At 44.4% G+C, this 1,153,433-nt stretch overlaps 10 protein-coding genes across 21 annotated transcripts; 6 read left to right on the top strand and 4 right to left on the bottom strand.

Annotated features, from left to right (window-relative positions):
* The first annotated feature begins 12,305 nt into the window (after positions 1-12,305).
* On the top strand, positions 12,306-32,333 carry LOC143806621 (RNA-binding protein 14-like). 4 transcript variants are annotated; one of them, XM_077287365.1, is made up of 4 exons: positions 12,308-12,767; positions 26,949-27,903; positions 29,863-29,926; positions 31,331-32,333. In XM_077287365.1, exons 1-3 carry the CDS (start codon positions 12,425-12,427, stop codon positions 29,924-29,926), a joined length of 1,362 nt encoding a protein of 453 aa, XP_077143480.1. In that variant the 5' UTR covers positions 12,308-12,424; the 3' UTR covers positions 31,331-32,333. The 4 variants fall into 4 exon arrangements, with proteins under 4 accessions (XP_077143482.1, XP_077143481.1, XP_077143480.1 ...); XM_077287367.1 differs by lacking the exon at positions 26,949-27,903 and having other exon boundaries at positions 12,306-12,767; positions 31,331-31,465; XM_077287364.1 differs by lacking the exon at positions 29,863-29,926.
* A 9,583-nt stretch (positions 32,334-41,916) lies between these two features.
* On the top strand, positions 41,917-54,984 carry LOC143806622 (RNA-binding protein 14-like). 6 transcript variants are annotated; one of them, XR_013221521.1, is made up of 5 exons: positions 41,929-42,445; positions 47,307-48,240; positions 52,132-52,195; positions 53,650-54,158; positions 54,197-54,984. XR_013221521.1 is itself a non-coding variant. In XM_077287368.1 (4 exons), the coding sequence occupies exons 1-3, from the start codon at positions 42,103-42,105 to the stop codon at positions 52,193-52,195; spliced, it is 1,341 nt and encodes a 446-aa protein (XP_077143483.1). In that variant the 5' UTR covers positions 41,917-42,102; the 3' UTR covers positions 53,650-54,984. The 6 variants fall into 6 exon arrangements, 4 of the variants coding, with proteins under 4 accessions (XP_077143483.1, XP_077143486.1, XP_077143484.1 ...); XM_077287368.1 differs by having other exon boundaries at positions 41,917-42,445; positions 53,650-54,984; XR_013221522.1 differs by lacking the exon at positions 52,132-52,195.
* A 66,338-nt stretch (positions 54,985-121,322) lies between these two features.
* On the bottom strand, positions 121,323-136,377 carry LOC143809584 (interferon-induced protein with tetratricopeptide repeats 5-like). The gene is made up of 2 exons (XM_077292627.1): positions 136,145-136,377; positions 121,323-124,550 (listed from the first exon to the last, which is right to left on the bottom strand). Exon 2 carries the CDS (start codon positions 124,535-124,537, stop codon positions 123,254-123,256), a length of 1,284 nt encoding a protein of 427 aa, XP_077148742.1. The 5' UTR covers positions 124,538-124,550; positions 136,145-136,377; the 3' UTR covers positions 121,323-123,253.
* Positions 136,378-205,545: 69,168 nt separating this feature from the next.
* LOC143809583 (uncharacterized) lies at positions 205,546-206,939 on the top strand. Its single transcript, XM_077292626.1, has 2 exons — positions 205,546-205,814; positions 205,906-206,939. The coding sequence occupies exons 1-2, from the start codon at positions 205,801-205,803 to the stop codon at positions 206,855-206,857; spliced, it is 966 nt and encodes a 321-aa protein (XP_077148741.1). The 5' UTR covers positions 205,546-205,800; the 3' UTR covers positions 206,858-206,939.
* A 72,111-nt stretch (positions 206,940-279,050) lies between these two features.
* ACTN3 (actinin alpha 3) lies at positions 279,051-368,601 on the top strand. The gene is made up of 21 exons (XM_077287363.1): positions 279,051-279,372; positions 331,501-331,615; positions 339,840-339,959; positions 342,048-342,134; positions 343,165-343,252; positions 349,080-349,158; positions 349,917-349,998; positions 350,070-350,155; positions 350,258-350,350; positions 351,721-351,951; positions 352,072-352,219; positions 358,124-358,274; positions 359,290-359,398; positions 359,483-359,623; positions 362,564-362,746; positions 362,830-362,964; positions 363,859-364,038; positions 364,757-364,903; positions 365,034-365,099; positions 365,231-365,389; positions 367,485-368,601. Exons 1-21 carry the CDS (start codon positions 279,241-279,243, stop codon positions 367,641-367,643), a joined length of 2,691 nt encoding a protein of 896 aa, XP_077143478.1. The 5' UTR covers positions 279,051-279,240; the 3' UTR covers positions 367,644-368,601.
* A 7,780-nt stretch (positions 368,602-376,381) lies between these two features.
* CTSF (cathepsin F) lies at positions 376,382-391,513 on the top strand. 2 transcript variants are annotated; one of them, XM_077287359.1, is made up of 14 exons: positions 376,382-376,641; positions 377,734-377,847; positions 379,720-379,801; positions 379,904-379,965; positions 380,057-380,132; positions 381,367-381,480; positions 382,161-382,306; positions 382,546-382,642; positions 385,334-385,414; positions 386,703-386,822; positions 387,880-387,944; positions 388,589-388,679; positions 388,922-388,980; positions 391,028-391,513. In XM_077287359.1, exons 1-14 carry the CDS (start codon positions 376,435-376,437, stop codon positions 391,100-391,102), a joined length of 1,389 nt encoding a protein of 462 aa, XP_077143474.1. In that variant the 5' UTR covers positions 376,382-376,434; the 3' UTR covers positions 391,103-391,513. The 2 variants fall into 2 exon arrangements, with proteins under 2 accessions (XP_077143474.1, XP_077143476.1); XM_077287361.1 differs by lacking the exon at positions 377,734-377,847.
* A 3,324-nt stretch (positions 391,514-394,837) lies between these two features.
* On the bottom strand, positions 394,838-396,505 carry LOC143806619 (uncharacterized). The gene is made up of 3 exons (XM_077287362.1): positions 396,254-396,505; positions 396,016-396,172; positions 394,838-395,894 (listed from the first exon to the last, which is right to left on the bottom strand). Exons 1-3 carry the CDS (start codon positions 396,366-396,368, stop codon positions 394,961-394,963), a joined length of 1,206 nt encoding a protein of 401 aa, XP_077143477.1. The 5' UTR covers positions 396,369-396,505; the 3' UTR covers positions 394,838-394,960.
* An 11,330-nt stretch (positions 396,506-407,835) lies between these two features.
* Positions 407,836-414,288, bottom strand: LOC143806617 (uncharacterized). The gene is made up of 2 exons (XM_077287358.1): positions 413,342-414,288; positions 407,836-409,457 (listed from the first exon to the last, which is right to left on the bottom strand). Exons 1-2 carry the CDS (start codon positions 413,801-413,803, stop codon positions 409,347-409,349), a joined length of 573 nt encoding a protein of 190 aa, XP_077143473.1. The 5' UTR covers positions 413,804-414,288; the 3' UTR covers positions 407,836-409,346.
* Positions 414,289-494,389: 80,101 nt separating this feature from the next.
* On the top strand, positions 494,390-967,674 carry PC (pyruvate carboxylase). Of its 3 annotated transcripts, none has more exons than XM_077287356.1 (21): positions 494,390-494,423; positions 573,471-573,606; positions 575,913-576,097; positions 582,737-582,902; positions 606,658-606,803; positions 614,183-614,300; positions 615,882-616,033; positions 682,491-682,609; positions 771,188-771,350; positions 882,119-882,301; positions 946,472-946,616; positions 946,747-946,836; positions 947,295-947,516; positions 950,778-950,934; positions 951,650-951,890; positions 952,989-953,238; positions 955,647-955,891; positions 958,649-958,828; positions 959,014-959,259; positions 960,502-960,642; positions 962,054-967,674. In XM_077287356.1, exons 2-21 carry the CDS (start codon positions 573,471-573,473, stop codon positions 962,300-962,302), a joined length of 3,534 nt encoding a protein of 1,177 aa, XP_077143471.1. In that variant the 5' UTR covers positions 494,390-494,423; the 3' UTR covers positions 962,303-967,674. The 3 variants fall into 3 exon arrangements, with proteins under 3 accessions (XP_077143471.1, XP_077143470.1, XP_077143469.1); XM_077287355.1 differs by lacking the exon at positions 494,390-494,423 and adding an exon at positions 545,047-545,191; XM_077287354.1 differs by lacking the exon at positions 494,390-494,423 and adding an exon at positions 548,384-548,504.
* Positions 909,962-937,103, bottom strand: LRFN4 (leucine rich repeat and fibronectin type III domain containing 4). The gene is made up of 3 exons (XM_077287357.1): positions 935,872-937,103; positions 928,385-929,786; positions 909,962-911,625 (listed from the first exon to the last, which is right to left on the bottom strand). Exons 2-3 carry the CDS (start codon positions 929,764-929,766, stop codon positions 910,842-910,844), a joined length of 2,166 nt encoding a protein of 721 aa, XP_077143472.1. The 5' UTR covers positions 929,767-929,786; positions 935,872-937,103; the 3' UTR covers positions 909,962-910,841.
* Positions 967,675-1,153,433: the final 185,759 nt, after the last annotated feature.

Below are 1,153,433 nucleotides of genomic sequence, written 5' to 3'. Positions count from 1 at the left end.
TCATGTTGTCTGACAGAATCCTTGTATGTGTTCCGTGTAGCTGCGGAAGGAATTCACAAAGAGCGTGATGGATAGCTTTCAGCTCTCTTATATTAGACGAGTCGTCTGACTCCGTAACCGACCATAGACCTTGGGCTACCTGATCTCTCATATGTGCTCCCCAACCACTAGGACTGGCATCCGTGAATATTGTGTTTGAAGGTTTAACTACCCAGGGGACCCCACTAACCAAGTGATCTGGTTCTAGCCACCAGGATAGAGATTTAATTACGTCTTCAGAAAGGGAAATTTTACCGTCTAGATGACCTTGTAATTTTATTTCCTCATGTAAAATTGCATATTGTAAACACCTTGAATGAAATTGGGCCCATGGTACTGCTGGGATACATGACGTGAAGGAGCCAAGGAGGGACATGCCTTGTCTTAAAGATATTAGAGGTTTATCTATTACCGACTGTACCTTATTTCTTATTGTCAATTGCTTGGATTGTGGTAAAAAACATTTTTGGCTTATGGAGTCTATTATAATCCCCAAGAATGTTTGTCGAGTAGTTGGAAGAAGTCTAGACTTTTCCCAATTCACCAACCACCCTAGCCTCTGCAGGGACGAGACCATATTACACAATCGTTGGTGACATTGTGACGGGGAGCTTCCTACCACTAAAAGATCATCAAGGTACGGAATTATGAGGGTATCTTTTACTCTTAGGTATGACATTACTTCCGACATTAACTTAGTGAATACCCTTGGAGCTATTGATAGTCCAAAGGGCATTGCTGTATACTGAAAGTGTCGTATACGTCCATTCAACACAATCGCCACGCGGAGATATTGTTGATGTTCTATAAAAATTGGCAGATGGTAATACGCATCTTTTAGGTCGAGTACCGTCATAAAACAATGGGGAGACAACAGTTTTATGGTGGATCGGATAGACTCCATTTTAAAGGTTTGATTCTGCAAAAAGGTGTTCAATTTTTTAAGGTTCAATATGGTTCTGAAAGATCCATCTGGCTTTGGGATTAAAAATAGAGGGGAATAGAACCCCTTTTTTTGCTGAAGAAATGGGACTTCCACCAAAACCCCTTTGGCTAGAAGGTTCAATACCTCCTGCTCCAAAGCCTCCTGCTGTAACTGGGTTTTTAAAGAAGTCAATAGAAATGAGTCCGGCGGGACTCGGGAAAATTTTAATTTTAGGCCGAAGGTGATGATACTATTTGCCCAAATGTTCGAAGTTATTTTCTGCCATTGATCTGAGAAGGAAGACAATCTACCTCCGACAGGCAGATCTGTTCTAACGGGGTTTTTCCTCAGTTTTGTAAGGGCGCTTCCCAAAAAGTGCTCCTCTCTGTCTGGTGTCTCTAGTGGCCCAGCGATCTTGGCTCTTGAAATCCTTCCTCTTGTTAAACATGGGCTTTCGGAACGCCCTCCTATAAGATGGAAGGTAATTATTATTAGGGAAGCCCTTTTTCCTCTCCCCTGCTTTAGTCAGGATCTCGTCCAGCTTAGTACCAAATAGGTACTCACCCTGACATGGAAGACCACACAATTTGGATTTTGTCTGGGGATCGCCTTTCCAGCCCTTAAGCCACAGGGCTCTACGTGCTGCATTAGTCAGCCCCGCCGACTTGGCCGCTAATCGTATTGAGTCAGCAGATGAGTCTGCCAGGAAGGCTGTAGCACCCCTAATTAAAGGTATAGAGGCTCTCAACTTGTCTCTAGAGAGACCGTTTTTAAGTCCTTCTTCCAAGTCATTTAGCCAGACTAGCATGGACCTAGCGGTGCATGTAGCTGACACAGCCGGTTTTAGGGCTCCCGCACAAGATTCCCACGCTCTTTTAAGGAGAGAGTCGGCTTTGCGGTCCAAAGGATCTTGTAGTGAACCTGAATCCTCCACAGGTAGCAGGGATTTTTTAGATGTGGAAGCCACTGCTGCGTCTACTTTTGGGGCTTTTGACCAGGTCGAGAATTCCTCATCATTAAAGGGATAACGTCTCTTTGAAGATGGTGGTAGTCCCCTCTGCCCCTGGCTTTCCCACTCTTTTTTAATTAAATTTTTAACTGCTGCTATCACCGGAAAGGAGGGTCTTTTCCTTTCGGACAGCCCAGCGAACATTATGTCCTGCTGTGTTTTAGGGGTCTTAGAATCCTCAATGCCCATAGTGTTACGGACGGACTTCACCAGGTTATCTATACTGTCGGTGGGGAAGCACGTATCTTGATCCTCATCCGAGGAAACATAATCCCTAGAAACATCCGAATCTGCATTCTCTAATTCGGAAGATTGGTCAGATATGGGTGAAACATACTCTCTTGTCCCCTTAGGACGCGTTTCTTTTCCCGAACTATGCAGGGCTTGTAGTTCTTCTCTAATCAACACCCTAATGTCCTCAGATTTAACCGAGGCCTCTTCCCGTAAGGTGGAATCAATGCATGGTTTACAAAGTTTCTTTGTGTAACTATCCGGAAGGGGCTGAAGACATATCGCACACTGTTTGTGTTTCGTTTTTTCAGTACATTTTGCCTAGAGTGTTAGAGAAGAGGGGACAGCAATCAGCTTAATAGGGTAGATGTACACTCACCCCAGTGAAGCGTCTGTGAAGGTACCGGCTGACGGGGAGGAGACTGCAGAGGCTTGCTCTTTTTAGAAGATCCACTCCGCTTGGAGCGGCTGCTGCTGCTGGCATGGCTGCGAGGAGTAGTTGCGGTGGCCTCAATAGAAGACATCGCAGGGTCCTGTGCCGAATCCATATTGGACGCCGGAGCGTTACCGCCGGCGTCCTTTTCACATGGGGGCCGCCATCTTCTTCCTGTTGAACCCGGAAGTGCTAATCACTTCCGGGTCGCGGCCATATTCCATATGCCCGCGCTGTCACCGGCACCAGCGCCGTCTCCTCCCTCTCCTCGGAAGCTTTCCAGCTTATACTTCCGGGGGGCATACTGGGGCTCCACGCCGTATAAGCGCTCGCCGAGGACGGCGCAGCGTTCCCCATTACAGCGCTAACTCCCCGCAGACGTTCCGGATGACTTTCTGTGAGCCAGCACTCTCCAGCCCTGGCCTCACAGCGTCTGCCAGCAGAGGGGGGAAGCTGACACCAGGACCCCCGACGCTGCTTCCAGCTCTGGAGCCCTTGCCGTCCTCACAGGTAAACCGCGCAAGCGGCATCCAGGCTAGGCATCCTCTTCTCCGTGGATTTCCCATAGGAACAGGAAACCAAACTGTGGGAGCGAGGGGGACCGCCCCTTTTATCTCTCCGTAGGGTTTCCTGTTCCTAGGGGCGGATCCCCTCTCTCAGTGGGTGCTGTCGTGGCGAAGAGAAAAAGGGACCCTTATAATGACATCACGCTTCTTAAGGTCACATGAGGGTTCGAGTAAGCTTTTGAGACAAGATTTAATATCTTTTGTTTTTTCTGGTCTGGAAGACGACATTCCTGTGTTATTGAGTCCAAGGTTAGGCCCAAAAACTCTTGAACCCTGGTTGGTTCTAGTTTTGATTTCTGAAGATTTAGAAGCCAGCCTAACTTTGTTAGGGTTTTTATCACTGTCGCATTGTTGGCGACAGTGTTGCTCACAATCAGAAAGTCATTCAAGTATGGATCTATTAAAATGTCTTTTTCTCTTAAGGTACCTTCACACTAAGCAACGCTGCAGCGATACAGACAACGATGCCGATCGCTGCAGCGTCGCTGTTTCGTCGTTGTGTGGTCGCTGGAGAGATGTCACACAGACGGCTCTCCAGCGACCAACGATGCCGAAGTCCCCTGGTAACCAGGGTAAACATCGGGTTACTAAGCGCAGGGCCACGCTTAGTAACCCGATGTTTACCCTGGTTACCATTGTAAAAGTAAAAAAAAAAACACATACTCACATTCCGGTGCCAGGCGTCCGCTTCCCTGCACTCCTCCTGCATCCTGTGTCAGCGCCGAACATCTCCGGCATCTCCCACAGAGCAGAGCGGTGACGTCACCGCTCTGCTTTACGGCCGGCACTTACACAGGATGCAGGAGGAGTGCAGGGAAGCGGACGCCGGGCACCGGAATGTGAGTATGTGGTTTTTTTTTTAACTTTTACAATGGTAACTAGGGTAAACATCGGGTTACTAAGCGCGGCCCTGCGCTTAGTAACCCGATGTTTACCCTGGTTACCAGTGAAGACATCGCTGGATCGATGTCACACACACCGATCCAGCGATGTCAGTGGGAGATCCAGCGACGAAATAAAGTTCTGGACTTTCAGCAACGACCAGCGATCTCACAGTGGGATCCTGATCGCTGCTGCGTGTCAAACACAACGATATCGCTAGCCAGGACGCTGCAACGTCACGGATCGCTAGCGATATCGTTTAGTGTGAAGGTACCTTTAGATGGGCCATCATTTCTGCTATCAGTTTGGTAAATATGCGGGGTGCCACTGATATGCCAAAGGGAAGGGCTTTATATTGGTATTCCCTTACCTCCCCTCCCATGACTACTGCTAATCTGAGGTATTTCTGGGAGTTCTTGTGGATGGGGACGTGATAATACGTGTCGCTGAGATCCAACACTATCATGAAACAGTCCGGAAACAGGTTTTTGATTGTTGATTTTATTGACTCCATTTTGAAACTTTGGTTCTTTACATAACTGTTTAGCTTCCTCAAGTTTATTATCGTGCGGAAGGATCCATCCGGTTTTGGAACTAGGAATAACGGGTAATAAAAACCTGTTCCTTTTTCCCGTGTGGGAACTTCCTGGATGACTGCTTTGTTTATGAGCTTCATAATTATTATTATTATTATTATTATTCTTTTTTATAGCGCCATTTATTCCATGGCACTTTACATGTGAAATATGGGGCAAATATAGACAAATACATTAAACATGAGCAAAAACAAGGCACACGGGTACATAAGGAGGGAGGACCCTGCCCGCGAGGGCTCACAGTCTGCAGGGGATGGGTGATGATACACTAGGAGAGGGCAGAGCTGGTTGTGCGGCGGTTCAGTAGGTTCAGGATCACTGCAGGCTGTAGGCTTGTCGGAAGAGGTGAGTCTTCAGGTTCTTTTTGAAAGTTTCTATGGTAGGCGAGAGTCTGATGTGCTGGGGTAGAGAGTTCCAGAGTATGGGGGAAGCACGGGAGAAGTCTTGGATGCGGTTGTGGGAAGAAGAGATGAGAGGGGAGTAGAGAAGGAGGTCTTGAGAGGATCGGAGGTTGCGTGTTGGTAGGTACCGGGAGATCATGTCACAGATGTATGGAGGAGATAGGTTGTGGATGGCTTTGTAGGTCATTGTGAGGGTTTTGAACTGGAATCTCTGGGCGATAGGAAGCCAGTGAAGGGCTTGGCATAGGGGAGAGGCTGGGGAATAGCGGGGAGACAGGTAGATTAGTCGAGCAGCAGAGTGTAGGATGGATTGGAGTGGTGCCAGAGTGCTAGAGGGGAGTCCAGAGAGTAGGAGGTTGCAGTAGTCATAATCTCCTGTTCTAACGCATGTTGTTGTTGTTGAGGTGAGGTTTTTAGCGGAGTGACCACATCATTTTGGGGAGGAAGGGAAGTAAAGTCTATTTGAGGTCCCGATTTTATCAAATTCAATATCCAGACACTGGTTGAGATTTTTTCCCAGGCCAGGAGGAATTGAGATACTCTCCCTCCCACCCTGGGGGAGGTGTCACTAAAGGTACCTTCACACGAAACGACTTTACAACGAGAATGACAACGATCCGATCGCTGCAGCGTCGCTGTTTACATCGCTGTAGAGATGTCAAACACAGCAGCTCCAGAACGACGCATGAGCGATCCTGTGACGTAGCGATGACGCACTTATCGTTCTCACAGGTCGTTAGCTCCATGTTTAACATTGCTGGCATCGTTGCTTTTGCTTTCAAACACGACGATACATGCCGATATGACGACCAAATAAAGTTCTGAACTTTAATCAATGACCAGCGATATCACAGCAGGATCCAGATCGCTGCGGCGTGTCAAACACAACGATATCGCTATCCAGGACACTGCAACGTCACGGATCGTTGTCGTTCTCGTTGTAAAGTAGTTTCGTGTGAAGGTACCTTTAGAGGTCTTTTTATCTCTTGAGGAATTACCGAAAAGGAACCCCCTATCTCTCCTTTTCTCATCATCCCATCTGTTCTGCTCCCTTGGGGGCGTCTCCGGAAAAACTTCCTATTCCAAAAGGGCCATTTATCAGATGGTGTGGCCAGGATAGGGAACCCTTTTTTCTTGTCTCCTTTTTGCAAAATATCATCCAGGGTTTCCCCAAACAAAAATTTCTCTTCACATGGGATTGAGCAAAGTTTCCGTTTAGTTTGTAGGTCGCCTGGCCAGCTTTTTAACCATAAAGTCCTACGAGCTGCATTTGATAGGGCTGCTGATTTTGGAAGTGAGTTTAACTGAGTCAGCTGATGAGTCTGTCAGAAAGGCTGCCTCCCCTCTAATCATGGGAATAGATTTTATTACTTTATTTCTGGATACGCCATCCCTTAGTTGTTTTTCTAAATTATCAATCCAAATCATTAGGGATCTAGAAATGCATGCGGCTGCTATTGTTGGCCTTAAACATCCACCTGCCAATTCCCAGGCCCCTTTAAGGAAGGTATCCGCTCTTTTGTCAAGGGGATCCTTCAGGGTTCCCATGTCCTCAAAGGGCAAAGCAAATTTTTTTGAGGCCTTGGCTAATGCTACGTTAAGTTTAGGGGCCTTATCCCATGAAGTAGAAGCCTCTTCCTCGAAGGGATATTTCTTTTTAAGGGAGGGTACTGACGAGTTTTTTCTCTCTGGCTTTTCCCACTCCCTTTTAATTAAGGCTAGGTTCACATTGCGTTAGGGCAATCCGTTTAGCGCATACCAGGGGTGTCAAACTGCATTCCTCAAGGGCTGCAAACAGGTCATGTTTTCAGGATTTCCTTGTATTGCACAGGTGATCATTTAATCACCTGCACAGAATGATTCCAGCACCTTGTGCAATGAGAAGGAAATCTTGAAAACACGCATGGTTTGAGGCCCTCGAGGAATGCAGTTTAACACCCCTGGCGCATACGCTAGCGGATTGCGCTAATGCAATGTCCCAAAAGGGATCGCGTTTGGCGATCCCGCTAGCGCAGATGCCCGATCTGCGCTAGCGAGGAACGGACCTCGGACGCTGCAAGCAGCGTTGAGGTCCGTTCAAAAATAACGGGACATCGCTAGCGCATGCCAAAAATGGAATGCGTCAGCGATGCGTTAGCGACCTGTTAGCACATTGCGGTCAATGGGTGCGCTAACGGACCCGTTACATAGCGTTAATTACGATAATTGCGCCATGTAACGGAGTCCGCTAGCGGACACCCATTAACATAATGTGAACCTAGCCTAAGGCTTGGATGTTTTTTTCGTTAAGAGGAAAGACTCTGCGCTTTTTTTTTTACCTAATCCTCTGAACATTATGTCCTGTTCTGTCTTGTCAGCACGGGGATCTAGGACCCCCATGGCCGATCTCACTGCCTTCACAAGTGCGTCGACTTCATCTAGAGGAAAGCAGTGGCGACTTCCGCTCTCGTTATCCAAGGAAGAGGAGGAATCCCGTCTATCTGAGTCTCTGTCAGAACTAGAGGAATCGGAGTGGGTATAGGTGTTTTCTCCTTAACTCTTTCCCCTTTAAGGGATTTAAACACTGTCTCTACCTCTGATTTTATTACGGATTGTAATTCAGAGGCGAAGTTTGGGGTTTTCTCACAGAGGACTTGTCCTATACAGGAATCACTTCTTATCCCAGGACTGCGGTAAGGGTTTCTCGCACAGTGGGCAGGTTCTGTGTTTAGTTTTCCCCTTCTTTTCCTTGCCTAAAATAAACGGAGAAGAGGGGGACCCCATTATACTAGTGAACTTTCGCCCATCTTGCGCAGCCACAGGTACCGGTTCTGGAGGAGGTGTAGGATCCTCTATAAGATCCGTAGGTGGTGGTGTCGGCTGGTTCACAAAACTGGAGCCTTTGCTATGCTGTGTGGAATGGCTGCTGGACCGAGTATTGCGAGTGTCGGCAGAGGACCTCTTCCTTTGCACATCCGGCTTACGCTGGTGATGTCGCGGCTGCAATGGCTGCGGCGGCTGGAGCTGATAGTCGCTGTCCTCCATGGCTTGGACAGCATGCAGTAATGAGTTGAGCTTCCCACCTCGTTTAAAACCTGGCGCCAATACCAGCCCCCTCCTCCATGGCTGCGTCACCGGGAAAGCGCTGATTCTTTTTTTTTTTCCTTTTCTTCTGCGCATGCGCGCACTGCCCGGGACCCGGAAATGAATAGGCACTAGATCCGGGGCGGCGGCCATCTTGGTGCACCCTAAGCACACTGCGCGCATGCACCCGCCCCGAACCTGGAAGTGCCCATTCTGGTGTGGAGTTCCTGGCGTCCGGGTCCCCCCCGCGCACTCTGCAGACTCATCGGTCCCAGCAGTGGCGGCATCGGACACCGCACCAGCCGTGACAGGGGCCTCCCCGCTGCCATAACCCGACTGGCCGGCTCCGGGTTCTTCATATCTTCAGGTACCGATCCTAGAAGGTTCCCCGTCAGGGACAGGAAATCAAACTGATGCAGGAGAGAGGTACCGCCCTTTTATCCTATAGGTTTCCTGTCCCTGAAGGGTGGATCCCCTCTCTCTGGTGGTGCTGTCATGGGAGACTGAGAAAAGGATGTTGCAGTAGTCGAGGTGGGAAATGATGAGGGCATGCACAAGCATTTTTAGTAGATTGAGGACAGATTCTGGAGATATTTTTGAGGCTGGAGGCGACAGGAGGTGGAAAGAGCATGGATGTGCAGTTTGAAGGACAGGGCAGAGTCAAGGGTTACTCCGAGGCAGCGGACTTCCGGTATGGGGGAAAGCATGATATTGTTATTTGCGATAGATCAGGTAAGGAAGATCTGTGAGATGGAGGAAAGATGATGAGTTCAGATTTGTCCACATTGAGTTTGAGGAATCGAGAGGAGAAGGAGCATATGGCTGATAAACACTCCGGAATTCTGGACGGCAGAGAGGTGACATCTGGGCTAGAGAGGTAGATCTGAATGTCATCAGCATACAGGTGGTACTGGAATCCATGGGACTTTGAGTTGTCCCAGGCCAAATGTATAGATTGAGAAGAGTAAGGGTCCTAGAACAGAGCCTTGGGGGACTTCAACAGAGAGAGAGTGGGATGAGGAGGTAGTTGTGGGAGACGCTGAATGTGCTGTTGGAAAGGTATGAGGAGATCCAGGATAGGGCGAGGTCTTTGAATCCAAAGGAGAGGATCTGTAGTAGGAGGCAGTGGTCAACTGTGTCGAAAACAGAAGACAGGTCTAGAAAGAGGAGTATAGAGTATTGTCCGTTAGCTTTGGCTGTAAGTAGGTCGTTAGTAATTTTGGTCAGGGCAGTCTCAGTGGAATGATGGGGATGGAAACCAGATTGTAGATTGTCAAAGGGCAAGTTAGATGAGAGTTAGGAGGAAAGTTCAGCGTGGACGTGCTGCTCCAGGAGTTTGGAAGCGAAAGGGAGCAGCGATATTGGGCGATAGCTGGAAATAGCGGTTGGGTCTAGGGTTGGCTTTTTAAGGATATGTGTGATTGTGGCATGTTTGAAAGCAGAAAGGAAGGTACCAGAAGTTAGTGGTAGGTTGAAGAGATGGGATAAGTGTGGTGGTGAGGTTGGGGAGGAGATGGGATGGGGTCTAGTGCACAAGTGGTGAGGTGTGATTTGGAGAGGAGGCAATTAAGCTCCCCTTCAGTAATGTTGGACAGGGAGGTTATGTTATTTGGGCATTGGTCTGGTATACAAAGGGGTTGTGGTGGTTGAACAATAAAGACTTGCCTTGTTTGGTCGATTTTATTTTTGAAGTGTGTGGCAAAGTCCTCAGCAGGGATGTGGGAGGTCGGAGGGGACAGTGGTGGGCGGAGGAGTGAGTTAAAGGTTTTGAATAACTGTTTGTGGTTGGAGGATAGGGACGATACAAGGGTTGTGAAGTAGGCCTATTTAGCAGAGGTGAGGGCAGATTTGAAAGCGAGCGTTGCCTGTTTGAATGCAGTGAATTCATCTTGCAAATTTTTCTTCCAACACCGCTCTGCAACCCTGTACACTTGCCAAAGATGCAGACTCTGTTCTGTACCACTGCTGGAATAAAGAGTCTTCTAAAAACTAGCAGTAGGTTTTAACTGGGGAGGTTCCACACTCTCATTGGCGTACCCGTGACTTGATCGCAGGGCTCTGATGAGTTTTCATGACAGCCTGGGATCTGCAGATGATTCCTTGGCGTGTCATTGTGATCTTCTTGTGAATGCAACTCATGGCTGGCGTTCTTGGGGGATTGTGAGTTTTCCCTATCGCAGCTTCAAGTCCCCTAGGGGGGATTATTAAATACAGTAAAAAGTTTTAAAAGATGAAAAAAAAAATAAAACCACAAGTTAATTACCCCATTCTGCCCCATTAAAAAAAATAAAAACACTTGGCATCACTGCATTTGTAAAAGTCAGATCTATCAAAATACAACGTAATCCAATTGGTAAACAAAAAATAAAATCAAAGTGTCAAAATTATGGTTTTTTGGCCACTGCAACATTGCAATAAAAAAGCGATAAAAACATTGTATCTACCCCAAAATGGTATCACTATAAACATCGACTCAGGGTGCAATAAATAAGCCCTCACACAGACCCATAACCTCAAAAGTGAAAATGTTACAGGTCTTGGAAAATGGTGACAAAAGAAAAAAAAAAAGTTTTTCTTAAAAAATTTTTTTCCACCACTTAAATAAAAAAAACAAACAAAAAACAAACAACCTATACATGTTTGTTATGTGTACTCGTACTGACCTGGAGAATCACATTGCCAGGTCAGGTTTACAGTATAGCGAAAAAGGTAAATTTAAAAAAAAAAAATCTATTAATGGTTTCAAAAGCTGTAAATCAGCCAGAAATGACCTGACCGTTCTTCAGGCTGCTTCTGCTTTCGAGCTGCCATTATTTTATACATAACTTGTAGTTTTTATTTTAGAAAAAGACACCGCTTCAGGAAAAACACGGTTGGAATTTTCATGAAGCGTCTTCAAATCGCAAAAGCTCAGCGGGTCCACTGGCACCCAAATTTATCTGTAAGGCTATGTGCACACGTAGGGAGGGTCCTCTGCGGGTTCTCCCGCAGCGGATTTGATAAATCTGAAGGGCAAAACCGCTGCGGTTATCCCTGCAGATTTATCGCGGTTTGTCTTGCGGTTTCCGCTGCGGGTTTACTCCTACTATTGATGCTGCATATGCAGCATCAATAGTAATGTTAAAAATAATTTAAAAAATGGTTATATACTCACCCTCTGACGTTCCGATCTCCTCGGCGCTGGACGCGGCGGTCCTGTTCCAAAGATGCTGTGCGAGAAGGACCTTTGTGACGTCATGGTCATGTGATCGCGACGTCATCGCAGGCCCTGCTCGCACAGCAACCCTGAGACCGGACGGCCGCGTGCAGCGCTGAGAGGTGAGTATATCATTATTTTAATTCTTTTTTTTTTTTACACAAATATGGTTCCCAGGGCCTGGAGGAGAGTCTCCTCTCCTCCACCCCGGGTACCATCTGCACATGATCCGCTTACTTCCAGCATCGTGGGCATAGCCCCATGCGGGAAGTAAGCGGAGCAATGCTTTCCTATGTGTGCAGAATCGCCGCGATTCTGCACAACAGAAGTGACATGCTGCGGATTGTAAACCGCTGCGTTTCTGCGCGGTTTTTCCCGCAGAATGTGAACAGCGGATTGCTGTTTCCATAGGTTTACATGTAACTGTGAACGCAATGGAAACTGCTGCGGACCCGCAGTGTCAAAATCACTGCGGTTCCGCGGTAAAAACCGCAACATGTGCACATAGCCTAAGGGTTCGTGCAGACACCCGTACATATCTGACAAGTGACAGCCGTGGTTTTGACGGATAGCACTGGTATCCATGTTATTCTATGAGGCCGTGCATGTCCATTTTTTTTCCTTGAAGTGGTCTGAGGGAAAAAAAAAAATGCGAGATTTACCTCAGAAAATTGGATGGCGCTTGCCATTCTCTGGTTCTGTAAAAAAAAATAAAAATTCACGGACTTAATGCAGAAACTATCACTACTTACACCTGTTGTGTGAAAAAATTACAGAAAACTATTTTTTTTAGCCTATTTTACCTCAAAAATGAAGTGAATAAAGTCTCCCTGAGCTTCCACGCAGCACCAACAACTGAGAGAGGAAAACTGAGCTCAGGAGCCAACTTTGTTCACGGATGTTTTTTTTCCCCCACCCCGAGTGTGAGGTAATAAAGTGCCGTCACGGGGCCGAGACGAGCGCGTATCGCGATAACACACAGCCAGCACTATTCCTCCTCCCGTTTGCGCGTGCGTGGACGTCGTCCTGCGCTGAGTACATCGGACCCTCTGCCGCCATCTTTTCCTCAAGTCAGCTACGAAAATGAGGGACGCCATTAAGATTTTCGTCGGTAATGTGGACGACAGGACCACGCAGGAGGAGCTGACTGAGCTCTTCCAGAAGTACGGCTTAGTGGTGAGCTGCGCCGTCATGAAGCAATACGCCTTCATTCACATGCGGGCGTCGGACAGCGCCACGAAGGCGATTGAAGAGCTGAATGGTCGCGAGCTCCACGGCAAGAAATTGGTGGTCGAGCTATCGAAGCCCCGACCCCAGAACACCTGGAAGATATTCATAGGCAATGTCGGCAGCGACTGCGAAGCCTCCGAACTCCGAGCATTGTTCGAAACGTATGGGAAAGTGGTAGAGTGCGATGTGGTGAAAGGTAATAACGGCCGGAGGAGGAGGAAGGAGTGTGTGTGAGGAAAGTAAAATGGCCGCCCGCGCGCTGGGTGACATAAGATGGTGGCCGCTTGTTTGACTGAATCGTTCGTCGTGTTTGTAGTCGCCTTCTCCCGGCGTTTCTGTGATGCTGCGTCGTTTCTGTGATGCTGCGTCTAGGTTCACATTGCGTTAGGGCAATCCGTGTAGCGCTAGCGGATTGCGCTAACGCAATGTATTTGTAGGGGCCGCGTTTAGGGGTCGCGCTAACGTCCCCGCTCTCGCAGATCCCTGATCTGCGAGAGCGGGGAACGGACCTCGGGCGCGCCGCGGACGCTGCAAGCCGAAAAAGGCACGCGCTAGCGATGCGCTTCAGGCTGAAACAACATTGCTGTCAATGGATGCGCTAACGGACCCGTTGCACGGCGTTAATTGTGACATTTTCGCCGTGCAACGCTGTCCGTTAGCGACCACCCACTAACGCAATGTGAACCTATAACCCCTTCTAGTGTGGCCCGTGCCCAGAAGATGGCTGAGGGACACACAAGCTCTGTTGTTTACCAGATTCCTCGATCAACAGACGTTTAGTCGTCGACACGAGCGTAACGTCATCCTGTGAGGAATTTATGTTCCGACGTTGTGTAGTGCGTCCGAATCAAATTATCGCTATCTGGAGATGCGTGTAACGTCATCCTGTGCATAAGGATACATTTCGACGTCATGTAATGCGTCGTTATCGCCGTTAATCCACTTTGTGCTTTATGTGGGGACATCGCGGGGTGTCGTCGCAGTCACCTCTGCTTTTCATTCCTGAGATGTGGGGAGCTGCACCGTTAATTTCCCCATTCACTTCGATCAGTGCCGTTTATGCGTTACTTTTGCTCCCTGTGAAGTGCGGTGGATCTGGAGGTTTCTCAGAAATAATGTTCCAGACTAGTGCGGGGCAAGTAGTAGTCCGATGGTGTAGTGTTAGGCTACGTTCACATTTGCGGTCCTCGCCGCAGCGTCGGGCGCCGCAGCGGCGCCGCATGCGTCATGCGCCCCTATATTTAACATGGGGGCGCATGGACATGCGGCGCACTTGCGTTTTGCGCCGCATGCGTCGCTTGCGGCGCCCGCGTCCGGGCGCAGAGGACGCAGCAAGTTGCATTTTTGCTGCGTCCAAATTCAATGAAAAAAACGACGCATGCGGCGCAAAACGCAGCGTTGTGCATGCGTTTTGCTGCGTTTTTATTTGCGTTGTGCGTTGCGGCGCCGACGCTGCGGCGCACAACGCAAATGTGAACGTAGCCTTAGTGTGGTCCGAAGGCCGGCTTAAACACATCAGGCAATGTTCATATAGAGTTTTTTATTTTTCGAGTAATAAAAAGTTTTCTTTCAGGGAAAGTTCATAATAGGCGTTTTTTCAGTGAACTTACCCTTAGAAGCTTGCTATTCTTGAAGTTTTTTTTTTTTTAAATATTATTATTGGACAAATTTCATAGTGATCCATTTAAAGGGTATCTGTCACCCCCAGGACATACATGACCTATTAATATGGGCATACAGGTAATAGAAATGTTACAGTAGTCCTACCTGTATGCCTCATATTAATGGTCTTGTGCAGAAATGTTATATTCAGTCTTTATGCTACTTATTTCTTCCAGGCTCTAGGGCCTCCTTTCCTTATTGTAATACTACCCTCCCTCCCATGCATATCAGTTATGGCCCCGGAATCCTGCAATTCCTCAGAAATGGCTACCTCATCCTCCCTTCTATGGGTGCTACATTCAGGGATCTTCTGTGTAGGTGTGGGCAAGTTTGTGACCTCCGCTCCAGTGAGCATGCCAATAAGATGCTCTCCCCACTTCCTTCCTACATAGTCATCAATAGGAACCATGTGTACATAGCGATGACTATGCAGGGAGCAAGTGGATAGGAGAGCATCCTATCAATATGCACACCGGAGGTCACTGGAGCGGAGGTAAGACTAGACTTAACATTTCTACTACCTGCCCATAGTAATAGCTGAAAAGTGTCCCAGGGGGTAACAGATTCCCTTTAATGCAAGTATATTGGTAATTAGTTTTAGATTATGGCACTAAATATATAGGGATGTAGAATAAAATTTACTTTGACTTTAGACTGCCTCTTTAATAATAATAATAGTCACCTGAACAGTAGGATTTTGGAACAGAACATCTCCAGAAACTTGAGTGAAAATGGCCTTAGGCTGTTTTTTTTTTTTGTGTGTGTGTGTGAACACTTCAAAAATGCTTGGAAAACTTTTTCCTATTGTCTATGGTAAATCTTTTTTCCATTAATTACTTAATTTTTTTCCTAAAAAAAAATGTACGTATCACTGAGGCAGATTAATCTTGAAATCTGTTTAAAAAAACCTACTAGGAAAAATGCAAAGTTTTGTCCACCTTTAAAAACAAAAAAAAAAACAACCCCCCCATTTAAACACAGCCCAAAGGTACCTTCACACTACACGACTTTGCAACGATAGCGATCCGTGACGTTGCAGCGTCCTGGATAGCGATATCGTTGTGTTTGACACGCAGCAGCAATCAGGATCCTGCTGTGATATCGCTGGTCGTTGCTGAAAGTTCAGAACTTTATTTGGTCGTCAGATCGGCGTGTATCGTCGTGTTTGACACCAAAAGCAACGATGCCAGCGATGTTTTACAATGGTAACCAGGGTAAATATCGGGTTACTAAGCGCAGGGCCGCGCTTAGTAACCCGATATTTACCCTGGTTACCATTGTAAAAGTAAAAAAAAAACAAACAGTACATACTCACCTTCTGCTGTCTGTCACACGTCCCCCGCCGTCTGCTTCCCGCACTGACTGAGCGCCGGCCGTAAAGTAAAAGCAGAGCACAGCAGTGACGTCACCGCTGTGCTGTGCCTTACGGCCGGCAATCACAGTCAGTGCAGGAAGCAGACGCCGGGGGACGTTACGGACACCGAAATGTAAGTATGTAGTGTTTGTTTTTTTTTACATGTACACTGGTAACCAGGGTAAACATCGGGTTACTAAGTGCGGCCCTGCGCTTAGTAACCCGATGTTTACCCTGGTTACCAGGGGACTTCGGCATAGTTGGTCGCTGGAGAGCTGTCTGTGTGACAGCTCTCCAGCGACCACACAGTGACGCTGCAGCGATCGGCATCGTTGTCGATATCGCTGCAGCGTCGCTTAGTGTGAAGGTACCTTAAAAGGATGAGTAAAGAAAAGAACTGATTAGATCAATTCGCATAACCCTGCTTCGGTGCCTGGTTCAGTAGTCAATGGCTTTTGGGTGGGAGCCCTGAGAACCTCATCTTACTGCTGGCATTCAAGGCTCCTCCTTTGATTAGCCGGCCTGGCACTTTGTCTTCTGTGTGTGTATTGCTGTAGTTATGACTTTGTGCCATTCCTACTAACCAGAAATGGAGCTGGGGATGCTGGCAGATTGGAGCCCTGCGACCCAGGTCCTGTCCAGTTGCCAAAGACTACTCACATTGCCACTGAACCAGGGTCCAGCGAATCGATTTGCTTATCTTTAGTAAATACTTTTACGATACCTGCATTTTGCATTACATACTCTGCAAACGTATTTGTATGGTTGGAGTGTCATCTCTATTATGAGCGCCACTGTCCTTTGCAGGCTCTTGTTCAATATTGCATCTTGTGCGGAGAGATGTGGTTTGCATGTCAGGGAGGTTACAGTTTTCTAGTTAACCATTCAGTGCCCAAATATTTATTAGAACGCATGCATGCAACATCTTGGGCCTGTACAATAGCCTCGATAATCGCCTTCCCGATGTGCGATCAGCTGCATATCCCCACGCCAGATGTTGGCGTCTTAGCTATTCATGGCATGTCTACAGGATATGCTATAAATGACTCATAGGTGAACGTCACAGACGTTTGAGCTGCAGCGACATTATCTCGAGCCATTGGAAATGGATAGTTGGCTTCACATGCGCAGCTTTCTATTCATTCTGTGGGAGTTCTGAACATTGCAACATAATGCGAGGTCGCTTAAAGCAGTGTTTCTCAACTCCAGTCCTCAAGACCCCACAACAGGTCATGTTTTCAGGATTTCCTTTTTTTTCCCCTGACTGACAGCTGGGACGCGGTTGAATCATCCCCTCAGTGCATCAGGCGCTGCCTCCTCTGTGTTTCCTCACGTCACCGGCGCCTGCGCTGTGCTCTCATTTTTCAGGTATGCTGCCCTAGAACTCATATCAGCTGATGTACTGATATCCCGCCCCGCAGTGTTATGATTTATTCACACTTGCGCTGCAGACGAGTCGTATAACGCTGGAGGAAAGAGGCGGAGGGAGATGGGGACAGCCGTAGAGACTAACTGCGCATGTGTCAGATTCCGAGCCCCGCAGTGTGAATAAATGACAACACACTGCGGGGCGGGATCTTGGGCCTCCACTACACGCAGGCGCGATATCAGTACATCAGCTGATGTGAGTTCCAGGGCAGCACATGCCCGAAAAATGAGAGTACGGTGCAGTGAGGGGATGATTGATGGCTGGAAGGTGGTTGAGTCAGAGGGAAAAAACGTACCCCCCTCCCGACTGAATAGAGGTATGGCTCGCAATTTATAAAAGTGAATATTTCAGCACTATTAGGGAGCAAAAACATAAGAGCCACCTTCACAGAATGCAGCCTTAATAGGCCCTGAGGGTCAGGGGGTGACACGTTCCTTTTAAGTTTCCATATCCTGTGGATACATTGTAAATATCTGTGAAGGGATATTCCTATGAAGATAACCTGTCTACAACTTATAATGATAGCTCCAAAACTGTTTATACAACAATGTAGCACTTTAAACGGAAAGAAAATTATGAGATATCACAATTAGTAGGCATATGTAAATGAGGCTGGAAGTCCACTGGGATGTGATGATGCACTTCTATGTCTCGTCTGGTTTCTGTATTCCCCACCTAGTGACGCCCTCTTGATGACAGGTTTTTGGATCTATTACATCATTTCTATGTGCAGGAAATGCTCAGTTTGGTCTTCTCATTGCGCTTGTGAAGTATCTGTTGTAATCTGTGCCTGCCACACCAATGACCTCTCCATCAACCAGAGGAGGATGGCACCAGGTGATGAATACTGAGGAGAACTGACACTCTGGAAATTCATGGACACGCCTCAGTGCTCTTGCAGCCACATTTACATATACCTTAAAAAGGGGTCTCCCTGCTGAAAGAACACTTTGGGGTCATCTATATATATAATTGTCTAAGGGGTACTTCTGTCTTTCTGTCCTCAACGTCCGTCACAGAAATCCTGCGTCGCTGATTGGTCTTGGCAGCTGCCTGTCATGGCTGCCGCGACCCAATCAGCAACGGGCACAGTCCGATTAGTCCCTCCCCTACTCCCCTGCAGTCAGTGCCCGGCGCCCGCTCCACAATCCCCTCCAGTCACCGCTCACACAGGGTTAATGGCAGCGGTAACGGGCTGCGGTGTAACGCACTCCGTTACCACTGCTATTAACCCTGTGTGTCCCCAACTATTTACTATTGATGCTGCCTATGCAGCATAAATAGTAAAAATATGTTATGTTAAAAATAATTAAAAAAAACCCAAAACCTGCTATACTCACCATCTGCCGCCTTTCCCGCTCCGGTGACCGCTCCATGCAAGCGGCAGGTTCCGGTGGCAAGGATGGTATGCGAGAAGGACCTGCCATGACATCACGGTCATGTGACCGCGACGTCATCACAGGTCCTGCGCTTATACCAACCCTGGGACCGGAAGCTGCCGCGTGCACCGCACACAGGCGACAGGACTACAAGGGGCCCTCGGAAAGTGAGTATATTTTTATTTTTTAACCTGTGACAAACATGGCTGGGCAATATACTACGTAGCTGGGCAATATACTACGTGACTGTCCAATATACTACGTAGCTGGGCAATATACTATGTGGCTCTACGTCGCTGTGCAATATATTACGTGGCTCTGTGCTGTATACTACGTGGCTGGGCAATATACTACGTGGCTCTGCTGTATACTACGTCGCTGTGCAATATACTACGTGGCTCTGTGCTGTATACTACGTCACTGGGCAATATACTACGTGGCTGGGCAATATACTATGTGGCTCTGTGCTGTTTACTACGTCGCTGTGCAATATACTACGTGGCTGGGCTATATAGTACGTCACTGGGCAATATACTATGTGGCTGGGCAATATACTACATGGCTCTGTGCTATATACTACGTGGCTGGGCAATATACTACGTGGGCTGTGCAATATACTACGTGGACATGCATATTCTAGAATACCCGATGCGTTAGAATCGGGCCACCATCTAGTAAAGGTATAATTGCCTTATAGTTGTTAGTTATGTACATTGTTGACAGATTCGTTTTAGGAATAATATTTTTATGGCCTCTTCTTTGTGGCGAAGGTGGAACAATTCCTGGGTAACAAGTTAGTCAACATGTCATACAGTTCTGTAAGCTTCATTATTAGTTGTTTTTGTTATTCAGCTTGTTCACTTCCAAAATGAAAGTTACTCTAAAGATGCATTCAACAAACAGGAAGAGATATGAGGCAAAGGGAATAATGTGAAGATGGCCAATATAGCTCATACACCTATCTGCAGTGACCATATCTCTCATAACGGTTGCTCACATAGTTCTCAGACACCAAGATGCATGACAGCCGTTCTGTGGCCTATAGTCACATGACTATGAAAGCAATGTCCAGGAATCGCCATATAAGCGGACACAAAAACAGTTAGTAGCATTTTTTATATTCCCTTATTGGCATATAGCCAATATCTGCCTACAGTATTAATTAGCGAAGGTCTGTCCACATTAGTTTCTTTTATTTGCTTTTTGATGGTCAGAAAAGCACAGTGCGTTTGTTCGCTTAGCACTATACAATGGCTCAATGTGTGCATCCATCCACTATGCCATTTTTGTCAGGCGTTATCTTCATAATCATTCTCTGCAGCACATGGCCCTACGTAAACAGGGACATGTTCTACTGAGTACATTGAAAGCCTACGCGCACTGAATGATCTATTGTTGATTGTTCTGGGAACATATTTAATGTGATCTGCCTGTCCAAACTGGCTATTGCGTAGTGCAAACCCGGCCTTGGGGTACCGTCACACTAAGCGACGCTGCAGCGATAGCGACAGCGATGCCGATCGCTGCAGCGTCGCTGTGTGGTCGCTGGAGAGCTGTCACACAGACCGCTCTCCAGCGACCAGCGATGCCGAGGTCCCCGGGTAACCAGGGTAAACATCGGGTTGCTAAGCGCAGGGCCGCGCTTAGTAACCCGATGTTTACCCTGGTTACCAGCGTAAAAGTAAAAAAAACAAACAGTACATGCTCACCTGCGCGTCCCCCAGCCTCTGCATCCTGACGCAGACTGAGCTCCGGCCCTAACAGCAGAGCGGTGACGTCACCGCTGTTGCTTTCACTTTCAGTTTAGGGCCGGCGCTTTAGTGTCAGGAAGCAGAGGCTGGGGGACGCGCAGGTGAGTATGTACTGTTTGTTTTTTTAACTTTTACGCTGGTAACCAGGGTAAACATCGGGTTACTAAGCGCGGCCCTGCGCTTAGTAACCCGATGTTTACCCTGGTTACCAGTGTAAAATATCGCTGGTATCGTCGCTTTTGCTGTCAAACACGGCGATACACGGCGACCTAGCGACCAAATAATGTGCAGACCTTCTAGCAGCGACCAGCAATTTCACAGCGGGATCCAGATCGCTGCTGCGTGTCAAATACAGCGATATCGCCATCCAGGTCGCTGCAACGTCACGGATTGCTGGCGATATCGCCTAGTGTGACTGTACCTTTGGTCTCTGCAAATGTGCATTGCTGGCTCAGTTGGATGCCCGCCAACACAGCTTATACAGCAGTAGAACACAATAACCCCTATTTTAACCCTAGAACGCACACCCATAGAAATCTACACATTCACTCACCTGGGGCCTTTTAGGCCTGTTTACAATTATCATGGAATAACTCAAATAAAAATACTTTTCAAAGTTTATTGCAAAGTAAGGATGCATTCCCACTAGCGCAGGGGTCCGCCAGGACGGGGATTCTGTAATGTATCTGACCTCCTGGTGACCCCAGCTAAGGCTGGCGGACGCATACCTGGGGCCTCGCAGGCCTGCCAGGTTACTTGTTTTCTATTTTCTGTAAAATTACTTTAGTTAGAATTTTGAAACTCTAGGTATTCCTCAGGTATATAGTTAGTAATTTCCAGTTGTTCATATATTTTTATGTTACAGACATTTCGGTATAAACCTTTTTTTGGGACTACCCCATATTCACGCACCTGGGGCCTTTTAGGCCTGTGTGCAAATAACACGGAATAACTCAAATAAAAATACTTTTCAAAATTTATTTTACAATTGCAAGGTAAGGATGCATTCCAACTAGCGCTGGGGTCTGCCAGGAGGGGATCCGTAATGGATCTGACCTCCTGGTGACCCCAACTAAGGCTGGCGGAATCCCGCCATTCCGGCAGCCTTAGCTGGAGTTACCAGGAGGTCAGATCCATTATGGATCCCCTTCTGGCGAACCCCAGCGCTACTGGGAACACAGCCTAAGTGTATATTTCAAAACATAATTATGTGCATAAAACAACAAAAAAGTAAGTAAACGGGCACACCAAATATAGGCATTCTATATGCAATTGTTTTATGAAAACATTTTTTGGTTGTAGCAAACTTGGTGCAGGAATATTTATTTGTAACTTTACATATTCCCCCGACAATTCTCGCATATTTTTTCGGCTGAATGTTCCTTGCATACATTTTGTCCGCAAGTAGAACAGAAACGCTCAGATTTTCTTTCCTTCTTTGCTGGACAAATATAGCAGCGCTTTCTTTTTTTTTTCTCTTTGCTCTGGATGTTCCAGAAAGCGTATTTCACATCGGATCATTGCCTCTGTAATTTTCCTTGATAAGCATATCATGCTGCTTCTCTCCATCATAGTAGGCATCAAAAGTTCATAACAAAGTTCTGTCAAAAATAGACGTCTCTTGTCTTTCCTGTTGGCATGGAATTCTGGATTAGTTTGACAATAAACAATGTAGCTAATTGAGGGCTGACACATCAAAGATATTGGAAAAAAGGGCAACAGGCCAACGTTTAGTCTGCCTTTTGCACGAATACTCTCCAATCATTTCGTCCATCTTGTCGACACCTCCTTTTGTCTTATTATAATGCAGTATGATTTCAGGTTTTTTTTTCACACACACACACACACACACACACACCCCTGATGAAGCCACCGTAGTGGCGACACGCGTAGGGTATTCGCTCTTGCCTTGTGCCTGTTACTAATACTGGGTTATTATACCCTTCTGCCGTTGTCTTTGGGGAAATGATGGGTGTGCATACTTTGCATCTAGATGGCTGGCTCACTTGGAGCGCAGCACTTTGAGTGTGTATTGGCTTGTTTTAAGCATTGAAATATCCAGGATTATCTTTCCTGCTATATATATCTTTCCTGCTATATATTTGAGTACCACCATTCTATGTGCATGTATTGCTTGCCACACTCTGTGGCCTGATTTCAGGCCTTTTTTGTGACCTATTTAAAGTTGTTATATTGCATGCACTTCTCTTCTGTGCACTTCTCTTCTGTGTACTTCAGACACATATAGGTTCTATGTGTTCATTTATATGGTATATACATTGTTAAATATACTGTCCATATGGGACTTGGAGCACAGCACTTTGAGTGTGTATTGGCTTGCTTTAAGCATAGAAATATTCAGGTTTATTTTTCCTGCTATATTTTTTGAGTACCACCTATCTATGTGCATTTATTGCTTGCCACACTCTGTGGCCTGATTTCAGGCCTTTTTTGTGACCTACCGTATATACTCGAGTATAAGCCGACCCCCCCCCCCCTAATTTTGCCACAAAAAACTGGGAAAACTTATTGACTCGAGTATAAGCCTAGGGTGGAAAATGCAGCAGCTACCGGTGAATTTCAAAAATAAAAATAGATGCTCCATACCGTTCATTATGGCCCCATAGCTGTGCCATATAGTGTTCTGCACCGTTCATTATTGCCCCATAGCTGTGCCATATAGTGCTCTGCACCGTTCATTATTGCCCCATAGCTGTGCCATATAGTGCTCTGCACCGTTCATTATTGCCCCATAGCTGTGCCATATAGTGCTCTGCACCGTTCATTATTGCCCCATAGCTGTACCATAGAAAGCTGTGCCATATAGTGCTCTGCACCGTTCATTATTGCCCCATAGATGTACCATAGAAAGCTGTGCCATTGCTGCTGCAATAAAAAAAAAAAAGACATACTCACCTCTCTTGCTTGCAGCTCCTCAGCGTCCCGGCGTCTCTCCGCACTGACTGATCAGGCAGAGGGTGGCGCGCACACTATATGCGTCATCGCGCCCTCTGACCTGCACAGTCAGTGCGGAGAGACGCCGGGAAGATGGAGCGGCGCCCGGCGTGTGGAACGCGGACAGGTGAATATGTAATACTTACCTGCTCCCGGCGTCCCGCTCCTTCCCTCGGACAGCTGGTTTTCGGTGCCACAGCCTCTTCCTCTATCAGCGGTCACCGTTACCGCTCATTAGAGAAATGAATATGCGGCTCTACCCCTATGGGAGTGGAGTCCATATTCATTTCTCTAATGAGCGGTCCCACGTGACCGCTGAACAGGGGAAGAGCTGCGGCACCCGGAGACCGTGGGACTGCAGGGACAGCGCCAGGAGCCCCGGAAGCAGGTAAGTATGCCTCAGCGCCCTCTCCCCCTCACCCGCCGACCTTGCCGCCGACCGTGACTCGAGTATAAGCCGAGAGGGGCACTTTCAGCCCAAAAATTTTGGCTGAAAATCTCGGCTTATACTCTAGTATATACGGTATTTAAAGTTGTTATATCATATGCACTCCTCATCTGTGTACTTCAGACTCATATAGGTTCTATGTGTCCATTTATATGGTATATACATTGTTAAATATGCTGTCCATATTGGAGTCTGAGGATTATCTGTACACTTTTATACTTCATCCATTTCCCCTCTTATTTGTATACAGGCAATTAATTGTTTTTAGATGTTTTTAATGTTTATGTCCTGTGTTACACCGTAATAAAGTTGTGTTTGTTGCACCAATCCATGCTGTCTGGTGATCCCCATTTTATATGGCCTTTGCTGTTTCTTTTTGTTTTTGTTATGTCTATCTTCTAAGGTCAAGGTTGGATCCCAGTTCTGTATATTCTGTGGTGCCCCCATATCATATTATTCTATGTTTTTTTTCCTGTCATTGGTGTCAATACTTCCATCATGATGCATTGTACTCAGTAATATCACGGATTTTTCTTTCTTGGCTTTATAAGACACCATTGTTGCTTGATTGCAGAAACCGAATACACTCTCGTAGATTGTTCGCTGTGCATTGTGCTTCATGATTGGAGGAATTTTGCGGCGGTTTGGCCTCATAGTACCAACAAGTGTAAGGCTGGTTTCACACTTGCGTTTTGATCTGCAGCGTTTGTACAGAAAAAAACGCATGCGTTTTTTCCCCTATGTTTAACATTAAAAACGCATGCGTTTTTTTTGTACGCGTTGCCGCGTTTAACGACGCATGCGTTTTTTTGCTGCATGCGTTCTGTCGCAGAAATGCAACATGTAGTAATTTCTAGAGGCTTTTTTTGCCGCAAAAAAACGCATGCGTCTTTTTGCGGCAAAAAAACGTATTGTTGTCTATGTAAACGCATGCGTTTTTAAGCACATGCGTTTGCTTGCGTTAAAAACGCATGCGTTTTTATAGAAAAAAACAAGAATACACCCTGATAAGCCACCCCCCACCATCAAGGTGATAAAGGGATCCTACCCCTAACCCTACCCCTAACCCTAACAATATGACAGTGAATACTCTACGAGTTAATATTTTTAGTACTCTATAGCAATACCGTATATCTTGGGGTGTCCACATTGAACAAAGCTTTTTATTAGAAGAATGTCCTGGTCACCAGGTCAACATAATAGCCAATCCCTATGGATCCCTAGGATCCCGATCCCTAGGGTTAGGGTTTGGATCCCTTTATCACCTTGATGGTGGGGGGTGGCTTATCAGTGACCTGGTGACCAGGACATTCTTCTAATAAAAAGCTACCCCTAACCCTAACCCTAGGGATCCAAACCCTAACCCTAACCCTAGCTATTTCTATTTATAGTGAGTTTTCTAGTTGATTTTGATGATTGGCAGCTGTCACACACTTCTCAGCATGCGTTTCAAAAACGCAAACGCATGAAAAACCGCATGTAAACGCGTCAAAACGCAGCGTTTTTTTACCGCATGCAAAAACGCATGCGTCTAAAAAACGCAGCGTTTGTACGCGTTTACATGCGTTTTTTCACCACCTGCGTTTTTTTTTTAAACGCTGCGTTTATAAACACAAATGTGAAACCAGCCTAAGTTGCTTTTGAAGCAAAAAGTTGGCCGTTTCAAAATTGGTAAAGTAATTATCCATTGTAATATTTTTTCCTGAATTGAAAATTGGTAGAGCAAGTGTTTTTACTATGTCGGAACATAGGTCTTTCTGGACTGGAGCAGAGTCATAAAAGTTCTTCCCCAGCAACAATACAGACAAAAAGACTGAGTATCACATGTAAACCTAGTACAGGCCTAAAAGGCCCCAGGTGCGTGAATATGGGGTAGTCCCAAAAAAAGGTTGTTATACCGAAATGTCTGTAACATAAAAATATATGAATAACTGGAAATTACTAACAACTATATACCTGAGGATTACCTAGATTTTCAAAATTCTAACTAAAGTACTTTTACAGAAAATAGAAAACAAGTAACCTGGCAGGCCTGCGAGGCCCCAGGTATGCGTTCTAGGGTTAAGTCAGTGGGGTCTGTGAGTTTCCACCAATGTCTGATGTGACAGATCTGGCTATGCAGATATAAGAGCAACTGGATTTAACACTGATTATTATACAATATACTTAACATTAAAGGGCCACTGTCACCCCCCCCAGCCGTTATAAACTAAAAGAGCCACCTTGTGCAGCAGTAATGCTGCAGTCTAACAAGGTGGCTCTTTTAGTTTTTGATTCATTTATTAGCTCAATAAAGCGTTTTATAAATTGGCCACACATAGCAGATATTATACCTGGAGGCGGTCCGAAGCGTCCTGTATGAATCCCCCAACTGCCGTCACTCTTCTCTTCAGGGCCGATGGTACCCGCCCCCTTCGCGTTGTTGCTTCTTAAATCCGGCGCCTGCGCTGTGCGTGCCTGCCTGGGGCCTGCGCAGTCTTCATTATCAGTAGCAGCTCAGATGCAGGGTGCCTGACTGCGCAGGTGCGGGCAGTGCAGCCGCCCTGTTACTGAATCCCCGCCCCGCACTGTGTTATTCATTATGCACAGTGCGGGGCTGGCATTCCTGGGCATGCGCACTGCGCTTGTCAGACGCTCCCCCGGTCCCCCGCCTTCCAGCATTGCCCGAATATACAGGTTTCATTGCCGACGTTTGGAACAGCCACAAAGAACAACGCTGGAAGGCGGGGGACCGTCTGACAAGCGCAGTGCGCATGCCCAGGAATGCCAGCCCCGCACTGTGCATAATGAATAACAGGGCGGCCGCACTGCCCGCACCTGCGCAGTCAGGCACCCTGCATCTGAGCTGCTACTGATAATGAAGACTGCGCAGGCCCCAGGCAGGCACGCACAGCGCAGGCGCCGGATTTCAGAAGATAACAACACGAAGGGGGCGGGTACCATCGGCCCTGAAGAGAAGAGTGACGGCAGTTGGGGGATTCATACAGGACGCTTCGGACCGCCTCCAGGTATAATATCTGGTATGTGTGGCCAATTTATAAAACGCTTTATTGAGCTAATAAATGAATCAAAAACTAAAAGAGCCACCTTGTTAGACTGCAGCATTACTGCTGCACAAGGTGGCTCTTTTAGTTTATAACGGCTGGGGGGGGGGGTGACAGTGGCCCTTTAAGTAGGAGGATATTATACAGTGCAACTCCTTTGGTTAATTTGAGGCTTTGAGATTGTTCACTATGGGTCATTTCTCCAGTATTGTGCATTTTATTTCATTCTCTGAATGGCATTTGATCTAAGGATCTATAGCATTCATTTTAAAATATTACGATGTAGGCATTTAATAAGTTCTAAAAGATGTATAACATATTTTTTTTCTCCTCTCCTTGTATGCTACTTCATCAGACTTTGCGTTCGTTCACATGGAAAAAGAAAGCGACGCTAGGGAAGCTATCGACAAACTGAATGGCAGAGATTTAAGAGGCAAACGGATTAATGTGGAGATGTCCAGTAAGGCTAATAGGCCTATGAGTGGTAATGGTAGCTCTCATAGCGGTCGCTCACGTAGATCTCATGAATACCGAGATGCACCACAGAGCCGCGCTGAGGCATATAACCGCAGGAGAGCAACCGAAGCGACTTACGCGTCCTATGCCTTGAAATCGCCATATGAGCGTTATGGTGGAGATTCTGAGCGATATGATGCTTACGACAGCAGAGTGCGTCCACCTTCCCCGATGTACTACTCGCGAGACAGGAGTCCCATGCGGAGGTCGCCCACAAGAGCATACTATGAGGGAGCAATGACTTCCACTGCACTTGCACAGAAGTATCGTACTCCAGCAACAGACTATGCTTCATATTCATCTGCCTATGGAGTCCAGACAACTCCGTCATTGTCGTCTGCCTATAGTAGTCAGACTTCGGCGTTGGCTTCTGCCTATGCTGCTCGTGCCGCTACCGCTGTGAATCAGACTGGGTATGAGAGTCAGACCGCTGCATATGGTGCAGACGCAGCTACATATAATGCACAGGCAGCAGCTGCAGCTTATCGACAACAAGCTCTAGCCACAGGATACGCTGCACAGATTCCTGCAATGGCGTCGTCCTACACCACCCAGACTGCAGCCAACCCTTATGGATCCGTTTCCACCACTACTCCCTATGCGCCGGCTACTGCATATCGTCAGCAGCAAGGTACCGCCTATGACCCCTCCCAAATCTCGGGCCTCGGGACACAGGCTGCTTATTCATCCCTTCAGGCTACAAATGATGCACTCATGTATGAGCGCACCAGTCTTTCACCGCCACGAAGCGCTACCTCAGATAGCTTCAAGAAAACGGCAGATGCTTATAAAAGGTAAGTAAAATCAAACAAGCTAGTCTGGGTTGAAATTTTCATTACATAAGACCCAAAGAGGTGAATAAGGAGTGTGTCAATTTTGCCCTTAGCAGGGAATGGACATTTTGTTTACTTTTATTAAGCTAGCCAAAGATAAATTATTGCTAGGTTTAGAAGCCAGTTAGGAGCCTGCAATGACATTCTATAGGCTGGATTCATACTAAAACTGGGAAAGGCTTTACACATCACTTGCAATGTAGTCGGGCTAGAACTCCCCTTGGTATTATGAGCAGTAGCCTTTTTTCTCACTGTTCTACACTACTTCCATCATTTCTCCAGTGACCACAGAAAGGCCCCTTTATTTCCCTGTAGTCAATCACCTCATAAAGCAAACTGGGTGCGCTACTTCTAACTTTTTAGTTGTTAGACTCTTGCTTAAACCATTCCCATATTTTTTTTCTCACCTGCTGTCCCACTTCAGTGCGTTCTCTGGACATCTGCCTACTGGGTATTTGTATTCTGCAGTATATTCTGTAAAAGTGAGGAAAGTTATAATTTCCTTAGTTTAATTTCCTTGGCCCCAATAAAATAAAGCTTATACCCACTTCCCATGCCAGAGCTGTTACCACGGCTTCGGCACTCTCTCGCCAAGGTTATTGTGTGGTTGTTGTCAAATGACCCCTGCGCTCAGTCAGCGTCGGCGTCACTGTCCCCGCCTTCGAACGATTTGAACATGAGAGGAAGTCTGGACTGCAGCTGATCTGACTTCCTTGTTCAATTCGACAAGGCGGTGATAGTGATGCCAGCACTCAGTGGGCGGCGGGGTCACTTGTCTCAAAAAGCACATGGAAGCCCTGGGGAGATTAAGTGCTAACACCGTTGGAACGGCACGTGATGCGAAAATTAGCTTTTTTTTTCTTTAAGTGGCCCAAGCATGGGGTATGACAAGGGGTTGTCGTAGTAATATAAAAACTAATTATTAGAGGATGGATTAAGTAATTGTGGCAGATGATGACGTCACCGAAGAGGGCCAAAATAGTCTAAAAAGGTGTTCCGCTGTGTGTCCGTTCTGTACTGTTCAGTCACAGCTAGGAAGTTTAATGCTGACCACCTTTGTTACCTAATCATTAAGGAAACAAAGAGCTGTGTCCCAAAGCCAGAAGTGGTTCATCCCACTGCGCTTAATAGATAATGTAAAAGCAAGAATAAGGTGCTTTAAACAGGGAAACTCAATAAAACATATACAGTTTATTTAGGTCTCATTAAAAAGTATAGGTGAAAGAATAAAATAAGCAATAAAAAAGTCAAAGTACACAGACCCAAAATAAATGGTGGGTGAGAAAAGAAAAACCAGCATGTATACATGTAAATATCTAAAAACACAATTTGCAATATACAATGTGGAGCTAAGGAGTCGCTGGTGAAAATGCATATATTGTTCATGCAAAGAATATTGATAAAAAAATTTTCTTTAATACAGGGGAACCAAGATTAGCAATAGTAATGGTCACTGTGAGTCATAAAATTGCCCTGAAAACCAGCGAATTCAACGAATGTAAGAAGTGCACCAGCAGTGCAGTGGCTCACCCACCAAGTGCCTGACGCGCGTTTCACAGATGCTTCGTCAGGGGCTTACCAACTATTTCTTTCATGTGTCTGTGTACTTTTGGCATTTATTGCTTATTTTATTCTTTCATGTATGCTTTTTAATGAGACCTAAATAAAATGTTTGTTTTATTGTTTCCCTGCTTGACACACTTCTTTTCTTGGTTTTCTAGCGTCTAATCAGTGTAGCGTTGTTATAAGGCTGCACAAGTTTTCAGATTTTAATTATTGAGCTTTAGCTGCAGTCTAGTGGATAACTTTGCATTGTTCACAACTAGGTGCAGATATTGACTGATGATCACTACTGTAAAACCCTGCTACTGTTTGGTAGTAGTACTGTTTAACTGCATAATATAACTTTCTCGTTAATAGCTTTGGAGGACAGAGGGGCTCCATGTTTCTGATACAGTGCTCCAAATCCCCATCACATATATAGGTAAATAATTGACTTATCCAACTTACTAATACTATTTAACCAGTAATTAAAGGGTCATTCACAAATAATACATTGATCTCTGAGATGGGAATATCTGCCTCTATGGGGACACTGGAAACAGACAGTCTGTGCTATGCTTTTTCTATAATTCACTTATGTGAGATTTAGAAATAGCGTAACGCTGCCTGGCCATGTTGTTTCCAAAGTCTCCACCTCCTGTGAACTGCACATAGTGATTAGATATTCCTGTTTTAGGAAGATGGAATACCCTTTTAACTTTTATACAAAGATTTTTTTCTGGTATTATTCCTTAAATTCTGAATTGGGGGTGGATGGGATGGTGCTAGGGTGATATTTTTATGTATCTTACATTTTGTGAAGAGATGAAAGGCTTAATACACACAGTGAAAAATGAGAGGTTCTGGCTGGCTGCAGCCACCGATATGAAATGTTTAAACGCTTCCTTCATGCTTTCATTTTTATTAAAGACCTACACACATCAAAAGTTATGGATGAGGAGCATTTAAATAAATTGGTTACTGGACTTTTCAGTTGTTTTTTTTATGTGCAGCAAAGGATGTGAGAACCTGGCGTTATACGTCACTGTGACAACATCAAGCTGGTGAAGGCACCATTATTTTAATAACAGTATGCAGTAAAGCTCCTTCTAGTGGTAACTGCAGGCTGACAGAATTATATCACGCATGTTGTCTTTGTATATGCTGGGAGTTTGGAGCTCTGTAGTAGAAAAAATGATCTCTGCCGCCTTACAAAAAAAATATATAGGAACTAATCCACACCTAGTTTTGAACCCATTTTATTTCAACACTAGACAAGGAGAAGCTGATATTTACATAAAAAATCATAATGTCAGTTTGTCAACTGCTGTGCCTGACTAGAAGCTAAACACTCCTCTGGCACAGGAGGGCTCTTAATGATATTTGGCAGCAGTGTAAGCACATAACCTCTGCACTCGGAATCTTCATGAAAACACCAGTCTGCAGGAAAAACTTGACAAAATGAGATCTCCAGTTTCCTGTGCCACACAGTTTTAGAGGCATTGATGCAGATATTTTTGTAGACCACCTAATCGTTTCAGTCTTCCGGATGCTGTACTTCGTCCTAGTGACAATGCCACATGTAGTAACATCAAGAACTGAAGCAATGCTGAAAACACATTTAGGCCCAACGTTCACACATTCAGTATTTGTAAGCCAAAACCATGAGTGGAACAATCACAGGAAAAGTGTAATAGAAACATGTTACCACTTCTGCACTTTTCACCCAATCCTGGTTTTGCTTTACAAATACTTATGTAAAATAATGAACGTTTGAACGTAGCCTCTGGGTGTACTTTTTTCTTTTTTTTTTTTTAAAAAAACTCCTTTTGTGTTTCGACCGCAGGATCGACCCTGACCGCCGTTACTCTGAACTATCTGATTATCGCCGTTTAGCACAGAAGCCACAGGATTCCTTCCGCCGATCGCCGCCCAAAGCTCAAATGGATTTTCGCCACACTGCCGAAACACAATCTGACTATACTCAATATGCGGCTTATAATGATTATCTAAGCGCAGCACAAGCACCCAACTATTCGCGACGTGTGTAACAGCATTCCTGGAGTGATGTCTGAGAAGTGTTCTTAGAATATAGGGTGATTGTTAAAATGATGTTCCTCAAGTGTACGACATATTGTAACAGAAAAGTCACTATTGGCTTTTGTTCAAGTGATCTAATTTGTTGGTATAGGCACTGACACGTTTCGTTACAGCCCTTTCACGTTTTCTTTCTTTGTGTACGTATCTACTGCAATCCAAAAGTCCTTTTGTTTCATAACAAACTAGGTATAGATGTCATTAAGGCTTCCTTGATGTTCTATCTTTTACATAAGGAGAAACATTCTCACTTTATTTTCACATGTCAGATATATACGAGCTTGAGTGTTTTTGTTACTCACAATTATATATTCTAAGCTTGTGCCTGATACTTGACATGGTATAAAGGTATGCTATGAAACCGGTAAAAATTGCTTACAACTATGCACTGCTCCTCAGTAATATGAAATGTTTTGATCAAAAGAGAATGTTTGAGCCATGTGTTTGATTTCTTTAACTCGTCTTCTTGTGGCGCAAGACAAAGCCAATTTCTATGTACCAAGAAGTTGTTGACACCTTGAGACCAAACGGCTGTTTGCTGCAATAGAAGCCAAATTTCTATTATCTGTGTTGGCTACGCACTTAGCATATTTTTTTTATGTAAATGCTATGTATTGGGATCCGTATATAGCTTTAGTGCTAACTGTATTTTCCATGCAGGACTTACTTTATCGATATATATTTTAGTTTGAAGCTCTCCTGTTGTATTTTTCCTAAACAAATGCAATTAAACTTTCCATGTTTGATTTTGATTTTTCTAGAATTATTTATTAACATTCAGTCTTCCCTCTTCAGATTACAGCCATATTGCCTAAAGGTTAAGCTGGTGATATGTAGACTACTAATGAAGCAGTCTAGAATATACATATTTTATGGTCTCTGAACCCCTTCACTTGATTACCTTTGGTGTTTTGCATGTTCTGTAAAGTGTACTCTCCTTGTCTGCCTCTTTACTTTTTATATTGCTCATGATCTGCTACCTATTGGGATGATGGCTTATTTGGAAGTATATAATAAACTAAGAGACCATAAATAAACAGTCATGGAGGGTGTATAATCATCATCACCAGTAACACTGATTCAAATGTATTTGCCCCTTCTCCACCCACTAAAAGAAAAGTGTGTAGAACAGTGTGCAGTTTATAACAGGAACTTCTGGTAACTGAGATGGTGAATAGTGATGAGCGAACATGTTCAGATAAAGTATTATCAGAGTGTCTTTGGCATGATCAAATAATCTGTTTGTGTTTGTTCAATAGGCAGCCCATGCATGGGTTGTGGCTAACTGCCATGAGACCTGCAGCCTCGGGGACTCAAACATATTATTTGAGCACGCCGAAGACACTCTGAAAGCACCCGAACATGTTAGAATAACACCTTATCAAAGAGCACATTTGTTCACTTATTGTGAATCCTGGGGAAAAAACATAGGCATTATATATAGGGAGTCACTACAAAATCACATGACACAAGTGAACAGAAGGAATTCAGCTGGAAAACAACATGTACGCATGTGAACAGAAGTATAAATTCACATACATTAAAATAGAGAATTATTAAATAGTTTTATTTTTATTACCATTTTTGGATTGAGATCAATGTTAATTATATTACTTCCAACAGGTGGCGCTATAGAGTTCAAGTCCTCTTTTTCTCTGAGGAGGCAATTTGCATATTAAATTTCCCAGAGGAGCATTGCACGGCGAATAAGCCTCCTTACCTTGAAAAGCCAGAGCTGGTATGTCACACTCCACAAGGAGAAACCTTACCCCTTAGACCTCAGTCCAGAGCCTCTCACCTAGCCAAATCTGTTATCGTGCTTCACACTGACGAGGGCCAAGAGCCCGAAACACCGTGTCTGCGGATTGAGATACTGATTTGGCTTTTATCCTAAGTCATATTGCAAGACTCAAAGGGTTGATTGTGACTTGTAGGATCGCTACTTCCAACAGGTGGCGCTATAGAATTCAAGTCCCCTTTTTCTCTGAAGAGGCAATTTGCATAATATATTAGTAAAATTATAATAAGAAAATCAGCTTCAGTAATACTATAATGAAAGTATTGGCGCATATGGGATAGATATATATAATCAAAACCAAGTACTGATCGGAAGGCTTTTGGAAACGTTAAGAAAGTCACTGCATCTCCAGCTTGGTGTGACTCAGGTCCTAGGTATGTACGGGCCACAATATGATCCTGGGTGCGGAGGGAGGTAACTCCCATTTGTTATATGCCGGACATGGAAAAGGTGCCCTATGCAGATTAAGCATATGGCTACCCCCACCGATGAACGCTCAGTCCCCAATAAAGGAATGGATCGCAGACCAAAGTAAAAGGAGACCTAACGCAACCCCCTCCCACTCTGATGGGTTAGATAACAAATTCTGAAAACCACTATCACTGGAATTGTTACTTTAACCAAATAATGCCATCAAAAGAAATTTAAAAAGTGATGTACTTTAGGGCTGAGGCTCAACAGAGCATGCGTTTCAAAGTAAGATGTAGAATAATTCACTGGGAACCATCTATACAATACAAGGGACAAATAACGATATTCATTCCTGACGTCCTTTATTTTGTATGTCATACCTGACATCCTATATTTTGTATGTAGTTATGGAAACTAATATAATTTTACTATAATGAGGGCCAATTGGTTTCATTTAAGGTGTCCAACATTTGGTGTATACCCTAATGGAAACTATACAAACTCATTATAGATAAACGGATACATATGATGATTTTTAGATCTGTCATTAGACAAATACAGCTTACAACAAAACTGATAGTGGTTCTGGATCCGTATTCCTGTATGGACATTGGTTCTGGTGCCATATTGTATTAATGGTGGTTGTGGAGCCGTATTGATGGTGGTTCTTGTGTCGTATTCCTGTCCTGTTCTGGTGATGTATTAATGTAGTGATTGTTGTTCTGGTGCTATATTCCTTTACTATTGATGATGGTTCTGTATACATCACCAGAACCATCATCGGTACATAAATACGAAACCAAAATCATCAGTACATAAAAAGAACCCCAGAGCCCTCAAATCCTACATAACTACAGCACCAGAACTATAATCCGTAAATAAATAGGTCACTAGAACCACTATCATTACATGAATACGGCACCTCAACCAACATCAGTACATGAAAACATCACTAGACCCTCAATCAGTACATGAATACATCACGAGAATCATCTTCTGTAAATAAATACAACACCAAAACATGTATTTGTCACGAGAACCACCATTAGTACATGAATACCTCACCAGATCTATCAACGGTACATTAGTGCATCACCAGAACCTCAATCAGTACATGAATACATCACGAGAACCACTGTCCGTATATACAACACCAATACCATCATCAGTGCATGTATACCTCTCCAGAACCACCATCACTACATAACATATCCAAGCTTAGTACACTTTTAATCAATTTTAATGTCCACTCAGGCCCATATACCGTATATACTCGAGTATAAGCCGAGATTTTCAGCCCAAATTTTGGGGCTGAAAGTGCCCTTCTCGGCTTATACTCAAGTCATGTTCGTCGGCGGGAGAGAGGACTGTCGCATACTCACCTGCTCCCGGCGCTCCTAACGCTGTCCCAGCCTGTCCCATGGTCTCCCGCGGCTGCAGCTCTTCCTCTATTCAGCGGTCACGTGGTACCGCTCATTAAAGTAATGAATATGGACTCCACTCCCATAGGGGCGGAGCTGCATATTCATTACTGTAATGAGCGGTAACGGTGACCGCTCATTACAGGGAGAAGCTGCGGTACCATGGGACAGGCAGGGACCGCGTCAGGAGCGCCGGGACCAGGTGAGTATTTCATATTCACCTGTCCGCGTTCCATTCGCCGGGCGCCGCTCCGTCTCCCCGTCCTCTTGCAGTGACTGCAAGTCAGAGGGCGCGATGACGTATGAGTGTGCGCGCCGCCCTCTGCCTGAACATTCAGTGCGGAGAGACGGGACGCTGAGGAGCAGCGGGCAGCGACGAGAGGTGAGTATGTGATTTTTTTTTAATTATTATTGCAGCAGCAGCATTACATGTGGCACAATGCTGTATGGAGCGTCTATGGGGCCATAAAGAACTGCATGGAGCATTATATGGGGCTATAACTGTATGGAGCATTATATAGGGCATTATATGGAGCATCTATGGGGCCATAACTGTATGGGGCCATAACTACATGGAGCATTATATGGGGCCATAACTGCATGGAGCATTATATGGGGCATCTATGGGGCCATAACTACATGGACCATCTATGGGGCCATAACTGCATGGAGCATTATATGGGGCCATAACTGCATGGAGCATTATATGGGGCCATAAAGAACTGCATGGAGCATTATATGGGGCTCCTGATTCAATATGGATATTCAAAAACACTTAACCTACTGATGTCTCAATTAATTTTACTTTTATTGGTATCTATTTTTATTTTTGACATATACCGGTAGCTGTTGCATTTTCCACCCTAGGCTTATACTCGAGTTAATAAGTTTTCCCAGTTTTGTTGCAACATTAGGGGGGTTGGCTTATACTCGAGTATATACGGTACATTTGTATCATAAACCTACAATATCAAGTATGTCCTTAACAAATGGTAAGGAAATGCTGGGAGTTACAGACCGCAGACCATACAGGAACCACAGTACTGATGAGACCTAGTTGGTATAAAAAAAAAAAAACATGTACATCCAAGTACCTTATAGGTGACATCTTTTCTGATTGAGTTGTTTCTTTTAGTCTCCATCTTATCCTTTCACAACCACAGCTCTTCTCTGCAGACTTCACTCTTTTGCAGCACATCCTAACACGGTGTCCGTAAAAAAACTAAGAGTGTCGTTATAATGTCCACTGCATAAAAATCTGTCCATACTAAGCCCTAAATAAGCTTCCAATGATATAAGGTCTCCACAATGTCCGACTTCATGATCTATAACCACCCCAAAGTGTACCATTAACAGATATAACTGTCACACCGTCCGCCCTTATGAACTACGGCCTATACCATGATTGTTCCCGCTCCACCGTTTTCCCTTACCCTCTAGATCTCCATATCTCCCCGCCTTGCTAACTTCTCTCCATACTGTTCACCCATTTCATACTGCTCCATATCCATTCTGCGCTCCCTTTTAACACTATGCCCTCATACTGCCCACCACGTTGTCCACTACAGACATCGAACACTATCCTACATTGTATGATGGTCAACGCAGCAGTCCAGACAGTATGATATAAACAACAGCCCCCAATATACACTGATGTCTACCACAGCCCCCCAATATGCAGTATGCTGTCCACCACAGCCCCCTATACAATATGGTCACCACAACCTCCTGTACAGGATAATGTCCAACAGTCCCCATAGAGTATGGTTGCCACAGCTCCCTTTACAGTATGATGTACCCTACAATCTCCTATACATTGATGCCCCCCACATATAGTATAATGCCCCTCCTGTTATTTCCCTACAGCCAGCCCCTCATGTCCCCACTGCCAGCCACGATAAATATTTTAAACTAGATGGTAGCCCAATTCTAACGCATCGGGTATACTAGAATATGTATGTAGTTTATTTATGAAGATTTTAGAATAATACATTGAATACACAGGATTCGGCTGTCCGGGCGCGACCAATTAGCGAAGCGTGGTTCAAATCCCACGCCAATTCGCGGCTGGACTGCGCCTGCGCTGATTGTTCGCGGATGGCCACGTAGTATATAGCACAGCCACGTAGTACATAGCACAGCCACGTAGTATATAGCACAGCCCACGGAGTATATAGCACAGCCCACGGAGTGTATAACAGCCCACATAGCATATAACACAGCCACGTAGTTTATAACAGCCCACGTAGCATATAACAGTTCACGTATATAAGTCTACATTCACATTTGCGGTCTGCGCCGCAGCGTCGGGCGCCACAGCGTCGCTGCATGCGTCATGCACCCCTATATTTAACATGGGGGCGCATGGACATGCGTTGCACTTGCGTTTTGCGACGCATGCGTCACTGCGGCGCACGCGTCCGGGCGCAGAGGACGCAGCAAGTTGCATTTTTGCTGCGTCCAAAATCAACCAAAAAAAGGACGCATGCGGCGCAAAACGCAGCGTTGTGCATGCGTTTTTGTGTGCGTTGCGTCGCCGACGCTGTGGCGCACAACGCAAATGTGAACGTAGCCTAACAGCCCACGCACGCAGTATATAGCACAGCCCACGTAGTGTATAACACAGCCCACGTAGCGTATAACAGCCCACATAGTATATAGCACAGCCACGTAGTATATAACAGCCCACGTAGTGTATAGCACAGCCACGTAGTATATTGCACAGCCCACGTAGTATATAGCAATGTGGGCATCATCCCTGTTAAAAAAAAAAAAGATTAAAATAAAAAATAGTGATAATACTCACCCTCCGTTGGCCCACGGATCCAGGCGAAGCGTTTACCGATGCTCCTCGCGCGCTCCGGTCCCAAGAGTGCATTGCGGTCTCGTGAGATGATGATGTAGCGGTCTCGCGAGACTGCTACGTCATCATCTCGCGAGATCACAATGCATGGAGCGGTCACCGGAGCGTCGCGAGGAGCGGGAAAGGCCTGGTCTGGATCCGAGGGGCCGACGAACGGTGAGTATATAACTATTTTTTTTTTTTTTTAAATTATTTTTAACATTAGATCTTTTTACTATTGATGCTGCATAGGCAGCATCAATAGTAAAAAGTTGGTCACACAGGGTTAATAGCAGCGTTAACGGAGTGCGTTACACCGCGGCATAACGCGGTCCGTTAACGCTGCCATTAACCCTGTGTGAGCGCTGACTGGAGGGGGGAGTATGGAGCGGGCACTAACTGCGGGGAGTAAGGAGCGGCCATTTTGCCGCCGGACTGTGCCCGTCGCTGATTGTTCGTGGCTGTTTTGCCGCGACCAATCAGCGACTTGGGATTTCCGTGACAGACAGAAGGACAGACAGAAAGACGGAAGTGACCCTTAGACAATTATATAGTAGAAAATTATGCTCACTTCATCCAGGCACCCATCCAGCTAAACTCCAACTCCTATCCTGTACAGCCGTGGGCGCTGAATGACGCAATGGCATCACTGCATTGCGCCATCCAACATCCCTTGCATGTGCCATCTCTAAAAGAACGCAGGCTGAAAGTAGCCTGTGTTCTGCTCGAGTTCCCGGCGGAGCAGTGAGCTAATTACAGCTCCTCTGTTCCAGGCTCCCAAGCTCACTACAATTGTAACTGCATCTGACAGATGTGAATACAGTTGAGAGCAGGTAGGGGTGACGCTCCGGCCGTCACTGCTGATTACCTGTGGCAAAACAGAAGGTGAAGGCATTCAGTTGTTTTAAAATCCCCAAAGTACGCCCCCCTCAGGGAGGTAGGAGATAGCACCTAGGCAGCTATCTACCCTTTATGCTGACCCTGGATATATGCTCGCTAGGACGATGAGGAATGAAGCGCGCTCCAAATACTGCATCAAAAATATCCTGTTAGGCTACTTTCACACTTCCGTCGGTACCGGGCCGTTGCAAACCGTCGGCCCGACGTACCAACGGACGTTGTGCTAAATTTAGCACAACGTGGGCAGCGGATGCAGTTTTACAACGCATCTGCTACCCATTGTGATGAGTGGGGAGGAGGGGGCGGAGTTCCGGCCGGGCATGCGCGGTCGGAAATGGCGGATCTGACGGACAAAAAAAGTTGAACTTTTTTTGTCACGACGGACCGCTCAAACACAACGCATCCGTCGCACGATGGATGCTACGTGTGGCCATCCGTCGCAATCCGTCCATTAAAGTGTCCATTAAAAACGGATCCTGCGGGCACATTTGCAGGATCCGTTTTTTTGCAATAACGACAGATTGCGACGGAGGCAAAAAGACGGAAGTGTGAAAGAGGCCTTAATCCGTCAGTGTTGAAAAGACGGATCCTGTGCAGATTGTAAAAAACGGATCCGTTGATGCAGCAGCTGCAGGAAAAATGGGTTAGGCTACTTTCACACTAGCGTCGGGCACTGTACGTCGCAATGCGTCGTTGTGGAGAAAAAACGCATCCTGCAAAGTTGCCCGCAGGATGCGCTTTTTCTCCATAGACTTTTATTAGAGATGCATTGCCACACGTCGCAACCATCGTGCGACGGTTGCGTCGTGTTATGGTGGACCGTCGGCACAAAAAAATGTTACATGTAACGTTTTTTTGCACGTTGTGTCCGCCCCCTCCTCCCCGGACCTTACAATGGGGCAGCGGAGGCGTCGTAAGACTGCTTCCGCTGCCCACGTCGGGCATAATTTTCACAGTATGTGTCGGTACGTCGGGCCGACGCTAGTGTGAAAGCAGCCTTAAATTAAAGGAATAGAAATCCTTCCAGGCATGCTCAGTGTAAAAAAAACGGAATCTGTTGCTGGATTCCGTCATTTGACGGACAGCAATGGATCCTGCGCCCATAGGCTTCCATTCTAGCCAACGACGGACGCCGCAGGATCCGTCGCTGTATGTTTTTTCGACGCAGACAAAAAAACATTACATTAAACGTTTTTTCCAGACAACGGTCCGCCAAAACACGACGGATCCGTCGCACGATGGATGCGACATGTGGCCATCCGTCGCTAATACAAGTCTATGGGGGAAAAATGCCTAAGAGTGGCATCACTATGATGGAAAAATAAGTGGACCAAGCCCATATTGTGGATACCTAAGGGTACCGTTACACTAAACGACCTGGCCGTGATCGTTGGTAAGTAGTTGTGTGGTCGCTGGGGAGCTGTCACACAGACAGCTCTCCAGCGACCAACGATGCCGAAGTCCCCGGGTAACCAGGGTAAACATCGGGTTACTAAGCGCAGGGCCGCGCTTAGTAACCCGATGTTTACCCTGGTTACCATCGTAAATGTAAAAAAAAAAAAAAACAGTACATACTCACATTCCGGTGTCCGTCAGGTCCCTCGCCGTCAGCTTCCCGCACTGACTGTGAGTGCCGGCCGTAAAGTAAAAGCAGAGCACAGCGGTGACGTCACCGCTGTGCCCAGCTTTCCAGCCGGCACTGACAGTCAGTGCGGGAAGCAGACGGCGAGGGACCTGACGGACACCGGAATGTGAGTATGTACTGTTTGGTTTTTTTTTTACATTTACGATGGTAACCAGGGTAAACATCGGGTTACTAAGCGCGGCCCTGCGCTTAGTAACCCGATGTTTACCCTGGTTACAAGCGATCGCATCGCTGAATCGGTGTCACACACACCGATCCAGCGATGACAGCGGGAGATCCAGCGACGAAATAAAGTTCCAAACGATCTGCTACAACGTACGATTCTCAGCGGGGTCCCTGATCGCTGCTGCGTGTCAGACACAGCGATATCGTATGGATATCGCTGGAACGTCACGGATCGTACCGTCGTAGCGACCAAAGTGCCACTGTGAGACGGTACCCTAAGACCTGAGCTGACTGTAAAAAATAAAAAAAAAGTTTACACATAAATCATACCACTGATTTTCCCAGTGGAGGATTGAAAGTAAAATGATGAATGACGGTTGGTATCAAATGTATAAATACTTTCAGAAGCAGAAACTAGGTACAAAACAAACGTCCGAATACATGATAGATGTTGACATCCTGATAGTTTTCGGGTTGTGTTCCTCAGTGTGTCTCCAATGCAATTTTTCTCCCAAAACTCTTTGGGAGGATGATCTGGAAGCAGAGACGGAAGGTGTTATCTGAGCATGCTTGTGTGCTGAATGTCTTCAGCATGCTCTTAATATATTCGAGTCCCTGCGGCTGCATGTCTCGCGTATGTTCGATAACCATAACACGTAAAAATTGTTAGGCAATCCCTCCATCTGTTGCGAGTGTCGGACAGTCGTGAGCCATGCAGCCGCAGAGACTCGAACATATTATTCGAGGACACCGAAGTCACTCAGCACACGAGCATGTTCGCTCATCACTGTTAATTAATCCCCATAATCGATTATTGGAGCCATGAAAATCATGGAATATATTAGCTGAAAAATTGGGAGAACAAGATTAGAGAACATCCATGCTGATAACGCTACATTTCCTATACAATTAAAAGTTCGTCTACTGGGATGAATTGGAACAGAGGAGCCTGCAGTCGGTGGGTGTAATGTGGAAACAGCGTATTTCTATACAGTACAGCCGTACATGTACGCACTAATGGGATCCGATTACATGAGGCGATAGATAGTCGCCATCTTTCAGTTACAGACTTGTGCCCACACCAATGTCTCCGTCTACCTCCCGTGTGCTGACTGAGGTAAGAAAACTGAAGAGACAAATTTGATCCGACGTGTTTTTTTTCCCCACCCCATGTGTGAGGTAATGTGTCGTCACGGGGCCGGAAGCGTCGAGCACATATCGCGATAACACAGCCAGCAGCACTGTTCCCCCTCCCATCTGCGTGGACGTCGTCCTGTAGTGAGCACATCGGAGCTGCTGCCGCCGCCGCCATCATTCTCTCTTTCCCTCAGCTGCAAAAATGAGGGACACCGTTAAGATTTTCGTCGGTAATGTGGAATACCGGACCACGCAGGAGGAGCTGACTGAAATCTTCCAGAAGTACGGCACAGTGGTGAGCTGCGCCGTCATGAGTCGGTACGCTTTCATTCACATGCGGGCGTCGGACAGCGCCACGAAGGCGATCGAAGAGCTGAACGGTCGCGAGCTCCACGGCAAGAAATTGGTGGTCGAGCTATCGAAGCCCCGACCCCAGAACACCTGGAAGATATTCATAGGCAATGTCGGCACCGAATGCGAAGCCTCCGAACTCCGAGCATTGTTCGAAACGTATGGGAAAGTGGTAGAGTGCGATGTGGTGAAAGGTAATAACGGCCGGAGGAGGAGGAAGGAGTGTGTGTGAGGAAAGTAAAATGGCCGCCCGCGCGCTGGGTGACATAAGATGGCGGCCGCTTGTCTGACTGAATCGTTTGTAGTTGCCGCCTCCCCGCGTTTCTTTGATGCTGCGTCTCTTTAACCCCTTCTAGTGTGGCCCGTGCCCAGAAGAAGATGGCTGAGGGACACACAAGCTCTGTTGTTTACCGTATTCCTCGATCGACAGCTCAGTTAGTTGTCGAAAATTGCGTAACGTCATCCTGTGAGGAATTGATGTTTCGACGTTGTGTAGTGCGTCCGAATCAAATTATTGCCATTGATAGTTTCTGGAGATGCGTGTAACGTCATCCTGTGCATAGGATATATTTCGACGTCATATAATGCGTCCTTATCGCCGTTAATCCACTCTTCGCTTTATGTGCGCACATCGCGGGGTGTCGTCGCAGTCACCTCTTTTCATTCCTGCAATGTGTGTGTTAATTTCCCCATTCGTGTCGATCAGCGCAGTTTCTGCGTTATTCCTCGATCAGCGCAGTTTCTGTGTTATTCCTGATCCTGTGAGGTGCGGTTTGATCCAGAGATTTCCCGAAAGAAAGTTCCCCGGCTAGTGCGGGGCGAGTAGTAGTCCGATGGTGTACGTTTAGCGTCGTCTGAAGGCCGGCTATATACACATCAGATAATGTTCACGCAGTTTTATTTTTTTTCAAGGAGGAAACTCTTCTCTTTAGAGATTTTTTTTTTTTTTAATTCCTGTTCATATGGAATAATCTGAGATGTTAAAAAATGAAAGCACCTTCCTCAAGCGGAAATAACTTGGGAAATCTTTATTTTTAGGGAATTTTTCTTTCCTGTAAAGATTTATCGTTTACTCCAAACCCTTCAAATTTTTGTTTTGTGGTCTTTTGATTGGACAGTTTGATGCAGATTCCTTTAGGATCCATGTTGGGCATCACGCACCCCACCAGGTTTTTATCAGGACCTCTTAAGGGAAAAAAACCTCATGAGCATTAAAGTGGATTTTCTACAGAAATGAATAAATGTACCTTCACACTAAGCGACTTTGCAGCGAGAACGACGACGATCCGTGACGTTGCAGCGTCCTGGATAGCGATCTCGTTGTTTGACACGCAGCAGCGATCAGGATCCTGCTGTGATATCGCTGGTCGGAGCTAGAAGTCCAGAACTTTATTTCGTCGCTGTCATCGCTGGAGCGGCGTGTGACGTCGATCCAGCGATGTGTTCACTTGTAACTGTTTTTTTTTTTTACTTTTACAATGGTAACCAGGGTAAATATCAGGTTACTAAGCGCGGCCCTGCACTTAGTAACCCGATGTTTACCCGGGTGCTGCAGGGGGAGTTCGGCATCGTTGAAGACAGTTTCAACGATGCCGAAGTCGTTCCCCTGATCGTCGGTCGCTGGAGAGAGCTGTCTGTGTGACAGCTCCCCAGCGACCACACCACGACTTACCAACGATCACGGCCAGGTCGTATCGTTGGTAAGTCGTTTAGTGTAACTGTACCTTTTAGGAGAGCATTTTTCATTTGTCTATGGGAAATCCACTTTGGTGAGCTGATGAGGATTTATGTTTTTAAGCACTTTCTTGGCGGAAAGTGGCACTTTTAACTGGTTTTCACATCTCATATTTACAGCATGTCTACAGGATATACTATAAATGAATCCTAGGTGAAGGTCACAGGAGTGGGAGCTGCAGCTGTCTTATCTTGAGCAATTGAGAATGAATAGTTGGCCGCACATGCGCTGCTTTCTATTCACTTCTGCGTGAATTTTGAAAATTGCATCTTGATGTGAGATCGCTGTGGATACACTGTAAATGTCTGAGAAGGAATAACCCTTATGAAGGCAACCTGTTTACAGCTTTTACTGATTGCTCCAAAAATACAGCAGTGTAGCGCTTTATAAGGAAAGACAATTATGAGAAATCACAATTAGTAGGCATATGTAAATGGGGCTGGAAGTGCAGTGGGGAGTGATAATGCACTTCTGTCTCGTCTCTGTATTCCCCACTTAGTGCCGCGCTCTGGATGAAAGGTTGTTGGATCTATTACATCATGTCTATGCATAGGAGATGCACAGTTTGGTCTTTTCAATGCATCTGTGAAGTATCTGCTGCACGGGTGCCTGCAACACCAGTGACCTCTCCCATCAACCAGAGGAGGATGGCACCAAGCAATGAATAGAGGTGCTGGAAATGCATGGACAGGCCCCAGTGCACTTGCAGCCTCATTTACATATGTCTTCAAAAGGCTGTCTCCCTGCTGGAAGAACACTTTGGGGTCATAAAGGTATCAATTGTCTTATATTAAGACATTTGCAAATTGTTGCTGACAGGTTCGATTTAAAGGGATCCTGTCAGGTCCCCCGAGAACCACAAGCAGTTGCGTCTGCATATGTAGACACACTGCCTAACAGTCTCTGTGTTATATTACATACTTTTTCTAAAGATCTGTTTGTGTATTTCTAAAGTTTGTTTTTGATATGAAAATAAGAGCTTCGACTAGTCGAGAGGGCGTTGGTGTCCCCAGACTAGTCTGCCCACTAAGCATGTTACCACTACCGTATGGTCGTGACAACATAACTTACAAGAGCCCGCGAAATTGCAAGCACCATACTTAACTTGTGCATGCGTGCAGCTTTCTCCCCGCTCACCTTTGATCCTCTGAAGCCGAGTGTGTGTGTTCCAGCTTCAGAGAGGCACACTGCACATGATTGGAAGTACAGAGACTTTCGATCATGCGCAGTGCACCTCTCTGAAGCTGGGACACATATACCCGGCTTCAGAGGATCAATGGTGAGCGGGGAAGAAGCCGCGGTAATTATGGTGCTTGCAATGTCGCTGGCACTTGTAAGTCATGTTATCACGTCCACAGGGGCGTAATAACATGCTATGGTGGCCAACTTGTCTGAGGACAGGAATGCCCTCTCAATTAGTCAAATCCCTCATTTACATATCATAAACGTACTTTACAAATACTCTTTCTAAAGATCTGTTTATGCATGTAATATAGCTCAGGGACTGTTAAGGTACCGTCACATTTAGCGATGCTGCAGCGATCTAGACAACGATGCCAATCGCTGCAGCGTCGCTGTGTGGTCGCTGGAGAGCTGTCACACAGACAGCTCTCCAGCGACCAACGATGCCGAAGTCCCCAGGTAACCAGGGTAAACATCGGGGCACTAAGCGCAGGGCCGCGCTTAGTAACCCGATGTTTACCCTGGTTACCAGTGTAAATGTAAAAAAAAAACAAACACTACATACTTACATTCCGGTGTCTGTCGCGTCCGCTTCCCTGCACTGTGTCAGCGCCGGCCCTAAAGCAGAGCAGTGACGTCACTGCTGTGCTCTGCTTTACGGCCGGCGCTGACACAGTGCAGGGAAGCGGGGGGACGCGACAGATCCCAGAATGTAAGTATGTAGTGTTTGGGTTTTTTTACACTTACAATGGTAACCAGGGTAAATATCGGGTTACTAAGCGCGGCCCTGCGCTTAGTAACCCGATGTTTACCCTGGTTGCCAGTGAACACATCGCTGAATCCGCGTCACACACATCGCTGAATCTGCGTCACACACACCGATCCAGCGATGTCAGCGGGTGATCCAGCGACGAAATAAGGTGCTGGCCTTCTAGCTCCGACCAACGATGTCACAGCAGGATCCTGATCGCTGCTGCGTGTCAAACACAACGATATCGCTATCCAGGACGCTGCAACGTCACGGATCGCTATAGTTATCGTTGTTAAGTTGTTCAGTGTGAAGGTACCTTAAGGATGCGATCAATTGACTTATAGCCAGCCAACATCTGCCTGTAGTATTAAATGGTGAATCTCTGTCCACATCAGTTTAATTAATTTGATTATTAATGGTTAGAAAAGCATTCTGCGTTCGTGCACTTGGCAAAAGCTCATGAAGTATAGTTAACATTTTCGTGGGCTGTTATTTTGCAAACCAAGACTGAAAGTATTATCCTGTCCCTTTTCCGCCTATGATGCTTTTCTATAGTGTCCCTACAAAAAGTGTACCTTGTTTTATAGGTTTTTTTTGTAATATACAATGGATTTCTATGCTCGATATGCATCCTTCCTGACTGCAGTGTCAGACGTATGCGTCACCGTCCCACCCCCGACGATTGTGCAGTGTAAACATCCGCTGATTTCCCCCCCAAACAAGCGAGCAAAACGCTCATTTGTCTGGGGATTTACCGTAATCTTTTGGTTCGCTGTAAAGGTAATTGTTCTCGGCAGCACATGGCCCTACGTAAACAGGACGTGCTACCGAGAATATAGACAGCCTTTGCACACTGAACGATCTACTGCTTATTGTTTTGGGAACATATTTAATGCGATCTACCTGTCCAAGCTGGCTATTGCGTAGTGTAAACCCAGCTTTGGTCTCTGCAAATGTACATTGCTGTCTCTGTTGAATGGTTCTGAAGGAAAGAATAGCACTGTATCTGGCGCTGATATTTCCACCATCACAGCTTATACCGCAGTAGAACCCAATAGCCCCTATTTTAAGTCAGTGGGGTCTGTGAGTTTCCACCAGTGACAGATCTGGCTATGCAGATAAGAGCAACTAGATTTAACGCTGTTTATCATTATTCGATTACACTTCACATTAAGTAGAAGGATATTATAGAGTCCGACTCCTTGGTTAATTTGGGGCTTGGAGATTGTTCACTATGGTTCGTTTCTCCAGTATTGTGCATTTTATTTCATTCTCTGAATGACATTTGATCTATGACATACTTTTAAAAATATTACAATGTAGGTATTAAGTTCTGAAAGATGTATAACATATTTTTTCTTCCTCTCCTTGTATGCTACTTCATCAGACTTTGCGTTCGTTCACATGGAAAAAGAAAGCGACGCTAGGGAAGCTATCGACAAACTGAATGGCAGAGATTTAAGAGGCAGACGGATTAATGTGGAGATGTCCAGTAAGGCTACGAGCGGTAACGATAGCGGTCGCTCACGTAGGTCTTATGAATACCGAGATGCACCACAGAGCCGCGCTGAGGCATATAACCGCAGGAGAGCAACCGAAGCGACTTACGCGTCCTATGCCCTGAAATCGCCATATGAGCATTATATTGGAGATTCTGAGCGATATGATGCTTACGACAGAGCGCGTCCACCTTCCCCGATGTACTACTCGCGAGACAGGAGTCCCTTACGGAGGTCGCCCACAAGAGCATACTATGAGGGAGCAATGACTTCCACTGCACTTGCACAGAAGTATCGTACTCCAGCAACAGACTATGCTTCATATTCATCCGCCTATGGGGTCCAGACAACTCCGTCATTGTCGTCTGCCTATAGTAGTCAGACTTCGGCGTTGGCTTCTGCCTATGCTGCTCGTGCCCTTACTGCTGTGAATCAGACGGGATATGAGAGTCAGACTGCTGCATATGGTGCAGACGCCGCTACATATAATGCACAGGCAGCAGCTGCAGCTTATCGACAACAAGCTCTAGCCACAGGATACGCTGCACAGATTCCTGCAATGGCGTCGTCCTACACCACCCAGACTGCAGCCAACCCTTATGGATCCATTTCCACCACTACTCCCTATGCGCCGGCTACTGCATATCGTCAGCAGCAAGGTACCGCCTATGACCCCTCCCAAATCTCAGGTCTTGGGACACAGGCTGCTTATTCATCCCTCCAGGCTACAAATGATGCGCTCATGTATGAGCGCACCGCTCTTTCACCGCCACGAAGCGCTACCTCAGATAGCTTCAAGAAAACGGCAGATGCTTATAAAAGGTAAGTAAAGCAAGCTAGTCTGGGTTGAAATTACCATTACATAAGATCCAAAGAGGTGAATCGGGAATGTGTCCTTTTTGCCCTTAGCAGGAAATGGGCATTTTGTTTTTCTTTTATTAAGCTAGTCCAAGGCAAATTATTGCTAGGTTTAGAAGCCAGTTACCCAAGTTAGAAGCCTGTGGTGACATGCTATAGGCTGTAGTCACTATAAAACTGGGAAAGACTCTACAGGGAACCTGTCGGCAGGATTGTGCACAGTAACCTATAGACAGTGTCAGGTCGGTGCATTTATACTGATTAAAATGATACCTTGGTTGATGAAATCCATCTTGTGGTTGTTTTTTAATCTTTATTTTCAGTTTTGAGTTGATCTGCTCAGGGGCGGCCTGTGGGGGTCGTCATGTGGTGCTCTGATTAGGTATTCATAATGCAGACTGCTGACAGGTCACTAATCCCTCACTGACCTGCCCTCTAGTTTTCATAATGAATATCTGTACATACTGAAGGAAAAAAAACAAACGCTTCTGCAGGCAGGTGCTAACCGTAGCACCTGTGCTGCAGCATGATCACGTTTAGTGTCCAGTTAATAAGTATTCTTGATGTTATTGATCAACTGTAAAAAAAAAAAAATAATCTATTTGAAAATGGCACCTGCGCAGTAGCAGCTGTCGGTGTGCAGAGAGATCCGATAGATATTATTGCACAGGCGCCGGGACGCCATCTTGCTCGAAGAGAAGCAAAAATCCTCCTCCAAGATGATGATCGCCGAGAGCTGCTACTGCACTGGCGGCTCCTTCTTGGAGGAAAATGTCGTTTTTTTTTGTTTGTTTTTTTCCAGCAAGATTTTTAATTTTTTTTTTTTCCTTTATACTTCCTCAATAACATCAAGAATACTTACTAACTGAACACTAAACGTGATTATGCTGCAGCGCAGGTTCCACATCTGGCACCTGCATGCAGAAGCATTGGGTTTATTTTTTCTACAGTATGTACAGGTATTCATTATGCAAACTAGGAGGCAGGTAACTAAGGGTCCAGTGACCTGTCTGCATTATGTATACCTAATCAGAGCACCACCTAAAGACCCCCCTCCAGGTCCACCCTGCAGAACAGGCATATCATTAAAGGTCACCGTCACACTCAGCGACGTTGCAGCGATATAGACGAGCCGATCGCTGCAGCGTCGCTGTTTAGGTCGCTGTAGAGATGTCAAACACAGCAGCTCCAGAACGATGCAGGAGCGATCCTGTGACGTAGTGGTGACTCGCTTATCGTTCTCACAGGTCGTTAGCTCCATGTAAAACATTGCTGACATTGTTGATTTTGCTGTCAAACACGACGATACACGACGACCTGACGACCAAATAAAGTTCTGGACTTCTAGCTCCGACCAGCGATATCACAGCGGGATCCAGATCGCTGCTGCGTGTCAAACACAACGAGATCGCTATTCAGGACGCTGCAACGTCACGGATCGTTGTCGTTCTCGTTGTAAAGTTGCTGAGTGTGAAGGTACCTTTACACAAAACTGAAAATAAAGATTAAACCCACATGATAGATTTCATCAACCAAGGTTACATTTTAATCAGTTTAACGGTGCCGTCCTGACACTGTAGGTTGCTGTGCACAATCCTGCTGACGGGTTCCCTTTAAACATCACTTGCAATGTAGCTAGGCTAGAACTCCCCTTGGTAATATGAGCAGTACCCTTCTTTCCCTCTGTCCTGCACTACCACTGTCATTTCTCTCCCCCCCACCTTTCTAGTCTGTCCCTTCATAAAGCAAACTGGGTGCCCTACTTCTAAAAAGTTACAAGTTAGACTCTTGTTTAATCATCTCCCAGGTTTTTTTTCACACTTCCTGATATCCCACTGCAGTGCGTTCTGTATGGACAGCTGACTATTGGATATTTTATATTCTGCAGTATATTGTGGTAAAGTGAGGAAAGTTATCATTTCTTTAGTGCATTGTTACTCTACAGAAAGTAGTATAAATCCTTTGGGTCTGTAAGATTAGCGCTTTCAGTATCAAAACAGGATGACTTTTTTTTTTTTTTTTTGCCTTGTATGTTTTAGGGTCTATTGTTAATAAAGAGGGGAGTAAGTCATTGTCACCGATGGTGACTGAAGAGTGCCAATATAGGAGTATCAAAAGTTGTTCCACCGTCTGGCTGTACAGTTCAGTTAGGCTACTTTCACACATCCGTTTTTCGCCATCAGGCGCAATCCAGCGAATTGTGAAAAAAAAAAAAAAAAAACGGATCCGGCGAATGATGCCGCCGGATCTGTTTTTTTCCCCCCATAGACTTGTATAAGGCTACGTTCACATTTGTGGTGTTGGGCGCGGCGACGCAACCAACAACGCATGTACACAACGCAGCGTTTTGCGACGCATGCGTTGTCATAAGATCCTACAGATCGGGACTTTCGGCACAGGGAAAACGCTACAAGTAGCGCCCCCTGCGCCCTGTCTTGTGCGTCTATATGACGCATGCGTCGTAAAGCGCAGTACAACGCATACCGGCGCATGTCCGTGCGCCCCCCATGTTAAAGATAGGGGCGCATGATGCATGTGTCGGTATGCGTCGACGACGCTGCGCCCAACAACGCAAATGTGAACTTAGCCTTAGCCCCGGATTGCGCCTGATGGCCTTCCGTTTCGTCCGTTTTTCGACGGGTCCTGCAAAAATTTGTTATGGCGAAAAAACTGACAGCACCGGAATCGTCGTCGTCCGGCTTTTCTTACAATGGACACCGGATGCGCCACATGACGCCTCCAAAATATCTCTCTCTCGCGCTCGCTCTCTCTCTCGTGCGCTCCCCTTCCTCTTCCCCTTCCTCTTCTCTTCCCCCAGGCAGCCTTCCCGCTCCTCGCGATGCCCCCGTTCCCAGTGATGCCTAGCGACAACCCCAGATGACGTAGCAGTCTCGCGAGACTGCTACGTCATCACAGGTCATTGCTGCAAGGCATTTCTGGGAACGGGAGCATCGCGAGGAGCGGGAAGGCTGCCTGGGGGAAGAGAAGAGGAAGGGGAAGAAGGTGAGAATTTCACAATTTTTTTTTTACATTATATCTTTATCCCGGATTCGGAAGAAAAGCTGATCCAGCAATCTGTCCCGCCGCCGGATTATGCCTGACAGGGCGGGGCGGATGTGTGAAAGTACCCTTACAGATAGGAAGTTGTATGTTGGCAACCTTTACTTAGCATCTAATCAAGTGTAGCGTTGTTATAAGGATGTAGGAGTTTTCAGATTTTAAAGGGAACCTGTCACCCCGTTTTTTCAATATGAGGTAAAAATAGTGTTCAATAGGGCCGAGATGCGAACTCTGCTTCAGGAAAATGACCGCCGCGATCTCCATCTGCCCACGCGCGGCCTCCCGCGGCCATTTTCATGAAGCCCCAGGAAGCAGAGCACTCCATCTGCGCACGCGCGGCCTCGAGAAGATGGCCGCCGCCACCGATAAACCGTTGAATAGCGCAGATCACGCTCTTTTTCTGCCGCTGCGCAGTGCATTCGGCTGTTGCGCATGCGCGAACCACTACGCCAACGCCGGGAAGAAAAGCTAGAGGTGGGGGACCTGCGTGATTGACAGCCGAAAACGGCGACTTTACTAAGGTATTTTGGCAGCAAAGGTGGGGAATCAGGGGATAATAAAGGCACTATTGTACAGCACAGCTCAGGCTGTGAATAGAACACTATTTTTACCTCATATTGAAAAAACGGGGTGACAGGTTCCCTTTAACAAATGAGCTTTTGCTGCCATCAAGTGGATTACTTTGCATTATTCACAACTAGGTGCAGATATCACCTGATCATCACTACTGTAAAATCCTGCTACTGTTTGGTAGTAGTACTGTTTAACTGCATAATTTAACTTTCTCGTTAATAGCTTTGGAGGACAGAGGGGCTCGATGTTTCTGATACAGTGCTCCAAATCCCCTTCACATATATAGGTAAATAATTGACTTATCCAACTTACTAATACTATGTAACCAGTAGTTAAAGGGTTAAGTAATCCATTAAGCTCTGAGATGGGAATATATCTGCTTCTATGGGACACTGGAAACGGTCATTCAGGAGATTCCGAAATAGCGTAGAGCTGCCTGCCATGTTTCAGGAGTCGCCACCTCCTGTGATCCGCACATAGTGATTAGATATTCCTGTGTTTGGAAGTTTGAATACCCATTTAATGTTACCAGAAAAAAATCTGTATATTATTCCTTAAGTTCTGAATTGGGGGTGAATAGGATGGTGGTGGGGTGAACTTTTTCTTACATTCTGTGAAGAGATGAAAGATTCAATACACACCATGTGGGGGGAAAAGAGTTTCTGGCTTCCTGTAGCCACCGATAAGAAATGTTTAAATGCTTTCTGCATGCATTTATTTTTTAGTTTAATTCAGACCGACACACATCTTTTCCAGTGCTAAAGCTATTGTCTAAAGTTTTATAGAAGAGGAGGATTGAAATAAATTGATTACTGGACTTTCCGTTGCTTTTTATTTGCAGCGAGGGTTGTGAGAACCTGGCTTTACACGTCACTGTGACAACATCAAGCTGGTGAAGGCACCATTAATTTAACCGTATGCAGTAAGCTCCTAGTGCGATCTGCAGGCCGACAGAATTAGATCACTGATTTTGTCTTTATATATGCTGGGTGTTTGGAGCTCTGTAGTAGAAAAAATAAACTCCGCCACCTCTCAAAATATGTAGTAACTAATCATCACCTAATTTTGACCCCTTTTTATTAGAAAATAAGGAATGAGATGTTGTTGTTAAAATAAAAATAAAAAAATCCAGTTGTCTGTCAACTGCTGTGCCCAATGATCCTGAATCACTCCTCTGTTAGAGGATAACTCTTTGATATTTATCAGCAATGTAAGCACATGATCTCTGCACTCTGAATCATGAAAATACCAAGTCTCCAGGAAAAAGTTGATCTATGAAGACCTCGAGTTTACTGTGCCACACAACTTTATTAGAGGCATTCTTGCAGAGATCTTTGTAGACCTTCTATTCGTTTCAGTCGTCCGTATGCTGTACTTAATTTGTCACAATGCCACATGTAGTAACGTCAGGACTTGAAGCAATGCTGAAAATGGATTTAGGCCACGTTCACACATTCAGTATTTGTAAGCCAAAGTTGGGAGTAGAACAATCTGAGGAAAAGTATAATGGATACCCGTGCACCACTTTTTTGTATTTTTCACCCTGGTTTTGGCTTACAAATGCTGATGTCAAATACTCGCCAAACACAGAATGTCTGAACATGGCCTTAAAGTGCAAACAGTTTTTTTAAAATGTATAAGTGAGGGAGACATATTTTCTAGTTACTACTTATGTGGTTTATGGTGCGCAATTTTTTATTTTTTTGTAGTATTAAACCTCCTTTTGTGTTTCGACCGCAGGATCGCCCCCTGACCGCCGTTACTCTGAACTATCTGATTATCGCCGTTTAGCACAGAAGCTACAGGATTCTTTTCGCCGATTGCCGCCCAAGGCTCAAATGGATTTTCTTCACACAGCTGAAACACAATCTGACTATACTCAATATGCGGCTTATAATGATTATCTAAGAGCAGCACAAGCACCCAGTTTTCCATGACACATGTAACAGCATCTCTGGGGTCGTGTCTGACAAGTGTTTTTAGAACATAGGGTGACTGTTATAACAATGTCCCTCAAGTGTATGGAATATTGTAACAAAAAAGTCACTGTTGCCTTTTGCAACCTAGTCAGGTTTCTAGTAATCTAATTAGTTTTGATGGGCACTGACATGTTTTGTTACAGCTAGTGATGAGCGAATATACTCGTTACTCGAGATTTCCTGAGCACGCTCGGGGGTCCTCCGAGTATTTTTTTTTAGTGCTCGGAGATTTAGTTTTTCTTGCCGCAGCTGAATGATTTACATCTCTTAGCCAGCATAAGTACATGTGGGGATTGCCTGGTTGCTAGGGAATCCCCACATGTACTTATGCTGGCTAACAGATGTAAATCATTCAGCTGCTGCAAGAAAAACTAAATTTCCGAGCACTAAAAAATACTCGGAGGACCCCTGAGCGTGCTTGAGAAATCTCGAGTAACGAGTATATTCGCTCATCACTAGTTACAGCCCTTTCACTACTTTTTTCTTTCTGTGTGTACGTATGTGTACAAACTAAGTATAGATATGGCATTAAGGCTTTCTTGATCAGTTCTCAATGTTTTTTTCTTTTATATGAGGGGAACCATTATCTCACTTTATTTTCACACATTAGGGATAAGGGGGCTTGGGTGTTTTTCACACCGTTATATATTCTAAGCTTTTGCCTGTAACTGAACATGGTGTAAAGGAGGGAAAAGTTTGCCACGAAACAGGTAGAAATTGCATACGACTATACAGTGCTCCCCACTAATATAAAATATTTATCACAAAAAGTGTTTGAGCCATGATTTTATTTTTTTGGGTTTTTTTTTTTTTTTTTGTGACTAAACCTTGTGGCGCAAGATGAACCCAATTTGTATGAAACCAAGAAGTTAACACCTTCCTTGAGACCAAACAGCTGCCTGCTGCAATAGGAGCCAAATTTTTATTATCTGCGTTGGGCGCAAAATTATATATTTTTATGTAAATGCTAATAGTATTTCGATCCATATATAATTTTAGTGCTAACTTTCTGGTCATTTATGAATTTATATTTTATTTTCAAGCTCTCCTGTTGTATTTTTCCTAAACGAATGTAATTAAACTTTCCATGGTTGAATTTTGATTTTTGTAGAATTATTTATTAACATTCATTCTTTCCTCTTCAGATCACAGCCACTTAAACTTTAGGTAAAGCTGGTAATGTGTAGATTAGGCCAGTTTCACCCTAGCGTTTTTGTACGCAGCGTACTCCTGCTTACAGCTTTCCTTAAGATCCGCATGCGTCTTGCGTACCTATATTGAATATTGTGTACGCAGGGACATGCGTTGTATACGGATACGACCCCGTGGTTCGTTTTGACGTGCCTACCGAACACATGTTGTGTTTGTAATACGAGGAGAAAAAGGAGTAAATTGGGTTAAAGAGATATTTTATTTAAGTACACAAAACATTAGTACATAATATAATAAGTACAAAAGTTCAAGAGATATAAGGTGCAAAAAGGATGATTAAAAGACAGGGCTGTTTGCACACCTGGGGATACCTATCTATAAGCAAGTCAGAGATAAGGCTGCTAGTGCACAGTAGTTAACAATGGCAGCTGCTGCAACAACCAACAATCCTAAGTAGGATGTTAGAAAGTATATATTATGCAGTGCTTACCAATTAAAAGACGGGCAGAAACACACACTGGGCTGGAACCGTGGCAATAAGAAACCCCCGACGCGCGTTTCGCTTCCAAAGTATGTGCTTTCTCAAGGGGAAGTGCAGGTAAAGTGCCGAAAAGGACCTTCATATACGACTGGTGGAAATACATGTGACCGGTCACATAGTGTGTGCGGACCATTGGAAACCCGGCAAGAAACGGCACATGCGCCGATCGATCCGCAGGTCCTGCATCGGAGACCAGCGTCACCCATCCATACACGCAAGCGGGGAGGGAAAACCCCCACTCACGTTAGGGAGGCAAAGGAGATGCCGCACCGATACAGGAAAGTACGGACCGAACAGGTGCACGCGCACAGCCATGGGTGAGTATAGATGTAACGCACACCATACTGCAACATGATACAAGGTGACCAGATAAAGGGACAAGAAGGGAGAAACAATAGATAAATTCAAAGACCGTACTATGCTGGAAAATACAAATAACCATAAAAGACACACATCAGTCCAAATGCCCGAGACAAACCCACCCCAGATTGAACCATAAAGGGATTCGTAATGGGGCCCCATAGCGGAGCTCCCGTAATCAATGCTATATGTATATATCATTCCGGGTGGTAGTGAGTCTTCAGTCTTCTGGGTCCATAATATCAACTCCAATATAGCGGTACATAAACCCATTTGTCCATGGATGAAAAAGAAGTACGTCTGAAGCGGCACTTCAAAAAATAAACTAGAGAATAAGAAAAAAGGGTAATAGTGAAAAAAAAATGAGAAGTTGTGAAGCATAAAAAAATAAAAACGGAAACCAGGATGAAAACCCGCTTTCATAGAGGGGAACTAGATGTGACAAGGGAGTGAAGAAGTCAACATCTGACACAACAAACCCACAAATGTAGTTTAACAAAAATATATATAAATATAAATGAATAAATCAATAAATGACTCAAATTGTTACAAAAATGAGAAACTAAGAGCTTCGTTCAAACCATTAGGCGCAACAGTGTTGAGCCGTACAATCCAGGAAGCCTCACGTTGTGCCAGTATTTTTTTTATAGTTACCCCCTCGTATGCCTAAATGCGCGCAATCGATGCCCCTGACCCGAAATGAACCAGCGTCACAGTTGTGAAATAGTTTAAAGTGACGGGGGATCGTCTTCAGGCCAGAGGCATCGACGGCCGTCCTCGCTGCCTGAATATCACGCACATGCTCTCTAGTGCGGATACGGAGCTCACTTGATGTTAAACCGATGTAAATTAACGAACACCCACACGTGGCGTAGTAGATGACGTTTGTCGTGGCACACGAAATATGGTGTCTGATAGAAAATGTCCTGGACCCATCAGATGATGAAAAAGACAAAGTCCATAAAATGTTAGCGCAGGCCACACAGTGGCCGCATTGAAAACATCCCTAAAGGGGACCCCTAGTACCAAAGGGATTAGTCACGGGTGATGTAATGACTCCGAACAAGTATATTATTCAGGTTTGGAGACCACCTGGCCGTCATGGAGGGGAAAGGCACCCAGGGCAGGACCGAAGGATGGCTCAGTAGAAAGGACCGACCAATGTTTGGTAAGAATTTCTCTAATATTGGCCCATTCGTGATTGTATGTTCTAAATCTAATTTTCTCGTCCCTCAGCCCACTCCTAGTTTTATCCACTGTAGAATACAGATCCCTACGTTGTGTCCTCCTGGCCCTGTCATAGCCATGCCGGACACTCCTGCGACTATAGCCACGTGCTTCAAAGCGTGCTTTAAGAGCCACGGATTGCGCTTGAAATTTATCCTCAGTGGAGCAGATCTGCCTCACCCTCAGAAATAGTCCGACCGGGATGGCCCTCACGGTTGCTGGATTGTGCGCCGAGTCAGCGTGAAGCAATGCATTCACCGCAGTTTGTTTTCTGAAGACATCAGTCTGGATGCGGCATGTGCCATCAATCTCCAGAGTGATGTCCAGGAAATCAATATGACCAATGTCATATTTGTATGTCAAACGAATGTTGAACGGGCTATCGTTCAGCTGACTCATAAATATCTCGAGCTGCCGCGCTGCCCCCCCCCCCCCAAAAAAAAAATATCTATATACCTGAGCCAGCACAGCACATGGTGGCGGCCCGTGCCCCCTCGTCGCCAAAAAGGAATCTCTCCCAATAACCTAGGAAGAGATTAGCATACGAGGGCGCACAGGCCGCGCCCATGGCCGTGCCACGCCTCTGCAGGTAGTAGACATCTTAAAAACAAAAAAGTTATGGGTTAGGGCAAAGCGCAGCAGCTCGAGAATAAAGTCACAAAGGGGGCCACCGAGGTCGGAGGAGCTGAGGAAGAGGCGGACAACCTCCAATCCGTGCTCATGATCTATACAAGTGTACAGAGTCTGGATATCTGCAGTGACCAGGAGGACACCGGGGTCCACAAGGACGCCGTCCATCCGTGTAAGGACGTCCGTCGTGTCCCTGACATACGAAGGTAAAACTTCGACCAATGGTTTAAGATAAAAATCTATAAATTTACATACAGGGTCACAAAGGCCGTCGATGCTTGACACGATCGGACGTCCCGGAGGACTGTCGGCGTCCTTGTGGACCTTGGGTAAGAGATAAAACGTAGGCACTCCAGGGTACTGTAAAGCGCTGCGTAATATGTTAGCGCTATATAAAAATAAAGATTATTATTACCTGATTGTCAAACCCTCAATAACCTTGTTGTTGATTACATTATTCTCCACAGCTCTGATAAGTATAGCTTGTAACTGAGACGAGAAAGAAGACCATGGGTTATACGTTAATTTGGTATATGTCGCCGTATCTTTGAGTTGGCGAAATGCCTCTTTTTCATATTTATTACATGGCCAGATCACGATATTTCCCCCCTTGTCAGCTGGCTTATACACCACATCTTTATAGGATTGTAATTCCTTTATAGCTGACCGTTGATTATGTGTCAGATTGTCATAATGTCGTTTAGATGAAAGTATTTTGAGATCTTCAGATACTAATTTGGTGAAGATCTCCACTGCTGGGCACAGTGACAAGGGGGGAAAGCTCGTTGATCTGGGCATGATGGCAGGTGGAAACCTACCTTGGGGTGTTGGAGATTGTTCCTCCAACAACTCCTCCAGAATACGTAATGTTTCTCTTTCCGTCTCGGTTAGAAATTCTGAAGATTCGTGTTGTGTTTGGCGGGCATCTCAAAACGACGCACGGGGACGCATCCGCATACAACGCATGTACCTGCTTACACAATGTTAAATATAGGTAGGTAAGACATTCGGATCTGTACGCTGCGTACAGAAACGCTAGTGTGAAACTGGCCTTACTAATGAAGTAGTCTAGAAAAGACATATGGTGCCTGAACCCCTTCACTTGTTTATCATTGGTACTTGCCTTTTCTGCCTCGCTTTAGATTTTATATTGCTCATATTTCACCCTGCATTTTCTTTGTCTACATCAGAACAGCATCACCTGATCTACTAGCTCCTGGAATGATGGCTTATTTGGAAGTATATAACAAAACTAAGATACCATGGAAGCTGACCTGGGATCTTCATTATATCTGTGTGACAGGAGCTGTGTAATCATCATCCTCATCAGTAACACTGATATGAAATTCTGTGCCCCTTTTCCGCTCAGTAAGCAATAAGTGTGTGGAACAGTGTGCAGTTTACAACAGGAACTTCTGTTAAGGCTGCTATCACACTATCAGTATTTGGTCAGTATTTTACATCAGTATTTGTAAGCCAAAACCAGGAGTGGAACAATTAGAGGAAAAGTATAACAGAAACATATGCACCACTTCTGCATTTATCACCCACTCCTGGTTTCGGCTTACAAATACTGATGTAAAATACTGACCAAATACTGCTAGTGTGACGGCAGCCTAACTGAGATTGTGAATCCTGGGGGGAAAACATAGGATTCTACAAAATCACATGACCCAAATGAAGCAAGCCAAGGAGTTTTCACATACAAAAGAACAAAGTCCTTTAATATTTACTGAGCTGTATGTATGTATGTATGTATGGTGTCCAGTTGGGTAATAAAAAGTGAGGGATATTGTATGCATGTGAATAGAAGTGTAAGTTAATGTGTGAATAAAAGATTTGGTTAAATATTACCATTTTTGGATTATGCAAATTTTTTATATTAACCCTTTCGCGACATGCGCCGTACATGTACTGCGCATGTCGGGTCCCCTGCTTTGATGTGCGCTCCGGCAGTGAGCGCACATCAAAGTCGCGACATGTCAGCTGTTTTGTACAGCTGACATGTGCGCGCAATAGCAGCGGGTGAAATCGCTATTCACCCGCCGCTATTAACCTGTTAAATGCCACTGTCAAATGCAGACAGCGGCATTTAACTACCGCATCCGGCCGGAAATGACGTCATCGCCGACCCCCGTCACATGATCGGGGGTCGGCGATGCATCAGGAAGGTAACCATAGAGGTCCTTGAGACCTCTATGGTTACTGATCGCCGGTAGCTGTGAGCGCCACCCTGTGGTTGGCGCTCACAGCACACCTGCATTTCTGCTGCATAGCAGCGATCTGATGATCGCTGTTATGTAGCAGAGCCGATCGGGCTGTGCCTGCTTCTAGCCTCCCTTGGAGGCTATTGAAGCATGGCAAAAGTGAAAAAAAAAAGTTTAAAAATGTGAAAAAAATATTAAAAATATAAAAGTTTAAATCACCCCCCTTTCGCCCCATCCTAAATAAAACAATAAAAAAAAAAAAAAACTACACATATTTGGTATCGCCGCGTTCAGAATCGCCCGATCTATCAATTAAAAGCATTAACCTGATTGCTAAACAGCGTAGCGAGAAAAAAATCCGAAACGCCAGAATTACGTTTTTTTGGTCGCCGCGGCATTGCGTTAAAATGCAATAACGGGCGATCAAAAGAACGCATCTGCGCCGAAATTGTATCATTAAAAACATCAGCTCGGCATTCAAAAAATAAGCCCTCACCCGACCCCAGATCACGAAAATTGGAGACGCTACGGGTATCGGAAAATGGCCCTTTTTTTTTTTTTTTTTTTTTTTTTAAGCAAAGTTTGGAATTTTTTTTCACCACTTGGATAAAAAATGACCTAGACATGTTAGGTGTCTATGAACTCGTAATGACCTAGAGAATCATAATTGCAGGTCAGTTTTAGCATTTAGTGAACCTAGCAAAGAAGCCAAACAAAAAACAAGTGTGGGATTGCACTTTTTTTGCAATTTCACCGCACTTGGAATTTTTTTCCTGTTTTCTAGTACACCACATGGTAAAACCAATGATGTCGTTCAAAAGTACAACTCGTCCCGCAAAAAATAAGCCCTCACATGGCCATATTGACGGAAAAATAAAAAAGTTATGGCTCTGGGAACGAGGGGAGCGAAAAACGAAAACACAAAAACGAAAAAGGGCCGCGGCATGAAGGGGTTAATATTTAATACAATAATATGAGAACCAACTTCAGTAATACCATAAAGAATAAATAACTATTAGCACATATGGTATAGATATAAAACCAAGGTATAAATCTAGGGAAGATTTTTATGCCTGGAAAGATTAAGGGTATGTGTCCACGTTCAGGATGGCCGACGGGTTTGACGGAGCAGCAAACTCGCTCCGCCCCCTTCTGGAGACGCAATGATGCCGGATGTGTTCATTGCACACATCTGGAATCATCACTTCCCATGCATAGGGCCCTGTGTTATACCTTGCAGCGGTGCCGCAAGGTAAACGGACATGCTGCGATCTAAAATGACGCCCCGCTTGTCCGGAATCGCAGGGCTGCCGGATGCGTGTTACCACGCATAGTGGAGACGGGATTTAATTAAATCCCCTCCACTATGCTGTAACATCTGGACGCTGCGTGTTTAATGCTGCTTCTCTATGCAGCGATTCCTGAACGTGGAAACATACCCTTAGAAAGTCACTGGATCTCTGCCATGGTGTGAATCAGGTACTAGGTAGCGTATCTACAAGGATGGAAGGAAAATAAAATGAATCCAGCTTAGTAAATCAATCCCAAAAAAATGTGTATAAAACTTAAACTTTATTCCATTATATAAAGGCCCAAAAACAGAGAAGGTAAGACGAAGAGGGCATCAAAAATAGAAAAAGATCTCTTCCATCTCTACTACCCTTATTTTTGGTTCCAGTGTGGTGAGCTGACTATACATTTAAATCAAGGGATGTACAGCCCACAATATCCTGGGTGTGGATGGAGGTAGCTCCCACTTAAGATTAGTTATATGCTTGTTGGGATGCTGAGGAATGTGGGGCGCTCCAACTACTGTGTCAATCTTGAATCCTCTTACAAGTGACGTCACTGCGACAGACAAAATGTTACCTCCCTCCTCACCCAGGAACATACTGTGGGCTATGGATACCAAGTACCTGATTTACACCAAGCTGGAGATCCAGAGACTTTATTTCCACATAGAAAAAAAACCTTCAGTAGATTGGAGCTTAGTTTTGGTTATATATGTCCCATATCTGCCAATATTTATTCTTTATGGTTTTATACTCTTATGCTCATTTTTGTAGATTAATCTGATATTGAACTGCAAATTGACATTGAAATAAGTGTGCCTAGTCATTATTTTATTTGTTTTATTCACTTTTGGTAATAAAATGAAGCAAGAACAGATATATAACACAGTGAGCTTTTGAGATAAAGTAATGCTTGCTGGGTGTCACCAGTAAATACCTCTGACTAAAAAAAAAAAACACATAAAGCGTGTAAGCCGCCACTTGGAAATTCAATGACAAGTAAAAGAATGAATAACTTAAATCAAATTTATAAATACTTTCAGAAGATGGAGAACAGCAAGTATTACAGAGTCTGTGAGGACTGTTGAGCAAAGCGGGGGATGTATTTTAAGTGTGTGGCTGCAGATTGGTGCATAGTTAAAATATAATATCATAGTTTGTTGGTTTCCTTTCTAGTTTTCCATTGCCTGCTGCTTTTGGCCAGTCTCACACGTCCAGATAATTCCGGTACCGGAGTTATCCGTGTCCGTGAGCTCACGTGGCACACGTGCGGCAGCTGTGTGCCGACTTGAGAACCACACGGACCGTGCAGGAGACAGCGCTACAGTAAGCGCTGTCCCCCCTGCGTGTGGTGCTGAAGCCGCCATTCATTCCTTCTCCCCAGCAGCGTTCGCTGGAGAGAAGGAATGAAAATCATGTTTTTTTAATTTTTTTTTTAAAAATAAAGTTCCCGGTCACCGCCCGCCTCCCACCCCCTGTGCGCCCGCCCGCTCTCTGGCATTAAAATACTCACCCAGCTCCCGCGATGCTTCCTCTCAGCCACCCATAGGGTTGGAGCCGCATATTCATCAGTATAATGAGCAGTACCACATGACCACTCATACAGGACAAGCTGCGGCGCTGAGAGGAAGCATCGCTGGAGCTGGGTGAGTATTTTAATGCCAGCGGGCGGGCGGTGACCAGGAACTGTTTTTAATTTTTTTTTTTTTTTTTTAAATAAACATGATTTTTCATTCCTTCTCTCCAGCGAACGCTGCTGGGGAGAAGGAATGAATGGCGGCTTCAGCACCACATGCAGGGTGGACAGCGCTTAACTCTAGCGCTGTCTCCTGCACGGTACGTGTGGTCCTCAGTCGGCACACGGACGGCATCCGTGTGCGGTACATGTTGACACGCACCCATTGACTTTAATGGGTCCGTGTGATCCGTGCGCTCCCACGAACACTGACATGTCTCCGTGTTTTTCAAACGGACACACGGTCCGTGAAAACACGCTGACATGTGCAGAGACACATTTATTTTAATGTGTCTACGTGAGTCAGTGTCTCCGGTACATGAGAAAACTTACCACACGTACCGGAGCCACTGACATGTGAAACAGGCCTTTATCTGTACCGTTTATCTCCATTTACTATGTGCTTCATGAACAATGCTTGTAGGTGTGCATCTTGTGAAATGTATGCATGCCATGAACATCCGTTTGAGGGTAAATATATTTGCGCTCAGTGAATCTAAACATGCAGCTTGCAACTCTCGGGAGCATTGCAAACCTGGTGAGAAGTTTAGAGCTCACTGACGGAGCGTCGCCGCAAGGTAAACAGACATGCTGCAATCTAAAACAACGCACCGCATGTCCGGAAACGCAGGGCTGCCCATTGCGTGTTCGCACGCATAAAGGAGACGGGATTTCATAAAATCCCCTCCACTATGCTGTAACATCTGGACACTGCGGTTGTACACAGCATTAAATGCACAGCTAATCCGGCCGGTGGACACATACCCTAAGGGTATGTTTCCACGGTAAGTAAACGCTGCTTGTTTGACGCTGCAGCGTCAAACAAGCAGCGTCCAGATGTTCCAGCATAGTGGAGGGGATTTTATGAAACCCGTCTCCACTATGCGTGGAAACCCGCACGCGGCGGCCCTGCGACTCCGGACATGCTGCGCGTCTTTTCAGATCGCAGCATGTCCGTACACCTTGCGGGGACGCAGCGTCCCCGCAAGGCATATCACAGGGCCCTATGGCGAGGGGTGCGATGATCCCGGATGTGTACTGTACACATCCGGCACCATCGTGTCCCAGAAAGGGGGCGGGGCTTAGCGCCGAGCGGCGATACCGCCGCCCCTCCGGACTGTGGAGCCATACCCTCAGGGCTCATATTCACTTGCGTGAGACTTGGATGAGTCTCGCACGGCAATACCCTGCACTGCACCCTGCACAGAGGAGCGGAGCATGCGGCTGCATGTATTGCTATGCGGCCACACGCTCCGATCTAAGTGCCGGCAGCAGCGCCGGGTATTGCCATGTGAGACTTATCTGAGTCTAGCGCAAGTGAGTATGAGCTCTTAGGCCGGAGACACACTGGTGCGAGATACGGCCGAGTCTCGCTGGTTAAAAGCAAGCTGTGGCACCGGCACTCCGGAGCGGAGCGTGCGGCTCCATGTATTGCTATGCAGCTGCACGCTCCGCTCCAGAGTGCAGGCGCCACAGCTTGCTTTTAACCAGCGAGACTCGGCCGTATCTGGCACCAGTGTGTCTCCGGCCTTATAGTCAAAAATGTGTGCTGGCAAAATTAATGAACTGGAGACTCCTATATCAGCCACAGATTATGTTGTGGTGGGCATTACAGATACTTGGCTGGAAGAAAGCCATGACTGGGTGACAAGCATAGAGGGTTACACTACATTCAGAAAGGACAAGAAAGATCTGCGCCCATTAACTAGTTAAATACCGCCGTCAAGCGCTGGTAGCGGCATTTAACTAGCGCTCCCGGCCGCACGGCCGGAGGTGCTCACACCGCTGACCCCCGTCACATGATCGGGGGTCAGCGGTGCATTGCCATAACAACCAGAGGTCTCCTTGAGACCTCTATGGTTGTTGATGGCCGATTGCTTTGAGCGCCACCCTGTGGTCGGCGCTCAAAGTACACCTGGATTTCTGCTACATAGAGGTGATCTGTACTTCACCTGTATATAGCAGAGCCGATTGAGTTGTGCATGCTTCTAGCCTCCTATGGAGGCTATTGAAGCATGCCAAAATTTTTAAAAAAAAGTGTTATAAAAAAATATAAATATAATATAGGAATATAAAAAAAATATAAAAAAAAAATAAAATATATATAAAAGTTTAAATCACCCCCCTTTCGCCCCAATCAAAATAAAACAATTAAAAAAAAATCAAACCTACACATATTTGGTATCGCCACGTTCAGAATCGCCCGATCTATCAAAAACAAAGGATTAAGCTGATCACTAAATGGCGTAGCGAGAAAAAAAAATCAAAACGCCAAAATTACGTTTTTTTGGTCGCCGCGACATTGCATTAAAATGCAATAACGGGCGATCAAAAGAACGTATCTACACCAAAATGGTATCATTAAAAACGCCAGCTTGGCACGCAAAAGATAAGCCCTCACCTGACCCCAGATCTCGAAAATTAGAGACGCTACGGGTATCGGAAAATCGCACAATTTTTTTTTTCTTTTTTTTGCAAATTTTTGAATTTTTTTCCACCACTTAGATAAAAAATAACCTAGACGTGTTAGGTGTCTATGAACTCGTAATGACCTGGAGAATCATAATGGCAGGTTAGTTTTAGCATTTGGTGAACCTAGCAAAAAAAGCCAAACAAAAAACAAGTGTGAGATTGCACTTTTTTTGCAATTTCATCACACTTGGAATTTTTTTCCCGTTTTCTGTTACACGGCATGGTAAAACCAATGGTATCGTTCAAAAGTACATCTCGTCCCGCAAAAAATAAGCCCTCACATGGCCATATTGATGGAAAAATAAAAAAGTTATGGTTCTGGGAAGGAGGGGAGCGAAAAACGGAAAAAGCTCCGGGGTGAAGGGGTTAAAATTTTATTTTTTTATTTTTTTTTTATTCCGGGGTCGCCCCGCCTACCCACCTTAGTCCCGGCTGCTGCGGGGGGAGGGGGTCTCGGGCGCAGTGCTGCCATCAGGGCATTACTGCCCTGACTACTGTATGGGGCAGAAATGAGTGCTGTACCTTTAAGCAGCAGCAGGCCCAAGTGCATCATGGTCCTGACGCCGGTCATGTCACATGCTGCGCGCTCTTCTTAATGTAGGAGCACTGGAGCAGCAGACTGTAGAGAAGCAGGTCATGTTTGTGGGAGAAGATACTGAAGTCGGGCGGTGAGCACTGGAGGTGGGCAATGTGTGAGGACTCAGGAAGCTGCAGAGGTGAGAGAGGAGAGAGTCTGCTGATGTGAGTTAGGAGAGGGGAGGCTGCTAAGGGAAGGAGATGAGAGGCTGGAGAGGAGAGGCTGGTTTCATGCTGTATATGGGGAGGCTGTGTGGGGCTCATGATGTATGTGGGGAGGCTGTGGGGCTCATCCTGTATAGGGAGGCTGTGTGGGGCTTATGCTGCATATGGAGAAGCTGTGTGGGGCTCATGCTGTATATAGGGAGGCTGTGTGGGGCTCATGCAGTATATAGGGAGGCTGTGGGGCTCATGCTGTATATAGGGAGGCTGTGTGGGGCTCATGCTGTATATAGGGAGGCTGTGTGGGGCTCATGCTGTATATAGGGAGGCTGTGTGGGGCTCATGCTGTATATAGGGAAGCTGTGTGGGGCTCATGCTGTATATAGGGAGGCTGTGTGGGGCTCATGCTGTATATAGGGAGGCTGTGTGGGGCTCATGCTGTATATAGGGAGGCTGTGTGGGGCTCATGCTGTATATAGGGAGGCTGTGTGGGGCTCATGCTGTATATAGGGAGGCTGTGTGGGGCTCATGCTGTATATAGGGAGGCTGTGTGGGGCTCATGCTGTATATAGGGAGGCTGTGTGGGGCTCATGCTGTATATAGGGAGGCTGTGTGGGGCTCATGCTGTATATAGGGAGGCTGTGTGGGGCTCATGCTGTATATAGGGAGGCTGTGTGGGGCTCATGCTGTATATAGGGAGGCTGTGTGGGGCTCATGCTGTATATAGGGAGGCTGTGTGGGGCTCATGCTGTATATAGGGAAGCTGTGTGGGGCTCATGCTGTATATAGGGAGGCTGTGTGGGGCTCATGCTGTATATAGGGAGGCTGTGTGGGGCTCATGCTGTATATGGGGAGGCTGTGTGGGGCTCATGCTGTATATGGGGAGGCTGTGTGGGGCTCATGCTGTATATGGGGAGGCTGTGTGGGGCTCATGCTGTATATGGGGAGGCTGTGTGGGGCTCATGCTGTATATGGGGAGGCTGTGTGGGGCTCATGCTGTATATGGGGAGGCTGTGTGGGGCTCATGCTGTATATGGGGAGGCTGTGTGGGGCTCATGCTGTATATGGGGAGGCAGTGTGGGGCTCATGCAGTATATGGGGAGGCAGTGTGGGGCTCATGCTGTATATGGGGAGGCAGTGTGGGGCTCATGCTGTATATGGGGAGGCAGTGTGGGGCTCATGCTGTATATAGGGAGGCTGTGTGGGGCTCATGCAGTATATGGGGAGGCTGTGTGGGGCTCATGCAGTATATGGGGAGGCTGTGTGGGGCTCATGCTGTATGTAAGGGGCTGTGGGGGGTTAAAGATATATAGGGGGGTGTCAGCATACTTAATTCTGCTCAATAGTAAGTGATACAATTAATATTAATTAATATTGAGTAGAATTATTTTCATGCTATTGGTTCGGCCTCCACAACAGTCATGGTCTTTCATCTGGCCCCTCGGGAAAATAAATTGCCCACGCCTGATCTAGAGACATGGAGTGAGAAGCCCACAGACGATAGCAACAGATTAGTCAGTTCTCTCACTAAATTACCCATCCAGCTCTTCAAACTATTCTCTCTGAAACGTCCGAGCATTGCAGAGATAAACGTCCCTGTTTGCAGTCTGACTGATGCTGCCCGTGGTTTTGGTAGTATGAATCGACTGACAGGTTCCCCTTAAAAATCTGTCAGCCAAACCTTGCAACCGTGGCAGAATCAACTGACCATGTACGGTATATGAGATTCACCAGATTCTCACATGACAACTAATGGAAAGGTTTGCTAAGGCTACTTTCACATCAGCGATTTTCTCCGTTCGCGGCAGATACTGCAGTTTTTCCTCATCTGTCGCGTAACATATCACTTACGGGCCGGCAACACTGCGTTCGGCCTCATTCATTCCCTATGGGACTTGCGGACATGTGCGGCACTTGAGGTGAGACAAAAAAAACACTGCTAACAGCATTTTTTTTTCCTGTTGCTGCAAGTACCGCATTTGCCGGATCGCAGCAAAACCGCAAGTCCCATAGGGAATGAATGAGGCCAAACACAGTGTTGCCATAAGTGATCCGTTACGTTGCGGAAAAACTGCCGGATCTGCCTCAAATGTCAAAAATCGCTGATGTGAAAGTAGCCTAAGTCACTGCCGATAGTGTCATACTCACCAATGGGGGAGGCAGCATGAAAAGTGCCTAGGGCAGCAGAAACTCTAAATACAGCCCTGGGTGCCAGGATTCTTCCGCTGCGCAGGCTGAATCCCAAGCCTTATCTGCCTCTGCAGTCTCCCATTCAGGCCCGGCCACTTGGATTGTTGCTTAGCACAGACATCGGTACCAGCATCTTGCACTACTTTGTAGTGTCCATGTGGTTACTGCTGGCTCTCCAGCTGAAGTCTATGGTAACCAGTGGTATACACTGTGTTCCAAATTATTATGCACAAAGAGTTTAGGAGTGATAAGGTTAGAATTTTTTTGTTTGTCATTTAAACTCATTGATGGTGATGTGTGTCAGGGCTCTTTATATCACTGAAAGCAATTGCAGATACCTGTGCAAATTAGTTTGGCAGGTGTGTCCAAATAAAGGCAAGACTACTTAAAAAGGCTGTTCCACATTATTAAGCAGCCTACATTTTTTGCCAAATTGGGAAAGAAAAACGATGTGTCGGCTGCTGAAAAGCAACAGATTGTGGAGTATTTAGGTCAAGGCATGACTACAATCAACATTGCCAAGACACTTCATCGTGATCATCGCACAATCAAGAAGTATGTAGCTGATTCCCAGCACACACGTGTGTGTGTGCTGATAAGGAACAATTGAGGACTCTGTCCAACATGCAATTGCGTAAGGTTAAAAGAGCAGCTGCAAAAATGCCAGGTCATAGCAGCAGACAAGTTATTGAAGCTGCTGGTGCCTCCAACGTCCCCAGAACAACAAGATGCAGGGTCCTTCAGAGGTTTGCAGCTGTGCGTAAGCCATCCTGTGGACCACCTCTATCCACTGCACACAAGCAGAAGCGGCTCCAGTGGGCCAAACGATACATGAAGACTGACTTCCAAACTGTTTTGTTCACTGATGAGTGCCGTGCAACGCTCGATGGTCCAGATGGATGGAGTGGAGGATGGCTGGTTGATGGACACCCCATGAAAACACAGCTAAGGCGCCAAGAAGGAGGAGGTGGAGTAATGTTTTGGGCTGGAATCATGGGGAGAGAGATTGTCGGCCCCTTTATGATCCCTGAAGGGGTAAAGATGAACTCCATAATCTATGTGGAGTTTCTAAAACAACACTTCCTGCCATGGTTCAAGAGGAAGAACCGTGCTTTCCGCAGCAAGATCATTTTCATGCACCGTCTCATGCTGCAAAAAACACATCTGCATCTCTGGCTGCTATGGGCATAAAAGAGGACAAACTTATGGTCTGGCCACCATCTTCCCCTGACCTCAACCCCATTGAGAACCTGTGGAGCATCATCAAAAGGAGTGTCTATGATGGCGGGAGGCAGTTCACATCTAAGCAACAGCTCTGGGAGGGTATTCTGTCCACATGCAAAACAATTGAAGCAGAAACCATCCAAAAGCTGACAAATTCAATGGACGAGAGAGTTCAGAAGCTTCTTTCGAACAAGGGGTCCTATGTGCAAATGTAACATCCCCTAGAATAAAGTTTTCACTTGAAAACTGTTTGATTTCATTTTTTAATAGGCTAATAATGCTTATAACTTCACAATTGACCATTTTTTTGTTCAAAATAAAAAAAAAGGTTGAAAACTCTGCTGTGCATAATAATTTGGAACATGCATTTTGAGTGTTTATTTTTTAAAAAAAGATACTGTTTTCATAGGCAGTTTGTTCCAAAACATTGCAATTACACTAGAATAGTAGATGACTGGAAAATAACAAAGACTGCAATTCAGATAGGTAATTTAGAGAAAATATGAGGAAATATTATTTGCATAATAATTTGGAACACAGTGTACAGAGGCAGCCCTACCCTCTGGAGTCATAAAGGGAACCTGTCACCTGAATTTGGCGGGACCAGTTTTGGGTCATATGGGCGGGGTTTTCGGGTGTTTCATTCACCCTTTCCTTACCCGCTGGCTGCATGCTGGCCGCAATATTGGATTGAAGTTCATTCTCTGTCCTCCAGAGTACACGCCAGCGCAAGGCAATATTGCAGCCAGCGGGTAAGGAAAGGGTGAATCAAACACCCGAAAACCCCGCCCATATGACCCAAAACTGGTCCCGCCAAATTCAGGTGACAGGTTCCCTTTAAGTCCAGAAATCATCTTGCTGAGCAAGATGTGGCGCCGTTTCATTGGTGCTTGGACGCTGACTGCTGTGATAATGTGGCAGCTCTGGATTGGCCCACGGGCGACGCCCCGCCCAACTGGGCGTGAGTGTTTGGGTTGGGGTGGCGCCTAGCGCATAAAAGGCTTCCAGCGGCGCACATGGCCGGGGTAGCATCAATTGTGTTTTGGTGGATACGCTACCACTCTGCTCATGTGTGTGAGTCGCTCTTGTACCAGTGTCTAGGCAGGTAGGGTGGGAAACCCTGCTTGGCTTAGCATCTGTTTCCATTGTATATGCAGTTAGCACAACCTGAGTTACACAAGTCCCACCTTAGCCTAGACTTCCCTGGGAGAGCGATGGGGTACCACACCTAGCGTCATATTTGCTTCTTATCTGCTTCTTATCCTGTGACGTTTTACAGTTTTGTACTTCGCTTACTATTTGCATATTCGCTCTGTATGCTTTTGTGTGTGTTCATCATGGGTCAGTTGCAGGGCAAGCTCAACCCACGTGCTTTTCCCTGCGGGTTTAACAGGGTATTGCACACTTCTCATGTTTCAGTGCCGCTCGGTGGTTAGCTGAGCTTGGTACTTAGATTTTCTGAGCTTGTTACTCTGCGTCCCGTTCTCTCTATGTATTCGCTAGTTTTTTTATCCGTCATTATTTACACTAGCAGCAGTTTTACATCCCTGCACGGTGGATCCCGGGTTGTGATTGCACTTTATTATTTAATTTTATTTAGTGCAATCTGCCAACCCTAACAGCATGTTTAAGGATATACTACTAAAGTCCTATATAAAACTTATACCCTCAGGTAATAAAATATCAAGGAATAAAAAGAAACCATTATGGATAAATAAGACCGTACAAAGTTTAATAAGACAAAAACAAGGGGCATTCAAAATCTTTATGGCCGAGAATACAGAAATAGCATTGTAGGAGTAAGAAGATTTCAATAAGAAATATGAAAAATAAATCAAGCTAGCAAAATTAGCTACTGAAACACAAATCGCCAGCAACATTAAAAGAAATGAATGTCAAAAAGAAAAAAAAATGGTATTGGCCCCTTAAAAGATGATAAGATAATTATAGAGGACAAAGAAAAGGCTGAAATATTAAATGGGCACTTTTCATCTGTGTTCACCAATGAACTGACTGTTCCAAGGATTATTGAACAAGGCAAAAGTCCAAGTTCCCTACCTAATATAATTAGTTTAACCCAAGAAGAAGTAAGCCTGCGTCTGAGCAAATTAAATGGTGACAAATACCGTGGGCCAGATAGCATTCATCGATGGATATTGAGGGAATTGAGCTCAGTATTTCACAGTTATAGGATGTTTCGCCCCAGGTACATTTTGCCCGCGCACATTTCATCCCCAGCATTTGTCTCCCAGGATGATAATTACCTGTCGCAGCTGCAGCTCCTTGGGTCACGGAGTGAAGTCTAGCGGTTCCCTGTGACGTCAGATGGAAACAGTTGATTTAACGTGACAAAAGTGAAGCACTCTGTACAGTACTTTTGTGACATGTGGATTGATGACGGACGGGAATTCATGAACCACAAGGATAAACTGGCGAAACAACCAAACACAAAATTCTGGGGGCAAAACGGTACAAAGAGGGCGAAATGTACCCGGGGCGAACTGCTGGGGGCGAAACATCCAAATTCCGTATTTCACAGACAAAATGTATCTCATCTTCTTAAACTCTCTTGCAACATTGCTCGTGCCACAGAATTGGAGGTAACGGTATTTAAGAATGATAAGGTGCATCCAGGTAGCTAGCATCCAGTAAGTCTCACATCAGTAGTGTGCAAAGATTTTGAGGGCATTATAAAACATGACCTGCAGAAATGTATTGCAGAGCATAATATAAATTTCAACCAGTATAGATTCATAAAAGATAAGTTGTGTCTAACCAACATTTTGGGTTTCTATGAGGAGGTAAGAGCAGATCTGGATGTTGATCATGTGGCTGACGTGATTTATCTGGATTTTGCAAAGGCATTTGCTACTGTACCACTTGAGAGCCTTATACTGAAGCTCCAGAAGCAAGGACTGGTAGAAACTATATGCAGATGGTAAGGAACTGGCTAAAAGATAGCAAGCAAAGTAGTTGTAAATGGTACATTATCTATATGGGATATATTCAGTAGTGTGGACCACAGAGATCTGTGCTAGGACCAATTATTTTTAATGTCTTTTTTAACAACCTTGTGGATGTGATTAAGAGTAAAGTGTCAGTCTTTGCTGACGACACCAAAGTATGTAGGATATTAAAATCTGACCTTCACATTACAATATTACAAAATGATCTGTATAAGATGTCTGAATGGGCGAACACTTGGCAAATGAGGTTTGATGTTGATAAATGTAGAGTAATATAACCAGGATTGAGTAATCCTATTGTTGCATATACACTGCTCCAAAAAATAAAGGGAACACTTAACACAATGTAACTCCAAGTCAATCACAATTCTGTGAAATCAACCAAGTTTTGAGGCAACATTGATTGTGAATCAGTTTCTCCTGCTGTTGTGCAAATGAAACGGACAACAGGTAGAAATGATAGGCAATTAGCAAGACAGCTCTTAATAAATGAGTGGTTCTGCATGTGGTGACCACAGATCATTTCTCTGTTCTCATCCTTTTTTGCTGTTTTGGTCACTTTTGTATTTTGTCATTGCTCTCACCCATAGAGATACCGTAGCAAGAGGCAGTGTCTACAACTCACAGAAGTTCTCAGGTAGTGCAGCTCATCCAGGATGGCACATCAATGTGAGCTGTGGCAAAAAGGGAAGCTATGTTTGTCAGCACAGTGTCCAGGGCATAAAACAGATACCAGGAGACAGGGCCAGTACACCAGGAAGCATGGGGAAGCCGTGGGAGGGCAACAACCCAGCTGAAGGACAATTACCTTCTTTGTGCAAGGAGGAGTTGAGCCAGAGTCCTACAAAATGACCTCCAGCAGGCCACTAATATCCATGTGTCTGCTCAAGCTGAACAGACTATGAGGGCCCGATGTCCACAAGTGGGTGTTGTTCTTAGAGCCTAAGATTGGACATTGGCACCCTGTGCTGTTCACGGATGAGAGCAGGTTCACACTAAGCATGTGTGACAAAGTCTGGAGACGCAGTGGAGAACATTCTGCCTGCAACATCTTTTAGCATAACAGGTTTGGCAGTGAGTCAGTAATGGTGTGGGGAGGCATTTCTTTGGAAGGACGCAGCCCTATGCGCTAGCTAGAGGTACTCTCATTGCCATTAGGTACTGGGATGAGATCCTCAGACCCATTGTGAGACCATATGCAGGTGCAGTGGGCCCTGGGTTCCTACTGATGCATGAAAATGCTAGGCCTCGTGGCTGAAGTTTGTCAGCAGTTCCTGCATAATAAAGGCATTGATGCTATGGATTGGCCTGCCCGCCCAACAGTCCTGAATCCAATTGAGTGCATCTGGGAAATCATGTCTCGCTCAATCCACCAATGTTGATCACGCTGCACCACAGACTGTCCAGGAGTTGACTGATTCTTTAATCCATGTCTGGGAGGAGATCCCTCAGGAGGACATCCGCCGCCTCGCTGGGACCATGCCCAGATGTTGTAGAGAGGTCATACAGGCACGTGGAGGCCACACACACTAGTGAGCATCATTTCCTTGTCTTGAGGCATTTCCACTGAAGTTGGATCGGCCTGCAATTTGATTTTCCATTGATTTTGAGTATCATTCCAAATCCAGACCTCAATGGAATATTAATTTTGATTTATATTGATCATTTTTATGTTTTATTGATCTCGATGCATTCCACTATGAAATGAATGAAGATTTGGAACTGGAATATTAAATTCAGTGATATCTAGGATGTGGCATTTTAGTGTTCCCTTTTTTTTTTTTTAGCAGTGTACATTAAATGGGAGTATGCTCGGGAGTATATAACAGGAGAAGGACTTGGATATTCTGGTTACAAGTAAACTGAGCCGCAGTACTCAATGTTAGGCAGCAACTTCAAAAGCAAACAAGATTTTAGGGTTTATAAAAAAGAGAAATTTAATCCAGTGATCCTAACATATTGTTACCCCTCTATAAATCACTGCTGATTCCAAATCTAGAATATGGGATCCAGTTCGGTCTCCACATTTTAAAAAGGATATTCAGGAGTTAGTCAGTTCAAAGGCAGGCAACTAGATTATTACAATAGATGGAAGGCCTCTCATACGATGACAGGTTGGAAAAGAGGGGCTTGTTTACTTAGAAAAAAATAAATCTCACAGGAGTGTTTATGTGTTTAAATATGTGTGATCGATACCAAGGACTGTCACATGACGTATTCCTTACAAAGACCATACTAAGGACCAGGGGGCTCTCATTACAGGCAGAAGAAAGGCGAATCTGGCAGATAAATAGGAAGGGTTTCTTTTTATAGTTAGTGCAGTCAGACTGTAGAATGTCTGACCACAAGACGTAGTAATGGCAGACACTATGACAGCTTTTAAAAAAACAGCCAGATGATTTCCTCAGTACACATAACATTGTGGGTTACAGATAATTTTGTGACAAAAATGTATAATTAGTGGAGAAAGGTTGAACTTTATGGACCTAGGTCTTTTTTTAACCTATGCAACTATATGTAACTAGATGGTGGCCCAATTCAAACACATCGGGTATTCTAGAATATGTATAGTAGTATATAGCACAGCCCACGTAGTATATAACAGCCACGTAGTATATAGCACAGAGATGTAGTATATAACACAGGCCACGCAGTATATAACAAAGCCCACGTAGTATATAGCAATGTGGGCACCATATCCCTGTTTAAAAAAAAGAATTAAAATAAAAAATAGTTATATACTCACCTTCCGGCGGCCCCTGGATCCTGCCCAGGGCTTTACCGATGCTCGTCGCGACGCTCCGTTCCCAGTAATGCCTTGCAGCAATAACACGTGATGATGTAGCGGTCTCGTGAGACCGCTACATCATCTCCGGTCATTGCCGAAATGCATTCTTGGGACCGGAGCGTCGCAAGGAGCCAGAAAGGCGCCGGAAGGTGAGAATATAATGATTTTTTTAAATTATTTTTAACATAAGTTTTTACTATTGATGCTGCAGCATCAATAGTAAAAGGTTGGTCACACAGGGTTAATAGCAGCGTTAACGGACTGTGTTATGCCGCGGTGTAACGCGGTCCGTTTAACGGACTGCTAAAACCCTATGTGGCCGCTGACTGGAGGGGAGTATGGAGGGGCCAATATGCGGCCGGACTGTGCCTGTCGCTGATTGGTCGCAGCCAGCCGGCCACGACCAATCAGCGACCCGGAATTTCCACGACAGACAGACGGAAGTACCCCTTAGGCAATTATATATATATATATATATATATATATATATATATATATATATACTAGATGGTGGCCCGATTCTAACGCATCGGGTATTCTAGAATATGTATGCGTAGTGTATAGCACAGCCCACGTAGTATATTGCGCAGCCCACGTAGTATATTGCGCAGCCCACTTTGTATATTGCGCAGCCCACTTTGTATATTGCGCAGCCCATGTTGTATATTGCGCAGCCCACGTATATAGCAATGTGGGCATGATGCCCCTGTTAAAAAAAAAAAAAAAAAAAAGAATTAAAATAAAAAATAGTTATATACTCACCTTCCGTTGGCGCCTGGATCCAGGAAGCGGTTACCGACTCTTGGGATCCACCGAAGCTCCGCCGAGCCGCTCGCGCCAGCCGCCATCTTCCGTTCCCAGGATGCATTGCGAAATTACCCAGATGACTTAGCGGTCTCGCGAGACCGCTAAGTCTTCTGGGTAATTTCGCAATGCATCGCCGGGAACGGAAGATGGTGGCTGGCGATAGCGGCTCGGCGGACAACGGAGGGTGAGTATAGCAGGTTTTTTTGTTCTTTTTTTTAATTATTTTTAACATTACATTTTTTTTACTATTGATGCCGCATAGGCAGCATCAATAGTAAAAAATTTGGGACACACAGGGTTAATAGCAGCGGTTACGGAGTGCGTTACCTGCGGCATAACGCGGTCCGTTACCGCCGGCATTAACCCTGTGTGAGCGGTGACCGGAGGGGAGTATGCGGACGCCGGGCACTGAGTGCGGGGAGTAAGGAGCGGCCATTTTCTTCCAGACTGTGCGTCGCTGATTGGTCGTGGCAATGGTTGTGGGCGTTTTGCCACGACCAATCAGCGACTTGGATTCCATGACAGACAGAGGCCGCGACCAATGAATATCCGTGACAGACAGATGGACAGACAGACGGAAGTGACCCTTAGACAATTATATAGTAGATAAGCAGAAACGAGGTACGAAACAAAGCATCCAAATATACAATAGATGCTAACTACAGTTAGGCTATGTTCACAAGCTGCATTTTTGCTGCTTTTTTTTAATGCAAATTAAAAGCTGCTTTTTACCAGCAAAGGTTTAGAGATCTCAGAAATCTCATGCACACACTTGTTTTTTTTTCCTGACTGAATTAGAAAACTTCTGCTTGTTAATTGGAATTAACTACAGCACGTTAAGGCCGGCCTCACACTAGCGAGTTTTACGGACGTATGAGCGCATAAACTACGTCCGTAAAACTCGCAAAATAAACGGCACAATTATTCTCAATGGGGCTGCTCCTATTAGCCGTATATTACGGTTCAGTATTATACGGCTTTCTACGGCCGTACAAAATCGCAGCATGCTGCGTTTGTCACCGTATTGCGCAAAAAAAATCGCCAATGAAAGTCTATGGGGGCGAGAAAAATACGGATTCCACACTGACCAGCAGTGTGACTTGCGAGAAATACGCAGCGGTGTTAGTGAAAAGTCGGTAATTCAATTGCCGGCTTCTCATTTCTCCTGCACAAACCCGACAGGATATGAGACATGGTTTACATACAGTAAACCATCTCATATCCCCTTTTTTTTTTGCATATTCCACACTACTAATGTTAGTAGTGTGTATGTGCAAAATTTCAGCGCTGTAGCTGCTGAAATAAAGGGTTAAATGGCGGAAAAAATTGGCGTGGGCTCCCGCGCAATTTTCTCCGCCAGAATGGTAAAGCCAGTGACTGACGGCAGATATTAATAGCCAGGAGAGGGTCCATGGTTATTGGCCCCCCCCCGTGGCTAAAAACATCTGCCCCCAGCCACCCCAGAAAAGGCACATCTGGAAGATGCGCCTATTCTGGCACTTGGCCACTCTCTTCCCACTCCCTGTAGCGGTGGGATATGGGGTAATGAAGGGTTAATGCCACCTTGCTATTGGAAGGTGACATTAAGCCAGATTAATAATGGAGAGGCGTCAATTATGTCACCTATCCATTATTAATCCAATAGTACGAAAGGGTTAAAAAACACACACACACATGATTTAAAAGTATTTTAATGAAATAAACACAGCGGTTGTTGTAATAATTTATTGTTCTCTCAATCCATCAGGAACACCCTCGCTTGGAAAAATAATAAACGCACAAGATACATACCTTCTGGTGAACCGTCTCGTCCCACGAAGTAATCCATCTGAAGGGGTTAACTAATATTACAGGCACGAGCCCTGCTAAATGCAGCTGTGCTCCGTGCTTGTAATTCCCCAGCGAATGAATGAAATGTAGGTCATTGACCTACATTTCCTTCAGTTGCGGTGATGCGCCCCCTGGTGGATGTCCTCATATGACCTGGAGCGTGGGAAAAAGTTCCCAGGCTGCAGTTCATGAGAACATCCACCAGAGGGCGCCTCACCGCGACTGAAGGAAATGTAGGTCAATGACCTACATTTCATTCATTCGCTGGGGAATTACAAGCACGGAGCATAGCTGCATTTAGCAGGGCTCCTGCCTGTAATATTAGTTAACCCCTTCAGATGGATTACTTCGTGGGACGAGACGGTTCACCAGAAGGTATGTATCTTGTGCGTTTATTATTTTTCCAAGCGAGGGTGTTCCTGATGGATTGAGAGAACAATAAATTATTACAACAATCGCTGTGTTTATTTCATTAAAATACTTTTAAATCATGTGTGTGTGTGTTTTTTAACCCTTTCGTACTATTGGATTAATAATGGATAGGTGACATAATTGACGCCTCTCCATTATTAATCTGGCTTAATGTCACCTTCCAATAGCAAGGTGGCATTAACCCTTCATTACCCCATATCCCACCGCTACAGGGAGTAGGAAGAGAGTGGCCAAGTGCCAGAATAGGCGCATCTTCCAGATGTGCCTTTTCTGGGGTGGCTGGGGGCAGATGTTTTTAGCCACGGGGGGGGCCAATAACCATGGACCCTCTCCTGGCTATTAATATCTGCCGTCAGTCACTGGCTTTACCATTCTGGCGGAGAAAATTGCGCGGGAGCCCACGCCAATTTTTTCCGCCATTTAACCCTTTATTTCAGCAGCTACAGCGCTGAAATTTTGCACATACACACTACTAACATTAGTAGTGTGGAATATGCAAAAAAAAAGGGGATATGAGATGGTTTACTGTATGTAAACCATGTCTCATATCCTGTCGGGTTTGTGCAGGAGAAATGAGAAGCCGGCAATTGAATTACCGGCTTTTAACACATATCGCGCTGAATGAAATCTAAATACAGAATATATATATATGTGTCTCAATGACATATATATATATATATATATATATATATATATATATATATATATATATATATATATATATATATATATATATATATATATACTGTGTATATATATATATATATATACTGTATATATGTTTTCCCGAACATTTGAGCACATAAATCCATTAGATGTCGGTTTTGCAAGCCTGCGCGAAAATCTCGCAGTACGGATGCCATACGGATTACATACGGAGGATGCCATGCGCAAAATACGCTGACACACCCTGACTACGGATCAATATTTTGGGAACATTTCTCCGTATTACGGCCGTAGTACGGACGTATAATACGTGGCGTATTGTCTTACGCCCAGTGTGAGGCCGGCCTAATTCTTTCAACTTTTTTTGCAGCGTTTTTTCACCCATAGAAAGCAATGAGTAAATGTAAACAAGCAGCATAAACGCAGCAAAAAACCTTGGAATCAGTTTTTGCATCATTTTTAGTGATAAAAATGCAAGTATAGCAGGTTGTAAAACCCATTCATTTTTGTGATTTTTCCCAAGTTTAAACAAAAATGTCTAGGTGTCTTCACATGAGCATGGATGTTAGTATTAGTACACTTTAATTAAGATAGTGATATATGTAAAGTAAACTAAGGGTATGTTTCCACGTTCAGGAAACGCTGCGTTTTTGACGCTGCGTTTTTCCGCAGCATCAAAAACGCAGCGTCCAGATGTTACAGCATAGTGGAGGGGATTTCATGAAATCCCGACTCCACTATGCGTTAAACGCATGCGTTTTTGCCGCGAAAACGCACATTCGGTGCGTTTTTTCAGAACGCAGCATGTTGCTACAATGAGCAAAACACGCAGGAACACCGCAGGTGACCTGCCAGTGACCTCAGGTGCAGTTTTGGTCAGGATTTTACCTGCATAAAATCCTGACCAAAGCCTGAAGCAAACCTGAACGTGGACACATACCCTAAGCCTGATCAACTCAGTCCAACCAATGTGTCAAAGTAAAGAATGCCTGACCAATGTGTGAAATTGAACAATACCTGACCAATTTAATGGCCCTACTAATCTGTGAAAGTAAACAGTGTGCAACCAACTCTGTGCACTGCCAATAACATACAAAAACTTTTTCCACTAAATAATTTGTTCAAATTACTCTTTTTTTTCTCTCACAGATTGTAAGCTTGCGAGCAGGGCCCTCACTCCTTCTGGTATCTGTTGAGTTATGTGATTATTATTATTCTGTAATGTATTTATTGTCTGTACAAGTCCCCTCTAAAATACAAAGTGCTGTGGAATATGTTGGCGCTATAGAAATAAAATTATTATTTTTCAAAAGATGTTTTATGATTTTACATATGTCTTGCATTGGTGGCTTAACACCTTACATTTTTCATGCTTGCATTGCTGAACTTTTGGGGTCATAAAAACGCAGTAAAAATGCAGAAAAGCAAGCCAGCAAAACCGTGCTATTTGGCAACAGCTTTTTACTGTCACAGGAACAGCTTTTAGCTGCAAAAAAGCAGAAAAAGGGCAATGTGTGAACATAGTAAGGCCATGTTCACACAGTGCGTTTTTTACTGCGGAACCGCAGCGGTTCTGCCGCTGCGGTTCCGCAGCTGTTTTCCATGCAGGGTACATTACAATGTACTCCTATGGAAAACAGGAACCACTGTGCACACGGTCCTGAATTTCCCTTAAAAAGCCGCGCTGAATCGGTGCGGGAAAAAAGAAGGAGCATGTCACTTCTTTTTCCTAAACCGCAGCGGTTCTGCACCCATAGACCTCCATTGTGAGGTCAAAACCGCAGTAAAACCCGCAGATCAAAAATATATCTGCGGGTTTTACTGCGGTTTGATGTGCAGAACCGCAGCTGCAGGAAGTGCGGGGAAGCGGGCGGAAGTTGTTCCTCGGAAGTGCGTGGGCGGAGTGTCGTTCCTGAAGAGACTGTCATCATGGAGGCATACCGTCGCATGGGGATCGATGTCGGGCGTCTGATTGATCTGGTATGTCTGTGTGTCCGTCCCCATGCGACGATAGTGCCTCCATTGTGCTAAGTCGCCGTATGGGACTACTACTCCCATCCGGTATTAGGATGGGAGAGTTGTCCCTTTGTCCGGCGACTTAGCACAATAGTAAAGTTTACACCAAACACCTACACACAATACACATACATGACACACAGTACAGTACATACAACACATAACACAGAGTATATACTCACCAACAGCACACTTGTAGGCGAAGCCCTCGATCCTCCATGAAAAAATCCAAAAATAATAAACCAAATTCATACTCCCTGTCCGCAGAATCCATAAAACGAGTGTCCCACGCCGATCGGCTGCTCTCCAGCGATACACTGCCAGGAGCGAAGCTCCTAGCAGTGTATCGCGTACTGTCCCGGAGTTCAATGGCGCCGGCGTCTCGGTTAACGGCAGTACAGCTGCGTTGAACTTTCCCACGCAGCACTGCCGTTAAGCGAGAGTGCCGGGGTCAATGACCGCCGGTAAACTCGCTCGCGCATGCGCAGTGACATACCGACAGGAACTATGGCTCCTGTCAGTGTGTTGCTGCAGCCGTGGAGAGCAGACATATCTCTGGATGTGTCTGTTCTCCATGGAAGATCTTAATGCCACCTTACAATAGTAAAAATACGTGGCACTTAAATACGTGATACGTGGCACTTAACGTATTTCAGTGCCACGTATCACGTATTTCAGTGCCACGTATTTCAGTGCCACGTATCACGTATTTCAGTGCCACGTATTTCACGTGGCACTGAAATACGTGGCACTGAAATACGTGGCACTGAAATACGTGGCACTGAAATACGTGGCACTGAAATACGTGGCACTGAAATACGTGGCATATTCATAGCCTGGGAACAGCCATGGGTATTTTAACCCCTTCCCGGGCCTCAAATATTGGCCCACGGCTGTCTGCCTAGCCTAGAAAAGGGTTGGACTATGAAATGACATCATTTTTTTTTTCCCCCCCCCAACTGCAGTAAGCTTTATTTGTGTCAAACACAGACAATCTGCAGACAAAACTGCATCAAAAAACGGACTAAAAACCGCATCAAAAAACGCACCAAAACCGCACCTGCGTTTTCTGCAAAGACCTGCGGTTTCAGTCCTGAAAAAAAAGGATGGAAATCAGGAACGTGTGAACATACCCTAATAAGAGTTTTTCTGGTTGTGTTCCTCAGTGTGCCCCCAATGCACCTTTTACCTTAAACCTTTTCTGGAATGCGATCGGGAGGTTAATCCCAATAAAGGATTTTTGAACCAATAAAATTATATTCAAGTCCTTGACAATAGGACTCATCTTAACACCTGGATTTAGGACTCGCTATATGAACACAGTTCACAGCTCCACCAGACAGACTCCAGATCACAAGCTATCACACCCACCACCTCTCCATTTGTAACAAAAACATTCATTTGATTACCTTGACTAAATCTTTAAGAGGCATCACTCATAAAAAATGCCCTGTTGTAACATCTCAACTGTACTCTGGTCTCAGTAATTCATTTCTAAACCCACCTATCTGGAGAAGGAGCCTCTGAAAGCTACAAATATAATTTTTCTGGTTAGCCAATAAAGGTATCACTCCTAGATTAATTTTGTCATTTTTATACAGGTGTGCCAAAAAGTTTACATACCCCGTCAGAATTTTTGCTTTCTTCGGCTTTTTTCAGAGTATATGAATGATAGCACCAAAACGTTTTCTCCACTCATGGCTAGTGGTTGAGCGAAGCCACTTATTATCAAACTACTGTGTTTTCCCTTTTTAAATCATAATGACAATCAAAAACATCAAAATTACCCTGATCAAAAGTTCACATGTCCTGGTGATTTTGGCCTGATAAGATGCACAGAAGTTGACACAAATGTGTTTGAATGGCTGCTAAAGGTAACATCCTCATCTGTGACCCGTTTGCTTGTAATCAGTGTGTGTGAATAAAAGCTGAGTTTCTGGGATCCAGACAGACTCTTGCATCTTTCAACCAGCCACTGATCTTTCTGGATTGTGAGTCATGGGGAAAGCAAAAGAATTGGCAACGGATCTATGGGAAAAGGTAGTTGAACTGTATATAACAGCACAGGGATACAAAAAGATATCCAAGGAATTGATAATGCCAGTCAGCAGCGTTCAAACTGTGATTAACAAATGGAAAATCAGGGGCTCTGTAAAAAAAAAAACCACGGTCAGGTAGACCAGCAAAAATGTCGTCCACAACTGCCAGGAAAATTGTTCGATATGCAAAGAAAAACCTACAAATAACATCAGCTGAAATACAGGACTCTCTGAAAATCAGCGGTGTGGCTGTTTCAAGATGCACAATAAGGAGGCATTTCAAGGAAAATGAGCATGGTTCGAGTCGCCAGAAGAAAGCCATCACTGCGCAAATGCTACAAATTAGGTCATGTACAACACGCAGAACAGCACAGAGACAAGCCTCAAAACTTCTGGATCAAGGTAATTTGGAGTGATGAGACCAAAACTGAACTTTTTGACGACAACCATAAACATTACATTTGGAGAGAGGTCAACAAGGCCTATGATGAAAGGAACACCATTCCTACTGTAAAGCACGGAGGTGGATCGCTGATGTTTTGGGGATGTGAGCTAAAAAGGCACAGGAAACTTGGTCAAAGTTGAAGGAAAGATGAATGCAGCACGTTATCAGCAACTACTGGAGGCAAATTTGCACTCATCAGCCTGGAAGCTGCGCATGGGACGTACTTGGAAGTTCCAACATGACAATGATCCAAAACACAATGCCAAGTCGACCTGTCATTGGCTACAGCAGAACAAAGTGAAAGTTCTGGAGTGGCCATCTCAGTCTCCTGACCTCAATATCATTGAGCCACTCAAGCATGCAGTTCATGCTAGACAGCCCTGGATTTTACAGGAACTGGAGGTTTTTTGCCAAGAAGAGTGGGCAGCTTTACCATCTGAGAAAATAAAGAACCTCCTCCACAACTAACACAAGTAAAGTAGAATGTAATTTAAAGCACCCCTATAAAAAAAGACTAAACAGGCTGCTAATTCCCTGATGAATGAGCAATACACTCACTTGTTGGGTAAAATTATCTTTTGTGCTGCTATGTTTTCTTTATTCTGCTATTACAGATCTTTCAGTGCACATCGATAAGCATTATCTGAATGTGTAAACAGGCTGTTAAATGACCGATGATTGGTAAATATTTACTGATTCGCAGTTATTTAAGGGGAACCTGTCACCCCCAAAATCGAAGGTGAGCTAAGCCCACCGGCATCAGGGGCTTATCTACAGCATTCTGTAATGCTGTAGATAAGCCCCTGATGTATCCTGAAAGATGAGAAAAAGAGGTTAGATTAAACTCACCCAGGGGCGTTTCCGCTGCGGTCCGGTCCGATGGGTGTCGCGGTCTGGTCCAGCGCCTCCCATCTTCTTACGATGACATCCTCTTCTTGTCTTCATGCTGTGGCTCAGTGAAGGTCAAAGAGGCCCGGCGCCTGCGCACTGCAATATTTTGCTCTGCCCTCAACAGGGCAGGCAAAGTACGCCGGAGCCGCAGCTTGAAGACAAGAAGAGGACATCATCGTAAGTAGATGGGAGGCCCGGGACCGGACCACGACGCCCACTGGATCGGACCGCCCGCCCAGGTGAGTATATTCTAATCTCTTTTTCTCATCTTTCAGGTTACATTGGGGGTTTATCTACAGCATTCCAGAATGCTGTAGATAAGCCCCTGATGGCGGTGGGCTTAGCTCACCTTCGATTTTGGGGGTGACAGGTTCCCTTTAATACAGACCTACACACATCTTTCCCAGCTACAGCTATTGCCAAAAGTTATGGATGAGGAGCATTTAAATAAATTGGTTACTGGACTTTTCAGTTGTTTTTTTATGTGCAGCAAAGGATGTGAGAACCTGGCTTTACACGTCACTGTGACAACATCAAGCTGGTGAAGGCACCATTATTTTATTAACAGTATGCAGTAAGCTCCTTCTAGTGGTAGCTGCAGGCTGACAGAATTATATCACGGATGTTGTCTTTGTATATGCTGGGAGTTTGGAGCTCTGTAGTGAAAAAAATGAACTCTGCCACCTTACAAAAAATATATAGGAACTAATCCACACCTAGTTTTGAACCCATTTTATTTGAACACTAGACAAGGAGAAGGTGATCTTTACATAAATAAACATAATGTCAGTTTGTCAACTGCTGTGCCTGACTAGAAGCTAAACACGGAGCCACAGCGTGAAGACAAGAAGAGGACGTCATCGTAAGAAGATGGGAGGCCCCGGACCGCGACGCCCATCGGATTGGACCACCTGCCCAGGTGAATGTAATCTAACCTCTTTTTCCTCATCTTTCAGGTTACATCGGGGGCTTATCTATAGCATTCCAGAATGCTGTAGATAAGCCCCTGATGCCGGTGGGCTTAGCTCACCTTTGATTTTGGGGGTGACAGATTCCCGTTAATGCTGAAAATTGGGTGGTGGAAGCCCACTTTAAAGGAAATTGTCAATAGGACTTCACCCCCAAACTATTTATATGCAAATGTAGTTCTTTCAAAGACATATCTAGCAATACCTTTACATGGCCAGTCCATTCTGTTACTGAAAACAAATCAGTGTTTGAATAGATATAGATATGTAAATGGATATGGTCTGAAGCCTCTGGCACTCCAGCTCTATTCCTCTCCTACTCAACTCACAGCCCCTCTTCTGTGTGATTACAGGCAATGAAGTCATCAGTTGAGGATGCTGCGCTGGGCAGGGAATAGAACTGGAGTGGCAGATACTTCAGATCTACAATTTCACTGAGTGGACAAATATTAGGTAAGTGAATTTGTTGACAATATAATTCATATGCAGATTTCTCAACTCCAAGCTGTAGACACTTGACTGCTTATTAGATGAGGCAGACCAGGTGATGTGTATTTATGTAATGAGGGTGTGAAGCTTGTTTCTACTCATGTACAAGCCATGAGGTAGGAAATTCAAGAGGTCGAAAGTCTGGAGGGTACATCATAAACGGGCAAGGCAAAGGCGTAGCCAGGTCAAAGTCCTGGGCCAGAATTCCAAGAAGGCAGGGGATCAAGACAAGACAAATGGGCTTGGCAAATGGGTGGTCAAAGGTAAATCCAACATCGAGCAACAAAATACTAGAACTTAAAGCATAGAGCAGACACGCATACTACTTGAGCAGAGCTACAACTGGCAGAGATTAGAGGCAGACTGCCAGCTAAATAGCCTGGGAAATATTTTGAACTTGAGGCACCTAAAGGAAACCCAGCAGGCCTGGCCCTTATTGGGTGACTGGACAGTCAATCAGCACACCCCTGCCTCAGATTGGATGGCTGCGCTACCACTCACCACATGATAGCGGGGGAGCATGGCCTAAGGACAGTGTCAGACTGGGGTGCCAAGGGCCCAGCAGTAACATTAACTTTGGGGGCCCACATTTCATCTGCATACAAATACACTACCCTTGTCACAAATTTACCTATATCTCTACATAATAAACTGGGTAGTTTGATTAACCCCTTCACCCCCGGAGCTTTTTTCGTTTTCAGTTTTTGCTCCCCTCCTTCCCAGAGCCATAACTTTTTTACTTTTCCGTCAATATGGCCATGTGAGGGCTTATTTTTTGCGGGACGAGATGTACTTTTGAATGATACCATTGGTTTTACCATACCGTGTAACAGAAAATGGGAAAAAAATTCCAAGTGTGATGAAATTGCAAAAAAAGTGAAATCTCACACTTGTTTTTTGTTTGGCTTTTTTGCTAGGTTCACCAAATGCTAAAACTAACCTGCCATTATGATTGTCCAGGTCATTACGAGTTCATAGACACCTAACATGTCTAGGTTATTTTTTATCTAAGTGGTGAAAAAAAATTCCAAACTTTGCTAAAAAAAAAATAAAAAATTGCGCGATTTTCCGATACCCATAGCGTCTCCAATTTTCGTGATCTGAGGTCGGGTGAGGGCTTATTTTTTGCGTGCCAAGCTGGCGTTTTTATTGATACCATTTTGGTGCAGATACATTTTTTGATCGCCCGTTATTACATTTTAATGCAATGTCGCGGCGACCCAAAAAACGTAATTTTGGTGTTTTGATTTTTTTTTCTCGCTACGCCATTTAGCGATCAGGTTAATCCTTTGTTTTTATTGATAGATCGGGCGATTCTGAACGCAGCAATACCAAATATGTGTAAGTTTTGATTTTTTTTTTATTGTTTTATTTTGATTGGGGCGAAAGGGGGGTGATTTGAACTTTTATATATATATTTTTTTATATATATATTTTTAAACACTTTTTTTAATTTTGGCATGCTTCAATAGCCTCCATAGGAGGCTAGAAGCATGCACTACACGATCGCCTCTGCTACATAGAGGTGAAGTACAGATCAGGCGGTGTACTTTGAGCGCCGACCACAGGGTGGCGCTCAAAGCAATCAGCCATCAACAACCATAGAGGTCTCAAGGAGACCTCTGGTTGTTATGGCAATGCACCGCTGACCCCCGATCATGTGACGGGGGTCAGCGGTGCGAGCACCTCCGGCCACGCGGCCGGGAGCGCTTGTTAAATGCCGCTGTCAGCGCCTGACGGCGGCATTTAACTAGTTAATGGGCGCGGGCGGATAGCAATTCCACTCGTGCTCATTGCGCGCACATGTCAGCTGTACAAAACAGCTGACATGTCACGGCTTTGAGGTGGGTTCATCGCCGGAGCCCACCTCAAAGCGGGGGATCTGCCAGCTGACATACTATTCCGTCAGCTGGCAGAAAGGGGTTAATGAATGTATGCTGCTCTTTTCTGTACAGAGTGAATCAAGTGAATTTTGCCAAGTACTGCTCACACAATGGGGTTGGTGGCTCAGATCTGCGCAGGGGCCCATCAGGGGATTGTCCTGTTCCCCTATGGGCCAGTTTGAGCCTGTCTAAGGATACAACGCCCTTTATCAAATTATTAGCCAGAATGTTTTCCTTATTCAAAAAGGCAAAAAAAGAGATTGAACTGTCTGAAAAGTAAAAAATTGTGAAAAGTCTGACAAAGGGATTCAGCACTCTTTAGATTTACAAAATATTGGAGCAGTATCTTGGAACCATCAAAAATTTTGTTGCAAAAAACATGTTGAGAAAAAAAGAAACACATTATCTTATTTGAGAAGAACCAAACGGGAACCAATTATCCTTCAGTGCTGTCATATTCCAGAACTGCAGATGCAGCGCCCCAGAGTTCTGGTCGTTGCAGTAATGTCATTCTTCCACCAGGGGGAGTGATATTACGTCTGAAGGCAATAAAGGAGATCTATTTACCAGGTATCACAAACCACACAACACACTTTACACTCCAGGCCGCCAGGGGGAGCTATGCTCCTATCTATTAGGGCACTCACAATTAGGTAAAACTGGTAGTCTGGACAGGAAGTTAGGCAGAAGTGAGCTGGGCTTCACTCAGTGAGCTGCTATCTGAGCTCTGCTCAGGTAGTGGGTCCCTGACGGGTGGGATCCTGTCAGAGGCTTAGACAGAAGGCCACGGAGCTGCGCCTGCCCGACGTGCGGCAGCATCCTAGGAAAGAGACATTGGAAGGGAATTGTATTGTAGCGAGTGAGAAACGAGGTCATAGCAAAAGGAGAGGAGACCAGAAGGAGTTCTGCCCTGTAAAAGGCTGCCTCCTTTCTGAGGCGCAGGATCTGGTAGCCGGAACACCGAGGGAGTCATCGTCTCCAAGCCTGGCTCCAGAGACCGGCAGGACAGCTAGTTCCATATTAGTTGCCCGACCTTATACCCAGGAGGCACGGTGGCAGCTGTGGAGGCCGGGGCGTGATAAAGTCCCTGTAAAAAGCCTCAGGCCATCAGTTGTACGGGTTTGTCCTATCCTATCCATCAGGGGGACAGAGAGAAAGAGACATAACATCTAGAACACCAACATCAGTTTTGAGGACCTTACCGAGAAGCTCAGCAGGAAGGGACTACAACACAGGCGCTAGAAGAAGGCTATTGATTTCCAACTGGATAAGGGGGACTGTGGATTTGCCTTCAGACCGGCCGGACTATGCCTACCCTGTGGTCTGGTGCTCTGGACTGTGGACGCTGAAGCCTTCAGTAAAGGTAAAGAGACTGCAACCTTATGTCCTCGTTCTTCATTGTGCCTCACACCATCCACCACCTACACTCTGGGAAGCCCTGGGGATACACTTCACATGTGGGAAGGTATACCATCTAGCTGCCATAACATCACCCCAGCGGACCCCTAAGCAGCGTCGGTCACCCTGACCGAATAGCACAGGTGGCGTCACGAACACTATCCCTTTAAAGACCTTTCCCCCAATTTACAATGGACGACCCCTAGGGCCACAGACCGGGTCATCCACCGTGACATCCCCACTGAGAACCGAAGGACCCGGTACCGATTACCCCACAGCCCTACTGGGGGCACTCCATTTATTTTCGCATCACGAACAGGATCTACTTAAGCCTGAAAATCGGGTCATGTGCGCCTAAGAACTGTGCCAGAATTGTATTTGAACTGTGATTCGCTTAATGACTGTGTATTGCCATTTACCGCCAAAATTCCCACCAAAACCGCCGCCATTAGAGCACCATGTGGCGTGCAGGAGGAGTGGGGCATGTCGTCGTGGGCGTATTCTGGAAGAATGGCGCGAAAGTGGAGCCAGCCCCTCACAGATACTACTATGTCCAAGAGATATGCCCATCAACAAGGAAGGTCCGCCTCCTGGTCTGGGATGGTGGAAGAAGGAACCGCCCTCCGGAAGAGGAGGAGCAGGACGCCATTAGGCAGAATCTGGTTGGTAACATGGCGAGTGGAAGTCGCCCGGAAGAGGGGGAGAAAACCCACAGCTGTCCCAGCCAATGGGAACAGAGCAAAACCCTACCAGGCTGTATGAACCAGGAGGTTCTTGGAGGGGAGGTGGACGAGCTGTGTCGGCAGCTCCGGAACTTGTGGCATCGCGCAACCACCGGCAACGAAGAGCAGCGGCGCAGCCAGTCGCCGGAACCCCAGCCTGCAGAGGAGGAGACCGGCACCGGAGACGCCGCAGAGGCAGGTAATGACACCGACCCTGCCCCGGTAGCCGAGGAACCCCTGCTAGTGGCCGTAGACTCACCTCCACCACCACCACCCGGCCGGGTGTGTAGCCGCCTAGAGTGGGAAAGACCCTGAGAACCTCCGACGTCCTGCTGCAGCCCACTAAACAAACTGTGAACGTCCAGGGAGAGTGGGTGACGTTTAAATGGACCCACGCCACCACCAACTTGATCGGGTTCCCTGGGGAGGCCCAGCCAGAGGGGGAGAAGATTGAGGTGGTCGGGCTAGCGGAATACCAACGCCAGGAAGCCCTCCGGCAAGAGCAGAAGGAGAGGAAGGCAGAGCGCCGGCACCAGGCTGATCGTGAAAAAGACAAGCTAAAGCACGGGCCAGGCAGATGAGTCAGGATGTCTGGGGACCGCAGCGTTATGGAACGTTTGTAACATTCCGCCTGCAAGGAGGCTGGGGCTTTATTAAAGAACCAGGCCTCTATCCTGAGGTATTTGTGAACCGGCGTGATGTGGAGGCACACCTCATGGAGGGACACCCAGGCCGGGATCTGTACCCTGATGACCGTGTCACATACACGCGACATTGGGGGGACAAAGGATGGTATACCCTCCATGTTTACAAGTACAAACTTGAAACCAGCGCATCGCCACCTCACAGCCCTGACCTAGCACCAAAAGGAACACTACAATCTCCACCCGAACAGGTGACCCCTGCACCGGTCACCATGTGTTCTAAGTGCACCCAAACTACGGTGGCACGGAGGACTGTCAGCACACAGACTCCAATCAGGAGTGCGGATGCACTCTATGTAGTACCAGGTAGTCGCCCGTATCTAGCAGGACTACCCTCGCCGGTACTACCTCCAGAACTGTTTAAGTAAAGGAAAACTGATCGAATGTAAATAGTTCAAAAACATTTCCTTTTCTACCTTTAAACCCGACCAGGGTTATGCCTTAAAGGGGTCCTCAGTTATAGGAGGATTCCAAGTTCTGCACCTGTTTTGCACAAGTTCGTCATTACCTTAAAGACTGCAGGATCATGGACGGTGAATGATTCCTGAACTGCTTGTAAATAGTTGGCACCTTCTTAAAGGTGCTTCCTACTAGTTTTACAAAGGAGGCTTTTACAGAGACTGCCTCTTAACAGAAACTGCTGTTAATCTAAGTAAAAATAACTTTGCCTTTCAGACCTGAAGAAAAACACATTGGTGTGGCAGAATTCCGGGTCAGGATTACACATCTTGTAGCCCACCCAAGACCAACGTTGGGGGTTCGCACGGGTCCCTCGCATCACGTCACCTTTAAATTGACTTGAATGCAGATGATGTGATTGTTATGTTGCACTACCTCAGAAAAAGACTTGAGTTTCCTCTTAAAGGGAATGTTGAAGTATTGCACTTTGCTGAAGAGTTAGTATATTATAGGGTAATATAGCAAGTAGAGATAGTAATAATGTTTACATAGCCGATAGTATGTAGCCAAGAATAGGAAGTGTTAAATGACGTACTTTGAATAAAATTGAGGTTTTACGTGAATAAATTGAAGGAAAATGCAGTGAGCCCGTGGGGGTTGGTAGATAGTCCTGCATGTGTAGAAGAATAAAGAAAATGTTGATTTGCATTTTGAGGTTTTACGATAGTATACCCTTAGAGGGTACTTGCACTTAGCAGATAGTATACCTGTATGGGTAATTGTAGTTTATAGTTAGTTAATGACTGATATTTACTTAATTTAAAGTTGTACTCACTATATAAATATGTTCTTGTTTGTAACGTTCCAGTGTCCTCACCTCCCATAAAGGGAAGCACAGTTATATTAATTTGTTTTATAGCATTCAAAAATTTGCATGTCTTTTTGCTAATGTATTGTTGTTCTCTTTTCCCAGTCCGGGAGTATTGAATTTGACAGGGGGGGGGGGTGCAGCGCCCCAGAGTCCTGGTCGTTGCAGTAATGTCATTCTTCCACCAGGGGGAGTGATATTACGTCTGAAGGCAATAAAGGAGATCCCTTTACCAAGTATCACAAACCACACAACACACTTCAGACTCCAGGCCGCCAGGGGGAGCTATGCTCCTATCTATTATGGCACTCCTCACAATTAGGTAAAACTGGTCTAAAAAATTTTTTAGAAACTTTATTTTGTGTCACCATATTGTGAGATCCTTAACTTATTTTTATTTTTCCATCGATGGAGCTGTGTGAGGTCTTGTGAATTGTGGGACCACTTGTAGTTTTCAGGGTTATCTTTTGGCATACATAACACTTTTTTTCAATTTTTTTTTTCCAATTTATTTAAAGAGGCAAGGTGGTCAGAAAACAACAACGTTAGCATTTTACTTTATTTTTTTATTTACAGCTTTAACCATGTTGAATAAAAATCATGATATTTTTATAGCCTGATCAGTGATGAAGCTCGTGCAAATCATAGTGCAGCGCCCCCATGTTAAGGGCAATGGGGTACTCGGTACCGGGTCCCTCTCGATTCTGGGGATGTCACGGTGTCCCGACCCGGTCCGTGGCCCTTTGAGGGGCGCCCAATTAAAGGTGTAGTTTGTCTGGTGTTCGTGACGCCACCTGTGGTACTCGGTCAGGGTGACCGACGCTGCTTAGGGATCCGCTGGGGTGATGGAATGGCAGCTAGATGATATACCTTCCCACAGGTGAAGTATGTCCCCAGGGCTTCCCGGATGTGTAGGTGGTGATGGTGGACGATGTAAGGCACAGTGAATAACGAGGACACAAAGGTTGCAGTCTCTTTACCTTTTACTGAAGACCAGCGTCCACAGTCCAGAGTACCGTTCACAGGGCAGGCAGAATCCGGCCGGTCCGAAGGCACATCCAGAGTTCCCTTACCCAGGTGGAAATCAGTAGCCTTCCTACTAGCGCCTGTGTGTTGTAGTACCTCCCTGCTGAGCACCACGGGATAGTCCTCACAACTTTCGTGGATGTTTCTGATCTTCTCTCTCTCTGTCCCCCAGATGGTATGTATAGGACAACCCGTATGACGGGGTAGGCCTGGAGCTTATTTATAGGGACCCTAGTGACGCCCCTCTCCCACAATTTGCCTCCGTGTCTTCTTAGGTATTAAGGTCGGGCAACCAACTTGGAATTGACTGTCCTGCCGGTCTCTGAAGTAATACGTAGAGTCAATTACTCCCTCGGTGTTCCGGCCACCTGCTACGCGCCTCAGGAGGAGGCTGCCGATCTTGGGGCAGAACTCCTCCCGGTATTATCTCCTTGTGCTGTGACTTCGTTTCTCACTCTCCACAATACAATTCCTTTCCTGTCTTTTCTTAGGATGCTGCCGCAATGGGTGCAGGTGCAGCTCCGTAATGTCCTATCTCGTGCTTGGCCTCTGTCAGGATCCCACCCCTGACAGGGACCCTCTGTCTGCAGCTCAGATGTTCCTCCTTCTCCCCCTGTCTGCCTGACAGGTCCTTTCTGGGTCAAACTGACTGACTTCCTATCCAACCCACCAGTTTTACCCGTGTGTGAGGAGTGCCCTAATAGATAGAAGCAAGGCTCCCCCTGGTGGACTGGAGTGTGAAGTGTAGTGTGTGACTTGTGATACCTGGTCAGGTGAACTCCTTTAGTACCATCAGATGCAGTATAACTCCCCCTGGTGGAAGAGCGACATTACTGCAATGACCGGGACTCTGGGGCGCTGCACTCCCCCCCCCCCCCCCCGTTAAATCCAGTACTCCGGGACTGGGAAAGGAAGAACAACAATACATGTTAGCAAAAGACATACAACATTTTTGGAAATGCTTTGAACAAATTAATTTAACAATGCTTCCCTTTATGGGGGGTGAGGACACTTGAACGTTACAAACAAGAACATATTTACATTATGCAAAAGCAAATTGAAAACAGTTATTATCTATCTATGGAACCAATTACCCGTACAGGTATTCTACCTACTAAGTGCTATAACAATAATTTAACATTTTTCTTTCTCTAAGTACAAAGTCTATCAACCATCTATCTATGGCTCTCTAGAGGACTCGCTAACCCCTACGGGTTTTAGCAGCAGAAAACAGGAAAAACAAACAGTTAACTATTTACATGGTCGTGGCTCCGAGGTTTATTCTCATAATAGGTTGCAAGACATCAGTCGATAATGAACACTTCTTGACCGGGGAAGCTCTGGTCCCGTGCTCTCGTCTGATGTGGTGTCAATGTCGCTGGTTCGTCTTTCAAATGTGGTCAAGTCACTAGGAGTCTTGGTTCGAATGTGAGTTTTAGTGGCAGGTTCAGTAGTAGAGATGATGCACACCGTGGTGGTAGTGTTAGGATTTGTCAGTTCAGAGTTAGTCTTAGTCAGGGCAGCAGGTGGTGCTACAGAGTGTCCACCGCTTAATGTTCCGAGCGCACCAACCTCGTCCACTCCGATTGCGGAACAGCACTGTAGTTAATACGGTATACTGCTTGAGAAAGGTCCACATCCTGGACTGAAACGTCGCACGTGGGCCAATAAACCACATTTATTTTTTCTATTGGAGTGCTGCCTTCATTTTTCTGGATAATAGCATGAGGTTTGGTACATACCTGGAAGGATATTTTGCAACCTTTGTTTTCTTTTGGTGCTGCTTTTTGTTTTCTTTTTCTAATACGATATACAGTTAGGTCCCGAAATATTTGGAAAGTGACACAAGTTTTAGCATTTTAGCCGTTTACCAAAACATATTCAAGATACAGTTATATAATTAATATGGGCTTAAAGTGAAAACTCCGATCTTTAATTTCATGGTATTCACATCCTAATTGGAGAGAACATTTAGGATTATAGCTATTTTTAATGTCTAAAGTTGATCAGCACATCCACATGCCGATGATAGAAAAAAACACTCTGATGCGTTTCTGGCTCTCTGTGTGCCCTTAGTCAAAGAGAATGTTCGTAATCTCTATGACTAAGGGTGCATACACCACCAGAAATGCGTTAGAGTGTTTTTTTCTATTACCAATATGTGGATTTTAATTGTTTGATATTCATGGAATAAAATTTGAAGATTTTATTTATTTTTTGGATGTGCAGTATTTGAAACGGCAGTCATTGCATGCAAAGGACAGGTTTGGTCATTCATTGCACTGTGAGTTGGGTATGGTATCTGAGTGTGGTGATGCTCATGTGCGCGGCATTCAACAAGCATTGGCTGGTGCTCTGATATGAAGCTTGTATCCCGCTCCACATGTTTGATGCCTGTTACACTGCCGATAAACATGCAGGGATTGCCTGCCAGTCACTGTAATGCTGTAGCCTTACTGTGGTTGGCTGGCTGAATTAACTCATCAGAGGTTATAAAAGGACTGGCGCCGTTACGCTCAAATCACTAATGTCATTGCATAGCACCAGGACAGTTCTGATTGGAGGGAAAGAGCAGTTATCCAGGCCTGTGTGTGCACAGTTTAACTAAGCCGAGTCCTCTAGTGTTGATACTGGAGCAGATTCTAGACCATCATACTAAGGGTACTGTCACACTCAGCAACTTTCCAACGATCACGACCAGCGATACGACCTGGCCGTGATCGTTGGAAAGTCCTTGTGTGGTCGCTGGAGAGCTGTCACACAGACCGCTCTCCAGCGACCAACGATGCCGAAGTCCCCGGGTAACCAGGGTAAACATCGGGTTACTAAGCGCAGGGCCGCGCTTAGTAACCCGATGTTTACCCTGGTTACCATTGTAAATGTAAAAAAAAACAAACACATACTCACATTCCGGTGCCTGTCACGTCACCGGGCGCCCGCTTCCTTGCACTCCTCCTGCATCCTGTGTAAGCGCGGCCGTAAAGCAGAGCGGTGACGTCACCGCTGTGCTCTGATGTACGGCCGGCCGGCGCTGACACAGGATGCAGGAGGAGTGCAGGGAAGCGGACGCCCGGGGACGTGACAGGCACCGGAATGTGAGTATGTGTTTGTTTTTTTTCACATTTACAATGGTAACCAGGGTAAACATCGGGTTACTAAGCACGGCCCTGCGCTTAGTAACCCGATATTTACCCTGGTTACCAGTGAAGACATCGCTGCATCGGCGTCACACACGCCGATGCAGTGATGTCAGCGGGTGATCCAGCGACAAAATAAAGTTTCAAACGATCTGCTACGACGTACGATTCTCAGCGGGGTCCCTGATCGCAGTAGCGTGTCAGACACAGCGATATCGTAACTATATCGCTGGAACATCACGAATCGTGCCGTCGTAGCGACCAAAGTGCCACTGTGAGACGGTACCCTAACAGTCCTTCTAAGGGCTAATCCTGTACTTTATCGCTTGTATCAGATACAGTTTTCATTTAGCCTAGGGACAGTTGAAGGAGCAGGGAGAGTGGCAGAATACAGCCTCTATTCAGGGCTTAGGGGTTTGCACTCTGTTGTTGCTGCATGTGACCATATTCATTTTTGGGGTGAAAAAGTAGACTATATTGTCATCCACAGAGTATTAAGTGCTTTGTGTTTCATTACGGTGTTATATAACACTCCAAAAAAATTGTTCACAATTTTTCTGGATTCAAGTTAGACATCCATAGTGTATTACATGGTTTGTGTTACATTTCAGTGGTGTATAACACTCCAAAAAAAAGCGTTGACATTTTTTTCTTGATTCAGTTACTCATGCATAGCGTATTACGTGGTTTCGTTACATTTTGGTGGTGTATATAACAAAAAGTATTCAAATTTTTTTCTGGATTAAATTTGTCATACATGCTTCATATTACATTTCGATGGTATGTAACACTCCAAAAAAGCGTTGAAAACATTCTCTGCATTGAATTTGCCATCCATAGAGTATTACGTGGTTTGTGTTACATTTCAGTGGTGTATATAACACTCCAAAAAAGCGTTGAAGAAGTTTTCTGGATTGAATTTGTCATCCATAGAGTATTATGTGCTTTGTGTATACTACTCCAAAAAGTCTTCAATTTTTTTTCGGGATTCAAACAGTCATCCATAGAGTTTAACATGGTTAGTGTGACATCCCAGTGGTATATAGACTTCCAAAAATAGTTTATTTTATTTTTATGAATTGAATTAATAATCCATACAGTGTAACATGCTTAGTGGGCGACAAGGCGACAAAGATGACAGAATCCCCCAAGACTCCCGAGAGAGCAACCGGAGGAATATCGGAGCTAGATCAAGCTGGCACGACAGCAGTGGTGGTAGGAGTCTGTGGTCTGGAACCGGCTGCTTTCTTGAAACCACCAAGGACCGAACCCAGGCCGCAGCCTTCACCGCTGGGGTTCTTGCGGACTGCAGACGGGAGAGCCAGGATCCAGCAACTGGTGAACGCACTGCAGGGCCTAGGCTAGTTGGAAGAGAAAAGGAGGTGAGCCAGAACCAGTGCTGGAGACATGCTAGTGGGCCCACTAGCCACAAGGTACCAAGAGTTGGCATCCTGGTGGGAGGTCTTTACGTACGACCATGTCTTACAAAAAAACTAATACCATAAAAAAATTATTTTATTTAAATTGATTAAAATGTAACAATGTCCTAAAACTTTAACACCAGGCAAAAATACACTCACGTAAGATGGTAGGGGGAGGGAGGGGTATGGGTGTCCCTATTGTGTCCTACCCGTCCCTTCCTAATCCCTGCCTACCTGCGGAGGTTGGCACCCTCTTGAGCGCAATATGGCGCCCCCGCTCCTCGGCAGCTTGCCCTTTTATCCCTAAAAGACCCTAGTGTACACACCAATGGGGGATTCCTAAGTAGTACCCCTACCCTTAAATCCCGTACACATACAGGTATCCAACCTTACACCAAACTATAGGGATAAATAATTGCAGAACACCATAACCACATTGAATCTAGTGCAGAAATGAAAAAATGATCTTGTACATCAGGCCCTTATATGACCATACATATACATCTAACAAATCCCTAGGGTGATCCCTGCCTGTCAGCAGAGGTTGGCACCCTCTTGGTCGCTGAACGGTGGCTCACCCTCAGTATCCCTAACAGTTTCTATAGGTAACCTGGAATATTGATCATCTTTTAACAGGAGCTATCCCAATCCAAGATCTAAACTAGTCCAGAACCAAAAATTGCTATCAGGGAATCCCAGATCATATAATATCTATGGGCACACAAAATACAACAGAAATGGGGCTGCCCAGTGTTTTCACTCAAAATAATATCACTCCAACCTCATTTAACAAGATCCTGCAGTATCTCCTCACTGAGGTTTATTAATTTGCAACCCCTTAAAAACCAATTCAATAATATATACTTTTTGCAGTGTTATCTCAGCATGCTCTTAGATACCCCTTAGAAATTTTTCTGAGATATCTTTGTGCATTACCCTCAATGTGTTACTGCAGTGTCTCTCAACTTGCCAGAGTCATTTCCAACTCTACTGAGGCCTTTTTCGTATGCTGTACAATTTTACAATGTCCTCTCAGCATACTTGCAAGTACCCCACATCTTAGTTGAGTGTTGCACTGTACCCCACAAAAAATTGGCACCAATTAGTTTGTACCCCACTCGGGGAATCAACCACCAGCAGACTGAAAACACCAATAAAGAATGGTCTAGTTTGTCTGTATATTGCGGATGTATAAATGCCCAATTGAAAAATGTCAGAGACCAACAAGGTGATAGCACAAATCCTTATTGCTCCCACTTATCTGTAATCATGTATCACCTCGACGCATTTCCCTCCCCTGATATAGTTCCTCAGGAGGCATATGGGGCTATCCGTGTCTTCTGACATCAGATTCAAATAGCGCCTGGTTGCAGGGGTCATTACCTTGTGGCCCTTAGGTCTTTAAATAAACACATAGCTGAACTAGGGTAACATCACATAGGAGAAAACACTGAGGCTCCTGTCTGTAAGCTTGCCTCCATTTTCCGGTGCACATTGTCCTGTGGTGGATCACAGGGGTATTACCTGTACTGTACTGAGAGCGCTTCCAATTGTGGACCCTGCGTTATATTAAACCCAGAGCGCCTTCCAGGTGCTAGAGGTACACCCAGTCCACCAGCTATTGCGCATGCGCCGGCGTTCCCCCATCCCTCGTGCTGTACAGAGCTTAACCGAGAACTCCCCCATGTCACTGGGCGGAGACTGCGCCGGCGTTTCTGCGCACGCGTGGTAGGATACACAGCACCGCCGTAGCTTCTTCATATTCCTGACCAGAGCCGGCGGTGGTGCTTTTGCGCATGCGCCGTGTTACCCACCTATAGCTTACTGTGCACACCGGACTTTATCCTGGCTGATGTTGGGCAAACCCTTTGGCATTTCATCTTTCCTCATGGGGCTAGATGTTAAATACCCTCCAGCTATGCTACATGTCCCTTAAAAAAGAGACTAATGCCGCATTCATTTATCCTCAAAAAAATACCATAGCATTACTGCCTTACTAAATATGCGGCATCCGAATTATAATAACGGTGCTCTTAATAGCAAAAAAATGGCCACAGTTGTATGTCCCCTATTATCACTATTGGGATCATATACGTCTGTATATATTATTTGATGTATATTTATAATCTCATATTCAACAGACAGCAATAACCAAGCACAGAATTTAGGTAAACTTGTTATATTGTACAATAAAAGAGAAACCCTTTCATTTCCACCTCTTACTGGGTTCTCAACACATTTCTAGAACATGCACCATCTCTTAGGTCCAGAGGGGAAATACGGGAAGATATCAAGAGGGCAGGGGCCAAAAAAGTGGATACACAAATCAGACTACCAGTCTGCCTACACAGGTGGCTATAGCTGGAGCTCCACACCCCTTGCCTTCCTCAGCATCCTCCTCCTCTTCCTCTTTTTTAGATCAGAGGGCCCCTATGGGGTACGATCTGAGAAAACGGTTCTAAAAAGTTGGAATGATGAGAATCAGATCATCAATCTGAGCAAGCATGTGCTGTCATCTGGGGAAGTAGATGTATTAAAGAAGGGTCTATCCTTTGTACCAACCACACAGTTTAATGTCTTTTCATGGGTTAAAGATATAAATCTGTTCTGTCGTAAACTTAGGTGGAAGAAATTCTTTGCTCACAATAATAAAGAAAAATGTCGTGAATTGGGAATTTCGGAGGAGGATTTTGAAGGAGTAAATGCTCTAGCAGATTTGTTAGAAGAAAATGAGAGAGACAGGGGCCTAGGCTCACACACAAATCTTAGACTAAGGAGCAACAAAATGCCCCCTCCGGGAGACTATTCTAATGTAGACATTTTCTTGAAGGTGGTCGAGGATGACCTTAAAAAGATTAGACCCAACAATCACAATGTTTTGTCCAATCTGGATGATGAGGAGCGGTTAGGTCTGGAGAGGTTGGAGAATGATGAGCTGATAATAAAACCATCAGACAAAGGGGGCAATCTGGTCATCCTCGACCATCAGAGATATATGGACATGTGTAAATTGATTCTGGAAGACAGGGACACATATGGAAGGTTGGACAAGGATCCAACTGAAGAATATACCAACATACTTTCGATAATCTTGGATAGGGGCCTGAATGAGAGATTGATCTCTGCCAGTGAACATAAGTTTATATCACCACGTGTTCCTATGATTCCTACATTTTATGCTCTCCCCAAAGTGCATAAGGGGCTTACCCCTTTAAGGGGACGCCCCATAGTATCAGGGGTAAACTCTTTAAGCCAAAATGTAGGCATATACATCGATAATATATTGCGCCCTTTTGTCATGTCATTGCCTTCGTATGTGCGCGATACATCGGACTTGCTCTCCAAGATTGATGGGATAATGGTGGAGGAGGGTACTATTCTTGGTTCAATCGACGTAGAGGCCCTGTATAGCAGTATTCCGCATGAAATGGGCATCAAAGCATTGGAATACTATCTGAAAATGAGGGCTGTCTACTTCGATTAGCACAACAAATTGGTGGTTGAACTTATGAAGTTTATTTTGACTCATAACTATTTCCTTTTTGACAGCAAGTACTTCCACCAGCTCAGGGGGACTGCGATGGGCTGTTCTTGTGCGCCATCGTATGCTAATCTCCTCCTGGGCTGGTGGGAGGAAACGGTCGTCTTTTCGGGAACAGATGATTGGTGGGTTCAGAAGGTAACAGCATGGTACCGCTATATCGACGACATTTTCGTCATATGGAATGGGACAGAAGTGGAATTCCGTAATTTTGTACAGGCATTGAATGTTAACACCATAGGTTTAAGATTTACACCTGAAAGCAGTGTAAGGGAATTAGCATTTCTGGATGTTAAAATAACCATCAATTCCAACGGTATGCTGGATACCAGGCTGTTTCGAAAACCTACAGCCACCAATTCCCTCCTCCGCTGGGAGAGCCACCACCCCGTCCCCTTAAAAAAGGGAATACCACGGGGGCAATATTTGAGAGTAAAAAGAAACTGCTCAGATCTAGGAACCTTTAGGACACAGGCCTACGAGTTGAGGGAGAGGTTCAGAGATCGGGGTTACCCGGATGAGGTGTTGGCTCCAGCATTCAGAGATGCTCTGGGGAGAGATAGACACACGCTCCTTCAACCAAGGAGAAAGGAAGGAGAGACAGACATCTTAAGGGTCATAGGGACATATGATAACCAGACAGAGCAAATACACAGGATCCTTAAAAAACATTGGAGCATTCTTCAAACCGATGAAACATTGGCTGATATTCTCCTGAACAAACCCCAGATTACGTATCGTAGAGGATGCTCTCTGAAGGATAGACTCGTACATAGTCACTATAAAAGAGCTAAACAGGCGGGCACGTGGCTTGAGAGGAGAGTCTGTGGCACATTCAAGTGTGGAAACTGTTCCTTTTGTAAATATATTTTGACACGAAAGACGTTTATAAGTGCCTCTAACAAAAAGACATTTGACTGTAGGGACTTCGCCAACTGTAAGACTATAGGGGCGGTCTACATGGCCACCTGTCCGTGCCCTAGAAATTATATTGGAAAAACAAAAAGGGAACTGAGAAGGAGAATTAGTGAACATTTGGGGGATGTCAGAAATGATAGAGACACACCCGTAGCACATCATGTAAGAGAATTCCATCAGGGAAATGGCGAGGTGCTATCTTTCTGTGTACTGGAGGTTGTGAAACAGAACGGGAGGCGGGGAGATTGGAATAAACTGATATTACAAAAAGAAACCCAATGGATCTTCAGAATGGAATCAGTGGCTCCGTTGGGATTAAATGAACGATTGACGTATAGCTGCTTTGTCTAAGAGAGGGTGTTTCATGCTTGCTTCTTTTAACCGTGCGGTCAAGTGAGACACGGCTTAATTTTTTGAAACATGGACCTAAGAGATGGTGCATGTTCTAGAAATGTGTTGAGAACCCAGTAAGAGGTGGAAATGAAGGGGTTTCTCTTTTATTGTACAATATAACAAGTTTACCTAAATTCTGTGCTTGGTTATTGCTGTCTGTTGAATATGAGATTATAAATATACATCAAATAATATATACAGACGTATATGATCCCAATAGTGATAATAGGGGACATACAACTGTGGCCATTTTTTTGCTATTAAGAGCACCGTTATTATAATTCGGATGCCGCATATTTAGTAAGGCAGTAATGCTATGGTATTTTTTTGAGGATAAATGAATGCGGCATTAGTCTCTTTTTTAAGGGACATGTAGCATAGCTGGAGGGTATTTAACATCTAGCCCCATGAGGAAAGATGAAATGCCAAAGGGTTTGCCCAACATCAGCCAGGATAAAGTCTGGTGTGCACAGTAAGCTATAGGTGGGTAACACGGCGCATGCGCAAAAGCACTACCGCCGGCTCTGGTCAGGAATATGAAGAAGCTACGGCAGTGCTGTGTATCCTACCACGCGTGCGCAGAAACGCCAGCGCAGTCTCCGCCCAGTGACATGGGGGAGTTCTCGGTAAAGCTCTGTACAACACGAGGGATGGGGGAACGCCGGCGCATGCGCAATAGCTGGTGGACTGGGTGTACCTCTAGCGCCTGGAAGGCGCTCTGGGTTTAATATAACGCAGGGTCCACAATTGGAAACGCTCTCAGTACAGTACAGGTAATACCCCTGTGATCCACCACAGGACAATGTGCACTGGAAAATGGAGGCAAGCTTACAGGCAGGAGCCTCAGTGTTTTCTCCTATGTGATGTTACCCTAGTTCAGCTATGTGTTTATTTAAAGACCTAAGGGCCACAAGGTAATGACCCCTGCAACCAGGCGTTATTTGAATCTGATGTCAGAAGACACGGATAGCCCCATATGCCTCCTGAGGAACTATATCAGGGGAGGGAAACGCGTCGAGGCGATACATGATTACAGATAAGTGGGAGCAATAAGGATTTGTGCTATCACCTTGTTGGTCTCTGACTTTTTTCAATTGGGCATTTATACATCCGCAATATACAGACAAACTAGACCATTCTTTATTGGTGTTTTCAGTCTGCTGGTGGTTGATTCCCCGAGTGGGGTACAAACTAATTGGTGCCAATTTTTTGTGGGGTACAGTGCAACACTCAACTAAGATGTGGGGTACTTACAAGTATGCTGAGAGGACATTGTAAAATTGTACAGCATACGAAAAAGGTCTCAGTAGAGTTGGAAATGACTCTGGAAAGTTGAGAGACACTGCAGTAACACATTAAGGGTAATGCACAAAGATATCTCAGAAAAATTTCTAACTAAGTGGTATCTAAGAGCATGCTGAGATAACACTGCAAAAAGTATATATTATTGAATTGGTTTTTAAGGGGTTGCAAATCAATAAACCTCAGTGAGGAGATACTGCAGGATCTTGTTAAATGAGGTTGGAGTGATATTATTTTGAGTGAAAACACTGGGCAGCCCCATTTCTGTTGTATTTTGTGTGCCCATAGATATTATATGATCTGGGATTCCCTGATAGCAATTTTTGGTTCTGGACTAGTTTAGATCTTGGATTGGGATAGCTCCTGTTAAAAGATGATCAATATTCCAGGTTACCTATAGAAACTGTTAGGGATACTGAGGTTGAGCCGCCGTTGAGTGGGGGCGCCATATTGCGACCAAGAGGGTGCCAACCTCCGCTGACAGGCAGGGATCACCCTAGGGATTTGTTAGATGCATATGTATGGTCATATAAGGGCCTGATGTACAAGATCATTTTTTCATTTCTGCACTAGATTCAATGTGGTTATGGTGTTCTGCAATTATTTATCCCTATAGTTTGGTGTAAGGTTGGATACCTGTATGTGTACGGGATTTAAGGGTAGAGGTACTAATTAGGTATCCCCCATTGGTGTGTACACTAGGGTCTTTTAGGGATAAAAGGACAAGCCGCCGAGGAGCAGGGGCGCCATATTGCGCTCAAGAGGGTGCCAACCTCCGCAGGTAGGCAGGGATTAGGAAGGGACGGGTAGGACACAATAGGGACACCCATACTCCTCCCTCCCCCTACCATCTTACGTGAGTGTATTTAGTGCAGTGTTATTTTTGCCTGGTGTTAAAGTTTTAGGACATTGTTACATTTTAATCAATTTAAATAAAATAATTTTTTATGGTATTAGTTTTTTTGTAAGACGTGGTTTATACTAATCCAGACATATAGCAAGAATACTTTTTCTCTTTACGTACGACCAGCAGCGGAGATGTGGTTCCATTTGAAGAGTTTGTGACTCGTCATCAAATCTTGTTCAACCAGCGGGCAGTAGATATGGAACATTTGCCTCAAAGGCTGCAAGAGCTAACAGCTGGAATTAGGGTCACATTCCTCAAAAAGGAGGGGCAACATTGCTGTATGCGGTGGGTGTGATCTGTGAAGGACAGGAGCAGGATAAACCCTTCTTGCAAAATGAACAGGCCTGCGAGAGGCTCCTCGAGGCAGTTTGAGATGGGGCTACCACCCCTGAGAGATTGGACAGTCCTTAGGGCTCCCCACCTCCTATGCGGGAGCAGGTGACAGTGCAGGTGACACAGTGGGCTGTCGCCAATTTCTACATGTCGGGGGCTCCACCCTTACACTTACACTTACAGCCCAGGCACCTGGGAATTGGGCTGTAGGAAGCAGATGGAGGCAGTCCTCCCCCCCAGCATCCTGAGGAAGTAGAAGAAGAAGCGGACACCTGAAAAGGATTACTGTATTACCCTCTTTATCATTTTCTCCTGGCTTTGCACTTTGTGAAAAGCCTTTATGAGTGTAGGAGTACATCAGCTACACTTTCAAAATATTTGATTGAAGCCCGCCACTTGTTGCCGTCAAAGGTCTATGAATGACTGGATGACCCTCCTTATAATTTTTTCCTAGATTTGCCTTTGTGCAAAGCCTTTATGAGTGTAGGAGTACATTAACTACACTTTCAAAATATTTGAATGAGGCCCGCAAGTTGTTGCCTTCAAGGGTCTATAGATTACTGTATTACTCTCTGATTATCTGAGGTTGTGGGTTGTAATAATCACCTAGGCATGTTAATGATGCAACAATTTTTTATTACTTAAGTCCATGGTTTTACAATAACTCTGGGTATATGGCCAAAATACAATGTCCTCAGTCCACAAGATCCCCTCCCTGGGATAGTTGCACTGCCTCCGTACCAGGTGATACTCACTGTCTCCAAACTTTTGGATGGCCTACAGATTTCATATCTCCCGCCAGTATAGTCTGTGACAGGTAACACAGCCAAAGCCCATGTATCCAGCAGCAACAGTTCCAGTTAAGAAAGTTACTGAAATTCAGACGACAGATCCCTCAACAGTGGCACGTGTGTCCAGGTCAGCAGGCAACCGATCTCTAAACTGCATAAGCCATCCATGTGCTCCAGAACGTCATCCTCAATCCTCTCCGTTCAACGTCATTCTCCCAACTCCTTGACTAAACATGTGGCTTCTTCCCCTTCCCTGGCATCAGCCCCTTGAATGGGCAGAAGTGTACACACCCTCGCCATTAAACATTTGCTTTTATCTCATAGAATGAAGACTATTCCAGCATCCCATCACCTGGGATTGTGTCATGTCGGACGCTGTTCATACTAGGGCGTTCGACAGACAGCGGTAATTCCGCTTTTGTCCACTATGCGCTCAGTGGCGTCGGCTAGATTTTGTCTAGCTGGTCCGGGGTTCATTTAGCTGGTGCTCGGATTGGAAGCTGGGCCAAGCCCACTGCCTTTAAATAGTTCTTCTGAACATTGGGCGTCGCCGATTATAGCTTCTGTCTAGTGCTTGGTTATCTCGGTCTGGAGTGGTGAGCTAGGAGTTGGAGTATCGTATCTGGTGGTGTATTTCCCTTTGTCTTATTTACTCCTTCCTATATTTATATTTGTTTTGCCCTGTGCATTTATAGTGTATTCCTGAGTGACTGCAGCTTGGTTCATATTTTCAGTTATCCTTGTCTGTGCCAACTGTGGGTATTGGTGTAGGATCTCTTCACTGGGTGGTGGTTTCAGCCTAGGGTTGAAACAGGAGATAGGGTGAGGGTGGAGGCCTAGACATGCACACCATCAGTGTAAACTCTAGGAGAGGGTCAGTCAGGATTTCCCTAGTCTGAGGGAAATTGCAGGGGCCCGGGTTATTAGCTCTTGCCCACCTAGGCTTCCCGTGACATTATAATCGGCCTTGAGAGAAAAAAAAAGGGTTTCCTTTTTTTTTTTGTCATGGATCTCATGACTTCCATAACCCAGCAGTTGGAGGCGCTGTCCCTACAGGTCACTGAGTTGAAGGGGGCAGTGCAGCAACAGGGACTAGCAGTATCTAATGTGCAAGCTGGAGTGACAGGTAGAGTTGCTGAGCCTAAGTTTCCTTTGCCTGAAAAGTTTGCTGGCGAACGCAGTAAATTTGTTTCTTTTCGTGAAGCTTGCAAACTATATTTCCGTATGCGCCCGATCTCCTCGGGTAATGAGGCTCAGCGTGTGGGCCTGGTGTTGTCATTATTAAACGGCGATCCCCAAGCATGGGCGTTTTCTTTGCCATCTGATTCTGCTGCATTTGACTCTGTGGAGAGTTTTTTTTCTTCTCATGGAAACATTTACGATGAGCCTGACAGAATGGCTCTAGCAGAATCTAAGATACGCACTATTCGCCAGGGGGAGCGAGTTGCAGAGGATTACTGTTCTGAATTTTGCCGCTGGGCGGTCGACACACAGTGGAATGATCCAGCGCTGCGGAGTCAGTTTATTCATGGGGTTTCTGGTAGGGTTAAAAAAGCCATTCTGATGTACGAGACTCCTGCTTCTCTAGATTCCGCTATGAGTCTGGTTGTCCACATTAATCGCCGTTTGCGTCAGGGGGAGCATGAGACGCCGCCTATGGGAGAGGGTTTAGGTTCACGTGAGGTTGCTGCAGGTGAGCCCACGGAGCCTATGCAAATCGCAGGGGTGTCACATGTTAAGCGTCGAGCCCCTGTGCTCAGGAAGCAGGGAGCCTGTTTTTACTGCGGTAAAACTGGTCATTTTGTTAACATTTGTCCTCTTCTGTCTAAGAAAAACGCAACGGCGGAAAACTTCTAAGCTCAGAGGGCGTGGAGGAGGCCAATCTGAGCTTATGTATATCCTCCATGGTGGTTTCTCAATGCATGCTCCCTGCTAAGGTTATTATTGCTGGCAGTGAGCTGCCAATTACTGTTTTTGTGGATAGTGGTTCTGCCACAAATCTCATTGATGAGGAGTTTGCGCGCACTGCTGGTTTTAAGATCGAAAAACTGCCTCATCCTATCCGTGTGGTCACCATCAATGCTGCTCCTCTCTCACAGGGGGAGATTACTGAGTTTGTGGCTGAGGTGAAACTCCACATTGGGGTTCTACATTTCGAGCAGGTTACATGTAAGGTACTCAAGAATCTTCCTGCACAGGTGGTTTTGGGTTTTCCTTGGTTGTCTATGCACAACCCGGTTATTGACTGGAAAACTCAGGACATAATTCAGTGGAGCGAGTTCTGCCAGGAGAATTGCCTGGCCACATGTGTGTCTGCTGTGACTTCAAGCGTTCCGGAGTCACTTCTGGATTTTGTGGATGTGTTCTCTGAGAAGGGTTGTCCAGAGTTGCCACCACATCGCCCCTATGACTGTACTATCAGGTTTAAACCAGGGGCCAAATTGCCTAAAGCACGGATGTTTAACATCTCCGGTCCGGAGAGACAAGCATTAAAGGATTACATTGCTGAAAGTTTGAGCAAAGGGCACATCAGGCCTTCATCCTCGCCTGTGGCAGCAGGGTTCTTCTTCGTTAAGAAGAAAGATGGCGGACTACACCCGTGTCTGGATTTCAGGGAGTTGAACCAGATTATGGTTCATGATCCATACCCTATGCCATTGATACCGGATTTGTTCAATCAGGTGGCAGGTGCTAAATGGTTTACCAAGCTTGACCTCAGGGGGGCGTACAATCTCATAAGAGTCCGTCAAGGTGATGAGTGAAAGACGGCTTTTAATACCCCTGAGGGTCATTTTGAAAATTTGGTGATGCCATTTGGGTTGACTAACGCACCTGCAGTGTTCCAACATTTCATCAATGATGTGTTCTCGCATGTTTTGGGGAAATTCGTTATCGTGTACCTAGATGACATTTTCATATATTCTTGCGACCGTGATACTCATTTAGATCATGTCAGGCAGGTGTTACAGCTTCTCAGAGAGAATAAGCTGTATGCTAAACTTGAGAAATGTGTATTTTCTGTTCAAGAGTTGCCTTTCTTGGGTTATATTGTGTCTGCTTCTGGTTTTAAAATGGACGCCGCTAAGGTGCAAGCGGTGCTGCATTGGGAACGGCCTGATAACCTGAAAGCACTTCAGCGGTTCCTTGGGTTTTCTAACTGGTATAGGAAGTTTATCAAAGATTTTTCCATCATTGCTAAACCGCTAACTGACATGACTAAAAAGGGTACCAATTTCTCCGTTTGGCCTGAGGCTGCTGTGTGTACATTTGAATTTCTTAAGAACAGTTTTGTTTCAGCCCCCATTCTTGTGCAGCCAGACGTATCAAAACCTTTTGTTGTGGAAGTCGATGCGTCTGAGGTTGGTGTGGGGGCGGTACTATCACAAGGCTCATCTGGAGCGCCCCCACCGTCGCAGGGCCGAGGGGTACCCGGTACCGGGCCTCTCTGTCTCGGTTCTGGGATTGTCACGGTGGCTAGACCTGGTCCGTGACCCTGCTAAGGGGCATCCAGTAAAAGTTGAGAGTGATGATGTGTGGTGCAGGGTGCGATGAATAACGAGGACACAGGGTTGCAGTCTCTTTACCTCTTTACTGAAGGTTTCGAGATACTCAATCCAGAGCACTGTTAACAGGGCTGGCTGAGACCGGCCGGTCCAAAGGCACATCCGGAGTTCCCTTAGCAGGTGGGAATCACTGTCTACCTTCTAGCGCCTGTGTGTTGTAGTCCTTCCCTGCTGAGCACCCCGGGATAGTCCTCTCAACTGTTGTGTCTGTCTCTGATGTTCGTTCTCTCTGTCCCCCAGATGATATGGTTAGGACGCACCCGTATGACGGGGTAGGCCTGGAGTTCTTCCGGGACCCTAGAGTTGCCCCTCTCCCACAGCTGCCTCCGTTGTCTGCTTAGGTGATTTAGGTGAGACAGCCAACCTATAATTGGCTGTCCTGCCGTGGTTTGAAGTAATGCTTAGAGTCTCTTACTTTCTCGGCGTTCCGGCCACCGACTTTGCGCCTCAGAAGGATGTTGCCTTGATCTTACAGCACGACTCCTTCAGGTCCTATCACCTCTGCGCTGTATTCCCGTTTCTCACTCCTTCACAATACCCCTCGCTTCTTGTCCTTTCTTAGGAGACTGCCGCTGTAAGCACAGGCACGGCTCCGTAGCGTTCTTTCCTGTTCACTAGGGCTCTGCCAGGATCCCACCTCTGACAGGTCCTCTCTCGAGCTCTTCCCAGCTCCTTTCTCCCTGACTTCCTGTCCAACCCCCAGTTTTACCCAAGTGTGAGGAGTGGTCTAATAGATAGAACCACCCCCCCTGGTGGCCGGAGTGTGAGGTGTAGTGTGTGTCTGCGATACCTGGTCAGGTGAACTCCTTTAGTGCAATCAGACGTACCATCACTCCCCTTAGTGGCGGAGCAACAGTACTGCAACGACCAGGACTCTGGAGCGCTGCACTCCCCCCCGGTTAAATCCAGTACTCCCGGACTGGGAAAAGAAAAACAATATTACACGTTAGTAGGAAACACACAAAACTTTGAAACACTATAAACAAGTAAATGCTAGGAACCAGTAACTATATAACAGTGCTTCCCTTTATGGGAGGTGAGGACACTTGAATGTTACGCAAGTTTTGGGTCATGCACAGTTTATGACTCCCAGTCCAGTGGTTGAAACAGCGGGGACCCCGGGTAAACAAAGGGGTCCCTTTTGGAGGTTTTTGGAGCAATTCACTGTCCATTACTCCGTTGTCCATTTTTAAACCTGTAACAAAAGATATGCACACAAACATTTTCAACTAAATAGCAGCCCTCATTAATACCTCCAAGTTTTGTAGCGGAGTGGAGTTTGATTCTTGGTGCTGCGTGTCGATCTCCGCAGTGCAGAGGTTGCTATTTGCCTAACAGGGCCCGCTATGCTTGCTACCGCTGGTGTAGTGCACTGTCTTCTAGCTACGCTTCTAGTGAGTCTGGGTAGCACTGGCATGCTGGAGCTCTCAGGGCTGCTGCTACCAACAGTGGGTACAGCAGATTCGCCGATAGCAGAGGGAGGACTTGCCGGTTCAACGGTTAGCATGGCATCTTCAGGTAGGGTCTGCTGAGATTGCGGGCCTGGATGATCTGGCACCACAATTAGTTCTGGTGGGTTCGGCTGGCGGAACGTTAGGACAGGTAGCATGATGGCCTGATTTATCTGAGTCCAGGACAGGGGAAAATCACCAAGAACAGTGTGTATCATCTTCTCCTCTTCTACAGGTGGGGAGGTTCCTGGATCCGTTTCCCTCTCTCTCAACTTATCAGGGCAGACTTTAAGGTGGTCCCTGGATATCGCCGTCGAGGTCTCCCCTCCATCCTTGCTGATGAGACAAACCTTTGTGTTGTCGAAATCGGATGGCAGGATGGTATACGGTTCCGCTTCCCATTGGTCGTCGAGTTTGTGTAGCCTCCTCTTTCGTTTGAGTACTTGCTCACCGGGTGACAAGGGAATCGCAGGAGCGTGCTGATTGTAGTCTCTTTCTTGTTTTTGTCTAGCCTGGGCGAGACTTCTTTCCACACATTCCTGTACTTTGCGGTACCTTCGCTGCCTTTCTGCATCCCAATCTGCATCCGGCGAGGTATCTTCGGGGATTAGGACCCCCATGTCCAGATCAACGGGTAACTTGCTAGATCTTCCTCGCATCAGGTACGCTGGAGTGCAGTTGGTGGAATTTACTGGGATGTGATTGTATATGTCCACCAAGTCAGGCAACTTTGTTGGCCACAGGTTCCGTTCCTCTACGGGCAAGGTCTTCAGTAAGTCGATCACCACTTGGTTCATCTTTTCACACATCCCGTTGGTTTGGGGATGGTACGGTGTGGTTCTGATCTTCTTACACCCGTACAGATGGCAGAACTCTTGGAACACCTCTGCTTCGAATGCTGGTCCCTGATCGGTCAGTACCTTCTCCGGGTACCCATGGGGCCTACAAAAGTACTGCTGGAAGGCCTTGGCAGCCGTCCTGGCCGTTAGATCCTTGACAGGTACAACCACCAAGAATCTGGAGTAGTGATCTACGATGGTAAGAGCGTAGATATAGCCTGACCGGCTAGGTGTCAGCTTCACATGATCCAGCGCGACCAGTTCGAGCGGCCGTTTGGTGATGATGGGCTGCAAGGTAGCCCGTTGGCTGTCACGGTCCTTCCTGCGTAGGCTACATGGACCGCACTCCCGACACCACTTCTCAATGGCTCTCTTCATGCCAATCCAATAGAACCTCCCTCGGAGTAGCCTCTCCAGCTTCCTCCATCCGAAGTGTCCGGCTCCATCGTGGTAGGCTCCCAGAACCATGGGCGCATCTCGCCTTGGCACCACTATCTGCCATACCAATTAATGAGTACGTGGGTCGATGCTCCTCCGGCACAGCTTACCATCGTGAATAAACAGTTTGCTTCTCCCCTTCCACAGCTGTCGTGTCTCCTGTGGATCATCTGGGCCGGGATGCAACCCTGCCTGCGTCGAGAGCTTTCACCCGACGGACGCGGGGTCACCATCCTGGGTCTCCGCCCATCCGTGATGGGGCAGGCGATTCAGCGTGGCATCCTGTTTGTTCTTGTGCCTGTTCTTCATATGATGGGAGTACTGAGCGGCTTTGGGGCGATGGAATGCGGGCAGCTCTACCTCTTCAAGTGCCTCCGGGTCCTCCCCCGTTTCTGGCAAATTGGGTATCCGGGACAAGGCATCAGCATTCGCATTCTTGCGTCCTGCCCGGTACTTGATGGTGAAGTCGTAGTTGGACAGCCGGGCCATCCACCGCTGTTCCAAGGCCCCGAGTTTGGCTGTATCCAAGTGTGTCAGCGGATTGTTATCCGTGAAGACGGTGAATTTTGCCGAGGCCAGGTGGTGTTTGAACCTCTCTGTCACGGCCCAGACGATGGCAAGGAATTCCAGCTTAAAGGAACTGTAGTTATCAGGGTTCCTTTCCGTGGGATGAAGCTTCCTGCTGGCGTAAGCGATTACCCTCTCCTTGCCTTTCTGGACCTGGGACAACATGGCCCCCAATCCTACATTGCTGGCATCCGTATACAGCACAAACGGTTGGTCATATTCAGGGTAGGCCAGTACCTCTTCTCCCGTCAGTGCCGACTTCAAGCAAGTGAAGGATCCTTCCAGCCCCTCGTTCCAATCAAATGGGGCATTCTTCCCCTTGGTCTTCTTTGATTGGCCCACCAACAGGTCTTGCAAGGTCGCGGCCTTCTTGGTGAAGTCCTTAATGAACCTCCGGTAATAGCCTACCAGCCCGAGGAACTGCCGGACTTCGTGGAGGTTGCTGGGCTTCGGCCAGTCCTGGGCCACTCCCTCAGCACTCACCACATGGCCCAGGTACTGCACTTTGCGTTTCAGCAGATGGCATTTGGACGGTTTCACCTTTAAGCCAAAGTTGGACAGGGCTTCAAACACCTCAGCCAGGTGCTTCAGATGGTCTTCGTAGGTCTTAGAGAAGACAATGACATCATCCAAATACAGCAGTACGGTTTCAAAGTTCTTGTGCCCCAGACAGCACTCCATCATCCTCTGGAACGTCCCCGGGGCATTGCACAATCCGAAGGGCATGTAGTTGAATTCGCAGAGACCCATCGGTGTCGTGAAGGCCGTCTTCTATTTGTCCGCCTCCGCCATGGGAACCTGCCAGTACCCACTGGTGATATCTAAGGTAGAGAAGTAGTTAGCAGATTTTAAGGCAGCCAGACACTCCTCTATCCTGGGCAGTGGGTATGCATCCTTATGTGTAATGCGATTCAACTGCCTGTAATCAACACACATCCTCATTGTGCCATCTTTCTTTTTAACAAGGACTAATAGAGCTGCCCAGGGGCTACAACTGTCTCTCACCACCCCAGCCTCCTTCATTTCTCGCAACATGTCCTTGGCACACTGGTAATGAGCTGGGGGTACAAGGCGGTATCTCTCTTTTATGGGCAGATGATCTCCTGTGGGGATATGGTGTTGGATCCCTTTCACCTGTCCAAAATCTAAGGGGTGTTTGCTAAATACCCGCTCGTACTCGTGAACCACCCTGTAGGCTCCCTGTTTCTGGTGGGATGGGGTAGAGTCAGTGCCCACATGCAATTCCTGACACCAGTCTTTCGAGTGCCCTGCAGAACCGTTGTCCTCCGCCAGGTTAGACGGGACCAAGGGTCCAGGTGTCTGTATCACACTATTATTGACAGCGAACAGTTTGATGAGCGTGGCATACTTGGTGAGATGGACCTCTTCCTCCCCACAATTAAGGACACGTACTGGCACCCTCCCCTGGCGGACGTCGACCACCCCCCTGGCTGTTAGGAGAGTAGGCCTACTGTCTGAATATACGGGTTCTACCAGGGCCTGGTAGTCCTTACCCCTGAGGCCTATGGCTGCCCGACACCATATTAATATCTCACTCCTGGGGGGTATCGCGATAGGGTTTGAATCACTCACAGTGACACAACCAATTTCACCACCAGTCAGCTCCACCTGCTGTCTCTGCATCAGAGCTCTGATTTCTTTTTGCAGGGCGTGTTGTTCACTGTAGCCAGCGGTTTCTGCTACCTGCTGTAACAAGACAATAACTTCTGCAAGACAATTTTCTATAACATTAGTACCGATAGTCATCATGGGGTTACATTCACGGCGGTCAATATCAACAATTACAATCCCTTGGGCCTTCAATTCCACCCGCCCCACCTTGATGGTGACCTCTTTATACCCCACTTGTGGCAATGGCTGACCATTACTGGCTATTATGGTGAAATCGTCATCGGGGCCACGAGTAATATCGGTGTCCTCCCAATACCGTTTATAAAGCACGTAAGGCATAGTCGTCACCTGAGAACCGGTATCCAGCAGAGCGTTCATGGGGATACCGTCGATCACAACAGGAAGAACTGGTCACCCTCAAACGTATTTGGCTCTCCAATGCCGCGGGCCTGATCGTCCTACTCCTGGGGGTTGGCCCTTTGCCCCAGGGGTTGCTCGTTTAAAGGAAAGTACCTTGCAAGGTGGCCCACCTGGTGACAGCGGCGGCAGATAGGTCGTCCGTCCCGATGGAAGCGATCGTCGTCCCGGCCTCTGGTCGGCGGAGTCCTCCTCTGTCACATCCAGGGGACATCCTCTGGTCTGGAGGCCAGCTGGATCTTCTCCTTGGGGGCCTTCTGTAGGGACTGCACAGTCCAGGCTAGGGCAGCAACGCTCTTGGTCAGCTCCTGCATCTGGAGGCGGAGTCCTGTGGGGGAGTTGTCCTCTAAGCTCTGGGCATCGGCCTCGGCGGCGACTGGAGCATCTGACGCCACCTCCTGGTGGTACGTGAGGGCTTGATGCCTGGGGGGTACCGCACGGCTGGACTGTCGCTCCTGCAGCGCCTGGATGGCTTTATCCTTGAATTGCGCAAAAGTCAGGTCTGGATTTTGCATGGCCAGGAAGTGCAATTGGCCCCTTTGGTGACTGCACAGGAGCCCCTCAATGAACCGCTCTTTCAGGAGTTTATCCTCATCTTGCATGCTGCCGGGGTCACTCTGCTTAATGGCCCGCAGCGCCTCCTGGAGATTAAGGGCATAGTCCCGTAAGCTATCCTGCGGTCTCTGTTTGCATCCATAAAAAGTCAATTTAATTTCTGTAGCAGTAAGGGTATCAAAGGTGGCTTTAAGCTTTGCAAAAACCTGCTGTGCAGTTCCCTTATCCGCGGCGGGCCAGGACTTCACTTCTCTCAAAGCCGCTCCAAAGAGTTGGTTTGTTATCATATGAACCTTCTGAGGCTCTGTCAAGGGGTAGAACTCGAGCAGGCTGCAGATCCCTTCTTTAAAGTCAGTTAATGTATGCGACTCCCCGGAGTATCGCGGGAGCCAGGCCGCTCCGGGCAGGTACGGCATAGAGAAGGGCATTATGGCCGTTGTGGTGGCGGCAGTCTCCGACTGGCTGATGGGGGCAGCGGGCTCTGCGGCAACCGGTGGTGGTATTAGGGCCGTGGCTATGTCCGCTGCGGGGACCGGAGCTGCCTCTGTGTCCACGGCTGCGACCGCCGCCTCCGCTCCTCCCGACTCAGACATGGCCGTCCCCTCCTCCTACTAACCTGCTGGAGGTCGGAGTTCCTCTTCCGGGGTTGGCACTTTACCGCGCTTTCTTGTTCCGCGCTCCTTTTGACCGGTTCCGCCCACGAAGCTAAGGCTCCTCCCTCCGTGCGCGGCGATGGCGAATTGTGGCGGGAACTCTTGGCGGCAATAGCAATGCACAGTCTTTGCAATAAGTCACAGTCCAAGCACAATAAATCACAGTTCCAAGGCACACATGACCTGATTATTCAGGCTTAAGTAGATCCTGTTCGTGACGCCAAATTGGAGCGCCCCCACCGTCGCAGGGCCGAGGGGTACCCGGTACCGGGCCTCTCTGTCTCGGTTCTGGGATTGTCACGGTGGCTAGACCCGGTCCGTGACCCTGCTAAGGGGCGTCCAGTAAAAGTTGAGAGTGATGATGTGTGGTGCAGGGTGCGATGAATAACGAGGACACGGGTTTGCAGTCTCTTTACCTCTTTACTGAAGGTTTCGAGATACTCAATCCAGAGCACTGTTAACAGGGCTGGCTGAGACCGGCCGGTCCAAAGGCACATCCGGAGTTCCCTTAGCAGGTGGGAATCAGTGTCTACCTTCTAGCGCCTGTGTGTTGTAGTCCTTCCCTGCTGAGCACCCCGGGATAGTCCTCACAACTGTTGTGTCTGTCTCTGATGTTCGTTCTATCCGTCCCCCAGATGATATGGTTAGGACGCACCCGTATGACGGGGTAGGCCTGGAGTTCTTCCGGGACCCTAGAGTCGCCCCTCTCCCACAGCTGCCTCCGTTGTCTGCTTAGGTGATTTAGGTGAGACAGCCAACCTATAATTGGCTGTCCTGCCGTGGTTTGAAGTAATGCTTAGAGTCTCTTACTTTCTCGGCGTTCCGGCCACCGACTTTGCGCCTCAGAAGGATGTTGCCTCGATCTTACAGCACGACTCCTTCAGGTCCTATCAACTCTGCGCTGTATTCCCGTTTCTCACTCCTTCACAATACCCCTCGCTTCTTGTCCTTTCTTAGGAGACTGCCGCTGTAAGCACAGGCATGGCTCCGTAGCATTCTTTCCTGTTCACTAGGGCTCTGCCAGGATCCCACCTCTGACAGGTCCTCTCTCGAGCTCTTCCCAGCTCCTTTCTCCCTGACTTCCTGTCCAACCCCCAGTTTTACCCAAGTGTGAGGAGTGGTCTAATAATAGATAGAACCACCCCCCCCTGGTGGCCAGAGTGTGAGGTGTAGTGTGTGTCTGCGATACCTGGTCAGGTGAACTCCTTTAGTGCAATCAGACGTACCATCACTCCCCTTAGTGGCGGAGCAACAGTACTGCAACGACCAGGACTCTGGGGCGCTGCACATCTTTGAGTGATTTGCGTCCATGCGCCTATTTTTCCAAGAAACTGTCGCCCACCGAACGTAACTACGATATCGGCAACAGGGAGTTGTTGGCAATCAAGTTGGCCTTTGAGGAATGGCGACACTTCTTGGAGGGGTCGGTTCATCATGTTACTGTTATTACCGACCATAAGAATTTGCTTTATTTGGAGTCTGCCAAGCGTCTGTCTCCCAGGCAGGCTCGCTGGGCATTGTTTTTCATGCGGTTCAACTTTGTTGTCACTTACAGACCGGGGTCTAAATACACTAAGGCGGATGCTCTGTCCAGGTGTTTTCCGGGGGGAGAACCTCGGGAGCATCCAGTACCCATCCTCCAAAAGGGTGTTGTGGTTTCGGCTCTCACTACCTAGGTTGAGGCTGAGATTGCCGAGGCTCAGGAGGAGGTACCATCTGAGCTTCCCATCAACAAATCTTTTGTACCGCTTCATCTCCGCTTAAAGGTTTTGGCGGAGCATCATGATGCTGTCCTGGCTGGCCACCCAGGGGTTAGAGGTACCTTGGAGTTGGTGTCACATCGGTTTTGGTGGCCCAAGATCTGACAGGACGTGGTCTCATACGTGTCAGCTTGCACCACGTGCGCTAGGGCTAAGACGCCCCGCTCCCGTCCTGTTGGCACACTACTTCCTCTTGAGGTACCTAGTAAGCCATGGACGGAAATCTCCATGGATTTCATCACTGATTTGCCCTCCTCAGCTGGGAACACGGTCATCTTGGTGATTGTTGATCGGTTTTCAAAAATGTCGCACTTTGTGTCTTTGCCTTCGTTGCCTAACGCTAAGACTCTGGCTCAGGTATTTGTGCAGGAGGTGGTCAGACTTCATGGGGTTCCGTCTGACATCGTGTCTGATAGGGGTACTCAGTTTGTGGCAAAATTTTGGAAAGCATTTTGCTCACGGCTGGGGATCAAGTTGTCTCATTCTTCGGCGTTTCATCCTCAGTCAAATGGTCAGACCGAGCGTATGAACCAAAATTTGGAACAGTACTTGCGCTGCTTTGTCTCTGATAACCAGGAGGAGTGGTCGACGTTCCTTCCTTTGGCTGAGTTTGCCATCAATAATCACCGCCAGGAGTCGTCTGGGGAGTCTCCGTTTTTTTGTCCCTTAAATTGGGTCCACGGTTTATTGGTCCATTTAGGGTCGCCGCCGTCATTAACCCAGTAGCATACCGATTGGAGCTTCCTATGGTGTATAAGATACACAACGTGTTCCACAGATCGTTGCTAAAAAAGACGGTGGGTCTTGTGGACGCGACACCAATGCCTTCTCCAGTCTTGGTGGATGGTAATTTGGAATTTGAAGTCTCCAAGGTGGTTGACTCTTGTGTAGTGCGTCGCACTTTACAGTACTTGGTACACTGGCGTGGTTATGGGCCTGAGGAGAGGTCCTGGGTACCAGCCTCGGAAGTTCATGCGGATCGGCTGGTCAGTATGTTTCACCGCCGCCATCCGGACAAGCCGGGTCCTATAACTCGTGAGGGCCCTGGGGTCCCTCGTAGAAGGCGGGGTAATGTCATGTCGGACGCTGTTCATACTAGGGCGTTTGACAGACAGCGGTAATTCCGCTTTTGTCCACTATGCGCTCAGTGGCGTCGGCTAGATTTTGTCTAGCTGGTCCGGGGTTAATTTAGCTGGTGCTCGGATTAGAAGCTGGGCCAAGCCCACTGCCTTTAAATAGTTCTTCTGAACATTGGGCGTCGCCGATTATAGCTTCTGTCTAGTGCTTGGTTATCTCGGTCTGGAGTGGTGAGCTAGGAGTTGGAGTATCGTATCTGGTGGTGTATTTCCCTTTGTCTTATTTACTCCTTCCTATATTTATATTTGTTTTGCCCTGTGCATTTATAGTGTATTCCTGAGTGACTGCGGCTTGGTTCATATTTTCAGTTATCCTTGTCTGTGCCAACTGTGGGTATTGGTGTAGGATCTCTTCACTGGGTGGTGGGTGGTGGTTTCAGCCTAGGGTTGAAACAGGAGATAGGGTGAGGGTGGAGGCCTAGACATGCACACCATCAGTGTAAACTCTAGGAGAGGGTCAGTCAGGATTTCCCTAGTCTGAGGGAAATTGCAGGGGCCCGGGTTATTAGCTCTTGCCCACCTAGGCTTCCCGTGACAGATTGCATGTGAGACCCCCTGTGGTGATGGCTCCCCTGGGTCTACTATTCCTATCCACACAATGGACCTAATTGCTGGGCGCACAATGGCTTCAGACCCTGAGATACTGATGAAATTAATAGAATGATTGCTTTACCGTTACCTTTAGAAATCTCTTGTCTGGCTTTATGTATAAATAGGATCCATCCAGCACGTATTCCTCTGCTTGCTGTTACTGAATGGAAATATTGATTCCTGAGGATGAACTGACGAGCAAGCTAATCTCTAATAACACATAGCAAGCTAATCTTCAATAAAACGCAACAATAATATAGATGTAACCAGTGCTTCATGCTTGAAAAAGTGTGCAACCCATAGAGCTGTGAACTCCGCCTTACGTGCATTGGTCCACTAGTCTTTAGTCCGTGGCCAACTCCTCACATGCTCTTAACATTTTTTCCTGGCTTTGCAACTTTGTGTAGAAGCGCCACAACTACACTTTGTTAATGTAATTTTCTGAGGCACTCCATTTGGTGTCTTAAATGGTGTATGGATGATCCTCCTTATAATTTTTTTCTGGTTTTGCACTGTGTGCAGAGCCTTCATGAATGTAGGAAAAACACAACTACACTTTGTTCACAATATTTGAATGACATACTAAAGTTGGTGCCTTCAAGGGTGTATGGCTGATCCTGCTTGAACTTTTTGGCAGGCTTTACACTTAGTGTCTTTATGAGTCTAGGAGTACCACTGCATGACAATTTGAGCATAATGTGTAAGAGTCCCTTCTTTATGTCTAATACAGGGTGTATCTGAGTCCCTCTTCCATCTAATTTTTGGCAGTTCTTGTTTCCTTCATAAATTCCACTGAAATTTCCAATTAATAAAAATAATAAATAAACATTTTATACAAATTAGTACAAAAATAAATTTTGGTTTACTTAAATTATTATGTTTTTAAATAATTTTAAAATGTTGACTTATATACAAGTCATTATACAGGAAAGAATGTTTCTTAACATTTTTTTTCTGTAAACTCCAATTTCTCATTGGTTTGGATGTTTTATTGTCAGTCCTTAAAGTCGAGTAAAAGTGTGACATCATTGTTCTCAGCAGTGATCTGGTTAGAGATGCTTCCAGGTGTCTTCCCCATGCTGTTACTTTCGATTCCTCACTTTTCCCATCCATTTCAACATTTTCACTGCCCCTTCACACCTCCTTGTAGGGTCTGCTGGAAAAATGCTCAGATTTCCTATTGACTACCATTATACTCGTTACTCAAAATGAGCATTAGGAATTGCTTGGTTCGAGTACAACCTGTACTAGAATGATGGGAAGAAGAAAGTATGGAGAAGGCTTCGAACGGCTCAGGATCCAAAGCACAGCACATCCTCTGTAACATATGATGGAGGCAGTGTTATGGGCATAGTATATAGTGTACTCACTTATGTATAGCACAGTCCTTTAATGTATAGTGTACGCACTTATTATATATAACCCCATCCTTAGTTACATAGTTTCCTCTTTTGTTATGTATAAGACCGTCCCTTATTACATACCATCCTCTGTAGTTATATATGATGCCCACCCTTATAATATAGCTTCCTCTGCTGTTATGTACAGTGCTGTCTCTTACATAATGTATTCTTACTATTTTTGTTATTCACAGCGCCCTCTTTTATTACATAGTCCCCTCTCTTTTTAGATAGAAAATGACTACTGATGGAGGAAGCGGTGACTAGACTACCAGTCCATCAGCTCCTCCTTTAGAATAAAAGCTTTCCCATGCTCCATCAGCCATCATTGCATTATACAGCTAACAAGACAGGATGGTATGTAATAAAAAACATGTCTCTGTAAAATCCAATATGTAAGGGACGGTGCTGTACATAACAAGAGAGGGCACTGTATAATAAGGGACGGCAATATACATAATAAAGGAGACTATGTAATATATACCTGCATGAGTGTGTGGCTATATATATATATATATATATATATATATATATATATATTTATTTATATACATATATATGTAGCTTTGTCGCCTTAAAAGGATGGGGGCCCAGACACATTCCTGCACAGGGGCCCCAAGCTGTCTTTGTCCACCCCTGGGCAGTGTGAAGGCATGGGTAGGCATGACTTCCAATGGCACAGGGTCACTAGTGTTTGTTGAAGAAGGGACTGAAGACAGAAGCAACCGGATGAATTTTGAATTGTACGGGATGATACTTTCTGTTCAGATTCAACCAAATGCGTCTAAGCCAATTGGATGGCGCCTCACAGTACAGATGGACAATGACTCAAAACATACTGCAAAAGCAACACAGGAATTTTTTAAGTCAAAGAATATCCTGCAATGGCCAAAATGATCACCAAATTTCACCTCCAATGAGCAGCATTTCACTTGCTTAAAGGGAACCTGCCAGCAGGATTGTGCACAGTAACCTACAGACACTGTCAGGTCAGCGCCATTATACTCATTAAAATGATAGTTTGGTTGATGAAATCTGTCTTGTGGTTGTTCAGTTTTGAGTTAATGATATGCTTGTGCAATGGGGCAGCCTGTGTGGGTCTCCATGTGGTGCTCTGATTAGCTATTCATAATGCAGCCTGCTGACAGGTCACTGATCCCTCAGTGACCTGCCCCTAGTTTGCATAATGAATACCTGTACATACTGAGGTCAAAAGCCAGGAGGGTACGTCATAAACAGAAGAAAAGACAAAGACGTAGTCAGGTAGCAGTCCAAAGGTCAAAATAACAGGAGGGTAGCAGATCAGCAAAGGGGTTAAACAGATGGATGGTCAGAATGAGGTCCAAGGTTAGGCAACAAAAGATCAACAAACAGAACACAAGGCACAGAGAGACAAACCACACAAAAGCTGAATGTATGTCTGGCAGAGGTCTGGGACTAAGCCCAGTTAAGAAGCTATGCAATCACCTGGGGAAATGAACACCTGGAAACAGCCAGCACCTCCCAGTCTCAGACTTAATGGCCAAGCTGTCTATCAAAACACCTGACTGAGCCGTCAGTAACTGCATCCCAGGCACACTGAGGAGTGGAATCGTGAGATTAATAATATTAACAAATATATTTATTGATTCATTAATTTTATAAAACCACTGAAAAACCCACACACAGAGAGGAAAAAACATGATGGGCACGTGATGCATCAGGTAAAGAGTAAGGCTACTTTCACACTAGTGTCGTACGACGCACGTCGCAATGCGACGTTGCGACGTACCGACGCAAACTGAATTAAAAACACAACGGGGGCAGCGGATGCAGTTTTACAATGCATCCGCTGCCCCATTGTGATGTCCGGGGAGGTGGGGGCGGAGTTCCGGCCGCGCATGCGCGGTCGGAAATGTTGGACACGACGCACCAAAAAACATTACATGTAACTTTTTTTGTGCCGATGGTCCGACGCAACACGACGGTTGCGACGTGTGGCAATGCGTCGCTAATGCAAATCTATGGAGAAAAAACGCATCCTGCAAGCAATTTTGCAGGATGCGTTTTTTTTCCAAAGCGACGCATTGCGACGTGCGTCGTACGACGCTAGTGTGAAAGTAGCCTAACACAGGTAACTATATACATACGACAGCCTGAACCAGGGAAAGTGGTCCTTACAATCTAAGCACTAAATGAAGTAATAGATTCACCAGCGTGGAAAGAAACTGCAATACAGACCTTTATTTCCAAGTGAAAACAGTAGCGGTAAGAGTACTTAGCAGCTAAACTAAAGTTTTAAAATGCATTATAATCCTTATAACAAATTATTATGTAACGATAACTCAAGCTTTGACTCATCATTTAAAATTACAGCTGTTAAAAGCAAAGTGTGATTAAAATGGCATTTATGATGTTCATATACAACAAATCAACAATATTTGAATATTAGCTCATGTCACAAGTTAAATGTCTGGTTTGATGTTTCCAAAATCTACTGCAAATTGGTCCCATATATGTACTGCAGATCAATTCCTTAGTTGTCATTTAAGAAACTGGAGATCTCCTTTGCTCTTTGTATATCTCCTTGTCTGGTATACCTTCTAATTTGCCATTCCAAATTCTTTTTGCATCTTAAACCAGCGAATGACAGGGGGCTACACGCATAACCCCTTTTATACAACTCGATTGCCTCCCCATACTGTTTGGATTTATATTTAAAGTCTCCATATCGGTACCAAAGGTATGCTTTGCTTTTTTCAGACATGTTGGGAACCTGATTCGCTAATCTTTTATAAATGAATTCCTCGAATTCTGTTTGCCCTCTTTCTCCATACAGATGAGCCAGTCTAAGCCTAGAAGACACAGATGATGGTTGGAGCTGAATTGCACTTGCATAATAATTCATTGCCGTGGATAGTATATTTTCTCTTTCCTGTCCTCTAAATGTGTTGGTTTTTAGCATATTAAAATAAATGTCTCCAAAATCTGACAGTAGAAGATGGTAGTCTGAAGTCAACATATTTGCCCGGTTTAGAATACGTATAGCCCTTTCTGGGTCTGTTGATTTAAAAGTGATAGCTAGTTTTCTCAGGATTGATGGGTTCAAACAATTTGGAAGATCATTTTCAACCAGAGTAAGACACCTACTAATTTCACCTGTACCTTTAAGGGCAATATATAACTCCACTACAGCCTCCCAGTTTTCAGGGTCTTTCTGCACTATTTGTTCCAAAAGTTCAATTGCATCATGCCCTACGTCAAGATCCCTGGTGTGCCAAAAATTTGCACATAAGGAAAATGCCAACCCAATGTGAAGGCTCTCATCATTCGGGGACATCTCCAAAGCTCTTTCAAAGCACCTTCTGGCATGGACTCCATTTCGTTGGCCTGATGCCCAATAGGACCATCCTTGTTCAGCGTGCATCTCTGCAGTCTCCACAGAATATTCACTGCCTTGTAGTTTGGCACAAATGTCTCTTATTTTGCAAAGATAAGCATTCATTTTGCAAAAGTCATCCAAATGGTAATAAATCCAGGCATAGTTACCATAGGTGGCCAGTATGTGTTGGTCAACAGTTGAAGGAAAGTCTTCCGTTATTACATCTTCTGCCTTTTTAAGACTTTCAAGAGCATCTTTGCTTCTATCTTGTTTTTGCAAAATAAAAGCTTTAAAGTTATAAAGAATAGAATGATTCCGGTAGTTTGTATAATTAATTTTCATCTCTACATTTGTAAGGATGTGAAGACAATTAAGTTTATCCTCAATTTCGAAATCCCAGGTAAATTGGCACTGAAGCTGGTTCAATATTTCCTCCATTTAATTAGGAAGACTGAAAAAAATGAGAAAAAAAACCATCATAATAAGTCCTATGTATTTTATATATAAAGGAAATGTTCTACAAACATTAATACAATCAGTGAAACAGTTTGCAAAGTGCTTGTCTTGAACTGGCGGAGGCTTTTAACATGATCCGAACGTGGAATATGTTACAATTTTTATGTGGACGCCTAAAAAGTTCTGTGTACATCTAGTATGAAAAATAGAAAAAAAATGTAGAATTATTTAGGAAAATATTTTTTTTCAAATATAAATGGTATACATCTGATATTAGTAATTGTTACATGGGTACAGAGTGCCCCCCCCCCCAATAAAAATAATTGGAGTCCTATCAAAATCCAAATGTGCTACATAAGATCCTATACATAAGGCTATCTTTCTAAAACATACACATAAAATTTGCCTATTGCCCCAGAGCAAAAACACTATGTAGATAACATACAGTGCATAATAATCAATAACAGAACTGGCAAAGTGGTGTCAGACCCTGCCGCTGTCCTGACACTTTTTAATAATTTTTTCATCCCACCCCACTAGGGAACATAAAGTGAACCTGTCACCAGGTTCTCTTCCTATAAAGTACAGTCACCACCATTAGGGCCATTTTCACAGCATACTGGAATGGTGCAAAAAGTATCCAATCTAGTGTGCCAATCAAAGATGTCCCATACCTGCATGCCAGTCCCAGATGCCCCATACCTGTGGGTACTAAAGATGCCCCATACCTGTGTGCCAGTCTCAGATGCCCCATACCTGTGTCTCTGTTTCAGATACCCCAGTCCCAGATGCTCCATTCCTGTGTGTGCCAGTCCCAGATGCCCCATTCCTGTGTGTGCCAGTCCCAGATGCCCCATACCCATGTCCCAAAGTCCTAGATACCCAACACCTGTGTGTGCCAGTCTTAAATGCCCCATAACCATTAAAAGAATTAAGAATGTTTTCCAGGGCTTTCATACTGATGACTTAGATCATCAATATTGATGAAGATGCCAGAAGTCATCACTACCACTGATCAAGTGAACAGGGGCAAGTTGCAGTACCATTCTGTGCCACATCACTGTGTGGATCTGTGCTGCCTTCCGTGCACCATGGCCCTTCAGTCAGCTGATAAGTAAAGATGTTGGGAGTCAGGCCCCCACCGATCTAATATTTATGACTTCTCCTAATGATAAGTCTGCAGCATCAGAGTCCTAGTAAACCCCTTTCAATACAAGGAAAAAAAAAAAAAAATCCCAAAACCATCCATGGCCCTCCATCAGAGTGAAAGCATGAGATCTCATGCCTTGATCTAAATCAGCACCACTGGCTACATCCTTTACTAAGCAATTACCCATCAGAAACCACTCTAATTACATAACTGTTTGAACATCCTTTACTAAGCAGTTACCAAAGTGCAATATCTCACATACTTTCACTGTTAATGGGGCCATATATGGATGTGAGATGCCACGTTGTATGCTGGGGTCCCTCAACCCAGAAGTTCAGGGCTGACTTTTGCTAGAAAGTCGGGTCCTTTCTGACAGCATTTTTTATTTTATACGTGTTATTTATTAAAATCATTAAGGCTGTCCATTGTTTTCTTAAATAAAAAAGGCAGCTATAGTTCCTTAGCACGTCTTCTCAACACTTTGGAAAGTACCTAAATAATGAAATAGAGATAGTTGCATCTATGCACGGTCACACCTCCATTTATTCTCCATCTTGATACACTTACACTATACACTATATACAGAGCTCCTGTGTATAATTTCACTGGTAATCTCGGTATTCCCTGTATACTATACACTATATACAGAGCTCCTGTGTATAATGTCACCAGTGATCACTGTATTACCTCTACATTATACACTACATACAGAGATCCTGTGTATAATGTTATTGGCGATCACTGTATTACCTTTACACTATATATTATATTCAGAGCTCCTGTATATAATGACATTGGTGATCACTGTATTACCTGTACACTATATACTATATACAGAGCTCCTGTAAATGACATTGGTGATCACTGTATTATCTGTACACTGACACTTTATACAGAGCTCCTAAGTATAATATCATGGTGATCACTGTATTACCTGTACATTATACACTACATACAGGGCTCCTGTGCATAATGTCATCAGTGATCCATTTATTAGCGCTACTCTACACACTTTATACAGAGCTCCTGTGTATTATGTCACCGGTTATCACTATTACATGTACACTTACACTATGCACTATATAGAGAGCTCCTGTGTATAATATCATTGATGTTCCCTGTTTAACCTGTACATTATGCACTATATGCAGAACTCCTTTGTATAATGTATCTGATTATCACTGTTTTAACTGTACACTTGCAATATACAGAGCTCCTGTGTATAATGTCACTGGTGGTAATATTAATGTTATTAGTATTGGAATTTTTAATAATGATCATTATTGTACTATTTGGTCACTGTATGGTGGTAGTATGATCTATATGTGGTCTGGTCATGGTGTGGTGGTATTTTTCCCTTGTATGTGGTACTATTCGGTCACTATGTGGGGGTAATATGTAGTCTGGTTATGGTGTGGCGGTATTTCTCCCTTTTATGTGATAGTATTCGATCACTATGTGGTGGTAATATGTGGTCTGGTCATGATGTGGCTGTATTTGTTCCTTGTATGTGGTATTATTCAGTCACTATGTGGTGATAATATCTGGTCTAGTTACAGTGAGTCAGTATTTGTCCCTTTTCTGTGGTATTATTCGGTCACTATGTGGTAGTAATATATGAATTGGTCATGGTGTGGCGGTATTTATCCCCTGTATATGGTACTACTTGGTCACTATGTGGTGGTAATATGTGGTCTTGTCAGGGTGTGATGTTATTTTGCACATATTTGGGCTGTGGCTGCTGAGGCCAAAGATTAGGTGCTGCAGACAGTTGAAGTGACTCATTGGCAGGTGATCATCCTTTTCAATTTAAGCAGAGCTCCTTTAGTACTAATTTTCAAAACTTATAGAAAAACCCTTTAATATTATACACCACACTAAGAAGTGACTGACAGTGACTGGAACAACATTTACATGACAGGAGGCAATGAGACTATAAGTGAAGCTACACATGGGGTAAGAATGGTTAGGTGCATTTATTTTTAGCTACTGTTACTTGCATTTTGTTGTTGAAGAAAGTTTGTGTGGAAATGGGTGTGCCTATAAAAATGGGTGTGATCTTCAAATAGGCATGGCTTTTGCATTTGCGTGGTTTGCTAACACAAACAGGGAACCTGTTGTTAAAAATTTGAATCCCATCCCTGGCTACAAGGACCGCTCACTGGACTCCTATGTATACAAACACCAGAATGAAATACAAGTTACCCACTTAGTGACTGACCCAAATTTCAACTTCATGACGATGCCAAATTTTTACAATTCTGACAAGTGTCACTTTATGTAGTAATAACTCTCGAACTCTTCAACGGATCCCAGTGATTCTGAGATTGTTTTGACATATTGTACTTCATGATAGTGCTAAAAATTTGTTTGATATATTTTGTGTTTATTTGTAAAAATATCAGAAATTTTGCGTAAATTTAGCAATTTTCAATTTTTTTATTCCTATGCCCTTAAACCAGAGAGTTATGTCACACAAACTAGTTAATAAATAACATTTACTACATGTCTACTTTACATCTGCATTGATTTTGAAACATATTTTTTTTTTGTTAGGAAGTTAGAATGGTTAAAATTTGATCAGCAATTTCTAATTTTTCCAACAAAAGTTTACAAAACCATCTTTTTAAGGACCACATCACATTTAAAGTGATGTTAACCCCTTTCTGCCAGCTGACGGAATAGTACGTCAGCTGGCAGAACCCCCGCTTTAAGGTGGGCTCCGGCGGCGAGCCCACCTTAAAGCCGCGACATGTCAGCTGTTTTGTACAGCTGACATGTGCGCGCAATGAGCGCGAGCGGAATCGCGATCCGCCCGCGCCCATTAACTAGTTAAATGCCGCTGTCAAACGCAGACAGCGGCATTTAACTACCGCATCCGGCCGGGCAGACGGAAATGACGTCATCGCCGACCCCCGTCACATGATCGGGGGTCAGCGATGTGTCAGGAAGGTAACCATAGAGGTCCTTGAGACCTCTATGGTTACTGATCCTCGGTAGCTGTGAGCGCCACCCTGTGGTCGGCGCTCACAGCACACCTGCGGTACCTCACGCTACCTGCGTACATACAGTTGCAGCTGGAGGATTGGTCTATCAGGCGGCACAGACACTTAATGTGTTGACACTATAGCGGAGACAGATCGCTGCTACATAGCAGAGCCGATCGGGTTGTGCCTGCTTCTAGCCTCCCATGGAGGCTATAGAAGCATGGCAAAAGTGAAAAAAAAAAGTAAAAAAAAATGTGAAAAAAATAAAAAAAATATAAAAGTTTAAATCACCCCCCTTTCGCCCCAATCAAAATAAATCAATAAAAAAAAAATCAAACCTACACATATTTGGTATCGCCGCGTTCAGAATCGCCCGATCTATCAATAAAAAAAAAGCGTTAACCTGATCGCTAAATGGCGTAATGATAAAAAAAATCAAAACGCCAGAATTACGTTTTTTTGGTCGCTGCGATATTGCATTAACATGCAATAACGGGCGATCAAAAGAACGTATCTGCACCAAAATGCTATCATTAAAAACGCCAGCTCGGCATACAAAAAATAAGCCCTCACCTGACCCCAGATCACGAAAAATGGAGACGCTACGAGTATCGGAAAATGGCGCAATTTTTTTTTTTTTTTGCAAAGTTTGGAATTTTTTTTCACCACTTAGGTGAAAAATAACCTAGTCATGTTAGGTGTCTATGAACTCGTAATGACCTGGAGAATCAAAATGGTAGGTCAGTTTTAGCATTTAGTGAACCTAGCAAAATAGCCAAGCAAAAAACAAGTGTGGGATTGCACTTTTTTTTGCAATTTCACTGCACTTGGAATTTTTTTCCCGTTTTCTAGTACACGACATGGTAAAACCAATGATGTCGTTCAAAAGTACAACTCGTCCCGCAAAAAATAAGCCCTCACATGGCCAAATTGACAGAAAAATAAAAAAGTTATGGCTCTGGGAAGGAGGGGAGCGAAAAACGAAAATGAAAAAACGGAAAAAGCTCCGGGGGTGAAGGGGTTAACCAAGAAGTTAATTAACCCTTCAGGTGCTTCACAGGAACTATAGCAATGTGGAGCAATGTGTGAACATTTAACTTTTTTTCACAAAAATTTTACTTTAGCCCCAAATTTTTTATTTTCACAAGGCTAACATTAGAAATTGGACCCCAAAATTTGTTGTGCAATTTCTCCTGAGAACGCGGTACCCCATTTGTGGGGGAAAACTACTGTTTGAGTGCACGACAGGGCTCGGAAAAGAAGTACTACCGCTTGATTTTTTTGAACGCAGAAATGGCTGGAATCTACAACGGACTGCACGTACAGTGTGACAGCTTCCCGTTTAAAAGCCGGTGTCCCGGCAAAACGCGAGTTAGGGACATATGTCCCGGTTAGAAAATAGATTTAGTTTGAGTCCAAGATATAATGAGCTATGAAGACAGTGAAGTCTTATACACTAACATGTGCTTCAATAACGGCATGGTCTGATAAGCAGTATATACTCTGATAGCCCACATATACCTTTGTGCTTATTACCACAAGTACTTGTGTGGTCTCCTGTCAACAGATACCACGCCGAGCAACCGCAACACTTACATGCGGTACCTCACGCTAGCCGCGTACATACAGTTGCAGCTGGAGGATTGGTCTATCAGGTGGCACAGACACTTAATGTATTGACACTATAGCGGAGACAGATTGTCTCTTTATAGCAGTGTATTTGTATCAGCCATATGAAGCTTTGGAATGGCCAATTGCATATAGGTTAGATGCGGCTGGCGTGTCAGACCTCTTTGGCGGCGCACTGAGAGCTGGATATTGTTTGTATCTATATTACAACAGAGATACAATATGTTATTGCACATACTATAAAAGCCATATGTGGATTTATATAACTGGTTTAAGATTCTACACAGTTAATAATTATATAATTTAATATAACATTTACACCTGCCTGTGAACTAGTTATGCCACTGAATAACTGAACCCCTACAAGAGGAATCCAGTGGTTATTACATAGCTTAATCTGATAATGGCAAGAAGTCATTTTGTATGATAAATCCTCTGTGATTATTCTCGTGACCTAACATATGAAATTTAATATTATATTATCTGACCTTTAATTAATTTATTAGGGTCAACTATCAGGGATTAATACAAAAAATATAGATATCTTATAATTGAGTGATCCAATGGGGAATTAGTGTGTCACAGCTTTAATAAAGACACAATACATCATCAAGCAGTGACTCAATATACACCCGAAACACCGTGTCTGCAAATTGAGATAATGATTTGGCTTTTATCCTAAGTCATGTTGCATGACTCGTTAAAGGGTTGATTGTGACTTGTAGGATCGCTACTTCCAACAGGTGGCGCTATAGAGTTTAAGTCCTCTTTTTCTCAGAAGAGGCAATTTGCATATTACATTTCCCAGAGGAGCATTGCACGGTCAATAAGCCTCCTTACCTAAACAAGCCAGAGCTGGTATGTCACTCTCCATAAGGAGAAACCTTACCCCTTAGACCCCAGTCCAGATCCTCTCACCTAGCCAAATTAGTTCTCATGCTTCGCACTGACGAGGGCCAACAGCCCGAAACACCATGTCTGCGAATTGAGATACTGATTTGGCTTTTATCCTAAGTCATATTGCACGACTCGTTAAAGGGTTGATTGTGACTTGTAGGATCGCTACTTCCAACAGGTGGCGCTATAGAGTTTAAGTTCTCTTTTTCTCTGATGAGGCAATTTGCATATCAATATACTGTACACCCTTAATTGAGTGCATTGAAAAAAATTCTAATATTTTTACTATTTTATAAAATAATTAATAAAAGCCAATTTTTATTCACTTTTCCTTCCCCCTCTTTTCCTTTCCCTAATTATCTCCCTTTAAACTCATCTGGGTCATGAACCTACTGCTAGGTGGGAATGATTAGTAGGCTTCCCATTGGTCAAACAGACTCTAAATTGCCATTGATCACTCACCCATTGTTTTACTTTACCCTGCAGGTATTTTTCTTAGGCCTCTTTCACACGTCAGTGTCTCCGATACGTGTACTGACAGTTTTCTCACGTCCTGGAGACACTGACACACGTAGACCCATTCAAATGAATGGGGCTATGCACATGTCTCCGTGTTTTCACGGACCGTGTGTCTGGAGCGGCCCCCAAACGCAGGGCAGCGGGGTACTCGGTACCAGGTCCCTCGGTCTCGGTTCTAGGGGTGTCGCGGTGGCCCGACCCGGTCCGAGGCCCTGCTAAGGGGCACCCAAATAAAGGTGTAGGTGAGAGTTTGTCAAGTGTTCGTGACGCCACCTGTGGTATTCGGTCAGGGTGACCGATGCTGCTAGGGGTCCGCTGGGGTGATGGAATGGCAGCTAGATGGTGTAACTTCCCACAGGTGAAGTATGTCCCCAGGGCTTCCCTTGATGAGTAGATGGTAATGGTGTAGGTCGCAGTAAATGACGAGGACACAGGGTTGCAGTCTCTTTACCTTTTTACTGAAGGCTTCAGCATCCACAATCCAGAGCACTGCTAACAGGGCTGGCTGAGACCGGCCGGTCCGAAGGCACATCCAGAGTTCCCTTTGCAGGTGGAAATCAGTAGCCTTCCTACTAGCGCCTGTGTGTTGTAGTACTTCCCTGCTGAGCACCACGGGATAGTCCTCGCAACTGTCGTGTATGTTTCTGTTCTCTCTCTCCGTCCCCCAGATGGTATGGATAGGACGCACCCGTATGACGGGGTAGGCCTGGAGTTATTTTATAGGGACCCTAGAGACGCCCCTCTCCCACAATTGCCTCCGTTGTCTTCATTAGGTGTAAAGGTGAGACAGCCAACCTGGAGTTAACTGCCCTGCCGTAGTTCAAAGTAATGCGTAGAGCCTATTGCTTCCTCGGTGTTCCGGCCACCGGCTACGCGCCTCAGAAGGATGTTACCGATCTTATGGAAGGACTCCTTCTGGTGTTGTCTTGCGCCGTGACTTCAATTCTCACTCTCCACAATCTACTTCGCTTCTTGTCCTTCCTTAGGAGACTGCCGCTATGCAGTGCAGGCGCAGCTCCGTAACGATCTGTCTCCTGATAGGCCACTGTCAGGATCCCACACCTGACAGGTCCTCCCTGGAACTCTCCCAGGCTGCTTTCTGACTAACTTCCTATCCAACCCCCAGTTTTACCAGAGTGTGAGGAGTGGCCTAATACATAGAACCTTTTGCTCCCCCTGGTGGCCGGAGTGTGAAGTGTAGTGTGTGACTGTGATACCTGGTCAGGTGAACTCCTTTAGTGCCATCAGATGTACCATCACTCCCCCTGGTGGAGGAGCGACGTTACTGCAACGACCAGACTCTGGGGTGCTGCATGTCCGTGTGCAAAACACGGAGACATGTCCGTGTTTCTCCCGCAGCACGTACAGCAGTACGTCCTGCACACGTGCACATGGAGAACAGTGTGCACTCTCCTCCGTGTGCACGTACCGCCCACAGGAGAGACAGCGCTACAGTAAGCGCTGTCCCCCCCGCTGTGGTGCTGAAGGCGGCATTCATCTCTTCTCCCCGCAGGAGAGAAGAGATGAATGATCAAGTTTTTTTTTTCTTTTTTGTTAAAAATAAAGAAGAAATACTCACCCGGCTCCCGCGATGTCTCCTCTCTCCTCTCAGCGCCGGCCCCTTCTCCTGTGTGAGCGGTCACGTGGGACCGCTCATTACAGTGAGGAATATGCGCATTTTCCTCACTGTAATGAGCGGTCCCACGTGACCGCTCACACAGGAGAAGGAGCCAGCGCTGAGAAGAGAGAGGAGACATCGCGGGAGCCGGGTGAGTATTTCTTCTGCAAGGGGCCGGGCGGCGCACTGGGGATGGCAGGCGGGAGGTCCCAGCAACTTTATTTTTAACGAAAAAGAAAAAAAAACGTGATCATTCATCTCTTCTCTCCTGCAGGGAGAAGAGATGAATGCCGCCTTCAGCACCACAGCGGGGGGACAGCGCTTAGTGTAGCGCTGTCTCTCCTGCACAGTCCGTGTGGTCCTCAGGCGGCACACGGATGCCGCACGTGTGCCACACTGATGTGCCACGTGAGCACGTGTGAAAGAGGCCTTAAAGCGGTTCTCCGTTCTCTTTTCAAACTTCATAAAGGGAAGCCAGTGTGTAGAAAGCAAAAAAAAATATATACTTACCACCACAATCTGCTTCCCGCTACAGCACTGCCGCGCAGACAGTCTCAGTCGCACTGGAAGCAATAACGTCACAACAATCAGTGACCTGACTACGGAGACCACTGATTGGCTGCAAGGTCAGGTTACCGGTGATCGGGACCTTCATAGTTTTTAATGGAGACTGTTGGAGCGGCAGTGCTGTAGTGGGATTCAGATTTTAGTGATAGAGGTGTCTTCTTTTTCCCTTTCTTAAAAATCTAACAAAGACCCCTTTAATTAAGAGTTGGGATAAGTTTGCACTAAAAAAAACCTCAAGTATTTGTGAGAAATACACTACTGTCATGAACTGCATAAAAAGTATTACAGCTGTATATAATGTTACAGTGTTTTGTACATTATTCAACGTATCCAGTTCAACATGCTTATACTGACCTACAAAGTAGTTCGTAATCTGTCTCCTCCATATATCTCCAAACTAATCCCCTGATATCTTCCAATATGCAACCTCCGATCCTACCAAGACCTCCGTCTCTCCTCCACACTCATACGTTCCTCACCCAATTGCCTCCAAGATTTCTCCCGAGTGTCCACCATCCTCTGGAATTCTGTGCCCCAAAACGTCTAATTATCTGCCACACTCGGAACCTTCAGACGGAACTTGAAAACCCATCTCTTCAAGAAAGCCTACAGCCTGCAATGACTCCCTGACGCCTTACCACCACAAAAGCTCCCGAAACCCCCAACCTACTGTGTCCGCATGGTAATGTGGTGGGGGGCGGTATTATGTGTGGTAGTGTGGTGGGGGGGCGGGATTATGTGTGGTAATGTGGTGAGGGGTGGGATTATGGGTGGTAATGTGGTTGGAGGGCGGTATTATGTGTGGTAGTGTGGTGGGGGGCGGGATTATGTGTGGTAATGTGGTGAGGGCGGGATTATGTGTGGTAATATGGTAGGGGGGAGTATGTGTAGTAATGTGGTGGGGGGCGGGATTATGTGTGGTTATGTGTTGGGGGGCGGGATTATGTATGATAATGTGGTGGGGGCGGGATTATGTGTGGTAATGTAGTGAGGGGGCGGGATTATGTGTGGTAATGTGGTGGTGGGCGGGATTATGCGTGGTAATGTGGTGGTGGGCGGGATTATGCGTGGTAATGTGGTGGGGAGGCGGGATTATGTGTGGTAATGTGGTGGGGGGCGGGATTATGTGTGGTAATGTGGTGGGGCGGGATTATGTGTGGTAATGTGGTGGGAGGGCGGGATTATGTGTGGTAATGTGGTGGGGCGGGATTATGTGTGGTAATGTGGTGGGGGGGATTATGTGTGGTAATGTGGTGGGGGGATTATGTGTGGTAATGTGGTGGGGGGGCGAGATTATGTGTGGTAATGTGGTGGGGGGGGCGGGATTGTGTGGTAATGTGGGGGCGGGATTATGTGTGGTAATGTGGTGGGGGGATTATGTGTGGTAATGTGGTGGGGGGGCGAGATTATGTGTGGTAATGTGGTGGGGGGGGCGGGATTATGTGTGGTAATGTGGGGGCGGGATTATGTGTGGTAATGTGGTGGGGGCGGGATTATGTGTGGTAATGTGGTGGGGGGCGGGATTATGTGTGGTAATGTGGTGGGGGGGCGGGATTATGTGTGGTAATGTGGGGGGAGGGATTATGTGTGGTAATGTGGTGGGGGGGCGGGATTATGTGTGGTAATGTGGGGGGAGGGATTATGTGTGGTAATGTGGTGGGGGACAGTATTATGTGTGGTAATGTGGGGGGGGCGGGATTATGTGTGGTAATGTGGTGGGGGGGCGGGATTATGTGTAGTAATGTGGTGGGGGGAGGGATTATGTGTGGTAATGTGGTGGGGGGCAGTATTATGTGTGGTAATGTGGTGGGGACGGGATTATGTGTGGTAATGTGGTGGGGGGCGGGATTATGTGTGGTAATGTGGTGGGGGGGCGAGATTGTGTGTGGTAATGAGGTGGGGGGGCGGGATTGTGTGTGGTAATGTGGTGGGGGGGTGGTATTGTGTGTGGTAATGTGGTGGGGGGCGGGATGTGTGTGGTAATGAGGTGGGGGGGCGGGATTGTGTGTGGTAATGTGGTGGGGGGCGGGATTGTGTGTGGTGGTGTGTGGGGGCGGAGCTACTGTGTAGGGGGCGGGATTAGCAAGTAATCAAGATGCCTCTTATATATATAGATTTGTATTCAGTATGTTAACTCCTCTCACGTACACCGCCATGGAATCAATGGTGCTATAAAAAATAAACAATACTAATAATAATATATTTACAGCTCATATACATACATGCATTCGTCGATCTGTAAGAAATGTTGTAGGTTCCTCAGATCCTTGGAACAAATGACCATGAATGATGAGACGAAAATGGATATCCCTGGTCCTGATGTGCAAATTTTAGATAAAGTTGTATTTATATCTATATGTAGTTTCTCCTCCTTATAATATCAGTTGTCTTTTCCAGGAGCTAGCTATCATTGATTCCACCCTGAAACAAAAGGAATGAAAAGAGCAAAATGCAAACTGATGCCTTTCCTTATGTACCGTATTTCCCTCTTGTGACGAAGATGAAACTCTCACTGTATTTTGGTTTCTATTTCCCAGTGTGTTACTCATGTTATTCCTGAAGTGAAAACTAACGATGTGATTACGGTATATAGGTATCGCCCATCGTTATCACTGAGTAATGTCCAAGTTCATGGACACCTTCAACTGTGATCACTTATTGATCTAAATTATCTAAAAATACCTGCACCTGTGACGTAGCTTGGAAACTGATAGAGGGGGTGCAGGCGTGCAATTAGAATGTTCAAACTTGTGTCAAAAAGTGCAAAATAATAGTCTAAAAGTGAATCAACAAAGAGATGCTGTAAAGTTAGATAAAAGTGTATAAAAATGTACCAAATGTATCTCTGATTATGAGCCACTATGATTTTGCTGCATCTTCAGGCTGTCTGGAGATTAGTTGATCTGCCCATCTATCTTAATCTTAGTTCATTTTTACTCCTAAAACCGGTTTCCCACATACCTTATTTTTCACATATGTGAAAAACAGTCTTTGTTTTTTTTAAGTGTGGTGAATCCATTTAATGTCTGTGTGTTACTTTTTACTATTCTCATTGCATCCATTTTTTTTACATATGAAAATAAAAAAAACTTAGCTTCTCCTACCCATTAACCCCTTCACCCAGAGCCCAATTGAATTAATACTCTGCAACGCTCCAACGGATCCCACTGATTCTGAGATTGTTTTTTTCATGACATATTGTACTTCATGATAGTGGTAAAGTGTGTATGATATGACTTGCGTTTATTTGTGAAAAAAGCGGAAATTTGGCCAAAATTTTGAAAATTTTACAAACTTTTTGTTTTTATGCCCTTAAATCGGAAAGTTATGTCACACAAAATAGTTAACAAATAACATTTCCCACATGACTACTTTATATCACCACAATTTTTTAAACATTTTTTTTTTGTTAGGAAGCTAGAAGGGTTAAAAGTTGACCAGTGATTTCCCATTTTTTCAACAAAATTTACAAAACAATTTTTTTTACTGACTACATCACATTTGAAATGACTTTTAGGTCTTTATATGACAGAAAATATCCAAAAGTGATACCATTCTAAATACTGCACCCCTCAAGGTGCACAAAACCACATTCAAGAAGTTTATTAACCCTTCAGGTGCTTCACAGGATTTAATGGAATGTGGAAGGAAGAAATGAATAGCTAACTTTTTTCACAAAAATTTTGATTTATTTGTTGTACAATTTCTTCTGAGCATGCAAATACCACAAATGTGGGGGGAAACTACTGTTTGGGTGCATGACAGGGCTTGGAAGGGAAGGAGTGCCATTTGATATTTTGAATGTAAAATTGGATGAAATAATTAGCAGACGCCATGTCGCATTTGGAGAGCCCCTGACGTGTTTAAACAGTGGAACCTCCCACCGCAAGTGACACCATTTTGGAAAGTAGACCCCGCAGGAAACTGATCTAGATGTGTGGTGAGCACTTTGATCCTCCAGGTGCTTCGTAGACGGTTATAAATTTGAGCCATGAAAATAAAAAAATTCACATTTTCCACAAAAAAATGTTTTTAACCCCAAATTTAGCATTTTTACAAGGGTAACAGGAGAAAAAGCACCATAAAATTTGTTGTTCAGTTTCTCCTGAGTACACCAATACCCAATATGTGTAGGAAAACTACTGTTTGGGCCCATGGCAGAGTTCAGAAGGGAAGGAGCGCCATTTGACTTTCTGAATGTTAAATTTGCTGGATTAATTAGCGGACGACATATCACATTTGAGAGCCCCTAATGTGCCTAAACAGTGGAAACCCCCCACAAGTGACACCATTTTGGAAAATAGACCCCTCAAGGGATGTATTTCGATGTGTGGTGAGCACTTTGAACCCCTAGGTGCTTCACAGACGTTTATAACATTGAGCCGTGAAAAGAAAAAAAAAATAACATTTCTTCCAGAAAAATATTTGTAGCCACATATTTGATGTACAATAACAAATTGTATTGTGGTACCGTGTTAGCCAGAAAAATCGATGTGAATACTTTTCTGCCCAATGATGACAGAAGTATTCTAGGAGTGATACCTTTATTGGCTAACCAGAAAATAATATGTTTGCAAGCTTTCAGAGCACAGTGGCTCCTTCTTCAGGCAAGATTACAAATAGATTAATAAGAAAAGCACAACATGTAAAGAATACTTAAGCAGGACATTTGTTAGGGCTGTCCCACACGTCCAGATAATTCCGGTACCGGAATAAATCGGTACCGGAGTTATCCGTGTCCGTGTGCCTGGGAACTCACGTAGGCCATACGTGTGGCACACGTGTGCCCCCCGTATGGCGAGTGGGTACCACACGGAGCGTGTGGTACCCACGCGTGTGGTACCCTGCATCGTGCTGAAGCCGCGATTCATATGTTCCCTGCAGCAGCGTTTGCTGCAGAGAAAATATGAATAACAGTGTTTAAAATAAAGATCTATGTGTCCGCCGCCCTCCCAACCCCTGTGCGCCCCCCCGCTTTTCAGAAAATACTTACCCGCCTCCCTCGCTGCTTCCTGGTCTGGCCGCGGCTTCTAGTGTATGCGGTCACGTGGGGCCGATCATTTACAGTCATGAATATGTGGCTCCACCTCCCATAGGGGCGGAGCCGACTATTCATGATTGCAAATGAGCGGCCCCACATGACCGCATACAGTGGGAGGCGCGGGGCAGAGAGGAAGGAGTGACAGCCAACGTGGGAGCGGGTGAGTATTTTCAGGACAGCGGGGGGGGCGCACAGGGGGTGGGAGGGCAGCGGACACATAGATCTTTATTTTAAACACTATTATTCATATTTTCTCTGCAGCAAACGCTGCTGCAGGGAACATATGAATCGCGGCTTCAGCACCATGTGGGGGGGACAGCGCTTACTGTAGCGCTGTCTCCTGCACGCACACGGACCCCAGACGGAGAACGTCCGTGTGAGGTCCGTGTTTTACACGGACCCATTGACTCTATTGGGTCCGTGTAATACGTGCGCTCCCACGAACACTGACATGTCTCCGTGTTTGGCACACGGAGACACGGTCCGCAAAAAATCAATGACATCTGAACAGATGCATTGATTTTTATGGGTCTACGTGTGTGTTATGACCCCAATGGCGAGGGTCTCAGAGGAACAAGTAAGTCTGCGAAGTACAAAAATCCAGCTCATAGGGCAGTGGTAACTGGGTTGACCATATATCTACTCCTAACGCCAACACTAGAAGTAGCCGGGGAACATGCCTACGTTGGTCGCTAGATGTCTCGCGCCAGCCGGAGGACTAACTACCCCTAGAAGAGGAAAACAAAGACCTCTCTTGCCTCCAGAGAATAGACCCCAAAAGTTGGATACAAGCCCCCCACAAATAATAACGGTGAGGTAAGAGGAAATGACAAACACAGAGATGAACTAGGTTTAGCAAAGACAGGCCCACTTACTAATAGCAGAATGTAGTAAGATAACTTATATGGTCAACAAAAACCCTATCAAAAATCCACACTGGAAATTCAAGAACCCCCGAACCGTCTAACGGCCCGGGGGGAGAACTCCAGCCTCCCTAGAGCTTCCAGCAAGGTAAGGATACAGATTATGTACAAACTGGACAAAAATGCAAACAAAAACAAATAGCAAAAAGCAAGAAAGCAGACTTAGCTTAATCTAGCAGGAACCAGGATCAGTAGACAAGAGTAGGGTTGAGCGACTTTCATTTTTTTAAGATCGAGTAGGGTTTTGGGAAACCCGATTTTGTCCAGAGTCGAGTCGAGTGCAGTCGGCCGATTATCGCTAAAAGTCGGGGATCGACCGAAACACGAAACCCAATGCAAGTCAATGGGGAAGCATAGTCGGCAGTGAGTGGAGGCCAGGAAAACACCTACAGTGCCCATTTTAATGCCAAAAACATCCATTCTTGTTTCTGAAGCTTGCCAATCTTAATTAACTGTATAATAATAGTTGGGCATAGGGAATTGGGGGAAAGTTGTGGGGGGAGTAGGGCTGGCTCAAGTTTTTCGTGGGCCCAGGAAATGCGGACTACGTCACGGCGGTGTTGCAGGGAAAGGTAAGTATTTAAACGTTGCAAGTGCTGTGATCCTGAGCAAGCAGGGGGGGGCCCACTCGTTCGCATTGGCACTGGCACAGGGCCCCTCAAAGTACGGCGGTGTGTTTGCATGGCGGGGGCGCCTCCCACCAGCAGCGACACTTTTGCGTACTCTGAGGGGCCCTGTGCCAGTGACGTCGCCAACGAGTATGCCCCCCCACCTGATGAAGGAACCTGCACTTTCATCTGCACCTTCCTCTTTGTCCCTGTGTAAGGTGGTATAACATGCGGGAAGGGGAACCTTACTTTCAGCAGGGTCAGATTCTGGCTGTGTAGAGTACAAGGGGAATGTAGTGGTCTAGGTCAATGTACCAGCAGACTCATTTAGCAGTGGCTGGGCAATGGGCAGGATGAGGAGGAAACAGATATAGGGCCAAAGAATAAAGTAGGCTAAATGCAGTTCAAAATTGGTAACAGGACTAAACAGGCGGCATTGCTTTGTTCAGTGGAGTAGCAAACCCAAGAGCAGCAGACACTGTTTCAAGGGCCTAACCACACTAGTAGGCCAAATGCAGTTTAATATCTGATAGTATAGGGCGAAAGCCAGAATGTGGAAGCTCAGCTTTATTCAGTTGAGGACAACACCAGGGAGGGGCAGACACCTTTAATAGGCCGGAAAAGCCTATTGCATTTTTTAAAATGGTAATTTGGAGCAGAAGGTTGAAGCTCAGCTTTATTTAGTTGAGGACAACACCAGGCAGGGGCACACAGACAGACACCTTTAGTAGGCCGGAAAAGCCTATTGCATTTTTTAAAATGGTAATTTGGAGCAGAAGGTTGAAGCTCAGCTTTATTTAGTTGAGGGCAACACCAGGCAGGGGCACACAGACAGACACCTTTAGTAGGCCGGAAAAGCCTATTGCATTTTTTAAAATGGTAATTTGGAGCAGAAGGTTGAAGCTCAGCTTTATTTAGTTGAGGACAACACCAGGCAGGGGCACACAGACAGACACCTTTAGTAGGCCGGAAAAGCCTATTGCATTTTTTAAAATGGTAATTTGGAGCAGAAGGTTGAAGCTCAGCTTTATTTAGTTGAGGGCAACACCAGGGAGGGGCAGAAGCCGTTAGTAGGCCCTAACCACCATTTTTTTTTTTAAAAACCACTTAATGAGAGCCGGAAGGTTGAAGCTCAGCTTTATTTAGTTGAGGGCAACACCAGGCAGGGGCACACAGACAGACACCTTTAGTAGGCCGGAAAAGCCTATTGCATTTTTTAAAATGGTAATTTGGAGCAGAAGGTTGAAGCTCAGCTTTATTTAGTTGAGGGCAACACCAGGGAGGGGCAGAAGCCGTTAGTAGGCCCTAACCACCATTTTTTTTTTAAAAAACCACTTAATGAGAGCCGGAAGGTTGAAGCTCAGCTTTATTTAGTTGAGGGCAACACCAGGCAGGGGCACACAGACAGACACCTTTAGTAGGCCGGAAAAGCCTATTGCATTTTTTAAAATGGTAATTTGGAGCAGAAGGTTGAAGCTCAGCTTTATTTAGTTGAGGACAACACCAGGCAGGGGCACACAGACAGACACCTTTAGTAGGCCGGAAAAGCCTATTGCATTTTTTAAAATGGTAATTTGGAGCAGAAGGTTGAAGCTCAGCTTTATTTAGTTGAGGGCAACACCAGGGAGGGGCAGAAGCCGTTAGTAGGCCCTAACCACCATTTTTTTTTTTAAAAACCACTTAATGAGAGCCGGAAGGTTGAAGCTCAGCTTTATTTAGTTGAGGGCAACACCAGGCAGGGGCACACAGACAGACACCTTTAGTAGGCCGGAAAAGCCTATTGCATTTTTTAAAATGGTAATTTGGAGCAGAAGGTTGAAGCTCAGCTTTATTTAGTTGAGGGCAACACCAGGGAGGGGCAGAAGCCGTTAGTAGGCCCTAACCACCATTTTTTTTTTAAAAAACCACTTAATGAGAGCCGGAAGGTTGAAGCTCAGCTTTATTTAGTTGAGGGCAACACCAGGCAGGGGCACACAGACAGACACCTTTAGTAGGCCGGAAAAGCCTATTGCATTTTTTAAAATGGTAATTTGGAGCAGAAGGTTGAAGCTCAGCTTTATTTAGTTGAGGACAACACCAGGCAGGGGCACACAGACAGACACCTTTAGTAGGCCGGAAAAGCCTATTGCATTTTTTAAAATGGTAATTTGGAGCAGAAGGTTGAAGCTCAGCTTTATTTAGTTGAGGGCAACACCAGGGAGGGGCAGAAGCCGTTAGTAGGCCCTAACCACCATTTTTTTTTTTAAAAACCACTTAATGAGAGCCGGAAGGTTGAAGCTCAGCTTTATTTAGTTGAGGGCAACACCAGGCAGGGGCACACAGACAGACACCTTTAGTAGGCCGGAAAAGCCTATTGCATTTTTTAAAATGGTAATTTGGAGCAGAAGGTTGAAGCTCAGCTTTATTTAGTTGAGGACAACACCAGGCAGGGGCACACAGACAGACACCTTTAGTAGGCCGGAAAAGCCTATTGCATTTTTTAAAATGGTAATTTGGAGCAGAAGGTTGAAGCTCAGCTTTATTTAGTTGAGGGCAACACCAGGGAGGGGCAGAAGCCGTTAGTAGGCCCTAACCACCATTTTTTTTTTTTAAAACCACTTAATGAGAGCCGGAAGGTTGAAGCTCAGCTTTATTTAGTTGAGGGCAACACCAGGGAGGGGCAGAAGCCGTTAGTAGGCCCTAACCAAAGTTGAAGGCCAAATGCAGTTTAATTTCTTATACTATAGGCCGAAAGCCAGAAGGTGGAAGCTCCAATTTAGACAGTGGAGGACAATTTGAATTAGGGACTGCAGACAGACTTAGTAGGCTGTCCCCTGTGGACCATGCATCCACCACATTAACCCATTGCGCCGTAATGGACACGTAATCTTCCGTGGCCATGCCTACAGGTCCATGCGTCTGTTGTCAGGTGCACCTTTGTACTCACAGATTGCCAGAGTGCATGGACAATGCGGTCTTCTACATGCTGGTGGAGGGTTGGGATGGCTTTTCTCGCAAAAGAAGTGTCGACTGGTTAGCTTGTAGCGTGGTACAGCGTAGTCCATCATGGCCTTATTAATAGTAAATAAAATATATAACTAGGCTCTATGAACTTTTAAATAGGTTCCAGGGGTACACGGGCAGCATTGGTGTGGTCAGTGGAGGAGTATTGCAAGTAGGGGCTGCAGACAGGCTATCAAAGGCCTAAAATACCAAACAGTAGGCACTCATGGCAGTTTTACATCGGTTACATGGATACACAGGCAGGCACTCCAGGCAGCATTGTGGTCAGTGGAGGAGTATTGCAAGTAGGGGCCGCAGACAGGCTATCAAAGGCCTAAAATAACAAACAGTAGGCAGTCATGGCAGTTTTACATCGGTTACATGGATACACAGGCAGGCACTCCAGGCAGCATTGTGGTCAGTGGAGGAGTATTGCAAGTAGGGGCCGCAGACAGGCTATCAAAGGCCTAAAATAACAAACAGTAGGCAGTCATGGCAGTTTTACATCGGTTACATGGATACACAGGCAGGCACTCCAGGCAGCATTGTGGTCAGTGGAGGAGTATTGCAAGTAGGGGCCGCAGACAGGCTATCAAAGGCCTAAAATAACAAACAGTAGGCAGTCATGGCAGTTTTACATCGGTTACATGGATACACAGGCAGCTAGGTGGTGAGTGGAGGAGTATTTAAAGTAAGGACCGCAGACAGGCTTCAAAGGCCTAACATAAAAAAATGGGCTGGCTGTAGGCACTTTATAATTGGTTCCAGGGGTACACGGGCAGCAGTGGTCTGGTCAGTGGAGGACTAGTGGAAGGAGGGACCGCAGACAGGCTTCAAAGGCCTAAAATAAAAAAATGGGCTGGCTGTAGGCACTTTATAATTGGTTCCAGGGGTACACGGGCAGCAGTGGTCTGGCCAGTGGAGGACTAGTGGAAGGAGGGACCGCAGACAGGCTTCAAAGGCCTAACATAAAAAAATGGGCTGGCTGTAGGCACTTTATAATTGGTTCCAGGGGTACACGGGCAGCAGTGGTCTGGTCAGTGGAGGACTAGTGGAAGGAGGGACCGCAGACAGGCTTCAAAGGCCTAACATAAAAAAATGGGCTGGCTGTAGGCACTTTATAATTGGTTCCAGGGGTACACGGGCAGCAGTGGTCTGGTCAGTGGAGGACTAGTGGAAGGAGGGACCGCAGACAGGCTTCAAAGGCCTAAAATAACAAACAATAGGCTCATGGCAGTTTTACAGCGGTTACATGGATACACGGGCAGCTTGGTGGTGAGTGGAGGAGTAGTGCAAGGAGTGTCTGTCCCAGTACTCCCAAAATATAAATAGATGTTAATGTCTCGCAAAACAACCAAAACAAAAAAAAAGGTGGCATACTTAGGTACAGGGGTGGGCTCATCTGCTGAGTTTCTGACATAGTAATTTGGCAGTAACTATTTAATGGTGCCAATATAGGACACAGACACAGACTACTTTAAGTTGCATCATAGATGTCTACAAATTTGTATTGTCAGTGCCAGACATTGAATGATGTCAGCGAATAGACTAAAGATTGGTGGAGCTGTGCGACATAATTTTGCACGTGGTAGAGCACATTTTGAGCTGGGGTAGGGGGGAACTCTCTTGAGGCCGGCGGGACCGCCCCAGGGCCCCTCATGTTACAACGGTGTGTCTGACGTTGGGTGCGCACCACCACCGCCAGAGACACTACATTGTACTATGAGGGACCCAGTAGCAATGCCGTCAACCAAAAGCGAGCACACCCACCTCTTCAGACAAACAGCAGTCTCACGGGTGCTTGCGCCAAGTCGCGATACCACGGCCCCGTGTGGGGAGTTTGGCCATTTACGGAGGTGTAAACATGTCGTATGCTGTACAATCAGCTGCAGCAAATTAGACATTAGAAAAGTAATTCACAGGCAAGAGCCTTTCATAGGAAAGCTAGGTGTCGGCCGGGCAAGGTGGGGCAAAAGATTTCGAAATCCAGTTGTGGTTCATTTTAATGAATGTTAGATCGTCAACATTTTGGGTAGCCAGACGAGTCCTTTTTTCGGTTAATATTGAACCTGCAGCACTGAATACTCTTTCTGATAGGACACTTGCTGCCGGGCAAGCAAGCTCCTGCAATGCATATTCTGCCAATTCTGGCCAGGTGTCTAATTTGGAGGCCCAGTAATCAAATGGGAATGACGGTTGAGGGAGAACATCGATAAGGGATGAAAAATAGTTAGTAACCATACTGGACAAATGTTGTCTCCTGTCACTTTCAATTGATGCAGCAGTACCTGTCCTGTCTGCGGTCATAGCAAAATCACTCCACAACCTGGTCAGAAAACCCCTCTGTCCAACGCCACTTCTGATGTGTGCACCCCTAACACTCCTAGTCTGCTGCCCCCTGGAGCTCGTGTGAGAACGATCACGTGCGCTGTGTGCTGGGAATGCCTGAAGCAAACGGTCAACAAGAGTTGATTGTTTGGTTGCTAATATTAGTTCCAAGTTCTCATGTGGCATAATATTTTGCAATTTGCCTTTATAGCGTGGATCAAGGAGGCAGGCCAACCAGTAATCGTCATCGTTCATCATTTTTGTAATGCGTGTGTCCCTTTTTAGGATACGTAAGGCATAATCCGCCATGTGGGCCAAAGTTCCAGTTGTCAAATCTCCGGTTGTGATTGGTTGAGGGGCAGTTGCAGGCAAATCTACGTCACTTGTGTCCCTCAAAAAACCAGAACCCGGCCGTGACACGCAACCAATTTCCTGTGCCCCCGGGAAAGGTTCGGCATTAAAAATATACTCATCCCCATCATCCTCCTCGTCCTCCACCTCCTCTTCGCCCGCTACCTCGTCCTGTACACTGCCCTGACCAGACAATGGCTGACTGTCATCAAGGCTTTCCTCTTCCTCTGGTGCAGACGCCTGCTCCTTTATGTGCGTCAAACTTTGCATCAGCAGACGCATTAGGGGGATGCTCATGCTTATTACGGCGTTGTCTGCACTAACCAGCCGTGTGCATTCCTCAAAACACTGAAGGACTTGACACATGTCTTGTATCTTAGACCACTGCACACCTGACAACTCCATGTCTGCCATCCTACTGCCTGCCCGTGTATCCTCCCACAAATAAATAACAGCACGCCTCTGTTCGCACAGTCTCTGAAGCATGTGCAGTGTTGAGTTCCACCTTGTTGTAACGTCTATGATTAGGCGATGCTGGGGAAGGTTCAAAGACCGCTGATAGGTCTGCATACGGCTGGCGTGTACAGGCGAACGTCGGATATGTGAGCAAAGTGCACGCACTTTGAGGAGCAGGTCGGAGAACCCAGGATAAGTTTTCAATAAGCACTGCACCACCAGGTTTAAGGTGTGAGCCAGGCAAGGAATGTGTTTCAGTTGGGAAAGGGAGATGGCAGCCATGAAATTCCTTCCGTTATCACTCACTACCTTGCCTGCCTCAAGATCTACTGTGCCCAGCCACGACTGCGTTTCTTGTTGCAAGAACTCGGACAGAACTTCCGCGGTGTGTCTGTTGTCGCCCAAGCACTTCATAGCCAATACAGCCTGCTGACGCTTGGCAGTAGCTGGCCCATAATGGGACAACTGGTGTGCAACAGTGTCATCTGCCGATGGAGTGGTTGGCAGACTGCGTTCTGTGGAAGAGCTGTAGCTTCTGCAGGAGGACGAGGAGGAGGGGGTGCGAACGCCTACAGCCAACTGTTTCCTAGACCGTGGGCTAGGCACAACTGTCCCTAAATTGATGTCGCCTGTGGACCCTGCATCCACCACATTCACCCAGTGTGCCGTGATGGACACATAACGTCCCTGGCCATGCCTACTGGTCCATGCATCTGTAGTCAGGTGCACCTTTGTACTCACAGATTGCCTGAGTGCATGGACGATGCGCTGTTTAACATGCTGGTGCAGGGCTGGGATGGCTTTTCTGGAAAAAAAGTGTCGACTGGGTAGCTCGTATCGTGGTTCAGCGTACTCCATCAGGGCTTTGAAAGCTTCGCTTTCAACTAACCGGTAGGGCATCATCTCTAACGAGATTAGTCTAGCTATGTGGGCGTTAAAACACTGTGTACGCGGATGCGAGGATAAGTACTTCCTTTTTCTAACCAGAGTCTCATGTAGGGTGAGCTGGACTGGAGAGCTGGAGATCGTGGAACTTTCGGGTGTGCCGGTGTACATGGCAGACTGAGAGACGGTTGGAGACGGTATTGTTTCCGCCGGTGCCCTAGATGCAATATTTCCTCCTACAAAACTGGTGATTCCCTGACCCTGACTGCTTTTGGCTGGCAAAGAAACCTGCACAGATACTGCCGGTGGTGCGGAAAATGGTGGCCTTACAGTGACGGAAGGGATGTTGCGTTGCTGACTAGCTTCATTGGCCGAGGGTGCTACAACCTTGAGGGACGTTTGGTAGTTAGTCCAGGCTTGAAAATGCATGGTGGTTAAGTGTCTATGCATGCAACTAGTATTTAGACTTTTCAGATTCTGACCTCTGCTTAAGCTAGTTGAACATTTTTGACAGATGACTTTGCGCTGATCAGTTGGATGTTGTTTAAAAAAATGCCAGACTGCACTCTTCCTAGACTCGGATCCCTTTTCAGGGATTGCAGACTGAGCTTTAACCGGATGGCAACGCTGTGCTCCAACAGGTTTTGGCTTTGACACGCGTTTTGGGCCAGATACGGGCCCGGCAGATGGAACCTGTTGCGATGTTGATGCCTGCTGCGGCCCCTCCTCCACCTCCGCTTCTGAACTACTGCCGCCTGCACCCTGTTCCCCCAATGGCTGCCAATCGGGGTCAATAACTGGGTCATCTATTACCTCCTCTTCGAGCTCGTGTGCAACTTCGTCTGTGTCACTGTGTCGGTCGGTGGTATAGCGTTCGTGGCGGGGCAACATAGTCTCATCAGGGTCTGATTGTGGATCTGTACCCTGAGAGGGCAATGTGGTGGTCTGAGTCAAAGGAGCAGCATAGTACTCTGGCTGTGGCTGTGCATCAGTGCACTCCATGTCAGAATATACTTGTAATGGGCATGGCCTGTTAAATGTTTCACTTTCTAAGCCAGGGACGGTATGTGTAAAGAGCTCCATGGAGTGACCCGTTGTGTCGCCTGCTGCATCCTTCTCTCTTGTTGTAGTTTTTGCTGAGGAGGACAAGGAAGCGACTTGTCCCTGACCGTGAACATCCACAAGCGACGCGCTGCTTTTACATTTACCAGTTTCGGAAGAGGAGGCAAAAGAGCTAGAGGCTGAGTCTGCAATGTAAGCCAAAACTTGCTGTTGCTGCTCCGCCTTTAAAAGCGGTTTTCCTACTCCCAGAAAAGAGAGCGTTCGAGGCCTTGTGTAGCCTGACGACGAAACTGGCTCCACAGCTCCAGACTTAGGTGGAATATTTTTATCCCCACGACCACCTGATGCTCCACTACCACTACCATCATTACCAGCTGACAATGAACGCCCACGACGACCTCTTGCACCAGACTTCCTCATTGTTTTAAAATCTTAACCAAAGTAACTTTATTTGTTGCTGTCAAACAACTTACACGGTGAGCTATAACTTCAGTATGATTTCAATATCCCTTAACAGGTTGGTGAGACCACAAGGAAAATCAGGCACAATGTTACACACTCTGTTTTCTGTGGCACAAAATCACAGAGATGACACACACGCAGGACTGTCACTCAAGCACTAATGTCAATATTAATCTCCCACCTAATTTATTTTTTTTTTTTTCTCAGGGAGACTTTAGAAACCAAATAATATTAAAAAAAAAAAAAAAAAAAAAGGCTTTCTATGGCCCACAATTAGAGAGAGAGAGGTGGCACACCCAGGAGTCAAGACTGGCGCACAAGCTGAAAGGGCAATATTACTCTCCCACTGTTTTTTTAAGTTTTTTTTTTATTTCAGGGAGACTTTAGAAACCAAATAATATTAAAAAAACAAAAAAAAAAAATAGCCTTTCTATGGCCCACTGAATGAGAGACAGAGGTGGCACACCCAGGAGTCAAGACTGGCACACAAGCTGAAAGGGCAATATTACTCTCCCACTGTTTTTTTTATGTATTTTTTGTTTTTTAAGGGAGACTTTAGAAACCCAATAATATTTTTAAAAAAAAATAAATAGGCTTTCTATGGCCCACTGAATGAGAGGGAGAGAGGTGGCACACCCAGGAGTCAAGACTGGCACACAAGCTGAAAGGGCAATATTACTCTCCCACTGTTTTTTTATGTTTTTTTTTTTTTTTTCAGGGAGACTTTAGAAACCAAATAATATTAAAAAAACCAAAAAAAAAAATAGCCTTTCTATGGCCCACTGAATGAGAGAGAGAGGTGGCACACCCAGGAGTCAAGACTGGCACACAAGCTGAAAGGGCAATATTACTCTCCCACGGTTTTTTTATGTTTTTTTTTTTTTTTTCAGGGAGACTTTAGAAACCAAATAATAAGAAAAAAAATAAATAAATAAATAGGCTTTCTATAGCCCACTGAATGAGAGATAGCACACACAGCAGTGGCACACAAGCCCTGACTGAGGCCAATATTTTTCTCCCACTGATTGATGTAGTGTTTTTGTGTTGAGGTAGATTTTAGAACACAAATCAAGGAAAAAAAAAAAATGCTTTCTATGGCCCACTGAATGAGAGAGAGGTGGCACACCCAGGAGTCAAGACTGGCACACAAGCTGAAAGGGCAATATTACTCTCCCACTGTTTTTTTATGTATTTTTTGTTTTTTAAGGGAGACTTTAGAAACCCAATAATATTTAAAAAAAATAAATAAATAGGCTTTCTATGGCCCACTGAATGAGAGGGAGAGAGGTGGCACACCCAGGAGTCAAGACTGGCACACAAGCTGAAAGGGCAATATTACTCTCCCACTGTTTTTTTATGTTTTTTTTTTTTTTTTTCAGGGAGACTTTAGAAACCCAATAATATTTAAAAAAATAAATAAATAGGCTTTCTATGGCCCACTGAATGAGAGGGAGAGAGGTGGCACACCCAGGAGTCAAGACTGGCACACAAGCTGAAAGGGCAATATTACTCTCCCACTGTTTTTTTATGTTTTTTTTTTTTTTTCAGGGAGACTTTAGAAACCAAATAATAAGAAAAAAAATAAATAAATAAATAGGCTTTCTATAGCCCACTGAATGAGAGATAGCACACACAGCAGTGGCACACAAGCCCTGACTGAGGCCAATATTTTTCTCCCACTGATTGATGTAGTGTTTTTGTGTTGAGGTAGATTTTAGAACACAAATCAAGGAAAAAAAAAAAAATGCTTTCTATGGCCCACTGAATGAGAGAGAGGTGGCACACCCAGGAGTCAAGACTGGCACACAAGCTGAAAGGGCAATATTACTCTCCCACTGTTTTTTTATGTATTTTTTGTTTTTTAAGGGAGACTTTAGAAACCCAATAATATTTAAAAAAAATAAATAAATAGGCTTTCTATGGCCCACTGAATGAGAGGGAGAGAGGTGGCACACCCAGGAGTCAAGACTGGCACACAAGCTGAAAGGGCAATATTACTCTCCCACTGTTTTTTTATGTTTTTTTTTTTTTTTTCAGGGAGACTTTAGAAACCAAATAATATTAAAAAAACAAAAAAAAAAAATAGCCTTTCTATGGCCCACTGAATGAGAGAGAGAGGTGGCACACCCAGGAGTCAAGACTGGCACACAAGCTGAAAGGGCAATATTACTCTCCCACTGTTTTTTTAGGTTTTTTTTTTTTTTTCAGGGAGACTTTAGAAACCAAATAATATTAAAAAAAAAATAAAAATAAATAGGCTTTCTATAGCCCACTGAATGAGAGATAGCACACACAGCAGTGGCACACAAGCCCTGACTGAGGCCAATATTTTTCTCCCACTGATTGATGTAGTGTTTTTGTGTTGAGGTAGAATTTAGAACACAAATCACGGAAAAAATAAATAGGCTTTCTATGGCCCACTGAATGAGAGAGAGGTGGCACACCCAGGAGTCAAGACTGGCACACAAGCTGAAAGGGCAATATTACTCTCCCACTGTTTTTTTAGTTTTTTTTTTTTTTTCAGGGAGACTTTAGAAACCAAATAATATTAAAAAAAATAAAAAAAATAAATAGGCTTTCTATAGCCCACTGAATGAGAGATAGCACACACAGCAGTGGCACACAAGCCCTGACTGAGGCCAATATTTTTCTCCCACTGATTGATGTAGTGTTTTTGTGTTGAGGTAGAATTTAGAACACAAATCACGGAAAAAATAAATAGGCTTTCTATGGCCCACTCAGTGAGAGATGGCACACACAGGGATGGCACTGTAGCAGAAATGCCAATCTTAATCTCCCACAAAAAAAACAAAAAAAAAACAGGGACTGTCCTACAATTACTATCTCCTTGCAGTAATCTAAGCCAGGTATGGCAGGCAGCAATAGGAGTGGACTGATGCACAAATTAAATAAAAAGTGTGGACAAACAAAAAAGATAGCTGTGCAGAAAGGAAGGAACAAGAGGATATGTGCTTTGAAAAAAGCAGTTGGTTTCCACAGTGGCGTACACACAGCAATACAGCTATCACGGAGCCTTCTAGGGCAGCCCAATGAGCTACAGCGCTGAGGGGAAAAAAAAAAAATAATAGCTTCCACAGTCCCTGCACACCGAAGGTGGTGTTGGACAGTGGAAATCGCTGCAGCACAAGCGGTTTGGTGGTTAGTGGACCCTGCCTAACGCTCTCCCTGCTTCTGACGAAGCGGCAGCAACCTGTCCCTAAGCTCAGATCAGCAGCAGTAAGATGGCGGTCGGTGGGAACGCCCCTTTATAGCCCCTGTGACGCCGCAGACAGCAAGCCAATCACTGCAATGCCCTTCTCTAAGATGGTGGGGACCAGGATCTATGTCATCACGCTGCCCACACTCTGCGTTCACCTTCATTGGCTGAGAAATGGCGCTTTTCGCGTCATTGAAACGCGACTTTGGCGCGAAAGTCGCGTACCGCATGGCCGACAAGCACAGGGGTCGGATCGGGTTTCATGAGACGCCGACTTAGCCAAAAGTCGGCGACTTTTGAAAATGATCGACCCATTTCGCTCAACCCTAGACAAGAGCACAACAGATTAGCTCTGATTACAACGTTGCCAGGCATTGAACTGAAGGTCCAGGGAGCTTATATAGCAACACCCCTGACCTAACGACCCAGGTGAGCATACAAGGGATGGCAGACATTCCCAGAGTCAAATCACTAGTAACCACTAGAGGGAGCCAAAAAGGTAAATTCACAACAGTGTGTCAGTGTCTCCGGTACGTGAGGAAACTGTCACCTCACGTACCGGAGCCACTGACGTGTGAAACCGGCCTTAGGGGGTGGGAAGTGTGATGAGTCCATAGATAAGCCAAGGCATTTTCACAAGGTTAACAGGAGAAATTGCACCAAACAAGTTGTGCAATTTCTCCTGAGTAAGCCGATACTCAATATGTGGAGAAAAACTACTGTTTGGGCGCTCAGCAGGATTCGGAAGGGTAGGAACACCATTTGACTTTTTGAATGCAAAATTTTCTGGAATAAGTAGCGGAAGCCATGCTGCGTTTGGAGAGCCTCTGATATGCCTACACAGTGGCAACCCCCACAAATGACACCATTTTAGAAACTAGACCCCTCAAGGAACTTATCTAGATGTGTGTTGAGCACCTTGAAACCCCAGGTGCTTCACAGAAGGTTATAACGTTGAACAGTGAAAATAAAAGAGTATATTTTCCCACAAAAATTTTCTTTTAGTCTCAAATTTTGCATTTTCACAAGGGTAACAGGGAAAAATGGACCCCAAAATTTGTTGTTCTCCTGAGTAAGCTGATACCCCATTTGTGTGGTTTTAACTACTGTTTTCTCACTTGGCAGGGCTCAAAAATGAAGGAGTGACATTTTGGAACACAGACTTTGATGGAATGGTCTGTGAGTGTCATATCGTGTTTGGAGAACCCCTGACGTGCTTAAACAGTAGAAACCCCCCCACAGGTGACCCCATTTTGGAAACTAGACTCCTCAAGAAATTTATCTAGACGGTGGTGAGCACCTTGAACTTACAGATGCTAACAGAATTTTACAATGTTGAACCGTGAAAATGAAAAGAATATTTTTTCCACAAAAATGTTGTTTTAGCTCCAATTGTTTTCCCTTTTCACAAGGATAGCAGGAGAAAATGGACCCCAAACTTTGTTGTGCAATTTCTCCTGAGTACACAGATACCCAATATGTGGTTGAAAATTACTTTTGAGGCACAGTACAAAGCTCAGAAATGAAGATGCACCATATTGGAGTTCAGATTTTGCTGGACTGGTTTGAGGGTGCCATGTCACATTGGCAGAGCCCCTGAGGTGCTAGAACAGCAGAACTCCCCTCAAGTGACCTCATTTTACAAACTACACCTCTCAGTGAATTCATCTAGGGATGCAGGGATTATATTGACACCACAGGTGTGTCACAGAATTTTATACTATTGGGCAGTGAAAACAAAATAATTACATTTTTACCACAAAAATGTTGTTTTAACCCCAGATTTTACATTTTCACACTGTGAAGTGGGCAAAAATGGCACTAAAATTTGTCCCATAATTTATGCTGAATGTAAAAATATCCCACATGTAGCTATACAGTACTGCTTTGCCACACGGCAAGACTCGGGAGGGACAGAGCACTGTTTGCCATCTGGAGCGCAGATTTCCTAGAATAGTTTGCGGACTCTATATACAGACCCAATTTAGGAAATTATACCCCTTTGGGAATTTATCTACCAGTGTAGTGATGATTTTGACTGTTTTCCAGAAACAAGCAGCAGTGGATGTAGCTGAGTGAAAACTGTTGTAGTGACCAGGGCATGGTAGTGCCCAGCTCATGCTTCTGGAGACATACACCAGTAAATTAGGCGGGCTGTCATCACTATAGAAATGCCAAACATGTGGACGCTGAATATGGTTTAAGTGCGGCGCCCCAGGGTCCTGGTCGTCGCAGTGGTATTGCTTTCCTCTCGGGGAGAGTGATGCTACATTTGGAGGCAAAGAAGGATAACTGCATCCAGGTATCACAAACATGCAACACATTTCACACTCCAGGCCACCAGGGGGAGCTCCTGCTCTTATTTACTAGGACACTCCCCATGTATATATAACTGGTAGTTTGTAGGGAAAGTGAGTCAGTTCCAGACAGAAGTTAGTTGCTAGCTGAGCTCAGCTCAGTTAGTTCCAGACCAGTGCACAAAACTGTGGCGGACTGCGCTTTTGTGCATGCCTAAAAAGACAAACACCGTCAAATCATAGGCAGGACAGAGTCCACAGTGCCTCCACCCACAGGGGGGGGGCAGTCTGAATCACGTATCTCAGAGATTTACAGGACCCCGGTGTAAGCACCACAAAGTGCAGGGTAAATGTGAGCCGACCCTTACTACAATTGTTGGGAGGCAGAATTAACAAATCAACAGCGGGTGAAGAATTGGTTTTATTTTTTACACTGTTCCTCGTACAGTATAAGTGATTAGACGACATTATTCTTCAGATCGGTGTGCTTACAGCGATATCAGATTTATATCAGGTTTTTATGTTTGGCTGCTGTCACACACTAAAAGACGCTTTTTATTGCAAAAACAAGGCATCGCTATATCTTGGTAGCTATAATTTTTCCATATTTCGGTCAACAGAGCCTTGTGAGGTCTTGTTTTTTGCTGGACAAGTTGACGTTTTTATTGGTACCATTTTACAGACATGACATTTTTGTATTTTTGTATTGATTTATTCGGAGAGCTATAACTTTTTTAGTTTTCTGCTGATAGAGCTGTTTTGTGACTTGTTTTTTTTGCGGAACCAGATGACATTTTCAGCGATACCATATTTAGTTACATTCGTCCTTTTGATCTACTTTTTGTTTGGCGGTATGATCATAAAGCAATTATCATTTTTTGCCTAGTTTTTATATTTTTTTATGGTGTTCTTTAATACATGTCCAATGTTAGACAAAGAAGTACATCTAAGGTTGCCTCCCCCTGTTTGCTGCGGGCTTCAGCAATAAGCTCGTAGCTTTTTTGGCACATGTCAGCTGATTTCATTAGCTGACATGTGCCTCTTGACATTTTAAGTGCCACTGTCAATCTCCGACAGCGGCATTTAACATGCTCACACCAGAAGCACGTTACTAATCCCATTTATCGGCACCATGTCACATGACCATGGGTTGCCGATGGGTTGGCATGACAACCTGGGGTCTGCGAGAGACCCCTGTGGTTATCATTGCCTTTTCCCACATATCATGCTTCAAACATAAAGATACCAAATGTAAATTTTTGGTGAAGAATCAACAACAAGTGGAACACAATTGTGAAGTTGAACAAAATTTATTGGTTATTTTAAATTTTTGTGGAACTTCAATAACTGAAAAGTGGGGAGTGCAATATTATTCGGCCCTTTTACTTTCAGTGCAGCAAACTCAATCCAGAAGTTCATTGTGGATCTCTGAATGATCCAATGTTGTCCTAAATGCCTAATGATGATAAATATAATCAACCTGTGTGTAATCAAGTCTCCATATAAATGCACCTGCTCTGTGATAGTCTCAGGGTTCTGATTGAAGCACAGAGAGCATCATGAAGACCAAGGAACACAACAGGCAGGTGTGATACTGTTGTGGAGAAGTTTAAAGTCGGATTTGGATACAAAATGATTTCCAAAACTTTAACCTTCCCAAAGAGCACTGTGCAAGCGATCATATTGAAATGGAAGGAGTATCATACCTCTGCAAATCTACCAAGACCCGGTCTTCCCGCTAAACTTTCATCTCAAACAAGGAGAAGACTGATCAGAGATGCAGCCAAGAGGCCCATGATCACTGTGGATGAACTGCAGAGATCTTCAGCTGAGGTGGGACAGTCTGTCCATAGAACAACAATCAGTCCTACACTGCACAAATCTGGCCTGTATGGAAGAGTGGCAAGAAGAAAGCCATTTCTCAAAGATATAAAAAAAAAGTGTCATTTAAAGTTTGCAACAAGCCACCTGGGAGATGTCGTAGCTGTTTTCATTCTGACCCAGTGTCAGCTGACAGATCACCAGTGAGTCCTAATTGTGGATTTACGCCCTTAGTTGACAAGCGCTTGGAGACAAAAGACACCTCACACGTATCCCGTGAGCAAGTCACTTTTATCTGATATATAAAAAGCCAAAGCAATGTTTTATACCATTTACATCCAATGCATTTCAATGTAACTCATGTAGCCCCCACCAGCACCCAGGGTCATATTCTATTTACCATAGCTCAGAACATATTGTAACTGACTATTGAGAACATACATGATAAGAAGTGTAGTCTCCTTGGAGAGGAGACCATCAGACTACTGAGTCAACAGATTCTAGTAATTCTAACACTTAAAGGTAAAAGGCACTTAAAGGCAAGGCAGTTAAAGGCAAACTATTAACCCTTCTATAACAATTTCCCCCTTTTGTAAATGGTATAACCTTTGCTACGGGGTCAGCTGATGTCCACAAAGGAGCTACTGTCTCATGGGTCTAGTACCCACAAGGGGACTTGCTACCTGCTTCGCCCATCCACCCTCAGTGTGGACACTCAACTTCCCATCAGCAGTGGCCATACGGGGCCTATGATATACTACAGAAGGTTCAGCCTTAGGTAATACATATATTAGCGCTTTTACGGCTACATAAAACAATAAGCAAAGCAACAAGATTTGCATACAAGTCTGAAAAATACCAAAAATAATCCATCCTGCTAGGCCGCTAAGCCAATCGGCTGGATTTAAAAAGGAGTCTCTATATTGTATTAGTCTCATTAAGAGCCTTAAGGAACCTAGAAAACCTGAGTCCAAGTCTCATTGGGTATGCTGTGTGGTGTTAATACCTTCCTTGGCTCCAGGGGTAAAGGCTAAGTACAGCATAGCCCTTACAAATACTGGGCTGTGTATACAGATCCAACAGTCCAGCAGTTTTTGTCCTTCCGCGTCGCTTGTAAGAAAAGCAAGATGCTGAATAAGTTTGTTGTCCTTGTCAACACTTAAAAGTGTATCCAGTGTCTCTGTAAGGTGCAGACATCCTACCACTGCCAGCAAGGTGATTAGGACAACAGTCTTTCTGCTAGTGAAAAGATCTTTTTGCAGTGACTGGCATGGATCCAGGTGGGCGTTCCCTCAAGTGAATGTGGTCAGCTGGACTTTACAACGGGCCGTCAAACCGTGGATATAGGCTCCTTCTCGCGTGTCTGTGTATGACCACCCAATCACCTGGATTCAGCAGATGTGCGTCCGCACTGGCATTAAGATCTGGAATGGATGAAAACACATGTTTATGCACCACAATAAGTATTTTCTGTAAGACCTGGACATGGGCTGTTATAGCACCGTGTTGCATTTGTAGCACCTGTGGGAAGTACAGACCAGTCTCTGGCAAACTACTAAACAGGACTTCAAAAGGGGACAAGCTTGTCTTTCTATTTGGAGTGTGTCTGACTAGAAAGAGTGCAAGAGACAAGCACTCTACCCCGCTCTTTCCTGTGTCTGCCATGGCTTCTGAATTTTCAGTTTAAGTGTCCCATTTAGTGTTTCCATTTTCCCACTACTTTGTTGTCTATATGGTGCACGGTATGCTTGCTGTAGTCCCAGGGCCTGCATGACTTCCCTCATTATTTCTCCCGTGAAATGTGTGCCCCTATCGCTCTCTGTGGTTTCTGGGCACCATACCTGCAGATCAGTTCTTTCATCAGTTTGTCTGCAGTCACTTTAGCATTTGCACATTTTACCAGATAGGCTTCCCGCCAACCAGAGAAGAGATCTACACATACTCGGACATTTTTCACACACTCCTACCTTGGGTAGCTGTATGTCGCCCGTCTGCAGTCTCTGAAACGGGTAGAGAGGCCTGGGTGTCGCTTTCTTAGGGATTTTTACTGTTTTACCAGGGTTGTGCTGTGCACAGATGAGGCATGACCGTACGAGCTTTGCTGCTGCGTAACTTAAACCAGGAGTGATACAGAAGGCATCTACCATGGACACATGTGACATTTTGAGGTGTGAGTGGGGCCAAGTGTTGCTTGTGCCATAATTAGGAACAGGGACCTTGGTATATACAATTTATCCTTATTCTCCCAAAACTCTTCTTGAGTTCAGCTCAGCTCCCATTTTCCCCCGTGGTCCTTCTCTGTTTGGGCAGCTGGAGGGATTTCAGGACATCTAGGCTCAGTGTGGCTGGAATACGCTGACTCTCTGCCACCGTCCACTGCTCCCTAGGCCGCTGTGCTGCTACTTTAGCAGCATCGTCCGCCCTTCTGTTGCCCTCTACCTCCACAGAGTCACCGTCCGTGTGTGCTGTTACCTTGACGATGCCAACCTGGACTGGTAACGTCAATGCCTCCACTAATTGTTTCATCAGCTATGCATTTTTAATGGGCTTACCGGATGATGTAAGAAACTTTCTGCTTCTCCAGACAGGGCAATAATCATGGGATATTCCCCATGCACAATTCGAATCTGTGTAAATATTAGCGACTTTACCTGCAGCAGCTCTACACGCCTCAGTGAGCGCCTTCAACTCAGCCTCCTGCACCAACATGTGTGGAGGGAGTGGTTCAACTCGGATTACCTCATGTGAGGATACTACTGCATGTCCAGTGTAGAATCGCCCATCCTGGTGGTATCTGGAGCCATCTACAAAAATAAAACTTCAAAATATGCATTAGGAACAGGTTTTTGTTTTTGTTTTTTGTTTTTTTCATGAACATATGTAAAACATACTGTCTCCTGACTCATCAGTTCCTATGCAGTCATGTTTGTGCGTCATGTCAACGTACCAGTGTACTTTTTTTTTTTCTAATGCTGTCACCAATTCCCCCTTTTCTGAATCCACAGGCAGATGAGTGGCTGGATTCAGAACACTATGTCTTTTGAGGGTGACGTATTCAGGAATTAGTATTAGAACACATTCGAGTCTGATCTGTCTATCCATAGACAGGTGTTCTGGTTGTATTTGTATGAGTATGGCATTAATGTCATGTGGGGAACAAATTGTCAAACGAAAAAGTCAGTGTGAGCTCACATGCCTAGCAGTAATACAGCAGCTCTACAACACGGACACACGTAGGAGACCCTCTAATCACTGGGTGTAATTGTGCTGAGTAGTAAGCTATTGGTCTCTGTTCCTCTCCACATTGCTGTGTCAGTACTGCGGTAGCATGTCCTCCCTGCTCTGTTCAAAATAAGAAAAAATGGCTGATCATAGTTTGGAATGCCTAAGGCCGGGGCTGGCACAATGAGCAGCTTCAGAGAATCAATTGCTTCTTGAGTGAGATTGTAGGGGTTTGATGACAACCTGTCATAGAGTGGTTGCATCATTCGTGAAGCAGACCTTATCCAAGGCCTACAGTAGGTCACCAAACCTAGGAAAATACGTAGATGCTGGTGTGACCTGGGTAAAGGGAGATTTTGTATTGCCTGTTTTCTGTCTTCAGTCAGGTGTCTTGTACATTCAGCAATACAATGTCCCTAAAAATGTCACCTTTTGTTTGTAATACTGTAATTTGTCACGTGAGACCTTGCAACCCTTCTCTGCCAAAAACACAGCAAGGAACCTATAGCTGTAGCAGGACGTCTGGTCCGGGCAGCAGAGCAAGAGGTCATCCACGTACTGCAATAGTACAGTCTGTGGATGAGGTGGTTGCCACTGCTCAAGAATCCCTGCCATCGCTGTTGAATAGATGGTTGGGGAGTTCTTTCCCCCTTTTGGGAGGACCGTCCAACAGTATTGTTTACCTTCGCAAGTAAAAGAGAAAAGATGCCGTCAGTCAGGGTGCAGGGGTATAGAAAAGAATGCATTTTGCCAAATTAATGACTGTGAAACATTTTGTGACCGTACGGTGTGTGTATTAGGGACAATTGAGATGACACTCACTGCAACATCATTAATGGCCTGTAAGTCATGAACTATTCTGTGTCAGGGAAACCTTGGGTCCATTTTCTTTTTAAATGGGATACAAAGGGGTGTTGCTTTAACCAAAGAGGAGTGGTTCCTTCTTTTAATTTAATCAAAACAAGGGGAATGGGCAGCCGACCCACATCAGATTTTCCCCTTGCCCAAATGGTGTCTGGCACCTGACTCTTTTTCCTGTCCTCAGACATTCTGGTGTCAGGCATTACCTTCACCACTCTTGCCATATACACCATTTGTGAAATATTACACAAGTGTTTATATAAATCACACATTAATGACCAAATACTATTTATACCCTTATTTGATTGGGTAGAGTACCTCTTAAGAAAACTAAATTTGATTCACAAAATATGTTACCAAAAGAAAATTATATATATGAAAATATATATATTTATGAAAGATACTGAGTCGTAAAATGGGAGAGCACAATGCCATAGGCCACAGCAAAGCACAAGCTTATTTTAAGAAGGTAGTAGCCCTATGTAAATCCATAACTAACAGTTCCAAATATAAAAAGAAGGGATTTGAAAAATGCCAAATATTAATACCAGTTGCTTGCGATAAGGTATAAGAAGTGGAAAGGACAAATAAACAGTGATTATGGTTTGAGCCAATATAATGAATGGCTAAAAAAACTATATATCATATGAAGACAACCTAGAAATACACGGTAACTATACCATCTTGTGTAAGGAAACTACTAAACTGGCAAATGAATGGAATTAAGTGTAACTATAATTGGGCATGATTTACCTGTGGTATAATGTGCACGTGGAAGACCCTGACGTCCCTCTGCACCAAGTGTTTATATGAAAGGGGACTTGTGACTGTAATACCCTCAGGAGAGTACTGTATGATGGCCTAGCCAGCACTCAACTCTGCTCCCAGCAAATCCATAGGGGTATTGTCACTGACAATAAGTTTGTAAGCAGCTCTTCTAAGCACGGTCTCGTAATTCTAGTCTTATTTGTTTAGTCATAGGGGCTTCAGTCGCTTGTCCCTCTACACTCACGTATTCCACAGTCTCGTCAGTAATCATGTCTGGCATTATCAAGTCTTTGTGTACCACAGTTCCGGCTGCCTCAGTGTCAATCAAGAATTCTGTCTTTTTCCCTCCCGGCATTGGTATGGTGGCCATCAAGGACGGACCAGGTCCGGAGGGGACAAGAACAGGGCACACGTTTGTCACTGGGTTGTCAGTTTCCTAGTCTGGAGGTGAAGAAGGTGGAAGATTGGTCTGAGTGTCCATTTTCTCCACAATTCCAGCACTTTACGGTTTCTAAGTCTTTAGGTCTCTCATTATGTCTCTACTGTTTTCCTTGTACTCCAGCATACATGACACGTCGTCTTATTGTCGTAGTTTGTTCAACTCCTTTAGCAACTTTCAGGAGATCTTTTGGATCTACATTCCTCCATTCAGGTCTAGCTGTCTGTACTGCGTCTCGTAAGTCTTTGGTCATACCGTCAATGAATGTATTTACCAATACTTTAACATCAAGTGGGTTTACTGGACTGTACCCCATGTCTTCCCATTTAAGCTGTAACCGTCTAAAGTACATCTCTACACTCTCTTCTTTTGTCACATCTGTATGTGTCTTAATTATGTGTCCTAGCAAGTCACCTGCTTTTGTGCTCACTAACTACCTAGGCCTGCCCAGGTGCACTTATACGTCCATCATATTGTCTTTATCTGAAAAATGGGAAAGGTTGGTTCTTAGGGTCAGCCAATTGTTTTTGCGTAGCTAACTAGTCAGAGAGCCTCCAGGGATAATACTCCTATATCTGTCCTACCCTACCTGATGTGGTTGGTTCTCTGGTGGTGGGGGTGACTAGATGACCGGTTGGGGGTGACATGACATGCTGGTCTACAGCTCCTTCCCAAAAGGATTACTGTCAGCCTACTCCCAAAAGTTAATGTCCCCACTATCCACCAACCACAATCCTGTGTCAGCTTCTTATGTCACTACATGTGATCTTGTCTGGACAGGATTCAGTGTAATTCTCTTAGGTCGGGTTGCAGCACAAATCATACGAGTATTTCTCCAGTCTGGGTTTGTCTGACCACAGTCCATCTGTCTTGTCTGGGTCTCTGGTTATACAAAGGTATAACGGTAGCAGTAATGTGTCAGTCATAGTCGGACTTTTAAGCATCAAAACATTCATAATACACCTTACTTTCGTCCTTTGTCTGTGCCTTTTTGAACAACAAAACATCCACTCACTGGCATTTTTGCCTTTTTCAATATTGGTTTCACATCTTTCACTGCTTCCTTTTTCCAATCTATACAGCGGTTTTTGGATCCCATTGGGGGCCCTGACTGCACACAGAATAAGTTGCCCATGGCTTCAACTTATCCGCTCAACAACACCGAGCAGGTTACACCACCTACCACTCGGTGGACTTAAAGGATTTTACCAAGCAGGTTACACCACCTACCACTCGGTAAATCAGCTGGCTAGCACAGCTCCATGGACGGCAAGGTTACACCACCTAATGCCGTAGACTGACTGTAGCAGGTTACACCACCTATACTACATCAGCCGTGCAGTTGGTTACCTCCTCTGCTGATCCTCAATTTACTATATCAATCACTCAAACTTGAAGCAGGTGAATCTTTTACCAATCTTTTCAATCACTTACAAGTTTTCCTCTAAAATAGGCACAGTTCTTTTTCACTTTCAATTCCATACAGTACTTATTGCTTTAAACACAAATCTCTCAGCGTGTACTAAACCAAGGACAGAGAAACTTTAGAATACAGCTATGTGGCCCCCCTTCCTCCGGCCCACATCACGCAAAGGGGAGAGAACTCAAGCAAGTAGCGCAGGGGTGCACTTCCCTCCTCCCATCTGGTATTTCGCGCTGATCAGAGCTTCGTGCCTCACACACACAGAAGCAGTTTTAAAAACATTCATCCTCTCGGAATTAAAAACAATTTCTCTATACAGGCAAATTACTGCATAACTTGAAAAAGCTGATTCTGACCGCGTCCGGCCAAACCACATATAGACATACATAGAAACCTATCCAGTATCAAACCATATATAACACAGGTTTCTCTGAATCTCAGATGTAAATTAAATGTACATTAAAAATATCCACAACTCATTCATCCTGGACCCTCAGCAACACTTAGATAAGTAATGATACTTATGTGATCATTCATTCATACGTGCTCAGGGATTGTTTTGTTTTTGTTTTGTTTTTCCTTTCACTTTTTAGTTGAGTTTCACAAGAAGAAAATCCCTTATCTCAATCACTCCACCTCTTATCTCATTCAGAGGTTTTCATAGACATACACACATACAAGGCTCACACAGCCTGTCTATTCTGCACTTTGGAATTAACACAACTCTATATAAATAAAACTGCAGCAGTGTCCACTGACACTCTGAAAACACTTTAAGGCCAAACATCAAAAACCATGGCCTTATACAAAATACTTATTGTGGTGCATAAACATGTGTTTTCATCCATCTATAACAGAGACACACCAAACGTGGAAGAAGGTGCTCTGGTCAGATGAAACCAAAATCGAACTTTTTGGCAACAATGCCAAACGATGTGTTTGGCGTAAAGGCAACACAGCTCAACAAACTGAACACACCATCCACACTGCCAAACATGGTGGTGGAAGTGTCATGAGTTGGGCCTGCTTTTCTTCAGCAGGGACAGGGAAGATGGTTAAAATTGATGGGAAGATGGATGGAGCCAAGTACAGGACCATTCTTGAAGAAAACCTGTTTGAGTCTGCAAAATACCTGAGACTGGGAAGGAGATGTGTCTTCGATCATCAAACCTCACTGAGCTCTAGCTGTTTGCCAAGGAAGAATTGCCACGAATTTCATTCTCTCGATGTACAAAACTAATAGAGACATACCCAAAGCGACTTGCAGCTGTAATCGCAGCAAAAGGTGGCGCAGCAAAGTATTACGTTAAAGGGGCCAAATAATATTGCACGCCCCACTTTTCAGTTTTTGAATTTCCACAAAAATTTAAAATAACCAATAAATTTCATTCAACTTCACAATTGTGTTCCACTTGTTGTTGATTCTTCACCAAAAATTTACATTTGGTATCTTTATGTTTTGAAGCATGATATGTGGGAAAAGGTTGAAAAGTTCCAGGGACCCGAATACTTTCGCAAGGCACTGTATGAGTGCCACCCAGCGGTCGGTGCTCATAGCAAGTGAGCCCTGCTCTGTGTAGTAAATGCAATCATATGATTGCAGCTTCTAGTCTCCCATGGAGACTACTGAAATAAGTGTAAAGTGAAAAAAAAAGGTTTTAAAAATATTACAAAAATAAAAAAAAAATAAAAGTTTAAATCACCCCTCAATCGCTCCATTGAAAATAAAACAATTTAAAAAATACACATACTTGGTATTGCCATGTTCAGAAACGCCCGATCTATCAATATATAAAAATAATTAATCCGATCGGTAAACGGTGTAATGAGAAAAAAATCAAATCTCCAGAATTACGTTTTTGGTTGAAGCAATGTTGCAGTAAAATGCAATAATGGCTGAGCATGGTGTAACAGGTTTGCTAGTTCTGGTGACCCGGATGTTGGACGACATTGGGTCAACATGGCAACGATCAGGCCCTCATGATGACGTCGGGGGGGGTTGCTGATTGGAGGTCAGAGGGATCTCCCTTCTTCTGCCTGCCTTCTAAATACTATGATCGATATCGATTGCAGTATTCAGCAGGTTAAAATGCCAGGAGTGGTGCTGGCACTTCTCCTGTCAGAGAGTGACAGGTGTGAGCTGTCAGAATCAGCTGACACCCAATGGCGACTGCACGCGCACAACCTCCTGTGTGCTGGCAATCACCATGACATATATACCGCAATTGTCCCATGATGTATATATACTGCATCAGTCGGGAGGTACTTCCATGATGTATATATATTGCAAATGTCAAGAAGGAGTTAAAATATAGAAAGTACATGGATTAATAAATCCTGCCCACCGAACAATCATCATTATTATCCTAGTTTTGGCTGACAGTCGTTTCAGTATGCGAAATTTTCTGTGTTTCTCACCTTCCCCTTTCTATTTCTCTCATTTAGATTTGACTTGACTCAGTGTGCGATAATCATCTTTGCTGGCACTGCCAGTGCCTCTACCAACACGAGTGAAAGGGCCATCAACACAGCTAGGCAATTGAATCATGTTTTCCATCTCTTTTGCCCCAATTTCATTTGAGTAACACTGACTGAAACTGATGGTGTCACTGTCAGAGGTATCATCTGTTACGGCTAGCAGAACGCACCAAATAAATAGAGATGTTTTTATTGATATTGGTGAGTTCGCAGCCCGGGGTCCACCGTGCAGGAGTACCTGCTGCTAGCAACGGCGGCACGATATGGCGGTATGGACTAACTCAGTTACTTCACCATGTAGTCGTGAAAGAAAAGCACTGTGCCCTGTTAGGCTTCACAGAGGCACAGGCTAACTGCCCACACAGAGAGCAGTCAGTGGTCACGCATGCACACAAAACTCCTCGCCGGAGGTGCCAGCATTCTAGGGGCTTATTTCAGCCTGGTCCCTGAACACATTCAAACACAAACTCCTCGCCAGAGGTGCCAGCATTCTAGGGGCTTATTTCAGCCGGGTCCCTGAACACATACTCTCGTGACCACACTGGCGCAAAGCACTTAACAAAGAACAATATTAGCACATGGCCGTGCGGTCATGCGAACCTTAAATAGCTGCAGCACGTACAGGACCTTCCTAGAAGGACCAATGAGAAGCTACACCAGAGCGTGAGCACCTACAGGACCTTCCTGAAGGAGCCAATGATCTTAGTTGCAGTATCAGATCATGTGACCCTCGATCTCCACTGAGAGATCTTACTCTGGGCATGCTCAGAACGAGCAAAGCAGGACTTAGACCCAGAATCGTCTGCTCGCCGCTGCCCAGCACCGACTTCAATGGCAGAAGCAGGAAAGGCAGCAGTAACTCTTAGCACAGAGTCAGACTGAGCGAGACGCTGGGACCGACGTCTCGGCTGAGCAGGCTCCACTGCGGCAGGAGAAGAATGGGAGACCGCAGCGGAGATGGACCGAGATTCCCCCTGTGCAGAGGAGGGAACTCGACCCCTAACATTACCCCCCCTCCTAGGGCTCCCCCTCCTTGGGCCTCGCTACGTTCGAAGGCAGCAATGAGCTGCGGAGCCCGAATGCGCTCAGCAGGCTCTCAGGACCGTAACCCTTCCAGTCCACCAAATAAATTTTTTTGCCACGAACCACCTTGTACCCCAAAATAGCGTTCACCTCGTAATCGTCCGTAGACGAACCCGATGTCCCGGCAGATGACTCAGAAAACCGGGACATGTATACGGGTTTAAGGAGGGACACTTGAAAGGTGTCGGTGATACCTAGGCGTGGAGGAAGAGCTAGACGGTAGACCACAGGATTAACCTGTTCGAGGACCTTGAAGAGACCCAAGTAGCGAGGAGCAAACTTAGTGGACTCAACACGCAGCCTGATGTTACGGGCGGAGAGCCACACTAAATCGCCGGGAGCAAAGGTGAGAGCGGGGCGCCGATGTGCATCGGCGGAAGACCTCATTCTCTCCTTGGAGGCCCGAATGGCATCCTGAGTGCGGTCCCAAATGTCCCGTGCCTCCACAGCCCAGTCTGCCACCCTGGAGTCGGCGGAAGACACGGGCATGGGCACAGGTACCCGCGGATGCTGACCATAATTAAGGAGGAATGGCGTCTGTCCAGTGGAGTCGGCTACAGCGTTGTTCAGTGCAAACTCTGCCCACGATAGCAAGGATGCCCAGTCATCCTGCCTGGCTGAGACAAAATGTCGCAGATATGTGACCAAGGTCTGGTTGGCCCTCTCTACCAACCCATTTGTCTCGGGATGATAAGCAGAAGAGAGATTTAACTCAATACTAAGAAGATGACAAAGCTCTCTCCAGATCCGAGACGCAAACTGGGGACCCCGGTCACTGACAATTTTGTCTGGCATACCGTATAGGCAGAAGATGTGTTTAATAAACAACGCTGCCAAGGCCCGTGCAGAAGGTAGCCGTGGAAGCGGCACCAAGTGCACCATTTTAGAAAAATGATCGGTGATAACCCAAATGACGGTACAGCCATGAGACTTAGGCAAACCCACCATAAAGTCCATCCCGACCATCTCCCAGGGCTTATCTGCCACCGGCAGAGTTTATAATAACCCAGCTGGCCGTTGTCGAGGAGACTTATTTTTGGCACAGGAGACACACGCCCGAACATAGTCTGCGACATCACGAGCCATATGCGGCCACCAGTATGTCCTCGCCAGTAACTCAGATGTCCTTTTGGAACCAAAATGTCCACCCACCCTGGACGAGTGTGCCCAAGAGAGCCTCCGGTTGCAAACCGGTTGGTACAAAAGTCTTGCCCGGAGGCACAGACTCTAGCGAAACCGGGGCCACAGTTCTCAGGCTCTTGGGGACGATAAGCCGAGGCTCCTCTTCCTCCTCCACAGATGACACAATGGAGCGAGAGAGAGAGCGTCGGCATGAATGTTCTTCTCCCCAGAAAGGAAATGGAGGGTGAAATGAAAGCGGGAGAAGAACAAGGACCATCTGGCCTGGCGAGAATTTAACCGCTGGGCTGTCTGCAGGTACACCAAATTTTTGTGATCTGTGTAGACTTGGAAGGGAAAACGAGCTCCCTCCAAGAGATGTCTACACTCCGAGAACGGCAACTTCATGGCTAGCAACTCCCTGTCCCCGATAGAATAATTCCTCTCTGCTGGTGAGAAGGTCTTAGAAAAGAAGAAGCAAGGATGCTTCCGACCTTGAGCATCCTTTTGGAAGAGGACTGCTCCAGCACCAACAGATGAGGCATCCACCTCCATGATAAATGGCCTATCTACATCGGGGCGATGTAGGATGGGAGTGCTAGCGAAGTGAGACTTTATGGAGTTAAAGGCCTTGGAGACCTCCACAGACCACAATTTGGGATTTGCTCCCTTCTTGGTGAGGGCAACCAAGGGAGCTACCAAAGTCGAGAAATGCGGAATAAACTGACGATAATAATTTATGAACTCCATAAAGTGCTGCACCGCTTTAAGAGAATGGGGTTCCTGCCAGTCCATCACAGCCTGTAGTTTGGCAGGATCCATCGCCAATCCCTGGGCGGAGATGATATAGCCCAGGAAAGGTAAGGACTCCTGCTCAAACACACACTTCACCAACTTGGCATAGAGGAAGTTTGCCCGTAGGAGGTCGAAGACTTTGCAAACATCTCTCCGGTGGGAGTCAATATCTGGAGAGTAGATGAGAATATCATCCAGATAGACTACGACCGAGGTGGTGAGCATATCCCGGAAGATGTCGTTCACAAAGTCTTGGAAAATGGCTGGGGCATTACAGAGCCCGAAGGGCATCACCAGATATTCATAGTGCCCATCCCTGGTGTTAAAAGCCGTCTTCCATTCGTCCCCCTCACGGATGCGAATCAGGTTGTAAGCACCCCGCAAATCTAGTTTAGTAAACACCCTTGCTCCCCGAAGCCTATCGAAGAGCTCAGATATCAAGGGCAAAGGGTACTTATTCTTAACGGTGATGGCGTTAAGACCCCTGTAGTCTATGCATGGACGCAGTTCCCTGTTGTGAACTCCGTTTTCAGGCTCCCTCTTGTGGTCACAGATGGTATTGTGTGACTTTGGTTTTTTGGCTCCCCCTGGTGGTTTGGTTTATTATCCTGCGGGTCTGGCTGGATCAGCTGCCTCGTTATTCACCAGGGAGGTTCCTATTTAGCTCTGCTTCACTTCCACTTGTTGCCGGCTGTCAATGTATTCAGTGCTATTCTGATTACTCCTGATTATCTCGTTTTCTGCCTCTTCAGGATAAGCTAAGTTCTGTTTGAATATTTTTTGCTCATCTGCCTGCAATATGATTTCTGTGTAAGATGAGTCTAGTCCAGCTTGCTAATATGTGATTTCTTGTTGCTGGTAAGCTCTGGGGTACGGAGTTGCTTCCCCCGCACCGTTAGTTGGTGCGGGGGCTCGAGCAATCTCTGCGTGGATATTTTGAATAGGGTTTTTTTATTGACCGCACAGTTTCCTTCCTATTTTCTGCTATCTAGTATTAGCGGGCCTCATTTGCTAAATCTGATTTCATCTCTGTGTTTGTGCTTTCCCCTTAACTCACCGTTAATATTTCTGGGGGGCTATTCTATATCTTTGGGGTCATTCCACTGAGGCAAGAGAGGACTTTCTTTCCCTCCAGGAATAGTCAGTTTCTCAGGCCGTGAAGAGACGTCTAGGATTTTCAGGTAACGTTCCACGGCTACTTATAGTTGTTTGCGGATAGGATAAGGTTGCGGTCAATCTAGTTACCACCTCCCCAGAGCTAGTCATCCGTTCAGTTACTTAGCTAGTCCGTCCTGCGATCCTTGCCACTAGGATCATAACAGTACAGCCGGCCAGTAAAGTGTTAATTGCATGGCAGAAGCAGGAGAAAAGAAGCTTGGAGAAATTTTTTTTTTGCTGCCGTGTGTCTAGCTGCTGTGTGTCTGGCTTCTCTCCTCCTCTTAATCTTGGTGTGGCTCTGAGTTCAGCTGCTGATATGGATATCCAGAGTTTAGCCTCCAGTGTAGATCATCTTGCTGCAAGGGTACAAAGTATTCAGGATTTTGTTGTGCACAGTCCTATGTCAGAGCCTAGAATACCTATTCCGGAGTTGTTTTCTGGAGATAGATCTAGGTTCCTGAATTTTAAGAACAATTGCAAATTGTTTCTTTCTTTGAAACCTCGTTCCTCTGGGGATTCTGTTCAGCAAGTTAAGATTATTATTTCTTTCTTGCTTGGCGATCCTCAAGATTGGGCTTTCGCATTGGCTCCAGGGGATCCTGCATTGCTCAGTGTGGATGCGTTTTTTCTGGCCCTTGGATTGCTCTATGAGGAACCTAATCTTGAGAACCAGGCTGAAAAAGCGTTGTTGGCCCTCTCTCAGGGGCAAGATGATGCAGAGGTGTACTGCCAGAAATTTCGGAAATGGTCGGTGCTTACTCAATGGAATGAGTGTGCCCTGGCTGCAAATTTCAGAAAAGGTCTTTCTGAAGCCATTAAGAATGTCATGGTGGGGTTCCCTACGCCTGCAGGTCTGAATGAGTCAATGACTCTGGCCATTCAGATTGATCGGCGTTTGCGGGAGCGCAAACCTGCGCATCATTTGGCGGTGTCTGCTGAACAGACACCTGAGTCTATGCAATGTGATAGAATTCTGACCAGAAGTGAACGGCAAAATTATAGACGGCAAAATGGGTTGTGCTTTTACTGTGGTGACTCAGCTCATGTTATCTCAGCATGCTCTAACGCACAAGAAAGATTGATAAATCTGTCACCATCGCTACTTTACAGCCTAAGTTTATTTTGTCTGTTACCCTGATTTGTTCCCTGTCATCTTACCCGGTTATGGCTTTTGTGGATTCAGGTGCTGCCCTGAGTCTGATGGATTTGTCATTTGCCAGGCGCTGTGGTTTTGTTTTGGAGCCTTTAAAATTCCCTATTCCACTAAGGGGAATTGATGCTACACCATTGGCTACGAATAAACCTCAGTACTGGACACAAGTGACCATGTGCATGACTCCTGTTCATCAGGAAGTGATTCGCTTTCTTGTATTGCATAATTTGCATGATGTTGTCGTGTTGGGCCTGCCATGGTTGCAGACTCATAATCCAGTCCTGGATTGGAAAGCAATGTCTGTGTCAAGTTGGGGTTGTCAGGGAATTCATGGCGACGCTCCTGTGGTGTCAATTGCTTCATCCACTCCTTCTGAGGTCCCTGCGTTTTTGTCGGATTACCAGGATGTATTTGATGAGCCCAAACTCAGTTCTCTACCTCCTCATAGGGATTGTGATTGTGCTATAAATTTGATTCCTGGTAGTAAGTTTCCTAAGGGACGACTTTTGAATTTGTCAGTGCCGGAGCATGCTGCTATGCGGAGTTATATAAAGGAGTCTTTGGAGAAAGGACTTATTCGCCCCTCCTCCTCCCCTCTTGGTGCGGGGTTCTTTTTTGTGGCTAAGAAGGATGGTTCCCTGAGACCTTGTATTGATTATCGCCTTCTAAACAAAATCACGGTCAAATTTCAGTATCCTTTGCCATTGTTATCTGATCTGTTTGCTCGCATTAGGGGGTCTAGTTGGTTCACCAAGATAGATCTTCGTGGTGCGTATAACCTTGTGCGTATTAAGCAGGGTGATGAATGGAAAACTGCATTTAATACACCCGATAGCCATTTTGAGTACTTGGTGATGCCTTTTGGACTTTCTAACGCTCCTTCTGTCTTTCAGTCCTTTATGCACGACATCTTCCGTGAATATCTGGATAAATTTATGATTGTGTATCTGGATGATATTCTGTTTTTTTCGGATGATTGGGAGTCCCATGTTAAGCAGGTCAGGATGGTCTTTCAGGTCCTGCGTGCCAATGCTTTATTTGTGAAGGGCTCAAAATGTCTTTTTGGAGTCCAGAAGGTTTCTTTTTTGGGTTTCATTTTTTCTCCTTCTGCTATTGAGATGGACCCAGTCAAGGTTCAGGCTATTCATGACTGGACTCAGCCTACATCTATTAAGAGTCTTCAGAAGTTCTTGGGTTTTGCTAATTTTTACCGTCGCTTCATCGCTAATTTTTCTGGTGTTGTTAAGCCATTGACGGATTTGACCAAGAAGGGTTCTGATGTTACTAATTGGTCTCCTGCGGCTGTGGAGGCCTTTCGGGAGCTGAAGCGCTGGTTTTCTTCGGCTCCGGTCTTATGTCAGCCAGACGTCTCCCTTCCTTTCCAGGTCGAGGTTGATGCTTCTGAGATTGGAGCGGGAGCTGTTTTGTCGCAGAGAAGCTCTGATGGCTCTATGATGAAGCCATGTGCTTTCTTTTCAAGAAAGTTTTCGCCTGCCGAGCGGAATTATGATGTTGGTAATCGGGAGTTGTTGGCTATGAAGTGGGCATTTGAGGAGTGGCGACATTGGCTCGAGGGAGCTAAACATCGTGTGGTGGTCTTGACTGATCACAAGAATTTGATTTATCTCGAGTCGGCCAAGTGGCTGAATCCTAGACAGGCTCGTTGGTCGTTGTTTTTCTCTCGTTTTGATTTCGTGGTCTCATACCTGCCTGGTTCGAAGAATGTGAAGGCTGATGCTCTTTCTAGGAGTTTTGTGCCTGACTCTCCTGGTGATTCAGAGCCAGCTGGTATCCTCAGAGAAGGGGTGATTTTGTCTGCCATCTCCCCAGATTTGCGACGAGTGCTGTAGGAGTATCAGGCGGATAGACCTGACCGTTGTCCACCGGAGAGACTGTTTGTCCCGGATAGATGGACCAGCAGAGTTATTTCCGAGGTTCATTCTTCGGTGTTGGCAGGCCATCCTGGGATTTTTGGTACCATAGATTTGGTGGCTAGGTCCTTCTGGTGGCCTTCCTTGTCGCGGGATGTGCGTTCCTTTGTGCAGTCTTGTGGAATTTGTGCTCGGGCTAAGCCTTGCTGTTCTCGTGCCAGTGGCTTGTTGTTACCTTTGCCTGTCCCGAAGAGGCCTTGGACGCACATTTCCATGGATTTTATTTCAGATCTACCTGTCTCTCAGAGAATGTCTGTCATTTGGGTGGTGTGTGATCGTTTTTCTAAGATGGTCCATTTGGTGCCCTTGCCTAAGTTGCCTTCCTCCTCCGAGTTGGTTCCTCTGTTTTTTCAAAATGTGGTTCGTTTGCACGGGATCCCTGAAAATATTGTTTCCGACAGAGGATCCCAGTTTGTGTCTAGACTTTGGCGGACCTTTTGTGCTAAGATGGGCATTAATTTGTCTTTTTTGTCGGCCTTCCATCCTCAGACGAATGGCCAAACCGAGCGCACTAATCAGACTTTGGAAACCTATTTAAGATGTTTTGTTTCTGCTGATCAGGACGACTGGGTGACTTTTTTGCCATTGGCCGAGTTTGCCCTTAATAATCGGGCTAGTTCTGCTACTTTGGTTTCGCCTTTTTTTTGTAATTCAGGGTTTCATCCTCGTTTTTCCTCGGGTCAGGTGGAGCCTTCTGACTGTCCTGGAGTGGATGTTGTGGTGGATAGGTTGCATCAGATTTGGAATCATGTGGTGGACAATTTGAAGCTGTCACAAGAGAAGGCTCAGCGCTTTGCCAACCGCCGTCGCTGTGTGGGTCCCCGACTTCGCGTTGGGGACTTGGTGTGGTTGTCTTCTCGCTTTGTTCCTATGAAGGTCTCCTCTCCTAAGTTTAAGCCTCGGTTTATCGGTCCTTATAAGATTTTGGAAGTCCTTAACCCTGTGTCATTTCGTTTGGACCTCCCGGCATCGTTTGCTATTCATAATGTGTTCCATCGGTCGTTGTTGCGGAGGTATGTGGTGCCTGTGGTTCCTTCGGTTGAGCCTCCTGCCCCTGTGCTGGTTGAGGGAGAATTGGAATATGTGGTGGAGAAGATCTTGGATTCTCGTATTTCAAGACGGAGGCTTCAGTATTTGCTTAAGTGGAAAGGCTATGGTCAGGAGGATAATTCCTGGGTTGTCGCCTCTGATGTTCATGCGGCCGATTTGGTTCGTGCCTTCCATGTGGCTCACCCTGATCGCCCTGGGGGTTTTGATGAGGATTCGGTGACCCCTCCTCAAGGGGGGGGTACTGTTGTGAACTCCGTTTTCAGGCTCCCTCTTGTGGTCACAGATGGTATTGTGTGACTTTGGTTTTTTGGCTCCCCCTGGTGGTTTGGTTTATTATCCTGCGGGTCTGGCTGGATCAGCTGCCTCGTTATTCACCAGGGAGGTTCCTATTTAGCTCTGCTTCACTTCCACTTGTTGCCGGCTGTCAATGTATTCAGTGCTATTCTGATTACTCCTGATTATCTCGTTTTCTGCCTCTTCAGGATAAGCTACGTTCTGTTTGAATATTTTTTGCTCATCTGCCTGCAATATGATTTCTGTGTAAGATGAGTCTAGTCCAGCTTGCTAATATGTGATTTCTTGTTGCTGGTAAGCTCTGGGGAACGGAGTTGCTTCCCCCGCACCGTTAGTTGGTGCGGGGGCTCGAGCAATCTCTGCGTGGATATTTTGAATAGGGTTTTTTTATTGACCGCACAGTTTCCTTCCTATTTTCTGCTATCTAGTATTAGCGGGCCTCATTTGCTAAATCTGATTTCATCTCTGTGTTTGTGCTTTCCCCTTAACTCACCGTTAATATTTCTGGGGGGCTATTCTATATCTTTGGGGTCATTCCACTGAGGCAAGAGAGGACTTTCTTTCCCTCCAGGAATAGTCAGTTTCTCAGGCCGTGAAGAGACGTCTAGGATTTTCAGGTAACGTTCCACGGCTACTTATAGTTGTTTGCGGATAGGATCAGGTTGCGGTCAATCTAGTTACCACCTCCCCAGAGCTAGTCGTCTGTTCAGTTACTTAGCTAGTCCGTCCTGCCATCCTTGCCACTAGGATCATAACAGTACCCCATTCTTCTTCTGCACAAAGAAAAACCCAGTGTCACGGGGAGACTAGGTGAGTGAGAGCTAATAACCCGGGCCCCTGCAATTTCCCTCAGACTAGGGAAATCCTGACTGACCCTCTACCTGGAGTTTACACTGATGGTGTACATGTCCAGGCCTCGAACCTCACCCTGTCTCCTGTTTCAACCCTAGGCTGAAACTTCCGCCCACCACCCAGTGAAGAGGTAATACACCAATGCCCACAGTTAGCACAGACAAGGATAAAGGAAAATATACACCACGCCGCAGTCACTCAGGAATACACTATAAATGTGCAGGGCAAAATAAATACAAATATAGGAAGGAGTAAATAAGACTAAGGAAAATACACCACCAGCAACGAATCTCCAACAACCAGCTCTCCACTCCAGACCAAGATAACAACGCACAAGACAGAAGCTATAATCGGCGACGCCCAATGATCAGGAGAACTATTTAAAGGCAATGGGCATGGCCCAGCTTCCAATCCGAGGATCAGGTAAATTAACCACGGAACAGCTAGATAAAATCTAGTCGAAGCCAATGAGCAAATAGTGGTCAAAAGCGGAATTACCGCTGTCTGTCGAACGACCTCGTCTGAACAGCGTCCGACATGACAGTACCCCGCTTTCTACGATGGACCCCAGGGCCCTCACGGCTTATAGGACCCGGCTTGTCTGGATGGCGACGATGAAAAAACCTGACCAGCCGATCCGCATGAATATCCGAGGCTGGTACCCAGGACCTCTCCTCAGGCCCATAACCACGCCAGTGTACCAAGTACTGTAAAGTGTGACGCACTACACGAGAGTCAACCACCTTGGAGACTTCAAACTCCAAATTACCATCCACCAAGACTGGAGGTGGCATAGGCGCCGCGTCCACAGAACCCACCACCTTCTTTACAAGAGACCTGTGGAACACGTTGTGTATCTTATACACCGTAGGGAGCTCCAATCGGTACCCTACTGAGGTAATGACGGCGGTGACCCTAAATGGACCAATAAACCGTGGACCCAATTTAAGGGATGGTATTTTGAGTCTTATGTTTTTTGTGGATAACCAAACCCAGTCATCCACACTCAGGTCCGGACCTGGCACACGCCTACTGTCAGCCACACGTTTGTACCTAGCACCCACACTCAACAGGCGCTGTTTAACTCTCCTCCAGACTGTTGACAATTGTGCTCCTAACTGATCCTCCTCCGGAATGCCGGAAGAGCCCCTCTGACTCAAGGTACAAAATTGAGGATGTAGCTCGTAAACACAAAAAAACGGAGACTCCCCAGACGACTCCTGGCGGTGATTATTGATGGCAAACTCAGCCAAAGGAAGAAAGGTAGACCACTCCTCCTGGTTATCAGAGACAAAGCAGCGTAGGTACTGTTCCAAATTTTGGTTCATACGCTCAGTCTGACCATTTGACTGAGGATGGAACGCCGAAGAATGAGACAACTTGATCCCCAGCCGTGAGCAAAATGCTTTCCAAAATTTTGCCACAAACTGAGACCCCCTATCAGACACGATGTCAGACGGAACCCCATGAAGTCTGACCACCTCCTGTACAAATACCTGAGCCAGAGTCTTAGCGTTAGGCAACGAAGGCAAAGACACAAAGTGCGACATTTTAGAAAACCGATCAACAATCACCAAGATGACCGTGTTCCCAGCTGATGAGCGCAAATCAGTGATGAAATCCATGGAGATTTCCGTCCATGGCTTACTAGGTACTTCAAGAGGAAGTAGTGTGCCAAGAGGACGGGAGCGGGGCGTCTTAGCCCTAGCGCACGTGGTACAAGCTGACACGTATGAGACCACGTCCTGTCGGATCTTGGGCCACCAAAACCGACGTGACACCAACTCCAAGGTACCTCTAACCCCTGGGTGGCCAGCCAGGACAGCATCATGATGCTCCGCCAAAACCTTTAAGCGGAGATGAAGCGGTACAAAAGATTTGTTGATGGGAAGCTCAGATGGTACCTCCTCCTGAGCCTCGGCAATCTCAGCCTCAACCTCGGTAGTGAGAGCCAAAACCACAACACCCTTTTGGAGGATGGGTACTGGATCTTCCCGAGGTTCACCCCCCGGAAAACACCTGGACAGAGCATCCGCCTTAGTGTTTTTAGACCCCGGTCTGTAAATGACAACAAAATTGAACCGCATGAAAAACAATGCCCAGCGAGCCTGCCTGGGGGACAGACGCTTCGCTGACTCCAAATACAGCAGGTTCTTATGATCGATAATAACAGTAACCTGATGTACCGACCCCTCCAAGAAGTGTTGCCATTCCTCAAAGGCCAACTTGATTGCCAACAACTCCCTGTTGCCGATATCGTAGTTACGTTCGGCGGACGACAGTTTGTTGGAGAAATAGGCGCACGGACGCAAACCACTCAAAGATGAGCCTTGAGATAGTACCGCCCCCACACCAATCTCAGGCGCATCGACTTCCACAACAAAGGGTTTTGATACGTCTGGCTGCACAAGAATGGGGGCTGAAACAAAACTGTTCTTAAGAAATTCAAATGCGCGCACAGCAGCCTCAGGCCAAACGGAGAAATTGGTACCCTTTTTAGTCATGTCAGTTAGCGGTTTAGCAATGATTGAAAAATCCTTGATAAATTTCCTATAGTAGTTAGAAAACCCAAGGAACCGCTGAAGTGCTTTCAGGTTATCAGGACGTTCCAAATGCAGCACCGCTTGCACCTTAGCGGCGTCCATTTTAAAACCAGAAGCAGACACACTATAACCCAAGAAAGGCAACTCTTGAACAGAAAATACACATTTCTCAAGTTTAGCATACAGCTTATTCTCTCTGAGAAGCTGTAACACCTGCCTGACATGATTTAAATGAGTATCACGGTCGCAAGAATATATGAAGATGTCATCTAGGTACACGATAACGAATTTCCCCAAAACATGCGAGGACACATCATTGATGAAATGTTGGAACACTGCAGGTGCGTTAGTCAACCCAAAAGGCATCACCAAATTTTCAAAATGACCCTCAGGGGTATTAAAAGCCGTCTTCCACTCATCACCTTGACGGACTCTTATGAGGTTGTACGCCCCCCTGAGGTCAAGCTTGGTAAACCACTTAGCACCCGCCACCTGGTTGAACAAATCTGGTATCAGTGGCATCGGGTATGGATCACAAACCGTAATCTGGTTCAACTCCCTGAAATCCAAACACGGGCGTAATCCGCCATCTTTCTTCTTCACGAAGAAGAACCCTGCTGCCACCGGCGAGGATGACGGCCTGATGAGCCCTTTGCTCAAGCTTTCAGCAATATAATCTTTTAACGCTTGTCTCTCTGGACCGGAGATGTTAAACATCCTTGCTTTAGGCAACTTGGCCCCTGGTTTAAACCTGATAGAACAGTCATAGGGATGATGTGGCGGCAACTCTGAACAACCCTTTTCAGAGAACACATCCACAAAATCCAGAAGTGACTCCGGAACGCTTGAAGTCACCGCAGCCACACATGTGGCCAGGCAATTCTCCTGGCAGAACTCGCTCCACTGAATTATGTCCTGAGTTTTCCAGTCAATTACCGGGTTGTGCATGGACAACCAAGGAAAACCCAAAACCACCTGAGCAGGAAGATTCCTGAGCACCTTACATGTAACTTGCTCGGAATGTAGAACCCCAATGTGGAGTTTCACCTCAGCCACAAATTCAGTAATCTCCCCCTGAGAGAGAGGAGCAGCATTGATGGTGACCACACGGATAGGATGAGACAGTTTTTCAATTCTAAAACCTGCTGTGCGCGCAAACTCCTCATCAATGAGATTTGTGGCTGAACCACTATCCACAAAAACAGTAATTGGCAGCTCACTGCCAGCGATAAAAACCTTAGCAGGGAGCATGCATTGAGAAACCACCATGGAGGATATACATAAGCTCAGATTGGTCTCCCCCACACCCTCTGAGCTTAGAAGTTTTCCGCCGTTGCGTTTTTCTTAGACAGCAGAGGACAGATGTTAATAAAATGACCAGTTTTACCACAGTAAAAACAGGCTCCCTGCTTCCTGAGCTCAGGGGCTCGACGCTTCACGTGACACCCCTGCGATTTGCATAGGCTCCGTGGGCTCACCTGCAGCAACCACACGTGAACCTAAACCCTCTCCCATAGGTGGTGTCTCATGCTCCCCCTGACGCAAACAGCGATCAATGCGGACAACCAGACTCATAGCGGAATCTAGAGAAGCAGGAGTCTCGTACATCAGAAGGGCTTTTTTAACCCTTCCAGAAACCCCATGAATAAACTGACTCCGCAATGCTGGATCATTCCATTGTGTATCGATCGCCCAGTGACGAAATTCAAAACAGTAATCCTCTGCAACTCGCTCCCCCTGGCAAATAGTGCGTATCTTAGATTCTGCTAGAGCCATTCTGTCAGGTTCATCGTAGATTTTTCCAAGAGAGGAAAAAAAACTCTCCACAGAGTCAAATGCAGCAGAATCAGATGGCAAAGAAAACGCCCATGCTTGGGGATCCCCGCTTAACAATGACAACACCAGGCCCACACGCTGAGCCTCATTACCCGAGGAGATCGGGCGCATACGGAAATATAGTTTGCAAGCTTCACGAAAAGAAACAAATTTACTGCGTTCCCCAGCAAATTTTTTAGGCAAAGGGAATTTAGGCTCAGCAACTCTTCCTGTCGCTCCAGCTTGCACATTAGATACTGCTAGTCCCTGTTGCTGAACTGCCCCCCTCAACTCAGTGACCTGTAGGGACAGCGCCTCCAACTGGCGGGTTATGGAAGACATGGAATCCATGACAAAAGAAAAAAAAGAAACCCCTTTTTTTTTCTTTTTTTTTTTGTTGTTGGGCCGATTATAATGTCACGGGGAGACTAGGTGAGCGAGAGCTAATAACCCGGGCCCCTGCAATTTTCCTCAGACTAGGGAAATCCTGACTGACCCTCTACCTGGAGTTTACACTGATGGTGTGCATGTCCAGGCCTCGAACCTCACCCTGTCTCCTGTTTCAACCCTAGGCTGAAACCTCCGCCCACAACCCAGTGAAGAGGTAATACACCAATAGCCACAGTTAGCACAGACAAGGATAAAGGAAAATATACACCACGCCGCAGTCACTCAGGAATACACTATAAATGTGCAGGGCAAAATAAATACAAATATAGGAAGGAGTAAATAAGACTAAGGAAAATACACCACCAGCAACGAATCTCCAACAACCAGCTCTCCACTCCAGACCGAGATAACAACGCACAAGACAGAAGCTATAATCGGCGACGCCCAATGATCAGGAGAACTATTTAAAGGTAATGGGCATGGCCCAGCTTCCAATCCGAGGATCAGGTAAATTAACCCCGGAACAGCTAGATAAAATCTAGCCGACGCCAATGAGCAAATAGTGGACAAAAGCGGAATTACCGCTGTCTGTCGAACGACCTGGTCTGAACAGCGTCCGACATGACACCCAGCCCCAGCAGGTGACACTGACTTCCTGATGAACCCTCTTGCCAGATTCTCTTGAATGTACTGAGACATTGCCTCCGTTTCCGGGAGAGATAATGGATAAACTCGACCTTGAAGAGGCTCAGCACCAGGCAAGAGATCAATAGGACAGTCATAGGGGCGATGGGGCGAAAGGGTCTCCGCCGCCTTTTTTGGAGAACACGTCCGCATAAGACCAATACTGCTTGGGGAGAGAGGATAGATTTGCGGGTACCTCTGTAGTAGCAACCTGAACCCCCACAAGATTCACCCCATCCCAAAATTCTGCCTGAGGACCACTCGATATGAGGAGAGTGGTACCGTAACCAAGGTATCCCCAACAGGACCTCATCAATTCCCTCAGGAATGACGAGCAGAGATATAATCTCCTGATGGGATGGCGACATGGACAGAGTAAAAGGGATGGTCTGGTGTGTTATCTGTGAGGGCAGTGTCGACCCATTCACCACTCGTACCATCACTGGTTGAGCAAGCATAACCAGGGGTATTGCATGACGTTGGGCGAAGGCAGAAGACATAAAATTGCCCTCCGCCCCAGAATCCACGCAGAGCTCTACCGAGTGGGAGGATGAGCCAATAATAATTGTCCCCTTAAAGGACAATTTGGAGGCAAACGTCACCGTGTCTAGTGTACCTCCACCTACTACCACTAGACGCTGACGTCCGGGTCCCTGAACACATTCAAACACAAACTCCTCGCCGAAGGTGCCAGCATTCTAGGGGCTTATTTCAGCCGGGTCCCTGAACACATACTCTCGTGACCACACTGGCTCAAAGCACTTAACAAAGAACAATACTAGCGCATGGCCGTGCGGTCATGCGAACCTTAAATAGCTTCAGCACGTACAGGACCTTCCTAGAAGGACCAATGAGAAGCGACACCAGAGCGTGAGCACCTACAGGACCTTCCTGAAGGAGCCAATGATCTTAGTTGCAGTATCAGATCATGTGACCCTCGGTCTCCACTGAGAGATCTTACTCTGGTCATGCTCAGAATGAGCAAAGCAGGACTTAGACCCAGAAGCGTCTGCTCGCCGCTGCCCAGCACCGACTTCAATGGCAGAAGCAGGAAAGGCAGCAGTAACTCTTAGCACAGAGTTAGACTGAGTGAGACGCTGGGACCGACGTCTCCGCTGAGCAGGCTCCACTGCGGCAGGAGAAGAATGGGAGACCACAGCGGAGATGGACCGAGATTCCCCCTGTGCAGAGGAGGGAACTCGACCCCTAACAATCACTCTGCTGTGACTGAGAAAAGCGATGGGCAATATATTCCATAAGACCCTTCACTTCCTATGCACTTGCTGGAGGCAAAGTAGATCAATTGTGATCTACTTTCAGTAGTACTGTGGCCTGAACAGCTGGCGATAGCAGTGGTGATGCTGCTTCCTACATCTCCCACATATAGTTATTGCCAGATGTCGTGGTATTTTTTTTACAGCACCTTGTGCATTGCCACTTATTCTTCTTCCATGCATTTTTACTACACTATAATCAATTTTCAACACCAATTATTTTCCCATTCACAAAAATGCCTGAAAAGAAATGTTAGATAGTTACACATCCAAAAAGCCAGCAGTATTGGTTTGGCATGTACAGATGTCAAAGTTGGCTAGCAAAACCGGTATACAAAAAAGGCAAAGGTAAAAGTCCAGATTTGTTTTATTTTTAAAAAGTTTGACACATTCGATTTGTAGTGAGTGTAGTGAGTCTCTTATCTCCAGTAACCACAGTACCTGCCAACATTGGTTCTCAGGACTATGGTCTAGCTGCCAGGACTATTGACATGCTAATCCAGCTGCTGGGTTGGGGTCCTACAGATCTCAACTCAAGTATTAGCCATTAGTAGATGTTTACGCTATTTTTTTAGACAATAAGGGAAATAAGTTTTGTGTGTTGTAACTCATAACTCATAATCATAAATTCTGATATGTCAGATCATAAATTGGATAACTATGACCTGCTCTTCATAGATTTACTGAATGACTTAAAGGAAATTGAAACTGAGAAGTCACAGCCATATAATACAGTATCATAGGAGCATAAGGAAAAAGGAGTCCAAAGGTTGAATGTTTGGAACTTGTTTGACCTCATTTTGTTGTTGTGAATGGTTAGGTATCGTCAGGGAGGCGTTTCTGATTGTCATTAATTGAGAATAAATATTTTACCCTCAATAGAGCTCTGAGAAGACCATATTGTTCTAATGTCAATGTGGCATATTTGGTGGTCAAGGCAAGTAATTTTTGCAAATTAAACATTTGTGGCCTTTGTGATCTTCTGCACAATGCAAAACCCCAACCCTTTATTGACTATAGGGGCATTCCCAAGTTTTAGAGTTAAACCTTATCCATTAAAATCCATAAAACAAAAACAACTTAGTATAAGGCCTCATTCATATGTCAATTTTTCTCACTCCTATAATAGTGACTGGGGTCGTTCACAGTTCCTTGTTTTTTTTAGGGAACGAATGTTATGTTCAAAATCACGTAGACATGTCCAGCAATGCAAGTGTATGGGTCCATGAACAAAATCGGATAGCACTCTGATGAGATCTGAGTGGGGTCTCATTTTCACGGACTGTTATATAGGAAAAGATCGAGAAGCATTTTTTCATATATGCAAAAAAAATTATAGAAATTGGACCAAACTCTCATGAAACGCTGATAAATCTGATGAAACGCAGTCCATTTTTTTCTAAGTGAAAAAAACAGACATGTGAATGATGTCCGATTCTAGATTTAGGGGCTTCACTAGAAAATCACATGCAGTCCTAGGGCCACAAGTTGCTCATTTCTGTTACAATCCCCAAATCGTCTCATATTATCTATTGCATTTTTGGAGGAGCTGCGGCTGCTCGGCTTATGACTTCTTAGGTCGGCTTCCAGTTGATTTAAATGACAAAATTACAGAAGAAACCTGTATTTTTACAGGCATTGTAGTTGATAAATATTTTCCTTTTACGGTTCTCGCACTAAATATGACACAAATTCTATAATAACTGATCATTCATATCATTACGTTTAGGTCACTGTACTTGTGTGCAGACAGACTGGTGAACTATAAAAACAGCTGCTAGACCAGGACTGGATCTATATTTAAGCCTCCGAGCACAGGAGAGGTTGGTGCGACACATGCATATGTGATGAGTTAGGGAAAGGATTGTGTGACAGGTCGGAATCGTTTTTAAAGGGCAACAGGCTGAAGTAAGGTGAAAGAAGAAGCTCCGACTGGTCATTAGAAGAAAGTAATTGCAATCGGCAGTAAGAGAGCGAGAGTTCAGAGTGGATCCAGTGCTGGTAATCTGCAAAGCATATGAAGGTGCCATATGCATCAATATCAATAAACCGTTAGGGTTAGGGTTAAATGTAGCCCCGTCCAATCTAGTAGCACTGCTCTATCCTGTAAATATCCAGCATTTTTTTTTTTAAACTTGAGGATTCCTTTAACTACCATATACTAATGAGTGAAGCAAATATTAGATACGATAGAGGCATATTTTTTGGGCTACTTATTACAATGTGATGCAAAGAGGAAATAATGACTTTGAAAACTCCTGCCCTTAATCATCTGCTAAATGGAGCAGTTCAGTGGTTTCCTTCCATAGTGGTCTGTAAGGAAAATCAAGAGTGAATGGAGCAGCAGGAACATAATACAATGTTTACTAACTAGACTTGTGGCTGGGAGACCAGCTAAGACCTACCACTGACCTATCCTTAGGGTAGGTCATCAATGTCATATCAATGGGGGTCTGACACCTGGCACCACTACGATCAGCTATTTTAAACTCTAGCCGGGGTATGTAAACTTTTGAGCACAACTGTATCTTGATCACTTTGTATTGCATTTTTTTAAGTCATAATGGTGACGGAAAATCTGCAATTTTGTCTTTTCGTTATTTTTTCTTAATGTCATTTACAGTAGGGGTTTAATTTATTTTATATTGTGATAGACTGGACTATAACCCCTTTAAATCATACCCCTTTTTCCCAAAAGTAAAGCTAAAAATAACTAATAAAAATCTTTATAATTTTGGTATCATCATATCAATCCGTAGAACAAAGCTATCAGGTAATTTCTACCACAGTGTGAATATCGTAATAACAAAATTAAAAAAACTATGCCAGAATTGCTGTTTGTTTTTCAGTTCCTCCCTACTTGGAATTTGTTTACTGTGTTTCAGTACATTACATGGTAAAACGAATGGTGTTAGTAAAAGCTACAACTTGTCCCGCAAAACAAAAGCCTTTACATGGCTATGTCAGTGGAAAAATACAAAAGTTATGGCTCTTGGAAGAAGAGGAGGAGATAAAAAATGGCGGCATATTCACTGCTCCTCCCATAAAACTTTTTATCCTCTTAATATATTACAATCATCATATTACAAAGCACTGTGTACTTACAATTGCTCATTTTGCCTTTCTACCCAGTTATTTCTTCTTTTTTCTCTGTTATATTTAATAGCAGGATGTCTATTGTCCATGCAGAAATCATTCCCTTCTTCAACTCCTGACCCAGCTGCTTCCACATACAGTCAGCTTTTATTCATGTGATATCATAGACATAATGAAAAACAGAAGAATTAGCTGGGTAGAAAGGCAAAATGAGCAATTGTGAAAACACAGTGCTGTATAATACGATGACTGCAATATATGAAGAGGATAAACTTTAATGAGAGGAGTGCTTCTTTAACCCCGCATGCCTGTTTGCTCCTTCACGAAATGGCAACATTTTATAATTCTGACCAGTACTTATTGTACTTCATGATAGTGTGATAGTGGTAACATTTCTTCGATATGACTTGCGTTTATTTGTGAAAAAAATGAAAATTTTGTGAAAAGTTTTGCAATTTTCAAACTTTTAATTTGTTTGCCCTTAAGTCACAGAGATATGTCACACAAAATAGTTAAAGAATAACATTTCCTACATGTCTACTTTACATCAGCACAATTTTTTAAACATTTTTGTCAGAAAGTTAAAAGGGTTAAACGTTGACCAGCGATTTCTCATTTTTTCAACAAGATTTACAAAACCATTTTTTTAAGGGACAATTTTACATGTGAAGTGAGTTTGAGGGATTTATATGACAGAAAATACCCAAAAGTGACACCATTCTAAAAACTGCACCCCTCACATTTCTGAAAACCACTTTCAAGAAGTTGATTAACCCTTCAGGTGCTTCACAGGAATTTTTGAAATGTGGAAGGAAAAAATGAACGTTTATATTTTTTCATAAAAATGTCACTTTAGACCTCAATTTTTCCCCAGCAAAACATTTGATTTAGCCCCCATTTTTTTAATTTCCACAAGGATAGCAGGAGAAAATGGACCCCAAAATTTATTGTTAAATTTCTCCTGAGTACAGTGATACCTCATATGCTGTCAAAAACTACTTTTGAGGCACAATGCGAAGCTCAGAAGGGAAGATGCATCATATTGGAGTTCAGATTTTATTGGAATGGTTTGAAGCTACCATGTCCCATTGGCAGAGCCCCTGAGGTGCAAGAAGAGAAAAAGCCCCCCATATAACCTCTTTTTACAAACTTCATTACCCAATGAATTCATCTAGGGGTGCAGTGATCATATTGACACCACATGTGTTGCACAGATTTTTATACTATTGTGCGGAGAAGAAAGAATTATTATATTTTTACCACTATAATGTTGTTTTAGCCCAAAGTTTTTAATTTTTATAAGGGCTAATAGGAAAATATGGACCTTAGTGTCACAACAGAGAGGAGCCAGAAGACCCCAGCATCTGATTTCTCCTACTCCTGCACTAATTAAAGGGACTCTGTCACCTGAATTTGACGGGCTATGTAAATGCCCTGTGTCCGGTCCAATGGGCGGTGTTTCCTCTTCTTTCATTCACCCCTTCCTTTCCCGCATGCGCCGGTGCACTATGTCCCGGAAGTATTTTGCTGTGTTCTGGGACATAGTGCGGCGGCGCATGCACACTAATGCTTTTCGGCTTTGCCCGCAGTTGGGCAAAGCATACTGCACGTGCGCAAGGCAAGATTGCATTGCGCACGCATGAACTACGGAGGAAACCTACTGAAATTACCGGAAAATATTGCGGCCAGCGGGAAAGGAAGGGGTGAATGAAAGAAGAGGAAACACCGCCCATCGGACCGGACACAGGGCATTTACATAGCCCGCCAAATTCAGGTGACAGAGTCCCTTTAAAAGCACTTCACCTTCATGTTAAACTGTGCAGGTTTCTTTTAGCAGTGCAGGGGTTCATCTGTTCAGTTGAGAGGATGCTTTCCTGTATTAAGGCTCTCAGCTTTTCATTTTTAGCCACTCTCATCTCCTATATAATCTGGGCCCTGGCAAGCACTCAATGCCAGAGCTAGCTTCATGCTGCATGGTTAGAAAATGGTTTGTTGTAGTTGTTTGAAAAGGCATTTGGTGGATTTATCTAATAATAATAATAATAATCTTTATTTTTATATAGCGCTAACATATTTCGCAGCGCTTTACAGTTTGCACACGTTATCATCACTGTCCTCATCGGGGCTCACAATCTACATTCCCTATCAGTATGTCTTTGGAATGTGGGAGGAAATTGGAGTACCCGGGGTAAACCCACGCAAACACAGGGAGAACATACAAACTCCTTGCAGATGTTGTCCTTGGTGGGATTTGAACCCAGGACTCCAGCGCAGCAAGGCTAACCACTGAGCCACTGTGATGCCCAATCTAAGACTGTTGCAAGGTTTTCGGTGTGTGCTAATACCCTTCTCCTACTTTGGTTTTCACCATCCTCCACTCCCTGGTGTTCGCTCTGTTGTTTGTGTGAGTATATTTGCATGATTGGTATTTTCATTTATCCCTATTCGTACTACCTTGTTAGTCTGGTTGGTGTATTATAGTACACTACTATTCATTCTCCTCTTCCCTGGGTGGGGGAAGGGTACAGACTGAGGGCAGACTCAGGAGCTAAGGCAAGGTACACTTAGTGACACTTAGTTTGTTGCAAAAATTTCTCCTGAGTGTGCCAATACCCTACATGTAAATGGGAAATACTTTTCAGGCACAGTGCAAAGCTCAGAAGGGAATGAGCGCCATGTTATAGTACAGCATTTACTGTTATGGTTTGCAGGTGCTATCAACCACTGGGAGAGCCCCTGAGATTATAAAACAGCAGGACTTCGCATACATGACTCCATTTTATATCATGGGCAGTGAAGAATGGGGTATGTATGCAGCTGCATTCCTAAGCAGTAGGGTTGAGCGACTTTTGCTTTTTTAGGGTCGAGTTGGGTTTTGTGAAACCCGACCTTCTCGAAAGTCGGTTCGCGTGAAATCGGCCGATTCTACTGTAAAGTCGGGTTCCGGACCGGAACACGAAACCCAATGCAAGTCAATGTGGATTATTCTCTCTCTCTCTCTCTCTCTCTCCCCCGTGCAAAGCATGTGTTGTGTTTGACTGCAGAAATCACTGCAGCCCAAACGGTAATATGGCTCTATGACGCCGCAGAAACCAGGCCGGAACCTATGTCATCACGCTGCCCACACTCCTTAATTGGCTGAAAAAATGGCGGGGAAGGCGTCATACAAAACGCGACTTTGGCGCCAAGATCGCCGACCACGTGGCCGATCCCACGCTGGAGTCGGGTCGGGTTTCACGAAACCCGACTTTGCCAAAAGTCGGCAACTTTTGAAAATGAACGATCCATTTCGCTCAACCCTACTAAGCAGTGTAATTTTAGTAGGTGGCTGTCAATTGAAATATGTTGGTATTATTTCCCAAAGTATACAGTATCTCCAACACACACTGTCAGAGTGTATGGAAAAAAAAGATATGTATTGGGACTACTTGGTTGTATATTCTATATATGTTCATTGGATTGTCACCTTCTGGGATAGATGGTTGGCACAAGAAGAAGCTTTCACTCCAACATTGTGGATTAGTGTCAAAACTGGCCACAAACAGCTTTATTATCCTCATGGTCAGCAAAGCAAATGACATTCTAAGCTAGCAAAAATCAACACTTAGCCATCTGGTCAGTGCAAGGTTCGACGTACATAAAGAAAGAAGAAAAAATACAAACACGCCCATGTTTTTATGCTGAAAGTCCCTTTAAATTGTGTTTAAATCCGTTAGGCCAAATGCACACATTGTCTTTTTGCCGAGCAGATTTATCAAGAAAACCTGAAGGGATTCCTGATGCCAGGAAAGTGAATGAGAATCCTGAAGACTCATGCACACTTGCAGATTTGGTGCAGAAAATAATCTGCAGCGCGTCAATTATTTCAGCATTTTTGCAGCATTTTTTCCACTCATTGACTTCAATTAAGAAAGTAAAAAATGCTACAAAATCGCAGGTTGAAAAATTACCGTGGATTTGGTGCTTTTTCTGTAGCGAAATTTTGCGTGCGTTTTTAGACAATAAATGCTATAGAAATGGAAAATACCCTATATTGCCTGTGTGTCAATATGAGAGTCAAATGCCCCCTTGGCGTCCCTGGGGTACAGTCATATGGTAATAACTAGAATTGAGCGACTTTTACTTTTTTAGGATCGAGTCGGGTTTCTCGAAACCCGACTTTGTCAAAAGTCGGGTCGGGTGAAATCGGCCGATTATTGCGAAAAGTCGGGGATCCGACTGAAACACGAAACCCAATGCAAGTCAATGGGGAAGCAAAGTCGGCAGTGAGTGGAGGACAGGAAAACACCTACAGTGCCCATTTTAATGCCAAAAACACCCATTCTTGTTACTTAAGCTTGTCAATCGTTGTGGGGGGGGGTAGGGCTGGCTCAAGTTTTTCGTGGGCCCAGGAAACGCGGACTACGTCACGGCGGTGGAGCAGGGAGAGGTAAGTATTTCAACTTTGCAAGTGCTGTGATCCTGGGCAAGCAGGGGGGGCACTGTTGTGAACTCTATTTCTGGGCTCCCTCTTGTGGTCACAAGTGGTACTGTGTGAGTGCTGTCTTTCTGCAGGTTTGTGACTGGCATCAGCTGTCTCGTTATCTGTGGGCTGGTTTTCTATTTAAGCTCACTTGGACTCTCAGTCTATGCCTGCTGTCGTTGTATTCAGTGCTATTCTGATTGCTCCTGTCTACATCCGTTATCAGTCTCTCCATGAGAAGCTAAGTTCTGTTTGCTTATTCTTGCTCATCTATGTTCAATATGTTTCCTAGAATATTATGAGTTTTGTCCAGCTTGCTAATATGTGATTTCTCTGCTTGCTGGTAGCTCTGGGGTGCTGAGTTGCTCCCCCCACATCGTTAGTTGGTGTGGGGGTTCTCGCATTCTCTGCGTGGATAGTTTTGTATAGGGTTTTTTACTGACCGCACAGATCCCTTGCTATTTTCTGCTATCTAGTGTTAGCGGGCCTCATTTGCTTAACCTGTTTCATCTCTGCGTTTGTCTTTTCCTCTTAACTCACCGTTATTATTTGTGGGGGGCTGTTCTATATCTTTGGGGTTATTTCTCTGAGGCAAGTGAGGTCTTACTTTATCTCTAGGGGTAGTCAGTTTCTCAGGCCGTGAAGAGACGTCTAGGATTTCAGGAAACGTTCCACGGCTGCCTTTAGTGTGTTTGGTTAGGATCAGGTTTGCGGTCAGACCAGTTACCACATTCCCAGAGCTCGTCCTATTGTCTCTTACTTAGCTGGTTAGATTTGTGATCCTAAGCCACTGGGATCATAACAGGGCACACTCGTTCGCATTGGCACTGGCACAGGGCCCCTCAAAGTACGGCGGTGTGTTTGACGGCGGGGGCGCCTCCCACCGGCAGAGACACTTTTGCGTACTATAAGGGGCCCTGTGCCAGTCACATCGCCAACGAGTATGCCCCCCCACCTGATGAAGGAACCTGCACTTTCATCTGCACCTTCCTCTTTGTCCTCGTGTAAGGTGGTATAGTATGCGGGAAGAGGAACCTGACTTTCAGCAGGGTCAGATTCTGGCTGTGTAGAGTGCAAGGGGAATGTAGTGGTCTGGGTCAATGTACCAGCAGACTCATCTAGCACTGGCTGGGCAATGGGCAGGATGAGGAGGAAACACAGATATAGGCCCAAATAATAAAGTGGGCTAAATGCAGTTCAAAATTGGTAACAGGACTAACCAGGCGGCATTGCTTTGTTCAGTGTAGGACAACTGTAATGAGAGGCTGACACAGTGAGTAGGCCCAAATAAGTAACTAGGCTAAATGCAGTTCAAAATTGGTAACAGGACTAACCAGGCGGCATTGCTTTGTTCAGTGGAGGACAACTGTAATGAGTGGCAGACACAGTTAGTAGGCCCAAATAATAAAGTGGGCCAAATGAAGTTCAAAATTGGTAACGGGAGGAAACAGGCGGCACTGCTTTGTTCAGTGGAGGAGAAAAGCAAGGAGCGGCAGACACCGTTAGTAGGCCCAACCAAACTAGTAGGCCAAATGCATTTTCATATTCAAAATATAGGCCGAAAGCCTGAAGATTGAAGCTCAGCTTTGTTCAGTGGAGGAGAAAAGCAAGGAGCGGCAGGCACCGTTATAAGGCCCAAAGTAGGCTCAATGCAGTTTAAAATGGGTTACAGGGGTACACAGGCAGCATTGGTTTGGTCAGCGGAGGACGATTGCAAGGAGTGGCGCAGACAGACTTACTAGGCCTAAAATAAAAAAGTAGGCTCAATGCAGTTTAAAATGGGTTACAGGGGTTCACAGGCAGCATTGGTTTGGTCAGCAGAGGACGATTGCAAGGAGTGGCGCAGACAGACTTACTAGGCCTAAAATAAAAAAGTAGGCTCAATGCAGTTTAACCCCTTAATCCCGTATGACATACTATCCCGTCAAGGTGACCTGGGACTTAATTCCCGGTGACGGGATAGTACGTCATACGCGATCGGCCGCGCTCACGGGGGGAGCGCGGCCGATCGCGGCCGGGTGTCAGCTGCCTATCGCAGCTGACATCCGGCACTATGTGCCAGGAGCGGTCACGGACCGCCCCCGGCACATTAACCCCCGGCACACCGCGACCAAACATGATCGCGATGTGCCGGCGGTATAGGGAAGCATCGCGCAGGGAGGGGGCTCCCTGCGGGCTTCCCTGAGACCCCCGGAGCAACGCGATGTGATCACGTTGCTCCGAGGGTCTCCTACCTCCTTCCTCCCTGCAGGTCCCGGATCCAAGATGGCCGCGGCATCCGGGTCCTGCAGGGAGAAAGGTGGCTTACCGAGCGCCTGCTCAGAGCAGACGCTGGTAAGCCTGCACCGATGTAAGTGAGATCGGTGATCTGACAGAGTGCTGTGCACACTATCAGATCATCGATCTGTGATGTCCCCCCCTGGGACAAAGTAAAAAAGTTAAAAAAAATGTTTTCCACATGTGTAAAAAAAATTAAAAAAAAATTCCTAAATAAATAATAATAAAAAAATATATATTATTCCCATAAATACATTTCTTTATCTAAATAAAAAAAAAAAAAACAATAAAAGTACACATATTTAGAATTGCCGCGTCCGTAACGACCCAACCTATAAAACTGCCCCACTAGTTAACCCCTTCAGTAAACACCGTAAGAAAAAAAAAAAAAAACGAGGCAAAAAACAACGCTTTATTACCATACCTCCGAACAAAAAGTGGAATAACACGCGATTAAAAAGACTGATATAAATAATCATGGTACCGCTGAAAACGTCATCTTGTCCCGCAAAAAACAAGCTGCCATACAGCATCATCTGCAAAAAAATAAAAGTTATAGTCCTGAGAATAAAGCGATACCAAAATAATTATTTTTTCTATAAAATAGTTTTTATCGTATAAAAGCGCCAAAACATAAAAAAATGATATAAATGAGGTATCACTGTAATCGTACTGACCCGAAGAATAAAACTGCTTTATCAATTTTACCAAACGTGGAACGGTATAACCGCCTCTCCCAAAAGAAATTCATGAATAGCAGGTTTTTGGTCATTCTGCCTCACAAAAATCGGAATAAAAAGTGATCAAAAAGGGTCACGTGTCCGAAAATGTTACCAATAAAAACATCAACTCGTCCCGCAAAAAACAAGACCTCACATGACTCTGGAGCAAAATGTGGAAAAATTATAGGTCTCAAAATGTGGAGACGCAAAAACTTTTTTGCTATAAAAAGCGTCTTTTAGTGTGTGACAGCTGCCAATCATAAAAATCCGATATAAAAAACGCTATAAAAGTAAATCAAACCCTCCTTCATCACCCCCTTAGTTAGGGAAAAATAATAAAATTAAAAAAATGTATTTATTTCCATTTTCCCATTAGGGCTAGGGTTAGGGTTAGGGCTAGGGTTCGGGTTGGGGCTAAAGTTAGGGTTAGGGCTAGGGTTAGGGTTAGGGCTAGGGTTGGAGGTAAAGTTAGGGTTAGGGTTGGGGCTAAAGTTAGGGTTAGGGTTGGGGCTAAAGTTAGGGTAAGGGTTGGGGCTAAAGTTAGAGTTAGGGTTTGAATTACATTTACGGTTTGGATTAGGGTTGGGATTAGAATTATGGGTGTGTCAGGGCTAGGGGGGTGGTTAGGGTTACCGTTGGGATTAGGGTTAGGGGTGTGTTTGGGTTAGGGTTTCAGGTAGAATTGGGGAGTTTCCACTGTCCAGGCACATCAGGGGCTCTCCAAACGCGACATGGCGTCCAATCTCAATTCCAGCCAATTCTGCGTTGAAAAAGTAAAACAGTGCTCCTTCCCTTCCGAGCTCTCCCGTGCGCCCAAAAAGGGGTTTACCCCAACATATGGGTTATCAGCGTACTCGGGACAAATTGAACAACAACTTCTGGGGTCCAAGTTCTCTTGTTATCCTTGGGAAAATTAAAAATTTGGGGGACTAAAAATCATTTTTGTGAGAAAAAAAAAGATGTTTTATTTTCACGGCTCTGCGTTATAAACTGTAGTGAAACACTTGGGGATTCAAAGTTCTCACAACACATCTAGATAAGTTCCTTGGGAGGTCTAGTTTCCAATATGGGGTCACTTGTGGGGGGTTTGTACTGTTTGGGTACATCAGGGGCTCTGCAAATGCAATGTGACACCTGCAGACCAATCCATTTAAGTCTGCATTCCAAATGGCGCTCCTTCCCTTCCGAGCTCTGTCATGCACCCAAACAGTGGTTCCCCCCCACATATGGGGTATCAGCGTACTCAGGACAAATTGGACAACAACGTTTGGGGTCTAATTTATCCTGTTACCCTTGTGAAAATACAAAACTGGGGGCTAAAAAATCATTTTTGTGAAAAAAAAAAGAATTTTTATTTTCACGGCTTTGCGCTATAAACTTTTGTGAAACACTTGGGGGTTCAAAGTTCTCACAACACATCTAGATAAGTTCCTTTGGAGGTCTAGTTTCCAATATGGGGTCACTTGTGGGGAGTTTGTACTGTTTGGGTACATCAGGGGCTCTGCAAATGCAACGTGATGGCTGCTGACCAATCCATTTAAGTCTGCATTCCAAATGGCGCTCCTTCCCTTCTGAGCTCTGTCATGCGCCCAAACAGTGGTTCCCCCCCACATATGGGGTATCAGCGTACTCAGGACAAATTGGACAACAAATTTTGGGGTCTAATTTATCCTGCTACCCTTGTGAAAATACAAAACTGGGGGCTAAAAAATCATTTTTGTGAAAAGAAAAAGAATTTTTATTTTCACGGCTTTGTGTTATAAACTGTAGTGAAACACTTGGGGGTTCAAAGTTCTCACAACACATCTAGATAAGTTCCTTGGGAGGTCTAGTTTCCAATATGGGGTCACCTGTGGGGGGTTTGTACTGTTTGGGTACATCAGGGGCTCTGCAAATGCAACATGACGCCTGCAGACCAATCCATTTAAGTCTGCATTCCAAATGGCGCTCCTTCCCTTCCGAGCCCTGTCATGCGACCAAACAGTGGTTCCCCCCCACATATGGGGTATCAGCGTACTCAGGACAAATTGGACAACAAATTTTGGGGTCCAATTTATTCTGTTACCCTTGTAAAAATACAAAGCTGGGGGCTAAAAAATCATTTTTGTGAAAAAAATATATATATATATTTTCACGGCTCTGCGTTATAATCTGTAGTGAAACACTTGGGGGTTCAAAGCTCTCAAAACACATCTAGATAAGTTCCTTAGGGGGTCTACTTTCCAAAATGGTGTCACTTGTGGGGGATTTCAATGTTTAGGCACATCAGGGGCTCTCCAAACGCAACATGGCGTCCCATCTCAATTCCAGTCAATTTTGCATTGAAAAGTCAAATGGCGCTCCTTCCCTTCCAAGCTCTGCTATGCGCCCAAACAATGGTTTACACCCACATATGGGGTATCAGCGTAATCAGGACAAATTGCACAACATTTTTTGGGGTCCAATTTCTTCTCTTACCCTTGGGAAAATAAAAAATTGGGGGCGAAAATATAATTTTTGTGAAAAAATATGATTTTTTATTTTTACGGCTCTGCATTATAAACTTCTGTGAAGCACTTGGTGGGTCAAAGTGCTCACCACACATCTAGATAAGTTCCTTAGGGGGTCTACTTTCCAAAATGGTGTCACTTGTAGGGGGTTTCAGTGTTTAGGCACATCAGGGGCTCTCCAAACGCAACATGGCGTCTCATCTCAATTCCAGTCAATTTTGCATTGAAAAGTCAAATGGCGCTCCTTCCCTTCCAAGCTCTGCTATGCGCCCAAACAATGGTTTACACCCACATATGGGGTATCAGCGTACTCAGGACAAATTGCACAACATTTTTTGGGGTCCAATTTCTTCTCTTACCCTTGGGAAAATAAAAAATTGGGGGAGAAAAGATAATTTTTGTGAAAAAATATGATTTTTTATTTTTACGGCTCTGCATTATAAACTTCTGTGAAGCACTTGGTGGGTCAAAGTGCTCACCACATATCTAGATAAGTTCCTTAGGGGGTCTACTTTCCAAAATGGTGTCACTTGTAGGGGGTTTCAATGTTTAGGCACATCAGGGGCTCTCCAAACGCAACATGGCGTCCCATCTCAATTCCAGTCAATTTTGCATTGAAAAGTCAAATGGCGCTCCTTTCCTTCCGAGCTCTGCCATGCGCCCAAACAGTGGTTTACCCCCACATATGGGGTATCAGCGTACTCAGGACAAATTGTACAACAACTTTGGGGGTCCATTTTCTCCTGTTACCCTTGGTAAAATAAAACAAATTGGAGCTGAAATAAATTGTGTGTGAAAAAAAGTTAAATGTTCATTTTTATTTAAACATTCCAAAAATTCCTGTGAAACACCTGAAGGGTTAATAAACTTCTTGAATGTGGTTTTGAGCACCTTGAGAGGTGCAGTTTTTAGAATGGTGTCACACTTGGGTATTTTCTATCATATAGACCCCTCAAAATGACTTCAAATGAGATGTGGTCCCTAAAAAAAAAATGGTGTTGTAAAAATGAGAAATTGCTGGTCAACTTTTAACCCTTATAACTCCGTCACAAAAAAAAAAATTTTGGTTCCAAAATTGTGCTGATGTAAAGTAGACATGTGGGAAATGTTACTTATTAAGTATTTTGCGTGACATATGTCTGTGATTTAAGGGCATAAAAATTAAAAGTTGGAAAATTGCGAAATTTTCAAAATTTTCGCCAAATTTCCATTTTTTTCACAAATAATCGCAAGTTATATCAAATAAATTTTACCACTAACATAAAGTACAATATGTCACGAGAAAACAATGTCAGAATCGCCAAGATCCGTCAAAGCGTTCCAGAGTTATAGCCTCATAAAGGGACAGTGGTCAGAATTGTAAAAATTGGCCCGGTCATTAACGTGCAAACCACCCTCGGGGCTTAAGGGGTTAAAATGGGTTACAGGGGTACACAGGCAGCATTAGTTTGGTCAGCAGAGGACGATGGCAAGGAGTGGCGCAGACAGACTTACTAGGCCTAAAATAAAAAAGTAGGCTCACTGCAGTTTAAAATGGGTTACAGGGGTACACAGGAAGCATTGGTTTGGTCAGCGGAGGACGATTGCAAGGAGTGGCGCAGACAGACTTACTAGGCCTAAAATAAAAAAGTAAGCTCAATGCAGTTTAAAATGGGTTACAGGGGTACACAGGCAGCATTGGTTTGGTCAGCGGAGGACGACTGCAAGGAGTGGCGCAGACTTACTAGGCCTAAAATAAAAAAGTAGGCTCAATGCAATTTAAAATGGGTTACAGGGGTACACAGGCAGCAATGGTTTGGTCAGCGGAGGACGATTGCAAGGAGTGGCGCAGACTTACTAGGCCTAAAATAAAAAAGTAGGCTCTATGCAGTTTAAAATGGATTACAGGGGTACACAGGCAGCATTGGTTTGGTCAGCGGAGGACGATTGCAAGGAGTGGCGCAGACAGACTTACTAGGCCTAAAATAAAAAAGTAGGCTCAATGCAGTTTAAAATGGGTTACAGAGGTACACAGGCAGCATTGGTTTGGTCAGCGGAGGACGATTGCAAGGAGTGGCGCAGACAGACTTACTAGGCCTAAAATAAAAAAGTAGGCTCTATGCAGTTTAAAATGGGTTACAGGGGTACACAGGCAGCATTGGTTTGGTCAGTGGAGGACGATTGCAAGGAGTGGCGCAGACTTACTAGGCCTAAAATAAAAAAGTAGGCTCAATGCAGTTTAAAATGGGTTACAGGGGTACACAGGCAGCATTGGTTTGGTCAGCGGAGGACGATTGCAAGGAGTGGCGCAGACAGACTTACTAGGCCTAAAATAAAAAAGTAGGCTCAATGCAGTTTAAAATGGGTTACAGGGGTACACAGGCAGCATTGGTTTGGTCAGCGGAGGACGATTGCAAGGAGTGGCGCAGACTTACTAGGCCTAAAATTAAAAAGTAGGCTCTATGCAGTTTAAAATGGGTTACAGGGGTACACAGGCAGCATTGGTTTGGTCAGCGGAGGACGATTGCAAGGAGTGGCGCAGACTTACTAGGCCTAAAATAAAAAAGTAGGCTCTATGCTGTTCTAAACTGGTAACAGGAGTAAACTGGCGGCACTGCTTTGTTTGGTGGAGGACAACTGGAAGAAGTCGCTGACACAGTAAGTTGGCCAAAATAGTAAAGTGGGCTAAATGTCTGCAAAAAAAAGTTCCTAAATAAACAGGTGGCAAAGCTAGGTACAGGGGTGGGTTCCTCTGCTGAGTAGCAGACAGTGGTAGTTCGCGCACAGTATTCACAGGTCTAAATGGAGGGCAGGGCACCTGTATATTTTTACTATCATCTATCATTTCAACAAATTTGTATTGGCAGTGCCATTGAAGGATTTAACAGCACAGACTAAACAGTGGTGGAGCAGTGAGAGGTACGTTTTGCAAGTGGTAGAGCACTATTTGAGCTGGGGGGAACACTCTCTCGTGGGCGACGGTACTGGCCCAGGGCCCCTCATATTACGACGGTGTGTCTGACGTTGGGTGTGCAGCACCAACGCCAGAGACACTTCATTGTACTATGAGGGACCCTGTGCCAGTGCTGTCGGCCAAAATTGGGCACACCCACCTGTCCAGGCAAACGGCACTCGCAAGGGTGCTTGCGCCAAGTGGTGACCACGGCCCCGTGGGGGGAGTCAGCCCATTTAGGGAGGTGTAAAAATGGCCTATGGTGGACATTCAGCAGCTGCAAATGGAGGAATTGGAGCAGTCAGTAAGAGGAGTCCAAAAGCAAGACCTTTTTACAGGAAAGCTACGTGTCAGCAGGGGAAGGTGGGGCAAAATAATTAGAAATCCATGATTGGTTCATTTTAATGAAGGTTAAATCATCAACATTTTGGGTAGCCAGACGAGTCCTTTTTTCGGTCAGTATTGAACCAGCAGCACTGAATACTCTTTCTGATAGCACACTAGCAGCTGGGCAAGCGAGCTCCTGTAATGCATAGTCTGCCAATTCAGGCCAGGTGTCTATTTTAGATGCCCAGTAATCAAAGGGGAATGACGTGTGAGGGAGAACATCGATAAGGGAGGAAAAGTAGTTCGTCACCATACTGGACAAATGTTGTCTCCTGTCACTTTGAATTGATGCAGCAGTACCTGTCGTGTCTGCGGTCATTGCGAAATCACTCCACAACCTGGTCATAAAACCCCTCTGTCCAATGCCACTTCTGATTTGTGCACCTCTAACACCTCTGCCATGTTGCCCCCTGCAACTCGTGTGAGAACCGACACACTGCCGCTGTGTGCTGGGAATGCCTGAACCAAACGGTCTACAAGAGTTGCTTGTTTGGTAGCCAATATTTGCTCAAGGTTCACATCTGGCATGATATTTAGCAATTTCCCTTTATAGCGTGGATCCAGGAGGCAGGCCAACCAGTAATCGTCATCGGTCATCATTTTGATAATGCGGGGGTCCCTTTTTAGGATACGCAAGGCATAATCAGCCATGTGGGCCAATGTTCCAGGTGTCAAATCACTGCTTGTGCTGGGTTGAGGAGCACTTTCTGGCAAATCAACATCACTTGTCTCCCGCAAAAATCCTGTACCTGACCTTGCAACGCCACCAGTTTCTGATGCCCCCCGAGAAGCTTCCTCCTCCCATAAATATTCATCCCCATCATCCTCCTCCTCCTCCTCTTCGTCCGCCACCTCGTCCAGGAGAGTTCCCTGAGCAGACAATGGCTGACTGTCATCAAGGCTTCCCTCCTCCTCAGCTGCAGACGCCTGCTCCTTAATGTGCGTCAAACTTTGCATCAGCAGACGTATTAGTGGGATGCTCATGCTTAGGATGGCGTCATCTGCACTTACCAGCCGTGTGCATTCCTCAAAACACTGAAGGACTTGACAGAGGTCTTGTAGCTTCGACCACTGCACACCTGACAACTCCATGTCTGCCATCCAACTGCCTGCCCATGTATGTGTATCCTCCCACAAATACATTACAGCACGCCTCTGTTCGCACAGCCCCTGAAGCATGTGCAGTGTGGAGTTCCACCTTGTTGCAACGTCGATTATTAGGCGGTGCTGGGGAAGCTTCAACGATCGCTGCTGGTTCTGCATACGGCTGGAGTGTACGGGCGGCCGGCGGATGTGCGAGCAAAGTCTTCGCACCTTCAGGAGCAGGGCTGGTAACCCCGGATAACTTTTCAGGAAGCACTGCACCACCAGGTTCAAGGTGTGAGCCAGGCAAGGTATGTGTTTCAGTTCTGAAAGGGCTATGGCAGCCATAAAATTCCTCCCGTTATCACTGACTACCTTGCCTGCCTCAAGATGTACACTGCTCAGCCATGAATGAGTTTCTTGCTGCAAGAACTCGGCCAGAACTTCCGCGGTGTGTCTGTTGTTGCCCAAACACTTCATTTCCAACACAGCCTGCTGACGCTTACCACTAGCTGTTCCATAATGGGACACCTCGTGTGCAACACTGGCAGCTGCGGAAGGAGTGGTAGGGCGACTGCGCTCTGTGGATGAGCTTTCGCCTCTGGAGGAGGAGGAGGAGGGGTGTCGAACGCCTACTGCCAACTGTTTCCTAGACCGTGGGCTAGGCAGAACTGTCCCACTATGGCTGTCCCCTGTGGACCCTGCATCCACCACATGAACCCAATGCGCGTGATGGACACATAACGTCCCTGGCCATGCATACTGGTCCATGCATCTGTTGTGAGGTGCACCTTTCTACTGACTGATTGCCTGAGTGCATGGACAATGCGGTCTTTGACATGCTGGTGGAGGGCTGGGATGGGTTTTCTCGCAAACAAGTGTCGACTGGGTAGGTCATAGCGTGGTACTGCGTAGGCCATCAGGCCTTTGAAAGCTTCGCTTTCAACCAACCGGTAGGGCATCATCTCTAACGAGATTAGTCTAGCAATGTGGGCGTTCAAACCCTGTGTACGCGGATGTGAGGATGAGTACTTCCTTTTCCTAACGAGAGTCTCTTGTAGGGTGAGCTGGACTGGAGAGCTGCATATGGTGGAACAAGCAGCGGTGGTGGTGGTGGGGGTGGACATGGCGGATTGAGAGAGGGTTGGTGATGGTATTCTTGATGTTGACCTACATGCAGTGTTTCCTACCAAAAACCTTGTGATTCCCTGACTGCTTTGGCCTTGCAACGATACCTCCGCATTTGCTGCATGTGGTGTCGTAAACGGTGGGCTTACAGTGAGGGAAGCAATGTAGCGTTGCTGACTATCTTCATTCTAAGCGGGTGCACCAACGTAACGGGACGTTTGGTAGTTAGTCCAGGCTTGCAAGTGCATGCTGGTTAAATGTCTACGCATGCACGTTGTATTTAAATTTTTGACATTCTGCCCTCTGCTAAAGGTCTTGAGCATTTCTTACAGATAACTTTGCACTGATCATTCGTATCTTGGTTAAAAAATTGCCACATTGCACTCTTCCTACTATCGAATACCTTTTCAGGCATTGCACGCTGTGCTACTTTCACCGGATGGCCACGCTGTCCTAAAACTGGTTTTGTTTTTGACACACGTTTTTGGCCTGATACGGGCCTGCCAGATGAAAGCTGTTGCGATATTGATGCCTGCTGCGGCTCATACTCCTCCGCTTCTGAGCTACTGCCAGCGGCATCCTGTTCCCCCAATGGCTGCCAATCTGGGTCAACAACTGGGTCATCTATCACCTCCTCTTCAATGTCCTGTGCTATAGCGTTCGGGACGGGGCACCATAGTCTCATCAGGGTCAGATTCTGGCTTAGTACACTGCGAGGGCAATGTAGTGATCTGAGTCAATGGAACAGCATAATAATCTAGCTGTGGCTGTGCATCTGTGCACTCCATGTTCAATTCATCTTGTAATGGGCTGTTAACAATTTCCCTTTCTAACCCAGGCACGGTATGTGTAAAGAGCTCCATGGAGTAAACCGTAGTGTTGCCTGCTGCATCCTTCACTTTTGGTTTGGGTGAAGGACCCAAGGAAGCGACTTGTTCCTGCCCGGGAGCACCCACTGACGACTCGCTGCTTTAAAAATTTGGAACTTTCGGAAGAGGAGGCGAAAGAGCTAGAGGCTGAGTCAGCTAGAGGCTGCTTCTTGCTGCTCCGGCTTTAAAAGCGGTTTTCCTACTCCAAGATAAGGGAGCCTTCGAGGCCTTGTGTAGCCAGACGATGACGCTGGCTCAACAACTCGAGCCTTAGGTGCTATTTTGCTTTTCCCACTACCACTAGATGCTCCACCACCATCATTACCAGCTGGCAATGACCGCCCACGGCCTCTTCCACCAGACTTCCTAATTTTTGGGAAAATGTAACCAAAGTAACAACCGTTCTATGGTACTGTAAAACAAGGTAGAAGGTGTATATAAACTTGTTGAGAATTTAAATCTCCCTTTTTTGTGTGGGTGTCACGGGAGACCTAGGTAGGAAAGAGCTGATAACCCGGGCCCCTGCGATTTCCCTCAGACTAGGGAAACCCTGATTGACCCTCTCCCAGAGTTTACACTGATGGTGTGCATGTCTGGGCCTCCACCCTCGCCCTATCTCCTGTTTCAACCCTAGGCTGAAACCACCACCCCCCCACCAGTGAAGAGACCACACTCCAATACCCACAGTTAGCTGTTGTGATCCGCTTTTTGGCTCCCCTGGTGGTGGCTGGTGGTACTGGAGACTTGTGTGTGCTTTTCTGCCTCAGCTCACCTGCTTCCATCAGTTTTGGGAGTTCCCTATTTAGCCTTGCTCTCCAGTCACTTCCTTGCCGGTCATCATTGTAACCTGAGTCATTCAGTTGCATGTTCCTGCTACTAGTCTGCTGATCAGCTAAGTGGACTCTTGTCCTTATTGTTTTGTTTTTCTTGTCCAGTTTACAGTTTTGTCCCTTCCTGTTACTGGAAGCTCTTGTGGACTGAAATTGCCACTCCTGTGTCATGAGTTGACACAGGAGTCTTAAAGTAATTTCAGGATGGGTTTTTTGAAAGGGTTTTTCAGCTGACCGTGAAGTCCTCTTTTGTATCCTTCCTCTATCTAGTAAGTGGACCTCGCTTTGCTAAATCTACCTTCATACTGTGTATGTCTTTTCCTCTGAACTCACCGTTAATATACGTGGGGGCTACTATCATCTTTGGGGAATTTCTCTAGAGGTAAGCCAGGTCTGTTCCTTCCTCTTCCAGGCGTAGTTAGTTCTCCGGCTGGCGCATGGCATCTAGGCAGCCGTAGGAATGCTTCCTGGCTACTGTTAGTTGTGTGGTAGATTTAGGTCACGGTCAGCTTTAGTTTCCATCACCCGAGAGCTAGTCTGTTATTTTTGTGTTTCTGATGTTCCCATGCCATTGGGGAATCATGACAGTTAGCACAGACAAGGATAATGGAAAAATAAGCACCACGCCGCAGTCACTCAGGAATACACTATAAATGCAAAGGGCAAAACAAATACAAATATGGGAAGGAGAAAATAAGACAAAGGGAAATACACCACCAGCAACGATACTCCAACTACTTAGCTCACAACTCCAGACCGAGATAACCACGCACAAGACAGAAGTTATAATCGGCGACGCCCAATGTTCAGGAGAACTATTTAAAGGCAGTGGGCATGGCCCAGCTTCCAATCCGAGCACCAGGTAAATTAACCCCGGACCAGCTAGATAAAATCTAGCCGACGCCAATGAGCGCATAGTGCACAAAAGCGGAATTACCGCTGTCTGTCGGACGACCTGGTCTGAACAGCGTCCGACATGACAGTACCCCGCCTTCTACGAGGGACCCCAGGGCCCTCACGGCTTATAGAACCCGGCTTGTCCGGATGGCGGCAGTGAAACCACCTGACTAGCCGATCCACATGAACGTCTGAGGCTGGTACCCAGGACCTCTCCTCAGGCCCATAACCACGCCAGTGTACCAAGTACTGTAAAGTACTACACGAGAGTCAACCACCTTGGAGACTTCAAATTCCAAATTACCATCCACCAAGACTGGAGAAGGCATTGGTGTCACGTCCACAAGACCCACAACCTTCTTTAACAACGATCTGTGGAACACGTTGTGTATTTTTACACCGTAGGAAGCTCCAACCGGTACGCTACTGGGTTAATGACAGCGGCAACCCTAAATGGACCAATAAACCGTGGACCCAATTTAAGGGATGGTATTTTGAGTCTTATGTTTTTTGTGGATAACCACACCCAGTCATCCACACTCAGGTCCGGACCTGGCACACGCCTACTGTCAGCCACACGTTTGTACCTAGCACCCACACTCAACAGGCGCTGTTTAACTCTCCTCCAGACTGATGATAATTGTGCTCCTAACTGGTCTTCCTCCGGGACGCCGGAAGAGCCCACCTGACTCAAAGTACAAAATTGAGGATGTAGCCCGTAAACACAAAAAAACGGAGACTCCCCAGACGACTCCTGATGGTGATTATTGATGGCAAACTCAGCCAAAGGAAGGAACTTCGACCACTCCTCCTGGTTATCCGAAACAAAGCAGCGTAAGTACTGTTCCAAATTTTGGTTCATACGCTCGGTCTGACCATTTGACTGAGGATGAAACGCCGAAGAATGAGACAACTTGATCCCCAGCCGTGAACAAAATGCTTTCCAAAATTTTGCCACAAACTGAGACCCCCTATCAGAAACGATGTCAGACGGAACCCCATGAAGTCTGACCACCTCCTGCACAAATACCTGAGCCAGAGTCTTAGCGTTAGGCAACGAAGGCAAAGACACAAAGTGCAACATTTTTGAGAACCGATCAACAATCACCAAGATGACCATGTTCCCAGCTGAGGAGGGCAAGTCAGTGATAAAATCCATGGAGATTTCTGTCCATGTCTTACTAGGTACCTCGAGAGGAAGTAGAGTGCCAACAGGACGGGAGCGGGGCGTCTTAGCCCTAGCGCACGTGGTGCAAGCTGACACGTATGAGACCACGTCCAGACGGATCTTGGGCCACCAAAACCGACGTGACACCAACTCCAAGGTACCCCTAACCCCTGGATGGCCAGCCAGGACAGCATCATGATGCTCCGCCAAAACCTTTAAGCGGAGATGAAGCGGTACAAACGTTTTGTTAATGGGAAGCTTGTGGTGGTACCTCCTCCTGGGCCTCGGCAATCTCAGCCTCAACCTTGGTAGTGAGAGCCGAAACCACAACACCCTTTTGGAGGATGGGTACTACTGGATCTTCCCGAGGCTCTCCCCCCGGAAAACACCTGGACAAAGCATCCGCCTTAGTGTTTTTAGAACCAGGTCTGTAAGTGACAACAAAGTTGAACCGCGTGAAAAACAATGCCCAGTGAGCCTGCCTGGGAGACAGACGCTTGGCAGACTCCAAATAAGGCCGGGGTCACACTAGACCGTAATACGGACGAGTGCTATGCGATAAAAAAATCGCATGGCACTCGGCCCAATGTTAATCTATGGTGCAGCTCCCATCATCCGATATTTTCTCCACCGTATTTCGGATACGAGGGAACTCGCATCAGGCTGCGATTGTCAGCGTATCTCGGCCGAGACTCGCCAATGCAAGTCTATGGGTGCGAGAAAAAATCGGATTACACACGGACCATGCGTGTGCATTGCGAGAAATACGGAAGACTTCTCCAGGTGACAGGAAATTGAATCATCCATCATCAGGAAGCTTTGGCATGCTAATTTATGGCCCACGCTGGATTGCAAAGCAGGAAGCACGCCTCCACGGAGTGTACTGTGTAGCAGCATGGCCAGGCATATAAATGTTGAGATGCTGATTGCTCTGGTCCATGATAGACCAGAGTTATGGGACCAACGCGACGCACATTATGCTGACCGCGCACGAAAAGACGCAGCATGGAGGGCAATCTGTCGCCACATGTTCCCCGATTTTGATGAGCGACCTCAAAAGGTTCAGCAAGAAATTTGTAAGTACCATCCTTTACCCAAAAATGTGCTGTAACATTTTTGTCTTGAGAAAAATAGGCATGAACACATCATATGTGGTGTGTTTAGGAGTGATGTAAATGTTCCAAGCTCTTGGTTGAGGATACCAAAACATTAACAAGACACACCAATATGGTTCCAATATATTAGCTAGAGTCCTTTCAGATCTTACCAAGGGAGTTTTATGTCCCCTTAGGCTCCAGGGCCTGTGTGTGCTTGCAAACCCTGGACCTGTTGTAGTTATGTGCTTGGCCAGCATGGTGGCTCAGTGGATATGAGTCCTGGGTTCAAATTCCACCAAGGACAAAATATGCAAAGAGTTTGGATGTTCTCTCCGTGTTTGCGTGGGTTTCCTCTGGGCACTCCGCTTTCCTCACACAATCCAAAGACATACTCATCGGGAATTTATATTGGGAGCGACATTGGTGACAGCAATGATAATGTTTTTTACAAAATGCCGAATATGTTATCGTTATGTAAAACTAAAGATTCTTTATTATTATTTGGTATTCAACAAACAACTTTTGCTTCTTTGCAGTGAATGATGTCACTAGACGCTGGCGGAGTTGCCGGGATCAATACCGGCGGGAACGTCAAGTTTCTGGGCGGAGTGGTGATGCAGCACCGAAAAAAAGACAATATCTGTATTTTGATAGGCTGAATTTTCTTGCCCCGGTGATGGAGCTCAGACCGTAAGTGGATGCATGTCCCAAAAACTTAGACACATCTTCTAACGTGAATATGTTTATAATTTTTTCCTCTCTAATCATTTGTGAAATACAGAACAGAGTCCAATCTGACAGAAAGAGAGACTGCATCTGACTCGGAGGTGGTGATTGACCCCATTGGTGAAGATTCCGAAATGGCTGGACCATCAGGGCAAGCACCAAGCAGCAACCAACCACAACCAGCAGCAGCGTCTTCTGCCACACAGGAGGCCAATCCAGAGGTTGAGGAAGGAGGCCAGAGCAGCAGTCCAACCTTGGCTCTGGATACATCACCACAGCCTACTACCAGACCAAACCGTGGGCGGCGCAGAAGGGTGGCTTCTAACACTGGCACCAGGAGGCAAGTGGATACAGGGGTGTTGGACTATTTGTCAAGGGCTGCACATGACGATGGGGAGGAAGCATACTTCCGCAGTCTTGCCCGCTATTTACGGCCCATTCCACGCTCGCTCAGGCTGCGGACCAGAGGTTGTATCCAAATTGTTATTGATGCGGCCACACCCCCAAACAACCCCATTCGTTTGTTCAACTACCTAGAACAGTGGCAAATGTCACCTACAAATGTTCTGGCGGTGCAAGACCTTCCAGAGGAACCCAACCCAACAGTTGCAGCACCCCCCTTGCCACGTATAGCTCCACAACAACAGCCTGCCCAAAACACCCAACAACAACCAAACAGGCCAATTAATGAATATCCAGCCACTGCCCAATCTGACCACTTGAACAGACACATGTTTGGAGGCTGGTCCCAACATGTGTCTGCTCGACATGGCCATATTGGGGGGTATGACCAAATGGGTCAATACAGTACACAGGACTTTATGCCGTTCTACCCTCAACATCCAGTTGGACCGCACACTCAGGATCGAAACTTGCAACAACACCCTTCATATATATCTGCCATACCACAGGTTGACAGTCTGGTTGGTCCACCACCTAGGCCAAGTTCAGCACATGCTGGACACCCGCCATCACCATCGCCACCCCCAACCTACCAGAACCTGTAAGTTCGTTTCCAAAAGTTTAGGGAGGTCATTTATGTTTTTTATTTTTGTTTTTGGCGCCATTGGCCTGTTCTTTGTTCTGGTTGACTCTGGTTATTAGGCCGAAAATTACATATGATGTTAATATGTTTTGGGCAAAGATATATATGCTTTGATCAGTAAAAATGTTGGTCAAAATATAAGTGTTGTGTCCAGGGCCGGACTGGGACTAAAATTCAGCCCTGGCATTTGAAGTCACACAGGCCCACTTGTCGCATGGTGACTGTATAATATCTTTGTACACTTGTAGGCTACAAGAAGTGAGGGGAGTGTAACACGACTATATAACATATAATTACAGCTGTATCCAGCATTACAGCTCAGTCCCCATAGAATGTAATACAGCACAGCCCCCATAGACTATAATACAGCACAGCCCCCATAGAATGTAATACAGCACAGCCCCCATAGAATGTAATACAGCACAGCCCCCATAGAATGTAATACAGCACAGCCCCCATAGAATGTAATACAGCACAGCCCCCATAGAATGTAATGCAGCCAGCCCCATAGAATGTAATACAGAACAGCCCCATAGAATTTAATGCAGCACAGTCCCCATAGAATGTAATGCAGCACAGCCCCCATAGAATGTAATGCATCCAGCCCCATAGAATGTAATGCAGCACAGCCCCCATAGAATGTAATGCAGCCAGCCCCATAGAATGTAATGCAGCACAGCCCCATAGAATGTAATACAGCACAGCCCCATAGAATATAATGCAGCACAGCCCCATAGAATATAATGCAGCACAGCCCCATACAATATAATGCAGCACAGCCCCATACAATATAATGCAGCACAGCCACCATACAATGTAATGCAGCCAGCCCCATAGAATATAATGCAGCACAGGCCCATAGAATGGAATGCAGCCAGCCCCATAGAATATAATGCAGCACAGGCCCATGGAATGGAATGCAGCCAGCCCCCATAGAATGTAATGCAGGCAGACACCATACAATGTAATGCAGGCAGGCAGCCCCCATAGAATGTAATGCAGGCAGGCAGCCCCCATAGAATGTAATGCAGGCAGGCAGCCCCCATAGAATGTAATGCAGGCAGGCAGCCCCCATAGAAAGTAATGCAGGCAGGCAGCCCCCATAGAAAGTAATGCAGGCAGGCAGCCCCCATAGAAAGTAATGCAGGCAGGCAGCCCCCATAGAAAGTAATGCAGACAGGCAGCCCCCATAGAAAGTAATGCAGGCAGGCAGCCCCCATAGAAAGTAATGCAGGCAGGCAGCCCCCATAGAAAGTAATGCAGGCAGCCCCCATAGAAAGTAATGCAGGCAGGCAGCCCCCATAGAAAGTAATGCAGGCAGGCAGCCCCCATAGAAAGTAATGCAGGCAGGCAGCCCCCATAGAAAGTAATGCAGGCAGGCAGCCCCCATAGAATGTAATGCAGGCAGGCAGCCCCCATAGAATGTAATGCAGGCAGGCAGCCCCCATAGAATGTAATGCAGGCAGGCAGCCCCCATAGAATGTAATGCAGGCAGGCAGCCCCCATAGAAAGTAATGCAGGCAGGCAGCCCCCATAGAAAGTAATGCAGGCAGGCAGCCCCCATAGAATGTAATGCAGGCAGGCAGCCCCCATAGAAAGTAATGCAGGCAGGCAGCCCCCATAGAAAGTAATGCAGGCAGGCAGCCCCCATAGAAAGTAATGCAGGCAGGCAGCCCCCATAGAAAGTAATGCAGGCAGGCAGCCCCCATAGAATGTAATGCAGGCAGGCAGCCCCCATAGAAAGTAATGCAGGCAGGCAGCCCCCATAGAAAGTAATGCAGGCAGGCAGCCCCCATAGAAAGTAATGCAGGCAGGCAGCCCCCATAGAAAGTAATGCAGGCAGGCAGCCCCCATAGAATGTAATGCAGGCAGGCAGCCCCCATAGAAAGTAATGCAGGCAGGCAGCCCCCATAGAAAGTAATGCAGGCAGGCAGCCCCCCCCCCCCCCAATAGCTCCACAATCCAGTCATCACTCATTGATAAAAAAACAAACAAACACTCTACTCACCTCTCTCCTCGTGTCCCGCGCTGCTCCTGGCTCCGGCCTCAGCAGATGCAGTCTGCCCACCCGGTCACACAGCAGGTGCGCGATGATATGACGTCATCGCGCACCCGCAGTGTCAGCGGCAGGCAGAGCGGGGAATGATGGGAGAGGGGGCGTCAGCAGACGCTCTCTCCTCCATCATTGCATTCAACTGTACCGGCGTCTATGACGCCGGTATAGTTGAATGCGGGGCCGGGAGTGCGCCGACAGCGGGGGGAGTGTGCCGACAGCGGCACATTCGAGCGGCCCACTACTGCCATCGGCCCTTCTGGCATTTGCCAGAACTGCCCTATGGCCAGTCCGGCCCTGGTTGTGTCTTCTTCGGACTACAAAGATGATGTGGCAACTTCAAAACTTTTTGGGAAAGGAAAAGTAGAAACATAATATACAATTCACACATGAACATTAAGCTATTTATTAAATAACAATATAAAGAAAATTTAAAACACAACAGCATTGTCTTGCCAATCAGTCGCTCCCTCTGGTGACACAAAATAATTTGTTAACACATCACGAACTTTGAGGGCTGACGACGAGAAGGAAGAACATGTGGAGTAGGCAATACAGTATTAGCATAATCAATTTCAACAGCAGCAGATGATGGGCAATCATGGTATCTAGTAAAGTTGTGAAGAACAACACATGCTTTTATTACACCATTGACATTGCCTTCACTCAGCTGTATTGCGGACTGAAGTACCCGCCATTTAGCAGTGAGAATGCCAAATGAACACTCTACCAGACGGCGGGCACGTGAAAGGCGCAAATTAAAAATTCGACGCCGGTAGTCCAGGCCTCTCCGTGGATATGGCCTCATGACGTTCCTGGATAATTGAAACGCCTCATCTGCTACCATCATGTAAGGCACCGCATCTAAATTCGCCCCTGGTAGGTTACTTGGGGGTGGGAGATCCAAATCATTGGTGCGCAGCCGCCGACCCATTAAGGAAGAACTGAAGACTCTGGAGTCTCCAGTTCTCCCATAGGCCCCAATATCTACAATTATAAACATGTAGTTGCTGTCGACCAGGGCAAACAGCACTACAGAGAAAAACTGTTTATAATTATAGAATTGGGTCCCTGAGCCCGGCGGCTTACGCACACGGATGTGCTTTCCGTCCAGAGCCCCAATACAGTGCGGAAACTGGCAGGTGTCATGAAATCCTTGGGAAATCCGTAACCAATCGGACATTTTCGGCTCAGGCATCACCTCTTGATGGAGTCTTCTCCATATTTCCGTACATGTATCCCGCACAATTCCAGAAATTGTAGATTTCCCGAGTAAAAACTCTAAATGCAGGGCCGCATATGATAGTCCAGTTGCAAGGAAGCTAAAAGAAACCAGATAATTTGTTTACAATACAAATTTAAAACATTACAGTGTTCTCTGGGCCAAAACTACAATTAGCTAAATAATATGGCAGGATTCCTCAAACATTAAGGACATGCGATGGCTTTGATGTTAGATTTGCTTAAATAGTCCAACTTTATCAAAAATTACTGTCTTTTCAGGCGTATCAGACTAATTTTGAACCCCTGAAAATCTTATAAAAAAATCGGGGGTCGTCTTATACGCCGGCTGCCGTCTTGTACGCCGAGTGCAGACACCAATGTGTATATGGTGGGGGGGGGGGAGTGGTCCCGATGCCTTTGAGGGGGCGTCTCACAGGAAAGTGTGAGTGGAGTATCCCCATTAATGGGGTCTCTGTGCTGGGGAAAGGCGGCAGCTGCTGCTCCTCTTTGTGCCGCATGGGTGCTGTGCTGTGGGGTGGTGGCCGCCGCCGCTCCCCAGCACCCTACACTGCAGCTACAATGAGGTAATAGGGGATACTCCACTCACACTTTCCTGTGAGATGAGCCCTCTTCCTCATCATGACCATTCCCACCCAAAATGCACATTAGGCCCCGGCCCTATAAGACGACATACGGTGTATAAGAAGACCTCCGACTTTGCCTTATATTTTATATTTGAACTAGAAAAGTTGGGTGGTCGTGTTATATGCACAGTCGTCTTATATGCCGGAAAATACGGGTATGTTGAAGTTTAGGAACCATTTAAATAGCTACTTTTCACAATGGGTAATAGCATTACACACAAATGTTTTTGTAGAAACAGAGGAATGATACATACCGTAAAGTAAGGATAAGGCGCTCCTCTGCCGAAATGGCTTGTCGCATCCTGGTGTCCTTTGTAATCCCTGGTCGCAAAATCTCCAACAAAATATCACACGTTTGTATCCGCATCCGACAATAGTTGAAGAACTTGTCTGGATTGGTCCTCAGAGCAGCATACAGACGTTTGAAATGTCCTTTCTTGATCCGTTGCTACATAAGTGGATGTACCCACATCCGTCTCCGCCTCCTCGGATCAACAATTATTGGGTATGGCTCTCCAAAACGTTGGGAAAGTACCCAGTTGTAAAGCACACGCTCTGTGGTGTTAAAAGTCAGTAGATCCGACATGTTGCTCATCAAGCAGAAGTGCACCAACACAAGCAGGGACTCTGCTGCCTTGATTGGTGGCTGCCACCTGTTTTATGGCCCTTAAATAATGTTCTGGGTGCTGATTTAAATTTTTACAGGTGGCAAAACCGTTATATGTCCATTTTGCAAGCTTGCGAGAAAATCTCGGCATACGGATGCCATACGGATGACACACGGATGTCACATGGATCATTTGATGCGAGGAAATCGCATCCTCGCACTGCACACGGATCACTGTTTTTGAAACATTTGTGCGATTCTCGGCCGTGAAAAACGGACCGTTTTTTTATACGTTAAGTGTGTCCCCGGCCTAAAGCAAATTCTTATGGTCGGTAATAACAGTAACCTGATGAACCGACCCCTCCAAGAAGTGTCGCCATTCCTCAAAGGCCAATTTGATTGCCAACAACTGTCTGTTGCCGATATCGTAGTTACGTTCGGCGGGCGACAGTTTCTTGGAAAAATAGGCGCATGGACGCAAACCGCTCAAGGATGAGCCCTGTGACAGCACCGCCCCCACACCAACCTCAGAAGCATCGACTTCTACAACAAAAGGTTTCGATACATCTGGCTGCACAAGAATGGGAGCTGAAACAAACTTGTTCTTAAGAGATTCAAATGCGCACACAGCAGCCTCATGCCAAACGGAGAAATTGGTACCCTTTTTAGTCATGTCAGTTAGCGGGTTAGCAATGACAGAAAAATCCTTGATAAACTTCCTATAGTAGTTAGAAAACCCAAGGAACCGCTGAAGTGCTTTTAGGTTATCAGGCCATTCCCAATGCAACACCGCTTGCACCTTAGCGGCGTCCATTTTAAACCCAGAAGCAGACACAATATAGCCCAAGAAAGGCAACTCCTGTACCGAAAATACACATTTCTCCAGTGTTGCATATAGCTTATTCTCTCTGAGAAGCTGTAACACCTGCCTGACATGATCTAAATGAGTTGACAGAAAAAAGACTCGCACATCCTAACTAGTGTGAATAGGTGCATACCAGGAGCAGCTACCTCCATACATAAATATACAAAAAAGGTTGCACTCTATCGTGCCAAAGCATGTCTAATATGGAATACATGAAATTTGAATAGCAAAATGGCTTTTGAACATTAGAAAATTATTTAAGAGACGCTTAGCACAGAATTTGATATAATCAAATAGTGTGTGCCCATCAACCGACGTCAAGGTGGTCTCATAAACTGATGGGTCCCTGACCTCCCTGTCCAAATGTGAACACTTACCAAAGGCCAATGTCTGTATGCCTGGGTGAATGTGAAAACCTCTGTTCAGCACAGCCTACATATGAGTTGGCCGGGACCAAGTGTGATGCGATGCAATTAAAAACCACATGGTGATGGGAGGAGTGCTCAGTCAATAAGCTAGCATTGAAATGACAGAAAAAAGACTCGCACATCCTAACTAGTGTGAATAGGTGCATACCAGGAGCAGCTACCTCCATACATAAATATACAAAAAAGGTTGCACTCTATCGTGCTAAAGCATGTCTAATATGGAATACATGAAATTTGAATAGCAAAATGGCTTTTGAACATTAGAAAATTATTTAAGAGACGCTTAGCACAGAATTTGATATAATCAAATAGTGTGTGCCCATCAACCGACGTCAAGGTGGTCTCATAAACTGATGGGTCCCTGACCTCCCTGTCCAAATGTGAACACTTACCAAAGGCCAATGTCTGTATGCCTGGGTGAATGTGAAAACCTCTGTTCAGCACAGCCTACATATGAGTTGGCCGGGACCAAGTGTGATGCGATGCAATTAAAAACCCTCCCATCACCATGTGGTGATTGGCAGCTCTCTGCCAGCGACAACTACTTTGGCAGGGAGCATGCACTGAGAAACCATCATGGAGGATATACATAAGCTCAGATTGGACTCCTCCACACCCTCTGAGCTTAGAAGTTTTCTGCCGTTGCGTTTTTCTTTGACAACAGAGGACAGATATTAATAAAATGACCAGTTTTACCGCAGTAAAAACAGGCTCCCTGCTTTCTGAGTACAGGGGCTCGATGCTTAAAATGTGATACCCCTGCGATTTGCATAGGTTCCGTGGGCTCACCTGCAGCAACCTCACGTGAACCTAAACCTTCTCCCACAGGCGGCGTCTCATGATCCCCCTGATGCAAACGGCGATCAATGTGGACAACAAGACTCATAGCGGAATCTAGTGAAGCAGGAGTCTCGTACATCAGGAGGGCTTTTTTAACCCTATCAGAAACTCCATGAATAAAGTGACTCCGCAGCGCGAGATCATTCCACTGAGTGTCGACCGCCCAGCGGCGAAATTCAGAACAGTAATCCTCTGCAACACGCTCCCCCTGGCGAATAGTGCGTATCTTAGATTCTGCTAGAGCCATTCTGTCAGGATCATCGTAAATGTTTCCAAGAACAGAAAAAAAACTCTCCACAGAGTTAAATGCAGCAGAATCAGATGGCAAAGAAAACGCCCATGCTTGGGGATCCCCGCTTAATAATGACAACACCAGGCCCACAAGCTGAGCCTCATTACCGGAGGAGATCGGGCGCATACGGAAATACAGTTTGCAAGCTTCACGAAAAGAAACAAATTTACTGCGTTCCCCAGCAAACTTTTCAGGCAAAGGAAACTTAGGCTCAGCAATTTTACCTGTAACTCCGGCTTGCACATAGATACTGCTAGTCCCTGTTGCTGCACTGCCCCCTCAACTCAGTGACCTGTAGGGACAGCGCCTCCAACTGGCGGGTTATGGAAATAATGGGATCTGTAGCGCCCCCACTGCCGCAGGGCCGAGGGGTACCCGGTACCGGGCCTCTGAGTCTCTGCTCTGGGGTCGTCACGGTGGCTAGGCCCGGTCCGTGACCCTGCTGAGGGGCGTACAGTAAGTGATGGTGGTGGTGGTGCGGTGCAGTAAATAACGAGGACACCAGGTTGCAGTCTCTTTACCTCTTTACTGAAGGTCTCTGGGTCCTCAGTCCGAAATACGGTTCACCGGGCTGCGCAAGTCCGGCCGGTCCAATGGCACCTCCAGAGTTCTCTTTGCAGGTGGAAATCTGTGCCTACCTGCTAGCGCTATGTGTTGTGGTCCTTCCCTGCTGTGCTTACGGAAAGTCCCCACAACTGTTGTGTCTGTTTCTTAAGTTCCCTCACAACTCGATTAGATGATGTTCTGCTAATCTTCCATCCCTCCCTGATGTTACGGTTAGGACGGCACCCGTATGACGGGTAGGCTCGGAGCTCTTCCGGGACCCTAGAGTCGCCCCTCTCCACAAGTTGCCCCCCAAGACTGCATAGGTGATTTAGGTGAGACAGCCCGCCTATGACTGACTGTCCTGCCGTTGGTTTGAAGTATTGCCTGAAGCTGAATATAGTAATACTTCCTCGGCGTTCCGGCCGCCGGTTGTGCGCCTCAGTAGGATGTTGCCTCGGTCTTACAGCACGACTCCTACTGGTATTTCTCCTTCTTGCTTTGATCTCGTTTCTCACTCAGCACAATATATCTCGCTTCTGTTCCTTTCTTAGGGCACCGCCGCTATGCTGAGCAGGCACGGTCCCGTGACGTTCCTTCTTGTAGCCAGGCCTCTGTCAGGGTCCCAAACCTGACAGGGACCCTACCGAATCTTCCCCCACAACACCCTCTGCCACCAGGTGTTGTCTGGTCCAACCCAGTCAGCTTTCTGTCTAACTTCCTGCCTGACCCCCAGTTTACCCACACGGTGAGGAGTGGCCTAATAAATAGCACCCTTAGCTCCCCCTGGAGGCCCGACTGTGAAATGTATTGGTGTATGTGATACCTGGTCAGATGAACTCCTTCAGTGCCATCAGACGTACCATAGCCCCCCTTAGCGGCGGAGCCACAGTACTGCAACGACCAGGACTCTGGGGCGCTGCACTCCCCCCCCGGTTAAATCCAGTACTCCTGGACTGGGAAGAAAACAACAATACATGTCAGCAAAAAGACATACAATTTTTGTGAGTGCAATAACAATAAGCATATTTGAACAGAGCTTCCCTTTATGGGAGGTGAGGACACTTAAACGTTACAAACATGGTTAAATACTTTTAAAGAACTTTTCTATAAATAACTCTTCTTACCCAACCGGGTATTCTACTAAGTGCAAAATTTTTAAACATTAATTCAACATTGCCTTTAAGGATGTACACTCTAAATCCACTAAAGACCTTCTTATAACACATTATAAGGCTTTGAGCAACTGTGCTACATTCTCCTACTTTACATCTGCAGGACCGCCTGTCCTAACGGCTCCAGACCTACTGCCTCTCCTTTCTATCACAGGACCGCTCCTTTCTGCCGGAGCCTTCTGTCCTTCCACTACTATACACAGTATAGAACATGTTTTTCTTTCAGTTTGAGATCACTGAGCCATCTCTATATGGCTCCTAAGAGGACTCGCCACTAACCCCTACGGGTTCACTTCCTGTCCTCATCCTTCCATTAACATTATTGAACATTTCTTACAATCAACTAGTTGGATACATATAACTTTTACACGTGAGCATCATCATCATTTTCTTTTTGTCAAGACATTATTGCCATCTATCTGTCTTAAAGCAATACCATTCTTTAAGTGCAACAAGTGAACATCCCCTTTAAGAGGGGATCCAGTCTGTATGAGGTAGCACATCTTCTCAAGCTACCAGTCCGTACTCAGCAAAGGCTCCGGTGCGGTATCTTCGCAAAGAGTCCTTCTTTAAGTAAAACCAGTAGGGAGCACCTTTAAGAAGGTGCAAACTATTTACAAGCAGTTTGTATCATGCACTGTTCATGATTGCGGCAGTTCTTGGTAACGGAACAAAAGGTAGGAAAAACAAACCAAACAGCAGAAACAATAGGGATCCCGGGTCAACAAAGGGATCCCTTTAAGAGTTAACCCTGGACGGGTTTAGCAGCAACATAACGGGAAAACAATGAACTATGTACATTGTTATGATTTTCCCAATGGCAGGGAAATCAAAATAACAACGGACTAGCTCTCGGGTGATGGGAACTAAAGTGACCGTGACCTGAACCTGACACGACACTGGAAGTAGCCGGGGAGTGTTTCCTACGATGCCCTAGACACCACGCGCCAGCCGGAGATCTAACTACCCCTATCAGAGGAATATACAGGCCTGCCTTACCTCCAGAGATGAACCCCAGAAGGAGATAGCAGCCCCCCACAGATATTGACGGTGAGTCAAGAGGAAAAGACATACGTAGGATGAACAGCAGATTTAGCACAGTGAGGTCCGCTTACTAGATAGCAGAAGTACAGGAAAGAGTCACTTCACGGTCAACTTCAAAACACTACTCAAAAACACCATCCTGAAATTACTTTAAAACTCCAGTGACAACTCATGCCACTGGAGTGGCAATTTCAGTCCACGAGAGCTTCCAGCTACAGAGAGTCACATTGCAAATAGCTGGACAAAAATAGCATTAACTAGAAACAAAATTCAACTTAGCTGAACAGGATCTTGAGGCAGGAGAATGCAACAGAATGCTACTGATACATTGTTGGCCGGCATCGGACCAGCAGCCAAGCAGCCTTAAATAGGAAACTCCCCTAATGGGTGTCAACAGGTGATCAAGGATAGAAGAAGGCAAATAAGTGGCACTACCATAAAACACCACCGGGGGAGCCCACAAACAGAATTCACAACAGTACCCCCCCCTTAAGGAGGGGGCACCGAACCCTCACCAGAACCACCAGGGCGATCTGGATGAGCACTATGAAATGCACGAACCAAATCAGGAGCATGAACATCAGATGCTGTCACCCAAGAATTATCCTCCTGACCATAGCCTTTCCACTTAACCAGATACTGAAGTTTCCGTCTGGAAACACGGGAGTCCAAGATCTTTTCCACCACATACTCCAACTCACCCTCAACCAGCACAGGAGCAGGAGGATCAGCAGACGGAACAACCGGCACCTCATACCTCCGCAACAATGACCGATGAAAAACATTATGAATAGTAAAAGATGCTGGGAGGTCCAAACGAAAGGACACAGGATTGAGAACCTCCAGAATCCTATAAGGGCCGATAAACCGAGGCTTAAACTTAGGAGACGAGACCTTCATAGGAACAAATCGAGAAGACAACCAAACCAGGTCCCCAACACAAAGACGAGGACCGACACGCCGATGACGATTAGTGAACTGTTGAGTCTTCTCCTGGGACAACTTCAAATTGTCCACAACCTGTCCCCAAATCTGATGCATTCTATCAACCACAGCATCTACTCCAGGACAATCCGAAGACTCCAATTGACCGGACGAAAAGCGAGGGTGAAACCCTGAATTACAAAAAAATGGAGAAACCAAAGTGGCAGAACTGGCCCGATTGTTAAGGGCAAACTCTGCCAATGGCAAAAAATCAAGCCAATCGTCCTGATCAGCGGACACAAAACACCTCAAGTAAGTCTCCAAGGTCTGATTAGTACGCTCAGTCTGGCCATTAGTCTGAGGATGGAATGCAGACGAAAAAGACAAGTCGATGCCCATCCTGGCACAGAACGCCCGCCAAAATCTAGACACAAACTGAGTACCCCTGTCAGACACTATATTCTCAGGAATACCATGCAAACGCACAACATTCTGAAAAAACAGAGGGACCAGCTCAGAGGAGGAGGGCAATTTGGGCAAAGGTACCAAGTGAACCATCTTGGAAAAACGGTCACACACCACCCAGATGACGGACATCCTACGAGAAACAGGAAGGTCAGAAATAAAGTCCATAGAGATGTGCGTCCAAGGCCTCTTAGGAATAGACAAGGGCAACAACAACCCGCTGGCCCGGGAACAGCAGGGCTTAGCCCGAGCACAAACATCACAAGACTGCACAAAAATACGTACATCTCGAGACAAGGAAGGCCACCAGAAGGACCTAGACACCAGATCCCTGGTGCCAAAAATTCCAGGATGACCTGCCAACGCGGAAGAGTGAACCTCCGAAATAACTCTACTGGTCCAGTCATCAGGGACAAACAGTCTACCAGGCGGACAGCGATCAGGCCTATCCACCTGAAACTCCTGCAAAGAGCGCCGCAGGTCTGGGGAGACAGCTGACAATATCACCCCATCCTTCAGGATGCCAGTAGGTTCGGAATCACCAGGCGAGTCAGGCTCAAAACTCCTAGAGAGGGCATCCGCCCTCACATTCTTAGACCCAGGCAGATATGAAACCACAAAGTTAAATCGAGAGAAAAACAACGACCAGCGCGCCTGTCTAGGATTCAGACGCCTGGCTGACTCAAGATAAATTAGATTTTTGTGGTCAGTCAAGACCACCACCTGGTGTCTAGCACCCTCAAGCCAATGACGCCACTCCTCAAATGCCCACTTCATGGCCAAGAGCTCCCGATTTCCAACATCATAATTTCGCTCAGCGGGCGAAAACTTTCGAGAGAAAAACGCACATGGTCTCATTACTGAGCAGTCAGGACCTTTCTGCGACAAAACTGCACCTGCTCCGATCTCGGAAGCATCTACTTCAACCTGGAACGGGAGTGAAACATCAGGCTGGCGCAACACAGGAGCAGAAGAAAAGCGGCGCTTAAGCTCCCGAAAGGCCTCCACAGCCGCAGAGGACCAATTAGCAACATCAGCACCCTTCTTGGTCAAATCAGTCAAAGGTTTAGCAATGGCAGAAAAACCCGCTATGAATCGGCGATAGAAATTAGCAAATCCCAAGAATTTCTGAAGACTCTTCAGAGAAGTAGGTTGTATCCAATCACAAATAGCCTGAACCTTAACAGGGTCCATCTCCATAGATGAAGGGAAAAAAATATATCCCAAAAAGGAAATTCTCTGAACCCCAAAAATACACTTTGAGCCCTTCACAAATAGAGAATTAGCTCGTAAAACCTGAAAAACTCTCCTGACCTGTTGAACATGAGATTCCCAGTCCTCCGAAAAAATCAAAATATCATCCAAATACACAATCATAAATTTATCCAGATATTCACGGAAAATATCGTGCATAAAGGACTGAAAAACGGAAGGGGCATTCGCGAGACCGAAAGGCATTACCAAATACTCAAAATGGCCTTCAGGCGTATTAAATGCGGTCTTCCACTCATCCCCCTGCTTAATCCGCACCAAATTATACGCACCACGTAGATCGATCTTAGTGAACCACTTCGCCCCCTTTATGCGAGCAAAAAGATCAGTCAGTAAAGGTAACGGGTACTGGTATTTAACTGTAATCTTATTCAGAAGTCGATAGTCGATACAAGGTCTCAATGAACCATCCTTTTTACCCACAAAGAAAAACCCTGCCCCCAGTGGAGACAAAGAGGGGCGAATATGACCCTTTTCCAAAGATTCTCTGATATACTCCCGCATAGCAGTATGTTCAGGTACAGACAAATTAAACAAGCGACCCTTAGGAAATTTACTACCGGGAATCAACTCAATAGCGCAGTCACACTCTCTGTGAGGGGGGAGAGAATCAGTTTTAGGCTCCTGAAAGACATCATAAAAATCTGACAGAAATGCTGGGATCTCAGAGGGAGTAGATGAAGAAATGGGAACCAAAGGTGCATCCCCATGAATCCCCCGACATCCCCAGCTCAGCACAGACATTGATCTCCAGTCCAAGACTGGATTATGAATTTGTAACCATGGTAATCCAAGTACTAATACGTCATGTAGATTATATAACACAAGGAAACGAATAATCTCCTGATGGTCTGGGGAAAGATGCATAGTCACTTGTGTCCAATATTGTGGTTTATTGCTAGCCAAAGGTGTAGAATCAATACCCTTTAAGGGAATAGAAACCTCCAGAGGCTCTAAATCAAACCCACAACGCTTGGCAAAGGACCAATCCATGAGACTCAGAGCGGCGCCAGAATCCACATAAGCATCCACAGTAACAGATGATAAAGTACAAATCAATGTCACGGACAAAAGAAATTTAGACTGCAAGGTACCCATAGAAAAAGATTTATCAACCTTTTTATCAACCTTCTTTATGCGTTTAGAGCATGCTGATATAACATGAGCTGGATCTCCACAATAGAAGCACAACCCATTTTTGCGCCTGTAATTCTGTCGTTCGCCTCTAGACAATACACTATCGCATTGCATATGCTCTGGTGCCTTTTCAGAGGTCACCGCCAAATGATGCACAGGTTTTTGCTCAGAAGATACCGCCATATGGTGCACAGGTTTTTGCTCAAAAGATACCGCCATATGGTGCACAGATTTTTGCTCAGAAGATACCGCCATATGGTGCACAGATTTGCGCTCCCGTAAACGCCGATCAATCTGGATAGCCAATTTCATGGCATCATTCAGACCTGTAGGCACAGGGAACCCCACCATGACATCCTTCACGGCATCAGAGAGACCTTCTCTGAAATTAGCTGCTAGAGCGCACTCATTCCATTTAGTAAGCACCGACCATTTACGAAATTTTTGGCAGTATATCTCAGCTTCATCTTGCCCTTGGGAAAGAGCTATCAAGGCTTTCTCAGCCAAAATCTCTAAATTAGGTTCTTCATAAAGCAACCCCAAAGCCAGAAAAAACGCATCTACATTTAATAACGCAGGATCCCCTGGCGACAATGCAAATGCCCAACTTTGTGGGTCACCCCGCAATAGAGAAATAACAATTTTAACCTGTTGCGCAGGATCACCAGCAGAGTGAGATTTCAGAGACAAAAACAATTTACAATTCTCTCTGAAATTCAAAAAACGGGATCTGTCTCCGGTAAAAAATTCAGGCATAGGAATCTTAGGTTCAGACATTGGAGCACGTATAACAAAATCTTGTAAGTTCTGGACCTTTGTAGCCAGGTTATTCAGACCTGCAACCAAACTCTGTGGATCCATGATTCAAACAGGTGTAACCAAAGCCATTCAGAGATTAAGAGGAGAGGAAAAAAAAAAAAAGCTGAAGACTGCAGTTTAAGCAAGGAGTACAAATAAGCACTAAGGTGCACTTTCCAAACACAGAAGGAAAAAAAAACCTTTTCATATCCTTTCCTGCTTTAGTGCATAGTTTTAACACATGTGGCCGGCCAAACTGTTATGATTTTCCCAATGGCAGGGAAATCAAAATAACAACGGACTAGCTCTCGGGTGATGGGAACTAAAGTGACCGTGACCTGAACCTGACACGACACTGGAAGTAGCCGGGGAGTGTTTCCTACGATGCCCTAGACACCACGCGCCAGCCGGAGATCTAACTACCCCTATCAGAGGAATATACAGGCCTGCCTTACCTCCAGAGATGAACCCCAGAAGGAGATAGCAGCCCCCCACAGATATTGACGGTGAGTCAAGAGGAAAAGACATACGTAGGATGAACAGCAGATTTAGCACAGTGAGGTCCGCTTACTAGATAGCAGAAGTACAGGAAAGAGTCACTTCACGGTCAACTTCAAAACACTACTCAAAAACACCATCCTGAAATTACTTTAAAACTCCAGTGACAACTCATGCCACTGGAGTGGCAATTTCAGTCCACGAGAGCTTCCAGCTACAGAGAGTCACATTGCAAATAGCTGGACAAAAATAGCATTAACTAGAAACAAAATTCAACTTAGCTGAACAGGATCTTGAGGCAGGAGAATGCAACAGAATGCTACTGATACATTGTTGGCCGGCATCGGACCAGCAGCCAAGCAGCCTTAAATAGGAAACTCCCCTAATGGGTGTCAACAGGTGATCAAGGATAGAAGAAGGCAAATAAGTGGCACTACCATAAAACACCACCGGGGGAGCCCACAAACAGAATTCACAACAGTACATATTCAGAGTTTTAAGATCTTACTTAAACCAATCAGGGGGCAGCACCGGCGGAGGCAAGCCCTTTGGATATTGCCCACCGCCTGGTACTGCATACAGGGGAGTACTGTCCCATCTGGGGGTCTGTGTACTCACAGTCTTCGATTCTGGGGCAGCAGGAACACCGGTCACCTGAGGGGGTGCTTCCTTGGCCACGACAGCGGTGGAGGTCATAATGCTACAAGTCGTGGTCTTTACAATGGTGCATGTTGGGGTGACCACGGTGGTCTCAGTGGTGATCGTAGGCTGTCCACAAGGGGGCACCTTGGCCACGGGGGCCAGCTTCTCTGGCACCTTAGTCGGGGGTTCCATTGACTTCCGCTTGCAGACATTTAAAGCGAACCACCCCTTCTCTCCAAAGTGCCGGGTGTAGGTCACTTCATCCCCTGGGTAGAGGTCCCGGTCCGGGTGACCCTCCCTCAAGTGAGACTCGACATCCCTCCGGTTAACAAACACTTCTGCATACAGGCCCGGCTCTTTAATGAAGCCCCAGCCTCCGCGGAGCTTGAAGGTGGTGATAACGCCCTGCCTGCGCGGGGCCTGGTGAGCGGTGGGGTCCTTGCGGGCCCGATCCTTGACCGCCAAATCTTTCTGGTGGTAGGCCTCTAGCCCGGCCTGGTATTCTTTCCGTTGCTTCCCCCACTGCTGCTCGAGCTGAACCCGGTATTCCTCCCAGCTTAGGGCCTGTACCATCTCCCCCTCTTGGGTCTTCACCCCGGGGAACCCCATAAGGTCAGATCCTGGGTTCACCCAGCGGCACACTGTGCGCTCGGACGGACTTCACACAGCAGAGCAGTGGGTCGAAGCGGGGCCTCTAAGCGGTGTTCCATGCCCGTGGGATCCTCCCATGGCAACAGGCGCTGAAGTCTATGGGTTCCAGGGAGAGGGGGTGCTGCAACGGGGCCTACTAGCAGGCCCTCGGCCGGCGGGACGGGGTCGGCGGACTCACCAGCCGATGCAGGCTCTCCCTCCGCGGCGGGTCCCTCTGGCGGCGTCGGCGAGGTCCTCGGCAACAGTATAAGATCCGATGCTGGAAAACTGTTATCTGGCACTGCCTGGTGCGGAGCCTGGGCCTCTACGTTCAGCTGAAGGAGCTGGTCGAGCAAGCTCTCCATCTCGACCTGCAGGAATTCGGTGCTGCCCGTGGGGAACTGGCTGCTGTGCTCATCCGGGTAGTTGGGGGAGACTTCTGCTTCAACCCCACTTTCGGGTTCAGAGCTGCTGGCCATGGCGTCCTCCACGTGGGTCACTTCCTGGTCCTTTTCCCGCTCTCTCCTTCGTGGGCGGTGTCGTCTCCTCAGTCTCCGCCCTCCGTTGAGGATCAGGAGGCGGATCTCCGCTGCTGACGGACACGTCCTCACAGTACAGAAATATTTAGACTGGGCGGCCATTGTCCTTTGCGCCCTTCAGCTTGTCCACGCCTACTCCACGCCCCTCTTCTTCTCCTGCGCTCTCCTCAGCGCTGCAATGGCGGCGGATTTTGGCGGTAAATGGCACAGCACAGTCCTTGCAATAAAGTACAGTCCAAGCACAGTAAATCACAGTTCCAAGGCACACATGACCTGATTCTTCAGGCTTAAGTAGATCCTGTTCGTGACGCCAAGTTGTAGCGCCCCCACTGCCGCAGGGCCGAGGGGTACCCGGTACCGGGCCTCTGAGTCTCTGCTCTGGGGTTGTCACGGTGGCTAGGCCCGGTCCGTGACCCTGATGAGGGGCGTACAGTAAGTGATGGTGGTGGTGGAGCGGTGCAGTAAATAACGAGGACACCAGGTTGCAGTCTCTTTACCTCTTTACTGAAGGTCTCTGGGTCCTCAGTCCGAAATACGGTTCACCGGGCTGCGCAAGTCCGGACGGTCCAATGGCACCTCCAGAGTTCTCTTTGCAGGTGGAAATCTGTGCCTACCTGCTAGCGCTATGTGTTGTGGTCCTTCCCTGCTGTGCTTACGGAAAGTCCCCACAACTGTTGTGTCTGTTTCTTAAGTTCCCTCACAACTCGATTAGATGATGTTCTGCTAATCTTCCGTCCCTCCCTGATGTTACGGTTAGGACGGCACCCGTATGACGGGTAGGCTCGGAGCTCTTCCGGGACCCTAGAGTCGCCCCTCTCCACAAGTTGCCCCCCAAGACTGCATAGGTGATTTAGGTAAGACAGCCCGCCTATGACTGACTATCCTGCCGTTGGTTTGAGGTATTGCCTGAAGCTGAATATAGTAATACTTCCTCGGCGTTCTGGCCGCCGGTTGTGCGCCTCAGTAGGATGTTGCCTCGGTCTTACAGCACGACTCCTACTGGTATTTCTCCTTCTTGCTTTGATCTCGTTTCTCACTCAGCACAATATATCTCGCTTCTGTTCCTTTCTTAGGGCACCGCCGCTATGCTGAGCAGGCACGGTCCCGTGACGTTCCTTCTTGTGGCCAGGCCTCTGTCAGGGTCCCAAACCTGACAGGGACCCTACCGAATCTTCCCCCACAACACCCTCTGCCACCAGGTGTTGTCTGGTCCAACCCAGTCAGCTTTCTGTCTAACTTCCTGCCTGACCCCCAGTTTACCCACACGGTGAGGAGTGGCCTAATAAATAGCACCCTTAGCTCCCCCTGGAGGCCCGACTGTGAAATGTATTGGTGTATGTGATACCTGGTCAAATGAACTCCTTCAGTGCCATCAGACGTACCATAGCCCCCCTTAGCGGCGGAGCCACAGTACTGCAACGACCAGGACTCTGGGGCGCTGCAGATCCATGGAAATAATGTTGGCTGATTATAATGTCACGGGAGACCTAGGTAGGAAAGAGCTGATAACCCGGGCCCCTGCGATTTCCCTCAGACTAGGGAAACCCTGACTGACCCTCTCCCAGAGTTTACACTGATGGTGTGCATGTCTGGGCCTCCACCCTCGCCCTATCTCCTGTTTCAACCCTAGGCTGTAACCACCACCCCCCCACCAGTGAAGAGAACACACTCCAATACCCACAGTTAGCACAGACAAGGATAACGGAAAAATAAGCACCACGCCGCAGTCACTCAGGAATACACTATAAATGCAAAGGGCAAAACAAATACAAATATGGGAAGGAGAAAATAAGACAAAGGGAAATACACCACCAGCAACGATACTCCAACTACTTAGCTCACAACTCCAGACCAAGATAACCACGCACAAGACAGAAGCTATAATCGGCGATGCCCAATGTTCAGGAGAACTATTTAAAGGCAGTGGGCATGGCCCAGCTTCCAATCCGAGCACCAGGTAAATTAACCCCGGACCAGCTAGATAAAATCTAGCCGACGCCAATGAGCGCATAGTGGACAAAAGCGGAATTACCGCTGTCTGTCGGACGACCTGGTCTGAACAGAGTCCGACATGACAGTGGGAGACTGCTGCAAAAAAAACCCAGGCCCACTGTATTACACTACACAGTATAAGTGGCTGAAAGTGGCTGGCAGATATACGCCAAACAGAACGGATGCAGATGCACTTAGTGGCAATATAAATCTCCCTTTTCATGTGTGGGAGACTGCTGCAACAAACAGGCCCACTGTATTACACTACACAGTATAAGTGGCAGAAAGTGGCTGGCAGATATACCACAAACAGGACTGATGCAGATGCACTTAGTGGCAATATAAATCTCCCTTTTTATGTGTGGGAGACTGCTGGAAAAATCAGGCCCACTGTATTACACTACACAGTTTCAGTGGCAGAAAGTGGCTGGAAGATATATAAAAAAAGAGAACTGCCGCAGATGCACTTAGTGGCAATATAAATCTCCCTTTTTATGTGTGGGAGACTGCTGCAAAAAACAGGCCCACTGTATTACACTACACAGTTTTAGTGGCAGAAAGTGGCTGGCAGATATGCCACAAACAGGACTGACGCAGATGCACTTAGTGGCAATATAAATCTCCCTTTTTATGTGTGGGAGACTGCTGGAAAAATCAGGCCCACTGTATTACACTACACAGTTTTAGTGGCAGAAAGTGGCTGGCAGATATACCACAAACATGACTGCCGCAGATGCACTTAGTGTCAATATAAATCTCCCTTTTTATGTGCGGGAGACTGCTGCAAAAAACAGGCCCACTGTATTACACTACACAGTATAAGTGGCAGAAAGTGGCTGGCAGATATACGCCAAACACAACGGACACAGATGCACTTAGTGGCAATATAAATCTCCCTTTTTATGTGTGGGAGACTGCTGGATAAATCAGGCCCACTGTATTACACTACACAGTTTCAGTGGCAGAAAGTGGCTGGCAGATATACCACAAACATGACTGCCGCAGATGCACTTAGTGTCAATATAAATCTCCCTTTTTATGTGTGGGAGACTGCTGCAAAAAACAGGCCCACTGTATTACACTACACAGTATAAGTGGCAGAAAGTGGCTGGCAGATATACGCCAAACACAACGGATGCAGATGCACTTAGTGGCAATATAAATCTCCCTTTTTGTGTGTGGGAGACTGCTGGAAAAATCAGGCCCACTGTATTACACTACACAGTTTCAGTGGCAGAAAGTGGCTGGCAGATATACCACAAACAGGACTGCCGCAGATGCACTTAGTGGCAATATAAATCTCCCTTTTTATGTGTGGGAGACTGCTGCAAAAAACAGGCCCACTGTATTACACTACACAGTATAAGTGGCAGAAAGTGGCTGGCAGATATACCAAAAACAGGACTGCCGCAGATGCACTTAGTGGCAATATAAATCTCCCTTTTTATGTGTGGGAGACTGCTGCAAAAAACAGGCCCACTGTATTACACTACACAGTATAAGTGGCAGAATGTGGCTGGCAGATATACGACAAACAGAACTGACGCAGATCCACTTAGTGGCAATATAAATCTCCCTTTTTATGTGTGGGAGACTGCTGGAAAATTCAGGGCCACTGTATTACACTACACAGTTTCAGTGGCAGAAAGTGGGTGGAAGATATATAAAAAAAAGAGAACTGCCGCAGATGCACTTAGTGGCAATGTAAATCTCCCTTTTTATGTGTGGGAGACTGCTGGAAAAATCAGGGGCACTGTATTACACTACACAGTTTCAGTGGCAGAAAGTGGGTGGAAGATATATAAAAAAAAGAGAACTGCCGCAGATGCACTTAGTGGCAATATAAATCTCCCTCTTTATGTGTTGGAGACTGCTGGAAAAATCAGGCCCACTGTATTACACTACACAGTTTTAGTGGCAGAAAATGGCTGGAAGATACCGTATATACTCGAGTATAAGCCGACCCGAGTATAAGCTGACCCCCTTAATTTTGCCACAAAAAACTGGGAAAACTTATTGACTCGAGTATAAGCCTAGGGTGGAAAATGCAGCAGCTACCGGTGAATTTCAAAAATAAAAATAGATGCTCCATACCGTTCATTATGGCCCCATAGATGCTCCATATAAAGCTGTGCCACATATAATGCTCTGCACCGTTCATTATGGCCCCATAGATGCTCCACATAAAGCTGTGCCATATATAATGACCTGCACCGTTCATTATGGCCCCATAGATGCTCCATATAAAGCTGTGCCACATATAATGCTCTGCACCGTTCATTATGGCCCCATAGATGCTCCATAGAAAGCTGTGCCATATACAATGCTCTGCACCCTTCATTATGGCCCCATAGATGTGCCATAGAAAGCTGTGCCCCATATACAATGCTCTGCACCGTTCATTGTTGCCCCATAGATGTGCCATAGAAAGCTGTGCCCCATATACAATGCTCTGCACCGTTCATTGTTGCCCCATAGATGTGCCATAGAAAGCTGTGCCCCATATACAATGCTCTGCACCGTTCATTGTTGCCCCATAGATGTGCCATAGAAAGCTGTGCCCCATATACAATGCTCTGCACCGTTCATTATTGCCCCATAGATGTGCCATAGAAAGCTGTGCCCCATATACAATGCTCTGCACCGTTCATTATTGCCCCATAGATGTGCCATAGAAAGCTGTGCCCCATCTATAATGCTGCTGCTGCAATAAAAAAAAATGACATACTCACCTCTCTTGCTGCCCGCAGCTCCTCAGCGTCCCGTCTCGGCGTCTCTCTGCACTGACTGTTCAGGCAGAGGGCGGCGCGCAGATTAGTGCGTCATCGCGCCCTCTGACCTGAACAGTCAGAGCAAGAGGACGGGAAGACGGAGCCGCGCCCGGCGTGTGGAACGGGGACAGGTAACTATGACATACTTACCTGCTCCTGGCGTCCCTGGCTCCTTATCCCGGACAGCTGGTCTTCGGGTGCCGCAGCCTCTTCCTCTGTCAGCGGTCACCGTTACCGCTGATTAGAGGAATGAATATGCGGCTCCACCCCTATGGGAGTGGAGTCCATATTCATAACTTTAATGAGCGGTCCCACGTGACCGCTGAACAGGGGACGAGCTGCGGCACCGAAGACCGTGGGACGGGCAGGAGGAGCGCCAGGAGTGCCGGGACTAGGTGAGTATGCGACAGTCCTCTCTCCCCCTCACCCGCCGACCCCACCGCCGATCATGACTTGAGTATAAGCCGAGAGGGGCACTTTCAGCCCAAAAATTTGGGCTGAAAATCTCGGCTTATACTCGAGTATATACGGTATATATAAAAAAAAGGGACTGTACTACAATAACAATCTCCCTACAATTATCTCAGGAAAAGTATGGCAGCCAGCAATAAAAAGGACTGCTGCACACAAAAGTGTGGACAAATAAACAATAGAACTGTGCAGAAAGGAGCAACAAGATTTTTGCTTTTAAAAAAGCAGTTGGTTTGCACAGCGGCGTACAAACAGCAATGCAGCTATCAGGGAGCCTTATGAGCTACAGAGCTGATGCACAAAAATCTAGCCTCCACTGTCCCTGCAAAGAAAAGGTGGTGTTGGACAGTGGAAATCGCTACAGCACAAGCGGTTTGGGGGTTAATATTTCCTCCCTAACAATATCCCTGCTTCTGACGAAGCTGCAGCAACCTCTCCCTATGCTCAGATAGTTAGAAGATGGCGGTCGGCGTGCACGCCCCTTTATAGCCCCTGTGACGCCGCAGAAAGCAAGCCAATCACTGTCATGATCTTCTCTAAGATGATGGGGACCGAGACCTATGTCATCACGCTGCCCGCACCCTGCGTCCACCTTCATTGGCTGAGAAATGGCACTGAAAGCATCATACAAAACGCGACTTTGGTGCGAAGATCGCCGACAGCATGGCCGATCCCACGCTGGGATCGGATCGGGTTTCACGAAACCCAACTTTGCCGAAAATCGGCGATTTTTGAAAATGTCCGATCCGTTTCGCTCAACCCTAGTAATAACTATTCTCTCCTGCATTGTTTCGTATTAAACATATTATGGTTATGTGTGGTTGTTATTTGATTTCACACCTTGGTCAGCTCCTTTGTTAGCACTGGTTTAGTTCTCCCTTCTTGAGACTCACATACTGTCACACCTTGGAGCATTATTTGCACACAAGCATCCCACTACTGTCCATTATTTAAATATGTTCTGTGTGTGTGGATCGCCCCCAGGTGCAGGGCAGTGGGGTACTCGGTACCGGGTCCCTCTGTCTCGGTTCTGGGGATGTCACGGTGGCCCGACCCGGTCCGTGGCCCTGCTAAGGGGCGCCCAATTAAAGGATGTAGTTTGTCAAGTGTTCGTGACGCCACCTGTGGTGTTCGGTCAGGATGACCGACGCTGCTGAGAGGTCCGCTGGGGTGATGTTATGGCAGCTAGATGGTATACCTTCCCACAGGTGAAGTATGTCCCCAGGGCTTCCCAGTAAGGTAGATGATGATGGTGTAAGTCGCAGTAAATAATGAGGACACAAGGTTGCAGTCTCTTTACCTTTTACTGTAGACTTCAGCGTCCACAATCCAGAGCACTGCTAACAGGGCTGGCTGAATCCGGCCGGTCCGAAGGCACATCCAGAGTTCCCTTTGCAGGTGGAAATCAGTAGCCTTCCTACTAGCGCCTGTGTGTTGTAGTACTTCCCTGCTGAGCACCACGGGATAGTCCTCACAACTGTCGTGTATGTTTCTGATATTCTCTCTCTCCGTCCCCCAGATGGTATGGATAGGATGACCCGTATGACGGGGTAGGCCTGGAGCTATTTTATAGGGACCCTAGAGACGCCCCTCTCCCACAATTTGCCTCCGTTGTCTTCATTAGGTTAAAGGTTGGGCAGCCTACTTGGAATTAACTGTCCTGCCGTAGTTTGAAGTAATGCGTAGAGCCTATTACTCCCTCAGTGTTCCGGCCACCGGCTACGCGCCTCAGAAGGATGTTGCCGATCTTAAGGCAGGACTCCTCCTGGTATTATCTCCTTGTGCTGTGATCTCGTTTCTCACTTCTCCACAATATACTTCGCTTCTTGTCCTTTCTTAGGATGCTGCCGCAATGAGGTGCAGGCGCAGCTCCGTAACGTTCTATCTCTTGCTATGTCTCTGTCAGGATCCCACCCCTGACAGGGACCTCTGTCTGCAGCTCAGATGTTCCTCCTTCTCCCCCTGTCTGCCTGACAGGTCTTCTCTGGGTCGAACCCAGGTAGCTTTCTGATTAACTTCCTATCCAGCCCCCAGTTTTACCCGAGTGTGAGGAGTGGCCTAATAGATAGAACCTTTTGCTCCCCCTGGTGGCCGGAGTGTGAAGTGTAGTGTGTGACTGTGATACCTGGTCAGGTGAACTCCTTTAGTACCATCAGACGTACCATCACTCCCCCTGGTGGAAGAGCGACAATACTGCAATGACCAGGACTCTGGGGTGCTGCACTCCCTCCCCCGTTAAAATCAGTACTCCCGGACTGGGAAAAGAAGAACAACAATACATGTTAGCAAAAGACATACAAAATTTTTGGAATGCTGTAAACAAGTAAATATAACAATGCTTCCCTTTATGGGAGGTGAGAACACTTGGACGTTGCAAATAACTATTATTACCCATACAGGTATACTATCTACTAAATGCAAATACAAAACAGTACTTTTCCTTTGAGGGCGTATACCCACTAAAGGTATGCTACAAAACTCTAAAGTATAAATCAACATTTTCTTCATTTCTCTAAGTGCAAGGTCTATCAACCATCTATCTATAGCTCTCTGGAAGACTCACTAACCCCTACGTGTTCACTTTATTGAAATCCGGCTTTCAACTTTCTCTTGTCCTCAATTTCTAAAGTACGCCATTAAACATTTCTTATTAATAGCTGGTTAACTACATGCTACTACTATGTAAAACATTATCACTATCTAACTATTTAAGGCAACATTATCATGCTTTAGGCTAAGTGCAACAAATGAACATTCCCTTTAAGGGGAACCGAGTCTCTTCTGAGGTAGTGCAAACTCTCAAGTTGCAAGTCTGTTTAAAGCAAGAACTTCTGCGCTGTAATCAGGAACAGTCTCTTCAAAAAGCTCTTCTTTTTGTAAAACCAGTAGGGAGCACCTTTAAGAAGGTGCAAACTATATACAGGCAGTTTGTAATCATGCGCAGTTCATGATTCAAATGTTCTTTGGCAAAACAGTGATGAACTTTTGTGCAAAACTAGAAGCAATAGGGGTCCCGGGTCAACAAAGGGATCCCTTTAAGAATTAACCCTAGACGGGTTTAGCAGCAAAACAGGAAAACAAACAGTTAACTATTTACATGGTTCGGGGTTCCGAGGTTTACTTTATAAATCTGGAGGCCTCCACCAGGGTTTTACCTGACAGGTAGCCCTCTGTGGTTTAGGGAGACTTGATTCCAAGTCTACTCCTGACTCCAGGTGTACTCCATGCGTCTGTTCCTTCTGCACGACCAGGTCGTGCGCGGCAATAAATGTCTGGGTGGTCCGGTGAATGATGCAGGTGTTAGCAGAGGCCGCTGCAGCAGCGTCAGCGGCGAGTTCCTCCCCCAAGTTCTTGGAGACTGCCAATAGAGTTGTGCATCTTTGTATATCCCGGGCCCATCATCCGTGCCCCTTTTGGTACCGGCGGTAGGTGACGGTGTCGCCGGGCTTCAGGACGGGATCCACACCGTCTCCACTAAGGCAGGACTCCACTTCCTCCCGGGTGACGTGGACTCTCACCGACGACCCGATCTCCTGCACGAACCCTTTTCCTCTCTGGGGTTGGTACACAATTACGACACCCCACTTCAGCAAGGAGCCTCCCAGCATCTGACCACGAGCCTCCCGCTCCACCTCCCGCTGGTGCTCGGCGATCAGGTGGGTCCAGTACTCTCCCCAGGGGAAGGATCCGAGGTCAGGTCCCCTCACCTGTCCGGGGTCGGGTGGCGAAGACGCTGGAGCCCCAGCAGTCGCAGCGGTGAACGAGGTGAGTGAAGAAGGGGGGCAGACTCTCGGAGCGCCACCGCACCGGGTACCTGCGCTCGTGGCGACTCTCTCGACGCTCCTCCGCTCCGCTGAGGAAAGCGCCAGGGCAGGTGGTCACGCAGGCAGCGGGTTCTCCATGGGCAACTCCGAGGGGTCCAGGCTCTCCAGCGGTGGCATGTCGGAGTAATCCTCTGGTGACGGGGGTCTGTGCGGGGCCATTCTTTTTCAGAGGTCCCCTCTGGTCGCCAGCTCCATACCCTCTGAGTCATAGTTTCGTTTCTTTGGTCTCCGCCCGCCATAGAGAATTAGGAGATGGATCTCAGCTGCTGACGGACACGTCCTCAGGATACAGAAATATTTAGACTGGGCGGCCATTGTTCTTCACGCTTCTCAGTTTGCTCACACCCACTACTCCACGCCCTTCTTCTTCTCCTGTGCTCCTCGTGGCGCTGTAATGGCGGTGGTTTTGGCGGGAATTTTTGGCGGCAAGTGGCAACACAAAGTCTTTGCAATAAATCACAGTTCCAATACAGTTCTGACACAGTTCTTAGGCACACATGACCTGATTCTTCAGGCTTAAGTAGATCCTGTTCATGACGCCAAAGTTGGATCGCCCCCAGGCACAGGGCAGTGGGGTACTCGGTACCGGGTCCCTCTTTCTCGGTTCTGGGGATGTCATGGTGGCCCGACCCGGTCCGTGGCCCTGCTAAGGGGCGCCCAATTAAAGGATGTAGTTTGTCAAGTGTTCGTGACGCCACCTGTGGTGTTCGGTCAGGATGACCGACGCTGCTGAGGGGTCCGCTGGGGTGATGTTATGGCAGCTAGATGGTATACCTTCCCACAGGTGAAGTATGTCCCCAGGGCTTCCCAGTAAGGTAGATGATGATGGTGTAAGTCTCAGTAAATAATGAGGACACAAGGTTGCAGTCTCTTTACCTTTTACTGTAGACTTCAGCGTCCACAATCCAGAGCACTGCTAACAGGGCTGGCTGATTCCGGCCGGTCCGAAGGCACATCCAGAGTTCCCTTTGCAGTTGGAAATCAGTAGCCTTCCTACTAGCGCCTGTGTGTTGTAGTACTTCCTTGCTGAGCACCACGGGATAGTCCTCACAACTGTCGTGTATGTTTCTGATATTCTCTCTCTCCGTCCCCCAGATGGTATGGATAGGATGACCCGTATGACGGGGTAGACCTGGAGCTATTTTATAGGGACCCTAGAGACGTCCCTCTCCCACAATTTGCCTCCGTTGTCTTCATTAGGTTAAAGGTTGGGCAGCCAACTTGGAATTAACTGTCCTGCCGTAGTTTGAAGTAATGCGTAGAGCCTATTACTCCCTCAGTGTTCCGGCCACCGGCTACGCGCCTCAGAAGGATGTTGCCGATCTTAAGGCAGGACTCCTCCTGGTATTATCTCCTTGTGCTGTGATCTCGTTTCTCACTTCTCCACAATATACTTCGCTTCTTGTCCTTTCTTAGGATGCTGCCGCAATGAGGTGCAGGTGCAGCTCCGTAACGTTCTATCTCTTGCTATGTCTCTGTCAGGATCCCACCCCTGACAGGGACCTCTGTCTGCAGCTCAGATGTTCCTCCTTCTCCCCCTGTCTGCCTGACAGGTCTTCTCTGGGTTGAACCCAGGTAGCTTTCTGATTAACTTCCTATCCAGCCCCCAGTTTTACCCGAGTGTGAGGAGTGGCCTAATAGATAGAACCTTTTGCTCCCCCTGGTGGCCGGAGTGTGAAGTGTAGTGTGTGACTGTGATACCTGGTCAGGTGAACTCCTTTAGTACCAACAGACGTACCGTCACTCCCCCTGGTGGAAGAGCGACAATACTGCAACGACCAGGACTCTGGAGTGCTGCACTCCCCCCCCCCCCCGTTAAATCCAGTACTCCCGGACTGGGAAAAGAAGAACAACAATACATGTTAGCAAAAGACATACAAAATTTTTGGAATGCTGTAAACAAGTAAATATAACAATGCTTCCCTTTATGGGAGGTGACAACACTTGAACGTTGCAAACAAAAACATATTTACATTGTGCTTAAGATTTTAAATAACACTTATTAATTAACTAACTATAAATAACTATTATTACCCATACAGGTATACTATCTACTAAATGCAAATACAAAACAGTACTTTTCCTTTGAGGGCGTATACCCACTAAAGGTATGCTACAAAACTCTAAAGTATAAATCAACATTTTCTTCATTTCTCTAAGTGCAAGGTCTATCAACCATCTATCTATAGCTCTCTGGAAGACTCACTAACCCCTACGTGTTCACTTTATTGAAATCCGGCTTTCAACTTTCTCTTGTCCTCAATTTCTAAAGTACGCCATTAAACATTTCTTATTAATAGCTGGTTAACTACATGCTACTACTATGTAAAACATTATCACTATCTAACTATTTAAGGCAACATTATCATGCTTTAGGCTAAGTGCAACAAATGAACATTCCCTTTAAGGGGAACCGAGTCTCTTCTGAGGTAGTGCAAACTCTCAAGTTCCAAGTCTGTTTAAAGCAAGAACTTCTGCGCTGTAATCAGGAACAGTCTCTTAAAAAAGGTCTTCTTTTTGTAAAACCAGTAGGGAGCACCTTTAAGAAGGTGCAAACTATATACAGGCAGTTTGTAATCATGCGCAGTTCATGATTCAAATGTTCTTTTGCAAAACAGTGATGAACTTTTGTGCAAAACTAGAAGCAATAGGGATCCCGGGTCAACAAAGGGATCCGTTTAAGAATTAACCCTAGACGGGTTTAGCAGCAAAACAGGAAAACAAACAGTTAACTATTTACATGGTTCGGGGTTCCGAGAATTACTTTATAAATCTGGAGGCCTCCACCAGGGTTTTACCTGACAGGTAGCCCTCTGTGGTTTAGGGAGACTTGATTCCAAGTCTACTCCCAACGCCAGGTGTACTCCATGTGTCTGTTCCTTCTGCACGACCAGGTCGTGCGCGGCAATAAATGTCTGGGTGGTCCGGTGAATGATGCCGGTGTTAGCAGAGGCCGCTGCAGCGTCAGCGGCGAGTTCCTTCCCCAAGGTCTTGGAGACTGCCAAGAGAGTTGTGCATCTTTGTATATCCCGGGCCCACCATCCGTGCCCCTTTTGGTACCGGCGGTAGGTGACGGCGTCGCTGGGCTTCAGGACGGGATCCACAACGTCTCCACTCAGGCAGGACTCCACTTCCTCCTGGGTGACGTGGACTCTCACCGACGACCCGATCTCCTGCACAAACCCTTTTCCTCTCTGGGGTTGGTACACAATTACGACACCCCACTTCGGCAAGGAGCCTCCCAGCATCTGACCACGAGCCTCCCGCTCCACCTCCCCCTGGTGCTCGGTGATCAGGTGGGTCCAGTACTCTCCCCAGGGGAAAGATCCGAGGTCAGGTCCCCTCACCTGTCCGGGGTCGGGTGGAGAAGACGCTAGAGCCCCAGCAGTCGCAGCGGTGAGTGAGGTGAGTGAAGAAGGGGGGCAGACTCTCGGAGCGCCACCGCACCGGGTACCTGCATTCGTGGCGACTCTCTCGACACTCCTCCGCTCTGCTGAGGAAAGTGCCAGGGCCGGTGGTCACGCAGGTAGCGGGTTCTCCATGGGCAACTCCGAGGGGTCCAGGCTCTCCAGTGGTGGCATGTCGGAGTAATCCTCTGGTGACGGCAGTCTGTGCAGGGCCATTCTTTTTTGGAGGTCCCCTCTGGTCGCCAGCTCCATACCCTCTGAGTCATAGTTTCGTTTCTTCGGTCTCCGCCCGCCATAGAGAATTAGGAGGCGGATCTCAGCTGCTGACGAACACGTCTTCAGGATACAGAAATATTTAGACTGGGCAGCCATTGTTCTTCGCGCTTCTCAGTTCGCTCACGCCCACTACTCCACGCCCTTCTTCTTCTCCTGCACTCCTCGTGGCGCTGTAATGGTGGTGGGTTTGGCGGGAATTTTTGGCGGCAAGTGGCAACACACAGTCTTTGCAATAAATCACAGTTCCAATACAGTTCTGACACAGTTCTTTGGCACACATGACCTGATTCTTCAGGCTTAAGTAAATCCTGTTCGTGACGCCAAAGTTGGATCACCCCCAGGCGCAAGGCAGTGGGGTACTCGGTACCGGGTCCCTCTGTCTCGGTTCTGGGGATGTCACGGTGGCCCAACCCGGTCCGTGGCCCTGCTAAGGGGCACCCAATTAAAGGATGTAGTTTGTCAGGATGACCGACGCTGCTGAGGGATCCGCTGAGGTGATGTTATGGCAGCTAGATGGTATACCTTCCCACAGGTGAAGTATGTCCCCAGGGCTTCCCAGTAAGGTAGATGATGATGGTGTAAGTCGCAGTAAATAATGAGGACACAAGGTTGCAGTCTCTTTACCTTTTACTGTAGACTTCAGCATCCACAAACCAGAGCACTGCTAACAGGGCTGGCTGATTCCGGCCTGTCCGAAGGCACATCCAGAGTTCCCTTTGCAGGTGGAAATCAGTAGCCTTCCTACTAGCGCCTGTGTGTTGTAGTACTTCCCTGCTGAGCACCACGGGATAGCCCTCACAACTGTCGTGTATGTTTCTGATATTCTCTCTCTCTGTCCCCCAGATGGTATGGATAGGATGACCCGTATGACGGGGTAGGCCTGGAGCTATTTTATAGGGACCCTAGAGACGCCCCTCTCCCACAATTTGCCTCCGTTGTCTTCATTAGGTTAAAGGTTGGGCAGCCAACTTGGAATTAACTGTCCTGCCATAGTTTGAAGTAATGCGTAGAGCCTATTACTCCCTCGGTGTTCCGGCCACCATCCTTCAAAAACATCCTTCTGAGGCGCGTATCCGATCTTAAGGCAGGACTCCTCCTGGTATTATCTCCTTGTGCTGTGATCTCGTTTCTCACTTCTCCACAATATACTTCGCTTCTTGTCCTTTCTTAGGATGCTGCCGCAATGAGGTGCAGGCGCAGCTCCGTAATGTTCTATCTCTTGCTATGTCTCTGTCAGGATCCCACCCCTGACAGGGACCTCTGTCTGCAGCTCAGATGTTCCTCCTTCTCCACCTGTCTGCCTGACAGGTCTTCTCTGGGTCGAACCCAGGTAGCTTTCTGACTAACTTCCTATCCAGCCCCCAGTTTTACCCGAGTGTGAGGAGTGGCCTAATAGATAGAAACTTTTGCTCCCCCTGGTGGCCGGAGTGTGAAGTGTAGTGTGTGACTGTGATACCTGGTCAGGTGAACTCCTTTAGTACCATCAGACGTACCATCACTCCCCCTGGTGGAAGAGTGACAATACTGCAACGACCAGGACTCTGGGGCGCTGCATGTGCATACCTATCCATTTTATATTTACAGCCAATGTGGTGCTTTATATTGTGCCTGGGTCTGTTTTTTGCATCCTACATATCCCTATATTTTCTCTTTTTAAATGGTTTTAATATGTATATCCCTTGTAATCAATGTATCGATAAAGGATTTTTACATTAAAGGGGTTGTCCAGTCCAAAATCGATAAGTCTGCAGTCACTTTGTGTGACTACAGACTTATGAGTCCCTCCAGCGCATGCACTCGTTTATGGTTGAGAGTTTTGTCCTGATTGAGTTAACAGTTGAAATGAGTGGATTCTGTGTCATCTGCTGGACACAAGTGGTACTGCATTTTCCTTATTTTTTTTTGGGATACATTTTTTTGCACCATTGAAGCAATATTTCTGGAGAAGGGAATCGGTAGCGCTCAAAATATGCAAATAATAACCCACAAACTCCAATGCATGTGATAGCAAAATCACTATTTTTTTTTTTTTTTAGGGGGGACAACTACATACATGATAAAACTCAGTGAATTAGAGATATTACCCTTCGTTGTACTGACCTTGTAGGATCAGGGACAGCAAAACATCCTATTAATATCAGCATCGGGATTTCTTTGGTTTAGAAAGCTTAATGTGATGCCTCCTGTTGGTATATCGTATTTACACGCTTTGACATAAGCCTATGCATATGCATATCTGTTCTTTGTTAGCAGCAAAGTTAAAAATTAAAAATGGAAAAATAAAGCTTAAAATATATAAATAAATAGGTAATTTGCCTTCTTGTACCAACCTAAGTTGCACATGGCCATATTCCTATGTGCAAAAATGCAGTTTTTTTTTAATGCAGATGTCTGAATCAAAATCTAAAATAACAATCTGCTCTAATTTTTGCTCCACATCTTCAATGCATTTTCCCCTCTTTTTGTGTTTTTGATGCATATTTAAAGCAACGCAAATAGGATCACTGGCAGGGCCGCATTTAGAGTTTCTGCTGCCCCATTTTTAGTGCTGCCTCCCCCTTTGGTAAGTATCACACTATCAGCAGTGACTTTGCCAAAAATCGCTGATGTGAAAGTAGCCTTTTGCAGCAGATCAGGCAGTTTTTCCGCATCTGCCGCATAACGGATCACTTATGGCAACACTGCGTTCGGCCTCATTCATTTCCTATGGGATTTGTGGACATTTGCGGCACTTGCCGCGATCCAGCAAATGCAGTATCATACCTCCCAACTTTTGCTATGCGCGCGGCGGCAAATTTTAGGCTACGCCTCTGACCACACCCATTTCACAACTAGTCACACCCATATCCACGCCCCAACCACACCCATTTAGTACTGGTGATCACACAGTTTCATAAACAATAATTATAAACAAAAAAATATGGCCACACAGTGCTCCATACTGTATAACGAACCCACATGATGCTCAATACTGTATAATGGCCACACAGTGCTCCATACTGTATAATGGCCACACAGTGCTCTATACTGTATAATGACCCCACATGATGCTCCATACTGTATAATGGCCACACATGATGCTCCATACTGTATAATGGCCACACAGTGCTCTATACTGTATAATGACCCCACATGATGCTCCATACTGTATAATGGCCACACATGATGCTCCATACTGCATAATGGCCCCCTCCCTCCCATCTTGTATGCATGGCTCATCTCCCCCCCTCCCATCTTGTATGCATGGCTCATCTCCGCCCCCCCATCCTGTATGCATGGCTCATCTCACCCCCCTTCCCGTATACATGGCTCATCTCACCCCCCCTCCTGTTTGTGCAGCGCCCCAGAGTCCTGGTCGTTGCAGTAATGTCGCTCTGCCACTAAGGGGAGTGATGTTACGTCTGATTGCACTAAAAGAGTTCACCTGACCAGGTATCACAGACACACACTACACTCCACACTCCGGCCACCAGGGGGGGTGGCTCTACCTATTAGGCCACTCCTCACACTTTGGTAAAACTGGGGGTTGGACAGAAAGTCAGGAAGAAAGCAGCTAGGGAGAGCTGGAGAGAGGACCTGTCAGGGGTGGGATCCTGACAGCGGCCTAGGACAGACAGAACGTTACGGAGCCGTGCTTGAGTGTTACAGTGGCAGACTCCTAAGAAAGGACACGAAAACGGAGTATATTGCGGAGAAGTGAGAAGCGAGATCACAGCGCAGAGGAGATAGAACCAGAAGGAGTCGTGCCCTTAAGACCGTGGCAACATCCTTCTGAGGCGCGTAGCTGGTGGCCGGAGCACCGAGGAAGTAAGGGACTCTACGTATTACTTCAAACAGCGGCAGGACAGTTAACTATAGGTTGGCTGTCTCACCTAAATCACCTACGAAGACAAAGGAGGCAATTGTGGGAGAGGGGCGTCTCTAGGGTCCCAGAATAACTCCAGGCCTACCCCGTCATATGGGTGCGTCCTAGCCATATCATCTGGGGGACGGAGAGAGAGAGAGAACTGTTGTGAATTTGGTTTCTGGGCTCCCCCGGTGGTCACTGGTGGTACTGTACTTGTGTGCTTCATCGCCTCTGTTCACCTGTTTCCATCAGGATGTGGGAGTTGTCTATTTAGCCTTGCTCCTCAGTCATTTCTATGCCGGCCAACAATGTTACCAGAAGTCTTTCTGTTGCATGTTCCTGCTCCTAGACTACTATCAGCTAAGTTGGACTTGTAGTCCTAAGTTTGTTTTGCATTTTTGTTCCAGTTCTCTGTGATTGTTTATTTCTGAGGCTGGAAGCTCTTGTGAGCTGGAATTGCCACTCTGGTGTCATGAGTTGATATTAGAGTCTTAAAGTAATTCCAGGATGGTGTTTTGAAAGGAGTTTTCAGCTGACTGTGAAGTTCCCTTTTCTGTCTTCCTACTATCTAGTAAGCGGACCTCAATTTGCTAAACCTATCTTCATACTTCGTATGTCAATTTCCTCTGAAATCACCGACAATATATGTGGGGGCTACTGTCTGCCTTTTGGGGAAAATTTCTCTAGAGGTAAGCCAGGTCTGTATTTTCCTCTGCTAGGGTCAGTCAGTTCTCCGGCTGGCGCTGGGCGTCTAGGGATAAAACGTAGGCACGCTACCCGGCCACTGTTATTTGTGCGGTAGGTTTAGCTCACAGTCAGCTCGAGTTCCCATCTTCCAAGAGCTAGTCCTTTTTGTATGCTTTACTACGTTCTCTTGCCATTGAGAACCATGACAGTTTGGCCGGCCAAGGGTTAAAATTATTGGCAGAAGAAAGGAGAGAAAAGAAGTCTGCAGAGAATTTTTTTTTTTTTCTGAGTTTGCTCATTAGTTTATTCACTAGCTTCTCTGCTTACTGCAGCCTTCGTCTCTCTCTCCTTCTAATCCTTGAATGGTTCTGACTTCACCTGATGAAAATGGATCCTCAGGGTTTAGCTACAGGTCTGAACAATCTCGCTATGAAGGTTCAAAGTTTACAGGATTTTGTAATTCATGCTCCTATATCTGAACCTAGAGTACCTTTGCCTGAATTTTTCTCCGGGGATAGATCTCGCTTCCAGAATTTCAAACATAATTGTAAATTATTTTTGTCTCTGAGATCTCGCTCCGCTGGAGATCCTGCACAGCAGGTCAGGATTGTAATATCCTTGCTCCGGGGCGACCCTCAGGATTGGGCATTTGCTTTGGCACCAGGGGATCCTGCGTTGCTCAATGTGGATGCGTTTTTTCTGGCTTTGGGGTTGCTTTATGAGGAACCTCATTTAGAGATTCAGGCTGAAAAAGCCTTGATGGCCCTGTCTCAAGGGCAAGATGAGGCTGAAATATACTGCCAAAAATTTCGTAAGTGGTCTGTGCTTACTCAGTGGAATGAGTGCGCCCTGGCGGCGAATTTCAGAGAGGGTCTCTCTGATGCCATTAAAGATGTTATGGTGGGGTTCCCTGTGCCTGCAGGTCTGAATGAGTCCATGACAATGGCTATTCAGATTGATCGGCGTTTGCGGGAGCGCAAACCTGTGCACCATTTGGCGGTGTCTACTGAGAAGGCGCCAGAGATTTTGCAATGTGATAGAATTCTGTCCAGAAGCGAACGACAGAATTTTAGGCAAAAAAATGGGTTATGCTTCTATTGTGGCGATTCAACTCATGTTATATCAGCATGCTCTAAACGTACTAAGAAGGTTGATAAGTCTGTTTCAATTGGTACTTTACAGTCCAAGTTTATTCTATCTGTGACCCTGATTTGCTCTTTATCGTCTATTACCGCGGACGCCTATGTCGACTCTGGAGCCGCTTTGAGTCTTATGGATTGGTCCTTTGCCAAACGCTGTGGGTTTAATTTAGAGCCTCTGGAAGTTCCTATACCTCTGAAGGGTATTGACTCCACGCCATTGGCTAGTAATAAACCACAATACTGGACACAAGTAACTATGCGTATTAATCCGGATCACCAGGAGATTATTCGCTTCCTTGTGTTGTATAATCTACATGATGTGTTGGTGCTTGGATTGCCATGGCTGCAATCTCATAACCCAGTCCTCGACTGGAAAGCTATGTCTGTGTTAAGCTGGGGATGTCAGGGGACTCATGGGGACGTACCTTTGGTTTCCATTTCGTCATCTATTCCCTCTGAGATTCCGGAATATTTATCTGATTATCGTGACGTTTTTGAGGAGCCTAAACTTGGTTCACTACCTCCGCACAGAGATTGCGATTGTACAATAGATCTGATTCCGGGCAGTAAGTTTCCAAAGGGTCGTTTATTTAATCTATCTGTGCCTGAACACGCTGCTATGCGGGAATATATTAAGGAGTCCTTGGAAAAGGGACATATTCGTCCTTCGTCATCTCCCTTAGGAGCCGGTTTTTTCTTTGTATCTAAAAAAGATGGCTCTTTGAGGCCGTGTATTGATTATCGGCTTTTGAATAAAATCACGGTTAAATATCAGTATCCTTTGCCACTGCTTACTGATTTGTTTGCTCGAATAAAGGGGGCCAAGTGGTTCTCTAAGATTGATCTTCGTGGGGCGTATAATTTAGTGCGAATTAAGCAGGGGGATGAGTGGAAAACCGCATTTAATACGCCTGAGGGCCATTTTGAGTATTTAGTAATGCCTTTTGGTCTTTCAAATGCCCCTTCAGTCTTTCAGTCTTTTATGCATGACATTTTCCGTGAATATTTGGATAAATTTATGATTGTGTATCTGGATGATATTTTGATTTTTTCGGACGACTGGGACTCTCATGTCCAACAGGTCAGGAGGGTTTTTCAGGTTTTGCGCTCTAATTCCTTGTGTGTAAAGGGTTCTAAGTGCGTTTTTGGGGTTCAAAAGATTTCGTTTTTGGGGTACATTTTTTCCCCCTCTTCCATTGAGATGGACCCTGTCAAGGTTCAGGCTATTTGTGATTGGACGCAACCCTCTTCTCTTAAGAGCCTTCAGAAGTTTTTGGGCTTTGCTAATTTTTATCGTCGATTTATAACTGGTTTTTCTGATGTTGCTAAACCGTTGACTGATTTGACTAAGAAGGGTGCTGATGTTGCTGATTGGTCCCCTGCTGCTGTGGAGGCCTTTCGGGAGCTTAAGCGCCGCTTTTCTTCCGCCCCTGTATTGCGTCAGCCTGATGTTACTCTTCCTTTTCAGGTTGAGGTCGACGCTTCAGAAATCGGAGCTGGGGCGGTTTTGTCGCAGAAAAGTTCCGACTGCTCCGTGATGAGACCTTGCGCGTTCTTTTCTCGTAAATTTTCGCCCGCTGAGCGAAATTATGATATTGGTAATCGGGAGCTCTTGGCTATGAAGTGGGCTTTTGAGGAGTGGCGTCATTGGCTTGAGGGGGCTAGACATCAGGTGGTGGTATTGACTGACCACAAGAATTTGATTTATCTTGAGTCTGCCAGGCGCCTGAATCCTAGACAGGCGCGCTGGTCGTTATTTTTCTCTCGGTTTAATTTTGTGGTTTCTTACCTACCGGGTTCTAAAAATGTGAAGGCGGATGCCCTTTCTAGGAGTTTTGAGCCTGATTCCCCTGGTAATTCTGAACCTACAGGTATCCTTAAGGATGGAGTGATATTATCTGCTGTTTCCCCAGACTTGCGTCGGGTCTTGCAGGAGTTTCAGGCGGATAGACCTGATCGTTGCCCGCCTGGTAGAATGTTTGTTCCTGATGATTGGACCAGTAGAGACATATCGGAGGTCCATTCTTCTGCGTTAGCTGGTCATCCTGGAATCTTTGGTACCAGGGATTTGGTGGCTAGGTCCTTCTGGTGGCCTTCCCTGTCGCGAGATGTGCGAGGTTTTGTGCAGTCTTGTGATGTTTGTGCTCGGGCCAAGCCTTGTTGTTCTCGGGCTAGTGGATTGTTGTTATCTTTGCCTATTCCGAAGAGGCCTTGGACTCACATCTCCATGGATTTTATTTCTGATCTCCCTGTTTCTCAGAAGATGTCTGTCATCTGGGTGGTGTGTGACCGCTTCTCTAAGATGGTCCATTTGGTCCCCTTGCCTAAATTGCCTTCCTCATCCGAGTTGGTTCCTCTGTTTTTTCAAAATGTGGTTCGCTTGCATGGTATTCCGGAGAATATCGTGTCTGACAGGGGAACCCAATTCGTGTCTAGATTTTGGCGAGCGTTCTGTGCTAGGATGGGCATTGATTTGTCTTTTTCGTCTGCTTTCCATCCTCAGACTAATGGCCAGACCGAGCGAACTAATCAGACCTTGGAGACTTATTTGAGGTGTTTTGTGTCTGCGGATCAGGATGATTGGGTTGCCTTTTTGCCCTTGGCGGAGTTTGCCCTCAATAATCGGGCTAGTTCTGCCACCTTGGTTTCTCCTTTCTTCTGTAATTCGGGGTTTCATCCTCGTTTCTCTTCCGGTCAGGTGGAGTCTTCGGATTGTCCTGGAGTGGATGCTGTGGTGGAGAGGTTGCATCAGATTTGGGGGCATGTGGTGGACAATTTGAAGTTGTCCCCGGAGAAGACTCAGCATTTTGCCAACCGCCGTCGTTGTGTTGGTCCTCGTCTTTGTGTTGGGGACTTGGTGTGGTTGTCTTCTCGTTTTGTCCCTATGAAGGTTTCTTCTCCTAAGTTTAAGCCTCGGTTCATCGGCCCGTACAAGATATTGGAGATTCTTAACCCTGTGTCCTTTCGTTTGGACCTCCCTGCATCTTTTTCTATTCATAATGTCTTCCATCGGTCATTGTTGCGCAGGTATGAGGTACCGGTTGTGCCTTCCGTTGAGCCTCCTGCTCCGGTGTTGGTTGAGGGTGAGTTGGAGTACGTTGTCGAGAAGATCTTGGACTCCCGTGTTTCCAGACGGAGACTTCAGTATCTGGTCAAGTGGAAGGGCTACGGTCAGGAGGATAATTCTTGGGTGACAGCCTCTGATGTTCATGCCTCCGATTTGGTCCGTGCCTTTCATAGGGCTCATCCTGATCGCCCTGGTGGTTCTGGTGAGGGTTCGGTGCCCCCTCCTTGAGGGGGGGTACTGTTGTGAATTTGGTTTCTGGGCTCCCCCGGTGGTCACTGGTGGTACTGTACTTGTGTGCTTCATCGCCTCTGTTCACCTGTTTCCATCAGGATGTGGGAGTTGTCTATTTAGCCTTGCTCCTCAGTCATTTCTATGCCGGCCAACAATGTTACCAGAAGTCTTTCTGTTGCATGTTCCTGCTCCTAGACTACTATCAGCTAAGTTGGACTTGTAGTCCTAAGTTTGTTTTGCATTTTTGTTCCAGTTCTCTGTGATTGTTTATTTCTGAGGCTGGAAGCTCTTGTGAGCTGGAATTGCCACTCTGGTGTCATGAGTTGATATTAGAGTCTTAAAGTAATTCCAGGATGGTGTTTTGAAAGGAGTTTTCAGCTGACTGTGAAGTTCCCTTTTCTGTCTTCCTACTATCTAGTAAGCGGGCCTCAATTTGCTAAACCTATCTTCATACTTCGTATGTCAATTTCCTCTGAAATCACCAACAATATATGTGGGGGCTACTGTCTGCCTTTTGGGGAAAATTTCTCTAGAGGTAAGCCAGGTCTGTATTTTCCTCTGCTAGGGTCAGTCAGTTCTCCGGCTGGCGCTGGGCGTCTAGGGATAAAACGTAGGCACGCTACCCGGCCACTGTTATTTGTGCGGTAGGTTTAGCTCACAGTCAGCTCGAGTTCCCATCTTCCAAGAGCTAGTCCTTTTTGTATGCTTTACTACGTTCTCTTGCCATTGAGAACCATGACAGAGAACATCAGAAACAGACACAGCAGTTGTGAGGACTATTCCGTGGTGCTCAGCAGGAAAGAACTACAACACACAGGCGCTAGAAGGTAGGCACTGATTTCCACCTGCAAAGGGAACTCTGGATGTGCCTTCGTACCGGCCGGTCTCAGCCAGCCCTGTTAGCAGTGCTCTGGATTGAGGATCCTGAAGCCTTCAGTAAAGAGGTAAAGAGACTGCAACCCTGTGTCCTCGTTATTCATTGCGACCTGCACCACGCACCACCATCACACCTTTTCATTGGACGCCCCTTAGCAGGGTCACGGACCGGGTCTAGCCACCGTGACAACCCCAGGACCGAGACAGAGAGGCCCGGTACCGAGTACCTCGCGGCCCTGCGTCTGGGGGCGCTCCAAACTTGGCATCACGAACAGGATCTACTTAAGCCTGACGAATCAGGTCATGTGTGCCTTAGAACTGTGATTGAACTGTGCTTGGACCGTGATTTATTGCAAAGACTGTGTGTTGCTATTTGCCGCCAAAATCCGCCATCGCTGTGCACGAAGGGAGGAGCCATAGCTTCGTGGGCGGAGCCGGTCAAAAAGAGCGCGGAACCAGAAGACGCGGTAAAGTGACGATCCCGGAAGAGTAACACCAACTGCCAGCAGGTTAGCAGGGGGACGGAGCGGCCATGTCTGAGTCGGGGGGAGCAGAGCCGGCGGTCGCAGCCGTAGACCCAGAGGCACCTTCGGGCCCCGCAGTAGACGCAGCCGCGGGCCTTGTACCACAGCCGGTTGCCGCAGAGCTCGCCGTCCCTATCCGCCAGCCGGAGGCTGCTGCGGCTACAACAGCCATAATGCCCTTCTCCATGCCGTACCTACCTGGAGCAGCCTGGCTCCCGCGATACTCTGGAGAGTCACATACACTAACTGACTTTAAAGAAGGGATCTGCAGCCTGCTCGAGTTCTATCCCTTGACAGAGCCTCAGAAAGTTCATATGATAACAGGCCAACTCTTTGGGGGGCCCTGAGAGAAGTGAAGTCCTGGCCCGCTGCGGATAAGGGAACTGCACAGCAGGTCTTTGCTTAGCTTAAAGCCACCTTTGACACCCGCACCGCTACAGAAATTAAGTTGACTTTCTATGGGTGCAAACAGAGGCCGCAGGATAGCTTACGGGACTATGTCCTTAACCTCCAGGAGGAGCTGCGGGCCATCAAGCAGAGTGACCCCGGCAGCATGCAAGATGAAGATAAACTCCTGAAAGAGCGGTTCATTGAGGGGCTCCTGTGCAGCCACCAAAGGGGTCAACTGCACTTCCTGGCCATGCAGAATCCAGACCTGACTTTTGCGCAATTCAAGGATAAAGCCATCCAAGCGCTACAAGAGTGACAACCCAGCCGTGCAGTGCCTCCCAGGCGTCAAGCTCTCACATACCACCAGGAGGTGGCGTTGGATGCCCCAGTCGCCGCCGAGGCCGATTCCCAGATCCTAGAGGACGATTCCCCCGCAGGACTCCGCCTCCAGATGCAGGAGCTGACCAAGAGCGTTGCTGCCCTAGCCCGGACCGTGCAGTCCCTACAGGAGGCCCCCAAGGAGAAGATCCAGCTGGCCTCTAGACCAGAGGATGTCCCCTGGATGCGACAGAGGAGGACTCCGCCGACCAGAGGCAGGGACGACGATCGCTTGCATCGGGACGGACGACCTATCTGCCGCCGCTGTCATCAGGTGGGCCACCTTGCAAGGTACTGTCATTTAATCGAGCAACCCCTGGGGCAGAGGGCCAACCCCCAGGAGTAGGACGATCAGGCCCGCAGCATTGGAGAGCCAAATACATTGGAGGGCGACCAGTTCTTCCTATTGTGATCGACGGTATCCCCATGAACGCTTTGCTGGACACCGGTTCTCAGGTGACGACTATGCCTTACGTGCTTTATAAACGGTACTGGGAGGACACCGATATTACTCGTGGCCCCGATGATGATTTCACCATAATAGCCAGTAATGGTCAGCCATTGCCACAAGTGGGGTATAAAGAGGTCACCATCAAAGTGGGGCGGGTGGAATTGAAGGCCCAAGGGATAGTAATTGTTGATATTGACCGCCGTGAATGTAATCCCATGATGACCATTGGTACTAATGTTATAGAAAATTGTCTTGCAGAAGTTATTGTCCTATTACAACAGGTAGCAGAAACAGCTGGCTACAGCGAACAACGTGCCCTGCAAAAAGAAATCAGGGCCCTGATGCAAAGACAGCAGGTGGAGCTGACTGGTGGTGAAATTGGTCGTGTCACAGTGAGTGATTCAAACCCCATTGCGATACCCCCCAGGAGTGAAATGCTAATATGGTGTCGGGCAGCCATAGGCCTCAGGGGTAAAGACTATCAGGCCCTGGTAGAACCCGTATATTCGGATAATAGGCCTACCCTCCTGACAGCCAGAGGGGTGGTTGATGTCCGCAAGGGGAGGGTGCCAGTACGTGTTCTCAATTGCGGGGAGGAAGAAGTCCAGCTAGCCAAATATGCCACACTTGCCAAACTGTTTACTGTTAATAGTAGTGTGATACAGGCACCTGGGCCCTTGGTCCCGTCCAATCCGGCGGAGAACAACGGTTCTACAGGGCAACCGAAAGATTGGTGTCGGGAATTACACGTGGGCACTGACTCTACCCCACCTCACCAGAAACAGGGGGCCTACAGGGTGGTTCATGAGTACGAGCGGGTCTTTAGCAAACACCCCCTAGATTTTGGGCAGGTAAAAGGGATCCAACATCATATTCCCACAGGGGATCACCGACCCATAAAAGAGAGATACCGTCCCGTACCCCCAGCTCATTATTAGTGTGCCAAGGACATGTTGCGAGAGATGAAGGAGGCTGGGGTAGTGAGGGACAGTTGTAGCCCCTGGGCAGCTCCATTAGTCCTCGTTAAGAAGAAAGATGGCACAATGAGAATGTGTGTGGATTATAGGCAGCTAAATCGCATTACACATAAAGATGCATACCCACTGCCCAGGATAGAGGAGTCCCTGGCTGCTTTGAAATCTGCTAACTACTTCTCTACCTTGGATCTCACCAGTGGGTACTGGCAGGTTCCCGTGGCGGAGGCGGACAAGGAGAAGACGGCCTTCACGACGCCGATGGGTCTCTGTGAATTTAACTACATGCCCTTCGGATTATGCAATGCCCCGGGGACGTTTCAGAGGATGATGGAGTGCTGTCTGGGGCACAAGAACTTTGAAACCGTACTGCTGTATTTGGATGATGTCATTGTCTTCTCTAAGACCTATGAAGACCATCTGAAGCACCTGGTCGAGGTGTTTGAAGCCCTGTCCAACTTTGGCTTGAAGGTGAAACCGTCCAAATGCCACCTGCTGAAACCCAAAGTGCAGTATCTAGGCCATGTGGTGAGTGCTGAAGGAGTGGCCCCAGACCCCAACAAGGTTACGGTGATTAAGGACTGGCCGAAACCCATCAACCTCCATGAAGTCCGACAGTTCCTCGGGTTGGTAGGCTATTACAGGAGGTTCATCAAGGACTTCACCAAGAAGGCAGCGCCATTGCAAGATCTGTTGGTGGGCCAATCCAAGAAGACCAAGGGGAAGAATACCCCATTTGATTGGAACGAAGGACTGGAAGGATCATTCACTTGCTTGAAGATGGCGCTGACGGGAGAAGAGGTACTGGCCTACCCTGAATATGATCAACCGTTTGTACTGTATACGGATGCCAGCAACGTAGGACTGGGAGCTGTGTTGTCCCAGGTCCAGAAAGGCAAGGAAAGGGTAATCGCTTACGCCAGTAGGAAACTTCTTCCTACAGAAAGGAACCCTGACAACTACATTTCCTTCAAGCTGGAATTCCTCGCCATCGTTTGGGCAGTGACGGAGAGGTTCAAGCACTACCTGGCTTCAGCAAAATTCACCGTCTTCACAGATAACAATCCACTAACACACTTGGACACAGCAAAACTCGGGGCCTTGGAACAGCGGTGGATGGCCCGGCTGTCCAATTACGACTTCACCATCAAGTACCGGGCAGGACGCAAGAATGCGAATGCCGATGCCTTGTCCTGGATGCCCAATTTGCCAGAAACGGGGGAGGACCCGGAGGCACTTGAAGAAGTAGAGCTGCCCGCTTTCCATCGCCCAAAAAGCCACTCAGTGCTCCCATCATGTGAAGAACAGGCACGGAAACAACCAGGATGCCACGCTGAATCCCCTGCCCCACCACGGGTGGGCAGAGACCCAGGATGGTGACCCTGCGATCCGTCGGGTGAAAGAGCTCCTGACGCAGGCAGGTTTGCATCCCGGCCCGGATGATCCACAAGAAACCCAACAGCTGTGGAAGGGGAGAAGCAAACTGTTTATTCACGATGGTAAGCTGTGCCGAAGAAGTATCGACCCCCGCACTCATGAATTGGTGTGGCAGATAGTGGTTCCCAGGCAAGATGCGCCAATGGTTCTGGGAGTGTACCACGATGGGGCTGGACACTTCGGGTGGAGGAAGTTGGAGAGACTACTCTGAGGGAGATTCTATTGGATTGGCATGAAAAGAGCCATTGAGAAGTGGTGTCGAGAGTGTGGCCCGTGCAGCCTACTCAGGAAGGACCGTGACAGCCAACGGGCTCCTTTGCAGCCCATCATCACCAAACGGCCGTTAGAACTGGTCGCGCTAGACCACGTGAAGCTGACGCCTAGCCAGTCGGGCTATATTTATGCTCTCACCATTGTGGATCACTACTCCAGGTTTCTGGTGGTTGTACCTGTCAAGGATCTAACGGCCAGGACGGCCGCCAAGACCTTCCAGCAGTACTTCTGTAGGCCCCATGGGTACCCGGAGAAGGTACTGACCGATCAGGGACCAGCGTTTGAAGCGGAGGTGTTCCAGGAGTTCTGCAATCTGTATGGATGTAAGAAGATCAGAACCACACCGTACCACCCACAAACCAACGGGATGTGTGAAAAGATGAACCAAGTGGTGATCAACTTATTGAAGACCTTGCCTGTAGAAGAACGGAATTTGTGGCCAACAAAGTTGCCCGACCTGCTAGACATGTACAACCACATCCCAGTGAATTCTACCAACTGCACTCCGGCGTACCTGATGCGAGGAAGGTCTAGCAAGTTGCCCGTTGATCTGGACATGGGGGTTCTAACCCCCGAAGATACCTCGCCAGATGCCGATTGGGATACGGAGAGGCAGCAAATGTACCGCAAAGTACAGGAATGCGTGGAAAGAAGTCTCGCTCAGGCCAGGCAAAAACAGGAAAGGGACTACAACCAGCATGCTCCTGCGATTCCCTTGCCACCCGGTGAGCAGGTACTCAAGCGGAAGAGAAGGCTACACAAGCTTGACGACCAATGGGAAGCGGAACCGTATACCATCCTGCCGTCCGATTTCGACAATATTAAAGTCTGTCTCATCAGCAAAGATGGAGGGGAAACCTCAATGGCAATATCCAGAGACCACCTTAAGGTATGCCCTGATAAGTTGAGGGAGAAAGAAACAGATCCAAGAGCCTCTCCATCTGTAGAAGAGGAGAAGATGATACACACTGTTCTTGGCGATTTTCCCCAGTCTTGGACTCAAATAAATCCGGCCATCGTGGTACCTGTCTTAATGTTTTGTCAACCGAACCCGCCTGAACTAGACGTGGTGCCAGATCCTCCGGACCCGCAATCACCACAGACCCCACCGGACGATGCCATGCCCACTGTCGGACCGGCGGAGCCTCCCTCGGCTATCGGCGAATCTGCCGTACCCACTGTTGGTAGCAGCAGCTCTGAGAGATCCAGCATGCCAGTGCTACCCAGACTCACTACAAGCGTAGCTAGAAGGCAGTGCACTACACCAGTGGTAGCGAGCATAGCGAGCCCTGCTAGGCCAATAGCAACCCCTGCACTACAGAGGTCTACACGTAGCACCATGAATCAAACTCCCCTTCGCTACAAAACTTGGAGGTATTAACTAAAGTTGCTAATTGTATTTGTGTAAATATCTTTGTCACAAGTTTAAAAATGGACAACGGAGCAATGGACAATGAATTGCTCCAAAACTCTCAAAAGGGACCCCTTTGTTTACCCGGGGTCCCTGCTGTTTTAAAGTTACAACCACTGAACTGAGAGTCATGAACTGTGCATGACCAAACTTTTGCAACGTTCAAGCGTCCTCACCTCCCATAAAGGGAAGCACTGTTATATATTCACTTGTTCATAGCATTTACTTGTTTATAGTGTTTCAAACATTTTGTGTGTTTTCTAATAACATGTAATGTTGTTTTTCTTTTCCCAGTCCGGGAGTACTGGATTTAACCGGGGGGGAGTGCAGCGCCCCAGAGTCCTGGTTGTTGCAGTAATGTCGCTCTGCCACTAAGGGGAGTGATGTTACGTCTGTTTGCACTAAAAGAGTTCACCTGACCAGGTATCACAGACACACACTACACTCCACACTCCGGCCACCAGGGGGGGAGGCTATATCTATTAGGCCACTCCTCACACTTTGGTAAAACTGGGGGTTGGACAGAAAGTCAGGAAGAAAGCAGCTAGGGAGAGCTGGAGAGAGGACCTGTCAGGGGTGGGATCCTGACAGCGGCCTAGGACAGACAGAACGTTACGGAGCCGTGCTTGAGTGTTACAGCGGCAGACTCCTAAGAAAGGACACGAAAGCGGAGTATATTGCGGAGAAGTGAGAAGTGAGATCACAGCGCAGAGGAGATAGAACCAGAAGGAGTCGTGCCCTTAAGACCATGGCAACATCCTTCTGAGGCGCGTAGCCGGTGGCCGGAGCACCGAGGAAATAAGGGACTCTACGTATTACTTCAAACAGCGGCAGGACAGTTAACTATAGGTTGGCTGTCTCACCTAAATCACCTACGAAGACAAAGGAGTCAATTGTGGGAGAGGGGCGTCTCTAGGGTCCCAGAATAACTCCAGGCCTACCCTGTCATACGGGTGCGTCCTAGCCATATCATCTGGGGGACGGAGAGAGAGAGAACATCAGAAACGGACACAGCAGTTGTGAGGACTATCCCGTGGTGCTCAGCAGGGAAGAACTACAACACACAGGCGCTAGAAGGTAGGCACTGATTTCCACGTACAAAGGGAACTCTGGATGTGCCTTCGGACCGGCCGGTCTCAGCCAGCCCTGTTAGCAGTGCTCTGGATTGAGGATCCTGAAGCCTTCAGTAAAGAGGTAAAGAGACTGCAACCCTGTGTCCTCGTTATTCATCACGACCTGCACCACGCACCACCATCACACCTTTTCATTGGACGCCCCTTAGCAGGGTCACGGACCGGGTCTAGCCACCGTGACAACCCCAGGACCGAGACAGAGAGGCCCGGTACCGAGTACCCCGTGGCCCTGCATCTGGGGGCGCTTCATATGCATGGCTCATCTCACCCCCCTCCCATCCTGTATGCATGGCTCATCTCACCCCCCCTCCCTTCCTGTATGCATGGCTCATCGCACCTCCCCCTCCCATCCTGTATGCATGGCTCGGCTACCCACTCCCATCTTGCATGGCTCGGCTCCCTGTCCTCCTTCATCCTCCCCCCCATCCTCCTTCATCCTCCCCCCCGTCCTCCCTGGCTGTCATACTCACCTTTCCCACACCGCGCTGAACATCCCTCCATCTCTGTCCCGGCGCAGCACCTTCCTGCGTGAGCGGTCATGTGGTACCGCTCATTAAGGTCATGAATATGTGTCCATATTCATCACCTTAATAAGCGGTACCACGTGAGCGCTCACACAGTATGAGCTGCCGGCGCTGAGACCAGGCATCGCTGGAGTAGGGTGAGTATAACGTCTTCAAGGAGGCAGGCGGGCCGGCGGGGGGCGGTCGGTCGGGAGGTTGACCCCGGACTTTAATTAAAAAAGAACAGCAGAAAAAAACTTGCTCAGGTTCCACCCCCCGCATTGTCCCGCCCTAGGCACGTGCCTTCAAGTGCCTAGTGGCAAATACAGCCCTGATCACTGGAATTCTGCATTTAAAGCCGTAACTATTTTTTACATATAATTTTTCAGGCTTCCTATAAAAGCCTATAAGGAAAAAAAAAACATAAAAAAACGCATAGATTAACAGCATCTTTAAATGCACAGTGGGCATGAGGTTTATGAAATCACATCCACTTTGCTTGAACTATTAAATGTAACAGACCTTCTGCATAAAATATACACTGGAATACTGGCCCAGAAATGAAAACAAAATAGCTGCAAAGCAGGGAATGAATACAATAAAATAGACTATTATTCACTAAGGCTGGTAATGTTAGAGGGGCACTGTGGTTGTCACTGCTTGGCTGAAGGCATTAGGCTGTGGGTGTGTAGGGACATGCCATCATTGGGGTGACTACCCAGTTGCAGGATCTGTCAGTCACAATGTCCACCCTGCCTTCCGCCTCTACCACGTCTGGCCAACCCTTCTTTGGATAGTCAACCTCTCTGAGGGAACGAAATAATACTTCAGTTTCTGGTGCAGCTTTAACTTCTGTCCCGCTATGATGGAGGTCCCAAGGAGTGTCACAGCTTCATAAATCAGTGTCAGATCCACTTTACACTCCACGTTCAGCGCTTTCCTTTGGACCAGACCAAGATAGCATTTATAGTATCTATGCTGTCTGGTCAAGCCCTGGCCTGAGCAAACCTCATTTGGGAGTGTGAAAGTCCGGAGACCTGCGATGTTGGGCGGTTCCTGGAAATGTTCTGTGTGGCTTTCGAGGTTCAGGCCTTACCTCCTCTGCTGCTTCAACCCTCTTGTCCCGAAGACAGAGCACAGATATTGTAGCCCTGTATGCGTTATGCTTCCCTACTTTGGCGGTGGAGCTGGCTAGGAATGAACAAGCCCTAGTGGTGACCTTCTGGCTTGGTCTGTCTGGTCAAGTCAAGGATGAGTTGGCTGACAGAGATCTACCATCCTCGCTGGACTTCCTTATACACCTGGCCACTAAAATAGATCTCTGCATCCATGAGCTTGCTCAGAACAAGCTTCAGTGTCTCCTCGTGCCAGAAGACCACCCAGACTGGCTCCAAACTTACAGTTGCCTTTGTTACCTCAAGTCGCACCACCAGCAACTGAACTGATGCAGGTTGAGCAGGCCAAACTTTCTGTATAGGAACGACAGCGAAGGTACAGCGTGAACGTTTGTATGTACTGGTGGTGAGGTGTAAGGAGATGGACAAATTGCCCTGTTCCCCCTTGAAGACAGTGCTGTGTACAATGTAAAGTGTAGTGTCATGTATTATGTTTTGCATTGAACTGTTTGGAAGCTGAGTTCTGCCTAACAATAGACAGTGAGTAGGGTAAGACATAGTTACATATTGGGACTAGCCCAGAGAAGGAGGGACTATGTAGCAGTATCAGAGAGGACTTCCTGGTAGTGACTCAGACAGGGCCTAGCTTGCAGCTAGAGCAGAAGTTTGGTCTCAGTGTTCAGCAGACCTTCATGCAGTGGGTGTTCTGTGGCAAGAAAGAAAGGAGATCGGGACAGAGAGAACGTGAACCTGAGGAATGACCGAGACAGAAAGAGTTACAGAAATGGAGAGAGGAGGACAGTGCCAGCTGAGAAGACTGCCCCAAGAGCAAAATGATTAAGTGAGAAGGGTCCGAAGAAAGTACGCCTAGCAGCATGGCCCCGAATAGCTTACAGCTCTTAAAGATAATGAGCCAGGAAGGAATAGAAAATTAGATGAAGTGAGTGTCCCGGGCAGGAATTCTCTAAGAGTCAGAGAGCTTGAAGCTCGTATCCAACAATATTGGCAAACCTTCTCCTCTTCGAGGAGATTTAGATGAGGAACCACGGGAAGAGGAAATTACTTTCACGAACTGTACTGTGGTGGTAAGCTGGGTGATGGGGAAACAAATGAGACCAGTGGAGACAGGAATATGTGAGGCAGAGGAAGTGAGACTGTGTATTGAGATGCTCTGTATTAATGAAGAAACATGCGAGAAGTTGTCTGCTGTTTACATAGGTGCCACGCAATGGCTGTTTAGTAAAGCTTTGTTTGCTAAGAACTGGTTAACATCTGGTCCTAGCAAACCAACATTTGGTTACATGGGGCCTGCACGGTTGTAACGCCCTCACAGCACAAGCTCACACACCCAGCCAAGACCTCCACTTTCATGTAACGTGCCAGTTGCCAGGGCACAAGAGATGATTACCTTGCCCACGGCTTCCACACCACACCACATTACAGAGGCAAGAGACATTTTGTTCACACTTGCCCTGTTAGACTGGGAAAGGCTATAAGAACATAGCAAAGCGTTTTCAAGTTGCCCTTTCCTCAGTTGAAAATGTAATTAAGAAATGGCAGTTAACAGGATCAGTGGTGGCAAAGATAAGGTCTGGAAGACCAAGCAAAATTTCAGTGAGAGCTGCTCATAGGATTGCTAAAGAGGCAAATCAGAACCCCCACTTGACTGCAAAAAGACCTTCACAATGATTTAGCAGACTCTGGAGTTGTGGTACATTGTTCTACTGTTCAGCGACACCTGAACAAATATGGTTTTCATGGAAGAGTCATAAGAAGAAAACCTCTCCTGCATACTCACCATAACATTCAGCATCAGAAGTATGCAAAAGAACATCTAAACAAGCCTAGTGCATTCTAGAAACAAGTCCTGTGAACAAATTAGGTTAAAATAGAACTCAATGATCAAAAGTATGTGTGGAGAAAAAAGGGCACAGTATTTCAGGAAAAGAACATCTTGACAATCACTAAGCATCGGGGTTGATCAATCTCACTTTGGGGTTGTGTTGCAGCCAATGGTACTGGGAACATTTCACAGAGAGAGGGAAGAATGGATTCTATGAAATTTCAACAAAATGTTGATGGAAACATAACACCACCTGTAAAAAATCTGAAGATGAAAAGAGGATGGCTTCTACAAATGGATAATAATGACCCCTAAACACATGTCAAACTCCACAACAGACAACCTCAAAAAAGGTGCAAGCTGAAGGTTTTACAATGGTCCTCACAGTCCCCTGATCTGTGGCTACACCCCAAAATAGCAGAGGATGCAAGACGACCCAATGATCTCACAGAACTGGAAGAATTTTCCAAGGAAGAATGGATGAAAATCCCTCAAAAAATAATTGAAAAACTCTTGGCTGGATACCAAAAACCTTTGCAAGCGGTGTTACTTGCAAGAGGGGGTGCTACTAGGTATTAACCATGTGATAAGCATACAACCCAAGCCCATTATCCTACTTCAAAGGGGGGCGAACACTTCACTAAATCTTAAACATACTGACCAAATAGTCATTAAAAAATATAAAGTCAACAAAGTGTCATTGTTTCTTTTAATAAAAATCCAATTTTATTTAAACATAAAACACATAAATGAATTAAAAAAGTGCCTCTAACCAGATACAAATATAATATATAGGCCAGCTATAGCATATGGATATGCATCACTGCATTTTCAGATGAAACTGTGTAGCCTTCCCCTCTATTTCTGAGCGACACACAATTAATACTGCTCCAGATATTTAAGAAATGTACATCTAATGTGCATTACCAAGCATGAAGATCTCAAATTTTAAAGATTTAAGCTATTTGAACAGCAATATAACATTACGTTGGCAACTTAATCATATATAACAATCCATTATGTTGCAGTGAATATCTGTGGGAAAATCGGACCCTATAGTGACTCACTCATGCTACCAATTCCTGCATGTTAACAATTCACTGTGCTGCAATGAACACCTGTTGGGGAACCAGTCCCTATAATGACTCACTTATGCTCACAGTTCCTGCAAGTGGAACCCATCCATAGACAAAGAACCGCACCGATTATCCCCAGCATGCATGTCACACAATTAAGCCAAAAAGGGGAAGGCAAAGAAACCCTAATAAACACATATTACCTGCTTCCAAATGCTTGTTAAATTGTGTGCCCAGTGGCGCGCTGTGCCTCCAAACAAACTCCGACGCGCGTTTCACGTTTGCTTCTTCCTGGGGGCGCCAATGGAGCCATTTTTCTGGGGATGTTTTGATCAGGTCCGAAGGAACGGGGTATTGTATGGATGTTCACAAAAGCCTCCCCCGGGATTCACGGATTTTCTGAACCCTATGAATACTTCTTGAAAACAGCAACGCTGGGTGAGATCGTTCTGCTACTTATTAGAGATAACTAAATCTATGAAACAAGGTGTTTATGTAGCCTTTGGGCTATAAGGTGTGGATTTGGCCTTCGGGCTTATGTGGTGGTGCACAATTTTGAAGCTATTGTGACATACATCTACCTTTTGTCCTCCTATTCCAAAAGGAGGGTGTTTGTTTGGAATTTTAAATGGTGTCATTTGCTTTTGGTGTATTATTGTTTCTCATTTTTTCTTTTCTCAGACCGGCTGGGTATATATACCCTACGGTATTTTAGTGGGATCTATTAAAGGTTAATTTTTAAATATTTGATACCTATATGTTTACCTTGCTGCTATACGCTGCCAACCCTTCGGTAATAATATACAAGGACCATAAAAATCTGACCTTCCTGCAGTCCACCCAGCTGTTGAAACTTCATCAAGCCAGGTGGGTGCTCTTTGTTTGCTGTAACTTCAAATTACACTTCCGTCCTGTAGAGAAGAATGTCAAAAGAGATGCTTTGTCTGGATCCTTTCATGTGGCCAATTTTGAAGGAGGAGCCTCAGCACATCATTAAAGGGAACCTGTCACCACGTTTTTGGAAGATGGGATAAAAATAGCGTTAAATAGGGGCAGAGGTGGGCGTTACATTAGTGTGTGTGTTATGCGTTTATTACCCACCTAAGTTGCCGAAATAACTTTGCAAAGTCTCCGTTTTCGCCTGTCAATCAGGCTGGTCAGGTCACATGGGCGTGGTGTCTTCACCCAGATTTGGCGTAGTTTTCCGTTGGTGGCGTAGTGGTGTGCGCATGCCCAAAGTCCGGAATCCTCTTCCAGGGGATTTAAAATAGCGCGCTGTTCGTTATTGCATTGGTGATCGGTGGGCGCGGCCATCTTCCTTTGGCCGCGCGTGCGCAGAAGCGGCGCTCTGCTGGCCGCGGCTTCAGGAAAATGGCCGCGGGATGCCGCGCGTGCGCAGATGGATATCGCGGCGGCCATTTTCCTGAAGCCGCGGCCAGCAGAGCGCCGCTTCTGCGCACGCGCGGCCAAAGGAAGATGGCCGCGCCCACCGATCACCAATGCAATAACGAACACCACGCTATTTTAAATCCCCTGGAAGAGGATTCCGGACTTTGGGCATGCGCACACCACTACGCCACCAACGGAAAACTACGCCAAATCTGGGGGAAGACAACGCCCATGCGACCTGACCAGCCTGATTGACAGGCGAAAACGGAGACTTTGCAAAGTTATTTCGGCAACTTAGGTGGGTAATAAACGCATAACACACACACTAATGTAACGCCCACCTCTGCCCCTATTTAACGCTATTTTTATCCCATCTTCCAAAAACGTGGTGACAGGTTCCCTTTAACCTGGCCAGGATTACTGAAGCAGCCCCTGTCTTTTTTAAAGACATTCTTCTGGACAAAACCTTTGTCCCCACTGTTAGAAGGAGGAGATTTCTGTCCTGGGGACATGAATCCACTTTTGCTTGTCATTTGGGTATATGCACGTCCACTGAGCTGATTGCTCACCACTTCTGGTGGCCCTGTTCACAGTCCACTAGACAGAAGTCTTCCAGGGATAAACCTTCTGGTCTTCTTCAGCCTCTGCTGGTTCCATCTGCTCCCTGGCAACATATTGCTATGGACTCTCTAAGGGTTATAGCACCATCTGGGTTATTGTGGATTGGTTCTCAAAGATGGCTCACTTATTACACCTGGACGGTCTTCCCTCCGCTCCCCAGCTCGCCACACAGTTCTTCCGGCATGTATTTTGTCTCCACGGTCTTCCTCTCCACATAGTCTCTGATCTTGAAGTACAGTTCACTTTGAAGATTTGGATACCTCTGTGCAAGCTGCTAGATGTCCAGGTGAACTTCTCCGCATACATTCCGCAAATCAATAGTGTAATGTAATGGGTAAATCAGATTCTCAAGAGCTACCTTCGCCACTTTATCTCTGCCCATCAGGATGACTGGGTGCAACTAAACTGAGTTTTCCTACAACAACCATGTTGGGAGATCTTCCGGAGCATCTCCATTCTTCGTGGTATACTCCCAGCAGCCTCAAATGTTCTCTCCTATGTCTTCTTCCTCCAAAGTTTCAGCAGCTGATGACTCATATGGCGATTTCCCCCAGATTTGGCAGCAGACACAGTCTTCCCTCCTGGCTGTGTCCCAGATGAAGACTGAGGCCATGTGCACACGTTCAGTATTTTTCGCGGGTTTTTTTGCGTTTTTTCGCTATAAAAACGTGATAAAAACGCGAAAAAAACGCTTAAATATGCCTCCTATTATTTACAGTGTATTCCGCATTTCTTGTGCAAATGTTGCATTTTTTTCCGCGAAAAAATCGCATCGCGGAAAAAAAAGCAACATGTTCATTAAATTTGCGGAATTGCGGGGATTCTGCACAACTAGGAATTAGGAACTAGGATTTGCTTACTTTCAGCATGTGGCTGTGCCCACCATGCGGGAAGTAAGCAGATCATGTGCGGTTGGTACCCAGGGTGGAGGAGAGGAGACTCTCCTCCACGGACTGGGCACCATATAATTGGTAAAAAAAAAAAAGAATTAAAATAAAAAATAGTCATATACTCACCCTCTGATGGCCCCGGAGTCTTCCCGCCTCTCATCGGTGCACGCTGCTGCTTCCGTTCCTATAGATGGTGTGTGTGTGAAGGACCTGCGATGACGTCGCGGTCTTGTGATTGGTCGCGTGACCGCTCATGTGACCGCTCACGTGACCGCGATGTCATCGAAGGTCCTGCACACACACACCATCTATAGGAACGGACGCCGCTGAGGAGATCGGCTGTCTGCAGGTGAGTATAACCATTTTTTTTATTTTTTTATTATTTTTAAACATTCTATCTTTTACTATTGATGCTGCATAGGCAGCATCTATAGTAAAAAGTTGGTCACACTTGTCAAACACTATGTTTGACAAGTGTGACCAACCTGTCAGTTAGTTTTCCAAGCGATGCTACAGATCGCTTGGAAAACTTTAGCATTCTGCAAGCTAATTTCGCTTGCAAAATGCTAAAAAAAACGCGAAAAAAACGGGAAAAAAACGCAAAAAAAAAACCTGCGGATTTCTTGCAGAAAATTTCCGGTTTCTTTTCTGCAAGAAATCCTGACGTGTGCACATACCCTGATGCAGACAAAGAGAGGTTTGCCACCTAAGGATCATCCTGGAGATAAAGTCTGGCTGTTGTCCCTGAATATTTTCTTGAAGTTACATTCATACAATGCTGCTCCCCTGAAACCTCAGTCCGTACAAAATCCTCGGGCAACTTAATCTGGTGACCTACCGTCTTCAACTCCCTGTTAACTTACGGATCCCAAACGCCTTTCATGTTTTGCTATTGAAGCCAATGGTCTTGAATCACTTCTAGAAGCCCCGAGGTACATCCGCTACTGCTGTTCCTGAGGGTCACTCGAACGTCTTAGAGGTTAAGGATATCCTGGATGCTAAAAATATTCAGGGGAGGAATTTCTATCTGGTGGAATGGAAGGGCTTTGGATCTGAGGAGAAATTCTGGTACCTTGTGTAGAATATTTGATCCCCTGTCATTTTGAAGAGGTTTCTCTGTCGGTCTGGACAAAAAAGGGGGCTGTAATGTGGGAGTACTGTCATGACGGTAACTTGTATGCTTCCTCAGCTCCATGCTACTCACCATGGTCAACGTGCGGCTTCTCCCTGTATCAGGCCGTCTCGCTGAGTTTTCCTCTTTCAGCACTTCTCAGCACTACTACATCTGCATGTTCTTTCCATTTGGCTTTAGGGGGTGTGACCGGTCCCTGCAGAGATCAGGTTCCCTGGCCTATGCCATGTCAGCAACATATTAGGCAGCTCCGCCCTTCAGCCCTTACCCAAATGATGGTACCTAGCCTGCTAGCAAATGTTTGTGCACATTTCCATATTCTGTCTCCCGTTATCGACCGCACCAGTTTACCAGCTCAGTTTAACTTCTCCTTTTTTGTCTCCAGCTTTGTCTAATGAACCCACGCTGCCTGGTCTGACCTCAGACTGTCTGACTATGCTTCTGTCTCTCTGTCCTGTACCTCTGGTCAACTTCTGCAGTCCCAGGGACTACCATGGTGTGGTACCTGGTGTCTATCAACAGCCAAGCCTATGCTCACCATTAGAGGTCCTAGTGAAGACCTGGTAGACACTTAGTGACACCCCTCCAGGGTAAACCCGGCCTGTGGCACAGTGGGTCCACATCCACCAGCGTTACATAGGGACAGGCACTGTTATGGGGGCACTGTGGCTAGCACTGTTATGGGGGCACTGGGGCTAGCAATGTTGTGTTTAGGGCATTAGATTGTGGGTGTTTAGAGACATGCACAGTTTCAAGGGCACTGTGATTAGCACTGTTATATTGGCCCAATGGTTGTCACTGATGTTTTCACTGCATTTGGTTGTGATTAGGAGCATATACTGTTAGAGGGGCACTGTAGTTAGCACTGTTGTTGCTGTAATATCCCCTACTCTGCATGGATCTTCAGCAAGACACAGGCCACTTCCAGCTATGCCTTGTTGGAGAAGGCGCACCCAGGGGATGTTGGATGGCGTGATAGAGTGACGTCATCTTGCCATCCAACATCCACTGCTGCACTTCACAGAAGAGGAGACTGTGGACGGGAGCCGGGATTAGGTGAGTATAAGCTTTTTTTAAAATTCTTAAATTTTTTTTACATTGCTGTGCAGGGGGGACATAATATGAGGGGATGTGCAGAGGGATGGGGTATAATGAGGGGAGAGGCTGAGCTGATGGGAGAACAATAAAATGAGGTGAGGGGCTGGGCTGATGGGGGAATAAAATGAGGGGCTATGCAAATGGAAGAATAAACTGAGGTGCTGCTCAGATTGGGGAATAAACTGAAGGGCTGTGCAGATGGGGTAATAAAATGAGAGGCTGTGCAGATGGGGCAATAAAATGAGAGGTGCAGATGGGGGAATGAAATAAGGGGCTGTGCAGGGGGCATGGTGAAAATTTGTTTGGGATGCTGTTTGTGGGTTATAATGCTGTATGAGGTGTTGTGGGGCCATCATAGTATACATGGGGGTCTATGGTGGACATCATACTATATTTGGGGGCTGTAGTGGTGACCATACTATATATTGTACAAGAATGAGAGTATTAAAAAGCAACATAACTAAATTAGAGTCTATATTGCTCAGTTGCTTCTATAGGGAATTGCTTTTAAACCAAGCCGTACAGCAGCATATGAAAAAAGATGTGGAAACCACATAAAACGACCAAATACTGGAAACTCAATTCTATAAATAATTTTATTAAACATATAAAATGTTACACATAAAGGAAAACAGGACATGAATAGTACAAAATGGAATTATGGTGTAAGACACCGCACAGCGATATAATTGTGTCAGCGGACAGCAAACCACAGACTCCTAATAATCAGAGATGACCGTATAGAGGAGAGGACACCAGAGTATAGATACCAATCCTGCGGGTATGGGGCATATATTCATATTACACCCTAATCCCAGGGTATGGGCACTAAAATATGCTACTAATTATAATGTACCACACAGGGTATTCATGCACTGAGTATCTATAGCCCATCCATGCTTACACGCCCCTGGGAAAAGTCGCATAAAGATAAAGAGTATAATATAATTAAAGATGCACCATACACCTTACCTCCCTAAGCCCCCACCAATCAAATTGGCAACACTAATTGAGAGTCTCCATATAACTCCATGATTAACCGGCCGCCTGACGAAGGAGCTTGCGAGCTCCGAAACGCGCGTCGGGTGACCAGCGGACCGGACCCAGGGACACCGGAGCACTCCTTTTCCCCCCCTTCTTTGAGAGGTAATATACTATATAGGCTTAGCGGCCGGTTAATCATGGAGTTATATGGAGACTCTCAATTAGTGTTGCCAATTTGATTGGTGGGGGCTTAGGGAGGTAAGGTGTATGGTGCATCTTTAATTATATTATACTCTTTATGCGACTTTTCCCAGGGGCGTGTAAGCATGGATGGGCTATAGATACTTAGTGCATGAATACCCTGTGTGGTACATTATAATTAGTAGCATATTTTAGTGCCCATACCCTGGGATTAGGGTGTAATATGAATATATGCCCCATACCCGCAGGATTGGTATCTATACTCTGGTGTCCTCTCCTCTATACGGTCATCTCTGATTATTAGGAGTCTGTGGTTTGCTGTCCGCTGACACAATTATATCGCTGTGCGGTGTCTTACACCATAATTCCATTTTGTACTATTCATGTCCTGTTTTCCTTTATGTGTAACATTTTATATGTTTAATAAAATTATTTATAGAATTGAGTTTCCAGTTTTTGGTCGTTTTATGTGGTTTCCACATCTTTTTTCACATACTATATATTGGCAGCTTGTTGTGGATATTATACAGTATAGGCAGCTGTGGTGACATCATACTGTATAGGGGAACAATGTGAGGAGTGGTTACAGTTTGAAGAGGGCAGTGTGGTGGGCGGTGTGAAGACATAGTGAGAAAAGGGGCGCATGATGGATATGGAGAGGGGGCAGCGTGAAATGGAGGCACAATATGGAGATGGGTTAGCATGATGGGGGGACAGTGTGGAGATATAGAATGTTTAGTGGAAAATTATACAGAGGACAGCCATGGTAAAGGCCGTGATTCATAAGGGCGGATGGCGTGGGGGTTATAGCTGATAATGGTAGACAGTGTGGAGGCCATATACAACAGGAGGCTTATTTAAGTCATAATATGGACAGATATTTTTATGCAGAGGGCATTTTAATAACAATTATTTTTAAGGGCACCGTGTAGTGATATGCTGTAAAAGACCGGAGAATAGGGAGGTCTGCAGAGAAGAGCTGTGGATGTGAAAAGTCATCATGGTGTCTGGACAAGATGGAGATGAAAAGAAAGAGATTACTCCAGAGAAGATGTAATCTATAAGGTGGATGTAAATGTTTATTTGTGATACTGACTAATTCACATCAGTATTGTGGTTCCTGTATATTGTCTGCAGTCTGATGATGGCTATTAATTACAACTTCCAGTATCCCCTTACGATTGTTAAGCGCATACTGGGAGGTGTAGGGTTGTAGGTTCATGCGATACAATAGTTTTTGGGGCTGACTTGATATTACAATTGATCATTGTACTAAGCTTGTTTCTAGTATTCAAGTACTCTTGGTTCTTGTCATGTATTTATGCACTTATGATGGGTCTGGTGATATATTCATGCACTGATGGAGGCTCTGGTGACGTATTAATTTACTGATGGTGGTTCTCGTGACAAAGTCAAGTGCTGATGGTGGGTCTGTTGGTATGCTCATGTACTGATGGTGGATCTAGTGATGCATTCATGTACTAATGGTGGTTTGGTGACATATTCATGTACTGATGGTGGTTCTGGTGACGTACTTATTTACTGATGAGGCTTCTGGTGCCATATCAGTGTACTATTGATGGCTCTGGAGCTCTAATTATGTACTGATGATGATTTTGGCTTCGTATTCATGTACTGATGATGGTTATGGTGATGATCATATCAGTAGAATCATCATCATCACGTCGGGGATGAATATTGCTATTTTTCCCCTGTATTGTGTAAATAGTCCTCAAAAAATAATTGATTCTGTATCTAACTTTGAAATTGCACTTTCTGTTAAGTCACATCCTTAAAGTACACCACTTTTTTTTACTTTTCATGACATTGTTTTGTGAAAAAGGTAACAATTCTAGTGGAAGTGGTCATCAGAGTTTGCTACATAACCCATCGGAGGTAGAGGGGAAGGTGCATTAGGGGTCCTGTTACCTTATTCTCTGAGACTATTCCTTTGCTTTATGGTGAGGGGAGCACCATTGGTTTCGTCTGCCTAGGGCACCAAAATACTTTGTCCTGGCCCTAGCTGTAACTGATGTGTTCAGGTCATTTCGTTGTGTTTACATGCATACAGGGGCTGGGGTTAGCACTGTTATGGGGGCACTATGGCTGTCACTAGTGTGTTCTGGGCATGTGGTTATGTTTAAGTGCATACACTGTTAGAGGGGCACTGGCGATCACTGATGTACACAAGACAGGGGTGGAAATATCATTAATGCATCCTGTGCAGCCACACAGGGGCCCGAGACGTAAGGGGCCACTTCCAATTATGAAACAATGGTGCATTATGATGGGCCCTTTTCTGTCTGTGTCCACCAGTGGCGCATGACATTAAGGCTTCTTTCACACTTCCGTTTTTACAATCTGCACAGGATCCGTCAAAATGTTGAAATGACGGATCCTGTGCAGATTGTAAAAAACAGGTGCATTGGGCCCGTTTTTCTGACGGACCCATCGAGGCTATGTGCACCTGTTGTGTATGCGTCTTCGCAGCGGTTTTCCGCTGCGAAAACGGATACACAACACAACCCAGGTTAAAAATAATTTAAAAAATAAAAAATCGCAATATTCTTACCTTCCGGCGTCTCGCGCAGCTTTACCGATGCTCGCGATGCTCCCTGAAGCTGGCATTCCCAGTTATGCCTTGCGTGCAATGACCTCTGATGACGTAGCGGACTCGCATTACTGGGAACGCTAGCTGCCGGGAGCATCGGTAACGCTGTGCGGGACGCCGAAAGGTAAGAATATTGCGATTTTTTTTTTTTTTTTAACATTATATCTTGTTACTATTGATGCTGCATAGGCAGCATCAATAGTAAAAAGAGAGAGCGAGCGAGAGAGAATTTCCCTGACAGGAAATTCTTCCATGCATGCTCAGTTTCAAAAGACGGAACCCGTCGCTGGATTCCTGCTTTTGACGGTCAGCGACGGAACCTGCGTCCATAGGCTTCCATTATAGCCAACGACGGGCAGCGCAGGATCCGTCACTGAGCGATTTTCCGACGTGCAGAAAAAAGTTCCTCTGTACGTTTTCTCCGCCCGACGGACAGCGTTTTTCCGACGGATCAAGTGCACAAAGGATGAAACGGAAGGCCATCCGTCACAATCCGTCGCTAAGGCTACTTTCACACTAGCGTTGTTTGGCGGACGTCTCAATGCGTCGTTTTGTGAAAAAAACGCATCCTGCAAATTCTTGTATTGGCGACGCATCGCGACGGATTGACACGCGTTGTGTGCGTCGTGCGATGGATGCGTCGGAATTTGGCGACACGTCGTCTGAAAAAAACGTTGATTGTAAGGCTACTTTCACACTAGCGTCGGGACGAGGTTCCCGACGCTAGCGTTGTCTCCGCCGCACAACGGGGGCAGTGGATGCATTTTTCCAGCGCATCCGCTGCCCCATTGTGAGGTGCGGGGAAGTGCGGGGAGGTGGGGGCGGAGTTCCGGCCGCGCATGCGCGGTCGGAAAAAGCGGACCGTCGTGAGCAAAAAACGTTACATGTAGCGTTTTTTGGTCCCGACGGTCCGCCACAACACGGCGCAACCGTCGCACGACGGTTGCGACGTGTGTCAATCCGTCGCAATACGTCGCTTAATGTAAGTCTATGGGGAAAAAACGCATCCTGCAAGCACTTTTGCAGGATGCGTTTTTTCGGCAAAACGACGCATTATGGCGGATTGCAGTTAACGCTAGTGTGAAAGTAGCCTAACGTTTTTTGTCTCCGCCTAAAAAACGTGTCGCGACGCATCCTGCGGCATGCGTCGTTCGCTACAATGGAAGCCTATGGACGCAGGATCCGTCGAGACACGTCGTATGACGCAATGCAGCGCTGCAATGAGTTTTTTTACACTGAGCATGCTCAGAAGCAGGATTTTGTTGCCAATTTACCAGACACCCCCAAATCTATATAAACCAGGCCTGGGCCTTCAACTCCAAATGTGCCAGCTACTTTTGAAGAAGCAAGAAGCCTGCCATAAAGACTCCAAGACTCCAGCCTGAAGACAGCCTGCCAGCATCTGCCCAGCCTGCCAGCACAGCCTGAAGACAGTCTGCCAGCATCTGCCCAGCCTGCCAGCATCTGCCCAGCCTGCTAGCATCTGCCCAGCCTGCCAGGTACAGAACCTCAAGCTGCAGCCTTCCAGCCATTGTGAGTACTAAAACTGCCTTTTTTGTGTGCGTCTGTGTGTGTGTCTGTGTGTGTGTGTGTAGCGCCCCCACTGCCGCAGGGCCGAGGGGTACCCGGTACCGGGCCTCTGAGTCTCTGCTCTGGGGTTGTCACGGTGGCTAGGCCCGGTCCGTGACCCTGCTGAGGGGCGTACAATGAAGGTGGTGGTATGGGATGTCGTTATGGTGTGGTGAAGTGCCGGTCGCGATAAATAACGAGGACACCAGGTTGCAGTCTCTTTACCTCTTTACTGAAGGCTTCAGGATCCTCAATCCGGAATACGGTTAACCGGACTGCGCAAGGCTGGCCGGTCCGATGGCACATCCAGAGCTCCCTTTGCAGGTGGAAATCTGTGCCTACCTTCTAGCGCTTGTGTGTTGTAGTCCTTCCCTGCTAAGCACCACGGGATAGTCCTCACAACTGTTGTGTCTGTTTCTCGTGTTCCCTCACAACTCGATTCTGAAGTTCTTCCAGGTCCCCCAGATCTTATGGTTAGGACGCACCCGTATGACGGGGAGGCTCGGAGCTCTTCCGGGACTCTAGCGTTGCCCCACTCCTGTTGTTACCCCCCCTGTGTCTTCTTAGGTCAATGGGGTGAGACAGCCCGCCTATAACTGACTGTCCTGCCGTAGGTTTGAAGTTTGGCTTGGAGCTCTATACTTCCTCGGCGTTCCGGCCACCGGTTATGCGCCTCAGTAGGATGTTGCCTCGTCTTACAGCACGACTCCTACTGGTATTCTCCTTGTTGCGTTGATCTCGTTTCTCACTCAGCACAATAAACCTCGCTTCTTGTCCTTTCTTGGGGTACCGCCGCTATATCGTGCAGGCGCGGTCCCGTAACGTTCTCTCTGGTTGCTAGGCCTCTGTCAGGATCCCACCCCTGACAGGGACCCCTCTGAGTCTCTCCCCGCAACACCCCCTGCCACTTCCTGCCTAACCCCCAGTTTTACCAGATTGTGAGGAGTGGCCTAATAAATAGAACCCTTAGCTCCCCCTGGAGGCCAGACTGTGAAATGTATTGGTGTCTGTGATACCTGGTCAGATGAACTCCTTCAGTGCCATTAGACGTACCATAGGCGGAGCAACAGTACTGCAACGACCAGGACTCTGGGGCGCTGCATGTGCATGTGTTTGTGTCTGTATGGCGTACTACTGAATGCAGCCAGAGCTAAACCTGAATACAGCAGAGGCCTGCCATCGTCCTTCAACAGCCAGCGTCCTACGAGATTCCAGCTCCAGCACGAGGCCTTCCACTGTGAAGACAGCCAGCGTCCAACTCCATTTAACAATAGAAAAAATGGAGTTCCATACATATAATGTTTCTTTAAAAGTTGGTAAATTTTATTGAAAATATCAAAAATCACATACAATTAACACAAAAATTAACTAAAAAGTAACAGAAAAACCCTAGTCTGGAGACTGCTACACCCCTGGCACAGTGAGTATATCTAAATGTACCCAAAGCATGGTAAAAAATCCACCACACCATAAATGATCCAAACTATACGTACTAATAGCCTAACATAAGTATGAGGCAACATCCAATATCTATAGAGTAGTACATGCCCCAGACATTGTCATAATGACAAAAAAATCCATATGGGGAAATAGAAATGCAAGGTGGCGGTGTTAAAGATAAAGTTCCTTACCCATGCTGAAAAACAGTCAGGTGCCGGGGTGTCAGTGTAGAACCCCCTAAGCGTCCAACTCCAGCCTGAGTCCTGCCATTTAGGCGTATGTGTGTTGGTGCATGCGGGTGTGTGCGTGTCTGTGTTCGTGTTTGTGTTTTTGTCCGGCTGTGTGCTTTTGTGTGTGTGCATCTGTGTGTGTTTGTGTACGGCTGTGTGCTTTTGTGTGTTCGCGTCCGTTATGCCTGCACCTGTGTTCTTTCGTGCATGTGTCTGGGTTTTTTATTGCGGGTGCATGCGTCCGTTCACTCACGTGCGGTGATTTCACATGCATTTTTTTTTACTGTCATGTATTTACAAAGTAGTGTGGTGTGTGCAGCATGTGGTTTCAGGCTATGTTCACACGTTCAGGATTTCCATCCTTTTTTTTTCCTGACTGAATCTGCAGGTCTCTGCAGAAAACGCAGGTGCGTTTTTTGGTGCGTTTTTGGTGCGTTTTGGTGCGTTTTTTGGTGCGTTTTTAGTGCGGTTTTTTGTGCGTTTTTTTATGCAGTTTTCTCTGCAAATTGTCTGTGTTTGACACAAATAAAGCTTTAACTGCAGTGGGGGAAAAAAAAAAAAGAAATGATGTCATTTCCTTGTCCAACCCTTTTCTTCTTCCATCCTCCATTTTGGGACTAAACACCAAAATGAGTGGACGTGTTTTGAATGACAGTGCTCCGCGTTTTGCGCCGCATGCGTCACTGCAGCGCACGCATCCGGGCGCAGAGGACGCAGCAAGTTGCATTTTTGCTGCGTCCAAAATCAATCCAAAAAAGGACGCATGCGGCGCAAAACGCAGCGTTGTGCATGCGTTTTGCTGCGTTTTACTTTGCGTTGTGTGTTGGGGCGCCGACGCTGCGGCGCACAACGCAAATGTGAACATAGCCTAAGTGCCACGTGCCACGTATTTCAGTGCCACGTGCCACGTATTTAAGTGCCACGTGCCACATATTTCAGTGCCACGTGCCACGTATTTCAGTGCCACGTGCCACGTATTTAAGTGCCACGTGCCACGTATCTCAGTGCCACGTGCCACGTATTTAAGTGCCACGTGCCACGTATTTAAGTGCCACGTGCCACATATTTCAGTGCCACGTGCCACGTATTTCAGTGCCACGTGCCACGTATTTAAGTGCCACGTGCCACGTATTTCAGTGCCACGTGCCACGTATTTAAGTGCCACGTGCCACGTATTTCAGTGCCACGTGCCACGTATTTAAGTGCCACGTGCCACGTATTTAAGTGCCACGTGCCACGTATCTCAGTGCCACGTGCCACGTATTTAAGTGCCACGTGCCACGTATTTAAGTGCCACGTGCCACATATTTCAGTGCCACGTGCCACGTATTTCAGTGCCACGTGCCATGTATTTAAGTGCCACGTGCCACGTATTTAAGTGCCACGTGCCACGTATTTAAGTGCCACGTGCCACGTATTTAAGTGCCACGTGCCACGTATTTCAGTGCCACGTGCCACGTATTTAAGTGACACGTATCATGTATTTAAGTGACACGTATCACGTATAAGTGACACGTGTCACGTATTTAAGTGACACGTATCACGTATAAGTGACACGTGTCACGTATTTAAGTGCCACGTATTTAAGTGCCACGTATCCCACGAAGATTTTCCATGGAGAACAGACACATCCAGAGATATGTCTGCTCTCCACGGATGCAGCAACACACTGACAGGAGCCATAGTTCCTGTCGGTGTGTCACTGCGCATGCGCGAGCGAGTTTACCGGCGGTCATTGACCCCGGCACTCTCGCTTAACGGCAGTGCTGCGTGGGAAAGTTCAACGCAGCTGTACTGCTGTTAACCGAGACGCCGGAGTCATTGAGCTCCGGAACAGTACGCGATACACTGCTAGGAGCTTCGCTCCTGGCAGTGTATTGCCGGAGAGCAGCCGATTGGCGTGGGACACTCGTTTTATGGATTCTGCGGACAGGGAGTATGGATTTGGTTTATTATTTTGTGATTTTTTTCCTGGAGGATCGAGGGCTTCGCCTACAAGTGTGCTGTTGGTGAGTATATACTCTGTGTTATGTGTTGTATGTACTGTACTGTGTGTCATGTATGTGTATTGTGTGTAGGTGTTTGGTGTAACTTTACCATTGTGCTAAGTCGCCGGACACAGGGACAACTCTCCCATCCTAATACCGGATGGGAGTAGTAGTCCATACGGCGACTTAGCACAATGGAGGCACTAGCGTCGCATGGGGACACACACGCACGCACACACACAGACACACACACATACACACATGCACACACACACACACACACACACACACACACACACACACACACACACACACACACACACACACAGACACACACACACACACACACAGACACACACACACAGACACACATACCAAATCAATCAAACGGCCGACACGATCCCCATGCGACGGTATGCCTCCATGTCTCTCCGCCCACGCACTTCCGGCCCCGCACTTCCGCCGGCTTCCCCGCACTTCCGGCTGCAGCGGTTCTGCACAACAAACCGCAGTAAAACCCGCAGATATATTTTTGATCTGCGGGTTTTACTGCGATTTTGACCTCACAATGGAGGTCTATGGGTGCAGAACCGCTGCGGTTCAGGACGAAGAATTGACATGCTCCTTCTTTTTTCCGGGAGCTATTCCGCACGGCTTTTTTTTTTTAATTTCCGGACCATGTGCACAGTGTGTCCTGTTTTCCATAGGGTACAGTGTACTGTACCCTGCATGGAAAACAGCTGCGGAACCGCAGCGGCAAAACCGCCGCGGTTCCGCGGTAAAAAACGCACTGTGTGAACATGGCCTCAGTGTTTTTTTTGTTTTATTGTTGAAAACATTTCTAGTTGATGTACTTGTATTTAAAATAAAGAGCATTTTAGCTCCTATTGTGATGGTAAAAAAAAAATAAATAAATAAAAAGGAATTAATAAAAAATTTCTAAAAAATGTCCATAGTATCATTTCATAAAGGTAAACTTTAAACTGGTGTATGTACAAATGGCCACACATGCAATACTGTGTTGGTTCAGGGTTTATTTTTTAAGATAAAAGGTAATCTAAACTTTTTAAAAGGGAAATTTATTTTTTTAACATTATTTTGAAAGGGATCTTTTTAAATCACATATGTGATCAATACATTTTGAACTGGTGTGTAAGCATTTCAATTGTACTAGAGGGTTTTTTTTTTTTGGGGGGGGTAGGGGAAATGGTTTTACAGCTTGCACATACTATTGAAGTAGGGAATCCAGCTCTAACTGGTGTGCCTTGGATCTATTAGTTCTTGGGTTTGTTTCTCAAAAATGTTGATGTTGGTCTGCATGAACATTGCTCACATACTTTGAGCAGGGTGGTTATTAAATCTTTTAGATGAGTTTGGGGGTGGGTATAACTATACATTTTTATACTTGCAGACCCACCTGGGACCCCAACCACCTTGCCAGCCAACAGCCACCAGGAACCAAGGGACACCTTTGCCAGGGACCAACGGCCACGTGCACCCAGCAAGGCAATTTCCAGCTGTAAGTTTTGAAGACCCTAAATCTGCCAATTCAATGTGTGTAGCAGATTACAAGTGTCTTTTTACTTACAGAGACACCTGGGACCCCAACCACCTTTCCAGCCAACAGCCACCAGGAACCAAGGGACACCATTGCCAGGGACCAACGGCCACGTGCACCCAGCAAGGCAATTTCCAGCTGTAAGTTTTGAAGACCCTAAATCTGCCAATTCTATGTGTGTAGCAGATTACAAGTGTCTTTTTACTTACAGAGACACCTGGGACCCCAACCACCTTTCCAGCCAACAGCCACCAAGAACCAAGGGACACCATTGCCAGGGACCAACGGCCACGTGCACCCAGCAAGGCAATTTCCAGCTGTAAGTTTTGAAGACCCTAAATCTGCCAATTCAATGTGTATAGCAGATTACAAGTGTCTTTTTACTTACAGAGACACCAGGGACCACAGCAAGAATGTCCTCTTCTGATAGCCCTCCTCCAGAGAGACAGCGTGTAGCGGTCAGTTAAAAATGTTTTAAATTTTTTTGGGTGTTAGTTAAATTTTCTGGTGATCACTATATGCATTAATTATGTTTTCACAGGATGCTGAAGCTGCCGAGGAGCTCTCAGAAGGGGACGAGATGGGTGGAGAAATGCCAGGAGCGGGCGCACAGAGTGTAAGTTGTGTCGAAACAGTTGCTTCACACATCACAGTGCACCCAACACAAAACAGATCATCATACATCACTGTACACATACAACATATGCCTATATAAAAGATATCTATTTTTCTTTTGTTTTAGTCTGCTGCACATTCAGGCCAACGCCAGGAGGATCCTCCCAGCCGCTCCCGGAGTCGACGTGGTGGTCGCCGCCGCGGTCAGCCAGCAGTGAGTATTTTTTTTTTCGCTGTAGTTTTTGGTTTCAGTGTATTAATTTTTTTTTTATTTGTTTTCTTTTCAGTCTTCACAGCGTGCTCCCGACTCGGATGTTGAGGACATCACCGGCATAGATGTAGAGCAACTCATCGAGGATGTGTGCGAGTGGGAGCCGCTGTGGAATATGGGTCACCGCTGGCATTCAGACACACATGTCACCCGTCAGCTCTGGGAGGAAGTAAGCCGGAATGTATTGCGGAGTTGGGAGGACCTTGATCCAAGGCAGCAGAGTCAAGAATGTAAGTATTCACTTATCAGTTAGGTTTTGAACTGAATGGAATGTGTTTTAATAACACTTGCTTTTATTATTGTCTTTACAGGTGAAAGGGTTAGGAAGCGGTGGCGGTCACTCAGAGATCGCTTCAAGAGGGAGTTTGACCAGGAGATGCAGGCCCCGAGTGGCTCATCAGGACGGCGAAAGCACCGTTATAAATATAGCAGTGCCCTGTCGTTCCTCAGACAAAGTATGCTGAATAGAATGTAAGTATTCAACAGCCCATTCAATTACCAATTTTACCTTTATAACTTGTTTTGGTTTCAGTCAGGGCTTTTCCCCTATCAATATATTAATTGTATTTTTTTCTCTTTTTCACAGCACCTTCTCTAGTCATCGGGCGCCTGCATCTACCTTGGACCCCTCTGGAGCGATCTCTCAGGAGTCCGCCACCGAGGGCCACGTCGGTAGATCCCACCCCTCTGACCCCTTGTCTGGCCCTTCCGGTACCTCTGCCCCATCCACCTCCACAAGCAGTGGAGCAGCATTGCAGCCCTCGTTACTTGAATCTGCTGGTCAAGACATAGCGTTCCCTTCACCACACCCCTCTGATCCTGCCACCTCTAGACCACCATTAGGTTCGTGGCGGCAGCGACAGAGGGTTCCGGAAAGGAGCTATGCTCCTGAGTTCTTGCATCTGAATGCATCCTTCCAAAGCTCTTTCAAAATTTTGGGAGAGCAAGTGACTGCTGGTTTCAACATGGTGCAAGCACGCATCAGTGAAAACAGCAGTCGCTTGGATAGGATGCATTCAGATGCAAGTCAAGCTCCAAGCAACCTTTTCTTTTAATATATGCTCAGGAGCATGGAAAAGCTTAGTCTTGACGAGCAGATGCAGGTAATGCATGACTGCCATGCTGCTCTACTGCGGGCCATGTCAAAATCAAAAACTCCCACACCTCCCCACACAGCCACTACTACTTTCCCTGCCCAGTCCCAATTCCCACCCCAGTCCCAATTCCCACCTCAGGCCCAATACCCAACACAGTCCCAATTCCCACCCCAGGCCCAATACCCAACACAGTCCCAATTCCCACCCCAGGCCCAATACCCAACACAGTCCCAATACCCAACCCAGGCCCAATACCCAACACAGTCCCAATAAATACCCACCCCAGGCCCAATACCCAACACAGTCCCAATACCCAACCTAGTCCCAATTCCCATCCAGGCCCCAAATCCAAGTGTCTTCCCCAATGTTTTCTTCCTTACCTTCCCCATTTAGTATTCCACCTACCCCAACAACACCCACCCCTGCTCAGCCTCCTGTTTTTTCCACCCCTTCCACTACACCCCAACCCAGTAGGCTTTCCCCACCTATCGACGTGGTCCAACCTTCCAGCCCCTCCGCTAGTATCTCCACCCCACAGTTTACCAATTTGTAATGTTGTATGCTGTTATAAATGTATGCTGTTATATTTTTCCAAAAAAAGTTTACAAAAAAAAAATGGTTTACAAAAAAAAGGTTACAAAAAAAGTTTACAAAAAAGTTTACTTAAAATAAAAAGTTTACCAAAAATAAAAGGGTAAGCAATAAAAAGGTTGACAAAAACAAAATAAAAATATTTACCCAAAAATTTCTTTTTATAAAAAAAATGATCACAAATTTTGTATTGTAATATGTTAAATAAAATTTGGTTTGGTTTAAAAAGAATTTCTTTGTGAAGTGCCTTCATTTAAGTATGCTAACTAAATGTACAAAAACATTACACAACACACGTTAGAAGGTATAACATTTGGTTTATTACCCAAAATATACCAAAGTTTTGGACAGTAATTTTTAAAAGTTGGTGTAAAAAAAAATAATTTTTTACACAAACATTAATCAACAATACATGAGAAAAGTTGTCACACAATGTTGTCTTGCCATGGCACCCTGCCCACAGGTGAAACAAAATACTCAGCAAAGTGGTCCCTCATTCTGGAAACAGAACCGGCAGAGCGGACAGAGCTGCTGTGGTAATCCCACAGGGTGGTCTCCAAGTCCTCATCTTCCCCGGAAACAGGCTCCTTGGAAATTACATAGTTATATTGGACCACGCAGGCCTTCACAACCTCATCCACTGTTTGAGTGTTCAGTCTTATAGCGGTGAGCAGCACGCGCCACTTGGCAGTGAGAATGCCAAATGCACATTCAACAACTCTTCTTGCTCTTGTTAATCGGTAATTGAACCCTCTTTTTGTTCTGGTTAAGTCTCTGCTAGAATACGGTTTGAGGAGATGTGGGGATAACTGGAAGGCCTCATCACCCACACAAACATACGGCATAGGCGGTCCGCTTGTTCCCGGTAGTGCTCTGGCTGGTGGAAAGTCATAATTGTCTGCATACAAACAACGGCCCATTGGTGAATTTTTGAAAATTTGGGAGTCGTTGGACCGGCCATAGGCTCCAATGTCCACAGCGAGAAATTTACAGTTGGCATCTGCAATGGCCATTAGTATGATAGAAAAGTACTTCTTGTAATTAACAAACTCTGAGCCTGATCCTGCCGGTTTTGGATATACGTATGTGTTTCCCATCTACTGCACCCATGCAGTTTGGGAAATGGCAGAGTTTCTCAAACAGTTCTGCACTCTGCAGCCAGATGTCCCTTGTCGGTTGGGGCATGCACTCCGTGTGCAAGTTATCCCAAATAGCGCAGCAGGTGCCTTTTACAATTCCGGAAATAGTTGAAACACCTAGGCGGAACTGGAAGTGTAGTGACATAAGAGATTCACCTGTAGCCAAGAAGCTGTGAAAAAAAAAAAAAGTTATTAAAAATTGCAAAGACCCGCATAACATTTTTAAACAATTTACACAAACGTTACTTCTTTTTTTTTTTAAGTTTCAAAAAATGGCACTGCAAATTTTTTTTGTCTGTTGTAGTGCACATTAAAAACAGGATTTTTACATCTGTGCATTCTTATGCAGCAATAAAAAAATTAACATGCTCCTGAAAATGCAATGCAGTGTTTCAGCGCAGTATTTTGTGGAGCATGTTCACTGCTGATGTGAAGTTTTAAATATGAACAATGATTAAAAAAAAAAGAAAAAAAAGAGCTTACAGCAGGGTAACCATCAGCCGCTCCGCCGGTGAAATGGAAAACCTCATGCGTGTGTCCTGCCTTTGGATTACATCCCCAACTTGTTCCAGTAACAAATGAAAATGCTCCTGCCTCATCCGAAGATAATTAAAAAATTTCTCCGGGTTCTGCCGCAACTCCATGTACAAAGTGGAATATACACCCCGGGTCATCCACAGTGCGTTAATGGGATGAATCCATATTCTGCACCGTCGAGGTTGAAGCATCCTCCGTCTTTCTGCTGCCGCCTCCTTCTCCCGAACCATAGTATCCAGGCGATTTGTCTCGAAAATCACATTGGTGACAACATTTGCAATCCTCACAAGTACTTGCTCCATCGCTGCCACTTTCTCTAAACCCTTTCAAAGATGGGCTGTAAAAACAGTCAATATATAGTTTTCCCTATTTTCCAGTAGCCAATCACATAAGGAGACTCCCATTTTTAGGCAGGGAAAACAGATCCTTCATATAAACGGATGAAACGGATAGTAAAAACGGACACAACGGATGAAACGGATCCAGTTTTTCGACGGAACCGTCTAGCGGATCTACGACGGATCTGTCGAAATACTGTATGCGTTGCGTGCGTTTTTCACTATTTGTGACGCATCCGTCGATGCGTCGCGCCGACGCTTTGAGACGTCCGCACAAAAACGCTAGTGTGAAAGTAGCCTTATACAAGTCTATGAGAAAAAAACAGGATCCAGCAGAAAAATTTGCTGGATCCTGTTTTTTCAAAAATCGACGGATTTCGACGGGAGCTCAAAAACGGAAGTGTGAAAGAGGCCTTGGTTGTCAGTGGTTGGGGACATGAACTATATAACAATGGTCCACGCACAGCTCACAATAGAAGTTCTGGCCTTTCCAGTAGAGTTGCAATTCAGTTGTAAATGCAAACAGAAAAGAAAAAAAATAAATAATAATTCCTACTTTTTTTGCACTCATGCAACACAACATTGTCATGAGAACACTGAAATATCTTTTGCTATTATTTGCTCCCAGATATGTTGCCTTTTGGTGCCCTCTATATTTTCTTTAGCTTCTTAGTTTTGAAGAATTTTTAGAGATAACCCGTCTCCAATGCAGTATGAAAGTCACATACTTGCTATTTACAGGGAGTATTTGTTTTACTGCTGGACTATTCTTGGACGCTGAAAGTACTAGCAGTTTAAGTGTAGACAGCAAGGAGGGAGAAGGCTATTTCTGTAGATGTGACATCATGACAGATGTCACATACAGTAGCCTTGAGAGATCTTAAGAACTTGGAGTTACAAAGTGAAGCAGGTGACAGACCTTTAAAAATTGATATTACTAATGTGACCGGCCGCAAAATAAGTGTAATAACCCTATAAAAAACTTTTCTCCAAACTTTCATGAGGTCTGAACTCATAGGGCAGCTGATCAAGGAGGGGTTTTGTTAGACCACCCACTCACCATTTATGGGTGCCTATGTGACCACATGGTACCCAGCTAATGGTACTTATGGGCAATAGGTCACGTGTATTTTTTTTGACCAGGGACGGCAGGCTGGTAAGGAGGAAGCAAGCAATTTGAAGAGGGGATTCCTGGGTTAGATCTCCCAACTACCTACTACTGCAATACATTTCTTAAGCCACTACCTGCTGGCCAGGGGCTGCAGGAGCCTTGAAATTCAAAGCCAAGAATAATTAAAGAGTGAGCAAGGAAAGGGCGAGCGCAAAGATGACAGCCATTGATCCACATCTACAATATGCCAATTCATACAATATTACAGAAGAAGACTACATGCACCAGGAAGAAGACTGGGATAGGGATCTACTCCTAGACCCTGCATGGGAAAAGCAGCAGAGAAAGGTAATATCATGTGGATTTTTATGCACCAATCATATTTTTTCTTAAACTTTCTAATATTTTGAAACAGTTTGTTGCTTTTAAGAAACAAAAATCTGCACGTTTACCATTATCGGGTAAGGAAACAATGGGGGGAATAGTAGTTAGCATTGTGGCAAGGAAGCCATCCGACTGGCTTCCTTGTGTGTCTAGCAAGTCTACCCAGCTGGCCCCTGAACAGGTGCCCCTCCACTAGAGCTCTCCCACCCTACACACGCAGCTCCCCTCCCTGGCTCAAGATGTTCCACTGATGCTTTTTTTGGAAGGAGTGGGCTCAGCAAGAGTGATGGATTGTTTTTCAGTCTCTAACCAGCTCCTTCATTTTAGTTTGGCGAGCTGCAAGGTGATCCTTGTAAGGGAGGGGACATAGGGGGTTGGGAAAGGAAGCCCGCATCTGTGGTTTTGGGAGCAGCTGGTCCCTTGTAATAACCCTGGTATGGTTGATGCCTTATAGGTTGGTGACATTTTCAGTAGAAGGTGTCATCATCATGTGGAATGTTTGAGGAGAGCGATCAGGTGGCACGGTGGAGACTTTATGGTTGGGATATGACTTCAATGTACAGATATAGAGGCGAGCACGGTTATCGAATCTCTAATGACATCAGTCTAGTCACTTTATCTGCCCGTGTCATAAATGTTTGGAATGGCATGAAACAGTGTTTGCTTTATATCAAATGGAGGGTGACCTTTAGTTTTCCATAGCCATAATCAATATTGTGTCTGTTGGCAACCAAAGACAGCCAACGACTGGGGGGACTACAAACATCTCTAACTCCGAACCATTGTCAGGATGTCCGGATCTCCAATAAATCACAAATTAGTGATGTGAAATACATTGCTACAGACAAGAATCGCTGCTCTAGAATCTGTATACATCACATATTATCAGAATTAGCAAATTAAAACATCAGTTTACCCAAATAATAATATTATTAACAATGTTAAATATTGTAATTTATACTTTATTATTATAGATTAATTTCCACAAAAATATCTGCAATTTGCCTAAATGAGGAACGTATGAGATACATAATGTAATACTAAAATAATGATGACCAGGGGAAATGATCATTTCTAATGAAGAAAACAATAACAGAAAGCAATATGTCATGTATAATTTATGTTGCCTAAAAAAAATAGAGATATCTAAATGTTCATTTTTAACAATGACTAAAATTACACTTTAAAATTCTTTTACATTTTAACTAAAATAAAAAAAACTATCTATCTAAAAACATAAAAAGGTAAAAGCAGCATGAATTAAAAATGGTTGCATTTGAAAGCATTTAGGATCCCTGACCCCCCCCCAAAAAAAAAAAAATCACCAAATGTAAACCTCCAAAAGAAAGCAGCACCCTTATCTAATTTAAATGAAAAAGCATTTTATTTTTCCAAATTGCCCAAGTACACAGCGTTTCAGTAGGGTGTGTAACGGTCTTTTTTATGCAATATACAGTAGTGGTGCCACAATTATATAGTGCATATATACACGTATCCATAATTAAGCTCTATGGCACTTTTTTTAGCACTATTTCATATATATATATATATATATATATATATATATATATATATATATATATATATAGCATATATGTTTTATATAAAATCTATACATGCTGAATAAAAAAAAAAAATATATATATATATATATGTATACATACACACATAGTAATGTATCTATTTATTTATTCAGCATACATACATGTACGGTAATTAATATGGACAACGTTATTTTTACACCACCGTATTGCTCGAAAAAAGGCATATATATACACTGGACTGAAACATTGTGTACTGGTAAAATACCGATATTAATTTTCAGCTTCTGAATGTGAACAATTGTGTACGAGCAAACGTAATTAGATTGTAAAATTAAGCTTCACTGACAAAAATCTTTGTTTTTTGCTTTTTTAAATAAAATGCAAATTGAGGCAACTTTGCAATTAGACTTGCTTGAATATGCTGATAGATCATAGGTGCAACCTTTGCAGCCACACAGGTGCCCCAGAAGAAAGGGGGACCACTTTAATTTACAAAGCAGTGAACAGACACATACGGGGGTACCTAAAGAGAAGCAAAGGGCCCATGTACTGTTCTCGCACAGGGGCCCTCTTCTGTCTGTGTCTGCCCTCATTTACACCTTTACATAGAGCTTTTTGTAAGTTCCCTCTGTCCCCTAATTTGTGCATACAAATATTAAAGAAGTAGTAGAGAATAGATAAAAACTTCCGACTGTAAAATCAGACTACACTGGGAATATTTGTAGTCTGTAACCATGGCGACACAAATGCGTAATATCCATGGTATAAAATATTACAGTAGCTATTCCTCTCTCGTAAGAGGCTGTCATAGAGCTTTCATCCTGCTGTTGGTTGTCTACCCCTCTGTAGGCTGACATGCCACCCATACAGATGGCATGCCACAGAACAATAGCAATTCATTATGGGCCATTGCGGTAATATTTCATCCTCAGCGTGAACCACTGCAGTCAGGTGACATGTCATCCGTATGGACACGGGTATAATTTGGTTCATTTTCCTTTCAGATACATTTAGGACAAAATAAAAGTTTTAAATTAAATACTTTTGTAAAAGATATTATCTTGTTTTTGGAAGAAAATATAATGGAACATATTCTACAAGTGTCATCCTTTCAATGAGCCCTATAAGGGTTTCCCTTGGTAGATGCATATGGATCAGAAGAACACAATGATAAGTAAAGTGCACCATAACATTGTCATCATTAAGGTGGTCCTACACATGAGATAAGAAAAGTTTGATAGCTGAACAACGATTGAAAGAATGATTGTCTAGTGAACGATTACACCGATGCAACCACACATTTTGGTGTTTGTTGGCTGTTACAGTCGTTCCTTCTCGGAATATTCTTTCAACAAAAAGATCTTTCATCCAGTTAGCAGATGAAAAAATTAATCTTGACCACCTTCTTTTCAGGCTATGGCAGTGTATGATCGGTTGGCTAAAACAGCAGCTCACTCTTAATAGGGTTTTCTCATCGTCGTAAAGAAGTAAAATGCAAAGAGCTTGTAAGAACAAGCAACTTTGCAATTTACCACTTATTAAAACTCCTCTCCATTCTCAGGAAAGGAGGAATTTTTAATTCCATTATGTAGTGCTCTTTGCATAGATTACCGGTTTCTCTGCAGTCGACCAGCAGTGACCGATCTCTTAGGCAAGGAGTGTGCGCTTACAAGCCATTTGCTGTAGAGCTTACAAGCGCTTTTCTGAAGTTGGTCAGATCACTGGATCTTGCTAGCTTCTTCCCTGTGCTTCTCGCATGCTGCAGAAGTAAAGCTGTCTCTACTTACATTAGGTGAGAACACATCAATTGAGCTAGAGGTGCTGCTGGTCCAAACCGTCAATCATCAGAAGCACATTGCCCCCCAGCAGGCACTAAACCGGGAGGCAGGGGAGCACTGTGCTCCTGAAGATCAATCGTGAGAATGACACTAAGTTTTTCCCAACTTTTTGTTTGAAGCTGTTCATTTTCATACACCACAGTCTAATGTCTATGGGCACTTGAGTCTCACAAAAGAGAAAGCTAGAAGAAATGTACTTAAAAGTATATTCCACAATTATGGCATTTCCACATAATATGCAATTTGAGTGTCTTGACCCATGGACAACCTTTTGGAGGAGATATTGACTGGTGACTGCTGCTAATAAATGAATGTACTGGAGGGGTGCCCCACGCATTCTCTTCTATGTAAGTTACAGAAATAGCTAAGCACAGAGGTCAGAGGAGGTGAGAACCTTGTCTAGCAGAAATCTCTATCATATCCCTTGGACATGCAATGAATGTCTTTTGGTTTCCTAATTTGCAACTTTTTTAAACGTCACAGATCATAAATATGCCTAAATCAGTATCAAACAGTAAGCCGCCATTTCACTCCACTTTTACAAATGGATGTGCAAGATGAAATGGTGTAAATTCTTGGCAAAATCTTGAGATCAGAGAGGAACTTTTCTGTTTTTTGTTTTTTTTTAACCTTCACTTGGTTCAATAATGGGAAACAAAATTCTAATACAGCCGCTCCCCATTTCTTTCATCTATATCGTCTCCCCTCCCCTTGTTCAACAAATCTGGCATATATGGCAGTGTTATTAGCACCCTGCAATTTTAACGTAGAACACATAAATTTGTTTTGATTTTTAACAGTTTTTAACAGCTATATGAACATTGTAGGCAGAATATTATGCTTTGGACAACCAGACCTATTCTTCATCAGTCCCATAGACAATGAATGGAGCAGAGGTTGTCCATGTGTACCATCACTCCATTCAAAGAGGGCTGCAAAGCCTGGTTCCTGTCTTCGAGAACCCCACTCTTGAGATTGCTGAGGGTCCCTGAGGCCGGATTCCCAGCAATTATGAATTAGACAAGTATGCAAAATTTGAGTTCATGAAAATTGTTTCAAATCAAATGATTGATTCTTATATTTTCTTATGCCCTAATTTAAAAAAAAAAACACTTACATTTTTAAGCATCACATATTGATTAAATTACGTACAAGCGAGATGAACAAGAAAAAAGTTTATGGTAGCCAAAAATGTACACAATATATATAAATATGTAGTGAACATTCATGCTGTAACTTTATGAGAAATTCTTGCGCCTTTTCCTTTTCTCTTCAATGCTTCTCTTGATATCTTTTCTCTTATAGAAGGCCTGCGGATCTTCTATGTGAAGTATCTAGCAGTTGTCCCCCATCATGTTTACTTTCCATCTACCTTGATATCCTGATTAAATCTTTCCCCAGCATCAAGGTTTTCAGGAAAGTAGTCCAAATGGGAATGTAAAAAAAGTTACTTCAAATTCATCAGACAACTCAAGGCTTTGAAATATTTCAGCATGTTCTCCACAATGGACTTAAATTTTGGATCTTTGTTGTTGCCTAGACATTTCTTCACAACTTCTTTAAAAGAATCTCAAGCTTTTTTCTCAACAGCTTTATTTTTTCTTCCAAACATGTCGTCCTTCATGAGTTTCAGAATATCAGGATCACAAAAATGCCTTTCCTCAGCTTTGCTTTGGAGAGTCCCTCAAACTTGGTACACAGGTACTTAAAAGTCTCACCTTCTTTCAGTAGAGCTTTCACAAACTGCTTCATCGGTCCAAGCTTAATGTGGAGTGGTGGCAGGAGAACTTTGGTGGGATCAACTAAACTTTCCGCAACTATGCTCCTGAGTTCAGGTTGCGAAAATGTTCTCATTGTCCAACTTTTTTGGCACCAGTGATGAGTCCTATCCCAGCTGTCCCATTCATACAAAAAGCATGGATACTTCGTGTATACTCCTTGATGCCCATGGAGCAAAGAGAGAACTTTCTGATCACCACATACTGACCATCCCTGATACTCATAGTTAAGTTTCTTGAGAATAAAATCTAAATTCTCAAAGCTTTCCATCAATCACACAGAATTCCCTAAAGGCACTGAAGAATACTTGCTGCTATTGTGCAGCAGCACAGCTTTCAGACTTTTTTTGGATTAATTCATAACATCACTGCAGTACATTAGAGCACCGTCTTGAGAAAAGTATGGAAGGAATTCCTTTTCTCTGCTTCTGTGCCATGAAAAACCATTTGTAACAAATCTAATGACACAAAGACCATCCACTAAAGGTCACACAAAGGGGTCAAAGTATGGTGCAGGAAAAAGCCTATTAAGTCAGTGTTTGTGAAAAAACTGTATGTGATGGAATTTTTTTTATATTTTTACTGAGTTCTGAGTATCAAAAGTATATAAAAATCACCTCTTACTTTTCGAACACTTTTACCCTTGCAGAACTGTGATACGGATAGGAGATAAATATGAATGGGAAGGGGATAACTTGCTATCTTAGTAATAAAGATAGATGACAATTTGTTCAGTAGTAGGGGTCTGGTCACTGGGACCCACACAGAATGTCAGAAAAGGGAACTTTATCTCCCTTAGGCAGGGGCGGCAATGCACCTGTTCGACCACTGCTCCATTAGTTTCCTAAGGGGATGCCAAGTGCTGCACTCACCTTTTACCATCTACCCCATAGGGAATGAATTAAGTGGTGGTCGGGCATCCTACCTGCTGCATCTTCTTGCAATGGGGATGAAGGCTTGTTATCACCTGTAGATAGATGATAACTTATTTTAATAGGAAAACCCTTTTAAGGTGGCCATGTTGTAAGCTAATCAGTTTACTGCTCCATGCAACCTCTAAATGATACACAGATGTAATACAAAACTCATGGCCTCCTATGGGTCTCAATTATATCTGTATGCTGTCCATTTTATACAAATGTGTTTTCACATGAATTATAATAGACATCATAATGAGCCTCAATTATCAAAACTTTCTAAAAAAAATCAACAAACTTATTACTGCCCATATCAGCCAATCATAGAGCAAATTTAATTTTTTTAACAGCTCTGGTAAAATGAAGGTTGCGCTTTGATTAGTTGATATGGGCAGCTAAGACCTTTTTTCTATTTTAACCAGTTTCATAAATATGCCCCATTTCTACCACCTTCTATGACATATTGTATTAAGGAGCTATTCTTCTAGAATTGCTTTAAGGGAAAAGTGTGGCAGATTTACGAAAACTGTCTTTTGTTGCCCGTAGCAACCAATCACATCTCAGCTTTCAATTTATCAGAGCAGTTTATAAAATGAAAGCTGAGCTATGATTGGTTGCTATGGGTGACTTAGACAGTTTGCGTTGGACAGCTTAGTGATGTGCAAAACACCAGGATCCCAATTAATCAAGTCCAGCCATCTTCACGATGGTCTTGATGAGTGACGAAGTAGGATGTGCCTTGCCACAAATCTTATTCCAGTCTCAGCTGGAATAAGATTTGAGGTGTAGCGAACCACTTCCTTCGTCAAATTCATGAGAGCCCCATATTTATACCAGTAATCCGTATTACAAGTTTCTAGATATCTCACTTTAACATAGTCTCACATTAAATTTAGGCTTTATGTTTTTGGTCAAACACAATCGTGTATCCCTAGCCTAAGTGTATGTTCTCCATCTGAGAAAAATGGTCTGATTACACAGGTCTGCAAAATGTGGGTTTCTGAAAATTGTTTTAAATCCAATGACTGATTCTTATGTTTTCTTATGCCTTGATTTATAAAAAAATGCACAAAATGAGCGTGAAATTACGTACAAGCAAGATGAACAAGAAAAATCTTTATTGTAGCCAAAAAAGTACTCAATATACAGTATATAAAAATTATTCAACATTCATTCTCCAACGTCATGGGAAATGAATTCTTGCACATTTTTCCTTCCTCTTCAAAGCTTCTCTTGATACCCTTTCTCTTATTGAAGGCCTGCGGTTCTTCTCTGTGAAGCATCCAGCAATAGTCCCTCATCATGTTCTCCTTCCACCTACTTTGATATCATCGTTCCATCTCATTCATATCAAGATGAAATCTTTCTCCTTGCTTTTCGCTAACATCACCAAGGTTTTCAGGAAAGTAGTCCAAATGGGAATGTAAAAAATGTAACTTTCAAAACCTTGGGCTGTTAGAAGAATTTAAACGTTCCAGCATGTTCTCCACAGTGGACTTACATTTTGGATCTTTGTTGTTACCTACAAACTTCTTCACAACTTCTTTGAAAGAATTCCAAGCCCCTTTTACACTGACCAGAGTTTGATCATAGTGGGATCTGTTTTTCTCCAATATGGAGAACAAATATTCTTTTTCCCATCTTCTTCATTCAGACTGTCCATAAAAATCGGTTTTGGATGTCATCTGAGTGCGGTCCGATTTTGCCATGGACTCATTGACTTGAATGGCCGAGTTCGATCAGATTATTATCAAAAGCAAATCATCCATGCTGCCACTTTTTTCCAAAGATGACTCGGTCTGAGGAAATAATTGGACATGCACTCAGCCTCATAGGAAAGTGTGATCTCTCAATCAATATTTTGATGGGTCACACTCGGATCGACACTAAGGTCGTCTAGCCGAGCCCTTAAAGAAATGGTAGAATCTGGAAGGCTGGAGTAACAACTCAAAAACATGGGCTGCCTAAATGTTTGCAACTTAAATACAACAAAGAATAAAAAAAACTATAAGGCCTCATACCCTCATACACATTTGCATATCTGTTTAGTAATTTAACTACATTTACATATTTAAGGGGTAGCTATTTTGCTAATGTAAACCAATGTATGATATACGTGATTTTAGTCTAGGCAATAAAACATGCTTTTTTTTGTTGTGTCCCATTTTCTATATTTCTGAAGTCACTCCACGATGCGCCTATCCCATCTATAAGAGGGCTGCGGATGGAGGGTCATGTCACCGGATATGTCATATGGCCTCCTTAATTCACACTGTGAACAGGAAACTAGAGCAGGCGTAGTGGAGGAAGTTGAACGTTACTCAACTTCTCATGTGCTCCTCAAGAATATAGAAAATGGGATACTACGTGAAAAAAATATCAATAAAGTAACATATAAACGGTGACATAACATCGGTACAAAATTTCAATAGTAATGGTCTTTTCATATGGGCCAAAGCGGAATTTTGGGCCCTCTAGGCTCCAGGTCCCGGGTGCGAATGCAACCCCTGTAGCTAATATAGTTACTTCCCGGTTAATGGGGTAACTTATACATAATAGTACTGAATGCACCAAATTATTTTTTTTTTAAGCCATGAATTGATTAAAAATATTAAATGGAGGCATACTCACCTACCATTGCCTCCGTGGACAGGTTGCACCGCCGGCTCCAAAAGCAGTGTCTGCTTCTTTCAGAAATCCCAGCACCGCTGCAGCGGTCATGTACTAGAAGAGCACGCCATTGGATGTCTCCCTTCTGGTCACCAGACCTCTATAGCCAATTATAAGGTGCAGCAGTGCAGGACTTTCGAACGGGGTTGACACCACTTCTGGAACTGGCGAAGACCTCCGGAACTGGTTATGCTGAATCTGTGTGAGCAGATGTAGCGCCCCCACTGCCGCAGGGCCGAGGGGTACCCGGTACCGGGCCTCTGAGTCTCTGCTCTGGGGTTGTCACGGTGGCTAGACCCGGTCCGTGACCCTGCTGAGGGGCGTACAATGAAGGTGTTGGTGGGGGTGAGGTAATGGTGCGGTGCAGGTCGCAATAAATAACGAGGACACCAGGTTGCAGTCTCTTTACCTCTTTACTGAAGGCTTCAGGATCCTCAGTCTGGAATACGGTTAACCGGGCTGCGCAAGTCCGGACGGTCCGATGGCACCTCCAGAGTTCCCTTTGCAGGTGGAAATCTGTGCCTACCTTCTAGCGCTTGTGTGTTGTGGTCCTCCCCTGCTGTGCTTACGGGATAGTCCCCACAACTGTTGTGTCTGTTTCTCGTGTTCCCTCACAACTCGATTCTGATGTTCTTCTTCGTCCCCCAGATGATATGGCTAGGACGCACCCGTATGACGGGTAGGCTCGGAGCTCTTCCTGGACCCTAGTGTCGCCCTTCTCCTGTTGTTGCCCCCTGTGTCTTCGTAGGTGATTTGTGTGAGACAGCCCGCCTAAAGCTGACTGTCCTGCCGTAGGTTTGAAGTATTGCTTGGAGCCTAATACTTCCTCGGCGTTCCGGCCACCGGCTACGCGCCTCAGTAGGATGTTGCCTCGTCTTACAGCACGACTCCTACTGGTATTTCTCCTTGTTGCGTTGATCTCGTTTCTCACTCAGCACAATAGACCTCGCTTCTTGTCCTTTCTTAGGGCACCACCGCTATCAGGTGCAGGCACGGTCCCGTAACGTTCTCTCTGTTCGCTAGGCCTCTGTCAGGATCCCACCCCTGACAGGGACCCCCCCAAGTCTCTCTCCGCAACACCCTCTGCCACAGGGTGTTGCCTGTTCGATTCCCAGTCAGCTTCTCTCTAACTTCCTATCCAACCCCCAGTTTTACCAGATTGTGAGGAGTGGCCTAATACATAGTACCCTTAGCTCCTCCTGGAGGCCAGACTGTGAAGTGTATTGGTGTCTGTGATACCTGGTCAGGTGAACCTCTTCAGTGCCATCAGACGTACCATAGCCCCCCTTAGCGGCGGAGCATCAGTACTGCAACGACCAGGACTTAGGGGCGCTGCACAGTAGAAGAGGAAAAATGGAGTATGCATCCATTTGTTAATTTAATCAATCCATGGCTAAAGAAAAATTACTGTTAGACAAACCCTTAAGGCAGTGTTCCCAACACCGGTCCTCAAGAGCCACCAACAGGTCATGTTTTCAGGATTTCCTTCGTCTTGCCCAAGTGATGGAATTCTTGCCTGTCCAGGTGATGCAATTATCACCTGGGCAATACTAAGGAAATCTTGAAAACATGACCTATTGGTGGCTCTTGAGAACCAGAGTTGGGGAACACTGCCTTAACGGATCTTGTGAGGTCTTTTTGGCCCACAAAAACGCCATCAGTACCTGCTGGTTCTGTCTCCAAATGTTCCTTAGTAGCCCAATTTGAAATAATATTTTGCAGAAAAAAAATGTAAAGAATTTATTCAGATGATAACTTGCTAATTGCTGAGAGACAGACTGTTGAAGACCCTTCAAAAGCAAAAGAAAGAGTCTTTTCCTCTTCTACTGCTCACACAGATCCAGCATAAACAGTTCTGGAGGTCTTCGCCAGCTCCAGAAGTGGTGTTAACCCCGTTCGGAAGTCCCTGCCCTGTTGCAGCTTATAATAGGCTATAGAGGTCTGGTGACCAGACAGGAGACATCAATTAGGATGGAGCAGCCACCTTCATTCCAATCACTGTCTACTGGGCTTCCAGAGAGCTTCCAATCCTATAGATAATGAATAGAGACAATGAATAGACAATGAATGGAGAGTGGCCTTGCACATGTTGAGTCATTACTCCATTCTAGTGGAGCACTTCAGAGTCACATTCTCGGGATCAGTGGGGGTTCCTTCAGTCTGCAAGCAGTGATGGATAGGTGCTTCTGGTGAGTTGAGAAAAAACATTTAGACCTTAAATTTTCTGCAAAATGACATTTTAAATTGGACTATTTATGACACATGGTATGATCCACCGACAATCACGGGAGGAGTTGGTGGTATCAATGATTAGGCATCGTGGATTTCAGCATGGTCATGTTTTTGTCTCCTGAAGTCGTGGAGATAGCTGATGGCTTTTTGTCTGCTCCTTCCTGTTTTACATGCTTGGCTGACAGCTATCTAATACTAAGTATGCGGCGAAACAAAGAACTGTGAGAATATAGAGCCCCAACTCTTATATATCACTGTTATAACTGTCATTACCATGAGTTATTCCTATATGGTATTAATCCTTTAATTGGCACAGGCATGTGATACATAGCATGTCATGCTGTCCTATTAGGCTCACTGGATGAGGTGTGAATGGTCACATAGCTGAGGTGTGAAGACTTCTGACAGATGTATCTATGACATTGATATTGTATTCCAAATATGTACCAGATATCTATATATAACCTTGCTAGTTACATCAAGTACATTCATCTATACGGTTGACTGCATGTGCATTGACTCTGCAGGACTAATTAACAAAAGTTAAAGAAAAGGGGCTTAACTAAACATTCATTAATATCAGGTTACAAGAAACCTTTATCAGGTTACAACAGCCCTGAAGGTCTATATTTCAGATGTGAATTAACAGGTTATGGAAATTTCCTATAATGTAAGTCGCAAGTCCTCAAACATTAGCTACTTGTGCTACATCAAGGTAAAATAAGATAATATTGAAAAATATGATTAGGGAGAGATTATTAAAGTGTGTCTCCAATTATATAGAAAAACGATTATAATGCAGGAGTGGGCACTAGAATGTGAGCAACTCACAGCACGGAGTGCAGCAGATTGGTGATGCTAGCTTTTAGAAAAAAAATTTTTTTGTACATGCTTCTATGTTACTGAAGACACACGTTATACATTTTTCTACGGATTACCACATAATCTTCCATTAAAGGAAACCTATCGGTTTGGGAAGACTGTGCAATCTAATGGCGTAATGTTATAGAGTATCTAGAGCTGAACAGATTGATATATAATTTTCTGAGAAAAGAGTTATGATAACCGGTAATTTAGCCATTGAAATCCCTGCTTGGGCTTAGGAGTCCAGTAGGCGGTCCTAATCAGTGATTGCCCAAAATGAGTAGGGATTTCAATGAACAACATATGTTATTCTGAATATTTTCCTACAAACCTATATATCAATCTGTTCAGCTTCTCCTGCTCTGTAGGATGTTGTCCATAGCATTACCAACCCAAGAGATTGCTACAGTTGTACTCAAAAGTTTACATACCCCGGAGGAATTTTTTGGTTTCTTGGCCTTTTTTCAGAGAATATGAATGATAACACCAAAGCTTTTTCTCCACTCATGGTTAGTGGTTGGGTGAAGCCATTTATCGTCAAACTACCGTTTTTTCTCTTTGTTTTGCAAGACGTCAGCCCCCGATTCAACTATTTTCTTTTTGTTGCTGTCTTGCTATTAGGTGTGTCACATATTGCACAGCCAAGTGGGACTATAGATTTGTAGGACTTATATAGTCTTCCTCCCAATTCATCATTTGCATTTTTTTAAGTCACCTTTAATTTTAGACATGTGGATGTTTTTTCGCACCAAATTCACCCAAATGTTGCACATGATTTATGAGGGTTTTTTTTTTGCAAAGCCCGAAATTGCTTTCTTTTCTGTCTTAACTGGTTTTGTAATTTTTTTTTTAACTGAAAAAGTCTCATAAAATAATGAGCAAATATAACTGGCGTACATAAAATCACTTGGGGTGGAGGGAAGAATTGGAGTTGAGTTGCACCAAATTTTGCAACTTTTTGAAAAAGTTTATGGCATCTCCTAAATCTGGCCAAAACATCTGGAAAAGCCACATTGAGGTAGAAATCAGAAAACAAACTAAACCCCAAAAGACAACTTGAAAATCGTTTGATGAACTTGTTGAAATAAAAAAGCCATTAATTGAGAAGTATTTACACCAAAAAACTGGCAAGAATGCAATGTTGAATCTGACTCATTATCTTGTATGTTTTATAGGAACTTTCCTGGAAAAAAAAAACATTTTAGACAAAAAGCACCGATAGGCCATTTTGTTTCATTGGCGAAGGTCTGACTTTCGGGAACATATCAGATCAGCAGAATGAAGGGCTGTAAACCCAGTGCCAAGCCATAACGATTAGCCATTTATGGTCTATCCCAAGGAATCCCGGGGACTGCAATATACTTTTTCTTCTTTAGAAAGGTTGACCTTGATGGACCTAGGTCTTTTTTCAACCTATAATAATAATCTTTATTTATATAGCGCCAACATATTCCGCAGCGCTTTACAGTTTAACAATTTCAAACATAACAGTCATAAGTAACAATATTAACAATACAATAATTAAAGCAAAATAAGACGACCCTGCTCATGAGAGCTTACAATCTACAATGAAGTTGATGTGATCCAGTCTATATTCTTCCTACAGTCAGGGAGCAGAAGCAGACTACCAGTTAGCTATTTCTGTAAGTTTTCTCCTGTTTATTTTATACTGTTTTGCATAGTTGTATGTCTTTTTATTACCATATTTTGTATCTTTTTCTTTACTGTAAGCACTGAACCTTTTTGTATTAAAGCATAAAACTTTAACAGTTTAAAGAATCCATGGCCTAAGGTGTGTGAGCCTTATGAGTGGTGGGCAGTATTAGTAATTTCCAGGACTCATCGCCCATGCATTCAGTGAGTGGTGGCAGCATGTATGAGCGGGTGTGTGGCCTGGGTCGGTGTGTGATTTATGCTCCCATTGCAGCATAGGATAGAGGTTGAATGCTGGACTGAGAAAGGGGAGATACATTAACCCTTGCAGGCACAACCCCAAGTCACGTGCTGAGAGCGGATACGTGACAAATTAGTGGCAGTATGGATGGGGATCTGTGACAATTGGTGGCAGCAGAGGGATATAACTATGTATAGTTTGGGTTTGTTTTTCCTGGTGATAACAAGTGATGATGTGGTATGGTATGAGGCCGTACATTCTTTACACTCAATCACTAAACTTTTAGGTTGATTACCACTTTTCCCATTTGTTAATGATAAACATGATTGTAATTATTCATGGGAAATGACATAAATCGCAGTGTTGGAAAAATAATTTCCAATGATTGTAGGTATTTTTGGGCAGCAAATTTTCCCTTGTATGGTTAGCTGAACATTGGTCAGGACAAGTCTCAATAATGCTTCTACTTTTTGGCCTACACATTCATGAATATTTTTCCACTGGCTTCAACCATGTGAGGACATATAGTAACATAGTTAGTAACTAGTAACATAGTTAGTAAGGCCGAAAAAAGACATTTGTCCATCCAGTTCAGCCTATATTCCATCATAATAAATCCCCAGATCTACGTCCTTCTACAGAACCTAATAAGTGTATGATACAATATTGTTGTGCTCCAGGAAGACATCCAGGCCTCTCTTGAACCCCTCAACTGAGTTCGCCATCACCACCTCCTCAGGCAAGCAATTCCAGATTCTCACTGCCCTAACAGTAAAGAATCCTCTTCTATGTTGGTGGAAAAACCTTCTCTCCTCCAGACGCAAAGAATGCCCCCTTGTGCCCGTCACCTTCCTTGGTATAAACAGATCCTCAGCGAGATATTTGTATTCTTAATGGGATCATCTCGCTCTTGACCACCTTGCTCATTCTCCTGTTGGACTGGAAGTGGCAGGGACACCGATACCTGTGACCATGAAATCACAGATTTTTACAATCATCCACAACAGAGATCATAGTTAAGACTCATTCAAACGTCCATGCCAATCGGTCCGAGCATGGATTGCTAAAGTACGGACTGGCCGCGGTTCTCCCAACTCATAGAAATATATGAAGCTATTATGCTAGTGTTGGGAGAGCCACAGCTGGGCCATGCTTTAGCAATCCATGCTCGGACCAATTGGCAAAGATGTCTGAATGAGCCCTAACTGATTGTGGGGTTAACACAATGTCAAGAAGGGTACTGTCCTATTATACTGTCTATTAGGATATAGATATATGCTAGTGCATTATAAAATAAAACAACCTAAAAACCATTAAAAATAAAAGTAAGTTATCCCCTATCCATAGAATAGTGGAAAACTTACTGATTGGTGGTGGTTAGACTGTAGGCACCACCAGCAATCTTAAGAGCAGGAATATCAAACCCGAGCTCTGTAGAGCATCGTAAATAGAGCAGAAGCGTATATGTTTGGTCTCTGTTCCATTCATTCACTATGGGACTGACGGTGAAAGCCAAACATAGCGCTCAGCTAGATCCAGAAGTCTCATAGAGAATGAATGGTACAGAATGGATCGTAATATTCACATGCGCCCCTCCGCTACATTCAAGATGTGGTTTTGCAGAGCCCCATTCCAGATTCTCAATATAGTTGGAGGGTCCCTGCAGAGATACCCCCAGCATTGAGTAAGTTCATGGGTTGGAGAGCCCCATTCTTGCTATTGCTGGGAGTTCCAGTGGTTGGACCTCCAGTGATCAGTAAGTTATCCTCTATCCTGTCCAAAGGCGGACATACTATTGGTACAACCTGTGGGTCCAAGACGTATGAGGACCTGCTTCTTCCTCCAAAGCAGGTGGAATGGTGCATTATGATGAGCTATTGGACTGTAAAGAACTCATATAGTGTTGTTGTCTATGGGCCCTTTTCTATCTGCCTCTCTTCCTGATCCTGGATTGGGGATAACTTACAATTTTTGGAATAACCTTTTAAATCAAGTAAAATGTGCCAATAGGAATTAACACTTGAATTAACACATGCAATAGACAGATAGATAGATAGCAGGGATTTTGGCCCACTCCTCTATACAGATCTTCTCGGTTTCGGGGCTGTCGCTGGGCAACATTGAACTTCAGCTCCCTCCAAAGATTTTCTATTGGGTTCAGGTCTAGATACTGGCTAGGCCACTCCAGGACCTTGAAATTTATCTTTCAGAGCCTCTCCTTAGTTGCTCTGGCTGTGTGTTTTGGGTCATTGTCATACTGGAAGACCCAGTCACGACCCATGTTCAATGCTATTATTGAGGGATGGAGGTTGTTGGCCAAAATCTCACGATACATGACCCCATCCTTCCTTCAATATGGTGGAATCATTCTGTCCCCTTTGCAAAAAAGCACCCCCAAAGTATGATGTTTCCCCCTCCATGCTTCACAGTTTGGACAGTGTTGTCATGGTGGGTGGAGTTGATACCAAAAAGCTCTATTTTGGTTTCATCTGACCATATGCCCTACTCCCATTAACCTTCAAATGTGCCTGTAAATGTTCTGGTGTGAGCAGGGGAACCTTGCATTGCCAGGAGGATTTTAATCCATGACTGCGTAGTATTTTACTAATGGTAATGTTTGAGACTGCGGCCCTATCTCTCTTCAAGTCATTGACCAGGTCCTCCCATGTAGTTCTGTGCTGATTCATGACCTTTCTCAGAATCATTCTTACCTCACAAGGTGTGATCTTGCATGGAGCTCCAGAATGAGTTAAATTGACAATCACCTTGTGTTTCTTCTATTTTCTAATAATTATGCCAACAGATGTTGTCTTCTCACGAAGCTGTTTGCCTGTTGTCCTGTAGCTCATCCCAGCCTTCTGCAGGTCTACAATTTTGTCCCTGGTGTTTTTAGACAGCTCTCTGGTCTTGGCCATGGTAGAGGGGTTGGAGTGTGATTGATTGAGTCTGTGTACAGGTGCAAGTAATACAGGTAATAACTGCAGAGTAGGAGGGCTTTTTAAAGAAAATCCAGAATTCTTGCTGGTAGGTGATAAAATATGTATTTCATGCAATAAAATGCAATTAAATAATGTAAAAGTCAACAATGTGATTTTCTGTTTTGTTTTTTTTATGTTTAGTTTCTGTCTCTCACAGTTGAAGTGTACCTACGATAAAAATTACAGAACTCTGATCAGTCTGATCAGCTGTGGCCTGACGGCTGGGAGCCAAAACAAAGCCTGAAAGGAAGGAGTTATGTCCTAAAAATTTCTTATTTGATTTTTGTGGAAATGCAAAATAGTCCCTATTCCAGCAATAACACAGCACTAAGAAAAGTGATGAGACCTTTATTAGATACAGAATTCATATTAAAAGTGAGAAGACATATAAATGATTCCCTGTGTAGCAAAAAAAGTAAGCAAAAAAAGAATAGCAGTCAAATATCAATAGCCTACATGGTAACGTACTGATGGGTACACCTTGTCGCAGTAGGATGGCTTTTATGGTAAGGTTTAATACTAGAGACAGAGTAGGACTGTCCCGGTGGGTACACCTTGTCATGGTAAGATGGCTTTTATGGTAAGGTTTTAATACTAGAGACAGATTAGGACTGTCCCGATGGGTACACCTTGTCGTGGTAAGATGGCTTTTATGGTAAGGTTTTAATACTAGAGACAGATGAGTACTGTCCCGATGGGTACACCTTGTCGCGGTAAGATGGCTTTTATGGTAAGGTTTTAATACTAGAGACAGATTAGGACTGTCCCGGTGGGTACACCTTGTCGCGGTAGGATGGCTTTTATGCTTTTTTAATCAAAATAGTGTTAACTAAGTCCCCTATGTTTTTTTACACATACTATTACCATTTACTGATTTATTTGCTGTAGGGTATTTGCTCATTTTTTTTTTTTTTCTTGGGTTTTGTATATGGTACTGTATTTGTAGCTTGATTTTATTATGTCACTTGTGGCAGAGGACCATAGTGATATGCTTTACTAGTCTCACACAGGACGGTGGCTACAGATAACGTACATGCTGAAAGATAGCGGACAGTTGGTAAAGTTATTATTATCCATGGAGCAGGGCAGGACTGTATTCTATGTTCTACATGTAGAAATATGTGCTGCTCCTGTACTGCAGACAGTCTGCATTGTGTGAACAGGCCTTACACTCATCGTAAATTATTTAAAAAAAAACCAAAAACATAAAAACAACATTAAATGTAAATTGGCATTCATCATAAACCAGTAAGGACCATTGTTGGAGATTTAGGTGCTCCCTTTACAAGTTGGAGGAATTCATTATTAACTGATGAAAGAGTTGGGAGAAATTCCTAACCTCCAGTCGATACTACAGTATATAGTCCTTAATGCTATATACTACAAAACAATAATATTTTTAAAAGTTAATTTAAAAAGGGCAACACCATCTCCATCCAGAATCGTATGTTTATACTGTAATTTGTGTCCAGGTGGAAGACCACTAATAAATACAGATATAGACAACGGAGAACTCATTTTGCACATACATTTTAGATAAAATATAAGAAATATAATGTAATATAAAATATAACAAATTACAGAGTAACACATATATCAACAGTTAAACAGGAAAAGTGAGTTAATGATGAGAGAAAATTGGTTGTGTCACCGTACGCTAAGTGGAAATGTTCTTTTGAACTTTCACGGATTTGTGACTTAATGAAAATTCTTTACATTGCAGACTTGTACCCAGATGATGGCAGGCATTTTTTGGGAAAAATTATTGATGACATTTCACCAGATGAACGATCATTTTGATAAAAATTGTCTGTGCTGATGGCGATAGATGTTTAATGGTAACAGGTGAAGGACAAATAAGCTTTTCAAGAACGTTCTGGGAATGTTCTGTTGTGAAAAGATCTTTTGTGGACTTGTGACTACTGACGAAAACTTTAAACTTAATCGACTCCTTTCTAGACAATGACAGTCATCGGTAGGCAAAAACAATGTTGACGATTGTGTTGGTTACAGTAAAATCTTTTGAATGGATAATCTTTAATCTAACACGTAAGGCCACATTAAAGTGATATTCTAATGTTTGAAAGTTATCCCCTATCTATGGAATAGGAGATAACTTTCTGGTCACAGGGGGTCCGACTGCCGTGGCTCATTCATTCCGGTGAACTGGGGCTCTGAAGAGCCTCAGTTGCATGGAGTGGCCTTCGATCATGTACACTGCCGCTCCATCCAGTCTTAAGGTACCTTCACACTAAGCGACGCTGCAGCGATACAGACAACGATGCCGATCGCTGCAGCGTCGCTGTTTGGTCGCTGGAGAGCTGTCACACAGACAGCTCTCCAGCGACCAACGATGCCGAGGTCCCCGGGTAACCAGGGTAAACATCGGGTTGCTAAGCGCAGGGCCGCGCTTAGTAACCCGATGTTTACCCTGGTTACCAGTGTAAAATGTAAAAAAACAAACAGTACATACTCACCTTAGCGTCCCCCGGCGTCCGCTTCCTGCACTGACTGTGAGTGCCGGCCCTAACAGCAGAGCGGTGACGTCACCGCTGTGCTTTCACTTTACGGCCGGCGCTCAGTCAGTGCAGGAAGCAGACGCCGGGGGACGCGAAGGTGAGTATGTACTGTTTGTTTTTTTACATTTTACACTGGTAACCAGGGTAAACATCGGGTTACTAAGTGCGGCCCTGCGCTTAGTAACCCGATATTTACCCTGGTTACCATTGTAAAACATCGCTGGTATCGTTGCTTTTGCTGTCAAACACAACGATACACGGCGATCTGACGACCAAATAAAGTTCTGAACTTTAACCAACGACCAGCGATATCACAGCAGGATCCAGATCGCTGCTGCCTGTCAAACTCAACGATATCGCTAGCCAGGACGCTGCAACGTCACGGATCGCTAGCGATATCGTTTAGTGTGAAGGTACCTTTAATAAGAGCATTGGAGATTGCCGAGTGCTACGCAAGGCTGATCTTCAGTATTCCCATTAGGTTGAGTGAAGCAGTATTAGGTATGATCAACCTCCGGAATAACTTCAGTCTTGAGAATAACCCTTTTAAGAGTTCCAAAACCAACAATTAGTGGCATTTACTTTTGCTATGTTATGTGTCATTCTGAATACACATACATCTTATGTCCAACTTTCCAAATTTCGGCACTCCCGTCAGCTGTAGAAGGGACCGTATATCTCATTCAGTCTCTTCAACATTTCCTTTGGTTTCAGATTGGTTTGTCCTCACTTTTCACCGTGGTGGAGGGTGATTGCATCATTGCCTCATTCACTTGAAGAGTGAAACAAAACCATATTCCAACCCTATAAAAAGTATGGTGTGAACAAGTACAAACCAGCCTAAAATTGACATAACAAAAACCCATGAAAAGGCTACTCCAACTAGCACAAGGCCATGGCTGCTTCAAACAGCTGATCTGAGGGAGTGTTGAGAGTCCGACTCCCACCAGTCTAATATTAACGTCCCACTTTAAGGATAGGTCATTAATTTTAAGAAGCTGAATATCTATTAAAGACAGCACAATAGATACTTTATTTTTTATATGCTTTTTTCCATCTGGATGTTATAGCCTTCATCACGTTTATTCAGTTTTGCAGGTACTTTCTTATGGATATGTAACTACAGTAGGTGCAGGGAAGGCAGTCACAACCGGGCAATGGAGTCTCAGTGGCCCACATGGTCCCTTTGGCCCATGATAGTTAGTGGCCCTGTTGGAGATTTTCCATCGGGGCCCATGAGCTTCACATTACACCACTGGTAATCGTTAGTGATGAGCGAATATACTCGTTACTCGAGATTTCCCGAGAACGCACGGGTGTCCACTGAGTTTATGTATTTGCTCGGAGATTTAGTTTTCATCGCCGCAGCTGAATGATTTACAGCAACTAGCCAGCATAAGTACATGGGGGTTGCCTGGTTGCTCGGGAATCCCCACATGTAATCAAGCTGGCTAACAGATGTAAATCATTCAGCTGCTGCAAGGAAAACTAAATCTCCGAGCACTTACAAATACTCGGAGGACACCCGAGCGTGCTTGGGAAATCTCAAGTAACGAGTACATTCGCTCATCACTCATCATTTTTAGTTTTTTGGGAATAACTCATAAATACACCTTTGCATTATTGTACAGCATAAGTACTTCATTTTAGACCCTTAAAACACATCTGACCATACGTATAAAATATGTCATTTATTCTCGTGTGTGAATGAACAGTATAAAAGGTTTGCTTTGACTAAAAAAAAAAAGAATATTATAGAGAGTGAATGACAATGAGAATTAAAAAATGAAACTGCTAAATAAAATTACACTGTGTTCCAAATTATTATGCAAATTGGATTTAAGTGTCATAAAGATTTAATTGTTTTGTTTTTCAAACAAACTCGTGGATGGTATTGTGTCTCAGGGCTCAATGGATCACTGAAATCAATCTTAAACACATGTGATAATTGGTTTTCCAGGTGATTCTAATTAAAGGAAAACTACTTAAAAATGATGTTCCACATTATTGAGCAGGTCACAGTTTTCAAGTAACATGGGAAAGAAAAAGGATCTCTCTGCTGCTGAAAAGCATCAAATAGTGCAATGCCTTGGTGAAGGGATGAAAACATTAGAAATTTTCCAAAAATATAAGTGTGATCATCGTACTGGTAAGAGATTTGTGGCTGTATCTGAACACAAATGTGTTTGTGCTGATAAAGGCATAATGAGGAAGATTTCTGCCAGGCAAGATCATCGGATTAAGAGAGCAGCTGCTAAAAAGCCATTACAAAGCAGCAAACATATATTTGAAGCTGCTGGTGCCTCTGGAGTCCCTCGAACCTCAAGGTGTAGGCTCCTTCAAAGGCTTGCTGTGGTGCATAAACCTACTATTCGGCCACCCTTAAACAGTGTTCACAAGCAGAAATGGTTGTATTGGGCCCACACATACATGAAGACTAATTTCCAAACAGTCTTGTTTACTGATAAGTGTTGAGCAACCCTGGATGGTCCAGATGGATGGAGTAGTGAATGGTTGGTGGATGGCCACCATGTCCCAACAAGGCTGCAACGTCAGCAAGGAGGTGGAGGAGTCATGTTTAGGGCCAGAATCATGGGAAACAGCTGGTAAGGCCCTTTAAGGTTCCTGAAGGTGTGAAAATGACCTCTGCAAAGTAAATAGAGTTTCTGACTGACAACTTTCTTCTATGGTCTAAAAAGCAGAAATGTGCCTTCAGGAGCAAAATCATCTTCATGCTGACAATGCCCCATCTCATGCTGCAAAGAATACCTCTGAGTCATTGGCTGCTATGGGCATAAAAGGAGATAAACTCATGGTGTGGCCACCATCTTCCCCTGACATCAACCCTATAGAGAACCTTTATAGGATCATCAAGCAAAAGATCTATGAGGGTGGGAGGCAGTTCACATCCAAACAGCAGCTCTGGGAGGCTATTCCTACTTCATGCAAAGAAATACAAGCAGAAACTCTCCAAAATCTCACAAGTTCAATGGATGCAAGAATTGTGAAGCTGACATCAAAGAAGGGTCCTATGTTAACATGTAACTTGGCCTGTTGGGATGTTTTGGCATTAAATAGCTTTTTTGTTCAGTGAATGTGACCTCCTAATGCTGCAAATTCCACAAATGAGCATTTTCAGTTCTTTTAAACACATCAAATGTTTAGAAATTCTACTGTGCCTAATAATTTGGAACAGTGCATTTTGAGTTTTTATTCATTTTGGAGATTATACTGTTATCATTGGGAGGGTTCTTCAATAAAATTTGATGTATAATCTAACGGGTGATGACTTTTATTTGACTGACTGTCATTTGAACCGACCATTTAGGAAAATCTGCTAAAAATGTAATTTGCATAATAATTTGGAACATAGTGTAAAGTAGAATGGGTTATTCAGAATTAAATAGAGAAGAGTCGATTTTTAGGACCCTAATCATGCGGCCAGGTCAATATTCCATGACCGCTTTACGGGAGCCTCACAAACTGTCTTTTACTTGCCAACATTCGCGACTCCTCTTTTGATTAAGCAGCCTGGCACAAGATCATCATTGTGGCATAATACACAAAATCACATGACAGGCTGACTAATCAAAGGAGTAGACATGGATGCCAGGAGGTAGGAGGTGGTTTACAGGGTTTCCGGCCAGCGGCCATGGACTATTGGTAAATTTTATCATCTCTAGAATTAAAAAAAAAATGTAGATACTCTTTTTTTTTCCTAGAAACAGCACCACACTAGGTTGTGTCTGGTATTGCAGCTCAGTTCTAATCAAGATGCAATATTACACACAACCAGATGTGGGGCTTTATAAGAATGTAGACATGTTTTTCTAATAGTGTACAACTCCGATTAGGATATGGACTGGGATATAAGTTCACATATTTTAAAATCAAGGTTATTTACTCCTAAACAAAAAGACTTTGCTTTTTAAGCCAGCCGGATACATGCTGTGTTATGAGGCATGGGCTCATGGGACAGGGACATAATCTTACTGCTTTGCAAAGCCTTAGTGCAGCCTTATCTGGAATATGGAGTTTAGTTCTGGGCACCAGTTCATAGAAAGGATACTGGGAAAAATAACCCTTAAACAATATAGGGACACGTATTCTGTCTCAATAGAAAAAAAGGTTCAGTCCCAAGAGACAACAAGGATTATTCTTCATCAACTGGGAATCAATGCAATAGTCGACCTCAGGGGCTGGGTTTAAAAAAAAAGATTTTGAGGATTTGTTAGAAAACAAAATGTACAATTTTGTATCAGTGTTTATAAATGTTTATACCTTAATGTACTTTTCAACACTGGATTCGTCAGGAGAAGCAAACGACTAAGGCTACTTTCACACTAGCATTAACTGCATTCCGTCACAATGCGTCGTTTTGCCGAAAAAACGCATCCTGCAAAAGTGTTTGCAGGATGCGTTTTTTCGCCATTGATTAACATGAAGCGACGCATTGTGACGGATTGCCACACGTCGCACCCGTCGTGCGACGAATGCGTCGTGCAGTGGCGGACCGTCGGGAGCAAAAAACGCTACATGTAACGTTTTTTGCTCACGACGGTCCGCTTTTTCCGACCGCGCATGCGCGGCCAGAACTCCACCGGAACTCCGTCCCCACCTCCCCGCACTTCCCCGCACCTCACAATGGGGCAGCGGATGCGTTGGAAAAATGCATCCGCTGCCCCCGTTGTGCGGCGGAGACCACGCTAGCGTCGGGAACGTCGGCCCGACGCACAGCGACGGGTTGTTCCCGACGCTAGTGTGAAAGTAGCCTAAGACTTACTCATAACCGTGCTTCCATGCCATCTCTACATCCCTTAACGGTGTCAAAAATTATGAAATTTCTAAAGAAGTAAAGTCCTAATAACGACTTTGAATGTCTCTATTATGGAGAAATCAAGCATGAAAGTCATATTTCTGATATTAACACTTTTTTTTTTAGATATACCGGTAGAATTTGAAGAAAGTATCATTATGATCAGCAAAAAGTCATGTTACGGGATAAATCAAAATTCTTGAACTTAAAAGAGCTTAAACTTAGGACTTTTAGAGTAAAAAAGACTCAATATTTAGAAGTTTTAAAGTCCGAGATAAAAAAAAAAAATTCTTGGCTTCAGAATTCTTATGTAGAAAAATATTAAGATTTGAGAGTCCTTAGTGGTCGATACCTTTTAATGGCTAACTGAAAGGATGGTAACAAATTGCAAGCTTTCGAGACGTAGCCATTAAAAGGTATCGCCTACTGAGGACTCTCATATCTTAATATTTTTCTATTTACCGGCTAATACAGTACAAAGATATATATCTTTTTTGATCTCTTATGTAGAAACTTCACCTTGTGTAAAAGTTAATTAATAGCTTCCCTTTCAACATTAGTATTTGTACGTTACGACTAATTAAACACCGGTATCAATTTTTTCATCTCTCCTTTCGACATTTTCGCGTAACCTCAGATTTGATTGTTACGTTGTTATTTTTGCAATTAATATTATTATAATTACACAAAACATATTTGTTATCATTTAGATATACGCCTGGAATTTATTTTCTGTTATTGTTCCTTAAGTCATCTATTATGACTAAGTCATGGAATAATCCATCGTTTTTGATCCTACAGTTATGGAGGATCCATCATGTAAAGACCCTGTCTGAGCTATAATGGTTTGCGTGTGTAAGGGGAGTAGCAGGAGGAATCCAGCATCGTGTAACAGCTGCTATTCCAGACTGGGGATCCTTTCATGGTAATGTCTAAATTAGCTCAAGATTCCTACACTGTAGAGGAGGGGTGGACATGAAGGAAATGCAGGGCATGAGGTCACTTATGTATTTCTAAAGGAAGGCCTGTCTTAATTAGGGTATTTAAGGGACTTGGAGATACATTTTAAGGTTACAGCAGGAGGGTAAGTTGAGGAGATCTTGGAAGGTCTTGATATCATCAGGGAAAGACTTCACGGTTACCATTGGTGCCCATTCTCCTAGAAGACATAACGTTTGGGGGGCACTATGGGAGATCTATAAAACAGTAATAAGGAAATACACTAACAATAGCCTCAACATTGTGGAAATTATCTAAAAACTAATAATAATAAAACAAATACCTATATAAAGCCCATACTAATCAGTGGTAGTTCATACAAGGTCATCAGGCATCAACACCCTTCGTTTGCCTCCTGCTCCCTTCTGCGTTGAGACAGGCATATGATCCTATTGCATTCAAGATGGCCACCCCAATGGCATATGGAACACAGTGTTAAGTCTGAACCATGTCTCCTCTCCTTTTCTTTACCGCGGAGGTGTGTGGTTCAGACTTACCACTGCACCCTATGCCACTACAGGGGCTATCTTGGATGCAGGAGGGCCAGAATGCCGGTATCAGAGGAAGAGACAGCGAGAGGCAAAGGATGACATCATGTAGGGTGACTATACATGACAAATGTAAATGCAGTGCAAGATGTCGGGTCGCTCTAAGGATCCAAAAAGTTGAAATGCTTTTCTCACTTCTACTCCATTCAAAACAGGGTTGCAGAGTCTCTTTTTTGGGTTCCGATCTCAAGATCAATAGGGGTTCCCACTGGTTGGACCTTCAGCGATCAGCAAGTAGGGGAAAGCCCTCATTAATAAAGAGAAGGTAGGACAGCCACATGTTATTATTAATGCTGCCTCCATCTGCAGTTATATATTGTGACAGCAGACTGCCTCCTACAGTGTCAGCAAATTGCCTCCCCAACAATGCCAGCAATGTGCCCGCCATTAATATTGCCAGCAAAGTGTCTTCCTCACCAACCGCTTGGTACCACACAGTACATTTATAGCTCTGAATGCCTGCTATTAAGGACAAGCAAAGTAAATGTACGTCATGACAGTAATGAAGCTGACAAAATAACTTGACTGCCAGATGACTCCTAATTGCAATGACAGACATCAGAGATAACTTGGCCCTTTCACCTTTTAGATCACACTTTCCATAGTGACCACAGCATGCAAGGGATTAATCCAACCATCGTCATCCCCCATCTGTACATGGCGTAAAAAAAATGCAAAAGAATAAAGGTAAACAAAAAGCACAATTAGTTTTTTTTCAATATTTTTTTTTTCAATACTTCCCTTAACAAAATTAGAACAGAGTAACTAACTTTTTGGACAAAGTTTTATATTCAGCAGCCTTTAAGCTTGTGCATATTGGGGTTTGGGTCCGGAATTACCTAGAGATTGCTCAAAAGGGTCTTTCAGAAGTTTCTTTCCATGCAAACAGTAAGTTATGCAATAAATATAATTTTTTATACTGTCCACTCACAAAGTGATGTACAGATTCAATAAAAATGTGTACTTCGCTCAGTGCAAACGGTCAGGCAGGAACTGTGCTCTCCATCCTCCCGAGCGGCTTGCGTCTCAAATTTTCTGCTCAGGTAGGGGTTATGTGTTCTTCCCTCCAGAGCTGTTCGCTCCTGTGAATTTTCCATTGAATCTGTGTGCGTTCTCATGCTGGAGTTGTGCGTCGTTGCGCCGTTCTTAGAGGTCTTTTGAGCAATTATTATTATTATTATTATTATTATTTATTGTTATAGCGCCATTTATTCCATGGCGCTTTACATGTGAGGAGGGGTATGCATAATAAAAACAAGTACAATATTCTTAGACAATACAAGTCACAACTGGTACAGGAGGAGTGAGGACCCTGCTCGCGAAGGCTCACAATCTACAAGGGATGGGTGAGAATACAGTAGGTGAGGATAGAGCTCGTCATGCAGCGGTTTGGTCGATCGGTGGTTACTGCAGGTTGTAGGCTTGTCGGAAGAGGTGGGTCTTCAGGCTCTTTTTGAAGGTTTCGATGGTAGGCGAGAGTCTGATGTGTTGTGGTAGAGGGTTCCAGAGTAGGGGTGATACGCGAGAGAAATCTTGTATACGATTGTGGGAAGAGGAGATAAGAGGGGAGTAGAGAAGGAGATCTTGTGAGGATCAGAGGTTGCGTGCAGGAAAGTACCGGGAGACAAGGTCACAGATGTATGGAGGAGACAGGTTGTGGATGGCTTTGTATGTCATGGTTAGGGTTTTGTACTGGAGTCTTTGGGCAGTGGGGAGCCAGTGAAGGGATTGACAGAGGGGAGAGGCCGGGGAATAGCGGGGGGAAAGGTGGATTAGTCGGGCAGCAGAGTTTAGAATAGATTGGAGGGGTGCGAGAGTGTTAGAGGGGAGGCCACAGAGCAGGAGGTTGCAGTAGTCAAGGCGAGAGATGATGAGGGCATGGACTAGGGTTTTTGCAGATTCTTGGTTGAGGAATGTACGGATTCGTGAAATATTTTTGAGTTGAAGTCGGCAGGAAGTGGAAAGGGCTTGGATATGCGGTTTGAAGGAGAGATCAGTGTCAAGGATTACCCCGAGGCAGCGAGCTTGTGGGACTGGGGAGAGTGGGCAGCCATGCACTGTAATGGATAGGTTCGTTGGGGGGGTCGCGTAAGATGGGGGAAAGATGATGAATTCTGTTTTGTCCATGTTAAGTTTCAGAAATCTAGTGGAGAAGAAGGATGAAATAGTGGACAGACATTGAGGGATTCTGGTTAGCAGGGAGGTGATATCTGGTCCAGAGATGTAGATCTGTGTGTCATCAGCATAGAGATGATACTGAAAGCTGTGAGATTCTATGAGCTGTCCCAGGCCAAAGGTGTAAATGGAGAAGAGCAGGGGCCCAAGGACTGAACCTTGTGGGACTCCGACAGATAGGGGAAGAGGTGAGGAGGTGGTGCGTGAGTTGGAGATGCTGAATGTCCGGTCTGTTAGGTATGATGAGATCCAGGATAGGGCCAAGTCTGTGATGCCAAGGGATGAGAGGGTCTGTAATAATAAGGAATGGTCCACTGTGTCAAAGGCAGCCGAAAGGTCGAGGAGGAGGAGGACAGAGTAGTGTCGCTTGCTCTTGGTGGTTAAGAGGTCATTGGTGACCTTAGTTAGGGCAGTTTCAGTGGAGTGGTGTGACCGGAAGCCAGATTGTAAGCGGTCAAAGAGGGAGCAAGAAGAGAGATGGGAGGACAGTTCAAGGTAGACGTGTTGTTCCAGTAGTTTGGAGGCATAAGGGAGAAGTGATATAGGGTGATAGCTAGATACAGAGGATGGGTCAAGAGAAGGCTTTTTGAGGATAGGTGTGATTGAGGCATGTTTAAAGCTTGAGGGGAAAACACCAGTTGTTAGTGATAGGTTGAAGAGATGGGTTAGGGTTGGGATGAAGACTTTGGTGAGGTTTGGGATGAAGTGGGATGGGAGCGGGTCAAGTGCACAGGTGCAAGATGCGATCTTGAGAGTAGAGTGGAGAGTTGATCTTCTGTAATGGTGGAGAAGTTGGTTTTGGAGGTGGAGGGCTGGGAAGTCGGGAGGAAGGGCTCTGGGGGTTGGTGACCAAAACTGTCTCTGATGTTATCAATCTTCTGCGTGAAAAATGAGGCAAAGTCTTCAGCTGAGATAAGTGGGGAGGGAGAAGGTGCTGGGGGACAGAGGAGAGAATTGAAAGTGTTGAATAACTGTTTAGGGTTGTGAGACAGGGAGGATATGAGAGATGAGAAGTAGGTTTGTTTAGCTGTGGCGAGTGTGGTCTTGAAAGTAGTGAGGGACTGTTTGAATGCGATGAAGTGCTCGTTGGAGTGGGATCTTTTCCATCTGCGCTCAGCAGCCCTGGTGGCTCGCCTCAGTTCTTTGGTCAGGCTGGTGTGCCAGGGTTGTCAGTTGGTGCACAAAATTAAAGGGCTTAGAAAATATAAAAATTTGTCCAAAATTGACTCTATAAATGCTAATATATGTAGATCATAAAATATTAAGACTGCACTATTAGAGGTTTAGGAAGATTATATTTTCTTCTGGCCCTTTGAAGAAACACAATATGTTGTGATTTAGATAAAGGAGGAGCAGGACATTGGGCTGCTGTAATCTGATATACTGGATATATAAAGTAATTGATAACCAACTTTTTACATGACATGCAACCAGGCTTGGACTGGCCCACTGGAGAACAGGAGACTTCTCTGGTAGGCCTGTCTACAAGAGTAAGCCACTTAACCCCAACATGAGCAGTAGTTGGCCAGTAAACTAACTCACTATATGCAGACAAGGGAAGGTTCTCATAATTCATTCAATAATCTACCTAGTTTATTCTTATATAGAAACAGAACTACATTTGTGAAAGAGGGCATGAAGCTGAACATTGGGTCCCCCAAGCCAGTATTACTGGTGGGCCCTTTCCAACCCAGTCCGACACTGCATGCAACTCATCGATGAGTTATGACCATTGGCATGTTGTAGAAATCTATTAGCACTGTTTTACAGCTCACTATAACTTGGCGGTTGCAAATCAAGACTAACTCACATGTAAATCACCATGGAATAAATAAATATGGGGGCTAGCTATTAGTCGGATCATCTGGGGTAGTGCATTCCGTAAAACTGGTGCAGCACAAGAGAAGTCTTGGAGACAGGAAATGCTAGGCTCGGATTGTAGAGGTTGTTAGTCTTATATCAGTTGCAGAATGGAGGGAACGGGTAGGGTGGTAGACAAAGGTGAGGGAGGAGAAGTAGGGTGGTGCTGAACATTGGAGCTTATTGTCAGTAGCAGGGAGAATGTCAGCATGGTGATTATGAAAAATGCAGCTTTAATATTTCTGGATTTACTAATTGTACTGTATATGTGTGTAGTGTTTGTGGAGATATACTACAATACTTATCATATACACTATACATGCCTATGGCATTACTAAAAAGTATGCAGCACCCATGTGGAATCAACTCATGCAGCTTGTAGTTTGTTTTCATCACTTTGTGTTTGAGAGAAGACTGGCAGCCGATAAGAAGCTTGTAAGAGGGTGTTTGAGTGGTCCTCTCGCTGCACTCCATGATAGTCTCCAGGCTCTGCTTAGCGATATTGGGGGGATAACTCTCAACTAATGGGTCTCCCAAACAACACTAGGCAGTAGGTGACCCACTTTATAGGGTCTTCACAGGCTTCCGAGCACACTCTTCAGCCCACAGCCACCTCTGCTATATATATAAGCCACTTGGTTTCCAACTTACCAGTGGAATCGGCCCAAGCCTAAGGGCCTCCGTACACATTAGATGTGCTGTGGGCTGAATGATTATTCAACCCTCAGCTATCTCTTCTTCCTCACTCTCCATACGCATGGAGCCAAATACTCATATATTCTCAAAGAGGAAGGTGGCAGGAAGCTCGGGCAGTGGCCTACCTCCAATAGAAATGTAGTCTAGTTCTTTTGATTCGCTATGTTGCTTACCCTATAAGCAAGGCGTTGCAGTAGCTTAGGTATCCATGGTTACAACCACTCATATCGTGACAATTAGTTGTTAGTGGTCATAACCGTGGAAACCTAAGCTACTGCAATGCCCTGCACATGTGGTAAGAGACATAGCGAATCAGGAGAACTATACTACATTTCTAATTGGAGGTATTTGCTTATATTATTATTATTATTACATCTACTACATATTGGGATAGGATCTTGGAGACGGCAATACTCTTTTAAGTCTCTATAAAGGCATATTTTGTCTCCTTCGAGTCCAGCTACCTTTCTTTATCAACTCTTCTCTGCCCTTACTATCAGCATTGCATTGCATCACAATTCCCACATAAGTAGCCTATTTCCCTTAAAAGTTTGGGATATTTGTTTGCACCGCTTAAAATGATAAATGGATAAAAATGGATAAAATGGAGCTCATCAAGAAAGGACTGATCAAATCAGAGTCCAGACTGTAATAGCAAGTTCACACTGCACTTTTTGACGAGTTTTTCTTAAGCGAATCTGATAAAAAAAAAAAAAAAAAACACTTCAAAAGGGCTTAGAAAATCCTTCCTATTCTATTTATGGGAAATCCACTCTGCTCACAATTTGCTTTGTTCATGAGAGGGTTTCTGTCCACTGGCCACAGAATATCGACCTGGCTTTGGATCCTATGGATCCATTCACTCACGTCTCATATTTACTTATCTTCAAAAATGACTCTGAACTGTCATCGTGGATTTACTCTACTATACACAATATAAGCATCAAATATATTTTGTCGAAACCACATGAAAGTTGATACATTGGCCCATATTTATCAGTTTACCCCAGTTTTTGGAGTAAGGTGAAATGTGAACATTTGTGCACTAGATTAAAAAAGTTGGCATGGTATACAGAGAAGGGTCATGGACTCTCAGGCAATATGTGTTGTAGTTGTCAAAAACAGTCAAAAACGAGTGTTCTGGTTGATAAGTTTTCAGGAGATGCTCCTTGTTTGGGGAGGCTTTAGAAGAGTTTGTCAATTCCTGAAGAATTTATTGAAGCAGTTTTGAAGAGTTTTTGAAGCATTTTGGAAGAGTTTTTGCTTCTGGAGATTTTTTTTGCAGCCTTTTTGATTGAACATATGGCATCCAATTTTTTTTCCTCGCACTCATAGATCTGAATGGCTGAGTATCATCCGATTCCTGGAGGAAAATAGTGCATGATGCAAATTTTGACACATGCAATTTGGCTGGTGAAAAAAACAAACGGTCATCTGCACTGTCCCATTGAATAACATTGGTCTGAGTATGATCCTTAGAGGCATTTGAGTCGCCCTGCCAGAGCCGTGGAGTACCCAGTACCGGGACCGGTGCTCACAGGGGGATGTCACGGTGGCGACCCGGTCCGTGGCCCTGGGCGCCCATGTAAAAGGGGAAAGTCTTTAGAAGGGATGTGGTGAATAGAGTTCATGTTCGTGACGCCACCTGTGGTATTCAGTCAGTGGGGTCCAACACTGCTTTAAGGGGTCCTCTGGGGTGATGTTATGGCAGCTAGATGGTATAACTTCCCACAGGTGAAGTGTATCCCCAGGGCTCCCGGTGTGTAGATGGAAGATGGTGAATGGCGCAGTAAAGAACGAGGACACAGGTTTGCAGTCTCTTTACATTTTTTACTGAAGACTTCAGGCAGCCACAGTCCAGGGCACCAGATCACAGGGTAGGCAGGGTCTGGCCAGCTTGGAAGCGAATCCAGAGTCCCCTTTAACAGGTGGAGTTAAAAGCCTTCCTCTAACGCGGTGGTGTTGTAGTCCCTTACTGCCTATGGCTTCAGATAAGGTCCTCACAGTTTTTCTCTCTGTCCCCATATAGGATAGGACATAAACCCGTATGACTGGTGACTTGAACCTTTTTAAAGGGACTCTAGCACGCCCTGGGCTCTATATGTGTCACCATGCCTCCTGGGTATTAAGGCGGACAGGTAACTTGCAGTTCAGCTGTCCTGCCGGTCTCTGATGTAAGTCGTAGAGTTCCTTACAACCTCGGTGGTCCGGCTACCGGTTATCTGTGCCTCAGAAGCAGGCAGCCTGATCCTAGCTGGTCTCCCCTGATGTTACTGTCCTGTGCTTTGCTCTCCTTCATGCTCACTGAACAATGTTCGGCTTTCTGTATGTCTCTTTCCAGGAGCTGTAGTGCTTCAGACTACACGGCCCCTTTCAGACCTTCTGACACTCTATGCCAGTCTGCTCTCTTCTCTGTCTCTCACAGTCTAATCTCACTTTCCCTCCTAACTAGTGTTGAGCGATACCGTCCAATACTTGAAAGTATCGGTATCGGAAAGTATCGGCCGATACCGGCAAAGTATCGGATCCAATCCGATACCGATACCCGATACCAATACAAGTCAATGGGACTCAAGTATCGGACGGTATTCCTGATGGTTCTCAGGGTCTGAAGGAGAGGAAACTCTCCTTCAGGCCCTGGGATCCATATTAATGTGTAAAAGAGAGAATTAAAATAAAAAATATTGCTATACTCACCTCTCCGACGCAGCCTGCACCTTACCGAGGGAAGCGGCAGCGTTCTTTGTTTAAAATTCGCGCTTTTCTTTCCTTACGTGAAGTCCCGGCTTTGTGATTGGTTGCGTCGCAGTCACATGGGCGACGCAACCAATCACAGCAAGCCGTGACATAATTTCAGGTCCTTAAGGATTTTAAAATTACGTCCCGGCTTTGTGATTGGTTGCGTCGCAGTCACATGGGCGACGCAACCAATCACAAGCCGTGACGTCACGGGAGGCTGGACACGCGCGCATTTTAAAATGCGCGCTTGTCCAACCTCCTGTGACGTCCCGGCTTGTGATTGGTTGCTTCGCGGTCAACCAATCACAAGCCGGGAGGCTGGACACGCGCGCATTTTAAAATGTCCAGCCTCCCGGCTTGTGATTGGTTGATCGCGAAGCAACCAATCACAAGCCGGGACGTCACGGGAGGTTGGACAAGCGCGCATTTTAAAATGCGCGCGTGTCCAGCCTCCCGGCTTGTGATTGGTTGATCGCGAAGCAACCAATCACAAGCCGGGACGTCACGGGAGGTTGGACAAGCGCGCATTTTAAAATGCGCGCGTGTCCAGCCTCCCGGCTTGTGATTGGTTGATCGCGACGCAACCAATCACAAGCCGGGACGTCACGGGAGGCTGGACAAGCGCGCATTTTAAAATGCGCGCGTGTCCAGCCTCCCGTGACGTCACGGCTTGTGATTGGTTGCGTCGCCCATGTGACTGCGACGCAACCAATCACAAAGCCGGGACGTAATTTTAAAATCCTTAAGGACCTGAAATTACGTCACGGCTTGCTGTGATTGGTTGCGTCGCCCATGTGACTGCGACGCAACCAATCACAAAGCCGGGACTTCACGTAAGGAAAGAAAAGCGCGAATTTTAAACAAAGAACGCTGCCGCTTCCCTCGGTAAGGTGCAGGCTGCGTCGGAGAGGTGAGTATAGCAATATTTTTTATTTTAATTCTCTCTTTTACACATTTTTACATTAATGTTGTTTCGATACCGATACCCGATACCACAAAAGTATCGGATCTCGGTATCGGAATTCCGATACAGCAAATATCGGCCGATACCCGATACTTGCGGTATCGGAATGCTCAACACTACTCCTAACCACAATATATATATATATAGGGGAGCCACCTAGTAACTAGGATCAAACGCTCCCCCTTGTGGCCTGGAGTGTGAACATGTGTGTATGTGAAGCGCCCCCACGTTAAGGGCAATGGGGTACTCGGGACCGGGTCTATCTCTCTCTCTCGGTTCTGGGGATGTCACGGTGGCCCGACCCGGTCCATGGCCCTTCTGAGGGGCGTCCAATTAAAGGTGTAGTTTGTACGGTGTTCGTGACGCCACCTGTGGTATTTGGTCAGGGTGACCAACGCTGCTTAGGGGTCCGCTGGGGTGATGGTGTGGCAGCTAGATGGTATACCTTCCCACAGGTGAAGTATGTCCCCAGGGCTTCCCAGATGTACGTGGTGATGATGGATGATGTAAGACGCGATGAATAACGAAGACACAAAGGTTGCAGTCTCTTTACCTTTTACTGAAGACCTCAGCGTCCACAGTCCAGAGTACCAAAATTTTAAAATGCGCGCGTGTCCAGCCTCCCGGCTTGTGATTGGTTGACCGCGCCGCAACCAATCACAAGCCGGGACGTCACGGGAGGCTGGACACGCGCCCATTTTAAAATGCGCGCGTGTCCAGCCTCCCGTGACGTCACGGCTTGTGATTGGTTGCGTCTCCCATGTGACTGCGACGCAACCAATCACAAAGCCGGGACGTAATTTTAAAATCCTTAAGGACCTGAAATTACGTCACGGCTTGCTGTGATTGGTTGCGTTGCCCATGTGACTGCGACGCAACCAATCACAACGCCGGAACGTAATTTTAAAATCCTGAAGGACCTGAAATTACGTCACGGCTTGCTGTGATTGGTTGCGTCCCGGCCACATGGTCGGCACGCGACCAATCACAAGCCGGGACTTCAGTAAAGGAAAGAAAAGCGCGAATTTTAAACAAAGAACGCTGCCGCTTCCCTCGGTAAGGTGCAGGCTGCGTCGGAGAGGTGAGTATAGCAATATTTTTTATTTTAATTCTTTCTTTTACACATTTTTACATTAATGTTGTTTCGATACCGATACCCGATACCACAAAAATATCGGATCTCGGTATCGGAATTCCGATACAGCAAGTATCGGCCGATACCCGATACTTGCAGTATCGGAATGCTCAACACTAGTTATAACTGTTTAACTATATTAACTTCAGAACAGTCCAAAATGTGTCCAATTTCTAAAGAGGTATGGGCCTTTAAAAATAATTTTGGGACAATTTACTCCAACCGTGTTTTTTTATATGGGTGTATGAAACTTTATTTTTAATAAAAATATACCACATTGTTTATATGCAGAGAAAAAATTACCAAGTTTTGTCATGTGCATGAATTACAATTTGTCACTGATCTCAAAAAGTAATCCTAACCTAATTTTTATTTTATAAATGAATAGTACGAAAAGAAGTAATTTTGCAATATTTGTTATAAAAGAAGTTTGTTTCTTTCCTCTTGGATTAATTCACTCTCAATTTATGGATACAATCTGTATTCAGTGAAGACAGATTTTCCCATTACAGTGACGGGAGATGACAGTTGGTGCTTGAAAAGTTCTATGCAAAGGGGAGGAGCTAGAGGCGGACATATTCTACTGCACATTCCATAGAATGTTAGGAGCACTAACTGTCATCTCCTATCTCAGTAATGGGAAAATCTTGTCACTTAATATCGATTTTACCCATGAACTGAGAATTTTGAAAATGACTGGTTAGTGCACAAGTAGAAACAGATTTCACTGATAAGATATATCGCAAAGTTTATTATTTCCACGTGTACTCTTTAAGGACGCAGCCATAGTTTGTTTTTGCGCTTTAATTTATTTCTATCCTTTTTCACATAGCCTGAACTTTTTTCTTTTTCTGCTGACATAGACATTTGAAGGCTTGCTTTTATGGGTCGAGTTGTAGGTTTGAATGAAACCATTCATTTTATCATATGGATTAAGAATAAATGGCAAAAAAAAATTCAAGTGAGATGAAATGGTGAAAAAAACGCAACTCCGCCGTAGTTTTTTTGGGTTTAATTTATTTTAATTGTGCAGTAAAATTAGCTGAAAATATGATTTTCCAGGTTAGTTTAATTATGGGGATACCAAATGTATAGGTTTTTTCCCCAGAATATTACTGATTTAAACAATTCTGAACTTTGTAAAAAAAAATAATTTGGTTTGTGTCACCATTTCTGAGACTCATATATACCGTATATATATATATATATATATCTAATATATAATTGCCTAGAATACTACTTCCTGCAATTTGTGCCAACTTCCGTGGCTTTGTCCGGAGCTAATGTCCGGAGCTAATGTCCGGAGCTAATGTCCGGAGCTAATGTCCGGAGATAAGTGACGTCACCAGTGTCCTACATCCAGGCAGAGCACAGGGGCCCCAGGCAGCATATGGGGCCCCAGGCAGAGCACAGGGGCCCCAGGCAGCATATGGGGCCCCAGGCAGAGCACAGTGGCCCCAGGCAGAGCACAGGGGCCCCAGGCAGCCTATGGGGCCCCAGGCAGAGCACAGTGGTCCCAGGCAGAGCACAGGGGCCCCAGGCAGCATATGGGGCCCCAGGCAGAGCACAGGGGCCCCAGGCAGCATATGGGGCCCCAGGCAGAGCACAGTGGCCCCAGGCAGAGCACAGGGGCCCCAGGCAGAACATGGGGCCCCAGGCAGAGCACAGGGGCCCCAGGCAGAGCACAGGGGCCCCAGGCAGCATATGGGGCCCCAGGCAGAGCACAGGGGCCCCAGGCAGCATATGGGGCCCCAGGCAGAGCACAGTGGCCCCAGGCAGAGCACAGGGGCCCCAGGCAGAACATGGGGCCCCAGGCAGAGCACAGGGGCCCCAGGCAGAGCACAGGGGCCCCAGGCAGCATATGGGGCCCCAGGCAGAGCACAGGGGCCCCAGGCAGAGCACAGGGGCCCCAGGCAGCATATGGGGCCCCAGGCAGAGCACAGTTGCCCCAGGCAGCATATGGGGCCCCAGGCAGAGCACAGTGGCCCCAGGCAGAGCACAGGGGCCCCAGGCAGAGCACAGGGGGCCCAGGCAGCATATGGGGCCCCAGGCAGAGCACAGGGGCCCCAGGCAGCATATGGGGCCCCAGGCAGAGCACAGGGGCCCCAGGCAGCATATGGGGCCCCAGGCAGAGCACAGTGGCCCCAGGCAGAGCACAGGGGCCCCAGGCAGCATATGGGGCCCCAGGCAGAGCACAGTGGTCCCAGGCAGAGCACAGGGGCCCCAGGCAGCTTATGGGGCCCCAGGCAGAGCACAGTGGCCCCAGGCAGAACATGGGGCCCCAGGCAGAGCACAGTGGCCCCAGGCAGAGCACAGGGGCCCCAGGCAGAACATGGGGCCCCAGGCAGAGCACAGGGGCCCCAGGCAGCATATGGGGCCCAGGCAGAGCACAGTGGCCCCAGGCAGAGCACACACCAAATCGGAGGCCGAGGGGCCCCGCCAACCAAATCGGAGGCCGAGGGGCCCCGCCAACCAAATCGAAGGCCGAGCGGCCCCACCCACCAAAGCGGAGGCCGAGGGGCCCGGCCCGCCCACCAAAGCGGAGGCCGAGGGGCCCCGACCACCACATCGGAGGCCGAGGGGCCCCGCCCACCAAATCGGAGGCCGAGGGGCCCCGCCCACCAAATCGGAGGCCGAGGGTCCCCGCCCACCAAATCGGAGGCCGAGGGTCCCCGCCCACCAAATCGGAGGCCGAGGGTCCCCGCCCACCAAATCGGAGGCCGAGGGTCCCCACCAACCAAATCGGAGGCCGAGGGTCCCCGCCCACCAAATCGGAGGCCGAGGGTCCCCGCCCACCAAATCGGAGGCCGAGGGGCCCCGCCTACCAAATCGGAGGCCGAGGGTCCCCGCCCACCAAATCGGAGGCCGAGGGTCCCCGCCCACCAAATCGGAGGCCGAGGGGCCCCGCCTACCAAATCGGAGGCCGAGGGTCCCCGCCCACCAAATCGGAGGACGAGGGTCCCCGCCCACCAAATCGGAGGCCGAGGGGCCCCGCCCACCAAATCGGAGGCCGGGGGTCCCCGCCCTCCAAATCGGAGGCTGAGGGTCCCCGCCCACCAAATCGGAGGCCGAGAGTCCCCACCCACCAAATTGGAGGCCGAGGGGCCCCGCCAACCAAATCGGAGGCCGAGGGGCTTCGCCAACCAAATCGGAGGCCGAGGAGCCCCGCCCACCAAATCGAAGGCCGAGCGGCCCCGCCCACCAAAGCGGAGGCCAAGGGGACTGGCCCCGCCCACCAAAGCGGAGGCCGAGGGGCCCCGCCCACCACATCGGAGGCCGAGGGGCCCCGCCCACTACATCGGAGGCCGAGGGTCCCCGCCCACCAAATCAAAGGCCGAGGGTCCCCGCCCACCAAATCGGAGGCCGAGGGTCCCCGCCCACCAAATCGGAGGCCGAGGGTCCCCGCCCACCAAATCGGAGGCCGAGGGGCCCCACCAACCAAATCGGAGGCCAAGGGGCCCCGCCCACCAAATCGGAGGCCGAGGGTCCCCGCCCACCAAATCGGAGGCCGAGGGGCCCCGCCAACCAAATCGGAGGCCGAGGGGCCCCGCCCACCAAATCGGAGGCCGAGGGTCCCCGCCCACCAAATCGGAGGCCGAGGGTCCCCGCCCACCAAATCGGAGGATAAGGGGCCCCGCCAACCAAATCGGAGGCCGAGGGGCCCCGCCAACCAAATCGGAGGCCGAGGAGCCCCGCCCAACAAATCGAAGGCCGAGCGGCCCCGCCCACCAAAGCGGAGGCCAAGGGGCCCGGCCCCGCCCACCAAAGCGGAGGCCGAGGGGCCCCGCTCACCACATCGGAGGCCGAGGGGCCCCGCCCACCAAATCGGAGGCCGAGGGGCCCCGCCCACCAAATCGGAGGCCGAGGGTCCCCGCCCACCAAATCGGAGGCCGAGGGTCCCCGCCCACCAAATCGGAGGCCGAGGGTCCCCGCCCACCAAATTGGAGGCCGAGGGTCCCCGCCCACCAAATCGGAGGCCGAGGGGCCCCGCCTACCAAATCGGAGGCCGAGGGTCCCCGCCCACCAAATCGGAGGCCGAGGGTCCCCACCCACCAAATCGGAGGCCGAGGGTCCCCGCCCACCAAATCGGAGGCCGAGGGTCCCCGCCCACCAAATCGGAGGCCGAGGGTCCACACCAACCAAATCGGAGGCCGAGGGTCCACACCAACCAAATCGGAGGCCGAGGGGCCCCACCAACCAAATCGGAGGCCGAGGGGCCCGGCCCACCAAATCGGAGGCTGAGGGTCCCCGCCCACCAAATCGGAGGCCGAGGTGCCCCGCCAACCAAATCGGAGGCCGAGGGGCCCCGCCAACCAAATCGGAGGCCGAGGAGCCCCGCCCAACAAATCGAAGGCCGAGCGGCCCCGCCCACCAAAGCGGAGGCCGAGGGGCCCGGCCCCGCCCACCAAAGCAGAGGCCGAGGGGCCCCGACCACCACATCGGAGGCCGAGGGGCCCCGCCCACCAAATCGGAGGCCGAGGGGCCCCGCCCACCAAATCGGAGGCCGAGGGTCCCCGCCCACCAAATCGGAGGCCGAGGGTCCCCGCCCACCAAATTGGAGGCCGAGGGTCCCCACCCACCAAATCGGAGGCCGAGGGGCCCCGCCTACCAAATCGGAGGCCGAGGGTCCCCGCCTACCAAATCGTAGGCCGAGGGTCCCCGCCCACCAAATCGGAGGCCGAGGGTCCCCGCCCACCAAATCGGAGACCGAGGGTCCCCGCCCACCAAATCGGAGGCCGAGGGTCCACACCAACCAAATCGGAGGCCGAGGGTCCACACCAACCAAATCGGAGGCCGAGGGGCCCCGCCCAACAAATCGGAGACCAACGGGCCCCACCCACCAAAGCGGAGGCCGAGGGTCCCCGCCCACCAAATCGGAGGCCGAGGGTCCCCGCCCACCAAATCGGAGGCCGAGGGTCCCCGCCCACCAAATTGGAGGCCGAGGGGCCCCACCAACCAAATCGGAGGCCGATTAGCCCCGCCCACCAAATCGAAGGTCGAGGGGCCCCGCCCACGAAAGCGGAGGCCGAGGGTCCCCGCACACCAAATCGGAGGCAGAGGGACCCCGCCCACCAAATCGGAGGCCGAGGGGCCTCGCCCACCAAAGCGGAGGCCGAGGGTCCCCGACCACCAAATCGGAGGCCGAGGGTCCCTGCCCACCAAATCGGAGGCCAAGGGTCCCCGCCCACCAAATCGGAGGCTGAGGGTCCCCGCCCACCAAATCGGAGGCCGAGAGTCCCCGCCCACCAAATCGGAGGCCGAGGGGCCCCGCCAACCAAATCGGAGGCCGAGGGGCTTCGCCAACCAAATCGGAGGCCGAGGAGCCCCGCCCACCAAATCGAAGGCCGAGCGGCCCCGCCCACCAAAGCGGAGGCCGAGGGGCCTGGCCCCACCCACCAAAGCGGAGGCCGAGGGGCCCGCCCACCACATCGGAGGCCGAGGGGCCCCACTTACCAAATCGGAGGCCGAGGGGCCCCGCCCACCAAATCGGAGGCCGAGGGTCCCCGCCCACCAAATCAGAGGCCGAGGGTCCCCGCCCACCAAATCGGAGGCCGAGGGTCCCCGCCCACCAAATCGGAGGCCGAGGGTCCCCGCCCACCAAATCGGAGGCCGAGGGTCCCCGTCCACCAAATCAGAGGCCGAGGGTCCCCGCCCACCAAATCGGAGGCCGAGGGTCCCCACCCACCAAATCGGAGGCCGAGGGGCCCCGCCCACCAAATCGGAGGCCGAGGGTCCCCGCCCACCAAATCGGAGGCCGAGGGTTCCCGCCCACCAAATCGGAGAATAAGGGGCCCCGCCCACCAAATCGGAGGCCGAGGGGCCCCGCCAACCAAATCGGAGAATAAGGGGCCCCGCCAACCAAATCGGAGGCCGAGGGGCCCCGCCAACCAAATCGGAGGCCGAGGAGCCCCGCCCAACAAATCGAAGGCCGAGGGGCCCCGCCCACCAAAGTGGAGGCCGAGGGGCCCGGCCCCGCCCACCAAAGCGGAGGCCGAGGGTCCCCGCCCACCAAATCGGAGGCCAAGGGGCCCCGCCCACCAAATCGGAGGCCGAGGGTCCCCGCCCACCAAATCGGAGGCCAAGGGGCCCCGCCTACCAAATCGGAGGCCGAGGGTCCCCGCCCACCAAATCGGAGGCCGAGGGTCCCCGCCCACCAAATCGGAGGCCGAGGGTCCCCGCCCACCAAATCGGAGGCCGAGGGTCCCCGCAAACCAAATCGGAGGCCGAGGGTCCACACCAACCAAATCGGAGGCCGAGGGGCCCCGCCCACCAAATCGAAGGCCGAGGGGCCCCACCAACCAAATCGGAGGACGAGGGGCCCCACCAACCAAATCGGAGGCCGAGGAGCCCCGTCCAGCAAAAGTAAGTGCGGCCCCAAAAGTAAGTGCGCCCCCGGGTGCAAAAGTAAGTGGGCCCCCGGGTGCAAAAGTAAGTGCGGGCCCCACCAACCAAATCGGAGGACGAGGGGCCCCACCAACCAAATCGGAGGCCGAGGGGCCCCACCAACCAAATCGGAGGACGAGGGGCCCCACCAACCAAATCGGAGGCCGAGGAGCCCCGTCCAGCAAAAGTAAGTGCGGCCCCAAAAGTAAGTGCGCCCCCGGGTGCAAAAGTAAGTGGGCCCCCGGGTGCAAAAGTAAGTGCGCCCCCGGGTGCAAAAGTAAGTGCGCCCCCGGGTGCAAAAGTAAGTGCGCCCCCGGGTGCAAAAGTAAGCGCGCCCCCGGGTGCAAAAGTAAGTGCGCCCCCCAGTCCCGTGTGTGAAAAGTGCTGCTGTAAAGCTGGTAGCACTGTTCAAGCACCATGTATTTCCTTCAGGAAATGCCCATCTAATATATAATTGCCTAGAATACAACTTCCTGCAATTTGTGCCAAGAAAGAACATACCAATATACATAGTTATTGATACATATTATTTATTATTTACATTATTGTTCTTAAGCAAAGAACCGTTGTTGTGGCATTTGCCACAACACGCAAAGTTGTTGTCTGATGTCTTTCATCACTCCCCTCATAAGCATGTTCATGGATCCTGTGTAACTGTACCTTAAATAACAAGAATTGTCAAGAGCTGGTGAGTGCAGCCATTTTTTGTTCTTTCTTACTATTATTTATTAATTGTATTATTCTTACATTTGAATAAATAAAGTATATATGGATTCTAGACTCCCGATTCTTTAGAATCGGGCTGCCATCTAGTATATATATATATATATATATATATATATATATATATATATATATATATATATATATATATACATGTTTATACTGTATATATTTTTCCTTCAATGGAGATTTCTGATGGCTTGTTTTTTTTGCAAGATGAGCTGGTGCTTTTTTGTATAAAATTTTGAAGTACATATTGTGTTTTGATAGTTTCTTATTGCATTTTTTGATGTATTGCAACAACTGAAAAACTGCAATTCTGGTGTTTCGCTCTCCTCTCTTCTTTACAGCATTTATTCATCGGATTAGATAAATTTACATTTCGATAAATCGGACTTTTATGGATGCTGTGATACCAAATATAGTATATGTTCAGATTTCTTTCATTTTAACTGTCAAAAAAAGATTGGCTCACAGGGGAACAAGGGAATCCTCTAGTGGGCCCTGTCCTCCTGCAGGCCTCCCACCTCCTATATGAGCAGTACTTGGCACATCTACATATATAATTGTCTAAGGGTTTTTCCGTCTGTCTGTCTGTCTTTCTGTCTGTCTGTCTGTCCTGGAAATCCCGCGTCTCTGATTGGTCGAGGCCGCCAGGCCTCGACCAATCAGCGACGGGCACAGCATGGCGACGATGATGTCATAATGGAAATCCCGCGTCTCTGATTGGTCGAGGCCGCCAGGCCTCGACCAATCAGCGACGGGCACAGTATCGACGTAGATGTCATAATGGTTGCCATGGCGACGATGATGTCATAAAGGTTGCCTCGACCAATCAGCGATGGGCACAGTCGGAATCATCATTGTCCATATACTACGGGGACATGCATATTCTAGAATACCCAATGCGTTAGAATCGGGCCACAATCTAGCGACGGGCACAGCATGGCGACGATGATGTCATAAAGGTTGCCTCGACCAATCAGCGACGGGCACAGTCTGCCGCGAATTCTGGAATCATCATTGTCCACATACTACGGGGACATGCATATTCTAGAATACCCGATGCGTTAGAATCGGGCCACAATCTAGTATACTATATTCACTGTTTACAGAGACACAGCATCTCAACATTCATTTAACCCCTTTCCGACATCGAGCATAATAGTATACTGATGTCGGATGCCCGCCGATGTCAGCATCGGAGCGTGCACCTTTCCAGGCACATGTCAGATAATATGTACAGCTCACATGTGCCCACAACAGCCGCGGATGGAATCACGATCCACATAGCTGTTAACGAATTAAATGCCGCTGTCAATTTACCGGAAGCGTGTGGTAAATCCCGCCCATCGGTGACCCCGTCACATGATTGCGGGTCACTGATGGGTCAGCATGACAACCAGAGTTCTCCAGCAGGCCTCTATGGTTGTTATTGCCGAATTGCTGTGAACGCCGCCCGGCGCTCATAGCAAGTGAGCATTTCTGCTACACACAGGCGATCCGATCATCACCTGTGTGTAGCAGAGGCAATCAAAGTACTGCAGCTTCTATTCTCCAATGGAGACTATTGAAGCATTGCAAAAAGTAATAAAAAAGTTTTTAAAAATATTGAAAAAATATAAAAGTTCAAATCCCCCCCCTTTCACCTCATTCAAACTAAAACAATAAAACAATACAAATATTTGGTATCGCTGAGTTCAGAATCACCCGATCTATCAAAATAAAAAAATAATTAATATGATCGCTAAACGGCTTAACAAGAAAAAAATTCAAAACGTCAGAATTACTTTATTTGGTCGCCGCTACATTGCAATAAAATGCAATAACTGGCGACCAAAAGATCGTATTTAGACCAAAATGGCATCAATAAAAACGTCAGCTCAGCATGCAAAAAATAAGCCCACACCCAACCCCAGATCACGAAAAATGGAGACACTACCAAACCTTGGATTTTCTTTTCACTACTTAAATAAAAAAAAACTTGTCATGTTTGGTGTCTATGAACTCGTAATGACACAGAGAACCATAATGGCAGGTCAGTTTAAGCATTTAGTGAACCTAGTAAAAAAAAAAACAAGTGTAGAATTGCACTTTCTTTTGCAGTTTCACTGCACTTATTATTGTTTTCCCGTTTTCCAGTACATGATATCTTAAAACCAATGATGTCGTTCAAAAGTACAACTTGTCTTACAAAAAACAAGCCCTCACATGGTCATATTGACAGAAAAATAAAAAAGTTATGGCTCTGGGAAGGGGAGCAAAAACAAAAAGTTAAAATCGAAAATACCGTACCTGTGGTCATGAAGGGTTTAAAAAACTATCCAGTTAATTATTATCTAGAAGTAGAGGTAAATTTATGCATGAGGCTGATGTAATATTTGCGTGTGACTGAGCGGTGGACTCAGAGTCATTGGTAGGGATCAGCCCTTGGCACTCCAGTCCAACACTGGCTTCTAAAATATACAACAATGGTATTGCTGTATAGAGAAAAAACATCAGTGTCCTCTATGACGCCTAGAAGAAATCATGACAGGCATAGGGGCCTTCAGCTGTCCCCCGGCTGACATAGAAATCCGTCAGCTTCCAACTATGTTGGCCAAGTCCACCAATATGAACAGGTTCAGACAGTGGTCTAATGTATATTGGGGCACTGGCCAACTGATGGTCTGGGGAGATATCGATAAGGCACGTCTTATTTTGTACTGCCAATCACGTTGTTCTCCTGGATATGGAGAAAACAGGAGTGCTCGGTCAAACGAGTGGACCTGTGTATCAGAGAGATGACCATTATGTTCGAAGCATCGTTCGGGCAACAACCATCTAATGTCTATGGGTCTATGGGACCTTTGTGCTGTGCTAACATACATTAGGTATGTTAGAGTGCTTTCACACTGCGTTTTGGCACCCATTCGTTGGTTCTGTCAGGGCTTATGTCCGAACCTCCCGCAAAACCGGATTCGGGCGTATGCGCCAACAGACCCATAGTCTATAATGGTGTCAACAGAGCGATCATGTGCTCCGTCGTGCATCGCTTTTGGGCGTGTATGTCTACTGGAAATGGACACTCAGACATAGTAGACTGCATCTGGGTGTCCATCTACAGTAGGTATATATATGCCCGACAATTGTGCAAGTCAGAGCACACGTCCCACATCACTGCTTAACTCTGCAGGTTTTCTTTCAGGATTCTAAAAACTGGGCAATTACTCCTATCAGACCTGAAACGATGGCCAACAGGCAAAATTGACTGTTCACTACATTTACGCTGATGACCTATCCAGCAGTGGTAATGAAAGCCTATCGGGTGGGTGAGATGGGTGTCAGACTCACATCAATGTGATATCAACGGCCTATCAAAAAGATGGGTCATCAATATCAATGTAGTGGACAAGGCCTTTAAAGAAAAGGGACTTTATTAACATGCTCTTTGAATGGCTGTTGTACTGTCCCTTTTTGCTATTTTATCGTACTCTGTGCATACTATTCTGAATGTTGATCCAGTTGATCGACACTTGGATTCAGGAGGGAAAGACCTACTTTTATGGCAGACAGGATCATGCATTATGGATGTACCTATACCTCATTCCCACCCCTTGGGTGGACATGATGGACAGGTGTCTTTTTTTCCAACTGTACTAATTTTATTACCATTGAACATATATCTTTACAGATGATTGGTATCAAACCAATTTAAACCAAAAATTTTCGAGTAAGAAAAAGACTTCTGCCATCAAAACATTTGTTATTCCAAAATTTCCCATCACTCTCAAGCCTAGGGGAATCTAATGCAATGGATTTGGGTTTGCGATCCCAGCCATTCTATGGTTATGGTAAATCTGGTTCTACGATCAGAGTAAATGATCCTGGTGGTGACCATCCCATGATTGTGAGCAAGGACGAATGGTGACAATCTCCCACCCCTGTCCAGGAGCAATCCAGTCTATGCAGTGATAATCTAGAAGGTATGGAGATCATCTAGACTGGCATGCACAGCGAGCTCCGGCAATAGTGGCCATACACTGCTGTGGTGGTCAATTGAAATGTGCAAGGAATGACAGATTTTGTTGGGGTTTTTTTTATAAACCATAGAAACATTACGGTTATTTAAAACTATACAATGTCTAAAACATAAAGCATTGGCTGAAGTGGACGTGTCGTACTGTATGCAGTGTCCTAAATAGACCATGACTGCCATAAAATCTGCAGGACGATGTACCCAGCAAATTGCAGACAGTAACAGGATCTCCCACCTGTCCTTCTATTTGGTATGGGATAGCCAAGCTCCGTCATTCCAAGATGATGTACAGCGCACATCCCATAAACCCTCTTTGGGACTCTCCAGGATATCGTTACCCTAAAAATAGATTTCTAAGAAGCTGACAGATTTGTCGGTTTGGCCAGAGGCCTAAAAATAAAATATGTTTTTTTTTTTAAGAAGTCTTAGTAAGATAGACGTATTAATTGACCAGGACAAAACATTAATTCACTACTTTTTTTTCTAAATAGAATAAAAAAAAGATAAATCTGGGCAAATGCATTTTCATTACAAAAAATAGAGGTTTCCACTAGTCCACTTGTCTGCTATAGCAGTGGTCTTATAGAGCAGTCCTGGGCAAAAAGCGGCCAATGGACCACATCCGGCCCTCTGTCTGTTTCAGTCTGGCCCACGAACAGAGACAGACAAAGGGCTGAAAACACTTGTCCTTGGGCAGCACCATGCGGCCGCCCTTCCCTGCTCGATGTCACTGAGGACGCAGATATTGATGAATAAAATGGTGGAGGACGGAGCAGAAAGCTCCTTCTTCCACCATTCAGCGAGTGCGACTGACACAGCAGACACGAATACGTCACTACATCATGCCGAGGGGACAGGCACGAGATATGTGTTTGTTTTTTTAAGGTGTGGGATGTGTGCCTGTAGATAGGAGGGCTATGTGGGGGCTCATGCTGTATGTAGGGGCTATGTATTGGCTCATACTGTTTATACGAGCTATGTGAGGTCTTATACTGTATATAGGTGGGCTATATGGGGTCTCATTCTGTATACAGGGGGCTATGTGGGGGCTCATACTGTATATAGGGGCTATTTATTGGCTCATACTGTTTATACGAGCTACGTGAGGTCTTATACTGTATATAGGTGGGCTATATGGAGTCTCATTCTGCATACAGGGGGCTATATAATGGCTCATGCTGTATAGGAGCTATGTTGGGTCTTATTCTGTAAAAAGGGGCTATGTTGGGTCTCATACTGTATATAGGAGGCTATGTGAGGGTACATGTTATACAGTGGGTACGGAAAGTATTCAGACCCCTTTAAATTTTTCACTCTTTGCTGCATTGCAGCCATTTGGTAAATTCAAAAAAGTTCTTTTTTTTTCTCATTAATGTACACTCTGGACCCAGTCTTGACTGAAAAATACAGAAATGTAGAAATTTTTGCAAATTTAAAAAAAAAGAATTAAAATATCACATGGTCATAAGTATGTCACATCACTTCCTGCTGTCCCATTCTCCTACACATGCTTAACCCCTTCATGACCGAAGCTTTTTCGGTTTTGCGTTTTCGTTTTTTCGCTCCCCTCCTTCCCAGAGCCAAACTTTTTAATTTTTTCTGTCAATATGGTCATGTGAGGGCTTAGTTTTTGTGGGACGAGTTGTACTTTTAGTTTCAATAATTTTTATTTTCAATAACATAGCAATTGAACAACAGTTTCCCTTACAAGGGAGTTCAATAAGCTTAAAGCTGAACAAGGTGGCAAAACCATACATATATTAACTCAAATTCAAAAATACAAATATGACAAGACAAGAACATGGGGAGACATAAAAGAGGGAAAGTGGGGAGGGAAATGAGATACTGCACTTTATTTCATGGTGAGCTATAGTATATTTACCAGACAAGGTTGTACTATGTTCCGTTTTATGAGATCCGCCTCCCACCTCCCCGCACCCCACCCCACGCCGGCTCAACCCCAGTGTTACAGAATATCTCACGGGACAATAGAGTCTCAAATAGATAAAGTCAAGGTTTGTTCAAGATTTAAGTTCGTGTTAAGATCCATCCACGGTTTCCAAATTTGGTAGAAGGCCTCCCATAGATCTTCCCTAGTCGCATGTATACGTTCATATAAAAGGATTGAATTCATTTTATCTCTAACTGCCTGGACAGAGAGAAACGGCGACCTCCAGCTGGTAGCTATATGTAGCTTAGCGGCCATAAGCAGCTGGCCTATCAGTCTGTGAAATTTATTAGTAAACCCCGGGTATTTGGCTCCCAAGAGGAAAATGGCCGGGTCAGGTTGTATTGTCCCGCCATACATTTTTCCAATTATTAATCCTACTTCTTGCCACATAGCCGAGGCTATCGGGCATTCCCACCAAATATGCTTCATATCTCCTACTGCGCCACATCCTCTAAAGCATTTGTCTGAAATGTTGGGGTATATAGCGTGAAGTCTACTTGGAACTTGGTATGTTCTGTGTAGGACCTTAATGGATGTCTCTGCCAGGGAGGCTTGATGACTGCCCCTGGAAACTGTGTCACAGCATCGTCTCCAATTTTCCAAAGACAATTGGATACCCAGATCTTCCTCCCACTGTGTCATGTAATGTAATTTGTCAACTCCATGTGCCGCATTAAGGGATCCGTATAGCAGAGAAATAGTTCCCCTTCCCAGTGGGTCATCCATGCATCTCTGTTCAAAGCCAGTCGCGCGAAAAGGGATTTTCCGTTGCAGGAACTGTTCCGCAAAATGGAAAACTTGATAGATACGAAAGGTTTCGCTAGTGGGTGGATTGTATTTATGGAGGAATTCTTGTCTGGATAAAATTATATTAAAGGGTGAGCATAGGTGCTTTAGAGTAGTAATTCCGTTAACTTTCCACCATGTAAAAGAACGTGGGTCAAGTCCTGGTGGGAACATGGGGTTACAGAAGAGGGGGGTCAGTGGGGCGGACTCAGATTGGAGTTCAGACGAGTTGTACTTTTGAACGACACCATTGGTTTTACCATGTCGTGTACTGGAAAACAGGAAAAAAAATTCCAAGTGTGGTGAAATTGCAGTAAGAGTGCAATCCTACACTTGTTTTTCGTTCGGCTTTTTTGCTATATTCACTAACTTCTAAAACTGACCTGCCATCATGATTTTCCAGGTCATTATGAGTTCATCAACACCAAACATGTATAGGTTCTCTTTTATCTAAGTGGTGAAAAAAAATCCAAACTTTGCTAAAAAAAAAAAATGGTGCCATTTTCCGATACCCATAACGTCTCCATTTTTCCTGATCTCAGGTTGTGTGAGGGCTTATTTTTGCATGCCGAGCTGACATTTTTAATGATACCATTTTGGTGCAAATACGATCTTTTGATCGCCCGTTACTGCATTTTAATGCAATGTCGTGGCGACCAAAAAAACGTAATTTTGGCGTTTTGACTTTTTTCTCGCTACGCCGTTTAGTGATCAGGTTAATCCTTTTTTCTTTTTGATAGATCGGGTGATTCTGAATGCGGCGATACCAAATATGTGTATTTTTTATTGTTTTATTTTGAATGGGGTGAGAGGGGGTTGATTTGAATTTTTATATATTTTTTTATATTTTTAAAACATTTTTCATTAACTTTTGGCATGCTTCCATAGTCTCCAGGGGAGGCTAGAAGCTGGCACAACTCAATCGGCTCAGCGACATAGAGGCGATGATCTGTTCGCCTCTATGTAGCTGAATTACTGACTTGCTATGAGTGCCAACCACTGGGTGGCGCTCATAGCAATCTGGCACTGACAACTATAGAGGTCTCCAGAAGACCTCATGTTGTCATGCCGACATACCGATGACCCCCCATCACGATCGCACCGGTGTGCTTATTTCCGTCACGATTGCCGGAAGCCCCATTTAAATGCCACTGTTAGAGATTGACAGTGGCATTTAACAAGTTAATAGGCACGGGTGGATCGCGATTCCACCCTCGCCTATCGCGGGCACATGTCAGCTGTTCATAACAGCTGACATGTCCCGGGAAAGATGTGGGCTCACCGCCGGAGCCCACATCAAAGGGAGGGTATCCGACATCGGCGTACTATTATGCCCGATGTCGGTAAGGGGTTAAAAGGGTTTTCTCATGTTCAATTTTCAGGAGCCCACCCCTCACCTGCCTCCCTGCTTCCTGCCTGTCTGGGGGCGATGCATTCTTGATTGACTGACTGTTCGGACCAGCATACTGGTTGTTCTCCTGGTCCAAATTGTGCAGTATCTTTTGCTACTACAGTATATGAGTTGGAGAAGCACAGGGGCACTTCAGAGCAGCGCTTACAAGCTCTTAAAAAAGAGTTTGAGTAATGCGCTCCTTTGCCTAGGAGACCGGCCACCACTGATAGACTGCAGAAGTGGCTGAAAACCTAAGCAAAATTTTAAACACAATAAAATTAAAAATCTAGAGCCTGGAGAGGATTTTTCATTAGACTCAAAGTTACTAGTTTTACAAGCACTTTGCAAACCCTAATCTTACAGACTGGGGGATTATGATTTCTCATAAATAGACATAAAAATTGGAGCTGTAATCATCAAATATAATGATTGTACTCTTCTAATATTTTTTCTTAGAAAGTTTGAATTTTTTTTTCTTTGGGGGGGGGCAGTTAAATATAATAGACTAGTCTGAAAGTGGGAAAAAATATTAAATGGGTTGTCCGGTCACAGTATATTGATGCCTCATCCATGGGATCCATATGGCAGGACATCAATATCAGATAGGGTCTGACTCCAGGGATGCCCACCAAACAGTTGTTATCTGCTCATGCGGTGGCCAGATCTAAAGACTTTGACCAGAACTAGCTCCATTCAATGTGTAGCAACCACTACAGGGTACTGCAGAACAGCTCAAATTAATGAGAATAAGAACTGCTCTGCTGTACACGGAAATGGCTACTACATAATAAATGGATCCAGCTCTGTTCCCAATGCCAAAATCCGGATGTGATGCAGATTTCGGGTAATTGTTGGGGGTGCCAGGTGTCTGTCCCCCACTGATCTGATACTGATGACCAATCCAAAATCAAAATATTGTGACTAGACAATGAAATGTTCATTTATTTATAAGGAATTATGCCATATTCTGTGCCAAATAGAAAATTCCCTAATTGCTACCTATCACAGTCTACCTGCATGAAGGCTCGTCATACTATTTCTATGGAGCTCTTTAAGGAGACCTGTCATTTGCCGTAAATACCTGGTGTGAAGGACTGGTGGAAATGCTTCTTCTTCCCTTAATCCAGGGTTGCTTATTTTTTGTTGTTGCACCTCTCCATTCCTGAGATATAACCGCCTTGTCTTGCATATAAATCAAGTCTTATTAGTATGGTCCTAATGTAGACTCCCGAAGAGAGGAGTTGAGGAGCACTTACCTTGGCCAGCAAGATTAGGTTTACCTACATGGAAGAAGGGGCCATATCTCTGGAATGCACAGGAGCAAGAACAAAAGAAAAACAACGCTGGATTCAGGAGAACAGTGGCGTTTACACCAAATATGTAAAAAAGCCTACATATTTATGGCAAGTGACAGGTCCTTTGTAAAGATTGATGGTTTGGCATTAGGCTTCAGATCATGGCATTGGGATTTAGACATTTTATCCATGAAGATACATTTGTCCCTGAGATGGCCATCTTCTTTGTTGGAAAAGTTTTACCACCCAAGAAAAAAAATACTAGTTTTCCCTTAGGTAGTTTTTGGGGACACCCTTATCGCACCAATAAATTATATGGTTGTTACGCTCTACTAGAAATATGAATAACCGTCCACCATTCATTTTGTCCTCACAGACCTTCACAGCCTGGTGTAACTCTCACCTCAGGAAAGCCGGAACACAAATTGAGAACATAGAAGAAGATTTCAGAAATGGCCTGAAACTGATGTTACTGCTTGAGGTTATCTCCGGTAAGTGGAAGACAATGAGGCACTTTACTGATTTATGCTCTGAACCAGTCATAATTCATTACTATTGTGCCTGTGGAAGCTCAGATTATTACGCCGGTGTTATGAGTAGAGTTGAGCGAATATGTTCAGAATTGGTCGCCGAATCTGAATTTGCCATATTCGTGTCATATTGGTATGCTATTCGTGCTAAATTTATGTTTGATAATCGGTTCCGAACATATTTGGTAATTTCAACTCCCATTGACTCTAATGACATTCAGCGAATATTGCAAAAACAATATTCACCGCCGATCGTAACCGGAACCGAATTTTGAAAAATTCGCTCAACTCTACTCATGAGCAGTTAGGCAGGAACCCTGCTGATCAGGACCCCATCAGAGTGGAGCGGTTGTCTCCCATGTGACCCCTATTTCATCATTTCTCTATAGGACTCCTGAGGATAGTGAGTACATTCGACTAGACTCCGCAGTCCTACGGAACAGGAATGGTGCACACATGTGGTCACCATTCCATTCTGATGGAGTACTTCGGAGGCTCATTCTCAGGATCTCTCTCAGCCTCATAGAGAATGAATGAAGCGGTAGCGCATACGCAAGGTCACCACTCAGTTCTGATGGGACATTTCAATGTTGCGTTCTCGGGATGACAGGGACTCCCAATGATTCCCATGTTTTCACAAATTCTATAGATATGTCATAACTTTAAATCTTGAGCATAATATTTTGACATATTTAAAAATCTGTGTCTCACAATATGGTTCCAAAAATGGTTTGATAGGACAACAGTGTAGGAGGAAAAGTTGTGCGCATCTGAGTTACTTCTCAGTCCTTCACTATAGGATATATCCATATTTTACCTGGATTACACGTTGTTCCAATCAATGAGGTAACTTGAAGCTCAAGGGCACAAATACAAAATCTCCAACAGGGCCCCCAGCTTTCATAGGTCTGTATTAGTATTGGTCTTCTAATATGGGCCAAAGTGACCATTTGGGTAGGCTAGTAGGCTCCAAGGCCTGGCGCAACTGCAACTCCTGCACCAAGTACAGTATAGTTACACCCCTAGTTCCAATATATACAAAAAGTATGACAAAACTGGTTACATATGGGATACCTATACCCAAATCCTCATTTGACCACCCGCTTTATCTTCTGATACTACATGCTAACTACCATGGAGCATCAGCTTATGGGCGTTGTAGATAGTGCTGTAAAAATAGTGCTGTACATAGGTGAGCAAAAAAATTGGTCAGTTAAACATTGGAATAATAACTTTTACAACGTGTGGCAAATTTGTGTATAATTTAATTTGGAATTCTTAGTTTTTTATGAAGCTCCTGCACTACTTCGTGGACCTTCAAGACCATGAAAACTCATTTAAGGACACATTCAGTCCTTTGTTTTTGTGCATACAAGAAAAATAAACTACTAATCAGAGTGATGAATCCTATTTTCATCCATATTTGATTTGTATGTCCCTTTTACCATCAGTGTTTTATGTGTTTCCCCTTGTATGCAAAAATAAAAATTTCCAAGTTTCTCCTACCCATTATAAACTTGAATAACACACAAGAAGCGTCTGAATGCTTGTCTGGCTAGTTAAAGAGAACTTGTCAGAAGGATTTTGCTAAGTAAACTGCAGGCAATGTCAGCTTGCTGCTGTTACACTGATTAAAATGATATCTGGGGTGAGGAAATCCGTCTAGTGGTTCTTGTGTAATCAGTGTTAGAAGTTTTCAGTTAATGATATGCTCATGCTCCGGGGCGGGACTGTAGGCAGAGTCTTATCTTCCTGCTCTAAGCCAGAGAAAACAAGGAAAGACCTTCCCACAGGCCGCCCCGAAGCATAAATAATCTGTCTCTATTTTGACAAACATGTTTGTGCTTTGGGGCGGCCTGTGCGCAGGTCTTTCCTTGGTTTGTCTGGCTTAGAGCAGGAAGATAAGACTCTGCCTACAGTCCCGCACTGGAGCATGAGCATCTCTTTAACTGAAATCTTCTAACACTGATTACACAAGAACCACTAGACGGATTTCCTCACCCCAGATATCATTTTAATCAGAGTAACAGCGGCAAGCTGACTGTTGTGAATTTGCTTTTTGCTCCCTCTAGTGGTTACTAGTTTTTTGACTCTGGTTTTTCTGTCATTCCTTTTATCCGCACCTGGGTCGTTAGTTAGGGGTGTTGCTATATAAGCTCCCTGGACCTTCAGTTCAATGCCTGGCAACGTAGTTATCAGAGCTAGTCTGCTGTGCTCTTGTCTACTGATCCTGGTTCCAGTTATATCAGCTAAGTCTGCCTTTTGCTTTTTGCTATTTGTTTTGGTTTTGTATTTTTGTCCAGCTTGTTCCAAATCTATATCCTGACCTTTGCTGGAAGCTCTAGGGAGCTGGTGTTCTCCCCCCGGACCGTTAGACGGTTCGGGGGTTCTTGAATTTCCAGTGTGGATTTTGATAGGGTTTTTGTTGACCATATAAGTTACCTTTCTTTATTCTGCTATCAGTAAGCGGGCCTCTCTGTGCTAAACCTGATTCATTTCTGTGTTTGTCATCTCCTCTTACCTCACCGTCATTATTTGTGGGGGGCTTCTATCCAGCTTTGGGGTCCCCTTCTCTGGAGGCAAGAAAGGTCTTTGTTTTCCTCTACTAGGGGTAGCTAGATTCTCCGGCTGGCGCGTGTCATCTAGAATCAACGTAGGAATGATCCCCGGCTACTTCTAGTGTTGGCGTTAGGAGTAGATATATGGTCAACCCAGTTACCACTGCCCTATGAGCTGGATTTTTGTATTCTGCAGACTTCCACGTTCCTCTGAGACCCTCGCCATTGGGGTCAAAACAGTTTGCCAGGCCAGTATTAAATGTTTAATGCATTGCAGAAGAGGGATTATAAGAAAGAAGATTCTGAGTTTTTTTTTTTTTTTTCTTCTTCCCCTTTACCTCAGAGTGGCTATGCTTGCTGCAGACATGAATGTCCAGACCTTGATTACAAGTGTGGACCAGCTGGCTACTCATGTGCAGGGCATACAAGACTATGTTATCAGAAATCCTAGGTCAGAACCTAAAATACCGATTCCTGAACTATTTTCCGGAGACAGGTTTAAGTTTAGGAATTTCGTGAATAATTGTAAATTGTTTTTGTCCCTGAGACCCTGTTCATCTGGAGATTCTGCTCAGCAAGTAAAAATTGTTATTTCGTTCTTACGGGGCGACCCTCAGGATTGGGCTTTTTCGCTGGCGCCAGGAGATCCGGCATTGGCTGATCTTGATGCGTTTTTTCTGGCGCTCGGTTTACTTTATGAGGAACCCAATCTTGAGATTCAGGCAGAAAAGGCCTTGCTGGCTATGTCTCAGGGGCAGGACGAGGCTGAAGTGTATTGCCAAAAATTTCGGAAATGGTCCGTGCTGACACATTGGAACGAGTGTGCACTGGCCGCTAATTTTAGAAATGGCCTTTCTGAAGCCATTAAGAATGTTATGGTGGGTTTTCCCATTCCCACAGGTCTGAATGATACTATGGCACTGGCTATTCAAATTGACCGGCGGTTGCGGGAGCGCAAAACCGCAAATTCCCTCATGGTGTTGTCTGAACAGACACCTAATTCGGTGCAATGTGATAGAAAAACCGCAAATTCCCTCATGGTGTTGTCTGAACAGACACCTGATTTAATGCAATGTGATAGAATCCTGACTAGAAATGAGCGGAAAATTCATAGACGCCGGAATGGCTTGTGCTACTACTGTGGTGATTCTACACATGTTATCTCAGCATGCTCTAAACGTATAGCTAAGGTTGTTAGTCCTGTCACCGTTGGTAATTTGCAACCTAAATTTATTCTGTCTGTAACTTTGATTTGCTCACTGTCATCTTATCCTGTCATGGCGTTTGTAGATTCAGGTGCTGCCCTGAGTCTCATGGATCTCTCATTTGCTAAGCGCTGTGGTTTTACTCTTGAACCATTAGAAAATCCTATTCCTCTTAGGGGTATTGATGCTACACCATTGGCAGCAAATAAACCGCAGTATTGGACACAGGTTACCATGTGCATGACTCCTGAACACCGCGAGGTGATACGTTTCCTGGTTTTACATAAAATGCATGATTTGGTCGTTTTAGGGCTGCCATGGTTACAGACCCATAATCCAGTCCTGGACTGGAAGGCTATGTCAGTCTCAAGTTGGGGCTGTCGTGGTATTCATGGGGATTCCCTGCCTGTGTCTATTGCTTCTTCTACGCCTTCGGAAGTTCCGGAGTATTTGTCTGATTATCAGGATGTCTTCAGTGAGTCTGAGTCCAGTGCACTGCCTCCTCATAGGGACTGTGACTGTGCTATAGATTTGATCCCAGGCAGTAAGTTTCCTAAGGGAAGACTGTTTAATCTGTCGGTACCTGAACATACCGCTATGCGTTCATATATCAAGGAGTCTCTGGAGAAAGGACATATTCGTCCATCTTCTTCCCCTCTTGGTGCGGGATTCTTTTTTGTGGCAAAAAAGGACGGATCTTTGAGACCTTGTATTGATTATCGGCTTTTAAATAAGATCACTGTCAAATTTCAGTATCCTTTACCGCTGTTGTCTGACTTGTTTGCCCGGATTAAGAGTGCCAAGTGGTTCACCAAGATAGACCTTCGTGGTGCGTACAACCTTGTGCGCATTAAGCAAGGTGATGAATGGAAAACCGCATTCAATACGCCCGAAGGTCATTTTGAGTACTTGGTGATGCCTTTTGGGCTCTCCAATGCGCCTTCAGTTTTTCAGTCCTTTATGCATGACATTTTCCGGAAGTATCTGGATAAATTTTTGATTGTTTATCTGGATGATATTTTGTTTTTTTCTGATAATTGGGATTCGCATGTGGAGCAGGTCAGGTTGGTCTTTAAAATTTTGCGTGAAAATTCTTTGTTTGTCAAGGGCTCAAAGTGTCTCTTTGGTGTACAGAAGGTTCCCTTTTTGGGGTTCATTTTTTCTCCTTCTGCTGTGGAGATGGACCCAGTCAAGGTCCGAGCTATTCTTGATTGGACTCAGCCCTCGTCAGTTAAGAGTCTTCAGAAGTTCTTGGGCTTCGCTAACTTCTACCGTCGTTTTATTGCTAATTTTTCTAGCATTGTGAAACCTTTGACGGATATGACCAAGAAGGGCTCCGATGTAGCTAACTGGGCTCCTGCTGCCGTGGAGGCTTTCCAGGAGTTGAAACGCCGGTTTACTTCGGCGCCTGTTTTGTGCCAGCCTGACGTCTCACTTCCCTTTCAGGTTGAGGTGGATGCTTCGGAGATTGGGGCAGGGGCCGTTTTGTCGCAGAGAGGCCCTGGTTGCTCTGTTATGAAACCTTGTGCTTTTTCTCTAGGAAGTTTTCGCCTGCCGAGCGAAATTATGATGTGGGCAATCGGGAGTTGTTGGCCATGAAATGGGCATTTGAGGAGTGGCGTCATTGGCTCGAGGGTGCTAAGCATCGTGTGGTGGTCTTGACTGATCATAAAAATCTGATGTATCTCGAGTCTGCTAAACGCCTTAATCCGAGACAGGCCCGCTGGTCATTGTTTTTCTCCCGCTTTGATTTTGTGGTCTCGTATTTACCAGGTTCAAAGAATGTGAAGGCCGATGCTCTTTCTAGGAGCTTTGTGCCTGATGCTCCTGGAGTCGCTGATCCTGTTGGTATTCTTAAAGATGGAGTTATCTTGTCAGCTATTTCTCCGGATCTGCGACGTGTGTTGCAGAGATTTCAGGCTGATAGGCCTGAGTCTTGTCCACCTGACAGACTGTTTGTCCCGGATAAGTGGACCAGCAGAGTCATTTCCGAGGTTCATTCCTCGGTGTTGGCAGGTCACCCGGGAATTTTTGGCACCAGAGACCTGGTGGCCAGGTCCTTTTGGTGGCCTTCCTTGTCAAGAGATGTGCGGTCATTTGTGCAGTCCTGTGGGACTTGTGCTCGAGCTAAGCCTTGCTGTTCTCGTGCCAGCGGTTTGCTCTTGCCCTTGCCTGTCCCGAAGAGACCTTGGACACATATCTCCATGGATTTCATTTCTGATCTTCCGCTATCTCAGGGCATGTCCGTTATCTGGGTGATATGTGATCGCTTCTCCAAGATGGTCCATTTGGTTCCTTTGCCTAAGCTGCCTTCCTCTTCCGATCTGGTTCCTGTGTTTTTCCAGAACGTGGTTCGTTTGCACGGCATCCCTGAGAATATTGTGTCAGACAGAGGATCCCAGTTCGTTTCCAGGTTCTGGCGATCCTTTTGTAGTAGGATGGGCATTGATTTGTCGTTTTCGTCTGCTTTCCATCCTCAGACTAATGGACAGACGGAGCGAACCAATCAGACTTTGGAGGCTTATTTGAGGTGTTTTGTCTCTGCTGATCAGGACGATTGGGTGACATTCTTGCCGTTGGCTGAGTTTGCCCTTAATAATCGGGCTAGTTCCGCCACCTTGGTTTCGCCTTTTTTCTGCAACTCTGGTTTCCATCCTCGCTTTTCTTCGGGTCATGTGGAGCCTTCTGACTGTCCTGGGGTGGATTCTGTGGTGGATAGGTTGCAGCAGATCTGGAATCATGTGGTGGACAACTTGAAGTTGTCACAGGAGAAGGCTCAGCGCTTTGCCAACCGCCGCCGCGGTGTGGGTCCCCGACTACGCGTTGGGGATTTGGTATGGCTTTCTTCCCGCTTTGTTCCTATGAAGGTCTCCTCTCCCAAATTTAAACCTCGTTTTATTGGGCCTTACAAGATATTGGAAATCCTTAATCCTGTATCTTTTCGTCTGGATCTTCCTGTGTCGTTTGCTATTCACAATGTATTTCATATGTCCTTGTTGCGGCGGTACATTGTGCCTGTAGTTCCTTCTGCTGAACCTCCTGCTCCGGTGTTGGTTGAGGGCGAGTTGGAGTACGTGGTGGAGAAGATCTTGGATTCTCGCCTCTCCAGGCGGAGGCTTCAGTACCTGGTCAAGTGGAAGGGCTATGGTCAGGAGGATAATTCCTGGGTGGTCGCCTCTGATGTTCATGCGGCCGATTTAGTTCGTGCCTTTCATGCCGCTCATCCTGATCGCCCTGGTGGTCGTGGTGAGGGTTCGGTGACCCCTCACTAAGGGGGGGGTACTGTTGTGAATTTGCTTTTTGCTCCCTCTAGTGGTTACTAGTTTTTTGACTCTGGTTTTTCTGTCATTCCTTTTATCCGCACCTGGGTCGTTAGTTAGGGGTGTTGCTATATAAGCTCCCTGGACCTTCAGTTCAATGCCTGGCAACGTAGTTATCAGAGCTAGTCTGCTGTGCTCTTGTCTACTGATCCTGGTTCCAGTTATATCAGCTAAGTCTGCCTTTTGCTTTTTGCTATTTGTTTTGGTTTTGTATTTTTGTCCAGCTTGTTCCAAATCTATATCCTGACCTTTGCTGGAAGCTCTAGGGAGCTGGTGTTCTCCCCCCGGACCGTTAGACGGTTCGGGGGTTCTTGAATTTCCAGTGTGGATTTTGATAGGGTTTTTGTTGACCATATAAGTTACCTTTCTTTATTCTGCTATCAGTAAGCGGGCCTCTCTGTGCTAAACCTGATTCATTTCTGTGTTTGTCATTTCCTCTTACCTCACCGTCATTATTTGTGGGGGGCTTCTATCCAGCTTTGGGGTCCCCTTCTCTGGAGGCAAGAAAGGTCTTTGTTTTCCTCTACTAGGGGTAGCTAGATTCTCCGGCTGGCGCGTGTCATCTAGAATCAACGTAGGAATGATCCCCGGCTACTTCTAGTGTTGGCGTTAGGAGTAGATATATGGTCAACCCAGTTACCACTGCCCTATGAGCTGGATTTTTGTATTCTGCAGACTTCCACGTTCCTCTGAGACCCTCGCCATTGGGGTCATAACAGCTGACATTGCCTGTAGTTTACTTAGCAAAATCCTTCTGACAAGTTCTCTTTAACTAGCCAGACAAGCAGTTCAGTATGTTGTTCATTGAGTCCTGATAGTTTACTGCTAATAGTTCATCTAATAGATTTGGCGGCAGATTTTCTTTACAACTTGGATTCACCTATGACACAGAGTTACCCATGATTCGCAACTTCAGTGTCTCCCGCTAAAAATAACTGTGAATTAAAAAAAAAAAACACACAACTTTTTAGCCTACAGACAAACATTGAAGTCATAAATCTATTACAGTAATTTGCGGACTAAAAGGGAGAAAATAATTACTTGAAGTTTGTCTTTTTCCAAACTTCTCATTTTATAACACTTTCTTATTGCTCTGTTACAGGGGAAAGACTGCCTAAACCAGACAAAGGAAAAATGCGCTTCCATAAAATCGCCAATGTGAACAAGGCTCTTGACTTTATTGCCAGTAAAGGAGTGAAATTGGTTTCTATCGGTGCAGAGGGTGAGTTGCGGCTATAATTCTTTGTCCTAATCTTCTACTAAGCCAAGTGAGAAAAATACAGTATATGGTATGTCCACCCCTGGATGCAACTATATGGACACCAGAACAACGTTTTTTGCCTATTTCTAGGCATGAATGGTTGCAAAATAATAAACAGAGGCATAGACACCTTTCGATATCCCCGCGGGTCCAGCACATGTGGCTCCGGAGGTCAGTGCCAGCTGCGGAAACCATGTCTGCTGCAATCAAAGATTACCAGGACCAATGGAGTCTGCAATGAACAAAATTAGGGTTGATTAGATGAAATCAGAAATATTAGATGACCCGCTCCTCTAGTCACCTTACCCATCACAGGCTGCAGCAGTCCTGGTATTTTCGGGACATATTAGGCTTTGTTTCCGGATCTACAGCTGAAAGGCGACTATATCAAAACTATTCATACCTAGAAAAAATATTTACTCACGTGTAGTCTACTATGTTAGTTTTGTTCTTACTATCAGATGGGTTGTCTAGCAACTCCGTAAGTACACCCTACAATTACCGAAACCTTATTTTACCCCACCATCATTAAATGATGGACATGATAGAGAAGGGCAGGAGGTAACAAGAAAGTGTTTTTATTTAAGTGGGTGACTGAGTGGCTGGAAAATTTGTGACTATTGGAGTAAAATATGCAAGACTGACAGACAAGGAGAGAAGTGGAAGTGTAAAGCATTTACAAGTTATATCCAAAGAGAGATTCCCATGAACATGGATATGCCATAAATGTGGGTCCCACCGATGGGACCTGCATCGATCTCTGATCGTGCACAAATTAATTGGAATTCCGACCACCTTTCCACTGGCAATGAGCCCCCTTCTCGAGACACATCCAGGTCTCATTGTTGGTGCTTGCATTTTTTATACCTTTATGGCATATGCCATAAGTTTACTAGATAGGAGGAATACACCTTTACATTTAATTCAATAACTCTAATAAAAAAGTATTTACGCCTATCAGTAGGAACAGCAGTTTTTACTTCTGATAACAGGTCCACTTGAAACTGTAATTTTTTTGTGCAGTGAGGCATAAAATTATAAGAGCTCCTTCCACTTCTTCTTAGATGTTAAACTGACCACTTCATGATAAAAGGGACGGAAGAGCTGAATAAAACATAGTTTTCTTTTTTGAATTTCTCCTTTCCACTGCAGAGATATTGGCTCCTAAGATTTAAGTGACCTAATATTCTAATTTTCCCTTCAACAAAGAGGGTGGTAACAGAGATTAGCCTATGGGTGTGTTTATTTTTTTCCCCTGTATGAGGCTACCTAATCATAAGGAGGCAGCATCATACAGGGGGAAAAGTAAACACTCACAGAGAAAATCTGATCCGGCCTTTTCTGTGTGATCTGGTGAAACTGATGTATCTAACCTTATCACACTGAGATCTCAATTCTGAAGCTGTTCTCATGCTCTGTAGCTTGTAATCCACTCCTATTTGCTGGACAGTTTATCTCTTTCGCCACTCTGCCAGCACTATAAGCATTGGTACTTCCCTTCTCTTGCTTTCCAGCATGCATTGTGCCTGCCATCGTCTAATGGCGTTACTGGAACTGGAATCCCACTGCTTTGTTTTCCTTTATTCAGATTTACAGAAGAGTGGGAACAGAGGAGCATAGAGACATAAACACACACCCACTTCCTGTAGAGACGCAAAGCCCCACCCCCACTTCCTGTCCTGAGACAAAGTCCCGCCCACACTTCCTGTACATAGATAAAAACCCGCCCCATTTCCTGTACAGTTGCAAAGCCCTGCCCCCACTTTCTGTATTCTTTTTTGGCATCTCTGCTGCTAGAGACAAATTACACTTGACAATTAACAGCAAGTTAGAATGGCGATACCTAGTGACTGGTAATGTAGAGTAACTTTTTTGGGGGAAATAATATGACTTTCAAATAGAGTGATTTGCAGATTGTCACTTTATCACAATATCCATTAAATTAGATCAAGTTGTCTGAAAATAAAGTGGCCATTTAATGAAACACATACTATTATACAGGACAAAACATTTTGAATTATTTGCTGATTTTGTTCTTTCTTTATACAGAAATTGTTGATGGAAATTTGAAGATGACCTTGGGTATGATATGGACTATTATCCTGCGTTTTGCTATTCAGGACATTTCTGTTGAAGGTAAAATGAATACATTTCATTGCTTACGTTACATCAGTTTGGTTGATTCTATTTTGTTTTGTATTTTTAGTTTTTTAATTTTCTATGTACTATTATAGGCTATGAAGCTGAAGGTTAAAATCACTTTTACCATTGATCACTACAATACAAGTCTATGTTGGTCACGAAAGGCATGCTGCCTGAAAAACATTACACACATTTTAATTTGTGTTAGTCGTTCAAGCCAACTTAAAGGGACTTCCGGCCTTAGGCTACAAGTCTGCAGTCACTCTATGTGACTGCAGACTTGTGAATCCTCAAATTGTGCATACTGCTTGCTGTGAGGATTCGCTGGAGCCGGGAATGGGCAAAATGCATGCTTCCAGCCACATTCCGACTAGACGTGTCCAGCATCACTCAATACACTTGCACTGAATGAGGCTGCGCATGTCTAGTTGGTATGTGACGCATGAATGCAAATAACATACTTATGGTAACTTGCTGCCAGTACTGGATAACGCTCTCAGTGTGCTCTGAACACTGTGAGGATTCACAAGTCTACAGTCACATAGAGGCTATGACTGGACAACCTCTTTAAGTTTTTCCTAACCTTAAAGGGGATGTCCAGTTAAAACACATTATTAACTATCCACGTGATAGGTGAAGACTTACTGATCCTTGAAAGTCTGACTGCCGGGATCCACATCGCTCGGCAGAACAGGCAATTTTTATCTCCGATGGAGCACTTTTACCCCATAACAAAATACTTTGGCAGGTCCGATGCCCGATTGCCAATCCATTCTTTCTGTATGGGGCTGCCAGAAAAAAAGCCGAGCACAGTTCTCCACAGCTCCTTATGGAATAAACGGAGTGGCCATCAATCATACAAACTGCTGCTCCATTTTAATGGAGATAAAAGTGCCAATCGGTGCTGGTCCCTTCACGATCAGTAAGTTATCACCTATCGATCACTTTTTTTTTCACCAAACAATTAATAATTCTTTAGTTGCTCCTGGTTTTAATACATTATTATATCATTGTCCTTGTCCAGAAACATCTGCTAAAGAAGGATTGCTGCTCTGGTGCCAAAGGAAGACTGCTCCTTATAGGAATGTCAACGTGCAGAACTTCCACATCAGGTAACGTAAGACGAAAGAACAGCAAATCTCAAATATTTAGCAGCAATATAAATGTTTGGAAAGGAAGCGAGTATCATATTGGCCACAGCAGGAGATTACACCAACAACGGGGGCTTCTGTGCAATAATAGTGTATAAGCCTCCTGTGTAACATGATGACAGCTGGGAACTAGCCATAGAAAATCCCTCGCTGGTGTGCGCCAACTCACCAGTAATTGTGAAAGCAATATATTCCTTTACATGTCATTCAGTAAATGCTCAGAAGAATTATTCTTTTTTTTATTATAAGTTATTATTTTAACTTTTTTTTTCTGTTCATTGCAAAATCTACTTTTTCTTATCAAAACTCTGGATGTGATGATCTCGTAAGATGGTCTTACTGGATAAAAGTACTTGTTTTGGTAAAAAAAAAAGTAGTACTTTTTGGCCAATTACAGAAGACTATTAAAGAGCCACATATTAGGGGGTCCCAAATAAAGGTCTGTATGCTAATTCCAAACACTGCACTTTCTAGAGTCAAAAAAGATCCTAAATATAAATGCTTAACCCTTCAATTTCTAGTAATACAGATTCAGATAGTACAATTCACAAGTTTATGGTTGCCAGAGACTCAGGATCGAAAGCCATATATGACTAACGATGGGGTTAATCCGTGTGTAGATCTGGATTATCCAATGCCGCTCACTTCCACATCGGAGGTGATTGGTGCCAATGATGTGCCGACCACACACCTGCTAAGACACGTGTTCCTTACAGAAGGACATTACAAAAGGTGTCGACAGGTTGCGGGGGTTGTAGCGTCATTGGCACCACTCATCTACGATGTACAAGTGAGAAGAGCCAGATAAATCCTTTAAGCTTCAGATTTCTTCTGTAAGTCTTCTGAAAAAATCCATGGAACTTTTCTGTTCTCAAAGTCCATAACACAGCACGTTTTTACATCCACTGTTCGCTCTCCCTGAGCTATTCCTTTCCTCACTGGCATCTCCAGCCCATGGGATACTTCATCCGGCTCTGCAGCCTCTGTGAGTCCCGTCCCAACTCCCGTATGCAATTCCCCTTTCGGCTTCCTCTCATAGGAAGATAATGAGGCACGCTTCTCAGTGCCTTGGTTTGGCCATCAGGCCCGGATGTTCCAGGAATATCTGCTGAAGTTTGTGGCTGACATTCTCATGCTGCTAAACAGCCCTTGCTCTTCGTGCCCTCCAGCCCTATGGCCTCGAACTACTGCTATCTCTCCTCTCAATCTAATCACTAACTCTAACTGCCACTAATCAGGAAGTGCTCCTCTTATTAACTAACCATTCTCCCTCCCATGTTGGGGTTGTTCCCAAACATCTGTTTCTATCTTGCGCATCTTATTTCCTACTTCTAATGTGTCCACAATGGCACCTTTCCCTTCCTTTCCTAACCTATACCTGATGCTCTAGCTATACCTATGTCCTATATATAACCTAGATTTTCCCTATATGTTACACATAAGGAACGTTATACATTCATCACATTACAACACATTAACTGCCACCTTAGTGCCTATAAGGTTCTATGCACAATAAAACCACGTTACTCATACAATACAATTCACGAACGTTATTTTCAGGGGGAAGAAGCGTATGACTGTCCCTGTCACACCCTTACATTCTGCTCAGTTTCTGCTCTAAAAACTTTGCAAAAAGACTCCATGTGCACATACCCTTATTGTATCTTTACATAAATTTAAGAGGAAATCTTTTTTAACTCTACCACAAGTTGTGGGTTAGATCTTATGCACACAGAGATTTTTGAGGAATTTTTTGATCGGAAACTCTCTAAATCCTCCTAGAAAACTGTGAGTTTCTGCGCATTTTTTGCTCCAAAAACCCAACAAAAAGACCCCTGGTGCATATAGACCAACCTTTACCTAGCTATACAGAGCGACAGATTTACTAGGTGCCAAGGATCTAAAATCTTTACAGATTCTTTTTTACCAATACCCTGGGATCAAAGGCAGCTCTCCATTCCTGTCCTTACGTTATGTGACTTTGGCTGCTGTAATAAGCTCTGCCTCATTCTGACAACCCTCCCTGGAATCTGCTTAGGAGAGAAAACGGCAGGGTGCATCTGCTGACATCAGTCAGGACAACTATTTTTACTCCACGGTGTGGCTAACGTTATTCTCAGGGATGGCAGAAGACAAGTAAAATTGCACTAATAAAATTCACAGCCTAAAAGAGTCTAATGGGAACACAGGATGTTAAAAGTGCTGGCGCTCTTATATTCTTAACTTAAAAGTTAGTGAAAAGAGAGAATTTGAGAGGAACATCATAAATATTGAGAATAAAATGGTTTTCTGTGGCTTTAAAGTGTAAGGTTTCTCCTTGTGTAGAGTGACAAGCCAGGCCTGGCATGTCAGAGTAAGGAGACTTATAGGCCATGCATGCTCCTCTGGGAAATATGAAAATTGCCTCTTCAGAGAGGGCGAGGACTTGAACTCTAAAGCCATCTATTTATCCTAAGTCATATGGCAAGGCTCATTAAAGGGTCTATATTGACTTTTAGGATTGACACTTCTGAAAGGTGACGCTAGACTTCAAGTTCTGTTTCTCTCTGAAGAAGCAATTTGCATATTTAAAGGGGTTTGCTTATCAAATTGGTAAAATTGCAAAATACTTGTAGACGTATTGCAATTTATCCCTCATTAAAAATCCTCTCGCGAGAAAGAAAGGACATTTAATATGATAGCGAGCTGTTCATTTCCTTGGTCACCCGGCCGTTCCTACAGTTTATCAGAGGCAGACAGTTTCATAGGGAAGGAGTGCAGCACTTTTAAGCTCTTTGTTATAAAGCTTGCAAGCGCTGCTTTGACACTGGCTAATTCAGCTTTATTACCTCTGCGATACTCCGGTGCTGCAGAGGTAAGGCTGCATCAGAGAGCGTATGGTTCGGTTGCCTAACAAACAGCCAATCCTTGCATGTGTTGGGGCTGTCGAACAGCCGTGAGACATGCAGCCGCGGGGACTCAAACATATTTTTCAAACACATAGAAGACATTCGGTTAGCACAAGAGCATGCTGAGATAACACCTTATCCCAGCACGTTCCCTCCACCAGTCAGCAAATGGAAAGTTCTGTGGCTAACCAGAAGTGGCACAGCGCCATTCATTGTGTAGTGGCCATGGGTGGTACTGCAAGCTCCCTCCCATACAAGTGAGGAGAGAGCTGGCCGGACCATTCATAGGACGGCGCTGTGCCAAGTGCGGTGAGCCGTGACACCTTTAGTCAGGTGGTCAGACTCTTCACCAATCTTATATTGATTATGTATAACAAGGACAGATCGTCAAAATTAAAGTCCCTGAAAATCCCTTGAATTAATCTGTGCCTAAATTAAAGGCTCTATGTCTTCATCTTATGATATTAGGTTAGATCATTTTAGCAAATGAATCAAGTATTTTTCATTAATATTGTAAAATCAGGGCTTATCATAGATCAATTGCTGTAATATATTGATATCATTTTATATTTTGATGATCTATTATTATCTATATATATAATTGTCTAAGGGTTTTCCGTCTGTCTGTCTGTCTGTCTTTCTGTCTGTCTGTCTTTCTGTCTGTCTGTCTGTCCTGGAAATCCCGCCTGGCGGCCTCGACCAATCAGAGACGGGCACAGCATGGCGACGATGATGTCATAATGGAAATCCCGCGTCTCTGATTGGTCGAGGCCGCCAGGCCTCGACCAATCAGCGACGGGCACAGTATCGACGTAGATGTCATAATGGTTGCCATGGCGACGATGATGTCATAAAGGTTGCCTCGACCAATCAGCGACGGGCACAGTCTGCCGCAAATTCTGGAATCATCATTGTCCATATACTACGGGGACATGCATATTCTAGAATACCCGATGCGTTAGAATCGGGCCACAATCTAGTTATTAATAATAATAATAATAATAATAATAATAAATGAAATGTATTCATGCCTATGAATTTGTACTTGGATAGGTGATCCAGCTGACTTTAATCTAACATTTATTGGGGCCTTAGGTTGTTTGCTTTTAGTAGATAAAACTTACTTTTAGGTAAAAAAGCAAAAAAATAAAAACTTTTATTTAATATTTAACTTATTTTTTTTTAAAGAAGCAAAATCATAATCCCAACATAAAAGTTGCATTTTTTTCCCACCACTTTGTAAATGTTATTAGTCGAACTTTTTTTTTTTTAATAATAATAATAATAATAATAATAATAATTGAAAGGCACTTATTTACCTATATTTTTTAGTAATATTTGTTATTATGATGATTTAAAAAAAAGAAAACCCATTGACAGGTACAACAGCCCTGACAAGTGGTAACGCTCACTCACCATCATGGTTTTACTGGGTATAGATAGATCTGGCAGTGTGGTCATGTGATATGTCATCTGTCAATCATTTGCTTGCTGGACCCAATGGAAAAATGCCTTTATTGAAAATACAATACTGAAAAGTGCACTATAAGTAGGGTGATGGCAAACACTGTAAAATACCTTTCTGCCTTCTCTTCTATGCAAATATAATCTTCAACGAGAAAGGACACAGGGTCTTTAATGGCACCTAGAGGAGGTAGAAGTCTTAGATGTCAATCAATCAACACTATAAAGAGCCTTGCCACATAACTTATGATATAAAGCCAAACTAGAATCTTCTCGAAAAGGAAAAAACTTCCATTTATAGACAGATGTACTAGAGGTCATGCCACTCATCGGAGCTCTTTGAAGGCTCTTTGAGGATTGCTACCTCCAATACATGATCAATACAACACCTCCCCTTGAGAAAGCAGAGCTGTAAAGCGGCGAAACGCGCGTCGGGGTGCATCCAGTGGTGTACTTCAGCACCGGCAAGGGTAACCTCCATTCATTTTGCCACATATTTATGTTGTGACTATATGTATTTGGGTGGCAGCACGACAAAAGGATCTTTGGATCTAGGAATATCATTATGTATTAACCACTAGGTCATAATGAGTGGCGTCCTCCCTCCAAAGACTTTGGGAGTATATGGATGGACCTGATATTGGATGGGGTTATATATAACATATTTATAGTCCTTTTTTGGATGGGTACTTGACAGGGTGTTGAATTTTACCTGGGTTGGTGTCCTTGTTATCACATCTTTTAACATTTTGTCTATTTATGTGTGATTTTGCTAATAAAGATTTGTTACAATTTTTACCATAAACTTCTATGTTTCTCCTTTGTTGGTACCTCCAATACATGGTATAAGAGACCTTGCTCTCTTTCTCTGTGAAGAATTTATTTGCATACCTTTTTTACCTTTCCAAAGGGAGTCTTGCTTGGCCTATAAGTCTTCTTACATCAGCTATTTCCCCTTAGACCACCAGTCAGTCAAGGCTTGTTAAAGGGGTTGTCCACTACTAGGATAACGTCTTCTCAATCTCAGTGTTTGCCCCACGTTAAAATAAAAACACTTATACTCACGTCTGATGATGGCGCCATTCCAGCGATGCTGGAACTCACGTTCGTCGGGATCACATGCCTTTGGACAAATCGAACATCAAGAGGATGTGAGAGAGCAGCCGCAGCCCAGACTTCCTGCTGGTCTTCAATTTTTCAGAAGGGCGGGACAGTGACGCTAAGGCTGATTGGGCTCAGATCACATAACGACCTCATGTGGGTCTTGGGAGCACAAGTGCTGACACTGCTGGAACGGCACCAGCGCAGGAGGTGAGTATAAGTGTTTTTTATTTTAACGGGTGCAAACTTTCAGATTGAGAAGATTAAATTCTTGTTTTGCATGAAATTCATATTCACTTTCATCTCTTTCCCTTGTCCTTCTCACTTTTGTCCAGCTGGAAGGATGGCCTCGCACTGTGCGCTCTCATCCATAGACACAGGCCTGACCTCATTGACTACTCCAAACTGAGAAAGGTACAGACAGCTCCGACCGCACTCATCATTATTAGGGGGAAGATTCAGCATCAATTTGCAATGTAATAAAACCCTTCTCTACACTTAGAGAAGTGTCAATATTTTTGAGAAAATCTTCTACAACTCTCTTTTTACCTTGTGTTGCGAAAACTTTTTCCTAGTTTTACACCTACATGGCTTTTTTTTTACACTTGTAATAAGAAAAAAATTGCACCATGATGCATTAGTATGTGGACCTATTTCCTTAAAGGGCCTGTTTTTTTACATATGGAAGTATGGATATGGCTGGATAAGAGCTTGTCAGCCCATTTTTTTTCTTTCACATCCGATGTACCAATCACAAATGGTCTAGTGTAAAAGCCATATGCAAATCATGCAGGAAATGCAATGTGTCAATGCATTTGTTAGACACAGCTAAAGTGCACTGACACCCCCCAGTGCACTTCCAGCCTGATTTGCATATGGCTTCTACATTTGATTTCTCGTGACTGGCAGATTGAATCACTACAAGAAAAGTTATTATTTTACTTGAGCGACAAGCACCTTCAAAGTCATACCACTACAATATATTGATAAATGTGATGACTGGTTCCCTTTAAAAGCACTGCAGCTCACAGATCTGTCGGGACTCCCTGTGTTTAGAGGATTTGTTTATATAGCAATGTCACATACATGGATCTATTTTCTTAATACTGATACATTCTTCTGTACATTTATTGTCCCATGTAATAATATGTCTTCATCGACAATCCCTATAGGATGACCCCATTGGTAACCTGAACACTGCCTTTGATGTAGCGGAAAAGTTCCTGGATATTCCCAAGATGTTGGATGCAGAGGGTGTGTATTTTATATTAAAAAAAGTAGAGGATAAAATGGATGCATATTACATGATATATTATTTCGCCCAGATATTGTGAATACACCCAAGCCAGATGAGAAGGCAATCATGACCTACGTGTCCTGCTTCTACCATGCATTTGCTGGAGCCGAGCAGGTAATAACAGTCATAATGATTAATCCTCTTTCTATAACTTGTAGTTTGATTGACAATATTTTTTTGTGTACAATTTACCTAAATATTCCTTTCTTCTCGCAGGCTGAGACTGCAGCAAACAGGATCTGTAAGGTTCTTGCAGTGAACCAGGAGAATGAAAAGTTGATGGAAGAATATGAAAAGTTAGCAAGTGAGGTTAGCAACTTCTATTCTTGATTTCATTGTCTGAGTAAAAAAAAAAATTATCACGGAAGTTAACAAAAAAAAATCTACCGTAGTTCCATTACATCGATGATCTCCCCCTGCCATATCTACATCAACATGAAATTCAGCCTTTCTCAGACCCATGATACATAATGGAATAATCAATTATTTAGAATCCTCAGCTTTTATCATTATATAAGCATCCAGTCTTTGTTTGAATGCTGTCACATTGTCATACTACCTCTTGGGGTTGCGAATTCCATAGTTCGACTGCTCTAACTGTAAAGAACCCTTTCCTAGATTAATGTCTCAATTGCCTTCTCTCTGTATGTAAAGAAAAAGAACTTTCTTTGTTCTTAAAATTAATAAATCGTATGCCAACTCTTTATATTGAGCATACATTTATACATGTGGATAAGATCTCCTCTAAGCAGGTCTTTTTTTTTTCAATCCAAATTAGATCAATTTTTCTAACCTCTCATTGTAAGGCTGGTTTCGCACATCCATGATTGATGGCCCGATTACAGATATTGATGTCCGGATCAGTTGAGGGTCTCCTGACTTGACCTCAACAGCCTCATGTATGAATGTGAAGCTATTGAGTTTGGTCAGGAAACCCATGGTCGGGCCAGATATGTAAGAGGTGTGGAAATGGCCTGAGATTTAATAGTATTGTCCCCCATTTTTGAACTTCATCTGAGTCATCTATATCCTTTTTTGACAATTCTGACCCACATGTTAATTCCATATTTTGAGAAACATGTTATTATGAGGGATAATTATGTGAAGAATTTTTTTTATACACCCTAAAATCTTATTTGCTTTTGCAGCTGCTACTCGGCATTGAGTAGTGCTGCTTAGCTTACATTGAAGGAAACAAGGGCAATCTTACCAAAAGGCAACCTTTGTGACTGATATGGGGTCTGTCAGGAGGGGTGCCCAGCTTAGTTTGGGAATCTCACAACCTATGCAACAGTATGAGAAGCAGGGCAAAATGAGAAGGGGACACTTCCACCGATACTCTCTCCTACAAAAAAATGAGAAGTAGGGTGGTAGAAAAAGTAGCACTATCGCCTAGACTGCAAATAAGCTGAAACATGGAAGGGACTCTATTGCAAATGTTGCTTTAGAGTCACATTTTTTTCTATTTGCGCCCCTGGAAAGAAATGTCATTAATTCATAGCTGATACATTTTGTGACTTGGAAAAATCTTTAGAATGGGAATAACACAGACTTCCAGATAAAATGTAGAAAATGTGCCAAAATTGCAAATAACAGAGAACATAAAGTCTTGCAAATAGCTTTTCATCTGTATTATTACTATTCTGATCACTACTAACACTTTTCATGACGTTCTTTAGCTCCTGGAATGGATCCGCCGTACTATCCCATGGTTGGAAAACAAAACCCCTGAACAATCAATGGGTGCCATGCAAAAGAAACTGGAGGACTTTAGGGATTACAGAAGAGTTCACAAGCCACCACGTGTCCAGGAGAAGTGTCAACTGGAAATTAACTTTAACACCCTGCAAACCAAGCTGAGGCTCAGCAACCGTCCAGCTTTCATGCCATCCGAGGGCAAGATGGTTTCTGTAAGTATAGTAGAACAGGGAATAAATGGAGTTATGCTGTGTTGCATAATTAATTACAAAAAAAAAATCTTAATTTCTTAATTGGCTATTCTGTGAAAACAAATCATATATTTATATCAGGATATTGCCAATGCTTGGAAAGGTCTTGAGCAAGTAGAAAAAGGTTACGAAGAGTGGCTTCTTCTAGAAATCAGGAGATTGGAGAGACTGGAGCATCTGGCCGAAAAGTTTAAACAGAAGGCCTCTCTTCATGAGTCCTGGACCAGAGGTAGGTGGACAACCATGCAATCCAAAGACATTGGGAAGTTTACTGGACACTCTGGTTTCAATAGAGAAATGCTAATAATAAAATGAAAAAAACAAAATAGGCATTACTTACCCGTTGAAGCCCCTGCACTGTTGTCACTCTGCTGCTCCACTCAGTCAACATGTGACCACTGCAGCCAACCAAAGCCAAGGTGGACAGCACAAGACTCATGAGACTAGTAATGTTTAAAAGGAATCTGTCAGCAGGCTCAACCATCTTAAGCCATCTATATGGGCATGCAGGTCACAGAAAATGGAATAAAATGACACCTGAATATCTGTGATCCGATTTCTTATTCAAGAGAAATCCACGTTTTTCTTAACATGTAAATGAGCTGTTAAGATCTAGGGGCCAGACATAGATCTTACTGAGAATCTGCCTCCAGAGCTTATTTTAAATGAAAGTTGGCATTACCAGTGTGAGACATGTAATGACTGACAGTCTGCTCTCCTGATCTACATGTCTCACACTGGTAACTCTCCCTTTCATTTAATATAAGCCCTGGAGGCAGATTCTCAGGGAGATCTATGTCCGGCCCATAGATCTTATCAGCTCATTTACATGTTTTAAAAAATGTGGACTTCTCTGGAATAAGGCATCGGATTGCAGATATTAACCCCTTAATCCCATATGACGTACCATACCGTCGAGGTGACCTGGGACTTAATTCCCAGTGACGGGATAGTAAGTTATATGCGATCGGCCGCACTCACGGGGGGAGCGCAGCCGATCGCGGCCGGCACATTAACCCCCGGCACACTGCGATCAAACATGATCGCAGTGTTCCGGCGGCATAGGGAAGCATCGCACAGGGAGGGGCTCCCTGCGTGCTTCCCTGAGACCCTTGGAGCAACGCGATGTGATCGCGTTGCTCCGAGGGTCTCCTAACTCCTCCTCCCTGCAGGCCCCAGATCCAATATGGCCGCGGGGTTGCTTCCGGGTCCTGCAGGGAGGTGGCTTGCAAGCGCATGCGCAGAGCAGGCGCCGGGAAGCCTCCCTGCAGTGCATGTCAGATCGCTGATCTAACACAGTGCTCTGCAAAGTGTCAGATCAGCCATCTGACCATATAACATTACGCCCCCTTGGGGCACTGTTACAAAGTAAAAAAAAAAATAATCACATGTAAAAAAAATTAAAAAAAATCCTAAATAAAGAAAAAAAGATATTGTTCCCATAAATACATTTCTTTATCTAAAAAAACAAACAAAAAAAACAATAAAAGTACACATATTTAGTATCGCTGCGTCCGTAACGACCCGACCTATAAAACTGTCTCACTAGTTAACCCCTTCAGTGATCACCATAAAAGAAAAAACGAGGCAAAAAATAATGCTTTATTATCATACCGCCGAACAAAAAGTGGAATAATACGCGATCAAAAATACAGATATAAATAACCATGGTACCGCTGAAAACGTCATCTTATCCTGCAAAAAACGACCCGCCATACAGCATCATCAGCGAAAAAATAAAAAAGTTATAGTCCTCAGAATAAAGCCATGCAAAAATAAATATTTTTTCTATAAAATAGTTTTTATCGTATAAAAGCGCCAAAACATAAAAAAATGATATAAATGAGGTATCGCTGTAACCGTACTATCCCAGAGAATAAAACTGCTTTATCAATTTTATCAAACGTGGAACGGTATAAATGCCCCCCCAAAAGAAATTCATGAATAGCTGGTTTTTGGTCATTCTGCCTCACAAAAATCAGAATAAAAAGCGATCAAAAAATGTCACATGCCCGAAAATGGTACCCAAAAAAATGTCAACTTGTCCCACAAAAAACAAGACCTCACATGACTCTGTGGACTAAAATATGGAAAAATTATAGCTCTCAAAATGCTAAACTATTTTTTACAATAAAAAGCGTCTTTTAGTGTTTGACGGCTGCCAATCACAAAAATCCACTAAAATACCCACTATAAAAGTAAATCAAACCCCATTCATAAACCCCTTAGTTAGGGAAAAAAAATAAAATAAAAAAAATGTATTTATTTCCATTTTCCCATTAGGGTTAGGGTTGGGGCTAGGGTTAGGGTTGGGGCTAGGGTTAAGGCTAGGGTTGGGGCTATGGTTAGGGTTGGGGCTAGAGTTAGGGTTGGGGCTAGGGTTAGGGCTAGGGTTGGGGCTAGGGTTAGGGCTACAGTTAGGGTTGGGGCAAAAGTTAGGGTTGGGGCTAAAGTTAGGGTTAGGGTTGGGGCTAAAGTTTGGGTTAGGATTACATTTACGGTTGGGATTGGGGTTAGGGTGTGTCAGGGTTAGGGGTGTGGTTAGGATTATGGTTGGGATTAGGGTTAGGGGTCTGTTGGGGTTAGGGGTGTGTTGGGGTTAGGGGTGTGGTTGGGGTTAGGGGCATGTTCGGGTTAGGGATGTGGTTAGGGTTATGGGTAGAGTTGGTATTAGGGTTAGGGGTGTGTTTGGGTTAGGGTTTCAGTTAGAATTGGGGGCTTCCACTGTTTAGGCACATCAAGGGCTCTCCAAACGCGACATGGCGTCCGATCTCAATTCCAGCCAATTCTGCGTTGAAAAAGTAAAACGGTGCTCCTTCCATTCCGAGCTCTCCCGTGCGCCCAAACAGGGGTTTACCCTAACATATGGGGTATCAGCGTACTCAGGACAAATTGGACAACAACTTTTGGGGTCCAATTTCTCTTGTTACTCTTGGGAAAATAAAAATTTGGGGGGCTAAAAAACCATTTTTGTGGGAAAAAAAATATTTTTTATTTTCACAGCTCTGCGTTATAAACTGCAGTGAAACACTTGGGGGTTCAAAGTTCTTACAACACATCTAGATAAGTTCCTTGGATGGTCTAGTTTCCAATATGGGGTCACTTGTGGGGGGTTTCTACTGTTTTGCAAATGCAACGTGACGCCTGCAGACCAATCCATCTAAGTCTGCATTCCAAAAGGTGCTCCTTCCCTTCTGAGCTCTGCCATGCCCCCAAACCGTGGTTCCCCCCACACATGGGGTATCAGCGTACTCACGACAAATTGGACAACAACTTTGGGGGCCAATTTCTTTTGTTACCCTTAGGAAAATAAAAATTTGTGGGGCTAAAAAAACATTTTTGTGATAAAAATATTTTTTTATTTTCACGGCTCTGCGTTATAAACTGTAGTGAAACATTTGGGGTTCAAAGCTCTCACAACACATCTAGATAAGTTCCTTAGGGGGTCTACTTTCCAAAATGGTGTCACTTGTAGCCATGTAGGGTGCCATGCGCCCTGTTATGGTCTGGTGATTAAGGAGCGACATGCGACTAGCTCTGAGCAGGTGGTAACTATACTGACCGCAGTTCCTAATCTTAACACAGACACTAGCAGTAGCCGTGGGATGTTCCTGTCACTCCCTAGACACCTCGTCACAGCCGGAGATCTAGCTACCCCTAAAGGTAGAAACAGGAAAGCTATCTTGCCTCAGAGAAAATCCCCAAAGGATAGGACAGCCCCCCACAAATAATGACTGTGAGAGGAGAAGGAAATGACATACGTAGTATGAAACAAGATTTAGCAAAGGAGGCCACTACTAGCTAGACAGAATTAGTACAGAACAGAAAACTGTGCGGTCAGTAATAAAAACTAGAAAAAGTCTACCGCAGAGAAATGCAAAAATCTCCACACCTGACTAAAGGTGTGGAGGGCAAACTCTGCTGCCCAGAGCTTCCACCTTAGCTGAATAGGTTCATACTGATAAGCTGGACAAATGAGCAAAACATAGAAAATGCCAAACAACAAAGTCCACAACAAGTGAACTGCAAAAAGACAAGTAAGGACTTAGCTTTGCTGAAATGGTCAGAGTGGCAGGGAAATCCTCAGAGAGCCATGACTCCAAGCTCAAAAATTGACAACTGGCATTGAATTAGGGATAAGGCCAGACTAATATAGCCGAGCCAGAAAGACGATCAGTGAGAACAGTTGCTGATGCTAAATCCAAGAAGCAGCCATACCACTCAAAACCACAGGAGGGAGCCCAAGAGCAGAATTCACAAAAATGCTACTTATAACCACCGGAGGGAGCCCAAGAGCGGAATTCACAACAGCGCCCAAACAATGGTTTACCCCCACATATGGGGTATCAGCGTACTCAGGACAAATTGCACAACAACTTTTAAGGTCCAATTTCTTCTTTTACTCTTGGGAAAATAAAAATTGGGGGCGAAAAGATCATTTTTGTGAAAAAATATGATTTTTTATTTTTACGGCTCTACATTATAAACTTCTGTGAAGCACTTGGTGGGTCAAAGTGTGCACCACACATCTAGATAAGTTCCTTAGGGGGTCTACTTTTCAATATGGTGGTGGGGGGTTCAATGTTAAGCACATCAGGGGCTCCTTCCCTTCCGAGCTCTGCCATGCACCCAAACAGTGGTTTACCCCCACATATGGGGAATCAGCGTACTCAGGACAAATTGTACAACAACTTTTGGGGTCCTTTTTCTCCTGTTACCCTTGGTAAAATAAAACAAATTGCAGCTGAATTAAATTTTTTGTGAAAAAAAGTTAAATGTTCTTTTTTTTTACACATTCCAAAAATTCTTCTGAAACACCTGAAGGGTTAATAAACTTCTTGAATGTGGTTTTGAGCACCTTGAGGGGTGCAGTTTTTAGAATGGTGTCACACTTGGGTATTTTCTATCACATAGACCCCTCAAAATGACTTCAAATGTGATGTGGTCTCTAAAAAAAAAAATGTTGTTGTAAAAATGAGAAATTGCTGGTCAACTTTTAACCCTTATAACTCCGTAAAAAAAATGTTGGTTCCAAAATTGTGCTGATGTAAAGTAGACATGTGGGAAATGTTACTTATTAAGTATTTTGTGTGACATATCTCTGTGATTTAAGGGCATAAAAATTCAAAGTTGGAAAATTGCAAAATTTTCAAAATTTTTGCCAAATCTCCTTTTTTTTCACAAATAAATGCAAGTAATATCAAAGAAATTTTACCTCTATCATGAAGTACAAAATGTCATGAGAAAACGTTGTCAGAATCATCAGGTTGAAGCGTTCCAGAGTTATAACCTCATAAAGGGACAGTGGTCAGAATTGTAAATATTGGCCCGGTGATGTAGCGTGCAAACTACCCTTGGGGATTAAGGGGTTAAGTTATCATTTTATTCAGCTTCCTGTGACCTACGTGTACATGCACATATAGACGGCTTAGAAGGGTAGATCCTACTGATTGATTCCCTTTAAAGATAGTGAATTATACTTATAGCTAGATGTCTGGCTGCTGGAACCCCTAGAATGGAGCTTTGGAACTAGGGAACTCTTGAGAACAACAGTCTAGAGTGGAATGGCTCCATTTCCTGTCAATGGGACTACTGAAGATAGTGAAGTACAGCACATGAAAAAAGCCAAATGCCGCATGGTAAACAGTTGGCTTCCAGTTGCCCACCGCTGATATATTGAGACGGGATATTTTATAAACCACTCTACTCTAATTTACATTCTCTATGAATAGATGTTAACTTGTATTTTTGGTACAAACCTTTTAATTCCATCCAAGGGCTTCACATTATATTCAACGTCACGTATCTTCATCTCATATTTTTTCTTTAAACTTTAGACTTTGGGCTCATGTTCTCAATAATGGTGGGGGGTATAGGGTCCCATGTATATTCCTTTAGTACGAATGGCAGAATAGTCTATTCAATAGTGATAATATTGTATAAACAGGTGAAAGAAGACAAAAGTCGCAGGGGAAGCAGTTGGCTGCCGGTTGACCACCACTGATAGAAAGGGGATGGGATGTATCGTAACCCTAATCCACACTAATTCATATTCGCAACTATTTGTAGTAGGAAGAAGAGGTTGAGCGCTTTGATGTTTTTCTTCTAATAATTACCCATCTGCTCTGTGCAGGAAAGGAAGAACTGCTGATTCAGAAAGACTATGAATCTGCTTCCCTCATGGAGATTCGAGCTCTTGTACGCAAACATGAAGCCTTCGAGAGCGATCTAGCTGCCCACCAGGACCGTGTGGAACAAATCGCAGCCATCGCTCAGGAGCTGAAGTGAGTTTAGCTAATTCAATTACAATTTATGAATAGTTTATGAAACATAACTTACAATCATTAATATTAAAATCCAATTACTTTGAGGCCAATGTCATACAATAAACTGAAAAGTTGGCATCCAAACACCCAAAATCCATCAAATGAGATGAAATTTTGTCTCTAATTGAAAAAGTCACAGAGCTGGATAATAATAAAAATAGAGTGTTCTTACCACTTTCTGACCAAAGACCTGAGGACCAGAGGATAGTCGAAGGGGATCGTCATTGACCCTATTGTACCTTGATCAAGTTTGACTTACTTAGGTATTATAATTAGAGGAGTGGTCACAGGTAGTCTTCATTATAGGGATTGTCCAGGTTTGGCATGAAAGTCTGTAGTTAATCTATGTGACTGCAGACTTGTGAATCCTCACATTGTGCACAGTGCACACTGTCATGGCTCTCCAGTGCCAGCGGCAGGAGTGGGTGTTCATGTGACTACAAGTATTGAATATGCATACTTCCGACCATATTCTGGCTAGACATGCCCAGCCTCAGTGAATTGAGCAAGGTCGCACACGTCTAGTCGAAATGTGGCCGGAAGTTTGCATATCACATACTTGCCATCATATGACTACCTGGTCTTGTTCTATCTGTGAAAACATGGACAGAACTCATACATTTTATTTTTTTCAAAATGAGCCCTGTACAATTTCCTAAAGAAGTGATCTATGTTCCAACATGTATTTTTTAGAGTTCTACTCTGAATTCTTTAGGGGAACAAACATATTTAATTTGGTAAAATAAGAGTAATTTAACTGGATAATTAGGGAGAGCTAGTATGACAAGATGGTATGTGTATGCTATTTATATTTTAAAAAAATGAAAATTGGGCGAGTTTCATTCCTGCAGTCCTACTACTGATTTATCAGTTTCATGTATTAATTTTTTTTACTAATATCCCTCTGATTTCTCATGCCGCTCCAGGAACTACTGTTCTATAAAAAGCGTATAACATTTTGTGCTGCCCACAGTGAACTTGACTATCATGATGCCGCTGCCGTCAATAGCCGCTGTCAGGCTATCTGTGACCAGTGGGACTCTCTTGGCACCCTCACACAAAAGAGGAGAGATGCTCTCGAGGTAACATTGCCTGACAAATTATATTACAAGGTGATTTCTTTGTGAGAACTGAACTTAGAATAAAGATCTGATGTTTCTCTCCAGCGTGTCGAGAAACTCTTGGAAACCATTGATCAGCTGTATCTGGAGTTCGCCAAGAGAGCTGCTCCATTTAATAACTGGATGGATGGAGCTTCGGAGGATCTGCAGGATATGTTCATTGTGCACAGTATTGAAGAGATCCAGGTGAGCAGAAGTTCTGTAAGACTCTTTCACCAGTCTCAGTATAGTAATCTAATCGGACACGTCCTAGAATAAATTCAATTGCAATAGCAAACTTGGCAACATTCACCATCAGGTCCGATGAGTAATTCATTGTAGAAGGGGTTTCTCAAGGAGCAAAGTGCTGCTAATTTGGCTTTTAGAGAAGAATCAGAGGTCCGTATAACTCGGACGAGGATCACAACACAATGCTCGGACTGGTCGTCGGCTTGTGATGGCATGTATTTCTATGTAGCTGTCACACTCGGGTGTGGCGAGCTGATGGCCAGTCAAAGCATTGCGTTGCGATCCTCATCCGAGTTACACGGCCATCTGACTCTTCCATTAAAGTGATTGCCCAACTTTATTTTGTAAAAATGGTAAGAATGACAGATAAAAAGGAAGCTATAACCACCTCACTGATCTCCCGCTACTCTTGTTCCGTTAATGCCTGCTCCCCTGCTGGTTTCTGCTTCCTGTTGCAATGATTAAATGGAGTTAGCCAGGATTTTTATTATTTTGTGCATAAGGCTAAGAACTAACAGGCAGGTAGTTGCTAACTGCCTGCCTTTTGTGCACGGAACGAACTTTGCTGGCTCACCTAGTGATTCTGCTGCTTCAATTCACCACTTATCAACAGAGCAGCATTTCCTTTTGCTCTGGTCTGCTATGTCTATGGAACATCACAACCGGCTCTCCGCAGTTAGGCTGCGGGGAGCCAGCTGTCAACCAGTATGATATCGACAGAGATGCCCCAAATACAGAGCAGAAGAGAAGATGGTGTTCTGTTGATGTGATATCAGCAGAAGCCGCAGGATTGCTGCTCTGTTCCGTGACAACTCTAAGCTGGCAAAGATCGGCGCCAGGCAGAACAGGTGAGTAGTTAGCCAATGAATCACTGAGGATGATCACCACGGTGACCTCTGAGTGGTCATTTGGCTGAGCAGTAGTGGACCTAAGAAGTGTTGTAATGCGGGCAGCAGATAATTGGTGGCATGAGTATCACTTCTTTTTTTTTTGCCGTTATGACAAAATTTTGGTAAATTTAAAGCACACAATTTAGTTTTGTATGATTTTTGTGTAACATTTTATGTTTATGCTCCAATATATCAGGGTTTTTTATCAGTAGACCATTTGTTGTGGTGCACTTGTCTCTGTGTACCAGGCAACATACTCAGATTCTGCTGATTAGCATGTTTATTAGAGATGAGCGGATAAATTCAAAGAACGCTGGTCCAGCAACCAACTCAGTATTCCATGGGCATTGGATGAGAGCCCTCTTTATCACCTCTTATCTGCTAGTGCCTCTGACTCCCCATTAGATTAGTTAGCTTGGCTTCATGTTACAGCACACTGGAACCAGGACGTCACACCAGGACTAGAAATCTAAAGTGGAGACGGACAAATCGGCAGGTAAGAGGCGGTTTGCAGGGCTCCCATCCAACAGCCATTGACTACTGAAATGGCCGCTGGACCAGGGTCCTGCAAATTGATTCGCTCACCTCTAATGCTGATGTCTTAATTATATTGCATTATCAGTGCTTAGACAACTCTAAAGCTTCACCCACGTTTCCTGACACATTGTTATGTGCATTGAAAAGTGGCACTGGGGTCTCATGAATACAGTGATCAAATGCCATATTCTTCAATGATGTACATAAAAAAAAAACTGGCATAAAACATTGACACATTTTCCCTCTGAAACCAAAATCAGACAGCCATACTGTATGTAATTTTCACATTTAGAATTAGGCTGGTCAAACACATGAAGATGTTACTACAATCTGAGGACATTACAAGCTTTTTATACTCTGAAAGTTGGTCAAGAAGGGGAGGATATTTCATGTAATACATTGGTGTGGAAAATATTTATTACCTCCAATTAATCTTCCCCGGGCAATGGTGAAGTAAACACCATAAATGATGACAAGATGGCCACAGGGAAAGGTATAGCCCCATTGGTCTCAGGAAACAGTTCAGGTACCACCAATACGGTTTCAGGGTTAACAGCCCAGGGTTGCAGACAAAGACTAACTATACAGGACTAATGGGACACGGGATATGGGAAAGTTAAACAGACTAAGGATGGGGGACCTGGCAACATACAAACTGCACACACAAACCACCTAATACTAAACTATAGCAGTTGCTCAGGCACCTCCCAATAGGGGAGGGTGCCTATTATACAAGATGTCTCCCAGCTATTGGCTGGAAGACACCTAGCAGGTGAACCTATAATCAAAATTCCTCCCATATGTCAACTGTGGACATTTTGCCATGTGCGCATGCTGCCCCTTGAAGAGCGGAGGAGCACGCCGACAAAATACAGTGCAGTGTGCACAGCAGGGGACCAGGAAGCACGCCAGAGAAAAGGAAGCAGGGAACACGCCGGGGCAGTGAGTAAGGTGGCATCTCTGCATAGAGGGAGAGGAGGACACCATGCTGTGGTGCCAGGCATAGCGCTACAGAATGAAAAGCAGGAACGGTAAAAATGCAGATTTCAGGTTAAATAGTGGCCAAAAATAGTTCTACATACAAACAAATATATATATAATGACAGCTTATCCTGAAAAGTTACTTGAAAGTACAGCTGCCTTTTAAAATTGCTGTTCTAACATTTTTGTCTCCATTCACAGGCATAGGAGAGAGGCTCCTGCTGCAGCCAGTAGTCTTATAGCCAATCACAGAATTGTAATAAGAAAGAGCAACAAAATACTGTAGAAGCACATTGAGAAAATGTCTTTATGAATTTTTCAGTTTTTATTTCACGACTGGGACAAAATAAGTTAGAAGGAAATGAGAGTAGAGTAGGAAATTTCAAGAGATTTTTTTTAATTTTCTTGTATTTTCTATGTTCAATGTTCATTTGAAAGCATTTTAACAAAGCCAGACTTGATATTATTAACTTGATTTATTTTATCGCAGAGCCTCATTACGGCACATGAACAATTCAAGGCAACTCTCCCTGAGGCTGACAAGGAGAAAATGTCAATTTTGGGCATCCAGGGTGAAATTCAGAAAATTGCTCAGACTTATGGAATCAAGTTATCTGGAATTAACCCATACACCATCCTCACCCATGTCGATATTGCCAATAAATGGGAGGCGGTGAGCGAACAGAGAGTGAAAGAAGTATAAATTATAGAACGTTTCCTGAGCTAAAACGTTTAAGACCTTTTCACTTTCAACAGGTGAAACAACTGGTTCCCCACAGAGACCAAACCCTGCAGGAGGAGCTGGCCCGTCAACAGGCTAATGAGCGCTTGCGTCGCCAGTTTGCCGCACAAGCCAATGTCATTGGGCCTTGGATCCAGTCCAAGATGGAGGTTGGTTAAACAACATCTAATGTTGGCTAACAATACATAAGGACTATTATACTGCTCTTTCCTCACTCCCTAAATATCCTCTGCCCCAAGACAAAAAACATGTCAATTACCAGTTCTAGGTGTAGTTGAGCAAAAGATTTGGACAGTCCTTGTCTGGCATCTAGTCCAGTCCTCGATGATAGTAAGACCAAGACAGTCTTCCCTTTTGAAGCCAGCTTCCTCAAGCTGGCACCTTTGGTGCCTCTTGAATTTACGTCATGACCTTCTTAGTGCATGAGGTGCCCAGGATGCTGGGTTGAGGGTGCTGGCTGCAGAAGTCAACACTGCTCTTGTCCGGCTGCTACGGAGGACCAGATTTGGTGCAAATGGAGTGCAGTGTGAATCCTTTTGCTCAAATCTAGTACTAGATGTTTAGAGTTCCCACTATATAGCTACAAAAAGATTCTTTGGGGGACCATAAATTGCATCTGGCATCTAACTGAAAACTATATTGCATATAGGAAGGGTACTATGAGGCATAATGCTCCATCAAAATGTAATTTTCAATTAAATGCTAGTAGAAGATCTTACCAATTACTAGTTTAAAGGAGTTTATCCAAAATAAAATGTTTATTGCATATCAAGACAGCCCTAAAAATGGGATTGGAGTCAAATGCAAGATCTAAGATAATGGAAAATAACAGAAACAACCAAGTGTGCTTAGATGTTTTGGTATTAGGTAGAGCCTAAAATGGAGACTGACCACACCGCATGTTTACTTCTCCATCAGAAACGGGGACAACCTCACACACAGTACAAATTCTGACTGTAGGTGAAAATATGGAATTTTTGTAAAATGTATTTGGTCCTAATGATTTTTGCATGAGGCATTTCTGTTTACATGCCTGTATCTAGGAGATCGGTCGCATATCTGTGGACATCAGCAGTTCTTTGGAAGACCAGATGAACCACCTTAAGCAATATGAACAGAACATCATCTCCTACAAGACCAACATTGATAAACTTGAAGGAGATCATCAACTCATCCAAGAGTCACTGATCTTTGACAACAAACACACCAGCTACAGCATGGAGGTAAGCGATGTCAAGAAAGTTGGAAAAATCTTTGAAGCCGATATTTCATTTCTATGTGCCCGATTCAGTATTGCACTTTTTTTTCTATCTTTTCGTGTGTTTTTGCCTGTTTTTACTCATTTAATTTGCGCTTTTTTAAAGTCTATTTTGTGTTTGCATATTTTTTTATGTTCGCCATTGTGGACAGAGTTCAGAGATTCCAAATATTTTCACCGCCTCATCAAAGCTTTCACTCCAGAATTCTAGTGTAAAAGCTTTGAAAACTACATTTTGCAACTCTTGGCGTTTTCACATTTCTCCTAGTTCCGACAAAATGGTCATAGCTAATTGGAAAAATGGGCAAATTTATTTCATAATGAGCTGCAATGTTCGATACGCCAGAAATCTCACTCCATTCCCTGACTGGAGTGAGATTTCTGGCCTAGCGCACGGAGGTGCACACCACTCGTCAGAAGCTCCAGATTCATGAAGAAGCATGCACCTCTTCATGAGTCAGGAGCATCTGACTCAAGTATTCACCCTCATCAAGTCCCAAATCTTGGCCTAAATGTACTTTAGTTCCCTGACCCAAAGTGGTTTTGTGTACGTCCATCAAGTTTTTTGGAGACACTACAGGAATTGAACCCTTGTGGCCAAGTTAATCGCCAGATAGCAATAGTCGGTCAACTTATATATTTTCATCTCATTACTTTGTATATTACTTCAAATTTGTCCTCAGCACATTCGTGTGGGATGGGAGCAGCTCCTCACTACAATTGCTAGGACCATCAATGAAGTTGAAAACCAGATCCTGACCCGTGATGCTAAGGGCATCAGCCAAGAACAGATGAATGAGTTCCGCGCATCCTTCAACCACTTTGACAGGGTGAGCGTTCCCTACATAAAAATATGTTTATTTCCATTCATAGTTTAACACAGTAAATAAACTACTTCAAAATTCATCAGAAATAGTATCCACAAATATCCAAATTCTTTTTATCTTATTTTATCCACAGAAGAGGAACGGCATGATGGATCCTGATGACTTCCGTGCTTGCCTGATTTCCATGGGTTATGATTTGGTAAGACAAACAACAGCTTAATAGTAAATACATTTTGAAAATTCAGTTTTAGACATTTCTAATCAATTTCTAGGACTGCTGATTTTTCTGTTTTATCCGTGTATATTCAATATGGTTTCTTCTTTTCCTAGGGTGAGGTTGAGTTTGCTCGCATCATGACTTTGGTTGATCCCAACAACACAGGAGTTGTGACCTTCCAGGCCTTCATTGACTTTATGACTCGGGAGACAGCAGAAACAGACACTGCTGAACAAGTTATGGCTTCCTTCAAGATCCTGGCATCAGACAAGGTAAGTAGAAAACTAAAAAAGTCTTGATTGTGTGTTTAGGGGTCTTTTTACATGTGTAAATAATCTGCTTCGAACAAGCACTGATCAAAGATTCAGTAGGTGGATCACCTCTCCTTAAATTTCCATGTGCATGGGCAAAATCGTAAGTGGACGATGGTTACTATGAGGGTTCATCCCCAAGCAATTTGGATATTCTTATCAACACATCCCGTTTACAAGAGGGGATGTACTGGTAAGTCCGGCCTCACATATCCAAGCTTCATGGCCTGTACACCGACCATAATTTTTGGACTGGCCACAGGTCTCCTGACCCAAACTCAATAGATTCTTAGGCATAGATGAGATGGAAGAGTTTGGGACAAGAGACAGGTTTGGAAATTGCAGTCCATATACAGACTGAAACTTGGATGCGTGAAGCTAGCCATATATGAAGCTCTTGACTTGGGTTAGGAGACCTTTGACTGGTCTTGAAATTGCTGTCCATACACGGTCCATGAAACTCAGATGCATGAAGATAGCCTGTGAATGATTTTTAGGCTGAAGAAAAAACTAGTATAACCCAGGGACTGAGTAAAAGTGGCTTAACTGGCTACAACATAAACTCAACACTCAAATACAGGATGATTCACTCACTACTTTACCTGAAAATATATCATCGTACTAAAATTTGGACTGTACATACTTTGGTTCATGAGAAGTGAGAGTGCAATGAACCTCAGTGACAGCGATGAGAAACATACTCGTGCTGAGTGGTCTCGCCGACCTGTCGCCACACCGGTCATCTCCACTACGAGGTAGACTTGCTGCACACCTTTCTGTTGGTTGGCAGATTACCTATGGTGCTTGCACTTCACTCCTGCAAAATTCCTTCTCAATTTGTTAACAATGTACCGATACGGTTTAGAGGAGCGTGTTTTCCTTGAGGAAACTTATAAGAGTCCTTAAAGAGGTGCCAAAGGGGGTTTCTAAAGAAGTTAGGCGAAGGTCGAAATCTACCGTCCAAACCATGCATTTTGTCATTGGTGAACAAGCTGGAATATACAGGAACATTACTGGATAGGCAAGATGGAGGACGTCCGAAATTGTCTGAGGGAGCATCTCCAAGTAAATCATTGCATAGTCTTTCCCAGGAGATAGGCATGTCGTCTTCCACATGTCAACGTATGGCCAAGAAAGGTTGTGTTTGCCCGTACAGAGTCACTGTCGTTCAGGAATTGAAGAGAAAGAAAAGAGTTTGTTATTGCCGTAATTTTTCTTTTGGAGCCACTTGAAGGTTCGGGTGTACAGTAACAAGCCACGAACATTACAGGCACTCTGAGAACATACAGCAAGAAATTCAGGCTATGACCCCAAACCCTCTGCGGATTACATTCAACAATATGGAGCGGTACGTGCAAAAGTACTTAGATGCGAACAGCGTACATTTTCAACACCTGCTTTAAAGCATCAGTTTCTCATGAACCAAGGTTTGTACAGTCCAAATTTCTGTACGATATATCGTATTTTTTACAAGTTACAGCATTTTTTCTCGGTAAAGTAGCGAATGAAGCACTTTGTATTAATACTTCATACTCTATGGCCAACAAATAAAAAACAAAACCCATTGGCATATATGAGATGGTTGAGTTTGGGTCAAGAGACACGCGATCGGTCTGAAAATTGCAGTTTATACACAAACAGTGAAACGTAGATGCATGAAACTAGGTATATATGAAGATCTGTGGGAAACGTAGATGCGTGAAGCTAGCTATATATGAAGATCTTGAGTTGGGTCAAGAGACCTATGTCTGGTCTGGAAATCACGGTCCATGCAGAGACCATGAAACTTGGATATGTGAAACTGGACTATGTATGACTTTTAGGCCTGCAGATGAAAAATAGAATAATCTAGGGACTGATTAAAGATGACATAAAGGGCTACAACCCAAACTCAAGACTCAAATATCAATTCTTCATGCGTTATGACTAACAAATAAAAACAAAACTTAAAAAAAATCTTCTGGTTCTTCAAATTAAAATTGTTTGTACTCTGAAGGCGTACATTTAAAAACATGTTTTTATCACTCTGACTTATTTTATGTTTTTTTATTTTCAGTCCTACATCACCATCGAAGAACTGCGCAGAGAGCTGCCTCCCGAACAAGCTGAATATTGCATCAGCCGCATGACAAAATACACGGGCACAGATACTGTTTCCGGAGCTCTAGATTATATGTCCTTCTCCAGTGCTCTTTATGGAGAGAGTGATCTGTAATAACACCACCTTTTCCCTCCCCAACCCAATTCCCTTGACTCTTCCCAAGCTCTTCTCCCCTTCCCTTGTACCTGAATCATATATCTAAAGAGAAAATGACCTTCGTAAAGTGTAGGACAGCGTCAAATAAAATGTATATATACACTTTATTGAATGCAAATAGCCCAAGAGCGGTTAACAAAGTGACTCAATATGTCGTCATCATGTTTTATCACTTATCAAAATGAAAAGTCCATCATACAGGGTATTTATTTTATTATTTTTCCTGCTTAATGGAAATCGTCATTATGTGACGTTATTAATTTTAATGATATCTGAAATTCATATGATTATTTTAGCGTTGTATGTTCCAGACGCACCAAACCTGGATGCACTTTGCGGTACCAATGTCACAGGAGGAAAGAACACGTATTACAATAATTCGTAATTATTTATTACGCCGCTGGAATAAGCATTTGTTGTGCAGATGGAGCAATTTATCCAGAAGCCTTTGTTGGTACTTCACTCATCCAAATAGCCACCCAAACCAACGTTGCCATTCATAGCTCTCCAACACATCATGTCTACAGAATTAATTATGTGAACCCCCATAAGTGTATATATACATTTTTTTTTTGGGAATGAAGGATTACTGCATGTTCATGAGGGTAGAATTTGTAGTTTAGCTTTCCAGGCAAGTAGCATAAAAATAATACTTTTGTAATGTGCACAAAATCCTTGAAGCAACGATAAAGGTCATTGAAAGTGGTAAAAAAGAGCAGGAGTCATTATCAAGGTTGATGAACTGTCACTGAGCCAATACAAGTCAGTTATGCGCCTGTTTACCCGGTGTGGGGTGGCTACGGTTCAGGAACTATATATTTTTTTTAACACATAACATTGTCAACCATGTCACTGTCCTACTCTCAGAAAAACTCCTCTAAATATCAGAGGAAATAAATGTGAATATTTAATGGTTGTCGCTTGTTTTGTTCTACTTATCGGTTCACAGAACAATGAGACACACAACATAACCTGCAGAACACGTCACTAGGAATTGCGGTTGTATGACGTGAAACACTTTACAGTAGGAAGATAAAAAGTCACATTTATAAAAAAGAAACTTACGAATCACAGATTGGTCTCGTTACTAGTAAAGCAAGACAACCAGGATGTGTTTGGTCAGGATGGTAAGGATCTAATTACGCGGTGCAATCCAACTGTGCCTTAAATTGCAGTAAAAATTCATCACTGTCCCCATTGGGGCTCACAATCTAAATTTCTTATGGAGTGTAGGAGAAAATCGGAAAACCCAGAGGAAACCCACGCAAACACAAGGAGAACATAAAAAGTCCTTGAAGATGTTGTCCTTTGTGGGACTTGATCCCAGAACCCCAGCGCTTCAAGGATACAATGCTAATCGCTGAGCCACCGTGCTGCAATTTCACTGCACCGTTTAAATACATCCTAATAGAGAAGGCTAATTGTTAAAGGGATTGTCCTGTTCTAACCTTTCTTACACTGCATTCTCAGAGACATATAAAATTCAGTTTTTGTCACCCTCACTGGGGCCAGCGCTGCTGCTCTGTCGCTGCACCAGTCTTATTGATTGGCTGCAGTGATGGCGTCACATCTACAGTGCTACAGTCAATTATTGGGCCCAGCGGCTCATGCCCTACACATTGACAGAGCTGCTGAGTTCAGTGATTGGCTGCAACAGTTAAAAGCACTGTAGAGATGACATTGCGGCTGCAGCTGATCAACAAAGACTGGAGCCACCAAGGAAGTTGAGTAAAAGCTCAGTTTGTTATTTTATGTTTCTGAGCCTACAGAGTAATGCAAGGATAGAAAGAAGCAAGATAACTCCTTAAAGCTGTCCAGTTTTATTAATCCTTAGATAGGGCTCATGCCCCTTCCAATGGATTGCTAGATCTCATGCCCCTTCCAATAGATTGCTAGATCTCATGCCCCTTCCAACAGATTGGGCACCAACAGAGAAACATGAAGAGACTGGATTAAATATTAAAAGTACATATATTTATTGTAAACAACATTATAAAACCAACATTAAACACACAATAAAAGGTGAGATAGAGTGCAAATCCGAAATCTAAGCAGAGCCGAAGACTGAAATGTCTCCCCACTGACTGACACTGCATAGGGTACAAAATATGTAACTACCTGCTCCTAATATTACCATAGCATGTGCCAACAAGTCAGGCTATTATACAGACTATAGTACACATGTCTGATAAAGAGACAGCCGTGCCATATAGATAAGGCAGTCTAGCTACTATTTAGCATAAGGCCGGCACGGACATCATAACCAGTGATGGTACAAGCTGCTTATAAATTTACCTGTGGTCATGTTGTCAGAGTCAGGAAAGGGGGGATCATTCAGCCAGAGCGCACCTCGACGCGCGTTTCGCTATAACAATAGCTTCGTCAGGAGGTGAGATACTGCTGTTGCCATGATCGTTATATAGCTGTCCATGAATGTTCAATTGCCGGCATGTGTGAAATCGCGCACCGCCGCCATGATGTGACGTCACTGAGGGGGCCGCGCTCAGTACGCGCGTCATCCGGTCACATGCGCCGGTCATGTGACCAGGCCGGTAACCAGGACGATGCATCGCAACTGCAGAGCACTCCCCCACAGCAGCGCCACAGCGCATGCGCGTCGTGCGCCGACCCAGCCGACCAGAACGTAAGTATCTGTTCTTAAGAAATATTACTATCGCTAACTCTAATTCTCTGTGACAAGGCATCGCCAGTGCGGCCTATCCACCGCCTCTCTGGCGGAATACAGCCTACTACACAAAGATATTACCCACACCCATTAACCCTTAAAGTACCCGTATCCCTACCCACACCTCACATATACATGCTCGAATAATAGCAAAGGAATGACATCTCCTCAAATGAAATAGACGGGATCTTCAAAGGCTGCATAGTCAGGTAATATGTACTTCAGGTGAAATTTCATCCATAAATGTCCATCACAAGATAGTAACGCCTTCCTTGTTCTTCAAGAGATTGCACAAGCTTTTAAAATGCGGAGATCCTCTTCCAGATGAGCAAGGTAGCTCTCAATATACAATATCCAGTTCATCATAGTTTATCGAGATGACCAATACCTATTATCCTGCTATTATAAAAGTAGATAAAAACAGCATAATTAATAAATAATAGAACCGTGACAAAATCCACCAACTATTCCATAGTAATAAGATAATCACCAGTTACTCCCAAACAGAGAAGGGGAAAAGATATGTGGACTATTGGGAACGAAAAAAAGGTAAGGATAAAGAAAAAGGGGAGGGAGACACGAAATAAAAAAGGAAGAAGGGGGGGGGGGAGGGAAAAGAACACATTATAGCAAACATAAAAGGGTGAGTATTAAACAACAACAGCAACTAAACTAAAATTCGCGCTACCCTAGAAAGGGTTTGAAGCTAATAAACTCATTGAGGCCTTTGGGGGCAACTGTGTCCAGATCTACCATCCATCTGGTCTCTCTTTTAAGTAACTCTTTTTTATAGTTTCCTCCTCTAATCCCCAGCTGAACACGATCAATCCCCCTCACTTTTAAGTATTTTGGATTGCTACTATGGTACAATCTGAAATGTTTTGGTATTGTTTTTAGAGAACCTATATCTTCTACCAGAGCACCATTTTTGATGTCCCGTACATGTTCAAGGACACGCACGCGTAATTCGCGTGTGGTCATTCCGATATAGATAAGATTACATGCCTTCCAACAGATTGCTAGATCTCATGCCCCTTCCAACAGATTGCTACATCTCATGCCCCTTCCAATAGATTGCTAGATCTCATGCCCCTTCCAACAGATTGCTACATCTCATGCCCCTTCCAATAGATTGCTAGATCTCATGCCCCTTCCAACAGATTGCTAGATCTCATGCCCCTTCTAATAGATTGCTAGATCTCATGCCCCTTCCAACAGATTGCTACATCTCATGCCCCTTCCAATAGATTGCTAGATCTCATGCCCCTTCCAACAGATTGCTAGATCTCATGCCCCTTCTAATAGATTGCTAGATCTCATGCCCCTTCCAACAGATTGCTAGATCTCATGCCCCTTCCAACAGATTGCTACATCTCATGCCCCTTCCAACAGATTGCTACATCTCATGCCCCTTCCAATAGATTGCTAGATCTCATGCCCCTTCCAACAGATTGCTACATCTCATGCCCCTTCCAATAGATTGCTAGATCTCATGCCCCTTCCAACAGATTGTTGTCCATCTACTCCGTTCAGTCATATAAAAGAATAGTGACCCTCTGATTCTTCCTCCAGTTTTTGGGGCTGTTGGGAGTCACCTCTTGGGTGTGCAAAGCTGACATACGCTTCGCCACAGGAGGCGAAACCTGCCCTCCTAGCACTCCAGCTCCTCCTTCCTTCACGCCTCTATACTGACTTATCGATATCCTTACGCTTTGGATGACACTGCTGGCGGGACTGGTCCCACTTTGAACACATCTCCGGAGGTGTGGTGAGGAGTGGGAGACTAGTGATTGTAGTCTGTGGCGGCTGGGTGACGGAGCATTACAATGCTACCAGAATCACATGATGGCACTAGAGGGAAGGGAAGAAGATGTGGCCAAAATGTACACAGAGGTAAAATATATAAGAAGGCTGCTTTAAATTGGCAAATAACGGATAGGGGGAAAAAACCAAAAAAAACCTGGACTACTTAAACTGAGCACTACAGATAATGTTTGCCTTAGACCAGTTTCATCCGAGCATATTACAGGTGCATTTGTTGGCAAGTATTATTGATACAAGTCTCGTCCCAATTGCAGATCTGAACTAACAGATTAATCAGGGATCGATGAAGCTACGAGTTTAGGTCCTTGGATCTGCCAGTAAGAAAAAAAAAAGTGCACAAATGTGCCTGTAATACATTTGTAAGTCTGAAACTGGGGTAAAGATTATATTCAATTTCTGTTACTTTTCATCTATAATTATTTCTTTAAATACAAAGATGGAACCAACAAATGAGAACTCACATGTACGGTAATTTACAAAGCCGTGAAAGTAATCTTTTTCTAAATAAAATGCTTAAATATCTGTCAATTCATACTGCTGCGATAAATGTTGGCGCAAAGAAAGAGAAAAATACAAGGTAAACTTAGTCCTGCCAAAAACAGACTTATTGGCAGACACATATTAATAAAAGGTTCTAAAGAAATAAAATGTCTTCATAAAGTTATTTTGCTCCTGTTAACAATATATTTCCATTATCTTTCGTGTCTAGAAACTACTTCTCCATAAAATACTACTGATATTAAATGGTCACCGTCGCTTCAATGAACTCGGGCCCATCTGACTGTCAATGTAGGGACTAACTGAATTTAGAAACTGATGCTGACCACTGCCTGTTCTCAAGTGCTATCCAGTTGAGATGTAAGGGTAGCTGGATATTTATATCTGTAGAGGAAGTGGACCTTTGTCCCGCTTTAAGTAGGGGTGGGACTTTGTCTCTTTAAAGGAAGTGGGGTGTGGCTTTGTCTCTGTAAGGTAAATGGGTGTGGGACTTTGTCTCTTTACAGGAAGTGGGGGTGTGGCTTTGTCTCTCAACTGTAAGTGGGGGTGGGACTTTGTCTCTCTACAGTAAGTGGGGGTGGGACTTTGTGTCTTTACTGGAAGTGGGGATGGGACTTTGTCTCTTTACAGGAAGTGGGGGTGTGGCTTTGTCTCTCAACAGTAAGTGGGGGTGGGACTTTGTCACTGCAGTAAGTGGGGGTGGGACTTTGTCTCTCTACAGTAAGTGGGGGTGGGACTTTGTCTCTTTACTTGAAGTGGGGGTGGGACTTTGTCTCCCTATAGTAAGTAGGGGTGGGACTTTGTGTCTTTACAGGAAGTGTGGGTGTGGATGTGTCTTGCTACAGTAACTGGGGGTGTGGCTTTGTCTCTCTACAGAAAGTTGGGGTGTGGCTTTGTCTCTTTTAGTGGAGGGTGGCTTTGTTTTGCTACAGTAAGTGGGGGTGTGACTTTGTCTCTGTAAGTAAGTGGGGGGTGGTCCTTTGTCTCTCTATAGTAAGTGGGGGTGTGGCTTTGTCTATGTAAGTGGGAGTGGGCCTTTGTCTTTTTACAGAAAGTGGGGGTGTGGCTTTGTCTCTCTACAGTAAGTGGGGGTGTGGCTTTGTCTCTCTACAGTGAGAGTGTGGCTTTGTCTCTCTACAGTAAGTGGGGGTGTGGCTTTGTCTTGCTACAGTAAGTGAGGGTGTGACTTTGTCTCTCTACAGTAAGTGGGGGTGTGGCTTTGTCTCGGTAAGTAAGTGGGGGTGGACCTTTGTCTTTCTATGGGAAGTAGGTTGGATTTTTGTTGTTTCAATAAGTGGAGTAGGTCTTTTTCTCTGCGCAGGATGTAGAGGTGGATCTGTGTCTCTACAGGAAGCGGTGGTGATGTTTTGGCTCTCTATAGTAGGAGCGGAGCTTTGTTTATATAGAGGAATTTGGGGGTGGACTTTGTCTCTGTACAGGAAGTGGAGATTTGCCTCTGTATAAGTGGGGGCAGAACTTTGTCGCTCTACAGGAAGTGGGAGTGAGGCTTTGCCTCTTTATGGGAAGTAGTGGTGGGTATTTTTCTCTCTACAAAAAGTGGGGATGGACGTTGTATTTTTGTTGGGAGTATGGGTGGGTCTTTGTTGCTGCAGAAAGTGGAGGTGGGTCTTTGTTTCTCTTCTCCTGCTTTTCTGACTGTTGGATGGCATACAATAACAACACTCAGTTGCTGGAAAATGTTGAAAGCAAAGTATAGTGGGAAGTGAGGGGAAATGAAGTTCCAGCACCTAAAGTGGTTGCAGAATGTTGATGAAAAGGAACTGCCCACTCAAAAAAAGTGGATGGGAGAAGACAAACTGTTTATGTCCCCCATAACCTGCACAGCACACAGAGAGATTCCTGCTCTTCATTTGTTAGAATACAGACAGAAGAAGCATAGAGAACACTGTACAGCGGTACTGAACAGTGTATATGTGAATCCAGCTTTGAGCTAAGTAACAGATTTGTTAGAAATAGTTTTATTTGAATACTTCTAACAAGGGGGGGGTCTTATCATTTTAGGGACATTGTGAGTCACGTAGGTAATCTATCCCTGTTAAGGCCTACAACTTACCCTACCTTGCTGTGGAGGTTGGCACCCTAAGATTGCGAGATGGTGCCCTTGCTCGCCGTCGGCTTTCCCTCAATGACCCTAATGCGCCATAAATCATTACTAACGTAGACATTTCAGTCTGCTATGTGGACTTGATACATCTGGGTTATCAATGCATGATTTTCTTCTGTCGATTAAATGAATCAGTGATTCGATATTCTAATTGGCGCCCATTTTTAAATTAATGGCCCATGATATGTGACGCTTGGACTTATTGAATATTGTCTTCTTGATTTCACAATATTATTAGCTTCTTCACGTTTGTATTTTGGTGTGTTATATTTAAGGCGCATTAGGGTCATTAAGAGAAAGCTGACCGTGAGCGAGGGCGCCATATCGCAATCTTAGGGCGCCAACCTCTGCGGCAAGATAGGGAAAGCTATAGGCCTTAACAGGGATAGATTACCTACGTGACTCGCTATGTCTCTAAAATGATAATCCACCCCTTTTTGTAAGTATTCAAATAAAACTGTTGTAAATAGTAGGAGGGTCGTTTGTTAGATGTTTTTCATAAATTAGGACCTTTGGTAAAACTGTTATATGAGTTTTTCTTATCACCAAGCCACCGCCATGCCTCACAGTAGGCATCACCGACATGCTCCACTGTAGGCATGTCTAAGTCACTGCCATGCATCAATGTTGGCATCACTGAGCCACCGCCATGCTCCACTGTATCATCGAGCCATTGGCATGCTTCATTATAGGCAGTAACAAGCCACCACCATGCATCAATGTTGGCATCACTGAGCCACCACCATGCTCCACTGTAAGTATCATCGAGCCATTGCCATGCTTCACTATAGGCAGTAACAAGCCACCATGCATCAATGTTGGCATCACAGCCACCGCCATGCTCCACTGTAGGCATCACCAAGCCACAGATATGCATCACTATAGATTTCACTGAGCTCCCGCCATGCTTCACTATGGGCAGTGTTCTTTTCAGCATATGCGTCATTCTACCTTTTTTTAGACATATCATCACCATTTACATTGTTGTTGTTTCATTGGTTTATTGCAAAAAGCAGAAAGTTTATAAAATTTGGTAATAACTATAATGGCGTGAAGGAATCATTTTGTTATATCGTTTACCACACTGTAAGGTGCAGGTGGAAGAAAGTATGGCGACTGCAGGATTGGGTTACAGCGTTTGGTGCCTGTTTTACAGCTAAAACAACACTTTGAATGAAGGATTTGTGCAGTTGTTCCATGCGGGGCCTAAATGTGACGGGATAATCCACAATACTGAAGTATTGCAGTATCAAACCATTGAAGGGTCGGATTAAAAAAACAACTTAAAGGGGTTGTCCACTGCTTATACTACCTCTAGTGCCCCATATAAAAAAAAACTCATATAAAAGAGGCTGTCCAGTGGTGAACAATCCCTTTAAAACAGTACGAAAAAGGAAAATGGCTCAGACAGGACGGCAAGATGTGTATGTACCACACAAGGAAGGTGCTGCCACCTAGCGACCGGAGATAAGAAACAGAGGTAGATACTAAGTAAGTGCCCACAACAAACATGTCTGCCGCGCTGCCAGGAGTGATCACATGACCCAGTCACATGACCCCTGTTTACATCCCCCTGCCACAGACAGCAGCCGGCAGCAGAGCAGACCTGTACGGCGATGGCTGCGGGTGGCTGCTGCGCCTCTGTGCTGCTCCTCGCTGCGGCGGGGCTGGTGTGCGGCCTCCCTCCTGGACGGTGGCTGCAGGTGTCACCGGAGGAGCCCGAGGTGCAGACCCTGGTGAGGCTGGCGGAGCGGGAGTACAACGGTGCGAGCGGCCGGGAGGACGTGTACCGGGCGGTGCGCACCAGCGACCTCCGCAGGCAGGTGAGTGCTGCAGTGCTGGCTGTGGTGAGGGGCGGTGCCGGTGCAGTGTGTTGCCCCTTGCACCATCTGTTGCCAGCTAGTAATCCCATAAGCTTCTATCCTCTTATTCATGGCCGTCTTAAAGGGGAGCTCCAGGAAGAATAACGTACCATACTTTACTGTCTGTTTTTCCCCTTTAATAGTGACAGATCGCCGTGCCTGCAGCCTTACATCACCAAGCGCAATGCCAGCGGCGGATGAAGTAGTGTAATGCACGCGTAATGTCAGTGCAAGGGGTCACAACGAATCGAAATAACTTAGGATTTGTGCAACTTGTCGTGGTAACTTTGAGGTTGCACCGTCCCTAGCCCGAGACCGCGATATAGCGCCATCGTTGCCCGTGCAGTGTTTGCAGCCCCTGGTAGACGTCTGTCAGAGGAGAGACAGGATCGTTCTTCTCTTCAAGCAGCATAACAAGGACGGCAGGCGATTAAAGTAAATTGCCACTCTCGAGTTGTCATGACGGTAAAGCAAATATCACCAGAAATCCAAACTTGCTGGACGTCTTGCCCGCTGCAGCTATGTACTAGTCACAGGTCTCAATGTCTAAGAAGTCCGGCTTGTTTGGATTCCTGGTGACTCGTATTTTCATGACGGTGCGATGTAGATACCATCTTTCAGTTCGCCCCCCCCCCCCCCCCCAGATGAAGCTGGTGGCGAAACGCATGTCGGTGATTGAATCCCTTGGGATTTTATTGTTGTCATTTTATGTATTTTTCAGCAATATACCTATATTTTTTGTAATCTTTGTGTCCTGTACGTTATTTATTGCTTGGATACTATCTGTGCTGGGATCAGTAGTGCCCTTCGTCTGGTTCCTCTGCTCCATACTGCGTCGTACCGCCGGGTATCTCATACCGTTCCGATCCTGTGCTTCTGACCTGTGTGTAGGGTGGAGCGTTCTTCTATCGTTTACTGTTTGTGTCATGGTATTTGACATTAGTTTTGTATTTACATCGTTGTGTCAATATTTGTGTTACTTTTTGTTGTTTCCTTGATCAGACCAGATACTTTTGTCTTTTTTTTTTTTTAACTATTTTCTCTGTTGTGTAGCTGGTATCGGGCATCAGATATGACTTCACCGTCTTCTTGGGGCGCACCTTGTGTAAGAAGGGAGACGGGGAGGTGCTGGCTAATTGCCGTCTTCACAGCTTAGCGTCGCTTATGGTAAGTGCCCAAAACCCCCCCGCCCCCCACCGTCGAGCTGTTTACAGAAAATAAATGCTGGGATTGAAAATGATTCACGACCACAAACTGGTCACACGAGATTCTGGGATATTGTCGGCGTCAGCTGATGGTCTGGTGACTTGTGGAGTCTGGACTCATTTCCATCTCTGATCTGCTGACATCAGGCGGTGGCGGCACGGGATCTGCGCTGACTTCAAACATGCTGACACTGATTATAGAGGCTTAATTATCAGTACAGGGCTTTAGTAATTACCCGGCAGACACTGCATGTAAATGAATAACAACTTGCTGCAAGAATGGATGATCTGTTTAAGGACTAGCATCAGGTTCTCTGGACGTCAGGAGTCTTCACCCCATTTTTTACATGTACATCAGTGACCTGGCTGATCTTGCTCCTTGCCTCAAACAGCAGCAACTGGAGCTTGCTCCTATTGCTGCTGATCCACCATTTAGCTGCAGCTATCTGCGATGTGTAAACGGTTCTGTTGCCGGTATACACGGACTTTGGTGACCTACGCCTCCTGGGATGTTGACAGGTTTCCACATCTGTGTAGGGTTTACTGGAGAGGCCCCTGTTGCTTCCATTTGTGGCTTTGAAGCCCCTCCTATGGGCTGGGATTGTGAGCCCCATCGGGGACAGCGATGATAATGTGTGCAAACTGTAAAGCGCTGCGGAATATGTTAGCGCTATATAAAAATAAAAGATTATTATTATTAATAATGTCCCTCTATACTGCAGTACTTTAATATCACAGTGTATAGTACAAGCGATGGCAGGTTCAAAGGGGACTAAAAAAATAATAAAGTGAAAATCAATTAAAAAATTAAAAAAAAAAATTAACGACAAAGTTTAAATAGACCTCCCTTATCTAATTAAAATAAAGAATATTTATTTATTATGCATTTTTTTTAATATAGCGCCTTTAATTCCGCAGCGCTTTACAGACATTATCATCCCTGTCCCCATTGGGGCTCACAATCTACATTCCCTATCAGTATGTCTTTGGAGTGTGGGAGGAAACCGGAAATACGGGGAGAACATACAAACTCCTTGGAGATGTTTAATTAAAAAAAAAAAGAAAGTTGTACATATTTTGTATCGCCAAACGTCTTAAGAACAGCCGCGGGGGCTAGAACATATTATTCGAGCACACCGAAGACTCTTGGTTAGCACTCGAGCATGCTCAGATAACACCTTATCACAGCACGTTCGCTCATCATTAGTAATTAACCCAAAGGGTCAACCATGTAAAGAAAAATAGAAAATTGAAGTGCCAGAATTGTAGCTTTTCAATTGCTGCAAATAAAAAAAAAAATGCAATTAAAAGCGATCAAAACCTTATATTTACCCCAAAATGAGATCTATTAAAACTAAATCTTGGCACACAAAAAAACACAGAAAAATAAAACAAAAAGTTGCGAGACTCAAAAATGGCCCCCCAAAATTTTTTTTACAACGTTCAAATAATTTTTTTTTACATTTTTGTGGTAAAAAAAATATTTGTTTTATATGAATACTGTAAAACCCATAAAAACAATGGGGAAATTTAGAATTTTCAACATTTCACCACTGTTGGATTTTTTTTTTTCTTTCTGTATATGGTCGTGTGGACACCTCATCCCGCAATATGAGCAAGCTATGTGGAAGCAAGGACATAAAAAGTTATCACCCTTGGTAGACAGGGGATGAAAGGAGAAGGCAAAGATGTAAAAATGGCCAATTCCTTAATGGATCAATGGGGACATTGTAGGAGGTCCAGGCGTTATCTTCTGGGTACTGGGTTTTCATGGAGGAATGCGGTTTCTTTAGACTGGCGGTTGCTTATTTTCCTGCCCGGTTGTCTCCTGCAGGAAATCCAGTGCCGATACTCCATGCTGGTGTTCCCGTGGGTGAACGAGACCAAAGTTTTGGAGCAGAAATGTTCTCCAGAAGGTTCGTGCTTCTCCATGAGTTTATGGTCCGTTCTTCATGTCTGATGAGTTTGGATAATTTTTCCTGCTCTATAATCTCTTTTTCTCTTTTTTTTTCCTCCAGGTCTCAGTAAAGAGATGAATGAAGCTTCCTCTGAGCAGGATGTCCTTTCCATGAAGTCGGAGGTAGAGGGTCTTCTTGCCTTGCTGCTCCCATATCTTTTTCGTGTTTGCACAGATTATACCGGTGATTCTATTTTTTTTTTTTTTTTTTCAGGACGAGCTGCTGGAAACATTATCATTATTCAAGGACTTTGTGACCACCTACGATAAAAAATACCGGGATGATGAAGGTGAGCGATTAAGGGAAAATTGGCACCAGTGTGACCTAACCACCTTCCCGTCAGGAGAGACAGCACGTCTTAGTATGTCCTATGGGGATCTTGGTGACGGAAAGTCTTTCTTATCCGGTAGAGCCGGGGAAAAGAATGGCTTGAGGAGGGAAATTAGGTTGCAATTACTTTTCTGATTGTTGAAGGGGTTGTGCACCTTTTGTTTTTTCTTAAATGCGTGTATTTTTGGCTAAAAGTGTAGTTTTGTAATTGTGTTACCCTAAAAAATTTGCACCGCTTGCCTTCTATATCCTCTGTGTTGCACTGTCTATTGCTGGCTGGCAACTGAGTTAACTGAGAAACTGTCAGTGAGCTCAATGGGAGGGTTTTCTACCCCTTTTATCTGCCTTTTTCAGCTGATTTATGACCACATCAAAGTTTAACGTGCAGAGAAACAAAGAGCCTGTAAAATCTGTGTGTTGCACTGTCTATTGCTGGCGAATGAGTTAACTGAGATACTGTCAGTGAGCACGATGGTACAATGGGAGGGTTTTCTACCCCTCTCATCTGTCTTTTTCGGCTGATTTATGACCACATGAGAGTTTAATGTGCAGAGAAACAGCCAAACAGTTGAAAATTTTCAATGAATCCCAATAGTAAAAATGATTCTAACAACCATATAAATGCATTTAAGTAACACCAATAAGTGTTTTTTCTGAACATGTGATGTATGTAGATGCAGACCAAGTGCCAGCTGTGTTTTTCAGCATTACGCAGCAAACACACTGATTTAAATGGGCAGCGTGTAATGCCAAATTTCCCCTGCAGAGGGCGTAGAAAGCTAGCACTCGACTAATGTGGTTCACGGTGCCAGTGAAAGGGGCCTTAGGTCCCATAAATCATAAAGTAGAATAATCACTGCACTCATATGGTTTTTTGTTTGCTCCAAGTGAAAAAGTTTATTTAGACAATAGTGGTGGTGAAGCGATAGGCACAAACCGCTTCACCACCACTATTGTCTAAATAAACTTTTTCACTTGGAGCAAACAAAAAACCATATGAGTGCAGTGATTATTCTACTTTAAAATTTCCCCTGCAGAGGCGCTGTTGGGAATGCTTCCTGCTAAGTTCCCCATAGATTACAGCAGATTGTCCAAACCGGAGTTCCCCTTCCACTTGCATTTATCGTGCAGATCCGTTTCTCAGGTCCACTGCATCCGTCTGATTCCACGAACCCCCCAATCCTGTTTTTCAGAGGCTTTGATGAGGCTTCAGATATTTTCTCAAAATCTCAAGAAAGCGAAGGAGATTCAGGAAAAAGACCAGGGGACTGCAGAGTACGGAGTCACCAAGTTCAGCGATCTCACAGGTGAGAATCTGAATACTGACCAATGGAGCAAACAATAGAGGAAATATGGCAATATCCTCACTAGGAGGCTGTAACCTAATGTCCAGGCTGGGGAGGGTTGGCACATGATTGCTCGGCTCTCTTGTTGGTGCCTTTTTAAAGGGGTTATTCCCATTGGATATTTTTGGATAGTGCTGGTAAAAACAATTACTTTTGCAATTTACTGCTTATAACAATTTACAGCCGTTCTTGAGATATTAACACTTTTGTTTTCCGTACAGCTCGTTGCCTAGGAGACCGGCCACCGCTTCTGTCTAAGCTTGAAAGCACTGGGATGAAACTGGCCGGTGATTAGGAGGTAACGGTGCTCTCCAGTATTTCTTGCCAGCTTCAAAACCGTGCTTACAAGCATAGAAAATTAAGCTTGTAAGCACCGCGTACGTTCCGTTGTCTATCAGCGGTGGTTGGTCTCCAAGGGAACAAGCTGTAAACAAACGAAAAAGAGTTAGTATCTCGAAAACAGTTGAAGATTTTAAAAAGCAATAAATTGAAAAAATGCTTGGTTTGACAAGCCCTATCCAACAATACCCAAATTATGAAGATGTGAATTAACCCTTTAAGCGTAAGTTTTAGATGTGCCTGTAAGCGATTTTTGACATAAACACCGTTGTAAACTCTACACGACTGTCTGTAATTTGTAGAGGAAGAGTTCAGGACTCTGTTTCTGAATCCGCTACTCTCCAGCCAGCCTTCTCGTCCTATGAAGATGGCTCCGGTGCCATCCGATCCTCCTCCGGCACAGTGGGACTGGAGAGATCACGGAGCGGTAACTGACGTTAAGAACCAGGTGATTACATTTCTGACACTTTATATTGGGGTTATGTCCCGTGTTTCTCTTTTTATTTTTTTTTACTTCCTCTTAGTCTTTCACAAGGGTTATTTACGCTTAGTTATTTTTCGCTATTTAGGGTTTTGCGCTTAGTTATTTTGCAAGCCTGTTACCGGTATTACCGCTGGTCTCTCGTTGCTACATCCATGCAACTCGTAAGAAATGCAGAAAAAATTGTCTCTCTTCTTCCCATACAGGGCATGTGTGGCTCCTGTTGGGCATTTTCAGTAACTGGAAATATCGAGGGGCAGTGGTTTTTGAAGAAAAGGTCCCTCATCTCCCTCTCGGAGCAAGGTAAGAGGGAATCTCACAACCCAAATCTTCCTATGGCTTTTAACCCCTTAGTGATGATCACGGCTGACGTACATGTGCTATTGCTGTATGTAACATGCACAGGAGCGGACTCGCTCCATGCAGCGCCGGTGGCAGATGCGTTACATCGTCATCACCTGACAGCAACTGGTACGATCACGGCTAGGGAGCGCTTGTTCAGGTCCACATAGGAGCCAATTAAAGGGGTAGTCCACTAGGTCATCAGTGTCTGATCAGTGGGGGTGCCCAAACGATCAGCTGTTCCCGATGCCATTGGCAGCCGACACTGCTCAGTTACAGAGTAGCCCCTTCAATGGATAGTGGCCGCGGCTGAGTGCTGCACATCCACCCCTCTATTGATTGTAATAGGGGTCAGATGTGTGGGACAATGGATGCCATAAAAATAAAAGTCACAATGATGCCAGAATGTGAGGGTTTTTTTTCATCATTTTACAACACTTAGATTTTTTTTTTTATCATTCTCCAGTACTACCGTTATACGGTAAAATAAACTATGCAAAACTACAATTTGTCCTGCAAAGCACAAGTCCTCATACTGCCATCGACAGAAAAATAAAAAAATTATCACTTGGGAGAAGGGAAGGTAACAAAACAGAAATTGGGGGTTGAAGTGTACCTGCCATAAAAATAAAAGTTCTGGTATGTTATACAGATATGTTGGAAGTTTTAATCAGTGGGGTCCCGGCCCTGAGGCCCCCCACTGATGGCTGGAATTAGGGGGTGGAAGTACTTGATGCTCTGCTATTTAGCTGTTTTACACTTTGAGTTTGTCATGTATGGCTGTACATTTTCTATAGCTCATCCATCACGTCCCGGCCTGTAAAGCTTCTGATATCCAAGGTTCAGAGGTTCCATTATATGGCACTAGTCACACTTTCAGCTTATGAGCTTCACCTTCATGAGTTTCTCCCCAGATTACAGTTTACTCTCTACAGTCAGGATCAGGTGACACCTAGTTCTCATCTCTACATTCTCTCATTACCTGTTAGAATCGATTCCTTGGACCCAGTCCAACGTCCGGGTCAATATTCCGACAGGAGCCCTAAGAAATACATCCAACCTGTCTGCATCCTTGGCTCTTCTTTTGAGTAGCTAACCTGGTGCAACAATGTGTGCGCGTCATGGTGCAACAATGTGGTAACAATGTGGTAACAATGTGTGCGCGTCACGGTGCAACAACGTGGTAACAAGGTGTGCGCGATATGGTGCAACAATGTCGCAACGATGTGTGCGTGTCACGGTGCAACTATGGTAACGGTGTGCCCGTCATGGTGCAATAATTTGGCAACGATGTGTGCACATCACAGTGCAATAATATGGCAACGATGTGTGCGCGTCACGGTGCAATAATATGGCTATGATGTGTGCCCGTCACGGTGCAATAATGTGGCTATGATGTGTGCCCGTCACGGTGCAATAATGTGGCTATGATGTGTGCCCGTCACGGTGCAATAATGTGGCTATGATGTGTGCCCGTCACGGTGCAATAATGTGGCTATGATGTGTGCCCGTCACGGTGCAATAATGTGGCTATGATGTGTGCGCGTCACGGTGCAATAATGTGGCTATGATGTGTGCGCGTCACGGTGCAATAATGTGGCTATGATGTGTGCCCGTCACGGTGCAATAATGTGGCTATGATGTGTGCGCGTCACGGTGCAATAATGTGGCTATGATGTGTGCGCGTCACGGTGCAATAATGTGGCTATGATGTGTGCGCGTCACGGTGCAATAATGTGGCTATGATGTGTGCCCGTCACGGTGCAATAATGTGGCTATGATGTGTGCCCGTCACGGTGCAATAATATGGCTATGATGTGTGCCCGTCACGGTGCAATAATGTGGATATGATGTTTGCCCGTCACGGTGCAATAATGTGGCTATGATGTGTGCGTCACAGTGCAATAATGTGGCTATGATGTGTGCGCGTCACGGTGCAATAATGTGGCTATGATGTGTGCCCGTCACGGTGCAATAATGTGGCTATGATGTGCGCGTCACGGTGCAATAATGTGGCTATGATGTGTGCCCGTCACGGTGCAATAATGTGGCTATGATGTGTGCGCGTCACGGTGCAATAATGTGGCTATGATGTGTGCCTGTCACGGTGCAATAATGTGGCTATGATGTGTGCCTGTCACGGTGCAATAATGTGGCTATGATGTGTGCGCGTCACGGTGCAATAATGTGGCTATGATGTGTGCGCGTCACGGTGCAATAATGTGGCTATGATGTGTGCCTGTCACGGTGCAATAATGTGGCTATGATGTGTGCCTGTCACGGTGCAATAATGTGGCTATGATGTGTGCCCGTCACGGTGCAATAATGTGGCTATGATGTGTGTGTCACGGTGCAATAATGTGGCTATGATGTGTGTGTCATGGGCAATAATGTGGCTATGATTGGTGCACGTCCGGTGCAACAATTTAGAAACTGTGTGTGCGCGTGTCACGATGTAACGATGACATCATGCCAGGCTGGCTTATCAAAAAAGGAGCCACAGATGACAACAGGCAGGAGGCTGTCCTCACCGCTCCCATCCAGCAGACAAGGAAGGCTGCCCCGGCCTTTGCACAAATGTATTGCAAATGTATTCACTCATCTCTACTGTAAAGACAATAATTTCTAAATCCCTCAAATTCTTTCTTCCAGAGTTAGTGGATTGTGACAGCGTGGATAAGGCTTGTGGAGGAGGTCTCCCATCAAACGCATATGAAGCTATTGAGAAGCTGGGTAGGTGTCTATAACGGGGGTCTATAAATGGGGAAACTGCAAGTGTCATCCGAAAGGAAGATTACAGCCCAAGGCTGGATTCACACATCTGTATATCCAAGAAAAAAGAAGCTACTTGAAAAAATTATTTCTCAAATTGTATATTAAAATTCAATAAATCTTTTATTTAAACACCAAACAAAGACAGTACACAAAAAAAGAAGTTACAAACAAGAGGGGCAGGTCAATATATATAAAATTGGTACAACAAGTCTCAATAGTAGAGTTTCAATTCCACAACACTGATCACTGGGAAAATGTAAGATTCAATGGATGAATGAATGGGGAGGAGGAAAACACATAACGCTATGTTGTTAGTAGTTGCATAAACGGCATATATCCTCAAAGCTCCTCCGCAGACACAATTCCAAAAGGTGCATAGTGCATACTAACCAGTGCTCATGTTAGGTATGGTGATCCCGCCGCCTCACACTCCAATGCGCGTTTCACACGTTGCTTCGTCAGGGAGTGAGGGAGTCGGGGAGACTGCGGACGGTCCTTAATCAGATTGCAAAATACGGATGTGTGAATTCAACTCAAAGCCTTTTACTGTAAGTCTCTAGAAGCTTCAGGTGGGATCCAGGAGCTTTCCTTCGTGTGATGACCCTTTTTACCTGTCATCGAGGATATGTTGCCTCTACTTGTCACGTTTTGTTATGATATAAGCAGTTGCAGACAATATGTTCTCTCCGTGACTCCAGTGTTTACTGTCATGTGGATCGTGGAGGTTTTGTTTTTTTTGCTCTTTAGTTCTAGTAAGTATGTAATATGTCTCGGAGATCACAGAGTGACCTTTTCGCTGTCGCTTGCTCGTTCTGGTTCTGCTCTCTTGTAAAGGTCGCTCTTGTTTTGTGTTGCAGCAGTTTTGGATCCTATGCTTCTTGGGCTGAGGTCACACTTGTTTGTCTCTACTTTTTTTTTTCTGTTACATAATATTTTCTGAAAAAACTGTAGATAAATGTTTCCGGTAATGTCCCTGCGAGTGTATTTTTGGTGATGGTTACACCAACCAGCGTTTTTGCTCGTTTGTCGACCTGTGTACACAACGCTCGTTCTCAATTATCGGCTCTTCTAAATGGGCCTCAATGACTTCCGTTCTCCTGCATCGTACTTGTCCAGGTCATCTACTTCTCTTCGTTCTCAATAACTGTTTGACAGCCACAACACATGCAGGGATTGTCTAACAAACAGTTCTTACAAACTGGTGGGTTGCATGACTATTTCTTTTTTTTTTTTTGTTATCTTGTAGGAGGACTTGAGTCAGAACAAGACTACAGCTACCTTGGCCACAAGGAACGATGCAGCTTCTCCACCACCAAAGTCTCCGCTTATATCAACACCTCCATGGAGATCACAAATGATGAGACACGTAAGTCCAGAGCGCCCCTTACTTCTGGGTAGGAGTAGGATGTCTTACAAGCTTAGTCCTTTAGTCCCCAAAATATGCACAACCCCTTCAACTGTACACGAACATGAGTATTATTTCTTTTGGCAAGATGTGGCGCCTTGCCGTACATTGCATAAGTCCTTCTGGTGAGTCCACGTGAGTCCAACATGCAAAGGGTTGTGGCCACCAAACCTAAGGGGGTATGACTTTTACTGGTGAGGTTCGGTACCATTACGACATTGCCAAACTTGTCCAGTTTTTTTTTTTTTTTTTAATAATTTTGCTTTTGAAAAAAAAGTTCTGAAATTTTCTAAAAAAAAATGTTTTGAGATCCGTAATTTTCTTTTAATTTTTCTAGCTATGAAGCTGGGTGAGGGCTTGTTTTCTGAGCCCTGTTTCAAATTCAGTTTCCTGACTGTATTTGAAAACTGCAGCATGTCACTTCTTTCTGCGCATTTGCAACGTTTTTTCACCCATAGGAAACAATATGTAAGTGCAAAAAATGCAGGAGTCGGGTTTTGCTGCGTTTTAAATGAAAAAACAGCAGGATGTGAAACACATTTATTTTTGAGATTTTTTTTTCCCTAAGTTTAAACCATAATGTCCACAGTGGCCAACCAAGGTGAAATTGAACAATGCCTATGGCTGACCAAAGTGTGAAAGTAAACAGTGTTCTACAAACTCAATGCTCTTCCAATGTCTTAGGTAAACTATTCAGGACAAATACACCTCCCACTACTGTTACATTTGTAATTGTATTATTTCATGAACTCGTATGACCTTTTTTCTTCAGAATAGTCACTATTTTTTGAGACATTAAAATATTTTTCCACTAAATAATTTGACCAAATTGCCCTTTTTCCAAAAATAGTTTAATTTTTTTCATGTCTTGCATTAGAGACCTGTTTTTGTGCTTCTGTGGTGGAAGCAAAGCGGAACTTTGAATTTTTGCTGCATTGTTCAGTATCCCAATGTGTGAACATAGCCTAACCGTGTATTCTGGTTGTATGTCCGGTTTCATCATGTTATTTCTTTTTAGAGATCGCAGCCTGGTTGGCACAGAATGGACCAATATCCATAGCCCTTAATGCTTTTGCAATGCAGGTAAGATCCTCCAACTTTTGGGAGCCTCAGTATTTTTTTCCCTGTAGTTTGTGAATCGTCACTTTCAGCTGCCAACTTGATGCCTCTCCAGATCTCCCAAGCTGATGGTGTCCCTCAGGACAGTGAGAATATCACATTCAGTCACCTGACCCCTGCAGTCAGTCAGTGGCTGCTGCGGTCAGATGATGGAACGGATGGGACATCATCACTTTGTAAATTACCATTTCATCAAATCTGGTGATGCCATAATTGGTTGTTCCTTTATTCTTTGTTTTGCCATTTCCACCGGATGTTGATGCCATCAGTGTGCAATCCGTGGGCTGTCCGTTGGTATCATTGTAAGGGCAGGTGCAGACGTCCGATCTGATCGAATCGGGTGAATTATGGTAATCGTATTCTGATCAGAGTGAGATCTGATTTTCTCGAATGTGGAGAAGAAGAAGAACAATGTCTCCATCTTCTCCAGTGTGTCACTGTATGAAAATCCGAGTGATGTCCATTGGTTTCTTTGAACTCCTTGACTTTCTTGTAGTATTGGATCAAACTTGGGCATGCTGTGACTTTCTCCTCCGACCAGCTCCACTACTGAATTACTGGAATCATTGACTCATTTCTTTTTTTTTTTTTTGTTTGGTTTCTTTCAGTTTTACCGTAAAGGAATATCTCATCCATTCCGCATTCTTTGTAACCCCTGGATGATCGACCATGCTGTCCTGTTAGTGGGTTATGGAGATCGTGAGTTGTAATTTGTACCTCTTAAGGCGCAGCCCAGAAGGGACCGAGATCAGGATGCAGTGCCTGGATTGGCCGTCGGAGCTTGCCTTATTCCTATGCAGCTGTCAGGCTCCAGTCGGGAGAGCCGCCAGCCAGTCCTTGCGCTGTGTTCCGATGTTGCTCCAATTTATTTGTCCGCTCTTATTCTGATATTGATAAATGGCGCTTATCATTACAATTCACTTTTATTTCTTTTGCCATAGGTGATGGGAAGCCTTTCTGGGCCATCAAGAACAGCTGGGGCAAAGACTGGGGAGAGGAGGTAAAGAAGGAATTACCTCTCTGATATGTACGTCTCACATCAGGAGCGGGCTCAGGCGCTGTGCCTGCTCCATGCAGATGCTTGGCTCAAGTCGCTGCTGCTTGACCGTATAAATGCTGCGAGGGCGGTATTTAACCCCTTCACCCCCGGAGCTTTTTTCGTTTTCGGTTTTTGCTCCCCTCCTTCCCAGAGCCATAACTTTTTTATTTTTCCATTAATATGGCCATGTGAGGGCTTATTTTTTGCAGGACGAGATGTACTTTTGAACGATACCATTGGTTTTACCATGCCTTGTAACAGAAAACGGGAAGAAAATTCCAAGTGTGATGAAATTGCAAAAAAAGTGCAATCTCACACTGGTTTTTTGTTTGGCTTTTTTGCTAGGTTCACCAAATGCTAAAACTGACCTGCTGTTATGATTCTCCAGGTCATTATGAGTTCATAGACACCTAACATGTCTAGGTTATTTTTTATCTAAGTGGTGGAAAAAAATTCCAAAGTTTGCTAAAAAAAAAAAAATTGCGCGATTTTCCGATACCCGTAGCGTCTCCAATTTTCGTGATCTGAGGTCAGATGAGGGCTTATTTTTTGCGTGCCAAGCTGGCGTTTTTAATGATACCATTTTGGTGTAGATAAGTTTTTTTGATCGCCCGTTATTACATTTTAATGCAATGTCGCGGCGACCAAAAAAGCGTAATTTTGGCGTTTTGATTTTTTTTCTCTCTACGCCATTTAGCGGTCAGGTTGATCCTTTGTTTTTATTGATAGATCGGGCGATTCTGAAAGCGGCAATACCAAATATGTGTAGGTTTGATTTTTTTTTTTTATTGTTTTATTTTGATTGGGGGGAAAGGGGGGTGATTTGAACTTTTATATTTTTTTTATATTTTTAAACACTTTTTTTTTTTAAATTTTGGCATGCTTCAATAGCCTCCATAGGAGGTTAGAAGCATGCACAACTCGATCGGCTCTGCTACATAGAGGTGAAGCACAGATCATCTCTATGTAGCAGAAATCCAGGTGTACTTTGAGCGCCGACCACAGGGTGGCGCTCAAAGCAATCGGCCATCAACAACCATAGAGGTCTCAAGGAGACCTCTGGTTGTTATGGCAATGCACCGCTGACCCCCGATCATGTGACGGGGGTCAGCGGTGCGAGCACTTCCGGCCGCGCGGCCTGGAGCGCTAGTTAAATGCCGCTGTCAGCGCTTGACGGCGGCATTTAACTAGTTAATGGGCGCAGGCGGATCGCGATTCCGCTCGCACTCATTGCGCGCACATGTCAGCTGTACAAAACAGCTGACATGTCGCGGCTTTGAGGTGGGTTCACCGCCGGAGCCCACCTCAAAGCGGGGGATCTGCCAGCTGACGTACTATTCCGTCAGCTGGCAGAAAGGGATTAAATGTCACGATTAGTGATGAGCGAATATACTCGTTATTTGAGATTTCTCGAGCATGCTCGGGGATCCTCCGAGTATTTTTTTGTGCTCGGAGTTTTAGTTTTTCTTGCCGCAGCTGAATGATTTACATCTGTTAGCCAGCACAAGTCCATGTGGGGGTTGCCTGGTTGCTAGGGAATCCCCACATGTAATCACGCTGGCTATCAGATGTAAATCATTCAGCTGCGGCAAGAAAAACTAAAACTCAGAGCACTAAAAAATACTCGGAGGACCCCCGAGCGTGCTCGAGAAATCTCGAATAACGAGTATATTCGCTCATCACTAGTCACGATCCCGGAAGGGCATCTGCTTCGGTGCCATTATTAGGAATTGTTGGGGTTCCTAACAGTCGGACCTCTGCTGATCACATATTTATCACCAATCCGGTGGCTAAATGATAAATACGATCTGTGGTACGACCCTATTGTACGGTTGGTACGACCATATGTCGGAGATAGTTTAGTGACTCCTCCATTGAGCAGGGGGTTGGACATGATGGCCCTTGAGGTCCCTTCCAACTCGTAACATTCTATGAATCTCTCAAACCCCAAAATTGTTTGACCTCGAAGGTTTTCCCCAGAATAATTTTGATCATTTCTGTTTTGTAGGGATATTATTATTTGTATCGAGGAACCGGAGCTTGCGGGATGAACACTATGTGCAGCTCTGCAGTAATAGATTAGAGTCGTCTTCGGAGGAAATCTTGCAGTCCATGCACTGATCTTTAAGTATTAAGTGACATCTCTCCTTACATGAGTCCAGTCGTAGATGCGTACTAACATCCAGTTTTTAATGAACGATATTTATTCCTGGATGCCGCTAAATGACATGATCTACTAGATTACTGTAGTTTGTCTTCTGCTGACTGAGCATCCTGTAGGTGTATTTCACTTTTAATTTATGTTTTTAGGGGAACTTAAGTGTCATATATTGATTGTGAGATTTGTTTGTACATGTACAACTCATCCGTACGATCCGTTTTTATTTATGATCATCACTATGGAGCGCTGCACATTGCTGTCATGGAATTACTTGAGAAAATCCGTTTTTGCATGTCAGATTTTATAAAAAAAAATATATATATATATTTTAGAGCCGTTTGGTTTGGAAATAGAAATGTGTAGCGTGAAGAAATGTAGACGAGTGCAGCCCTATGCACCAACTATTGTGGAGTCACTGATTTTTCTCATTTTTAGGGAGCGTTCCCACTGAGATTTTTTTTTTTTTTTTGGGGGGGGGGGGGGGGGGCAGAGAAGCTTGATAGGTTATAAAATTTCATGTGAATTTTGCAGGCAATGCAACTCAAAAGAAGTGAAGTGTCACTTTCTATTTTCTGCTGCAAAGGTCTCAAAATCCTGCCAAGAAAGAACGTTAAAAAAATTAATAGATAAACAATGACATGGATTTTCCAGTGAAATTCATAGGAAGAGCAGTCAGAGTGTTCGAAGGGGTTTATGGTGTGGATTTTGGACAGGATCTGCTTGGTGTTAGCACAACCTAAAGCCCCCATTTAAATTAGATAACCGCCTGCCTAACGATTATTAGGCAGACAGCCATCTCGTCCATCTCCCCATACACAGGAATTCTCGTCTTGGCCAAACACTCTTGTGTTCTGTACGGAAGAGCTGCTGCCAGGCTCTTCTGGTAGTGGCTTTATCTTCAGGAATAACAAAAGGATCAGCCGCTGAAATTTCAATAGGCTGAATCCTTCTCTCCACTGACATCATCTACCTGCAGAGAGCACGGAAGTCCTGATGATACACATTAAATTGTTGGGTCAGTATTACCTATATTAGAAGATTCGACTGACTTTCGTCAAATCGGTATGTGAGGCCTTTACACTTTTGCTTCATGCTATGCAATTGGAAGAGATGCTGGGGTCGGATATTTAATTAATGAGTAGCGGTTTCCAACCAGTGCCACTAAAGGAACAGTTTTCCCTTTCCTAGAGATGAGCTAATTTGCATAGTTTTCCCAAACTGCATTGTATGACCTGTAAAATTTCCTATGATAGCTGCTGGTCTCCACATGGGGAAAGAGTACACCATAGGCACACATCCATTACTCTTCAGTGCACCAAGGAGGGGCAAAAATCTTTCTCTTTCCTTTGGAGGGGTCTCTGGTTTGGGTTTATGTCCTTAAAGAGGACCTGTCACTTGCTAAAAAAATAAAATAATTAAATATATTGTAAAAATACCTGATTTCTCATGATTTTGACACTCTTTTCCATTTTTCACTTCGCTGCATTGCAGAGATATTCACATTTGTTGCTGCTGGAGCGCAGCATGTGAAATCTCCACTTATAGTCTAATTGGGCTTTCACTCCTCCCTCCTATTTGCTACTAATCACAGCTCAGCAGCTGTTTTAGCAGTCTCGAGCCGTGATTGGCAGCGTCTGGAAGTGAAGACTCTGAAGAAACGCCCATTTTTACTGAAAGGAGAGATTCCACATGCCGCGCTCCAGAGGAAACAAATGTGGATATCTGTGCAATGGAGTGACACAGCTGAAAATGGAAAAGAGCGTCAGACTCGGAGAAGCTCAGGGAATTTTACAAAGTAACTCAATTTTTTTTTAACAAGGCCACTATCCACCTGCCGAATCCAATTTGGATGAGTCGGTCGGGGGGAGGGAAAAGGCGGTTGGAATTTCAGCCCCTTCTGTGTAAGGCTTCTTTCACACTTCAGTTGTGTGGCGTCAGTTGGGTCCGACATCGTGGCGGATCGACGGATCCGTCAAATTTCATGCAAAAACGGTTCTAACGGATCCGTTTTTTTAACGGATCAGCTGCCCTAATCCGTTAAAAAAACGGATCCGTTAGAACCGTTGCGAACGTTTTTACATCCGTTGCAACCGTTTTTTGACGGATCCGTTTTTTAAAAGGGGAGGATTTCAATGTGATTGGCTACTGGAAACTTCTGGAAAACTATATATAGCGTGTATTTACACCACATCTTTGAAAGGTTGTAGAGAAAGTGGCAGAAATGGAAGGAGTCCTGGCGAACATTGCAAAGATCTATGCAGATTTTACTTTTGAGGCAAATCAGTTGGCAGTCAGCGTTCGAGAGAGGGAGGAACGAAGACTGCGAATCCTACGGCAGCGGCGTAAGAGAAGGCTGTGGATCCATCCCATCACAGCACAACGTATGACCCGTGGTGTTTATTCCACGCTTTACATGGAACTAAGGGAAAACCCTCAAAAGTTCTTCAATTATGTGAGGATGAGAGCTGAAAATTTTGCATTTTTATTGGGCTATGTGGAAGACTGTATACGGAGACGAGACACCCAGATGCGATTCTCAATATCACCAGCAGAGCGTCTCATGGTGACTATTCGGTAAGTCATTTTTTTATTAAATGATTCTCATTCATCAGACTTATAACTGTGTTGGTTTTTTTTGTATTTTTTTTATAAAGTATTGTCTTTTCTTTTTGTTAACAGATTCCTTGCAACTGGAGAGTCCTTCTCATCCCTCCATTTTCAATTTCGACTTGGGATATCCACCATCTCGGGGATCATCAGAGATACCTGCCGGGCATTGTGGGAGTGCCTACAAGTGGAATACATCCCAGAGCCATCACAGGAGAGGTGGCTGGAGATCGCCCAAATTTTTCATCAGATTTGCCAGTTTCCAAATTGTGTTGGAGCAGTTGATGGAAAGCACATAAGGATCGTCAAACCTTCAGGCTCTGGGTCACAGTTTTATAACTATAAGAAGTATTTCTCTATTGTGTTGATGGCCATAGCTGACGCACAATGCAAGTTCATCGCTGTGGATATAGGTGCGTATGGACGTGCAAATGATTCACAAATCTTTAAAAATTCACCAATGGGGCGCCGTTTATATGGAGAGACATTTGATTTTCCGCCCCCTAGACCTCTCCCTGGAACCACCGGTCCACCGTTACCATTTGTTTGTGTTGGAGATGATGCCTTCCAGCTTTCCCCACATTTGCTTAAACCCTTTGGAAGTAGTGGACTGACCCAGAGGAAGAAAATTTTCAATTACCGTTTAACCAGAGCACGCAGAGTAGTGGAATGTGCCTTTGGCATCCTAACTGCCAAATGGAGAGTGCTACTAACTGCCATTAAACTGCAGACTGAAACTGTCGATGATGTGGTCAAAGCGTGCGTTGTCCTGCATAATTTTGTTCTATCAAAAGAACAAGTTTCCCTGGAGGATAATGTTTCAGAAAGCACCTTACGGGATTACCAAAACCCCACTTTTCGCAGTCCAGTTGCAGTCTGCAGAATGCGGGACAGTTTTGCAGACTACTTCATGTCTCCTGCAGGATCAGTTGACTGGCAGTATGAAATGGTGTAAAAAATTTATTTATTTTTATACTTGTAAAAATACCAATTTTTGTTTGCATACAAAATCTTTTTACTTTAATGCAGCATTGTATGTTTTGCAACGGTACCCTTTAAACACTGTTAATGTTACTATTGCCATAACCTTGGTGACTTAAAAAATTAAAAGAAAAAAAAAAAGAAAGACAATAAAATTTTTTTTAAACCAAACAACTGTTTATTTATTGACTTTTACAGATTCTCATAGTTTTGGGTGGAGATAGTAGCGGAGGGGCTGACAGGCGGGCGGACCACGTCGAGAGTGGGGGACAGGACATCACGGGGAGGAACAGAAGTGGAATGGGTGGTGAAAACATGAGGTTGTGTAGAGACTTGAGGTGCAGATGTGGTGTGTGTGAGGTATGAAGGTGTTGCTGGGATTGATAACGGAGAAGTTAAAGGGGAAGAATGGAAGGGGGACGTTAAAAACTGGGAAAGACTAAGGGGGGAAGGAACAAATGACGAAGGAGTAGAATGGACGGGAGGAGGACGTACAGGAGGAGGACGGATGGGAGGATAGACGGTGGATTGAGAGGGGAAAGGTGTTGACACATGAAGGGTAGGTGGAGGGGCATGGGATATCGCCTGCGCTAGAGCAGTGTGGCAGCCTTGCATCACATGCATCTGCAGGTCAGGAGTTAGATTTTCCATGTGCCTGAGGACCGCCTGAAAAAAACAGTGCCTTGGTGACTGGTTTGCATCTGATTGCATCCTATCAAGACGACTGCTGAGTTCAAGTATGCTTTTGTTAAGCATATTGTACCCAGCAGACGTTTGCTCACTCAAAAGCTTGATGGCACTGTGAAAGGATGCATTCAGATGCAAAAAGTCAGGCGCATAGCTCCTTTCCTGACCTCTCTGGCGCTGCCGTCCTGACCACAAAGTTGGTCTAGAAGTTGCGGCAGTGGCAGAGGGGTGGGGTAAAGGGAACTCTAACTCATCACCTGCAGCTTCAAGTGACGAAGTCCGCCCTGCTGCTCCAGCGCTGGTGGATGAGGCTGAGGGATCAAACAAAAGGGTAGGTGCAGAAACAGAGGGGTCGACGTGGTCCCCGGTGGCGGACTCTCGAGGGATCGCTCCAGAGGGCTGCAACTCTGATGCAGGCTCCCGAGTGCTGCAGAAAGTGCTGTTAAAGAAGAAGAAAAAAAATATTAGTATCTTTATATTACAATTGCCCTTACTGCAAAAAAATTGAAGGTTACACATTTTTTCAGTTTGACTGAAAATATGTGGTGTTGAATATTTACCTTCTGCTCAGCAGCGTCGACCGTAGGAACGACAGGGCTCTGGCATGTTTGTATCTGCTCCTGCGTCCTCTAGATCCACTCGGGGCCTGCATCTCCTTATTAAACTCCCTCTTGAAGCGATCCCTGATTGACCGCCACCGCACGATAATCCTGTTACCTGGAAAGAGATAGCAAAAATTGGTTACTATACACCACATTAAATCATGCTAAAATAAGGTTATGAAGTGTGAATACTTACGCGCTAGATCCTGGGCCCCAGCATCGAGTTCCTCCCAGTTATCCATAACAGCACTGCACACTTCCTCCCATAGCCGTCGGGTGATTAACTGGTCAGCATGGCGGCGGTCCGACATGTTCCACAGCGGCTCCCTACTTTGTACTGCTTCGATGAGGGTGTTCACATCGATGCCCTCCTCTTCATCATCTTGTTCGGGAGCACGCTGTGAAGCCTACGAAAAATATAACAATAAAAAGGGAAAGATTACAACACATGAATTTTACATTTTACTACACAACAAAACAAAAAGGAACTTACTCTTCGGCGACCGCCGCGATTATCATTCCGACGACTATGGGAGGTGCTTTGAGGAACTCTATGTCGAGCCCCGGATTGTGAGGACTAATAAAAAAAATTAAAAAAAAAAAAATTAATAATGTTCTTAGATTGAGGCATATGTATTGTGTGTGCTGTCATGAATGTTTGTGTTGGGTGTAGTGCATTGTATGTGAGGATCGGTCTGTTCAAAACTTACACTATGCGCTCCCGCTCCTTGTCTTTCTCCACCCTGTCCGTCTCCTTCTGTAAGCCCCTCTGCTTCATATTCCTGTGAATACAGAACACATAAAGGGTTAAAAAACAATGACCATAGTTGTATCACCAAAAAATTTTACAGAACAAAAAAAAAAAAATACAATACCTCAGTTTGCTGCTGATGTGCTGGGGGGCTCTCAGAAGAAGACATTATGGTCTTTGCGTACCTCTTGGTCCCAAGTATCTGTAAGTATACAGACAGTTCTAAGCTACTATACACAAGGATAGATGCAGCTGTAGGATTTAACAGTTACATCTTTTTTAAAAACTTTTACATTTCATCCCACACAAAATGAAATTTTTTTTCTAACCGTCATACTTTATATGGTAGATATGCTTGATGCACAAGCTGCCAAACCCTCTAGCCCTGTTTCCCCACCAAAAAAACCCCCCAAGAACCCTTTAAAGCAACACCAAAACTGAAATTGATATGCGCAATGCGCATGTTGGTAAAAGCCACCTATCAAACCTTATCAAAAATGTTCCTCATTCGAACTTAAAATACCAATTCCAAAAATTGGTAATTATGATTACCCTACAGTTTGTATTTTCTAAAACCGGATAACATATTCTATACACAAGATTTGCATTACACATTTATATATATAACCTTTACTGCATGTTTACCCAATATTACATTTATCTTGAAATGAGACTACTGACAGTTTTGTGTAATTTTTATTACTATTTTTTAAAAAAAATTTTTTTTTTTTAATGGTACAGTAGGAGCTACACTGCTCTTTATTTGAAATACTATAACATTTGGGATAACAACAAAAATGCAGAACACATCACACATCATTTATACACACACACAAAACTCATTTTACACCACAGCTATAAAAAATAACAGCTAATAGTATGAAAAACATATAAACAGGGCAGGCAGGCGCACGCACACAAGCACGCACACAAGCATGCACGCACACAAGCACGCACACAAGCACGCACGCACACAAGCATGCAAGCACGCACGCACGCACACAAGCATGCACGCACACAAGCACACAAGCATGCACGCACGCAAGCACGCACACAAGCACGCACGCACACAAGCATGCACGCACACAAGCACGCACACAAACACGCACGCACACAAGCACGCACGCACGCATGCATGCATGCTGGATGGCAGTACTCACATGGCTGTCTCAGGCAGGGTCTGGCTTGCAGGGCCTCTCTGGCTGGATGGCAGTGCCTGGCTGGCAAAGTCTTGCTGGCAGAGTGTCTCTGGCTTGCAAGGCCTCTCTGGCTGGATGGCAGTGCCTGGCTGGCAAAGTCTTGCTGGCAGAGTGTCTCTGGCTTGCAGGGCCTCTCTGGCTGGATGGCAGTGCCTGGCTGGCAAAGTCTTGCTGGCAGAGGTCTTGCTGGCTGGGTCTGGCTGGGTCTCTCGGGCATGGAAGGGTCTCTCTTGCTGGCTGGTACATTTGGGAATGACCTGTCCTCTTTATATAGTTTTTGGGTTGTCTGGGCAAAGTTGCAACTTTTTGGAGCATGCTCAATCAAAAAAAGCGGATTGAGGCGACGGATCCGCCAAAAAACGGATCGCGACGGATCCGTCGCCCATAGGCACCCATTAAAAAAAAAGGCGGACGCGACGGATCCGCCGCGTTCCGCCTTTTTGCCGGCGACAAAAAACGTTACAAAGTCCGTCAATGTCTAGACAACGTCCGCCAAATATCGACGGATCCGTCGCAAGGCGGATGGAACGGACGACCATCCGCCACAATCCGTCTCTAATGCAAGTCAATGGAAAAATAGCGGATCCGCCCAAAAAAAAAACGGATCCGCCATTTTACGAAAATGGCGGTTTTTGACTGACGCCGAAAGACTGAAGTGTGAAAGAGGCCTTAAGGGGGAAAAAAACCTGAGGTGTCTAACAGCCACTTTCTCCTTATTGAAATCTGAGGAACGCTTGCCTATACGCTCGTATATGGGGAAGTCAGAGGAGAGAACTTTTCGATGAACGTTCATTCTGCAGACAGTTTTCTCTTTTGTGGGTCTGCTTTTGTCTTTTTTTTTTTTTTTTCAAGGATCGGTCATTGAATCATAGGGTGAATACTAGTGATGAGTGAGCGTGTTCAGATAAGGTGTTATCCGAGCATGTGCCCTCCTCACTAGTGGTTACCCTACTGAAGGTGGCACTAGGGACGTGGCTTTTATTTGCCGGAAAAAGAGCCGACGTGCATACAGACTATCAAAGCACTAGTCCCATATTGTGCGTGACTCCGCAGTACAGATACGTGACCCAGATCTGTCCGGCTCGTTCACATTGCCGTTCCACTACACAGCAGCTTCTGATGTAACCACAGCCAGAAGCTCCTTGTAATTATACACAAAGGAGACTCGTCCATTTTTCATCCTTCGATGTAACATGTGTTGCCCATTTTCCACCGCAATGAATCACAAGAAAGGTTCGGCCGCTCTGAACGGTTCAGCTCCAGTCATTAAAGCATTTTGCTGGTGCCAGCATTAATTCATTACAATGCTTATTATTCATTAACACATATCAGCGACACGCAGCCATTCCCCACCGGTCCAATTATAAATTACATCCATGATCAGCGAGGCATTGAGGAGACGACGAAGCATCTTTTCTGAACAAATAACCATTAAACAGAACACATTTCGGGAGGGGAGAGCACCCACCCTGGGATCAACGGACCTGATTACTCACATAAAGCCATTTTTCAGGGTATTATTGCTGCCTCAAATATTTATGTGATAAGTGGACTATAAGTCATAATGAGGAAATTTGTGCTGAAATCATCTATCTGATAGGTGGTCTTCCTGATACAAATGATTTTTATAGTTAAAATAAAATCTTTATCAGGGATGCCTAGCTGAAAAAAATGTTCTTCCAGTTTGTTTGACCCAGGAACAAACCTGTGTATGAAGGGGGCCTCCCTGACTGCACATTTTAATAGCTAAGCCAGCCCCCTTTCTCTATCACAGCCTATGTATAAACAGAGAAGGGGGCTGGCTTAGATGTTGAAATGAGACAGCCAGCCCCCTTCATACACCGCTATGGTCACATACCAACACAGAAAAACCCTGCTCTATGTTGGACTCAAATCAGAAAAAGATCTGCCGGGATCGGGTTTAACAAGATGTAAACTATATTAGTAAGTTGCTTAACCTACTAACTTAATTAATTTAACAACTATAGAATTTTTTTTGTAACTGGAAACCCCTTTAACACTTTTAGAAGCAGTTCTCTTGTCTTTTTTTTATTTCTAAAGTCAGCTGTAGGAAGGAATGCTGATTAAAAGAAGCAGCACCCCCCAAAAAAATCTGCCCTCTCCTCCATTGCTGCTTTGACTGTCTACACCAGGCTGGAGGAGATGGCGTCATGACCACTCATTAGCTGCATGGTCGAGTGAATGGTGGTCCCGATTGAAACACTTCCTGTCCGGTGGAGAATGTGGAAGCAGAACTGGTGGATCAGGTGGCAGATTCCCATGGCAGTGGAGCGAAGAGAAAGTATCTAAAGTCTTATGGAAAGCAGAAAAACCAGACTATTTACAAAGAGAAAATGTAGAGGAAATAAGTGCAGGATAGAAGCTGTGATGATACACAACAGCAAGTGAAAACACTCGACCTCATATCCAGCCTGTATTACTGGGAGAGATACTCCTGTAAGATGAAAAAGAAGGGTAAAAACTGCTGATCGACTCTATTTAAAATCTGACGTGTATTTCTGAGTTTAACCCTACTGTGTGCACATCAGATCCACGAGGGCAATAGCTCCATTGCCATTCAATGGGGTAATCCTCTACTTTGGGTACCCTGCTTCTGATTTCCAGGGCAGACTTTTTTCTTTCCTTATATGTGAACAGTTTTGTGGGAACCCCATTGGCATGCATGGAGAGCAGATCGTTGATGGGATTTGACTTGATTTTGGTGCCGAATCCACAGCAAAATCCTTGTCAGACCTCCCTCTCATGAGCGTTGGCTAGCATGGTGGGTTTGGCTCTTGCATGGTCTTCCCCTCTCAATTGTATACTGTCACAAATGTTACACAGAGGATTTATCCATGATCCAACTCTAATAAAGCTATATTTTATGCCAATGAACTAAAACCTTGAACTGTACAAAACGGGTTTGACAATTGTACGATATAAGCTAAAGTCCGCGGTTTACCACGAGATTGTACCGATTAGATGCAAATACTAGTTCTCTTACTTTTGCGAGTGCAGTTATTGTAGTAAATTGTCTGTATTCCTCCTTCCTTTACATTACAATAAATACGTTTGCCTCTTGGTTTTGGTTATTTCGCTTTTCAGGAAGGGGGGTAACACCATACCTTTTTTTCAAGGAGTTCTATAAAATTTTGGTGTAATGGTATCTTCACATGTGGCAACAGAAAGCCATTACAAAAATGTTGGTGTTGTGGGTGAAAATTTGAGAGAGAGCCCTTTTCCCTCTGTCAAACACCTTTTAGATGCTACCGTTGCCTTTGATCACTAAGGGGTTGGCCAAGGTTGTTGGCAGACGTCGGGATATCGGGTTTGTACGGGGCAATGCATAGGAATCATTCTCTTGATGAGCCGCCAAGTTCCGAGACGTGTCATTTGACAACTTGGCGTTGACTTTTCGAGAAGCACAATGCATAGGAATGATTTTCTTGATGAGCCGCCAAGTTCCGAGAAGGGCAATTTGACAACTTGGCGTTGATCTTTCGAGAGGTCAAGGTGATGACAGCACTGTTCAGAAGTAAGTAATAATAATTTTTATTTATATAGCGCCAACATATTCCGCAGCACTTTACAATTAAAAAAATGGATCACATCAAAAATCTTTTAGGATCTTGGAGGCTTTCTTTGCCTATTTTTTGGGGAAAAGAAATCATTAGGCTAAGTTCCCATGATGAGTACCGATACCTGTTGGGTGGTGAGCGTGTTTGGCAGATATCGGGTACCTGTCATATTCTAATTAAAAGGTCATGTTTTTGATACCTGCTGATCGTGCACGTGACCCAGCAGGTAGCAGTAGATGTGACATCACTTGCCACTTTCACCTCCGATGTGGATGTGCCGGAATACCCCTTTAACTGTTTAACAACCTACGATGTACATTTTCATCAATGGTGGCTAAATAAAGTAAGAAGCTGAGACTGCTTCATACCAAGCAGATGTAGGCTGTGCTACACAGCCGGTATCTGCAGGGCCCAGACGCTGTAGCTTAACCATTTAAATGCTGCTGTTGGTCTCTCGCAGTAGCATTTAAATTACATAATTTTACAATGGGATTGGGAACCGATGACTTGCCGTGATAGCTGAGGCCCCACTGAAGGCTCCTGTAACTCACATATTACTCCTGTGGACCTCAGCCAAACTGTATGATAATTGGCGAAAAGAATAAATAATGGAGCTCTGGAATTGCTATTTTTGGGGGGCGTCACTGCAGTTCCACCCCAAAAAAATGCAATAAAAAAAAATCAAAACATCATGTGTATCACAAAAACACCAGCTTACTTCTCAAAAAACAAGCCCTCAGACTGATCTGAAGAATCATGAAGCCTGGTCATCTTTCAACAATAAAAGCTGTAAAAAAAAAAAAAAACACAGCTCATGAAACAATGTCGGCATTTCATTATTTTTTTGTAATTTCACCTCATTTGGAATTTTTTTCTACCAGTTTCTAGTACATTACATGGTAAAATGAATGGAGTCACTCAAAACTAGAATTCGTCTAGCAAAAAACAAGCCCTCATATGGCTACATCAACAGATTAAAAAAAAGGTTATGACTCTTGGAAAAAGGGGAGGAAAAATGCTGAAAAGGAACTACGTCTATAATTGTTTTAAATCATAAATCAACAGTGCAGGCGTACTTAAAAAAATTTGTAGTGTACCTAATTGCAGAAAAATGTCTCTTTGCCCACTTATCAGACACTACTTCTGTCCCACACAGATTACTCACTCAAAAATGACCAGATCTGTTTACAGCTCTGTCTTCAGAGAGGGATCAAATTATACCTGCTGCCTATAAATGTCTATGGAGGTGGCTGGGTGGGGTGAGGGATCAAAATAAACCAGCAGCCTATAAAAGTCTATGGAGGCGGTGAGAGGTCATATTACCGTATACCTGCTGCCTATAAATGTCTATGGAGGTGGTGGAGGCCGGTGAGGGAGCAGATTGTACCTGCTGCTTATAAACGTATATGGAGGTGGGGATGGCCGGGAGAAAGAAGCAGACCACAAAACAAAGATGCCACAGCTTCTAGTGCTAAATAATGTAGGGTACATGTCATATAATTGCCAGAAATAGTTATTCCATTTGTACACGCATAACATTTTATACTGAAAGTCTCCTGAAACAATTGGGCTCGGACATAACTCCAATCGCGGCTGTTGTAGGAATTATTCACTCCCCCCACTATAAAATGATGTCTCAGTACCAGAACAGAATAAATCCCCTTTTTTAGACCAAGATTCTCTCCTAAATTCCTCTTACACATCTTTTTAGCTGGTTATCGCTCGGTGACCCCGTCGGTGGTTCTCACGATGGCTTCTTCTGGTGAAACGGGCAGGTTTGCTGTCCGTGACTCTTCAAGTTCCTTCCCATTAAATTTCAGCATTTGTTATTCTCACAACACCTAATTATGTAAGATGTTATAAAGGTATTGTCCTCCAGAATTGGCTCATCCTATACTTGTCCATTTCTAGCTAATTGCTGTTTTCATTTCCTGCCTTGTTGTTACTCGGCGTCTTGTTACAATTATAGTCCTGTGTTTTATGCTAATAGGAACATAAGAATTGTGCCGTCATCTTACACAATGTTCTCTGACATCTGCTGCCTCCTACAGTATTGTAACCCACCCAGCCGTAACAGAACACCGTGGGCTCGGTGCACCAAGGGCATTGCATCCTGGACGCTTTACCAGTACGTTCTGGGAACATTATGTCCATTGTGCTTTGTTTAAGAACACTACTGAAATAAAACTATTGGGCTACACATCTTAGTCATTGAATTCAGATTTTGCCTTCAGTCCTATTGCCCCGGTGTATAACATTTAGACCATCCCCCTGGTGTATAACATATGTCCCCTCACCCCCCCCCCCCCCACCGATGTATAACATTCAGCCCCCCCCCCAAGTGTATAACATTTGGCCCTCCGTCCCCAGTGCATAACTTCCAGACCCCTGATGTATAACATCCATGCCACTCGTCCCCTAGTGTATAACCTCCGCCCCCCCACCCCGGTGTATAACATCAGTCCTCATTGCCCCCAGTATATAATATTCACATACAGACCCTCACCTTTTAGTAAATAACATCCCGCCCCTCGTCCTCAAGTGTATAACATCCATAACCCCCACACACCACCATACCGGCTGCCTTTATTACCATGTGACAGAATGGCCGGTGGTGCAGAGCTCACATACCAGTGCGGTCCTGTAATAAGAGCCACAGGGGTAACACGTCCATCCATGACATTTCTTCCTCGTAAGTCTTCCCTCATCACCTGTGAGTGATATTATTGAGAAGTGGAAGGAACTGCAGCAACTTGGCCACAAAGTGTAGACCAAGTACCGTTACAGACCGGGAAGCAGAGAGCAGAAAAGTCACCAACGCCCTGCTGACTCCATTCCATAACTGCAGAGTCCAGATCTCCTCTGGTATTAACATCAGCACAAACACTGCGCCCCTGCCGGGAGCTTCTTGGCTGAGCAGCTGCATGCAGCCTTACATCACCAATCACAATGTCGAGCATTGGCTGGAGTGGTGTAAAGCCACCACCACTGGACTCTGGAGGAAACGTGTTCTGTGCAGTGACAATCACACTTTTCTACCTGGTGCCTGTTGGACGACTCTGGGTTTGGTTAAAGCCAGGAGAACGTCACCCCCTGACCGCATTGTGCCTTGGTGGGAAGGGATAAAACTATGGCTTGTTTTTCAGGAGTTGACCTCCATCCTTCACTTCCAGGGAAGGGAAATCTTGATACTTCAGCATACCAGAAATTTGGACAATTGTAGCTTCTACCTTTGTGAGAACAGTTTGGTGAAGGCCCTTTTTTGTTCCCCATGACTGCACCCAGTGCTCGATGTCCATAAAGGCCATGGTTGGGAGAGTTTGGGGGAAGAACATGACCGGACGGACAGAATCCTGACGCCAACTCCATTCAACACCTTTGGGATGAATAGAACGAGGATTGTGAATCCAACCTCTCCTCCAACATCAGGGTCTGACCTCACAAATGGTCTTCTAGATGAAAGGGCAAGACTTCCCACATCTTGTAGAAAACTTTCCCAGGAGAGTCTGACTGGAGAGAGGGAACAACTCCATATTAATGTCTGTGGATGCAGAGTGGGAGATCATAAAACCTCCTTGATATGTAATTTGTAGCTGTCCCAATACTTCTGTCCATATAGTACATATTTCTATGTGTACATGGGTCTTTAGAGACATGGCACATCTCAACAATGAGGACAATCCCTGTATCTATGGTCTGATCTCACCCAAAAAACTCCTGTAAGTTTAATTGAAAGTATAAAACAGTACAATCCTCAATTATGTGATTTGCAATATGGGATAGACTCAATGTACTGTAGATTAATTAAGATTGTCCTGGTAAGCCTGGTCCATGTAACCACTATGGTGGAGCTTGGCAGTGGGCTGTTGTCATCTGTCTCGAGTTGTCACATAATTACTCCGACTCTCTCGTTTTGTACCAGCAGATGGCAACAATTCTCTCTGGAAGATCACATTTTTTCCTGCAAGATGAAATCACATCTGAAATTGATGAGCCAGGAGGAAACTACTGAAGTATAAATGAGTTTACGAGACATCCTGGACAAAGGTTGACTAAAGACCTGGGTTCACTAAAAATTCTGACGTTCTCTTGTAATAAAGTTCAGTAAAATTAGTTTTTATTACATTTATGGGGTATAAGATACAAGAGACCCTCAGGTTACTTAAATTTCAAGCCACACTACGTCCAACTTACCAAGGCCACCATGAAGCGAAACCATGTTCCTTCTAGAATGGACAATACCACAGACATCGAGTTTACATAGATGACCGTAATATCAATATTGCAACTCTATAAATTGAGTGCTTCTGGGAATAAGAAAATAAGAGTCGTACCGAAGCCTACTAATTAGAAGGAAGCAAGAAAAGCTCAATGTCAGGCAGCAGCTTCTAAAACAAATATGATTTTATGATATGTAACAGAGTGAAAAAACGGTGATCCACCTGTACAGTGCTTTTCTTTGAAAGACCACATATTGAAGATGGCGTCCAGTTTTATGAAATGTATATAGAATAGCAGGAAATGGTTTGAAGGTGAGAGACTAGATTAATAATTTGGATGGAGTCTCAAAATAAGACCTTGCAAAAATAAACCTTGTTCACCGTGGAAAAAAATGGTCTTCTGGTGATCACAGGGGTTCAGTGCCAAAACTATCATCTCGAATGAATAGTGAGTCAAGCTGGCCTTAATTACATAAGACTAAATATGAGTGAGGCAATTGCAAGCTAATCGAATTTTCAGAAATTTGCCGATTCTAGCTAATTTGAATCTTGGCAATTTGTGAAATTCACCCATCTACCCAACCAGGCCACCGTAGCTCCCTGCCAGTCCTTTGCTGGCTTCCAAAGCCCCTCTCCGGCATTGATCTCCTCCTTACCAGTGTCAGCCAGGCCTCAACGCACATTCTTATGTTATGAAGTCATGACATGCACCCACCCCCTTCAAGTGACCGAATGGGGCAACACAAACAACACATTGTGACGACAAAATGTGAATCGAGGCTAGGTGGTGCCGGAAACAGAGCTGCCGTTCTCTTACTTCCTCCAGATGTATGTGATTTGTTTGAGGGGGGGAGAGTGAAGCTAGCGCAAATTGGCAGCTGGGATTGCATGACATAATGTTATGCCATCCCTGGGAGAACCAGCGCTAATACTGAACCAAAGGAGGTATGTGTTATTATTAAACTCAGGGATTGAGAAGATGGACAACCTCTTTCATAGGGACCAGTTTGTGAATTCTATTATTATAGATGGAGGTCACAATTGATTTTTTTGTTACCCAATGCCCTATGATTGTCAATGGCACTTTCTCTGATGATTGCTCTGACGCATACATTGGCATGCTTGGCTAATTATACCCTTGGAGATTTAATAGGGTTGCTTAACGGAAAGCTGGGGAGCCATTATCATAGCCATTATTAGGCTGCCAGCCACCGAGTTAGGCTGGGTCTCAGCATCTTTGATTAGGGTATCCCTAGGATAGGGGCATTAGTAAACTATACATCAAGGCTATTGTATCATGCCATGGACCCTACTGGGCCATCAATTATAATACCTGCTGTTGGATTTCACCTAGTGCCTAATATTTTGATATTTTGCCTAATTTTCCAGTTCTGGATGCATATTCAGCTGTGCGGGACTGTCCTCACTTTATTTGCATACTGTAATACTTTGGTGTTGTTGGTAATATTTTAAAGGAGTTGTCTAGTCCAGGGAAAAGAAATGATCACCAATCCTCAGGTTAGGTGGTAACTTGCTGATTGGTGAGAGTCCCAGGAAACTTTTATTCTCAGCGGGGAACTTACAAATTGGCGCCACAGGGCAAATTCCTGACCGCCCTCTCCATTAATTCTCTATTGGGCAACCTGAAAAAGCTGAGTTCAGCGACATAGGGAATAAATGGAGCAACGGCCGAGCAACGTACACTAAGCCGAAAAATGTTCCCCGTTCTGCCGATCTTTGCGGGTCCCAACTCCACCGATCAATAAGTTGATGTCCATCCTGTGGATAGATGATGACTTGTTTTCTCTGGAGAACCCCTTTAAAGTTTTTTTCGATAAAGTATTGATTTTAATGAAATGTTTGATCTAATGGTATTTAGCAAACTTTTGCTGCTATTTCTGATAGAGCGGGGTTTTTTGACCCCCATATATATTTGCACAATATTCCCAAGCAAACATATTCCCTTTAAACTAAGCAACTACATTTCAATCCCACCCCCCCCAAAAAAAAAATAAAATAAAAAACAAAGGTGGTTTTAAATGATAATCTTTATTTTGCACATTCAGCACGTTCTCATATTACATCGAAAGTAATTTTCATACAATGCTGAAAAAAACCCAAAACTTTTCAGTAACAATCCAGATACTATAATGAGACTGAATGTTACAGAGGTCGATTCTTCAAAGCTAATTTCAGTGCTGATGTGTCCTTCACTGCCCATGTGGGGTGACTAGACCTGTTTTTAGCTCAGAATGATCCCTCACAATACCTGATATCGGCGTACTCCATTCTTTTTCTTATTCACCCATGCTACCAGTCAAGGACATCAGTAAAGTTGCAGTAGTGCAAATATCACTAGAATAATACTAAGGCGGCATGCTCTTATGTGGGAACATTGCTAATTTACATTTCTGCCTATGCACAGTGTATACAGCTTTCTGTCTATGCACAGCTCACACAGAAAACTGCCGATTAGTGGTGTTATACAGGATGATGATGCCGTCCTATGTACTGTATTGTGGAGCATCTTTCAAGTGTCCGATGGACTGCGATATTCAGAGCCATTGTGGATATGCTGACCCGAACTCAACAGCCTGATATGCTCAGGTCCGAACATTTCGGAAGCATAAACGTTGCCTTACACTCTACTATCGGGACTTTTACCACGTCCCAGACTATAGTCCTACCACAACCTAAACTTCATTTTCAGTCCTCACAAAGACATACTTCTTTTTTTTTTTTCTTCATAAAATTACATATTCAATGGTGTACCCTTAAAATAATATACCACTGTATACTATATTAATTCTAAAAAAAATAATAATAGACCACTGTATACTACATTAATTCTAAAAAAATTCAAAAAAATAATAATAATATACCACTGCATACTATATTAATTCTAAAAAAAAAAGAAAAAAGTTCTCATTTAAATTAAATTACATGAATTCCATATCTATGATACAGTTTATAGCAGAATAAAATTACACATTTAATCATTTACAACTTTATATTAAATTAAATTACAAAGTTAAGACGGCACATTTTAATAAATCAATGACAATACAATAATTGAAGAAATAAATTACTCTGTAGAATTGCAAATTCGTTATGAACGATTCCAGCTTTGGAAATCTAATAACTGCAAGAGAATAGTTTTCATAGGTTTAGCAATGTACATGGTCGGGGGGGTCTTCGCATCGGTGTCGGGAGACTTGCGTACTTCGGTCCAGACTCATGTACGTTGCACGTGCCACCATGGATCCCCGTTTTGATTTTTGAACCCGTAACTCACTGATTATCTTAGATTGGTGGCTGATTGTTATCGTTAAGGGGTCTTTCCTTATGATCGTACATGGGACCATGGGAAAAGTTAGTGCCAGAATTTTTGGTGTCTTCTTCATGTGGTTCATTGTCCTTTGGGGCGTTTCCTGGTCAGAAGTCTCTTTTTGGACACAACCTGTAGATTTGTACGACTGTATAGGTTTCAGTCCTTCCGTGCCCATGGCGTTTTGATGTTGATCGATATTGGTGGCTGCCTTTAGCAAGCCTTAATCAGATGGGGGGCGTCCTGGGACGTTCTTGTGAGCGACATAGTGTAGATGTTAGAGATGAATGAGACCCATCCTCGGCGGAACGCCCGGTCAATTGTCTGCAAAAGTAATAAAAATATATACAGAACTTAGGAATGTGCTGATTGTATCATCTCGTCATTGGATACATAGGTCAAAGCTTCTGTTATGATAAAGGTGACAACTATGTAGCATGAAATATTTTGTTAGATTGATATATGTGTCTAGGGATTTATAAGATAAATAAAATTATTAGGAAAAATGCATAAAAATCGATCTCAAGATACGGTATATGGTATGAATGCGCTGTGTGGCGTTCTTGAAAAAATATATAGTTCTGCGACGGGGATGGTTACTGTATTATACAAACTCCTCTTTCTTTTTTCAAAGAGAAGGGGGTTAGTGATTAATTGGAAGATTAGCTAATTAACAAGTTAAAGGGGATTTGGCATCAAGTCAAAAGTGGCCAGTTTTTGCTCTTAGCTTATTTCTACTGTTCCACTGAGTTTTTCGTTTTTTGTTTTTTTTTAAATCCTCCATATGGTTCCAGAGATATGAGCCTTTTCATTTAGTGCCAATTTTTGTGGCGTTTTGCAAAGGGGTGTGTCTTACAAATTAAAAATGCAGAGCAGTCTAAAGACACGCCCCCATATGATCCTGTGAGCCACGACCCCAAGGTGAATAACACAAAAATAGGAACTAAATAAAAAGGCCCATAGCTCTTGAACCGTATGGAGAATTTAATAAAAACAAAAAATATAATACTCAGGGGAGCAGTGAGAATGAAATAGGAGGACAATCAGAACACTTTTGATATGGTGACAGGTCCTCTTTAAAGTGTTATTCCCATCTTCATAGATGGATATTATTCGATAGATGTTGTGAAAAGGAGGTGAGCTGTGACATCAGCTATTGTGAATGGTGGATTCTGTGTTATCTACTGTATATAGAGATGTTATCAGTCATTATACAGGAGGAGGAGGTGAGCTGTGATATCACCTATTGTGAATGGTGGATCCTGTGTTATCTACTGTATATAGAGGTGTTATCAGTCATTGTACAGGAGGAGGAGGTGAGCTGTGACATCACCTATTGTGAATAGTGGATTCTATGTTATCCCCTATATAGAGGTGTTATCGGTCATTGTACAGGGGGAGGAGGTGAGCTGTGACATCACCTATTGTGAATGGTGGATCCTGTGTTATCTGCTGTATATAGAGATGTTATCAGTCATTGTACAGGAGGAGGAGGTGAGCTGTGACATCACCTATTGTGAATGGTGGATCCTGTGTTATCTACTGTATATAGAGGTGTTATCAGTCATTGTACAGGAGGAGGAGGAGGTGAGCTGTGATATCATCTATTGTGAATGGCGGATCCTTTGCTATATGCTGCATATAGAAATTCACTGTAATCCTGTCTGTGATAATTAAATGTCTTCTCTGCAGAACAGGAGATGTGAGACATTGTGGCTGGTGTGACAATTGTAACATTTCTGATAATTTTTAAATATTCATATTGATGCGAACAATTGAAATACATTCCACATGAAAACCTGAATAAAACAAGAGGCCATTTTCTGATGACACATTCTATGTAAAAACAGCCTTGGACATATGAGGAGGACCGCAATCATGAGGATAGCATAGTGTTAGGGGTGGGGTGCTTTCAGCTCTGATATTCCTCCATTGTGACAGATGGGGGAGAACCCCAAGGCCGTGTTCACACTACAATAATGAAGGGGGTTCGGGGGGCTACCGACAATAACTTGTAGAGTAATGAATTGATGACATCTATTTGATCACAAGCCTGAAATGTTTGAGCTAAATACATGTGGGCGAAATGAGACATTTCCTTGTTAATGTTTCATTAGTTAATAGGACAAAGTGCAAATTGTTTTAATAAAAATCAATTTTATTTGAGCTCAAGGGTCATCGAGCTTCTTCCAGATTAGTAGCAACGAGCTCAGAGGTCAAAGATGAAAACGCATCAAGTGATATCAATTCGACCAATTAACTTAGGAAATAGATTCAATGGAAGAGGACATAATAAAAAAAGCAGAAGTGAAATAGTCATAAACCGCAATTACTGCGCCACATATACATGGCAACATAACATAATATTAGTTTAGATTTAGAAATGTATCTTTTAATTGACAGCCTTCTGTAGGGGAGAAATAAATGTGCTGTTGTGTCCTAGATGTCTGGAAACTTTGCCATTTTGAATAGAAACTTACTTTCGAAGCTAGCGCTATGTGCACTGCATGTATTGAACGGGCTCAGGAGCCGAGCCTGCTTCATACATTGCAGGTACACGCTGTGTTGTGCAGCCGGTACCTGAGTCTAACGGCTGCAACAAGAACTAGCTCCAAGTATAACAGTATAACCCCCTAGATGCCGTTGTAATGTGTGACAGCAGCATTTAGGAGGTTGGAAATGGGGGGAGTCTCTTCCAACATCCATCCCTTCCCCCAATGTGATTGTGAGTTGCTGATGGGATTGTTACAGCAGCCAGATGCCTTCTAATGGCATCCGTGTCTGCCATGTTTGTACACCTATTCATAAGAGATTAATAATTTTACAGTACACTGAAATTGCAGTGTATTATACCAGTAATCACAAATGGAAGACCCCTAGGGGGACTACAAAATAAAAAAAAAGAAAAATATATATAAAAAAACGCAGAAATATATATAAAAGTTCAAATAAACCTCCTTTTGCTTTGAACTTTTATTTATGTTCCTGTATTTTTTATATATGTTTCTGTAGATAAAATCTAAAAAAAATATTAGTATTATCATGTGTGTAAGTAGGCAAACTAATAAAATATTATAACATTTGTCCCATATAGTGAACACCAACAAGAAAAAAAATCTAAATGGCAGAATTGCTGTTTTTTAGTCACTTCGCCTCCTAAAAAAAGGAATAAAAAGAGATTGGAAAGTAATATTTATTTATTATGCTTTGCTTATATAACGCTATCTTATCATCACTGTCTCCATTGGGGCTCACAATCTAGATTCCCTATCAGTATGTCTTTGGAGTGTGGGAGGAAACCGGGGAACCCGGAGGAAACCCATGCAAACACAGGGAGAACCTGCAAACTCCTTGCATACAGTATGTTGATCTCGGTGGGATTTGAACCCAGGGCTAGTGATGAGCGAGTATACTCGTTACTCGGGTTTCCCTGAACATGCTCGGGTGGTCTCCGAGTATTTTGGCGTGCTCGGAGATTTAGTTTTCGTTGCTGCAGCTGCATGATTTGCGACTGCTAGACAGCCTGAATACATGTGGGGGTTGGGTTGCCTGTTTGTTAGGGAATCCCCACATGTACTCAGCCTGTCTAGCAGTCGCAAATCATGCAGCTGCAGCGACGAAAACTAAATCTCCGAGCATGCCAAAATACTCGGAGACCACCTGAGCATGCTTGGGGAAAACCGAGTAACGAGTACACTCACTCATCACTACCCAGGACCCTAGTGCTGCAAGGCTGCAGTGCTAACCACTGAGCCAAGACTACAGCTCAACTGAAAAAATAAAAAGCTATAACTTCGATAGCAAGAAGGAAAAATGGAAAGCTAAGCGGAGCCCATTGGGACTCTGTTGCCCTACAGCCTTGCTGAACCCAGAGCCGGAATTACTTAAGTTGTACCTATACTGTTTGTCTGCAGCTGAAGTTGAGTGTCCATTGAGTGTCCATATTTCTATATGCAACCTCCAGTAGTCAAGCACAAAAAATAAGGGAAAAGTGCAAAACATGAGATTAGGGTGCAGTTAAATGGCCGTATAAATCAGAGATCGGACTGTAATTCCTGGACTGGCCGGCAGCACTCCTGACTTGAGCGTCACAGCTGCATATAGTCCAAGCATTGCAGTCCGATCTTGGTCCGATTTATACGGTTAACTGCACCCCTTAGTCTGATTAATATTTTTTCCCATGTATCAGAGTGGTGACAACCTCTTACCTTTTTGTACTGTTTCATCTTTTTGCTCTTCTGTCTCTGTCCTTCATTTTCTGTTTCCTTATGGCTCTCATCGTCATCTGACAACCTCCTCCCTTCAGATGAACTAGGTCTTTCAGGTTCTTGGATCGAATCACAAGTATCCTCTTCCACTTGCGTTGCCTCTTCTGTTGGACATGTTGGGGGTTCTACTTCTGCCGGTCGTGACTTGGGTAACCGTAGACTCTTAGAACTCCACTTCTTCCTGCAGTAATGAAGTTTTGGTGCATCGGTGATCAGAGGAATTTCCCAAGAGAAGCTGTTATTGTCCTTATTTCCTAAGACTTCATTTTGGCCTTGATGGTCATCTTGAAATTCTGTGTCATCAAGTCGGTCATAAAATCCAGAAGGGTCCAGAAATGTTGCGGGTTTCGGAGATTTTGGGATTCGGAGAGAATAGGCTCTTCTGAATTTATTCGAGGACATTGTTTCTTCTGGAAATGTTTTCAATTATTTCTTTTTAAAGACAAAAATCACAAGTTCTGATTCTATTAAATGTTAAATTAAAAGCCAAGAGTGTGCATTTCTTTTGACTGGTTGGTTGTTTTCACAGTCAGTCCTTCTGTTAATTTCTTGATGCGTAGTCTTTGTTACCTTCACCTTTCCGTAGATTCTATCTGGCTTCCTTGTGTGTTCTGTTCATGAAGCGTCCAAAGATATAATAAAATGATCCTCCTACCTTTTAAGGTACATTTCCATCAGAAAGTTTCTCTTTGTTGAAGACAAGTGGCTTTTCTTCCTAGACCCTTCAGAGTGTCTTACATGTCCTTTTAACCAGGCTATTTTCCAATACATAAAGAGTTAGTCGGAAGTGACTGCTTCCTCTAAATACTTTTCTGTCCAGCCTTCTGATTATTCGCCTCGCAGGAATGTTTTATGAGTCACAACTTTGCATGCTGGAGCCTGTGTGTGAAGTGATCATTGCCACATCTCACTGTTCCCTGGACTACGGTTATCAAATGCTGATATTGCCGGTCAAAGGTTGCCAGTGCTTGGAACAGCAGGCAGTAAGGGACCAGAAGAAAGGTCAGCACATACTCCATCTTGAACCTCACAAATCCCAAAAAACTACAAAGCGTAGCTTGTCTCTTCCAGATTTTCCAGGTCCAGTTTCAATTTGTAGAAAGTATCTTCTCAGACAACAAAGATCATGAAGATGCCACCATACATTCCTACAAATCACTCATTTGCCTTTTTAGATTGACGTTGGCCCTGCAGGTATAACAACTCATTGCTGTGCGTCAGAAACACCTGAGAAAAGCTACGGCCTACCATACATTTCCTTTATGTGAATGTGGACTTGGTCCACGTTGGAGCCATTTTTAGGCTTGGAACCATTTCTATTTAGTTGCTTTTCAATAGGCTAGGTTCATACAGGTGTGTGAGTGTTACCATCCAAGAGTAATGGATCAAATATTTTTCTTAGGTGTCACCTTAGTAGTATCCGTTTTTTTATCCATTGACTCTTAACTATGGATCAGCTAAAAATGGACAAAGCTCAGATGGAACTCTGAAGTTCAAAGTCTGTCTTTCTAGTTCCATCTGTATAGACTTTAATGGTCAAGTCTGCTCTGCAAAATGGATGATAATGGGCCATGATCAGAGTCTCAAGAACCAGGGACATGCATCTTTTCTTACAACTGATGTGTGTATGGAGTGATGAAACTCTATGGGTCAGTGTGCTGTCCAAGAAAAAAAGGGATAGCACTACACGGATGTCTGAATGTAGCCTAATGATTAGTTCCGAGTGGCAGGCACTTCTCTATGACTCCTAAATGTGCTAATTGAGAATAAAAAAGGGATGTTTTGATTAAATAATCCCTTTAAATGTTAACAAAACAAGTGCAGGAATAGAACGTTCTGTACAATAGACATGATTTTCATTAATTACATGCCTAAGCATCCATATTTGTTGCCATTCTTTCTTCAAAACTTCTGATAAAGCAGTAGATCTGTTTGATCAGTCATCAATATGAGGTCAGTGGTGGTCTGCCAACCGGAACCCCTACCGATCAGCTGTTATTATTATTCTATGATTCTGTGTGGAACAGGCTGCCCCGAGAGGTGGTGAGTTCTGCTTCAATGGAAGTCTTCAAACAGAGGCTGGACAGACATCTGTCTGAGATGGTTTAGTGGATCCTGCATTGAGCAGGGGGTTTGGACATGTTGACCCTGGAGGTCCCTTCCAACTTAACATTCTAGGATTCTAAAATTCTATGATTAGCTCTGGTGGATGCTCATTGTGAACACTTTAAACTGAGCTGAAGAGCATAGTTCTATTCAAAGTGTAGCAGCCACTGCCGGGTGCTGAAGAACACTCCCACCGATCAGTGATATTTGTTGTTCTTCAGCATCCAGGAGTAGCTGCTACACGTTGAATGGAGCTGTTCTTTGCAGCGTTCAAACGCTTTATATCAGACCACCACCGAAGCTTGTAATAGCTGATCTCACATGGATCTCCCCGACATCTCACCACAGGTTCACACAATTTTCCATTTTTGCATTGAGTCTTCCTTTCTGATCAAATTATAATCTGCAATGTGTGCAATATACAATATATTCTCCCTGCTACAATCATAAAGACAATTAGTGTCCGTATATACTAACAAATGTAGAAAGGTCTTTTATGTGGGACTTTTGCGCTCTGCCTTCATTTTTATTATAAGAAAGGATTTGATTCCGGGGATTTTTTTGCATTACTCAGCACATGATACTTTAAGAAGTCTTTTTTCGCCTGAGACACGTCACAAGTATTTCGAGCTGCAATTAACGTAAATTATTCAGACGTGTATGAGAGTGTGATGACAAGTCTGACGCTTTACATTCCAGGTGGATGAGAAATATCAACCTCACCCAGTCTTTTAGGATCTTCCATAAGGGTTGCACCAAGTTGCACATCAAGTGATACGGTTATACGAAACTATCTAAGCTGCGTTTCTATGTTGGAGAGACAAATAATTATAGGTATTCATAACTTGTGCCTTATTACACTTAAAGGGGTTGACTTTAACATTGATGACCTGTTCTTAGGATAGGTCATCAATGTCTGATCGGTGGGGGTGTGAATCCTGGTACCCCCACCGGTCAGCTGTTCCTGGTGTTTGTGGTGGCCAGAGGTTCTCAGTTGCGGAGCTGCACAGCAGAACTCCATCAACGAAATAGTGGCCACGGCCGGGTACTACACATCCACACCCTATTGATTTGAGTAGGGGGAGTATCTGTAGTACCCGGCTGCGGGCACTACACAGTTGATTGAGCTGTGTAGCTCCACAACTGAGCAGTTCTGGCCGTAGTGTTCACCAGGAACAGCTGATCATCGGTGGTGCCAGGTGTTGCACCACCACCGGTCAAACATTGATGACCTATACCAAGCATAAGCTGTCAATGTTAAAGTTCTGGACAATCCCTTTAAGAAAGGCATCTCAGCTCTTCTGGTAGAAAGTACCATACTTTCATTGCTCATATAGTGTACTTGTCGTAACTCTTGAAATGCATGACTTAGTAAAGATTAAATTCCTTCAACAAAGCACTCATTGGACAGTATGAGAGCGTTTAGGGACACATCCCCAGCTGGTAACACCCATTTGTGAATCAATTCATAAATGTCTTGGAGGAGTAAAAACAGAACATCACAATATCCACAGCCAACAATTTAGGGGCCTGATGTGTTCCTCTCCAAACATCACTCACTTCCAGCCACTGCATTAGGAGTTATCAGCAGGTTGATTGGTGTTCCGGGTTTCAGATAGGCCCGAAATTGTTGCGGGGTTTGTCCACTTTCAAGAAAATAAACCCCAAATGCTCTAAAATACCAAATAGAGCAGTTAATCACCTTCTCAAGGTTCAGCGCCCTGTATCTGTTCTAGTTTTGAGGCTTTGGCTGCTGATGTGGCGTCCCATCATCAACGTGCATCATTCCGGTAGCTAATTATGGAGCTTAGCAACTTGTGTTGACTACCTGAGCTCAGCGATTGGCAAAATAGGTGATGTGACGTCACGGCTGCAGCCAAAACACCAAGACCAGAGCAGCGTCGGAGAGCCAGCGCTGGACCCAAGGAGGCTGAGCACTTGTTATGTTTGTTATTTGTTATTGTAGGCATTTTAGAGCTTTTGGGGTCTACTTTCCTGAAATTGGTAAACCCATTTAATTAATGATCAACCCCTTTTGTCATTTTTAAGTTACAATCCTATACTAGAGCCTTCAGAGCTCATGGCATTACAGAAGCAGTTATGCATGAGTATACTGTGGAGAAATTTACATCCCTAGTAAAATGGAAGCTATTACCGCAAGCATACAGTACGTCCTTTTACTACAGCACATAGGATCCTTTATCAAAGAACATATTAAAATAATGATACGACTTATTCATCAAGACAGTCACTGACGTGTGCCAAGACTGCGCTGGTGTGATGGCCATGAGGGAGTAACTTTCACTGCTGCTATTGGGATTTGGAAAGTAGTGTCCGGTTGTAATTAGCCAACTAATTACCTTCTTTATCAATATTTTAAATGTATTTCTTATTAATAGGACAAGTTAAATACTAGCAGAATCTTAAAGGGGCAAATTGATGGTGTATCACTACCATCGCTAGAACAGTGGTAGTCTTGGAAAATAAAGTGTTGTGCCATCTTGTTTCCTGTCGGCACAGTTCCTTTCTCGTTCTAGAGGCCTCATTGTAGTCAAAGGGCAGATTGCACAATTTCTGGAGAAAGTTGGGCCAAAATGAGTGAGGGAAGTGGCATGATGCTTTCCTAGTACAATATGCCATAAATGTTTTTCCTGGGACCACTCGTGTTCTAGCATTCGGCAGGAGAACGTAGTGAAAGGTCATCAACGTATCTTCTGAGACAACCACTAAAATATAATGGTGTACTGCCAATGGTGGCAGACTACGCCGCTGCTATATTGTCCATTAGTCAAGGGGGACTGGAACCAAATGGTTGCGCACTTTGCCTGGTTTCCACTCAAATTTTCCAACATCTGGCGTATATGTACGGCAGAAGTTGGCAGGAGTTGTATGAAGCCGACTCACATTCCCCAGCAACTGCCTCGATTGGAGTTAGCTCTGATCTCCCATCTTAGATGGGGTGGTGCGCAGTGACCATGGAGTCTAAGTGGTTAGACTGTATCTCGGTCTCCACCACAATGTGATTTAGTCAACCTGATTTTTTTTGTCCTTATGGCGGCCCATTTTGGACCTTTGCTATTGGACCTTCCACGTACATCTATGCAGTTGACAATGGAATTGTTCTTATATCCAGTAGAGGAGGACGATATCACGTTGAATGGGCTACTCTGCCATAAATGAGAAGTCTTTCGTGTTCCAAAATCGTTCCAAGGCGTTTTGGTGCCTTTCTCAAGATAAAAAAAAAATATATTCTTATTTCTAAATATTCTTATATTCTTATTAACTTGGGAAATCTGCCATTCAGAGATCCAAGAGGGATGGAGAACAATCACTGTGGGAATTGTATGCTGTGCTTATGAGTTGCCATTCAGATTTGCCTAAAAGAGCTGTCACTAAAAAAAAATAGTCTGGATTGATTTTTTTTTAATGACTTAACAGAAGAGGAAACCACAAGCACAAGCAATGATACAACAGCGTGACAGAACATCATTACCAAGAATCACAAGTGTGAAGCCTCACGGTCAGCTGATTATTACACTCACGCTATCATATGATGACTGTGAAAAAATGTGCCATTTATTCCATACAGGTCCTTCTCAAAAAATTAGCATATAGTGTTAAATTTCATTATTTACCATAATGTAATGATTACAATTAAACTTTCATATATTATAGATTCATTATCCACCAACTGAAATTTGTCAGGTCTTTTATTGTTTTAATACTGATGATTTTGGCATACAACTCCTGAAAACCCAAAAAAACCTGTCTCAATAAATTAGCATATTTCACCCGTCCAATCAAATAAAAGTGTTTTTTAATAACAAACAAACAAACCATCAAATAATAATGTTCAGTTATGCACTCAATACTTGGTCGGGAATCCTTTGGCAGAAATAACTGCTTCAATGCGGCGTGGCATGGAGGCAATCAGCCTGTGACACTGCTGAGATGTTATGGAGGCCCAGGATGCTTCAATAGCGGCCTTAAGCTCATCCAGAGTGTTGGGTCTTGCGTCTCTCAACTTTCTCTTCACAATATCCCACAGATTCTCTATGGGGTTCAGGTCAGGAGAGTTGGCAGGCCAATTGAGCACAGTAATACCATGGTCAGTAAACCATTTACCAGTGGTTTTGGCGCTGTGAGCAGGTGCCAGGTCGTGCTGGAAAATGAAATCTTCATCTCCATAAAGCATTTCAGCCGATGGAAGCATGAAGTGCTCCAAAATCTCCTGATAGCTAGCTGCATTGACCCTGCCCTTGATGAAACACAGTGGACCAACACCAGCAGCTGACATGGCACCCCACACCATCACTGACTGTGGGTACTTGACACTGGACTTCAGGCATTTTGGCATTTCCTTCTCCCCAGTCTTCCTCCAGACTCTGGCACCTTGATTTCCGAATGACATGCAAAATTTGCTTTCATCAGAAAAAAGAACTTGGGACCACTTAGCAACAGTCCAGTGCTGCTTCTCTGTAGCCCAGGTCAGGCGCTTCTGCCGCTGTTTATGGTTCAAAAGTGGCTTTACCTGGGGAATGCGGCACCTGTAGCCCATTTCCTGCACACGCCTGTGCACGGTGGCTCTGGATGTTTCCACACCAGACTCAGTCCACAATCTTCCTCAGGGTCCGGTCACCTCTTCTCGTTGTACAGCGTTTTCTGCCACATTGTTTCCTTCCAACAGACTTACCATTGAGGTGCCTTGATACAGCACTCTGGGAACAGCCTATTTGTTGAGAAATTTCTTTCTGGGTCTTACCCTCTTGCTTGAGGGTGTCAATGATGGCCTTCTTGACATCTGTCAGGTCGCTAGTCTTACCCATGATGGGGGTTTTGAGTAATGAACCAGGCAGGGAGTTTTTAAAAGCCTCAGGTATCTTTTGCATGTGTTTAGAGTTAATTAGTTGATTCAGAAGATTAGGGTAATAGGTCGATTAGAGAACCTTTTCTTGATATGCTAATTTATTGAGACAGGTTTTTTGGGTTTTCAGGAGTTGTATGCCAAAATCATCAGTATTAAAACAATAAAAGACCTGACAAATTTCAGTTGGTGGATAATGAATCTATAATATATGAAAGTTTAATTGTAATCATTACATTATGGTAAATAATGAAATTTAACACTATATGCTAATTTTTTGAGAAGGACCTGTATTTAGATAAAATCTAACATTTTCCTACCAAGGAACTTATTAATTCATTAAGGCCGGGTTCACATTAGCGTATGTGTGCACAGCGTATACCTGCGTACCGATTCGCATGCGTCTTGTGTACATATATTTAACATTGTGTATGCAGGGACATGCGTTTGCATCAGTTCGCATGCAGATGCATTTGCATGCGTCGTTTCGATGTGTGCGGCAAACGCAACATGTTGCATTTTTTGAGGCTTCAAATATGCGCAGGCGTGCACATGCAAATGAGTGCGTATAAACAACGCATTACTGTCTATGAGAACGCATTGGTATGCAAGGACATGCGTACACATGCGTTCGATGCGCTTGCGTACTTCGGACCGCGCATGTCCAGGAACCGATTGAGACACGCCCTCCTGGAAATATCGAACGCATGTGCATAAACAACGCAAACACAGGCAAAAAAACGCATAGAAACGCATAAACACGCAGCGTTATTTTGCGTCATGCGTAAGCTGATGCGGATAAAAATGCAGCGTAACCATGCGTTTGCATGCGTTTTGGCATGCGTTTACGCATGTAGATAGTATGCTGCGCACAGATACACTAATGTGAACATAGCCTAAAATAGTTCTTTCTGTATCACCTTCATTTAGATATGATCAGCGGCATGTCCTCCCATCTATCTTCCTGCTCCCTCTTTGACCGCTTACAATCTGGCTTCCGGTCACACCACTCCACTGAAACTGCCCTAACTAAGGTCACCAATGACCTCTTAACCACCAAGAGCAAGCGACACTACTCTGTCCTCCTCCTCCTCGACCTTTCGGCTGCCTTTGACACAGTGGACCATTCCCTATTACTACAGACCCTCTCATCCCTTGGCATCACAGACTTGGCTCTATCCTGGATCTTGTCATACCAAACAGACCAAACATTCAGCGTCTCCCACTCACACACCACCTCGTCACCTTGCCCCCTATCTGTCGGAGTCCCGCAACGTTCAGTCCTAGGGCCCCTGCTCTTCTTCATCTACACCTTTGGCCTGGGACAGCTCATAGAATCTCACGGTTTTCAGTATCATCTCTATGCTGACGACACACAGATTTACATCTCTGGACCAGATATCACCACCCTACTAACCAGATTCCCTCAATGTCTGTCCGCTATTTCATCCTTCTTCTCCGCTAGATTTCTAAAACTTAACATGGACAAAACAGAATTCATCGTCTTTCCCCCATCTCACGCAACCCCCCCCAATGAACCTATCAATTACAGTAAACGGCTGCCCACTCTCCCCAGTCCCACAAGCTCGCTGTCTTGGGGTAATCCTTGACACTGATCTCTCCTTCAAACCACATATCCAAGCCCTTTCCACTTCCTGCCGCCTTCAACTCAAAAATATTTCACGGATCCGTACATTTCTAAACCAAGAATCTGCAAAAACCCTAGTCCATGCCCTCATCATCTCCCGCCCCTACTACTGTAACCACCTGCTCTGTGGCCTCCCCTCTAACACTCTCGCACCCCTCCAATCTATTCTAAACTCTGCTGCCCGACTAATCCACCTGTCCCCCCGCTATTCCCCGGCCTCTCCCCTCTGTCAATCCCTTCACTGGCTCCCCATTACCCAGAGACTCCAGTACAAAAGCCTAACCATGACATACAAAGCAATCCACAACCTGGCTCCTCCATACATCTGTGACCTTGTCTCCCAGTACTTTCCTGCACGCAACCTCCGATCCTCACAAGATCTCCTTCTCTACTCCCCTCATCTCCTCTTCCCACAATCACATACAAGATTTCTCTCGCGCATCACCCCTTCTCTGGAACTCTCTACCACAACATATCAGACTCTCACCTACCATCGAAACCTTCAAAAGGAACCTGAAGACCCACCTCTTCCGACAAGCCAACAACCTGCAATAACCACCGATCCACCGAACCGCTGCACGACCAGCTCTACCTTCGCCTACTGTATTCTCACCCATCCCTTGTAGATTGTGAGCCCTCGCGGGCAGGGTCCTCTCTCCTCCTGTACCAGTTGTGACTTGTATTGATGAAGATTATTGTACTTGTTTTTATTATGTATACCCCTCCTCACATGTAAAGCGCCATGGAATAAATGGCGCTATAATCATAAATAATAATAATAGCTAAAAGTCACAACCAGGCTCCAACTTCAGTGACCAACTATGAAAGCGAGAATGGCTACGTGGAGAACTATGGCAATAAAAACAGCGGACACAAGAAATCCTGATGATAGGGGTGCATTTCGCGTCACAACATACACGTAGAAAGAATGTGAACATACAGTCATGGCCAAAAGTGTTGAAATTGTTCCACAAAATTATTACAATTGGACATGTTTATTTCCTTTGGTGTTTTATGTGAAATACTGTCCAATTTGCCTTTTTTTATCTGTTATTATTGTGTTGTTCTAATACACACAAAGAAAATAAACATGTGTACAACAAAATGTGTAATTGCAATAATTTTCTGGGAGAAATACTTCATTCTCTGGAAAAAATTCAAGAGTTCCAACACTTTCAGCCATGACTGTATCTTATCACAGAAATGTGATTCTTTCTCCACTTATGAGCCACTTCTTACTCTTACCTCCTAAATGTATCATTCACGCTGAAAAAAACCCAGCACAATTTGTCTAGGTCAAAGAAAGACAACTGCCAGTACAGTGAGGTGTCAGGTTACACCTCCTATTATATTCTATAGGGAGGGGAGAGGAGGAGTGATGAGCACTCAGTACAGTGAGGTGTCAGGTTACATCTATTATATTTTATAGAAGGTGAAGAGGAGCAGTGATGAATACTCAGCAAAGGGAGGTGTCAGGTTACACCTCCTATTATATTTTGTCCAGTGGGGAGTGGTGAGGAGGAGTGATGAGAACTCAGCATAGCAAGGTGTCAGTTTATACCTGCTATTATTTTCTATAGAAAGGAGAGGGGGAAGGAGAAGTGAAGGGGGTTCATCAGGTTATAACTCCTATTATATTTTATAGAGATAGGAGGAGAGAGGAGAAGTGATGAGCACTCAGCATAGTGAGAAGTCAGGTTACACCTCCTATTATATTTTATGAAGAGGGAAGGGGAGAGAAAGAGTGATGAGCACTCAGCACAGTGAGATGTCAGCTTTCCCCTACTATTATATTCTATAGAAAGTAGAGAAGGAAGGAGGAGTGATGATCACTCAGCATGGTGAGGTTTCAGATTATACTTCCTATTGTATTTTATAGAGAGGTGAGGAGGGAGGAGTGACAGCACTCAGTGGGAGACCAGGCAGACATAGGCAGAATGAGCTGCAGCTTCTAGCAAATTTATCTCACCCCAGAACTGGATTCACAGCCGCACAGGTCAATATTGCTGTATAAGGTCCTCTGTTGTGAATTAGACTTTTTGGCTCCCTCTTGTGGTTACTAGTGATATGACTCTGGGATTGTCTTTCCTCAGTTTGGCACCCACCTGGGTCGTTAGTTTAGGGGTGTTGCTATATAAACTTCCTGGATCCTTAGTCCAGTGCCTGGCATCGTTGTAATCAGATCCTTTCTGTTTGCTCCTGTCTGCTGGTCCGGGTTCGTGCAAAATTAAGCTAAGTCCTGCTTCTTTGTTTTTTGGTTATTTGCTTTGCTCTTATTTTTGTCCAGCTTGTACTAAATGTGATTCCTGACTTTGCTGGAAGCTCTAGGGGGCTGGTGTTCTCCCCCCGGGCCGTTAGACGGTTCGAGGGTTCTTGAATATCCAGCGTGGATATTTTGATAGGGTTTTTGCTGACCATATAAGTCATCTTACTATATTCTGCTATTAGCTAGTGGGCCTCTCTTTGCTAAATACCTAGCTCATTCTTACGTTTGTCTTTTCCTCTTACCTCACCGTTATTATTTGTTGGGGGCTTGTATCCAACTTTTGGGGTCTTTTCTCTGGAGGCAAGAAAGGTCTTTCTTTTCCCTTCTAGGGTTAGTTAGTTCTCCGGCTGGCGCGAGACGTCTAGAACCAACGTAGGCACGTTCCCCGGCTGCTGCTATTTGTGGTGCTAGGATTAGATATATGGTCAGCTCAGTTACCACTGCCCTATGAGCTGGTTTTTTGTGTTTGCAGACTTAGTAATTATTTCTGAGACCCTCTGCCATTGGGGTCATAACAGTATGCCAGGCCAACATTGAATGTTTTATGCATTGCAGAAGTGGGATAATAAGAAAGGAAATTCTGAGGTTTTTTTTTTTTTTTTTTCCTCTCTTCCTCCCCTGTACCTCTGAGTGGCTTGTGCTTGCTGCAGACATGAATGTCCAGACCTTGATTACAAGTGTAGACCAGCTTGCTGCTCGTGTGCAGGGCATACAAGATTTTGTTACCAGTAGTCCAATGTCTGAACCTAAAATACCTATTCCTGAACTGTTTTCTGGAGACCGATTTAAGTTTAGGAATTTCAGGAATAATTGTAAATTGTTTCTATCTCTGAGACCCCGTTCATCTGGAGATTCAGCTCAGCAAGTTAAAATTGTTATCTCTTTTTTACGGGGCGACCCTCAGGATTGGGCCTTCTCGCTAGCGCCAGGAGATCCGGCATTGGCAAATATTGATGCGTTTTTTCTGGCGCTCGGATTGCTTTACGAAGAACCCAATCTTGAAGTTCAGGCAGAAAAAGCCTTGCTGGCTATTTCTCAGGGCCAGGATGAAGCTGAAGTGTATTGCCAAAAATTTCGGAAATGGTCCGTGCTTACTCAGTGGAATGAGTGTGCTCTGGCCGCAAATTTCAGAAATGGCCTTTCTGAAGCCATTAAGAATGTGATGGTGGGTTTCCCCATTCCTACAAGTCTGAATGATTCCATGGCGCTGGCTATTCAAATTGACCGGCGTTTGCGGGAGCGCAAAACCGCTAATCCTCTGGTGGTGTTGTCTGAACAAACATCTGATTTAATGCAATGTGATAGAATTCAGACTAGAAATGAGCGGAAAAATCATAGACGTCAGAATGGGTTGTGTTTTTACTGTGGTGATTCTACACATGTTATATCAGCATGCTCTAAACGCCTAACAAGGGTTGTTAGTCCTGTCGCCATTGGTAATTTGCAACCTAAATTTATTTTGTCTGTGACTTTAATTTGCTCATTGTCTTCTTACCCTGTTATGGCGTTTGTGGATTCAGGTGCTGCCCTGAGTCTTATGGATCTGTCATTTGCCAAGCGCTGTGGTTTTGTTCTTGAACCGTTGGTAAATCCTATTCCTCTTAGAGGTATTGATGCTATGCCATTGGCGGAAAATAAACCGCAGTTTTGGATGCAGGTGACCATGTGCATGACTCCTGAACATCGGGAGGTGATTCGTTTTCTTGTTCTGCATAAAATGCATGATTTGGTCGTTTTGGGTCTGCCATGGTTACAGACCCACAATCCAGTCTTGGATTGGAAGGCAATGACTGTGTCAAGTTGGGGCTGTCAGGGAATTCATGCTGATTCCCCGCCGGTGTCTATTGCTTCCTCTACTCCTTCGGAAGTTCCTGAGTATTTGTCTGATTATCAGGATGTATTCAGCGAGCCCAGGTCCAGTGCTCTGCCTCCTCATAGGGACTGTGAATGCGCCATAGATTTGATTCCAGGTAGTAAATTTCCTAAGGGAAGACTATTTAATCTGTCTGTACCTGAGCATGCCGCAATGCGTTCGTATATCAAGGAGTCTCTGGAGAAGGGGCATATCCGTCCATCCTCTTCCCCTCTTGGTGCGGGATTCTTTTTTGTGGCCAAGAAGGACGGATCTTTGAGACCTTGTATTGACTATCGGCTTCTGAATAAAATCACTGTTAAATTTCAGTATCCTTTGCCTCTGTTGTCAGACTTGTTTGCCCGGATTAAAGGTGCCAAGTGGTTCACCAAGATAGATCTTCGTGGTGCGTACAACCTTGTGCGCATTAAGCAAGGAGATGAATGGAAGACAGCATTTAATACGCCCGAAGGTCATTTTGAGTACTTGGTGATGCCTTTTGGGCTCTCTAATGCTCCCTCAGTGTTTCAGTCCTTTATGCATGATATTTTCCGGAAGTATCTGGATAAATTTATGATTGTTTATCTGGATGATATTCTGGTTTTCTCTGAAGATTGGGACTCACATGTGGAGCAGGTCAGGATGGTGTTTCAGGTTTTGCGTGAGAATGCTTTGTTTGTTAAGGGCTCAAAGTGTCTCTTTGGAGTACAGAAGGTTCCCTTTTTGGGGTTTATTTTTTCCCCTTCTGCTGTGGAGATGGACCCAGTCAAGGTCCGAGCTATTCATGATTGGACTCAACCCACGTCAGTTAAGAGTCTTCAGAAGTTCTTGGGTTTTGCTAACTTCTACCGTCGTTTTATCGCTAATTTTTCTAGCGTTGTTAAACCTTTGACGGATATGACCAAGAAAGGTTCTGATGTTGCTAACTGGGCTCCTGCAGCCGTGGAGGCGTTCCAAGAGTTGAAGCGCCGGTTTACTTCGGCGCCTGTTTTGTGCCAGCCTGATGTCTCACTTCTCTTTCAGGTCGAAGTGGATGCTCCTGAGATTGGGGCAGGGGCCGTTTTGTCGCAGAGAGGCCCTGGTTGCTCGGTAATGAGACCATGTGCTTTCTTCTCTAGGAAGTTTTCGCCTGCTGAGCGGAATTATGATGTTGGCAATTGGGAGTTGCTGGCCATGAAGTGGGCATTTGAGGAGTGGCGTCATTGGCTCGAGGGTGCTAAGCATCGTGTGGTGGTCTTGACTGATCACAAAAATTTGATGTATCTCGAGTCTGCTAAACGCCTGAATCCTAGACAGGCCCGCTGGTCATTGTTTTTCTCCCGTTTTGACTTTGTGGTCTCGTATTTACCAGGTTCAAAGAATGTGAAGGCTGATGCTCTTTCAAGGAGCTTTGTGCCTGACTCTCCTGGAGTCGCAGAACCAGTTGGTATTCTTAAAGAGGGAGTTATCTTGTCGGCCATTTCTCCTGATTTGCGACGTGTGTTGCAGAGATTTCAGGCTGGTAGACCTGACTCTTGTCCACCTGACAGACTGTTTGTTCCTGATAAGTGGACCAGCAGAGTCATTTCCGAGGTTCATTCCTCGGTGTTGGCAGGGCATCCGGGAATTTTTGGCACCAGAGATCTGGTGGCTAGGTCCTTTTGGTGGCCTTCCTTGTCACGGGATGTGCGGTCATTTGTGCAGTCCTGTGGGACTTGTGCTCGAGCTAAGCCTTGCTGTTCTCGTGCCAGCGGGTTGCTCTTGCCCTTGCCTGTCCCGAAGAGGCCTTGGACACACATTTCCATGGATTTCATTTCAGATCTCCCGGTGTCTCAGGGCATGTCTGTCATCTGGGTGGTATGTGATCGCTTTTCTAAAATGGTCCATTTGGTGCCTTTGCCTAAGCTGCCTTCCTCTTCCGATCTGGTTCCTGTGTTCTTTCAGAATGTGGTTCGTTTACACGGCATTCCTGAGAATATTGTGTCTGACAGAGGATCCCAGTTTGTTTCCAGGTTCTGGCGATCCTTTTGTGCTAGGATGGGCATTGATTTGTCGTTTTCGTCTGCCTTTCATCCTCAGACTAATGGACAAACGGAGCGAACTAATCAGACTCTGGAGGCTTATTTGAGGTGTTTTGTTTCGGCAGATCAGGATGATTGGGTGACCTTCTTGCCGTTGGCTGAGTTTGCCCTTAATAATCGGGCTAGTTCCGCTACTTTGGTTTCGCCATTTTTCTGCAACTCTGGTTTCCATCCTCGTTTTTCCTCGGGACATGTGGAGCCTTCTGACTGTCCTGGGGTAGATTCTGTGGTGGATAGGTTGCAGCAGATCTGGAATCATGTGGTGGACAACTTAAAGTTGTCACAGGAGAAGGCTCAGCGTTTTGCCAACCGCCGCCGCGGTGTGGGTCCCCGACTTCGTGTTGGGGATTTGGTATGGCTGTCTTCTCAATTTGTTCCTATGAAGGTCTCCTCTCCTAAATTTAAGCCTCGCTTCATCGGTCCTTACAAGATATTGGAAATCCTTAATCCTGTGTCCTTTCGCTTGGATCTTCCGGTGTCGTTTGCCATTCACAACGTGTTCCATAGGTCTTTGTTGCGGCGGTACGTTGTACCTGTGGTTCCTTCTGTTGAGCCTCCTGCTCCGGTGTTGGTTGAGGGCGAGTTGGAGTACGTGGTGGAGAAGATCTTGGATTCTCGTCTCTCCAGACGGAGGTTTCAGTATCTGGTCAAGTGGAAGGGCTATGGTCAGGAGGATAATTCCTGGGTGGTTGCTTCTGATGTGCATGCGGCCGATTTAGTTCGTGCCTTTCACGCTGCTCATCCTGATCGCCCTGGTGGTCTTGGTGAGGGTTCGGTGACCCCTCCTTAAGGGGGGGGTACTGTTGTGAATTAGACTTTTTGGCTCCCTCTTGTGGTTACTAGTGATATGACTCTGGGATTGTCTTTCCTCAGTTTGGCACCCACCTGGGTCGTTAGTTTAGGGGTGTTGCTATATAAACTTCCTGGATCCTTAGTCCAGTGCCTGGCATCGTTGTAATCAGATCCTTTCTGTTTGCTCCTGTCTGCTGGTCCGGGTTCGTGCAAAATTAAGCTAAGTCCTGCTTCTTTGTTTTTTGGTTATTTGCTTTGCTCTTATTTTTGTCCAGCTTGTACTAAATGTGATTCCTGACTTTGCTGGAAGCTCTAGGGGGCTGGTGTTCTCCCCCCGGGCCGTTAGACGGTTCGAGGGTTCTTGAATATCCAGCGTGGATATTTTGATAGGGTTTTTGCTGACCATATAAGTCATCTTACTATATTCTGCTATTAGCTAGTGGGCCTCTCTTTGCTAAATACCTAGCTCATTCTTACGTTTGTCTTTTCCTCTTACCTCACCGTTATTATTTGTTGGGGGCTTGTATCCAACTTTTGGGGTCTTTTCTCTGGAGGCAAGAAAGGTCTTTCTTTTCCCTTCTAGGGTTAGTTAGTTCTCCGGCTGGCGCGAGACGTCTAGAACCAACGTAGGCACGTTCCCCGGCTGCTGCTATTTGTGGTGCTAGGATTAGATATATGGTCAGCTCAGTTACCACTGCCCTATGAGCTGGTTTTTTGTGTTTGCAGACTTAGTAATTATTTCTGAGACCCTCTGCCATTGGGGTCATAACAGTCCTCCATGCTGCTGTTTTCTACAGAGAAAGTGGAGCAGAATCCATCTTTCTCTTTAAGTGTATCTGAGACAACATAGCAGGTAGTCTGGACCCACTAGCTCAGAGTCAACTGAAAATTAGTTCTAGAGCTAGCATAGGTGAAGATTGATGAAATATGCAGATTACAAGTCATATAATGGCAATCAGTAGTGTTACGCCTCACGTACACACAACAACTTATTCTGAAAAATCACCTGAAGCAACAAGTACACGATAAGCCTTTTATGTAAATTCCATTTAGCCTTCTACAGTAAAGCACTGTGCAAGATAAGACAAATATGCAAAACATACCTTTCTGTCCCAGAATAGAACTAAGGATGATTCATACATATTATTGACCTAAGGATACTTGGGTCAATTCATGCTGAGTATATTCTTGCGCATCTTGATACAATCTTATACATTCAGTAGCGTTTACTTTACGTTGCTTTGAAGGTCATATACATATATAGTTCTTCATATAAATGCCTTTGTATAAGGCATTTGCTGTGGATGATAGTACACTGTGTGCCGGAACAATGTATCAATATGTGTTAACAATAACATCAGATTTTGGAATTTATTTTGACCCTTTACTGGTAAGCCAAAAATATTTTAGAGATCTTCTATTCCCATGCTTTAATTATTTGGAAATGAAGGGTTAAGACTCACGAGTAGAACACCCGTTAGTTAAGGTTATCTATGTCCAATAGGAAAATCTATTTGCTTGCAGAGGTGTTTCTTTTTGTGGGATCCCTATTGGTCAGGTTACTAGTTACCGTGTATCTACACTACGGTACACTGCACTCATCATGTTTGACGTCTTTGCAAAAATACACACAGAATATACAGTACGAAAACACTTTATGAAGTGCCTCGCAATACTCTGATGACTTGTAGTCACAAGTTGGGCAAAGGTTGCATTGATATTTGTTAAAGTAATCAAAATATTGTGCAGCTTTCAATTAAATAAACACGTTTAGTGCTCATTTCATACACATATGGCATCTGTCTAGAGAAGGGGCCTTGACCCGGGCTATTGACAATGTAAGGGTGGTCAGAATCCACATACATATTCTCTACTGACAAGGAACGCATCATGCCCCCTGTGCTTGAAATCGATTTGGGTCCCATTGTTGAGTGTTGCATACTGCAGGCTCACCGGGTGAGGTGGATCCCCTAAGTCCAGGGTCTGGGTGGGCACACGGGCGTCAGTGCAGCAGTTAGGTGGAGTATGCGGAAAACGGACAGCTGAGGGACTGGAAACCACAAGTGGACAAGTGGAATGCTGGATGTTGGAAACTGCAAGCAATTGGGAAACATCCAGGAGAGCACAGCCAAGCAGGTGAACATGTATAAAGTAAACAAAAAGTTTTATTAAAGTCATGGAAATCGCAAGCAAACAGGAGACATCCTGGAAGCCACAGGTGGACACGTAGAAGGTGAACAAAAAGTCTTAATAAAATCCTGAAAAACAAAGACAAGCAGGAAGGATGCTGGAAACTGCAGGCAGGCGGGAGATGTCCAGGAGACGACAGACAATCAGGTGGGATGCTAGAAACCGCAGGCAAGCAGGAAACGTACAGAAGACCACAGGCAAGAATGCAGGATGCTGGAAACAGTTGACAAGTGGAAAATGTCCAGGGGAGCACAGGAAAGCAGGTGGAGATATAGAAGACAAACTAAAAGTCTTAATAAAGTCCTGAAAACCACAGACAAGCAGGAGGGATGCTGGAAACTGCAGGCAGGTGAGAGATGTCCAGAAGACCACAGGCAAGCAGGTGGGAAACGTCCAGGAGATCACAGGCAAGCAGGTGGGATGCTGGAAACTGCTGGCAGATTGGAGGCATCCAGGAGACCACAGACCAGCAGGCAGGTTGCTGGAAACAGCTGGCAGGTAGATCTACCGAAGATCACAGGCAGATTGCAAAGTTCCTGAAGACCTTAGACAGATTGGAGAGTTACTGAAGAACACAGACAGACTGGAGACTCAAGGACTGAATGTCTCATGCAGAAGAAGACAGGTAGCAGACAAAACTCCTGAGTAACAAGAAGGTCAAAATACCATGGAAGATGCAGGTAGCTAGGAGACATCCTGGAATCTGCGGACGTGCAGCAGAGTTACTAGACTGCCGGGAATATGTAGCAGATGGTACTTCGGAGTAACTAGAAAATCTGAAAACCATGGAAGTCGCAGGCAGATAGGAGAAGCCCTCCACTAACAGGTAGCAAGTAGTGATGAGCGAGTATACTCATTGCTCAGGTTTTCCCGAGCACGCTCGGGCGATCTCCGAGTATTTGTGATTCCTCGGAAATTTAGTTTTCCTTGCTGCAGCTGCATGATTTGCGGCTACTAGACAGCTTGATTACATGTGGGGATTCCCTAGCAACCAGGCAACCCCCACATGTACTCAGGCTGGCTAGCAGCTGTAAATCATGAAGCTTTGTCAACAAAAACTAAATCTCTTAGCAGTCACAAATACTCGGAGACCACCCGAGCGTGCTCGGGAAAACCCGAGCAACGAGTATACTCGCTCATCATTGCTTGCTACCTGTCAGTGGAGGGCTTCTCCTATCTGCCTGCAGCTTCCATGGTTTTCTAGTTACTCCAAAGTACCATCTGCTACGTATTCCTGGCAGTCTAGTAACTTTGCTGCACGTCCGCAGATTCCAGGATGTCTCCTAGCCACCCGAGCGTGCTCGGGAAAACCCGAGCAATGAGTATACTCACTCATCACTGGTAGCAAGGTTTCTACAAACTGCAGACAAATAGCTCACAGATGGGAAACCATGGACATCCAGGAGACATGCGGATGATTGTTGAGAGAAACTGTGCATAGACAACAAATACAGATGCTAGTAAGTCTAAATACAATGCTAAGATACAGGTGTGGGTCCTGGGAGGCCTTGTATAAGCCCAGGAAATGCAATACATGGGAGCACGCCGGGCTACTTACAAAGCCCAATATAGAGCACAAGAAAATCTAATGGACCGGGGCATGTGAGTAACATTGCGACCCACAACTACACCACATTTATGACCTACTAGATGGTGGCCCGATTCTAACGCATCGGGTATTCTAGAATATGTATGTATGTATATAACAGCCACATAGTATATAGCACAGGCCACGTAGTATATAGGAGTACTACGTGGCCTGTGCTATATACTATGTGAGTGCTATATACATACATACATATTGTGGAATACCCAATGCATTAATACAGGCCACGCAGTAAATAACACAGCCCACATAGTATATAACACAGTCCACGCAGTATATAGTAGCCACGCAGTATATACAGGCTACGTAGTATATAACACTGGCCACACAATATATAACACAGCCTACGTAATATATAGCACAGCCCACATAGTATCTAACGCTGGCCATAGAAGTAAATAGTCCCATACAGCTTCATATGATACACGACTACTCCGCACAGCTGGGGCCACCGTACACATAGATCACTATGCCCGGGCCTGGCCACTCACCGCGTAATTAAAATAAAAAATAGTTATATACTCACCCGCCGGGGTCCAGCGAACGATCTTTTGTTCCCAGGATGCATTGCAAAGTTACCCAGATGACTTAGCGGTCTCGTGAGACCGCTAAGTCTTCTGGGTAATTTCGCAATGCATCTCTGCGTTATGCGTTAATACAGGCCACGCAATATATAACAGTGGCCACGCAGTATATAACACAGCCCAAATAGAATATAACACAGCCCACGCAGTATACAGCAGCCACGCAGTATATAACACAGGCGACATAGTATATAACACAGGCCATGCAGTATATAACAGTGGCCACGTAATATATAGCACAGGCCACGCAGTACATAACACAGCCCACATAGTATCTAACACTGGCCACGTAGTATATAGCAGCCACGTGGTATATAACGCAGCCCATGCGGTATATAACACTGCCCACGCGGTATATAATACTGCCCACGTAGCATATAACACTGGCTACGTAGTATATAGCAGCCATGCGGTATACTGTATAACGCAGCCCACACGGTATATAACACTGCCCACGCGGTATACAACACTGCCCACGTAGTATATAACACTGCCCACGTAGTATATAGCAGCCCACGCGGTATATAACGCAGCCCACGTGGTATATAACACTGCCCACGTGGTATATAACACAGCCCACGCAGTATATAACACAGCCCACGTAGTATATAACACTGGCCACGTAGTATATAGCAGCCACGCTGTAAATAACGCAGCCCACGCGCTATATAACACTGCCCACGTAGTATATAGCAGTGTGGGCACATATCCATGTTAAAAAAAGATAATTAAAACAAAAAATAGTTATATACTCACCCCCTGGGATCCAGCGAAGCTGTCCCTATGCGCGCGGCTGCCGCCATCTTTCGTTCCCAGGATGCATTGCGACATTACCCGGATGACTTAGCGGTCTCGCGAGACCGCTAAGTCTTCTGGGCAATTTCGCAAAGCATCTCTGGGAACGGAAGATGGTGGCAGCCGCGAGCGCATCGTCGGACTACGGAGGGTGAGTACAGCAGGTTTTTTGTTTTTTTATTATTTTTAACATTGGGGACACACAGGGTTAATAGCAGCGGTAACGTTACCCGCGGCATAGCGCGGTACGTTACCGCTGGCATTAACCCTGTGTGAGCGGTGAGTGGAGGGGAGTATGCGTGCGCCGGGCACTGACTGCAGGGAGTATGGAGCGGGCGCTGGGCACTGACTGCAGGGGAGTAGGGAGGGACTAATTGGACTGTGCCCGTTGCTGATTGGTCGCGGCAGCTATGACAGGCAGCTGGCGAGACCAATCAGCGACGCGGGATTTCCTAAGTGTACAAAATGGAAATACCGCTTTCAATAAGTCATAAAAACCTCACAAATTAGCCCAAAATATAAAAAGTGTACATAACCTCATGAGTAATATGAAAACACCAAGAAAAAAAGAGTATAAGTACCATAGAAAATTTTACTAAATACACCATAAAAAATACCATAAGAATAAAGGCTTCCTGAGGAAGTTAAACAACGAAACGTGCGTTGGGGCGGTGGGAGCGCCATCATCATACCCTGTCTACCAATGTAAGTGATTTTAACTATTATTATCTGCCCTTTCTTGCACACTATTTTTGGCAGCTTTTTGCACTATATGCACTTTATTAAGGCAGTAATCATATTATTTATACTTGTGGACGTGCGGTTGAGCCTTATTTGGACATAATATATGTGATTTTGGCCTCCCTTTCTCTGGTTATGGTTGTTGCAGACTCTGGAATATATTTTCATTTTATTCTTATGGTATTTTTTATGGTGTATTTAATAAAATTTTCTATGGTAGTCATACTCTTTTTCTCTTGGTGCTTTCAATGTCATAGCCTATATGACTACAATGTACTGCTGGAGATCAGCTATGACAGGATTCAGAAGCAACCTAATGGCCAGGGAGTCTATGGTGTCATCAGTCCCCCAAACTGGAACTTTTTCAATCGCTCTGTTGGCTGGAAAGTAGTAGGCGCGTGTCCAGATCAATCACAAAGTGTCAGAGTGACCAGTGCTTCTCCCACTTCCAAGGGCAAAGCTTGTGGAAACTTTTTTTTGTAGCAATCAAAACAGAGAAAAGGGAATAATTTTGGCTTTAACTGTTACATGTTATTAACTCTTATGGTAACATAGGTTTTCAATAGTTTTGTGCTTTGTGTAAAGGACTAATACAGCAAATTACTGTTGTGTAGGTAGAAAAGCTCTTGGATCCATGTTTCATTACCTATCACTGTAGTCCACTAGACATTGCGTAGCAGAAGAATAAATATTTCATATACAGTTCGGAGCAAAGGTGTGAAAAAAATGCTGTAAATTGTTTTAAAAAATCTAAGTGTTAATAGTTTATTTATATCAATTAACAAAATGCAAAGTGAATGAAGAAAGAAGAAATATAAATCAGATCAACATTTGGTGACCACCCTTTGTCTTCATCACTGCTTCTCAGTACATGTACACAGTTTTTGAAGGAACTCGGCAGGACATTGTTCCAAACATCTTGGAGAACTAACCACTGATCTTCTATGGATGAGGCTTGTGCAAATCCTTCTGTCTCTTCATGTGATCCCAGACAGATTGTATTATTCTAGCATACTCACAAAAAGAACATAGGATAGTCACAACATCAATATAAACCCTTTATTGATCATCGTCTTTGTCAATCAAGGGTTTCACTCTTATGGCTTCTTCAAGGGGTAAGTCATGTAATGGTATTTTAAAAAGGAGCATACTGAAAACAAATCCGTTTTCTCACATGTACTGTTTTTATGACAGTTTTTTTGTTTTAGCTCTTTTATATTGTTCTCTGATTATTTTATAATCAAACTTTTTATCCTTGTAGTCCAAGAAATAGCTCGATTATAGCCAATATGGCTTAAATAAATGTGCATGGATAAACATGAATAACAAATAGAAAAATTGCTGTGCAGTTGTCATATCTCCTGCAGAAAGAGAAGAAAGGGTGGGACATAATGGATGGATTCCTGCAGTCCTTTAGCTTAACATTTGCAAATTTACCTTAAGAAATGGATCTTGGAAACGGATTTTGCTTTAAATAAAAAATGCTAAAAAATATTGCAAAAATGTCTTTGGGCATTTTGAAATAGAGAAACAATTGATTAAAGGGAACCTGTCACCCCCCCCCCCCCAGGCATTTGTAACTAAAAGAGCCACCTTGTGCAGCAGTAATGCTGCATTCTGACAAGGTGGCTCTTTTAGTTATTGGTGCTGTAACTAGAGAAATAATCCGTTTTGTAATTTGTCCTAAATACCTTTCTTCAGTCCTGGAGGCCGGCCTTAAAACCGATTATTTCGGCAGTTACAGCACCCAGAACTAAAAGAGCCACCTTGTCAGAATGCAGCATTATTGCTGCACAAGGTGGCTCTTTTAGTTAAAAACGCCTGGGGGGGGTGACAGGTTCCCTTTAAGTCACTTGGGATCTTATTAGCAGATTTCGCAATACAAACTGCAAATATTATCAACTAGATCTATTGGACCATCCAAAAACGGCTGTAAAATCCCATTTTAAAATTTTCATGTCCGACATTAAAATAAATATTTTATGCCAGTTTTAGCCATACTCATGAGTCGCCCAGCCTAGTTATCAAGATTATCCAGCCATTCTGGTACGGATTGTAAAAGTAAGTATACCAGCCTCATCAGGACTAAGATAAATATTTATATATGTATACATGTACAATATTATGAAATTAGGTAAAAATAAAATCTGTTATGATAGATTATGTAAGACAAGGGATATGATGGGCAAACCCGGATCGAACAATGAACCACTGACTAAGGCTAAAACCGACTAAAATACTCAAAAAATAGAAGAATGCGGCATAAAATCAGTTTACCGTGAAGACCTAAACTAATCCACCAGATCATTCCCATCCTTTATAATACATTGTAAGACATTTCCAGTACAGCGAGAAGCCGCAGTAAACAAGGGACAGCTCACGGAACTCGTGATTCACAAGTCATGTGCTGCTGAGCTAATGAATGAAATTCAGGAAAATTTAAATTCAGTGATATAAATCAATCGGACATGGTGGAAAGAAAAACGCTCTTGAGGATCCACAAGATTTATGTCAGCTTATATGCATAAAATATATTGGATATGAAGTAGTGATGAGCGAATGTGGAAGGATAAGGTGTTATCTGAACATGCTCGGGTGCTAACCAAGTGTCTTCAATGTGCTCGAAAAATATGTTCGAGTCCCCGCAGCTGCATGTCTCGCAGCTGTTCGACAGGCGCAAAACATGGAGGGATTGCCTGTTTTTTAGACAATCCCTGCATTAGTCACTATTTTGGAGTAAATAGCACCAAAAAGGGCGCAACTACAATGATGAATCAGAACCTTGATTTTACATCATTACCGTGTCTTTTTTGCCATTTTGATATAGTAGTAGTTATTTCCCAGATACTCAGAAATCATTTAGAATTAATTGACAAACCACATTATAGCAAACGTACACTGACACATGTATTCATACAAAGCATTTAAACGGGAATACTCTTTCAGAACAAGCTGTCCTGCGGGTTTACATGAGGGATAGCTCTATTTCTGCCCATTATAGGACTTGTATCCTGCATTTTCACCAGCTTTCCCATCTACAGTCTTCACCTTTTATTATTTGCAATGGACTCTGAGCTAGTGGAATGTGACTAGTTGCTATGATGCCTTCCATACACAAAGAGAGCGATTAATGCTCTTTATAACTTTTTTTATCACACAAACATAAGGAAAGTTAGTATTGAGGACAATTTACAGTAGTACTAAGCTGCGTAGATATGACTCTATACTTTGTGGTGAGGTAAAGTACTTGTTAGAAAGCTCAGCACTATTTTTCGGCATCTGCCTCTGCTTGTTTCCTCACTCTGCTCCTCCCACTTCCTCCCCTCTCTATAGACTCTATAGAGGTTGGGGGAGCAGAGTGAGGAAACAAGCAGAGGTAGACGCCGAAAAATAGTGCTGAGCTTTCTAACAAGTACTTTACCTCACCACAAAGTATAGAGTGTAATATGTATAGTATAGAGTGTAATAGGAGGTGTAATCTGACACCTCACTGTACATGCAGTATTTTTTGCCTGAGTAAGATGGATTTGAGTTGATTTTCAGAGTGAGTGGTGAGTTCAGAGGGAAGAGGAGAAGAAGTGGCTCCTAAGTAGGGTAGAAAATAGATATCTCTGATAAGATACATTACAAAGTTTCATATATTTGCCTGTACTATAGCGTTATAAAAAGTTTGTTGAAAATACAGTTCCCATTTCCCCTCTAAAGTGGTGTTAGGCTCACCTGGGGAGGTGGATGCTCTAAGCCTCAGGTTCAGGGTGGCCACATGGATCTTGGGTGTTGATGCATTAAGCAGGAAGGAACATGGAAAGCGAGGACTTGGCACACTCAGGAATCTCAGAAGAAGGACGGATGAAGTGAAACTCCGCAAGGATGGAAGCAAGGTGGAGTACTCCAAACATAGAGGTCTAGAGTCTCAATCCCAAGACACAGATGTGTGTCTGTCTTACTGGCCCTTACATAGGTCTAGGGAGATGATGCAACTTACAATGTGGAGCAACACATACGGCAGCAGACCCTGGGGAAGGAAGCGGAGCCCGGAATACCCTGGACAGGTGTGTAAAAAAGGGAAGCAGTTAATTTTCCCATTCATAGAAAAGTTTTCCAAGTTGGTAATCAAAGATATAAGACTAGAAGGTCAATATTCTTGTAATTCACAGAAGTGGCTGTGACAACGCAAAGCAGTAGAGCAAATACTCGTATTCCACGATGCCAAAACATACCTGAATGTTAGTAAAATTAGCGAAAGTATTCACATATTGCTGCTGGGTTACATTTTTGCAATTGAGGAGAAAAAAAGGCACCATGTGAACACAACCTTAAAATATCTAGGAGAATGTATAGCAAGCGATCAACTGCTGACAGAGGAAAAAACACGACAACGAAGTGAAGGAAGAGTGACTGTAAGTGAGCCCATATCATAGGGCGCCACACATCGTGTACTCACCATAGTACAGAGTATAAATAGTCAAGGGTGGAGCGATTTTCGTTATTACAACGCTACATTTACAGGTTATTATAAAACGCTCTAAGTACAAAATATCAAAGTCCATTACGTAATGTTCACAGCTATTAATATCAACCTGAAAACTGGTCGTGCGAGGTCCCAAAATCTATCGGCTCACTTTATTTTCAGCCGATTCATCAAACTATTTTATCCAGAATTTTGGCGTAAAACTGTTTCAAATTTCGCAAAGTTTTGTGCAACTCATAGTTGTGCAACAATGTCTGTCTGCAACTTTGGGCAGTTTTACGCCAATCCTGGCCAGCCCGGCCAACTTTCTGAAAAGTGGAAAGTTTTAGACGGAGGCGGAATGGCCAAAAGTGGCAAACAAAAAAAGTGGCGAAGATCACGGATAATGCTATTAGTTGGTGCCTATTACAAATATGAGACACAGTGGATATTATTAATGCCGATTACATGTATTACCTAGAAGAAATAAAAAAACAAATCGTAGCATAATAGCGTTGTGGACTTTTTAAAATAATAATAATAATAATTTTATTTCTATAGCGCCAACATATTCCGCAGCGCTTTACATTTTAGAGGGGACTTGTACAGACAATACTTTTTACTTAAATGCATGCACTTTGGGGGCATAAAAAATAATTTTGGTAATTAGATATCATTAAAAATGTTGCAGCATTTATCTTCTATAGCCTCTGTGTCTATTGATGGCTGCAGAATGAGTTAACCGAGAATCTGTCAGTGAGCTCATTCAGATTGAATGACAGGAGGGTTTGGAATTGTTTTATCTTTCTTTTTCTGATCTCCTCTAAATAACTAAGAGAAGATAAATAACCCCCCAAACTTAGGAAGTTTTACTCATCAACCTTTCCTATGCCTAAGTATTCCTATTCCTACTGTATATATATATTATTAAAATAAAAAGGCCTTTTTGATATCGTCACATCAGTAAAAATCTTCTTTCAAAATACGCAATTATTTAATCCAGACAATAAAAAAATTGATGTAGGATAGATGCAAAACGAATGACACGTGGAAAAGAAATGGTCCATTTTACAAGGATGTAAAAATGGAAATGGATTTAGATGGAAGTTAGTTGTATTAGCGCATATAGGGGTAGTAAGATTAGAGCAACTTAGAGCAGGCAACCATAGGAAACAGAGATTTAAGTATCTACCGTATATAAAATATCACATTTGGATGTCGGATCTCAGGCCGACTTTATACGCATAATTTCAAATGCTTTAATATTGTAAACAACCCGTGCAGCGCCACCTGGTGTCAGGAAATATGCTGCTATATCTTGACGAGCAGAACTGCCTGGACTACGTGTTATTCAACCAAAGGAATTAACTGCTTGGAATTTTTCAAATTTTCTGCCTATGTAGATTTTTATAAGGGTTTTACCGCTTTTTTTTATTTTTCATTTTATTTTTTATTTACAATACTGATAAGAAAAAGAAGCTATACCCCAAGGATCTGCTACTCACTTCATAGCTGTCGCTCCTCCAGAACAAAAGCAAAGACATCCAGACCACCAATATCCTAGTGCAGGGTCTGTCACTCTCTACCTATCCTCCATGTGTAGTGCAGGGTCTGTCACTCTCTACCTATCCTCCATGTGTAGTGCGGGGTCTGTCACTCTCTACCTATCCTCCATGTGTAGTGCAGGGTCTGTCACTCTCTACCTATCCTCCATGTGTAGTGCAGGGTCTGTCACTCTCTACCTATCCTCCATATGTAGTGCAGGGTCTGTCACTCTCTACCTATCCTCCATGTGTAGTGCAGGGTCTGTCACTCTCTACCTATCCTCCATGTGTAGTGCAGGGTCTGTCACTCTCTACCTTCCGTACATGTGTAGTGCAGGGTCTGTCACTCTCTACCTATCCTCCATGTGTAGTGCAGGGTCTGTCACTCTCTACCTATCCTCCATATGTAGTGCAGGGTCTGTCACTCTCTACCTGTCCTCCATGTGTAGTGCAGGGTCTGTCACTCTCTACCTATCCTCCATATGTAGTGCAGGGTCTGTCACTCTCTACCTATCCTCCATGTGTAGTGCAGGGTCTGTCACTCTCTACCTATCCTCCATGTGTAGTGCGGGGTCTGTCACTCTCTACCTGTCCTCCATGTGTAGTGCGGGGTCTGTCACTCTCTACCTGTCCTCCATGTGTAGTGTGGGGTCTGTCACTCTCTACCTATCCTCCATGTGTAATGTGGGGTCTGTCACTCTCTACCTATCTTCCATGTGTAATGTGGGGTCTGTCACTCTCTATCTATCCTCCATGTGTAATGTGGGGTCTGTCACTCTCTGCCTGTCCTCCATGTGTAGTGTGGGGTCTGTCACTCTCTACCTATCCTCCATGTGTAGTGCGGGGTCTGTCACTCTTTACCTATCCTCCATGTTTAGTGTAGGGTCTGTCACTCTCTACCTATCCTCCATGTGTAGTGCAGGGTCTGTCACTCTCTATGTGTCATCCTTGTGTAGTGCGGGGTCTGTCACTCTCTACCCGTCCTTCATGTGTAGTGCGGGGTCTGTCACTCTCTACCTATCAACGTGAAAGAAAAAACAAAGCCAGCTCACCATTTTTGTAGAGAGCGCAGAACCAGATCCTTGTCAAAGACCGTGGTACGGTCGAAACGCATTGCTTTACCCACTGGGGCTATGGTGATGTATTAGGAGCACTTTTTGTATAATTTCTTTTGCAATTTGCATTTTAACTTAATTTTTTTTTCCAATAAACTGTTTATATTTTATTGAGCTGGAACATTGCATTTTTTCTACTCTCTACCTATCCTCCATGTGTAGTGCGGGATCTGTCACTCTCTACCTATCCTCCATGTGTAGTGTGGTGTCTGTCATTCTCTACCTATCCTCCATGTGTAATGTGGGGTATGTCCCTCTCAACCTGCCTTCTGGACCAGCAAACTGCAAATAAAGTTCTGTGGCTATGAGTTTGTTTCAATGCTCCTCTACGGAGGTTAAAAGGGTTTTGCAGGTTCAACTTAAATTTCAGCAATTGTTCACCCTTCTGCTTTCCCTTAGGATTTGATTTATTTTCTGTATCGGCATGTTGGTAGACAGTATGTAATCTTGAAGGGGTTGTCCCGATTTGTGAATGGAACTGAGAACTGAGCTGCAATGCCACGCACATCCTATGGTCAGGGAAGGGGCGCTGTTTCTGAAAAAAGCAGCCCTATTTTTATAACCCTGGGTGAATCCATTAAATGGAATAGCCTCTATAGAAGATTGAATATGAAGCATTTTTGCAATAGACGTTTATTAAAAATTTCTTACCGTTGGGTTTCTACAGACTTTTTGTATCATTATGTTGTAGCATTGACCTGTGCTGAGGACAATAAAGGCAATAAGTTTCCATTATTCACACTCAGCACCATGGCAGCACACCAAATACGAAGACGTATACCAATAATTGGTAAATCGTAAATAAGGGGTTAAATACCCAGTTACAAAACAGTTGGTATAAATCCTGTAGCAGAAAAATTTGTTATCGAGCATTCTTTATGGAGGTTTGGTTTTATGCCTATTTTATACCTTTCTCTGCGTCGTGTTTATAATACTTTATCCTGCCTCGATGGCGGTTTGGCCTTGTTGCTGTTTCTTTATGCGCTCGATACCGGGGCATTCATCTCGCACTTGTCCCGCTGCATAGGCGTAATGCTATCATACGTCAAAGTTATGTAGCAACAAGCTTTAATTTGTTTGCTAGTTGGAGAGATGAATTGCAGATTAGAGGCTCTCCGGACTCGGGACGTGCAGCCATTACTTGTAGATAAACCCTCTCTCCTAACCGCTAACATTGTTCCCTGTTGTCCCTTCATTTGTACTCGGCTGCAGCAGAGGACAAGAATGATGTTGCGGGAACGGTAGATAAAGTTTTTTTTTGGAGTTGCTTAGACTCTAACTTTACTTACACATTCCAAATTAGTTTTATCAAAAGCAACAAAAAAAAACAAATTCTACTGATTGTTATTAGGCCGGTAGTTAAAATGGATGCTACTAAGTTGTACAAATTAATTCCTCCCTATCGTCCCAAATTGTATCTTTGTGTCCTAAAGTGTAGATACATTTGAACACAATAGTGGAGCAGGCTGCCGTCAGCTTACTCTACCATTCAGCCTCTGGCTTTAGTCTATAGTGATGAGTGAGCATGCTCGGATAAGTTATTGTCTGAGCATGTTCGTGTACCATCTGAAATGGTTCCCCTAATACAGTTTTGATTTCCTATGAAGCCTCTTGGTTTGCAGAGAGAGTGGAGTATCATCACATTGTAGCACTGATAGATCAGTGATATAGGACTGCTCTCCACAGACTCACACTGCAGAATCTCAATGTGCAGTTCAGACGCACCTTTAGTCTGTCTTTCCTGCCTCCTGCTTGTGATAGGTTTTTACTTCTTAGCTATTGCAAGCAGAAGACAGGCTGATATTGATAACAACAGTCTTACTTTCTTATATAAGGCAGAAATTATATTTTCAGTTGCATGGTGTGTGTGTGTGTGTGTGTGTGTGTGTGTGTGTGTGTGTGTGTGTGTGTGTGTGTGTGTGTGTGTGTTGCAGAGAGCTGCCAGGAATGATTTGATAGGTAATAATTTAAATAAATGATGTTAAAATTAGGGAAATAAAACCTCAATTTAACAACACAAGATAGATTACACCATGGTATTAGCTATTAATTTAATTAACAAAAGCTAGGTCAGGGGACAAATTACTACTACAGATACTACAGGACTCCTTCACAAATGTTATTGTGTCATGAGGGGCACCTACACAATATTGGGAAGACAGTTTTAATGTTAACCCAAATTATTATTTCACTGTTTTGTCTGGAAATGTCCCACCTAAATGGCAAGTTCTTCTCTTGAGCTCATTTGCATAGATTATATGTGAAGGTTGCTGAATACCCATTATTCCATTTATTTAGAAATAATTTACTGATGGAATTTATCATACGTGACGCAGCAGCGCTCCCACAATGCATTGTTTAAATCCGGTCTTAATCCAATTATCTATGAAGAATTAATTCATGGATGAGTGGCTGAACTCATTTTCTCGCTGTATGAAAAATCAATAAGAAGTCTCTGGCTGGATATGTGATCAGGGAGTAAGCAGTGATTCCCTGCCTGTGTGCAAGTTCTATACTTGGAAGCCAGGCGCAATTTCAGTAATTGATATATGTAACCAGAGCATTCCCTGAAATTGTAAGCCACACACGAGGCTCCACTGAGGAACGTCTCGTAGTTCTTGCAGAACAATGGCTTTTAGCTGCATGTAAAAGTGCTGGTTCAGAGAGCATTCCAGGGGCGGATATATCATTGGTGCAGCCTGTGCTGTCACACAGGGGTCCGAGATGTAAGGGGGCCACAATACTCCCAAGGCAGATTGTTAATGATGAAACACAAGGAACTGTGACCAAGACAAGCAAGTTGCAAAAAATCCAACTGTCTGCAACTTGTTAACAGTCATCCTACCTTGTGAGTCACAATGTAACCCCATTCACTTGCATAATGCTACGATGTGGCACCGGCATAGCGCGGTCTTTGGCGGCATGTCCTTTATTGCACCCAAGGTCACCGAGAAGCCTCAAACTAAACTAAACAACTAATTTCCAACCAAATTTGTACTATGATTCTCCAAGTCCATTGAGATTCTTGGACTGTTATTTGCAAACTAACAGTATTTTGCTGTGTATTCCAACAAAACGTAACACTGACTATACAATTTAGTTCCATCCCTTTGCAAAATCTAAGGCTGCGTTCAAAGTTTGCGACTTTAGTTAACTTTTTTAAAAATAATTGAAAAACTGTGTGTGTTTTTTCACATGGTTATAGGAAAAAAAAATTGAACGCAGCCTATGAGTTTGTTCAGTTGAGCTAAATAATCGGACTTTTGCTGTCTGAGATAAAATCGATGAACACACTTACAGCACGCTGAGCAATGTTGGTGAATACTCTGTTCAGATTACACTTTTTTTCACATGAACTGATTGTCTGTCAGTGGTTTCAGTAAAACTCATTTTCACAAAAAGCCACATCCACATTGTGGTTGCCTTCAAAGAGTAGCTTACAATTGTAAGGGCTCATTCAGAAGTCAGTGCAACACGGTGTCAGGATTTGAACCTAGCAGCTCCTGTGCCCCAGTCACCAGCTCTTCCTTCTGAGATATTCAGCTTGCTGGACAGTTCTGTGCTTATCCAAATACTTGAACCTATTTTGCTGCTGATGTCTCCTCCCTGAGTGTCCTGTTGGTTACCACCCTGAGTTCCTGATTGGTTCATTCTGATTGCACATCCTATGTAAACCTTGCCTTAAGGTACCGATCGCTGCAGCGTCGCTGTGTGGTCGCTGGAGAGCTGTCACACAGACCGCTCTCCAGCGACCAGCGATGCCGAGGTCCCCGGGTAACCAGGGTAAACATCGGGTTGCTAAGCGCAGGGCCGCGCTTAGTAACCCGATGTTTACCCTGGTTACCAGCGTAAAAGTTAAAAAAACAAACAGTACATGCTCACCTGCGCGTCCCCCAGCCTCTGCATCCTGACGCTGACTGAGCTCCGGCCCTAACAGCAGAGCGGTGACGTCACCGCTGTTGCTTTCACTTTCAGTTTAGGGCCGGCGCTTTAGTGTCAGGAAGCAGAGGCTGGGGGACGCGCAGGTGAGTATGTACTGTTTGTTTTTTTAACTTTTACGCTGGTAACCAGGGTAAACATCGGGTTACTAAGCGCGGCCCTGCGCTTAGTAACCCGATGTTTACCCTGGTTACCAGTGTAAAATATCGCTGGTATCGTCGCTTTTGCTGTCAAACACGGCGATACACGGCGACCTAGCGACCAAATAATGTGCAGACCTTCTAGCAGCGACCAGCAATTTCACAGCGGGATCCAGATCGCTGCTGCGTGTCAAATACAGCGATATCGCCATCCAGGTCGCTGCAACGTCACGGATTGCTGGCGATATCGCCTAGTGTGACGGTACCTTTACTCTCAGTTCCTTGCGTGAGTATTAAGCTACCTGCCTTTAGTCAAGCTTCCTTCCACGTTCTATTCCTTCAAACGACACTACTGCTCCTGGTAAATGACCTCTGGCTTCCTTGACTATGATTCTTGCTTATTCCTTCAAACTACATTGCTGTTCCTGTGTATTGACTCCTTAGCTTTTCCAGACTATGCTACCTGCCCGATTCTGCCCCTAGTGGTTGCAATATCACTACTCCAACCAGGTCAGTCTGTAACACAAGGTATGAGCATGGATTGCAATGCATGGACTGACCATGAGCTATAAAAGAGCTGTCCCTGGGTAGTAGGGCTAAGAGAGCTGTAACTGGGTAGTAGGGCTAAGAGAGCTGTAACTGGGTAGTAGGGCTAAGAGAGCTGTCCCTGGGAAGTAGGGCTAAGAACTTTGTTTCTAGGTAGTAGGACCAAGAGAGCTGTCCCTAGGTAGTAGAGCTAAGTGCTGTCCCTAGGTAGTAGGACTGAAAGAGATGTCTCCGTGTATTATGGCTAAGAGCGCTGTAACTGTGTAGTAGGGCTAAGAGAGCTGCCCCTGGGAAGTAGGGCTAAGAACTTTGTTTCTAAATAGTAAGGCTAAGAGAGCTGTCCCTGGGTAGTAGGGATAAGAGCACTCTTCCTAAGAAATAGGTCTAAGAGAGCTGTCCCCGAGAATTAAGGGCAAGAATGTTGTTCCTAGGTAGTAGAACTAAGAGCTGTCCATGGGTAGTAGAGCAAAGAGCGTTGTACCCGGGCAGTAGGCCTAAGAGAGCTGTCCCTGGGGAGTAGGGCTAAGAGAGCTGTGCCAGACTTCAGAGTCCATGATGGACTGCTCCCAATGCTAAGCACTGGCTGCTTCTGTTCTGATTCAAAGATGGAACCACACAAAAGTGCTGGCTGACTGCATTCACTGCATTCACATTTTGTGCTGCCTGACTGCGTTCACTTACTTTTTGTGCTGGCGGTTTGCATTCACTGTGTTCACCGTTCGTGCTGGCTGACTTCATTCACTTTTTTGTACTGGCTTATTGCATTCACTTTTTGTGCTGGTGCGTTGACAATCGGTAATCGGCGCAAGCTGCGCTCAGCGTTACTGCTATTCAGTCACCAGGCTGGGATTGGGGAACATTGTGGGAAACGCTAGAGTACCTCAGACTTGGTTGGGAACATTTTTTCTAATAAATTTGTGAATGAGGGACAGTGTTTTCATTTCTCTCTTTATGTTTTTCAGGTTGCCATTTGTGAATTACATCAAATTCCCTGGACTACGTTGGATCTGCATGGTTTTCAAAACAAAATAAATTGATGAACTAGGGAGTGTTTATTCAAATAAAGTATTTTTTGTGGGTTTTTTTCGGATTACCGAAAAAGACGGCTCTCCATTACTTACACCAGGGGTCCCCATTCTGTAGCTCGGGAGCCACATGTGACTCGCGGTCCCATGAATTGTGGCTCACGGCTGTCTGCCAGCTTGGTGCATTAGCTCCAGATTTAGTTAACTAGTATGAAGAGCACATCTCAAAATGGTGAACTTTGTGAGCAGCCCTGCAGAGAAGAGCAGATCTAGGTACACCTCTACTGGTCTTGGGGGTTTAGAGATAATTTACGTATGGTACGCTGGAGACAAGATGATACTACCGGTCAGAGGAGGTGCTTGAAGCTGGATGTAACTGTGTTGGGAGTGCGCAATGGAAGAATGCTGAACGTGGTGGGGTGTGGTGGCGGGAACCCCTGGATCTTGGTGTACTGCTTCGGGATGATTTGTGTGGAAAAGCTTTGGTTATCATTATACCTGCAATGGGGGCTTTGGTTGCCACTAGTGTGAGGTGGGACAGAAGCTGGATGTGGCTCGTGACCCTCTTGCAGAGTTGAATGTGGCTCTCAAGGTCAGAAAGGTTGGGGACCTCTGACTTACACTATGGCTCAATGCCAGCTGTGGTTTTTGACAAATGACATCTGACATCAACTCCCATCTACATTACCCCAATTGCCAACAAACCAGGACAATCGGGAACAGGCGGGCAAAACTCCAGAACTGGAGCATGTAATGTGATGCGCCACTTCTGGGGCAGATGCAGGCTAATATTATTAAGTTGGGAAGGGCCCAATAACCATGGACCTTCCAAGGCTGATAATATCAGCTCACAACTGTCTGCTTTACCTTTGCTGGTTATCAAATTCATTTATTAGCTTTATAAATTTACAGTAAGAAACACACACAAGGCACAAATTATATATCTATCTGTAATTTTTATTCTGCATTCTATTCTGGTACATCTCACAAGGATGTCACACTTTATGTCATCTATTTGCATGAGTGCAGCACACTGCCAGTAAAAATTGTAAATGTATACGTGTGGGTCACATGGACACACAGTTTGTGTGAAAACAAGGGCATGTGCCCAACCCCATAGATTATAATAGGTACGTGTGAAAACGAATACCACATGTGCCATAAACAAGGACATGTGAAGGGAACCTAAAAGGATGTAGCCTGTGAGGAACCTATGAGTCACGCTTTGGCTAAAAAGTGTCCTTTCACAACGAGAGTTAATGGCAGATATTTGTATCTGCATTGGCTTATAATTGAATGTTTTTATAATTTTGGGTCAAGGGAAAGTCAGATGGATACAGAAGTATTTCTAGAAATAAAGTTAAAAAACTTTCCTAACAAAAAAAAACAACAACTTAGCTCCATAGGGATTCTTTCTATCTTCTAGTAATCTTTACGCAGCTCTGCTTATAAATCCGCAGCTTTTCTTATGAAAATGGTAGTATGGCTTTATTTACTGGAGGGATAAACCACTCGAGAATTTGATGGGACAGGACTACAAATGAACCGCGGTGGAAATTACTTTCAGCATCTTTGCTTTCAGGATATTGTTGGTGGCTCCTCCAGCTCCGTCAGTAATCAGATCTTTATTGCAGGCTCGAGATATCATCATAACCATGCCACGGCTGATAGAAAAACAGTAGTTTCTCAGAAAAATTTCTATATTTTTTTCTATGGATGTCTGTCACTTTATATTACACAATCATTTGCTTACCTCCTGGGCCAGCAGAGTTTGGGGACTTTAATTGCGAATACATCTTTTCTTAGTACTTGCATCATATAAGTATCGGTAGCATCAACACGTTCCAGAGCGGTGCCAGACACCCCGAAAATAGATGCCAGTCTCAAATAAACTGGATTGTAAATTGAAACCTTTAATGGGAACATATCTGCAACATTTTCCTTAGCAAACCATAAAAAGTGCAAATAGGGTAGAGGGCAAAAATTGCAATTATGATCCATTGTGACAAAACTAGACTGCATGTGCACTGTTGGGCATATCAATGCACTTGCAGTCAATGGTTCCTTTTTATTTCTTGATTGGCAATGGAAACAGAGTCTCTGCTGTGTGACGCCACCTCTTTACTGGTTGGAAGCTCTTGGACGCACCACTACTCTTTTGGTCAGTGCATGTGCAGTGCACTGTTATGAGTTGACTAAATCCTTAGTCTCGTACTGCACATGCGCCAGTTGAAAAAGGATTGAAGAGATGTAGATGTGAGGAGTAGAGCTCACTATAGGGGGATACCCTATGAAGTTAGTGTGGGTAGATGTTTGGTTAAGGGCTCCTTCTCACTTGCGTGAAATACGGCCGAGTCTCGCAGAGCCGGGTACTTTGGCGGAGCGTGCGGCCGCACAGCAATACATGGAGCTGCACGCTCCGCTCCCGAGTGCCGGCGGCAGAGCCGGGTTTTAACCTGCAAGACTCGGCCGTATTTCACGTAAGTGAGAAGGAGCCGTAACACTCAACTGTTGGAGTTGTGACAGGCACATCTCCTATGTAGGCATGAATAAAAACAGCTGCTGGTCCTTGGCTGGTGGATAACTCCTCCAGAAGATATTGAATCCTGTTGGATAAAACAAGTTAGGTGGGCTTTTGTGCTGGAGAAATCGATTCTTCACAAGTGATGATAATAAGGCTTTTTTATTCACAACGTGTTTCGACGCCATAGTGGCGTCTTTATCAAGTGAAGAAACCAAATGTGAGTCGAAAGTGGAGTGGCGCATGTGCAAGATTTTGGCCAAGAGCAGAGGAGAGGAAATACAGAAAAAACTGTCTTCACTGTCAATCAATTAGCAGACAAACAAATTTAACGTAAGTGCATCGATGTGTCAACCAGGGCACTTACGTTCTAACTTGGAAATGGATAAAAGGAAGAATTTCACTGCACCCGATTGTCCTGTAATAGATATTGTCGCACACGGTCCTACCTCACATTACCTCTGTTTGCCTAGAGAAAAATTTTGTTGAAAAGTTGCAATTTAATAATGACTTATCAAAAGGGACTATTCTAACATGGGTAGTCTTAAAGTACTGTACCATGTCGACCTGCATAAAGAGAGTTTGTCATTTAATTTAATTTGACATTTAATTGTACAGATATTCACAATGGTTTCTTCTAATTGCCGCTATGTGAAATCTCTGATTTATAGTCCAACTGGATGTTTCTTCACAGTCTTCTTTGGGGGCGTGCACTTTCACCTCCCTCTCCCTCCAGGTAGCTGCCAATCACAGCTCATGGGCATCTAAGACTAATAGAGCAGCTGCTGTGATTAGCAGCCTCTAGGAGGGAGGGATAAAAGCACACGCCCCCAAAAGAGGACTGTGAAGCAACATCCAGTTGGACTACAAAGCAGAGATTTCACATGCTGCGCTCTTGAAGCATCAAATATGATATCTCTGCAATAGTGCGACACAGCGCAAAATGGAAAAAAGCGGCAGAATCAGGAGAGATCAGAGAATTTATATCTGGTATTTAATTCAATTTTTATGTGCAAGTGACAGGTTGTTTTTAAGAAAATGGCACTCAGGATTACTGTTTGCAGATTTTATCCACCATATTCCTTATTTTATTAGTGACACCTGCTTTTCTCCAACATTGGGAGTAGTAGAAAAGTTGTCTTAAGTACAACTGGTAGAATTATGGGTATCCAAATGTTTTGTGAAAGGATATGTCTGTTGCCGTCGCTTTCTTTAGAATGGTTGCGGGTGATGGTGACCTTCTGTATGTTGTCTTATCCTAACATATTACATCATCTGTGGTTAGAAGACCTCTTCTGGTCCTACTTCTTCATGGTATTAGATCTATGGGATTTTCCCTCAAAGTTTACTCTTCTTTAGGTAGAGTGATTACAACTTTTACCGGTTCCCCACAATCGACAAAGACTGGCGCGCGCCCCCGGTCGAAGTTGACCAGACCCAGTACCGTTACCGCAGCGGCCTAGCCGGGGTGGCACACTACCAGTCTCTCTCTCACATTCTCTTTTATATGATGGAAACTTTCACAGAAGTGGAGCAGATATGTAACTTCAGATCATCAGGAGACCAAACAAGTAGGGAAGCTATACATGCAAGAGCCCAGTAATACAGATGAAAAGGCTATGGTATGGTCTATTTAAAGGAAACCTGTCATGAAGGTCTCTGAGTGTCTATGTGCAGCGCATATAATCTTTTTCTGGTATGCTTTATATCTACTCAGCTTTCCCTGGCATCTGAGTGTCTACGTGCAGCACATATCTTTTTTCTGGTACGGTTTATATCTACTCAGCTTTCCCTGGCATCTGAGTGTCTATGTGCAGTGCATACAATCTTTTTCTGGTATGCTTTCTTACCTATCACCTTGTTTCCATGACCTGTTTAATTTCTCTTATTATGTGATTCTGGCATATCTTTGAGTGGTCACTCCAACCCCTCCCTCTCTTTATGACCTTTGTTTAACTCTAAACATCTGGTCTCGCCATACCCACCCACCTCCTCATTCACACCTGATTGCCCTTAGCTGGGGATATATTCAGACCCAGGAGTCTGATCCAGACTTTTGTCTGATCCATGTATCTTTCACATTCCAGCCTTCAAATTACAGATTTCTAATTTCAATACTTTGAATTAGACTTGGATTGGACTGGAATTGACTGTAAGGTAATGGAATAGAAAACCACTACAATATTTCTGCTTCTTTTCACTTTCACCCCATACTACTTTCCTTCTTACAATCTCCTGCAATCCCTCCACCTAGTAAAGAACTACTCATTTCTTCCTCAGTACTCCCCAGACATCTAACCTTCTCCTCAGAACTGTTCCTCCACATACAATCCTTTTTCTCCAGACACGGCCGCATCATGTCCTATCCTGCTCCACCTTCTAACGATCTCTCTGCTACTCATTGCTGGCGACGTATCTCCAAATTCTGGCCCTCCTCAACACATCCCCACACTCATTTATAAACCCCTGCCATGATCCTCTACACGTTTTCCCAACCATGATAACCTCATACCCATTCATCCATCCCCCACTCCCCCAATCTTCCTACCTGGAACACTACGGAACGCACGATCCGTCTGCAACAAACTATCGTATATCCATGACCTCTTTATCACCAACAAATTCTTCTTCCTCTGCATAACTGAAACCTGGCTCACCCCCTCTGACTCAACCTCTCCAGCTGCACTTTCTTATAGCGGATTCCATCTCTCACACCCCTCGCCCCAGCAAAAAACGTGGTAAAGGAATTGGCTTGCTCCTGTCTGATACCTGCTACTTTGCTCCAATTCCGCTACCACCCTCTGCTACTCTTCCCTCATTTGAGGTGCACTCTGTTCGCATCTACTCCCCCTCCTACCACCAGCTGGCTGTCATCTACTGCCCACCAGAGCTAGCCATCTCCACCTTTCTCGACCACTTCACCACCTGGCTACTTCATTTCCTTTCTGCTGACATCCCCACTATCATTATGAGTGACTTCAATATCCCCATTGACACTTCTACCTCAGCTGCCTCTAAACTTTTATCACTGACTGTGTCCTTTGGCCTCATTCAGTGGTCCTCTGTGGCCACTCACAAAGATGGCCACACGCTGGACCTTATCTTCACCCGCCTCTGTTCCCTTACTAATCTCACTAATTCACCCCTCCCATATCTGACCACAACCTACTGACATTTTCTTCCCTCTCCTCTCCTAGTGTGCAACCCCTACTCCACAAACTTACCCACTCTCACAGAAATCTCAAACACCTCAATTTACACTTTTCCCTTTTACAGACATAGCTTCCTTACATGACACAGCTACTGCTGCCACTTTATACAACACCACAATAACAGCAGCACTTGAATCGTCCGCCCCCTTATGCACAGCAAAACTCGTACAATCAACAGGCAGCCCTGGCTGACCAGCCTGACCAAAGAACTGAGACGGGCTTCCAGGGTTGCTGAGTGGAGATGGAAGAGATCCCGTTCTTCCAAGCACTTTATCGCATACAAGCAGTCTCTCACCAGCTTCAAGTCCACACTCATGCAGCAAAACAAACTTCTCCTCTCATATCCTCCCTGTCTCACAACCCTAAATAGCTTTTCAACACTTTCAATTCTCTACTCTGTCCCCCAGCATCTCCCCCCTCTCCTCTCATCTCTACTGAAGACTTTGCCACTTTCTTTAAGCAGAAGATCGATACAATCAGAGAAAGCTTTGGCTTGCAGCCCCCAATGCCCCTCCTCTTAACTGCTCAGCCCTGTTCTTCCAAAACTAGCTTCTCCGCAATGACAGAAGCTCAGCCCTCCACCCTGCTGTCAAGATCACATCTCACCACTTGCACGCCTGACCCGCTCCCATCCCACCTCATGCCTAACCTCACCAGTGTTCATCCCAACCCTAACACATCTCTTCAACCTTTCATGTGCAAATGGTGTCTTCCCCTCATCATTCAAACATGCCTCAATCACACCCATCCTCAAAAAGCCCTCTCTTGACCCATCCTCTGTGTCTAGCTATCGCCCGATATCACTTCTCCCTTATGCCTCAAAACTACTGGAACAACATGTCCATCTTGAACTGTCCTCCCACCTCTTCTCCTGCTCCCTCTTTGACCGGTTACAATCTGGCTTCCGACCGCATCACTCAACTGAAACTGCCCTAACTAAAGTCACCAATGACCTACTAACCGCCAAGAGCAAGCGACACTACTCTGTCCTCCTCCTCCTGGACCTGTCTTCTGCCCTCGACACTGTGGACCACTCCCTCTTGCTACAGATTCTGTCATCTCTTGGCATGACAGATTTGGCCCTATCCTGGATCTCGTCATATCTAACAGACCGGACATTCAGTGTCTACCTCTCCCACACCACCTCCTCATCTCTCCCTCTGTCTGTCGGTGTTCCCCAAGGCTCAGTTCTAGGACCCCTGTTCTTCTCCATCTACACCTTTGGCCTGGGACAGCTCATAGAATCCCACTGTCTGCAGTATCATCTCTACGCCGATGACACACAGATCTACCTCTCTGGACTTGACATCACCTCCTTACTGACCAAAATCCCACAATGTCTGTTCCCTATTTCATCTTTCTTTTCTACTCGCTTTCTAAAACTGAACATGGACAAAACAGAATTTATCATCTTTCCCCCATCTCACTCTACCCCTCCACCAGACCTATCCATCAATGTCAATGTCTGCTCACTTTCCCCAGTCCCACATACTCGGTGCCTCGGGGTGATCCTCGACTCTGCCCTCTCTTTCATGCCACATATCTAAGCCCTTGCCTCCTCCTGCTGACTCCAACTCAAAAACTTTTCCCGGATCCGTACATTCCTTGACCATGAAACCACAAAAACACTAGTGCACACCCTTATCTCCCGCCTCGGCTATTGCAACCTCCCACTCTCTGGCCTCCCCTCTAGCAATCTTGAACCACTCCAATCTATTCTAAACTCTGCTGCCTGACTAATCCACCTGTCTCCCTGTTATTCTCCAGCCTCTCCTCTCTGCTAAGCCCTTCACTTGCTTCCTATTGTCCAGAGGCTCCAGTTCAAAACCCTAACTATGACATACAAAGCTATTCACAACATGTCTCCTCCATACATCTGTGACATGGTCTCCCAGTACTTACCTATACGCAACCTTCAATCCTCTCAAGACCTCCTTCTCTACTCCCCTCTCATCTCTTCTTCCCACAACTGCATACAAGACTTCTCCCGTGTTTCCTCCATATTCTGGAACCCTCTACCACAACACATCAGACTTTCGCCAACCACGGAAACTTTCAAAAGGAACCTGAAAACCGACCTCTTCTGACAAGCCTACAACCTGCAGTGATCCTCAGTCTACTGAACCGCCACACAACCAGCTCTACCCTCTCCTAGTGTATCCTCACCCATCCCCTGTAGACTATGAGCTATCGCGGGCAGGGTCCTCTCTCCTTCTGTACTTGTGTGTGCATTGTATTGCTCATGTTGATTGTATTTGTCCATGTATGCCCCTTTTTTCACATGTAAAGCGCAATGAAATAAATGGCGCTATAAAAATGAATAATAACAATCCTTTAGTTGTAATTGTGGCATCTTTTTAATTGCACTTGTCACTTTATTCCTATCTATGTATACATTTGTCCTGTATTTGGGACACTTCTAAAGCTTGTAGCCTATGTGTTCTTTATTTGTAACAGCTTAGTACACTATTGTAGTGCATTCCTCTATCTATAATATAGCATGTCTTTGAATTAGGTGTTTACTGCCATTATATTGTGATTATTAAGTGAGCGCGTTTTCGTCTGTGTATATTTGAAGCATGTAGATGGCGCTTTAGTTAGATGACATATATGCTGCAATTAATCTATGGCTGTAACGCTACACTCCTTATATATTTATCATAGTATCAATTAATATAATCACCATTTACCCCTTATTTTCCTACATGTACAGTGCTGTCTGGGAGCTTTTGTCGCACATGCACTGCCTCATTATTGTGGAGCGGTGCTCACATAGCGTGAATGGCCGGGTCACGTACCTGCATGACGCCCATAGTGAGCGCCGTCCCCTCGATGACCCAGAAACATGGCGGTGACACGCCACCACACACAGTAGGCAATTTACAGTCAACCATGCTATAAAACACTGTAAAACACAAGCTCTTTTCCTCCTGACGAAACCGCATGTAGGCAGTGAAACGCGCGTCGAGGTGTGTAGCACTCCTTCCCTCAAACCATGGCCACAGGTAACATTAATTTATTAGTTACAAGTATTTTACTTGGTTATCATCTGTGTCACACTGATGGCTTTGAGATTATATACATAGGATTTTGGAGACCATTACAGTCATAAATTTATTCCTCCCTCTATATGCAAATATTCAATTACTAATATGTCTAGATGGCTGATTTATCCATATAATATATTATTGATATCCAGTTATTTCATCAATAGGCTATTTACTTAATAATTTACACTATATAACATTCTGTGCGCTATCTATAGGCACATTAGATATATAGACTTCATATACTTAGCGTATTGTTTTCAGGGTGCACAGTTTATCTTGTGCTTTGGTCAATAAAATTTGGTATCTGCTTGAGATTTTGGATCCTATGGCTTCTATTTGTACTCTGTAGGTTCTATATACTGTAGAATGAAGGTACATTTTACTTTATAGAGGATTATGATATGTTTCTATGAACCTATACATCATTCTGCTCAACTTCTCCTCCTCTATACCGTGCTGTCCACAGGTCGGACTGGACGTACAACGTGAGAGGTTCCCTTTAATGGCTTAATAATTATATTGTTTTGTTAAATATACGTGCAGTGACAACACACTCCTATATTTTTATAAAAATTAATGATAGGGTCTGAAAGGCAAAACATATAATCTGACCGGCCAAATATTTTATTCCTTACCTCTAGTAAGTGTAATAAACCTTAGCTATTACTGGTCCAACACAGGAGATAATAATTGGGTAAAAAGCTCAAATAGATATAAATAACAGAATGGGTTAAATATGATTTCTCAGATTAAATATCAACAAGCGAAGAGCATAGGTGAGACTCCAAGTTTACTTATTACCCCATGACAAAGTAGAAATGGCACCACCAAACCCCTGAAGACCCTCCAGCTATTGTCAGGATTTTATTAGGTACGAAACGCGTGGTATACATTTTTATTCACAAGAAAACACATCCTACTTTTGAACTGATTAAAATCTGGATGTGTCTGTAGAAATAACCATGTTTTCATCTGCTGCGCCAAGGGTGTCCGTTATATTATTCAGTCTGCATACCTATTGATCCAGGGATCTCGTTTGGAGGGTTCCCGGGAGAGCTATGGCACTGGCTGCTAGCCATCAGGATTCATTTATACTAGCGCTATGCCCTGTTTTTCTACATTTCATTACTATCCTTCCCTGTTTATTTTTTTCTCCTTCTTTTCTAACTTGGAAAGAAATCTCCATATTGGGGAGTAAATCCTGACTGTTGTAACTAGCCATACCTTTTCCTGCTCTTATATGATTTGCGCTGTATATGTATAATTATTCATCTTCTGTATTTTTTGTATGTAATGCCAATAAATATGAATGGTTAAAAAAATAATTAATAAGTTGCATCCCCTCCAGTCTTCCAGTCTATTAGCAAGGTGCTCATCTTGGCATCAATGGCAACCGACTGTTGTAACCAGCCATACCCTTTCCTGCTCTTACATGATTTGTGCTGTATGTCTATAATTATTCATCTTCTGTATTTTATAATTTTAATGTAAAGCCAATAAATATGGATGGGTAAAAAAATAATTAATAATTTGCATCCCCTCCAACCTAATAGCAGGGTGCTCATCTTGGTATCAATGATAACTGGCTGTTGTAACTGGCCATACCCTTTCCTGCTCTTATATGCTTTGTGCTGTATATATATAATCATTCCTCTTTAGTATTTTATTTTTTGTGTATGTAAAGCCAATAAATATGAATGGTTAAAAAAATAATTAATCAGTTGCATCAGCTCCAGTCTATTTGCAAGGTGCTCATCTTGGTAACCGGCTGTTGTAACTGGCCATACCCTTTCCTGTTCTTATATGCTTTGTGCTGTATACTGTATATATAATCATTCTTCAGTGTTGTATTTTTTTGTATGTAAAGCCAATAAATATGGATGGTTAAAAAAAATAATTAGTAAGTTGCATCCCCTCCAGTCTAATAGCAGGGTGCTCATCTTGGCATCAATGATAACTGGCTGTTGTAACCGGCCATACCCTTTCCTGCTTTTATATGATTTGTGCTGTATATGTATAATTCTTCTTCTTCTGTATTTTATTTTCTAATGTAAAGCCAATAAATATGAATGGGTAAAAAAAATAATTCATAAATTGCAACCTCTCCAGTCTATTGGCAAGGTGCTCATCTTGGCATCAATGGTAACCGGCTGTTGTAACCGGCCATACCCTTTCCTGGTCTTATATGATTTGTGCTGTATATTTATAATTATTCCACTTCTGTATTTTTATTTTTTTATGTAAAGCCGATAAATATGAATGGTTAAAAAAAAATGAATAAGGGTGCATCTGCTCCAGTCCATTAGCAAAGCGCTCATCTCAGCATCAATGGTAGCATTTACTCTTAGTGCAGCCTTTTATTCTGCTTAGTAAATGGGAAAGGCGCGCGTAAATGAAAAAAAAAACACGTCTTTCTATATATTTTGTCATTACAACACGAAACTAGATCTGCAGGTTACCTCTGCCGGATTCAGCACTTTCCAGTCTAAATTACATTCATGGCTCACACTACGTCTCTCTATATAGAAGATAATTCAGAGATGTGTCATCAAGCTGAGCCGGTGCCACATTAATCACTTTATTTGCTTGCAGTGCCATCCATTAGATGCAAATATGTGTTTCCATTTTTTTGCAGACTGTCCGTAAGGTACAATATATAGATGGCAGATTGGGTGGTCTACACTTTATCCTTTTATTCCCTAACTATGTTAAATTGGAGTCATGTGTTTCTAATTGATCATATGTGACATGGCGTAGAAGAAAAAGTTGCTAACAAAGATGCATTATCTGCATGATATCATACAACTAACATCAGTCTTCCACAATGGACCCCGCTAGAGAATATGTGCCTTCATTATGGAGAAAAGCCATCAAACTACTGTTGCGTGGCAGAAAGAGCTGCCAAGGGGTCATATATAAATAGCCCCTGAGTAAAGAGACAAGTCTAAAAAAAAACAGCTAATCCGCCTCTTGTCACTACTCGTTGCATCGACAATTTCTTTGTATTTGTTCGCAGCCTTGATCATTATTTCTGAAGGGATCAGATTGGTAAGGTTACCACTGCACAGAACAGACGCCATTTCTTACACATTTCTATACTTTGCATATTTCTCCTTCGCCTCATTGGGGGACACAAACCATGGGGACAAACGATCCCAGGTCCCCATCAATTAAAATCCTACGGACTGCACATTAGAAAATCTGTCTCGCTCCATCTTTATCGATGATCCATCAGGTAGGGATGCGGCCTTGATGTGGAGGAAGAAATGGGCCAGCCCGGAATGGTGTGAAAGGTCCAGAAACGAGTTTTCCACTGCTGGCTGGCCTATAGGGGACCTGGAATCCTTTGTCCCCATGGTCTGTGTCCCCCAATGAATGGCTTAGAGAAAAGGATTTTACGGTGAGTACACAAAAATCCCTATTGTTGGTAGAGAGGAAGTTGGGATTTCTCAGGAATTCATTTTTTTAGACCCAAAATATGAAAATATTTTTTTCTAATATTTTTTCCGTCTCTGAAGCCAGATTGTATCATCATCACCATCCATATGTCGGTCGTATTCATCGATACAACCTATGGGACAATCATAAATTGTATCAGCGAAGTTCCAGCCATTTGTAATGTTTCCATTATGGTCCCTTAAAAAAAAAAACATGCTAGAAAAAAATCCTATGAACGAGTTGTTTCAAGATGTTGCAATTATCTGTTGGTTTTTGGCATGTTTTCCAAAAAGATAACTATTTTCAGCGATTTCAGAAAATCAGAGAAAAAAAAAAGGTAAGTAATGAAATGACATAACCATAAGGTGTAAATAAATCCTGATCATCAATTAGGGAGATTACTAAATTGGAGAAATTTGGAGAAAAGTGGCACAAAATATATAAGAAGGATTGTCTCATGTTGTGTCAGCAGGAGCGCACCGCTCCACTTGTCTTCCAGCCTTCTTGTTCGCTAGAGAGACAGTGCGCTCCAGAAGATTGACAATTCTGTCTGTCGACATGGCTGAGCACATGGCCAGAACTGTGCGCCTTATTATTATGCAATGCTTATAATAGAGCCATGATATTTTGCAGCGCTTTACATACATTATCATTGCTGTCCCTGATGGGGCTCACAATCTACATTCCCTATCAGTATGTCTTTAGAGTGTGGAAGGAAACCGGAGAACCCGGAGGAATCTCACACAAATATGGGGCGAACAAACTCCCTGTAAATGTTATCCTTCCTTTGGTCTAAAAAAGTGGGAGTATTTGCCAACTTTTTGCACTGGCCCCATTGCTTTTATAAAAATTATGTGGGGCTTAGCAAAAAAGGAGCATGGCCAGCCACCACAGGATAAACCGTATACTGTATATACTGTAGTTGAAATCTCTGCCGGTTTCTAGCTAAGTTTCATTTTGTGGTGCAGGGGCAGTCCAGTAAAGCGTCAAATTTATTAAGAGCTGAGCTTCTTAATACACAAGAAGAAATGTCACCCTTTAGACCACAGTCAGAGGCCTCTCACCTAGCCAAATCAGATCTCTTGCTTTGCACTGAGGAGGAGCAACACCCTGAAACATTTGCCTGCAAATTCAGATTCCGGTTTGGCTTTTATCTTAAGTCTTGCGGCAAGGGTCAACATTGACTTTTAGGATTGCTACTTCCAATAGGTGGTGCTAAAGTTCTAGTCTTCTTCCTCTCTAAAGAGGCAATTTTCATATTTAATTTTCCAATCATTGCATTACCTACAAGTCTCCTTACACAGGCATACACAAAAAGTCTGAGGAAAAAGAATAGCGCAAAAATGGGATTTTATCTGATTGATTCTCGTAATTATCAGGAATCTTGATCCAGGATTGTATGACTACTGCAGATCCATGGGTGAAAATCACCAAAAAAGCATAAAAAACATGTTGGCAGCGCAGATATGGACCACAAATATTCCGTGTTTCTTACCCTGGCATGTCACTCTCCATAAGGAGAAAGTTACTCCTTAGAACTTAATAAATTTTTAACACCTTAGTCCAACGGGCTTGATAAATTGCTCATGCACCAACATTTTGAACATTTTCTTACTTAAGGCTTATAATATCTTGTCTTAAAGTAGACAACAGTGACCCGGCACACGATGGCCATTTTTCAACTTTTGTTGAGAATTGTGTAAAAAGTGAAAAATTTGAAAATGGTGCAAAAATTGCAAGTTTTTGGAGCACATATTTTGCTTTTTTTTTTGGCCTCATCTAACAAGTGCGCTCATCCGGTGGGGATAATACTGTACAGCTGTACAGCTAGAAGATGTTTTTATAAATTAGCCGGCGACTTGCATTTCATCGTAGAACAAGAGATACTGTCGGATAAGAAATAAAATGAAAGCGTTGCATAATTTATGACGCCATCTACAACCTGTGGCTCCTCAGCTGTGGTGAAAGTACAACTCCCAGCATGTGGTGACAGCCCTGTGCTATCATGACATGCTGGGATCTGAAGCCTCGCCACAGCTGAGGAGCCACATGTTGAGGAGCTTTAGTCATCATAGGATGTGATTGTGTTTTCTGACATTTGTATCCGTTTATTGCGCTCCACATTGCTGTACATACAGTTATACATTGATGGGATGGGGCCGGGAGGAGGACAACTGTGCTTTCTGGAAAAACAAATCCTGCGGATGAATAAGCCATGTGAACCTTGCAGAACCGCTTTCCACAGTGGGGGCCTCCCGGCCGCTTTATATTCCCCAATTATTTCGCTGAGCTCAGCACAGGGAGTCTTTGTTCTGCTTCCAGGCCTCTGATCCATTCTTAGATGCGTGCCAGCGGAGCTTCCTATGTACATACATTTATTAATAATGTGCAGATATTGTATTCTGCTTCTTGTACACTGTGGTCCAGTACAATGACTACTGCATGTCACATATAAATTAAAATATTTAATAAATATTTTGTATTATTATATTTTTTAGCATTTTATTTATTTTTTATATATTTTGCAGCTCCCTTCGCTTACATGTGTATTTAAAAACAAATAAAAACGAATAAAGTGTTGTCCACTATTAGGACAACCCCAATATTTCCCAATATTTCCCCCATCCCAGTAATATAATAACACTTATACTCACCTCCGGTACTAGTGCTGTTCCAGCGGTGTAATTGTTACGTCAGGCTCTCCCTTTGGCAATTCAATGCTTTCTTCACTCTTGACATTCGGAGGAAGTGAGAGCTACATCTGCTATCTAACTTCCTACAGATGTCATTATTTGTCCAAAGGAGAAGAGAGTGAAGCCGGCATTGATTGGCCTCAGTGATCGCATGACATAACAATGTAAAGCAATCCCAGAGAGCCAGCGATGACACTGCTGGAACAGCATCAGCAACGGAAGTGAGTATAAGTGTTATTATTTTACTGGGAGGAAACATAAGGATTCAGAAAGGGTTGTCCAAGATTGAAAAACCCCTTTAATGGACAAATGGGCAAGTAAGTGACACATCGCTGGAATATGTTACTTTCATATTAAGTGGCAAAAATCTGGTGACAGATTCCCTTTGAGAAAATAAATGGGAACCTAAACAATCACATTACACTTAATGAGATATATCGTAATCTGTGACACTTTGGTTTCATCTCTCTGAAAAATGAAACCAAGCGTAGCTAAGAGCCAAATGAACCTGCACTGTCATAAAACTTTTCAGAAAAAGCTACCCTGTATGTGTAGATCAGGAATATCCCTATTTCTGGCTCTTGTATGTTTTGCATGGTGCATTTTCACTAGTTTATCTCTCTGAAGGCTCCATCCACTTGCAAATTTCTGTGAGCTAGTGGGTGAATACCAGCTGCTAGAATGTCTCATATACACAACACAGCACACATATAGATTCCTGCTCTTTTTTCCTTAGCACAAAGACAAGAAGCAGCAGCAGCAGCAGCAAGGTCAACATTATTATACTGAGCAGTGTAGCTGTGTATCCTGCACTGGGATAAGATAACTAAAACTGCAGCAGCATCTTTTTGTGTCTCTCTCTTTTTTGTTTTCTCTCTCTGTTACTTCCTCCTCCTTCCTGTACATACAGTATAATAGGAGGTGCTATGCCTACTTGGTCCCCTCTCCATCGAGTATAATAGGAGCTGCAACTAGCTCTCTTCATAGTGTTAGGCTCACCTGGTTAGGTGGATCCTCCAAGCTTCAGGTCTGGTTGGGCACACGGACCTCGGGCGTTGGTGCAGCACGCTGGAAGGCATGTGAGCAATGAGGACTTGCACACCCAGGAATCTGTGGAGCTGAAGGACAGATGAAGTGGAACCCAGCAGGGATGGAAGCAAGTTAAAGCAGCATGCACAAAAGATGGTGAGCATCAAACATAGGACTCAATTGGTCTCAATACCAAGACATGCAAGTGTGCCTAAATGGAGGTTAAATAGATCTAGGAATATGATGCAATTGATGCACAGCGGGCAACGTGCAACACCCAACGTGGAGCACAACAAAGGGCAGCGGACCCAGGGGAAGGAAGTGGAACCAAGGATACAAGGGACAGATGTGTAACACATAAATTATCATAGGAAGTGTAATCTGATACCTCACTGTGCTGGCAGTCTGTTTTGCCTTGTCCAAGACAGATTTGAGCTTTTTTGTCTCAAAGTGGAAACATTCAGGAAGCAGGTGGAAAGGAAGAAGTGACTCATAAGTGGAGAAAAAAGCAGAATTCTCTGATAAGATATATTACAAAGTTTATTATATTGGCCCATACTACAGATTTATACAATTTGTTGTATGTATAATTCCTATTTAAGAAACTTCTTTTTACAAGAATCTATATAGAAAGTAGCTTATACCGGCCAAACCATCAAGCAAAAACTTAGAATTCTACTTTCTCCGAATTCTTATCTCAGCAGAGTGGCGGGCCCCACTACAAACTTCCTGCCACATTGTTCAAATTCCAGGCCAAGAAAAAATTTAATGAAGAGCAGTTTTCTGGGATATCCAGCTGCCCAGGAATCCTATATCCCATCCAGTTTTAAGGGGTAGTACGAGGGTTCATTAGCATATATATATCCAACACCCCGACGCGCGCACGCAGCTGTTTACAACTCCCGCTGGGACAATATGTACCCAGTGTACAGAGCTGTGACAGCATGAATCCGTACACTTCATAGTGGTCATTCTCAGTACTGCAGCTCAATTCCTATTGAAGTAAATGGAAGCTGGTCTGCAGGAGGAGGATAGTAGGTATCAGGTTATAACGTAGAGGGCTGTTTTAAGTTTGTGTACAAATCTTTACAAATTCAAGTTCAATCATAAGATACTATAAAAACTGAAGAACCTATTTGCACATCGAGTTGTTACATGATTAATCATCTTCACCTATTTTTACAGCTTGCCCCCCCTTGTGTCCACCCAAAAAATACACACAATTGTGCCCATTCTCCCAGTAATTCATTTATTTTAAACCTTTTATAAAACTCAAGACATTAACAATGTACAGAAATCTGTTCTCTTGTGTCCATTTCTATGGCTTTTGTGCGGCTGATAATAATGTAACTTTACACCGATGATAGTTGGCTTGTATCCCCGCACACAGCAAGAAGAAGGTTTCTCTCTTCTTTTACAAGTCAAGGAGACATGGCTATTGTCCCGGTGGAGGCATTGTATCACAAAAACTGAAAAAAACAGGGAAACTAATGTATCTTTCAGCAAACAACAGTTTGCACTCTTTAAGTTTAGAATAACAAACTTTTAAAGCATTTTAAAGTATTTTTTTTAGATCTTTTCCAAAACTTGGGAATGGTAAAAAGTTTAAAAAATAGCCATTATTAACTCATTGAGGCCACTTGTCCCTGCCAGTCCTGCAGTAACTGTACATTATTCACTTGACTCTTTGCATCGATAACATTTGCATGTATGTGGAGTGCCCGGTAGGACCGTGGGGTACTCGGTACCCGGTCGGCACAGTTCTTAAAGGGGATGTCACGGTGGCAGTGACCCGGTCCGTGGCCCTGGGCGTCCAGTTAAAAGGGATGAACGGAAATGGAAATAAAGTCTAATGTAGTAATGTTCGTGATGCCACCTGTGGTACTCGGCCAGGGATGGCCGACGCTGCTTAAGGGGGTCCACTGGGGCTGATGGTAATGCAGCTTAGGTGGTTTCGCTCCCCACAGGTGGAGCAGAGGCCCCAGGGCTACCAGGACAGTCTATGAGGGGTTGTAGATGTTGGGGTGCAGGAAATAATTGGAGGACACAGGATTTGCAGTCTCTTGACCTTTTACTGGTGAAATTGCAGTCCAGGGTACAGGTTACAGGTGATCTTTGAAATCCGGGCAGCCTGGAAGCGGTTCGGTATCCCCCTAGCAAGGTGGGGTTGGAAGCCTTCCTTTCTGCGCTGAATTCTGGGTTCTTGATGCATTAGCTTTTCTCAAGTCCCTTTCTCAATCTGTCCCTTAGGTGGAACACTACCCACATGGCAGGCAGCTCGAGCCTTTTTACAGGTGTCCCTTTCTCGTGGTGACTTCGGGCTCTAATCTGCTGCTTTGCCTTCGGGTGTCAGTTGTGGCTAGGAGACCTGCAATCTCCTGCCCTCAGGTTTCTGCTGTGGGGCATACAGTTCCCACACAACCTCGGACTGTGGTGTGCGGTTTCTTTTGCTCAATCCTGGGTGTGAGCTCAAGCGCAGCTCCTCACCCAATATCTCTCTCCTTTGCGTCCTCTCCCTTCATTGTTTCACACAGACTGACTTCTAACTCCTCCTCCAAGCCAGAACTTACAGGGAAGCTACCCTGAAACCAGGTCTAGAGTTCCCCCTTCTGGCCTGGACTCAGGAAAGTGTTGTATGCTAGTGTTACCTGCCAAGGGGATTCCGTCTCGCTTCGAGGCATGGCATCACCCTCCCCGGGTGGCAGGCAATACCACTGTGACAACTGGATTCCTGGGGTGTCACATATGCTACATGACTGCTGATGCTACTGATTGGCTGTAGCAGTCATACGAATGATAGTTGGAACATCATCACCGCAGGATCACAGGTGTGGTGAGAATTTCAACTGGTTATTTCTTTTTTTCCAGAATTCTCTTCTCTTGGCCAAGTTTTGTAAACTCCCTGAACACTCCATTCATAAGTCTTTGTCCTGGACAAATCAATTCAATGTGTCTTTCATATATAGTTTTTCGGGGGCGTGCATCTTTCTTGCTTGAACTTGTGTGATTACAATACCGAATGTATCATGTGCAAGTAAAATAAGTAACTTATTCTTTTTTAAAGTACAGTTGTGGCCAAAAGTTTTGAAACTGACACAAATAGTCTTTTTCACAAAGTTTGCCGCTTTAGTGTTTTTAAATCTTTTATTCACATGTTTCTCCAACATAGAAATAACTGTACCCCATCCTCTACAGTCCAATTCCTGTGCTTATCGCAAAGTTATTTTCACTGATAAATCCCCTTGGACTGTTTCGGATATCTTGGAGAATGATTGTCCATGTCACACCCTCGCTTCCACCGCGGCTCCCTGCTCCTTGTTGTACTCACCTGTCTTCGGCGCCTCAGCGCACCTCCACTGCTGCGGGTCCCCGCCTGGCGTCCTCTCCTCTGCGCGTGCCTCCGGTCTCTGCCTCTCGTCGGCTGCGCGTGCACACTCGGTTTAGCACTGCGTGCGTACACCTCTGAGAATGTCCCTGCCTCTCCGTCCTTTCCTCTCTATCTCCTGGAGGACTCCAACCCGGAAGTTCTCACAGCGCTGGCCTTATTATCCCACCTCTTCCTCCAAACCTTGCCTTGTGTTCATTTGTGCCTGCAAGTGATTTTGGCCGCACTATTGTCCAGTGTCTCGTATCCCTGACCTTGTGCTTCTCCCATTATCCCTCTAGGTTCAGTTCCTGTTCCTCATCCTGTCGGCTCCCACTTTGTCCTGCCTGCTTGTCCGTGTCCACTGCACCGTCCTTGTTCCCGTCGCTGGTCTGACCTCAGCTACCTACCGGTCCAGTCCCTGTTCCTCATCCTGTCGGCTCCTACTTTGTCCTGCCTGCTTGTTCGTGTCCACTGCACCGTCCTTGTTCCAGTCGCCGGTCTGACCTCAGCTAACTACCAGTTCGTGCTGCCCTCTTGTACCACCCCTCTTTCCTGTCTTAGTCCTCTTAGTCTTGTATACCTTTCTGGGTCCTACTTCTAGCCCTCTCACTCTGCCTTCCAGCTGCCGTGGCGATAGTCTCTCATGGGTCTGCCCCTAACGCTCCCTGTATAGGGGGTGGTCCATCTGGTCAGCTCGCCCGTGGGAGGATCGTTGTCACGGTCCAGTAGGTCCGCCCCTTCATACCTTCTGTAGCCTCTCCGTCTTTGTCACAGTAACACAAGGCCATGGACCCCGCTGGTGTCTCCGCTACCCAAAAGGAACTACTTTTCCTATGAGAAAACCAGACCAGGATCATGTATTTTCTAAAGACTATGGAGACCCGTCTCTCGGCCCTGCAGACCACTGATCCTGGTAACGCTTGCCAGCTGGCTGCTCTTCAGCAGGAGCTTGCCCAGCAATGAGACACCCAGTCTCATATTCTGAATTTTATGGCCTCGGTGGATAACCGGCTTCTCTCTCTCCAGACCTCCGCCTCCGCTCCTGTCCAGGTCCCTCCTTCGCATTCCTCGCCCCGTTTGGCCAGACCTCCACGGTATAGTGGAGATCCTAAATTGTGCCATGGGTTTCTCAATCAGTGCCAACTACATTTTGAACTGTCACCGCTACTATACCCTACTGACCGTGCTAAGGTGGCCTTTGTGGTCTCCCATTTGGCGGGTGAGGCGTTGGCTTGGGTTAATCCCCTCTGGGAGCGTGACGACCCTCTAGTCTCTCAACTCACTCCCTTCTTGGATACCTTTCGTAAGGTATTCGATGAACCCGGTTGTCTGGTCTCTACTACAGAATCCCTTTTCAACCTTCACCAGGGCACTAGTTCTGTTGGTCAATACCCCATTCGGTTCCGCACGCTATCCTCAGATTTGAGTTGGAACAACGAGGCTTTGGTGGGGGCTTTTTGGCGAGGACTATCTTCTCGTATAAAAGATGAGTTGGCAGGACGAGATACACCCACCTTATGTCATGTCGGACGCTGTTCATACCAGGGCGTTCGACAGACAGCGGTAATTCTGCTTTTGTCCACTATGCGCTCAGTGGCATTGGCTAGATTTTATCTAGCTGGTCCGGGGTTAATTTAGCTGGTGCTCGGATTGGAAGCTGGGCCACGCCCACTGCCTTTAAATAGTTCTTCTGAACATTGAGCGTCGCCGATTATAGCTTCTGTCTTGTGCTTGGTTATCTCGGTCTGGAGTGGTGAGCTAGGAGTTGGAGTATCGTTGCTGGTGGTGTATTTCCCTTTGTCTTATTTTCTCCTTCCTATATTTGTATTTATTTTGCCCTGTGCACTTATAGTGTATTCCTGAGTGACTGTGGCGTGTTGCATATTTTTCCGTTATCCTTGTCTGTGCTAACTGTGGGTATTGGTGTATGGTCTCTTCACTGGGTGGTGGGTGGAGGTTTCAGCCTAGGGTTGAAACAGGAGACAGGGTGAGGGTGGAGGCCCAGACATGCACACCATCAGTGTAAACTCTGGGAGAGGGTCAGTCAGGGTTTCCCTAGTCTGAGGGAAATAGCAGGGGCCCGGGTCATTTGCTCTTGCATACCTAGGTCTCCCGTGACATTATAATCGGCCAACATTATTTGAATTCCATGGATCCAATGAATTCCATAAACCGCCAGCTGGAGGCGCTGTCCCTACAGGTCACTGAGTTGAGGGGGGCAGTGCAGCAACAGGGACTAGCAATATCTAATGTGCAAGCCAGAGTGACAGGTAGAGTTGCTGAGCCTAAGTTTACTTTGCCTGAAAAGTTTACTGGGGAACGCAGTAAATATGTTACTTTTCGTGAAGCTTGCAAACTGTATTTTCGGATGCGTCCGATCTCCTCAGGTAATGAGGCTCAGCGTGTGGGCCTGGTGTTGTCATTATTAAACGGGGACCCCCAAGCATGGGCGTTTTCATTGCCATCTGATTCTGCTGCATTTAACTCTGTGGAGAGCTTTTTTTCTGTTCTTGGACACATTTACGATGATCCTGACAGAATGGCTCTAGCAGAATCTAAGATACGCACTATTCACCAGGGGGAGCGTGTTGCAGAGGATTACTGTTCTGAATTTCGCCGCTGGGCGGTCGACACTCAGTGGAATGATCCCGCACTGCGGTGTCAGTTTATTCATGGGGTTTCTGGAAGGGTTAAAAAAGCCCTCCTGATGTACGAGACTCCTGCTTCACTAGATTCCACTATGAGTCTTGTTGTCCGCATTGATCGCCGTTTGCGTCAGGGGTAGCATGAGACACCGCCTGTCGGAGAAGGTATAGGTTAACGTGAGGTTGCTGCAGGTGAGCCCACGGAACCTATGCAAATCGCAGGGGTGTCACATGTTAAGCATCGAGCTCCTGTGCTCAGGAAGCAGGGAGCCTGTTTTTACTGCGGTAAAACTGGTCATTTTGTTAATATTTGTCCCTTTCTGTCAAAGAAAAACGCAACGGCGGAAAACTTCTAAGCTCAGAGGGTGTGGAGGAGTCCAATCTGAGCTTATGTATATCCTCCATGGTGGTTTCTCAATGCATGCTCCCTGCCAAAGTTATTGTCGCTGGCAGAGAGCTGCCAATCACGGTTTTTGTGGATAGTGGTTCTGCCACAAATCTCATTGATGAGGAGTTTGCGCGCACAGCCGGTTTTAGGGTCAAAAAACTGCCTCATCCTATCCGCGTGGTCACCATCAATGCTGCTCCTCTCCCACAGGGGGAGATTACTGAGTTTGTGGCTGAGGTGAAACTCCACATTGGGGTTCTTCATTTCGAGCAGGTTACATGTAAGGTGCTCAAGAGTCTTCCAGCACAATTGGTTCTGGGTTTTCCATGGTTGTCTATGCACAACCCGGTTATTGACTGGAAAACTCAGGACATAATTCAGTGGAGCGAATTCTGCCAGGAGAATTGCTTGGCCACATGGACCCGTGGAAGCGCACCGGCGCGAAACGGCCGTCGTCCTTTTGTCTCCTCTTGCACCCCTTCCTCCACCAGCCGCCTCTCCATATCATGTTTGTGCCTTTATATTTTGAATAAAGGACATCACTAAACAGCAACATTGGGGTGAGTGCCACTTCTATTTCTCCGTTTATTTGGCCACATGTGTTTCTGCTGTGACTTCAAGCGTTCCTGAGTCACTTCTGGATTTTGTGGATGTGTTCCCTGAGAAGGGTTGTTCAGAGTTGCCACCACATCGCCCCTATGACTGTACTATCAGGTTTAAACCAGGGGCCAAATTGCCTAAAGCAAGGATGTTTAACATCTCCGGTCCGGAGAGACAAGCGCTAAAGGATTACATTGCTAAAAGTTTGAGCAAAGGGCACATCAGGCCTTCATCCTCGCCAGTGGCAGCAGGGTTCTTCTTCGTTAAGAAGAAAGATGGCGGACTACGCCCGTGTCTGGATTTCAGGGAGTTAAACCAGATTACGGTTCGTGATCCATACCCTATGCCATTGATACCGGATTTGTTCAACCAGGTGGCAGGTGCTAAGTGGTTTACCAAGCTTGACCTCAGGGGGGCGTACAACCTCATAAGAATCCGTCAAGGTGATGAGTGGAAGACGGCTTTTAATACCCCTGAGGGTCATTTTGAAAATTTGGTGATGCCATTTGGGTTGACAAACGCACCTGCAGTGTTTCAACATTTCATTAATGATGTGTTCTCGCATGTTTTGGGGAAATTCGTTATTGTGTACCTAGATGACATTCTCATATATTCTTGCGACCGTGATACTCATTTAGATCATGTCAGGCAGGTGTTACAGCTTCTCAGAGAGAATAAGCTATATGCAAAACTTGAGAAATGTGTATTTTCGGTTCAGGAGTTGCCTTTCTTGGGTTATATTGTGTCTGCTTCTGGGTTTAAAATGGACGCCGCTAAGGTGCAAGCGGTGTTGCATTGGGAACGGCCTGATAACCTAAAAGCTCTTCAGTGGTTCCTTGGGTTTTCTAACTACTATAGGAAGTTTATCAAAGATTTTTCTATCATTGCTAAACCGCTAACTGACATGACTAAAAAGGGTACCAATTTCTCCGTTTGGCCTGAGGCTGCTGTGCGCGCATTTGAATTTCTTAAAAACAGTTTTGTTTCGGCCCCCATTCTTGTGCAGCCAGACGTATCGAAACCTTTTGTTGTGGAAGTCGATGCGTCGGAGGTTGGTGTGGGGGCGGTGCTGTCACAAGGCTCATCCTTGAGCGGTTTGCGACCATGCGCATATTTTTCCAAGAAACTGTCGCCCGAACGTAACTACGATATCGGCAACAGGGAGTTGTTGGCAATCAAATTGGCCTTTGAGGAATGGCGACACTTCTTGGAGGGGTCGGTTCATCAGGATACTGTTATTACCGACCATAAGAATTTGCTTTACTTGGAGTCTGCCAAGCGTCTGTCTCCCAGGCAGGCTCGCTGGGCATTGTTTTTCATGCAGTTCAACTTTGTTGTCACTTACAGATCTGGGTCTAAAAACACTAAGGCGGATGCTCTGTCCAGGTGTTTTCCGGGGGGAGAACCCTGGGAAGATCCAGTACCCATCCTCCAAAAGGGTGTTGGGGTTTCGGCTCTCACTACCGAGGTTGAGGCTGAGATTGCCGAGGCCCAGGAGGAGGTACCATCTGAGCTTCCCATCAACAAAACGTTTGTACCGCTTCATCTCCGCTTAAAGGTTTTGGCGGAGCATCATGATGCTGTCCTGGCTGGCCACCCAGGGGTTAGGGGTACCTTGGAGTTGGTGTCACGTCGGTTTTGGTGGCCCAAGATCCAACAGGACGTGGTCTCATACGTGTCAGCTTGCACCACGTGCGCTAGGGCTAAGACGCCCCGCTCCCGTCCTGTTGGCACACTACTTCCTCTCGAGGTACCTAGTAAGCCATGGACGGAAATCTCCATGGATTTTATCACTGACTTGCCCTCCTCAGCTGGGAACACGGTCATCTTGGTGATTGTTGATCGGTTCTCAAAAATGTCACACTTTGAGTCTTTGCCTTCGTTACCCAACGCTAAGACTCTGGCTCAGGTATTTGTGCAGGAGGTGGTCAGACTTCATGGGGTTCTGTCTGACATCGTTTCTGATAGGGGGTCTCAGTTTGTGGCAAAATTTTGGAAAGCATTTTGCTCACGACTGGGGATCAAGTGTCTCATTCTTCGGCGTTTCATCCTCAGTCAAATGGTCAGACCGAGCGTATGAACCAAAATTTGGAACAGTACTTATGCTGCTTTGTTTCTGATAAAAAGGAGGAGTGGTCGACGTTTCTTCCTTTGGCTGAGTTTGCCATCAATAATCACTGCCAGGAGTCGTCTGGGGAGTCTCCGTTTTTTTTGTGTTTACGGGCTACATCCTCAATTTTGTACTTTGAGTCAGGGGGGCTCTTCCGGCGTTCCGGAGGAAGACCAGTTAGGAGCACAATTATCATCAGTCTGGAGGAGAGTTAAACAGCGCCTGTTGAGTGTGGGTGCTAGGTACAAACGTGTGGCTGACAGTAGGCGTGTGCCAGGTCCGGACCTGAGTGTGGATGACTGGGTGTGGTTATCCACAAAAAACATAAGACTCAAAATACCATCCCTTAAATTGGGTCCAAGGTTTATTGGTCTATTTAGGGTCGCCGCCGTCATTAACCCAGTAGCGTACCGGTTGGAGCTTCCTACGGTGTATAAGATACACAACGTGTTCCACAGATCGTTGCTAAAAAAGGTGGTGGGTCTTGTGGACGCGACACCAATGCTTTCTCCAGTCTTGGTGGATGGTAATTTGGAATTCGAAGTCTCTAAGGTGGTTGACTCTTGTGTAGTGCGCCGCACTTTACAGTACTTGGTACACTGGCGTGGTTATGGGCCTGAGGAAAGGTCCTGGGTACCAGCCTCGGACGTTCATGCGGATCGGCTGGTCAGTATGTTTCACCGCCGTCATCCGGACAAGCCAGGTCCTATAAGCCGTGAGGGCCCTGGGGTCCCTCGTAGAAGGCGGGGTACTGTCATGTCGGACGCTGTTCATACCAGGGTGTTTGACAGACAGCGGTAATTCTGCTTTTGTCCACTATGCGCTCAGTGGCGTCGGCTAGATTTTATCTAGCTGGTCCGGGGTTAATTTAGCTGGTGCTCGTATTGGAAGCTGGGCCACGCCCACTGCCTTTAAATAGTTCTTCTGAACATTGGGCATCACCGATTATAGCTTCTGTCTTGTGCTTGGTTATCTCGGTCTGGAGTGGTGAGCTAGGAGTTGGAGTATCGTTGCTGGTGGTGTATTTCCCTTTGTCTTATTTTCTCCTTCCTATATTTGTATTTATTTTGCCCTGTGCACTTATAGTGTATTCCTGAGTGACTGTGGCGTGTTGCATATTTTTCCGTTATCCTTGTCTGTGCTAACTGTGGGTATTGGTGTATGGTCTCTTCACTGGGTAGTGGGTGGAGGTTTCAGCCTAGGGTTGAAACAGGAGACAGGGTGAGGGTGGAGGCCCAGACATGCACACCATCAGTGTAAACTCTGGGAGAGGGTCAGTCAGGGTTTCCCTAGTCTGAGGGAAATCGCAGGGGCCCGGGTCATTTGCTCTTGCATACTTAGGTCTCCCGTGACACCTTATTGGAAGGTCTCATTTCCTTGGCTACTCGTATAGATTTACGCTTCCAAGAGCGTTCCCGCGAGGTCACCAGAGAGAGAAGACCTCTTCGTTTGTCCTCTGCTGTGCGAGGTTCTTCTTACTCACAACCCACTTCTGTACCTTCCTCTTCCTCTCCTGAGCCCATGCAGGTAGATCGTCTCTGTAATAATTATAGGGGATAACTCAGGAGACTCTTTGCGTGGAATAAGACAACTACAGGACACAGTTTTAGAAGTGGTAAAGTCTATATTATCACACGGTGATTCAAACAGGTGCAGAGAGAAACTCAAGTCCACAACACTTGGTGCAAATAATAAACGCAGCTTAGCAGTCTATAGGAAACTTCAGAGCAAAATGCAATCAAGCAGAAAGTCTATGAAGCACAGTTATTCTTGAGGATACTTGACACGAATAAATCCTTGTCTTAGTCCAGACACAGATAGATATGCTTATAGGCAGTTCAAATCATATCTTAGCTCAACCAGGGAGGCCTGGTTAATAGTCTCAGGTTAATGCAAAGCAGCAGCAGCTTACATGTCCAGCAAATGCAGGTGGAAGTAAACACGAGCAGCAGATGAAGGAGGATTACTGGAAACTTGTGTATGCAGCAGGAACTCAGAGCAGAGTAGCAGGATCACCACACAGGTTCACAGGAGCAGGTGTATAGCCAGGGAGTAATCAGAGGTCAGGAGCTGGATGCAAGGCAGAATACTCTAGCACAGACTGAAGGCTGGGGTGGAGTTTTATAGCAGGAAGACACAGTGCACATGATACCAAGGACGCCATCTTGGAAAAGGGCAGTAATGCACAAAAGATAAAAAATGTTCATAGTCCTGACAGTCTCAAGCCTGCAGAACTTTGCCGCAAGGAGAGACTCGCATAGGGTCTTTGCTTCTATTGCGGCGGCGCCTCTCATCTACTGCGTTCCTGTCCTAAGAAGCCGGGAAACGCCTCTGCCTAGGACAGGTAAGAGAGGTCTTCCTAGGTAACCATGAATCCTCTCCCCCTTTGACTCTTTCCGTTTTATTGCATTTGGGTTCCAGTCGCTTCTCTCTTGAGGCGTACATTGATTTGGGAGCGGCTGGGAATTTTGTGCAACTTGAGGCAGTAGAGAGACTTGGGATACCTGTCAGACCCTTGGAGACTCCTTGGCAAGTAGCTTCAGTGGACGGTCAGCCTTTGCGGGAGACCATCAACTTGGTTACCGAGGAGTTGGAACTTCAAATTGGAGCTCTACAATGAGAGAGGTTGGCTTTCTATGTCCTGCCTTCGTTGTCTCATACTTTCCTTCTGGGACTTCCTTGGTTAAGAAGTCATGAACCCACCTTGGACTGGCGCACCGGTGACGTTCTACGTTGGGGACATTCTTGTCAGAATAGGTGTCTGTTTCCCATTCGGCCCACTAGATCCTCGTGGTCTGCTCCGGAATCTGCAAGTCTACCTTTGGCTTATTGCTCTTTCTCGGATGTCTTCGACAAGAAAGAGGCAGAGACTTTACCACCGCATCGACCATATGATTGTTCAAATAAGAAAATAGCGCACTCCTCAGTCCAGACGAGAAAAAACTTTTTCTTTATCGAAACATGTTCACAGGAACAAGCGGGCGGGTGTGAGCGTGGTGGGTAAGAAGGACTACAGCTGTTTCGCGCAGTACGCGCTTCTACAGGTCCCGATCATCGGGACCTGTAGAAGCGCGTACTGCGCGAAACAGCTGTAGTCCTTCTTACCCACCACGCTCACACCCGCCCACTTGTTCCTGTGAACATGTTTCGATAAAGAAAAAGTTTTTTCTCGTCTGGACTGAGGAGTGCGCTATTTTCTTCTTTGCTGCTATCATCACATGTGAATTCTTCGCACGCAGCACCCTCATTAGTGCCGACTGTTTTTGGGACAACAGGGTCTCCGCTACTTGGAATTATTCCACGCACGAGGGGTAAGTGCATCCCAGTGGTGCCAATTTTCTACTCTTTGGTTTCTTGGTTATTTTTGGAAAACATATGATTGTTCAATCGATCTCATTCCAGGTTCTTCTCCTCCCAGAGGTCGTATCTATCCTCTATCTCCGTCCGAGACTCAGGCCATGTCTGAGTACGTACAAGAGAACCTGGCCAGAGGCTTTATTCAGAAATCCTCTTCACCAGCAGGAGCAGGTTTTTTCTTTGTCAAGAAGAAGGATGGTTCTCTTCATCCCTGCATTGATTATCGGGGTCTCAATAACATCACGATTAAGAACAAGTACCCACCTCCCCTCATTCCAGAACTCTTTGATCGTTTGCGAGGTGCACGAATATTCTCTAAGCTGGATCTCCAAGGTGCATACAATTTAATCCGTATCTGCTCAGGAGACGAGTGGAAAACTGCCTTTAACACCAGAGACGGTCACTACGAGTACTTGGTTATGCCATTTGGTTTGTGCAATGCTCCCGCTGTCTTCCAGGAGTTTGTTAATGACATCTTCCGGGATCTATTGTACACCTGTGTTGTGGTCTACCTGGACGATATTCTTGTGTTCTCTCCCAATCTGCCTTCGCATAGAAGCCATGTTCGACTTGTGCTTCAGCGTCTTAGGGAGAATCATCTGTACGCCAAACTTGAGAAGTGCGCTTTTGAGCAGTCGTCTCTTCCGTTCTTGGGTTTCATCATCTCTGATTCTGGTTTACGCATGGACCCTGGAAAAGTTTCTGCCGTGCTCAACTGGCCGCGTCCGCTCGGGGTCAAGGCAATTCAGCAATTTCTGGGATTCGAGAATTACTATCGGCAGTTTATTCCTCACTTTTCCGATTTGTGCACTTCCATCTCTGCTCTAATAAGAAAGGGGGCTAATCCTCACCTCTGGTCAACTGAAGCCAAGAGGGCTTTCCTATCTCTCAAGCAAGCATTTACCTCAGCTCCGATACTTCAACGTCCAGAAGCTAATAAACCTTTTATTCTAGAAGTCGATGCCTCCGCCACTGGGGCCGGAGCAGTTCTTTCTCAGAGGTCTTCTACCGGTCGCCTTGCTCCTTGTGGTTTTTTCTCCAAGACTTTCTCCTCCTCGGAGAGGAACTACTCCATCGGTGACAGAGAACTTTTGGCCATCAAATTGGCACTGGAGGAGTGGAGGTATCTTTAGGAAGGTGCCGTGCATCCCTTTGTGATTTATACGGATCATAAAAATTTGGCGTACATCCGTTCTGCGCACAGACTTAACCCTTGGCAGGCCAGGTGGGCTCTGTTCTTCACCCGTTTTGACTTTGAGCTTCGTTTTCAGCCCGGTAATAAAAATCTCAAGGCCGATGCATTGTCTAGGTCCTTCTTGTCAGAAGATAACGAGGAGGAGCCCACGCATATCATCGATCCCTCTAAGGTCATCACTGTCGCTCCAGTTAATCTTACCTCGCTGCCCCCGGGTAAGACTTTTGTGTCTATAAAGAACAGGCAACGTGTCTTGCAATGGGGTCACACCTCCAAACTGGCAGGTCATGCTGGTTTCAAAAAGACTCTCATACTGGTGTCCCGCTATTACTGGTGGCCGTCTCTTCCACAGGATGTCCGAAGGTTCGTAGCCTCATGTCCCTCTTGTGCCAAGAATAAGGTTCCTAGGCAATTACCTTCTGGTCATCTTCATCCTCTTCTGGTTCCTTCCACTCCGTGGCAACACATCGCAATGGATTTTGTCACTGACCTGCCTTGTTCTTCTGCTTGCACCGTCATCCTCGTGGTCGTGGATCGATTCTCTAAGATGGCTCACTTCATCGCTCTTCCTGGTTTACCTTCGGCACCTGAGTTGGCGAAGCTTTTTGTTCACCATATTTTTCGTATTCATGGATAACCACAACATATTGTTTCTGACAGAGGAGTCCAATTCACCGCGCGCTTCTGGAGAGCTCTCTGTAAGTCAATGAACATCTCACTTGACTTTTCTTCGGCCTACCATCCGCAGACTAATGGTCAAGTGGAGCATACAAATCAGATTTTAGTGACTTATCTTCGTCATTTCTCCAATGCTCATCAGAACAACTGGTCAGATCTACTACCGTGGGCAGAATTTGCTTATAACAATCATACCAGTGAAGCTTCTTTCAAATCACCATTTTTTATCGTCTATGGTCAGCACCCTGGTCTTCCTCTACCGGTTCCTCCTGTCTCTGCTGTACTGGCAGCTGATCTTCTGTCTAGAGAGTTCTCCAGGGTCTGGCAGGAAACCAAGTCCACTCTTGAATTAGCACGGGATAGGATGAAGAGACATGCAGATAAAAGGCGTCTGGATCCTCCCTTATATCACCCGGGTGATAAGGTGTGGTTATCTTCTAAATTTATCGGTCTTAAAGTTCCTTCACGTAAGCTGGCTCCCCGGTATATTGGTCCTTTCGAGGTTTTGACTCGCATTAATGAAGTCTCTTACAAGCTAAAGTTACCCACCTCTCTCCGAATTCCCAATTCATTTCATGTGTCTCTTCTAAAACCGGTGGTGTTTAATCAGTACCATGCTTCAGTTCTTCATTCCCCTTCGCCTGCGTCTGCAGATGATGTCTTTGAGGTTAAGGATATTCTCACTATGAAAAGACTTAGAGGTAGAACTATGTTTTTGGTAGATTGGAAGGGTTTTGGTCCTGAGGAGAGGTCCTGGGAGCCTCGGGAGAACATCCAGGCTCCTCGAATCTTGGCTAGGTTTCTTTTTAGCTTAAAACAAGGGGGCGTAAAGAAGGTGGTACTGTCACACCCTCACTTCCACCATGGCTCCCTGCTCCTTGTTGTACTCACCTGTCTTCGGCGCCTCGGCGCGCCTCCACTGCTGCGGGTCCCCGCCTGGCGTCCTCTCCTCTGCATGCGCCTCCGGTCTCTGCCTCTCGTCGGCTGCGCGCGCACGCTCGGTTTAGCGCTGCGCTCGTACACCTCTGAGAATGTCCCTGCCTATCCGTCCTTTCCTCTCTATCTCCTGGAGGACTCCAACCCGGAAGTTCTCACAGCGCTGGCCTTATTATCCCACCTCATCCTCCAAACCTTGCCTTGTGTTCATTTGTGCCTGCAAGTGATTTCGGCCGCACTATTGTCCAGTGTCTCGTATCCCTGACCTTGTGCTTCTCCCATTATCCCTCTAGGTTCAGCCCCTGTTCCTCATCCTGTCGGATCCTACTTTGTCCTGCCTGCTTGTCCGTGTCCACTGCACTGTCCTTGTTCCAGTCGCCAGTCTGACCTCAGCTACCTACCGGTTCGTGCTGCCCTCTTATACCACCCCTCTTTCCTGTCTTAGTCCTCTTAGTCTTTTATACCTTTCTGGGTCCTACTTCTAGCCCTCTCACTCTGCCTTTCAGCTGCCATGGCTATAGTCTCTCACGGGTCTGCCCCTAACGCTCCCTGTATAGGGGGTGGTCCATCTGGTCAGCTCACCCATGGGAGGATCGTTGTCACGGTCCAGTGGGTCCGCCCCTTCATACCTTTTGTAGCTTCTCCGTCTTTGTCACAGTCCAGAGAAGAAATAGTGAGATATGCCATGAGTCCCGAGTCAACAGTAAACTGTCCTGAGATCATTCATGTGTGGGGGCTTTTCACCCATGGAGGGGAATCACTGCCAACTTTGCCTAACAGCACACAGATGAATAAAGGATAGGATCTATCATCCTACAAGAGAAGCAGCTCGAGAAACACCGGTGATCTAATAGGTGGAAAGATCATTACCGCCAGTCAGAAAGCTGCAGTTCCCACACTGTCAGGTGACAGCATGAGCCAGCTGCTGTGACCAGCGGTAAAAAGGTTACCTCCAGCCACAGGCGTCGTAATATGAGAGAGTACTACTCCCTTCAGCCTACGCCTGCTATCGCTGATAACGATAGCATTTATCAAAATATATATTTTTTTTTAAATGACATGGGACCCCTCTATTCTTGATAACCAGCAATGACAAAGCTGACAGCTGAGGGTTGCAGCCCGCAGCTATCAGTTTTTCCTGCGCTGGTTATCAAAAATGAAAAAGATCTCATGTAATTTTTCAAAAAAAAATATTTATTGCACAGGCACTGGCTGATGAATACTCCCATCAGTGGTGTCTGCTCTCGCTGTTATCAGTGACAGAAGGCGCAGGCTGATTTGAGTAGGACTCTCTCATCATCCGACATCTATGACCAGCTGTAACCTTTCTTCCGCCGGTCACAGCTGCTGGCTCACGCTGTCATTTGACAGCTTGGGAACCGCAGCTCTCTGACCAGCGGTAATGATCTTACCTCTGATCAGAGCCCATGTTTGCCACACTGTCATGCAGATGACACCGTTGCAAACAACGGATGCTTGGTCCCCCCATTCATCTGACTAGGGTCCAGGTTTGGGTACCGTTCTGGTACCCGAACCAAACTTTTTTTTAGCTGTTCAGCCGAACCTGCCAGACCCAAATATCAACGAGTTTGCTCATCATTACTACTGTGTTCTCTATGAGAGAGCCTAATAGTTTTGGAGCATCATGGGAAATTCACCAAAATAGAAGATTTTAAAATCAATCAGATGCACTGAATCCGTCGACTGTTCAGATATATAGTAAAATGCAGTCTCTATTTAGTGGCATAATGTGAATCTTGTGGGTTCCAATGCAAACTCTCCAACTGGTCCCAATCTATCATAATATTGGTCTTATAAGGGCCAAGGAACGTTTTAGGCCCCCCAAGCTCTAGGGCCAGGATGTGACTGCAACCCCTGCATCAATTACAGCTACATACATTTTCACTTTAAAGTGAACCTGCCACCAGGATTTCTCCATATAAAGTACGGTCACCACCATTAGGGTCTTTTTACAGCATACTGGAATGCTGTTAAAAAGCCCCCTATCCAGTTTGCAGATTCAAAAAATTAACTTTTCCTATAATTACAGATGGGGTGGTCTGGTCCGTTGGGGTTTTCTGGTCTGGGTCCGGTGCCTCCTCTCTTTTTGTAATCGCCATCCTCCTTTCCTGCTTCATGTGGATGACGTGTCCAACGTCATCCACACAGCGCAATCCATCATGCTCCTGCACAGGCGCACTGCTCTCTGTCCTGCTCAGGGAAAGGCCAAAGAGCATTGATGACCCAAAAGGAAAGCCCAGAGCTAAACAGTACTGTGCTCTACCATTGGCAGGGTAGAGAGAAGTGCATCTGTGCAGAAGCTCGATGGAGGGCACTGTGTGGATGACGTAAGACATGTCATCTACATGAAGCTGGGAAGGAGGACGGCAATTGCAAAAAGAGATGATGTGTCGGATCAAGGCCAAAACCCATCGGACTTCCCCATCTGTGAGTTTAATAAAAGGTCTTTTTGGGATCTGCAGATTGGATTGGGACAGCATTCCAATATACTGTAAAAAAAGGCCCTAATGGTGGTGGCCATACTTTATATGGGAAATACCTGGTGACGGGTTCCCTTTAACTCCAGCATTGCATAAAACACAAAAGACGTGCGGAAATTCCTAGGTTGACCACAAGAGGGAACCCTAGTTTCAGGTGAAAGCAAAGAAAAGGAATCATTGGATAAAAATAACTTTCTCTGAGTGACAAAAGTTCTGTCATATTTGCAGGGATTGTTATTTAGCTCTGGTGAAATAACATGAAGTCAAGGAATACTTTTAATTATTTTCTTGGCTAACCTAAATGTACAGACAGCGGTGAGCTGCCAGCCTTCTTTGTATGGAGCCATATTTATAGGTTCCGTGGTCCCAGAAGGAAAGAATAGACTTAGCTGCAGCACTACCTGTACCGGAGCATACAGTGCAAACTGACAGGTAATGGATCACACATTTATATAAAGCGTCTGATGTAAAAAATACGAAGGAAAATGCTCAATTACTGTATTAAAATAACAGATCTGCGAAGAATTCCAAGTTAGGGACGACGTCTCCACGTGTGTCAAAAGCAGATTGAACGGTTGCATGAACAATCCTTCACATCTCTAGAAAGCGCTGAGTTTGCATTGCCCATGAATGTCACATTTGTTATCATTCCCAAAGACGGAGACTTAATAAATCAGATTAGTAGTGGCATTATTAATATCGCAGACGTCAGAACCCGGCAGACAGCGCTGCTAGATCATTTTTATATTACTTAGGCTACTTTCACACTAGCGTCGGGAAAGACCCGTCGCTGTGCGTCGGGCCGACGTTCCCGACGCTAGCGTGGTCTCCGCCGCACAACGGGGGCAGCGGATGTATTTTTCCAACGCATCCGCTGCCCCATTGTGAGGTGCGGGGAAGTGCGGGGAGGTGGGGGCGGAGTTCCGGCCGCGCATGCGCGGTCGGAAAAAGCGGACCGTCGGGAGCAAAAAACGTTACATGTAAGGTTTTTTTCTCCCGACGGTCCGCTAACACACGCCCAAGCGTCGCAAAACGGACGCGACGTTTGGCAATGCATCGCTAATGCGTCGCTAATGTTAGTCTATGACGAAAAAACGTATCCAGCAAGAACTTTTGCTGGATGCGTATTTTCGGCAAAACGACGCATTTGCGACGTATTGCAGTTAACGCTAGTGTGAAAGTAGCCTAACGGTACCTACTTCTGAGCTGTACTATTTAAAGAGGAACTGTTGCTTGCTCAAAATAATTGACTTAAATACCTTTTAAAAAATCCCTGAGCTTCTCTGATTCTGTAGCTCTTTTCCGTTTTGTGCTGCGTCGCTCCATTGTTGAGATATTCACATTTGTTTGCTTTTTGGAGCGCAGTATGTAAAATCTCTGCTTGCAGATCAACTGGGCGTTTCTTCAGAGTCTTCCTTGGAGGCGTGTGCTATCACACCTCCCTCCCAGATGCTGCCAATCACAGCTCAGCAGCTGATGGAGCAGTCTAACAGTCTCAAGCTGTGATTGGCACAGACTGGGAGGGAGGAGTGAATGCGCTCGCCCCTAGAGAAGACTGTACATGGGAACAATATTCACAAGCAGAATGCCCTTTTATTTATATATTTCCAGTAGGGATAACAGAGGAAGGACATAACCCAGTGTTCTAAGATGCTACAGGATAGCTATTGTACGGGGTATACAAGTCATGTCAGGAAAGTTCACAGGTCGCACCGCTTTGCAGCTCTTCTGGTCCATTTTCCTTAATATTGGAGGGCATCCTTGTGCGCAAATTTTCCATCAGGAAAAATCCACTGCATTTTACAGTCCCAGTATTGTGGTTGTCATTTTACAAACTCTCAACCGCACCCTGCAAAGAAAATCCACAGTGGAAAATTTACCTCTGCTGCGAATGTGACATTATAATTCTACTTTAATTTCAAGTCCAAATTAAATTTACACTCCTGATTTTCACCCTCTACAAAGCAACAAATACGTAGCATCTCTGCAACAAATCTCATGAATTTTGGAGCTACAAATAAGGCTATGTGCACACACAGCATTTTTCAGCAGACAAAACCTTCTCCCTTGTCAGTAAAAGTGCGGCATTTTTTTTTGCTGCATTTTCATCATGTTTTCACTGCATTTGTGTACTGTTTTTTTCATGCAGATTGTGTGATTTGCCTACAGTACATATTTCATAAATGGAGTTTTATTCCCCCAAATCACAGCAAAAACAATGCAAAATCTGTTTGCTGTGTTTTTTTTCATTTTTTTTCCAGCATTTTTGCACTGTCTCATTGATTCCTACGGGTGAATAAAATGCCTCAAAAACTCAAAAACAATTGACATGCTGCAGAATTGACATGCTGCAGAATTGACATGCTGCGTAGTGATGAGCGAGTATACTCGTTGCTCGGGTGGTCTCTGAGTATTTGTTAGTGCTCGGAGATTTAGTTTTTGTTGATGCAGCTGCATGATTTATGGCTGCTAGCCAGCCTGAGTACATGTGGGGGTTGTCTGGTTGCTAGGGAATCCCCACATGTATTCAAGCTGTCTATCAGCTGTAAATCATGCAGCTGAGGCAAGGAAAACTAAATCTCCGAGCACTTACAAATACTGGGAGACCACCCGAGCAACGAGTACACTCGCTCATCACTAATGCTGAGAAATGTTATAGCTTTTTCGGGTACTGTAAAACATAGCTTCTTATTTGCATAAAAAAGCTGTAAAAACGCTGCATATGAACAAAGCCTTACGTTGCAGAATTTCTGCTACGCATAGTTCACAGTGGAACAGTCCAGTCAGTATGTTTATGGTGTGTGAAAATTGAAGGGGTATTTCAGCTCCGCTCACTTCTTCATTGGGAAAAGAGCGAGGCTGGGCATTTCATACTACTGCCAGGTAGTGAGCGATTGACAGATATCATGCAATTTTCCTAATCATAGATCGCGTGAGTGATTTGCAGGTACCCTGAACTTGTATTGTTCCTTGATGCAGGTGTGGAGCGCCCCCAGGGGCCGTGGGGTACTCGGTACCGGGTCCGGTGTTCACAGGGGATGTCACGGTGGCTGACCCGGTCTGTGGCCCTGGGACGTCCGTATTAAAGGGGAAAGGTCTTTAAAGGGATAAAGTTTATGTTCCTGATGCCACCTGTGGTATTCGGTCAGTGTGACCGACGCTGCTTTAAGGGGTTCGCTGGGGTGATGTTATGGCAGCTAGATGGTATACCTTCCCACAGGTGAAGTGTATCCCCAGGGCTTCCCAGTGTGTAGATGGTGAATGGTGAATGGCGCAATGAAGAACGAGGACACAAGGTTGCAGCCTCTTTACTTTTACTAAAGACTTCAGCATCCACAGTCCAGAGCACTAAATCACAGGGCAGGCAGAGTCCGGCCGGTTTGGAGGCAAGTCCAGAGTCCCCTTGTCCAGGTGGAAATCAGTAGCCTTCCCTTGCGCTGCAGTGATGTAGTCCCTTACTGCCTATGGCTTCACATAAGGGTCTCACAGATGTGGTGTTTCGCTCTCTCTGTCCCCCGTATAGGGTAGGACAAAACCCGTATGACTGGTGACTGGAGCCTTTTTATAGGGTCTCTTAGATAACCCAGCTTTGTGGGTGTCACTGTGCCTCCTGGGTGTAGGTGCGGACAGATAACCTGCAATTAGCTGTCCTGCCAGTCTCTGAAATAAGGCGTAGAGGTCCTTACTCCCTCGGTGTTCCAGCTACCAGGATTCTGCGCCTCTGAAGGAGGCAGCCTGTTTGGGGCTGGTCCCCTTCTTGTATCCTCTCCTTTGCTTTGACTTCCTTCACGCTCGCTGCACTACAATTCTGCCTTTCAATGTCTCCTTCTGGGAGCTGCAGCTCCGAGGGCATGCACAACTCCGTTTGCCCTCTGTCCTCCTCAGACTACTGTCTGGAACTTTCTCTAACTTTCCCTACAGACTACCAGTTATATATATATGGGGAGCAGGGGCGGATTATAACAGGGTCAATCTGGGCGGTAGCCCAGGGCCCAGCGGTGTGGGGGGGCCCTTGGCTACTGCTCAGATTGCCCGCCGCCAGTCAGGGCATTACTGCCCTGACTGGCGTATGGGCCCGGTGGGCAGAGGGGGCCCGCATCGGGCCCCGTCTCATCTGCTCACCGGGCCCCTACCGGCGCTGTGGCAGTTTAACCTATTGACGTGCGGGCGCGCGCCCGCACGTCAATAGTTAACAACAGCCGCCAGCCAATTTGAGGCTGGCAGCTGAAGTCGGCTGCAGGCGCAGCACACACGTCGCCGGCGTCTGACGTCATTGTCAGTCGCCGGCGAGTGCGAGCTGCTGGAGGGAGCTCGCCGCTGGAGCATGGACAGGTGAGGAGAACTCGTTTTTTTTTCCTTTGCGAACGGCCAGATTGCTGGACACACTGGGGGCAATGCTGGAGAGGAGACACTGGGGCAGATTGCTGGACAGACTGGGTGCAATGTTAAAGACACTGGGGCAGATTGCTGGATCATGCACTGTGGGCAATATGCTGAACAGACTGGGGGCAATAAGCTGGAGACACTGGGGCAGATTGCTGGACAGACTGGGGCAGATTGCTGGACAGACTGGAGCAGAATGCTGGACAGACTGGGGCAGAATGCTGGACACACTGGGGCAGATTGCTGGACACACTGGGGGCAATATGCTGGACACGCTGGGGGGCAATATGATGGCGACACTGGGGCAGATTGCTGGACACACTGGGGGCAATATGCTGGACACACTGGGGGCAATATGCTGGACAGACTGGGGCAGATTGCTGGACAGACTGGGGGCAATATTGGAGACACTGGAGCAGAATGCTGGACACACTGGGGCAGATTACTGGACAGACTGGGGGCAATATTGGAGACACTGGGGCAGAATGCTGGACACACTGGGGCAATATGCTGGAGACACTGGGGCAGATTGCTGAACACACTGGGGCAGAATGCTGGACACACTAAGGCAGATTGCTGGACACACTGGGGGCAATGCTGGAGAGGAGACACTGGGGCAGATTGCTGGACAGACTGGGGGCAATATTGGAGACACTGGGGCAGAATGCTGGACACACTGGGGGCAATATGCGGGACACACTGGGGCAATATGCTGGACATACTGGGGCAGAATGCTGGACACACTGGGGCAGAATGCTGGAGACACTGGGGCAGAATGCTGGAGACACTGGGGCAGAATGCTGGAGACATTGGGGGCAATATGCTGGAGACACTGGGGCAGAATGCTGGACACACTGGGGCAGATTGCTGGACAGACTGGGGGCAATATTGGAGACACTGGGGCAATATGCTGGAGACACTGGGGCAGATTGCTGGACACACTGGGGGCAATATGCTGGACACACTGGGGACAATATGCTGGAGACACTGGGGCAGATTGCTGGAGACACTGGGAGCAATATGCTGGACACACTGGGGGCAATATGCTGGACACACTGGGGGGCAATATGCTGGACAGACTGGGGCAGAATGCTGGACACACTGGGGCAGAATGCTGGACACACTGGGGCAGAATGCTGGGGGCAATATGCTGGAGACACTGGGGCAGAATGCTGGACACACTGGGGCATATTGCTGGACAGATTGGGGGCAATATTGGAGACACTGGGGCAGAATGCTGGACACACTGGGGCAGATTGCTGGGCACACTGGGGGCAATATGCTGGACACACTGGGGCCAGGACTGGAGGCATGGGCAGAATGTAGATACGGGGCATGTTTGGAGACACGGGGCAGAATGAAAGACATGGGGCAGGATAGGATCATGGGGCAGGATAAATACGATGGAGACAGATGGGGCAGGATGGGGAGATCATATGGGGTAGAATGGATACTCGTGAGGGCAGGATGCGAGAACATATGGCTGGAGCCAGGAATGAGATACACGCGGCAGGATGAGGAATATTATTACCATAGGGGCTAATTAAGGGATATTATTACTGCAGTGATGTATTTATTTTATTTTTTGAGTATATTGTCTTAAATGGGGGGTGGTCCTGTTACTGTGCAGAGTGACACTATATCGCCTTTTTTTCTTCATGTGGTGTAATGTACAAGTTGGGAAAAATTAAGTAATGTGTTCTGCAAGTGGAGCTCTAGATAACTGTGTTATTTCCTGCAGAAACGAGCCCTGGCTGGAAGAAATGATGGTGGTCTGTGCTGGATGAAAGATGAAGGACTTCACCTAGAGACGTCACTGGTGAGTCAGTGTTACCTATACACTGACACTATACACTGTATACTATATACAGAGGTCCTGTGTATAATGTCACCGGTGATCACTGTATAACCTCTACACAGACACTGCATACTAAGTACAGATCTCCTGTGAATACTGGCACTTATGGTGATAATATTGTTTTTTTTTTTTTTTTTTTTTATCACTGATCAGTATTGTAGTATTTAGTCACTATGTGGTGGTAATATGTGGTCTGGAAATGGTGTTGCGGTATTTGTCCCTTGCATGTGCTATTTGGTCACCAAGTGGTGGTAATATGTGGTCTTGACATGGTGTAGCGGTATTTGTTCCTTGTATGTGATATTATTCGATCACTGTGGTTGTAATTTGTGGTCTGGTCATGGTGCGGTGGTATTTGTTCCTTGTATGTGATATTATTGGTCATTTTAAAAATTGAAAAATAAATCAAAATATACCTAAATTGTATTGCATATTTTAACAAATATTTAATAGGTTACAGTAGAGTAGGGCCTGGCCAAAAGTGTCTACCGTGTTATGGTGGCGGCTTACAAAATCTTTGTCACATGACCCCGTCACATGACCCCGCCACATGACCGGGGGGCCCACAGTGTCTGAACAGTCCGGGGCCCTGGCTACCCTTAATCCACCCCTGATGGGGAGTGACCTAATAAATAGGAGCAGAGCTCCCCCTGGTGGCCTGGAGTGTGAATGTGTTGCATGTTTTTGATACCTGGATGCAGTTATCCATTCTTGCCTCCAAACGAAGCATCCCGAGGAGGAAAGCAATACCACTGCGACGACCAGGACCCTGGGGCGCCGCAGGTGTCTATTGATGTGACATCACCGGTCCCGATCACCTCCCGATGCGGAAGTGTTCAGTGCCGGAATATCATCTTAGGGAAATGGAAACTTTGGTGTTTCTTCTTTCCACAGTTTGGAAATCACCACTTCTGTAACTAAATATTCTCATTCGTGATAAGGCTGGTTTTACACATTCATTTTTATCTGATAAGTGAGCTTTTTTCAGTGTGCTTGATCCTTGTGTCAGTTAGTATTTTTGAGCCATGTGTCAGTTAGTATTGTTGGTTCATGTGTCAGTATTTTTGGTCTGTGTGTCAGTTAGTATTTTTGATCCATGTGTCAGTTGGTATTTTTGGTCCGTGTGTCAGTTAGTATTTTTGACCTGTGTGTCAGTTAGCATTTTTGGTCCGTGTCAGTATTTTTGTTCCGTGTGTCAGTTAGTATTTTTGTTCCGCGTGTCAGTTAGTATTTTTGTTCCGTGTGTCAGTTAGTATTTTTGGTTGTGTGTCAGTTAGCATTTTTGGTCGGTGTGTCAGTTACTATTTTTGGTCCATGAGTCAGTTAGTATTTTTGATCCACGTGTGAGTTAGTATTTTTGATCCGTGTGTCAGTTAGTATTTTTTGATCCATGTGTCAGTTAGTATTTTTGGTCTGTGTGTCAGTTAATATTTTTGATCCATGTGTCAGTTGGTATTTTTGGTCCGTGTGTCAGTTAGTATTTTTGACCTGTGTGTCAGTTAGCATTTTTGGTCCGTGTCAGTATTTTTGTTCCGTGTGTCAGTTAGTATTTTTGTTCCGCGTGTCAGTTAGTATTTTTGTTCCGTGTGTCAGTTAGTATTTTTGGTTGTGTGTCAGTTAGCATTTTTGGTCGGTGTGTCAGTTACTATTTTTGGTCCATGAGTCAGTTAGTATTTTTGGTCCGTGTTTCATTTAGTATTTTTTGTCTGTGTGTCATTTGGAATTTTTAGTCAGTGTGTCAATTAGTATCTTTGTCCGTGTGTCAGTTAGTATTTTTGGTCCATGTGTCAGTTAGTATTTTTGTTCCGTGTGTCAGTTAGTATTTTTGGTCCATGTGTCAGTATTTTTGTCCGTGTGTCAGTTAGTATTTTTGGTCCGTGTGTCAGTTAGTATTTTTTGGTCCATGTGTCAGTATTTTTGTTCTGTGTGTCAGTTAGTATTTTTGTTCCGTGTGTCAGTTAGTATTTTTGGTCCGTGTGTCAGTTAGTATTTTTGGTTGTGTGTCAGTTAGTATTTTTGGTCGGTGTGTCAGTTACTATTTTTGGTCCATGAGTCAGTTAGTATTTTTGGTCCGTGTTTCAGTTAGTATTTTTTGTCTGTGTGTCATTTGGAATTTTTAGTCAGTGTGTCAGTTAGTATTTTTGTCCGTGTGTCAGTTAGTATTTTTGGTCCATGTGTCAGTTAGTATTTTTGATCCGTGTGTCAGTTACTATTTTTGGTCCGTGTGTCAGTTACTATTTTTGGTCCATGTGTCAGTTAGTATTTTTGGTCCATGTGTATTTTTGGCCCGTGTGTCAGTTAGTATTTTTGGTCCATGTGTCAGTTAGTATTTTTGGCCCGTGCGTCAGTTAGTATTTTTGTCCATGTGTCAGTTAGTATTTTTGGTCCGTGTGTCAGTTAGTAGTTTTGGTCCGTGTGTCAGTTAGTATTTTTGGTCCATGTGTCAGATAGTATTTTTGGTCCATGTGTCAGTTAGTAGTTTTGGCCCGTGTATCAGTTAGTATTTTTAATCCATATGTCAGTTAGTATTTTTGGTCCATATGTCAGTTAGTATTTTTTGTCCATGTGTCAGTTAGTATTTTGGTCCATGTGTATTTTTGGCCCGTGTATCAGTTAGTATTTTTGATCCATATGTCAGTTAGTATTTTTGGTCCATATGTCAGTTAGTATTTTTGGTCTGTATATCAGTTGGCATTTTTGGTCCCTGTGTCAATAAGCATTTTTGATCCGTGTATCTGTTAGTATTTTTAATCCGTGTGTGTTGGTATTTTTGGTCCGTGTGTGTACTTTTTTACAAACCTTGTTGCAGCCATATTTTTATGAGAAGAAAAACATTTCTTACCATCTCCTGCGCATTACTAAGTAAAATACAGACAGTAGATAGGTGATATATGTGTGCTATCCATTTGTTTTCATGGGGCCATTGGCTTGCATTGGTGAGTTTGGTGTGCAGCATTCATCAAATTAGGACATGTCTCCATTTATTATTCTGTAAAAAAAAACCTACTGGCCAATATGACAGTAGTCAGCAGAGGGCACAGATTGTCACAATGACCATTTTGATGCGTTAGTTGCTCCAAGTTCTTCTCCAACTTCACATGATCTTCTCCATAACTTAATTAATTCCAGCCGGTGTCTGGCTTATCTTTATCGTGACACGCTTCTACAATTTCTTTTATCCTACACACATACTATAGTCAGTTCCTACATATTGAAAGATTATACTTGTACATATTCTGATAAAAGAAATCTGAAAGTTACAAAATGGTGAAGCTGTGATATTGCCAGTAGCAACCAAGCATTTGCTTTTATTTTCTAAATTGCATTGCGAAAGAAAGCAAATAGCTGTGATAAAACATCTGGCTTATACACAAAAATGAGCTTAAATCAGTGTACAGAACAAATGCCCTGAAATATGGGCCGTTTTATAGATCTTCTCACTTGGAAATGATATTTCCATGCTGAGGAAATATCCTACTTGGAAGATTTTGGTTAGGAACCCAGTGAAGCACTCCATTTTCATGAGAATTTGCTGCTTATTTCCTTATTTTCCTGCTGTCCTCAATATACACTTGATCAGCTTTCTGTTGTTTGCTCGGTTTCCCATTTCATAGCATCATTTTATTAGCCAAAAAGCAGATACCCGACCAGTGATGTGGAGTTCATTAGTGTATGTGATACTCTAGTTATCTCCTGAAAAAGAACATCCCATAGACATCAGTGATCTCTTTTTCACTTATGGCTATAGATGTGGATGGTGCTCAACTCTTACTGTTGCTCGTATTCATTCTCGTCTGGACTATTGCAACTCTCTACTCATTGGTCTTCCTCTTACCTAACTCTCCCTTCTCCAATCCGTCCAGAATGCAGCAGTCATGACCATATTCCTCTCCAACCGTTACACCGATGTCTCTACCTTGTGCCAGCCATTGCACTGGTTACCCATCTGCTACAGAGTTCAATATAGACGTATCTCTCTAACCCACAAAACGTACCATGCTTCAGCAGCACTCATGTCTCCTCCTTCATCCCAGTCTACCATCCTACATGTAATATCCTCAATAATCAGAACCTCCTACTCCCATCTCCAAGACTTCTCGTGTGCTGCACCAATCCTTTGGAATGTGCTACCCAGGACAAATCGATTAATTTCCATAATCCCTAATATCCACAGTTTTAAGCGTGCCCTAAAAACACATTTCTTCAGACTGGCCTATCGCCTTAGCATACATATAAACCAGGACTCTCATATCATCTGTTCTCACACCCTTCATGCATAATAACCCTCTGTGTCTGTACTTTTACACATACTGGTTGGTGACTGGTTCATGCAGCTTTACATGAACACCTGATTTATTACATTGATGGCTGGTCCGTACAATACAAGCAATTGTTACCATCCACCTTTCATGTCTCGCCTATTTCCTCATAGATTGTAGCTCACCTCCTCCTCCTTCTGTACAATGACTAATAACACCTCTATATACAGTAGATAACACAGGATCCATCATTCACAATAGGTGATGCCACAGCTCACCTCCCCCTCCTGTACAATGACTGATAACACCTCTATATACAGTAGATAACACAGGATCCTCCATTCACAATAGATGATGTCACTGCTCGCCTCCCCCTGTACAATGACTGATAACACCTCTATATACAGTAGATAACACTGGATCCACCATTCACAATAGGTGAGGTCACAGCTCACCTCCTCCTCCTGTACAATGACTGATAACACCCCTATATACAGTAGATAACACAGGATCCAACATTCACAACAGGTGAGGTCACAGCTAACCTCCTCCTCCTGTACAGTGACTGATAACACCTCTATATACAGTAGATAACACAGGATCCACCCTTCACAATATGTGAGGTCACAGCTCACCTCCTCCTCCTGTACAATGACTGATAACATCTCTATATACAGCAGATAACACAGGAGCCACCATTCACAGTAGGTGATGTCACAGCTCACCTCCTCCTCCTGTAAAATGACTGGTAACACCTCTATATACAGCAGATAACACAGGATCCACCTTTCACAATAGGTGATATCACAGCTCACCTCCTCCTCCTGTACAATGACTGATAACACCTCTATATACAGCAGATAACACAGGATCCACCATTCACAATAGGTGATGTCACAGCTCACCTCCTGCTCCTCTTGTATAATGACTGATAACATCTCTATATACAGCAGATAACACAGGAGCCACCATTCACAGTAGATGATGTCACAGCTCACCTCCTCCTCCTCCTGTAAAATGACTGGTTACACCTCTATATACAGCAAATAACACAGGATCCACCTTTCACAATAGGTGATATCACAGCTCACCTCCTCCTCCTGTACAATGACTGATAACACCTCTATATACAGCAGATAACACAGGATCCACCATTCACAATAGGTGATGTCACAGCTCACCTCCTCCCCCTCCTGTACAATGACTGATAACACCTCTATATACAGTAGATAACACAGGATCCACCATTCACAATAGGTGATGTCACAGCTCACCTCCTGCTCCTCTTGTACAATGACTGATAACACCTGTATATACAGCAGATAACACAAGATCCACCATTCACAATAGGTGATGTCACAGCTCACCTCCTCCTCCTCCTGTACAATGACTGATAACACCTCTATATACAGTAGATAACACAGGATCCACCATTCACAATAGGTGATGTCACAGCTCACCTCCTCCTCCTCCTGTACAATGACTGATAACACCTCTATATACAGTAGATAACACAGGATCCACCATTCACAATAGGTGATGTCACAGCTCACCTCCTCCTGTACAATGACTGATAACACCTCTATATACAGTAGATAACACAGGATCCACCATTCACAATAGCTGATGTCACAGCTCACCTCCTCCTCCTCCTGTACAATGACTGATAACACCTCTATATACAGTAGATAACACAGGATCCACCATTCACAATAGGTGATATCACAGCTCACCTCCTCCCCCTGTACAATGACTGATAACACCTCTATATACAGTAGATAACACAGGATCCACCATTCACAATAGGTGATATCACAGCTCACCTCCTCCTGTACAATTGCTTTGCTAGGATTAGATCATGTGCAAAAAACTGTCCCATTTATTCACTATGGGGTTGTCGAGCACTGCGTTTGGCTTTTTCTGGCAGCTCCATAGAAAATGAATGCAGCAGTGGTCGGACATTTTGTTATGGGGATAAAAGTGTTAGCTCAGGAATGATAATTCCCCATTCTGCTGATTGGTCCTAGTGGTCGGACCTAAACCGATCAGTAAGTATCATCCATTTTATTTATACTTTGGAGAAACTTTATTTACTTTCTTCTATAGAACATGCGCTGAATTCCCCTCCCGCTGGAACCTCTTTACATCTGAACTCTCCCAACCAGATGCGCCCAAGGCTCAGTATTTTCTTCCAGACTTCATGGTCTTAAATGATGGCTGTGACCTGTCGACAGTTACCTGATACGGGGAAGGGAACCGAAATAGAAATTTACAGTGCGCTGATCCCATTACACCTCTGCAGGACTGTGACATAACGTGTGAACATATTTTACCTTAATAGCCGCATTCTGGAAATACATCAGTACAAAGATCTTTGGATTAGGTGAGGTCACACAGCTCCGAGCATGTGATTGAAATTATTTGGCCGGAGATTATATTTGGTAATCAGGGGAGTGGCCGATTTATGGTGTTTGCTGCTGCAAACCTCATGATTTAGAGTCACGGTTCATATGACGCTCACCCATTGTGCAGGGTTAAGGTAAGTGTGCCAGTGGTGGGGACATCTGTAGGCCCCTCACGTACTTTTCATCTACAGGCTGGTGCAGGGGGACTTTCTATATTTCCCTATGCATGCAGATCCTTTATACTTTCTTTCCCATGTGGCTGTTTTGCATTCAGGATTTTCCTTAGGGGGGAAGGAAACAGACAAAAGGCAAATTTGTGCTTTGAATCTCATTTTCCTCCATGAAAGATTGCTCACTGTAGTTGTTCATCAATGTTCTCCACCCAAGATGTTTTCTGCTCATCTAACATAACGAGCAGGAAAAACGATCAAAGTCATCGTCGTGATCGCTTCCTAACACTCATGTCATTCAGACTCCTACAAACTCTTTATAAGGGAGCGCAGAAATGAGAGGGGGGGAGGAAGACTAGAGACGCTGCAATCTGCCTGCACGACTCACTTGTGTCAGTGCCTGCAGCACAATGCTGAGACCAAGGCCTTCTCCGAGCACCACAATAATTGAACGAATAATTGAATTTAGTTTTCATCCAATTGGGGCTGCCTTATTTTGCTCGGATGTGAATTGTGACCTGCTTCATAGCAGTTTGTCCGAACAACAAAAAAAAGGTTAGGTTCTTCTTGTCTAATTCTAAATGGAATGTGATGAAAGAATCCATGAAGTCGGAGGAGCGTGCTCGAGCAAGCCTCATAACTTACATTTTATGTTTGTACTGTATATGGGATGGGCAGAGACGGGGACCCTGGGGCACAAGTGGCGGCCCTGTGGGAGACGCAGAAAATGAGGGCTGGACTCTTATAGTATGGCACCGTTATACTGTATCTAATGTAGATCTTAAATTACAAACTTATGACAGCCCTTAATTCCTTTTTACACTTCTTTTATACTCAAACTATTAGGGTTGCGCAAAACGATTTGTAGGACACTGGCCAAGTGGCCAAGACAAAAGTCCATGCAAACCTCCTCCTACTTGCCAACATTCCCACTTCTGAACAGTAGACTTGATGTTACCCACTGATCGACGTTGGACCCATCGATCAGAAGAGGCACCGGCGTTGCCAACTGGCAAGAGAAGGATGGAAAAGTTCTGGCGTATCCCCCACATATGACTGATGTGTTTGCTGGACAAGGGTCCTATCATTTTTTCCTCAATGCCAGTAACTATTATTTCAAAGATTTGAAAAATATTATGTAGACGACAAAGTGCTGCTGCCGATCGGTGTGTAGGGAGGTCTACATTCTGAAGCCCAATGTGTGTACAGAGCGGTGTACCGGATCAATAGAAACTCAACAGGTCCGTACACAAGGCTCTGAGCTTGGACTCATGCCGGAGCTGCAGGCTTCGGAGCAGTGTTTTGAGCGGCGATCAGTTGGGGTCTCAAGATCTAAACCCAAACCAATCAACAACATTTTGTAGACTCTATAATAATACAAATGTTTTGAAATGATGGCTATCTTTTAACCATTTTTATTGGCGGCTTCATGGATCCTTCCGTGATGATCGTGTACAGTAGGGTTTTTTCAGTTGACAAGTCTCCCGGAAAAAGCAAAGATGAGTCTTCAAACGTTCCAGGTGCCTACTAAACCCCCTAAAAACAAGCATTTCCAGAAAGCTTTTTTGTGGCAGATGTTGGGATGTGCTTTCTAGTGGGTATGGTGGGATGGTCTCAAAAAGGGATCAAGGTCATCAGAATGTTTTGGGCCAGATAACTGGTAAAAAGCTGGAAAGTGTGGCAATGACTATCCTGACCAATATTAGATATAGATCAACTTTATTGAGGTATTCTGAGGTTTGGAAGTTCAATAAAAACTGGTGGGACATAGAAGCGCAAATTGGGTGTTATCCAGACAACCGGTGTTTAACTAAGTGGAAAATGCTCTACTTGTGGTGTTATCAGGAAGCACAGCACTTAGAAGGTCTCAGAAATAAAAGGTCCAGCAGCTGCTGCTCTGCAAGTTGGAGGATCCAACTTAGAAGTGAAGAGATGTGGAGAAGCGGATGTGCTGCGCTGTTGGAGTCTCAACATGTGGTTCTCCTGATGAAGAAGTGGGTACATTTCGAAACGCGTTGAGAATAAAACTGCATTATCTACTCCATCATCTCGTGTCTTCTGACATCTTTATCTGTTGAGACATCAGTAGCGCAGCACATTTGATTCTCCACATCTTTTCATTTCCAAAGTTTGGAAGTTATCTCTTATCCATGGGATAGGGGATACCATCATGATCGCTGGGGGTCTGATTGCTGGGACCCCCACCGATCCTGAGAACCGGGGCCAGGTACAAATTGGTGCTGAAATTCAGCCCAGGCATTTGAAATCACAGGCCCTTGTTGTCCCCGTTCCCAAGAACCAGATGGGATATATCACTAATATTACGCTGGATGGAGGAAAGGAAGATTTTCCACAAGACCAATATTTCTAATGATACCCGTGGCCTGCTGGGGTAAGTGACGGAGTCAGCAACTTTGTGATCCATCACAACTCTTAACAGTATGGGTATCTTGAGAACACCTATTCTGTTAACAACGTAGCAGACAAGGCAGCCCATGACCAGACAGGCCCTTCTGACATTTGCCAGAATTGCCAGATGGCCAGTCCGGCCCTGACCGGGGCTCTGAAGAACCCTATGTAAATGGAATGGTGGTCGATCATGCACACTACCTCTACATTCATTCTTATGGGAATGCCTAAAATCAGTCGAGCGCAGCTCTGGCGGTCCCATTTTAGAATGAATGGAGCAACAGTGCACATGCTTGGCCGCCACTCCATTCACACGGAACTCTTCAGAGCCCCTGTTTTAGAGATGGGTATGGATATCACTTCCAAACTTGAGAATACCCCTTTATATAGGGATAATTCAGTTATCAGATACTAAATCAAATAGTTGCAAAGTATTTTAACCTTAAAGGCTCATGGACATGGACATATAACAGCTCAGTTTTGCATGAGATCAGAATTGATGATTCACAGAGGTACATGAGCTCTGTACTATACATGTGTTCCTCTAGATTCATCTGTATATACAGAGCAGTTCTTTTCCACAAGCATCACTTCTAGGAAAAGATTTCTCCGTAAACATGGAGTCCGATGGAGCCTGCATGGTAGTTCACGTACCTGTGTGCATTAGCTCTTTGATATACTGTACAATAAATCACAAGGCAGACACCATGGACACGCCCTGTGTGATTGAGCCCAAGGGGAGAAATATTTGAGGAAAAATGGCAGAACACCAGGTTCTCTGCACAGTAAGAAACAATCACATTCAGCTTTCACTTAGAGGTGAAGTTAGGACATGTGGCAGGTTGACATTTACTCACCCCTCAAGGGTGTCCTCGGTGGAAAATTACAACTTCGATCACATGCAGTTTTCGTAAGGTCTTTTTCAGACAGACTTGGACTGGCCCACAGGAGAACAGGAGAATCCTCCGGTGGGCCACCACCCTCTTATATGAGTAGTACTTGGCACTATTTACTTGAACCACTATATACAGACAATGGCAGCATCTTATTCATTTTTCAATCTATCCAGTTCTGTTATGATCCTAGTGGCAAGGATCGCAAGTCGGACTAGCTAAGTAACTAAACAGACTACAAACTCTGGGGAAGTGGTAACTGAATTGACCGCAACCTGATCCTATCCGCACACAACTATAGGTAGCTGTGGAACGTTACCTGAAAATCCTAGACGTCTCTTCACGGCCTGAGAAACTGACTATTCCTAGAGGGAACGAAAGTCCTCACTTGCCTCAGTGAAATGACCCCAAAGATATAGAATAGCCCCCCACAAATATTAACGGTGAGTTAAGGGGAAAGCACAAACGCAGAGATGAAATTAGATTTAGCAAATGAGGCCCGCTAACACTAGATAGCAGAAAATAGAAAGGGAACTGTGCGGTCAATTAAAAACCCTATTCAAAATATCCACGCAGATTGCTCGAGCCCCCGCACCAACTAACGGTGCGGGGGAAGCAACTCTGTACCCCAGAGCTTACCAGCAGCAAGAAATCACATATTAGCATGCTGGACTAAACTCATCATACACAGAAATCATATTGCAGACTGATGAGCAAAAAATAATTAAACAGAACTTAGCTTCTCCTGAAGAGACTGAAACCGAAGATAATCAGGAGTAATCAGAATAGCACTGAATACATTGACAGCCGGCAACAAGTAGAAGTGAAACAGAGCTAAATAGGAAACTCCCAAGAGAATAACGAGGCAGCTGATCCAGCCACAGACCCGCAGGATAACAAACAAAGCCACCAGGGGGAGCCCAAAACAAAAGTCACACAATACCACCTGTGACCACAAGAGGGAGCCTGAAAACAGAGTTCACAACACAGTTCATTGTTAAAGAAATTTGTAATTGAGGATAATGTCATATTTGCATGTAGCTGAAAAGTTGGGCCCTGGAGTTGGTTACTGGTGGGCCCTTGGGTTTCCGACATCTGTGATTTTTCACATGCCCCAAAGAATGGGCAGAGTTTCGTCAGTGTTTTGGATCAGAGTTTCGTCAGTGTTTGGTCAGTATAAGTTTTTGCCATCCTGAAAAAGAAAACAGCGAAACGAGCGTCGGGGCGGCAGGCAGGGATACCAGGTTTCCATTTCTAAGTAAGTTATCTTTAATTTGGGTCACCTAACTTAGGTTTATTATAGCACCTGGCATTTATCTTTTTGGTAGGGCTATGATATATGGCACTTGCAGATTTATAAGAAATTCTCTATATCAGCCCTAATGAATGCCCATGATAATCCAGTTACTTATATATAAAACGGCCCAGTTTGTGTTTTGCTTACTTTTCTGCTTAAAGGGCCAGATATTCTTTTTATTTTTATTTTTACTATATACAGCAACTTTGAATAAGTAATAACAAATATGATATGGATATATATGGCACCTGATATGGCAGCATTTGACATCTATATTTATAAATTATTGATGGTGTAAAATGTTATTTATAACATACCTGGTTATAATTCCCCTTTAACCTGCTTGGTTTGTGGTACTCTAATCCTATGTAAACAAATTTTGTGTGTATAATAAAATATTGATATTTTGTTAAAATACACTTTACCTCATTTGATTAATTTGCAACAGGGGTTTTTTGTGATATAGTGAATTTAGAGTTATATTGTTATGAGATCCTGCGGTATTTAACACTTTAATATGTAGCTGCCTCTTTATAAAGAGACCAAAACGTAATTAGGCAGTTATCTCAAAAGCTCTTTAATAGACTGCATGGGCTTTTCCCTTGCTAATCCATAATCAAACAGGCAAAAGGTCTGGAGCTGATTACAAACCTGGTATTTGCATTTGGAAGCTGTTGCTGTGAACCCACAACATGTGGTCAAAGGAGCTTTCAGTGGAAGAGATACAGACCATCATTAGGCTGAAAAACAGAAGTAATCCATCAGAGAGATAGCAGAAATGTAAAGGTACCTTCACACGAAACGACTTTGTAACGATATCGCTAGCGATCCGTGACGTTGCAGCGTCCTGGCTAGCGATATCGTTTAGTTTGACACGCAGCAGCGATCAGGATCCTGCTGTGATGTTGCTGGTCGCTGAATAAAGTCCAGAACTTTATTTGGTCGTCCGATCGCCGTGTATCGTTGTGTTTGACAGCAAAAGCAACGATACCAGCGATGTTTTACACTGGTAACCAGGGTAAACATCGGGTTACCAAGAGCAGGGCTGCGCTTAGTAACCCGATGTTTACCCTGGTTACCAGCGTAAAAGTAAAAAAAACAAACAGTACATACTCACCTGCGCGTCCCCCAGCATCTGCTTCCTGACACTTACTGAGCGCCGGCCCTAAAGTGAAAGTGAAAGCACAGCGGTGACGTCACCGCTGTGCTGTTAGGGCCGGAGCTCAGTCAGTGTCAGGAAGCAGACGCTGGGGGACGCGCAGGTGAGTATGTACTGTTTGTTTTTTTTACTTTTACGCTGGTAACCAGGGTAAACATCGGGTTACTAAGCGCGGCCCTGCGCTTAGTAACCCAATGTTTACCCTGGTTACCCGGGGACCTCGGCATCGTTGGTCGCTGGAGAGCGGTCTGTATGACAGCTCTCCAGCGACCAAACAGCGACGCTGCAGCGATCGGCATCGTTGTCGCTATCGCTGCAGCGTCGCTTCGTGTGAAGGTACCTTTAGAAGTGGCCAAATCAATAGTTTGGTACATTCCGCAAAAAAGAGAGCGTACTGGTGAGCTTGGGAACTAAAAAAAGGCCTGGAAGTAAATGGAAGACAACAGTGGTGGATGATGGCATAATCCTTTCCATGGTGAAGAAAAATCCCTCAACGACATCCACTCAAGTAAAGAACACTCTCCAGGAAGTAGGTGTTTCAGGATCTAATTCTACCATAAAGGGAAGATTTCATGAAAGCAAACACAGAGGGTTCAGAACAAGGTGTAAACCATTAATCAACCTTGAAAATAGATTAGACTTTGCCAAAAAAACATCTAAAGAAGCCGCACAGTTCTGAAAAAGCATTCTTCAGACAGTGTAAGGTTTTGAACTCAGCTGCGGTTGAGGTAGGCACAGGAAGCAATATTGCTGAAATGTCTGGGCAAGTTTCTTTAAAACTTCATAAACTGCTCAGGATAGCAAACAAAAGAACAGCCTTTTCCGGCGCAAAGTGAAAACATAAAGTAAAAAGTCCATACAGCATCCGCTCACTCAGGATAATGACCGGTTCTTTAGGCCTTAGCACAGACTAACACACAGGAGATCCACAGACCGAGACAATGAAGGAGACACTCGGTCTCCATTTTATCTGCCATCCAAGCCCCTGGGGTGGAGATATGTGAGCAGTCATTCCCCCTCATCTCTTATGATTGCTCGTAAAATCTGGCCCTGGAATGGAATAATAACCCTCTTAGCACTATATGTGCTGGAGCATGCTTCTGAGCTCACATCAGCGCAACTACCAACCGCAATGACACATATCTTCCCTCAAGGACCCGTCCGGCGGCCATCTTGCAACAGAAAGATTAGCCTGCACCAGAATGATGGGTAGAAGAAAGTATGGAGAAGACTTGGAACAGCTCATGATCCAAAGTACACGATATTGTGGATACGTAACGGCTTGTTTTAACCATTCAATCCCTTTCATTTTTCCCACAAATTTCAACATTCGGATATATATATTCAGGTACTTTACTTATACATTTTAAAGCGAGAAAAGAAAAGAGGTTCTCCCTGTGTAATACCGTTACCTATAGGAAGATTGCTTGCTCACCTAGGCGCTGTCATGCTGGTGACTCGCACGGTTAGTGGCAGCACTCCCAGCACTGCTGCATCCTCATGTGACTAGAGAGTCTCCACCTGGCTACAGGGAAGCACGGCCAGACTCTGTAGGAATTGAAACCGCTGTGTGCTGCAGAACTTTTCTTCAGTGGCCTATCCCTTGCCAGCAGGGAACATATTAGGCAGCTTCTCTCATCACAACTTGCCTGAATTTAGGTTCCTAGTTCCAGTGCATCTTTTGTATCCTGCCAAGTTTCATTAGTGTTGTCTCTTCTGTTACCGACCCGGCTTGTTTCCTTGTTTTGTCTGACCTCCCCACTCTTGACTTTGGCTTTGTATATCGATCTTGAGCTTCCTGCCCTGACCTCGGACTGTCTGACTACATCTCTGTCTGTGCCAACTGTGCTTTGTATTGTGCTTCTGACCCTTCGGGTAGCTGTTGCAGGTCCGAGCACTGGCCTGGAGTGGTACCTGGTGGCTACCCTAATGGCCCAGCCTATCCTCACCATCAGAGGCTCTAGTGAAGACCAGGTAGCCACTTAGTTATGCCCGTCCAGGGTAAGCCCAGCCAGTGGCGCAACGGGTCCAAACCCACCGCCGTCGCAGGGGAGTTTTGTGTGGCACAACTCTGTGAAAAAGTGAAATTGACTCAAGTGTAGGGCTGCTGCTCCGGCCACTGATCTCACACCCGATGGGTTGAGGACAAGTGGAATGAAGGGAAGGAGAGAAGCAGTTGATCCCAGGCATTGACGAATGTGATTCCAAGCGGTGAAGTTTAAAAAACATTTATTCTAACAACGCGTTTCGGAGTAAAGTCTACTCCTTATTTTAATTAAAAACAGTTGGTAAAATGTAAACAACCAAAATAAAATAAATAAAATATACTGTATATGCAAACAAAACATGCCATAAAATATTGTCAAGAAGTCACACAAAAAATAATAAATTGTGTCTAAAGATAAAAAGGAATGCATATATACTTTCATTGACTATTCACCTAATCTATTACGCCTTGTATTTTCAATAGTTCCTGAAATAAACAGGGCAGCCCCGGACTGAGGATAGGTTCTCGTTAACTTTGTGATCTTCTGGGATCCGGTATAATAAACTACCATCCACTGTATAAATGTTCTGCAGGATAATAATGGCCATTAAAGTTATATTCCCATCTGCTAGTACATAATATAGAAATGTGCTTCTTTCCTGATGTGTTTTCCTTTGCCCCTTGCGGTATTTGAGTAGCGGATCACTTATATTTAATTCCCACCTAATATACATTTTGTTCCCTAAAGGTAAATGTGTAAGCTAAGGAGCTATTTATGATTTCTATTTGAATGCATAAACTCTTTCCATAAATGCCGACAGGTCTCCGGCGTGCCAGACGCTTCCATGCTATTTAGTGTCATCTTTTTATTACTCTTCGACAATAACAGTGCCAAGTGCTGTTTCACCTTGTCGTATAGGAAATGTCATTTTTAAGTTAATTTCTTGCACCGATAAAGTTCGCCACCTGCCGTACATACACGTGTGCACCACATAATAGCCCCAATGATGCCCACCAAGAGAGGGGCAGAGAATAAACAAATTTCATAGGGATAATAATGGGTCTCCGTGATTTGGAACAGAGGCAAGGCTCGAAGATCCAATTGGAACAATGACTTTCAACTAATATTACATCAGCAGCCATTGCTCAATATACTGCTATCAATATTATACCTTCTATATAGGCAGCAGGGAATTTAAAGAGTTTTCCATGACTCTTACATTGATGGCCTATCCTTGATAGGTCATCAATATCTGATCGGTGGAAGTGCGACACCCGCCACTGCCGCCAATCATCTGTACCCGATGCCAGCACAGCTCCATCAACTATATAGTGGCCGCTCCCAGGTACTGCACTATTGATCTGAATAGGGTGCGGATATACATTACCAGGTTGCAGTCACTATACAGTTGATGGAGCTGTGCAGTGCAGCTCCGGATCTGAAAACTTCCATCCGGTACCATAAACATAAGCTGATCGGCGGGACTAGCCCGACATAAGCTGATCGGACAGAACTAGCCCTTTAAATGCCTAGTCTAGATTGGAATCATTTCTGACTCGCATGTTATGAAATTGCTAAAGTAAAAAAAAAAACTTTAGAAAAGCATCATTATCATTGTTTCTCTCAGTGGAGGGGTTCTTCAGCATTCTGCTAGTATTATAGGTGCTGGAACTCTCCCTCAATTCCCAACATACATTGATTCTGCCGTTGTCCAATAGCGTGCCTTCTCTGAAAGCCCCAGGAAGATAACTTCTTTGCTATATCTGAGAGTCAAAGCCAGGTAATATTTCCTGTTATCCGTCTGAATAAGGTGTTGAATCCTTGCTATGACCTATCCCAGCTGATCACCCTTGGTACAAAAATAATAGAAAGACTTCACTTGTCCTTTATTAGATGCAGTTCTGATTTCTTCAAACTCTCTATGTGAAGTGGAGCGATATAATAGACTATATTTCCCCTAGTTTCCACCTGTGTGTGCAGAGAGGAAGAAGAGGCTTATGTCTGCAAAAAAAGAGGAGGCCTTTGGGCGTAGAGATGAATAAAACAGTGTTTCTGTGTGTGCAGAGATTAATGAAAGGGGTAGGAGGCTGAAGAGTGTGCAGAGATTTGGAGAAGGAAGCTGATGTGTGTACAGATTTTGGTGAGGCTGCCATGTGCAGAGACTAGGAAGAGAATGCAGAGGGAGGATCAGGCTCTGCTGTGTGCAGAGATTAGGAGGAGGAAGACACTGCTTTATGCAGAGGGGAATAGGCTAATAAGTGTGCTGAGAGAAAGTGGAAAAATGTGTGAACAGAGAGAGAGGAGAATGCCTCAGTGTACAGGAAGGAAGAGGAGTTCACTGCCGGTGCAGAGAGGAGGAGACTGATTTGTGAACAGAGAAAAAGAGGAGACTGCTTCCTGTGCTGCAAGGAAGAGGAGGAGACTACTTCCTGTGCTGCAAGGAGGAGGAGACTGCTTCCTGTGCTGCAAGGAAGAGGAGAAGACTGTTTCCTGTGCTGCAAGGAGGAGACTGCTTCCTGTGCTGCAAGGAGGAGGAGACTGCTTCCTGTGCTGCAAGGAAGAGGAGAAGACTGTTTCCTGTGCTGCAAGGAGGAGACTGCTTCCTGTGCTGCAAGGAGGAGGAGACTGCTTCCTGTGCTGCAAGGAAGAGGAGGAGACTGCTTCCTGTGCTGCAAGGAGGAGGAGGAGGAGACTGCTTCCTGTGCTGCAAGGAAGAGGAGGAGACTGTTTCCTGTGCTGCAAGGAAGAGGAGGAGACTGCTTCCTGTGCTGCAAGGAGGAGGAGGAGGAGGAGACTGCTTCCTGTGCTGCAAGGAAGAGGAGGAGACTGCTTCCTGTGCTGCAAGGAGGAGGAGGAGGAGGAGGAGACTGCTTCCTGTGCTGCAAGGAAGAGGAGGAGACTGCTTCCTGTGCTGCAAGGAGGAGACTGCTTCCTGTGCTGCAAGGAAGAGGAGACTGCTTCCTGTGCTGCAAGGAGGAGACTGCTTCCTGTGCTGCAAGGAGGAGAAGGCGACTGCTTCCTGTGCTGCAAGGAAGAGGAGGAGACTGCTTCCTGTGCTGCAAGGAGGAGACTGCTTCCTGTGCTGCAAGGAGGAGGAGGAGACTACTTCCTGTGCTGCAAGGAAGAGGAGGAGACTGCTGTGTACAGAGAAGGCTACTGTGTGTCCTACATGGAGGAGAAGACTGTTGTGTGAACAGAGAAACAAGGGGAGGGAACTGATTCCTGGCCTGAACAAAGGAGGAGGAGACTGGTATATGTGTTGCAAGGAGGAGGAGACTGCCATGTGCAGAGGAGAATGTTACAGTGTGTACTGCAAGGAGGAGGCTACTGTGTGTGCTGTAAGGGGGAGGAGACTGCTGTATGCTGCAAGGAAGAGGAGGAGACTGCTATATGTGCTGCACGGAGGAGCAGGACACTGCTATATGTGCTGTAAGGAGGAGGAGGAGACTGCTGTGTGCAGAGGAGGCTACTGTGTGTCCTACATGGAGGAGAAAGAGACTGATTTGTGTGAAGATGAGGAGACTGTTGTGTGAACACAGAAACAAGGGGAGGGAACTGATTCCTGGGTTGAACAAAGGAGGAGGAGACTGGTATATGTGCTGCAAGGAGGAGGATACTGTTGGGTGTGCTGCAAGGAGGAGGAGGAGACTGCTGTGTGCAGAGGAGAATGTTACAGTGTGTACTGCAAGGAGGAAGAGACTTCTGTGTGTTCTGCAGGCAGGATGTGCAGACTGATGTGTGTACAGAGGGGGTGGCTGCTGTGTATTTGTCCTCAGGACTGAAGGTACCTTCACACGAAGCGACGCTGCAGCGATAGCGACAACGATGTCGATCGCTGCAGCGTCGCTGTTTGGTCGCTGGAGAGCTGTCACACAGACCGCTCTCCAGCGATCAACTATGCCGAGGTCCCCTGGTAACCAGGGTAAACATCGGGTAACTAAGCGCAGGGCCGCGCTTAGTAACCCGATGTTTACCCTGGTTACCAGCGTAAAATCTAAAAAAAACAAACAGCACATACTTACATTCACGTCCCCCTGCGTCCACTTCCTGACTGACTGAGCGCCGTACAGTGAGAGCAGAGCGGTGACGTCACCGCTGTGCTGCTTTCACTTTCACTTTGCGGCGCTGAGTCAGAGGAGGAAGCAGACTGCAGGGGACGCAATGTGAGTATGTGCTGTTTGTTTTTTTTACATTTTACGCTAGTAACCAGGGTAAACATCGGGTAACTAAGCGCGGCCCTGCGCTTAGTAACCCGATGTTTACCCTGGTTACCAGTGTAAAATATCGCTGGTATCGTTGCTTTTGCTTTCAAACACAACGATACACAGCGATCGGACGACCAAATAAAGTTCTGGACTTTATTCAGCGACCAGCGACATCACAGCAGGATCCTGATCGCTGCTGCGTGTCAAACTAAACGATATCGCTTAGCGAGGACGCTGCAACGTCACGGATTGCTAGCGATATCGTTATAATGTCGTTTCGTGTGAAGGTACCTTGAGAGCTGCCTCCTATTGTGAGAGTTGATGCACATAGACATTACATGCCACTGTGATACTCCTGTGCTGTATTGTGTTTCCTTCCATGTTGCTATGATCTAAGTAGATGGTACTATGAGTAGACCTAGACAAGTCCCTGCCAAGTTCTAACCTGCAGCTGCTGGTGCGGTGATCAGTGATAGCGGAGTTGTGCTGTGACGTGTCGTAAAGTTCTGCATGAAGATCTTCACCTCCCGACAGAATTATTTGGCACGCTTTCTGTATGTGTTGTGCTGTGTACTGGGTAAACCAGTTTTTTTTGCTGTTTATACAGTAAGCATCAGCATCTTCTGCAGTGCATAACTAAGTCTGCTGTGCCACTAGCCAAAGGCTAATCAGACAATGAGAAGACAATCACATTCTGTGTGGCCACCCAGGCTGCCAAACAGGTCCTAAAATACTCCTAAAATAGTCTGACAGTGGGCTGCATGGAGGAGGCCGGAGATTTGGGTTTCTTATATTCTCCTTGCTGTTGGTTCAGAGTGTTGTTCATAATCATATCAGGGGCACATTGACCTGGTCAATCTAGAGCAGGGGTCCCCAACCTGTAGCTCGGGAGCCACATGTGGCTCGCGGTCCCAGGAATTGTGTCTCGCGACTGTCTGCCAGCTTGGTGCATTAGCTCCAGTTCTAGCAAACAGGTATGAAGAGTACATCTCAAAATTGTGAATATCTGAATAGCCCTAAACAGAAGAGCAAATCTGGATGCACATATATTGGGGTTTAGAGATGTTTTAGGTATGGTACGCTGGAGGATGATGCTACCTGTTAGAGGAGGTTCTTGAAGCTGGATACAACAGAGTGTTGGGAGTCCTTGATAGGATAATACTGAATTGGGGCTTTGTGGGAACCCCTGGATCTCAGTGTACTGCTTTGGAGTGATTTCTGTGGAAAAGCTTTAGTTATCATTATACCCGTAATGGTGGCTTTGGTTGACACGACTTTGAGGGGGACATAAGCAGGATGTTGCTCGTGACCCCCTCTCAGAGATGAATGTGGCTCGCGACCCTCTCTCGGTGCTGAATGTGGCTCTCAAGGTCAAAAAGGTTGGGGACCGCTGATCTAGAGCATATTATTAATATTACATTATGTAATTCCTAATTTTAAATGTCAAAGGTATACCCAATGTGATGAACCTGCAACTCGCCACTCCGCCTGATCTCACTATTAAATCGGAGAGATTATGTGGTATGGTTTCCCCATTTGCACCAATATGACGTTCTGCACCACCTGAGGACATGTACGGTCAGCTTGGCACAGTTAAACACAGACACCCCCTGTCCACATGGACCCAGCGAGACATGGGGACTGAAAGGATGTGGCCCACGCAGTCACTGACGTGACACAACACTTGATCACAACCCTGACAAGCTGAGAGGCTGCGTTTACAAGCAGCAGTGAAACAGAGCCTAATCAGTCCATCAGGGCTGCCATCAGTTCCTCGTTAGATATGAGCCTGGTCCGTTACAAGGATTATATCAGGCCAGAAACCAGCCCCGATAGCATGGAAAGTTAAATCAAGACACGGACGTGTGGATTTGTGGTTCAAGATAAAGGAGCAGCCCAAGTTTAAATAATATATTTAATCACCTTAAGGGCACACTACACAAAACACTGTATACACAATGGTTATACATATACAATGGTCAGATATGCAAATACAGTAGGTAGTACAAAAGTATGAGCAGAAGAAACATGTCAGTTACAGGTTTGATGTTCGACCATGTGCTAGACCGCATGGGGTGCTAGCTGGTTCCAGGTCCTCCCAGCATGTTACGCGATGTGACGTGACTCCCCTTGAGAAGTGAACAGCAATCATGACAAACAGAGAAAGTACATGGCCCTACACAAGCCTTTAAACCCTTGGCCATTCACACCCATTTTCGCCCTTCTAGGAAAGTACTAATTCCCCCTCCCTTGGGGTTTTGTGGCTAGCACTCCAAACCTATGAATGATCACAACTTCAGAACGGAAGGTCATGGAGCAGCGGTACTGACGCCATCGGATCCGGCCAGGTCCCTGTTATGCTTGTAGACCATGCAAGGCTTTGCTACCTGGTTTCTACTATTTGTTCTTCATATCTCCCCACCCTGGGGTGATAGAACGGATCGAGACCATGGAAAGCGTTTGTCCCATTCCCAAGAACTCGAAAATGTAACTGGTGTACAGCTAGGACTCAAGATCACTCCAAATTCTCCTTAAATTTCCTTATAAAATCCTATCTGACTGGATTAAGCAGTTACACAGGATGACCCTTTGTGGATACTGTCTAACCTGGTGGGGTTGTGAGTTTTCACTGTGGAGTTTGTGAGGCTGGACCACCTGCTGAGATAGATGCTGAAGGAGATTCGTAATCTACCATTAGATCCTCCCATATCCTTCACACCCAAAGAATAATGAGTACGCCTACAGACCAATGTGTCCCTGTCATCCTGGAGAATTGTTGGAAATATTAGCGGAGAACCAGAGGGAAATATTCACTTTATGTAGCAAGTTAATAAAAAGCCATACAATGACAGTCATTTTATTTCTGCATCATGTTACAGTTATTACCTAGTTTTTAGTTGTCTGAGCTAATATACCGTATACACTCGAGTATAAGCCGAGACCCCTAATTTTGCCACAAAAAACTGGGAAAACTTAATGACTCGAGTATAAGCCTAGGGTGGAAAATGCAGCAGCTACTGGTAAATTTCAAAAATAAAAATAGATACCAATAAAAGTAAAATTAATTGAGACATCAGTAGGTTAAGTGTTTTTGAATATCCATATTGAATCAGGGGCCCCATATAATGCTCCATACAGTTCATGATGGCCCCATAAGATGCTCCATACAAAATACGCCCATATAATGCTCCATACAGTTTATGATGGGCTCCATAAGATGCTCCATATTAAAATATGCCCCATATAATGCTGCACAAATGTTGATTATGGCCCCATAAGATGCTCCATACAGACATTTGCCCCATATAATGTTCCACAAATGCTGATTATGGCCCCATAAGATGCTCCATACAGATATTTGCCCCATATAATGCTGCACATGGCCCATACAGATATTTGCCCCATATAATGCTGCACATGGCCCCATAAGATGCTCCATACAGATATTTGCCCCATATAATGCTGCACATGGCCGCAAACAGATATTTGCCCCATATAATGCTGCACATGGCCCCATAGAGATATTTGCCCCATATAATGCTGCACATGGCCCATACAGATATTTGCCCCATATAATGCTGCACATGGCCGCAAACAGATATTTGCCCCATATAATGCTGCACATGGCCCCATAGAGATATTTGCCCCATATAATGCTGCACATGGCCCCATACAGATATTTGCCCCATATAATGCTGCACATGGCCCCATAAGATGCTCCATACAGATATTTGCCCCATATAATGCTGCACATGGCCGCAAACAGATATTTGCCCCATATAATGCTGCACATGGCCCCATAGAGATATTTGCCCCATATAATGCTGCACATGGCCCATACAGATATTTGCCCCATATAATGCTGCACATGGCCCCATAAGATGCTCCATACAGATATTTGCCCCATATAATGCTGCACATGGCCGCAAACAGATATTTGCCCCATATAATGCTGCACATGGCCCCATAGAGATATTTGCCCCATATAATGCTGCACATGGCCCCATACAGATATTTGCCCCATATAATGCTGCACATGGCCCCATAAGATGCTCCATACAGATATTTGCCCCATATAATGCTGCACATGGCCGCAAACAGATATTTGCCCCATATAATGCTGCACATGGCCCCATAGAGATATTTGCCCCATATAATGCTGCACATGGCACCATACAGATATTTGCCCCATATAATACTGCACATGGCCACATAAGATGCTCCATACAGATATTTGCCCCATATAATGCTGCACATGGCCGCAAACAAATATTTGCCCCATATAATGCTGCACATGGCCCCATACAGATATTTTCCCCATATAATGCTGCACATGGCCACATAAGATGCTCCATACAGATATTTGCCCCATATAATGCTGCACATGGCCGCAAACAGATATTTGCCCCATATAATGCTGCACATGGCCCTATAAGATGCTCCATACAGATATTTGCCCCATATAATGCTGCACATGGCCCCATAAGATGCCCCATACAGATATTTGCCCCATATAATGCTGCACATGGCCCCATAAGATGCTCCATACAGACATTTGCCCCATATGCTGTTGCTGCGATTAAAAAAAAAATGACATACCTCTCAGGCCCCCGGCACTTGCTATATTTACCTGGTCCGCATTCCACCGTCGGCACCGCTGTGTGTTCCGCGTCCTCCGCACTGACCGTTCAGGCAGAGGGCTGTGCGCACACTAATCGTGTCATCGCGCCCTCTGACCTAAGCGTCACTGCAGAGGACGGGGAAGACGCAGCGGTGGTGGAACGGGGAGCAGGTGAATATCGCGCACTGCGTTATACTCACCTGCTCCTGGCACGGTGTCCCTGGTTCCCCAGCGCCGGCAGCTTCTTCCTGTATTGAGTGGTCACATGGTACTGCTCATTACAGTAATGAATATGCGGCTCCACCCCTATGGGAGTGGAGTCGGGTCCATATTGATTACACGGCTGCCGCTCCCCCTTCCCTGCAGACCCCTGGGTATGACTCGAGTATAAGCCGAGACGGGCAATTTCAGCCTAAAAAAATGGGCTGAAATTCTCGGCTTATACTCGAGTATATGCGGTATTAGGAAATTGCATTGCTTACAATTTCCCTGCACCCTTTGAATAACAGAATCAGCCTCTGTTCACATTTTTAGCTTAAGTCGAGAGGCCCCTTGTAAGGATCTACTGCTGAATATGATCAGTGGAGGCGGTCGCTTTATAGTCATACAGTAAAATGTGTCATCCATAGGCATCCAGAGTAAAAATAAATATACTGTATATATAGATTTATTCTTAACCCATATGACATCTGATTGACAGCTCCTCAGTGTCCCTCCTCCCTGCTGAAACTCTGTCCGTGACATCTGATTGACAGCTCCTCAGTGTCCCTCCTCAATGCTGCTCCTGATGAGATCTCACACTGCTTGGTATAAGCTGCAGCTGTAAGTCAGGCTGGGGAAGCTTAAATTGAATACACTTAGTCTCATGAGCTCTCTCACTCTTTAGTTGGACTCATGAAATGCCCATTTTTCATATTGGGACTATATATATATATATATATATATATATATATATATATATATATATACAATAACTGCCAGTAGAAGTAACGCCACAGCACTCACCAGGTAAGCAGTTCACGTTTTCTTTATTGAATCGCACACAGAGGCATCTTCACGGCACGGGGGTGTGGGAGAGTGCAGGAATATAACAGACGGGACGACAGCCGTTTCGCGCTAAGGAAAAGCGCTTCTACGGGTCTGCCTGAGAGGAAGTGACGCCGCATTAAGAAGGTAATTACAATACTCCTCCTGCGTCAACTTCCAGTCAGGTGTGAAAGTGCAAAGTGCTATTAAAAACAATTTTTAAAAACAAGCGTCAAATGCATCGCTTAAGAATACAAACTATATATAATTACATTTTTAGATAGAAAAGAGAAAATCATGAAAAATTCACAGTGAAAACACAACGATAATAGCAACCATAGCAAACAGCGACTATTGTATATAATTGCAGTCAAAAATAGATTGTAACAGGACCTGCGAAATAAAAAGAAACATTTAGAAAATTAAATCTGTATGCGCGCACGATCAAATGAAATGTCGCAAACAGGAAACGGAGACAAAATGTGGAATATCGATATTTCTCGAACCTAGATCTAAAGGAAAACAGACATGTCTACCCTATCATTCATGCCAGCGGGGCCAGTAGCTCGTGTACGTAGAATCCACTTAGCCTCCTGTCGTAGCAGTATGTTATGGAGGTCACCTCCCTGCGCGGGGAGAGAAATTCTCTCAATCCCCGCAAAGGTCAAAACGTCGGGGTTTCCTCCGTGAATTTCTCTGATGTGATCAATCAATCTCGGAACACCCTTCCCCGAGCCAATCGACTTAAAGTGTTCTCTGAACCGTACATATAGCTTCCGAATGGTTTTGCCAATGTAAAACCTTTTGCACGGACAGAACACTGCGTAAACTACATACTCCGTTTTACAAGAAATAAATTGTCGTACAGTATGTGTAACGGGACCGATATTTAGTACTTGCCCAGTTATATGAAACCGGCAATAGTGGCAATGGCAATGGACTTTATATTAAGCCACAATGCCTTCACCTTCCTTGACATCTGGTACAGGCAGACCACTGGGACTGCCATGGGGACCCCGGCCGCATGTACATTCGCCAATCTGTACATGGCTGTCTTCGAAGAAGACTATATCTATTCACAAAAAAACAGGTTTTTGATTCATATAAAACTTTTTGTTAGGTACGTTGATGACCTGTTCATGGTGTGGGACGGCACTGAAGCTGAGTTCAACCAATTTGTAGATTATCTAAATTGTGACAATTTAATGGGTATGTCTTTCACCCATAAATTTGGGGGTACGAACTTGGAATTTTTAGATGTTTTTGTGGAGGTGATACAGGATAAGTTATGTACATCAGTCTTTCGAAAACCCACAGCAGTGAATTCAATCTTACATTATAACAGTTTTCACCCCAATCATACAAAAAGGTCGCTGCCATACAGCCAACTATTGAGAACGCGACGTACCAATAATACGCAAGAAGGTTTTGAGCGGCAGTCAGAAGACCTTCTGGCTAGGTTACATGATAGAGGTTACCCTGACGAGGTGTTAGAATCCGCAGTTAGCCGGGTAGAAGCAGTATCACAGGGCATAAAAGAAAATAGGCAGAACAGGTCTGAGAGACAATTCACTTTTAGCTTTCAATTCGGTCCGTTAGATCGAGAAATTAGATCAACAATCCGAAAGCATTGGCATATACTGGAGATAGATAGGGAACTAGTGGGCAAAACTGGAGGTGGTCCACTAATATCTAATAGACGAGGGACCCGCATCAGAGATATGCTGATACATAACCGGGTGACAAAAGACAGAACTACGTGGTTAGAACGGACTACCCCGAAAGGGAATTATCGATGTGGCCATTGCCACTATTGCCGGTTTCATATAACTGGGCAAGTACTAAATATCGGTCCCGTTACACATACTGTACGACAATTTATTTCTTGTAAAACGGAGTATGTAGTTTACGCAGTGTTCTGTCCGTGCAAAAGGTTTTACATTGGCAAAACCATTCGGAAGCTATATGTACGGTTCAGAGAACACTTTAAGTCGATTGGCTCGGGGAAGGGTGTTCCGAGATTGATTGATCACATCAGAGAAATTCACGGAGGAAACCCCGACGTTTTGACCTTTGCGGGGATTGAGAGAATTTCTCTCCCCGCGCAGGGAGGTGACCTCCATAACATACTGCTACGACAGGAGGCTAAGTGGATTCTACGTACACGAGCTACTGGCCCCGCTGGCATGAATGATAGGGTAGACATGTCTGTTTTCCTTTAGATCTAGGTTCGAGAAATATCGATATTCCACATTTTGTCTCCGTTTCCTGTTTGCGACATTTCATTTGATCATGCGCGCATATAGATTTAATTTTCTAAATGTTTCTTTTTATTTCGCAGGTCCTGTTACAATCTATTTTTGACTGCAATTATATACAATAGTCGCTGTTTGCTATGGTTGCTATTATCGTTGTGTTTTCACTGTGAATTTTTCATGATTTTCTCTTTTCTATCTAAAAATGTAATTATATATAGTTTGTATTCTTAAGCGATGCATTTGACGCTTGTTTTTAAAAATTGTTTTTAATAGCACTTTGCACTTTCACACCTGACTGGAAGTTGACGCAGGAGGAGTATTGTAATTACTCACCTTCTTAATGCGGCGTCACTTCCTCTCAGGCAGACCCGTAGAAGCGCTTTTCCTTAGCGCGAAACGGCCGTCGTCCCGTCTGTTATATTCCTGCACTCTCCCACACCCCCGTGCCGTGAAGATGCCTCTGTGTGCGATTCAATAAAGAAAACGTGAACTGCTTACCTGGTGAGTGCTGTGGCGTTACTTCTACTGGCAGTTATTGAATTATAGACTCTATATCTACGCAAGTGCAGCGCCCCAGAGTCCTGGTCGTTGCAGTACTGTGGCTCCGCCACTAAGGGGAGCCATGGTGCGTTCGATGGCACTGAAGGAGTTCCTCCAATCAGGTATCACAGACACCAATATGTTTCACAGCTGGGCCTCCGGGGGGAGCTAAGGGTGCTATTCATTAGGCCACTCCCCACCATAGTGGGTAAACTGGGGGTCAGGCAGGAAGTTAGTAGAGAAAGCTGACTGGATTGAACGAAGCAACACCTAGTGAGAGAGGGTGTTGTGGAGGAAGAGACAGTAGGGTCTCTGCCAGGGGTGGGATCCTGGCAGAGGCTTGGCATTGAAAGAACGTAACGGGACCGTGCCTGCTCAGAATAGCGGCGGTGCCCTAAGAAAGGATTAGAAGCGAGATAGATTGTGCTGAGTGAGAAACGAGATCAAGCAGAAGGAGAATACCAGCAGGGGTTTTGTTGAAAGAGGCAGCACCTTGCTGAGGCGCATTACCGGTGGCCGGAACGCCGAGGGAGTGGAATAATATACAGCTTTAAGCCATACTCCAAACAGCGGCAGGACAGTCAGTCTCAGGCGGGCTGTCTACCACATATCACCTATGAAGTCTTGGGGGGCAATTGCGGGAGAGGGGCGTCTCTAGGGTCCCGGAAGAACTCCAGGCCTACCTGACAAACGGGTGCCGTTCTTACTGTAACATCAGGAAGGGACGGAAGATTAGCAGAAGACCAGTTAATCGAGTTGTGAGGGAACTTAAGAAACAGACACAACAGTTGTGGGGTACTTTCCGTAAGCACAGCAGGGAAGGACTACAACACAAAGCGCTAAGAAGGAAGGCACTGATTTCCACCTGTGAGGAGAACTCTGGAAGTGCCATTGGACCGGCCGGACTTGCGCAGCCTGGTGGACCGGATTCTGGACTGAGGACCGAGAGATCTCCAGTAAAGAGGTAAAGAGACTGCAACCTGGTGTCCTCATTATTTACCGCGACCTGCACCCCACAACTGCACCGCTACACCACCGTTAACAGTACCTATTTGCAACAGACGTCCCCCACTGACAGACAGGGCCACGGACCGGGTCTAGCCACCGTGACAACCCCAGGACTGAGATCGCAGAGGCCCGGCTCCGGGTACCCATCGGCCCTGCGGCGGTGTGGGGGCGCTCCAAATCTTGGCGTCACGAACAGGATCTACTTAAGCCTGAAGAATCAGGTCATGTGTGCCTTGGAACTGTGATTTATTGTGCTTGGACTGTACTTTATTGCAAAGACTGTGCTGCACCATTTACCGCCAAAAGTTCCCGCCAAAACCGCCGCCATTACAGCGCTGAGGAGAGCGCAGGAGAAGAAGAAGGGCGTGGAAGTGGGCGTGAACAAGCTGAAGAGCGCGAAAGACAATGGCCGCCCAGTCTAAATATCTCGGCCCCTTGAGGACGTGTCCGTCAGCAGCCGAGATCCGCCTCCTGATCCTTAATGGTGGGCAGAGACAACGAAAACGAAACCGCCCACGAAGAAGAGAGCGGGAAAAGGACCAGGAAGAAGGAGCGAGCGACATGGAGGACGCCATGGCGAGCCGCCCGGAGCCGGAGCGTGGGGTCGGAGCAGAGGACTCCCCCAGCCATCCGGAGGGGCACCGCAACCAGGCCTCCACCGCTGATGCTGAATTCCTGCAGGCCGGAGCGGACAAGCTGATCCACCAACCCCGGCGGACGCAGCTGAGTACTGAGGCCGGGTGGAAGAAGACCATCATCGGGAGCCTCACCAGACGCCTGTCGGCAGCCTCGCTTGGTCTGGAGCAGGGAAGAAGGACCGGAGCTCCGAAGCTGGAAAGCAAGGCCCTGCCGGAAAGCGGAATGCTGCAAGCAGAGATGACAGCGTCGCAGCACAAGGCCCCGCAGCCAGCGTTCCAGACCCCAGCGGAGACGGAGCAGACCGGCGCCGGAGGAACCGCATCTGAAGCAGGTAGGAAGAGCCACCCTGCCCTGACGACCGACACCACTCCAGTGACTGCTAGTGCCACAGCTGCTGACTCCGTTCCAGTGACTGATCTTGCAGCAGCCGCTACCTCTGCTGCAGCAGATGCCCCTACTCCAGCTGCGCAGACCTCCATCGCTGCGCATGATTTAACCGTACATGAAAGACGGATTAACGGCGTTTGTCCAGCACTGGGTGTAACCCTAGACCTCACTTTTCCCAGGCCAAGAGGGGTTAAGTGCCAGGTGCAGCCCTGGAAGCCGTCCAACTAAGCCTCGGAAACCTGAAAATGTAAATAGTTACTGTTTGTTCTTTAAGTTGCTGCTAAACCCGTCCAGGGTAAACTTTAAAAAGGTGACCCCTTTGTTGACCCGGGGTCACTATTGTTGTTTTCTTGAAGTTTTGCACAAAGTTACACAAACTGCGAAATCATGGACTGTGCATGATTTGAACTTTCTTGTAAATAGTTTGCACCTTCTTAAAGGTGCTTCCTACTGGTTTTGTTTAAAGACATTTTGCGAAGATACCATTCCGGAGCCTTTGCATGGACTGGTAGGCTGAGAAGAAGAGCTACCTCAGAAAGACTTGATCTCCTCTTAAAGGGGAGGTTAGAATTGAACTTGAAAGTGATACTGTTTTAGAACAGTAATGTCAAGATAATGCTTTGAAGGAAATGTAACTGTTTTTCATGGAAAAGTTATGTGTGTTTAATTTGTTTAAAATGTGAAACCTAGATAATGTTCTTTGAAGAGAAAGATGCAGAAAGCCCGTAGGGGTAGATGTAGAGTTCCGTTTAACTGAAAGTAAAGAAGTAATAACGAAGGTGAGGATAGAAGGTAAACCCTGCGTCCCCATAGAAAGTTAGTTCGTTACTAAGGACAGAAAGTAGACCCGTAAGGGTTAGTGAGTGAGTCCTTATAGGAGCCAAGCAGAGTGGGCTCCATGCTCTCAAATTGAAAGGAATGTTATGTCTATACCATGTATAGTAGAGAAAGGCAGTAGGCCCTGGCTGAACGGGGCGGTCCTGTAAAAGAAAGGAGAGGCAGTAGGTCTGGTGCCATAGGGACAGGCGGTCCTGCAGGTTCAAAGTAGGAGAATGTGAAGTTACCTTGCCCTGTAATGTGATTATAGGAAGGCCTTTGGTAAACTAAGAGTGTATGTTTCCTAAAGGCAATGTTAATTTATTGTTCCAGCATTTGCACTTAGTAGAATACCCGGTTGGGTAATGAGAGTTAATTGTAGCCTGTTGCTATGATATTTGATTATGTTTTGTAACGTTAAAGTGTCCTCACCTCCCATAAAGGGAAGCCTGTTCAAGTATGCTTATTGTTTTGCACTCAACAAATTTGTATGTCTTTTTGCTAACCTGTATTGTTGTTTTCTTCCCAGTCCCGGAGTACTGTGTTTAACCAGGGGGGAGTGCAGCGCCCCAGAGTCCTGGTCGTTGCAGTACTGTGGCTCCGCCACTAAGGGGAGCCATGGTGCGTTCGATGGCACTGAAGGAGTTCCTCCAATCAGGTATCACAGACACCAATATGTTTCACAGCTGGGCCTCCGGGGGGAGCTAAGGGTGCTATTCATTAGGCCACTCCCCACCATAGTGGGTAAACTGGGGGTCAGGCAGGAAGTTAGTAGAGAAAGCTGACTGGATTGAACGAAGCAACACCTAGTGAGAGAGGGTGTTGTGGAGGAAGAGACAGTAGGGTCTCTGCCAGGGGTGGGATCCTGGCAAAGGCTTGGCATTGAAAGAACGTAACGGGACCGTGCCTGCTCAGAATAGCGGCGGTGCCCTAAGAAAGGATTAGAAGCGAGATAGATTGTGCTGAGTGAGAAACGAGATCAAGCAGAAGGAGAATACCAGCAGGGGTTTTGTTGAAAGAGGCAGCACCTTGCTGAGGCGCATTACCGGTGGCCGGAACGCCGAGGGAGTGGAATAATATACAGCTTTAAGCCATACTCCAAACAGCGGCAGGACAGTCAGTCTCAGGCGGGCTGTCTACCACATATCACCTATGAAGTCTTGGGGGGCAATTGCGGGAGAGGGGCGTCTCTAGGGTCCCGGAAGAACTCCAGGCCTACCTGACAAACGGGTGCCGTTCTTACTGTAACATCAGGAAGGGACGGAAGATTAGCAGAAGACCAGTTAATCGAGTTGTGAGGGAACTTAAGAAACAGACACAACAGTTGTGGGGTACTTTCCGTAAGCACAGCAGGGAAGGACTACAACACAAAGCGCTAAGAAGGAAGGCACTGATTTCCACCTGTGAGGAGAACTCTGGAAGTGCCATTGGACCGGCCGGACTTGCGCAGCCTGGTGGACCGGATTCTGGACTGAGGACCGAGAGATCTCCAGTAAAGAGGTAAAGAGACTGCAACCTGGTGTCCTCGTTATTTACCGCGACCTGCACCCCACAACTGCACCGCTACACCACCGTTAACAGTACCTATTTGCAACGGACGTCCCCCACTGACAGACAGGGCCACGGACCGGGTCTAGCCACCGTGACAACCCCAGGACTGAGATCGCAGAGGCCCGGCTCCGGGTACCCCTCGGCCCTGCGGCGGTGTGGGGGCGCTCCACAAGCACCTCCAGGTTTGTTTCAGACATCCAGCTGATTTACTCATTCCACGATATATGACAGCTCTAGTATTGGAAGCAGTGCGGCTCCCTGTACTCTGGCGTTTTGGACTTTGTTTTTGAGCGTGCACGCTCCTTCACAGAGCATCGTGGTTGTATGGTATAGCAAGATTATTGCCAATTGACCTGACATTACTATGGAGTCTGATTCAGCACCCGTTCGGGGCAGTTTACGAGCCGGCCGGGAGGACGCTGGTAATTATTTTAAAGAGTGCGAACAAACAGACGAAGTGCATATGCTTAGCACTAGATCATTAGAATACAAACTCACTAACCTCTCTGAGAGAGAGATTAGACTTTTCTGGACAAATAACTCGTTACAATCGTATGTGGATAATAATCGGGTTCCCAGAGGTCTAAGAGTATGGAAGGAGATTTCTCACCACAGCGGTGACGCGGCTTTTAAAACTGAATGGGAGCAAATTATGCTCAAATGCTCTCAAGACCTGTTGAAATTGGTATTAAAATCAAATGTGCAAAACTATGAGTTATTAAATACCGACATTTCAAAAACACAAGCTGAACTTAAAAGCAGACTGTCGGAAAGTCAATGGGCGGCCTTTAATAAAAAACTAGATTCTAGGCTAGTCCTTGTACAAGCGGAAACGAAACAAAGGAAAAGAGACAAATTCTTGCGGGACAAAAATGATTATGATTCTAATAATATCTTTTCCTGGAATAAAGGACATAAAGACAATTTGATGATGCACACCCAAGGAGGTAAATTTAGACAACGTAAGCGGAGCTTCAATAAAAAGAAAAAATCTCATCCACCAAATAACAGAGATTACTTAACAACAGAATCTGACACTAGCCTGAGTGAGAGTTTGTCTACCAACATGGACTCCTCAGGCGAGACTCCCCTTGAGGTACAAGCTGCTGCATCGATCCCTTTAGGAGGAAAACACGGAGGGGCCAACGGAAACACCGGTCCCGAATGGCGGCGCAAGAGAAATCGTCTCATGGAGACAGGAACGATACTAAGAGCTTTTCCTGATGACTGTGTGGTGAATTTAACTCATCGTGTGTTGAGCTCAGCCCAACTTTCCTTATTTGCAAAAGGCCTGAATTATTGTGTACCCGACAGTTTTGATTTTGTTTCCTTTCAGATAGACATGTTTAAGGCGACAAGAAAAATGCATCTATATAAGTTTTTTCGTTCCAGCACTAAAGAGCCTAGCAGCTTTGAAGGAGAACGCCCTTGTAAGGTGGGACCTCTAGGTTTTATGGCAAATATACAAAATGAAGTGTTGGCAGATTTTCATGATGATGCTAGATTTCTACTTAGCCTCAATTATCCAACATTAGACAGTAATGTTCCAGTGCCTAATAACAGTGAAACCCCCCCCCCCTTTTTAGGTGGAGTGCCTTCTTCATATATGCCCCCTACTTCCCCGGGTAACATGATAGATTTATTTGAAACCCTTGTCCTTAAAGATATGGAGGCTTTAATATACAAAAAAGCTGCCCCCAATTTAACAAATGAGGAAACCAAGGCCATAAAAGAAATAACCAGCTGGACTGACATAATTATCCGCCCCGCTGATAAAGGGGGAAAAACCGTCCTTCTACCGAAAGAAATGTATTTGGCCGAAGCTAATCGGCAGTTGTCAGACACATCAACTTACATTAGATTGCAAGGTGACCCAACTTCTAAGTATAAAAGTGAGCTATGCACTTTTCTTAGAAGAGCTGTGGAAAATGGGGTGATTCCACAAAGGAAAGCAGAGAAATTATTTCCAGACTTCCCTACTAAACCCCATTGGTATTATCTTCCTAAGATTCACAAATCGTTGACCGCTCCCCCTGGGAGACCAATCGTGTCTGGGATCGGTTCCTTAACAGAACCTTTATCCCAGTACATTGATTGGCTCCTACGTCCTCTTTTGTCTGACGTGCCGTCCTACCTCAAGGACACTAATTCATTTCTGAATCAGGTGCCGGGTTTTGAATGGCAGCCGGGGTTCTCCATGGCCTCCATTGATGTGGTCAGCCTGTACACTAATATCCCCCAGAGATTGGGTATGGATACTATTAGACGTATACTGAATACTACGAATAATAGTCAGGGATATACTGATTTTGTGTGTGGAGGCTTGGACTTTATATTAAGCCACAATGCCTTCACCTGCCTTGACATCTGGTACAGGCAGACCACTGGGACTGCCATGGGGACCCCGGCCGCATGTACATTCGCCAATCTGTACATGGCTGTCTTCGAAGAAGACTATATCTATTCACAAAAAAACAGGTTTTTGATTCATATAAAACTTTTTGTTAGGTACGTTGATGACCTGTTCATGGTGTGGGACGGCACTGAAGCTGAGTTCAACCAATTTGTAGATTATCTAAATTGTGACAATTTAATGGGTATGTCTTTCACCCATAAATTTGGGGGTACGAACTTGGAATTTTTAGATGTTTTTGTGGAGGTGATACAGGATAAGTTATGTACATCAGTCTTTCGAAAACCCACAGCAGTGAATTCAATCTTACATTATAACAGTTTTCACCCCAATCATACAAAAAGGTCACTGCCATACAGCCATCTATTGAGAACGCGACGTACCAATAATACGCAAGAAGGTTTTGAGCGGCAGTCAGAAGACCTTCTGGCTAGGTTACATGATAGAGGTTACCCTGACGAGGTGTTAGAATCCGCAGTTAGCCGGGTAGAAGCCGTATCACAGGGCATAAAAGAAAATAGGCAGAACAGGTCTGAGAGACAATTCACTTTTAGCTTTCAATTCGGTCCGTTAGATCGAGAAATTAGATCAACAATCCGAAAGCATTGGCATATACTGGAAAGAGATAGGGAACTAGTGGGCAAAACTGGAGGTGGTCCACTAATATCTAATAGACGAGGGACCCGCATCAGAGATATGCTGATACATAACCGGGTGACAAAAGACAGAACTACGTGGTTAGAACGGACTACCCCGAAAGGGAATTATCGATGTGGCCATTGCCACTATTGCCGGTTTCATATAACTGGGCAAGTACTAAATATCGGTCCCGTTACACATACTGTACGACAATTTATTTCTTGTAAAACGGAGTATGTCGTTTACGCAGTGTTCTGTCCGTGCAAAAGGTTTTACATTGGCAAAACCATTCGGAAGCTATATGTACAGTTCAGAGAACACTTTAAGTCGATTGGCTCGGGGAAGGGTGTTCCGAGATTGATTGATCACATCAGAGAACTTTACGGAGGAAACCCCGACGTTTTGACCTTTGCGGGGATTGAGAGAATTTCTCTCCCCGCGCAGGGAGGTGACCTCCATAACATACTGCTACGACAGGAGGCTAAGTGGATTCTACGTACACGAGCTACTGGCCCCGCTGGCATGAATGATAGGGTAGACATGTCTGTTTTCCTTTAGATCTAGGTTCGAGAAATATCGATATTCCACATTTTGTCTCCGTTTCCTGTTTGCGACATTTCATTTGATCGTGCGCGCATATAGATTTAATTTTCTAAATGTTTCTTTTTATTTCGCAGGTCCTGTTACAATCTATTTTTGACTGCAATTATATACAATAGTCGCTGTTTGCTATGGTTGCTATTATCGTTGTGTTTTCACTGTGAATTTTTCATGATTTTCTCTTTTCTATCTAAAAATGTAATTATATATAGTTTGTATTCTTAAGCGATGCATTTGACGCTTGTTTTTAAAAATTGTTTTTAATAGCACTTTGCACTTTCACACCTGACTGGAAGTTGACGCAGGAGGAGTATTGTAATTACTCACCTTCTTAATGCGGCGTCACTTCCTCTCAGGCAGACCCGTAGAAGCACTTTTCCTTAGCGCGAAACGGCCGTCGTCCCGTCTGTTATATTCCTGCACTCTCCCACACCCCCGTGCCGTGAAGATGCCTCCGTGTGCGATTCAATAAAGAAAACGTGAACTGCTTACCTGGTGAGTGCTGTGGCGTTACTTCTACTGGCAGTTATTGAATTATAGACTCTATATCTACGCAAGCACCTCCAGGTTTGTTTCAGACATCCAGCTGATTTACTCATTCCACGATATATGACAGCTCTAGTATTGGAAGCAGTGCGGCTCCCTGTACTCTGGCATTTTGGAATATATATATATATATATATATATATATATATATATATATATACTGTATATATAAATATGTTTTGACAGATTTTCAAAGTAAGTGCTCCAGTTTTATCAGTTTCAAAATGTGCATTTCATGTATTTAGCTAAACAGTGAAGAAGCCCATGAGACCAAGTGTATTCATTCTTTACCCACCCTGCCTGACTGCTGCCTGCAGCTTGTACTGAGATTTCAGCAGCTGTGGGGATGGGGGACACTGAGGAGTAGTCAATAAGGCTAAATGTGCAAAGATTGAGCTGGGAGGATGGGCAATGAGATGCTGTCAATCAGTCTAGGCAGGAGGAGATTAATTTTAAACTTTCAAAAAGAATTATACAACCATTTTGACATGGATTTTCAAAGTAAGTACACTGGCCTCATCAGATTTACAAGCCCCATTTAATAATGTATTGTGAAATATGTTGAAAGTTCTGTTTTATGGTGCAGTTGGCAACGTCAATCCAACTTTCCAACTTTTATCAGTATGTTGAGATATTCTTCACCTCTTTTGGCCATTTAGGTGGCACGTGAGGTTTCCATCTTCATGTAGACGAGTTTTGAGAAATATTCCCTTTTCTATCCATCCTATGCCTTTAACTGTTGGGTTTTGCAGTAGGTATGAATGCATATGATGCCTGTGCGTTTAGTGATTTCTCAAAGCGCCTACCACGCCGACTCCAGGGTCAGTGGGTCGACGTTGATTACGGGGATATCCAGAAGCGGCATTGACCCGCTTGAATGATTTAGATGGAGTAACACACATATGACAGTAATAAGAAGAGAACGGCAAAAGGTCGGACAACACTGACTGTTTGCGAGACCATTAAATGCGCTTATTTAATGATCCCGTCTGTCCCAAAATGCGTCAGTCCATCAGTCCCGCCATTACTACCAGCCTCGGACAGACAGTTTACAGATTACTCATAAAAATTACCTGTTTAGTTTTCTTTAACCAATGTGCATGAAAAACTCATTTTCTTAGTAGAAAGTCACACTTGCCTGCAGCCAGTATAAAGGTATACTGGTGAATATTAATTGTGCTGGATGGATATTGCCAATTTATCTCCAATGGGTTTCCTGGTAATAAAACTCTTTGGAATGGTAATAGTTCTAATCGGGAAATAAAGAAAAGAGCCTGAAGACTGAGACTTTAAGATTGGACTCTTTCCGATAATGCGCTCGGCGGTGAAGAATTGTCATTTTTCACACTGGGAGAGTTTATGTCGCCGCTCGTAAGCGGTTCACTTCCTTAAATGGATGACGTGTCTTAATTACATTCCGAACATGCGTGCGCCCATCACTTTTTTTCCCCGGTCTAACATACTTAACCAATATCGTCAGAAGTTTCCTAATCAACGGAAATGTTCCTTTGTTGTAGCCACCGGGAATCTTCTTCCCTTTATTCTCTAAGTTAAGGAGCTTTTTACAGTTTGATGCCGACAGAACAAACATTTTTGCATGCAAACGACATAATCCGCCGTCTTTATGTTTGCTCGCTGGCTTTTCTAGCCAGCGCCATAACACAGTCACATTGCTATTTTATATATCATTTTTTTTACATTTGTTCCGTTTTTATATCGTACAATTTTGTTTTATACCTCTATAACTTTCTCACCATATTGAAATGTGTTTTCCTTGTTTGCCTGCAACTGTACTGATGTGCGAAATAAATGTGCAAAGGCGGCGAAAGACAGAAATATAATTTTATTACAAGGCAAAAAAAAAAAATGTGTAAACCATTTCAGCTCATGTGATGGAGAAAGGAATATATTTTCCTCATTTTTTACCCTCATGTCAAATGTTACTGGTTTATAAAGATGCTACAATATGACGCTTGTAGAGTGAGGCTACGAGATGAATAAGGTCAGAGTAACGAATCTCAGGTTTTATACACTGACAGTGAGTGTCGGATTGGGGTGCCAAGGGCCAACCAGTAACCAACTCCAGGGCCCCACTTTTCAGCCACGTGCAAATGTGACTTTTTCCTCAATCACAAATGTATATAGCATGGAACGTGGTAGATTGTAAATGAATAAGATGCCGCCTTCGTCTGCATATAGTGATTGAAGTATATTGTCCCAAGTACTGCTCATATAAGAGGGTGGGCCCACCGGAGGATTCTCCTGTTCTCCTGTGGGTCATTCCAAGCCTTCAGGCAGTCCTCAACTTACGAACATCCAACTTACTTACACCTCCTAATTACGTAAGATTTAAAGAAAAAACAAAAACTTCACCATATGGCTCACCTCTCCGGCCGCCCCACAGCTCGTCGTCCAATACTCTTCTTTCTGCTGTCACTCGCCGAACCTTTGGCTTTTATACTTTAGGCCGCGACTTCCTGCTGCATCCAGTCCTCGGAGGTCACAACACACTTTTTGATGTCATTCCCTAACAACAGGCATTGACTTTCACGACCTGGACGTGCCTGTGAGTCCTGGTCTATAGTAAAGAGGCCAGAGATGCGGCTACACTGGAAAGAAGAGGACCAGACAAGGTTCTTTTACAGGCCCTGTTCCAACTTACATACAAATTCAGGTTACAAATAAACCTACGTCTATCTAGTTCAGAACCTGGGGACCGCTCGCATATCACTGGGTTATTCCTGAATTTGTAAGTTTGTATGGAGATGGACCTACTGCCCATGTTCATCCCTGAAGAACATGCATATTGTTGTATTGTGTAATGTCAACTGTGCAACGCGTTTATAGTATTGAGATTGTGTTCTGCCCGACAGTAGCGTTAATAACTGGAACTAGCCCAGAGTGGGAGGATCTAAGGTGGAGGGACAAAGACAGTTTCCTGTCAGAACGCCAGATAGGGCCCAGTGTGTGCATCAGAAGTGGACCTAAGGTCTGGACAGTAAGCAGTGCTGTCTGACGTTAGTGTCCCTGAAGTGAGGAGAGACTGAGATGGTGGTTAGCATGAACAGGAGTAAAGAGAGAAGGGATACTGACAGAAAAGCCAAGTACCAGCCATATTGGCAACATAGTTCCCTTGAGGGAAAAGAAGATGCGGAACCGCGAGTTGAGAATAGGACTGCTCTTAACTGAACTGGGTTGTGGTGAAGTAGAAAGAAACAGTAGACATGGAGAACAAGACACGTAACGAGAACGGTATTGGAACTGTGTGTGAAAAATGTTCTGTATTGTAAAAGAAATGTTTATGAAGTTGTGTACCCATTATCTACTGTATATAATCCCCACCAAGTTATCATTCAGTAAAAAGTTTATTTTTGACTGGTGGTCTCCCTCATTGAACTGTTCAACGTCTGGTCCTGGCAAACCCAAGTCATCAGTTATATGTGGTCTGCACTGGCATAGCGCCCCCAGTAGCACAAGTCTAAATACCCAGCCAGGACCCCCACTTCCATGTACCTCACCCACGGTTACCGTCCAGCGCCACGTTACAAGTTCACATCTATTCATAGGGTTGGCAATAACTTACAGATCACTGAAGGTCTAACCACTTGGTGTACACCAATCCTGTGGATGGGGTTCTAGATCACGGTAATTGGCTCTGAATGAAGCGGAGGTGTACATGCTCAGTTAGGGTTGGTTCACACAACCATATTAATCATTTACAAGATCATTTACAGTTTCCTATGTTACAGAATTGTAATGTATTCGTAAAAATCAGATGTTATATTGTGACTTTTTTTTCACATGCTGAATCAGTCTGAAAAAAAAAATTGTTCGTTTGCACTGCCTCATGGAATAACATTGGTCATTTTTTAATGGATAGCATTCGGAGTGAAAATACGCTCGTGTGCACAAACCGTTATTTCGAAAGACAGTGAACGGTTCAGACGTCGAGCATGTGCACCTTCACTCCATTCAAGACAGACAGAGCCCAGGGCCCAGGATCCAGAGCCCCATGGCTTGGGGCTCCAGCAGTCGGACCACTAAAAATTCTCAAGTTGTAGGGGTTAAATTTACAATTTTGGGAACAATCCTGGGCCAGGTTCCTTTTGCCCATATGAGAAGATCAGAACTATTAAAGATCTGTGGCAGTTGGGGGTCCTGTTGGACATTTTGCCCCCATACTGCAAGTCACACCAGTGTCAGTTATGATACACTTTGAGACTGCAGTTGACAGTGAGAAAGCTGGGTTGAAGCCTATTGATAATGTTTTGAGTCTTCTGCCAACGCTGGGAAAGCTGGGTTTGCATACTCGTCCCAATTCTCTTTGTTGAGAGAATACACGATTGTCTTCACCTGCCCTAAGACTGCTGACAATCAGTCAGCCAGGTTGGAGTTCAGTGAGGATTCATTCTGACAATGCCATTGACTTTTTCTCCATATTTCTTTCTTTCCTTGTCATGTTTAGTCTTATCTGGTGAACAATAGATCTGTCATTCCTTATCAGGAGAACAATAGATCTGTCATTCTTTGTCAGTTGTTCCAATCCCCCACCTACTATTAGAATGAGATTACTTTTCAGCAACACTGAACTTCTGTCCCTTTCAGTCTCTTTAGCGCTTTGTGATCACTGCTTGAAAAAGAACAACATTTTGTAAAGAAAACACTTTTCATACTAGAGCACTGCTAAAATTGAAAATAAAAACAGACAATAAGTCTAAAAAAAGTTTGCCTTAAATATAAAGTTAAAAAAGATCCTTTTTGTCCCTTTAAACATCAGTGGCTGCTTTGAACAACTATGATTATTCACTAGACAATTGTTCATTTAATTGTTGTTCAGCCAAAAAACAGTAAGTAATGTGTATGACCACCTTTAATCTGTCTTCCTCTAACTCCTCCTAGCCAACCATTGCCAAAGCTGACGATTTTGGTGGGACAAGACAACCATTTTAAGGCCCCCCCATACACATGAGACAAAGGTCGGCAGATGGATGGTCATTCATTGGTTCTCAAAAATAAGCATTTCAGACTTCATCGACTATATTACTTTTTTCCCTCCTATCATTCAGCCAGTGCTTATCATCAGCTGAAAAAATCCAACATGACCGACTGGTGTTTAATGATAGTTTGCCGATTGGGCATCATTTGAAGCAATCAATCGTTTGTTTCACCAAAACAGCCAACGATGGATCATTACATTCAAAATCGTTCGACTTTTATCTTATGTGTATCAGGGCCTTTAGTTCTTCTACTCTAATATTTCTTAGATCTTCTACTGTACTATTTCATCTTTTTCTAGAATTTACCATAATGGTTAACCACTGCCAATTTTTTTTTTTTTATCTGCCAATGTATTAATGATCTATTTTTGCTCCATCAACTCCACAAAGCCTTTGACTATGTTGATCACAAGAAACTTTGGAATACCATGAAGGATATGTGTTACGAACCATCTGATCAGCCTCATTAGGAATCTTTACATTGGCCATGAAGCAACAGTCCAAACAGAATATGGCGGCATGGCATTTTTCAAAGTAGAGCGAGGAGTCAGACAAGGCTGAATCCCATCACCATTTCTCTTCAAGGCATTTTCAGGAAGGCTGGACTTGCCGAAAAAGATGAAGGAATCAAAATTGCTGGACAAATCATCAACAATCTTAAATACGCAGACGATACAACATTGATAGCAAGAACTGTAGATGGAATGAAAGACTTATTACATAGTGTCAAGATGGAACATGGGACTGCTTTTCAATACAAAGAAGACAAGGATATTAACTACTGCCAGGTACGATCAAAACACATTTGAGATGAACGTCGATGAACTGAAAGTTGTAAAGGACTTCAGCCTACTCAGAGCCAGACAAATCGAGCCAGATGTCACTGGAAGCAAGGATCACCAAGCTACGACTTGCCTATTTTGGACGCATCATATGGAGAGAGAGCAATCACTGGACAAGGACGTCATGGTTGGAAAAATAGAAGGAACAAGGCGAAGAGGAAGACCGTCAACCAATGACTTGATACCATCAAGATAATGGTGGAGAAGACCCTGGTGAACCTAGAACCTATGTAGGCTTGCTGAAGATCGAACTTCCTACAGATCGTTTCTCCACCAAGTCGCCATTGCTCGCAATCGAGCCAAAGGCCGTTAAATAGTAATAATAATAATGAGCTACCGTGCAACACCCTCATCGAATTGACTGCAACTGATGTTCAAAGCCAACGTTTTGTACATTTTATCAATACATGAAAAATATGAAGGGTTGCTATCATCATCTGCAGGAACTGACTGCTCCCAAGGCTTCCTACTTGCCATGGGGTGGTGCACTCCTGAAGATTGAAAGTTCAGACCAACAGCATTGTGGTGTGCTCTCCATTGCTGCAAGTAAAAGCAGCTTTGCCTCCGCCAGCACTGGAGGAACACGGTGGCACTTAAGCTGGCCAAATTTGGAGCTTTAGCGTTCCAACCATCTTAAGAGTAGTGCTTACAAGCTCTATGTAAAAAGAGCTTATAAGCTCTGCTCATGTTCAGCCAACGCTGAAGAATGCAGTGGTGGACGGTACCCAAGGCAATTACCAGTAAACAACGCAATGGAAAATCCCTTTGTTCTTGAGAACGGAGAGGAATTTTAACAATACATAAAATTGCAAATTTGCTTGTTTTACATGCTCTTTTCAATTGTACATAATAAAAAAAAAATTAGAAAACCTTTTTTATATGCCCTTATATGGATATAAAACATTAGGTGCTGACCTGTAAGAAAAAATAGCCATCATTACAATGACCTCAGATACCCGGCAGACAAAATATCTCATTCCCAGAGTAGTAAATGTGAGTTAATCTTGCTTACGAAGGATATTTTTCCATCAGTAATTGGAAATTCGCAGTAATGCAATTGGAATCACCTAATTAAGACTTTAAGACAAGTAATAACATTAAAATTGGACATTACATTATATGTGAGATGATGTTACAGTGTCTTCAGGCATTTAAATGTTATATTATTAGATTAATTGAGGGAAGACGTATTGTTTCTTATTGTTCAGACGGTGCGCCACCATTTTAAAACTTGTGCTAAAACGGCTTCTGTTTTACGAAAAGTTAATTGAAATCCTATGACTTTCCAGCAACGCCACATGGGGTAGAGTAATTCTGCTCGTAGATATTATACAACCAATCCAGCTATTAGCAGAGCGTACAATCACCAAGTATCTATGAGAGCTAACAGACCCCAATATTGGAAGGTGGGAATGAAATACTGTACATAAAACTTGTTGGGCGTTATTGTCCTGTTATTGAAAAAAAAAATGGCAGGCAGATTCTTTGACCAAATTAAAAAATGTATATAACCAACCTGCATCAATATCATGAATTACCAATGCCCGTATTGGAAGAGACCTGTCATTCCGGGACAGTGGATGAGGCGAAACCAGACCGACTAGTGGCCTGTACAGCTCAGTCACCGGTGGCTTTCAAAGTATGCTTTTCTCTGAGACGCTGAAGAGTTTTCAGGGGCCTTAACACAATTTTTTCTTTGATATCTGATTGCCCTCTATGAAAGGCAATTTACACCAAACAAACTTCTCACTGGTTGTTGATTTCCAAACGATCCTAAATATTTTTTCCTGGGGTAAGGTCGAATTCAGATTTCCATTTATCACGGTCCACGTTTGATGAACGGGCTGGTCGTGGTTCTCCTGAGCCAAACTCGGCAGCTTTATAGGTATATACTTGGATCATGATACAAGGATGTTTAAATTTGGCCTTAAGGTGCATTTACACTGGATGATTATCGTGAACAAACTTCTAGGAACTCTCTTTTCCTGAAAATCAGGCAGGAAAATGCAAACATAAAACATCCTATGTGTGACTTTGTATCGACAATGAATAGTCTTCCAAAGCAGAATGTCAAATATTTCACGTTGGGTTGTGAAAATTTGTTCCACCATTATTGGAAATTTCACAAGAGGAGGAAACAAGATTTGCCGGCGTATTGGCCACAGATATGTCCTATTAATAAAAATACTTCTTTAGTTTCATGGTCTTCTTGATGTTGGTCATACACATTCGTCATACAAATTTCAATTACGAGGAATTGATTCATCTTTCATTCTGTCCAAGGATGAAACTCTAACAAAAGTTTTCCAGTACAGAGTGATACAACGTCAGGCTGCGTGACATCCATTTCCTTTTAGGATTCATCGAAATTGTGCAAGTGGTGGAAAATAGAAACCTATGTACAGTATCATTATGGCCCTGAATCATTAATTCCTTTTCCCCAATTTTTTTAGTAGCTTTAGTATTTGCATCTTATTCTCTACACGTTTTGTGATACTTTTTAAGTTGTCTTTCTTTTTTTGAGTCTTTTTTTTTTTTTACCGATTTATTTATTTTTTAAGTCTTTTTTTCCCCTTAACTTTGCTTATCCAGATGTTTTAGACAGATTCATGAAATGCAACTTTTGCCAGCCTCAAAAAATTTTTTGGCACATTTTACTCCAACCACCAAAACTCTGCAGTAAGGTTTTTTGAGTATTCAATTTGGCAATTTTTCTGAGTTTTTAAAGTATTTGCAACTTTTGGTGCTAAAAAGTCAAAAACAGCTTAAAGGCAATCTGTCAGCAGGTTTTTGCTGTGTAATCGGACAGCAGCTTGATGGGTGGGGCTGATACATTGATTCTCAGGTGATGGGGCGCATTTTCCCCCTTGAAGACACAAGTAATGTATAATGTGAACTATTGATGCGTGATTAGTGATAATTTTGTGTGTTGCCCGATGGTAGGAAGAGTTAAGCCACGTTCATGCATTCAGTATTTGGTCAGTATTTTACATCAGCATTTATAAGCCAAAACCAGGAGTGGGTGAAAAATGCAAAAGTGGTGACGGGTTTCTATTATCCTCTGATTGTTCCACTCCTGATTTTGGCTTACAAATACTGATGTAAAGTACTGACCAAATACTGATAGTGTGAGCGTGGCCTTACAGTTAAAGTTTGGGACTATCCCAGAGTGGGAGGGGTGGGTTGAAGGGGCAGAGTCAGTTTCCTGTCAGGATGACAGATGCAAAGGGCAAAGTGTGTGTGAAAAGCAGACCTAAGGTCTGGTCAGTCAGCAGATCCACGTGATGTGGGCGTTTCTAACGTGAGAGGAATCTGTGACAGAGGATAGCGAGATCCTAGTGGAGAGAAGGAGAGTAGTGGCTGAAAGGCAGAGTGATCGATCAGAGACGGGTCCTGGTGTAGGATGCCTGGCAGCATGGCCCCGAGTTTATAACTCAGAGAAGTAACTGGCCAGGACGAAACAGAGAATGTGGGATGAATAGCGTGCCCTGGGGGAGTTTCATGGCATCAGGAGTACAAAAGCTAAGTACCGGCCTTATTGGCAGACTAGTTCCCTTGAGGGGAAAGAAGAGGCAGAACCGTGGGTTGCGAATAGGACTCTCACTAACTGGACTGTAATACTGAGCTGAGCTGTGGTGAAGAAAAGTGAACTGGTAGAAAAAGGCATCAAGTGCGAAAAAAGAAAGGAACAGTGACTGTGTATGAAAATACTCTCTATGATGAAGTAAATATTCATAACCTTGTGTACCCGCTACCTACTGTATACACTCTCTACCAAGTTTTGGTTTAGAAAAAAGTTTATTTTTGACTGGTGATCACCCTCATTGAATTCCTAAACATCTGGTCCTGGCCAACTAAAGTCATTGGATACAAGGCCTGCACGGGTGTAGCTGTTGTGGATTCTGTTTTTGGGCTCCCTCTGGTGGTTACAACTGGTACTGGGTGACTTTGGTGGGTTGCGGTTTCTGGTTTCCACCTGTCCATCAGAGGCTGGGTGTTTCCTATTTAACCTGGCTTCCCTGTCATTCCCTTGCCGGCTATCAATGTTCTCAGATGTTCTCAGTTTGGTTCTGACTACCTGCTTCCAGATCTCTCAGGATAAGCTAAGTTATGCTTTTCAGTTGTTTTGTTTTTTGTCCAGCTTGCTAAATATTACTCTATGCTAGTTGGAAGCTCTAGTGGGCTGAGGTGCTCCCCATGTGCCATAAGTTGGCACATGGGTGCTTGTAATCTCAGGATGGTTTTTGATTAGGGTTTTTTGCTGACCGCTCAGACCCCTTTTGTATCCTTCTGCTTTCTAGTTATAGCGGGCCTCGTTTTGCTAACTCTATTTTCATATCTATGTGCGTGCCTTCCTCTCATTTTCACCGTCAATACATGTGGGGGGCAACTATACCTTTGGGGTTTATTTATCTGGAGGCAAGTTAGGTCTTTATTTTCTCTGCAGTGCTAGTTAGCTCTTAGGCTGGCGCGAGGCGTCTAGAATCAACGTAGGCATGCTCCCTGGCTATTTCTAGTTGTGTTTGTCAGGAGTAGGGCAGCGGTCAGCCCAGGTTCCATCACCCTAGAGCTCGTCCGTTATTTTAGTTATTTTTGCTTGTCCAGTGCTATCCCCTAGCCATTGGGATCCATAACAGTATAGCCGGCCTACAAAGTGTTAATTGTTTGGGCTGAAGCAGGAGAAAAAGAAGTGTTGAAGGGAAATTTTTTTTTTTTTTTTCCCCTCAGAGTTTTGCTGCCTAGCCTTTAATTGCTGTCTAGCTGCTTCTTACCTCCTCTTAACCCTTGAATGGCTCTGACCTTAGCTGTTTAACATGGATGTCCAGAGTTTGGCTTCCAGCCTGAATAATCTCGCTGCAAAAGTTCAAAACATACAGGATTTTGTTGTTCACACTCTTATGTCTGAACCTAGAATTCCTATTCCAGAGTTTTTTTCTGGAGATAGATCTACCTTCCTGAATTTCAGGAACAATTGCAAATTGTTTCTTTCTTTGAAATTTCGCTCCTCTGGAGACCCTGCTCAGCAGGTCAAGATTGTAATATCTTTCCTGCGGGGCGACCCTCAGAATTGGGCATTTGCATTGGCACCAGGGGATCCTGCATTGCTCAGTGTGGATGCGTTTTTTCTGGCACTGGGATTGCTCTATGAGGAACCTAACCTGGAGATTCAGGCTGAAAAGGCTTTATTAGCCCTCTCTCAGGGGCATGATGAAGCGGAAGTATATTGTCAAAAATTTCGGAAATGGTCGGTACTTACTCAGTGGAATGAGTGCGCACTGGCTGCAAACTTCAGAGATGGTCTTTCTGAGGCCATTAAGGATATTATGGTGGGGTTCCCTGCGCCTACAGGTCTGAATGAGTCTATGACTATGGCCATTCAGATTGATCGGCGTTTGCGGGAGCGCAAACCTGTGCACCAGTTGGCAGTGTCTTCTGAACAGGCACCTGAGACTATGCAATGTGATAGAATTCAGTCCAGAAGTGAACGGCAAAATTATAGGCGGAAAAATGGATTGTGTTTTTATTGTGGTGATTCAGCTCATGTTATATCAGCATGCTCTAAACGCACAAAAAAGGTTGATAAATCTTTTGCCATTAGTACTCTGCAGTCTAAGTTCATTTTGTCTGTAACTCTGATTTGTTCACTGTCATCCATTTCCGTCGATGCCTATGTGGATTCGGGCGCTGCCCTGAGTCTTATGGATTGGTCACTTGCCAAACGCTGCGGTTTTAGTCTGGAGCCTCTGGAAGTTCCTATTCCTTTGAAGGGAATTGACTCTACACCATTGGCTATGAATAAACCGCAGTACTGGACACAAGTGACCATGCGCATGACTCCCGTTCATCAGGAGGTGATTCGCTTCCTTGTACTGTATAATTTACATGATGTACTAGTGCTTGGTCTGCCATGGTTACAAACTCATAATCCAGTCCTGGATTGGAAAACAATGTCTGTGTTAAGCTGGGGATGTCAGGGGGTTCATGATGATGCACCTCTGATTTCAATCGCTTCATCTACTCCTTCTGAGGTCCCTGCGTTTTTGTCTGACTATCGGGATGTTTTTGAGGAGCCTAAGCTCAATTCGCTCCCTCCTCATAGGGATTGTGACTGTGCTATAGAATTAATTCCTGGCAGTAAGTTCCCTAAGGGTCGTTTATTTAATCTGTCAGTGCCAGAGCATACTGCTATGCGGAATTATATTAAGGAGTCCTTGGAAAAGGGACATATTCGTCCATCTTTGTCCCCTCTGGGAGCAGGTTTTTTTTTCGTGGCTAAAAAAGATGGTTCCCTGAGGCCTTGTATAGATTATCGCCTTCTGAATAAGATTACAGTCAAATATCAGTATCCATTGCCATTATTGACTGATTTGTTTGCTCGCATTAAGGGGGCTAGGTGGTTCACTAAGATAGATCTTCGCGGTGCGTATAATCTTGTGCGGATAAAGCAGGGTGATGGGTGGAAAACCGCATTTAATACACCTGAGGGCCATTTTGAGTATTTGGTAATGCCTTTTGGACTTTCTAATGCTCCTTCAGTCTTTCAGTCCTTTATGCACAATATTTTCCGTGAATATCTGGATAAGTTTATGATTGTGTATTTGGATGATATTTTGGTGTTTTCTGATGACTGGGAGTCTCATGTTCTACAGGTCAGGAAGGTGTTTCAAGTCCTGCGGGCCAATTCTCTGTTTGTGAAGGGCTCGAAATGTCTCTTCGGAGTCCAGAAGATTTCTTTTTTGGGGTACATTTTTTCTCCTTCTACTATTGAGATGGATCCCGTCAAGGTTCAGGCGATTTGTGACTGGACACAACCTACATCTGTTAAGAGTCTTCAGAGGTTCTTGGGTTTTGCTAATTTTTATCGTCGGTTCATTGCTAATTTTTCCAGTGTTGTTAAACCTTTGACTGATTTGACTAAAAAGGGTGCTGATGTTGCTAATTGGTCTCCTACGGCTGTGGAGGCCTTTCAGGAACTTAAGCGCCGGTTTTCTTCTGCTCCTGTGTTATGTCAACCAGATGTTTCACTTCCTTTTCAGGTTGAGGTTGATGCTTCCAAGATTGGAGCGGGGGCGGTTTTGTCACAGAGAAGTTCCGATGGCTCGGTGATGAAGCCATGTGCGTTCTTTTCTAGAAAATTCTCGCCCGCCGAGCGCAATTATGATGTGGGTAATCGGGAGCTTTTGGCCATGAAGTGGGCATTTGAGGAGTGGCGTCATTGGCTTGAGGGTGCTGGACATCGTGTGGTGGTCTTGACTGATCACAAAAATCTGATTTACCTTGAGTCTGCCAGGCGTCTGAATCCTAGACAGGCTCGTTGGTCGTTGTTTTTTTCTCGTTTCAATTTTGTGGTTTCATACCTGCCAGGTTCAAAGAATGTGAAGGCAGATGCTCTTTCCAGGAGTTTTGTGCCTGACTCTCCTGGAGACTCTGGGCCTACTGGTATCCTTAGGGATGGGGTAATATTGTCCGCCGTCTCCCCAGACTTGCGACGTGCATTGCAGGAGTTTCAGGCGGATAAACCTGATCGTTGTCCACCAGAAAGACTGTTTGTTCCGGATGATTGGACCAGTAGAGTCATCTCCGAGGTCCATTCTTCTGTGTTGGCTGGTCATCCGGGAATATTTGGTACTAGAGACTTGGTGGCCAGGTCTTTTTGGTGGCCTTCCTTGTCAAGGGATGTGCGTACCTTTGTGCAGTCTTGTGAAGTGTGTGCTCGGGCTAAGCCTTGCTGTTCTCGGGCCAGTGGGTTGTTGTTATCCTTGCCTATCCTGAAGAGGCCTTGGACGCACATTTCCATGGATTTTATTTCAGATCTCCCTGTCTCACAGAAAATGTCCGTTATCTGGGTTGTGTGTGACCGCTTTTCTAAGATGGTTCATTTGGTACCCTTGCCTAAGTTGCCTTCCTCCTCTGAGTTGGTCCCTTTATTTTTTCAGAACGTGGTTCGTTTGCATGGGATTCCGGAGAATATCGTTTCTGACAGGGGATCCCAGTTTGTGTCTAGATTTTGGCGGACGTTTTGTGCTAAGATGGGCATTAATTTGTCTTTCTCGTCTGCATTCCATCCTCAGACGAATGGCCAGACGGAGCGAACTAATCAGACCTTGGGAACTTATTTAAGGTGTTTTGTTTCTGCTGATCAAGATGACTGGGTTGCCTTTTTGCCACTGGCCGAATTTGCCCTTAATAATCGGGCTAGTTCTGCTACTTTGGTTTCTCCTTTCTTTTGTAATTCGGGGTTTCATCCTCGTTTTTCCTCTGGTCAGGTGGAGCCTTCGGATTGTCCTGGAGTGGATGTGGTGGTGGACAGGCTACATCAGATTTGGAATCAGGTGGTGGACAATTTGAAGTTGTCTCTGGAGAAGGCTCAGCAGATTGCTAATCGCCGTCGCCGCGTGGGTCCCCGACTTCGTGTTGGGGACTTGGTGTGGTTGTCTTCTCGTTTTGTCCCTATGAAGGTCTCTTCTCCCAAGTTCAAGCCTCGGTTCATCGGTCCTTATAAGATCTTGGAGATTCTTAACCCTGTATCTTTTCATTTGGATCTCCCAGCATCGTTTGCTATTCATAACGTGTTCCATCGGTCGTTATTGCGGAGGTATGAGGTGCCCGTTGTTCCTTCGGTTGAGCCTCCTGCTCCGGTGCTGGTGGAGGGAGAATTGGAGTATGTTGTTGAGAAGATCTTGGATTCTCGTGTTTCCAGACGTAAACTCCAGTATTTGGTTAAGTGGAAGGGTTATGGTCAGGAGGATAATTCCTGGGTGGTCGCCTCTGATGTTCATGCGACTGATTTGGTCCGCGCCTTCCATAGAGCTCATCCTGATCGCCCTGGGGGTTCTCGTGAGGGTTTGGTGACCCCTCCTCAAGGGGGGGGGTACTGTTGTGGATTCTGTTTTTGGGCTCCCTCTGGTGGTTACAACTGGTACTGGGTGACTTTGGTGGGTTGCGGTTTCTGGTTTCCACCTGCCCATCAGAGGCTGGGTGTTTCCTATTTAATCTGGCTTCCCTGTCATTCCCTTGCCGGCTATCAATGTTCTCAGATGTTCTCAGTTTGGTTCTGACTACCTGCTTCCAGATCTCTCAGGATAAGCTAAGTTATGCTTTTCAGTTGTTTTGTTTTTTGTCCAGCTTGCTAAATATTACTCTATGCTAGTTGGAAGCTCTAGTGGGCTGAGGTGCTCCCCATGTGCCATGAGTTGGCACATGGGTGCTTGTAATCTCAGGATGGTTTTTGATTAGGGTTTTTTGCTGACCGCTCAGACCCTTTTTGTATCCTTCTGCTTTCTAGTTATAGCGGGCCTCGTTTTACTAACTCTATTTTCATATCTATGTGCGTGCCTTCCTCTCATTTTCACCGTCAATACATGTGGGGGGCAACTATACCTTTGGGGTTTATTTATCTGGAGGCAAGTTAGGTCTTTATTTTCTCTGCAGTGCTAGTTAGCTCTTAGGCTGGCGCGAGGCGTCTAGAATCAACGTAGGCACGCTCCCTGGCTATTTCTAGTTGTGTTTGTCAGGAGTAGGGCAGCGGTCAGCCCAGGTTCCATCACCCTAGAGCTCGTCCGTTATTTTAGTTATTTTTGCTTGTCCAGTGCTATCCCCTAGCCATTGGGATCCATAACATGTAGCGCCCTCATTGCACAAGTCCACACACGCAGCCAGAGCGCAAGAGATGAGTACCTCACCTACAACTACCGCCCTCAGGGGAAATAGGAAGCCACGCTTTGTGGCGATACATGTGGGGCTCTTTTCTCCACGCATCATGATGTGACTCGGTGGTCTTTACTCGACATACTTTCCAACAGGTCTTATATAGCCTTGCTCTCCTGGGACTTTTTCTTCTTATAGTATCTGCTGCTTCTCATATTTTGGGATACTAATAGTGATGAGCGAGTGTACTCGTTGCTCGGGTTTTCCCAAGCACGCTCGGGTGGTCTCCGAGTATTTTTTAGTGCTCGGAGATTAAATTTTCATCGCCTCAGCAGCATGATTTACAGCTATTAGCCAGCTTGATTACATGTGGGGATTCCCTAGCAACCAGGCAACCCCCACATATACTCAGCCTGGCTAGTAGCTGTAAATCATTCAGCTGCCGTGATGAAAACTAAATCTCCGAACACTAACAAATACTCAGAGGTCACCCGAGCATGCTCTGGAAAACCCCAGCAACGAGTATACTCGCTCATCACTAGATACTATAGATTTGTTTTTCTTTCCCTTTAAATACTTTTCTGGGTTTCCAACTGTTTAGGACTATTTGCACCTGTTCATACTTATAGATTGTGATTCTGCATTACATTGTTTGCAACACTACTTGAACAGTTATTTTCCTAGTGTGCATTATCTATAGCATACCCCTGCTGCACACAGTGGAGGAGACTGGTTGGTCCTTACATGGTCCTCCAGCTGTTATATATCCTAGCCTTTTGGCTTTTTAATCGTTTTTAAATGTGATTTTGTCTTTTTTGTATATTTGTACCTTAATACATTTATCTTGTTTTATTTATATCGGTGATCCTTGCGATATCTATCGTTTAGTTACTCTTTTATCTTTATTAGTGCTAAGTGGCGCTGCCAAATAGTGATGAGCGAGTATACTCGTTGCTCGGGTTTTCCCGAGCACGCTCGGGTGTCCTCCGAGTATTTATGACTGCTCGGAGATTTAGTTTTCATCGCGGCAGCTGAATGATTTACAGCTACTAGCCAGCTTGATTACATGTGGGGATTCCCTAGCAACCAGGCTACCCCCACATGTACTCAGCCTGGCTAGTAGCTGTAAATCATTCAGCTGAGGCGATGAAAACTAAATATCCTAACACTAACAAATACTCAGAGACCACTCGAGCGTGCTCTGGAAAATCCGAGCAACGAGTACACTCGCTCATCACTACTGCCAAACAAAAAGCTGACACAAACATAGTAATATTGTCTCCTCTCTGATAATCTGGATGATATCTATTTGATAGTCAAGTGGCATAATATTACATAATATTTCATAACTGCTGGTGAAAACACCAAATAATAGGCAGTTCGTAGGAATGCAAAGACCTAAGTATCGTAATAATGTGAAATTTGCTCCTTTAGAAGCTCCTTTCAGATGCTGCTCAGCAAGATCAGTGCAATATATTTAAACAGAGTACAGGTCTTTCCCTGTCTGAGCTTCTCTGCTCTCCACCAATGTACCCAGGCAGGAGAATTCCCATACTCTGATTGTTTGACTACAGTGTGTGGACCTTGTTGAGCCAAACATCTTTTTGTATAAATAAGGCTAAATGACTATTTAAAGGGAACCGGTAACCAGGTTTGTCCTACCACCAAGGCCACTACCTTTCAGGTCAGATGTACAGCATTCTATAAGGCTGTATATTTGCCCCTACCTCAACCTGAAAGAGAAGAAAAAAAGCATTTATTATGCACATCTGCGGGGCGGTCCATTCCAATGGGTGTCGCGGGTCTTGGTCTGGCACCTCCCTTTTTCTTGCGATGTCGTCCTCCTTCTTGCTTCGCATGGATGATGCATCCTTACGTCATCCACACAGGTTCCCTGGCATCGCGCTCCTGCGCACACATAGTTCCCTGCCCTGACGAGTGCGGAGCAAAGTACTACAGTGCACATGCGCAGGGGCTCTTTCACCTTTCCCAGCGCCTGCGTACTGCAGTGCTTTGCTCTTCTCTTGTCAAAGTAGTGAAGTGCGCCTGCGCAGGAGCTTGTGTGGGTGACGTCATCCATAAAGAGTCCCCAGCATCACGCTCTTACGCAGTCATACTTCTCTTCCCTGACTATGGCAGAGTAAAGTACTGCAGTGCGCATGCGCCAGCGTTTTTCACCTTTCCCAGCGCCTGCACACTGCAGTAGTTTTCTCTGCCCTCATCAGGGCAGATAAGTACGTCTGCACAGGACTGAGATGCCTGGGAACTTGTGTGAATGACGTAGGGAAGCGTCATCTACACAAAGCATGAAGGAGGGCGGAATCGAAAGAAGGGAGGCGCCGGACCAAGACCAATGACACCCCTAGGACCAGACCGCCCTTCAGGGGAGTATAAGTGAAGGTGTTTTTCTTATTTTTCAGGCCGGGTTGGGGACACATATACAACATTATATAATGCCATATATCAGTCCTGAAAGGTGGTGGCCGTAACTCACATCGGTCAAACCCAATGACCGGTTCACTTTAATAATTATTATGTTTCTGAGTAATGCTATGAATTATTGTCAGTTCTAATACACCAGATAACTTAAAAATAATAGGAAACGTTCGCCTTCCCAGTAAATGCACAATGCATTACACACCGCACTATAAAAATGCATACATTTGCAACTATTGATATGATAGAGATGCTTGAAATTATTTTTTTTTTCCCAACCAGCAATCATTTAGTAGTTTTCAAAATTGCTGTGAATACAAGGTTGGATACACACAGAATAAAATACCTTTTATACTTTTTGAAAAGTCTTTACAGTATTCGCATAAAAAACTGTAAAAGTCCTAATAATACATAATTATTTAGTCATTGTGTGAGAATAAGTAACGCAAACACTGAAAGGTTAAAATTACAATGTGGCAAAGAAGGTTACAAGATAAAATTTGTATGTGAGCAAAGTAATAATAAATTATCTATTATGGGGTCGGTATTGTTATTTCTCAGTAAATGATATTAGTATGGAGGTAATATAATATATTCCTTTGTTATATAAAGCCCTTCTCATCCAGCTCCCCTGTAATATGGGTAATATTAGCTCTGCATAGTAAGTAAGTCCGTGTTCACATGCGCCTGATCATCATGATAATAAAGGGTTCTTAGACCACATAGGGGGTTCACATTCCACATTGACCTTGAGGTTGAGTAGTAGAGGTCATCCACTAATTTTCCAATAAGATATTTTCAACCAAACCATATTGATTTATAGGCTATAGTGTCCTTTGAGCAATTTTAATACTCATGCAACAAACATCATGCATCTTTTTTTCCATTTACTTTTCAAACTGATGTTTTTTTCTGGTGTTTTCTTTTTGCTTTTTTTTGGGGGGGGGGGTTGTTTTTTTTAATGCTCATTTTTTCTGCATTTTTGGGTCGTCTTTTTACCAGCATTTTCTGGATGTTTTAAAAAATCCATAAAGCAATGAAGTAAGTAAATGCTAGGAATTTTTTTTTTAGCTTTTTTCATTCACATCTATCACCTGAAGGATGGACGACTTCTCTTTTAAACGATTGGCGGTTTTAAAGGATTGAAGCGTTTTATAGACGATCAAAAGCTTAAGCATATGGTCAAGTTGTTTTTACATAGAAATTAATAGGACCATTCGTTTGAGCATTTTATCAGCGTTTTTTGCAGCATTTTTTGAGCAGAGAATGCCAGAAAAAGCGCTGATAAAATGTTCCTATTTAAAAAAAAGAGTTTTTCAGGTAACTGCACAACAATATTCCCATCATGGATTAGTTGTACTAAAGGTGTCCTGTAGATGACCTTTCTTCCAGGGTGGTACTGTGGAGACCGCCAAGCTTAAATATGGAGACCTTTAATCCAGACAGCATTCGGTGTCTTTTCCTTCTGGAGAAGATTCTGATTTGGCTAAACAGTCAAAGTCATTCGTCAAGGCTTGGTAAAAGGTCAGCCATTGACTTCTAGGGTAGTTACCTCCCAGGGCACTTGGTTATCTAGAAGAGACCTTGCTTTTTTGGTGAGGAACTTATTGTAGAGTGATGTCAATTCAGATAACCAGAAAAAGAAAAATTTGCTGCCAGAAGGGTCTAAACACATAGGATAGCTGGTAACCATTGCTCTTTCGACAGTCAATAAAATCTCCAAACTCCCACAAACATGTCCTTTTGGATCAGCCAAGCATCCATGGGTTTTCATTGGGGAGAGCTGGTTATCTCTTATACAAAAAAAGAAGGAGGGCATGAAAATTAAAACTGCCTACCATTATTTCTCTCAACATCATCTTTCAGGGAAAAGTTGGAAGGCCTCATACAAATTAAACTGTTGGCCGATCCCACCAATATCGAAGAATTTGCCAACTTTTTTCTAAAGTGTATGAGAGCTTTTAGAGTGGCTTCTTATAATAATAATAATCTTTATTTTTATATAGCGCTAACATATTATGCAGCACTTTACAGACATTATCATCACTGTCCCCAATGGGGCTCACAATCTAAATTCCCTATCAGTATGGCTTCTGAACTCAACACCATTTTGGCCAGTCACTACCAAAAACAGGACAAAAAAGTGCTAATCTGAACTGAGGTTTAAGGGGTAATGTCTCTCCTTGTGGAAAATGAAATGCCTAAAATGACAGTGTAAGGAGACTTATAGGCCATGTAATCCTAATCTGGGAGCATTTCTGTACATGGGGTAGTCAGGGAATATAGCTGTGGACAGAAGGATTGTTTGGCCAGCAGTTTTCTATTGTGTATGGGGACCTTAAGAAATGATGGCACTTTGTTGAGATCTAAGATACTTTTGCCTTCAAGAGGCCAAAAATGTAATCCCAACAGAGCCAGTGCTGAAGGAAGTCTTGTAGTTTAGCCGGGATTGAATTTAGAAATGGCTGATGCTATAGGCTATCAGACCGAAGGTCTCAGTGTTCTTTGCCTTGTACGTGGTGTTTCTGGGCACAGGAATCTCTAGTCAAGCAGTTTGCCACAGAACTAAAGAAGATGAAGCATAACACCGAAAAGGGTCGAATGAGATCCATATTGATGGGTTCACTTGACAGTCCAATGTGTTTGGCAGCGCCAGCCAACTGATGATTGGGGGAGATGTCCGATTTCGTAATGCTGATCTCATTGCTCTTCCAGAGATAAGCTGCCAGTCCATGTGTCAGCCAAGCGCTTTCACATAGAGAACACAGGAGCACTTAGCCAAATGACTGCTCCTCTGTATAGGTATAGTTGGCTGACGTGGCTGTCGGCCAAGCGATCAGCCAAAGCATTGTTCGTCCGACAGCCATCTGATGTGCCTTGCCAGCTTAAATGTACAATTGTCTATTGCTTTGAAAAGCAAGGTTTTTCTTCTCCAGAAGTTCTAGTCTCATCAAGACCACTGTGTTATGGGCAGTAAGGGATCAAGTCCCTACAGGATTTGCCGATCTGCATCGTGGAGTTACCCGACTTCATTAATTTGATATAAGTGCAATGCCCGGGACTAGTTTCTCCATATAGGAGGCGTTTTGAAGCTGTCATCACCAACAAAGACTTTTGAACAAAGTATTAAATACGTGTCAATAAGAGTGTTCAATACTTTTTCTCATTATTACACAAAACTTAATTTATTGACATCTATGGTTTGATTTCTTTGCCTGTGTGGATTGGATGGGTTGTTACCGACATCTGGTGAGAATTTTATTTCAAGAGCACCTTTAGAAATATATTTACTTAGAAAATTGCTGATGTGTTAAACACTTATTTCACCCGCTGTTAAAGACCACAAGAAAGTGTGACTTTACAGACGTAATTATTTTTTTCTCAATTTGGAGCATTAACACAATTTTTGCCTAACTCAATAAACCAATGTAATGGCTCATTTCTCATCAGGATCCTTTAAAAACACATAGGGGTAGATGGATGAGGTTGGACTCTTTGGGTAAGGCCAGGTGGAGAGGCCAAACCTCAGCTGTGGGGTGAACAGTGGTTGATGCAGATTTAAAATTTTTCAAAATACTTGGTAGCAACTACGATTTTCGGCTGCTGTCAGGCCTTACTCTTGTTGGGTCTATTCTCTTTAATATTGGCACCCGTTCTCACTCACAACAGGCGGAGGAAATAACCACATCCTGACGTGCATCAGCTCAGACCATAGGAAAGAAGAAATGTCTGAGTAAATTCACACCTATTTTCACATTCTGTTCTGGTGTCGCTCCTTCAAGGACAAGGACTCTTGGAAATATTCTGGAAGAAGGTGAGTTATCTGTGCAATAAATCTTCACAGGCAAGAAATCATTGTCATCGGTGTACCTCTTCTTTACAGCAACTGCATTTGTGTCACTGCTCCGAATAATATTGTTCTGTTTTTCTGTTATCTGTGTTCTTTGTTGGAGTAAAGGTAAAACTTGAGAGAAAAACACTTGTTATAATCAAAATGGCACGTTGTAAAAAAAATTTCAAGAGCAGAGTCGCATATAGACAGCTGCCCCCGTGACCTGTGTTCCCGGTAGTCCTTCTCGTAGAGCCGGCAGGTCTTGTGTTGATGGTTTGAGGACGTACGTATATAAAGTTGCATAACCAGTTTACAAGAAAGGATGTTATTTGCATAGGGACATTGAGGTCACTATTATGGGGTCATAAAAACTAAACCAATTTAAGCTTTATCTTTTCTAGTAATTTGGAGAAACTAGATACGGAACTTATGGTGTTTTTCTCTATTCGAAGACATTTTAGGCCATAGGAAGACAAATGCAGTAAGGCCGGCCATACACATTAGATGGCTGATGCTTCGGCTGGCCATTCGGCCAAAGTCATCTCATCCGACTCTCCCATACACAGGAGGTCTCTCTCGGACGAGCTCCTGAGTTCTCTATGTTTTGGGTTCTCATTATGATTTAAAAAGAGAAAACACAGTAGTTTGACAATAAATGGCTTCACCCAACCACTAACCATGTGTGGAGAAAAAGTTTTGGTGTTATCATTACTATTCTCTGAAAAAAGGCCAAGAAAGCAAAAATTCTGCCAGGGTATGTGAACTTTAGAGTACAATGAGAAAAACTTCTGATCAGAATTTGATCAGCGAGGCATCATTTATTCCCATATGTGAAGAGAAATTTTTTTTTCCACCTTCTCCATTATGACATACGAGTGCTGTCCGTTTTTGTCTTCAACCCATAGATTTGCTTTGCCGATTTTGATCCACCCCTCAGATAACAATCGGACATCTCTCCGATATTTTTCCCAGACCTCTAGGCCCGAGGAAAAAAAATCAGACATGTTCACAGCCCCATAGAATATCATACATATGATTGCTATCCATGAAGACCATAGTTAGCACTGGTACAAGAAAATTGCACATGTGAACCAGCCCCTACTTATTATCAAAGCTGATAGCTCATCATGACCTACGTAAGCATTTTCTCAGCTGCAATTTGTTATAATAAAGTAACATGTAAAGCGCCATGGAATAAATGGCGCTATAACAATAAACAATAATAATAATCTATAATATACCGCTGGGAGCGTCACTCTGTCCGAAGCCTTTATAGACTGCGCAAGCGCCGGCGCAGTCTGGACCCCACAGAGTGACGCTCCCAGGAGATCGCGGTATGCGTAAGCACTGAACGCACACCGCGATCTCCAACGGAGAAGCAGGGACGAGCCAGGAGGGTGAGTATGCTATATTTACCTGTCCCCCCTTCCATCGATGCGCTCTGCTCCATCCTCCACATCCTCTGCTTAATGCACTCCGCCCTCTGACTGAACAGTCACAGCCAGAGGATGTGGAGGATGGAGCAGAGCGCATCGATGGAAGAGGGGACAGGTAAATATAGCAAGTGCCGGGGGCCTGAGCTAGCGGCGACTCCGGCACCTGACCCCCACAGCGGGCCGGTGTCCCCGCCTGCTCAGGCCCCGAGCACTCGGCGCCCAGCACAGCCACGCACAGCCGCCCGCACTCAGCACCGCCATGCACAGCCGCCCGCACTCAGCACCGCCACGCACAGCCACCCGCACTCAGCACCGCCACGCACAGCCGCCCGCACTCAGCACAGCCGCCCGCACTCAGCACAGCCGCCCACACAGCTGCCCGCACTCAGCACAGCCGCCCGCACTCAGCACCGCCACGCACAGCCGCCCGCACTCAGCACAGCCACGCACAGCCGCCCGCACTCAGCACAGCCGCCCGCACTCAGCACAGCCGCACTCGGGCAGTAGAGCCGGAGAGAGAAAGATGGGAGCAACATATGGCAGAATGGAAACAGGAACAGGCATAATGGGTGCAGCACATTACAACAGAATGGGGGCGCAGGATGGGAGCAGCACATGATAGAATGGGGGCACGGGAAGGGAGCAGCACATGACAGAATGGAGGCGCGGGATGGGAGCAGCACATGACAGAATGATTGCGCACGATGGGAGCAGCACACATGACAGGATGGGGGTGTAGGATGGGAGCACATGACAGGATGGGGCGCAGGATGGGAGCACATGACAGGATGGGAGCAGCACATGACAGAATGAGGGCAGAGGATGGAGCAGCACATGACAGAATGGGGGCACACACATGAAAGGATGGGGGTGTAGGATGGAGCAGCACATGACAGGATGGGGGCGCAGGATGGGAGCACATGACAGGATGGGGACGCAGGATGGAGCAGCACATGATAGGATGGGGGCACAGGATGGAGCAGCACATGACAGGATGGGGGCGCAGGATGGAGCAGCACATGACAGGATGGGAGAGCAAGATGGGAGCAGCACATACCAGGATGGAGACCATATACCAATATAAATGCTCGCCACCCGGGCGTAGAATGGGTTCAATAGCTAGTAATAATAATAATAACATAAGTCAGTGAGGATTCAAGGGCACTATGATAGGGAGAAGTTGGGGGTGGGAATTTTGGGGGCATGGCCTATATTAAGGATGGGACATGTGGTGGTGAAAAATGTGATAATTTTTCTCAGGAGTCCAGAAATTAACTAATGAGGAGATTTCGAAGCTCTGTGTCGTCGTGTTCAGACCCTCATCAATCACACCCTACAAAAGTCTATGTTTTGGTTCCTTTTTTTGTTTCTGTTTGCATATTTTAGTACTTTTGGCGATTTTGGATATATCTTAATACTGGGTATAAATGGGTATGGCGTAACTGGAATAATTCCAATCGCCCCCAGGCCATGGAGCCTTATGGGACCCAGAAAGTCCCTTTTGGCCTATATGAAAAGATCACCACTATTAAATATTTCAATATTTGGGGGCCCCTTTAGAGCTTTTGCATTGGGATCCATGAGTTCCAAGTTACATCCCTGGGTGTACAGTATATTTTTTTTTATCACAGAGTGAGTTATCAGAAAAGGATATAGGGCAATCACTTTCTCGTGCCGCTCCTCCGGTAAGACAAGCCCACTGGATTCATGATGAAATGTGTTTGCTTCCCTGGGGCACAAAGTACAAATACTTATCTCACATGTAGTAGAACTCGTTGTTTGACTCCACGTGTATAAAGTCAGCAGTCAGCACAACTTCTCCTAAACCCTGAGCAGACCACAGAGGAGCCCACCCCACGGTACGTACTGGAGCCTTGTCATAGCTGTTACATAGCGGCAGCGTCTTCCCTGTGTTAACTAAGAACACATTGATAAGACAAAATCTACAAAATCTTTTGCTTTGAAGCCAGGAGAACACTTGTGACGGTCATTCACCCTTTGGTTCATGTTTACTCAATTGCAAGGAAGTGCAATATTTTTATTTTTAAGTAAACTTCAAACTTTTCCAAAGTTTTTAGTTTTAGGCTATGTACACACGTCAAGATTTCTTGCAGAAATTTCCTGAACAAATCCGGACATTTTCTGCAAGAAATCCGCATGCGTATTTTTTGCGTTTTTTTCAAGTATTTCTCGCGTTTTTGTGCACTTTTTTTTGCAGATTTTTCGCGTTTTTTTCCGGAGGTTCTGGGATGCAATAATGTAGTGGAAAATCCACAAAGAAATCAGCAAAATTAATGAACATGCTGCGTTTTTTTTCGCGGAAAACATATGCACAAAATATGCGGAATGCATTCTAAATGATGGGATGCATATGCATGCGTATTTTAAGCATTTTTATCGCGTTTTTATAGCGAAAAAATGAGAAAAAAACGCAAAAAATCCGGAACGTGTGCACACGGCCTTAAGATTTTATTTTTAAATGATATTTTACAACTTAAAATTCACAAGATAATGATAATAAGAAACTGTAACAGGATTTTTGGGAAAGTTTCATACAAAATATGGAAGATCCGAACTGGAAGCGAGTTTCGAATTGCTTGTATTTTCAAGATTGTTAGTTCTTGTGTTGTCAGCCCCACGTGCTGCTCTCAGATCAGCATCTGACAGCAGAAAAGTGCTGATGTCTTAGCAGATAGCGCTTGTCAGCCGGAACAGATGAGTTATTATTCGTGCCTGAGAACATGTAGGAAGCGGATGGTCATTGGCTGATTTGCTCCCCTTTATATGTCGTTGTTTTATCCATTAAAAAACAGATATTGGACAGAAACCTCAAAAACTTAATTATGTTAATAGGGAAAATGGTTTTGGTTAGATCATGATGGATCATCACAGATCATGATGAATTCTACCTGATCATAACTAATAATAATAATTAATAATAATAATTTTATTTATATAGCGCCAACATATTCCGCAGCGCTTTACAACTTATAGAGGGGACTTGTACAGACAATAGACATTACAGCATAACAGAAATCACAGTTCAAAATAGATACCAGGAGGAATGAGGGCCCTGCTCGCAAGCTTACAAACTATGAGGAAAAGGGGAGACACGAGAGGTGGATGGTAACAATTGCTTTAGTTATTTGGACCAGCCATAATGTAAGGCTCGGGTGTTCATGTAAATCTGCATGAACCAGTTAACTGCCTAAGTATGTAGCAGTACAGACACAGAGTGCTATTGACTGCATAAAGTGCATGAGAACATGATGCGAAAAACCTGATTATGTTTTTTTTTTTTTTAAATAGGCCACACAGGGATAGTTAGGTTAATGCGTTGAGGCGGTAGGCCAATCTGAACAAATGAGTTTTTAGGGCATGCTTAAAACTGTGGGGATTGGGGATTAATCGTATTAACCTAGGTATTGCATTCCAAAGAATCGGCGCAGCACGTGTAAAGTCTTGGAGACGGGAGTGGGAGGTTCTGATTATTGAGGATGCTAACCTGAGGTCATTAGCGGAGCGGAGGGCACGGGTAGGGTGGTAGACTGAGACCAGAGAGGAGATGTATGGTGTTGCTGAGCCATGGAGTGCTTTGTGGATGAGGGTAATAGTTTTGTACTGGATTCTGGAATGGATGGGTAGCCAGTGTAATGACTGGCACAAGGTAGAGGCATCGGTGTAATGGTTGGTGAGGAATATGATCCTAGCAGCAGCATTCAGGAAAGATTGGAGCGGGGAGAGTTTGGTAAGAGGGAGGCCGATTAGTAGAGAGTTACAATAGTCCAGACGAGAATGAATAAGTGAAACAGTAAGAGTTTTTGCAGAGTCGAAAGTAAGAAAAGGGCAAATTCTAGAAATGTTTTTGAGATGCAGATAAGAAGAGCGAGCCAGTGATCGGATGTGGGGGGTGAATGAAAGCTCGGAATCAAGGATGACCCCAAGGCAGCGGGCATGTTGCTTTGGAGTAATGGTGGAACCACACACGGAGATGGCAATGTCAGGCAAAGGTAGGTTAGTAGAGGGAGAGAACACGAGGAGTTCAGTTTTTGACAGGTTCAGTTTCAGATATAGGGAGGACATGATGTTAGAGACAGCGGTAAGACAATCACTGGTGTTTTCTAAAATGGTCGGCGTGATAACAGGAGAAGAGGTGTATAATTCGGTGTCATCAGCATAGAGATGGTACTGGAACCCAAATCTACTGATTGTTTGTCCAATAGGGGCAGTATACAAGGAGAAGAGGAGGGGGCCTAGGACTGATCCTTGAGGAACCCCAACAGTAAGGGGAAAGTGAGAGGAGGAGGAACCAGCAAAAGATACAGTGAAGGAGCGGCCAGAGAGATAGGAGGAGAACCAGGAGAGAACGGTGTCCTTGAGGCCAATGGAGCAGAGCATAGTGAGGAGGAGCTGATGATCCACAGTGTCGAATGCTGCGGAGAGATCCAAGAGAATTAGCATGGAGTAGTGACCATTAGATTTAGCTGTTAGTAGGTCATTAGAGACTTTAGTGAGGGCAGTTTCAGTAGAGTGTAAAGAGCGGAAGCCAGATTGAAGAGGGTCGGGAAGAGAGTTATCTGAGAGATAGCGGGTAAGACGGGAGTGGACCAGGCGTTCGAGGAGTTTAGAGATGAAGGGAAGATTAGAGACAGGTCTATAATTAGCGGCACAGTTTTGGTCTAGGGGTGGTTTTTTAAGTAATGGATGTATGATGGCATGCTTAAATGAGGAGGGAAAAATACCGGAAGTGAGAGAAAGGTTGAATATTTTTGTTAGGTGAGAGGTGACAGCCGGGGAAAGGGACTGGAGGAGATGTGACCAAATGGGGTCACTGGTGCAAGTGGTCACTAATGTCTAATGTCCTCTTCATCATAGGTCCAAGACACCACTGTGAACAGAGCACCAGATACAAACTGTAGTATAAAGGGGACCTGTCACTTGACATGAAAAAAATATATATAATTTTTTTGTTTTAATCTGGTGTAAATGCCGCTGTTCTCTAGAGTCCGACGTTGTTTTTCTTTTGTTCCTGCGCCTCTCCGTTCCTGAGATATGGCCTCTTCTTACCTGAATCTTTTTTTTAGCAAAGTGGGTGTGGTTCTCAATTCTCTGTGGGTGTATTTTTGATGACCACACCCTTTTTATCTTAAAATACTAGATTTACATACAGGAATTAAGTGGTCATATCTCAGGATCGGAGAGGAGCAGAAGCAAAAGAAAAACAGCCCCAAATTCAGGAAAACAGTGGCATTTACAGCAGATACAAAAATTACAAATGTGTGATAAGTGACAGGTCCCCTTTAATTTCGGAATAAATTCTCATAGTAAAAAAAATGGCATGTAGACTTTACTGCATCGCAGACGTGTGTTCAAGGCACACAACTCAGCATGTATACTGTAGCTCTTATCTTTGTCAACTGTTTTATTCTTATGGTACGAAGGGAAAGTATTTCTAATAGGGTATCTTTCACCAGGTATTTGCCAAGTAATCTGAAAGCATAAAAATGTAGGGGAAGAGTCCCTGATTCCAGCAATGTTTCACTTACTGGGCTGCTTAGTATAATTTTAATAAAATTACAGTTTTATAGCTGCAGATTATATCTAGAGAACTAGTAAATCTGCTGCCATGTAGTCCAACCCCACCCACACCACTGATTGGCAGCTTTCTGTGTACCCTGTGCATAGTCAGAAAGCTGCCAATTAGTGGTGTGGGTGGGGTTACACAGGGCTCAGCATTCAGAGAACTGGTAGATCTGCAGCAGAGAAAACAGTGATTTTATAGGAATGACCGCAGGCAGTATTGTGACACATTGGTGTAATCAGGGTCTCTGCCTCTACGTTATGATGCTCTCAGGTTGGGTAACAAAATTTTGGTGACAGGTTTCCTTTAACATCATTTGCAGTCTCTGGAATTGGGCAAATGCCAGTATATGATACAATCAGGTGAAGGCATTGTCTATCCAAATAGTGTTATGTCATTCATGGAACAGGGGTTGTTTTCACACAGGTAAGGTTAGTCTGTTTGGACAGATGCCCAAATTCTGACATTTAAAGGGTAGAGTAAACAAAAAGTGAGGCAGACTTCATTGCGTAAAGCTTTAAAGCATGTCTGTAATTTCAGGTAACTTAGAATAAGCTTTAATGAGTGTGTTGATGAAGAATAACACTATTTATTGCCACAATATGACTTGAATCCTGCATGTTTCACCAGTTTTCGCCTCTGCAGGCTTTATCCCTAAATTTCTGTGCTACTGGGTAGAGACTAGTTCTATGATTTCCCCCATACACAGCACATACACACAGAGATGTATTCCTGATCTTCTTTCTCTGTAGCAAACAGAAGCATCAGCAGGAAGACATTATACAGCAGTGCTGAGCAGTGTAGCTGTGCATCCAGTTCTAGAATGCAATACTAAATTGCTTGCTACATAAGCTTCAGCAAAAATCTTTTTCTCTGCCTCTCCCTTTTGCTCACTCCTTCTTCTCCCTCCCAGAAGTGGAGAAAGTTATACTACAAATTTTCATATATGCGCTCGTTCTGTTGATATATGCAATGTTTTGTTAAGTTAAATTTACTGGCCGAATGCCACCAGCACATGACCAAGATCACTTAATGGCATTTTTAGATAGGCCGACAACACTTCCATTCGAACAGAGCAATAATTAATACGATTGCAATTGTGCTGCCGACACATGTTTTCGACAGCACGTATCCTGTTTATGTGCTGCTGAAAATGATGATTTTTAAGCAAGTTTGCAAATTATTTCAGCAGTGATTTCCAGTTTGTTAGGTAATCCCTGCAACGAACAGCCACAAGACACCTAGCCATGGGGACTCGAACATATTTTTTCGAGCACGCCGAATACACTCAGTTAGCACCCAAGATGTTCGCTCATCACTACTGTCCTCCTCTTCCTTGATTGACAGTGCTGTCTCTGTTGTAATATCCTACAGGATAGTTAATCAATGGAGAAGTAGTGGACAACCTCTGAAGCATAAATGATAAAGCCGATTGTCTCTGTGCTGGCCACATGTAAGATCATTAGTAGACCCATTATCACCGGCTTGATATTTTCTCATTTGGTATAACTAGTTTCCACTCATCATCACTTCCTTTCTTCAATTTCTAAATCACGTGACATTTTTATGCACATTTAGGCCAGTGCCGTGCTTTTCATAATTGTATTTCCCTTCATCCAGCTTAACCTTAGCAAGCAATTCAAATCTTCTTACAAAGAAGCTGACCTGAAAGTCAGTAGGCGGCAGTCATGGTTAGGGATTGTATAAAAGCCCATTCAAAATGCAAAACTTTTTACAATATAATTTTCCACTTTTTTTTTTCCAGCAGCCTTTATGACTAATGTAACAGTAAAAGTATTTTCTATACATAAATGTTGGCAGCCGGAGCTGAGAACAGGGAGTTACCGGTTTTATAAAAAAAAAATTCTGAGAGCCGGCGGCGTAAAAAGTGAAACATTTTGGCAGATATATTCTTAGTTGATTATTGCTAAAATTGTGACCTTGTCCACATTTCTTAGTATATGGCACTTGAAGTGCCAAGTTAGGCCTCTTTCACACTTCAGTTGTTTGGCGTCAGTCTAAATCCGCCATTTTCTTCAAAAAACGGATCCGTTTTTTTTTCGACGGATCCGTTTTTTTCCCCATAGACTTGCATTAGCGACGGATTGTGACGGATGGTCGTCCGTTCCATCCGTCATGCGACGGATCCGTCAAAATTTGGCGGACGTCATCTAGACATTGACCGTCATTGCAACGTTTTTTGTCTGCGTTGAAATGGCGGATCGCGACGGATCCGTCGCGTCTGTCATTTCATAGAATGGCCACCTATGGGCGACGGATCCGTCGCGACCGTCATTTCGGCGGATCCGTTGCCCCAATCCCTTTTTTCAATTTTTTTCAATTGCGCATGCTCCAAAAAGTATATACAACCCCCGAGTAACGGATCCGTCAAAAAAACGGATCCGTTACATCCGTTTTTTCAACTATTGTGACGGATCCGTCGATCCGTCATTATGGCGGAAGTGACTGACGCCAAAAAACTGAAGTGTGAAAGAAGCCTTACAGTAGATGACGTGCGGTGATCTGAGCTTAAATTGCAGGAAATTACAAATCTTTAATATACTCCAATTATTATTATGAAGCAAATGGTTATAAATGGTGGAAGTGAAACCTGTGAACGGTCAGCCATTTATGACGTTGGCTGTGGATTCAGAGTGGCATGAGCTAAGACGGTTAATGAAATATTTTATTTTTCCCTTCTCCCATAATTTGTTTCCCGTCTATCTTTTGTTTCTACTTTTGATAGACTTCTGTAACCTCTAACCCCGAATTTCCGACTGGGGCTACATGGCTACTTTGGCCATGACTCACACTTGCATGGAGAAAGGTCGACTTATGCCATTGTTACATCACAAATGTGATTGTTGAGACCAGCAGGTGGTCTAAACTCTGACATGCAAGCAGGCAAGTTACACACTTCCGAGATTCATAGTCCAAGTGTGGACGTGACTCCAGACCCAAAATCATTAGCTTTATGAGGTCACTGAGTTCAGGGTTAAGAGTCCGTGGCCAGGTAGGACATCACAATGCGTATTCAGACCATGAATATTGCATACCATGACCAAAGTCATCGTGTAGCCCCTTTGGTATAATGTGATAAAACTTAGAGTGTGTCTATAAGGGCTCAAGCAGATGACCATATGACTCAGATGAGTGATATCTGTACTTTTGACAGATAGCTCTCATCTCCATGTTATTCTTTGGAGCCGTGAACATGACCGATTTTATTTCCTCTCATCAAATCGTTCCAAAGAATAGATTACAGCACACACGATTTGCCTCCAAATCGTATGGCACTCAACCATTCACTTCTATTGGTCTGTGAAAAACATCGGACCACCCTTGGATGACATTTTCACGGACAGACTGAATGAAGAAGATAGAGAAACCTTTTTTTCCTAATTCTCTACATCTAAGAAAATCAGATTGCACTATGACCACATTCTGATCCCCTGATGAAGCTGCACGCGAAACGCGCTTGGGGTTCTGGGCAGTGTGGTCTGATCACATAATGGCACATGGTGTGCATAAATCTATCTCGTTTTGTTTAGATGTCTCTATAGAGGGAAATACATGTACTAATGGTACCGTCACATTTAGCGACGCTGCAGCGTTCTAGACAACGATGCCGATCGCTGCAGCGTCGCTGTGTGGTCGCTGGAGAGCTGTCCACCTTAATCTGAGCTATATGAGACACATTGTTTACCTTTGTCTAGTTAAACCAGTTTATGGAGACCCCTGAAGCTAGTTAGGTATTTACTATGTCTGATAAGCAAGCATTGTGTATATGCTGAATGTAAGCTGGTTAATGATATATATGAGAGATTTTTCACATCTTTATACTTTATGATACTTGATCTATGAATGATTGATGTGCCTGTAATATTTTATAACCACACTGGCCTCTAGTCTCCTGTTTTTAAGGTTTTTTCTATGGGATATATTTTATGTAATTATTGTAGTGCTGTTTCTGATGTAATAATAAAGTTTGAAATTCTATATTAAATCGATTTGGAAGATATTGTTTATTGAAATGCTTGGTGGTAGTAAGCTTGATATGTTGTATTTTGGGTAACTCCAGTATTTGATATTTGTATAAGGCCGGAGACACACTGGTGCGAGAGACGGCCGAGTCTCGCTGGTTAAAAGCAAGCTGTGGCACCTGCATTCCGGAGCTGAGCGTGCAGCTCCATGTATTGCTATGGAGCCGCACGCTCCGCTCCGGAGTGCAGGTGCCACAGCTTGCTTTTAACCAGCGAGACTCGGCCGTCTCTCGCACCAGTGTGTCTCCGGCCTAATACAGATATCGGATTATATATCCAATTATTGGTTTACACTCTGATCAGAGTGTGACTAGCATAATCGGCCCGATTTTCTCGGATGAATGCGGTATCCATACGGTGTCTTGGACGGATGGATATTTTCTCAGATACGGTCCTCTGCTCTGGCCCTAAAAGGCAGATTTGTTGGAAAAATGTCCATATATCTGCACATGCTGCAGAAACAACCCCTTTTGCTTCTTTCACACTAGCGTCGGGCTCGGCCCGTCGCCGTGCGTCGGGCCGAGGTCCCCGACGCTAGCGTTGTCTCCGCCGCACAACGGGGGCAGCGGATGCATTTTTCCAGCGCATCCGCTGCCCCATTGTGAGGTGCGGGGAAGTGCGGGGAGGTGGGGGCGGAGTTCCGGCCGCGCATGCGCGGTCGGAAAAGCGGACCGTCGTGAGTAAAAAACGTCACATGTAACGTTTTTTGCTCCCGACGGTCCGCCACAGCACGGCGCAACCGTCGCACGACGGTTGCGACATGTGTCATTGCGTCGCAAATGCGTCGCTAATGTTAGTCAATGCAGAAAAAACGCATCCTGCAAGCACTTTTGCAGGATGCGTTTTTTCGGCAAAACGACGCATTTGCGACGTAATGCAGTTAACGCTAGTGTGAAAGTAGCCTTTCATGCATGGAGGCATTTGTACAAATCCTTATCCTTTAAGTACGGCCACATCTGGTGAATATACAGCAGACTTTGCCGTCTGATTTCACACGACTGATATTCAAAGACCAGAACGGCAGCGAATCCTTTGATCTAATATGAATAGCCTCATAAGCATTTAACAACAATATATAATGTTCATTCCGCCCTCATACAGTTAGTATTGACCTGTGTTAAAGGGCTTTAAACAGCAAATTGATGTCTTTTATTGTCCATTGGTGCTCGTTATGGGCAGAAATATGTTCCTAACTAGTGATGAGCGAGTATACTCGTAATTCAAGATTTCCTGAGTATGCTGGGGTGATCTCCGAGATTTAGTTTCTGTTTCCATAGCTGCATGATTTGCAGCTGCTAGACAGCCTGAATACATGTGGGGATTTCCTAACAAACAGGCAACCCCCACAAGTATTCAGGCTGGCTAGCAGCTACAAATCATGCAGCTACGTCCACAGAAACTGAATCTCTGAACACTCACAAATACTCGGGAAATCTCGAGTAACAAGTATTCTCACTCATCACTACTCCTAACTAGTGATGAGCAAGTATACTCGTTGCTCGGGTTTTCCCGAGCATGCTCGGGTGTCCTTCGAGTATTTTGGCGTGCTCTGAGATTTTGTTTTTGTTGACACGGCTGCATGATTTGTGGCTGCTGGACAGCTTGAATACATGTGGGGATTGCCTGTTTGTTAGGGAATCCTCACATGTATTCAGGTTGTGTAGCAGCCGCAAATCATGCAGCTGCGTCAGCCCAAACTAAATCTCCGAGCACGCCAAAATACTCGGGAGGACATCCGAGCATGCTCGGGAAAACCCGAGCAACGAGTATACTCACTCATCACTACTCCTAACCCATTTATGCCCACCTTAAGGGACATCTAGTCGCTAGAGTTGATGTGAACCCTAGGTCCCGGTCTATTGCCCACAGCTGAAAAAAACAAACAAAAAAAGGAGCGCCAGTCCAAGAGCAGAGTGAGTCCACACAGGGAGATGGGAAGCTGAAGTATTCATATCACCCCTTCTTCCAGGTCAGCCTCTCCTCTTTGCACATAGACCAATTCAGTGGAAGTTAAACCATTTAATATATTGGAGTGATTGCCACAGCGTTGCTTGTTTATTTGTTATTGGGTTGTAAAAGTATTTTTATACATTAAATTAATTCTGCGAGTCTCTTGTTGGATTTTGCAATCACTCCCGTATACAGTTTAACTTCCACTGCATTAGTCTATGTGCAAGGAGGAGAGGCTGACCTGGAAGAAGGGGGGAGAGGAATCTTTGTCAGCACGGTGGCGCAGTGGTTAGCACAGCAGCCTTGCAGCGCTGGAGTCCTGGGTTCTAATCCCACCTTGGACAACATCTGCAAAGAGTTTGTATGTTCTCTCCGTGTTTGTGTGGGTTTTCTCCGGGTTCTCTGGTTTCCTCCCACATTCCAAAGACATACTGATAGGAAATTTAGATTGTGAGCCCCATCGGGGACAGCGATGATAATGTGTAAAGCGCTGCGTAATGTGTTAGCGCTATATAAAAATAAAGATTATTATTATAAGATTATTTATTTGAATAAAGTGAAGCTTCAATCCTTCGACTCACTGTGCTTTTCGACTGGCGCTCCCTTTATTGTTTTTTTCAGCTATCTTACAATACGGCACCTGATTAGGATTTCTCCGGACGTGGTAGCAGCAGGCTTATTGAGTTGAAACAAAGTTGTACACATTCAAGATGTCTATCTAGTGAACAGTACAGACCAGTTTGGACACACCTTCTCATTTAAAGATTTTTCTGTATTTTCATGACTATGAAATTGTACATTCACACTGAAGGCACCAAAACTATGAATTAACACATGTGGAATTATATACTTAACAAAAAAGTGTGAAACAGAAAATATGCCTTATAGTCTAGGTTCTTCAAAGTAGCCACCTTTTGCTTTGATGACTGCTTTGCACACTCTTGGCATTCTCTTGATAAGCTTCAAGAGGTAGTCACCGGGAATGGTCTTCCAACAATCTTGAAGGAGTTCCCAGAGATTCTTAGCACTTGTTGGCCCTTTTGCCTTCACTCTGCGGTCCAGCTCACCCCAAACCATCTCGAATGGGTTCAGGTCTGGTGACTGTGGAGGCCAGGTCATCTGGCGTAGCACCCCATCACTCTCCTTCTTGGTCAAATAGCCCTTACACAGCCTGGAGGTGTGTTTGGGGTCATTGTCCTGTTGAAAAATAAATGATGGTCCAACTAAACGCAAACCGGATGGAATAGCATGCCGCTGCAAGATGCTGTGGTAGCCATGCTGGTTCAGTATGCCTTCAATTTTTAATAAATCCCCAACAGTGTCACCAGCAAAGCCCCCCCACACCATCACACCTCCTCCTCCATGCTTCACAGTGGGAACCAGGCATGTAGAGTCTATCCATTCACCTTTTCTGCGTCGCACAAAGACACGGTGGTTGGAACCAAAGATCTCAAATTTGGACTCATCAGACCAAAGCACAGATTTCCACTGGTCTAATGTCCATTCCTTGAGTTCTTTAGCCCAAACAAGTCTCTTCTGCTTGTTGCCTGTCCTTAGCAGTGGTTTCCTAGCAGCTATTTTACCATGAAGGCCTGCTGCACAAAGTCTCATCTTAACAGTTGTTGTAGAGATGTGTCTGCTGCTAGAACTCTGTGTGGCATTGACCTAGTCTCTAATCTGAGCTACTGTTAACCTGCGATTTCTGAGGCTGGTGACTCGGATAAACTTATCCTCAGAAGCAGAGGTGACTCTTGGTCTTCCTTTCCTGGGGCAGCCCTCATGTGAGCCAGTTTCTTTGCAACTTAATGGTTTTTGCAACTGCACTTGGGGACACTTTCAAAGTTTTTCAGACTGAATGACCTTCATTTCTTAAAGTAATGATGGTCACTCGTTTTTCTTTACTTAGCTGCTTTTTTCATGCCATAATACAAATTCTAACAGTCTAGTCAGTAGGACTATCAGCTGTGCATTCACCAGACTTCTGCTCAGCACAGCTGATGGTCCCAACCCCATTTATAAGGCAAGAAATCCCACATATTAAACCTGACAGGGCACACCTGTGAAGTGAAAACCATTCCCGGTGACTACCTCTTGAAGCTCATCAAGAGAATGCCAAGAGTGTGCAAAGCAGTCATCAAAGCAAAAGGTGGCTACTTTGAAGAACCTAGAATATAAGACATATGTTCAGTTGTTTCACACTTTTTTGTTAAGTATATAATTCCACATGTGTTAATTCATAGTTTTGATGCTTTCAGTGTGAATTTACAATGTTCATAGTCATGAAAAAACAGAAAAATCTTTAAATGAGAAGTTGTGTCCAAACTTTTGGTCTGTACTGTAAGTGTTTTGTTTTTTCACTCCTCCCTCTTCAGAAGTGCTCCTTTTCAGCCTTTTTTCTTACTTTTTTATTGGTCCATTGGCAACGTCATTGATCTATGGTCTCTGGATGGAAGCCCTGAAAATATATTCTTACCTAACAGCATCCGTGGCTCTTCTTTTGGTCTGCTGGTTTGCCGCAATGTCACATGGCATCATGCCGCTATGATGATATCGCGCCAGGCTGGTTAATCAAACCGGAAGCTGGGGATTATGTGACAGAATACGCAGTTTTCCTGGCTCCTATTACTGATATGACCGATGGTTCGGGTCCTGCAAATCGATTTGTACCAACTCTGCAAGACACCCCAAGAATTCTAGTCTCAGGGAAAAAGGAGGCAAACGTCGGTGCTGGACATGACATTAAAGTAGTTGTCCTTTCTTTATTTCTTTTAAACCAAGCCCAAAGCGATCTTAAAAAAGTGTACTCATCCATCAATCCCCACCAGTCTCCTCTCCTCCGGTGGGGATGGCAGGAGGCGACCACTGAAGGCAATTAGTAACCTGGAGAGGAAGCAAGGAGACTGCCCCATAAGGAAACCATTAGTGATGAGTGAAAGTGCTGGGATAAGGTGTTATCTGAGCATGCTCATGTGCTAACTGAGTGTCTTCAGCATGCTCGAAAAATATGTTCGAGTCTCCGCAGCTGCATATCTCGCGGCTTTATGGAAGCCGCAACACATGCAGAGATTGCCTCTTTGTTAGGTAATCCCTGCACATGTTGAATAGTCGCGAGACATGCAGCCGGGGGGACTCGGACATAGTATTCGAGCGCACTGAAGACACTCTGTTAGCACCTGAGCATGCTCAGATAACACCTTATCCCAGCACGTTCACTCATCATTAGAAACCATGCTGAGCCAAGCTTTAAAAAAAACTTTAATTTTCAGGACTTTTAGCTCTCGCCTGATGATCTGCCCATGATGAGTCGTATTTGTGTATAACATGGTCATTTACCATTTGGAAACACCGTGCACCAGGGAAACATCCTTATCGTGTTTTCATGTCCATATATTGCGAGAAGTTATTTTGATTGCTCGGTTTTAGCCGTTTGTACTTGAAAACACGATTAGTCTTTGCTTCAAAGTCCTCGGAGGTGATGTTCCATGTGTCTGATGCAAAAGATGAACTCTGCCCTAAATTAGACTGTCATCCGCAACTGTATTTGTTTGAGCGTCTGACACTTGTTAACTTTGAAAATATAGTATGGACGTTACCTGTGCGGATACACAGATGTTTACTCTGCCAACTGGAGGAAAGAGCACAAGGGTTCAAAGTCTGTATCTAGGAAAGGCGCTTTTCCATTCTTCCACTATAATGAGAGCTTTTGCGCTGATAGCGAGGACACAATGTTCTGTATGTGCAGGTCTGCAAATAAATCCCGAGTACGACGGTAAATTCAAAGACATTTCTGGATCTGTTCCTTTTTTTGGAATCTTTAGGCAAAAACATGTTAGTGAGCTCCGAGCTGGAAGATATAAAGAAGCATTGGATGATGGGATGAATTACACCAGATAGCTGTAGGTCAGATCCTAGCTACGTAACACACAAGTGGTCGGCACTCCGTTCCTGTGGTGAGACAGAAGTAAAACAGAAGGAAACCCCGGCACTCACGTTTTAGTTATTTCATTTAATTATATTCCACATAATCCCCGCAAGATGTTTCAGCCCATCCCAGTCTTTTATCGATTGTGACAATTAACAAAAGCCTGGGATGGGCTGAAATGCTTTGCGTCGATTACGTGGAATACGATTAGATGAAATAACTACTAAAACGTGAGTGCCAGGGTCGCTTTCTGTTTTAGAGCCTAGCTACATACTGTACATTGTGCACTTCCAAAGTGTATGAAGCTAAAAATATACTAGTATTATATTATGGTACTGCAAAATCTAAAATATTGGAACGAGATAATATAGAAGTGTGGCTATGCCAATTCTTGGTGGGAAAATAAAACAATAGCGCTGGTGGGAAGAGAGTTTGCCTTTGTTCTATTGAGCATGAAGTGTGTCCAAATTGGCTGTAAAATGCTCATTCAGCAAATGTGGTTTGTCTTCCGGAAGAAGGAGTATCTGTTACTTCGAAATGCGTCGCATAAATCCCTATGTTCAATAAACCTTTAAAAATAGACGTTTTCTATACACCAGCGCAGGAGATATCCACAAATGCTCCTTATCTTCATTCCCATCGGTGTGACAGCCTGTGGATCCGCAGCAGCCGCACATTGATTTAAAACGTTTTCAATCATGGATCAGGTAGTACAAGCTGATACAAATCTTTTTAATTTGTTTTGTCAGATAAGACCCTATTTGCGCTATTTTCTCCCTAGTGTTTTTTTTTAAATAGGAAAATGTGACTACTCTCTGGCACTCTCCAATCCATTCAGATTAGGCACAAAGTTCGGAGAAGCTCTCCAATCCATTCAGATTAGGCACAAAGTTCGGAGTAGCTCTCCAATCCATTCAGATTAGGCAGAAAGTTCGGACTAGCTCTCCAATCCATTCAGATTAGGCACAAAGTTCGGAGAAGCTCTCCAATCCATTCAGATTAGGCACAAAGTTCGGAGTAGCTCTCCAATCCATTTTTTCCGATTTGTGCCTAGCAGCTTTTGATTTCAGCCTTGATTTTGTACCGGACATGTCTGATAATCCTACCTCAGAAAAACGGGAGAGAAAATTTCCACCGCACTCACATTTTCGGAAACACCTTTCTATTTTCCGGAGTGCCATTCCAATGATGCTATGGAACAAAGGAAAACGGTCTTAGGAGTGCATGAAAGAGACACAGACCAGAGATGGGGTTAAACCACAACGCGTTTCGAAGGAGGATCCACCTGATGAAGACGGATCCTCCGTCGAAACGCGTTGTGGTTTAACCCCATCTCTGGTCTGTGTCTCTTTGATGCGCTCCTAAGACCGTTTTCCTTTGTTTCATTGCTCCCATCCTCCATTGGAGGTTCTCGGCTGGAGCTGCGCTAGAGACCCGATATTCTGTCCACCCCTGGGCTGCTTCCTAAGCGCTCCACATGACCGCTCATCACTGACTCTCATGCCAATGATGCTGACCGACCAGAAATATCCAATGGAAAAAAAAAAAAAAAGGTGGACAGGCACATCTGATAATAAAAAATCTTCAAGCTTTATTTTAAATACACATTTTTAAAAATCCATACAAGGATGATGTGATATAAGAACGTCTGGCGCGTTTCTGGAGCAATGATATTTTATTATTTGATATGCCTGCCCACCTTTTTTTGCATTGGATAAGCCTGCCTCATAGCAGATCCTGGCATAGAGGTCATTTCTGTTCTCCCTAAAAAGCCCCAAAAGTTAATAAGTTATGAGAACGTTATTTAAACAATCGTTCATTTTCTGATGACACATTCCCTTTAAGGAGTTCTATCGAAAATGAAAAGTTCTCACTTATCCAAAGGGAAGGTGATATCTTGGGGATCGTTGAGGGATCGTTCAATTGACCTCCATAGAATCCAACAACAACACTGAAACCCCGCTGCATTCTAACTCTGAACTTTAGAACTCTATTTTTGGGCACGATGGGAGTCCCAGTGGTGAAAGCCCCATTAATCTGAAAGTCATCGTGTATCCTGTGGGTAGGATATAACTTTTCATATTGGCAACAATCCTTTAATGATTTGCTAAGCAAATCCTTACTTCCCTCTCATTCCACAACTATTTAAATTCATAGTGGTCCAGTTTATTAAATCCATAGGCTGTATGGTTGGACTATGTTTTTTTCCATTTCCATGTGTAATGTGAGAGCACCATGATGTAGGGGCTGAGACCCTGATTCCGGCGATGTGTTACTTACTAGGCTGTGTGTTGTAGTTTCAATAAAACCAGTGTTTTATCATCAGGAGATTATCATTGCTGGACTAGGTGTCTCCTGCCTCCTGGTCCTGCTCTGTGTAACCCCGCCCCCAGCACTGATTAGCGGCTGTCAATGTAAAGTGTACACAGAAAGCTACCAATCAGTGGTGTGGGCGGGGCTATACACAGCTCAGCTTTCTGAGCTCCGCTAGATCTGTAGTAGATAAAACAGTGATTGTATCATAACAGCAAGCAGACCAGGAAGTGACACATCGCAGGAATCAGGATCTCAGTCCCTATATCATGCTGTTCTCAGATTAAACAGAAAAAAAAACTGCTGACGGATTCCCTTTAAAACCAGGATTTCTATAGAAGGTCTGAAAGATTAGCTTACACCACAAAACATATAAAATATGTTATTATTTCCAAGGCAATACCAGCAACTCATAAAAGGTTATATGTCCTAGAGGAACTATATATTGTGGATCCTTTGATGCATTGTATCCTTTCATCTAAATAATATAGATTTATTTCTTTACATAGAAAGTATGCAATGTTTGTAAATATCCATGTTGTGAAACTTCGGCAGCCATCATACTCTAATGCAAGGTCAATGGAGCAGTAATGGACCAAACAACCATTTCATCTTGAAGGTCAGAGCCTTTCCAACTCATCCTTTGAGACTTGCATTATAAACCCCCTTTGTTTCTTACGAAAACGCTTGAAAGTGCTTTCTGTCACATAATAGGTCTCTAGGTGGTTATTGATCACGTTGAGCTGAGCTATCAATATTGCAGGATATATTTTTATGGCAAAAGTGTACAATCCATCATGTTTAGCTTCTTTTCCTACTAATCAATACTCTTTTCTAACTGGACACCAAGTATGAGCTAGTGACCATGAGGTTGGATCTGTTGGGATCACTAAATAATTATCTTAATAGCCTTCTTGTTATTGCTCAGATGACTGAGATTAGCACAATCTAGGTTGCCTGCCTCTATCTCAGAAAGCCACACTCACCATAATTATGGTCAATACATTAACTCTCATTATTGGATTGAGCCAAAGTATTAAGGCATGTTCACACATCACATTTTTGCTGCATTTTTACAGCCAGAAAATACAGTATTTTACTGCTCCAGCAAAGCGAATATGATCACTGAAGTCTCATTCATAGGTTCCTTATTTCTTCTTTGCAAATGCAATTCATAGACTTCTCGATGCATTAGGACAGTGGTCTCCAACCTTTCTTACCTTGATAGCCAAATTCAGCTCTGAGAGAGGGCCGCAAGCCTCATCTAGAGACCCCTGGTTAGCTAAACCCATTCCCGCCTCCCCCTGACACAGTATATTATTGGTATTATTACAGCCAAAGTTTTCACTCAAAGAGAACATACTTACATCCTAGGGGGTCCCACCTCCCCCCAATTTGGTATCTTTGCATTAAGCACCCACGGCACTGTCAAATCTTGCTTTACGCACCTCCTCCTCTTGTTGGCAGTATCATCCTATCACCAGCTTAACATAATTACTTTATCCCCCCACTCCTCTTCTAATAAAAAATACATGGGCATGCTGATCCACTCTTCTGTCCAGGGCTACTCACAAAAGTCACCATCTGAAGGACTTCTCTTCTGGTACTGGTTCTCCAAGCTGGCAGATAGTTGCGAGCCTCACAACATCGGCCCATGGCCCTCCTCTTCCAAGACTGGTACATGGGCATGTATATCCACTCTTCTGTTTGGGGCTACTCACAAAAGTCACCATCTGGAGGACTTCTCTTCTGGTGCTCCAAGCTGGCAGATAGTTGTGAGCCTCACAACACCGGCCCATGGCGCTCCTCTTCCAAGACTGGTACATGGGCATGTATATCCACTCTTCTGTTTGGGGCTACTCACAAAAGTCACCGTCTGGAGGACTTCTCTTTTGATGCTGGTGCGCCAAGCTGGCAGATAGTTGTGAGCCTCACAACACCGGCCCATGGCGCTCCTCTTCCAAGACTGGTACATGGGCATGTATATCCACTCTTCTGTTTGGGGCTACTCACAAAAGTCACCATCTGGAGGACTTCTCTTCTGGTGCTCCAAGCTGGCAGATAGTTGTGAGCCTCACAACACCAGCCCATGGCACTCCTCTTCCAAGACTGGTACATGGACATGTATATCCACTCTTCTGTTTGGGGCTACTCACAAAAGTCACTATCTGAAGGACTTCTCTTCTGATGCTGGTGCGCCAAGCTGGCAGATAGTTGTGAGCCTCACAACACCGGCCCACGGCCCTTCTCTGAGATTGTCAGAACCTCGACAATCAGTGGTTGCTGCACAGGTCAGAATCTCAACGTGTCAGAGGTGCTGCTGTTTATAGCCCCATACAGATGGTCGTAATGCAGCTGCTAGTTTGTATCACTACCAGTAACATGATGTCAAGTCTTTAGTCTTGCGGTCGAGGAGGAACTTGTGGTCATCCTAACCGTTTGGAGGAAATCCAAATATTTAGTTTCCTGCTTTCAAAACATCTGCTTGTGTGCAGATAGCCTGAGGGTAAAGGAAGGCATAAAAATCCACTGATCTTGGCTATCACATGTGCACATTGGGTGTCCAAATTCTTCCACCTGTTGGGGAAAAAAGAATCAACATGCTCAATCCTTTGTTCTGATTGGTGGATTCTGGGCAACACTTTCCTCCGTAGACAGAAGACACTCGCATGATCCACCAAACATTCATGCGTTTGGAACACCGAAGAAGAATATCCAATGGCCCGGTGATCTGAAATTGAAGGTGTACGGGCATCTTTACTGCTTGTTTCACAGCTTTGAGAGTCAGAATAGATTTATACTTGTGATGATACAATGTATCTATGTCATTGAAGAAACCCATTGAAATCGGAAGCGGTGACATCTCTTCGCTTTAACTTTTTGGAGAAGAGAGGGTAATCAGCAGCTGACTCTTATAGTTGACCGTTTTGACTACATTTCTACTTGTTTCAGTGCATACATTTAGACATACATATATAATACTACATGCATTACGCTTGAATTTAGTAAAAATATCTTTTATATAAAAGGAGATCATACATGATTGCTAGAATAATAGACGACAGAGGAGAAACAGCAGAGAAATAGTAATAATAACACTTTATGTAGTCAATCATGGAGTTAGAAGCAAATCTCGCTGGTCCTAACCTCTTAGGGTATGTGTCCACGTTCAGGTTTGCTTCAGGCTTTGGTCAGGATTTTATGCAAGTAAAATCCTGACCAAAACTGCACCTGAGGTCACTGGCAGGTCACCTGCGGTGTACCTGCGTGTTTTGCTCATTGTAGCAACATGCTGCGTTTTGAAAAAACGCACCGCGCATGCGTTTTCGCGGCAAAAACGCATGCGTTTTTTAACGCATAGTGGAGTCGGGATTTCATGAAATCCCCTCCACTATGCTGTAACATCTGGACGCTGCGTTTTTGACGCTGCGGAAAAACGCAGCGTCAAAAACGCAGCGTTTCCTGAACGTGGACACATACCCTTAAATGCCGCTGCCATGATTGACCGTGGTGTCTAAGAAGTTAACTCCAATCATAACCATCCATAACCCAGCTGGCGCCCATACTGTATAGCGCATGCTCAGCTCTCGAGCCTGCTCCGTTTGATAAGTGCACACATATGATGTGAATGCGCAATGAATGTGGGCAATATATTAACCCCTTTCCAAAATATGATGCACAGTTACGTCATATGTCGGGTCCCTGACTTTGATGCGGGCTCGCAAGTTGAGCCGGCATCTTTCCTGGCAGATGATGGCTGTTTTATTCCATCATCTGCCTCTAAAAGCCGTGGGTGGAGCTGATCTCCACCAGTGACGGTTAACCTTTTAAATGACGCTGTCAACCTCTGACAGTGACATTTATTTTACGCCGGCGGGGGGTGCGTCATTCTACACGCCAATGACGTGATCGAGGGGTACCGATGGGTTGACATGACAGCTGAGGGTCTGCGTGCTTGTCATGGTGGTTCTCCTGTGAAGCCAGCATCATAGGATACAGTGATGTTCGATATACATAACAGGTCTCCAAAAATGGCGACACAAGAACATTTTTTTTTTATAAATTTACACATTTTTTTTAACAACTGAAATAAAAAAACAAAACTATACATGTTTGGTATCTACGTAGTTGTACTGACCCAGACAATCGTATTGTCAGGTCAGTTTTACTATATAGTGAACAAGGTAAATAAAAATACAAAAATACAATTGAGAAATTTCATTTTTTTCGCAATATCAACTCACTTGGATTTTTTTCCTGCTTTCCAGTGTATCATATGGTAAAATGAATGGTATTAATTCAAAAGGACAATACGTCCTATAAAAAAACGAGCACTCATATGGCTATGGGGCCGGAAAAATAAAAAAAAATTATGGCTCTTGGAAGAAGGGGAGGAAAAACTGAAAACAAAAAAGGAAACTGGTCACGGTGGGAACGGAATGGCTGAACATTTCATATATCAGAGTGTAAGGAGAACGTTTCATTGATTCTTCCGCAGTCATGAGTTTCACAGAATGGGTTCAGCATGGAAGAAGTCCAGCAGACAGAAGTGGGGTGTAATAGGGGGGAATGAGAGACGTAAATAAATGGCAGAATCACACAAGTCAGACAGTAGGTGAAGTTTGGAGCATAGGATAAGAGTGCAGCATTGTAAAAAGTCTTATACAGTGAAGGATATAAGTATTTGATCCCTTGCTGATTTTGGAAGTTCGCCCACTGACAAAGACATGAACAGTCTATAATTTTAAGGGTAGGTTAATTTTAACATTGAGAGATAGAATATCAAAAATATAATCCAGAAAACCACATTGTATATATTATATAAATTTATTTGCATTTAGCAGTGAGAAATAAGTATTTGATCCCCTACCAACCAATAAGAGCTCTGGCTCCTACAGACCAGTTAGAAGCTCCTAATCAACTCGTTACTTGCATTAAAGGCAGCTCTCTTACATAGTCGCCTTTACAAAAGACTCCTGTCCACAGACTTAATTAATCAGTCAGACTCTAACCTCTATAACATGGGCAAGACCAAAGAGCTTTCTAAAGATGTCAGGGACAAGATCATAGACCTGCTCAAAGCTGGAATGTGCCATAAGTAATATGCTGGGTGAGGAGACAACTGTTGGTGCAATAGTAAGAAAATGGAAGAAATCCAAAATGACTGTCAATCAACATTGATCTGGGGCACCATGCAAAATCTCACCTTGTGGAGTATCCTTGATCATGAGGAAGGTGAGAGATCAGCCTAAAACTACACAGGGGGACTTGTTAATGATCTCAAGGCTGCTGGGACCACGGTCACCAAGAAAACCATTGGTAACACATTACGCCATAAAGGTTTAACATCGTGCAGTTCCCACAAGGTTCCCCTGCTCAAGAAGGCACATGTGTAGGCCAATCTGAAGTTTGCCAATAAACATCTGGATGATTCTGTGAGTGATTGGGAGAAGGTGCTGTGGTCAGATGAGACAAAAATTTAGGTCTTTGGCATTAACTCAACTTGCCGTGTTTGGAGGAAGAGAAATGCTGCCTATGACCCAAAGAACACCATCCCCACTGTCAAGCATGGAGGTGGAAACATTATGTTTTGGGAGTGTTTCTCTGCTAAGGACACAGGACTACTTCACCGCATCAATGGGAGAATGGATGGAGCCATGTACCGTAAAACCTTGAGTGACAACCTCCTTCCCTCCGCCAGGAAATTAAAAATGGGTTATGGCTTGGTCTTCCAGCAAGACAATGACCCAAAACATACAGCTAAAGCAACAAAGGAGTGGCTCAAAAAGAATCACATTAAGGTCATGGAGTGGCCTAGCCAGTCTCCAGACCTCAATCCCATAGAAAACGTATGGAGAGAGTTGACGCTCCGAGTTGACAAGCGACAGCCTCAAAATCTGAATGATTTAGAGATGATCTGCAAAGAGGAGTGGACCAAAGTTCCTCCTGACGTGCGCAAACCTCATCATCAATTGCAAAAAAAGTCTGACTGCTGTGCTTGCCAACAAGGGTTTTGCCACCAAGTATTAGGTCTTGTTTGCCAGAGGGATCAAATACTTAATTCTCACTGCAAAATGCAAATACATTAATATAATTTATACAATGTGATTTTCTGGATTTTATTTTTGATATTCTCTCTCTCAATGTTAGAATTAACCTACCCTTAAAATTATACGCAAAATTATGGGCAACCTTACAAAATAAAATAATCAAGGGATCAAATAATTATTTCCTTCACTGTAGCAGCAGCAGGCTTTGCGTCTATGGTAAATGAAAAAATAAAAAATGTCAAAAGGCAAAAAAAAAAAAAAAAGTATTCAAATGTATATTGTGATGTACCCACTGATTTCCAATGAATGTCAGAGAGTGGTTAGCACTGTATGGTTGCTCAGTAGTTAGCACTGTATAGTGGCTCAGTGGTTAGCACTGCAGCCTTACAGCACTGGGGTCCTGGGTTCAAACCCCCTCAAAGACAACATCTGCAAGATTTTGTATGTTCCCCTCATGTTTGTGTGTTTTTTTCATCCGGATTCTCCCGTTTCCTCCCCCACTCCAAAGACATACTGATAGGGAATGTAGATTGTGAGCCCCAATGGGGACAGTGATGATAATGTCTGTAAAGCGCTGCGGAATTAATGGCGCTATATGAGTATAATAAATATTTTACATAGATCTTGTTACATTCTTGGTGTACAAAAGTTGATGTCACTTGCACTTATATACGGTATGTGTCTATAGATGCATGAAAAAGGGTAAATGAAACCGCTAAGCCCCAGGCCATGAGCTTTCATGGTTACACTGCAATTCTTAAAGATCACGTAGAAAAAGCCGTTCAAGCAGTAGAGTAAAATGGTTACTGAAGTATATTTATAAATATTTCAAAACTTTTTACATTTATATTAACAAATACATCAAAGTTTATACACAGACTCAGGTGCCTGATGAAGGAGTTAAATCTAATCCGAAACTTACTGTTCCAATAAACTTAAAGGGCAGGTGCGAAATTAAATTTTATTTTACTCCCCAATCTCTATTTAATGTCATAATCTCATCCATCTTTTTTTCTTATATAACTTAATTAAAAAGTTGCTATCCTTCCCTAACTACTTTATTAAATTTTTTTTACTACTACCTTTTGATGACGCTTCATTTGAGAATCCCCGTTGCATGCTGGGATAGTCAGACAAGTCATCACCAGGGGGCAGAGGCTGTTTTTTTTTTCACTGCACAGTGACAGTGCTCTCCTTCACTGGCTGATTAAAGCCAGAAGAAGTGATGAGCCAACAACAGAGCGCACTGTCATTGCACAGTGTAAATAAAGAACGGGCTAGCACATACCAGCACCGCCCCCTAAAAGTGACCAATGAGTGTGTGCGAAGGACATTATGTACCTGCTTACTCTCAAGGACCGCAGGAGTATGGAAAATAAAAACAGGCATGTACTAACTGCAGCTAATAAAAGGGGATCTCACTAGAGTTGGTGCAAAATGATTCGCAGGATCCTGGTTCATTGACCACATCCGTAATCTGTGGCCAGTGGCCAACCTCTTACCTCTCGGAACCCATGTCTCTCATTAGTAGTCTGTGGTATTTATTGGATGGTGACATTTATTTAAAAAAAAAAATGCTAAAAAAAAAGTCTGATTAACTCCTCATTATTTTTTGTAGTAACTTTATGGGGAGAAAAAAATATTTGGCTCTCACTTTTAAGCTTTTTTTTGTCCTTCTACCTATACTGTGTGGTACTGGTGTGCAGACATGTATTTCTACGTACCAGTACAATATTCCTGGGAAATTAGAAATTACCATTTAGATCTTTTGGTGGAGAAAATTCCCCATTATAAAGTAGCGCAGCCTGTGGCTCACTTTTAGGCCTTGTTCACACCATCCTTTTTTTCCTGCGGATTTTTCAGGTCCTGATTTGGGAATCCCGCAGTGCAAAACCGCGGTGGATTTCCCTGCGGTTTTTTGTGCAGTTTCTTCTGCGGATTCCACTGCGGTTTTCTAACTGCACTTTCCTATTGGTGCTGGTGGAAAACAGTTGCGGAATCCGCAGGAAGAAGTGACATGCTACTTCTTTTTTTCCGCAGAAAATCAGCGCGGATTTTCCAGCGGAAAAAAGCAAAGTGGGAACAGCGGATTCGGTTTTCCATAGGGTAACATTGTACTGTACCCTGCATGGAAAACGTCTGCGGATCCGCAGCAAAAACCGCAGCGTGTGAACATAGCCTTAGTGTTTCCGCCCCCGGGGCTACAGGACATAAGAAAAGGCAAGTGTTCTGTTATGCTGTAATGTCTATTGTCTGTACAAGTCCCCTCTATAATTTGTAAAGCGCTGCGGAATATGTTGGCGCTATATAAATAAAATTATTATTATTATGTGTCATAACGGTGAACGGGGCCATCTCAGTGAGCATTGTCCAGCTGAAAGGGACAGTCATAAATGACTCTGCAGCATATGCGCTGCGCCCTTACAGAGGAGGGCGATTTTTAGGGCAGAGACGATGCACCCTTGTTTCTAGGGCAGTTTCCTCTTTTTGTAGATATCCCCATTATCGTTGCTCCCTTCACTACGTGACAGTCCCCATCCCTGCTAACAGCATCTATGACAGGAACTGTCCCCGTCTTATCCCGGAGCGATCTGCTCCTCTGTGCGCACAGCTGCCGTTTATATAGTGCACGTCAGCCCGCGGGACACGCCCCTATCTGTGAGTCCCTCTGGACCAATCAGAATGTGTTCTCCACAAAAATGGCGGCCTCCGGCCCTCTGACGCAGACATCCCACTTTTACCACCATGTAATGAGGCTTCCCCCTGTCGCCGGTTTCATCCATGTGAGAAGCAGCTATCTAATATAGTAGAGTCGGGAGCCGGCACTGTCTCAGCTGACGCCAGCAGGCTCGTCACTCCCAGCGTGCGCCTGGCATCTATCAGCGACCGATCACGATCGAATTGCCTGACGAGCAGAGCGATCTGCTGTGAGTTGCGTTGTGTGACAAGTGTTGTCTCCTCTCCAGATGCTGCAGCTGCGGTGTGTGAAGGGAGGACTGCGCCTCCTCGCTGTCAGACGTGTCTCTGTGCTGCAGGCAGCCTTCCGGAGCGGCCAGCATGTGGAGTACAAGCCCATCAAGAAAGTTCTGGTGGCCAACCGAGGTAATGAGGCGCCGAGAGGGACTCACCAACTTGTCATTACTGCTCTCACACACGGCTGCGCTAGTGATGGGGGGACGTGTGATGGGGGCTGCACTAGTGATGGAGGGGTGTGTGATGGGGGCTGCACTAGTGATGGGGGGGGGGTGTGTGATTGGTGCTGCACTAGTGATGGGGGGACGTGTGATGGGGGCTGCGCTGGTGATGGGGGCTGCACTAGTGATGGAGGGGTGTGTGATTGGTGCTGCACTAGTGATGGAGGGGTGTGTGATAGGGGCTGCACTAGTGATGGGGGCTGCACTAGTGATGGAGGGGTGTGTGATTGGTGCTGCACTAGTGATGGAGGGGTGTGTGATCAGGACTGCTAGTGATATGGGCTGCACTAGTGATGGGGGTGTGTGATTGGGGGGTGTGATTGGGGCTGCACTAGTGATGGGTGTGTGTGTGATTGGGGCTGCACTAGTGATGGGGGTGTGTGTGAATGGGGCTGCACTAGTGATGGGAGTGTGTGATTGGGGGGTGTGATTGGGGCTGCACTAGTGATGGGCGCTGCACTAGTGATGGAGGGGTGTGTGATCGGGACTGCTGTAGTGATGGGGTGTGTGATCGGGGCTACACTAGTGATGGGGGGGGTGATCGGGGCTACACTAGTGATGGGGGGTGTGTGATCGGGGCTACACTAGTGATGGGGGGTGTGTGATCGGGGCTACACTAGTGATGGGGGTGTGTGATCGGGGCTACACTAGTGATGGGGGGGTGTGTGATTGGGGCTGCACTAGTGATGGGGGTGTGTGTGATTGGGGCTGCACTAGTGATGGGGGGGTGTGTGATTGGGGCTGCACTAGTGATGGGGGGGGGTGTGATTGGGGCTGCACTAGTGATGGGGGGGGTGTGATTGGGGCTGCACTAGTGATGGGGGGGGTGTGATTGGGGCTGCACTAGTGATGGGGGGGGGGTGTGATTGGGGCTGCACTAGTGATGGGGGGGTGTGTGATTGGGGCTGCACTAGTGATGGGGGGTGTGTGATTGGGGCTGCACTAGTGATGGGGGGTGTGTGATTGGGGCTGCACTAGTGATGGGGGTGTGTGTGATTGGGGCTGCACTAGTGATGGGGGTGTGTGTGATTGGGGCTGCACTAGTGATGGGGGTGTGTGTGATTGGGGCTGCACTAGTGATGGGGGGGTGTGTGATTGGGGCTGCACTAGTGATGGGGGGGGTGTGTGATTGGGGCTGCACTAGTGATGGGGGGGTGTGTGATCGGGGCTGCACTAGTGATGGGGGGGTGTGTGATCGGGGCTGCACTAGTGATGGGGGGGGTGTGATCGGGGCTGCACTAGTGATGGGGGGGGTGTGTGATCGGGGCTGCACTAGTGATGGGGGGGGGGGGGTGTGATCGTCCCTCTCTGATCACCAGGTCAGAGCTGCAGGTACACTCGAGCTCTGCGCTGTAAGTGTGCAGTATATACATGTGCTGCTCGCCGGGGACGGACCCTCCTCCTCCTCCTCTCCCCTTATATAGTGAGCAGCGCGCCCCTCACTGTTGGTGCCGGCTGCCATGTGCTCGGCCGTCTTCTAACAGGTGTTTGGCTCAGTTCTCCCTGATGTCAGGAGATCTCTGGCTGCAGAGCTGATGGAAATATATTTATCTCCTGCTCCATTCTTCCCAATAAAAAGGACGGACCCCTGCCTGATTCCCCCCCCCCCCCCTGCCTGATTGCCCCCCCATCTGATCCCTTTGCCTGATTCCCCTCATAAGTCATTGGGACCTGTCGCTGAGAAGAACCCATGATATCAGTGTGTTGTAATCCACAGCACATGTCTATGACGGGTGATCACAGGTGGTGCGTCCAGTGATGGCTGTAGGCCTCTTCTACACTGCGGGGTGATGCAGGTGATTGTGGCCGCCTCTGCGATGTGACCCCATGTATTTGGCATTACTCTGACCTGTAGCAGTGGCGTACTGCCATCTTTGCTTCTGCGCGGTGGTTGAAGTCGCCGTGCGGCTCCAGCTGATGACATTACGTTGGCACATAGTTGCCCGGACACGTGTGATTGGCAGGTGTTGTGCACCCATCCTGCCCTAATACCGCCTGATGGTGCACGCCTCCCGGCAGCCATGAGCCGATGCAACGGGCATAACGGCGCACCATGCCCTGCTTCCTCCAACAGATTCCAAAAATCTGCAGCCTCCACGAAAACACAGATAAAAGGACACCGTGACACAGATCTTGCACCACACTCCTGTCCTCTAACTTCCACCGTACTCAAGCGCTGGCATCTCTGACTTCTCTCCTTGTTTCCCTGTGCAGGAGAGATCGCCACCAGAGTCTTCCGGGCATGCACGGAGCTGGGCATCAGAACGGTGGCGGTGTATTCGGAGCAGGACACCGGGCAGATTCACAGACAGAAGGCTGATGAGGCCTACATCATAGGGAAGGGATTGCCCCCGGTCCAGGCTTACCTCCACATTCCTGACATAATAAAGGTGGCCAAGGTAAGTGCTGCGTTCCGTGTAGGTGGGGACATGCTCTACAGAAATAGAGAAAAGTCATAATTCATATATATATATATATATATATATATATATATATATATATATATATATATATATATATATATATATATATATATATATATATATATATATATATATATATATATATATACACACATACACACACATATATACACTCACCGGCCACTTTATTAGGTACACCATGCTAGTAACGGGTTGGACCCCCTTTTGCCTTCAGAACTGCCTCAATTCTTCGTGGCATAGATTCAACAAGGTGCTGGAAGCATTCCTCAGAGATTTTGGTCCATATTGACATGATGGCATCACACAGTTGCCGCAGATTTGTCGGCTGCACATCCCAAAGATGCTCCATACAAGGCAGGATGGATCCATGCTTTCATGTTGTTTACGCCAAATTCTGACCCTACCATCCGAATGTCGCAGCAGAAATCGAGACTCATCAGACCAAGCAACGTTTTTCCAATCTTCTACTGTCCAATTTCGATGAGCTTGTACAAATTGTAGCCTCAGTTTCCTGTTCTTAGCTGAAAGGAGTGGTACCCGGTGTGGTCTTCTGCTGCTGTAGCCCATCTGCCTCAAAGTTCGACGCACTGTGCGTTCAGAGATGCTCTTAGGCCTACCTTGGTTGTAACGGGTGGCGATTTGAGTCACTGTTGCCTTTCTATCAGCTCGAACCAGTCTGCCCATTCTCCTCTGACCTCTGGCATCAACAAGGCATTTCCGCCCACAGAACTGCCGCTCACTGGATTTTTTTTCTTTTTCGGACCATTCTCTGTAAACCCTAGAGATGGTTGTGCGTGAAAATCCCAGTAGATCAGCAGTTTCTGAAATACTCAGACCAGCCCTTCTGGCACCAACAACCATGCCACGTTCAAAGGCACTCAAATCACCTTTCTTCCCCATACTGATGCTCGGTTTGAACTGCAGGAGATTGTCTTGACCATGTCTACATGCCTAAATGCACTGAGTTGCCGCCATGTGATTGGCTGATTAGAAATTAAGTGTTAACAAGAAGTTGGACAGGTGTACCTAATAAAGTGGCCAGTGAGTGTGTGTGTATATATATATATATATATTTTTTTATGCTTTTCTATTTTGAGCGCCAAGGAGTTCAGAAGGTTCCGTGGCACTTACCAATAATCTATTGTCTGACTTCATGTGATCCTGGCACTTTTCCGTGTCTGTAGTCTCCTACGTGGACAGCTGGTGATGGTTTCAATAGGGCAGGCTGGTAGTATATGCTAGAGCTGGGCACTGGCATGTGCTTAAAGGGGTTATTCCCATCCTCATAAATGGGTATGGTTGGTTATAGCTTGTCAATCCAAGCAATTTTGCAATTTACTGCTTTTTAAAATGTTCAGCCATTCTTGAGATCAAGACTTTTTTTCTTTTGTTTGCAGCTTGTTGCCTTGGACACCCACCACTACTGCTTAGACAGCAGAACATGCTCAGAGCTTACAAGCTATTTTCTGATGAGCTTGTAAGCACTGTTTTTGAAGCTAGAGGGCACTGTTGCCTCCTAAATCCCAGCCAGCTTCAATGAAAGTGCTTAAGCTTAGACCGCAGTGGTGGTCGGTCTCTTAGGCAACGAGCTATAGTCAAAAGAAAAGCGTTAATATCTCAAGAATGGCTGAAAATTTTAAATAAGCAGTAAATTGCAAAATTGCTTGTATTTAAACCCTCTATCCAAAAATACCATTTTTATGAAGAGGGAAGAACACTTTAAGGCTATGTTAAAACGATCAGTGTGCTGTCCACGTGCATAACAAACAATACGCTGATCTATGAAAGTTAAAATAATCATGCACATCTGCGTGGAAAAAAAATTGCAGCACCCCTCATTGGTATTGAGGATGAAACAGAGGTATTTTTAATGGCAGATGCTCCCTGGGATATAAAATATGTAGATAGCCTCTTCAAAGAAGAAAACAGGATCTCTATTAGCAGAAAACTGTTTTGGTCTTTTTACCTCTCATTAGTGCAAAGAACAAGGCTGGCTGGGAGCTGGAGGAGAGGCCTTTAACATGTCAGAGACTTGTCAGAATTTGTCATTGTTTCACATGTGGTTAGTGATCTCCTCTGATCTCTGGGATGTGGGTTCTGTGGTGCTCTTCTGTATACGGCCCTTATATACAGCTTGAGCTCCAGAGCTACGATCATCATCAGAGCATTGTGGTTCCTAGATCCAGCTGATTGCAGCTTCCCACAGGTCTATGGCGTTTTGTAACCCATCCAGATGTGTTGTATTGTAAATCTTACTACGTGTGAACATGGCCTAACATCTACTTTATCTCGAAATTATGTTGTCTTACCAACCAAAACATCAGTTCAAAGTGCCAGCCGCATGGTGTCTCCCTTCTAATTGTCTGTTTGTCGGTCCATTGCCCGTTATGGAATGTAATCAGTCTCTAACAGCACAGACTGAGACCCATTACAGGAGGTAGGGGGCAGGGTTCTGTTTCTGGGCAGGAAGTAGGGGGCGGGGTGTCTGTTTCGGGGCAGGGTGTCTGTTTCTGTGCGGGAAGTAGGGGCAGGGTGTCTGTTTCTGTGCGGGAAGTAGGGGGCGGGGTGTCTGTTTCTGCGCGGGAAGTAGGGGGCAGGGTGTCTGTTTCTGTGCGAGAAGTAGGGGGCGGGGTGTCTGTTTCTGCGCGGGAAGTAGGGGGCAGGGTGTCTGTTTCTGCGCGGGAAGTAGGGGGCAGGGTGTCTGTTTCTGCGCGGGAAGTAGGGGGCAGGGTGTCTGTTTCTGTGCGGGAAGTAGGGGGCAGGGTGTCTGTTTCTGAGCGGGAAGGATGGAGTAGGAAGCAGGGGCCCAGTCTCTGCACAGGAAGTAGGGGCGACTGTCTGGGTGTCTCTACATGAAGTGGGGCTTCCCTCTCTCCTACTAATTTTTTGATGGCCAAACTGGAGAAACCTGCTTTCAGCTCAGGGGATGCAAACCAATGGGCAAAGGAAACTGCAATGCATGCTTGGATGTTAAAGAAAATGAAGTTCCTGGATCTATAGAGCTGACAAAATGCTAATAAAGAGCCATTTAGCCAGTATAACTTGTATGGCGACTGACCATACAGGAGAATTGGGACAGTTCCTGGACATATTTCACTGCTTTGTGCACCAAAACCAGTTGGGGCTGAGGATCCTGCCTTTCTACAGGCTTTGTCTGGAAGGACAAGATTTAAGTAACATTTATCCTGACTTCCTTCAATTTCACGGCTTGTAAAGATAAAGGACCCACCTATAAGAATGCCTCCTAATCTGGTGTAGACCATTCCAGGATCCAATTTGTTATTTTGGATGCAACTCCAGGCCCGAGGTAATATCCCATATATGAGGTAATATAATCTCAAAGATGAGGAAATTGCCACTATATGAGGTTATGTAATCTGATATATGAGGCGAGATCCTATATATGAGGTAATGTAATCCAACGTATGAGGTAATATAATCTGATATATGATGTGAAATCTGACATGAGGTAATATAATCCCATATATTAGGAGATAGCCAATATAATAGGTAATATAATCTGATATACAATGTGATATATTATGAGGCAATATATGAGGTAATATCTGTTGCACGGGGTAATATAATTTCCATATATGAGGCAATATCATTTTATATCTGCGATATTACCTAATATATTGGATTATATTATCTCATATAAAATTATATTGCCTTATATATGGAGATTATATTACCCCGTGCAACAGATATTACCTCACATTGGATATTACCTCATATATTGCCTCATAAATGGGATTATATTATCTCAGATATCGCATCATATATCAGATTATATTACCTCATATATTGACTTTTTCCCAATATATGGGATTATATTACCTCGTATATCTGATCTCACATCATATATCAGATTATATTGCTTCATCTATTGGCTATTTCCTCATACATTGGATTAGATTATCTCATATATGGGATCTCACCTCATTTATCAGATTACATAACCTCCTATATTGGCAATTTCCTCATCTTTGAGATTATATTACCTCATATATCAGATATCAAATCATATACTGGATATTACCTCATATATTGGATATTACCTCGTACATCGGATTAAATTGCATCATTTGGGACTATGTTACGGTACTTCATGTAACAGATATTACCTAATACATTGGATTATTTTATCTGTTATATGAAGTACCGTAACATAATCCCAAATGATGCAATATAATCCAATGGACGAGGTAATATCCTTTATATGAGGTAATATAACCCCATATATGAGGTAATATTATCCAATATGAGGTAATATCCAATGTATGATTTGATATCTTATATATGAGGTAATACAATCAGATATGTGATGAACTATCCAATATATGAGGTAATATAATCCGAGATATGAGGTAATATAAACCTATATAAAATATCTAATATGAGGTGAAATAATCCTATGTTAAAGAATATGCTACAAAATATATGGTGATACCTGTATATGATGTGATATAATCTAATATGTGATGTAATATAATCTGATATGAGGTGGTACAATCCCATTTATGAGACAATATCAGATATGAGGCAATGTCATCTGATATATGATGAAATACCCAATATGAGGCAATATCTGTTGCATGAGGTAATATAATCCCCATATATCAGGCAATATAATCCTATATGAGAAAATGTAATCCAATATATTAGGTAATATCGGGTAGGACTCTTTCAGATGTCCATGTCTCTGGTACGTGTGGTGACAGTTTTCACACGTAGACCCATTAAAGTGAATGGATCTGTGCACATGTCAGTGTGTTTACAGGGACCGTGTGTCTGTCAGCAAAACACGCTGACATGTCCGCTTTTTAACAGCAGTGCGATCTGCAAAATGTCGTGCACACGGATGACACACCGATGATATCTATGTGTTATCAGTGTGACACATACTGGTGACTGGGAATCAGCGGTACTGTTCGGTGCTGAAGACCGCTTTCATCGCTCTCCCCTGCTTGCGTGTGATACATTTTTCATGGTGATCTGCAGTGAAGTCACTGAGTTGTACTGAGGTGAACTCATTGACTTTTTCTCACGTTGCTGAGGTCACCGCAGTTCAGCCCGGCTGGGAGCGCAGCCTCAGTGACCTGCGGTAACCTCAATGAGGTAACTGATGCCTCGCTCGCAGTAGATGGCTCCTGCTCCCCCACCTCCCCATCCACAGCAAGTACATCCAGACTATAAGACGCACCCCCCATTTGTCTCCAAATTTTTTGGGAAAAAAGTGCATCTTATAGTCCGAAAAATATGGTAAATATATTATATTATACTTTTTTTTTTTTTTTTTTTTGTGTGTGAATGAAGACTGCAGACAGGCTTGGTGGTTACATTGAGTTAAGAAAAAAAAGTTGCAAAACATATTATACGTATACATTTTTTGCTTTTTTTTTTTTTTCTCTCAACTAAATGTAACCACTAAGTTTGTCTGCAGTCTTCGTTCATTTTTTCCCTCGCCTGTTTTCTGTGCCCTCACTGATACTTTCCCCCTTCTCCACTACAGATCTATGTACAGTCTCTAAGGCACCATACACATTTGACTAAAGTTGGCCAACAGTTTAATTTGTATGTGCCCTCGTGACTCTCCAATGACCTCTGAATTTCAACAGCTAATCCTTTTTAGCTTTCTGGGAGAAAAGCCTCTGCCAGAGCAGTTTGGCAGCGGCTCTGTCTTAGAGAACACTGGAGCTCTTGGTCGAGTTGAGCACTCTATTTCTGGGGGAGTTGGGGTAGAAAACTGTTTTTTTCCATTCATCCGATAGCTATCTCGTGTGTTTGGGGCCTTTAACCCTGGAAGATGAGAACAGAGAAAACCGGCTTTGTAACATTTTTGCAGATCACTCAGCAAGATAAAGGACTTGCAAACTCAGCAACAGCAAAGGAGTGGAACCTTTTTAATTAAAAAAAAAATAAAAAAAACTTTTTGCTTTTATATAATGCCAAAAAATATATAATTGCAAAGTTATACCTAGCTTTTATTACAGAATTACACCTCCTACTAGACCCAAAAATGCATTTACATGAAATTCAGTATTATCAGATACAATGTAAAACTTCCACCGGTCCAGAATGGTAGGTATGGAGTTGACCCAGCATCCAGTGATACGGAAGCAAGAAAATATCAGCAGCTACCAGTGCAATCTTTTCATGACTTTATTAAAATAAATATATATAATTTTTTTTGCCCACATATATAATGCAGGGAATGTCCTGAGTCCTATTATGTTCAATTAGCGGCTTAGATGGCTTTGTTTGCAGGAGACTTGCCGTATTAAGATGAAGAGCCACGTGTCTTCCGCTAATCCTCGGGTTTCTGGTGTTAATTAGGATTCTGCTTATATTTGTGTGGTAGAGTAATTCCTCCTTCCTCCTTCCTCTTATTTACCATTTATTCATTATGGCCCGAGCCATGTTCATTACCTAGCGGCCTCGTACTTCCCAAAGTCTATGGTGGTCCTGATGACTTATCATATCAGCATGTACCCCCATTGTGCACACTATGCTCGGATATTTCACATTACTTGGAGGTTATATTAGTTATGTCACTTATAAATTTAAAATTAAATCTTTTTTTTTTCCTAGGAGAATGAAGTGGATGCCGTCCACCCCGGCTATGGCTTTTTGTCGGAGCGTGCGGATTTTGCCCAGGCCTGCACAGATGCTGGTGTACGATTCATTGGCCCCACTCCTGAAGTGGTGCGTAAGATGGGAGACAAAGTCGAAGCCCGTGCTATTGCCATCAGTGCTGGTGAGTACAGCCTAAAAGAGGACATGCCCTTATTGTTAACGGCTATGTACCCCTTTGACACAGAAAAAATGATTTAACGTGTTGGTGGTTATCTTTTTAGTTAATAAAAGTTTGTTTGCAATCTTTATTATGTTATTTATTCTCAAACAACCTGATATTCAGTTTGCAGCTTGATCCAAAATTTTTCTTTTGTGGGAGTGACTCTCACTGTAATACAGGCTGGATGTGAGATTTGTGTGTATCCAGGGAGCTGCAGTCTTCTCTTGCTTTAATGTATCTGTGCAGCTCTAGAATTGCAGTGTTCTTGTAGGAGTGTCTCATCCATTAATATGGATGTGAGCTCTGTGTGTATCCAGAATGCTGCTGCCTTTATTTGCTCATGTATCGGCACAGCTTCTGTCCTACACTTATTTTCTTTCCATGTGCTTCCCCCACAATCTGTTGTCTATTTTCTCTGCTCTCTATAAAACTTTAGATGCGTTCCCCCTTAATGTCCTTTTATTTTTTTTTTGTAATAACCCTTACCCGTACAGTTGTTTATCCTTTATAATCTAGAGATTTCCTTTGCCTGTCTATTGAATATGTAAGACTGGTCACACTAACTGAATCTCAGAGGGTCTTCAAACAAATTCTTAGGACATTTTGACCTTTTTAGCACATATTTAGCCATTAACATTAGTAGAAGTAGGTGTATAAGGCCATATATTTGATGGAGATGAACTGTGCAGACTTCTGCACTTCGCATCCGCTGTTGGCAGCTGAATATAACACCTTAATAAGCACAATGTGGAAAAACAGCAGGCGATGAATGAATATATATATATATATATATATATATATATATATATATATATATATATATATATATATATATATATATATATATATATATATATATATATATATATATATATATATTTTTTTTTTTTTTCTCTAAACACCTGGCTACTCTTATATAACACTAGATGGTAGCCCGATTCTAACGCATCGGGTATTGTAGAATATGTATGTAGTTTATTTATGAAGATTTTAGAATAATAAATTGAATACACAGGATTCGGCCAGCCGCGACCAATTAGCGAAGCGTGGTTCAAATCCCGCGCCAATTCGCAGCCGGACTGTGCCTGTCGCTGATTGTTCGCAGCCGGCCATGTAGTATATAACAGCCCACGGAGTGTATAGCACAGCCCACGGAGTGTATAGCACAGCCCACGGAGTGTATAGCACAGCCCACGGAGTGTATAGCACAGCCCACGGAGTGTATAGCACAGCCCACGGAGTGTATAGCACAGCCCACGGAGTGTATAGCACAGCCCACGGAGTGTATAGCACAGCCCACGGAGTGTATAGCACAGCCCACGGAGTGTATAGCACAGCCCACGGAGTGTATAGCACAGCCCACGGAGTGTATAGCACAGCCCACGGAGTGTATAGCACAGCCCACGGAGTGTATAGCACAGCCCACGGAGTGTATAGCACAGCCCACGGAGTGTATAGCACAGCCCACGGAGTGTATAGCACAGCCCACGGAGTGTATAGCACAGCCCACGGAGTGTATAGCACAGCCCACGGAGTGTATAGCACAGCCCACGGAGTGTATAGCACAGCCCACGGAGTGTATAGCACAGCCCACGGAGTGTATAGCACAGCCCACGGAGTGTATAGCACAGCCCACGGAGTACGCTGCACAGCCCACGCAGTATATAGCAATGTGGGCATCATATCCCTGTTAAAAAAAAGAATTAAAATAAAAAATAGTTATATACTCACCTTCCGTTGGCACCCGGATGCAGGCGAAGTGGTTACCGACGCTCCTCGCGCGCTCCGGTCCCGAGAGTGCATTGCGGTCTTGCGAAATGATGAAGCAGCGGTCTCGCGAGACCGCTACGTCATCATCTCGCAAGACCGCAATGCATGGAGCGATCACCGGAGCGTCGCGAGGAGCGGGAAAGGCCGGTTCTGGATCCGAGGGGCCAACGGATGGTGAGTATATAACGATTTTTTTTTTTTTTATTATTATTATTTTTAACATTAGATCTTTTAACTATTGATGCCGCATAGGCAGCATCAATAGTAAAAAGTTGGTCACACAGGGTTAATAGCAGCGGTAACGGAGTGCATTACACCGCGGCATAACGCGGTCCGTTACCGCTGCCATTAACCCTGTGTGAGCGCTGACTGCTGGGAGTATGGAGCGGGCACTGACTGCGGGGAGTAAGGAGCGGCCATTTTGCCGCCGGACTGTGCCCGTCGCTGATTGGTCGCGGCAAAACGGCCACGACCAATCAGCGACTTGGATTTCCATGACAGACAGAGGCCGCGACCAATGAATATCTGCGACACAGACAGACAGATGGAAGTGACCCTTAGACAATTATATAGTAGATTATGGTTCAGCTTCCCACCTTATTAGCCCCAGAAGAAGCTGTGAGGCGAAACAACCCTATTTTATATGGTGATATCTAGCTGTAAAAACCACTGTGGTAGAATTCTGACAAAAGAAACGGTCTTTCTTGACGTGTACCATTTTAGACACTTTCTGATTTTTATTTAACGAAGAGGTGTGAGGTTTTTGTAGAACACCTCATTACCCACAGAAGAAACTTTGGGGCGATACCACCCTGTTTTATATAGTGATATCTGTTGTGAACTCTGTTTTTGGGCTCCCTCTTGTGGTCACAAGTGGTACTGTGTGAGTGCTATCTTTGGGCTCCCTCTGGTGGCTCTTTTTGTCATTCTGCAGGTCTGTGGCTGGGATCAGCTGTCTCGTTATCTGCTAGTTGGTTTCCTATTTAGCTCACCTGGACTTTCAGTTGTTGCCTGCTGTCGATGTATTCAGTGCGATTTTGATCTCTCCTGTCTACCTTCGTTATCAGTCTCTCCAAGAGAAGCTAAGTTTCTGTTTGTTCATTTTTTGATCATCAGTGTTCAATATGTTTCTTGGTTTATTATCTGTCCTTGTCCAGCTTGCTAATATGTGATTTCCTTGCTTGCTGGTAGCTCTAGAGGGCTGAGTTTCTCCCCTCACACCGTTAGTTGGTGTGGGGGTTCTTGAATTCTCAGCGTGGATATTTTGTATAGGGTTTTCTACTGACCGCACAGTTTCCTATCTGTCTTCTGCTATCTAGTACTAGCAGGCCTCATTTGCTGAATCTGTTTTCATTTCTACGTTTGTATTTTCCCCTTACCTCACCGTTATTATTTGTTGGGGGCTTACTATATCTTTGGGGTTATTTCTCTGAGGCAAGTGAGGTCTTACTTTCTATCTCTAGGGGTAGCTAGTTTCTCAGACTGCGTCGTGACGTCTAGGAATTCAGGCACGTTCACCGGCTACCTTTAGTGTGTTTGGTTAGAATCAGGATTGCGGTCTGTCCAGTTACCACCTCCCTAGAGCTCGTTCTATGTTCAGTTACTTAGCTCGTTGTTGTGAATTTGGATTTTGGGCTCCCCCGGTGGCCACTGGTGGAATTGAACTGGTGTGCATCATCCCCTCTGTTCACCTGTTTCCATCAGGATGTGGGAGTCGCTATTTAACCTTGCTCCTCTGTCACTTCCATGCCGGTCAACATTGTAATCAGAAGCCTTTCTGTGCATGTTCCTGCTGCTAGACAACTCCCAGCTAAGTTGGACTTTAGTCCTCGTTTGTTTTTGCATTTTGTTCCAGTTCACTGCTGTAGTTTCGTTTCTGTGTCTGGAAAGCTCTTGTGATCTGAAATTGCCACTCTGATGTTATGAGTTAATACTAGAGTCTTAAAGTAATTTCAGGATGGTATTTTGATAGGGTTTTCAGCTGACCATGAAAGTGCCCTTTCTGTCTTCCTGCTATCTAGTAAGCGGACCTCAATTTTGCTAAACCTATTTTCATACTACGTTTGTCATTTCATCTAAAATCACCGCCAATATATGTGGGGGCCTCTGTCTGCCTATCGGGGAAACTTCTCTAGAGGTGAGCCAGGACTATATTTTCCTCTGCCAGGATTAGTTAGTCCTCCGGCCGGCGCTGGGCGTCTAGGGATAAAAAACGTAGGCAACGCTACCCGGCTACTGTTAGTTGTGCGGCAGGTTTAGTTCATGGTCAGTTTAGTTTCCATCCTTCCAAGAGCTAGTACTTATGTTTGCTGGGCTATGTTCTCTTGCCATTGAGAACCATAACAGCTCGTCAGTTCTGTGATCCTCAGCCACTAAGGATCATAACAGATATCTAACTGTAAGAAGCACATAGTGAAGATTTTATTATACTAATTGTGCTAGAATTCTGCCAAGAGAAACTGTTTTTTATGACTTGCACCATATTTGGTTTAGACCCTTTCTGCATTTTTTTCTGACGAGGGTGGAAGAGGTGTGGTGTTTGTAGAAACAACTCATTCCCCCCAGAAGAAGCTGTGGGGCGAAACAACCTTTTTTTTATATAGTGATATCTAACTGTAAAAACTGTGGTAGAATTCTGCCAAAATAAACGTCCTTTCTTTACTCTCACCATTTATTATGTGTTTTAAATGGTAATCGTATAAGGGCACCACCTAATATTTAAGGGATCATTCCAGCACACACTAGATGTGTAACAGAGCGAAAGAAAAAAAAAAATAAAAAAAAAAATGGGCAAATGCCAGAAGAGCACAAAATAGAAAATTTCAATTTCATTTACATGTATGACACACACCGGTACAGTACAATAAACATTTAAAAACAATTAGAAAGGCTAAAAGTGCAAATGCAAACACAGGTGACAGAATGTAATAAAACTACCACCTAACCTCATTAGCCAAACAACATGCAAGGTATCTATAAGTCATATAAATGAGTATATCCCGCAGCAAACAAAACTGCAATAACCATAGTATATATGATATTTAAAAATGGTTTTTTTTCTATTACTTAGAAAGAAACAATAGTTATCAAGGCCAAAATAGACAAAGTACTTAAATAAAGATACACTGCAGAGAAGGAGATGGTATGTCGTACCAGATATCAGTCTAACAGACCTAATAAATCTGGACCCTTGAATAAGGCAAAAAATGTGGATGAGGTATAACAACCCCACGTGTATCACCTCTAGTAGCTTCCTCAGGGGTAAGGGTGAATAAATGTATCACTAATGTCACTTTTTTATATATGCACAGGTCAATAAAAATGAAAAATGCATGTATAGTAAGAGGCGAAAATGGGGACCGGGAATAGCTAGTCAGCGTCCGGAACTGATGTCTGCTCATGCGTTAAGTGTTAGACATTGACTTTGTATTAAGGTCAGTCATTGCAAATCATCGATTGCGAATGCGTCAGAACATACAGGGCAGTGAATAAATTACATGACACAGGCATATTGTCATATGTGCATGCAGTGCGATGGAGAACAAAACAGTGAGTAAGCATACCATCAGATGCGCATGCGCCAGGTTGTAACGAGAGCGCACCAGGCAATGAGTAAGACTACGTAAGCATACCGTCAGATGTGCATGCGCCAGGTCGTAATGAAAGCGTAAAAGGCCGTGAGTAAGGCGACGTAAGCATACCATCAGATGCGCATGCGCCAGGTCATTACAAGAGCACACCAGGCAATGAATAAGATGACGTAAGCATACCATCAGATGTGCATGCGCCAGGTCGTAATGAAAGCGTAAAAGGCAGTGAGTATGGCGACGTAAGCATACCATCAGATGCGCATGCGCCAGGTCGTAACAAGAGCGCACCAGGCAGTGAGTAAGGGGACTTAAGCATACCATCAGATGCGCATGCACCAGGTCGTAACGAGAGCATGCCAGGCAGTGAGTAAGACGACGTAAGCATACCATCAGATGTGCATGCGCCAGGTTGTAACGAGAGGGCACCAGGCAGTGAGTAAGGTGACGTAAGCATACCATCAGATGCGCATGCCAGGCAGTGAGTAAGGCGACGTAAGCATACCATCAGATGCGCATGCACCAGGTCGTAACGAGAGCATGCCAGGGAGTGAGTAAGATGACGTAAGCATACTGTCAGATGTGCATGCACCAGGTCGTAACAAGCAGTGAATGGAATTGGATGACACAAGCAATATTCCCCTAGAAATCGTACAAAATGTCTCGAAGCTATCTAACTCTGTTATGCTGTCAGCAAGATAGTAATGCATATGTCACTGCCAGGGACAGATGGAACCACTCCAATAAGCTGATAAAATGTGTGTAATAAACAAACCCTGTTGCAAATATGGCATGAACAGGTAATACTAAAGAACAAGATGATATCATCTTGTTCTTTAGTGTTTGCATCTGTAATGATGATGGGTCACTAAAATCCCAGGTTGTCATACATGGCCCTACTATGTGTTTGGGGTAAAATATTGTTACCATGTATTTCTGTCAAATAAGGTATCTGCATGAACAGGTAATGTAGAAATATAAAAGCGGGACGTTACAATGAGTATACTGTTTGGAACCCATGCATGTGAGCCAGAGATGTTCCGTATCTATGCATTATGCAAAACTTAGATATGAACAAGGGCTTTGGAGACTCTGAGCATCGAGGTGTGCACATGATTGTCACAGGTTCCTTCTCCGGTATCACACAATCAACAGAGCAAGAGAAGAGTGAACAATCCCAAGACCTTTATTTAGGCAAAAGTACGAAAGGTCCATATACAGTTATATGAAAAAGTTTGGGCACCCCTATTAATCTTACGCTTAATGTTTTATATAAAATGTTTTTTTTTGCAACAGCTATTTCTCAGTCGCCCATGACAGCACTACCAGAGAGAGGGAATCCACCCTTCAGGGACAGGAAACCTACAGGATAAAAAGGGCGGTACCTCTCTCCTGCCTCAGTTTTGTTTCCTGTCCCTGACAGGGGAACCCTCAGGATCGGTACCTGTATCTGGAGCCGACCAGTGGAGGTATGACGGCGGGGAGGCCCCTGTCACCGCTGGCTCGGTGGCCGCCGCCGCTTCTGGGTCCGATGGGGCTGCAGAGCGGGCGGAGGGGAGCGCGGCTGCCTCCCCGGATTGGGGTAGGGGCTTTAGGGACCCGGTGTGCCTCTGCAGAGAGGCCTGGTCCGGAGCGACGACCTGGTGTGTGAGAGCACCAAGATGGCCGCCGCACCGGATATAGACGCTGTCTACTTCCGGGTCCCGGGGAGCGCGCATGCGCACTGGGGACCAGCGCTTCCCTGCAACGCAGCCTGGAGGAGGGGTGATCGGCGCACTATTTAAAACACCGCTGGGAGAGCGCCCTTTGCTGCATGCAGTCTCACTATGGCGGACAGCGATCAGCAGCTCCAGCAGGCGCAGCCCTTACAGCCACTGCAGCAACAGCAGCGTCACCACCAGCGCAAGTCGGGCGGAAGGACCTCTGCAGGCACCAGAAGTACCCGCTCCAGGAGCCATTCCACGCTGCAGAGTAAAACCTCCAATATCTCCAGCCAGCCGACACCTTCTACTTCGGGTCTCATACAAGATCCCGCACCTCCTCCAGAACTGGTACCTGTAGCTGCGCAAGATGGGTGAGTGATCTTCGTGAAAGTTCACCAAGTAATAGGGTCCCCTTTTCCGTTTATTTTTTAGGCAAGAAAAAAAACGGAGAAAACCAAACATAGAGACTGTCCCTTATGTGGAGAGCCCCTGTTACAGAACTGGGATAAGAAATTATGCGGTTCCTGTATAGGACAAGTCCTTTGTGAAGAAACCCCTAGTTTTGCCTCTGAATTACGTTCAGTAATAAGATCAGAGGTAGAAACAGCGTTTAAATCCCTTAAAGGGGAGGGGGTTAAGGAGAGAACACCTGTCCCCCTTTCTCACTCCGATCCTTCTAGCTCTGATGAGGATGTGTCAGACAAGAAAGGTTCCTCCTCCTCCTCAGACTCTGAGAGTGGAGGCCGCCACTGCTTCCCCTTAGATGAAATAGATGCCCTCGTAAAAACTGTAAGATCTACAATGGGGGTCCTAGACCCACGTCCTGACAAAACGGTACAGGACATTATGTTTGGCGGCCTGGGCCAGAAAAAACGCAGAGTTTTTCCACTTAACGAAAACGTGCAGGCCCTGATTAAAAAAGAGTGGGAAAAGCCAGAAAGAAAAAATTCATCTGTACCCTCCCTTAAAAGGAAATATCCTTTTGCGGAAGATGATTCTACAGCATGGGACAAAGCCCCTAAACTTGACGTGGCAGTAGCTAAAGCGTCAAAGAAATTTGCACTGCCCTTTGAGGACATGGGTACGCTAAAAGACCCCCTTGATAAAAGAGCCGACACCTTCCTAAAAGGGGCCTGGGAGTCAGCAGGGGGATGTTTAAGACCTGCCATAGCGGCCGCATGTACTTCCAGATCTCTAATGATTTGGCTAGACAATCTGGAGAAACAGTTAAGGGATGGAGTATCCCGACAAAAAATCATCGAATCAATTCCCATGATTAGGGGGGCGGCAGCCTTCTTGGCCGACTCTTCGGCGGACTCTATCAAACTGACTTCAAAATCGGCAGCCCTGTCCAATGCAGCTCGTAGAACGCTGTGGCTGAAAAACTGGCCAGGCGATCTACAGACAAAACAAAAACTTTGTTCAATCCCATGTGAGGGAAAATTTCTGTTTGGGGAAACCCTAGATGACATTTTACAAAAATCAGGGGATAAGAAGAAGGGGTTCCCTGACCTGGCCGCACCATACGTTAGGCGGCCCTTTCGGAACAGGAAATTTTTCCGCAGACGCCCCCCTAGAGAACAGAACAGGTGGGAGGAGGGGAGAAATAGAGACAGGGGCTTCCTCTTTGGCAACTCCCCCAGAAATAAAAAAAAAACCCTAAGTGACACCTCCCCCAGGGTGGGAGGAAGACTGTCTCAATACCTTCCGGCCTGGGAAAAAATCTCTTCCAGTACTTGGATTTTAAACCTAATAAAAATGGGACTTCAAATAAACTTTACCACCCTTCCTCCCCAACACCATGTGGTCACTCCATTGAAACCTTCATGGCGGCAACAACAGGCCTTGGAACTAGAAATCTCAAAACTCATAACCAAGGATGTGATCTGAGAAGTTCCATTACCGGAAAGAGGAAAAGGATTCTTTTCCCCACTGTTTCTGACTCCAAAGCCGGACGGTTCCTTCCGCACAATAATAAATCTACGGAGATTAAACAGTTATGTAAAGAATCAAACATTCAAAATGGAATCGATAAGATCTACAATAAAAAACCTGTTTCCAAATTGTTTCATGGTAGTGTTGGATCTCAGCGACGCGTACTATCACGTCCCCATCCACAAAAACTCACAAATACCTCAGACTAGCAGTAGTCATGGAGGGAGTAGTAAAAGAATACCAGTACAAGGCCCTCCCGTTTGGCATTTCGGTAGCGCCCCGTGTTTTTACCAAGGTGGTAGCAGAAATGATGGCCCACATAAGGGAGGAAGATGTTATTATAATACCATACCTAGACGACTTCCTGATTGTCAGCAACTCAGCCCAACATTGTCGCCAACAGTGCAGCAGAGTGATAAAAACTCTAACAGAATTAGGTTGGCTCCTAAATCTCCAGAAGTCAAAACTGGAACCGACCATGGTGCAAGAGTTTCTGGGCCTAACTCTGGACTCGGTTTTACAGGAATGTCGCCTTCCAGACCTGAAGAAACAAAAAATACTAAGCATTGTGTCCGGAGCTCGCTCAAACCCTCATATGACCTTAAGAGGAGCGATGTCACTACTAGGGTCCCTTTCTGCTTGTCTCCCGGCAGTACAGTGGGCTCAGATCCACACAAGAGACCTCCAGTGGGATGTCCTGAAAAATCAGGTTACACTGAGGGGACGCCTGGAAGGTCGCATGACTCTAAGTTCAGACACTATTCGTTCCCTAGACTGGTGGCTAGATTCCAACAATCTATCAAAGGGGGTTCCGTGGGTGATAGATGTACATCAAGTAGTTACCACGGATGCCAGTCCCACGGGGTGGGGAGCTCACTGTTACTCAGGGGGTCTGGACAGATCGAGAATACCAGGTATCCTCAAATCAAAAAGAACTTTGCGCAGTGAGCCATGCTCTGTCAGTTTTTCTTCCCAAACTACGGGGACAACATGTCCGGGTTTTCTCGGACAATCAAGTAGTAGTGGCCTACCTGAACCACCAGGGGGGGACCAGATCCCAAGCCCTGATGGAAACTACCTCCCAAATCTTCACCTTAGCCCAACATCACTTCCTATCCCTCTCGGCGTTGCACATAAGAGGCGTAGTGAACAAAAAGGCAGACTTCCTAAGCCGTACCCAGCTAAAACAGGGGGAATGGGCTCTGAACCAAAGGGTCTTCGATCAGATCACAAAAATCTGGGGGGTACCAGTAATAGACCTCTTCGCCAGTATAGAGAACAGAAAAGTAAAACAGTTTTGTTCTCTAAACCACAGAGGGAACCCCTGAGCACTGGATGCATTCTTGATTCCCTGGACTCACGGTCTGACATATGCCTTTCCCCCTTATATACTTATACCGGCAGTCCTACGGAAGATAAGACAGGACAGGGCGAGTATCATTCTAATAGCCCCCTTCTGGCCCAAAAGGGCCTGGTTTTCCTGGCTGAGAATCCTATCGGTCACAGATCCCTGGGTCCTTCCGGATCTTCCGGACCTCTTATCACAGGGGCCGGTGTTCCACCCTCAGTCGGCAAATCTACACTTGACAGCGTGGAACTTGAAAGGTCACTGCTAAGGGCAAGGGGATTCTCAGATAATTTAGTCTCCACGCTATTAAAAAGTAGGAAGACAATAACAACTAAAATTTATGGTAAAACTTGGAAAAAGTTTCTGTCCACCTCCGGGGTAAGACTACAAGATGGGGTTCCAGTGGTCAAAATATTAGAGTTCCTACAGAAAGGTTTGGATATGGGCCTATCGGTGAGCACCTTAAAGGTACAAGTAGCGGCCTTAGGGGCGTTATACAATGATAGTATTGCCACTAACCCATGGATAGCAAGATTCATTAAAGCCGCTGTACGGTCTAGGCCAATAAAAATCAGAAACCCTCCATCTTGGGACTTAAATTTAGTACTATCAGCTCTCACAGAACCCCCGTTTGAACCCATAGATTCGATACCACTTAAAATCTTATCCCTCAAAACGGCCCTTCTTACAGCTCTAACATCTGCCCGTAGGATTAGTGACCTTCAGGCTCTATCTGCGAACCCTCCCTTCACACAAATCATGGAGGATAGGGTAATATTAAGAACAGACCCTGCTTATCTACCCAAAGTTGCTTCCAATTTCCATAGATCCCAGGAAATAATCCTTCCTTCCTTCTGTCCAAACCCGAAAAATCAAAAAGAGGAAAAATTCCACACCTTAGATGTGAGAAGGTGTCTAATACACTACCTAGAATCCTCCCGTCAGTGTAGGAAGGAAGGCTGTCTTTTTGTCTGCTTTCAGGGACCTAGGAAAGGACTCAAAGCCTCCAAAGGCACTATAGCTCGTTGGGTTACTGATGCGATAGCCTTGGCATACTCGTCCACGGGAAATGCAGTTCCTGAAGGACTCAAGGCACACTCTACAAGGGCTATGGCGACCTCCTGGGCCGAAAGGTCGGAGGTACCAATAGATAAAATCTGTAAGGCGGCCACCTGGTCAACACCTTCAACCTTCTTTAGGCACTATCGCTTAGACTTAGCCTCTTCGTCGGACTTAACCTTCGGAAGAAGGGTCTTGCAGGCTGTGGTCCCTCCCTAAAGCAATAATCTCTGCAATTCTCTCTGGTAGTGCTGTCATGGGCGACTGAGAAAGTCGTAGTTACTCACCGATAACGGTGTTTCTCAGAGCCCATGACAGCACCTGCTTATTCCCCCCCCTTATCACGTGTGCGGTGAGCACTTTATTTTACGAAGTGTGTGTTTGATTTAGACACGGTGTAATCTTCATAAGTATTTTATTCGGACTCCCATGACAGCACCACGAGAGAGGGGATCCGCCCCTTTAGGAACAGGAAACCCACAGACACAAAAGGGCGGCACCTCTCCCATGCATCAGTTGGTTTCCTGTTCCTAACGGGACGGGATCCTGCAGATTTCACAAAAGGATCCCAGGCCGGCCGGCCGACTCAGGTAGCGAGGGGGTCTCCTACCTCGGCCGGTGCGGGGTTCCTGGTAGATGTCGCAATGGTCCTGGCAGGGCTGCATGTGGCGACATTCCAGCAGGGAGCAGCCACCGGTGGTGTCCTGTCTCCGGGCCAGCGCCGGGTGAGTATATCCCCTGAGTCTCCTCCTTCTGGGGTGGCTGGGGCTCAGGTATGCGGCGGTGCTCGGGGGCGCCATCCGGGAGTGCTGCGGCTCTGTCCGGCGTCCTCGCCGCTCTGTGCGCCGATACTGAAGCGCTGGGAGCCCGGGTGACGCCGGGGGAGGAGTCGGCGGTCACTTCCGGGTTCCGGGGTCCTGCGCATGCGCAGTGAATCCAAGATGGCGGCGCCCACCGGTAATAGCATCGCCGGCGTTCTGGGCCCCAGGGCTTACCGCCTGCACCAGGGGGAGGCCGAAAGAAGTAATCAGGGGAGCGCTAGGCACAGCTGCTGACCGGAGGAGGGGTTATAAAAGGAACTCCAGATCGTGATCCCTTGCTTCTGGCCTCATATGGTGAAGATGGAGGACGAGCACGTGCAGTTGCTGCAAGAGGTGTCCCAGAAGCCCAAAGGGAAGGATCGCGACAGGAGGAGTAGTGAGTCTGGCCACAAAAGCACCTCCAGACAGGGGTCTGGAGCATCAGCCAGTGGAAATCCCCCTCGTATTCCGGTACTTTTTTCTCTGGGCAGCGCTGGTAAGTGATCTTCGTGAAAGTTCACCCAGTGACATGATTCCCCTCATATGTTCCATTATAGGGGAAGAAATGTGCCGGGAAGGCGAAACACAGGGAATGTGGTATCTGCGGGGTTCCCCTACCTGATTCGTGCCCCAAAAAGTTATGTGGGCCCTGTATCCAGCAGACGGTGAGGTCTCAGGAAAGGGGAGAGGGGGAGAGCATTATATCTACAGGAGTTAGATTGCTTTACTTACCCCCCTCAGGTAGCGGAGGAATCCCTTACTATGACCACCAGCCTGAAGGAGTTGATCAGAATGGAGGTCAGACAATCCTTGAAGGGTCTTTCTCAAGGAGGAAGCTCTAAGTCCAAAGCTCCGTTACTCTCCGATTCTTCAGTAGAAGAGGATAAGGAGGAAGTTTTTTCCGGTTCAGCTGCGTCTTCCTCTTCCTCGGATGAGGACACCGCCCGCTTCTGTCTACCCCTTGAACGAGTGGATAAGCTGGTTAAAGCGGTCAGAGGAACGATGGGCATAACGGAACCGAGACCCCAACTTTCCAAGGAGGAAATTATGTTCAGTGGGTTGGAGCAGAAAAAACGGAGAGTCTTCCCGCTCAATGAAAAAATCCAGGATCTCATCAATAGAGAGTGGAAAAAACCCGAAAGAAAGGGTTCTTTACCTCCAGCGCAGAAGCGCAGATATCCATTCGATGATCCTGCAGTCACCAACTGGGAAAAAGCCCCTAAGTTGGATGCGGCAATAGCCAAAGTAGCTAAACGAGCCTCTCTCCCTTTTGAGGACATGGGGACCCTTAAGGACCCCCTTGATAGAAAAGCGGACACCTTTCTAAAAAGTACCTGGGAGATGGCGGCCGGCTCTTTAAGGCCTGCGGTGGCTTCAACCTGTACAGCCAGATCAATGATGGTCTGGTTGGAACAGTTAGAGACTCAGTTAAAAGAAGGTGCATCAAGGGACTCTATTTTGTCTGCCTTACCACTGATCCAAGAAGCGGCTGCCTTCTTATCAGATGCATCTATTGACTCTGTCAAAATGGCGGCTAGAGCAGCAGGTCTCTCGAATGCGGCCAGGAGGGCTCTTTGGCTGAAATGTTGGCCAGGCGATATACAATCAAGGTCAAAACTCTGCATCATCCCTTGTAAAGGGGAATACCTATTCGGGCCCACCTTAGACGAACTCCTAGAGAGGGCGGGAGATGACAAAAAGAAGTTCCCCAATCTGCTGGGGTCCTACCGTCGTCCCTTTAATAAAAGAAGGTTCGGTCGCGGAGGGAAGCGTACCTTTTCACCTTCAAGGGATCGGTCTAGGTGGGATGACAGACGTAGACGAGGTACGGGATATATGTTCCGTCGTTCCTCAAAAGAAAGGAAGAAGGAGGACAAATGACTAGGAGCCCCGGTGGGGGGTAGACTTTTACATTTTGGTTCAGAATGGTCAAGGATCACGAATAGTATCTGGGTGCAAGATACTATTTCTCGGGGTCTTACTCTTGAGTTCTGCCATACCCCACGGGATAAGTTTATGTTAACTCCATTACGTTCTAATCCTCTAGAGCAATCTGCTCTGGAAGAAGAGGTGTGGTCTCTCTGTTCAAAAAATGTCCTTACACAGGTTCCAGAGGCTGATAGAGGGAAAGGTTTCTATTCTCCCTTGTTTCTTATCCAGAAGCCCGACAACACGTATAGGACCATCATAAATCTCAGACATCTTAACAGTTATTTGGTTAAGCATACCTTTAAAATGGAGTCCATCAGCTCGACAATAAAAATACTGTTCAAAAACTGCTTTATGGTGGTAGTCGATTTAAAGGATGCCTATTACCACGTACCTATTCATGTGGATTTCCAGCAGTTCTTGAGGGTAGCAGTATTAATGGGTGGAGTTGTTTATCATTTTCAGTACAGAGCTCTTCCCTTCGGTATAACGTCAGCCCCTAGAGTATTCACAAAAATAGTGGCGGAGGTGATGGCTCACTTGCGAGAATCTAATGTCCTTATTGTCCCATACCTGGATGATTTCCTCATAGTAGGTAACTCCGTAGAACACTGTTTGTCCCAACTGGAGCTTACTAGAGTTAAGCTGGAACGCCTGGGCTGGATAATTAATTTTGAAAAATCTCGGTTACAGCCTCAAAAAATTCAAAAGTTTCTGGGCCTATTACTAGATTCAACTACACAACAGTGTTATCTTCCAGAAAATAAATTAACTCAGATTCAGCATCAGGTTCTAAAAGCAATTAATACACCCTCTATGACCCTGCGGCAAGCTATGTCCCTGTTGGGGTCCCTCACATCGTGCATTCCAGCGGTAAGGTGGGCACACTTTCACACTAGATCCCTCCAAAAAGAGATTTTAGTTAAGGATAGAATCTTGAGGGGTGTATTAGAAGAAAAAATAACGCTTGAACCAGCGACTCTCAAATCCCTAAATTGGTGGCTGAATAGGGATAATTTATCAGCAGGCGTTCCCTGGATGATAGATGTGTCCCGGGTTGTGACTACGGATGCCAGCTCCTCAGGTTGGGGGGCTCACATGAATGACATTGTAGTGCAAGGCCAATGGGAACCATACTCAACGTCCTCTTCCAATCAGAGAGAATTATTAGCAATCGAGTTGTCGGTTAAAAACCTCCTCATGTATCTGCAGGGCCACCACGTCAGGATCCTCTCAGACAACCGGGTAGCAGTCTCCTATATAAATCATCAAGGAGGGACACGCTCCGAGGCTCTGATGCAGATCACAGATCGTCTCCTCCGGGTGGCAGAAGAGAATTTACAATCTTTGACTGCTCTGCACATCACAGGAAAAGACAACATAAAAGCGGACTTTCTCAGCCGCAATGTCCTAAAACAAGGAGAATGGTCTCTAAATGGAGACATCTTCAGACAGATTGTCCGCTTGTGGGGTCAACCGGTGGTGGACCTATTCGCCACAAGGGAGAACAAAAAAGTAAAAAACTTTTGTTCCTTAAATCCCAGGGAAAATCCACTGGCAGTGGACGCATTCCTCATAAAATGGGATTTTTCTCTGGCCTACGCCTTCCCGCCACTGAACCTACTACCTCTAGTGGTGAGGAAAGTCAGAGAAGATCGGGCGAGACTCATTCTGATTGCTCCCTTTTGGCCCAGGAGAACCTGGTTTTCATGGCTCAGGATGATGTCAGTGGGCGATCCCTGGGTACTCCCAGACATCCCAAATTTGCTTTCCCAGGGGCCGATACTCCATCCACAAGTGAAGGGACTTCATTTGACGGCTTGGATTTTGAGCGGTCATTGTTAGAAAATAAAGGCTTCTCTCCTAAATTAGTCGATACCCTTTTAAGAAGTAGAAAGCCGATAACAACAAAAATCTACTCCAGAACCTGGAGAAAGTTCTTAACTTCCTCAAAATTTAATATTAATGATGGTGTACCAATACGTCAAATATTGGAATTTTTGCAAAGAGGGTTAGAGTTAAAACTCTCCACAAGCACTTTAAGGGTACAAGTTTCAGCACTTGGAGCCCTGTTTTCATGTAATATTGCGGGTAACTACTGGGTGTCGAGGTTCATTAAGGCGGTCGGTAGAATTAGACCACTGTATAGAAACAAAATGGTGCCATGGGATTTAAATCTGGTCCTTTCTTCTTTGACAAAGCCTCCTTTTGAGCCGTTGAATGAAGCCTCAGTCAGGATGTTATCTCTCAAAACAGCTTTCCTAATAGCTATAACATCAGCTCGCAGAATAGGAGACATCCAGGCGCTCTCTAGAAATCCCCCGTATACAGAATTTCTTCAGGATAGAGTTATCCTTAGACCGGACCCAGCCTACTTACCGAAAGTAGTATCACAGTTTCACAGATCGCAGGAGATAATTTTACCTTCATTTATCCCTAATCCTTCTAACCCGAAAGAAAGTGAGCTCCATACCTTAGATGTCAGGAGATGCCTTCTTCAATATATCTCGGTCACTAATGATTGGAAGAAGGATAATGCACTATTCCTGTCTTACCAAGGTCCAAGGAAAGGGGCTAGAGCTTCTAAATACATATTAGCAAAATGGATTAGGGAGGCTATCTCTCTTGCTTACACGACAGGTGGGGGTCCAGCTCCGCAGAATCTGAGGGCACATTCCACCCGAGCCATGGCGTCATCCTGGGCAGAGAGGTCTGGAGTGTCGGTCGACCAGATATGTAAGGCGGCCACATGGTCATCCCCTTCTACCTTCTTTAAGCACTATAGGTTAGACTTGGGGTTCTCCTCAGATCTCACCTTCGGGTTAAGGGTGCTGCAGGCTGTGGTCCCTCCCTAAAAATGGCTTACATCTCTGTAAATCTCTCGTGGTGCTGTCATGGGAGTCCGAATAAAGCATTAAGCTACTTACGGGTAGCGGCATTTTTCGGAGGCCCATGACAGCACCCTTAGTTCCCTCCCTTTTCACGTGGGGTTGCACATCCTGGGTTTATAATCAACCAGATAATTTAAAGAAGGAATGTTATCTTCTCACATGTATTACTTTATTAAAAATCATTGTGTTCAATTGTATGCAATTTTGTGTTTGCTTGTCATTAACTGCGGTTAGTCCTCTCAGGCTCTGTAATCCAACTGATGCATGGGAGAGGTGCCGCCCTTTTGTGTCTGTGGGTTTCCTGTTCCTAAAGGGGCGGATCCCCTCTCTCGTGGTGCTGTCATGGGCCTCCGAAAAATGCCGCTACCCGTAAGTAGCTTAATGCTTTGCTAAAATATGTGTATTTCTTGTTGTCACTAACCTGGAGGACCTCTGATGCTCTGTAAACTAAACTGAGGCAGGAGAGAGGTACCACCCTTTTTATCCTGTAGGTTTCCTGTCCCTGAAGGGCGGATTCCCTCTCTGGTAGTGCTGTCATGGGCTCTGAGAAACACCGTTATCGGTGAGTAACTACGACTTTCAGCTTCATATATCTAATAACTGTTGGACACAGTAATGTTTCTGCCTTGAAATGAGTTTTATTGTACTAACAGAAAATGTGCAATCATGCACCCGTCAAATTTAGTTTGAATGCAAAGTATGGGCACCCTTATAATTTTCTTGTTTTAAATACTCCTACCTACTTTTTACTGACTTACTAAAGCACAAGCACTTTTTTTGGTTTTGTAACCTCATTGAGCTTTGAACTTCATAGCCAGGTGTATGCAATCATGAGAAAAGCTACTTAAAGTGGCCACTTGCAAGTTGTTCTCCTGTTTGAATCTCCTCTGAAGAGTGGCATCATGGGCTCCTCAAAACAACTGTCAAATTATCTGAAAACAAAGATTATTCAACATAGTTGTTCAGGGGAAGGATACAAAAAGCTGTCTCAGAGATTTAACCTGTCAATTTCCACTGTGAGGAACATAGTAAGGAAATGGAAGAACACAGGTACAGTTCTTGTTAAGGCCAGAAGTGGCAGGCCAAGAAAAACATCAGAAAGGCAGAGAAGAAGAATGGTGAGATCAGTCAAGGACAATCCTCAGACCACCTCCAGAGAGCTGCAGCATCAACTTGCTGCAGATGGTGTCACTGTGCATCGGTCAACTATACAATGCACTTTCCACAAGGAGAAGCTGTATGGGAGAGTGATGTGAAAGAAGCCGTTTCTGCAAGCACGCCACAAACAGTCGGCTGAGGTATGCAAAAGCACATTTGGAGAAGCCAATTTCTTTTTGGAAGAAGGTCCTGTGGACTGATGAAACCAAGATTGAGTTGTTTGGTCATACAAAAAGGCGTTATGCATGGCGGCAAAAAAACACAGCATTCCAAGAAAAACACTTACTACCCACAGTAAAATTTGGTGGAGGTTCCATCATGCTTTGGGGCTGTGTGGCCAATGCCGGCATCGGGAATCTTGTTAAAGTTGAGGGACGCATGGATTCCTCTCAGTATCAGCAGATTCTTGACAATAATGTTCATGATTCAGTGACAAAGTTGAAGTTGCGCAGGGGATGGATCTTTCAGCAAGACAATGATCCAAAACACCGCTCCAAATCTACTCAAGCATTCATGCAGAGGAACAATTACACTGTTCTGGAATGGCCATCCCAGTCCCCAGACCTGAATATCATTGAACATCTGTGGGATCATTTGAAGAGGGCTGTCCATGCTCGGCGAACATCAAACTTAACTGAACTGGAATTGTTTTGTAAAGAGGAATGGTCAAAGATACCTTCATCCAGGATCCAGGAACTCATTAAAATCTACAGGAAGCGACTAGAGGCTGTTATTTTTGCAAAAGGAGGATCTACTAAATATTAATGTCACTTTTCTGGTGAGGTGCCCATACTTATGCACCTGTCAAATTTTGTTTGAATGCAGATTGCACATTTTCTGTTAGTACAATAAACCTCATTTCAAGGCAGAAACATTACTGTGTCCAACAGTTATTAGATATATGAAACTGAAATAGCTGTTGCAAAAAAAACAATTTTTATAAAACATTAAGCTTAAGATTAATAGGGGTGCCCAAACTTTCATATAACTGTATACGACACACAAAGGATAAAATATTCCAGAACATGAATGCAGTTCAGTAACAGGATAAAAGTCCAACAATCCAGCACAGAGGATAACAGTCCATATTCCCTTCTTTCTCTCTCTGACGTGCTGTCTTCACATCATGGGTTCCACACAGGATCTGAATTCCCCCCAGCTCCTGTCCTCTCCTTATGTTCAGGAGTAGTCTGACAGGTTGGGGTGGTTTTCAGGCCTCCCACACCTGACAAAGGTGCCTGGTGGATTAAGGCACTACAGGGGGTAATTGTTCCAACAAGCTAGTTCAATATGTCATTAGCATATTAGCAAACAGGTTTATTCACTGACACTGTGGAGAGATAACAGTACAGGAATGTGGGGGCTGATATCAGATGGCAAATAACAGCAATTCATCAATTGGCAAATAACACGTACTACAAGAGAACACCATGATAATTAGTAAAATATAAATATACACAAAATGATACCCACATAACATATCACACCATCACAATAATTATGGCAAAAATCTAAAAAATAAAATTCGAAAATATCATTATAGTGTAGTGTTTTTAGAAAAGAACACTATATAGTGTAGTATATTAAGAAAGCGCCTATCATTTTAGAGGGTAGACTAACAAAACTCAAACTCGGAGGAACATTAATCTCAACATGGACAATCAATGTGTTTGTGTGTCGTACACATAAAGATAAGCGTGAAAAAAGATATGCATTATGAACTAATCGAGAAACAAATGTAAAAAAGCCCCCCCCAAAAAAAAAAAAAAAAAAAATCACTGTGCAGTACTTTTGCACAATGCAGCCTTGTAAGACGTATGGATGGAACACCGTCCCAAATAATGGCACCTTGTCTATGACTTCACCCCTTCTTTTGTCGCTGCGATCCTTTCTCCGGCGCTCTCTATCTTTGCTGTCTAGAGCCTTGACCTTGTATGTCTGGAGAAATGAGAGGCGTGGAGGGAATGATTTGCACTTAATGAGTTTTTCTTTTCTATTACTGATTTGAAGATTACTGGCATTGAGCTTTCCGCGATCTCCGGGCCACTAATTGTAGTTATTTGCATGAGGATCGTTACTAAATGCCGCACTAAAATCAATATAAATATACATGAATTGGTCGGATCTGTGTAAGTGTCGGCATCGTGTTTAATGATCCTATGAAACGGGAGGTCGGATAAAGCTTAAAGAACAATTATGGCTGTCAAGTTTGTTGGTGGAGCATCCGTCAGCCAAATATGACCCTATAAAATGTGTCCTTTAATGCTTGATGGATCAGAGTTCTAGCAACTTGAACATTTCTAAAAGGAGATGCCAGAGGTTAAACTTCAGAATTTAGGATGAAGAGAGGTGAAGGACCTGCAAAAGTGGAATTTCAGGAATCCTGTGAAATGCCGATCTGTTAAAGTAAACCCGCAGCTTGTGTAAATGTACAAACCCATTTGTACTTCTAATGCCCCCATAAACTTGATATCGGTGGGCTTAGCCAACAGTCTGTGTGTGGAGGCCTTCTGAGTCTCCCACTGATGGTGTGCGGAGGGGATAAGGATCTGGCATGACCGATTTCTGACAGCCGATCCTTTTCGCTCTTGGAAGATAAGCTGATGGCGGTTGTTTTCTCTCTATCCCTCTCGTGTGTTCACGGACAAGATACTTATGGTTTCTACATAGAGCAGAGAAAAGAGACAAATTATTTGAGTAGAAGGGCAAAATGGGCAATTGTATACACAGTGCTATATAATATGATGACTGCAATATATTAAGAGGATAAAAACTTTGACGGGAGGAGGAGGTGGAGTGCTGCTTTAAGGGAAGAGGTGCTGGGATCTGTATTGTATTTTCTGTGTTTTGTGTTACTTCATTCGGCTTCCTAATGGACGGAGGGAGACTGCTTCATTTACAAAGTTAGCACACCCTCGCCATTTTGGCTAAAGCTTATGATTGCTCAGTTTTCTTTGCCTATACTCTTACTTTCGTCATCTCGTGTAGTCGTGAAGGCGACAGCTGTCCTGGAATTATCGCAGAGCGGCTGTTTTATTGTCCTAACGGCTTTCTGTCTTGGCTCCGGTGTTGCATTTTCCCCCCACAAACGCCCATTATTCTTACCCATAGATGTGACAGCGCGCTCCCCCTGCGGAGATTCACAACATTAAGTGAACAGTTTTGGCGATATCACGAAATATGTTCTCAAAAGTAATGCAAGCCGTCCGCCTGCATCTGTAAACTACGTGAGCGATGTCCACTTAGCTGGATTTATAGGAGGAAGCAAACATTATTACCTTTGCCGGTACTTGACTTTGGAAGTATATTGTCTGATAAAGGAAAACCAGTTTTTCTTTATTTTTTTCGTTCGGTATATGTTGAAAATCTTGTTGCCAGACATTGCACTTTTGTTATTAATGGGCAGACTGGTTGGGGGATCTTCGTGGCAATGGGTTTCCATGGCCGAGCAGATGCATGCAGCCTTACGTCACCAAGCACAATGTCAAGCGTTGGATGGAGTGGTGTAAAGCTACCACCACTGGACTCTGGAGGAGACGTGTTCTGTGCAGTGACGGATGACACTTCTCTTTTGGCGTCTGATGGATGAGTCTTGATTTGTTGATTCCAGGGGAACGTTATACCTGACTGCATTGTGTCGCTGTACAGATGGTGGAGGAGGTTAGTGCTACGGATTTGTTTGGGGTTTTTTTTAGGGTTCGGGATCACCCTAAAGAGAAATCTTAATTATTTTAGGGCAACACATTGTGGATAATGATACCTTCGACCTTTTTGTGGGAATAGTTTTGAGAAGACCCTTTTCTGTTCCCCATGACTGTGCAAAAGGTCCAGACAGACGTGGGGGCAGGAGTTTGGCAGAAGAACTTGACCAGAGCCTGGACCTTGACCTCATCCAAGACCGAAGATTGTGATTGTGGCCTCTCGCCAACATCAAGGTCTGACCTCACGAATGTTCTTCTGGACGAATGGACAAAAATTCCTGCGGACTCCTCCAAAATCTTGTAGCAACCCTTCCCAGTAGAGCGTGAGCTGTTATATCTGCAGAGGGGCCGACTCCATGTTAACTATGGATGTAGAAAAGGAGGAGAGTCATAAAAGCTCCTGTAGGTGTAATGTGGAGGGGGCACATACTTTTATCCATATGGTATGTGTGTATACATAAATTTCTTTTAGTATAAGTCGTTACAATCACTCGAATAGCAATTATGAGGTTAATTTTTTTTGTGTGTATTTTATGTAAAAAGTGTTTTGTCTAATTTTTTGCCAAGTTTTTGTATTTTAATTCACTTTTTTTTTATTCTTGTTCAGGGATTTTAGCATTACCCTTTTGAATGACTGCATGGTGTCTTGTGTAATGTGTCTGTGCATACAAATATGCCCGAGGCCCTTTAGGATATACATGTTTGCTCTAATAGGCATTTGTAAAGGACAGGCAGCCATGGGGACTTTTCTGAGGTTTTGTACTGTCTCTATGGTGATGGTGATTTATGCCTCCTTTGTACAGTGCTGTGACTCGCCATGATCGGTTTGTGCTGCCCTCCCTGCAAATGTGGTGGGAGCGAGGCTGTGTTTATCACCCCCCCGCCGGGTCACATTCTCCGCACCTACATACGTCGCCCCTGGCAAACATCTGATTCTGATGTGTAGAGTTTATATTATATGGTGTTTATTCAGCTGAATAGATGTCCATGTATTAGAGCCTGAGTCCTGCACACGGGGAGCTGCTCCTAGAAAGGGGCCCCTTATTCTTACTCCCAGGGGGCCACCATTTTCCTACCTGCGTATAAATAAAAGGCCACTCTGTGTGCTCTAATAGATCATATGGGCACAGGTTGTCTGTCAGTCATCAGCCATCCACCCTCCTTCTCACAATCATGTGTCTGGTGGTTGAACAACTAGCTGCAGCAGGAGCCTCCCCCCTTTACTCTGTCTGTTATAAAGTAAATGGATTTTAATCCACGTTCCCTTAAATAAACCCAAAAAAGGAAAGTGATCAGATATAAAATTAATCCCCAATGATCTCTAGTGGATTTCCTCAAGACGGAACAAATTGACTCTTCACAGTGGAGGTACTTTCTAGGGCCACCTGCTTGAAGGTAGCAATCCTAAAAGTCAATATCGACTCTTTACAGAGCCTTGCCACATGACTTGGGGTATACGGCCAAACATGAAACTCCATTTTCAGAAACGTGTTATGGGGTTTTGCCCCTCATCAGTGCAAAGCAGGAGAACTGGTTAGGCCTAAAGGGTAAATTTTAGTTCTTTACTTTCCATTTTTCCCTTTTCCTTCTTTTTCCTTTCCTTCCAAGCAAAAGACCTTCTAAAGTAGATTTTGATTTGGCAGAAAATATAATTTGCAAGCTCCTGGGGGCAGCAAAAGGTGTGTTTTGTTTTTTTTTTTTTTTTTTTTTTTTGTAATACTTGAACGTTGGCAATGTTTAAGATGAAAAATTAATTTTCTCCTAGGTACACTGGAAACTTCATACACACCAAAGAAATATGAAGTCCATTCTGAATCCCCATGTTTTGTTCACAGGCGTACCAGTCGTTCCCGGCACGGACTCTCCTATTACTTGTATAACAGAAGCCCAGGAATTCTCAAACAAATATGGTTTCCCTATAATCTTCAAGGCTGCCTATGGAGGTGGCGGACGAGGCATGAGAGTGGTGCGGAGTTATGAGGTACAGTTTCACAGCCATGGTACTTTTACTATACTTTATGTTCAAGCCTGATCTGATGACTAGATAACACTATGTTCACATTGCTGGGTTTCAGTAGGAGCCCCGGTTTGCAATTCTATTTTACACTGAAGAAAGCATATTCTTAATGACCCTATTATAAGTCAAGGGAGGTCTATTGGGCGCATCATTTGACAATGTCCTCTGTTTTATTTAAGGGTTATCCCCAAAATTATATTGTCTGTTTTTTGTTTTTGTGTGAGTACAGAATTAATTGTGTGCCAGCAGCCTTTTTTTTTTTTTTTTACAATATAAATCTGCACTGATTTGCATCTGTCGCCTCCTTAATTCTGAGCCCCATGGCTTTCTTTACCCTTTTGTTAACACCGGATCTGTCCCCTATTGTAATGCTGTCGATCGAACATGCGTAGTTGCGCCTAATGATCCTGTGTCATAAAACCTCTAACTTTTGTGTTGTAGCAAATTTCAGCTATGCTACCCTAAAGATCCCACTAATTGCAGCTTCATTTGCACCTAATCACTGTCTAATTCATGAAAAACAGATGCACCTAATGACCCGGTCTAATTCCATGAAAAACAGATGCACCTAATGACTCTAATTCATGAAAAACAGAAGCACCTAATGACCCTGTCTAATTCATGAAAAACAGACGCACCTAGTGACCCTGTCTAATAAAATATCTGCCAGCCAGGTTGCAGCACAGTTCAGCTATACTGTGCTGACGATCCCTTTAATGCCATCTGTATTTGCACTTAATGATCCTTAAGTGCATGTGTTTTTTTAAAGAATTAAGACCTCTCTCATAAAGCATCCCTCCCACCCCCCAAAAAAATGCTTACGGCATCCTTATTGCCCGACAACTGTGTTGTATTACAGCTCAGCTCTGCTATGCATGCAGGAGAGAGCGTGATCACGCTCTGAAGATCTCCATGAACCATGAGGTGAATGTGGAGCTTGTAAATGGTAACGAATATTGGTCAAATAGTTGGGTTGCAGTCACTGCCTTCAAAACTATCAAAGGTCACCCCATCCATAGAAATAATCATTGCCTAACTTGAGATCTTTTGGGGAATACATAGGAGAGCAAAGGGAGGGGGGCCTGCAGGAATGAGGAGAAGCAGGGTGATTTAGTTTTAGCAGATACGAGACGGCTCTGTGACGTTAAATGCACATGGAGGCGGAAGGAGATGAAAAAAGACTCAAAGGTACAAGGAAAACACACTTTACATTGCACTTAGTCTTTTCATTAATCCTAGTCATGCAAATACTGAACTTAAATACAAGTAGGACTGAGTTCCAGGTTGCAGATCTATGTACCATTTTTTTTTAATTTTTTTAAAGAACCCCTTCCCAATCATGAAAACAAAGCAATAGGTAAATTACCGATGGCACATTCCCATTAATGTGTTGGATTCCTATGACATAGGATTTCTTCATGTTCGCCAGCCTGCTGTTTCGGGGTCACTTTATATTCCACCTTTTCCCCTTCCTTTTAATTTCCATCAGTTTCCTCTGTGCCACATTCCCATAGATCTATCTCCTAATGTTTATTACTTAATGATGCCCCCCCAGGTCCCTTGCAGCTGATTAGGATAAATACTCATTGGTTTTCCCCAGCCATAAATATTCCGATCCCTTCCTAGTTCCCCCACCACTGTAGCTTCAGGCCGCATCTCTGCATGCTGAAAGGTTTCATTTCCATGTATCCTGCTGTAACAGATGGTATTCTGCGCCCGCTAAAGAAATATTAATAAGAGCCGCAATGAGCAGCTGAGATGCAGCCTTGAAATGAGCAGCATTTACGGTGTTCATTTCAGACTTTACTTTCAGCTTACACAAAAACTGCTGCAGAATTGAACATTTAGGACTCTGTTCACATCTACGTTGGCGGTTCAGTTCCAGACTCTGCTGTTTTCCTTGTCAAAACATTTATTGGGCTCCATCTGATGCCAGTAGTGTGAGATGTGCATAAAATTTGGCATCAGAATAGATCTTAAAGGGAACCTGTCACTTGCCATAAATATGTAATTTTTTTTACCTGGTGTAAATGCCGCTGTTCTCCTGAATCCGGCGATGTTTTTCTTTTGTTTCTGCGCCTCTCCGTTCTTGAGATATGGCCCACCCTTCCCTGTTTGTAAAATTTTGTCTTGTTAGCCAAGTGGGCATGATCCTCCATACTCCCACAGAAGAACTGAGGACCTCGCCCACTTGGCTAACCAGACTAGAATTTTATCTACAGGAATGGGGGACTATATCTCGGGAACGGAGAGGCTCAGAAACAAAAGAAAAACATCGCCGGATTCAGGAGATCAGCGGCATTTACACCATGATAAGAAAAATCACACATTTATGGCAAGTGATAGATTGACTTTACGATCTGTTCTGGTGACAGGGCTTTATAAGTTACCACCTCTGCTGAACACTTATTTTGAAGGGGTTGACCACTGCTAGAACAACCTCTTCGCCCTTTTGAATGTTTGCCCCTGTTTAAAAATAAATGCACCTATACTCGCCTCTTGTGCCGACTCAAGTTCCCGAAGCTTATGTGAGGTTGTTCAGCTACGGCGTCACTGTCCTCCTCTTCAGAGGAATAAGTAATCGAGGAAGTGAGAGCTGCGACTGGCGCCTTAGACATCTGAAGGAGGGGACATTAACTCCAGGGCTGATTGGGCAAAGGGCTAATGAATGGGGAAAAATCTCGGCAAAAAGGCATCAGAAATTTCTGCACCAAATACTTATCCTGTGCACATACCCTAATACAGGAAATCTGCCTCTAACCTATGGCTGGTTCTCCTGCAAATGCATTCTGGAGATGGGGTATAACTTGCTGATTACCTAGGAGGCCAGTAGGCACTAGGAGATCTCCAGCAGTGCCCAGATCAGGGCTTTGGCACTTCCAGGGCTAGATGTTCCTGCTGGACCTCTGCTGTTTTCATGGTCTATGGTGGTACTGTTTGAGTAAGCTGAGCACAGCACTCGATAGGCCCATGAACAATGAAGAAAGCAGAGATTGAGCATGCGCAGCCTCCGCTCCATGCTGAACAGCCCTGTTCTCGAGGTCATGGTGGGTCCCATCAAATGGGCAACCAGTGATCAGCAATAGAGCTGAGCGAACCTGAACTATAACATTTGAGGTTTGTACTGGACACCTAGTATCCAGTGCTGAACTAACTGGTTTCTGGAAGTCCGTTTTACAGCTTGGGAGTCCAGGGAGGGTGAGAGAGAGATTTACCAGCCCCAAAGTTTTATTTCATTGAAATCAATGGGGTTCAAGTTCGGGTACAGTTCTCTTAACTGATGCCAGAACCCAAACTTTTTTGGGGGTGTTTCACTTTTTAGCATGGTTCTAAAGAAAACAAGTTATCAGCAATCCGCAGGATAGGTGATGACTTCTCAGTAGGAGTCTGACTGCTGAGACCCATTCTTGCTGATCGGTGAGAGTCTGACCCCTGGGACTCACACCAATCGACAGAAATGGGAATTTTTATCCCTGATGGGGCACTTTTATCTGAGCAGGAGGCCAGTTGCCTGATATTGCAACAGCCGATCGCAGGAAATTAATAGGGCAGTGGTAAGGAGTGTGCATTGTTCCTCTATTCTAAAAGGAATACAATTTTCCCATTCTGCCTGTTTGGGTGAGGACCCAGGGGTCGGACACTCCCATCCATCAGAAGTATGGGTTCCAGGGGGTCGGACCCTCCCACCCATCAGCAAGTATGGGTCCTGGGGGTCTGACACTTCCACCCATCAGCAAGTATGGGTCCTGGGGGTCTGACACTTCCACCCATCAGCAAGTATGGGTCCTGGGGGTCTGACCCTCCCGCCCATCAGCAAGTATGGGTCCTGGGGGTCTTACCCTCCCACCATCAGCAAGTATGGGTCCTGGGGGTCGGACCCTCCCACCCATCAGCAAGTATGGGTCCTGGGGCTCGGACCCTCCCACCCATCAGCAAGCATGGGTCCTGGTGGTTGGACTCCCACCCATCAGCAAGCATGGGTCCTGGAGGTCGGATCCTCCCACCCATCAGCAAGTATGGGTCCTTGGGGTCGGACCTTCCCACCCGTCAGCAAGTATGGGTCCTGGGGCACGGACCCTACCACCCGTCAGCAAGTATGGGTTCTGGGTGTCGGACCCTCCCACCCGTCAGCAAGTATGGGTCCTGGGTGTCGGACCCTCCCACCCATCAGCAAGTATGGATCCCGGGGATCGGACTCTCCCACTCATCAAGTATGGGTCACAGGGGTCGGACCCCATGGGCATTATAATAATAATAATAATAATAATAATAATTTTTATATATATAGCGCCAACATATTCCGCAGCGCTTTACAACTTATAGAGGGGACTTGTACAGACAATAGACATTACAGCATAACCAAAATCACAGTTCAAAACAGATACCAGTAGGAATGAGGGCCCTGCTCGCAAGCTTACAACCTATGAGGAAAAGGGGAGACACGAGAGGTGGATGGTAACAATTGCTTTAGTTATTTGGACCAGCCATAGTGTAAGGCTCGGGTGTTCATGTAAAGATGCATGAACCAGTTAACTGCCTAAGTATGTAGCAGTACAGACACAGAGGGCTATTAACTGCATAAAGTGTATGAGAACATGATGCGAGGAACCTGATAGTTTTTTTTTTTTTTTTAAATAGGCCACACAGGGATAGTTAGGTTAATGCGTTGAGGCGGTAGGCCAGTCTGAACAAATGCGTTTTTAGGGCACGCTTAAAACTGTGGGGATTGGGGATTAATTGTATTAACCTGGGTAGTGCATTCCAAAGAATCGGCGCAGCACGTGTAAAGTCTTGGAGACGGGAATGGGAGGTTCTGATTATTGAGGATGCTAACCTAAGGTCATTAGCGGAGCGGAGGGTACGGATAGGGTGGTAGACTGAGACCAGAGAGGAGAGGTAGGGTGGTGCTGAGCCATGGAGTGCTTTGTGGATGAGGGTAGTAGTTTTGTACTGGATTCTGGAGTGGATGGATAGCCAGTGTAATGACTGGCACAAGGTAGAGGCATCGGTGTAACGGTTGGTGAGGAATATGATCCTGGCAGCAGCATTCAGGACAAATTGGAGCGGGGAGAGTTTGGTAAGAGGGAGGCCGATTAGTAGAGAGTTACAATACTCCAGACGAGAATGAATAAGTGAGACAGTAAGAGTTTTTGCAGAGTCGAAAGTAAGAAAAGGGCGAATTCTAGAAATGTTTTTGAGATGCAGATAAGAGCGAGCCAATGATCGGATGTGGGGGGTGAATTAATCACTTCTCCTGTGGATAACTCATAGCTTGTGTTCACTGGACAACTCTTTCAAAGCCCTTTTACACCGGTCAATGCAACCCATATGGGGAAAAATCGATGTGAAAGTTCTGTCCCCGTACAATTGTAGGATGGCGAAGGGAGCGATCTCCAACGGACAAGTCGTGAGCATGTTCATCAGCCGATCATTGCAATGTTTAGACGAGCCAAATACCAGGAGCGAGTGTTCGTCGATAGCTATCTTTGGCCAATTATCGCCCCCTGTATAAAGCCCCTTAGCGGCCCCGTGACCTTATTTATTGTCCTCCATTTCTCTATCCAGTAGATTTTATTAAGAGAAAAGTGGCCTTAAAAAAGGTGAAATGGAGCCTTGTACAGACCTCCTTTGTGTCTGGAGAGCGGAGGGGAGGCAGAAAACGCGGCAGAGAAGCCGGTGCCTTAATGGAAATGTGAAGTCGAGCTCATTAACTGGAGCGGCAGAAAGGAATGAGATTTAAATTGTGATAAAAGTAAGAGATGGGAGTAAATGGAGTCATCCACAATTCAAGGGAGATTCCTCCAGCGATGCTTTATGGTCTAATAAGTCATTTGTCTTTTTCATGATGGAGCAAGTGCTCGGGTCATGCTGTAAAATCTCGGAGCTGTGCCGGGGAGATGGGGCTTTCATGTCTGCCAAATTACTATGGTCATTGCAATGTCTGTTTCTCCTAATAATGGACCCAATTTTGTTTGATAAGCGACAGAAAACTCTGATACAGGCGGCCTCTTCCCAGTATGCCTTTAATGCTAGGATTTAACCCCTTCTTATACTACGTCGGGTGCTGGTGTACGGAACGGGCTCCGAGCGCCGCAGGTGACAGCTGTGTTTTACAGGCGACATCCCTCTCCAACAGCAGAGATTGTGTTAAGCGGTTAACCCCTTAAAATGCAACCGTTGGACTGACAGCGGCATATACGGGGTGGTGCTAATGGCTTTCAATGGCAGCTGGGGAACTACTGATGGCTGCCATCTTGGTACTCCCATACTTTTAATAGCCAGGTCTCATGGGTTTAGCACTTCATAGAAAAGGCGTTACTTTTTTATGTCATAATTTTTAATTATTTTTTTAATATTTTTTGAGTTTTTTTTTTTTTTTAAAGTTTTAAAAGTCTGAATTACTTTTTCTCCTCCCCCATTAAAATATAGAAATGTTAAACCGTGAAGTATGCTCTGTAGCATAAAAAAACATAAAAAAGCAACACAAGCCGAATATAATAATGATGATTATTCATTTATATTTTATTTATTATTGATAAAAAGTTATCGTAGTATTCATTATATTTTTTATGAATAAATAAAATAAATACTAGTAATATGAATAAAATAATAATAAATATTATTATTTATTTTTCTTTTCCACCACTTAAAGAAATAAAAAAAACTACAAGTTTGGTATCTCCATAATCGTCATTCAGGTTTCTGGGTCACTTGTAGCACACAATAAACGGCATAAAAACAAAATCCCACCAAACCAATAGTAGAACTGCATTTCTTTTTCACCCTGTCATCGCTTAGATTTTTCACCACATTATGCTATTAAAAATAAGTGCCATCATTCACAGCTACAACTCGACCTGTAAAAGACGAGCTCTAGTACGACTGTTACTGTAAAAACATGACTCTTTAGAAGAAGAGGACGACAAAACGAGAGCGCAAAAAAGTGAAAAATTGCCCAGTGATGATGGGGTTAAATTGGATCTCAACCGGGATCTAGTATTGTAAATGTAAAACCAAGTTCATACAGGAACAGTTACTGGCCAGAAATGGTTTTGCGGTAGTAAAACATGTCTGCTTTCTTGAAAAAACAGCACCATTCGGGTCCGCTGGTCATGCCGGGTATTGCAATGTAACGCTATTCAAGCATGTTTGAACTGCAATACCACATATAACATGCACTGCTTTTTTTATTTATTTATTTTTTTTATTCTGTACCCACCTTAGCTGGTAATGTTGGTTTAGACTCTGGTTCTGCATGTTACAGTGGCAGAAGAGTGTTGTCTCTCAAGTGGAGGTAATTGACCGTATACAGGATGGGCATATAAACATGTGACTCTCCGCAGGAACTGGAAGAAAATTACACCCGGGCGTATTCGGAGGCGCTGTCAGCTTTTGGAAATGGAGCCCTGTTCGTGGAGAAGTTCATTGAAAAGCCTCGTCACATAGAGGTGCAGATACTTGGTGAGTGATCCTGTAATGGCGGCAGAGGCCTATGGTTGCCTCGGGGTTTTGCTCGGCCTCATTCTTCCACAGCTGAGAAAACAGATTTGTATAAAGGTGTCAGTCCTGGCTTTGTACACAGGACATAAACCCCAGTGTCCCAGAGCGGAGCGTTCTGTCCTGAGGACATTGCTCTCTCCCAGTCCCTTTCCTTCAGAGACGCCCGGCAGGGGAGAGAGCGCTGTGTCCTGCACGCTCTGCAGGATCAGCATTTTACAGCTTATTTTATGCATATATTTTTATTTCTTTGCCTGGCTGGATGTCCCCTTTCAGTGTTTTAAGGAAGAGGTTTTTCTTTTCCAGAAGCAGTTTTGGAAGTTTTTTTTTTTTTTTTTTTTGTTCTTCCCCCCCCCCCTATATCTTTCCTTGAAAACTACGGTATTTGATAGGTCAGTGCCTAGTTTTGAAAAGGTTTCCTTCAGAATCTGTGCCAAATAAGTGACATGTATTTTTCTTTTTTTACAGGATTTTCTTTTTTTTCTTTTACTAAAATTCTTTAGGGAAAAAAAAACCTAAAAGTTGATTTGCCATGGAAAAAATTTTTGAAGAGTTTTCTTAGATTTGTTTTTTTTCCCACCAATTTTTGCAAAGGATTTTAGAGCGGACCTGCTTCAAAGAAACTCCTCGAAAAGAGGGCATACCCTATCCAGCTAGTTTTAGCACAGCTATGGGGTACATACTAATTACTCACTAGTATGTATTACCGGTCTTGGAAACGGTGTATACTTGCTCATAGAGTCCATACAGTGAATCTTTAAAAAGGGCCTTTCATGTGTTTAAAAAAAAGTTTAGTTAATTTCCTTGTAAAGATCCCTGACACCCCCCCCCCCCCCCCCTCCTGATTCTGCCGCACTTTTTCTTTTCGTGCTGCATTGCTCCATTGCAGAGATATTCACGTTTGTTGCTTGTGGAGTGCAGTATGTGAAATCTCCTTCTCGCAGTCCTCCTGGGCACCAGTTTTATCTAGGGGTGTGCGCTTTTACTCCTACCTCCCAAATGTTGTCAATCCCATCTTGGCAGCGACTGAGACTGATACTCTTTTAGATCAGATGCCGTGCTGTGATTGGCAGAGTCTGAGAGGGAGGAGTGAAGGCGAACGCCCCCAGAGAAGACTCTGAAAAAATGCCCAGTTGCACTACAAGCAGAGATTTCACATACCACGCTGTAGAAGCAACAAATGTGAATATCTCCGCAGTGGAACGACGTGGATCAAAACGGAAAAAAGCGGCAGTCAGGGGAACTGGAGGATTTTAAAAATATATTTACCTACTTTATTCTTGAGCAAGTGACAGGTCCTTTTTAATACCTTTCATAGTTTCTCGTATGTTTACCACCCATACTCTGCAGAATGTCTATGTATTGTCACGCTCCTTACTGTACCAAAAAAGCCCATCATTTCCCATTCATGGGTTCCCAAAGCATGAAGATGGGTGTACCATTGAGTTCTCCCCATGGCCCCTGCACTTCTGAGTGTAATGTATGGAGCTTTATAACTGTGACCCCCTGTTACTGACAAGTTTCAAACCTTTCTTTCTTAATCAGGGGACAAACACGGTAACGTGATTCATCTTTATGAACGTGACTGTTCCATCCAGAGACGGCACCAGAAGGTGGTGGAGATAGCACCAGCTGCTCAGCTAGACCCTCAACTCCGAGACCGACTGACCCATGATTCTGTGAAACTGGCAAAGCAGGTGAGGTTGAGCGGGTAGCATTCTGTGAAGTCGTACGTCCGGAATATTGCGAGACGTGATGTTCGACCACCAGTAATGCCCAACTGGCAAGACCACGGTGCCTGTTGCATGGGTGGCAAACATTTATGGTGTGGCTGTGGTTTTTTTTTTTTCCCCAGCTTGATGATCAGAAGTTGGGCTTAGTTATAGGGGCACCGTGCCGACATGCTGTTCTGTAGCTGCTTTCATTGCTTACAACCGTGCTGCAAAACGGTAATTCACTGAACCGCCATTACCAGCCGAAGTGCCTCTATCTGCAGACATTTACACATCACTCCGCATGGCATCTCATCAGTGTTTGTAGCTGCAAACTCTGCCACATGTGTGATCACTGGGTTAATCGAGTATTGCACTGTCTGGGAATTGAAAAGAAATTGCTGAACCAGTGAGCAAAACTTTTATCCCTGGTGTCCAGGTCTTGTCTCTCATCAGAGCAACGTCTCCATGGAGTTTGCAGGTTCTCCCTGTGATAGTGTTCTTGCTGTGTAGGAAGAAATGTCACAGTGCAGTATTGTGTAGAATTACTCCGTGAGGACATGTCGTCGTCGTTGATCATGTTTGAGGGCTAAACAGAACTGCAGAATATATTTCATGAATACATTGATCCGTGGCCTATACAAATATCCTGAAAAATCCTATACCATATGATGAAAAGTATTGGATCCCAGATTGTCTCATCATCTAAATAGCCAAGTGCTGAAAAAAAACAAGCAGCGCTTGCAATTTTCTTCTTATTAAAAATTGTCTCCTTGCTCAAGAACAAAGGTTTTTTATTTTATTGTTCACAGGCAATTTGTAAGTTTACTGTCCACTGCTGTATTCTCAGAGGTGGCTGAGCGCACTTGGAAGCTGCTTGCAAGAGCTGCTCTCATCGTTCATTGCCGCTTTACGATGCAAATCTGCGTCAGAGAATGCACAGTTCATGTCAACGGTGCAACCATGCTGTGGGTCTGAACTGTCAATCATCAGGAGCACACCGCCCCCGGTACCAGGAATCCAGGAGGCAGAAGAGCAGTGGGCTCCGGTTTCCTTCAGTTCCAGCTCTCCCATGTATAGCATCTGTCTCCATTGCCCCTGGTGTATAGCCTCCGGCCCCTCACCATGCTGTCTGCCTTTACTAACCTGTGACAGAACGGCCAGTGGTGCAGAGCTCGCTGATACCAGCACAATACTGTAATAGGAGCCAGATTTCTTCCCTCCCAAATATTCCTCCATCTCCTGTGAGTGATATTTAGAAGCGGAAGGAACCGCAGAAACTCACTATAGAGCGGGGATCCGAGTGCCGAGTGCCGAGGGGCAGAGGACAGAGAAGTCATTAATGCTCTGCTGACTCCATAGCTGTCCTCTGATATTAACCTCAGCAGAAACACTGCGCCCCCGCCAGGAGCATCGTGGCCGAGCAGCTGCAGGCATTCTTACATCACCAAGCACAATGCCGATCGTCTGATGGTGTGGTGTAAAGCCGCCACCACTGGACTCTAGAGGAAACTAGTTTGATGGAGTCTGTATAAAATGGACCACAGCCAGGGAAATTGAGGAGTCGGAGGGTTGGCTTACTGACTCCACAAACCTGCATGCAGTGATGGATAACACTTCTCTGTCTGGTGGAGGAGTCTCGGTTTGGTGAATGCCAGGAGAAAGCTACCCGCCTGACTGCATTGTGCCGTTGTACAGTTTGGTGGAGGAGGGATAATGTTATGGGCTGTTATCAGGGGTCGGTCTCAGCCTTTTACTTCCAGTGAAGAGAAATATTAATACTTCAGCCCAAGACATTGTAGCTTCTAGATTTGTAGGAACAGTTTGGTGAAGGCCCTTTTCTGTTCCCCATGACTGTGCCCAGAGCACAAGGGCCATACAGACGTGGAGGGAGTGTGGTGGAAAAACATGACCAACCGACCGCACAGAGCGGGGACCTCAGCCCCATCCAACACCTTTGAGATTAATTAGACCGGGATTTGTGATCCCGGCCTCTCTCCAACATCACGGTCTGACCTCACTAATGCTCTTTTGTATAAATCAGGTTTATTGAAGCAAATAAACAATACAAACAATGGTACAGTGCTGAAACAATTGTTAAAGTCAACAGGGTACAACCCGTAGATCGTACCAAAGGATAAAGTCTCAGCAAGTATTAAATGTAGTTGGCCGCAGCCAACGATAACACTTTCAAGTTAGCAGTGATACTTTTCATAGTTGAAACATATAAACAGCATCAAAGGTAATCAAGCATTACTAGCTATATTAAATTGTTTATATTAGTATAAATTGTCACTAGAAATAAGAAGTAAGCAGAGGTAGAAAGAAGTAAAGAAACAGAACGAGGAGGAAAGAAAGAAGAGAAAGAGAGAAAGAAAGAAGAAAAAAAAAAAAAAGAAAAAAAAGGGGGGGGGGGGGAAAGGAAAGCGGGTGAAGGTAAGAGGGTACGCTAGGTATGAGGAATGCGGCATCCCTACCGGGCCGACCCCAGGCCCCATGTAGTGGAGAGAAGAACATTAAGTCACCAACATTGGCTTTAGGCCACGACAGCAGGCCAGAGGATAGGGGCAACAGCCATTACACGAGCGCTCCCAAATCGGCTCCAGATATGGATTAGGACCTGGACAACCATATGTCCAACTCTGGGGTCTCCCTGAATACAATCCATGAAGCCCAAGTGTTAAAAAATTTCGCCGAATCCCCTATGGATTCACTTATCAATTGTTCCATTCTGTAAATGTTGTTAAGCTCCGCAACAAAATCGGAGCCTATGGGGTAACGATCCTGCTTCCAGTATCTAGGAATCAAATTCCTGGCAGCCGTAAAAAAATGTCTGAGAAGACTCCTCCTAAAACCAGATATCGACATGTCACACAGAGACAAGAGGGCTAGTTCCACTGTGGGTTGTATTTTGCGAAAGGATAATTTGTTATGGAGATCGAAAACTAGCATCCAGAATTTCTTTATGGGTGGACATTCCCACCAGATATGGACATAAGTCCCTTTTTCTGATGTGGATCTCCAACAAATATCCGGTATCACCGGGAACATAGTGTGTACCCGGCAGGGGCATCTATACCACCTCGACAGAACCTTGTAACTCCTCTCCTGTGACACAGCCGACAGCGATGTCCTAAAGGTGAACAGCAAAATCTTGTCCCTTTCCTCTTGGGACAAACAAATCCCCAAGTCACTCTCCCATCTTGAGAAAAACGTTGGGAAGTCATGTGTTGGGGTCTGACTCTCCTGGAAAAGATTATATAAGAGGGACACCTTATGAGACGGGGGCTCCTCAAGGAGACAAATTTTCTCGAAAGGGGTTAACACCCCCATGGACTTAAGTTTAAATGATGTGCCTATGAAGCTCTTTAGCTGTTCGTAAAAGAACCAAGAGCCCTCAGGAGGTTCCCCCCCCCCCCCCTGGTATATTTCGTGTAGGGACTCAATACCTGTCTGATTTATGAAGTCAGATATAATGGGTCTTGAAGCTCTATTTTTACTCAGGAAATTTTCCCTACGGAGACCTGCGGGGAAGTGAGGATTGTCGTAAATTGGGGTTAGGGGACCCGGGGCTGTAGAGGTTATAGTATTTCTGCCACTCTGTCGTACAAGTAGAAGCATGTTCCTAGTCATGAATGGAAGGTTTGACCTCCCCCCCCCGTGTTCCACAGTATCGTCTGAGGATCCCCGCCAACGAGATCACCCTCCAGGCCCACCCATTTCTTATTGTTACTGCTGTGGTATAAGTCTAAAATGCAAGTACCTAATGAGGCACGACTATATACTAGGAAGTCTGGTAGGCCAATTCCCCCCCTCTTCTTGGACCTGCTTAATACAAAATGTGATATTCTTGATCTAGCATGAGACCAGACCAATCGGATGACCGCTTTCTTGAGTCGCGAGAAGGACGCGGGAAGATATAACGGGATTGTCTGGAAATAATATAAAAGGCGAGGCAATAAGTCCATTTTAATTACATTAACTCTACCAAACCAAGACAGTTGAAGTTTATGCCATTTCTCTAAGTCCAGCTCCGCTTTTTGTAACGCCTTTTTAAAGTTTGCATCGTACAAACCAGTTGTTTTGGCTGTTATTCTGATCCCCAGATATGGAAGTGAATCGGAGCGCCATCCAAACGGGAAAGAGGCTCGCAGCCCACTCACCTCAGATGGTGGTAGGGATATGTTTAAGGCCATGGATTTATGGGAATTAATTTTGAAATTGCTTAGGTGACCGAATTTCGATAATTCTAAAATGATATTAGGTATGCTAGTTATGGGGGAGGTAACATATAAGAGGATATCATCGGCAAAAAGAGCCAACTTGTGTTCCTCTGATCTTAATTTAACTCCTCTTATGGAGGGGATATTGCGCATGGCGGTGGCCAGGTATTCCATTGCCAGGATATATAGGAGAGGGGAAAGCGGGCACCCCTGCCTTGTACCATTCCGTATCTCGAACGTGTCTGAAAGGGTGCCATTCACCTTCACCTGGGCGTTAGGGGAGGTATATAAGGCCTTTATTCTATGCATCATGTTGTCTCCCAGACCAATCCCTGCCAGGGCCCGGATCAAAAACTCCCTGTGTACCCTGTCGAAGGCCTTCTCAGCATCGATCGACAGGATACACATGGGATCACCCCCCTCCCGTCCCGACTAATGCTCTTTTGGATGCAAGGGTACAAATTGTAAAACTATTGTCGAAAACCTTCCCAGGGCAGTGGATGCTATTGTAGTTTCAAAGGAACCAAGTCAATATTAAAATGTATGGATGTCGAATGAAAAATATTTAGAATTGAGAGTCCTCAGTTGTTGATGCCTTTTAATGGCTAACTGAAAAGTTGGTAACAAATTGCAAGCTTTCGAGATTACTCAGGTTTCTTCATCAGGCATAGACTAATACAAATTCTGAAGAATCACATATTTATGCACAACACAGCACAGAAAAATGCCATAGATAAGACAGGTGACGTTAAGCAGAATTACCATTATGTGAGTGATAAACAGTTATGTCCATAAATATTGGAGCAGTTCATAGATAATGAGTGTGAATGTTTTATTGTCTTCTGATTGGGGTCTGGTTCTATGTTATGGTGACCCCACATGGTCTGAGGAGCAAATTCCTAAGTTGATGTAAAAAGACATAAATCCATGCGAAACATTCATTCCTGCACTGAGAGTGTCAAAGGTCATCATCCGCTTATATTCCCAGATCCTTCTGTCTCGCTGAGATTTGAAGTTACCTTTTAAGTAATTTCATGTCCATAATGCTATGATAGGGGAGACATCATTGTCATCATTGGCTCCCCGATCATGGCATTATGGACATGAAATTACTGGTGCACTACCTAAGCCACTTGTGTGGGTTGTAGAGTCCGTCTCATGATACCACGAGTGTGAAAGCACAACCAACATTCAAAAGTGACCAAAACATCAGCCAGAAAGCATTGGTGCTGAGATGTGGTCTGTGGTCCCCACCTGCAGAACCACTCCTTTTATTGAGGGTATCTTGATAATTGCCAATAATTTCCATCTGTTGTCTATTCCATTTGCACAACAGCATGTGAAATTGATTGTCAATCAGTGTTGCTTCCTAAGTGGAGAGTTTGATTTCAGACGTTTGGTTTACTTGGGAGTTATATCCTGTTGTTTGTGTTCCCTTTATTTTTTGAGCAGTGCATATATTAGTTTTCTTGCATTGCCTTAACTCTCTTGGGCATGGAGGTCACTAGAGTGTCACCACTGGAATCCTCTCCTCCATGATGACATCACTGCGCTGGTGGATGTTAGAGACCTTGCACTCCTCCAACTGCCGTTTGAGGATGCCCTACAGATGCTCAATAGGGTTTAGTTCTAGAGACATGCTTGGCCAGTCCAGCACTTTTACTCTCAGTCTTTTTACAAGCCAGCGATCGTCTTGGAGATGTGTTTGGGTTTACTATAATGTTGGAATACTGTCCTGCAGCCCAATTTCTGGATGGAGGGGATCAAGCTCTGCCTCAGTATGTAACAGTACATGTTGGCATTCATGGTTCCCTCAATGACCTGTAGCTCCCCATAGCCGGCAGCATTCGTGCAGCCCCAGACCATGTTTCTTCCACCTCTATGCTTGACTGTAGGCAAGATCACTTGTCGTTGTATTCCTCACCTGATTGCCACCACACACACTTGACACCATCTCAACCAATTAAGTTTATCTTGGTCTCGTCAGATAGCAGGATATGGTTTCAGTAATCCATGTCCTTAGTCTGCTTGTCTTCAGCAAGTTTGTAGGCTTTCTTGTGCATCATCTTTAGCAACTATCAGTACAGTATCCTTTTGCAGGAGACCACGCCGACGTTTGAGACTAATCAACGCATAGTTGTAGGTGAGCTGTCAGATCATATGCAGCTTGTCATGTGGTAGTTAGACCTCGTGTTTGTGTCATAAATCCATTCACCTATCTTGATCACTAAGTTTAATTTCCGAATCAAATTACCTCCTACCATCTAATAAGGACGTGTCCCTGACGCGTGTTTCCCTGGAATACCGGCTTTTTTTTAAGGGTGCGGTGGGCCACATGCTCAGCTATTTATGCAGCCTGTCATGACTGAAAGGTGGGTTGACCAATCAACGCATTAGTAATTCTCAGATGCATATGTATATATGGTGATTTAAAATAGAAATTGAACCAAATAAATGTCTGTAAACCCACAAGCGATATATTAAATTACTTACTAAGATATTAACCCCTTCATGACGGAGCCCTTTTTCGCTTTTGCTTTTTCTTTTTTCTCTCCCCTCCTTCCCAGAACCATAACTTTTTTTTTTTTTTTTTTCCCATCAATATGGCCATGTGAGGCTTATGTTTTGTGGGACGAGTTGTACTTTTGAACGACACCATTGGTTTTACCATGTCTTGTGCTAGAAAACGGGAAAAAAATTCAAAGTGTGGTGAAATTGCAAAAAAAGTGCAATCCCACACTTATTTTTTGTTTGGCTTTTTTGCTAGGTTCACTAACTGCTAAAACTGACCTGCAATTATGATTCTCCAGGTCATTACGAGTTCATAGACACCAAACATGTCTAGGTTATTTATTCAATCGCCATGACAGCACAACGGGAGAGAGGGGATCCGCCCTTCAGGGACAGGAAACCTACAGACATAAAAGGGCGGTACCTCTCCCTCGCATCAGTTGGTTTCCTGTCCCTGACAGCGGAACCTCTTCAGGCAGGCCTTAAGAAGAAGGTCGAAGACTAGGAAGGAATCCCACTCCTGACAGGCCGATCCAGGTGGCGGGGGTCCCCCACCTCGGCTTAGTCAGGAGGCCGGAAGCACCACACGGCAGGGGAACTGTTAGTGTCGGTGTCGGCAGGAGGAAGCAGCCTGCATGTCGGGGGGCTGGCTTCTATTGTGGTCTACAGAGTCGTGTACCTGGTAAGTATGGGGGCTCCTCCTGGGTAGCCGCGTCTGCTGGGCCTCTGCGATCTGTCCGCTTCTCCCGGGAGGCGTGTGCGTCGGTCTGGGGGCCGCTGGCATCCTCGACCGCGTCTCGCTGTGTTAGCTGCAGCCGCGACCGGAAGTGACGCGGCTGGGCGGCGCGGCCTGATGACGCGATGAGGCATGCGCAGTTGCGTCCTTCCGGCCGATGGCGACGCTCCGGCGTCTCTGCCGGCTAGATCCCGGGAGGGGCGGCGGTTGCGGCGGTCGGCGGCGGGGGCGGAGCCCGGGGGTAGAGCGGACCCTATTGGAGGTACCGGTCTCGCCACCTCTTCACCCTGCTGACCCCCATCCGGGGGCGGTACCTTTTGGGGGCGTTATTTAAGTGCTGCATGTGGGCCACATAGTGTTCCTGGCCATTTCCCCTTCATGATGGAATCGCCAGACGGAACTTCACAGCAGCAGCAGCAGCAGGAATCGGAGGAGCCTGTGGTGATCTCCCAGCGTCGATCCAGTGGCTGCAGTCGCGCTGGTGGAGCTAAAAGGGCTCAAAAGTCGAACCCAGATAAGTCCTCAGGCCGTAAAGAAACCCCGGCTAGAAAGGACCCCCCATCTACGGTACCATTCACTGCAGGGCTGGGTAAGTGATCTACGTGAAAGTTCGCTTACTGATTATTGTCCCTCCTTGTATTCCCTCTCCCCTTACTAGGGGAGGAAATGCTTTACTAAATCCAAGCATACGCAGTGTGCCGAGTGTGCTGAACCACTCCCTGATGGCCATAAAAAAAACTTTGTGTAGATCCTGCATACAACACCTTATTGAGGAGGAGGCCCCTAACCTCACTTCTACGCTAAGACAGATGGTTAGGCAAGAAGTGAGAGGTTCCATGAGATCGCATAAAGTGGAGCTCAAAAAGAAAAAAGAAGTGGCATCCCCAGTCTCTGTGGTAGATTCGGACTCGGATGAACTGAGTTCTGACTCTCTCCCATCGTCGGCCTCATCAGAGGACATAGTCTAGTCGAGCCTGTTTGTCGCTCGACAGAATCGACAACTTAGTCAAAGCAGTCAACAACACGATGGGGATTGAGGAGCCTCAGTCAGAATGTTCCATTCAGGATATTATGTTCAGAGGTCTGGATCGGAAATCCCGGAGGTCCTTTCCTGTAGTGGATAAGATCAAATCATTAATTTCAAGGGAATGGAAGAAACCCGAAAGGAAAGGGTCACTTCCTCCAGCCTTCAAAAGGAGGTATCCCTTCGAGGAAGAAGCGTCATCCTCGTGGGGCAAAGTTCCGAAGCTGGATGCGGCGGTAGCCAAGGCATGCAAGAAAATATCTCTTCCGTTTGAGGATTTGGGAAATCTGAAGGATCCTCTGGATAGGAAAGCTGACGTTTTCCTTAAGGGTGCTTGGAAAACATCAGCAGGTTCCCTAAGACCAGCAGTCGCAGCCACTTGCACAGCTCGGTCGTTGATGGTGTGGCTCGGCCACTTGGAGGATCAGCTCAAGGACAAGGTTCCCAGAAATGAGATCTTAGCTTCTATGCCTATTATACAGGACGCTGCTGCTTTCCTTTCAGATGCGTCGGCGGATTCCGTTAAACTTGCCGCCAGATCTTCTGCCTTGTCTAACGCAGCTCGAAGAGCGCTGTGGATTAAATGCTAGCCAGGAGACTTGCAGGCCAGGTCGAAGCTGTGTAGCATTCCCTGCGAAGGATCTCATTTGTTTGGGCCAGTACTGGACGATCTACTGGATAAGGCCGGCGATAATAAGAAACGTTTTCCTTTCTTAAAGAGACCCTTCTTTAGACGGGACTATAATAGAGGGTGGTCTAACCGCAGGAGATCTAACAGAGAATCAATTAGAGAAACTACCAGATTTGACAACACCAGGAGAAGAGGTAGAGGATACATGTTTAATTCCTCCCGAGACTATAAAAAGCCCCAATGACTGGCGGACCAGGTGGGGGGTAGGCTTTTGGCCTTCTACCGTACCTGGATACAAATCACTAATAGTCCTTGGATTCTAAGCATCATTGAAGCAGGCCTAAGATTCGAATTCCATCAGGTCCCTCAGGACAAATTCAAGCTGACACCTATCCGTTCTTCCCCTACAGAACAATTGGCTTTGGAATCAGAAGTTCAGGAACTTCTGCAGAAAAAGGTTCTAGTCAAGGTGCCCGTAGAAGAAAGAGGTAAGGGGTTCTATTCCCCTTTGTTCCTGGTCAAAAAACCTGACGGATCCTTTCGCACCATTATCAACTTGAAAGGCCTCAACAAATTTTTGTTAGTTCCGTTCTTCAAGATGGAATCTGTGAAGACGACAATAAAGCTTCTTTTTGAAAACTGCTTCATGGTTGTCTTGGACCTTAAAGACGCCTACTACCATGTCCCAATACACGTAGATCATCAAAAATTCCTTAGGGTGGCGGTTTCACTTGCAGGCACAGTAGAACATTTTCAATATCGGGCACTTCCCTTTGGTGTCGCAGTCGCACCCCGTGTAGTTACTAAAATCATGATAGAGGTTATGGCGCACCTGCATGAGCAGAACATATTAATAATTCCTTATCTGGATGACTTATTGATTGTGGGTCATTCAGAATCACATTGTAAAGTCCAACTAGAAAGAGTGATTGCAGTATTGCACAGATTAGGATGGATTATTAACCGTAAAAAATCCCGTTTACAGCCCTTAAAAACGCAGGAATTTCTGGGTCTAGTTACAGATTCTAGTCGGCAGGAATGTCGCCTCCCAGATTCGAAGGTGGATAGTATATATCAGCTTGCCACGAGGGTGATTAATAATCCTTTAGTTTCTGTAAGAAGTGCCATGTCACTCTTAGGTTCTCTTACATCTTGTATCCCGGCGGTTCTTTGGGCCCAATACCACACCAGAACACTGCAGTGGGATGTCCTACATAACTCGCGCCGACTGGGGGTCCATCTTGACAGCAAATTCTCGTTGTCCATTGAATCCATTCATTCACTAAATTGGTGGACTCGCGTTTCAAACTTATGTAGAGGAGTTCCCTGGACTAACCATGTTACTAGAATAATAACTACTGATGCTAGCCGCAAGGGATGGGGGGGCGCACTTGGAAAATAATTGGGCCCAGGGGCTATGGTCCCAATCGGAACAAGACTCTTCTTCCAACCTAAAAGAACTTTTAGCGGTAGAACGTGCTTTAAACAGTTTTCTTATACCCCTACAGGGTCGTCACGTCAGGCTGTTCTCGGACAACCAGGTAACCGTGGCCTACATTAATCATCAAGGGGGTACGCGGTCCAGTTCATTAATGGAGGTCGCGGATCGTATTTTCCAGGTGGCCGAGAATCACCTACTTTCCCTCACGGCACTTCATATAAAAGTAAAGCTCGACACCATGGCCAACTATCTAAGCCGCAACAAGCTCAGACAGGGGGATTGGTCTTTAAACCCGACCGTCTTCAATCAGATCGTACACTTATGGGGATGTCCAGAAATAGACCTCTTTGCCAGCCAAGAAAACAAAAAACTACTCCAATTCTGCTCCCTAAATCCAAGAGACAACCCGTATGCAGTGGACGCTCTCCTAATACCATGGCGTTTCAGTCTCGCATATGCTTTTCCCCCTCTAAACTTAATACCAATAGTTCTGAGGAAGATTCGGGAAGACAGGGCCCGGGTAATCTTGATAGCCCTGTTCTGGCCCAGGAGATCATGGTTTCCTTGGCTGAGGAAGATGTCCATCACTCAGCCATGGATTCTCCCAGAATTACCAAATCTCCTCTCTCAGGGCCCAATACTCCATCCACGAGTAGCCAACTTACACCTAGCAGCGTGGAATTTGAGAGGTCGCTGCTAAGGGGGAAGGGGTTCTCTAGGCATCTGGTAAATACACTTCTTAAAAGTAGGAAAACCTCTACAACAAACCTCTATTTCAGGGTTTGGAAAAGGTTCTTGTCAGTTTCAGGGGCACAAATTGGCCAAGAACCTTGTATTAATCAAATTCTAGAATTTCTACAAAAAGGTTTAGAATTAGGCTTAGCCACTAGCACTCTTAGAGTCCAAGTATCAGCTCTAGGAGCGCTATACAATTCTAATTTGGCCAGCAATTACTGGATTTCTAGGTTCTTCAAGGCGTTTACTAGATCCAGACCTATTATTAAGCAAAAAATAGTTCCGTGGGATCTAAATCTGGTTCTTTCAGCTTTAACATAAACCCCGTTTGAACCTATTGATATTATTCCAATCAAAATCCTGTCGATTAAAACAGCCCTCTTAGTTGCTCTCACGTCCGCAAGAAGGGTTAGTGATCTGCAAGCGTTATCTAGGCAACCGCCATACATGCAGTTTAGAGAGGATAGAGTTATTATGAAACCTGATCCCCTTTATCTTCCTAAAGTTGCTACAAAATTTCATAGGTTACAGGAGGTGGTTTTGCCGTCATTCTGTTCCAATCCCACTAATGATAAAGAACGTGAATTTCATTCCCTAGATGTGAGAAGATGCCTCCTTAAATACATTTCAGTTACAGATTCCTGGAAAAAAGATAACTCCCTTTTTATATCTGATCAGGGGGTTAGGAAGGGTCTTAAGGTACCTTCACACTGAACGATATCGCTAGCGATCTGTGACGTTGCAGCGTCCTGGATAGCGATATCGTTGAGTTTGACACGCAGCAGCGATCAGGATCCTGCTGTGCCATCGTTGGTCGGAGCAGAAAGTCCAGAACTTTATTTTGTCGCTGGACTCCCGCAGACATCGCTGAATCGGTGTGTGTGACGCCGATTTAGCGATGTCTTCACTGGTAACCAGGATAAACATCGGGTTACTAAGCGCAGGGCCGCGCTTAGTAACCCGATGTTTACCCTGGTTACCAGTGTAAATGTAAAAAAAAAAAAAAACACTACATACTTACATTCTGGTGTCTGTCCCCCGGCGCTGTGCTTTCCTGCACTGTCAGCGCCGGCCAGCCGTAAAGCAGATTACAGCGGTAACGTCACCGCTGTGCTTTCCGGCCGGCGCTCACAGTCAGTGCAGGAAAGCACAGCGCCGGGGGACAGACACCAGAATGTAAGTATGTAGTGTTTTTTTTTTTTTTTTTTACATTAGCACTGGTAACCAGGGTAAACATCGGGTTACTAAGCGCAGCCCTGCGCTTAGTAACCTGATGTTTACCCTGGTTACCCGGGGACCGGCATCGTTGGTCGCTGGAGAGCTGTCTGTGTGACAGCTCTCCAGCGACCACACAACGACGAAACAGCGACGCTGCAGCGATCGGCATCGTTGTGTAGATCGCTGCAGCGTCGCTAAATGTGACGGTACCTTTAGAGTATCTAAAAACACTTTAGCCAGATGGATCAGGGAGGCGATTTCTCTCGCTTATACGGCAGGTGGCGTGGAGATCCCAGAGGGTATAAAAGCTCACTCCACTCGGGCTGTAGCAACATCCTGGGCAGAGAGATCCGAGGTGTCGATTGAAGACATATGTAAGGCGGCCACATGGTCTTCTCCATCTACCTTTCTGAGACACTATAGGCTAGATCTGGGTAGCTCCTCTGACCTCACGTTTGGGAGAAGGGTGCTTGAGGCTGTTATCCCTCCCTAATTTTTTCTTACTTCTCTGAAAGTCTCTCGTTGTGCTGTCATGGCGACTGAATAAATACGTACGCTACTTACCTGGTAGCTGTGTTTTTTCAGGAGCCCATGACAGCACCCTTATATTCCCTACCCTATTCTTTCTCGGATAGCTCAAACACTTTCGTTTTTCCCTTTTAAATGATATGTTCACTTACTTAATAAATTGTATCAAAGTTTATGCTGTTTCTGTGTTACTAACCAAGGGGTCCTCTCATGCTCTGGAACTAACTGATGCGGGAGAGAGGTACCGCCCTTTTATGTCTGTAGGTTTCCTGTCCCTGAAGGGCGGATCCCCTCTCTCCCGTTGTGCTGTCATGGCTCCTGAAAAAACACTGCTACCAGGTAAGTAGCGTACGTATTTTTCATCTAAGTGGTGAAAAAATTCCAAACTTTGCTATAAAAATAAATTGCGCAATTTTCCGATACCGTAGCGTTTCCATTTTTCGGGATCTCGTGTCGGGTAGGGGCTTATTTTTTGCACGCCGAGCTGACGTTTTTAATGATATCATTTTGGTGAAGATACGTTCTTTTGATCTTCTGTTATTGCATTCTAATGCAATGTGGCAGCGACAAAAAAACGTAATTCTGGCGTTTTTAATTTTTTTCTCGCTATACCGTTTAGCGATCAGGTTAATCCTTTTTTTTATTAATCGGGCGATTCTGAACGCAGCGATACCAAATATGTGTACTGAATGTTTGATTTTTTTATTGTTTTATTTTTTTATTTATTTTTGAAAGGGGAGTGATTTAAACTTTTTTTTATATTTTATTTTTTTCATATTTTTTAAACCACTTTTTTTAAATTTTGCCATGCTTCAATAGCCTCCATGGGAGGCTAGAAGCTGGCACAACTTGATCGGCTCTGCTACATAGGAGCGAAGCTCAGATCGGTCCTATCGCACGCACATGTCAGCTGAACAAAACAGCTGACATGTCGTGGCTTTGATGTGGGCTCAGCGCTGGAGCCTACATTAAAGGGGGGGGAAATGACATGCGCAGTGCTAGTATGGCGCATGTCGTGAAGGGGTTAGAGACTTTTAAAAAAAATAAATAAATAAAAAATTTAAGTACATTGTTGGGAATAATTATAATCACAATATGAACTATAGACCAGTCCACTTAGATTATATATAAATTAGATTAGGCATTTTATGCAGGGATAGACACTTGATTTTTAATGATCAGTATTTTATTCCACATTTAGAACATATATTATTGGAAATGAATGATATCACAGTATATACCACATTCACCCATTCTATGCACCCATTGTTTTATGGGGGATGTCCTAATAGGCCTTACTGTAATACATGCCTTATAGTAAATGTGTCATGGTCATAAATCCATGATCTTAATATAGAAATGGAAAAGACTTGCCGCATTGAGATATCGCAGCCTCATCTGGACAATCCGGCATGTTCTGATCTCTGGTTACTGCAGATATCTGTACTATTTCTAGGTTCCAGGAGGGGGCAGCAGAGACATTGGATGTGAAGAGACACCTCCTGGCTGTTATATCACGGTGTACCGGGAGACTTTTATATTGCGCTTGTTCTTTCATTCCAGGCTATTTAAAGCCGCTGTGATGTAATGAGTCCGGCTTGTATTAGAAAGTAATGAGAACTTCAGACATAAGAATGACCTTGCTGATTGGTCGTGGTCAGTGCAGTCAATTTTCCATGCAGATTAGTGGAATGTCATCATTTACTCTCTTCTGCGTTGAACCTCACAGGGACCATGTCGGAGAGATTACAGTGCCTTACGAAAGTATTCGGCTCCCTAGAACTTTTCAACCTTTTCCCACATATTATGCTCCAAACCTAAAGATACCAAATGTAAATTTTGGTGAAGAATCAACAACAAGTGGAACACAATTGTGAAGTCGAACAAAAGTTATTGGTTATTTTAAATTTTTGTGGAAATTCAAAGACTGAAAAGTGGGGCGTGCAAGATTATTCATCTCCTTTAACTTAATACTTTGTTGCGCCACATTTTGCTGGGATTACAGCTGCAAGTCACTTGGGGTATGTCTCTATCAGTTTTGTACATCGAGAGACTGAAATTCTTGCCCATTCTTCCTTGGCAAACAGCTCGAGCTCAGTGAGGTTTGATGGAGATCGTTTGTGAACAACAGTTTTCAGCTCTGTCCACAGATTCTCGATTGGATTGAGGTCTGGACTTTGACTTGGCTGTTCTAACACCTGCATACGTTTATTTGTGAACCATTCCATTGTAGATTTTGCTTTATGTTTGGGATCATTGTCTTGTTGGAAGACAAATCTCCGTCCCAGTCTCAGGTCTTTTGCAGACTCCAACAGATTTTCTCCAAGAATGGTCCTGTATTTGGCTCCATCCATCTTCCCATCGATTTTAACCATCTTCCCTGTCCCTGCTGAAGAAAAGCAGGCCCAAACCATGATGCTGCCACCACCATGTTTGACAGTGGGGATGGTGTGTTCAGGGTGATGAGCTGTGTTGCCTTTATGCCAAACATATCGTTTGGCATCGTTGCCAAAAAGTTTGATTTTGGTTTCATCTGACAGAGCACCTTCTTCCACATGTTTGGTGTGTCTCCCAGGTGGCTTGTTGCAAACTTTAAACAACACTTTTTATGGATATCTTTGAGAAATGGCTTTCTTCTTGCCACTTTTCCATAAAGGCCAGATTTGTGCAGTGTACGACTGATTGTTGTCCTATGGACAGACTGTCCCACCTCAGCTGTAGATCTCTGCAGTTCATCCAGGGTGATCATGGGCCTCTTGGCTGCATCTCTGATCAGTCTTCTCCTTGTTTGAGATGAAAGTTTAGAGGGACAGCCGGGTCATGGTAGATTTGCAGTGGTATGATACTCCTTCCATTTTCAATATTATCGCTTGCACAGTGCTCCTTGGGATGTTTAAAGTTTTGGAAATCATTTTGTATCCAAATCCGGCTTTAAACTTCACCACATCAGTATCACGGACCTGCCTGTTGTGTTCCTTTGTCTTCATGATGCTCTCTGTGCTTCAGACAGAACCCTGAGACTATCACAGAGCAGGTGTATTTATACGGAGACTTGATTACACACAGGTGGATTATATTTGTCATCATTAGGCATTTAGGACAACATTGGATCATTCAGAGATCCACAAAGAACTTCTGGAGTGAGTTTGCTGCACTGAAAGTAAAGGGGCTGAATAATATTGCACGCCCCACTTTTCAGTTTGATTTTCCACTAAAATTTAAAATAACCAATAAATTTCATTCAACTTCACAATTGTGTTCCACTTGTTGTTGATTCTTCTTATTTGTTTGAAGCATGATATGTGGGAAAAGGTTGAAAAGTTCCAGGTAGTTGAATACTTTCACAAGGCACTGTATATCCCAGGCTCCCTGCAATGTGCAGGGGACTATTATTTTGACAGTAGCCTTTGTCTGAAAGGTACAGTACTGTTCAAAGGTTTTAGGAAGGTGTGGAAAAAATGCTGCAAAGTAGGAATGCTTTTACTAATAGAAGTGTTCATAGTTTTATTTTTGTCAATTCACAAAATTCAAAAAGAAATCTAAATCCCATCAACATTTGGTGACCACCCTTTTTCTTCAACATTTCTTCTGGGTGCTTGTACACCATTTTTGAAGAAACTCAGCAGGAGGTTGTTCCAAACATCTTGGAGAACTGACAACAGATCTTCTCTCTCTTCATATGATCCCAGACAGACTGGATGATATGAGATCTGTGGGGGCCAGATCATCACTTCTTCAGGACTCTTTGCTCTTAATGACATTGGCTGGATAGTTGGGGGTCCTTGTCCTTTGGAGCCGGTCAGACGCCTCTCTGATGGTTTTACCTGATGGATATATCCACATTCAGAACACCATTTATCTTGACCAAATCCTCAGTTCCGTGTGCAGTAATGCATCCTCAAACCTGAAGGACCTTCCACCGCTGCCTCATTATACTGCTCTCCAGCTTTTTGAGAACAAGCTGCCTTCTATTACAGCCAAATATTTCACATTGTGACTCCTCAGTCCAGAGCTCCTGCTGCCATTTTTCTTTCCCCAGTTTCTATGTTTCCTTTCAGGGTATGTTTCCACGGTCAGGAAACGCTGCTTTTTTGATGCTGCGCAGAGCTGCAGCGTCAAACAAGCAGCGTCCAGATGTTCCAGCATAGTGGAGGGGATTTTATGAAATCCCGTCTCCACTATGCGTGGAAACCCGCACGCGGCGGCCCTGCGACTACGGACATGCTGCGCGTCTTTTCAGATCGCAGCATGTCCGTACACCTTGCGGGGACGCAGCGTCCCCGCAAGGCATATCACAGGGCGCTATGGGAGAGAGCGATCATCCCGGATGTGAAGAGTTAACACATCCGGCATGATCGCGTCCCAGAAAGGGGGCGGGGCTTAGCGCCGAGCGGCTTCGCCGCTGCGGCGATACCGCCGGCCATCCTGACAGTGGAAACATACCCTCATAGTTGAGTTCTTTTGTTACCATGTAGGTTTGTTTTTTAGCCGCAATTCTTCCATGAAGACCACTTCTGCCAGACTTCTTTGACCATTAGATGGGTGTGGCTGAGTCCCTCTAGCTTCTGCCAGTTCTGAGCTGATGGCACTGCTGGACATCTTCTGATTTTGAAGGGTAGTAAACATTATGCATGTTTCATCTGCTGCACGAAGTTTACTTTACTGACCACTATGCCAAAGATCCTCAATGTTGCACATTTCTCGCTGAGAACTACAGGCAGATCTTTATCCATCATGTAACACCATCAGGGAGGCGTCAAATTGGCTCCAAATTAATTCTGCAGTCGAACAACGACCCCAAACATCCAGCCAATGTCATTAAGAAGGACAAGGAGTCCTGCGAGTGATCATCCGACCCCCGCAGAGCTCTGATCTCGCATCATCCAGTCGGTCTGGGATCATATGAAGAGACAGAAGGATCTGCACAAGAGACATCCACGGAAAGATCAGTGGTCAGTTCTACAAGATGTTTGGAACAATCTCCTGCCGAGTTCCTTCCTATCTATGTGCAAGTAGATAAGGGAATTGATGCTGTTTTAGAAGGAAAAAGTTTTTTAGACTTGCTAGTTTTTTCTCATCGCTTGACAATATAAACAATTAACACTTCTATTTTATATAGCATTTTTACTTTGTAGCATTTTTTGCCCACTTACCTAAAAAAAAAAAAAAAAAAAAAAAAAAAAAAAAATTATGTATACTGTATATTTACAGTACTGTACAAAACTTTAAACTGGATCCTTACTTTTAATTTCCCAGGGAATATATTATTCCGATCATTATTGGTAATGTTGTGCCACGTTTGGGCAGGCTGGCCTACTGCAGCAGCGATTGCAGCGCTTGCTCTATGTACTTTAGTAAGCAAATTTGCTGCCATCTGAATCGATGATTGACGTGACACTTGGGCAGGAGCCATTTCTCGCTCTCGGATTTACATTGCGTTCCTGTCTTTTCTTCGTAAAATCCGGATACACGGTGAATTTAGATACTCGTACAACTCCCTTTTTTCTTTTTTTATTAGAGCAATTTGTAAACACTGTTAAAAGAAATTGGCTTGGAGTCCCAGCTGCCCTCATGATTTCTTGTGGGTTTTGGAGGTAATCCAGATTGTTGAAGGTTCGGAGCCTATTTTGCCGGCTGAGAGGAGACGTCATGGGGTTGTTGCAAATATTAGAGCATATCTTGCTGCCTGCTGCGGCTTGCCATGTGCTTATCTTTTACATGGTTATCTGGCTTTACTATACAAGGAGATACTTGAGAATTTAATGTGCTTGTGACTCTGCTTGCATTGCAAATTACTTCTGTTGCGGAAGGAAAGAAAATACCTGGCAAGTAACGCCTAGGAGAGGCGGCCACCCTATATAGTCAGTCTGAGCCTTCAAAAAACCTTGCTTCTAGAGTTGTGCCCTGGTCTTTCATCCAGTTTGGTCCTCTGTGACAGCTGGACCTTAGCTTTTGCGACCAGTGTCCTGCATGCCTGTTGTGCTTACTATGCCCCACAACATCATAATATCAAAGGGCATATTAAAGGGAATTTGTCATTAAGATCAAGCCACCCGCAAACCACATGTATGGACAAGCTGGTCTTTAAAATATAATTACATTGACACCTTTTATATCTTCTATCTGTTGCTGCATACCTACGAAATCAACTGGTCATTTGCATATAAATAAAGTGCTATGGACATGACAGAGTACTTCCAGAGCCGCTGGCTCCTTAGGCTGTTTCCTTGACCAGTATTATCTTCTTTAGCTCTTTAACCTAGCGGTCAATAGCTCGTTAAGTGCTCTGCCCCGCCCAGAGTATTTTGGCTAATGCAGCAAAGGATTGAAATGGAAATCCATCATCACCTTTATCACTTCTAAGACCTGCTTGCTTATACAGCTCTGGCAAAAATTAAGAGACCACCGCATCAAAACCCTGTCATGGGCAGCCCAATCTCCAGACCTGAACTCCATTAAAAACCTCTGGAATGTAATCAAGAGGATGATGGATAGTCACAAGCCATCAAACAAAGAAGAACTGCTTACATTTTTGCGCCAGAAGCTGTGTGAAAGACTGGTGGAAAGCATGCCAAGACGCTTGAAAGCTGTGATTAAAAATCATGGTTATTCCACAAAATATTGATTTCTGAACTCTTCCTGAGTTAAAACATTAGTATTCTTGTTTCTAAATGATTATGAACTTGTTTTCTTTGCATTATTTGAGGTCAGAAAGCGCTGTTTTGTTTTTATTTTGACCATTTTTCTTTGTCAGAAAAAAAAATGCAAAAATTAGTTACATGAAAAAGTTTGGGCACCCCTATTAATCTTAAGCTTAATGTTTTATAAAAATTGTTTTTTTTGCAACAGCTATTTCAGTTTCATATATCTAATAACTGTTGGACACAGTATTGTTTCTGCCTTGAAAGGAGGTTTATTGTACTAACAGAAAATGTGCAATCTGCATTCAAACAAAATGTGACAGGTGCATAAGTATGGGCACCCTTATCATTTTCTTGTTTTAAATACTCCTACCTACTTTTTACTGACTTACTAAAGCACTTTTTTTGGTTTTGTAACCTCATTGAGCTTTGAACTTCATAGCCAGGTGTATGCAATCATGAGAAAAGCTACTTAAAGTGGCCACTTGCAAGTTGTTCTCCTGTTTGAATCTCCTCTGAAGAGTGGCATCATGGGCTCCTCAAAACAACTGTCAAATGATCTGAAAACAAAGATTATTCAACATAGTTGTTCAGGGGAAGGATACAAAAAGCTGTCTCAGAGATTTAACCTGTCAATTTCAACTGTGAGGAACATAGTAAGGAAATGGAAGAACACAGGTACAGTTCTTGTTAAGGCCAGAAGTGGCAGGCCAAGAAAAACATCAGAAAGGCAGAGAAGAATGGTGAGATCAGTCAAGGACAATCCTCAGACCACCTCCAGAGAGCTGCAGCATCAACTTGCTGCAGATGGTGTAACTGTGCATCGGTCAACTATACAACGCACTTTGCACAAGGAGAAGCTGTATGGGAGAGTGATGCGAAAGAAGCCGTTTCTGCAAGCACGCCACAAACAGTCGGCTGAGGTATGCAAAAGCACATTTGGAGAAGCCAATTTCTTTTTGGAAGAAGGTCCTGTGGACTGATGAAACCAAGATTGAGTTGTTTGGTCATACAAAAAGGCGTTATGCATTGCGGCAAAAAAAACACAGCATTCCAAGAAAAACACTTGCTACCCACAGTAAAATTTGGTGGAGGTTCCATCATGCTTTGGGGCTGTGTGGCCAATGCCGGCACCGGGAATCTTGTTAAAGTTGAGGGACGCATGGATTCCTCTCAGTATCAGCAGATTCTTGATAATAATGTTCATGAATCAGTGACAAAGTTGAAGTTACGCAGGGGATGGATCTTTCAGCAAGACAATGATCCAAAACACCGCTCCAAATCTACTCAGGCATTCATGCAGAGGAACAATTACACTGTTCTGGAATGGCCATCCTAGTCCCCAGACCTGAATATCATTGAACATCTGTGGGATCATTTGAAGAGGGCTGTCCATGCTCGGCGACCATCAAACTTAACTGAACTGGAATTGTTTTGTAAAGAGGAATGGTCAAAAATACCTTCATCCAGGATCCAGGAACTCATTAAAAGCTACAGGAAGCGACTAGAGGCTGTTATTTTTGCAAAAGGAGGATCTACTAAATATTAATGTCACTTTTCTGGTGAGGTGCCCATACTTATGCACCTGTCAAATTTTGTTTGAATGCAGATTGCACATTTTCTGTTAGTACAATAAACCTCATTTCAAGGTAGAAACATTACTGTGTCCAACAGTTATTAGATATATAAAACTGAAATAGCTGTTGCAAAAAAAACCAATTTTTATAAAACATTAAGCTTAAGATTAATAGGGGTGCCCAAACTTTTTCATATAACTGTATTGCTTGGAACTTCGGAGACATGTTGTCAGAAGTTTTTATAGAATAAAATAACAATTTAAATCTTACTCAAAAATATCCCAATAAAGAGAAAAATCAGACAAACTGAACATTTTGCAGTGGTCTCCTAAATTTCACCAGACCTGTATGTGTGGGTTTGGGGGGGGATTGATCATACGGACAGATTCCCTTTTATATCTAAGGGGTGCCTAGCATGCCAAATGCAGAAGTGAAATCTACGCTGGTTTGGATGTCGGACTAGGACTGCATTAATTTTTTTCCTCAACTATTTGCAAAATGACTAGGGATAACTACCAAGCCAGAGACTCTTCTACAGGTAGCTGTTTTATCTTACTCTGTTCGACACTGATTAGGAGCAAACACCCTGAAACAGCAGCCTGTGGATGGGTTTCTGGCTTGGCATTCATCCCTGGTCATGTTGCAAGGCTCATTAAAAGGTTGGACATTGACTTACAGTTGCGATGTCTCCTAGTTGATACTTGTGCGAGTATATTTTGCCAAAGAGCTAATTTTTATACTATTTTTTTTTCCTCCCCTTCCCCCATAGTGCATTCCCTGTAAGACTTCATACAAACCCGATCGGTCTCTTTAAGGAGAACCAGTACTGCCCAACGTTCACTTGCAATCTTCTAAACTTTTTGGTGAGCTGCTGTTCATTTTGCCCAATTCCTTCTGCTTTATGGCTGCTCTTGGCTGTTGTTGGGACTGAGATATTCCCGAATGTCTCCTTTACCATTGTACCCTCTCGTGGATGAACATGAACACTTGACCTCTCGGGTAGCGCCGGTGAGATTGTGTTCATTAGATTACAGACTAGTTGGAGAGTTTCGCTGGGGTGGCACAGTAGTCTAGAAACGTATGTTTCGCCAGCTGGCTGGGGGTTCCCCCTCAGCTCAGAACAGTGCCCAAAAAAAAAAAAAATCTACGCCAAGAAAATGGTAAAAGATGGGCAGTGCCGCGCATTCTGCAACAATATGAAGGCCTAAGAGGTTTTTGATGCTTAAGCGCTTTTGTAGTTGATTATTACAATGCCATCTGCTCTTCAGGTTTCAGCTTTCTATATTGGGCGACACCCTAATTAAAAAAAAAAAAAAAAAAAAATCCTTTTACTTTTGTGAGAGATGATTACACCATGCATTACCGGTATCACAAAAAGATTTGAGAGCCCTTCAGATATTTTGTAGTGGAGCCTCTTCTATGGAAAGGACTTTAATGATGCTGCCTGGAAGCTGAAGGTGGACTTGATGGTATTATCTACAAACATAAAAAAATACACATGTGGTATACATAAACCAATGTAAAAAAGGTCATATAATATGTAATGCCTGAAAGAAAAAAGCAAAATGCAATCACAAGCCCAAATAAATGCAGGCAGATCCTCATAACGCCGCTTCTTGTTCAGTGGACTGACGAGTTCAACAACTTGACCTGTCGTTGAGATGGATCACGATCCACAACAATGTACAAGCAGGTAGACGCATAACTGCCCCTATAGGAGACCATTACAATGGGGATACTGGTAATGTAAAATGCATTTGTGGATATAACTAGTACAGGATTAACCTGCATTAGTATAGAAATGTTGTTGCTGTTCCTTGTAATGATGAGTGAGCATGCTCGGATAAGGTGTTATTGCAGCATTCTCAGGTGCTAACCGAGTGTCTTCGGCGCGCTCGAAAAAAAATATGTCCCGAGTCCCCGCGGCTGCATGTCTCACGGCTGTTAGACAGCAGCAACACTTTCAGGGATTGCTTGTTTGTTAGGTAACCCCTCATGTGTTGCGGCTGTCGAACAGCCACGAGACATGCAGCCGCGGGGACTCGGAACATATATTTTCCGAGCATGCCGAAGACACTCTGTTATCACCCGCGCATGCTCCGATAACACCTTATCCCAGCACGCTCACTCATCACTAGTTCTTGTAGACCCCCATGAAAGAAAAGGAAGCACTATCTGTGCCTCAAGAGATAAAGGCTCAATCTCCAGAGTAGACTGATTTTTTTATCTTGAGATCTGATATCTGTGGAAAAGCCAACCTCAAGAGCCAGTCACAGCAAAAACTCGTCAGCTTAAAAAAAAAACAAATTCTTGGAAGATTTTTATTTTAAATTCTTGATTTGTTTGCTGATCAAGTCTGGTTTACACTTTGCATCAGGGGACTAGACTATTTTTTTTTTTCTTTTTATAGCTGTTCATGGTTCATGCCTATGTGTATGTTATCTTATTTTGGAACAATAGGGAGAAATCTGTGGGTTTGAATGCCTCTGGCTTTTCTGACAAGGGAAAAAAAATGGTTGGGCATGTTGAAAATAAAGATGCCCCATCACATCTTGTTTTTTTTGTTTTTTTTTGTCCAGATTGGTTTATGCCTTCTGAGTATTTCATGCGTTTGATCAATATGGAGAAGCACATTTCTATAGTTTTCTCACTACTTCCCTTCGTTTGTGTCTTCTCCTGTCCCTCAGTTGATCTTGGATGTCTTCTAGCAACCATTCTAGCTAGATTACTATGTAAGGTATAGACTTCAAATCTGCCAAGACAATTATTATCGTTGACTGGGATGAAGAAGGGAACACACAACTGTCATGGATATTTTATTTTTATTTTTTAGTGTTTGATACCAGTACTTAGTTGGCCATGGCAGTGTCCTGAGTTGAAATCTGCATGTACTATGTTTGTTAGGTTATGTTTGTTTGTTTTTTTGTTGTTGTTTTTTGTACAGTTTATTGTGCTATACCTCAAGTACGTGGCTATATTAATTGGTTTTGATCTTTTATTATGGCCAAATGATTTAAAAATTAGTTTTCCATGTAGAAAATAGATTAAGGCCGACTCTCCGGCAAATGTTGAAGCTGTTTGGCCAGTGATAAATAAATGGGTAGATCTTCTTTTTTGCATATGATAATATTGCTTTTTGCCTAAAGTGAAATAAGCCGAGAGATTGGGACCAAAGTTTTGCGTTTTTGTATTTTGTACTGGTTGGAGAAGACTGTATAGCGGTTCTCATGATGAAAGCTTCGAAGTCCTGAATCCTTGACGAGAGGTACCAATAATTATCTACCTGGAACATCACGCATCGCTCACATCATGAAAGCTCCTCTTTGATGTGTGGGAGAGATGCATTGTTTGTTCTGTGCTGACCTGTCACTCTGTGATGAGAGAAATGCTGGTGACATTGTGGGGGGAACGAAGAGTGTAGAAGAATCGCAACGTGCCGCTACTGTTGTCTCCGTAAACAGGAGATTTAACTCTCGAGCAGTTGCTGTAAGATATGCAGGTTATACTAATGGCTCGGTGTTTCATCTGCATAACGTTGGGAGGAGAACGGTGTGGAAGAACCTTCCCGTTGACAGCTCGGTGCGCTTGCCTTGGAAGGAGGCCATCAAACTAGAAAATAAAGGAAACTTAATTGTCTCGGGCTAGGTGCTTTTGCATTTAATGTGCAATTTGGGTTGTCACTTGAACCTAGCAGTGTTTTTTGCTCGCCAAGAAATAACCCATCACAGATGTCTGGCTTACATTGCTTAGGTTCATGCCAGACATCTGCTCCCTAAAGAACTCAATGATCACCTCACTGGGTGTGTTCATGGCCAGTCAATTGTCCACCCCCCGGCCTAAAAATGTGACAGAGTAAAGGGGACAACCTTTGGAATATGCCAAATGCAGTGTCAGAGGATCTGGATTTGTGGGAGAATGGGTCGGATCACAAGGAACAGTCACATGTTCAGTTTTGAGCTTCTACAGAAAAACTTGCATGTGTGATTCAGTATTTTACGAGGCAAGATTTATACTTCCAGTGCTCCTCTAAAGTAAGGACCGTAGTGCTCAGCCTTAACGCTCCAGCTAGGCAAATTGGTGAATGTGATGGTGTCTATGGGCAGGGCCTTTATCTTTACAGTAAGTGTGGGGTGGGCCTTTCTCCCTGAAGTGGGGGTGGATTTTGTTTTTCTGCAGGAAGGGCAGGCCTTTGTGTCTTCAGTAAGTGGGGGTAGATCATGCCCTTGTAGAGAAAGTGAGGGCGGGTATTTGTCTCTCTTAGGCCTCTTTCACACTTCCGTCGTTTGGCTAACGTTGCAATGCGTCATTTTGGAGAAATAACGCATCCTGAAAAGTTGCTCTCAAGATGCGTTTTTTCTCCATAGACTTGCATTAGCGACGCATTGCGACGTATGGCCACACGTCGCATTTGTCGTGCAACGGATGCGTCGTGACGAAAAAACGTTCGATGTAACGCTTTTTCGTCCATCGGAACCGCCATTTCCGACTGCGCATGCGCGGCTGGAACTCCGCCCCCTCATCCCCGGAACTCATAATGGGCAGCGGATGCGTCTGAAAACTGCATCCGCTACAAAAGTTGTGCACTATTTTCACAACGTCCGTCGGGCCGACGGAAATGTGAAAGAGGCCTAAAGGAAGTGGAGGCGATTTTTTTTTTTTTTTTTTTTTTGTAGGAAGCAAAGTTGGTCCTTTCTCTCTATATTGAGGGCGGATCATGGTTTTCTATAGGAAATGAGAGGATATGTTTGTTTCTCTAAAGGAAGTGAGGGTGGGCCTTTTGTCTCACTGCGGGAGGTAGGATGGGCCTTTTTGTCTTGATACCTGAGGTAAGGGCAAGCCTTTTCTAGCTGTGGGAGGTAAGGGTGGGGCGAGCCTTTTGTCTCGCTGAAGGAGGTAAGGGCAGGCCTTTTGTCTCGCCTAGGGGAGGTAAGGCTGGGTGGGCCTTTTGTCTCGCTGCTGGAGGTGAGGGCGGGGCGAGCCTTTTGTCTCGCTGCTGGAGGTAAGGGCGGGGCGAGCCTTTTGTCTCGCTGCTGGAGGTAAGGGCGGGGCGAGCCTTTTGTCTCGCTGCTGGAGGTAAGGGCGGGGCGAGCCTTTTGTCTCGCTGCTGGAGGTAAGGGCGGGGCGAGCCTTTTGTCTCGCTGCCGGAGGTAAGGGCGGGCCTTTTGTCTCGCTGCCGGAGGTAAGGGCGGGGCGAGCCTTTTGTCTCGCTGCTGGAGGTAAGGGCGGGCCTTTTGTCTCGCTGCCGGAGGTAAGGGCGGGCCTTTTGTCACGCTGTGGGAGGTAAGGGCGGGCCTTTTGTCTCGCTGCTGGAGGTAAGGGCGGGCCTTTTATCTCTGCTCATGCTCTCCTGTCTGTCGGCATGCAAGCTTAAGTGACGGGCTTTCAGTTCTGGGCTGATGAGCCATTAGAAAAAAGCAGTTGCATGTTGAAAAGTTTGGGAAAGGAAGTAGAAGATGAACCGCTCACAAATGGTGGACCCTGAGTTAGTGTGGGAATTTAACCTCTTCTGGGCTTGAGAGCACCAGGATTTTTTTATTCAGTGTGAAGAGGCAGGTACGCTTTTAAGTTTCGCCATTACCTCTTTTCAGGTTTCTTTGTAGCATCTGGGCCGTTAAAAATCTGTCCAACGAGCAAAATCTAATCTGATCTTCGCAATCGGGCTTTATAGATCTCTCCTGACATTGGCATGTAACAATCTCCAGACACAATGTATTCATTTCACCGTCTAGAATCTTAATAAAGGAGCGGTCCGCATGGCTGCGTCTCAATAAACTGTACTCCACACTTCTTCTGTTGTCATGATACCAACACTTACAACTGCGCTTTCATTTCTCACCCTATGGCTTTTCTGTGATCCCTGTAGCTCTGAGGTGCAATCAGTGTTTCTGTAGCCGAGGTGCGTGTTTGCAGATAATTGAATGTTTTTATGCATATTTATATAGATGTATGAGAACGCGGTTTTGCTTCCTTGTCCTGTCAATCAGCAGATCCTTTACTGTATTAGTACAGTGCGAAGTAAATAAATAATTAGTTATGTGAAAATGGCAATTGCTTTTTGCAGCGAGTGAACATTGTCTCTGCATTTTAAACAGCTTGGAATAACCCGGTAAGTGTAAAAATAGGCATATCCTCTGTATTTCTAGCTGCAAAGTGAATGACGTTTTATGTAAGAGGTCTGGGGGATGGCAGAAAGTGCATGGAAACCTAGAATTAAATGTTGGCGGATCTTACTCCCTTTTTAATGATATGAGATAAATTAATATTTAATCATTGGCGCGTAGACGTTACTCGCCTTCCCTTGGTAGAACACAACCTCTCCGCTGCTTCTCCCGTCTCTCTTTCACCATACCACACGTGACCGCTGCAGCCAATCATGCGACCGGTACTGTCTACATAGCCAGAGCTGCTGAGTCCAGTGATTGGCTGCAGCAGTCCAGTGCGCTATAGTCTTCACATCATCTCTACAGACAGTAAAGAAAGACGGGCAGTGGCAGAAAAACTGCGCTGGACCTGGAGAAATAAGTCATTTAAAGCGGTTGTCCATGAGAGATCTATTTTAACAGGACTAAGACCTTGGGATGATGAGTGAGCTTTAAGTTTGCATTTATTTTAAGGACGCGTTCATGTAGTTGTATAGATGTACCCATACACATTAGACTAAAGATGGCTGCATCCTCTAGTATTCGATCTGGATATTGGATGAATTCCAGCGGCCAAGCTTGTGCTCTGAATGCTGTGCTCTGAATGCTGTGCTGTGTATAACCCCACCTATACAACTGATTGGCATCTTTCTGTCAATGTGCAGTGTACACCGAAAGCTGCCAAGCAGTGGTGGGGGTGGTATTGTACCAGGAGGCTGGAGACACCTAGTCCTGTTATATAGTGATAATCTCCTGCTGATAAAACCTTGATTTTTATAGAAACAAAAACCCTGCCGACTAAGTGACACATCACTGGAATCGGGGTCTCTAACGCTACACCATGCTGCTCTTAGATTACATAGGTCGAACCTTAACTTTTCATGACAGGGAATCTCTCAGCAGGTTTTTTGCTATCTAAACATACACTGAGTTTTATTGCACGGAGGCAGGCGATTGCATAGGATATTGCGTATAGTGATGGAAGGGTGCACAGCTACAGATGCACACATTGCTACATGGTAATTTCTTAGCCATATGCCTCTTGTTCACCAAAGTTACAACAAAGACTCAGTAATGGGAGGAAACGTAGAATGCTGGGATCTGTTGTGTAACCCGGCTGCTTTCATGATGTGGGAACCATCTCCTTTTATACACCTGTGCAATACAATAGTGAAAACTCCACCTAATAAGTGAAAAAAAAAAAAAACATTCCGCGAACTACAGACCACTCTAGATTGTATCTAAAGGTAAGTAAGTAGTAAAAGTCGGAGTCCAAGTCCCGGGTGAAAAAGTAAAACAAAATTCATTCTGACATATAAAAGGTAACAACGTTTCGACCTAGCAAAAAGATCTTTATCAAGTACTTGGTAAATACTTTTTTGATAGGTCAAAACGTTGTTAATTTATTCTGCCGTATGAAAGGTTTGTTTTACTTTTTCACCCGGGACTTGGACACTTTCTTCCACTGATTACTGGATTGTTTTCAGGTGGGTTCCTTGGAGCTTATGACTCTGTCTGTTGGTAGAGTGTTGCTGGTTGCTTTCTTCATTCCTGTGATGTCTATCTAAAGGAAGACTTGGTTCCCACATAAAGGGGTTGGTCGTGTTGCTGATCTATCCTCAGGATTGGTCATCAATATCGGAGAAACACGTCTCATCTTTGACAGTATACAGAGCAGTGTTGTTCCAGTTCACCTGTATACATCCGGCTGTTGTCTGCGCTGGTAACAGTTGATTGGTGAGGGTTCTGGGTTTTGGACCCCCATCGTTCTGATTTTGATTACCTGTTATAGGGATCATAATGTAGTGGACAATCCCTTTAGATAGGTTGTGTTTAGATTTGTTTGTATAGCTGGAGATTTTTATGAAATCTCAAAATGACTAACTTGGTAAATCTTCCATTCTGGTGGTCCCACCGGTGTTTATTAGCCGCCCTGTAGTGGTGATGCTCCAATTATCCATACGTGACTGCTGCTCTAGCTTATCTTAGTGGTCACGCACCAACCGTGCTCCCAATATCGCTGTGGCCAGTGATTGAATGTAGTAGTCATGGATGCGTAGAAAGACCTTCGTAACCACTTCAGTACGCGCAACCGTCTTAGACGAGCGGAAGTTATTTCTTCACATCTGCCATTAAAAAAAATAAATAAATAAATCGGACAATCTTTTACTTTTGTTTTTTTTTTTTGTAAAGAAGTGAAAATTCCCGTGGAATTGGTGGGGAAAAAAATCAGTGATTTGGTATGGAAAATGTTCCAGAGTTCTTTTGGGAATGGAGATGGAAAAAGTGGAGTATATCTCGTTCCCCTAATTTTATTTTAGACACTTTACACCTTCTTTGCACGTTGGACAAAAAAAAAAAGTAAAATTTGAGGATGTGCAGCATTTTAGGATCAAAATCTTACATGAATGAGGCATTCGAAAGATAAAGTATATCGCCCGTTTGGCAAGTTGTGCCGTACCGTGTCTGGTGGGTCTGTACTATATTCTGTTCCTAGCGGCTAGATGTTCCATCACCCAACTGGTTTGGAAACTGCTCTCTCCTCAATCTGTCTATTCCGAGCCAGGATATCTTCTTACCGGCTGATTTGTGGCAGATTCCATGCCGGACGGTTTGGATTATGTGGAACTGTTCTACTCCTTTTTATGTCTGCACCTCTACGAGTCTGAATCTGTATCTCTACGAGTCTTTATATTGCAGCGCAACATTTTTCCTCCACTTACAAAGTTATGGGCGATGACCAATTTTAGAGCGAAATCTTTATATGATGCTGCAGTCGAAAGAAAATGTACCATTTTGGACAACCCATAAATTCATTAACTATGCCCAACAATTATTCACTATGGGAAAGGTGACAACTACAGATATGAAAAATTCTATTCTTGCGTTGCATTGGAAGGAATAAAACCTCTGGATGGTCTCCAAGCAGTTTGGCAGTTCTCGATAATGATCAACGAACAGATGAGTCAAAAGTGCAAAATATCCCGTCATCTGTCTATCTACATAACCCAATTACTCTTCAGCTTACAGTGACTCAAAACACGAAGCCGATCATACATCTGAGGAGTAATAATATTTTCTAGGCCAGTCCAAGGCTTTCTTGAAAGCAATCAGGATGTGAATTGAGGAATTCACAGAAATATCTACTGATGTGACTGAATTATTGCAGTTCTGTAAACAGTGTTGGAAAAGTGTGATAGCAAATTATTGGAGGAGTTTGATTGCAATTATAGCTTCTAAAGGTGATGAAACCGGTTATTAAGTTACATGTGAGATTTGCTAGATTACTTTTCTCCTTAACCCAGTAGCTGCCTGTGAAATCTGATTATTTTGTAGCTCTGGTGGCCAAGAACATGAAGAGGTTTCTGAATTGGCTAATTTAAAAAACATATACATTTTGGAGTATGGTTTGTGGCGAGGTTGATGCCGAGGTGTACACCAATTGTTTGCCGTTCTTAGTTCATGAAGAAGAATGTGCCTTTTAAATAGACTGGAGCGTTTGCGCCAACACGCCCTAAAGACCGGGGAGAGAATCGCTGGTCTTGAAGAATAGGGGACCAAGGTCTTGATGCGGTGGTATTCTGGAGTCAGACGATTCTGATTCATGAAGAGGTGTACACCTCTTCATAAATTGGATGTGTCGGACAAGCGGTGTACAACTTGGTGTGAGCCTTGCCACAAACCCTACTCCAACTCCAGTCCCTGCTGGGTAAGATTTTTGGCGTAGCGAACGCTACTGCTTGTCATGCCCTCTCCCCGACCCAGATACGCTAATTTTTTTTGTCGCTGGTAAAAAAAAAAAAAAAAAAAAGCACTAAAAAAAATTGGAGTAACAAAACTACCAAGCCAAAGATTAAAGCTTAAAAATCTAATTTTATAAAATTTCAAAAAAGTCATCATCATTACAAGTAGGTCTAATAAGGAGGAAAAACTAATTAGGGGATCACAGTTAAACCAGAGCAAAAGATCTACAGCAACCAACATTGTGTATAAATCCCAGTGTTGAACCATTATAGCTGAGCAAGATAATGTTAATTCATATACATAGAAGGTGCAAATGGGGCTAAAGTGACGTGCTAATCAGTATCAAATAACATGCTTGCCCATAGTTAGGGAACGACTGGATGGACCCACCACCACTATCCGACGCGAGCTTCATGTGTTGCTTTCTCAAGGGAAGGTGCAGAGTCAATGCTGTCCTGTCATGCCTATATACCAGCTATAATGGTTCAACACTGGGATTTATACACAGGACCCTGTGGGTTTGGATTTCTTTTTCCCTTAATAAAGACCTTCATTTGAAAACTGCATTTTGTTACTTCTTATCTTTGTCTAAAGGGGGCAAACACTTTTTCACACAACTGTAATTTACTGGGTAACAGAGTTTTCTCAGATTCCGCAATAATCAGAAATCTAACCCCACCCGCGCCACTGATAGGCAGGCTTCCGCCTGATGTGCATCCTGGTCCAACCCTGCCAATGTCAGAGAGTCCAATAAAAACAACTTATTTGTTTTGAAAACACTCTTATGCGTTCAGTTGAGTAAGAAGACTATCATTCTATCTATCATCGCTCGTCATGTAGTTCCAATCCTGCGTCAGTGGTTATTCCCAGGTTGCTCTTGATGGTGTCGATCCAGCAGGTTCTTGAATTTCGCTTTCCTATAAAAATAAAAGTTAGTACAAAGTCCTCTGTTGTTTTGACAGTTATTGCTTCGCGTTGGTGGATGCTGAATCCTGCGCCATACTTGCTTATCCTTCAAAAGTATTTTGATATACAGTAGCTTTTCTTCTTCTTGTTGGCTTGAACTCTAGATAAGTTGGTTTTCTGCAACCTTGTTTTTCTGAGCGTTTAGTCTCAAGTTGTTGTGGTCCTTGGGTTTGGTTCTCCGAGTAAAGATCTTCATCGGAAGCATTGAGTGACATTCTGTACAGTGCCACCTGAAGAAGTGGTAAATAAATCCAGCGTTTTAGCAATGACCATGCTGGGTCCCATCAATAGCAATGAATTTGTTTTCGAGAGGCAGCTAGCAATATGCTGTTTTATTCATCTCTATTCTCTCCCTCTCTCTCTGGGATTTCTCTTTAGTTGCCTAGAAACTGGAGTCATTTGCTTCTCTTCAAATGAGAAAAACCTTTTGGATTTCGGCTTTCCACCACTTGGGGTTTCTGAATGCAGAGTATGATGATCGAAATTCACAATACCGATCTCTTTTTAACTCCTTTGATTCCATTGTGAAATGTTAGTAGGATATAATTTTTTTTTTTCTTTTTCACATGGCTGACTATTTTCAGATCATTGCAGAATTTAAAAGGTAAAAATTGGAAAGGTACACTGGATAACGACTCGCCCAAATGAACTATCTATCAGTCAGAAAGCTCTGGATGATCAGATTCATGACGATCGTGGCTATGCACATTTGTATGTAAACGTTGTAATAGGTGTCCTCTTCTCCAGTTCAGGCTGCCCTACCACCCCCACATAATTCATTTTTTTTTTCTTTAATGGTAGGTCCACAAGGGACTACTCAGTGGAGTGGCCTTTCAAAAATGTCCTGCAAAGTCAATATTTCATAATGTTACTTGCTCAAAAGATTGAGTTAAATACCTTGTAAAAATCTCCGCTCTCCCCTGATTCTTGACACTCTCTTCCATTTTGAGCCGCGTCACTCCATTGCAGAGATATTCATATTTGTTACTTTTAGAGCGCTGCATGTGAAATTTCTTCTTTTTGTTCAACTGGTTTTTCTTCAGTCTTCTCTGGAGCATGTGCTTTCACCCCTCCCTCCCAAACACTGCCAATCACATCAACTGATCTTGCAGATGCTGGGCTGTGATTGGCAGTATCTGGGAAGGAAGTGTGAAAGCAAAGGTGTTACCAGAGCATGCTCAGGTGCTAACCGAGTGAGTTCGGAGTTCTCAAAAAATGTGTTGAGCCTCCGTGCCTACATGTCTTGTGGCTGTTCGACATCCGCAACACATGCAGGATTTGCTTGTTTGTTAGACAATACCTTATCCGAGCTCGTTTGCTCATCACTAATGTGAACGCTTTTTGGTGTTAACAACTAGATCCTGAAAATGAAGGATCTGCAGCTCTAGCGAAGTGTTGCAGCTCCTTCGGCGTTTCACAAAACATTGTGTTGCTGGAAACACCACCCTAAAAAATAGCGAATTTCACAGGGACTTTATCTTTTTAAGTGATTGTTGGGATTGCACCTTTTAATTCTTTGTTTTTTTTTCAAAGCCTTTTTTTCTTTCTTCCCTTGATCCACTAATGTATCTACAAGAAAGCAATAACTCCTGTCTGAATAGAATACCTTTTGTACATTGGATGAATCTGAAAAATTCTGTAAAGGGAAATCTCCATATATATCCTATGACTGTTCCTCAGTGACTATCCTCTATTAGTTTATTTTTTCATTTGTGTGCTAATATCTCAATGTTTTGTGCCATACAAAAGCTGGCTGCTCAGAATTAGAGCTGTGTACAGTACAACAGCTCTTGTCTCCACTGCTGAGAATGGTGGAAGAATCCTGTTTAATCCTCATAAGGTTTCTTGTTGAGTGTCCAAGAGGCATAGACTCTTCTAAAGGGTTATCCCCCAAAAATAAAGTCAACTTATAATCAAGGTTGACTTGGTAATCTGACTGTGATCCCCCAACAGTACTAAAAATTGGAGCTTTGAATGCTCAGTAATGGGTCTCTGGATGCCTGTCCTGATCAGCGGAGGTGTGCATACTCAACCTCTGCTCCATGCGTGGTCCAGAGGACTTGCACTTGGTTGTCCCATAGACAATGAGTATGGTTGAAGCGGATCATGCTCCATTGAGAATGAGACTGAAGAACCTTTGTTCTCAGGGCTCAGGATGGCTGCTTTAGGACCCCCAGCCATCAATAAGTTGTCCCCAATCATTCGCACAGCGGATAACTTTTTTTTTTCTTCTCTAGTCACCCTCCATGACGGCACCATAGGAGGATACTCTCCACCCTAATAGGGACAGGAAAAACAGAGGTCAGAAATCCCCCACCACCACCACCGCATACTCACACACTTCCTCTCTCTGGTGCTTTTCTCCTGTCCTTATGGGAGACGGGGAGGTCATCCTGCGGTGCTCTGTGGCCAGCGACAGAGACTGCCTAGCGTACCTTTTTTTTTTTTTTTTTCAAAGCCTAGCAGCTGTCATGTGTCTAGCGTGTGACTGGTGTGTGTCACGTGTACGTATCCTGTGTCTAGCGTGTGACTGGTGTGTCACGTGTATGTATCCTGTGTCTAGTCTAGCGTGTGAATGGGGTGTGTATGTGTCATGTCTAGTGTGTGTATGTGACACATGTCTAGTTAATACAATCTTTCTGTGCTTATAGAATATCATTGTTCTCCGCAGCACTTGTCTTGTTTAAACAAAATTATCTGCTGCCGATAAGGGTGCTTGACTAGATGGAAGCTAAGGGAAGACTCTGTAGCTAGTACCCCTTAAGCATGGTGGGCCCTTAGAATGATTTTCTCTGGTGGGCCCAAGCTACTCCAGTCCGACGCTGCCTGCAGTGGATGTTTTCTCCCACCGCTGGAACTTCAATTTGGCATATGCATTCTCTCCGATTCCTCTTCTTCCAAAGACATTGCAGAAAATCAGGAGAAACAAGACAAAGACCATACTAGTAGTGCCTCATTGGCCAAAAAGAAGCTGGTCCGGCGCTCTGAACAATTTAAAGGTGGATGGCTCACTGATTCTCCCAGCAACCTTCTCCACCAAGGACTGATTTGTCACCCAGATCCTCAAGCCTTAGAGCTTGCAATTTGGCTTCTAAATCCATCATCCTAAAGGCTAGAGGTTTTAGAGAGCAGGCTGGAGAAAGAGTTGCAACCCTCAGCTCGTACTTTGATCAGACCCTAGCTGACCATCGCTGTGTGAGAAGATTTATGATTGCAGCCTCTACAACCTAGGGTTCCCAATTTGGTCCCAGCCTGGGACTGAACGTGGTTCTCAAAGGCCTCATAATACCTTCATTTGAAACTCTAGAGATTATAGATTTGGATAAATTAACTTAGAAAGCAGCTTTCCTGGTGGCCATCACAACAGCAAGAAGAGTGGGTGAACTAGAGGCCCTCTCAGAGAACCCTACTTAAGAACCTTAGTGAACAGAATTGTTTTCTGCCTAGATCCATCCTTTTTTTAAGGCAACCTCAGAGTTCCATAGGTCCCAAGAAATCGTACTTCCTTCTTTTCGTCAAAACCCATCCAATAGTAAAGAAAAGGAGTTTAATACTCCTGTACGTATGAAGAACAGTCATTCACTATCTTCAAAGGTCAAGACGATGGAGGAAGGACCAGAATACCTTCATACAACACTTTGGAAAAAATAAGTGAAAGGAGGCTTTGAAGAGCATGATTGCAAATTGGAATAAGAAGGCAATATGTGGAGCTTACCAAAACCAAAACTTGGTACCTCCAGAGAAGTTTGCCGCACACTCCATCAGAGCTGTATCAGTCTCATGGGCTGAGAGGGCCATCGTCTATCGAGCAGATCTGCAGAGCTGCCACCTGGTCCTCGGTCCATACTTTTTCAAAACATTGCAGACTAGATTTAATGTCCTAATACCGATTTGGCCTTTGGAAGAAAGATTCTCCAGACCATTGGCCTTCCCTAAAAATGATTCTTTGGCATTCCTCCTATGGTGTTGTCATGGAGAGTGACTAGAGAAAATATAATATTAGTCTTACTGGTAACTCGATTTCTAGGAACCCTCCACGACAGCATTGGTAATCCCACCCTATTGTTTGTTGTTTTATTTGGGTGATGTAAATAAATATTGAAGCATTCATACCGATGTAGTCCTTTTATAAAAACACTGGAGAGAGGAAGTGGGAGGCTATTTGACCGCTTTGTGTTTCCTTTGCCTATTAGGGCTGGGAGTATCCTCCTATGGTGCTGTCATGGAGGGTTCCTAGAAATCGAATTACCAATAAGTCTAATTCTGTTTTTTGGGTGAATATCCCTTTACAAATGTCTCTTTAGCATTAAGTGGTGAGACAAGGGTGTAGGCTTACCTGATGAGGAATAATGGTGGGTTTATTTCGCCAAATACATGATCTCTTCATTTGCAAATCATTTAACTATCCAATCCACCGCGCCTAACCTGCCCGCTTACACAAAGTATATACCTGCTGTTAGGAGAATGCAGAGTGGTTTTCTCAGCGGGGTCCGCAACAAAATTTCTTTCAAAGATGCTTGTTTGTGTAACATACCCTGCAAATTACATCCATATTACATGTCAAAGCTGGTTACACGTAAATCTAAGACTAGATAGAAGATGAAACCTTGAAAATGTGCAATGTGGTGCCAATATTCATGCGGATTAGTCACTTGAATCATGCATTTCTCACTGGGGGATTTCAATTTCAGCAAATATATGAAAAGTTACAGAAACATGAGATTTTCTGTGTAACTTCCTCAGATTTCTACTCTGTCCTCCAAAAGGAACTTTTCTTGTTTGCTTCCATTGGATTAATGTCTATTCTTGGTTTCTTGGTCAATCCGGTAATTGGCACCCAAGTGCTCGGCTTGTTAAAAGGTACAATTTTGATACGGTTCTGTTCACATTTGTGTTAGTGGTTTTTTAGCCTCTGTCAAAAAGGTCTCTTAAATTGATAGGAGTAATAACATTTCATGCAGCTTGAAAATGACGAACGCTGCGGCAGATGAACTTGTAAGTTGGTGTAGTCTGCCTTTGTGATCTGTTTATGCCCCATTATTTGGTGGCTTATTTTAAGCAGTGGCCATAGCGTAGCTACTGTAAGGGTACGTTCACACATACTGGATTTGCTATGGCTTTTCAGACAGAAATCTGCAGTAAGATGGAGCAGCAGCAGCAATATGAATGAGATATGAGCAATTGATGAGATTTCCCCGGAAGTTAGAATTGGCAAAAAACCCAACTGGAGCTCCAGTGGCAACTCTTATTTGGTGCTCTGCCGGCCTTGGTGTTTCCAACCTCCAGAAATAATCTCACATGTGACCACTGCAGCCAATCACATGTGATGACTTTAGTGCGGGACAGATGAGGATAGATGTATATTTACACCAGAACCTGTCCAATATGGTGCAGCTTGGCTGCTGTGGATTTCCTCTATGACGTCTTCTGGTTGTGACCATAACCTAACAGTAACGAGAGAAGCAATTGTGCATCCATGACAAAACCAGGATGGGTGTACAGTCCATCGAGCAAGATTAAGGACCTTTACTTCTGCTGTTATTTTTCCTTATTTTACCCCTTTTTATTTATTTACTCCACTCCAAAGTTACCACTGTCAACGTACAAAATACAATGCTTTGGCAAAGTATTCGGCCCCTGGAACTTTTCAACCTTTTCCCATATATCATGCTTCAAACATAAAGATACCAAATGTAAATTTTTGGTGAAGAATCAACAACAAGTGGAACACAATTGTGAAGTTGAACGAAATTTATTGGTGGTTTTAATTTTTTGTGGAAATTCAAAAACTGAAAAGTGGGGCGTGCAATATTATTCGGCCCCCTTTAACTTAATACTTGCGCCACCTTTTGCTGCGATTACAGCTGCAAGTCACTTGGGGAGACTGAAAGAGAGACTGAAATTCTTGCCCATTCTTACTTGGCAAACAGCTCGAGCTCAGTGAGGTTTCATGGAGATCGTTTGTGAAGAGCAGATTCAGCTCTTTCCACAGATTCTCGATTGGATTGAGGTCTGGACTCTGACTTCGCCATTCTAACACCTGGATACGTTTATTTGTGAACCATTCCATTGTAGATTTTGCTTTGTTTGAGATCATTGTCTTGAATGGAAGACAAATCTCAGTCCCAGTCTCAGGTCTCTTACAGACTCCAACAGGTTTTCTTAAAGAATGGTCCTGTATTTGGCTCCATCCATCTTCCCTGTCCCTGCTGAAGAAAAGCAGGCCCAAACCATGCTGCCACCACCATGTTTGATGGTGGGGATGGTGTGTTCAGGGTGATGAGTTGTTGCCTTTACGCCAAACATATCGTTTGGCATTGTTGCCAAAAAGTTTGATTTTGGTTTCATCTGAGCAGAGCACCTTCCTCCACATGTTTGGTGTGTCTCCCAGGTGGCTTGTTGCAAACTTTAAACTACACTTTTATGGATATCTTTGAGAAATGGCTTTCTTTTTGCCACTCTTCCATAAAGGCCAGATTTGTGCAGTGTACGACTGATTGTTGTCCTATAGACAGACTGTCCCACCTCAGGTGTAGGTCTCTGCAGTTCATCCAGAGTGATCATGGCCTCTTGGCTGCATCTCTGATCAGTCTTCTCCTTGTTTGAGATGAAAGTTTAGAGGGACAGCCGGGTCTTGGTAGATTTGCAGTGGTATGATACTCCTTCCATTTTAATATGATCGCTTGCACAGTGCTCCTTGAGATGTTTAAAGATTTGGAAATCATTTTGTATCCAAATCCAGCTTTAAACTTCTCCACAACAGTAACACGGACCTGCCTGTTGTGTTCCTTGGTCTTCATGATGGTCTCTGTGCTTCAAACAGAACCCTGAGACTATCACAGAGCAGGTGCATTTATACGGAGACTTGATTACACACAGGTGGATTATATTTATCATCATTAGACATTTAGGACAACATTGGATCATTCAGAGATCCACAATGAATTTCTGGAGTGAGTTAGCTGCACTGAAAGTAAAGGGGCCGAATAATATTGCACGCCCCACTTTTCAGTTTTTGAATTTCCACAAAAATTTAAAATGACCAATACATTTCGTTCAACTTCACAATTGTGTTCCACTTGTTGTTGATTCTTCACCAAAAATTTACATTTGGTATCTTTATGTTTGAAGCAAGATATGTGGGAAAGGTTGAAAAGCTCATTGATACCAGTGCTGTCCTGTAATAGGAGCCACCAGGGCAACAAGTTTGTTCATGACTTTTCTTCCCTCCTGAATGATCCCCATCACCTGTGGAGGAAACCGCAGCAACTCAACCACAAAGTGGAGACCACGTAATGTTACAGAGCGGTGGGACGAGTGCTGAGGAGCAAAAGGCAGAAAAGTCACCAACGCTCTGCTGACTCCATAAATGCAGAGTCCAGACCTCTAGTATTGGCATCGGCACAATAACTGCACCCCTGCCGGGTGCTTTGTGGCTGAGTAGCTGCATACAGCCTTACATCACCAAGCACAATGCCGAGTGTCATATTGAGTGTTATAAAGCTACCACCACTGGACTCTGGAGGAAACGCATTCTGTGTTGTGACAGATCATTTTTCAATATCTGACATCTGATAGACAAACATTGCCTTCCCAGAAGAATAGAAGCTGCATAGTGGGGACCAACGCCATACTAATGCTTTTGATTAAGAATGGGATGGCATGGAAGCTCCTGTACATAGCCCAATCCTCTTGGGTCACCTACACATTGTGTGTCTGGATATCTTTCTTTCCCCTTTAGCTGCTGAATGTCCCCTCCTCGCTCTACATCTATTAGTGCATTAGTAGCTTCTGTGTCGTCTTGAATTGTGCTACTTGATTCTTCAGATATAACTTGAGTCCACGTGTTTAAGGTTCACTCCTTTATGTCAACCCGTCTTTATTTCTGGAATTCCTATACCAAGTTCTTTCCTTTTCATCTTTGCCTTGCCGATTCCTATTAGACGTAATGTTTTCATTTGCTCAAAGTGAGGTTTCTCCCATGTAAACTGTCCATACGAGACCTTCTTCTGTTGCACTTTTATGCTCCGAGAAGCTTTTATAGTAAATGAAGAAGAAATACAAAGGTTCTGAATATGTAAGGCTGGTTTCACACTTGCGTTTTGATCTGCAGCGTTTTAAAAAAAACGCATGTGGTGAAAAAAACGCATGTAAACGCATGCAAACGCTGCGTTATTTAGATGCATGTGTTTTTGTGCCCCCCCAAAAAATGCGGGAAAACGCGGCGTTTTCCCGCGTTTGTGTTTTTGAAACGCATGCTGAGAAGTGTGTGACAGCTGCCAATCATCAAAATCAACTAGAAAACACACTATTAATAGAATTAGCTAGGGTTAGGGTTAGGGATAGGGTTAGGATCCCTAGTGTTAGGGGTAGCTTTTTATTAGAATGTCCTGGTCACTAGGTCACTGATAAGCCACCCCCCACCATCAAGGTGATAAAGGGATCCAAACCCTAACCCTACCCCTAACCCTAGGGATCCAAACCCTAACCCTAACCCTAGGGATCCAAACCCTAACCCTACCCATAACCCTACCCATAACCCTACCCATAACCCTACCCATAACCCTAACCATAACCCTTGGGATCCTAACCCTAACCCTAGGGATCCTAACCCTAACCCTAAGGGTTAGGATCCTAAGGGTTAGGGTTAGGATCCCTAGGGTTAGGGTTAGGGTTAGGATCCCTAGGGTTACTAGGGATCCTAACCTTAGGGTTAGGGTTAGGTTTAGGGTTAGGATCCCTAGTAACCCTAGGGTTAGGGTTTTCTTGTTTTTTCTTGTGGTTAGGGTTAGGGTTTTCTTGATTTTTCTTGTGTTTTCTTGTGTTTTTCGGTAAAAACGCATGCGTTTTTAACGCAAGCAAACGCATGTGCTTAAAAACGCATGCGTTTACATAGACAGCAATGCATTTTTTTGCTGCAAAAAAACGCTGCTAGAAATTACTACATGTTGCATTTCTGCAAATGACGCATGCGTTGCCGAAAACGCGTCAAAACGCACGCTAAAAAACGCATGCGTTTTTTAGCCCTAAAACGCTGCAGATCAAAATGCAAGTGTGAAACCAGCCTAACCAGTTCAGGAAAGTTCTTCTTTCGCTCATTCAGTGCCAGTTACCGCTATAATAATTGGACCATCTCGTTGGTCATCGTGGTTGGGTGGCTTCATAAGAAGCTCTTCTCTCTTAGTAAAGTCTTTCTTGTGTATGTCTCTTCTTACGAGATGTAATGAAGCTAACCTGATGCCTCTGTTTAGTCTATTTCCGATATTTTGGAATTAGAAATCCGGCTAATACAGACGGCACTGCTCATCTAAACACAGAGGCAATTAGCTATTGATAGGATCTGATTAACTATCTTCTGAGAACACAATTTCCCTCCCTTGTAGTCAGTCACAGGGGAAATTTCAAGCCAATTTTCCAATCCGGCTGATCAGAGACCTGCACCTGCTGCTTCCTGTCACTTCGGCTGCCCATTATGTATTAATTGTTTGCATACACAGCCTCATTTACATATCCCTATATATGTCTATTGTCCAAACTGGTCCCTACATTGTAGAGTCCTTTTTCCAAAAATTCTGGCACAAGGCTCATTTGAGATCTAGAGGTGATTAGTGGCTTGGATAGGAAAAATGACTAATTATGACTAGAGAATTGGATCTACATTGTAAGAATTTCTAGGTAAGATTGTCTCCATTTTTCCAACCGGAATAGGGGTCCGGCGTATGTTTTAAACAGAGGCCGCCTTACACTGGTATCCGTCACTTGTAGAATTTAATGGATATGTCACGAACTTTTCCATCTAATATAATGTATTTGTTAGACGGATGCCACTATTGCCTTTTGGGTGACCGATGCCACTATTAGGCTTCCATTTTCCCGTAGACTAGAAGGCCATCTATATAATAGACATGTCCTGAAAGGCTCATGATGTAAGTTTTTAATGGATTTCAGCCATATCAGATGAAGTGTCCAGTTCAGATATGAAACTCTTTGGTTTTGTACTTTAAACCCTGTCAATCAGAAGCACCTAGGATTAGATTTTATGTGAACATTTTGGATAGTCTCGCTTTAAAAAAATTCTATATAATAAAACAGTTGATTTATTTGCACATTTTAGAAGTATAGATTAGTAAATTGAGTATTTGTGGGTTTTTTTTTGTTTTGTTTTTGTTTTTCATTGCAAGTCAGGGCTAATGGCAACCGTGCTAAGGAATTGGGATCACATCAATTTGACACAGATATCTTCAGTAGTGTTGCCCCTCATGTCACGCAACTCTCTAGGTGCATAGACTGACATCGTCTATAATCCGAACTTCTCACTCTAATAATCTCCAGGACTTCTCTTGTGCTGCACTAGTTTTTTGAAATGCGCTACCTCGAACAATCCAGTTAATTTCCAGTATCTACACTTTCAAGATTGCCCTAAAAACACGTTTCTTTAGGCTTGCCAATAACCTCCCCTCACTAATCTAACTATTATGGAAATAAAAATTATTTGGTATCCTATATGGGTTTTTACTGAATGCCTGTGACAAATGCCATACAGTGACATCCATCACTCAGAGTCTCAAAGCATTATCGGAAGGCTTCAAATATATAAAAAGCAACCAAATCCAGCCCTGCTTCTCTGCCGCTGCTCAAGTCTTGGAAGAAAGGCTGCAGCAGTGATAGAACTACAGCACGTGTGACTGCTGCAGCCAATCACTGGGCTCATTGTGTTAACGATGCCACTTCTGCTCCCAACGAATGCGCTGCTTTCTTTCGCAATGTCAACTAAAACCGCCGCAAAGGGTGAGCACAGCGTAGTTTTGATTTTCAACATCCTCAAGCCTATGGATGAATAAAAATGGATTCCGGACGTCATTTTAATGGACTCTGCCGAATCAATATCATAGTCTACTTTACTATTTCTAAGAGACCCTCCTTTGGCCTTCACCTGATGATTGAGCCTCTCGGAGAGGTTCTTTGTGGGCATTCCTTGCCGTTAATCGCTATATGTTGAACCGTCAGTGGGTCATTTTGGATCTGACCCGATTTAACAATGTCTATTTTCATTTCCTATTCCCTTTGGTCACCGTTAGTTTACATTCTTTGTGCCAAGCGTACAACATAACCCCCCCCGCCGCCGGCTCATGTTTTTATTACTGCAGGTGTCACGCTTCCCGACAGCAGTTTTTATCAGGAAGATTTAGCTGCGTAAGTTAGCGATAACCTGAATCCAAAGTGGATTTCTCTCGTATGAAAACCACAGGGGCTGCGATTTAGTGCAGCGATACGGCAAGCGATGCATCCGCTGCTGACACAGCAAGAAACATAATGTGGCCATTAGGTGGGCTTAATATATCGGTGGAGGTGCAAGTTAAAGGTAAAGTCTTGTTGACTGTAGATTGGCCCCATTTGCTGGTTGCGATGATGTATGTCATGGAGGAGACCTCCGACGTCGTAGTGATTTGCCTACTGATCGGTGTATTAGGTGTCATCATCCCCATCCTTATTACAGGGTATTCTTCACCTTTTCTCCAATTGGAGCTGAGCAGTGAGCTTCATCTACTTTATTTTTTCCCCCTTTGGTTTAGTGTTTTCCGTGTTCTCTTTTCGGGCAGCCTGCCATCTGCCTGAGGGGTGAACAGGAAGGCACACGGCGCGCATGTAAAGTACCATCCAGCCAGTGCCCTACTGCGGCCTTAATAATTCACTTACTTCTCGCTCCCCGTTGCCCAAGTTCGCAGCTTCCTAGCGAGGAACGAAAAGGCAAAATTTACATATTTTAGAAAAGTGCTTATCCAGCAGGCCTCCGCTCCTCGTACAGCAGCTGCTCGGGATAAGGCCTAATAATACCAGGAGCTGCCGATTGTACCTAAAAGATCATTCACCGGTGCGCGGTAAATATAATAAATGTTACGCTCTCTGAGACTTTCCATCATCGTTTGTGAATGTTTTTTTTTTCTTTTCTAATATGACTGGGAGCATACATTTCCTTGACAGTGAAATATACGAAACCTTTTACTTTTTTGCTCACATCCGTACTTGACGTCTCAGACTGGAGCCTATGGATGCCGCGTATTCTGGTGGGTATCCACTGTGCATGATGGATTTGATGCGCAAAGTGAATGACCAAGTTGTGTAATCGCCTATTTTGAGTAGTTAAGAAGTTTCTTAAAAGGAACTTGAAATATAGAAGTTAAAAGGGTTTATCCCACGGATAGAAGGAAATCTCCATTACATTACCCATATCAGTGCAAAAATATCAGCCCCCTCAGCCCCTTTCCTCACTCCTTTACTGCTCTGGTCTCCTCACTGCTTGTGGGCGCAGCAGCTCCTGCCTTGTGCACCGCAGTCAGGTGCTCCCAAATCCTATTCTCATTTATTCCCCTTCTGTTCACTTTGTTTCTTTATTTTTTCTCTTTCTTAATCTTTCACATGCTCTCACTCTTTCGTTTGTGTGCACTTTCTTTTTCTTTATCTCTCACTTTCTTTCTTTTGCTCTTTCTTTGCTCTCCCGCGCTCTGTTTCTCCCGCGCTCTGTTTCTCCCGCGCTCTGTTTCTCCCGCGCTCTGTTTCTCCCGCGCTCTGTTTCTCCCGCGCTCTGTTTCTCCCGCGCTCTGTTTCTCCCGCGCTCTGTTTCTCCCGCGCTCTGTTTCTCCCGCGCTCTGTTTCTCCCGCGCTCTGTTTCTCCCGCGCTCTGTTTCTCCCGCGCTCTGTTTCTCCCGCGCTCTGTTTCTCCCGCGCTCTGTTTCTCCCGCGCTCTGTTTCTCCCGCGCTCTGTTTCTCCCGCGCTCATTATTTTCTGATTTTATACTTTTTTTTTTTCTTTCTTACATTTTTGAGTTTGGGTCCGGATACTCCAGGAGAGTTAGGACATCAAAGTCCACTCTTGAGTCAAAATTTTCCAAGAGATCTCCCAACACTCCCTATTTTATTTTTTTGGAAGCCTTCTTGTGTCTCCTACATGCGTCTTCTAGGAACGATATAGAGACGCCACATATGGCTGCTGCGTGTGGATCTCTAATGTGCGCTCCCTCCACGTGGAGCGTCTCCATAGCTCCTGCACGATTTAGACTATTTCAAGAAGATTGCTATTGAAAATGTCATCTTTTAAGTACTTAATGCGGAATATTTCTTCAAGCATGTCTGTATATTGAAAGGCACAATGACTCGCCCACAGGAACTAATAGTCTGTCGCTTCAAACCTTATAGTAATGACAAGTTTGTCAAAATGATCAGTCAAAAAGAATTGCTACTTCCCCTATTGGGTGACACACAGAGAACAATGCTGCTTTATAGACTGTTTTACTGCATCACTGACCAATAAATGTAGCAGATGTACCTCGCTATGCTCTACAGATTGTATCACGGGGTGTCTGAAATAGTCCTGTAGGAGGCAGAATCTGCGACCACCAACTAAATATGTTCTATATAGTGACACATAGTTTCCCTTTTTGCTTCTGACCACAGCTCGTGCCGTTATTCGCTCCACTACATTGCAGGTTTGGTGGGTAAAGTATATTATCTGTACTGTTTACTTCCATTCTGCTCGTGTCCTTGAAGTAGGTTTGTTCCCTGTCGAAACACCTGTCATCTCACATTTGTTTCAGTTTCAAAGTCCTTGTCTCTGTCTTTCCACATAACGATCTGCTGCGCCTGTATGCATCGAGAGACGTGTAAATGTGCATGTGTTTATTAAGCACGCATTTTCTTTTTGTGAATATTTTAACATTAAAGTTCCAGTTTGGAGCCACTTCATAAGGGTCACTGAACAAGTCCACCAAGAACATGAAGAAAATGCACCTATCTCGTACCTATCTCGTACCTATCTCGTACCTATCTCGTACCTATCTCGTACCTATCTCGTACCTATCTTCTTGTTCTGTAAAAATAAAAATCATGTAACAAAGGAATAATTTCCGAACCGTTTTCATCTTTGTCACCCATAATTTGTACAAATCCATTCACAAATTAACTGAAATAATTTTGAAGGGGGACCTAAAATTAACAAAATGAATATTGTTATTGGCAAATTCTGAACGCAACCACATCCCCAATGATAATAGGGTGGCCACACTTATACAATTACATTTACACTCATGTTGCATAGCAGTCAGTGTACGGCCGCCATCATTTACAGTGATTCTGACTAACCCCATATAAAGTTTAGATGTTGTAGTAGGATTTTCCCGACATTTTCTTAGTTGCATTTTACAAAAGCCACAGTCTGTAAATAGCTTACAACACAGCAAAGAGATCTCATTGTTTAAAGTTCAGTACTGATGGGCGAATGCGAACAGTAAAGTTTGGGGTCCGTAACGAACACCCTACTGTTCGGGCACAGTCCCCGAACACTGGCTTTTCTAGGAACTCCGTGTTACTGTTCAGGTTCGGCTTGCTGACCCTGAACATAGGGTGTTTCCCAAGCTGTCATCTGCATGACAGCACGAGAAACACCAGCGTCTGTGATCGGCGGTAAGATCATTACCACCGGTCAGAATGCAAGCAGCTATGACCAGCAGTAAAAAGTTTACCTCTGGTCACCAAGGTGTCAGCCGATGGGAGTATTTATTCATCAGCGTTCACTATAAATTAAAAAAACAAACAAAGCTGGTTGGGTTCCCTTTCACTTTTGAAAACCAGCATGACAAAACTGACAGTTGCAGGCTGCAACCCTCAACTGTCAGCTTTATCATGGCAGGTTATCAAGGATAGAGGGGTCCCCTATGCCAATTGTTTTTTTTTTTTTTTAAATTACGGTAGTTAAATAAATCATTAAGAAAAATGTTATGGGGGTCCCCACCATTTTTACAACCAGCCAAGCTAAAGCAGACAACTGAGGGCTGGTATTCTCAGGCTGGTAAGGGGCAATGGATATTGCCCCCAACCTAAAAATAGCAGCCCGCAGCTGCCCAGATAAGGCACATCTATTGGGTTTGACAGTTCTGGTGCTTTGCCTGGCTTTTCCCACTCGCCCTGTTTCGGTGGCAAATGGGGTTCATATTTGTGGGGTTGCTGTAACCTTTGTATTTTCAGGTGACATCAAGCCCTACAGGATAGTAATGGAGAAGCGTCTATAAGACACCTGTCCATTATTAATCCTATAGTCATATGGTCGTGGTCAGTTAAAAAAACACCCAAAATAATGTCCTTTGTTTGAAATAAAAATGTTTTACAAATGTATTTAAAAATAACAACAGTTATACTCCCCTTACACCCATCCAATTGAAGCCTTGGTCTCCTATAAAAAAAAAAAAAAAAAAAAGCAAAAAAACCCCAACATCCCTCACCTGTCCGATATACTTTTCCATGCCGTAATCCATGTCTGCGATAATTTGTTTTCAACCTGGATGGTGCCAAGATGCGACCATCCAGCTGAAAACCAGAGGACAATTAACTGCTGTAAGCGCAACATCAGTGACTAATGGTGACGTCATCGAGGTTACCGCAGATCACTGAGGCTGCGTTCCCAGCCAGGCCAATGAACTGCGGTCACCTCAGTGAGATCACCGCTAGAAATGTGAAACAAAGTCTCACGGTGCAGCTCTAAGCTCAGTGAGTTTACTGCAGTTCACCCTGGGAATTTTCTCATGGTGAACTCACTTTTGTTAGAACTGTTTATTTTTAAATACATTTGTAAAACAGTATTTTTTAATTTCAAATAAAGGACTTTATGATGGGTGTTTTTTACCATATGACCATGGGGTTAGTAATGGATAGGCTTATTATAGACACTTCTCTATTACTAACCTGTGAGCTTGATGTCACCTGAAAAAAAACAAAGTTGACATGAACCCCAATTGCCTGCGCCATAGGGAAAGTGGAAAGAGCTAGGAAAGGCGCCAGCATTGGTGCATTTAATTGATGATCTTTTTCTGGGGTGGCTGCTGGCTGCTAAGTTTAGGCTAAGGTGGCCGATATCCATGGCCCCTTACCAGTGTGAGAATACCAGCCCCCAGCTGTCTGGTTTAGGCTGGTTGTCAGAAATGGAGGGGACTGCATGCCATTTTTTTTCTTAATTGTTTTTTTTAAAAACAGCGTGGGGACCTCTCTATTCTTGATAACCAGCCATGATAAAGTTGACAGCTGAGGGTTGCAGCCCACAGCTTTTGGGTTTGCCTGGCTGGTTATCAAAAATAGAGGGGAACACACACGTTTTTGTTTTTTTTAAATTTATTTATATCACCGGCATCGGCTAATGATTACTCCCATCATCCGCCTGCTTTTGCTGTTAGCGGCAGCAAGCGTAGGCTGATGGGAGTAATACTCTCTCACCAGCCGATGCCTCTGTGACCGGAGGGAAACTTTCTACCGCCGGTTACAGCTGAGATGCTGGCTCATGCGGTCATCTGTCAGCGTGTGCACCACAGCTCTCTGACCTCCGGTAATAATGTTACCACCGATCAGTGGCAGTATTTGCCGCGCTGTCATGCATTTGAGTAGGGTCCAGGTTCGGGTACTGTTCTGGTACCCAAACCAGATGATGTTGTTTTTTTTTGTTTTTTGTTTTTTTAAATTGTTTGGCCGAACATGGTGGACCCGAACATTTAGGGGTCTGCCCATCACTAGTTATCAGCTAACAAAATATTATGGATATTCTTTTGTGTACTGTGCAGTCAGAGGGAATAGAAAAAAGACCTTCCTTAAACTGTTACCATAAATCTGGAAGCTACCATTGTCGATAATGTCTTGTGCTGAAGAATGAAGATTTCCCTTCACTGGGATTAGGAGGCCGAGGCTGAGCCCTGAAAAACAAACCCATAGCATTATACTCCTCCACCAAGCTGTACAGAGGGCACAGTGGAGTCAGGGGGTAATGTCTTTTTCCTGGCATTCCTCAAACCCAGACTCATCCAACAGATGCCAAATAGAGAAGTGCGATCCATCACTGCACAGAACACGTCTCCAAAGTCCAGTGGTAGTGGCTTTACACCACTCATCCAATGCCTGGCATTGTGCTTGGTGATGTAAGGCTGTATGCAACTGCTCGACCATGAAGCTCCCGGCGTTTGGCGCAGTGTTCTGAAGTTCATACCAGAGGAGGTCTGGACTCTGCAGTTAAGGAGTCAGCAGAGAGTTGGTGATTTTTCTTCCCTCTGCTCCACAGCACTTGGGGGGGCTGGGGTCCCCGCTCTACTACGTTACGGACGTTGTGGTTCCTTGCTCTTCTCAATAGTATTCCTCGCAGGTGAAGGGGGAATCATATAATGTTAGAGTTGGAAGGGGCCTACAGAGTCATCATGTCAAACCCCCTGCTAATGCAGGATTCACTAAACCATCTCACAGATGTCTGTCCATCCTCTGTTTGAAGACTTCCATTGAAGGAGAACTTACCACCTCTCGTGGCAGCCTGTTCCACTCTTGATCTCCCTCACTGTCAAAGTTTTTTTTCAATATGTAATCTGTGTCTATATGTGAATATTTAGGAGGGAGGAAATGTCATGAACGGACATGTTACCCTGGTGGCTCCTATTATAGGACCGCGCTGGCAGTGAGCTCTGGACCACCGGCCATTCTGTCACATGTTCGTAAAACAGGCAGCATAGTGGAGGGCCAGAGGTTATACAGCTGGGGAAATGGGGCCTGTTGCTGTACACTGTGGGGCAATGGTGTTGGATATTACACAACGGGGGACAATGGGGCCAAATGTTGTACACCATGGGGCGATGGGCCGGATGCCATACACTGAAGGGGCAATGGGGTAGGAACCCTTTTAAATAGTCTATGTCCTTTCACCCGTTTTCTCATTTAATAAATAAAAGTGATACATCTGCAAATAAGATATAACTTTAAAATTAAATGAACTCCCCAAAGAAATCACTTAACTCATACTTTCCTGTCTGTACAATCGCATACTGGCATAACAGAGAGGTTATTGGACAATGGCCTGCACGGTGCATAATGAGAAGTGAGGAAAAGGTCGTTCCTGCACCTATAGTGCCGGAAAAATTGCTCATGTAGGGGAAGCACTAGAGTAGATGTAAAATAAGTGTTTGAGAATTGGAACATTTCCTAAATATATAATACTGTATGTGCACCAGCAGTGTGTGTTTTTTTTTTTTTTTTGTTTTTTTTTGCGCATATGGACAGAAAACCCATGGATTCCTACCGGTTTTGTTTGGCAGAGCTGGGACGCTTTAAGCTCAGGATTTGTGGAATGATTTTCCTTCTGTTACATTGCTTCAGCCACTCATTCACAGCAGGTTTGTCATGTTTTTTGATTTCCCCCGTCTTTGCCTTCCTTCGATAGTCTTGTAGGCTAAACCTCCGCAGTAGATTAATATTTAAGGTGACAGTTGTCTGGAGCTGCACCCAGCCAGTGGCGCACAGTGTAACGCACAATAATGAGGTCAGGTCTTTTTGTTTTATCTTATCTTTCTGCCTTTTTAGAAGCGACAATAAGACAACAGCTGCCGTCGGATGCTTTTACCGTCTTCTCGGCAGTAATACTAGCTCAATTTGACTTGCCATATGTTGCTTTTTCACCTGATCTCTTGGTTTCACGATTTTTACTGGCGTAGAAATATTGTCTGTTTGGTAAGGTGAAAAGGTTTCCTGCCAATGGTTGGCGCAGATATTTCAAAAATTATGGAGGAGCGGCGGGAATCGCTATTGTCTAACGGCAGCTGCTTCCAGGAAAGGTGTCGTAAATGCAGCAGAATTATCTCTAGAGCTGAGCTCCGCTCCTGCCCCACAGTCAGGACGACTATATGTTCCTTAGAGACCATGAGTGTATTGGTAGTAAATATTCTAAAGCGACATTGCCTTCTGAATAAATAAAAAAAAGTTGTTTTTTTCCATAATATTCAAATAATTTTTTTCATATTTTTGCCTTTTTTTTATTCTTTACAATGTTCACCGATTTTTACTTTTTTTTTTTTTTTTTCATATTTGACCTTTTTTATTTTACATTTTTCTTCACTATTCATGGAATGGAAAATGTTTTTATGTTTGAGGACTTTTATTTAAATGTTTTATTATTTATTTTGTAGATATATAGATATATATATAGATATATATATGTGTGTGTGTATGTATGTATGTGTGTGTATATATATATATATATATATATATATATATATATATATATATATATATATATATATATATATATATATACCGTATATACTCGAGTATAAGCCGACCCGAGTATAAGCCGACCCCCCTAATTTTGCCACAAAAAACTGGGAAAACTTATTGACTCGAGTATAAGCCTAGGGTGGAAAATGCAACAGCTACCGGTGAATTTCAAAAATAAAAATAGATGCTCCATACTGTTCATTATGGCCCCATAGCTGTGCCATATAGTGCTCTGCACCATTATTGCCCCATAGCTGTGCCATACAGTGCTCTGCACCATTACTGCCCCATAGCTGTGCCATATAGTGCTCTGTGTCATGATCTCTGCAGGCAGAGATCATAGCAAGCCTATAGAGGGACAAGCTCTCGGAAGATGGAACTATACTTGACCATGAACTAAGCCTGCCGCGCAACTAGAAATAGCCAGGTAGCATTTCCTATTTATCGCTAGATGCCCAGCTCTGGCCTAAGACCTAAATAGCTAGCAGAGGGAAATATAAGACCTGGCTCACCTCTAGAGAAATATTCCAAAGAAGACAGTAGCCCCCCACATATAATGACGGTGAGTTCAGATGAAACAACAAACGCAGCAGGAAAATAGTCTTAGCAAATTTGAGGTCCGCTTACTAGATAGCAGAAGACAGATAGTATACTTTCATGGTCAGCAGAAAAACACTAACAAAACACCATCCAGAGATTACCTTAAACTCTGGCATTAACTCATAACGCCAGAGTAGCAATCCCTGATCAACGAGAGCTTTCCAGACACAGTAACAAAACTTCAGCTGTGAACTGGAACAAATAGGCAAAACAAAACATGGACAAAAGTCCAACTTATCTAGTAGTTGTCTAGAAGCAGGAACAAGCACTGAGAGGCATCAGATAACATTGTTGACCGGCAAGAAACCACCAGAGAAATGAGCTTAAATAGCGACACCCACTACTGATGGAACCAGGTGAAACAGGAAAGAGGATGACAAGTCCAATTCCACAAGCGGCCACCGGGGGAGCCCAGAATCCAAATTCACAACAGTACCCCCCCCTCAAGGAGGGGGCACCGAACCCTCACCAGATCCACCAGGGCGACCAGGATGAGCCCTATGGAAGGCACGAACAAGATCAGAAGCATGAACATCAGATGCATTGACCCAAGAATTATCCTCCTGGCCGTAACCCTTCCAGTTGACCAGATACTGGAGTTTCCGTCTGGAAACACGAGAGTCCAAAATTTTCTCCACAACGTACTCCAACTCACCCTCAACCAACACCGGAGCAGGAGGCTCAACTGAAGGTACAACAGGTACCTCATACCTGCGCAATAACGACCGATGAAAAACGTTATGAATGGAAAAGGACGCAGGGAGGTCCAAACGGAAAGAAACAGGATTAAGAATCTCCAATATTCTATAAGGGCCGATGAACCGAGGTTTAAACTTAGGAGAAGAGACCCTCATAGGGACAAAACGAGAAGACAACCACACTAAATCTCCAACACAAAGCCGAGAACCAACACGACGATGACGGTTGGCAAAACGCTGAGTCTTCTCCTGGGACAACTTCAAATTGTCCATAACCTGCCCCCAGATGTGATGCAATCTCTCCACCACCGCATCCACTCCAGGACAATCCGAGGATTCCACCTGACCGGAGGAAAATCGAGGGTGAAACCCCGAATTACAAAAAAACGGGGACACCAAGGTGGAAGAACTGGCCCGATTATTGAGGGCGAACTCTGCCAATGGCAAAAAAGCAACCCAATCATCCTGGTCAGCAGAGACAAAACACCTCAGATATGTCTCAAGGGTCTGATTAGTCCGCTCGGTCTGGCCATTAGTCTGAGGGTGAAAAGCAGATGAAAAAGACAAATCTATGCCCATCCTAGCACAGAATGCCCGCCAAAATCTAGACACAAATTGGGTACCTCTGTCAGAAACAATATTCTCAGGAATACCGTGCAATCGGACAACATTCTGAAAAAACAGAGGAACCAACTCAGAAGAAGAGGGCAACTTGGGCAGAGGAACCAAATGGACCATTTTAGAGAAACGGTCACAGACCACCCAGATGACAGACATCTTCTGGGAAACAGGCAGATCTGAAATAAAATCCATCGAGATGTGTGTCCAAGGCCTCTTAGGAATAGGCAAGGGCAACAGCAGTCCACTAGCCCGAGAACTACAAGACTTGGCCCGAGCACAAACGTCACATGACTGCACAAAGACTCGCACATCTCGTGACAGGGAAGGCCACCAGAAGGATCTTGCCACCAAATCCCTGGTACCAAAAATTCCGGGATGACCTGCCAATGCAGAAGAATGTACCTCAGAGATGACTCTGCTGGTCCAATCATCCGGAACAAACAGTCTATCAGGCGGACAACGATCCGGTCTATCCGCCTGAAACTCTTGCAAGGACCGCCGCAGATCAGGAGAAACGGCCGACAAAATTACTCCCTCCCTAAGGATACCTGTGGGTTCAGAATTACCAGGAGAGTCCGGGTCAAAACTCCTAGAAAGGGCATCTGCCTTAACATTCTTAGAACCCGGTAGGTATGACACCACAAAATTAAAGCGAGAAAAAAATAAAGACCAGCGCGCCTGTCTAGGATTCAGGCGTCTGGCAGTCTCAAGATAAATCAAATTTTTGTGGTCAGTCAATACCACCACCTGATGCCTAGCCCCCTCGAGCCAATGGCGCCACTCCTCAAACGCCCACTTCATGGCCAAAAGCTCCCGATTCCCAACATCATAATTCCGCTCTGCGGGCGAAAATTTGCGAGAAAAGAAGGCACAAGGCCTAATGACGGAGCAGTCGGAACCTTTCTGCGACAACACTGCCCCAGCTCCGATCTCCGAAGCGTCAACCTCAACCTGAAAAGGCAGATTCACATCAGGCTGACGCAACACAGGGGCAGAGGCAAAACGGCGCTTAAGCTCCTGAAAGGCCTCTACAGCATGAGGGGACCAATTAGCAACATCAGCGCCTTGTCTGGTCAAATCAGTCAGTGGTTTAACGACATCCGAAAAACCAGCAATAAATCGGCGGTAAAAGTTGGCAAAGCCCAAAAATCTCTGAAGACCCTTAAGAGAGGAGGGCTGAGTCCAGTCACAAATAGCTTGCACCTTGACGGGATCCATCTCAATGGAAGAGGGAGAAAAAATATACCCCAAAAAGGAAATCTTCTGGACCCCAAAAACGCACTTAGACCCCTTCACACATAAAGAATTAGACCGCAGAACCTGAAAAACTCTCCTGACCTGCTGGACATGAGAGTCCCAGTCATCAGAAAAAATCAGAATATCATCCAGATATATTATCATAAATTTATCCAGAAAATCGCGGAAAATATCATGCATAAAAGACTGGAAAACTGAAGGGGCATTAGAAAGACCAAAAGGCATGACCAAATACTCAAAGTGGCCCTCGGGCGTATTAAATGCGGTCTTCCACTCATCCCCCTGCCTGATCCGCACCAAATTATACGCCCCACGAAGATCAATTTTAGAGAACCACTTAGCACCCTCTATACGAGCAAACAAATCAGTAAGCAATGGCAATGGGTATTGATACTTAACAGTGATCTTATTCAGAAGCCGATAATCAATACATGGTCTCAAAGAGCCGTCTTTTTTTTGAGACAAAGAAAAACCCAGCTCCCAAGGGAGAAGAAGATGGACGAATATGTCCCTTTTCCAAAGACTCCTTTATATATTCCCGCATAGCAGCATGTTCCGGCACAGACAAATTAAACAAACGACCCTTTGGATATTTACAACCCGGTATCAAATCTATGGCACAATCGCACTCACGGTGCGGAGGTAAGGACCCAAGCTTGGGTTCGTCAAAGACGTCTTGATAATCAGAGAGGAACTCAGGGACTTCAGAGGGAATGGACGACGAAATAGAAACCAAAGGTACGTCCCCATGAATACCCTTACATCCCCAGCTCAACACAGACATTGCTCTCCAGTCCAAGACTGGGTTGTGAGACTGCAACCATGGCAATCCCAGTACCAAATCGTCATGTAAATTATACAGCACCAGGAAACGAATAATCTCCTGGTGATCCGGACTGATACGCATGGTTACTTGTGTCCAGTATTGTGGTTTATTATTAGCCAATGGGGTGGAGTCAATCCCCTTCAGAGGAATAAGAGTCTCCAAAGGCTCTAAATCAAAACCACAACGATTGGCAAAGGACCAATCCATAAGACTCAGAGCGGCGCCAGAGTCAACATAGGCGTCCGTGGCAATGGATGACAAAGAGCAAATCAGGGTTACAGACAAAATAAACTTAGACTGAATGGTGCCAATGGAAACAGACTTATCAAGCTTCTTTGTACGCCTAGAGCATGCTGATATAACATGAGTAGAATCCCCACAATAGAAACACAATCCATTCTTCCGTCTAAAATTCTGTCGCTCGCTCCTGGACAGAATTCTATCACACTGCATACTTTCTGGCGTCTTTTCCATAGACACCGCCAGATGGTGCACCGGTTTGCGCTCCCGCAGACGCCTATCAATCTGAATAGCCATTGTCATGGACTCATTCAGACCTGCAGGCAAAGGGAACCCCACCATAACATCCTTAACGGCATCAGAGAGACCTTCTCTGAAAGTTGCCGCCAAGGCGCACTCATTCCACTGAGTAAGCACAGACCATTTACGGAATTTTTGGCAGAAAACTTCAGCTTCGTCTTGCCCCTGAGATAGTGCCATCAAAGTTTTTTCTGCCTGAAGTTCCAAATGAGGTTCCTCATAAAGCAAGCCCAAGGCCAGAAAAAACGCATCCACATCGCGTAACGCAGGATCCCCTGCTGGCAATGAGAAGGCCCAATCTTGAGGGTCACCCCTGAGCAAGGAAATCACAATCCTAACCTGCTGAGCAGGGTCTCCAGCTGAACGAGACTTCAGGGACAAATAAAGCTTACAATTATTTCGGAAATTCTGGAAGCTAGCTCTATTCCCTGTGAAGAACTCCGGCAAAGGAATTCTCGGTTCAGATACCGGAGCATGTACCACAAAATCTTGTAAATTTTGTACTTTCGTGATGAGATTATTCAAACCCGCAGTTACACTCTGGAGATCCATTATTGTCAGGTGCACACAGAGCATACAGAGATTAGGAGGAGAGAGAGAAAAAAGACTGCAGCAAGGCAGACTGGAGGAAAAAAAAAAAAAAAAAATTCCAGCAGACTTCTTATAACTCTCCTTTCTCAACCTGGGTCTTTAACACTTTATTGGCCGGTCAAACTATCATGATCTCTGCAGGCAGAGATCATAGCAAGCCTATAGAGGGACAAGCTCTCGGAAGATGGAACTATACTTGACCATGAACTAAGCCTGCCGCGCAACTAGAAATAGCCAGGTAGCATTTCCTATTTATCGCTAGATGCCCAGCTCTGGCCTAAGACCTAAATAGCTAGCAGAGGGAAATATAAGACCTGGCTCACCTCTAGAGAAATATTCCAAAGAAGACAGTAGCCCCCCACATATAATGACGGTGAGTTCAGATGAAACAACAAACGCAGCAGGAAAATAGTCTTAGCAAATTTGAGGTCCGCTTACTAGATAGCAGAAGACAGATAGTATACTTTCATGGTCAGCAGAAAAACACTAACAAAACACCATCCAGAGATTACCTTAAACTCTGGCATTAACTCATAACGCCAGAGTAGCAATCCCTGATCAACGAGAGCTTTCCAGACACAGTAACAAAACTTCAGCTGTGAACTGGAACAAATAGGCAAAACAAAACATGGACAAAAGTCCAACTTATCTAGTAGTTGTCTAGAAGCAGGAACAAGCACTGAGAGGCATCAGATAACATTGTTGACCGGCAAGAAACCACCAGAGAAATGAGCTTAAATAGCGACACCCACTACTGATGGAACCAGGTGAAACAGGAAAGAGGATGACAAGTCCAATTCCACAAGCGGCCACCGGGGGAGCCCAGAATCCAAATTCACAACAGCTCTGCACCATTATTGCCCCATAGCTGTGCCATACAGTGCTCTGCACCATTACTGCCCCATAGCTGTGCCATATAGTGCTCTGCACCATTACTGCCCCATAGCTGTGCCATACAGTGCTCTGCACCATTACTGCCCCATAGCTGTGCCATATAGTGCTCTGCACCATTACTGCCCCATAGCTGTGCCATACTGTGCTCTGCACCATTACTGCCCCATAGCTGTGCCATATAGTGCTCTGCACCATTACTGCCCCATAGCTGTGCCATATAGTGCTCTGCACCATTATTGCCCCATAGCTGTGCCATATAGTGCTCTGCACCATTACTGCCCCATAGCTGTGCCATACAGTGCTCTGCACCATTACTGCCCCATAGCTGTGCCATACAGTGCTCTGCACCATTACTGCCCCATAGCTGTGCCATATAGTGCTCTGCACCGTTGCCCCATAGCTGTGCCATACAGTGCTCTGCACCATTGCCCCATAGCTCTGCCATATAGTGCTCTGCACCGTCCATTATTGCCCCATAGCTGTGCTGCTGCTGCTGCAATAAAAATAATAAAACACATACTCACCTGTCTTGCTTGCAGCTTCTCGGCGCCATCTTCCCGGCGTCTCCCTGCACTGACTGATCAGGCAGAGGGCGGCGCGCACACTATATGCGTCATCGCGCCCTCTGCCTGCAGTCAGTGAGGAGAGAGAGACGCCGGGAAGATGGAGACAGCGCCCGGCGTGTGGAACCAGGACAGGTGAATATGACATACTTACCTGCTCCCGGCGTCCCGCTCCTTCCCCCTGCCTGTGTTCGGTGCCGCAGCCTCTTCCTCTGTCAGCGGTCACCGGCACCGCTTCATTAGAGAAATGAATAGGCGGCTCCGCCCCTATGGGAGGTGGAGCAGCCTATTCATTTCTCTAATGAGCGGTCCCACGTGACCGCTCAGGGGAAGAGGCTGCTGCACCCGGAGACCGTGGGATGGGCAGGGGGAGCGACAGGATCGCCGGGACTAGGTAAGTATGCCTCAGCGCCCTCTCCCCCTCACCCGCCGACCCTGCCACAGACCGTGACTCGAGTATAAGCCGAGGGGGCACTTTCAGCCCAAAAATTTGGGCTGAAAATCTCGGCTTATACTCGAGTATATACGGTATATATATATATATATATATATATATATATATATATATATATATATATATATATATATATATATATATATATATATATATATATATATACATATACACACACTCACCGGCCACTTTATTAGGTACACCTGTCCGACTTCTTGTTAACACTTAATTTCTAATCAGCCAATCACATGGCGGCAACTCAGTGCATTTAGGCATGTAGACATGGTCAAGACAATCTCCTGCAGTTCAAACCGAGCATCAGTATGGGGAGGAAAGGTGATTTGAGTGCCTTTGAACGTGGCATGGTTGTTGGTGCCAGAAGGGCTGGTCTGAGTATTTCAGAAACTGCTGATCTACTGGGATTTTCACGCACAACCATCTCTAGGGTTTACAGAGAATGGTCCGAAAAAGAAAAAAAATCCAGTGAGCGGCAGTTCTGTGGGCGGAAATGCCTTGTTGATGCCAGAGGTCAGAGGAGAATGGGCAGACTGGTTCGAGCTGATAGAAAGGCAACAGTGACTCAAATCGCCACCCGTTACAACCAAGGTAGGCCTAAGAGCATCTCTGAACGCACAGTGCGTCGAACTTTGAGGCAGATGGGCTACAGCAGCAGAAGACCACACCGGGTACCACTCCTTTCAGCTAAGAACAGGAAACTGAGGCTACAATTTGTACAAGCTCATCGAAATTGGACAGTAGAAGATTGGAAAAACGTTGCTTGGTCTGATGAGTCTCGATTTCTGCTGCGACATTCGGATGGTAGGGTCAGAATTTGGCGTAAACAACATGAAAGCATGGATCCATCCTGCCTTGTATGGAGCATCTTTGGGATGTGCAGCCGACAAATCTGCGGCAACTGTGTGATGCCATCATGTCAATATGGACCAAAATCTCTGAGGAATGCTTCCAGCACCTTGTTGAATCTATGCCACGAAGAATTGAGGCAGTTCTGAAGGCAAAAGGGGGTCCAACCCGTTACTAGCATGGTGTACCTAATAAAGTGGCCGGTGAGTGTATATATATATATATATATATATATATATATATATATATATATATATATATATATATATATATTATAGTGCCCTACAAGTAGTATTCCACCCCCTGCAGGTTTACACATTTGGAATTAACTTGGCATTGTGACATTTGGACTGTAGATCAGCCTGGAAGTGTGAAATGCACTGCAGCAAAAAAGAATGTTATTTCTTTGTTTTATTTTTTTTTTAAATTGGGAAAAGTATTTTCAGAGGGTCATTTATTATTCAACCCCTCAACCCACCAGAATTCTGTTTGGTTCCCCTAAAGTATTAAGAAGTAGTTCAGGCACAAAGAACAATGAGCGTCACATGTTTGGATTAATTATCTCTTTTTCCAGCCTTTTCTGACTATTTAAGACCCTCCCCAAACTTGTGAACAGCACTCATACATGGTCAACATGGGGAAGACAAAGGAGCATTCCAAGGCCATCAGAGACAAGATCGCGGAGGGTCACAAGGCTGGCAAGGGGTACAAAACCCTTTCCAAGGAGTTGGGCCTACCTGTCTCCACTGTTGGGAGCATCATCCGGAAGTGGAAGGCTTATGGAACTACTGTTAGCCTTCCACGGCCTGGACAGCCTTTGAAAGTTTCCTCCCGTGCCGAGGCCAGGCTTATCCGAAGAGTCAAGGCTAACCCAAGGACAACAAGGAAGGAGCTCCGGGAAGATCTCATGGCAGTGGGGACATTGGTTTCAGTCAATACCATAAGTAACGTACTCCACCGCAATGGTCTCCGTTCCAGACGAGCCCATAAGGTACCTTTACTTTCAAAGCGTCATGTCAAGGCTCGTCTACAGTTTGCTCATGATCACTTGGAGGACTCTGAGACTGACTGGTTCAAGGTTCTCTGGTCTGATGAGACCAAGATCGAGATCTTTGGTGCCAACCACACACGTGACGTTTGGAGACTGGATGGATGAATACCATCCCTACAGTCAAGCATGGTGGTGGCAGCATCATGCTGTGGGGCTGTTTCTCAGCCAAGGGGCCTGGCCATCTGGTCCGCATCCATGGGAAGATGGATAGCACGGCCTACCTGGAGATTTTGGCCAAGAACCTCCGCTCCTCCATCAAGGATCTTAAGATGGGTCGTCATTTCATCTTCCAACAAGACAACGACCCAAAGCACACAGCCAAGAAAACCAAGGCCTGGTTCAAGAGGCAAAAAATCAAGGTGTTGCAGTGGCCTAGTCAGTCTCCTGACCTTAACCCAATTGAAAACTTGTGGAAGGAGCTCAAGATTAAAGTCCACATGAGACACCCAAAGAACCTAGATAACTTGGAGAAGATCTGCATGGAGGAGTGGGCCAAGATAACTCCAGAGACCTGTGCCGGCCTGATCAGGTCTTATAAAAGATGATTATTAGCTGTAATTGCAAACAAAGGTTATTCCACAAGATATTAAACCTAGGGGTTAAATAATAATTGACCCACACTTTTATGTTTAAAATTTATAAAAATTTAACTGAGCAACAAAACTTTTTGGTTTGTAAGATTTATGCATCTGTTAATAAATCCTGCTCTTGTTTGAAGTTTGAAGGCTCTAACTTATTTGCATCTTAGTAAACCTGCCAAATCTGCAGGGGGTTGAATACTACTTGTAGGCACTGTGTATGTATGTATGTATGTATATATGTATATATATATATATATATATATATATATATATATATATATATATATATATATATATATATATATATATATATATATATATATATATATATATATATATATATATATATATATATATATACACATATATATATATATATATATATATATATATATATATATATATATATGTGTGTGTGTGTATATATATATATATGTCTATATATATATATATATGTGTGTGTATATATATATATATATATATATATATATATATATATATATATATATATATATATTTTTTTTTTTTAAAGATTTGTGGCCTTTTTTAAATTTTTGTTTGTCAATACAATGCTGTTAAAGTTTTCACACAATGCATTAGACAGCAAGGTCTTCAGTTTAATTTTTTTATGCATGTTTGGGTTAAAAATGTTTTACAATTGGGTTTATTTGAAATTTACAACCGTTTTAGCTTCTACAGCCTTTATGCTTCACTGTACATAAGTGGCTGCAGAATGTGATAACTGTGAATCTGACAGTCAGCCCGTTTGTCAGCCTTTGTTTTTTTACATTCTCCTGCATTTGCCTTAGAGAAGCTTGTAATTCATTGTAATGAATCAGAATTCATAGAGGCTGTAGAAATAAATGTTCAAAATGTTTAATATAGCCCGATTTGCAAATAGGGAAAAAAAATCCAGTGCCCATAAACTCCTTAAGGGTTGGGCTGCTTAATCTGTTTTCAACCTCCTATTTAGGAAAGACTTTAAAAATTGTATAACAAAGGGATTGTCTATTACTTTCCCATTGAGATTGATCATCAATGTGAGATTGGTGGGGGGCTGATCAGCTGCGATCACAAGATTCGGTTCTGGGTGTTCATGGTAATTCTTGCTGCTTCTGTTCTCTGACAACCCAATATTTTCATAGTGTTTATCATAGGGACAATGCGTATCGTAATAACCTGTCCTGTATTTCATTTTCGTTGCGTTCTCATAGTTTCTGGTAGTTCTCCTTTTAAGATCATGTCACATATAGGCAGCATTATTCTTGCTCAGGTGTGCCTGAGTAGCCATGAATCCTAGTTGTTACCACACACATCTCTGTTTTGTTAGCTGTGCATTGAGTTGAGCTGAGAAGGAAAGCGATTCATCATTGTCTTATGGCGTCTTCACACCAACCCTTTTCAGATGAGCCGTAACCTTAAAACCATTGATAAGTGAAGTGAGGAACATTGATTATCTTGTGACAATGGCATTTGTCAAGGGGTGGAATACATTTGGCAACTGAACAGTTAGTCTTTGAGAAGTGGGATAATTTGGCAAGTGCAAGGGTCCTAGAGACTTTGACTTAAGTCATATTGTGATGTCTAGGTGACTTTGTGCTCCTTGTAAGTATTGTACCAACTGTAGGGATTTGCTCGGGTGAGCAGTGGTAGGGCCGCAGTAATGAGGCAACACACAGGCCTCCAGTCCAAACTTCAGTGGTTTATTAACACTTTAAACAGTCCGTGACAGAAAGTAAGAGAAAAAACCAACATACTCCAGCTTGGAGAACCACTGGTCTCAGACTCACCCTTACACGGGACGGACTTAACTAAGCGGCTGCCAGGTCAGCGGCTTCCGCCAGGTGCCATTCCCAGGGTTGCTAACAGTCATGTCACCAACCTATGTGGCAGAGAAAAACAGTTCAGGCTCATTCCAGCCTAGCTCCACACCCAGAATAACATGTGCCAAACAAAAGAAACCCCATTACATAGTCTATAGCCACACCCACAGGTGAGGTACCCATCACATGGGCTGATCACGTGATCGTGACATCACTGCAGGTCCTCAATCTTAGGAAAACAACAGGCCAAAACTTATCCTGCTGGGAGAAATGATTGTTCTTCTGCCTAAAGAGTTCTATGTATGAGAGCCGGCCGAGATGAATGCCAGGTGAACGATCCATCAAAACAATTTAACGGCCGATGGGTTGGTGCCGAAAAAACACATTCAGCATGGCAGCTAGCTTCAAAGCTACAGAATAATCAGAATGACCATGCGGGCCACCACCGAAAGAGTCTACAATTGTGCATATGAGCATCAGAACTTGGCCATAAAGCAAAAGAAGGCTGCCCGGTCTGAGAAGTCATATATGTTTTTTTCCTTGCATTTGTATCATGTGGACAGCCATGAGGAAGAGATGGCTCAAGAATGAGCTGACGGAGGCAATGTGATACTTTAGATCTACTGGGAAAGCCTGACATTCTGGGGATGTGACCTACTCTAAACATAGTTGTGGACCATGTCCACCTATTCATGGGAGCTTTAATTCCTAATGACCGTGGATTCTTTCAACAGGATGATGCCCCTTCATAACAAAAATTCAAGATAATTTGGAAAACAAGTCCTACCCAACCAAGGATGATGCAACTCACAACTTTATTGGGTGACCAACTCTGGTTTATTTGTGCCTTTCCCGAAAATTTGCTGGTCGAGAGTTGTTCCAATGCTGGGGTAGAAAAGGGATCAGCTTTCCTTGAAGATGGAGTTTTCGTAAGGGTGTAAAACAAAAATGCAACAATTCTTCAAGTGGTCAAGACCACCATTACAGCTAATGGGGACTTCAATGTGACCCCCAGATGTCAAATCACCTCTATGCCCTAGAGGACAAATGGAAACGGTTGGCCAACAATACCAGACGATAAAGTATCACTGATGAAACAGTGTATTCCTGCCGTAATGGGCATAACATTTGCCCAGGTTTTATTTGAATGTTATAATTAATACATTTGGATTTGCTGATTTAATACAGAAACTGTGCTTCCTCTGCCAAACTAAATGTTAAACTTTTTGCTACGTTGTAGTTGTTAGTCTGGGCATGGTTCCAGATCTGGCAAGTACAATCATGTGACCTTTTCATTTTGGGTATGGATAGCTGAACTCAGACAGCCGGCAACACAAGTCATAAAGAGTCTATCCCTCCGCATGAGGAATAGATCAAGGGGAATGAGCACTCTCTGTCCTTTATGGCTATTCATTACTTTCTGGGAAAAAAAAGTAATCTTAATCTCTGATATTGGATAAGAGAATCACGGTCGGAAAAAAACATTTTCATCCTTTCTTGTAGATTATTTATTTCATAGCTCCATTAGCACTCAGAAAAATATCTAGGGGTTTGAATACATAAAATAAAGAGACAAAAAAGAACATGCACAAGACATGAGTTACGGAGTGCTAGACTGGTACAGAAGAGCCTTGCCCCTGAGGGCTTATCTATGGGAGGAGCAGGGGTGAGATCAGAAGCAGATTAGTCATGTCCTTGATGGGGCTTTTTAGGTTGCTCTTTGGAAAGTAGTATGTAGGTCGAGGAGGGGACTAATGTCTTGGGTTAACGAGAGTCCTATAGACGAGGATATAAGGGTAAAGAAGCAAAAAGCAGAGAAGAGGACCACACGTTGACCACATGGGAGATTAAGGCAAATTTTGTATAACGTGAGACAGGTTTTGGAGAAAGTCAAATAAATAAGGCAGCACACTGCGGCACTAAAACATGAAACCTGAAAATTGAACTGCATTACTGCACTAGAAATATGAGAAAGATGAGAGCGTTTAGCGCATAAATTGGCCAATTCATGTGTACCTGGTAGCCACATTAAGGCATCTCCTGTATATGAGATCCTTAACTTAACTTTCCTTTCCTCGCTGAAAATAAACGTCTTCATCTGAATAGGAACCTGTGAATCCTCCTCTTAGACTAAATTTTTCTCCAGGTACACATGAACTGGCCAATTTATGCGCTAAACGCTCTCATTTTTTCATATTTCTAGTGCAGTAATGCAGTTCAATTTTCATGTTTGTATGTTTTAGCGCCGCAGTGTGCTGCCTTATTTATTTGACTATATAATAGTTGGTGACTCTAGGTTCAGCACCTGTTCACACTCAGTCTATGTTTTGATGTGACGGTAAGTTTTTTTGAAAAAAGGTTTTGGAAAAAGGCATTCTTGGGTCCTGGTAAGCGAGGAATGCCTTATCGTGGCTACCAGGTACACATGAATTGGCCAATTTATGCCTAAACTTTCTCAATTTTTTCATATTTCTAGTGCAGTAATGCAACTCAATTTTCATATTTCATGTTTGCAAGTTTTGGCACTACAGAGTGCTGCCTTTTTTGTTTGTAGGTTTTGGAGAGTCGTGTCATTAATAGTAGTGATGAGTGAACGTGCTTGGATGATGTCTTATCCGAGTATCTGGAGGTACTGGTATATTATGTTTGAGTCCCTGCGGCTGCATGATTTGCATCTGTGTGACAGCCTCAACACATGCAGAGATTTCCTGTTTGTTAGACAGCCTCATCACGTGGGGATTCCCTAACAGCCACAAATCACGTAGCCATGCGGACTCTAACATAATACACAAGCATTTCCAGATGCTTGGAGAAAACCCAAGCATCCTCGGAATAGATGTTATCTGTGCACTTTCGCTCATCACTAATTATTAGTATTTTATCGGTGATGAGTAGCCAGTGAGTGACTGGCACACAGTAGAGTCAGTAGATCATGGGCGCACAACCTGTGCCCTACAATGTCAATCTGTTCCGCACCCAAACCTCTGGTTACCGATATTTTTGTCACTGGTGGCTTCTCGCATGTATATTTTATATCTGGGAGAAGATGAGTTCCAAGTAGGCAGGAGCATGGATAGCAAAGTACTAATGGTGCATGGCCATCTCTGAATCCCCATGCATCGAGAGAATGGTGGTCTCCTACTGAACCCTTTGTGGCCATCCAGTAAAAGTAAATGATGGTGAAAAGGTGACCATGCCCGTGTGTGGCTATCCTCATTGTCGCTTTATGGAAGCTGTAAAATAATTGGTCAATTTAGCACTGACAATGGAGCGAGTTGCATCCATAACCTCTTACTTTCTGGAGTGCAAACGAGTAGTAAAAGTCTACTGATACATTGGAGTCCTGGAAGTCGAACCAGCACCAGTCATCCATTTAAAGCATATAATTTCAATATGCCACAAATGTCTCTAAAGTTTTATTGTAGCGTCGGGGCCTGGTTACTTCAAACTTTGGTTGTGGCTGTTGGACCAGAAAAGATTGTGCATCCGCGCAGTAGAGGAACAGGAAGATTGAAAAACCAGCATGAGGAGTTGATGAATTGTGAAGGATTTTACGATGAAGGACCTCAAACGAAAAGATGATGTCTTATACTAGGCAGCATTTGATAAGGAAATGTACACAAATTGTGGATAACTTGGGGGGTTGAAGAATGAGCGGATTCGAGAAGTACTGTACTTCATCTCCAGTTCCAATTTTGAACTTTCATTCTACTACATATTCGCATTTTGCCCAATGCCTTGAGTAATTACAGTAAAATAATCTTTTGTCACCAAGAGACTTCTTCTGATTGTCCTGGTGGCCATGACCCCCAGACCTAGAACAATGACTGTTTACAAGTTTTTCTATAAATGACACCACTTGGTTTAATGGTTATGCTCAAATTCTGTTCTTTTGTCTGCAGGTTGGCTATGAAAATGCAGGTACCGTTGAGTTCCTTGTGGATAAACATGGCAAACATTACTTCATCGAGGTCAACTCTCGACTGCAGGTGGAACACACTGTGACGGAGGAGATAACAGAGTAAGTTTCTTTTCTCTCTCTTTTTTCAGCAGGAAGTTTCTTTTAAGTTATGGGTGTGTAGGCTCTGATCCCATCAAGGCTTGGACTACACGCAGACTTTGTAGCACGATTTAAGTTATGGACACCTTCAGGACATTTTTTTTTTTAATAAGGGTGGGGGCTAAAACTCCTTTTTACAAATAAGATTTGTTAAAAATGTTTCGCCATTCACCTTCTATAGTCTCCATGTTGTACTGTTTATTGCTGACTACGTTATCTGTTAGGGATGAGAAAATGTGTTGGGATAAGGTGTTATCCGAGCATGCTCGGGTGCTAACCGAGTGTCTTCAGCGTGCTCGAATACTATGTTCGAGTCCCGAGCCTGCATGTCTCCTGGCTGTTCCAGTCTCAACACATGCAGGGATTGTTTAACAATCTGGAAATCCCTGCATGTGTTGCGGCTGTCAAACAGCCGGGAGATATGCAACCGCGGTGATTCAAACATATTTTTCGAGTACGCCGAAGACACTCCGTTAGCACCCGAGCATGGAGGATAACACCTTATCCCAGCACGTTCACTTCATCAGTATTTGTGAATCCATCAGTCAGTTTGTTCTGACAGCGAATTTTTCGCTCCTTTTTGTGAACTCCTCTTCTTATTTCTAACCACAGACCACATCCAAGTTGAACTGAACTTTGATCTGTATATTAATCAGCTGAAAGGAGCTGAGATATAGTCAGATAAAAGTTGCGTACTCCCTGCCAGAGTGAGCACAGTCACAATTAACTTTTACAGAATTAGGAAAACACGGCACTTCTGGAATTCTGGTGGTGCACAAGTAGGATAACCAAATCCGTCAGCTGTAATGTAGAAATACTTGGCAGTCGTATGGGTACGTTCAAGAACTTATTTATTGAGTGAAGAAATTCCAGAAATAAATGAGACGTTTCGGTCAATACCCGACCTTCATCAGTCATCTGGATAGAGGGGATCTGTGTGGCAGCGTGCTGTGTGAGAGTCTGCAGTTTCCACAATACATAACCGACGCGTTCCAGCTAGAAGCCTTCTTCATGGTAGACTTAGGATATGACCCCAATACTCTATCGCAATGTCACCTAATGGGTTGTTTGCGGCAATTTTGATAAAATCCATGTTTTTTTCTGCTCAGATCGAGCAGTGCTCCGAATGCTAAGCTTTGTATAACCCACCCACACCACTGATTGGCTGCTTTCTGTGTACACCGTGTATAGGCAGAAAGCTACCAATCCGTGGTGGGGGCGGGGTTATAAAGAAGTCCTGAATATAAAGGATTTTTCTGGTTTACTAGTCCTCTAGTGATATTCTGCTGCTGATAAAACAGTGATTTTATCAAAACTACAGCAAGCAGCCCGGTAAGTGACACATCAGTGAAATCATGATCTCTATCCCTACATTATCCAACTTTGAGATTGGATGGCAACAGATTCCCTTTAAAACATTTGTCCCATGGACGCAGTCCATAATTATTGCTATGTGACTGGTAGTGCAGATCATGTTTACGTAATTGTGGATTGTTTCCTGTAAGTTTATCATACATTAAGGGGTTATCCAGTGAACACAAGTCAGTACCTCTCATCAGGATAGGTGATAACTTGCTGATCATTGGGGTCCCATGGCTGGGACCAATGATGGATGAACTAGCAGGTTGTACGCCTGACCTCTGCTCCATTCATTCTCTATAGGACCGCCGGAAAAAGTTGAGTGCGGCACTCTGCAGCCCCATGAGAATGAATGGAGCGCAGGTTAAGCATGAGCATTGTGGCTCCATTCTAACAGAGAGCTGTACAAACCCTTTAATAAAATGTCCTTTTTTTTTTGGTATGCACAATATCTTGTATATGTTATATCTGATTTTGAGACAGGTAGAGATAAACAGTGGGGAACATAAGTATTTGATGCACTGACGATTTTTGCAACTTTTCCTACAAAGAATTGAGAGGTTTGTAATTTTTATCGTAGGTACACTTCACCTGTGAGAGACCGAATCTAAAAAAAATCCATAAAATTCCATTGTATGATTTTTGCATAATTAATTTGCATTTTATTGCATGAAATAAGTATTTGATACAATAGAAAAACAGAACTTAATATTTGATACAGAAACATTTGTTTGCAATTACAGAGGTCAGACGTTTCCTGTAGTTCTTGACCTAGTTTGCGCACACTGTAGCAGGGATTTTGACCCACTCCTCCATACAGCTTTTCTCCAGATCTTTCAGGTTTCTGGGCTGTCGCAGGACAACAATGAGTTTCAGCTCCCTCCAAAGATTTTCTATTGGGTTCAGGAGTGGAGACTGGCTAGGCCACTCCAGGACATTGAAATGCTTCTTACGGAGACACTCTTTAGTTCCCTGGCTGTGTGTTTCGAGTTATTGTCAAGATGGAAGATCCAACCACGACCCATCTTTAATTTTTTGGGTTTCATCTGACCACATGACCTTCTCCCAGGCCTACTCTGGATCATCCAGATGGTCATTGAGGAACTTAATGCGGGCCTGGACATGGGCTGGTGTGAGCAGGCGGACCTTGCGTGCCCTGCAGGTAATGTTTGAGACTGTGGTCTCAGCTCTCTTCAGGTCATTGACCAGGTCCTCCCGTGTTGTTCTTGGCTGATTCCTGACCTTTCTCAGAATCATCCCTACCCCAAAAGGTGAGATCTTGCATAGAGCTCCAGGCCGAGGAAGATTGACAGTCATCTTGTGTTTCTTCCATTTTCTAATAATTATGCCATCAGATGTTGCCTTCTCACCTAGCTTCCTGCCTATTGTTCTGTAGCCCATCCCAGCCTTGTGCAGGTCTACAATTTTGTCCCTTTTGTCATTAGACAGCTCTTTGGTCTTGGCCATGATGGAGAGGTTGGAGTGTGTTTGAGTGTGTGGACAGGTGTCTTTTATACAGGTAATGAGTTCAAACAGGTGCAATTAATACAGGTAATGAGTGCAGAGTAGGCGGCTTCTTATAGAAAAACTACCAGGTCTATGAGAGGCAGAATGCTTGCTGGTTGGTAGGTGATCAAATACTTATTTCCTGAAATAAAATGCAATTTAGTTATAGAAAATCCTACAATGTGATTTTCTGGTTTTTATTTGTAGATTCTGTCTCACAGTTGAAGTGTACCTACAATAAAAAGCTTTACTATTAGCTGTGCCCCCATTAAAATTTAGATCCTGACAAGCCACACGCGACTTGCATGGAAGCATATGGGGGCACAGTCGTGTGTGACCTGCAGTCAGATCCAGCAGGACTTTTTGTGAAATGTGTGGCTGCGGGTCATAACCTCACGATCCCGTTAACAGTTATTAGATGCGAAGTTACAACGCGTCACCACAATAGTCCGAGTAGCCCTTGTCTGGGAGCATAATCGGATTAACATCTCGACGTATTAAATGTCGTGTAATTAGCACACAAGGAAATTTTTATCTAGAGCATTTAATACCAATTGATCTGTTAGTGGATTAATGTCTTCTCACGCATCTGAACACTTTAAGTGCACTTTTCATGCATTATTAAACCCATGAGAAGTGCATTTTATACAGAACGTTCCTTGTAATTCACACTGTTGACTTGCGCAACCCAAACAGACCCGGGTTTACTAATCGGTTTGATCTTTTAAATGCGTATTCCCAAGTTTGTAAGTAATTCTATGTTTGGGGTCGGGAATAAATTCCTCACTGCTGACACCTCCACCGCTTCTGAGATGTTGGAGTGGTGGTCGATCATGAGCACTGTTGGACCATTCATTGGTCGATCATGAGCTCTGTTGGACCATTCATTCTTCTGGGAATACTGAAAACATGCCGGCGATCCCATTAAGAACGAATGGGGTGGCAGTACACGTGATTGACCACCTCTCCATTCACACAAGCCCTGCTTTCCAGGAACAGTCGGGTTGCCAGCAGTCGGACCTCCAGCGATCAAGAAGTTAGCCTCGATCCCAACAGTTTCTCCCTGACAGTCAAACCCACATAAATGGTTTGTGCTCTACTCGGACAACACCTTCTCGAGCCCTATGTTTCACCCTTGTAAAATAATAATGCCTATACTCACCCCTGGTATCAGCGCTGTTCCAGCGGTGTTTGCCTTCGCTGACATTATGTCACACGATCCCTGCGGCTAATCATCCCTGGCTTCATTCTCTCCGGATGACTCTGATTGGCTGCAGGGATTGTATGACATTATGGCTCGGCTGGAGCAGCATTATTATTTTACAAGGGGGAAACATGAGAAATGAGTAGGGGCTGTGCGAGTAGTGGACGTCCCCTTTAAGTATATAACAGCTTGTATCATTCATAATGGTAATATATTCTGACGCGTTCTGGTGTTTTTATCACATCCCCATCAGATACATGTAATACCCTAGAACCGTTTCATACTTCATCACCGCGAGGGCCCTGTAGATCGGGGCCACGTGAGATCTTTCACTGCTCTGTAAGGCTTTTTTCATCCCAAATCCTTAAATGAACCGATGGCTAGTGGGAATAAGAGCACTTTGCGTTTCACCTGATATCACATCCATCCAGAATATTTTCCTTTCTTGAGCCTCTTTACCATCCCTTGTAGACAGCGGATCATGGACTGCTATTCCTGGCTTTGGTACGGCGGAGGATCACAACCTCCCAATTCCCTGCTCTTCTTCTCCTCCTTGTATCTTCTGCCTTTATGCTGTCCCTTCCTCTTTTCTTGCCCACAACGACCTCTACGGCTTCATTATCCGCTCTACTTCTGTGACACACACAGCTACGTTACACTCGCTTTTCTCATTTATTTCTATAATCGCACCAGATTTGCTTTCCGCACAGTCAACTTTATTTTCTACAGTACTTTGAATTGTATTTCCGGTTTTTTTTTTTTTTCTTGCCACGAGAAGTGTTCTTGTACACCTTGCCGCTATAATTGTGATAGTCCAAGACCTCTGTGTGCAAAACTACATGTGGCTTGTTGTGGCTGGAAACACAGTAGAAACCATGAAAAACATGCTGCAAAACTGTGACAAACTGTGTGGCCATTATTGTGGCTCAACTGCATCATGTAAGGAGGCAGAAGACTTCGCCGATTTCATTATCACAGACAGGATTACAATGAATGATAACACAGGATCCACCATTCACAATAGGTGATATCACAGCTCACCTCCTCCTCCTCCTGTACAATGATTGATAACACCTCTATATACAGTAGATAACACAGGATCCATCATTCACAATAGGTGATGTCACAGCTCACCTCCTCCTTCTCCTGTACAATGACTGATAAAACCTCTATATACAGTAGATAACACAGGATCCACCATTCACAATAGGTGATGTCACAGCTCACCTCCTCCTTCTCCTGTACAATGACTGATAACACCTCTATATACAGTAGATAACACAGGATCCACCATTCACAATAGGTGATGTCACAGCTCACCTCCTCCTTCTCCTGTACAATGATTGATAAAACCTCTATATACAGTAGATAACACAGGATCCACCATTCACAATAGGTGATGTCACAGCTCACCTCCTCCTTCTCCTGTACAATGACTGATAAAACCTCTATATACAGTAGATAACACAGGATCCACCATTCATAATAGGTGATATCACAGCTCACCACCTCCTCCTGTACAATGACTGATAACACCTCTATATACAGTAGATAACACAGGATCCACCATTCACAATAGGTGATGTCACAGCTCACCTCCTCCTTCTCCTGTACAATGACTGATAAAACCTCTATATACAGTAGATAACACAGGATCCACCATTCACAATAGGTGATGTCACAGCTCACCTCCTCCTTCTCCTGTACAATGACTGATAACACCTCTATATACAGTAGATAACACAGGATCCAACATTCACAATAGGTGATATCACAGCTCACCTCCTCCTTCTCCTGTACAATGACTGATAACACCTCTATAAACAGTAGATAACACAGGATCCAACATTCACAATAGGTGATATCACAGCTCACCTCCTCCTCCTGTACAATGACTGATAACACCTCTATATTAAGTTGATGACACAGGATCCACCATTTAAAATGGGTGATATCACAGTTCACCTCCTCCCTCTCAATTCACAATGAGCTTTGCACAGATTAAAGCATGCACACATAACGTTCTACCCAAACAAATCTGCTCAGAAAGTGTGAAAATTGTAAGATATAAAATCTTATTTATATGTATTTTTTCATTTACATGGTGATATGAATTTTTTTTTAAATTGGACTCTGAGACACGTTCCCTTTAAACATCGATGACTAACACATCCTTGCCTTAAAGGGAATCTGTCACTGGATACATGATGCCCAAACCATGGGAACCATGAATCGTAGCCTGGCTGTATGGTTACAGTGAGATATGCTTCTCTGTGAGACGAGTCCAGTGCCACCCCCTGGACTGATTCTCCCTACACCTCTGTAGATTGACAGGTTTCTCCCATCTGTGTACTTGGCGAGAGACCTGTCAATCTCCTGGAGTGGCGATAGGAAAAACCAGCATGAGGGGCAATGCTGGACTAGTCTTCTTCCAATAGTCCCCAACTTTTTTCAAAAATGAAACTATTTTCGCTCTGATTCATGCTACTCAAGGGTTAGGCAGCTTGAATCGAAACTCAAGTTCCTTTTTAAGACTTCCGTTAGATGAGCTCTTATAATCATATTCCTCCTGAAAATATATTTCCAGGAGGAATAATAGAGGAATTGCACAGTGCATGCTCCTAACATACTGTGGTTCTCAGGACTGGGTTGATTTGAGGTCCTCATTGAGTATCGTTCTCAATGCCCCAGGTAGTCCGGCTCGTACGTGGATGATCTTTCTGCACGGATTTTGGAGATTTTGCATTCCGTGTAGGAAGAATTTAATGTCGCCTTGAAGTTCCCATCGTTTCCTACCATTTCATCTCAGTGGGTATCATGGGGATAAGCAGTGTCCCAGTAACTACTGCTGGCATCTGCGCCAGCCTGGAGGCAGCGCAGGACTGTGAACTGCTGGAGAGGCGCCGCTCCTTTTTGTCATCCATATCCTTAGCAGCTGCCGTCTGGAAGACCAAACTGCTCCCTCCGCATGTCCACCCCCTCATCCATCCAGACCCCATGTCTTCAGAGCGATTCTTTGACAACACAGTCATTTTATGCTGCAACTTTCGGCACCCCGTAGGTAGTCAACACATGCTAAATGCAAAATAACAGCTTTGCTGATAAGTGGAGGCCCCCCCGGAGTCTGAACTGTTACATCACAGATCCCTAGGAGGACTGATGTATTCATATATGTGACAGCTCTGCTATAGATGCTTGGCAGAAATCCTCATCATGGGGCCGGGAGCAATCATTTTGCAGCATTCTGCTATTTTTTTGATGGTATCATGGAAGAAAATATTACATTTCACCAGTACATGCAGTATTAGGTGCTGTATTTTCCGAAGTTTACACAGGACAATGTGCCGCCAAGAGCAATGATCTTTTGTGAAGCACAAAAGATCATTTCACCCAACGAACAAGCAAACCTCTTGTTCTTCAGGTGAACTGATCTTTTGTGCTGTACAAAAGATCATTGTGCTGGCGGTGTACCGTCCTGTGTAAACAGGACTCGCTGCTGAGAACTATTGGAACGCCAGTCTAGACTGCAGGATTATCGTTCACTATAATTGCGCAGCGTAAATTGACCTTAAGTGGAGTCACTCGCCACCAAACTGCAAAATAAAGTAGCTGAACATTTATGTGGAGGACTTGGCCCTTGTAGGAATCTTATCAGCAGTATACATTAAAATGTAGAAGTGGCAGAAAAATCAAATTTCAATCCATATGCAAATGAGGGAACTTTGGTGCATCCTTGGTGTAGGCAAGGACTCCTTGCACCATTATGTTCCCAACTTGCATTTTTAGCACTTCCCTGATTAAGTTTGAGTGCTGCCAATTTGCATCCCATTGCATTGATGAAATGATATCCGGAGCACTTGCCTTAGTGTTTGAGACAGCAGAAGGGAGGGAGCTGTTCCCAGATCTGCACTGCAAGAGGGGAAAGTTTCTTATGTTTTAAGGTTTAAAAGAATCAACAGACCGGCGGCAAGAAGGAAATAAGTGTGGGATAGAAGCAAATAAAGGCAGCAGCATTCTGGAATTACACAGACCTAACATCCAGCCTACATTACTGGGAGAGACACTCCTACAAGATGAAAAAAAACTGAAACTTGGCTCATGCTCCAATCTGTATATCAGTGGGTTTGAAAATGAATGAAGGAATGAACACTGCAAACTGAAACTTGTCAATAAGTGCAGGAATGAAGCTGTGCTGATACATGAGCAAATAAAGGCCGCAGCATCGTGGATTTCCACAGATGTCACTTCCAGCCTATACAGTTAACTCCATATATATTTGGACAGAGACAACATTTTTCTAATTTTGGTTATAGACATTACCACAATGAATTTTAAACCAAACAATTCAGATGCAGTTGAAGTTCAGACTTTCAGCTTTCATTTGAGGGTATCCACATTAAAATTGGATGAAGGGTTTAGGAGTTTCAGCTCCTTAACATGTTACCCTGTTTTTAAAGGGACCAAAAGTAGTTGGACAATTGACTCCAAGGCTATTTCATGGACAGGTGTGGGCAATCCCTACGTTATAACACCAATAAAGTTCCTCAGCTAATATCCGATCCCTTCCAAATTCAGACCCAAAACCAATATAGCACATAGAAGGAGCAATGATCAAATATAAATAATAAAACCAGTATTTATTGTATCAAACAACAATATAACATATAAATATTAAAGATACAGATAACATACATGTTAGAGACTAAATACAAAAGGACAAAATGGGTCACACAGATATAAATAACATATAACACTCCCACCAAAGATCGCAACCAAAATCTCTATTAGCATACCACGAGATTATATAATATATATCCCTCCTTAGTATATGGTAAAGACGCGCGTCGAGGTTGTTTTGGAGCACGGATATCACTCCCACCATGTCGACAGGTAGTCTCGGCTGGGCACAATTGTGCATTATTTACCAGACATATAATCATAAGTGTAGCATTTAATTTACTTAATTAGATAGTTACTGCACATGTACCTATGCTTTTTGAGGCTGGCTGGCACCATATTTCTACCCTAAGATTATGTATTGATAGCACTTATGCGAGTGAAGCAAGGTTGATTATCTTTACCATATGCTAAGGAGGGATATACAGGTCCTTCTCAAAAAATTAGCATATAGTGTTAAATTTCATTATTTACCATAATGTAATGATTACAATTAAACTTTCATATACTATAGATTCATTATCCACCAACTGAAATTTGTCAGGTCTTTTATTGTTTTAATACTGATGATTTTGGCATACAACTCCTGATAACCCAAAAAACCTGTCTCAATAAATTAGCATATCAAGAAAAGGTTCTCTAAATGACCTATTACCCTAATCTTCTGAATCAACTAATTAACTCTAAACACATGCAAAAGATACCTGAGGCTTTTAAAAACTCCCTGCCTGGTTCATTACTCAAAACCCCCATCATGGGTAAGACTAGCGACCTGACAGATGTCAAGAAGGCCATCATTGACACCCTCAAGCAAGAGGGTAAGACCCAGAAAGAAATTTCTCAACAAATAGGCTGTTCCCAGAGTGCTGTATCAAGGCACCTCAATGGTAAGTCTGCTGGAAGGAAACAATGTGGCAGAAAACGCTGTACAACGAGAAGAGGTGACCGGAACCTGAGGAAGCAGTGGACTGAGTCTGGTGTGGAAACATCCAGAGCCACCGTGCACAGGCGTGTGCAGGAAATGGGCTACAGGTGCCGCATTCCCCAGGTAAAGCCACTTTTGAACCATAAACAGCGGCAGAAGCGCCTGACCTGGGCTACAGAGAAGCAGCACTGGACTGTTGCTAAGTGGTCCCAAGTACTTTTTTCTGATAAAAGCAAATTTTGCATGTCATTCGGAAATCAAGGTGCCAGAGTCTGGAGGAAGACTGGGGAGAAGGAAATGCCAAAATGCCTGAAGTCCAGTGTCAAGTACCCACAGTCAGTGATGGTGTGGGGTGCCATGTCAGCTGCTGGTGTTGGTCCACTGTGTTTCATCAAGGGCAGGGTCAATGCAGCTAGCTATCAGGAGATTTTGGAGCACTTCATGCTTCCATCGGCTGAAATGCTTTATGGAGATGAAGATTTCATTTTTCAGCACGACCTGGCACCTGCTCACAGTGCCAAAACCACTGGTAAATGGTTTACTGACCATGGTATTACTGTGCTCAATTGGCCTGCCAACTCTCCTGACCTGAACCCCATAGAGAGTCTGTGGGATATTGTGAAGAGAAAGTTGAGAGACGCAAGACCCAACACTCTGGATGAGCTTAAGGCCGCTATTGAAGCATCCTGGGCCTCCATAACATCTCAGCAGTGTCACAGGCTGATTGCCTCCATGCCACGCCGCATTGAAGCAGTCATTTCTGCCAAAGGATTCCCGACCAAGTATTGAGTGCATAACTGAACATTATTATTTGATGGTTTTTTTGTTTGGTATTAAAAAACTCTTTTATTTGATTGGTCGGGTGAAATATGCTAATTTATTGAGACAGGTTTTTTGGGTTATCAGGAGTTGTATGCCAAAATCATCAGTATTAAAACAATAAAAGACCTGACAAATTTCAGTTGGTGGATAATGAATCTATAGTATATGAAAGTTTAATTGTAATCATTACATTATGGTAAATAATGAAATTTAACACTATATGCTAATTTTTTGAGAAGGACCTGTATATTATCTGATCTCGTGGTATGCTAATAGAGATTTTGGTTGCTATCTTTGGTGGGAGTGTTATGTTATTTATATCTGTGACCCATTTTGTCCTTTTTGTATTTAGTCTCTAACAAGTATGTTATTTGTATCTTTAATATTTATATGTTATATTGTTGTTTGATACAATAAATACTGGTTTTATTATTTATATTTGATCATTGCTCCTTCTATGTGCTATATTGGTTTTGAATCCCTACGTTATGTCATTCTCAAGTAAGCAGATAAAAGGCCTGGAGTTGATTTGAGGTGTGGTGCTTGCATTTGGAAGGTTTTGCTGTGAAGTAAACATGTGGTCAAAGGAGCTCTCCATGCAGCTGAAACAAGCCATCCTTAAGCTGCAAAAACAGAAAAACCCATCCGAGAAATTGCTACAATATTATGAGTTTCAAAATCTACAGTTTGGTACATCCTGAGAAAGAAAGAAAGCACTGGTGAACTCATCAATGCAAAAAGACCTGGGAGCCCACGGAAGACAACAGTGGTGGATGATGGCAGAATATGGTGAAGAGAAACCCCTTCACAACAGCCAACCAAGTGAACAACACTCTCCAGGAGGTCGGCGTATCAAAATCCAAATCAACCATAAAGAGAAGACTGCATGAAAGTAAATACAGAGGGTTCACTGCACGGTGCAAGCCACTCATAAGCATCAAGAAGAAAAAGGCTAAAAAACATCTAAAAAAGCCAGCACAGTTCTGGAATAACATTCTTTGGACAGATGAAACCAAGATCAACCTCTACCAGAATGATGGAAAGAGAAAAGTATGGCGAAGGCTTGGTACAGCTCATGATCCAAAGCATACCACATCATCTGTAAAACATGGCGGAGGCAGTGTGATGGCTTGGGCATGCATGGCTGCCAGTGGCACTGGGTCACTAGTGTTTATTGATGATGTGACACAGGACAGAAGCAGCCGAATGAATTCTGAGGTATTCAGAGCCACACTGTGTGCTCAGATCCAGCCAAATGCAGCCAAACTGATTGGTCGTCGTTTCATACTACAGATGGGCAATGACCCAAAACATGAAGCCAAAGCAACCCAGGTGTTTATTAAAGCAAAGAAGTAGAATATTCTTGAATGGCCAAGTCAGTCACCTGATCTCAACCCAATTGAGCATGCATTTCACTTGTTAAAGACTAAACTTCAGACAGAAAGGCCCACAAAAAACAGCAACTGAAAACCACCGCAGTGAAGGTCTGGCAGAGCATCAAAAAGGAGGAAACACGGCGTCTGGTGATGTCCATGAGTTCAAGACTTCAGGCAGTCATTGCCAACAAAGGGTTTTCAACCAAGTACTAAAATGAACATTTTATTTAAAATTATTGAATCTGTCCAATTACTTTTGGTCCCTTTAAAAACAGGGTGGCACATGTTAAGGAGCTGAAACTCCTAAACCCTTCATCCAATTTTAATGTGGATACCCTCAAATGAAAGCAGAAAGTCTGAACTTCAGCTGCATCTGAATTGTTTTGTTTAAAATGAATTGTGGTAATGTCTATAACCAAAATTAGAAAAATGTTGTCTCTGTCCAAATATATATGGAACTAACTGTATTACTGGGATTGACATTCCTACAAGATTAAAAAAAAATGGAACTTGTATCATGCTTCAAACTGCATATCAAAGGGTCTGCAGCGTTCATTCCTTCATTCATTTTCAAACTGAAGCTAAGTGATACTTTATGTATACATACATGCGTACATAAGGTCATACATACGTACATATGATCATACATACATATGTATATACGGTCATGCATATATACAGTGGGTACGGAAAGTATTCAGACCCCTTTAAATTTTTCATCCTTTTTCATTGCAGCCATTTGGTAAATTCAAAAAAGTTCATTTTTTTTCTCATTAATGTACACTCTGCACAGTGCACCCCATTGTGATTGAAAAAAACAGAAATGTAGACGTTTTTGCATATTTATTAAAAAAGAAAAACTGAAATATCACATGGTCATAAGTATTCAGACCCTTTGCTCAGACACTCATATTTAAGTCCCATGCTGTCCATTTCCTTGTGATCCTCCTTGAGATGGTTCTACTCCTTCATTGGAGGCCAGCTGTGTTTAAACTGATTGACCTTTTTGGTGTTTATTCTAAGCGGTATGTGTGGAGAAAACCAGTCACTGCTCATCACCTGCCCAATACAGTCCCAACAGTAAAACATGGTGGTGGCAGCATCATACTATGGGGGTGTTTTTCAGCTGCAGGGACAGGACGACTGGTTGTCATTTGAAGGAAACATGAATGTGGCCAAGTACAGAGAGAACCTGGATGCAAACCTCTTTCTGACTGCTCTGGACCTCAGACTTTGCCGAAGGTTCACCTTCCAACAAGACAATGACCCTAGGTACATAGCTAAAATAACAAAGGAGTGGCTTCAGAACAACTCTGTGACCATTCCTGACTGGCCCAACCGGAGCCCTGACCTAAACCCAATGAGTATCTCTGGAGAGACCTGAGAATATCTGTCCACCAACGTTCACCATCCAACCTGACGGAAATGGAGAGGATCTGCAAGGAAGAATGGCAGAGGATCCCCAAATCCAGGGGTGAAAAACTTGTTGCATCATTCCCATGAAGTCTCATGGCTGTACCAGCTCAAAAGGGGCTTCTACTCAATACTGAGCATCGGGTCTGAATACTTATGACCGTGATTTTTTTTCAGTTTTTCTTTTTGATGAATTTGCAAACATTTTTACATTTCTGTCTTTTATCAGGCAAGATGGGGTGCAGAGTGTCCATTAATGAGGGAAAAATGAACTTTTTTGAATTTACCAAATGGCTACAATGAAACAGAGTGACAAATTTAAAGGGGTCTGAATACTTTCCGTACCCACTGTACATGCATAATGCATAGAAATTTGTTTCCATGTCAGAGGAGTCCATAGCCTTTAACGCTTTGCCTTTTTTCTCTTTTTCTGTAGACATTGGAATCTTTTTGTAATTTTATTATGAGCGATTAAGAAAGCTAATTTCTTCATGTAGAAGACTGGAGGCGATTTGTCTTCTGTTAGAGCATCCGTTCTTCGGCCATGAATCGGTGCCCCCGTGCCCCACAGGCTTTTGGGAGAGATGTTGTTTGTATATGCTCGGTGCATTATCGCTTAATTATAAGTGTTGCCTCTTTGCTCTGCAAGACACTGCAATGAAAATTGCTCTTTCTTCTCTCCTCCTCCCCCCAAAAAAAAGATTAAGGGGGAAGGCACGATTTTATCACTTCACATCTGTTGGGTTTTGAAAAGGAAGCGAAAAATCATTACTCTGGCTCTTAATGATGCCGCATTAGATGGCTGCATAAAATAACCGAAGGAAGACATTTCCATTAATATAGAACTTGGAACACAGTCGGTACCAATTTCTATCTGCAAGACGCGGCTTATTGTCTGCAAAGGGCAGAAAGTCCAAAAACCTGAGCTGGGAATATTGTAATGGAGATGGACCGGCCAATTCTGATTCTCAATCAAGTAATTTTTCCTTTTCGTTTTTTTCTTTATTTCATTTGAAGAGAAACAACTTTAAATGTTTGTCGCCCGCGTCCTATCTCCCTCCTTTACATCAGCTTCTTTGTCGCAGGGTGTCTTTTAGCTTCCATTTATACCATATTGAGGCACATACAACTTTTTTTTATTTTTTTTGTTTATTAGGAGTCAAAATAGTCTCAATTATCAACATTTCTTTTTAATACAGCGCTATATATATTTATTTTTAAAGTTTTTCTTTCCTTTAAAGTGACCACTGTAACAGGTAGGGGGCGCTGCATGGTCTCCCCAGTATGCACACGGAGGCGTATTGAGGCCGTGAGAATGCATGGCAGTTGTATGCATGGATGTGATAGTGAGACAGTGTCCGCTATTGTGGTTAATGGGAGGTATGTATCGCAGAGGAGGAGGTCTTCTGCGCTGTAAGTCTCCCTTGATATGGGGAGATGCTCCCTACAATGCAACCTGGAGTATTTGGTCTCTGGTGCACATGAGCACCAAGATGTTTAGTGAATCTGGGTCCGGGTTGCGGGTAGCTATGAGATGGGAGGGTCAGGCTACCCACATACCTCACCACTGGGTGTGGGTGCTCACTGTACCCCTTTTTCCTATTCGGCAGTGAAAGTGTTTTGAGGACCTGCAATGATGTCAGGATCACGTGACCAGCCCATGTGATCCATACCTCACCTGTGGGAGTGGTTACAGGTACATAATGTGACCAGGGTGTGGGTCACATGTTCCTGGAGGTTCCTATGTGGTCTGAGTGTGTAGACCTGAATGGTACAGGTGCAAGGTCCTGAGAGAAACCTCGGTGTTGGGTGTGCTAGCCCTGAAGAGCACGTGGTGGGACTTTGCTACTGTTGGCCTGGGTATTGGACGGTCCCAGCCGGGGATGGACGTCCTCAATAGTACCCGGACAGGCCACCTGTGTGACCCTGAGTAACCTGGGTGTTGGGAGGCCCTGGGAGGAGGACCGGATCCCTGAACAGCACGAGGTGAGGACAGGGATCTGCAGTGCCAGTAACAGGTCCCGTGTGGTACTGCCAGTGGAAAGCCTGCAACGCTGACAAGCAGGTAATACCAGGCTGTGTGTATGGCTCCAGAGCGAGCCTGAATATTGGACTCGACCAAGAGTGTATGGTCACAGTCCTGATGGAACAGAGTCACGCTGTGAACATTGTTACTTTTTTTGCCATGCTATGAAGATTGTTGTTTTGTGTTTTCTGCCACTGGGGTTTATGGAGTAATAAACCCAGTTGAACTTTTGGAAGAAACTACGGTCTTGTGTGTTAATGCGCTGCCAAGCGAGTATTCCCCCAAACCCGTAAGTAAGTGCAATCTTATATATGGTGCAAGACCACTGGCAATGGTCCAGGAGGCACACGTGGAGTTAATTGCTGTGGCTCGGCGGGGCCACGAAGATTGTGTCTGGCTATAACTCGGCGGGGTTACGAAGCTGACAAGCATCTTGCTGTGGATCGGTGGGTCCACGAAGGTGACAAGCGGCTTGCTGTGGATCGGCAGGTCCATGAAGTCTGCGGTGGAGCCGTGCAGAGCCTTGTAGAGTGTAGCTGCAGTTGCAGCAAGAGGTTCCGCAGCAGCCGGAGCTGCAGTGGCAGCAGCAGTGGCTTGTGGTCAGCACCCGGAGGTGCCAGTGATTTGTGACTGCAGCAGGAGCTGTAGCAGTACCAGCAGGAGCTGGTGAAGTGACATAAAAAAAATAAAAAATTTCCAGATTGTCCAGACTCTTAACCCCCTTTCTGACATTAGACGTACTATCCCATCGAGGTGGGGTGGGCCCGTATGACCACCGCCGGGATAGTACGTCATATGCGATGGGCCGCGCTCACGGGGGGAGCGTGGCCGATCGCGGCCGGGTGTCAGCTGACTTATGCAGCTGACATCCGGCACTATGTGCTAGGAGTGGTCACCGACCGCCTCCGGCACATTAACCCCCGGTACTCTGCGATCAAACATGATCGCAGTGTTCCGGCGGTATAGGGAAGCATCACGCAGGGAGGGGGCTCCCTGCATGCTTCCCTGAGACCCCCGGAGCAACGCGATGTGATCGCGTTGCTCCGAGGGTCTCTTACCTCCTCCTCCCTGCAGCAGGCCTGGATCCAAAATGGCCGCGGCATCCGGGTCCTGCAGGGAGGTGGCTTCACAGCGCCTGCTCAGAGCAGGCGCCGGGAAGCTTGGATCTGTGCACGTCAGATCGCCGATCTGACACAGTGCACAGCAAAGTGTCAGATCAGCGATCTTACACTATAACATGATGCCCCCCCGGGGCAATGTTATAGTGTAAAAAAATAAAATATTCACATGTGTAAAAAAATTTAAAAATAAAAAAAAAATTCCCCCCCCCAAAAAATATTGTTCCTATAAATACATTTTTTTATCTAAATAAAAAAAACAATAAAAGTACACATATTTAGTATCGTCGCGTCCGTAAGACCCGAGCTATAAAACTGTCCCACTAGTTAACCCCTTCAGTGAACACCGCAAAAAAACCCAACAAAAAACAGAGGCAAAAACAACGCTTTATTATCATACCGCCAAACAAAAAGTGGAATAACACGCAATCAAAAAGACGGATATAAATAACTATGGTACCGCTGAAAACGTCATCTTGTCCTGCAAAAAAATGAGCCACCGTACAGCATCATCAAAGAAAAAATAAAAAAGTTGTCCTCAGAATAAAGCGATGCAAAAATAATTTGTTTTTCTCTAAAATAGTTTTTATTGTATAAAAGCGCCAAAACATAAAAAAATGATATAATGAGGTATCGCTGTAATCGTACTGATCCGAAGAATAAAACTGCTTTATCCATTTTACCAAACGCGGTACGGTATAAACGCCTCCTCAAAAAGAAATTCATGAATAGCTGGTTTTTGGTCATTCTGCCTCACAAAAATCGGAATAAAATGCGATCAAAAAATGTCACGTGCCCGAAAATGTTACCAATAAAAACTTCAACTCGTCCCGCAAAAAACAAGACCTCACATGACTCTGTGGACCAAAATATGGAAAAATTATAGCTCTCAAAATGTGGTAACGCAAAAAATATTTTTTGCAATAAAAAGCGTCTTTCAGTGTGTGACGGCTGCCAATCATAAAAATCCGCTAAAAAACCCGCTATAAAAGTAAATCAAACCCCCCTTCATCACCCCCTTAGTTAGCAAAAAATAAAAAAATATAAAAAATGTGTTTATTTCTATTTTCCCATTAGGGCAAGGGTTAGGGCTAGGGTTAGGGCAAGGGTTGGGGCTAGGGTTAAGGCTACAGTTAGGGTTGGGGCTAAAGTTAGGGTTGGGGTTTGGATTACATTTACGGTTGGGAATAGGGTTGGGATTAGAGGTGTGTCAAGGTTAGGGGTGTGGTTAGGGTTACCGTTGGGATTTGGGTTAGGGATGTGTTTGGATTAGGGTTTCAGTTATAATTGGGGGGTTTTCACAGTTTAGGCACATCAGGGGCTCTCCAAACGCGATATGGCGTCCGATCTCAATTCCAGCCAATTCTGCGTTGAAAAAGTAAAACCGTGCTCCTTCCCTTCCGAGCTCTCCCGTGCGCCCAAACAGGGGTTTACCCCAACATATGGGGTATCAGCGTACTCAGGACACATTGGACAACAACTTTTGGGGTCCAATTTCTCCTGTTACCCTTGGGAAAATACAAATCTGGGGGCTAAAAAATAATTTTTGTGGAAAAAAAAAGGATTTTTTATTTTCACGGCTCTGCGTTAAAAAACTGTAGTGAAACACTTGGGGGTTCAAAGTTCTCACAACACATCTAGATAAGTTCCTTGGGGGGTCTAGTTTCCAATATGGGGTCACTTGTGGGGGGTTTCTACTGTTTAGGTACATTAGGGGCTCTGCAAACGCAATGTGACGCCTGCAGACCAATCGATCTAAGTCTGCATTCCAAATGACGCTCCTTCCCTTCCGAGCTCTGCCATGCGCTCAAATGGTGGTTCCCCCACACATATGGGGTATCAGCGTACTCAGTTGAAATTAGACCACAAAAGTTGTTGGCCCATTTGTCCTGTTACCCTTGAAAAAATACAAAACTGGGGGCTAAAAAATAATTTTTGGGGAAATTTTTATTTTTTTATTTTCACGGCTCTGCGTTATAAACTGTAGTGAAACACTTGGGGGTTCAAAGCTCTCACAATACATCTAGATGAGTTCCTCAGGGGGTCTACTTTCCAAAATGGTGTCACTTGTGGGGGGTTTCAATGTTTAGGCACATTAGGGGCTCTCCAAACGCAACATGGCATCCCATCTCAATTCCTGTCAATTTTGCATTGAAAAGTCAAACGGCGCTCCTTCCCTTCCGAGCTCTCCCATGCGCCCAAACAGTGGTTTACCCCCACATATGGGGTTTCGGCGTACGCAGGACAAATTGTACAACAACTTTTGGGGTCCATTTTCTCCTGTTGCCCTTTGTAAAATACAACAAATTGGAGCTGAAATAAATTTTGTGTGAAAAAAAGTTAAATGTTCATTTTTATTTAAACATTCCAAAAATTCCTGTGAAACACCTGAAGGGTTAATAAACTTCTTGAATGTGGTTTTGAGCACCTTGAGGGGTGCAGTTTTTAGAATGGTGTCACACTTGGGTATTTTCTATCATATAGACCCCTCAAAATGACTTCAAATGAGATGTGGTCCCTAAAAAAAAAATAGTGTTGTAAAAATGAGAAATTGCTTGTCAACTTTTAACCCTTATAACTCCCTGAGAAAAAAAAATTTTGGTTCCAAAATTGTGCTGATGTAAAGTAGACATGTGGGAAATGTTACTTAAGTATTTTGTGTGACATCTCTCTGTGATTTAATTGCATAAAAATTCAAATTTGGAAAATTGCGAAATCTTCAAAATTTTCGCCAAATTTCCGTTTTTTTTCACAAACACAGGTAATATCAAAGAAATTTTACCACTAACATGAAGTACAATATGTCACGAGAAAACAGTGTCAGAATCACCGGGATCCGTTGAAGCGTTCCAGAGTTATAACCTCATAAAGGGACAGTGGTCAGAATTGTAAAAATTGGCCCGGTCATTAACGTGCAAACCACCCTTGGGGGTAAAGGGGTTAAAGGGCCAGTGTGACCTAAAGAATCACTGTGCGAGCTGGTACCTAAGAGTACTGTGGGAGTCCACGAGGTGTACCCCAGGGAAGAGGTGGTGTCCATAAAAGTGGGCGGTGACCCAAACGGGGATGATTGCCCCAAAGGGGGCGGAGCGTCCTAAAAGGGTGCCTCAGACGAATTGTTGCCCAGGGCATGAAAGTTATGTGTGTCCGGTATGCTGTGTAAACTATCCACCCGGCGAGCGTTTACGGGGGTGTGCCCTGCGGATGCATGATATGGAAATGTGCGGACTGGTTGATTCTGGGAGCCCGGTGACTCTGGTGAAGGTTGCACCCGAGGGATTTGAAATACCCGATAGGAGGGTCAGGGTCACCTGCATCCATGGGCACACTAAGGGCTATCCAGTAGCCAGGGTGGTCCTAGAGACGGCTAGGGACAGTGCAATTCATGATGTTGCCATAGTCCCAAACTTACCCTGTCCAGTGATAATTGGCCGTGACTCTGGGCTGTTCAGACTTGTGGGAGAAGGGAGCTTCTTTACAGCAGGAGAATGGAGGGCTCTCAGCTGGTGGGGTTGCGTACCTTAAAACATGTATTCCTCCCAAAGTTGAAGGGTCAGATGTCGGGTTGACCAGTGTGGAGGGAGCGTCTGCCCAACTTACGGACATGTCACCTGATGTGTACCCCAAGAAGACTGTAAGTGACGTGGTTAATAAAGCCCCTGAAGCTGACACCCGGTTAGAGAGCAACTGGAAGGTTCACCGTGTTGTGGGGTGTGAGACTGACTCTGGGGGTGACTGTGACATGTCATGGCCAGTAACAAGCGCTAGAGCTTAGTACGACACTGTGCTATCAGAGGTACTGACACCGAGAAACGACAGGGCTCCACAGGCTGAAGTCACGATAGCGGTGGCAGCCATTCCAGAAAATGTGACCTGTTTAGAAGGGGACGACTGGTTCCTGGATGACCGATCTGGTGGTGGTGACTCCCATTCAGACGGTGCCGAAAGCGGAAAAGAGGGCAGTAAGACTGACTCTGGTATAAATAGCAAAACTTCCTTCCGTCGCCGGAGACGTAAAAGAGGAAAAGGGGCTGAACAAATTGCACCCTCAGAGAAGAGTGTTAAAGAGGAGACAGGGACAGGTGACAACAAAGATAATGTCCCTGAGATAGAAGTCACCAACTCCGCGCAGCTGGATCAGGTGCGTTACCTGGAGTCCGAGCTCTCAGCAGTCAAAGCCCGGCTTGTAGCGAAGGAAGCACGGGTTCCAGGAACTCGCTAAAGAATTATCTAGTGAGAAGGAAATTGTGGCAGATTTACAGGCCGAATTAAAAACACTAAAAGGGCATGTTGAACAAGAAAAGGCCCTGAGACAAATGGCGGAGCTCAGGTTGGATGAGCTGGAGAATGACGTCTCTAAGCTCAGAGGTCACCTGACAGCGTGGCACAGTGTGAATAAGGCTTTAGGCGATAATGTGGTAGTGCTCCGAGAAGCAGCAAGAGGTCTAATGCCAGAGGTGAAGTTACGGGTCAGAGACGTACAGCAGCCATCCCCAAGTGATAACAAGATGGAGCTGCCGATGCCCATCTTGGCAAAAGGATGTTGAGAAGTTTAAAACTGAGGAAGAGCTCACGCTAAAGGCAGAACAAGACAGTCACCCGGTCGTGACAGATGTCTTGATGGAAGTTTCGGAGGTAAACCAGGAGCCATCTGTCCGTGAAGAAAATGAGACCTCGTTCTTCAAGTGCGTGGTGGAGATACCCGAGGACGTGCGGAGTGCATGTACCAGTGAGGCCTTTAAAAAGGCAGTAGAAGCATGTAGTGTGCACTGGGCACCAGAGACAGAACAGTTGGTGATGCTGTCGGCTAAGGAAGTCACAGTGAAGCGGGTGGCTATTCTAAGGGATATGCACCTACAATGTCTCCACATGAAACGGATGATCCTGTTGAGAAATGAGGAAGCCGCTCGACGTTTGGAGCTTGCGAGAGAAGCTCAAAATCGGCTAGGCTTTGTGGAAGAAGTCATCCAAGTGCCCAAAGCAATGGTGGCGAAAGTCGTCGGAAGACTTGGGAGAGTGATGCAGGAGATAGTGAATAAATCCGGTGTGAAGAGACTGATGATTCCGACTGATGACGAGGCCCAGGACGTGGGTGAAGATGGAATGGTTCCATTCCTTATTGTCGGGTCCATGGAGAGTCTTGAGAATATCCGGATGCTCCTGGGGTATCGCGTGGCGTACCTAAAAGAAATCGAGCAGCTAAGACGTGAGAGGGAGCAGATCAATAAAGGGCTGCAGAAAATGGGAAACAGATGGCCACCAGCATCATCTCACGGGTTAGAGAGGCAAAGAGGTTCGCTTAAGGGCTGAAGGTCCTCAAGATGAAGCTAACAGAGGACATAAAGACCATGGAAGAAATGGCCAGCAGAGAGGTTACAGAAAGAGGCCTGATGAAAGAGATAAAAGTAGTGTCGTCTCAGTTAGCTCAGGTCTGAGTGACTTCGGTGGGAGACCCGGTAGCGAACGTGTTGACAAAGAGTCAGTCCAGACAGGTCGTATGGGTGCAAGGGGATTGCGACGCCAGATTGACCATGATGCGCCAACCCGACTGAGAGGGCCCTCTCGACTAGTAGGGCAAGGTGACTTGGGTACCCGGTCTCGAGTCCCCAGGTGTCTGACAGATGTTCAACCCCACAAGTTTGAACAGAGGGGGGGATATGTGATGCAGTGACCCCTGTAACAGGTAGGGGGCGCTGCATGGTCTCCACAGTATGCGCACGGAGGCGTATTGAGGCCGTGAGAATGCATGGCAGTTGTATGCATGGATGTGATAGTGAGACAGTGTCCAGCATTGTGGTTAATGGCCGGTATGTGTCGCAGAGGAGGAGGTCTTCTGCACTGTAAGTCTCCCTTGATATGGGGAGATGCTCCCTACAGTGCAACCCGGAGTATTTGGTCTCTGGTGCACATGAGCACTAAGATGTTGTTTAGTGAATCTGGGTCCGGGTTGCGGGTAGCTATAAGAGATGGGAGGGTCTGGCTAACCACATACCTCACCACTGGGTGAGGGTGCTCACTGTACCCCTTTTTCCTATTTGGCGGTGCGGGTATTTTGAGAACCTGCAATGATGTCAGGATCACGTGACCAGCCCATGTGATCCATACCTCACCTGTGGGAGTGGTTACAGGTACATAATGTGACCAGGGTGTGGGTCACATGTTCCTGGAGGTTCCTATGTGGTCTGAGTGTGTAGATCTGAATGGTACAGGTGCAAGGTCCTGAGAGAAACCTCGGTGTTGGGTGTGCTAGCCCTGAAGAGCATGTGGTGGGACTTTGCTGCTGTTGGCCTGGGTATTGGACGGTCCCAGCCAGGGATGGACGTCCTGAATATTACACGGATAGGCCACCTGTGTGACCCTGAGTAACCTGGGTGTTGGCCCTGGGAGGAGGACCGGATCCCTGAACAGCACGAAGTGAGGACAGGGATCTGCAGAGCCAGTAACAGGTCCCGTGTGGTACTGCCAGTGGAAAGCCTGCAACGCTGACAAGCAGGTAATACCAGGCTGTGTGTATGGCTCCAGAGCGAGCCTGAATATTGGACTCGACCAAGAGTGTATGGTCACAGTCCTGATGGAACAGAGTCACGCTGTGAACATTGTTACTTTTTTTTGCCATGCTATGAAGATTGTTGTTTTGTGTTTTCTGCCACTGGGGTTTATGGAGTAATAAACCCAGTTGAACTAGCGAGTATTCCCCAAACCCGTAAGTGCAATCTTACAATATATATGTATGTGTGTATATGTATATATATATATACACTCACCGGCCACTTTATTAGGTACACCATGCTAGTAACGGGTTGGACCCCCTTTTGCCTTCAGAACTGCCTCAATTCTTCGTGGCATAGATTCAACAAGGTGCTTGAAGCATTCCTCAGAGATTTTGGTCCATATTGACATGATGGCATCACACAGTTGCCGCAGATTTGTCGGCTGCACATCCCAAAGATGCTCCATACAAGGCAGGATGGATCCATGCTTTCATGTTGTTTACGCCAAATTCTGACCCTACCATCCGAATGTCGCAGCAGAAATCGAGACTCATCAGACCAAGCAACGTTTTTCCAATCTTCTACTGTCCAATTTCGATGAGCTTGTACAAATTGTAGCCTCAGTTTCCTGTTCTTAGCTGAAAGGAGTGGTACCCGGTGTGGTCTTCTGCTGCTGTAGCCCATCTGTCTCAAAGTTCGACGCACTGTGCGTTCAGAGATGCTCTTAGGCCTACCTTGGTTGTAACGGGTGGCGATTTGAGTCACTGTTGCCTTTCTATCAGCTCGAACCAGTCTGCCCATTCTCCTCTGACCTCTGGCATCAACAAGGCATTTCCGCCCACAGAACTGCCGCTCACTGGATTTTTTTTCTTTTTCGGACCATTCTCTGTAAACCCTAGAGATGGTTGTGCGTGAAAATCCCAGTAGATCAGCAGTTTCTGAAATACTCAGACCAGCCCTTCTGGCACCAACAACCATGCCATGTTCAAAGGCACTCAAATCACCTTTCTTCCCCATACTAATCCTCGGTTTGAACTGCAGGAGATTGTCTTGACCATGTCTACATGCCTAAATGCACTGAGTTGCCGCCATGTGATTGGCTGATTAGAAATTAAGTGTTAACAAGAAGTTGGACAGGTGTACCTAATAAAGTGGCCGGTGAGTGTATATATCTACTATATAATTGTCTAAGGGTCACTTCCGTCCTTCTGTCCTGTCTGTCTGTCACGGATATTCATTGGTCGCGGCCTCTGTCTGTCATGTAATCCATGTCGCTGATTGGTTGTGGCAAAACAGCCACGACTAGTGTTGAGCGATACCGTCCGATACTTGAAAGTATCGGTATCGGATAGTATCGGCCGATACCCGAAAAGTATCGGATATCGCCGATACCGATACCCGATACCAATACAAGTCAATGGGACACCAAGTATCGGAAGGTATCCTGATGGTTCCCAGGGTCTGAAGGAGAGGAAACTCTCCTTCAGGCCCTGGGATCCATATTAATGTGTAAAAGAAAGAATTTAAATAAAAAATATTGATATACTCACCCGTCCGGAGGCCCCTGCACCTTACCGCTGTTAACCGGCAGCCTGCTTTGCTTAAAATGAGCGCGTTCAGCACCTTCCATGACGTCACGGCTTCTGATTGGTCGCGTGCCGCTCATGTGACTGCCACGCGACCAATCACAAGCCGCGACGTCATTCTCAGGTCCTAAATTCCTAGAATGAGGAGTTTCGATAGGAAACAGGGGCTTCCGGGTCCCGGCCAGCGCGCACGAGAAGCAGAATGTGCCCGGGGTGTTCCAAGATGGATGCCGCGCCGGAACTAGTGAGGACTTCTGGTTTTCGGGGCAGGTGCATGCGCAGTGTGCGCCAGGTGCACCAAGATGGCCGCCGCCCCGGATCTAGATGTGTCACTTCCGGGCATGCGCAGTAGAAAAAAACACAATGCAGCCACAGGGGGGAGGGGCTGGTAATAGGAGCCAAGCTTTAAAAAGCGGTGAGTTATGGAGCTCCCTGCTGCATGCCATCCCAGGTGATAACCATGGAGGACAGCGACCAGCAGCTCCAGCCGCAGCAGCCATCGCCGCAGCAACAGCAGCAGCGCCACCACCAGCGACAGAAATCGGAGCTAAAAATATCCCAAGGTCCCATCTAATCCATGGAATTAAGGAACGTCAGGGAAGGTTGTCAGTGGTACAAGAAATTGGAAGGATCCCTTTAATTACCCAGTATCATGACAATAATGGCAGGTTTTCGAAAATTGTCAATAAATATTGGCCAATTTTGCGAAAAGACAAGGTAGTGGGAGAATTTTTATCAGTAAAACCTAAATTTGTCTATCGCAAAGTAAGAAATATCGGAAATCTTTTGGCACCAACAATGAAAACAGGGTTTAATATGAGTGGAGCCCCCAAGAGGAAAAAGAATTTGAACACTGAAGAAGGTGGTTTTATGCAGTGTGGTAGGTGCCCGTGCTGTGTACACATAAAACGCCCACTGGTGGTGCAGAAATCGTTTTGGGATTCGGATAAGACTAGGGAATTTTTCCTAAAAGAAAAAATCTCATGCCATACCAGGGGGGTCATATATATAATTAAATGCCCCTGTGAAAAAACATATGTGGGACGTACAAAGAGACGACTAAGAGATAGAATTAAGGAACATTTGGATGGTATTAGAAAGGGATCAGTAGTGCACCCCCTGTCGCGACATTTTGTCGAAAGACATGGGGGTTCAATAAAGGGGTTTTCATTTTGTGGTATCCAAATGGTCCGAGAAAATCCGAGAGGGGGGGATTTTATTAAAAATATGTCCCGCATAGAATCCAAATGGATTTTTACACTAGACACTTTGGCCCCCAAAGGACTGAACCAGGAAATTGAGCTTTATGCACTATGATGCCCTTTGTGGTCTTTTATATGAAGTATACCCCTGCGCCCTTTGGATATATATTTCTCATAGTGTTTTTTATATGCTTTTAAACTATAGAGGTCAGATTTTCCATATAGCCATGCATGGTTCCTGAGTAGTATTTATATATGATGATGAACTTTTTCTTAAATTTCATTCTTTTAAAAGAAAGATTTTTTATTCATTTTTTATTCAATAATTTTAATAAAAGGGGGGGTTTGTTCTTGTGTTTTTATCTGCGCCTTGCAGCGCACACCTTCGATCAGATTTTTTATCAATTTCTTACATCAGTTTTTAACATGAATTTAATAAAGATTGAGTTTTATAAGAATGGGGTATGTTCTTATTTTTATCTATATATATATATATTTTTCGGTTAGGGATATGGATGTTACTATGATTTTCTGAGGCACACAGGTTTAGGAACAATAAAGAGCACTTGCTAGTTGACAATGGGCTTAATTAAGTATATAACATCTGGCGAAAAGTGTCCTGCGATGTCAGGACAGGAGGCTACAGGAGCGTGGTTGGATATATAAGGACAACAACTTTGCGGGCGCTACACCTTGAGAAAGAGGGACGTTGCCCTCGAAACGCGTCGGGATTGGCCCCTTGCATACGTCCGTCAGGTACGGACGGGTGACGTCACCAGTTTCACCACGCCCCCCGCTCACCTCGCGACGCTGCCGGCGGCGCCATCGGCCGTGGCTCCACGCTGACACACAGCGTCGCAGTTTGTGCTTTCGGGGGACTGCTATCACAGGGAGGACGCTCCCATTCGCTTCAGGCTTCCTGGTCTGGCAGACGGGACACCGCCAGACAAGTACTACTTCGCACAGAGGACGTTACTTCTTTGTGTAAGTGCCGTTCAGCGCGGCAACCTCTTTTACATTCAGAAATCGGATGTACAGAGGAAACAGTCTTCTGCTGACAACCGGAGTACTAGATCCAGCAGTCATTCCACACAACATAGCAAGAACTCCAGTGTGGTGAACAAGTTACCATCTCCGGAACCCACATTGCAGGATCCTGCCCCTCCTCCAGAACCGGGACCTGCGGCTGCGTCAGATTGGTGAGTGATCTTCGTGAAAGTTCACTGTTATAATTGGGGTCCCCTCTCTTCCGTTTATTTTTGGGAAGGCAATGAGCGGGAAAGACAAAACACAGATCCTGCCGCTTGGGTGAAAAACCCATACCACAGTCCTGAAATAAGAAGCTTTGTGACTCCTGTATAGGACGGGTTCTCTGCGAGGAAACCCTGAACTTTGTCTCTGAATTAAGGTCCGTAATCAAGTCGGAGGTAGAGACTGTGTTTAAGTCCCTTAAAGAAGGGGAAAAGGTCAAGAAGGAATCTATAGTTTATTCCCACTCTGATTCCTCTAGTTCCGAGGGTAGGGACTCAGAGATACTGGGCTCTTCTCTCTCTTCCTCGGATGATGAGAGCAGGGGCCGTCACTGTTTTCCCCTACACGAAGTAGATGCACATAGATCTACTATGGGAGTGCTGGATCCTTATATATATATATATATATATATATATATATATATATATATAACAGATATATATATAACAGATATGTGCTAAACAGAGACCCCAGGGCTGGATTCAACAGTGGCCATAATCACACTGAAAGACCCCCGAGAACGAAAGAGCAGAAAACCCCAATGCTACCCCCTGAAGCTGGAAGCAAAGCTCTTCACCCAGTGTCAGACCATCAGAGGAGGAGACCTCCATGGAGGAGACCACCGAGCCCGCACAGACACATGCAGAGCAGAGATAGGGATGAGATAAAGACCCTGCTCAATGCACTGTGCAGAATTCTAATGTGACTGGATGGAACCAAGCACTTCTATAAAACAGTCAGAAATCCAGTTTGTCCCACACAGCTATACTCATTACAAGGTATATACACACAAAATACACTGAAGAATGTCTTCACTTACAATCAGCAGCTGGAATATCCAGGGTCTCAACGCCTCAACCTTTGGATCTAAAACAAAGGACCCTGATTTTATACAAAGACTGAAAAATATAGACATTCAGATCCTCCTGGAAACATGGACCAGAGCCGAAAACGAATCCCTGGTGCCTATTGGATACAAGGAATTCTCGGTCCATGCCCAGAAAAATAAAAACATCAAACAGGGCCGGGGCTCAGGAGGAGTATTGATCTGGTATAAAGAGGAGCTTCACCAGTACATCAAACCGGTGAAGAAAGGAGGCAGCCACATATGGATCAGAATCAGCAGCTCCATCCTCACCTGCCAGTCTGATGTCCACCTCTGTGCCACCTATATACCACCGCCAGAGTCCCCCTACTTCAATCCAGACTGCTTCGAGATCTTACAAAGAGAAGCCGCCCATTATCAGGCCCTGGGCAAAGTTCTCATCTTTGGAGACCTCAACGCAAGAACAGGGAGAGAGAGAGACTTCCTGACCACGGATGGAAACATCTACATACTTGGAGCAGAGAATGACGACCAAGACCCTGTACACACTGAGAGAAACAGCTATGACACTACAGTCAACAAAAGTGGCAGAAAGCTCCTGAACGTATGTAGAAGTCTAGGACTTCATATCCTTAATGGACGAAGCAAGGGTGACTCCTTAGGAAGGTATACACTAAACTCCCATGTAGGGAGGAATGTAGTAGACTACGCCATTACAGATCTGAACCTGGCAGATGTCAGCGCCCTCATAGTCACCCCACAAACGCACCTGTCAGACCACAGCCAACTTCTTCTGTACATGAAATCTACAGAGAAACCATCCACTCAGAAGCCACAGCAGAGCGGCCTCTTCACCCGGCCTCCATCCTATAAATGGTCCAAAATGTCGGCACTAAAGTATAAAGAAGCTTCCAGCAGACCTGAAATACAGCGGATGCTGCACCACTTCTACAACCTCGAGTACAAGCCAAACCCAGAGGGAGTGAGCCAAGCCGCAAGGACCTCAACAATATATTCTACGCAATGGCCAGACTGTCCGACCTTAAAAAAGTCGACTACAAGAGACCAAAAGAAACACAGGTCAATGGCTGGTTTGACAAAGAATGTAAAGCTGTACGGAAGACCCTGAGAACAGCCTCCAACAAGAAACACAGAGACCCCAACCACCTGGGTCTGAGGGAAGCCTATGACTCCATACAAAGGCAGTACAAAACCCTCCTCAGGAGGAAGAAGCAGAGTTACATCTCTACCAAGCTTAACCAACTCCAAGACGCCCTCCAGGACAACTCCTTCTGGGAACTATGGAACCACATGGGCACCAAAGACAAGAAAAACAACACCCATATCCAAAATGGCAACCTCTGGCTCCAATACTTCAGAGACCTCTATAAAGACATTCCAAAGGAAGAGCTAAGCCAAGAACAGGAAAACATAATGGCGAAACTAAAAGCAATGGAGGAAAAAATCAAAAACTTCCAAAACCCGGTGGATACACCTATAACACTACAGGAAGTAGCCGAGAGACTCTCCTCCATAAGATGTAGAAAAGCCAGTGGCCTGGACGGAATCCTACCAGAAATGCTGAAGTACAGCCCACCAGAAATACAGGCTGCAATGGTTAAACTCTTCAATATTGTGCTGAGTGCCGGCTACTTCCCTCGTACCTGGAACCAAGGCCTCATCACACCCATCCACAAGAGTGGGGACAGGTATGACCCAGCCAACTACAGAGGCATATGTGTCAGCAGCAACCTGGGAAAACTGTTCAACAGTATCCTGAACAAGAGGATCCTCACCTTCCTCACCGAGCACAACGTCCTCAGCAAGAGCCAAGCAGGGTTCATGCCGAACCACCGAACCACTGACCACATCTACACTCTGCACAGCCTCATTCAGAGACACGTCTACAATACAAAGAATGGGAAGATATACGCCTGCTTTGTGGACTTTAAAAAGGCCTTTGATTCAGTGTGGCACCCGGGCTTATTCCTGAAACTGCTGGAGAGCGGAATAGGAGGAAAGACCTATGATTCATCAAAAGCTCCTACACCGAGAACCGCTGCAGCGTGAGTGTGAACGGCAGAAGAACGGCTTATTTCCAGCAGAACCGCGGGGTCAGACAAGGCTGCAGCCTAAGTCCAACACTCTTCAACATTTACATCAACGAGCTGGCTACCGTCCTGGAATCCTCCTCAGCACCAGGTCTCACCCTCCACGACACGCAGGTGAAATTCCTGCTGTATGCAGATGACCTGCTGCTGCTGTCACCAACCGAGAAAGGCCTCCAGGACAACCTGAAAATCCTAGAGAAATTCAGCTCCACCTGGGCTCTACCGGTCAACCTAAAGAAAACCAACACCATGGTGTTCCAGAGGAGAAAGAGAAAATCAGACCAGCACCCATCATTTGTCCTTAACAACTGCGACCTCACAGGAACGGACAAATATACCTACCTGGGCCTAGAGATTCACCGGTCAGGGAGCTTCAAACAAGCCATAGAGACCCTGAAAGACAAGGCCTGCAAAACCTTCTATGCCATCCAAAGGAAACTCTACCATCTGAAGCCACCAGTGAGGGTCTGGCTAAAAATTTTCGACTCCATCATTGCCCCAATCCTCCTGTATGGCAGCGAAGTCTGGGGTCCTCACACCTACCCAGACTGGTCAAGGTGGGATTCCAGTCCAACAGAAATATTCCACCTGGAATTCTGCAAGCACCTTCTCCAGGTCCACCGGAGCACCTCCAACAGTGCTTGTCGGGCTGAGCTGGGCAGATTCCCTCTACACCTAACAGTTCTAAAGAGGGCGCTGTCATTCCGGGCTCACCTGCATAGGAGCAATCCAAGCTCCCATCACCATAAAGCCCTGATACATGTAGGTGAAACAGAAAAACCAGAACCCTCGGAACAGCCAAGCCAAACCCAACCGGACCAGAACACCAATCACAACAACCTGACAAAAGCCGGAATCAGGAAGATGGCAGAAGAAGGCCAGGAGAGGTACGTCAGTGACTGGAAGAATGATATCAACAACTCACAGAAACTGAACACGTACCGGAGTCTACAGAGAGACTACAGACTGGCCCCATATCTGGAGAAACTCCCGGACCCCAGAGATCGCAAGATCCTTAGCCGATATAGACTCAGTTCCCACAGTCTGGCCATCGAATGTGGCCAACACAGGCAGAGCTACAAGCCCAGGGAGGAAAGACTGTGCCAACACTGTGATCAGGAGGCCATAGAGGACGAAACCCACTTCCTGCTACACTGCTCCAAATACTCAGCAGTGAGGGACACTCACTTCAGGAGACTCTCACATCTCTTCCCGGACTTCATCACCATGAAGGAGGAAGAGAAGACATATATCCTGCTGGGAGAAGAAGAGAGCGCAGTGGAGATAGCAGCGCGGTATGTGAGCGAATGTCATAGACTGCGAGAAAGACAGCCATGATGCCATGGACTATAGCCCCCACAATGGATCTGCCCCCATCCACCTTCCCTATGCCATGGACTATAGCCCCCACCCTGGATCTGCCCCCATCCACCTCCCCTATGCCACGGACTATAGCCCCCACCCTGGATCTGCCCCCATCCACCTCCCCTATGCCATGGACTATAGCCCCCACCCTGGATCTGCCCCCATCCACCTCCCCTATGCCATGGACTATAGCCCCCTATTCCTATTGCCTTTATACACTTGCTTTGGCAAAACTGATGTGTATTTGGTCCTGCCAATAAAGCTTCTTTGAATCTTGAATCTATATCTATATATATCTATCTATCTATATATATCTATCTATCTATATCTATATATATCTATATATATCTATATATATCTATATATATATATATATATATATATATATATATATATATATATATTCTTCGGTGCTGTTTCTGACGGCTTCCGCCTGAATGAGTTGTGTGCATGGACTATTCTAGATCCCCATCCTTTTCCTAAAAACAACCATTGCGCTCAGGGAGTGCGCTCTCTGGCGGGCCGGTAGAAATAATTGATTCGAGTCCAATCATTAAAAATCATTTTACTTTTCACATAAAGCACGGATCTTTTTTTCCCTTCTCCCCGCGAGGTCGCCTGCGTCTTCCTCCAGACGCCTTCAGCTGCTCCCCGACACCTTACATAAAGTCTCCTTTGATACTAATTCTCAGTCTTCTTAACCTCTCTTTGAAAATTTCCCTTTTGACAGACTTTGCCTATGACTGTTTCTTGGGGGGGGGGGAGTTCATGCTGGATTAACCTCTGTCTTTTCAAAAGCAATTTGAAATCCACATTGTGGCCAAATGTATTTATAATAAATGTGTGTTTCATGTAAAATTGATACTGCCGGTCTGCAATATATATGAAAGCAGACTTTCAGATGAATAATAAAAACGTCAGGACAGGCGCGCGCTTCTGCTATTTTAGGTGTCGTCCTTTTTTATTTATTTTTTTCTTTGCTTTGAGATCGGTAGTGCTGCGGTGTTAAAGCGCCACCGCTCCCCAGATCGCTCCTCGGCGGCGGCCGCTCCATGTGACGCATTAGGGCCCCCCGATTTTATGTAGATCGTTAATGCTATTCAGGAAGCGATCGATGGCGAGCATACTACAGATTCTTTTTAAACAGTTGTATTGATTTTATTTTATTTTTTTCTACGTAGAAGCAATCCATTAGCAGAAAACAGAAAATGGTCGGGATTCTGTATTTAATTATTTGCTTTATGCTTCACAATGTATAGTCCACACGGACACATCCTATTAATGTACGCCCTGACTATTGAAGCACAGTAGTTTTGTCCTTCACGTTATTCATTTGCTGGCTATTAATCAGATCCACTTATTTTGTGTGCGGCCGCATTGGTCTCTGTTCACATCTGCGTTGCAGCCTTCACTGCACTATTTTTCCCATAATAGGAGCCTGAGTGTGCTCTTTATAGTCAGTGCAGTTAATTTTGACAATTCTCTGCATGAATTCCTTCTCTCTACTCCTATAGCTGAGGAGAAAAACCATTGTCTACTTTTGGAAGACAATTATTATTATTTTGTTTACTTAAATGCATGTAAAAAATATATTAAGCGTCATTAATTTTATACCATTTTTTCTTTTTTTTCCCCCCTCTGTTGCATTGCTAATGCTGGCTGCAAAATGAGTGAACTAAGAATCAGTCAGTGAGCTCGTTCTGATGAGAGTTTGAAAAACTTTTTTTTTTTTTTAATTCTTAATTCTCTGAGCTCATTGACCACATCAAAGATGAATGTGCAGGCAAACTAAAAGCCAAACAATACAAAATAAAAAATGTTTCAGTCCCAAATTCATGTATTTGAGCAAAAAAAAAAAAAAGGCACCCAAGAAGGAAGACTTTTATTTAAAAGTAAACACCAGACTTTGAAATACTTACAGTAAATCTTTCTTATGGTTATATTTACCGTATGAACTTTTTGCCTTTCATACTCCCTGCTTGGACTGTAGACTATCCTTCTCCTTTTTTGATTCATCAGTTTTGGTTTTGTAGTTTTATTTTAAAGGGAATGTGTTTATTAGAAAATGTACCTATGGTTTGCATTTTTTTTCTCGATTTTCCATTTCTCTATAATTAAAAACAAATCTAATTTTTACGCATGGGCATTTGCAGCATTAGACTGACTCAGACCCTATTTATTTGTATAGAAGCATAAACTAGGTATGCTCTTATCTAAGCAAGTCATTGTACAGGAGGAGGAGGAAGAGGTGAGCTGTGACATCACCTACTGTGAATGGTGGATCCTGTGTTATCTACTGTATATAGAGGTGTTCTCATTCACTGTACAGGAGGAGGAGGTGAGCTGTGACATCACCTATTGTGAATGGTGGATCCTGTGTTATCTACTGTATATAGAGGTGTTCTCATTCATTGTACAGGAGGAAGAGGTGAGCTGTGACATCACCTACTGTGAATGGTGGATCCTGTGTTATCTACTGTATATAGAGGTGTTCTCATTCACTGTACAGGAGGAGGAGGTGAGCTGTGACATCACCTATTGTGAATGGTGGATCCTGTGTTATCTACTGTATATAGAGGTGTTATCAGTCATTGTACAGGAGGAAGAGGTGAGCTGTGACATCACCTACTGTGAATGGAGGATCCTGTGTTATCTACTGTATATAGAGGTGTTATCAGTCACTGTACAGGAGGAGGAGGTGAGCTGTGACATCACCTATTGTGAATGGTGGATCCTGTGTTATCTACTGTATATAGAGGTGTTCTCATTCATTGTACAGGAGGAAGAGGTGAGCTGTGACATCACCTACTGTGAATGGAGGATCCTGTGTTATCTACTGTATATAGAGGTGTTATCAGTCATTGTACAGGAGGAGGAGGTGAGCTATGACAACATCTATTGTGAATGGTGGGTCCTGTTATCTACTGTATATAGAGGTGTTATCAGTCATTGTACAGGAGGAGGAGGAGGTGAGCTGTGACATCACCTATTGTGAATGGTGGATCCTGTTATCTACTGTATATAGAGGTGTTATCAATCATTGTACAGGAGAGGGAGGAGGTGAGCTGTGACATCACCAATTGTCAATGGAGGATCCCGATTTGTAGCAATAATACATACCACTACCTGGTTAATTATTAAAAAAATCATTCTGCACTAGAGGAACCATTTGCTTTAGGCCTGGCGTATGAGACAGCACATGTAATAAATCCCCCCTCTGTATGGGCCAGAATGCTGTGGGATCCGGTCTCTTCATCCCTCTTAATATCAGCTCATTGTAACATTTAGATTTCCTCTCCATCAGCACAACATTGCTTCTCCAAGCAGAAAATGTTTGGGATAACTAATTGGCATGCATTTAGTAGTTATGGCGAGAGTGACGTCTCGCGGCTCCAGCCATTAATATGTATCACATGCATAAATTTTGCATTGCGTATACACATGTTTATTTAGTGTGGACCCCCTTTGGTGGTACTTGTGTTATTTTGCGTGCCTGTATTTGTGTGCATTCCTGCAAGCGCGCTGTTTTGTTCCGGCTCGCCCCACTGTCCTTAGGTAATTGCGCTCGTCTCTTGTCACCGCGCCGTTGTTTGTGAGGACACCGAGCACTTTCTGGTGTCCTTGTATCCTTCCACTTTTATGTTCTGTATGGGTTATTTTTTTTCTATTTTTTTCCTTTATAGTCACACAGCTCAAACCTCCCTGATTTAGAAGTAAAATAAAATGTGTGCTAGGAGAGGAGAGTCCATCGTGAGAGATTATTAATGCTGCTGAGGCCTGACATACAGGATTCTGCTCCAGAGAGCAGTCCTAATTAAACGTTGTGGAGGTTTTCTGGTATTTGACCATCTCCAATGCTGTGTTGCTGCAATCAATTAGGAAAAAAATCCCTTCTTTTGGCCATTTTTTATATATATATATATATATATATATATATATATATATATATATATATATATATATATATATACTTATATACTTTTTTTTGCATATAATTGAGCAAATAGACTCAGCAGCCATTTTGGTAATGTGTGGCCACCAGACCAGAGCGTTGCGAGTCTCCTACCACCGCGACGTTCCTGGCTGCCTCTTCTGATTAGTAGATTGTCTCATCATTCTGATATGGTGTGATGCATACATGCATGAGGCTGCACTGACTAATCAGAAGGGGAATTGGAAATGTTGGGGCAGTAGTAGGTTCAGTGCTCTGGACTAGTGATGAGCGAGCACGCTCAGGTGCTAACAGAGTGTCTTCGGTGTGCACGAAAAATATGTCCTAGTCCCCGCGGCTGCATGTCTCCTGTCTGTTCAACAGCCACGACACATGCAGGGATTTCCTGTTTGTTATGGGCAGTTTCGGTGGAGGAGCCACTGCAAAAATTACAGCAAAGCTTTTTTCTGATGCTGCTCCTACTAGTAGAACCTCAGGGGTGGTGCTTCGGCATCTTCAAGCCATTGCGTGCACATATCCTTAAGGGTATTTCAGTCTTCAAATATGATCACTTATTTACTGGACAGGTCATATTTGTTAAAGAAGTGTGACCCACTAGTCATCCTCCACCAATTGCCAGAGGCGGGGAAATATGTCCTCCACTCTCTCTCCTGTTCATAAGGTTGCGGCCAGGAACAGTTGAAAGAAGAAGCTGCTTGCCCTTTTGTTCTATTCATTGTCTAAAGCAGTGTTCCCCAAGTTCAGTCCTCAAGAGTCACCGACGGGTCATGTTTTCAGGATTTCCTTAGTATTGCCCAGGTGAGAATTCCATCATCTAGACAGGCAACAATTTCATCACCTGGGCCATACTAAGGAAATCCTGAAAACACCACCTGTTGGTGGCTCTTGAGGACTGGAGTTGGGGAACACTGGACTAAGGCAATGACTTTGATGGCAATCTCGCTAAGTAAAATAGACATTGAATGGAGTGGAAGGGGCACATGTACAACCAAAGGCTCCTTTCAACTCCTCCTGTCCTCAGTCTTGTAGCCAAGCTATAACCAAATAGTAATGGGGGACATAAGTTTATTCCGGTAATGGTAGGGGCACTGGTAGTATGATCCACACTGAGGAATAAGTGATGATAATTTTTGAAGACTGGAATTTTTCTTTAAGAAAGGGTTAAGGTATATACGGTAATTTTTGACTTTTACAAAATTTTGACTTTCTCATGTACAGCACCATGGAATTAATGGTGCTATATAAATAATAATAATAATAATAATAATAAATAAGAAACTTGAAAAAAAAAAAAGTAACTAAAAGACAAAGCCGAAGTTAAAAACAAATGAGCAAATGTCATGCAGTAATCAAATAAATAGTACATGTAAATAGCATAAAATAACAATTCTGATCAAAAAGAGTGTAAACACCATCCCACTGTGACAAGGTGTAGCGAATCGGGATGGACCCTAACTTGTGGCCAGGAGGCCTCAGAATAGATGAGGGGCATAGCATCACCCAAACCTGACTGTTTCAACACCTGCCTGTTGAAAGCTATGTAGTCGGAACGCAAAGCCCAGAAAGGGAAGACATTCACTTACATGTCCAAAACCAAAGAAATGGACCGTCCACCGCGTGAATCTGCGCTTAAACCAACATGTGCCAGTCCATTTCTTCAGTTTAGCTATAGTAATTAAAGTGTTGCTGTATCCTATACTCTCTGATTTATAATCACTAGTTATAAAAGTACACATTGCGGTTAATTTTTAACAATTGTGATGTTGGAATGTTGAGGTCAACATTTGGCTCGCAACAATAATTTTTTGTTGCTTCGTTTTTTTTTTATATTGCCATTTTCCAGGTCGGCTCCGAGTGGCCACCTTAGACCAATTACATACTCTAGGATCAAAATGTAGAGTTGTCCCTCATGTTGATCTCATGCTATTGATTTTCTGTCTTCATTTCTAGTTTAACGCGTGACCCTGAAGGTTGACACTCCGAATGAGGTCCTTTCCTTAGCTCTGACTCTGAACTTGGAGCTAGCTGTGTAAGATATTGATCTTTCCCAGCTATAACAGGTCAGAACTGCATCAATGTATGAAATATCTCCTTTGGAAAAAAAAAATTAAACCTTTCGCTGGAGCTGTGTTTTTTTTATTAAGTGCTCTTATTGTATAGACCTATATACTATTCTTTCACTGTTATATTATTTTGCAATCTACTTATAATTTACTATAAGTTATGTACATAGTGGCTCCCATATACATTGGGCTAACATTTACTGAACACGCTAGTGTTGACTGGTTTGGCCAGTGGTCTAACGTGGAAGGGAGTGCCGGATCGTTGATTGTTGGGAGAGATGTCGTTCGTGTATATCTGACTTTGGACTGCTGATTGCTTTGTTCTCCCAGAGATAAGCCCTCCGGTTGACATCTTCCTCATAGAGAACTTGAGCACTTGGTCGATCGAGGGCTATTCTGTGTGGGAGATATGGCTGTTGGCCTAATGATTGGCCATACTTCATTTAGCCGGCATCCATCTAATCTGTATGGCCGACTTTAATTTTTCCAGCCCTTCTGGCACTGATAAAATAAAAGGATCCTTAAATTTGGTGCCAGTAAGGTCCAGAATGACTTATATGTAAAGTTGCTGGAACCGTAATCTCGAAATATCACGTCACAGATGATTTATTGGAATTTTAGAATGTACTAAAATGTGGACTAAGGACGGGCAATGATGTTTTCAATGGGATTAGACCAGACATTTGTTCTCAGACCTCATTTCTGAGAACAGGCCTTTGACTTGCACTGTTAGAATAGGGTGGTGGCTGCACATGAGCTCAACCTTTTTCATTAATGGTCTATGACTTGCTGGAAATGGTGGAATACCAAGCTTGGCTTTGTCCAGCTATCACATAGACAAAAATTGGGAGTTATAACGAGAATGTGAGATCATCTCTCCACTCTAAAATGGAGACTGAACTTTGTGCCCCTCGTGAAAAAAAATAAAAACGTATTACAAATGTTTATTGTGAGTGCTGTAGATCCCTGTTGGCCAAATGCTTGACCGGGCAACAATTCTTTTTGGCTGCCTCCAGAAATGTGCACACTCCCCAGACCGTGTTTGCGTTCTTGATGGGGAAACCACTGGCAGAAAACCTTTTTTATAGATGACGTATCTCCCTTACTAACAGAGTAATTGGCCATGTTTGAACCTTCTTTCTTTAGACACTCCTTTACATGTCAGATCATAGTTCTGTCCTACCAAAATTGGTAGATGCCGGTGACCTTGATCTGACGTGTATGGCCACTGTCCACAATAACTTCATGGTTTCTGTTATTACAAGATCCGACCGACCCATAATGATCCGTTACAATCTGTTGGATTGGTCTGTCAAGAACATTTCTTCTAGAGTCATAAGTTTGTCCCATTTCTGTCCTGTGTTTTCTATCGTTGCGCTTTCATTGAGACAAGGCATAGTTGCCCAGTCATTGTTGGTATCTCACATTTTCACTTTTCCAGCATTTATTGTTTGACTTAAAATAGGAAAATTAATAACAACTGAAATCTTAATCCAGAAGTCGCGTATCCACCATGAAACAGCTAAATGTACACGTCCAATAAACTCAACAATTCAGGTACAAAACTCTAACGAGCTCGAGTCCAGACTTTAATATTCTTACTCATAAATGGGATCATTAGGAAATTGGTGCCAATTTATTTGTCTAATTGAAGGATTTTTCATGTTTTGCTACAAGTTTTGTACTTTGTATCTCTTAAATGTCATCTGTAGGGCCAACACCACCTGATGGAAGTATTAGATGTAATCGCTAAACCCAGGCATGAGCTTCACTGATCCTAGGACTACATCTTTTAACGTGTGAATACACGCCGAGCCCGATATCATGAGAAGGCCACAATATGGTGATGACATTAGAATTGACACTTGCCCTTTACCGTTCTAAAAGGATCATTGATTCCTGTAACAATCTGAAGGGCAATTGGCTTAATGTTTGATGGAGCAGAGCCAGAGCAAGATTTCTACAAGATGTTTCTTCTTTGTGAGTTATTCATTCCTTCCATGACCCTAAAACTCTCCCAAATTACTCTATAAGAACCTTCACCTACTTTGTCACTATTGTCATAAGGTGTCAGACGGCAAAAAAAAATCCGATGGAGCGGTCTAAGGAAGGTCAGGGCTGCCGCATTAGACGAACTTGGAGAATACAGTAACAAAGCCATGTCTCGTATCCCACATAAGTTTTACATAACCATATGTGTAAGTCTCCAGTGAGGGCACCAGGGCCGAGTCGTTGGATTACAGATCATCAGAGTATAAGGAGCGTAACAAGCGCTGCAGAGATCAGCACTAGGTGGTGTGTGTGTATATATAAATATTATTAATTAATTTGAAATCCACATTGCTGTTCATACCAGTTTTTTTTTTTTTGTTTGGGAAACAATGCCACGAGTAAAAAAACTAAAAAAAAAACACACTTCTTTTATATCACTACTTTGTTTAGGATACCTTGGGAAATCCACACCAAACCTGACAGTAAAGTTGAAAAACTGCAAATAAAAAATTGGAAGAAAATTTATTTATTTGAAAACCTGTATCAGAATAAAACATTTTTTTTTTTTTTAAATTGCATCGAATTCTGATGTGGTGGATTCTATTGATGAACGAGCATGCTGGGATAAGGTGTTATCTGAGCATGCTCAGGTGCTAAGTGACTTCGGTGTGCTCGAATACTATGTTTGAGTCCCCGCAGCTGCATGTCTCACGCCTGTTCGATAGTCACAGCAAATGCAGGGATTTCCCAATTGTTAGGCAATCCCTGCTGTGAGACATGCAGCCGTGAGGACTCGAACATATTTTTCGAGCACGCTGAAGACACTCGGTTAGGTGTCCAGAAAACACCTTATCTGACCACGTTCGCTCATCACTGTTCGCCTTGAATAACACCTTTTGATGTTTCCTCCTTTTAAAAAAACAAGAACTGAACATACTCAGCCATGGATTTTGGAGTTGATTCTGTATCAAAATTCACATAAAAATGGCTTCAAATTCCTCCATTATTAATCTTAGTAGGAAAACAATCCCCATTTGTTTTTGTTTTGTTTTTAAAGGTTTTTCAGTAAGGAAAAATTAGCAGCTTATGAATTCTTGTTAATTCGGCTTGTGAAAAGCTCCAAATCTGATTGAATCAAAGCTAGCAGAAAAAAAAATCATGAAGCACAAAAATTTGTCACAAAACACTCAACAAACACTTTTTTTTCTGCTGTTTTTGGGTATGGATCTTTCAGCTCTGCCTGTACAGTTTTTTGAGGAGTTTTTTTTCAGGTGAGTAGACAAGCTGAAACTTTACTCCTCCAAATCTTAAAACACCTTAAAAAAACAAAAAGCAAAAAAAAAAAAAACAAAGGAAAAAAAACCCTTCTTCCGCTTCCAAAAGCCTCGAAGCCTTGAATGATTGTGTAGATGCACGGAGCTCCTTCATCTTCCAATGTCTAGGTGCGGTTAGCCGTCCGTCCATGGTACAGCGCCATACCCGATGTTATATTGTGTAGGCTGTAACATTGCGTGGCTTCTCATGTACAAATCCAGCAGGCCAGAAACAATTGCGCCGTTTCGTATCGGAACGAGGAGAGACGTTGGTAGATGTAATGGAGCCGAGCTCCATCTTTATTCTACGCCAATCATTAATTCCACATTGATTTATGGACATGTTGGATCACTTGGGTCTCATAAACGCGCCATATCTCACAAGAGCTTCATTCTTCCCTTCATTAACCTTTAACTGCCATAAAAAAGAGCAGCAACCTTTCCGAATGAATAAATGGGAATAAATACCAATCTGAATTATGGCTTATTGTGAAAGGAGCAAATAAAATCTGCCATCGGGGTACGCAGAAGGCTGATTTTTATACACAAGTCCCTGATTAGGAACAAAAGACCTTGCCGACGGTGTCGATTTATGGGTCTACGGGGCTTCGGCTTAATTGAACCCTCCCTCGCCGTATGTTCCTCAGCCTCCCTACATAAACACAGGTTAGGCTCCCGTAAATATGAGAAGTCATAAATATCGCCCTTTTTCCATGGCTTATTTACTGTGATGGGGTCGGGTCTGGTGAAATTCCGCTGAATTGTGAATTTTGGATATTTTCAAAACTTTTTTAGTTAATGTATAGTTGCAATGTTGGCCTATCTGAGTAGTGGGGTTCTGTCCCATTATTATTGGCACCTCATTTTTAAGTGACCGTGCCTGGTATCTCAGCCCAACGATACTCTGTACCATTCAAGTAGATAGGATTGGGCAGGAGCATCAAACACAACCACCACAAAATGTACTGAGCTGTACCCGAAGGGGGCGCAATACACACTGGAGCCATGAGGTGCAACGGATCAGCTGATCAATGATGATCCGGGAGTCAGACTCCCCATAATCTACGTGGCCACCAATAGAAGTCACTAAAACACCCTTTATCCTTTTGTGAATTGTGGGCACACTTTGTGTTTCCCAACCCCGTGAAATTCTTTTTCTTCTGCTTATTATGCCCTACATTTGGTGTAACACTCACCGATCCCCTTCTGCTTCCATTCTGCCTTCACCTTGGTTCCCCACCGGTCTCTGCTCAGCCAGCTGCAGGGATGACGTGTCAGCACCATGTGACTAATACAGCCAATCGCTAGTTGTAATGGTGTCCCACATGACTCCTCTGCAGGATGTGATTGGCTGCAGGGGTCATGTGTCGATCATCACAAAAGCCAAGAAAACTGAGTCCGGCAGGGGATTAGGGAAGCGTGTGCACAGGAGCGGCCGGCGATTTGTTAAGTATTACTTTTGCATGGGTATGAGCTTGGATCATAGTGGCGCCCAACGGGCCCTCTTGACTATAATGGGGGACAGGAGAACTGAAATAAATGGATGTGATCATGTCCTTAGCCGTGGAGATCTAGATGACTGGTTGGCACCGTTTGTGCTCATACAACATTCTTGGTGCCATTTTTGTTCGACCAGACTAAGAACCCAATTTGGCTAGAATTAATTTTTTTATCTAACTTGTATAGCGTCATTAATTCCACAGACCTCACCATCTTTGTCCCCGATGGGGCTCACAATCTAGATCCCTATCAGTATGTCTTTGGAGTGTGGGAGGAAACCGGAGAACCCAGAGGAAACCCACGCAAACACGGGGAGAACATACAAACTCCTTGCAGACGTTCTTGGTGGGATTTGAACCCAGGACCCCTGCTTCGTATATTTAATATATTTCTTTATAGCGTAGGTGACGTGCTCCATATCTTCCGTGTCACCCCTTCTTGTATAGGTAGAAAAAAAATTATTTGGAATTTTTTTTTTCTGTACAGCAGCCTTGCGTGACACAACTCCAAAGAAATCCATATCCTATGTCTTTGTCAAAGTGCAGGCGTCTAAAGCTAACACGTCTCCTAGAAATGACGGCTGCCCTGGGCCGTAGGGGCTCCCTGTGGACCTTCAGCATGATGTCCATCATTACACCAACCCCTAATTAGTTTCTCACTCTTCCTGAACAGCGTGTACTGAACCAGGACCTGTAATCTGTGCGCTTCCAGCGGAGAAGAAAGACCACCATAATGCCTCATCATATACTGTAGCATGTACAGGTACTTTGTATGTTTCTACTACACACTTTTATTGCAATTTTTTAAGGGATTGTCCACTTTTTTGGGGACATTTTTATTTTATATATTTTTTTTAAATGCTTGTATTATGGGCTAAGAAATATTTTTTTGAGATTGGGTTCCATTCAAAAAACTTTGCACCGTCTGCCTTCTATAGCCTCTGTGTTGTGCCTTCTATTGCCGGCTGAAGAATGAGTTAACTCAGAATTGATTAGTGAGCTCATTCTGATGGGCAGTTTGTATGGGACTAGACTAGACTGGAAATATATTCTATTTGCAGAGTTTGTGTCTTTACTTAGGTTTATGGAATGAGGTGTTATTTGAGCATGCTCAGGTGCTAACCCAGTGTCTTTGGCGTGCTCGAAAAATATGTTTAAGATTACCACTACAGGACTAGGTGTCTCGTGCCTCCTGGTCCAACCACACCACCACTGATTAGCAGCTCTCTGTCACTATGCAGTGTACACAGACCGCTGCCAATCAGGGGTGTGGGCGGGGTTATACTGAGCTCAGCATTCTGAGCTCTGCTAGATCTGCAGCAGAGAAAACAGGGATTGTAACACAACTGCTGCACCCAGTAAACAATGTGATACGTTGCTGGATTCGGAGTCTCAGCCCCTTCATCTTGCTGCTGTCAGATTACATAGTAAAAAACCTGCTGACTGATTCGCTTTAAAGAGGACCTGTGACGTGCCGCAAATGTTATTATATACCTGATATAAATGTCGCTGTTCTGAAGTTCAAATTGACTTTTCCTTTTGTTCCTGAGATACGGCCATTGATTCCCTCTATTTTAATCTAGTCGTCTTAGTCAAGGGGGTGTGGTCTTTAAAAAAAACTGCAGAGGAGTTGAGAGCCACACCCACTTAGATAAGCAGACTAGATTTAATATACAAGGAACATATGGGGCCGTATCTCAGGAATGGTAACCACACCACCAGATTCAGGGGAGCAGTGGTAGATAAAACGGTTACATATTAAAGGGGTTTTCTGGTTTCTGATGGCTACTGATCACCGGCTGCACTTCTTTAACAATCTGTGCTTTATTTGCCCGTGCTGGGTCTCCGACGCTGCTCAGTGTCTTACGGTCTCCAGTTCAGTTGTTTCCTTGACAGCCAATCACTGAGCTCAAAGGCTCTAAGCGGTTTATGCTGTCAACTCGGGTAGATCCGCTGAGCTGTAATTGGCTGCAGTGCTGTTGTCGTGACAACTGCGCTGCAGACCATCACTGAACTCAAAGGCTCATGCCGTCAATTGAGGCAAAGCTGCTGAGCTCAGTTATTGGCTGCAGTGCTGTCAAGGTGACATCAATGCTGCAGACAATCATTTAAGCTCAGGCTTTAAGTGGTTCATGCTGTCTACTCGAACAGAACCATTGAGCTCGGTTATTGACTGCAGTGTTGTCAGGGTGACATAGGCGCTACAGACAATCACTGGGCTCAGAGGCTCTAAGTGGTTCATGCCTTTAACTACAGCAGAGCATTGAGCTTGTTATTGGCTGCAGTGTTGTCAAGGTGACATCAACCCTGCAGACAATCACTAAGCTCAGATGCTCTAAGTGGTTCATGCCGTCAACTAGAGCTGAGCTCTGATTGGCTGCATTGTTGTCAGAGTGGCATTGGCAGACAAACACAGAGCTCAGAGGCTTTAAGCGGCTCATGCTGTCAACTTCAGCAGAACCATTGAGCTCTGTTATTGGCTGCAGTGCTATCGAGGTGACATCAGCGCTGCAGACAGTCACTGAGCTTTGAGACTTTAAGTGGCTGTTGCTGTCGATTTGAGGTGGAGCAACTGAGCTCGGTTATTGCTGCCTTGCTGACGGAAAGATCAGCAGCTGGGGACGGGAAAGATCAGCAGCTGGGGACAGGGGAAAGATCAGCAGCTGGGGACAGGGTGTTTCTGAAAACGGAAAACCCCTTTTAATAGTGACTGCGCTGTTCACCTCATTATCGAGCGGTGACGTCACATATACTGACACCTGCTGGGATGCCGGAGAGTGACTGACTGGTGCAATGCTTGGTACGGTGACGTGGCCGCCTCCGCTCTCGGCCATAGTGGGAAGCTCCAGCAGTATGGCCCATTCCCATCATGTACTGATATAGTACTATGCTGTACATCCTTGTATAGCGTGTATATAGTATATTTCTTGTATGATGTGAATGTGTGTCCTCCTCCGCAGCCTGCATGGTGTATACTGCCGTTATCAACCACATGCTGATGGTTTTTTTTAGTTTTCTGATTTTTTTTTTTTTCTTGCTAATATTTGAGCTACCTGAAATCCCGGCCTTGATTGCAAACGAAGTACAAATCCCCGTCATGTGAAACGGACCACTACAAATCAATATTCCCGTCACTCGCAGATTTCCCTGCTCGAGCATCGCTGCTATGGAGCCGTAGACTAAAAAATGTTTAACCCATCACTATGGCTCTGCCCTGTTAATAAGAATTTTGTCGGCTCATAAATCATATTTCTGTTGCTAACAGCCTTATGACAATCTGCTTTGCGTCTCATATATATTAATGCCCTACGAATCAGATACTCGCAGTGTGGGATCTGTTTTTTTTTCCCTCTTGCACTCATCTCTAATAATTTAACAAGGCCGGATTGACTTTCATGTGGTGCGGGTATATGGGATAGTTTAACTTGATGGCATGACCTTATTTTCTGTAATCTGATTTCTTCTAAGGATGATTTCCTCTTTGTTTTCTCTGTTCTATATTTGTACCGTAATAATAGGCCTAGTGGCTGACGAAACACTTGTTCTATATTGCTAGAATGCAAAATGGGTGGCGAATGGACGAAGACCGATGTTTCATACTCTATAAAATCCCGCTGGAGTAAGATGCACCAAATTTATCGAAGACCACACACCTAATAATCCATTTGGAACCACTAAAAAAAAAAATATGTTTAAAGGCTGCATACAGATTAGATCAATGTTGGCAGAACCTGCCATTATTGGAGGAATTGTCAATCACAACAATCCAATGTGTATAGGGGCTGATTATGCTGGGGGAAAGAAGGATCCTGTTTGCTGCATTTCCAACATCTGAAGCCTTTCGATAGGTTCGCCCTACTGTCAAATTTTTCTCCCAGAGATAAGCCACCAGTTAGGTCTGGCAACAGCTCTCTCGTAGAGAACAAAGGAGTACTGATGAGCGAAAGTGCTGGAGGTTGCATCGCGGCGGAGAATCAGACATGTCACCCGAAAACCCGCGATATTCGACAAGTTCCCGAGCACCTGATGCAAACCCTAGTAGTGAGCTCTTTCGCTCATCCCTACACAGGAGCGCTCAGCTGTCTGTGTATGGCGAGCTTAAGTGTTGGGGTTGATTCCTGCTAAAATGTACTTAATTAAAGTTCTGGAATCAGTTGGGTCCATGAGCTACCTCTTCGTCCTAGGGTAGGTTTTCTTCACATCTGAGAAAAATGGTCCAGATCTGAGGTCTGAGAAAAAAAAAAATCAGACTTGCACAGCCCCATAGACCACAGATATCACTCGTACGAGAAAATTGGTCTTGTGCAGGAGCCCTTTGGCGAAGTCTTTCCAACTTTTTAGAAAAGTAGTGACAACTGCATAACGTCAGTAAAAAGTTGTGTGCTTTTGTGCACAATAGATGAGCCCCAAAAATGTGCCTTTTTTTTTCGTTCTGCTAGAAAACTGGTGCAAAAAATCATTAAATCTCTAATTATTTGCAAAATAAGTACAACCATGTTGCTCGCTGTCTTGCTTTTGCTATAGTCTTAAGCTGTCCATACACATAAGATGGCTGTCAACCAGATGTTTGCCGCCTCTCCCAACTTCCCCATATGTTTGAGCACTTGGCTGAGTTTTAATGTATTTTTTAATAGTGAGAGAAAGCCACTTCCAGACTTCCCTGACAGACGCTTATCTCTACTAACAATCAAAAAATTGAGTGTTAAAATTCCAAATACTCCACTGTAATCTCCCCCAAAATCATCTTATTGATGGGAGTCAGAAGGTTCCTAAACACATCGGATGTGCTTCCAACTTTTATTTAATACATATGGGGGGGGGGGGGCATTACTTTACTTTAACAAGCTAACTAAACTACTCCTTGTCCTTGGAAGGTGAATACCTAAAATTTTTTATCTGCCCGCTATCCTTGTCAGCCATATTCTGTCTTAGGCTACGTTCACATTTGCGGTCAGCGCCGCAGCGTCGGGCGCCGCAGCGGCGCCGCATGCGTCATGCGCCCCTATATTTAACATGGGGGCGCATGGACATGCGTTGTGCTGCGTTTTGCGCCGCATGGCCGCAAGCGTTGGACGCAAGAAACGCATCAAGTTGCATTTTTTTTGCGTCCAACTTTCGGCCAAAAACGACGCTGCGGCGCACAACGCAAATGTGAACGTAGCCTTATAGGGTGGTTTCTCAACCATCCGGAAAGCCCTTCCCTCTTCGTAGCTCTTTGGCGTATTTCATCCCTCTTTGTAGGGGACTTGCTTAAATAAGTTCATGACTGTAGACTTTCAGTAAGACCTTTTTCGGTCTGTTTCAAATGAGTGCGGCATTACGGCTTCAAACCAAAGGCACGGCCATGGGTCCAAGGACTGGAACGAACGCCGTCATAGATCCCTGTGACCCTGTTAGTTTAGGTCATTGGTTCTACATTTGGGCAAGTCTTGGGGATCCTGTACATATTAGAAATTTAGGTTGTGAGCCCCAATGGGGACAGTGATGGCTGTAAAGTTGGACATGCTGTTTTTTTTTTCCGACCTGAGGCTTATCACTGGCTGCATCATCAGTCATTGACGAAGGATAGTTCGTCAACCGATTTTCATCTAACATGCATGGGGGCCTTTTGTAATGTGCCACTAAGCTTTTTGGGGTTATGATATTTTTTTCAATGGACGATATTTATGGCTTGACCGGCTGTACTTATGTTCCCATTTTCCTAAGGAACGAGAGAGTCTCCAGCCGAAACGCGTTACTGCGTTACAAGCTGTGTGTATTTGTTGCACGTATGCTTGAGTCTCGTGACCACGCTGGCTTGAATTTAGGAAATGCTTGTTTTGGGTGTCATGTCGCTCTGCCTATAGTTGTAGGATTAGATCTGGGCCCTTTTTCATGCGGTAGGTTGAACACAATTAGCATCTCGATTGAAGTTAATGAAAACAGCAGCAGGCGATTTTCCATCTGAGTAGCTGAAACTTCACTTAGTTGGCTTGAGATGTGCCAAACGGTTTTGCAAGAAAAATAGAAAAGGGGATCAGGTTTGTTTATCGGAACCTATCGGATATATACTAGAAATATTACAGGCAAGAAGAGTATTAATTAAATTTAATATAACTTTTTACTGAATGTGGGAGGAGGACTGGTTCTTCTTAAAGGTTCCCCGGCTGTAGATTGTGTAAAATAGCCTAAAAAGATCTCTTTACTAGTGATGAGCGAACGTACTCGGAAAAGGTGTTATCTGAACATGCTCAGGTGCTAACAGTGACTTAGGCGTGCTTGAAAAATACATTAAGTCCCGGTGGTTGCACATTTCCCTTCTGTTCAACAGCCGGAACGCATGCAAGGATTGCCTGTTAGCCAATCCCTGCGTGTGTTGCGGCAGACGAACAGCCATGAAACATGCGGCGCAGGGACTCGAACATATTTTTCGAGCACGCCCAAGTTACTCAGTAGCACCCGGGCATGTGCAGATTTGTAAGGATTTTTTATGTTCCATATTTCCCATGCTGCATCTTGTCCACCATCCTACTACCTTGATTAATCCGTTAAAGAGGTTATCCAGGAATAGATTCGTTTTTTGGTCCATAGTAAAAAAAAAAACAAACAAAAAAAACGGCAGGTAGTTGCTGACACAGGTAACTACCTGCCTGTTTTATCCGGCGCCGGCTCAGATGTCACAGACCGCTCCTGCTGGCGATTCAACAGCTGTACTTCAACAGGGTATCTCTTCTTCTTACGGGCTGCTCTGTCGACGAAGTGACTGCCGATGTCATACTGATTGCCAGCCGGCTCCCCGCAGTTATGCGGCAGGGAACCGGCTGTCAATCAGCATATCATCAGCTGTCAATCAGCATATCATCAGCTGTCAATCAGCATGACGTCTGCAGTCATGACCGGTCAACAGAGCAGAGCAGGAGAGAGGCGTGACAACAGCAGAAGCCTTGATTGCCAGCATGAGTGGTCTCTGACCGATGAGATCAGTGCAGGGCAGAACAGGCAGTTAATTGCCTCGGTTAGCAATTACCTGTTTGTTAGTTCTTAGGCCTAAAGTGAAAAAAAAAAAAAAAGGAGCTTTGAATAACCCCTTTATGTAGTGACATAATTGTGATTCTCAGATTTAGGGCTACATCTACACAGGTTGTATATTCCTGCAGGATCATCTCCGATTTGCCTGTGACACAGTGGACCATTCCCTATTATTACAGACCCTCTCATCCCTTGGCATCACAGACTTGGCCCTATCCTGGATCTCATCATACCTAACAGACCGGACATTCAGCGTCTCCCACTCACACACCACCTCCTCACCTCGCCCCCTATCTGTCGGAGTCCCACAAGGTTCAGTCCTTGGGCCCCTGCTCTTCTCCATTTACACCTTTGGTCTGGGACAGCTCATAGAATCTCATGGCTTTCAGTATCACCTCTACGCTGATGACACACAGATCTACATCTCTGGACCAGATATCACCTCCCTACTAACCAGAATCCCTCAATGTCTGTCCACTATTTCATCCTTCTTCTCCGCTAGATTTCTGAAACTTAACATGGACAAAACAGAATTCATCATCTTTCCCCCATCTCACGTGACCCCCCCAACGAACCTATCCATTACAGTAAATGGCTGCCCACTCTCCCCAGTCCCACAAGCTCGCTGCCTCGGGGTTATCCTTGACGCTGATCTCTCCTTCAAACCACATATCCAAGCCCTTTCCACTTCCTGCCGACTTCAACTCAAAAATATTTCACGAATCCGTTCATTCCTCAACCAAGAATCTGCAAGAACCCTAGTCCATGCCCTCATCATCTCTCGCCTTGACTACTGCAACCTCCTGCTCTGTGGCCTCCCCTCAAACACTCTCGCACCCCTCCAATCTATTCTAAACTCTGCTGCCCGACTAATCCACCTGTCCCCCCGCTATTCTCCGGCCTCTCCCCTCTGTCAATCCCTTCGCTGGCTCCCCATTGCCCAGAGACTCCAGTACAAAACCCTAACCATGACGTACAAAGCCATCCACAACCTGTCTCCTCCTTACATCTGTGACCTCATCTCCCGGTACTTTCCTACACGCAACCTCCGATCCTCACAAGATCTCCTTCTCTACTCCCCTCTTATCTCCTCTTCCCACAATCGTATACAAGACTTCTCTCGCGTATCACCCCTACTCAGGAACCCTCTACCACAACACATCAGACTCTCGCCTACCATCGAAACCTTCAAAAAGAATCTGAAGACCCACCTCTTCCAACAAGCCTACAACCTGCAGTAACCACCAATCAACCAAACCGCTGCATGACCAGCTCTATCCTCGCCTACTGTATTCTCACCCATCCATTGTAGATTGTGAGCCTTCGCGGGCAGGGTCCTCTCTCCTACTGTACCAGTTATGACTTGTATTGTTCAAGACTATTGTACTTGTTTTTATTATGTATACCCCTCATCACTTGTAAAGCGCCATGGAATAAATGGCGCTATAACAATAAATAATAATAATAATGATTTACAGCAGATTTCACCCTCTGCAGTGGGCGATATCCTCCATGAAAATCCATAATATAAGCTGTCACAGTACTGGATTTTTCTTAGGGTACATTCCTATGGGACTGATCCACAGTGGTAAAATGTGCACATAATTGTACAGATTTCCTTGCGGAAAACTTGTGGATTTTGTTTCACTTTGACTTATCCAATTGCAAAATGTGAAATACTGAGAGAAAATCCACAACACTGACATGCTGCTGATTTATAATCTGCAGCATAGTGCCATTTCCGCTGCAGATTTTTTTTCCTCTTCATGTGGATAAAATTTTGTCAAATTTCATCCACTTTCTAGTACTTTAACACTTGGTGGATTTTCTTACTATAAATCCATGGTAGAAAACACTCTGCGTCTGTCATGTGTGGACGTACTCTTGGCATTTTGTGAGGATGTACATCAGGAGGCTGCATCGTTCGCTTATAGGAACTAGGTTACTTTGCCGTGGGCTTGGACCTTTATTCCACGTCCGCAGTCCTAGCAGGTAGATGAGTCGTTTTTCCGATCGTTGACATTTTTAGGTGGAGCTGATTCTGTAGTTGATTTAAACTTAACTAAATATTAAGCTGTTTTACTTAATTAAAAGTCACTTACAAAGTCAATTTACTCCCCCCGAAGAATCCCGCGTCTCGGGTGCTGACATTTCATCACTCGTCATCCATCGCTTGGATCGATGTGTACACTAGAGGTATTCAGCCTAGAAGATTTCCATCCGTCGCCGGCTCTCCGCATGTGACACGTGGCTTGAGATGAACTTTTGCAAGTAGCAGATCTCGCATGTTCTATTTCTGGCTTATGTTCATTACCGTGTAAAGGTACGGTATTTGCCCATTTATTGGGTTTCTCAAATATTTGTCGCACCGTATGATGCAACAGATGTTACTAGAGATATTAAGTGGAGTCCAATACTCCTCATTTTATTTTCTAAGCAAGTTCACCCAGCACGAACCAGAGCGGTGTGAAAATGTAATTTTCACAACTAGGCTCGGACTGGCCAACAGGAGGACAGTGGAATCCTCCGGTAGGCCGCCTGTTATGATCCTTAGTGGTTGAGGATCACGAATTACTCCAGCTAAGTAACAAACATAGGACAAGCTCTAGGGAGGTGGCAAACTGGACTAACCGCAAATCTGAACCTATCCAAACACACTAGAAGTAGCCGGTGAACGTGCCTAAAAAATCCTAGACGTCTCGAGCCAGCCTGAGGAACTAACTACCCCTAGAGAGAAAGAAAGACCTCTCTTGCCTCCAGATAAATAATCCCCAAAGATATAGAAGCCCCCAACAAATAATAACGGTGAGGTAAGAGGAAGGCACATACACAGTGGTGAAAACAGATTCAGCAAATGAGGCCCACTAATACTAGATAGCAGAAAATAGTAAGGGGTCTGTGCGGTCAGTAAAAAACCCTAACAAAATATCCACACTGAGATTTCAAGAACCCCCGCACCAACTAACGGTGTGGGGGGAGAAACTCAGTCCCCTAGAGCAACCAGCAAGCGAGGAGATCACATCTTGGCAAGCTGGACAAGAAACATGATGAATGCTGATAATCAAAAAATGAACGGACAAAAACTTAGCTGGTCTTGGAGAGGCTGGGAGCAAGGTAATCACAAGGAATCTGAAGAGCACTGAATACATTGATAGCAGGCAAGGAACTGAGTATCCAGGTGAGTTAAATAGGAAACGAACCAAGGATAATGAACCAGCTGATGCAACCAACCTGCAGAAGACAACACTACACAGTACCGCTTGTGACCACTAGAGGGAGCCTAAAAATAGAGTTCACAACAGTACCCCCCCCTTGAGGAGGGGTCACCGAACCCTCATCAAGACCCCCAGGGCGATCAGGATGAGCCGCGTGGAAGGCACGAACCAAATCGGCCGCATGAACATCAGAGGCGACAACCCAGGAATTCTCCTCCTGACCATAGCCCTTCCACTTCACCAAATACTGAAGCCTCCGTCTAGAGATACGAGAATCCAAAATCTTCTCCACCACGTACTCCAATTCACCCTCGACCAGCACCGGAGCAGGATGGTCAACAGAAGGAACCACAGGTACCACATACCTCCGCAACAAAGACCTATGGAACACATTATGAATGGCAAACGATGCTGGGAGATCCAAACGAAAAGACACTGGGTTAAGGATTTCCAAGATCTTATAAGGACCGATGAAGCGAGGCTTGAATTTAGGAGAGGAGACCTTCATAGGAATATACCGAGAAGACAGCCACACCAAATCCCCAACACGAAGTCGGGGACCCACACCGCGGCGGCGGTTGGCAAAGCGCTGAGCCTTCTCCTGTGACAACCTCAAATTGTCCACCACATGGTTCCAAATCTGCTGCAACCTATCCACCACAGAATCCACCCCAGGACAGTCAGAAGACTCAACCTGACCCGAGGAAAAATGAGGATGGAAACCAGAATTGCAGAAAAAAGGCGAAACCAAAGTAGCAGAACTAGCCCGATTATTAAGGGCAAACTCGGCCAATGGCAAAAAAGTCACCCAATCATCCTGATCAGCAGAAACAAAACATCTCAAATAAGTTTCCAACATCTGATTAGTTCGCTCGGTTTGGCCATTAGTCTGAGGATGGAAGGCCGATGAAAAAGATAAATCAATGCCCATCTTAGCACAAAAAGTCAGCCAAAACCTGGACACAAACTGGGATCCTCTATCAGACACAATATTTTCAGGAATGCCGTGCAAGCGAACCACATTCTGAAAAAATAGAGGAACCAAATCGGAGGAGGAAGGCAACTTAGGCAAGGGCACCAAATGGACCATCTTGGAAAAACGATCACACACCACCCAGATGACAGACATTTTCTGAGATACTGGAAGATCCGAAATAAAATCCATGGAAATGTGCGTCCAAGGCCTCTTCGGGACAGGCAAAGGCAAAAGTAAACCGCTGGCACGAGAACAGCAAGGCTTAGCCCGAGCACAAATCCCACAAGACTGCACAAAGGAACGCACATCCCGCGACAAGGAAGGCCACCAGAAGGACCTAGCCACCAAATCTCTGGTACCAGAAATCCCAGGATGACCCGCCAACACCGAAGAATGAACCTCGGAAATAACTCTGCTGGTCCATCTATCCGGAACAAACAGTCTCTCTGGTGGACAACGGTCAGGTCTATCCGCCTGAAATTTCTGCAGCACTCGTCGCAAATCTGGGGAAATGGCAAACAAAATCACTCCCTCTCTGAGAATACCAGCCGGCTCAGAAACTCCCGGAGAGTCAGGCACAAAACTCCTAGAAAGTGCATCAGCCTTCACGTTCTTCGAACCAGGCAGGTATGAGACCACAAAGTTGAAACGGGAGAAAAACAGCGACCAACGAGCCTGTCTAGGATCCAGGCGCTTGGCAGATTCGAGGTAAATCAGGTTTTTGTGATCAGTCAAGACCACCACACAATGTTTAGCTCCTTCGAGCCAATGTCGCCACTCCTCAAATGCCCACTTCATAGCCAACAACTCCCGATTACCAACATCATAATTCCGCTCGGCAGGCGAAAACTTTCTTGAAAAGAAAGCACATGGCTTCATCACAGAGCCATCAGAGCTTCTCTGCGACAAAACAGCCCCTGCTCCAATCTCAGAAGCATCAACCTCGACCTGGAAGGGGAGAGAGACATCTGGCTGACATAAGACTGGAGCTGAAGAAAACCGGTGCTTCAGTTCCCGAAAGGCCTCCACGGCCGCAGGAGACCAATTAGTCACATCAGAACCCTTCTTGGTCAAATCCGTCAAAGGTTTAACCACGCTAGAAAAATTAGCGATGAAACGACGGTAAAAATTAGCAAAACCCAAGAACTTCTGAAGACTCTTAACAGACGTAGGCTGAGTCCAGTCATGAATAGCCTGGACCTTGACTGGGTCCATCTCCACAGTAGAAGGAGAAAAAATAAAACCCAAAAAGGAGACCTTCTGTACTCCGAAGAGGCATTTTGAGCCCTTCACAAATAAAGCATTAGCACGCAGGACCTGAAACACCATCCTGACCTGCTTCACATGGGACTCCCAATCATCAGAAAAGACCAAAATGTCATCCAGATAAACAATCATAAATTTATCCAGATATTCTCGGAAGATGTCATGCATGAAGGATTGAAACACAGAAGGAGCATTAGAGAGTCCAAAAGGCATCACTAAGTACTCAAAATGGCCTTCGGGCGTATTAAATGCTGTTTTCCATTCATCTCCCTGCTTAATGAGCACAAGGTTATACGCATCACGGAGATCTTTCTTAGTGAACCAACTGGCCCCCTTAATCCGAGCAAACAAATCAGACAATAGTGGCAAAGGATACTGAAATTTGACTGTGATTTTATTCAGAAGACGATAATCTATACAAGGTCTCAAAGAACCGTCCTTCTTGGCCACAAAAAAAAATCCTGCACCAAGAGGGGAAGAGGATGGGCGAATATGTCCCTTCTCCAAAGACTCCTTTATATAACTCCGCATCGCGGCATGCTCTGGTATAGACAAATTAAAAAGTCGTCCCTTAGGGAATTTACTACCAGGAATTAAATTTATAGCACAGTCACAATCCCTATGAGGGGGCAGGGCACTGGACCTGGGCTCATTAAATACATCCTGGTAGTCAGACAAAAACTCAGGGACCTCAGAAGGAGTGGAAGAAGCAATAGACACCAACGGAGTATCGCCATGAATTCCCTGACACCCCCAACTTGACACAGACATAGCTTTCCAATCTAAAACTGGATTATGAGCCTGCAGCCATGGCAGACCCAAAACGACAACATCATGCAAATTATGCAGAACGAGAAAATGAATCACCTCCTGATGTACGGGAGTCATGCACATGGTCATTTGCGTCCAATACTGAGGCTTATTCTCAGCCAATGGCGTAGCATCAATTCCCCTCAGAGGAATAGGAAATTCCAAAGGCTCCAGGACAAAACCACAGCGCCTGGCAAACGACAAATCTATCAGATTCAGGGCAGCACCCGAATCCACAAAAGCCATAACCGGGTAGGACGACAAAGAACAAATCAAAGTAACAGACAAAATAAATTTAGGCTGTATCGTACCAATGGTGACAGGTTTAGCGATTTTTTTTTTAAACGTTTAGAGCATGCTGAGATAACATGAGTAGAATCACCACAGTAAAAGCACAACCCATTTTGACGTCTATGACTTTGTCGCTCAATTCTGGTCAGAGTTCGGTCACATTGCATAGACTCAGGTCTCTGTTCAGAAAATACCGCCAAAGGATGAGCAGATTTGCGCTCCCGCAAACGCCGATCAACCTGAATGGCTAAAGCCATAGAATCACTCAGACTTGTAGGGGTGGGAAACCCCACCATAACATTCTTAACAGCCTCAGAAAGACCTTCTCTGAAATTTGCAGCCAGGGCACACTCATTCCATTGAGTAAGCACCGACCATTTCCGAAATTTTTGACAATACACCTCTGCTTCATCCAGACCTTGAGAGATAGCCAGCAACGCTTTTTCTGCCTGATTCTCAAGATTAGGCTCCTCATAAAGCAGTCCAAGAGCCAGAAAAAAATGCATCTACATTAAGCAATGCAGGATCTCCTGGCGCCAGAGAGAAGGCCCAATCTTGAGGGTCGCCGCGCAACAAGGAGATAACAATTTTAACTTGCTGAGCGGAATCACCAGAGGAACGAGGTCTCAGAGACAGAAATAACTTACAATTATTTTTAACATTCTGAAACCTAGATCTATCTCCAGAAAACAACTCAGGAATGGGTATCTTTGGTTCTGACATAGGGCTATGAATAACAAAATCCTGAATACTTTGCACCCGTGCAGTAAGATGATCCACACTAGAAGTCAGAGTCTGAACATTCATGTCTGCAGCTGAGCTCAAAACCACCCAGAGTTCAAGGGGATGAAAGAAACTAAACAGACTGCAGCAAAGGAAAAGCGGGGAAAAAAAAAAAAAAAAAATGTACTCCGGTCTTCTTTTTATCCCACTTCTGTGATGCATTAAACACTTTTTTGGCCTGCTATACTGTTATGATCCTTAGTGGTTGAGGATCACGAATTACTCCAGCTAAGTAACAAACATAGGACAAGCTCTAGGGAGGTGGCAAACTGGACTAACCGCAAATCTGAACCTATCCAAACACACTGGAAGTAGCCGGTGAACGTGCCTAAAAAATCCTAGACGTCTCGAGCCAGCCTGAGGAACTAACTACCCCTAGAGAGAAAGAAAGACCTCTCTTGCCTCCAGATAAATAATCCCCAAAGATATAGAAGCCCCCAACAAATAATAATGGTGAGGTAAGAGGAAGGCACATACACAGGGGTGAAAACAGATTCAGCAAATGAGGCCCACTAATACTAGATAGCAGAAAATAGTAAGGGGTCTGTGCGGTCAGTAAAAACCCCTAACAAAATATCCACACTGAGATTTCAAGAACCCCCGCACCAACTAACGGTGTGGGGGGAGAAACTCAGTCCCCTAGAGCAACCAGCAAGCGAGGAGATCACATCTTAGCAAGCTGGACAAGAAACATGATGAATGCTGATAATCAAAAAATGAACGGACAAAAACTTAGCTTGTCTTGGAGAGGCTGGGAGCAAGGTAATCACAAGGAATCTGAAGAGCACTGAATACATTGATAGCAGGCAAGGAACTGAGTATCCAGGTGAGTTAAATAGGAAACGAACCAAGGATAACGAACCAGCTGATGCAACCAACCTGCAGAAGACAACACTACACAGTACCGCTTGTGACCACTAGAGGGAGCCTAAAAATAGAGTTCACAACAGCCGCCCCTATGAAGGAGTGCTAATAAGTAGTGCTATTACACTTGATTCAGAATTTGCAGAAATAGATATAATCTAATAATTCATTAAATAATATATAGAAGAAAATGTAAATTTGTTTGCTAGGGTCAAGTTATTTTTGCATGTAACTGAACAGTGGGCCCCAAGAATCAATGTTACTGGTGGGCCTTTGCCAACCCAGTCCGACACTGTGCACAACCCCAAAACCTGATTAAAGGGATTTATCTTAATATCAAGACGATTCAATAAGAAAATTAATTCAATAATTCGAGGGCCAAAAACCAGAACCCAGACATCCGCGAAATATGAAAAGACCATTCTGGAACCGATCTGCAGTGAAATTTTGAGCCTCGGAATTTGCACCAAATCAAGAGGTTTTTAATGCAGATTTTCCACATTTCGCCCTGAAAATCTTCATCTTAAATTAACCAGCTTTTCAGATTTGAAGTAAACTGCATGATAATTTATGCTGTCGATTCTCTCTGCTGCTTGTGGGTGAGATTTCCACAGAGCTGATACATTAATGCACTTCTTTTTTTTTTTTTTTAAATCCGGTAAGATGAAAAATCTGCTACACATCCTCCCCATGTGCCTATACCCTAAGAATGATAACCAGCCTCTAAAGTGTCGGCTCTCCCAACATTCATCCAAATGATTACTTTGAGGGTATCCAAAAAGTCATATGTAGCTGTGAATCCATCACAAGTGAGATGAGACACTTACTGGAAAGCACCACCATTGATCTGTGTGTGTCTCTGCCTCTTTTGCTCTGCTCTCTAGTTCCTCAGACTCAAAAGGCACAGACACCTCTCCTTATATTTTCAGAAGACGCTCACTGATGGATTCTCGGATAACTCATTCTGCAGGACGCAGTAGACTGTGCGCTGCAGAAGAGAAACGATGGAAAATTGTTAACAAAACCCAATTGCTAAAATTATTTTTAGCCTGAAATGCATGTATTTAACAAAAAAAACCTGAAGTTGTGAGGACTGTGCCATCATGACTTTGCAGTTGTTTTTGTATTTATCGTATTTTCAGGTAGGTCAGGTTTGGATGAATGTAGGGGAGATGGAATATTCTGGTTTATATAATAAGTATATTCTCATAGAACTATTTTCATTAATAATCAACAGAACAGTTTTTGGTTAGTAGAGCCCTCAGGATAATTGTAATTTTTCCGTTAATTATGTGAATATTCTCAGGTTTTTTCTTTTTTACCATTTACATTAAACGATGAGATTGTAAGCCTTTTGCTAATTTTCTGCTCTATAGCAGAAGTGGTGTCACATACGCTCACACTGGTGTGACACTGTTTTCTCGCCATAGAGCGCGCACTCATCACTTATGCATGTAGTGTTAGAAGGCTCTCCATTGCTGTGCGGAGAAGCACTTCAGCCCTATAAGCAGACGACGTGTTGACACTATAATTGCGGCCTCCTTCCTCCAGACCCCATCTTTTCGGCCTCTCTTCTTCCACCCCGTTGAGTTTTTGTCATGATTACAAAGCGATCAACCTTCATCCGATGTCTCCCTCAGGGGCTCTGCCTGATGTGGCAGAGCTAATGGCTGTTGGCACAAGGGTGGCCATTTTTGACTACTGTGCACACTTTACTGCTTCTTATTTTAATTGCAGGGTATCGTTGCTTTCTTTTAACCATTTTATAGCCAGCGTAGATGCATTTGACTTGCAGGAAGCTATATGTATGTACTGTAAGTAATGTGCTCTATGCCATTAGCTCTGTTGTATACTTTATGGTAATGTGCAGACTGCACCTTAATATATGTCAAATTAATCCTCTGCATTAAAGGGAACCTGTCACCTGAATTTGGCGGGTCCTTTTTTGGGTCATATGGGCGGTGTTTTTGCGTCTTTTATTAACCCCTTTTTTTCCCCGCTGGTCGCGAAATTGACTTGACATTGATTCGCTTTCCTCCCTAGTTAATGCGTGAGCAAAGCAATCTTGCCTTGCGCACGCGCAGTATGCTTTGCCCAACTGCGGGCAAAGCCGAAAACCATTAGTGTGCATGCGCCGGTGCACTATGTCCCGGAAGTATTTCGCTGTGTTCCGGGACATAGTGCGTCGGCGCATGCGTACTAATGGTTTTCGGCTTTGCCCCCAGTTGGGCAAAGCATACTGCGCGTGCGCTAGGCAAGATTGCTTTGCACACGCGTTAACTAGGGAGGAAAGCGAATCAACGTCAAGTCAATTTCGCGACCAGCGTGCTGCCAATGGGAAAGAAAGGGGTTAATAAAAAAAACCAAAACACCGCCAATATGACCCAAAAAAGGACCTGCCAAATTCAGGTGACAGGTTCCCTTTAAAAGTGTTGTCATGTCATCATTGTGGAGACAATGGGGGTCAGTGGGTGCTTCTGTCCGCTAGTCCGGCTTTCTTGAGAAAGACCGCATGGAGCAGGGCTCATCTCGCTGAATGCCCGCTCTCCTTTCCCGTGGGCATAATGCTACTCAGACAATAACAATACAGGGTGAGGACAATACTTTATTGAACCACCAACAGACAATAACCTATAGAACAGTCCCAGCAAAAAATTACTCACCCTTCTGCTGACTCACTGGGATTAGAGCAGCTGCGACTTTGAGGCTTCCAGGGCTGACTAGTGGCACCCCTGTCATGATCTCTGCAGGCAGAGATCATAGCAAGCCTATAGAGGGACAAGCTCTCGGAAGATGGAACTATACTGACCATGAACTAAGCCTGCCGCGCAACTAGAAATAGCCAGGTAGCATTTCCTATTTATCGCTAGATGCCCAGCTCTGGCCTAAGACCTAAATAGCTAGCAGAGGGAAATATAAGACCTGGCTCACCTCTAGAGAAATATTCCAAAGAAGACAGTAGCCCCCCACATATAATGACGGTGAGTTCAGATGAAACAACAAACGCAGCAGGAAAATAGTCTTAGCAAATTTGAGGTCCGCTTACTAGATAGCAGAAGACAGATAGTATACTTTCATGGTCAGCAGAAAAACACTAACAAAACACCATCCAGAGATTACCTTAAACTCTGGCATTAACTCATAACGCCAGAGTAGCAATCCCTGATCAACGAGAGCTTTCCAGACACAGTAACAAAACTTCAGCTGTGAACTGGAACAAATAGGCAAAACAAAACATGGACAAAAGTCCAACTTATCTAGTAGTTGTCTAGAAGCAGGAACAAGCACTGAGAGGCATCAGATAACATTGTTGACCGGCAAGAAACCACCAGAGAAATGAGCTTAAATAGCGACACCCACTACTGATGGAACCAGGTGAAACAGGAAAGAGGATGACAAGTCCAATTCCACAAGCGGCCACCGGGGGAGCCCAGAATCCAAATTCACAACAGTACCCCCCCCTCAAGGAGGGGGCACCGAACCCTCACCAGATCCACCAGGGCGACCAGGATGAGCCCTATGGAAGGCACGAACAAGATCAGAAGCATGAACATCAGATGCATTGACCCAAGAATTATCCTCCTGGCCGTAACCCTTCCAGTTGACCAGATACTGGAGTTTCCGTCTGGAAACACGAGAGTCCAAAATTTTCTCCACAACGTACTCCAACTCACCCTCAACCAACACCGGAGCAGGAGGCTCAACTGAAGGCACAACAGGTACCTCATACCTGCGCAATAACGACCGATGAAAAACGTTATGAATGGAAAAGGACGCAGGGAGGTCCAAACGGAAAGAAACAGGATTAAGAATCTCCAATATTCTATAAGGGCCGATGAACCGAGGCCTAAACTTAGGAGAAGAGACCCTCATAGGGACAAAACGAGAAGACAACCACACTAAATCTCCAACACAAAGCCGAGAACCAACACGACGATGACGGTTGGCAAAACGCTGAGTCTTCTCCTGGGACAACTTCAAATTGTCCATAACCTGCCCCCAGATGTGATGCAATCTCTCCACCACCGCATCCACTCCAGGACAATCCGAGGATTCCACCTGACCGGAGGAAAATCGAGGGTGAAACCCCGAATTACAAAAAAACGGGGACACCAAGGTGGAAGAACTGGCCCGATTATTGAGGGCGAACTCTGCCAATGGCAAAAAAGCAACCCAATCATCCTGGTCAGCAGAGACAAAACACCTCAGATATGTCTCAAGGGTCTGATTAGTCCGCTCGGTCTGGCCATTAGTCTGAGGGTGAAAAGCAGATGAAAAAGACAAATCTATGCCCATCCTAGCACAGAATGCCCGCCAAAATCTAGACACAAATTGGGTACCTCTGTCAGAAACAATATTCTCAGGAATACCGTGCAATCGGACAACATTCTGAAAAAACAGAGGAACCAACTCAGAAGAAGAGGGCAACTTGGGCAGAGGAACCAAATGGACCATTTTAGAGAAACGGTCACAGACCACCCAGATGACAGACATCTTCCGGGAAACAGGCAGATCTGAAATAAAATCCATCGAGATGTGTGTCCAAGGCCTCTTAGGAATAGGCAAGGGCAACAGCAGTCCACTAGCCCGAGAACTACAAGACTTGGCCCGAGCACAAACGTCACATGACTGCACAAAGACTCGCACATCTCGTGACAGGGAAGGCCACCAGAAGGATCTTGCCACCAAATCCCTGGTACCAAAAATTCCGGGATGACCTGCCAATGCAGAAGAATGTACCTCAGAGATGACTCTGCTGGTCCAATCATCCGGAACAAACAGTCTATCAGGCGGACAACGATCCGGTCTATCCGCCTGAAACTCTTGCAAGGACCGCCGCAGATCAGGAGAAACGGCCGACAAAATTACTCCCTCCCTAAGGATACCTGTGGGTTCAGAATTACCAGGAGAGTCCGGGTCAAAACTCCTAGAAAGGGCATCTGCCTTAACATTCTTAGAACCCGGTAGGTATGACACCACAAAATTAAAGCGAGAAAAAAATAAAGACCAGCGCGCCTGTCTAGGATTCAGGCGTCTGGCAGTCTCAAGATAAATCAAATTTTTGTGGTCAGTCAATACCACCACCTGATGCCTAGCCCCCTCGAGCCAATGGCGCCACTCCTCAAACGCCCACTTCATGGCCAAAAGCTCCCGATTCCCAACATCATAATTCCGCTCTGCGGGCGAAAATTTGCGAGAAAAGAAGGCACAAGGCCTAATGACGGAGCAGTCGGAACCTTTCTGCGACAACACTGCCCCAGCTCCGATCTCCGAAGCGTCAACCTCAACCTGAAAAGGCAGATTCACATCAGGCTGACGCAACACAGGGGCAGAGGCAAAACGGCGCTTAAGCTCCTGAAAGGCCTCTACAGCATGAGGGGACCAATTAGCAACATCAGCGCCTTGTCTGGTCAAATCAGTCAGTGGTTTAACGACATCCGAAAAACCAGCAATAAATCGGCGGTAAAAGTTGGCAAAGCCCAAAAATCTCTGAAGACCCTTAAGAGAGGAGGGCTGAGTCCAGTCACAAATAGCTTGCACCTTGACGGGATCCATCTCAATGGAAGAGGGAGAAAAAATATACCCCAAAAAGGAAATCTTCTGGACCCCAAAAACGCACTTAGACCCCTTCACACATAAAGAATTAGACCGCAGAACCTGAAAAACTCTCCTGACCTGCTGGACATGAGAGTCCCAGTCATCAGAAAAAAATCAGAATATCATCCAGATATATTATCATAAATTTATCCAGAAAATCGCGGAAAATATCATGCATAAAAGACTGGAAAACTGAAGGGGCATTAGAAAGACCAAAAGGCATGACCAAATACTCAAAGTGGCCCTCGGGCGTATTAAATGCGGTCTTCCACTCATCCCCCTGCCTGATCCGCACCAAATTATACGCCCCACGAAGATCAATTTTAGAGAACCACTTAGCACCCTCTATACGAGCAAACAAATCAGTAAGCAATGGCAATGGGTATTGATACTTAACAGTGATCTTATTCAGAAGCCGATAATCAATACATGGTCTCAAAGAGCCGTCTTTTTTTGAGACAAAGAAAAACCCAGCTCCCAAGGGAGAAGAAGATGGACGAATATGTCCCTTTTCCAAAGACTCCTTTATATATTCCCGCATAGCAGCATGTTCCGGCACAGACAAATTAAACAAACGACCCTTTGGATATTTACAACCCGGTATCAAATCTATGGCACAATCGCACTCACGGTGCGGAGGTAAGGACCCAAGCTTGGGTTCGTCAAAGACGTCTTGATAATCAGAGAGGAACTCAGGGACTTCAGAGGGAATGGACGACGAAATAGAAACCAAAGGTACGTCCCCATGAATACCCTTACATCCCCAGCTCAACACAGACATTGCTCTCCAGTCCAAGACTGGGTTGTGAGACTGCAACCATGGCAATCCCAGTACCAAATCGTCATGTAAATTATACAGCACCAGGAAACGAATAATCTCCTGGTGATCCGGACTGATACGCATGGTTACTTGTGTCCAGTATTGTGGTTTATTATTAGCCAATGGGGTGGAGTCAATCCCCTTCAGAGGAATAAGAGTCTCCAAAGGCTCTAAATCAAAACCACAACGATTGGCAAAGGACCAATCCATAAGACTCAGAGCGGCGCCAGAGTCAACATAGGCGTCCGTGGCAATGGATGACAAAGAGCAAATCAGGGTTACAGACAAAATAAACTTAGACTGAATGGTGCCAATGGAAACAGACTTATCAAGCTTCTTTGTACGCCTAGAGCATGCTGATATAACATGAGTAGAATCCCCACAATAGAAACACAATCCATTCTTCCGTCTAAAATTCTGTCGCTCGCTCCTGGACAGAATTCTATCACACTGCATACTTTCTGGCGTCTTTTCCATAGACACCGCCAGATGGTGCACCGGTTTGCGCTCCCGCAGACGCCTATCAATCTGAATAGCCATTGTCATGGACTCATTCAGACCTGCAGGCAAAGGGAACCCCACCATAACATCCTTAACGGCATCAGAGAGACCTTCTCTGAAAGTTGCCGCCAAGGCGCACTCATTCCACTGAGTAAGCACAGACCATTTACGGAATTTTTGGCAGAAAACTTCAGCTTCGTCTTGCCCCTGAGATAGTGCCATCAAAGTTTTTTCTGCCTGAAGTTCCAAATGAGGTTCCTCATAAAGCAAGCCCAAGGCCAGAAAAAACGCATCCACATCGCGTAACGCAGGATCCCCTGCTGGCAATGAGAAGGCCCAATCTTGAGGGTCACCCCTGAGCAAGGAAATCACAATCCTAACCTGCTGAGCAGGGTCTCCAGCTGAACGAGACTTCAGGGACAAATAAAGCTTACAATTATTTCGGAAATTCTGGAAGCTAGCTCTATTCCCTGTGAAGAACTCCGGCAAAGGAATTCTCGGTTCAGATACCGGAGCATGTACCACAAAATCTTGTAAATTTTGTACTTTCGTGATGAGATTATTCAAACCCGCAGTTACACTCTGGAGATCCATTATTGTCAGGTGCACACAGAGCATACAGAGATTAGGAGGAGAGAGAGAAAAAAGACTGCAGCAAGGCAGACTGGAGGAAAAAAAAAAAAAAAAAAAAAAAAAATTCCAGCAGACTTCTTATAACTCTCCTTTCTCAACCTGGGTCTTTAACACTTTATTGGCCGGTCAAACTGTCATGATCTCTGCAGGCAGAGATCATAGCAAGCCTATAGAGGGACAAGCTCTCGGAAGATGGAACTATACTGACCATGAACTAAGCCTGCCGCGCAACTAGAAATAGCCAGGTAGCATTTCCTATTTATCGCTAGATGCCCAGCTCTGGCCTAAGACCTAAATAGCTAGCAGAGGGAAATATAAGACCTGGCTCACCTCTAGAGAAATATTCCAAAGAAGACAGTAGCCCCCCACATATAATGACGGTGAGTTCAGATGAAACAACAAACGCAGCAGGAAAATAGTCTTAGCAAATTTGAGGTCCGCTTACTAGATAGTAGAAGACAGATAGTATACTTTCATGGTCAGCAGAAAAACACTAACAAAACACCATCCAGAGATTACCTTAAACTCTGGCATTAACTCATAACGCCAGAGTAGCAATCCCTGATCAACGAGAGCTTTCCAGACACAGTAACAAAACTTCAGCTGTGAACTGGAACAAATAGGCAAAACAAAACATGGACAAAAGTCCAACTTATCTAGTAGTTGTCTAGAAGCAGGAACAAGCACTGAGAGGCATCAGATAACATTGTTGACCGGCAAGAAACCACCAGAGAAATGAGCTTAAATAGCGACACCCACTACTGATGGAACCAGGTGAAACAGGAAAGAGGATGACAAGTCCAATTCCACAAGCGGCCACCGGGGGAGCCCAGAATCCAAATTCACAACACACCCCACTTTTGGCAGGTACCCACAAAGAGGAGGTAACAACAAGCTTAGGAAGTTGATAGTCCATTGAGGTATGTGACCAGAGGGTCCCTACCTGGCTTCTCTGAGCATCTCCATAAGACCTTGTGACCGGAGGGTCACAACCTGGCTTCCTAAACATATCCAGGGGGTCAGGTGACCGGAAAGTCCCAACCTGTCTTCCCCAAACGTCTCCATGGATTCAGTGATGGTCAGTGGAGCAGATCTGTATTCTTCAAACTGGGGCCGTGGCGCCTTAGGCTGCCATCCTGTAGAATGGCAAATTTGTGTTCCCCTTTATGGAGCCGTTGTGCCCCTGCTACATAGCTTCCAACTGTCCCTCATTCTGCGGGACTGTCCCGGTTTTGAGCCTTTGCCCCGCACTCCCGCACGGGACGCTCTGCTTCCCGCAGACAGCAGGAGAAGCAGCTGACACGCCCCCTTGTGTTAAGCCATGCCCCTTACCCTTCCGTATGCAGTGCAGTATGTATCAGCCGGTCATCCCTGTCAGCCGCAGAGCCTTACACCACAGGACCTGTGATGAGGTCACAGGAGGGGAGGAGTCAGGGGTCACATGATCGGGACCTCCGTGGATTGCAGGACTCTGCTGTGGCGCTGGTTGCCAACTTGCCACATGGTGCTGCTGGATGAGGTAAGTAAGCTGCCTTGTGTGGGGTCAGGAGGTGTACAGTGTGGATGTAGCAGAGCCATGTATTTATGAGGTGTATGGAGCGGAGCCGTGTGTGTATGAGGTGTATGGAGTGGAGCCGTGTGTGTATGAGGTGTATGGAGCGGAGCTATGTATGTATGAGGTGTATGGAGCGGAGCCGTGTGTGTGCAAGGTGTACAGACCGGAGGCATGTGTGCACAAAATGTATGTAGCGGAGCCGCGTGTGTACGAGGTGTATGGAGCGAAGCTGTGTGTGTATGAGGTGTATGGAGCAGAGCTAAATGTGTACGGAGCGGAGCCGTGTGTGTACAAGGTGTATGGAGAGGAGCTGAATGTGTACGAGGTGTACAGAGCGGAGCCGTGTGTGTATGAGGTGTATGGAGCAGAGCTAAATGTGTACGAGGTGTACAGAGCGGAGCTGTGTGTGTACGAGGTGTATGGAGCGGAGCTGAATGTGTACGAGGTGTATGGAGCGGAGCTGAATGTGTACGAGGTGTATGGAGCGGAGCTGAATGTGTACGAGGTGTATGGAGCGGAGCTGAATGTGTGCGAGGTGTATAGAGCGAAGCCGTGTGTATGGAGCAGAGTGTGCAAAGTGTACGGAGCGCAGCCGCGTGTGTAGGAGTAGCTATGTGTGGCCATTATACGGTATTAAGTATCATGTGCTGCCAATATACAGTATGGAGCATCATGACCGGTCATTATACAGTATGGAGCATCATGTGGGGCTATTATACAGTATGGAGCAGAATGTGCGGTCATTATACAGTATGGAGCATCATGTGCAACCAATATACAGTATGGAGCATCATGTCTGGTCATTATACAGAATGGAGCATCATGTGTGGCCAATATACAGTATGGAGCATCATGTGCGGTCATTATACAGTATGGAGCATCATGTGCGGCCAATATACAGTATGGAGCATCATGTGCGGTCATTATACAGTATGGAGCATCATGTGCAGCCAATATACAGTATGGAGCATCATGTGCGGTCATTATACAGTATGGAGCATCATGTGGGGCTATTATACAGTATGGAGCATCATGTGTGGCCATTATACAGTATGGAACATCATGTGTGGCCATTATGCAGTATGGAGCATCATGTGCCGTCATTATACAGTACTAGCTGAAGAGCCCGGCGTTGCCTGGGCATAGTAAATATCTGTGGTTGGTTATAGCACCTCACTTCTCTTATTTTCCCATCACGCCTCTCATTTTCCCCCTCACGTCTTTTTTCCCCCTCACTCCTCTTATTTTCCCCCTCACTCCTCTTTCCCCCCTAACACTTGTCATTTCGACCTCACATCGTCATTTTCCGATCACTCCACTATTTTCCCTCACTCCTCTCATTTTGCACTCACACCTTTTCATTTTCACCTCACACCCCTCATTTTCACCTTACACCTCTCATTTTTCCCTCAGTATATACATGTTTGTCATCTCCCTTATATATAGTATACACCTGTATGTCATCTCCTGTATATAGTATATACCTGTATGTCATCTCCCCTGTAAATAGTATATACCTGCTGTATGTCATCTCCTCCTGTATATTGTATATACCTATGTGTCATCTCCTCCTGTTTATAGTATATACCTGTATGTCATCTCTTCTGTATATACTATATACCTGTGTCATCTCCTCCTATATATAGTATATACCTGTATGTCATCTCCTGTATATAGTATATACCTGTATGTCATCTCCCCTGTATATAGTATATACCTGCTGTATGTCATCTCCTCCTTTATATTGTGTATACCTGTGTCATCTCCTCCTGTATATAGTATATACCTGTATGTCATCTCTTCTGTATATACTATATACCTGTATGTCATCTCTTCTGTATATACTATATACCTGTATGTCATCTCTTCTGTATATACTATATACTTGTATGTCATCTCCTCTGTATATAGTATAAACCTGTATGTCATCTCCTGTATATAGTATATACTTGTATGTCATCTCCCCTGTATATAGTATATACCTGCTGTATGTCATCTCCTCCTCTATATACCTATGTGTCATCTCCTCTTTTATATAGTATATACCTGTATGTCATCTCCTCCTGTATATAGTATATACCTGTAAGTCATCTCCTCCTGTATATATCCAAAGATTATAGACCAAACTATTTCATATGGTAGATTTCCAAAATTACATAAGACCAAAAAAAGGGAAATGCAAACCCAAGAAATAAAATTCAAAATATTTTATTCATAATAAATTAAAAACAAAAATTATCCTAAATTATACAAAAGGGGATTAGAACACGGCAGAATGAACTCAGGCAATCCACAACATAACATTACTCAAAAATGTCAATCAACAATAGAATAATGTAGTCGGTGCAGAACAACAGTGCGTCAGCAGGCTCTGGAATATACTGGAGGAATTCCACTGAATGAATAAAGAACTGCCCATAAAAAACTAAACAAGTGTCAGCCGCTAAAGTGCGCATTCAGGGCTATCAAAGTCTAAATAAACAATATAAGTGCTGTGCAATATACTGATAAAGATATCTATGTAATAAAGTATTAAATACTAGTAAAGTGCACGTGCATTAGTTAGAATAGACATAGGCCTCAATGCACCAGAGAACACCTAATATGAATGAGTTCGTTGTAAAGGCAGTAGCGACATGTTGTTACCTGCACAAGTGTGGATCGCCGTGAGAAAAGAGGGAACCCCGACGCTTGTTTCGCAACGTAGCTTCTTCCTGGGGGTTGTGATAATGAGGGGGACGCAGTGCCGGCTTTTTAAATGCGGCTTTTATCACGGCGCTCGCGTCCATTGGACAAACAGGAAGCAGCGGGTCCGGCGTTCCACGTCATCAAGTCCCGCCCAACTCCGACACGTCAGGAGAAGGGAGGGAGAAGACTACGCTAAGGGACGCGTTGCCACGGCAACCTGAAGGAGCCGAAAGGCGCAAGCGCACTGCGCAGCAAATAAGAAGTAAAGACCGGGAAACACTAAGAGAGGACATGGTAGGTGGTGACGCAGCACTAGTGAACATATAAACCAAAAGGGGAAAGACCAGGGAGTACTATAAGATTATAAGTGAAAGGATTATGTGAAAACATATGCACAGCAATAAAGACAATAAAATATAGATAAACGTGCACATGAATACAATACAGTAATGTTATGATCTGGTGGCCTAGGAGCGGCATGAGACGTACTCTGGAGAATGTGGTAACTGTACTGACCGCAGACCCTGGACTTAACACCGCAACTAGAAGTAGCCGTGGGATTACCTACCAATCCTAGACACCTCAACACAGCCGGAGGACTAATTAACCCTATAGATAGAAAAGGGAAAACTATCTTGCCTCAGAGAAAATTCCCAAAGGATAGGCAGCCCCCCACAAATATTGACTGTGAGAGGAGAGGAAAAAACATACACAGGCTGAAAACAGAATTTAGCAAAGGAGGCCAATCTAGCTAGATAGAAAAGATAGGACAGAGAACTATGCGGTCAGTAATAAAATACTATGAAATATCCACCACAGATAATACAAAAACTCCACATCTAACTAAAGACATGGAGGGTAAATCTGCCTCTCCAGAGATTCCAGCTTGGATGCATAAATCCTTACACAGATTAAGCTGGACAAGAAAAAACATGCAATGCACTGAACAATGAGGCCCACAACATGTGGGCAGAAAAACAAGCAGAACTTATCTTGTAGAAATGAACTGCAAGCAGGAGCGACCAGGAAGGGATTTGAATCCTCCAGAAACAATGAACAACTGGCACTCACTAAAGGGTGAAGCCAGACTAAATAGCCCCGTCCGAAGTGGACGCACCTGATGACTGCTGTGAAGGACAAACAGCAGCACTACCACTTATAACCACCGGAGGGAGCCCAAGAGCAGAACCCACAACAGAATTCACAACACAGTAAACAGTGCATATAATGGTATCAGGGCCGGACTGGCCATAGGGCACTTCTGGCAAATGCCAGAAGGGCCGGTGCCAGTGGTGGGCCGCTCAATCCGCCGCCCCCGCCGTCGCATTCAACTATATCGGCGTATAGACGCCGGTACAGTTGAATGCAATGATGGAGGAGAGAGCGTCTACAGACGCTCCTCTCCCATCATTCCCCGCTCTGCCTCTGACACTGCGGGTGCGCGATGATGTCATATCATCGCGCACCTGCTGTGTCCCGGGCAGACTGCAGCTGCTGAGACAGGAGCAGGAACCAGGAAGCAACGCTGGGCACGAGGAGAGGTGAGGAGAGTTTTTTTTTTCCTGGACTGTGGGGCCATTCTCGGAGGAGGTGAGGGGAGGAAGAGAAGAGATGTGGGCTGTATATAGTTCTCTGTGGGCTGTGCTCTGTGCTGTATACTGCTGTGGGCTGTATATAGTTCTCTGTGGGCTGTGCTGTATACTGCTGTGGGCTGTATATAGTTCTCTGTGGGCTGTGCTCTGTGCTGTATACTACTGTGGGCTGTATATAGTTCTCTGTGGGCTGTGCTCTGTGCTGTATACTACTGTGGGCTGTATATAGTACTCTGTGGGCTGTGCTCTGTGCTGTATACTGCTGTGGGCTGTATATAGTTCTCTGTGGGCTGTGCTCTGTGCTGTATACTACTGTGGGCTGTATATAGTTCTCTGTGGGCTGTGCTCTGTGCTGTATACTGCTGTGGACTGTATATAGTTCTCTGTGGGCTGTGCTCTGTGCTGTATACTACTGTGGGCTGTATATAGCTCTCTGTGGGCTGTGCTCTGTGCTGTATACTACTGTGGGCTGTATATAGTTCTCTGTGGGCTGTGCTCTGTGCTGTATACTACTGTGGGCTGTATATAGTTCTCTGTGGGCTGTGCTCTGTGCTGTATACTACTGTGGGCTGTATATAGTTCTCTGTGGGCTGTGCTCTGTGCTGTATACTACTGTGGGCTGTATATAGTACTCTGTGGGCTGTGCTCTGTGCTGTATACTGCTGTGGGCTGTATATAGTTCTCTGTGGGCTGTGCTCTGTGCTGTATACTACTGTGGGCTGTATATAGTTCTCTGTGGGCTGTGCTCTGCTGTATACTGCTGTGGGCTGTATATAGTTCTCTGTGGGCTGTGCTCTGTGCTGTATACTACTGTGGGCTGTATATAGCTCTCTGTGGGCTGTGTTCTGTGCTGTATACTACTGTGGGCTGTATATAGTTCTCTGTGGGCTGTGCTCTGTGCTGTATACTACTGTGGGCTGTATATAGTTCTCTGTGGGCTGTGCTCTGTGCTGTATACTACTGTGTGCTCTGTGCTATATATAGTTCTCTGTGGGCTGTGCTCTGTGCTGTATACTGCTGTGGGCTGTTTATAGTTCTCTGTGGGCTGTGCTCTGTGCTGTATACTGCTGTGGGCTGTATATAGTTCTCTGTGGGCTGTGCTCTGTGCTGTATACTACTGTGGGCTGTATATAGTTATCTGTGGGCTGTGCTCTGTGCTGTATATAGTTCTCTGTGGGCTGTGCTCTGTGCTGTATACTACTGTGGGCTGTATATAGTTATCTGTGGGCTGTGCTCTGTGCTGTATATAGTTCTCTGTGGGCTGTGCTCTGTGCTGTATACTACTGTGGGCTGTATATAGTTATCTGTGGGCTGTGCTCTGTGCTGTATGCTACTGTGGGCTGTATATAGTTCTCTGTGGGCTGTGCTCTGTGCTGTATACTACTGTGTGCTGTATATAGTTCTCTGTGGGCTGTGCTGTATATAGTACTCTGTGGGCTGTGCTGTATATAGTACTCTGTGGGCTGTGCTGTATATAGTACTCTGTGGGCTGTGCTGTATATAGTACTCTCTGGGCTGTGCTTTATATAGTACTCTCTGGGCTGTGCTGTATATAGTACTCTGGGCTGTGCTTTATATAGTTCTCTGTGGGCTGTGCTGTATATAGTTCTCTGTGGGCTGTGCTGTATATATTACTTTGTGGGCTGTGCTGTATATATTACTTTGTGGGCTGTGCTGTATATATTACTCTGTGGGCTGTGCTGTATACTACTGTGTGGACTGTGCTGTATACTTCTACGTGGGCTGTGCTGTATACTACTGTGTGGTCTGTGCTGTATACTACTGTGTGGTCTGTGCTGAATACTGCTGTGTGGGCTGTGTTATCTACTACGCGAGCTGTGCTATAGTATGCAGGCTGTGCTGTATACTATGCGGTTTGTGCTATATAATATGCGGGCTTTGCTATATACTATGGGGAGTATATTATATTCTATGGGGGAGGCCATGTTATGTACTATGTGGCTGTGTTATATACTATTGTGGGGGTATATTATATTCTATGGGGGAGGCTGCGTTATATACTATGGGGGGCTGCATTATATTCTATGGGGGGCTACATTATATATTATGGGGAGGTGGGCTGTATTATATTCTATGGGGGTTACATACTCTGGGGTGGCTGCATTATACTCTGTGGGGTGGCTGCATTATACTCTGGGGTGGCTGCATTATACTATATGTGGGCTGCATTATACTGTATCGAGGACTATGGGGAATACGTTATACTATATGAAGAACTATGGGGTGCATTATACTATGGGAAGTGAATTGTACTACATGGATGACTGTGGCGGTGCATTATACTATATGGAGCACTGAGGATTGTATTATGCTATATGGAGGACTATGAGGATTGTATTATGCTATATGGAGGACTATGAGGAGTGTATTATACTATGTGGAGGACTGAGCAGTGTATTTTAATATATGGAGGACTATAGGGAGTGTATTATACTATATGGAGGACTATGGAGCACATTATAATATATGGAGGACTATGGGGTGTATTTTACTAAACAAGTAAAATGCTGCATATTCGGATTGTTTTTGCTGGAACAAAAAGCCTTGTTGTCAGCAGCACATTGCCAGTGTAAACTGTAGATGTGCTGCTGAAAACATGATACTGTATGGTGATCTATTAGTGATCGTTCTGTCTCATCATTATTCCTCAGCTGGTGGAAAGAGGCCGGGAAACAAGCGTTGAACAACTTCAGTATTGTCGATCAAACTCGTTTAGCGGCCTGAACTCAGCGCACGTAAATACAACAGAAAGGCTTCTGTGTGATGTGCAATATGTTAGCATTTGGGGACCCATTTTAAACTTTGCCTAGGGCCCCACTTTGCCTAAAACCGGCCCTGCCTACAAGTGTACAAAGATATTATACAGTCACCATGTGACAAGTGGGCCTGTGTAACTTCAAATGCCAGGGCTGAATTTTAGTCCCAGTCCGGCCCTGAATGGTATACACCAATAGAATTAATAAAATATGATAAAAATATACAATATATAAATATACAAATAAGTAATAATAATTTATACAATAGTGAATGCATTATAAAAAAAATATTAAATAAAAAATTAATCAATATAGTGTAATAAATGTGCAAATAGTATATAATGTCCCAAAAAAGAAGTAAAATAATGTCCTTTTCTTCAGTGGAAAAGTAGAACCTAAGGGAACAACGTTGTGATAGACAGCAACTGGTCAGTACAAATTCAAAGCTGCAGAGCGTATAAAGCTGGAAAAAAGTGGGGAAAAACACATACAATTAGAATGCATAGAACATATATAAGATAGATAATACCTAAAAAGTTAATAATTAAAATTAATGGAATAAAACCAAGATAAAATGAAAAAGGCACCATAAAGTCCCAATTTTCTTAAAGGAAAGGAGCAAAACTTATGACTTCATTTAAACCGTTCGGTTGGAGTGAGCCGAGATCCATTTGGTCTCCAATTGGGCAAATTTGGTTTTGACATTGCCACCTCTTGAATCCTTAAGAATCCTGTCAATACCAATAACTCTCAATAGGCTAGGATCACATTTGTGAACAGATTTAAAATGCCGAGGCATTGGTTTCAAAGATGTTAAGTCTTTGACCTCCAGAGCATTGGCTATATCACGGCCATGTTCTCTAGTCCGTATTTTAAGCTGTCTGGTAGTCATGCCAATATATACTGAGGAGCACGGACACGTGGCATAATATATCACATGGTCAGTGGCACATGTGATATTGTGAGTAATTTGAAAAACCATGTTGCCCTGTGTGTTTTTAAATTCCTTGGCTCGATCCATATTCACACAGGCCAGACATTTCTTACAAGGAAAAAATCCCCATTTCGGCCCTCTGAAATCAAAAGGGTTACGTGTGGTAACACCCTTGTATTGGCTATGAACCAACATATCCTTCAAGCTCTGAGATCTCCTATAGGTGATGGTTAGAGTTGTAGGGATACTCTTGGCCAAGACTGGATCATTCATAATGATGGGCCAGAATTTAGAAAGGGCTTGAGTCATAGGTTTCCATTTCTCATTATAGGATGATATGAATCTCACTGTAGTTGATGTTGGCGACTGCATTTTTGGTTTTAATAATTCAGATCTTGGTTTACTGCATGCTTTAGACCATCCACGGCGAATAACCTGATGGGAATACCCTCTCTGCACAAAACGTTGTGCTAGTTCAGAGGACTGTCTGGAAAGATGATTCAGTGGAGCAAATCCTCTTAGTTCTCAAGAACTGCCCATACGGAATGCTATCTTTTAAAGGCCTAGGGTGTGATGAGGCAGCATGTAGTACTGAATTTACAGATGTTTCCTTCCTGAACACTTCCGTGTGTAAAAATCCATCCTCACCTTTATAAATTTTTGTATCGAGAAAGTCGATACGTTTTTGACTGTACTTACATGTCAATTTAATGTTTAGGGCATTATCGTTAAGAAGTTGTATGAATGATATTAGATCAGTCTCAGAGCCCTGCCAGATGACAAAAATGTCATCAATAAATCGAATAAATCGGAAAAGAGCAGTAATGCACAAAAGGTAAAAAATGTTCAGAGTCCTGACATTACTCCCTCCTTAGAAGCGGCCTCAGGACGATCCTGGACCTGGTTTCTCAGGGAATCTCTGATGAAAACGAGAAATCTTCTGTTGGGCATTGATGTTTTCCACAGGTTCCCAAGAGTCTTCCTCAGGGGGATATCCCTGCCATCTTATCAGATATTGGAGCCGATTCCTGCGAATCCTGGAATCAATAATTTCCTCCACCACAAATTGTTCTTGCCCATCAATCACCACAGGCTGCGGAGGTGGCACAACACGTCCCTGGAAGGTATTAGGAGATACAGGCTTTAGTAAAGATACATGAAAAACTGGGTGTACCTTCATAGTCCTAGGCAGCTTCAGCCGGCAGGCCACAGAGCTCACAATACCGTTGATCTTGAAAGGGCCAATGAATTTCTGTCCAAGTTTTTGTGAAGGAACGTTTAACTTCAGATTCTTAGTTACTAACCACACGGAATCTCCTACCTTGAACATGGGTGCAGGTTTACGGAATCTATCAGCCGATTTCTTATAACGTTCTTGAGCTGTGGTCAGGGATTCCTTCAGAACCTCCAGATTTTGTCTCATCGCAGTCAGCCTTTCCTCCACTGCCGGAACCGGAGAATTAATTGGAGACCTAGGTAAAATACACTGATGATAACCCAGATTGGCAAAGAAATGTGTAAATTTAGTGGAGGCGCTCTGAGAATTATTATATGAAAATTCGGCTAACGGCAGCAACTCCAACCAATCATCCTGGAGATGGCTGACATAGCATCTTAGATATTGTTCCAGCGTCTGGTTGGTACGCTCAGTCTGACCATTTGTCTGGGGATGGTAAGCGGAAGAGAGACAGACATTAATATTGAGTGCAGAGCAAAACCCCTTCCAGAATCTTGAAGTGAACTGTACTCCACGGTCAGAGATGATCTCATCCGGAACCCCATGCAACCGAAAGACATTCTGTATAACGAAGTTCACTGTATCTTTAGCTGAGGGGAGGCCGGTGCATGGAACAAAATGAGCAGCTTTAGTCAGGCGATCAACTACCACCATGATTGTATTCATGCCCCCCGATGTAGGCAGCTCCACAATAAAGTCCATTGATATAGACCCCCAAGGGCGGGACAGAACAGGTAATGGTTGTAGAAGACCCGTAGGTGCCACATGAGGAGTTTTGTAACGGGCACATACCTCGCAAGAGGGAACATAGTCCTTGGTATCCTTCAGGCAAGTTGGCCACCAGAAGAATCGGTTCAGGAACTCTTGTGTCTTCTGTACCCCCCTGTGACCAGCCAACTTGGAGTCATGTACCAACTTGAGGATCTGCAGACGGACGACCTCAGGGACGTAGATTCGTCGATCTCTGAACCACATGCCACCCTTAAAGACAGGATTAATATCCACAGGTGGGTTGGCCAGAAATACAGCACTTAACAAAGTTAAATTGATTTAAAAATAAGTTCCAACGAGCCTGATGAGGAGAAAGACATCTAGCGGATATAAGGAACTCCTAAATTGCGATGGTCAGTTAGCACTATGATCTGTTGTGCAGCTCCTTGCAGATGATGCCTCCATTCTTTGAAAGCCGCAATAATAGCCAGCAATTCCTTGTCTCCCACGTCATAATTCTTCTCTGCTGAGTTTAGTCTACGAGAAAAGAAAGCACAAGGATGTAGCAGACCCTTCTCTCCAGTTCTTTGGGAGAGAATAGCCCCCAAAGCATTATCAGAAGTGTCCACCTCCACAATGAATGAAAGTGTTGGATCTGGGTGTATCAACAGCGGTGCTGATGTGAAACAGATCTTAAGCCGATCAAAATCTTCTTGAGCCTGTGATAACCACTTAAAGGGCTTTTCCTTCCTTGTTAAGGAAGTAATGGGACGGACAATATCAGAAAATTTCTAATGAAGCGTCAGTAGAAATTTGCAAAACCAATAAAACGTTGGACCTCCTTAACGTTCTTGGGTACCGGCCAGTCAAGGATAGCCTGAATCTTACCAGATTCCATGTTCAGCCCCTGGGGAGAGATGATATAACCTAAGAACTGTATCTCAGAACGATGGAACTCTCATTTCTCCAGCTTGATATACAGATGGTTCTCTTTCAGACGTCTTAAAACAGCTTTGACATGTTCATGTTCCTGTAGAGAGTCAGAAAAGATTAGAATATCGTCCAAATAGATCGCCACAAACTGGTCCAACAAATCTCTGAAAATGTCATTAACAAGGTGTTGAAACGTTGCAGGGGCATTACAAAGCCCGAAGGGCATCACAAGATATTCAAAGTGCCCATACCGGCATCGGAATGCTGTCTTCCACTCATCCCCTGGACGAATGCGCACCAAATTATAAGCCCCACGAAGATTCAGCTTAGAGAACACCTTAGCATGGCGGACTCTTTCCAGTAATTCGGGAATCAGAGGCAAAGGGTAACGGTTTCGTATGGTTACCTTATTGAGTTCCCGATAGTCAACACAGGGTCTCAGGGTCCCATCCTTCTTCTTTACAAAAAATATAGGTGCCCCTGCTGGTGAGGAAGAAGGACGTGTGAAGCCTTTGGCCAGATTTTCATCAATATACTCCTTTAAGGCTTGAAGCTCAGGTTCCGCCAAAGGGTATACGTTACCAAAAGGAATAGCTGCCCCAGGAAGCAGCTCAATGGGACAGTCATAATGCCTGTGTGGAGGAAGCTGATCTGCATTCTTCTTGTCACAGATGTCAGAGAACTCTTTTTATATGCTGGAGGTAAAGAAAATACCTGTAGATGTGGTTCCGTAGCCGTGGACTCAGGGACAGCTTCTGTTAACGCTGAGTTGCTCCTTGTTGGAAAGATAATCTCCTTGGTCTCCCAGTTGATAATTGGGTTCTGAGAACGCAACCAAGGAATGCCTAAAATCACAGGAAAATGAGGAGAAGAAATTAGCAAGAAAGAAAGTTGCTCCTGATGATTAGGCTCCAACAAAATTTCAAGGGGTATGGTCTCCTGATCCACAGGCCCAGAGATTAAAGGTGACCCATCCACTGTTTCCATGGTAATTGGAGAGGCTCTTTGCTGAATTTCAATACCATGTTCCTTGGCAAATGCGATATCCATGAAATTGCCTTCTGCACCTGAGTCAATCATGGCTGCACTGGAAATCCACTGTCCTGAACACAGGATCTTAATAGGGAGAGAACAGTGAGAGTTCTTCTCTTTCAGCTCCTTGGGGGGTGAAGTCATAGAAAGTGAATGGAATACAGCGTTTAAAGGCAGACTACATTCAGAGATGTCAGATTCAACATCACTGTTGTCATACTCCCCTACTGCTGCTAGCACCTTGTTAGGCCGTCTAGGACACTTAGGACAATTGATCAAGAAGTGGTCAGACTGGCCGCAGTAGAAACATAGACTTTCACGAAGGCGATGCTCCCAGCGCTCATTGATGTCGCGTCTCTGAACGGAATCAATTTGCATGGGCACCTCCTCCACCTCCCGAGAGGTTTTACCTGCAGGCTCTTTGGAAGGAAGGGAAAAGTTAGAAATACGGTTATATGCAGCAAATTTCTCCTGCCTACGCTCAGTAAGGCGAATGTCTATGCGCACACAATGCTGTATAAATGTCTCTAGCTCTTGCGGTGACTCAGAGCGAGCTAGTTCATCTTTTATAATACTAGACAGACACCTTTTAAAAATAGGCAATTGTGCATAACTGTCCCAATTGGTATCTACCGCTAATCTCCTGAGTTCAGTGGCATACTCAATAACAGAACGTTTAGCCTGGCGTAAAGACAACAAAGATTCAGCGGTTGCACGGCGAATTAGGGTCATCAAACATTAATGCCATAGCGGCCAAGAAATCATCCAAGTTATTTAACCGTGGGTCACGAGACTCAATCATCGGATTCGCCCAGGCGAGCGCTCGTGAGGTCAGTAGCATTATTACACACAATACTTTGGATCTATCAGTAGGAAAACAGTCAGCATGCACATCAAAATATAGCAAACATGGATTCACAAAGCCACGAAATTTGTCGCGATCACCATTAAATCTGAATGGGGGCAACTTAGGTGGGCTAGCTGGTGGCGGTTGCCCCGAGGGTAAAGTCACTTGTGCAGTTATTTGCGTGCTTATGTCCTGAAAAGCCCGTTTATACTGCGACTCTATGCCAGCAAGTTTGTTTTCCTGGGCTGCCATGCGGTTGCTTAAGTCCTGCAAAGTTTGTCCAAACACTTGTTGATTGTGTTCAAAGCTTCCAAACTTCTTTTGCAGACCTTCCACATCTTTCTGCAGTGATCTAATTATGGAAAACACCTGCTCTAATCTGCTCTCTGCAGTCATTTTTCCAGCAGTCTCCTTTTTTTTTTTTTTATTATGGCTAGAGTATCCTGTAATAATTATAGGGGATAACTCAGTAGACTCTTTGCGTGAACCAAGACAACTACAGGACACAGTTTTATAAGTGGTAAAGACTATATTATCACACGGTGATTCAAACTGGTGCAGAGAGAAACTCAAGTCCACAACACTTGGTGTAAATATTAAACGCAGCTTAGCAGTCTATAGGAAACTTCAGAGGAAAATGCAATCAAGCAGAAAGTCTATGAAGCACAGTTATTCTTGAGGATACTTTACACGAATAAATCCTTGTCTTAGTCCAAACACAAATAGATAAGCTTATAATGCAGTTCAAGTCATATGTTAGCTCTATCAGGGAGGTGTGGTAAATAGTCTCAGGTTTTTGCAGAGCAGAAACAGCTTACATGTCCAGCAAATGAGATGGAAGTAAACACGAGCAGCAGATGAAGGAGGATTACTGGAAACTGGTGTATGCAGCAGGAACTCAGAGCAGAGTAGCAGGATCAATACACAGGTTCACAGGAGCAGGTATATAGCCAGGGAGTCACCAGAGGTCAGGAGCTGGATGCAAGGCAGAATACTCTAGCACAGACTGAAGGCTGGGGTGGAGTTTTATAGCAGGAAGACACAGTGCACATGAGACCAAAGACGCCATCTTGGAAAAGGGCAGTAATGCACAAAAGGTAAAAAATGTTCAGAGTCCTGACATACAGTGGGGCAAAAAAGTATTTAGTCAGTCAGCAATAGTGCAAGTTCCACCACTTAAAAAGATGAGAGGCGTCTGTAATTTACATCATAGGTAGACCTCAACTATGGGAGACAAACTGATCCAAAAAAATCCAGAAAATAACATTGTCTGTTTTTTTATCATTTTATTTGCATATTATGGTGGAAAATAAGTATTTGGTCAGAAACAAACAATCAAGATTTCTGGCTCTCACAGACCTGTAACTTCTTCTTTAAGAGTCTCCTCTTTCCTCCACTCATTACCTGTAGTAATGGCACCTGTTTAAACTTGTTATCAGTATAAAAAGACACCTGTGCACACCCTCAAACAGTCTGACTCCAAACTCCACTATGGTGAAGACCAAAGAGCTGTCAAAGGACACCAGAAACAAAATTGTAGCCCTGCACCAGGCTGGGAAGACTGAATCTGCAATAGCCAACCAGCTTGGAGTGAAGAAATCAACAGTGGGAGCAATAATTAGAAAATGGAAGACATTCAAGACCACTGATAATCTCCCTCGATCTGGGGCTCCACGCAGAATCCCACCCCGTGGGGTCAGAATGATCACAAGAACGGTGAGCAAAAATCCCAGAACCACGCGGGGGGACCTAGTGAATGAACTGCAGAGAGCTGGGACCAATGTAACAAGGCCTACCATAAGTAACACACTACGCCACCATGGACTCAGATCCTGCAGTGCCAGACGTGTCCCACTGCTTAAGCCAGTACATGTCCGGGCCCGTCTGAAGTTTGCTAGAGAGCATTTGGATGATCCAGAGGAGTTTTGGGAGAATGTCCTATGGTCTGATGAAACCAAACTGTAACTGTTTGGTAGAAACACAACTTGTCGTGTTTGGAGGAAAAAGAATACCGAGTTGCATCCATCCAACACCATACCTACTGTAAAGCATGGTGGTGGAAACATCATGCTTTGGGGCTGTTTCTCTGCAAAGGGGCCAGGACGACTGATCCGGGTACATGAAAGAATGAATGGGGCCATGTATCGTGAGATTTTGAGTGCAAACCTCCTTCCATCAGCAAGGGCATTGAAGATGAAACGTGGCTGGGTCTTTCAACATGACAATGATCCAAAGCACACCGCCAGGGCAATGAAGGAGTGGCTTCGTAAGAAGCATTTCAAGGTCCTGGAGTGGCCTAGCCAGTCTCCAGATCTCAACCCTATAGAAAACCTTTGCAGGGAGTTGAAAGTCCGTGTTGCCAAGCGAAAAGCCAAAAACATCACTGCTCTAGAGGAGATCTGCATGGAGGAATGGGCCAACATACCAACAACAGTGTGTGGCAACCTTGTGAAGACTTACAGAAAACGTTTGACCTCTGTCATTGCCAACAAAGGATATATTACAAAGTATTGAGATGAAATTTTGTTTCTGACCAAATACTTATTTTCCACCATAATATGCAAATAAAATGATAAAAAAACAGAAAATGTGATTTTCTGGATTTTTTTTTCTCAGTTTGTCTCCCATAGTTGAGGTCTACCTATGATGTAAATTACAGACGCCTCTCATCTTTTTAAGTGGTGGAACTTGCACTATTGCTGACTGACTAAATACTTTTTTGCCCCACTGTATATAGTACATACCTGTGTCATCTCCTCCTGTATATAGTATATATCTGTGTGTCATCTCCCCTGTATATAGTATGTACCTGTATGTCATCTCCTCTTGTATATAGTATATACCTGTCATCTCCCCTCTATATAGTATATACGTGTGTCATCTCCCATGTATATAGTATATACCTGTGTCATCTCCCCTCCATATAGTATGTACCTGTATGTCATCTTTCCTGTATATAGTATATAGCAGTGTGTCATCTCCTCCTGTATATAGTATATACCTGTGTCATCTCCCCTGTATATAGTATATACAGTGTGTCATCTCCTCCTGTATATAGTATATACCTGTGTGTCATCTCCCCTGTATATAGTATGTACCTGTATGTCATCTCCTGTATATAGTATGTACCTGTATGTCATCTCCTCCTGTATATAGTATATACCTGTGTGTCATCTCCCCTGTATATAGTATATATGTGTGTCATCTCCCATGTATATAGTATATACCTGTCATCTCCCCTGTATATAGTATGTACCTGTATGTCATCTCCCCTGTATATAGTATATAGCAGTGTCATCTCCTGTATATAGTATATACCTGTGTCATCTCCCCTGTATATAGTATATATGTCATCTCCCCTGTATATAGTATATACCTGTGTCATCTCCCCTGTATATAGTATATATGTGTCATCTCCCCTGTATATAGTATATACCTGTGTCATCTTCTCCTGTATATAGTATATATCTGTGTGTCATCTCCTCCTGTATTAGACCTCGTTCACACGTTATTTGCTCAGTATTTTTACCTCAGTATTTGTAAGCTAAGTTGGCAGCCTGATAAATCCCCAGCCAACAGGAAGCCCTCCCCCCTGGCAGTATATATTAGCTCACATATACACATAATAGACAGGTCATGTGACTGACAGCTGCCGTATTTCCTATATGGTACATTTGTTGTTCTTGTAGTTTGTCTGCTTATTAATCAGATTTTTATTTTTGAAGGATAATACCAGACTTGTGTGTGTGTTTTAGGGCGAGTTTCATGTGTCAAGTTGCGTGTGGCGACATGCATGTAGCGGCTTTTGTGAGATGAGTTTTGTGTGGCGACATGTGTGTAGCAACTTTTTGTGTGTCGAGTTGCATGTGACAGGTTAGTGTAGCAAGTTGTGTGCAGCAAGTTTTGCGCGTGGCAAGTTTTGTGTGGTGCTTTTTGAGTATGTGCAAGTTTTGTGTGAGGCAACTTTTGCATGTGTTGCAACTTTTGTGCATGTGGCAATTTTTCCGCGTGTGCAAGTTTTGCGTGTGGCGAGTTTTCCATGGGGTGAGTTTTGCACGTGTGGCGAGTTTTTCGTGAGCCTAGTTTTGCATGTGGTGAGTTTTGCGCGTGGCGAGTTTTGAGCGGCGACTTTTGTGTTTCGACTTTTATGTGGCGAGGTTGGTGTATGTGTGATGAAATGTGTGCTGAGGGTGATATGTGTTCAAGCACGTGGTAGTGTGTGGCGCATTTTGTGTGTGTGTTCATATCCCCGTGTGTGGTGAGTATCCCATGTCGGGGCCCCACCTCAGCAACTGTACGGTATATACTCTTTGGCGCCATCGCTCTCACTCTTTAAGTCCCCCTTGTTCACATCTGGCAGCTGTCAATTTGCCTCCAACACTTTTCCTTTAACTTTTTCCCCATTACGTAGATAGGGGCAAAATTGTTTGGTGAATTGGAGCGCGCGGGGTTAAAATTTTGCCTCACATCATAGCCTATGATGCTCTCAGGGTCCAGACGTGTGACTGTGCAAAATTTTGTGGCTGTAGCTGCGACGGTGCAGATGCCAATCCCGGACATACACACACACACACACACACACACACACACACACACACACACACACACACACACACACACACACACATTCAGCTTTATATTTTAGATGGCGCATCATGTGCTGTCATTATACAGTATGGAGCATCATGTGTGGCCATTATACAGTATAGAGCACTGTGTGGCCATCATACAGTATTGAGCATCATGTGGGGCCATTATACAGTATGGAGCATCATGTGGGGCCATTATACAATATAGAGCACTGTGTGGCCCTTATACAGTATTGAGCATCATGTGGGGCCATTATACAGTATGGAGCACTGTGTGGCCATATTTTTTTGTTTATAATTATTCTTTATGAAACAGTGTGATCAGCAGTGCTAAATGGGTGTGTTTGGGACGTGGATATGGGTGTGACTAGTTATGAATGGGTGTGGTCAGACGCGTGGCCTAAAATTTGCCGCGTTGCGCGCCGCTGACTTTGTCCCTCTTTCCCATCTTCAAAAGTTGGGAGGTATGCGGCTATGGTTCTGTAGAGTCTCATTGCAGAAGGATAGAGATTCCTTTTTATACCCACATCTGTGGTTCAGGCCATCATCTACAGTTCAGGTGAAAGTGGTCTGAGATTAAAGCTATGGTCACAATATCAGTATTTTATATTAGTGTTTGTAAGCCGATATCAGGAGTGGAACAATCGGAGGAAAAGTATAAAAGAAACACGTCACCACTTCTGCATTTCTCACATACTCCTGGTTTTGGCTTACAAATACTGATGTGAAATACTGAATGTCTGAAAGTAGCCTTGCTCTCTCAATATTTGCGTATTTTAGCAATCTGCATAGTTAGTCCTTCATTGTTTTGCTGGTCAACACGCTACATGGACTTATACAGTGGGTACGCAACATGTTTGCAAATGTCAATTCTTCAATGACCCTGCGTTCTTGTCCTCCAAAGATGGAAATAAAATCGCGTATAGGAGCTGATATAATAGGTAACAAGCAGCTATTCAACAATTCACAAACCTCAATTCAAGAGTCAACGTTCTGATGATATGAACAACACTCTGTTTCTTGACCTACTGGAAATATACGTTTGGAATAATTAATATTAAATATTGTATTGTCACAACAATGATATATCATCGCTCTATTATTTTTTTGGGTCTAACCTCCAGGACCTCTACCAATTATTAGGATATGTCATCAGGATTTCACTCGAAAACTATATGTGCATATACCTTTTTGCAAAGGTATATCCAGCCATACCGTTAATGGACAGTCCATTCCTCCGTTACTGAGAAATTGGCGTTAGAATCGACATGCAAATGAGGATGAAGGAGGATGGGTAGTACAGCAGAGCTGACAGACCTATGAGAGGAGGAGAGCTGATAGAAGGGTTTGTAATGTAACCTAGCTAAACATAGCTGGCCCCTTCCCCCACAAAGACCTTTTGTGTTCTAAAATTCTCAGCACTTTCTAATCATGTATGAGGTTAGACCAGGAGATCAGAGTTGTATTATTACATCTCGCACACTGAGAAACCTAAGCTATGGTGGGGGGGGGGGGTGTTCTTTTTCTGCTGTGTTGCTTCCTTCTTATGATTGGGCAACTTATACAGGGAGAAGTACACCCCCCACATTGAAAAGTATCTGATAACGCCCACTTGGACTTAATCAAAGCGAACTCAATAGGTACCAAATACTTTGATGACAAATATCTTCCAGCCATTATTACATAGTGTCCAGGTAAGCATGCAAAATCTAGTGAAAGGTTCTCTTCATCTTAAGCATCATGACAAGACTATGCAAAAATAATACAGCTTCTATGCAAAAAAAAAAAAAGGGCTCCGTCTTTGTACTGGAGAGGGTGGCGTTAGAGAGATGTTATGCTTTAAGAAATGTAGGACTATTTTGCTTACAAGACTAGTAAGTCTTGTGTGGTACAGTATGCCACCTGTGTTATGTGCAAAGATCTCCCAGGCATATTCCTGAAAATGTATTAGAAACCGAAAGAGTTGTTTTCTACGATTTGTGTTACCTCACAATAAAATGGATTTAACCACTTATGCCTTCTTTGTTCGTCTGAAGTAGAACATAGATGCCCGGAGTCTGGCGAGTGATCATATTGCGGTTTATTTTATGTAGCACTCAGCAGGCTAAATTGACAAATAAGGATACTTCAGGCTTAGTGTTCTGTCTGTAGGCTTGTACAAAGGCTTCTTGTAGAATTGGCAATCTTGGGTAATCTATGGAAAGTTTCTCAACAATGACATTGGATTTCTATGTGTTATCACCCACAACTGTTGAAAAACCCATGCCTCCCTGATGACGGATACCAGTGATATTTTCTCTAGAGTTGTATCGGCTATCTGCTATGATCATTGGAGTTTTTCCTTGTTTGACAATAACTGTTTCTACTACATGATCACACATGCCCTCTGATGCAGCAGGACGAAACGCGCGTTGTGGTGAAAGGTCACATGGCCCAATCTGTACTGTATTAATACAATCTGTATACAAAGTTGGAGACTATAGGAATCAAAAATGATGTTGTCCCCCCTTTAAGACCAATAGTATCCGGTATTGGCTCAGCTAATGAGCATCTCTGTGAATGGGTCGATTCCTTGTTGCAGCCTCTTGTGAGTCTAATCCCTGGCTACATCAAGGACTCAAGGGAAATTCTGGGAGTTTTTTCTAATAAAAAATGGTCAGCAAAATTCACTTGGCTCTGCTGCGATGTAGTTTCACTGTATTCATGCATTCCACACCACTTAGCTATGCAGGCCCTTCATTTTCAATTGGATAATTTCAGTAATTATTCCTTGGATTTGAAACAATATATTTTACAGGTCACCTTTTTTCTCATGACTCATAATTTTTTCACATTTGATTCTCGTTATTATTTACAGAAAACAGGTGTGGCCATGGGTGCGAAATTTTCACCTTCTTTAGCCAACCTCGTCATGGCATATTGGGAGTACAATTACATTTTTTCTGTTTCCAATCCTTTTTTGTCCTGTATACAATGGTATGGCAGATACATCGACGATCTACTTATCATTTGATCTGCCGATGTATCTGCCATACCAGACTTTATTAATTATTTGAATTTAAATGATTGTAATTTACGTTTCACTCATAAATTCAATCAAAAAGAAATTAATTTTTTGGATTTAAATCTGATTGGTGTTGCTGACCAATTAATTGAAACGAAAACCCATCATAAGTCACTTAGTGGTAATTCCATTCTACATGCGCACAGTGGACACCCCATGCACACTATTCAATCTATACCAGTTGGCGAATTCGTTAGTTAAAAGAAATTGCAGCAATAATATAGTATTAAAAAATGAAATTGATATGGCATCTAATAAATTGAAACGTCGCAGTTATCCATATTGGATGTTAAATAGGGCACGCAAAATTGTTGAACATAAAGATCGTAATAATTTAATTACACCGATTGCTATAAGTGAGTCTGGCTCAAATTTGACAGATAGAACTAGTAATAAAAAAACTTTTATTTGTTTTCAATTCAGCCCTCAATTCAGCAATATTAAAAATCTTATTAATAAATTCCTGCCTATCCTTTATGAGGATCCGAGTTTGGCCAGAATTCTTGACACAGGGATTAATGTAATATCTAGACGGGCTACTACTATAGGTAATAGAATTTCACCAAGCATGTTCCGTCCAGATAAAAGTATAAATAAAACATGGCTGAACTATAATGGGTTTTACAAATGTGGCAGTAACAGGTGTAAAATGTGTGCTCATACGTCAATCAACAAGTCATTCATGAACTCAGATAAATCAAAAAACTTTATTATTAAGCAATATATTAACTGTAACACTGCCTTCGTGGTATATAAAATTGACTGTACCATTTGTCAACTGTCATATGTTGGATGTACTTCACGCAAGTTGAAAATACGGATTAATGAACATTTATATGACATTGAGAATGCGGGTGATTCGTCCCGATCAGTTTCAGCTGCATCTAAACATTTTATTACTCAACATGCGTGCAGCACTAAACATTTTTTGGCATACGGCATCGAACGTGTCAATAAACCTCAGCGAGGTGGGAATTTTAAACGCTGTCTTCTCACACGTGAAGCCTTCTGGATTTATTATTTGAACACCCGGTTTCCATCCGGTCTTAATAAACGCAACGAGTTAATGTACCATTATTAACATCATATTTATGAGCTGTTTATTATTATTTTTTTCTTTCTTACTTCTTTTTCGTTTTGTATATATATATATACATATATATATTTATAATTGATATATTTTTCAAAGAAATGTTGTTTTTAGAAAGATCATGTATTGCACTAGGAGGACCCTAAGTCACATGTCTTCGTAGCCTATGCTTATTGGTCGGTGGTAGTTTTATAATGTTAGTATGTCTGTGTCTATGTAGCTCTGACAAAGATCTGTAATAGATCGAAACGCGTAGCTCGTTTCCCGTTTCCATCATGGAGAGCATTGCAGCCTGTGTTTTTTAAACATGTACCAATAAAGGATTAAATTTTATTCAAACATTTTGGAGCTGGAATCAACCTTTTCGTTTTCGACCACTATAGGAGTAATGGCATTTTTTTTTAAGAGATTATTTTGTATTCACGTCTTTATGCCATGAGTTATGTTTCTGATTTTTCCCTGGGCATGGAGTTGTATTATGAACACACTTCGCACATGATGCCCTTTGAGCAATCATTCACCAATCTATATGATTGCCCAGTAAGATGAGACATTACTGGTTAATATTTTTGCAAGTTCGTCTGGTTTTTGACATAATGCAACTAATGAAACCATCAAGTAAAATATTACTTATGTATTTTCTTGTAGTGTTGACTTGGTCCATGCTCAGATCCATGTTGCAGAAGGGAAAAGTTTGCCCGAACTTGGCTTGAAGCAGGAAAATATCCGTATTAATGGCTGCGCCATACAGTGTCGAGTCACGACTGAAGATCCTGCCCGCGGTTTCCAGCCTGACACTGGCAGAATTGAGGTAAGAATTTTATCTTACATTACAAATCTTTTACGAAGTCACGCAATGCCATCTGTCTTAGTGATTTTCTTTGGCGTAAGATCAGTGACCATACTCGTCATGTAGCTGTTTCCCAAAGGTGTCCAAATCCGCCATACAACTGCAAATATGGCTTGGGGCGAGCTTGCTAAATATGCATATTTATGGCAAGTGACAGGTGCTCTTTAAAGTGAAAAGCATACAGTACTTTAAAAGCCAACAAGGACCAAGCCATAATCGGAAAGGTGGTCCCTCGGGCCTTCTTCCCGCCCACTCCCCTTGAGTGACAGGTCTATCCATTCTGTAGACTAGTCAGAATGCCTGTGCTGACCTTTGCTCGGAAGCATTTCCTTCGGGCTTGAAGCATGGACCATACAGAAATTAAAGCTGACACGGTCCTATGAATTATGTTTTCCTTTTTTTTTTTCCATCATGTGGTTGGATATGTTTGCTGCTTGACCATGCCGAGAGATGTCACCAGGATGCACTATGTGAAGGAAGCGCGCAGGCGGAAGCAGTGTGATGTTCTGGGGTAACCTTGCATCCTGGCATTCCTGTGGATGTCACTTTGATGTTGAATCTTAGTGTTCAATATGTTCCTGGTGTTTTTGTGCCTTTGCTCGATCATCTATTCTTTGTAATTTTGACTAACCTACCTGCTCGGAAACTGGGGTTAAATGATGATATTTTGAAGCAGCTCAGAGGTTTATAGACTTTTACATGTTTCTCCAGTTTGGCTGATCTGCACGGCATAATATTAGGTTTTTCTCAGCTTTCCTTCTGGTATTAATTGTGTTAAGATTTAATAAAATGAATATATGTGGTTTAAATTCCAAGAAAAATTAACAATTAACTTTTTTTTTTAACCATTTTTGGTTGTTTGCTTTGCATCAGTTAATTACTAGACTCCTTTTATTGTTTTTTTTTACAAGTCTATTTTAATTTAATGTTTTAGAGCCTTATTTCTGCACAGGGTCCAGGAACCCCCTACATCTATTGTTCAAGACATTATTAGAAGTGCGCAGCTCAAGAGAAAGGTGCGCACAGCTGAGAGGTCGCGCACACAGAGGAGTAGAGCCTATGGGGGGGAAAATGAGATGGTTTTTTTTTTTTTTTCTGTCAGAATCTTTCCCATTTTGTTTTGTTCTCTTAGTTTCAGCAAGTACAGAACAGTTTACGTGTTTTTTTGGGTTTTTTTGCACAAATTTAAAGTATTTGGCCAGATTTATGGAGTGTTCAGCCTGAAATTGTGCGAATAACGATCTGTCTCGTTGTTGATCGTTAATCTGAATACGTGAACAGAAGTTTCCGCCAGGAAAGCCTCATTGTTCCGTCCGTATGAGACTAGAACTGGTCGGCGCCTCATTCAATCTGAATCACTAATCACTCTGCATCAGTCGACTCGTTGATCCCTGGAGTAACCCACAAGCCCTTTCCAGATGTCGGCATTTCTGCCAACATGTTCTTATCCCACTTAGCAACATTTTTTTTCTTTTTAATTTGCATCGGAGCCAAGTTGACGACGATTGAACGCATCTCCGTCTGAACATATGACAAGGCCATCGTGTGATCGTTGGTTAGCCTTGGCCCTTTTACAATTAAGAGGGTTTTTTAATCCAAAATTATTTGGATTTCTGCATGAATGATCTCCCGATCCTCAGGGTTCACGTAATCGCATACCAACGTTCTGTATTGTTACCTTAACAAAACCATCGCTCGCTGAACAAAAGGATTTATTCATTCAAGGTGGTCAATGAAAAACATGACCAACTCGAAGGCAAGAACCTCTTGAACAATTCTTCCTAACCGTGCTAGAGTCGATTCAGTTGAGGGTATTGATTTCTGTCTTTTCTTTTTTTTCATATTTTATGAGAGCATAAAAATATGCAAGTTTTTGTTTTCATATGAAATGAATAAAAACAACAGCTCTTTTCTGCGTAAAAAAAATTTTGGAAATGTGAAAAATTCTACACCGTTGCTCTCTACAGCAGGGGAGATACGGTGAGAAGTGAAGTATTTATTAAAGGAATGGGTCATCCATTGCACCTTTCAGAAAAAAAAAAAAAGTTGGAATAAGTCAATATTCTTAAAACAATATTTGATGGACTCATGGGGAAAAATAACCATTTTTGGATCCATTTCTGGATCACAAAACAGCAGGGAATTGTTGTGAAGTGTTAAAAAATGCCTTCTGTTTGCTTTCTTTCTATTTTTCAAGAGAATCAGTTTTCATGAATGAATGCAGTCCGATCTGCAGGCACATTGTTCTAGAGCACAGGGAGCTGAGCAGATTCATATATTGTTTTGTAAGAAAAGATTCAGTATAACCTGTGTTTTTAATCATTTAAACCTCTGCTTTTTCAGGGGGTTTTCAGTCCAGTGGGCGGTCCTATCAGTGAGTGACAGCTATCTCTGCATGCACACTTATACAAATAAAGCTGTCAATCACTGATAGGACCGCCCACTGGACTGAAAACCATCAATGAACGACCGCTATCTCTGCATGCACACTTGTACAAATAAAGCTGTCAATCACTGATAGGACTGAAAGCCCCAGAACAAGCAGGGGTTTAAATAATTAAAAACTCAAGTTATAGTTATACTTTTCTCCAAAAACTATACATTAATCTTCTCCGTTCCCACCAGTTTTTTTTTACCTGAAGCATTTTTTTTTGCAGCCTTTTGATTGTACAGTGCTTAGTTTAGAGTAGAGTCCATCAGGAACTGCTTCTAAGTAGTGACATGCACTAAGAATTGTAATTGCTGACAGTCCGCTGTCCTCATTTACATGTCTCACACTGGTAGTGCCCCTTTCATTTTTAATACAAGCCCTGGAGGCAGAATCTCTGGAAGATCTATGTCCGACCCATAGATCTTAACAGCTCATTTGCATAGTAGGAACAAATGTGGATTTCTCTGGAATAAGACATCGGATCGCAGTTATGAAGGTATCATTTTGTTAATCTTCCAATCACCTACATGCCAATATAGATGGATTAGGAGGGTTGATCCCACTGCCCAAGCTCTCCTAGGAGCCAGAATGTAGCTTCTACTTTAATAGGTTTTACCCTGATATCGTTGATTCCAGTAATGTATATTTCTTAGTATTGAAGCCGATGATCTCCATAGTTGGCTTGTGCAGAGTACCGAGCCCAACCGGTCACCGAGCCCAACCGGTCACCGATCCCGTTGTTTGCGCCATCCACACTGCACAGACGGAGAATCGCTCACTGATACTTTTTTTCATCTTTATGTGACGATGAAAAGGGAAATATTCACCAAGAAAAATGTTCTCGACGTAACAGTGATGAGTTTTATAGAATGGAGCGTAATGAAAATCGGCCAAGAAGATGTTTGTTTCATTTTTCTAAACTGTGTAGGCACAATTAGGAAGCAATGGCAGCATCTGTTTATCTGCTGTGGATTACAGGCTCCTTCTCTTCTGCACGTTTTATAATGCCAAGAAAGGATTTCACAATTTCCTCACTAAGCTTTCCCTCTAATGGAATCCTTGTCATCTAGAAAAAGAAAATCCTCCAGGGGGCTTTGTTGTCTCCTTCATGTTCTTACTTTCCCTAGAATATGAAGATTCCGATCTTGTCAATGTAACTGTGCCTTGTGCTTTTTTTTTTTTCCCTGTATATATTATTTAGTATTATATTGTATTATTTTTTTTGTATTCTTATTTTTCCCTCTAATGATAGGCAGGCGTTTTAACTTTTTTTTTTTTTTTTTTTTTATGAAAGCGAGTCTGGTAGCAAAAACTGAGCATTCGAACTATGCACAAACGCTCGGTGCACCCTTAATATGGCCAAGAAGTTCAGTGCACCTTTCCACCTACTTGTTTGCATCTCTCTCCGGTGTTTTCTTCCTTGATTGACAGCTCTGACTTTATAGAAGCCAAGAGGGAGGAGATAAGTGGAAAACAAGTAGGTGAAAAGGCGCATGGGATTGCTCTGCCACGCTAAGGGTGCACCGAGAGCCTGTGCTTGGTTTGAACAATCATTTTGTTCTGTCAAACTCCTTTTTTTTTTTAAAGGACTTCTAAATAGAGATGGGTGAACCTGAACAGAAATGTTCGGCGTTCGTAGCAGACAGTCACCGTTCATGCCTGAGCGCCAAATACTTACTTTCTGCTGAAGTCCGGTGCGGTGTTCGGAGTAAGTCCGTGGTGGCGCAGAGGAGAGAGATTTTCAATGGGTTTTGGTGGAAGGTCAGGTACCGGTACTAAACTTTCTAAATAGTTCGAGTCAGTTACTAGAACCCAAACTTCCACCAGTCCGCCCATCCCTGCTTATGAATCCTCATATTGCATGCATCATACGCTGTAAGTATTCTCCAGTGCCGAAGGTGAGAATGGGTGGTCACTTGACCACAAACATGTGATTTGCATACATGCAATCACATGCTGACTAGATGTTCTCGACCTCAGTTCACTTTTATTGAGTGAGGCTGCGCACGTCTAGTCGGAATGTGGCTGTAGATTTACAAATTGCATGCTGAGGATTCAGAAGTGCTTTCATCCAAATGTGGACAAACCCTTTAAGGTCATAAAATTAGTGGCCAAATGATTGCCTTGAATGACAGGCACTAAATCCATGTACCAACAAGTCAAGGTTAGCCTCCGCCTGAGCCAATTTACATAGAAACTGATTTCTGTTTACCACTGGAGAAGACGGTCTCCACGTGAACCATTGTAAGAAGACCTCTAGTCTGTGCAGAGGTACAGTATGTGCCCAAAGATTTCTATTGAATCTATATTCTGGAACCAATTTCTTAGTTTTTTTTGTGTAAATCAATTTTATTGAATAAAGTCACTTTTACAAATATCATTGGGGTAGGATAATAACATATTAATACAACTTGAAATGACATTCAAATTACTAACATTGTAATCAAGAGAGAATGTAATAAACATAACTTCAAAACCCCACACCATGGCTCCATTGTCTTCTTATGGAAGAAGAGTTATGTTAATAGCACTTTAGAGAGAACCATATATCAGATTCTAGAGTGGGTATCTGAGGATACCCACCCCTCAACCATATATTAGATTATAACTAATTACGATGGGATATATTTATAATCTTAGTCATAGTGTGGATCTATATCTCCGGAATCCAGATTAACTGCCAGGTTCAGGTATATTGCCGGGGTAAGATATCCAAATCCATTCCTAGTCATGACCGTAACACCTTTATAACTAATACAACACTTAACGTACAAAGAGAAGAAAGTGGGGAGAGACAGAGAGAGAAGAAGAGACAAAAAGGGGGGGGGGGGGGTTGAGGGGAACCGGTCTCCGCTAACCCATCCAACTCAGCCCAAAGTCGATATTAATACACATTGACTCACTGCCCTAGGGGCCCTATCCAAAAAAAAAAAAAAAAAAAAAATTAAATTAATAATTTGAGTCAGAAACTCCACTAAGCCATACGGTCAGACCCGCGGTCTCCCTAAACATTATCCAAGGGGCCCAGATGTTTAAGACTTTGTCCAAAGTTCCGGAGTCCTGACCAACCAGTTGCTCCATTCTAAAGAGGTGGTTCAGCTCTACCACAAGTTCGGATCTTGAAGGGATATTCGTCTGCTTCCAGTAGCGAGGTATTAAATTACGTGCGGCTGTCAAGAAATGCCTAAGGAGGCCTCTCTTGAATTTAGCCACGGAAAGCTCACAGATAGATAGCAGGGCCACCTCTATTGTCGGTCGGGCTTTGTGCATAGTTAGCTTATTGTGAAGGTTAAAAACATCTTCCCAGAAACCCCTAATGGACGGGCAAGACCACCAAATGTGTGTGTACGATCCCCTCTCCTTCCAACATCTCCAGCATGTGTCTGGAGTATCTGGGAACATGGAATGGATGTTATCAGGACATCTATACCACCGGGCCAAAATTCTATAACCTCTCTCCTGGTAGTCTGCACACAGTGAGGATCTAAATGTATAGAGAAGACTCCTATTTCTGTCGTCTGGTATTAACAACTTATTCAAGTCAATTTCCCATTTCTGAAAGAAAGCAGGAGGATCCAGTGTAGAGATCTGGTGCCCCTGGAACATTTTATATAGGAATGATACTGTGTGTGATGGAGGGTCCCCACCCAGACACGCCGACTCGAAAGAAGTAAGTGGTCGGAAAAGGTCTACCCGTTTGGAAATCCCAAGAACGTAACTTTTAATTTGTTCATAAAATAGCCATACCCCAGGTGGGATCTCCAATCCCTCAAAGAGGGAGTGCAAGGGCTTTACCGATGAAGGGGTGATGTAATCATAAACTATTGGATGACCATCCCTATTCTTATGAAGGAATAAGATTTTGTCCAGGCCTGCAGGAAAATCCGGATTGTCAGAGATCGGGGTCAAAGGGCCTGGTATGGATGACATATTAAGCTTTAAGTTATTGCGTTTGACAAAAAGAATCAGATTTCTAGTAAGGAAGGGGAGACTCCCCAACCCCTGAGCCCCCGCACCCCCCTCCCCCCCCCCGCCAGATGTTAACTCTGGGGTTGACCGCTGAAATCTTTGTCTCTAAATCCACCCACTTCTTTTTAAATTTATTATGATATAAATCTAATAAGCGGGTTCCGATGGAGGCATGGTTATAGAGCAGAAAATTAGGCAGGCTCAGACCTCCTTCTTGGTTAGGCCTGCTTAATTGGTAATGATAGGCGAGGGCGTTTGCCCGACCAAATATATCTTGTGATCGCTGATTTGATTCTGGAGAAGAAGGAAGCAGGCAGAACCATAGGAATGGTCTGAAAAAAATAGAGAAGACGTGGCAATAGATCCATTTTTATTGTATTGATCCTACCAAGCCAGGACAGGTGCAATCTACTCCATCGCTCCAGATCAAGCTCAGCTTTACGGAGGGCTATTCTATGGTTAGTTTCGTACAGCCGTGACGACTTGGCAGTCAGAGCTATACCCAGGTATCTGAGAGAGTCAGGGCGCCATTTAAAAGGGAAGGATCGTAATTGAGAGACCAGTGCGGGAGATAAAGAGATATTTAGCATTTCTGATTTATGTGAGTTAATTTTAAAATTGTTCAATTGGCCAAAGCGATGTAGCTCCAATAAGACATTGGGTAAAGTGGTTAAAGGTGAAGTGATATACATAAGCACATCATCTGCAAATAGAGCCAACTTATGTTCTTCCGAGAGGATCTGCACCCCTTTGATTGATATATTATTACGAATCGCATTGGCCAAGTGTTCCATGGTTAGTATATACAATAGGGGAGATAGGGGGCAACCCTGTCTTGTACCGTTTCGAATGTGGAGGGGGTCCGACAGGGAGCCATTAACTTTGATTTGTGCAGATGGGGACTCGTAGAGAACCATAATGCTCCTCATCGTTTTCTCCTTTAATCCAATACCCTCTAGAGTTTGGTACATAAAATCCCAACCCACCCTATCAAAAGCCTTTTCGGCATCAATTGATAGTAAACACATGGGGTCCCCTGTTCTGTTTGCCCTGTCTATCAACGAGATGGATCTAATAGTGTTGTCCCTGGCCTCTCTTCCCGGAACAAATCCTACCTGATCTTGGTTAATCAGATGAGGCAAGAGACCACTTAATCTTTTAGCTATCATTTTGGCATAGATTTTGACATCTATATTGATAAGTGAGATGGGACGATAGCTGCTACACATGGAGGGATCTTTATCTGGTTTTGGAATAATTGTTATATGTGCGGCTAGAGCCTGTGGGGGAAACGACCCACCCGAAGCGACAAAGTTACACGCGGCCAGAAATGGAGGGCTCAAAAGATCCGAAAATTGCTTATAAAACCCTGCGGAATAGCCGTCAGGGCCAGGGCCAATTTCTTAGTTTTTTTATTTTGAGGACCGATTTTAAAAAATGTTGAAGGTTATGTTCACATCTGGCAAATTCACTGGAGATTTTCCCCATCGTACTGCAGTGGCTGTGAAGTGAATGAGATCTTACTGAATCAAATCCTCGTGCTGCCGGAAATAATCACGGCAAAAATTGACCTGCGGTGCGGATTTTATATCTGCAGTGGGCTTTGGGTTTTCACCATTTTTCTCTGCATTGTATAAAACTGGCGACAAATTTGTATGTAATGCATGCTGACTTCGATGCATGTTTGTTAAAAAAAAAAAAAAAAAATCTATATGCGTGAAGAAGTCAGAGCAAAGAGGCAAACTTTAAATGTAAAAATGGGGTCCGAATACTCTCATCTTCTAACGTGTCCTAGTGCGGCAGGAGCTTGCTACCAGAGAAGTGTTGCATGGCCTATAAGTCTCCTTACACTGACATGTCGCTCTCCTGAAGGAGAAACGTTACTCCACTCCACTATGAGGTCTCTCATACAGCCAAATCAAATCTCTTGCTTTGCACTGAGGAGGGGCTAGCACCCCGAAACGCATCTCGACATATTGAAATTCTGGTTTGGCCTTTATGCTAAGTCGTATGCCAAGGCTCGTTAAAGGGTTGATATTGACTTTTAGAATTGCTACTTCCAGTTCATATCCTCTTTCTCTCTGAAGAGACCAAAGGAAACAAAGGGTGTTTATTAATGGAGCACACTCGGACTGGGTCGCGGTTAGCAGTGGGATACCACAGGGGTCAGTATTGGGCACTCTTCTTTTTAACATATTTATTAATGACCTTGTAGGGGGCATACAGACTAGAATTTCAATATTTGCAGATGACCCTAAACTCTGCAGGGTAATCAATACAGGAGAGGACAATTTTATATTACAGGATGATTTATGTAAACTAGAAGCTTGGGCTGATAAATGGCAAATGAGCTTTAATGGGGATAAATGTAAGGTCATGCACTTGGGTAGAAGTAATAAGATATATAACTATGTGCTTAATTCTAAAACTCTGGGCAAAACCGTCAATGAAAAAGACCTGGGTGTATGGGAGGATGACAAACTCATATTCAGCGGCCAGTGTCAGGCAGCTGCTACAAAGACAAATAAAATAATGGGATGCATTAAAAGAGGCATAGATGCTCATGAGGAGAACATAATTTTACCTCTATACAAGTCACTAGTTCGACCACACTTAGAATACTGTGCACAGTTCTGGTCTCCAGTGTATAAGAAAGACATAGCTGAACTGGAGCGGGTGCAGAGAAGAGCGACCAAGGTTATTAGAGGACTGGGGGGTCTGCAATACCAAGATATGTTATTACACTTGGGGCTATTTAGTTTGGAAAAATTAAGACTAAGGGGTGATCTTATTTTAACGTACAAATATATGAGGGGACAGTACAAAGACCTTTCTGATGATCTTTTTAATCATAGACCTGAGACAGGGACAAGGGGGCATCCTCTACGTCTGGAGGAAAGAAAGTTTAAGCATAATAACAGACACAGATTCTTTACTGTAAGAGCAGTGAGACTATGGAACTCTCTGCCGTATGATGTTGTAATGAGTGATTCATTACTTAAATTTAAGAGGGGACTGGATACCTTTCTGGAAAAGTATAATGTTACAGGGTATATACACTAGATTCCTTGATAGGGTCTTGATCCAGGGAACTATTCTGATTGCCGTATGTGGAGTCGGGAAGGAATTTTTTCCCCAGTGTGGAGCTTACTCTTTGCCACATGGTTTTTTTTTGCCTTCCTCTGGATCAACATGTTAGGGCATGTTAGGTTAGGCTATGGGTTGAACTAGATGGACATAAAGTCTTCCTTCAACCTTAATAGCTATGTTACTATGTTACTCATTTGTATACTTTTACCGTATGAATTATTTAGCAATGTATCACACTTTATGATTTGTTGTGCGGAGTTCAGACTTTGTGGATTCTGTGCACTTAGGGTGTATTAGTATGTGTGACATATATGTGTGTACTGTACCGTACTTTCTAGTGCACAGTATTCCGATATTTCTGTACTTCTCTTCTATGCAACATCCCATGTTGCTTTTATTCCGCTCGCTCCGAGGCTGCAGCATTGTTGGTGGAGCCTCTTCTGCTAAGAATAAAGTTTGCAATTGTATTAAGTCTCCAATTAACAGCCTGCGACAAAGTGCCTGCTAACAAGAAGGGGATAGAGTGGAGGCTCCAGTAAATGGGTCCTTAAGGAATAATTAATGACGGGATCTGGGTAGCACTTTATCGACCCTGGCAGCTCTCCTTCTTCTGACCTTCAAGTAGGATCTTCTTTTGGCACCTCGCTCAGAAGGTTTGGAGAATGTTTCTCATAACCGTCACGTCAGCTTTCAAGCTCTAAAAATAAATGAGACCTTACAAAACCATAAATTCACCCATGATGGCTTGTTGGCGTTCATCCCAGGTAATATAGGGGGGCAAAAATCTGTGAATTTAGGATGTCTTAGTAGCATGCTAAATTGTTACCCATCATCACAGCTTCAGAGTTCTTAACTTTTTATTTTCAGAACATAATTTTTTTTCTTACTTTTTTAGTTTGACTTTCTGTTGACATGCCAACGTGACAGCTTTTCTTCTCCACCTATTACATTTTTTTTTTTTTTTTTTTGCTTTACGGTTTTTGTTTGGCTTTGTTTACTGACGTTCCCTACCCCCTTCTACATTTTTTTTTTTTACTGGCTTTCTTTGGCTTTCCGTTGACATGCTAATGTGACGTTGCTGTTTTTTTTTGCATTTAACATGTATGCCAGAAAACCCCTTAAGTGTGTTCTTAGGACGATTTTTTGGTTCTCATCTGCCCGGTATGTATTAGTAATCAGCAAAAGAAAAGGTAGACGACTACTGCCCCTCTGTATTCAATGTGTATATGTGTGCATGTTGTATGTGTATGTATGTATGTGTATACATATATAAGGTTGCACAACCTTTAGCCAAAATAACTGCGACCAACCGCTTCCGGTAACCATCAATGAGTTTCTTAAAATGCTCTGCTGGAATTTTAGACCATTGTTCTTTGGCAAACTGCTCCAGGTCCCTGATATTTGAAGGGTGCCTTCTCCAAACTGCCATTTTTAGATCTCTCCACAGGTGTTCTATGGGATTCAGGTCTGGACTCATTGCTGGCCACCTTAGAAGTCTCCAGTGCTTTCTCTCAAACCATTTTCCAGTGCTTTTTGAAGTGTGTTTTGGGTCATTGTCCTGCTGGAAGACCCATGACCTCTGAGGGAGACCCAGCTTTCTCACACTGGGCCCTACATTATGCTGCAAAATTTGTTGGTAGTCTTCAGACTTCATAATGCCATGCACACGGTCAAGCAGTCCAGTGCCAGAGGCAGCAAAGTAACCCCAAAACATCAGGGAACCTCCGCCATGTTTGACTGTAGGGACCGTGTTCTTTTCTTTGAATGCCTCTTTTTTTCTCCTGTAAACTCTATGTTGATGCCTTTGCCCAAAAAGCTCTACTTTTGTCTCATCTGACCAGAGAACATTCTTCCAAAATGTTTTGGGCTTTTTCAGGTAAGTTTGGCAAACTCCAGCCTGGCTTTTGTATGTCTCGTGGTAAGAAGTGGGGTCTTCCTGGGTCTCCTACCATACAGTCCCTTTTCATTCAGACGCCGACTGATAGTACGGGTTGACACTGTTGTACCCTCGGACTGCAGGGCAGCTTGAACTTGTTTGGATGTTAGTCGAGGTTCTTTATCCAACATCCGCACAATCTTGCGTTGAAATCTCTTGTCAATTTTTCTTTTCCGTCCACATCTAGGAAGGTTAGCCACAGTGCCATGGGCTTTAAACTTCTTAATGACACTGCACACGGTAGACACAGGAACATTCAGGTCTTTGGAGATGGACTTGTAGCCTTGAGATTGCTCATGCTTCCTCACAATTTGGTTTCTCAAGTCCTCAGACAGTTCTTTGGTCTTCTTTCTTTTCTCCATGCTCAATGTGGTACACACAAGGACACAGGACAGAGGATGAGTCAACTTTAATCCATGTCAATTGGCTGCAAGTGTGATTTAGTTATTGCCAACACCTGTTAGGTGCCACAGGTAAGTTACAGGTGCTGTTAATTACACAAATTAGAGAAGCATCACATGATTTTTTGAACAGTGCCAATACTTTTGTCCACCCCCTTTTTATGTTTGGTGTGGAATTATATCCAATTTGGCTTTAGAACAATTCTTTTTGTGTTTTTTTCATTTAAGACAAATTAAATGAAGATAATACCAAAGAATTTGTGTTTGCAATCATTTTCAGGAAGAAACTGAGTATTATCCGACAGAATTGCAGGGGTGTGAATAATTTTGGCCATGACTGTATTGCCTGAACGGCATGGCAACGTTTCAGATATAAAGTCCACTTTTTGATATTTTTTTGCGCTGCTTTTTCTTTTGTTTATTATGTTGTTGGAAGCCATTGGACTACTGGCCGGGAAAGCTCTGCACAACTATTGAGGTATTTTGGATGCTGTTCCAGATATATATATATATATATATATATATATATATATATATATATATATATATATATATATATATATATATATATATATATATATATATATATATATATATATATATACACATATATATATATATACACATATATATATATATATATATATATATATATATATATATATATATATATATATATACACACATACATACATACATACATACATACATACATACATACATACATACATACATACATACGCATGTCAACGGAAAGCCAAGCCAAAACAGAAAAAACAAAAATAAATAATGGGGGGGGGCATCACATTGTCATGTCAGCGGAAAGCCAAACAAAAAAAAAAAAAGGAAAAGGTGGAAATAGAAAACAAATAAAACCGTCGCATGGGCATTTGCATGTTTAAGAAGAAGAAGAGAAAAAAAAAAAAAAAAAAAAATATATATATATATATATATATATATATATATATATATATATATATATATATATATATATATATATATATATATGCATGCATGCATGCATGCATGCATGCATGCATGCATACATACATACATACATACATACATACATACATACATACATACATACATTTTTTTCTTACATAAATACATATATTTTTTTCTTAACATGGAAGCTTACAGGTGACTGATGCCACCATTAAAAATATTCATCGGAAAATATTCCTGGGCATTAGCGTTAACATGAGGTGTGAGCATATCTTTTGTCACCAAAAATCTATTTTCACCCCAGAATGAAATGAAGCCTCTGTCTCACATAATGCCTGCACGTGAAATTTTAAATTTTTGTGGAAATTCAAAAACTGAAAAGTGGGGCGTGCAATATTATTCGGCCCCTTTAACTTAATACTTTGTTGCGCCACTTTTTTCTGCGATTACAGCTGCAAGTTGCTTGGGGTATGTCTCTATCAGTTTTGTACATCGAGAGACTGAAATTCTTGCCCATTCTTCCTTGGCAAACAGCTCGAGCTCAGTGAGGTTTGATGGAGATCGTTTGTGAACAATAGTTTTCAGCTCTTTCCACAGATTATCGATTGGGTTGAGGTCTGGACTTTGACTTGGCCATTCTAACACCTGGATACATTTATTTGTGAACCATTCCATTATAGATTTTGCTTTATGTTTGGGATCATTGTCTTGTTGGAAGACAAATCTCCGTCCCAGTCTCAGGTCTTTTGCAGACTCCAACAGGTTTTCTTCAACAATGGTCCTGTATTTGGCTCCATCCATCTTCCCATCAATTTTAACCATCTTTCCTGTCCCTGCTGAAGAAAAGCAGGCCCAAACCATGATGCTGCCACCACCATGTTTGACAGTGGGGATGGTGTGTTTAGGGTGATGAGCTGTGTTGCCTTTACGCCAAACATATCGTTTGGCATTGTTGCCAAAAAGTTCGATTTTGGTTTCATCTGACCAGAGCACTTTCTTCCACATGTTTGGTGTGTCTCCCAGGTGGCTTGTTGCAAACTTTAAACAACACTTTTTATGGATATCTTTGAGAAATGGCTTTCTTCTTGCCACTCTTCCATAAAGGCTTGATTGTTGTCCTATGTACAGACTGTCCCACCTCAGCTGTAGATCTCTGCAGTTCATCCAGAGTGATCATGGGCCTCTTGGCTGCATCTCTGATCAGTCTTCTCCTTGTTTGAGATGAAAGTTTAGAGGGACGGCCGGGTCTTGGTAGATTTGCAGTGGTATGATACTCCTACCAGTTCAATATGATCGCTTGCACAGTGCTCCCTGGGAAGTTTAAAGTTTTGGAAATCATTTTGTATCCAAATCCGTCTTCTTTAAACTTGTCCACAACAGTATCACGGACCTGCCTGTTGTGTTCCTTGGTCTTCATGATGCTCTCTGTGCTTCAAACAGAACCCTGAGACTATCACAGAGCAGGTGCATTTATACGGAGACTTGATTACACACAGGTGGATTATATTTATCATCATTAGGCATTTAGGACAACATTGGATCATTCAGAGATCCACAATGAACTTCTGGAGTGAGTTTGCTGCACTGAAAGTAAAGGGGTTATATAATATTGCACGCCCCACTTTTTTCAGTTTTTGAATTTCCACAAAAATTTTAAAATAACCAATAAATTTTGTTTAACTTCACAATTGTGTTTCACTTGTTGTTGATTCTTCACCAAAAATTTACATTTAGTATCTGTATGTTTGAAGCATGATATGTGGGAAAAGGTTGTAAAGTTCCAGGGAGCCGAATACTTTCACAAGGCACTGCATGTACAGCAGGAGAAATAACTATTGAACAGTTCCCCAATATACTTTTCTAAATGGTCATTTCTGGACTATTCAGCCCCAGAACCCCTGAAGATGCCATGATGTGGGTGAAACATTTCCTGGGGGGTGCTATAAAGGTGGCTTATTGTTTTAATATCACAAACTGCAGTATTCTGAGCTCTACTGTTGATCGAACATCATGTAACTGCAGACAGGCGGTAATACATCGTGTTATCAATGACCTAGAAACTGACATTACTGTGTATAATAGACATTTCTGGCATTACTTCTGATTGTAATATCTCAGACACTCTGTTAGCACCCGAGCATTCTCAGATAACACCTTATCTGACCACGTTCGCTCATCACTAATGGACAGCATTGCCGTTATTTCTGATCCTGGCTATTAGAGCAGGGTGTCAGCTATTAAGCCCCAGCAATAATTGGTTGCTACTAGTCCTTCAGGTTTTCTTTATATAGAGGCCATTTACTTAAACGGAGTTGTGTTTCAGTTTCTATTGGCCTATGTCTCTCTATGCCAACTTGGCTCTTTTCACAAGGATAAACTTTACACCTTAGAGTATCCTCTCAGAAGCCTCTCATGCAGCCAAACCAGTTCTCCTTCTTCTGCACTGATGAGGGGCAAACATACCGAAACACGTTTCTGAAAATAGAGTTTCTGGTCACCTTCTTGTCTTAAGCCATGTGGATATGCTCATTAAAGGGTCGATATTGACTTTTAGGATTGCTACTTCCAATAAGGAGCACCAGGGTCTCTGTCTTTTCCCTGCATAAAGAGGTTATTTGCATATTTCAATAGGAGAGCATTGCATGACCTATTAGCCGACTTGGCGCACTTTACGAGAAGAAACTTGACTCCTTACCGTGCAGGAGAAATGGACCTTTAGGGTTTTTTTTTTTTTTCTGGGATTGGTTAGAGTCCCAGTGGTCGTAGTCTATAATGTTATGGCGCCTCATAGTGATTTGCCATAAAATTACAAGGTGGAAATACCATTGTAAAGGAAGAAAACGTGTGATAATTATTTGGTTGAAAGGTGACTCCAACCAAAATACATAGGTGCCTACCTACTGAGTCCTACCTACATACCAGTCCTATTTTCTGTTGATTGTTCTCTAGTAGCGGTAAACCGTCACACTGCCGTGGTCTACAGATCATATCCAGAGAGGGAAAGCAATGGGTCAACATTTGAAGGATCTGCTAATAACACCGTATTTGATGAATTATGATTTCAACATGGGCATATCAGGAAAAAAGAAAAAGAAGAATGCATTAATAGAAAGTTGATGTTTGGGGACCTCTTCTACCCACTCAGTGCAGCGTGAGAGGGAATCCATATGTGAGTCTAGGCTCTTTTCTTGGTTAATAGTTTTATTTCTGTTACTTTTATTATGATTGCACATGAATATAGACGGCTCTGGACCTGGCATTGTAGTTTTCACCCTCCTTCATGCTGATGCCTTGATATTTTTTTTCCCCTTCTGTTCTTTGCCTTACATTACCTTTCTACATCTCACTTCTCAGACATAAACTTCAGTCCACACTTGACCGGTGTAGATTTTTTTTCTCTCTTCTACTCATTATTTATTTACGCGTTATCAGTCAGATCCATAATACTGCGCAATACATTACAGACAAAGCAGACAAGTAACGCAGCAAAATGTTCTCTGGATGGACTAGCCCTCTAAAAAAAAATACATTTTGTTTTTCTGTGTTGAGGTTGTAAAAGGCACATAGTTAGTATTGCCTTAAAGGGGTTGTCCAGGATTTGAGGCTCAAATTTGTATTTGCTCTCTGTGACTGCAGGCTTGTGAATCCGCACAGTGTGCGCTGTCAGGATTCTCCGGCTCCGGTATAATTTTTTGGAATGTTTTTCATTTTATTAAAAATGTAGTATTTTCCCATTTACCACTAGGATTGATATCGGTCATCAACACGAAGTATGAGGCCAAACAGTTTTCAGCAGTCCTTTATCATCACAGGCATAGACAATAAATGGTCACGTGTCTATATACTGTTGAAAACACTATATGTACAACAGAGGTTATCACAGCTCACCTGCCCCCTTCCTGTACAAAGACTGATAACACCAGACCCAACATTCACAATAGGTGATATCACAGCTCACCTCCTCCTCCTGCACAATGACTGATAACACCTCTATATACAGTAGATAACACAGGATCCACCATTCACAATAGGTGATGTCACAGCTCACCTCCTCCTCCTGTACAATGACTGATAACACCTCTATATACAGTAGATAACACAGGATCCACCATTCACAATAGGTGATGTCACAGCTCACCTCCTCCTCCTTCCTTCACGATGACCTTCATCCTGATAAGCACGTGCCCAGTTTATACTATAGTACAAACAAATGGCGTCTGAGTCAGTCTATTATTTCCGATACCCTTGTGAAGAGCAGGAACTAGGAATCTATTATTGGATCTAGTGATCAGTATGAAAATTTGAAAGATTTGTGTAATATATAATTTTTAAAATTAAAATAACTTTTTGTAGCATAAAAACCTGATTTAATCAGTGGGATATAGGACACATTCCCTTTAACACTTCCTCCTTGTTTGTGATGTCCTCCACATACATTGCATACCATTATATATAGTGACTGCCTCGTCCTATTGAGCACATCCAATATAATGCGCCAACAAGCTCAGTAGGGTTTGATGTATTTTTAATGTCGAATGGTTTTCTTGCTTTATGGAGTGCAGCAAATCCACATTAAAGTGGAAAGTCTCAGGTATGTAGAGATTGATGTACATCGCCAATGCCATATTTCCCGTATTCTTAATTGCCATGAAAGGAGTAGCTCCTGTTTTGGGCAGCTTACAGCTCTTTTTCAGATCGATGTCCTTGTCACATTTAGCCCATGGTCACTTGCTTGTGGCGTAATTTTATGTTTCTAGATCATCAAGGTCGCACCTTCATTTTTATTTTTCCATGATCTGATTGACTGTTGAATAAAGCGCAAATACAGAAGCCATTGTGTTACATGGTAATATGCTAAGACAGAACCAAACACAGTCCCAAAACAAATACATCCTACAATGGACCAATCCTATTTCTGGATGACTTTAGAAGTTATTCAGACTCTCTAAGCTAAGGATTGGCCAGTTTGACTATGAACGTCTGGTCCTTTTTTGCTTTCCCTGGAGTTAAGCTGCCGCCAGAACTTTCTGTAAGTGGCTTAAGACTAGAGTTAAGCAAATATTTTAAAATTCAGTCCTGATTACGATCGGCGGCAAACATTGTATTTGCAATATTCACCGAACGTCATTGGAGTCAATAGGAGTAGAAATGAACGAATATGTTTGGAATCGATTGTCAGACATAAATTCGGCATGAATAGGGTACCAATATGACACAAATATGGAAAATTCAGATACGACGACAGATTCCGAACGTATTCGCACAACTCTGCTTAAGACCCTTATACATGTTAAAGTCATCCGAACCCACCGATTTTGGTGAGACCAGTGAACAACGTTAGTGCTTCCCAACTTTTTCTCCAACACGACCGATCTTTTTGTATTTAGGGGTGATAAGTTGCTTTCAGAAGAGTCAGCAACTTTCTCCTCTCTCTCCATATTAAAAACACGAGAACTTGTGAGCTGAATGCTCACGTGTATAGGGGAATCGAGAGAGATGGCTGTTGGTTGAGCGAACACTTTGGCCAACCGTTATCTCGCTCGACTCACGAGCTCTACTTTTCTCTTCCCATTGAAAACACACGGGTGCTTGGCCGGACCAAACTTTTATGCATATCGGAGTATTGATGGACTCCTTTCTAAGGTTGATGGAGACCTTTTCACTTGGCACCAAACTTTAAATTATGTCTCTTGAAGAATAAAGTTTGTAAAAAAAATTATTCCCAATTTACCAAGTAGCATAAGATGTCTGGTAACAATGAGCTCCCTAAGATTGGGCTGAGCCCACAAGCACCCATTCCCTGTCTCTTCCAGTTTGGCAATGCCTGCAGTAAAGTAGAATCGGGAGAAGACCTCTTTGATTAATTACTGTGGTTGGAAACTTAACCAGATCTCTATTTGCTAATAATTCACAAATTCAAAGTATTTATGGGTAGGACGTAGATCTTTGGGTTACGTTGTATGTCATTTGTAATTTCGAAGGATCTAGAATTTCCCATATGTCTGGTAATGCTTGCCCGTGAACACATTGTTTTGATTTATTAGTCTCTGTTCATCAAACCCCTCCATCCACCTCTCTTTGCACTGCACTAGATAATCATGCTCCCTTGCTACCTACAGAATGTAGATTGAGCCCCATTGAATCCTTAGAGAAGGGCTTAGGGCTTTGACACCTTCAGTCCACTTTTGATCACCTCCTCACTTCCCCCTTACGACATGCTGTTTTGTTTTTGTTTTTTTTCCTTTTATCTCTCTTCCATGCTGTATAAAGAGCACACAAACTGACACTTTATAAATAGCCAGGCACGTTTCTGGCCCATAAAAAAGAATATTCGGAATGCCTTTTTATTGTTTCAGGATGCAGTGAAGGAGCTGCTGTTCTCCTTTATGATATCATTTATTTATCAAGCGTGTCAACAAGGAGTCTTTTCATCTTCTCCAGAAGTGCCTATTACCATCACCACCTTCCATTTATTTATTATTTACTCCTATTATTGAAGGAGATATGGGCCTCTGTGTTAACTGCTGCATGCCCTGGTTTCACCAGTTCCACCGCTTTTGCTCTTATCTTCCTAGATGCCATGCATGTTGTGTATTGAGATCACATGCAGATATGTCCCTGACTGGTCACACAGTTTACCAAGTAATTAAAGGAATTGTACCAAGATTGGAAGTTAACCCTTATCCATAGGGTAGGAGAGAACTTGCTGATTGCTGGAGGATTGATTCCTCGGCCCTACAACGATTCCAAGAAGGAGGCTCTGAAAAACCGTGTCTGAATGGAGCGGAGATCAAGCATGCTGATATGATCTGTACCTACAAGGATCCCAAGAAGGGGCACTGAATGGAGCGGTGGTCGATCATTTGCGTGTGGTTCATATACTGGTCTTGTACTTTACTTTGGATAAGGGATAATCAGGGCTGTGGAGTCAGTATGCCAAACATCCAACTCAGACTCCGACTCCTCAGTTCTCCTGACTCTAGACTCCTACTCCCCATCTCTGGTCACTACTGAGCATGTACATAAAGTGCAGCACAGATTCATCTCCTCTACTACACAGCACTGGTCACTACTGAGCATGTACATAAAGTGCAGCACACAATCATCTCAACTCCGACTCCACAGCACTGGTCACTACTGAGCATGTACATAAAGTGCAGCTCAGATTCATCTCATCTACAACTCCACAGCACTGCCTCACTACTGAGCATGTACATAAAGTACAGCACAGATTCATCTCCTCTACTACTCCACAGCACTGGTCACTACTGAGCATGTACATAAAGTGCAGCACAGATTCATCTGATCTCCGGCTCCACAGCACTGGTCACTACTGAGCATGTACATAAAGTCAGCACAGATTCATCTCAACTACAACTCCACATTACTGGTCACTACTGAGCATGTACATAAAGTACAGCACAGATTCATCTCCGCTAAACGCCAAGATTGCTTAGATCAGAAACAGAACAGACATTTATAGGATATTACATAACTTTCCAAAATTTTATGAAATTTTTTTTTTAGCATATACTTTATTGTACTACTGAACCCAATATGTTATATAAACTCAAAGAGAAACGGAGTACAAGTCCACTTAATGAAATATATAAATTACTTTTTATTAGTCCAAAAAAACCTTTCATGTACAATAAAATCACATTAAATACAATATATAAACTGAACAGTGAGGAGAACTAGAAAAAACACTGAAAAAATCACCACGATAGTAACCCCAAATTATTCTCTGCTAATTTTAATTAGTAAAGTGCTGGTAGTGCATTGTACCGGAAGAGGGAGAAAACCCAGACTGGCCACTATATTACATTTACAGGGATCCCCTTATAGAGTCTATTTCAAAATGGTACCATGTTAAGCCTGGCTAAATCCCTCTTACCCATTATAGCAGAGACACAGGGGACACCACCGGAGCCCCAACGCGCGTTTCGCGTCGGCTTCGTCAGGCTACCGCCCCCTGACGAAGCCGACGCGAAACGCGCGTTGGGGCTCCGGTGGTGTCCCCTGTGTCTCTGCTATAATGGGTAAGAGGGATTTAGCCAGGCTTAACATGGTACCATTTTGAAATAGACTCTATAAGGGGATCCCTGTAAATGTAATATAGTGGCCAGTCTGGGTTTTCTCCCTCTTCCGGTACAATGCACTACCAGCACTTTACTAATTAAAATTAGCAGAGAATAATTTGGGGTTACTATCGTGGTGATTTTTTCAGTGTTTTTTCTAGTTCTCCTCACTGTTCAGTTTATATATTGTATTTAATGTGATTTTATTGTACATGAAAGGTTTTTTTGGACTAATAAAAAGTAATTTATATATTTCATTAAGTGGACTTGTACTCCGTTTCTCTTTGAGTTTATATGAAATGCTGGTGGAGTGTCCCTATATATGTTAGGTGATCTCCTTATACGCTTTGGTATAAAACACATGATTATGAGCATGTGTGGGAGACCCTCTATAGTAGTATCCATTGTGGGATGTGTTTATTGAACCCAATATGTTATATATTCTAGGAATCTGTTCATTTTATACTGACTCCACGACTTTTTTACTGCTGGGCCCCTCACCGGTCCCAAGAATGGAATCCTAAGTGGAGAAGAGGTTAAGCATGCGCATATGATCTGTATCTACTGGTCACTCACTTTACTAAAAAATAATGGGATTGTGTCAGGTCTGTAAGGGTACCGTCTCACAGTGGCACTTTGGTCGCTACGACGGTACGATCCGTGACGTTCCAGCGATATCCATACGATATCGCTGTGTCTGACACGCAGCAGTGATCAGGGACCCCGCTGAGAATCGTACGTCGTAGCAGATCGTTTGGAACTTTAGTTCGTCGCTGGATCTCCCGCTGTCATCGCTGGATCGGTGTGTGTGACACCGATCCAGCGATGCGTTCTCTTGTAACCAGGGTAAACATCGGGTTACTAAGCGCAGGGCCGCGCTTAGTAACCCGATGTTTACCCTGGTTACCATCGTAAATGTAAAAAAAAACAAACAGTACATACTCACATTCCGGTGTCCGTCAGGTCCCTCGCCGTCTGCTTCCCGCACTGATTGTGAGTGCCGGCCGGAAAGCAGGGCACAGCGGTGACGTCACCGCTGTGCTCTGCTTTTACTTTACGGCCGGCACTCACAGTCAGTGCGGGAAGCAGACGGCGAGGGACCTGACACCGGAATGTGAGTATGTACTGTTTTTTTTTTTTTTTACATTTACGATGGTAACCAGGGTAAACATCGGGTTACTAAGCGCGGCCCTGCGCTTAGTAACCCAATGTTTACCCTGGTTACCTGGGGACTTCGACATCGTTGGTCGCTGGAGAGCTGTCTGTGTGACAGCTCCCCAACGACCACACAACGACTTACCAACGATCACGGCCAGGTCGTATCGCTGGTCGTGATCGTTGGTAAATCATTTAGTGTAACGGTACCCTAAGTTATGCCTTATCCATAGGATTAGAGGCCACTTCCTCATCTCTGGAGGTTTGACTGCTCGGCCCACCTTCGATGAATGGAGCAGAGGTTGAGCATGCGCATATGATCTAAACCTACAGGTCACACACTTTACTTTAGCAATGGAATAACTGGTAGGTGCCCCCAACCGATACCAGTAATGGGGCCCTGAATAAGCCACAACACTTTACCATCATCATTGTCCCCATTGGGGGTCACAATTTAAATTCCCTATCAGTATGTCTTTGGAGTGTGGGAGGAAAAGGGAGAACCTGGTGGAAACCAACGCAAACATGGGGTTTGAATCTAAGTTCCCTGCTCTGGAAAGCAAGAATGCTAACCACTGAGCCACCATGTTGCCCCACTTTACCAATAAATAAGGCCTTATCAATAATCTGAGATAAGAATAATAACATTTGATAAATGTATCAACTTTATTTGAAAATATTAAGAAACTTAAAGAGAAAAGTGGAAGCCTGTGTGACTAGACCTCACGGTGAAGAACTACTATATTCGTGTGGGCACTAGGCTTGATAGATCATTTTAATTTTTTTTTTTTCATTCCCTAGTCCAGTGCCCTCGCTCTAAGGAAAAAATGGATTTCCTTGCATCACCCTGGTTCGGTATCTAAATAGTTTAGGTGCATTGCAAACCAAGATGGTGGTGGCTCAAGCTGGCCATACCCGTTAGATTGCTGTTGGTTGAACAATGTTTCAACTGACTGTTCGGATGATTTACCGCTCCTGTATGCTCTATGATGAAGCTGCTGATTTATCCATTGGCTGGTGGCATATCTCGAGGAGAACAATGCAATTGGCCGTCCGAAATTTGATCGAAATCTGCCCCGATCATCAAGTCGATGGTGCCCCCATACAAATTAGATTGTTGGCTGAACCTGTCGATAGCCCACACTAGCCTAATATCTATGGAGGCTTCAAGTCTGTACCTTGGGTTGGCCGCTTTCCTTCTTCGTTCACAGATGTGCCAGAATTGTGAATTGGGTAGAATTGGAAATGTATATGTCTTATCTTCAATTTCCGAGGTTTCTTTGAGTACGTACTGCATAGTAGTCAAGGAGTAGGTCTTCCAGTCTTGAGTGTGGGCTTCAAAATGCTTTGGGTTCTTCGGATCCTCAGTTGTGAAACGCTGTCCACTTTTTGATTTTTGGCAAGAGCGTGAAATAAACTGAACGGGTCTGACGTGGCTCTGCACTTTTCAAAATAGACCCCATAAAATAAAAATGAAAAGTTCAACTGTCCCCCCAAGTCAGGAAGCCATTTAGTTCTGCTCCGTGCCATAAAAAGGTCAGAGCACAATGTCCATACACTGCCCGTGGCGGGATGGTGGCTTCTATGGATGTCGGGGAGAGAGAGAGTGGGATCACTGGAGCATGTCTCCCCCCATACAACTCAGCAGATAACGTCTAATGAACTCATTAGACTAACGATAGCGCGGATGACATTCAGTCCTGTAATGCGGAGAGTGGGTGTGAGGAACATCAGCTATGCAAATGGGAAAGCAATTGTGATATTCTGCATTTAGCAGGGGCTGGCGTCATATCAGTTGTTTCCTCCTAAATGGCGCTGCGGAGACCTTCTATTCACACTTGTTATTTTCTCATTCCAAGTTACATTTCTCGCTAATGTGATAGAAATAATTTATATAGAACACCAGCAAGAAGAAGGGAAAAAAAAAAAAAGAAAAGAAATCCGGTCTGACTCTGACCTTTCGGAGATGACAAATCATATGGACGTGTAACAACATATCCATTTAGATCTGTCTTTTTAAAGGGATTTTCCAGAACTCGAAGCACTCGGACCCCCACCGGTCAGCATGGTACATACCGTGATTCTGCTTAGTGCTCAGTCCCACTTACCTAAATAGCCTTGACGTAGTACTAGTCAGCGATGTCCATACAGTATGTGCTTAGCCTAGCTTGTATTATTTCCTCGGTCAAGCTAATTGCTGCCTATGCAGAGTTCACGGTGTACCGGTCTGTTCACAATGGCCGCAATAGTAGCTTTTTTTACATCTACACTGAACATATCACTGTGGTTATTTACAAGAATCTCAGCAGGTTTTTGTCAGCTAATATGAGAGCAGCATGATGCCGAGACAGAGACCCTGACTCCAGTGTTTTTGTTTTTTTCCGGACAAAATTGGAAAACTGCAGTGTTTTTAGAATCTGCAGCTTTGCCATTCTTTGTGTTTTTTTGCAATGTTTTTTTCACCCATAGAAAGCAATGATAAGTTCCCAAAAAACAGCCAAAATTTGTTTTTGCTGTGTTTTTGATGAATGAAGCTAACTTTATTAAACGTGCTGTAGACAGTATATAATCCGCTCCATAAAAATCGGCAGCAAAATAAGCAGCTTCTTTACTGCCAAAACAGCAGTAAAAAAAAAAGCTACAAAGATACAATGTGTGAACATAGGCTTAGCGTTCGCTGTATGTGACCATTAGGCTACTTTCACACTAGCGTCGGGCCGAGGTTCCCGACGCTAGCGTTGTCTCCGCCGCACAGCGGGGGCAGCGGATGCATTTTTCCAGCGCATCCGCTGCCCCATTGTGAGGTGCGGGGAAGTGCGGGGAGGTGGGGGTGGAGTTCCGGCCGCGTATGCGCGGTCGGAAAAAGCGGACTGTCGTGAGCAAAAAACGTTACATGTAGCGTTTTTTGGTCCCGACGGTCCGCCACAACACGGCGCAACCGTCGCACGACGTGTGTCAATCCGTCGCAATACATCGCTTAATGTAAGTCTATGGGGAAAAAACGCATCCTGCAAGCACTTTTGCAGGATGCGTTTTTTCGGCAAAACGACGCATTGTGACGGATTGCAGTTAACGCTAGTGTGAAAGTAGCCTAAGACGGGCTGAAGCCTTGGATTGCTCTTGTGTGTATCATCATTTTTATATTCTTTGCTCAGAATTGGACATTGATTTCCGTGACTGTTCAGGCATAATTACGCTTTTCTAAAGAGCTGGTTATACTGAACATCCAGACGTTACATCTTACAGAATCATTTATGGCTTTTGCTCTTGCCGACATTGACAAACTTGGATTTTACGAGTACGTTTTTCTCTGGCTGTCACATTACCATAGGACATGATAAACAGATTTCTAGTGAGTAATAGAAAGCAAAGCCTCCAGTTCTTACAGGGCTACATTTTTGTTGAAAATCTCATTAGTAAAACTGTAATTCAGTAATTTTAAGATTTCAAATTGTGAAGCGTTTATGAAACGCTCAAAGTCTTGCAATGTTTTTTTGTTATATTATGGGAAAGGTTTATTCCCATGAAGAACGTTTAGGGTATTATTTATAGTTTGTTTTTTTTTTGTTTTATTATAGCCATGATTAAGAGCATTCTACGCAGCTCAGTACTGCTGTATAATGTGCTGGATTCAAAGCTGCACAGCTCAGTACTGCTGTATAATGTGCTGGATTCAAAGTTGCACTGCTCAGTACCTCTGAACAATGAGCTGGATTCACAGCTGCACAGCTCAGTGCTGCTGTAAAATGTGCTGGATTCACAGCTGCATGGCAAATTACTGCTACACATCCCAGTACTGCTGTATAATCTGCTGCATTCACAGCTGAGCAGCTCAGTACTGCTGTTTAATGTGCTGGATTCACAGGTGCACAGCTCAGTACTGCTGTATAATGTGCTGGATTCAAAGTTGCACTGCTCAGTACCTCTGAACAATGAGCTGGATTCACAGGTGCACAGCTCAGTACTGCTGTATAATGTGCTGGATCCACAGCTCGGAACTACTGTAGAATATGCTGGGTTCAAAGTTGCACTGCCCAGTACCACTGTACATTGTGCTGGTTTCACAGGTGCACATATCAGTACTGCTGTATTATGTGTTGGATTCCCACCTATACAGCCCAGTACCACTGTATAATGTGTTGGATTCACAGCTGCACAGCTCAGTGCTGCTGAATAATGTGCTGGAGCCACAGATGCACAGCTCGGAACTGCCTTATAATATGCTGGGTTCAAAGTTGCATTGCACAGTACCACTGTACAATGTGCTAGATTCACAGCTGCGCAGCTCAATACTGCTGTATAATGTGCTGGATTCACAGATCACTGTTAGACAGATGGAGTAGCATGGAGGACATTGTATGTATGCTACATATGGAAAGAGCAGGAATCCCTAATGTCTGTGGACTGTATATATAAAGTTATAGCAGCTAGTCTCCTCTATCCACTAGCTCAGAGACAACTGAAAATCAAAGATAGAGAATTCTGAGTGAAAACTAATGAAAAATGCAGGATACAAGTTCTATATTGACAAGAAATAGTGGTATTCCTCATGAACACACATGACTGATTATTATGAAAGATCACTTGAAATTACAGGTACGCTTTTTAAGGTACCCATAGAATTCTATGGTTCCTGTATCACAAATCTATCTGCCATAGATCTGTAAGGGTGAGTTCACACATCATGTGTAAAACACTGTAAAATTTAATTACATTTTTTCTTTTCTTTTGCAAATCACTTCACGATCACGAACTGTTTGAAAGCGATGAGTGAACTCGCCTTTATTCATGGAGTCTTAGGTGATGATTTTAATGCCGTCACCTGCCCAGGAAGCGCTGAGTGGGCACGTTTTTGAGGGAAGCGGAAGAAAATTAGATTTTTTCTTTTCAACCCATTTACAATAAGCTTTGTGTACAGTAAATGTATCTTTGGCGATCGGTTTATTGCAAAAGTTTTTCCTATTTATTAATAATTATTCATTATATGACCATCGTTTTCTCCTGGATATTGCCGTTTGGGTGGTCCGTGACGTGCCGCCGGAGCAGAAATGACAGCTGTCCCCCTGATTTTGCTGCCGATTCCCGATCAGTCTTGGCAGGTTGTCAACCTGTGTCCCCTCTGGTTCATCGCCATTCTTCAGTATCCGGAGGAACGTTTTTTCCTTCGGTGTAAAAATGACCGCATTTAGTTAACACAATTTTTTTTTTCTTGAAGGTAGAGAAACTCTAACCGAAATAATTGCAAGCAAAAAAAAAAAAAAAAAAATACGTGACCTATCAATCCTATTATGAATAGTGATATCTTAGGAAATGATAACTATTCAGCTATGCAGCGGCTGCATAAAATAAATTCTGCAGATATCCTGTGCTTTAAAAGCTCCTTATTATCCGGGCCTGTCAGAAGCGGCTCCATCAGAATGAAGAATCGCGCGGCTGCCACTGTTAGAAATTCAAGGCCGTATATTACCTTATAATGCACAGATTAATCTGCCAATCTTCCCCCAACTCGTCACGCGTGTGTAGCCTCCCTGGTAGAATCATAAAACGGTCGGTATACGGCAAATTTCCCGCCACACAGCTAAATTACAGGGTCCACGGAACAGTAAAATTGACCATTCATAGCAATCCAGTGAATGGGTTAAAGGAAAAAGTCATCGGAAAATGAAATATTGTTTTAAAAGGGTTGTTCACCTTTTGGGGGGGTAGTTTTTTTTTTAGTTAAGTGCATGTACTAAGGTCTAAAAATCAATTTTGCAATTGGGTTTTATTAAAAATTTTGCTTCGTTTGCCTTCTGTAGCGCGTGTGCTGCACCGTGCTATATCTGGATGCAGAATGAGTCTACTGAGGATCCATCAGCGAGCTCATTCTGATGGTCCAATGTTAGTTTCTAAATCTTTTATCTGTCTTTTTCTGAGCTCCTCTTATTGGATTTATGACCCCATCTAAGTTAAATGCACAGGTGAACAAAGAGCCTGTAAAAAGTAAACCATACATTTTTAATGAAACTCAAAATACATGCATTTTATTAAAGGAAAAAAATGGTTTCCAGAGGTGGAGAACCCCTTTAAATCAAGATTTTCTCTTTGCATATATTTTTGAAAAAAATGTAAAAAAAACAAACAAACTACACAAAAAACATATTGACAACGTCACCCGCTTTATTAAAGGACTTGTATGGCACTTTCCCATTAATGATCTATAATAAGGACATACAATCAATGTCTGATTGGTGGGGGTATGACAACCAGCTGTTCCCAGTGTCAGATGTGCTTAGTTGCGAGCTGCACAGCTGAACGGCGGGGTTTTCTGGTGTTGCAACCCCACTGATCAGGTACTGATGACCTATCCTGAGGATAGGCCATCAGTATAAAAGTCCTGGACAACCCCTGTAAGATAGGTCATCAGTATCAGATTGGTGGAGATCTGACAACCTGTGGTGGGTGCGATCTCATCACTCATTGTAATCTTGACTCTGCTGATAAGGAGTCTGCTGAAAACTCTTCCTGAAAGTACAGGAAGTAGGAGTCTGAAAAAGCCCCCGTGACCAGTGTGAAAAATTGCAAGTTTACTAACTTTGTTTAAAGTGGTTGTCTGGGACTTTAATATTTATGGCATGTCCTTAGGATAGGTCATCAATGTCTGATTGGTGGGGATGAGACACCCGGCACCCCCGCCGATCAGCTGTTTCCGGTGACAGCGGCGGTCAGAACCACTCAGTTGCGGAGCTGCACAGCGCTATTGACTGTACAGTGGTTGTGGCCGAGTATTGCACAACCACTGTATTCAAATCATTGGTGGCGGAGGTGCAGTACGCGGACGCTATTCTGTCAACAGAGTTGTGCTGTACAGCTCCGTAACTAAGGAGTCCTGACCGCCGCCGTCACCGGAAAAGGCTGATAGAGGGTGCCGGGTGTCTCATCCCCACCGATCAGACATTGATGACCTATCCTAAGGATGAGTCATCAATATTAAAGTCCCAGACAACCCCTTTAAACAAAGTTAGTAAGTTTGCAATTTTTCGCCCTCGCCACAGGGGAGCTTTTTTAGATTCCTACTTCCTGTCCTTTCAGAAAGTTTTCAGCAGCGTCCTTATCAGCAGAGGTAAGAGTACAATGAGTGATCAGACAGAATCCAACAATTGCAATAGGCGATATCAAATCTTTCTCCATTGCACATGCTCATTAGATGCTTCAATACAATAGATAGGGCCATTTATTGCAGCTAATGTGCCTGTGTATTTCCTGGAACAATAAAAATTAGCTTTAAAAAAAAAAAAAAAAAACCCAGTGTGAAAATTACTAATTTTCTAATTTTTATTCAATCTGTGATTGAAAAGAAAGAAAGAAAAAAAAAAAAATAATATAAAAACCTGATGTAAACAATAGGTCATTTTCTGATTGCCTTTAAAAATGAGTCCCAGCGTCCTGCTTGATATTTCATCCATTTCTGTCATACTTAACACTTTCTGGTCCCCTCCCCCTCTTCCCCGGCATCAGTAATAAGCCATCATTTTGCTCTGCTTCCTGAATAAATGCTCTATTCCCCTCCTGTTAATTACTATGAGAAGATCAGAACATCTGCCTCCACCACAGTTTCTATCCTAGTGCAAGAAAAAAAAAAAAGAAAAGCCGCGATTTCAGCTGATGCAGAGCTTTATTTACTGCGGCCAGACGTTCTGCGATCCCTGGAGAGACTGTTGCTAGCTGGATTTATTCATTTCTTTTTTTTCTTCTTCTTTTAAAATCACAAGTTTAAAACTCCTTGGTTTTTCGACGAGTCTTTCTAGATGGCGACATTCCTGGGGTGCTGTGATGGGCCATAAAGCGTTCAATGTTCAGCGGGATCAGAGATATTTACAGCGTCAGTTGCCTAGAGATAGGAAAAGACGCTTTACAGCTGAAGGCCAAGGCTGTTAATAGACTTTTAAAGGTGCAAAGGGCTCTTTCCCTTTTACATCCAGGGTTTGATCTGTGTCAGCTAAAATTCTGTGACAAGTAGAATGAATATTAAAGAGCGTACTTCAGATAATGTCCTGCTTTTTGTGAAGACCTCACACCGGACCCAAGATTAGGATAATTCATGGGAAAAACTGTTTTCTGCTATAGGCTCAAAACTACTCTTAGATCCTATGATGTCTTCCATTTACGCTCCAGTAGTGTTCTGAGACTGATGACTTATCCTTAAAGTATTTGTCCTTGACTTCTATATTTATGGCCAAACCTTAGGAAAGGTCACTAATATCTAATCGGTGGCGGTACGACATCCAGCATCCTCGCCGATCAGCTTTACTGCTCCGTCAACTGCATAGCTGATTGGTAGGGTTGTCTGGCTTCTCACCACCACTGATCAGATATTGATGACCAATGCTGTGGATAGGCCATCAATCTAAAAGTCCCAGACAACCCTCAGAAGATAGGTAGATTGGTGGAGATCCGACAACCGGTACAATATCCAGCACCTCCCGGTGCCAGATGTGCTTTGTTGTGGAGCTTCAGAGCTCCATCAACTGCATAGGAGATTGGGGTTGTGTGGTGGCTCACCTCAACTGATCAGATATTGATGACCTGTCCTGATGATAGGCCATCAATCTAAAAGTCTTGGACAATCCCCAGAAGATGGGTAGATTGGTGGAGATCTGATAACTGGTACAACATCCAGCATCTATGCCGATCAGCTCTTCCTAATGCTAGATGTGCTTAGCTGTGGAGCTTCACAGCGGATCACCAGGGTTGTCAAGTATCTCACCACCACTTATCAGATACTGATGACCTATCCTGGAGATAGGCCTTCATTCTAAAAGATAGGTAGATTGGTGGAGATCTAACAACCAATACAACATCCAGCACCTCCGCCGATCAGCTGTTCCTGGTGCCAGATGTGCTTAGTTGTGGAGCTTTACAGCTCCGTCAACTGAATAGCTGATCGTCAGGGTTGTCTGGCGTCACACCACCACGGATCAGATACTGACGACCTATCCTGAGGATAGGCCTTCAATCTAAAAGTCCCAGACAACCACCAGAAGATATGTAGATTGGTGGAGATTGGTGATGAGCAAATGTGCTTGGATAAAAGTGTGTTATCTGAGCATGCTCGTGTGCCAACATGTCTGGAGGCTGTTCGACAGCTGCAGCACATACAGGGATTGAGTAAAAAAAACAGGCAATCCCTGCATGTGTTGTGGCCGTCGATCATAGTATGCCGAAGTTACTTGGTCCGCTCCAACCACACTCGCTCATCACTAGTGGAGATCCGACAACCGGCACTCCCCTAGACAAGCTGTTATTGGCTTAGATGACGGCCACATGGAACCGTACAGCTCACTTTGCCGTTTAGTGCCTTTTGACCAGAACTTCGGCTCCTTTCCTACTCAATTGAAACTCTGTGGATGAATCTGCGTTATTTTTGTCTGCATCCGTATTCCGGCAGAGTTAACGACAACTGATTGATGGGTGAGTCAGATGTCTGACCCCTGCAGTCTGATATTGATGACTTCTCCCAAGGATAGGTCCTCGATATAAAAGTAGTGTTTCTGCATTAAAAAACAAAAATCACAAGTACATAACGTATAATTGGAATGCCGGGTGCCCTACTTCTCCATGTTTCTGCCATGGCTTCTCGGATTTCCCAGTTTCCTCTCCATTTCTGAAGAACATCTGCCATCTTCTCGTACTTCTCTGTTGTTAATCTGAGACACTTCTGCTTTCAGCTTGTTTATAAAAGAGCAGGGGGAATTCTTCTGACCACCAATGTAGAAGTCAGTCCTTTTATAGAGGTACATGAGACTGGGAATCAAAGGAACCATGCCAGAAAGCTTTCAAAAGATGGACACCTGGTATTTTAGCTATGCATTTGTGATATAATTTTTAGATTATGCTTTGCTTCTATAGCACCATCATATTCTGCAGCACTTTATCATCGCTGTCCCCATTGAGGCTCACAATCTACATTCCCGATCAGTATGTCTTTGGGTGGGTTTTCTCTGGTTTCCTCCCATCCTCCAAACATGGGGAGAACATACAAACTCTTTTCAGATGTTGTCCTTGGTGGGATTTAGGCCCAGGACCCCAGCGCTGTAAAGTGATAACCACTGAGCCATCATGCTAACCACTGAGCCAATGTGATATCCTTACCTTATTTTATTGAGAATCACTACTGATATTGATGATCTATCCTCAATATCGAACACTACTTGGACAACCCTTTTGTAAATATGAGAGCCACTAGAAAAAATAACCACGATACAATCACCTCCCAGTTTGACACCATTGCAGCATTGCCTGTACTGCATTTATCGACACTTGTGTGAAATTGTTGCGCAAGCGCTGCAGTCAATCAGTGGCCATTGATGGGCTGCATCACTTATGACATAACAATGTCACTTGAGCATCGGCTGACGTGGATCCAGCATCGCTGGATCATCAGTGGTCCAGGAGTTGAGTATTTACCACGGTCCCTTTTGCATTTATGAAGGGATTGTCCAAGTAGTAGACAATCCCTTTAATTATGCATTTAGCCTTTATTGTGACATTTGTAGTGTGAGACTGAGGATGGATTTAAACAGGTTGTTTAGAATTTTATAAGAGTAACCTAAGAGCAGAAGAGGAGGAAAAAAACTATTACGTGCTTATAATAAAAAATCTGTCGGCACAAAATAACTATTCATGCAAAGCAACTACTTATTTTCTCTGCCCTTCTTTGGCTCCTGTAAATTCAAAGCTGTCAATCAAGGAAAAGAAGGGCGGTAAAAGAAGGAAAACAAGTAGGTGGGATGATGCGCTGAACTGCTTGGCCACACCAAGGGTGCACTGGGTGCCCGTGCTAGGTTTGAACAGTTATTTTGTGCTGTCAGATCCTCTTTAAATCCATTGGTTGTTGCCTAAGAAAAAAAACTTCTCTCTCAGGCATTTTTTGTCAAACTCTTTGTACTGTAATGTTTTTGTATCCACATGCTTTATGTGCTCGCTTACACTTGGGTGCACTTGTCAATACAAGTGTGTTCTTTAGAGGAACTTTCCAAACTGATAGCTGAATGACACAAGCATTGCAGTATGTCCTGTTTTGTGTTTTTTGTTTTCTCAGTAGGATTTTTTTATGTTTTAGTTGTGAGTTGTGATGAGCGAGTATACTCGTTGCTTGGGTTTTCCCCAGCACGCTCGGGTGACCTTCGAGTATTTGTTAGTGTTCGGAGATTTAGTTTTCATCGCATCAGCTGAATGATTTACAGCTACTAGCCAGCTTGATCACATGTGGGGATTCCCTAGCAACCATGCAACCCCCACATGTACTTATGCTGGCTAGTAGCTGTAAATCATTCAGCTGCCGCGATGAAAACTAAATCTCCGAACACTAACAAATACTCGGAGGTCACCCGAGCATGCTCGGGAAAACCCGAGCAACGAGTACACTCGCTCATCACTAGTTGTGAGCATTAGTCAGCATCAGGACCAGTCAATCAATAATGTAGAACCAGGATTTACCAGGACCGTTTGACCTGTATCCTCCAGCACTGAGCGATCCATTCCTTGTGCTCATAAAAAGAGCAGTGTGTGAGGCCCAGCCCCGGCGCGCGTCAACCCATCCACTAATTATTTCATGCCTCTTCCACGCTAGCTAAGAAGATTTACTTTCTAATCTGACAGGTTATATATGCGGGATGCTTCACCTAGTGGGTAAAAGATAAGACTTTTTGTGAATGTCTGTAGAAGGATTTAGACCTAAAAGGATGAAGATTTCTGACAGCCAGAGCTATAAAGAAATAAAGAATCAGTCGCTTGCAATGTTCAACTCCCAGGTGACCATTTTCTGGATTAAAAAAAAAAAGCAAAAACCAACAAAATAAGTATTAATGCAAGAAGTCGGGGAGAAAGTTCTTAGGATTTTCCTATAAAATGATGCCAAATTTAGTTTATGAATGCATTTTTTACCTAGAACTTGCTGATGTAGCAGAATTCCGTTTGTCATTTAGTAAAGTATGCCGTGACCTCAAAATCTGTTATCTGGAGTTCCATAGGACTGCGTGCAAAGAGCCAGCCATCTGCTTTCTTACAGAGAATTGTATAAACTGCAATTCCTTAATGGTGTTATCAGAATCGCTTGATTATTAGTAGAGAAACGCAAATGCAACCACACCAAGCCACGGAGGAGTTTAAAATTTCTTCAGCAATGATGTTGTCATGCATCATGTCACTCAAAGGACTTTATATAATAATAACTGTATATATTCACGGTGTGTTCTAGTAAGAAGACCTGTGTTCTACATTGGTGGGGGTCTGACCTATGAGCCAAAATCGGTGACTTCTGTCTTTTGCTTGAATGGAGCTTCAGTTCACTTGCTAGACCGCAACTGCATTTCTTTCTCTAGAATACTCCTGGGGGGTGGCCCGAGGCTGCGGGGGGGGGTGGCCCGAGGCTGCCGGGGGGGTGGCCCTAGACTGCCGGGGGGGTGGCCCTAGACTGTCGGGGTGGCCCGAGGCTGCCGGGTGGGGGTGGGGTAGCCCAAGACTGCTGGGGAGGTGGCTCGAGACTGCCGGGGGATGGCCCAAGACTGCCGTGGGGTGGCCCGAGGCTGCCGGGGGGTTGGCCTGAGACTGCCGGGGGTGGCCCGAGACTGCCGGGGGGTTGGCCCAAGACTACTCTGCAGTCTACTTCAGTCCCATGGGGAGTAATGAATGGAGCAGCGATTAAGTATTGAAAGGGAGGACAGAAATCACCGGTTCTTATTTTTGGTTGGACCCTCACCGATCTAGAAGTTGTTGCTTATTTCCGGAACCCTTTAAATAGTCACGAAAGTAGTTGTCCACAACTAGGACGGCCCCTTCAGAATCCCAATGTTTCTCTTGGGGATCGCGTGACATTGACGTGACGCGATATCTGCATCCAATCAGCAGAAATCTCCTACAGACCTGATTGACATCCGGAGGAAGTGAAAGGGCAGCAGCAGCTCTGACTTCGCTCATTGTCTTGATTGGATTATTGTTTGACGAGATCCCCAGGAGAGCCAGTGCCGATACCGTGGGAATGGCACCTAAACTAGTGGTGAGTAGAGATGTTTTTATTTTACTTGGTGGAAAGATAGAAATTCAGGAGGGGTTTGTCCAAATAGTGGACAACCACTTTAATTGTAACCACCCTCATGCTAGACATAGAAAAAAGTGGGTGACTGGAGATAATAATGGGGTTTCAAACACTTATAAATAACCAGTATCAGCCTAGCAGGTGTCCGATGCCCAGCACACCCACCAATCAGATGCTTTCAGCTCTGGCGGCTGTATGTAAATCAGTGAATTAGCACTCCCACCGATTGGCCGTTTTCAGCTTCGGTAGCTGGATGTAAATACAGATGAATGGTACAGCGCCGATCACTGTGTAGTGGTCATTCGCAAGTACTGCAACTCAGTCCTATTTACGGCTGCAGTTCGCGGGAATGACCACTACACGGTGATCGGCGCTGTACTGTTCATCTGTATTTACAACCAGCTACCGGAGCTGAAAACGGCCAATCGGTGAGAGTGATAACTGGATGTCGGCCCACGCGCATCCAATATTGGTGACCTACCTTTAGGGCTAGGTGATCAGTATCTTAAGCTTGGGAAACCTCTTCATGGCAGGCTGCCTGTAGCCGATCCGTGTCAGATCTTTTCTCGTTGGCCCTTTCACACGGACTTCATTGACTGAATTCTTGCCCTGTAAAAACATGGCATCGATTACCCAACCTGCCTAAACATCATCTTTGTCGGCAGCACGTCTTCCCTGTCGTCCATATTCAGACTGTATGTTGACCGAATCATTGCATTAGCTCTCGTATGTCCCCATACAGCAACCCACTGTGTAAAAAGGCTGTAAACTTTCTCCTTCCGATTTGGTTATATGTTCATTTACTGCTATTTATGGGCAGAAACCTACGGTGCCCATAGGGCGCATCGGGAATTCTCCAGTCATTTTGGCTTTACAATTGTGCAGGAAAATATGAAATAAACGTTTTATTAGAGGTTAGAAGAAACGATCCTTCGGCTTGGGAGATCAGCACGGCGGATCAGCTCTGCTTAGGAGAAAGCTCCATGTGCCCCACACGGTGTTTCGGTTTTGTAGTCTGTAACCTGCCCAAAGCGAAGCATGACCACGAAGGACCCTGGTAGTTGTTATTCCATCTGCATTCCCCCTGGATCTGCTCACAAGGCGCTCACCTCCTGTACGGAGCTTGTGTGCTCGAAGCTGTTCTCGGCAAATTCATTCCAGAGGTGCGATGATTGTGTGTACACAGACACGACACTGCATGCAAGAACGGAGCGAGACGTGGCTCTACGGTTCACGGGCATCAAGAAGACGGTCCCCCGTGATCTTGTGTGTATTCGCCCTTATTGTGCCAGAAATATGGTTGATAAAGAATATTCCATTTTTTGAAAAATTACAAAATGCTGTCACCATAGTAAAAGAAGAAAAAAAAATCTCTTAGTAATAAATGAAGGAACTTACAAAACTGACAGTTTTAACATTTTTAAAAGGATAACCCAAAAAACTAAGATCAACAGGATCCTATTCCGGCATCCACACTGGCAAATTTTCGAGGCCCTGAGAACTTTCTCAGTCGGCACTTGCATGCCGGCATCATGGCGGTCTTGTTAAGTTATTAGTCCCCCACAATGTTATGTTGCGTAATACCGCAAGGACCTCGTAGTGAGAAGAGGCGCCCAAGATGTCGGCATTCCAGTGCCGCTTGTGGATGGTCACAGGACCTTGGTCCTATAGCCGTGGAGTGCGGATGTAGATGCCGGACCAGGGTCAGGGTCCTGCTGATCTTCTTTTTTTTTTTTTTTTTGCTTAAATCAAGTTAACTCCTTAATTTGGTAGTAGTTTAATGTATAATCGCAGAGGTCTGGACTCCGGGACTCCCAAAAGTCCCTCAAGACTTTGAGAACTGGTTCTTGTGGTTAGAGTGGTATTCTGCATAGGTGACCACAGCTCCCATAGACAGCAAATGTAACGGTGATCAATTGTACTCACTAACACCCCATTCATTCGGTGGGGGGTATTGGAGGTCTGAACCCCCCTACTGATCATGGGGTGATATTAAGTCACCCCAATACCATGAACTCTCTTTGCTTTAAGGGAACCTGACAGCTGATCCAACATGTATTCAGCCATGAATATTTTACTCTAAAATGTTTAAAAACACATGATGAAAGCCGCCTTTCCGTCCAGTCTCCCTTGCGGCTCAGTCCACACCTTCTCCACGCCTGCTGCCAGTGATTGACAGGTCTCTCCCCATGCTCGCACAGCAAAAGACCTGTTGTTAAAGGGGAGCAGATGGGGAAAAGACTTTGGATACCGGCTTTTTTTTGTTTATTGTACTCTTATATAGCGCCATTAATTCCACAGCGCTTTACAGACATTATCATCGCTGTCTCCATTGGGGCTCACAATCTACATTCCTTATCAGTATGTCTATGGAGAGTGGGAGGAAACCGGAGAAGCCAGAGGAAACCGACGCAAACACGGGGAGAACATACAAACTCCTTGCAGATGTTGTCCTTGGTGGGATTTGATCCCATCAACCCCAGTGCTGCGAAGCTGCAGTGCTAACCACTGAGCCACCTTTCTGACTACTCTCCTGTTCGGCTCTGTCCGCGGTGGCTTTTAAAGAGTTTTTTTCATCTGAAAGGCTGCATAAATGGCTAAACTCATACAGCCAGTGTGTGATACTGGCTGCCTGTAGATCGGGCAGCATTCATCAGCTGTCTGTTTCCCATTAAACACCTGCAAATGTGCATTTATGGCTAATAATAGAGGATTTCAAAATGAAAATTTCTCAGTAGTGCAGACTCAAACTTTGGGCCAGATCTCTGTTTAAGTGTGTGCACACGGCGTCACCATTGTTCCCGCATCTTTTTTTAAAGCGGAAGATACTTAAGGAAAACACCGGCAGTGTTTTTGCCACCATGTCCATGCAGAAGCTGTCTGAACAATTGACATGTCGGTTCTTTTTGTCGCTTCACGGCTTACAAAGCCTAAATTGGTAAAAAAAAGTTACAAAAGACGGAACATGCGCACAAGTCGTTTTGACTTTGCAGTGCATATGTTCATTATTTTTACAGTTTCAGCACTTTTTCAGGCTGTTTCCAGACAGAATCCGCCCGAAAATGCATCGTGTTCCCTGACGCATATTATGGTGAAAACAACACGGTAGAAAGGAGGAAACACATGAAGAGGAAATCAGTGCTGAATGCCGATATATGAGCATTGAAAACAGCATACACACTCCGCCTATATTACTGACAGGGTCAATCCCAACTCTATATCACTTGATAAGGTTATGAAGATTGCAGACTTAAAGTTGGTGCAATTTTGTTAATTGTAGCACCTAAAATATATAAAATTGTTTTTTTCGAAGGTATCCATAACTTTTGAGTCATCTGAGCGATATGGCATTATTTATTGGGAAGGAAATACGGCTTTGACTCGACATTCTATGGTCTTCTTGTTCTTGTACATTTCTCCTCTTTTCTTTTCCTTCTTTATTTTTATATTTCCATGATTTTTATGTTATCTCTAAGAACCTTGGCTGTTTTTTCCGTCTGCTGTTTATTATGTATCGCTCCCCTGTGAGTATTATATGAAACTCTGACATATCTTCGGGTCTCGGTATTTAGTCTCCTTTCCATTTTTTTTCCTGCATTGCCATCTAGATCCTTTTGACTTAATCTGTATCTTCTCCTCTTTAGCCTCACTCTCTTCACTGGTTTTAAAACAATCCATAAATTTCTGACATAAGAAAAGAATATCCCTGCTCGCATCTCCTTAATATTCCTGCCGACGCGTCTTGGCTTCATATTAGAGAGTCGCCTTGTAGCAGGAAGCTGTAATTTAAGAGCCTGCCCTGAGTTTATTTCACATTTGAACCGTGCAGCGCTCTCTCTCAGACACCGTGAGATAAACACACCGACGTGGCCGGAATATATATATATATATACCACTCCCTGGACAGGCTCATCAGTGCTCCTCCGTGTTATTCTAAGGAGGAGCAAAATCAGTGCGGAATGAGCTGAAATCAGGGAAGGAGGCTGGAAACGGGGTGGTATGAGCGTCGGGGCTGTAAAACCAGACCTCCCGTTATGTTCCCATCATCAGTTGGATCTTTGCCATTTCTGCTTATGAAGCTATTAGACCTCGGTCAAGACCCCATAGAACATCAGATGATGTATAAATCCGGAGCATGGAGCGATACTAAAAATGTTTCTCTATTTCCTAGCGGTACCTTACATGCCGGCATTAGCCATGAGGCCAGTGGTTGGCTGCATTCATTGTGTAAAGGATGGTACGGCATGGTGTGGATAGAACTCAAGATCCGGTGCACTCCACTTGGCCTGGACTTCTGGCTGAGGGCCTCTGATCTCCAGGCGAGCGTCACTTCAAACTGTATCCATTGGAGTCGAGATGGCAGTAATGTGGTTGGATCTTGTGGTAGAGCAGGGAGCCTTAGGCTCCTGTGGGTGGAATAGTCTGGGTAGATGGCTGCCGGGCGAACGATTGAAGAGTGTCACACTGTGACGGTCTTCGGTAAGGAAGTTGGGCCTCAAACTGTCCCTCGAGCTGGGACCCTAACTATCCCTGTACCGGGGGTATTGTTGAAGGTAAAGAGGACTGAGTCTTTGACCTTACTATGCTCCTGTTAATGTCCTAAGCTGTCCCCTCTCCCAGGTGGCCTGGGACAGATATGTTGGTGTATAAACGCGTAAGACAAACTGGGACAAGAAAAAGAACTTGCATACAAAAACACTCACCAAGGGTAGAGAGGAATAAAGAGAAGGATAGGAAGGTAGAAACCAAATAGGAATAGGATAATGGAGAAAGCATATACCCAAAAGGAGCATACAATAATCTCCAGCAGCTACTGTGAACTCCAACATCAGCACATCAACTCCAGCAAGCCAGGAAGTAAGAAAGTAAATTTTAACAGGCGGGGATGTGAATTTCTTTCCAGTCTTTATAGAGAGAGAAAATGAGCAGGTCAGGAGCAGCTGTGAGATGGAGCTGCATGTCTCCAACCAGCATACAAAGAGTTCTTAACCTCTTCAGCGCCAAAGGAAACAAAGTCCATTTAATAAGAGGAACTAAACACACAGGCTAAATGGAAGATCTGCGATTCACAATACGCAATGATCGCCTAACTCCAGATCTCCCCGGAGGACAGGACACACTCGTGACAGCGAAATCATCGTTCCTTCAATAGCTACAGTTGTGGCCAAAAGTATTAACATCCCTGCAATTCTGTCAGATAATACTCAGTTTCTTCCTGAAAATGATTGCAAACACAAATTCTTTGGTACTATTATCTTCATTTAATTTGTCTTAAATAAAAAAACACAAAAAGAATTGTCCTAAAGCCAAATTAGATATAATTCCACACCAAACATAAAAAAGGGGGTGGACAAAAGTATTGGCACTGTTCGAAAAATCATGTGATGCTTCTCTAATTTGTGTAATTACCAGCACCTGTAACTTACCTGTGGCACCTAACAGGTGTTGGCAATAGCTAAATCACACTTGCAGCCAGTTGACATGGATTAAAGTTGACTCAACCTCTGTCCTGTGTCCTTGTGTGTACCACATTGAGCATGGAGAAAAGAAAGAAGACCAAAGAACTGTCTGAGGACTTGAGAAACCAAATTGTGAGGAAGCATGAGCAATCTCAAGGCTACAAGTCCATCTCCAAAGACCTGAATGTTCCTGTGTCTACCGTGCGCAGTGTCGTCAAGAAGTTTAAAGCCCATGGCACTGTGGCTAACTTCCCTAGATGTGGACGGAAAAGAAAAATTGACAAGAGATTTCAATGCACGATTGTGCGGGATGTTGGATAAAGAACCTCGACTAACATCCAAACAAGTTCAAGCTGCCCTGCAGTCCGAGGGTACAACAGTGTCAACCAGCACTATCTGTCGGCGTCTGAATGAAAAGGGACTGGATGGTAGGAGAGCCAGGAAGACCCCACTTCTTACCCCGAGACATAAAAAAGCCAGGCTGGAGTTTGCCAAAACTTACCTGAAAAAGCCCAAAACATTTTGGAAGAATGTTCTCTGGTCAGATGAGACAAAAGTAGAGCTTTTTGGGCAAAGGCATCAACATAGAGTTTACAGGAGAAAAAAAGAGGCATTCAAAGAAAAGAACACAGTCCCTACAGTCAAACATGGCGGAGGTTCCCTGATGTTTTGGGGTTGCTTTGCTGCCTCTGGCACTGGACTGCTTGACCGTGTGCATGGCATTATGAAGTCTGAAGACTACCAACAAATTTTACAGCATAATGTAGGGCCTAGTGTGAGAAAGCTGGGTCTCCCTCAGAGGTCATGGGTCTTCCAGCAGGACAATGACCCAAAACACACTTCAAAAAGCATTAGAAAATGGTTTGAGAGAAAGCACTGGAGACTTCTAAGGTGGCCAACAATGAGTCCAGACCTGAATCCCATAGAACACCTGTGGAGAGATCTAACAATGACAGTTTGGAGAAGGCACCCTTCAAATATCAGGGACCTGGAGCAGTTTGCCAAAGAAGAATGGTCTAAAATTCCAGCAGAGCATTGTAAGAAACTCATTGATGGTTACCGGAAGCGGTTGGTCGCAGTTATTTTGGCTAAAGGTTGTGCAACCAAGTATTAGGCTGAGGGTGCCAATACTTTTGTCTGGCCCATTTTTGGAGTTTTGTGTGAAATGATCAATGTTTTGCTTTTTGCTTCATTCTCTTTTGTGTTTTTTCATTTAAGACAAAATAAATGACGATAATACCAAAGAATGTATTTGCAATCATTTTCAGGAAGAAACTGAGTATTATCTGACAGAATTGCAGGGGTGTCAATACTTTTGGCCACAACCTTAAAGTGCATGGAGGGGGATAAACCGACTGAGCCAATGCTTTGGTTCACTACGCAGGGCCCTATCATCCTTATGTACTGCTTAAACTGAAACTACAGGAATGCCCCCTATTCAAAAGACGTTTGTCAGCACAGAATTACTGTTCAAACCAAGCACATGCACTCTGTGCCCCGTTGGCATGGCCAAAAATTTAAGTTAATCTTCCAATCTACTTGTTTTTCTTCTATCTCCGCCCTTGTCAGGATCTATAAAGCCAGAGCTGTCAATCAAAGAGGGGGGCGGAGATAGCTGAAAAACGAGGTGGGAAGGTGTACTTAAATATTTGACTACGCTAAGGGTGCACAGAGTGCCTGTAATTGGTTTGAACAGTTATTCTGTGCTGACAGTCCATTTTAAAGTAGACAGAGAAACTTTAAAAATTCCATTCTGTGCTGTTCAATCCAAGCATCGGCACTCGGTGCACCCTTGGTGTGGCCAGACGTGAAAGTGTGCCTTCCATCCTACTTGTTTTCCATCCATCTCCACTCCCACCCTCTTCTTTGATTGACAGCTCTGGTTTTATACATGCAGAGATCGGCGGAGATAGATGGGAAAACAAGCAAGTGGGAAGGTGCACGTAAATGTTTGGTCACGCCAGGGGTGCACCGAGCGCCTGAGCTTGGTTTCAACAGTCATCTCTCTTTAAAGTAGACAAAAAAAGAAAATGGTTCTACAATACAATTTTAGTGTTTTTTACGATCTTCAACAAATTGTATTATTGCTCTGCCTGCACAGATATGATCAATGATTGTGGTCATTCTTGCAGACTGGTTGCCCACTTTTCTTGTCTGAGTTCCTGATCTCCATGTAAGAACCGTAAAAGTGACAGCAGTTTGTGTAATTAGTGTCCACTCCGATGTCCTGCCTTCAGTGTATTCATTAGATGGCTATATTGTGACCAGTACACAACATGTGGACCCTTACTGGAGATAATATACTAGTTAAAAGGTTTAGAAACATGATCTGTCAAGGAATCCCGTGGTAATTCTATTACTCCGGTCTCTGTAGTTTCACATCGTAGAGCGGAATAATCATGATAAATACAATATGGAGCGAGCACGGAATCGGTGATCAATACATATTAGACACTCATGAACCTCGGCCTGTATAATAGAAGCGGGGCCGCGGTACTGTTGTGCATCTCGTATGCTTATCTTTGCTACTTTTTATCTGTTATTTTTTTAAACTGTATTGTCCCTTAATCCCAGATGACATCACCGATTTTATCGAATTTTTCCTTTTTACAAATGGAGACCAGGGGGCTGCAAAACTCTGAAGATACTCGAGGAATTGGTGGAGAATGAGGACAAAGATGGGGCAATAACTGATGCCAAGAGTATCAATGCATCGCACAAAAGACCTGGGCTATGTACCTCGTCTGGATAGCATTGGCAATGACACTGGGTTGGAGGTTAGGTGGGTTTCGCCTCCTTCAAATGGATGTACACCTCTTTGGGCTTCTCAAGTGATAAATTGGTGCTGATGTTGCTCTTCACCCCTCTCAAAAGTCCATATTGACAGATCCAATGGTTAATGTGAAAGTGATGGCTTCATAATCTTATTTACGTGGTCATTGCCATTTCAACAATGTGAACAAATCAATAGTACAAGCCAATATAAGAAACTTTGTAATATATCTCATCAAGGAAAAAGGCTTCTTTCTCCACTTATGAGCCACTACTTTTCAACTCCTAAACTCATCATTTGTTCTTTAAAAACTACTAAAATCAATCTACAAATTGCTAGCTCAGTGAGAGTTTAGATTACCGGTGCCTATTAATGTCTAAGAAGAGAGGAGAGAAATGAAAAGGACCTAAACGCAGACAGATCCAGATGCTTACTTTCTAGTAAGTGTTTAACTTGCCCCAGAACTGGATTCACATCTACATTGCTCAGTATCACTGTATAATGTCCTCAATGCTGTAGCTGAATCTGAACGTGTTCTAGTTGGAGACAGGAAGGCAGGAATATCTCACCTGTTTGTACAGTGTATGGAAGTCATGATAGCAGTTAATCTCCATACTCTAGCTCAGAGACAACTGAAAATTGAAGTGCTCAGTATCCCTGTTAAATGTCCTCCATGTTGTAGATGAATATGAACATGTGATAGTTGGAGGCAGGAATATCTCACACCTGTTTGTACAGTGTATGGAAGGCAAAATAGCAGTTAGTCTCCACACTCTAGCTCAGAGACAACTGAAAAAGTCTGCATGAGGAAAAACAGGTCACAAATTAATAATATAAGTCATATAATGCCCAGAGCTGGTGTGATTCCTCATTTACATAGGTGCTATCTTATTTTGAAATAACAGTTAATGCTTTAAAGACATTTTGGTACGTAAGCATCGATTCGTTTCGGGAGTGGACAGGAACTGCAACTGGTGGCGGTTCTGGCACCTGTCGTCTACACAAGTTCCTTGAAGTACAATCCTAGAGATCTCCGGTTATGACTGATTTGCAGCGCTATCCATAGACTAGCCTCATTCTCGCATAACCCGCGGAAGCCGGCCCTTATTGACCCCTTATAAATTAGTCGTTGACAAGACAACAGAAAATAATTTTATTTTAATTACTATGGAGTTTAATTTAAAAATGGGTCATACAGTAGGAAGCTTCTGCTTCTGTAACCAGCCTCCTCGTAGGATCACAGTCCTGATTAAACGCCTTGTCTCGCAGCAGTGCCGCTCCTTCAGATAAATTGCCTGCGATGTAATTAAGATACTGCGGTCCCTCTACGATCTGTTATTGTCCCTCATTTAAAGAGAATGGAGAGATAAAAAGAATCGGTTGATGACTTTGCGCGGCTGACGATAATAAAGTAGACATGGCGGCCTTCAGAATAAAGTCTTTAAATATCTAAGTATCTTTTGTTGTTTTGGTTTTTTTCCTTCTTTATGCACGTGGGAGTTTTTTTTGCTTTTTTTTACTCACCTTTTCTTTATAATTTGTGCCTGGCTGGCACATCCGAGCCTGTTATCCACACAGACAATCACATTTTTCTTCTTTCATAATGATATTGAGATCATAGATGAACTAATAAGCTTCCAACTCTTGAAATGGGATTGTAGCGAAATCCTCCCTTTGATCATTCGAACGCTGGTTCTTCTTCCAATGTTCTTCGTTTTCAAGGCACTTTTTTTTTTTTCTTCCTCAAACAATATTTTAAAGCCTCAGTATCCAGTGACTACTCTTTTAAAGGTGCATTTTATGGAGTCGACTGCTTCGCGCTACTAAAAAATATTTTATCTCTTCTTTTAAAACAGAAGGATCGGTGGTGGCGAGGGATAATCGGAGCATCTTCGCAATGATTCAGCCATCAGCCTGCTGTTCCTTTAGAAACAAACTGATGATTTTTCATTTCAACTTTGGCAGAGCAATTACTATGGCAGCTTTCACTTATTAATGAAGCTGCATTAAGCGTGGTTTCATCTGCATGATGGGCTGCATCTCTAATTTTACTGAACAGTTCGGGACGGCCAGGTGTTATTGAGCTTGTAACTTACATCATGCCTGTCTTAGGTCTAAACCATGCCTATTTTATGCTGGCACAACAAAAAAGAATTGTATTCTTGGTATTTTGCGAATGATGAAAACCTTGTATATACCTTCCATGGCCCTTTTCACATTTTTGTAATCTCTACCAGATTCATGGCAATGCCAAATGCTTCATTATTCTCTTCTAAACATCATATGTGGTGGATGGTGAACCGTCTAAAATTAAGCACATTTGTTCTGCACCGTTCCGGCATCAAGTCTGGTCCTCAGCGGCAGCTAGACAAGGGTCGTCATCACTTTTGTGGCCGGTAATCTCAACCCAACATATGGGGTGATAGTGATAGCTGCCCAATGCTTCATTATTCTCTTCCAAACATCATATGTGGTGGATGGTGAACCTTCTAAAATTAAGCGCATTTGTTCTGCATCGTTCTGGCATCAAGTCTTGTCCTCAGTGGCAGCTAGACAAGGGTCGTCATCAGTTTTGTGACCGGTAATCTCAACCCAACATATAGGGGTGCCCCTGGAGTTTTCTAGTCCCCTCGACATCATGCCAGATACGCTTGCACAAGTGAAGACAGCCATGGTCCGGCTGCTACCAAGAATCGGACTAAATGCCATACCAGATCAGCGTGAATCTTTTTGCTCAATTGTATTTTTTTCCATTGGCAGCCTAGAGAACCAAAGGGATGCTCACTGAGTTGAGATGCAGTTTTCACACCATGTTTACAGTATTCAGAAGCCCTATAGACCTGACATATGCCAAAAAAGTGTCCTGCTGGCATCTGCCTGATGTTTTTAAGTTGGGGACCCTGAAATAACAACATTATGCTACTGCATAGTATGCAGTGACATACATTGGGATGTTACATTTGGTATATTGGCGGTGGACCACCCTTTAAAAAGAAACCACTTTACTACACTTAGCATGTTACCATTTTCTACACGCCTGTTCTGGGCTCCGTTCCTTTCCCCTCAGTCTGCTGCTCTGTGCTGTGCTCCGCATCGAGTTTTGCAGGTTATCTGGAGTGGATCCATTGCATCATCTCCCTAGATCTCTTTAATGCCCATTTAGACACATTTGTGTGTTGGGATTGAGTCTCTAGACTTTTCTGTTTGGTGTGTTCCACCTTCTATGCATGCTATGCTTCCATTCATGCTGGGTTCCACTTCATCGTCCTGCTGCTGCTGAGATTCCGGAGTGTGCCAAGTCCTCGCTGTCCGTGAGACTTGCTCCATTAGCGCCTGAGTTCCTTGTGCCCACCCGGACCTGAATCTTAAAGGATCTAGCTCAACTGGTCTACCTAACACTATTATTCTGTAGTCGATCTAGTACTGGTGAACTCGACTAGTTCCTACTCCGATCCTATAGCAAAATGGCATTCTACTGGACACCCAGAGAAAACAATTAATCTCAACGATTTGCAATAAATCCTGACACCCACCCATATTTTTGTTCTCTTCATACCACAGTATCACATTTTGGCTTTTTTTTTTTTTTAGACTTTCTTCCTGTTTATAAACCTCTGTCGTTGCCATTTTACAATTATCATTTTATTTAATATTCTATGTCCGATTTTTTGCATCTTTACCTCAAGTATTTATTATTAATAAGGGTTATGGAATAAATAAGGTCGGAGTTCAGACCATTAATGCATTTATGGAAATGGAAGGCAAATATCAAGCTCCATGAAATGAGAGGATAAAAAAAAACAATTATGTTGTTTGGATTAGAAATTGGTGGATGATTTCAGGGAAGTCTCATTAAGAAATTAATCCTCTATTTGCTGGGATATTTTTTTGGGGGGGATGAGCAAAATAGTTAGCGATCCCTGTGGACGGACATTTTACGCGTTTTGTCGGTGCTTTATCAGTGGGTACTTTATTCTTTCGCTGAAAACTCACTCATTTGTCACAGAGATAATTGATTGTTCTGAATTAAGTATTTTGTCTGCAGCCTGCATCTAAATTATGGTGGTAGAGGTCATCATAGATCATGTTGCAATTCCCACGCATTTTGAACTTCGGAAAAAAAACAAAACTGAACCGAATACTTCACCTGGAGAGACATTACTGTGACAATTTTATTACATTTCCTTCCAGTTTTCTCATTGCTGAATTTCAGTCTCATGATATATTTACACTTGGCAGATTTCTTACATATTTATTTATTTATTTTTTTTAAAGAGAACCTATGATTAGTTTTGGGCTACCGGAATTACCGGTCATGTCAAATCCCGACAGGGTCCCTCATTACACTGTGTTTTAATTAGCTGGACACCGTGAGAAGAGCCCTGGCATAGGAAGAAGTATAGTCTGGGCAGCTTTCCTCCAATTTTCCACCATCTGGCTTGGCTTGATTGACTTGTCACTTCTTATACAGAAACTGTGAAAAAAAATTTGCATATATTTAGGTTGAACGGGTTTAGGGAATGCGTTTTATCCGCAGGATAGGTGGTATCTTGATTCATGGGTCCTTCATCGATCCCAAGAATAGGGCTCTAGAATGCCCGGTTTAAAGGGAGCGATGGTCCCACACACCGACCGTCTATACTATAAACCCTATAGGCCGGGGGTAGCCGAGAACAGCACTTGCCTATCTCGCCAGTCTCCTACACAAATGAATGGAGCCGTAGTGTGCCAGGCAGGTCAATGCTTCATTTCAACCAGAGCCCCATTTTCCGGATCGGTGAAGGGTCCCAATAAGTTCCCATGGTTTTCCTTCTTTTGTAACTAGTTTTAAAACAATAAAATTATGCCTATAGATGGATATTTATTGAAAATGTACCTTTTTCTACATGCGAAAGGCCAGATTTATTTATTTTTTTACATTTAAGTACTTTCCCGATACCAAATAAGAAATAAAACGTAGTATAGATGAAAATGGCTGTCCTGTAGTGATGAGCGAGTGTACTCGTTGCTCGGGTTTTCCCGAGCACGCTTGGGTGATGTCCGAGTATTTGACTGCTCGGAGATTTAGTTTTCATCGCCTCAGCTGAATGATTTACAGCTACTAGCCAGCTTGATTACATGTGGGGATTCCCTAGCAACCAGGCAACCCCCACATGTACTCAGCCTGGCTAATAGCTGTAAATCATTCAGCTGCCGCGATGAAAACTAAATCTCCGAGCACTAACAAATACTTGGAGACCACCCGAGAGGGCTCGGGAGAACCCGAGCAAGGAGTACACCCCCTCATAACTACTGTCCTGTAAATTGGCTTGCGTATTGTTCACACTGACTTTTTACTTGGATCTTTACACAGATCGTGCTCCAAAATCATGCTCAAAAACCAGCCAAATTCTCTTTCTGTAATATTCCTATTAATTTTAAAATTAAAACATATATACAGTGAACATTGAGAAGAGACAGAGGTACTCCAGAATTGGCGATGAAAATCTGTGGACTTTATTAAATCAGAGGATGTAAATCTGGGAATACAGACTAGTCAAAGTTTCGGTCCACATTGGCCACATAAACAGGGAGCTGGTATGTGAAACGCTAATGTGCCGCTTTTTTTTTTTCTTTCCCTACTTGTTTTTTTCCATGTGAAAATAGAAGCAACATGTCAATTAATTAGGGCGTTTCTGCTACAAATTAAGCTCCCGATTTGTCTACTGATTCAATCAAAGTGCAAAAATGCCCCATGCGCAAAAACAATTTGAAAATGAAAAAGCTCCAAAAAACTTAAATTTTTCATCCACAAATATTTACCTAAAAAAAAGTGAATTTTCCTACTAAAAAAGTTCACTTGAAGAAAAGGCTCAAGCGCTATGTGGACTATTTGTGTTTTCAATTTAATCATTAGGAAGCTTATTCACGGAGTATTTAAAACAAGTTTTTGATGGTGGATTTTGTAGTAGAATCCTCCTCATACTCCGTGTGTCTTGTGTGACACGACTGTGCCTCATTTCTCATTTTTCATTTTTGATCTCAATGAAATAAGTACCGAGTTCTTCCTAAATTTGCTCTCGAATTTAAGAGGGAGACACTTCTCCATTTAGCTGTTCACATGTGTAGGTGGTGTACGACAGGGCCTTTCATGGAGCTTTTGTGGCCCTGAGACATTTTCCGATCCTCGTGAGACTCTAAAAACTGTTGCGTGGCATTATCATTTCAAGGAGATTCTGCCTGTGAGCACATTTTAGAACACAAATAAATCTGACCCAGAGGATTTGCTAGGAAAATTAGATTTGCTGGTGCATTGTTGTGTGCATATTCTGTGAGTATAAGAAATGTTTATTGAGGAGATCTTGCCGGAACAATGCCTTGATGCCCACAAAAGTTATGTTGGTTTTATCATTTTAAATCTAATGACAAGATCTATTTTCACTTTTTCTTGTTTTTTTACATTATTGTAGTTTGTGTATTCTTAAAGGGGAAACCCGTTAGATGATTTATGCGGCTTGAACCATGCGCAGTAAGAATAGGAGCTGTTCTGCAGCACTCGGCAGCAGCTGCTACACATTCAGTGGAACTGTGCAGGCTGCCACTGTAGCTACTAACAGTTAATCGGTGGGTTACCACCTCCGATCTAATGTTGATGACTTATCCTGAAGCTAGGTCATTGATCCCGTATGCTGAGACAAGCCCTTCAATTAATTATGCTATGACATTGAAAAAATTTTTGTTTTATATTACCTGGAATATTGCAAGCAGTGTATTTCTTATGAAAAAAATATATACTCTGCTCAAAAAAATAAAGGGAACACTTAAACAACACAATGCAACTCCAAGTTACTCAACCTGTCCAGTTATGAAGCAACACCGATTGTGAATGAATTTCTCCTGCTGTTGTGCAAATGGAGCAAACAGGTAGAAATGATCAGCAATTAGCAAGACATCCCCTATAAAGGAGTGGTTCTGCAGGGGGTGACCACAGACCATATGTCCGCGTCCTTTTTGACTGCTGTTTTGGTCACTTTTGTATTTTGCTCTCATCCCTAGAGGTACAGTAACATGAGGTGGTGTCAACAACCCACAAAGGTTGCTCAGGTAGTGCAGCTCATCCAGGATGGCACATCAAAGCGAGCTGTGGCAAGAAGGTAGCTGTGTCTGTCAGCACAGTGTCCAGAGCATGGAGCAGATGCCAGGAGACATGGAGGGGGCCGTAGGAGGGCAACAACCCAGCAGCAGGACTGCTACCTCCTCCTTTGTGCAAGGAGGAACAGAAGCACTGTCAGAGCCCTGCAAAATGATCTCCAGCAGGCCACAAATGTGCATGTGTCTGATCAAACTGAGTGGTCTCTATGAGGGTGATATGAGGGCTCGACATCCACAAGTGGGTGTTGAGCTTACAGCCCAACACCGTGAAATGCGATGGGCGGTTGTCAGAGAACACAAAGATTGGCAGATTCAACATTGGCACCCTGTGCTCCTCACGAATGAGAGCAGGTTCACACTGACCACATGTGAAAGACGTGACAGTCTGCAGACGCCGTGGAGAACGTTCTGCCTGCAACATCCTGCAGCATGACTGGTTTGGCAGTGAGTCAGTAATGGTGTGAGGGATTTCTTTGGGGGGGCCGCACAGCCCTCCATGTACTAGCCAGAGGTGCACTGACTGCCATTAGGTATCGGGATGAGATCCCCAGACCCATTGTGTGACAATATGCATTTGCAGTGGGCACTGGGTTCCTTCTGCATGACAATTCTCTTATGGCTGAAGTGTGTCAGCAGTTCCTGCAAGATGAAAGCATTAATTCTATGGACTGGCCCCCCCATTCCCCAGATCTGAATCCAATCGAGCACATCTGGCACATCATGTCTCACTCCATCCACCAATGCTAAGTTGCGCCGCAGACTGTCCAGGAGTTGAATATTGCTTTAATCCAGCTCTGGAAGGAGATCCCTGAGGAGAATGTCCGTTACCTCATCAGGAGCATGCCCAGGCATTTGTAGGGAGGTCATGCAAGCACATGGAGGCCACACTCACTTCTGAGCATCATTTCCTTGTCTTGAGGCATTTTCATAGATTTGCAATTGGAATATTTAATTCAATGATATCTAGGATGTGGTATTTTATTGTTCCCTTTATTTTTTGAGCAATATATATATATATATATATATTATATAAAAAGAAAAAAAAAAAAAAAAAAAAAAAAAAAAAAAAAAAAAAAAAAAAAATTGCAGCACTCACCCCGTATATTTCTTCAGATCTTTATTCCAACATACAAATCCCCACTGGGATGTGGCACAGTGAACGGCTTGGGCTTGTGAGGGGAGCAGGAATGTGCAGCAACGAGACGGACGACGGCCGTTTCACGCTTATGCGCTTCTACGGGTCCATGTGAAGTGGGCGTTACAACGTCATTTCCCTTTATGGGATTCAGACAGCTTAATAATTAACATAAATTTACATGCATATTTAGCACCAGTGTGAATTAAAACCAACAACTTACTCGAACTGCACCGCTCAGTCATGCAACTTCAGGAAATGAACAATAGAATGCCTCAATTAGATAAATACCGATAAATCTATTTTTTCATTTAAACCCCATGGACCTTGTGCGTTGGTCCTTAATATCCACCTGGCTTCTCGCTGCAGGAGAAGCCTGTGGTGGTCCCCACCATATTTAGGGAAATTTACCTTTTCTAGTCCTGCAAATTTTAGGACATTCGGATCACCTGCATGCTGTTCCTGTATGTGTTTAACTAAACGCACTCTGCCTTTCCCTGTGAGAATTGAATTGTAATGTTCCCGAAACCGCACCATTAATGGCCTAATTGTTTTGCCTATATAATAGCGGTTGCAGGGGCACAGGATAACATATACAATAAATTTACTCCTACAGGTTATAAAGTCTTTGACAGTGTGGGTATAAGTTCCTATTCTTACAGGATTATCTGTTTTATGAAAAGTACACATACTGCAGTCACCGCATTTGTGATTGCCAGGTGGGGCAGAAGAACTAATCCAATTTGTACTGCGTTTTTCTACACGATTTTTTACAATTAAATCCCCTATATTTTTTGAACGTTTATATGAAAAGAGGGGAGTAGTATCTACGAAGTCTGCGTCTTTTTGAAGGACGTGCCAGTTTTTACGAATTATAGCGTGTATTTGGTTATCTAGGGGAGTATGTTTGAATATAAAAGGAAATCTCCGATTTTTATTACCCTGTTGTGCTCCTATACTACCTTCATCCGTTTTTTTGTTTTTGATTCTTTTATTATGTCCTTTTTCTAGCAGGTCTATTTGGGTGAGAGTGGCAGCGCGTGTCTCTGCTGCATGTAGCAGATATTCGGGATATCCCCTTGTTTTAAACCGCATTTTAAGTTCTTGAATCTGTTTTTTGTAAATGTCCTCACAGTTGTTTATTTTTCTTAATCTCACCATCTGACTAAATGGAATGCTGGATTTAGTGTGATGTGGGTGGGCGCTACTAAAGTGTAATACACTATTGGTGGCTGTGCTTTTCCTGTGTACACTTGTTATTATTGCACTATTCTGAACTTCCACTTTCACGTCCAGAAAATCCAATTCAGTACCCCCATATACTGACGTGAATCTCATGTTTTCATCATTTTCATTCAGGAATTTAATAAATTCCTGAAAGATTATTTCCCCCCCATCCCAAATTATGAAGATGTCGTCCGCAAAACGTAGAAAAAGACGAATGTATTTTAAGTAGGGATTTTGGGGTCCGGTGACATGCCTCTCCTCAAACGCTGCTAAAAACAGGTTTGCAAAGACGCATGCCACCGGAGTACCCATTGCGGTACCTGTCTTCTGGCGATACCATTTGTCCATAAATTTGAATGTATTATTGGACAACACAAAATCCAAACTATCAGTCACAAAGGATATGAAATCCTGATCCTTGTCCGTATTCGATAAAATACTCCGAATTGCCTCAATACCCGTCTGCTGTGGTATCCTAGTGTATAAACTAGTGATGTCGATAGAGGCCAAAGCGAAGGTTGGTTGCCATGTGAAACCTTTTAACGCAAGGAGGAAGTCCCCTGAGTCTTTAATGAAGGACGGAATTTCATACAACAACGGTTTTAATAACCAATCAAGAAGCTGTGATAAAGGTTCCGTTATGGAATTGATTCCAGAAACGATTGGACGACCTGGAGGTCATGTAGTCATTTTTCTTTTTTTCTTTTTCTTTTTATATAATTCTTATTGGACTTGGCACGTATTTTCTGCTAAGCACCACCCCCATCTTTTCAAACACTGCTTCATAAAAAGAAACCCTCAGCCAAAGAGAGATCTTCTCAGCCGACATTGCGTATAAATATTATACACCCCTATCAGTGCCAGTATTTTGCTTCTTTACGTGTATATATATATATATATATATATATATATATATATATATATATATATATATATATATATATATATATATAATTTTTTTTTTATTTTACAGACGTTGTCTCTATTAAACCTTTACGTGAAAGCTATGTAGTTGCATTCGCAATGGAATCTGGTCCCATTCTTCCTGCCTAATATACAATTCTTGCGTTTGGTTGATTTAAAAACTCGACAGGGCTGTGGAATCAGTCTGTGTCCATTTTGGTGGAGTCAGTATAAAATGGCCTGACTCAGACTCCTAAAATATATAATACATTGGGTACAGTAGTTCAGTGCAGGATGTGTAGTAAATGTTTTCATAACAATTTGGGAAAGTTATGAAATATCCTATAAATGTCTGTTCTGTGCCTGATCTAAGGATCTCGGCTTTTAGTAGAGATAAATCTATGCTGCACTTTATGTACATGCTCAGTAGTGAGGCAGTGCTGTGGAGTCAGGGAAATTGAGGAGTCTGAGTCGAATGTTTAGCTTATCGACTCCACAGCCCTGAAACGCAACCCAAAAATTGCTTTTTTAAAGCATCTTTGAGTTTTGTAGTTAGGCTGCTCATACACCATGCAGGGTGTTAAAGGGAATCTGTCAGCAGGTTTTTGCTATGTAATCTGAGAGCAACATGATGTAGAGGCAGAGACCCTGATTTCAGCTTATCCGTTATCACTTACCTGGCTGCCTGGTGCAGTTTTGGAATGTGGTGAATATTCATTCCCTTTAGTGGCGGCACACGTGACTGCCTGGCAGCTGCAGGAAGGCTCCGGCTGACACTGTGCGTGCTACTGAAGAGCAGTGAATACTCACTGCTCTGCACACACGCAGTCCTGGCGTGCAGAGCAGTTAGTATTCCGGGAGCTGCCCTTCGGCTTGCAAGCAGCGCATGACATCCCTGCCATGCACTAATTACAAGCATAAAGCAGCTGCTGGCATCGGAACAAGATGCTGCGAGGGAGCGCCGGGAAGGTAAGTGTAATGGTTTGTTTTAGTGTTGTCTGATGGTGCCATGTATACCAGGATATGGTTGTGGGCCAATCATACCAGGATAAGGATGGGGCCATGCATACGAATATACGGGTGGGGGCCAGTCATACCAGGATAACGATGGGGCCATGCATACGAGGATAGGGGTGGGGGCCAGTCATACCAGGATAAGGATGGGGCCATACATAACAGTACTGGGATGGGGCCAGTCATACCAGGATGCTAAAGAGAAATGAATATTCATTGCCCTCCATGCCCATGGGAGTGAAATGCAGTGAATATTCATTTCTCTTTAGCAGCGGGCACAGGAGTTAGCCGCAGCAGCCGGCTCCTGCCTCTGTGACCCGTTGCTCCGCCAATGCCACTCCCCCACCTCCCCGCAAGAGCCAGTGCATCCGGACTATAAAACGCACTACATTTTCTTCCACATTTTTGGAAGAAAAAAGAGCGTCTTATAGTCCGAAACATACGGTAACGCTCTTTCATTTCTGTGCTTCATTTCATTCCATACTTGTCACACTGACGGCACACGGATGTCACACAGATGTCAGACACGGACACAGAACCACTGATCTCACCAGCACTGGATTTTCCAGTACCAAAATCACCAGGATGATTGAAGGAGGACAAAGGGTTACAATTCCTATCAATCTTTAAAGCAGCTTTTTTTAGGGTGCTAAATCAAAGTTCAGACTGCACAAGGTTTGTTTGTAGTCTGTTTCCATGGAGATGCAAAGTATCAATAAATTACTAAACGGTATTGTAAATTAAAACTGACTGAATATTTATTGTAGAATTATAGAGCAATAAAGGTGGACATTGCCTTACCGTTCAATGACTTTGAATAATGACCAGGTTGATTTTATAGGTTATTGACGGCTCACAATCCATTCCTTTTTCCTAGAGTCCCAAGGAGCTGCCTCATCTTACGTTTTCTCCATAGCATTTGTGCTCATTATATAGAATAGTAAAATTTACAGTAAAAGGTTCATTTTACTAAACTTCTTAAACGATGGGTTAGCAAAGGAGGCTTCTATTGAGCGGAAGAGCACAGTTCACATCATCATTTAAGTGCCTTGTTCTCTAGTGGTTGGATTGCAGCCCGCCATCTATATCCTCCCATGACCTGTAAATGTTGTTTTTGTCTTTGTTATAGTTTATTGTAATGTGTTAATCCATTTGTTGGAGTCTTTCCAGTTTTGCAGGATGAGGACACACACACATTGCTATTAAAATGTTCCAAAACCATTCAATAAAGTTTGCCCTGACAAAACCCTTTTGCTCCTTTATCTTTCTGAATGTTCCGGGAATTGTTTGGCTCTTGACGTCTTTTTATGCTCAATTGTATTTACTTTTTTTTTCTTTCCTTGACAATCGTTGTTTTTTCTGTAGTCATTTTTTTTCTTTTATTATTTAGTTATTTGAAAAAAAAAATTCTCTTTTTACTTACTTATAGTAATGTAGGTCTGGTTATATATTATATTTCTTTAATATATATTTTTTTTATCCTTATCTATATACTTTTTTTTCTTACTATTTTATAATTTCTTTCTTTTTACTTTCTATTATCATAGTCGCATAGGTCCATCAAGTTTAACCTTTTGTATACTGGTTATTTATTATATGTAACACGTCCGGGTTCGAACCCTTGAGGCTGAGCTTTGTGGTCGGCGTCTGTCTGCGGAGCCACAACAGATGCACCTTTTCTCTGGGTGTTCAGTTTTGGTTATCCTTGCTTCAGTCTTTTTAGAGTAAGAGCTGTTTTCATTTACTCATTTGTCAGCCCTATCATCTTTCGGGTGCGGCTTTTTATACTTCCCCCTGCTGGTGTTTCCTGCTGGTGATAGTCTCATTTGTATGTTCCACCATACTGCTGTAGTTTAAGCCAGTCAGTAAAAGACCAGCTAGGGTTTATTTCTCTGTTTATGTTCTTTACCCTGCACCTATCTAATGTTTCTTTTTAGAAAGTGGGCCACATATTCTCTAAACATACGTATTTAAACCTTTGTTTTGTATTTCGTGGTTTGTTTTACTCACTCTGGGATATTTTTCCTTTTTTCACACACTTTCCCATCTATTAGGTAATTTTCACCCTGCTCTGCCCTCCGGTTCTTTAACAGGAACGTGAAACACTCGATGGCCTTTTGGGCAGCATAGGGCCGAGTTGCCATCATCTAGTCTGTTGTTAGGGCTATCTTGGCTCACGCAGGAAAACCCAGGGACAGCAGGGTCAGGATCTCTAGTCTGTACAGGAACCGGCAGGGTCAGTTTCAGTTTTTAATGTGTTAACTATTTTCCCCGAGTGAGTTGCTACATAATCATATCATATTTCTTTCATTCCTTTTATATATAATTTTTTTCTCTCTTCTATATTTTTTATTCTTACTACTATTTTTTTATATATTTTTGTTTTTCTTTTTACTTTCTATTTTCATATTTACAAAGTCATATAGCTCTATCAAGTTTAACCTTTTTCCACCTGTTATATATTATATTTCATAATTCCTTTTCTATATTTTTTTCTTACTACTTATTTTTTCTTTTATTTGAATTTTTTTATGCTTCTTTTTTACCCTTTTCTATTCTATTCTTTGTTTCCGTTCTCTGAAATGCATTTTTGTGATTGGGTTCAACAACTCCTCTTTTTTTTTTCTTTCTCTATACAGATGTCTTGCATCCACATATTGTGGACTTTACCTTGTTTCTCTGTCATTATATCTGCACAGATTCATGTATTTTCAGATCTCTCTCCAGCAGATAATGCAGTGTTCAGCTCGATCTGTACACATACCGGGGCATTGTTCATTGTTATTGCTGAGTGTTTACTTTCCATGATAGAACGTTCCCCCGCATCCTGTATTCTCCTCCAGTATATGCCGTTGCTATAGCTCTCTGTGACATCTTCATTAACATGCTAATTCTCCCACGCCCGGCGTTCTGCAGGATATTTTAATTCTCACCGTGTTATGAACAGAAGCAGTTTATGAAATCTCACACCTGATGTTCCCGCAGAGCTAACACCACTGTCAAATCTCCAATCTCCTTCCAACTGCGTTAATATTGACCTTTTGAATATATCGAAGCAGTGTGAAAAAAAAAAAAAAAAAATGCACTGATGTTTCACCTGTAATCAAGTTGTGTCCTCAGGTGCTCAGTTATGTCCGTCAATCTCATAGAGTCTCAGTGGAGATACATACGCTTCACCACCTTTTAAGGTCTTTTTGGGTTGGTTGGACCATAAAGTACATTTATCACTTATCTTGTGTATAGGCAATAAATAAATTTAAGAAATACCCTTTTGACTATTTTTTGCTTTTGCCCGGACTTCACTTTTGACCATCCTGTATTCTAATAAAACATTCTGAGACGTTGGTATCACTCAGACATCCATCTTTTTTTTTTCTCGCATAGAAGAAAGAAAGTGACCATTTTTTATTAGTGCGCTGGATCCATTTTTTTTGGTTCTTGTCCATTTTTATTGTTTCCAAATTCGGAGCTTCTTTGATTGGAATTGGGGAGTTTGATTTGTGACCCAGATTAAAAATTGACCCTTTTTTGTCTTTTTGGATGTTTTTTGCTGTGGCTTTGATATCCTGACCTGTGTCCATCATGACTTATCCAATAATTTAAAAGGAGTGCAATATGACTGTTCAAACCAAGCACAGGCACTGTGCGCACCCTTTGTGTAGACTGTTTATCACATGCAAGACCACAGCGTTTGGTGGGGCACCGAGTGCCTGTGCTAGGTTTGAAAAGTCATTTTATGCTTTAATTGTTTATCTGAACTCAGCTGGTGTATCTGTGTAGTGCTGAAAGTGATTAAACCATTTACATATACCTAATAAATTATTAAAGCAATTGAAAAGTAATAAAAAATAATGGTTTTTAACCTGTATGTAAAAATCAAAGACAACTGGAAGGAGAGGGCTTAAAGGGAGTCTGTCAGCAGGTTTTTACTATGTAATCTGAGAGCAACATTGTGTAGGGGCAGCGACCCTGATTGCAGCGATGTGTCACTTACTAGGCTTTATTATGCTGTCTCAATAAAATAAGTGTTTTATTAGCATATTATGACTACAGGACTAGGGGTCTCGTGCCTTCTAGTCAACTGCTCTGTGTAGCCACGCCTCCACCACTGATTTGCTTTCTTCTGCCAATCAGTGGTGTGGGCAGGGTTATACGCTACTCGGCATTCTGAGTTCTGCTGGATCTACAGGTGAGAAAACAGTGATTGTATCAAAACTACAGCAAGCAGAGCAGCAAGTGACACATCGCTGGAATCAGCGACTTAGCCCCTATATCATGCTGCTATCAGATTCCATAGTAAAAACCTGGTGAAAAAAATTTAATTTTAATAAAAAATTACTTGGCCTTTGCAGACACAGAGTGGGTGCTGTGAAGTCTCCGCCGGTCTACATTAAATAAAAGTATTAAATGTCTGTACAAAGTGAGTTTGTACACCGGGGATGTGAGACAGTAACCGTTCCATTCACCTCCTTTCCACGAACGTTAATCTCTCATGCTTTATACTAGTAGTTCGGCTTGTTGGGAGCTCACAATATATCTCACATGCTAATCGTTGCCCTCCGCATGAACCGCTCCTTAGAGGAAGCGATTAACTTGGAGAGAAGCGGAGTTACCTTTTTCTTTTTTTTTAGTGTGCTTTGTAGAATTCGACAGCTGACTGCAAATCCATTGCTCGTGGGCCACCCTGGACTGCCCCGGTTACTTGACAAGGGAAGGAGCAGGAGGAACACTCTGAATTTTCTCATTCTCTTAGTGCTCAGTTTATTACGCGGGTGACTTGTCCTTTAAATTAGGACAACATCGCATCTTCCCCTCTAACCTAAATTCCCTGATACTTCACCCTGTGGAGACCTCCTCAGACTTCTCGTCCTTCCTCCTTATGAAACGTACAGGATTTAGATGTTGTCACAAGGGGATTGCATCAACCTCTTGCTGCCGCCATTCGTGAGTTCTCTGGGCTTACCGTGCACATTCCTAGACTTTGGTCCCAGTAGACCGCTTTGTATCAGTAGACTTATTTCAGTTTTTCTCGGGAGGGTGATTTGATAAGTGAAGTCTCGGCAGGGCTCCTTACGTTATAGCATTAGCAGAGATCTGAGGAGGTTGATGGAACGGTAAACTGGAGTGTGTTTGCACTGCTGATGCCTTCCCAGTTTCTCTCCTCTATTGCTGGTTTTTGTGGGCAGTCTTGGGAGGCTGATCATGGAGCTTTTCCTCAGCAGTTATCATGTTGCTTTCTAGAAACTCGAATAAATTTTGTCCAAAATTTTGGAAGCGTTAAGGACTGTCCACTAATAGACATCACTTTATTCATGGCCCCAGGATGCTGCAAAAATTCTCTGATTACCTCCTGGACCGGTCGTGATCCTCTACTCTCAGCCATGAGTTCCTCTACTGTTCATATAACTGCTGCAGCCAATCAGTGGCTGCTGTGTGGCTGCAGTGTTCACAATTTTGTCCTAGCAGATAGTGTATTTCGTCCTCTTTTACCAAAATGTGATGGTGGCTGCTGATTGGCTGTAACGATCACATGACATTGCCTGCGTCAGGAGACTTACTGGGAAACTCAAAAACGGAGATCGCCCACTGATCAACGTCAACCTTCAAAACTCCTTCCAATCAGATCAGTGGCCGATCTCCGTTTTTGGGTTCCCCCACCAGTCTCCTGTCATAGGCAATGTCATGTGATCGCTGCAGCCAATCGGCAGCTGCCTTCACATTTCTGTAAAAGAAGGAAGAAACTCTACTAGGACATAATTGTGAAGACTGCAGCTGAACAGCAGCCGCTGGGTGACTGCAGAAGTTACATGACGTTGCCTATGTCAGGAGACTGGTGCGGGACACAACACTTAGATCAGCCACTGATCGACTGCAGCCTTCACCATTCCTTCCAATCAGAAGAATAGGGTTTATTCCTCTTCTATGGAAACGTGAAGGTGGCTGCTGATTGGCTGTAATGGACAATGTCATTACCTATGTCAGGAGACTGATGGGATAGCTCAAGGGTGATAGCGGGGGAGTGATCGTGGTCTAGAAGGGAAGTTATTTATTTTTTCCCAGAAGTAATCAGACATTTTTTTTAACTTTATGCAGCACCCTGGAGCCATGAATGAGGGGCTGTCCAGTGGTCAATCAGCCTTTTTAAGATAATTTATTACCCTCCCAAAATATGTACGGCTGTATAGTCAGCAGATTTTTGAGGGTTACAGTAGTAGCATTGTGGATGAGATCTTCGCGAAAACTGCGGCAGCATAAGCGTGGTGCCGCCGATTTTGTCATCCAATTTATTCTGCAGAATATTACTGGAGATTTTTTTTTTTTTCCTTTTTCAATGCACTGTGTGAACATCTACTATAAATACCCAGTCTTTCGGCAGCAAAATCTATAACAAAAACTTTGCTGCTGCGGATTTCGCTGCTGTGGATTTATTTCGCTCTTGTTCTGCCTTGTGCACGTATGCTGATCCTGCACTTATTGTGTACTGGTGGGGGGAGGATTCTCTACCAGGAGAAGTATAATTATTATTTTTATTTACCTATTGAGAAAAGCAAAAAAGCATTGCAAACAGAAAGTCGGTGTGTTGCCCACAGCAATGATATCGCTGCTTTTGTTTTAGACCGAGCTGTCCCCCAGGCTCTGTGACAGGCACGGTGAAGTGTGAATGTATGTATATTTTGTGCGCTCACATTCAGTTTTATTATGCAAGTCTATCAGAGGGTTTCTCATTTAGGTTTTCTCCTGCCATTAGTACAATCCGAGGGGGGAGGGACGCGTTTATATTATTTATACTTTTGGGTAGTCGTACGGCACTGTATACTTAGAATTCCACTTGAAGTACGGAAAAGGCTGTTATGATATGCCATTTTACCTTGGGCGTCTAATAAGGAGAGCCTGATTTCCTACAGTGTCAGTCTCAAATGGCAGCTGGCAGTCTGGAAGGCAATGAAAGTTGTATGAATGGATACACGAAGCTGGCTGCCACTTGCAGCGCTGAGTTAAAAAAGAGTGATGAACGACCTTTCTCGGATATGGTGTGAGTTGCTGAATTGGGAGTAGCTATATTCACAAGGGGTTAACTTAGGGTGGGGGCTCATAATTAAGGGGTTATAAGGGGCAGCTGTTTGGGGCTCAAGTCCTTTTTAGAAGTGCATTTGAACAGCAAGGTGGATTTCTGTTGAGGGGAAATAGAGGAAAAAAAAAAATCTATAAATCTTCAGCATAGCGAGTGTGAGCGAGCTGAGTGTGACCTGAGCGTAAGTGTGAACGGCGGTAAGTGTGTGACTTGTGATTCAGTGACTTTGGAATCAGGGAGTTTCCAAGGGAGGAATTGCTGTCTGTTTTTTATTAATACTTTGTATTTATTTTTTATTTAACATTTCTGTGTGGAGCAATCCCCATTAGGAAATGTGCTCCACTATTGTTAATGCCATCCAGTGCACATCTTGCCACATGTATGCAGTCCTTGATCAGCCGGTCGAGGGTGCATACTGCTGTGCGAGATGTGAGCACGTTGAGCATTTGGAAGCCCAGATTCTGGATCCAAATGTGCAGCTGGCAACACTGAGATCCATTGACAACATGGAAAGGAGTCTTCTGCTCACTGAGCAGACGCTCAATGGGATAGATGAGGGGGGGGGGTGGTAGGATGGAGCTGCAGGACAGTGAAGTAGCAAGCTGGGTGACAGGAAGCGGGGTAGAGGGAAGAGTGCCAGGGAGGCTAGTCCTGATCTGGCACACCCTAACAAGTTTGCTAAGTTGGCAGATGAGGGGGATGCCAGTACAGGGGTAGCACTGCTGCAGCCAGGCATGTCCTCTGAAAGCCGGAGGAGTGACTGCTCCAGTAAGGAGGGAAATAGGAGAGCAGGGCAGGCCAGACAGGTGCTGGTAGTGGGGGACTCAATTATTAGGGGAACAGATAGGGCAATCTGTCACAAAGACAGTGATCGTCGAACGGTGTGCTGCCTACCTGGCGCTCGAGTCCGACACATCGCTGATCGGGTGGACAGATTACTGGGAGGGGCTGGTGAGAACCCAGCGGTCATGGTGCACATTGGCACAAATGACAAAGTTAGAGGTAGGTGGAAGGTCCTTAAAGATGATTTCAGGGAATTAGGCTGCAAGCTGAAAGCAAGGATCTCCAATGTGGTATTTTCCGAAATACTGCCTGTACCACGTGCCACGCCAGAGAGGCAACGGGAGATTAGGGAGGTTAATAAGTGGCCCAAGAATTGGTGTAGGAAGGAGGGGTTTGGGTTCCTGCAGAACTGGGCCGACTTCTCAGTTGGCTACAGGCTCTACGCTAGGGACGGGCTGCACCTCAATGGGGAAGGTGCAGCTGTGCTGGGGGAGAAATTGGCTAGAAGGTTGGAGGAGTGTTTAAACTAGGGATTGGGGGGGAGGGTATTCAATTTATAGGAGGGAAAGATAGTGCAGATAGAGACCTGGGCACAAATAAGGAAGTTGGGGGTGGCGGTGGCATGGGAGGTGGGGTTAGAACAGTTAATAACTTAAAGGGAACCTATCACCCCGTTTTTTTCGGTATGAGATAAAAATACTGTTAAATATGGCCTGAGCTGTGCATTACAATAGTGTAGTTTGTGGACCCCGATTCCCCACCTATGCTGCCGAAATACGTTACCAAAGTAGTCATTTTCGCCTGTCAATCAGGCTGGTCAGGTCGGATGGGCGTGGCTTCTTCCCCCAGATATTGCGTAGTTTTCCGTTGGTGGCGTAGTGGTGTGCGCATGTCCAAGGTCCCCAATCCTGCACGGGGGGGTGAAAATAGCAGCGATGTCCGTTATTCCATTGGTGGTCGGTGGGCGCGGCCATCTTCCTTTGGCCGCGCGTGCGCAGAAGCGGCGCTCTGCTGGCCGCGGCTTCAGGAAAATGGCCGCCGCGATCTCCATCTGCGCACGCGCGGCATCCCGCGGCCATTTTCCTGAAGCCGCGGCCAGCAGAGCGCCGCTTCTGCGCACGCGCGGCCAAAGGAAGATGGCCGCGCCCACCGACCACCAATGGAATAACGGACATCGCTGCTATTTTCACCCCCCCGTGCAGGATTGGGGACCTTGGACATGCGCACACCACTACGCCACCAACGGAAAACTACGCAATATCTGGGGGAAGAAGCCACGCCCATCCGACCTGACCAGCCTGATTGACAGGCGAAAATGACTACTTTGGTAACGTATTTCGGCAGCATAGGTGGGGAATCGGGGTCCACAAACTACACTATTGTAATGCACAGCTCAGGCCATATTTAACAGTATTTTTATCTCATACCGAAAAAAACGGGGTGATAGGTTCCCTTTAAGAAAGAATAGAGGTACAGAGAGGAACATCAAGTGCATGTATACTAATGCCAGAAGCCTCACCAACAAAGTGGAGGAATTAGAACTAATGTTGTTGGAGCAAAATTATGACATGGTGGGGATATCTGAAACATGGCTGGATGAGAGCCATGACTGGGCTGTTAACTTGCAGGGCTATAGCCTGTTCAGAAATGACCGTACAGATAAGCGAGGTGGAGGGGTGTGTCTATATGTAAAATCGTCCTTAAAACCCATCCTGCTTGATAATATAGGTGAATTTAATGAAAATGTAGAGTCCCTGTGGGTGGAGATAAGGGGAGGGGGAAAAAAATAATAAATTACTGATAGGGGTTTGTTATAAATCTCCAAAAATAATGGAAGCAATGGAGAATATCCTCGTAAAGCAAATAGATGAAGCTGCGACTCAAGGAGAAGTCATTATTATGGGGGACTTCAACTACCCTGAAATAGAGTGGGGAACAGAAACCTGCAGTTCCAGCAAAGGTAATCGGTTTTTGACAACTATGAGAGAAAATTACCTTTCACAACAGGTTCAGGACCCAACAAGAAGGGGGGCACTGCTAGACCTAATATTAACCAACAGGCCAGACCGCATAGCAAATATAAGGGTTGGGGGTCACTTGGGGAATAGTGATCACAAAATAATAAGTTTTCGTGTATCCTTTAATAAGATGTGCAGTAGAGGGGTGACAAGGACACTAAACTTCAGGAGGGCAAATTTCCAACGGATGAGCGAGGATCTTGGTGCAATTAACTGGGACGATATCCTGAGACATAAAAATACACAAAGAAAATGGGAGACGTTTATTAGCATCCTGGATAGGACCTGTGCACAGTATATACCGTATGGGAATAAACATACTAGAAATAGGAGGAAACCAATATGGCTAAATAGAGCTGTAAGGGGTGCAATGAGTGACAAAAAGAAAGCATTTAGAGAATTAAAGGAAGTAGGTAGTGAGGAGGCATTAACCCCTTAAGCCCCGAGGGTGGTTTGCACGTTAATGACCGGGCCAATTTTTACAATTCTGACCACTGTCCCTTTATGAGGTTATAACTCTGGAACGCTTCAGCGGATCTTGGCGATTCTGACATTGTTTTCTCGTGACATATTGTACTTCATGTTAGTGGTAAAATTTCTTCGATATAACTTGCGTTTATTTGTGAAAAAAAACGAATATTTGGCGAAAATTTTGAAAATTTCGCAATTTTCCAACTTTGAATTTTTATGCCCTTAAATCACAGACATATGTCACACAAAATACTTAATAAATAACATTTCCCACATGTCTACTTTACATCAGCACAATTTTGGAACCAAAATTTTTTTTTGTGACGGAGTTATAAGGGTTAAAAGTTGACCAGCAATTTCTCATTTTTACAACACCATTTTTTTTTAGGGACCACATCTCATTTGAAGTCATTTTGACGGGTCTATATGATAGAAAATACCCAAGTGTGACACCATTCTAAAAACTGCACCCCTCAAGGTACTCAAAACCACTTTCAAGAAGTTTATTAACCCTTCAGGTGTTTCACAGGAATTTTTGGAATGTTTAAATAAAAATGAACATTTAACTTTTTTTCACACAAAATTTATTTCAGCTCCAATTTGTTTTATTTTACCAAGGGTAACAGGAGAAAATAGACCCCAAAAGTTGTTGTACAATTTGTCCTGAGTACGCTGATACCCCATATGTGGGGGTAAACCACAGTTTGGGCGCATGGCAGAGCTTGGAAGCAAAGGAGCGCCATTTGACTTTTCAATGCAAAATTGACTGGAATTGAGATGGGACGCCATGTTGCATTTGGAGAGCCCCTGATGTGCCTAAACATTGAAACCCCCCACAAGTGACACCATTTTGGAAAGTAGACCCCCTAAGGAACTTATCTAGATGTGTGGTGAGCACTTTGACCCAACAAGTGCTTTACAGAAGTTTATAATGCAGAGCCGTAAAAATAAAAAATCATATTTTTTCACAAAAATTATCTTTTCACCCCCAATTTTTTATTTTCCCAAGGGTGAGAGAAGAAATTGGACCCCAAAAATTGTTGTGCAATTTGTCCTGAGTACGACGATACCCCATATGTGGGTGTAAACCATTGTTTGGGCGCATAGCAGAGCTCAGAAGGGAAGAAGCGCTATTTTACTTTTCAATGCAAAATTGACTGGAATTAAGATGGGATGCCATGTTGCGTTTGGAGAGCCCCTGATGTGCCTAAACATTAAACCCCCCCACAATTGACACCATTTTGGAAAGTAGACCCCCTAAGGAACTTATCTAGATGTGTTTTGAGAGCTTTGAACCCCCAAGTGTTTCACTACAGTTTATAACGCAGAGCCGTGAAAATAAAAATTATTTTTTTTTTTCACAAAAATGATTTTTTAGCCCCCAGTTTTGTATTTTCACAAGGGTATCAGGATAAATTGGACCCTAAAAGTTGTTGTCCAATTTGTCCTGAGTACGCTGATACCCCCTATGTGGGGGGGAACCACTGTTTGGGCGCATGACAGAGCTCGGAAGGGAAGGAGCGCCATTTGGAATTCAGACTTAAATGGATTGGTCTGCAGGCGTCACGTTGCATTTGCAGAGCCCCTGATGTACCCAAACAGTACAAACCCCCCACAAGTGACCCCATATTGGAAACTAGACCCCCCAAGGAACTTATCTAGATGTGTTGTGAGAACTTTGAACCCCCAAGTGTTTCACTACAGTTTATAACGCAGAGCCGTGAAAATAAAAATTATTTTTCTTTTTCACAAAAATGATTTTTTAGCCCCCAGTTTTGTATTTTCACAAGGGTATCAGGATAAATTGGACCCTAAAAGTTGTTGTCCAATTTGTCCTGAGTACGCTGATACCCCCTATGTGGGGGGGAACCACTGTTTGGGCGCATGACAGAGCTCGGAAGGGAAGGAGCGCCATTTGGAATGCAGACTTAAATGGATTGGTCTGCAGGCGTCACGTTGCATTTGCAGAGCCCCTGATGTACCCAAATAGTACAAACCCCCCACAAGTGACCCCATATTGGAAACTAGACCTCCCAAGGAACTTATCTAGATGTGTTGTGAGAACTTTGAACCCCCAAGTGTTTCACTACAGTTTACAACGCAGAGCCGTGAAAATAAAACATATTTTTTTTCCCACAAAAATGATTTTTAGCCCCCCAAATTTTTATTTTCCCAAGGATAACAAGAGAACTTGGACCCCAGAAGTTGTTGTTCAATTTGTCCCTAGTACGCTGATACCCCATATGTTGGGGTAAACCCCTTTTTGGACGCACGGGAGAGCTCGGAAGGGAAGGAGCACTGTTTTACTTTTTCAACGCAGAATTGGCTGGAATTGAGATTGGACGCCATGTCGCGTTTGGAGAGCCCCTGATGTGCCTGAACAGTGGAAACTCCCCAATTCTACCTGAAACCCTACCCCTAACCGTTTACTGAACATTTTCTGACAGTCATAAGTGCCACGTATATAAGTGCCACGTATATAAGTGCCACGTATATAAGTGCCACGTATATAAGTGCCACGTATATAAGTGCCACGTATATAAGTGCCACGTATATAAGTGCCACGTATATAAGTGCCACGTATATAAGTGCCACGTATATAAGTGCCACGTATATAAGTGCCACGTATATAAGTGCCACGTATATAAGTGCCACGTATATAAGTGCCACGTATTTAAGTGCCACGTATTTAAGTGCCACGTATTTAAGTGCCACGTATTTAAGTGCCACGTATTTAAGTGCCACGATATTTCAGTGCCACGATATTTCAGTGCCACGATATTTCAGTGCCACGTATTTCAGTGCCACGTATTTCAGGCACTGAAAAATACGTGGCACGTAAATACTTCAGTGCCACGATATTTCAGTGCCACGATATTTCAGTGCCACGTATTTCAGGCACTGAAAAATACGTGGCACGTAAATACGTGGCACGTAAATACGTGGCACGTAAATACGTGGCACTTAAATACGTGGCACTTAAATACGTGGCACTTAAATACGTGGCGCTTAAATACGTGGCACTTAAATACGTGGCACTTAAATACGTGGCACTTAAATACGTGGCCACTGAAATACGTGGCCACTGAAATATCGTGGCACTTATATACGTATATACGTATATAAACGTATATTTCAGTGCCACGTATTTCAGTGCCACGTATTTCAGGTTAGGGGTAGGGTTAGGGTTTTTTGTTTTTTTTCTTGTTTTCTTGTGTTTTTCTATAAAAACGCATGCGTTTTACAGCGTTTACATGCATTTTTTCACACATGCGGTTTTTTTAAAAAACGCATGCAGATAAAAACGCAAGTGTGAAACCAGACTAAAAGACGCTTTTTATAGCAAAAAAGTTTTTGCGTCTCCACATTTTGAGACCTATAATTTTTCCACATTTTGGTCCACAGAGTCATGTGAGGTCTTGTTTTTTGCGGGATGAGTTGACGTTTTTATTGGTAACATTTTCGGACACGTGACCATTTTTTATCACTTTTTATTCCGATTTTTGTGAGGCAGAATAACCAAAAACCAGCTATTCATGAATTTCTTTTGGGAGAGGCGTTTATACCGTTCTGCGCTTGGTAAAATTGATAAAGCAGTTTTATTCGTCGGGTCAGTACGATTACAGCGATACCTCATTTATATCATTTTTTTATGTTTTGACGCTTTTATACGATAAAAACTATTTTATAGAAAAAATAATTATTTTGGCATCGCTTTATTCTGAGGACTATAACTTTTTTATTTTTTTGCTGATGATGCTGTATGGCGGCTCGTTTTTTGCGGGACAAGATGACGTTTTCAGCGGTAACATGGTTATTTATATCCGTCTTTTTGATCGCGTGTTATTCCACTTTTTGTTCGGCGGTATGGTAATAAAGCGTTGTTTTTTGCCTCGTTTTTTTTTTTTTTTCTTACGGTGTTTACTGAAGGGGTTAACTAGTGGGCCAGTTTTATAGGTTGGGTCGTTACGGACGCGGCGATACTAAATATGTGTACTTTTATTGTTTTTGTTTGTTTTTTTTAGATAAAGAAATGTATTTATGGGAATAATATTTTTTTTATTATTATTATTTATTTAGGAATAATTATTTTTTTTTTTTTTTACACATGTGGAAAATTTTTTTTTTACTTTGTCCCAGGGGGGGACATCACAGATCGCAGATCTGATAGTGTGTACAGCACTCTATCAGATCCGCGATCATACTTTCATCGGAGCAGGCTGCAGCTTTCATCTGCAGCCTGCTCCGACCCGGAAGTGCTCCCTGCAGGACCCGGATACAGCCCCTCGGCCATTTTGGATCCGGGGCCTGCAGGGAGAAGACGTTCGGTACGAGGTGAGTACATCACCGTGTACCGATCGTCTCAGGGAAGCCCGCAGGGAGCCCCCTCCCTGCGCGATGCTTCCCTGTACCGCCGGTACACCGCGATCATGTTTGATCGCGGTGTGCCGGGGGTTAATGTGCCGGGGGCGGTCCGTGACCGCTCCTGGCACATAGTGCCGGATGTCAGCTGCGATATGCAGCCGACACCCGGCCGCGATCGGCCGCGCTCCCCCCGTGAGCGCGGCCGATCGCGTATGACGTACTATCCCGTCACCGGGAATTAAGGCCCACCCCACCTCGACGGTATAGTACGTCATATGGGATTAAGGGGTTAAATAACTAATAAAATTAAATAAATTCTGTAAAAAGCAAATCAAGGCAGCAAAGATTGAGACAGAGAGACTCATTGCCAGAGAGAGTAAAAATAATCCCAAAATATTCTTTAAATACATAAATAGTACGAAATTAAAAAATGATAGTGTTGGCCCCCTTAAAAATAGTCTGGGTGAAATGGTGGATGAGGATGAGGAAAAAGCCAATATGCTAAATGACTTTTTTTCATCAGTATTTACAAAAGAAAATCCCATGGCAGACAATATGACTAGTGATAAAAATTCCCAATTAAGTGTCACCTGCTTAACCCAGCAGGAAGCACGGCGGCATCTAAAAATCACTAAAATTGACAAATCTCCGGGGCCGGATGAGATACACCCTCGAGTACTGCAGGAATTAAGTACAGTCATTGATAGACCATTGTTTTTAATCTTTAAAGACTCCATAATAACAGGGTCTGTACCACAGGACTGGCATATAGCAAATGTGGTGCCAATATTCAAAAAGGGGACAAAAACTGAAATCGGTAATTATAGGCCAGTAAGCTTAACCTCTACTGTGGGTAAAATTCTGGAGGGCATTCTAAGGGATGCTATACTGGAGTATCTGAAGAGGAATAACCTCATGACCCAGTATCAGCACGGGTTTACTAGGGACCGTTCATGTCAGACTAATTTGATCAGCTTCTATGAAGAGGTAAGTTCCGGACTGGACCAAGGGAACCCAGTGGATGTAGTGTATATGGACTTTTCAAAAGCTTTTGATATCGGTGCCACACAAAAGGTTGTTACATAAAATGAGAATAATGGGGATAGGGGAAAATATGTGTAAGTGGATTGAGAGCTGGCTCAGGGATAGGAAACAAAGGGTGGTTATTAATGGAGCACACTCGGACTGGGTCGCGGTTAGCAGTGGGGGTACCATAGGGGTCAGTACTGGGCCCTCTTCTTTTTAACATATTTATTAATGACCTTGTAGGGGGCATTCAGAGTAGAATTTCAATATTTGCAGATGACACTAAACTCTGCAGGGTAATCAATACAGGGGAGGACAATTTTATATTACAGGATGATTTATGCAAACTAGAAGCTTGGGCTGATAAATGGCAAATGAGCTTTAATGGGGATAAATGTAAGGTCATGCACTTGGGTAGAAGTAATAAGATGTATAACTATGTGCTTAATTCTAAAACTCTGGGCAAAACCGTCAGTGAAAAAGACCTGGGAGTATGGGTGGATAACAAACTCATATTCAGTGGCCAGTGTCAGGCAGCTGCTACAAAGGCAAATAAAATAATGGGATGCATTAAAAGAGGCATAGATGCTCATGAGGAGAACATAATTTTACCTCTATACAAGTCACTAGTTTGACCACACTTAGAATACTGTGCACAGTTCTGGTCTCCGGTGTATAAGAAAGACATAGCTGAACTGGAGCGAGTGCAGAGAAGAGCGACCAATGTTATTAGAGGACTGGGGGGTCTGCAATACCAAGATAGGTTATTACACTTGGGGCTGTTTAGTTTGGAAAAACGAAGACTAAGGGGTGATCTTATTTTAATGTATAAATATATGAGGGGACAGTACAAAGACCTTTCTGATGGTCTTTTTAATCATAGACCGGTGATAGGGACAAGGGGGCATCCTCTACGTCTGGAGGAAAGAAGGTTTAAGCATAATAACAGACGCGGATTCTTTACTGTAAGAGCAGTGAGACTATGGAACTCTCTGCCGTATGATGTTGTAATGAGTGATTCATTACTTAAATTTAAGAGGGGACTGGATGCCTTTCTGGAAAAGTATAATGTTACAGGGTATATACACTAGATTCCTTGATAGGGCGTTGATCCAGGGAACTAGTCTGATTGCCGTATGTGGAGTCGGGAAGGAATTTTTTTCCCCAATGTGGAGCTTACTCTTTGCCACATGGGTTTTTTTTGCCTTCCTCTGGATCAACATGTTAGGGCATGTTAGGTTAGGCTATGGGTTGAACTAGATGGACTTAAAGTCTTCCTTCAACCTTAATAACTATGTAACTATGTAACTATCTGAGCATGCTCAGGTGCTAACCGAGTGTCTTTGGCATGCTCAAAGTATGTTCCAGTCCCCGCGACTGCATGTCCCGCAGCTGTGTCGACAGCCACAACACATGTAGGGATTGTCTAACAAGCAGGAAATCCCTGCATTTGTGGTGACTGTCAAACAGCTGCGAGACATGCAGTAGCGGGGACTTGGACATATTTTTTGAGCACGCCGAAAACACTCTGTTAGCACTCGAGCATGCTCAGATAACACCTTATCCCAGCACGTTCACTCATCACTATTAAAAAGCCATAAACTATCGGCAGAATAGACATCAGAGCTCAACGGATGACTTGTGAATGCCAAGGAAAGAATTGAATTGATCCACCAGTTAGGTGATACTGCTCTGCCGTGTCCCGCATTAACTGGGGTGTAGATCGACTGAAATCAACGCTGTGTATGAATCCAGAAATTTTTCTTTGTTCCAATTTTCTAAATAGAAGAGACTGACGTAATTTATTTTTACCCAATTTCTCCACGCCCTTATTGTAACAATATATAGTACGGTAATATATTTTGTAAGACATGGTTACCAGCATTGATGTTGGCAATTTGGGGACCTTTTAGTCTTGTCCGTGGCCCTGCCCAACGCGGTGCTACCCATTTGTAGGGGGATCATTGTGTGGACAGTTGGCACATGTCTGTCTAGCTCTAATTATTCTCTAACAATGTTCATTGATAGGAAGACAAACGTTCGAGACCAAATCCAATTTTCCTCATTTTATTGAGTCTTCTCAACTCCAACTAAATCAAAACAGATCCCTGGATCAACAAGTCTTTTTGCCAAAAAATGATCCACAAGTTTTAACATTTTTGGGAAATTCACCATTTTGACTTCCTCTGGAAAAGAGTTTTATAGACTCTCTATTCTTACAGCAAAGAACTCGACATCTATGCTGTTGTAGAAATGTTCACTATTCTTACAGTAATGAACCTGGTCCATGCTGGTGTAGAAACTATTATCACTACTCTTACAGTGAAGAACCCAGTCTGTGTTGGTGTAGAAACGTTGATCACTACTCTTACAGTAAACAACGGCATCCTTTCTGGTGTAAAAACATTTCTCACTATTCTTATAGTAGAGAACCTCGTCCATGCTGGTGTAGAAACATTTCTCGCTACTTACATTAAAGAACCCCATCCATGCCAGTATAGAAATGTTTCTCACTACTCTTGCAGTAAAAAACCATGTTCATGGTGGTGTAGTCATTTCTCACTACTTAGTGCAAAGGACCCCACCTATGCTGGTGTAGAGACGTTTCTCACTACTCTGATAGTAAAAAACGCATCCACGCTTGTGTAGATTTCTCGCTACTCTTACTGTAAAGCACTCTGTCTATTCTGGTGTAGAAACATTTCTCACTACTCTTACTGTTATGACCCCAATGGCGAGGGTCTCAGAGGAACGTGGAAGTCTGCAGAATACAAAAATCCAGCTCATAGGGCAGTGGTAACTGGGTTGACCATATATCTACTCCTAACGCCAACACTAGAAGTAGCCGGGGATCATTCCTACGTTGATTCTAGATGACACGCGCCAGCCGGAGAATCTAGCTACCCCTAGTAGAGGAAAACAAAGACCTTTCTTGCCTCCAGAGAAGGGGACCCCAAAGCTGGATAGAAGCCCCCCACAAATAATGACGGTGAGGTAAGAGGAAATGACAAACACAGAAATGAACCAGGTTTAGCACAGAGAGGCCCGCTTACTGATAGCAGAATAAAGAAAGGTAACTTATATGGTCAACAAAAACCCTATCAAAATCCACACTGGAAATTCAAGAACCCCCGAACCGTCTAACGGTCCGGGGGGAGAACACCAGCCCCCCTAGAGCTTCCAGCAAAGGTCAGGATATAGATTTGGAACAAGCTGGACAAAAATACAAAACCAAAACAAATAGCAAAAAGCAAAAGGCAGACTTAGCTGATATAACTGGAACCAGGATCAGTAGACAAGAGCACAGCAGACTAGCTCTGATAACTACGTTGCCAGGCATTGAACTGAAGGTCCAGGGAGCTTATATAGCAACACCCCTAACTAACGACCCAGGTGCGGATAAAAGGAATGACAGAAAAACCAGAGTCAAAAAACTAGTAACCACTAGAGGGAGCCAAAAGCAAATTCACAACAGTACCCCCCCCTTAGTGAGGGGTCACCGAACCCTCACCACGACCACCAGGGCGATCAGGATGAGCGGCATGAAAGGCACGAACTAAATCGGCCGCATGAACATCAGAGGCGACCACCCAGGAATTATCCTCCTGACCATAGCCCTTCCACTTGACCAGGTACTGAAGCCTCCGCCTGGAGAGGCGAGAATCCAAGATCTTCTCCACCACGTACTCCAACTCGCCCTCAACCAACACCGGAGCAGGAGGCTCAGCAGAAGGAACTACAGGCACAATGTACCGCCGCAACAAGGACCTATGAAATACATTGTGAATAGCAAACGACACAGGAAGATCCAGACGAAAAGATACAGGATTAAGGATTTCCAATATCTTGTAAGGCCCAATAAAACGAGGTTTAAATTTGGGAGAGGAGACCTTCATAGGAACAAAGCGGGAAGAAAGCCATACCAAATCCCCAACGCGTAGACGGGGACCCACACCGCGGCGGCGGTTGGCAAAGCGCTGAGCCTTCTCCTGTGACAACTTCAAGTTGTCCACCACATGATTCCAGATCTGCTGCAACCTATCCACCCCAGGACAGTCAGAAGGCTCCACATGACCCGAAGAAAAGCGAGGATGGAAACCAGAGTTGCAGAAAAAAGGCGAAACCAAGGTGGCGGAACTAGCCCGATTATTAAGGGCAAACTCAGCCAACGGCAAGAATGTAACCCAATCGTCCTGATCAGCAGAGACAAAACACCTCAAATAAGCCTCCAAAGTCTGATTGGTTCGCTCCGTCTGTCCATTAGTCTGAGGATGGAAAGCAGACGAAAACGACAAATCAATGCCCATCCTACTACAAAAGGATCGCCAGAACCTGGAAACTAACTGGGATCCTCTGTCTGACACAATATTCTTAGGGATGCCGTGCAAACGAACCACGTTCTGGAAAAACACAGGAACCAGATCGGAAGAGGAAGGCAGCTTAGGCAAAGGAACCAAATGGACCATCTTGGAGAAGCGATCACATATCACCCAGATAACGGACATGCCCTGAGATAGCGGAAGATCAGAAATGAAATCCATGGAGATATGTGTCCAAGGTCTCTTCGGGACAGGCAAGGGCAAGAGCAAACCGCTGGCACGAGAACAGCAAGGCTTAGCTCGAGCACAAGTCCCACAGGACTGCACAAATGACCGCACATCCCTTGACAAGGAAGGCCACCAAAAGGACCTGGCCACCAGATCTCTGGTGCCAAAAATTCCCGGGTGACCTGCCAACACCGAGGAATGAACCTCGGAAATGACTCTGCTGGTCCACTTATCCGGGACAAACAGTCTGTCAGGTGGACAAGACTCAGGCCTATCAGCCTGAAATCTCTGCAACACACGTCGCAGATCCGGAGAAATAGCTGACAAGATAACTCCATCTTTAAGAATACCAACAGGATCAGCGACTCCAGGAGCATCAGGCACAAAGCTCCTAGAAAGAGCATCGGCCTTCACATTCTTTGAACCTGGTAAATACGAGACAACAAAATCAAAGCGGGAGAAAAACAATGACCAGCGGGCCTGTCTAGGATTAAGGCGTTTAGCAGACTCGAGATACATCAGATTTTTGTGATCAGTCAAGACCACCACACGATGCTTAGCACCCTCGAGCCAATGACGCCACTCCTCAAATGCCCATTTCATGGCCAACAACTCCCGATTGCCCACATCATAATTTCGCTCGGCAGGCGAAAACTTCCTAGAGAAAAAGGCACAAGGTTTCATAACAGAGCAACCAGGGCCTCTCTGCGACAAAACGGCCCCGGCCCCAATCTCCGAAGCATCCACCTCAACCTGAAAGGGAAGTGAGACGTCAGGCTGGCACAAAACAGGCGCCGAAGTAAACCGGCGTTTCAACTCCTGGAAAGCCTCCACGGCAGCAGGAGCCCAGTTAGCTACATCGGAGCCCTTCTTGGTCATATCCGTCAAAGGTTTCACAATGCTAGAAAAATTAGCGATAAAACGACGGTAGAAGTTAGCGAAGCCCAAGAACTTCTGAAGACTCTTAACTGACGAGGGCTGAGTCCAATCAAGAATAGCTCGGACCTTGACTGGGTCCATCTCCACAGCAGAAGGGGAAAAAATGAACCCCAAAAAGGGAACCTTCTGTACACCAAAGAGACACTTTGAGCCCTTGACAAACAAAGAATTTTCACGCAAAATTTTAAAGACCAACCTGACCTGCTCCACATGCGAATCCCAATTATCAGAAAAAACCAAAATATCATCCAGATAAACAATCAAAAATTTATCCAGATACTTCCGGAAAATGTCATGCATAAAGGACTGAAAAACTGAAGGCGCATTGGAGAGCCCAAAAGGCATCACCAAGTACTCAAAATGACCTTCGGGCGTATTGAATGCGGTTTTCCATTCATCACCTTGCTTAATGCGCACAAGGTTGTACGCACCACGAAGGTCTATCTTGGTGAACCACTTGGCACCCTTAATCCGGGCAAACAAGTCAGACAACAGCGGTAAAGGATACTGAAATTTGACAGTGATCTTATTTAAAAGCCGATAATCAATACAAGGTCTCAAAGATCCGTCCTTTTTTGCCACAAAAAAGAATCCCGCACCAAGAGGGGAAGAAGACGGACGAATATGTCCTTTCTCCAGAGACTCCTTGATATATGAACGCATAGCGGTATGTTCAGGTACCGACAGATTAAACAGTCTTCCCTTAGGAAATTTACTGCCTGGGATCAAATCTATAGCACAGTCACAGTCCCTATGAGGAGGCAGTGCACTGGACTCAGACTCACTGAAGACATCCTGATAATCAGACAAATACTCCGGAACTTCCGAAGGCGTAGAAGAAGCAATAGACACAGGCAGGGAATCCCCATGAATACCACGACAGCCCCAACTTGAGACTGACATAGCCTTCCAGTCCAGGACTGGATTATGGGTCTGTAACCATGGCAGCCCTAAAACAACCAAATCATGCATTTTATGTAAAACCAGGAAACGTATCACCTCGCGGTGTTCAGGAGTCATGCACATGGTAACCTGTGTCCAATACTGCGGTTTATTTGCTGCCAATGGTGTAGCATCAATACCCCTAAGAGGAATAGGATTTTCTAATGGTTCAAGAGTAAAACCACAGCTCTTAGCAAATGAGAGATCCATGAGACTCAGGGCAGCACCTGAATCTACAAACGCCATGACAGGATAAGATGACAGTGAGCAAATCAAAGTTACAGACAGAATAAATTTAGGTTGCAAATTACCAACGGTGACAGGACTAACAACCTTAGCTATACGTTTAGAGCATGCTGAGATAACATGTGTAGAATCACCACAGTAGTAGCACAAGCCATTCCGGCGTCTATGAATTTTCCGCTCATTTCTAGTCAGGATTCTATCACATTGCATTAAATCAGGTGTCTGTTCAGACAACACCATGAGGGAATTTGCGGTTTTGCGCTCCCGCAACCGCCGGTCAATTTGAATAGCCAGTGCCATAGTATCATTCAGACCTGTGGGAATGGGAAAACCCACCATAACATTCTTAATGGCTTCAGAAAGGCCATTTCTAAAATTAGCGGCCAGTGCACACTCGTTCCAATGTGTCAGCACGGACCATTTCCGAAATTTTTGGCAATACACTTCAGCCTCGTCCTGCCCCTGAGACATAGCCAGCAAGGCCTTTTCTGCCTGAATCTCAAGATTGGGTTCCTCATAAAGTAAACCGAGCGCCAGAAAAAACGCATCAAGATCAGCCAATGCCGGATCTCCTGGCGCCAGCGAAAAAGCCCAATCCTGAGGGTCGCCCCGTAAGAACGAAATAACAATTTTTACTTGCTGAGCAGAATCTCCAGATGAACAGGGTCTCAGGGACAAAAACAATTTACAATTATTCACGAAATTCCTAAACTTAAACCTGTCTCCGGAAAACAGTTCAGGAATCGGTATTTTAGGTTCTGACCTAGGATTTCTGATAACATAGTCTTGTATGCCCTGCACACGAGTAGCCAGCTGGTCCACACTTGTAATCAAGGTCTGGACATTCATGTCTGCAGCAAGCATAGCCACTCTGAGGTAAAGGGGAAGAAGAAAAAAAAAAAAACTCAGAATCTTCTTTCTTATAATCCCTCTTCAGCAATGCATTAAACATTTAATACTGGCCTGGCAAACTGTTATGACCCCAATGGCGAGGGTCTCAGAGGAACGTGGAAGTCTGCAGAATACAAAAATCCAGCTCATCGGGCAGTGGTAACTGGGTTGACCATATATCTACTCCTAACGCCAACACTAGAAGTAGCCGGGGATCATTCCTACGTTGATTCTAGATGACACGCGCCAGCCGGAGAATCTAGCTACCCCTAGTAGAGGAAAACAAAGACCTTTCTTGCCTCCAGAGAAGGGGACCCCAAAGCTGGATAGAAGCCCCCCACAAATAATGACGGTGAGGTAAGAGGAAATGACAAACACAGAAATGAACCAGGTTTAGCACAGAGAGGCCCGCTTACTGATAGCAGAATAAAGAAAGGTAACTTATATGGTCAACAAAAACCCTATCAAAATCCACACTGGAAATTCAAGAACCCCCGAACCGTCTAACGGTCCGGGGGGAGAACACCAGCCCCCCTAGAGCTTCCAGCAAAGGTCAGGATATAGATTTGGAACAAGCTGGACAAAAATACAAAACCAAAACAAATAGCAAAAAGCAAAAGGCAGACTTAGCTGATATAACTGGAACCAGGATCAGTAGACAAGAGCACAGCAGACTAGCTCTGATAACTACGTTGCCAGGCATTGAACTGAAGGTCCAGGGAGCTTATATAGCAACACCCCTAACTAACGACCCAGGTGCGGATAAAAGGAATGACAGAAAAACCAGAGTCAAAAAACTAGTAACCACTAGAGGGAGCCAAAAGCAAATTCACAACATCTTACTGTCAAAAAACCCCATCCATTCTGGTATAGAAACGTTTCATACTAGTCTTACAGTAAAGAACCCCGTCCATGCTGGTACAGAAATGTTTCTCACTACGCTTACAGTAAAGAACCCTGATCATGCTGGTGTCGAAATGTTTCTCACTATTCTTACAGTAAAGAAAACAAAACAAAAAAAAACACATCTATGCTAGTGTAGAAACATTTCTCACTACTCTTACAGTAAAGAACCCTGTCCATGCTGGTACAGAAATGTTTCTCACTACTCTTACAGTAAAGAATCCTGTTCATGCTAGTGTAGAAACATTCTTGTAGTAAAGAACCCTGTCCATGCTGGTATAGAAATGTTTCTCGCTACTCTTACAGTAAAGAACCCCGTCCATGCTGATGTAGAAACAATTCTCACTACTCTTACAGTAAAGAACTCTGTTCGTGCTGGTACAAAAATGTTTCTCGCTACGTACAGTAAAGAACCCTGTCCATGCTGGTACAGAAATGTTTCTCACTACCCTTACAGTAAAGAGCCCTGTCCATGCTGGTACAGAAATGTTTTTCTCGCTACTCTTACAGTAAAGAACCCCGCCCATGCGGATGTAGAAACATTTCTCACTACTCTTACCGTAAAGAACCCTGTCCATGCTGGTACAGAAATGTTTCTCACTACTCTTACAGTAAAGAACCCTGTCCATGCTGGTGCAGAAATGTTTCTCACTACTCTTACAGTAAAGAACCCTGTTCATGCTGGTGTTGAAACGCTTCTCACTACTCTTACAGTAAAAAAAAAAAAACACATCTATGCTAGTGTAGACACATTTCTTACTACTCTTACAGTAAAGAGAAGCCCTTCCATGCTGGTGTAGAAACGTTTCTCACTAGTCTTACATTAAAAAAAAAAAAAAAAAAACATCCATGCTGGTGTAGAAGCAGTTCTCACTACTCTTACAGTAAAGAACCCAGTCTATGCTGATTTAGAAATGTTCTCCAGTAATAGTGGATGTTTTAGTTACAGACGTGGTTGTAAAGAGATCATGGAAGAAATCTCTGTACCTTTCATATGTTTATACATAGATATTAGTTGACCCCTCGATTTTTCTAGGCTAACCCTAATTTTGATAACTTTCTGGGTACTGACCGGTTAATCTACTGAACCACGATCACACCAGCAGAAAACCCGATGATCTAAGCGCAGACCAGTAGCCCATTAGGGATCTGGGTCTCACGTCTATATTTTTGCTGTCTCAATCTGGGGCTCTACAGAGAGAAAATCATATTGAGCCCATGATATATTTTTATTTTTTTTATTTATTTTCTAAAGATGAAGAAATAACATTTCACTCGTGACCATAAAAGACATGTAGTGTTGGTTACTTCAGTGGGAACACTTCATAATTATGACTCTTGTAAAGCCATTTTTTTTCTCCCCTATGAAGCCTTTTGGTCGGTTAATGGCGGCACTTTTATATCGTATCCATGACAGCTGGCGGGCTCATTTCTGAACTCGTTCATTAAAGCAAACTGATGAAATTCTCTCCAGTGTGTTCTGATAAACCACGATTATTTTTTTTTTCTCTCCGGTTATTATTTTAATACAAATTACATTTATTGAACGATTGTTAAGCCTACGTTTTCTGTTGTGCAGGAGAACGGTAGTAATAAATCTGCCATTTACGGTATTATAGCAAGTTGAGTTTTACCGTCTAAATTTTGCAGTAGTTTTCCCTCTGTAACCATCTGTTTTTGTGTGGGAGTCATTATTTTTAGCCATATTTGCCAGTATTAAAAAAAAAAAAAAAAAAGTTCCCAATGCAGTAAAATAACTGTTAAAATAACATAAATTAAAGGCTTTGTACCAGGTTTTGAAGTTTGTGATGGACTTCTGCCCTTGGTTCCCCATCCCTTCACAATCATCTTTGCACACGCTGATTAGATGCTTCAATATAAAAGATAGGGATGGATTCTGTCCATTGTGGCTACGTACATGTGTTGTTTCCTTAAACAAAAAGTTAGTGGTCGTTTGCTATTCAGACAACCCCTTCCCAATCCAAAAGTTTGCTCCTAATAAAATGACAACTTTAGAACAAAGGATCCACTATTCACCATGGGTGATGCTCACCTCTTCGTAATCTCTGCACAGGTCACCTTATTCTAGAACACTCCTCAGAAATCCCACCCATATGACCAGATGAATCCACCATTTGCAATAGTTGATGCTCATCTCCTTGCAAGCTTGCTTAGTTCTAGAGCACTCCTTAAAAAACTCCCCCATAGAACAGAAGATCCACCATTCACAATAGGTGATGGTCACCTCTTCCCAATCTCTGCACAAGTACCTCTGCACAGGTCACATTGTTCTAGAACACTGTGGAGAAACGGGGTCAGTGGGTGCTCTCGTCCGCTGGCCCGGCTGTCTTTAGCAAGACTGCATGGACCACGTCTCATACCACTGAACGCCTGCTCTATCTCCCCGTGGGCAATACACTACACAGACAACACAGGGTTAAGGTAAAACAGTGTGGCAATACTTTATTGAACCACAGCACACAATAGCAAACAGAACAATCTCACCATGGCTGGAATTGTTTGGTTACATGGGCGCATATAAAATATCACTGCGTCTCCACGTATTTCCAGTATGACACGATGTCAGAGCTCCCAGGGTCACATGGGCGCATATAAAAGATCACTGCGTCTCCTTGTATTTCCAGTATGACATGATGTCAGAGCTCCCAGGGTCGCTACTCCATCTGTGGATGAACGCACAGAGAAGGGGTAACGACAAGCATAGGGAGATGACCAAGAACTGTCCATAGAGTCCATACAAGGTCCAAAGCCAGTTGACATGATGTCATTGCTCCCAGGGTCACTACTCTATCTGTGGATGAACGCACAGAGAAGGGGTAATGACAAGCATAGGGAGATGACCAAGAACTGTCCATAGAGTCCATACAAGGTCCAAAGCCAGTTGACATGATGTCAGAGCTCCCAGGGTCGCCACTCCATCTGTTACACATCTGTTATCTCTTACACAGAGTAGGGGTAATGACAAGCATAGGGAGATGACCAAGAACTGTCCATAGAGTTCATACAAGGTCCAAAGCCAGTTGACATGATGTCAGAGCTCCCAGGGTCGCCACTCCATCTGTTACACATCTGTTATCTCTTACACAGAGTAGGGGTAATGACAAGCATAGGGAGATGACCAAGAACTGTCCATAGAGTTCATACAAGGTCCAAAGCCAGTTGACATGATGTCAGAGCTCCCAGGGTCGCTACTCCATCTGTGGATGAACGCACAGAGAAGGGGTAACGACAAGCATAGGGAGATGACCAAGAACTGTCCATAGAGTCCATACAAGGTCCAAAGCCAGTTGACATGATGTCATTGCTCCCAGGGTCACTACTCTATCTGTGGATGAACGCACAGAGAAGGGGTAATGACAAGCATAGGGAGATGACCAAGAACTGTCCATAGAGTCCATACAAGGTCCAAAGCCAGTTGACATGATGTCAGAGCTCCCAGGGTCGCCACTCCATCTGTTACACATCTGTTATCTCTTACACAGAGTAGGGGTAATGACAAGCATAGGGAGATGACCAAGAACTGTCCATAGAGTTCATACAAGGTCCAAAGCCAGTTGACATGATGTCAGAGCTCCCAGGGTCGCTACTCCATCTGTGGATGAACGCACAGAGAAGGGGTAATGACAAGCATAGGGAGATGACCAAGAACTGTCCATAGAGTCCATACAAGGTCCAAAGCCAGTTGACACGAGAGTCACCACCTGGCTTATCTGACCATCTCCATGGAACCAGGCGACCAGCGGGTCCCAAACCTGGCTTTCTCCAAACATATCCATGGTTTAGAGATGGTCACTGGATCAGATCTGTGTCCTTACAACTGGAGCCAACAACCCCTAGGTTGTATCCTATAGAATCCTAGATCAGTGTCCCTCGTGATGGTGCCATGATGAATTGGCTGCAGTCCTTTCTCTTGTCTGTTGGGTGGTTTGCAGAATGTCTGGCTGGTAGCTCTGTTACTTCCAACTGCCAGGATGTGATTTGAGTCTTTTTATACCCAAGACATGTAAGCTATTTTTAGAATTACCCAGGGTCTTTCAATCCAACATCAAGATAAAGTAAACATTGGTGATGGGATTAAGTAGCACTATTAGCATATAAGCACACATCAATAAACAAAGCTTAACACTCTATGTACAGTCACTATTACAGACTAAAGGTACCTTCACACTAAACAACTTTACAACGAGAACGACAGCGATCCGTGACGTTGCAGCGTCCAGGATAGCGATCTCGTTGTGTTTGACACGCAGCAGCGATCTGGATCCCGCTGTGATATCGCTGGTCGGAGCTAGAAGTCCAGAACTTTATTTGGTCGTCAGATCGGCGTTTATCGTCGTGTTTGACAGCAAAAGCAACGATGTCAGCAATGTTAAACATGGAGCTAACGACCTGTGAGAACGATAAGTGCGTCACCGTTACGTCACTGGATTGCTCCTGCATCGTTGTGGAGCTGCTGTGTTTGACATCTCTACAGCGACCTAAACAGCGACGCTGCAGCGATCGGCTCGTTGTCTATATCGCTGCAGCGTCGCTGAGTGTGACGGTACCTTTACACAGTATGTTAGATAGTATATCAGTTGGCAAGTCTGTCTTCTTGACCCACCAGACATAAACACTTAAATTCACAAGCCAATATACAGATAAAAAGCCAGTTCTTTTGGTTTTTGCAAAAACATGGTTGTCTGGGAAATTAAGATACAATCTGGTTTCTTCACAAACACTCCTTAGAAACCCCTCCCCCATGGAGCTCGGTGTATCCACCAATCACAGTAGGTGATGCTTACCGGTTTGTAATCTCTGTGCAGGTCACAATTCTAGAACACTCCTAAGGACTCTACCATAGAACATAGGCGCCAAATCTAGTGACAGGTTCCCTTTAATATGCAGACCTACTTATTTATGGTCTGATTAATTGTATTAATTTATTAGTTTTCTCGAACGTCCGAGTAGCGGCCGAGGTTATTTGCTACTATGCTGCAAAATGTCATCCGGATTCCCATCTGGCTGCATATTTCAAAATGTCCATTGCCTTCAAAGTTAGCAAAGCCGCCTTCCTAGTGGAGAAGCTCATCCTATATTTATAAAGATATTGATCCTGGAGGAAGCTAAACATAAAACCCTCGGTGTAAGATTTGCAAATTACATTTCACATGGGAAAAATAAATTCTGAATCCTGACTCAAGCAAAAAAAAAGAAAAACCCTTTCCCATCCCGGTGATCAATAAGGTTGTACCACGCGTTCCCGATCAATGAAACGTCTTTCCGATCAATTGTGTGACACTTGATAGCATAATCAAAACCTATATCATTATTGGCAATTATTCCCATTTTCTTTTAATTATTTCTGTAATCAGTCAGAATCTGGCGCCTGACATTGACTGATGGCCGATGGAATCGATAGAGGCAGGTGGTCGATATTCTGGAGCCATGTTGTCCTTTATGCCCGCGTGATATTAGATCACTGCTAATGTAGCAAGTGAAAGGGAAGTCCTGTATATTGCTCTATTGATGGGCTTTACATGGATTGGGCATTGACTTCATTGTTGTTTTCTTTATGTCCAGCTGATTTGTTTCATCCTGATCTCCCTCTTGTAAATGCATCACGTCTTGTATCTTAATGCAAATTTCCATTTTCCCCCTCGTTGCGGTTTCTTCTAATGGCATACAGCATCATTGTAAATCATGTGCAGCATGTATATACATGAAAGCTGCAATTATGGCTCAAGCTGCACAAAGAGTTTTCACTTTGGTGGGTTAATTTTATTTTATTTTTAATTCCAAATGGATACGAAAATGTTTCCATTACTAAAAGGAAAAGGGGCAAAATTCAATTTATAAAACTTTACTTTCATCCTGTATGATAGTCCAAAGCGGCATTTTCATTTCTGTTGGATGTCATTGGAAACTGTCCAAGTTTGTTGTTGGAGGCCGGCTGGCCGGTTTTGCGTATCACAATCCGTGAATGGACCGAAGGCAGATTTCCTGATCCAAACAAAAAGACTCGTAAGCATATAGAAACCAGTTAGTTCAGGTATGGAAACCCACCGATCTGGAGTTTCTGATCTGTACATGAACCATGGAATGAGGACATGGGAGGTCAACCTATCGAAACACATTTCCTGGTACACAGATCTTGGTGCTGCCGTCACCATCTAGATTTAAAGAGAAAATCATGAAATATTGCAGATTTCACTCTAACCACAGAACATCACAAAAGACTGATACTTCCTGTTGTAAAGATATCAGTTTTCAGCGGTCTCATTATCATCGCAGGTAGGAATTCAATGACCGGTAAAACCTTTATACAAATAACATAAAATGCACCATTAACAATAAGTGAGGTTCACCTCCTTCTGATCTCTGCACAAGCACCTCTTCACAGGTCTCGTAGGTCTAGAACACTCCTAAGATGACTCCCCCATAGAACACGGGATACACCATTCACAATAAGTGATGCTCACCTCCCCGCAATCTCTGCACAAGCACCTCTGCACAGGTCTCATAGGTCTAGAACACTCCTAAGATGACTCCCCCATAGAACACTGGATACACCATTCACAATAAGTGATGCTCACCTCCCTGCAATCTCTGCACAAGGAGCTCTTCACAGGACACAGTCCTAGAACACTCCTTAGAACTTGCTTACAGAACACCTCTGCACAATCTCTGCACAAGCACATCTGCACAGGACACACAAGTCTAGAACACCCCTTAGATCTTTCCTATAGAACACATGATCCACCATTCACAATAGGTCATGCTCACCTCCCCTCAATCTCTGCACAAGCACCTCTGCACAGGTCACAGAGATCTATAACACTCCTTAGAACTTGCTTACAGAACACAGGATCCACCATTCACACTAGGTCATGCTCACCTCCCCTCAATCTTTGCACAAGCACCTCTGCACAGGTCACATAGATCTATAACACTCCTTAGAAAACTCTGCAGGGAACCCAGAATGTATTATTCCTAATAGGCGATGCTCACCTTCTCAAAATCTCTGCGCAGGTCACATAGTTCTAGAACACACTCCCTTAGAAGTTAAGAAGTCACCTATAGACTTTTGTTGGTCCATGCAGCTTCTTTACAGCAAATCTCTTAAGTGCTGATAACAGCTGCAAGATGGATGCCCCGTTATCATGTACAAAAAAATAGAGAAATCAAATTAGAAAAGAAAATATATATATATATACATATATATACATATATATACATTCACCGGCCACTTTATTAGGTACACCATGCTAGTAACGGGTTGGACCCCCTTTTGCCTTCAGAACTGCCTCAATTCTTCGTGGCATAGATTCAACAAGGTGCTGGAAGCATTCCTCAGAGATTTTGGTCCATATTGACATGATGGCATCACACAGTTGCCGCAGATTTGTCGGCTGCACATCCCAAAGATGCTCCATACAAGGCAGGATGGATCCATGCTTTCATGTTGTTTACGCCAAATTCTGACCCTACCATCCGAATGTCGCAGCAGAAATCGAGACTCATCAGACCAAGCAACGTTTTTCCAATCTTCTACTGTCCAATTTCGATGAGCTTGTACAAATTGTAGCCTCAGTTTCCTGTTCTTAGCTGAAAGGAGTGGTACCCGGTGTGGTCTTCTGCTGCTGTAGCCCATCTGCCTCAAAGTTCGACGCACTGTGCGTTCAGAGATGCTCTTAGGCCTACCTTGGTTGTAACGGGTGGCGATTTGAGTCACTGTTGCCTTTCTATCAGCTCGAACCAGTCTGCCCATTCTCCTCTGACCTCTGGCATCAACAAGGCATTTCCGCCCACAGAACTGCCGCTCACTGGATTTTTTTTCTTTTTCGGACCATTCTCTGTAAACCCTAGAGATGGTTGTGCGTGAAAATCCCAGTAGATCAGCAGTTTCTGAAATACTCAGACCAGCCCTTCTGGCACCAACAACCATGCCACGTTCAAAGGCACTCAAATCACCTTTCTTCCCCATACTGATGCTCGGTTTGAACTGCAGGAGATTGTCTTGACCATGTCTACATGCCTAAATGCACTGAGTTGCCGCCATGTGATTGGCTGATTAGAAATTAAGTGTTAACAAGAAGTTGGACAGGTGTACCTAATAAAGTGGCCAGTGAGTGTGTATGTATGTATATATATATATATATATATATATATATATATATATATATATATATATATATATATATATATATATATAATATATATATATTTACACACACAGTGGGGCAAAAAAGTATTTAGTCAGTCAGCAATAGTGCAAGTTCCACCACTTAAAAAGATGAGAGGCGTCTGTAATTTACATCATAGGTAGACCTCAACTATGGGAGACTAACTGAGAAAAAAAAATCCAGAAAATCACATTGTCTGTTTTTTTAGCATTTTATTTGCATATTATGGTGGAAAATAAGTATTTGGTCAGAAACAAAATTTCATCTCAATACTTTGTGATATATCCTTTGTTGGCAATGACAGAGGTCAAATGTTTTCTCTAAGTCTTCACAAGGTTGCCACACACTGTTGTTGGTATGTTGGCCCATTCCTCCATGCAGATCTCCTCTAGAGCAGTGATGTTTTTGGCTTTTCGCTTGGCAACACGGACTTTCAACTCCCTCCAAAGGTTTTCTATAGGGTTGAGATCTGGAGACTGGCTAGGCCACTCCAGGACCTTGAAATGCTTCTTACGAAGCCACTCTTTCGTTGCCCTGGCGGTGTGCTTTGGATCATTGTCATGTTGAAAGACCCAGCCACGTTTCATCTTCAATGCCCTTGCTGATGGAAGGAGGTTTGCACTCAAAATCTCACAATACATGGCCTCATTCGTTCTTTCATGTACCCGGATCAGTCGTCCTGGCCCCTTTGCAGAGAAACAGCCCCAAAGCATGATGTTTCCACCACCATGCTTTACAGTAGGTATGGTGTTTGATGGATGCAACTCAGTATTCTTATTCCTCCAAACACGACAAGTTGTGTTTCTACCAAACAGTTCCAGTTTGGTTTCATCAGACCATAGGACATTCTCCCAAAACTCCTCTGGATCATCCAAATGCTCTCTAGCAAACTTCAGACGGGCCCGGACATGTACTGGCTTAAGCAGTGGGACACGTCTGGCACTGCAGGATCTGAGTCCATGGTGGCGTAGTGTGTTACTTATGGTAGGCCTTGTTACATTGGTCCCAGCTCTCTGCAGTTCATTCACTAGGTCCCCCCGCGTGGTTCTGGGATTTTTGCTCACCGTTCTTGTGATCATTCTGACCCCACGGGGTGGGATTTTGTGTGGAGCCCCAGATCGAGGGAGATTATCAGTGGTCTTGAATGTCTTCCATTTTCTAATTATTGCTCCCACTGTTGATTTCTTCACTCCAAGCTGGTTGGCTATTGCAGATTCAGTCTTCCCAGCCTGGTGCAGGGCTACAATTTTGTTTCTGATGTCCTTTGACAGCTCTTTGGTCTTCACCATAGTGGAGTTTGGAGTCAGACTGTTTGAGGGTGTGCACAGGTGTCTTTTTATACTGATAACAAGTTTAAACAGGTGCCATTACTACAGGTAATGAGTGGAGGAAAGAGGAGACTCTAAAAGAAGAAGTTACAGGTCTGTGAGAGCCAGAAATCTTGATTGTTTGTTTCTGACCAAATACTTATTTTCCACCATAATATGCAAATAAAATGCTAAAAAAACAGACAATGTGATTTTCTGAATTTTTTTTTCTCAGTTTGTCTCCCATAGTTGAGGTCTACCTATGATGTAAATTACAGACGCCTCTCATCTTTTTAAGTGGTGGAACTTGCACTATTGCTGACTGACTAAATACTTTTTTGCCAGACGGCTTAAGAGGGTTGATCCTGCTGACAGATCCCCTTTAAATTGCCGATTGACCCTTGCAATGAGCCTTCTAAAAGGAAATCCACAACTCCATCCACAATGCAATCCGCATAGGTGAAAACAAATCTTGCGTAATTTCTACATTGAGAATTACATTGTGGTCTCTTGATGTGGATTTAACATGAATCAAATCCGCGAAGTGTGAACTTGAACTTACTCCTGTGGAATTCTACCGGAAGATAAGCCATCAGCAGAAATGGATATGACAACAACACAAACATACTCTAATATAGAAAGTAAAATGTTCTTAAAGAGTTTATTTCAAACTGGGCAAGTTGTTACCTATCCACAGGATAGACGTCTGGGGATACATGACCACTGGGACTCCCACCAACCTCAGAAATGGGGCTTTGAAATGCTCCGCACGGATAAAGCAGAAGCACGCCACTATTCCATTCATTGTCTATGGGACTGCCAGAGAAAGCTACTGTAAGTACAGCGTTAACCATCACATACAGTCCTATAGAGGATGAATGGAGCAATAATGCGCATGTGCGGCCATTTACCAGTCTAACAATCCTGCGGGAGTCCCGGTAGATCAAGTCCAACAATCAGTAAGTTGTCAACCATTCTGTGGAATGATGGTGCCTTGCCAAGCGGGGAATAAAGTGTCCATGTAGAGATCAGCAGACATAAATATATCATATGTATAGAAACTAATGCATAAAACTCAGATTCTTATTAAAATCCGCCTGCAGCCATTGTGCATGAAGGCAATAATGAGCGCTGGGTTAAACTGGAAACGTGTGCTCCCTTTATTATGGTGATGGTATCCATTCAGCGCAGCGTTGTAACATCTGTTGCCTGCCTCGTATAGTATCTCATACACAAAGATTGCCTGCATTCATATTTATGTATTTAATGTCCTCAGATTCTTATCCTTTCTGTATATTTACATAGAATTGAAAGAAGCTGCTTAAGAGTGAATTCTTTTCACGCTTGCGCCTGAAAAGATGAATTTGTAAGGTATTTCAATTATTTTCATTCACATGTCCAATTATGTTCTACCTTGTAGGAAGCCTTTTCCAAGTCACTATCTACATGAAAAAAAAAAAATCTGCATTACGGTAATTCCATGTTTCCAGGAAAGGGCAATCTCACTGCCACCTACAGAGATAGCTACCCTGTAAGTTTTAAAGGAAACCTTTCACCAGGTTAAAACTGGCCAGTTTTTGCTCTTATTTTACGCACGCTGTTCTCCTTTTTAGTATTCTGCTTTTTCATTTTTAAAATCCACCATACGGTTCCAGAGATAAAGGCCTTTTTTATTTAGTGCTGATATTTATAATCTTTACCAAAGGGGCGTAACTCACAGGATAAGGCAGAGCAGCCTAAAGACACATGCCCCTGAGGAATCCAGTGAACCACACCCCCTAGGTAAAGATTAAAAAAGTGGATAACAGCTCTGGAACTGTGGCAGATTTTAAAAAAGAAAAAAAGGGGAATACATAAAGGCAAAAACTGTACACCTTTGACCTGGTAACTTGGTTCTTTTTAACAGGACTAGCGAGATTGGATTTGCTGTGCCTGGGAAAACTCGGCTGCTGCGCCGGTGGCTTCCTGGAGTGGCCGTGCCTGGGAAAACTTGGCTGCTGCGCCAGTGGCTTCCTGGAGTGGCTGTGCCTTGGAAAACTTGGCTGCTGCGCCGGTGGCTTCCTGGAGTGGCTGTGCCTGGGAAAACTCTGCTGCTTCGCCGGTGGCTTCCTGGAGTGGCTGTGCCTAGGAAAACTCGGCTGCTTCGCCGGTGGCTTCCTGGGGTGGCTGTGCCTGGGAAAACTCGGCTGCTGCGCCGGTGGCTTCCTGGAGTGGCTCTGCCTGGGATAATTTGCCAAATCAGTGGGAGTCTGACCTCTGGGCCCCATATGAATGGAGCGGAGGTTGAGCATGCACACCTCTCTGCTCCATTACTGTAATTATCTGTTGAACTGCAGGAAATTGCTAACTCCACCACTGGGATTTTGAAGTCCCATAGAGAATAGAGAATAAATGGAGCGGATGTGCGCATGCTTAACCTCCTGCTTCTAGCTGTTAGAGGTAGGTGCTGGCAGTACAACACAGCCACCAACTGCCCTGTGTAGAGCTGAGGCCTCATCACAAATCATGAACAGCTCCATGATGTAGATGTCCGTCATAGTGTGTGAACAGATTAAAAGGCAAGATATCTAAAGAACCGGGGAGCATTTAAACTAAAAGCAATTTAGAAAGTTGATTTTTTTTTTTTTTTTTTTTGTTGTAATTACTGCTTAGCCAAACTTATTCAAGAATAATAACCCTTTAAAATGGTCTCCTGTATTTTCAGCCTAACAAACTAATTAATCTAATGGCACGTTTCGCCAAATGTTACCTTCAAGTATTGCTGTCGATTTTAATGGAAAACATCTATGATCTGACAAAAATGAAATTTGATTCTAATGCAACAGAAATTGAAAGGCAAATGATATATATTTACGTATACGGCACTTTTATGGGCAAAATAAACCATTTGAGCAAAATGTTTCACCCTGAAAGGCATGTACAGATGTCAACTAGGACTAGATGAAAGCTTTCACAGGCATCAAAGAGAGGGATCTTTCCAGTAACGGAAAACAAAAATAGAACATTGCCCAGAGAAAGGCGAGGATATAATGAACGGTGCGCTGAGATATTAACATCCACACCAAGAGGAGACACGGCCGCATACGGAGATGCTCAACAGTTCTATAAAAGGAGAGTCCGAGTAAAAAAAAAATATATATTTTAGTGATATATCTACATTTTTCTTATGTAAATGAGCTGTTAAGATCTATGAGCCAGACATAGATCTCCCTGGGAATCTTTCTCCAGAGATTATTTTAAATGAAAGGAGCATTACCAGTGTGAGACATGTAAATCTGGAGAGTCGGTCATTACATGTCTCACACTAGTAACTCTCCCTTTCATTTTAAAATAATCTCTGGAGGCAGATTCTCAGGGAGCTCTACGTCCGGCCAATACATCTTAACAATTTTTCACCGCAAGATAATAGACCTGCTGTGGATTGAAAATAAGCAAAGTGTGACCAAATCTGTAACAAAACAGATCCGCAACATGTGAATGAGCTTTGCTAAACGAGTTTGTTTGTATTGGACTGTATTTGACCTCAGATTTATAATGCAGAATCCGCAATGTGTCAAGTTGGCCTAAGAGGGGTAAAAAGAGTATCAGCACCTTGGGTGGGTGAGTCTGTCATTACATTGTTATTGTGCAACTTGACATCTACAATTGCCATGAGGCAAAGGATATGTTCAAATCACGTTTCTGCCACACATTCCATAGTGGGTTTTCTCTTAACCCTTGAAATACTGGATTTTGATGTGCCCGTGGGAGTAGCTATAGACTTTAGACAGAATCTAAAAGTTGAAACTTTGGATTCCATTCGCAATTTTGAAGACAGATGCCAACGAAAGGGTCCAACAATCATGCAGTAAACTGGTATTGTTTCCAACTTCGAGGACTTGAACGTCCAAATTAGAAGACTAAAGCTGAATCCAACGATGAATGTTTTGGATTTGTTTAAAGTCAATGACTCCATCAAGACGCGTCTAAGTCCTTGTTTTTGGTGCTTCAGACGAAACCCCTGGTGGAGCCACAAACGTGATATGAACCCAGACTAATTGATGTTGTTGTTATACTTCTCCATCTTGGAGTCTTTGAGGTTGCCCACCATCTGTAGATTTTGTGTGGATCTTCCATCTGAGCTTCTACAATGCACGTGCCGAATTTGGCTTTCGGTCTAATCAAAGACCACAATTTTCATTAAAAATGAGAACAAGTTAAGTAAAGCCAAGACCTTCAACATTTTGTAGAGTTAGGCTACTTGAAAAGGCCGTAGATTTTTTCATCTGAGAATCGGGCGGATTATGTATATGACACTCTGATCAAACTCTGACTGGAGTGTGAGCATAGTGTGCTACAATTCTCAGATGAGGAGAGGATGGAGAAAAAAAGTCTCGGACCGAAAATACAGCTTTCTGCACCTAGCATTAAACTGTGAAAAATTTGTAACGTTTCCTTTAAGAAGTGAAAACGTCTATCCATGTGAACGGGAATATAAATCTGCATCTAAGGGGTGGTTTCTCCGATCTTCGCTCTTCAGACATGACTTTTTGCAGCTTGGCCCAGGACGTTGCTGTGTAGTCTTCTTGTAGAACGCCATTAATCGAGCGGTTTTGCTCCCGTCGGATTGCCGGGTGCCTACGTCACGCTGTATCCTGCAGTCTGTGTTTATACACAAGGCTTGGCATTGTTTATGTATTTAAGCAGAAGCTGTAAAACGCGCACAGATTGTGTGTGAGATGCTGGGAACATTACATCCACTTCAGTTTAATGTACTGTTCGCCGGCGAGCGTCTGATCCTTCATGAGCATTTACCTACCAGATCTCTTCTGGTTTCTTATGTTTTCAATGTGAGGACTATGTTTCGTGCGCACTTGGTGCTGTATTGTAGGCACTGTTATGACAGGGGGCATTTTCACTTTGCAGAACTGCAAAAGATATACCATTGTGTATCCGCTTACAGGAAATCTGTTGCCTTTTGCAATGCCAGCAATGAGCAGGAGATTGTGCATGCAGGAGCTGTGGAGTTGAGATCTGCACTGTATCATTTTAGGCTTCTGACCATCACTGTAAATTTCACACTTTGGAATGCAAAGGGGGAAAAGTACAGCTCCCGCCTACCTTCTTCACAATATCGGTAGCAGGACCCCTGTAGTGGAAGGTTTGCAGTAAATAAGTTCCGTGGGAATGCGCTCACAAGATCTAGAACCTTGTGGGTGCCCTCCCACGGAACATATTTACTACCAATATCCGACGACCCTTGTGGGTGCCCTTTCCACGGAACATATTTACTGCAAATATCCCACGACCCTTGTGGGTGCCCTCCCACAGAACATATTTACTACAAATATCCTACGACCCTTGTGGGTGCCCTCCCATGGAACATATTTACTACAAATATCCCACGACCCTTGTGGGTGCCCTCCCACGGGACATATTTACTACAAATATCCCACGATCCTTGTGGGTGCCCTCCTACAGAACATATTTACTACCAATATCCGACGACCCTTGTGAGTGCCCTCCTACAGAACATATTTACTACCAATATCCGACAACCCTTGTGGGTGCCCTCCCACGGAACATATTTACTACCAATATCCGACGACCCATGTGGGTGCCCTTTCCACGGAACATATTTACTTCAAATATCCCATGACCCTTGTGGGTGTTTTCCCACGGAACATATTTACTACAAATATCCCACGACCCTTGTGGGTGCACTCCCACAGAACATATTTACTACAAATATCCCACGACCCTTGTGGGTGCACTCCCACAGAACATATTTACTACAAATATCCCACGACCCTTGTGGGTGCCCTCTCATGGAACATATTTACTACAAATATCCCACGACCCTTGTGGATGCCCTCCCATGGAACATATTTACTACAAATATCCCACGACCCTTGTGGGTGCCCTCCCACGGAACATATTTACTACAAATATCCAACAACCCTTGTGGATGCCCTCCCATGGAACATATTTACTACAAATATCCCACGACCCTTGTGGGTGCCCTCCCACGGAACATATTTACTACAAATATCCCACGACCCTTGTGGGTGTTTTCCCACGGAACATATTTACTGCAAATATCCCACGACCCTTGTGGGTGCCCTCCCACAGAACATATTTACTACAAATATCCAACAACCCTTGTGGATGCCCTCCCATGGAACATATTTACTACAAATATCCCACGACCCTTGTGGGTGCCCTCCCACGGAACATATTTACTACAAATATCCCACGACCCTTGTGGGTGCCCTCCCACGGAACATATTTACTACAAATATCCCACGACCCTTGTGGGTGCCCTCCCATGGAACATATTTACTACAAATATCCCACGACCCTTGTGGGTGCCCTCCCACGGGACATATTTACTACAAATATCCCACGATCCTTGTGGGTGCCCTCCCACGGAACATTTACTACAAATATCCCACGACCCTTGTGGGTGCCCTCCCACAGAACATACTTACTACAAATATCCCACGACCCTTGTGGATGCCCTCCCATGGAACATATTTACTACAAATATCCCACGACCCTTGTGGATGCCCTCCCACGGAACATATTTACTACAAATATCCAACGACCCTTGTGGGTGCCCTCCCACAGAACATATTTACTACAAATATCCCACGACCCTTGTGGGTGCCCTCCCACGGAACATATTTACTACAAATATCCAACGACCCTTGTGGATGCCCTCCCATGGAACATATTTACTACAAATATCCCACGACCCTTGTGGGTGCCCTCCCACGGGACATATTTACTACAAATATCCAACGACCCTTGTGGGTGCCCTCCCACAGAACATATTTACTACAAATATCCCACGACCCTTGTGGGTGCCCTCCCACGGAACATATTTACTACAAATATCCAACGACCCTTGTGGATGCCCTCCCATGGAACATATTTACTACAAATATCCCACTACCCTTGTGGGTGCCCTCCCATGGAACTTATTTACTACAAATATCCCACGACCCTTGTGGGTGCCCTCCCATGGAACATATTTACTACAAATATCCCACGACCCTTGTGGGTGCCCTCCCACGGAACATATTTACTGCAAATCTTCCAAAACTGGCCTCCCATTACAGATCCTGTGAAAAAGGTTCCACTATACCAACTTGGGGTCTCCATTGGGCAGTATTTTGGGGATAACGAAAATAGCACAATATACTGCACCACTGTGGTATAGCGGAACCTGTTAAATTTGTCCAAGCTTCTATCGAGAAGTTGCAGAATGAAGTGCGATAACAGCATAATATGAGTTGTTGATTTCTTCTGACAAGTTGCTATAAATTTTCTTCTTGCCATTAAAGAGACTTGAAAAGTTGCCTGACAACCCCTGTTGGAGCTATAATGGTGTCCATATTGCTTGTCATCTAGATTTCATAGAATGGATATAATTTAAGAAATGGCAAAAACAGACTGCTCGGCTTTACAGAACAGTGTTCTAAAGAAGCACTCCAGGATTTATTTACTTTGTAATCATTTTCTCAAGAAAATGGTTCGATGATAAAAATCTTACAAATTGCTTTATTCCTGTTATATCGGCTCACTTCTGTCCGTTCTCTTATACCATGTGTCTCACAATCTGACTGCCGAATTGCACAGCATCTTCATTGTGCAATGAAAGTCGGTTTCTCCATGTAATCCTGCAAGACTCCTGTCGGGGATCTTGTAGGGAGGCAAACATGCTGTCCACACTGAAGGCTCCATTTGGGCAGGCCAAATGAAAATTCACGTGGTCCATCTGAAGGAACTGTGCTTATGAAATACTGCGGCTTTTAGAAGAAAACAGTTTGATGGCTGCTATGGACTGAGCTGCACAGGAGACTAGTCAGACAGGCGGAACCCTGGCATCTTCTCTCCATCCGCTGACTTCAAGTGACTGATCTCTCCCTGCGTAAGTGTATAGGGAGAGACCTGTCACTCAAAGGGAGCAGACGAGGAGATGCCGCCAGGGACCAAGCCGCATGGGAGACTGTTCAAGCGGGTGGGTCCCTGGCAGCTTCTCCATGTCCGCTGCTGTTGGGTGACCAGTGTCTCTCTGCGAAAGTGGATAGGAAGAGATCTGTCACTCAAGGGAAGTGGGTGGGAAAAAGCCACCGTGGACCAGGTCACATGGGATACTAGTCGGACAGGCAGATCCAATGTAGTTTCTCCAAGCCCGCCTCCCTTGAGTGACTGGTCGCTCTCTGTCCATGTACGGAGGGAGAGACCTATCACTCCAAGGTAGCAGGCGAGGAGAATCTGCTGGGGACCTGCCTGTCCGACTAGTCTCCCAGTGGCTATTAAATTGTTTTTCTCTGGAATGCTGCAACATTTGGGAATTAAATCGTGATGAGCGAACGTGCTGGGATAAGGTGTTATCTGAGCATGCTCGTGTGCTAATGGAGTATCTTCGGCATGCTAGAATACTATGTTCGAGTCTCCGTGGCTGTATGATTGATACAAATACATCAGAGCTCCTGGCTCTAAAAGCTATATCTGTTTTCTGTTACATAGAGCAACAGTGAGGTGGAAAAGGCTGTATACTTATTTCCAAAGTGTGGAGAGAGGAAAAAGAATCTGCAGTCTTGGGGAGGGCCGAGGGAAAAAAAAATCACATGAGGCGAAAATCCGTGCAGGATAGAAGCTCTGCTTCTAGATACATGCAGACCTCACATCCAGCCTATATTACTGGGAGAGACCATCCCACAAGAGAAAAATCTGCAGCTTGGATCAGGATGCAAAATGTTGCATGAGGGGGTCTAAAAATGACTGAAGGAATGGAGATTGCAAACCAAAACTTAGTGGTTGTAAAATTATTATTTTTAATACCTCAAAGAAAAAGCATTCTTGCGTCTTTATAATTACTGTTGTATAAGGGTACTGCTGTAGTCTTCAGGTTTTTTGCATCATGAACAACCCCTTCATGTAAAAGCCAATGTGATCATCTGAGATTTCACCCTGGGGACCATAACGCCAATTTCTGGCTTATAAAAAAGAAAAGAAAAAAAGTGTTCAATGTAACTACCACAATGACACTGGAAACGCGATGGAATGTCCCATCTCACCTGTTGAATGAATGTTGCTAAGCAACCAGGGATATAAAAGATAATCTATCAAGGAAATCATGTCTGGCAATGTATAGCGAGACGAGTAATGCTGTAATGCGGCAGAGCAGCAAACAGTCGTGTTTAGAAGTAAATGGGATTAGAATTTCTTTTGAGGATAAATTCTCTTTTGCTTCCTTTTCCATGAATAAAGAAGAATTTCGGTAACGAGGAGAGTGTCAGATGTGGGACAGCCCCGACGATGGCTAGAAAGAGAATTTTACATGCTCTAGGCTTGCCTCATTGCGAATACTGGATTCCTGTCGGCTTTGAAGATGGTGCCTTTTATTTTGAGGATAGACAAGTCTACGAGTCGCTTCTGAGAAAACTCATTTCTTTGCTCCATTTTAGGGGAAATAATTCTTGTTTTGACGACACACAAGAAATGTTTTGTTGGAAGTAGATTAATTCACAAAAAATAAAAACTGGAGTCTGGCAACAACAAAAACAAAAATTAAGAGGAAATCTGGGTTAATTTTAGTTAAAACGGAGCGAACGTGCTGGGATAAGGTGTTATCAGAGTGTTCGGGTGCTAACCGAGTGTCTTCGATGTGCTCGAATAATATATTCGAGTCTCCGCGGCTGCATGTCTCATGGCTGTTAGGTAACCACAACATATGCAGGGATTGCAGAAACATAATAGTCCCTTCATGTGTTGCAGCTGTCGAACAGCCGCGAGACATGCAGCCTCGGGGACTCGAACATATTTTTCGAGAACGCTGAAGTCACTTGGTTAGCATCCGAGCATGGAGGGATAACTCCTTATCCGGTCACGTTCGCTCGTCATTAATCACTTGTATGTGTACATAACAATGTAGGATGGTGTGAACGGGTGCACAGTCTTTTCGAGTCCAAAGGCCATATTCTCATAATAACCCCTTCCTGTCATAGGGTGTGTTAATATGTCTTATGTTGAGTGTTGGCGTACAAAGCCGGCCCAGTCATTGAGCCCGTTTCACACACTGCAGATGCTGGCTGTGTTATACAGCCAGCATCTGTCTTGTAACTGTAGCAACCAGAGCTGACTGTAATCGATGCAGTTTAATCCCTTTTTAATGCTGCTTTAAATCTCTTGATGGCATCATCTGGGTGCCACGTTTCGAGCACCCACACCATGCCATCTTTGATGATATCGTGGAGTGTCAATGGGTTGATAATAGCAGTCATGGTCCTGCTGAAGGCTCCCATGGTTGCCATGTTGGTGCTCCTGTGAAGTAATTAAACATCGTACGCATCTCAAAATTCTGCCAATTATAAAAGCGTCAACCCTGATACAGCTCCATCAAAGGAAAAATGTGGATATAGTGGACAATAATGTGGATCTTATGAGCAACGGCTTTATATGTAAATTGACGTTTGGCCGGTCCTGCACAGCGGGGACTTGGGTTATGTACCTGACTATACCATTGAGGGTCTGGTTGGGACAGAATCACAGAATAGGGTAACACCACAAGAGAAATGCGAGAGGGTGAGAGCGATGGTATGGACACAACACCTAGAAGAGCCTTACAATCCGTGGCTCTGGTCACGTGGCTGGAGGAAAATTTCTTTCAGATGGCAAATCACTTTAGTGGAGGGACCACGGTACCTGGGCTGCACTTTGGGGAAGTAAAAAATCCTCAATGGTATAGAATAAAGGTTTTTATTACCCAACGCGTTTCGTTCCCGGACCGACACCTTTTTTTTTTTTAAGTAAAAAAACAAAGCAAATGTCACATTTGTTTTTTTTACCTTTAAAATGGAAGCAAAACACATTGCTATAATAAAAACCTTACTCTTATACCATTATGGATTCTCCATTTCCACAAGCGCAGCCCAGGTACCATGATTTCTCCACTAAAGTCTGTATCATTCCGTGTAGATTGGTAATTACGGTATATTCTCGGTTATTTTAGAATTTATCAATCTGATCTTCGTATCTCCAGCACAAAGTCGTATGATGGACATCTCGAAATCTCTCCATGCTTTAAGATCTGGGCATGTTTTTTTTTCACAGAAGACATATTTTTATGTCTGGTTCTTTGCCCAGCTGCAGTTGAAGCACACGTAGACTTCTGCGGCAGCTCCGGTGTTGCGCTTGTTGCTTGTGTGTATTTGCTGTACACCTCATTAACAGAACAGCTAATCTGACATTGCTACATCTCTGTAATCAAAGGAACAAATGTTGTTAGTTTAGAAAGATCTTTGGAAACGGGCTGACAGTAGAAGCTTCTTTCCTGACGGTGTCTTGTGTGGATGAATTACAGTCATTGCTGCTTGGAGAATATCCTAAAGCTCCAGCAGCCAGACCTCCAGTTCACAAGCTTTCTTTATCTAGTAATGCTATCCGTGGGAATATGAAATGTTACCCTTATCATAGAATTACATTGTTAATGTGTTTCTGCTACCTTCAGACCGTGATTTCAGCAGGCAGCAGGAAAGTAGCTCATAGGCAGACAGCGGGATATGTATTCGATGGAGCAAAAAAAAAAAAAAAGCCATGAAACTGACTCTTGCTAATGCGTTGAGGGGTGAAAACATCCAACCTGACCTTGCCATCAAGGAGCAAACCTTGCCCATGTCATAGCCAAATTCCATAAGAGCTCGAACAAACAATGGTATTGGAGAGTAGGTTTACTCCGCTAGCTCTAGCTTGCTGCCACAGTTCCTGATGGTCCCACACTTTCAAACTTTTCCATTCTTCAAACTTTCCATTCCCGATCTGACCTTGTCATCAAGGAGCAACCGTTGTCCGTTTCGTAGACTAGTTCCATCAGAGCTCAAACAAACAATGGGATTCGAAAGCAGGTTTACTCTGCTAGCTCCAAGCTTGCTGCCATGGTTCCTGATGGTCCCAAGCTTTCACGCTTTCTATTCCTGATCTAACCTTGCCATCAAGGAGCAAACCTTGCCCATTTCGTAGACTAGTTACATGAGAGCTTAAATAAACAATGGGGTTGGAGAGCAGGCTAACTCCACTAACTCTAAGCTTGCTGCCATGGTTCCTGATGGTCCCACTCTTTCAAACTTTCCATTCCTGATTTGACCTTGCCATCAGGGATAAAACCTTGCCCATTTCGTAAACTAGTTCCATGAGAACTCGAACAAACAATAGAAATTGAGAGCAGGTTGACTCCACTAGCCCTAAGCTTACTTTCATGGTTCTTGATGGTCCCACACTTACAAACTTTCCATACCCAACATGGCAGTTTTTGACATCCTAGAGCAAGCTGCTTCTTGAATGCACACTTTGCCATTTATTGGCATTATGACACTTATTTATTAATTCGTTGTATCCTCCTTCAATTGGTGTGGACACTATCTTAGGTTTTAGGGCAAGGCTACATTAGATCACAGCTGGTCAAAAAAATTCTTCTTACATTCATCACCTTGAAGGAGAACTATCCAGAGAGCATATTATTTTGGAAAAAAAAACCTTTACCCCAGTCCTCTACAGCCAGAACTTCCTGCCATTTTTCTTTGATGAAGCCCACTTCAGACTGTTTGGGACATCTGGATGAATACATCACTAGAAGATAAGGTGAGCACTGCCATAATTCCTGTGTCTTGCTAACAGTAAAGTATCCTGAGACTATTCATGTGTGGGGGCTTTTAATCCATGGAGGGGGCTTCCTCACTATTTTGCCTAAAAGCACTGCCATGAATAAAGAATGGGATGTAAATATCCTCCAAGAGCAACTTCTCCCAACCATCCATGAGCAATTTGGTGATGAAGATTGCTAATACCAGCATGATAGAAACCATGTCACAAGGCAAAAGTGATAACTAAGTGGCTCGGTGAACAAAATAATTTAAATTTTGGCCAGGAAACTCCCCAGATCCCTTTGAAAACCTGTGCTTAATCCTCAGAAAATGGGTGGACAAACAAAAACATAGAAAATGTTATCAACTCCAACCACTGATTAGGTAAGAATGGGTTGTCGTCAGTCAGGATTTGACCCAGAAGCTAAAATCCATCTGCCAGGGCGAAGGGCTGAAGTCTTGAAAAATAAGTGTCAACACTGTAAATATTGAGTCTGTCCATAAACTTGATGTATTTGTCTATAAAACTTTAAAACTTAAGAAATGCTAATAATTGTATGTCAGTAACCAGTGAAACATCCAATGAAAAGTTCTACTGTGAAAACGAAAATTTGTGGCAGTCTCAAAACTTTTGACCACAACTGTACATGGTTTTACAGCCTAAAGATCTGTGTACCTCGCTCAAGTTCTGCATTTTCTTTGAACACCCATTTTTAATTTGCATGTTTGTAGTCTAATGTAGTCTTGCGTAAAAGAGATCATCTATAACTCGGGTTGGCAATGGAAGGCTTAAAGTTAATTAAATCTCCCTTGAAAATATGTGCATTCATCATTTTGTATCCTAGATATGCTCTGTGATTGCAAATGATGCCGCAGTTATGAGTTTAGATCTTTGATTTGTTAAGACACCATATTAATTGGTTTGACACTGTGTTAATGTGCTGGAAGCAGGGAACGATCTTCGGTAATATCTCCTGAATGTAGGTCACAACATTTCTTCTGTCCATTTCACGAAAGAGAAACCGGGACATTGTCGCTAATTAATGCTCGATGGATATTGCTTTGCCTTTGTGACTTCAGCTGAGCTGGTTTTTAGGTCTAGGTCCACTTCGTGGAGTGAAGTCTTCGGCCATGAGACATCAGCCTCTACTCAAGTCCATCATGGTGCATCAAAGAAAACCCAATGGCAGATGATGTCTTTGCGTCAACTAGACTCGCGACAGGACCCTCCATTGACCTGGTTCTACTCTACGGGAGGTGGATAATAGAAGCTGTGTTCATGATTGCTAGGAGGACAACCTATTCTTACTGCGACATAGATGTTCATGGTTTCTGTGTGACATAAAGGGGGTGTCCACACCCCAAAAAAAACATAAATGAGCATAAGAAAATTTACTGACTATTAGGTATCCGTTCCAGTCTCTAATTTAGCGGTTCCATTTCCATAGTTGTGCTCTACACGAAAGTATCTCCCTTGTTGGCACTTGACCATGATGTGCGTGGAGGAGCACTTCTGACTGCGGATTCGAACAGCTGAGCCAGCCCCCTTCTCTGTCTATGCATTGGCTATAAGAGCGAAAAGGAGACTTGCTTGGCTACTGGAATGAACCAGCTAGTCTCCTCCGCACCTTGCTCTGATCTCATGCCGACACATAGAGCTCTCTCTGTTGTTGAGCAAGGGAACGGAAGTGGAGTTGTCAAACCTATCGACTGAGGGCACTATTAATTTCTGCAGCTAAGCTGGCCCCTTCTCTATGCATTGGCTCTGAGAAAGGAGGAGACTTGCTTATCTGTTAAAATGAGGCAATCGGCCAGCCCCCTTGGCAAACATCACTGGTCTCCTGCTGAGAAATTGAACTCTCCAATGTATCCCTCACAGAACAGGAAGTGGAGTTTCTGAACCGAGCCACCAGCCGATCCCTGTGGATGGAGGGTCTCCACTGTCTATGTATGGGCTGAAAAAAAGGAGACTTTAAGTCAGCCGCCGACTTTTTCATACAGCAACGGTCTCATGCTAACATGCACGGGACCATAAGCGGGAAGTCGAATGGCCAAACCTGGGATAAAATAAAAGTAATAACCGATGGCCCTTCCGATTGCTAAGTTTAACATCTGAGCCAGCCTCCTTCTCTGCTATGTATTGGCTGTGAGTGAGAAGGAGGCTTGCTCAGCTGTTGTAATTAGCCAGTAAGCATGTCCATTTGACACTCCGCACTGGTCTCATGCCAACACGCCTAGGACCAGAAGCAGAAAGTGGAGTGGCAAAACTGGGGATAAGATCAGAAACGTAACCACCGATTGCACTTCTGATTGCTAATTTTAACACCTGAGCCAGCCCCCTTCTAGGCTTCTTTAGCCATTCAAATGAGCCAGTCAGCCAGCCCCTCCGTTCATAGCACTAGTCCATGCGGACAAAAGGGAAATCTCTAATAAAACAATAAGGGCTGTTGTTGAACTGGTGATTGAAGCAGATCTCTTTCGATCGAGGCAGTTGGCATAATTGAACCATACTGAGTTATAGAACTTTTTTCACCATATGACCCCTTTAATTAGAACTTAGTTGCAATGGCCTGTAGACTAGCGTAGTGCTAATTGTTTTCTCCTGCAGTGCTCTCGTGACTTAAAATATGTAAGGAAGCGGGTAGTATCACTCTTTGGCCCTGCAGAGGCATCACGGGCTTGGGGCTCATTCAGATGTCTGAATTTTTCCATGTACAAGAAAAACGGACCTATTGTTTTTTCAGATCAGACTCTGATCAATATTTTTCTCAATTTTGTCAGTCCATGAAAATCTACCGCACTCGGATGTCATCCAAGTGCAGTCTGCATTTTTTCACGGACTCATAGACTTGCATTGCCAAAAAATCACGGGCATGTGAATGACCCCCGTAGACCATCACAACTACCCGTGAAAACCATGGATAACACTTGTACGCGAAGATTGGATGTCTGAATGAGGCCTTAGCCAATGCTTCAGCTTAATGCTAGTCATTTTTTCTTAGCACGTTTGGACTATGCAAATTTTTTTCATCCAAAACGATCTAATTGAAACTAAAGTGTATCAATAAAATAAGAGTGAATAACATTTGAAGGTGTTGGGCCAAACCTGCCCTGAATATAAAGGATTGATCATGAATGGAGAAGTGTGCGCCGCACCCTATTTGTCCTCCTTGGCGGTGTGATTGTACTGTTTTGTTAGACTCCCGCCTTGTGCTGCATAAGCGTTCTATAAACTAAACTTTCCAGCCCTCAAACAGATTTAGACTTTTTACACTAAACGTTTTTCTTCAATAAGATCTGTACAAGTAGGGAGCAGTTAGATCGGAGCAGCTACTCAAAGAAAACCGTTTTGTCAGCCAAACCCCGGCTATGGTGAAGCAAGATGTATGCTTGTTCTCTAAAAATGGAGTTTGGGAATTATTCACATTCTTCAGCAGAAGTAACCAAATTCTTCAAAGTGTTCCTTCAGTTTATTTTTTCTTCTGGATGTTAAAAAAGACTCGGAGCCGACTCGGTTCTGTTTTGTTACTTTGTGTTTGTTTGTATATTTCTGCATGCAGCTTCCAGCCGGCTTTAGGATAGACCGTTGTGGTCCCGGTGATGCATCTTTTCTGTAAATTTATATTACAAAAATGGGGAAGGGAACAAACAACTGTTTTGAGCTCATTCCTATCATTGTAAGGTGCTTTTCACCCCCAAAATTTGTTTTATTAAAGGGAACCTCACAAATCTCCAACTTCATTTTAAAGTGAATTTCTCAGGTTTTTGCTACCCCATCAGAGCAGAATGAAGATAGGACAGAGACTCTGATTCCAGTGATGTATCACTTACTAGGCTACTTACTGTAGTTTGTAAATGGCAGGGGTTTTTTTTTCTGCTGCAGATGTAGCAGTTCTCTGAATGCTGAGCTCTGTATAATCCCGCCCACACCACTGATTGGCTGGCTGATTTCTGTGTACACTGTGTGTAGGCAGAAAGCTGCCAATCAGTGGTGGGGGCGGGATTATACAAAGTTCGTAAATAAGAAGGACTATATGGTAACAGGTTTATTAGTCCTTCAGGGATAATCTTCTGCTGATAAACCTGTGGGTTTTTTTATCAAAGCTGTCACAAGCAGCCCAGTATGTGACATATCACTGGACAGAGTCTCTGCCACCACATTATGCTGCTCTCAGATTAGGTGGTAAAAACCTGGTAATAGATTCCCTTTAAAGTTGCCGTCTGTGTTTTATTTGATTTCTTTAAAAAAAAATACAACTGGACCTACTGGCCACCTTGTCAGAAGTCAGATCACTGCGGACCTTCTTCCACCTTCAAAGTCCCCTGCGCCTTTTCTGATTAGTAAGATATATGCGACACGCATGATGTCCTAGTGGTGTATTAATACGTAGGAGATGTCACAATGATCTCGTCTGATGGCAACGGTCTATCAGCATGGCCACAGGACCGGTTTTCTGTAACTCCTTTTACTCTACTCGATTAGCTGATAAGGACCGCCCACTGGACTCCTAAGCATAGGAAATACAGGAATTAACGGTGTTGCGGCTGTCAAACAGACACGAGACATGTAGTTGTGGGGACTAGAACATATTATTCGAGTATGCCGAAGACACTCAGTTAGCATCTGAACATGCTCAGATAACACCATATCCCAGCACGCTCGCTCATCAATAGTCTCCGCGATTTTGCATGGACCGCCGACGTGTTATCCCTGAAAAACCGACGCCTTTATAGAGGAAGATCTCTAATGCAGCATATAGAAGAGTATACCTGGACCAAGTCCATCCATATATCACATGGACCGTCTTTCCGTTGTATGGACTGTATGTAATACGACCGTTTCCCTGCAGCCGTCACCGAGGGTAAAAAAAAAAAAAAAGTGCTGATGGGGGCGCAAATTCTTCCACTAGTAATAGGTGATCATAGAGGGTTTCTGAGTTTGCTAAAATCCCTTTAACCTAATCAAACCTTTGAGACATCTTCTTATGTCTGCGAAACTGTTCTTGGAGTTAGACTTTTATTAGAATGTAATGAAGGCCCCTCGGCTTTTTTTTTTAATCCAAATTACCGTATAAATTATGGCAAAAATAATTAAAAAAATAACTTGGTAATCCTTACCTATCCGAGGAACCTCTCGTTTTATTGCTCCTGAAGTTGAGTGATTTAAGTAGGGAACGTCATCCGGTGCTACATTAGGGCTTATTATTATCATTACCTGTCCTGAATTATTCATGCCCTATCACAAGAAGCTCGGGCATTACTATTAATTATCCTGCAGTTAATATCTTTATAGCTTTTCTCCGACAAGCGTCAAACTCCACTAAGCCCCTGTGCCAGAAGGTTCCACCTTTCCAAACACGGCAAGAAGCAAAAAATGAAGAAACTTTAATTAGTCTATGCCTGGTTAGAAGAGAGATACCTCGGCGTGACAGCTCCTGCTTCTTTTAGCGCCCATCCTGTATATTTCAGTGTAAACCCCTTTCATGCAAAGACATTAATGAGGTTTTCCAGACAGTTACAAATGGGCTGAATGCATGTTCAAGATTATATTTATTCATCCTTCAAAGTCCCTGCCGCAGCCCTCCATCAGTTCTCTGGTTTCCCTTCTGCAGCCCTCCGTCTGTTCTCTGGTTTCCCTGCCGCAGCCCACCGTCGGTTCTTTGGTTTCCCTGCCGCGGCCCTCCTTCGGTTCTCTAGTTTCCCTGCCGTGGCCCTCCATCGGTTCTCTAGTTTCCCTGCCGCAGCCCTCCGTCTGTTCTCTGGTTTCCCTGCCGCAGCCCTCCGTCGGTTCTTTGGTTTCCCTGCTGCGGCCCTCCGTCGGTTCTGTAGTTTCTCTGATGCGGCCCTCCTTCAGTTCTCTAGTTTCCCTGCCGCGGCCCTCCGTTGGTTCTCTAGTTTCCCTGCCACGGCCCTCCGTCGGTTCTCTAGTTTCCCTGCTGCGGCCCTCTGTCGGTTCTCTAGTTTCACTGCCTCAGCCCTACGTCGGTTCTCTAGTTTCCCTGCTGCGGCCCTCCTTTGGTTCTCTAGTTTCCCTGCTGCGGCCCTCCGTCGGTTCTCTATTTTCCCTGCTGCGGCCCTCCGTCAGTTCTCTAGTTTCCCTTCCCCGGCCCTCCGTCGGTTCTCTAGTTTCCCTTCCCCGGCCTTCCGTCGGTTCTCTAGTTTCCCTGCCGCAGCCCTCCGTCGGTTCTGTAGTTTCTCTGCCGCGGCCCTCCGTTGGTTCTCTAGTTTCCCTGCTGCGGCCCTCCTTCGGTTCTCTAGTTTCCCTGCTGCGGCCCTCCGTCGGTTCTGTAGCTTCCCTGCCACGGCCATCCTTTGGTTCTCTAGTTTCCCTGCCGTGGCCCTCCTTTGGTTCTCTAGTTTCCCTGCCGCGGCCCTCTGTCGGTTCTCTAGTTTCCCTGCCTCAGCCTTCCATCGGTTCTCTGGTTTCCCACCGGTTCCTTTTTTTTCTTTCAAAAAGCTTTGGTGTTGACATGGAGGCAGCTGTTGGGGGTCAATCTTGCATAAAAAGAACAGCGGCAAAATAGTAATTTGTTTCCGATCCTTTAATGGACAGGTTAATTGTTGTATGTTTAAAACGAAGATTTAGGGTCACTAAACAAATTAGCTGGCAACGTAGGGTCGTAAAAGACTCGTTCAGCCATTCCTTTTTGGCCTCAAAGAGAGGGTGCACGGAGGGTTGACCAAGTAGTGGCAGGAGCAGACCTCAGTGACAGCGCTCATCTCTGGACCACGCTGCAGTGTATACTGGTGCTATATAAGGTACTTTTTTATACAATCTCCATACAGCTAAAAAATTATCAGTTTAGAATGAAATTTGAATGTAGGTAAAAATAGGGGAGTATACAATATGTTCTCCACATGAATGACAACCATTGGGTGGTCATAGAAACCTGTGCAGTAGCATTGATTTCTCATGACAGAGTAGTGAGAACTAAGGGGTAAAGATTCTCCTTGTTGAGAGTCAAGTGCCTAGTTGGTGTAGGGAGACTATTAGGCCATGGGATGCGTCTTCCCTGGTGATTTAGATTTGAAGAGGCTTATTTTGGACAAATGTGAAATCATGTATTTAAAAGCTATTCACACATATCGGTGTATTTTGAGCCAAGATCAAAGGTAATGAAGGACACATTCATATGAGTTTTGGAAAATGAAAATTAAAGGGTGATCATTTAAGCAGAGGATGGATGATAACTTGACTGGTGGGGTCCCAGGGGTTAGGAATCTGCAAATGTTCAGCTCTTCAAATCTTGAGAACGGAGTCTGAAATTCCCAGTGGGAGTGTGCCATCGCTGCACCACTCCATTCATTCACTGTGGGACTACTATAGCTAGCAGAGTGCAATGGTCAGATATCTCCAGCAGTGGATGGATCAATGGTCTGCGTGCATAGCCATTAGCCAATTCGACTAGGTATTTCAGATTTTCCTTCTTGGGATCGTTTGGGCATTTCAGAGTCCCGTTCTTGGGATCTTTTAGGCATTTCAGAGCCTCCATCTTGGGATCATTTCGGCGTTTTCAGGGCCTTTTTCTTGGGATTGTTTAGGCATTTCAGAGCCTCCTTCTTGGGATCATTTGGTCATTTCAGGGCCTTTTTCTTGGGATCATTTAGGCATTTAAGAGCCTCCTTCTTGGTCGTTTGGGCATTTCAGAGCCTCCTTGGGATCATTTAGGCATTTCAGTCTCCTTCTTGGGATCATTTAGGTATTTCAGAGCCTCCTTCTTGGGATCATTTGGGCATTTCACAGCCTTTTTCATGGGATCGTTTAGGCATTTCAGTGGCTCCGTCTTGGGATCATTTAGCCATTTCAGTGCCTCCTTCTTGGGATCATTTAGGCATTTCAGTGCCTCCTTCTTGGGATCATTTAGGCATTTCAGAGCCTTCTTCTTGGGATCATTTAGGCATTTCAGAGCCTCCTTCTTGAGATCATTTAGGCATTTCAGAGCCTCCTCCTTGGTCGTTTGGGCATTTCAGAGCCTTTTTCTTGGGATTGTTTAGGCATTTCAGAGCCTCCTTCTTGGGATTGTTTGGTGTCTCTACAGTTGGACAGATATTTTAGATCTTTCCCCTGATCCCTGTGGACACAAGTGCAATACATGGCATGGTTATGTTATAACCGAAGTCCATTGACTGTACCACCACTGACCTACAGATGCTGCAGGAGGGTACATCATTTGCACGTTCCAGTAATGGTTTTACCGTATTTGGAACATTTCGATCGACAAATTATTAAATCAGGTTATTAAAGCGGTCTTCAGACTTGACGTGCACATATTATGTAACCATAGGAATGAATAAAAAGTCTATCAAGCTTATTAGAAGCGAGACCGTAGAAGTGTCACACGACATGCAATGCTAGTTTAAGACATCGCTATGGTTACAGCTTTGATTTGCATACACAATTGATATGCTCCTTATTCAAAGTGTGTGCAAGGACGGTATTATGGCACGTACCGCGTGTTTGCCGGAGGGGGTGATGCCACACATCAGTTTAGCTGACAAACTATATATACGAAAAGCGAAGCTACCAAGTGGTTAATCGGCTCTTGTGGGTGCTCCGTTCTGTAATCTTTATTTAGCCGTGCCGCTCGCTCTTGTCATTGTTCTCCAATCTTAACTGCACTTCAGAAGCCGTGGCTGTAGGATCCATAAATCATGTGTTTTTGGAGTATATGGCTTTGTCAAACACTCCAGCACCGTATAACCATGTGCCTGCTTGTATTGTTCTGTAAGATAACATTTCTTTTCCCGGTTTCTGAAATCTGAACGTTTCTATCTAGCGTTTGTGATGTGGATGAGTCGACTTTAGCGCCACTTTCTAAGGATATTGTCTCTTTAGTAATTTGCAGAAATTCTTGAATGAGATGTTCCCTTTGCCCATGTCCCTCAAGCTACATGTCACAAGCTGGCTTTTATGTCCCCTGAAAGGCTTATGATATGGTTACCTTTTTATTTTTTTTCCTAAACCCTTCTTAAAGACAACCTGTCACTTGCTATCAATATGTCAATTGTTTTACCTATAGTAAAATATATATAAAGTATATATATATAAAGTATAGTAAATGCCGATGTTCTCCTGAATTTGGCATTGTTTATTTTTGGGGGTTTTGTTCCTTTCTATTCCAAAGATATGGCCAACTCTTTATGTAAATTAATTCTTGTTTTCCAAGCGGGTGTAGTCTACAATAAGACACCTACAGATAAGCGTTTAGGGCCACACCCACTTGGCAAAAAAAACACCATTGGAGGAAAACCTCCACTAAACTCAAAAAAAACACCAGAACACAGGCATGCTTACCTGTTCAAGGCCTCCAACAATTGCACACCCACTTGGCTAATAAGACTGTGTACATAAAAAATATGTAGACATATCTCAGGAATGGAGAGGCGGAAAACCACCACCAGATTCAGGAAAACTGTTTAAATTGGATGATAGTTTCACGTTTAGAAAAAGTGGCTTATGAGAAGTGGCTCATAAGTGGAGAAAGAAGCAACATTTTCTGTTAAGATATATTACAAAGTTTTTTCTTTTCGCTTACACTATTGATTTATGCCAAGTTTGTGACCATGTAAGCCTCCATAGGACGTGCAGATTATAAAAGAATTGAGACTGAGTGTTGTATGATTTCTTCCTTTCCATTAATCTTGATGTTTTCGAATTTCCTTTTTCCTGACACAGGTGTTCCGGAGCGGTGAAGGTATGGGCATCCGACTGGACAGTGCATCGGCCTTCCAAGGTGCTGTGATATCCCCCCACTATGACTCCCTACTTGTCAAGGTCATTGCGCACGGGAAAGATCAGCAGGTGGCAGCTACAAAAATGAGCCGAGCCCTGGCAGAATTTCGAATCCGCGGAGTGAAGGTAGGATAGACCTAGCGCCCAGCTTGGATGTCATTTTATTTTTCTCTTTTTCAATTATGACTAATAAGTTGTCTGGAAACCCAGAGGACTGGCCCTGCTGTAAGAAAGCGGTTATATATAAATGCAGAAAAGCCATCAGTGAATCATGAAGGTGTTTCACACAGGCACAACTTATTTTCAAAGGTCGTTTTAGAAAAGTGCGTAATAACCGAGGAGGCAACTAAGTGACGGCTCAATACTATGTATCCTACCTGGAAAATGGGATGTGGCTGTCTAGTGGATTAACATAGAAATGGTCACAGCCATATCATTTCTGAGCATTTTCCACTTCTTATGGTGCCCAGCCTTCCCCGTTGCCATCCTTTCTTCCCTCCCCAATTTTTCTTTGAATTAAATATTTTTCTTTGGATCACAAATATTGTACAACAACCAATCACCCGCACTAATTCATACCCTATAAGAACTGGATCCCACAAATTTTATTAAAGATTCTCCAAAAATAACAAGATGAGCTTTTAAGCGCCCAGTACTTGCCTCTCCGCTGTTCCCTGGGCTGTGTTGACTGGCTACTGCTTTAGTTTTGGCGTCACCACTGCAGCCTATCACCGCACTTTGCAACAGTACGGAGCCCATTGATTGTCAGCAGCGCTTATGTGCAGTAAACCCTCCATCGCCTGTAACCAATGCATTCAAATTCGGAAGAATCGATACTCACTATAATTCTTAACTTCATCGGTTCCTGGCATTTGACCATTCCCTTCTGGTCTCTTGTTTCTTGTGCCCATCTTGACATACTGAAAATGGCCAACTCTTCCAAGAACTGGTCGCACTGGTTACCGGTCTGAGATAGTAATTGTTTCCGGCCATTGACAGTGTATCAAGACCGCACCAGGAAGTAGAGACCGGTAGCGACTACCGGGTCATCCTGGGAATGGAAGCTTTGGAGGACCTATGAAGGTGAGTTGTCTCATTTTATACTAGTCCCAGTCCCTAATATATTCATAGGCTGTACTACACCGTAAAGGACCAGATTAGCAAATATTACCGTGAATATGTTCATTGACATAGGAGAGCTCCAGTGTGTTTTTTTGGATCCCAGAATCGAGTATTTCACAGTAATATCCAAAGACTTAGGCCAAATAATACTTCTCAATATAATGTAGTATATTTGCTAGAAATAAAATGAAGATTTCCTTCTCTACAAAGTACAAAAAAAAAATTCCACCATTGCTTAAGGGATAGAAAATCCCTTCAGCCTTGTCCAGTCATCCTTCCAAAATATTAATGATCCTACTGAGCCTTCTAGTGATCTAAAATGTTAAGATCCTTACTGGCGGAGGTCCGCTCCGATTACCCTGCAGCAAAAGGACACAAGCTGCGAATGATTGGTTTTTCGAAGTCACAGCCCTAAAGTTTGTCATACCCTGTGCTTGTCGCTTTGTCATAAAAGACAGATATTCGTATTCTCCTGAGTGAATACATGTGTTTTACGATATACTTGCATCCTGGGGATGGGGCACATTTAGGTAAGAATTTTAGATTGTTTTTGTCTCTGTGTTATTCCTCCTGGAAATAATAATAATAATAATAATAATAATCATAATAATCATAATTTTTATTTATATAGCGCCAACATATTCCGCAGCGCTTTACAACTTAGAGGGGACTTGTACAGACAATAGACATTACAGCATAACAGAAATCACAGTTCAAAACAGATACCAGGAGGAATGAGGGCCCTGCTCGCAAGCTTACAAACTATGAGGAAAAGGGGAGACACGAGAGGTGGATAGTAACAATTGCTTTAGTTATTTGGACCAGCCATAGTGTAAGGCTCATGTAAAGCTGCATGAACCAGTTAACTGCCTAAGTATGTAACAGTACAGACACAGAGTGCTATTAACTGCATAAAGTGTATGAGAACATGATGAGAGGAACCTGATTGTTTTTGTTTTTTTGTTTTTTTGTAATAGGCCACACAGGGATAGTTAGGTTAATGCGTTGAGGCGGTAGGCCAGTCTGAACAAATGCGTTTTTAGGGCACGCTTAAAACTGTGGGGATTGGGGATTAATCGTATTAACCTGGGTAGTGCATTCCAAAGAATCGGCGCAGCACGTGTAAAGTCTTGGAGACGGGAATGGGAGGTTCTGATTATTGAGGATGCTAACCTGAGGTCATTAGCAGAGCGGAGGGCACGGGTAGCGTGGTAGACTAAGACCAGAGAGGAGAGGTAGGGTGGTGCTGAGCCATGGAGTGCTTTGTGGATGCGGGTAGTAGTTTTGTACTGGATTCTGGAGTGGATGGGTAGCCAGTGTAATGACTGGCACAAGGTAGAGGCATCGGTGTAACGGTTGGTGAGGAATATGATCCTGGCAGCAGCATTCAGGACAGAATGGAGCGGGGAGAGTTTGGTAAGAGGGAGGCTGATTAGTAGAGAGTTACAATAGTCCAGACGAGAATGAATAAGTGAGACAGTAAGAGTTTTTGCAGAGTCGAAAGTAAGAAAAGGGCGAATTCTAGAAATGTTTTTGAGATGCAGATAGGAAGAGCGAGCCAGTGATCGGATGTGGGGGGTGAATGAAAGCTCAGAATCAAGGATGACCCCAAGGCAGCGGGCATGTTGCTTTGGAGTAATGATGGAACCGCACACGGAGATGGCAATGTCAGGCAAAGGTAGGTTAGTAGAGGGAGAGAACACGAGGAGTTCAGTTTTTGACAGGTTCAGTTTCAGATATAGGGAGGACATGATGTTAGAGACAGCGGTAAGACAATCACTGGTGTTTTCTAAGAAGGTCGGCGTGAAAGCAGGAGAAGAGGTGTATAATTGGGTGTCGTCAGCATAGAGATGGTGCTGGAAACCAAATCTACTGATTGTTTGTCCAATAGGGGCAGTATACAAAGAGAAGAGGAGGGGGCCTAGGACTGATCCTTGAGGAACCCCAACAGTAAGGGGAAGGTGAGAGGAGGAGAAACCAGCAAAACATACAGTGAAGGATCGGTCAGAGAGATAGGAGGAGAACCAAGAGAGAACGGTTTCCTTGAGGCCAATGGAGCGGAGCATAGTGAGGAGGAGCTGATGATCCACAGTGTCGAATGCTGCGGAGAGATCCAAGAGAATTAGCATGGAGTAGTGACCATTAGATTTAGCTGTTAGTAGGTCATTAGAGACTTTAGTGAGGGCAGTTTCAGTAGAGTGTAAAGAGCGGAAGCCAGATTGAAGAGGGTGGAGAAGAGAGTTATCTGAGAGATAGCGGGTAAGACGGGAGTGGACCAGGCGTTCGAGGAGTTTAGAGATGAAGGGAAGATTGGATTGGAAATGTTTGAATAAAGTGACATCTGGGTATTACCATTTCCCTCATCAATTGGGTGTAACCCTGTGAAAAGTTAATTTGCATTTATTTCCCATGGAGCATTCCATGGCCTAAAAGTCTCCTTACACAAGCTTGGAGACACCTTACCCTCTAGAGCCGAGGATATCCGTAGGAATATATAGGGAGTATCCAGTTCCACGAGGAATGGCACAATGCCATGTTCTAAGTAGACATGCTCAATAATTGTTATTTTAAGGGAGTCTGTCAGTGTGAAATGACTGTTCAAACCTAGCACAGACTTGTTGTGCATCATCCTATAGGTGGCCTAATTGTTCTGTACACCTTCTTACTTGCTTGTTTTCGCACCTGTCTCTGCCCTTCTCTGACTCCTGTTAAATCAGAACTGTAGGCAAGTAATTAGGAATGGGTGGAGCAGTAGTAGTTTGGAAGGTGCAGTGAACCCTTGGCCCCAACAAGGGTGCACTGAGTGCCTGAGCTTGGTTTGAATAGTCATTTTTTGCTGACAGATTCTTTTTAATGTCAGATACTATAATTAAACTGACTTGTCGAGAGAGATGAAAGTCAACTTTAAATATGAAGTTTGGATGGTTCACTGACCTGCTTGAACACGTCAAGGGTGCACTGATCGCCTGTGCTTGGTTTGAACAGTCATTTTGTCCTGATAAGACTCAATTTTATGTAAAATACAGCAATTTACTAAAACAGCTGAAAATTCACTTTACATAGCAAGTTTGAAAGGAAAACAAGGTGAGCAGGTGCACTAAACCATTTCGCCTCTTCAAGGGTACACACAGGGCCCGTGTTTGGTTTGAACAGTCATTTTATGCTGACAGGTTCCCTTTAATGTTAAAAAATACTATAAAGTACTAAAACAGACATGTCATGAGAGCTGGAAGTCCACTTTTAATAGGAAGTTTGAAAGGAACACAAAGGTGGGAAGGTGCTTTGAACAGTTTGGCCACATCAAGGGTGCACTGAGCATCTGTGCTTGGTTTGAACAGTCATTTTCTGCTGACATTCCCTTTTATGGAAAATACAATAACTTGCTAATTTATTTAAAAAGACTTTTGTAGTGTGAGCTGAAGATCCACTTTAAATAAGTTTGTGTGTTTTTTTTCCTACTGATTTCCAATTTATCAGCAAGGAAATCCTGCCGCCTTATGCTTCTTTGAAATGATTTGGATCTTTGCCTGTTGTCTTGGAGCGTGTTCAGCTCTTGTACTGTGCCTCGAAATGTCTGGAAGCATCCTTTAGCTGCTCACATAGATTAATTTTTACAGGGTAATTATTAATTCAGAAATAATTGCAGTTCTGCTTGGAGATCTAAATAATTTATTGCGTTTCTAGTCTGCGAGTCACCACCCCATGCAACATCCAGGTTCTGTAACGATGCCCTCTCTCCACCTCTCGCTGCATTATTTAAAGTGTATGATAAGAGCAGACTGATGAGATGCCGGATCCCTCGCTTATACTTTCTGCTGCCGTCATTGTAGTAGCTATGTACAATGGGATTATTGTCGTGGCCTCTAGGTTCTTCACACTATTATTTTAATATACTGTACATAGCAGAGTCGCAGCTTTCGTCCTGTCCCCCTTTTCTTTCCCCAAGTGTGCGTTCGGTCCGCTACTTTTTTTTTTTGTCTTCCTCCTTCTCCCTCTACGGTTCACTTTCTGCTCTACCGCATCAAAGATCAGACTGAACGCTATTGATTTTTGCCATCTATCTTTTTTTTTTTTTTTTTAACTTGTCTCCAGATGAAACCATGATCATCACTAAGTTACTGGAGCAAATCGCCATTGGTTGTACCCTGTGCCCGACACGCTCCAATAGCGTCATCTTTACTGAGCCCTCCTAATTTTCTTTTCCATGCCCAGAAAGGCCATTATTGCTCATCCATCACCCAAACACCTCCAGTATATGCAGCTGCAGTAGCCAGCGGCGAGATATAACGCTATAATTATATTGTGAGCCTGCTCTATTCTGGATACCGTAAACCTTAAATTATTTTTTTTTTAGTGGATCTCACTTTCAAGGTGAACTTTTTGTTGTCTTTTTTTTTTTTCCGCCAGGAGACCAACCTCGCTCATGTTGGCATAACGTCTAGTGCGGGGTGCTGTAATTACTTATTGCGAATTCATACTTTACATTAATGGCAGAGAAAATTGACAATTTCAATAAAGCACTCGAGTTAATACTACGAGAAACATTTCAGTTCCTCCTCTATAATCCGTTTTGGTTTCAGGAGAAGCGATACATTTTCCTGTCCCCTTTTCCACTTGACATTTTGCTTCAAAATTATCTTTAAGTTAATAGATTTACAAACTTCCAAGAAGTTGACTTGAAGGTTTACTCTTGAGGTATCTGATCTTGAATATATCCCTCTCGCGACTTTCTAAAGCCAGCTCATTCAGTGGATTTTCCAGGTTTGTAGAAAAGGTGAAAATGTCATGGTATCCAGAAACTAGTCAACAGTTACCCAATGACGACTTCTGCTGCTATGGTGATCCCTTCTGGTCCTGCTATAATGACATACCTTCTAGCCAATCATTAACCTTAGTTTTGATGTTTACATATATGTCATCTGACAGCTATGGCCAGTGATTGGCCAGCAATGGTCACCTGATTGGTGGACTGGCCGTCATCATTGAAGGATCGGCTGGCAATGCTGGAGTGACCAGGGGTTCAAAGAATCATAGAATGTTCGAGTTGGATGGGACCTACAGGGTCATCGTGTCCAACCCCCTGTTCAATGCAGGATTCACTAAACCATCTCAGACATGATGTCTGTCCAGCCTCTGTTTGAAGACTTCCATTGAAGGAGAACTCACCACCGCTCGTGGCAGCCTGTTCCACTCATTGATCACCCTCACTGTCAAAAAGTTTTTTCTAATATCTAATCTATCTTCTCCCTTTTCAGTTTCATTCCATTGCTAATGGAATGAATGATTCATTGGTAAGTAATGGTTACCTTTTCTTTTGGTGAACGAGTTCAACTCTTGCCCTACTTTTCTAAATTTTAAAGAGTACCGATCACCAATCTGGGGCTGCCCTTATCTCATAAGAGTGGGAAACCCAAGACTGCTATTTTTTATTATTACTCAGAAAGGGTCCTCACTGCCCTCCCTCCCAAAAGGTAATCTCTTAGTAAGGGATGCGGCAGCGATGGATTAGTGCCAAGCGCGAGAGCTCACTCTCTTTCACTGCAAGAAAGGCCGTTGAAGGTTGCGTGTTCACACTCTCGTCACATGATCCTACATCTTGGATGTTCTGTCCCAACTTTTGGTAGAAAATCCTATGGGATCATTTTGAGTGTTTTTGACATCCGAAAATTTTGTTTTGCCAGCCCCAAATTGATGATGCCTTAATGTGTGACTGTGGGAAGAAAAAAAAAAATATGAGGGAATTATTTCATAAGGCAACAACTCCTGTTTGGATGAATGTAGTAAGTGTCCCTAGTGAGGACTGAGGCACATCTTTGATTGTTATGTTAAGGACACAACACTTCTTAGCATTTAGTCAAGTTTGTCCAAGGGAGCTGCTGCTGTCAACACCTTTTTACCGGATCCACTCAAAGGTCCTTTCTGGAATCAGGTGATGGTTATAGAAAGTGGGGGTCTGGAGTGTCGCACTTCTGGTGTAAATGGATGAGTTCTATGGTGAGCAGATGACTTTTAAAACTATAAAATTGGTTAATGTCTTTCAGGGTCAGACCCACCCCTTTCCTGAGGATAATGTAGTTACTACTGTTTGTAATTTGTCCTGAGGAAGGAGGTCAGTTTGACCCAGAAATTCATTGACTTTAAAAAAAAAAAAAAAAAAAAAAAGTATGCAAGTGATCTGTTCACTGCGGAACTCATCCTTTTATCTACACTTGTAGAAGCGTGGCATTCCAGACCCGCATTTTCCAGTTGGTGATGGGTACTTTTTAACCTGGTAGCACATTCTAAATGTTGTTCCTGTACGGTTGTATATGAATCAAATGTCATAAGCCTAACATTAGTGTTGGGTCAGATAATGGCTCGTAAGAGGTTTGTTTAGTTTCCTTATACTATCATTTTATAATGCTAGTGCAAAGCTGAAAAGAAATGTCCTGGTTGGAAAGATAGAGGAGACGATTGCTGTCTCTCCTTTTTTTATCTATTCCAATCTATGCTAAAAAAAAATAAAAAATAGAAATACGATAGTTAAATTTTCACTCTGGCCAAAGAGGCTTTTTAGACTTTAACTTACAATTGCTTCAGGAAACAACACGTGTACATAGCCATAACCCTATCATCTATATTTAAGTATCTAATAAATGTGTGCAAAGGTCATTGTGAAGAGATAACAAAAAATTACAACTATTATGATTTGTGACTCCTGTGTTATCAGTTGTGTATAGAAGTGTTGTCTGCGATTGTAATCCTGCCTCTACGGAAAAAGGAGCCTCTTGAAAACGCTTCCTGAAAGGACAGGAATTAGGAGGAAGTAGGAGTCTAAAAAAAATTTAAAAAAAACCTTGGTGGAAGTGTGAAAATTTCAAGGCTACAATTTTATTTTTTTTTAAATAAAGGTCGCAACATGAAAAAAAAATGTGCCAAATGTAAGAAAAAAAATACATATACCACAAGAATAAAACAGATTTAAACAATGGGTTATTTTTTGAGAACTTCCGAAGCTTGTTGTCCAGGTTTGGTGTTCAAGTCTATGTGATTGCAGACTTGTGAATCCTCACAGCAGGCAATGTGCGCACTTGTCAGGATTCTCCGTTTCTGGGAACAGTCAGGCGATTTGCATACGCACATTCATGTGCCAACAAGACATGCACGGCCTCGCTCAGTATAAGTGCATGTCTAGTTGGAATGTGTCTGGAAATATGCAAATCACATACTTGCGAACACATGACTTTCCGGCACTGGAGAATCCTGACTGCGCGCACTGTGCAAGCTTTGAGGAAACGCAAGTCTGCAGTCACGTACAGTGACTGTAGACTTAAGCCCCAAGCATGGACAACCTCTTTAAAAAGTGATTAGTGGGTCTAGTAGTACCCTGTGTGGGTAATCCAGCGATATTGTGGAGGGAGTCTAGTCATACTTTATAATTTATTTATGAATTCTCAGAATTCTGTGAGCTCAGTAATTGCACCTTAGCAGCTTTCGCCCATCTCTGGTTGATTTGCATATTTCTGTGGATATTACTTAGCACAAGATTGTTAATGTGGCCAAATAGCTTGCAGTGCGCAGTACTGAAACCCCTAGCTGTGTCTTCTGCCGTGTATCAACACTTTACAATTAATGAGGCTCTACATTCGCCTTTGGCTTTATTTAGGTGATTCTTAAATAGAACAACTGTAAGAACATGCTAAATATGTTGAGCACATAATGACTCCATTATGCCCCTGCTGTAAATTGTCGGTTACAGAACATTATATTTTCTCTAGATCAAGTTGAAGGTCAAGTCACGGACTTTAGAAGTGTTTTCTAATATCCTATACGTATAATAATGATTTATGAGCTCATGGATGGGAATGTATATAGAAATCAAATAATAATGGGATATTTCAGACACCCCAGGGCAACTGTAGATTCCTACACATCTGACCATTTAATATATGCCCCGTACAAATGAGTCCAACTCTTACCTCTCTGCAAGGGAATCTGTCAGCAGGTTTTTGCTATATATTCTGAGAGCTGCATGATGTAGGGGCAGAGACCCTGATTCCAGCGATGTGTCACTTGCTGGTCTGCATTACTGTTCTTTTTATACTCTCCCTGTTTTGGCTGCTGCTGATCTAGCACAGCTCAGAAGGCCGAGCCCTGTATTACCCCTCCCACATCACTGATTGGCAGACTTCTGTGTATACTGCACATGGACAGAAAACAGTTAATCAGTGTAGTGGGTGTGGTTACACAGGGCAGGACTAGGAGACCCAAGGCAGCTAGTCCTCCAGTAATCTCCTGCTGATAAAAAAAAAAATATTTTACTGAAACAACTGGAATCAGGGACCCAGATCCCATGTCATGTTGTTATTGAGTTATAGCAAAACCTGATAGATTGTTTTTAAAGAGCCAGTGTAGAAAGTTTTTTTTCATCTTTGCACCTCCAGCTGATGGTTTATTACACTGCATTAAAGCCTCCTATTTTCTTCTCTTCAGCCTCCATATAGATTCCTTGATTTCACCCTCCATTTTTTTTCTTCACATATAAATCTCAAGGTGCATCAGAATAGTGTAACATGGTCAGCTAGAGCCAGCAAGATTTCTGCTTGCTGTAGGGACAGTGCGATAATACATCCCTCTCCTCTAGTTTTCTGGAATAATAATAATTTTTATTTATATACTGTAGCACCAACATATTCCGCAGCACTTTACAATTAAGCGGGGAATAAGCTGTTATATCATATGTGAACAGCCAGGTAGGCTGAACTGTCGTAATACTTCATTATAACTGTGTGACAGCAGCTGTATAATAATAATCAGTAACTGTGATAAGAGTTTATCTAACCCTTGGCAAAACTTCAGTCATACAGTCAGATCTGGTGACTGAGATGGTGACACTCTTCACAGACCATAAAGTAATGTAATACCTTCGGGTCACCGTGTGATAACATGTTCCAACTTAGGAATCCATGAATATTTGGATAAAAAGGAACGACTAAATAATGTATAACTAGCTGAATTGTGTACTTTGGTGGACTACTTACAGAATGAATGGGAAAAAAAGAAAAACAAATCTCCGGAGTACTTCATTAATAGGACAGTCTAGATAATTTTATAAAAAATAATCGGAATGTTGTAAACTAATAAAATGAAAAATGCTCGCGTTACCGATCCCTCCTCACGCCAATTCTAATACTGATGGGTCCCCTTGCAACCTCTATGCTTTCAGTTTGGTCTAAACAGGCAAGTGACCGTTGCAGCCATGCACGTGCCGCAGGAATTACCAACATTTCATTATTGCGGCTGAAATTGACTGACTGACTGCAGCGGTCACATGTCTGTCTCAAGGTATTCTACTAGGGGTTTAGATAGATCATCAGTAATTAGTGGTGTCACATTGGTTCGCAACAGCTCCCACAGTAATCTGCAATCCACATCCACATCCCCAGTGTTTCCACATATAGAATCATGGCATAAACCATACCGGCTCTTTTTCAGAGCCGACTAACTTGAATCATTCTTCTGGGATATGTCAAGAGGACGGGTAAGAAAAGACACAACTGTAGTTACAGAGCAGCCTGTATTTACCTTGCAACAATAATAATAAGCTTATGTGAATCTAGAGCCACTCCACTATTTACACGATGTGAGCAGAATACAAGCAAAGCGCTAAACAGGCCCTGTGCTGTGTACTAGGAGACAACAGCCTGTCTAAACTGATCAAAAAGAGTCTCCAGACATTTTTGTCTTGCTTATCCCCCTATCCTTTCTAATTCCACTTCTAATAATGTCTGCAGCGACCGAAGATTGTTGTTTTTTCCAAGAAACCTTTAAAGGGAGGCTTTTAGAACAAAATGACTGGTCAAACCAAGCACAGGAGCTTAGTGCACCCTTGGCATTGCCGAACAGTTAACTTGCAGCTTCCTGTTGACTTTTCATATTTTCATTTATATTCACCCTACTCTGCCTCCTTTAAAGCCAGAGCAATCAAGAAATAAGATGGCAGAGGTAGATCCAAAACAAATCGGTGGTAAGGTGCACTGAACTGCTCAGCCGTGCCAAGCTTGTTCTGAACAGTCATTTGTGCTTAGAAAACAATTTCACTATAGGGTATCTCTTTTTCTGCTAAGGCCAAATACTGCTTGCTGTAAATTAGTAAAGATGTAGAACATTACACACTAAGGTAGGAGCGGAAAAGGTTTACAGTGTAACTGCACTTTCAAGTGACTTTTTCAGAATAAGATAATAAGCTGTCGCGTGTGTACATGAGGAATAACGCAATTTCCAGCTGTTATGACTTTTGTTTGCAGTATTCACCCCTGCACTAGAGGCCACAGCAGTTTCGCCTTGTGCCTTTGTTTTAATTTCTCTTCAGCTTCATTCTCCATAGAGTTTTATGGGCAGCAGGTGTAATTTAATTGCTCACTACAGACAGACCTGCAGACACATGGCAGTTGAATGGGGCTGTGAGAAGCGACATACTGCTGCATGAAGCTGTGAGGAGCAATGTACTGGAGCACGGGGCTGTGAGGAGCAATGTACTGGAGCACGGGGCTTTGAGGAGCAATGTACTGGAGCACGGGGCTGTGAGGAGCAATGTACTGGAGCACGGGGCTGTGAGGAGCGATGTCCTGGAGCGTGGGGCTGTGAGGAGCGATGTACTGGAGCACAGGGCTGTGAGGAGTGATATACTGAAGCACGGGGCTGTGAGGAGCGATGTACTGAAGCATGGGGCTGTGAGGAGCAATGTACTGGAGCACGGGGCTGTGAGGAGCGATGTACTGGAGCATGGGGCTGTGAGGAGCAATGTACTGGAGCGTGGGGCTGTGAGGAGCGATGTACTGGAGCGTGGGGCTGTGAGGAGCGATGTACTGGAGCATGGGTCTGTGAGGAGCGATGTACTGCAGCATGGAGCTGTGAGGAGCGATGTACTGCAGCATGCAATCTTAGACAGCAGCAGAGGGTTGCAGATCCTTATAATGTGCAAAGAAGCCAGAGCTGTACTGCTTTACTATAGGGAACGTAAAGGAGGCGTTCTAGAGGTTGGGTGAGGAGAGAGCACTCCTAATAGGAGAGGCTAATGGGAAATGAAGTCTGTAAAGATGGAGTAACGCCCTTCACAAATCGTTTTTTCCTGCAAAAAATAACTTCTGGCTATATAATTGTTCAAACCTAAACTTTTAATGAATATTTCTGGCATTTTGAAGAATTTGGGATCGTGATATGTATTAACCTCTTTAAATATTTTTTTTTTCTTTTTGCTTCTTCTTTGCATTTGCAGATATTTTTGCCAAATTTATCAAAACATTGAGCGATGTTTGATTAGTTAGTCTTCAACTAAGCAAACAAAAAAATAATTAGATTTCGTACTCCACTGGGGTATAATTGTGCAAAAAAAAATGTAAAACATTTCAGACTTTTCCGAAACGTTTCAAGTAGACTAAAGCATCTGGATGATGGGAAAAAAAAATGGTTTTTAAAGCGACATGTTTATGAAGGTATCCTGCTTCCCTTCGTAGCAGCAGATTGGCATTGTAATTTGTTGTTTAGCCTCTGATCTTCAGGTACATAGAGATTTTACATCATTTCTGGTTCAGAAAGTCCAGTGCTTGCAGTTTTGTAGAAATATCAGATTTTTTTGTTTGTTTTCTTGACACAGTATATTTAAATCGATTTGTTTCTTGATGTCTGTATGATGCCGTCACTCTGATAGACTTGTTTTTACTGTTTGAAAGTGTGAATTTTGTTTCTTTTCTAAATGTGTTGAGCGCAACGACTGAACAAGTGACAGCGACGCATGTTAGTGAGTCAACTTGTGGTATTTGATTGACGAACCTTCTAATGAAGGATGACATTTCTTAAATGCTTTTTAAGACTGAGAAGGCTGATTCCTGCTGCATCGGAGCGGAGGGCTATCATTAACGTGAAATATCAAACTCCTTTCTCATCAGTGCCCCCAACACGACGTGACTGCTGAAAGTCACGGCGAGATGTATGAATAATCAATAATACCAAATAGTGCTAGTGCGGTGAAGTCAGAAAGATCGTGAGGTATAGATCGGTAAACCTTCGCACAGAAGAGTGTTAAACTTTTTTTTTTTTTTTTAAACCAGTAATTCGTACTTGTGTAAAATTGTTGTATTATATTGTAGTTTCACATTTTTGATCCTTAGGAGGCATTTTTCATATGTGGAGGAGGAGCAGGATGTTGAGGATAGAGGATGTGGAACAGGAGGTAGAGGATGTTGAGGTTCAAGGAGGAGGTAGAGGATGTTGAGGAGGAAGAGGTGGTAGAGGATGTTGAGGAGGTGGTAGAGGAGGAGGAAATGGTAGAGGATGTTGAGGAGGTAGAGAAGGAGCATGTAGTAGAGGAGGAAGAGGTGGTGGAGGATGTTGAGGAGGTGGTGGTGGAGGATGTTGGAGGTGGTAGATGATGAGGAGGAGGAGGTGGTTGAGGAGGTAGAGAAGAAGCATGTGGTAGAGGATGTGGAGGTGGTAGAGGATGCTGAGGAGGTAGAGAAGGAGCATGTAGTAGAGGAGGAAGAGGTGGTGGAGGATGTTGGAGGTGGTAGATAATGATGAGGAGGAGGTGGTTGAGGAGGTAGAGAAGAAGCATGTGGTAGAGGAGGAAGAGGTGGTGGAGGATGTTGAGGAGGAGGTGGTCGAGGATGTTGGAGGGAGTAGTGGATGTTGAGGGTTGCTGAGGTTTTTGGGGAAAAAAAATTTGCAACAGAGTTAAAACTTATGCTTTCATCAGCTTCTGCAGCTTTTCTGTATCACTGTACATAGCTGACAGAGAAGTTCAACACACCTTCTGGGTTTGTATGGCAACTTGACGTGACTAAGAACTTGATTTCAAATCACATAAAGGTTTTTGTAACATGAGTAGTTAACAGGCAATATGTTTTTACTATTGAACAGTACCTAGCTGGCTATGGAATGTGTTAACAATGGCTCGGTGAGCTAGTTTTGACGGCAGAGTCTGTAAGCCTTGGGGTCTATTTATACAATGATTTTCACATGCAAGTTCTGTCAGATCGGACAGCACACACACTGAAAACTGACCCATCAAAGTTTATAAGCCAATCCAAATGTTCAATTTTCAGCATGGAATACTTCTACTTGGGTGTCCATTGGCTCAAAGTCAGTGGGTTCATTAAAAAAAAAAATGTGGGCACAAACCTTAAGCGTTCTTCTAAGCTCATTTATGACCATATCAAAGTTCAACTCTGATTTTTCCTTAACTAGGCTTACAAGATTATCCAGGATAGCAGAGCCGCAAACCTGAACGATCAAAACTGGCTGATGGATACAATGCAGAATGGCATTCTGCAGTCTATGTACTGTGATATATAGAGGCTGCAGAAACAAAAAAAAGACCCATTCTTAAATACCTGCCGATTTTCAGACAAAAATGTCACCAACAGTCTTGGTGGGAAGCGTTCGAAGAAAAACAACCTCATTATAAATCAGAAGTAAAGGGGTTGTCCCCTTTCAGAAAATTATAGTCCTTGAGTGCAGGTTATTCTAAAAAAAATAAAACCGTGCTCGGCTCTGTTGCTGGGTCCAGTGCTGAGTCTTTGCCGCTGCTCCCGATGTTTTATATTGGCTGTATCACTGGCGTCACTCCAACAGCGTAGTAGCCAATCTCTGAGCTCTGTGGCTTTCCCCGTGTAGAATAAACGCCCCCGTTGGAAGTACTGAGCTAACTTTGTGTTGTCACTGTCGATGTGACGTCAGCATTGCAGACCGTATCAGACACCGGGGCCGCGGCGGAGACTCAGCCCTGGACTCTGGGGACAGTAAATGAAGCGCACCTTGCTTTTTAATAACAAACTGGACCTTTTTTTTTTTTACATGTAGCTCATTAAAAAAATATATGTGACATTTCAGGCACAAAGTAAGCCAAGTAATAGATGGTGTAAACTGAGACGAGACGGTCTGAGGATTCTCCAGATTTATCACACAGCAGGAACCACTGTGATAGATTTTGCGTGTCTCGAGTCTGTTTAGTCCCTGAATTAGACCGTATTGATAAATCTGCTCCAATTATGTTTTGTACAGAGAAGAATGTGCTGAGCCCGTTCAAGAATGTGGGTCAGATTTATCAATGTATTTAATCGAAATATAACCATCCAACTGAGTCCATATTGCGCTCCTGCCCCACTTTTTCTGACAAGTACAAATGTATCGGGAACGGTGTTGCAACTTCAAAGTTGTGAAGATTTATGAAAAGTTTCCACCACACAACATCCTATAGTAGAGGAGACTATTCCATAATATACACAGTCCATTTTTATTAAAGGGAATCAATAGGATTTTGCCCCCCCCCCAAAAAAAAAAACTATTTATATATCCATGTAGCTCTTTCAAAGACTAATCCAGCAATACCTTTACATGGCCGTTCCGTTCTTCAGTTACGGAGAAATCAGCGTTTGAATTGATATGCAAATAAGACTGCAGAGCTATTGTAGGTCTGAAGCCTCTGTCACTCCAGCTCTATCCCCCGCCACCTGCTTGAACTAACTGCCTCTGTGCTGTGTGACTTCAGTCAAACGAGAGTCAGATCAAGCAGGAGGCGAGGAATAGAGCTGGAGTGACCGAGACTTCAGCTCTAAAGCCACATTTGCATATCAATTCAAACGCTGATTTCTCAGTAACGGAGGAGCAGATCTGCCATGTAAAGGTATTGCTGGACTTGTCTTTGATATAATTGGAGAAAAGTAAGGCTAACACTCACTGATGTTGTATAGCTGCAATGTCGGTGCAAATTCTGCTCCGGAGTGCTGGTAAGTCGGAAGAGAAAGAGGCGACCTGCGGCCTGTGTGTCCAGAGCTTGGGGGTCAAAGCAGCGGTGTGGGGCGGCAGAGCTACGGGGAGCGTCCTCCCCTGCTAGTGTCCGACCACCACGTGCCCCTGGAACACCGCTGAGCGGCAAGCCTCGGCTGAAGGCGCCGCTAGATGGAAGCGGTGTGTGTGGGGGGCGTGATCTGGGTGACGACACCTAGAGTGAGAAGCAAAGATATTAGGAAAATAAAAAGAAAAAACCCAAAATATAGCTCTCAGAATTTAAATAACCTCGAAAGAAAGGCACTATTTGACCTCCAAGAGAATAACGGTATTATTATACGCCCAGCGGACAAAGGGGGTGGTATTGTCGTACTCAACTGGACGGCATATCAAGAGGAATCCGGTAGACTCCTGAACGATGAAATCACCTATAAGAAACTAACCAATGACCCCCACCGAACGTTATGTTAAAAATGTTAACATCTTAGCATCAAATCTTTAGGCATTTTAAACAAAAAAGAATTTCAATTCATCATGAATAAAAACCCCCGTGTGGCAGTATTTTATTACCTCCCTAAAATTCATAAAGATGAAATGCGCCCACCGGGTAGACCTATTATCTCGGGGATCAACTGCTTGACATTGAATCTATCACGCTATGTTGACACACACCTTCAGAAATGTATGTCTATTACTCAAGCTCCAAATACTAGAAAAAATACGTTGGGCGAGTGGCTTCATTTTAGGGACATTGGACATTAAGTCACTTTATACGGTGATAAGTCATTCAAAAGGGTGCGAAGCGGCAGAATATTATTTGAACAAATTGAACACCTATAAAGAAACACAGATCTGGTTTATCATAGAGAGTATCTTATTTATTTTAGAGCACAACTACTTTGTCTATGACGGCCAGTTCTACCTTCAGACATGGGGGACGGCCATGGGTACCCGCTTCGCTCCTAGCTATGCGAACCTTTATGTAGCCAAATGGGAGGAGCTACATATCAAACTTACAGATAGTCTCAATATTGGCTTGGTCATGTGGAAACGCTTCATTGACGACGTATTATTCATTTGGCATGGCCCTCAATATGAACTAGATGCATTTATTGCCAACCTTAATTTTAATGATTTTGGGTTGGAGTTTACGGCTACTACTAACAAAACAGAAATACATTTTCTAGACCTGAGCATTTTTATTGAAGACAATCAGGTGCTAACAAAGTGCCACCGTAAGGCGGTGGGCTCTAATGGCTTTATCGACATAAATAGTTGCCATTTACCCATTTGGTTGACTATTATCCATAAAAGTCAATTTACTCGAATAAGACGAAATTGTACTAAAATACAGAACTATACAACTGAGGCAGAACACTTAACAGGTAAATTTCTGGAAAAAGGTTACCCTAAGGACTTGCTAGATGCAGCTAATAAAGAGGTATATGAAACATCTAGAGACACCCTTATACACAAAACAATGAGAGATATATCTACCTTAAGGGGTATTCCAGAACAAATTTAACAGTTACCTATTGTCACACAATATTATTATGGCTATAAGCAATTTACTAAAATTATACATAAGCACTGGCTAACTGTTATGACCTGGTGGTTAGGAGCACCTGGAATGACCTGATGGTTAAACTAGACGTCAGGACAAGCTCTGGGGAGTGGGATCTCTGCTGACCGCAAATCCTAATCCTATAACACACACTAGAAATAGCCGTGGAGCGTACCTAACTCTCCCTAGACGCCTCTTCACAGCCTAAGAGCTAACTACCCCTAAAGATAGAAAATAAAGCCTTACCTTGCCTCAGAGAAATTCCCCAAAGGAAAAGGCAGCACCCCACAAATATTGACTGTGAGTTAAGAGGAAAGTCACAAACACAGGAATGAAACAGGTTTTCAGCAAAGGAGGCCAGACTTACTAAATAGACTGAGGATAGGAAAGGGATCTATGCGGTCAACACAAAAAACTACAAAAAGCCACGCAGAGTGTGCAAAAAGACCCCCGCACCGACTCACGGTGCGGAGGTGCCACTCTGCACCCCAGAGCTTCCAGCTAGCAAGGCAATATCATGTTAGCAAGCTGGACTAGAACTTAGCAAGTACTAATAAATATATTCAGTACAATATGAACAACAAATGAACTAGCAGGGACTTAGCTTCTGCTGGAGTAGACAGGTCATCAGAAGGATCCGAGAGAGATCTGAACCAGTACCGATACATTGACAGCTGGCATGAAGTAACGATCTGAGTGGAGTTAAATAGAAAAGCCAGCCTAGCCGCAAACGAGGGCAGCTGAGGAAACAACCTCAGAACCAGCAGTTCCACTCAGCCACCAGAGGGAGTCCACGGACAGAACTCGCCGAAGTACCATTCATGACCACAGGAGGGAGTTCGAGAACGGAATTCACAACAGTACCCCCCCCTTGAGGAGGGGTCACCGAACCCTCATTAGAGCCCCCAGGCCGATCAGGACGAGCCAAATGAAAGGCACGAACCAAATCGGCAGCATGGACATCGGAGGCAACAACCCAGGAATTATCCTCCTGACCATAGCCCTTCCATTTGACCAGGTACTGAAGTTTCCGTCTCGAAATACGAGAATCTAAAATCTTCTCCACCCCATACTCCAACTCCCCCTCGACCAACACCGGAGCAGGAGGGTCAACGGAGGGAACCATAGGCGCCACATATCTCCGCAACAACGACCTATGGAACACATTATGGATGGCAAAAGAAGCTGGAAGGGCCAAACGAAACGACACAGGATTGAGAATTTCAGAAATCTTATAAGGACCAATGAAACGAGGTGTAAACTTAGGAGAAGAAACCTTCATAGGGACATAACGATACGATAACCAAACCAAATCCCCAACACGAAGTCGGGGACCAACACGGCGACGGCGGTTGGCGAAACGTTGAGCCTTCTCCTGGGACAATGTCAAATTGTCCACTACATGAGTCCAAATTTGCTGCAACCTGTCCACCACAGAATCCACACCAGGACAGTCCGAAGGCTCAACCTGCCCTGAAGAAAAACGAGGATGAAAACCAGAATTACAAAAAAAAGGCGAAACCAAAGTAGCCGAACTGGCCCGATTATTAAGGGCGAACTCAGCCAATGGCAAGAAGGTCACCCAATCATCCTGATCAGCAGAAACAAAGCATCTCAGATAGGTCTCCAAAGTCTGATTAGTTTGTTCGGTTTGGCCATTTGTCTGAGGATGGAAAGCCGAAGAAAAAGACAAATCAATGCCCATCTTGGCACAAAAGGACCGCCAAAACCTTGAAACAAACTGGGAACCTCTGTCCGACACGATGTTCTCCGGAATGCCATGCAAACGAACCACATGCTGGAAAAATAATGGAACCAAATCAGAGGCGGAGGGTAATTTAGGCAAGGGTACCAAATGGACCATCTTAGAGAAGCGATCACAAACCACCCAGATGACCGACATCCTTTGAGAGACAGGGAGATCTGAAATAAAATCCATGGAAACATGCGTCCAAGGCCTTTTCGGGACTGGCAAGGGCAAAAGTAACCCACTGGCACGAGAACAGCAGGGCTTGGCCCGAGCACAAGTCCCACAGGACTGCACAAAAGAACGCACATCCCGTGACAAGGAAGGCCACCAAAAGGACCTAGCCACCAAATCTCTGGTACCAAAAATCCCAGGATGACCAGCCAACACCGAACAATGAACCTCAGAGATAACTCTACTAGTCCATCTATCAGGGACAAACAGTTTCTCCGCTGGACAACCGTCAGGTCTATCAGCCTGAAACTCCTGCAGCGCCCGCCGCAAATCAGGTGAGATGGCAGACAGAATTACCCCCTCTTTGAGAATACCAGCCGGCTCAGGAACTCCCGGAGAATCAGGCACAAAACTCCTTGAAAGGGCATCGGCCTTCACATTCTTAGAACCCGGAAGGTATGAAACCACAAAATTGAAACGGGAGAAAAACAGCGACCATCGAGCCTGTCTAGGATTCAACCGCTTGGCAGACTTGAGATAAGTCAGATTCTTGTGATCCGTTAAAACCACCATGCGATGCTTGGCTCCCTCAAGCCAATGTCGCCACTCCTCAAATGCCCACTTCATAGCCAACAACTCCCGATTGCCAACATCATAATTACGCTCAGCAGGCGAAAACTTTCTAGAAAAGAAAGCACATGGCTTCATCACAGAGCCATCAGAACTCCTTTGAGACAAAACAGCCCCTGCTCCAATCTCAGAAGCATCAACCTCGACCTGAAAAGGGAGCGAAACATCTGGCTGACGCAACACAGGGGCCGAAGAAAAACGACGTTTCAACTCCCGAAAAGCCTCAACGGCCGCAGAGGACCATTTCACCACATCAGCACCTTTCTTGGTCAAATCAGTCAATGGTTTAACAACACTAGAAAAATTAGCGATGAAGCGACGGTAAAAATTAGCAAAGCCCAGGAAGTTCTGAAGGCTCTTCACAGATGTAGGCTGAGTCCAATCAAAAATGGCCTGAACTTTAACAGGATCCATCTCGATAGTAGAAGGGGAAAAAATGAAGCCCAAAAAGGAAACCTTCTGAACTCCGAAGAGACATTTAGACCTCTTCACAAAGAATTAGCACGAAGGACCTGGAACACCATTCTGACCTGCTTCACATGAGACTCCCAATCATCCGAAAAGACCAAAATATCATCCAAATATACAATCATGAATCTATCCAAATACTTTCGGAAGATGTCATGCATAAAGGACTGAAACACAGATGGAGCATTAGAAAGCCCGAATGGCATCACCAGGTACTCAAAGCGCGTATTAAATGCTGTTTTCCATTCATCGCCCTGTTTAATACGCACAAGATTATACGCCCCTCGAAGATCTATCTTGGTGAACCAACTAGCCCCCTTAATCCGAGCAAACAAATCAGACAGTAGAGGCAAAGGGTACTGAAATTTGACCGTGATTTTATTAAGGCGTAATCTATACAAGGTCTCAGAGAACCATCCTTCTTGGCCACAAAAAAGAACCCTGCACCCAACGGTGACGACGACGGGCGAATATGCCCTTTCTCCAAGGACTCCTTTATATAACTCCGCATAGCGGCGTGTTCCGGCACAGATAAATTGAAAAGTCGTCCCTTAGGAAATTTACTACCAGGGATCAAATTAATAGCACAATCACAATCCCTATGAGGAGGTAGGGCACTGGATTTGGGCTCATCAAATACATCTCGGTAATCCGACAAAAACTCAGGGACTTCAGAAGGAGTAGAGGAAGAAATTGACAACAACGGAACATCACCATGTACCCCTTGACAACCCCAACTGGACACAGACATTGATTTCCAATCCAATACTGGATTATGGACCTGTAGCCATGGCAAACCCAACACGACCACATCATGCAAATTATGCAACACCAAAAAGCAAATATCCTCCTGATGTGCAGGAGCCATGCACATGGTCAACTGAGTCCAATACTGAGGTTTATTCTTGGCCAAAGGCATAGCATCAATTCCCCTTAATGGAATAGGATACCGCAAGGGCTCCAAGAAAAAACCACAGCGCCTGGCAAACTCCAAGTCCATCAAATTCAGGGCAGCGCCTGAATCCACAAATGCCATAACAGAGTAGGACGACAAAGAGCAAATCAGAGTAACGGACAAAAGAAATTTAGGCTGTACAGTACCAATGGTGACAGACCTAGCGAACCGCTTAGTGCGCTTAGGACAATCAGAGATAGCATGAGTGGAGTCACCACAGTAAAAACACAGCCCATTCTGACGTCTGTGTTCTTGCTGTTCAGCTCTGGTCAAAGTCCTATCACATTGCATAGGCTCAGGCCTCTGCTCAGAGGATACCGCCAAATGGTGCACAACTTTGCGCTCACGCAAGCGCCGATCGATCTGAATGGCCAAGGACATTGATTAATTCAGACCAGCAGGCGTGGGGAACCCTACCATAACATCCTTAAGGGCTTCAGAAAGACCCTTTCTGAAAATTGCCGCAAGGGCACACTCATTCCATTGAGTAAGCACAGACCACTTTCTAAACTTCTGGCAATAAACCTCCGCTTCATCCTGACCCTGACACAAAGCCAGCAAGATTTTCTCTGCCTGATCTACAGTTAGGTTCGTTATAAAGCAATCCAAGCGCCAGAAAAAACGCATCTACATTAAGCAATGCAGGATCTCCTGGCGCAAGGGAGAATGCCCAGTCTTGAGGGTCGCCACGTAACAAAGAAATAATGATTTTCACTTGCTGAATGGGGTCACCAGAGGAGCGGGGTTTCAAAGCAAGAAACAGTCTACAATTATTTTTGAAATTCAGAAATTTAGATCTATCCCCAGAAAACAAATCAGGAATTGGAATTCTAGGCTCTAACATCGGATTCTGAACTACATAATCTTGAATGCTTTGTACCCTTGCAGTGAGTTGATCAACACAAGAGGACAGACCTTGAATGTCCATCTCTACACCTGAGTCCTGAACCACCCAGAGGTTAAGGGGAAAAAAAAGACAAAACACACTGCAGAGAAAAAAAAAATGGTCTCAGAACTTCTCTTATCCCTCTATTGAGATGCATTAACACTTTGTGGGCCAGCTGTACTGTTATGACCTGGTGGTTAGGAGCACCTGGAATGACCTGATGGTTAAACTAGACGACAGGACAAGCTCTGGGGAGTGGGATCTCTGCTGACCGCAAATCCTAATCCTATAACACACACTAGAAATAGCCGTGGAGCGTACCTAACTCTCCCTAGACGCCTCTTCACAGCCTAAGAGCTAACTACCCCTAAAGATAGAAAATAAAGCCTTACCCTGCCTCAGAGAAATTCCCCAAAGGAAAAGGCAGCCCCCCACAAATATTGACTGTGAGTTAAGAGGAAAGTCACAAACACAGGAATGAAACAGGTTTTCAGCAAAGGAGGCCAGACTTACTAAATAGACTGAGGATAGGAAAGGGATCTATGCGGTCAACACAAAAAACTACAAAAAGCCACGCAGAGTGTGCAAAAAGACCCCCGCACCGACTCACGGTGCGGAGGTGCCACTCTGCACCCCAGAGCTTCCAGCTAGCAAGGCAATATCATGTTAGCAAGCTGGACTAGAACTTAGCAACTACTAATAAATATATTCAGTACAATATGAACAACAAATGAACTAGCAGGGACTTAGCTTCTGCTGGAGTAGACAGGTCATCAGAAGGATCCGAGAGAGATCTGAACCAGTACCGATACATTGACAGCTGGCATGAAGTAACGATCTGAGTGGAGTTAAATAGAAAAGCCAGCCTAGCCGCAAACGAGGGCAGCTGAGGAAACAACCTCAGAACCAGCAGTTCCACTCACAGCCACCAGAGGGAGTCCACGGACAGAACTCGCCGAAGTACCATTCATGACCACAGGAGGGAGTTCGAGAACGGAATTCACAACAGCTAACAATCCAGTCAGATAAAGTGATAGGTGAACTGCTACCGAAACATCCGAAGTTCGTTTTTAGAAAATCGCAAACAATAGGGAATATTATAGCTTCAACAACCAATAAGGATCCTACCAAAAGAACACCCTCACAAAATCCAGGTTTCACACCATGCGGTACGTGCTCCTGTTGTGTGCACACGAATTTTAGGAAAATAAGACAACGTAAATTCCATAATTCCGACGGTACTCAGGAATTTTTAATTAAGGATGGCATATCGTGTTGGTCATCGGGGGTGATCTATTTAATCAAATGTCCTTGCGATAAAACCTATGTAGGCTGCACTAATCGTAGACTTATGGATCGACTGAAGGAACATTTTAATAATATAGAGAAAGGCTTTGTAGGCCATCCTCTTTCGAGACACTTTAAAGAGCACCACGGGAGGTCCACAAGAGGGCTAGCATTTTGTGGCATTCAGGTGGTACATAAGAATTGGAGGAGAGGTGACTATATAGAATTAATGTCATGTACCGAATCCAAGTGGATTTTTATGCTGGATAGTTAAGCCCCTTGGGGTTTGAACCATGAGGTTGAGCTATATGCTTTTAGATAATAATCTAGATTATAATTAATAAAATATAGCTTGTATAGCTTTTTATAGCTCTTCATTCATTTATTTATTTTTAATCTCTAATATTATGCCCCCCTTCCTTGTTTCTTTATATTTCTTTTTCTCTTTTTTTTTTTTTTTCTCCTTTGCTCCCAGTTGGACCTTGTGCGTATTGGGTCCCCCAATTTCTACTATATGTATAGGTATTTACGGGTTAGATAACACTCATATTTTTAACCTGATTAGTTTTTTAATCGAATTAGTTTTATCCAAATTCCCCGTTTTAATTTAATTTAATAAAAGTTGTTTTGGTCTTACGTGTATTGCTCGCGTTTTTTCATAGGATACAGTGGGATATAATAACGCTCATATTGTATTCACCACACACTTATGTATAAACATTCAGCTTGTAACCAGTCCTCCAGCCTTTCTGTTTGAGGTTTCCATGCGGCTTGTGTTTTCTTCTAATTAATGGTGGGCAAGGGATCCTATATAAAGAGCAGGAGACAGCCGGGACCTTCAGCCCTGACGAAGAAACGCGTAGGCAATTGGGTCTAGCTCGGCACCCGTCCCCCGCTCTTTGCTTCTCACTCCAGGTGACCCAGATCACGCCCCCCACACACACCGCTTCCATCTAGCGACGCCTTCGGCCGAGGCTTGCCGATCAGCGGTGTTCCAGGTGCATGTGGCGGTCGGACACAAGCAGGGGAGGACGCTCCCCGTAGCTCTGCCGCCCCACACCGCCGCTTTGACCCCCAAGCACTGGACACACAGGCCGCAGGTCGCCTCTTTCTCTTCCGACTTACCAGCACTCCGGAGCAGACTTTGCACCGACACTGCAGCTATACAACATCAGTAAGTGTTTGCCTTACTTTTCTCCAATTGTAATCTTCTTTTAGACACTGACTTGCTACTGCATTTGGACATATGATTAGTATCATCGGTTACTACGAGGAAGTGGTTTGTTATTTGGCATTTTGATATCCCATCCTGGTACCAGTCTAGTACCATTAGTGGCTGTTTCATCACGCTAAAATATTCTTGCCCAGATCAGCCATTTACATACATTACAGCACTGGCCATCACTACTATAGGTGGCTGCCAGCCAGTGCGTTATTGATTTATCCATCTGGATTGGTTTTTTAAGTGCATGTATATCAGCACCCTAAGGTTCACCCAAGTACGCTGGTGTTTGAACTTGCTCAGTGAATATTCTTTCACTTTGTTAGCGCGGTGACCTAATTTGCATACTATGTTCTCTTCTTTTGACACATGACAGACTCAGCACAGTAGCTGTCTAGGCACCAGCAGCTTTCGACGTATATTTTCTAAATCCTCTGGGAGCGCCGGTGTGTTCTTACTCTTTTTCTTGCCTTTGATATAGTTTGTGGGGGTGAAATCCACACGACAGATTCCCTTTAAGCCACGATTATAATGTAAAAATGGAATATTAGAACATGGAATGTGATATAGAAAAGACAGTCTGGTTATGCACCTAGATAACTTGGAATACATTCACTCATAAAGTACAAATGCCCATGTAGCCCAAGTGGAAATTCATTAAAGGGATCCTGTCCTTAGAACCACAGGAAGCATGAATCTGACACTAGCTGCATGATTAATGCCAGGTATGTCTTTCTCTGAAATGCTGCAACATTGCAGAATGAACCTACTTTGACACGCTGGACGGGGACTTTCAAATATCGGTGTACTCCTATGGAAAGACCGATCAATCAACTGGAGCATTGTGGGGAGAAGCCAGCCTGTTGACTCATCGGTCTAGTCAGATCTTTCCATATAGTCCCAGGCCAACGCTTCAAAGTAGCCTTAGGCCACGTTCTGTATTTGGTCAGAATTTTACATCAGTATTTTATATATAGTATACTCCAGCCTCATGGTAATAAGACAGGGGTAGAAAACCCCTTTTAATCAAAAACTAAAAAAAAAGTTTCAATATTTTAACCGCTCCGGAACTGTGAAATGTAAGACATTTTTTCACCCAAAAAATACCAACTAAGGTTGTAGAGCGATGTAGCTTGGGGGCTGTGAGTTCAGATATTCCTTTAAAGAAAGCCTGAAAGTTTTTTTTTGTTTTTTTTGCCGTCTATGGCAGTCTACTGTTTAACTCATCACAATCACCGGCTGAAGCCGGTCAGACACTTGACCTTCCCTGACACTGCTGTCATTTATAGGTCTGGTATAGTACTAGTCCATTAAAAAAATTTTTATCCTTACCTGCTCCCAATAGTCTGGTGTCAACCCTAATAGTTGATTGTGATCATTATCGAGACTTTTCTTTACTAGATATGGTTAGGTTCTCAAAATGTTAGAATACATCTCATGGAAAAATAACCTGAATTTGCTATAGTATGGTAACCATAAGGTAACTGTGAACATAGGAAGTGCACAGCTGATACGGTATACAGCAGAGAGTTCATGAACACTGATATTTTATTTTTTAATGCTTTTTTGTGTTGTTAAAATCTTATTTTCTTAATTTCTTGTAATTTTTTTTTTTTTAACTTTTAACTGACTTTTTGGCTGGATTTTGGAACACTGATGTCTTCTCACTTTAGCTCCCTGCAGGGTTTAATAATGAAACTCTTCTTTGTGAGCCAGTGGGTGCACTTTTAACTGCTTTGTAAGACGTATGGGCATTTAAAGATCTCCAAAAAAGCCATTAAAATAAATCACATTGTATAACCGAAGCAGCGAATGCTGAAAAACCTATTATTCTCAATATCGCAAAAGACAAGGTGCAACTGAACACTGAAATTTACAGCATGGCTGAAGCCAATAGACAAGATGAGTATAGATTGAACTTGTATCTGAAGCATGCACATGTACTGTATAGAGTAAAGGGGCAAGGAGACGTGGAGAAAACATTCTGGTGTATCTCATCAGAAAACGCCCTCTTACTTTTATACTTGTACATAAATTAAGTAAATTTAATAAATACCAAAGAAGTCACTTAGTAGTGTATAATGCGTAATGGTCAAAACACAAAATAAAAAAAATAAACTTTTAAATACACCAGCTGGGCGGGGGGAACCCTGCTCACACTGCCCATTTGGAGACACCAGTGTCATTCTTCAAATATCCAGATCACAAACCGTGGCCAATAACCCTGAATTTCCAATGGTTTAGAAGTTCTGCACTCCCCATATCGATCCATAGAGCCGGAAAAAATCACAATGGTGTGAAGCATTGCTATACAGGTGGGAAATCATCTTCAGAGCATTTATTCTACAAGCAAAATGCAAAGGAAAACAAGCAATGGAGAGATGTCTTGCACTCTAAAAGGACAGTATATTGCGATCCCTAGTTTCGCAAGCCCGGCTTCTTCAGGGACGCCCAAGCATACAATTAGAAGTTCAGGTTTGCTGGCCGATTTTCATGATCTGGAAATTGGGATAAGGACACTAGTGTTTCCAAATGGGTAGAGTTTAACATCGAGTTGGGTTCTACCTACCTGTGTGGGGTGTATTTTGTCAAACATGGGGAGTTATGAATCTGTGAAAATCACTTTTATCTGGGAATTTGTCTTTATGAATTCATCAATTAAAAATGTACATGCAAGTGTCTTCCAAACCTGGCTTATCCCAGATCTCTTTTCCTGCCTTCAGCTGCATTGATATCAGAACGTAATCACTTGGAGTGCAGATGATGGCGGTGAAAAGGTCCGCTCGGCACCTGAACCTCACCAATCTGAAGAAACGCTCATGTTTTTTTATGGAATGAGATTTGGAAAAATGAAAGAAGAATAAAAGCATGATAAGGTCAAAGAATAAAAAGAATGTAGATACTCTAACTCACCGGCCACAGTTCAAGACACTCGCACATTTTTCCTTTGATTTTTATTTTTATTGGCAAATGATTAAAAAAAAATCCAATGAGTAAAGATATTTGTATCTGAATTTTTAAAGTGCCGCAGTCATTTTTAACTCACCATGTAGGATATTTTGCGTTTATGAAAACGTAAACTTGCCTGTAAATCAGGAGAAAGCAGAAGATTTAATGGCAAAAATTAGGACAAGGTTCCACTTTGGATCCAATACAATGCATTATGCCAAGCATGGGTGTACACACGGAGATCCATTGCTCGATGACTTGAGTAGAACTAGTTTGGTTCTGTACTAGCTACTTGTTGAGCAACGTAACAGAAATTAATGTTTATAGCTTATTATGGTAAATTATATATTCCATGGCTTTGTGGACCCATCTGGTCAATATTCACCCAGATCTGTACGTCGAGAAGATGGCAATAAATTTCTGGATGTGCCCGTACTGGAGAAAGTCTTTTTTTCTCGGGAAACACATTGAACCGGTTGGTTTGTTTGATGGCATTGAACCTTGCTATCCCTTTTTATGGACATTTCACGTTTCACTTTTGCGTGTATTCCGCGGGCGCGCTTTTGAGCTTTGGCAGATTGTTTGCCTAATATATCCAACCATATAATCACCAGGTGCCACCACATCCACAGAAGACTCCACGATTTCCAACCATAAACAAAGTATTCCCTTTAGGGTCTGCAAAATTTTTAGTTTTCCGTTATGTGGTAGATCTCGGCAATCTATCCACTTTGCCGTCTATTTGGATGTTTAGTGCTTTTTTTGACGATAAGGAACGATGGTTGTTCATGGCTCATTATTGACGTGTCTTATGGTGCTTTTCACCAATATGAGTCTTTGTGCTTCCTCTAATCGAAGAGGTGGTTGGTGTAACTGTTAAGTAATAGTGATGTCCACTACACAACACTTTCTTCCAGCTCATCTGAGCCAGTGAATAACATTGGTTTACCCTTGGGTAACTCCGTCCCACATTGTGAAAGCATGCCATGCACAGATTGGCTCCTCTTTGTCCATATAACACTCAGCCGCTTGGCGTAGCTGTAACAAGTGGTGGTCGCCATTTCCCCCATGTCCACAGAACAGCTTCTTTTTGTTTTTGGGAAACCAAAACCTATGCCTTCTTCAGGACTTGATCCACAATGTGGCCCTTCATGATCTGACGCTTTCGTAGTTTTATCCTCAGCTTTTTCCGATCCCTCTCTGTGCCTCGCCTTTCTACGTTGAGGTTTAACTCCATGGACAATCCTTCCAGAATCCTCTTTATAGGTCACCTGGGAACAACTAGCTTTGGCTGAATCGTTCATTCTGCTCTGTAGAAGCATGCCGTTGGGCGTTAACTGGTTTCCGTTGGTTTGGGAGTAAACATTAGTTACTTTTGGAATATCTGAATGGGCAGTACTGCATACCTTGTATTTTACCATCATGACCACCGTGAAGACCAACAACGTCACAACAATGACTCCTCCGATGATGATGGTTAAAGTGCCTCCCAGAAAATGAGCATGCAATGACCGACAGTCGGGGTACGCCTCTCCTGTAGAAAACTGGACGCAACCCAAGGATTTTGTTGCAGCCAGTGAGGTTGCAACATCGTCAAAAATGGCCAAAATGCAAAGGTCGTAATCTACTCCTGAAACGAGGTGCTTCAAGGTAAAGTGCTTGGTTGTAGATGGCAGAATCCTGAAAGAAAAAACAAAAAAACTTAACTCTTAGCAAAAAAGAAAAAAATTATGTTTAGAATAGAATCTCACTTACTCTTTTGAATATCTGAAATGTTTGTAAAGTTTTTAGTTTGTTCAAAACTTAGTACAGTGAAAGAAAAATACTAACATTTGAGAGACCTCAGTGGTTGATACCTTTTTAATGGCTAACTGAAAAGATGGCAACAAGCTTTCGATATTACTTAGGTCTTTTCGGTCTCGAAAGCTTGCTATTTGTTACCGTCTTTTCAGTTAGCCATTAAAAGGTATCAACCACTGAGGACTGTCAAATTTTAATATTTTTTTATCTTCTGGCTAACACGGTACAAATATATATATTTTTCCTGAATAGTGAAAGATGCATTTTAGTGTTAAAATAAAAATCTTAAAGGGGTTTGCCTGGCATCTAGTATTGATGACTTATTGCAGTCAGAGCCGTTGGGGTCCGACACCCACCACAACTATTGATCTGCTTTTATTAGCTCTGGCATCCAGATGTGACCAGCCTTGTTCAGATGCCGCTACTAGAGATGTCCTCTAATTGTTGGGGGTGCCGACTGTCTTACCTGGACAACCCCTTCAAGAATTCTATTCTTTCTGACCATAATGTCCATCTAAATGAACTTACAATAAATATGCTTACAATACAGCTAAAGGGGGTTGTCCACTACTGGACAACCCCTGTACATCATCATCACGTGTCTGCTGTAGCCAATCAAGGGCTGCTGCACAACTGCAGCCTTTACCACTTTGTCAGTGTGGACATCCGCTCTGACGGAATATTGATGAGCTGCAGTTGATCTGTGGCCTCTGATTGGCTGCAGCTAAACCTTGACAATGTCACGTGACCGGCCGGGAATGGCAATGCCGACCTTTCATGGAACGGGAGATGAGTATCTACTGTTTTTGTTTTCAGTGAGGCCCTGAAGTCATTAAGCATGGGTTGGCCAGTAGTGGGAAACCCCTTTTAAAAATAAAAAAAATGACACTAGGATTTACTCTGCAGTTCAAAGAGAATACTAGGAATAAAAGGGAAAAGAAGTCAAGGAGGCAGCTCCCTCCTTCTATAGGGAGGAACCTGTTAGTCAAGTTGAGCAGGGGTGGGGAGAATCCAGAAAAAAGTCCGCCTCCTGGACTATTTCCCCTGCTCCCCTTATACATTTTTAGATTTTAGTTTCTCTGAAACCCTATTCATCATGCAACATAAATCTTCAGACTGGTTTACTGTGGTTTATTCCGTCATGGATGTTTTATGTCTGAATAGCAGTGGTGGGTGAATGGAAGATATGGAAACATTAGCATATGAGAGGGTTCTATGTGGCTGGACATCAATCAGTCAGACATTTATGGTGCATCTTTCGCTAATGCAAGACCGCCTGGTTCTTTATCTTCTATTAACTATAGTGAGAGTATCTGCACATACAAACCTCTTCCTTCTGGCACAGGGGTACTATCACACCCATTCTCCATATTGAACTCTTCTCAGCGGCTCATCTGCTTTGTAACAAGTATGAATGGTCAGATTGTGGGCAGACAGAGGCTTGGGTAGATTCAAAACGTTCAAGGTACCACACCAAACCTTGGACAAGCGTGGCATTGTCTCCGAAAAGATTTTTTTTTTTTTTACTACTCATCGATCATGCTTTAAAGGGTACGGACACCTTTTGTGTGTGTGTGTGTGTGGGGGGGGGGGGGGGTGGTATTGGCACTTAAATGCGTGTACTTTGGACTTGTAATAGTTTTTCAAATTGAGTTTAATTAAAAAATGCACCATTTAGCTTTTAAGGCTGTTTGTTTTTCTGGCTGCAGAATGATTAGACTTTGAACCCATCAGTAAAGGTACCTTCACACTGAGCGACTTTACAACGAGAACGACAGCGATCCGTGACGTTGCAGCGTCCTGGATAGCGATCTCGTTGTGTTTGACACGCAGCAGCGATCTGGATCCTGCTGTGATATCGCTGGTCGGAGCTAGAAGTCCAGAACTTTATTTAGTCGTCAGATCAGTGTGTATCGTTGTGTTTGACAGCAAAAGCAACGATGCCTGCAATGTTTTACAATGGTAACCAGGGTAAATATCGGGTTACTAAGTGCAGGGCCGCGCTTAGTAACCCGATATTTACCCTGGTTACCATTGCAAAAGTTAAAAAAACCCAAAAACACTACATACTCACATTCTGATGTCGCCAGGCGTCCACAGGGTTAAACTGCTTTCGGCAGGAGCGCTGCTAAATGCACGCGCTGCTGCCGAGAGCTTCCCTGCACTGACTGTCAGTGCCGGCCGTAAAGCAGAGCACAGCGGTGATGTCACCGCTGTTACTGCCGGGTGCCGGCGCTGACACATTCAGTGCAGGAAGAGCTCTCGGCAGCAGCGCAGCATTAGCAAGCGCTCCTGCCGAAAGAGTTTAACCCTGTGGACGCCGGGGGACGTGACAGACATCAGAAGGTGAGTATGTAGTGTTTTTTTTTACTTTTACAATGGTAACCAGGGTAAATATCGGGTTACTAAGCGCGGCCCTGCGCTTAGTAACCCGATGTTTACCCTGGTTACCCGGGTGCTGCAGGGGGACTTTGGCATCGTTAAAGACAGTTTCAACGATGCCGAAGTCGTTCCCCTGATCGTTGGTCGCTGGAGAGAGCTGTCTGTGTGACAGCTCCCCAGCGACCTAAACAGCGACGCTGCAGCGATCGGCTCGTTGTCTATATCGCTGCAGCGTCGCTGAGTGTGACGGTACCTTAAGCTTGTTCTGATAGACTTTGTAATTGTTTTATCTGTCTTTTTCTTATCTCCCCCTGATCACAGACCACTTCAAAGTTGAGTTGAACTTTGGTGGTGTTATAAATATTCTGAGAGGAGCTCAGAAAAGGTAGATAACGGTTGCAAGCGCTCAATCAGAACCCGCTCACTGAAAGATTCTCAGTTAAAGTATTGTTCTTACATATCTTAATGGATGGTTCTATTTAGACTATTAAAACTACATTTCCTAGCAGCACCCATCTTCTCTTCAGTGCTGCAGAACTCTCCCTCTAATATGTTCTCCTGACTAGACTGAGTTATCATCAATCTAATCTAAATCAGTTTATGATCCTGTACAGAATAACTGACAAATTTTTATTTTTTTGCCATCTCCATCAGTATAACTGCCTATTTATTTTTTTTTTTTTTATCATTGTTATCTGGTTTCTAGAAGACTGCAGAACATAAAGTTTTTTTTTCCCTCAAACAAAGTTAATTTTAAAGTTGATTTTAATCAATACATCTTGGAATAATAATTTCCACAATTGGGTTTGTTTGAAAAAAAAAAAAGTTCCTGTGTTGAGATAATCTTATAAATGCACCCCTGCTGTGTACTGTGTAATGGCCGTGCAAAAGAGTGTACGGACGTTACAGAATGGGATCACAAATGATTCTTTTTGTGAAATAAAGCATTTCCTTGCCTGTTTAAACAAAAAAAAAATTACCTCAAAATATTATTTGTGATCCCATGGTGTAATGTCAGTATACTCTCTTGCATCCTCCCCTGCCCAGGAGCTGTGCTATGGTCAGACACAGCCATTACACAGTAGGGACACATTTATAAGATTATCTCAGCACAGGAACATTTTATTTAAACACATCCAATTGTGGAAATTATTATTATTATTATTCCAAGATCTATTGATTAAAATAAATTTTGTTTATGGGAAATCCCCTTTAACTCTCCTTGCAATTATTATGCAGTGAAGAGCTGAGCCGTATTTGTTGTCTGCTGCCGAGAGATTATTTAGGCAAAACAGCAAATGTCGAATATGGCAAAGGATTATCTTTTGCCACATGCATCAACAAAGCAGCATTTGCAGTTTCACATCACTGATCTGTTTCCAGCTGGCATCAAACACAACGCTCAGCTCTATGCAGCATTGTTCTAACAAACTCTTCCGTGGAGGAGTGAAGGATAGTTGAGCTCTGCTTGAAACCAGCTAATAATTATGTAAAATTACACATGTAGCTATACTGATGAAAATGACAGAAGATAAAATCGGCTCGGTAGAGTCCTGTACGGGAGTATAGAGTGTATTCTAAATATTTGCTCTGCCAGAAATGGTCAGATCAGAACTATGCTGGCAGGAAGCCGATTGAGTCACTGCGCTACGACTGACCCAGGAGCACTGGAATTACAGCTGGATGGCTCCAATATCTACTGCATTCTCAAAGGAGCCTGGAGGAGCATCCTTTGCATGATGATATTTCCAAGAGGGGCAGATGTAAAAATGCATAATAAATAAATGTCCATTTTTATAAGGCCACATTGTGATTTTTTGGAAGAGCCATAAAACTTATTCTGTAGCCAGCAATGTGCATGGAAACCAAAAAGATCCTGTAAAAGCCAAATGATGCACAATTGGTTATAAAACCCAAATGTAAAAAATATTTTTAGCCCCAAATACATGCATTTAGATGATTATAAAAAAAAAAAAAAAGCCACCTGATGCATCCTTTAAAGGGATTGTCCAGTCTTAAGCTACAAGTCTCCAATTACTATGTGACTGCAGAATTGTGAAACCTCACATTGCGTGTTGTGGGGATTCTCCAGTGCCGACTAGATGGGTGCAAATTTGCTCAATACAAGTGTAGTGAGCAAGGCCGGATGCAGTCTAGTCGGAATGTGACCGGTAGTATGCAAATTGCATACTCGCTATTACATAACCACCCTCTCCCGCCGCTGGTGAATCTTCACAGCATGCAGGGTGCGCGATGAGAGGATTCACAAGTCTGCAGTTACTTAGTAATTGGGGTCTTGTAGTTTAAGACCTGAGAATCCCTTTAAGTCAGATCATTTTGTAGCCCAGTCATTCAGACAGTATATGTTTAGAATAAAGTAGTTGTTGCCCAAGTACAGGACTAGGCAATTTCGGTAGTTCATGAAGACCAATCCACCTATACACTGCAAGGAGTATCATCATGTATCTAATAGTTATGAGCGGACGTGCTGGGATAAAGTGTTATCTGCCATGCTCGGGTGCTAACAGAGTGACTTCAACGTGCTCGAAAAATATGTTCGAGTCCCCACGGCTGCATGTCTCGTGGCTGTTCGACAGCCGCATCACATGTAGGGAGTAGGGATTACCTAACAAACAGACAATCCCTGCATGTGTTGCAGCTGTCGAACAGCCACGAGACATGCTGCCGTGAGTACTCAAACATATTTTTCGATCACGCTGAAGACACTCTGTTAGCACCTGAGCATGGAGGATAACACCAAATCCGAGCACGTTCACTCATCACTAGTATCTAGTGTTGGCAAAATTCCTTTTAATGTAGCACTTATGTGATTTTTATGCCTATAGTTAGTCCCGAAAATATTTCACAGTATACTCCTTCACTGTTCCATTATTGCACCGGGTTCATTTCATCACCTTGACTTAAAACCATTGATCATGCTGTAAAACAAGTCTTTGGAGATTTATGTGCGCCGTTATTGCTCTTTGTAAATGACAGATATTAGTTTGCAGCATTGTTGGGCCGCGTGTATCGTTTTCCTTTCAATCTATACTAATCACCGCATTTCATCTCCGCACACAGAAGTCTGTTGGGTCTCGTCATTTGGTAATCTTTAGGGAAATGGCTGTTACTGGCAGAATTCTATTCTATCTCTCCCGCGAGCGGTAGAATATGGCTCCATTATCCCCTCGAGACTGTAGCGCTGACATTAGATCTGCAGACTATGTGCGATACATGCCCTGAAATGAACTGGCCATGCTCGGTAACCCGGATCAGCTATCCCCCCTGCCCACAAAAAAAAAAAAGTGTGGCTGATGCAATAAAAATCGAACCCGTTATTGGGAGAAGGAATCGTCAGATGAAATGCGAAAATGTAGATCTGTCTGACGTTTGCCTCTCGTCTAATGGGATCCATTAGCAATGCATACAGGGGTTGTTTAATATTCATATCTCCCGGTATAAAGTTAGAAAGCTACGATAACTAACCATTAATTACAACTCACCGCCAGCATGTAGAGTCAGTAATGGAAAGATCTGAGACCCCCCGCAATATTCTGTATCCACAGAGCCCAAAAATGTTTGCGATTAGACAAGATATCGTTCCTCTCTTACTCTTGATCATCGTTTTTTTAGGCATTTGTCCAGCGTGAGTAAACATAACTTTAACTTAAAAGAATAACCCTCATTTTTTTTATTTCATAAATCAATAGTACACATGAAAAGAAGCCACTTTGTAATATATCTTATCAGAGAATTCTGCTTCTTTCTCCTTCTGGACTGATCTTTTACTCTCAATTAATTGGTAAAATCTGTATTTAGTGAAGACAGATTTTCCCATTACTGAGTCAGGAGGTGACGGTTGGTGCTCTTAATATCCTATGGAAGAGGGAGACACCGTACTTAAAGAAGATGTTAACTACTTGGACAACTTCTTCTTATACCACTCGTATGGCCCCCTTAAAATAATGCCTATACTCTCCTCCTGTGCCGGCGCCGTTCCTGTGGTTTCCACACTCGCTCTCCCAGGGGCTGTTGCGCCGTTCTTGTGACACATGACGCCAGCACCCAATCAGCGCTGGTGTCACTGTCCCCGCCTCCTGTCGAACTGAGCAGGAAGAGGAAAGAGCAGGAAGAGGAAATGAGACTTCCTCTTCCTGTTTGATTTGTCTGAAGGCGGAGACAGTCACGCTAGTACTGATTCGACGCTGGCGTCATGTGTCACATCAATAGCATGACGGCCTCGGGGAGAGTGAGTGCCAGCACCGGCGTCACGTGTCACAGCAACCACACGGGAGCCCCGGGGAGAGCGAGTTCTGACACTGGGAATGGTGCCGAGACAGAAGAGGAGTCCAGGTTTTATTATTTTATGGGGGCCAAACATTTTGATCAAGAAGAGTTTGTCCAAGTAGTGGACAACCCTCTTAAGGCATAATGTTTTGTTTTAATGTTTCTTTTCATAAATCTATAGTACACATAGAATAAGCAACTTTGTAATTCATCTTCTCTAAGAATTTTGCTTCTTTTACCTCTTGGACTGATATTTCACTCTCAATAAAATCTGTATTCAGTGAAGACAGATTTTCCCATTACTGAGATGGGAAATGACATTTGGTGCTTATAATATTCTATGGAGAGGGGAGGAGCCAGAGGTAGACACTTATTCTACTGAAATGACTGTTAGGGTATGTGCACACGTTGCGTCCTGGTGTGCGGATTTTTCCGCACTGACTTTGATAAATCCGCAGGGCAAAAACACTGCGTTTTTCCTGCGGATTTATCGCGGTTTTACCGCGGTTTTTGTGTGGATTCTGCTGCGGTTTTTTAATATGGAGCAGGTGTCAAACCGCTGCGGATTCCGCACAAAGAATTGACATGCTGCGGAAAAAAACCCGCAGCGTTTCCACGCGTTTTTTTTCCGCAGCATGTGCACAGCGGTTTTTGTTTTCCATAGGTTAACATTGTACTGTACACCGCATGGAAAACTGCTGTGGATCCGCAGCGTCAAAAACGCTGCGGATCCACAGCAAAAACCGCAACGTGTGCACATAGCCTTACAGTTCTCCGTAGAACCTTAGGAGCACCAACTGTCATCTCCTATCTCCGGAATGGGAGAGTCTGTGAGACAGATTTTTCCTTTGAATTGAGAATATTCAGGTTAAAAGATCAGTCCAGTTGGAGAAAAAACTGATTTTTCCAATATATTACATTAACAATTTCGCCTGTACTATTGATTTGTGAAAATAAAAAATATAAATGACGATTACAGTTCAAAGAAGTCTCAGCTATATTTTTTTTCCGTAATTTCTCCTAATTATGTATAAAATGCAGTGGAAGTAAACTGAAATACTTGGCAATCGGCTCCAGATTCCACTGCTGATACAATCCTCTTCTAGCCCACATGACCTGAAATCCGATCAGCCATTCGGATTGCATACATAATTAGGAGAGGTTAAGAGGAAAAAAAGTGAAGACTTCTTTAATATAGGGAGAGAGAGACACTAATAAACATACGAATGTGAAAATACTTTCACATGAGTGAGCATATAGTGTTTTGTTCCCAAATTACATACATATAGTGATGCGCAGACGTGCTGGGATAAGGTGTTATCTGAGCATGCTCGTGTGCTAACCGAGTACCTTTGGCGTGCTGAAATAATATGTTGGAGTCCCCGCGGCTGCATGTCTCACGGCTTTTCGACAGCCGCAACACATGCAGGGATTGCCTAACATCCGCGAGACATGCAGGCGCAGGGACTCCAACATATTCGAGCACGCCAAAAAAACACTCGGTTAGCACACGAGCATAGTCTTATAGGAGCAGATTCGCTCATCACTACTTACATGCAAAAATTTCAAAATATTAGCACTAGTGATGCCCGTTAGTTTGTCATGTAACTGTGTAGTCCACCCTCTTCAACCGTCACGATCATTTCAACAATCTTTTTGTGTAAATCAATAGTTCTAGCCAAGATAAAAAAAAAAAAAAAACTTTTGCAATAAATCTTTTCTTTTCTTTGCTTCTTTTGAGACTTCTAAGCCACATCTCCCTCCCCCCTACCTCCTAAAGGCGCCATTCACTCAGATGTATTTTGTATGTAAACCCTCTCATGTACAGCAGCATGGAATCACTGTTGCTTTAAAAATAAGTACTGGATTCACAGCCACACACAGCCACACAGCTTGGTACTGTATAACATCCTAAATAATACAGTACTGGATTCACAAATGCATGGCTCAGTACTGTACAACATCCTAAATAATACGGTACTGGATTCACAGCCACAGAGCTCAGTACTGTATAACATCCTTAATAATACAGTACTGGATTCACAACCACCTGACTCAGTACTTTATAACATCCTAAATAATACAGTACTGGATTCACATCCACATGGCTCAGTACTGTATAACATTCTAAATACTGTTCTGGATTCACAGCCACAGAGCTCAGTACGGTATAACATCCTAAATAATACAGTACTGGATTCACAACCACACGGCTCAGTACTGTATAACATCCTAAATTATACAATACTGGATTCACAGCCACACAGATCAGTACTGTATAATATCCTAAATACTGTTCTGGATTCACAGCAAGAAAGCTCAGTACTATATAATATGCTCCAGGCTTCTATATATCATCTCCTATACCGTTTCTGCTCCTGAAATGTGTTACAAACAAAATGGGTAATCCCTCGTGTGTGTGCGCTGTTTAAGGGGGACATCATAGCAGCTATTCTCCACCCAACCAGCTCAAAGACAACTGAAACTTAGAGCCTGCAGATGGGAAAATTGTTAAAAAATGTAGGCTACAAGTCATGTAGACAAGGATGCTTTCATACATACTAGCTCACCAACACATGCAGGAGTTTCTGCATGCTTTATATGTTAACCATTCTGTAGGTACAGCCACAAATATAGCTGACACATTTTTAAAGAACCCTTGAGCTCAATGACCCCTAATAAGTCCCCCTTAGTATTTGGACAAAACCATGCCATGTTGAGATGGTACATATTGTTATAGGGGTAAATTAGGTACTCTTTAATAGGGCTAGATGTGAGGATTACTTCACAACAAAGGGGATAGCGAGACGAGGTCCATAAGTAATATTACACCCCACGCGGGCCTACAAGTGACAGGACCTGATCCCTGGACTATTGGCCTATTGGACCAGAATTCTTTGTTACCACAGGTCAATGGAAGTGATAAGACCTGAACTTTTTATTTGATGGACTCACTATTGATACTTTTGACATTGTAACTACAACGTATTGTTTACCCGTTACTAGAAGAGACGGTCCACTGAGCGGACAAAGTAACAGGTACTGCCGGTGCTGATATTTGGTAACTTGTATTTTCATGTTTGTATGTTTACTAGTGGCAATATTTGTTCTACCAATATTAAGTAAAAGTTATGTTATTTCCAGACATATTTGAGCTTACTTTAAGACTAGCAGACAGACTATTTGATTAAAGGCGATTCCAATGATCCAAACATTTTCCGAGGTGTTTGGAAATTCATTAAGGTGAAACTTGAGTTTCATTATAGAGGAATATCTGTTCCAAAATTTTTTTTTTTTATTTTGTAGACTACTCTATGCTAGGTTTACATCAGCAATAGAGGAGAGTATAGCTTGGAGGATATCCCAATAATAAGACGTAACTTTTAATATAAAATTTAAAACCTGGACACCCAACAAAAAAAACACAGACAGTAACAAAACAGTAAAGGGCTCATGTGAGCCAGTGCTCAAAGATAAAAATTGGTTCGGTCTCACCAATGAGGACGGACGCTTCACCGTAGCGGTTTATTTCTCAGTCTCCTGAGCAGGAAATTGGTGGTCCAAAAGTAAGGGTGGGGGGGTAGGATATCTTCCCTTTCTTCCCTGTCATGCCCCTGCAAAACTCCTGTCCTCACAAGGACAGGCCCCAAGTGGACCCTACCATGGACAACCACCATTAAATAAATATAACCAGTATTTATATTAAAAGTTACGTCTTATTATTGGGATATCCTCCAAGCTATACTCTGCTGTCAACCCTGAGGGTATTAGAACAGTGTAGACTGTCTCACACTTTAGCCGATCTTACATCAGCAATGGAATCTCTATTCTACCAGGACAAACGGCACTGAATGCTGCACTGTTTGCGCCCGGTAAAATGATGGACCCATTAATGACAACCTGACATATCTCTATTTAAGTTAATGTGTCCGTTTGCTGATAGATTCCATCATGTATCTGATCCATCCCTGCCATGAGTTTCTGTATGCTATACCTAATACGGAACGGAATAACTAAAATCGGAACTGTGGCGTAAATCCAGCCATATACGCCCTGAGGAAGCAAGGTTAATCACGCGAAACACTCGTTGGGGAATATGCTCTATGGCAACTGTGCAGAGAGCATCTCATAATAGATGAGGGCAGGTTTGCCACATACTTGTAAATGGATACATGTATTACTTTTCTATATAGGTAATGGAGGTATTGACTACTGTGTCTACTACTTGAAATTTGACACTTGTATCCATTGTACCTATAATGTTGTATATACTACTTGGTTGCCTATGTTCAGGTTTTTTGTTGTCTTACTAAAAAAAAACATTTTTGTTTTTAAAATCTCCTATTTAGTTCAGTCCTTTTCCGTACTTCTCCATAGTCCTATAGTGACATCGGTCCACATATAGCCATTCTTCCCCATACAAGTGACACCTATAACTTCTTGCTATATATATTCACTTGTCTTTTTTTTTTATAGTTGATCGCCAAGAATCTTTTTGATTTAAAAATCTAGATTCATTCTACAAATGGCAAAAATGCCTTTTGTGTCCATGGCCAACGGAGGCAGATTATCGCCTTTTCCTTTCCAGTAGATGGTTCAAGGGGCTATTCTTCCATGTAGAGTGTCCTTCATATTATCTCTGTATGGAATCAAGCTGTCCCTTTAATACACTGGATGTTTGCTTCCCTGCTCTCGTGTGTGATAATCTCTCAATTTAATAGCTGCCGGACCAGTCTATTGTAGAAAGCAGATGGTACCATCATTTGATATCATTAGAGGGCATGGCTACAGTGTTCGGGAAAATGTGCCTTCCTTTGTATTTTCCCCAGTTGCACATTTGTCACATTGAATGGTTTCTGATCTTTGAATGGATTTTTTCCACTGCAAGCATATTTGCCATATTGATTGGCTATGCCTTAAAATGAATGATTTGGTAGTAAACAAGGACAACGGTGCCCTGTCTCCAGTGCTAGATGAAGCATGGTCGTATGTATGTTTTTTTACCCTTTTTAATAGATGTGGAAAATGTTCATATTTGGGGTTGACAGTCATTAGACCCATCCTTGATCAGATTGCTTGCTGTGGAAATCCTCAATAAATAGAAATTTTAAATATAAGTTTACTCTTTTAAAAAATGACAGTGAAATGCTTCCTATACATTTTTTTTAGACATTTTAGGCCAACATTATTTTGAGCATAAAGTGATTGTTTTGCAATCTCTCTCAGGGGGTCACGTCAAGATTTTGACTAGTCTAATCTTAACACCTTTCAACTGTGCTTCTCTTTAGCCATTCAGTGTTGACTTACTTTTGAGATATACAGTACAGACCAAAAGTTTGGACACACCTCATTTAAAGATTTTTCTGTGTTTTCATGACTATGAAAATTGTACATTCACACTGAAGGCATCAAAACTATGAATTAACACGTGCAATTATATACTTTACAAAAAAGTGTGAAACAACTGAAATTATGTCTTATATTCTAGGTTTTTCAAAGTAGCCACCTTTTGCTTTGATGACTGCTTTGCACACTCTTGGCATTCTCTTGATGAGCTTCAAGAGGTAGCCACCGGGAATGGTTTTCACTTCACAGGTGTGCCCTGCCAGGTTTAATAAGTGGGATTTCTTGCCTTATAAATGGGGTTGGGACCATCAGTTGTGTTGTGCAAAAGTCTGGTGGATACACAGCTGATAGTCCTACTGAATAGACTGTTAGAATTTGTAAATTTGTATTATGGCAAGAAAAAAGCAGCTAAGTAAAGAAAAACGAGTGGCCATCATTACTTTAAGAAATGAAGGTCAGTCAGTCTGAAAAATTGCAGTTGGAAAAACCATCAAGTGCTACAAAGAAACTGGCTCACATGAGGACCCTCCCAGGAAAGGAAGACCAAGAGTCACCTCTGCTTCTGAGGATAAGTTTATCCAAGTCACCAGCCTCAGAAATCGCAGGTTAACAGTAGCTCAGATTAGAGACTAGGTCAATGCCTCACAGAGTTCTAGCAGCAGACACATCTCTACAACAAATGTGCAGCAGGCCTTCATGGTACAATAGCTGCTAGGAAACCACTGCTAAGGACAGGAAATAAGCAGAAGAGACTTGTTTGGGCTAAAGAACACAAGGAATGGACATTAAACCAGTGGAAATCTGTGCTTTGGTCTGATGAGTCCAAATTTGAGATCTTTGGTTCCAACCACCGTGTCTTTGTGAGACGCAGAAAAGGTGAACAGATCCCACCTTGAAGCATGGAGGAGGGGGTGTGGTGGTGTGGGGGGTGCTTTGCTGGTCACACTGTTGGGGATTTATTCAAAATTGAAGGAATACTAAACCAGCATGGCTACTACAGCATCTTGCAGCGGCATGCTATTCCATCCGGTTTGCGTTTAGTTGGACCATCATTTATTTTTCAACAGAACAATGACCCAAAACGCACCTACAGGCTGTGTAAGGGCTATTTGACCAAGAAGGAGAGTGATGCGGTGCTACCCCAGATCCACAGTCACCAGACCTGAACCCAATCGAGATGGTTTGGGGTGAGCTGGACCGCAGAGTGAAGCAAAAGGGCAAACAAGTGCTAAGCATCTCTGGGAGCTCCTTCAAGATTGTTGTAAGACCATTCCCGGTGACTGCCTCTTGAAGCTTATCAAGAGAATGCCAAGAGTGTGCAAAGCAGTCATCAAAGCAAAAGGTGGCTACTTTGAAGAACCTAGAATATAAGACATCATTTCAGTTGTTTCACACTGTTTTGTTAAGTATATAATTGCACATGTGTTAATTCATAGTTTTGATGCCTTCAGTGTGAATGTACAATTTTCATAGTCATGAAAATACAGAAAAATCTTTAAATGAGAAGGTGTGTCCAAACTTTTGGTCTGTACTGTAGATCATTGTCTGACTACAGAAACTCTTACAATTAAGCTTGGAAATAGCTGAGTGCACTTCAGTAATGGCAGAATTGTTCCTTCAGGTGGCCTATAATTACTACAACCACCACTAGCATCAAGTTTAGATGTAGGTTTGATGTGCTGACTGAATAATGATGGATTTACCTTACTCCATACTTAATGGTTGGCCACTTTAACGTAATTTATCCTCATTATCTCGTAGAGCTCGAAGACTAAAAGGTCCTTTTACATTGCATGATTATCGTGAATGAGTGTTCCCATGAACACTTTCACATTGCAGTCTAGACAGGCTACCGATCACCAGAAGAACGGGCCAAATGAGTCGCTCGTTTTAATGTCAACGGACCACAAAGCCACTCATATACGTTGGGTAGGTGCCAAATGATCAACAGGCACCACCATCTCCTCCATACACAGGTGTGCTTGATCTGTTGAGCGCTCTTGTAGTCTCTATTGGAGATCCTCTACCAGATTCATCGCAGCTTATCTCCTCGAGATCCTCTACCAGACTCCTCTGCTGCAGCTCATCTTTCAGAGATGCTCTACCAGACCCCTCTGTGGCAGCTCATCTCCCAGAGATGCTCTACCAGACTCCTCTGTGGCAGCTCATCTCCCAGAGATGCTCTACCAGACTCCTCTGTGGCAGCTCATCTCCCAGAGATGCTCTACCAGACTCCTCTGTGGCAGCTCATCTCCCAGAGATGCTCTACCAGAATCCTCTGTGGCAGCTCATCTCCCAGAGATGCTCTACCAGACTCCTCTGTGGCAGCTCATCTCCCAGAGATGCTCTACCAGACTCCTCTGTGGCAGCTCATCTCCCAGAGATGCTCTACCAGACTCCTCTGTGGCAGCTCATCTCCCAGAGATGCTCTACCAGAATCCTCTGTGGCAGCTCATCTCCCAGAGATGCTCTACCAGACTCCTCTGTGGCAGCTCATCTCCCAGAGATCCTCTACCAGACTCCTCTGTTGCAGCTTATCTCTCAGAGAATAAAAAGATCGGCCATTGGAAATCCAATGTGCCGGAGTCTTCTCTTCCCGTTCATCTTAAGCTTAAGGATCATGATCCACCTTGTGGTTCAGGAAACTACTCAGCCTTCGAACTGGCTTCATCCTTCTACAGTTATCAATAACTTTTTTTTTTCTCTGATCTTCTGGTATTGACTGTAGTCTAATGTCCTTATAAAAACTGGTGATTATGTCACTTTCATGGTAGGACTCAGATGTTTCTATGCACCATGTAGAAGACCAATGTCGAATTGTGAATAACAACTGGTTGAAATAGTTGCTAAAAATGTTAACTAGTATTGTGGGGGCAGTGACTTTATCACATGGATGATGGAGTATTTTATTTCCTAAAATATATGCATTAATAACTTAAAGCGATTGTCTCATGAGGCATTTATGGCACAGGCATCGGATATGCCATAAATGCCTGAAAGATGCCCACCTCTGTGATCCTGGCCTAGCTCCAGAATGAGGTCCCCCTACCAACCGGCAGTTAGTGGAGAGGTGGCAGCACAAATACTCTTGGTCGTATTTGGTACTCCCATAGTAATGAATGGAGAGAGTGACACACACTGGTGGTCAGATGCTGGCTAGAACAGGGGACTGGTGAAATCCCCTTTCTGGATGTAGGTGGTGGAACCGGCATGTATTAGAAATTTTTTGTATACCAAATGTATATGCCTTTTTTTTTTTTTTCTTGCGGAACAATCCCTCCAATGGGAACCAGTTATTTGATTCATGCTACCTAAACCATGGGCGCCATGAGTACTGTACTCTGAAATGCTAGAGTGTGCGTATCAGCTGACAAGTCCAAGAAAGGTCCCCAAAAGCTTCTATCTATGAGAAGTCATTTTTAAAGCCTCTTTTCTACGAGTTCAAAAAATATAATATAGGATCATGTAGGACTTTCTGTCAACAATAAGAATTTTTTTCAAGCATTGTATATACAACTACCAAAAATATAACCTAACGACCACAGCAGATAAATGCTTCTGAGATTGCCTTCAACCTGCAGAATGGGACCTCAATAAAACTACGGTATATCCCACTCTTTAAAATACTTTTTAATCATTGACATAATTAAAAGAACATGTTTAGTTGCATCAATTGATTTTAAGAGAATTTGACACCAGGTTTATGCTTCCCGATCGGGTAGGAGTGGCTCTCTTCTCTTGCATTTGCCCTAAACTGTTCATAGAGGAAAAAGCTGCCAATGAATATCTGGGATTTGGGAGCACACACTGATAACGGAGAGGGCTCCTGCCCTGATTTACGACAACTATAGCAGGAAATCCGACAAGTAATACACAGATGGAATTGTGGTCTTCATATTGTCCTCAGATTGGGCCCAGCATAAACCTGGTGTCAGTCTCTTTAAGCCCTCTATTTATTGTAGTGGTTAAATCAAGATTTTGCAAAATAAAAAGGCATTATCTGGAAATTTGCAGAGAAATGTGGCAGAAAAATGAGTGTGCAGTCTGAATCCTGCGCCCATATTGCCTTTCTACTATCCAATCCTCCTGGAACGCTAAGGCTATGTACACATCAGTGGTTTCCGTCTACAGCCCTGAAAAATTGGATTCAGGCATGTCCAATGATGGGGCCATTATTTTTAAAGCCCAGAGAAGAGTCGCTTTGAGCTCTGTCTGACTTCATTTTGTGCAGTCGACCATATTTTTAAACCCGCCTCGGAAAGGCATAGCCAGAACAAAAAAATTGAGGTCTAATTTTTCAAGGACTTCACCTGGAAGCCCCAATGGAGCCATTAACATGTGTGGCTAAAATGTGATATGTTCCCGGCATTACATGTGCATATTAGAAAGAAGCAGGGGGTTAGGTGAAAGGATGGAGTTTAGTACAGGATCAGACTACACAGTATTTATTTGTAGTCTGTTACCATGGAGACACAGGTTGCATAAACCCGATATTCACAATTTGTTTTACGATCTCTGCTCTGCAGTTAATGGTGCTGTCTTGCAAGATATTGCGTTCCTAATTTTTTACCCTAATTTACAAAAGTTTTGAACATAGATATTATGAGATGTTTGAGTTTCTTACCTGTAAACCAGCGTCTCATCTGCTGTGCAGTTATATTGGACCTGGAACATCCACACTACATAGGCCGACCTGTTCATGTACCATCTTATCAGTGCCGAAGATGAAGTGACATCGGTGACCACAACAGCAGTGTCCGGTACCCTCCTTTCTTCTGTAGCATTGATAGATGTCTTTGATGAAGTGGTGATATCAGAAGACCCAGGGTCCTGTCTCAATATGCTAACTGTTCCATTGTTGCGATGTGGCAATGGGATCATTTTAAGGTCGACTTGAGCTGTCGATTCCCCAGCAGCATTGATTGCTATACATGTATATGCTCCATCGTCCCTGATAGTTGTAACTAGTATATCTAAGGTTCCGTTTCGATAGGAAGCTGTCCTAGATGAGTTTGTCATTATTTTATCATCTGGTGACACCCAATGGATAACAGGCTCTGGGTCACCAATTGCCCGGCACTTCAATGTTGCCCTTTGGCCTTCTAACACCCAAAGCTGATGCGTGTGACGAGTAATTAGTGGGGGCTCACACGTAAACTCCTCCTCAGGTATTGACCAAAAATAACGTCCAGCAAGCTGTGGAGGAGACGCGCATGTTTCCATGTCATCCTCCCGTACTAATCGGCGTAACCATAAGAGTTCACAGTTGCAATGGAATGGATTGCCTCCAAAATTTAGCACAATTGTTGAAGTATAAGGGGTGGGGCTAACCATTCCAGTTTGGGAACGGACAAAAAGTGCATCTGGAGGTAGTGTATACAGCCGGTTAGATGTCATATCCAGTCTGGAAAGTTTGTAGAGTTCGGAGAAAGTGCCTTCCATTACAAAGTCTATAAGATTGTGATCAAGATTGAGCGTATGTAAACTAACCATATTTTGCATCGCCTCCCATGGAACGCTAATCAGATTATTATAAGACAAATCCAAGTCCTCCAAAGTTAAAAGGAAATCATCAAAAGTAGCCACCGGGATTGTCACAAGCTGGTTATTATTGATGATGAGATGTTGAAGATTGAGCATTCCTCTTAACGCTTCCTCGTGAATGGCAGTAAGACGGTTTCCATCTAAATGTAAAGACCTCAAGCTCTCTAGATCACCAAAGGCATAAGGTTGAATATTATCAATTGTGTTTCTTGACAAGGTGAGGTCCACCAAACCGGTCATGTTAAGGAAGTCTTCTTGATCCACCACCCTAATAAAGTTATCCGCCAGCCGTAGTTCCACAGTCCTGCGGTCTATGTTGGGCGGCACGTAGAGTAGCCCCTTGTTAGCGCAGAGTGTGCTGAGTGATTCTGAAAGGTTTTGGCAGGTACAATGAAAAGGACAAGAATGGACCATGGTCACAAGGCTTCCTACCAGTAGAACACCCCAGACCAACTTTTCCATGGTAGAAGAAGTGTTAACGTCTGCAAAACAAAAACAGTATTACTTTGGTTTAAAATTCTAGGTCACTTGTGTGTAGCCAAAAGTGTCACCTGCCCACCCAAGTTCTTTACCCCCTTTGACGTATTCAAGGTAGTTATCTAGGCCATCTATGGGTCAAACCAATGAGGTAATAAGCAGGGGAGAGTATACGGAGAGCCTATAGCAGTGTGTCAGAGCCATTTGGTAAACTTGGGGTTGTCCTGTACAAATTGATAAGTCTGCAGTCTGAGTGACTGCAGACTTATGATTCCCCCCAGCGCACACGTGCGCTACAAGGATTCACTGGTTTCTGAGCCAGGACCGGAGGGTATTCATGTGTTATACATACTCCCGGCCACTGGGTGCAGCCTCACTTTCCATACCCTTGTACATACAATATAGCAATGCCTTTAAGAACCATTCTCAGGTAATCAATTATAAAGCCTAATTTAGTTAAATCGAAGATTATATTAAAGATAATATACAGCACTTTAGCATAATTTTCACTTCATCATAAAATGAGCCTTTTTTTTTTAATCAAATACCCTCTTGGGGCTACCATTTAAAGGCAGTGTCAATACAATGTATTATATTGCACTTAGTCACTATACTTCTCAATGCAGGTTACGTAAAAGAAATTCTGAATGTTTAACCACCTTCTCTTCTGTGCCTGCTACTATTGCTGTCGCTATGTGAGTGTGCTGGAATAATGGCTCTCCTCAGCACGAACCCACTTGGATAGTATTGAATTTCCATCCTGCATCTTTCTGTTGCGAGATCAATAGCTATTTTCAGGCAGGTCTTTTCTTTCGCTCCTCCTTCAAGCTGATTTCTTCTGTTAGGCTCTGCCCTACAGGCATGAACTTGTTTGGTTACGGATGTGGTTGGGAACACTTGACCTTAAACTTGATTCGTACTGCCGCAAAATAGCTGTAACCCATATTTACAGCGAACCTCTCCGCTCTACCAATCACAGTGCAGCTTTTATTTCTAAAAAAAAAAAAAAAAAACCTGGAAAAAGTGAAACCCTGACGTGAATTTAAGTCATGTTCCCATTGACAAAATGTTTTTTTATTTTTTATTTTTTTTTTGTACATTACGTTACCTCCGATACTATTAAAATGCATTGCCATGCCTTGACTCCTTGGATCGACAGTCTTTTAAAGGAAAAGTTTATCTATTAGACATCCTCACCCTGTCTAAGGCCTCTCACCCAGCCAAATAGTCTCCTACTTCGCTTTGAGTAGAAGCAAGAAAACTGAAATGGCTGAATGCATATTATGGAGATTCTGGTATGGCTTTGTTTCCCAAGTCATGTGGCAAGGCTTTTAAAGGGAATCTGTCAACAGGCTTTTGATATGGAATTTGAGAGCAGCATGATGTAGAGGCAGAGACCCCGATTCCAGCAATGTATCTCTTACTGAGCTGCTTGGTGTAGTTTGGCTAGAATCCATGTTTTCTCTGCTTTAGATCTAGCAGTGCTCAAATGATGAGCTGTGTATAACTCCTCCCACATCACTGATTGGCTGCTTCCTGTGTACATTGTCATCAAGCTGCCAATCAGTGTTGGGGGGTGGGGTTACACAGATTAGCCTGACTGGCTTGCACATGACACCTAGTCTTGTAGTAATTATCTTCTGCTGATAAAAGTATATTTGTATTGAAACTACAGCACACAGCTTAGTAAGTGACATCCCTGGAATCGGGATCTCTGCCCCTACACATGCTCCCAGATTAGATGGCAAAAATCTATTGACAGATTCCCTTTAAAAGGTGGATATTGACTGCTAGAAATGCTACTTCCAGTAGCTGGCACCTAGACCCCTTTTTCTCTTCCTGTTGGGACAGTTATCAGTTTAGGCTATCCCCCTTCTGTCACATTTTCACATTAGATCCTGATTTTTCTTCGTTTTTTTTGAACTTCCATTGTGGCTGTCCCTGAGTATTTCCATGTCTTCCTGCCATTTAGAAGTCTAGAATATGTGGTTGATAACCTTGCAGGAGCTACGATTAGAGTTGTTTCATGGATTAATTAAACCTATGCAACTTAAGGAATGTATACAATTCTTCAAGGACAAATCAAGGACTTTATTTGTATTTTTGGTTGAAACTATTTTTAATTTTGGCCCTTTTTGTTTTTTTGCTAAAGATAAAAAAATCCCTTCGATAACCTTTTTATCTTCATGTATAAAAATTCAGATCCTCAGGATGGTGCCTACTGGGTGAAATCTCCCCCTATGTATATTTTTACATATTTTCCGCTAGGAATAAAGTTGCTGCTCCTATGCTTCCCATTGCCTCTCATCTTCGTTGCATCTCTTCTTTCCAGTGCTCTAATTTATTCTTCCTCTTCCTCCACTCTCTGTTCTGATGCTTTTTTTTTCCTCTCTGCTATTCTTGTCTCCGGTTGACAGTTAGCAGTGTGACCCCTTTATCTTAGTATCTATACAAACTCCCTGGCGGGAGTGAGATCTTCGCCGGGAGCTTAGTGTCGGGGTTAATATCAATCTGTCCCTGGATCTGTCTCTAACCTTCAGCATCTCACGTGCATGCATCAGAGGTGTGTCCGACGCCAATTAATATCCATGGGTTCATTGTGATATACCCAGTAATGGGGGCCTACCTAATGAATGGGGCTCTCATTGGTAAAAAATAAAATGTCTATTCCAGCCGTTTTTGGCTAAGAAGGTAATGAGCAAAGTGGATACCAAAAATAATTCGGGGTAAGGAATAATCCATCTATCAACCCATCCCCTTATTTTTTTCTTAGATGTTTGGTGGCCCTAAAATTTAGATATTTATCTGTAGACCATCGATAGATCGAAATAAAATATTCAATCTGTGTGATTATTATGTGCATAAGATTAACGACCGGTGCTACTAATTTGAGCTAGATCTGCCGATGATCCACAGAGAAATATCTCATTTGTATGGCTGACTTGTAGGATCCATTGGCATAACCTGTCTCCTGTCTTTTCTCCAACAGATGTTGGGTGAAGGTATTGGACTTCTTTCTTTTGACGGTTGATTTATTTTTTCATTTCATGGAGGTAAGCTGCCTCCTGAAGTGTCCATCAGCTGCTTACTCTCCAGTACATGCATGCTCAGTATAGATGAGCCATCGACCCTGGTCCTGCCTCCACGTTTGTATTCCTTGGCCACCGGATGTGATTCCTGTGAACCTTCCCCTACCTGTCAGTATCCCCGACTCCTCTCCTCATTTGTAGGCCCGGTGAAACGTCGTTGTTGCAGTGCAACGCACACAAGATGTTTTACCAAGCCTACTAATCAAAAGTTACATCAGGGATGCCGGCGGGTAGGAGGCGCAGACTCCCGTCCAGTGGCCAAATAATACGGACGTGATGGTTGGACCAGGGCCCCTTGAATTAATTTTCTTATCTCTAGTCGAGAGCAAGAACTTGACGGCTAAACTAGTGTAAAAATCTAGGAACCAATTCACTCCTCTTATTTTTATGGCTTGATAAAGGCCCTGTGTGGCCGAAACGTCACATGTAAGATTTTTTCTGTGTATATTGTTAATAATAAAGTGACTCTGGAGGAGAACGTCTGGTTCCTGGACTTCAATATTGTGCAAACGCTCTGGAGGGTTGTGCCAAGATATAATGGACTACTATGCGATGCATGCGAGTACACCAATGCTAAACTAGTTTGTTTGGGCGACCCATACTGAAGGTCTGTGGTCACCTTTTGTAGATCTATTAAAATTCCCTTTGCAAAAAAAAAATAGAAGTACCGTAATTATTGGATCTGTGAATTCATGGTTTTAGTGAAGGAAGGCCGCCACAGAAGACCGCCCTGGGGCTTGTGGATCATGGCCATACAGCTAATACTTCTCCATGCGAGATACAAGGACAGAAACGTCTTATGCAGCATCTGCTTTTGGGTGAAGAGCCTTGAGGTTTGATTTCCTATATCTGATACTCTGTAATGAAGGAATTATGTAACCATTGACTTGTCAGTGAAATGATACCTTCAGGATAAAACCTCTACAACATCTTGTTGCATTGAATCTTTGATAGGTATGGACAGATTTTAAGGCCCAAATGGACCTTGTTAACGTAGAGGGGTGATGAATCTTTGTTGTATAAGATCCATTCTCTAGTCCCTTCGCCCACCATGCCTACAGACTAGACTTTATCTGCTTCCTTGCTGCTTAGCAAATGGTGGCTAAGCTTCTCCTGTGAAAACAGTACCATCAGTAAAAGCTGGACACCATCCTTGACAACCAGTAGACAAGATCCTCAGTTGAGAAGTGAGGAGAACGAATGGAGGGGTTGAGGAACCTACCAGGCTCAAATTATTTGTCAATCAAAGGGGGTTTTGGTGTTGTAACTGTGACGCAACAGAAGTGGGCGGTGAATTCCAAAAGTAGTTTTACAGGCCACCGCTAACAAGGATAGGCATCTGTAAAAGCTTCCCAGTGTCGGAATAATGAAATATTAATCTGATTCAATTGTCATTATAGCCAACCGTCCTACCATTATCTCTCTCTACATAGTCTGATGAGATGCAGCACCTCCTACTGACAGGCTCCAGCAAAAGCTCCTACTGACAGGCTCCAGCAAAAGCTCCTACTGACAGGTGCCTGCAAAACTGGCTGTAGCCTCCACTATAGGACTTGGCAGTCAGGTGAAACAGTGTCCTCACTTCTCCTCAGACTTGAACGGCCCTGCAGTGCAAAACAGTCACTTGTGATATAATTGTACTAGAAACTCCTTCCCTATTAAAATTGTATGATTTCTAATATACAGTGTCATCTTTTCTTAGTACATGCTACCATGAAACACAAGGAATTGGTGTGATTAGGAAGCATGCATGTAATTTATATACACAAATACATTATATATGTATATACATACATCCGCGCACATTATATATACACACACAAAAACACATGTAAACACATGCATAGACTTTCATATGGATACACACACACACGAGCATAGACTCACACATTTATGCACAAACACATTAGAAATGCATGCAGGTATACATTCACAAACATTAACTCATATATACACACACAATTATATATACGTGCACGCTAATATACATACACACAAATATAATGTATACACATGCATAGGCGCACGCTTCTACACACACAAATATATACACATGCATACGCGCACGCTCACATACATACACATATATATATATATATATATATATATATATATATATATATATACACATGCATGCGCACAATTTCATACATACACACAAAAATATACACACACTTATGCCCACCCACATAAAAAATGCACTCTGTATTTTCTCAGATTGTTTCAGTCTCATTGGCAGTGACCCCGGACAGCAGTTGTTTGTTTTTTTTGTCTATTGATTTTCTTTTTTTCCTCCTCTGGATAGTATTGCTGCAGTGCTGACATAAGTGTCACAGTGCATACTGATGTGAGCACTATCTATAGGTGAGAGTAGACTCCATGTCTGGTCCAGCCGCTCTTCACCACTAGATTTCCCCCCTTTTTCCTCTTATTCCCACCAGTACAGATGCCTGTGATATCGAGTGATTAGAGCCGGCCAGTGGTGGGTTGCGGGCAGATGTATATCTGGGGGCTGGGTTAATATAATGATTTATTGGTTGAGTTGTTATGAGTCACATATGTCAGGGCGTTCTCCACAGATCGTGAGAGTTCCCACTGGTTTCTGCTCCTTAATATCACTGCTATTTCAGCTTTCTAGCACCTCTATGTAGTTCCCAAACTTTAGTGACCCCCTTTCCTCACCCCTGGGTCTGCTGTAGGTGGTCTGCAGCAGGTCCCCCCCATCATTTTGATATCTATGTCTCTTCTCAGTCATTTATCCAATTCTCATAATTTCTAATCAGTTTCTATGTCAACAGTCTAGTGTCTGCCACTCATCCAGCATATATTCTACTACCCGGAGCCATGCACACACACATCTTTTATTGCCTCGATTATATGGCCATGTACCCAGGCGGGGGACACACGGGATGGAGGTTTCGCCTTCACATACACATCACATACATTCATTACAGTAAGCAGCCAATAATTCTGTATTCTTTCCCACTTCCTTCTCGAATACCTGCGTGTTCCTCCTTTCCTCACTCGTCTCCCTCCGTTGTGACTGTTCGTTTGCCCTTCTGGCCTTTTGTGCTTGGCATCTGGGTTGGGTAGGGCATTTCCAGGGGCTTGAGGGTTTTTTTCGGGATCTTTTTTTTTTTTTTTTAATACTGGAAACCCTTCTTTTTTTCACAGTCTACTGGTTTCTTCACTGCAGTCCTCTCTCTCTCGGTCCCTCTGACAGATCCCACAGGAGAGATGGGACCTTTTGTGCTGGACCAATCCTATGACACAGCCCCATTATTTCCCAAATGGTTTGGGGGTCGTTTTTGACCCTTGTCATGAGCCCTTAGAAGATCCACACAGAAAACGGTTTTATTCTAGTGGCATCTATATTTTCCGAGTGGCCTAATTCCTCCTCCGGAGATGTGTTAACCCATCAGAGATTCTTCTTGGCTTGCAATATAGATTCCTCATATAGGCGGTGAGGTTTATGGTCAGCAAGTCACAGAGCAAGCGGGATATGATATAAAAGTAGGACTAGCATGTTTCCAAGGTAAATCCTGGGGAAGAAAATCCATCTGCTCACTGAGTCCCAGGGTCCAGAGACGAGGAGGCAGCAAAACAGATGCACTCATTTCATATATTTTGTAATAAAAAGAGATCGTAATCTGTAGGGTTAAATGGCTGGCAAAGCCGGTTGGGCATATCTTCATCGATTTCAATCAGGTACATGTAGGATTTATCAGGACCCAAAAGATCAAGCAAAGACATTCGTGAGACATATCATAGCAGCCAGAAATCCAGAAATACTGCAGCTCTCGTCGTACGGGTTAAAATCCAGACTGGAAAGTGAAAAATACGAAAGGTCGAAATTGAAGTCGCACAAGAGAGAAGCATCTAAGGATGTTGGACCCATCGTATCAGATCCTTCTCCTTTTTGGGATTTCTTGCTTTTATACATAAAATGAAAAAACAAAAACCCTTCGAATGAAGAAATTAAAAAAATGTGATCATATAAGACGACGAAAAGATTGTAGACCCTTTTCTGCTCGGATCGCTCCTTGGATCAGCCAAATTTTCCTCCTCGTCATTCCGCGACTCTGGGGGGTGGCATCTTTTCACCCTTTCCAATCCAGGTGGGAAGCGGAAAACAATGCAGAATGGATGTAAAATAGAAGAGCTGAGATGCGAGAGGGAACTGAAAGAGCGAAAAGCCTGGGGGTGTGGAGGGCACAGCGAGGAAGGGAGGAGAGAATGGGAAGGAGGAGGGGAAAGAAAGTAGCTTTTATCCCAGCCGCACTGCTGAGCCTGCACAGCATCTTAAGCTGTGATTGCCTTTAACACTTTAATAGGAATGAAGATGTTCGTGGCGTGACAGCTCCTCTTTGTGTATTCTCACCCTGTGGGATGCCTTTTTTTTTTCGAGGACCCTTCTCTTATTCCTTTATAGGGTACTTAAGGATTATATTGGATGATGTTGCAAAAATAAATAGGGCAGATATCAAGTATCTGCTGGAATTCTTAAGCTAGCCGAGACTGTTTTTGAAAAAAAATTTTTCATTTATAGTTTTTGCACTTGGAGTTAAGTCAGGTCAGTCCTGCGCCACGGTGGCTGCTGTGAAACTACAACCCCCAGCAGCTGGAGGACTGAAGGTTGCTGACCACTGCCCTAGAATATACTCTTTGCTCATACATGTAAGAACTTGCCCTTATTGTAGCACTGGAGCATGAGATGATCTCCTAGAATGGATTTTTAATACACCACTTTTTTTTTTTAAATTCGGATAGATTGCGGACCCATTACAATTAGTGATGAGTAAACGTGCTGGGATAAGGTGTTATCTGTACATGCTCGGGGGCTAACCGAGTGACTTCGGCGTGCTCGAATATTATGTTCGAGACCCCGCAGTTGCATGTCTCGCGCTGTTAGACAGCTGCAACACATGTAGGGTTTGTGTAACAAACAGGCAATCCAGCATGTATTGTGGCTGTCGAACAGCCGTGCGACATGCAACCGCGGGGACTCGAACATAGTATTCGAACACGCCGAAGTCACTCAGCACACGAGCATGGAGGGATAACACCTTATCTGAGCATATTCGCTCATTGCTAATCACAATCTGCCTGAAAAGGCAAATTGTCCATAAAAAAAATAAATGGAGGCGTATCCTTCTTTGATGCGTTTTGCGGATCAAACTTGCCAATATAAGTCAATGGCTCCATGAAAAAAGACACCACATTGATATCATCTGTCCGAATTTTACTCTTCGGGAGGAGAAGCTAAGGTTTTTTTTTTTCCCAAGACCAGAAAAATAGAAGCAATAAGAATTGCAAAAATTGTTGAAAAAACAAAATTCATGGACCCAGGAGACTGAAAAAAAACAAAAACTATTCCTTTTTCATGACTTGTGAAATCAGATGAATGAACATTTTCCATCAACATGTTTGTAATAGAAATGAGTGGCGCTACATGGGTGCTGCTCATCGCTTCCTACCTGGTCGGTAGTTCTTACACAGATGCAGTGGTTATTGAAGGGTTATTCCCATCTCAGCCATTTGTTTTATTAGAGAAACAATGAAGGTCCCTGTGCAACACTGTTTTTCTAACACCTATACACTTACCACTCAACTGTTCCCATAATCCTGACCACCGCATATATTCCATCTCAGCAGTAAATGGCTCATTTTAGACTACCCCTTTTTTTAAAGAGGACCTGTCACCAGGTCAAGTGTCCAGTTTTTGATCATTTTATTCCCACTCCTTCCCTGAGTTTTCCGTTATACTTTTTTTTTTTTTTTTTTTTTTAATTCTGCCTTACATTTCCAGAGATATGGGAAGGTTTTCATTTAGTGCTAATTTTATTGGTTTTTACTAATGGGCCTTTGCTGCTTTGCAGCCTAAGGACATTCGCTAGATAATCTGTCAGACACAGGAGACTAGTCGGAGTGGCGACTCCCCAGTGGGTTCTGTGGTTTCTTGTGGCCTTTCCAAGAAGGCGTGGATCCCAGGCTCCTCTGGGGCGTGTCTCTAGGCTGCTTGCATTATTACTCTATAAGCCCCTCGCCTTTGTAATATTATTACTAAATAAAAAGGCCTTTATCTAAGGGAAAAAAGGAACTAAAACGGATTACTTAGGGAGGCAGCAGGGTAAAAAATGGCCACTTTTGACTTGGTAATGGCAAACGACCAGTTCATCTCAAATTTTTAAAGACCATAAAAATCTGCACTGAAAAAAAAGTCCGATATCTATGAAACCATATGGTGGATTTAAAACAAAGCGGGTATAAAATAAAAGCAAAAACTGACCACTTTTGACCCGGTAACAGGCCCTCTTTAAACCATATCCCAGCTGCTGCAGAACATTATACAACATTAGCATGATGCACAAATTATTATTTTTTTAATGAGCATATTTCATGTTTATAGTGGATAGGAATTTTCTCCTTGCAAAAAAATTTTTTTACAGAAGCGGATGTGTAAGGCATAATGTACCCCCTACTACAAATGAAACAGGTTTAGGTGATCACCTTGGTGCCGCCCCGCACCAGTATAAAGCACAATTGCTGCCTATTTTGGAGACGGCATACACCGCGTGCCGCCCCGTAAACCCAATGTAAACAGAACACTTATGGCTGGAGAGGTTCTTGCTGGATTGTAAAGGAGCCGCGTTTGTAGACTTTCTTCTTCTAGGAAATGATATGATCAGCAGCTATCAGCATAGCGTTATGGAAGCCATGATCTTATAAAAAAAAATAAATTGGACAGTTGATAGCAGAGTGTATAGATTATTCCGAGGCATTTACTGCCGGGCTTCTCAGACACTTCATTTATAAATGAGTCTGTTGGTCTGGAAAGTGCAATTTGCAGAAGGAGAGTAAACTGGTTAAAAGACGAGCAGCCGTACAATTCTCACTTCTTGGCTGGAGCAAAGTGCTCTATACCCGAGCTCTGAACCGGTGCCCTAGTAATCACTAATATGCCGATGAATGACAGAATCAGATTATGTTATAGCTTATAGAGAATATCTTTCCTTCCAATAGCCAGCAGACTGATCTAAAGTAGCTGTAGAAAAGCGGTTTCTTCTAAGAATTCGCATGCAGTAGACTCGTTATAGAAAGGATTCTTTACTGTAAGAGCATATAGTCATGATATAATTTCTTCTAGCATTTTTTTTATTAGGTTTCTTTTTCTTGCTCTTTAAAATGTCATTATCTCACCATTCCAATAATGTATTGATATAAAATATAACTAGGACTGATTCTAACCGGTAAGAGTCTGCTCTCTGGGAAAAACCCAGCCAATCCGTGTGATCTGGAGCGCCGCTCTGTATGAATAATCAGTGCCCACTCAATATAAGAATAGGAATGCACTTAATTCAAGAACAAATTTATTATAGATAACAGATGAACACCGAAGAGAATAAAAGAGGAAATCTGAAACTGACGCAATCCTTCTATTCTTACAATATCCGTGGCTAAGCCATTATAATCTGGGTTTTCTTCAATGAACTGGCTTGTAATGAGTAGTTTAATTTTTTTCAGGTATAGTCTAGAGATGCAGATGAATAGAGAGCTTCATAAATTGAAATACAGGAAAATGTACATCTCTTCAAATTTTTGAACATCCCGGGGCCTCAAGTTTGTAATGTAAAACAAGTACTATATTTTTTGGACTATTGGACTTACCTTACTATAAGTAAGGCCGGGGTCACACTTCCGAGTGCAATGCGAGAAACTCGCGCATCAATACCCGGCACTGCCGCTGTCACTCGGGACCGGAGCGTGCAGCCGCACACTCCAGCCTAAGATGCACCCCAGATAGACAGCATACCGCACAACTTTTAAACACAGGGAGAGGAGCGTGTATTGTCAGTGTTTTCACCCACTATGATACCCTTTTCATAGCACCCATACAGTATGATGTCCACTAAAATGCCCTCATACAGTATGATGCCACCACAATGCATCCCCCACACTGACCCCCACATAGTATAATGATTACACAGTGACCCACCCCACAGTATGATGTCCACACAGTACATTTTCCCCACACACAGTATGATGTCCCCAAAGTACATTTCCCCCACACACAGTATGATGTCCCTACAGTACATTTCCCCCCACACACTATATGATGTCCCCAAAGTACATTTCCCCCACACACAGTATGATGTCCCTACAGTACATTTTCCCCCCACACATAGTATGATGTCCCTACAGTACATTTCCCCCACACACCGTATGATGTCCCCACACACACTGTATGACGTCCCCAAAGTACATTTCCCCCACACACTGTATGATGTCCCCAAAGTACATTTCCCCCACACACAGTATGATGTCCCTACAGTACATTTCCCCCCACACACAGTATGATGTCCCTACAGTACATTTCCCCCACACACAGTATGATGTCCCTACAGTACATTTCCCCCCACACACAGTATGATGTCCCTACAGTACATTTCCCCCACACACAGTATGATGTCCCTACAGTACATTTCCCCCCCCACACAGTGATGTCCCTACAGTACATTTCCCCCACACACAGTATGATGTCCCTACAGTACATTTCCCCCACACACAGTATTATGTCCCTACAGTACATTTCCCCCACACACAGTATGATGTCCCTACAGTACACTTCCCCCACACACAGTATGATGTCCCTACAGTACATTTCCCACACACAGTATGATGTCCCTACAGTACATTCCCCACACACAGTATGATGTCCCTACAGTACATTTTCCCCACACACAGTATGATGTCCCTACAGTACATTTCCCCCACACACAGTATGATGTCCCTACAGTACACTTCCCCCACACACAGTATGATGTCCCTACAGTACATTTCTAAACTCAGTAGAATTCCCCCACACAGTATTATGCCCTCAAGGTACATTTCCCCCCACACACAGTACATTTCCCCGCGGCTGTTCCACTAACAAACGGGCAATCCCTTGCATGTGTTGTGGCTGTCAAACAGCGGTGAGACATGCAGTTGCGTGAACTTGAACATATTTTTCGAGCATGCCAAAGACACTGTTAGCACCAGATCATGCTCACATAACACCTTATCTCAGCACATTCGCTCATCATTAGTGCTGACTGATCACTGCCATCATCTGTACTCCAAATGAGTATGTTCTAATATTAATGCAGGGAAATGGACCAAGGAACATACAGCATTTCCATGTTACTTACCGTATATACTCGAGTATCAGCCGAGATTTTCAGCCCACATTTTTGGGCTGAAAGTGCCCCTCTCGGCTTATACTCGAGTCACGGTCGGCGGCAGGGTCGGCGGGTGAGGGGGAGAGGGCGCTGAAGCATACTTACCTGCTTCCGGGGCTCCTGGCGCTGTCCCTGCAGTCCCACGGTCTCCGGGTGCCGCAGCTCTTCCCCTGTTCAGCGGTCACGTGGGACCGCTCATTAGAGAAATGAATATGGACTCCACTCCCATTGGAGTGGAGCCGCATATTCATTTCTCTAATAAGCGGTAACGGTGACCGCTGATAGAGGAAGAGGCTGCGGCACCGAAGACCAGCAGTCCGGGGGAAGGAGCGGGACGCCGGGAGCAGGTAAGTATTACATATTTACCTGTCCACGTTCCACACGCCGGGCGCCGCTCCATCTTCCCGGCGTCTCTCCGCACTGACTGTGCAGGTCAGAGGGCGCGATGACGCATATAGTGTGTGCGCCGCCCTCTGCCTGATCAGTCAGTGCGGAGAGACGCCGGGACGGGACGCTGAGGAGCTGCAAGCAAGAGAGGTGAGTATGTCATTTTTTTTTTTATTGCAGCAGCAGCAATGGCACAGCTTTCTATGGCACATCTATGGGGCAATAATGAACGGTGCAGAGCACTATATGGCACAGCTATGGGGCAATAATGAGCGCTATATGGCACAGCTATGGGGCAATAATGAATGGTGCAGAGCACTATATGGCACAGCTATGGGGCAATAATGAGCGCTATATGGCACAGCTATGGGGCAATAATGAACGGTGCAGAGCACTATATGGCACAGCTATGGGGCAATAATGAATGGTGCAGAGCACTATATGGCACAGCTATGGGGCAATAATGAGCGCTATATGGCACAGCTATGGGGCAATAAGGAATGGTGCAGAGCACTATATGGCACAGCTATGGGGCAATAAGGAACGGTGCAGAGCACTATATGGCACAGCTATGGGGCAATAATGAACGGTGCAGAGCACTATATGGCACAGCTATGGGGCAATGAACGGTGCAGAGCACTATATGGCACAGCTATGGGGCAATAATGAATGGTGCAGAGCACTATATGGCACAGCTATGGGGCCATAATGAACGGTATGGAGCATTTATTTTTATTTTTGAAATTCACCGGTAGCTGCTGCATTTTCCACCCTAGGCTTATACTCGAGTCAATAAGTTTTCCCAGTTTTTTGTGGCAAAATTAGGGGGGTCGGCTTATACTCGGGTCGGCTTATACTCGAGTATATACGGTATATGCATTTTTTTTTTTACAGAGATGAAGACAAATCCACTAATAAAGTGATTGCCAAAGGTTTCATAACTTTTCCTGTTGCACAAAATCCTTTTAAAAAATAAGCGTAATTACTCTTACAGGTACCAGACTTTTTGGATCACACAGAAGTGGTTATCAGTGTTTTTCCCAGTTTTTATATAATTGCATTTTTGACCTCCACATAGCTTTATCATAGTCAGGGAAAGTAAGGTAATTGGTGGGCTGGTCCTCCAGTGTAAGGGCTTTGCTCATCGGCCCGCCCATATCTCCGCCTCTTTGCCTCCTGTGAGTTTGTGTGATGGAGCGGGGTGGTGGGATTTTCTGCTGTCTCACAGGAAGGCTTCTGATCTGATAATGACTTATCAAGCAGGAGACATGCACATTTAATATCCGTGTTGCATGAGCTGTTAGTATGACACGAGTCAGTGAATGAGTCACTCGATCTGCTTTGATTTCCTGCACAAATCCTGGGATCCTGCGCCCTGTTTGCCATCCATGAGTGACAACGTGCCATCATAAGCCCAATTTACACACAGAATCTCTGTGACTGCTGCCTGTCTCCCGGCATAAGCAGCCTGTCTGAGCCCAATCTTCTAGGACCCTTTCTCTCACGCTGCCCCCACATTTGCAGCCCGGGCCTAATCATTGCGGCTCTAATTAGCAGGTCTTTGAGCAACCACAGCGATGCTGTAAGCGGCTCCCCGGAGTCCAAGAAATGGGACATTGGCGTCATCCTGTGTGTTCCAGTCTCAATCTTCTATCAAGTTTTGTTTTTTTTTCTCCTCATCCTTTCTTGCCCTTGTTCTTTCACACCATATTTTCCTCTCTGATAATATTCTGCTAAATCTAATGAAAATGCATTCAGTAAGCTCGTGTCGCAGTACAGAAATGTCTGAGGGGCATGGCAGAGATTTTAAAAGAACTGTTACACTGTGCCCTGGAAAAATGGTCTTCCTTGTGTAGTCTCTCGTGTATTACTGTCAGATGGCAATCTTGGAGCGTAATGGGGGCCGCGCACAAGTTTTCTGATAATTCTCACTGCAAACTTTTGTGATATTTCATCCCCACGTGTGGACATGGTTTGCGGCCACTGCATTAGTGGACCCTGCCCTTAGAGGTATATAACTGACTTTTTTAATCATTACACACCCTTTTAAAGGGGTTCTCCACTACTGTTATATCGAGGGCCTATTTTTAGGACAGAAAAAAATAAAAAGTACTTGGCCCTCCAGAATGAAGATGATCTTTTTCGCAGATTTTATTTGTAAAGTAATCCAACAAAAAACTGTAACGTTTCGGTCCTATACTTGGGCCTTCTTCAGGCACGAATTGCCATTGGTCGAATAGGGAATATAACCAGAGGAGAAGCATTATAGAAGGGCCAACTTGGTCACAATTGGCGAGGCTTCTCCTCCTGGTTCTATCCCCTATTTCACCGATGGCAATTCATGTCTAATGAAGGTCTAAGGATAGGACTGAAACGTTGTTAGGCAATCCAACTACAAATTCTCACCTCGCCCATTGTGACTAAGGTGGCCTTTCTATAATGCTTCTCATCTGGTTATATCCCCTATCGACCAATGGCAATTCGTGTACAATGAAGGCCCAAGTATAGGACAAAATCAGTAGAATTTTTGGTTGGATTGCCTTACCACGTTTCAGTCCTATACTTGGACCTTCATCAGACACAAATTGCTATTGGTGAAATAAGTCATAACCAGAGGAGAAGCATTATAGAAAAGCGGCCTTAGTGAGTTAAGGCTTCTCATTTCGTTATATACCCTATTTGACAAATGGCAGTTCGTGTCTGATGAAGGTGCAAGTATAAGAACGAAACGTTATTATTTTTTTTGGGATTGCCTTACAATAAAATTAGAGATGAAAAAAATAAAAAGTGCTTGGCACTCCAAAATGAAGATGATCTTTTTCTCAGATTTTATGTATTGCACGTTGAACACTTCTTGAGCCCCCTTCACCTAATAGGACTAATAGGAGAGCCATATATCCTTATCTTACCCCTGCTGATCGGCTGATTCTGGCGCCTATGGCGGGCGGATGTGACCAGTTGTGTAGCTGCTTAGCACTACTGCGTCAACTGTACGGTGACGGCAACCGGAAACTGCAGATATGACCCTAATTGAAGAGGGGGTGAAAGTAAAGTACGCGGCCATGGCCACTATACAGTTGACAGACCTGTGCTGCGCAGCCAGGCAACTGATCACATCCAGGTGTCGCGCCCCCACCAATCTGATATTGATGACCTGTCCTAATGATAGGCCATCAGTATAAAAGTACTGGACAACCTTTATAACAGCATAGCAAAATAATTTTTGGCAGATGTTAGAGGTGGAAGTTAAATAATCTGTCATTTCAACAAACTTTTCATAAATCGGTAGTATGGGAATATAAATAACTACATAATCAATAGTACAAGCGTATATAAGAAAGTATGTAATACAGTATATGTTTTCAGAGAAATATACTTCTTTGTCCTTTTATGGACCATTTTTTCCTCACTCCTCTCCTGAACTTAACATTATAGATGAAAAACAGCTAAAATCTGTCCTATTCAAGACACTGAGGGATCAGTTTACAACTGTCTACTGACGTCTATAGAAAAGGTGTGGGGGGGGGGGGGGGAACAGCGCAGTGAGAGAGACACACAAAGATGGTGATTCTGCTTTCCAGTAAGAGTTTTATCTCTAATGCTGGATTCACAGGTACAGTGCTCACTATTGCTGTATAATGCCTTGCATTCTGCTGCTGCTTCTCAACATGTTATACAGAGATGAGAGCAGGAATCCCTCATGTCTGTGTGCTGTGTACAAGAGACATCAAAGCAGTTTGCACCCACTAGCTCAGAAACAACTGAAAATAAGAGAGGGCAGCAACAAAGGGGAAAAAGGCAGAATACAAGTCATTAAACAAGAGAGCTTATACCATAACAAAAATCCCCTAAAACGACAGGTATGCTTGACGATCTGTGTTTATGGTACTGTGAATTTCTCACTTTTACTCACATTACTCATTTTTATTTTTATTGTATTTTTTTCATGTTTTCATTAATTCTCTTGGGGGTTTTTTGTATCTTTTTCTGTAGACAAATATTCCCTTCTTGCAAAATGTCTTGAATAATCATCAATTCCTGTACGGAACAGTGGACACCCAATTTATTGATGAAAATCCTGACCTCTTCAACCTGCGACCTGTGCAGAACCGAGCACAGAAGCTCCTTCATTACCTAGGTGAGAGGAACGACGTATACACAGGTCACACGTGCATTAATGTACAAATGGAATGCAGACCGGATCGATGGAAAATTGGAAAGGGAAATGAGGGCAACGACTGATTATGTTGAATAAATGCCTTTTTCAGGTCACGTGATGGTAAATGGACCAACCACTCCCATTCCCGTTAAAGCCAAACCATCTACTATAGATCCCGCCATTCCTCAAATGCCAATGAGTAAGTAATATGAACTTTTTTATATCTTTTTTGTACCCTTTTTTTGTACCCTTTTTTTGTACCCTTTTTTTGTACCCTTTTTTTTCGTACCCTTTTTTTTCGTACCCTTTTTTTTCGTACCCTTTTTTTTCGTACCCTTTTTTTCGTACCCTTTTTTTTTCGTACCTTTTTTTCGAACCCTTTTTTTTCGTACCCTTTTTTTTCGTACCCTTTTTTTATAACCTTATAAGATTAATATGCAATGTGATGTCCTACTGGGTCAATAGACTAAGACCTTAATTCTATAAAATAAATTGGCTACAGATATTTCTCTGGCCGGCGCAGTGTTCCAGCTCCTCTGTAAACCTTGCATTAAAATTAAATTGGCTGCTAATAATTCATGTATGTTTTGCCAGTAATTTGGGGGAGTCACTAGATCTTTGCTGATATTTCAGGATTGTTTTTCCCCCCCATTTAAGGTGAGCCACCTCCGGGGTTCAGGGATATCCTTCTTCGTGATGGTCCAGAGGGTTTCGCAAAGGCCATCCGCAAACACCGTGGACTTCTGCTCATGGACACCACTTTTCGAGATGCCCACCAGTCACTACTTGCTACACGCGTTCGTACTCACGACCTTAAAAAGATCTCTCCGTTTGTTTCGCACAATTTTAATAACCTGTTCAGTTTGGAAAATTGGGGAGGTAAGGTCCGCTATGATTCATAAATCTAGGAAATAAAAGTATCATGTCTCAACTGGGAATTACCATTTAATTCTCCATGCTTGTAGTAGACAGACCTTAAAGGGAATCTGTCACAAAGGTTTTGCTATGTAATCTGACAGTAGTATAAAGTAGGGACAGAGAGCCTGATTCCAGTGGTGTCAGTTAGTTTACTGGGTAAACAAGCAATTGTTATAGAATTATAGTTTTCTCTGCTACAGATCTAGCAGTTCTTTGCTGCTCAGCTGTGTAAAATTCCACCCACACCACTGATTGGCAGCTTTCTGTGTACATTGTTAGCAAGCTGCCAATCAGAGGTGGGGCGGGCGGGGTTGGACCAGGAGACATGAGACCCCTTGTCCTGTAGTGCTAATTTCCTGCTGATAAAACACTGATTTTATTGAAACAGCAAAACACAATCTAATAAGTGACACATCTCTGGAATCGGGGCCTGTGCCACTATATCATGCTGGTGACAGATTCTCTTTTAGTGGTTGGACTCCTCACTCTTTAAAAAAAAAAAAACAGTTAATGTGCTCCATGTGGATTTTGTTATGGGTTTTTGGCCAATCGATGGCGCTAATGTGCTTGAATAGAAACTTTTCGGCCCTAATTCATCAGTGTTCTTTTTGCACATTTGATGTCTTAAATTTAGGGGTTTCGTTACCCATTTTTAATGCTCAACATTTTAGGCTTCCTGTTCAATTTCCAGATTTTTTTTGTTCATTTCTCATTGGAAATTTTCCGAAATGTCACTAAATTTTTGCAGTTGTACTCCATTACCATAGTACACTTATGTTCCAAATTATTATGCAAATAACATTTTTCTCGGATTTTCCTAAATGGTTGGTGCAAATGACAGTCAGTCTAATAAAAGTCATCACCCGTTAGAGTATAAATCGAATTTTATTGAAGAAACCTCCCAATGACAACAGTATAATCTCCAAAATGAATAAAAACTCAAAATGCACTGTTCCAAATTATTAGGCACAGTAGAATTTCTAAACATTTGATATGTTTTAGAGAACTGAAAATGCTCATTTGTGGAATTTGCAGCATTAAGAGGTCACATTCACTGAACAAAAAAGCTATTTAACGCCAAAACATCCTAACAGGCCAAGTTACATGTTAACATAGGAACCCTTCTTTGATATCACCTTCACAATTCTTGCATCCATTGAACTTGTGAGTTTTTGGAGAGTTTCTGCTTGTATTTCTTTGCATGAAGTTGGAATAGCCTCCCAGAGCTGCTGTTTGGATGTGAACTGCCTCCCACCCTCATAGATCTTTTGCTTGATGATACTCCAAAGGTTCTCTATAGGGTTGAGGTCAGGGGAAGATGGTGGCCACACCATGAGTTTATCTCCTTTTATGCCCATATCAGCCAATGACTCAGAGGTATTCTTTGCAGCATGAGATGGTGCATTGTCATGCATGAAGATGATTTTGCTCCTGAAGGCACATTTCTGCTTTTTATACCATGGAGGAAAGTTGTTAGTCAGAAACTCTATATACTTTGCAGAGGACATTTTCACACCTTCAGGAACCTTAAAGGGCCCTACCAGCTGTTTCTCCATGATTCCGGCCCAAAACATGACTCCTCCACCTCCTTGCTGATGTCGCAGCCTTGTTGGGACATGGTGGCCATCCACCAACCATCCACTACTCCATCCAACTGGACCTTCCAGGGTTGCTCGACCCTCATCAGTAAACAAGACTCTTTGAAAATTAGACTTCATGTATGTCTGGGCCAACTGCAATCGTTTCTGCTTGTGAACACTGTTTAAGGGTGGCCGTATAGTAGGTTTATGCACCACAGCAAGCCTTTGAAGGATCCTACACCTTGAGGTTCGAGGGACTCCAGAGGCACCAGCAGCTTCAAATATCTGTTTGCTGCTTTGTAATGGCTTTTTAGCAGCTGCTCTTTTAATCCGATGAACTTGCATGGCAGAAATCTTCCTCATTATGCCTTTATCAGCACGAACACGACTGTGCTCAGATTCAGCCACAAATCTCTTAACAGTACGATGATCACATTTAAGTTTTCAGGAAATATCTAATGTTTTCATCCCTTCACCAAGGCATTGCACTATTTGATGCTTTTCGGCAGCAGAGAGATGCTTTTTCTTTCCCATGTTACTTGAAACCTGTCACCTGCTTGATGATGTGGAACATCATTTTCAAGTAGTTTTCCTTTAATTAGAATCACCTGGAAAACTAATTATCACATGTGTTTAAGATTGATTTCAGTGATCCATCGAGCCCTGAGACACAATACTATCCATGAGTTTATTTGAAAAACAAAACAATTAAATCTTTTTGACACTTAAATCCAATTTGCATAATAATTTGGAACACAGTGTAAAGTCTGTATAATTTATTTTTTTTTTTTGGTGCAGTTGAAGATTGAAGTCACATTTCAAAGCTTATTGAAGGGGGCGTGTGACATTTTAATAAAAAAACAGGCAAGAACAAAAAAAATCTTTGCTTTTGTGCCAAATTCATCAAACACTGGTGTGTGCCATTTTGATGAATTTGTTGAAGAAACTGTCTACATTCTAAACAAATACCATGACAAAAAAATGACTTGAGTGGAGGCGGTCATCAAAAACCGGCAGTATGAATTGGGTAGCAGCTGCTTTATGGCAGCCGTTTTGGTTTTACTCTGCTACGCTGCTTTTCACAGAAAATATCCTTTGAAAAGCCGACAGAGCTGGATCTTCGATGACTAGTCTGAGACTTGTCTCCGGCATCTTCTCCATGCCTCCTTAGACTCCGATGTATTAGTATGCACACACATAGGAAGAGGCCTATCAGTCAACTAGAACTGGGCGGAGGGACTAGCCTCTTGGGCTAGTCCTAGGAGACACCTTGTCCCTGGCCTACCTTCGGCAACATTAGAGACTCATTAGAGAGTAAATATTGACACTTAGTATTGTTACTTCCTATAGGTGGCGCTAGAGTTCTAGTCCTCTTCCTCTCTGAGGAGACAATTTGCATATTTCCCAGAGGAGCATTACGGCTTAAAAGTGTTCTCACCTTGGCATGTCAGGCTTGACATGTCACTCTCCGCAAGGAGAAACGTTACCCCTTGGATCACAGAGTAAAAAAAAATACTCTGCTGCAATAATGGATGGCGTTATCAGAGCCGTGTTTTGAAAATGTTGGGTAACCGGTCACAGAGGTCCTAGGCCCTGGACAAAGTATGGTGGAATATGGACTATTGTTTTGTTCTGGTTACAGGAGCAACTTTTGACGTCGCCATGCGATTCCTTTATGAGTGCCCTTGGAGAAGATTGCAAGAGTTAAGGGAGCTCATCCCAAACATCCCCTTCCAGATGCTTCTCAGGGGTGCAAATGCTGTGGGTTATACCAACTACCCCGATAATGCAGTTTTTAAGTAAGTTTCCTGGTAAAATAATATATACAGATGTGTCCTTTAACTATGCCTTTAAACTCCTCGTGTCCCAAGAAGCGTGAAACGAGATGGCAATTAAGGCTATGTTCACATTGTGTTTTAGGCTACCGTCAGTGGCTCAATCGGGGCTTACTTCGGAAGCCCTGGAGAATGGGATTTGGACGTCTGCGCTGATGGGGCCATTGGTTGATCATTTTTGGCAGGATCTTCCTATCTGAAGTGAGCACCAAAGAACTGTCGACCAAGTTTTGGTGCCAGCTTTAAGTAGGCAGATACTGCTGAAAATGATCCGTCAACGGCCCCTTCAGTCACAAACATCTGAATCCCATTTTTCAGGGCTTCAGCCATGAGCCCCGACCAAGCCACTGACAGTATCCTAAAACACAATGTGAATATAGCCTAAATAGATCTTCTACATCCAGGAGATGCCTCAGACTGATACATTAAACATTTACTTGTTTCTGGATGGGGTGCAATTTCATCATTCTTTTGATGATATCGGCATTGGTTTGTCAGTGTTTTTGCCAGATTTCTGGTAAAACACCTTGAAAACTTGCAAAATGTTGCCACAATTAGTGTTTTCATGCCAGTCCCTTCAAGGTCCACCAATGCGAAGCCCCTTACTCCTGCAGACCCCATCATTGAGACTATAGGTTTAGTGCATTTCCAAGAACAAAGTTTTAATTGTTTTTTCCAGGTTTTGCGAAGTAGCAAAGGAGAATGGAATGGATATCTTCAGGGTGTTTGACTCTTTGAACTATCTGCCTAACATGATTTTGGGAATGGAAGCAGCAGGCCAAGCAGGTGGCGTGGTGGAAGCCGCCATCTCATATACTGGGGATGTGGCGGACCCCACTCGTACCAAGTACACATTGGATTACTATGTAAATCTGGCTGAAGAACTTGTCAAAGCTGGAACACACATCTTGTGCATCAAGGTACTGTATAGGGAATTTTGGGGACTGTAATAACTTTTATGTGTGAAAGTTGAGTTTACATCTTTAGTATAGTGATTCGTTCCCTACTGGTGGTCTACAGCGTTACAATGGGAAATAATGACCAGAGTCTACTTGTAATCTATTGCTACAAATATATATTAAATGGAAATATACTCAGGATTACAGAGCAGGAGAAGGACGTAGGTTTTCTGGTTACAAGTAAACTGAGCTGCAGTGCTCAATGTCAGGCAGCAGCTTTAAAAGCAAAAGGGATTTTAGGGTGTATAAAAAGAGAGAAAATCTTGTGATTCCAATGTATTGTTACCCCACGTTGGGCTTGTTTAGCTTAGAAAAAAGACACCTCAGAGGTAGCGATGAGTGAACGTGCTCGGATAAGGTGTTATCTGAGCATGCTCGTTTGCTGAGTGTCTTCGGCGTGCTAGAAAAATATGTTCAAGACACCGCGGCTGCATGTCTCACAGCTGCTCGACAGCGGCAACACATGGAGGGATTGCCTGTTTGTTAGGTAATCCCTGCATATGTTGCAGCTGTCGAATATCTGCGAGACATGCAGCCGCGATGTCTTGAACTTATTACTCGAGCATGCCGAAGTCACTGAGTTAGCACACAAGCATGCTCAGATAACACCTTATCCGAGCACGTTCACTCATCACTAACTCAGAGGCAATCCCATTTATAGAAGTGATTTATTCCTTCCAAGGACTAGGGGGCGCTCATTACGTGTGGAGGAAAGGTGAGTCTGGCAGCTAAATAGGAAAGGGTTCTTTACAGTTAGAGCAGTCAGACTTTGGAATTCCCAAGAGGTGGTAATAGCAGACACTTTACCAGCATTTATTGAAGGGCTGGGTGATTTTCTCACAACTAATGGGGGTTATACATAATCTAGTGATAAACAATGTATAACTGGTGGAGAAAGGTTGAACTTGATGGACCGGAGTCTTTTATCCACCTACGTAACGAAGTGTCTGGAATATATTTTTGGACATAAAATGTGGAAGGAAATATGTAACTCAAAGTATTCGTACCGGTTTGTGTCGTAGGCACCCCCAAAATCTTATCTGCTTTTCTGGCTTCTAGGACATGGCGGGATTGTTAAAGCCTAAAGCTTCAGATTTGTTAATTCGAGCTCTCAGAGACAAATTTCCAGACATCCCAATTCACGTGCACACCCATGACACAGCTGGTGCCGGGGTGGCCTCCATGCTGGCATGTGCACAGGCCGGAGCGGACATTGTGGACGTAGCGATTGACTCCATGTCGGGGATGACTTCTCAGCCCAGTATGGGGGCTATGGTGGCATGTACAAAGGGCACAGACCTAGACACAGGTAAGCCCAATTGTCTACTATCCGTGTGTCAACCGATTTACTATAACATACGACATATATATGTAGAATACAGAACACCTTTATTCCATAGCGAGGTATCCTGTACCTGTAATTTGGGCCATACACGACTGACAATTTGGACAGTTTTTGGCCTATTTAACTTCCTTTAATTCTTTTAGAACTGTTGATTTCTCGAAAAGCAAACATTTCTTGTTTGGGCTCATGTCTCTGTTTCCATTTACAATGCTATGTGAAGATTATAGCTATGGGAGAGCGTGATTCAAAGGATATGTCACTTGCTCAGCAGCTTTCGGTAGTTTTGGTGCAATCAGTATTTTATCAGCAAGAGATTATCTCTGCAGGACTAGGTGTCACATTCACAGCAGTCCAGCTAATCTGTGTGACCCCGCCCCCACCACTGATAGGCAGCAAGCTGCCTATCAGTGGTGTGGGCGGGGTTATACAGAGCTCAGCATCTACAGCAGAGAAAATAGGGATTCTATCAAAACTGTAACAAGCAGCCCAGTTATCGCTGGAATCAGGCTCTCTGATTACATAGCAAAAAACTATGCTGAAGATGTAAATGTTTATTTTTTTTTTCCATCTGACCAGATAATGACATTAATAATGTAATATAAACATCTTCTAGCTGCAGTATATAGATGCATACATGGCCAATCACTGACTGCAGGAGGGGGCGAGGGGCAAGGCAGTTGCCTAATATACAAGCAGAAGATGCCCCCCGTTCTTTTTCCGTACCATCCGGCCAAAATAACGAAATTATAAATGCAATATGTAGTATTGATGAATTTCCTTTTTTTCTATTATCTTTGCCATTGATCTTAAAAAAAAAAAAAAAAAAAAAAAAAAAAAAAAGCTCTGATTCTGGCGGGTGGTGCAGTATCCGCTGAAAGCTATGGTAGCACAATTCCTTTTTCTGTATATGGACAGTACAGATTTCCATAGCTGGCTATCTTCGTCTCACGTTAATGAAGGCACTTCTGGTACAGATCCTTAAAATGTTTTCCTTTACGTATGTAGAGAATCCCCTTTATAGTGGCTGCTTATTAACGTCCCCCCTGTGCTCTCGCTGGCATTCGCTTTGGCAAGCTGTCTGGGCTTTAAAAGCAACAAATTGCAAGTGTTACATGTGCCCTGGGAGCGCTGCCTCTTAAGCAGTGATTAGCAGCTGGCATTGGACCCTGTTTAAAAAGCCTCGCGCTGGCACGTCGGGCGGGCTGCTGTTCCGTTACGTGGCAGCTAACCCCTTTTTGTGCCACCTGCATGTTTGGAGTATAGGTTTAATTGTGGGATTTCTGCTCGAGCTGCAGTTTTAGCTTTATGTTGACTTACTGTTTGATCGTAATTAATCTGACGTTACATTAACCTTTAAAAAAAAATCTATCAAGAATTGGGGTGAGACAAATGTTAAAAAGGTATCCATTATATTAAATAGGAATGTACACAAAAAGATGCTTTAAATGGAATCTGGCAGCAGGTAATCGAGAGCAAAGAACCTAATTCCAATGATGTATCGCTTACTAGGCTGATTGGTGCAGTTTTGATAGAATCTCTAGTTTTCTCTGCTGCAGCTCTATGAATGCTGATTTGTGTATAACCCCACCCACACTACTGATTGGCAGCTTGCTCACAGTGTGTACAGGAAGCAGCCAATCAGTAGTGGAAACAGAGTTACACAGATTAGCTTGCACGTAAGACCTTGTCCTCTACTGATAATCCCCTGCTGATAAAACCCTGATTGTATCAAAACTATAGCAAGCATCTTACTAAGTGACACATATCTGAAATCATGGCCTCTTCACCTACACTTTGCTCTCACATTACAGGGAATTGAACCATCATTCAGCTGACCTCTGTTTAATGTGTTTGGGGGCCTTTATAGTATTAGAAGAAGAGTGGGGGATGCTGTTCAAGGAATAATGGTAATAAGAGTACAGACAATTTCTGTCTAAAAAGATGCCTTACGTTGTTCTTCTTCCGTGGGTGTCAGAAATTAACCTATTTGCTTGGGGTAAATCATTCCAGAGAACTGGTGCAGCATGTGAGAAGTCTTGAGAGATGGGAATTGAAGGTTCGGAGTATGTAGAAGATTGTTGGAACAATGTAGAGCATTGGCCGTGGTGTAGACAGGGATGAGATAGAGGAGATATATCTGTGGAAAGCTTTGTAACAAGACCATGCATTGACTGGGACAGGGTCTTTACTATTTGTTATTGCCCGTTGGAGATATGTTCAAAGCGTACTGTTATAGGGCAATACCAGACACACGTGAAGGAGAAGACATGGGACAGTTTCAAGACCTTTCACCAGTCCCAGATATCCCCTTTATAAAAGGAATTTTCCATGATTGTCCATTACGCGTTGTGTTGGTTCTTGCTCTCCTTTAGGAATCCAGCTGGAGAAAGTGTTTGACTATAGCGAGTATTGGGAAGTAGCTAGAGGTCTCTACGCTGCCTTTGACTGTACGGCAACCATGAAATCTGGAAACGCGGATGTCTATGAGAATGAGATCCCCGGAGGCCAATATACCAACCTTCATTTCCAGGCTCACAGCATGGGTCTGGGGAACAAGTTCAAGGAGGTGAAGAAGGCATATGCTGAAGCCAACAAACTTCTTGGAGATGTTATCAAGGTAATAACTTGTCAGGTTATGTCTCATATATGTGCGCTACGATGGCTAATAAATCTACAGAAAAGGCTATTATAATGAAAGTACATGGTTTTATGTGACAGATATTACAGCTTGATAGACAGCGAGGCAAAGTGGATACAAGGTTTCCCTTCGCACAGGAGACTATTGTCTTTGTCATTACTAAATGTCGCTGACAATACATATCATGGTAATTTAATAATACCTTATTGTACAATACCTTATGGCTTACATGGGATTTCCCTTAATAAACGGACTGCAATTCTCCACCTAAATATATTTTTCGAGAGCTCTGATTAGTAACGAAGCCTGAGGCGGAGAATGATGTGTAGCGGAGCTGCGATAAATCTAAATTTTCAGCAGAACAGCTTGATTATATTAGACATAGTTCTTTTTGTGGTACATTATATGTTACTTAAAGTGGATCTGTCACCAGGTCAGGAGTGGCCAGTTATTGGTCATCTTTTATTCACGCTGCTTGTGTGAGTAATCCAGTTTTTTTTTGTTTTGTTTTTTTAAATCCGCCATATGGTTTCTGAGATATGGGTCTTTTTATTTAATGCTAATATTTATAGTCTTTACAAGGGGGTGTGGCCTTCATAGCAGCCAAAGACACACCCCTGAGGATCACTTGAGCCATGCTACTTTGAATAAACATTAAAAAAAACCATAGAAGTTGCTTTTGACTAGTTCTCAGTGTTTTTCAGCCAATCCCTACATGTTTTGTGGCTGTCTAACCAGCAAAACATGCAGCTGGAAGAAGGCGAACATGTCACTCGAGCACCCACGATGCTCTATGCACACCTGAGCACCCTAGGAAAACTAGAGTAACGAGCATTTGCGCTCATCACTAATATGAGGAGTGACACATCCCACACTCAGTGCCTTGTACAAGTCAGTCTAATTGCCAAACACTAAAGACCCCCACACACATCACAAGACTGACCAACAAACTATTGTATAATGGTCTCAAACACCTCACTGACTGCATGGACCGATATTGGGGGGGAAAAAAATCAACATGGCCGTCCAGTGTTTTGACCGATTACGAACTTTCCTCGGGTTAGACGGACAGTCGTTCGTTTCACTGAACCAGTCAGCAATCGTTTGTTGTGGTCAAAATCTCCCATTTCAAAAGATCTGAGATGTTTGAGGGCGGCCTGACCATCTGACAGTAAAAAGTCAAATTTCTCTGTCACTTTATTAGAGGGTACAGAAACTATGATCAACCCTTAAGAGAGGGCAGATCATAGTTTCTTGCGGCCTTCATTGGGGGATATATAAAGAGATTTTTACAGTGAGTACCAAAAATCCTCTTTTCTGTGCTGAAATCCAGAAAGAAGATTTTACAACTCGAAACAGTGATGACTAAAGTAATAACGTGAACACAGATATGTCTGTGATCAGTAATCATCGGCTGCAGCTCCCTAATTTTTCATCCTATGTAGTAGACAGTTGTATCGACATCACTGTCACATCAGTACATGGGTTTATCGGCAGGTAGACCTCATTCGGCAGTCCGCTGTTTATCGGCTTTTGCGTAGTTTACAGTCTTATCTTGTGAGATCAAAGGACAAGGCCATGGGAAAAATTTTTTTTACCCTTTTATGAATTAGAACTGGTCGTCTGCGCTAAAATAGTAAAAAATGTAATCTGATTCTTTTAACTTTATTATTAATAGATCATAACCCTTGTGCACTGTATGACCCTACATGAAAATATTCAGTGGTCTGGGTTCCTTAATTGGGACCTATTCACCTTTCACTTTTTGCCCTGGTTAAAAGCAATATGAACATGAAATATCCAGGTCGTAATGCATTTATCAGAGTTTCTTAAGATCCACATTATAACTCATTTTAATTAATGCTCACTGACAGGTTCCGATCTGGAATTAATTGGCTGCAGTTTCTAATAGCTTGGGAAGGAGTAATGATAGATGAGAAAAAAAGACTAGATGTTAACACCCATGTAGATGAAGATCTAAGATAATTAAATAGCTCGGCTTTAATAATTAACCTTCTTGATAAATTACACCAACCTCACTAGAAGGACAAATGTTATCCTCCTGTGGTACGTTAAAAAAAAAAAACTGTTACAGGACAATAAGGGAAGCTCCTTTGACCTAGCAAAACCATTTTCCATGTCTCTGTACTTACAGAAATATATTCTGGAGTCTTGCAGTTTTCACACTAGTCACTGAGCTCCATGATAAGGTGATATGCCTTTATGTAGATAACACCGGATCCACCATTCACAATTTGTGATGTTGACTGCTCTCCACCTCCCACCTCTCTGCGTAGTGACCTCTGTACGTATGACAGAGCATGCCTAAAACACACGGATGGGGCCATTGACTTTTTAATTAAGTATATGAGAGTCAATTTTGCTCAGTCTGACCTAATTTTTGTTACTTTTTCAAACGGTCCCAAAAACATGGACTTCTGCGTTGTTTTGTCTGCCTGGAAAAATGTAGATGCTGCGCAAACGGAGTTCAGAGTACAAAGCGACTCAGTGTGATTTATTAAAGTCAATGGCCCCATCAGCGGATCCTGTAAATCACAGTTCCTATGGCTTCAAACAAGAGCTTCGACGAGCCACTGACGTTTGTGTCTAAACTGTGATAAGAACCTGGTCTTGATAGTCTTTGGAAGGATTCACTATATTTCTGTGCGACATACTTGCTGTTCAATAAATGTCAGGACAAATAATAAGTATTTTCATCTTCTCATTTTGCTCTAGGTAACTCCTTCTTCCAAGATTGTGGGAGATTTGGCACAGTTCATGGTGCACAATGGTTTGTCTCGTGAAGAAGTTGAAACTATGGCGGATGAACTCTCCTTCCCGCTCTCGGTGGTGGAGTATCTACAAGGTTATGTGGGAATTCCCTATGGAGGTTTCCCAGAACCCTTACGCACAAAGGTAACTACACTACACTGACTTTCTAACCTATGTTATAATTTTCAAGATCTCCAAACTTCCAAACAATTGGAATATTAAATATTTTAAAATTCTGAACCCAATCTGCATATCCAAAATCTATTTGGCACAGGTTTGTCAATTCAATTTTTCTCAGAAAATCTCAAATCAAGAATTTTTTTTGACAGGTTTTGAAAGACCTGCCACGCATCGAGGGTAGACCCGGGGCCACGCTGCCACCAATGGACTTTACTAATCTGGAAGAAGGTTTGAAGAGCAAATATGATGATATCACTCCAGAGGATATTATGTCTGCCGCTATGTATCCTAAAGTATTTGAGGAATACAAGGACTTCAGTACTCAATTTGGTCCTGTAGAATGTCTCAACACTCGACTCTTTTTGGAGGGACCCAATATTGCTGAGGAATTTGAGGTAAAAGGGCTTATTTAAAAAAAAAAAAATAATAATCTGAAACATATAAAACAAACTTCTTAAACTTAATTATTTAAAATATTTTTACTATAAGCCATGTGGATATACAATGTATGGAAGGATAGTCCTATTCGGATGCAGTTCTCGTTCTATGGTGACCTACATTCAGTTCAGTAGAACCACAGGAGGTCCAGGTGGTTGAGGTCAGGATTTTACATTTTATCAACCTGGTTTTCCTACTTTATCAGTTTTAACTATTTTCATGGTAGCCAAGTTAAAAACCTGCTATAAAGAGCAGAGAGAATGACAGTACAATGAATCATTTTTGCCGCTCTTGCAAAAAGCAGTGGCCTTAACCATCCAAAATTTAGTATTTTAATGGATTCCAGCCATCATGTGGTATTGTGTCCATGAAAGACTGGACAAGCTTAATCATTCTGTAAAAATTATTAAAGGGCTTATCCGTCATGAGATATTGATGGCCTATCCTTAGGTAGGTCATCGATAAAATACATGAAGGAAAAAATAGAACAAGGTGGTCCAGCATCTGCACATAGGGCTTTTCTAAACCTCACAGTAATTGAAAACTAAATGAAAGATATTAAAAACATCCAAGGTATAAGACTCCAGAGCTTCACGTTTCAAGTCCATGCGGGACTTTTAATCATGATCATGGGTCATGACTTTCATAGACTCGAAACACGTAGGCCTGTTATTAAACACATCCAATGTATAGGAGATAACAGGCCTACGCGTTTCGAGTCTATACAAGTCATGACCCATGATCATGATTAAGAGTCCCACATAGACTTGAAACATGTAGCTCCGGAGTATCTTATGCCTTGGATGTTTTTAATATCTTTCTTTTTTTAATTAGTTTTCAAGAATTTTGAGGTTTTAAACATTCCTTTCTGCAGATGCTGGGCCACCTTAGACCCTGTTCTGGAGATACTTTTCCACCTCTGTGGTCAGTACATATTGGACATTTATATTCTGAGTACATGTCAAAAATGTCAAAGATGGGAATACCCCTCTAAGTGTTGGAGATTATGAAAATCTTCCACCATGAAAGATGTGGAATCAACAAGGTACGGCGCCTAAAGCTTGTGACTAAGAGATGATTCATCTACAGACAGTGGGAAGGCGACCAAGGTCAATGAGAAAACCTCATGTAAATGTAAGGATGACTAATCCATCTACTACAATCTCTTCTATTATTCCTTTTATACATTAATTTCTCAGGTGGAATTGGAAAGAGGAAAAACATTACACATCAAAGCGCTCGCTCTGGGGGACCTGAACAAGGCTGGACAAAGAGAAGTCTTCTTTGAGCTCAATGGTCAGCTTCGATCTGTCCTTGTTAAAGATACTCAGGCCATGAAGGTAAGTTGTCTTCAAGTAGCTCCTAGGGGGTAGATGCTAATACTAAAAGTAGGTAATTTCCTGATGACCCATTTAATTTGTTAGGCTTTTTATCTTAATTTTGTTTTTTAATGTTTCATTTTACATATCGTGATCTGTATTAAAAGAAAAAATGGAAATATTGCAATTTTCACACAGACATGTTCAAAAAGCTATTGAAGAAGTACAGGGGTGGAGGGTGAGCTGTGCCATCATTTATTGTGAAAGGTAACACCTCTATATATAGAGATCTTACCAATCAATGTAATCCTGTCTGTGATGATAATGAGACTTCTGAAAGGTCTTCTGTAAGGAACGGGAACTCAGTCTAAAATGGCCTTGGTGGCCAGTCTGAAAATGGCAAGATTTGTAGAATTATTGTAATTACACATTCTGATATGAAAACAATGCCTGTAGTTGAATTTGTGAAAGAATGATGAATTCAGTAGGCAAAAAGGATGAGAAGTGTTTCCCAGAGCATGCTCGGGTGGTGTCTGAGTATTCGGGCGTGCTCGGAGATTTCGTTTCCGTCGCCACAGCTGCATGATTTATGGCTACTAGACAGGCTGAGTACATGTGATAATTCCCTAACAAACAGGCAATCCCCACATGTATTCAACCTGTCTAGCAGCTGCGGTGATGAAAACAATCTCTGAGCACTACAAAATACTGGGACACCACCCGAACATGCTCAGGGAAACTAGAGTAACGAGTACATTCGCTCATCACTAATGGGAAGATGTGGCTGACAAGTGCAAAAAGAAGTATATTTTTCTCAGACATATCACAAAGTTTCTTGTATGCAAAGTTTTATGAAACTGTGACTATTTAGGAAGAAAATATTTACAGGTTTGAAACTTTGCTGTCCATATTCTTAAAGAGGTTGTCCACTACTTTGACATTGATAGGATAGGTCATTAATGTCTGATCGGTCGGGTATTCCCGCCGATGGTGACCGCCGGCCAGAATACTTGCTTGCGGAGCTTAAACATCTACTTGTATGTATGCAAATCAATAGGAGGCAGATGTGTGGTGGCCACTACAAGTAGACGTCCAAGCTCTGCAAGTAAGTTCTTCCGGCCGGCAGCTGCCATCGATATCGGCTGATCTGCAGGGGTGCTGAGTGTCGGACCCCGGCCGATCAGACGTTGATGAGCTATACTAAGGATAGGCCATCAATGTAAAAGTAGTGGAAGACCTCTTTAAGGGATTCAAATAACTGTTAACCTTCCAAAATGTTGTATTACATTGGTTACTTGGCACTCACTATTATCACCAGTGTAGAAACTAGAAAACTACAAATCAAGAATATGGTCAAAATTACTTATAAAAGTGGGTTTTTTTTTCCTCCTTTAAGTTCTGCGTCATTATTTCCTCTCTCCCTTGTCTGCAGGAGATGCACTTCCACCCCAAGGCCTTGAAGGATGTGAAAGGCCAGATTGGAGCCCCTATGCCCGGAAAAGTGATTGACATCAAGGTTAAAGAAGGCCAGACCATTGAGAAAGGACAGCCTCTCTGTGTACTGAGCGCCATGAAGATGGAGACCTTGGTCAATTCTCCTGTCTCCGGAACCATCAAGAAGATCTATGTGAAACCCGACATGCATCTGGAGGGAGAAGATCTCGTACTGGAAATAGAATAGATTGAACATAAAATTGGAAGAGTTGTGCCGGGAAGGGGATTAGTGAAACGCCTAGATCGAGAGGGTGCTGTATACTCCTCTCGCAGTCAGTGTAAATGAAATGCTTTACATGTGGGTTTAGGGACCTAAAAATTGATATCTAGATTATTTTCACTTGCTGAAAAATAATAATTTGCAAAATAACACACACAAGCTTTTTTTTTTTTCCCTGAGCGCTCAGACAAACGATAGGAAAAAAGTATTTGCCAATCTGCGCTGTTATCTAGGTGTGGAGAAATTGTTCTCCCGGAGATTGCTTACTGCTAGTAAAGGAGTCAGATGTTTCACAAAGTATAAATCTCTCCAATTCCTTTTCTTTAGTGCCAAACTGCAATAAAAAAGCTGAGCTTGCAACTCCTGCTTCATCCAGCTCCTTAATGAATAGGGATTAGATCTGCATTAGACCCCCTAGATATTAGATTGCCCATTGCATACAGTGATGGCTGTGACTGCATCCCTATCATACCAAACCGTATCGGCATGCTTGTGTGCTAAGAGTGTCCTCGAATACTATGTTCTAGTCCCCCCGGCTGCATGTCTCGCGGCTGTCTGACAGCTGAAACACATGCAGGGATTTCCTAACAAACAGGCAGTCTGCATGTGTAGCGGCTGTTGAACAGCCATGAGACATGCAGCCGCGGGGACTAGAACATAGTATTCGAGCACGCCGAAGACACTCAGCACCCAAGCATGCTCAGGTAACACCTTATCCGAGCATGTTCGCTCATCATTACCAGCAATTACTGCCTGCTTACTAACCTGTGCATTCTTTGACATCATCCCTTGTATCACACAAGATCCTGTCGAAGATTTCAGCACCACGGACAGAGGTGCAACCACTTGACCATAATTGACGGTTGCAATGGTTTACATCCCACTGTCCACAATCCCAGCACATTAATGCAGCATATCCTAAAAAAATAAGGGGGGGACAAAAAAAAAAAATCAATTTTCTTTAAAAAACAGAGTTTACTTTTTTGTTGTTTTGTACTGGAAAACAGTGCTTTCTAGGTTATGGTTCGCTATTATATGACAATATGCAATTAGTTTGTAAAAATGTTAAGCTCTTTTCTTATCTCTTTGTTTCATATTGTGCATTTTTGTTTCTTCTTCGTGGCCAGCTTTGTTCTATCAGTTGCTGTTTGGTGCCTTTAAGACCTGGGATTGTAATTTAGTTTTTTTTAAGCAATGGTCCATTTAATCCTGGAAATGCACTAGATGTTCAAGCTGTAAGGCTGTAAATGAAGTGTAGCCTCATATTGTAGGCCGAGATAATGAATTTGATGGCTTAGCATATAATTTACATTTAAGGTATAAGAAATAAGCTGTCATGCTTGTGTACATGAGAAATTACACTATTTCTGGCTATTATATTTTCACCGGTTTTCCACCTCTACTGGCTTTCTAGTTAACAGTTCTCATAGCGAATAATCTACACTCCCTATCCTATACAGAGCTGAACAGGAATCCCTCATCTCTAGGTGTACCGACTTTGAGTAGCCCATTTTTAGACGTAGCATCAAGGACATTATACAGTAGTATTGAGCAGTGTAGTTGTGAATCCTGCTTTAGGGTGTAGCTGTGAATCCAACTCCTTAATTGTTTTTTTGAGGTTGGAATTAGTCATTGGAATTTATTTCTTCCCCTAAAATCATGATGTTCTTCAATTAAATTGCACGTGTATCAATAGGAATAATCCAAAAATGTAACATATCATCATCATGATGAGGAGTATTATGTTGTTGAAATGCATCGGTTTCTTTTCAATGTGTTATTTCTCAGCTGGCTATACTCTAGCACGGTTTCCTTTTACTGTGCATAATTAAGACTGCCACGTTTCGCTTTTGTCTACAAAGTTGCAGTTGTAAGTGTCAAGATGGCTGCCTTCACACCAAGAAAACCTAATCAAGACCCCTGAGAGAGGGAACCTGTGAAGAGCCGTTTGTAAACCATTTGGTAGATGCTGAGGTTGTCAAGGAATTGTGACTGTCGTAGCTCGGATCACTTTGTAGACATAATCTGTCTCTGGAGTATGTGTTTAGAGTTTTGCTGTAGTCACTGCATTAGGAAATAATACTTTTCCGGGGCTGATGTTTCTTCATGGGGACGGTGGGTGAGATTTTATGCCGCCATTTTTCTTGGTTGGTTTTGGGATACTTAGGGTGAATGTACAATCTCGATCAAATAGCCTCAGCTTATTTCTTACCGAGGATTATCGAAGCCTGACTTGCCTGCCCTTCAGCACTACAGCTACTAAATTTTAATTTAGGGCAGCAGCTGTGCATTGTGGGAAAATCATAGGCATTTAGGGATTGCCAGCTGCTTGTTTAGGCTACCCTTGGTCTCGAGTGCCTTTGGGCTGTGCCTATTTTAAGAACTTTTCACCATCTAACCTCCCTTGCCTAGTAAAGAATTTATAAAGTCTTAGCAGAGAGACGCTACGCGATGTGTTCTGCATTAAGGCTCTCATTCCCGGCCCCTCTTTTCACCTTGACTTGTTTAACAACACTTGCTGATACCTCGAGCACTCATCGCCAACACCTCTAACCCCCGCGTTAACTCTTCGCTCGCTGGAGAATTTAATCTCATCTGTCCCAAATTGAGCAGACTGAATGTCACTTATCACTAGGCGGGTGCCATCGCTTAACTCATCTCCGTCACAAGTGGCTCTAATCGCTGTGCTAATAACATTTTGTTAAAATGTTCCGCATTTTAATTGTTTCAAAAGTCCAGTACATAGGCCGCTTTTACCTCCCCTCCCCCCCATATGTCAGATCAGATGATTGTTACAAGTCTGGCTACGTGAATAGGTAAAGGTCTTTGTATTTTCCATTTAACGTTGATCTGTTCACAGATTCGTTCTGTGTGAGGAGCCTGTGGGCCATACGTAGCGCAGCACTTTGTAAGAGCTACGACCTTTCAATATCCGAAATACAATGAACTGTATGTGAACTCAGTTGGGTCAGATGCTGATAAATGTGATGTCTGATCTGCAGCCGGTGTCATGGCTGCCACTATTACAGATCTCCTTACGTGTGCAGTTTTGTTTTGTTTTTTTCTAAAGGAAAATGTCAGGAGACTTTTACAAAAAATGAAAAGTAAATGGTATGGCTGTGTAAGTCCCAGAAAAAAATAAAAATGCTGCCTGTGTACTAATCTGATATATTAGAGCTGAGAAATCGAGCTTTAAAGTCTACGTGCACATTAACCTGGAAGCTCATCAACGCACCCCTTGTTTAATTCTTCTACGTTTACATGTGGCTTAAGAGCTCGATTTCTCAGCACTGGCACATTGGATTAAAACTATATCAGTTTTATAGTAATTTGGTGTGGCTCCGTTGTACCAGTTCTGAGAATTTAAGCTTTGAAGCCACATCGGATTACTACGAAGCCTCATTGGATTAAAATGGTACCGGTTGCATAGTAATCTGATGTGGCTTAAAAGCTTGATTTCTCAGCACTGGCCCATTGGATTAATATGATAGCCATTTACTAGTAATCTAGTGAGGCTTCAAAGCTTGATTTCTCAGCACTGATACTAGTTTGATAGTAAACTGACGTGGCTTCAATGTATTATTTTAATCCAAAAATTGATTTGTCAGTTCTGTCACATTTGGATTAACGTGATCCCAGTTTTTAAATGAGAGCAATGTGCCAGTGCTGAAAAATCAAGCTTTGGTTTACAATGATACCACTTTTATAGGAATCAGACATGGCTCCAATGTATCAGTGTTGATAAAAGAAGCTTTGATACCACATCGGAATACTAGTAAATGAGTATCATTTTAATCCAATGTGACAGTGGTGAGAATAGTAGCCAAGAATGAAATATGGGGTGTGTCAATCCTCCAATTTACCATGCGAGTTCTCAGCACTAGCACATTGGATTAAAGGATACCCATTTCATAGTAATCCAATGTTTCTTCAAAACTTGATTTCTCAGCACTGACGCATTAAAGCCACATCAAATTCTAAAGTTGATGTTTTAATCCAAAGCTTGATTTCTCAGCACTGGCACATTGGATTAAAATGATACCCGTTTCCTAGTTATCTGATGTTTCTTCAAAGCTTGATTTCTCAGCTCTGAGGCATTAAAAACCACATTGGTTTATTATAAACCAAAAATTGACTTCTCAGTACAGCAACATTAGATTAACACTATCCCGGTTTTAAAATGGTACCAATGTGCCAGCGCTGAGAAATTAAGCTTTGGATTAAAATGGTAGCAGTTTTATAGAAATCTGACGCAGCTTCAAAATATCAGTGCTGAGAAATCAAGCTTTAAAGTCACATCGAATTGCTATGAAGCAGGTATCCTTTTAATCCATTGTGTCACTGCTGAGAAATCAAGCTTTAAAGCCACATGTAAAAGTAGCCAAAAATTAAATATGGGGTGTGTCGATGAACCACTTTTACATATGGTTTTGTAGCTTGATTTCTCAGCACTGGTCCATTGGATTACTATGAAATGGGTATCATTTTAATCCGCTTAGTATATGCAAAAGTGTACTCTGCCCATTTAATCCCTAGGTTATACCAGGCTGTTGCGCACAAGAGCTCGCCGTGTTGGGAATTTAGATGGGGTGTGTGAATTTATCTAAGATTTGCTTTTTTTTACATACATTAGTTTAAAAGTTGCAGCTGCAAGTGTTTTATTGTATTGGACCATATTGTACCCCGTGCCCGCTGTGAAAGTCTTATGCCACTGTTCATATAGGGTACGGGGGGACTTGATGTTTACACTGTTTACCTTTTGCAGGCTTTTCGGGTGTCTATATTCCCCCTGTACCTTCTTATGGACCACCTTATGGTTGTATCCCTGCATTTTGTACGCCCGGTTGCAATAGATGTTTACTGTTCTATCAGATTTGTGGCGCGTGCTTTTAAAAAGGAAAAAAAAAAAGCCGAATGAGCATCCATTTATGGAGAAATATTGGCGCCTGGGAGGCAGCGTTCTCTCTGTAGAGTTTGTGCTTTTAGTCAATGTAGTAGAACCGCGATGGAGACATCATCCTCTTCTCTCCACTCCATAGGGTAGGGTAGAAAGGCGTAATAATCGTTAATAGCAAGTAGCCATAATGGTGAAGCTTGTAACCCCGAATCATTGTTAACTGTGGACCATTAACTTTTGTAATGCCAGTATTTTGTTACCTTGTTTACATCATTAACTAACTGGATAATGTCGCCGTTGTCTTAACGTTAGAGAAATAACAAAAAGGAACGTAGAATGTCTTACGTGTGCAGGATGAATTTTACATTTCCAAAACCGTAATTATGGATGTGACTTTAACCTAGTGTTTATCCATTGGAAATAAAGCTGAATTGATAACATCGCCTTCCTCTGCTTTCATTTATTGCTTCCGGATCTTTCTTTGAAATGTAAATTTTGTGGGAAAAGGCATCGCATACACCTGAAAAAAAAAAATGGAAAAAAATCAGAATCGAACATGAAAGAGGGTGTAAAGATTAAATTTTTTTGTACCGCTTTGTCTGGATAAAATCGATGACTTGTATGATAAAGTGGAGGGATAATTTGTATGGATGTTATGTATGGATTGCAGTGACATCTATGAGATATTAAAGGGCTTTTTGCCAATATCATAAGTTATCCTCTATTCATTGGATGAGCTGCTGCTCGCTGGGGTTCGAGTGATCTGTAGGACTGGACTCTACAGAGACCATCCTTTATAGAACAGATGAGCACATGCTCGGCCTATGGGACTGTCAGACTAGGCAGGGTTCAGCGTTCTGCTATTTGTGACAGTCCCATAGACAATGAATAAGGTGGGACAGTGTTAGAGCGCTCTATTTTCAACAGTCTCAGAGACCATGAATGGAGATGAAGCAGGGTACAGTACTCTATTTCTGACACTCCCGTAGAGAATGAATGGAGTGAAGGAGGGGTTCAGTGCTCTACTATTTCTGACAGTCCCGTAGAGAATGAATGGAGTTCAGTGCTCAGCTATTTCCAACAGTAAAATCAACAATAAATGGAATATAGGTGGGGTTCAGCACTCTATTTCCAATAGTCCCTTAGAGCACTATACCCAGCTTCCACTCCATTCATTGTCTAAGGGACAGCTAAATAGCAGAGCGCTGAACCCCGCCTTCACTTCATTCATTTTCTATGGAACTGTTGAAAATAGACCATGAATGGAGTGGAGGCAGGGTCATTGTCTAAGGGACTGTTGGAAATTGGAGTGAAGGCAGAGTTCAGCGCTCTGCTATTTCCAACAGTCCCTTAGATAACAAATGGAATGAAGGCAGGGTTCAGCGCACTATTTCCGAAAGTCCCGAAGACAATAAATGGAATGAAGGAGGGATTCAATGATCTAAGGGACTGTTGGAAACAGCAGATCACTAGTGATGAGCAAGTGTACTTGTTGCTCGGGTTTTCCAGCGCATGCTCGGTGATCTCCGAGTATTTGTGACTGCTCGGAGATTTCTTTTTTGTTGACCCAGCTGCATGATTTACAGCTACTAGCCAGCCTGAGTACATGTGGGGGTTGCCTGGTTGCTAGGGAATTCCCACATGTACTCAGGCCGGCTAGTAGCCACAAATCATGCAGCTGGGGCAAGGAAAACGAAATCTCACGCAGTCATAAATACTCGGAGACCACCCGAGCAATGAGTGTACTCGCTCATCACTACAGATCACTATACCCAGCCCTTCCCTCCATTCATGGTCTATGGGACTGTCGAAAATAGAGTGCTGAACCCGTCTTCATTCATTGTCTATTTTTGACAGTCCCATAGAGAATGAATGGAGGGAAGGCGGGGTTCAGCGCACTGCTATTTCCTACAGTCTCTTAGGGTATGGGCACACGATTCGGAAAACGCTGCGCATCCGCAGCGTTTCCGCAGCTGCGGGTCCGCAGCAGTTTCCCATGAGTTTACATTACAATGTAAACCTTTGGGAAATAAAAAACGCTGTGCACATGCTGTGGAAAAAAAACGCGTGGAAACGCAGCGGTTTACATTCCGCAGCATGTCACTTCTTTTAGCGGATTCCACAGCGGTTTTATAGCTGCTCCTATAGAAAACCACAGTTGTAAAACCGCAGTGAAATCCGCAGAAAAACCACGGTACATCTGCAGCAAAAATGCAGCGTTTTTGCCCTGCAGATTAATCAAATCCGCTGCGGAAAAATCCGCAGAGGACCATTATACGTGTGCACATAGCCTTAGACTAGGGCTCTAGTAGAGGCGGCGGTACAATGCTCTATTTTCGACAGTCCCGTAGAGAATGAATGGAGTGAAGGCTGAGAATTCACACCTCCACCTTCCAAAAATTGGGCTTTGCAGGGCCTGGCTTCTCAGGATTATTGGGGAACCCTGCAGTCAGCAACTTTACCTCCTTCATATTGAGGGCATGGAGGACTTAACCTGGGGGATAAAAGGTGTTTCCAGAATCCCATCAATAACGCATGATTAACGTGAGCAACTAGAAGTCTGTCATTAGAAAAACACTACAATGAAAGTAGATACAACTGGTTTAAAAAAAAAAAAAGTAAAATATTGGAAGATTAAATGTAAAGCAGTATTCCTATTCACCCCCTGCGACCTGTTATGCTCAGCTAATCATATTAAAGGAGATTTGGCATCAACCTCACAACATTTACATATGATGAACCACCTTGTGATTGATGGTGGTCCAACCACTAGAGTCCTCACAGTAAGGCCGGTTTCACACGTCAGTGGCTCCGGTACGTGTGGTGTCAGTTTTCTCACGTACCGGAGACACTGACTCACGTAGACACATTAAAATCAATGTGTCTCTGCACATGTCAGCGTGTTTTCACGGACCGTGTGTCCGTTTGAAAAACACGGAGACATGTCAGTGTTCGTTGGAGCACACGGATCACACGCACCCATTAAAGTCAATGGGTCCGTGTAAAACGTACCGCACACGGATGCTGTCCGTGTGCCGTGCAGAAGACAGCGCTACAGTAAGCGCTGTCCCCCCAGTGTGGTGCTGAAGCCGCTATTCATTTCTTCTCTCCAGCAGCGTTCGCTGGAGAGAAGGAATGAAAAATCATTGTTTTTTTATTTTTTTTGTGTTTAAAATAAAGATCCTTGTCACCTCCCCCCCTCCCACCCCCTGTGCGCCCCCCGCTGGAAATAAAATACTCACCCGGCTCCCTCGATGCTTCCTCTCAGCGTCGCAGCTCTTCCTGTATGAGCGGTCACGTGGTGCCGCTCATTACAGTGATGAATATGCGGCTCCACCTTCCATAGGGGTGGAGCCGCATATTCATCACTGTAATGAGCGGTAGCACGTGACCGCTCATACAGGACAAGCTGCGGCGCTGAGAGGAAGCATCGAGGGAGCTGGGTGAGTATTTTATTTCCAGCGGGCGGGCGCACAGGGGGTGGGAGGGGGGAGGTGACAAGGATCTTTATTTTAAACACAAAAAAAAATTAAAAAAATGATTTTTCATTCCTTCTCTCCAGCGAACGCTGCTGGGAAGAAGGAATGAATTCCAGCTTCAGCACCAGATGCAGGGGACAGCGCTTATCTCTTGTGAGTACACAGACACGGATAACTCCGGTACCGGAATTATCTGGACGTGTGAGACTGGCCTAAGAGCGGAGGGGACTCAATGCTGATGTTGCACCACGTTCTTCATTTTCCTTCACAGCAGCCTTCTCTTTTAACCACCGATGCAGGGAATTACAGTCAGTCTTTCTCGCTCGAACAGGGCTGCCGTGTAATTCCCTGCACAGTAGGATAGCCGCGAACCACTCTGCAGGGAACAACACTAAGGAGACCCTGCCCTATTCCCTTTTCACTCAGGACTAGTGGGGACCCAGAGGTTGGGTCTCCAATTTTCAAAAATCAAGGGCCTATCTAAAAACAGGTGAGTTAAGGGGTTGACTGCTAAAAAAAAAAAAAAAAAAAAGTTCTCAGTGATAACTTACCGATCGGATGGGATCCAACCGCTGGAACCGGCACCGATCGGCAGAACTGTGAATGTTTATTCTCAATGGGGCACTCTTATATCTGTTGCAAAACGGACTGAATGCTGCTCCATTCGTTGTCTCCAGAACTACTGTAAAGAGTTGAGCAAAGTGGGAGCCATCTAGGTTGGGTGGCAGTGTACATGCTCCACAGTCATCTAAAAAAATGTAAAAAAAACCAAAACTGGGTGTGCTTCTTCCTAATGCTGCATCGTGGGCGTCCTTCCATCATAGTTGGAAATATCGGGCTGTGCATCATGTACTGCTTTACGGTGAGTGAACCCGACCCAACAGGTTAGTAGGAGGATCTGTAACGTCTGTGGATTTTCTCCTTACAGTACGTTCACTATCTGGGGTTTTCTCAGCATGATATGCACCAAACTAGGCAGAGAGGATTTTCTGTTATTTATGTGTTTGTACCTTTAAGGAGTGACAGCAGTTAAGCTAGGGAAATATTGCTTTGGAGAGTTGGGAATTACACCTCTGTGCAGACTGGCAAGTCCTATCCTTGAACTCTTCTATAAATAACAGTTCTCACACAATCAAAAGTAGAAATCACTTCTAGAAAAGGGATCGCGGAAAACCTTAAGAAACCATTGGCGGGAATGTGACGTTGTTTTTTCCCTTTTTGTTGCTTTTAGTCTTTGTCATTTATGTATTTGTGTTGATATTTTGCATCCTTCACATTAGCCACTAGATATCCCAACATCTGACTGCACCCTGGGCCAGTGTAAGTGCCTGTACCTGCACGTTTGGGATTATTTTTTATTTAGATACTAAACCATTATTTCGTCACCAAATGTTCCAGCGACAACAAAGATCACCAGTCTCTAAGAGACGAAGTAAAGACCATTATTTTCTAAAAATGTTTGCCGGAATATGCTAATATCTCTTTAAAGAAGCACTCCCTGCATGAGTCAACATTAGAACTACAATTCAACATCACTGAAAAGTTATTGGCAGATCAGCTCCATCCCCTCCTCAACTCCTGACTCAGCTGCTCCACTCCTCCCCCCCCCCCCCACTTACGCTGTCAGAGACTCTTTGCAGTGAATTATTTTGGTTCTACTGATGACTCATGCAGGTAAAATTAACTTCTTGTTTCTGCATAAAACCTTTTATGCTCTATCTAATAAGTTTTAATCGCATAAGGTCATAAATCTAGTAGATAAGAGACGAATTAGCTGGGTAGAAAGGCCAAATGAGCAATTCTAAACACACACTACTGTATAATATGTTGATTGCAATATACTTACCCCTTTCTGACATCGGACGAAATAGTACATCCGACGTCAGAAGCCCTGCTTTGAGGTGGGCTTTGGCGGTGAGCCCACCTCAAAGCTGTGATCCACCCATGCCTATTAACTAGTTAAATGCCGCTGTCAAGCAGCTATCAGGCCAGAAATACGAGCACTGCTCACCCCCATCATGTGATCGGGGTTCAGCAGTGCGTCGGCATGACAACTAGAGGTCTCCTTCAGACCTCTATGGTTGTTGATGCCAGATTGCTGAGCGCCACCCTGTGGTCGGTGCTCATAGCAGTGCTGTAATTCTGCTACATAGGGGCGATCTGATCATCACCTGTATGTTGCAGAGGCGATCGAGTTGTGGCAGCTTCTAGCCCCCCATGGAGACTATTGAAGCATGCCAAAATAAAAAAAAGTGTTTAAAAATATAAACAAACAAAAAACAAAAGTTCAAATGGCCCCCCTTTCGCCTCATTCAAAATAAAACAATAAAAATAAAATCAAACCTACACATATTTGGTATCGCTGCGTTCAGAATCGCCCGATCTATCAATAAAAAAAGAGGATTAACCTGATCACTAAACTGCGTAGCTAGAAAAAAAATCAAAATGCCAGAATTACTTTTTTTGGTCGCCGCGACATTGCATTAAAATGCAATAACGGGCGATCAAAAGAACGTATCTGCACAAAAGTGGCATAATTAAATACGTCAGATTGGTACGCAAAATATAAGCCCTCACCCAACCCCAGATCACAAAAAATGGAGACGCTACGGGTATTGGAAAATGGCGCAATTTTTTTTTAACCCCTTTACCCCCAAGGGTGGTTTGCTCGTTAATGACCGGACCAATTTTTGCAATTCTGACCACTGTCCCTTTTATGAGGTTATAACTCTGGAATGCTTCAACGGATCCCGGTGATTCTGACATTGTTTTCTCGTGACATATTGTACTTCATGTTAGTGGTAAAATTTCTTTGATATTACCTGCAATTATTTGTGAAAAAAACAGAAATTTGGCGAAAATTTCGAAATTTTTGCAATTTTCTAAATTTTAATTTTTATGCCCTTAAATCACAGAGATATGTCACACAAAATACTTAATAAGTAACATTTCCCACATGTTAACTTTACATCAGCACAATTTTGGACCCCCAATTTTTTTTTGTTAGGGAGTTATAAGGGTTAAAAGTTGACCAGCAATATCTAATTTTTTTTATTTTAGGGACCACATCTCATTTGAAGTCATTTTTAGGGGTCTATATGATAGAAAATACCCAAGTTTGACACCATTCTAAAAACTGCACCCCTCAAGGTGCTCAAAACCCAATTCAAGAAGTTTATTAACCCTTCAGGTGTTTCACAGGAATTTTTGGAATGTTTAAAAAAAATGAACATTTAACTTTTTTTCACATAAAAATTAATTCAGCTCCAATTTGTTTTATTTTACCAAGGGTAACAGGAGAAAATGGACCCCAAAAGTTGTTGTACAATTTGTCCTGGGTACCCGGATACCCCATATGTGGGGGTAAACCACTGATTGGGTGCATGGCACAGCTCGGAAAGAAAGGAGCGCCGTTTGACTTTTCGATGCAAAATTGACTGGAATTGAGATGGGACGCCATGTTGCGTTTGGAGAGCCCCTGATGTGCCTAAACATTGAACCCCCCCCACAAGTGACACCATTTTGGAAAGTAGACCCCATAAGGAACTTATCTAGATGTGTGGTGAGCACTTTAACCCACCAAGTGCTTCACAGAAGTTTATAATGTAGAGCTGTAAAAATAAAAAATCATATTTTTTCACAAAAATGATATTTTCTCCCCAATTTTTTATTTTCCCAAGGGTAACAGAAGAAACTGGACCCCAAAAGTTGTTGTGCAATTTGTCCTGAGTACGCTGATACCCCATATGTGGGGGTAAACGACTGTTTGGGTGCATGCGTTGCTCCGAGGGTCCGGACAGGGGAGCCATGCAGACAAGGATGGGGATGAGGAGCCATGCATACAAGAATGGTAATAAGAAGCCCATGCATACAAAGACGGCAATAAGGAGCAATGTATTCAAGGACAGGGATAAGGAGCCATGCACACAAGGACGGGGATGAGGAGCCATGCATACGAGGATGGGGATGTGGGGACAATGTATACCCGGCTTATACTCGAGTCAATAAGTTTTCCCAGTTTTTTGTGGCAAAATTAGGTGCCTCTGCTTATACTCGGGTCGACTTATACTTGAATATATACGGTATATTGTGGAGCTGTGTATACTTCCTACTGTCCTGCATAAATGGTGTAATTCTCAGTATCTATTCTTATTATGTATGTGTGTATCTATATATCTATCATTCCGATTAATTGTGAGAAAACTAGCGGACTCTTTATTAGTCCATGTGGCAACGTTTCGGATCCATAACCGCACATTTCTCCGATATGGAAGTGAAATGTTGCCACATGGGCTAATAAAGAGTCCTCCTGTACTGTATATATACACTGCACAGTACCACTCCTCCTATACTGTATATATATACTGTACAGTACCACTTCTCCTGTCCTGTATATCTACACTGCACAGTACCACTCCTCCTATACTGTATATATATACTGTACAGTACCACTTCTCCTGTCCTGTATATCTACACTGCACAGTACCACTCCTCCTATACTGTATATATATACTGTACAGTACCACTTCTCCTGTCCTGTATATCTACACTGCACAGTACCACTCCTCCTGTCCTGTATATATGCACCGCACAGTACCACTCCGGATGTCAGCTGCGATAGTCAGCTGATACCCGGCCCCGATCGGCTGCGCTCCCCCCGCGAGCGCGGCTGATCGGTAATGACGTACTATCCCGTCGGTGGTCATACGGGCCCATACCACCTCGACGGCATAGTACGTCAGATGTCAGAAAGGGGTTCAGCAAATTTTGGAATAGTTAAAAAAAAGAACCTAGACATGTTTGGTGTCTATGGACTCGTAAGACCTGAAGAATCACAATGGCAGGTCAGTTTTAGCATTTAGTGAACCTAACAAAAAAGCCGAACAAAAAATAAGTGTGGGATTGCACTTTTTTTTTTGCAATTTTACCGTACTTGGAATTTTTTTTCACGTTTCCGAGTACACGACATGCTAAAACCAATGGTGTCATTCAAAAGTACAACTCGTCCCGCAAAAAATAAGCCCTCACATGGCCATTTTGATGGAAAAAATAAAGTTATGGCTCTGGGAAGGAGGGGAGCAAAAAATGAAAAACCGAAAAAAGCTCCGGACATGAAGGGGTTAAGAGGATAAAGTATGATGGGATGAGGAGTGCTTCTTTATGAAAATAAATTACCAATATGCTTGAGTGAATTAATTTACAAATATTGGGCTATACCATACAGCTGTAAGGCCATGTGCACACGTAGGTTCGGGTCCCTGCGGGTTCTCCCGCAGCGGATTTGATAAATCTGCAGGGCAAAACCGCTGCGGTTATCCCTGCAGATTTATCACGTTTTGTCTTGCGGTTTCCGCTGCGGGTTTTGGTTTAATGTTAAAAATAAAAAAAAAAAGGTTTATACTCACCCTCTGACGTCCCGATCTCCTCGGCGCTGCATGCGGCGGTCCGTTTCCAAAGATGCTGTGCGAGAAGGACCTTCGTGACGTCACGGTCATGTGACCACGATGTCACGGTCATGTGACCGTGACGTCACCGCAGGCCCTGTTCGCACAGCAAACCTGAGACCGGACGGCCGCGTGCAGCGCTGAGAGGTGAGTATAGCATTATTTTTTATTTTAATTCTTTTTTTTTTTTTACCACAAATATGGTTCCCAGGGCCTGGAGGAGAGTTTCCTCTCCTCCACCCCAGGTAGCAACCGCACATTATCCGCTTACTTCCCGCATCGTGGGCACAGCCCCATGCGGGAAGTAAGCGGATCAATGCATTTCTATGGGTGCAGAATCGCTGCGATTCTGCACAAAGAAGTGACATGCTGCGGGTTGTAAACCGCTGCGTTTCTGCGCATTTTTGCCCGCAGCATGTGCACTGCGGTTTGCGGTTTCGCATTGGTTTACATGTTTACTGTAAACGCAATGGAAACTGCTGCGGACCCGCAGCATCAAAATCGCTGTGGTTCCACGGTAAAAAACGCAACGTGTGCACATAGCCTTAGGGTTATACTGCGCAATGCAAAGGAGGAAGGAGGGGGGAAAACAGCATAATGAATTTTTGCGCACACCACTCTATGTATAGCAAACATCTAGACCAGAGGTCCCCAGCCTTTCTGACCTTGACAGCTCCTGCCCCACTCACAGTAGTGACACCCCATTACCGGTGTAATGACAGCCAAAGCTTTTCTACTGAAATCACACCACGGCAGTATGCCAAGCTCCAGGGTTTCCCATCTTACCCCATACTGATTTTCTCCTCTGTGCAGGGCTACACACGTCACCATCTGAGCTCTACCCTCAGTGGCGGTTTGCTACACCTGGTGCTAATTAGAGATAACCTAATATTTCAATGTTCGGTTCGGATTACGATCGCTGAATTTGCAATATTCGCCCATTAATTCATTGAATATTCACCAAACATAACCGAACGCCATTCACCTCAATGGGAGGCAAAAACAAACGCATGCACAACACCTTAAAACAGCCCCCAAATACTGCCAAAATGCATCAAATGAGGAACAGACACCAGGAAAGTGGCCTCAATTCACCCACAGTACAAATTTCACCATGGAACTGCAGCAATCGGCCAGGCATGAGGTATCGGGGTCTGGGACAGCATTTATAGCTTTCAATTGAACGTCACAGTAAGGCTATGTGCACACGTTGCGGATTTTGTTGCAGATCCGCAGCATTTTTCCCCCACGGAATTGCACCATATCCGTAAAGGGTAGCTGAAGCAATGTTAATCAATGGGAATCCTGAATTGGTGTGCACATACTGCAGAAAATTCCGCACTGATTCGCAGTGTTTTATTTTCAGCAGCATGTCAATTCTTTTTGAGGATCTGCAGCTTTTCTGCAACCATTGACTTACATTGAGTCATTCAAATCTGCAGCTAAACCGCAGGTGTAAAAAGGTTTGCAGATTTGCGTGCCAAAAAGGCTGCAGAAAGGAAGGAGAAGAGTGTGTGGGTGGAGACTGTGTGAGCGGAGAATATGTGCTTGTCTGTTTGTGGGTGTCTGTGTGTGTAGCGACGCATCGTTTGATGGTACTATTATTCCCATCCAGCTAGGTCTGCTGTCACATATAACAGTGACAGCATGAGCCGATGATGGGACAGTAGTCCCATCATCTGGCAACTGTGTTGAATTGTAAAACAAAAAAAACACATTCATACTCACCAAAAACCTAATCACCCGACACCCTCATTCTCCTGCAAGAAAAATAAAATAATAAACCACCATATACTCCCTTTCTGCCGTAGTCCATTTAATAACGAGTGTCTCACGTGTAAAACAGGCACAACAGGAGATGTGACCTCTCTACCTGGCTGCCGGTGATACACTGACAGGAGCTAATCTTCCCCCAATGTATCACTGCACCGCCGTGAGAGTTCACCGGAGTTTGTGCTGTGACTTGCGGCACCGCTGTGTGAGACAATTCTCACGTAGCGGTGCTATGAGAGCACGAACTCTGGTGAACTCTCAGCAATGCACTGCAGGAGCGATTATCTTCTGTCAGAGTATCACCAGAGGCCGGGTAGAGCGGTCACATCTCCCGATGTGACTATTCTACATGTGAGGTAGTCGTGGGACACTCGGTAAATGGACTACAGCGGACAGGGAGTATTTGTGTTGGTTTATTCTATTTTTGTTGCAGGAGATCGAGGGATTTGGGGGATTAGGTGTTCAGTAAGTATGGTTAAGATTAATAAAAGAAGTCTGTGTGATTATTTCAATTAAAGGACTTTATTCTGGCTGTGTCTTTATTTACCATGTAACTGTAAGATTAGTAATGGATAGGTGTCTTATTCACGGCTCTCCATTACTAAGCCGTGGGCTTGATGTCACCGGACAATACAAAGGTGACATTAACTCCACAAATATTACCCCACTTGCCACCACTACAGGGCAAGTGGGAAGAGCGAGGCTAAGTACCAGAATTGGAATTTCTGGGGCAGCTAACAGCTGATGTTTTTAGCCTGGGGGATGTGCCAATATACATGGCCCCTTCCCAGGCTATTAATATCAGCCTGCAGCTGTCTGCCTAGCCTTTGCTGGTTCAATTTTATAGGGGGACCCATGTCAATTTGTTTCTGGGATTCCCCTGTAAACTAGCCAGTAAACATCTTTGAGCTAATATTAATAGCATGGGTACCTTTATGGCTATTGGCTCCTTCCCAGAATATGAACATCAGCCCTCTGCTGGTTATGAAAATTATTTATTTTTTTAAATAAATATATTGCATTTCACACAGACTTCTGAGGGTATGTTCCCACAGTCAGTAAACGCTGTGGGTTGGACGCTGCGTACATCCACAGCGTCCAACCCGCAGCGGCCAGATGTTACAGCATAGTGGATGGGATTTCAAGATATCCAATTGTCCACTATGTGTGCAGCGGCACCAGCGGCTGCCCTGCGGACACAGACATGGTGTATCTTTCCATAGGGCAGCTTGTCTATTTGTCTTGCGGAGACGCTCAGTCTCTGCAAGATAAATATCACCCATCCAATGTATAGGGTGAGGAGATTCTGCACGGTTCAATGAATACCTGCGTTCAAAAGCTGGCAGCGAACATGTGCTGCGTCCAAAGCACTGCCGATTACGGACTGTGGGGACATAGCCTAATAACAGTTGCTGTTTTGTTACAGCATATGTAGGCTAATTATGCTAATGCTCCTACATAGGCTGGTGCCTGTGTGTACGTCTCTCTTTTTTTGTATGCAAATTGCCTCTTCAGAGAAAAAGAGGACTTAAACTCTATAGCGCCACCTGTTGGAAGTAGCGATCCTACAAGTCACAATCAACCCTTTAACGAGTCATGCAATATGACTTAGACTAAAAGCCAAATCAGTATCTCAATTTGCAATCGTGTGCACATACCTTAAGACGAGGTGGGTGAGGGATCAGTGTAGGCCTTCTGTGCAGGGAGCCCTGATACCACATGCAACACGGATACCTGCTTTCATACTCAGCCACACTCAGGTGGCACAAATATCATATAAAATTCATAGGCTATTATTGTTAAAAAAAAATCTAAGGATAGTAACATGGAGTCAACGAAGTGGAGGCTTGATGGTCTTGGAGGCCTACTGCTGCAGGCAACACGCATTTAGGAGACTCAACCAGGAGTCTACACATTTATTAAAATTAGTGGCAGACACCAACAAAGTGGAATCAATTGCAATAAAGTAGAATTAGTATAGCGGGGACCGACACCTCTTCCAATATAGCCAACCAAGCAGATGGAGACTGTAACGGGCAAGGTGGTGGAATCACTGTTCCATATCCCTCTGAAAGCCTAGAAGGGGCGTAACTAGGTGCCTAGCAAATCCCTACACGGACAAGTGGCAGCAGGCGAAAACTGACCCAAGAAGGTACAAAGAGGTGGCACTAGGTGCTCCTCCATGGCTGACCTACAGAAGGTGGGGCAGCTGACCCCTTACAGCGGGTAAGCTGCTACGGGCCAAAGGAGGGATGAAAAACGCAGGCAGGCACTGTAGGGACTCTGGAACCACGGGTGCAGTTGGGACCGGCTGAGGAACAGAAAAGCACTGGCAGGTGTGGGCTGGACCAGGTGTTAGACAGATGGGCATTGGCAGGTGCAATTTGGACCGGCTGATGGACAGAAGTGCACAGACAGGTACGAGCAGACGGTTACAGGGTAGACAAGTTGACAGGCTGACTTTGGGTGTAGAAAAGCCGCAGAGACACCATCAAGTGTTTCTCAACGCAAGCAATGAATAGCCAGGTCTTTCACCGGGAAGGAACAACCACGGGAAGGGCAGCATCCAATAAAGGAAAACCACCTATGCCAAAACATGGTATCCATCCACAGACAGCTGTTTCGGGGGAATTTGCCGCTCATCAGTGTGGAGTAGGAAACTGGCTATTAGGAGCAGTGCCTAGTGAAAAGACTATAAACATAAGGATGAATGACCTCGGGGAGATCAAAACATCCAACAATGCGGAGACACCATCACGTGTTTCTCAACGCAGTGATCCAGAACACTGCCCCGATCCCTTATGGGAAATATGCAAATGCATGTAGAAAAGCCCCGCGGAGACACCATCACGTGTTTCTCAATGCAAGCAATGAATAGCCAGGTCTTTCACCGGGAAGGAACAACCACGGGAAGGGCAGCATCCAATAAAGGAAAACCACCTATGCCAAAACATGGCTGACTTTGGGAACCTGACAACTAGCAAGCATACAAGGCAAACTAACAATGTAGCTCAGGCACCTCCATATTGCAGAAGCCTTAAATAGAAGGTGTTGCCCAGCTATAGGTTGGGAATACCTTAGCTTGATGCGGGTGGTCCCTTTAAGAGGGAGGGAGTGCACTTGCATCCTCTAAGCATAGTTCCTGGTCCTACAAATGAACCTTAGTGGACATGACACCGACACATAAGGGGGCGAAATGAGGACATGGTGTGTGAGTGGGAGACACTGAATGTCCTGTGTGTTAGGTACGAGGAGATCCAACAAAGGGCCATGTCTGTAATGTCAACAGATCAGAAAGTCTGTAGTGAGAGGGAATAGTCAACTGTGTCAAAGACAGATGCCAGGGAGGGGCGTGGCTATGTAACAGGAACGAGAGGACGCACCTGTGGGGAGCTCCCGATATCCTGACCGAATCCTGGCACTTAAACCCCTTCCAGTGTGAGTTACTCACTGTTTGGAGACCCTCTTGGACCCCGGAGGGTGAGCAGCTGCTGCAGGGAGTATTCCGGTGTTCAGAGAGGAGCGGAGATCCGGAGAAGCCCGTGTGAGCGGTGGGACACACACGAGGCGGCGGCCATTTTCTATGTGCGCGCGCTCAGGAGGTACGGAGCGGCGCCAGTTTTGATCACCGCTGGGATTCTCCTGAGCCTGGGAGGCTTTGCGGTACGCGTGGCGGTGCGTGACAGGACTCTGTTGCACCGGAGGTTGGAGGGAGCTGATCGGTGGTGCCGGTGGGAGGTGGCGGTCACTCTATAAGCGCGCGCCTTATCAGGAAGAGGCGCAATGCTGAACACCATTTTTACGGCGCTGTATGGGAGGTGAGCACATATCCTGAACCACACAGTGGGGACAGTCGGCGTGTGCTCTGAGATATTGGGCTCCATGCTCCCCCCCTATTCGGAAGTCACCTATTCCCATCAGTGCTAGAGACTTGGAGAGATTGGCTCCCCTCCTTGCTTCTTTCTCTGCGGGGGCTGCGGACCCTCCCTTCCCCCCAGTGCACAAAGTTTGACTTGGACTGGGCACTGCTACGTTTATTTTACTTCATTACTACTATAAGTACCTTACTCATATTGTGCTGCCTCATAAACTCTATATACATGATCTGCACCACCCTATCATCTTTGTGAGTGGAACTGTTTCTTTTATTATCCTGGTCACCTTGCTGTTTTCCACCTCTGTCAGTCATGCAACTTTCAAAGGGTTCAGGAGCTGCTGACAGGCTGAAGAAATATGCTAGAGAGGACCATCCGGATGGTGGGCGAACTCTTAGAAATAATCCCACACAGGCTCAACGTAAAGGCCACCTGTCGGACAGTAATGAGGAGGGTGAACAGGAAGAACTAATTCTCAAACAGGCTTCTGAACAACTAATGCAGGCTCTCTCTTTGACCAGATCTTCTCTTACTGAAAAAATAGAGGATGTGCACACTGAGGTAGGCCACCTGACACATGATATGCAAACTATGGGAGGACGTATTACAGAGGTGGAAACAAGAGTGTCACAGGTGGAAGACATCATCCCTCCCATGGAGGCTAAATTGACAAAGGTGGCTGGCTCCATAAATGCCTGGAAACAAAAAGCGGATGACCTGGAAAATAGACTGCGTCGGAATAATATCCGAATTATTGGTCTGCCGAAACGCTCTGGGGGCAAACATCCTGAAGAATTTCTAGAGGAATGGCTTAAGACCTCTCTAGGAGGTGAATTCTCAACTTTCTCCGTGGAAAGAGCCCATAGAGTTCCTATGAGACCCCTCCCTCCCGGAGCCCCGCCGAGACCCTTTTTAGCACGTCTTCTCAACTGCAAAGACAGAGACACTATCCTGCGCCTGGCAAGGCAGAAGAGTCCTATTAAGTTCCACAACGCTACTATTTCAATCTTTCCGGACTGCTCAATGGAGCTTTAGAAACAATGGGCACGATTCATGGATATAAAGAAACAGCTCAGAGACCGAAATGTTATATACTCCATGATCTATCCAGCTCGTCTGCGTGTTGTTCATGAGGGTACCTCTGTATTTTTCACTGATCCGGAAGAAACGGCTGAGTGGCTGCGAACCCACGGGGGTGTCCAATGCAAAAAAATCCTAATGTAGTTGTGCTGATAATTGCATAATGGAGCTTTCCGTGTGGGCGTCCCACTTAATAACAATACCGGACGCTGAATCTAGCGAGGTTAAAAGTCACTATACCCCTACCTTCCGCAGTCCATTTGGCTCGAAAGGTCCCAGTTATGGGTCTGTACCCTGCAGTCACTGTCTGGCTTGCACAAATGTCCTGCGCTGCACCACATTCAGCTCCTCAGATGGTAAAAAACAATTTGACATCAGACATCGTATATCATGTGGCAGTATGAATGTCATATACTATTCCACATGTGGCTGTTCAAAAATTTATATTGGCCTGACGTCTAGAGAGCTAAGAAGGTGTGTGCGTGAGCATGTGCGGGACATTTGTGCAGCCAAGACAGGGACTGATCTTTCCCTCCTCAAAACAATCCCGCGCCATTACAAACAATTTCATAAGTGTGATCCTTCGTCATTTATGGTACGGGGTATTGATGTGGTCCACTTAGGGATCAGAGGAGGTGACTACAAAAAGATGTTGGCGCAGTTGGAGGCAAAGTGGATTGTGGTGCTAGACACTATGACTCCGAGTGGTCTAAATGAGTCCTTATCCTTTTCATCTTTTCTTTGACCTTTTTTGGTTTATTTAATTTTTTTTTTTTTTTTGCATAAAGTTATATATATTCGTAGTTTATGCTCTTGTCTTCCCACTTCACCCTGTGTTATTTCCGGGTGTGTTCGTTTTTTAAATATTTTTTAATGTTTCTAAAATTTATTTTTATGTTTGTATTTCTTCAGCAGGACATCAAATGATCCATCTTTACTTGTTAATGAAATCTTGGGATGGCAAGGTTATTGACGTGTTGGAAAACATAGCTTGCAGGATCTGCCAATATCTGAACAAATCTGGATTTGATCAATGATATATAACTTTGGACTTATAGTTCCTGAGATACCGATATTGTTTTCAATTACTTATGGTGTATTCATGTTTTATAGCTGTTTTGCCGACCCGGATTTATTGATCTGTAATGTGCTGGCCGTTTTCGGTCTATTCACCTCAGTTGTCTTTTGTGCAGGACTTCGGTTCTGTGTACACATATTTCAAGGGCGTCACAGTGGTGTGCGCGTGCGCGCCTCGGCCCTGGCTTCCTGGCATGCAGCGGCACGTCTGTGTGCCTTGTCCGCATGCGCGGGGACCTATGTCCTTTCTCTCCCCGCGCGTTCGCGGCGATGCTGATGCTCTGCTTCATGGTCTGGACCCGGGGTGGGCGGAGCCCACGCGCCGACTTTCCACTGTGATTGGCTGGCTGTGTACCACATGTTTGATCATGGGATCATAAAAGGTCCTGTTTGCTGAACACCTACATTCCCCTTGAGAAAGCTGTGTTATAGACACGCGAAACGTGCGTCGGGGTTTTTTGGGGCATCCACGCCCGGGTTTGGAACCTCCCTGCCTTTGGTAAGCATTTTGTTACTCTCTGGCCGATATACTGATAGAGTGATCTTAGAATCCTGGCTGGCTTTTTTTTTTTTTTGCTTACCTTCTATGTGCAATATATTACTGCACTTGCACCTTATCTAATGCGATTTTTGCACAGAGTGGGCAGGGGTAATCAGCAGGGTTCCTTCTTTTCTGTTTCAATTTCCTGCAGATACTTGTTTTTTGATGTAATGGATTTAGTATGTTGATTTTTTTGAAGTACAAATAAATTTACTATTTTTATACCTAATGGCTCCTATTTTCTCCGTGTGATATATGAATCTAGCGGGGGTAACCCCGTTTTTTCTTGTTAATAGGAGCACAGGACTTTACTCCTATATTGTTGGGTTTTTGCTCTGTTTTTACTTTCATGTTGGTTTTACTTGTTCTGTAGGTAGAAATCGCCGCCAACAACTCTCCTGCCCTATATGGGTTATCCCCAGTCTTCACTCGGACACCACTATTTATCATATCTTGATCTGTGAGTATGGGATCTGAAGTAATCTGTATGACTTGGAATGTACGGGGTATTAAATCACCTCGGAAGAAGTTTAAAGGTACCGTCACATTAAGCGACGCTGCAGCGATAGCGACAGCGATGCCGATCGCTGCAGCGTCGCTGTTTGGTCGCTGGAGAGCTGTCACACAGACCGCTCTCCAGCGACCAACGATGCCGAGGTCCCCGGGTAACCAGGGTAAGCATCGGGTTGCTAAGCGCAGGGCTGCGCTTAGTTACCCGATGTTTACCCTGGTTACCAGCGTAAAAGTTAAAAAAACAAACAGCACATACTCACCAGCGCGTCCCCCAGCCTCTACTTCCTGACACTGACTGAGCTCCGGCCCTAACAGCACAGCGGTGACGTCACCGCTGTGCTTTCACTTTCAGTTTAGGGCCGGCGCTCAGTCAGTGTCAGGAAGCAGAGGCTGGGGGACGCGCTGGTGAGTATGTGCTGTTTGTTTTTTTAACTTTTACGCTGGTAACCAGGGTAAACATCGGGTTACTAAGCGCGGCCCTGCGCTTAGTAACCCGATGTTTACCCTGGTTACCAGTGTAAAATATCGCTGGTATCCTTGCTTTTGCTGTCAAACACGGCGATACACGGCGACCTAGCGACCAAATATAGTGCAGACCTTCTAGCAGCGACCAGCAATTTCACAGCGGGATCCAGATCGCTGCTGCGTGTCAAATACAGCGATATCGCTATCCAGGTCGCTGCAACGTCACGGATCGCTGGCGATATCGCCTAGTGTGACGGTACCTTAAGGTCTTTTCACAGATCAAGCGTCATCATCCCCATGTCGTGGCGCTGGTAGAGACACATCTGACCAGAGATTCGGTCCGTTGTGTACAGAAACCATGGGTGCAATGGTCCATTCACGCGTTCCACACTAGCTATTCTAGAGGGGTCTCACTGCTCATTCATAGAGATGTTAGATGGGAGGTCAGAGAGGCTAGAAGGGATACCGAAGGCCGTTTTGTCTTTGTACATGCACTAATTAACTCTCGTGAATATGTTATACTGTGTGTTTACAACCCTCCTCCGGCTAACATCTCAATTCTTCGGAAGGCACTGAGTTTTGCCCTAAAGGCTGAGTCACACATAACGATATCGTTAACGATATCGTTGCAACGTCACGCTTTTGGTGACGTAGCAACGATCCCGCTAACGATCTCGTTATGTGTGACAGCGACCAATGATCAGGCCCCTGCTGGGAGATCGTTGGTCGATGGGAATGACCTTTTTTTGGTCGCTGATCACCTGCTGTCATCGCTGGATCGGCGTGTGTGACGCCGATCCAGTAATGTGTTCACTTGTAACCAGGGTAAATATGAATATGAAACATGAATGACCTTTTTTTGGTCGCTGATCACCTGCTGTCATCGCTGGATCGGCGTGTGTGACGCCGATCCAGCAATGTGTTCACTTGTAACTAGGGTAAATATCGGGTTACTAAGCGCAGGGCCGCGCTTAGTAACCCGATATTTACCCTGGTTACCATTGTAAAAGTTAAAAAAAAAAAACAGTACAGTACACATTCTGATGTCTGTCACGTCCCCCGGCATCCACAGGGTTAAAACTGCTTTCGGCAAGAGCGCTGCTAATAAGCACGCGCTGCTGCCGAGAGCTTCCCTGCACTGACTGTGTCAGCGCCGGCCGTAAAGCAGAGCACAGCGGTGACGTCACCGCTGTTACTGCCGGAGCTGACACATTCAGTGCAGGGAAGCTCTCGGCAGGGGGACGTGACAGACATCAGAATGTGAGTATGTAGTGGTTTTTTTTTTTACTTTTACAATGGTAACCAGGGTAAATATCGGGTTACTAAGCGCTGCCCTGCACTTAGTAACCCGATGTTTACCCTGGTTACCCGGGTGCTGCAGGGGGACTTCGGCATCGTTGAAGACAGTTTCAACAATGCCGAAGTCATTCCCCTGATCGTTGGTCGCTGGAGAGAGCTGTCTGTGTGACAGCTCCCCAGCGACCACACAACGACTTACCAACGATCACGGCCAGGTCGTATCGCTGGTCGTGATCGTTGGTAAGTCGTTTAGTGTAACGGTACCTTAAGTTTCACAGAAGCCAATGTTATTTGTATGAGAGACTTTAATCTAGTCATGGATAATCACCTTGATAGACTGAGACTGGGCAATGAGACGGCTGGGGAGCCTCCATCTCAGGCTTCTTCCCAACTGGCTTTATTTATGGAGGGAAGTGGGTGGTTGGATCTGTGGAGAATGCGCCACCCTGGGGTAAAGGGATATACCTGCCACTCATCTACCAGATGCTCCCTCTCCCGTATAGATTGCATATTCAGATCTGAGAAGGTGGCAATGTGGGTGGACAGCATTGAACATGATAATAGGGGAATATCTGACCACAGCCCAATTATCTTTAAGCTTAAATTTGGACAATCCAACAATGGCATAGTCTGGAAGCTGAAACAGTTTTGGCTTAAATTAATGGACTCTAGTGACAGAACTGTTGATCAGCTGAAATGTTTTCTTTCGTCCCACTAACACTAATATATTCTGGGATTCTGGGAAGGCGTATCTGTGGGGATGTTTGTCTTCCACAATATCCTATATAAAGAGGGTGACCTCAAGGGAGGATGATGAGGTGGAGCGGAGATTAAAAGATTCGGAATCCGCATACATATCGGACCCTACTAATGGCAATGGACTTGAGTGGCTATCTTCTCAGAGGCTATGTCCAGCATGTAGACACTAAGACCAAACGTAAATTATTTTTTGCGCGTCAATCTTATTTCGAATTGAGCAGCCAAGCTAGTAAATTTTTGGCCTTCTTGGTACGTCAACACAATATATCCAATACTATACTACAGATCGGAACACCTGACGGACTATTGGTGTCCTCAACCGAGGAGATACTCCACTGTTTTCATGAATATTATAAGTCACTATATTCATCCAAGTGTGACTTTGATATTTCAGAAAACTTAAACTACTTATCGGATGTAACTTTTCCCGTACTGAGCCCAGCTCAGCGGGCCTATATGGACGCTGAGTTTACCTTGGAGGAGGTTGAATATATGATATGGCAGATATGGCTTTTGGGAAAGCTCCTGGTCCAGTCGGGTTTCCCATTGAACTATATAAGAAATATTGCAGCATACTGGCACCACTCTTGTTGAAAGTATTCCGGGGGATGTGGGAGGAAGGCTCTATGCCCGACACCTACTACGAGGCAAACATTATTGTACTTAAAAAAGAGGGGAAGGACCCTTCAGAATGTGGATCTTACTGCCCTATATCATTGGTAAACGTGGACTATAAAATCTTTACTAAAATTCTAGCTATCAGACTGAACTCAATTATACTAGACCTTATACATCCAGACCAAACAGGCTTTATGCCAGGTATGAATACTTCCATCAACATTACACAAGTCCAATCGGTAGTCCAATATAGTTCATTAGTATTAGATAATTCCTGGGCATTGGCATCGCTGGATGCGGCCAAGGCTTTTGATTCTCTCGAGTGGCCCTTTCTCTCAGCCTGCTTGCAAAAATATGGCTTCGGAGACAAATTCTTAAAATGGGTGGGTCTACTGTATATCAAACCTAGTGCCTGTCTAATAGTAAACGGTACAATCTCTAAACCCTTCTCACTACATAGAGGAACCCACCAGGGGGGCCCCTCTCTCCGACCCTCTTCGCTCTTGCGATAGAGGCATTGGCGATACGCGTGAGGTCCTCTCTGGATATTAAAGGTATAGACATAGCTGGCTGGGTGGATACCATTGGTCTATATGCTGACGACATGGTGATTTTTATGGATAAAGCGGAGGAAACATTGCCGCGGGTAATTGCCACTATAGACGAATTTAGTAGATATTCAGGCCTATACATAAATTTTGACAAATCCGCGTAGATGCCCCTCTCCCATACTCCAATGCCCCGCCTTGGGACCCTCTCTCCCCTTCCTATTGTACCCAGCTTCAAATACTTAGGCATACATATCTCTCAATTTAGTAGGCTCGACTTACAACTTAATATATTTCCCGATAGAGTTGGTTAAATCTAAATTTGCAACTTGGACTAAACTTCCACTCTCTGTAGCTGGTCGTATTAATTTAATTAAAATGATACTGCTCCCTAAGCTGTTACTTCCTTCAGCACAGTGCTGTGCCAATCCCTAAATCCATTTTTGCCACTTTGAATTCTCAAACTACAACTTTCATTTGGGGTAACTCCAGACCTAAACTTAAACTATCCACGCTACAGAGACAAAAACAGGGGGGTGGGGCGGTGTTGCCAGATTTCTATCTCTATTATCTGGCCGGTCAGGCTAGAGCTCTCAATAAGTGGATGCCCGATAGGTTTCCCCTCCCCCCCCCCCAACTCTGGAAGTCGCCTATTTCAATTGGCCCAAATTGATTGTCCACTAAACTTTCTGGAGATGGAGAAAACTAATGTCCTGCGTTTGCTCCCTTTGCTTCGTTTGGCGCAATCAGTTTGGAGGCAAATTAAAAAAACTATTAGGTTTACAGCCATTATAGCAGAGATGCCCCTGTGGAACAACGGCTATTTTACATCACTATCTAATCACCCGTCCACTGACTTCTGGGTAACGCATGGTGTCTTCTCAATAGGCGATCCCTATAATGGGGGGGATCTTTGTATCTTTTGAGCAACTACAAGCTAAACATAGTATACCGAGGTCCCAATTTTTTCGATATTTACAACTGAGGTCAGCTGTTCAATCGTATATGAGACACTCAGGCACAGGTCATGCTATTTCCTCTCTACCCTTGATAGGGATCCTCAACTTTCAGGGCCCTCACGGTCTTATCTCCTCCCTCTATACTTATTTGCTATCTTCGGGTGCTACATCTACTCTTGATTCTATTAAGGGAAAATGGGGGGACTCCTTTCCAATATACAGGAAGAGGAATGGGAGGATGTTCTTGAATCTCCAATTAAAGTATCTCCATCAGTTAATAATAGGATGATCCAGCTATATATAATGCACCGAGCGTACTTAACTCCGGTACGGCTCTATAAAATGGGTCGATTCCAATCGTCAGAGTGTCTGCGATGTCATTCATCGAATGCAGATTTCATCCACATGATATGGAGATGTCCTGTCACTTCTCACTATTGGAAGGCGGTGACATCCTTACTAACGTCGCTGTTATCAATCCCCGTTCCCCTTGATCCACTAATTTGTATATTTGGAGTGTGGGAGGAGGAGACTTGGGATCATTACACTGAGATCCTCTTGCGCGAGACCCTTTTTATGGCACGAAAGGCATTGGCACTGTGGTGGATGGGGGAGCTCACGCCCCTCCCGGAGAACATGGATTGATCTGGTAAACTCGATCATTCCATATGAGCGCACACTATATCAAAATAGGGGGTGTCCGGGAAAATTTTAAAAAATCTGGGGTAGATGATAATCTTCCCATCTTACTCTGTAGTAATAATACAGGTCCTTCTCAAAAAATTAGCATATAGTGTTAAATTTCATTATTTACCATAATGTAATGATTACAATTAAACTTTCATATATTATAGATTCATTATCCACCAACTGAAATTTGTCAGGTCTTTTATTGTTTTAATACTGATGATTTTGGCATACACTCCTGATAACCCAAAAAACCTGTCTCAATAAATTAGCATATTTCACCCGGCCAATCAAATAAAAGTGTTTTTTAATAACAAACAAAAAAACCATCAAATAATAATGTTCAGTTATGCACTCAATACTTGGTCGGGAATCCTTTGGCAGAAATGACTGCTTCAATGCGGCGTGGCATGGAGGCAATCAGCCTGTGACACTGCTGAGATGTTATGGAGGCCCAGGATGCTTCAATAGCGGCCTTAAGCTCATCCAGAGTGTTGGGTCTTGCGTCTCTCAACTTTCTCTTCACAATATCCCACAGATTCTCTATGGGGTTCAGGTCAGGAGAGTTGGCAGGCCAATTGAGCACAGTAATACCATGGTTAGTAAACCATTTACCAGTGGTTTTGGCACTGTGAGCAGGTGCCAGGTCGTGCTGAAAAATGAAATCTTCATCTCCATAAAGCATTTCAGCCGATGGAAGCATGAAGTGCTCCAAAATCTCCTGATTTGCTAGCTGCATTGACCCTGCCCTTGATGAAACACAGTGGACCAACACCAGCAGCTGACATGGCACCCCACACCATCACTGACTGTGGGTACTTGACACTGGACTTCAGGCATTTTGGCATTTCCTTCTCCCCAGTCTTCCTCCAGACTCTGGCACCTTGATTTCCGAATGACATGCAAAATTTGCTTTCATCAGAAAAAAGTACTTGGGACCACTTAGCAACAGTCCAGTGCTGCTTCTCTGTAGCCCAGGTCAGGCGCTTCTGCCGCTGTTTATGGTTCAAAAGTGGCTTTACCTGGGGAATGCGGCACCTGTAGCCCATTTCCTGCACACGCCTGTGCACGGTGGCTCTGGATGTTTCCACACCAGACTCAGTCCACTGCTTCCTCAGGTTCCCTAAGGTCTGGAATCGGTCCTTCTCCACAATCTTCCTCAGGGTCCGGTCACCTCTTCTCGTTGTACAGCGTTTTCTGCCACATTGTTTCCTTCCAACAGACTTACCATTGAGGTGCCTTGATACAGCACTCTGGGAACAGCCTATTTGTTGAGAAATTTCTTTCTGGGTCTTACCCTCTTGCTTGAGGGTGTCAATGATGGCCTTCTTGACATCTGTCAGGTCGCTAGTCTTACCCATGATGGGGGTTTTGAGTAATGAACCAGGCAGGGAGTTTTTAAAAGCCTCAGGTATCTTTTGCATGTGTTTAGAGTTAATTAGTTGATTCAGAAGATTAGGGTAATAGGTCGTTTAGAGAACCTTTTCTTGATATGCTAATTTATTGAGACAGGTTTTTTGGGTCATCAGGAGTTGTATGCCAAAATCATCAGTATTAAAACAATAAAAGACCTGACAAATTTCAGTTGGTGGATAATGAATCTATAATATATGAAAGTTTAATTGTAATCATTACATTATGGTAAATAATGAAATTTAACACTATATGCTAATTTTTTGAGAAGGACCTGTATGACTGATTTTGGTACTGGGTGGGGATATCGCATGGGCGACAGGCACAAAGCAATGCGGCGTATTAGTAGTTAGAGTAGAGATAGGTACAATTCAAGATTTATATCTCTATATGTTACAAATAACCCAGCACCTTTACTTTATAGCTTCAAGAAAGCGTTTGTTATAACTGAGACAGTATTCTATAGTATGCTTGCCAATACATAATTCAAAATTACTGTTTATTATGTTCAATCTTTTGGAAACAAATGTGTATGTAACGGAATTCATTTTGTTATTAATAAACGAATTTAAAAAAAAAAAAAAGATGGATGCCAGGTCCAGGAGAAGGACAAACTAGCGTCGCTTTGATTTGGCGGTTAGTAGGTCGTTGGTAACTTTAGTCAGGGCAGTTTCAGTGGAATGGTGCAGTCTGAAGTCAGATTGTGAGCGGTCAAAGAGGGAGCAAGAGGAGAGGTGGGGAGGACAGTTCAAAATGGATTTGTTGCTCCAGTTTTTGGAGGCATAGGGGAGAAATTATATGGGGCGATAGGTAGACACAGAGGATGGGTCACCGGTGGGCTTTTTGAGGATGGGTGTGATCGAGGTATGTTTTAATCAGGACGGAAGACACCAGTTGTTAGTGACAGGTTGAAGTGGGTTAGGCTTGTGATGAAGACTGTGGTAAAGTTTGGAATTAAGTGGGACATTATTGTGTGTAGTTCACAGGTGGTGAGAAAGTATTCAGCTGAGATGAGAGGAGAGGGAGGGGGAACTGGTGGACGTAGGAAAGAATTGAAAGTACTGAATAGCTGTTTAGGGTTGTGCGAGAGGTATGATATGAGGGATGAGAAGTCTGTTTGTTTTGCTGCAGTAAGAATTTTGGCAGCATATTTACAACTTCTGTTACTGGACGGGCAACTTCGCTCCCTTTCTTTGGCAGCTGTATGACGGTACGCTTTATAGAAGAGGGCCAGAAAGAACACGTGCTCCAGTAGATGGCAAGCGCTGCATCAAGTGGCCTCTGCTCCTCTTACTCCACCTTAACATTAAACACAGTAAAGTCCTCAGTGGTGGCACCCCAATTACCTTTTTTTCCCCCACATCACAACGCTCCAAGTGCTCAACTGACTGTTGGGAACCACAGATGGCTGAGTCTGCAGATCTCTTCACACATTGTATGCCATGGGCATAGGAATTGTACTCTAAAGATTCACAAAGTCAAGAGGAGGAAATCATCTGCCCTGATGGCCAAATTTGTTCTCACTTTGATCCATGGTCGGATGAAGTTTCGTCTGAGCATAAACCAAACCCTCATCAACAGATGTTAACCCCATTGGGTGAAGGTGATCCATTTGTGAATTTGTGACGAGACTCAGATATTTGAGGCGCCTGCAGATTGTACTGTGCTGTCAAGACAGGAAGAGGAGGAGAGTGATACTGAGGGCGGGGAGTTGGAGAACAGGGAGGATGATGTTGAGGTGGTAGATCATACTTGATGTAAACCCAGAGGCATGCAGCTGAGTAGCTCAGCAGAGGAGGGGAAGAGGAAGATGATGAGGTTATGTAGACACAGCGTTATGCAACCACGGCAGCCAATGCATCTTGAGGCCCAACTCTGGCAGTGGACAGCAGCGTTCACGGTTCTGCAGTTGCCTAGCTTGGGTCTGTTTTTTAGACCGGCAAAAATCTAATAAATCATGTTATCTGTCAACTTTTTTTAAAAACAACATAGTAGAGTAAAAAATGAAATTTCAGTGCTACATGCATGACCTGGCACATGCGTGATCAACATGTGTTAATCTGGTAATGTCACTGTGTTAACATGCAGACTAGCGGGTCTCGTCCACCACCATCCACCCCATCAACTGCACCTTCCTCACCATGGCAAGTGTTGTCACATAGATCTCCAGCCAAAGAAACTCCACTTGTTTACCCTCTACAGTTGTGACAGAGCCCATCAGCTGATACGGAATTGGACATACCTGTTTTTAACTGATCTTGCATACCGAGCACATCCCATCTTTCTCAATCTACAGTAACATCTCTGCCTTCACCTCTCTCACAGTCCAGCAGCTTGTCGCGTTCACCCTACTCCACCCTGTGTCGGCACAGCAGCAAACCTCGTTTGTGCAGTTGTATTCACGTAAAAGATTCTATATTTCTACACATGGCAAAGTTAACAGCTTGAATTTCACCATCTTCAATCTACTAACAATAATAACCTTTATTTATATATTGCAAACACATTCCGAATAGCTTTACAAGTCAGCAGTTCATATAAAACAGTCAAAAGTTATCAGGTTTAAGATAATCAAACAAAGCAAATATAATGACGATCCTGCTTTTCAGAGCTTACAATCTACAATGCAGTGGGGGTGACACCAATTACAGGTGCTTATTTACAATGATGGTACAACCATCATGAGGAAATGGGGGGTAGATAAAGGCTCCATGAGCCTTTTTGGATACGGTTGAGTTTGATGGCGAATTATGTTCAGAAGTAGAGAATAAGCTATATATAAAAAAGGACTTTGATTAGGGAACGTAATAGGCCACCCTAAACAGATGTACTTTTAGGGAGCACCTAAAAATGTCTAAGTTGTGGTTATACTCCCAATTTCATGGGGGACAAAGGGTAAGAGGCGAATCATCTAAGTAGGAGATTGAACTGAACCGGATCAGGTGTGTTACCGTCTTCGTGTGTCTCAGAGTTTGAAGTTGTGAGAGGCCACGAAAATTGGCTAGAGACAGAAGCTGGGATGCAGTTGCGGAGGTGGAGCTGTTGAAGTCTCCGAGGATAAGGGGTGTCAATTCTGAGGACATGAAGTGTGGCAGCAGCACATAAAAGTGGTCAAGGAAGAGGGTGGGTGAGCCTGGGAGCAGGTATATGACTGCTCCTCTTAGGGAGATGGGATGGAACACCCTGATGGTGTGAACCTCAAATGAAGAATGGCATGCAATCGGCCTGTATTTATTTATTGGGTTAAAAACAGGATTGTTATTGGCAGCGAGGAGAGTAGGGTTATCATGGAGTTCGCATAGATCGTACGGCGGGATATACACATATTCCATGTGTTCTAATCTGATCGTGGATAAGCCATACGCTCACTATTACTTTTCTGAGAACTAATTATTGTGAACAGTCTGCGGCCTCCTCAGATGATTTGTCACCCAATCGTGTCATTGTGTGGATGATAGGGGCCAGCTGTGAGCTATTCACTACAAAGATCACAGCGCTTGTTTCTGTATGACTCATGGCCTGTGATCTCTGTGATTATTGCACGGCCACTCCAATCTGTTGGCCACGGAAATGCAGCCTTTCCACCTTATGGATACAGACAGTTTCCAAAAGCTGATGGCCGTCGCAGTCCCCCCAGTACCAGTTGCCCAGTCACCATTCCTTCTCTATGAAAGATGTGCCTGAGCTACAGCAAAAAGTCGCAGACAACATTACCTGTTCCCTGAAAAATTCTATGTCTGCCAGGTTGTATTTCAACAATGACACCTGGACAAGCAAGCATAGACAGGGGAGTTACATCTAGATGACTGGGCACTGGGTGACTCTGGTGGCTGTAGGTGCAGTCTGGGGCTGCTCCACAAGTCTTGCAATCCCCAAGGTTTACAGGGCACTTGGGGATGGAGAAATAAATCACTACACACCATAAGATGGATAACTAAACTATTAGACAACAGGTTGGAGAACTAAACTACAAAACAGCTATGATTGCAGAAGGAAAGAAATACACACCAAAACATGGAGAACTAAACTAATAGACAACAAGGGTTGCCGAACTAAACTACTAAACAGCTTGGGTTGGATAACTAAACTAGTACAAACCAGGGGATGGAGAACTACAGCAGTAGAAACCAAAGGGTCACTAGACACCAAGTCTTGGAATCCCCAGGGCTTGCGGAGCAAACCTCTGTATGTAACTGTACCTTCAGTGCTTCTGCCTCCTCCACCTCCTCTATGGCCTCCACCTGCACCCTCAACCTTAATTAAACACAGGGTCCAACACTGCAGAGAAAATCCCTCCCCCACCTTCCTACTGCACAGCCAGGGATCACCGTAAACAGGCAGTGTTTACAATAATATGCCTTGGAGATTGCAGTCATACAGATCAACAGTTGTGGACATCTATCTATGCCGAGTTTTAGCAATGGCTATCTACACTCAACCTGGAGCCAGGGAAGGCCGTGTGCAATAACGGTGCAAACCTGGTGGTGGCCCTACGCCGGGCCAACCTTACACATGTTCCTTGCATGGCTCGCATCCTCAACTTGATAGTAGAGCAATTCCTCCGTCACTGTCCCAGCCTGGGATGCGTTGCTGCAAAAACTACCATCATGCTGACTTCCACCATTCCACTTCAGTTGGTATAGAGATCTTTCAGACTACCGGTTAACTGGTTGATATGCGATAGGACCATACCATGGAATTAAACTCTGCACATGTTGCAGCGACTATGGCAGCAGCGCCGAGACCTGGTGCAGGATGATATTTTTCATAGCCTGGCACAATGCAGTACGGACATGGTGCAATTCACACTTGCGCGCTGGATACAGATGAAGGACCTCTGCACCCTTCTGTACTTTTTCTTAATGGCTACTAAGATGGTTAGAAGTGATGATGCAGTCATCAGCATCCCTATAATTGTCATCTACATGTTGGAGCACACTTTAAATAGTGTAAGTGAGCAGGTGGTGGTGGTGATCCTAGGGGAAGAGGAGGAAGCAGAGGAGGATACCTTTAGGATTAACAATACCTATAAGTACAGGTCTGTCATCTTACAGATGATTGCCATGGGAGGAACAAATGGAGAAGGACGATGAAAGGGATGAGAAGGAAGAGGCGATGGATGCGCAACAGTTAGGAGATGAAGACGATAATGATTCCCTCTATGTTGTCCTGATTGCCATGGGAGGAACAAATGGAGAAGGATGATGAAAAGGATGAGAAGGAAGAGGCGATGGATGCACAACAGTTAGGAGATGAAGACGATAATGATTCCCTCTATGTTGTCCGTCATTGTCAGGAGGGAATGAAGGAAGAAAGAAAGATTGAGTGTTAGACCACCACCAGCACACTGTGGAGATGGACCTCATGAAAGAGACCAACCCATGAGCGCCTTCTTGCAACATCATCTGCAGCATGATTGTTACCCGTATAGTTATGATTCCAAATAGTGCTGACTACTGGGTTGCCAGTATGTTCTATCCACAATACAAAAGTAAATATTGCATGTTGCTTCCCCTCCTGGAAAGGGATGTGCCCATGCTGCAGTATCAAAGCATGCTGGAAGACAATCTTGACAGTGTTTTTTCCCAACACAGCAGTGAGGCACACAGTTTAAATCACAGTGATAGGTTTCCAACCACAGAAACGTTCAGTTGTCAATGCAAAGACATTAGCAGCCTTGCAGCGCTGTAGTCCTGTGTTATAACCCCACCAAGGACAGCATCTGCAAAGAGTTTGTATGTTCTACTCATGTTTGCAAGGGTTTACTCCCAGCAATTATTTTTCTACCCACAATACTAAGACATACAGATAGTTAATTTAGATTGTGAGCCCCAATGATGACAGTGCCAGTAATGTTTGTAAAGTGAATGTTGAATTATTGGCGCTATATAAGTGATAAACCCCACCAAAAAAATTTAACATGATACTCAGCCACACTCCGGTGGCACACATATCAGTTTCATAGATTACTATTGTCAGAAAAATGTAAGGATAGTAACAAGGGTAGTTGACTCAAAGACAGCCTGTATCGGAGGCCTACTGCTACAGGCAACACTCATGAAGGAGACCCAACGCGGAATCTACACATTTTCAAAAATGTATTTGCACACACCAACAAAGTGACATCAATATCACCACAGTAGAAATAGTCTAATAGGGACACACAGGGAGGGCCGGTTTTAGACAAAGTGGGGCCCCAAATGCTCACATATATTTGACCATCACACAGAAACATTTTGGTTGTACTGTATTTACAAGCGCTAAGTTCAGGCCGGTAAACAAGTGTGATCGACAATATTGAAATCGTTTCACACTCGTTTCCGGGCCTCTTTAGGATATGCACACACGTTCAGTATTTGGCAGCGCTTTGGACGCAACACACAGTACAGACCAAAAGTTTGGACACACCTTCTCATTCAGATTTTTCTGTATTTTCATGACTATGAAAATTGTACATTCACACTGAAGGCATCAAAGCTATGAATTAACACATGTGGAATTATATACTTAACAAAAAAGTGTGAAACAACCAAAATTATGTCTTATATTCTAGGTTCTTCAAAGTAGCCACCTTTTGCTTTGATGACTGCTTTGCACACTCTTGGCATTCTCTTAATGAGCTTCAAGAGGTAGTCACTGGGAATGGTCTTCCAAAAATCTTGAAGGAGTTCCCCTTTTGCCTTCACTCTGCGGTCCAGCTCACCCCAAACCATCTCGATTGGGTTCAGGTCTGGTGACTGTGGAGGCCAGGTCATCTGGCGTAGCACCCCATCACTCTCCTTCTTGGTCAAATAGCCCTTACACAGCCTGGAGGTGTGTTTGGGGTCATTGTCCTGTTGAAAAATAAATGATGGTCCAACTAAACACAAACCGGATGGAATAGCATGCCGCTGCAAGATGCTGTGGTAGCCTTGCTGGTTCAGTATGCCTTCAATTTTGAATAAATCCCCAACAGTGTCACCAGCAAAGCACCCCCACACCATCACACCTCCTCCTCCATGCTTCACGGTGGGAACCAGGCATGTAGAGTCCATCCGTTCACCTTTTCTGCGTCACACAAAGACATGGTGGTTGGAACCAAAGATCTCAAATTTGGACTCATCAGACCAAAGCACAGATTTCCACTGGTCTAATGTCCATTCCTTGTGTTCTTTAGCCCAAACATGTCTCTTCTGCTTGTTGCCTGTCCTTAGCAGTGGTTTCCTAGCAGCTATTTTACCATGAAGGCCTGCTGCACAAAGTCTCCTCTTAACAGTTGTTTTAGAGATGTGTTATGACCCCAATGGCGAGGGTCTCAGAGATATCAGCAAGTCTGCGAAGTACAAAAATCCAGCTCATAGGGCAGTGGTAACTGGGTTGACCATATATCTACTCCTAACGCCAACACTAGAAGTAGCCGGGGAACATGCCTACGTTGGTCGCTAGATGTCTCGCGCCAGCCGGAGAACTAACTACCCCTAGAAGAGGAAAACAAAGACCTCTCTTGCTTCCAGAGAAAAGACCCCAAAAGTAGGATACAAGCCCCCCACAAATAATAACGGTGAGGTAAGAGGAAATGACAAACACAGAGATGAACTAGGTTTAGCAAAGAGAGGCCCACTTACTAATAGCCGAATGTAGCAAGATAACTTATATGGTCAACAAAAACCCTATCAAAAATCCACACTGGAGATTCAAGAACCCCCGAACCGTCTAACGGCCCGGGGGGAGAACACCAGCCACCCTAGAGCTTCCAGCAAGGTCAGGAAACAGATAATATACAAGCTGGACAAAAATGCAAACAAAAACAAAAAGCAATAAGCAAGAAAGCAGACTTAGCTTAATAATGCAGGAACCAGGATCAGTGGACAAGAGCACTACAGATTAGCTCTGATATCAACGTTGCCAGGCATTGAACTGAAGGTCCAGGGAGCTTATATAGCAACACCCCTGACCTAACGACCCAGGTGAGCATACAAGGGATGACTGACATACTCAGAGTCAAATCACTAGTAGCCACTAGAGGGAGCCAAAAGGTAAATTCACAACAGTACCCCCCCCTTAGTGAGGGGTCACCGAACCCTCACCAAGACCACCAGGGCGATCAGGATGAGCGGCGTGAAAGGCACGAACTAAATCGGCCGCATGCACATCAGAGGCGACCACCCAGGAATTATCCTCCTGACCATAGCCCTTCCACTTGACCAGGTACTGAAGCCTGCGCCTGGAGAGACGAGAATCTAAGATCTTCTCCACCACGTACTCCAACTCGCCCTCAACCAACACCGGAGCAGGAGGCTCAGCAGAAGGAACCACAGGCACAACGTACCGCCGCAACAAGGACCTATGAAATACGCTGTGAATGGCGAACGACACCGGAAGATCCAGGCGAAAGGATACAGGATTAATGATTTCCAATATCTTGTAAGGACCAATGAAGCGAGGCTTAAATTTGGGAGAGGAGACCTTCATAGGAACAAATCGAGAAGACAGCCATACCAAATCCCCAACGCGAAGTCGGGGACCCACACCGCGGCGGCGGTTGGCAAAACGCTGAGCCTTCTCCTGTGACAACTTCAAGTTGTCCACCACATGACTCCAGATCCGCTGCAACCTATCCACCACGGAATCCACCCCAGGACAGTCAGAAGGCTCCACATGTCCCGAGGAAAAACGAGGATGGAAACCAGAGTTGCAGAAAAATGGCGAAACCAAGGTGGCGGAACTAGCCCGATTATTAAGGGCAAATTCAGCCAACGGCAAGAAGGTCACCCAATCATCCTGATCAGAAGAGACAAAACACCTCAAATAAGCCTCCAGAGTCTGATTAGTTCGCTCCGTTTGTCCGTTAGTCTGGGGATGGAAAGCGGACGAAAACGACAAATCAATGCCCATCCTACCACAAAAGGATCGCCAGAACCTGGAAACAAACTGGGATCCTCTGTCTGACACAATATTCTCAGGAATGCCATGCAAACGAACCACGTTCTGGAAGAACACAGGAACCAGATCAGAAGAGGAAGGCAGCTTAGGCAAAGGAACCAGATGGACCATCTTGGAGAAACGATCACATATCACCCAGATGACAGACATGCCCTGAGACACCGGAAGATCCGAAATGAAATCCATAGAGATGTGTGTCCAAGGTCTCTTCGGGACAGGCAAGGGCAAGAGCAACCCGCTGGCACGAGAACAGCAAGGCTTAGCTCGAGCACAAGTACCACAGGACTGCACAAATGACCGCACATCCCTTGACAAGGAAGGCCACCAAAAGGACCTGGCCACCAGATCTCTGGTGCCAAAAATTCCCGGGTGCCCTGCCAACACTGAGGAATGAACCTCAGAAATGACTCTGCTAGTCCATTTAGCAGGCACAAACAATCTGTCAGGTGGACAAGAGTCAGGCCTACCAGCCTGAAATCTCTGCAACACACGTCGCAGATCTGGAGAAATAGCAGACAAGATAACTCCTTCCTTAAGAATACCCACAGGTTCAGCGACTCCAGGAGCATCAGGCACAAAGCTCCTAGACAGAGCATCGGCCTTCACATTCTTAGAACCTGGTAAATACGAGACCACAAAGTCAAAACGGGAGAAAAACAATGACCAGCGGGCCTGTCTAGGATTCAGGCGTTTAGCAGACTCGAGATACATCAGATTTTTGTGATCAGTCAAGACCACCACACGATGCTTAGCACCCTCGAGCCAATGACGCCACTCCTCAAATGCCCACTTCATGGCCAACAACTCCCGATTGCCCACATCATAATTTCGCTCTGCCGGCGAAAACTTCCTAGAGAAGAAGGCACAAGGTCTCATAGTAGAGCAACTAGGGCCTCTCTGCGACAAAACGGCCCCTGCCCCATTCTCCGAAGCATCCACCTCAACCTGAAAGGGAAGTGAGACGTCAGGCTGGCACAAAACAGGCGCCGAAGTAAACCGGCGTTTCAACTCCTGGAAAGCCTCCACGGCAGCAGGAGCCCAGTTAGCTACATCAGAGCCTTTCTTGGTCATATCCGTCAGCGGTTTAACAACGCTAGAGAAATTTGCGATAAAACGACGGTAGAAGTTAGCAAAACCCAAGAACTTCTGAAGACTCTTAACTGATGAGGGTTGAGTCCAATCATGAATAGCTCGGACCTTGACTGGATCCATCTCCACAGCAGAAGGGGAAAAAATGAACCCCAAAAAGGGCACCTTCTGTACACCAAAGAGACACTTTGAGCCTTTTACAAACAAAGAATTTTCACGCAGAATCTCAAAAACCATCCTGACCTGCTCCACATGCGAGTCCCAATCATCAGAAAAAAACAGAATATCATCCAGATAAACAATCAAAAATCTATCCAGATACTTCCGGAAAATGTCATGCATGAAGGACTGAAAAACTGAAGGTGCATTAGAGAGCCCAAATGGCATCACCAAGTACTCAAAATGACCTTCGGGCGTATTGAATGCGGTTTTCCATTCATCGCCCTGCCTAATGCGCACAAGGTTGTACGCACCACGAAGGTCTATCTTGGTGAACCACTTGGCACCTTTAATCCGGGCAAACAAATCTGACAACAGCGGCAAAGGATACTGAAATTTGACAGTGATCTTATTTAAAAGCCGATAGTCAATACAAGGCCTCAAAGATCCGTCCTTTTTGGCCACAAAAAAGAATCCCGCACCAAGAGGGGAAGAAGAAGGACGGATATGCCCCTTCTCAAGAGACTCCTTGATATATGAACGCATCGCGGTATGTTCAGGTACCGACAGATTAAACAGTCTCCCCTTAGGAAACTTACTGCCAGGAATCAAATCTATTGCACAGTCACATTCTCTATGAGGAGGCAGTGCACTGGACTTAGACTCGCTGAAGACATCCTGATAATCAGACAAATACGCCGGAACTTCCGAAGGCGTAGAAGAAGCAATAGACAAGGGCAGGGAATTTCCATGAATTCCATGGCAGCCCCAACTTGACACTGACATAGCCTTCCAGTCCAAAACTGGATTATGGGTCTGTAACCATGGCAAACCCAAAACAACCAAATCATGCATTTTATGCAGAACCAGAAAACGTATTACCTCCCGATGTTCGGGAGTCATGCACATGGTAACCTGTGTCCAAAACTGCGGTTTATTTTTTGCCAATGGCGTAGAATCAATACCCCCAAGAGGGATAGGATTTTCCAATGGCTCAAGAACAAATCCGCAGCGCTTGGCAAATGACAGATCCATAAGGCTCAGGGCAGCACCTGAGTCCACAAACGCCATGACAGGATACGATGACAGTGAGCAAATCAAAGTTACAGATAGAATAAATTTAGGTTGCAAATTACCAATGGTGACCGGACTAACAACCTTAGTAAGACGTTTAGAGCATGCTGAGATAACATGTGTAGAATCACCACAGTAGTAACACAAGCCATTCTGGCGTCTATGAATTTTCCGCTCATTTCTAGTCAGGATTCTATCACATTGCATTAAATCAGGTGCCTGTTCAGACAACACCATGAGGGAATTTGCGGTTTTGCGCTCCCGCAACCGCCGGTCGATTTGAATAGCCAGGGCCATAGAATCATTCAGACTTGTGGGAATGGGAAAACCCACCATCACATTCTTAATGGCTTCAGAAAGGCCATTTCTAAAATTTGCAGCCAATGCACACTCGTTCCACTGGGTCAGCACGGACCATTTCCGAAATTTTTGGCAATATACTTCAGCCTCGTCCTGGCCCTGAGACATAGCCAGCAAGGCTTTTTCTGCCTGAATCTCAAGATTGGGTTCCTCATAAAGCAGACCGAGCGCCAGAAAAAACGCATCAATGTCAGCCAATGCCGGATCTCCTGGCGCCAGCGAAAAAGCCCAATCCTGAGGGTCGCCCCGTAAAAAAGAAATAACAATTTTTACTTGCTGAGCGGAGTCTCCAGATGAACAGGGTCTCAGAGACAAAAACAATTTACAATTATTCCTGAAATTTCTAAATTTAAATCGGTCTCCAGAAAACAGTTCAGGAATCGGTATCTTAGGTTCTGACATAGGATTTCTGGTAACATAATCTTGTATGCCCTGCACACGAGCAGCAAGCTGGTCCACACTTGTAATCAAGGTCTGAACATTCATGTCTGCAGCAAACACAAGCCACTCAGAGGTAAAGGGGAAGAGAAAAAAAAAATGAGAGAGAGAAAAAAAAACTCAGAATTTTCTTTCTTATAATCCCGCTTCTGCAATGCATTTAACATTTAATACTGGCCTGGCAAACTGTTATGACCCCAATGGCGAGGGTCTCAGAGATATCAGCAAGTCTGCGAAGTACAAAAATCCAGCTCATAGGGCAGTGGTAACTGGGTTGACCATATATCTACTCCTAACGCCAACACTAGAAGTAGCCGGGGAACATGCCTACGTTGGTCGCTAGATGTCTCACGCCAGCCGGAGAACTAACTACCCCTAGAAGAGGAAAACAAAGACCTCTCTTGCTTCCAGAGAAAAGACCCCAAAAGTAGGATACAAGCCCCCCACAAATAATAACGGTGAGGTAAGAGGAAATGACAAACACAGAGATGAACTAGGTTTAGCAAAGAGAGGCCCACTTACTAATAGCCGAATGTAGCAAGATAACTTATATGGTCAACAAAAACCCTATCAAAAATCCACACTGGAGATTCAAGAACCCCCGAACCGTCTAACGGCCCGGGGGGAGAACACCAGCCACCCTAGAGCTTCCAGCAAGGTCAGGAAACAGATAATATACAAGCTGGACAAAAATGCAAACAAAAACAAAAAGCAATAAGCAAGAAAGCAGACTTAGCTTAATAATGCAGGAACCAGGATCAGTGGACAAGAGCACTACAGATTAGCTCTGATATCAACGTTGCCAGGCATTGAACTGAAGGTCCAGGGAGCTTATATAGCAACACCCCTGACCTAACGACCCAGGTGAGCATACAAGGGATGACTGACATACTCAGAGTCAAATCACTAGTAGCCACTAGAGGGAGCCAAAAGGTAAATTCACAACAGAGATGTGTCTACTGCTAGAACTCTGTGTGGCATTGACCTGGTCTCTAATCTGAGCTGCTGTTAACCTGCGATTTCTGAGGCTGGTGACTCGAATAAAACTTATCCTCAGAAGCAGAGGTGACTCTTGGTCTTCCTTTCCTGGGGCGGTCCTCATGTGAGCCAGTTTCTTTGTAGCGCTTGATGGTTTTTGCCACTGCACTTGGGGACACTTTCAAAGTTTCCCCAATTATTCGGACTGACTGACCTTTATTTCTTAAAGTAATGATGGCCACTTGTTTTTCTTTACCTAGAATTTGTATCATGGCAAGAAAAAAGCAGCTAACAGTTTATTCAGTAGGACTATCAGCTGTGTATCCACCAGACTTCTGCACAACACAACTGATGGTCCCAACCCCATGTATAAGGCAAGAAATCCCATTTATTAAACCTGACAGGGCACACCTGTTGAAAACCATTCCCGGTGACTACCTCTTGAAGTTTGACTATAGTCCATATAGACACATACACACACACTAACACATATACACAAACTAATGCATATACACACACAGTCACACACTCTATAATGCATATACACACACACACACACACACACACTATAATGCATATACACACTCACACACTATAATGCCTACACACACTATAATCCATGCATACACACAGTCACACTATAATGCATACACAAACTATAATGCATGCATACACACAGTCTCACACACACAAACACTATAATGCAAATACACACAGTCACACACTATAATGCATATACACCCACAGCCACACACCATAATGCATACACACAGTCACACACACTATAATGTGTATATATATATATATACTAGATTGTGGCCCGATTCTAACGCATCGGGTATTCTAGAATATGCATGTCCCCGTAGTATATGGACAATGATGATTCCAGAATTCGCGGCAGACTGTGCCCGTCGCTGATTGGTCGAGGCAACCTTTATGACGTCATCGTCGCCATGGCAACCATTATGACATCTACGTCGATACTGTGCCCGTCACTGATTGGTCGAGGCGAATTCGCGGCAGACTGTGCCCGTCGCTGATTGGTCGAGGCAACCTTTATGACATCATTGTCACCATGCTGTACCCGTCGCTGATTGATCGAGGCCTGGCGGCCTCGTCCAATCAGAGACGCGGGATTTCCAGGACAGACAGACAGAAAAACCCTTAGACAATTAGATATATAATTGTCTAAGGGGTACTTCCATCTGTGTCTGTCTGCAACTTCCGTAATGGAAATCCCGCGTCGCTTATTGTTTGCGGCTGGTAGGCCGCGACCAATCAGCGACAGGCTTAGTCCGGCCGCGAATTGACCCCTCCCTACTCTCCTCCTGTCAGTGCCCCCTCCCTACTCCCTTCCAGTCAGCGCTAGTGTGTCGCCCCATCCCAGACCAACTTTTTACTATTGATGCTGCCTATGCAGCATCAATAGTAAAAAGATATGCTAAAAATAATTTAAAAAAAATTAAAAATCATGCTATTTTCACCTTCCTCCGTCCATCGATGCGCGCGATGCTGCCGCCAGCTTCCGTTCCCAGTGATGCATTGCTAAATTAGCCAGATGATTTAGCTGTCTCGCGAGACCGCTAAGTAATCTGGGTAATTTCGCAATGCATCACTGGGAACGGAAGCTGGCGGCAGCATCGCGCGCATCGGCACAGCTTCGCTGGACACCGGAGGGGTGAGTATATAACTATTTTTTATTTTAATTTTTTTTTTTTTCTAACAGGGATATGGTGCCCACACTGCTATATACTATGTGGGCTGTGTTATATACTACGTGGGCTGTGTTATATACTACGTGGGCTGTGCTATATACTGTAGTACGTGACGAAGCGGTTGCTTCCCTGATGAAGCGGTTGCGAAACGTGCATTGGAGTGGTGTGTGCGGGGGTTGTGGCACGTCATTTTTGGTTGGTACACATGACTGGCTTTGTTTGATCTTTATTGATTTATTTTCTCCTCTGTGTATATATATATATCTCTTTGGTTATATACTTTCAGGCTACATGTCCTTTTGACACTTATATAGAGACATATATTATTCACCACCATATCTATGAATTATATATATTGATTTGTTTTTTACAACATATTTTCATATTAATAATTATTATAAGTTTTTAGCATTATGCACTTTTAGTGTCCACTATATATGTATATGTGTGTGTATGTATATATATATATATATATATATATATATATATATATATATATATATATACACACACATATAGATACATATACAGGTCCTTCTCAAAAAATTAGCATATAGTGTTAAATTTCATTATTTACCATAATGTAATGATTACAATTAAACTTTCATATATTATAGATTCATTATCCACCAACTGAAATTTGTCAGGTCTTTTATTGTTTTAATACTGATGATTTTGGCATACAACTCCTGATAACCCAAAAAACCTGTCTCAATAAATTAGCATATCAAGAAAAGGTTCTCTAAACGACCTATTACCCTATTCTTCTGAATCAACTAATTAACTCTAAACACATGCAAAAGATACCTGAGGCTTTTAAAAACTCCCTGCCTGGTTCATTACTCAAAACCCCCATCATGGGTAAGACTAGCGACCTGACAGATGTCAAGAAGGCCATCATTGACACCCTCAAGCAAGAGGGTAAGACCCAGAAAGAAATTTCTCAACAAATAGGCTGTTCCCAGAGTGCTGTATCAAGGCACCTCAATGGTAAGTCTGTTGGAAGGAAACAATGTGGCAGAAAACGCTGTACAATGAGAAGAGGTGACCGGACCCTGAGGAAGATTGTGGAGAAGGACCGATTCCAGACCTTGGGGAACCTGAGGAAGCAGTGGACTGAGTCTGGTGTGGAAACATCCAGAGCCACCGTGCACAGGCGTGTGCAGGAAATGGGCTACAGGTGCCGCATTCCCCAGGTAAAGCCACTTTTGAACCATAAACAGCGGCAGAAGCGTCTGACCTGGGCTACAGAGAAGCAGCACTGGACTGTTGCTAAGTGGTCCCAAGTACTTTTTTCTGATGAAAGCAAATTTTGCATGTCATTCGGAAATCAAGGTGCCAGAGTCTGGAGGAAGACTGGGGAGAAGGAAATGCCAAAATGCCTGAAGTCCAGTGTCAAGTACCCAGTCAGTGATGGTGTGGGGTGCCATGTCAGCTGCTGGTGTTGGTCCACTGTGTTTCATCAAGGGCAGGGTCAATGCAGCTAGCTATCAGGAGATTTTGGAGCACTTCATGCTTCCTGGCACCTGCTCACAGTGCCAAAACCACTGGTAAATGGTTTACTGACCATGGTATTACTGTGCTCAATTGGCCTGCCAACTCTCCTGACCTGAACCCCATAGAGAATCTGTGGGATATTGTGAAGAGAAAGTTGAGAGACGCAAGACCCAACACTCTGGATGAGCTTAAGGCCGCTATTGAAGCATCCTGGGCCTCCATAACATCTCAGCAGTGTCACAGGCTGATTGCCTCCATGCCACGCCGCATTGAAGCAGTCATTTCTGCCAAAGGATTCCCGACCAAGTATTGAGTGCATAACTGAACATTATTATTTGATGGTTTTTTTGTTTGTTATTAAAAAACACTTTTATTTGATTGGACGGGTGAAATATGCTAATTTATTGAGACAGGTTTTTTGGGTTATCAGGAGTTGTATGCCAAAATCATCAGTATTAAAACAATAAAAGACCTGACAAATTTCAGTTGGTGGATAATGAATCTATAATATATGAAAGTTTAATTGTAATCATTACATTATGGTAAATAATGAAATTTAACACTATATGCTAATTTTTTGAGAAGGACCTGTATATACATCCGGGTCATTCCATGTCAAGTGAACCAATGATTTTTACCACTATATTTTTAATTCTTTTGAGATTTTGTTATTTGGTAATAGTGTGTCAGAGAATGCAAAATGTGAAGAAAAAAAAATTCTATATATTTTTTTTTTTATGTTTTATTGATTTTCAAAGTTTGGAAAAAGTGTGAATTTCGGTGTTGCCTGCCTTTACATTTCTCCCCATAACTCAGGCTAGAAAAGAGATAGAGAAACAAAATAAACACCATTCTACTCAGAACAGTACAGGCTTTCACCAGATATGTCACAAGAGTAGCTTTAATAATATTTTACCTATGCGAACGCAAGCGCAAAACTTTAAAACGCATTTCCGAAAAAAACGTTTAATGTCAAAATTTCAAAAACTGCACATGTACCTGTTATGCTCCTAACCACTTCTGCACCAAAATACAAGATGGGATCATGATGGGATCATATTTTAAAAAATAAAACTTATTTCAGTGTCAGTTCAAAAATCTTGATTTCAGGTCTGTTCAGCCTGTGGTGTAGAAGTGTGGGGTCCATATTTACCAAATAATCCATGATTGTTAGATATTACTGTATTATTTTATTATGTTACCACTTAGAAGCAGGAGAGGACAGAGGAGAAGCTTTGTTACGGCTGAGAATGACCAGGGGTAGACGGTGACTGCAGAGCAGATGACAGGCCGGCAGCTCGAGCCTCCACAGACCAGATTCACACCAAACCTTATCACCCAGGCAACTCAAATGGAGGGAGAAAAATATTCTTAACATCCAGTTCATGTATTGTACAAACCAGGAATACAGGGAGGAGGAGAGTTTGTTATATCGGTTACAGGAAGCAGAACCCATCACAGGGACTCAGCAATACCGGACTGTCATCCCATGTAGAGGAAATAAAGACAGTGACGTCCATGACGTGGTAGAAGGCGGCACAAGATCGGCCATGGATGACACAACTGGCTACGTGACCTGTGAATATGATCAGCGCTGGTGGCTACTGGACTCTCCAAAGATTGTGAAAATGAAGACGTAGAAGTGACTTTTCTGCACCTTCTGGTCCAGCGCCGTCCTTTGTGTATCCAAGAAAATCAGACATTGTAAAAGTTACAAAAATCAGATATAACTCAGGTGGAGCCGAGCACCATGACAGCCGCACATACTCTGACACAGAAGGAAACGGCCATTGCTAGTTAGCGCTTATGGGCAAGATGACATTTCACCCGCTAAAAGGGACACATTGATGATAGAAGGCCAGTGTAAAAACCTACTATTAATTGTTTGATTAGTTCATATTTTATAGTACGAGGATTTAACTACTGGACTATTCTTCTTAAACACTTCAGAAATGACAAGTTTAGTGATATAGTAGAAAAAAAATTGTTCCATGTATAAATAGGTGGTAGAAATATTGGTTCTTTTAGTCTGGTTTTTAACATAATTAGGATCAGACTGTGTTTAGAAAATCACATTTGAGGATATGATCACGTTTTTTCTTTTGGCTTGTTCAATGCATTCAGGTTGAAAATGCTGAGCAAGTTGTTATGATGATTAAGATGTATTTATTCTGGCACTTCGGTATTTGTTTTTTGCGTTTCTTTATTGTTACATATAAATGTTGAATGCAGTAAGTTGTAATTTGAAAAGAAAAAGGGAAGAAGCTCACACAAACATAAAATCAGATGATTCAAGGCTTAAAAAAAAATACAAATGTGATAGATCCCAAGTTGAATCCCTGTACAAATATAAACAAGGACACAAGTAACACACATGCATGTTTTCACAATTTTAAAACATACGTTTTTTTCAGAATTGCGCATCAAAATGTTTAATTTGATTTCACCAAAACAAATTATAAAGAAACATAGTCTTGTGACATATCAAATGAAAGCCGGTACCGTTCTGAGAAAAACGATGCCTCTCCCACCTCTATATCTTAATTATAGCCCGAGATATGATAAAAAATGTAAAGCCATACCAGGCCAAAATCTGCACTTTTTTAAAACTTTAAAAATCTGTAAAAAATTAACTGAAGAAAAAAATTCTAAACTTTTAATTTGTAATTAACTAAAGTTGTACTTCATAAAAACAAAAAATAAAAAAAATCTAAAGACGTCAGGTAAAAAAAAATATTCATATTTGGATCACTTGATATGGAATGACCCATACATACATACTTTTTTACCTTTATAATCTGTCATATTTACGTTCTCAACAATATTGTATACTTACAGTACAATTTAATTTGTCATTTTTACTTTTTGCACTTGCAAGATTGGATTCTATTTATTTATTTTTTATGTAATATTGAATGCATTTGGTTGTCAATAATTACCTTCATTGCACTACTACCATTGCACTTTATTCACAATTTTGCACAGCATTATTATATTTTATTGCACATGATTTTTTTTATATATATATATATATATATATATATATATATATATATTTTTTTTTACACAGCATTGATTATATATGTCACTTTTCCCTATTGCACTTCAAAGATTGTATTTTGATTTGTTATATATATTATTTTTTATATATATTTCTTTGTATTGTGAGTATTTGTTAGTTAATATATACTTTCATGTTATTACCACCATCTGCACTTAATTTAAATATGAAATATTGAGAGGATCTTATACCAATTTTATACGAATATTTTTTTATTTCTTATTATATTCCAGTCATGTGATATTTATTATATTTTATTATTAATCTGTATGATTATTCTTCTTCATTATTTATATTATATTATCTTATATATTTATAAATCTTGTTCCAATTAGTCTGACATGCCGCACCCCCCACACACAGGAATTATTTGTATTGTTATTAATTTTAATTATTTTTAATAAAAACATTACTTTTTTTTGTATATTGTGTCATATTGCCTTTTATGATAATACAATAATTTGACTTAATTGATTTATTTATGTAGTAAATATTTTTTGGGGTATATATCTATTGGTAATATTTACTATTGATTATCAAATATTGTTTGGTATTTCTTTTCTATATAGGATTTATTTATTTTCTATATAGTACGTGGCCTGTGTTATATACTGCGTGGGCTGTGCTATATATTATGTGGGTTGTGCTATATATTACGTGGGCTGCCTTATATACTACGTGGCTGCTATAAACTCTGTGGGCTGTGTTATATACTGCGTGGCCTGTGCTTGTCTTTTTGCAGTTCACTTGTTGTGGACTTTGTTGTTTGGCATTTTCTATGTTTTGCTCATTTGTCCAGCTTATCAGTATGGATCTATTTAGTTAAGCTGGAAGCTCTGGGCAGCAGATTTTGCCCTCCACACCTTTAGTCAGGTGTGGAGATTTTTGCATTTCTCTGCGGTGGACTTTTTCTAGTTTTTATTACTGACCGCACAGTTTTCTGTCCTGTACTAATTCTGTCTAGCTAGTAGTGGCCTCCTTTGCTAAATCTTGTTTCATACTACGTATGTCATTTCCTTCTCCTCTCACAGTCATTATTTGTGGGGGGCTGTCCTATCCTTTGGGGATTTTCTCTGAGGCAAGATAGCTTTCCTGTTCTACCTTTAGGGGTAGCTAGATCTCCGGCTGTGACGAGGTGTCTAGGGAGTGACAGGAACATCCCACGGCTACTGCTAGTGTCTGTGTTAAGATTAGGAACTGCGGTCGGTATAGTTACCACCTGCTCAGAGCTAGTCGCATGTCGCTCCTTAATCACCAGACCATAACATATATACTACGTGGCTGTGTTACGTGGGCTGTGTTATATACTACGTGGGCTGTGTTATATACTGCGTGGGCAGTGCTATATATTACGTGGGCTGTGCTATATATTACGTGGGCTGTGTCATACTACGTGGCTGTTATATACTACGTGGCTGTGCTATATACTACGTGGCTGTGCTATATACTACGTGGCTGTGTTATATACCATGTGGCTGTGCTATATACTACATGGCTGTGTTATATACTACGTGGCTGTGCTATATACTACGTGGCTGTGCTATATACTACGTAGCTGTGTTATATACTATGTGGCTGTGCTATATACTACGTGGCCGTGCTAAGCGCGACGTACATACATACATTTTCTAGAATACCCGATGCATTAGAATCGGGCCACCATCTAGTATTAAAATATATATATATATATATATATATATATATATATATACATACATACACACACACACACACACACATATATATATATATATATATATATATATATATATATATATATATATATACACACGCACGCACACACAGTACAGGCCAAAAGTTTGGACACACCTTCTCATTTAAGGATTTTTCTGTGTTTTCATGACTATGAAAATTGTACATTCACACTGAAGGCATCAAACACATGTGGAATTATATACTTAACAAAAAAAGTGTGAAACAACTGAAATTATGTCTTATATTCTAGGTTCTTCAAAGTAGCCACCTTTTGCTTTGATGACTGCTTTGCTCACTCTTGGCATTCTCTTGATGAGCTTCAAGAGGTAGTCACCGGGAATGGTCTTCCAACAATCTTGAAGGAGTTCGCAGAGATGCTTAGCACTTGTTGGCCCTTTTGCCTTCACTCTGCGGTCCAGCTCACCCCAAACCATCTCGATTGTGTTCAGGTCTGATGACTGTGGAGGCCAGGTCATCTGGCGTAGCACCCCATCACTCTCCTTGGACAAATAGCCCTTACACAGCCTGGAGGTGTGTTTGGGGTCATTGTCCTGTTGAAAAATAAATGATGGTTAGTGTTGAGCGATACCGTCCGATACTTGAAAGTATCGGTATCGGAAAGTATCGGCCGATACCGGCAAAGTATCGGATCTAATCCGATACCGATACCGATACCCGATACCAATACAAGTCAATGGGACTCAAGTATCGGACGGTATCCCTGATGGTTCCCAGGGTCTGAAGGAGAGGAAACTCTCCTTCAGGCCCTGGGATCCATATTAATGTGTAAAAGAAAGAATTAAAATAAAAAATATTGCTATACTCACCTCTCCGACGCAGCCTGGACCTTACCGAGGGAACCGGCAGCGTTCTTTGCTTAGAATGCGCGCGTTTACTTCCTCCCGTGACATCACGGCTTGTGATTGGTCGCGTGCCGCCCATGTGGCCGCGACGCGACCAATCACAGCAAGCCGTGACGTAATTTTCAGGTCCTCAATGCCTGATTCTAGGCATTCAAGATTTTAAAATTACGTTCCGGCTTGTGATTGGTCGCGTCGCGGTCACATGGGCGACGCGACCAATCACAAGCCGTGACGTCACGGGAGGCAGGAAACGCGCGCATTTTAAAATTACGTCACGGCTGGACCTTACCGAGGAAACCGGCAGCCTTGTTTGCTTAAAATGCGCGCGTTTACTGCCTTCCGTGACATCACGGCTTGTGATTGGTTGCGTGCCGCCCATGTGACCGCGACGCGACCAATCACAGCAAGCCGTGACGTAATTTCAGGTCCTGAATGCAGAATTAGGCATACAGGACCTGAAATTACGTCACGGCTTGCTGTGATTGGTCGCGTCGCGGTCACATGGGCGGCACGCAACCAATCACAAGCCGTGACGTAATTTTAAAATGCGCGCGTTTCCTGCCTCCCGTGACGTCACGGCTTGTGATTGGTCGCGTCGCCCATGTGACCGCGACGCGACCAATCACAAGCCGGAACGTAATTTTAAAATCCTGAATGCCTAGAATTAGGCATTGAGGACCTGAAAATTACGTCACGGCTTGCTGTGATTGGTCGCGTCGCGGCCACATGGGCGGCACGCGAACAATCACAAGCCGTGACGTCATGGAAGGCAGTAAACGCGCGCATTTTAAGCAAAGAACGCTGCCGGTTCCCTCGGTGAGGTCCAGGCTGCGTCGGAGAGGTGAGTATAGCAATATTTTTTATTTTAATTCTTTCTTTTACACATTAATGTTGTTTCGATACCGATACCCGATACCACAAAAGTATCGGATCTCGGTATCGGAATTCCGATACCCGCAAGTATCGGCCGATACCCGATACTTGCGGTATCGGAATGCTCAACACTAATGATGGTCCAACTAAACGCAAACTGGATGGAATAGCATGCCACTGCAAGATGCTGTGGTAGCCATGCTGGTTCAGTATGCCTTTACTTTTGAATAAATCCCCAACAGTGTCACCAGCAAAGCACCCCCACACCAGCACACCTCCTCCTCTATGCTTCACGGTGGGAACCAAGCATGTAGAGTCCATCCGTTCACCTATTCTGCGTCGCACAAAGACACGGTGGTTGGAGCCAAAGATCTCAAATTTGGACTCATCAGACCAAAGCACAGATTTCCACTGGTCTAATGTCCATTCTTTGTGTTCTTTAGCCCAAACAAGTCTCTTCTGCTTGTTGCCTATCCTTAGCAGTAGTTTCCTAGCAGTTTTTTTACCATGAAGGCCTGCTGCACAAAGTCTCCTCTTAACAGTTGTTGTAGAGAGGAGTCTGCTGCTAGAACTCTGTGTGGCATTGACCTGGTCTCTAATCTGAGCTTCTGTTAACCTGCAATTTCTGAGGCTGGTGACTCGGATAAACTTATCCTCAGAAGCTGAGGTGACTCTTGGTCTTGCTTTCCAGGGGAGGACCTCCTGTAAGCCAGTTTCTTTGTAGCGCTTGATGGTTTTTGCCACTGCACTTGGGGACACTTTCAAAGTTTTCCCAATTTTTCGGACTGACTGACCTTTATTTCTTAAAGTAATGATGGCCACTCGTTTTTCTTTTCTTAGCTGCTTTTTTCTTGCCATGATACATAATCTAACAGTCTATTCAGTAGGACTATCGGCTGTGTATACACCAGACTTCTGCACAACACAACTGATGGTCAGAACCCCATTTATAAGGCAAGAAATCCCACTTATTAAACCTGACAGGGCACACCTGTGAAGTGAAAACAATTCCCGGTGACTACCTCTAGAAGCTCATCAAGAGAATGTCAAGAGTGTGCAAAGCAGTCATCAAAGCAAAAGGTGGCTACTTTGAAGAACCTAGAATATAAGACATAATTTCAGTTGTTTCACTCTTTTTGTTAAGTATATAATTCCACATGTGTTAATTCATAGTTTTGATGCCTTTAGTGTGAATGTACTATTTTCATAGTCATGAAAATACAGAAAAATCTTTAAATGAGAAGGTGTGTCCAAACTATTGGTGTGTACTGTGTATATATATATATATAATATATTTAGTGGTCGTCCATGACAGCACCACGGAGAGAGGGGATCCACCCTTCAAGAACAGGAAACCTACAGATACACAAGGGCGGCACCTCTCCCACGCATCAGTTGGTTTCCTGTTCCTGGAGGACAGGATGCCCTACAGGTATCCGTATTTCATCTAAGAATACCGAGGCGGCTGTCCGACTCAGGTAGCAAGGGGGTCTCCTACCTCGGTCAGTGCGGGTCTCTGGAAGCACCACGGTGGGTCTGGGTAGGGCTCCATGACAGTGAGCGGAGGAGATGGAGCGGAGTCTGGAGGATGTCTGTCTCCAGGTGCCAGCGACTGTGAGTATTTCCCCTCCCTGGGTCCATCCAGTTTCCTTGGTGCTCGTCCTGCGTCCTGTCGGTCATCCTGTTCGGGCACGGCGCCTCCGCCCGACCCCTCCGTACGCCACCACGGCCTCCCTGCGCGCTCCTTCCGGTGCTGGAAGTGACGCGGCAGGGGGCGGGGACTGGAAGTCGGACGCCGGCCGGCTTCTGCTGCAGGCGCCCCTATGCTGCGGCCATGGGCAGCAATGGTGGCGTCAGCGTGGGGAGAGCGGCGGGAATACTGGCAGGGACCTGCATGGGGGGGCAGAACCCTGGCCACGTCCCTGCCAACATTCCGGATCCGGGGGAAGGCCTATTTAAGGCCACATTGGAGGCTGCAGGGCTGCTTGTGTGCCCATTTTGCAGCAATGGATGAGCCAGAAGCTCCCGTCAGTCTGTTGGAGCAGGAGCAGGATAGAGCCTCGGAGAGGTCCCATGCAGAAGACCCGCGGACGCAGTGATCAGCCCAGTCACAAGACTTCATCTAGACAGAAGGATCCGGTTCGCTCCCCCAGTAATCTGGTACCTACCGCTGCTGCCTGAGTAAAAGACCTTCGTGAACGTATCCTGATTCAGTCTTTTCCTATGTTTTCTCCTTAGGGGAAAAAATGCGCTGGTAAAGTTAAGAATAAGGAGTGTGCACTATGTGGTTGCCCTTTGCCAGACGCCTACCCTAAAAGACTATGTCAGTCGTGTGTGCGACAGACGGTAGGGAGAAAAGGAATTATATATATACATTTTATAGCTGTAGTATTGCTTAAATTACATAGGGTTTTTTCCGCTCCCATAGGTGGCGGAAGAGTCTCCCGATTTTACTTCAAACCTTAGAGAGATCATCAGGAGAGAAGTTAGGATTCCCTAAAATCCTTGTCCCAAGGGGAGCCTTCCAAGAGGAGAAGGGAACCTAGCGTTTCAGATTCAGACTCGTCTACTGCCCCTAGGAAAGAATATGGTTCGGAAGCCTCCATCTCCTTTGCATTCTCTTCAGGGGAGGATGCTAATCAATTTTGCTTCCCGCTAGACCAGATGGACAGGCTGATTAAAATCTGTCAGATCCACCATGGGGGTGGCTGACGAAAAACCAGAACTTTCGGCACAAGACCTAATGTTCGGTGGTCTAGACCCAAAAAAACTTAAATCATTTCCACTTAATGATAAAGTTCAGAACCTTATCAAAAGAGAGTGGAAAAAGCCAGAAAAAAAGGGCTCCCTACCACCGGCCTTTAAATGGAGATATCCCTTTGATGACCCCTTGGTGAGCACGTGGGATAAGGCGCCAAAATTAGACGCAGCGGTGGCTAAGGCTTCTAAAAAATCCTCCATTCCCTTCAATGACATGGCCTCTTTAAAAGACCCTCTTGATAAGAAGGCAGATTAGTTTCTTAAAGGGACTTGGGAGATGTCGGCTGGTGCTCTAAGACCTGCAGTAGCTGCGACTTGCGCGGCTAGATCGATGATGGTCTGGCTAGACCAGCTAGAGTCTAAGTTAGAAGATGGAGCCTCTAGTGAATCCATGTTAAAATCCCTGCCGACAATCTAGAATGCCGCTGCTTTTCTCGCTGACGCGTCCGCAGATTCTGCAAGGATGGCAGCTAGGGCTGCAGGGTTATCAAATGCGGCACATAGGGCCCTATGGCTGAAGTGTTGGCCCGGCGACATTCAGGCGAGATCCCGTCTTTGCTCTATTCCGTGCGAAGGAGAATACCTGTTCGGTCCGGTTCTAGATGAACTGCTGGAGAAGGCCGGGGACGAGAAAAAGACATTTCCCAGTCTACCGACCACTTCTTATAGGCGACCCTTTCCAGGGAAAAGGTTCTTTTGCAGAAGACCGGTGAGGGACCAGGGCAGATGGGATGATAAAAAGAAAAAAGGTACTGGATTCATGTTTGGAGGTGGGGGACATCAGGAGCAATCCCGTGAGATCAAAAAGCCACCCCAATAACTAGTCGCCCCGGTGGGAGGTAGACTAGCTGCCTTCTACCCAGCCTGGTCCAAAATTTCCAGTAGCAATTGGATTCTGGGAATAATAGCTACGGGTCTACGGCTAGAGTTTACTTCTATCCCTCATAATGTCTTCAGGGTTACCCCGCTCAGGTCCTCTCCAGCAGAACAGATGGCCCTGGAAATGGAAATTCACGACCTACTCAGTAAGAAGGTCCTATCAGAGGTTCTGGAAGGAGAATGGGGTAGAGGATTCTACTCTCCTCTATTGCTAATACGTAAACCAGACGGCTCCTTCAGAACTATTATCAACCTTAGGGCTCTTAATAATTTTCTGACCATACAACCGTTTAAAATGGAGACTATTAATACTGCAATAAAACTACTGTTTAAAACCTGCTTTATGGTGGTGTTAGATTTAAAAGACGCCTATTACCATATTCCCATTAATGCAGGACACCAACGATTCCTGAGGGTAGCAGTCCGGTTAGATGGGGTGGTCAGACATTTTCAGTATAGGGCCCTCCCTTTTGGTATATCGGTCGCCCCCTGGGGTATTAACTAAGGTCATGGTCATGGCTGAGGTCATGGACCATCTACATGAGTCTGACATTCTGGTAATCCCCTACCTCGATGATCTCCTTATCGTGGGTAAAACAGCGGATCACTGTTTAGAACAATTACAAAAAGTAATGGCTGCCCAGGAGCGTCTAGGATGGTTACTAAATGTCAAAAAGTCCCGGTTACAGCCCATGAAAGTACAGTGGTTTTTAGGCCTGACCTTGGATTGGATTCCCAGGATCAGGAATGCAGTTTACCTCACGAAAAAATAGATTGCCTGCATCTTCAGGTGCGCATGCAAAAACCCCACCATGTCACTTAGGAAAGCGATGTCTCTGTTAGGCTCTCTCTCGTCCTGCATTCCATCAGTCCAGTGAGCCCAGTATCAAACAAGGGTACTTCAGGGCGAAGTATTATTACAACAAAAAATTTGGGGGGGTCACCTAGAAAGCCAGCTGACCTTGTCCCAAAACTCTATTGTATCCCTCGAATGGTGGCTAGACCGAAATAACCTGTCCACTGGGGTCCCCTGGGAATATAACGTAACTCGTATAATCACTTCTGGTTGGGGGGCTCACATGGGTGAAGTTATAATTCAGGGACTTTGAGACCAGCTTCAGACGGAAATGTCCTCTAACCTGAAGGAGTTAACGGTGGTGGAGCAGGCAGTTAAAAAACTCCTTGTCTATCTACAGGGCCACCACGTGCGGATATTCTCTGACAATCGTGTCACCGTGGCATATATCGATCATCAAGGCGGAACCCGTTCCAAATCCCTGATGAACGTGGCAGATCGTCTATTCCAGCTAGCAGAGCAACACTTTCTCTCGTTGACAGCTCTTCATATAAGAGGAGTAGAAAATACTACGCCGGATTTCTTAAGCCGCAACACCTTGAGGCAGGGAGAATGGTCACTAAACAACGCCATCCAACCTCATTGTGGAAAGGTGGGGTCAACCGGAAGTAGATCTTTTCGCCACAAAGGAAAACAGAAAAGTGACACAATTCTGCTCTCTGAACCCTAGAGAAAATCCTCTGTCAGTAGACGGCCTCCTCATAGACTGGAACTTCAGGCTAGATTATGCCTTTACTCCCCTGTCTCTACTTCCTCTGGTAGTGAGGAAAATCAGGAAGGACAAAGCCAGAGTTATAGTAATTGCCCCCTTCTGGCCCAGAAGGACGTGGTTCTCATGCCTCAGGACCATGTCAATATCCGACCCATGGGTCTTACCAGACATTCCAGATGTCTTATCCCAGGGCTGAGTCTACCATCCTCAGGCGGTTGGCCTTCATCTGACGGCGTGGATTTTGAGCGGTCACTGTTAAGAGAGAGAGGTTTCTCTCCGGGCCTGATTAACATTCTGCTGAAAAGCAGAAAAATAATCACCACAAAAATTTATGTCAGGATCTGGAAAAGATTTCTTCAAAACTCGGAGGTAGTAGCTAGTCATTCAACACCAATAGACCAGATTTTGGAGTTCTTGCAAAAGGGGTTGGATATGGGGTTATCCCCAAACACTTTTAAAGTACAGGTGTCAGCCTTAGGGGCCCTCTTTGGCTGCAACATTTCTGAAAATTACTGGGTCAGCAGATTCATCAAGGCAACAGTGGTCTAGACCAATGGTGAAGAATAGAGTCATGCCGTGGGACTTAAACCTAGTCCTCTCGGCCATGACAGAAGCCCCATTTGAGCCAATTTGTTCAGCCTCTATTAAAAATCTGTCTCTTAAAGTAGCCTTCCTGGTGGCCCTAACGTCAGCTTGTAGAATAGGGGACATCCAGGGTTATCCAGGCTTCCCTCTTACATGCAACTTAGAGATGACAGAGTGATACTTTCCCCTGATCCAGCATATCTTCCTAGAGTAGTGTCTAGGTTCCATAGAACACAGTAAATTGTTCTTCCATCTTTCCTCCCTAATCCTACTAATGATAAGGAAAAGAAACTACACACTTTAGACATAAGAAAATGTATCCTAGAGTATCTAGCAGTGACTGATCCTTGGAAGATAGATAACGTCCTATTCGTGTCCTATCAGGGTAGTAGGAAAGGTCATAGAGCATCAAAATCTACGCTAGCTAGGTGGATCAGGGAGGCTATTTCGCTGGCATATGTCTCAAAGGACAAGCCGGCGCCTGAAGGTCTAAGAGCGCATTCCACTAGAGCTATGGCTGCCTCGTGGGCGGAGAGGTTAGAGGTGTCGATCGACTAAATATATAAGGCTGCTACTTGGTCTTCTCCAAACACTTTCTATAACCACAATAGATTAAACCTGGGTGCTTCCTCGGACCTCTCTTTTGGTGTAAGGGTCCTGCAAGCAGTAGTCCCTCCCTAAACAGTTACTGTCTGTAATTCTCTCCGTGGTGCTGTCAAAGACGACCGATAAAGTCTTAGTTACTCACTGGTTAACGGCGTTTTTCCATGACAGCACCCGTACATACCCTCCCGTCTTCTTAAGTTCTGGGTGTACACCTCTTCCCTTTTTTTTATATAATCCACTCGTGGTGAATAGTTAGCAGTAGTATCATTGTATATAAATTATGCTGTTAACCTTGGTGGTCCTCTTGTGCTCTGTAAACCAACTGATGCGTGGGAGAGGTGCCGCCCTTATGTATCTGTAGGTTTCCTGTTCCAGAAGGGTGGATCCCCTCTCTCTGTGGTCCTGTCATGGACTCCGAATAACACTGATAACCGGTGAGTAACTAAGACATACTGTATATATATATATATATATATATATATATATATATATATATATATATATATATATATATATATATATATAGTATATATATATATATATATATATAGTATATATATATATATATATATAGTATATATATATATATATATATAGTATATATATATATTACACACACACAGTAAGGCTGGTTTCATACGTACTCATACTCAGGGGCCCCATAGCGGCTGTGTCGTGTGCAGCTATTAGCGTCATGCCACCGGCTGGGGGCCCCTGGTGGAGTGGGGGCCCTAGGCAGCTGCCTGGTCTGCCTGCCCCTAATGCCGGACCTGCAGACAGGTCTTCCACTACACCCAACCCAGCAGATGGACACCCAACCAAGAGTGTTCACATTTCCAAAAATTTGTGTTAACACCTCCAGCAGCAGCAACAGCAACAGCAGGCCCATAAGCCCCACTAAAGATAACAGAGACTGCAATTATGGGAGAACAATACAGCACACTAAAATCTACAACATCCAGTATCAGAAGTTGTCAGTTGTCTTTGGATAGGACGTCACATTAGTGGTTCACTAGTGCTTTAAAAAACATTAACAGGTACCCCACATACACCGCGAATACCAAGCCTAATCCCTCTTCCTCCACGACCTCGCTTTTTCCCAGTCATGTTGTTCAGATAGCGGGCTAGGAGCACAGTATTAGCAACTAAAAATAGATGTTTTACTCTGCACACAGCTGAATTTTAGCAGCACAAAATTAGAAGAAGGTGAAATATGGTGTGATGAATCTCATTACTCACAGCAGAAATATTAGTTTCAGTGTCGATGAGGCCTGTATGACAAAGATCTGCTCTAAAAAATTTCAAAGTGAGATGTCCCCTACTGTATGACATTAGTAACAGAAGAATTTTTGGGGGCCTGTCGATGAGGCCTGTGTAACATTGACTAGATGCCTAAAACAATTTCAAACTGAGATCTTCACTTCTGTATTAGGTTAGTAACATAAAATATATATTTTTTTACTGTGGATGAGGCCTGTATAATCTAGAAGATAATCTAGAACACCCTCTTTCCTACAGTTGCTGCTGGTAAGGTGCAGGCTTGCTGGAGAAATATGGCTGATGTGTCGTTAAAATGAACTGATCAGGTAAAGGGCCATGATGACAGCGGGAATGGGAACGTACACAACAGGATCAATAACAGGGTAGCTATGGGAAGTGCGAGATCCAGGATACAGCCTAGTGTCTACCCTTGTTGTATAATAGATGCTTAGAGCTAGTTGATGGGAACTCAAATGTAGTAACCTTCCTCGACATCTGAAGAACAGAAATTGGGACCATCACTAGGAACCCGATTCAAGATGGCCAGGCAACGGTGAAAAAAAAAACCGGCAATAATAAAACATCCCGTCACTTCAGTCCTGTGACTGCCGAGGCTACAGATTCATGGTCAGGGTGAATGATGGACGGGATGCCATCACTCCTGTTCCTAGAGGACAGCGTCAGATATTAGTTTACAGAGGATATTTGTGATAGATTTGATGTGCTATAGAGCACAACTTTTGAGATCGCCATGTTTCACTATCGGAAAGCATAAAAACAAACAGAGTTACCTGGGTACAGAGAGAAACCACAATGCAGAAGAAAAAGAACCTGTCATCAGATTCATGATGCTGAAATTATGAGCCGCATGAATCAGACTCAGCCTAAAACATAACGGTCTCCAGTTTTGCAGCCGGAGTTCCCACCATGAGTATTTAGTGCCGAAAATCTGCAGCCTCATAAGCGCACTAATTCTATTTAGGTTACTTTTGTTTCTTCGTTTTGTTTTTAGTGTTTTTTTTGTCTTGTTTTGGTATGTTAGGCTTTAAATAAATGTGCTTTTGATATTTTCTGGTGTTTGGCTGTGACCAAATTTTATTGACATAGTCATGTGCGAAGAACTCTGCAAATAGAACATTTACCTCAAGACAGATTGAAGTGGTGCCGATTTCAATACCACTTCTCAGGTCAGTTTGCCCAGTATTAAAAAGCACAGAGGGCAGAAGATTTCACTTTGCTGGAACCTTAAGACTGCGATTTTGGATAAAAATATGCAGCGGAAAAAACCCACGCTAGAGACTCGTCATGGGAACAGAGCTTTAGACCTCATTCACACGTCAGTTTTCCTTGTATGAGTGCGATCTGTGTTTTTTTTTTTTGTTTTTTTTTTTTAAGAACAGCACTCGTACCTACGCTATTCTATGGGGCCGTTCATATGTCCGATTCTTTTTGGACCAAGTGGTCCATGCAAAATTGCAGATACTTGTCCAATCAAGATCAGCAATACAAGTTTATGGTCCTGAAAAAAATCTAACCGTGTCTGGATGCCATCTAGGTGCTTGTACATTTTCACTGACTTGATAGAACAAAAAGTTTCTAATTTATCAGAGAAACTGATGAAACTGACCAAACTCATGAAATTCTGGTGACCGTCACTAAAGAAAATTTTTTCTCGTATATGAATTTAACTGATGTCTGAATGAGGCTTTAGGTTATGTTCACACATTGCATTTTTGCAGCATTATTTTTTTTAGCTGCCAAAACCTGCTCTCTTGGCAGCAAAAACCCTGTTCAAAACACCCATTTTTCAACATTTTTGCTGTGTATTCTGGTGCAGATTACTTGTGATTTGTCTACTGTGCACATCAGTTTTATTCACCAGAACGCTTATTTGCCTTTTGCACTCTCTTTACCTTTTATGGGTGAAAAACTGTTGAAAGAATTTAGAGGGTCATGGAAACCCCTTTTAAGGTAGAGCTTTAGGGGAGGCACAAAGTGTCTCGCACAAGTTGACAGTGTTGATCAAACCAAGGTGGCGATCGATTGGAGACAACAACCTACACAGCCAGTATCGGCCAATGCACAAGACTTGTCTGGTTTCAGGTACAAAAACACAGATTTTTATCCACCAGAAAAGGGGAATGGCTTTGTACATTACCAGAAAAGGACATGCAAGTTTTAAGAATAATGGCTGTAAATCATGGATTCTCTAACTACCCCCATCTCTCTACGTAACAACAATTTTAAGCAAAGTCAACACCCTGTACTGTTACTTTGACAAGCAGAACACATATGAGAGCATACAAAAATAGAGATTTTAAGATTATATATAATATATATAATTAAATTAGAGCAGCACAAAGAAAGAGTCCGGGTATATATATATATATATATATATATATATATATATATATATATATACATATATATCTCTCTCTCTCTCTCTCTATATATATATATATATATATATATATATATATATATATATATATTCACACACACAGTGGAGTGAAAAGGTGTTTGCCCCCTTCCTGATTTCGTATTCTTTTGCATGTTTATCACACTTAAATGTTTCAGATCACCAAACAAATTTAAATATTAGACAAAGATAACACCAGTGAACCAATAAACACTTTTTAAATGAATGTCTATTATGATTTGGAATTAGGAAATATTAAGGAAATCCAAACTTACCGGCCCTGTGTGAAAAAGTTATTGCGCCTGCCTCCACACACCCTTAAAACATAAAATTATCTGTGGTTTATAACATCATTGGGAAGCGGAGTTCAAATTCCCTAACCACAACCAGGCCTGATTACTGTCACACCTGCCCTCAATCAAGAAATCACTTAAATAGGATCTGCCTGACAAAGTGAAGTAGACCAAAAGCTCCTCAAAAGCTAGACATCATGCTGCAATCCAAAGAAATTCTAGAACAAATAAGAAACAAAATAATTGAGATCTATCAGTCTACAAAAGGTTATAAAACCATTTCTAAAGCTTTGGGACTCTAGCAAACCACAGTGAGAGTCATTATACACAAATGGTGAAAACATGGAACAGCAGTGGTGAACCTTCATAGGAATAGCCGGCTGACCAAAATTACCCCAACAGCACAGCGACGACTCATTCAAGAGGTCACAAAAGACCCCACAACAACATCCAAAGAACTGCAGGACTCACTTCCCTCAGTTAGGCTATGTGCACACGTAAGAAAAGAGGTGCAGAATTTTCTGCACAAAATCCGCATCTCCTGGCAGAATCCGCAGCAGCGGATTTGCCGTGGTTTTTATGCAGATTTTGTGCGGTTTTTATGTGGAATTGATGCGGATTTTCAGCGGTTTTTGCCACTGTGGAATTTTAACATGGAGGAGTGCAGAAACGCTGCAGATCTGCACAAAAGAAGTGACATGCATTTCTTTGAAATCCGCAGCAATTCCGCACTGATTTTTCTGCACCATCTGCACAGCTATTTTTTTTCTCATAGAATAACATTACACTATGTTCCAAATTATTATGCAAATTACATTTTTCACTGATTTTCCTAAATGGTCGGTGCAAATGATAGTCAGTCCAATAAAAGTAATCACCCGTTAGATTATACATCAAATTTTATTGAATAAACCTCCCAATGATAACAGTGTAATCTCCAAAATGAATAAAAACTTAAAATGCACTGTTCCAAATTATTAGGCACAGTAGAATTTCTAAACATTTGATATGTTTTAAAGAACTGAAAATGCTCATTTGTGGAATTTGCAGCATTAGGAGGTCACATTCACTGAACAAAAAAGCTATTTAACTCCAAAACCTCCTAACAGGCCAAGTTACATGTTAACATAGGAACCCTTCTTTGATGTCACCTTCACAATTCCTGCATCCATTGAGTTTCTGCTTGTATTTCTTTGCATGAAGTCAGAATAGCCTCCCAGAGCTGTTGTTTTGATGTGAACTGCCTCCCACCCTCATAGATCTTTTGCTTGATGATACTCCAAAGGTTCTCTATAGGGTTGAGGTCAGGGGAAGATGGTGGCCACACCATGAGTTTATCTCCTTTTATGCCCATAGCAGCCAATGACTCAGAGGTTTTCTTTCCAGCATGAGATGAGGCATTGTCAGCATGAAGATGATTTTGCTCCTGAAGGCACGTTTCTGCTTTTTATACCATGGAGGAAAGTTGTCAGTCAGAAACTCTATATACTTTGCAGAGGTCATTTTCACACCTTCAGGAACCTTAAAGGGCCCTATCAGCTGTTTCTCCATGATTCCGGCCCAAAACATGACTCCTCCACCTCCTTGCTGTTGTTGCAGCCTTGTTGGGACATGGTGGCCATAAACCAACCATCCACTACTCCATCCATTTGGACCATCCAGGGTTGCTCAACATTTATCAGTAATCAAGACTCTTTGAAAATTAGACTTCATGTATGTCTGGGCCCAATGCAACCATTTCTGCTTGTGAACACTGTTTAGAGGTGGCCGAATAGTAGGTTTATGCACCACAGCAAGCCTTTGAAGGATCCTACACCTTGAGGTTCGAGGGACTCCAGAGGCACCAGCAGCTTCAAATATATGTTTGCTGCTTTGTAATGGCTTTTTAGCAGCTGATCTCTTAATTCGATGAACTTTCCTGGCAGAAATCTTCCTCATTATGCTTTTATCAGCACAAACGCATCTGTGCTCAGACACAGCCACAAATCTCTTAACAGTACGATGATCACGCTTAAGTTTTCGGGAAATATGTAATGATTTCATCCTTCACCAAGGCATTGCACTATTTGATGCTTTTCAGCAGCAGAGAGATCCTTTTTCTTTCCCATGTTACTTAAAACTGTGACCTGCTTAATAATGTGGAACATCATTTTTAAGTAGTTTTCCTTTAATTAGAATCACCTGGAAAACTAATTATCACATGTGTTTAAGATTGATTTCAGTGATCCATTGAGCCCTGAGACACAATACCATCCACGAGTTTATTTGAAAAACAAAACAATTAAATCTTTATCACACTTAAATCCAATTTGCATAATAATTTGGAACGCAGTGTATACTGTACATCACAGTGCGGATCTGCAGCGTTTCTGCGTAGAAAATTCCGCTGCGGATCCGCAGCAAATCCGCATCATGTGCACATAGCCTTAAGGTCAGTGTTCATGACTCCACCATAAGAGAGAGACTGGGCAAAAATGGCCTGCATGGTAGAGTTCCAAGACAAAAACCACTGCTGAGCAATAAGAACATAAAGACTCATCTCAGTTTCGCCAGAAAACATCTTGATGATCCCCAAGACTTTTAGGAGAATACTCTGTGGACTGTCAAGACAAACGTTTAACTTTTTGGAAGGTGTATGTCCCACGTCATTTGGTGTTGAAGTAACACAGCATTTCAGAAAACGAACATCATACCATTAGTAAGATATGGTGGTGGTAGTGTGATGGTCTGGGGTTGTTTTGCTGCTTCAGGACCTGGAAGACTTGCTGTGGTAAATGAAGCCATGTATTCTGCTGTCTATCCAAAAATCCTGAAGTGTTCGTGACCTCAAGCTGAAGCGCACTTGGGTTATGCAGCAGGACAATGATCCAAAATGCACCAGCAAGCCCACCTCTGAATGGCTTAAGAAAAACAGAACTAAGACTTTGTAGTGGCCTATTCAAAGTCCTGTGGCGTGACCTTAAAAAGGCGGTTCTTGCTCTGAAACTCTCCAATGTGGCCAATTACAACAATTCTGCAAAGATGAGGGGCCAAAATTCCTCCACAGCATTGTAAAGACTCACTTCCAGTTATTGCAAACGCTTGATTGCAGTTGTTGCTGCTAAGGGTGGCCCAACCAGTTATTAGGTTTAGAGGGTGATCACTTTTTCACACAGGACCCTATAGGTTTGGATTTCTTCTTCCCTTAATAATAAAGACCTTCAGGTAAAAACTTCATTTTGTGATTACTTGTATTATCTTTGTCTAATATTTACATTTGTTTGGTGATCTGAAACATTAAAGTGTGACAAACATGCAAAAGAATAGGAAATTGGGAAGGGGGCAAACAATTTCACACCTCTGTAAATATTTTAAATGATAATCATAGCAATCTATAAAATGATAATCATAACTATGCTGCAGTTTTCCAATTCGGTCAGGGAAAAAACCCAAACACGTGGGCATGACTTGATAGCTTTTGCTGGTACTATAAAAAGCAGCTTTTAACCCCTTTCTGCCACCTGACGGAATAGTACGTCAGCTGGCAGATCCCCCGCTTTGAGGTGGGCTCCGGCGGTGAGCCCACCTCAAAGCCGCGACATGTCAGCTGTTTTGTACAGCTGACATGTGCGCGCAATGAGCGCGAGCAGAATTGCGATCCCCATTAACTAGTCAAACGCTGACAGCGGCATTTAACTAGAGCTCCCGGCTGTGTGGCCAGAAGGCTCGCACCGCTGACCCCCGTCACATGATCGGGGGTCAACGGTGCATTGCCATAACAACCAGAGGTCTCCTTGAGACCTCTATGGTTGTTGATGGCCGATTGCTTTGAGTGCCACCCTGTGGTCGGCATTCAAAGTACACCTGCCTTTCTGCTACATAGAGGTGATCTGTATGTCACCTCTATGTAGCAGAGCCGATCGTGTAGTGCATGCTTCTAACCTCCTATGGAGGCTATTGAAGCATGCCAAAATAAAAAAAAAAGGGTTTAAAAATATAAAAAAATAAAAAATATATAAAAGTTCAAATCACCCCCCTTTCGCCCCAATCAAAATAAAACAATAAAAAAAAATCAAACATACACATATTTGGTATCACCGCGTTCAGAATCGCCCGATCTATCAATGAAAACAAAGGATTAACCTGATCGCTAAATGGTGTAGCAAAAAAAAAATCAAAACTCCAAAATTACGTTTTTTTTATTCGCCGCAACATTGCATTAAAATGCAATAACGGGCGATCAAAAGAACGAATCTGCACCAAAATGGTATCAATAAAAACGTCAGCTAGGCATGCAAAAAATACGCCCTCACCTGACCCCAGATCACGAAAATTGGAGACGCTACGGGTATCGGAAAATCGCGCAATTTTTTTTTTTTTTTTTAAGCAAACTTTGGCATTTTTTTTCAACACTGAGATAAAAGAGAACCTAGACATGTTAGGAGTCTATGAACTCGTAATGACCTGGAGAATTATAATGGCAGGTTAGTTTTAGCATTTGGTGAACCTAGCAAAAAAGCCAAACAAAAAACAAGTGTGATATTGCACTTTTTTTGCAATTTCATCACACTTGGAATTTGTTTCCCGTTTTATGTTACACGGCATGGTAAAACCAATGATGTTGTTCAAAAGTACATCTCGTCCCGCAAAAAATAAGCCCTCACATGGCCATATTGACGGAAAAATAAAAAAGTTATGGCTCTGGGAAGGAGGGGAGCAAAAAACGAAAACGAAAAAACGGAAAAAGCTCCGGGGGTGAAGGGGTTAACTTCCATAAAGAAAAGAAACAAAGCAAAAAATGCAATGTGTGAACATAGCCTTACTCTGATATGCTGCTGTGTTTTAGAGTAAGCATTCTGTAAAAAGCTGGCCAGGGATTGATCGGTCTGTCTATCAACTGGATAGGGGCTCGGGAGAGGACTATATATGCATCTCTGTATATTTTTATACTGCAAAAGAGGTAATTCATCCGCGGTAAGAGGGACACTTAATACAAGAACCAGGGTTTTCTCTTCCCTTTCTAATCAGATAATTCATGGGAGATCATGAGAGGGCACACAAATATTGGTGGGGGCTTTCTGGTTATAATAAATCATTGTCATGAGACAATACTACCAAAGTTAGAGTAACATCAGTGAAGATGGCACCAGTGACACCAGGAATAAAACCTGATAACTGGTCACCGTGCCAGTGCTTGCCATGCTTCACTCTTCAGTTATTACTATGTAATATCATAATGAAATAAAATATAGTTTTTTAGTATATTATCCATAAATATTTATTTTTTACTCAAGTTTTAGAACTACAATTTTCAGCATGCTGTGGCTCATTATCATTATTCTCTTCCATTTATTCCAAATTCAGCAGCCAGGCTCATCTTTCTGTCACTTTGTCTTACATCTTTATATCTGACCATTAATAAACCATTGCCCTGGGGTGTTATTAGAATTATTAAAGACCAGGGGTCCAAGCCCCCAAAGGACATGTCTCCCGATGTGCATCCAGTAAACATGATAATGTAGTGCATATATAGTTATCATGTACCACAGGGGTGTCAAACTGCATTCCTCGAGGGCCGCAAACAGGTCATGTTTTCAGGATTTCCTTAGCATTCCACAAGGTGCTGGAATCATTCTGTGCAGGTGATTAAATTATCACCTGTGCAATACAAGGAAATCCTGAAAACATGACCTGTTGGCGGCCCTCGAGGAATGCAGTTTGACACCTCTGATGTAACACATACATACTGCTCCAAATTATGCACGATACAAAGACCCTTATTACCGACACACCATGACCGTTACCACTACTTGACAAGCAGCTGTCAAGAAATAATACTTATAGGGTATAAGACAGACCAACATCATAAAAAATACCGTTACACACCTGACTGTGCAGCTCTGTAGCACCATACAAACTATTACTAAATTAAAGCCATACTATAGAGTAATAGATATTACCACTATACAGCGACCATACAGTGGTAGATACCACAATTACAGAACAGTACAAGATAGTGATTTACAAATGATGTTTCAGATGGAAGTCATTTACTTTTCCCATATTTCCACCTGGCCCAGACCGTCATGATGACTTCTTTATGACATTTGTCTGCAGAGTTTGAAAAATTTTCCAACTTCTACTTCTAGCCCGGTTCCACCTACACGAGCTGCTTCTCCATTGCCTGTATTTTTCGGAGCTCCTCTCATCTGATTTTTGACCACAGACCACAAATAAAAGATAAAATGTACAAGGAGATGAAGATCATTAAAAAGACAAACTGTGCCAAATATATATTTTCCTTAATGAAACAGAGTTGCAAAAATTAAATTTAACCCCAAATACATGCAAAGAAATAAATAAATAAATACATTTTTTATCCGGTTATTCCCATGGCCGTTTGACTCCGATTTCCATTATACATATTATTCGGATAAATAAGTAATCAATGAAGCATGACCAAAAATATGAACAAAGTTACAGATGCGGTTCCGCACATGGTGGAAGCAGGCGTGCCGGGATTGGGAGGCTGGGAAGCAACTCGCACCAGAAGACTAGCTGGGAATAGCACACAAGCCAAGGACACTTGCTGCTGCACCACGCTGGGTGGTGTAAAAGAAAAGGAGTTTGTTTGCATGCACTGAGAAGCCTGCGTGGCGGTGCACTGAGCGGTGCACTGAGCGGTGCAGTGAGTGGCACAGTGATGCACTTGGTTAATACTTGAAAAATGTGATGTTAGAAAATCAGGGAAAGGGGTGATGGGGGCCATCAAAATTCCTGATGACGCACCCTCCCAAAGTCTCCTCTATGCTGTATTGAAAAAGCGGCTACTGGGAGAAAATTAACTTCATTTCTCCCAGGAGCCGCCGGCATGCATGCATTGGTTACAGACTTCTTGCACAGAATTGTGAGCTGCAGCTACATACAAGACCCGGCACTTTGACTGGTAGCTCATCTGTGCGGAGAAAGCCGTCAATCAAAGTGCCGGGGCTTGCTTGCAGCCACTGCTCACCATATTTGTGGGTGGTGACTGTAGCCGCTCCATGCCCGCCTCTATGACTCCTTGCACCCTGATGTCCCCTATCTGTACACACCCAAATACTGGCAGTTTAATGCGCCTTGTATAATAGTCCGTGTATAGGACAAGTCCTTTTTGCGTCACCCCTTTTTTTCCCGTTATCTTTCAGAAGCAAGGAATGAAGAGAAGCTCAGTGACAGTTTTATGGCAATGGTCATAAATCCTGTATACAGCGCCAAGCATAGAATTTAGAAATATTAAGAAACCGGCACTACAGAGCATGAAAACGATTCTGCAGTTTTGCTACTAGCACACAAGGGGGCAGTTTTACATATTAAACTGGCATCACTCATAAACCCGCCCTGCCACTTCATAAACCTTACAACTGGTGCGGCACTACAGTGCGCGAGTGTAAAAGCTGGCAGCGGCAATCGTCTCCCAGGAGGTAATGAGGCCAAGTTCCTACGCGGGCTGCTAATACTCCGCTGACGAGATCTTTAGTATCTCTCAATGTCATATCCATTAAAGGAGGATGTTATATGTTCAATAAAAGGAAATCTGCAATGATGTGTTTACGTCTGCAACGCACGCCATAAATGTGTGTATCCCCCTTCTTGTGTTCTCAGAGTTCAGTGGTTGCAGCGTTTTCCCCTTATCATATTCTCCAGGATACCGGGTAGAAGCACTGGGCAATGAAATGGTTCATGCACTCCGAGCTAGTGTTAAAGGCAATCTGTCAACATTCCGGACTAGTGATGAGCAAGCAGACTCTGAATAAGGTGTTTTCTGAGCATCCGCGTGTCCTAATCGAGTGTTTTCGGCATGCTCGAAAAAAATGCTAGAGTTGCCGTAGCTGTTCCATCACATACAGGTATTGCCTAAGAAACAGGTAATCCCTGCATGAGTTGATGCTGTCGAACAACCGTGAGACATGCAGCCGCGGGGACTTGAACACATTTTTCAAGCACGCCGAAAATACTCCAATAGGACACAAGCATGCTCAGAAAACACCTTATCCGAGCACGCTCATTCATCACTATTCCGGACCACTCTACTACTGAAGCTATTGGTATGGGCCTAGTTGAAGGATTACAATGTGTTGTAAACAAGCTGTGAAGTCACATGCAAATTAGCTTGAAAGTGCATTGGGGAGTGTCAATATGCCACCAATGCACTTTAGACGCACCATTTTTTTTTCAGGTTCAGCAGCAAAAAACAAACAAAAAAAAAACACAACATGAAAACCATGAAGGCATGATAAACGCACACTAAATATTTACCAAATAATCACAAATTTTACTGCACTTAGATTAACCTGGCTAACGTTTGTTAACCCCTTAGTGATGGAGCCAAATTTTTGAAATCTGACCAGTGTCACTTTATGTGGTAATAACTCTGCAACGCTTCAACAAATCCCAGTGATTTAGAGACTGCTTTTTCGTGACACATTATACTTTATGATAATGGTAAATTTAGGTCAATATGTTTTATGTTTATTTATAAAAAATATCAAAAATTTGAGAAAAATGTTAAATAATTAGCAATTTTCAAAATTTTAATGATTATCCCTTTAATCCAGATGGTCATACCACAGCAAACCATTAATAAATAACATTTCCCACATGTCAGCTTTACATCAGCACCATTTATAAAATGTGATTTTATGTTATTAGTATTTTAGGAGGTTTAAAAATGTAGCAGCAATTTTTCATTTTTTCAAGGAAATTTACAAAATTTATTTTTTTAGGGACTTATCCATGTTTGAAGTGACTTTAGGGGTCGCATATATTGGGAAACCCCCAAGCGTGATACCATTTTAAAAACAGCACCCCCAGACATATTGAAAACTGTAGTCAGGTAGTTTATTAACCCTTCAGGTGCTTTACAGGAATTAATGCAAAGTGGCATGACAGAAATGAAAATGTGTATTTTTACCATCTAAATGCCTCTAACTTCTGAACAGATTACAACAGCCGTCAGACTCTAAGGCCACAATTTGGCTGTGAATTTCCATAGCAAACATCAGGACCACAAAATAGTGATCTGAGGGCACCAATTGGGATGAAGAGGAAGCCCCCACAGTCTGTTAACCATTTAGAATGATGTAGTCACTATTGACAGCAGCATCTAAGGGGTTAAACAGACATGGACGGTGCAAACAGTGATCGTGGCTGATACAGCAAGTTGTCAGCTAGAGTGTACAGCTGACAGCTGCAGGATTGTCACCTTTATGGGGAGGCTATTCTCTTATATCTCAGGTCAGTTAAAAGACGTATTGGCAGTCATTAAAGCACTCTTCCTCTTCCTCTTCCTCTTCCCATCAAGGTTTTTGTCCTCTTAATAGATTGCACTCATCATATTATATAGCACTGTGTATTTACAACTGCTCATTTTGCCTTTCTACCCAGTTAATTCTTCTCTTTTCCATTAGGTCTGTGACATCATGTGATTGCCTAGTTTAATCCTTCTAAGCTCTACGTAGAAACAGGAGGTCAATTTTCCCTGCATGAGTCACTGCAGATTCCCTGGCAGGGGGGAGAAGGGAGCAGCTTGGTCGGGAGTTGAAGGGGTGGAGATGGGCTGCCAAGAACTTTGCAGTAATGTAGAATTGCAGTTTTAATGATGACTCATGCAGGGAAAATTGATCTCCTGTATCTGCAGGGAGCTTGGAAGGATTCAGTTTGTCGGTTTTTAGTCACTTGATGTCATAGACCTAATCAAAAAGAGCTGGGCAGAAAGGCAAAATTAGCAATTGTAAGTACGCAAGGGACATGACTGGTCGACTGCTACTTCCGCTTCCCTAACCACCCTAAACGGGTGTCCCTGGGTGTGTGCACACTTGAATCACTGTCACTCTCAGACTGCATGATATCGTATCTTGGAGAAAGTTGGGACCCTTAATAATCATGAAGAATGACCTGAACCAGAAGTCATTAATAAAATAAACTCTTGATAACTTGGTCTGGGAACTTTTACCTACTACCTATGGTACAAATACTTGAGTTCTTCAACTGCATTACACTACCAAGGCACAAATATTTTGGTTTTGGACAGCGGCACATACCTTGTGAGGAATGTTACTGAACAGCAACAGGTTAAGTTGAGGGCCTTCATCTTCTCAGTTCTGGGCCACATGGGTCAATGGTTTTTGTTGTGACAAGCCATTGCACCCAGCCCTACACTCTGTGGACTACATAAAGGGAGCTCTGATGTGTCCCAAGATTGCTAATCCCATATTCCTTCACTAAAACCTCTAGGTCTGGAAAACACTAACACTCGTGCTTAAAAGTCTTTCATTAGGCACATCATCTTGCCTACTAGAGGAGAAAAGGTCACTGCTGCTTGATAACCAAGGATCTTACTACCTTCTTTTGAGCCTGCTCTTCTTTGCACACACCCAATTCAGCGAGAGTACTCTTCCTTTCTCCGTAGTTGAACTTAGACTACCTGAAAAACAGGAACTAACTCCTCCCCAAACTATGGACCGGCCCTACAGTTAACCCTGTTCACCAGAAAACTACAGCCTATATGAGGAATAGTCACATAAAAACAGATCACACAATACACTAGGATGCTTCACAAAGTGTATTCAACATTTGCTCCTCCTTTACAAGCACACGGTGCCATATAATGTGATGATGGCTGCGATAGGTTAAGAGGATATAATCTTTGATTGGAGTGCTTCTTTAAGAAGACGACGGCAAGATCCTAGTCCACAGCTGTCAATTATGTTGCAGCAATCTCACCAGTATTCAGCTTCCTATACTGCAAAGCATTGACCGGTTAGATACACATACATATGAGAATTAAAAACACACAGGCATCAAAAGGAAGGGACGACAGGTAAGGAAGAGGAATTAATATCGCACATAAAACACAAACAGTATGGCGTATCATCAGCAATGAAATCATCAGTTACTAGGCACGAGAAAGACATTAGAAGAAAGGAATATTTAAGGGGGAACAGAAAAATATGATAGTACGGCCCTCACCAGTCCAGAGATGTATATAAACAAACAGGTGTCACATGAAATGCTCACAATAACCTGTTCACCAGCCAAGAACACACATGACGCATGTTTCGCCAATGGCTTCTTCAGAGGGTTTGCCAGTATTTTTATCATAATAAAGTATGGTTTTTGCAGTTATGAGAAAAATGGCAGTGCAGGTTTATCTCTGTGGTCAGTAATTAGGCACACAAGGCAGATTGTGTCTCTTAATGTATACGCCCACCAATCTTTTGTAGTTACAAGAATGCACAGTAGGTTAACAGTTTAGTCAATGAAATAATATTTACAATATTGCACGTGATAGCTCTTGGTTTGTCAATTCCAGGCAGCCTATTGATACTGGAACCCCTGTGTTCCTAGAGGATGGTCTGTAACAACAAATCAAATGGAGGCTAAAGGTCAACAGTAGAAAACAGGTGAGGAGCCTCCATCTTCCCCCTTTTCTATCTCTGGTCACTGCTAAGGGGGGCACAGCCTTTTGGCCCCAGAGGTCACAAAATATATACTGGAACACAGCAGAATGGTAGTCTCTGTACAGCATCTGGCCAATAAACTAAAAAAGAAACATCTCCTCAGTGGCACAAATGTGGGTTCTTTCATTAAGAAACTACTTCTCTTACACCAAGTGAGAACCTCTGGCCCAACCTCTGGACCAAAGATGATGGCCACACAGGTGAACTCCAAGATACTGGACTGTAAAAATAGTATATAGTTTTCACATAAAATATGGCAACTACAAAATGCATGCAACAAAGTACAACATAAAAAACATACCCTCGACAGACAGTATAAACAGGATAAATATTCCAGAACAGAGGGATGGGAGACATTTCATTACTTGCAGTGGCACAATAGAACATTTTTCTTATGTGTTACACTACTTGACAACCTGATTGGAACACCACTTTAAGATAAAACTGTGGACATCTGCAGGAAACCAGCATGTTGAGAATACAGAAATGTACAAATACGTACCTAAATGATCACCAGATGATGCCACTACGTCCCAGAAGCATGCAAATTGTTTTCCAGCTGTCAGTGTTTGCTCGGGGAGCGATTAACAATTTACAAAACTATATACAGTTCTTATGATTTCTTTCTCCTCTCACAGATCTCATCTGTATTTACACCTGCCTGAATATACATTGTAGTAGAGGAACAAAGTATTGCTGTAATTACTCCCTGTGTTCATAGCAAAAATCTACTAGATGAACACCGATCTGCCGCTCACCAACAATAAAGGATGTGCTGCCCAGCATGGGAAACACATTCCTTCCTGAGATTAACATTACAGCTTTCTCCACTATTGCCCAAATGGTAGAGTTGAGAAAAACCACAAGCTCATATTACGGTAAATCCCACGAATATGGTCATGTACACATGTAGCCTTTCATAAACTAACGCACAAGAAAGATCACCACACATAAATGTAACTTTTAAGACTTAGAATTTTAAAGACAGAAGAATAACGCGACACCTGAAAATACAAATTCAATGGCTTTCAATGCGTTAGCTTTCTGAATCTTGATATTTATTTATTTCACTTTCTTATATTAATTGCACAGCACTTTACAGACCCTATAATCACTGTCCCCATTGGAGCTCACAATCTAGATTTTGTATCAGGACGTCTTTGGAGTGTTGGAGGAAAACGGAGAACCTGGAGAAAACCCACACAAACATGAACATACAAACTCCTTGCAGATATTGTCCTTGGTGAGATTTGAACCCAGGAACCAGTGACGCAAGGCTGCAGTGCTAACCACTGAGCCACCATACAATGCTAACTACTGAGCCACCATGCTGCCAATTTTTGATATCTGGATCTTGACAAGTTTTCTTAGAATACAGGAGGATTAAGCAGCTGACTGATCCATCCTATGACCTGACAATCTATATGGAATTTGATAGCTTCCAGGACACCATGCAATCTGTAAATCAGCGTTTCCCAAACTGCAGTCTTCACGACCCCAAGCAGATCATATTTTCAGGATTTCCTTACTATTGCACAAGTAAGAGAATCGGTGGACCAAAAGAAGAAAATAAAAAAAAAAGTATAAAATGTAACTTTTAATTATTTCAATTAAGAGTAATTATTCAAAATTCATTGGAAGATAAAAAACTAAGAAAAAGAAACACCTCCCAAGCCCTTAAATAGGGGGGGATCAGGGTGGGATATGATATACCAATCCTACACGGACCGTGATAAGTAGGATTACAGCTAAAAGAGACCTAACAGTGGAGGTTGGCACTCTAAGATTCGATGTGGCGCCCCTGCTCAACGTCGGCAGTCCCTTGAAATCCCTGCTTGCCCCTATTATAGAGCTATAGCAATAATTCAACGTGCATCCAGCATACAGTTAAATTATCTATGATGCTACTGTGCAGGCGCCGCCATCTTGGTGGAGTCAATTTTTTTTTCTTTAATTTATATCACTAAATAAAATGAATAAAAGGATATTATAGATGCGATCATGCTGCAGCGCAGCCTGCATGATGAAGGTAAAACATTTTTTATTTTCAAAACAATAAGATATACAGTATGTAAAATAGAGGGCAGGTCATAAGCCATACAGATGAATATGTAAGCAGAGCGCCACATAAAGCTCCGCCCACAGGCCGCCCCAGAGCACGATCGCATCATTAACTGAAAGCTACAAATAAAGATTAAACAACAACTACAAGACAGATTTCATCAACCAAGGTATCATTTTAATCAGCATAACGGCGCCGACCTGATACTGTCTGTAGGTTACTAAGCACACTCCTGCCAACAAGTTCCCTTTAAGGACTAGTTAGAAAACACAACACGATCTTTCTATATCTCCCTCTGCTCCTCGCTCCTAATAGGAGGTGTAACCTAACACTTCACCATTCACAGATGGATTGACAACATATTGGAGTGAAAGGTGAATTCAGGAGACGGGAGAGAAAACAGTGGCTCATAAGTGGATAGGGATGCAGATTTTTCAGATAGGATACAAACTTATTTGCTTTCTCCTGAATTATTGATTTATACAAAAAGGTTGTTGAATGTACAATTTGCATTTAAGAAGTTTCAAAGCCTTAAGTTTAATTTTCTTGTGATGAACTCAAACTAGCCTATAGCTGGTTAGATGATACTGTCCCATAGAACATACACGACAATGTGTGTCCTTTGGGGCCTCTAGCAGTGCCCTTTAGCCCTTAGGAGGTATGTTGTGCATCTATAAATTAGTGTCAGAATACAAAACTTCACAACCTGAATCTATTCTTCAAATTCTATCAATGTTTTATTCTACCAGATTTCTTTAGGCGATGGATGTAAATGTGATAAGTGTTAGAACATTTATATTTTATTATTAATCTTCATTTTTCTGTTTGCATGTACCGTATGTAATAAAGTCCAGCACACGCATCTCAAAATTTTCCTTGTGTATTTAGGAAACTAAGTCTATTGTACATAAGGAGCATATAGATAAAAAGGGGCATTAGTGTGAAGGGATGTGTAAATACCGCGGACCCCGCTTACAAGAGATTTAATATTTGGTTAATCCTTCATATGAATATTCAGTTATAATATTTGCATATTACTTATTCAGCAGACCTGAAGACCGATACTAGTAGTTACAGATACAAATGACTGCCTACAGTAACCAAATTACCATTTATATTGATGGATTCGTTACTTCTAGTAATAAAAATACAAGATGACCTACTCAATTAAACAAACAGAGTAGGAAATAATACGGTACATGTACGCGTTCCTCATTCATTGTGTAGTTAGGGAACATTTCATGTAATAAGGGTCTTTATAAAGCCATTATGTGGACCTGATTATAGATGCCCGCTCCTTTAGACACACTTTTATAGCCATATTTTATGCCCCATAGTTAATTGTAGATAGAATTTTTTTCCCCACTAATTCCAAATCTTTAAATATTTGTGCAGTAGGAAATTGTGACCCCATTGCACTGGATTCTGCAATTATCTAAAGTTTGGGAGCAACATAGTAAAATTTTGCAATATTTATTTTCAGGTAGTAATTGATTTTCCATTATGTAAAGTAAGAAAATACTCAAGCAGTTGTAAATGTGAATTTTATTTTTTTTTGAGGGGGGGTGGGGGGTGGCGTATTTTTTATCTGTCTGATAGGCTCTTTAAAAGCACCCCCTAGTGGCAGCTGCAAGCAGTACAAATTCTATAACTTGGCTGTATTTTCTCTTGATCGTGAAGTTATGACCCTTATAAAGATATACCGTATTGTAGGGAGACCACCACTTTTGCATTTTTGATTTTTTAGAAGCATTTAAAGGTAAACAAAAAAAGACACATACCACAACAAAAAACTACACAAACTGGCATTCCTTTGCCATTGCTGTGTTTTCCGCTGATTTCGTTTTTTCCTTTATAGGACAGCTGCAACAGATCGTGGTGACCAACATATAACTGCTGAAAACAGCGAATTGTTGTAGTGGACACGCATGTACGATAGGAACAGGTTGGACATAGCTGGTTGGACATCTACACATCCTGTTCTGGTAGTCCAGACATGTGACCGATGCAGCCAATCACTGAGGAAGTTCCGGTAGTCCAGACTTGTGACCGATGCAGCCAATCACTAAAGAAGTCCCAGTAGTCCAGACTTGTGACAGATGCAGCCAATCACTGAGGAAGTTCTGGTAGTCCAGACATGTGACCGATGCAGCCAATCACTGAGGAAGTTCCGGTAGTCCAGACTTGTGACCGATGCAGCCAGGTACGGACTGGGGATGAAATTCGGCCCTGGCATTTGAAATCACACAGGCCCATGTTATCCACGTCCCCAATACCCAGATGGGATATAATACTAATATTACCCTGAATTGAGGAAAGGAAGATTTACTACAAGACCAATATTTCTAATTATAACCACAGCATGCTGATGTAAGTGACGGAGTGAGCGGCTTTGTGCTCCGTCACAACTGTTAACAGTATGGGTATCTTGAGAACATTGATTCTGTTAACAACGTAGCAGACAAGGCAGCCCACAACCAGACCGGCCCTTCTGGCATTTGCCAGAATTGCCAAATGGCCAGTCCGGCCCTGGATGCAGCCAATCACTAAAGAAGTCCCAGTAGTCCAGACTTGTGACAGATGTAGCCAATCACTGAGGAAGTTCCGGTAGTCCAGACTTGTCACCGATACAGCCAATTACGTTCTGGGAGTCCAGACTTGTGACCGATGCAGCCAATCACTAAAGAAGTCCCAGTAGTCCAGACTTGTGACAGATGCAGCCAATCACTGAGGAAGTTCTGGTAGTCCAGACATGTGACCGATGCAGCCAATCACTGAGGAAGTTCCGGTAGTCCAGACTTGTGACCGATGCAGCCAATCACTAAAGAAGTCCCAGTAGTCCAGACTTGTGACAGATGCAGCCAATCACTGAGGAAGTTCTGGTAGTCCAGACTTGTGACTGATGCAGCCAATCACTGAGTAATTGGTAAGGTTTGTCCAGTTTTTTTTTTTTAAAGAATAAGTACAGCACCAGCAAAAATACTTCAGTGGAAAGCTTTCCAGGTAAGAACTTGTCCTCCAAATTTAGTGAAAAGATGGAAGCAGCATTCTAATGCAGTAGAATCAGAACAAACGTGATTGTTTTTTAATGGCCCATATTGGCAAAGTTTCGGTCCACATGAAGAGGTTTCTGCTTGAGATCTATCAAAAATCACCAACCCAGTGTGAAAAGTATAAAAATAGAATACTAATGCCAGATAACAGCAATTAGATACAGACAATTGCACAGACCAATGTGATTTGTTAAAAAAAATAGGCTATGGGGTCCCTGATATATCTCTGAATGGCCTCTGCCTAGCTGTGGAGGTTGGCACCCTAAGAAGGTCAATTTTTTGGTGCCCCCACTCCTCCTACAAGCGATATCCTATGGAGTAAATTTTAATTTTTTTAGTTTAATTCCCAAATCTGATTGCACCTAATAATGAATAGGGCCAAGGAGAGAATATAATCTCATCATTAAGGTAAAAGAAAAGAAAATACAGATAGCTGGAGGGACTTATCATATTCGTAGACTTGCGCCTCACCTCAATGCGTTTCCCCATCCATGCGGTTCATCAGGAGGGCCCAGTAAGTACCGGCGATGCCAAAGATATAAGGTGCTATGATTAGTGTTGAGCATTCCGATACCGCAAGTATCGGGTATCGGCCGATACTTGCGGTATCGGAATTCCGATACCGGGATTCCGATACTTGCCGCGTATCGGATACCGGAATCGGAAGTTCCCAGATTCAAAATGCACAAATTCAGCCAATGAGAACGATTTCAAGTGTGGGCACATCCTGTTCAGCATGGAGGGCATGAAACTACTGGCATGGCTGTGATTGGCTGCTGAAATGATGTCATGATGCAGTTTAAAAGTCGCTGGCGCCATTTTGCGATCACTCTGCTGTGAATTCAGTTAGTGACAGGACGCTGTTTGCTGACTGAGGGCCAGTTTAGAGATAGCGATTTGCTTCTTTGTGCTTTCCAAAGGCTAATTTAGCAACCGCTGTGTTCACCTACTATTCACCTTGCTTTTGCCTTGTAGCGCTGTTTTCACAGCGATCTGCAAGGTCTGTGTGTGTGTGTGTGTGAGTGCAGCCCACTCTCTAGTCTGAGTGCAGCCACATAGGCCATCCATAGCTGGTTGTATTCAGTTCAGGGAGGGTGGTTCATTGCCTCATACTGTTCTTTTTTTTTTAGTAGTAGTGTAGTCTGCTGCTAATTTTTAACAAAAAATCCTATTAGTGTCTTTCCACCCGTCTCCAGCTAATTTGTGGAAAAACACTACATAGGATAACGTAGAGGAGGGTTTTTGGGCCTTGCAGCGCCATTTACGGCTGTCTGCACGGTCTCCGTGTGACTGCAGCTCGCCCTGTAGTCTGTGAGCAGCCATAGCCTGGTTGTCTCCAGCTCAGGGTTGTTCACTGCGTCATACCGCAAAATCAATTTTCATTTTGTTTTAAGTAGTGCAGGCTGCTGCACATTTTTTCAAAAAATTCCTATTAGTGTCTTTCCACCCGTCTCCAGCTAATTTGTGGAAAAACACTACATAGGATAACGTAGAGGAGGGTTTTTGGGCCTTGCAGCGCCGTTTACGGCTGTCTGCACGGTCTCCGTGTGACTGCAGCTCGCCCTGTAGTCTGTGAGCAGCCATAGCCTGGTTGTCTCCAGCTCAGGGTTCTTCACTGCATCATACCGCAAAATCAATTTTCATTTTGTTTTAAGTAGTGCAGGCTGCTGCACATTTTTTCAAAAAATTCCTATTAGTGTCTTTCCACCCGTCTCCAGCTAACTTGTGGAAAAACACTACATAGGATAACGTAGAGGAGGGTTTTTGGGCCTTGCAGCGCCGTTTACGGCTGTCTGCACGGTCTCCGTGTGACTGCAGCTCTATCTGTTGTCAGTTCAGCCCCAAAAAATAAATAAATAATAAAGTTCACCAAACACACCAGTGACACCACTTTACATTTCTGTAGGCCACATTAGCTCATATTAAAGTCTAGTCCACACTTTAGAAAATTAGTGTTTCTTATACCTGTTAGGAGGAGTTGTTCAGGAATAAGCACACAAAGCCGTTAGTACTTTTCTGCTTATCTTTATCAGTCACCCAAGATGAAGAAGGCAGTGAGTAAGGCTCGTGGGCGTGGGCGCGGAGCAGGGAGGGGACGTGGGGATTCTGTGCCCGCTGCGGGCACCGGTGACTCATCAGCACCCACTTTCACAAGGGAACAGTCATTCATGCGCAGCTTTGTCGCAGAGCGCCGTACACCGCTGCTGCGTGAAGACCAAATTGAAGCCGTTGTCGGATGGATGGCAGCTAATGCATCAACTTCAATTAGTGCCACATCCTCTCAGACACAGAGCACTGGAGAGCAGCCATCTGTCTCTTCACCACCTGCCAAATTGCCCAGGCAGACAGAGATCCCAGGACAGGAGCCGTCTCTACTTCTGTTCTCTGAATCATCTCTTGGCTTGGAAACAGGGGGCCAGCCAAGCAGCATTGGAGAAATTGGAAGAAGAGGCAGGGTGCAGTGATGCCCAACAGCTTTTTCTCTCTGAGTCTGAAGAGGCGGGTGGGCCAGTGCCTCCGGTCACCACATCGCAGGCCGCATCCGCTGATGATGACACTCAGGTGCCACTTACTGGTGCGTGCTCTGCTGCTGAGACTACCCAGGAGGAGCAGTTGGGGGCAGAGGGTAGTGTAGATGATGAGGTCCTTGACCCATCTTGGCGTGAGGGACAGGAAGGTGGTGGGAGCAGCTCTGAGGAAGAGATTCCCCGTACGGCCCAAAGAGGGAGAGGGAGGGGGAAGACTGCGGATCCTGCAGCCTCCGCTTTGGCACCCGTTAGGAGCATGTCTCTTCCAAAAGCCAAAAAGGGCACTCCCAAGACTTGCAGTGCCTGGGCCTTTTTTGACACAGTTGCAGATGACATTTGCTATGTCAAATGCAAGGTGTGTCATCAGAAAGTCAAAAGAGGTCGAAATGTCAGCAGCCTCAATACCTCCAACATGTGGAAACATGTGCGCAACAGGCACGCGGCGTTGTTAGAAAAACACACTGAAGAGCTAGGCCAACCAACAGCGGCAGCTACCACCTCTTCAGCTCGTGTTGTCTCTTCCTCCAGCTCACACGCAGCTGGATCGGCTTCCTCCCAGGATCGCCGTGGAAGAACCTCTGGCCCTGTTGTCCAGAGACCCGCTGTAATTCCACCCGCAGCACCACTTTCCCAGTCATCCACACACTCCCAGCCCAGTGTACAGCCATCGGTAGTACAGGCATGGGAGAAAAGGCGGCCTTTCTCGGCAAACCACCCGCGAGCACAGGCTCTGACTGCAGGCATTGCCAAACTTCTGTCACTGGAAATGCTGTCATTCAGGCTGGTGGAGACTGACAGCTTCCGTGACTTGATGTCATTGGCAGTCCCACAGTACAATGTGCCCAGCCGCTTTTATTTCAGCAGGCAAGCCGTCCCTGCCCTGCACAAGCATGTGGAGGGACACATAAAACACGCGCTACTGAACGCCGTCAGTAGCAAGGTCCACCTCACCACCGATGCGTGGACCAGTCAACATGGACAGGGGCGATACCTTTCCCTCACTGCCCATTGGGTTAATGTCGTTGAGCCGGGTACAGACCGTGCGAGTGGCGCAGGACGTGTCCTGCCCACTCCAAGGATTGCAGGAATCCATTCTGTACGCATTGACTCCTCCTCTTACACCAGTTCCTCAGAATCATCGCTGCAGGAGCCGTCACAGTCCACCTCCACATGGACCCGTGATGAACGTTTACCTGTTACGACCGACATGAGCACAGCCGTGGCCAAACGTCAACAGGCCGTCTTGAAATTAATTTCTTTGGGGAATCGAAGCCACACAGCGCAGGAGCTCTGGAATGCCATCAAGCAGGAGAGCGATGTGTGGTTTGTGCCAGCGAATCTCCAGCCAGGCATGGTAGTGTGTGATAATGGCCGAAATCTGGTGGCAGCTCTGGGCCTCGGCAACCTCACTCACATCCCTTGTCTGGCACATGTGCTCAATTTGGTCGTGCAGAGTTTTTTGAGGGACTATCCGGATCTTGATGCACTGCTGCACAAGGTCCGCCTAGAGTGTGCTCACTTGCGGCGTTCCAGCACGGCAAAAGCGCGCATTGCGGCTCTGCAGCGCCGACACCGCCTGCCGGAACATCGCGTCATATGTGACCTACCTACCAGGTGGAATTCCACGTTACATATGTTGGAGCGGTTGTGTGAGCAGCAGCAAGCTGTAATGGAGTACCAGCTGCATCAGGCGCAAAGAAGTCGCACTCAGCGCCGTTCAGACTTCACAACCACAGAGTGGGCCACTATGAATGACGTCTGCCAGGTTTTGCGTCCCTTCGATTATTCCACGCGGATGGCGAGTGCAGATGATGCACTAGTCAGCATGACTGTCCCCCTTATCTGCCTGCTTGAAAAATCACTGCAAGCGCTAAGGGATGATGTTGTGGAAGAGGTGGAGGATGAGGATTCAGCATTTCCATCATCTTCTGGACAGTCAGCGCCACGTGGTTCCTCACAAACGCGTAGGCAGGGGACAGTTTGTGAGGAGGATGAGGAGGAGTCAATGGAGGAGGAAGACATCCGTCCAGAGGAGGGAGTTACAGAATTGTCCAGTACTCAGTGTGTACAGCGAGGGTGGGGTGATGACGAGCGGGCAGAGATCACGCCTCCAGCAGGGGACAGCGTTTCTTGGGCAGTTGGCAGTCTGCAGCACATGGTGGATTACATGCTGCAGTGCCTGAGAAACGACCGCCGCATCGCCCCCATTCTCAACATGTCTGATTATTGGGTGTTCACCCTCCTCGATCCTCGCTACCGGGACAACGTAGAAAGCCTCATCACACCGTTGAACCGGGAGCGAAAAATGCGGGAGTACCAAGACACACTGGTGAATTCCATCATCTTCTCCATTCCAACTGAGAGAAGTGCTGCTAGTGCATTCCAAAGCAGCTCAGTGCGTCCAGGCAGTGGTGGAGGCTCTGCACAAAGAGGGAGCAGAAGCAGTGCCTCTGCCCAAGGCAAGACCAGTATGGCCCAACTGTGGCACAGTTTTCTGTGCCCGCCACAAAAGTCTACACCATCACAGACGGCTCCAGTCAGCAGGAGGCAACGGTTCCGTCAGATGGTGACAGACTACATGTCTTGCCCTCTTGCTGTACTCCCAGACGGCTCTTCCCCTTTCAAGTTTTGGGTCTCAAAGCTGGATACATGGCCAGAGCTAAGCCAGTATGCATTGGAGGTGCTGTCTTGCCCTGCGGCCAGTGTATTATCGGAACGTGTCTTTAGTGCTGCAGGTGGTGTACTAACTGACCGTCGCATGCGACTATCCTCCGATAACGTTGACCGGCTTACTTTCCTGAAAATGAACAAGGCCTGGATCTCGCAGGAATTTGCCACTCCTCTTCCTGATTAAATAATTAGGTCACTGTCTACGTTATCCAGGTCTCCTGTTGTGTTCATCTTTCTACCACCTGAACTTAAATTCCTGGGCTCCAACACCGCCAGTTGAGGCTCAGAAGTGTTGTCTGCACAGTCAAAACATACGACCCAGTGTTATTGGGTTTCAGTAACGTCAGCTGATCCCCAGCTGTGTAGCCGGCAATGTGTCCTGCGACCGCCACGCTGACACAACAACTGAAATGTTAGGGAATCTGTCCCCCCCCCCAAGGCGTTTGTTACTGAAAGAGCCACCTTGTGCAGCAGTAATGCTGCGCAAGGAAAAGGTAGCTATTTTTGTTTAGCTCCTTGCACACGCAGAACTTAACACTTATAAAATGTGTCCACTGATACCGTAAAACCGTCCCGGAGGTGGGACTTTCCTTCGTAATATGACGCAGCACAGCCGTCATTCCTACCCCCTTGGCGCCGTGCCCCGGCTCCTCAGCGTTGTTTGATTCCGTCCCGGAGCCTGCGCTGTTATGTTATCCCGTGGCCAGGCACACTTAGCGCTGCCCGTCTTCTGACATCATTTGGTGTCAGGATGGCTGCGCCTGTGCGGCCGCGCTGGCCGAGAGCCCGCCTCGCAGTGTCTTCTGATTTAATCCCACTGGGGGCCTGAGATCCATGGACATGCGCAGTGCATATCTGAACCTCCACCTCTCACTCATCTCCCTACGGCTTCTTCAGACTGTGCGGTGTCAGCTGGTCCCTAATAGCATGCCACGGCCGTGACACCGCACAGTCTTAAGAAGCCGTAGGGAGGGGAGTGAGAGGCGAGGATATGCACTGCGCATGGCCATGGATCCCAGGCCCGCGGTGGGATTACATTAGACGACACAGCGAGGCGGGCTCTCGGCCAGCGCGTCCGCACAGGCGCAGCCAGCCTGACACCAAATGATGTCAGAAGATGGGCAGCGGTAAGTGTGCCTGGCCAAGGGATAACATAACAGCGCAGGCTCCGGGACGGAATCAAACAACGCTGAGGAGCCGTGGCACGGCGCCGGGGGGGTAAGAATGACGGCTGTGCTGCGTCATATTACGAAGGAAAGTCCCACCTCCGGGACGGTCTCACGGTTTCAGGGGACACATTTTATAAGTGTTTAGTTCTGTGTTTGCAAGGAGCATAATGAAAAGAGCCACCTTTTCCTTTTGCATCTTTTGTGCTGCACAAGCTGGCTCTTTCAGCTACAAACGCCTTGGGGGGGGGGGTTAAAGGTTCCCTTTCGACTTTTTCCAATCAGGCTTCGGCCTACATTGTGTTCCTCTGCTTTTCCACCTGTCCCTGGGCTCCAACACCGCTAGTTGTTGCCTGGTAGTGCTGTACGCACAGTCCCGACAGTCCCTCCTCTGTTATTGGGGTTCAGTAACGTCAGCTGTTCCCCTGCTGTGTGTGTGGCAATCCCTCCTACCTCCTCCACCTCCTCCTCCTCCACCTGTCCCTGGGCTCCAACACCGCTAGTTGTTGCCTGGTAGTGCTGTACGCACAGTCCCGACACTCGCTCCTCTGTTATTGGGGTTCAGTAACGTCAGCTGTTCCCCAGCTGTGTGTGTGGCAATCCCTCCTATCTCCTCCACCTCCTCCTCCTCCTCCCGTCCCTGGGCTCCAACACCGCTAGTTGTTGCCTGGTAGTGCTGTACGCACAGTCCCGACAGTCCCTCCTCTGTTATTGGGGTTCAGTAACGTCAGCTGTTCCCCTGCTGTGTGTGTGGCAATCCCTCCTATCTCCTCCACCTCCTCCTCCTCCCGTCCCTGGGCTCCAACACCGCTAGTTGTTGCCTGGTAGTGCTGTACGCACAGTCCCGACAGTCCCTCCTCTGTTATTGGGGTTCAGTAACGTCAGCTGTTCCCCTGCTGTGTGTGTGGCAATCCCTCCTACCTCCTCCACCTCCTCCTCCTCCACCTGTCCCTGGGCTCCAACACCGCTAGTTGTTGCCTGGTAGTGCTGTACGCACAGTCCCGACAGTCCCTCCTCTGTTATTGGGGTTCAGTAACGTCAGCTGTTCCCCAGCTGTGTGTGTGGCAATCCCTCCTATCTCCTCCACCTCCTCCTCCTCCTCCCGTCCCTGGGCTCCAACACCGCTAGTTGTTGCCTGGCAGTGCTGTACGCACAGTCCCGACAGTCCCTCCTCTGTTATTGGGGTTCAGTAACGTCAGCTATTCCCCTGCTGTATGTGTGGCAATCCCTCCTACCTCCTCCATCTCCTCCTCCTCCACCTGTCCCTGGGCTCCAACACCGCTAGTTGTTGCCTGGTAGTGCTGTACGCACAGTCCCGACAGTCCCTCCTCTGTTATTGGGGTTCAGTAACGTCAGCTGTTCCCCTGCTGTGTGTGTGGCAATCCCTCCTATCTCCCCCACCTCCTCCTCCTCCTACTCTCCCTGGGCTCCAACACCGCTAGTTGCTGTCCAGAAGTGCTGTCCGTACAGAGCCAAACACCTCGCCAATGTGTTAGTGGGGTTCAGCACTGCCAGCTGTTCCCCTGCTGTGTATACGGCAACGTGTACTGCGACCGCCACGCAGGCACAACAAGTTAAATTTAAGGGAACCTGTCCCCCCCCCCAGGCGTTTGTTACTGAAGGAGCCACCTTGTGCAGCAGTAATGATGCAAAGGGAAAAAGTGCCTCTTTTCGTGGTGCTCCTTGCACATGCTGAACCTAACACTTATGAAATGCGTCCCCTCCTACCGTGATACCGTCCGGTTGGTGGAACTTTCCTTTGTGATGTGACGCAGCACAGCCGTCATTCTTACCCCCTTGGTGCCGTGCGCCGCCTCCTCAGCGTTGTTTGAATCAGTCCCGGAGCCTGCGCTGTTAGGTTAGCCCTTGGCCATGCACACATTTTGCACTGCCCGTCTTCTGACATCATTTGGTGTCAGGCTGGCTGCGCCTGTGCGGCCGCGCTGGACGAGATCCCGCCTCGTAGTGTCTTCTGATTTAATCCCACTGGGGGCCTGAGATCCATGGACATGCGCAGTGCATATCTGAACCTCCACCTCTCACTCATCTCCCTACGGCTTGTCCATGGATCTCAGGCCCGCGGTGGGATTACATTAGACGACACTGCGAGGCGGGATCTCGGCCAGCGCGGCCGCACAGGCGCAGCCAGCCTGACACCAAATGATGTCAGAAGACGGGCAGCGCAAAATGTGTGCATGGCCAAGGGCTAACCTAACAGCGCAGGCTCCGGGACTGATTCAAACAACGCTGAGGAGGCGGCGCACGGCACCAAGGGGGTAAGAATGACGGCTGTGCTGCGTCACATCACAAAGGAAAGTTCCACCAACCGGACGGTATCACGGTAGGAGGGGACACATTTCATAAGTGTTAGGTTCAGCATGTGCAAGGACCTTAATTAAAAGAGCTAAGTTTACCTTTTCCAGCATTAGTGCTGTACACGATGGCTCTTTCAGCTACAAACGCCTGGGGGGGGGTTAAAGGTTCCCTTTCAACTTGCTCCAGTGCAGGCTTCGGCCTACACTCTGCTCCCTCTCCTCCTCCTGCTGACCCTGGGCTCTAACACCGCCAGTTGGGGCCCGGTACCGCTAGCTGCACAGAGAAAAACACCTCGCCAATGTGTCAGTGGGGTTCAGCAACGTCAGCTGTTCCCCTGCTGTGTAGCCGGCAACGTGTCCTGCGACCGCCACGCAGACACAACAGACCCAAAGCTGCCGCCAGTGCAGGCTTTGGCCTACACTCCCCTCCCCCTGCTCCTCCTCCTGCTCCTCCTCCTGCTGACCCTGGGCTCCAACACCGCCAGTTGGGGCCCAGATGTGCTAGCTGCACAGAGAAAAACACCAGCCAATGTGTCAGTGGGGTTCAGCACCGCCAGCTGTTCCCCTGCTGTGTAGCCGGCATCGTGTCCTGCAAAAGCCACGCAGACACAAGAACTGAAATTGAAGGGAACCTGTCCCCCCTCCCCCAGGCGTTTGTACGTTTTACAGCCACCTTGTACAGCGGTAATGCTGCATGTGTGCAAGGTGGCTCATAAACGTATTCTCCTCGCACATGTGGAACTGAAAACACGTCTAAAATGTGTCCTCTGTGTGACCATTGAACCGTCCCGGAGGTGTGACTTTCCTTTGTAATGACACGCTGCAACCCCCTTGGTAGCGCTGCCCGTCTTCTGGCATCATTGTTTGGCTGGCTGCGCCTCTGCGGCCGCCCTGACCCACACAACGCCCCTCGGTGTCTTATTTATTGGGACTGCGAGGGTGTGATTGATGGGCATGAGCAGTGCCTATGTTCGCCTGTCCCTCATCTCCTTCCGCCTTCTTCAGACTGTGCGGCTTCATGGCCGTGGCATGCGATAAGGGATCAGCTGACGCCGCACAGTCTGAAGCGGGTGTAAGGACCCGAGTGTGAGAGGCGAACATATGTACTGCGCCAGGCCATGAATCCCAGCCCCGCAGTGTTTTAACAATGTTAAGACACTGCGGGGCTGGGATTCATGGTCATCGCGAACCGCACCGGCCGACATTAAATGATGTCAGAGGATGGGCAGCGCTAACAGCGCTAGGCCAGGGGATAACACGACAGCGCAGACTCCTGTACAGCAAATAACAACGCTCAGGAGGCTGCACCCAGCACCAAGGTGGGATTCTTGACATCTGTGCTGCGTCTCATTACGAAGGGAACTCGCGCCTCCAACACAGTTTGACTGTATAAAGGGCTAAATGTTATACGTGTTTCATTCAGCGTGTGCAAGGAGAAAAATTAAAAGAGCAACCTTTGACTTGTGCAGCACTACTGCTGCATAAGCTGTGGCTCTTCTACTTTGTAACCCCTGAGGGGGGGTTAAAGGTTACCTTTGAAATCGGTTCAATTAGGCTTCGGCCTACACTCTGCTCCCCCTGCAGAGCCCAGGCTCCAACACCGCTAGTTGCTGTCCGGAAGTGCTGGCTGCACAGAGCCAAACACCTCGCCAATGTGTCAGTGGGGTTCAGCAACGTCAGCTGTTCCCCTGCTGTGTAGCCGGCAACGTGTCCTGCGACCGCCACGCAGACACAACAGACCCAAAGCTGCCGCCAGTGCAGGCTTCGGCCTACACTCCCCTCCCCCTGCTCCTCCTCCTGCTCCTCCTCCTGCTGACCCTGGGCTCCAACACCGCCAGTTGGGGCCCAGATGTGCTAGCTGCACAGAGAAAAACACCAGCCAATGTGTCAGTGGGGTTCAGCACCGCCAGCTGTTCCCCTGCTGTGTAGCCGGCATCGTGTCCTGCAAAAGCCACGCAGACACAAGAACTGAAATTGAAGGGAACCTGTCCCCCCTCCCCCAGGCGTTTGTACGTTTTACAGCCACCTTGTACAGCGGTAATGCTGCATGTGTGCAAGGTGGCTCATAAACGTATTCTCCTCGCACATGTGGAACTGAAAACACGTCTAAAATGTGTCCTCTGTGTGACCATTGAACCGTCCCGGAGGTGTGACTTTCCTTTGTAATGACACGCTGCAACCCCCTTGGTAGTGCTGCCCCTCTTCTGGCATCATTGTTTGGCTGGCTGCGCCTCTGCGGCCGCCCTGACCCACACAACGCCCCTCGGTGTCTTATTTATTGGGACTGCGAGGGTGTGATTGATGGGCATGAGCAGTGCCTATGTTCGCCTGTCCCTCATCTCCTTCCGCCTTCTTCAGACTGTGCGGCTTCATGGCCGTGGCATGCGATAAGGGATCAGCTGACGCCGCACAGTCTGAAGCGGGTGTAAGGACCCGAGTGTGAGAGGCGAACATATGTACTGCGCCAGGCCATGAATCCCAGCCCCGCAGTGTTTTAACAATGTTAAGACACTGCGGAGGTGGGATTCATGGTCATCGCGTACCGCACCGGCCGACATTAAATGATGTCAGAGGATGGGCAGCGCTAACAGCGCTAGGCCAGGCGATAACACGACAGCGCAGACTCCTGTACAGCAAATAACAACGCTCAGGAGGCTGCACCCAGCACCAAGGTGGGATTCTTGACATCTGTGCTGCGTCTCATTACGAAGGGAACTCGCGCCTCCAACACAGTTTGACTGTATAAAGGGCTAAATGTTATACGTGTTTCATTCAGCGTGTGCAAGGAGAAAAATTAAAAGAGCAACCTTTGACTTGTGCAGCACTACTGCTGCATAAGCTGTGGCTCTTCTACTTTGTAACCCCTGAGGGGGGGTTAAAGGTTACCTTTGAAATCGGTTCAATTAGGCTTCGGCCTACACTCTGCTCCCCCTGCAGAGCCCGGGCTCCAACACCGCTAGTTGCTGTCCGGAAGTGCTGGCTGCACAGAGCCAAACACCTCGCCAATGTGTCAGTGGGGTTCAGCAACATCAGCTGTTCCCCTGCTGTGTAGCCGGCAACGTGTCCTGCGACCGCCACGCAGACACAACAGACCCAAAGCTGCCGCCAGTGCAGGCTTCGGCCTACACTCCCCTCCATCTCCTCCTCCTGCTGACCCTGGGCTCTAACACCGCCAGTTGGGGCTCTAGGAAGACAAGCTTGAATAGGTCCCCATCCTGGTTCCAGCACCGTCAGCTGGTTCTGGGCAGAGCCTTTGGCTTAGGTGCCTCCCTCTGGGTATCCGAGTTCCACCAACGTCAGGTGGTCCTTGGTAGTGCTTTCAGGCACGGGTACCTCCTGCTTAGTAACCGGGTTCCAGTAACGTCAGCTGGTCCTCGGTCGTTCCATTGGCTCTGGGACCTTCGGCTACCCATCCGGGTTCCAGCACCGTCAGCTGGTTCTCGGCAGTGTCTTTTGCTCTTGTACCTTCTGCTCCCCATCCTGGTTCCAGTACCGTCAGCTGGTTCCGGGCAGAGCCTTTGGCTTAGGTGCCTCCCTCTGGGTATCCGAGTTCCACCAACGTCAGGTGGTCCTTGGTAGTGCTTTCAGGCACGGGTACCTCCTGCTTAGTAACCGGGTTCCAGTAACGTCAGCTGGTCCTCGGTAGTTCCATTGGCTCTTGGACCTTCGGGTAGCCATCCGAGTTCCAGTTCCATCAGCTGTTTCTCGGCATTTTCTCAGCCTTCTTGTACCTTCTGCTACATTTCCAAGTTCAAGAGACTAAACACGATGACCCGGAAGACCACCCCTAAGATGACGACGACACCAGAGACGACAACCACCGTGATGACGACGACCCTGGAGACGATGACCCTGAAGACCACCCCGATGACGACGACCCCGGAGACGACAACCACCGTGATGACGACGACCCTGGAGACGATGACCCTGAAGACCACCCCGATGACGACGACCCCGGAGACGACGACCCTGGAGACGACGACGACCTGGAAGACCGAGATGCAGAAGAACAAGAGGCTGCAGAACAAAGAGCAGAAGAACATTAAGCATAAGACTAAATATCAGAGCAAAAGATATTATCTAAATTATAAGCAGAAGAAGACTAAGCAGTGTATGGGGGTGAGTCCGTTCCTCCTCGTGGTGCCCCTGGATAAAGCCTGATGCTGCAGGCCAAACTGAACGCGGACAAATGTAACTCTTTTGTGACAGGCAGAACGGAAGGTGTAATCTTCAAACTTTTATAGATAACAACTACGGGAATGCCTGTCACAAATAAGAATATGATGAAGAAGTAGAATATGAAGAAGATAATAGTAAAATAAAAAGAATATGAACAATGTAACAAAAAAAATAATAGGTAGAAGATGAAGAAGAAGATGAATAAGGTGAAGAAGTAGATGTCAAAGAAGCTGATGATGAGGATAATGAAGAAGAAAGTGTGGGAGAAGTAAAAAAGAAGGTGAAGGGCGTGGAAGTAGTGAAACATCAATATCTGACAAAATAAAATAAAAAAAAATAACAGTCAAAATCTTTCTAACGCCGAACGTCATAAAAAAAAATAAAAATCCTGCTATTCTATTTGATTGGGCTAAACCTCTGTGCCTTTAATGTCTCCGCCACCTCCCCCAATACATCCTACATTATTCTTAGTTGTTTTCCTTCATGTAGAATGAACCTACAAGTTTATAAAGGGTTTATTTTAATTCCGATATTTTCGTCCCATTGACTTGCATTGGGATCGGGTATCGGTATCGGATTAGATCCGATACTTTGACGGTATCGGCCGATACTTTCCGATACCGATACTTTCCGATATCGGAAGGTATCGCTCAACACTAGCTATGATGTGAAAACGATACTCCATAGGATATCGCCTGTAGGAGTTGTCAGAGGGATGAATATATTTTTCATTTTTGGTGATTCTGTTTGCTATCTATAATAGACCTTTTTGGACAAACTATTTACTTTTGGCCATAAGAACCTATCCTTATTCTTGGGAACATATTTTTGTCCATAATTTCATCTCTGATCTTTAAACGTATGTTTTCCTACCTGCCTAGCAGAGGGGTTATCAAGGAAAGACAGGGATAGCTGCCGCCAAGTGGGGGCACCAAAAAAAAAATTAAAAAAAATCGACTTTCTTAGGGTGCCAACCTCGACAGCTAGGCAGAGGCCAGTCAGGGACATACAATGGGTGAAATAAGTATTTAATCCCTTGCTGATTTGGTAAGTTTGCCCACAGACAAAGACATGAACAGTCTATAATTTTAAGGGTAGGTTAATTTTAACACAGAGATAGAATATCAAAAATAAAATCCAGAAAATCACATTGTATAAATTTATTTGCATTTTGCAGAGAATTAGTTCTAAGGACTGATTTAACCTTTGTCTGACTGTAGCTTTCTGGATGGTAAGAAAGATGGTAAGCCCCCTGAGGAAGGAGTGTTCACACTCCGAAACGCGCGTCGGGGATAGGACTCGTGGCCTCCCGCTCCTGCACCACATAGGTATGTTCTAGGCAGCCATGTGCTGCGGGTGTTATGGATACCTACCTGTATTATCAACATGATTGGGTTACTATACCAGCACTAGTATTAGTGTGATGCGGGGGTGCGCGGCTATCTGAGTCCGTATTAGTATGTCAATGCTCTCTAATGGGCACTTTCCATTTCCCCTTGTGACATGTACCTAATGTTTGTATTGTTTTTAATGGTCATTTAATAAACTTTACCATTTTATGGGTCCTTGTTGACTGCTTCACTAGATATCAGTAGAGATAAAGCAGGTCTGCACCTAAACAGAGCTGGCCTGCAGTGCAGCAGTGAGGCTACCACAGGTGGCAGCAGAATAGTCAAACAAGCTGGGTCACATCCCAGACTGTAGCACAGTACCAAAGGCAGGGCCGTATTTGCCACTAGGCACTTGAGGGCACGTGCCTAGGGCGGCAGGATGCGGGGGGGGGGGCGCTCTTAAGCTAGGTTGGTTTTTTTTTCCTTTTTTTTTTTTTTTTAATAAAAGTCCGGGCTCAAGTGCCCGCCCCCCCTCCTCCCTCCCTCCTTCCCGCCCCCTCCCTCCTTGACGACCCCCTCCCGACGTCATACTCACCTTCCTCCAGCGGTGGCTGCAACTCCGTCTCAGCGCTGGCAGTGCTTCCTGTCTTCAGCGGTCACGTGGTACCACTCATTAAGGTGATGAATATGTGCATATTCATCACCTTAATGAGCGGTACCACGTGACCGCTCATACAGGAAGGAAGACGCTGCAGAGATGCTGGGAAGTTCTGCGCCACGCGGTGAGAGGTGAGTATGACAGGGGAGAAGGATGGGGGAGCCATGCACGCAGGGTGGGAGGATAGGGGAGCCATGCACGCAGGGGAGGAGGATAGGGGAGCCATGCATGCAGGGGAGGAGGATGGGGGAGCCATGCACGCAGGGGAGAAGTGTGGGAGGGTAGGGGAGCCATACATGCAGGGGAGAAGGATGGGGGAGCCATGCACGCAGGGGATAAGGATGGGGGAGCCATGCATGCAGGGTGGGAGGATGGGTGAGCCATGCACACAGGGGAGGAGGATGGGGGAGCCATGCACGCAGGGTGAGAGGATAGAGGAGCCATGCACGCAGGGGAGAAGGATAGGGGAGCCTTGCACGCAGGGGAGAAGGATGGGGAGCCATGCACGCAGGGGAGAAGGATGGGGGAGCCATGCACGCAGGGTGGGAGGACAGGGGAGCCATGCACGCAGGGGAGAAGGATGGGGGAGCCATGCACGCAGGGTGGGAGGATAGGGGAGCCATGCACGCAGGGGAGAAGGATGGGGGAGCCATGCACGCAGGGTGAGAGGATAGAGGAGCCATGCACGCAGGGAAGGAGGATGGGGGAGCCATGCACGCAGGGTGAGAGGATGGGGGAGCCATGCACGCAGGGGAGGAGGATGGGGGAGCCATGCACGCAGGGTGGGAGGATGGGGGAGCCATGCACGCAGGGTGGGAGGATGGGGAGCCATGCACACAGGGTGGGAAGATGGGGGAGCCATGCACACAGGGTGGGAGGATGGAGTATAAATACTGGGCCCTATAGGGGGGGACACAGTGTAAGAGGACAGTGTGAAGAGGGGGCCGGTACAGAAAGGAGAGGTCAGTGTGAAGAGTATATACCATAAGAGGGACGGTGTGGGGGTCATATTTTGTGCAGACAATATAGTGAGGGGCAATTTTTTATTCAGGAGCATTATAATGACACTTGTATCTTTAAGGGCGTCATGTGGAGATTTTCTGCAAAAGAGCGGAGAAGATGGAAGTCTGCAGAGACGGCTGAGGATGAGAAAACTCGTCATGGGAACTGGACAAGATGAAGAAAAGAAGAACAGCTCCAGAGACGACGTCATCTATAAGGTACCTGGATGTAAATGTTATTTGTGATGCTAACTCTCATGTTTTTATTTATGTTAGGAGCATTAAAGGGGATGTCCAGGTTTGTAATGAGTCTGCAGTCATTCTTTGTGACTGCAGACTTCTGACTTCTTACAGTGCGCACTGCACGCTGTCAGGATTCTCTCATGCTGGGGATTTACATTAATGTGGTCACATGCTGACTAGACATGTGTGGCCTCCGTCAATGAAAATGAACTAAGCGAGGCCGGGCACGTCTAGTCGGAATGTGGTCAGAAGTATACAAATCGCAAGCTTGTGCTGACATGACTGTCCACCGGCAAGGGAGAATCCTAAAAGTGTGCAGTGCATGAGTTGTGAGAATTCAGAAGCTGCGATGTCAGGATTCAGCTCTGCAGGTTCCAGTAGTCATCACATGGACACTTCACTCACATGCGACTTTCACACTTATGGTCCTTTGACACCGAGCTTCTCTTCCCGCTTCTCTCAGTTTTTCACTGAATATTGAGAGCATTAGGGAGAGGAGCTCGTGGGCACATGACTGAGTGTGCAAATCGCATATGTTCTTGGCAGAGGGGGGGCACCAAAATGAATTCTTGCCCCTGGTGCCAGAAACCCTAGATACACCTCTGGTGCCCCCCTACACTACTGTACCCTGTGCCCCATGTGCTGCTCTGCCCCCTACACTACTGTACACTGTGCCCCCTACACTACTGTACCCTGTGCCCCATGTTCTGCTGTGCCCTCTGCAATACTGTGCCCTGTGCCCCATGTGCTGCTGTGCCCCCTACACTACTGTACCCTGTGCCCTCTACACTACTGTACACTGTGCTGCTGTGCTCCTATAGTACTGTGCTCCATGTGCTGCTGTATCCTCTCCCCCATGCACCTCTGTGCCTTCTGCTTCATGCACTACTGTGTCCCATGTATTGTGGTGCCCTGTGCCTATTGCACTGCTGTGCCCCGTATGTTGTGGTGCCCTGTGCCTCCTGCACTGCTGTGCTCCGTGTGTTGTGGTGCCCTGTGCCTCCTGCACTGCAGTGCCCCATGTATTGTGGTGCCCTGTGCCTCCTGCACTGCTGTGCCCCGTGTATTGTGATGCCCAGTGCCACCTGCACTGCTGTGCCCCCTGTTTGTGGTGCCCTGTGCCTCCTGCACTGCTGTGCCCTGTGTGTTGTGGTGCCCTGTGCCACCTGCACTGCTGTGCCCCGTGTGTTGTGGTTCTCTGTGCCTCCTGCACTGCAGTGCCCCATGTATTGTGCCCTGTGCCTCCTGCACTACTGTGCCCTATGTGTTGTGGTGCCCAGTGCCTCCTGCACTGCTGTGGCCAGTGTATTGTGGCTGGAGGGTTGAATGTTACTTGTCCCTGCCCCAATGGTCAAGCAACCCATTGCTCCCAGGTCCCAGGCCCTCTAAGCTCCACATACTTGCTGAGTGTAACCTGGCAGCAGAGCCGTATTTGTCATTAGTCACTTGAGGGCACCAGGATGCGGGGGAGGGGGTGCACCTGAGCAAGGTTTTTTTTTTCTTTTTTTATGCGGTTGTGGAAAAGCTGCCGGATCTACCGCGAATAGCAAAAATCGCTGATGTGAAAGTAGCCTAAAAGTCACTGCCGATAGTGTCATACTCACCAATGGGGGAGGCAGCACGAAAAGAGCCTAGGGCAGCATAAACTCTAAATACGGCCCTGACCAAAGGAATACGCAAACTCGCGGTCAGAGACAAGCCAGGGGGTCCGTAACGGTCAGGAGCAGATAAGCCAAAAGACAAAGGACAGAAACGGGTCAGGATACAAGCCAAGTCAAAACCGGGGAGTCTGCAAGCTAAGGGGAAACACCGTGTCAAGACATTAACAGGGGAAAACAGAGACACGGGTTCAGACAGCCAATGCAGCAGGATCAATCAGAGTCAGCTACAGCATCACTAGGCAAAAACTAACTTTACCTGCATGACACAGCGGGGATAAATAGCAAACCTGAGACCAGACTGAGGCTGAGAAAAGTTAATTCCTGACATGATCAAAGCGGGAAAAGGGAAGACAAGACTCAAAACCCAGTCTGGATCATGACAATATCGTTAAGCATGGATGGCCATTAGGGTGCCAAGGAAATGCATGGTAAAAATTAAGTAGCAAGTTTTTGAAGGTCTTACCTCCTAATTTTGTTCCTTTTTGGTCATGGATACTTTATAATTTTCTTTTTTTAAGATTACTGATCATTTACTGGTTGCTCAATGGCACATCATATTGCAGTTTTAAATGTTTGTTTAGTATTTATTGTCATGCATATCCCCCGTTATGTATGGTATGTTATGCCGTTTACCGATAAGATTAATTGATTTTATATTTTGATAGATCGGGCGTTTCTGAACGCGGCGATACCAAATGTGTGTACAATGTACATAATTGTGCAATGCATATTTTACTGTAATAGAATGCTTACTGCCATTCTATGTTTTTCGAATTATAAATAGTATATCCAGTTAAAGATATGATGACAAATTGAGTGGATATTGTGTGCACAATATTGTGGAAAATGAGAAACATGGAATAATTCACATGCCTTGAGCAAGTGGTAAATCTAAATTTAATGTCAACATATTTTACATGGTGAATCCTTATGCCAAAAGGAACAAATTTGAGGGGTAAGACTTACCAATTTGCAAAGTTCATTTTTCCTTGGCACCCTAATGGCCATCAAAAGAGTCTTCAATCATATAGCTTTCTGCACAGCAGTAATCCAGGCGTGACCACTCAAGATGGAGTCAAGAAACTCTTGAAAACAGACTATCTTAGATACACAGGCACAAATAATTTAGACCCAGGAGTAGCGTAAGGAGACAACGATTGGACTTTGTGAATCTCAGCCTCCAATTCAGAGAGCACCATAGAAATTACCTTACCCTGAAGAAGAATGGATTTTGGAGGAGAAACTGAATCAAGGCTGCGTGACAAAGCTTTAGCCCTAGCATTCTTAGACACGGGCCTGAACGCGATGTATAAATTAAATCTAGAAAAAATAAAGTCCACCTGGCTTGTCTCCTAGTTAAACATTTAGGAGATTCAATATAAGCTAAATATTTATGATCCGTCACAATTGTGAGCTGATAATAGCTCCCTCGAAAAAATGCCTCTATTCTTCAAAAGCTAGCTTGACAGCAAGTAGCTTGCGATTTCCAACATCAGAAAAGAAATCATAGGAAAGAATGCACATGGCCATAAATTAGCCAGTGTTTTGGGCCCTTAGACAAAACAGCCCCCACCTGAAGCTATAAAGTATCTACAGTACAGAGCAAAAGATTGGACACCTTCTCATTTAAAGATTTTTCTGTTTTTTCATGACTATGAAAATTGTAAATTCACACTGAAGGCATCAAAACTATGAATTAACACAAGAAAGTGTGAAACAACTGAAAATATGTCTTATATTCTAGGTTCTTCAAAGTAGCCTCCTTTTGCTTTGATGACTGCTTTGCAGACTCTTGGCATTCTCTTGATGAGCTTCAAGAGGTAGTCACCGAAAATGGTTTTCACTTCACAGGTGTGCCCTGTCAGGTTTAATAAATGGGATTTCTTGCCTAATAAATGGGGTTGGGACCATCAGTTGTGTCGAGCAGAAGTCTGGTGGATACACAGCTGATAGTCCTACTGAATAGACTGTTAGAATTTGTATTTTGGCAAGAAAAAAGCAGCTAAGTAAAGAAAAACGAGTGGCCATCATTACTTTAAGAAATGAAGGTCAGTCAGTCCAAAAAATTGGGAAAAATTTTAAAGTGTCCCCAAGTGCAGTTACAAAAACCATCAAGCGCTGCAAAGAAACTGGCTCACATGAGGACAGCCCCAGGAAAGGAAGACCAAGAGTCACCTCTGCTTCTGAGCATAAGTGTGTCCGAGTCACCAGCCTCAGAAATTGCAGGTTAACAGCAGCTCAGATTAGAGACCAGGTCAATGCCACACAGAGTTCTAGCAGCAGACACATTTCTACAACAACTGTTAAGAGGAGACTTTGTGCAGCAGGCCTTCATGGCAAAATAGCTGCTATGAAACCACTGCTAAGGACAGGCAACAAGCAGAAGAGACTTGTTTGGGCTAAAGAACACAAGGAATGGACATTAGACCAATGGAAATCTGTGCTTTGGTCTGATGAGTCCAAATTTGAGATCTTTGGTTCCAACCACCGTGTCTTTGTGCAACGCAGAAAAGGTGAACGGATGGACTCTACATGCCTGGTTCCCACCGTGAAGCATGGAGGAGGTGTGATGGTGTGGGGGTGCTTTGCTGGTGACACTGTTGGGGATTTATTCAAAATTGAAGGAATACTAAACCAGCATGGCTACCACAGCATCTTGCAGCGGCATGCTATTCCATCCAGCTTGCGTTTAGTTGGACCATCATTTATTTTTTAACAGGACAATGACCCCAAACACACCTACAGGTTGTGTAAGGGCTATTTGACCAAGAAGGAGAGCAGAGGTGTATTTAGGGTTTCTGGCACCCGGGGCAAGAACTCATTTTGGTGCCCCCCCCCCCCAACCAAGAACATATGCGATTTTCACACTTAGTCATGTACCGACGAGCTCCTCTCCCTAATGCTCTCAGTGATCAGTGAAAAACAGAGAAGCAGGAAGAGAAGCTCGTTGTCACAGGACCATAAGTATGAAAATCGCATATGAGTGAAGTGTCCATGTGACGACTACTGGAACCTGCAGAGCTGAATCCTGACATCGCAAACTTCTGAATTCTCACAATGAATGCACTGCACACTTTTGGGATTCTCCCTTGCCGGTGGACAGTCATGTCAGCACAAACATGTGATTTGTATACTTCTGACCACATTCCGACTAGACGTGCCCGGCCTCGCTCAATTCATTATCATTGAGTGAGGCCACACATGTCTAGTCAGCACGTGACCGCATGTATGTAAATCGCCAGCACGAGAGAATCCTGACAGCGTGCAGGGCGCACTGTGAGAAGTCAGAAGTCTGCAGTCACAAAGAATGACTGCAGACTCATCACAAACCTGGACATCCCCTTTAATGCTCCTAACATAAAAACATGAGAGTCAGTATCACAAATAACATTTACATCCAGGTACCTTATAGTTGACGTCGTCTCTGGAGTAGTTCTCCTTCTTTTCTTCATCTTGTCCGGATCCCATGATGCGTTTTCTCATCCACAGCTCGTCTTCTGCAGACTTCCATCTTCTCCGCTCTTTTGCAGAAAATCTCCACATGATGCCCTTAAAGATACAAGTGTCATTAAAGTGCTCCTGAATAAAAAATTGCCCCATCCCCAAATTCTCCCCACACATAATAAATCCCCCTATCCCCACTCAAATTGTCCACACACATATTATTGTCCTCTACCCCACCCCATCATTGCTCTCTTCACCACCTCCATCATTGCCTTCTCCGTCACGCCCATCATTGCACATTTCACCACCTCCATCGTTTCCTCCTCCCCCACCATCCCCATCTTTGCCCATTCCACCACTTCCATCATTTCCTCCTCTACCACCATCCCCATCATTGCCCATTCCACCACTTCCATCATTTCCTCCTCCCCCACCATCCCCATCATTGCTCTCTCCCCTTCAGCCCCATCATTGCCCTCTCCTCCCCCACCATCCCCATCAATGCTCTCTCCCCGTCAGCCCCATCATTGCCCTCTCCTCCCCCACCATTGCTCTCTCCCCATCAGCCCCATCATTGCCCTCTCCTCCTCCACCAACCCCATCATTGCTCTCTCCCCGTCAGCCCCATCATTGTCCTCTCCTCCCCCACCATCCCCATCATTGCCCTCTCATCCCCCTACACACAAACACACACGATTTACTTTTCTGCACATTCCCCTGCAGTGCAACACACACACCCCTCTCACCTCTCCTCACGCTCTGCCACAGCATCTCCATCGCCTTCCTCTGACACAGCCGGCCCCTGAATGATGACGTCATCCAGCGGTGCATCTGTGTGAGAGGAAGTGCGGGCAGGAAGACAAATCGCTGCAGCTCCACTGCTATTTTCTCTTGTAGGCAGCGGAGCTGCAGGGATTTCTCCCTGCCCGCCGCAGCCACCCTGCAGGGGCCCCCTCCATCTCCGCAAATGTTGGGAGCCGGCGCTCTGCAGCTTCTCTGTGCTGGCTGTCAGCTTAACAGTCGGCATAGAGAACAGCTGACTCCCAGACCGGGGGCGGCAGAATGCAGCCGCCGGGGGAGACACTGCGGACCGCCACATTAGGCGGCCCGACTGCGCCCCCCTACCGGCTGCGCCCGGGGTACATGCCGCGGCTGCCCCCCTAGATACGCCACTGAAGGAGAGTGATGGGGTGTTACGCCAGATGACCTGGCCTCCACAATCACCAGACCTGAACCCAATCGAGATGGTTTGGGGTGAGCTGGACCGCAGAGTGAAGGCAAAAGGGCCAACAAGTGCTAAGCATCTCTAAAGGTACCTTCACACTAAGCGACTTTACAACGATAACGATAGCGATCTGTGACGTTGCAGCTTCCTGGATAGCGATATCGTTGTGTTTGACACGCAGCAGCGATCAGGATCCCGCTGTGAGATCACTGGTCGTTGCTGAAAGTCCAGAACTTTATTTCGTCGCTGGATCACCCGCTGACATCGCTGAATCGGTGTGTGTGACACCGATCCAGCGATGTCTTCACTGGTAACCAGGGTAAACATCGGGTTACTAAGCGCAGGGCCGCGCTTAGTAACCCGATGTTTACCCTGGTTACCATTGTAAAAGTAAAAAAAAAACACATACTCACATTCCGGTGCCCGGCGTCCGCTTCCCTGCACTCCTCCTGCATCCTGTGTAAGTGCCGGCCGTAAAGCAGAGCGGTGACATCACCGCTCTGCTCTGTGGGAGATGCCGGAGATGTTCGGCGCTGACACAGGATGCAGGAGGAGTGCAGGGAAGCGGACGCCGGGCACCGGAATGTGAGTATGTGTTTTTTTTTTTTACTTTTACAATGGTAACCAGGGTAAACATCGGGTTACTAAGCGCGGCCCTGCGCTTAGTAACCCGATGTTTACCCTGGTTACCAGGGGACTTCGGCATCGTTGGTCGCTGGAGAGCCGTCTGTGTGACAGCTCTCCAGCGACCACACAACGACTAAACAGCGACGCTGCAGCGATCGGCATCGTTGTCTGTATCGCTGCAGCGTCGCTTAGTGTGAAGGTACCTTAAGAACTCCTTCAAGATTGTTGGAAGACCATTCCCGGTGACTACCTCTTGAAGCTCATCAAGAGAATGCCAAGAGTGTGCAAAGCAGTCATCAAAGCAAAAGGTGGCTATTTTGAAGAACCTAGAATATAAGACATATTTTCAGTTGTTTCACTCTTTTTGTTAAGTATATAATTCCACATGTGTTAATTCATAGTTTTGATTCCCTCAGTGTGAATTTACAATTTTCATAGTCATAAAAATACAGAAAAATCTTTAAATGAGATGGTGTGTCCAAACTTTTGGTCTGTACTGTACCTCTACAGAAAATGGTTTCTGAAGATAGGGTTGAATCAAAACTGGAGCAAACATGAAGTACTCTTTTAGTTTAATAAAGGTCCCAATAATTTTCGATGACCAAACCTTAAGATCCGCCCTCTTACGTGCGAGATTGATAAGAGGGTAACGATATGCAAAAAAACCCTAATACATTTTTTATAGTAATTAAGGTATCCTTCAAAACACTGTAGTGCTTTAAGATCGCAAAGTTGAACCCAATCATTTATAGCCTGCACCTTCCCAGGATCCATCTTAAACCCTTCAGCAGATACAATGAACCCCAGAATCGATATTTCTTGAACAGAGAAAGTACACGTTTCTAATTTAGCAAACAAAGAATTTTCTCTGAGTTTTAGCAAAACATAATTAACATGCTGTGAACCCAGGCCAGACTAGATGAAAAAATTGGAATGTCCTCAAGGTATAACACAATAAAACTTCCAAGAATATCAGAAAAAATGATAATTACTTACCGGTAATTTGATTTTCCAGAACCATGACAGCACTATACGTGAGTGATGGCATCCGCCCCCAGGAACAGGAAACCTGCAGCAGAGATAAATGAAGGGGGCGGCACCTCTCTCCTCAGTTTGTTTCAGAGTATGAAAGATGACCACCTTGATAGTACACACACGTATGTCACATTCATTTTGTATAGCCACTTATTTGTTTCTATATATGTATATTCCTTTTGTTGTGTGCATCACACAACCATCACCAAGATTGGGCGTGAATTAATGCGATGCTGTCATGGTTCTGGAAAATCAAATTACCGGTAAGTAATTATCATTTTTCCCCCTTCACCATGACAGCACCGTATGTGAGAGGAAAAAATAGAAAGACTCCTAGGGTGGGACAACAGCAGATAGTACTTTTCTCCCAAAAGAAAGGTTTGACAGACCTAAGTCTAGCCTATAATGTCGGAAGAAGGTGGATGTTGAAGACCATACTGCCGCTCTACAAATCTGTTCCACGGAAGCATTTGCCCTTTCTGCCCAGGATGTGGCGATAGCACGCGTGGAGTGAGCCGTAACACCCAGTGGGGGAACTTGACCAGAAGAGGAATATGAAAGGGAAATAGCCGCACGCAACCACCGTGCAATAGTTGACCTTGAGGCCTTTTTTCCTCTGTTTGTCCCCTGGAAGGAGACAAAAAGGGCTGATGACTGACGCCAAGTTTTTGTGGCTTCTATGTACTGAAGCAGGCAGCGTCTGACATCAAGACAATGGAAGGTTTGTTCTCCCTGGGATTTTGGTTGAGGACCAAATGAGGGCAAAATTATTTCCTGGTCTCTATGGAATTTTGAGTTGACCTTTGGAAGGGAGGCCGGGTCAGTTTTAATAATCACTTTGTCATCCTGAAAGGGGGATTTACCGAAATAGCTTGTAGCTCGCAGATACGTTGAGCTGAAGTTAAGGCAACCAGGAGCACCATTTTTAGGGTTAAGGCCTTTATTGAAATGGAAGAGAGAGGCTCAAAGTGGGGGGGGGGGTTAGGGCATTTAAAACTAAATTTAGATCCCAGGGAGAACCTTAGGTAGGAATTTTGAGGGTCTGGCTGCAAAGGAGGCCCGGATGAACCTATAGACCCAAGGGTGGTCAGCAAGTTTTTGATCAAACAACTCACCCAGAGTGGAGACTTGCACTTTTAAGGTGCTAGTAGATAGCCCCCTTTCTAACCCTTTTTGAAGAAATTCTAGAATTTCTTTTACCGGAATTTCTTGGCTCGTTTTGGACAATTGTCGCCCCGAGAATTCCAGGAATTTCTGCCAAATTTTCTGGCATTTGTCTGACGTGACCTTTTTCCTGCTGGCGAGGAATGTGGTCACCAAAGGGTTCGAGAATCCTTTTGCTAATAGGAGCCCCCTCTCAAGTTCCAAGCGGTGAGATGGAGCCTGCGTACTTGAGGGTGTTGTACCGGTCACTGGTGTAGGAGGTTCGGAGTATCTGGAAGGATCTACGGGTCCGAGATAGACATGCGTCTGAGCCACGTGAACCATGCCCTTTTTGGCCAAAAGGGAGTGACAAGGATTACTCGTGCCTCCTCTTCCCGAATTTTCTTGAGGACTGTCAGGATTAATGGTATCGGGCGAAATGCATATGCTAGATGAAAGTTCCATCCGTACAGAAGCGCATCCACTTCCTCCGGGTGTTCTCTTGGGTTCAGAGAATAGAACTTCCTCCCCTTCCGATTTTCTTTTGTGGCAAACAAGTCTATTTCTGGAGTGCCCCAGCTGGCACAGATTTTCCCAAATATTTCCTGCTTCAGGGACGACTCTCCTTGATATAATATGTGACGGCTTAAGAAATCGGCTACCAGATTCTCTGACCCTTTTAAATATGTTCCCGCTAAGGAAAGATTGTTTTCTACCCACATGAACAGTTCTTTAGCCTCTGCCATAAGGTTGATCTAGTGCCCCCATGCCGATTTATGTAGGCTATCGTTGTGTTGTTGTCGGACAATACCACCACATGTTTTCCCTGTATTTTTTCCCCTACATGAAGAAGTGCTTGCCTCACCGGTGACAGTTCTTTTAGATTGGAAGATGCTGCTCTCATTGAGGCCCCCCATTGACCCTGTAGGACTTGACCTTCTAGGTGTGCTCCCCCCCCCCATGGGCTTGCATCAGTAGTTAGCACCACTGGATTCTGCACTGACCAAGGCACCGCGCTGTTTACATTTTCTGTTCTCAGCCACCATCTTAATGAGTCTTGAACTCTTGGTGATAGAAGAATTTTCTGATTCAAGTTGTATGGATTTTTCGTTTGCTCGGATAGTATCTGCCATTGTAATTCTCTCGTGTGGGCTTGTGCCCACCGGGTCGCTGGGATTGTTGCTGTTAGAACACCCAAGAGTGACATTGCCTTCCATAGCGAAATGGGCTGTCCTAGTTGGAACAGTTGTATTTTTTGTTGAATGGCTTGAATTTTCCTCTGCGGGAGGACACACTCCTGTTTGACTGAATCTAATAGGATCCCGAGGAATTCTTGAGTCTGAGCTGGGACTAATTTTGACTTTTTTTGTTTTACTATCCAGCCTAGCTTGGTCAGTACCTCCAGTACTCTCATGACTGTTTTTACACAATTTTCTTTGTTGTCTGCTATTACAAGAAAATCGTCCAAATAGGGTACCAGTATTATACCTTCCTTTCTGATAAAAGACGCTACTTCGGAAATAATTTTTGTAAATATACGCAGAGCTATAGCCACCCCGAAGGGAAGGCATTGATATTGCAGATGGGTGGGAATTTTTGCAATGTTTACCACTAATCTTAGGTATTGTTGATGTTGGCCAGCAATTGGCACATGGTAGTAAGCATCTGTTAGATCTACAGTTAGGTCCATATATATTTGGACAGAGACAACATTTTTCCAATTTTGGTTATAAACATTACCACAATGAATTTTAAACAAAACAATTCAGATGCAGTTGAAGTTCAGACTTTCAGCTTTCACTTGAGGGTATCCACATTAAAATTGGATGAAGAGTTTAGGAGTTTCAACTCCTTAACATGTGCCACCCTGTTTTTAAAGGGACCAAAAGTAATTGGACAGATTCAATAATTTTAAATAAAATGTTCATTTCTAGTACTTGGTTGAAAACCCTTTGTTGGCAATGACTGCCTGAAGTCTTGAACTCATGGACATCACCAGACGCTGTGTTTCCTCCTTTTTGATGCTCTGCCAGGCCTTCACTGCGGTGGTTTTCAGTTGCTGTTTGTTTGTGGGCCTTTCTGTCTGAAGTTTAGTCTTTAACAAGTGAAATGCATGCTCAATTGGGTTGAGATCAGGTGACTGACTTGGCCATTCAAGAATATTCCACTTCTTTGATTTAATAAACTCCTGGGTTGCTTTGGCTTTATGTTTTGGGTCATTGTCCATCTGTAGTATGAAACGACGACCAATCAGTTTGGCTGCATTTGGCTGGATCTGAGCACACAGTATGTCTCGGAATACCTCAGAATTCATTCGGCTGCTTCTGTCCTGTGTCACATCATCAATAAACACTAGTGACCCAGTGCCACTGGCAGCCATGCATGCCCAAGCCATCACACTGCCTCCGCCGGGTTTTACAGATGATGTGGTATGCTTTGGGTCATGAGCTGTACCACGCCTTTGCCATGCTTTTCTCTTTCCATCATTCTGGTAGAGGTTGATCTTGGTTTCATCTGTCCAAAGAATGTTCTTCCAGAACTGTGCTGGCTTTTTTAGATGTTTTTTAGCAAAGTTCAGTCTAGCCTTTTTATTCTTGATGCTTATGAGTGGCTTGCACCGTGCAGTGAACCCTCTGTATTTACTTTCATGCAGTCTTCTCTTTATGGTAGATTTGGATATTGATACGCCTACCTCCTGGAGGGTGTTGTTCACTTGGTTGGCTGTTGTGAATGGATTTCTCCTCACCATGGAGATTATTCTGCGATCATCCACCACTGTTGTCTTACGTGGGCGCTCAGGTCTTTTTGCATTGATGAGTTCACCAGTGCTTTCTTTCTTTCTCAGGATGTACCAAACTGTAGATTTTGCCACTCCTAATATTGTAGCAATTTCTCGGATGGGTTTTTTCTGTTTTCGCAGCTTAAAGGCCCCGTCTCACATAGCGAGATCGCTAGCGAGATCGCTGCTGAGTCACAAGTTTTGTGACGCAACAGCGACCTCAGTAGCGATCTCGCTATGTGTGACACGTACCAGCGATCAGGCCCCTGCTGCGAGATCGCTGGTCGTGTCAGAATGGCCTGGACCTTTTTTTGGTCGTAGAGGTCCCGCTGACATCGCTGAATCGGTGTGTGTGACACCGATCCAGCGATGTCTTCACTGGTAACCAGGGTAAACATCGGGTTACTAAGCGCAGGGCCGCGCTTAGTAACCCGATGTTTACCCTGGTTACCAGCGTAAATGTAAAAAAAAACAAACAGTACATACTCACCATCTGTTGCCCGTCAGGTCCCTTGGCGTCCGCTTCCTGCTCTGACTGAGCCGCCGTAAAGTGAGAGCACAGCAGTGACGTCACCGCTGCGCTCTGCTCTCACTGTACGGCGGCTCAGTCAGAGCAGGAAGCGGATGCCAAGGGACCTGACGGGCAACAGATGGTGAGTATGTACTATTTGTTTTTTTTTACATTTACGCTGGTAACCAGGGTAAACATCGGGTTACTAAGCGCGGCCCTGCGCTTAGTAACCCGATGTTTACCCTGGTTACCCGGGTGCTGCAGGGGGACTTCGGCATCGTTGAAGACAGTTTCAACGATGCCGAAGTCGTTCCCCTGATCGTTGGTCGCTGGAGAGAGCTGTCCGTGTGACAGCTCCCCAGCGACCACACAGCGACCACACAGCGACGCTGCAGCGATCAGCATCGTTGTCTGTATCGCTGCAGCGTCGCTGTGTGAGACGGGGCCTTAAGGATGGCTTGATTCACCTGCAAGGAGAGCTCCTTTGACCGCATGTTTACTTCACAGCAAAACCTTCCAAATGCAAACACCACACCTCAAATCAACTCCAGGCCCTTTATCTGCTTAATTGAGAATGACATAACGAAGGGATTGCCCACACCTGCCCATGAAATAGCCTTGGAGTCAATTGTCCAATTACTTTTGGTCCCTTTAAAAACAGGGTGGCACATGTTAAAGAGTTGAAACTCCTAAACCCTTCATCCGATTTTAATGTGGATACCCTCAAATGAAAGCTGAAAGTCTGAACCTCAACTGCATCTGAATTGTTTTGTTTAAAATTCATTGTGGTAATGTCTGTAACCAAAATTAGAAAAATGTTGTCTCTGTCCAAATATATATGGACCTAACTGTATTACTGCCATGTAACAGTCCGGGTCGAGTACTTTTATTGCTGTTCTTAGAGTTTCCATTTTGAAGCTCTCCACTTGAATATAGGGGTTTAGTGCCTTTAGGTTGAATCTTGCCCTCAGCGAGCTGTCCGGTTTTGGCATGAGGAATAAGGTGCTGTAGAAACCTTTCCCTATCTCCTGGTGAGGTACTCTTATTAGGACCCCTTTTTGTATGAAGAGATGGACCTCTCTCTCTAGCGTGGCCTGATTTTTTTCAGCCACCTTGATCATTATCATGCAACTTGGCGGGGGGCTGGAGAATTTGAACCGTAGACCTTCCAACAATAAGCTGGTTACCCATTGAGAAGCTGGTAATGCTGCCCAGTGGTGGACGAACAATCGGAGTCTTCCACCCACTGGGATTTTGGTGTCATTGTTTGGGGTCAGGTTTGGGGGGAGGCTTACTGAAGAGGAATCTCCTCTCTTTCCAGGGTCTGCCCCGCATAGACCTATCGTCTGATCGGCCTCGGCCGCCTCTATATCCGGACCCACGAAAGGACGAGCGAGACGTATCCCACCGGCGTCTAGGAAAAGGAAAAGGAGGAAACCGTTTTTTCTTGTCTGATGCCTTCCCTAGGATTTCATCTAAGGCTTTACAGAAAAGATATTGTCCCTCACAGGGTACTACACAGAGTTTGACTTTTGATTGGAAGTCTGTAGTCCAATTTTTTAGCCACAATGCTCTGCGTCGCAAGTTGGATAAGGCGCATGCACAGGCGGCACATCTGACAGAGTCGATGGAAGCATCTGCGAGGAATTGTGCCGCCCCCTGCAGGGAGGGTAATGCCTTAACCCCTTCCTGACGTCGGACGGGATAGTGCGTCCGACGTCAGATCCCCTGCTTTGATGCAGGGCTCCGCGGTGAGCCCGCATCAAAGCCGGGACATGTCAGCTGTTTTGAACAGCTGACATGTGCCCGCAATAGCGGCGGGTGAAATCGCGATTCACCCGCCGCTATTAACTAGTTAAATGCCGCTGTCAAACGCAGACAGCGACATTTAACTACCGCATCCGGCCGGGCGGCCGGAAATGACGTCATCGCCGACCCCCGTCACATGATCGGGGGTCGGCGATGCTTCAGTATTGTAACCATAGAGGTCCTTGAGACCTCTATGGTTACTGATCGCCGGTAGCTGTGAGCACCACCCTGTGGTCGGCGCTCACAGCACACCTGATTTTCTGCTGCATAGCAGCGATCTGATGATCGCTGCTATGTAGCAGAGGCGATCGAGTTGTGCCTGCTTCTAGCCTCCCATGGAGGCTATTGAAGCATGGCAAAAGTAAAAAAAAAAAGTTAAAAAAAATGTGAAAAAAATAAAAAAAACATAAAAGTTTAAATCACCCCCCTTTCGCCCCAATCAAAATAAATCAATAAAAAAAAATCAAACCTACACATATTTGGTATCACCGTGTTCAGAATCGCCCGATCTATTAATAAAAAAAAAGCATTAACCTGATCGCTAAACGGCGTAATGAGAAAAAAATCCGAAACGCCAGAATTACGTTTTTCTGGTCGCCGTGACATTGCATTAAAATGCAATAACGGGCGATCAAAAGAACGTATCTGCACCAAAATGGTATCATTAAAAACTCCAGCTCGGCACGCAAAAAATAAGCCCTCAACCGACCCCAGATCAGGAAAAATGGAGACACTACGAGTATCAGAAAATGGCGCAATTTATTTATTTTTTTTTTAGCAAAGTTTGGAATTTTTTTTCACCACTTAGGTAAAAAATAACCTAGTCATGTTAGGTGTCTATGAACTCGTAATGACCTGGAGAATCATAATGGCAGGTCAGTTTTAGCATTTAGTGAACCTAGCAAAAAAGCCAAACAAAAAACAAGTGTGGGACTGCACTTTTTTGCAATTTCACTGCACTTGGAATTTTTTTCCCGTTTTCTAGTACACAACATGGTAAAACCAATGATGTCGTTCAAAAGTACAACTCGTCCCGCAAAAAATAAGCCCTCACATGGCCAAATTGACGGAAAAATAAAAGTTATGGCTCTGGGAAGGAGGGGAGTGAAAAACGAATACGGAAAAATGGAAAATCCCACGGTCATGAAGGGGTTAAGTAGTCTCTCTCTTGGGCATTTGTTTTTAATCTGATCACCCAGTTCCTCTAACCACTTAACCATAGCACGCACGCATGAGCAAGTGGTGGCCACCCCGGGTTTAAGCAACCATGACGCTGCCTCTCAGCCTGATTTCAGAAAAGCATCTGCTTTCTTGTCAAGGGGATCTCTTAGGGCTCCCATGTCGTCAAATGGTAGCTCTACTCCTTTAGGGCTGTCCCACACGTCCAGATAATTCTGGTACCGGAAAAAATCGGTACCGGAGTTATCCGTGTCCGTGTGCCCGTGAGCTCACGTAGGCCATACGTGCGGCACACGTGTGCGGCCCGTGTGCCGAGTGGGTACCACACGGAGCGTGTGGTACCCACTCTGCATCGTGCTGAAGCCGCAATTCATATCTTCTGTGCAGCAGTGTTTGCTGCATAGAAGATATGAATAATAGTGTTTAAAATAAAGATCTATGTGTCCGCCGCCCTCCCACCCCCTGTGCGCCCCCCCCCCCCGCTGTTCAGAAAATACTCACCCGGTCCCTCGTTGGCTGTCGGTGCTTCCTGGTCTGGCCGCGGCTTCCACTGTATGCGGTCACGTGGGGCCGCTCATTTACAGTCATGAATAGGCGGCTCCACCCCTATGGGAGGTGGAGCCACATATTCATGACTCTAATCATCGGCCCCACGTGACCGCATACAGTAGAAGGGGCGGCCAGCACAGAACACTGCGAGGGAGCGGGTGAGTATTTTCAGAACAGCGGGGGGGCGCACAGGGGGTGGGAGGGCGCACAAGGGGTGGGAGGGCGGTGGACACATAGATCTTTATTTTAAACACTATTATTCATATTTTCTCTGCAGAAAACGCTGCTGCAGGGAACATATGAATCGCGGATTCAGCACCAGTGGGGGGGACAGCGCTTACTGTAGCGCTGTCTCCTGCACGCCACACGGACTGCAAACGGAGAAGGTCCGTGTGTGGTCCGTGTTTTACACGGACCCATTGACTTTAATGGGTCCGTGTAATACGTGCGCTCCCACGAACACTGACATGTCTCCGTGTTTGGCACACGGAGACACGGTCCGCAAAAAATCAATGACATCTGCACAGATGCATTGATTTTTATCGGTCTACGTGTGTCAGTGGCTCCGGTACGTGAGGAAACTGTCACCTCACGTACCGGAGCCACTGACGTGTGAAACCGGCCTTAGAGGTACTAGCAATGGCTGCATCTAACCTAGGAGCTTTTTCCCACTTTTCACAGACCTCTTCGTCAAAAGGGTATTTGCGTTTTAATGCCTGCGGGATAGATATCTTTTTATTTGTTTTTTTCCACACTCTCGATCATATTTAAAGATATTATCATGGAAAGGAAAAAAATTTGCCCTTTTTCCCCTCCAGATTGCTGAACATAGTGTCCTGAATTGATCGTGGCTCTCTAGGGATTTCCACCCCCATAGTCGCCCTAACAAGTTTGAGCAATTTTCCGATATCTTCGGATTGAAAATAAGGGCTGCCATACTCCTCATCTGAGAAGTCCAGGTCTGAGGCATCAGAAGGGGTTAATTCTCCCTGCTCTTCTCCTGAATCTACATCAGACCTCTGGACACTTGTTGGGGGAGGGGGAGTTCCCTTTGTTGCACAGTGTTTTAATTGTTCTTTAACAGTTGATTTAATGTCCTCCCGTATGATCGATTTAATATTCAGCAATAGAGAAGAAGACTCTTCTGTTACTGTTTTATCAATGCATGGCTAGCAGATTTTTTTGCTGTACAGTCTAGGGAGGGTTTCTTTGCATAGTGCGCAAGCCCTATTCTTCTGTTTTGAGGTAGTTTTCTTTCCCTAAAAAACACATGGTGTAAAGGACATCAGTATGTGTGTCTTGCCTTACAAAGGCACTCACCCCTCCAGGACCCTGGGTACCCCGGTAGCTTGTGCCTCTTCATTCATCTTGGCTACAGGTTCCGCCGGTATGTCAGTATCCGCTGCGGGCTCTGCCATGTTTAGAAGGCAGTTGCCACATTCACTTTTCCCCTTTATAAGGTAGGAGCGGTGTGCACGCTTCTGGAGCAACTTCCGCCCGGAAGTGTCCAGCACACCGGCTCCCCCGGCATGTGACGTCACTTCCTGTGCGACCGGAAGTCATCACCTTCACTTCAGCGCCAGCGTCAGTGAAGGAAACGTCCCTTTTCTCGGACCAGCCTATTGAACGGAGCGGACGCCAGGGAGTCCAGCGGGGGGATGAGGCGCGGCACGCAACAGCTCCCTCGGCCTCAGGATTCCCTGACAGCACAGCACGTGATGCCGCCGAGTACGGCTGCCCCCACCGCAGACCTCAGGCTCCAGACTGGCGATCATCAGAGGGAGATCCCTCTGGAGGTAAGCGCTCTGCCACCGGCATCCACCTGCAGGAACAGGAAACCAAAACTGAGAAGAGAGGTCCCGCCCCCTTCTTTTATCTCTGCTGCAGGTTTCCTGTTCCTGGGGGCAGATGCCATCTCTAACTTACGGTGCTGTGATAGTGAAGGGAAAAAATGTAATTCATAAAGTTCTTAAAGACAGCAGGTGCATTGGTTAATAATCCAAAAGGCATGACCAGATTCCCAAATAGACTCTCAGATGTTAAAAAAGCTGTCTTCCACTCACTCTTCCGGATGCATAGCAGATTACAAGCCCCTCTACAATCAAGCTTAGAAAACCATTTGACCCCAGTATGCTGATTATACAGGTCAGGGATGAGTGGAAGTGGATATGTAATTTCAACAGTAATCTGGTTTAGTTTATGGAATTGAGGCTACGTTGGACGACTGCGCTGATTTTGGTCTTGATAAAACACCGTGGACCTACACCAGCAGATGACATGGCTCCCCAAACCATCACTGATTGTGGAAACTTCACACTAGACCTTAAGCAGCTTGGATTGTGTGCCTCTCCACTCTTCCTCCAGACTTTGGGACCTTGATTTCCAAGGTCTAGTGTGAAGTATTCTCAATCAATGATGGTTTCAGGAGCCATGCCATCTCCTGGTGTAGGTCCACTGTGTTTTATCAAGACCAAAGTGAGTGACGCCGTCCACCAGGAAATTTTAGAGCACTTCATGCTTCCCTCTGCCGACAAGCTTTTGGGAGATGGAAATTTCATTCTCCAGTAGGATTTGCCACCTGTCCACACTGCCAAAAGTGCCAATACCTGGTTTAAAAACAACAGTATCACTGAGCTTGTTTGGCCAGCAAACTCGTTTGCCCTTAACCCCATAGAGAAACTAGGAGGTATTGTCAAGAGGTAGATGAGAAACACCAGACCCAACAATGCAGATGAGCTGAAGGCTGCTATCAAAGTAACCAGGGCTTCCATAACACCTCATAAGTAGTGTTGAGCATTCCGATACCGCAAGTATCGGGTATCGGCCGATACTTGCGGGTATTGGAATTCCGATACCGAGATCCGATACTTTTGTGGTATCGGGAATCGGTATCGGGATTAATATCAATGTGTAAAATAAAGAATTAAAATAAAAAATAGGGATATACTCACCTCTCCGGTGGCTCCTGGACTTTACCGCCGTAACCGGGAGCCGTTGTACCTAAGAATGCGCGCTTGCAGGGCCTTAGAGGAGGTCACTGCGCTCTGATTGGTCCGTAGCGGTCGCATGACCGCTACGCGACCAATCACAAAGCAGTGACGTCACCTAAGGTCTTTCAAGCGCTTGAAATACCTTAGAAGACGTCACTGCTTTGTGATTGGTCGCGTAGCGGTCACGCGACCGCTACGCGACCAATCAGAAGCTGCGGACGTCTTCTAAGGTATTTCAAGCGCTTGAAAGACCTTAGGTGACGTCACTGCTTTGTGATTGGTCGCGTAGCGGTCACGCGACCGCTACGGACCAATCAGAGCGCAGTGACCTCATCTAAGGCCCTTCAAGCGCGCATTCTTAGGTACAACAGCTCCCGGTTACGGCGGTAAAGTCCAGGCTGCGTCGGAGGGTGAGTATATCCCTATTTTTTATTTTAATTCTTTATTTTACACATTGATATGGATCCCAGGGCTTGAAGGAGAGTTTCCTCTCCTTCAGACCCTGGGAACCATCAGGGATACCGTCCGATACTTGAGTCCCATTGACTTGTATTGGTATCGGGTATCGGTATCAGATTAGATACGATACTTTGCCGGTATCGGCCGATACTTTCCGATACCGATACTTTCAAGTATCGGACGGTATCGCTCAACACTACTCAGCAGTGCCACAGGTTGATCACATCCATGCCACGCCGCATTGATGCCCCGACCAAGTATTGAGTGCATTTACTGAACATACATTTCAGTAGGCCAACATTTTGGCTTTTAAAATCATTTTTTCAAGCTGGTGTTATAAATTATTCTAATTTACTGAGATAATGACTTTTGAGTTTTCATTGGCTGTAAGCAGAGGCATAGCTAGAGTTTTGGTTAAGGGGGTGGGGGGGAACGAAGCTTCTGAGTGGGCCCCTAACCAGGTAACCTTGATTGCAACTGGGTGACGGACCTTAATAGAGGAGAACCTCAGCAGATGACCACGCTGTTACTGAAGATAATCTCTATACAAAGACCAACATGGATATTACCGCCATATGGTTAGTGGTAGACACCAGCTCTACAGAACGTATGAGATCACAGCACAGTTACAGATAATGACTTACCACTGACATTCTTTATGATGGAATCGTTCACTTTTCCCAGCTGGCCCAGAACGACATGACAGCTTCTCCAGCCAGGACTCGGCTGTAGAAAAAACAACAAAGACACATTTCACTTCTCACATTCCAGCCCCATCTATTCCCAACCTGCACAAACTCCTCATCCTGCTGATACCCCAATATTAAGCCACTGCTGCCATATGTGTCCCTATAACTGCACCTGATACCCCAAAACTGAGCCGCTGCTGCCGTATGTGTCCCTATTGCTGCACCTGATACCCCAATACTGAGCTGCTGCTGCCGTATGTGTCCCTATTACTGCACCTGCTATGTGGTTCTGTGTGCCCTCTAAATTCTAAAGCACCCCTCTATAATATAGTAATGCTGGGCACAAGTGCCCTAGAAAACAGTGCCCATATTTTGTCCCCTAGAAAGTAATATTGCCATGTGTGCTCCTTTGACAGTCACAGTAACCTGAGTTCCCCTATAACAAGAAGTGCCCACTTTACATTTAATAATATCCAGAGTCTCCCCCCTGTACAGCTCCCCTATACATAGTATGATGCTCTCTTATACACAGTATACTGACCCCTTAGTAGCCTCCAAACTGTTTGATGGCTCCAACACTGTAATCCCCACACTGTATGATGCCCCTCTAGATAGCCTCTTTATAGTATAATGCACCAGATAGTCCTCAATATAGTATAATGTACCAGATAGTCCTCAATATAGTATAATGCACTCCCCATAGGCCTACTCTATATTGTATAATGCACTCCCCATAGTCAGACTCTGTAGTATAAGGCAGCACCCTATAGGCAGACCTTTAAGTATAAGGTAGCACCCCGCAGGCAGACCCTGTAGTATAAAGCAGCACCCCTATAGGCAGACCCTGTAGTATAAAAGCACCCCTATAGGCAGACCCCATAGCATTAGGCAGACCCCCCATAGTCAGACCCTGTAGTATTAGGGAGATCTCCCCCATAGGCAGACCCTGTAGCATTAGGCAGACCCCCCATAGGCAGACCCTGTAGTATTAGGCAGACCCCCCCATAGGCAGACCCTGTAGTATTAGGCAGACCTCCCCCCATAGGCAGACCCTGTAGTATTAAGCAGACCCCCCATAGGCAGACCCTGTAGAATTAGGCAGACCCTGTAGTATTAGGCAGACCTCCCCCATAGGCAGACCTGGTAGTATTAGGCAGACCCCCATAGGCAGACCCTGTAGTATTAGGCAGACCCCCCCATAGGCAGACCCTGCAGTATTAGGCAGACCAGGTGGTATTAGTCAGACCCCCCATAGGCAGACCCTGTAGCAATAGGCAGACCCCCCTTAGGCAGACCCTGTAGTATTAGGCAGACCCCTCATAGGCAGATCCTGTATTATAAGGCAGCACCCCTTAAAAAGAAAAAATACTCACCTCTCTTCTTCCTGGTTCCTGCGCTGCTCTGAGCTCCCGCTTGTTTCCTGACAGCGGGCGCCGGGCAGTGATGTCATTGCGCCCCCTGTCAGTGTCGCTGACGTCAGACGCTGACAGGGGGATGATGGGGGAAGGAGCGCAGCGCTCCTTCCCTCATCATTGCGGTCAGCTGTATTGGCTAAACGCCGGTACAGCTGACCCTGCGATGACAGGCGGGGGGGCCCACTGCTGGCACCGGGAACCCCACCTGCTCAGGGGCCCCTTAGCGGCCGGTGGCAGAGCAGGGAGATCGATTCTCCCTGCTCTGCCGCAGAACGTAACTGTATCGTAGCTCTGGGTGGGCCCCCTCTGAACACCGGGCCCGGGGCATCCGCACCCTCTGCCCCCCGGTAGCTACGCTACTGGCTGTAAGCCGTAATCATCAACATTAACAGAAATAAACACTTGAAATAGATCACTTTGTTTGTAATGACTCTATATAATATAGGGGTTTCGCTTTTTGTATTGAAGAAGTGAAATAAATTAACTTTTTGATGATATTCTAATTTTACGAGAAGCACCTGTACTTGTTTCTTCAATGGGGAACTTTGTCAATATGTTCATCTCCTTATACCACAATCATCAATGGCCAATCTGTGTGGATCTAAAAATAGGGAATTGCAGCGCCCCAGAGTCCTGGTCGTTGCAGTACTGATGCTCCGCCGCTAAGGGGAGTGATGGTACGTCTGATGGCACTTAAGGAGCTCACCTGACCAGGTATCACAGTCACACTTTACACTTCACATTCTGGCCACCAGGGGGAGCAAAGTGTTCTATGTATTAGGCCGCTCCTCACAATCTGGTAAAACTGGGGTCTGGATAGGAAGTTAGTCAGAAGCTGACTGGGTTGGAACCAGGCAACATCCTGTGGCAGAGGGTGTTGCGGGGGAAGATTCAGGGGGGGGTCTCTGTCAGGGGTGGGATCCTGACAGTGGCCTAGCGAACAGAACAGAACGTTACGGAGCCGCGCCTGCACTTTACTGCGGTGGCATCCTAAGAAAGGAAAAGAAGCGAGGTTTATCGTGGAGAAGTGAGAAACGAGATCGCAGCAAAAAGGAGATAAAGCCAGTAGGAGTCGTGCCGTAAGATCGAGGCAACATCCTACTGAGGCACGTAGCCGGTGGCCGAAACGCCGAGGAAGTATTAGGCTCCAAGCAATACTTCAAACAGCGGCAGGACAGTTAATTTTAGGTTGGCTGTCTCACCTAAATCACCTAAGCAGACATAGGGGGCAATTGTGGGAGAGGGGCGACGCTAGGGTCCCGGAAGAACTCCAGGCCTACCCGTCATACGGGTGCGTCCTATCCATATCATTTGGGGGACGGAGAAGAATATCAGATAGTTGGGAGAAAAGAACATCAGAGAAAGAACATCAGATACAGACACAACAGTTGTGAGGACTATCCCATGGTGCTCAGCAGGGAGGTACTACAACACACAGGCGCTAGAAGGTAGGCACTTATTTCCACCTGCAAAGGAAACTCTGGATGTGCCATCGGACCGGCCGGTCTCAGCCAGCCCTGTTAGCAGTACTCTGGATTGAGGATCCTGAAGCCTTCAGTAAAGAGACTGCAACCTTGTGTCCTCGTTATTCTTCGCGACCTGCACCACGCACCATCACCACATCTTTCATTGGACGCCCCTTAGCAGGGTCACAGACCGGGTCTAGCCACCGTGACGACCCCAAGACAGAGACAGAGAGGCCCAGTACCAAGTACCCCGTGGCCCTGCATCTGGGGGCGCTCCAACTTGGCGTCACGAACAGGATCTACTTAAGCCTGAAGGATCAGGTCATGTGTGCCTTGGAACTGTGTCTGAGTTGTGCTTGAACTGTGATTTATTGTGAAGACTGTGGATTGCCACTTGCCGCCAAAAGTTCCCGCCAAAACCGCCGCCATTGCAGCGCCACGGGGAGCGCTGAGGAAGAAGAAGGGCGTGCCATGGGAGGAGACTATCAAAGTGGCACTAAAAGTGGCGACCGCCCCCGTCGACTACGGCTGCGAGATGACGAACTGCTAAGAAGCAGAGGAGAACCGCCCCCTGATTTGCAACGGCGGGAACGAGAGGAAGGAGAAGTTACGCCCTCAGAAAATGGAGGGGCAACGTGCATGTGCCACCGAAGATCCCGGAGCAGGGATGGCGACCAGCGAGTCCCCGAGCGACGGCGAAGTGATCCCGGCCTGTCCTCGTCCACTAGAGACGGACCCGAACCCACCGCAGCTGGAGGATCCGGACCTCTAGGAGCTACAGACGGCGGAGCCTAGCCAGCCTATCCCGAACATGGAGCCAGCCGATGCGAAGCAATGGAAGTCGGAGCTGTGCCAGGAGGCCGCCCTGGAGGAACCGCAGTCCGAGCTGCGGCCGATTCCAGTGTACTCATCAACGGAACAGATTGACATCGGTGGAACCACATCAGACGCAGGTATGGAAAGCGTCCCTGCTCCCCCGACCGATCCTGCTCCCGCGACCGCTCCCCAGCCCGACAATAACCGAGTTTTCACCGCTGAGCTGGTAGTGCTAACCCCAGGTACCATGGGGAAGCTGGTGCCTCCGTTACCAACAACGATGGGGAAACCGCTAGACGTGAGCTCAGAGGGGGTGCTCTTCCAGTGGGATACCCCACGGATCGGTCCGGATGGGGCCAGGCAGGAGGGCTTCAGCATTGCTGCGCTCACTTGGGAACAGTACAAGCAATGCTTAATTCTACAATGGAAGAACCAAAAAGAGACAGAACCAAATGACCCCCCAAGAGTACAGAGACCAAAGACTGAACACAATAAGAGGAACTCGGTAAGGCAGGGGACCGTAGTAGCCTTTCACCCGAAGCGGGGTTGGGGCTCCATACAAGAACCGGGACTGCCAACTGAAATCTTCTTTACCAGCTACAATGTGAAAACCCCGTCCCGCAATAGATGTGACAATCAGCTACCATGTAAAGGGGACCAGGTGACCTACACTCGCCACCGGAGTGCGCAGGGGTGGTGCGCTCGAGACGTCCAACGATGCGAGCCGGCAGTAGCGCCACCTGTTGCCCCGACTACGACTAACCCGGATTTGACCAACGCCACTACTGTCGCCACGGTGTGTATTATTGCCGCTACTGAACTTGCAACCACAGCTGACATTCGAATCCAGACACCGGGTGATCTGACTGCGCCCGGGAGACCAACCAATGATACCGATCCTGCATCCATCGAGGACAGAGGACTGCAGCCTTACCGGTCGGAGAGTGTCCGTCACCAGCTGATGCAGTGTAACCTCCTGTAAGGATAAACCTCGGAACCACGAGTATGTAAATAGTTAACTGTTTGTCTTCCGTGTCCTCTGCTGCTAATACCCGACCAGGGATGTTTTTAAAGGGATCCCTTTGTTTACCCGGGATCCCTATTGCTTTTTATTTTTGCTTTTGTTTTCCTTTTTGCTTTTGTTCCACAATGTTACAAAGACTACCGAATCATGTACGGTGAATGGTTCACAAACTGTAATGTAAATAGTTGGCACCTTCTTAAAGGTGCCCCTTACTGGTTTTACAAGAAGGAGAGCTTTGCGAAGAGACTGTTCCTGAGTACAGCATGGAAGCCCTTACCTTAACTGGACTTGCAGATAGAGTCTGCATTACTTCAAAGAGACTTGGTTCCCTCTTAAAGGGAACATTTACTAGTTGCACTTAAAGTATAATGTTGCCTTAAAAAGAAAGTAGACAGTAATAATGTTTTACATAGAAGTAATATGTAGTTAGTTAGTTATAGAGAATGTTTGATAATGTTGCTAGAGATTGAGGACAAGAAGTAAACCCATAGGGGTTAGTGAGTGAGTCCTCCTGGGAGCCATTAAGAGATGGCTCAGTGATCCTGTACTAAGAAAAGAGGCAGTAGGCCTGGGCAGATAGACAGGCGGTCATGCACATGAAAAATCAGAGAGTAAAAAGAAGAGTGTTGCACTTAGAAGAGAGAAATAAAGGAAAAAGTTAATTTATATTTTGGAGTTTTATAGTAGGCCTTTAGTGGGTTCAGCTTATACGCCCTTAAAGGAAAAGTTAAATTATTGTTCAGAATTGGCACTTAGTAGAATACCCGGCTGGGTAATAGAAGTTATTTATAGTATATTATTTATAATATTTAACCATGTTTTGTTTGTAACGTTCAAGAGTCCTCACCACCCATAAAGGGAAGCATTGTTATTATTACTTATTACTTGTTCATTGCATTTCAAAATTTGTATGTCTTTTGCTGACATGTATTGTTGTTTTCTTCCCAGTCCGGGAGTACTGGATTTAACGGGGGGGGGGGGGGGAGTGCAGCGCCCCAGAGTCCTGGTCGTTGCAGTACTGACGCTCCGCCGCTAAGGGGAGTGATGGTACGTCTGATGGCACTTAAGGAGTTCACCTGACCAGGTATCACAGTCACACTTTACACTTCACATTCTGGCCACCAGGGGGAGCAAAAGGGTTCTATGTATTAGGCCACTCCTCACAATCTGGTAAAACTGGGGTCTGGATAGGAAGTTAGTCAGAAGCTGACTGGGTTGGAACCAGGCAACATCCTGTGGCAGAGGGTGTTGCGGGGGAAGATTCAGGGGGGTCTCTGTCAGGGGTGGGATCCTGACAGTGGCCTAGCGAACAGAACAGAACGTTACGGAGCCGCGCCTGCACTTTACTGCGGTGGCATCCTAAGAAAGGAAAAGAAGCGAGGTTTATCGTGGAGAAGTGAGAAACGAGATCGCAGCAAAAAGGAGATAAAGCCAGTAGGAGTTGTGCCGTAAGATCGAGGCAACATCCTACTGAGGCACGTAGCCGGTGGCCGGAACGCCGAGGAAGTATTAGGCTCCAAGCAATACTTCAAACAGCGGCAGGACAGTTAATTTTAGGTTGGCTGTCTCACCTAAATCACCTAAGCAGACATAGGGGCAATTGTGGGAGAGGGGCGACGCTAGGGTCCCGGAAGAACTCCAGGCCTACCCGTCATACGGGTGCGTCCTATCCATATCATCTGGGGACAGAGAAGAATATCAGATAGTTGGGAGAAAAGAACATCAGAGAAAGAACATCAAATACAGACACAACAGTTGTGAGGACTATCCCGTGATGCTCAGCAGGGAGGTACTACAACACACAGGCGCTAGAAGGTAGGCACTGATTTCCACCTGCAAAGGAAACTCTGGATGTGCCATCGGACCGGCCGGTCTCAGCCAGCCCTGTTAGCAGTACTCTGGATTGAGGATCCTGAAGCCTTCAGTAAAGAGGTAAAGAGACTGCAACCCTGTGTCCTCGTTATTCACCGCGACCTGCACCACGCACCATCACCACATCTTTCATTGGATGCCCCTTAGCAGGGTCACGGACCGGGTATAGCCACCGTGACGACCCCAAGACAGAGACAGAGAGCCCCGGTACCGAGTACCCCGCGGCCCTGCGTCTGGGGGCGCTCCAGAATATTCTCCTGGGATGGCAGAGTGGATTCACTATATATCCTTGTTTTGTCTGTCTCTGTGAGAGTAGATAAAACAATGAGCACTGGATGAGAAATCGGTGGTCTCTGAGAGAACACATGACAGAAGAAAAGAATACAATTGCAGAACCTTTGGTTGACAGGAAAGAGATTGTTTTAATACCACTGCACATCAATTTAGGTTTAATGAAGCAGTTTGTAAAGGCTCTAAAGCTCTAAAGAGGGAAGATGCTACGGCTCTAAAGAGGGAAGATGCTACGGCTATATCTGCAGAAAATTTCTAGCGCTGGCCATGGAGAAGCTAAAAGGCACAGTATTTTTGACGGTCCTAAAATCTGAGGCATCATGAAAAATTCACACTTCAAAGATTCATTGAACGACTCTGAGGCAGATGCATGGTCTTCTTTCACTATGGTTGTTGTTGTGAATTCTGCTCTTGGGCTCCCTCCGGTGGTTGTAAGTGGTAGCGCTGCTGTCTCTGAATCACAGCATTTATCAGGTGTTTTCACTTTTTGCAATTTGGACTGGGCTATTTACTCTTGCTTCACCCTTTAGTCAATGCCAGTTGTCCATTGTTCCTGGAGGATTCACATCACTGCCTGGTCTCTTCTGCTTTGCAGTTCTTTTCAACAAAGATAAGTTCTGGCCTTGATTTTGCTGTCCACATTCTGTGGCCTTATTGTTCAGTTCTTTTCTATGTTTTGTCTTGTCCAGCTTGGTCTGTATAAGGATTTTTTTAGCCAAGCTGGTTTCTCTGGAGATGCAGATATACCCTCCATATCTTTAGTTAGCTGTGGAGTTTTTTGTATTTTCTGTGGTGGATATTTTCTAGTGTTTTATTACTGACCGCATAGTACTCTGTCCTATCCTTTCTATTTAGCTAGAAGTGTGTTATGGACTGGTAATTTAGGAGCGACATGCGACTAGCTCTGAGCAGGTGGTAACTATACAGACCGCAGTTCCTGATCTTAACACAACACTAGCAGTAGCCGTGGGATGTTCCTGTCACTCCCTGGACACCTCGTCACAGCCGGAGAACTAGCTACCCCTAAAGGTAGAAACAGGAAAGCTATCTTGCCTCAGAGAAAATCCCCAAAGGATAGGACAGCCCCGCACAAATATTGACTGTGAGAAGAGAAGGAAATGACATACGTAGGATGAAACAAGATTTAGCAAAGGAGGCCACTTCTAGCTAGATAGATAGTAAGGAAAGAACACTGTGCGGTCAGTAATAAAAACTAGAAAAAGTCCACCGCAGAGATATGCAAAAATCTCCACACCTGACTAAAGGTGTGGAGGGCAAAATCTGCAGCCCAGAGCTTCCAGCTTAGCTGAATAGATCCATACTGATAAGCTGGACAAATGAGCAAAACATAGAATGTGCTGAACAATAAAGTCCACAACAAGTGGACTGCAAAAGGACAAGCAAGGACTTATCTTTGCTGAACTGGACAGAGTGTCAGGGAAATCCAAAAGAGCAGTGGCTCCAAGCAGGAACAATTGACAACTGGCATTGATTGAGGGATAAGGCCAGACTAAAATAGCCGAGCCAGAAAGACGATCAGTGGAAGCAGCTGCTGATGCTAAATCCAAGAAGCAGCTATACCACTCAAAACCACAGGAGGGAGCCCAAGAGCAGAATTCACAAAAGTGCTACTTACAACCACCGGAGGGAGCCCAAGAGCGGAATTCACAACAGAAGTGGCCTCCTTTGCTAAATTCTCATTTCAGTCTGTGTATGTTTTTTCCCTCTCCTCTCACAGTCAATATTTGTGGGGGTCTGCCTATCCTTTGGGGATTTTCTCTGAGGCAAGATAGTTTTCCCTTTTCTATCTCTAGGGGTAATTAGTCCTCCGGCTGTGTCGAGATGTCTAGGGAGCGCTAGGTACATTCCACGGCTACTTCTAGTTGCGGTGTTAGGTTCAGGGTCTGCGGTCAGTACAGGTACCACCTTCTCTAGAGTACGTGTCATGCTGCTCTTAGGCCACCAGATCATAACAGTACAACTGGCCAACAATGAGTTAACCGCATCTCAGAAGAAGGGAAGGAAAGTGCTGAGCCATTTTTTTTTCTGTAGTCTGTTGTGTTTTTTTTTTTTTCTCTTCCCTCTTTGCCTCTGGGTGGCTCAGGAGTTCGGCGCTGGTATGGATGTTCAGGGATTGGCTTCTCGTGTGGATCAACTTGCTGCTAGAGTACAGGGTATTTCCGATTATATCGTTCAGACTCCAGTTTTAGAGCCTAGAATTCCAACTCCTGATTTGCTTTTTGGGGATAGGTCCAAATTTCTGAGCTTTAAAAATAACTGTAAACTGTTTTTTGCTCTGAAACCCCGTTCCTCTGGTGATCCCATCCAGCAGGTTAAAATTATTATATGTCTGCTGCGTGGTGACCCCCAGGATTGGGCATTTGCCCTGGAACCTGGGAATCCGGCGTTGCTTAATGTAGACACTTTTTTTCAGGCGCTTGGGTTATTGTATGACAAACCTAATTCAGTGGATCATGCTGAGAAGACCTTGTTGGCCCTGTCTCAGGGTCAAGAAGCGGCAGAATCATATTGCCAGAAGTTTAGAAAATGGTCTGTACTAACTAAATGGAATGAGGATGCCTTGGTGGCAATCTTCAGAAAGGGTCTTTCTGAATCCGTTAAAGATGTTATGGTGGGGTTCCCCACACCTGCTGGTCTGAGTGAGTCTTTGTCTCTGGCCATTCAGATCGATCGGCGCTTGCGCGAGCGCAGAACACTATGGCATTGTCTTCCGAGCGGAGTCCTGAGCCTATGCAGTGTGATAGGATTGTGTCTAGAGCTGAACGACAAGGATTCAGACGTCAGAATAGGTTGTGTTTTTACTGCGGCGATTCTGCTCATGTTATTTCTGATTGCCCTAAGCGTACCAAGAGAATCGCTAGTTCTGTTACCATCAGTACTGTACAACCTAAATTTCTGTTATCTGTGACCATGATCTGCTCATTATCGTCATTTTCTGTCATGGCATTTGTGGATTCAGGCGCCGCTCTAAATTTAATGGACTTAGAATTTGCCAGACGTTGTGGTTTCCCCTTGCAGCCTTTGCAGAGTCCTATTTCTTTGAGGGGCATTGATGCTACACCGTTGGCTAAAAATAAACCTCAGTTTTGGACACAGCTGACCATGTGCATGGCGCCAGCCCATCAGGAAGATTGTCGTTTTCTGGTGTTGCATAATTTGCATGATGCTATTGTGCTGGGTTTCCCATGGTTACAGGTGCATAATCCGGTATTAGATTGGAAATCTATGTCTGTGACTAGTTGGGGTTGTCAGGGGGTTCATGGTGACATTCCTGTGATGTCAATTGCCTCCTCCCCCTCTTCTGAAATTCCTGAGTTTTTGTCAGATTTCCAGGATGTACTCAATGAGCCCAAGTCCAGTTCCCTTCCACCGCATAGGGACTGTGATTGTGCTATTGACTTGATTCCAGGCTGTAAGTTCCCTAAGGGCCGACTTTTCAACTTGTCTGTGCCAGAACATACCGCCATGCGGAGCTATGTTAAGGAGTCCTTGGAGAAGGGGCATATTCGGCCATCTTCTTCACCATTGGGAGCAGGTTTTTTTTTTGTTGCCAAAAAAGATGGCTCCTTGAGACCCTGTATTGATTATCGCCTCTTGAATAAGATCACGGTCAAATTCCAATACCCTTTGCCTTTGCTTTCTGATCTGTTTGCTAGGATTAAGGGGGCTAGTTGGTTTACTAAGATTGACCTTCGAGGGGCATATAATCTGGTTTGTATTAAGCAGGGTGACGAATGGAAAACTGCGTTTAATACGCCCGAAGGCCATTTTGAATACCTTGTGATGCCATTCGGACTCTCTAATGATCCATCTGTGTTTCAGTCCTTCATGCATGATATATTTCGGAATTATCTTGATAAATTCATGATTGTATATTTGGATGATATTTTGATTTTTTCAGATGATTGGGAGTCTCATGTGAAACAAGTCAGGATGGTATTTCAGATCCTTCGTGATAATGCCTTGTTTGTGAAGGGGTCTAAGTGCCTCTTTGGAGTACAGAAGATTTCTTTTTTGGGCTTCATTTTTTCTCCCTCATCTATAGAAATGGATCCGGTTAAGGTTCAGGCCATTCATGATTGGATCCAGCCCACATCCGTGAAGAGCCTTCAGAAATTTTTGGGCTTTGCTAATTTTTATCGCCGTTTCATTGCCAACTTCTCCAGTGTGGTTAAACCCCTGACTGATTTGACGAAGAAAGGCGCTGATGTTACGAATTGGTCCTCTGCGGCGGTTTCTACCTTTCAGGAGCTTAAACGCCGATTTACTTCTGCCCCTGTGTTGCGTCAGCCGGATGTTTCTCTTCCTTTTCAGGTTGAGGTTGAAGCTTCTGAGATTGGGGCAGGGGCCGTTTTGTCTCAGAGGAATTCTGATGGTTCCTTGATGAAACCGTGTGCCTTCTTTTCTCGAAAGTTTTCGCTTGCGGAATGCAATTATGATGTCGGCAATCGTGAGTTGTTGGCTATGAAGTGGGCATTTGAGGAGTGGCGACATTGGCTTGAGGGGGCCAAGCACCGTATTGTGGTCTTGACCGATCATAAGAATCTGATTTATCTCGAGTCTGCCAAACGGCTGAATCCTAGACAGGCCCGATGGTCCCTGTTTTTCTCCCGTTTTGATTTTGTGGTCTTGTATCTTCCGGGTTCTAAGAATGTTAAGGCTGATGCCCTCTCTAGGAGCTTTTTGCCTGATTCTCCTGGGGTCCTTGAGCCGGTCGGTATTCTGAAGGAAGGGGTGATTCTTTCTGCCATCTCCCCTGATTTACGACGGGTTCTTCAGAAATTTCAGGCTGATAAACCTGACCGCTGTCCAGTGGGGAAATTGTTTGTTCCTGACAGATGGACTAATAAAGTGATTTCGGAGGTTCATTGTTCTGTGTTGGCCGGTCATCCTGGGATTTTTGGTACCAGAGATTTGGTTGGTAGGTCCTTTAGGTGGCCTTCTTTGTCACGAGATGTGCGTTCTTTTGTGCAGTCCTGTGGGACTTGTGCGCGGGCCAAGCCTTTTCTGTTCCCGCGATAGTGGGTTGCTTTTGCCTTTGCCGGTCCCTGAGAGGCCTTGGACGCATATTTCTATGGATTTTATTTCGGATCTTCCGGTTTCCCAGAGGATGTGAGTTATCTGGGTGGTTTGTGACTGGTTTTCTAAGATGGTTCATTTGGTACCTTTGCCTAAGTTGCCTTCCTCTTCTGATTTGGTTCCGTTGTTTTTTCAGCATGTGGTTCGTTTGCATGGCATTCCGGAGAACATTGTGTCCGATAGAGGTTCCCAGTTGGTTTCTAGGTTTTGGCGGGCCTTTTGTGCTAGGCTGGGCATTGATTTGTCTTTTTCTTCCGCATTTCATCCTCAGACAAATGGCCAAACCGAGCGAACTAATAAGACTTTGGAAACTTATTTGAGATGCTTTGTGTCTGCTGATCAGGATGATTGGGTGGCTTTCTTGCCATTGGCCGAGTTTGCCCTTAATAATCGGGCTAGTTCTGCTACCTTGGTTTCACCTTTCTTTTGTAACTCTGGTTTTCATCCTCGTTTTTCTTCAGGGCAAGTTGAGCCTTCTGATTGTCCTGGGGTGGACTCTGTGGTTGACAGGTTGCAGCAAATTTGGGCTCATGTTGTTGACAATTTGGTGTTGTCTCAGGAGGGGGCTCAGCGTTTTGCTAACCGTCGTCGCTGTGTTGGTTCCCGGCTTCGGGTTGGGGATTTGGTCTGGTTGTCTTCCCGTCATGTCCCTATGAAGGTTTCTTCCCCTAAGTTTAAGCCTTGGTTTATTGGCCCTTATAGGATTTCTGAGATTATCAATCCAGTGCCTTTTCGTTTGGCCCTTCCAGCCTCTTTTTCCATCCATAATGTTTTTCATAGATCTTTGATGCGGAAATATGTGGTGCCCGTTGTTCCCTCTGTTGATCCTCCTGCCCCGGTGTTGATTGATGGGGAGTTGGAGTATGTGGTTGAGAAGATTTTGGATTCTCGTTTTTCGAGGAGGAGGCTTCAGTATCTTGTCAAATGGAAGGGTTATGGCCAGGAGGATAATTCTTGGGTTGTTGCCTCCGATGTTCATGCTGATGATTTGGTTCGTGCCTTTCATTTGGCTCGTCCGGATCGGCCTGGGGGCTCTGGTGAGGGTTCGGTGACCCCTCCTCAAGGGGGGGTACTGTTGTGAATTCTGCTCTTGGGCTCCCTCCGGTGGTTGTAAGTGGTAGCGCTGCTGTCTCTGAATCACAGCATTTATCAGGTGTTTTCACTTTTTGCAATTTGGACTGGGCTATTTAGTCTTGCTTCACCCTTTAGTCAATGCCAGTTGTCCATTGTTCCTGGAGGATTCACATCCCTGCCTGGTCTCTTCTGCTTTGCAGCTCTTTTCAACAAAGATAAGTTCTGGCCTTGATTTTGCTGTCCACATTCTGTGGCCTTATTGTTCAGTTCTTTTCTATGTTTTGTCTTGTCCAGCTTGGTCTGTATAAGGATTTTTTTAGCCAAGCTGGTTTCTCTGGAGATGCAGATATACCCTCCATATCTTTAGTTAGCTGTGGAGTTTTTTGTATTTTCTGTGGCGGATATTTTCTAGTGTTTTATTACTGACCGCATAGTACTCTGTCCTATCCTTTCTATTTAGCTAGAAGTGGCCTCCTTTGCTAAATTCTCATTTCAGTCTGTGTATGTTTTTTCCCTCTCCTCTCACAGTCAATATTTGTGGGGGTCTGCCTATCCTTTGGGGATTTTCTCTGAGGCAAGATAGTTTTCCCTTTTCTATCTCTAGGGGTAATTAGTCCTCCGGCTGTGTCGAGATGTCTAGGGAGAGCTAGGTACATTCCACGGCTACTTCTAGTTGCGGTGTTAGGTTCAGGGTCTGCGGTCAGTACAGGTACTACCTTCTCCAGAGTACGTGTCATGCTGCTCTTAGGCCACCAGATCATAACAGGTTGTACAAAGTTTTCTTGGGAACTATAAAGCAGATAATTACACTGAACTAGAAGAAAGAATGCCATCTTCTTTCCTTTACCATGGCTGTACAATTAGTAGCATTATCTCCACAGCCACTTGGATTGTTTCCCAGAAAACCTTGGTGACCTAAAAGAAGAGCAGGGTGAACGATTCCACCATGATTTAAGAACTATAGAAGAAAGATACCGATAACCACATGATGGTGGATTAGTGCTGATCTATTCAAAGTGATTGCCTTGACACAACTCACCAAGAGAAATCTTTAAAGCGCAGCTTTTGTGAGATCTCAGTAAATGAACAGTGTTTCAATTAAAACTTTTTACGGATGCTTATTGTTATTCTATGGTATAAATTCTTCAAAAGTAAAAGAAACCTATATGTATGAAAGTGTTTTAATAACCAAGAAGGCCTAAAACACAGTTTAAATATCTCAGACACCAATAACATTGAAAAAATATACAAGCCTACTATCGTTATTAGGCCTCGTTCACGCGTCCTGATATTTCTGGTACCGGAAAAACCAGTGCTGGTGTTATCAGTGTCCATGTGTACCGTCCGAGTGACACATACTGGAATAGAATGCAGAATAGAAATGACAGATGTTTAGGCGTTAACCCCTTTCTGACATCGGGCGTAATAGTAAGCCCGATGTCAGACTCCCTCCCTTTGATGTTGGCTCCGGCGGTGAGCCCACATCTTTCCTGGTACAGGTCAGCTGTTTTGAACAGCTGACATATGCCCAAAACAGCCGCTATCCACCTGCGGCTATTAACCTGTTAAATGTCGCTGACAGCGGCATTTAACTTGCGCTTCCGGCCATCGGGCCAGAAATCCACCCACCGGTGACCCCCGTCGTGTGATTGCGGGTCACCGGTTCGTTGGCATGACAACCAGAGGTCTCCTGGTGACCTATATGGTTGTTACTGTGGGATTGCTATGAGCACCACCCGGTGGTCGGCACTCATAGCAAGTGAGTAATTCTACTACATAGAGGCAATCTGATCATCGCTTCTATGTAGCAGAGCCGATAGGGTTGTGGCAGCTTCTAGTCTACCATGGAGACTATTAAAGCATGCAGAATAATAAAAAAAAAAAAAGGTTTTTAAAAATAGATATAAAAAATATATATACTGTGTGTGTGTATATATATATATATATATATATATATATATATATATACATACACTCACCGGCCACTTTATTAGGTACACCATGCTAGTAACGGGTTGGACCCCCTTTTGCCTTCAGAACTGCCTCAATTCTTCGTGGCATAGATTCAACAAGGTGCTGGAAGCATTCCTCAGAGATTTTGGTCCATATTGACATGATGGCATCACACAGTTGCCGCAGATTTGTCGGCTGCACATCCCAAAGATGCTCCATACAAGGCAGGATGGATCCATGCTTTCATGTTGTTTACGCCAAATTCTGACCCTACCATCCGAATGTCGCAGCAGAAATCGAGACTCATCAGACCAAGCAACGTTTTTCCAATCTTCTACTGTCCAATTTCGATGAGCTTGTACAAATTGTAGCCTCCGTTTCCTGTTCTTAGCTGAAAGGAGTGGTACCCGGTGTGGTCTTCTGCTGCTGTAGCCCATCTGCCTCAAAGTTCGATGCACTGTGCGTTCAGAGATGCTCTTAGGCCTACCTTGGTTGTAACGGGTGGCGATTTGAGTCACTGTTGCCTTTCTATCAGCTCGAACCAGTCTGCCCATTCTCCTCTGACCTCTGGCATCAACAAGGCATTTCCGCCCACAGAACTGCCGCTCACTGGATTTTTTTTCTTTTTCGGACCATTCTCTGTAAACCCTAGAGATGGTTGTGCGTGAAAATCCCAGTAGATCAGCAGTTTCTGAAATACTCAGACCAGCCCTTCTGGCACCAACAACCATGCCACGTTCAAAGGCACTCAAATCACCTTTCTTCCCCATACTGATGCTCGGTTTGAACTGCAGGAGATTGTCTTGACCATGTCTACATGCCTAAATGCACTGAGTTGCCGCCATGTGATTGGCTGATTAGAAATTAAGTGTTAACAAGAAGTTGGACAGGTGTACCTAATAAAGTGGCCGGTGAGTGTATATATATATATATAAATATATATACACACACACACACACACACACACAGTGCAGGCCAAAAGTTTGGACACACCTTCTCATTTAAAGATTTTTCTGTATTTTCATTACTATGAAAATTTTACATTCACACTGAAGGCATCAAAACTATGAATTAACACATGTGGAATTATATACTTAACAAAAAAGTGTGAAACAACTGAAATTATGTCTTACATTCTAGGTTCTCCAACGTAGCCACCTTTTGCTTTGATGACTGCTTTACACACTCTTTGCATTCTCTTGATGAGCTTCAAGAGATAGTCACCGGGAATGGTTTTCACTTCACAGGTGTGCCCTGTCAGGTTTAATAAGTTGGATTTCTTGCCTTATAAATGGGGTTGGGACCATCAATTGTATTGTGCAGAAGTCTGGTGGATACACAGCTGAGAGTAATACTGAATAGACTGTTGGAATTTGTATTATGGCAAGAAAAAAGCAGCTAAGTAAAGAAAAACGAGTGGCCATCATTACTTTAAGAAATGAAGGTCAGGCAGTCCGAAAAATTGGGAAAACATTGAAAGTGTCCCCAAGTGCAGTTACAAAAACCTTCAAGCGCTACAAAAAAACTGGCTCACATGAGGACCGCCCCAGGAAAGGAAGACCAAGAGTCACCTCTGCTTCTGAGGATAAGTTTATCCGAGTCACCAGTCTCAGAAATCACAGGTTAACAGCAGCTCAGATTAGAGACCAGGTCAATGCCACACAGAGTTCTAGCAGCAGACACATCTCTACAATAACTGTTAAGAGGAGACTTTGTGCAGCAGGCCTTCATGGTAAAATAGCTGCTAGGAAACCACTGCTAAGGACAGGCAACAAGCAGAAGAGACTTGTTTGGGCTAAAGAACACAAGGGATGGACATTAGACCAGTGGAAATCAGTGCTTTGGTTTGATGAGTCCAAATTTGAGATCTTTGGTTCCAACCACCGTATGGTTGTGCTACACAAAAAAGGAGAACGGATGGACTCTACATGCCTGGTTCCCACCGTGAAGCTTGGAGGAGGAGGAGGTGTGATGGTGTGGGGGTGCTTTGCTAGTGACACTGTTGGGGATTTATTCAAAATTAAAGGCATACTGAACCAGCATGGCTACCACAGCATTTTGCAGTGGCATGCTATTCCATCCGGTTTGCGTTTAGTTGGACCATCATTTATTTTTCAACAAGACAATGACGCCAAACACACCTCCAGGCTGTGTAAGGGCTATTTGACCAAGAAGAAGAGTGATAGGGTGCTACGCCAGATGACCTGACCTTCACAGTCACCAGACCTGAACCCAATCGAGATGGTTTTGGGGTGAGCTGGAACGCAGGGTGAAAGCAAAAGGGCCAACAAGTGCTAAGCATCTCTGGGAACTCCTTCAATATTGTTGGAAAACCATGGGAAAAAAAACAGACTTGTCTCTAAGTGGGCCACATGGCAATATGGTCCATGTAAACACAGGGGCATGTGCTCAGCCCTATAAATTACAATGGGCGTGCCTGTGTGTCTTCAGTACTTGTGAAAATTGTCACTATTTATACTGGAAACCCTGACATATGAAGGGGGCCTTGGGCAATATTGTTTATATCATTCAAAAACAAAACTAGGATAATTTATTTATTTTTTTTAAGTGTAAACAATTCATGTATGTATTCACTGTGAAATGATGATTAGTCGTAGGCTATGTGCACACGTTGCAGATTTGACTGTGGAATTTTCTGTGCAGATTCTGCATTTCTTGGCAGAAAACGCAGGTCAGAATCTGCTCCTTTTTTTGGTATGTGCACACGTTGCAGATTTTTGTGCGGATTTCTGCCTTTTTTTACCCCTGCAGATTTCTATTATAGAATGGGTGCAGAAATGCAGCAGATCTGCACAAAGAATTGACATGGTCCTTTTTTGAATCTGCTGCGTTTTCCGTGCAGATTTTTCTGCACCATTAGCACAGCATTTTTTTGCCATTGATTTACATTGTACTGTAAATCACTTGTGGATCTGCAGCGTTTCTGTGCGGAAAAAAAAGATGCAGATCTGCAGGAAATCTGCAACGTGTGCACATACCCTAAATCTACATAAACTCCTCTAGCAAAAAAAATAAATGTGGTACATGTGGTAGTGGGGTACATATATTTAATATAGATTTAATCCAGTCGGGGCCGTATTTGCCACTAGGCACTTGAGGGCACGTGCCTATGGCGGGACGATGCGGGGGGGGGGGGGGGCGTCACCTGAGCAAGTTATTTTTAGGTATTTTTTAATTAAAGTACGGGGTCACCTCACCACCAATCGCCCCCCCCCCCGCCCGCCTTCCTCTCTCCCTGCTTCCTTGAAGACGTCATACTCACCCTACTCCAGCAATGCCTTTTATCAGCGCCGGCAGCTCGTCCTGTGTGAGTGGTCACGTGGTACTGCTCATTAAGGTGATGAATATGGACGCATAATTTTATAATTTATAGTTTATAATTATTGTTTATGAAACAGTGTGATCAGCAGTGCTAAATGGGTGTGGTTGAGGCGTGGATATGGGTGTGACTAGTTGTGAAATGGGGGTGGTCAGAGGCATGGCCTAAAATTTGCAGCAGCGCACTACACACGCCGCAATCTTTGTCCCTCTTTTACCTTTTCAAAAGTTGGGAGGTATGATACCGAATTTGCCAGATCGCGGCAAGTGCCGCAAATCCCATAGGGAATGAATGAGGCCGAACGTAGTGTTGCTGTAAGTGATCCGTTACGCGGCAGATGTGGAAAAACTGCCAGATCTGCTGAAAAAGGCTACTTTCACATCAGCGATTATTGCCAAAGTCACTGCCGATAGTGTCATACTCCCCAAAGGGTGAGGCAGCACTTAAAGGGCCACTGTCACCCCCCTCCAGCCGTTATAAACTAAAAGAGCCACCTTGTGCAGCAGTAATGCTGCATTCTAACAAGGTGGCTCTTTTACTTTTAGGTTCAAGTATACCCCAAATAAAGCGTTTTTATACTTAGCCACAATTCCTGTCTCTAGCCACATAGGCGGGTCCTCACTCCCCAGCTTGGCCAGCTCCTCTGCCGTCACTCACATCTTCCTGCGTTTTCGGCGCCACCCCCTCAGCGCTGTTATCTTTTCAAAAATGGCGCCTGCGCTGTGTACTGGTGTCCTGCGCAGACGCAGTAAGCTCTGGCCGTCTGATATCCCAGCCAGGCTTGCACACTGCGCCTGCGCGGGCATTGTGGCCAGCCACCTTTGGAATCCCCGCCCCGCACTGTGTTATGCATTATGCACAGTGCGGGGCGGGGATTCCAAAGGTTCCACCTATACAGAATATTCCGTGTAATGGCTGATACCAGAGAACAAAAGACATCCACAGAACACCAGGATGGATCGCTGCACAGCAAATAGCTGTAGGACCTGCGATGACGTCACTGCCATGTGATTGCCCTAATTTTTGAAAAGATAACAGCGCTGAGGGGGTGGCGCCGAAAACGCAGGAAGATGTGAGTGACGGAAGAGGAGCTGGCCAAGCTGGGGAGTGAGGACCCGCCTACGTGGCTAGAGACAGGAATTGTGGCTAAGTATAAAAACGCTTTATTTGGGGTATACTTGAACCTAAAAGTAAAAGAGCCACCTTGTTAGAATGCAGCATTACTGCTGCACAAGGTGGCTCTTTTAGTTTATAACGGCGGGGGGTGACAGTGGCCCTTTAAAGTGCCTAGCGCAACATAAACTCTAAATACGGCTCTGAATCCAGTGCATGGCAATCTGTAATACTTCTAATAAACGTTCTAAGAAAATTGATATTGAGACATATATTATGGGAAAGTGAGAAATGTGAGGAGGAGAATGAGAGAAATGAGGGAGAAAATGAGAGGCATGATGGGAAAATGAGGTGCTATAACTAACCACAGTTAGTTACTATGGCCTGGCAATGCCGAGCTCTTCAGCTAGTGTGTGTGTGTATATATATATATATATACACTCACTGGCCACTTTATTAGGTACACCTGTCCAACTTCTTGTTAACACTTAATTTCTAATCAGCCAATCACATGGCGGCAACTCAGTGCATTTAGGCATGTAGACATGGTCAAGACAATCTCCTGCAGTTCAAACCGAGCATCAGTATGGGGAAGAAAGGTGATTTGAGTGCCTTTGAACGTGGCATGGTTGTTGGTGCCAGAAGGGCTGGTCTGAGTATTTCAGAAACTGCTGATCTACTGGGATTTTCACGCACAACCATCTCTAGGGTTTACAGAGAATGGTCCGAAAAAGAAAAAAAATCCAGTGAGCGGCAGTTCTGTGGGCGGAAATGCCTTGTTGATGCCAGAGGTCAGAGGAGAATGGGCAGACTGGTTCGAGCTGATAGAAAGGCAACAGTGACTCAAATCGCCACCCGTTACAACCAAGGTAGGCCTAAGAGCATCTCTGAACGCACAGTGCGTCGAACTTTGAGGCAGATGGGCTACAGCAGCAGAAGACCACACCGGGTACCACTCCTTTCAGCTAAGAACAGGAAACTGAGGCTACAATTTGTACAAGCTCATCGAAATTGGACAGTAGAAGATTGGAAAAACGTTGCTTGGTCTGATGAGTCTCGATTTCTGCTGCGACATTCGGATGGTAGGGTCAGAATTTGGCGTAAACAACATGAAAGCATGGATCCATCCTGCCTTGTATGGAGCATCTTTGGGATGTGCAGCCGACAAATCTGCGGCAACTGTGTGATGCCATCATGTCAATATGGACCAAAATCTCTGAGGAATGCTTCCAGCACCTTGTTGAATCTATGCCACGAAGAATTGAGGCAGTTCTGAAGGCAAAAGGGGGTCCAACCCGTTACTAGCATGGTGTACCTAATAAAGTGGCCGGTGAGTGTATATATATATATATATATATATTTTTTTTTTTATATATATATATATATATATATATATATATATATATATATATATATATATATATATATATAATTGTCTAAGGGTTTTTCCGTCTGTCTGTCTGTCTGTCTGTCTGTCTTTCTGTCTGTCTGTCTGTCTGTCTGTCTGTCCTGGAAATCACTCCATATAAGGTATGGTCTACAAACAGGATACCTTATATGGAGTGGTCGGCGGTTTGTAGACCATACCTTATATGGAGTGGTCGGCGGTTTGTAGACCATACCTTATATGGAGTGGTCGGCGGTTTGTAGACCATACCTTATATGGAGTGGTTGGCGGTTTGTAGACCATACCTTATATGGAGTGGTCGACGGTTTGTCGGGCGGCCTCGACCAATCAGAGATGGGCACAGCATGGCGACGATGATGTCATAATGGTTGCCATGGCGACGATGATGTCATAAAGGTTGCCTCGACCAATCAGCGACGGGCACAGTCTGCCGCGAATCACATACTACGGGGACATGCATATTCTAGAATACCCGATGCATTAGAATCGGGCCACAGTCTAGTATATATATATATATACACTCACTGGCCACTTTATTAGGTACACCATGCTAGTAACGGGTTGGACCCCTTTTGCCTTCAGAACTGCCTCAATTCTTCGTGGCATAGATTCAACAAGGTGCTGGAAGCATTCCTCAGAGATTTTGGTCCATATTGACATGATGGCATCACACAGTTGCCGCAGATTTGTCGACTGCACATCCCTGATGCGAATCTCCCGTTCCACCACATCCCAAAGATTTCATGTTGTTTACGCCAAATTCTGACCCTACCATCCGAATGTCGCAGCAGAAATCGAGACTCATCAGACCAAGCAACGTTTTTCCAATCTTCTACTGTCCAATTTCGATGAGCTTGTGCAAATTGTAGCCTCAGTTTCCTGTTCTTAGCTGAAAGGAGTGGTACCCGGTGTGGTCTTCTGCTGCTGTAGCCCATCTGCCTCAAAGTTCGACGCACTGTGCATTCAGAGATGCTCTTAGGCCTACCTTGGTTGTAACGGGTGGCGATTTGAGTCACTGTTGCCTTTCTATCAGCTCGAACCAGTCTGCCCATTCTCCTCTGACCTCTGGCATCAACAAGGCATTTCCGCCCACAGAACTGCCGCTCACTGGATTTTTTTTCTTTTTTGGACCATTCTCTGTAAACCCTAGAGATGGTTGTGCGTGAAAATCCCAGTAGATCAGCAGTTTCTGAAATACTCAGACCAGCCCTTCTGGCACCAACAACCATGCCACGTTCAAAGGCACTCAAATCACCTTTCTTCCCCATACTGATGCTCGGTTTGAACTGCAGGAGATTGTCTTGACCATGTCTACATGCCTAAATGCACTGAGTTGCCGCCATGTGATTGGCTGATTAGAAATTAAGTGTTAACAAGAAGTTGGACAGGTGTACCTAATAAAGTGGCCAGTGAGTGTATATATATATATATATATATATATATATATATATATATATATATATATATATATACACATATTACAAACAGTACAGAGCAAAAGTGTGGACACACCATCTCATTTAAATATTTTTCTGTATTTTGATGACTATGAAAATTGTACATTCACACTGAAGGCATCAAAACTATGAATTAGCACATGTGGAATTATGTATTTAACAAAAAAGTGTGAAACAACTGAAATTATGTCTTGTATTCTAGGTTCTTCAAAGTAGCCACCTTTTGCTTTGATGACTGCTTTGCACACTCTTGGCATTCTCTTGATGAGCTTCAAGAGGTAGTCACCGGGTATGGTTTTCACTTCACAGGTGTGCCCTGTCAGGTTTAATAAGTGGGATTTCTTGCCTTATAAATGGGGTTGGGACCATCAGTTGTGTTGTGCAGAAGTCTGGTGGATACACAGCTGATAGTCCTACTGAATAGACTGTTAGAATTTGTATTATGGCAAGAACAAAGCAGCTAAGTAAAGATAAACGAGTGGCCATCATTACTTTAAGAAATGAAGGTCAGTCAGTCTGAAAAATTGGGAAAACTTTGAAAGTGTCCCCAAGTGCAGTGGCAAAAACCATCAAGCGCTACAAAGAAACTGGCTCACATGAGGACCGCCCCAGGAAAGGAACAAGAGTCACTTCTGCTTCTGAGGATAAGTTTATCTGAGTCACCAGCCTCAGAAATCACAGGTTAACAGCAGCTCAGATTAGAGACCAGGTCAATGCCACACAGAGTTCTAGCAGTAGACACATCTCTACAACAACTGTTAGGCCGGGGTCACACTAGCGTATTGCATCCGAAGTGAGAGCATCGGATGCAATATGCTAATGACCCTCGGCTCCTGCTCTGCTGCGAGTAGGAGCCGAGTGTCATGCGTCTGTGCTCCGAGCCTCTCGCACAGAGCGGATCGGAGCGCAGCACAGCTGCGGAGGAGGCGTAGAAATGACTTTCTCCATCTCCTCCATTGCCGGGGTCAGTGTTTAACTCACAGCACTCGGATGATATCCGAGTGATGTGTGCTGTCTCACTCGCACCCATAGGCTTATATGGGTGCAAGTGAGACGATTCTCGGTGACAATTGCTGCAGGCTGCGATTTCACTCGCACACTGAAAACGGCCGAGGAAAAAAATCGGGGATGTGAGCTGCCCCATAGAAGAATACTGGTCCGAGTGCTATGCGATTTTCTATAGCATATCACTCATCTGTATTACACTGTAGTGTGACCCAGGCCTTAAGAGGAGACTTTGTGCAGCAGGCCTTCATGGTAAAACAGTTGCTAGGAAACCACTGCTTAGGACAGGCAACAAGCAGAAGAGACGTGTTTGGGCTAAAGAACACAAGGAATGGACATTAGACCAGTGGAAATCTGTGCTTTGGTCTGATGAGTCCAAATTTGAGATCTTTGATTCCAAACCTCCATGTCTTTGTGCAACGCAGAAAAGGAAAACGGATGGACTCTACATGCCTGGTTCCCACCGTGAAGCATGGAGGAGGAGGTGTGATGGTGTGGGGGTGCTTTGCTGGTGACCCTGTTGGGGATTTATTCAAAATTGAAGGCATACTGAACCAGCATGGCTACCACAGCATCTTGCAGTGGCATGCTATTCCATCCGGTTTGCGTTTACTTGGACCATCATTTTATTTTTCAACAGGACAATGACCCCAAACACCTCCAGGCTTTGTAAGGGCTATTTGACCAAGAAGGAGACTGATGGGGTGCTATGCCAGATGACCTGGCCTCCATAGTCACCAGACCTGTACCCAATCGAGATGGTTTGGGGTGAGCTGGACCGCAGAGTGAAGGCAAAAGGGCCAACAATTGCTAAGCATCTCTGGGAACTCCTTCAAGATTGTTGGAAGACCATTTCCGGTGACTACCTCTTGAAACTCATCAAGAGAATGCCAAGAGTGTGCAAAGCAGTCATCAAAGCAAAAGGTGGCTACTTTGAAGAACCTAGAATATAAGACATATTTTCAGGTGTTTCACACTTTTTTGTTAAGTATATAATTCCACACGTGTTAATTCATAGCTTTGATGCCTTCAGTGTGAATTTACAATTTTCATAGTCATGAAAATACAGAAAAATCTTTACATGAGAAGGTGTGTTCAAACTGTGCTCTGTAGTGTGTGCGTATGTGTATATATATGTGTGTGTGTTTGTGTGTATATATATATATATATATATATATATATATATATATATATATACCAAAAAGAAGAAAAGAAGGCAGCACTCCAATTCCTTTGAGAGGTGTGCGATGTTTCGGCTCACACTGAGCCTTTCTCAAGCCTTTCTCAAGCCTATATATATATATAGTTAGAGCGGCCCCCAAACACAGGGCAGCGGGGTACTCGGTACCGGGTCTCTCGGTTCTGGGGATGTCACGGTGGCTTGACCCGGTCCGTGGCCCTGCTAAGGGGCGCCCAATTAAAGATGTAGGTGACGGTGTAGGTCGCAGTAAATGACGAGGACACAGGGTTGCAGTTTCTTTACCTCTTTACTGAAGGCTTCGGCATCCACAATCCAGAGCACTGCTAACAGGGCTGGCTGAGACCGGCCGGTCCGAAGGCACATCCATAGTTCCCTTTGCAGGAGGAAATCAGTAGCCTACCTACTAATGCCTGGGTGTTGTAGTACTTTCCTGCTGAGCACCACGGGATAGTCCTCACAACTGTCGTGTATGTTTCTGTTCTTTCTCTCCGTCCCCCAGATGATATGGATAGGACGCACCCGTATGACGGGGTAGGCCTGGAGTTATTTTATAGGGACCCTAGAGACGCCCTTCTCCCACAATTGCCTCCGTTGTTTTCATTAGGTGAAAAAAGTGAGACAGCCAACCTATAGTTAACTGCCCTGCCGTAGTTCAAAGTAATGCGTAGAGTCTATTACTTCCTCGGCATTCCGGCCGCCGGCTCCGCGCCTCAGAAGGATGTTGCCGATCTCGGGGCACGACTCCTTCTGGTTCTATCGCCTTTGTGCTGTGATCTCGTTTCTCACTTCTCCACAATATACTTCGCTTCGTGTCCTTTCTTAAGATGCCGCCGCAATGAGGTGCAGGCACGGCTCCGTAACGATCTGTCCTTTGCTAGGCCTCTGCCAGGATCCCACCGTTGACAGGGACCCCCCTGAATCTTCCCAAGTAACGCTCTCCTCTCACTAGATGGTACCTGGGCAAAACCCAGTCAGCTTCTCCCTAACTTCCTATCCAACCCCCAGTTTTACCAGAGTGTGAGGAGTGGCCTAATACATAGAACCTTTTGCTCCCCCTGGTGGCCATAGTGTGAAGTGTAATGTGTGACTGTGATACCTGGTCAGGTGAACTCTTTTAGTGCCATCAGACGTACCATCACTCCCCTTAGCGGCAGAGCGACGTTACTGCAATGACCAGGTCTCTGGGGCGCTGCACTCCCCCCCGTTAAACCCAGTATTCCCGGACTGGGAAAGAAGTACAACAATACATGTTAGCAAAAGACATACAAAATTTTGAAATGCTGTAAATAAGTAAATTTTAGCAGTGCTTCCCTTTATGGGAGGTGAGGACACTTGAACGTTACAAACAGAAACATATTTACATGGTGCTTAAGATTTTAAATAACACTTATTAAATAACTGACTATAAATAACTATCATTGCCCAGCTGGGCATTCTATCTATTAAGTGTAAATTCGGAACAATAATCTAACTCTTCCTTTAAGGGCGTAAGGGCAGGTACCCACTAAAGGCATACTATAAAACACTATAGTACAAATTAACTTTTCTTTTTCTTCCTAAATACAGATTCACCAACCATCTTCTTATGGCTTTCCGGAGGACTCACTAACCCCTACGGGTTTTAGCAGCAAAAACAAGAAAAACAGTTTTAAAGAACTATTTACAGTTTCGTTGCTCCAAGGCTTACTCTGGTAAATCAGGAGGTGGCCTCTGCCAGGGCCTTATCTGACAGGTGGCCCTCTGCAGTTTAGGAAGGCTTGACTCCAAGTCCACCCCCGGTGCCAGGTGCACTCCATGAGCTTGTCCTTTCTGCACGACCAGGTCGTGCGCTGCAATGCGTGTCTGAGTGGGCCAGTGGATAATGCCGGCGGCGGAAGCTGCTGCAGCCACTTCAGCGGCGAGCTCTTCTCCTTCGGTTCTAGATACCGCCAGGACGGCTGTACATCTCTGCGTATCTCGGGCCCACCAGCGACTCCCCTTGAGATATCGGCGATAAGTCACCACGTCTCCAGGCTTCAGGATGGATCCGGCACCATCTCCGCACAGGCAGGGCTCTACCTCGTCCCGGGTAATGCGAACCCTTATTGTCGTCCCAATCTCCTGAACAAAGCCTTTTCCTTCCTGGGGTTGGTAGATGATCACAACACCCCATTTAGGCAGGGAGCCGTCCCGTAGCTCGCCTCGTGCTTCCCGCTCCACTTCCCGCCGGAACTCCGCAATCAGGTGATTCCGGTACTCTCCCCAACGGAAGGGCCCAAGATCAGGCCCCCCCGGTGGTCTGGGGTCAGGCGACGGGAACGCCGGGGCTCCAGCAGTCGCAGCGATAAACGGATCAGGTGCGGAGGGGGAATGGTCCTCCGGATAGCCGCGGCACCGGGTACCTGCGCTTAAGGCGGCTCCTTCCGCGCCACTACACTCCTCTGAGGAAGGCGCCAGGGCTGGTGTCGACACAGGCATCGGACCCTCCATCAACAGCTCCCAGGGGTCCAGGTTCTCCAGCGGTGGCATGTCGGAGTAGTCCTCCGGTGACGGGGGTCTGTGCGGGGCCATTCTTTTTCGGAGGTTCCCTCTGGTTGCCGGATCCGTTCCTTCTGAGTCATAGTTTCGTTTCTTCGGACTCCGCCCGCCATAGAGAATTAGGAGGTGGACCTCGGCTGCTGACGGACACGTCCTCAGGATACAGAAATATTTAGACTGGGCGGCCATGGTTCTTCGTGCTCTTCAGTCTGTCCACGCCCACAAATCCACGCCCTTCTTCTTCTCCTGCGCTCCTCGTGGCGCTGTAATGGCGGCAGTTTTGGCGGGAATTTTTGGCGGCAAATAGCAATACACAGTCTTTGCAATAAATCACGGTTCAAGCACAATTCAATCACAGTTCCAAGGCACACATGACCTGATTCTTCAGGCTTAAGTAGATCCTGTTCGTGACGCCAAGTTAGAGCGGCCCCCAAACGCAGGGCAGCGGGGTACTCGGTATTGGGTCTCTCGGTTCTGGGGATGTCACGGTGGCCTGACCCGGTCCGTGGCCCTGCTAAGGGGCGCCCAATTAAAGATGTAGGTGACAGTGTAGGTCGCAGTAAATGACAAGGACACAGGGTTGCAGTCTCTTTACCTCTTTACTGAAGGCTTCGGCATCCACAATCCAGAGCACTGCTAACAGGGCTGGCTGAGACCGGCCGGTCCGAAGGCACATCCAGAGTTCCCTTTGCAGGTGGAAATCAGTATCCTACCTACTAGCGCCTGGGTGTTGTAGTACTTCCCTGCTGAGCACCACGGAATAGTCCTCACAACTGTCGTGTATGTTTCTGTTCTTTCTCTCCGTCCCACAGATGATATGGATAGGACGCACCCGTATGACGGGGTAGGCCTGGAGTTATTTTATAGGGACCCTAGAGACGCCCCTCTCCCACAATTGCCTCCGTTGTCTTCATTAGGTGAAAAAGGTGAGACAGCCAACCTATAGTTAACTGCCCTGCCATAGTTCAAAGTAATGCGTAGAGTCTATTACTTCCTCGGCGTTCCGGCCGCCGGCTACGCGCCTTAGAAGCATGTTGCCGATCTCGGGGCACGACCCCTTCTGGTTCTATCGCCTTTGTGCTGTGATTTCGTTTCTCACTTCTCCACAATATACTTCGCTTCGTGTCCTTTCTTAAGATGCCGCCGCAATGAGGTGCAGGCACGGCTCTGTAACGATCTGTCCTTTGCTAGGCCTCTGCCAGGATCCCACCCCTGACAGGGACCCCCCTGAATCTTCCCAAGTAACGCTCTCCTCTCACTAGATGTTACCTGGGCAAAACCCAGTCAGCTTCTCCCTAACTTCCTATCCAACCCCCAGTTTTACCAGAGTGTGAGGAGTGGCCTAATACATAGAAACTTTTGCTCCCCCTGGTGGCCATAGTGTGAAGTGTAATGTGTGACTGTGATACCTGGTCAGGTGAACTCTTTTAGTGCCATCACACGTACCATCACTCCCCTTAGCGGCAGAGCAACGTTACTGCAACGACCAGGTCTCTGGGGCGCTGTATATATATATATATATATATATATATATATATGTATATATATATATATATATATGCTGTATATATATATAACTATATATTTTCCTCCTCACATCTCATTTTCCCATCACGCCTCCCATTTTCCCCCTCACATCTCTCATATTCCCCCTCACTTCTCTCATTTTCCCCTTCGCACCTCTCATTTTTCCCCTCAGTATATACCTGTATGTCATCTCCCCAGTATATACTATATACCTGTATGTCATCTCCTCCTGTATATAGTATATACCCATGTGTCATCTCCTCCTGTATTAGACCTCGTTCACACGTTATTTGGTCAGTATTTTTACCTCAGTATTTGTAAACTAAAACTTGGAGTAAAACAATTAGAGGACAAGTTTATTAGAAACACGTCACCAATTCTACTTCTATTTTACTCCCACTAGTGGTTTTGGCTTATAAATACTGAGGTAAAATACTGACCAAATACTGAAAGTGTGAATGTGGCCTTATACACAGCCTCCACCTGCATCGCCTCACTCTTCTCTATTCACAGCCTTATACTGCAGCAACTCCTCACTTCTCTCATTTCCCCCCTCACATCTCTCATTTCCCCCCTCACATCTCTATCCATGAGGCTCCTCCCTTTCCCTTGACATCTTACCTCACAGGAGCAACTCCATTCCAGACACGACGGAGCTAGATGTGGCCTGTGCATGTGGAGTGGGTGGGGCTCGATACACACATATACACTCTCTCTCTCTATATATATTTACCGTATTATCGTATGCAGAGAGAGAATCTAGATTGTGAGCCCCTGCGCTGCGGAATATGATGGCTCTATATAAGCAACGCATAAAAAATAAATGATAATGTCCTATTACAGGGAAATGTGTCCTTGAGCGACATGGGGAACAACGCTCTTTTATTGAGGCTCGTGTAGTACAATACTCTATAGGATTACTTTGTGTACTAATTTTTATTCTCTGCTCAGCAAAAAAAAGAATATGACACATGCATTTCTTTGAAATGTCACAACAACATAGAAAAAAATAAATGATAATCCGAAATGTGGGATAGCTCTATTTATTTATTTTTTTACTTATCCTCAATGGACACTGGTGCCGAGGTGGCTCTGCAAAACATCCCATGTGGAGAGCAAACTCTTATGCAAAATAGCAGAAAATTATTTACCATCTAAAAACAACAACAAAAAAACAAACAAACTAATTTTAACTTTCAATCACGTGTAAAATGAATGTCACAGAAAATGGGAATTGGTGTAGGATGTTGTCCTAAAATAAGAGTAGGTCATGTGTCCAAATACATGATTATTTATGACATTATGTGCACATAACTGGATCGCCCCCGTAGGGCAGTGGGATACTCGGTACCGGGCCCTTTGATTCTCAAAGGGGGATGTCACGGTGGCTGACCCAGTCCGTGGCCCTCGGGAGGTCTGTTGTAAATGGGGAAAGGTCTTTAAAGGGGAAATGTTCGTGACACCACCTGTGGTATTCGGTCAGGGTGACTGACGCTGCTTATGGGTCCGCTGAGGTGATGTAATGGCAGCTAGATGGTATACCTTCCCACAGGTGAAGTATGTCCTCAGGGCTTTCCAGTGTGTAGATGGTGGATGGTGTGAGGCGCAGTGAAGAACGAGGACACAAGGTTGCAGTCTCTTTACCTTTACTGAAGGCATCAGCGTCCACAGTCCAGAGCACCAGATCACAGGGTAGGCAGAGTCTGGCCGGTCTGAAGGCAAATCCAGAGTTCCTTTATCCACATGGAAATCAGTAGCCTTTCTCTAGCGCCTGGGTGTTGTAGTACCTTCCTGCTGAGCTTCTCGGTAAGGTCCTCACAACTGTGGTTGATGTTTTAGATGTTATGTCTCTCTCTCTGTCCCCCAGATGGTAAGGATAGGACAAATCCATATGACTGTTGGCCTGAGGCTTTTTACAGGGACTCTAGCACGCCCCAGCCCCCACAAGTTACCACCGTGCCTCCTGGGTATGGGTCCGGCAGATAATATGGAATTAGCTGTCCTGCCGGTCTCTGGAGCAAGGCTTGGAGACGATTACTCCCTCGGTGTTCCGGCTACCGGTTCCTGCGCCTCAGAAAGAAGACCGCCTTTTGCAGGGCAGAACTCCTTCTGGTTTCCTCTCCTTTTTGCTATGACTACGTTTATCTCTCTCTACAATAAAATTCGCTGTTCTTGTCTCTTTCTTAGGATGCTGCTGCACGTCAGGCCGACGCAGCTCCGTGGCCTTCTGTCTAGGCCTCTGACAGGATCCCACCCCTGTCAGGGACCCACTACCTGAGATGAGCTCAGATAGCAGCTAACTGGGTGAAGCCCAGCCAGCTTCTGCCTAACTTCCTATCCAGACCACCAGTTTTACCTAATTGTGAAGAGTGCCCTAATAGATAGGAGCATAGCTCCCCCTGGTGGACTGGAGTGTGAAGTGTGTTGTGTGGTTTGTGATACCTGGTAAAGAGATCTCCTTTATTGCCTTCAGACGTAACATTACTCCCCCTGGTGAAAGAATGACATTACTGCAACAACCAGGACCCTGGGTTGCTGCATAACCCTACGGCAAATGATGGCAGTTTGTGCAGACACAATTCGTAGCTAGAAGAAGTCATCGTGATGATCCGGGCTTTCTGAAGAAAACAAAAAAATTGCAGTTTTTAAAAATTATGCCCCACGAAAACTTTTTATTCTACATCTTAAATGTCAGTAAATGTGAGTCAACTGCATTGCTGTGTCTGATTAGTTACTTACTGTTAGGATGCAGTCAGACAGCCATATAAATCAGACCAATATCGGAATGCAGAGCTAGGACTGGCCAAGTCTCTCCCTGCCCGAGTGTGACAGCTGTATAGAAATATAAGAAGCCATCACACTTAGGGCAGGGAGAGCTGCTGGCCAGTCCATGCATTACGCTCCGATCTCGGTCTAAGTTATATGGCGTTCTGACTGCGCTCTTAGGTCCTAGAAAGACGAGAGCCTCAGTCATATCCCTGTACGATGCTGTGTGCCTTTTTACACTTGAGGTAAGTAGGCAGGACTCACTTGGCATGGAGCAGACAAAAGTCAACAATTAATTTTATGTTTTTGGAGGGGACTGGGTGCAATGTCAGGCTTGAAAAAGACATAGGTGCTACTCGAGCAGCGAACCAAGCATATAAAAGGTTCATAGAGGAAATGAGCAAGACCTATAAAATCTGGGACAAGATGTAACGAGTTTGTGGAACTGTTGAGTAAACATCTAGAGAAAGAAATTATTAAAAAATCAGAGAACTAAGGCAGAAAAAAAATGGCATGGCAGAGTTGGCAGAAGGAAGTTTTTCTGTTCTCTGAGGTGCATGGGGTTTGGCCCAGTAAGAGACAACAACACTGGGAAGAAACTTATTGGGCACCGAAGCTTCACGAAGATAAACATGGAGCCACCATGGAGGCAAACTATACTGGGCCATGTCTCTTTCTAGGTTAAGTGTGTGACCAAGGTACAGTTCTATAAATCAATATGGGCTTAAAGTGCAGACTCTCAGCTTTAGGTCATATGTTCACACATTCAGTATTTGCTCAGTATTTTACATCAGTATTCGTAATCCAAAACCAAAAATGTGTGAAAAATCTAGAAGTTGTAACATGTTTCTATTATCCTTTTCCTCTGATTGTTCCACTCCTAGTTTTGTTTTGTTTTAGGAGTGTCTGCCCTCATGCTTCCCTTTGTGCATGTTATCGTATATATTATTTTCTTACTTTTCAAAGTTGTGAAACTTCTTGAGAGAATGTACTGGAGAAAAAACTCTTACACTGTAAGGACACCCAAGATAAATCGTATTTGTGACGCCAATTTGTTATAGAATAATGTTTTCTCTTCTGTAAAAAGACATTTTACGACATGATGCAGCTGCCGGTCATGGGACTTAAAACTTTATTAGCAATATTATGGACCATTGGGAGATTTTTTTCCCCTGATATATTTTGTCTGTTACTGAAAATATTTCCATCCCCGAGCTTCCGGACAGAATTGGTTTATGTTTATATATTCAAGATGGAAAAAAAGAATTTACCATAGAAAAGCGATTGAGGACAACTTCGGCTACAGTTTCCTGCCTGGTTGCTAGTGTTCGTTACTTGTTTTGTATTCATCCAGCAACATAAGGTAACGGCAATCTTCCCCAGATAATGCCAGCACCAGACTGTGCCGCAGCTGATACAAGGCAGCTGTATGTCCCCAGATTACACTGTTTGCAGGAGGACTATAGAGCATACGCAGAGCAAAGCAGGCGGCGTGCAACGACCTGTAAAGGGCTGTTTTTTATGTGTGGCGCTATGTAAATATTTATATATACTGAGCATATTAGAAATTAGTCAATACTTTTACATCAATATTGGTGTTGAGTGAACATGCTGGGATAAGGTGTTATCCGAGCATGCTTGGGCGCTGACCGAGTGACTTCGACGTGCTCGAAAAATATGATCCAGTCCCCACGCCTGCATATCTCGTTGCTGTTCAACAGCAGCAACATATGCAGGGATTGTCCAACAGCCGCGAGACATGCAGGGACTCAAACATATTTTTCAAGCACGCCAAAGACACTTGGTTAGCACCTGAGCATGCTCTGATAACACCTTATCTGAGCACGTTCGTTCATCACTAATCACTATTTATTAAACTTCACATTAATTTAACCCCTTTACCACCTTGGACATATAGATATGTCCAAGTTGGGATCCGGCGATGAGCCCGCAACTTTTCCAGCACATCAGCTGATTTGAACAGCTGACTTGTGCCCCTAACAGCCACGGGTGGAATTGCGATCCACACGTGGCTGATACTATATTAAATGCTGCTGTCACTCTCTGACAGCGGTATTTAACATGCATGCTCTGGAAGCGCGTCACTAATCCCGCCCATGTAATATGACAGTGGGTCGCCATTGGGTTGGCATAACAACCTGGGGTCTGCAGCAGATCCCTGTGGTTGTCATTGCCGGATAGCTATGAGTGCTGCCCAGCGGTTGACTCTCATAGCAAGTGATCATTTTTGCTACATAGAGCAGAGCTGAAGCTCTGTGTAGCACAAGCGATCGGATGAACTCAGCTTCTAGTCTCCCATGGAGACTATTGAAGCGAGTGAGCAGTACAAAAAAAAAAAAAGTTTTTAAAAATACTAAAATAATAAAAAAAAAATATTCAAATCACCTCCCAGTGGCCCAATTCAAAATAAAACAATTAGGCTATGTGCACACGTTGCGGATTGTCTGCGGATTTTTCCACACAGAATCCGCATCTCTTGGCAGAAAACGCAGGCCAAAATGGTTGCAGATTTAAAGCAGAATTGATGCGGATTACTTGCGGATTTGTTGAGGATTGTCTTGCGTTTTTTGATGTGCGGATTTGCCTTACTCAATGTATAGTCAATGGGTGCAGAAACACTGCGTTTCCACACAAAGAATTAAACCGCTGCGTTTCTGCACGGACTTTTCCGCAGCATGTGCACAGCAGTTTTTGTTTTCCATAGGTTTACATGGTACTGTACCCCGAATGGAAAACTGCTGGGGATCCGAAGCCAAATCCGCAACATGTGCACATATCCTTAAACAAAAAAAACAAACACATATTTGATATCGTCACGTTCAGAATATCCCAATCAATAAATATATATATTTATTAATCTGATCGGTAAACGGAATGACAAGAAAAAAAAATCAAAATGCCAAATAACATAGTTACTTACCGATAACGGTATTTCTCAGAGCCCATGACAGCACCACCAGAGAGAGGGGATCCGCCCTTCAGGGACAGGAAACCTACAGGATAAAAGGGCGGTACCTCTCTCCTGCGTCAGTTTGGTTTACAGAGCATCGGAGGTCCTCCAGGTTAGTGACAACAGGAAAATATACAATTTTAACAAAATGCTTAACAGAATTACACCGTGTCTAAAATAAAATAAAAAAACACACTTTATATAATAAAGTGCTCACCGCACACGTGATAAGGGGGGGAATAAGCAGGTGCTGTCATGGGCTCTGAGAAATACCATTATCGGTAAGTAACTATGTTATTCTCAGTCGCCCATGACAGCACTACCAGAGAGAATTGCAGAGATTATTGCTTTAGAGAGGGACCACAGCCTGCAAGACCCTTCTTCCGAAGGTTAAGTCAGATGAAGAGGCTAGGTCTAACCGGTAGTGCCTAAAAAAGGTTGAAGGTGATGACCAGGTGGCCGCCTTACAGATCTTATCTATTGATACCGCCGACCTTTCGGCCCAGGAGGTTGCCATGGCTCTTGTAGAGTGCGCTTTTAGCCCCTCAGGAACTGTGTTTCCGGTGGATGAGTATGCCAAGGCTATCGCATCAGTTACCCAGCGAGCTATAGTGCTTTTGGAGGCTTTGAGTCCTTTCCTAGGTCCCTGGAAACAGATAAAGAGAGACCCTTCCTTCCTATGCTGTTGGGTGGATTCTAAGTAATGTATTAGACACCTTCTCACATCTAATGTGTGGAATCTTTCCTCTTTCTTATTTTTTGGATTTGGGCAAAAGGAGGGAAGGATTATTTCCTGGGACCTGTGGAAATTGGAAGCAACCTTGGGTAGATAAGCGGGGTCTGTCCTCAGTATTACCCTATCATCCATGATTTGCGTGAAGGGAGGATTTGCAGATAGAATAAGTGATCTCTAGGCTCTATGGGCAGATGTTAAAGCTGTGAGAAGGGCCATTTTAAGTGATAGGGTTTTAAGTGGTATCGAATCTATGGGCTCAAACGGGGGTTCTGTCAGATCTGACAAGACTAAATTTAAGTCCCAGGTTGGTAGTTTTTTAATGTCTATGGGTTTACATCGTACAGCACCTTTAATAAACCTTGATACCCATGGGTTAGTGGCAATATTCTCACTGTATAATGCACCTAAAGCCGCTATTTGTACTTTTAAGGTGCTCACCGAGAGGCCCATATCTAACCCTTTTTGTAGAAATTCTAATATTTTAACAACTGGGACCCCATCTTGCAGTTTTACCCCAGAGGGAGGACAGAAACTTTTTCCAGGTTTTACCGTAGATTTTAGTTGTTACTGTTTTCCTACTTTTCAATAGTGTGGATACTAATTTATCTGAAAAGCCCCTTGCCTTTAGTAGTGACCTCTCAAGTTCCACACCGTCAAGTGGAGATTCACTGACTGAGGGTGGAACACCGGTCCCTGTGATAGGAGGTCCGGAAGGTCCGGAAGAACCCAGGGATCGGTGACCGATAGGATTCTCAGCCAGGAAAACCAGATCCTTTTGGGCCAGAAGGGGGCTATTAGGATGAGTCTCGCCCTGTCCTGTCTGATTTTCCGCAGAACTGCCGGGATAAGTATATGAGGGGGAAAGGCATATGCGAGACCTTGAGTCCAGGGAATTGTGAATGCATCCAGTGCCCGAGGGCCCCCTCTGGGGACCAGAGAACAGAATTCCTTCACTTTCCTGTTTTCTACACTGGCAAAAATGTCTATTACAGGGACCCCCCATAGTTTGGTGATCTGATCGAAGACTCTTTGATTCAGTGTCCATTCCCCCTGTTTTAAGCGGGTACGACTTAAGAAGTCTGCTTTTTGGTTCTCTATCCCTTTTATATGTAGTGCAGAGAGGGATAGGAAGTTGTTTTCTGCTAAGGTGAAGATTTGGGAAGTGGCCTTCATTAGGGCTTGGGATCTGGTCCCCCCCTGGTGGTTCAGGTACGCTACCACTACCTGATTGTCCGAAAAAACTCTGACATGATGCCCCTGCAGGCTGGGAAGAAAAAATGATAGAGCGCAGCTCACTGCCCAAAGTTCTTTTTGATTTGAAGATACTCCGAATTCTTGATCTGTCCAGACTCCCTGAGTGATACTGTTGCCCAGGTGAGCTCCCCACCCCATTGGACTGGCATCCGTGGTAACTATCCGAGATGTATTTATTACCCAAGGAACCCCCTTTGATAGGTTGTTGGAATCCAACCACCAGGCTAGGGAACGAATAGTGTTTGAACTTAGGGTCATGTGTCCTTTTAGATGTCCCTCCAGTGTAACCTGATTCCTCAGAATATCCCACTGGAGGTTCCTCGTGTGGATTTGTGCCCACTGCATTGCTGGAAGACAGGCAGAAAGGGACCCCAGTAGTGACATCGCCCCTCTTAAGGTCATCTGAGGGTTTGAGCAAGCTCTTTACACCAGATTTAATATTTTTTGTTTTTTCTGGTCTGGAAGACGACATTCCTGTGTTATTGAGTCCAAAGTTAGGCCCAAAAACTCTTGAACTTTGGTCGGTTCAAGTTTTGATTTTTGGAGATTTATAAGCCAGTCTAACTCTGTCAGAGTTTTTATTACTCTGTTGCATTATTGGCGACAGTGTTGAGCTGAGTTGCTGACAATTAGAAAGTAGTCCAAGTATGGTATTATTAAAATGTCTTTTTCTCTTAAATGGGCCATCATTTCCGCTACCAATTTGGTAAATATACGAAGTGCCACTGAAATGCCAAAGGGAAGGGCTTTGACTTGTATTCCCTTATTTCTCCTCCCATTACCACTGCTAGTCTGAGGTATTTCTGGGAGTTTTTGTGGATGGGGACGTGATAATACGCGTCGCTGAGATCCAACACTATCATAAAGCAATTCGGAAACAGGTTTATGATTGTTGATTTTATTGATTCCATTTTGAAACTCTGATTCTTTACATAGCTATTTAGCTTCCACAAGTTTATCGTGCGGAAGGAGCCATCCGGTTTTGGAACCAGAAACAGTGGGGAAAAAACCCCATCCCTCTTTCCAGTAGGGGAACTTCTTGAATGACATCTTGGTTTATGAGCTTTGAGATTTCCTGTTCCAAAGCTTGTTGTTGCTGAGGTGAGGGTTTCAGTGGGGTAACCGCATAGTTTTGGGGAGGAAGGGAAGTAAAGTTTATTTGAAGTCCCATTTTTACTAAATTTAAAATCCAAGTGCTGGTTGAGATTTTTTCCCAGGCCGGAAGGTATTGAGATAATCTCCCTCCCACCCTGGGGGAGGTGTCACTTAGGGGTCTTTTTATCTCTTGGGGAATTACCAAAGAGGAACCCCCTATCCCTCTTTTTTCCATCATCCCATCTGTTCTGTTCCCTTGGAGGACGTCTCCGGAAAAACTTCCTACTCCGAAAGGGCCGCTTAACGAATGGTGTGGCCAAGTTAGGGAACCCTTTCTTCTTATCTCCGACTTTTTGTAAAATGTCGTCTAGGGTTTCTCCAAACAAAAGTTTCCCTTCACATGGAATTGAGCAAAGTTTTTGTTTAGTCTGTAGGTCACCTGGCCAACTTTTTAGCCATAGTGTCCTACGAGCTGCATTAGATAAAGCTGCCGATTTGGAAGTGAGTTTAATAGAATCAGCTGACGAGTCCGCCAAAAAAGCTGCCGCCCCTCTAATCATGGGAATTGACTCAATTACTTTATGCCTAGATACCCCATCTCTTAGTTGTTTTTCTAAGTTATCTATCCAAATCATTAGAGATCTGGAAGTACACGCGGCTGCTATTGCGGCCCTTAAACATCCCCCTGCCGATTCCCAGGCCCCTTTAAGGAAGGTATCGGCTCTTTTATCTAGGGGATCCTTTAGAGTTCCCATGTCCTCAAAGGGCAACGCAAATTTTTTTGAGGCCTTAGCTACTGTTACGTCAAGTTTAGGGGCCTTATCCCATGACCTAGAAGCCTCTTCCTCGAAGGGATGCTTCATTTTAAGGGAGGGTACAGATGAGTTTTTCCTTCTGGTTTCTCCCACTCCTTCTTAATTAAAGATTGAACATTTTCGTTAAGTGGAAAGACTCTGCGTTTTTTCTGGCCTAGGCCCCCAAACATGATGTCCTGTACTGTTTTGTCAGGACGGGGATCTAGGACCCCCATGGTTGATCTCACAGCCTTCACAAGGGCATCAACTTCATCTAAAGGGAAGCAGTGGCGACCTCCACTCTCCGAGGAGGAGGAGGAATCTCGTCTGTCTGAAGCACCCCCTTCAGAACTAGAGGAGTCGGAGTGAGAATAGGGTACAGGTGTTCTCTCTTTAACCTCTTCCCCTTTAAGAGATTTAAATGCTGTTTCTACCTCTGATCTGATTACAGATCGTAATTCAGAGGCAAAACTAGAAGTTTCTTCACAAAGGACTTGTCCTATACAGGAGTCACATAATTTCTTATCCCATGTTTGCGACAAGGGTTTTCTGCACAGGGGACAGGACCTATGCTTAGTTTTCTCTATTCTTTTTCTTGCCTAAAAATAAACGGAAAAAGGGGACCCCAATTATTTGGTGAACTTTCACGAAGATCACTTACCCATCTTGCGCAGCCACAGGTACCGGTTCTGGAGGAGGTATAGGATCCTGTATGAGATGCATAGTCGGTGGTGTCGGCTAGTTAGCCATACTGGAGGCTTTACTCTGCGGCATTGAATGGCTGCTGGAGCGCGTACTGTGGGTGCTTGCAGAGGATGTCATTAAAAAGGATTCCTTTGGCGCCGATCCACCCCATCCTCCAGGGCTGCGTCATCAGGAAGCACTGATCCCCTGTGTAGATCTGCGCATGCGCGCGCTGCCCGGGACCCGGAAGTGGAATGCACTAGATCCGAATCAGGAAGTGCTTTCTGCGTGGAGACGTCTGTGCACATCGGGTCCCTGAAGCCCCTACCCCAATCCGGGGAGGCAGCCGCGCTTCCCTCCGCACACTCTGCAGACCCCTTGGTCCCAGCAGTGGCGGCATCGGACACCGCACCAGCCATGACAGGGGCCTCCCCGCCATCATAGCTCGACTGGCCGGCTCCGGATCTTCAAGGTACCATCCTAGAGGGTTCCCTGTCAGGGACAGGAAACCAGACCGACGCAGGAGAGAGGTACCACCCTTTTATCCTATAGGTTTCCTGTCCCTGAAGGGCGGGTCCCCTCTCTCTGGTAGTGCTGTCATGGGCGACTGAGAAATTACATTTTTTTTGGTTGCCGCAACATTGCATTAAAATGCAATAATGGGCAATCAAAAGATTGTATCAATAAAAACGTCAGCTCGGCACGCAACAAATAAGCCCTCCCCCAACCCCAGATCCCCAAAAAATGGAGACATTATGGGTCTTGGAAAATGACGACTTTTTTTTTTTTTATCTTGAGAAACTTTGAAATTTTTTTATCACTTAAATAAAAAAAATAAAAAAAGAACCTAGACATGTTTGGTGTCTACAAACTCATAATGACCTGAAGAATCTTAATGGCAGGTCAGTTGTAGTATTTAGTGAACATGGTAAAAAGAAAACTGTGGAATTGCTTTTTTTTTTTTTTTTTTGCAATTTCACCGCACTTGGAATTTTTTCCCCTTTTTCTAGTACCTTATATGGTAAAACCAACGGTCTCATTGAAAAGTACACCTTGTCCCGAAAAAAACAAGTCCTCACCTGTTCAGATTGATGAAAAAATAAAAAAGTTATTGCTCCGGGAAAAAGTGGAGCAAAAAAACGGAAACTCAAAAATTGAAAAACCCAAGGTCTCGAAGGGTTAAAGCGGTATTCCCTACCTACAGTCAAATTGCACATCAAGGGGAAGTCATCACATCGCACATCAAGGAGAACATCCCTGGCTTCCTGTTGATGTTCAATACATCTGTAGGCGGGGACAGTCAGACGTCAGTGCTGATTGGGCACAGGGCTCATGTGACATAACCAGGGAACGCAAGTGCCGACACCGATGGAACAGGACCGGCACAGGAGGTGAGTATAGGTGTTTTTATTTTAATGAGGCCAAACATGAGGAATTAGAAGGGGTTGTCCAAGTAGTGGACAACCCCTTTAAACGGTTAATGCTAAGATAGTAACTGTCCTTTATCCATAACATGGGGAATAGCTTACTGATCTCTGGTGGTCTGACCGCTTGGAGTTATCCAAGAGGGTCAGGAATCAGGACCCTGCAGAGCCCAATTTTGAATGGAAATCCTCATGCTTGACTTTAACTCCATGGTCTTTGAGACTGCCAAAAATAAGAGATTAGAGTACACAGGAATTTCCAGTGGTCCCATATACAAAGACTGGAGCAGATGTTGAGCATGCATCCCCTCTATTCAAGATGGATCTCTGTCGACTCCAGTTCCAGGGTTTGCAGGATGTCCCAGGTGCCTCAAGGGGAATTCATCACTTAAATCCTTTTTAAAGTAAATTAAAACTAGATTGTTTTTCTAAAAAGCCTTTATAGTAGGAAAACCTTCTACTTTGGTACTCATAAAACATAAGTGCTGGACTTATTTAGGAAAGGGAATTTCAAGTCCCAGAAAAAATGAACAAAAAAAATAAAATAAAACACTAGTTGAACAAATGAACCAGACACAAGCAATGTTTTTTTATGTTTTTAAATAGAAACCTTTTAAAATTTGTGCATTTTTCACCAAGACTTCAATAAAACTGACTTTTGTTTCCTTTCTGCCGATTTGCACGTAACGGCCGATCTCGCCAATACTTTGGGTAGATTTAAGATATAATTAAAAACCCAGCATGAAAAAGTTATGATAAAGACTGAATTATCAGCTGCATTCAAAAATTAAGACATACATTGTGATAGTCGTAGCATGACTTTGTATATTGGACGACACCTGTGAGAATAAGATAAGGGGGAAGAGTGGAGGGGGAAAGGTTTTCTATTGTTCCAATTCTCTCTTTTTGGACATCTAATTCTTCATGAATATTTATAAATCACAAAACTTTAACTCAAGAAATGAACTTATCTTTGATTCTTGTTTGCAAAAAGACAGTAATGGTTTCTGTACTCGTTTCCAAACTGCTAGATTTCAATGACTTCAAGGTCTTACATTTTTAATTTTACATTCAAAATTTAAGCAACAATATGGACAGTAAAACTAAATTACAAAAGATAAAAATTAAAGATGTCCACTTTTATAAAACAAATATTACAGTTACCAAACAATGTACTTCTTCAAACAATTACTGTGAATAAATTGCACAAATTATATACAGTATATGATTTTTGCATTTGGCTGGATACCAGCAACACAACATTAAGAAATTTGCCCCAATTGATCTATATATCAGCCACGGCCATAGCTTTAGTCAGATTGCAACAAAGGCAGGAGGAGAATGGAAATATTTCTAGGCTTTTGACAATTTATTCAACTTGATATCTGAAAAACCATTCGTCTGGGTTCATTTTTTTGTACGTTACTGACATAACTGCATAATTGAGACCGAACAATTGCACAAATGATTCCCGACTTCTGCCCGCCAGAAAACTGATCTCATATCAGTCCGGAAAACAAAGAAAATTTCAGCAGCTGACGCAGTTTTCTTCATTTCATGGAGAAGAAGCAAAATGTGGACCAAATTAAGGAGCCTTTCTCAGGTACAGTATTTTGATAATTTTTTAATTTATTTTAATAAAAGTATAGAAAAGGAAAAAAATAAATTCATATATAGAATGAAATTAAAAGGTGCCATAAAATACAGGTAAATTCAAGGGTGGAGTTTCTCTACATTGACTTACCCTTTCCTAAGGGTCAAAGTCATCATTCCCATGTTGAAGATGAAGGACTAATTTATTGATCCGTGGTGGGTCTGAAAAAAAATCCACAGAATATATTGTAGTCCAAAGTTTATATATTGGTGTAATGCTTTTAAAAAGGGGTCCAAAAGGTCAGTCACTTCTGACTCCTGGTACTTCTTGTGTGCAGGCATAGTTTGGATGTACTAACCTAAAGCCTCGTTCACACATTCAGTATTTTGCATCAGTATTCCAAAACCAGGAGTGGAACAATCAAAGGAAAAGTATACTAGAAACATGTCACCACTTCTCCATTTTTCACCCACTCCTGGTTTTGGCTTACAAATACTGATGTAAAATGTTGACCAAATACTGAACATGGCCCAAGTTAGAGGAAGGGAGGCGTCCTCAAGAAGCGGACCACCAATAGGGACCCTGTTCAGTAGTAAGGTTATTCAGAGAAACTAGTGCACCATCACGCCATGAAGTTGAGGTTGAATTCCCGCAACCTCCTACAAGTTATTGCTATAAGCAACTTGTGACTATCGCACAATATCTCCGAGCAAGATGGGCATTTTACAGCATTTGATAGGTCACTGATAGTTCTTAACATAAAGAACAAAAAAAAAAAGCCCACTGTCATTGTACACAAAACAGAAGATTTGATCAGCCAGAAAAGGCTCAAGCGTGGCTGTGCAAATTTCCCCATAATGCCTTGTATCTATTAGAGCACAGTCAATCAGGAGGAACTATCATAGCCTGTATACAAGCTGAGGCAGGGAATGCAGCAGCTATTTTTGAATTGATCTGGATAGTGATAGGACATCCCAGCTTAGTTAGAGATAGTGAGTAAAAGCCATGAAAAACAATACACATTTTAAATAGTGTCCAAAATGACTGTAGTGAAGAACATCTACCATCCATTCACAGAGTCACATATGTTGAGGGCACTTTAACAAGCGTACAATACAGTCCATGGAGACCTCAGTGTCATGCATGTCTTTTTCTGCTATTTGGAAGGTCTACAGTGCGTACAAATTGGGGCAAATTGTTTTGCTGCACATCTATTGTTTGGGAAAAATTCAAGGAAGATGGCGAATTTGCATTTCTTAGCTATTCATTTCCCTTCACTCTTAACATTGACATCCAAGCAATCACAAGGATCATCTGCAAAAATTTCCTCCTACACCTCCTAGAAGTGCATGGTTAACCTTTGTCTCTTTTGGCTAGTACCTTTGGAAATCTATGTACCTGTCATCACTGAGGACAACAGCATCAAGAAGGGGTTAGAAGATTGTGGGATTTTGCAGAAATCAAATGAAAGTCAAGAACAGGCTTCACAAGATCCACTGCGGCTGCGGAATCCAGAAACATTGATACTCTGGGGATTGCACTGTTTGCAGAGGATGATACGGGCAAAATTTAAAATGATGGGAAACCCCTTTAACATTTTTGTGATGAATTTGGTATGAACAAACATAAAAAAAGGTCTTGAGTCAAAGCAATTTTGCCATAATACTGGTGTAATTTGCTTTTGAAAAGTTACAACATTTTTGCACTACTTCAAGTTGTGCAAAAATGTTGTGACTGTGCTTTCATTCTAGTGTCTTCCAGGTCCTCTAAAACAGGTTGGACAGAGGTGGTGACACCACAGCTTATCTAATGCATGACGAGCAACCTCGTTCCCTACGCTAGACGTGTTACTCCTGTTGGGGACTGGAGAAATATTTGTGGCAAGGCGCACACCACTCGTCAGACGCTCCTGATTCATGTGTAGGTGTGCAACTCTTGCTGAGGGAATTAGTAGGAGTCACATGGTCCTGATTCATTAGAATTGGTGAGAAAAATTGCCGATCTTGATGAATCGAGGGCCAAGTGTAAAGTTCGTATGACAGAAGCATTGTTCCATTAGGTCTAGGGTAGAATAATTCTGCACCACAAAAAGAGCACACAGAGCAAATACATCTCTGTAGTTCTTCCGGAACTCGGCGTGCCTCCGTGTAGCTTCTGTACATAGATTCTGTTGTATGCAGGAGGCCTGAAAAGACAAAGCTTCTCTGAGGTATTAGATCATTAGAAATAGAATAAAAAAAGAACCCTGTGGCAGAACATGGATTAGACAGAAGATCTTGAGCTGTACGGAGTTTGAAAGAAGGATGCAATAAATAATCTGAAGGCCCTCAAAGTATCCCTTGAAATAATTGAAACTGTGATTGAATTTATTTGGCAGCCGCTCCGTCCTCTATTCAGGGTTGTTGCTGTGAAGTAGAAACTAGAGGAGCATAATAGGCGAGCTGTGTGAGCGGGGTATGATCTCCAATTGACTGTCTCAATTAGAGGGATCACGCTTGTCCAATGCCAGGCTTGATCTGGAAACTGGCAAGTACATGTGCAATCTGTAAGCATGGTCATTAAAACAGCTAGATGCTTTCCAATTTACTTTAGTAGATGCATTTTCGGAAACCTACCCTGAGCATATATGAAGCAGGAGAGTATATGTCGAATTCGGCGGCTGTAATCCAGTTTGATAGGAAGTCTTGAGATGTCGTGTTTTGCATCTCAGCAAGCAAAAGAAAACAAAGGAAGGGCCAAACTTACGTTTTCAGTACTGAGGTCGGAGCACGAATGGTTTACTCCCCCCCCCAAACTAAATCTTTTGAGATTAATCCCTTAAGGAATGTGTGATTGAAGACAATTAATCTCATGAAAATTTAATTCTCTAAAGGGAAGAAAACAATTCCAAACTCCCTGTTTTTTTTTTTTTTTTTTTATAATAAGCCTCTCTGGCCCACAAGATCCAAAAATCCCTCTAATGAGATTTTAATCACCTAGCTAATTAACTGTATCAAAGTGATTAATGTAGCAAAGTTCACACATGTCGATTCAGTTGTGGGAATTTGCAATTGAGATCATGGCATTAGACTAGTGTTATACTCACCATATAGACGAGTGCGTAGGGGGTCATTCAATTATACAAACAGAGTCATCAACTTACTAAGCGTGCCAACATGTGACCACTGAAAATATGAATTCTGAATGGCTATATGGACTATACTTGTATAACGGTGCCCACATTTTTCCAATTTGCTTGTACCCAACTGATACAACAAGGCATACAGTTGTGGCCAAAAGTATTGACACCCCTGCAATTCTGTCAGATAATACTCAGTTTCTTCCTGAAAATTATTGCAATCACAAATTCTTTGGTATTATTATCTTCATTTAATTTGTCTTAAATGAAAAAACACAAAAGAGAAGGAAGCAAAAAGCAAAACATTGATCATTTCACACAAAACTCCAAAAATGGGCCAGACAAACGTATTGGCACCCTCAGCCTAATACTTGGTTGCACAACCTTTAGCCAAAATAACTGCGACCAACCGCTTCCGGTAACCATCAATGAGTTTCTTACAATGCTCTGCTGGAATTTTAGACCATTCTTATTTGGCAAACTGCTCCAGGTCCCTAATATTTGAAGGGTGCCTTCTCCCAACTGCCATTTTTAGATCTCTCCACAGGTGTTCTATGGGATTCAGGTCTGGACTCATTGCTGGCCACCTTAGAAGTCTCCAGTGCTTTATCTCAAACCATTTTCTAGTGCTTTTTGAAGTGTGTTTTAGGTCATTGTCCTGCTGGAAGACCCATGACATCTGAGGGAGACCCAGCTTTCTCACACTGGGCCCTACATTACGCTGCAAAGTTTGTTGGTAGTCTTCAGACTTCATAATGCCATGCACACGGTCCATCAGTCCAGTGACAGAGGCAGCAAAGCAACCCCAAAACATCAGGGAACCTCCACCATGTTTGACTGTAGGGACCGTGTTCTTTTCTTTGAATGCCTCTTTTTTCTCCTGTAAACTCTATGTTGATGCCTTTGCCCAAAAAGCTCTACTTTTGTCTCATCTGACCAGAGAACATTCTTCCAAAACGTTTAAGGCTTTTTCAGGTAAGTTTTGGCAAACTCCAGCCTGGCTTTTTTATGTCTCGGGGTAAGAAGAGGGGTCTTCCTGGGTCTCCTACCATACAGTCCCTTTTCATTCAGACGCCGACGAATAGTACGGGTTCACACTGTTGTACCCTTGGACTGCAGGGCAGCTTGAACTTGTTTGGATGTTAGTTGATGTTCTTTATCCAACATCCGTACAATCTTGCGTTGAAATCTCTTGTCAATTTTTCTTTTCCGACCACATCTAGGGAGGTTAGCCACAGTGCCACGGGCTTTAAACTTCTTGATGACAGTGCGCACGGTAGACACAGGAACATTCAGGTCTTTGGAGATGGACTGGTAGCCTTGAGGTTACTCATGCTTCCTCACAATTTGGTTTCTCAAGTCCTCAGACAGTTTTTTGGTCTTCTTTCTTTTCTCCATGCTCAATGTGGTACACACAAGGACACAGGACAGAGGTTGAGTCAACTTTAATCCATGTCAACTGGCTGCAAGTGTGATTTAGTTATTGCCAACACCTGTTAGGTGCCACAGGTAAGTTACAGGTGCTGTTAATTACACAAATTAGAGAAGCATCACATGACTTTTCGAACAGTGCCAATACTTTTGTCCACCCCCTTTTTTATGTTTGGTGTGGAATTATATCCAGTTTGGCATTAGGACAATTCTTTTTGTGTTTTTTCATTTAAGACAAATTAAATGAAGACAATAATACCAAAGAATTTGTGTTTGCAATCATTTTCAGGAAGAAACTGAGTATTATCTGACAGAATTGCAGGGGTGTCAATACTTTTGGCCACAACTGTACCCCATAGATGGGAACTGGCACTATTAAATTTACCTCTCCTGGGCCAAGGTCTACAAATTTAAAGGTCAGGTAGGATCCAGCATCAATGTCAAACAGCATTAGTGTACGTGTACACAAAAAAGTCTTTGTCAGGCGGCTCCACTCCGAAATGCGCCAAAGCGCTGGTAAGAATAAACATACTCATTTCTATGTAAAACGACTGTTCATATGTTCAGGCTTTCGAGAATCATTTAACCACGCCCGGTTTCTATAGATGCCAAGCGATCAAAAGAAGGAAGTTGACCGTTCTTCAGGCGCCTGACGCACCGAAGATACTCTATATGGTGTAATACAAGTTAAGGCCAGGGTCACACTTGCGAGTGTGATGCAAGAAACTCGCACGAGTCTCTTGCATCAATTCCTGGCACTGCCGCCGGCACTCGACATAGAAATACATGCAGCCGCACACTCCGGTCACGAGTGCCAGCGGCAGTGCCGGGTACTGATGCGAGAGACTCATGCCAGTTTCTCGCATCACGCTTGCAAGTGTGACCCTGGCCTTAACTTGTATTACACCATATAGAGTATCTTCGGTGCGTCAGGCGCCTGAAGAACGGTCAACTTCCTTCTTTTAATCGCTTGGCATCTATAGAAACCTGGCGTGGTCGCAAGTGTGACCCTGGTGTAATGGGAAGGCTCAAAATACACCTGGACGTATTTTTGGAGCACTTGGTCTGCGTTTTTATGTAAAAAACAGCCAAATGTTTAATTATTGTTGAATGGCGATTTAGACAAAAAACAACAAAACCATGCAAAACACACCAGTAAAAAAAGATGTTGTGTGCACATTCCTGCAGTTTGAGATTTTTTTTTTTAATTTATTAGTCCTGCTGCAGAAAAAAACCCTAAAGAATCCCTTAAAAAAGGTCTACTGTTTTAGGAACTTGCCTACTGTTTTTTCCCCTGAAAAGTGGTGTTTTTTTTAACCTTAATAGCTTACCGAAGAATGGACACGTTACTTCTTTTAACTGCTCCAGGCTTCCTGAGTTCTGAAATAGAAGAAGCGATAAAATATTGAAAATGTGCACAGCAATGTCATTTTTACATTGCTGTGCTCCATGTTCATTTTTTGCCACACTTTCAGGGGATTCTGAATGGAATCTGCCTGAAAAAGACTTTGAGTGCACATAGCCAATGAGATGAGATTTTTTTGTGTGGATTTTTAAGCTATGTGCGCACATTGAGTATTTGTTTGCAGAAATTTCTGCAAGGTTTCTGGATGTCTTCGCAGGAAAAACATGCATTTTTGGTGCGTTTTTGCATGCATTTTGGACAACAGTGAAGGCTTTTTTGAGCCAAAGATATTTAAAAAAGAAAAAAGTTTTGTGATGTAATTTCTTGGTTCAACACCACCTTTTTCATGCTGATTCAGTGGCATCAGGGCAATGCAATTAGAGCTTGGTGTCAGCAGCTGTCATTGACACCTCACCCTAGGTTTAGTAATGAAAAGGTGTCAGCCTGACTCCCTCTTTACTAACCCAATAAGTAAACACAAACACACACAGTCACCGGCCTATGTAGGAGCGTTAACAGAATCAACGTACATAGGCTGTAACTAAACAGCAACTGTTAGTTTTAAAGAAAAAAAAATTGCATGGGCTCCCACGTAATTTTAATAACCAGCAGAGGGAAAGCCGATGGCTGAGGGCTGATTTTAATATTTTGGGAAGGAGCCAATAGCCATAAAGGTTCCTAGGCTATTAATATCAGCTCACAGCTGTTTGCTTAGCCTTTACAGGCTAGCTTACAGGGGGACCCCAGAAAAAAAAATGACAGATTTTATAGGGAGAGCCTAACCAGCAAAAGCTAGGCCGATAGCTGCGGGCTGACATTAATAGCCTAGGAAGGGGCTATAGGTATTGGCCCCCCAAATTATCAGCTCTCAACCGCCCCAGAAAAGGAGCATCTATAAGGTGTGCCAATTCTGGCACATAGCCTCACTCTTCCCACTTGCTCAGTAGCGATGGCAAGTGGGCTTCATGTCACCTTTGTGTTATCAGGTGACATCAAGCCCACGGCTTAGCAATGGACAGGCATCTTTACGACACCTATCCATTAGTAACCCCATAGGGATATTGTATAAAACACACCCAAAATAAAGTTATTTATTTGAAATAATGACAGAGATTCCTTTTATGAGTCTTAATTAAACCACTCACCGAATGCCTAATACACCGACGCCAAAGTCTCCTGCAACAAAAATAAAATAATAAACTACAATATTCCTCACCTGTCCGCAGAGAAGATGATCCATAATGTCCCACAACGATCCTGATGACTTTGAGAGCAGTCACTGATGTGACCGCTCATAAAGACAGCCGGCGATACACTGACGGGGTAATCGCTACCGCAGTGTATCACTGAGCTGCTGAGAGAGTTCTCCTGTAGCGGTGCCATAAGTGAGATTACCGGAGCTGATGAACTCCAGTGAACTCTCTCACAGCAGCTCAATGATACACTGCGGGAGTGATTACCACCTGTCAGTGTATCGCCAGCGGCCGGGTAGAGCAATCACATCTCCCGATGTGACTGTTCTACACTTGAGATCGTCGTGGAACATTTGGGATTATGTGGACTACGGCGGACAGGTAAGTATATGATGGTTTATTATTTTACATTTTTTCTAGGAGACGAGGGCATCGGTGACTTGGTGTTAGGTGAGTATAATATTTTTTATTTGAATATGTATGTAATCATTTTACTTTTCTCTTTTTAACTGTGAGCACAGGCGCCTACATCTCCCATCAGTGGTAACTTCTGTCACTGTTATCAGTGTCAGCAGACGTAGCCCGATTGGAGCAGTAGTCTCATTAGCCCACTCCTGCTGACATGCAGTAAGCTTTTTACTGCAGGTCACCGCTGTGGGTCACAGTCACAGCTGGGGAGTCACGCTGACATCTGACAGGATGACCGCTCAGAGCTCTGACCGACATTCTCACCGGCGGTAGGTTACAGTGGGTCACAGTCAAAGCTGCCGGGTCACACTGACATCTGACAGCATGACCCCACAGCACTCCGACCGACAGTCTTACCGGGAAGCAGCGTTACCGTGGGTATCTGCTGTGGGTCACAGTGACATCTGACAGCATGACCCCACAGCACTCTGACTGACGGTCTTACCGGCGGTAGCGTTAACGCCAATAAGAACCACTGCGCCAGTGTTTCCCAGGCTGTCACACAGATAATAGCGTGGGAAAAACTATAGGAAGCCGGGAAAAACACAAACAAAAATGCAGCAAATCCACAAACTTTTTTTATACCTGCGTTTTTTCTGTGAATTTGACTGACTCAATTGAATTCAATTGGTGAAAAACGCTGAAGAAATGCACAAAACTGACATGCAGAAAAAAAAAAGAAAAAACGCACTGCAAATACTCAAAGGAATTTTGCTGATCATGTGCACAACACTTCAGGATGGTCATCGAATTTGCTTTCATAAGGTTTCCATAGCGTTTTTGACCCATTTCCATGAGGAAAACCTTTTAGAAAACGCATCAAAAACGCACTGTGTGCACACAGCTTTAAAAAGGATTCACTTCAAAATCCACATCAATGAATAATTGGAAACTTTTTGAAGCAGATCTTCTTTGACATCCATGTAAAAAATACTCCATGTGAAGATTCCCTAAAAGATGGCACTTATTTTTGTGCAATCAAATCATGTTCATTCAGCTTTTTTTGCTACAAAATGAAATGCTCAAATTACATGACACAAGCTAATATATATGTAATAATTATAGGGGATAACTCAGGAGACTCTTTGCGTGGAACAAGACAACTACAGGACACAGTTTTATAAGTGGTAAAGTCTATATTATCACACGGTGATTCAAACAGGTGCAGAGAGAAACTCAAGTCCACAACACTTGGTGCAAATATCAAATGCAGCTCGGCAGTCTATAGGAAACTTCAGAGCAAAATGCAATCAAGCAGAAAGTCTATGAAGCACAGTTATTCTTGAGGATACTTGACACGAATAAATCCTTGTCTTAGGGTACCGTCTCACAGTGGCACTTTGGTCGCTACGACGGTACGATCCGTGACGTTCCAGCGATATCCATACGATATCGCTGTGTCTGACACGCAGCAGCGATCAGGGGCCCCGCTGAGAATCGTACATCGTAGCAGATCGTTTGGAACTTTATTTCATCGCTGGATCTCCCGCTGTCATCGCTGGATCGGTGTGTGTGACACCGATCCAGCGATGCGTTCGCTTGTAACCAGGGTAAACATCGGGTTACTAAGCGCAGGGCCGCGCTTAGTAACCCGATGTTTACCCTGGTTACCATCGTAAATAGTAAAAAAAAAAAACAGTACATACTCACATTCCGGTGTCCGTCAGGTCCCTCGCTGTCTGCTTCCCGCACTGACTGTGAGCGCCGGCCGGAAAGCAGGGCACAGCGGTGACGTCACCGCTGTGCTCTGCTTTTACTTTCCGGCCGGCACTCACAGTCAGTGCGGGAAGCAGACGGCAAGGGACCTGACGGACACCGGAATGTGAGTATGTACTGGTTTTTTTTTTTTACATTTACGATGGTAACCAGGGTAAACATCGGGTTACTAAGCGCAGGGCCGCGCTTAGTAACCCGATGTTTACCCTGGTTATCCGGGGACTTCGGCATCGTTGGTCGCTGGAGAGCTGTCTGTGTGACAGATCTCCAGCGACTACACAATGACTTACCAACGATCACGGCCAGGTCGTATCGCTGGTCGTGATCGTTGGTAAATCGTTTAGTGTAACGGTACCCTTAGTCCAGGCACAGATAGATATGCTTATTAGGCAGTTCAAATCATATCTTAGCTCAACCAGGGAGGCCTGGTTAATAGTCTCAGGTGTTAGGAGTCGAGTTTCCTCTGCTGCACAGGGGGAATCTCGAACCGTCTCTGCTGCGGTCTCCCATTCTCCTTCAGCTGCAGTGGAGCCTGCTCAGCGGAGATGTCGGTCCCAGCGTCTCACTGAGTCTGATTCAGTGCAAAGGGTTTTTGCTGCCTCTCCAGGCCCTGTTATTGTACCCTGCACTGATCTACGGCAAACAGGCTTTTCTGGGACTAAGTCCTGCTTTGCACACACTGAGCATGCCCAGGGTAAGATCTCTCAGTGGAGATCAAGGGTCACATGTTCAGGTACTGCAGCCAAGTCTGTTATGATCCCAATGGCAGAGGATCTCTGATATTCCGGCAAGATAGAAAAAATATAAATACTGCTCTAGGGAGGTGGAAACTGGGCTAACCGCATACCTGATCCTGACACAAACAACTAAAAGTAGCCGGTGAACGTGCCTACGTTGGTTCTAGACGTCTCGAGCCAGCCGGAGGACTGACTACCCCTAGAGGGAAAAAATAAGACCTCGCTTGCCTCCAGAGAAATTGAACTCCAAAGATATAGAAAGCCCCCAACAAATAATAACGGTGAGGCAAGAGGAAAACACAAACGTAGAGATGAACTAGATTCAGCAAAGTGAGGCCCAATAGTCTAGATAGCAGAAAATAGATAGTGGACTATGCGGTTAGCAGAAAACCCTACAAAACATCCACGCTGAACATTCAAGAACCCCCACACCGACTGACGGTGTGGAGGGAGAATATCAGCCCCCTAGAGCTTCCAGCGAGTCAAAAATCAAATGTAAAGCAAGCTGGACAAAAACACTGACTAATGCAAACGATCCAAATTGTACAAAACAGACTTAGCTTTTCTTGCATGAGGCAGACTGAAAGGAATCCGGAGGAGACCAAATAGGTCTGGATACAACGATGCCAGGCAAGAGACTGAGTCCAGAGGAGACTCAAATAGGAAACACCCGCTGCTTAACGACACAGCTGGAGCTCAGGCCTGCAACAAGACATACCTAACACAATACCGTTAGTGACCACCAGAGGGAGCCCAGAAACACAGTTCACAACAGTACCCCCCCTTGAGGAGGGGTCACCGAACCCTCACCAAGATCCCCAGGGCGATCAGGATGAGCAGCGTGAAAGGCATGAACCAAATCAGCCGCATGAACATCAGAGGCGACAACCCAGGAATTATCCTCCTGACCATAGCCTTTCCACTTAACTAAATACTGGAGTTTCCGTCTAGAGATACGAGAATCCAGAATCTTCTCCACCACGTACTCCAACTCGCCCTCAACCAAAACCGGGGCAGGAGGCTCAACAGCAGGAACCATAGGCACCACGTACCGCCGCAACAAGGACCTATGGAACACATTATGAATGGCAAAAGACGCTGGAAGATCCAAGCGAAAAGACACCGGGTTAAGGATTTACAAAATCTTATAAGGACCGATAAAGCGAGGCTTGAACTTAGGAGAGGAGACTTTCAAAGGAACATGCCGAGAAGACAACCAAACCAAATCCCCAACACGAAGTCGGGGACCCACACCGCGGCGGCGGTTGGCAAACCGCTGGGCCTTGTCTTGTGACAATTTCAAATTGTCCACCACATGGTTCCAAATCCGCTGCAACCTATCCACCACAGAATCAACCCCAGGACAGTCAGAAGGTTCAACCTGACCCGAGGAGAAACGAGGATGAAAACCAGAGTTGCAGAAAAAGGGTGAAACCAAGGTGGCAGAACTAGCCCGATTATTAAGGGCAAACTCGGCCAGTGGCAAAAAGGTAACCCAGTCGTCCTGATCAGCAGAAACAAAACATCTCAAATAAGTCTCTAACGTCTGATTAGTTCGCTCGGTCTGGCCATTAGTCTGAGGATGAAAAGCCGACGAAAAAGACAAATCAATACCCATCTTAGCACAAAAGGATCGCCAGAATCTGGACACAAACTGGGATCCTCTGTCAGATACAATATTCTCAGGGATGCCATGCAAACGAACCACATTCTGAAAGAACAAAGGAACCAAATCAGAGGAGGAAGGCAACTTAGGCAAGGGCACCAAATGGACCATTTTAGAAAAACGATCGCACACCACCCAGATGACAGACATCTTCCGAGACACCGGAAGATCCGAAATGAAATCCATGGAAATGTGCGTCCAAGGCCTCTTTGGGATAGGCAAGGGCAAAAGCAACCCGCTGGCACGAGAACAGCAAGGCTTAGCCCGAGCACAAATCCCACAGGACTGCACAAAAGAACGCACATCCCGCGACAAGGAAGGCCACCAAAAGGACCTGGCCACCAAATCTCTGGTACCAAAAATCCCAGGATGTCCCGCCAACACCGAAGAATGAACCTCAGAAATAACTCTGTTGGTCCATCCATCAGGGACAAACAATCTCTCTGGTGGACAACGATCAGGCCTATCAACCTGAAATTTTTGCAGCCCTCGTCGCAAATCTGGGGAAATGGCAGACAAAATTACTCCCTCTCTGAGAATATCAGCCGGCTCAGAGACTCCCGGAGAATCAGGCACAAAACTCCTAGAAAGTGCATCAGCCTTCACGTTCTTCGAACCAGGCAGGTACGAGACCACAAAGTCAAAACGGGAGAAAAACAACGACCAACGGGCCTGTCTAGGATTCAACCGCTTGGCAGACTCGAGGTAAATCAGATTTTTATGATCAGTCAAGACCACCACACGATGTCTAGCTCCCTCGAGCCAATGTCGCCACTCCTCAAATGCCCACTTCATGGCCAACAACTCCCGATTGCCAACATCGTAGTTCCGCTCAGCAGGCGAAAATTTCCTTGAAAAGAAGGCGCATGGCTTCATCACGGAGCCATCAGAACTTTTTTGCGACAAAACAGCCCCTGCACCAATTTCAGAAGCATCAGCTTCAACCTGGAAGGGAAGAGAGACATCCGGCTGGCACAAGACTGGCGCTGAAGTAAACCGACGCTTCAGCTCCCAAAAGGCCTCCACGGCCGCAGGAGACCAATTCGCAACATCAGAACCCTTCTTGGTCATATCCGTCAAAGGTTTAACCACGCTGGAGAAATTAGCGATAAAACGACGGTAAAAATTAGCAAAGCCCAAGAACTTCTGCAGGCTCTTAACAGACGTGGGCTGAGTCCAGTCATGAATGGCACGGACCTTAACTGGGTCCATCTCCACAGTAGAAGGGGAAAAAATAAAACCCAAAAAAGAAACCTTCTGTACCCCAAAGATACATTTTGAGCCCTTCACAAATAGAGCATTCTCCCGCAAAACCTGAAACACCATCCTGACCTGGTTCACATGGGACTCCCAATCATCAGAAAAAACCAAAATATCATCCAGATAAATAATCATAAATTTATCCAGATATTTCCGGAAGATGTCATGCATGAAGGACTGAAACACAGAAGGAGCATTAGATAATCCGAAAGGCATCACCAGGTACTCAAAATGACCCTCAGGCGTATTAAATGCCGTTTTCCATTCATCTCCCTGCTTTATGCGCACAAGGTTATACGCACCACGAAGATCTATCTTGGTGAACCAACTGGATCCCTTAATCCGAGCAAACAAATCAGACAACAATGGCAAAGGATACTGAAATTTAACAGTGATCTTATTCAGAAGACGATAATCAATACAAGGTCTCAGAGACCCGTCTTTCTTGCCCACAAAAAAGAATCCCGCACCAAGAGGGGACGAGGATGGGCGAATATGTCCCTTCTCCAAAGACTCCTTTATATAACTCCGCATCGCGGCATGCTCTGGCACAGATAAATTAAAGAGTCGTCCCTTAGGAAACTTACTACCAGGAATCAAATCTATAGCACAATCACAGTCCCTATGAGGAGGAAGGGCACTGGACCTGGCCTCATTAAATACATCCTGAAAGTCTGACAAAAACTCAGGGATCTCAGAAGGAGTAGAAGAAGCAATAGACACCAATGGAGAATCGCCATGAATCCCCTGACACCCCCAACTAGACACAGTCATAGCTTTCCAATCTAAAACTGGATTATGGGCCTGTAACCATGGCAGACCCAAAACGACAACATCATGCATTTTATGCAGTACCAAAAAACGAATCACCTCCTGATGTACAGGAGTCATGCACATGGTCACCTGCGTCCAATACTGAGGTTTATTCTCTGCCAATGGCGTAGAATCAATTCCTCTAAGAGGAATAGGATTTTCCAAAGGCTCCAGGACAAAACCGCAGCGCTTGGCAAACGACAAATCCATCAGACTTAAAGCAGCACCAGAATCCACAAAAGCCATAACTGAGTAAGAAGATAATGAACAAATTAAAGTCACAGACAAAATAAACTTAGGCTGAAAAGTACCAATGGCGACAGGATTAACTTTTTTCTTTAAACGTTTAGAGCATGCTGAGATAACATGTGTTGAATCACCACAGTAGAAACACAACCCATTTTGACGTCTATGATTTTGTCGCTCGGCTCTGGTCAGAATTCTGTCACATTGCATAGAATCAGGTGACCGTTCAGACAGCACCGCCAAAGGATTATCAGATTTGAGCTCCCGCAAACGTCGATCAATTTGAATGGCTAGAGCCATTGAATCATTTAGACCTGTAGGGATAGGAAACCCCACCATCACATCTTTAATGGCTTCAGAAAGACCATTTCTGAAATTTGCGGCCAGTGCACACTCATTCCATTGAGTAAGCACGGACCATTTCTGAAATTTTTGGCAATATACCTCAGCTTCGTCCTGACCCTGAGAGATAACCAGCAACATTTTTTCAGCCTGATTTTCAAGATTAGGCTCCTCATAAAGCAAACCAAGTGCCAGAAAAAACGCATCAACATTCACCAATGCAGGATCTCCTGGCGCCAGAGAGAAGGCCCAATCCTGAGGGTCGCCGCGCAAGAAGGAAATAACAATCTTAACTTGCTGAGCGGAATCACCAGAGGAACGAGGTTTCAGAGACAGAAACAATTTACAATTATTCCTAAAATTCAGGAATTTAGATCTATCTCCAAAAAACGGCTCAGGAATAGGTATTTTTGGTTCAGACATAGGGCTATGGATAACAAAATCCTGAATGCTTTGCACCCTAGCAGCAAGCCGATCCACACTAGAAGTAAGAGTCTGGACATTCATATCTGCAGCAGAGTTTCAGCCACTCAGAGAAAAAGGGGATGGAAGAAGCTAGGCAAACTGCAGCAAAACAAAAACAAACAAACAAAAAAAAACTCAGAACTTCTTTTTAATCCCGCTTCTGCGATGCATTAAACATTTTCTTTTTGGCCTGGCATTCTGTTATGATCCCAATGGCAGAGGATCTCTGATATTCCGGCAAGATAGAAAAAATATAAATACTGCTCTAGGGAGGTGGAAACTGGGCTAACCGCATACCTGATCCTGACACAAACAACTAAAAGTAGCCGGTGAACGTGCCTACGTTGGTTCTAGACGTCTCGAGCCAGCCGGAGAACTGACTACCCCTAGAGGGAAAAAATAAGACCTCGTTTGCCTCCAGAGAAATTGAACCCCAAAGATATAGAAAGCCCCCAACAAATAATAACGGTGAGGCAAGAGGAAAACACAAACGTAGAGATGAACTAGATTCAGCAAAGTGAGGCCCAATAGTCTAGATAGCAGAAAATAGATAGTGGACTATGCGGTTAGCAGAAAACCCTACAAAACATCCACGCTGAACATTCAAGAACCCCCACACCGACTGACGGTGTGGAGGGAGAATATCAGCCCCCTAGAGCTTCCAGCGAGTCAAAAATCAAATGTAAAGCAAGCTGGACAAAAACACTGACTAATGCAAACGATCCAAATTGTACAAAACAGACTTAGCTTTTCTTGCATGAGGCAGACTGAAAGGAATCCGGAGGAGACCAAATAGGTCTGGATACAACGATGCCAGGCAAGAGACTGAGTCCAGAGGAGACTCAAATAGGAAACACCCGCTGCTTAATGACACAGCTGGAGCTCAGGCCCGCAACAAGACATACCTAACACAATACCGTTAGTGACCACCAGAGGGAGCCCAGAAACACAGTTCACAACACAAGTCTATTGGTCTTTCTAGGAAGGTCCTGTAGGTACGCAGATTCTGTAGCAATCTCTCATTGGTCCTCTTCTTTAAGGTCCTGTATGTGCTGCAGCTATTCAAGGCTCGCATGGCCGCACGGCCATGCGCTAGTATCTTCTAAAGTTACATGCTTTGCGCCACTGTGGTCATATGCGTGAATGTATTCAGGGACCCGGCTGAAATAAGCCCCTAGAATGCTGGCACCACCGGCGAGGAGATTGTGTATGAAAGTATTCAGGGACCCGGCTGAAATAAGCCCCTTGAATGCTGGCACCTCCGGAGAGGAGTGTTGTGTGCATGCATGACCACTGACTGCTCTCTTCTGGGTAGTTAGCCTGTGTCTCTGTGAGAGTTAACAGGGCACAGAGCTTTGCTTTCTTGGCCGCTCTGTGAAGCTAACAGAGCTGGTTAATACCGCCATATAGTGCCGCCATTTACTTAGCGGCAGGATATTTCCTGCACGGTGGATCCCGGGTTGCGAACGCACCAATCACGTCAATAAATATATTCGGTGCGTTCCGCAAACCCTAACATCAGGTTATTGCAAAGCAGCAACAACTTACATGACGAGCAAATGCAGATGGAAGTAAACACGAACAGCAGATGAAGGAGGATTGCTGGAAACTTGTGTATGCAGCAGGAACTCAGAGCAGAGTAGCAGGATCACCACACAGGTTCACAGGAGCAGGTGTATAGCCAGGGAGTAATCAGAGGTCAGGAGCTGGATGCAAGGCAGAATAATCTAGCACAGACTGAAGGCTGGGGTGGAGTTTTATAGCAGGAAGACAAGTACACATGAGACCAAAGATGCCATGTTGGAAAAGGGCAGTAATGCACAAAAGGTAAAAAATGTTCAGAGTCCTGACAATATAGTCTGATAGCTGGGCAATCTGTCATCGTAAAACCTACTTCACACAAAATGAAAGATTTTTTAAGTACATGCTTTTTTAGATCATGTAGATGAAAACTATGGAATAACTTTGCAATTTGTGGACCCAAATTTAAAAATAAAACATTAGTGTTGCAGTTAAAGGAAGGGCTTAAATACCTTAATGGACAGTTGAAATTTGTGTCTTTAAAAGAAAATGCCCCAAGCAAATAAATTATCAATGGAAAGATGCTAAAACTCTTCAAGATAGTAATCCAAGACGGATTGTGGCACAAGAAGTTGAGTGTTCCCTTTGAACTCTGTGTAAAATTTGGTGCAAATGTAAATATAAAGAGAAAGTATAAGAGAGAAATATAGATGGACCAAGAAAGGCATCAGGATTAAAAATTTCAAGCAGTAAACCTTGAAAATAGAAAACGCTCAACAGAACAGATGAGCAGAAATATGCATCAATGTTTGTGACAGAACTGTAAGAATTGTCTGAATGAAATAGGTGTTGTTCTCTAATGCCTAAACAGAGAAAAATAAGGCTACGTGAAGTAATCATGGAGTGTGAATAATTGAATGAAAGTCATTCACTAATAATGCGCAAATCTGCATTGTCCAAGAAGCTGATCCTGGAACTTATAAAACTTATAGATGACTACCTGAAGAAAACAATATTTCCCCCCAAACTTATGATATCGGATCTCAAGTTAAGACCAGTGGAGATGGCCATTATTACCTCAACAAAGTCAACGCACAAGTATAGCTAGAAGATTTTGGACACTTTTCTTTCTATTGATATGTTAGGTGATGAATTAATTTTTCAGGATGATAGAGGAGCCTCCCCCGGAACAAAGAGTATTACAATTTTTCTCAAGAGAGGCAGACTAACTTTATAACATGGTCAGCAAACTGTTCGGATTTCAGTCTGATTAAAAGTTTGATGTCCATTTGTCGACCACTCTTTGAGAATGTTGAATGAAAGAAAGGCCATCATAAAAGCCAGAGGATGGAGAAGTTTTACACTCAAAGTCTTGGTCCTGCATGGACTTCTTAGGATATGACCGGTTACCGCAACTGGTCAGATGGTCAGACATGGCAGATGGGTCAAATGCTGTCATCCTGGGTTCCTCTTGAGATTATTAGACCCTTAAGTCATTGTTGTGCACCACGCAGTGAGGTCATTGCAGTCTAGTAACTACATGAGATGCCCAGGATGCCAGCACTGCAATGATACTCTTGTCGTTTGAGAACCAAAGTAAAGCGTAATGGGGGTAGTACGTGTATTTTAGTAGATATGGTAAAACTGTGGGAGTAGAAAGACCACAATGCATACAAAATGCTTGTTTTGTTACTTGATGAGGGGTGGGGGCAAGAACACCAAATCACGACAAGGAACCCATAGCTGTCAAAAAGAAAAATCTGGCATGATAGCTCTGTATCAGGGACAGCTAGAGAAATATGAGAACCAGTGGTGTGTGCGGAGGGCTCCCAGGGTTATGGTGGTATATTGGACTTAACCCCGAGATTCACGGTACTCTCATATTTCATCTCTAGGTTTCAGTGCCTAAGTGTCTACACTTCCCCTTTGATGTGGGCTGCTTTGCACAAAAGACAGCAACGGGTCCTAGCTCTGCTCCTCCCTGCCTTCATTAACACATGGCCTCTAATTCTCTGGCCAAATGGCAAAGTTCTGTTCTTTTGGGGATTTGTGTACTTCTCCCAAAGGTGGGGGGCCATTTCAGGAGTGGGAATGGAGATCTCTGGATAACCTATCAGGCCTGAATTAATAAATCCAAAATGGAATCTCCCTCATCCCTCACAGAGGTTAATCGGCCATGTTGGAGACTCTGGGATTATGATCTCAGCTGAGCTCAGCTAACCACTCCCATCCCCTTTATAATCTGGGTCTTTATTCAAACCCTTGCCAGAGCTAGCGTTTGCTGTATGTCTTAGGCCGGAGTCACACTAGGCGTATGAAAATAAGGTCCATTTTTTACAGCCGTAACACGCAGTAATTGTCCCAAAACACTGTTCCGTATTCAATGCGAGGATGCGAATTTTACGCACAAATTTATCCATGTGTCATCCGTATGGCGATTTTTTCTTGCAGGCTTGCAAAATGGACATATCATGGATCCATCGGCTCAAATATTCTTAAAAATATATATACAGTCTACATATATTTAATTCAGCGCTAGATAGCAGAAAAGCCGGTAATTCAATTGCCGGCTTTTCCTATCTCCTTCACAAACCCGACAGGATATGAGACATGGTTTGCATACAGTAAACCATCTCATATCCCTTCTTTTATTACATATTCCTTTTTACTAATGTAAGAAGTGTCTTGGTGTCAAATTTGGGGGCTCTATTAAATTAAAGGGTTAAATCCCGGAAAAAATTGGCGTGGGCTCCGGCGCAATTTTCTCCGCCAGAGTGGGAAAGCCAGTGACTGAGGGCAGATATTAATAGCCTAGAGAGGGACCATGGTTATTGCCCCCCCCCGGCTAAAAACATCTGCCCCCAGCCACCCCAGAAAAGGCACATCTGTAAGATGCGCCTATTCTGGCACTTAGCCTCTCTCTTCCCACTCCTGTGTAGCAGTGGGATATGGGGTAATGAAGGGTTAATGTCACCTTGCTATTGTAAGGTGACAATAAGCCAGGTTAATAATGGAAAGGCATCAATTATGACACCTATCCATTATTAATCCAATAGTACGGAATGGTTAATAAAACACACACACATTATTAAAAAGTATTTTAATGAAATAAAGACACATGGTGTATTAATATTTTATTATACTCTTAATCCACCTGAAGACCCTTGTCACCTGAAATAAAGTTAAAAAAACAAACAACAATATTCCATACCTTCTGTCGTTCAGTCTTGTCCCACGCTGTAAATCCATCTGAAGGGGTTAAATCATTTTACACCCAGGAGCTCTGCTAATGCAGCTGTGCTCCTGACTGTAAAACTTGGTGAATGAATGGAATGCAGGGGAATGTCCTGTAGTTACCTCGAGTCGCGGTGATGCGCCCCCTGCTGGATGAACTCATATGAACTCGAGCCTGGGATCTTTTCACAATATTTTCCCACGCTCGAGTTCATATGAGTTCATCCAGCAGGGGGCGCATCACCCTATTCTATTCTATTCTGTCAGTGTGATTTTACTGTACACCGCACTGAATTGCCGGCCTTTCTATAGAACACCGCTGCGTATTTCTCGCAAGTCACACGCATGGTCCATGTGTAATCCGTAATTTTCTCGCCCCCATAGACTTTCATTGATTTTTTGCGCAATACGCTGACAAACGCAGCATGCTGCAATTTTCTACGCCCGTAACATACCATATATTACGGATACGTAATATACGGCAGATAGGAGCTGCCCCATAGAGACTCATTGGGCCGTGTGCAATGCGTATTTTCTGGATGTATTTTCTGCGCTCATACATCCGTAAAACTCGCTAGTGTGACACCGGCCTCAGGAAGAGAGGTGTTCATATAAGAAGAAGTTTTGGAGGAGTTATCAGCAACTGTTGTGTGCTTTGTAAGTGTGGCAATTCCCTTCCCTCCTCTACTTTGGTTTTTCCCTCATCCTCCACTCCACGGTGCATTCCTCTGTTATATGTGAGTGAATATTTGTTTGTCTGGTATTTTCAGTTACCCCCTTGTTTGTGTAGTTTTGTCGGGTTGGTGTACTGCGCTGGACAGTAGGGTTGAGCGAAACGGGTCGTTCATTTTCATAAGTCGCCGACTTTTGGCAAAGTCGGCGTCTCATGAAACCCGACCCGATCCCTGTGTGGGGTCGGCCATGCGGTACGCGATCTTGGCGCCAAAGTCGCGTTTCGTATGACGCGATTAGCGCCATTTTTTCAGCCAATGAATGAGCGTGGGCAGAGTGATGACATAGGTGTTAGGGGAGTGAACGCCTATCGTCATGTTATCGCTTGTGCGCAGTAGCGATTTGGAATGTGGAAATCGAAATTTTCTGTTCTGGGACGGAGGAGAGAGAGAGAGAGAGAGAGAGAAAGAGAGAGAGAGAGATTAAAAAAAAAAAAAAATTATCTTCACTGGGTTTCGTGTTTCGGCCGAAACCTGACTTTTCACTGTGGTTGGCCGATTTCACTCGACTCGACTTTTAAGACAGTCGGGTTTCACAAAACCCGACTCGACCCTAAAAAACTAAAGGTCGCTCAACCCTACTGGACAGTAGTGCTCCCCTTCCCTGGGTGGGGGAAGAGAACATACGGAGAGATGATTCAGGAGATAAGGCAAGGGTGGCGTCCCTTGCATTTTCACCTTCAGAAGAATCCCGTGGAATAGGGCGAGCTAAGGCGCCCCTTAGTGGCATGGACAAGGAAGGAGCCCTTTGTCCTGGGTCACCTGACAGCTGAGTCGTGACACTGGCCTTCATCTGATAATGCCACATTCTTGGACCATGCACATAAAACATCAATAAGAAAAGCATGTTGGTGCCCCAGAGTTTCGCCAACTCTTTCAGGAGTCCAGGATCTCCCACTCTTTCTAGGAGCTACTCAAAGTTTTTGGGAGAGTTGGCAAGTATTCCAAAACATATTTTCTATGACTTTTACTAGACTAATAAATGATAAATCTTCAAGATTGAAAAAAAATAAAAAATAAAATACAAATAAATATCAAGAAAAGATGAAATAACTTTTCTACAATAATCAAAAATCCCTGGTACTGTATGCTGAATAATAGATTTCTTAGCATTATGACAACTCAGTATCTGAAGCTGTGAAACGGGTAACATTTTTATGCTAGTCATGCTTCGAGTAATTGCCAGTTTAAACCAAGATCCTTTTGTCCATGAAATTATTTGCGTTCTTCCATTTCCACCCTCCGTTATTCCCCTTTCTAGGAAAATGTTGTGTATATTCATTTGGACACACTCCAACAATTACATTCATTACACACAGAATCAGATGCCGTTCGCTAGGGCTGAATTCTCTTCTAATTACTCCTGGGACAGCAGGTTAATTTTCTGCACTGTAATTAGATGTTAATTAATGTTTCTTCATTAGTATCTGGGTGTGTTAAAAAAAGATAGAAAACAACCCCGTAGCTTTCAAAATAAATAAGAAATCTCCCCAAAATGTATTCTCCTTGAAGAAATGACAGTATGAAAATAGGGAGATAAATGATTCAGTGCGTTTTGTAAGTTTTACTGTAAATAACTTTTAGCTAAATGTCACCATGTAGGAGAAAACCACTTATCAGCGTTCTAAAGAATCGTGTCCAGATGTTACAATAAAGGAGAAAATTCTAAACACGAATATAGGAGGATACGCTCCACTATATTATGGGACCGCACTCTTTTTGGAAGTTGTTAAAGGTGTTGCACGGGATTAATAAAACAGGGCTACTGTTTTTCTGTAATCATCATCTACACCTTCTATAAGTCATGTCCGTTATCACAGGTCACTAGGTTGAAGCAAATACCACCCTTTAAGGGGTCGTGTCAGTACGATCTACCCTCCTAAGCATCTATATGGACATGTCAGTCATAGGAAGCTGAATAAAATGATATATTGATATTTGCAACGTGATGTCTTATTCCAAAGAAATCCACATTTTTCTTGATGAGCTGTTAAGGTCTATGGGCGGGACATAGATCTTCCCAAGAATCTACCTCCAGAGCTTATATTAAATTAAAGAGGGCATTACCAGTGTGAGACATGTAGATCAGGAGAGCAGACTGTCAATAATTACATGCCTCACACTGATAACCCCCCCCCCCCCGCTTCATTCTCAGGGGGATCTATGTTTATCATGTGGATTAAATATTGAAGTTTTATAGATCAGTTCATTAGCAAAAATTATGCATACTCCATAGTCTTCTTTTACACAGTTCTGTAAAAAAATAATATATATATATATATATATATATATATATATATATATATATATATATATATATATATATTAGAATATATGTATTTGTTTTACAGAACTGTGTAGAAGAAAATTATAAAAGTATTTAGTGTCAGTGTTTGGCAAGTCAGATGACTGTGTAAATCACATAGACATCGAACTGCAACGCTCGGACTGGCCGGCGGCTTTCCCGACCCAAGCATGACCGTTGAATAGAAGTACATGAAGTGGTCACACTTGGGTCGGGAGAGCCTTGCAGTCCGATGTCAGGCTGATTTATACGGTCATCTGACTTTGCCTTTAAATCGCCTTTGCCTTTAAAACAACCCCGTTTCTTGCCTCTTTGTGTTTTCCTGATGAAGGGGTCAGTGAGACCTTGAAACGCGTTGAATAAACCACCAGAATTCTTCATTACATCTGAATCTGTATTATTGTGGCAGCGCGGACTTAATCCACAAACTATCCTGCCCATTGCCTCCATAGTTGGCAGACCAAGAAGCCATTGTGAAGCCTCCATCTGCCACTGGAGCCATTTGTCTTACACGATTGTGGGTCGTTAATGGAGGGGATTCCCTCGCTCTTCTCATCAACTACCTAAGTGCCGCTGTTGCTAATGACTGTGGCATCTGATGGTTTATATTGCTGGGATAAGTGTAAGAAATCTGGTCTTTCTACGCCGACAATGAAGCAATCACTTTGACATGGTTTATGTCAGATTTTTTTTTTTATTTTACATTATTTGGTGCACTGGGACCATTGGTAAGTGGTTATCCAGTAATGGCCAAAACCTTTAAAAGCTGGAAATCCTGCAATTCTGAAAAGCTAGAGAACTGTATAAAGCAATGGACATAGAGTAACATATATTTTACAACTCAGTGACCCTGTGCCTTGTTGTTAATACTTGTGGACTTTTATGGCAAATATGCACAATCAGCGCCGGATTGTACGGGGTCATAGCAAAATGTATATGATGATACAATGGTTTAAAGAAGTTTATACATTGCCTATTATTCACAATCCTTGGCCAAGATCACCCCAAACCAAGAGCCTGAGAGAGTGCGCCATGTATATCGCTCTTGCCTAATTGTCACATACTAAGTGCCTGCCGGAGGATATCTCCAGACACAATGTACACCACAGAGGAATCTTCTGTTACGCCCGGTGTCCTTACAGCTTCTCTCTCTCTTTGGTGCATCACATGTCGGCCCCCAACCCTAGAACGGCCTTCCATTGGCTGGATGCACACCCAACTGCTTCTTGGCACAAACTTACCTTCTCTTTTCCATCCTCTGTTTCCCCACAAATGTTGACACAAGACGCCCATGTGGAGATGATTCATCATTTGCAAAGCTAAAACCAGGAGTGGGTGGTAAATACAGAAAAAATGGTGACGAGATTCAATTATACTTTTCCTCTGATTGTTCCACTCTTGGTTTTGGCTTACTAATACTGATGTAAAATACTGACCAAATACTGAACGGATGACAAACATAAAAGGTCGCAAATGAGAAGCTAGACAAAAGAAAAAAATGCAAGAAGGAATGGCACTCGCGTGTATGAGCAGCCTCCCAAGGGATGTTGCCCTGGATGATTTTCCTCACCATCAGGCCGGGATCACACATACGCGAGATACGGCCGAGTCTCGCAGGTGAAAACCCAACTCTGGCGCCGGCACTCCGGAGCGGAGCATGCAGCTCCATGTATTGCTGTGTGACCGCATGCTCCGCTCTGGAGTGCCGGCGCCAGAGCTGGGTTTTCACCTGCGAGACTCGGCCGTATGTCGCGTATGTGTGATCCCGGCCTCACCCACGCTCTTAATTAATCAGGCGAGGCGTGCAGTCTCCGCCACCATTCGGGGACCCCACACCCTATTGCATCCCAATCCCACCCCAGCTCCATCCATTTTATAAGAGCTGGGGCAAGAAAACGCATGAAAACATCATAATTTGCAATTTTTGCACAACCTGGCATTGCGCCAAAAAAAGTTGTCTTTTCATTAAGAAGCTTTGATCAATTAAACATACGCACAGCACAGGAATGTAAAAACGACTTGCTGTGCATACTGGATGTTCCAGCTTTTTTATTTTTTAACCACTGCAGGCTTGGAAAGCCAAGAAGAAGATAAAAAGTGACCGGTCCACTCTTCTGGTGGCTTCTGCTCGGAAGCCATCACTATGTTGTATATAGAATAAAAGTAAAAGACATCTGAAGGGAAAACACAGCTGGCATTTACGTTAAAAAAAAATAAAATAAAAAAGTTAATAGATTTGACACGTCAGGTATGCCAAAATTCTGACTCCATTTTGGACAGAATTCAGATGCATTTTTAGTAAGTAAATCTACCCCTGAAAACTGTATCCACTGCCTGCTAATAACATAATAGAGCATGCTGTCTTTGGTACTGCAGGTTGTAATTAACAAAGGTGTGCGCTACTGACGAGTCTCACATAGTCTGCTCTGTAAGAGCATGTTCACATGTAATTTTTTTTCCTGCATTTGTCTTGTACGGCCGTAGAAAATCGCAGCATGCTGCGTTTGTCACCGTATTGCGCAAAAAAATCGCCAATGAAAGTCTATGGGGGCGAGAAAAATACGGATTACACACGGACCATGCGTGTGACTTGCGAGAAATACGCACCGGTGTTAGAGAAAAGCCGGTAATTCAATTGCCGGCTTTTCATTTCTCCTTCCCAAACCCGACAGGATATGAGACATGGTTTACATACAGTATACCATCTCATATCCCTTTTTTTTTTTTGCATATTCCACACTGCTAATGTTAGTAGTGTGTATGTGCAAAATTTGGGCGCTGTAGCTTGTAAAATAAAGGGTTAAATGGCGGAAAAAAATGGCGTGGGCTCCTGCGCAATTTTCTCCGCCAGAGTGGTAAACCAGTGACTGAGGGCAGATATTAATAGCCTAGAGAGGGTCCATGGTTATTGCCCCCCCCCTGGCTACAAACATCTGCCCCCAGCCACCCCAGAAAAGGCACATCTGGAAGATGCGCCTATTCTGGCACTTGGACACTCTCTTCCCACTCCCGTGTAGCGGTGGGATATGGGGTAATGAAGGGTTAATGTCACCTTGCTATTGTAAGGTAACATTAAGTCAGATTAATAATGGAGAGGCGTCAATTATGACACCTATCCATTATTAATCCAATATTACGAAATGGTTAATAAATCACACACATTATTTAAAAGTATTTTAATGAAATAAAGACACAGGTTGTTGTAATATTTTACTATACTGGTAATCCACCTGAAGACCCTTGTTCTGTAACAAAGGAAAAATAAAAAAACAACAATATCTCATACCTTCCGTCGCTCAGGTCAAGTCCCATGAAGTAAATCCATCTGAAGGGGTTAAATCATTTTACAGCCAGGAGCTCTGCTAAAGCAGTGCTCGTGCCTGTAAAAACCCCGGGGAATGAATGGATTGCAGGGGAATGACCTGTAGTTACCTTGAGTTGCAGTGATGCGCCCTCTGCTGGATATCCTCATGAACTGGAGCCTGGGAAAAGTTCTCACGCTCGAGTTCATATGAGGACAGGGGGTGGGAGGCGGGAGGTGACCCCGAACTTTATTTAAAAAAATAAAAAATAAAAAAACCTTGATTTTTCATTCCTTCTCTCCAGCGAACGCTGCTGGGGATAAAGAATGAATGCCGGCTTCAGCACCAAAAGCAGGGGACAGCGCTTAACTCTAGCGCTGTCTCCTGCACGGTCCGTGTGGTCCTCAGTCGGCACACGAGCGGCACACGGCTGCCTCACGTGTGCCACACTGATGTGCCACATGAGCACACGGACACACGGACACGGATAACTCCGGTACCGATTTCTCCGGTACCGGAATTATCTGGATGTGTGAGACTGGCCTTAGGCTGGGATTACATGGTGATTTTGGTCATCACATATGTCAAGCAGCAAAAAATGTTGTTGTTACTAAGTGATACTGGTGAATGATGCTGCCATACATATCTGTGACTGTGACAAGCAATTTGCAAAAAAATCCAACTGATTCTCAGTTGTTGTTGCAGTCTCAGTGACTTATGATTGGCGGTGAACCAAATCATTACCATGATGCTGCAAACTGATGGATTCTGCCCTCAATAGGGCAGACAAGGTGATTGTCCACACAGCCTCAGAAAGCCCAGGCATCTGCATTCTTGAGCACTGTTAAAAATGGTAATGTTCCAGATCAAAACCATTTCGAAAGGAAGTTGATTATTAAGACTTTTAATTAAAGGATACTAATAAGTATAATAAACAATAAAAACTGTACTTCACAATACTTCAGATTTATTATTCACAAAGGATCAAATTCACTCTATTTTCTGTTTTCCGTTCTTGCTTACAAAGATTTGCTTTTGTTAATGAAATTGTTTGTTCCTTCTAATATTTTGTCTCACTATCTGTTGCTATACACTGTATGCAAATTTTGCTAAAGTCAGATATAAAGGGATTATCTAGTTTCTGCAAATAAAAACTCAATCTCTGTATAATAGATAGACAAGTGTCCAGCATACCTTCTCTAACAAATCCCCTAGCTCAGTGGGATTCGATTTAGAGGAACCTTCATTGCTTACTTTTGGAAAATGAAAATGATGAAGTCTGGAAGGTTTCTGTGCATGCACACGAGGTCATGGTGTCGTGCTCGCGCAGAATTGTCCTGGGCCTTATGAGACCCAAAAGCATGAGACACATGAGGAATTCAACACGTGAGGAGGCCATCTGAAGATGCACTGAGGATTGGACGAATGACGTTGAGGAGCAGATGGTCCGGAGAGGTGAGCGATGAATATAAATATTTTTTTATTTTTTACATATTACTTTTATCATGCTGTGGGTCTGGGCTAAGAACAAACAGGCAAATAGTTACTGACTACCTGCCGGTTCTGCACCGAGAACGTCTCTGCCAGCTCAGCCGGCGATTCTCTGGCTTCATTTCACCTCTTGCCAACAGAGCAGTATCTTCACTTACAGTCTTCTCTATCAACTGGGTGTCACTGCAGACATCATGCTGCTCCCTGTAGTTATGTAGCAGGGAGCCAGGTGTCAATCAGCATGACAACTGCAGTGACATCCTGTCAACAGAGCACAGCAGAGGAGAAGATACTGCTCTGTTGATATTAGTGGAAACAGGGGAATCACCGGCAGGAGCGGTCCTGAGGTTTCTTATGTTGATAGCTACTTAAAAGCAAAATTCTGGTTTGCGGTTCATAGCTCAGTGCAGTGGGTCAGGAAAAAAAGAATACACAGGTGTTCAGTAGAGAGGAGAGTAGATCAGGCAGAATCCGAATATGCCTGTTTGAGCAGATTTTCGATTAGCGGAGACTAGCAACATATACAAAGGCAAAGAGAATCTATGCTTCTGTCAATGTATCAACAGTTATGTAAGTTAAACTTCCATTACCATTTCTCAGCTCAACGCTTCCAGCTTCTTCAAATCTGCCTGTTGTATTAAACTATCCTCCTCTGTATTGATTACTTTTCATAGTATAGTATCATCTTCAAATATTGAAATTTGAATTTGTAAAGTAATTAATAAATGTATTAAAAAGAAGAGGGACCAATACTGACCCCTTTGTTATCCCATGGTTAACTAACCCAACCAAACTGTGTTCCAACCTCTCTTTCTTATCATTCAGCTGGTTGTTAACCAAGTTAAACATATTTTCCCCAATTCCATTGTTCTCATTTTATATACCAATCTATTATGTGGCATTGTGTCTCTGTTTTTGTCAGGACTCTGACATTTTTGTCAGGACTCTGTGCATTACTGCCCTTTTCCAAGATGGCGTCTTTGGTCTCATGTGCACTGTGTCTTCCTGCTATAAAACTCCACCCCAGCCTTCAGTCTGTGCTAGAGTATTCTGTCTTGCATCCAGCTCCTGACCTCTGATTACTCCCTGGCTATATACCTGCTCCTGTGAACCTGTGTGGTGATCCTGCTACTCTGCCCTGAGTTTCTGCTGCATACATCGGTTTCCAGTAATCCTCCTTCATCTGCTGCTCGTGTTTACTTCCATCTGCATTTGCTGGACATGTAAGCTGTTTCTGCTCTGCAAAAACCTGAGACTATTAACCAAGCCTCCCTGGTTGAGCTAAGATATGATTTGAACTGCCTTATAAGCTTATCTATCTGTGTTTGGACTAAGACAAGGATTTATTTGTGTCAAGTATCCTCAAGAATAACTGTGCTTCATAGACTTTCTGCTTGATTGCATTTTCCTCTGAAGTTTCCTATAGACTGCTGAGCTGCATTTGATTTTTGCACCAAGTGTTGTGGACTTGAGTTTCTCTCTGCACCTGTTTGAATCACCGTGTGATAATATAGACTTTACCACTTATAAAACTGTGTCCTGTAGTTGTCTTGTTCCACGCAAAGAGTCTCCTGAGTTATATCCCCTATAATTAGTACAGGATATTCTAGCCATAAAAAAGGAGGCTGCTGGAACAATGACTGCAGAAAGCAGAGTAGAGCAGGTGTTTTCCATAATTAGATCACTGCAGAAAGATGTGGAAGGTCTGCAAAAGAAGTTTGGAAGCTTTGAACACAATCAACAAGTGTTTGGAAAAACTTTGCAGGACTTAAGCAACCGCATGGCAGCCCAGGAAAACAAACTTGCTGGCATAGAGTCCCAGTATGGACGGGCTTTTCAGGACATAAGCACGCAAATAGCTGCACAAGTGACTTTACCCTCTGGGCAACCGCCACCAGCTAGCCCACCTAAGTTGCCCCCATTCAGATTTATTGGTGATCGCGACAAATTTCATGGCTTTGTGAATCAATGTATGCTATATTTTGATGTGCATGCTGACCATTTTCCTACTGATAGATCCAAAGTATTGTGTGTAATAATGCTACTGACCTCATGAGCGCTCGCCTGGGCGAATCCGATGATTGAGTCTCGTGACCCATGGTTAAATAACTTGGATGATTTCTTGGCTGCTATGGCATTAATGTTTGATGACCCTAATCGCCGTGCAACTGCTGAATCTGCTTTGTTGTCTTTACGCCAGGCTAAACGTTCTGTTATAGAGTATGCCACTGAATTCAGGAGATTAGTGTTAGATACCAATTGGGACAGTTATGCACAATTGCCTATTTTTAAAAGGGGTCTGTCTAGTATTATAAAAGATGAACTAGCTCGCTCTGAGTCACCACAAGAGCTAGAGACATTTATACAGCATTGTGTGTGCATAGCCATTCGCCTTACTGAGCGTAGGCAGGAGAAATTTGCTGCATATAACCGTGTTTCTAACTTTTCCCTTCCTTCCAAAGAGCCTGCAGGTAAAACCTCTCGGGAGGTGGAGGAGGTGCCCATGCAAATTGATTCCGTTCAGAGGCGCGAGATCAATGAGCACCAGGAGCATCGCCTTTGTGAAAGTCTATGTTTCTACTGCGGCCAGTCTGACCACTTCTTGATCAATTGTCCTAAGTGTCCTAGACGGCCTAACAAAGTGCTAGCAGCAGTAGGGGAGTATGACAACTGTGATGATGAATCTGACATCTCTGAATGTAGCCTGCCTTTAAACGCTGTATTCCATTCAATTTCTATGACTTCACCCCCCAAGGAGCTGAAGGAGAAGAACTCTCACTGTTCTCTCCCTATTAAGATCCTGTGTTCAGGACAGTGGATTTCCAGTGCAGCTATGATTGACTCAGGTGCAGGTGGCAATTTCATGGATATCGCATTTGCCAAGGAACATGGTATTGAAATTCAGCAAAGAGCCTCTCCAATTACCATGGAAACAGTAGATGGGTCACCTTTAATCTCTGGGCCTGTGGATCAGGAGACCGGACCCCTTGAAATTTTGTTGGAGCCTAATCATCAGGAGCAACTTTCTTTCTTGCTAATTTCTTCTCCTAATTTTCCTGTGATTTTAGGCATTCCTTGGTTGCATTCTCAGAGCCCAATTATCAACTGGGAGACGAAGGAGATTACCTTTCCAACAAGGAGCAACTCAGCGTTAACAGAAGCTGTCCCGGAGTCCACGGCTACGGAACCTCATGTACAGGTATTTTCTTTACCTCCAGCATATAAAGAGTTCTCTGACATCTGTGACAAGAAGAATGCAGATCAGCTTCCTCCACACAGGCATTATGACTGTCCCATTGAGCTGCTTCCTGGGGCAGCTATTCCTTTTGGTAACGTATACCCTTTGGCGGCACCTGAGCTTCAAGCCTTAAAGGAGTATATTGATGAAAATCTGGCCAAAGGCTTCATACGTCCGTCTTCCTCACCAGCAGGGGCACCTATATTTTTTGTAAAAAAGAAGGATGGGACCCTGAGACCCTGTGTTGACTATCGGGAACTCAATAAGGTAACCATACGAAACCGTTACCCTTTGCCTCTGATTCCCGAATTACTGGAAAGAGTCCGCCATGCTAAGGTGTTCTCTAAGCTGAATATTCATGGGGCTTATAATTTGGTGCGTATTCATCCAGGGGATGAGTGGAAGACAGCATTCCGATGCCGGTATGGACACCTTGAATATCTCGTGATGCCCTTCGGGCTTTGTAATGCCCCTGCAACGTTTCAACACCTTGCTAATGACATTTTCAGAGATTTGTTGGACCAGTTTGTGGTGATCTATTTGGACGATATTCTAATCTTTTCTGACTCTCTACAGGAACATGAAGAACATGTCAAAGCTGTTTTAAGACGTCTGAAAGAGAACCATCTGTATATCAAGCCAGAGAAATGCGAGTTCCATCATTCTGAGATACAGTTCTTAGGTTATATCATCTCTCCCCAGGGGCTGAACATGGAATCTGGTAAGATTCAGGCTATCCTTGACTGGCCGGTGTCCAAGAACGTTAAGGAGGTACAACATTTTATTGGTTTTGCAAATTTCTACAGACGCTTCATTCGAAATTTTTCTGATATTGTCCGTCCCATTACTTCCTTGACAAAGAAGGAAAAGTCCTTGAAGTGGTCATCACACAGTGGTGCAGGGGTGCATTCGTGCACTATTATTCGTGTACTTTTATTCAAAGTAGTTTTTTCTAAGTATTCGGCAGTTATAACATGGCAGTTAGACAGGGCAGGAGACAGGTAAGACAATCTAAACCTATTCCCTATTCACTTGAAACAGAACAAATACTCACCATATGTATTTGCATAATCTATATCCTGGCTGCTGCATTCACTCACATTCACCGCCCTTGCATAAACTCTTTACACTCCATCCATATCGGCCCCTCTGTCCTATCCTCTCCTATGTATAGCACTCATGCTCTGTTCACATTGCTTAACAGCGCAGATCCATTTAGTCCCACCATCCAACACAAGAGACGCTCTCATAAATCACTTAATCATCTGCTCACTCTTTCTATCCTCCTTCTCCTAGTTGCTGGAGACATCTTTCCAAACCCCGGCCCCCATGTTATAGCCAGTCAAATCTCCCAACCCAAACACCCAGAAACCCCTCTAACCTTATTAATATTCCATGCATGCCTTCTGTCTCTTTCATTTGTGCCCTTTGGAATTCTCGCTCTGTGTGTAATAAACTCTCCTTCATTCATGACTTTTTCCTTTCTAACTCTCTTAATCTCCTGGCTCTTACTGAAACCTGGATCCAGCAGTCAGACACCACTGCTGCTGCTGCTCTTTCATATGGTGGACTACACTTTTCTCATACCCCAAGATCAGACAACAGAGCAGGTGGAGGCATTGGTCTGCCCCTTTCACCCAAATGTAGCTTCCAAATTATCCCCCAAGTACCCTCACTTGTATTCCCTTCCTTTGAGGTCCATGCTGTCAGACTCTATGTCCCCTTCTCCATGCGAGTGGTGGTGGTGTATCGTCCACCCGGCCCCTCTCATCAGTTCCTCGATCACTTTGCCACCTGGCTTCCACACTTTCTCTCCTGTGACACCCCCACCTGTTATGATCTGGTGGCCTAAGAGCAGCATGAGACGTACTCTGGAGAAGGTGGTACCTGTACTGACCGCAGACCCTGAACTTAACACCGCAACTAGAAGTAGCCGTGGAATGTACCTAGCGCTCCCTGGACATGTCGACACAGCCGGAGGACTAATTACCCCTAGAGATAGAAAAGGGAAAACTATCTTGCCTCAGAGAAAATTCCCAAAGGATAGGCCGAATATGTCCCTTCTCCAAGGACTCCTTAACATAGCTCCGCATGGCGGTATGTTCTGGCACAGACAGGTTGAAAAGTCGGCCCTTAGGGAACTTACAGCCTGGAATCAAGTCAATAGCACAATCACAGTCCCTATGCGGTGGAAGGGAACTGGACTTGGGCTCATCAAATACATCCTGGAAATCTGACAAAAACTCAGGAATTTCAGAAGAGGGGGAGGAGGCAATTGACATCAAAGGAACGTCACCATGAACCCCCTGACAACCCCAACTAGTCACAGACATAGATTTCCAATCTAATACCGGATTATGCACCTGTAACCATGGGAAACCCAGCACAATAGCATCATGCAAATTATGCAACACCAGAAAATGACAATCTTCCTGATGGGCTGGCGCCATGCACATGGTCAGCTGTGTCCAAAACTGAGGTTTATTTTTAGCCAACCATGTAGCATCAATGCCCCTCAAAGGAATAGGACTCTGCAAAGGCTGCAAGGGGAAACCACAACGTCTGGCAAATTCTAAGTCCATTAAGTTTAGAGCGGCGCCTGAATCCACAAATGCCATGACAGAAAATGACGATAATGAGCAGATCAGGGTCACAGATAACAGAAATTTAGGTTGCACAGTACTGATGGTAACAGAACTAGCGATTCTCTTGGTACGCTTAGGGCAATCAGAAATAACATGAGCAGAATCGCCGCAGTAAAAACACAACCTATTCTGACGTCTGAATCCTTGTCGTTCAGCTCTAGACACAATCCTATCACACTGCATAGGCTCAGGACTCCGCTCGGAAGACAATGCCATAGTGTGCACAACTCTGCGCTCGCGCAAGCGCCGATCAATCTGAACGGCCAGAGACATAGAATCACTCAGACCAGCAGGCGTGGGGAACCCCACCATAACATCTTTAACGGATTCAGAAAGACCCTTTCTGAAGATTGCCGCCAAGGCATCCTCATTCCATTTAGTCAGTACAGACCATTTTCTAAACTTCTGGCAAAATGATTCTGCCGCTTCTTGACCCTGAGACAGGGCCAACAAGGTCTTCTCAGCATGATCCACTGAATTAGGTTCGTCATACAATAACCCAAGCGCCTGAAAAAAGGTGTCTACATTAAGCAACGCCGGATTCCC

Source organism: Ranitomeya variabilis, chromosome 2 (genome assembly GCF_051348905.1).
Source record: "Ranitomeya variabilis isolate aRanVar5 chromosome 2, aRanVar5.hap1, whole genome shotgun sequence".
NCBI lineage: Eukaryota > Metazoa > Chordata > Amphibia > Anura > Dendrobatidae > Ranitomeya > Ranitomeya variabilis.
This window is presented reverse-complemented; position numbering and strand designations above follow the sequence as displayed.

Excerpts from the sequence above, each read along its gene's own strand:
- ACTN3 (XM_077287363.1), top strand. The coding sequence starts at position 279,241 with ATGACAGCCATTGATCCACATCTACAATATGCCAATTCATACAATATT. Across the intron at positions 279,373-331,500 it reads GGGAAAAGCAGCAGAGAAAG|ACCTTCACAGCCTGGTGTAA; the intron begins GTAATATCATGT and ends TTGTCCTCACAG. Across the intron at positions 343,253-349,079 it reads GTGCAGAACTTCCACATCAG|CTGGAAGGATGGCCTCGCAC; the intron begins GTAACGTAAGAC and ends ACTTTTGTCCAG.
- LOC143806617 (XM_077287358.1), bottom strand. The coding sequence starts at position 413,803 with ATGTCCTCGAATAAATTCAGAAGAGCCTATTCTCTCCGAATCCCAAAA. Across the intron at positions 409,458-413,341 it reads AGATGAAACAGTACAAAAAG|ACAATTGACCGGGCGTTCCG; the intron begins GTAAGAGGTTGT and ends TTACTTTTGCAG.
- LOC143806619 (XM_077287362.1), bottom strand. The coding sequence starts at position 396,368 with ATGTCGGACCGCCGCCATGCTGACCAGTTAATCACCCGACGGCTATGG. Across the intron at positions 396,173-396,253 it reads TGGGGCCCAGGATCTAGCGC|GTAACAGGATTATCGTGCGG; the intron begins GTAAGTATTCAC and ends ATCTCTTTCCAG. Across the intron at positions 395,895-396,015 it reads TCGACGCTGCTGAGCAGAAG|CACTTTCTGCAGCACTCGGG; the intron begins GTAAATATTCAA and ends CTTCTTTAACAG.
- LOC143806621 (XM_077287364.1), top strand. The coding sequence starts at position 12,425 with ATGAGGGACGCCATTAAGATTTTCGTCGGTAATGTGGACGACAGGACC. Across the intron at positions 12,768-26,948 it reads AGAGTGCGATGTGGTGAAAG|ACTTTGCGTTCGTTCACATG; the intron begins GTAATAACGGCC and ends CTACTTCATCAG. Across the intron at positions 27,904-31,330 it reads ACGGCAGATGCTTATAAAAG|GATCGACCCTGACCGCCGTT; the intron begins GTAAGTAAAATC and ends TTTCGACCGCAG.
- LRFN4 (XM_077287357.1), bottom strand. The coding sequence starts at position 929,766 with ATGGAAAAGTTGGTCTGGGGTGTTCTACTGGTAGGAAGCCTTGTGACC. Across the intron at positions 911,626-928,384 it reads GATGAGACGCTGGTTTACAG|GATTCTGCCATCTACAACCA; the intron begins GTAAGAAACTCA and ends TTTTTCTTTCAG.
- LOC143809584 (XM_077292627.1), bottom strand. The coding sequence starts at position 124,537 with ATGGAGGAAATATTGAACCAGCTTCAGTGCCAATTTACCTGGGATTTC.
- LOC143806622 (XM_077287368.1), top strand. The coding sequence starts at position 42,103 with ATGAGGGACACCGTTAAGATTTTCGTCGGTAATGTGGAATACCGGACC. Across the intron at positions 42,446-47,306 it reads AGAGTGCGATGTGGTGAAAG|ACTTTGCGTTCGTTCACATG; the intron begins GTAATAACGGCC and ends CTACTTCATCAG. Across the intron at positions 48,241-52,131 it reads ACGGCAGATGCTTATAAAAG|CTTTGGAGGACAGAGGGGCT; the intron begins GTAAGTAAAGCA and ends TCTCGTTAATAG.
- PC (XM_077287356.1), top strand. The coding sequence starts at position 573,471 with ATGCTGCAGCTGCGGTGTGTGAAGGGAGGACTGCGCCTCCTCGCTGTC. Across the intron at positions 682,610-771,187 it reads GTGACGGAGGAGATAACAGA|TGTTGACTTGGTCCATGCTC; the intron begins GTAAGTTTCTTT and ends ATTTTCTTGTAG. Across the intron at positions 959,260-960,501 it reads ATATTGCTGAGGAATTTGAG|GTGGAATTGGAAAGAGGAAA; the intron begins GTAAAAGGGCTT and ends TTAATTTCTCAG.
- CTSF (XM_077287359.1), top strand. The coding sequence starts at position 376,435 with ATGGCTGCGGGTGGCTGCTGCGCCTCTGTGCTGCTCCTCGCTGCGGCG. Across the intron at positions 376,642-377,733 it reads CCAGCGACCTCCGCAGGCAG|CTGGTATCGGGCATCAGATA; the intron begins GTGAGTGCTGCA and ends TCTGTTGTGTAG. Across the intron at positions 379,966-380,056 it reads TCCTTTCCATGAAGTCGGAG|GACGAGCTGCTGGAAACATT; the intron begins GTAGAGGGTCTT and ends TTTTTTTTTCAG.